General features: G+C 46.7%; 1 protein-coding gene across 3 annotated transcripts; it reads right to left on the bottom strand.

Moving 5' to 3' along the window:
- Positions 1-377,570: 377,570 nt before the first annotated feature.
- LOC144770734 (sialic acid-binding Ig-like lectin 13) lies at positions 377,571-1,145,287 on the bottom strand. Of its 3 annotated transcripts, XM_078655473.1 has the most exons (11): positions 1,145,156-1,145,221; positions 1,048,053-1,048,192; positions 988,855-989,041; positions 924,991-925,386; positions 854,171-854,467; positions 651,056-651,361; positions 552,919-552,966; positions 466,642-466,893; positions 451,048-451,162; positions 389,098-389,188; positions 377,571-382,428 (listed from the first exon to the last, which is right to left on the bottom strand). In XM_078655473.1, exons 3-11 carry the CDS (start codon positions 988,895-988,897, stop codon positions 382,243-382,245), a joined length of 1,734 nt encoding a protein of 577 aa, XP_078511599.1. In that variant the 5' UTR covers positions 988,898-989,041; positions 1,048,053-1,048,192; positions 1,145,156-1,145,221; the 3' UTR covers positions 377,571-382,242. The 3 variants fall into 3 exon arrangements, with proteins under 3 accessions (XP_078511599.1, XP_078511598.1, XP_078511600.1); XM_078655472.1 differs by lacking the exon at positions 1,048,053-1,048,192 and having other exon boundaries at positions 1,145,156-1,145,287; XM_078655474.1 differs by lacking the exons at positions 389,098-389,188; positions 1,048,053-1,048,192 and having other exon boundaries at positions 1,145,156-1,145,287.
- Between the last annotated feature and the right edge of the window lie 8,146 nt (positions 1,145,288-1,153,433).

Here is a 1,153,433-nt window from a genome sequence, read left to right as displayed (position 1 = left end):
ACCATTCTCCAATTTGAAGCAAGACCCGTCAACATACAACGTGCCATCTGGTTCTGACAACGGAGTGTCTTTTAGGTCGATTCGTCCTTTTGTTTCTTCCTCAGTTCTGAAACAACAGTCGTGTGGTTCGGAATCACTCGACTCTTCGCTAGTCGGCAACAATGTTGCTGGATTCAATACATTGCATCTTTTGATCTGAATATGACTAGCTAACAGTGTCAGTTCATAACCTGATAATCTAGCACTGGTAAGGTGTTGCGTCTTGGTTCGGTTCATGAGTGTATCCACAGCATGAGGAACCATGACTACTAACATGTTGTTCATTACTAAACCAGCAGATTGTCGAATGGAAACTGCAGCTGCGGCTGTAGCTCTCAAGCAACTAGGCAATGCTCTAGCTACTGGATCTAATGTTGATGAAAAATACGCACAAGGGCGTTGTTTATCACCAAATTTCTGCGTCAAAACACTCAATGCACAACCTTCTCTCTCGTGGACATAGAGCGTGAATGGCTTACTGTAGTCGGGTGTACCCAATACAGGTGCTGAACACAGTGCATTCCGTAACTCAGAAAAACTCTGTTGACATTCAGCAGACCATGGTACCGGACTCGGGACACCTTTCCCAGTCAAGGCTACCAATGGTTTTGCTAGAAGAGAAAAATTTGGGATCCATTGCCTACAATATGAGGTAATACCCAAAAAGGCACGTACTTCTCTCTGCGTGCTAGGAACGTTCATCTGTGTAATTGCTTTTATTCTCTCTGGGGTCAACTTCCTTCCCTCCTTTGACAAGAGATGACCTAGGTAGATCACTTCTTGGCAGCAGTATTGCATTTTTGAAGGTGACACCTTGTGATTCAAATCTGACAAGTGATGCAATAAAGAGATCGTAGCTGTTTTGCAAGTTTCCTTGTCATCGGCAGCCACTAGAAGATCATCGACATACTGTACTAAAGCAGAACCACGAGGAAGTACGAAGGAATCTAACTGGCTTTTTAATGCTTGACTGTAAATGGATGGGCTTTCACAATAACCTTGTGGAGCGCGTTTAAATCTAAAACTTCGTCCTCCTAGAGAGAAACCGAAGATATCTCTGCTTTCCTCGGCTATCGGAATGCTGAAAAAGGCATTTTTCAAGTCGACAACCGAAAACCATGCTGCTGTAGCAGGAATCAACGTTAACAATGCAGTAATGTCTGGAACCACAGGAAACTGTGGGATCACAATTTTATTAACCTCTCTAAGATCAATTACGAACCTATATACTGGAGGCTTTGTAGGGTCAGTTCGTTTCAAAATAGGCAGTACAGGACTATTACAGACATTACCTCTAGTCTCTTCTACAACATCTTTCTTGATCAGGTCTTGTACTATCAGTAGGAGCGCACGCTCACCTTCACTAGAGATTCTGTATTGTGGAATTCGTGGAAGTTTGACATTTGCTTTCAAAGTTACTACATAGGGTGGAATTTCCAATAGGCCTACATCATTAGGACCAGTCGCCCAAAGAGTATCAGGGAGTGAACGCAGCTCTGGTGGGAGCGCATCCATCGACAAGTACATCGGGGAGATTATTCTTTTACCCAACGTAAGCTGTACACCTGCTGGAGAACAGTACAATGTCGCGTACAGGCGTTTTAACAAGTCTAAACCAAGCAGATTTTCGTTACAACCTGTCGTCAAAATCAGGGGTGCTTTCAATTGACGGGGTCCAACAGAAATAGACAAAGGACCCGAAACAGGGTTGTGAACAGGGGCGCCCGAAAAACCTACTGAAACGTTTGTTGAGCCAGACAAAGGTGCGCCAGGGAGTTTCGCATGTATGATAGAACTTTTTGCTGCACCAGTATCCAACAGAAACGGTTCGACTATACCTGATGTTGCTACCGCGACATAAGGCCCACTCTGATCTACTGGTACTGATACTACTCCCTCTCTTTGTCCATGGCTGTCCTAGTATTCACTTTGCTGACCTTCCTCACTAGCTTCATAATAGTCTTCAACATGATACTGTGGAGACCTATTCTGTTGGGCAGATTGTCCATTACGCTGGTCGAAATAATTAGAGGGGCGATCACTTGTCTGTGGAGGCATAGCACCTCGTCCTCGACCTCTAGAGTTTTGCATGGAACTACCACGACCTCTCTGAGCGGCCGCATCATTATTTTGCGCCCGAACTGGACAATCACTTTTGTAATGACCTTCCTTTTTGCAATAAGCACATTGATTCCATTGGTATTGTGGCCTTTGAAAATTATAATCCGTTCTTTGATATGACCCTTGCTGCATATTAGTTTGATTCATGCGAGGCGGATAAGCTTGCTGTAAAAGTACTTTAGTTTTTAAATCTTTCGTCTTTTTATCTGATTTTTCCTTCTCTTCTTTATCCCTATTTTCGTAGTACTGAGCAGTCGCAAGTATTTGCGCAGTCGTAGAGACAGCCCACGCACTTTCAGAATTCTTTAATTTACCACTAAGTTCTGGCAACAGATTGTGCACAAATTTATCAACAAATAATCTCTGGCCCCCTTCTGTGCTCATATCCTGACCACTATGATCTACGAAAGTCTCTTCGAATCTTGTGAAAAAGTCGGAGACGCTTTCGTCTTTCTTTTGTTTGCATGCGGACAATTTATCCCAGTTAACGCGTAATGCAGGCATTAAGGTTTTCATTAAATCGATTATTCTACCAGGCAAGTTAGCAATTAAAGGTTCAGGTTTGGAACCACCTATTTGTTGACCATCCGCTGCAGTTATAGCTGCCCAGTCACCACCTAGGGCAACTGGATGATTCTCTTTACGAATTTTAGCCCAAATTGGTTGCGGTACTACGTTACCAAATAGCAGATCTATGTCAGCAAGATTCAATACACAAGCGTCAACTGTTTGAGCCAACTCTTTGTAGTACCCTGCAGGATTTTTACGCGGATCTGGCAAGGCCTGTTTTACTGCTAATACTTCAGCTCGTTTCCATGGAATATGTATCCAGACTCTCTGGAATTGGGCCGGAGCGGCTGCAATACCAAGCGGTGCATTAGCTTGCACAGCTTCGCGCCAAATTGGTGGAACCTCTCTCATTGGATATTGACGATTTCGTTTCGTACTACGTTTCTCTAACTCTCTCGGTGAAAGAAGGGATGAGTCGGATCTATAACTTAAAATTAGTTCCATCGCTTCTTTTATATTTTGACCAACTATCATACCTGTAGCAAACTCTTTCTGAACATTAATTAATTCTCCTAAATTTGATTCAGGGTCATCCTCTTCCAATTCCTCACGTAGAAGGAAACACATTTCATCGAACACATATCGTTGTGTCGGTTCGTTCCATTGCATAAATGTATCTAATACATTTTGTACATTATATCTTCCAACTTTCGAAACCCATCTAAGGGCAGTGGAATCTAGTATTCCTCTTTCTTCAGTACTGGGAAGCTGACTACGTCTCTGCACAGAGTCAGAGGTAGGAGTCTTAATCAGAGTTTTATAGAAGGGAGATAGAATATTAGAGACAGAATCAGTGATTCTTCGTCGAACAGAAAGCGGAGTCATAATACTTGCAGAGGCAGTGAATAGAGTAGTAGTTGGAATAGATAGATCAGGAATAGTAGGAGTAGCAGGCAAAATAGCTTGTGAAGTGGCAGGTGTGAGTGACACAGGCATAGGAAAAGAAGCCGGCAACCCTAGAAGAGGGGTTGTCGAAGGAACATTAATTTTGACCACAGGAGGTACAGGAACTAGATTCAGGGGAACGGGAACAGGGACACCAGGTTGTCCAGCAACCGGTAATTGAACATTCGGTATAGGTGGAGCCGTAGCACCCTGTGCATACGGTGGGGGTGATCGTAACAAGTAAGACAATAGGGGATCCTTTTCAGGGTCCTCTACTGTCTTAGCCGTACTCGATGGCAAAGCAGGATAGCACTTGTCTATCGCTAAATTACGCTCTCTATCGGCCACCTCCATCGCTTTCTCAGACTCGTTGAGTTGCAGCTGCCTAGTAGACTGTTCTAAAGTCAACTCTTGCTCTTTCTGTTCTTTCTTCAACTTTTTAATTTCTCTCTGTTTAGATTCTTTTCGCCAATAACGGAAAGAATCAAACATTGCCGGCCGGGCTTTCTTCTTAAACAACCTTCTTTCTAAATTATCAAGAACTTCAGGTTCAAAACTACCATGTAGTGGCCAACTAAGGACACCGTCTTTCTCTGTGAAGCGGATCCATACCTCATTATAAGAGATAGGGCCCACACCAAATTTGCAATATAGATCATAAAGGGGAGTTCCAATCGGAGGAACCAAACACGAGTCCTCCAACCGGGAATCACTGTTGCAACTAAAACAAGACAACATACAATTTTTCCGACTTACCATTTTATAATCCGGAACACAAGACAAACAAGACACAAACAGAAAAGATGCGCACTCGAACCACGAACTTAGGCCTACCAGAACTGACAAATGTATCGATACCTGAACTGAACAGAATGATTATCGTAACCAGAATAACCAGTGATAATCTTACAGAACTGAACTGAACTGAGAACTAAAAGGATTATCCAAACAGGAGCAATCCTCACAAAATATTTAACTAGCAACCACTGAATACTTAACTGAGGCACTGAAGACGTCACCAAGGAGAAACCCGTCACGTTTCGCCGTACTGAGGACTGCACCTCGGGTCCAAGACAGGGCGACGGTCAAGGCAACGGAGCACTGCAGCCGTCTGAACGGGAACCCTCGTGGAAGAGGACGTCGGGGCCACTTTTGCGATATGCCGGGATCGATGAAGTGGGGCGCCTCCCTCTGAAATCTTCACACGAAGCTCCTCGAACTCTTCAGGCTTTTGGACCGGTACCGAATGACGTCGCCCCGAGTTGGGCGCCAAATGGAGTTCTGGACTTTTTAGTTCTGTCCAGAGGTGTCAGGGACAACACCCGAAGACCCCGGAGTTCAACCTGTCTTGGTACACAAACAAACAGAAACACGGGCTTCTCGATGGTGGCGTCAAAGACCAAAGGTTTATTACTGCAGGGACACAGAAGTCACAGAAACTACACATGGGCAGTATCTAGGAGCCTGTTCGATTTGTACAAAGAGGATTGCTCCTTATATACTAAATATTGGGCTTCAGGCAAATTCTTTACATGTTACCACAGTTCTAAACATTCGTGTCTTAAACAATAAATATTTGGCGTTGCACAGGAATCGTCAACAGTATCTGATGTCAAAACATTACGAATGAGGGGTTCCCACTAGTCCATCATAATCCCATGTCAATTCTTCATTCAAGACCCGGACCGCCTCATCGTAAATTTCGTTACCTCCCCCTAATAAAGGCCCAGAAGGAAAGGAGCAGAGCCAGGTGTAGAAGATAGAAAGACAGGATAAGAAATGTTTGTGGGTCGTAAATGGGCACGGTTACCAGCTTCGGCCGCCTAATCATGATCAGGCCAACGAACACAAGAACCAGTATAGCAGGACTGGCCTCAGGCTGGGGAGGCAGTTCTTGCCGAGTCATGCTGCTACAGCGTTGCTGGCCTAAGGTGCACGTGTCACTAGCAAGGTGAATTGCCGGTTAAAGCCTACGTGTCCTTTAATGAAAAAGAGATCATTGCGTGTCCATTGACTATGTGAGGGCAAGGAATACAAAATGGCTTCCGTGTTCTAAAATGGATGTCACGGGTAGAACAGAAATGTGTTTGTAACTGGAGTGCTCTTGCTCGTAGCATAGCGAAAACACCAGGATGTACTAAATGGATCATTTGCGGTTCACTGATACCAAAATTATGTATTTACGACAATGTTATAAACACGAGTAAAATCGTCACGGAACCTCAGCAGAGTGAACTAAAGAACGGTGATGGATCAAACCCAGATCTTTTGACTGGGTGTGAGTGCTTGATTGGTTCAGATGCTCCATCCATCACCACCCCCTTTTGTACCGCTTTTGGCCGCCATAAGTGTGGCAGGGTATGCACAGACGTCAGTCCGTTGCTTACTTTGACACTGAATTCAAGCAAGCCGGGCTGAAGACGGCTGTAATGCCAGAAACCGGTCCTCGGAAGCTTGTTTCCGGTCCAGGGAAGGCATGGCTTGGCAGTTCGGGCTGGACTGTTCCCATGAGGCACAGGGTCAGACTGATTTGCATATAGCCATGTCTGAACTGGGGTGGCAGAGTGGGCTAAAGAACGGTGATGGATCAAACCCAGATCTTTTGACTGGGTGTGAGTGTTTAATTGGTTCAGATGCTCCGTCCATCACCACCCCCTTTTGTACCGCTTTTGGCCGCCATAAGTGTGGCAGGGTATGCTCAGACGTGAGTCCCTTGCTTACTTTGCCACTGGATTCAAGCAAGCCGGGCTGAAGACGGCTGTAATGCCAGAAACCGGTCCTCGGAAGCTTGTTTCCCGTCCAGGGAAGGCATGGCTTGGCAGTTCGGGCTGGACTGTTCCCATGAGGCACAGGTTCAGACTGATTTGCATATAGCCATGTCTGAACTGGGGTGGCAGAGTGGGCTAAAGAACGGTGATGGATCAAACCCAGATCTTTTGACTGGGTGTGAGTGTTTAATTGGTTCAGATGCTCCGTCCATCACCACCCCCTTTTGTACCGCTTTTGGCCGCCATAAGTGTGGCAGGGTATGCTCAGACGTGAGTCCCTTGCTTACTTTGCCACTGGATTCAAGCGAGCCCGGCTGAAGACAGCTGTAATGCTAGAAACCGGTCCTCGGAAGCTTGTTTCCCGTCCAGGGAAGGCATGGCTTGGCAGTTCGGGCTGGACTGTTCCCATGAGGCACAGGTTCAGACTGATTTGCATATAGCCATGTCTGAACTGGGGTGGCGGAGTTAGGCTAAAGAGCGGTGATGGATCAAACCCAGATCTTTTGACTGGGTGTGAGTGTTTGATTGGTTCAGATGCTCCGTCCATCACCACCCCCTTTTGTACCGCTTTTGGCCACCATCAGTGTGGCAGGGTATGCTCAGATGTGAGTCCCTTGCTTACTTTGCCACTGGATTCAAGCAAGCCGGGCTGAAGACGGCTGTAATGCCAGAAACCGGTCCTCGAAAGCTTGTTTCCGGTCCAGGGAAGGCATGGCTTGGCAGTTCGGGCTGGACTGTTCCCATGAGGCACAGGGTCAGACTGATTTGCATATAGCCATGTCTGAACTGGTGTGGCAGAGTGGGCTAAAGAACGGTGATGAATCAAACCCAGATCTTTTGACTGGGTGTGAGTGTTTGATTGGTTCAGATGCTCCGTCCATCACCACACCACTTTTGGACACCATAAGTATGGCAGGGTATGCTCAGACGTGAGTCCCTTGCTTACTTTGCCACTGGATTCAAGCAAGCCGGGCTGAAGACGGCTGTAATGCCAGAAACCGGTCCTCGGAAGTTTGTTTCCGGTCAAGGGAAGGAATGGCTTGGCAGTTCGGGCTGGACTGTTCCCAAGAGGCACAGGGTCAGACTGATTTGCATATAGCCATGTCTGAACTGGTGTGGCAGAGTGGGCTAAAGAACGGTGATGGATCAAACCCAGATCTTTTGACTGGGTGTGAGTGTTTGATTGGTTCAGATGCTCTGTCCATCACCACCCCCTTTTGTACCGCTTTTGGCCACCATAAGTGTGGCAGGATATTCTCAGACGTGAGTCCCTTGCTTACTTTGCCACTGAATTCAAGCAAGCCGGGCTGAAGACGGCTGTAATGCCAGAAACCGGTCCTCGGAAGCTTGTTTCCCGTCCAGGGAAGGCATGGCTTGGCAGTTTGGGCTGGACTGTTCCCATGAGGCACAGGGTCAGACTGATTTGCATATAGCCATGTCTGAACTGGGGTGTCAGAGTGGGCTAAAGAACGGTGATGGATCAGCCCAGATCTTTTGACTGGGTGTGAGTGTCTGATTTGTTCGGATGCTCCGTCCATCACCACCCCCTTTTGTACCGCTTTTGGCCGCCATAAGTGTGGCAGGGTATGCTCAGACGTGAGTCCCTTGCTTACTTTGCCACTGGATTCAAGCAAGCCGGGCTGAAGACGGCTGTAATGGCAGAAACCGGTCCTCGGAAGCTTGTTTCCGGTCCAGGGAAGGCATGGCTTGGCAGTTCGGGCTGGACTGTTCCCATGAGCACAGGGTCAGACTGATTTGCATATAGCCATGTCTGAACTGGGGTGGCAGAGTGGGCTAAAGAACGGTGATGGATCAAACCCAGATCTTTTGACTGGGTGTGAGCGTTTGATTGGTTCAGATGCTCCGTCCATCACCACCCCCTTTTGTACCGCTTTTGGCCGCCATAAGTGTGGCAAGGTATGCTCAGACGTGAGTCCTTTGCCTACTTTCCCACTGGATTCAAGCAAGCCGGGCTGAAGATGGCTGTAATGCCAGAAACCGGTCCTCGGAAGCTTGTTTACGGTCCAGGGAAGGCATGGCTTGGCAGTTCGGGCTGGACTGTTCCCATGAGGCACAGGGTCAGACTGATTTGCATATAGCCATGTCTGAACTGGTGTGGCAGAGTGGGCTAAAGCACGGTGATGGATCAAACCCAGATCTTTTGACTGGGTGTGAGTGTTTGATTGGTTCAGATGCTCCGTCCATCACCACCCCCTTTTGTACCGCTTTTGGCCGCCATAAGTGTGGCAGGGTATGCTCAGACGTGAGTCCCTTGCTTACTTTGCCACTGGATTCAAGCAAGCCGGGCTGAAGACGGCTGTAATGCCAGAAACCGGTCCTCGGAAGCTTGTTTCCGGTCCAGGGAAGGCATGGCTTGGCAGTTCAGGCTGGACTGTTCCCATGAGGAACAGGGTCAGACTGATTTGCATATAGCCATGTCTGAACTGGGGTGGCAGAGTGGGCTAAAGAACGGTGATGGATCAAACCCAGATCTTTTGACTGGGTGTGAGTGTCTGATTCGTTCAGATGCTCTGTCCATCACCACCCCCTTTTGTACCGCTTTTGGCCGCCATAAGTGTGGCAGGGTATGCTCAGACGTGAGTCCCTTGCTTACTTTGCCACTGGATTCAAGCAAGCCGGGCTGAAGACGGCTGTAATGCCAGAAACCGGTCCTCGGAAGCTTGTTTCCGGTACAGGGAAGGCATGGCTTGGCAGTTCGGGCTGGACTGTTCCCATGAGGCACAGGGTCAGACTGATTTGCATATAGCCATGTCTGAACTGGGGTGTCAGAGTGGGCTAAAGAACGGTGATGGATTAAACCCAGATCTTTTGACTGGGTGTGAGCGTTTGATTGGTTCAGATGCTCCGTCCATCACCACCCCCTTTTGTACCGCTTTTGGCCGCCATAAGTGTGGCAAGGTATGCTCAGACGTGAGTCCTTTGCCTACTTTCCCACTGGATTCAAGCAAGCCGGGCTGAAGACGGCTGTAATGCCAGAAACCGGTCCTCGGAAGCTTGTTTCCGGTCCAGGGAAGGCATGGCTTGGCAGTTCGGGCTGGACTGTTCCCATGAGGCACAAGGGTCAGACTGATTTGCATATAGCCATGTCTGAACTGGTGTGGCAGAGTGGGCTAAAGAACGGTGATGGATCAAACCCAGATGTTTTGACTGGGTGTGAGTGTTTGATTGGTTCAGATGCTCCGTCCATCACCACCCCCTTTTGTACCGCTTTTGGCCGCCATAAGTGTGGCAGAGTATGCTCAGACGTGAGTCCCTTGCTTACTTTGCCACTGGATTCAAGCAAGCCGGGCTGAAGACGGCTGTAATGCCAGAAACCGGTCCTCAGAAGCTTGTTTCCAGTCCAGGGAAGGCATGGCTTGGCAGTTCGGGCTTGACTGTTCCCATGAGGCACAGGGTCAGCCTGATTTGCATATAGCCATGTCTGAACTGGGGTGGCAGAGTGGGCTAAAGAACGGTGATGGATCAAACCCAGATCTTTTGACTGGGTGTGAGTGTTTAGTTGGTTCAGATGCTCCGTCCATCACCACCCCCTTTTGTACCGCTTTTGGCCGCCATAAGTGTGGCAGGGTATGCTCAAACGTGAGTCCCTTGCTTACTTTGCCACTGGATTCAAGCAAGCCGGGCTGAAGACGACTGTAATGCCAGAAACCGGTCCTCGGAAGCTTGTTTCCGGTCCCGGGAAGGCATGGCTTGGCAGTTTGGGCTGGACTGTTCGCATGAGGCACAGTGTCAGACTGATTTGCATATAGCCATGTCTGAACTGGGGTGGCAGAGTGGGCAAAAGAACGGTGATGGATCAAACCCAGATCTTTTGACTTGGTGTGAGTGTTTGATTGGTTCAGATGCTCCGTCCATCACCACCCCCTTTTGTACCGCTTTTGGCCGCCATAAGTGTGGCAGGGTATGCTCAGACTTGAGTCCCTTGCTTACTTTGCCACTGGATTCAAGCAAGCCGGGCTGAAGACGGCTGTAATGCCAGAAACCGGTCCTCGGAAGCTTGTTTCCGGTCCAGGGAAGGCATGGCTTGGCAGTTCGGGCTGGACTGTTCGCATGAGGCACAGGGTCAGACTGATTTGCATATAGCCATGTCTGAACTGGGGTGACAGAGTGGGCCAAAGAGCGGTGATGGATCAAACCCAGATCTTTTGACTGTGTGTGAGTGTTTGATTGGTTCAGATGCTCCGTCCATCACCACCCCCTTTTGTACCGCTTTTGGCCGCCATAAGTGTGGCAGGGTATGCTCAGATGTGAGTCCCTTGCTTACTTTGCCACTGGATTCAAGTAAGCCGGGCTGAAGACGGCTGTAATGCCAGAAACCGGTCCTCGGAAGCTTGTTTCCGGTCCAGGGAAGGCATGGCTTGGCAGTTCGGGCTGGACTGTTCCCATGAGGCACAGGGTCAGACTGATTTGCATATAGCCATGTCTGAACTGGTGTGGCAGAGTGGGCTAATGAATGGTGATGGATCAAACCCAGATCTTTGACTGGGTGTGAGTGTTTGATTGGTTCATATGCTCCGTCCATCACCACCCCCTTTTGTACCGCTTTTGGCCGCCATAAGTGTGGCAGGGTATGCTCAGACGTGAGTCCCTTGCTTACTTTGCCACTGGATTCAAGCAAGCCGGGCTGAAGACTGAGGAAAATGATATTTTGCCTGACCAAAAAATGTCCACTACATACACCCTATGTTACATTCATGTGCATGTCACCCATGCTTATTTCTCGTAGTGGCCTGAATCACTAGGCCTCTGCAAACATGTCCTGCAAGTCAAGTCATCAAAGTCTCCCAAACGTTAAGCTAAAATGAAGGCCCATGTATTTTGCATTTTGCATTGTGCTTTTTTAAATAAATATCGTACTGAGCCTTTTTTTGTGGTTGAACCACTTTCTGAACTTCTGCCAAGACAGTGTTATGAATAACAGTTATCTGTTTTGCTGTACAGAGTGGCATCCCTGCCCGGTGAGGAAATGTAAACAGAACCCGTTCGCGACAGATAAGGCCTAACTCTCTGTCTCAGCCCCCATGCAATGAACGGAGAAATATATGCTTTTCTGATTCTTAGTGGTGAACAACCTTTTGCTTCAGACAATACATCCCCTATCATATCAGATTGTACAAGATGTGCTTTTCGCCCTGACACAAGAGATGTCTCTGCTAGGCCGAAAGTCAGCTCTCCTCCCAGTTACACGTCAATTGCACGCCATGCTCAAGTTGCACAATTAGGGCAGAGTTCCAGCTGGTCATGCAAACTCCTCCCCTAAGTACCCACCCACCTATGACATCTACCTATCATCTACTTATGACTCATCAAGTGTACGCCCACATGCTCTTATCTCTTTCTTTCTTGCTCTGCCTGGAGCGCTCCTCCCTATGTACAAGGAGTAAAATGTATATATTCTGTTCATTGTTATTAAATGTTAGATTACTCTTCCTGAACCTCAGTGGTGATGGAACATATTCTCCCTTTGACTCGAGTTATTGGAATAAAGCCCATTTTAACTTGGACACCACGGATCCTGTCTCTCATTTGATGCATGATACTTTGTTAATGCCTAGAAATTCTGCCAGGGTAATATTTTATTTACCACATTAATTGGCGCCCTTGAACAGGGACATGTCCCTTTCCCCACTCGCCGGAGTTTGTAGGTCTAGTCTTTGCCCCCTTCCATAGCCGTGACGGATTTTAAAGTGTACACGCCATTGGGATTACCCGCTACTCCCTCAGGCCCAGGAGGAGGACGGACTGCGACCAGGCATCCATGTGAGGCGGTGAGGAAAGCGGATCGTCTCAACCCAGAGCCCAGCCCGTGAGAGAGCAAGGTCCGAGGTCTCCAGAGGTCCACCTGTTCCAAGGCGCATGCGTAGAAGTCCGAGGCCTTCAAGTTTCAAGATTCTGCTTCCCGGTGAGTACCACTATGGGGAATGCATCAAGATTAAAGACGTGTCCATGGTAAACGTGGGTGCGGTAAAGACGTGTCTCATTCACGTGAGACCGGTAAAGTACGGGCCCACGGTTAAACGTGGGAACGGTCAAGACGTGTCTCATTTTTGAGACCGGTATGGTTGTACTGTATTTCAGTGCATAAAGTTTTTCAAGTACATGTTTAGCTCTCTGTATCAGTTTAGGTTGTAACTGTTTTAGTGTTTAATATTTGTTTGTGTGTGAATGATTGTTGATTGTTTCAGTCTATTTTTGTGAATATTGGTTTCAAACATGCCACTGTTTTCAAAGTTACGTCGGATAGGGACCAGAAAAGGTATACTAGAAGAACCAGTTAACATCCCGCCTAGAGACACACCTGGTCATTATATGTATAATAAGCATGGGCTAGACGCCATTTTTTTTTAGATTTATGGGTAGACTACACCAAGGACCTGGAGGAAAAGTATAGATGGCCAATCTCGGGAACATGGGATCCTGAATGTATTATGAGGGTGGAGGAAGCACTATGGAAAAGGAAGTCAAGACCCTCTCAGAAAGATGCCATCGAATTGTGGCGCAAAGAGTCACATAGGAGAACAGACAAAGAATTGAATAAAGCAGATAGAACTAGACAATCTGGGGAAAAAGCCAGAGAAAAGGAACTACGGGAGGAGGGGGAACGTGTCAAAACAGAACAGACTGATAGGGAAAGAAACGCCGTTGTTAATGGTATTTATCCCATTCTGTCAGAAGAACTAGCTAAAGTGACCACCTCAGAGAGACCCAGTAGGTCGCGAACGCCACCACCTGTACCATATAGAGTACATAGAATAAAGCCGACAGCATCTGAAGCATTCATTTCCTCGTATCTAGACGATTCCCTCCCGGACTACGTTAATGCAGGTTTTCCTCCACCCCCACAAGCAGATCAGCTCCAGCAACTCCAGCAGCAGCTAGCAAAAGATGACGTAGGTCCCGGGGCAGTGGGAGGGGTGCCTACTGTAGATGCAGCCATTTCACTTTGTGTATATGATCCAGAACCAGGAAAGGGTTCAATGGTCGTGATTTCACGTAGACTAAGACAAGCTGTTGCATATCTAGAGACATTACCAGACATGAAAGATCACCTAGATAGCATGTATCGTTTTATTAGAACGGGGGAGGGACCAGATAGTATAGCACAAGCCATGGCGCAGAGAAAAGTAGGGGTTAAGAACCATGTCTTGCGTTTTATTATTAACTGCCTGATCAGGGAACAAGACGAAGGAGACGGAGATGTAAAGCCAGGTTTGATAGAATGGAGTGATCACATAGATGCCGGTAGACATGAGAAACAGGGACAGATAGATGCCATGTACAAGAAAATACGAAAGGAAATAATAGAAAGGCACAGAAAAGAGTCTGAGGAGAATGGTGAGTTATCAACAGAAGAAGTAGATGAACCAAAAGACAAGATTAATTATGTAGGAAAAGCGCGACAGTTTGACAGACCCAAGTACCTTGATTACCGTAAACAGGGGCCAGCTATAAAAGAAAGGTATTCCCTTGAAGCATTATTCCAGGCTACTGAAAAAGCACTGAAACAATGGATAGGGAGTGAGAGACCTCCCACACAACACGAAATAGAGTTGGCCCGGTCAGCCACCCAGTGGGTGTCCAATGCCAATATATATAGCAGTGATATAGTGGCTCAGACTTTCTTAAGCCTTCCACCGAACGAACAGCGTTTGGCTGGTATTTACATGGTTCAACACTTGATAACGTTGTATAAAAGTCAGCATTCTGATCCTGGTCACTTGCATAAAATACTTGACGACATTTTACTAGATAGATGGACAGGTTTAGGTACTGAATTAATTAATGTAATCCTGGATCAACGACATAAGTACATAGATTCTCTGACTACATACATGCCTCCAGTCTTACACCATGACAGACATAACGTACACATAGACAGACTGAACCCCCTACGAGAGGTTCATCCCGTTAAGAATGCGGCCAATGAGTTACAACGAGTGTATGTTTACACCCCCTTAACGAAATTAGAGATTCTTGAAATGAAAAAGATGTTGCCTTGTCATGATAAAGACCCAGGGGGATTTCACCGTGAATTAAAAGACATCCTCCGCATAGGAGATTATACGTACGCTGACATTCTGAAGCTATTAAAAGTACTGTTACCTGCAGGGATTTATGAAAAGCTTAAGGAAAAAGACTGGGAAGTGGGTGAGAAAAAGTTAAGTTGGGATGCATTGGAAACAGAAGAGAAGGGCAGGCTCCCAGGAGCTGGTCTTGGAGATAGAGCTAGAGAACTACCTGAATTCCTGATACAGGTTTTGCCAAGATTATTGATTACTAAAAAGGAAGATTGGGATGCTATTTCAGCATGTAAACAAAAGCAAGACGAGGACACTAGTGATTTCTATTCTAGATTTGAGAAATGTTTTACTATTAATAGTGGCCTTAAGCCAGGTAGCGAGTCATTTCCACATCTTTTTGTGAGCAAATTGGTAGAGAATTCCTTACCCCAGATCAAGAATAGAGTACTGAAGGTTGAGAGTACTTGGCAAGCAAACAGCCCTTCACAAATGTTACAGATGCTACAGTATCATCAGAATAGGATTAGAGAAGAGCAGGATCATGAAAAGAGACGCATGAAAGAGACAAAAATGAAGGTGCTGGTTGCCCAGACGGTACCGGTGACTTCAAACAAACATAACACGACACCTGTCAAAGGGAACTGTAATTATTGCAAACAACCAGGTCACTTTGTAAAGGACTGCACTGTTCTGAAACACAACATTGCTACAGGCAAGACAAAAGAGCGACAGTACACTCCTAGACAGAATAACACGCAACAGACAGTAGCGAATTATCCGCCACCACCGCCTGTTAATGCCACACCACAAATGTATCAGCACACACAGTCTGACTATCCAGAATATCAACAGTTCTCCTGAAACAGCCTCGAGAGGGAAGTAGGCTTGCCCCTTATTGAGGTTCCTGTAGATCAAGAGGGTCCGTATGTACATAGTCGTGTTCTAGGTCAGGATCGAAAGTTTCTGATTGACACAGGGGCGAGCAGAACTACCATCAGTCATGACGAGGTTCCAGGGGCACCTCTCTCAGGCTCGCAGAATGTTTCCCTGGGATTTTCAGGAAAGCCTATTGTTAATGAAGTGTCAAAATCAGTCTCCCTAGGGGTTGGTCCACTGTCACGTACTACTGACTTGCTACTTACTAAGTCATGTCCAGAAAACGTACTTGGTATGAAGACATTAAAAGATCTAGGAGCAGTTATCTGCTGTTCTCCAGAAGGAGTACGCCTGTTCTTACGTGATTTTAAGGGACATTATGTACTGACTGATTTTGACCACAGACTCAAGAACGTGCCACAGATCCTGTGGGCACAAGGACCGACTGACGTGGGTTACATGGACATTACGCCTCACCATGTCACACTCAAAGCAGGAGTAGTACTTCCACGTATTAGACAATACAAGTTACCACCTGACGCCGAGACAGCATTACTGAAAATAGTTGACGAATTTATTGCACGGGGGTAGTGGTAGAGACAGTCTCAAATGTATGTAACTCGCCTGTCATTCCTATCCTTAAAAGATCTGATCCTAGTGTACTGCCAGTGTACCGATTGATTATTGACCTGCGAGAACTGAACAAATGTGTAGTACCGCAATATCCAGTGGTGCCAGACATTTCTTCATTGTTGACTGCTATTGATTCAGAGGCTACTTACTTTACTGTTATCGACTTGAAGAACGCTTTCTTTAGTGTTCCCATTCACCCAGACAGCCAGTACCTGTTTGGATTTTCATTAAAGGGTCGTAGCTTTGTCTTTACAAGAGCTCCTCAAGGTTTTACAGAAAGCCCTAGTATTTACAGTCAGGCTCTGAAGAGACAGCTAGACAGCATTCACATGCCTTCCAACACTGCGTTACTACAGTATGTGGACGATATCCTGATTACAGCACGTTCAGAAAAAGAATGTGAAAATGCATCACTGACAGTCTTACATTTTCTGGCTGACAAGGGGCACAAGGTGTCCCCTTCGAAGTTGCAATTCTGTGAAAAGCAAGTAGTGTACCTAGGACAGTTGCTTTCCAAAGAGGGGAGACAGCTAACACAAGCACGTATACAGCTCATTGCTAACCTTTCACAGCCCAAGACACAAAAGGAAGTACGTGCCTTTATTGGCCTCACTTCTTACTGTAGGCAATGGATTCCCCAGTATGCCTTTCTAGCCAAACCAATCATACAGTTAACTACACAGGAGGCAGGGGGGACTGTCCTCCCTTGGACACAAGAACACACCTTGGCATTCGAGGAATTAAAAAGAGCTTTATGTCAAGCGCCAGTGTTAGCGACTCCATGTTACAGCAAACCTTTTATGCTTTTTGTAACTGAAAGAGAAGGAACAGCGTTATCTGTCCTCACACAAGATCAAGCAGGAAAACACAAGCCTTGTGCTTATTTTTCTAGCACGCTAGACCCAGTGGCCCAGGCTCTGCCTGCATGCCTGAAATCAGTTGCAGCAACAGCCCTAGCCATAAGACAAAGTGATTCAATAGTATTGGGCCACCCTCTGACAGTACAGATTCCACATGCAGTGGAGGTTCTCTTAAACAGAACTCAGACACAACACTTGACTGTAGCAAGACTGACAGGATATGAACTGACATTATTTCAACCACACATAGAGATCAGACGTTGTAATATTCTGAATCCTGCAACACTTTTGCCCTCAAGTACAGTAAATGCACCATCACATGACTGTGTGGAACTAATGAATATAGTGACGAAACCAAGACAAGACCTGACAGATATTGCACTTTCAGACCCAGACTTAACGCTCTATGTAGATGGATCATGCATGAGAACGAGTGCAGGAGAGTTAGTAGCGGCCTATGCTGTGACCACTGATAAAGAAGTCATAGAGACACAGAAAATAGACACATTGTCAGCACAAGCAGCAGAGCTCATCGCTCTGACACAAGCCTGCATAAGAGCTAAGCACTTGAAAGTAAACATTTATACTGATTCGCAATATGCCTTTGGCGTTGTTCATGATTTCGGGGTACTATGGAGGGAGAGAGGTTTCCTGACCTCCCATGGGACCAAGATTCAGCATGGCCAGCTTATTCAAGCCCTGTTAGAAGCCATACATTTACCTACAGCCATTTCTGTCCTGAAGTGCAAAGCTCACACCAAAGTTACAGACACCATTTCCCAGGGTAATGACCTGGCAGATCGAACAGCTAGACTTACAGCTCAGACAGCCCAGACACCAACAGACACGACAAGGACAGAGGTACCATTACTGACAACATGTATGACAGTCAGGGATCCCACTCAAGACGTACTCGACATACAGACACATGCCACTGCAGATGAGATAAAGAAATGGACTGAACAAGGAGGGGTCCAGACTGACCAAGGTTGGATAACTAAGGGAAAAGGCACATGGTTTCTCCCAGATTCCATGGTACAAGTAATCATTAACACAGCCCATAGTCCAGCACACTTAGGAGAAAAAGCAATGTTAGACAGCTTACAGAATATCTGGTTTAACAAACACCTGCGTGCCGCAGCGAAGCAGGAAGTACGAACATGTATGATCTGTTGTCAGTTCAATCCAGGTAAAGGCATCCCGGTGGAACAAGGCGGATTTCATCCTCCTGACCACCCTTTTGAGGTTCTCCAGATGGATTATATCCAAATGGACAGATGTAGAGGTTACAAGTATGTCTTGGTGGTAGTGTGTGCACTATCTAGATGGACAGAAGCTTATCCAGTTCCAGATTATACTGCTGTAACAACAGCCAGACAGTTAGTGCGCGAGTACTTCCCCAGGTATGGATTACCTCGGGTGATCTATTCAGATAACGGCCAGCCATTCTCCTCTGAATTAATGAAACAAGTGTCCCTTCTGTTAGGTTATACATGGAAGTTCTATTGTGTCAGACACCCAGAAGCAGCAGGCCTTGTAGAAAGACATAACCAAACCCTCAAGACAAAATTAGCAACGGTCTGTGCAGAGAAAGGCGTGGATTGGATGGTAGCCCTGCCGGTTGCCCTCTTTTACATGCGTATGGTAGCACATTCCAGAACAGGCCTATCTCCGTATGAAGTGGTTTTCGGTAGACCGCCAAATATGTGGGGTACGCCTATGCCCAGAAAGATAACTGATGTTGACAGTAACATGCTGACAGATTACCTGGCTTCCTTGATGTCTGCACTACTCTCTTGTCGTTCACAGGTTGCTGCCGCCTTCCCTGACAACACCCAGGTCAAGGAACACGCCATAGTCCCAGGGGACTATGTGTGCATCCGGAATTTTGATCGTTCCAGCCCCCTCGAGCCGCGCTGGAAGACCCCGAAATTGGTGCTTCTTACCACGAGGACCGCACTGAAAGTGGAGGGACGCAAGGGCTGGATCCATGCCCATCACGTTAAGCGCTATTTTGGACAATGTGGAACATTCGAAAAGAACATTGACTTTAATGACACAACAGACTTTGTGCCGCCTTTGCTTGAAAAGACCCCTCAGCAAGAGTATAGGTCCAAACTAAGATCTAGTAAGTCAGACGTAGTTTAATTGTTTAAGCCCACCCGGTGGTGAATCGGTTAGACCAGTTTCTGACATGTATAAGATCACATATGAGAATAGCAAGATGAGAGGTAAAAAGGAAAAATACTGCAAGACATTACGCAGCAGATGGATTGTTACCTTGATCATTATTTTATTCTGTGCATTGTTATAATCGGTGTTAGTTTATTGCTACATGTTTTCTTTTTCATTTCCTCACATATACATTCATCCAGTATGCATACGTGACCAGCCAGACCAGCAATGCAACTGATTGCTGGGTATGTGGCAAACTACCCCCTTATCAGAAAACAAAGGGAGTTCTGCCGAAATAGATTCTAAAACAAAATTTTTAGGAAAAACGCCCATTGGATAACATGGCAAATCACACCTCCGCACAAGACATGCTTTTTCCTCCACTTCCACAGCTCAGATCCTTTTCAAATTTGGCATCACAGTAGTCCAAGCGATGCCCTACATCCTCACCAAAAAACAACCAAATCCCTCCACTGGAACGGGTACGAATTTCCGCTCAAAGACACGCCCCCCGCAAACAAATCTAGCTCTCTCCTGCCTACCGTAATGTCAACATACTCTGCACAAACCATGACCACATGGCGCTATTCACAAGCCATATTTACAAGAAACTCAGCAAGTTATAATAATGACATGCTCTTCATAAACCATATTTACAAGGAGCTATTTACAGGGAACTTCACTCTCAGAAGGACTTTCTTCTTTCAAAACGTTACGCCATACCTATTTCATTTGCGGTCAGACAGCTTATGTACATCTGCCCTCAGACTGGGGTGGAACTTGTTATATAGTAGACAGAAACAGCGTGGGAGCAATATACAGATTTCAACAAAGGTTTCTTTTTCTTTGTTGGCCCCGTCCAAAATAGTAAACTGATTCGCAAATAAACAAGAACCCTTGAAGCAGTAGTGAATGTGACTGCATCTGCCCTGGCGACTTGATCCAGGAGCAGTTTGCCATGATACTATCTCTGTCTGCAGTGTGGCCTGGCGATTTGCAGCCTTTGTGCCACTGCTTGCGTTCCCCATCCATATGTACAAAGGATAAAGATGAAGAAATGATTCTGTATGATCAGCTATACGGTCTCATGAATATAGATGTATCCTGAAGGGTTATGTAGGTGACAAGGAGGGAATGAGGAAAATGATATTTTGCCTGACCAAAAAATGTCCACTACATACACCCTATGTTACATTCATGTGCATGTCACCCATGCTTATTTCTCGTAGTGGCCTGAATCACTAGGCCTCTGCAAACATGTCCTGCAAGTCAAGTCATCAAAGTCTCCCAAACGTTAAGCTAAAATGAAGGCCCATGTATTTTGCATTTTGCATTGTGCACTTTTAAATAAATATCGTACTGAGCCTTTTTTTGTGGTTGAACCACTTTCTGAACTTCTGCCAAGACAGTGTTATGAATAACAGTTATCTGTTTTGCTGTACAGAGTGGCATCCCTGCCCGGTGAGGAAATGTAAACAGAACCCGTTTGCGACAGATAAGGCCTAACTCTCTGTCTCAGCCCCCATGCAATGAACTGAGAAATATATGCTTTTCTGATTCTTAGTGGTGAACAACCTTTTGCTTCAGACAATACATCCCCTATCATATCAGATTGTACAAGATGTGCTTTTCGCCCTGACACAAGAGATGTCTCTGCTAGGCCGAAAGTCAGCTCTCCTCCCAGTTACACGTCAATTGCACGCCATGCTCAAGTTGCACAATTAGGGCAGAGTTCCAGCTGGTCATGCAAACTCCTCCCCTAAGTACCCACCCACCTATGACATCTACCTATCATCTACTTATGACTCATCAAGTGTACGCCCACATGCTCTTATCTCTTTCTTTCTTGCTCTGCCTGGAGCGCTCCTCCCTATGTACAAGGAGTAAAATGTATATATTCTGTTCATTGTTATTAAATGTTAGATTACTCTTCCTGAACCTCAGTGGTGATGGAACATATTCTCCCTTTGACTCGAGTTATTGGAATAAAGCCCATTTTAACTTGGACACCACGGATCCTGTCTCTCATTTGATGCATGATACTTTGTTAATGCCTAGAAATTCTGCCAGGGTAATATTTTATTTACCACAAGACGGCTGTAATGCCAGAAACCGGTCCTCGGAAGCTTGTTTCCGGTCCAGGGAAGGCATGGCTTGGCAGTTCGGGCTGGACTGTTCCCATGAGGCACAGGGTCAGACTGATTTGCATATAGCCATGTCTGAACTGGTGTGGCAGAGTGGGCTAAAGAACGGTGATGGATCAAACCCAGATCTTTTGACTGGGTGTGAGTGTTTGATTGGTTCAGATGCTCCGTCCATCACCACCCCCTTTTGTACCGCTTTTGGCCGCCATAAGTGTGGCAGGGTATGCTCAGACGTGAGTCCCTTGCTTACTTTGCCACTGGATTCAAGCAAGCCGGGCTGAAGACGGCTGTAATGCAAGAAACCGGTCCTCGGAAGCTTGTTTCCGGTCCAGGGAAGGCATGGCTTGGCAGTTCGGGCTGGACTGTTCCCATGAGGCACAGGGTCAGACTGATTTGCATATAGCCATGTCTGAACTGGTGTGGCAGAGTGGGCGAAAGAACGGTGATGGATCAAACCCAGATCTTTTGACTGGGTGTGAGTGTTTGATTGGTTCAGATGCTCCGTCCATCACCACCCCCTTTTGTACCGCTTTTGGCCGCCATAAGTGTGGCAGGGTATGCTCAGACGTGAGTCCCTTGCTTACTTTGCCACTGGATTCAAGCAAGCCGGGCTGAAGACGGCTGTAATGCCAGAAACCGGTCCTCGGAAGCTTGTTTCCGGTCCAGGGAAGGCATGGCTTGGCAGTTCGGGCTGGACTGTTCCCATGAGGCACAGGGTCAGACTGATTTGCATATAGCCATGTCTGAACTGGGGTGGCAGAGTGGGATAAAGAACGGTGATGGATCAAACCCAGATCATTTGACTGGGTGTGAGTGTCTGATTGGTTCAGATGCTCCGTCCATCACCACCGCCTTTTGTACCGCTTTTGGCTGCCATAAGTGTGGCAGGGTATGCTCAGACGTGAGTCTCTTGCTTACTTTGCCACTGGATTCAAGCAAGCCGGGCTGAAGACGGCTGTAATGCCAGAAACAGGTCCTCGGAAGCTTGTTTCCGGTCCAGGGAAGGCATGGCTTGGCAGTTCGGGCTGGACTGTTCCCATGAGGCACAGGGTCAGCCTGATTTTCATATAGCCATGTCTGAACTGGGGTGGCAGAGTGGGCTAAAGAGCGGTGATGGATCAAACCCAGATCTTTTGACTGGGTGTGAGTGTTTAGTTGGTTCAGATGCTCCGTCCATCACCACCCCCTTTTGTACCGCTTTTGGCCGCCATAAGTGTGGCAGGGTATGCTCAGACGTGAGTCCCTTGCTTACTTTGCCACTGGATTCAAGCAAGCCGGGCTGAAGACGGCTGTAATGCCAGAAACCTGTCCTCGGAAGCTTGTTTCCGGTCCCGGGAAGGCATGGCTTGGCAGTTTGGGCTGGACTGTTCGCATGAGGCACAGTGTCAGACTGATTTGCATATAGCCATGTCTGAACTGGGGTGGCAGAGTGGGCTAAAGAACGGTGATGGATCAAACCCAGATCTTTTGACTTGGTGTGAGTGTTTGATTGGTTCAGATGCTCCGTCCATCCCCACCCCCTTTTGTACCGCTTTTGGCCGCCATAAGTGTGGCAGGGTATGCTCAGACTTGAGTCCCTTGCTTACTTTGCCACTGGATTCAAGCAAGCCGGGCTGAAGACGGCTGTAATGCCAGAAACCGGTCCTCGGAAGCTTGTTTCCGGTCCAGGGAATGCATGGCTTGGCAGTTCGGGCTGGACTGTTCGCATGAGGTACAGGGTCAGACTGATTTGCATATAGCCATGTCTGAACTGGGGTGGCAGAGTGGGCTCAAGAGCGGTGATGGATCAAACCCAGATCTTTTGACTGGGTGTGAGTGTTTGATTGGTTCAGATGCTCCGTCCATCACCACCCCCTTTTGTACCGCTTTTGGCCGCCATACGTGTGGCAGGGTATGCTCAGATGTGAGTCCCTTGCTTACTTTGCACTGGATTCAAGCAAGCCGGGCTGAAGACGGCTGTAATGCTAGAAACCGGTCCTCAGAAGCTTGTTTCCGGTCCAGGGAAGGCATGGCTTGGCAGTTCGGGCTGGACTGTTCCCATGAGGCACAGGGTCAGACTGATTTGCATATAGCCATGTCTGAACTGGTGTGGCAGAGTGGGCTAATGAACGGTGATGGATCAAACCCAGATCTTTGACTGGGTGTGAGTGTTTGATTGGTTCATATGCTCCGTCCATCACCACCCCCTTTTGTACCGCTTTTGGCCGCCATAAGTGTGGCAGGGTATGCTCAGACGTGAGTCCCTTGCTTACTTTGCCACTGGATTCAAGCAAGCCGGGCTGAAGACGGCTGTAATGCCAGAAACCGGTCCTCGGAAGTTTGTTTCTGGTCCAGGGAAGGCATGGCTTGGCAGTTCGGGCTGGACTGTTCCCATGAGGCACAGGGTCAGACTGATTTGCATATAGCCGTGTCTGAACTGGTGTGGCAGAGTGGGTTAAAGAACGGTGATGGATCAAACCCAGATCTTTTGACTGGGTGTGAGTGTTTGATTGGTTCAGATGCTCTGTCCATCACCACCCCCTTTTGTACCGCTTTTGGCCACCATAAGTGTGGCAGGATATTCTCAGACGTGAGTCCCTTGCTTACTTTGCCACTGGATTCAAGCAAGCCGGGCTGAAGACGGCTGTAATGCCAGAAACCGGTCCTCGGAAGCTTGTTTCCCGTCCAGGGAAGGCATGGCTTGGCAGTTCGGGCTGGACTGTTCCCATGAGGCACAGTGTCAGACTGATTTGTATATAGCCATGTCTGAACTGGGGTGGCAGAGTGAGCTAAAGAACGGTGATGGATCAAACCCAGATCTTTTGACTGGGTGTGAGTGCTTGATTGGTTCAGATGCTCCGTCCATCACCACCCCCTTTTGTACCGCTTTTGGCCGCCATAAGTGTGGCAGGGTATGCTCAGACGTCAGTCCCTTGCTTACTTTGCGACTGAATTCAAGCAAGCCGGGCTGAAGACGGCTGTAATGCCAGAAACCGGTCCTCGGAAGCTTGTTTCCGTTCCAGGGAAGGCATGGCTTGGCAGTTCGGGCTGGACTGTTCCCATGAGGCACAGGGTCAGACTGATTTGCATATAGCCATGTCTGAACTGGGGTGGCAGAGTGGGCTAAAGAACGGTGATGGATCAAACCCAGATCTTTTGACTGGGTGTGAGTGTTTAATTGGTTCAGATGCTCCGTTCATCACCACCCCCTTTTGTACCGCTTTTGGCCGCCATAAGTGTGGCAGGGTATGCTCAGACGTGAGTCCCTTGCTTACTTTGCCACTGGATTCAAGCAAGCCGGGCTGAAGACGCCTGTAATGCCAGAAACCGGTCCTCGGAAGCTTGTTTCCGAGCCAGGGAAGGCATGGCTTGGCAGTTCGGGCTGGACTGTTCCCATGAGGCACAGGGTCAGCCTGATTTGCATATAGCCATGTCTGAACTGATGTGGCAGAGTGGGCTAAAGAACGGTGATGGATCAAACCCAGATCTTTTGACTGGGTGTGAGTGTTTGATTGGTTCAGATGCTCTGTCCATCACCACCCCCTTTTGTACCGCTTTTGGCCACCATAAGTGTGGCAGGATATTCTCAGACGTGAGTCCCTTGCTTACTTTGCCACTGGATTCAAGCAAGCCGGGCTGAAGACGGCTGTAATGCCAGAAACCGGTCCTCGGAAGCTTGTTTCCCGTCCAGGGAAGGCATGGCTTGGCAGTTCGGGCTGGACTGTTCCCATGAGGCACAGTGTCAGACTGATTTGTATATAACCATGTCTGAACTGGGGTGGCAGAGTGAGCTAAAGAACGGTGATGGATCAAACCCAGATCTTTTGACTGGGTGTGAGTGCTTGATTGGTTCAGATGCTCCGTCCATCACCACCCCCTTTTGTACCGCTTTTGGCCGCCATAAGTGTGGCAGGGTATGCTCAGACGTCAGTCCCTTGCTTACTTTGCGACTGAATTCAAGCAAGCCGGGCTGAAGACGGCTGTAATGCCAGAAACCGGTCCTCGGAAGCTTGTTTCCGTTCCAGGGAAGGCATGGCTTGGCAGTTCGGGCTGGACTGTTCCCATGAGGCACAGGGTCAGACTGATTTGCATATAGCCATGTCTGAACTGGGGTGGCAGAGTGGGCTAAAGAACGGTGATGGATCAAACCCAGATCTTTTGACTGGGTGTGAGTGTTTAATTGGTTCAGATGCTCCGTCCATCACCACCCCCTTTTGTACCGCTTTTGGCCGCCATAAGTGTGGCAGGGTATGCTCAGACGTGAGTCCCTTGCTTACTTTGCCACTGGATTCAAGCAAGCCGGGCTGAAGACGCCTGTAATGCCAGAAACCGGTCCTGGGAAGCTTGTTTCCGGTCCAGGGAAGGCATGGCTTGGCAGTTCGGGCTGGACTGTTCCCATGAGGCACAGGGTCAGCCTGATTTGCATATAGCCATGTCTGAACTGGTGTGGCAGAGTGGGCTAAAGAACGGTGATGGATCAAACCCAGATTTTTTGACTGGATGTGAGTGTTTGATTGGATCAGATGCTCTGTCCATCACCACCCCCTTTTGTACCACTTTTGGCCGCCATAAGTGTGGCAGGATATGCTCAGACGTGAGTCCCTTGCTTACTTTGCCACTGGATTCAAGCAAGCCGGGCTGAAGACGGCTGTATTGCCAGAAACCGGTCCTCGGAAGCTTGTTTCCGGTCCAGGGAAGGCATGGCTTGGCAGTTTGGGCTGGACTGTTCCCATGAGGCACAGGGTCAGACTGATTTGTATATAGCCATGTCTGAACTGGGGTGGCAGAGTGGGCTAAAGAACGGTGATGGATCAAACCCAGATCTTTTGACTGGGTGTGAGTGCTTGATTGGTTCAGATGCTCCGTCGATCACCACCCCCTTTTGTACCGCTTTTGGCTGCCATAAGTGTGGCAGGGTATGCTCAGATGTGAGTCCCTTGCTTACTTTGCCACTGGATTCAAGCAAGCCGGGCTGAAGACGGCTGTAATGCCAGAAACCGGTCCTCGGAAGCTTGTTTCCGGTCCAGGGAAGGCATGGCTTGGCAGTTCGGGCTGGACTGTTCCCATGAGGCACAGGGTCAGACTGATTTGCATATAGCCATGTCTGAACTGGAGTGGCAGAGTGGGCTAAAGAACGGTGATGGATCAAACCCAGATCTTTTGACTGGGTGTGAGCGTTTGATTGGTTCAGATGCTCCGTCCATCACCACCCCCTTTTGTACCGCTTTTGGCCGCCATAAGTGTGGCAAGGTATGCTCAGACGTGAGTCCTTTGCTAACTTTCCCACTGGATTCAAGCAAGCCGGGCTGAAGACGGCTATAATGCCAGAAACCGGTCCTCGGAAGCTTGTTTCCAGTCCAGGGAAGGCATGGCTTGGCAGTTCGGGCTGGACTGTTCCCATGAGGCACAGGGTCAGACTGATTTGAATATAGCCATGTCTGAACTGGGGTGGCAGAGTGGGCTAAAGAACGGTGATGGATCAAACCCAGATCTTTTGACTGGGTGTGAGTGTGTGATTGGTTCAGATGCTCCGTCCATCACCACCCCCTTTTGTACTTCTTTTGGCCGCCATAAGTGTGGCAGGGTATGCTCAGACATGAGTCCCTTGCTTACTTTGCCACTGGATTCAAGCAAGCCGGGCTGAAGACGGCTGTAATGCCAGAAACCGGTCCTCGGAAGCTTGTTTCCGGTCCAGGGAAGGCATGGCTTGGCAGTTCGGGCTGGACTGTTCCCATGAGGCACAGGGTCAGACTGATTTGCATATAGCTATGTCTGAACTGGGGTGGCAGAGTGGGCTAAAGAGCGGTGATAGATCAAACCCAGATCTTTTGACTGGGTGTGAGTGTTTGATTTGTTCAGATGCTCCGTCCATCACCACCCCCTTTTGTACCGCTTTTGGCCGCCATAAGTGTGGCTGGGTATGCTCATATGTGAGTCCCTTGCTTACTTTGCCACTGGATTCAAGCAAGCCAGGCTGAAGACGGCTGTAATGCCAGAAACCGGTCCTCGGAAGCTTGTTTCCGGTCCAGGGAAGGCATGGCTTGGCAGTTCGGGCTGGACTGTTCCCATGAGGCACAGGGTCAGCCTGATTTGCATATAGCCATGTCTGAACTGGGGTGGCAGAGTGGGCTAAAGAACGGTGATGGATCAAACCCAGATCTTTTGACTGGGTGTGAGTGTTTAATTGGTTCAGATGCTCCGTCCATCACCACCCCCTTTTGTAGCGCTTTTGGCCGCCATAAGTGTGGCAGAGTATGCTCAGACGTGAGTCCCTTGCTTACTTTGCAACTGGATTCAAGCAAGCAGGGCTGAAGACGGCTGTAATGCCAGAAACTGGTCCTCGGAAGCTTGTTTCCCGTCCAGGGAAGGCATCGCTTGGCAGTTCGGGCTGGACTGTTCTCATGAGGCACAGGGTCAGACTGATTTGTATATAGCCATGTCTGAACTGGGGTGGCAGAGTGGGCTAAAGAACGGTGAAGGATCAAACCCAGATCTTTTGACTGGGTGTGAGTGTTTGATTGGTTCAGATGCTCTGTCCATCACCACCCCCTTTTGTACCGCTTTTGGCCACCATAAGTGTGGCAGGATATTCTCAGACGTGAGTCCCTTGCTTACTTTGCCACTGGATTCAAGCAAGCCGGGCTGAAGACGGCTGTAATGCCAGAAACCGGTCCTCGGAAGCTTGTTTCCCGTCCAGGGAAGGCATGGCTTGGCAGTTCGGGCTGGACTGTTCCCATGAGGCACAGTGTCAGACTGATTTGTATATAACCATGTCTGAACTGGGGTGGCAGAGTGAGCTAAAGAACGGTGATGGATCAAACCCAGATCTTTTGACTGGGTGTGAGTGCTTGATTGGTTCAGATGCTCCGTCCATCACCACCCCCTTTTGTACCGCTTTTGGCCGCCATAAGTGTGGCAGGGTATGCTCAGACGTCAGTCCCTTGCTTACTTTGCGACTGAATTCAAGCAAGCCGGGCTGAAGACGGCTGTAATGCCAGAAACCGGTCCTCGGAAGCTTGTTTCCGTTCCAGGGAAGGCATGGCTTGGCAGTTCGGGCTGGACTGTTCCCATGAGGCACAGGGTCAGACTGATTTGCATATAGCCATGTCTGAACTGGGGTGGCAGAGTGGGCTAAAGAACGGTGATGGATCAAACCCAGATCTTTTGACTGGGTGTGAGTGTTTAATTGGTTCAGATGCTCCGTCCATCACCACCCCCTTTTGTACCGCTTTTGGCCGCCATAAGTGTGGCAGGGTATGCTCAGACGTGAGTCCCTTGCTTACTTTGCCACTGGATTCAAGCAAGCCGGGCTGAAGACGCCTGTAATGCCAGAAACCGGTCCTGGGAAGCTTGTTTCCGGTCCAGGGAAGGCATGGCTTGGCAGTTCGGGCTGGACTGTTCCCATGAGGCACAGGGTCAGCCTGATTTGCATATAGCCATGTCTGAACTGGTGTGGCAGAGTGGGCTAAAGAACGGTGATGGATCAAACCCAGATTTTTTGACTGGATGTGAGTGTTTGATTGGATCAGATGCTCTATCCATCACCACCCCCTTTTGTACCACTTTTGGCCGCCATAAGTGTGGCAGGATATGCTCAGACGTGAGTCCCTTGCTTACTTTGCCACTGGATTCAAGCAAGCCGGGCTGAAGACGGCTGTATTGCCAGAAACCGGTCCTCGGAAGCTTGTTTCCGGTCCAGGGAAGGCATGGCTTGGCAGTTTGGGCTGGACTGTTCCCATGAGGCACAGGGTCAGACTGATTTGTATATAGCCATGTCTGAACTGGGGTGGCAGAGTGGGCTAAAGAACGGTGATGGATCAAACCCAGATCTTTTGACTGGGTGTGAGTGCTTGATTGGTTCAGATGCTCCGTCGATCACCACCCCCTTTTGTACCGCTTTTGGCTGCCATAAGTGTGGCAGGGTATGCTCAGATGTGAGTCCCTTGCTTACTTTGCCACTGGATTCAAGCAAGCCGGGCTGAAGACGGCTGTAATGCCAGAAACCGGTCCTCGGAAGCTTGTTTCCGGTCCAGGGAAGGCATGGCTTGGCAGTTCGGGCTGGACTGTTCCCATGAGGCACAGGGTCAGACTGATTTGCATATAGCCATGTCTGAACTGGAGTGGCAGAGTGGGCTAAAGAACGGTGATGGATCAAACCCAGATCTTTTGACTGGGTGTGAGCGTTTGATTGGTTCAGATGCTCCGTCCATCACCACCCCCTTTTGTACCGCTTTTGGCCGCCATAAGTGTGGCAAGGTATGCTCAGACGTGAGTCCTTTGCTAACTTTCCCACTGGATTCAAGCAAGCCGGGCTGAAGACGGCTGTAATGCCAGAAACCGGTCCTCGGAAGCTTGTTTCCAGTCCAGGGAAGGCATGGCTTGGCAGTTCGGGCTGGACTGTTCCCATGAGGCACAGGGTCAGACTGATTTGAATATAGCCATGTCTGAACTGGGGTGGCAGAGTGGGCTAAAGAACGGTGATGGATCAAACCCAGATCTTTTGACTGGGTGTGAGTGTGTGATTGGTTCAGATGCTCCGTCCATCACCACCCCCTTTTGTACTTCTTTTGGCCGCCATAAGTGTGGCAGGGTATGCTCAGACATGAGTCCCTTGCTTACTTTGCCACTGGATTCAAGCAAGCCGGGCTGAAGACGGCTGTAATGCCAGAAACCGGTCCTCGGAAGCTTGTTTCCGGTCCAGGGAAGGCATGGCTTGGCAGTTCGGGCTGGACTGTTCCCATGAGGCACAGGGTCAGACTGATTTGCATATAGCTATGTCTGAACTGGGGTGGCAGAGTGGGCTAAAGAGCGGTGATAGATCAAACCCAGATCTTTTGACTGGGTGTGAGTGTTTGATTTGTTCAGATGCTCCGTCCATCACCACCCCCTTTTGTACCGCTTTTGGCCGCCATAAGTGTGGCTGGGTATGCTCATATGTGAGTCCCTTGCTTACTTTGCCACTGGATTCAAGCAAGCCAGGCTGAAGACGGCTGTAATGCCAGAAACCGGTCCTCGGAAGCTTGTTTCCGGTCCAGGGAAGGCATGGCTTGGCAGTTCGGGCTGGACTGTTCCCATGAGGCACAGGGTCAGCCTGATTTGCATATAGCCATGTCTGAACTGGGGTGGCAGAGTGGGCTAAAGAACGGTGATGGATCAAACCCAGATCTTTTGACTGGGTGTGAGTGTTTAATTGGTTCAGATGCTCCGTCCATCACCACCCCCTTTTGTAGCGCTTTTGGCCGCCATAAGTGTGGCAGAGTATGCTCAGACGTGAGTCCCTTGCTTACTTTGCAACTGGATTCAAGCAAGCAGGGCTGAAGACGGCTGTATTGCCAGAAACTGGTCCTCGGAAGCTTGTTTCCCGTCCAGGGAAGGCATCGCTTGGCAGTTCGGGCTGGACTGTTCCCATGAGGCACAGGGTCAGACTGATTTGTATATAGCCATGTCTGAACTGGGGTGGCAGAGTGGGCTAAAGAACGGTGAAGGATCAAACCCAGATCTTTTGACTGGGTGTGAGTGTTTGATTAGTTCAGATGCTCCGTCCATCACCACCCCCTTTCGTCCCGCTTTTGGCCGAAATAATTGTGGCAGGATATGCTCAGACGTGAGTCCCTTGCTTACTTTGCCACTGGATTCAAGCAAGCCGGGGTGAAGACGTCTGTAATGCCAGAAACCGGTCCTCGGAAGCTTGTTTCCCGTCCAGGGAAGGCATGCCTTGGCAGTTCGGGCTGGACTGTTCCCATGACGCACAGGGTCAGACTGATTTGTATATAGCCATGTCTGAACTGGGGTGGCAGAATGGGCTAAAGAACGGTGATGGATCAAACCCAGATCTTTTGACTGCGTGTGAGTGCTTGATTGGTTCAGATGCTCCGTCCATCACGACCCCCTTTTGTACCGCTTTTGGCCGCCATGAGTGTGGCAGGGTATGCTCAGACGTGAGTCCCTTGCTTACTTTGCGACTGGATTCAAGCAAGCCGGGCTGAAGACGGCTGTAATGCCAGATACCGGTCCTCGGAAGCTTGTTTCCGGTCCAGGGAAGGCATGGCTTGGCAGTTCGGGCTGGACTGTTCCCATGAGGCACAGGGTCAGACTGATTTGCATATAGCCATGTCTGAACTGGGGTGGCAGAGTGGGCTAAAGAACGGTGATGGATCAAACCCAGATCTTTTGACTTGGTGTGAGTGTTTGATTGGTTCAGATGCTCCGTCCATCACCACCCCCTTTTGTACTGCTTTTGGCCGCCATAAGTGTGGCAGGGTATGCTCAGACGTGAGTCCCTTGCTTACTTTGCCACTGGATTCAAGCAAGCCGGGCTGAAGACGGCTGTAATGCCAGAAACCGGTCCTCGGAAGCTTGTTTCCGGTCCAGGGAAGGCATGGCTTGGCAGTTCGGGCTGGACTGTTCCCATGAGGCACAGGGTCAGACTGATTTGCATATAGCCATGTCTGAACTGGGGTGGCAGAGTGGGCTAAAGAACGGTGATGGATCAAACCCAGATCTTTTGACTGGGTGTGAGTGTTTGATTGGTTCAGATGCTCCGCCCATCACCACCCCCTTTTGTACCGCTTTTGGCCGCCATAGGTGTGGCAGGGTATGCTCAGACGTGAGTCCCTTGCTTACTTTGCCACTGGATTCAAGCAAGCCGGGCTGAAGACGTCTGTAATGCCAGAAACCGGTCCTCGTAAGCTTGTTTCCGGTCCAGGGAAGGCATGGCTTGGCAGTTCGGGCTGGACTGTTCCCATGAGGCACAGGGTCAGACTGATTTGCATATAGCCATGTCTGAACTGGGGTGGCAGAGTGGGCTAAAGAGCGGCGATGGATCAAACCCAGATCTTTTGACTGAGTGTGAGTGTTTGATTGGTTCAGATGCTCCGTCCATCACCACCCCCTTTTGTACCGCTTTTGGCCGCCATAAGTGTGGCAGGGTATGCTCAGATGTGAGTCCTTGCTTACTTTGCCACTGGATTCAAGCAAGCCGGGCTGAAGACGGCTATAATGCCAGAAACCGGTCCTCGGAAGCTTGTTTCCGGTCCAGGGAAGGCATGGCTTGGCAGTTCGGGCTGGACTGTTCCCATGAGGCACAGGGTCAGACTGATTTGCATATAGCCATGTCTGAACTGGGGTGGCAGAGTGGGCTAAAGAACGGTGATGGATCAAACCCAGATCTTTTGACTGGGTGTGAGTGTTTGATTGTTTCAGATGCTCCGTCCATCACCATCCCCTTTTGTACCACTTTTGGACGCCATAAGTGTGGCAGGGTATGCTCAGACGTGAGTCCCTTGCTTACTTTGCCACTGGATTCAAGCAAGCCGGGCTGAAGACGGCTGTAATGCCAGAAACCGGTCCTCGGAAGCTTGTTTCCGGTCCAGGGAAGGCATGGCTTGGCAGTTCGGGCTGGACTGTTCCCATGAGGTACAGGGTCAGACTGATTTGCATATAGCCATGTCTGAACTGGGGTGGCAGAGTGGGCTAAAGAACGGTGATGGCTCAAACCCAGATCTTTTGACTGGGTGTGAGTGTCTGATTGGTTCAGATGCTCCGTCCATCACCACCCCCTTTTGTACCGCTTTTGGCCGCCATAAGTGTGGCAGGGTATGCTCAGACGTGAGTCCCTTGCTTACTTTGCCACTGGATTCAAGCAAGCCGGGCTGAAGACGGCTGTAATTCCAGAAACCGGTCCTCGGAAGCTTGTTTCCGGTCCAGGGAAGGCATGGCTTGGCATTTGAATTTGAATTTGAATTTGAAAAGGAACTTGATTAAGCGCACTGCGGCCAAGCGGCTTCCTGGCGCTGAGGGGTTAAGCCAGATTCATGAGGGGAGCACGGGAGGACTAGCAAGGAAATGCTTGGGAAAACAGGAAGGTTTTGAGAGCCTTGCGGAATTGGGTGTAGAAAGGAATAGAGCGAATGAACAGAGGGAGGTTATTCCAGATCTGGGGGGCCAGGACCGCAAATCAAGTGCCTCCCGTTTTGGATTTGCGGAAGCGTGGGACATGAAGAAGAGAGAGGGAGGAAGAGCGGAGGGTGCGGCTTGGGACGTGAGGAGTGATGTGGAGTTCTGGACTTTTTGGTTCCGTCCAGAGGTGTCAGGGACAACACCCGAAGACCCCGGAGTTCAACCTGTCTCGGTGCACAAACAAACAGAAACACGGGCTTCTCGATGGTGGCGTCAAAGACCAAAGGTTTATTACTGCAGGGACACAGAAGTCGCAGAAACTACACATGGGCAGTATCTAGGAGCCTGTTCAATTTGTACAAAGAGGGTTACTCCTTAAATACTAAATATTCTGCTCGGGGCAAATTCTTTACATGTTACCACAGTTCTAAACATTCGTGTCTTAAACAATAAATATTTGGCGTTGCACAGGAATCGTCAACAGTATCTGATGTCAAAACATTACGAATGAGGGGTTCCCACTTTTCCATCATAATCCCATGTCAATTTCTCATTCAAGACCCGGACCGCCTCATCGTAAATTTCGTTACCTCCCCCTAATAAAGGCCCAGAAGGAAAGGAGCAGAGCCAGGTGCAGAAGATAGGAAAGTAGGATAAGAGATGTTTGTGGGTCGTAAATGGGCACGGTTACCAGCTTCGGCCGCCTAATCATGATCAGGCCAACGAACACAAGAACCAGTATAGCAGGACTGGCCTCAGGCTGGGGAGGCAGTTCTTGCCGAGTCATGCTGCTACAGCGTTGCTGGCCTAAGGTGCACGTGTCACTAGCAAGGTGAATCGCCGGCTAAAGCCTACGTGTCCTTAAATGAAAAGAGGTCATTGCTTGTCCATTGACTATGTGAGGGCAAGGAATACAAAATGGCTTCCTTGTTCTAAGATGGATGCCATGGGTAGAACAGAAATGTGTTTGTAACTGGAGTGCTCTTGCTCGTAGCATAGCGAAAACACCAGGATATACTAAATGGATTATTTGCGGTTCACTGATACCAAAATTATGTATTTACGACAATGTTACAAACACGAGTAAAATCGTCACGGAACCTCAGACCCTCCTTTTGCCCTTACATAGGCAATTACTCAGTCCATATCAGAGTCAGAGTCTAATTCTATGCTCATTAGGTCAGTGACATGTTGTTGTATCATCATCCTGTCTCGTGCCTTTTCTCCTAATGCAGGTGGTTTTCTGAAACAGGTTGCAGCACAGAGACTACACAGAGCGGGACCACATTGGATAATAAGACAGCACGAGAACAGAAATACTAGGATGACACCAATGACCATCAGAACCTTCCATCCCCACGCTGATACCAGAGTCCAAAACCACTCCATGAAGGACCAGTTTCCCTTGTCTACGTGTATAGAGTCGGAAATCTTGTGTAGCTTAGAGATCGCTTCATAGACTGTTGGAGCATTATTTGGAATAAAGACACAGCAGCTCGATTGGATCATTCTGCATACCCCACCTCGATCTGCAAGTATTACGTCTAGAACCATACGGTTCTGCAACGTCATGAGACGATCCGCCTGGAGCTCAGCTGTTAAGTTACTAAGGGCACTAGCAGTTTCTGTAATAGTAGATTCAACTACCCGTGTTAGTTGACGTAGATTTCTACTATTGGCCATAGGCCCCCAAAACGGAAGGAAACCTTTGAAGAAGTCTCCAGCTTCCTGACCAGCGGTACCTTCCTTGCTGAAGACACCTCTTGCTACTCTGGTCTTGTGATAATCTGAAGAAGCAGTGTACGTCGGAGGTAACAATCGAGCAATATAACATGAACCTGAAAAGTCAGCAGGCAGCCATGTATATGCTCTGTCCTGACAGATGAAGTAGGTACCCCTAGCAGTCAGAAAGGCAGGGGAGGAATTAGACGGAAATACGTAAGTCTCAACGCACTCACTCCTCCCTAGCTGAGCTCTCAGATTTCTCCCATTTCCTTGCAAACAGACCTGACCTCGGTGAGGCACGACCCAAACTGAAGTGGAGCTTTTACGCTTGCTTTCTCCCAAACTAAGGCGATACTCGGTAGAGTTCCAACTCAAATACACCCGTAATTCATCTCTAGGGTAAGATGGAGTATTATTGACGTCTTTAATCATGTCAATAATTCCCTGGACTAAAGCTTTGTTGGCTGAGTTGTATTTAGTGGACCGTGGTGGACGCGGAGGATAGGTCTCAAGGGCATATGAAAAAATGGTCTGAAAGGCCTGAAATGATCCATTGTAGCTAAAAGGCAAGACTAGATAGGGAATGCCTTTATCCATAGTGTGAGGTATCAAGCCACACACCCAGCAGTCTGTAGTATTAACTACCAGTTGGTGTTGATGCAAGAGCTGTACAAATGTATTGTTAATAAATTCTGAGCGTCGAGCTTGTTCGTGTTCAGGAAATGAGTGAAAAGAATGCATAGAAGAAACCGTAGAAGTAGTAGGATCAAGGGGAGGTACTGTAGTTACTGGCATAAAAATCAAATGTACACCAAAGACGATTCCACCCACCAACGTTATCAAAACAATTAAAAATGTAACTGCACATTGCATTAGAAAGCATTTGCTGTGGAGTATTCTGTACAGTCTATTTCTGCAAACATAAATTACATTTTCTCGTTGCAGCTCAGGAAGCTCCATCTTCTACAATCCGCTCGTGACCACTGATGATGTGTACGTAGATGAAAATGCCTCTATCAGCCCTGGGAGTTCCCAGAACTAACAGAAAGATCGACCTTGTGTCAGACCCCCGCAGATTCAACTAGGCACACAGCCACGACCCTACGGCTACCCAGACGGCAAGGCAATTTTAAAATAAAAAGAAACAATACAAAGTATTAGCAAACTTCCTGGCTGGAGGCAATGTATAGAAAATTCAAATCTGAAAATAGGCAGTTTCCTGCTTTATTTGTCCATATTGCGAGGTCGCAAGTTGTATCTCAGTTTTGCAGGAGCTGTCTGATCTGGAAACAATGTATTTTCAGCTGACGTTACAATGTTCACGTTCGCAGATGACAAATGTTCTTTTGGTGCAGATGGCAAATGTTCGTTGGGTGTGGATGACAAATGTTCAGGGTTCAAAAGAGCAGTTTCAGGAGGAGAGTCAGAATTTGGTGAATCCGTGATCAGTTCTGCATCGCTGAAAGGTATGAACCTGGGGACTTGTTCCGTTTCAGAGGCACCGATTCCTTTCTTTACCCAGTTGTCGTAAGGAAGTGGCAGAGGCACACGTTTGACGTGTGTCGTATGGATCCAGTTCTTCCTTCCGGCCACACGAATAGCAGTTCTCGTTGCCAATAAGACTTGGAAAGGGCCGATGAATCTGGGCTGAAGATTTTTCGTTCTTGCAAAATTTCTAATGACCACCTGGTCACCCGGTTTCAGCTGATGGCCTGGACTCTCCGGTGGCTTTGGCAATGCATCGAAAACCTGTTGGTGAATAAGACTCAATTTAGCAGTCAAGTCGAAAAGGTAATCAATTAACATTGGGTATTCCAGCTGCTTGAATTCTTTTGGTCTAGGTACCCCCCAAACATTTGCAGGACGACCAAAAACTATTTCATATGGACTAAGCCCTACTCTAGAATGTACAGTTGCTCTTGTTGATAGCAAAGCCAAAGGCAATGCGTCTGGCCAGGACAAACCCGTGGATGCTTGTATCTTAGCAAGTTTCAGTTTAAGGGTGCCATTGTAACCCTCGACTAAACCCGCGGACTGGGGATGATTCGCACTGTGAAACTTCTGTCTAATCCCTAGGCCGGCACACACACTCTGCAGACCTTTCCCTACGAACTCACTTCCGTTATCTGACCATACAATCCGTGGCATTCCGTATCTGGGGAAGTACTCTTTAAGAAGAATTTTGGCAGTGGATAAGGCAGTATTGTCCTTTAGCGGGTATGCTTCGATCCATCTGGAGAAAGCACAAACTACCACTAGGACGTACTTTAGGTTATTACAACGATCCATGTGAATGAAGTCTAGCTGGATCACTTCAAAGGGGCAGGAAGGAGGAGCGAAGTGACCTGCAGGTGTGGGGATTCCCTTACCAGGATTATGCATCAAGCATACCATACAATTTCTCACCACTCTCTCTGCGCACTTACTAATCCCATCATTCTTCCAAACTGGAGCCAACATCTTACAAATCCCTTTTGAACTGATGTGCGCTGTTCCATGTGCCATCGTTACTACTGCAAGCACATACGCATCAGGCAACATCCAACGCTGTTGTTCCGACAAGTCAATCCAACACCCACTCGAGTCCAATTTACCCGTGCTCTCTCTCCATGCAAGTTTTTCCTCCTCAGTCGCCTCTTTCTGAATTTCCTTCACGCTTTCCACTGTGTCCTCACACATTCCAGACTCAGAAATCCATCTTGCAGACGTTGCAACATACATTCTACTCATCATATTTCTAGCTGTCTGTTTTGCAGTCTCATCGGCAAAAGCATTCCCACGACCAACATCATCTGTGATTGCTTTATGAGCACTGCATTTCACAATCGCAACTTCAGTCGGCAAGGTTAGAGATTCCAACAAGTCATTAACTAGCTGACCATGTTGAATCTTAGTCCCATGGGACGTAATGAAACCTCTCTCTTTCCACAAACGGCCAAAACTATGGGCCACGCCGAATGCGTACTGACTATCTGTGAACACATTCACTCTCTTTCCCTTAGCTAAAACGCACGCTCTTGTTAGCGCGATCAATTCTGCAGCCTGGGCAGAATTCTGACTCACTCTTGCAGTCTCCACAATCGTACTCAAGGTCGTTACTGCATAAGCAGCAGTCACATCACCATTCTCCAATTTGAAGCAAGACCCATCAACATACAACGTTCCATCTGGATCTGATAACGGAGTGTCTTTTAGATCAATTCGTCCTTTTGTTTCTTCCTCAGTTTTGAAACAACAGTCGTGTGGTTCGGAATCACTCGACTCTTGGCTAGTCGGCAACAATGTTGCTGGATTCAATACATTGCATCTCTTGATCTGAATATGACTAGCTAACAGTGTTAGTTCATAACCTGATAATCTAGCACTGGTAAGGTGCTGCGTCTTGGTTCGGTTCATGAGTGTATCCACAGCATGAGGAACCATGACCACTAGCATGTTGTTCATTACTAAACCAGCAGATTGTCGAATGGAAGCTGCAGCTGCGGCTGTAGCTCTCAAGCAACTAGGCAACGCTCTAGCTACCGGATCTAACGTTGATGAAAAATACGCACAAGGGCGTTGTTTATCACCAAATTTCTGCGTCAAAACACTCAATGCACAACCTTCTCTCTCGTGGACATAGAGCGTGAATGGCTTACTGTAGTCGGGTGTACCCAATACAGGTGCTGAACATAGTGCATTTCGTAATTCAGAAAAACTCTGCTGACATTCTGCAGACCATGGTACCGGACTCGGAACACCTTTCCCAGTCAAGGCTACCAATGGTTTTGCTAAAAGAGAAAAATTCGGGATCCATTGCCTACAATATGAGGTAATGCCTAAAAAGGCACGTACTTCTCTCTGCGTGCTAGGAACATTCATCTGTGTAATTGCCTTTATTCTCTCTGGGGTCAACTTCCTTCCCTCCTTTGACAAGAGATGACCTAGGTAGGTCACTTCTTGGCAGCAGTATTGCATTTTTGAAGGTGACACCTTGTGATTCAAATCTGACAAGTGATGCAATAAAGAAATCGTAGCTGTTTTGCAAGTTTCCTTGTCATCAGCAGCCACTAGAAGATCATCGACATATTGTACTAAAGCAGAACCAGGAGGAAGTACAAATGAGTCTAACTGGCTTTTCAATGCTTGACTGTAAATGGATGGGCTTTCACAATAACCTTGTGGAGCGCGTTTAAACCTGAAGCTTCGTCCTCCTAGAGAGAAACCGAAGATATCTCTGCTTTCCTCGGCTATCGGAATGCTGAAAAAGGCATTTTTCAAGTCGACAACCGAAAACCATGCTGCTGTAGCAGGAATCAACGTTAACAATGCAGTAATGTCTGGAACCACAGGAAACTGTGGAATCACAATTTTATTAACCTCTCTAAGATCAATTACAAACCTATATACTGGAGGTTTTGTTGGGTCAGTTCGTTTCAAAATAGGCAGTACAGGACTATTACAGACATTACCTCTAGTTTCTTCTATAACGTCTTTCTCAATCAGATCATGCACTATCAGTAGGAGCGCACGCTCACCTTCACTAGAGATTCTGTATTGTGGAATTCGTGGAAGTTTGACATTTGCTTTCAAAGTTACTACATAGGGTGGAATTTCCAATAGACCTACATCATTAGGACCAGTCGCCCAAAGAGTATCAGGGAGTGAACGCAGCTCTGGTGGGAGCGCATCCATCGACAAGTACATTGGAGAGATTATACTTTTACCCAACGTAAGCTGTACTCCTTCTGGAGAACAGTATAATGTCGCATAAAGGCGTTTTAACAAGTCTAAACCAAGCAGATTTTCGTTACAACCTGTCGTCAAAATCAGAGGAGCTTTCAAGTGGCAGGGTCCAACAGAAATAGACAAAGGACCAGAAACGGGGTTGTGAACAGGGGCGCCAGAAAAATCTACTGAAACGTTTGTTGAGCCAGACAAAGGTGCGCCAGGGAGTTTCGCATGTATGATAGAACTTTTTGCTGCACCAGTATCCAACAGAAACGGTTCGACTATACCTGATGTTGCTACTGCGACATAAGGCCCACTCTGATCTACTGGAACTGATACTACTCCCTCTCTTTGTCCATGGCTGTCCTAGTACTCACTTTGCTGACCTTCCTCACTAGCTTCATAATAGTCTTCAACATGATACTGTGGAGACCTATTCTGTTGGGCAGATTGTCCATTTCGCTGGTCGAAATAATTAGAAGGGCGATCACTCGTCTGCGGAGGCATAGCACCTCTTCCTCGACCTCTAGAGTTTTGCATAGAACTACCACGACCTCTCTGAGCAGCCGCAGCATTATTTTGCGTTCGAACTGGACACTCATTTTTGTAATGACCTTCCACTTTGCAATAAGCACATTGATTCCATTGGTATTGTGGCCTTTGAAAATTATAATCCGTTCTTTGATATGACCCTTGCTGCATACTAGTCTGATTCGTGCGAGGCGGATAAGCTTGCTGTAAAAGTACTTTAGTCTTTAAATCTTTCGTCTTTTTATCTGATTTTTCCTTCTCTTCTTTATCCCTATTTTCATAGTACTGGGCAGTCGCAAGTATTTGCGCAGTCGTAGAGACAGCCCACGCACTTTCAGAATTCTTTAATTTACCACTAAGTTCTGGCAACAGATTGTGCACAAATTTATCAACAAATAATCTCTGGCCTCCTTCTGTGCTCATATCCTGACCACTATGATCCACGAAAGTCTCTTCGAATCTTGTGAAAAAGTCGGAGACGCTTTCGTCTTTCTTTTGTTTGCACGCGGACAATTTGTCCCAGTTAACGCGTAATGCTGGCATTAGGGTTTTCATTAAATCGATTATCCTACCAGGCAAATTAGCGATTAAAGGTTCAGGTTTAGAACCACCTACTTGTTGACCATCCGCTGCAATTATAGCTGCCCAATCACCACCTAGGGCAACTGGATGATTCTCTTTACGAATTTTAGCCCAAATTGGTTGTGGTACTACATTACCAAATAGCAGATCTATGTCAGCAAGATTCAATACACAAGCGTCAACTGTTTGAGCCAACTCTTTGTAGTACCCTGCAGGATTTTTACGCGGATCTGGCAAGGCCTGTTTTACTGCTAATACTTCAGCTCGCTTCCATGGAATATGTATCCATACTCTCTGGAATTGGGCCGGAGCGGCTGCAATACCAAGGTTTGCATTAGCTTGCACAGCTTCACGCCAAATTGGTGGAACCTCTCTCATTGGATATTGACGATTTTGTTTCATACTACGTTTCTCTAACTCTCTCGGGGAACGAAGGGATGAGTCGGTCCTATAACTTAGAACCAGTTCCATCGCTTCTTTTATATTGTGTCCAACTATCATACCTGCAGCAAACTCTTTCTGAACATTAATTAATTCTCCTAGATTTGATTCAGGGTCATCCTCTTCCAATTCCCCACGTAGAAGGAAACACATTTCATCGAACACATATCGTTGTGTCGGTTCATCCCATTGCATAAATGTATCTAACACATCTTGTACATTATATCTTCCAACTTTTGAAACCCATCTAAGAGCAGTGGAATCTAGTATTCCTCTTTCTTCAGTACTGGGAAGCTGACTACGTCTCTGCACAGAGTCAGAGGTAGGAGTCTTAATCAGAGTTTTATAGAAGGGAGATAGAATATTAGAAACAGAATCAGTGATTCTCCGACGAACAGAAAGTGGAGTCATAATATTAGCAGAAGCAGTAAATAGAGTAGCAGTTGGAACAGATAGATCAGGAACAGTAGGAGTAGCAGGCAAAATAGCTTGTGAACTAGCAGGTGTGAGCGACACAGGCATAGGTAAAGAAGCCGGCAACCCTGGAAGAGGGGTTGTCGAAGGAACATTAATATTGACCACAGGAGGTACAGGAACTTGATTCAGGGGAGCGGGAACAGGGACACCAGGTTGTCCAGCAACCGGTAATTGAACATTCGGCATAGGTGGAGCCGTAGCACCCTGTGCATACGGTGGGGGTGATCGTAACAAGTAAGACAACAGGGGATCCTTTTCAGGGTCCTCTACTATCTTAGCCGTACTCGATGGCAAAGCAGGATAGCACTTGTCTATCGCTAAATTACGCTCTCTATTGGCCACCTCCATCGCTTTCTCAGACTCGTTGAGTTGCAGCTGTTTAGCAGACTGTTCTAAAGTCAACTCTTGCTCTTTTTGTTCTTTCTTCAACTTTTTAATTTCTCTCTGTTTAGATTCTTTTCGCCAATAACGGAAAGAATCAAACATTGCCGGCCGGGCTTTCTTCTTAAACAACCTTCTTTCTAGATTATCGAGAACTTCAGGTTCAAAACTACCATGCAGTGGCCAACTAAGGACACCATCTTTCTCTGTGAAGCGGATCCATACCTCGTTATAAGAGATAGGGCCCACACCAAATTTGCAATATAGATCATAAAGGGGAGTTCCAATCGGAGGAACCAAACACGAGTCCTCCAACTGGGAATCACTGTTGCAACTGAAACAAGACAACATACAATTTTTCCGACTTACCATTTTATAATCCGGAACACAAAACAAACGAGACACAAACAGAAAAAATGCGCACTCGAACCAAGAACTTAGGCCTACCAGAACTGATAAATGTATCGATACCTGAACTGAACAGAATGATTATCGTAACCAGAATAACCAGTGATAATCTTACAGAACTGAACTGAACTGAGAACTAAAAGGTTTATCCAAACAGGAGCAACCCTCACAAAATACTTAACTGAGGCACTGAAGACGTCACCAAGGAGAAACCCGTCACGTCTCGCCGTACTGAGGACTGCACCTCGGGTCCAAGACAGGGCGACGGTCAAGGCAACGGACCACTGCAGCCGTCTGAACGGGAACCCTCGCGGAAGAGAACGTCGGGGCCACTTTTGCGATATGCCGGGATCGATGAAGTGGGGCGCCTCCCTCTGAAATCTTCACACGAAGCTCCTCGAACTCTTCAGGCTTTTGGACCGGTACCGACTGACGTCGCCCCACGTTGGGCGCCAATTGGAGTTCTGGACTTTTTGGTTCCGTCCAGAGGTGTCAGGGACAACACCCGAAGACCCCGGAGTTCAACCTGTCTCGGTGCACAAACAAACAGAAACACGGGCTTCTCGATGGTGGCGTCAAAGACCAAAGGTTTATTACTGCAGGGACACAGAAGTCGCAGAAACTACACATGGGCAGTATCTAGGAGCCTGTTCAATTTGTACAAAGAGGGTTACTCCTTAAATACTAAATATTCTGCTCGGGCAAATTCTTTACATGTTACCACAGTTCTAAACATTCGTGTCTTAAACAATAAATATTTGGCGTTGCACAGGAATCGTCAACAGTATCTGATGTCAAAACATTACGAATGAGGGGTTCCCACTTTTCCATCATAATCCCATGTCAATTTCTCATTCAAGACCCGGACCGCCTCATCGTAAATTTCGTTACCTCCCCCTAATAAAGGCCCAGAAGGAAAGGAGCAGAGCCAGGTGCAGAAGATAGGAAAGTAGGATAAGAGATGTTTGTGGGTCGTAAATGGGCACGGTTACCAGCTTCGGCCGCCTAATCATGATCAGGCCAACGAACACAAGAACCAGTATAGCAGGACTGGCCTCAGGCTGGGGAGGCAGTTCTTGCCGAGTCATGCTGCTACAGCGTTGCTGGCCTAAGGTGCACGTGTCACTAGCAAGGTGAATCGCCGGCTAAAGCCTACGTGTCCTTAAATGAAAAGAGGTCATTGCTTGTCCATTGACTATGTGAGGGCAAGGAATACAAAATGGCTTCCTTGTTCTAAGATGGATGCCATGGGTAGAACAGAAATGTGTTTGTAACTGGAGTGCTCTTGCTCGTAGCATAGCGAAAACACCAGGATATACTAAATGGATTATTTGCGGTTCACTGATACCAAAATTATGTATTTACGACAATGTTACAAACACGAGTAAAATCGTCACGGAACCTCAGATGAGAGAGCCAATAAAAAGTGGAGCCGAGTGGGTGTGCGCGCGAAAGGCCAAGCAGGCCAATTTGAAAACAGATCTGGAATGCACAGGAAGCCAATGAAGAAATTCGAGAGCAGGGGTGATGTGGGAAGATTTAGGAAGGCGAAGGATGAGACGGGCGGCCTGATTTTGAATGGCCTGGAGACGGCGGGTTTCGTAGGCAGGTATGCCCACGTACAGGCCGTTCCCATAGTCGAGGCGGGAGGTGACAAGGGCCATGACTATGGTTTTAAGGGCATCCGCCGTGAAATACCGGGAGATCTTTCGGATGAGGCGAAGGGACAAGAACAAGAAACAAGAGGACACCACGGAGCTGATTTGGGCATGCATAGTCAGGTCGTGGCTGACCTTGATGCCCAATGTCCGGACAGAAGAGACCGGTGAGGGGGGGGGGACCAAAGGAAGGGGGCCAATGAACCGTGGACCAGGGATTAGAGGGGCCACCTGTGAGGACAAGCTCCGTCTTGTCCGGATTGAGCTTCAAATGATTGGAGCTCATCCATTCAGATATAAAAACTAAGGTGGAGTAGAACTTAGGAAGTGACACAGAGGGGGAAGAGAGATCGAAGACTAGCTGGAGGTCATCCGCATAGTTGTATACAGATACCCCCAGCTTGAGAAGTGAAGTAATAAGAGGGTAGATATACAGATTGAAAAGGAGGGGAGAAAGTGAAGAGCCTTGGGGGACCCCGCAGGTGATCAAGCGGGGGGGCCGAAAAGCCTGATAGGTGGACTGCTTGAGTCCTGCCCTGAAGAAAGGACGCAAGCCAGGAAAAGGCGGCGCCCCGGATGCCCGCTGCGCTGACACGGCCAAGAAGGATAGAGTGATTGACCGTGTCAAACGCAGCGGACAAATCGAGGAGGACCAAGGCCTGGGGATGGTTGATGTCTGCTTTCCCTTTAAGTTCGTCCAAGACCGCGATGATCACTGACTCCTTGGAGTGGCCTTGGCGATAGCCTGCCTGATGGGAGGCCAGAAGGAGGTTCTCCTCGATATAGTTGGACAGGCAAGATGTGATATGGCTCTCCAGGATTTTGCCCAAGTAAGGAAGGAGGGAAATAGGCCTGAAATTAGAAGGGGAAGTGGGATCCAAACCGTTTTTTTAAGGATAGGAAAAACAATGGCAGATTTAAAGGATGAAGGGACAGAGCCCAAAACCAAGGAAGCATTAAGAAGAGCAAGGGGGGGGAGCAGGACAGTTGGTGAAAAGGATTTCTAGAACCCGTGCAGGAGCACAGTCCGCCGGAGAGCCAGACTTAACTTTTGTATGTAATTTAAGAAAACAGTCCAAGGAGATGGGTGGGAAGTGATCCAAGAAGGAGGGGGGCAAAGGGAGGGAGCAGGAAGAGCCAGCTTGGGAAACTATAGGAATATTAGCCTTGATGTTAATAATCTCGTCAATGAAATAATCATTGAGTGACGAGCAGAGGGACTGAGATGAAGCAGGGCTGGCGTTAGTGCGGTCACAGGTAGCTAGGTTGTGGACCAGGGAGAAGATTTCTCGGGATTTGTTGGTGGAAAGAGCAACTTTTTCGGTGAAATATTTTGTTTTGGCCGCGAGAATTGCTCTTTTGTAGTTGTTCAGAAGAAGTTTGTATTTGGCACGAAGATTAGGGCAGTAGTTCCGTCTCCAATGGCGCTCTGACCGCCTGAGATAAGTTTGAGGGCCTTGAGCTCCTTGGTGAACCATTTGTGCGCATCGTGAGGGCGAGCGGATTTGATTTGTTTTAGCGGAGCAACCTGATCGCAAGAAGAGGAGAGCCAGGTGCTGATGGTGTCAGCCTACAAATCCAGAGGGAGGTCGGAGAGATCCGGAGCTGAAGAGGCCAGGGAGAGCGAGAGGGAGTTGAAGTCAGTGTCCTTCCAGCTGCGAGCCAGAATATTTTTGGGTCGGGGCAGCTTATCTACCGAGGCCATATGAATAGGAAAAGAAATGATGGAGTGGTCGGACCAGATGCAGGGGAGTATAGAAAGGGATGAGATGTCGCAACCAGACGACCAGATTTGATCCAAGGTATGACCCTGGATATGGGTAGGGACCGTGACGTGGGATGTGAAGTTTAAACTCTGTAGGGTAGCAGTGAAGTCTTTAGAGGACAGGTGTTCCCTAGGGTCGCCTGGCCAGAAGTTAAAATCACCAAGTAAAATAACCGTGGAGTTGTTGACCACAAGTGTGGCCAGAAGATCCTGTAAAGCTGCTACAAATAAAGGCATAGCTTGGGGGGGACGGTACATAAGGACAATAGTGAGAGGGATGGGAAGATTGAGAGAGCGGGCCACTAAGTAGTCCACATTAGGTATGGGGGGTGAGCAAGAAGTTGAAATTTCAAGGTGGAACGAAAAATCATTGCCACACCACCCCCAACCTTGCCAGCCGGGCGATCTGCCCGGATGGCGTAGTGGGTTTCAGGAAGGATAGCCAGGAGGTCCCGGAGGGAATCAGCGGAAAAACAAGTTTCGGTTAGGAAGAGATAGTCTGGAGAGTCGGTATTCAGTAAATTAAAAAGTTCCATCTGATGCTTAACAGCAGAGTGGGTGTTGAGCAGGTAAGCAGAGACTGCCTGAGGGGCAGGTGAAGGACAAATGGTGGCAGGGGGAGCTATGAAGGGAGGGATGGCGCTGCCGGTAGGAAAAGGTGGGCTAGGGGGGCGGGAGGCGAGGATGCCGGAAGAATCCAGACGGCGCAGTAGGGAAGGGGAAAGAGGAGAGGCAGCGGGGAGTGCGGAGAGTTGGGCTGAGGAGTACGCCAGCAAATGGGCAGGATCTATGGCCCCTGGTCCCGGCCCGTCGTGGACGGGCGCAGACGGGCTTGCCTTAGGCGCGCCTTCGGCGCGCAAACGGCGCGTCCGCTGCGCCCGTCCGCTGCGCGTACGGGGGATGCACAGGCTTTAGGGGGGAGACAGGGCGTGGCCTCGTTCTGGTGGGCGTGGCCAGGGGTGAGCCTTGCTGAATGGCGGCAGGCGGGGAAAAAGCCTGTTTCCACGGCAGCGCTTTGCTCGGCTGCACGGGAAGCAGTGAAGCCAGTGGGAGCCCCAGATTCAGGTAACAAGTGACAAAAGGCATTAAAAAAGCACACAGTTTTACAGTTTTAAAAACAATTTAGAAAGATCAGTGCTATGCTCCCGGCTGTGCCTCAGGAGTGATAGGTTTAACCACGAGCTCGTAGTCAGCTCGAGTTAAATAGAAAAGTGGGCGTGGCCTCGTTCTGGTGGGCGTGGCCAGGGGTGAGCCTTGCTGAATGGCGCCAGGCGGGAAAAAAGCCTGTTTGCACAGCAGCGCTTTGCTCGGCTGCACGGGAAGCAGTGAAGCCAGTGGGAGCCCCAGAATCAGGTAACAAGTGACAAAAGGCTTTAAAAAAGCACACAGTTTTACAAATTTAAAAACAATTTAGAAAGATCAGCGCTATGCTCCCGGCTGTGCCTCAGGAGTGATAGGTTTAACCACGAGCTCGTAGTCAGCTCGAGTTAAATAGAAAAGTGGGCGTGGCCTCGTTCTGGTAGGCGTGGCCAGGGGTGAGCCTTGCTGAATGGCGGCAGGCGGGGAAAAAGCCTGTTTCCACGGCAGCCCTTTGCTCGGCTGCACGGGAAGCAGTGAAGCCAGTGGGAGCCCCAGATTCAGGTAACAAGTGACAAAAGGCTTTAAAAAAGCACACAGTTTTACAGTTTTAAAAACAATTTAGAAAGATCAGCGCTATGCTCCCGGCTGTGCTTCAGGAGTGATAGGTTTAACCACGAGCTCGTAGTCAGCTCGAGTTAAATAGAAAAGTGGGCGTGGCCTCGTTCTGGTGGGCGTGGCCAGGGGTGAGCCTTGCTGAATGGCGGCAGGCGGGGAAAAAGCCTGTTTCCACGGCAGCGCTTTGCTCGGCTGCACGGGAAGCAGTGAAGCCAGTGGGAGCCCCAGAATCAGGTAACAAGTGACAAAAGGCTTTAAAAAAGCACACAGTTTTACAATTTTAAAAACAATGTAGAAAGATCAGCGCTATGCTCCCGGCTGTGCCTCAGGAGTGATAGGTTTAACCACGAGCTCGTAGTCAGCTCGAGTTAAATAGAAAAGTGGGCGTGGCCTCGTTCTGGTGGGCGTGGCCAGGGGTGAGCCTTGCTGAATGGCAGCAGGCGGGGAAAAAGCCTGTTTCCACGGCAGCGCTTTGCTCGGCTGCACGGGAAGCAGTGAAGCCAATGGGAGCCCCAGATTCAGGTAACAAGTGACAAAAGGCTTTAAAAAAGCACACAGTTTTACAGTTTTAAAAACAATTTAGAAAGATCAGCGCTATGCTCCCGGCTGTGCCTCAGGAGTGATAGGTTTTCGGGCTGGACTGTTCCCATGAGGCACAGGGTCAGACTGATTTGCATATAGCCATGTCTGAACTGGGGTGGCAGAGTGGGCTAAAGAGCGGTGATGGATCAAACCCAGATCTTTTGACTGGGTGTGAGTGTTTGATTGGTTCAGATGCTCCGTCCATCACGACCCTCTTTTGTACCGCTTTTGGCCGCCATAAGTGTGGCAGGGTATGCTCAGACGTGAGTCCCTTGCTTACTTTGCGACTGGATTCAAGCAAGCCGGGCTGAAGACGGCTGTAATGCCAGAAACCGGTCCTCGGAAGCTTGTTTCCGGTCCAGGGAAGGCATGGCTTGGCAGTTCGGGCTGGACTGTTCCCATGAGGAACAGGGTCAGACTGATTTGCATATAGCCATGTCTGAACTGGGGTGCCAGAGTGGGCTAAAGAACAGTGATGGATCAAACCCAGATCTTTTGACTGGGTGTGAGTGTCTGATTGGTTCAGATGCTCCGTCCATCACCACCCCCTTTTGTACCGCTTTTGGCCGCCATAAGTGTGGCAGGGTATGCTCAGACGTGAGTCCCTTGCTTACTTTGCCACGGGATTCAAGCAAGCCGGCCTGAAGACGGCTGTAATGCCAGAAACCGGTCCTCGGAAGCTTGTTTCCGGTCCAGGGAAGGCATGGCTTGGCAGTTCGGGCTGGACTGTTCCCATGAGGCACAGGGTCAGACTGATTTGCATATAGCCATGTCTGAACTGGGGTGGCAGAGTGGGCTAAAGAACGGTTGTAGGAGAGTAGGGTCTGCAATCCTATGATCACCCAGATTTTTGCTTTTTGCTTCACTGGTTTACGACTTCCCTGGCTGGGGGTCTGCTAATCAGACCCACAGCCTAGCTGTTCTCTCTATTCCAAATTGTACCCAGGTACTGAATTGGCACTGGGCCCTCTCTTGTGCCCCTGTAACCAGGGCAGAGGTGTACCCAGAGGTCTCCCAGGGGCTGCAGCATGTGTTATGCCACCCCTGGGCTGACTAACTAAAACAGACACAACTGGCTGCTTGACAGCTGGGGCAAGGTGGTGTACACACCCTTTGCTTTAGATATAGTATTCCTATGTCTAACCCTAAGTTGGACACATATATTCCTATCAGTCACTCCTATGGCAGGCCTTATCAATCCTGAAGGCAGAGTGCTTGGAATAATGTGAAATGGGGCTCTGGCATGAGCTGAGCCCGTTTACAGCTTGAGGAACCAAGTCCTAATAGCTGTTCCATGATAACGCTATACCATATACTCTTAAGTGCATTATGTACCTCGCGGTCAAATGCTAACTTTGGTATAACATTATCAAAAATGTCGAGTAAGGTGTCATACGAATTGGAATACTAACCCCTCGCCAATTCTGGCGACGGGGTTAGCATTCCACCCTTCTAGAGGGACACGACATGTATGTAAGCATGAACCCCGGTTAAAGTTAACTCAGGCCTCAGCTCCACAAAATGGATGCTGCCACCGAGACACAAGTCTGCCCTCCTGCTGCTGGGAGTCCTTCCAGCAACGGAGGCCTGGACAAAGGGTTTCCTGTCGGGCGGTGCCAGCACCATCCCAGACAGGATTTTGTGTATCCCAGGTAGGCAGGGCTTTAGAGGAAGGTGACTGCAAGTGGCACCCCGGTGCTCACTATGCATAGGCCGGCTCAAACCAGTTCTGGGGGCACACCAGCCCCTGAGCTGGGGAGAGACCGGACAAAGAAGAGGGGTGTAACCACCCCCCTCCTAGTCCCACCCATAGGGCAGGACTTAGTCGCGTGCCAGCCCCCTTTCTCAGGATAAAGGTAGGAGCAGGCCCCCTTCCAAATTAGATCATCTTTGAATCCTGAAACTACTTTCCACGAAAGGAACTCAAGACTCTTCTCAAGATTTCTCCCTTTTGACTAAGGAGTAGTCACCCTGCAGCAGCAGGCACCATCCAAGCATCGCGGTTTGCTGTAAGTCTCTCCTCCGGATAAAGACTGCCCAGCTCGACGAAAACCGGCTTCCCTGGCACCTCTGACCTCTACCTGCATCATCAGCCCAGCTGAGATTCGTGGGTGTGACGAGACCTCGAGGGACCGGCCATCTTCAAGACTGCATGACGCTTGCCCAGCACGACCCCTGAGGGATCCTCACGTGAGTGCTTTGGGGTTTGAGAAGCCCCAACCCATTGTAGTGTAGTTCCTATCTTCCCAATAGGCTCTGCGCATTGGAATAATACCTACAGCAGTAAAGGCCTAGGCCAGACGTTAACTAGGTCTACTACTGTCGATACTAGACTTAAGTTTTGGGTTTGCCAGCGTAGCTCAGAGTTCGCTAGAAACTTTCTCGAATGTTCAGGAAAGAATTAACTCCCCTGATTAGACAAGAAGGGATTTAGTTTCTGACAACCATAGAACATGACAACTTTGCTCTCCCCTAATCAAGAGTCAATCTCGAGAGTCGTGTGAGCACAAGGCAATTATTTTACTCAGTCAGTACGTGCATTCTTAGTCTCATCAGATTGTAGAGAAAAGGAAGAGACGGGCGTGTTCAATAAAAAGGTGTTATTTATTGATCAGTCTCTTTTCTCGTACAAGAGAAATGGATCGATATTATTGCAATACTTATAGTTAAGTAAAGTGCATACATTAAAAGCAATAGTATAAAATAATACTGTAAAAACATTGATATGGTTTCTGAGCCATATGATGTTTAAAATGATTAAAATATATTTACATACACATATACATTTGACTAAACGTACTCAACTGGTGTTTCTAAATATGCCTACCCCGTGTACCTGACCTAAGTCTAATGCGTGGGCGGGAATAGAAAGTTACAGTTTAAGTTAAGTTTGTTTTTGCCAAGTGAATAACTAAAGAATTCTCTGTGAGGGGTTATTCAGTTCTGTACCTGGAAGTTAGGATGAATGAGGAATGGTATCTCTTTCTCTGCTCTCGATATTCCAGGCTGCCTGCGAGGGCTGCCCAGAAGCGCCGGTGCTGGGTCTCTCGGTTTGAGATAGCAGCGCGTCTCTCAGCGCGTCAGGAAGGCGGGGCTGCTGCCAGCGGGGTCTGCTTCTGCTCTCGGCTTCGGCAAGTATGGCTGCTCCGTCTCGTCACCACGCGTGTGTTTGCATAGGGCAAGATCGGCAATATTTATACCTTAAAGGTGCCGAGATTGACGTAAGGATGGACATAGATACGTCAATAAAGATGTCATACGACTTGCTCGTTAGCACATTCTTTACTAAAGTTCTCTGTGAAATCAAAACAATGGCCGCACGGATTTTCCAGGTTGTCATAGGTTTGATTTGTTATGAGAACGTCGTATGCCTTATCAGGGGCTGGAGGAATGTCGCTTGTCTAATTAGATCTCAAGCGTTATGACCTAATCAGATAACACGTTCCTGTGCCGTAGTGTGACTGCGTCAGATAACGGTATCTGCATCATGGGGGCTTTTCTTGCCTCATGGGCTGACTGTTAGTTAACTTGATAGTTAGTTTAACCAGAATAGGGTCAGGAATAGGGGGATCGATTCAGAACCTATAGGAATACATGACACCCACTCCACGCTAACTATGGTCATATTTACTAATCTATCCATAGTATAACATAGTACAACATACTATAGAGTATAGTGTATACCTTACCACCCCAAAATACATTAATGCATTTTGAAATTTTCAAATATACAAAAAAATTGCAGTCATATATATTGTATGCACTTAAGCTATGAATTAAACGCTAAAGTAAACACGCATTGGTATGCATTATTGCTTATTTGGTATATGAGAAATACACATGAAATGGCTCTTAACATAGCTATACAGAAAGGAAGTGCGAGACCATTTCATCACATAATAAAATATTCGTGAACATCCCAGCGGGCAACTAAAGTTTATAAAGTATCTAAAAATAGAAATCTTAGTTCTCTAGGAATAGTTTCTTACTTTAAGCAGAAGATAAGTGTCCCGAAAATTTTGTAAAAAATAATTTGGGCTGCTAAAAAATTGCTGTCCGTGAACTGGTGGGAAAAATTGTTCATGTGACTTTATTTTTAAAGTTGAAGGCCGAATTCAGGGAACGCCGTGTGCGAGCTTGCTCAAAAGTCTCTATTTCTGTTCTGGAGAGAACATCATATCATTAAGGCTTTCGAAAAAACTGTCAACAGCTTCATGGGAAAGTTCCACTAAGTCGGAAATAGGTGTAACCATGCATTCGTGCGCATGATTGTCTCCATTGACATTCTGATTCGCATTGCTGACAGAAGGTCGTACCTGTTCAATGCTGCTTTCATCTCGAACTTCACTACTCTTCAATCGTAGTGGTGAAGATTCCACGAATGCCGTCATCAGGATTGGCAGCCTTTGAGGGCAGCACAAAGCGTGAACCTTGGTAGGAACTAACAATGTATCTGCATCCACTGGCGCATCCGATTGTAGCGTCAGACAGGTGTCTAACACGCATTCTTCTCCGCATAGCAGACATCTCAATACAGGTAAAACACATCTTTGCCACATTGGTCGAAATGATAGAAACCAAGTCATGTTTAGGTCTCTAAGCCGGGAGAGTCCCAGGATTTTTGATATCCGGTCCCGGTATCCAATGGCTAGGACTGTATCTTCCATTGTCGCGAGAGTTTGATCTGTGACATGGGTTGCCATAACGAAAAATAAGGACTAAAAATAGGATTCCTGCAATTAGTCCCAGGATCAGGGGAAGTCCGCCAAAAATCGAATGGACGAAATCTGGAAAAATACCCAGTATGGCTTTGAATGGTGTTAATGCCATCGAAAATACTGTCTTAAATACCTTTGAGACCCCAGTGGTATCAGAAATATTTAAGATTTCGCTCAGGATTTCCGCGAAATGTACGGGGGAATTAGTCGATAATAATGTATGTATCTCTGCAGTCGTCCTTGCGACTTGTAGATCATACGTTTCTTTTGATGACGTGAGCCTTGTAGGCGTCTGAAGAAGCACTGTTTTCATTCTGCTTAAAGTATCTATTCGAATAGAAGTAATTTTCAAATTGGGCCATGCCCTTGCCTCCCTGTCTGGAAAGGAGCTGGGGAACAAAGAACGTCCACAGCACTTGACCTTCGCAGTCGTAGTGACTAGATAAGGAGTCCCGGGCATAAGACTACAACATTTGCGGTCTACAATAAGAATGTAACTCCCATTATAGAGTCTTTGAAAGAATGGTTCTATTTCAGTTGCAGGTGCGCCTTGCTGGTGACATGAAAGGTTGTATGAATTCCCTTCACAGGCTCCATGCAAACTAATTCCGTTACACAGAAGCGTGCCGCTTAGTGACATAGCACAATTGTTGCCACTAAGAAACACTTTCTGTCCTTTATTACTGACACATGCATGTGAATAGGGCAGGTTCCAAGTTGTTTTAAGGTACCCCTTTCCCAATTTCTCGTACATGCCAGCCTGTATATATTTTTGGCAGTATTGAAACCTGAAGGTTGAGATTGGAATATTTATGATTCCGTGGATTATCCATTCACTGACAGGTCGTTCTGACATTGTCATTGGTAATCTTTCTAGTTTTTCAATGCTCAAGATTGTATAATCAGCACCCTTTTGCGCCATACCGATTTGTCTATCAGTAAGGTTAAAGATTTGGAATAGTGACGTTGTGTTGATTAAACGCCAAGGCACATAGCCTGAACGCAGATTTTGTAACGTCCAGCCAAGCTGTACAATAGAACGCAATTGTGACTGACCATGTTGTAATAACAGTAAGGCTTGCGATAATATGTCGATTGCTGAAGACACAATGCTGTCCAAAGAAAAAATTCTGGAGGACAGAGTCATTAACCCATTGTCCACTACAGAAAGTGATTTTTCCAAATTAATACGGTCAATTTCCCGTATTCTCTCTGCTGTCTCAATTTGAGTAACCTTCCAGGCCTCATTGTATGCTGCATATACAGAGGCTGCTATGAAACGCTTTTGACGCTCTTTGCGTGGTCCCATTATGAAATCACGCAAGTCAGCACCATCAGTAAGTAAAATTAGGTGTTGCTTAATTTCAGGCAGTGTGGAAGTTTGTAGCCATTGAAGGCATAATTTGCCCACACTGTAGGTTGTTATTATCCCTGGGTGATGTCTTTGGGGATATCTAGGGTCTGGCCTGGTCATTTTGAAACCCTGTGTTTTGTTCAGGAATCTATCTTGACAGTTATTTGTATCTGTGGGCCAGATCAACCATTGTTTCCAATCAGGATGTGTTCTGTTTTGGTTTAATATATGGTTTACGTCTATCTCTTCATCTGTATCAGAGTTATTGCTAAACATTGTTGGCTTTGGAATAGACGGTTTATTTAAATCTTTGATTTTGGCTAAGCCAAGACAGGTGGTTTGTTGAACAGTGTCATTTAAAAATATCATTTGTTCTGGGATCATGCAAGCTCTAAACAAAGCTTCTAAACCCTGTACTTGCCAATCTTTTGTACCCCAAACACTTTTCAAATCAACATTTTTGTCCCAATAATCAAATCCAAAAGTATTCATTTTTTCGAAGAATGAATCTGAATATATCAATTTTGTGTTGGTTATCATGGTTTTCATCCCTGTCTTGTTTGACAATTTAAAATAAAATGTTTCAGCATTACTTGTGTTAAAACCTGAAAAATATGAATATTTGTCGTAAACGGTTCTTGAGCTCCCTTTTGGAGGTGTAGCACAATGTTCCCATTGATTATAATTAGGCTGTCCTGTTTTCAGTTTCTATTTTTGGTAAATTCTGGTGGGTTTTTTTCAGTGTTTTCAATATTTTAAAAAACAGTTGTTATCAGTGGTTACACATTTTCAAGCCACTAAAAACAACAGGAAAAGTGTTTTTCCGGTGTTTATGGAACGTTTTGCTTTTATCATTGCTTGCTTTCTGCACAGACAGTGTACGTATAGTGTATATGAGGTCCAAAGGGATTTTTGCAAATTAATCTTATTGTAGTACACCATACAATACTTCTTCAGTGAGTCTTTGGTCATGTGCGCTCGTGCTTTCCATCCCATGTAAACTTCTGTGAAAAGGCCCTCTCAGCATTCATAGCCCCTTGGGCTGAGAACCGTCAGCTAAGGGACACAGTTGGGATGACTCTTTCTTTGATGCCACATAAAGCACGAAATGATAAATATTTGCGTTTTAGTTCCTGGGCATAAGAAAACAGTGCACCAGAATGGACTAAAAAGTCAATAGCATCTCTCATTAACTCTGAAGATTGTAAAGATGCTTTCAGCATACCATCTAACAAGTGGCAAGGATCTCCTACAGGGAATCACTTCAGCTCGGGTATCAATTTTGACAGGTCATCACACAAATATATACGTAGCTGAATCACTACAAATACAAACAATACCACTGCAATCTTTGTTGAACTTGGAAAGAACCTTCTGTGCAGAGCAGAACAAGTGACACTGCGTTCCATGTTTTCCAAAAGTCTGGTGTCACGTTTTCACCACTATCCCAGATGCTTGGTGATATATATATACTTGTCACTATACCTTGCAATTAATGTTTAAGGCCTGAGGTGTTGGCAATTCGCCTACTATCAATACTGACCCTCTAGAAACTATGGTCTGATGTATTAAGGGTTTTTACCCATTCTCTGTGGGTAAATGTGATGACACATATTAGGAAAGATTTTTATGAAAATAGCCATTTTACCTATCAGTGAAAGAATCAAATGCAGCCAAAATATGAAATGTGAGTTTGATATGTCCTGATTCTCTACAGTTTATAAAATAATTAAACTAAACCCGAAACGTGAAACTAAACCCTGCATCTTTAGACCAAAGGCCATAAAACTGAAAAAAGTAAAAGGAAGAAGAAACAATATTTTAGTGGCATCCCTAAAGAACAAAACTCAAGCAGAATAATCTTAGCCAGTTTTTCTTACTGCTAGCTTGTATAACAAAGTTAAATTTTATTGACCCCTTCAGTAAGAACAAAATGACTCTTTTACTTTCTTTTTCCTTTCTTTGAATGGCATTTAGTTTGTGGTTGTGCAGGTGTTTTTTCAGTGTTTATATGTTTTCACCGGTGATGGCTATTTTTCTTTCAGTGGGGTTTTATCAGTTATTATAGGTTTAAACCTAAAACCCCACAGCCTAATTATAATTTAAAACATTTCTAGGTTGTGCAGATTTATGTAAAAAATGGTTACCATAGTGGTTATAGCAATACATACTGTCATAATTTGTAGAACCTTGCAAATAATCATGTTTTGTAAATTTAGCAGACATTACTAAGTCAGACATCATGTTAATAATGTTTTCGAAGTCCCAATCATCAGCAAATGAGTTTGGTTTTGCAAAGTCACTCAAGGAGATCTTGATTTGGTGTGGGTATTTCAGGATCTTGACCGGACCATAAATTTCATAGTCAGTGTTGTCCCAGGCTACCCCACCAGGTATCGGATTGGCTGTGAAGTTGGCTGAAGAAAGTTCTCTTTTCTCGACGTGTGAAGATGTGTGTGGTTTGAGGACCAAGTTGATGTTCTGACTTGCTGTGTCCATTTTAGCATATTTTCCCTCAATGAAGCGTCCCAAAGTAAATACCATGATGAGCCAAAGTATGAGGATAAATGCACCAAAACCCACCCAAAATTCAATCCATGGAGAAATCAGATATGTTTCTTTCAGTTGGTTCAAAAGTTCCTTAGCTTTGTCTTTAAAGGATTTTGATGATGGCTGTGTCTTTGATTCACTGAAGCCTTCAGAGGAATCATCGAAGTTGATGAAGTACCCGGATGCAGTTCTGTCAATTGTTCCAATTGCTTCAGGATTTTTGTTTCTTGCATTGTCACTTGGTACTTCATTGTAGATTGGTGTGTCTCTGCTAAATGTTTTTATTTGGGTTGTCAGAGGTCTGAGTTCTATTGCATTGTTGCATAGTCCTTGTTGTTCTTCTGTAGGCGTTTCGAATGTGATGAGCCTCTTTGTTAGGACCTCTGTACTGGTAGCAAACCTTGGTGTTCTGCTACTTATTGGGAGTCCACTTGGCCTACTGTTTGTTATCGGCCACATGTTGTGGTTTTACCAGGTCGATGGATACAACTCGGTTCTCCTTTTTACCAGCAAGTGGCGGTAGTACAACTGATCTTGTCCCGTTGACAGACAAGACAGGAACTGCTTTTCTGTAAGAAGGCCCAAATTCCTTCTTTACCGCGATCTTCTCCCTGACTAGATCCCCGACTTTTGGAATCCAGACAGGTCTTGCTGGGACAGGTGGTGATTCTTCAGTGGTTGTTGGCTGTTGTTTCAACTGTATGTTGCTCAGGTCTTTTCTTGTTTTGTTTAAGTCCTTCAAAATAGCCAAACGGTCTTTGACATCAAAGCTTTTTTCTTTAACCACTGAAGTCTGACTGTCGAGGTCAGAGATAATCATTCTAGTTCCAAATAATAATTCGTACGGACTGAATCCCTTCAGAGAATTTCTTGGCAAGTTATTTAGACTACGTTGGACACTTATTAGATGTTTGACCCACCCAGCTCCCGAACCTAATATCCTTTCCATTATAGATTGCTTTCTGCCTTGGTTTTTTCTTTACACCATCCCGTACCCTCAGGAAGGAAGTGAGAAGATTCCCGCTGGACTGTTCTCATTCGGCCATGTTTCCCCCCAGGCTGGTGGGCTTGAGTGAAAACAATGGTCGAACGTAGCATGCTCTTAGCGTATATGCCATTTAGACTCGCAAATCTTTGTATAACAGTCCGTACGTCAGCCGAGTGCTGGTGATCTACATTATAAGTGGAAACTAGCCTGTATATGTTAATCGCAAGCCCTGCTTTTTATTGGTCATATTATCTGCCTTGGTACGACGAGGTATTAAACTGTTTCTCTCCCCACTGCGATCTCTGTTGCAGTTTGGGCAGTTTTTTACAAACATGGTGTAATGCAGGCTCATGCCTGGCCACCAGTACCGTGATTGTAATTCTTCCAGAGAATCTTTCAGTTTGAGGTGTCTGAGACCCTCGCCCATGTGTGCGTCTGCGATTAACAAGTTTCTCCTGTCCATGTTTGGAATCACTCTATCCCCCACTCCAGGGATTCGAGCAAAAGGGACGGAGTTTGCATCGATTATGTATGTATAATTGAGTGGATAGTTGATCGGTAACGCTGAGCAGTCGCCTTTTGATGACGTTTTCACTGCCAGCACTGTTTCACGTCAATGTATTTTAATGTACGCTTTTTTCGATCTACGGGAGCCGGTTTAGTGGCTGCCGCTGCGGCTGTTTCAGCCAATGAATTCCCTACAACGTGAACGCCATCACGCTGATGACTCAGTGAGTGTGTCACGTGAGTCTTTGGTAGTTCTTTTTGTAAAAGAGCTATTTGTTCCCAGAGCAATTTCTGCTTTATTGGTGCATCTGTGTCATCTTTGTAACCGTTCTGAATCCATGTCTGCAAATCCTTGTTATATGCTTTGACGCAGTAATATGAATCTGACACTATAAGTGTCGGGAATTCGCGATCCGCATTATCCAGCGCCATTTTTAATGCTATTATTTCAGTTTGTAGTTCTGAATTAGTTTCTACTGAGTGTGATTTTGTGAATAGAGGTCTTAGTTTACCTCCGCGCCACACTTCTTTTGTAATCTCACATGTGGGGTTGTATGCATGTTCTCCCCAAACGGAGGGTTGAGCATGTCCGTCTGTATAGATTACACAGGCGTAATGTCGTAGAGGCAGAATGTCGATTGGCAGAGGATACGTCTTTTCATATTTTAGATTTTTTAATTCTTCTAGTTCTGGATCAAAGTAGTAGTATACTTTGTCCGTTGTGATTGAATTCACCCATTGTATCCATTCCGGATTCAATGTTGTTGTTGGTAAATTACACGGTGTTGTTAGTGCTTCAAAGGCTGATTTTGCTGTTCTGACTGTGATATGTCTACCGTCAGCTATGTCTTTTTCTCTAGCTATTGCGGTTTGAACTGCACGAATGATTTTTTCTGTATTACTGAATTTCTGTTCAGCTTCTGTGTACAAGTGTGATTTGAATGCAATTGGTACCTTTTCTCCCTCATTAGAGGTCAGGTATGTGAATCCGCATCTCCCTGGGATGACTCGAATCACAAGATTGCGTGTGTTATCACGTGTTTCTAATTTTGTTTTAATTAGCATGTCTGTTTGTAAGGATCTCAAAATTTCTGTGTGTGTTTGAGTCCAATTGGATCTTTTAAAGTCTGGTTTAATTAGATCATAAAGGGGTTTGACCCTTTCTGCGTAATTTGCAATGTATGTTCTTCCGAAATTTAGGAAGCCTAGAATTGACTGTAGGTTTTTTAGTGTTTTAGGAGCTTGGATTACGGCACATTTCTCTAGGAAATTGTCTGCCAGGCTTTTACCTTCACTTGATAACTCATATCCTAAGAACAGGACTGTCAGATGGGCAATTCTGGATTTTTTAAAGTTGAATTTGTAACCCTCTGCAGCGAACCCAAGTATTATGGTGTTCACTCTTTTCAAGTGAGTATCCAAGTCATCATCTGTTAAGTAAATGTCATCGACATAAGATAATGCTTCATCATCATATAGTTGTAGTAATTCTGTTACTCTCGCTGAGAATACCCCCGGGCTGTTCTTGTACCCCTGGGCTAACCGACAGAATTGCATTTGAGTGCCATTTACTGAGAATGCAGTTAAATATCTGCTCTCTGGTGCTATGTTTTGACAAAAGAATCCATTGGAGATGTCCAAGGTTGTTTTGTATTTTTTGCGCACTATGTTATTCATTAGTGCAGCACTGTGTGAGTTTTGCACTGCAAAGGTTTTGCAACATGTGTTAAGGTGTCGGTAATCCAAAACTAGACGATATGAGTTGTCTGGTTTGGAGACCGGAAACAAAGGATTGTTCATTTGTGAGGTGCAAGTTTCAATCACCCCCTGGTATTCTAGCTGATCTAGTATTTCATTTACCTGTTTTTTAGCTTCTTGATTAATTGGGTACTGCCTTTGTGCAGTAGGTTGTGATTTTAACTGGATTTTGTGAGGAGGAGAATCCTCATCCCATCCTACATGATTTTTATATAAAGCAGGTGCTAAGGCCACTGCCCACTTTCTAGCAAGTGTGTATTTTTTATGAATCGGGATTTGATTCGAGAAGGCAGGCATAATTACTTCTTCGCCATGAGGGCACTCCCTGACAAACTCTGGTGGCCAGTCTTTTTCAGCTAGAAGGATATCATAGCCCTTGGAGAGATTATCCCAAAATAGTCCCCTTATTTTCCTAGTCTTATCTCCCTCTATACGTAATGTTATCTCGTATATCTTGTGGGGTTTGCTAACTCTGGTGTCTGCAGTTTCCACTTGAAGATATTCATTCGTGTCCACTGTCTCCAGATGATTCATAAGGACTTTGCGAGCTATGCTCACCTCTGCTGCGCTGTCTAGCATTGTCTGAGCCCACTCTCCGTTTTTCAGTTGTGTCCTCAGTATTCTCGGCATTGTTAACTACCTTGATACTGGCTACCTTCTTTTTTGGAAATTGTAATTTCTTTTTTAGCTGAGCAGGTTCCTTGTCTTTGGACTTGGCGTGCTCTTCTCTTTGTTCTGATCGTCCTCTTCTTTCCGATTTCTGCGAGGAATTCTGAAAAGATTGAGAGGGACGTGTATCAATGTCTTGATATCTATCAGGTTTTTTAATATTATCCCTATTTCTAAGGTTATATCTTTTCCCAGAGGGGTCACTCTGGGGTGACCTGTGTCTCTGGTTCGGAGATTTCTCCCTTCGCCTAGGAGACCTTCCTCGGGACTGGGATTTTTTTTCTTTTGGATTGGATTGTTTGTTTCCATCCCAGTTCTTTTTTGGTGAATTATTATTAAAAAATATTTTTTCTGGACTTTCAGTCAGTTGCGGTTTTACTGGTATTCCACCTAAACTATCTCTACCTAGTTCTTCATAAGATTTTTCTATGATTCTGGCAATTTCAGCTGGTTGGTCTGCTATATCTGTCTCTTTTAACCTCTGACGGATCGCCACGTTTGCTGCTTCACCTTTTATATTGGCTAGTAATATAGCCGAGACCTGCTTGAAGTCTTTCAGTAATTTCATACCAAGAGTTAAAGCTGGTTCTGGACCGTATTCATCTTGAATTTGTTTTAGCACATCTGGTATTACCGAAATGGATGGAACACCGTGCGTTTTTGTGTAGATTGAAGCAAAGACTGTACCCCAAGTGTCACAGTCCTCTATGTGTGGTGCGATTCCCATTGGGAGACATATAGTCAGAATCCTGTGTTTTTCTAGCGGGGTGGTGTCATGAAACACCGCCTCTATTTGGGTGATTTTCTGTGCCAACCAGAATGGTATCTGTTCCCGTTTAGCCGGAACTTTACCTAGGCAGGATTGGATGTTCTGTGGTGTGATTTTATTTGTGTTCCCCTGGTGAGGGGTCAGCTGTGGTAGTTTAATCGCTGGCTGAATTGTTGAAGTCCGCATTACATACTGAACTAATTGTCTATGAATTTTTAGTAATTGTTTTAGCTGTATTAACAGCTCTCCTGTAGACATTCCTTCGATGTCTGGGTGTGGTGTGTATCCGGCTAAGACCGGCCACGTTGCTCCTGGTCTACCTAAAGGACCGAGTCTTGTAATGTGATTGTTATGTTTTAGGGCGCCATCAAATAAGAGCAAATGCTCTTGGAATTTGAGTGGTACTTCCACCTCCTCGAAAGGAGTGTAAATGTCGGGTGGAACCTCTATTTTGTAATAGTGGAAGTACTTTGTTACAGCATTTGCTGCTGGAAAATGTATCCATGAATAGTATACCTCTGTCTGCCGATATTCGTGTGCCTCAATTACGAATATGACTGTGCCACCTCTAGGTGTCAGTCCATTTTCTATAAGTTTTAAGGTTATAGATTTCCTTTTGGCGACCGGGATGAGTATTATATCCCCGTCCGCATCTAGTGCTGCAGTATCAGCTGCTAATATTTCAGCTGCTAATCTAACTGCCTCTCTTTCTTCATCACTTTCTGACATTTTACTGTTAGAAAGGTTATTCTTTTTGTTTGCAGATCAGGTTTCTTATGGAAACAGAGATTAGATGCACTATATTTTGGAACAGTGTATCCTTCAACGTTGACTATACCAAGAACCATACATAGGAGTTCCCTCCTGCGAGGTTTTGGAGTATATTGCCTTTCACCCACTCCAGACGTCTTTGGAGTATTTGGGAAAAGGGGTCTGAGTGAGAAAGCACGACTGAGTTACTCTAAATGTCTTACGTTAGTTTTATCGCCCTTTCCAAACGCGTTGGGCGCCATGTAGTGTAGTTCCTATCTTCCCAATAGGCTCTGCGCATTGGAATAATACCTACAGCAGTAAAGGCCTAGGCCAGACTTTAACTAGGTCTACTACTGTCGATACTAGACTTAAGTTTTGGGTTTGCCAGCGTAGCTCAGAGTTCGCTAGAAACTTTCTCGAATGTTCAGGAAAGAATTAACTCCCCTGATTAGACAAGAAGGGATTTAGTTTCTGACAACCATAGAACATGACAACTTTGCTCTCCCCTAATCAAGAGTCAATCTCGAGAGTCGTGTGAGCACAAGGCAATTATTTTACTCAGTCAGTACGTGCATTCTTAGTCTCATCAGATTGTAGAGAAAAGGAAGAGACGGGCGTGTTCAATAAAAAGGTGTTATTTATTGATCAGTCTCTTTTCTCGTACAAGAGAAATGGATCGATATTATTGCAATACTTATAGTTAAGTAAAGTGCATACATTAAAAGCAATAGTATAAAATAATACTGTAAAAACATTGATATGGTTTCTGAGCCATATGATGTTTAAAATGATTAAAATATATTTACATACACATATACATTTGACTAAACGTACTCAACTGGTGTTTCTAAATACGCCTACCCCGTGTACCTGACCTAAGTCTAATGCGTGGGCGGGAATAGAAAGTTACAGTTTAAGTTAAGTTTGTTTTTGCCAAGTGAATAACTAAAGAATTCTCTGTGAGGGGTTATTCAGTTCTGTACCTGGAAGTTAGGATGAATGAGGAATGGTATCTCTTTCTCTGCTCTCGATATTCCAGGCTGCCTGCGAGGGCTGCCCAGAAGCACCGGTGCTGGGTCTCTCGGCTTGAGATAGCAGCGCGTCTCTCAGCGCGTCAGGAAGGCGGGGCTGCTGCCAGCGGGGTCTGCTTCTGCTCTCGGCTTCGGCAAGTATGGCTGCTCCGTCTCGTCACCACGCGTGTGTTTGCATAGAGCAAGATCGGCAATATTTATACCTTAAAGGTGCCGAGATTGACGTAAGGATGGACATAGATACGTCAATAAAGATGTCATACGACTTGCTCGTTAGCACATTCTTTACTAAAGTTCTCTGTGAAATCAAAACAATGGCCGCACGGATTTTCCAGGTTGTCATAGGTTTGATTTGTTATGAGAACGTCGTATGCCTTATCAGGGGCTGGAGGAATGTCGCTTGTCTAATTAGATCTCAAGCGTTATGACCTAATCAGATAACACGTTCCTGTGCCGTAGTGTGACTGCGTCAGATAACGGTATCTGCATCATGGGGGCTTTTCTTGCCTCATGGGCTGACTGTTAGTTAACTTGATAGTTAGTTTAACCAGAATAGGGTCAGAAATAGGGGGATCGATTCAGAACCTATAGGAATACATGACACCATAGCAGCTCCAGCACCGAAGTCCAGTCCCCTTGCATCCACGAGATCTGCGTGGGGCCCTTCTGCTCTTTGCTGGTCACCTTGTTGTCCAGGTCACTTGCCCGTTGGCTAGTGGCCCTCCTGACGACGAACTACGACGACAACACTGCTGGTCTGGTTGCTCCAGACTGGCCCTTGCTCCCCTCCAACAGAGGAGCACCCCGGACCCTCCTGGTCCACTCCAGACGCCATTTTGAGTCCACCGCGTGGGCTTGCATTTGCCAAGAGTTGTTGCCCCAATCCTGGGTCCAGCGACGTCGACAGCAGATACCTCCGTGGGACAGCTCGCACCTCCATCCTGGTTCGCCGACAACGCCTCCTGGTCCGAGAGACTGCAGAGCCCAGCGTCGCCCACTCACCTGGTCGGGGTGACTTCGTCCGGTGCCACCCTGGTGCCCACCTAATCACTGGCTAGTGATTCAGAACTTGGTCCCCTCTGCTTACAGGTCTCCTTCTTCATCGATCCAGGCTTGGATCACCACGAACTTCTTCACTGGTCGCCTGCCAGCAACTTCTTCTTTCAGGCTCCATAGACTGCAACGAGGATCCCCGATGTCTTTTCAGACCTATGCATCCGCAGCCCCTGGGCTAGGTAACCTGAGCATTTTGGTGCTCCAGCATAGCTTAACTATCTAAGTGTCCAGATCCTTTGTCGTTTCAGCTCTACCTAGTCGGGTTCGCCCGAGAACACTAACTTTGCTTTTACTAGCCTCCATAGACTTTTTCCCGCCTTACGCGTGAGAGTTCCCACTCTGCACACGACGTCCCTAGGCCTCCTGCTTGTAATCTGAAGGTTCAGTAGAATAGTCCTAGCGATCCTAAAGCCTATGAGAATAGTTACTTACCTGCTAGTAATTCGCATTCCACTTTTGTAATATATGGTTCTTCGTGCCCCTCGGGCATTTGTGTAAATTGTGCGACTTTAAGTATTTCTTTAAGAGTTTTGTATTGTGCTTAGCTCCCTGACTCATAAAGAGTTCAGGGTAGTCTTGTTATAAATAAATATACTATATTTTCATAACAACTTGGATGGTGTCCTTTCACTTGGTGTTCAAGGGGTAAATGTGATGGTAAAACAGCTGGCTTAACACGCCCTCTAGAGTTTAGCCTAAAGACTGCACGTGTCCATGCTACTAGGATAGCTGGTCTATCAGGTTGACTTACAACCAATCATCAATAAGGGTTGTTTGGACTGATACATAGTGATCACTAGAATAGTGAGCACTGCATATCAGGCCAACTTCTCACAACGGTGATGGATCAAACCCAGATCTTTTGACTGGGTGTGAGTGTTTGATTGGTTCAGATGCACCGTCCATCACCACCCCCTTTTGTACCGCTTTTGGCCGCCATAAGTGTGGCAGGGTATGCTCAGACGTGAGTCCCTGGCTTACTTTGCCACTGGATTCAAGCAAGCCGGGCTGAGGACGGCTGTAATGCCAGAAACCGGTCCTCGGAAGCTTGTTTCCGGTCCAGGGAAGGCATGGCTTGGCAGTTCGGGCTGGACTGTTCTCATGAGGCACAGGGTCAGACTGATTTGCATATAGCCATGTCTGAACTGGGGTGGCAGAGTGGGCTAAAGAGCGGTGATGGATCAAACCCAGATCTTTTGACTGGGTGTGAGTGTCTGATTGGTTCAGATGCTCCGTCCATCACCACCCCCTTTTGTACCGCTTTTGGCCGCCATATTTGTGGCAGGGTATGCTCAGACGTGAGTCCCTTGCTTACTTTGCCACTGGATTCAAGCAAGCCGGGCTGAAGACGGCTGTAATGCCAGAAACCGGTCCTCGGAAGCTTGTTTCCGGTCCAAGGAAGGCATGGCTTGGCAGTTCGGGCTGGACTGTTCCCATGAGGCACAGGGTCAGACTGATTTGCATATAGCCATGTCTGAACTGGGGTGGCAGAGTGGGCTAAAGAGCCGTGATGGATCAAACCCAGATCTTTTGACTGGGTGTGGGTGTTTGATTGGTTCAGATGCTCCGTCCATCACCACCCCTTTTTGTACCGCTTTTGGCCGCCATAAGTGTGGCAGGGTATGCTCAGATGTGAGTCCCTTGCTTACTTTGCCACTGGATTCAAGCAAGCCGGGCTGAAGACGGCTGGAATGCCAGAAACCGGTCCTCGGAAGCTTGTTTCCGGTCCAGGGAAGGCATGGCTTGGCAGTTCGGGCTGGACTGTTCCCATGAGGCACAGGGTCAGCCTGATTTGCATATAGCCATGTCTGAACTGGGGTGGCAGAGTGGGCTAAAGAGCGGTGATGGATCAAACCCAGATCTTTTGACTGGGTGTGAGTGTTTGATTGGTTCAGATGCTCCGTCCATCACCACCCCCTTTTGTACCGCTTTTGGCCGCCATAAGTGTGGCAGGGTATGCTCAGACGTGAGTCCCTTGCTTACTTTGCCACTGGATTCAAGCAAGCCGGGCTGAAGACGGCTGTAATGCCAGAAACCGGTCCTCGGAAGCTTGTTTCCGGTCCAGGGAAGGCATGGCTTGGCAGTTCGGGCTGGACTGTTCCCATGAGGCACAGGGTCAGACTGATTTGCATATAGCCATGTCTGAACTGGGGTGGCAGAGTGGGCTAAAGAGCGGTGATGGATCAAACCCAGATCTTTTGACTGGGTGTGAGTGTTTGATTGGTTCAGATGCTCCGTCCATCACCAGCCCCCTTTTGTACCGCTTTTGGCCGCCATAAGTGTGGCAGGGTATGCTCAGATGTGAGTCCCTTGCTTACTTTGCCACTGGATTCAAGCAAGCCTGGCTGAAGACGGCTGTAATGCCAGAAACCGGTCCTCGGAAGCTTGTTTCCGGTCCAGGGAAGGCATGGCTTGGCAGTTCGGGCTGGACTGTTCCCATGAGGCACAGGGTCAGACTGATTTGCATATAGCCATGTCTGAACTGGTGTGGCAGAGTGGGCTAAAGAACGGTGATGGATCAAACCCAGATCTTTTGACTGGGTGTGAGTGTTTGATTGGTTCAGATGCTCCGTCCATCACCACCCCCTTTTGTACCGCTTTTGGCCGCCATAAGTGTGCCAGGGTATGCTCAGACATGAGTCCCTTGCTTACTTTGCCACTGGATTCAAGCAAGCCGGGCTGAAGACGGCTGTAATGCCAGAATCTGGTCCTCGGAAGCTTGTTTCCGGTCCAGGGAAGGCATGGCTTGGCAGTTCGGGCTGGACTGTTCCCATGAGGCACAGGGTCAGACTGATTTGCATATAGCCATGTCTGAACTGGTGTGGCAGGGTGGGCTAAAGAACGGTGATGGATCAAACCCAGATATTTTGACTGGGTGTGAGTGTTTGATTGGTTCAGATGCTCTGTCCATCACCACCCCCTTTTGTACCGCTTTTGGCCGCCATAAGTGTGGCAGGGTATTCTCAGACGTGAGTCCCTTGCTTACTTTGTCACTGGATTCAAGCAAGCCGGGCTGAAAACGGCTGTAATGCCAGAAACCGGTCCTCGGAAGCTTGTTTCCCGTCCAGGGAAGGCATGGATTGGCAGTTCGGGCTGGACTGTTCCCATGAGGCACAGGGTCAGACTGATTTGCATATAGCCATGTCTGAACTGGGGTGGCAGAGTGGGCTAAAGAACGGTGATGGATCAAATCCAGATCTTTAGACTGGGTGTGAGTGTTTGATTGGTTCAGATGCTCCGTCCATCACCACCCCCTTTTGTACCGCTTTTGGCCGCCATAAGTGTGGCAGGGTATGCTCAGACGTGAGTCCCTTGCTTACTTTGCCACTGGATTCAAGCAAGCCGGGCTGAAGACGGCTGTAATGCCAGAAACCGGTCCTCGGAAGCTTGTTTCCGGTCCAGTGAAGGCATGGCTTGGCAGTTCGGGCTGGACTGTTCCCATGAGGCACAGGGTCAGACTGATTTGCATATAGCCATGTCCGAACTGGGGTGGCAGAGTGGGCTAAAGAACGGTGATGGATCAAACCCAGATATTTTGACTGGGTGTGAGTGTTTGATTGGTTCAGATGCTCCGTCCATTACCACCCCCTTTTGTACCGCTTTTGGCCGCCATAAGTGTGGCAGGGTATGCTCAGACGTGTGTCCTTTGCTTACTTTCCCAATGGATTCAAGCAAGCCGGGCTGAAGACGGCTGTAATGCCAGAAACCGGTCCTCGGAAGCTTGTTTCCGGTCCAGGGAAGGCATGGCTTGGCAGTTCGGGCTGGACTGTACCCATGAGGAACAGGGTCAGACTGATTTGCATATAGCCATGTCTGAACTGGGGTGGCAGAGTGGGCTAAAGAACGGTGATGGATCAAACCCAGATCTTTTGACTGGGTGTGAGTGCTTGATTGGTTCAGATGCTCCATCCATCACCACCCCCTTTTGTACCGCTTTTGGCCGCCATAAGTGTGGCAGGGTATGCTCAGACGTGAGTCCCTCGCTTACTTTGCCACTGGATTCAAGCAAGCCGGGCTGAAGACGGCTGTAATGCCAGAAACCGGTCCTCGGAAGCTTGTTACCCGTCCAGGGAAGGCATGGTTTGGCAGTTCGGGCTGGACTGTTCCCATGAGGCACAGGGTCAGACTGATTTGCATATAGCCATGTCTGAACTGGGGTGGCAGAGTGGGCTAAAGAACGGTGATGGATCAAACCCAGATCTTTTGACTGGGTGTGAGTGTTTGATTGGTTCAGATGCTCCGTCCATCACCACCCCCTTTTGTACCGCTTTTGGCCGCCATAAGTGTGGCAAGGTATGCTCAGACTTGAGTCCTTTGCTTACTTTCCCACTGGATTCAAGCAAGCCGGGCTGAAGACGGCTGTAATGCCAGAAACCGGTCCTCGGAAGCTTGTTTCCGGTCCAGGGAAGGCATGGCTTGGCAGTTCGGGCTGGACTGTTCCCATGAGGCACAGGGTCAGACTGATTTGCATATAGCCATGTCTGAACTGGGGTGGCAGAGTGGGCTAAAGAACGGTGATGGATCAAACCCAGATCTTTTGACTGGGTGTGAGTGTGTGATTGGTTCAGATGCTCCGTCCATCACCACCCCCTTTTGTACCGCTTTTGGCCGGCGTATTTGTGGCAGGGTACGCTCAGACGTGAGTCCCTTGCTTACTTTGCCACTGGATTCAAGCAAGCCGGGCTGAAGACGGCTGTAATGCCAGAAACCGGTCCTCGGAAGCTTGTTTCCGGTCCAGGGAAGGCATGGCTTGGCAGTTCGGGCTGGACTGTTCCCATGAGGCACAGGGTCAGACTGATTTGCATATAGCCATGTCTGAACTGGGGTGGCAGAGTGGGCTAAAGAGCGGTGATGGATCAAACCCAGATCTTTTGACGGGGTGTGAGTGTTTGATTGGTTCAGATGCTCCGTCCATCACCACCCCCTTTTGTACCACTTTTGGCCGCCATAAGTGTGGCAGGGTATGCTCAGATGTGAGTCCCTTGCTTACTTTGCCACTGGATTCAAGCAAGCCGGGCTGAAGACGGCTGGAATGCCAGAAACCTGTGGAAAAGTAAATTTTGCCATGTTATATGTGCCTACGTGTTCCCCATCTTATGCTATATGTGCATGATCGATATGCATGTATTCCCCTCTGATCGATTAAAGACGCAATTACAGTTGTGTCCATCTCTAGTATGCCAGTTTCCAGTCATCATGAAAACAACGAATATCAGGCCTATGTAAACCTACGTTGCCATATTTCACAGTGTGCACGTTAATTCATTGAATTGTCCCGGTTTCTAGGCCTCAAAAGGGCCCGGATTCAGATTCAGCTCCAGTCTTCTGAACCCTCTCCGAGGAGCGATACAGCCCCCACCTGCATCCCTGACCCGTAGCTTACTTCATGCCTCGCAGTGCCCGGCCCGGCCTGGCTCTGCCTCCCAGTCTGCCAAGAGTATGTTATGCTTCTAGTTATCAGTCCAGCCCTCCTTCTCTGCATTCCTAAGCTACTGAATCGCATCAATAGTTTCCGTCATGGTCTAGCCTTTCTGTCTCCATGTAAGAGAAATACTGTATTAATATTCATAGAATATTCCTCGCACACACAATACATGTAGAATTATGCACGCATCAGTCCTAATGTCTAGTAGCCTTTGCCCTGATAACTTTTGGATTCTATCAATATGTACTCTAAACACCAGATACCAGATATGCCTTGGGTACATGTCGCTCTGACACTCCAGACTTTAGTCTCCTCTTCTAGCGCAGAAGTCATAGCCCCCAGTTCTCCCTGGTAACACGTCATTGCCTGTTTGCGCGCACCACTAGGTTAGAGGTCCCAGCTGCTCAGGTAGCCCCCTCCATGTTTCCGCCTCATTTATGACACTTCTGTTACGTTTACATCACATGTCTATGTCTATGCCCTGTACACGCCTTCTTGTTACATCATTTTGCCCTTATCTTTCGCGACTGCTACGAGTCACGCCTACTGCTACGCCTACTGTATTGAATGTAATGCAATTGTTTTGATATATATATATTGTGCACTGTTACAAAAAGTTACCCAGTTTCCCTTGTCCCTTCCCGTGCAGCTGCCGTCCCGTGCTTCCAGGCTGTTCTGTCCTTTTCTCTTATGCCTGATTAAAGCCTGAAGACTCAAGATACCTCGAATCCTGACTCTTATTTATTGAGCTACCTGTTTTATTGCTTATACTGAAAAATAGTACCGGTAATTAATTATTTATTTACCACATAATGGCGCCCGAATAGGGACTTGCCCTTTCCCCACGCGCCGGAGAAGCCACGCAGGCCCCCTGATCCTCTGCAGCCGTGACGGAACCATACCGTGCACGTGCAGATATTTCTGCTTCAAGTATCCCTCAGGCCCACAGAGGAGACGGAGGTTGCGGTCCAGCATCCAGACGAGGCGGTGAGGAACGCGGCGAGTCCCGACCAGAGCCCAAGCCGAAAGTCCAAGGTCCGAGGTATCCGGAGGCCCACCTGTAACTGAAGTCCGAAGTTCGTAGTCCGTCGTCGTAGCAGTCCAGTCCAGTCCGAGGCCTTCCGTTCTTGCTGCCCGGTGAGTACCGTTGCTGGGGTAGTATCTAGACAGGGTCAATTAATTTGTCTCTGGTCCGTGGGTTTGGGTACACAGATCCAACACGAAGTGTCCACCTAGGTGGATGCGGGTCCTGACGTGTCTCTTTATGGGACCGGTAAGTTCGTGCTGTTTTAGCAGTGCATCTAGTCATTCCAGTAAGTTCTGTTCTCAAGAAATTCAAGTGTTCTGTCCGAATCGTTATTTTAAATGTTATTTCATGTGTCTTCAATGTCGTGGTATGAGTGATTTGTTTTTCCAGTTATTATTGTGTTTACCGTGTATTGTATTGTGTCCAGACTTCAGCCTAAACTATGCCTCTATTCTCGAAGTTACGTCAGTTAAAAACCAGAAAGGGATTGTTAGAGGAAGCAGTTCCTGTCCCGCCGAGGGACAGTCCAGGTCATTTTATGTATCATAAGCATGGCTTAAGTGCCATATTATATCTAGACTTATGGGTGGAGTACACCAAGGAATTAGAAGAGAAATATAGATGGCCTGTATCAGGTATGTGGGATGCCGAGTGCATCATGCGAGTAGAAGAAGCATTATGGAAAAAGAAATCCAGACAGTCCCAGAAAGATGCCATCGAGTTATGGCGCAAAGAATCTCACAGAAGAACGGAAAAAGAAATCAGAAAGACAGAATTAAGTAGGGAATCCTCCGAAAGAGCCCAAGAAAGGGAATTAATCGAAGTAGGTGAACGAGTTAAAGCCGAACAGTCAGACAGACAGAGAAATGCCCTTATTAAGGGTATGTATCCTCTTCTTGCCGAGGGCTTGCCGAAAGCAACCCCGGAAGCACCATGTAATTTTCCGCCGCCATTAGTTCCGATTAAGTTACGTCACAAACCAACCGCAGCTGATATTTTTCTCTCGTCCTATTTGGACGACACAGTCCCAGAATATGCAAATCCTGTTCCGCCAGCTCCCGTAAATAATGTAATTCCTGTTCCTCCAGCCACCGGGGCACCGGTTACAGCACCTGTTACGGCACCCCCGGTCCAGCCTACAGTACATGTACCCGCTACATCAGTCACTCTCCCAGCACGTACAGTACCCGTTGACGATTCTAGTCTAGGGGCCACGGGGGGAAGTCCTCCTGGAACCCCGCCTCAACCCAGACGTATCACGCTACTCGAGCTACATGCACGAGCGTTACAGCATTCGCCCAAACTTCAGTCAGTCGCCGATATCAAGCGAGCCCTTACCGAATTCCGTTATGATCCAGTCCCAGGCGATGATGATATGGTCCTATATTCATTGCGTGTAAGACGGGTGACCGAATATTTGGACACCCTACCGAATATGAAAGGTTATCTAGACAGAATATATCGTTTCATCCGTACAGGAGCAGATCCAGGAAGTATTGGCGAGGCCATGGCTCAAAGAAAAGTCGAGATTCAGCTCATGCTTTTAAAATTTCTAATTAATTGTTTAATAAGAGAACAAGATTATCCGGATAAAGATCCGGAAGAAATGAAAGTCCTGACGAGGTGGAGTGACCATATAGCCGAGGGAAGACACAAGACACAGAACTGTATAGAGAGTATGTACAAGAAAATCCGTAGGGAAATAATAAAGATACACGAGAAACGAGAAGCAGCACGAGTAACCGAGAAAGAAGACAACTCTTCTACTGAAGAGGTAGACGACGAGAATCCCTCCAGGATAGCGTATGTAGGTAGTACTAGACTTCCCGACCGACGTTCACGCCTAGATCACAAGAAAGTTTTCCCTCCTCCAGCACCAGAACAAGGTTCTCTTGAGCAAGTATTTCAAGCTACCGATCACATTCTGAAATCACGAATCGGTTATAGTGAACTGAGTACAATGCATGAACAAGAACTAGCTCGATCAACAGTCCGATGGACTACTGATTCTACCACTTTTTCAGACGAAATAGTGGCACAAATGTTTCTGAAACTGCCCCCAGCCGAGCAGCGACTAGTGGGTATGTATATGATCCAGCACCTCATTACATTGTATGAGGGACAGCATTCTGATCCAGGTCCGTTACATGATGTTCTGAACGAGTTACTCCAGTATAGATGGAGAGGTCTAGGTACTGATTTAATTAGTATCATTCTAGAACAGCGCCACAAATATCGAACGTTTCTGAATCCGCATTTTGTTCATGTCTCACCTCCAGAAAGTAAATCATTTTACATAGATAGACAACATCCGTTACGAGAAGTACACCCAGTTAGGACAACGGGTGGTGATCTAGAACGAGTATTTGTTTACACCCCTATCACAAAGATGGAACTCTTAGAGATGAAAAAGTTAATTCCCTGTCACGACAAAGATCCAGCAGGGTTCCACCGAGAATTAAAAGACATGCTCCGTATGGGAGAATACACGTATCCTGATATTATTAAAATGTTAAAGGTCCTGTTGCCCGCAGGGGTATATGAAAAACTCAAGGAAAAAGAATGGGAGGTGGGAGAGAAAAAGATAGATTGGACAGCTCTAGAAGCTGAAGACAATTCACGAGTACCAGGTACCGGTCTTGGGGGTAAAGTTAAAGAATTGCCCGAGTTATTGATCCAGGTTTTGCCAAGATTACTAGCCACGAAAAAGGAAGATTGGGATGCAATCTCAGCTTGTAAACAGAAACAGGAGGAAGACACTAGTGATTTTTATTCTAGATTTGAAAAATGTTTTATTATTAATAGTGGTCTGAAAACGAGTAGTGAATCGTACCCTCATCTTTTTGTTACCAAACTAGTCGAGAATTCAAGTCCACAAGTTAAAAATCGAGTTTTGAAAGTCGAAAGTAGTTGGCAAGCTAATACTCCGTCACAAATGCTCCAGATGCTCCAGTATCACCAGAATAGAATCAGGGAAGAGCAAGAACACGAAAGGAGACGTATGAAAGACACGAAAATGAAAGTATTAGTTGCACAATCTGTTCCACAAGACAGTCAGAAGAGGGGTCCGAATCAAGCCAGTCATCCTGCAGCTCCCGTTAAAGGGACCTGCAATTACTGTAAACAGCCAGGTCATTTTATAAACGAGTGTGCAGTTCTGAAACACAACATAGCTACTGGTAAGACTAAAGAAAGACCACGTCCGCCTAGACAAGAACAAGTTTCACAGACTTCTCAGTCACCCCAGAATGCACAACAGACAGTTCCAGCATCGCAGCCTATCGCTGCAACACAGCATGTTACACAGCAGATGTACCAGTATGCACAGACAGAATATCCAGATTATCAGCCATATTCATGAAACAGCCTTGAGAGGGAGGTAGGCTTGCCTCTCATCGAGATACCTGTAGATCAAGAGGGTCCCTATGTACACAGTCAAGTATTAGGGAAAGACAGAAAGTTTTTGATTGATACAGGGGCAAGTAGGACTACTATCAGTCATGACGAGGTTCCAGGGGCTCCGCTCTCAGGCTCTAAAAATGTTTCCCTTGGATTTTCAGGAAAGCCGATTGTTAATGAAATTTCGAAACCAGTTTCTCTAGAAGTTGGTCCATTGTCCTGAACTACTGATTTGTTACTCACGAAATCATGTCCAGAAAATTTGTTAGGCATTAAGACATTAAAAGAATTAGGTGCAGTAATTTGTTGCTCCCCAGAAGGGGTCCGATTGTTCCTGAGAGACTTTAAAGGTCATTATGTATTACGTGATTTTGATCCAAGATTATTGAATGTACCACAGCATTTATGGGCGCAAGGTCCAACTGATGTAGGTTGTATGCATATCACACCCCATCGTGTGACTCTCAAGCAAGGTATAGTTTTGCCACGAATCAGACAGTACAGATTGCCACCTGAGGCTGTAGCAGCCTTATCCAAAATTATTGACGAGCTCATTGCTCAAGGAGTGGTTGTAGAAACTGACTCCAATGTATGTAATTCTCCTATCATTCCGGTCTTGAAACGTACTGATCCAAATGCACCTCCAGTATATCAATTAGTGATTGACCTTCGAGAGCTTAATAAATGTATCATACCTCAGTATCCAGTAGTCCCAGATATTTCTTCCCTATTGACAGCCATTGATTCTGAAGCTACATTTTTCACAGTTATCGATCTCAAGAACGCATTTTTCAGTGTCCCCATTCATCCAGACAGCCAGTACCTTTTCGGTTTTTGTTTAAATGGAAGGAGCTATAAATTCACACGAGCTCCTCAAGGTTTCACAGAAAGTCCCAGTATTTACAGTCAAGCACTTAAGAGACAACTAGACAATATTCACATGCCATCTGACACTGCCCTGCTCCAGTATGTCGATGATCTACTGATCACGGCCCGTTCTGAACGTGACTGCGAGCGAGCGTCACTTACAGTTCTGTATTTTCTGGCCGAGCAGGGGCACAAGGTGTCCCCTTCCAAATTACAATTCTGTGTCCAGCAAGTGGTATACTTAGGACACTTACTGTCCATGTGGGGTAGGCAGTTGACACCAGACCGTATCCAGTTAATAGCGAGTCTTCCACAGCCCAAGACACAGAAGGAGGTACGAGCTTTTATCGGCCTCACTTCTTACTGCAGACAATGGATTCCTCAGTATGCATTTCTAGCCAAGCCACTGATACAGTTAACGACACAGGAGGCAGCCGTATCGACTGTCCTCCCTTGGACCCAGGAACATACACTTGTATTCAATGAATTAAAGAAAGCCTTATGTCAAGCACCTGTTCTAGCGACACCCAACTACAGTAAGCCTTTTACACTTTTTGTTACAGAACGTGATGGTACTGCATTATCTGTTCTCACACAAGATCAAGCAGGACAGTACAAGCCCTGTGCTTATTTCTCGAGCACATTAGATCCAGTAGCCCAGGCTCTGCCTGCGTGCCTCAAGTCAGTTGCAGCCACAGCTCTAGCAATCAGACAAAGTGATTCCATAGTGTTAGGACATTCCCTGACAGTACAAGTTCCACACTCCGTGGAAGTTCTTTTAAACCGAACCCAGACTCAACACTTGACCATTGCACGTTTAACAGGTTATGAACTGACACTGTTCCAGCCACACATAGAAATCAGACGCTGCAACATTCTAAATCCAGCCACACTGTTACCGTCAGTTACTTCAAATCCGGCCACACATGACTGTGTGGAAGTTGTCAACACTATGACAAAGCCAAGACAAGACCTGACAGACATTGCATTACCTAACCCCGACCTGACACTTTATGTGGATGGTTCATGTATGAGAACAAGTACAGGAGAACTAGTAGCCGCGTATGCAGTGACTACTGAAACCGAAGTTATAGAAACACATCGTATTGACACCCTGTCTGCTCAAGCAGCAGAGCTAGTCGCTCTGACCCAAGCCTGCATACGTGCCAAGAACCTGAAAGTAAACATATATACAGATTCACGTTACGCATTCGGAGTCGTACACGACTTTGGAGTGCTCTGGCAGGAGAGAGGTTTCATGACTTCTCATGGAACCAAGATTCATCATGGTCTCCTCATTCAAGCTCTGTTAGATGCAATACATTTACCGACAGCTATCGCTATCATGAAGTGCAAGGCACACACGAAAGTTACTGACATCATTTCCCAAGGTAACGATCTAGCAGATCGAACAGCCAAGCTTACAGCTCAGGCTTCAGACATTCTAGTTAACACGACACAGACACTCACTCCAGATCCGACTACTTGTATGACAGTTAAGGACCCTACACAAGATGTCATAGACATACAGTTACATGCTACTCCCGAAGAAATCAAGAAATGGTCCGAACAAGGAGGGGTCCAGACAGATCAAGGGTGGTTGACGAAGGGAAAAGCCACATGGTTTCTCCCCGACTCTATGGTTCAAGTCATTAATAATACCGCACATAGTCCAGCACATCTAGGAGAGAAAGCTATGTTAGACAGTATTCAGAACCTTTGGTTCAACAAACACTTACGAGCTGCAGCCAAGCAGAAAGTCCGTACCTGTATGATATGTTGTCAGTTCAATCAAGGTAAAAGTGTCCCGGTGGAACAAGGTGGATTCCAACCCCCTGACCACCCTTTTGAAGTCCTCCAGATGGATTATATTCAGATGGAGCGATGTCGAGGTTTTAAGTATGTCCTCGTAGTTGTATGCGCTTTGTCCAGGTGGACAGAAGCATATCCAGTTCCAGATTACACAGCCGCGACCACTGCCAGGCAGTTGGTTCGTGAATTCTTTCCCCGCTATGGACTCCCTAGGGTCGTGTATTCAGATAACGGCCAGCCATTCTCATCTGAGCTCATGAAACATGTTTCCCTTCTGTTAGGGTACTAGTGGAAGTTCCATTGTGTGCGCCATCCTGAAGCAGCCGGTCTCGTAGAGAGACATAATCAGACTCTGAAAATCTGCATAGCTAAAATTTGTAGAGAAAAAGGTGTAGACTGGCTAGTTGCCCTGCCAGTTGCTTTATTTTTTATGAGGATGGTTGCACATTCCAGATCAGGTCTGTCCCCGTATGAGGTCGTATTCGGCCGCCCCCCAAACATGTGGGGTACACCTAGACCCCGCAGTATTACCGATGTTTCCAGTAATATGCTGACAGATTACCTAGCTTTCTTGATGTCTGCCCTACACTCTTGTCGTTCACAGGTTGCCGCCGCATTTCCAGACAACACCGAGGTGAAACCGCATGAAGTCATTCCAGGCGACCTGGTGTTGGTGCGGAATTTTGATCGTTCAAGTCCGCTGGAGCCCCGCTGGAAGGAGCCCCGCCTCGTTTTACTAACAACAAGGACCGCAGTAAAGCTCGAGGGGAGAAAAGGATGGGTCCACCTGACCCACATAAAGAAATTCCATGGACTACCAGAAAAGACTTTTGCTAAGGACTGCCTCATTCCAAAAGACTGCCTAAAAACAGACTCTGAACTTGACTCTGAACTCAAAATTCCCTTGTTAGAGAAAACTCCGCAACAGGAGTATAAACAGAAACTCAGGGCTAGTAAAATAAGTCAGCCAGTTTAATTGTCTAAGTCCCTCTCGGGTGAAACGGTTAGACAGGTCCCTGACATGTATGAGATAGACCCCCATAGTGAGAGAGTTAGTCAAAACTCTATAAGATGTATCATTGTTCTAAGTTTTTTATTATTTTTGAGTCTTATGGTTACCTGCACAAGTTATGCTTTACATTTATGTTTTCCAGTTTCACATGTACATATGTTTTCTAACACTACAGTAGAGCACACATTTAGTGATCTGCCTCCTCACGAGCTATCCTATCGTCTTGCTATGCGAAATAATACATTCATCCGGATGTTGCATTATTCACACCAGACCAGCAATGCCACTAATTGTTGGGTGTGTGGTCGACTCCCCCCTTTCCAGACTCCGAAGGGAGTTCTGCCACTCTTTCCTTATCCGTTTTCACATAATGGTTCGTGTGGAGCATGGTCCACGTTAACATCATCCTCAAATGATATGTCCCTTCTGAATAGAACATGTTTTCCAGACAAGCAAGGTCTCTCCCATAGAGCAGGGTTAGATCTAGAAAATGAAGTATATGATTTAGGTAATTATTCTTCGAATTTCATGGTCCTGAATGTTCAGTCTGATACTACTCCAGATTTACCTGCCATTTCAGTACTACCAGTCAAAGGCGAATTATGTGTCAGAAAGAATGGTTCCGCACATGTGGGACATAGTGATTGTACTACTACTATCGAGTATAGTGACAGTGGGAAATCTATTTTCAAAGCCTCACGTCATTCTTATTTTGTTTGTGGTCAGACCGCATATGTTCGTCTGCTCCTCGATTGGGATGGAACATGTTATATTGCCTTCCTACTGCCACCAGTTTTTCTAGCCCCATCTGATTATCACAGAAACACACATCTAGTACACGTCAGACATAGAAGGGAGATCGAGTCCCCAATTGTCGATCAAACTGAAACTACTCTAGAACAATATCAAGACTTCAATAAAGGTTTCTTCTTCTTTATAGGACCTATCCAGAATAGTAAGCTAATACGTAGGTTAACCAGAACCCTTGAAGCAGTAGTGAATGAGACTACTTCCGCTCTAGGTAACTTAACCGAAGAGCAATCTGCTATGAGATTTGTCGTGCTCCAAAAATCGTCTCGTTCTTGACGTCATACTGGCCGATAGAGGAGGAGCATGTAGAGTCATCGGATCTAGTTGCTGCATTTTCATTCCTAATAACGCGCCGTCTGTTTATTCAGCTATAACCAGACTTCATAAAATTGCCCATCAGTTACACCAGAATCCAGGCACCTGGACATGGTCCGGTTGGCTCTGGAGTATCATATCTGCTTGGGGATGGAAAGTATTGTCATTCCTAGGTGTAGCAGTAATGATCATATTCAGTTGCTGCCTCTGTATACAATGTGGCCCTGCGATTTGCGGCATGTGTGCTACCTCTTGTATCCCCAGTCCTAAGTCCCGTTCCAAGACAATTCCAGACGAACAAATGATGCTATATGAAATGATAGATGGTATCATGAATATTGATGTTTCCTGATGGAAACGTAGGGCACAAGGAGGGAATGTGGAAAAGTAAATTTTGCCATGTTATATGTGCCTACGTGTTCCCCATCTTATGCTATATGTGCATGATCGATATGCATGTATTCCCCTCTGATCGATTAAAGACGCAATTACAGTTGTGTCCATCTCTAGTATGCCAGTTTCCAGTCATCATGAAAACAACGAATATCAGGCCTATGTAAACCTACGTTGCCATATTTCACAGTGTGCACGTTAATTCATTGAATTGTCCCCGTTTCTAGGCCTCAAAAGGGCCCGGATTCAGATTCAGCTCCAGTCTTCTGAACCCTCTCCGAGGAGCGATACAGCCCCCACCTGCATCCCTGACCCTTAGCTTACTTCATGCCTCGCAGTGCCCGGCCCGGCCTGGCTCTGCCTCCCAGTCTGCCAAGAGTATGTTATGCTTCTAGTTATCAGTCCAGCCCTCCTTCTCTGCATTCCTAAGCTACTGAATCGCATCAATAGTTTCCGTCATGGTCTAGCCTTTCTGTCTCCATGTAAGAGAAATACTGTATTAATATTCATAGAATATTCCTCGCACACACAATACATGTAGAATTATGCACGCATCAGTCCTAATGTCTAGTAGCCTTTGCCCTGATAACTTTTGGATTCTATCAATATGTACTCTAAACACCAGATACCAGATATGCCTTGGGTACATGTCGCTCTGACACTCCAGACTTTAGTCTCCTCTTCTAGCGCAGAAGTCATAGCCCCCAGTTCTCCCTGGTAACACGTCATTGCCCGTTTGCGCGCACCACTAGGTTAGAGGTCCCAGCTGCTCAGGTAGCCCCCTCCATGTTTCCGCCTCATTTATGACACTTCTGTTACGTTTACATCACATGTCTATGTCTACGCCCTGTACACGCCTTCTTGTTACATCATTTTGCCCTTATCTTTCGCGACTGCTACGAGTCACGCCTACTGCTACGCCTACTGTATTGAATGTAATGCAATTGTTTTGATATATATATATTGTGCACTGTTACAAAAAGTTACCCAGTTTCCCTTGTCCCTTCCCGTGCAGCTGCCGTCCCGTGCTTCCAGGCTGTTCTGTCCTTTTCTCTTATGCCTGATTAAAGCCTGAAGACTCAAGATACCTCGAATCCTGACTCTTATTTATTGAGCTACCTGTTTTATTGCTTATACTGAAAAATAGTACCGGTAATTAATTATTTATTTACCACAAACCGGTCCTCGGAAGCTTGTTTCCGGTCCAGGGAAGGCATGGCTTGGCAGTTCGGGCTGGACTGTTCCCATGAGGCACAGGGTCAGACTGATTTGCATATAGCCATGTCTGAACTGGGGTGGCAGAGTGGGCTAAAGAGCGGTGATGGATCAAACCCAGATCTTTTGACTGGGTGTGAGTGTTTGATTGGTTCAGATGCTCCGTCCATCACCAGCCCCCTTTTGTACCGCTTTTGGCCGCCATAAGTGTTGCAGGGTATGCTCAGATGTGAGTCCCTTGCTTACTTTGCCACTGGATTCAAGCAAGCCGGGCTGAAGACGGCTGTAAACCCAGAAACCGGTCCTCGGAAGCTTGTTTCCGGTCCAGGGAAGGCATGGCTTGGCAGTTCGGGCTGGACTGTTCCCATGAGGCACAAGGTCAGCCTGATTTGCATATAGCCATGTCTGAACTGGTGTGGCAGAGTGGGCTAAAGAACGGTGATGGATCAAACCCAGATCTTTTGACTGGGTGTGAGTGTTTGATTGGTTCAGATGCTCTGTCCATCACCACCCCCTTTTGTACCGCTTTTGGCCGCCATAAGTGTGGCAGGATATGCTCAGACGTGAGTCCCTTGCTTACTTTGCCACTGGATTATAGCAAGCCGGGCTGAAGACGGCTGTAATGCCAGAAACCGGTCCTCGGAAGCTTGTTTCCGGTCCAGGGAAGGCATGGCTTGGCAGTTCGGGCTGGACTGTTCCCATGAGGCACAGGGTCAGACTGATTTGCATATAGCCATGTCTGAACTGGGGTGGCAGAGTGGGCTAAAGAGCGGTGATGGATCAAACCCAGATCTTTTGACTGGGTGTGAGTGTTTGATTGGTTCAGATGCTCTGTTCATCACCACCCCCTTTTGTACCTCTTTTGGCCGCCATAAGTGTGGCAGGATATGCTCAGACTTGAGTCCCTTGCTTACTTTGCCACTGGATTATAGCAAGCCGGGCTGAAGACGGCTGTAATGCCAGAAACCGGTCCTCGGAAGCTTGTTTCCGGTCCAGGGAAGGCATGGCTTGGCAGTTCGGGCTGGACTGTTCCCATGAGGCACAGGGTCAGACTGATTTGCATATAGCCATGTCTGAACTGGGGTGGCAGAGTGGGCTAAAGAACGGTGATGGATCAAACCCAGATCGTTTGACGGGGTGTGAGTGTTTGATTGTTTCAGATGCTCCGTCCATCACCTCCCCCTTTTGTACCGCTTTTGGCCGCCATAAGTGTGGCAGGGTATGCTCAGACGTGAGTCTTTTGCTTACTTTCCCACTGGATTTAAGCAAGCTGGGCTGAAGACGGCTGTAATGCCAGAAACCGGTCCTCGGAAGCTTGTTTCCGGTCCAGGGAAGGCATGGCTTGGCAGTTCGGGCTGGACTGTTCCCATGAGGCACAGGGTCAGACTGATTTGCATATAGCCATGTCTGAACTGGGGTGGAAGAGTGGGCTAAAGAACGGTGATGGATCAAACCCAGATCTTTTGACTGGGTGTGAGTGTCTGATTGGTTCAAATGCTCCGTCCATCACCACCGCCTTTTGTACCGCTTTTGGCCGCCATAAGTGTGGCAGGGTATGCTCAGACGTGAGTCCCTTGCTTACTTTGCCACTGGATTCAAGCAAGCCGGGCTGAAAACGGCTGTAATGCCAGAAACCGGTCCTCGGAAGCTTGTTTCCGGTCCAGGGAAGGCATGGCTTGGCAGTTCGGGCTGGACTGTTCCCATGAGGCACAGGGTCGGACTGATTTGCATATAGCCATGTCTGAACTGGGGTGGAAGAGTGGGCTAAAGAACGGTGATGGATCAAACCCAGATCTTTTTACTGGGTGTGAGTGTTTGATTGGTTCAGATGCTCCGTCCATCACCAGCCCCCTTTTGTACCGCTTTTGGCCGCCATAAGTGTTGCAGGGTATGCTCAGATGTGAGTCCCTTGCTTACTTTGCCACTGGATTCAAGCAAGCCGGGCTGAAGACGGCTGTAATGCCAGAAACCGGTCCTCGGAAGCTTGTTTCCGGTCCAGGGAAGGCATGGCTTGGCCGTTCGGGCTGGACTGTTCCCATGAGGCACAAGGTCAGCCTGATTTGCATATAGCCATGTCTGAACTGGTGTGGCAGAGTGGGCTATATAACGGTGATGGATCAAACCCAGATCTTTTGACTGGGTGTGAGTGTTTGATTGGTTCAGATGCTCTGTCCATCACCACCCCCTTTTGTACCGCTTTTGGCCGCCATAAGTGTGGCAGGATATGCTCAGACGTGAGTCCCTTGCTTACTTTCCCACTGGATTATAGCAAGCCGGGCTGAAGACGGCTGTAATGCCAGAAACCGGTCCTCGGAAGCTTGTTTCCGGTCAAGGGAAGGCATGGCTTGGCAGTTCGGGCTGGACTGTTCCCATGAGGCACAGGTCAGACTGATTTGCATATAGCCATGTCTGAACTGGGGTGGCAGAGTGGGCTAAAGAACGGTGATGGATCAAACCCAGATCTTTTGACTGGGTGTGAGTGTCTGATTGGTTCAGATGCTCCGTCCATCACCACCCCCTTTTGTACCGCTTTTGGCCGCCATAAGTGTGGCAGGGTATGCTCAGACGTGAGTCCCTTGCTTACTTTGCCACTGGATTCAAGCAAGCCGGGCTGAAGACGGCTGTAATGCCAGAAACCGGTCCTCGGAAGCTTGTTTCCGGTCCAGGGAAGGCATGGCTTGGCAGTTCGCGCTGGACTGTTCGCATGAGGCACAGGGTCAGACTGATTTGCATATAGCCATGTCTGAACTGGGGTGGCAGAGTGGACTAAAGAGCGGTGATGGATCAAACCCAGATCTTTTGACTGGGTGTGAGTGTTTGATTGGTTCAGATGCTCCGTCCATCACCACCCCCTTTTGTACCGCTTTTGGCCGCCATAAGTGTGGCAGGGTATGCTCAGATGTGAGTCCCTTGCTTACTTTGCAACAGGATTTAAGCAAGCAGGGCTGAAGACGGCTGTAATGCCAGAAACCGGTCCTCGGAAGCTTGTTTCCGGTCCAGGGAAGGCATGGCTTGGCAGTTCGGGCTGGACTGTTCCCATGAGGCACAGGGTCAGACTGATTTGCATATAGCCATGTCTGAACTGGTGTGGCAGAGTGGGCTAAAGAACGGTGATGGATCAAACCCAGATCTTTTGACTGGGTGTGAGAAGTTGGCCTGATGTGCAGTGTTCACTATTCTAGTGATCACTATATATCAGTCCAAACAACCCTTATTGATGATTGGTTGTAAGTCAACCTTATAGACCAGCTATCCTAGTAGCATGGATACGAGCAGTCTAAGGCTAAGACTCTAGAGGGCGTGTTAAGCCAGCTGTTTTACCATCACATTACCCCTTGAACACCCAGTGAAAGGACACCACACAAGTGTTATGAAAATAAACAATGTATTTATTAGAATCACAACAACCCTGTACTCTTTATGAGGACAGGGTGCTAGGCACACAACAAAACTCTTACGAAAATACTTAAGTTAGCACGTTATCCACAAATGCCCGAGGGGCACGAAAAACCATATACTTAAAAAGTGGAATGCGAAATTACTAGCAGGTAAGTACAGTACTAATAGGCTTTGGAATCGCTAGGACTTAACTAGGGAATCGTTAGATTACTTCTAGGAGACCTAGGGGACTCGGGTGCAGAGTGTGCACTCTCACGCGGGATGCGGGACAAAGTCTATGGAAGCTAGTAAAGGCAAAGTTAGTGTTCACGGGCGAACCCGACCTGGTAGGAAGAAAACGACAGTGGATCCTGACCCTAGAATAGTGAGGCTATGCTGGGACACCGAAGTGCCGAAGTTACCTAGCCCAGGGGCTGCAGCTGCATAGGTCTGAAAAGACGTCGGGGATCTCGTTGCCGGACCAGGAGCCTGGAAGAAGGAAGTTGCTGGCAGGCGACCAGTGAAGAAAAGTTCGATGGATCCAAGCCTGGGTCAAGGAAGAAGAAAACCTGAAAGCAGAGGGGACCACGTTCTTGAATCACTAGCCAGTGATTAAGGGGGCACCAGGATGGCACCGGGCGAAGTCACCTCGACTAGGTGAGTGGGCGACGCTGGCTCTGCAGATCTCACGGACCAGGAGGCGTTGTTGGCGACCAGGATGGAGAGGCGAGCTGTCCCACGATGGATGAAGCTGTCGGCGTCGAAGTTACCCAGGATTGGGCAACAAGCCTTGGCTAATTCAAGCCCACGCGGTGGACTCAAAATGGCGTCTTGAGTGGACCAGGAGGGTCCGGGGTGCTCCTCTTTTGGAAGGGAGCAAGGGCCAGCCTGGAGCAACCAGACCAGCAGCAGAAATGTCGTCGGGCGTCGTTCAGGAGGCCACAAGCCAGCGGGCTAGTAGCCAAACAACGCGGTGAGCAGCAAAAAGCAGAAGGGCCCCACGCAGATCGTGGAGATGCTGGGAGGCTGCACTTCGGTGCTGGAGCTGCTCAGGGTCGGGGCTTCTCGGACCCCAAAGCACTCACCAGGAAATTACTCGGCGGGCTTGCTGGAAAGAAGTCGTGCAGTCTTGAAGATGGCCGGTCCCTCGAGGTCTCGTCACACCCACGAATCTCAGCGTGACTGATGATGCAGGTAGAGGTCAGAGGTGCCAGGGAAGCCGGTTCTCGTCGAGCTGGGCAGTCTTGATCCGGAGGAGAGACTTGCAGCAGACCGCAGTGTTCTTAAGATGGTGCCTGCGGATGCAGGGTGACTACTCCTTAGTCACAAGGGAGAAATCTTAGGAAGAAGTCTTGAGTTCCTTTCGTGGAAAGTAGTTTCAGGATTCAAAGATGATCTGTTTTGGAAGGGGGCCAGTTCCTACCTTTATCCTGTAAAAAGGGGCTGGCACGCGACTAAGTCCTGCCCTAGGGGTGGGACTAGGAGGGGGGTGGTTACACCCACTTCCTTGGCGGGCTTTTCCCCAGCACAGGGTCTGGAGTGACCCTGGAACTGGTTCCAGCCAGCCTATGCACAGTGAGCACCGGGGTGCCACGTGCAGTCACCTTCCTCTAAAGCCCTGCCTACCTACAATACACAAAACCCTGTCCGGGACGGTGCTGGCACCGCCCCTGGCAGGAAACCCTTTGTCCTTATCTCCTGCTCTGGGAGGACTCCCAGCAGCAGGAGGGCAGACTTGTGTCTCGGTGGCAGCATCCATTTTGTGGAGCTGAGGCTCTGTTTGACTTTAACCGGGGTTAGGGGTTACATACATGTCGTGTCCCTCTAGAAGGGTGGAATGCTAACCCCGTCGCCAGAATTGGCGAGGGGTTAGTATTCCAAGTCGTATGACACCTTACTCGACATGTTTTGATAAAGCGATACCAGAGTTGGCATTTAACCGCGAGGATTATAATGCACTTAAGAGTATATGGTATGCGATATCATGGAAACGGCTAAGGGATAGATCCCGAAAGCCGCAGACAGGCTCAGCTCATGCCAGAGCACCATCTCACACGATTCCAAGCACTCTGCCTTCAGGATTGTTAAGGCCTGCCATAGGAGTGACTGATAGGAGATCTGTGTGTCCATTTTAGGGTTAGATATAGGTATACTATATCTAAAGCAAGGGGTGATTACACCACCTTGCCCCAGCTGTCAAGCAGCCAGTTGTGTCAGATTTGGATGGCCAGCCAGGGGTGGCATAATACATGCTGCAGCCCCTGGTAGGCCCTGGGTACACCTATGCCCTGGGTACCTAAGGTACACTGTACAGGGACTGATAAGGTGACTCAGTATCCAATTTAGATATGTACCTAAGGTACATGGAATCCATTTTACAGAGAGAGCAGTAGGCCTGGGGCCCTGAATAGCAGGGTCCCAGGTCAACTAAGTCAGAAAACCAGCAAAACACCAGGCAAAAAGTTGGGGGCAACCATAGTCAGGGATCTACCTTCCTACATAACCCCCCCCGAACGAAAGGAGATAAGGCTAGCCTTGCCAGGTAAGCCTATATTGCCTGAGTGGCCATATAAGGAAGTACCAGCACTGGCATGGTTACCCCCTATCTCATGGTCCACTAAGCAATCCCTCACCCTAAGGGTGTCTGAGGGTCTCCACCATAGGGAATCTCTACCTGTGGTGTGTTTTGGCAAAGTAAAAGGCTGGTGCTGAAATGGAGTACTGAAGTGAGGCTCCACTAATTTTGGGCTCAGCTTCCTCCAATCATTTTCCACCATAGAGGCCTTTCTTTCCAAGACTGAGTTGTTTTGGGCTCTCAGGGTCAACCTCTGGCTACCTACAGCTGGAGGTTGGGTCCCTCTGTTCGGCTTACTGGAGGGACAGGTCAGGTCTGGGGCCCTCAGGTCCCAAGTTTGGCTGTGCCCAACAGTGTCCATCTGTGGGAGGTCCCTAACTAATTTTAAGGGGGATCCCTCAGGAGTATGTTTTATTTTCACTGGGCTAGGACTACTAGCTTCAGTGCCCTTAATCTGCTGATTGGGAAATTCTTTTGGACAGGGGGCCCCTTGGGGTCCAACACTGGCCTCCCTGACCTCTACAGCCCTGGGCTGACTGAGGCAGGGTAGAGAGGGGCAGGTTACCTGCTCCAGACTGGGTCCCACCTTGGAAGGGTCCACTGACATCAGGGGTTCTGCCAGGCTTGGCCTGACTACCTCTGTGGCAGTTTCTTCACAAGGGGTCAGATCATTTCCCTGAGGAGGCTGATCTTTTCCTAAAGTCTGGTGGGAGGGAGATTTCTCTTCCTCCTCAATGCTCTCTGTCTGAGTGGAGTGATCCATAGTTTCAGGCTTAACAACACTATCATCTGTCTGAGTTTGAGCTGTGGCCATCACAACTCCCCCAACCTTTTCAGGAGGGGGCTCAGTTTGGGTGTGGGCTGTTACCATGACAGCCTTGACAACCTGTCCTGGGAAGGAAGTGGTCTGAGATTGGGTTGTGACTGGCACAACCCTCCTGACCTGTTCAGGGAGGACATCTTGGACTGGGGCTGTGGCTATCACTGCCCCACTAACCTTACCATGGGTGTTTACCAGTTTAGAATGGGTTTCTTGCTCAACTTCAGCCCAGGCTGAGAGCTCCAAATCATTCCCCAGTAGGCAATCTACAGGCAAGTTTGGTGACACTGCCACTCTCTTGTGGCCAGTGACACCTCCCCAGCTGAGATTGACCACTGCCATGGGATGATCTCTCTGCACTCCATCAATATTGGTCACCTGGTATGTGGCACCAGGTAAAAGTTGCCTTGAGGGGACTAGACTCTCAGTCACCATAGTGATGCTAGCCCCTGTGTCTCTATAGGCCTCAACTTTTATACCATTGATGAGGGGCTCCTGTCTGTACTTGCCCAAAGCGTTGGGACAAGTTGTGAAGTTGGCAAACCCCATGCCAGTCTCACAGACAAGAGTATCTAAGTCAGGGGACCTGGTTAGGCCAGAGTTCCCAGGAACTCCCAAAGTAAATGCACCCAAATTCTTGGGGGCACTCCCACCACCTGGGGGATTACTACTAGTAGTAACAGGAGGTTTGGGAATGTTACTTGGGGGTATGTTTTCCTTATTGTTATTCTTTGGGCAACTGCTGTCAGTTTTTAAATGACCCACCTGTTTACAGGGATAACAATAAGGTTTCTTCTGGTTATTGGAAGGATTCTGGGACCCACCCCCCTCAGAGGATTTTTGGGGCCCTGATGTGGTTTGATCTGTAGATTTATTCCCACCCTTCTCTTGAGGCTTGGTTGATTCCTTTTTCTGGTCACCACCTTGGTTCTTGGGCCTAATCCTGGTTCTGACCCATTTGTCTGCCCTCTTACCCAATTCTTGTGGAGAGGTCAGATCAGAGTCTACCAGGTGCTGGTGTAATAACTGGTTCTGACAATTATTTAAGACTTGCTCTCTCATAATAAGATTATACAATCCTGTGAAGTCAGTAACCTTGCTACCCAGTAGCCAGCCTTCCAAAGCCTTAGTGGCACAATCAACAAAGTCAGACCAGTCCTGAGACTGAGTTTTCTGGGTGTCTCTGAACAGCAACCTGTACTGCTCAGTGGTTAAGCCAAACCCATCAACCAGTGCATTTTTCAGGACCTGGTAATCATTAGCATCCTCCACTCTTGTAGTGAGGAGCTTATCTCTACCTTTACCATCAAAGGAGAGCCACAGTATAGCTGCCCACTGACTCTGGGGAATGCACTGCACAGTGCAGGCCCTCTCCAAAGCAGCCATCCATTTCTGGATGTCATCCCCTTGTTTAAAGGGGGGCACTATCTTAGTCAGGTGTTTAGTATCTAAACCCTTCTCTCTATCTCTTGGGAGATTGCTGCCACCAGTGGGTGCTAACCCACTCATCTGCTGCTCTCTAGCAAAGGCAAGCTTCTCTTTGGCCAGGGCAAGTTCTTCCCTTTCAATCCTCAGTTCAGCTTGTCTCATCCTAGCTTCATGCTCCCTTCTCTGAGGGGAAGTAAATCTCCTCTGTGGAGGATTCCTTCTCCCCTGAGAAGAGGCATTAGAGTGCAGAGATCTATTGGAGTCCCTAGAAAGAGATCTATCTCTCCTAACTCCAAGGTTAGGCCCACTTCGGGTTAGTACTGGGGGTCCCCCAGATCCTAGCCCAAGTAAGTCTAAGTTGGCCCTGGTTAGCCTTCTGACTACCTCAAGACCTTTGTCTACCTCATCCCCAGAGAGTTCCTCCTGACCCTCCTCCTCCTCAACTGCAGTATCAGTGTTGGGGAGGTCTGGATCCCCAGAGGTTCCCTCTAAGGCTGGCATATTCTCATGTAACTGAGAAATCTTTCTGGCATCATATGTCTCTAAGAGACCTATCAGAAAGGGAATTGTGGGGTTAGACCCCTGCTTCAGTTTCCTGGAGACACAGATCTGTCTCATCTCCTGGAAGATGAGAGCTGCATATCTTGAAGTGACCTGTGGAGGGTCATCACTGACCAGGGGAGTCTCAGTAGAGTCTCCCTGAGTCTACATGCTTTTCTAGTGAGGTGTAAGTGGTGCACTTACCTACACTATATGTTTGCCTACTGATCCCTTGCTAGAGTTGTAGTTTAGGGTGTGCTAGGCCCTAGGAGCTACAACAGCTGGTTCAGTAGAACTCAGAGTATTCTAAGCTAAGTTATATGTACCTTTAGTACTTATGTGATCTTTCACAAGATATTCTTAGGGCATGTGTGGTAAAACAACAGCAAGCTCAAATCCCAACCGCTGCTCACCAATGTGAGAAGTTGGCCTGATGTGCAGTGTTCACTATTCTAGTGATCACTATATATCAGTCCAAACAACCCTTATTGATGATTGGTTGTAAGTCAACCTTATAGACCAGCTATCCTAGTAGCATGGATACGAGCAGTCTAAGGCTAAGACTCTAGAGGGCGTGTTAAGCCAGCTGTTTTACCATCACATTACCCCTTGAACACCCAGTGAAAGGACACCACACAAGTGTTATGAAAATAAACAATGTATTTATTAGAATCACAACAACCCTGTACTCTTTATGAGGACAGGGTGCTAGGCACACAACAAAACTCTTACGAAAATACTTAAGTTAGCACGTTATCCACAAATGCCCGAGGGGCACGAAAAACCATATACTTAAAAAGTGGAATGCGAAATTACTAGCAGGTAAGTACAGTACTAATAGGCTTTGGAATTGCTAGGACTTAACTAGGGAATCATTAGATTACTTCTAGGAGACCTAGGGGACTCGGGTGCAGAGTGTGCACTCTCACGCGGGATGCGGGACAAAGTCTATGGAAGCTAGTAAAGGCAAAGTTAGTGTTCACGGGCGAACCCGACCTGGTAGGAAGAAAACAACAGTGGATCCTGACCCTAGGATAGTGAGGCTATGCTGGGACACCGAAGTGCCGAAGTTACCTAGCCCAGGGGCTGCAGCTGCATAGGTCTGAAAAGACGTCGGGGATCTCGTTGCTGGACCAGGAGCCTGGAAGAAGGAAGTTGCTGGCAGGCGAACAGTGAAGAAAAGTTCGATGGATCCAAGCCTGGGTCAAGGAAGAAGAAAACCTGAAAGCAGAGGGGACCAAGTTCTTGAATCACTAGCCAGTGATTAAGGGGGCACCAGGATGGCACCGGGCGAAGTCACCTCGACTAGGTGAGTGGGCGACGCTGGCTCTGCAGATCTCACGGACCAGGAGGCGTTGTTGGCGACCAGGATGGAGAGGCGAGCTGTCCCACGATGGATGAAGCTGTCGGCGTCGAAGTTACCCAGGATTGGGCAACAAGCCTTGGCTAATTCAAGCCCACGCGGTGGACTCAAAATGGCGTCTTGAGTGGACCAGGAGGGTCCGGGGTGCTCCTCTTTTGGAAGGGAGCAAGGGCCAGCCTGGAGCAACCAGACCAGCAGCAGAAATGTCGTCGGGCGTCGTTCAGGAGGCCAGAAGCCAGCGGGCTAGTAGCCAAACAACGCGGTGAGCAGCAAAAAGCAGAAGGGCCCCACGCAGATCGTGGAGATGCATTGAGGCTGCACTTCGGTGCTGGAGCTGCTCAGGGTCGGGGCTTCTCGGACCCCAAAGCACTCACCAGGAAATTACTCGGCGGGCTTGCTGGAAAGAAGTCGTGCAGTCTTGAAGATGGCCGGTCCCTCGAGGTCTCGTCACACCCACGAATCTCAGCGTGACTGATGATGCAGGTAGAGGTCAGAGGTGCCAGGGAAGCCGGTTCTCGTCGAGCTGGGCAGTCTTGATCCGGAGGAGAGACTTGCAGCAGACCGCAGTGTTCTTAAGATGGTGCCTGCGGATGCAGGGTGACTACTCCTTAGTCACAAGGGAGAAATCTTAGGAAGAAGTCTTGAGTTCCTTTCGTGGAAAGTAGTTTCAGGATTCAAAGATGATCTGTTTTGGAAGGGGGCCAGTTCCTACCTTTATCCTGTAAAAAGGGGCTGGCACGCGACTAAGTCCTGCCCTAGGGGTGGGACTAGGAGGGGGGTGGTTACACCCACTTCCTTGGCGGGCTTTTCCCCAGCACAGGGTCTGGAGTGACCCTGGAACTGGTTCCAGCCAGCCTATGCACAGTGAGCACCGGGGTGCCACGTGCAGTCACCTTCCTCTAAAGCCCTGCCTACCTACAATACACAAAACCCTGTCCGGGACGGTGCTGGCACCGCCCCTGGCAGGAAACCCTTTGTCCTTATCTCCTGCTCTGGGAGGACTCCCAGCAGCAGGAGGGCAGACTTGTGTCTCGGTGGCAGCATCCATTTTGTGGAGCTGAGGCTCTGTTTGACTTTAACCGGGGTTAGGGGTTACATACATGTCGTGTCCCTCTAGAAGGGTGGAATGCTAACCCCGTCGCCAGAATTGGCGAGGGGTTAGTATTCCAAGTCGTATGACACCTTACTCGACATGTTTTGATAAAGCGATACCAGAGTTGGCATTTAACCGCGAGGATTATAATGCACTTAAGAGTATATGGTATGCGATATCATGGAAACGGCTAAGGGATAGATCCCGAAAGCCGCAGACAGGCTCAGCTCATGCCAGAGCACCATCTCACACGATTCCAAGCACTCTGCCTTCAGGATTGTTAAGGCCTGCCATAGGAGTGACTGATAGGAGATCTGTGTGTCCATTTTAGGGTTAGATATAGGTATACTATATCTAAAGCAAGGGGTGATTACACCACCTTGCCCCAGCTGTCAAGCAGCCAGTTGTGTCAGATTTGGATGGCCAGCCAGGGGTGGCATAATACATGCTGCAGCCCCTGGTAGGCCCTGGGTACACCTATGCCCTGGGTACCTAAGGTACACTGTACAGGGACTGATAAGGTGACTCAGTATCCAATTTAGATATGTACCTAAGGTACATGGAATCCATTTTACAGAGAGAGCAGTAGGCCTGGGGCCCTGAATAGCAGGGTCCCAGGTCAACTAAGTCAGAAAACCAGCAAAACACCAGGCAAAAAGTTGGGGGCAACCATAGTCAGGGATCTACCTTCCTACACTGGGTGTGAGTGTTTGATTGGTTCACATGCTCCGTCCATCACCACCCCCTTTTGTACCGCTTTTGGCCGCCATAAGTGTGGCAGGGTATGCTCAGACGTGAGTCCCTTGCTTACTTTGCGACTGAATTCAAGTAACCGGGCTGAAGACGGCTGTAATGCCAGAAACCGGTCCTCGGAAGCTTGTTTCCGGTCCAGGGAAGGCATGGCTTGGCAGTTCGGGCTGGACTGTTCCCATGAAGCACAGGGTCAGACTGATTTGCATATAGCCATGTCTGAACTGGGGTGGCAGAGTGGGCTAAAGAACGGTGATGGATCAAACCCAGATATTTTGACTGGGTGTGAGTGTTTAATTGGTTCAGATGCTCCGTCCATCACCACCCCCTTTTGTACCGCTTTTGGCCACCATAAGTGTGGCAGGGTATGCTCAGACGTGAGACCCTTGCTTACTTTGCCACTGGATTCAAGCAAGCCGGGCTGAAGACGGCTGTAATGCCAGAAACCGGTCCTCGGAAGCTTGTTTCCCGTCCAGGGAAGGCATGGCTTGGAAGTTCGGGCTGGACTGTTCCCATGAGGCACAGGGTCAGACTGATTTGCATATAGCCATGTCTGAACTGGGGTGGCAGAGTGGGCTAAAGAACGGTGATGGATCAAACCCAGATCTTTTGACTGGGTGTGAGTGTTTGATTGGTTCAGATGCTCCGTCCATCACCACCCCCTTTTGTACCGCTTTTGGCTGCCATAAGTGTGGCAGGGTATGCTCAGACGTGAGTCCCTTGCTTACTTTGCCACTGGATTCAAGCAAGCCGGGCTGAAGACAGCTGTAATGCCAGAAACCGGTCCTCGGAAGCTTGTTTCTGGTCCAGGGAAGGCATGGCTTGGCAGTTCGGGCTGGACTGTTCCCATGAGGCACAGGGTCAGACTGATTTGCATATAGCCATGTCTGAACTGGGGTGGCAGAGTGGGCTAAAGAACGGTGATGGATCAAACCCAGATCTTTTGACTGGGTGTGAGTGTTTGATTGGTTCAGATGCTCCGTCCATCACCACCCCCTTTTGTACCGCTTTTGGCCGCCATAAGTGTGGCAGGGTATGCTCAGACGTGAGTCCCTTGCTTACTTTGCGGCTGAATTCAAGCAAGCCGGGCTGAAGACGGCTGTAATGCCAGAAACCGGTCCTCGGAAGCTTGTTTCCGGTCCAGGGAAGGCATGGCTTGGCAGTTCGGGCTGGACTGTTCCCATGAGGCACAGGGTCAGACTGATTTGCATATAGCCATGTCTGAACTGGGGTGGCAGAGTGGGCTAAAGAACGGTGATGGATCAAACCCAGATCTTTTGACTGGGTGTGAGTGTTTAATTGGTTCAGATGCTCCGTCCATCACCACCCCCTTTTGTACCGCTTTTGGCCGCCATAAGTGTGGCAGGGTATGCTCAGACGTGAGTCCCTTGCTTACTTTGCCACTGGATTCAAGCAAGCCGGGCTGAAGACGGCTGTAATGCCAGAAACCGGTCCTCGGAAGCTTGTTTCCGGTCCAGGGAAGGCATGGCTTGGCAGTTCGGGCTGGACTGTTCCCATGAGGCACAGGGTCAGACTGATTTGCATATAGCCATGTCTGAACTGGGGTGGCAGAGTGGGCTAAAGAACGGTGATGGATCAAACCCAGATCTTTTGACTGGGTGTGAGTGTTTGATTGGTTCAGATGCTCCGTCCATCACCACCCCCTTTTGTACCGCTTTTGGCTGCCATAAGTGTGGCAGGGTATGCTCAGACGTGAGTCCCTTGCTTACTTTGCCACTGGATTCAAGCAAGCCGGGCTGAAGACAGCTGTAATGCCAGAAACCGGTCCTCGGAAGCTTGTTTCTGGTCCAGGGAAGGCATGGCTTGGCAGTTCGGGCTGGACTGTTCCCATGAGGCACAGGGTCAGACTGATTTGCATATAGCCATGTCTGAACTGGGTTGGCAGAGTGGGCTAAAGAACGGTGATGGATCAAACCCAGATCTTTTGACTGGGTGTGAGTGTTTGATTGGTTCAGATGCTCCGTCCATCACCACCCCTTTTGTACCGCTTTTGGCCGCCATAAGTGTGGCAGGGTATGCTCAGACGTGAGTCCCTTGCTTACTCTGCGACTGAATTCAAGCAAGCCGGGCTGAAGACGGCTGTAATGCCAGAAACCGGTCCTCGGAAGCTTGTTTCCAGTCCAGGGAAGGCATGGCTTGGCAGTTCGGGCTGGACTGTTCCCATGAGGCACAGGGTCAGACTGATTTGCATATAGCCATGTCTGAACTGGGGTGGCAGAGTGGGCTAAAGAACGGTGATGGATGAAACCCAGATCTTTTGACTGGGTGTGAGTGTTTGATTGGTTCAGATGCTCCGTCCATCACCACCCCCTTTTGTACCGCTTTTGGCCGCCATAAGTGTGGCAGGGTATGCTCAGACGTGAGTCCCTTGCTTACTTTGCCACTGGATTCAAGCAAGCCGGGCTGAAGACGGCTGTAATGCCAGAAACTGGTCCTCGGAAGCTTGTTTCTGGTCCAGGGAAGGCATGGCTTGGCAGTTCGGGCTGGACTGTTCCCATGAGGCACAGGGTCAGACTGATTTGCATATAGCCATGTCTGAACTGGGGTGGCAGAGTGGGCTAAAGAACGGTGATGGATCAAACCCAGATCTTTTGACTGGGTGTGAGTGTTTGATTGGTTCAGATGCTCCGTCCATCACCACCCCCTTTTGTACCGCTTTTGGCTGCCATAAGTGTGGCAGGGTATGCTCAGACGTGAGTCCCTTGCTTACTTTGCCACTGGATTCAAGCAAGCCGGGCTGAAGACAGCTGTAATGCCAGAAACCGGTCCTCGGAAGCTTGTTTCTGGTCCAGGGAAGGCATGGCTTGGCAGTTCGGGCTGGACTGTTCCCATGAGGCACAGGGTCAGACTGATTTGCATATAGCCATGTCTGAACTGGGGTGGCAGAGTGGGCTAAAGAACGGTGATGGATCAAACCCAGATCTTTTGACTGGGTGTGAGTGTTTGATTGGTTCAGATGCTCCGTCCATCACCACCCCCTTTTGTACCGCTTTTGGCCGCCATAAGTGTGGCAGGGTATGCTCAGACGTGAGTCCCTTGCTTACTTTGCGACTGAATTCAAGCAAGCCGGGCTGAAGACGGCTGTAATGCCAGAAACCGGTCCTCGGAAGCTTGTTTCCGGTCCAGGGAAGGCATGGCTTGGCAGTTCGGGCTGGACTGTTCCAATGAGGCACAGGGTCAGACTGATTTGCATATAGCCATGTCTGAACTGGGGTGGCAGAGTGGGCTAAAGAACGGTGATGGATGAAACCCAGATCTTTTGACTGGGTGTGAGTGTTTGATTGGTTCAGATGCTCCGTCCATCACCACCCCCTTTTGTACCGCTTTTGGCCGCCATAAGTGTGGCAGGGTATGCTCAGACGTGAGTCCCTTGCTTACTTTGCCACTGGATTCAAGCAAGCCGGGCTGAAGACGGCTGTAATGCCAGAAACTGGTCCTCGGAAGCTTGTTTCTGGTCCAGGGAAGGCATGGCTTGGCAGTTCGGGTTGGACTGTTCCCATGAGGCACAGGGTCAGACTGATTTGCATATAGCCATGTCTGAACTGGGGTGGCAGAGTGGGCTAAAGAACGGTGATGGATCAAACCCAGATCTTTTGACTGGGTGTGAGTGTCTGATTGGTTCAGATGCTCCGTCCATCACCACCCCCTTTTGTACCGCTTTTGGCCGCCATAAGTGTGGCAGGATATGCTCAGACGTGAGTCCCTTGCTTACTTTGCCACTGGATTCAAGCAAGCCGGGCTGAAGACGGCTGTAATGCCAGAAACAGGTCCTCTGAAGCTTGTTTCCGGTCCAGGGAAGGCATGGCTTGGCAGTTCGGCTGGACTGTTCCCATGAGGCACAGGGTCAGCCTGATTTGCATATAGCCATGTCTGAACTGGTGTGGCAGAGTGGGCTACAGAACGGTGATGGATCAAACCCAGATCTTTTGACTGGGTGTGAGTGTTTGATTGGTTTAGATGCTCTGTCCATCACCACCCCCTTTTGTACCGCTTTTGGCCGCCATAAGTGTGGCAGGATATGCTCAGACGTGAGTCCCTTGCTTACTTTGCCACTGGATTCAAGCAAGCCGGGCTGAAGACGGCTGTAATGCCAGAAACCGGTCCTCGGAAGCTTGTTTCCTGTCCAGGGAAGGCATGGCTTGGCAGTTCGGGCTGGACTGTTCCCATGAGGCACAGGGTCAGACTGATTTGCATATAGCCATGTCTGAACTGGGGTGGCAGAGTGGGCTAAAGAACGGTGATGGATCAAACCCAGATCTTTTGACTGGGTGTGAGTGTTTGATTGGTTCAGATGCTCCGTCCATCACCACCCCCTTTTGTACCGCTTTTGGCCGCCATAAGTGTGGCAAGGTATGCTGAGACGTGAGTCCCTTGCTTACTTTCACACTGGATTCAAGCAAGCCGGGCTGAAGACGGCTGTAATGCCAGAAACCGGTCCTCGGAAGCTTGTTTCCGGTCCAGGGAAGGCATCGCTTGGCAGTTCGGGCTAGACTGTTCCCATGAGGCACAGGGTCAGACTGATTTGCATATAGCCATGTCTGAACTGGGGTGGCAGAGTGGGCTAAAGAACGGTGATGGATCAAACCCAGATCTTTGACTGGGTGTGAGCGTTTGATTGGTTCAGATTCTCCGTCCATCACCACCCCCTTTTGTACCGCTTTTGGCCGCCATAAGTGTGGCAGGGTATGCTCAGACGTGAGTCCTTTGCTTACTTTCCCACTGGATTCAAGCAAGCCGGGGTGAAGACGGCTGCAATGCCAGAAACCGGTCCTCGGAAGCTTGTTTCCGGTCCAGGGAAGGCATGGCTTGGCAGTTCGGGCTGGACTGTTCCCATGAGGCACAGGGTCAGACTGATTTGCATATAGCCATGTCTGAACTGGGGTGGCAGAGTGGGCTAAAGAACGGTGATGGATCAAACCCAGATCTTTTGACTGGGTGTGAGCGTTTGATTGGTTCAGATTCTCCGTCCATCACCACCCCTTTTTGTACCGCTTTTGGCCGCCATAAGTGTGGCAGGGTATGCTCAGACGTGAGTCCTTTGCTTACTTTCCCACTGGATTCAAGCAAGCCGGGCTGAAGACGGCTGCAATGCCAGAAACCGGTCCTCGGAAGCTTGTTTCCGGTCCAGGGAAGGCATGGCTTGGCAGTTCGGGTTGGACTGTTCCCATGAGGCACAGGGTCAGACTGATTTGAATATAGCCATGTCTGAACTGGGGTGGCAGAGTGGGCTAAAGAACGGTGATGGATCAAACCCAAATCTTTTGACTGGGTGTGAGTGTCTGATTGGTTCAGATGCTCCGTCCATCACCACCCCCTTTTGTACCGCTTTTGGCCGCCATAAGTGTGGCAGGGTATGCTCAGACGTGAGTCCCTTGCTTACTTTGCCACTGGATTCAAGCAAGCCGGGCTGAAGACAGCTGTAATGCCAGAAACCGGTCCTCGGAAGCTTGTTTCCGGTCCAGGGAAGGCATGGCTTGGCAGTTCGGGCTGGACTGTTCCCATGAGGCACAGGGTCAGACTGATTTGCATATAGCCATGTCTGAACTGGGGTGGTAGAGTGGGCTAAAGAACGGTGATGGATCAAACCCAGATCTTTTGACTGGGTGTGAGTGTTTGATTGGTTCAGATGCTCTGTCCATCACCACCCCCTTTTGTACCGCTTTTGGCCGCCATAAGTGTGGCAGGGTATGCTCAGACGTGAGTCCTTTGCTTACTTTCCCACTGGATTCAAGCAAGCCGGGCTGAAGACGGCTGTAATGCCAGAAACCGGTCCTCGGAAGCTTGTTTCCGGTCCAGGGAAGGCATGGCTTGGCAGTTCGGGCTGGACTGTTCCCATGAGGCACAGGGTCAGACTGATTTGCATATAGCCATGTCTGAACTGGGGTGGCAGAGTGGGCTAAAGAACGGTGATGGATCAAACCCAGATCTTTTGACTGGGTGTGAGTGTCTGATTGGTTCAGATGCTCCGTCCATCACCACCCCCTTTTGTACCGCTTTTGGCCGCCATAAGTGTGGCAGGGTATGCTCAGACTTGAGTTCCTTGCTTACTTTGCCACTGGATTCAAGCAAGCCGGGCTGAAGACGGCTGTAATGCCAGAAACCGGTCCTCGGAAGTTTGTTTCCGGTCCAGGGAAGGCATGGCTTGGCAGTTCGGGCTGGAATGTTCCCATGAGGCACAAGGTCAGACTGATTTGCATATAGCCATGTCTGAACTGGGGTGGCAGAGTGGGCTAAAGAGCGGTGATGGATCAAACCCAGATCTTTTGACTGGGTGTGAGTGTTTGATTGGTTCAGATGCTCCGTCCATCACCACCCCCTTTTGTACCGCTTTTGGCCGCCATAAGTGTGGCAGGGTATGCTCAGATGTGAGTCCCTTGCTTACTTTGACACTGGATTCAAGCAAGCCGGGCTGAAGACGGCTGTAATGCCAGAAACCGGTCCTCGGTAGCTTGTTTCCGGTCCAGGGAAGGCATGGCTTGGCAGTTCGGGCTGGACTGTTCCCATGAGGCACAGGGTCAGCCTGATTTGCATATAGCCATGTCTGAACTGGTGTGGCAGAGTGGGCTAAAGAACGGTGATGGATCAAACCCAGATCTTTTGACTGGGTGTGAGTGTTTGATTGGTTCAGATGCTCTGTCCATCACCACCCCCTTTTGTACCGCTTTTGGCCGCCATAAGTGTGGCAGGATATGCTCAGACGTGAGTCCCTTGCTTACTTTGCCACTGGATTCAAGCAAGCCGGGCTGAAGACGGCTGTAATGCCAGAAACCGGTCCTCGGAAGCTTGTTTCCTGTCCAGGGAAGGCATGGCTTGGCAGTTCGGGCTGGACTGTTCCCATGAGGCACAGGGTCAGACTGATTTGCATATAGCCATGTCTGAACTGGGGTGGCAGAGTGGGCTAGAGAACGGTGATGGATCAAACCCAGATCTTTTGACTGGGTGTGAGTGTTTGATTGGTTCAGATGCTCCGTCCATCACCACCCCCTTTTGTACCGCTTTTGGCCGCCATAAGTGTGGCAAGGTATGCTGAGACGTGAGTCCCTTGCTTACTTTCACACTGGATTCAAGCAAGCCGGGCTGAAGACGGCTGTAATGCCAGAAACCGGTCCTCGGAAGCTTGTTTCCGGTCCAGGGAAGGCATGGCTTGGCAGTTCGGGCTAGACTGTTCCCATGAGGCACAGGGTCAGACTGATTTGCATATAGCCATGTCTGAACTGGGGTGGCAGAGTGGGCTAAAGAACGGTGATGGATCAAACCCAGATCTTTGACTGGGTGTGAGCGTTTGATTGGTTCAGATTCTCCGTCCATCACTGTGGTAAATAAATAATTAATTACCGGATCTATTTTTCGGGATACTCATATAAACAGATAGCTCAATAAATAAGAGTCAAGATTCGAGGTAGCTGGAGTGTACAGGCTTTAATCAGGCATAAAAGGACAGGAACAGGACAGCCTGCACGGGAATAGGATGGCAGCTGCCGGGGACAGGATCTGGGAGCATAAGGGGGAAGGCTAACTTTTAATAACAGTGCACAATATTTATAGTTAAACAAATACATTGCATTCAATACAGTAGGCGTAGCAGTAGGCGGAGTTTGTAGCAGTCGCGAAAGATAAGGCATAAAGTGGGTGTAACAAGAGGTGTGTACAGGGCGTATACATGGACATGTGATGCAAACGTAACAGAATATGTCATAAACGGGCCGGAAACATGGAGGGGGCTACCTGAGCAGCTGGGACCTCTAACCTAGTGGTGCGCGCAAACTGGCAATGACGTGTTACCAGGGAGAACTGGGGGCTATGACTTCTGCACTAGAAGAGGAGACGAAAGTCTGGAGGGTCAGAGCGACATGTACCCAGGCATATCTAGTATCTGTTGTTTAGAGTACATGTTGATAGAATCCAAAAGTTTATCAGGGTAAAGGCTAATAGACTTTAAGACTGGTGCATGCATAATTCTATATGTAGTGCGTGTGCGAGGAATATTTTATGAATATTAATACAGTATTTCTCTTACATGGAGACATAAAGGCTAGACCATGACGGAAACTATTGATGCGATTCAGTAGCTTAGGAATGCAGAGAAGGAGGGCTGGACTGATAACTAGAAACATAACATACTCTTGGCAGACTGGGAGGCAGAGCCAGGCCGGGCCGGGCACTGCATGGCAAGAAGTAAGCTAAGGGTCAGGGATATAGGTGGGGGCTGTATCGCTCCTCGGAGAGGGTTCAGGAGACAGGAGCTGAATCTGAGTCCGGGCCCTTTTGAGGCCTAGAAACGGGGATAATTCAATGAATTAACGTGCACACTATAAAATGTGGCAACGTAGGTTTACATAGGCCTAATATTCGTTGCTTTCACGAAGACTGGAAACTGACATACTAGAGATGGACACAACTGTAATTGCGTCTTTAATCGATCAGAGGGGATACATATGCATATCGATCATGCACATATGACATAAAATGGGGAACACGTAGGCACATACAACATGGCAAAATTTACTTTTCCACATTCCCTCCTTGTGCCCTACGTTTCCATCAGGAAACATCTATATTCATGATACCATCTATCATTTCATATAGCATCATTTGCTCGTCTCGAATTGTCTTGGAACGGGATTTAGGACTAGGAATACAAGAGGTAGCACAAATGCCGCAAATCGCAGGGCCACATTGTATACAGAGGCAGCAACTGAATATGATCATTACTGCAATACCTAGGAATGACAATACTTTCCATCCCCAAGCAGATATGATATCCCAGAGCCAACCGGACCATGTCCAGGTGCCTGGATTCTGGTGTAACTGATGGGCAATTTTATGAAGTCTGGTTATAGCTGAATAAACAGACGGCGCGTTATTAGGAATGAAAATGCAGCAACTAGATCCGATGACTTTACATGCTCCTCCTCTATCGGCCAGTATGACGTCAAGAACGAGACGATTTTGGAGCACGACAAATCTCATAGCAGATTGCTCTTCGGTTAAGTTACCTAGAGCAGAAGTAGTCTCATTCACTACTGCTTCGAGGGTTCTGGTTAACCTACGTATTAACTTACTATTCTGGACAGGGCCTATAAAGAAGAAGAAACCTTTATTGAAATCTTGATATTGTTCTAGAGTAGTTTCAGTTTGATTGACAATCGGGGACTCAATCTCCCGTCTATGTCTGACGTGAACTAGATGTGTGTTTCTGTGATAATCAGATGGGGCTAGAAAAACTGGTGGCAGTAGGAAGGCAATATAACATGTTCCATCCCAATCGAGGGGCAGACGAACATATGCGGTCTGACCACAAACAAAATAAGAATGACGTGAAGCTTTGAAAATAGATTTCCCACTGTCACTATACTCGATAGTAGTAGTACAATCACTATGTCCTACATGTGCGGAACCATTATTTCTGACACATAATTCGCCTTTGACTGGTAGTACTGAAATAGCAGGTAAGTCTGGAGTAGTATCGGACTGAACATTCAGGATCATAAAATTCGAAGAATAATTACCTAAATCATATACTTCATTTTCTAGATCTAACCCTGTTCTATGGGAAAGACCTTGCTTGTCTGGAAAACATGTTCTATTCAGAAGGGACATATCATTTGAAGATGACGTTAACGTGGACCATGCTCCACACGAACCATTATGTGAAAACGGATAAGGAAAGAGTGGCAGAACTCCCTTCGGTGTCTGGAAAGGGGGGAGTCGACCACACACCCAACAATTAGTAGCATTGCTGGTCTGGTGTGAATAGTGTAACATTCGGATGAATGTATTATTACGCATAGCAAGACGATAAGATAACTCGTGAGGAGGCAGATCACTAAATGTGTGCTCTACTGTAGCATTAGAAAACTTATTTACATGAGAAATTGGAAAACATAAATGCAATGCATAACTTGTGCAGGTAACCATCAAACTTAGAAACAATAAGAAACTTAGAAAAACGATACATCTTATAGAGTTTTGACTAACTCTCTCACTATGGGGGTCTATCTCATACATGTCAGATACCTGTCTAACCGTTTCACCCGAGAGGGACTTAGACAATTAAACTGGCTGACTTATTTTACTAGACCGGAGCTTTAATTTATACTCCTGTTGCGGAGTTTTCTCTAACAGGGAAGGCTTGAGTTCAGAGTCTGTTTTTAGGCAGTCCTTAGAAATGGAACAGTCCTCTGCAAAAGATTTTTCACGAAGTCCATGGAATTTCTTGATATGGGACAGATGGACCCAACCCTTGCGGCCTTCCAACTTCACGGCCGTACGGGTGGTCAGAAGGACAAGTCTCGGCTCCTTCCAACGAGGCTCCAGCGGACTTGAACGATCAAAATTTCGGACCAATACGAGGTTTCCTGGAACGATTTCATGCGGTTTCACCTCGGTGTTGTCTGGAAATGCGGCGGCAACCTGTGAACGACAAGAGTGTAGGGCAGACATCAAGGAAGCTAGGTAATCTGTCAGCATATTACTGGAAACATCTGTAATACTTCGGGGTCTAGGTGTACCCCACATATTTGGGGGGCGGCCAAATACGACTTCATAAGGGGACAGACCTGATCTGGAATGTGCGACCATTCGCATAAAGAATAAAGCGACTGGCAGAGCAACTAGCCAGTCTACACCTTTCTCTTTACATGTCTTGGCAATACGGATTTTCAGCGTTTGATTATGTCTCTCTACGAGACCGGCTGCTTCTGGATGGCGCACACAATGGAACTTCCACTGGTACCCTAACAGAAGGGAAACATGTTTCATTAACTCGGATGAGAATGGCTGGCCGTTATCAGAATACACGACCCTAGGGAGTCCATAACGGGGAAAAAATTCACGAACCAACTGCTTGGCAGTGGTCGCTGCTGTGTAATCTGGAACTGGATATGCTTCTGTCCACCTGGACAAAGCGCATACAACTACAAGGACATACTTGAAACCTCGACATCGCTCCATCTGAATATAATCCATCTGGAGGACTTCAAAAGGGTGGTCAGGAGGTTGGAATCCACCTTGTTCCACCGGGACACTTTTACCTGGATTGAATTGACAACATATCATACAGGTACGGACTTTCTGCTTGGCTGCAGCTCGTAAGTGCTTGTTGAACCAAAGGTTCTGTATACTGTCTAACATGGCTTTTTCTCCTAGATGTGCTGGACTATGTGCGGTATTGATAATGACTTGAACCATAGAGTCGGGGAGAAACCATGTGGCTTTTCCCTTCATCACCCATCCCTGATCTGTCTGGACCCCTCCTTGTTCGGACCATTTCTTGATTTCTTCGGGAGTAGCATGTAACTGTATGTCTATGACATCTTGTGTAGGGTCCTTAACTGTCATACATGTAGTCTGTTCTGGAGTGGATGTCTGTGTCTTGTTAACTGGAATGTCTGGTGTCTGAGCTGTAAGCTTGGCTGTTCGATCTGCTAGATCGTTACCTTGGGAAATAATGTCAGTAACTTTCGTATGTGCTTTGCACTTCATGATAGCGATAGCTGTCGGTAAATGTATTGCATCTAACAGAGCTTGAATGAGGAGACCATGCTGAATCTTGGTTCCATGAGAAGTCATGAAACCTCTCTCCTGCCAGAGCACTCCGAAGTCGTGTACAACTCCGAATGCGTAACGTGAATCTGTGTATATGTTTACTTTCAGGTTCTTGGCACGTATGCAGGCTTGGGTCAGAGCGACTAGCTCTGCTGCTTGAGCAGACAGGGTGTCAATACGGTGTGTTTCAATAACTTCAGTTTCAGTAGTCACTGCATACGCGGCTGCTAGTTCTCCTGTACTAGTTCTCATACATGAACCATCCACATAAAGTGTCAGGTCGGGATTAGGTAATGCAATGTCTGTCAGGTCTTGTCTTGGCTTAGTCATAGTGTTAATGACTTCCACACAGTCATGTGTGGCAGGACTTGAAGTAACTGACGGTAACAGTGTAGCAGGATTTAGAACGTTGCAGCGTCTTATTTCTATGTGTGGCTGGAACAGTGTCAGTTCATAACCTGTTAAACGTGCAATTGTCAAGTGCTGAGTCTGTGTTCGGTTTAAAAGAACTTCCACGGAATGTGGAACTTGTACTGTCAGGGAGTGTCCTAATACTATGGAATCACTTTGTCTGATAGCTAGAGCTGTAGCTGCAACTGACTTGAGGCACGCAGGCAGAGCCTGGGCTACTGGATCTAATGTGCTAGAAAAATAAGCACAAGGCTTGTACTGTCCTGCTTGATCTTGTGTGAGAACAGATAATGCAGTACCATCACGTTCTGTGACAAAAAGTGTAAAAGGCTTACTGTAGTTCGGTGTTGCTAGAACAGGTGCTTGGCATAAGGCTTTCTTTAATTCATTAAAACTAAGTGTATGTTCAGATGTCCAAGGGAGGACAGTCGATACAGCTGCCTCCTGTGTCGTTAACTGTATCAGCGGTTTTGCCAGAAATGCATACTGAGGAATCCATTGTCTGCAGTAAGAAGTGAGGCCAATAAAAGCACGTACCTCCTTCTGTGTCTTGGGCTGTGGAAGACTCGCTATTAACTGGATACGGTCTGGTGTCAACTGCCTACCCCACTTGGACAGTAAGTGGCCTAAGTAGATCACTTGCTGGACACAGAACTGAAGCTTCGAAGGGGACACCTTGTGCCCCATCTCGGCTAGGAAATACAGAACTGTAAGTGACGCACGCTCGCAGTCACGTTCAGAACGGGCTGTGATCAGTAGATCATCTACATACTGGAGCAGGGCAGTGTCAGTTGGCATGTGGATATTGTCTAGTTGTCTTTTAAGTGCTTGACTGTAAATACTAGGACTTTCTGTGAAACCTTGAGGAGCTCGTGTGAATTTATAGCTCCTTCCATTTAAACAAAAACCGAAAAGGTACTGGCTGTCTGGATGAATCGGGACACTGAAAAATGCATTCTTGAGGTCGATGACAGTGAAAAATGTAGCTTCAGAATCAATAGCTGTCAATAGAGATGAAATATCTGGGACTACTGGATACTGGGGTATGATACATTTATTAAGTTCTCGAAGGTCAATCACTAATCGATATACTGGAGGTGCATTTGGATCAGTACGTTTCATGACTGGAATGATAGGAGAATTACATACATTGGAGTCAGTTTCTACAACCACTCCTTGAGCAATGAGCTCATCAATAATTTTGGATAAGGCTGTTACAGCCTCAGGTGGCAATCTGTACTGTCTGATTCGTGGCAGGACTATACCTTGCTTGAGAGTCACACGATGGGGTGTGATGTGCATAAAACCTACATCAGTTGGACCTTGCACCCATAAATGCTGTGGAACATTCAGTAATCTGGGATCAAAATCACGTAATACATAGTGACCTTTGAAGTCACGCAAAAACAATCGTATTCCTTCTGGAGAGCAGCAAATTACTGCACCTAATTCTTTCAATGTTTTAATGCCTAAAAAATGTTCTGGACATGACTTCGTTAGTAACAAATCAGTAGTTCGGGACAATGGACCAACTTCTAGGGAAACTGGCTTTGAAATCTCGTTAACAATGGGCTTTCCTGAAAATCCAAGGGAAACATTTTTAGAGCCTGAGAGCGGAGCCCCTGGAACCTCGTCATGACTGATAGTAGTCCTACTTGCCCCTGTATCAATCAGAAACTTTCTGTCTTTCCCTAATACTTGACTGTGTACATAGGGACCCTCTTGATCTACAGGTATCTCGATGAGAGGCAAGCCTACCTCCCTCTCTAGGCTGTTTCATGAATACTGTTGATACTCTGGATACTCTGTCTGAGCATACTGGTACATTTGCTGTGTAACGTGCTGTGTTGCAGTGATAGGCTGCGGTGCTGGAACTGTCTGTTGTGCATTCTGTGGTGGCTGAGAAGTCTGTGAAACTTGTTCTTGTCTAGGCGGACGTGGTCTTTCTTTAGTTTTACCAGTGGCTATGTTGTGTTTCAGAACTGCACACTCGTTTATAAAATGATCTGGCTGTTTACAATAATTGCAAGTCCCTTTAACGGGAGCTGCAGGATGACTGGCTTGATTCGGACCCCTCTTCTGACTGTCTTGTGGAACAGATTGTGCAACTAATACTTTCATTTTCGTGTCTTTCATACGTCTCTTTTCGTGTTCTTGCTCTTCCCTGATTCTGTTCTGGTGATACTGGAGCATCTGGAGCATTTGTGACGGAGTATTAGCTTGCCAACTACTTTCGACTTTCAATACTCGATTTTTAACTTGTGGACTTGAATTCTCGACTAGTTTGGTAACAAAAAGATGAGGGTATGACTCACTACCTGTCTTCAGACCACTGTTAATTATAAAACATTTTTCAAATCTAGAATAGAAATCACTAGTGTCTTCATCCTGTTTCTGTTTACATGCTGAGATTGCATCCCAATCTTCCTTTTTCGTGGCTAGTAACCTTGGCAAAACTTGTATCAATTACTCGGGCAATTCTTTACATTTGTCCCCAAGACCAGTACCTGGTACTCGGGAATTATCTTCAGCTTCTAGAGCTGTCCAATCTATCTTTTTCTCTCCCACCTCCCATTCTTTTTCCTTGAGTTTTTCATATACCCCTGCGGGCAACAGGACCTTTAACATTTTAATGATATCTGGATACGTGTATTCTCCCATACGGAGCATGTCTTTTAATTCTCGATGGAACCCTGCTGGATCTTTGTCGTGACAGGGAATTAATTTCTTCATCTCTAAGAGTTCCATCTTGGTGATAGGGGTGTAAACAAATACTCGTTGCATTTCACCACCCGCTGTCCTAACTGGGTGTACTTCTCGTAACGGATGCTGTCTATCTATGTAAAATGGTTTACTTTCTGGAGGTGAGACATGAACAAAATGCGGATTCAGAAACGTTCTATATTTGTGGCGCTGCTCTAGAATGATACTAATTAAATCGGTACCTAAACCTTTCCATCTATACTGGAGTAATTCGTTCAGAACATCATGTAACGGACCTGGATCAGAATGTTGTCCCTCATACAGCGTAATGAGGTGCTGGATCATATACATACCCACCAGTCGCTGCTCGGCTGGGGGCAGTTTCAGAAACATTTGTGCCACTATTTCGTCTGGAAAAGTGGTAGAATCAGTAATCCATCGGACTGCTGATCGGGCTAGTTCTTGTTCATGCATGGTACTAAGTTCACTATAACCGATTCGTGATTTCAGAATGTGATCGGTAGCTTGAAATACTTGCTCGAGAGAACCTTGTTCTGGTGCTGGAGGAGGAAAAACTTTCTTGTGTTCTAGGCGTGAATGTCGGTCGGGAAGTCTAATTCTACCTACATACGCTATTCTGGTGGGATTCTCGTCGTCTACCTCTTCAGTAGAAGAGTTGTCTTCTTTCTCGCTTACTTGTGCTGCTTTTCGTTTCTCGTGTAACTTTATTATTTCCCTACGGATTTTCTTGTACATACTGTCTATACAGTTCTGTGTCTTGTGTCTTCCCTCGGCTATATGGTCACTCCACCTGGTCAGGACTTTCATTTCTTCCGGATCTTTATCCGGATAATCTTGTTCTCTTATCAAACAATTAATTAGAAACTTTAAAAGCATGAGCTGGATCTCGACTTTTCTTTGAGACATGGCCTCGCCAATACTTTCTGGATCTACTCCTGTACGGATGAAACGATATATTCTGTCTAGATATTCTTTCATATTCGGTAGGGTGTCCAAATATTCGGTCACCCGTCTTACACGCAATAAATACAGGACCATACCATCATCGCCTGGGACTGGATCATAACGGCATTCGGTGAGAGCTCGTCTGATATCTGCAATGGACTGATATTTGGGCGAACGCTGTAACGCTCGTGCATGTAACTCGATTAATGTCAGACGTCTGTGCTGAGGCGGGGTTCCAGGAGGACTTCCCCCCGAGGCCCCTTGACTAGAATCATCGACGGGTATTGTACGGGCTGGGAGAGTGACTGATGTAGCGGGTACATGTACTGTAGGCTGGACCGGGGGTACCGTAACAGGTGCTGCAACGGGTGCCCCGGTGGCTGGAGGAACAGGAATTATATTATTTACGGGAGCTGGCGGAACAGGATTTGCATATTCTGGAACTGTGTCGTCCAAATAGGACGAGAGAAAAATATCAGCTGTGGTCGGTTTGTGACGTAGCTTAATCGGAACTAATGGCGGCGGAAAATTACATGGTGCTTCCGGGGTTGCTTTCGGCAAGCCCTCGGCAAGAAGAGGATACATACCCTTAATAAGGGCATTTCTCTGTCTGTCTGACTGTTCGGCTTTAACTCGTTCACCTATTTCGATCAATTCCCTTTCTTGGGCTCTTTCTGAGGATTCTCTACTTAATTCTGACTTTCTGATTTCTTTTTCGGTTCTTTTATGAGATTCTTTGCGCCATAACTCGATGGCATCTTTCTGGGACTGTCTGGCTTTCTTTTTCCATAATGCTTCTTCTACTCGCATGATGCACTCGGCATCCCACGTACCTGATACGGGCCATCTATACTTTTCTTCTAATTCTTTGGTGTACTCCACCCATAAGTCTAGATATAATATGGCACTTATGCCATGCTTATGATACATAAAATGACCTGGACTGTCCCTAGGCGGGACAGGAACTGCTTCTTCGAGCAGACCTTTTCTAGTTCTTAACTGACGTAATTTCGTGAACAGAGGCATAACTAAGACTGGAATCTGGACACAATACAATACACGATAAACACAATAATAACTTTAAGAAAAACAAATCACTCATACCACGACATTGAAAACACATGAAATAACATTTAAAATAACAGTTTGGTCAGAATATTACCTGAAATACTGAAAACAGAACACATGAATTTCTCGAGAACAGAACAGAACTTACTGGAATGACTAGATGCACTGCTAAAACAGTACGAAACTTACCGGTCTCATAAAGAGACACGTCAGGACCCGCATCCACCTAGGTGAACACTTCGTGTTGGATCTGTGTACCCAAACCCACGGACCAGAGACAAATTAATTGACCCTGTCTAGATACTACCCCAGCAACGGTACTCACCAGGCAGCAAGAACGGAAGGCCTCGGACTGGACTGGACTGTTACGACGACGGACGGACGAACTTCGGACTTCAGTTACAGGTGGGCCTCCGGATACCTCGGACCTTGGACTCTCGGCTTGGGCTCTGGTCGGGACTCGCCGCGTTCCTCCACCGCCTCGTCTGGACGCTGGACCGCAACCTCCGTCTCCTCTGTGGGCCTGAGGGATACTTGAAGCAGAAATATCTGCACGTGCACGGTATGGTTCCGTCACGGCTGCAGAGGATCAGGGGGCCTGCGTGGCTTCTCCGGCGCGTGGGGAAAGGGCAAGTCCCTATTCGGGCGCCATTATGTGGTAAATAAATAATTAATTACCGGATCTATTTTTCGGGATACTCATATAAACAGATAGCTCAATAAATAAGAGTCAAGATTCGAGGTAGCTGGAGTGTACAGGCTTTAATCAGGCATAAAAGGACAGGAACAGGACAGCCTGCACGGGAATAGGATGGCAGCTGCCGGGGACAGGATCTGGGAGCATAAGGGGGAAGGCTAACTTTTAATAACAGTGCACAATATTTATAGTTAAACAAATACATTGCATTCAATACAGTAGGCGTAGCAGTAGGCGGAGTTTGTAGCAGTCGCGAAAGATAAGGCATAAAGTGGGTGTAACAAGAGGTGTGTACAGGGCGTATACATGGACATGTGATGCAAACGTAACAGAATATGTCATAAACGGGGCGGAAACATGGAGGGGGCTAACTGAGCAGCTGGGACCTCTAACCTAGTGGTGCGCGCAAACTGGCAATGACGTGTTATCAGGGAGAACTGGGGGCTATGACTTCTGCACTAGAAGAGGAGACGAAAGTCTGGAGGGTCAGAGCGACATGTACCCAGGCATATCTAGTATCTGTTGTTTAGAGTACATGTTGATAGAATCCAAAAGTTTATCAGGGTAAAGGCTAATAGACTTTAAGACTGGTGCATGCATAATTCTATATGTAGTGCGTGTGCGAGGAATATTTTATGAATATTAATACAGTATTTCTCTTACATGGAGACATAAAGGCTAGACCATGACGGAAACTATTGATGCGATTCAGTAGCTTAGGAATGCAGAGAAGGAGGGCTGGACTGATAACTAGAAACATAACATACTCTTGGCAGACTGGGAGGCAGAGCCAGGCCGGGCCGGGCACTGCATGGCAAGAAGTAAGCTAAGGGTCAGGGATATAGGTGGGGGCTGTATCGCTCCTCGGAGAGGGTTCAGGAGACAGGAGCTGAATCTGAGTCCGGGCCCTTTTGAGGCCTAGAAACGGGGATAATTCAATGAATTAACGTGCACACTATAAAATGTGGCAACGTAGGTTTACATAGGCCTAATATTCGTTGCTTTCACGAAGACTGGAAACTGACATACTAGAGATGGACACAACTGTAATTGCGTCTTTAATCGATCAGAGGGGATACATATGCATATCGATCATGCACATATGACATAAAATGGGGAACACGTAGGCACATACAACATGGCAAAATTTACTTTTCCACATCACCACCCCCTTTTGTACCGCTTTTGGCCGCCATAAGTGTGGCAGGGTATGCTCAGACGTAAGTCCTTTGCTTACTTTCCCACTGGATTCAAGCAAGCCGGGCTGAAGACGGCTGCAATGCCAGAAACCGGTCCTCGGAAGCTTGTTTCCGGTCCAGGGAAGGCATGGCTTGGCAGTTCGGGCTGGACTGTTCCCATGAGGCACAGGGTCAGACTGATTTGCATATAGCCATGTCTGAACTGGGGTGGCAGAGTGGGCTAAAGAACGGTGATGGATCAAACCCAGATCTTTTGACTGGGTGTGAGCGTTTGATTGGTTCAGATTCTCCGTCCATCACCACCCCTTTTTGTACCGCTTTTGGCCGCCATAAGTGTGGCAGGGTATGCTCAGACGTGAGTCCTTTGCTTACTTTCCCACTGGATTCAAGCAAGCCGGGCTGAAGACGGCTGCAATGCCAGAAACCGGTCCTCGGAAGCTTGTTTCCGGTCCAGGGAAGGCATGGCTTGGCAGTTCGGGTTGGACTGTTCCCATGAGGCACAGGGTCAGACTGATTTGAATATAGCCATGTCTGAACTGGGGTGGCAGAGTGGGCTAAAGAACGGTGATGGATCAAACCCAAATCTTTTGACTGGGTGTGAGTGTCTGATTGGTTCAGATGCTCCGTCCATCACCACCCCCTTTTGTACCGCTTTTGGCCGCCATAAGTGTGGCAGGGTATGCTCAGACGTGAGTCCCTTGCTTACTTTGCCACTGGATTCAAGCAAGCCGGGCTGAAGACAGCTGTAATGCCAGAAACCGGTCCTCGGAAGCTTGTTTCCGGTCCAGGGAAGGCATGGCTTGGCAGTTCAGGCTGGGCTGTTCCCATGAGGCACAGGGTCAGACTGATTTGCATATAGCCATGTCTGAACTGGGGTGGCAGAGTGGGCTAAAGAACGGTGATGGATCAAACCCAGATCTTTTGACTGGGTGTGAGTGTTTGTTTGGTTCAGATGCTCCGTCCATCACCACCCCCTTTTGTACCGCTTTTGGCCGCCATAAGTGTGGCAGGGTATGCTCAGACGTGAGTCCTTTGCTTACTTTCCCACTGGATTCAAGCAAGCCGGGCTGAAGACGGCTGTAATGCCAGAAACTTGTCCTCGGAAGCTTGTTTCCGGTCCAGGGAAGGCATGGCTTGGCAGTTCGGGCTGGACTGTTCCCATGAGGCACAGGGTCAGACTGATTTGCATATAGCCATGTCTGAACTGGGGTGGCAGAGTGGGCTAAAGAACGGTGATGGATCAAACCCAGATCTTTTGACTGGGTGTGAGTGTCTGATTGGTTCAGATACTCCGTCCATCACCACCCCCTTTTGTACCGCTTTTGGCCGCCATAAGTGTGGCAGGGTATGCTCAGACTTGAGTTCCTTGCTTACTTTGCCACTGGATTCAAGCAAGCCGGGCTGAAGACGGCTGTAATGCCAGAAACCGGTCCTCGGAAGCTTGTTTCCGGTCCAGGGAAGGCATGGCTTGGCAGTTCGGGCTGGAATGTTCCCATGAGGCACAAGGTCAGACTGATTTGCATATAGCCATGTCTGAACTGGGGTGGCAGAGTGGGCTAAAGAGCGGTGATGGATCAAACCCAGATCTTTTGACTGGGTGTGAGTGTTTGATTGGTTCAGATGCTCCGTCCATCACCACCCCCTTTTGTACCGCTTTTGGCCGCCATAAGTGTGGCAGGGTATGCTCAGATGTGAGTCCCTTGCTTACTTTGACACTGGATTCAAGCAAGCCGGGCTGAAGACGGCTGTAATGCCAGAAACCGGTCCTCGGTAGCTTGTTTCCGGTCCAGGGAAGGCATGGCTTGGCAGTTCGGGCTGGACTGTTCCCATGAGGCACAGGGTCAGCCAGATTTGCATATAGCCATGTCTGAACTGGTGTGGCAGAGTGGGCTAAAGAACGGTGATGGATCAAACCCAGATCTTTTGACTGGGTGTGAGTGTTTCATTGGTTCAGATGCTCTGTCCATCACCACCCCCTTTTGTACCGCTTTTGGCCGCCATAAGTGTGGCAGGATATGCTCAGACGTGAGTCCCTTGCTTACTTTGCCACTGGATTCAAGCAAGCCGGGCTGAAGACGGCTGTAATGCCAGAAACCGGTCCTCGGAAGCTTGTTTCCTGTCCAGGGAAGGCATGGCTTGGCAGTTCGGGCTGGACTGTTCCCATGAGGCACAGGGTCAGACTGATTAGCATATAGCCATGTCTGAACTGGGGTGGCAGAGTGGGCTAAAGAACGGTGATGGATCAAACCCAGATCTTTTGACTGGGTGTGAGTGTTTGATTGGTTCAGATGCTCCGTCCATCACCACCCCCTTTTGTACCGCTTTTGGCCGCCATAAGTGTGGCAGGGTATGCTCAGACGTGAGTCCATTGCTTACTTTCCCACTGGATTCAAGCAAGCTGGGCTGAAGACGGCTGTAATGCCAGAAACCGGTCCTCGGAAGCTTGTTTCCGGTCCAGGGAAGGCATGGCTTGGCAGTTCGGGCTAGACTGTTCCCATGAGGCACAGGGTCAGACTGATTTGCATATAGCCATGTCTGAACTGGGGTGGCAGAGTGGGCTAAAGAACGGTGATGGATCAAACCCAGATCTTTGACTGGGTGTGAGCGTTTGATTGGTTCAGATTCTCCGTCCATCACCACCCCCTTTTGTACCGCTTTTGGCCGCCATAAGTGTGGCAGGGTATGCTCAGACGTGAGTCCTTTGCTTACTTTTCCACTGGATTCAAGCAAGCCGGGCTGAAGACGGCTGCAATGCCAGAAACCGGTCCTCGGAAGCTTGTTTCCGGTCCAGGGAAGGCATGGCTTGGCAGTTCGGGCTGGACTGTTCCCATGAGGCACAGGGTCAGACTGATTTGCATATAGCCATGTCTGAACTGGGGTGGCAGAGTGGGCTAAAGAACGGTGATGGATCAAACCCAGATCTTTTGACTGGGTGTGAGCGTTTGATTGGTTCAGATTCTCCGTCCATCACCACCCCTTTTTGTACCGCTTTTGGCCGCCATAAGTGTGGCAGGGTATGCTCAGACGTGAGTCCTTTGCTTACTTTCCCACTGGATTCAAGCAAGCCGGGCTGAAGATGGCTGCAATGCCAGAAACCGGTCCTCGGAAGCTTGTTTCCAGTCCAGGGAAGGCATGGCTTGGCAGTTCGGGTTGGACTGTTCCCATGAGGCACAGGGTCAGACTGATTTGAATATAGCCATGTCTGAACTGGGGTGGCAGAGTGGGCTAAAGAACAGTGATGGATCAAACCCAAATCTTTTGACTGGGTGTGAATGTCTGATTGGTTCAGATGCTCCGTCCATCACCACCCCCTTTTGTACCACTTTTGGCCGCCATAAGTGTGGCAGGGTATGCTCAGACGTGAGTCCCTTGCTTACTTTGCCACTGGATTCAAGCAAGCCGGGCTGAATACAGCTGTAATGCCAGAAACCGGTCCTCGGAAGCTTGTTTCCGGTCCAGAGAAGGCATGGCTTGGCAGTTCGGGCTGGACTGTTCCCATGAGGCACAGGGTCAGACTGATTTGCATATAGCCATGTCTGAACTGGGGTGGTAGAGTGGGCTAAAGAACGGTGATGGATCAAACCCAGATCTTTTGACTGGGTGTGAGTGTTTGATTGGTTCAGATGCTCCGTCCATCACCACCCCCTTTTGTACCGCTTTTGGCCGCCATAAGTGTGGCAGGGTATGCTCAGACGTGAGCCCTTTGCTTACTTTCCCACTGGATTCAAGCAAGCCGGGCTGAAGACGGCTGTAATGCCAGAAACCGGTCCTCGGAAGCTTGTTTCCGGTCCAGGGAAGGCATGGCTTGGCAGTTCGGGCTGGACTGTTCCCATGAGGCACAGGGTCAGACTGATTTGCATATAGCCATGTCTGAACTGGGGTGGCAGAGTGGGCTAAAGAACGGTGATGGATCAAACCCAGATCTTTTGGCTGGGTGTGAGTGTCTGATTGGTTCAGATGCTCCGTCCATCACCACCCCCTTTTGTACCGCTTTTGGCCGCCATAAGTGTGGCAGGGTATGCTCAGACTTGAGTTCCTTGCTTACTTTGCCACTGGATTCAAGCAAGCCGGGCTGAAGACAGCTGTAATGCCAGAAACCGGTCCTCGGAAGCTTGTTTCCGGTCCAGGGAAGGCATGGCTTGACAGTTCGGGCTGGAATGTTCCCATGAGGCACAAGGTCAGACTGATTTGCATATAGCCATGTCTGAACTGGGGTGGCAGAGTGGGCTAAAGAGCGGTGATGGATCAAACCCAGATCTTTTGACTGGGTGTGAGTGTTTGATTGGTTCAGATGCTCCGTCCATCACCACCCCCTTTTGTACCGCTTTTGGCCGCCATAAGTGTGGCAGGGTATGCTCAGATGTGAGTCCCTTGCTTACTTTGACACTGGATTCAACCAAGCCGGGCTGAAGACGGCTGTAATGCCAGAAACCGGTCCTCGGTAGCTTGTTACCGGTCCAGGGAAGGCATGGCTTGGCAGTTCGGGCTGGACTGTTCCCATGAGGCACAGGGTCAGCCTGATTTGCATATAGCCATGTCTGAACTGGTGTGGCAGAGTGGGCTAAAGAACGGTGATGGATCAAACCCAGATCTTTTGACTGGGTGTGAGTGTTTGATTGGTTCAGATGCTCTGTCCATCACCACCCCCTTTCGTACCGCTTTTGGCCGCCATAAGTGTGGCAGGATATGCTCAGACGTGAGTCCCTTGCTTACTTTCCCACTGGATTATAGCAAGCCGGGCTGAAGACGGCTGTAATGCCAGAAACCGGTCCTCGGAAGCTTGTTTCCGGTCAAGGGAAGGCATGGCTTGGCAGTTCGGGCTGGACTGTTCCCATGAGGCACAGGGTCAGACTGATTTGCATATAGCCATGTCTGAACTGGGGTGGCAGAGTGGGCTAAAGAACGGTGATGGATCAAACCCAGATCTTTTGACGGGGTGTGAGTGTTTGATTGGTTCAGATGCTCCGTCCATCACCTCCCCCTTTTGTACCGCTTTTGGCCGCCATAAGTGTGGCAGGGTATGCTCAGACGTGAGTCCTTTGCTTACTTTCCCACTGGATTCAAGGAAGCTGGGCTGAAGACGGCTGTAATGCCAGAAACCGGTCCTCGGAAGCTTGTTTCCGGTCCAGGGAAGGCATGGCTTGGCAGTTCGGGCTGGACTGTTCCCATGAGGCAGAGGTCAGACTGATTTGCATATAGCCATGTCTGAACTGGGGTGGCAGAGTGGGCTAAAGAACGGTGATGGATCAAACCCAGATCTTTTGACTGGGTGTGAGTGTCTGATTGGTTCAGATGCTCCGTCCATCACCACCCCCTTTTGTACCGCTTTTAGCCGCCATAAGTGTGGCAGGGTATGCTCAGACGTGAGTCCCTTGCTTACTTTGCCACTGGATTCAAGCAAGCCGGGCTGAAGACGGCTGTAATGCCAGAAACCGGTCCTCGGAAGCTTGTTTCCGGTCCAGGGAAGGCATGGCTTGGCAGTTCGCGCTGGACTGTTCGCATGAGGCACAGGGTCAGACTGATTTGCATATAGCCATGTCTGAACTGGGGTGGCAGAGTGGACTAAAGAGCGGTGATGGATCAAACCCAGATCTTTTGACTGGGTGTGAGTGTTTGATTGGTTCAGATGCTCCGTCCATCACCACCCCCTTTTGTACCGCTTTTGGCCGCCATAAGTGTGGCAGGGTATGCTCAGATGTGAGTCCCTTGCTTACTTTGCAACTGGATTTAAGCAAGCAGGGCTGAAGACGGCTGTAATGCCAGAAACCGGTCCTCGGAAGCTTGTTTCCGGTCCAGGGAAGGCATGGCTTGGCAGTTCGGGCTGGACTGTTCCCATGAGGCACAGGGTCAGACTGATTTGCATATAGCCATGTCTGAACTGGTGTGGCAGAGTGGGCTAAAGAACGGTGATGGATCAAACCCAGATCTTTTGACTGGGTGTGAGTGTTTGATTGGTTCAGATGCTCCGTCCATCACCACCCCCTTTTGTACCGCTTTTGGCCGCCATAAGTGTGGCAGGGTATGCTCAGACGTGAGTCCCTTGCTTACTTTGCGACTGAATTCAAGTAACCGGGCTGAAGACGGCTGTAATGCCAGAAACCGGTCCTCGGAAGCTTGTTTCCGGTCTAGGGAAGGCATGGCTTGGCAGTTCGGGCTGGACTGTTCCCATGAGGCACAGGGTCAGACTGATTTGCATATAGCCATGTCTGAACTGGGGTGGCAGAGTGGGCTAAAGAACGGTGATGGATCAAACCCAGATATTTTGACTGGGTGTGAGTGTTTAATTGGTTCAGATTCTCCGTCCATCACCACCCCCTTTTGTACCGCTTTTGGCCGCCATAAGTGTGGCAGGGTATGCTCAGACGTGAGTCCCTTGCTTACTTTGCCACTGGATTCAAGCAAGCCGGGCTGAAGACGGCTGTAATGCCAGAAACTGGTCCTCGGAAGCTTGTTTCCCGTCCAAGGAAGGCATGGCTTGGCAGTTCGGGCTGGACTGTTCCCATGAGGCACAGGGTCAGACTGATTTGCATATAGCCATGTCTCAACTGGGGTGGCAGAGTGGGCTAAAGAACGGTGATGGATCAAACCCAGATCTTTTGACTGGGTGTGAGTGTTTGATTGGTTCAGATGCTCCGTCCATCACCACCCCCTTTTGTACCGCTTTTGGCTGCCATAAGTGTGGCAGGGTATGCTCAGACGTGAGTCCCATGCTTACTTTGCCACTGGATTCAAGCAAGCCGGGCTGAAGACAGCTGTAATGCCAGAAACCGGTCCTCGGAAGCTTGTTTCTGGTCCAGGGAAGGCATGGCTTGGCAGTTCGGGCTGGACTGTTCCCATGAGGCACAGGGTCAGACTGATTTGCATATAGCCATGTCTGAACTGGGGTGGCAGAGTGGGCTAAAGAACGGTGATGGATCAAACCCAGATCTTTTGACTGGGTGTGAGTGTTTGATTGGTTCAGATGCTCCGTCCATCACCACCCCCTTTTGTACCGCTTTTGGCCGCCATAAGTGTGGCAGGGTATGCTCAGACGTGAGTCCCTTGCTTACTTTGCGACTGAATTCAAGCAAGCCGGGCTGAAGACGGCTGTAATGCCAGAAACCGGTCCTCGGAAGCTTGTTTCCGGTCCAGGGAAGGCATGGCTTGGCAGTTCGGGCTGGACTGTTCCCATGAGGCACAGGGTCAGACTGATTTGCATATAGCCATGTCTGAACTGGGGTGGCAGAGTGGGCTAAAGAACGGTGATGGATCAAACCCAGATCTTTTGACTGGGTGTGAGTGTTTAATTGGTTAAGATGCTCCGTCCATCACCACCCCCTTTTGTACCGCTTTTGGCCGCCATAAGTGTGGCAGGGTATGCTCAGACGTGAGTCCCTTGCTTACTTTGCCACTGGATTCAAGCAAGCCGGGCTGAAGACGGCTGTAATGCCAGAAACCGGTCCTCGGAAGCTTGTTTCCGGTCCAGGGAAGGCATGGCTTGGCAGTTCGGGCTGGACTGTTCCCATGAGGCACAGGGTCAGACTGATTTGCATATAGCCATGTCTGAACTGGGGTGGCAGAGTGGGCTAAAGAACGGTGATGGATCAAACCCAGATCTTTTGACTGGGTGTGAGTGTTTGATTGGTTCAGATGCTCCGTCCATCACCACCCCCTTTTGTACCGCTTTTGGCTGCCATAAGTGTGGCAGGGTATGCTCAGACGTGAGTCCCTTGCTTACTTTGCCACTGGATTCAAGCAAGCCGGGCTGAAGACAGCTGTAATGCCAGAAACCGGTCCTCGGAAGCTTGTTTCTGGTCCAGGGAAGGCATGGCTTGGCAGTTCGGGCTGGACTGTTCCCATGAGGCACAGGGTCAGACTGATTTGCATATAGCCATGTCTGAACTGGGGTGGCAGAGTGGGCTAAAGAACGGTGATGGATCAAACCCAGATCTTTTGACTGGGTGTGAGTGTTTGATTGGTTCAGATGCTCCGTCCATCACCACCCCCTTTTGTACTGCTTTTGGCCGCCATAAGTGTGGCAGGGTATGCTCAGACGTGAGTCCCTTGCTTACTCTGCGACTGAATTCAAGCAAGCCGGGCTGAAGACGGCTGTAATGCCAGAAACCGGTCCTCGGAAGCTTGTTTCCGGTCCAGGGAAGGCATGGCTTGGCAGTTCGGGCTGGACTGTTCCCATGAGGCACAGGGTCAGACTGATTTGCATATAGCCATGTCTGAACTGGGGTGGCAGAGTGGGCTAAAGAACGGTGATGGATGAAACCCAGATCTTTTGACTGGGTGTGAGTGTTTGATTGGTTCAGATGCTCCGTCCATCACCACCCCCTTTTGTACCGCTTTTGGCCGCCATAAGTGTGGCAGGGTATGCTCAGACGTGAGTCCCTTGCTTACTTTGCCACTGGATTCAAGCAAGCCGGGCTGAAGACGGCTGTAATGCCAGAAACTGGTCCTCGGAAGCTTGTTTCTGGTCCAGGGAAGGCATGGCTTGGCAGTTCGGGCTCGACTGTTCCCATGAGGCACAGGGTCAGACTGATTTGCATATAGCCATGTCTGAACTGGGGTGGCAGAGTGGGCTAAAGAACGGTGATGGATCAAACCCAGATCTTTTGACTGGGTGTGAGTGTTTGATTGGTTCAGATGCTCCGTCCATCACCACCCCCTTTTGTACCGCTTTTGGCTGCCATAAGTGTGGCAGGGTATGCTCAGACGTGAGTCCCTTGCTTACTTTGCCACTGGATTCAAGCAAGCCGGGCTGAAGACAGCTGTAATGCCAGAAACCAGTCCTCGGAAGCTTGTTTCTGGTCCAGGGAAGGCATGGCTTGGCAGTTCGGGCTGGACTGTTCCCATGAGGCACAGGGTCAGACTGATTTGCATATAGCCATGTCTGAACTGGGGTGGCAGAGTGGGCTAAAGAACGGTGATGGATCAAACCCAGATCTTTTGACTGGGTGTGAGTGTTTGATTGGTTCAGATGCTCTGTCCATCACCACCCCCTTTTGTACCGCTTATGGCCGCCATAAGTGTGGCAGGGTATGCTCAGACGTGAGTCCCTTGCTTACTTTGCGACTGAATTCAAGCAAGCCGGGCTGAAGACTGCTGTAATGCCAGAAACCGGTCCTCGGAAGCTTGTTTCCGGTCCAGGGAAGGCATGGCTTGGCAGTTCGGGCTGGACTGTTCCCATGAGGCACAGGGTCAGACTGATTTGCATATAGCCATGTCTGAACTGGGGTGGCAGAGTGGGCTAAAGAACGGTGATGGATGAAACCCAGATCTTTTGACTGGGTGTGAGTGTTTGATTGGTTCAGATGCTCCGTCCATCACCACCCCCTTTTGTACCGCTTTTGGCCGCCATAAGTGTGGCAGGGTATGCTCAGACGTGAGTCCCTTGCTTACTTTGCCACTGGATTCAAGCAAGCCAGGCTGAAGACGGCTGTAATGCCAGAAACTGGTCCTCGGAAGCTTGTTTCTGGTCCAGGGAAGGCATGGCTTGGCAGTTCGGGCTGGACTGTTCCCATGAGGCACAGGGTCAGACTGATTTGCATATAGCCATGTCTGAACTGGGGTGGCAGAGTGGGCTAAAGAACAGTGATGGATCAAACCCAGATCTTTTGACTGGGTGTGAGTGTTTGATTGGTTCAGATGCTCTGTCCATCACCACCCCCTTTTGTACCGCTTTTGGCCGCCATAAGTGTGGCAGGATATGCTCAGACGTGAGTCCCTTGCTTACTTTGCCACTGGATTCAAGCAAGCCGGGCTGAAGACGGCTGTAATGCCAGAAACTGGTCCTCGGAAGCTTGTTTCTGGTCCAGGGAAGGCATGGCTTGGCAGTTCGGGCTGGACTGTTCCCATGAGGCACAGAGTCAGACTGATTTGCATATAGCCATGTCTGAACTGGGGTGGCAGAGTGGGCTAAAGAACAGTGATGGATCAAACCCAGATCTTTTGACTGGGTGTGAGTGTTTGATTGGTTCAGATGCTCCGTCCATCACCACCCCCTTTTGTACCGCTTTTGGCCGCCATAAGTGTGGCAGGATATGCTCAGACGTGAGTCCCTTGCTTACTTTGCCACTGGATTCAAGCAAGCCGGGCTGAAGACGGCTGTAATGCCAGAAACCGGTCCTCGGAAGCTTGTTTCCTGTCCAGGGAAGGCATGGCTTGGCAGTTCGGGCTGGACTGTTCCCATGAGGCACAGGGTCAGACTGATTTGCATATAGCCATGTCTGAACTGGGTTGGCAGAGTGGGCTAAAGAACGGTGATGGATCAAACCCAGATCTTTTGACTGGGTGTGAGTGTTTGATTGGTTCAGATGCTCCGTCCATCACCCCCCCCTTTTGTACCGCTTTTGGCCGCCATAAGTGTGGCAACGTATGCTCAGACGTGAGTCCCTTGCTTACTTTCACACTGGATTCAAGCAAGCCGGGCTGAAGACGGCTGTAATGCCAGAAACCGGTCCTCGGAAGCTTGTTTCCGGTCCAGGGAAGGCATGGCTTGGCAGTTCGGGCTAGACTGTTCCAATGAGGCACAGGGTCAGACTGATTTGCATATAGCCATGTCTGAACTGGGGTGGCAGAGTGGGCTAAAGAACGGTGATGGATCAAACCCAGATCTTTGACTGGGTGTGAGCGTTTGATTGGTTCAGATTCTCCGTCCATCAACACCCCCTTTTGTACCGCTTTTGGCCACCATAAGTGTGGCAGGGTATGCTCAGACGTGAGTTCTTTGCCTACTTTCCCACTGGATTCAAGCAAGCCGGGCTGAAGACGGCTGCAATGCCAGAAACCGGTCCTCGGAAGCTTGTTTCCGGTCCAGGGAAGGCATGGCTTGGCAGTTCGGGCTGGACTGTTCCCATGAGGCACAGGGTCAGACTGATTTGCATATAGCCATGTCTGAACTGGGGTGGCAGAGTGGGCTAAAGAACGGTGATGGATCAAACCCAGATCTTTTGACTGGGTGTGAGCGTTTGATTGGTTCAGATTCTCCGTCCATCACCACCCCCTTTTGTACCGCTTTTGGCCGCCATAAGTGTGGCAGGGTATGCTCAGACGTGAGTCCTTTGCTTACTTTCCCACTGGATTCAAGCAAGCCGGGCTGAAGACGGCTGCAATGCCAGAAACCGGTCCTCGGAAGCTTGTTTCCGGTCCAGGGAAGGCATGGCTTGGCAGTTCGGGCTGGACTGTTCCCATGAGGCACAGGGTCAGACTGATTTGAATATAGCCATGTCTGAACTGGGGTGGCAGAGTGGGCTAAAGAACGGTGATGGATCAAACCCAAATCTTTTGACTGGGTGTGAGTGTCTGATTGGTTCAGATGCTCCGTCCATCACCACCCCCTTTTGTACCGCTTTTGGCCCCCATAAGTGTGGCAGGGTATGCTCAGACGTGAGTCCCTTGCTTACTTTGCCACTGGATTCAAGCAAGCCGGGCTGAAGACGGCTGTAATGCCAGAAACCGGTCCTCGGAAGCTTGTTTCCGGTCCAGGGAAGGCATGGCTTGGCAGTTCGGGCTGGACTGTTCCCATGAGGCACAGGGTCAGACTGATTTGCATATAGCCATGTCTGAACTGGGGTGGCAGAGTGGGCTAAAGAACGGTGATGGATCAAACCCAGATCTTTTGACTGGGTGTGAGTGTTTGATTGGTTCAGATGCTCCGTCCATCACCACCCCCTTTTGTACCGCTTTTGGCCGCCATAAGTGTGGCAGGGTATGCTCAGACGTGAGTCCATTGCTTACTTTCCCACTGGATTCAAGCAAGCCGGGCTGAAGACGGCTGTAATGCCAGAAACCGGTCCTCGGAAGCTTGTTTCCGGTCCAGGGAAGGCATGGCTTGGCAGTTCGGGCTGGACTGTTCCCATGAGGCACAGGGTCAGACTGATTTGCATATAGCCATGTCTGAACTGGGGTGGCAGAGTGGGCTAAAGAACGGTGATGGATCAAACCCAGATCTTTTGACTGGGTGTGAGTGTCTGATTGGTTCAGATGCTCCGTCCATCACCACCCCCTTTTGTACCGCTTTTGGCCGCCATAAGTGTGGCAGGATATGCTCAGACGTGAGTCCCTTGCTTACTTTGCCACTGGATTCAAGCAAGCCGGGCTGAAGACGGCTGTAATGCCAGAAACAGGTCCTCGGAAGCTTGTTTCCGGTCCAGGGAAGGCATGGCTTGGCAGTTCGGCTGGACTGTTCCCATGAGGCACAGGGTCAGCCTGATTTGCATATAGCCATGTCTGAACTGGTGTGGCAGAGTGGGCTACAGAACGGTGATGGATCAAACCCAGATCTTTTGACTGGGTGTGAGTGTTTGATTGGTTCAGATGCTCTGTCCATCACCACCCCCTTTTGTACCGCTTTTGGCCGCCATAAGTGTGGCAGGATATGCTCAGACGTGAGTCCCTTGCTTACTTTGCCACTGGATTCAAGCAAGCCGGGCTGAAGACGGCTGTAATGCCAGAAACCGGTCCTCGGAAGCTTGTTTCCTGTCCAGGGAAGGCATGGCTTGGCAGTTCGGGCTGGACTGTTCCCATGAGGCACAGGGTCAGACTGATTTGCATATAGCCATGTCTGAACTGGGGTGGCAGAGTGGGCTAAAGAACGGTGATGGATCAAACCCAGATCTTTTGACTGGGTGTGAGTGTTTGATTGGTTCAGATGCTCCGTCCATCACCACCCCCTTTTGTACCGCTTTTGGCCGCCATAAGTGTGGCAAGGTATGCTGAGACGTGAGTCCCTTGCTTACTTTCACACTGGATTCAAGCAAGCCGGGCTGAAGACGGCTGTAATGCCAGAAACCGGTCCTCGGAAGCTTGTTTCCGGTCCAGGGAAGGCATGGCTTGGCAGTTCGGGCTATACTGTTCCCATGAGGCACAGGGTCAGACTGATTTGCATATAGCCATGTCTGAACTGGGGTGGCAGAGTGGGCTAAAGAACGGTGATGGATCAAACCCAGATCTTTGACTGGGTGTGAGTGTTTGATTGGTTCAGATTCTCCGTCCATCACCACCCCCTTTTGTACCGCTTTTGGCCGCCATAAGTGTGGCAGGGTATGCTCAGACGTGAGTCCTTTGCTTACTTTCCCACTGGATTCAAGCAAGCCGGGCTGAAGATGGCTGTAATGCCAGAAACCGGTCCTCGGAAGCTTGTTTCCGGTCCAGGGAAGGCATGGCTTGGCAGTTCGGGCTAGACTGTTCCCATGAGGCACAGGGTCAGACTGATTTGCATATAGCCATGTCTGAACTGGGGTGGCAGAGTGGGCTAAAGAACGGTGATGGATCAAACCCAGATCTTTGACTGGGTGTGAGCGTTTGATTGGTTCAGATTCTCCGTCCATCAACACCCCCTTTTGTACCGCTTTTGGCCGCCATAAGTGTGGCAGAGTATGCTCAGACGTGAGTTCTTTGCTTACTTTCCCACTGGATTCAAGCAAGCCGGGCTGAAGACGGCTGCAATGCCAGAAACCGGTCCTCGGAAGCTTGTTTCCGGTCCAGGGAAGGCATGGCTTGGCAGTTCGGGCTGGACTGTTCCCATGAGGCACAGGGTCAGACTGATTTGCATATAGCCATGTCTGAACTGGGGTGGCAGAGTGGGCTAAAGAACGGTGATGGATCAAACCCAGATCTTTTGACTGGGTGTGAGCGTTTGATTGGTTCAGATTCTCCGTCCATCACCACCCCCTTTTGTACCGCTTTTGGCCGCCATAAGTGTGGCAGGGTATGCTCAGACGTGAGTCCTTTGCTTACTTTCCCACTGGATTCAAGCAAGCCGGGCTGAAGACGGCTGCAATGCCAGAAACCGGTCCTCGGAAGCTTGTTTCCGGTCCAGGGAAGGCATGGCTTGGCAGTTCGGGCTGGACTGTTCCCATGAGGCACAGGGTCAGACTGATTTGAATATAGCCATGTCTGAACTGGGGTGGCAGAGTGGGCTAAAGAACGGTGATGGATCAAACCCAAATCTTTTGACTGGGTGTGAGTGTCTGATTGGTTCAGATGCTCCGTCCATCACCACCCCCTTTTGTACCGCTTTTGGCCCCCATAAGTGTGGCAGGGTATGCTCAGACGTGAGTCCCTTGCTTACTTTGCCACTGGATTCAAGCAAGCCGGGCTGAAGACGGCTGTAATGCCAGAAACCGGTCCTCGGAAGCTTGTTTCCGGTCCAGGGAAGGCATGGCTTGGCAGTTCGAGCTGGACTGTTCCCATGAGGCACAGGGTCAGACTGATTTGCATATAGCCATGTCTGAACTGGGGTGGCAGAGTGGGCTAAAGAACGGTGATGGATCAAACCCAGATCTTTTGACTGGGTGTGAGCGTTTGATTGGTTCAGATTCTCCGTCCATCACCACCCCCTTTTGTACCGCTTTTGGCCGCCATAAGTGTGGCAGGGTATGCTCAGACGTGAGTCCTTTGCTTACTTTCCCACTGGATTCAAGCAAGCCGGGCTGAAGACGGCTGCAATGCCAGAAACCGGTCCTCGGAAGCTTGTTTCCGGTCCAGGGAAGGCATGGCTTGGCAGTTCGGGCTGGACTGTTCCCATGAGGCACAGGGTCAGACTGATTTGAATATAGCCATGTCTGAACTGGGGTGGCAGAGTGGGCTAAAGAACGGTGATGGATCAAACCCAAATCTTTTGACTGGGTGTGAGTGTCTGATTGGTTCAGATGCTCCGTCCATCACCACCCCCTTTTGTACCGCTTTTGGCCCCCATAAGTGTGGCAGGGTATGCTCAGACGTGAGTCCCTTGCTTACTTTGCCACTGGATTCAAGCAAGCCGGGCTGAAGACGGCTGTAATGCCAGAAACCGGTCCTCGGAAGCTTGTTTCCGGTCCAGGGAAGGCATGGCTTGGCAGTTCGGGCTGGACTGTTCCCATGAGGCACAGGGTCAGACTGATTTGCATATAGCCATGTCTGAACTGGGGTGGCAGAGTGGGCTAAAGAACGGTGATGGATCAAACCCAGATCTTTTGACTGGGTGTGAGTGTTTGATTGGTTCAGATGCTCCGTCCATCACCACCCCCTTTTGTACCGCTTTTGGCCGCCATAAGTGTGGCAGGGTATGCTCAGACGTGAGTCCATTGCTTACTTTCCCACTGGATTCAAGCAAGCCGGGCTGAAGACGGCTGTAATGCCAGAAACCGGTCCTCGGAAGCTTGTTTCGGGTCCAGGGAAGGCATGGCTTGGCAGTTCGGGCTGGACTGTTCCCATGAGGCACAGGGTCAGACTGATTTGCATATAGCCATGTCTGAACTGGGGTGGCAGAGTGGGCTAAAGAACGGTGATGGATCAAACCCAGATCTTTTGACTGGGTGTGAGTGTCTGATTGGTTCAGATGCTCCGTCCATCACCACCCCCTTTTGTACCGCTTTTGGCCGCCATAAGTGTGGCAGGATATGCTCAGACGTGAGTCCCTTGCTTACTTTGCCACTGGATTCAAGCAAGCCGGGCTGAAGACGGCTGTGATGCCAGAAACAGGTCCTCGGAAGCTTGTTTCCGGTCCAGGGAAGGCATGGCTTGGCAGTTCGGCTGGACTGTTCCCATGAGGCACAGGGTCAGCCTGATTTGCATATAGCCATGTCTGAACTGGTGTGGCAGAGTGGGCTACAGAACGGTGATGGATCAAACCCAGATCTTTTGACTGGGTGTGAGTGTTTGATTGGTTCAGATGCTCTGTCCATCACCACCCCCTTTTGTACCGCTTTTGGCCGCCATAAGTGTGGCAGGATATGCTCAGACGTGAGTCCCTTGCTTACTTTGCCACTGGATTCAAGCAAGCCGGGCTGAAGACGGCTGTAATGCCAGAAACCGGTCCTCGGAAGCTTGTTTCCTGTCCATCGAAGGCATGGCTTGGCAGTTCGGGCTGGACTGTTCCCATGAGGCACAGGGTCAGACTGATTTGCATATAGCCATGTCTGAACTGGGGTGGCAGAGTGGGCTAAAGAACGGTGATGGATCAAACCCAGATCTTTTGACTGGGTGTGAGTGTTTGATTGGTTCAGATGCTCCGTCCATCACCACCCCCTTTTGTACCGCTTTTGGCCGCCATAAGTGTGGCAAGGTATCCTGAGACGTGAGTCCCTTGCTTACTTTCACACTGGATTCAAGCAAGCCGGGCTGAAGACGGCTGTAATGCCAGAAACCGGTCCTCGGAAGCTTGTTTCCGGTCCAGGGAAGGCATGGCTTGGCAGTTCGGGCTAGACTGTTCCCATGAGGCACAGGGTCAGACTGATTTGCATATAGCCATGTCTGAACTGGGGTGGCAGAGTGGGCTAAAGAACGGTGATGGATCAAACCCAGATCTTTGACTGGGTGTGAGCGTTTGATTGGTTCAGATTCTCCGTCCATCACCACCCCCTTTTGTACCGCTTTTGGCCGCCATAAGTGTGGCAGGGTATGCTCAGACGTGAGTCCTTTGCTTACTTTCCCACTGGATTCAAGCAAGCCGGGCTGAAGACGGCTGCAATGCCAGAAACCGGTCCTCGGAAGCTTGTTTCCGGTCCAGGGAAGGCATGGCTTGGCAGTTCGGGCTGGACTGTTCCCATGAGGCACAGGGTCAGTCTGATTTGCATATAGCCATGTCTGAACTGGGGTGGCAGAGTGGGCTAAAGAACGGTGATGGATCAAACCCAGATCTTTTGACTGGGTGTGAGCGTTTGATTGGTTCAGATTCTCCGTCCATCACCACCCCTTTTTGTACCGCTTTTGGCCGCCATAAGTGTGGCAGGGTATGCTCAGACGTGAGTCCTTTGCTTACTTTCCCACTGGATTCAAGCAAGCCGGGCTGAAGATGGCTGCAATGCCAGAAACCGGTCCTCGGAAGCTTGTTTCCGGTCCAGGGAAGGCATGGCTTGGCAGTTCGGGTTGGACTGTTCCCATGAGGCACAGGGTCAGACTGATTTGAATATAGCCATGTCTGAACTGGGGTGGCAGAGTGGGCTAAAGAACGGTGATGGATCAAACCCAAATCTTTTGACTGGGTGTGAGTGTCTGATTGGTTCAGATGCTCCGTCCATCACCACCCCCTTTTGTACCGCTTTTGGCCACCATAAGTGTGGCAGGGTATGCTCAGACGTGAGTCCCTTGCTTACTTTGCCACTGGATTCAAGCAAGCCGGGCTGAAGACAGCTGTAATGCCAGAAACCGGTCCTCGGAAGCTTGTTTCCGGTCCAGGGAAGGCATGGCTTGGCAGTTCGGGCTGGACTGTTCCCATGAGGCACAGGGTCAGACTGATTTGCATATAGCCATGTCTGAACTGGGGTGGTAGAGTGGGCTAAAGAACGGTGATGGATCAAACCCAGATCTTTTGACTGGTTGTGAGTGTTTGATTGGTTCAGATGCTCCGTCCATCACCACCCCCTTTTGTACCGCTTTTGGCCGCCATAAGTGTGGCAGGGTATGCTCAGACGTGAGTCCTTTGCTTACTTTCCCACTGGATTCAAGCAAGCCGGGCTGAAGACGGCTGTAATGCCAGAAACCGGTCCTCGGAAGCTTGTTTCCGGTCCAGGGAAGGCATGGCTTGGCAGTTCGGGCTGGACTGTTCCCATGAGGCACAGGGTCAGACTGATTTGCATATAGCCATGTCTGAACTGGGGTGGCAGAGTGGGCTAAAGAACGGTGATGGATCAAACCCAGATCTTTTGACTGGGTGTGAGTGTCTGATTGGTTCAGATGCTCCGTCCATCACCACCCCTTTTGTACCGCTTTTGGCCGCCATAAGTGTGGCAGGGTATGCTCAGACTTGAGTTCCTTGCTTACTTTGCCACTGGATTCAAGCAAGCCGGGCTGAAGACGGCTGTAATGCCAGAAATCGGTCCTCGGAAGCTTGTTTCCGGTCCAGGGAAGGCATGGCTTGGCAGTTCGGCTGGACTGTTCCCATGAGGCACAGGGTCAGCCTGATTTGCATATAGCCATGTCTGAACTGGTGTGGCAGAGTGGGCTACAGAACGGTGATGGATCAAACCCAGATCTTTTGACTGGGTGTGAGTGTTTGATTGGTTCAGATGCTCTGTCCATCACCACCCCCTTTTGTACCGCTTTTGGCCGCCATAAGTGTGGCAGGATATGCTCAGACGTGAGTCCCTTGCTTACTTTGCCACTGGATTCAAGCAAGCCGGGCTGAAGACGGCTGTAATGCCAGAAACCGGTCCTCGGAAGCTTGTTTCCTGTCCAGGGAAGGCATGGCTTGGCAGTTTGGGCTGGACTGTTCCCATGAGGCACAGGGTCAGACTGATTTGCATATAGCCATGTCTGAACTGGGGTGGCAGAGTGGGCTAAAGAACGGTGATGGATCAAACCCAGATCTTTTGACTGGGTGTGAGTGTTTGATTGGTTCAGATGCTCCGTCCATCACCACCCCCTTTTGTACCGCTTTTGGCCGCCATAAGTGTGGCAAGGTATGCTGAGACGTGAGTCCCTTGCTTACTTTCACACTGGATTCAAGCAAGCCGGGCTGAAGACGGCTGTAATGCCAGAAACCGGTCCTCGGAAGCTTGTTTCCGGTCCAGGGAAGGCATGGCTTGGCAGTTCGGGCTATACTGTTCCCATGAGGCACAGGGTCAGACTGATTTGCATATAGCCATGTCTGAACTGGGGTGGCAGAGTGGGCTAAAGAACGGTGATGGATCAAACCCAGATCTTTGACTGGGTGTGAGTGTTTGATTGGTTCAGATTCTCCGTCCATCACCACCCCCTTTTGTACCGCTTTTGGCCGCCATAAGTGTGGCAGGGTATGCTCAGACGTGAGTCCTTTGCTTACTTTCCCACTGGATTCAAGCAAGCCAGGCTGAAGACGGCTGTAATGCCAGAAACCGGTCCTCGGAAGCTTGTTTCCGGTCCAGGGAAGGCATGGCTTGGCAGTTCGGGCTAGACTGTTCCCATGAGGCACAGGGTCAGACTGATTTGCATATAGCCATGTCTGAACTGGGGTGGCAGAGTGGGCTAAAGAACGGTGATGGATCAAACCCAGATCTTTTGACTGGGTGTGAGCGTTTGATTGGTTCAGATTCTCCGTCCATCACCACCCCCTTTTGTACCGCTTTTGGCCGCCATAAGTGTGGCAGGGTATGCTCAGACGTGAGTCCCTTGCTTACTTTGCCACTGGATTCAAGCAAGCCGGGCTGAAGACGGCTGTAATGCCAGAAACCGGTCCTCGGAAGCTTGTTTCCGGTCCAGGGAAGGCATGGCTTGGCAGTTCGGGCTGGACTGTTCCCATGAGGCACAGGGTCAGACTGATTTGCATATAGCCATGTCTGAACTGGGGTGGCAGAGTGGGCTAAAGAACGGTGATGGATCAAACCCAGATCTTTTGACTGGGTGTGAGTGTTTGATTGGTTCAGATGCTCTGTCCATCACCACCCCCTTTTGTACCGCTTTTGGCCGCCATAAGTGTGGCAGGATATGCTCAGACGTGAGTCCCTTGCTTACTTTGCCACTGGATTCAAGCAAGCCGGGCTGAAGACGGCTGTAATGCCAGAAACCGGTCCTCGGAAGCTTGTTTCCTGTCCATCGAAGGCATGGCTTGGCAGTTCGGGCTGGACTGTTCCCATGAGGCACAGGGTCAGACTGATTTGCATATAGCCATGTCTGAACTGGGGTGGCAGAGTGGGCTAAAGAACGGTGATGGATCAAACCCAGATCTTTTGACTGGGTGTGAGTGTTTGATTGGTTCAGATGCTCCGTCCATCACCACCCCCTTTTGTACCGCTTTTGGCCGCCATAAGTGTGGCAAGGTATCCTGAGACGTGAGTCCCTTGCTTACTTTCACACTGGATTCAAGCAAGCCGGGCTGAAGACGGCTGTAATGCCAGAAACCGGTCCTCGGAAGCTTGTTTCCGGTCCAGGGAAGGCATGGCTTGGCAGTTCGGGCTAGACTGTTCCCATGAGGCACAGGGTCAGACTGATTTGCATATAGCCATGTCTGAACTGGGGTGGCAGAGTGGGCTAAAGAACGGTGATGGATCAAACCCAGATCTTTGACTGGGTGTGAGCGTTTGATTGGTTCAGATTCTCCGTCCATCACCACCCCCTTTTGTACCGCTTTTGGCCGCCATAAGTGTGGCAGGGTATGCTCAGACGTGAGTCCTTTGCTTACTTTCCCACTGGATTCAAGCAAGCCGGGCTGAAGACGGCTGCAATGCCAGAAACCGGTCCTCGGAAGCTTGTTTCCGGTCCAGGGAAGGCATGGCTTGGCAGTTCGGGCTGGACTGTTCCCATGAGGCACAGGGTCAGACTGATTTGCATATAGCCATGTCTGAACTGGGGTGGCAGAGTGGGCTAAAGAACGGTGATGGATCAAACCCAGATCTTTTGACTGGGTGTGAGCGTTTGATTGGTTCAGATTCTCCGTCCATCACCACCCCTTTTTGTACCGCTTTTGGCCGCCATAAGTGTGGCAGGGTATGCTCAGACGTGAGTCCTTTGCTTACTTTCCCACTGGATTCAAGCAAGCCGGGCTGAAGATGGCTGCAATGCCAGAAACCGGTCCTCGGAAGCTTGTTTCCGGTCCAGGGAAGGCATGGCTTGGCAGTTCGGGTTGGACTGTTCCCATGAGGCACAGGGTCAGACTGATTTGAATATAGCCATGTCTGAACTGGGGTGGCAGAGTGGGCTAAAGAACGGTGATGGATCAAACCCAAATCTTTTGACTGGGTGTGAGTGTCTGATTGGTTCAGATGCTCCGTCCATCACCACCCCCTTTTGTACCGCTTTTGGCCACCATAAGTGTGGCAGGGTATGCTCAGACGTGAGTCCCTTGCTTACTTTGCCACTGGATTCAAGCAAGCCGGGCTGAAGACAGCTGTAATGCCAGAAACCGGTCCTCGGAAGCTTGTTTCCGGTCCAGGGAAGGCATGGCTTGGCAGTTCGGGCTGGACTGTTCCCATGAGGCACAGGGTCAGACTGATTTGCATATAGCCATGTCTGAACTGGGGTGGTAGAGTGGGCTAAAGAACGGTGATGGATCAAACCCAGATCTTTTGACTGGTTGTGAGTGTTTGATTGGTTCAGATGCTCCGTCCATCACCACCCCCTTTTGTACCGCTTTTGGCCGCCATAAGTGTGGCAGGGTATGCTCAGACGTGAGTCCTTTGCTTACTTTCCCACTGGATTCAAGCAAGCCGGGCTGAAGACGGCTGTAATGCCAGAAACCGGTCCTCGGAAGCTTGTTTCCGGTCCAGGGAAGGCATGGCTTGGCAGTTCGGGCTGGACTGTTCCCATGAGGCACAGGGTCAGACTGATTTGCATATAGCCATGTCTGAACTGGGGTGGCAGAGTGGGCTAAAGAACGGTGATGGATCAAACCCAGATCTTTTGACTGGGTGTGAGTGTCTGATTGGTTCAGATGCTCCGTCCATCACCACCCCTTTTGTACCGCTTTTGGCCGCCATAAGTGTGGCAGGGTATGCTCAGACTTGAGTTCCTTGCTTACTTTGCCACTGGATTCAAGCAAGCCGGGCTGAAGACGGCTGTAATGCCAGAAATCGGTCCTCGGAAGCTTGTTTCCGGTCCAGGGAAGGCATGGCTTGGCAGTTCGGCTGGACTGTTCCCATGAGGCACAGGGTCAGCCTGATTTGCATATAGCCATGTCTGAACTGGTGTGGCAGAGTGGGCTACAGAACGGTGATGGATCAAACCCAGATCTTTTGACTGGGTGTGAGTGTTTGATTGGTTCAGATGCTCTGTCCATCACCACCCCCTTTTGTACCGCTTTTGGCCGCCATAAGTGTGGCAGGATATGCTCAGACGTGAGTCCCTTGCTTACTTTGCCACTGGATTCAAGCAAGCCGGGCTGAAGACGGCTGTAATGCCAGAAACCGGTCCTCGGAAGCTTGTTTCCTGTCCAGGGAAGGCATGGCTTGGCAGTTTGGGCTGGACTGTTCCCATGAGGCACAGGGTCAGACTGATTTGCATATAGCCATGTCTGAACTGGGGTGGCAGAGTGGGCTAAAGAACGGTGATGGATCAAACCCAGATCTTTTGACTGGGTGTGAGTGTTTGATTGGTTCAGATGCTCCGTCCATCACCACCCCCTTTTGTACCGCTTTTGGCCGCCATAAGTGTGGCAAGGTATGCTGAGACGTGAGTCCCTTGCTTACTTTCACACTGGATTCAAGCAAGCCGGGCTGAAGACGGCTGTAATGCCAGAAACCGGTCCTCGGAAGCTTGTTTCCGGTCCAGGGAAGGCATGGCTTGGCAGTTCGGGCTATACTGTTCCCATGAGGCACAGGGTCAGACTGATTTGCATATAGCCATGTCTGAACTGGGGTGGCAGAGTGGGCTAAAGAACGGTGATGGATCAAACCCAGATCTTTGACTGGGTGTGAGTGTTTGATTGGTTCAGATTCTCCGTCCATCACCACCCCCTTTTGTACCGCTTTTGGCCGCCATAAGTGTGGCAGGGTATGCTCAGACGTGAGTCCTTTGCTTACTTTCCCACTGGATTCAAGCAAGCCGGGCTGAAGACGGCTGTAATGCCAGAAACCGGTCCTCGGAAGCTTGTTTCCGGTCCAGGGAAGGCATGGCTTGGCAGTTCGGGCTAGACTGTTCCCATGAGGCACAGGGTCAGACTGATTTGCATATAGCCATGTCTGAACTGGGGTGGCAGAGTGGGCTAAAGAACGGTGATGGATCAAACCCAGATCTTTGACTGGGTGTGAGCGTTTGATTGGTTCAGATTCTCCGTCCATCAACACCCCCTTTTTCTACCGCTTTTGGCCGCCATAAGTGTGGCAGAGTATGCTCAGACGTGAGTTCTTTGCTTACTTTCCCACTGGATTCAAGCAAGCCGGGCTGAAGACGGCTGCAATGCCAGAAACCGGTCCTCGGAAGCTTGTTTCCGGTCCAGGGAAGGCATGGCTTGGCAGTTCGGGCTGGACTGTTCCCATGAGGCACAGGGTCAGACTGATTTGCATATAGCCATGTCTGAACTGGGGTGGCAGAGTGGGCTAAAGAACGGTGATGGATCAAACCCAGATCTTTTGACTGGGTGTGAGCGTTTGATTGGTTCAGATTCTCCGTCCATCACCACCCCCTTTTGTACCGCTTTTGGCCGCCATAAGTGTGGCAGGGTATGCTCAGACGTGAGTCCTTTGCTTACTTTCCCACTGGATTCAAGCAAGCCGGGCTGAAGACGGCTGCAATGCCAGAAACCGGTCCTCGGAAGCTTGTTTCCGGTCCAGGGAAGGCATGGCTTGGCAGTTCGGGCTGGACTGTTCCCATGAGGCACAGGGTCAGACTGATTTGAATATAGCCATGTCTGAACTGGGGTGGCAGAGTGGGCTAAAGAACGGTGATGGATCAAACCCAAATCTTTTGACTGGGTGTGAGTGTCTGATTGGTTCAGATGCTCCGTCCATCACCACCCCCTTTTGTACCGCTTTTGGCCCCCATAAGTGTGGCAGGGTATGCTCAGACGTGAGTCCCTTGCTTACTTTGCCACTGGATTCAAGCAAGCCGGGCTGAAGACGGCTGTAATGCCAGAAACCGGTCCTCAGAAGCTTGTTTCCGGTCCAGGGAAGGCATGGCTTGGCAGTTCGGGCTGGACTGTTCCCATGAGGCACAGGGTCAGACTGATTTGCATATAGCCATGTCTGAACTGGGATGGCAGAGTGGGCTAAAGAACGGTGATGGATCAAACCCAGATCTTTTGACTGGGTGTGAGCGTTTGATTGGTTCAGATTCTCCGTCCATCACCACCCCCTTTTGTACCGCTTTTGGCCGCCATAAGTGTGGCAGGGTATGCTCAGACGTGAGTCCTTTGCTTACTTTCCCACTGGATTCAAGCAAGCCGGGCTGAAGACGGCTGCAATGCCAGAAACCGGTCCTCGGAAGCTTGTTTCCGGTCCAGGGAAGGCATGGCTTGGCAGTTCGGGCTGGACTGTTCCCATGAGGCACAGGGTCAGACTGATTTGAATATAGCCATGTCTGAACTGGGGTGGCAGAGTGGGCTAAAGAACGGTGATGGATCAAACCCAAATCTTTTGACTGGGTGTGAGTGTCTGATTGGTTCAGGTGCTCCGTCCATCACCACCCCCTTTTGTACCGCTTTTGGCCCCCATAAGTGTGGCAGGGTATGCTCAGACGTGAGTCCCTTGCTTACTTTGCCACTGGATTCAAGCAAGCCGGGCTGAAGACGGCTGTAATGCCAGAAACCGGTCCTCGGAAGCTTGTTTCCGGTCCAGGGAAGGCATGGCTTGGCAGTTCGGGCTGGACTGTTCCCATGAGGCACAGGGTCAGACTGATTTGCATATAGCCATGTCTGAACTGGGGTGGCAGAGTGGGCTAAAGAACGGTGATGGATCAAACCCAGATCTTTTGACTGGGTGTGAGTGTTTGATTGGTTCAGATGCTCCGTCCATCACCACCCCCTTTTGTACCGCTTTTGGCCGCCATAAGTGTGGCAGGGTATGCTCAGACGTGAGTCCATTGCTTACTTTCCCACTGGATTCAAGCAAGCCGGGCTGAAGACGGCTGTAATGCCAGAAACCGGTCCTCGGAAGCTTGTTTCGGGTCCAGGGAAGGCATGGCTTGGCAGTTCGGGCTGGACTGTTCCCATGAGGCACAGGGTCAGACTGATTTGCATATAGCCATGTCTGAACTGGGGTGGCAGAGTGGGCTAAAGAACGGTGATGGATCAAACCCAGATCTTTTGACTGGGTGTGAGTGTCTGATTGGTTCAGATGCTCCGTCCATCACCACCCCCTTTTGTACCGCTTTTGGCCGCCATAAGTGTGGCAGGATATGCTCAGACGTGAGTCCCTTGCTTACTTTGCCACTGGATTCAAGCAAGCCGGGCTGAAGACGGCTGTGATGCCAGAAACAGGTCCTCGGAAGCTTGTTTCCGGTCCAGGGAAGGCATGGCTTGGCAGTTCGGCTGGACTGTTCCCATGAGGCACAGGGTCAGCCTGATTTGCATATAGCCATGTCTGAACTGGTGTGGCAGAGTGGGCTACAGAACGGTGATGGATCAAACCCAGATCTTTTGACTGGGTGTGAGTGTTTGATTGGTTCAGATGCTCTGTCCATCACCACCCCCTTTTGTACCGCTTTTGGCCGCCATAAGTGTGGCAGGATATGCTCAGACGTGAGTCCCTTGCTTACTTTGCCACTGGATTCAAGCAAGCCGGGCTGAAGACGGCTGTAATGCCAGAAACCGGTCCTCGGAAGCTTGTTTCCTGTCCATCGAAGGCATGGCTTGGCAGTTCGGGCTGGACTGTTCCCATGAGGCACAGGGTCAGACTGATTTGCATATAGCCATGTCTGAACTGGGGTGGCAGAGTGGGCTAAAGAACGGTGATGGATCAAACCCAGATCTTTTGACTGGGTGTGAGTGTTTGATTGGTTCAGATGCTCCGTCCATCACCACCCCCTTTTGTACCGCTTTTGGCCGCCATAAGTGTGGCAAGGTATCCTGAGACGTGAGTCCCTTGCTTACTTTCACACTGGATTCAAGCAAGCCGGGCTGAAGACGGCTGTAATGCCAGAAACCGGTCCTCGGAAGCTTGTTTCCGGTCCAGGGAAGGCATGGCTTGGCAGTTCGGGCTAGACTGTTCCCATGAGGCACAGGGTCAGACTGATTTGCATATAGCCATGTCTGAACTGGGGTGGCAGAGTGGGCTAAAGAACGGTGATGGATCAAACCCAGATCTTTGCATGGTGTGAGCGTTTGATTGGTTCAGATTCTCCGTCCATCACCACCCCCTTTTGTACCGCTTTTGGCCGCCATAAGTGTGGCAGGGTATGCTCAGACGTGAGTCCTTTGCTTACTTTCCCACTGGATTCAAGAAAGCCGGGCTGAAGACGGCTGCAATGCCAGAAACCGGTCCTCGGAAGCTTGTTTCCGGTCCAGGGAAGGCATGGCTTGGCAGTTCGGGCTGGACTGTTCCCATGAGGCACAGGGTCAGACTGATTTGCATATAGCCATGTCTGAACTGGGGTGGCAGAGTGGGCTAAAGAACGGTGATGGATCAAACCCAGATCTTTTGACTGGGTGTGAGCGTTTGATTGGTTCAGATTCTCCGTCCATCACCACCCCTTTTTGTACCGCTTTTGGCCGCCATAAGTGTGGCAGGGTATGCTCAGACGTGAGTCCTTTGCTTACTTTCCCACTGGATTCAAGCAAGCCGGGCTGAAGATGGCTGCAATGCCAGAAACCGGTCCTCGGAAGCTTGTTTCCGGTCCAGGGAAGGCATGGCTTGGCAGTTCGGGTTGGACTGTTCCCATGAGGCACAGGGTCAGACTGATTTGAATATAGCCATGTCTGAACTGGGGTGGCAGAGTGGGCTAAAGAACGGTGATGGATCAAACCCAAATCTTTTGACTGGGTGTGAGTGTCTGATTGGTTCAGATGCTCCGTCCATCACCACCCCCTTTTGTACCGCTTTTGGCCACCATAAGTGTGGCAGGGTATGCTCAGACGTGAGTCCCTTGCTTACTTTGCCACTGGATTCAAGCAAGCCGGGCTGAAGACAGCTGTAATGCCAGAAACCGGTCCTCGGAAGCTTGTTTCCGGTCCAGGGAAGGCATGGCTTGGCAGTTCGGGCTGGAATGTTCCCATGAGGCACAAGGTCAGACTGATTTGCATATAGCCATGTCTGAACTGGGGTGGCAGAGTGGGCTAAAGAGCGGTGATGGATCAAACCCAGAACTTTTGACTGGGTGTGAGTGTTTGATTGGTTCAGATGCTCCGTCCATCACCACCCCCTTTTGTACCGCTTTCGGCCGCCATAAGTGTGGCAGGGTATGCTCAGATGTGAGTCCCTTGCTTACTTTGACACTGGATTCAAGCAAGCCGGGCTGAAGACGGCTGTAATGCCAGAAACCGGTCCTCGGTAGCTTGTTTCCGGTCCAGGGAAGGCATGGCTTGGCAGTTCGGGCTGGACTGTTCCCATGAGGCACAGGGTCAGCCTGATTTGCATATAGCCATGTCTGAACTGGTGTGGCAGAGTGGGCTAAAGAACGGTGATGGATCAAACCCAGATCTTTTGACTGGGTGTGAGTGTTTGATTGGTTCAGATGCTCTGTCCATCACCACCCCCTTTTGTACCGCTTTTGGCCGCCATAAGTGTGGCAGGATATGCTCAGACGTGAGTCCCTTGCTTACTTTGCCACTGGATTCAAGCAAGCCGGGCTGAAGACGGCTGTAATGCCAGAAACCGGTCCTCGGAAGCTTGTTTCCTGTCCAGGGAAGGCATGGCTTGGCAGTTCGGGCTGGACTGTTCCCATGAGGCACAGGGTCAGACTGATTTGCATATAGCCATGTCTGAACTGGGGTGGCAGAGTGGGCTAAAGAACGGTGATGGATCAAACCCAGATCTTTTGACTGGGTGTGAGTGTTTGATTGGTTCAGATGCTCCGTCCATCACCACCCCCTTTTGTACCGCTTTTGGCCGCCATAAGTGTGGCAAGGTATGCTGAGACGTGAGTCCCTTGCTTACTTTCACACTGGATTCAAGCAAGCCGGGCTGAAGACGGCTGTAATGCCAGAAACCGGTCCTCGGAAGCTTGTTTCCGGTCCAGGGAAGGCATGGCTTGGCAGTTCGGGCTAGACTGTTCCCATGAGGCACAGGGTCAGACTGATTTGCATATCGCCATGTCTGAACTGGGGTGGCAGAGTGGGCTAAAGAACGGTGATGGATCAAACCCAGTTCTTTGACTGGGTGTGAGCGTTTGATTGGTTCAGATTCTCCGTCCATCACCACCCCCTTTTGTACCGCTTTTGGCCGCCATAAGTGTGGCAGGGTATGCTCAGACGTGAGTCCTTTGCTTACTTTCCCACTGGATTCAAGCAAGCCGGGCTGAAGACGGCTGCAATGCCAGAAACCGGTCCTCGGAAGCTTGTTTCCGGTCCAGGGAAGGCATGGCTTGGCAGTTCGGGCTGGACTGTTCCCATGAGGCACAGGGTCAGACTGATTTGCATATAGCCATGTCTGAACTGGGGTGGCAGAGTGGGCTAAAGAACGGTGATGGATCAAACCCAGATCTTTTGACTGGGTGTGAGCGTTTGATTGGTTTAGATTCTCCGTCCATCACCACCCCTTTTTGTACCGCTTTTGGCCGCCATAAGTGTGGCAGGGTATGCTCAGACGTGAATCCTTTGCTTACTTTCCCACTGGATTCAAGCAAGCCGGGCTGAAGACGGCTGCAATGCCAGAAACCGGTCCTCGGAAGCTTGTTTCCGGTCCAGGGAAGGCATGGCTTGGCAGTTCGGGTTGGACTGTTCCCATGAGGCACAGGGTCAGACTGATTTGAATATAGCCATGTCTGAACTGGGGTGGCAGAGTGGGCTAAAGAACGGTGATGGATCAAACCCAAATCTTTTGACTGGGTGTGAGTGTCTGATTGGTTCAGATGCTCCGTCCATCACCACCCCCTTTTGTACCGCTTTTGGCCGCCATAAGTGTGGCAGGGTATGCTCAGACGTGAGTCCCTTGCTTACTTTGCCACTGGATTCAAGCAAGCCGGGCTGAAGACAGCTGTAATGCCAGAAACCGGTCCTCGGAAGCTTGTTTCCGGTCCAGGGAAGGCATGGCTTGGCAGTTCGGGCTGGACTGTTCCCATGAGGCACAGGGTCAGACTGATTTGCATATAGCCATGTCTGAACTGGGGTGGCAGAGTGGGCTAAAGAACGGTGATGGATCAAACCCAGATCTTTTGACTGGGTGTGAGTGTTTGATTGGTTCAGATGCTCTGTCCATCACCACCCCCTTTTGTACCGCTTTTGGCCGCCATAAGTGTGGCAGGGTATGCTCAGACGTGAGTCCTTTGCTTACTTTCCCACTGGATTCAAGCAAGCCGGGCTGAAGACGGCTGTAATGCCAGAAACCGGTCCTCGGAAGCTTGTTTCCGGTCCAGGGAAGGCATGGCTTGGCAGTTCGGGCTGGACTGTTCCCATGAGGCACAGGGTCAGACTGATTTGCATATAGCCATGTCTGAACTGGGGTGGCAGAGTGGGCTAAAGAACGGTGATGGATCAAACCCAGATCTTTTGACTGGGTGTGAGTGTCTGATTGGTTCAGATACTCCGTCCATCACCACCCCCTTTTGTACCGCTTTTGGCCGCCATAAGTGTGGCAGGGTATGCTCAGACTTGAGTTCCTTGCTTACTTTGCCACTGGATTCAAGCAAGCCGGGCTGAAGACGGCTGTAATGCCAGAAACCGGTCCTCGGAAGCTTGTTTCCGGTCCAGGGAAGGCATGGCTTGGCAGTTCGGGCTGGAATGTTCCCATGAGGCACAGGGTCAGACTGATTTGCATATAGCCATGTCTGAACTGGTGTGGCAGAGTGGGCTAAGGAACGGTGATGGATCAAACCCAGATCTTTTGACTGGGTGTGAGTGTTTGATTGGTTCAGATGCTCCGTCCATCACCACCCCCTTTTGTACCGCTTTTGGCCGCCATAAGTGTGGCAGGGTATGCTCAGACGTGAGTCCTTTGCTTACTTTCCCACTGGATTCAAGCAAGCCGGGCTGAAGACGGCTGTAATGCCAGAAACCGGTCCTCGGAAGCTTGTTTCCGGTCCAGGGAAGGCATGGCTTGGCAGTTCGGGCTGGACTGTTCCCATGAGGCACAGGGTCAGACTGATTTGCATATAGCCATGTCTGAACTGGGGTGGCAGAGTGGGCTAAAGAACGGTGATGGATCAAACCCAGATCTTTTGACTGGGTGTGAGTGTCTGATTGGTTCAGATACTCCGTCCATCACCACCCCCTTTTGTACCGCTTTTGGCCGCCATAAGTGTGGCAGGGTATGCTCAGACTTGAGTTCCTTGCTTACTTTGCCACTGGATTCAAGCAAGCCGGGCTGAAGACGGCTGTAATGCCAGAAACCGGTCCTCGGAAGCTTGTTTCCGGTCCAGGGAAGGCATGGCTTGGCAGTTCGGGCTGGAATGTTCCCATGAGGCACAAGGTCAGACTGATTTGCATATAGCCATGTCTGAACTGGGGTGGCAGAGTGGGCTAAAGAGCGGTGATGGATCAAACCCAGATCTTTTGACTGGGTGTGAGTGTTTGATTGGTTCAGATGCTCCGTCCATCACCACCCCCTTTTGTACCGCTTTTGGCCGCCATAAGTGTGGCAGGGTATGCTCAGATGTGAGTCCCTTGCTTACTTTGACACTGGATTCAAGCAAGCCGGGCTGAAGACGGCTGTAATGCCAGAAACCGGTCCTCGGTAGCTTGTTTCCGGTCCAGGGAAGGCATGGCTTGGCAGTTCGGGCTGGACTGTTCCCATGAGGCACAGGGTCAGCCTGATTTGCATATAGCCATGTCTGAACTGGTGTGGCAGAGTGGGCTAAAGAACGGTGATGGATCAAACCCAGATCTTTTGACTGGGTGTGAGTGTTTCATTGGTTCAGATGCTCTGTCCATCACCACCCCCTTTTGTACCGCTTTTGGCCGCCATAAGTGTGGCAGGATATGCTCAGACGTGAGTCCCTTGCTTACTTTGCCACTGGATTCAAGCAAGCCGGGCTGAAGACGGCTGTAATGCCAGAAACCGGTCCTCGGAAGCTTGTTTCCTGTCCAGGGAAGGCATGGCTTGGCAGTTCGGGCTGGACTGTTCCCATGAGGCACAGGGTCAGACTGATTAGCATATAGCCATGTCTGAACTGGGGTGGCAGAGTGGGCTAAAGAACGGTGATGGATCAAACCCAGATCTTTTGACTGGGTGTGAGTGTTTGATTGGTTCAGATGCTCCGTCCATCACCACCCCCTTTTGTACCGCTTTTGGCCGCCATAAGTGTGGCAGGGTATGCTCAGACGTGAGTCCATTGCTTACTTTCCCACTGGATTCAAGCAAGCTGGGCTGAAGACGGCTGTAATGCCAGAAACCGGTCCTCGGAAGCTTGTTTCCGGTCCAGGGAAGGCATGTCTTGGCAGTTCGGGCTAGACTGTTCCCATGAGGCACAGGGTCAGACTGATTTGCATATAGCCATGTCTGAACTGGGGTGGCAGAGTGGGCTAAAGAACGGTGATGGATCAAACCCAGATCTTTGACTGGGTGTGAGCGTTTGATTGGTTCAGATTCTCCGTCCATCACCACCCCCTTTTGTACCGCTTTTGGCCGCCATAAGTGTGGCAGGGTATGCTCAGACGTGAGTCCTTTGCTTACTTTCCCACTGGATTCAAGCAAGCCGGGCTGAAGACGGCTGCAATGCCAGAAACCGGTCCTCGGAAGCTTGTTTCCGGTCCAGGGAAGGCATGGCTTGGCAGTTCGGGCTGGACTGTTCCCATGAGGCACAGGGTCAGACTGATTTGCATATAGCCATGTCTGAACTGGGGTGGCAGAGTGGGCTAAAGAACGGTGATGGATCAAACCCAGATCTTTTGACTGGGTGTGAGCGTTTGATTGGTTCACATTCTCCGTCCATCAGCACCCCTTTTTGTACCGCTTTTGGCCGCCATAAGTGTGGCAGGGTATGCTCAGACGTGAGTCCTTTGCTTACTTTCCCACTGGATTCAAGCAAGCCGGGCTGAAGATGGCTGCAATGCCAGAAACCGGTCCTCGGAAGCTTGTTTCCGGTCCAGGGAAGGCATGGCTTGGCAGTTCGGGTTGGACTGTTCCCATGAGGCACAGGGTCAGACTGATTTGAATATAGCCATGTCTGAACTGGGGTGGCAGAGTGGGCTAAAGAACAGTGATGGATCAAACCCAAATCTTTTGACTGGGTGTGAGTGTCTGATTGGTTCAGATGCTCCGTCCATCACCACCCCCTTTTGTACCGCTTTTGGCCGCCATAAGTGTGGCAGGGTATGCTCAGACGTGAGTCCCTTGCTTACTTTGCCACTGGATTCAAGCAAGCCGGGCTGAAGACAGCTGTAATGCCAGAAACCGGTCCTCGGAAGCTTGTTTCCGGTCCAGGGAAGGCATGGCTTGGCAGTTCGGGCTGGACTGTTCCCATGAGGCACAGGGTCAGACTGATTTGCATATAGCCATGTCTGAACTGGGGTGGTAGAGTGGGCTAAAGAACGGTGATGGATCAAACCCAGATCTTTTGACTGGGTGTGAGTGTTTGATTGGTTCAGATGCTCCGTCCATCACCACCCCCTTTTGTACCGCTTTTGGCCGCCATAAGTGTGGCAGGGTATGCTCAGACGTGAGCCCTTTGCTTACTTTCCCACTGGATTCAAGCAAGCCGGGCTGAAGACGGCTGTAATGCCAGAAACCGGTCCTCGGAAGCTTGTTTCCGGTCCAGGGAAGGCATGGCTTGGCAGTTCGGGCTGGACTGTTCCCATGAGGCACAGGGTCAGACTGATTTGCATATAGCCATGTCTGAACTGGGGTGGCAGAGTGGGCTAAAGAACGGTGATGGATCAAACCCAGATCTTTTGGCTGGGTGTGAGTGTCTGATTGGTTCAGATGCTCCGTCCATCACCACCCCCTTTTGTACCGCTTTTGGCCGCCATAAGTGTGGCAGGGTATGCTCAGATGTGAGTCCCTTGCTTACTTTGACACTGGATTCAAGCAAGCCGGGCTGAAGACGGCTGTAATGCCAGAAACCGGTCCTCGGTAGCTTGTTTCCGGTCCAGGGAAGGCATGGCTTGGCAGTTCGGGCTGGACTGTTCCCATGAGGCACAGGGTCAGCCTGATTTGCATATAGCCATGTCTGAACTGGTGTGGCAGAGTGGGCTAAAGAACGGTGATGGATCAAACCCAGATCTTTTGACTGGGTGTGAGTGTTTGATTGGTTCAGATGCTCTGTCCATCACCACCCCCTTTTGTACCGCTTTTGGCCGCCATAAGTGTGGTAGGATATGCTCAGACGTGAGTCCCTTGCTTACTTTCCCACTGGATTATAGCAAGCCGGGCTGAAGACGGCTGTAATGCCAGAAACCGGTCCTCGGAAGCTTGTTTCCGGTCAAGGGAAGGCATGGCTTGGCAGTTCGGGCTGGACTGTTCCCATGAGGCACAGGGTCAGACTGATTTGCATATAGCCATGTCTGAACTGGGGTGGCAGAGTGGGCTAAAGAACGGTGATGGATCAAACCCAGATCTTTTGACGGGGTGTGAGTGTTTGATTGGTTCAGATGCTCCGTCCATCACCTCCCCCTTTTGTACCGCTTTTGGCCGCCATAAGTGTGGCAGGGTATGCTCAGACGTGAGTCCTTTGCTTACTTTCCCACTGGATTCAAGCAAGCTGGGCTGAAGACGGCTGTAATGCCAGAAACCGGTCCTCGGAAGCTTGTCTCCGGTACCAGGGAAGGCATGGCTTGGCAGTTCGGGCTGGACTGTTCCCATGAGGCACAGGTCAGACTGATTTGCATATAGCCATGTCTGAACTGGGGTGGCAGAGTGGGCTAAAGAACGGTGATGGATCAAACCCAGATCTTTTGACTGGGTGTGAGTGTCTGATTGGTTCAGATGCTCCGTCCATCACCACCCCCTTTTGTACCGCTTTTGGCCGCCATAAGTGTGGCAGGGTATGCTCAGACGTGAGTCCCTTGCTTACTTTGCCACTGGATTCAAGCAAGCTGGGCTGAAGACGGCTGTAATGCCAGAAACCGGTCCTCGGAAGCTTGTTTCCGGTCCAGGGAAGGCATGGCTTGGCAGTTCGCGCTGGACTGTTCGCATGAGGCACAGGGTCAGACTGATTTGCATATAGCCATGTCTGAACTGGGGTGGCAGAGTGGACTAAAGAGCGGTGATGGATCAAACCCAGATCTTTTGACTGGGTGTGAGTGTTTGATTGGTTCAGATGCTTCGTCCATCACCACCCCCTTTTGTACCGCTTTTGGCCGCCATAAGTGTGGCAGGGTATGCTCAGATGTGAGTCCCTTGCTTACTTTGCAACTGGATTTAAGCAAGCAGGGCTGAAGACGGCTGTAATGCCAGAAACCGGTCCTCGGAAGCTTGTTTCCGGTCCAGGGAAGGCATGGCTTGGCAGTTCGGGCTGGACTGTTCCCATGAGGCACAGGGTCAGACTGATTTGCATATAGCCATGTCTGAACTGGTGTGGCAGAGTGGGCTAAGGAACGGTGATGGATCAAACCCAGATCTTTTGACTGGGTGTGAGTGTTTGATTGGTTCAGATGCTCCGTCCATCACCACCCCCTTTTGTACCGCTTTTGGCCGCCATAAGTGTGGCAGGGTATGCTCAGACGTGAGTCCCTTGCTTACTTTGCGACTGAATTCAAGTAACCGGGCTGAAGACGGCTGTAATGCCAGAAACCGGCATTCGGAAGCTTGTTTCCGGTCCAGGGAAGGCATGGCTTGGCAGTTCGGGCTGGACTGTTCCCATGAGGCACAGGGTCAGACTGATTTGCATATAGCCATGTCTGAACTGGGGTGGCAGAGTGGGCTAAAGAACGGTGATGGATCAAACCCAGATATTTTGACTGGGTGTGAGTGTTTAATTGGTTCAGATTCTCCGTCCATCACCACCCCCTTTTGTACCGCTTTTGGCCGCCATAAGTGTGGCAGGGTATGCTCAGACGTGAGTCCCTTGCTTACGTTGCCACTGGATTCAAGCAAGCCGGGCTGAAGACGGCTGTAATGCCAGAAAACGGTCCTCGGAAGCTTGTTTCCCGTCCAGGGAAGGCATGGCTTGGCAGTTCAGGCTGGACTGTTCCCATGAGGCACAGGGTCAGACTGATTTGCATATAGCCATGTCTGAACTGGGGTGGCAGAGTGGGCTAAAGAACGGTGATGGATCAAACCCAGATCTTTTGACTGGGTGTGAGCGTTTGATTGGTTCAGATGCTCCGTCCATCACCACCCCCTTTTGTACCGCTTTTGGCCGCCATAAGTGTGGCAGGGTATGCTCAGACGTGAGTCCCTTGCTTACTTTGCGACTGAATTCAAGCAAGCCGGGCTGAAGACGGCTGTAATGCCAGAAACCGGTCCTCGGAAGCTTGTTTCCGGTCCAGGGAAGGCATGGCTTGGCAGTTCGGGCTGGACTGTTCCCATGAGGCACAGGGTCAGACTGATTTGCATATAGCCATGTCTGAACTGGGGTGGCAGAGTGGGCTAAAGAACGGTGATGGATCAAACCCAGATCTTTTGACTGGGTGTGAGTGTTTAATTGGTTCAGATGCTCCGTCCATCACCACCCCCTTTTGTACCGCTTTTGGCCGCCATAAGTGTGGCAGGGTATGCTCAGACGTGAGTCCCTTGCTTACTTTGCCACTGGATTCAAGCAAGCCGGGCTGAAGACGGCTGTAATGCCAGAAACCGGTCCTCGGAAGCTTGTTTCCGGTCCAGGGAAGGCATGGCTTGGCAGTTCGGGCTGGACTGTTCCCATGAGGCACAGGGTCAGATTGATTTGCATATAGCCATGTCTGAACTGGGGTGGCAGAGTGGGCTAAAGAACGGTGATGGATCAAACCCAGATCTTTTGACTGGGTGTGAGTGTTTGATTGGTTCAGATGCTCCGTCCATCACCACCCCCTTTTGTACCGCTTTTGGCTGCCATAAGTGTGGCAGGGTATGCTCAGACGTGAGTCCCTTGCTTACTTTGCCACTGGATTCAAGCAAGCCGGGCTGAAGACAGCTGTAATGCCAGAAACCGGTCCTCGGAAGCTTGTTTCTGGTCCAGGGAAGGCATGGCTTGGCAGTTCGGGCTGGACTGTTCCCATGAGGCACAGGGTCAGACTGATTTCCATATAGCCATGTCTGAACTGGGGTGGCAGAGTGGGCTAAAGAACGGTGATGGATCAAACCCAGATCTTTTGACTGGGTGTGAGTGTTTGATTGGTTCAGATGCTCCGTCCATCACCACCCCCTTTTGTACCGCTTTTGGCCGCCATAAGTGTGGCAGGGTATGCTCAGACGTGAGTCCCTTGCTTACTCTGCGACTGAATTCAAGCAAGCCGGGCTGAAGACGGCTGTAATGCCAGAAACCGGTCCTCAGAAGCTTGTTTCCGGTCCAGGGAAGGCATGGTTTGGCAGTTCGGGCTGGACTGTTCCCATGAGGCACAGGGTCAGACTGATTTGCATATAGCCATGTCTGAACTGGGGTGGCAGAGTGGGCTAAAGAACGGTGATGGATGAAACCCAGATCTTTTGACTGGGTGTGAGTGTTTGATTGGTTCAGATGCTCCGTCGATCACCACCCCCTTTTGTACCGCTTTTGGCCGCCATAAGTGTGGCAGGGTATGCTCAGACGTGAGTCCCTTGCTTACTTTGCCACTGGATTCAAGCAAGCCGGGCTGAAGACAGCTGTAATGACAGAAACCGGTCCTCGGAAGCTTGTTTCTGGTCCAGGGAAGGCATGGCTTGGCAGTTCGGGCTGGACTGTTCCCATGAGGCACAGGGTCAGACTGATTTGCATATAGCCATGTCTGAACTGGGGTGGCAGAGTGGGCTAAAGAACGGTGATGGATCAAACCCAGATCTTTTGACTGGGTGTGAGTGTTTGATTGGTTAGGATGCTCTGTCCATCACCACCCCCTTTTGTACCGCTTTTGGCCGCCATAAGTGTGGCAGGGTATGCTCAGACGTGAGTCCCTTGCTTACTTTGCGACTGAATTCAAGCAAGCCGGGCTGAAGACGGCTGTAATGCCAGAAACCGGTCCTCGGAAGCTTGTTTCCGGTCCAGGGAAGGCATGGCTTGGCAGTTCGGGCTGGACTGTTCCCATGAGGCACAGGGTCAGACTGATTTGCATATAGCCATGTCTGAACTGGGGTGGCAGAGTGGGCTAAAGAACGGTAATGGATGAAACCCAGATCTTTTGACTGGGTGTGAGTGTTTGATTGGTTCAGATGCTCCGTCCATCACCACCCCCTTTTGTACCGCTTTTGGCCGCCATAAGTGTGGCAGGGTATGCTCAGACGTGAGTCCCTTGCTTACTTTGCCACTGGATTCAAGCAAGCCGGGCTGAAGACGGCTGTAATGCCAGAAACTGGTCCTCGGAAGCTTGTTTCTGGTCCAGGGAAGGCATGGCTTGGCAGTTCGGGCTGGACTGTTCCCATGAGGCACAGGGTCAGACTGATTTGCATATAGCCATGTCTGAACTGGGGTGGCAGAGTGGGCTAAAGAACGGTGATGGATCAAACCCAGATCTTTTGACTGGGTGTGAGTGTTTGATTGGTTCAGATGCTCCGTCCATCACCACCCCCTTTTGTACCGCTTTTGGCCGCCATAAGTGTGGCAGGATATGCTCAGACGTGAGTCCCTTGCTTACTTTGCCACTGGATTCAAGCAAGCCGGGCTGAAGACGGCTGTAATGCCAGAAACCGGTCCTCGGAAGCTTGTTTCCTGTCCAGGGAAGGCATGGCTTGGCAGTTCGGGCTGGACTGTTCCCATGAGGCACAGGGTCAGACTGATTTGCATATAGCCATGTCTGAACTGGGTTGGCAGAGTGGGCTAAAGAACGGTGATGGATCAAACCCAGATCTTTTGACTGGGTGTGAGTGTTTGATTGGTTCAGATGCTCCGTCCATCACCACCCCCTTTTGTACCGCTTTTGGCCGCCATAAGTGTGGCAGGGTATGCTCAGATGTGAGTCCCTTGCTTACTTTGCAACTGGATTTAAGCAAGCAGGGCTGAAGACGGCTGTAATGCCAGAAACCGGTCCTCGGAAGCTTGTTTCCGGTCCAGGGAAGGCATGGCTTGGCAGTTCGGGCTGGACTGTTCCCATGAGGCACAGGGTCAGACTGATTTGCATATAGCCATGTCTGAACTGGTGTGGCAGAGTGGGCTAAAGAACGGTGATGGATCAAACCCAGATCTTTTGACTGGGTGTGAGTGTTTGATTGGTTCAGATGCTCCGTCCATCACCACCCCCTTTTGTACCGCTTTTGGCCGCCATAAGTGTGGCAGGGTATGCTCAGACGTGAGTCCCTTGCTTACTTTGCGACTGAATTCAAGTAACCGGGCTGAAGACGGCTGTAATGCCAGAAACCGGTCCTCGGAAGCTTGTTTCCGGTCCAGGGAAGGCATGGCTTGGCAGTTCGGGCTGGACTGTTCCCATGAGGCACAGGGTCAGACTGATTTGCATATAGCCATGTCTGAACTGGGGTGGCAGAGTGGGCTAAAGAACGGTGATGGATCAAACCCAGATCTTTTGACTGGGTGTGAGTGTTTAATTGGTTCAGATGCTCCGTCCATCACCACCCCCTTTTGTACCGCTTTTGGCCGCCATAAGTGTGGCAGGGTATGCTCAGACGTGAGTCCCTTGCTTACTTTGCCACTGGATTCAAGCAAGCCGGGCTGAAGACGGCTGTAATGCCAGAAACCGGTCCTCGGAAGCTTGTTTCCGGTCCAGGGAAGGCATGGCTTGGCAGTTCGGGCTGGACTGTTTCCATGAGGCACAGGGTCAGACTGATTTGCATATAGCCATGTCTGAACTGGGGTGGCAGAGTGGGCTAAAGAACGGTGATGATCAAACCCAGATCTTTTGACTGGGTGTGAGTGTTTGATTGGTTCAGATGCTCCGTCCATCACCACCCCCTTTTGTACCGCTTTTGGCTGCCATAAGTGTGGCAGGGTATGCTCAGACGTGAGTCCCTTGCTTACTTTGCCACTGGATTCAAGCAAGCCGGGCTGAAGACAGCTGTAATGCCAGAAACCGGTCCTCGGAAGCTTGTTTCTGGTCCAGGGAAGGCATGGCTTGGCAGTTCGGGCTGGACTGTTCCCATGAGGCACAGGGTCAGACTGATTTGCATATAGCCATGTCTGAACTGGGGTGGCTGAGTGGGCTAAAGAACGGTGATGGATCAAACCCAGATCTTTTGACTGGGTGTGAGTGTCTGATTGGTTCAGATGCTCCGTCCATCACCACCCCCTTTTGTACCGCTTTTGGCCGCCATAAGTGTGGCAGGGTATGCTCAGACGTGAGTCCCTTGCTTACTTTGCCACTGGATTCAAGCAAGCTGGGCTGAAGACGGCTGTAATGCCAGAAACCGGTCCTCGGAAGCTTGTTTCCGGTCCAGGGAAGGCATGGCTTGGCAGTTCGCGCTGGACTGTTCGCATGAGGCACAGGGTCAGACTGATTTGCATATAGCCATGTCTGAACTGGGGTGGCAGAGTGGACTAAAGAGCGGTGATGGATCAAACCCAGAACTTTTGACTGGGTGTGAGTGTTTGATTGGTTCAGATGCTTCGTCCATCACCACCCCCTTTTGTACCGCTTTTGGCCGCCATAAGTGTGGCAGGGTATGCTCAGATGTGAGTCCCTTGCTTACTTTGCAACTGGATTTAAGCAAGCAGGGCTGAAGACGGCTGTAATGCCAGAAACCGGTCCTCGGAAGCTTGTTTCCGGTCCAGGGAAGGCATGGCTTGGCAGTTCGGGCTGGACTGTTCCCATGAGGCACAGGGTCAGACTGATTTGCATATAGCCATGTCTGAACTGGTGTGGCAGAGTGGGCTAAAGAACGGTGATGGATCAAACCCAGATCTTTTGACTGGGTGTGAGTGTTTGATTGGTTCAGATGCTCCGTCCATCACCACCCCCTTTTGTACCGCTTTTGGCCGCCATAAGTGTGGCAGGGTATGCTCAGACGTGAGTCCCTTGCTTACTTTGCGACTGAATTCAAGTAACCGGGCTGAAGACGGCTGTAATGCCAGAAACCGGTCCTCGGAAGCTTGTTTCCGGTCCAGGGAAGGCATGGCTTGGCAGTTCGGGCTGGACTGTTCCCATGAGGCACAGGGTCAGACTGATTTGCATATAGCCATGTCTGAACTGGGGTGGCAGAGTGGGCTAAAGAACGGTGATGGATCAAACCCAGATATTTTGACTGGGTGTGAGTGTTTAATTGGTTCAGATTCTCCGTCCATCACCACCCCCTTTTGTACCGCTTTTGGCCGCCATAAGTGTGGCAGGGTATGCTCAGACGTGAGTCCCTTGCTTACTTTGCCACTGGATTCAAGCAAGCCGGGCTGAAGACGGCTGTAATGCCAGAAAACGGTCCTCGGAAGCTTGTTTCCCGTCCAGGGAAGGCATGGCTTGGCAGTTCGGGCTGGACTGTTCCCATGAGGCACAGGGTCAGACTGATTTGCATATAGCCATGTCTGAACTGGGGTGGCAGAGTGGGCTAAAGAACGGTGATGGATCAAACCCAGATCTTTTGACTGGGTGTGAGTGTTTGATTGGTTCAGATGCTCCGTCCATCACCACCCCCTTCTGTACCGCTTTTGGCCGCCATAAGTGTGGCAGGGTATGCTCAGACGTGAGTCCCTTGCTTACTTTGCGACTGAATTCAAGCAAGCCGGGCTGAAGACGGCTGTAATGCCAGGTACCGGTCCTCGGAAGCTTGTTTCCGGTCCAGGGAAGGCATGGCTTGGCAGTTCGGGCTGGACTGTTCCCATGAGGCACAGGGTCAGACTGATTTGCATATAGCCATGTCTGAACTGGGGTGGCAGAGTGGGCTAAAGAACGGTGATGGATCAAACCCAGATCTTTTGACTGGGTGTGAGTGTTTAATTGGTTCAGATGCTCCGTCCATCACCACCCCCTTTTGTACCGCTTTTGGCCGCCATAAGTGTGGCAGGGTATGCTCAGACGTGAGTCCCTTGCTTACTTTGCCACTGGATTCAAGCAAGCCGGGCTGAAGACGGCTGTAATGCCAGAAACCGGTCCTCGGAAGCTTGTTTCCGGTCCAGGGAAGGCATGGCTTGGCAGTTCGGGCTGGACTGTTCCCATGAGGCACAGGGTCAGACTGATTTGCATATAGCCATGTCTGAACTGGGGTGGCAGAGTGGGCTAAAGAACGGTGATGGATCAAACCCAGATCTTTTGACTGGGTGTGAGTGTTTGATTGGTTCAGATGCTCCGTCCATCACCACCCCCTTTTGTACCGCTTTTGGCTGCCATAAGTGTGGCAGGGTATGCTCAGACGTGAGTCCCTTGCTTACTTTGCCACTGGATTCAAGCAAGCCGGGCTGAAGACAGCTGTAATGCCAGAAACCGGTCCTCGGAAGCTTGTTTCTGGTCCAGGGAAGGCATGGCTTGGCAGTTCGGGCTGGACTGTTCCCATGAGGCACAGGGTCAGACTGATTTGCATATAGCCATGTCTGAACTGGGGTGGCAGAGTGGGCTAAAGAACGGTGATGGATCAAACCCAGATCTTTTGACTGGGTGTGAGTGTTTGATTGGTTCAGATGCTCCGTCCATCACCACCCCCTTTTGTACCGCTTTTGGCCGCCATAAGTGTGGCAGGGTATGCTCAGACGTGAGTCCCTTGCTTACTCTGCGACTGAATTCAAGCAAGCCGGGCTGAAGACGGCTGTAATGCCAGAAACCGGTCCTCAGAAGCTTGTTTCCGGTCCAGGGAAGGCATGGCTTGGCAGTTCGGGCTGGACTGTTCCCATGAGGCACAGGGTCAGACTGATTTGCATATAGCCATGTCTGAACTGGGGTGGCAGAGTGGGCTAAAGAACGGTGATGGATGAAACCCAGATCTTTTGACTGGGTGTGAGTGTTTGATTGGTTCAGATGCTCCGTCGATCACCACCCCCTTTTGTACCGCTTTTGGCCGCCATAAGTGTGGCAGGGTATGCTCAGACGTGAGTCCCTTGCTTACTTTGCCACTGGATTCAAGCAAGCCGGGCTGAAGACGGCTGTAATGCCAGAAACTGGTCCTCGGAAGCTTGTTTCTGGTCCAGGGAAGGCATGGCTTGGCAGTTCGGGCTGGACTGTTCCCATGAGGCACAGGGTCAGACTGATTTGCATATAGCCATGTCTGAACTGGGGTGGCGGAGTGGGCTAAAGAACGGTGATGGATCAAACCCAGATCTTTTGACTGGGTGTGAGTGTTTGATTGGTTCAGATGCTCCGTCCATCACCACCCCCTTTTGTACCGCTTTTGGCTGCCATAAGTGTGGCAGGGTATGCTCAGACGTGAGTCCCTTGCTTACTTTGCCACTGGATTCAAGCAAGCCGGGCTGAAGACAGCTGTAATGCCAGAAACCGGTCCTAGGAAGCTTGTTTCTGGTCCAGGGAAGGCATGGTTTGGCAGTTCGGGCTGGACTGTTCCCATGAGGCACAGGGTCAGACTGATTTGCATATAGCCATGTCTGAACTGGGGTGGCAGAGTGGGCTAAAGAACGGTGATGGATCAAACCCAGATCTTTTGACTGGGTGTGAGTGTTTGATTGGTTCGGATGCTCTGTCCATCACCACCCCCTTTTGTACCTCTTTTGGCCGCCATAAGTGTGGCAGGGTATGCTCAGACGTGAGTCCCTTGCTTACTTTGCGACTGAATTCAAGCAAGCCGGGCTGAAGACGGCTGTAATGCCAGAAACCGGTCCTCGGAAGCTTGTTTCCGGTCCAGGGAAGGCATGGCTTGGCAGTTCGGGCTGGACTGTTCCCATGAGGCACAGGGTCAGACTGATTTGCATATAGCCATGTCTGAACTGGGGTGGCAGAGTGGGCTAAAGAACGGTAATGGATGAAACCCAGATCTTTTGACTGGGTGTGAGTGTTTGATTGGTTCAGATGCTCCGTCCATCACCACCCCCTTTTGTACCGCTTTTGGCCGCCATAAGTGTGGCAGGGTATGCTCAGACGTGAGTCCCTTGCTTACTTTGCCACTGGATTCAAGCAAGCCGGGCTGAAGACGGCTGTAATGCCAGAAACTGGTCCTCGGAAGCTTGTTTCTGGTCCAGGGAAGGCATGGCTTGGCAGTTCGGGCTGGACTGTTCCCATGAGGCACAGGGTCAGACTGATTTGCATATAGCCATGTCTGAACTGGGGTGGCAGAGTGGGCTAAAGAACGGTGATGGATCAAACCCAGATCTTTTGACTGGGTGTGAGTGTTTGATTGGTTCAGATGCTCCGTCCATCACCACCCCCTTTTGTACCGCTTTTGGCCGCCATAAGTGTGGCAGGATATGCTCAGACGTGAGTCCCTTGCTTACTTTGCCACTGGATTCAAGCAAGCCGGGCTGAAGACGGCTGTAATGCCAGAAACCGGTCCTCGGAAGCTTGTTTCCTGTCCAGGGAAGGCATGGCTTGGCAGTTCGGGCTGGACTGTTCCCATGAGGCACAGGGTCAGACTGATTTGCATATAGCCATGTCTGAACTGGGTTGGCAGAGTGGGCTAAAGAACGGTGATGGATCAAACCCAGATCTTTTGACTGGGTGTGAGTGTTTGATTGGTTCAGATGCTCCGTCCATCACCACCCCCTTTTGTACCGCTTTTGGCCGCCATAAGTGTGGCAGGGTATGCTCAGATGTGAGTCCCTTGCTTACTTTGCAACTGGATTTAAGCAAGCAGGGCTGAAGACGGCTGTAATGCCAGAAACCGGTCCTCGGAAGCTTGTTTCCGGTCCAGGGAAGGCATGGCTTGGCAGTTCGGGCTGGACTGTTCCCATGAGGCACAGGGTCAGACTGATTTGCATATAGCCATGTCTGAACTGGTGTGGCAGAGTGGGCTAAAGAACGGTGATGGATCAAACCCAGATCTTTTGACTGGGTGTGAGTGTTTGATTGGTTCAGATGCTCCGTCCATCACCACCCCCTTTTGTACCGCTTTTGGCCGCCATAAGTGTGGCAGGGTATGCTCAGACGTGAGTCCCTTGCTTACTTTGCGACTGAATTCAAGTAACCGGGCTGAAGACGGCTGTAATGCCAGAAACCGGTCCTCGGAAGCTTGTTTCCGGTCCAGGGAAGGCATGGCTTGGCAGTTCGGGCTGGACTGTTCCCATGAGGCACAGGGTCAGACTGATTTGCATATAGCCATGTCTGAACTGGGGTGGCAGAGTGGGCTAAAGAACGGTGATGGATCAAACCCAGATATTTTGACTGGGTGTGAGTGTTTAATTGGTTCAGATTCTCCGTCCATCACCACCCCCTTTTGTACCGCTTTTGGCCGCCATAAGTGTGGCAGGGTATGCTCAGACGTGAGTCCCTTGCTTACTTTGCCACTGGATTCAAGCAAGCCGGGCTGAAGACGGCTGTAATGCCAGAAAACGGTCCTCGGAAGCTTGTTTCCCGTCCAGGGAAGGCATGGCTTGGCAGTTCGGGCTGGACTGTTCCCATGAGGCACAGGGTCAGACTGATTTGCATATAGCCATGTCTGAACTGGGGTGGCAGAGTGGGCTAAAGAACGGTGATGGATCAAACCCAGATCTTTTGACTGGGTGTGAGTGTTTGATTGGTTCAGATGCTCCGTCCATCACCACCCCCTTTTGTACCGCTTTTGGCCGCCATAAGTGTGGCAGGGTATGCTCAGACGTGAGTCCCTTGCTTACTTTGCGACTGAATTCAAGCAAGCCGGGCTGAAGACGGCTGTAATGCCAGAAACCGGTCCTCGGAAGCTTGTTTCCGGTCCAGGGAAGGCATGGCTTGGCAGTTCGGGCTGGACTGTTCCCATGAGGCACAGGGTCAGACTGATTTGCATATAGCCATGTCTGAACTGGAATGGCAGAGTGGGCTAAAGAACGGTGATGGATCAAACCCAGATCTTTTGACTGGGTGTGAGTGTTTAATTGGTTCAGATGCTCCGTCCATCACCACCCCCTTTTGTACCGCTTTTGGCCGCCATAAGTGTGGCAGGGTATGCTCAGACGTGAGTCCCTTGCTTACTTTGCCACTGGATTCAAGCAAGCCGGGCTGAAGACGGCTGTAATGCCAGAAACCGGTCCTCGGAAGCTTGTTTCCGATCCAGGGAAGGCATGGCTTGGCAGTTCGGGCTGGACTGTTCCCATGAGGCACAGGGTCAGACTGATTTGCATATAGCCATGTCTGAACTGGGGTGGCAGAGTGGGCTAAAGAACGGTGATGGATCAAACCCAGATCTTTTGACTGGGTGTGAGTGTTTGATTGGTTCAGATGCTCCGTCCATCACCACCCCCTTTTGTACCGCTTTTGGCTGCCATAAGTGTGGCAGGGTATGCTCAGACGTGAGTCCCTTGCTTACTTTGCCACTGGATTCAAGCAAGCCGGGCTGAAGACAGCTGTAATGCCAGAAACCGGTCCTCGGAAGCTTGTTTCTGGTCCAGGGAAGGCATGGCTTGGCAGTTCGGGCTGGACTGTTCCCATGAGGCACAGGGTCAGACTGATTTGCATATAGCCATGTCTGAACTGGGGTGGCAGAGTGGGCTAAAGAACGGTGATGGATCAAACCCAGATCTTTTGACTGGGTGTGAGTGTTTGATTGGTTCAGATGCTCCGTCCATCACCACCCCCTTTTGTACCGCTTTTGGCCGCCATAAGTGTGGCAGGGTATGCTCAGACGTGAGTCCCTTGCTTACTCTGCGACTGAATTCAAGCAAGCCGGGCTGAAGACGGCTGTAATGCCAGAAACCGGTCCTCGGAAGCTTGTTTCCGGTCCAGGGAAGGCATGGCTTGGCAGTTCGGGCTGGACTGTTCCCATGAGGCACAGGGTCAGACTGATTTGCATATAGCCATGTCTGAACTGGGGTGGCAGAGTGGGCTAAAGAACGGTGATGGATGAAACCCAGATCTTTTGACTGGGTGTGAGTGTTTGATTGGTTCAGATGCTCCGTCGATCACCACCCCCTTTTGTACCGCTTTTGGCCGCCATAAGTGTGGCAGGGTATGCTCAGACGTGAGTCCCTTGCTTACTTTGCCACTGGATTCAAGCAAGCCGGGCTGAAGACGGCTGTAATGCCAGAAACTGGTCCTCGGAAGCTTGTTTCTGGTCCAGGGAAGGCATGGCTTGGCAGTTCGGGCTGGACTGTTCCCATGAGGCACAGGGTCAGACTGATTTGCATATAGCCATGTCTGAACTGGGGTGGCAGAGTGGGCTAAAGAACGGTGATGGATCAAACCCAGATCTTTTGACTGGGTGTGAGTGTTTGATTGGTTCAGATGCTCCGTCCATCACCACCCCCTTTTGTACCGCTTTTGGCTGCCATAAGTGTGGCAGGGTATGCTCAGACGTGAGTCCCTTGCTTACTTTGCCACTGGATTCAAGCAAGCCGGGCTGAAGACAGCTGTAATGCCAGAAACCGGTCCTCGGAAGCTTGTTTCTGGTCCAGGGAAGGCATGGCTTGGCAGTTCGGGCTGGACTGTTCCCATGAGGCACAGGGTCAGACTGATTTGCATATAGCCATGTCTGAACTGGGGTGGCAGAGTGGGCTAAAGAACGGTGATGGATCAAACCCAGATCTTTTGACTGGGTGTGAGTGTTTGATTGGTTCAGATGCTCTGTCCATCACCACCCCCTTTTGTACCGCTTTTGGCCGCCATAAGTGTGGCAGGGTATGCTCAGACGTGAGTCCCTTGCTTACTTTGCGACTGAATTCAAGCAAGCCGGGCTGAAGACGGCTGTAATGCCAGAAACCGGTCCTCGGAAGCTTGTTTCCGGTCCAGGGAAGGCATGGCTTGGCAGTTCGGGCTGGACTGTTCCCATGAGGCACAGGGTCAGACTGATTTGCATATAGCCATGTCTGAACTGGGGTGGCAGAGTGGGCTAAAGAACGGTGATGGATGAAACCCAGATCTTTTGACTGGGTGTGAGTGTTTGATTGGTTCAGATGCTCCGTCCATCACCACCCCCTTTTGTACCGCTTTTGGCCGCCATAAGTGTGGCAGGGTATGCTCAGACGTGAGTCCCTTGCTTACTTTGCCACTGGATTCAAGCAAGCCGGGCTGAAGACGGCTGTAATGCCAGAAACTGGTCCTCGGAAGCTTGTTTCTGGTCCAGGGAAGGCATGGCTTGGCAGTTCGGGCTGGACTGTTCCCATGAGGCACAGGGTCAGACTGATTTGCATATAGCCATGTCTGAACTGGGGTGGCAGAGTGGGCTAAAGAACGGTGATGGATCAAACCCAGATCTTTTGACTGGGTGTGAGTGTTTGATTGGTTCAGATGCTCCGTCCATCACCACCCCCTTTTGTACCGCTTTTGGCCGCCATAAGTGTGGCAGGATATGCTCAGACGTGAGTCCCTTGCTTACTTTGCCACTGGATTCAAGCAAGCCGGGCTGAAGACGGCTGTAATGCCAGAAACCGGTCCTCGGAAGCTTGTTTCCTGTCCAGGGAAGGCATGGTTTGGCAGTTCGGGCTGGACTGTTCCCATGAGGCACAGGGTCAGACTGATTTGCATATAGCCATGTCTGAACTGGGTTGGCAGAGTGGGCTAAAGAACGGTGATGGATCAAACCCAGATCTTTTGACTGGGTGTGAGTGTTTGATTGGTTCAGATGCTCCGTCCATCACCCCCCCTTTTGTACCGCTTTTGGCCGCCATAAGTGTGGCAACGTATGCTCAGACGTGAGTCCCTTGCTTACTTTCACACTGGATTCAAGCAAGCCGGGCTGAAGACGGCTGTAATGCCAGAAACCGGTCCTCGGAAGCTTGTTTCCGGTCCAGGGAAGGCATGGCTTGGCAGTTCGGGCTAGACTGTTCCCATGAGGCACAGGGTCAGACTGATTTGCATATAGCCATGTCTGAACTGGGGTGGCAGAGTGGGCTAAAGAACGGTGATGGATCAAACCCAGATCTTTGACTGGGTGTGAGCGTTTGATTGGTTCAGATTCTCCGTCCATCAACACCCCCTTTTGTACCGCTTTTGGCCGCCATAAGTGTGGCAGGGTATGCTCAGACGTGAGTTCTTTGCTTACTTTCCCACTGGATTCAAGCAAGCCGGGCTGAAGACGGCTGCAATGCCAGAAACCGGTCCTCGGAAGCTTGTTTCCGGTCCAGGGAAGGCATGGCTTGGCAGTTCGGGCTGGCCTGTTCCCATGAGGCACAGGGTCAGACTGATTTGAATATAGCCATGTCTGAACTGGGGTGGCAGAGTGGGCTAAAGAACGGTGATGGATCAAACCCAAATCTTTTGACTGGGCGTGAGTGTCTGATTGGTTCAGATGCTCCGTCCATCACCACCCCCTTTTGTACCGCTTTTGGCCCCCATAAGTGTGGCAGGGTATGCTCAGACGTGAGTCCCTTGCTTACTTTGCCACTGGATTCAAGCAAGCCGGGCTGAAGACGGCTGTAATGCCAGAAACCGGTCCTCGGAAGCTTGTTTCTGGTCCAGGGAAGGCATGGCTTGGCAGTTCGGGCTGGACTGTTCCCATGAGGCACAGGGTCAGACTGATTTGCATATAGCCATGTCTGAACTGGGGTGGCAGAGTGGGCTAAAGAACGGTGATGGATCAAACCCAGATCTTTTGACTGGGTGTGAGTGTTTGATTGGTTCAGATGCTCCGTCCATCACCACCCCCTTTTGTACCGCTTTTGGCCGCCATAAGTGTGGCAGGGTATGCTCAGACGTGAGTCCATTGCTTACTTTCCCACTGGATTCAAGCAAGCCGGGCTGAAGATGGCTGTAATGCCAGAAACCGGTCCTCAGAAGCTTGTTTCCGGTCCAGGGAAGGCATGGCTTGGCAGTTCGGGCTGGACTGTTCCCATGAGGCACAGGGTCAGACTGATTTGCATATAGCCATGTCTGAACTGCGGTGGCAGAGTGGGCTAAAGAACGGTGATGGATCAAACCCAGATCTTTTGACTGGGTGTGAGTGTCTGATTGGTTCAGATGCTCCGTCCATCACCACCCCCTTTTGTACCGCTTTTGGCCGCCATAAGTGTGGCAGGATATGCTCAGACGTGAGTCCCTTGCTTACTTTGCCACTGGATTCAAGCAAGCCGGGCTGAAGACGGCTGTAATGCCAGAAACAGGTCCTCGGAAGCTTGTTTCCGGTCCAGGGAAGGCATGGCTTGGCAGTTCGGCTGGACTGTTCCCATGAGGCACAGGGTCAGCCTGATTTGCATATAGCCATGTCTGAACTGGTGTGGCAGAGTGGGCTACAGAACGGTGATGGATCAAACCCAGATCTTTTGACTGGGTGTGAGTGTTTGATTGGTTCAGATGCTCCGTCCATCACCACCCCCTTTTGTACCGCTTTTGGCCGCCATAAGTGTGGCAAGGTATGCTGAGACGTGAGTCCCTTGCTTACTTTCACACTGGATTCAAGCAAGCCGGGCTGAAGACGGCTGTAATGCCAGAAACCGGTCCTCGGAAGCTTGTTTCCGGTCCAGGGAAGGCATGGCTTGGCAGTTCGGGCTAGACTGTTCCCATGAGGCACAGGGTCAGACTGATTTGCATATAGCCATGTCTGAACTGGGGTGGCAGAGTGGGCTAAAGAACGGTGATGGATCAAACCCAGATCTTTGACTGGGTGTGAGCGTTTGATTGGTTCAGATTCTCCGTCCATCACCACCCCCTTTTGTACCGCTTTTGGACGCCATAAGTGTGGCAGGGTATGCTCAGACGTGAGTCCTTTGCTTACTTTCCCACTGGATTCAAGCAAGCCGGGCTGAAGACGGCTGTAATGCCAGAAACCGGTCTTCGGAAGCTTGTTTCCGGTCCAGGGAAGGCATGGCTTGGCAGTTCGGGCTAGACTGTTCCCATGAGGCACAGGGTCAGACTGATTTGCATATAGCCATGTCTGAACTGGGGTGGCAGAGTGGGCTAAAGAACGGTGATGGATCAAACCCAGATCTTTGACTGGGTGTGAGCGTTTGATTGGTTCAGATTCTCCGTCCATCAACACCCCCTTTTGTACCGCTTTTGGCCGCCATAAGTGTGGCAGGGTATGCTCAGACGTGAGTTCTTTGCTTGCTTTCCCACTGGATTCAAGCAAGCCGGGCTGAAGACGGCTGCAATGCCAGAAACCGGTCCTCGGAAGCTTGTTTCCGGTCCAGGGAAGGCATGGCTTGGCAGTTCGGGCTGGACTGTTCCCATGAGGCACAGGGTAAGACTGATTTGCATATAGCCATGTCTGAACTGGGGTGGCAGAGTGGGCTAAAGAACGGTGATGGATCAAACCCAGATCTTTTGACTGGGTGTGAGCGTTTGATTGGTTCAGATTCTCCGTCCATCACCACCCCCTTTTGTACCGCTTTTGGCCGCCATAAGTGTGGCAGGGTATGCTCAGACGTGAGTCCTTTGCTTACTTTCCCACTGGATTCAAGCAAGCCGGGCTGAAGACGGCTGCAATGCCAGAAACCGGTCCTCGGAAGCTTGTTTCCGGTCCAGGGAAGGCATGGCTTGGCAGTTCGGGCTGGACTGTTCCCATGAGGCACAGGGTCAGACTGATTTGAATATAGCCATGTCTGAACTGGGGTGGCAGAGTGGGCTAAAGAACGGTGATGGATCAAACCCAAATCTTTTGACTGGGTGTGAGTGTCTGATTGGTTCAGATGCTCCGTCCATCACCACCCCCTTTTGTACCGCTTTTGGCCCCCATAAGTGTGGCAGGGTATGCTCAGACGTGAGTCCCTTGCTTACTTTGCCACTGGATTCAAGCAAGCCGGGCTGAAGACGGCTGTAATGCCAGAAACCGGTCCTCGGAAGCTTGTTTCCGGTCCAGGGAAGGCATGGCTTGGCAGTTCGGGCTGGACTGTTCCCATGAGGCACAGGGTCAGACTGATTTGCATATAGCCATGTCTGAACTGGGGTGGCAGAGTGGGCTAAAGAACGGTGATGGATCAAACCCAGATCTTTTGACTGGGTGTGAGTGTTTGATTGGTTCAGATGCTCCGTCCATCACCACCCCCTTTTGTACCGCTTTTGGCCGCCATAAGTGTGGCAGGGTATGCTCAGACGTGAGTCCATTGCTTACTTTCCCACTGGATTCAAGCAAGCCGGGCTGAAGACGGCTGTAATGCCAGAAACCGGTCCTCGGAAGCTTGTTTCCGGTCCAGGGAAGGCATGGCTTGGCAGTTCGGGCTGGACTGTTCCCATGAGGCACAGGGTCAGACTGATTTGCATATAGCCATGTCTGAACTGGGGTGGCAGAGTGGGCTAAAGAACGGTGATGGATCAAACCCAGATCTTTTGACTGGGTGTGAGTGTCTGATTGGTTCAGATGCTCCGTCCATCACCACCCCCTTTTGTACCGCTTTTGGCCGCCATAAGTGTGGCAGGATATGCTCAGACGTGAGTCCCTTGCTTACTTTGCCACTGGATTCAAGCAAGCCGGGCTGAAGACGGCTGTAATGCCAGAAACAGGTCCTCGGAAGCTTGTTTCCAGTCCAGGGAAGGCATGGCTTGGCAGTTCGGCTGGACTGTTCCCATGAGGCACAGGGTCAGCCTGATTTGCATATAGCCATGTCTGAACTGGTGTGGCAGAGTGGGCTACAGAACGGTGATGGATCAAACCCAGATCTTTTGACTGGGTGTGAGTGTTTGATTGGTTCAGATGCTCTGTCCATCACCACCCCCTTTTGTACCGCTTTTGGCCGCCATAAGTGTGGCAGGATATGCTCAGACGTGAGTCCCTTGCTTACTTTGCCTCTGGATTCAAGCAAGCCGGGCTGAAGACGGCTGTAATGCCAGAAACCGGTCCTCGGAAGCTTGTTTCCTGTCCAGGGAAGGCATGGCTTGGCAGTTCGGGCTGGACTGTTCCCATGAGGCACAGGGTCAGACTGATTTGCATATAGCCATGTCTGAACTGGGGTGGCAGAGTGGGCTAAAGAACGGTGATGGATCAAACCCAGATCTTTTGACTGGGTGTGAGTGTTTGATTGGTTCAGATGCTCCGTCCATCACCACCCCCTTTTGTACCGCTTTTGGCCGCCATAAGTGTGGCAAGGTATGCTGAGACGTGAGTCCCTTGCTTACTTTCACACTGGATTCAAGCAAGCCGGGCTGAAGACGGCTGTAATGCCAGAAACCGGTCCTCGGAAGCTTGTTTCCGGTCCAGGGAAGGCATGGCTTGGCAGTTCGGGCTAGACTGTTCCCATGAGGCACAGGGTCAGACTGATTTGCATATAGCCATGTCTGAACTGGGGTGGCAGAGTGGGCTAAAGAACGGTGATGGATCAAACCCAGATCTTTGACTGGGTGTGAGCGTTTGATTGGTTCAGATTCTCCGTCCATCACCACCCCCTTTTGTACCGCTTTTGGCCGCCATAAGTGTGGCAGGGTATGCTCAGACGTGAGTCCTTTGCTTACTTTCCCACTGGATTCAAGCAAGCCGGGCTGAAGACGGCTGCAATGCCAGAAACCGGTCCTCGGAAGCTTGTTTCCGGTCCAGGGAAGGCATGGCTTGGCAGTTCGGGCTGGACTGTTCCCATGAGGCACAGGTTAGACTGATTTGCATATAGCCATGTCTGAACTGGGGTGGCAGAGTGGGCTAAAGAACGGTGATGGATCAAACCCAGATCTTTTGACTGGGTGTGAGCGTTTGATTGGTTCAGATTCTCCGTCCATCACCACCCCTTTTTGTACCGCTTTTGGCCGCCATAAGTGTGGCAGGGTATGCTCAGACGTGAGTCCTTTGCTTACTTTCCCACTGGATTCAAGCAAGCCGGGCTGAAGATGGCTGCAATGCCAGAAACCGGTCCTCGGAAGCTTGTTTCCGGTCCAGGGAAGGCATGGCTTGGCAGTTCGGGCTGGACTGTTCCCATGAGGCACAGGGTCAGACTGATTTGCATATAGCCATGTCTGAACTGGGGTGGCAGAGTGGGCTAAAGAACGGTGATGGATCAAACCCAGATCTTTTGACTGGGTGTGAGTGTTTGATTGGTTCAGATGCTCCGTCCATCACCACCCCCTTTTGTACCGCTTTTGGCCGCCATAAGTGTGGCAAGGTATGCTGAGACGTAAGTCCCTTGCTTACTTTCACACTGGATTCAAGCAAGCCGGGCTGAAGACGGCTGTAATGCCAGAAACCGGTCCTCGGAAGCTTGTTTCCGGTCCAGGGAAGGCATGGCTTGGCAGTTCGGGCTAGACTGTTCCCATGAGGCACAGGGTCAGACTGATTTGCATATAGCCATGTCTGAACTGGGGTGGCAGAGTGGGCTAAAGAACGGTGATGGATCAAACCCAGATCTTTGACTGGGTGTGAGCGTTTGATTGGTTCAGATTCTCCGTCCATCACCACCCCCTTTTGTACCGCTTTTGGCCGCCATAAGTGTGGCAGGGTATGCTCAGACGTGAGTCCTTTGCTTACTTTCCCACTGGATTCAAGCAAGCCGGGCTGAAGACGGCTGTAATGCCAGAAACCGGTCCTCGGAAGCTTGTTTCCGGTCCAGGGAAGGCATGGCTTGGCAGTTCGGGCTAGACTGTTCCCATGAGGCACAGGGTCAGACTGATTTGCATATAGCCATGTCTGAACTGGGGTGGCAGAGTGGGCTAAAGAACGGTGATGGATCAAACCCAGATCTTTGACTGGGTGTGAGCGTTTGATTGGTTCAGATTCTCCGTCCATCAACACCCCCTTTTGTACCGCTTTTGGCCGCCATAAGTGTGGCAGGGTATGCTCAGACGTGAGTTCTTTGCTTGCTTTCCCACTGGATTCAAGCAAGCCGGGCTGAAGACGGCTGCAATGCCAGAAACCGGTCCTCGGAAGCTTGTTTCCGGTCCAGGGAAGGCATGGCTTGGCAGTTCGGGCTGGACTGTTCCCATGAGGCACAGGGTAAGACTGATTTGCATATAGCCATGTCTGAACTGGGGTGGCAGAGTGGGCTAAAGAACGGTGATGGATCAATCCCAGATCTTTTGACTGGGTGTGAGCGTTTGATTGGTTCAGATTCTCCGTCCATCACCACCCCCTTTTGTACCGCTTTTGGCCGCCATAAGTGTGGCAGGGTATGCTCAGACGTGAGTCCTTTGCTTACTTTCCCACTGGATTCAAGCAAGCCGGGCTGAAGATGGCTGCAATGCCAGAAACCGGTCCTCGGAAGCTTGTTTCCGGTCCAGGGAAGGCATGGCTTGGCAGTTCGGGCTGGACTGTTCCCATGAGGCACAGGGTCAGACTGATTTGAATATAGCCATGTCTGAACTGGGGTGGCAGAGTGGGCTAAAGAACGGTGATGGATCAAACCCAAATCTTTTGACTGGGTGTGAGTGTCTGATTGGTTCAGATGCTCCGTCCATCACCACCCCCTTTTGTACCGCTTTTGGCCCCCATAAGTGTGGCAGGGTATGCTCAGACATGAGTCCCTTGCTTACTTTGCCACTGGATTCAAGCAAGCCGGGCTGAAGACGGCTGTAATGCCAGAAACCGGTCCTCGGAAGCTTGTTTCCGGTCCAGGGAAGGCATGGCTTGGCAGTTCGGGCTGGACTGTTCCCATGAGGCACAGGGTCAGACTGATTTGCATATAGCCATGTCTGAACTGGGGTGGCAGAGTGGGCTAAAGAACGGTGATGGATCAAACCCAGATCTTTTGACTGGGTGTGAGTGTTTGATTGGTTCAGATGCTCCGTCCATCACCACCCCCTTTTGTACCGCTTTTGGCCGCCATAAGTGTGGCAGGGTATGCTCAGACGTGAGTCCATTGCTTACTTTCCCACTGGATTCAAGCAAGCCGGGCTGAAGACGGCTGTAATGCCAGAAACCGGTCCTCGGAAGCTTGTTTCCGGTCCAGGGAAGGCATGGCTTGGCAGTTCGGGCTGGACTGTTCCCATGAGGCACAGGGTCAGACTGATTTGCATATAGCCATGTCTGAACTGGGGTGGCAGAGTGGGCTAAAGAACGGTGATGGATCAAACCCAGATCTTTTGACTGGGTGTGAGTGTCTGATTGGTTCAGATGCTCCGTCCATCACCACCCCCTTTTGTACCGCTTTTGGCCGCCATAAGTGTGGCAGGATATGCTCAGACGTGAGTCCCTTGCTTACTTTGCCACTGGATTCAAGCAAGCCGGGCTGAAGACGGCTGTAATGCCAGAAACAGGTCCTCGGAAGCTTGTTTCCGGTCCAGGGAAGGCATGGCTTGGCAGTTCGGCTGGACTGTTCCCATGAGGCACAGGGTCAGCCTGATTTGCATATAGCCATGTCTGAACTGGTGTGGCAGAGTGGGCTACAGAACGGTGATGGATCAAACCCAGATCTTTTGACTGGGTGTGAGTGTTTGATTGGTTCAGATGCTCTGTCCATCACCACCCCCTTTTGTACCGCTTTTGGCCGCCATAAGTGTGGCAGGATATGCTCAGACGTGAGTCCCTTGCTTACTTTGCCTCTGGATTCAAGCAAGCCGGGCTGAAGACGGCTGTAATGCCAGAAACCGGTCCTCGGAAGCTTGTTTCCTGTCCAGGGAAGGCATGGCTTGGCAGTTCGGGCTGGACTGTTCCCATGAGGCACAGGGTCAGACTGATTTGCATATAGCCATGTCTGAACTGGGGTGGCAGAGTGGGCTAAAGAACGGTGATGGATCAAACCCAGATCTTTTGACTGGGTGTGAGTGTTTGATTGGTTCAGATGCCTCGTCCATCACCACCCCCTTTTGTACCGCTTTTGGCCGCCATAAGTGTGGCAAGGTATGCTGAGACGTGAGTCCCTTGCTTACTTTCACACTGGATTCAAGCAAGCCGGGCTGAAGACGGCTGTAATGCCAGAAACCGGTCCTCGGAAGCTTGTTTCCGGTCCAGGGAAGGCATGGCTTGGCAGTTCGGGCTAGACTGTTCCCATGAGGCACAGGGTCAGACTGATTTGCATATAGCCATGTCTGAACTGGGGTGGCAGAGTGGGCTAAAGAACGGTGATGGATCAAACCCAGATCTTTGACTGGGTGTGAGCGTTTGATTGGTTCAGATTCTCCGTCCATCACCACCCCCTTTTGTACCGCTTTTGGCCGCCATAAGTGTGGCAGGGTATGCTCAGACGTGAGTCCTTTGCTTACTTTCCCACTGGATTCAAGCAAGCCGGGCTGAAGACGGCTGCAATGCCAGAAACCGGTCCTCAGAAGCTTGTTTCCGGTCCAGGGAAGGCATGGCTTGGCAGTTCGGGCTGGACTGTTCCTATGAGGCACAGGGTCAGACTGATTTGCATATAGCCATGTCTGAACTGGGGTGGCAGAGTGGGCTAAAGAACGGTGATGGATCAAACCCAGATCTTTTGACTGGGTGTGAGCGTTTGATTGGTTCAGATTCTCCGTCCATCACCACCCCTTTTTGTACCGCTTTTGGCCGCCATAAGTGTGGCAGGGTATGCTCAGACGTGAGTCCTTTGCTTACTTTCCCACTGGATTCAAGCAAGCCGGGCTGAAGATGGCTGCAATGCCAGAAACCGGTCCTCGGAAGCTTGTTTCCGGTCCAGGGAAGGCATGGCTTGGCAGTTCGGGTTGGACTGTTCCCATGAGGCACAGGGTCAGACTGATTTGAATATAGCGCTGTCTGAACTGGGGTGGCAGAGTGGGCTAAAGAACGGTGATGGATCAAACCCAAATCTTTTGACTGGGTGTGAGTGTCTGATTGGTTCAGATGCTCTGTCCATCACCACCCCCTTTTGTACCGCTTTTGGCCACCATAAGTGTGGCAGGGTATGCTCAGACGTGAGTCCCTTGCTTACTTTGCCACTGGATTCAAGCAAGCCGGGCTGAAGACAGCTGTAATGCCAGAAACCGGTCCTCGGAAGCTTGTTTCCGGTCCAGGGAAGGCATGGCTTGGCAGTTCGGGCTGGACTGTTCCCATGAGGCACAGGGTCAGACTGATTTGCATATAGCCATGTCTGAACTGGGGTGGTAGAGTGGGCTAAAGAACGGTGATGGATCAAACCCAGATCTTTTGACTGGTTGTGAGTGTTTGATTGGTTCAGATGCTCCGTCCATCACCACCCCCTTTTGTACCGCTTTTGGCCGCCATAAGTGTGGCAGGGTATGCTCAGACGTGAGTCCTTTGCTTACTTTCCCACTGGATTCAAGCAAGCCGGGCTGAAGACGGCTGTAATGCCAGAAACCGGTCCTCGGAAGCTTGTTTCCGGTCCAGGGAAGGCATGGCTTGGCAGTTCGGGCTGGACTGTTCCCATGAGGCACAGGGTCAGACTGATTTGCATATAGCCATGTCTGAACTGGGGTGGCAGAGTGGGCTAAAGAACGGTGATGGATCAAACCCAGATCTTTTGACTGGGTGTGAGTGTCTGATTGGTTCAGATGCTCCGTCCATCACCACCCCCTTTTGTACCGCTTTTGGCCGCCATAAGTGTGGCAGGGTATGCTCAGACTTGAGTTCCTTGCTTACTTTGCCACTGGATTCAAGCAAGCCGGGCTGAAGACGGCTGTAATGCCAGAAACCGGTCCTCGGAAGCTTGTTTCCGGTCCAGGGAAGGCATGGCTTGGCAGTTCGGGCTGGAATGTTCCCATGAGGCACAAGGTCAGACTGATTTGCATATAGCCATGTCTGAACTGGGGTGGCAGAGTGGGCTAAAGAGCGGTGATGGATCAAACCCAGATCTTTTGACTGGGTGTGAGTGTTTGATTGGTTCAGATGCTCCGTCCATCACCACCCCCTTTTGTACCGCTTTTGGCCGCCATAAGTGTGGCAGGGTATGCTCAGATGTGAGTCCCTTGCTTACTTTGACACTGGATTCAAGCAAGCCGGGCTGAAGACGGCTGTAATGCCAGAAACCGGTCCTCGGTAGCTTGTTTCCGGTCCAGGGAAGGCATAGCTTGGCAGTTCGGGCTGGACTGTTCCCATGAGGCACAGGGTCAGCCTGATTTGCATATAGCCATGTCTGAACTGGTGTGGCAGAGTGGGCTAAAGAACGGTGATGGATCAAACCCAGATCTTTTGACTGGGTGTGAGTGTTTGATTGGTTCAGATGCTCTGTCCATCACCACCCCCTTTTGTACCGCTTTTGGCCGCCATAAGTGTGGCAGGATATGCTCAGACGTGAGTCCCTTGCTTACTTTGCCACTGGATTCAAGCAAGCCGGGCGGAAACGGCTGTAATGCCAGAAACCGGTCCTCGGAAGCTTGTTTCCTGTCCAGGGAAGGCATGGCTTGGCAGTTCGGGCTGGACTGTTCCCATGAGGCACAGGGTCAGACTGATTTGCATATAGCCATGTCTGAACTGGGGTGGCAGAGTGGGCTAAAGAACGGTGATGGATCAAACCCAGATCTTTTGACTGGGTGTGAGTGTTTGATTGGTTCAGATGCTCCGTCCATCACCACCCCCTTTTGTACCGCTTTTGGCCGCCATAAGTGTGGCAAGGTATGCTGAGACGTGAGTCCCTTGCTTACTTTCACACTGGATTCAAGCAAGCCGGGCTGAAGACGGCTGTAATGCCAGAAACCGGTCCTCGGAAGCTTGTTTCCGGTCCAGGGAAGGCATGGCTTGGCAGTTCGGGCTAGACTGTTCCCATGAGGCACAGGGTCAGACTGATTTGCATATAGCCATGTCTGAACTGGGGTGGCAGAGTGGGCTAAAGAACGGTGATGGATCAAACCCAGATCTTTGACTGGGTGTGAGCGTTTGATTGGTTCAGATTCTCCGTCCATCACCACCCCCTTTTGTACTGCTTTTGGCCGTCATAAGTGTGGCAGGGTATGCTCAGACGTGAGTCCTTTGCTTACTTTCCCACTGGATTCAAGCAAGCCGGGCTGAAGACGGCTGCAATGCCAGAAACCGGTCCTCGGAAGCTTGTTTCCGGTCCAGGGAAGGCATGGCTTGGCAGTTCGGGCTGGACTGTTCCCATGAGGCACAGGGTCAGACTGATTTGCATATAGCCATGTCTGAACTGGGGTGGCAGAGTGGGCTAAAGAACGGTGATGGATCAAACCCAGATATTTTGACTCGGTGTGAGCGTTTGATTGGTTCAGATTCTCCGTCCATCACCACCCCTTTTTGTACCGCTTTTGGCCGCCATAAGTTTGGCAGGGTATGCTCAGACGTGAGTCCTTTGCTTACTTTCCCACTGGATTCAAGCAAGCCGGGCTGAAGACGGCTGCAATGCCAGAAACCGGTCCTCGGAAGCTTGTTTCCGGTCCAGGGAAGGCATGGCTTGGCAGTTCGGGTTGGACTGTTCCCATGAGGCACAGGGTCAGACTGATTTGAATATAGCCATGTCTGAACTGGGGTGGCAGAGTGGGCTAAAGAACGGTGATGGATCAAACCCAAATCTTTTGACTGGGTGTGAGTGTCTGATTGGTTCAGATGCTCCGTCCATCACCACCCCCTTTTGTACCGCTTTTGGTCGCCATAAGTGTGGCAGGGTATGCTCAGACGTGAGTCCCTTGCTTACTTTGCCACTGGATTCAAGCAAGCCGGGCTGAAGACAGCTGTAATGCCAGAAACCGGTCCTCGGAAGCTTGTTTCCGGTCCAGGGAAGGCATGGCTTGGCAGTTCGGGCTGGACTGTTCCCATGAGGCACAGGGTCAGACTGATTTGCATATAGCCATGTCTGAACTGGGGTGGTAGAGTGGGCTAAAGAACGGTGATGGATCAAACCCAGATCTTTTGACTGGGTGTGAGTGTTTGATTGGTTCAGATGCTCCGTCCATCACCACCCCCTTTTGTACCGCTTTTGGCCGCCATAAGTGTGGCAGGGTATGCTCAGACGTGAGTCCTTTGCTTACTTTCCCACTGGATTCAAGCAAGCCGGGCTGAAGACGGCTGTAATGCCAGAAACCGGTCCTCGGAAGCTTGTTTCCGGTCCAGGGAAGGCATGGCTTGGCAGTTCGGGCTGGACTGTTCCCATGAGGCACAGGGTCAGACTGATTTGCATATAGCCATGTCTGAACTGGGGTGGCAGAGTGGGCTAAAGAACGGTGATGGATCAAACCCAGATCTTTTGACTGGGTGTGAGTGTCTGATTGGTTCAGATGCTCCGTCCATCACCACCCCCTTTTGTACCGCTTTTGGCCGCCATAAGTGTGGCAGGGTATGCTCAGACTTGAGTTCCTTGCTTACTTTGCCACTGGATTCAAGCAAGCCGGGCTGAAGACGGCTGTAATGCCAGAAACCGGTCCTCGGAAGCTTGTTTCCGGTCCAGGGAAGGCATGGCTTGGCAGTTCGGGCTGGAATGTTCCCATGAGGCACAAGGTCAGACTGATTTGCATATAGCCATGTCTGAACTGGGGTGGCAGAGTGGGCTAAAGAGCGGTGATGGATCAAACCCAGATCTTTTGACTGGGTGTGAGTGTTTGATTGGTTCAGATGCTCCGTCCATCACCACCCCCTTTTGTACCGCTTTTGGCCGCCATAAGTGTGGCAGGGTATGCTCAGATGTGAGTCCCCTGCTTACTTTGACACTGGATTCAAGCAAGCCGGGCTGAAGACGGCTGTAATGCCAGAAACCGGTCCTCGGTAGCTTGTTTCCGGTCCAGGGAAGGCATGGCTTGGCAGTTCGGGCTGGACTGTTCCCATGAGGCACAGGGTCAGACTGATTAGCATATAGCCATGTCTGAACTGGTGTGGCAGAGTGGCTAAAGAACGGTGATGGATCAAACCCAGATCTTTTGACTGGGTGTGAGTGTTTGATTGGTTCAGATGCTCCGTCCATCACCACCCCCTTTTGTACCGCTTTTGGCCGCCATAAGTGTGGCAGGGTATGCTCAGACATGAGTCCATTGCTTACTTTCCCACTGGATTCAAGCAAGCTGGGCTGAAGACGGCTGTAATGCCAGAAACCGGTCCTCGGAAGCTTGTTTCCGGTCCAGGGAAGGCATGGCTTGGCAGTTCGGGCTAGACTGTTCCCATGAGGCACAGGGTCAGACTGATTTGCATATAGCCATGTCTGAACTGGGGTGGCAGAGTGGGCTAAAGAACGGTGATGGATCAAACCCAAATCTTTTGACTGGGTGTGAGTGTCTGATTGGTTCAGATGCTCCGTCCATCACCACCCCCTTTTGTACCGCTTTTGGCCGCCATAAGTGTGGCAGGGTATGCTCAGACGTGAGTCCCTTGCTTACTTTGCCACTGGATTCAAGCAATCCGGGCTGAAGACAGCTGTAATGCCAGAAACCGGTCCTCGGAAGCTTGTTTCCGGTCCAGGGAAGGCATGGCTTGGCAGTTCGGGCTGGACTGTTCCCATGAGGCACAGGGTCAGACTGATTTGCATATAGCCATGTCTGAACTGGGGTGGTAGAGTGGGCTAAAGAACGGTGATGGATCAAACCCAGATCTTTTGACTGGGTGTGAGTGTTTGATTGGTTCAGATGCTCCGTCCATCACCACCCCCTTTTGTACCGCTTTTGGCCGCCATAAGTGTGGCAGGGTATGCTCAGACGTGAGTCCTTTGCTTACTTTCCCACTGGATTCAAGCAAGCCGGGCTGAAGACGGCTGTAATGCCAGAAACCGGTCCTCAGAAGCTTGTTTCCGGTCCAGGGAAGGCATGGCTTGGCAGTTCGGGCTGGACTGTTCCCATGAGGCACAGGGTCAGACTGATTTGCATATAGCCATGTCTGAACTGGGGTGGCAGAGTGGGCTAAAGAACGGTGATGGATCAAACCCAGATCTTTTGACTGGGTGTGAGTGTCTGATTGGTTCAGATGCTCCGTCCATCACCACCCCCTTTTGTACCGCTTTTGGCCGCCATAAGTGTGGCAGGGTATGCTCAGACTTGAGTTCCTTGCTTACTTTGCCACTGGATTCAAGCAAGCCGGGCTGAAGACGGCTGTAATGCCAGAAACCGGTCCTCGGAAGCTTGTTTCCGGTCCAGGGAAGGCATGGCTTGGCAGTTCGGGCTGGAATGTTCCCATGAGGCACAAGGTCAGACTGATTTGCATATAGCCATGTCTGAACTGGGGTGGCAGAGTAGGCTAAAGAGCGGTGATGGATCAAACCCAGATCTTTTGACTGGGTGTGAGTGTTTGATTGGTTCAGATGCTCCATCCATCACCACCCCCTTTTGTACCGCTTTTGGCCGCCATAAGTGTGGCAGGGTATGCTCAGATGTGAGTCCCTTGCTTACTTTGACACTGGATTCAAGCAAGCCGGGCTGAAGACGGCTGTAATGCCAGAAACCGGTCCTCGGTAGCTTGTTTCCGGTCCAGGGAAGGCATGGCTTGGCAGTTCGGGCTGGACTGTTCCCATGAGGCACAGGGTCAGCCTGATTTGCATATAGCCATGTCTGAACTGGTGTGGCAGAGTGGGCTAAAGAACGGTGATGGATCAAACCCAGATCTTTTGACTGGGTGTGAGTGTTTGATTGGTTCAGATGCTCTGTCCATCACCACCCCCTTTTGTACCGCTTTTGGCCGCCATAAGTGTGGCAGGATATGCTCAGACGTGAGTCCCTTGCTTACTTTGCCACTGGATTCAAGCAAGCCGGGCTGAAGACGGCTGTAATGCCAGAAACCGGTCCTCGGAAGCTTGTTTCCTGTCCAGGGAAGGCATGGCTTGGCAGTTCGGGCTGGACTGTTCCCATGAGGCACAGGGTCAGACTGATTTGCATATAGCCATGTCTGAACTGGGGTGGCAGAGTGGGCTAAAGAACGGTGATGGATGAAACCCAGATCTTTTGACTGGGTGTGAGTGTTTGATTGGTTCAGATGCTCCGTCGATCACCACCCCCTTTTGTACCGCTTTTGGCCGCCATAAGTGTGGCAGGGTATGCTCAGACGTGAGTCCCTTGCTTACTTTGCCACTGGATTCAAGCAAGCCGGGCTGAAGACGGCTGTAATGCCAGAAACTGGTCCTCGGAAGCTTGTTTCTGGTCCAGGGAAGGCATGGCTTGGCAGTTCGGGCTGGACTGTTCCCATGAGGCACAGGGTCAGACTGATTTGCATATAGCCATGTCTGAACTGGGGTGGCAGAGTGGGCTAAAGAACGGTGATGGATCAAACCCAGATCTTTTGACTGGGTGTGAGTGTTTGATTGGTTCAGATGCTCCGTCCATCACCACCCCCTTTTGTACCGCTTTTGGCTGCCATAAGTGTGGCAGGGTATGCTCAGACGTGAGTCCCTTGCTTACTTTGCCACTGGATTCAAGCAAGCCGGGCTGAAGACAGCTGTAATGCCAGAAACCGGTCCTCGGAAGCTTGTTTCTGGTCCAGGGAAGGCATGGCTTGGCAGTTCGGGCTGGACTGTTCCCATGAGGCACAGGGTCAGACTGATTTGCATATAGCCATGTCTGAACTGGGGTGGCAGAGTGGGCTAAAGAACGGTGATGGATCAAACCCAGATCTTTTGACTGGGTGTGAGTGTTTGATTGGTTCAGATGCTCTGTCCATCACCACCCCCTTTTGTACCGCTTTTGGCCGCCATAAGTGTGGCAGGGTATGCTCAGACGTGAGTCCCTTGCTTACTTTGCGACTGAATTCAAGCAAGCCGGGCTGAAGACGGCTGTAATGCCAGAAACCGGTCCTCGGAAGCTTGTTTCCGGTCCAGGGAAGGCATGGCTTGGCAGTTCGGGCTGGACTGTTCCCATGAGGCACAGGGTCAGACTGATTTGCATATAGCCATGTCTGAACTGGGGTGGCAGAGTGGGCTAAAGAACGGTGATGGATGAAACCCAGATCTTTTGACTGGGTGTGAGTGTTTGATTGGTTCAGATGCTCCGTCCATCACCACCCCCTTTTGTACCGCTTTTGGCCGCCATAAGTGTGGCAGGGTATGCTCAGACGTGAGTCCCTTGCTTACTTTGCCACTGGATTCAAGCAAGCCGGGCTGAAGACGGCTGTAATGCCAGAAACTGGTCCTCGGAAGCTTGTTTCTGGTCCAGGGAAGGCATGGCTTGGCAGTTCGGGCTGGACTGTTCCCATGAGGCACAGGGTCAGACTGATTTGCATATAGCCATGTCTGAACTGGGGTGGCAGAGTGGGCTAAAGAACGGTGATGGATCAAACCCAGATCTTTTGACTGGGTGTGAGTGTTTGATTGGTTCAGATGCTCCGTCCATCACCACCCCCTTTTGTACCGCTTTTGGCCGCCATAAGTGTGGCAGGATATGCTCAGACGTGAGTCCCTTGCTTACTTTGCCACTGGATTCAAGCAAGCCGGGCTGAAGACGGCTGTAATGCCAGAAACCGGTCCTCGGAAGCTTGTTTCCTGTCCAGGGAAGGCATGGTTTGGCAGTTCGGGCTGGACTGTTCCCATGAGGCACAGGGTCAGACTGATTTGCATATAACCATGTCTGAACTGGGTTGGCAGAGTGGGCTAAAGAACGGTGATGGATCAAACCCAGATCTTTTGACTGGGTGTGAGTGTTTGATTGGTTCAGATGCTCCGTCCATCACCCCCCCTTTTGTACCGCTTTTGGCCGCCATAAGTGTGGCAACGTATGCTCAGACGTGAGTCCCTTGCTTACTTTCACACTGGATTCAAGCAAGCCGGGCTGAAGACGGCTGTAATGCCAGAAACCGGTCCTCGGAAGCTTGTTTCCGGTCCAGGGAAGGCATGGCTTGGCAGTTCGGGCTAGACTGTTCCCATGAGGCACAGGGTCAGACTGATTTGCATATAGCCATGTCTGAACTGGGGTGGCAGAGTGGGCTAAAGAACGGTGATGGATCAAACCCAGATCTTTGACTGGGTGTGAGCGTTTGATTGGTTCAGATTCTCCGTCCATCAACACCCCCTTTTGTACCGCTTTTGGCCGCCATAAGTGTGGCAGGGTATGCTCAGACGTGAGTTCTTTGCTTACTTTCCCACTGGATTCAAGCAAGCCGGGCTGAAGACGGCTGCAATGCCAGAAACCGGTCCTCGGAAGCTTGTTTCCGGTCCAGGGAAGGCATGGCTTGGCAGTTCGGGCTGGACTGTTCCCATGAGGCACAGGGTCAGACTGATTTGCATATAGCCATGTCTGAACTGGTGTGGCAGAGTGGGCTACAGAACGGTGATGGATCAAACCCAGATCTTTTGACTGGGTGTGAGTGTTTGATTGGTTCAGATGCTCTGTCCATCACCACCCCCTTTTGTACCGCTTTTGGCCGCCATAAGTGTGGCAGGATATGCTCAGACGTGAGTCCCTTGCTTACTTTGCCACTGGATTCAAGCAAGCCGGGCTGAAGACGGCTGTAATGCCAGAAACCGGTCCTCGGAAGCTTGTTTCCTGTCCAGGGAAGGCATGGCTTGGCAGTTCGGGCTGGACTGTTCCCATGAGGCACAGGGTCAGACTGATTTGCATATAGCCATGTCTGAACTGGGGTGGCAGAGTGGGCTAAAGAACGGTGATGGATCAAACCCAGATCTTTTGACTGGGTGTGAGTGTTTGATTGGTTCAGATGCTCCGTCCATCACCACCCCCTTTTGTACCGCTTTTGGCCGCCATAAGTGTGGCAAGGTATGCTGAGACGTGAGTCCCTTGCTTACTTTCACACTGGATTCAAGCAAGCCGGGCTGAAGACGGCTGTAATGCCAGAAACCGGTCCTCGGAAGCTTGTTTCCGGTCCAGGGAAGGCATGGCTTGGCAGTTCGGGCTAGACTGTTCCCATGAGGCACAGGGTCAGACTGATTTGCATATAGCCATGTCTGAACTGGGGTGGCAGAGTGGGCTAAAGAACGGTGATGGATCAAACCCAGATCTTTGATTGGGTGTGAGCGTTTGATTGGTTCAGATTCTCCGTCCATCACCACCCCCTTTTGTACCGCTTTTGGCCGCCATAAGTGTGGCAGGGTATGCTCAGACGTGAGTCCTTTGCTTACTTTCCCACTGGATTCAAGCAAGCCGGGCTGAAGACGGCTGTAATGCCAGAAACCGGTCTTCGGAAGCTTGTTTCCGGTCCAGGGAAGGCATGGCTTGGCAGTTCGGGCTAGACTGTTCCCATGAGGCACAGGGTCAGACTGATTTGCATATAGCCATGTCTGAACTGGGGTGGCAGAGTGGGCTAAAGAACGGTGATGGATCAAACCCAGATCTTTGACTTGGTGTGAGCGTTTGATTGGTTCAGATTCTCCGTCCATCAACACCCCCTTTTGTACCGCTTTTGGCCGCCATAAGTGTGGCAGGGTATGCTCAGACGTGAGTTCTTTGCTTGCTTTCCCACTGGATTCAAGCAAGCCGGGCTGAAGACGGCTGCAATGCCAGAAACCGGTTCTCGGAAGCTTGTTTCCGGTCCAGGGAAGGCATGGCTTGGCAGTTCGGGCTGGACTGTTCCCATGAGGCACAGGGTAAGACTGATTTGCATATAGCCATGTCTGAACTGGGGTGGCAGAGTGGGCTAAAGAACGGTGATGGATCAAACCCAGATCTTTTGACTGGGTGTGAGCGTTTGATTGGTTCAGATTCTCCGTCCATCACCACCCCCTTTTGTACCGCTTTTGGCCGCCATAAGTGTGGCAGGGTATGCTCAGACGTGAGTCCTTTGCTTACTTTCCCACTGGATTCAAGCAAGCCGGGCTGAAGACGGCTGCAATGCCAGAAACCGGTCCTCGGAAGCTTGTTTCCGGTCCAGGGAAGGCATGGCTTGGCAGTTCGGGCTGGACTGTTCCCATGAGGCACAGGGTCAGACTGATTTGAATATAGCCATGTCTGAACTGGGGTGGCAGAGTGGGCTAAAGAACGGTGATGGATCAAACCCAAATCTTTTGACTGGGTGTGAGTGTCTGATTGGTTCAGATGCTCCGTCCATCACCACCCCCTTTTGTACCGCTTTTGGCCCCCATAAGTGTGGCAGGGTATGCTCAGACGTGAGTCCCTTGCTTACTTTGCCACTGGATTCAAGCAAGCCGGGCTGAAGACGGCTGTAATGCCAGAAACCGGTCCTCGGAAGCTTGTTTCCGGTCCAGGGAAGGCATGGCTTGGCAGTTCGGGCTGGACTGTTCCCATGAGGCACAGGGTCAGACTGATTTGCATATAGCCATGTCTGAACTGGGGTGGCAGAGTGGGCTAAAGAACGGTGATGGATCAAACCCAGATCTTTTGACTGGGTGTGAGTGTTTGATTGGTTCAGATGCTCCGTCCATCACCACCCCCTTTTGTACCGCTTTTGGCCGCCATAAGTGTGGCAGGGTATGCTCAGACGTGAGTCCATTGCTTACTTTCCCACTGGATTCAAGCAAGCCGGGCTGAAGACGGCTGTAATGCCAGAAACCGGTCCTCGGAAGCTTGTTTCCGGTCCAGGGAAGGCATGGCTTGGCAGTTCGGGCTGGACTGTTCCCATGAGGCACAGGGTCAGACTGATTTGCATATAGCCATGTCTGAACTGGGGTGGCAGAGTGGGCTAAAGAACGGTGATGGATCAAACCCAGATCTTTTGACTGGGTGTGAGTGTCTGATTGGTTCAGATGCTCCGTCCATCACCACCCCCTTTTGTACCGCTTTTGGCCGCCATAAGTGTGGCAGGATATGCTCAGACGTGAGTCCCTTGCTTACTTTGCCACTGGATTCAAGCAAGCCGGGCTGAAGACGGCTGTAATGCCAGAAACAGGTCCTCGGAAGCTTGTTTCCAGTCCAGGGAAGGCATGGCTTGGCAGTTCGGCTGGACTGTTCCCATGAGGCACAGGGTCAGCCTGATTTGCATATAGCCATGTCTGAACTGGTGTGGCAGAGTGGGCTACAGAACGGTGATGGATCAAACCCAGATCTTTTGACTGGGTGTGAGTGTTTGATTGGTTCAGATGCTCTGTCCATCACCACCCCCTTTTGTACCGCTTTTGGCCGCCATAAGTGTGGCAGGATATGCTCAGACGTGAGTCCCTTGCTTACTTTGCCTCTGGATTCAAGCAAGCCGGGCTGAAGACGGCTGTAATGCCAGAAACCGGTCCTCGGAAGCTTGTTTCCTGTCCAGGGAAGGCATGGCTTGGCAGTTCGGGCTGGACTGTTCCCATGAGGCACAGGGTCAGACTGATTTGCATATAGCCATGTCTGAACTGGGGTGGCAGAGTGGGCTAAAGAACGGTGATGGATCAAACCCAGATCTTTTGACTGGGTGTGAGTGTTTGATTGGTTCAGATGCTCCGTCCATCACCACCCCCTTTTGTACCGCTTTTGGCCGCCATAAGTGTGGCAAGGTATGCTGAGACGTGAGTCCCTTGCTTACTTTCACACTGGATTCAAGCAAGCCGGGCTGAAGACGGCTGTAATGCCAGAAACCGGTCCTCGGAAGCTTGTTTCCGGTCCAGGGAAGGCATGGCTTGGCAGTTCGGGCTAGACTGTTCCCATGAGGCACAGGGTCAGACTGATTTGCATATAGCCATGTCTGAACTGGGGTGGCAGAGTGGGCTAAAGAACGGTGATGGTTCAAACCCAGATCTTTGACTGGGTGTGAGCGTTTGATTGGTTCAGATTCTCCGTCCATCACCATCCCCTTTTGTACCGCTTTTGGCCGCCATAAGTGTGGCAGGGTATGCTCAGACGTGAGTCCTTTGCTTACTTTCCCACTGGATTCAAGCAAGCCGGGCTGAAGACGGCTGCAATGCCAGAAACCGGTCCTCGGAAGCTTGTTTCCGGTCCAGGGAAGGCATGGCTTGGCAGTTCGGGCTGGACTGTTCCCATGAGGCACAGGGTCAGACTGATTTGCATATAGCCATGTCTGAACTGGGGTGGCAGAGTGGGCTAAAGAACGGTGATGGATCAAACCCAGATCTTTTGACTGGGTGTGAGCGTTTGATTGGTTCAGATTCTCCGTCCATCACCACCCCTTTTTGTACCGCTTTTGGCCGCCATAAGTGTGGCAGGGTATGCTCAGACGTGAGTCCTTTGCTTACTTTCCCACTGGATTCAAGCAAGCCGGGCTGAAGATGGCTGCAATGCCAGAAACCGGTCCTCGGAAGCTTGTTTCCGGTCCAGGGAAGGCATGGCTTGGCAGTTCGGGCTGGACTGTTCCCATGAGGCACAGGGTCAGACTGATTTGCATATAGCCATGTCTGAACTGGGGTGGCAGAGTGGGCTAAAGAACGGTGATGGATCAAACCCAGATCTTTTGACTGGGTGTGAGTGTTTGATTGGTTCAGATGCTCCGTCCATCACCACCCCCTTTTGTACCGCTTTTGGCCGCCATAAGTGTGGCAAGGTATGCTGAGACGTAAGTCCCTTGCTTACTTTCACACTGGATTCAAGCAAGCCGGGCTGAAGACGGCTGTAATGCCAGAAACCGGTCCTCGGAAGCTTGTTTCCGGTCCAGGGAAGGCATGGCTTGGCAGTTCGGGCTAGACTGTTCCCATGAGGCACAGGGTCAGACTGATTTGCATATAGCCATGTCTGAACTGGGGTGGCAGAGTGGGCTAAAGAACGGTGATGGATCAAACCCAGATCTTTGACTGGGTGTGAGCGTTTGATTGGTTCAGATTCTCCGTCCATCACCACCCCCTTTTGTACCGCTTTTGGCCGCCATAAGTGTGGCAGGGTATGCTCAGACGTGAGTCCTTTGCTTACTTTCCCACTGGATTCAAGCAAGCCGGGCTGAAGACGGCTGTAATGCCAGAAACCGGTCCTCGGAAGCTTGTTTCCGGTCCAGGGAAGGCATGGCTTGGCAGTTCGGGCTAGACTGTTCCCATGAGGCACAGGGTCAGACTGATTTGCATATAGCCATGTCTGAACTGGGGTGGCAGAGTGGGCTAAAGAACGGTGATGGATCAAACCCAGATCTTTGACTGGGTGTGAGCGTTTGATTGGTTCAGATTCTCCGTCCATCAACACCCCCTTTTGTACCGCTTTTGGCCGCCATAAGTGTGGCAGGGTATGCTCAGACGTGAGTTCTTTGCTTGCTTTCCCACTGGATTCAAGCAAGCCGGGCTGAAGACGGCTGCAATGCCAGAAACCGGTCCTCGGAAGCTTGTTTCCGGTCCAGGGAAGGCATGGCTTGGCAGTTCGGGCTGGACTGTTCCCATGAGGCACAGGGTAAGACTGATTTGCATATAGCCATGTCTGAACTGGGGTGGCAGAGTGGGCTAAAGAACGGTGATGGATCAAACCCAGATCTTTTGACTGGGTGTGAGCGTTTGATTGGTTCAGATTCTCCGTCCATCACCACCCCCTTTTGTACCGCTTTTGGCCGCCATAAGTGTGGCAGGGTATGCTCAGACGTGAGTCCTTTGCTTACTTTCCCACTGGATTCAAGCAAGCCGGGCTGAAGATGGCTGCAATGCCAGAAACCGGTCCTCGGAAGCTTGTTTCCGGTCCAGGGAAGGCATGGCTTGGCAGTTCGGGCTGGACTGTTCCCATGAGGCACAGGGTCAGACTGATTTGAATATAGCCATGTCTGAACTGGGGTGGCAGAGTGGGCTAAAGAACGGTGATGGATCAAACCCAAATCTTTTGACTGGGTGTGAGTGTCTGATTGGTTCAGATGCTCCGTCCATCACCACCCCCTTTTGTACCGCTTTTGGCCCCCATAAGTGTGGCAGGGTATGCTCAGACATGAGTCCCTTGCTTACTTTGCCACTGGATTCAAGCAAGCCGGGCTGAAGACGGCTGTAATGCCAGAAACCGGTCCTCGGAAGCTTGTTTCCGGTCCAGGGAAGGCATGGCTTGGCAGTTCGGGCTGGACTGTTCCCATGAGGCACAGGGTCAGACTGATTTGCATATAGCCATGTCTGAACTGGGGTGGCAGAGTGGGCTAAAGAACGGTGATGGATCAAACCCAGATCTTTTGACTGGGTGTGAGTGTTTGATTGGTTCAGATGCTCCGTCCATCACCACCCCCTTTTGTACCGCTTTTGGCCGCCATAAGTGTGGCAGGGTATGCTCAGACGTGAGTCCATTGCTTACTTTCCCACTGGATTCAAGCAAGCCGGGCTGAAGACGGCTGTAATGCCAGAAACCGGTCCTCGGAAGCTTGTTTCCGGTCCAGGGAAGGCATGGCTTGGCAGTTCGGGCTGGACTGTTCCCATGAGGCACAGGGTCAGACTGATTTGCATATAGCCATGTCTGAACTGGGGTGGCAGAGTGGGCTAAAGAACGGTGATGGATCAAACCCAGATCTTTTGACTGGGTGTGAGTGTCTGATTGGTTCAGATGCTCCGTCCATCACCACCCCCTTTTGTACCGCTTTTGGCCGCCATAAGTGTGGCAGGATATGCTCAGACGTGAGTCCCTTGCTTACTTTGCCACTGGATTCAAGCAAGCCGGGCTGAAGACGGCTGTAATGCCAGAAACAGGTCCTCGGAAGCTTGTTTCCGGTCCAGGGAAGGCATGGCTTGGCAGTTCGGCTGGACTGTTCCCATGAGGCACAGGGTCAGCCTGATTTGCATATAGCCATGTCTGAACTGGTGTGGCAGAGTGGGCTACAGAACGGTGATGGATCAAACCCAGATCTTTTGACTGGGTGTGAGTGTTTGATTGGTTCAGATGCTCTGTCCATCACCACCCCCTTTTGTACCGCTTTTGGCCGCCATAAGTGTGGCAGGATATGCTCAGACGTGAGTCCCTTGCTTACTTTGCCTCTGGATTCAAGCAAGCCGGGCTGAAGACGGCTGTAATGCCAGAAACCGGTCCTCGGAAGCTTGTTTCCTGTCCAGGGAAGGCATGGCTTGGCAGTTCGGGCTGGACTGTTCCCATGAGGCACAGGGTCAGACTGATTTGCATATAGCCATGTCTGAACTGGGGTGGCAGAGTGGGCTAAAGAACGGTGATGGATCAAACCCAGATCTTTTGACTGGGTGTGAGTGTTTGATTGGTTCAGATGCCTCGTCCATCACCACCCCCTTTTGTACCGCTTTTGGCCGCCATAAGTGTGGCAAGGTATGCTGAGACGTGAGTCCCTTGCTTACTTTCACACTGGATTCAAGCAAGCCGGGCTGAAGACGGCTGTAATGCCAGAAACCGGTCCTCGGAAGCTTGTTTCCGGTCCAGGGAAGGCATGGCTTGGCAGTTCGGGCTAGACTGTTCCCATGAGGCACAGGGTCAGACTGATTTGCATATAGCCATGTCTGAACTGGGGTGGCAGAGTGGGCTAAAGAACGGTGATGGATCAAACCCAGATCTTTGACTGGGTGTGAGCGTTTGATTGGTTCAGATTCTCCGTCCATCACCACCCCCTTTTGTACCGCTTTTGGCCGCCATAAGTGTGGCAGGGTATGCTCAGACGTGAGTCCTTTGCTTACTTTCCCACTGGATTCAAGCAAGCCGGGCTGAAGACGGCTGCAATGCCAGAAACCGGTCCTCGGAAGCTTGTTTCCGGTCCAGGGAAGGCATGGCTTGGCAGTTCGGGCTGGACTGTTCCTATGAGGCACAGGGTCAGACTGATTTGCATATAGCCATGTCTGAACTGGGGTGGCAGAGTGGGCTAAAGAACGGTGATGGATCAAACCCAGATCTTTTGACTGGGTGTGAGCGTTTGATTGGTTCAGATTCTCCGTCCATCACCACCCCTTTTTGTACTGCTTTTGGCCGCCATAAGTGTGGCAGGGTATGCTCAGACGTGAGTCCTTTGCTTACTTTCCCACTGGATTCAAGCAAGCCGGGCTGAAGATGGCTGCAATGCCAGAAACCAGTCCTCGGAAGCTTGTTTCCGGTCCAGGGAAGGCATGGCTTGGCAGTTCGGGTTGGACTGTTCCCATGAGGCACAGGGTCAGACTGATTTGAATATAGCGCTGTCTGAACTGGGGTGGCAGAGTGGGCTAAAGAACGGTGATGGATCAAACCCAAATCTTTTGACTGGGTGTGAGTGTCTGATTGGTTCAGATGCTCTGTCCATCACCACCCCCTTTTGTACCGCTTTTGGCCACCATAAGTGTGGCAGGGTATGCTCAGACGTGAGTCCCTTGCTTACTTTGCCACTGGATTCAAGCAAGCCGGGCTGAAGACAGCTGTAATGCCAGAAACCGGTCCTCGGAAGCTTGTTTCCGGTCCAGGGAAGGCATGGCTTGGCAGTTCGGGCTGGACTGTTCCCATGTGGCACAGGGTCAGACTGATTTGCATATAGCCATGTCTGAACTGGGGTGGTAGAGTGGGCTAAAGAACGGTGATGGATCAAACCCAGATCTTTTGACTGGTTGTGAGTGTTTGATTGGTTCAGATGCTCCGTCCATCACCACCCCCTTTTGTACCGCTTTTGGCCGCCATAAGTGTGGCAGGGTATGCTCAGACGTGAGTCCTTTGCTTACTTTCCCACTGGATTCAAGCAAGCCGGGCTGAAGACGGCTGTAATGCCAGAAACCGGTCCTCGGAAGCTTGTTTCCGGTCCAGGGAAGGCATGGCTTGGCAGTTCGGGCTGGACTGTTCCCATGAGGCACAGGGTCAGACTGATTTGCATATAGCCATGTCTGAACTGGGGTGGCAGAGTGGGCTAAAGAACGGTGATGGATCAAACCCAGATCTTTTGACTGGGTGTGAGTGTCTGATTGGTTCAGATGCTCCGTCCATCACCACCCCCTTTTGTACCGCTTTTGGCCGCCATAAGTGTGGCAGGGTATGCTCAGACTTGAGTTCCTTGCTTACTTTGCCACTGGATTCAAGCAAGCCGGGCTGAAGACGGCTGTAATGCCAGAAACCGGTCCTCGGAAGCTTGTTTCCGGTCCAGGGAAGGCATGGCTTGGCAGTTCGGGCTGGAATGTTCCCATGAGGCACAAGGTCAGACTGATTTGCATATAGCCATGTCTGAACTGGGGTGGCAGAGTGGGCTAAAGAGCGGTGATGGATCAAACCCAGATCTTTTGACTGGGTGTGAGTGTTTGATTGGTTCAGATGCTCCGTCCATCACCACCCCCTTTTGTACCGCTTTTGGCCGCCATAAGTGTGGCAGGGTATGCTCAGATGTGAGTCCCTTGCTTACTTTGACACTGGATTCAAGCAAGCCGGGCTGAAGACGGCTGTAATGCCAGAAACCGGTCCTCGGTAGCTTGTTTCCGGTCCAGGGAAGGCATGGCTTGGCAGTTCGGGCTGGACTGTTCCCATGAGGCACAGGGTCAGCCTGATTTGCATATAGCCATGTCTGAACTGGTGTGGCAGAGTGGGCTAAAGAACGGTGATGGATCAAACCCAGATCTTTTGACTGGGTGTGAGTGTTTGATTGGTTCAGATGCTCTGTCCATCACCACCCCCTTTTGTACCGCTTTTGGCCGCCATAAGTGTGGCAGGATATGCTCAGACGTGAGTCCCTTGCTTACTTTGCCACTGGATTCAAGCAAGCCGGGCGGAAACGGCTGTAATGCCAGAAACCGGTCCTCGGAAGCTTGTTTCCTGTCCAGGGAAGGCATGGCTTGGCAGTTCGGGCTGGACTGTTCCCATGAGGCACAGGGTCAGACTGATTTGCATATAGCCATGTCTGAACTGGGGTGGCAGAGTGGGCTAAAGAACGGTGATGGATCAAACCCAGATCTTTTGACTGGGTGTGAGTGTTTGATTGGTTCAGATGCTCCGTCCATCACCACCCCCTTTTGTACCGCTTTTGGCCGCCATAAGTGTGGCAAGGTATGCTGAGACGTGAGTCCCTTGCTTACTTTCACACTGGATTCAAGCAAGCCGGGCTGAAGACGGCTGTAATGCCAGAAACCGGTCCTCGGAAGCTTGTTTCCGGTCCAGGGAAGGCATGGCTTGGCAGTTCGGGCTAGACTGTTCCCATGAGGCACAGGGTCAGACTGATTTGCATATAGCCATGTCTGAACTGGGGTGGCAGAGTGGGCTAAAGAACGGTGATGGATCAAACCCAGATCTTTGACTGGGTGTGAGCGTTTGATTGGTTCAGATTCTCCGTCCATCACCACCCCCTTTTGTACTGCTTTTGGCCGTCATAAGTGTGGCAGGGTATGCTCAGACGTGAGTCCTTTGCTTACTTTCCCACTGGATTCAAGCAAGCCGGGCTGAAGACGGCTGCAATGCCAGAAACCGGTCCTCGGAAGCTTGTTTCCGGTCCAGGGAAGGCATGGCTTGGCAGTTCGGGCTGGACTGTTCCCATGAGGCACAGGGTCAGACTGATTTGCATATAGCCATGTCTGAACTGGGGTGGCAGAGTGGGCTAAAGAACGGTGATGGATCAAACCCAGATATTTTGACTCGGTGTGAGCGTTTGATTGGTTCAGATTCTCCGTCCATCACCACCCCTTTTTGTACCGCTTTTGGCCGCCATAAGTGTGGCAGGGTATGCTCAGACGTGAGTCCTTTGCTTACTTTCCCACTGGATTCAAGCAAGCCGGGCTGAAGACGGCTGCAATGCCAGAAACCGGTCCTCGGAAGCTTGTTTCCGGTCCAGGGAAGGCATGGCTTGGCAGTTCGGGTTGGACTGTTCCCATGAGGCACAGGGTCAGACTGATTTGAATATAGCCATGTCTGAACTGGGGTGGCAGAGTGGGCTAAAGAACGGTGATGGATCAAACCCAAATCTTTTGACTGGGTGTGAGTGTCTGATTGGTTCAGATGCTCCGTCCATCACCACCCCCTTTTGTACCGCTTTTGGTCGCCATAAGTGTGGCAGGGTATGCTCAGACGTGAGTCCCTTGCTTACTTTGCCACTGGATTCAAGCAAGCCGGGCTGAAGATAGCTGTAATGCCTGAAACCGGTCCTCGGAAGCTTGTTTCCGGTCCAGGGAAGGCATGGCTTGGCAGTTCGGGCTGGACTGTTCCCATGAGGCACAGGGTCAGACTGATTTGCATATAGCCATGTCTGAACTGGGGTGGTAGAGTGGGCTAAAGAACGGTGATGGATCAAACCCAGATCTTTTGACTGGGTGTGAGTGTTTGATTGGTTCAGATGCTCCGTCCATCACCACCCCCTTTTGTACCGCTTTTGGCCGCCATAAGTGTGGCAGGGTATGCTCAGACGTGAGTCCTTTGCTTACTTTCCCACTGGATTCAAGCAAGCCGGGCTGAAGACGGCTGTAATGCCAGAAACCGGTCCTCGGAAGCTTGTTTCCGGTCCAGGGAAGGCATGGCTTGGCAGTTCGGGCTGGACTGTTCCCATGAGGCACAGGGTCAGACTGATTTGCATATAGCCATGTCTGAACTGGGGTGGCAGAGTGGGCTAAAGAACGGTGATGGATCAAACCCAGATCTTTTGACTGGGTGTGAGTGTCTGATTGGTTCAGATGCTCCGTCCATCACCACCCCCTTTTGTACCGCTTTTGGCCGCCATAAGTGTGGCAGGGTATGCTCAGACTTGAGTTCCTTGCTTACTTTGCCACTGGATTCAAGCAAGCCGGGCTGAAGACGGCTGTAATGCCAGAAACCGGTCCTCGGAAGCTTGTTTCCGGTCCAGGGAAGGCATGGCTTGGCAGTTCGGGCTGGAATGTTCCCATGAGGCACAAGGTCAGACTGATTTGCATATAGCCATGTCTGAACTGGGGTGGCAGAGTGGGCTAAAGAGCGGTGATGGATGAAACCCAGATCTTTTGACTGGGTGTGAGTGTTTGATTGGTTCAGATGCTCCGTCCATCACCACCCCCTTTTGTACCGCTTTTGGCCGCCATAAGTGTGGCAGGGTATGCTCAGATGTGAGTCCCCTGCTTACTTTGACACTGGATTCAAGCAAGCCGGGCTGAAGACGGCTGTAATGCCAGAAACCGGTCCTCGGTAGCTTGTTTCCGGTCCAGGGAAGGCATGGCTTGGCAGTTCGGGCTGGACTGTTCCCATGAGGCACAGGGTCAGACTGATTAGCATATAGCCATGTCTGAACTGGTGTGGCAGAGTGGCTAAAGAACGGTGATGGATCAAACCCAGATCTTTTGACTGGGTGTGAGTGTTTGATTGGTTCAGATGCTCCGTCCATCACCACCCCCTTTTGTACCGCTTTTGGCCGCCATAAGTGTGGCAGGGTATGCTCAGACGTGAGTCCATTGCTTACTTTCCCACTGGATTCAAGCAAGCTGGGCTGAAGACGGCTGTAATGCCAGAAACCGGTCCTCGGAAGCTTGTTTCCGGTCCAGGGAAGGCATGGCTTGGCAGTTCGGGCTAGACTGTTCCCATGAGGCACAGGGTCAGACTGATTTGCATATAGCCATGTCTGAACTGGGGTGGCAGAGTGGGCTAAAGAACGGTGATGGATCAAACCCAGATATTTGACTGGGTGTGAGCGTTTGATTGGTTCAGATTCTCCGTCCATCACCACCCCCTTTTGTACCGCTTTTGGCCGCCATAAGTGTGGCAGGGTATGCTCAGACGTGAGTCCTTTGCTTACTTTCCCACTGGATTCAAGCAAGCCGGGCTGAAGATGGCTGCAATGCCAGAAACCGGTCCTCGGAAGCTTGTTTCCGGTCCAGGGAAGGCATGGCTTGGCAGTTCGGGTTGGACTGTTCCCCTGAGGCACAGGGTCAGACTGATTTGAATATAGCCATGTCTGAACTGGGGTGGCAGAGTGGGCTAAAGAACGGTGATGGATCAAACCCAAATCTTTTGACTGGGTGTGAGTGTCTGATTGGTTCAGATGCTCCGTCCATCACCACCCCCTTTTGTACCGCTTTTGGCCGCCATAAGTGTGGCAGGGTATGCTCAGACGTGAGTCCCTTGCTTACTTTGCCACTGGATTCAAGCAATCCGGGCTGAAGACAGCTGTAATGCCAGAAACCGGTCCTCGGAAGCTTGTTTCCGGTCCAGGGAAGGCATGGCTTGGCAGTTCGGGCTGGACTGTTCCCATGAGGCACAGGGTCAGACTGATTTGCATATAGCCATGTCTGAACTGGGGTGGTAGAGTGGGCTAAAGAACGGTGATGGATCAAACCCAGATCTTTTGACTGGGTGTGAGTGTTTGATTGGTTCAGATGCTCCGTCCATCACCACCCCCTTTTGTACCGCTTTTGGCCGCCATAAGTGTGGCAGGGTATGCTCAGACGTGAGTCCTTTGCTTACTTTCCCACTGGATTCAAGCAAGCCGGGCTGAAGACGGCTGTAATGCCAGAAACCGGTCCTCAGAAGCTTGTTTCCGGTCCAGGGAAGGCATGGCTTGGCAGTTCGGGCTGGACTGTTCCCATGAGGCACAGGGTCAGACTGATTTGCATATAGCCATGTCTGAACTGGGGTGGCAGAGTGGGCTAAAGAACGGTGATGGATCAAACCCAGATCTTTTGACTGGGTGTGAGTGTCTGATTGGTTCAGATGCTCCGTCCATCACCACCCCCTTTTGTACCGCTTTTGGCCGCCATAAGTGTGGCAGGGTATGCTCAGACTTGAGTTCCTTGCTTACTTTGCCACTGGATTCAAGCAAGCCGGGCTGAAGACGGCTGTAATGCCAGAAACCGGTCCTCGGAAGCTTGTTTCCGGTCCAGGGAAGGCATGGCTTGGCAGTTCGGGCTGGAATGTTCCCATGAGGCACAAGGTCAGACTGATTTGCATATAGCCATGTCTGAACTGGGGTGGCAGAGTAGGCTAAAGAGCGGTGATGGATCAAACCCAGATCTTTTGACTGGGTGTGAGTGTTTGATTGGTTCAGATGCTCCATCCATCACCACCCCCTTTTGTACCGCTTTTGGCCGCCATAAGTGTGGCAGGGTATGCTCAGATGTGAGTCCCTTGCTTACTTTGACACTGGATTCAAGCAAGCCGGGCTGAAGACGGCTGTAATGCCAGAAACCGGTCCTCGGTAGCTTGTTTCCGGTCCAGGGAAGGCATGGCTTGGCAGTTCGGGCTGGACTGTTCCCATGAGGCACAGGGTCAGCCTGATTTGCATATAGCCATGTCTGAACTGGTGTGGCAGAGTGGGCTAAAGAACGGTGATGGATCAAACCCAGATCTTTTGACTGGGTGTGAGTGTTTGATTGGTTCAGATGCTCTGTCCATCACCACCCCCTTTTGTACCGCTTTTGGCCGCCATAAGTGTGGCAGGATATGCTCAGACGTGAGTCCCTTGCTTACTTTGCCACTGGATTCAAGCAAGCCGGGCTGAAGACGGCTGTAATGCCAGAAACCGGTCCTCGGAAGCTTGTTTCCTGTCCAGGGAAGGCATGGCTTGGCAGTTCGGGCTGGACTGTTCCCATGAGGCACAGGGTCAGACTGATTTGCATATAGCCATGTCTGAACTGGGGTGGCAGAGTGGGCTAAAGAACGGTGATGGATCAAACCCAGATCTTTGACTGGGTGTGAGCGTTTGATTGGTTCAGATTCTCCGTCCATCACCACCCCCTTTTGTACCGCTTTTGGCCGCCATAAGTGTGGCAGGGTATGCTCAGACGTGAGTCCTTTGCTTACTTTCCCACTGGATTCAAGCAAGCCGGGCTGAAGATGGCTGCAATGCCAGAAACCGGTCCTCGGAAGCTTGTTTCCGGTCCAGGGAAGGCATGGCTTGGCAGTTCGGGTTGGACTGTTCCCATGAGGCACAGGGTCAGACTGATTTGAATATAGCCATGTCTGAACTGGGGTGGCAGAGTGGGCTAAAGAACGGTGATGGATCAAACCCAAATCTTTTGACTGGGTGTGAGTGTCTGATTGGTTCAGATGCTCCGTCCATCACCACCCCCTTTTGTACCGCTTTTGGCCGCCATAAGTGTGGCAGGGTATGCTCAGACGTGAGTCCCTTGCTTACTTTGCCACTGGATTCAAGCAAGCCGGGCTGAAGACAGCTGTAATGCCAGAAACCGGTCCTCGGAAGCTTGTTTCCGGTCCAGGGAAGGCATGGCTTGGCAGTTCGGGCTGGGCTGTTCCCATGAGGCACAGGGTCAGACTGATTTGCATATAGCCATGTCTGAACTGGGGTGGTAGAGTGGGCTAAAGAACGGTGATGGATCAAACCCAGATCTTTTGACTGGGTGTGAGTGTTTGATTGGTTCAGATGCTCCGTCCATCACCACCCCCTTTTGTACCGCTTTTGGCCGCCATAAGTGTGGCAGGGTATGCTCAGACGTGAGTCCTTTGCTTACTTTCCAACTGGATTCAAGCAAGCCGGGCTGAAGACGGCTGTAATGCCAGAAACCGGTCCTCGGAAGCTTGTTTCCGGTCCAGGGAAGGCATGGCTTGGCAGTTCGGGCTGGACTGTTCCCATGAGGCACAGGGTCAGACTGATTTGCATATAGGCATGTCTGAACTGGGGTGGCAGAGTGGGCTAAAGAACGGTGATGGATCAAACCCAGATCTTTTGACTGGGTGTGAGTGTCTGATTGGTTCAGATGCTCCGTCCATCACCACCCCCTTTTGTACCGCTTTTGGCCGCCATAAGTGTGGCAGGGTATGCTCAGACTTGAGTTCCTTGCTTACTTTGCCACTGGATTCAAGCAAGCCGGGCTGAAGACGGCTGTAATGCCAGAAACCGGTCCTCGGAAGCTTGTTTCCGGTCCAGGGAAGGCATGGCTTGGCAGTTCGGGCTGGAATGTTCCCATGAGGCACAAGGTCAGACTGATTTGCATATAGCCATGTCTGAACTGGGGTGGCAGAGTGGGCTAAAGAGCGGTGATGGATCAAACCCAGATCTTTTGACTGGGTGTGAGTGTTTGATTGGTTCAGATGCTCCGTCCATCACCACCCCCTTTTGTACCGCTTTTGGCCGCCATAAGTGTGGCAGGGTATGCTCAGATGTGAGTCCCCTGCTTACTTTGTCACTGGATTCAAGCAAGCCGGGCTGAAGGCGGCTGTAATGCCAGAAACCGGTCCTCGGTAGCTTGTTTCCGGTCCAGGGAAGGCATGGCTTGGCAGTTCGGGCTGGACTGTTCCCATGAGGCACAGGGTCAGACTGATTAGCATATAGCCATGTCTGAACTGGTGTGGCAGAGTGGCTAAAGAACGGTGATGGATCAAACCCAGATCTTTTGACTGGGTGTGAGTGTTTGATTGGTTCAGATGCTCCGTCCATCACCACCCCCTTTTGTACCGCTTTTCGCCGCCATAAGTGTGGCAGGGTATGCTCAGACGTGAGTCCATTGCTTACTTTCCCACTGGATTCAAGCAAGCTGGGCTGAAGACGGCTGTAATGCCAGAAACCGGTCCTCGGAAGCTTGTTTCCGGTCCAGGGAAGGCATGGCTTGGCAGTTCGGGTTGGACTGTTCCCATGAGGCACAGGGTCAGACTGATTTGAATATAGCCATGTCTGAACTGGGGTGGCAGAGTGGGCTAAAGAACGGTGATGGATCAAACCCAAATCTTTTGACTGGGTGTGAGTGTCTGATTGGTTCAGATGCTCCGTCCATCACCACCCCCTTTTGTACCGCTTTTGGCCGCCATAAGTGTGGCAGGGTATGCTCAGACGTGAGTCCCTTGCTTACTTTGCCACTGGATTCAAGCAAGCCGGGCTGAAGACAGCTGTAATGCCAGAAACCGGTCCTCGGAAGCTTGTTTCCGGTCCAGGGAAGGCATGGCTTGGCAGTTCGGGCTGGACTGTTCCCATGAGGCACAGGGTCAGACTGATTTGCATATAGCCATGTCTGAAATGGGGTGGTAGAGTGGGCTAAAGAACGGTGATGGATCAAACCCAGATCTTTTGACTGGGTGTGAGTGTTTGATTGGTTCAGATGCTCCGTCCATCACCACCCCCTTTTGTACCGCTTTTGGCCGCCATAAGTGTGGCAGGGTATGCTCAGACGTGAGTCCTTTGCTTACTTTCCCACTGGATTCAAGCAAGCCGGGCTGAAGACGGCTGTAATGCCAGAAACCGGTCCTCGGAAGCTTGTTTCCGGTCCAGGGAAGGCATGGCTTGGCAGTTCGGGCTGGACTGTTCCCATTAAGCACAGGGTCAGACTGATTTGCATATAGCCATGTCTGAACTGGGGTGGCAGAGTGGGCTAAAGAACGGTGATGGATCAAACCCAGATCTTTTGACTGGGTGTGAGTGTCTGATTGGTTCAGATGCTCCGTCCATCACCACCCCCTTTTGTACCGCTTTTGGCCGCCATAAGTGTGGCAGGGTATGCTCAGACTTGAGTTCCTTGCTTACTTTGCCACTGGATTCAAGCAAGCCGGGCTGAAGACGGCTGTAATGCCAGAAACCGGTCCTCGGAAGCTTGTTTCCGGTCCAGGGAAGGCATGGCTTGGCAGTTCGGGCTGGAATGTTCCCATGAGGCACAAGGTCAGACTGATTTGCATATAGCCATGTCTGAACTGGGGTGGCAGAGTAGGCTAAAGAGCGGTGATGGATCAAACCCAGATCTTTTGACTGGGTGTGAGTGTTTGATTGGTTCAGATGCTCCATCCATCACCACCCCCTTTTGTACCGCTTTTGGCCGCCATAAGTGTGGCAGGGTATGCTCAGATGTGAGTCCCTTGCTTACTTTGACACTGGATTCAAGCAAGCCGGGCTGAAGACGGCTGTAATGCCAGAAACCGGTCCTCGGTAGCTTGTTTCCGGTCCAGGGAAGGCATGGCTTGGCAGTTCGGGCTGGACTGTTCCCATGAGGCACAGGGTCAGCCTGATTTGCATATAGCCATGTCTGAACTGGTGTGGCAGAGTGGGCTAAAGAACGGTGATGGATCAAACCCAGATCTTTTGACTGGGTGTGAGTGTTTGATTGGTTCAGATGCTCTGTCCATCACCACCTCCTTTTGTACCGCTTTTGGCCGCCATAAGTGTGGCAGGATATGCTCAGACGTGAGTCCCTTGCTTACTTTGCCACTGGATTCAAGCAAGCCGGGCTGAAGACGGCTGTAATGCCAGAAACCGGTCCTCGGAAGCTTGTTTCCGGTCCAGGGAAGGCATGGCTTGGCAGTTCGGGCTAGACTGTTCCCATGAGGCACAGGGTCAGACTGATTTGCATATCGCCATGTCTGAACTGGGGTGGCAGAGTGGGCTAAAGAACGGTGATGGATCAAACCCAGTTCTTTGACTGGGTGTGAGTGTCTGATTGGTTCAGATGCTCCGTCCATCACCACCCCCTTTTGTACCGCTTTTGGCCGCCATAAGTGTGGCAGGGTATGCTCAGACGTGAGTCCCTTGCTTACTTTGCCACTGGATTCAAGCAAGCCGGGCTGAAGACAGCTGTAATGCCAGAAACCGGTCCTCGGAAGCTTGTTTCCGGTCCAGGGAAGGCATGGCTTGGCAGTTCGGGCTGGACTGTTCCCATGAGGCACAGGGTCAGACTGATTTGCATATAGCCATGTCTGAACTGGGGTGGTAGAGTGGGCTAAAGAACGGTGATGGATCAAACCCAGATCTTTTGACTGGGTGTGAGTGTTTGATTGGTTCAGATGCTCCGTCCATCACCACCCCCTTTTGTACCGCTTTTGGCCGCCATAAGTGTGGCAGGGTATGCTCAGACTTGAGTCCTTTGCTTACTTTCCCACTGGATTCAAGCAAGCCGGGCTGAAGACGGCTGTAATGCCAGAAACCGGTCCTCGGAAGCTTGTTTCCGGTCCAGGGAAGGCATGGCTTGGCAGTTCGGGCTGGACTGTTCCCATGAGGCACAGGGTCGGGCTGATTTGCATATAGCCATGTCTGAACTGGGGTGGCAGAGTGGGCTAAAGAACGGTGATGGATCAAACCCAGATCTTTTGACTGGGTGTGAGTGTCTGATTGGTTCAGATGCTCCGTCCATCACCACCCCCTTTTGTACCGCTTTTGGCCGCCATAAGTGTGGCAGGGTATGCTCAGACTTGAGTTCCTTGCTTACTTTGCCACTGGATTCAAGCAAGCCGGGCTGAAGACGGCTGTAATGCCAGAAACCGGTCCTCGGAAGCTTGTTTCCGGTCCAGGGAAGGCATGGCTTGGCAGTTCGGGCTGGAATGTTCCCATGAGGCACAAGGTCAGACTGATTTGCATATAGCCATGTCTGAACTGGGGTGGCAGAGTAGGCTAAAGAGCGGTGATGGATCAAACCCAGATCTTTTGACTGGGTGTGAGTGTTTGATTGGTTCAGATGCTCCATCCATCACCACCCCCTTTTGTACCGCTTTTGGCCGCCATAAGTGTGGCAGGGTATGCTCAGATGTGAGTCCCTTGCTTACTTTGACACTGGATTAAAGCAAGCCGGGCTGAAGACGGCTGTAATGCCAGAAACCGGTCCTCGGTAGCTTGTTTCCGGTCCAGGGAAGGCATGGCTTGGCAGTTCGGGCTGGACTGTTCCCATGAGGCACAGGGTCAGCCTGATTTGCATATAGCCATGTCTGAACTGGTGTGGCAGAGTGGGCTAAAGAACGGTGATGGATCAAACCCAGATCTTTTGACTGGGTGTGAGTGTTTGATTGGTTCAGATGCTCTGTCCATCACCACCCCCTTTTGTACCGCTTTTGGCCGCCATAAGTGTGGCAGGATATGCTCAGACGTGAGTCCCTTGCTTACTTTGCCACTGGATTCAAGCAAGCCGGGCAGAAGACGGCTGTAATGCCAGAAACCGGTCCTCGGAAGCTTGTTTCCTGTCCAGGGAAGGCATGGCTTGGCAGTTCGGGCTGGACTGTTCCCATGAGGCACAGGGTCAGACTGATTTGCATATAGCCATGTCTGAACTGGGGTGGCAGAGTGGGCTAAAGAACGGTGATGGATCAAACCCAGATCTTTTGACTGGGTGTGAGTGTTTGATTGGTTCAGATGCTCCGTCCATCACCACCCCCTTTTGTACCGCTTTTGGCCGCCATAAGTGTGGCAAGGTATGCTGAGACGTGAGTCCCTTGCTTACTTTCACACTGGATTCAAGCAAGCCGGGCTGAAGACGGCTGTAATGCCAGAAACCGGTCCTCGGAAGCTTGTTTCCGGTCCAGGGAAGGCATGGCTTGGCAGTTCGGCCTAGACTGTTCCCATGAGGCACAGGGTCAGACTGATTTGCATATAGCCATGTCTGAACTGGGGTGGCAGAGTGGGCTAAAGAACAGGTGATGGATCAAACCCAGATCTTTGACTGGGTGTGAGCGTTTGATTGGTTCAGATTCTCCGTCCATCACCACCCCCTTTTGTACCGCTTTTGGCCGCCATAAGTGTGGCAGGGTATGCTCAGACGTGAGTCCTTTGCTTACTTTCCCACTGGATTCAAGCAAGCCGGGCTGAAGACGGCTGCAATGCCAGAAACCGGTCCTCGGAAGCTTGTTTCCGGTCCAGGGAAGGCATGGCTTGGCAGTTCGGGCTGGACTGTTCCCATGAGGCACAGGGTCAGACTGATTTGCATATAGCCATGTCTGAACTGGGGTGGCAGAGTGGGCTAAAGAACGGTGATGGATCAAACCCAGATCTTTTGACTGGGTGTGAGCGTTTGATTGGTTCAGATTCTCCGTCCATCACCACCCCTTTTTGTACCGCTTTTGGCCGCCATAAGTGTGGCAGGGTATGCTCAGACGTGAGTCCTTTGCTTACTTTCCCACTGGATTCAAGCAAGCCGGGCTGAAGACGGCTGCAATGCCAGAAACCGGTCCTCGGAAGCTTGTTTCCGGTCCAGGGAAGGCATGGCTTGGCAGTTCGGGTTGGACTGTTCCCATGAGGCACAGGGTCAGACTGATTTGAATATAGCCATGTCTGAACTGGGGTGGCAGAGTGGGCTAAAGAACAGTGATGGATCAAACCCAAATCTTTTGACTGGGTGTGAGTGTCTGATTGGTTCAGATGCTCCGTCCATCACCACCCCCTTTTGTACCGCTTTTGGCCGCCATAAGTGTGGCAGGGTATGCTCAGACGTGAGTCCCTTGCTTACTTTGCCACTGGATTCAAGCAAGCCGGGCTGAAGACAGCTGTAATGCCAGAAACCGGTCCTCGGAAGCTTGTTTCCGGTCCAGGGAAGGCATGGCTTGGCAGTTCGGGCTGGACTGTTCCCATGAGGCACAGGGTCAGACTGATTTGCATATAGCCATGTCTGAACTGGGGTGGCAGAGTGGGCTAAAGAACGGTGATGGATCAAACCCAGATCTTTTGGCTGGGTGTGAGTGTCTGATTGGTTCAGATGCTCCGTCCATCACCACCCCCTTTTGTACCGCTTTTGGCCGCCATAAGTGTGGCAGGGTATGCTCAGACTTGAGTTCCTTGCTTACTTTGCCACTGGATTCAAGCAAGCCGGGCTGAAGACGGCTGTAATGCCAGAAACCGGTCCTCGGAAGCTTGTTTCCGGTCCAGGGAAGGCATGGCTTGGCAGTTCGGGCTGGAATGTTCCCATGAGGCACAAGGTCAGACTGATTTGCATATAGCCATGTCTGAACTGGGGTGGCAGAGTGGGCTAAAGAGCGGTGATGGATCAAACCCAGATCTTTTGACTGGGTGTGAGTGTTTGATTGGTTCAGATGCTCCGTCCATCACCACCCCCTTTTGTACCGCTTTTGGCCGCCATAAGTGTGGCAGGGTATGCTCAGATTTGAGTCCCTTGCTTACTTTGACACTGGATTCAAGCAAGCCGGGCTGAAGACGGCTGTAATGCCAGAAACCGGTCCTCGGTAGCTTGTTTCCGGTCCAGGGAAGGTATGGCTTGGCAGTTCGGGCTGGACTGTTCCCATGAGGCACAGGGTCAGCCTGATTTGCATATAGCCATGTCTGAACTGGTGTGGCAGAGTGGGCTAAAGAACGGTGATGGATCAAACCCAGATCTTTTGACTGGGTGTGAGTGTTTCATTGGTTCAGATGCTCTGTCCATCACCACCCCCTTTTGTACCGCTTTTGGCCGCCATAAGTGTGGCAGGATATGCTCAGACGTGAGTCCCTTGCTTACTTTGCCACTGGATTCAAGCAAGCCGGGCTGAAGACGGCTGTAATGCCAGAAACCGGTCCTCGGAAGCTTGTTTCCGGTCCAGGGAAGGCATGGCTTGGCAGTTCGGGCTGGACTGTTCCCATGAGGCACAGGGTCAGACTGATTTGCATATAGCCATGTCTGAACTGGGGTGGCAGAGTGGGCTAAAGAACGGTGATGGATCAAACCCAGATCTTTTGACTGGGTGTGAGTGTCTGATTGGTTCAGATGCTCCGTCCATCACCACCCCCTTTTGTACCGCTTTTGGCCGCCATAAGTGTGGCAGGATATGCTCAGACGTGAGTCCCTTGCTTACTTTGCCACTGGATTCAAGCAAGCCGGGCTGAAGACGGCTGTAATGCCAGAAACCGGTCCTCGGAAGCTTGTTTCCTGTCCAGGGAAGGCATGGCTTGGCAGTTCGGGCTGGACTGTTCCCATGAGGCACAGGGTCAGACTGATTTGCATATAGCCATGTCTGAACTGGGGTGGCAGAGTGGGCTAAAGAACGGGTGATGGATCAAACCCAGATCTTTGACTGGGTGTGAGCGTTTGATTGGTTCAGATTCTCCGTCCATCACCACCCCCTTTTGTACCGCTTTTGGCCGCCATAAGTGTGGCAGGGTATGCTCAGACGTGAGTCCTTTGCTTACTTTCCCACTGGATTCAAGCAAGCCGGGCTGAAGACGGCTGCAATGCCAGAAACCGGTCCTCGGAAGCTTGTTTCCGGTCCAGGGAAGGCATGGCTTGGCAGTTCGGGCTGGACTGTTCCCATGAGGCACAGGGTCAGACTGATTTGCATATAGCCATGTCTGAACTGGGGTGGCAGAGTGGGCTAAAGAACGGTGATGGATCAAACCCAGATCTTTTGACTGGGTGTGAGCGTTTGATTGGTTCAGATTCTCCGTCCATCACCACCCCTTTTTGTACCGCTTTTGGCCGCCATAAGTGTGGCAGGGTATGCTCAGACGTGAGTCCTTTGCTTACTTTCCCACTGGATTCAAGCAAGCCGGGCTGAAGACGGCTGCAATGCCAGAAACCGGTCCTCGGAAGCTTGTTTCCGGTCCAGGGAAGGCATGGCTTGGCAGTTCGGGTTGGACTGTTCCCATGAGGCACAGGGTCAGACTGATTTGAATATAGCCATGTCTGAACTGGGGTGGCAGAGTGGGCTAAAGAACAGTGATGGATCAAACCCAAATCTTTTGACTGGGTGTGAGTGTCTGATTGGTTCAGATGCTCCGTCCATCACCACCCCCTTTTGTACCGCTTTTGGCCGCCATAAGTGTGGCAGGGTATGCTCAGACGTGAGTCCCTTGCTTACTTTGCCACTGGATTCAAGCAAGCTTGGCTGAAGACAGCTGTAATGCCAGAAACCGGTCCTCGGAAGCTTGTTTCCGGTCCAGGGAAGGCATGGCTTGGCAGTTCGGGCTGGACTGTTCCCATGAGGCACAGGGTCAGACTGATTTGCATATAGCCATGTCTGAACTGGGGTGGTAGAGTGGGCTAAAGAACGGTGATGGATCAAACCCAGATCTTTTGACTGGGTTTGAGTGTTTGATTGGTTCAGATGCTCCGTCCATCACCACCCCCTTTTGTACCGCTTTTGGCCGCCATAAGTGTGGCAGGGTATGCTCAGACGTGAGTCCTTTGCTTACTTTCCCACTAGATTCAAGCAAGCCGGGCTGAAGACGGCTGTAATGCCAGAAACCGGTCCTCGGAAGCTTGTTTCCGGTCCAGGGAAGGCATGGCTTGGCAGTTCGGGCTGGACTGTTCCCATGAGGCACAGGGTCAGACTGATTTGCATATAGCCATGTCTGAACTGGGGTGGCAGAGTGGGCTAAAGAACGGTGATGGATCAAACCCAGATCTTTTGGCTGGGTGTGAGTGTCTGATTGGTTCAGATGCTCCGTCCATCACCACCCCCTTTTGTACCGCTTTTGGCCGCCATAAGTGTGGCAGGGTATGCTCAGACTTGAGTATCTTGCTTACTTTGCCACTGGATTCAAGCAAGCCGGGCTGAAGACGGCTGTAATGCCAGAAACCGGTCCTCGGAAGCTTGTTTCCGGTCCAGGGAAGGCATGGCTTGGCAGTTCGGGCTGGAATGTTCCCATGAGGCACAAGGTCAGACTGATTTGCATATAGCCATGTCTGAACTGGGGTGGCAGAGTGGGCTAAAGAGCGGTGATGGATCAAACCCAGATCTTTTGACTGGGTGTGAGTGTTTGATTGGTTCAGATGCTCCGTCCATCACCACCCCCTTTTGTACCGCTTTTGGCCGCCATAAGTGTGGCAGGGTATGCTCAGATGTGAGTCCCTTGCTTACTTTGACACTGGATTCAAGCAAGCCGGGCTGAAGACGGCTGTAATGCCAGAAACCGGTCCTCGGTAGCTTGTTTCCGGTCCAGGGAAGGTATGGCTTGGCAGTTCGGGCTGGACTGTTCCCATGAGGCACAGGGTCAGCCTGATTTGCATATAGCCATGTCTGAACTGGTGTGGCAGAGTGGGCTAAAGAACGGTGATGGATCAAACCCAGATCTTTTGACTGGGTGTGAGTGTTTCATTGGTTCAGATGCTCTGTCCATCACCACCCCCTTTTGTACCGCTTTTGGCCGCCATAAGTGTGGCAGGATATGCTCAGACGTGAGTCCCTTGCTTACTTTGCCCCTGGATTCAAGCAAGCCGGGCTGAAGACGGCTGTAATGCCAGAAACCGGTCCTCGGAAGCTTGTTTCCTGTCCAGGGAAGGCATGGCTTGGCAGTTCGGGCTGGACTGTTCCCATGAGGCACAGGGTCAGACTGATTTGCATATAGCCATGTCTGAACTGGGGTGGCAGAGTGGGCTAAAGAACGGTGATGGATCAAACCCAGATCTTTTGACTGGGTGTGAGTGTTTGATTGGTTCAGATGCTCCGTCCATCACCACCCCCTTTTGTACCGCTTTTGGCCGCCATAAGTGTGGCAGGGTATGCTCAGACGTGAGTCCATTGCTTACTTTCCCACTGGATTCAAGCAAGCCGGGCTGAAGACGGCTGTAATGCCAGAAACCGGTCCTCGGAAGCTTGTTTCCGGTCCAGGGAAGGCATGGCTTGGCAGTTCGGGCTGGACTGTTCCCATGAGGCACAGGGTCAGACTGATTTGCATATAGCCATGTCTGAACTGGGGTGGCAGAGTGGGCTAAAGAACGGTGATGGATCAAACCCAGATCTTTTGACTGGGTGTGAGTGTCTGATTGGTTCAGATGCTCCGTCCATCACCACCCCCTTTTGTACCGCTTTTGGCTGCCATAAGTGTGGCAGGATATGCTCAGACGTGAGTCCCTTGCTTACTTTGCCACTGGATTCAAGCAAGCCGGGCTGAAGACGGCTGTAATGCCAGAAACAGGTCCTCGGAAGCTTGTTTCCTGTCCAGGGAAGGCATGGCTTGGCAGTTCGGCTGGACTGTTCCCATGAGGCACAGGGTCAGCCTGATTTGCATATAGCCATGTCTGAACTGGTGTGGCAGAGTGGGCTACAGAACGGTGATGGATCAAACCCAGATCTTTTGACTGGGTGTGAGTGTTTGATTGGTTCAGATGCTCTGTCCATCACCACCCCCTTTTGTACCGCTTTTGGCCGCCATAAGTGTGGCAGGATATGCTCAGACGTGAGTCCCTTGCTTACTTTGCCACTGGATTCAAGCAAGCCGGGCTGAATACGGCTGTAATGCCAGAAACCGGTCCTCGGAAGCTTGTTTCCTGTCCAGGGAAGGCATGGCTTGGCAGTTCGGGCTGGACTGTTCCCATGAGGCACAGGGTCAGACTGATTTGCATATAGCCATGTCTGAACTGGGGTGGCAGAGTGGGCTAAAGAACGTTGATGGATCAAACCCAGATCTTTTGACTGGGTGTGAGTGTTTGATTGGTTCAGATGCTCCGTCCATCACCACCCCCTTTTGTACCGCTTTTGGCCGCCATAAGTGTGGCAAGGTATGCTGAGACGTGAGTCCCTTGCTTACTTTCACACTGGATTCAAGCAAGCCGGGCTGAAGACGGCTGTAATGCCAGAAAACGGTCCTCGGAAGCTTGTTTCCGGTCCAGGGAAGGCATGGCTTGGCAGTTCGGGCTAGACTGTTCCCATGAGGCACAGGGTCAGACTGATTTGCATATAGCCATGTCTGAACTGGGGTGGCAGAGTGGGCTAAAGAACGGTGATGGATCAAACCCAGATCTTTGACTGGGTGTGAGCGTTTGATTGGTTCAGATTCTCCGTCCATCACCACCCCTTTTTGTACCGCTTTTGGCCGCCATAAGTGTGGCAGGGTATGCTCAGACGTGAGTCCTTTGCTTACTTTCCCACTGGATTCAAGCAAGCCGGGCTGAAGACGGCTGCAATGCCAGAAACCGGTCCTCGGAAGCTTGTTTCCGGTCCAGGGAAGGCATGGCTTGGCAGTTCGGGTTGGACTGTTCCCATGAGGCACAGGGTCAGACTGATTTGAATATAGCCATGTCTGAACTGGGGTGGCAGAGTGGGCTAAAGAACGGTGATGGATCAAACCCAAATCTTTTGACTGGGTGTGAGTGTCTGATTGGTTCAGATGCTCCGTCCATCACCACCCCCTTTTGTACCGCTTTTGGCCGCCATAAGTGTGGCAGGGTATGCTCAGACGTGAGTCCCTTGCTTACTTTGCCACTGGATTCAAGCAAGCCGGGCTGAAGACAGCTGTAATGCCAGAAACCGGTCCTCGGAAGCTTGTTTCCGGTCCAGGGAAGGCATGGCTTGGCAGTTCGGGCTGGACTGTTCCCATGAGGCACAGGGTCAGACTGATTTGAATATAGCCATGTCTGAACTGGGGTGGCAGAGTGGGCTAAAGAACAGTGATGGATCAAACCCAAATCTTTTGACTGGGTGTGAGTGTCTGATTGGTTCAGATGCTCCGTCCATCACCACCCCCTTTTGTACCGCTTTTGGCCGCCATAAGTGTGGCAGGGTATGCTCAGACGTGAGTCCCTTGCTTACTTTGCCACTGGATTCAAGCAAGCTTGGCTGAAGACAGCTGTAATGCCAGAAACCGGTCCTCGGAAGCTTGTTTCCGGTCCAGGGAAGGCATGGCTTGGCAGTTCGGGCTGGACTGTTCCCATGAGGCACAGGGTCAGACTGATTTGCATATAGCCATGTCTGAACTGGGGTGGTAGAGTGGGCTAAAGAACGGTGATGGATCAAACCCAGATCTTTTGACTGGGTTTGAGTGTTTGATTGGTTCAGATGCTCCGTCCATCACCACCCCCTTTTGTACCGCTTTTGGCCGCCATAAGTGTGGCAGGGTATGCTCAGACGTGAGTCCTTTGCTTACTTTCCCACTGGATTCAAGCAAGCCGGGCTGAAGACGGCTGTAATGCCAGAAACCGGTCCTCGGAAGCTTGTTTCCGGTCCAGGGAAGGCATGGCTTGGCAGTTCGGGCTGGACTGTTCCCATGAGGCACAGGGTCAGACTGATTTGCATATAGCCATGTCTGAACTGGGGTGGCAGAGTGGGCTAAAGAACGGTGATGGATCAAACCCAGATCTTTTGGCTGGGTGTGAGTGTCTGATTGGTTCAGATGCTCCGTCCATCACCACCCCCTTTTGTACCGCTTTTGGCCGCCATAAGTGTGGCAGGGTATGCTCAGACTTGAGTATCTTGCTTACTTTGCCACTGGATTCAAGCAAGCCGGGCTGAAGACGGCTGTAATGCCAGAAACCGGTCCTCGGAAGCTTGTTTCCGGTCCAGGGAAGGCATGGCTTGGCAGTTCCGGCTGGAATAATCCCATGAGGCACAAGGTCAGACTGATTTGCATATAGCCATGTCTGAACTGGGGTGGCAGAGTGGGCTAAAGAGCGGTGATGGATCAAACCCAGATCTTTTGACTGGGTGTGAGTGTTTGATTGGTTCAGATGCTCCGTCCATCACCACCCCCTTTTGTACCGCTTTTGGCCGCCATAAGTGTGGCAGGGTATGCTCAGATGTGAGTCCCTTGCTTACTTTGACACTGGATTCAAGCAAGCCGGGCTGAAGACGGCTGTAATGCCAGAAACCGGTCCTCGGTAGCTTGTTTCCGGTCCAGGGAAGGTATGGCTTGGCAGTTCGGGCTGGACTGTTCCCATGAGGCACAGGGTCAGCCTGATTTGCATATAGCCATGTCTGAACTGGTGTGGCAGAGTGGGCTAAAGAACGGTGATGGATCAAACCCAGATCTTTTGACTGGGTGTGAGTGTTTCATTGGTTCAGATGCTCTGTCCATCACCACCCCCTTTTGTACCGCTTTTGGCCGCCATAAGTGTGGCAGGATATGCTCAGACGTGAGTCCCTTGCTTACTTTGCCCCTGGATTCAAGCAAGCCGGGCTGAAGACGGCTGTAATGCCAGAAACCGGTCCTCGGAAGCTTGTTTCCTGTCCAGGGAAGGCATGGCTTGGCAGTTCGGGCTGGACTGTTCCCATGAGGCACAGGGTCAGACTGATTTGCATATAGCCATGTCTGAACTGGGGTGGCAGAGTGGGCTAAAGAACGGTGATGGATCAAACCCAGATCTTTTGACTGGGTGTGAGTGTTTGATTGGTTCAGATGCTCCGTCCATCACCACCCCCTTTTGTACCGCTTTTGGCCGCCATAAGTGTGGCAGGGTATGCTCAGACGTGAGTCCATTGCTTACTTTCCCACTGGATTCAAGCAAGCCGGGCTGAAGACGGCTGTAATGCCAGAAACCGGTCCTCGGAAGCTTGTTTCCGGTCCAGGGAAGGCATGGCTTGGCAGTTCGGGCTGGACTGTTCCCATGAGGCACAGGGTCAGACTGATTTGCATATAGCCATGTCTGAACTGGGGTGGCAGAGTGGGCTAAAGAACGGTGATGGATCAAACCCAGATCTTTTGACTGGGTGTGAGTGTCTGATTGGTTCAGATGCTCCGTCCATCACCACCCCCTTTTGTACCGCTTTTGGCCGCCATAAGTGTGGCAGGATATGCTCAGACGTGAGTCCCTTGCTTACTTTGCCACTGGATTCAAGCAAGCCGGGCTGAAGACGGCTGTAATGCCAGAAACAGGTCCTCGGAAGCTTGTTTCCTGTCCAGGGAAGGCATGGCTTGGCAGTTCGGCTGGACTGTTCCCATGAGGCACAGGGTCAGCCTGATTTGCATATAGCCATGTCTGAACTGGTGTGGCAGAGTGGGCTACAGAACGGTGATGGATCAAACCCAGATCTTTTGACTGGGTGTGAGTGTTTGATTGGTTCAGATGCTCTGTCCATCACCACCCCCTTTTGTACCGCTTTTGGCCGCCATAAGTGTGGCAGGATATGCTCAGACGTGAGTCCCTTGCTTACTTTGCCACTGGATTCAAGCAAGCCGGGCTGAATACGGCTGTAATGCCAGAAACCGGTCCTCGGAAGCTTGTTTCCTGTCCAGGGAAGGCATGGCTTGGCAGTTCGGGCTGGACTGTTCCCATGAGGCACAGGGTCAGACTGATTTGCATATAGCCATGTCTGAACTGGGGTGGCAGAGTGGGCTAAAGAACGTTGATGGATCAAACCCAGATCTTTTGACTGGGTGTGAGTGTTTGATTGGTTCAGATGCTCCGTCCATCACCACCCCCTTTTGTACCGCTTTTGGCCGCCATAAGTGTGGCAAGGTATGCTGAGACGTGAGTCCCTTGCTTACTTTCACACTGGATTCAAGCAAGCCGGGCTGAAGACGGCTGTAATGCCAGAAAACGGTCCTCGGAAGCTTGTTTCCGGTCCAGGGAAGGCATGGCTTGGCAGTTCGGGCTAGACTGTTCCCATGAGGCACAGGGTCAGACTGATTTGCATATAGCCATGTCTGAACTGGGGTGGCAGAGTGGGCTAAAGAACGGTGATGGATCAAACCCAGATCTTTGACTGGGTGTGAGCGTTTGATTGGTTCAGATTCTCCGTCCATCACCACCCCCTTTTGTACCGCTTTTGGCCGCCATAAGTGTGGCAGGGTATGCTCAGACGTGAGTCCTTTGCTTACTTTCCCACTGGATTCAAGCAAGCCGGGCTGAAGACGGCTGCAATGCCAGAAACCGGTCCTCGGAAGCTTGTTTCCGGTCCAGGGAAGGCATGGCTTGGCAGTTCGGGCTGGACTATTCCCATGAGGCACAGGGTCAGACTGATTTGCATATAGCCATGTCTGAACTGGGGTGGCAGAGTGGGCTAAAGAACGGTGATGGATCAAACCCAGATCTTTTGACTGGATGTGAGCGTTTGATTGGTTCAGATTCTCCGTCCATCACCACCCCTTTTTGTACCGCTTTTGGCCGCCATAAGTGTGGCAGGGTATGCTCAGACGTGAGTCCTTTGCTTACTTTCCCACTGGATTCAAGCAAGCCGGGCTGAAGACGGCTGCAATGCCAGAAACCGGTCCTCGGAAGCTTGTTTCCGGTCCAGGGAAGGCATGGCTTGGCAGTTCGGGTTGGACTGTTCCCATGAGGCACAGGGTCAGACTGATTTGAATATAGCCATGTCTGAACTGGGGTGGCAGAGTGGGCTAAAGAACGGTGATGGATCAAACCCAAATCTTTTGACTGGGTGTGAGTGTCTGATTGGTTCAGATGCTCCGTCCATCACCACCCCCTTTTGTACCGCTTTTGGCCGCCATAAGTGTGGCAGGGTATGCTCAGACGTGAGTCCCTTGCTTACTTTGCCACTGGATTCAAGCAAGCCGGGCTGAAGACAGCTGTAATGCCAGAAACCGGTCCTCGGAAGCTTGTTTCCGGTCCAGGGAAGGCATGGCTTGGCAGTTCGGGCTGGACTGTTCCCATGAGGCACAGGGTCAGACTGATTTGCATATAGCCATGTCTGAACTGGGGTGGTAGAGTGGGCTAAAGAACGGTGATGGATCAAACCCAGATCTTTTGACTGGGTGTGAGTGTTTGATTGGTTCAGATGCTCCGTCCATCACCACCCCCTTTTGTACCGCTTTTGGCCTCCATAAGTGTGGCAGGGTATGCTCAGACGTGAGTCCTTTGCTTACTTTCCCACTGGATTCAAGCAAGCCGGGCTGAAGACGGCTGTAATGCCAGAAAACGGTCCTCGGAAGCTTGTTTCCGGTCCAGGGAAGGCATGGCTTGGCAGTTCGGGCTAGACTGTTCCCATGAGGCACAGGGTCAGACTGATTTGCATATAGCCATGTCTGAACTGGGGTGGCAGAGTGGGCTAAAGAACGGTGATGGATCAAACCCAGATCTTTGACTGGGTGTGAGCGTTTGATTGGTTCAGATTCTCCGTCCATCACCACCCCCTTTTGTACCGCTTTTGGCCGCCATAAGTGTGGCAGGGTATGCTCAGACGTGAGTCCTTTGCTTACTTTCCCACTGGATTCAAGCAAGCCGGGCTGAAGACGGCTGCAATGCCAGAAACCGGTCCTCGGAAGCTTGTTTCCGGTCCAGGGAAGGCATGGCTTGGCAGTTCGGGCTGGACTATTCCCATGAGGCACAGGGTCAGACTGATTTGCATATAGCCATGTCTGAACTGGGGTGGCAGAGTGGGCTAAAGAACGGTGATGGATCAAACCCAGATCTTTTGACTGGATGTGAGCGTTTGATTGGTTCAGATTCTCCGTCCATCACCACCCCTTTTTGTACCGCTTTTGGCCGCCATAAGTGTGGCAGGGTATGCTCAGACGTGAGTCCTTTGCTTACTTTCCCACTGGATTCAAGCAAGCCGGGCTGAAGACGGCTGCAATTCCAGAAACCGGTCCTCGGAAGCTTGTTTCCGGTCCAGGGAAGGCATGGCTTGGCAGTTCGGGTTGGACTGTTCCCATGAGGCACAGGGTCAGACTGATTTGAATATAGCCATGTCTGAACTGGGGTGGCAGAGTGGGCTAAAGAACGGTGATGGATCAAACCCAAATCTTTTGACTGGGTGTGAGTGTCTGATTGGTTCAGATGCTCCGTCCATCACCACCCCCTTTTGTACCGCTTTTGGCCGCCATAAGTGTGGCAGGGTATGCCCAGACGTGAGTCCCTTGCTTACTTTGCCACTGGATTCAAGCAAGCCGGGCTGAAGACAGCTGTAATGCCAGAAACCGGTCCTCGGAAGCTTGTTTCCGGTCCAGGGAAGGCATGGCTTGGCAGTTCGGGCTGGACTGTTCCCATGAGGCACAGGGTCAGACTGATTTGCATATAGCCATGTCTGAACTGGGGTGGTAGAGTGGGCTAAAGAACGGTGATGGATCAAACCCAGATCTTTTGACTGGGTGTGAGTGTTTGATTGGTTCAGATGCTCCGTCCATCACCACCCCCTTTTGTACCGCTTTTGGCCTCCATAAGTGTGGCAGGGTATGCTCAGACGTGAGTCCTTTGCTTACTTTCCCACTGGATTCAAGCAAGCCGGGCTGAAGACGGCTGTAATGCCAGAAACCGGTCCTCGGAAGCTTGTTTCCGGTCCAGGGAAGGCATGGCTTGGCAGTTCGGGCTGGACTGTTGTGGTAAATAAATAATTAATTACCGGTTCTATTTTTGACTATAATTAATAAACGGTTAGCTCAATAAATAAGAGTCAAGATACGAGGTAGCTGAAGTTTGACAGGCTTTAATTAATCATAAAAGGACAGGAACAGGACAGCCTGCATGGGAATAGGATGGCAGCTGCCGGGGGCAGGATCTGGGAGCATAAGGGGTAACTTTTAATAACAGTGCACAATATTTATAGTTAAACAAAATACATTGCGTTCAATACAGTAGGCGTAGCAGTAGGCGGAGTTTGTAACAGTCGCGAAAGATAAGGCAGAAAGTAGGTGTAACAAGAGGCGTGTACAGGGCGTATACATAGACATGTGATGTAAACGTAACAGAATATGTCATAAATGAGGCGGAAACATGGAGGGGGCTACCTAAGGAGCCGGGACCTCTAACCTAGTGGTGCGCGCAAGCTGGCAATGATGTGTTACTAGGGAGAAGCTGGGGGCTATGACTTCTGCGCTAGAAGGAGAGACTAAAGTCTGGAGAGTCAAAGCGACATGTACCTAAACACTATCTAGTATCTGATGTTTAGAGAACATGTTGATAGAATCCAAAAGTTATCAGGGTAAAGGCTAACAGACTCTAAGACTGGTGCATGCATAATTCTACATGTAGTGCGTGCTGAGGAATATTAAATGACCATTAATACAGTATTTCTCTTACATGGAGACGTAAAGGCTAGACCATGACGGAAACTATTGATGCGATTCAGTAGCTTAGGAATGCAGAGAAGGAGAGCTGGACAGATAACTGGAATCATAACATACACTTGGCAGACTGGCAGGCAGAGCCAGGCCGGGCCGGGCACTGCGAGGCATGAAGTAAGTGAAGGGTCAGGGATACAGGTGGGGGCTGTATCGCTCCTTGGCGAGGGTTCAGGAGACAGGAGCTGAATCTGGTGTCCGGGCCCTTTTGAGGCCTAGAAACGGGGATTTTACAATGAAATAACGTGCACACTGTGAAACGTGGCAACATAACTTTACATAGGCCTAATACTCGTAGCTTTCACGAGAACTAGAAACTGGCATACTAGAGTTGGACACAACTGTAATTGCGTCTTTAATCGATCATGGGGAATACATATGCATATTAATCATGCACATACAACATAACATGGGGAACACGTAGGGACACAGAACATGGCAAAATTTACTTTTCCACATTCCCTCCTTGTCACTACGTTTCCATCAGGAAACATCAATATTCATGATACCATCTATCATTTCATACAGTATCATTTGCTCGTCTCGAATTGTCTTGGAACGGGATTTAGGACGGAACTTGGGACTAGGAATACAAGAGGTAGCACAAATGCCGCAAATCGCAGGGCCACATTGTATACAGAGGCAGCAACTGAATATGATCGCTACTGCAATACCTAGAAAGGACAATACTTTCCATCCCCAGGCAGAAATTATACTCCAGAACCAACCGGACCATGTCCAGGTGCCTGGATTCTGGTGTAACTGATGGGCAATTTTATGAAGTCTGGTTATAGCTGAATAAACAGACGGCGCGTTATTAGGAATGAAAATGCAGCAACTAGATCCGATGACTCTACATGCTCCTCCTCTATCGGCCAGTATGACGTCAAGAACGAGACGATTTTGGAGCACGACAAATCTCATAGCAGATTGCTCTTCGGTTAAATTACCTAGAGCAGAAGTAGTCTCATTCACTACTGCTTCGAGGGTTCTGGTTAACCTACGTATTAACTTACTATTCTGGACAGGGCCTATAAAGAAGAAGAAACCTTTATTGAAGTCTTGATACTGTTCCAGAGTAGTTTCAGTTTGATCGACAATTGGGGACTCGATCTCCCTTCTATGTCTGACGTGTACTAGATGTGTGTTTCTATGATAATCAGATGGGGCTAGAAAAACTGGTGGCAGTAGGAAGGCAATGTAACATGTTCCATCCCAATCGAGGGGCAGACGTACATATGCGGTCTGACCACAAACAAAATAAGAATGACGTGAAGCTTTAAAAATAGATTTCCCACTGTCACTATACTTGACAATAGTAGTACAATCACTATGTCCTACATGTGCGGAACCATTCTTTCTGACACATAATTCGCCTTTGACTGGTAGTACTGAAATAGCAGGTAAGTCTGGAGTAGGATCAGACTGATCATTCAGGACCATAAAATTCGAAGAATAATTACCCAAATTATAAACTTCATTTTCTAGAACTAACCCTGTTCTATGGGTGAGACCTTGTTTGTCTGGAAAACATGTACTGTTCAGAAGGGACATATCATTTGAAGATGACGTTAACATGGACCATGCTCCACATGAACCATTATGTGAAAACGGATAAGGAAACAGTGGCAGAACTCCCTTCGGTGTCTGGAAAGGGGGGAGTCGACCACACACCCAACAATTAGTGGCATTGCTGGTCTGGTGTGAATAATGCAACATACGGATAAATGTATTGTTGCGCATAGCAAGACGATAGGATAGTTCGTGAGGAGGCAGATCACTAAATGTGTGCTCTACTGTAGCATTAGAAAACATATGTACATGAGAAATTGGGAAACATAAATGAAATGCATAACTTGTGCAGGTAACCATCACACTCAAAAACAAAATAAAACTTAGAAAAATGATACATCGGATTGAGTTTTGACTAACTCTCTCACTATGGGGGTCTATCTCATACATGTCAGATACCTGTCTAACCGTTTCACCCGAGGGGGACTTAGACAATTAAACTGGCTGACTTATTTTACTAGACCGAAGCTTCTGTTTATACTCCTGCTGCGGAGTTTTCTCTAACAGGGGAGGCTTTGAGTCAAAGTCAATAGCGGGACAGTCCTTGAGAATAGGGCAATTTTTAGACTCGGAAGTGTCTGTAGAAGTGTCAATAAACGTTTTAGTTCTTAGTCCGTGAAATTTCTTGACATGAGACAGATGCACCCAGCCTTTTCTGCCTTCCAACTTCACGGCCGTGCGGGTGGTCATAAGGACTAACTTCGGCTCCTTCCAGCGAGGCTCCAGCGGACTTGAACGATCGAAATTCCGGATTAAAACCAGGGTGCCGGGAAGGACCTCGTGTGGCTTGACTTCAGTATTGTCGGGAAATGCAGCGGCAACCTGTGAACGACAAGAGTGTAGGGCAGACATCAAGGAAGCTAGGTAATCTGTCAGCATATTACTGGAAACATCTGTAATACTTCGGGGTCTGGGTGTACCCCACATGTTCGGGGGCGGCCGAATACGACCTCATAAGGGGACAGACCTGATCTGGAATTTGCGACCATGCGCATATAAAATAGGGCGACTGGCAGAGCTACTAGCCAGTCTACACCTTTCTCTTTACAAACTTTGGCGATGCGGATTTTTAGGGTATAATTATGTCTCTCTACGAGACCGGCTGCTTCTGGATGGCGTACACAATGGAACTTCCACTGGTACCCTAACAAAAGGGAAACATGTTTCATTAGCTCAGATGAGAATGGCTGGCCGTTATCAGAATACACGACCCTTGGGAGTCCATAGCGGGGGAAAAATTCACGAACCAACTGCTTGGCAGTGGTCGCGGCTGTGTAATCTGGAACTGGATATGCCTCTGTCCACCTGGACAAAGCGCATACAACTACAAGGACATACTTGAAACCTCGACATCGCTCCATCTGAATATAATCCATCTGGAGGACTTCAAAAGGGTGGTCAGGGGGCTGGAACCCACCTTGTTCCATCGGGACACTTTTACCTGGGTTGAACTGGCAACATATCATACAAGTACGGACTTTCTGCTTGGCTGCAGCTCGTAAGTGCTTGTTGAACCAAAGGTTCTGTATACTGTCTATCATGGCTTTTTCTCCTAGATGTGCTGGACTATGTGCGGTATTGATAATGACTTGAACCATAGAGTCGGGGAGAAACCATGTGGCTTTTCCCTTTGTCAGCCATCCCTGATCTGTCTGGACCCCTCCTTGTTCGGACCATTTCTTGATTTCTTCAGGAGTAGCATGTAACTGGATATCTATGACATCTTGAGTGGGGTCCTTAACTGTCATACATGTAATCGGATCTGGAGTGTGTGTCTGTGTCTTGTTAACTGGAGTGTCTGGTGTCTGAGCTGTAAGCTTGGCTGTTCGATCTGCTAGATCATTACCTTGGGAAATGATATCAGTAACTTTCGTATGTGCCTTGCACTTCATGATAGCGATAGCTGTCGGTAAATGTATTGCATCTAACAGAGCTTGAATGAGGAGACCATGCTGAATCTTGGTTCCATGAGAAGTCATGAAACCTCTCTCCTGCCAGAGTACTCCGAAGTCGTGTACAACTCCGAATGCGTAACGTGAATCTGTATATATGTTTACTTTCAGGTTCTTGGCACGTATGCAGGCTTGGGTCAGAGCAACCAGCTCTGCTGCTTGAGCAGACAGGGTGTCAATACGGTGTGTTTCAATAACGTCGGTGTCAGTAGTCACTGCATACGCGGCTACTAGTTCTCCTGTACTAGTTCTCATACATGAACCATCCACATAAAGTGTCAGGTCGGGATTAGGTAGTGCAATGTCTGTCAGGTCTTGTCTTGGCTTAGTCATAATGTTAACAACTTCCACACAGTCATGTGTGGCAGGATTTGAAGTAACTGACGGTAAAAGTGTAGCAGGATTTAGAACGTTGCAGCGTCTGATTTCTATGTGTGGCTGGAACAGTGTCAGTTCATAACCTGTTAAACGTGCAATTGTCAAGTGCTGAGTCTGTGTTCGGTTTAAAAGAACTTCCACGGAGTGTGGAACTTGTACTGTCAGGGAGTGTCCTAATACTATGGAATCACTTTGTCTGATAGCTAGAGCTGTGGCTGCAACTGACTTGAGGCACGCAGGCAGAGCCTGGGCTACTGGATCTAGTGTGCTCGAAAAATAAGCACAGGGCTTGTATTGTCCTGCTTGATCTTGTGTGAGAACAGATAATGCAGTACCATCACGTTCTGTGACAAAAAGTGTAAAAGGCTTACTGTAGTTCGGTGTAGCTAGAACAGGTGCTTGGCATAAAGCTTTCTTTAATTCATTAAAAACAAGTGTATGTTCAGATGTCCAAGGGAGGACAGTCGATACGGCTGCCTCCTGTGTCGTTAACTGTATCAGTGGCTTAGCTAGAAATGCATACTGAGGAATCCATTGTCTGCAGTAAGAAGTGAGGCCAATAAAAGCTCGTACCTCCTTCTGTGTCTTGGGCTGTGGAAGACTCGCTATTAACTGGATACGGTCTGGTGTCAACTGCCTACCCCACTTGGACAGTAAGTGGCCTAAGTAGATCACTTGCTGGACACAGAATTGAAGCTTCGAAGGGGACACCTTGTGCCCCATCTCGGCTAGGAAATACAGGACTGTAAGTGACGCATGCTCGCAGTCACGTTCAGAACGGGCTGTGATCAATAGATCATCGACATACTGGAGCAGGGCAGTGTCAGTTGGCATGTGAATATTGTCTAGTTGTCTTTTAAGTGCTTGACTATAAATACTAGGACTTTCTGTGAAACCTTGAGGAGCTCGTGTGAATTTATAGCTCCTTCCATTTAAACAAAAACCAAAAAGGTACTGGCTGTCTGGATGAATGGGGACACTGAAAAATGCGTTCTTGAGATCAATTACAGTAAAGAACGTGGCTTCAGAATCAATGGCTGTCAATAGGGAAGAAATATCTGGGACTACTGGATACTGGGGTATGATACATTTATTAAGTTCTCGAAGGTCAATCACTAATCGATATACTGGAAGTGCATTTGGATCAGTACGTTTCATGACTGGAATGATAGGAGAATTACATACATTGGAGTCAGTTTCTACAACCACTCCTTGAGAAATGAGCTCGTCAATAATTTTGGATAAGGCTGCTACAGCCTCAGGTGGCAATCTGTACTGTCTGATGCGTGGCAAGACTATACCTTGCTTGAGAGTCACACGATGGGGTGTGATTTGCATAAAACCTACATCAGTTGGACCTTGCGCCCATAAATGCTGTGGAACATTTGATAGTCTTGGATCAAAATCTCGTAATACATAGTGACCTTTGAAATCACGCAAAAACAAACGTATTCCTTCTGGAGAACAGCAAATTACTGCACCTAATTCTTTCAATGTTTTAATGCCTAACAAATTTTCTGGACATGACTTCGTAAGCAACAAATCAGTAGTTCGGGACAATGGACCAACTTCTAGAGTAACTGGCTTTGATATCTCGTTTACAATAGGCTTTCCTGAAAATCCAAGGGAAACATTTCTAGAGCCTGAGAGCGGAGCCCCTGGAACCTCGTCATGACTGATAGTAGTCCTACTTGCCCCTGTATCAATCAGAAACTTTCTGTCTTTCCCTAATACTTGACTGTGTACATAGGGACCCTCTTGATCTACAGGTATCTCGATGAGAGGCAAGCCTACCTCCCTCTCTAGGCTGTTTCATGAATACTGTTGATACTCTGGATACTCGGTCTGGGCATATTGGTACATCTGCTGTGTAACATGCTGTGTTGCAGCTATAGGCTGCGGTGCTGGAACTGTCTGTTGTGCATTCTGGGGTGACTGAGAAGTCTGTGAAACTTGTTCTTGCCTAGGCGGACGTGGTCTTTCTTTAGTCTTACCAGTAGCTATGTTGTGTTTCAGAACTGCACACTCGTTTATAAAATGACCTGGCTGTTTACAGTAATTGCAGGTCCCTTTAATGGGAGCTGCAGGATGACTGGCTTGACTCGGACCCCTCTTCTGACTGTCTTGTGGAACAGATTGTGCAACTAATACTTTCATTTTCGTGTCTTTCATACGTCTCCTTTCGTGTTCTTGCTCTTCCCTGATTCTATTCTGGTGATACTGGAGCATTTGAAGCATTTGTGACGGGGTATTAGCTTGCCAGGTACTTTCGACTTTCAAAACTCAATTTTTAACTTGTGGACTTGAATTCTCGACTAGTTTAGTAACAAAAAGATGAGGGTATGACTCGCTACCTGTCTTCAAACCACTGTTAATTATAAAGCATTTCTCAAATCTGGAATAAAAATCACTAGTGTCTTCATCCTGTTTCTGTTTGCATGCTGAGATTGCATCCCAATCTTCCTTTTTCGTGGCTAGTAACCTTGGCAAGACTTGTATTAACAGTTCGGGCAAAGCTTTAGCTTTATCCCCAAGACCGGTACCTGGTACTCGTATATTATCTTCAGCTTCTAGAGCTGTCCAATCTATCTTTTTCTCTCCCACCTCCCATTCTTTTTCCTTGAGTTTTTCATATACCCCTGCGGGCAACAGGACTTTTAGCATTTTAATGATATCTGGATACGTGTATTCTCCCATACGGAGCATGTCTTTTAATTCTCGATGGAACCCTGCTGGATCTTTGTCGTGACAGGGAATTAATTTCTTCATCTCCAAGAGTTCCATCTTTGTGATAGGGGTGTAAACAAATACTCGTTGCATTTCACCACCCTCTGTCCTAACTGGGTGTACTTCTCGTAACGGATGCTGTCTATCTATGTAAAATGGTTTACTTTCTGGAGGTGAGACGTGAACAAAATGCGGATTCAGGAACGTTCTATATTTGTGGCGCTGTTCTAGAATAACACAAATTAAATCGGTACCTAAACCTCTCCATCTATATTGGAGTAACTCGTTCAGAACATCATGTAACGGACCTGGATCAGAATGTTGTCCCTCATACAGTGTAATGAGGTGCTGGATCATATACATACCCACCAGTCGCTGCTCGGCTGGGGGCAGTTTCAGAAACATTTGTGCCACTATTTCGTCTGGAAAAGTGGTAGAATCAGTAGTCCATCGGACTGCTGATCGGGCTAGTTCTTGTTCATGCATGGTACTAAGTTCGCTATAACCGATTCGTGATTTCAGAATGTGCTCGGTAACTTGAAATACTTGTTCAAGAGAACCTTGTTCTGGTGCTGGAGGAGGAAAGACTTTCTTGTGTTCTAGGCGTGAATGTCGGTCTGGAAATCTAGATTTACCTACATACGCTATTCTGGCGGGATTCTCGTCGTTTACCTCTTCAGTAGAAGAGTTGTCTTCTTTCTCACTTACTTGTGCTGCTTTACGATTGTCGTGTAACCTTATTATTTCCTTACGAATTTTCTTGTACATACTCTCTATACTACTGAGTGTCTTGTGTCTACCCTCGGCTATATTATCACTCCACCTTGTCAGGACTTTCATTTCGGTTGGATCTTTAGTCGGACAATCTTGTTCCCTTATTAAACAATTGATTAAAAACTTTAATAGCATGAGCTGAGTCTCAGATTTCCTTAGAGACATGATTTCGCCAATACTTTCTGGATCGTCTCCTGTACGGATGAAACGATATATTCTGTCTAGATCTTCTTTCATATTCGGTAGGGTGTCCAAATACTCGGTCACCCGCCTTACACGCAATGAATATATAACCATATTATCATCGCCTGGGACTGGATCATAACGGCATTCGGTAAGAGCTCGCTTGATATCTGCAACGGACTGCTGTTTGGGCGTACGCTGTAACGCACGTTCATGTAACTCGACTAACGTTACACGTTTGTGTGGCGGCGGGGTACCAGGAGGACCTCCCCCCGCAGCTCCTAAACTAGAATCGTCGACTGGTACTATTCGTGCTGGGAGAGTGACTGATGTAGCGGGTACTTGTACTGTAGGCTGGACCGGGGGTACCGTAACAGGTGCTGTAACAGGTGCCCCGGTGGCTGGAGAAACAGGAATTACATTATTTACAGGAGCTGGCGGAGCAGGATTTGCATATTCTGGGACTGTGTCGTCCAAATAGGACGAGAGAAAAATATCAGCTGCGGTCTGTTTGTGACGTAGCTTAATCGGAACTAATGGCGGCGGAAAATTACATGGTGCTTCCGGGGTTGCTTTTGGCAAGCCCTCGGCAAGAAGAAGATACATACCCTTAATAAGGGCATTTCTCTGTCTGTCTGACTGTTCGGCTTTAACTCGTTCACCTATTTCGATTAATTCTCTTTCTTGGGCTCTTTCTGAGGATTCCCTACTTAATTCTGACTTTCTGATTTCTTTTTCGGTTCTTTTATGAGATTCTTTGCGCCATAACTCGATGGCATCTTTCTGGGATTGTCTGGCTTTCTTTTTCCATAATACTTCTTCTACTCGCATGATGCACTCGGCATCCCATGTACCTGATACAGGCCATCTATATTTCTCTTCTAGATCTTTAGTATACTCGACCCATAAGTCTAGATATAATATGGCACTTATGCCATGCTTATGATACATAAAATGACCTGGACTGTCCCTAGGCGGGACAGGAACTGCTTCTTCGAGCAGACCTTTTCTAGTTCTTAACTGACGTAATTTCGAGAACAGAGGCATAACTAGGCTGGAGTCTGAACACAATACAATACACGATAAACACAATAATAACTTTAAGGAAACAAATCACTCATACCACAACACTGAAAACACATGAACTAACATTTAAAATACCAGTTCGGACAGAATGTTACCTGAAATACTGAAAACAGAACACAAGAATTTCTCGAGAACAGAACAGACTGGACTGACTAGATGTACTGCTAAAACAGTACGAAAACTTACCGGTCTCATAAAGAGACACGTCAGGACCCGCATCCACCTAAGTGGACACTTCGTGTTGGATCTGTGTACCCAAACCCACGGACCAGAGACAAATTAATTGACCCTGTCTAGATACTACCCCAGCAACGGTACTCACCGGGCAGCAAGAACGGAAGGCCTCGGACTGGACTGGACTGCTACGACGACGGACGGACGAACTTCGGACTTCAGTTACAGGTGGGCCTCCGGATACCTCGGACCTTGGACTCTCGGCTTGGGCTCTGGTCGGGACTCGCCGCGTTCCTCCACCGCCTCGTCTGGACGCTGGACCGCAACCTCCGTCTCCTCCGTGGGCCTGAGGGATACTTGAAGCAGAAATATCTGCACGTGCACGGTATGGTTCCGTCACGGCTGCAGAGGATCAGGGGGCCTGCGTGGCTTCTCCGGCGCGTGGGGAAAGGGCAAGTCCCTATTCGGGCGCCATTATGTGGTAAATAATTAATTAATTACCGGTTCTATTTTTGACTATAATTAATAAACGGTTAGCTCAATAAATAAGAGTCAAGATACGAGGTAGCTGAAGTTTGACAGGCTTTAATTAATCATAAAAGGACAGGAACAGGACAGCCTGCATGGGAATAGGATGGCAGCTGCCGGGGGCAGGATCTGGGAGCATAAGGGGTAACTTTTAATAACAGTGCACAATATTTATAGTTAAACAAAATACATTGCGTTCAATACAGTAGGCGTAGCAGTAGGCGGAGTTTGTAACAGTCGCGAAAGATAAGGCAGAAAGTAGGTGTAACAAGAGGCGTGTACAGGGCGTATACATAGACATGTGATGTAAACGTAACAGAATATGTCATAAATGAGGCGGAAACATGGAGGGGGCTACCTAAGGAGCCGGGACCTCTAACCTAGTGGTGCGCGCAAGCTGGCAATGACGTGTTACTAGGGAGAAGCTGGGGGCTATGACTTCTGCGCTAGAAGGAGAGACTAAAGTCTGGAGAGTCAAAGCGACATGTACCTAAACACTATCTAGTATCTGATGTTTAGAGAACATGTTGATAGAATCCAAAAGTTATCAGGGTAAAGGCTAACAGACTCTAAGACTGGTGCAAGCATAATTCTACATGTAGTGCGTGCTGAGGAATATTAAATGACCATTAATACAGTATTTCTCTTACATGGAGACGTAAAGGCTAGACCATGACGGAAACTATTGATGCGATTCAGTAGCTTAGGAATGCAGAGAAGGAGAGCTGGACAGATAACTGGAATCATAACATACTCTTGGCAGACTGGCAGGCAGAGCCAGGACGGGCTGGGCACTGCGAGGCATGAAGTAAGTGAAGGGTCAGGGATACAGGTGGGGGCTGTATCGCTCCTTGGCGAGGGTTCAGGAGACAGGAGCTGAATCTGGTGTCCGGGCCCTTTTGAGGCCTAGAAACGGGGATTTTACAATGAAATAACGTGCACACTGTGAAACGTGGCAACATAACTTTACATAGGCCTAATACTCGTAGCTTTCACGAGAACGAGAAACTGGCATACTAGAGTTGGACACAACTGTAATTGCGTCTTTAATCGATCATGGGGAATACATATGCATATTAATCATGCACATACAACATAACATGGGGAACACGTAGGGACACAGAACATGGCAAAATTTACTTTTCCACACTGTTCCCATGAGGCGCAGGGTCAGACTGATTTGCATATAGCCATGTCTGAACTGGGGTGGCAGAGTGGGCTAAAGAACGGTGATGGATCAAACCCAGATCTTTTGACTGGGTGTGAGTGTCTGATTGGTTCAGATGCTCCGTCCATCACCACCCCCTTTTGTACCGCTTTTGGCCGCCATAAGTGTGGCAGGGTATGCTCAGACTTGAGTTCCTTGCTTACTTTGCCACTGGATTCAAGCAAGCCGGGCTGAAGACGGCTGTAATGCCAGAAACCGGTCCTCGGAAGCTTGTTTCCGGTCCAGGGAAGGCATGGCTTGGCAGTTCGGGCTGGAATGTTCCCATGAGGCACAAGGTCAGACTGATTTGCATATAGCCATGTCTGAACTGGGGTGGCAGAGTGGGCTAAAGTGCGGTGATGGATCAAACCCAGATCTTTTGACTGGGTGTGAGTGTTCGATTGGTTCAGATGCTCCGTCCATCACCACCCCCTTTTGTACCGCTTTTGGCCGCCATAAGTGTGGCAGGGTATGCTCAGATGTGAGTCCCTTGCTTACTTTGACACTGGATTCAAGCAAGCCGGGCTGAAGACGGCTGTAATGCCAGAAACCGGTCCTCGGTAGCTTGTTTCCGGTCCAGGGAAGGCATGGCTTGGCAGTTCGGGCTGGACTGTTCCCATGAGGCACAGGGTCAGCCTGATTTGCATATAGCCATGTCTGAACTGGTGTGGCAGAGTGGGCTAAAGAACGGTGATGGATCAAACCCAGATCTTTTGACTGGGTGTGAGTGTTTCATTGGTTCAGATGCTCTGTCCATCACCACCCCCTTTTGTACCGCTTTTGGCCGCCATAAGTGTGGCAGGATATGCTCAGACGTGAGTCCCTTGCTTACTTTGCCACTGGATTCAAGCAAGCCGGGCTGAAGACGGCTGTAATGCCAGAAACCGGTCCTCGGAAGCTTGTTTCCTGTCCAGGGAAGGCATGGCTTGGCAGTTCGGGCTGGACTGTTCCCATGAGGCACAGGGTCAGACTGATTTGCATATAGCCATGTCTGAACTGGGGTGGCAGAGTGGGCTAAAGAACGGTGATGGATCAAACCCAGATCTTTTGACTGGGTGTGAGTGTTTGATTGGTTCAGATGCTCCGTCCATCACCACCCCCTTTTGTACCGCTTTTGGCCGCCATAAGTGTGGCAAGGTATGCTCAGACGTGAGTCCCTTGCTTACTTTCACACTGGATTCAAGCAAGCCGGGCTGAAGACGGCTGTAATGCCAGAAACCGGTCCTCGGAAGCTTGTTTCCGGTCCAGGGAAGGCATGGCTTGGCAGTTCGGGCTAGACTGTTCCCATGAGGCACAGGGTCAGACTGATTTGCATATAGCCATGTCTGAACTGGGGTGGCAGAGTGGGCTAAAGAACGGTGATGGATCAAACCCAGATCTTTTGACTGGGTGTGAGCGTTTGATTGGTTCAGATTCTCCGTCCATCACCACCCCCTTTTGTACCGCCTTTGGCCGCCATAAGTGTGGCACGGTATGCTCAGACGTGAGTCCTTTGCTTACTTTCCCACTGGATTCAAGCAAGCCGGGCTGAAGACGGCTGCAATGCCAGAAACCGGTCCTCGGAAGCTTGTTTCTGGTCCAGGGAAGGCATGGCTTGGCAGTTCAGGCTGGACTGTTCCCATGAGGCACAGGGTCAGACTGATTTGCATATAGCCATGTCTGAACTGGGGTGGCAGAGTGGGCTAAAGAACGGTGATGGATCAAACCCAGATCTTTTGACTGGGTTTGAGCGTTTGATTGGTTCAGATTCTCCGTCCATCACCACCCCCTTTTGTACCGCTTTTGGCCGCCATAAGTGTGGCAGGGTATGCTCAGACGTGAGTCCTTTGCTTACTTTCCCACTGAATTCAAGCATACCGGGCTGAAGACGGCTGCAATGCCAGAAACCGGTCCTCGGAAGCTTGTTTCCGGTCCAGGGAAGGCATGGCTTGGCAGTTCGGGCTGGACTGTTCCCATGAGGCACAGGGTCAGACTGATTTGAATATAGCCATGTCTGAACTGGGGTGGCAGAGTGGGCTAAAGAACGGTGATGGATCAAACCCAGATCTTTTGACTGGGTGTGAGTGTCTGATTGGTTCAGATGCTCCGTCCATCACCACCCCCTTTTGTACCGCTTTTGGCCGCCATAAGTGTGGCAGGGTATGCTCAGACGTGAGTCCCTTGCTTACTTTGCCACTGGATTCAAGCAAGCCGGGCTGAAGACGGCTGTAATGCCAGAAACCGGTCCTCGGAAGCTTGTTTCCGGTCCAGGGAAGGCATGGCTTAGCAGTTCGGGCTGGACTGTTCCCATGAGGCACAGGGTCAGACTGATTTGCATATAGCCATGTCTGAACTGGGGTGGCAGAGTGGGCTAAAGTACGGTGATGGATCAAACCCAGATCTTTTGACTGGGTTTGAGCGTTTGATTGGTTCAGATTCTCCGTCCATCACCACCCCCTTTTGTACCGCTTTTGGCCGCCATAAGTGTGGCAGGGTATGCTCAGACGTGAGTCCTTTGCTTACTTTCCCACTGGAATCAAGCAAACCGGGCTGAAGACGGCTGTAATGCCAGAAACCGGTCCTCTGAAGCTTGTTTCCGGTCCAGGGAAGGCATGGCTTGGCAGTTCGGGCTGGACTGTTCCCATGAGGCACAGGGTCAGACTGATTTGCATATAGCCATGTCTGAACTGGGGTGGCAGAGTGGTCTAAAGAGCGGTGATGGATCAAACCCAGATCTTTTGACTGGGTGTGAGTGTTTGATTGGTTCAGATGCTCCGTCCATCACCACCCCCTTTTGTACCGCTTTTGGCCACCATAAGTGTGGCAAGGTATGCTCAGACGTGAGTCCCTTGCTTACTTTCACACTGGATTCAAGCAAGCCGGGCTGAAGACGGCTGTAATGCCAGAAACCGGTCCTCGGAAGCTTGTTTCCGGTCCAGGGAAGGCATGGCTTGGCAGTTCGGGCTGGACTGTTCCCATGAGGCACGGGGTCAGACTGATTTGCATATAGCCATGTCTGAACTGGGGTGGCAGAGTGGGCTAAAGAACGGTGATGGATCAAACACAGATCTTTTGACTGGGTGTGAGCGTTTGATTGGTTCAGATTCTCCGTCCATCACCACCCCCTTTTGTACCGCTTTTGGCCGCCATAAGTGTGGCAGGGTATGCTCAGACGTGAGTCCTTTGCTTACTTTCCCACTGGATTCAAGCAAGCCGGGCTGAAGACGGCTGCAATGCCAGAAACCGGTCCTCGGAAGCTTGTTTCCGGTCCAGGGAAGGCATGGCTTGGCAGTTCTGGCTGGACTGTTCCCATGAGGCACAGGGTCAGACTGATTTGCATATAGCCATGTCTGAACTGGGGTGGCAGAGTGGGCTAAAGAACGGTGATGGATCAAACCCAGATCTTTTGAGTGGGTTTGAGCGTTTGATTGGTTCAGATGCTCCGTCCATCACCACCCCCTTTTGTACCGCTTTTGGCCGCCATAAGTGTGGCAGGGTATGCTCAGACTTGAGTTCCTTGCTTACTTTGCCACTGGATTCAAGCAAGCCGGGCTGAAGACGGCTGTAATGCCAGAAACCGGTCCTCGGAAGCTTGTTTCCGGTCCAGGGAAGGCATGGCTTGGCAGTTCGGGCTGGAATGTTCCCATGAGGCACAAGGTCAGACTGATTTGCATATAGCCATGTCTGAACTGGGGTGGCAGAGTGGGCTAAAGAGCGGTGATGGATCAAACCCAGATCTTTTGACTGGGTGTGAGTGTTTGATTGGTTCAGATGCTCCGTCCATCACCACCCCCTTTTGTACCGCTTTTGGCCGCCATAAGTGTGGCAGGGTATGCTCAGATGTGAGTCCCTTGCTTACTTTGACACTGGATTCAAGCAAGCCGGGCTGAAGACGGCTGTAATGCCAGAAACCGGTCCTCGGTAGCTTGTTTCCGGTCCAGGGAAGGCATGGCTTGGCAGTTCGGGCTGGACTGTTCCCATGAGGCACAGGGTCAGCCTGATTTGCATATAGCCATGTCTGAACTGGTGTGGCAGAGTGGGCTAAAGAACGGTGATGGATCAAACCCAGATCTTTTGACTGGGTGTGAGTGTTTCATTGGTTCAGATGCTCTGTCCATCACCACCCCCTTTTGTACCGCTTTTGGCCGCCATAAGTGTGGCAGGATATGCTCAGACGTGAGTCCCTTGCTTACTTTGCCACTGGATTCAAGCAAGCCGGGCTGAAGACGGCTGTAATGCCAGAAACCGGTCCTCGGAAGCTTGTTTCCTGTCCAGGGAAGGCATGGCTTGGCAGTTCGGGCTGGACTGTTCCCATGAGGCACAGGGTCAGACTGATTTGCATATAGCCATGTCTGAACTGGGGTGGCAGAGTGGGCTAAAGAACGGTGATGGATCAAACCCAGATCTTTTGACTGGGTGTGAGTGTTTGATTGGTTCAGATGCTCCGTCCATCACCACCCCCTTTTGTACCGCTTTTGGCCGCCATAAGTGTGGCAAGGTATGCTCAGACGTGAGTCCCTTGCTTACTTTCACACTGGATTCAAGCAAGCCGGGCTGAAGACGGCTGTAATGCCAGAAACCGGTCCTCGGAAGCTTGTTTCCGGTCCAGGGAAGGCATGGCTTGGCAGTTCGGGCTAGACTGTTCCCATGAGGCACAGGGTCAGACTGATTTGCATATAGCCATGTCTGAACTGGGGTGGCAGAGTGGGCTAAAGAACGGTGATGGATCAAACCCAGATCTTTTGACTGGGTGTGAGCGTTTGATTGGTTCAGATTCTCCGTCCATCACCACCCCCTTTTGTACCGCCTTTGGCCGCCATAAGTGTGGCACGGTATGCTCAGACGTGAGTCCTTTGCTTACTTTCCCACTGGATTCAAGCAAGCCGGGCTGAAGACGGCTGCAATGCCAGAAACCGGTCCTCGGAAGCTTGTTTCTGGTCCAGGGAAGGCATGGCTTGGCAGTTCAGGCTGGACTGTTCCCATGAGGCACAGGGTCAGACTGATTTGCATATAGCCATGTCTGAACTGGGGTGGCAGAGTGGGCTAAAGAACGGTGATGGATCAAACCCAGATCTTTTGACTGGGTTTGAGCGTTTGATTGGTTCAGATTCTCCGTCCATCACCACCCCCTTTTGTACCGCTTTTGGCCGCCATAAGTGTGGCAGGGTATGCTCAGACGTGAGTCCTTTGCTTACTTTCCCACTGAATTCAAGCATACCGGGCTGAAGACGGCTGCAATGCCAGAAACCGGTCCTCGGAAGCTTGTTTCCGGTCCAGGGAAGGCATGGCTTGGCAGTTCGGGCTGGACTGTTCCCATGAGGCACAGGGTCAGACTGATTTGAATATAGCCATGTCTGAACTGGGGTGGCAGAGTGGGCTAAAGAACGGTGATGGATCAAACCCAGATCTTTTGACTGGGTGTGAGTGTCTGATTGGTTCAGATGCTCCGTCCATCACCACCCCCTTTTGTACCGCTTTTGGCCGCCATAAGTGTGGCAGGGTATGCTCAGACGTGAGTCCCTTGCTTACTTTGCCACTGGATTCAAGCAAGCCGGGCTGAAGACGGCTGTAATGCCAGAAACCGGTCCTCGGAAGCTTGTTTCCGGTCCAGGGAAGGCATGGCTTAGCAGTTCGGGCTGGACTGTTCCCATGAGGCACAGGGTCAGACTGATTTGCATATAGCCATGTCTGAACTGGGGTGGCAGAGTGGGCTAAAGTACGGTGATGGATCAAACCCAGATCTTTTGACTGGGTTTGAGCGTTTGATTGGTTCAGATTCTCCGTCCATCACCACCCCCTTTTGTACCGCTTTTGGCCGCCATAAGTGTGGCAGGGTATGCTCAGACGTGAGTCCTTTGCTTACTTTCCCACTGGAATCAAGCAAACCGGGCTGAAGACGGCTGTAATGCCAGAAACCGGTCCTCGGAAGCTTGTTTCCGGTCCAGGGAAGGCATGGCTTGGCAGTTCGGGCTGGACTGTTCCCATGAGGCACAGGGTCAGACTGATTTGCATATAGCCATGTCTGAACTGGGGTGGCAGAGTGGTCTAAAGAGCGGTGATGGATCAAACCCAGATCTTTTGACTGGGTGTGAGTGTTTGATTGGTTCAGATGCTCCGTCCATCACCACCCCCTTTTGTACCGCTTTTGGCCACCATAAGTGTGGCAAGGTATGCTCAGACGTGAGTCCCTTGCTTACTTTCACACTGGATTCAAGCAAGCCGGGCTGAAGACGGCTGTAATGCCAGAAACCGGTCCTCGGAAGCTTGTTTCCGGTCCAGGGAAGGCATGGCTTGGCAGTTCGGGCTGGACTGTTCCCATGAGGCACGGGGTCAGACTGATTTGCATATAGCCATGTCTGAACTGGGGTGGCAGAGTGGGCTAAAGAACGGTGATGGATCAAACACAGATCTTTTGACTGGGTGTGAGCGTTTGATTGGTTCAGATTCTCCGTCCATCACCACCCCCTTTTGTACCGCTTTTGGCCGCCATAAGTGTGGCAGGGTATGCTCAGACGTGAGTCCTTTGCTTACTTTCCCACTGGATTCAAGCAAGCCGGGCTGAAGACGGCTGCAATGCCAGAAACCGGTCCTCGGAAGCTTGTTTCCGGTCCAGGGAAGGCATGGCTTGGCAGTTCTGGCTGGACTGTTCCCATGAGGCACAGGGTCAGACTGATTTGCATATAGCCATGTCTGAACTGGTGTGGCAGAGTGGGCTAAAGAACGGTGATGGATCAAACCCAGATCTTTTGAGTGGGTTTGAGCGTTTGATTGGTTCAGATTCTCCGTCCATCACCATCCCATTTTGTACCGCTTTTGGCCGCCATAAGTGTGGCAGGGTATGCTCAGACGTGAGTCCTTTGCTTACTTTCCCACTGGATTCAAGCAAGCCGGGCCGAAGACGGCTGCAATGCCAGAAACCGGTCCTCGGAAGCTTGTTTCCGGTCCAGGGAAGGCATGGCTTGGCAGTTCGGGCTGGACTGTTCCCATGAGGCACAGGGTCAGACTGATTTGCATATAGCCATGTCTGAACTGGGGTGGCAGAGTGGGCTAAAGAACGATGATGGATCAAACCCAGATCTTTTGACTGGGTGTGAGTGTCTGATTGGTTCAGATGCTCCGTCCATCACCACCCCCTTTTGTACCGCTTTTGGCCGCCATAAGTGTGGCAAGGTATGCTCAGACGTGAGTCCCTTGCTTACTTTCACACTGGATTCAAGCAAGCCGGGCTGAAGACGGCTGTAATGCCAGAAACCGGTCCTCGGAAGCTTGTTTCCAGTCCAGGGAAGGCATGGCTTGGCAGTTCGGGCTAGACTGTTCCCATGAGGCACAGGGTCAGACTGATTTGCATATAGCCATGTCTGAACTGGGGTGGCAGAGTGGGCTAAAGAACGGTGATGGATCAAACCCAGATCTTTTGACTGGGTGTGAGCGTTTGATTGGTTCAGATTCTCCGTCCATCACCACCCCCTTTTGTACCGCTTTTGGCCGCCATAAGTGTGGAAGGGGATGCTCAGATGTGAGTCCTTTGCTTACTTTCCCACTGGATTCAAGCAAGCCGATCTGAAGACGGCTGCAATGCCAGAAACCGGTTCTCGGAAGCTTGTTTCCGGTCCAGGGAAGGCATGGCTTGGCAGTTCGGGCTGGACTGTTCCCATGAGGCACAGGGTCAGACTGATTTGCATATAGCCATGTCTGAACTGGGGTGGCAGAGTGGGCTAAAGAACGGTGATGGATCAAACCCAGATCTTTTGACTGGGTTTGAGCGTTTGATTGGTTCAGATTCTCCGTCCATCACCACCCCCTTTTGTACCGCTTTTGGCTGCCATAAGTGTGGCAGGGTATGCTCAGACGTGAGTCCTTTGCTTACTTTCCCACTGGATTCAAGCAAGCCGGGCTGAAGACGGCTGCAATGCCAGAAACCGGTCCTCGGAAGCTTGTTTCCGGTCCAGGGAAGGCATGGCTTGGCAGTTCAGGCTGGACTGTTCCCATGAGGCACAGGGTCAGACTGATTTGAATATAGCCATGTCTGAACTGGGGTGGCAGAGTGGGCTAAAGAACGGTGATGGATCAAACCCAGATCTTTTGACTGGGTGTGAGTGTCTGATTGGTTCAGATGCTCCGTCCATCACCACCCCCTTTTGTACCGCTTTTGGCCGCCATAAGTGTGGCAGGGTATGCTCAGACGTGAGTCCCTTGCTTACTTTGCCACTGGATTCAAGCAAGCCGGGCTGAAGACGGCTGTAATGCCAGAAACCGGTCCTCGGAAGCTTGTTTCCGGTCCAGGGAAGGCATGGCTTAGCAGTTCGGGCTGAACTGTTCCCATGAGGCACAGGGTCAGACTGATTTGCATATAGCCATGTCTGAACTGGGGTGGCAGAGTGGGCTAAAGAACGGTGATGGATCAAACCCAGATCTTTTGACTGGGTGTGAGTGTTTGATTGGTTCAGATGCTCCGTCCATCACCACCCCCTTTTGTACCGCTTTTGGCCACCATAAGTGTGGCAGGGTATGCTCAGACGTGAGTCCTTTGCTTACTTTCCCACTGGATTCAAGCAAGCCGGGCTGAAGACGGCTGTAATGCCAGAAACCGGTCCTCGGAAGCTTGTTTCCGGTCCAGGGAAGGCATGGCTAGGCAGTTCGGGCTGGACTGTTCCCATGAGGCACAGGGTCAGACTGATTTGCATATAGCCATGTCTGAACTGGGGTGGCAGAGTGGGCTAAAGAACGATGATGGATCAAACCCAGATCTTTTGAGTGGGTGTGAGTGTCTGATTGGTTCAGATGCTCCGTCCATCACCACCCCCTTTTGTACCTCTTTTGGCCGCCATAAGTGTGGCAGGGTATGCTCAGACGTGAGTCCTTTGCTTACTTTCCCACTGGATTCAAGCAAGCCGGGCTGAAGACGGCTGCAATGCCAGAAACCGGTCCTCGGAAGCTTGTTTCCGGTCCAGGGAAGGCATGGCTTGGCAGTTCGGGCTGGACTGTTCCCATGAGGCACAGGGTCAGACTGATTTGCATATAGCCATGTCTGAACTGGGGTGGCAGAGTGGGCTAAAGAACGGTGATGGATCAAACCCAGATCTTTTGACTGGGTTTGAGCGTTTGATTGGTTCAGATTCTCCGTCCATCACCACCCCCTTTTGTACCGCTTTTGGCCGCCATAAGTGTGGCAGGGTATGCTCAGACGTGAGTCCCTTGCTTACTTTGCCACTGACTTCAAGCAAGCCGGGCTGAAGACGGCTGTAATGCCAGAAACCGGTCCTCGGAAGCTTGTTTCCGGTCCAGGGAAGGCATGGCTTAGCAGTTCCGGCTGAACTGTTCCCATGAGGCACAGGGTCAGACTGATTTGCATATAGCCATGTCTGAACTGGGGTGGCAGAGTGGGCTAAAGAACGGTGATGGATCAAACCCAGATCTTTTGACTGGGTGTGAGTGTTTGATTGGTTCAGATGCTCCGTCCATCACCACCCCCTTTTGTACCACTTTTGGCCGCCATAAGTGTGGCAGGGTATGCTCAGACGTGAGTCCTTTGCTTACTTTCCCACTGGATTCAAGCAAGCTGGGCTGAAGACGGCTGTAATGCCAGAAACCGGTCCTCGGAAGCTTGTTTCCGGTCCAGGGAAGGCATGGCTTGGCAGTTCAGGCTGGACTGTTCCCATGAGGCACAGGGTCAGACTGATTTGCATATAGCCATGTCTGAACTGGGGTGGCAGAGTGGTCTAAAGAACGATGATGGATCAAACCCAGATCTTTTGAGTGGGTGTGAGTGTCTGATTGGTTCAGATGCTCCGTCCATCACCACCCCCTTTTGTACCGCTTTTGGCCACCATAAGTGTGGCAGGGTATGCTCAGACGTGAGTCCTTTGCTTACTTTCCCACTGGATTCAAGCAAGCCGGGCTGAAGACGGCTGCAATGCCAGAAACCGGTCCTCGGAAGCTTGTTTCTGGTCCAGGGAAGGCATGGCTTGGCAGTTCGGGCTGGACTGTTCCCATGAGGCACAGGGTCAGACTGATTTGCATATAGCCATGTCTGAACTGGGGTGGCAGAGTGGGCTAAAGAACGGTGATGGATCAAACCCAGATCTTTTGACTGGGTGTGAGTGTTTGATTGGTTCAGATGCTCCGTCCATCACCACCCCCTTTTGTACCGCTTTTGGCCGCCATAAGTGTGGCAGGGTATGCTCAGACGTGAGTCCTTTGCTTACTTTCCCACTGGATTCAAGCAAGCCGGGCTGAAGACGGCTGTAATGCCAGAAACCGGTCCTCGGAAGCTTGTTTCTGGTCCAGGGAAGGCATGGCTTGGCAGTTCGGGCTGGACTGTTCCCATGAGGCACAGGGTCAGACTGATTTGCATATAGCCATGTCTGAACTTGGGTGGCAGAGTGGGCTAAAGAACGATGATGGATCAAACCCAGATCTTTTGACTGGGTGTGAGTGTCTGATTGGTTCAGATGCTCCGTCCATCACCACCCCCTTTTGTACCGCTTTTGGCCGCCATAAGTGTGGCAGGGTATGCTCAGACTTGAGTTCCTTGCTTACTTTGCCACTGGATTCAAGCAAGCCGGGCTGAAGACGGCTGTAATGCCAGAAACCGGTCCTCGGAAGCTTGTTTCCGGTCCAGGGAAGACATGGCTTGGCAGTTCGGGCTGGACTGTTCCCATGAGGCACAGGGTCAGACTGATTTGCATATAGCCATGTCTGAACTGGGGTGGCAGAGTGGGCTAAAGAGCGGTGATGGATCAAACCCAGATCTTTTGACTGGGTGTGAGTGTTTGATTGGTTCAGATGCTCCGTCCATCACCACCCCCTTTTGTACCACTTTTGGCCGCCATAAGTGTGGCAAGGTATGCTCAGACGTGAGTCCCTTGCTTACTTTCACACTGGATTCAAGCAAGCCGGGCTGAAGACGGCTGTAATGCCAGAAACCGGTCCTCGGAAGCTTGTTTCCGGTCCAGGGAAGGCATGGCTTGGCAGTTCGGGCTAGACTGTTCCCATGAGGTACAGGGTCAGACTGATTTGCATATAGCCATGTCTGAACTGGGGTGGCAGAGTGGGCTAAAGAACGGTGATGGATCAAACCCAGATCTTTTGACTGGGTGTGAGCGTTTGATTGGTTCAGATTCTCCGTCCATCACCACCCCCTTTTGTACCGCTTTTGGCCGCCATAAGTGTGGCAGGGTATGCTCAGACGTGAGTCCTTTGCTTACTTTCCTATTGGATTCAAGCAAGCCGGGCTGAAGACGGCTGCAATGCCAGAAACCGGTCTTTGGAAGCTTGTTTCCGGTCCAGGGAAGGCATGGCTTGGCAGTTCGGGCTGGACTGTTCCCATGAGGCACAGGGTCAGACTGATTTGCATATAGCCATGTCTGAACTGGGGTGGCAGAGTGGGCTAAAGAACGGTGATGGATCAAACCCAGATCTTTTGACTGGGTTTGAGCGTTTGATTGGTTCAGATTCTCCGTCCATCACCACCCCCTTTTGTACCGCTTTTGGCCGTCACAAGTGTGGCAGGGTATGCTCAGACGTGAGTCCTTTGCTTACTTTCCCACTGGATTCAAGCAAGCCGGGCTGAGGACGGCTGCAATGCCAGAAACCGGTCCTCGGAAGCTTGTTTCCGGTCCAGGGAAGGCATGGCTTGGCAGTTCGGGCTGGACTGTTCCCATGAGGCACAGGGTCAGACTGATTTGAATATAGCCATGTCTGAACTGGGGTGGCAGAGTGGGCTAAAGAACGGTGATGGATCAAACCCAGATCTTTTGACTGGGTGTGAGTGTCTGATTGGTTCAGATGCTCCGTCCATCACCACCCCCTTTTGTACCGCTTTTGGCCGCCATAAGTGTGGCAGGGTATGCTCTGACGTGAGTCCCTTGCTTACTTTGCCACTGGATTCAAGCAAGCCGGGCTGAAGACGGCTGTAATGCCAGAAACCGGTCCTCGGAAGCTTGTTTCCGGTCCAGGGAAGGCATGGCTTAGCAGTTCGGGCTGAACTGTTCCCATGAGGCACAGGGTCAGACTGATTTGCATATAGCCATGTCTGAACTGGGGTGGCAGAGTGGGCTAAAGAACGGTGATGGATCAAACCCAGATCTATTGACTGGGTGTGAGTGTTTGATTGGTTCAGATGCTCCGTCCATCACCACCCCCTTTTGTACCGCTTTTGGTCGCCATAAGTGTGGCAGGGTATGCTCAGACGCGAGTCCTTTGCTTACTTTCCCACTGGATTCAAGCAAGCCGGGCTGAAGACGGCTGTAATGCCAGAAACCGGTCCTCGGAAGCTTGTTTCCGGTCCAGGGAAGGCATGGCGTGGCAGTTCGGGCTGGACTGTTCCCATGAGGCACAGGGTCAGCCTGATTTGCATATAGCCATGTCTGAACTGGGGTGGCAGAGTGGGCTAAAGAACGGTGATGGATCAAACCCAGATCTTTTGACTGGGTGTGAGTGTTTGATTGGTTCAGATGCTCCGTCCATCACCACCCCCTTTTGTACCACTTTTGGCCGCCATAAGTGTGACAAGGTATGCTCAGACGTGAGTCCTTTGCTTACTTTACCACTGGATTCAAGCAAGCCGGGCTGAAGCCGGCTGTAATGCCAGAAACCGGTCCTCGGAATCTTGTTTCCGGTCCATGGAAGGCATGGCTTGGCAGTTCGGGCTGGACTATTCCCATGAGGCACAGGGTCAGCCTGATTTGCATATAGCCATGTCTGAACTGGGGTGGCAGAGTGGGCTAAAGAACGGTGATGGATCAAACCCAGATCTTTTGACTGGGTGTGAGTGTTTAATTGGTTCAGATGCTCCGTCCATCACCACCCCCTTTTGTACCGCTTTTGGCCGCCATAAGTGTGGCAGGGTATGCTCAGACGTGAGTCCCTTGCTTACTTTGCCACTGGATTCAAGCAAGCCGGGCTGAAGACGGCTGTAATGCCAGAAACCGGTCCTCGGAAGCTTGTTTCCGGTCCAGGGAAGGCATGGCTTGGCAGTTCGGGCTGGACTGTTCCCATAAGGCACAGGGTCAGACTGATTTGCATATAGCCATGTCTGAACTGGGGTGGCAGAGTGGGCTAAAGAACGGTGATGGATCAAACCCAGATCTTTTGACTGGGTGTGAGTGTCTGATTGGTTCAGATGCTCCGTCCATCACCACCCCCTTTTGTACCGCTTTTGGCCGCCATAAGTGTGGCAGGGTATGCTCAGACGTGAGTCCCTTGCTTACTTTACCACTGGATTCAAGCAAGCCGGGCTGAAGACGGCTGTAATGCCAGAAAACGGTCCTCGGAAGCTTGTTTCCGGTCCAGGGAAGGCATGGCTTGGCAGTTCGGGCTGGACTGTTCCCATGAGGCACAGGGTCAGACTGATTTGCATATAGCCATGTCTGAACTGGGATGGCAGAGTGGGCTAAAGAACGGTGATGGATCAAACCCAGATCTTTTGACTGGGTGTGAGTGTTTGATTGGTTCAGATGCTCCGTCCATCACCACCCCCTTTTGTACCGCTTTTGGCCGCCATAAGTGTGGCAGGGTATGCTCAGACGTGAGTCCTTTGCTTACTTTCCCACTGGATTCAAGCAAGCCGGGCTGAAGACGGCTGCAATGCCAGAAACCGGTCCTCGGAAGCTTGTTTCTGGTCCAGGGAAGGCATGGCTTGGCAGTTCGGGCTGGACTGTTCCCATGAGGCACAGGGTCAGACTGATTTGAATATAGCCATGTCTGAACTGGGGTGGCAGAGTGGGCTAAAGAACGGTGATGGATCTTTTGACTGGGTGTGAGTGTCTGATTTGTTCAGATGCTCTGTCCATCACCACCCCCTTTTGTACCGCTTTTGGCCGCCATAAGTGTGGCAGGGTATGCTCAGACATGAGTCCCTTGCATACTTTGCCACTGGATTCAAGCAAGCCGGGCTGAAGACGGCTGTAATGCCAGAAACCGGTCCTCGGAAGCTTGTTTCCGGTCCATTGAAGGCATGGCTTGGCAGTTCGGGCTGGACTGTTCCCATGAGGCACAGGGTCAGACTGATTTGCATATAGCCATGTCTGAACTGGGGTGGCAGAGTGGGCTAAAGAACGGTGATGGATCAAACCCAGATCTTTTGACTGGGTGTGAGTGTTTGATTGGTTCAGATGCTCCGTCCATCACCACCCCCTTTTGTACCGCTTTTGGTCGCCATAAGTGTGGCAGGGTATGCTCAGACGTGAGTCCTTTGCTTACTTTCCCACTGGATTCAAGCAAGCCGGGCTGAAGACGGCTGTAATGCCAGAACCCGGTCCTAGGAAGCTTGTTTCCGGTCCAGGGAAGGCATGGCTTGGCAGTTCTGCCTGGACTGTTCCCATGAGGCACAGGGTCAGACTGATTTGCATATAGCCATGTCTGAACTGGGGTGGCAGAGCGGGCTAAAGAACGGTGATGGATCAAACCCAGATCTTTTGACTGGGTGTGAGTGTCTGATTGGTTCAGATGCTCCGTCCATCACCACCCCCTTTTGTACCGCTTTTGGCCGCCATAATTGTGGCAGGGTATGCTCAGACGTGAGTCCCTTGCTTACTTTGCCACTGGATTCAAGCAAGCCAGGCTGAAGACAGCTGTAATGCCAGAAACCGGTCCTCGGAAGCTTGTTTCCGGTCCAGGGAAGGCATGGCATGGCAGTTCGGGCTGGACTGTTCCCATGAGGCACAGGGTCAGCCTGATTTGCATATAGCCATGTCTGAACTGGGGTGGCAGAGTGGGCTAAAGAACGGTGATGGATCAAACCCAGATCTTTTGACTGGGTGTGAGTGTTTGATTGGTTCAGATGCTCCGTCCATCACCACCCCCTTTTGTACCGCTTTTGGCCGCCATAAGTGTGGCAGGGAATGCTCAGACGTGAGTCCCTTGCTTACTTTGCCACTGGATTCAAGCAAGCCGGGCTGAAGACGGCTGTAATGCCAGAAACCGGTCCTCGGAAGCTTGTTTCCGGTCCAGGGAAGGCATGGCTTGGCAGTTCGGGCTGGACTGTTCCCATGAGGCACAGGTTCAGACTGATTTGCATATAGCCATGTCTGAACTGGTGTGGCAGAGTGGGCTAAAGAACGGTGATGGATCAAACCCAGATCTTTTGACTGGGTGTGAGTGTTTGATTGGTTCAGATGCTCCGTCCATCACCACCCCCTTTCGTACTGCTTTTGGCCGCATAAGTGTGGCAGGATATGCTCAGACGTGAGTCCCTTGCTTACTTTGCCACTGGATTCAAGCAAGCCGGGGTGAAGACGGCTGTAATGCCAGAAACCGGTCCTCGGAAGCTTGTTTCCCGTCCAGGGAAGGCATGGCTTGGCAGTTCGGGCTGGACTGTTCCCATGAGGCACAGGTTCAGACTGATTTGCATATAGCCATGTCTGAACTGGGGTGGCAGAGTGGGCTAAAGAACCGTGATGGATCAAACCCAGATATTTTGACTGCGTGTGAGTGCTTGATTGGTTCAGATGCTCCGTCCATCACCACCCCCTTTTGTACCGCTTTTGGCCGCCATAAGTGTGGCAGGGTATGCTCAGACGTGAGTCCCTTGCTTACTTTGCGACTGGATTCAAGCAAGCCGGGCTGAAGACGGCTGTAATGCCAGAAACCGGTCCTCGGAAGCTTGTTTCCGATCCAGGGAAGGCATGGCTTGGCAGTTGGTCTGGACTGTTCCCATGAGGCACAGGGTCAGACTGATTTGCATATAGCCATGTCTGAACTGGGGTGGCAGAGTGGGCTAAAGAATGGTGATGGATCAAACCCAGATCTTTTGACTGGGTGTGAGTGTCTGATTGGTTCAGATGCTCCGTCCATCACCACCCCCTTTTGTACTGCTTTTGGCCGCCATAAGTGTGGCAGGGTATGCTCAGACGTGAGTCCCTTGCTTACTTTGCCACTGGATTCAAGCAAGCCGGGCTGAAGACGGCTGTATTGCCAGAAACCGGTCCTCGGAAGTTTGTTTCCGGTCCAGGGAAGGCATGGCTTGGCAGTTCGGGCTGGACTGTTCCCATGAGGCACAGGGTCAGACTGATTTGCATAAAGCCATGTCTGAACTGGGGTGGCAGAGTGGGCTAAAGAACGGTGATGGAGCAAACCCAGATCTTTTGACTGGGTGTGAGTGTTTGATTGGTTCAGATGCTCCGTCCATCACCACCCTCTTTTGTACCGCTTTTGGCCGCCATAAGTGTGGCAGGGTATGCTCAGATGTGAGTCCCTTGCTTACTTTGCCACTGGATTCAAGCAAGCCGGGCTGAAGACGGCTGTAATGCCAGAAACCGGTCCTCGAAAGCTTGTTTCCGGTCCAGGGAAGGCATGGCTTGGCAGTTCGGGCTGGACTGTTCCCATGAGGCACAGGGTCAGACTGATTTGCATATAGCCATGTCTGAACTGGTGTGGCAGAGTGGGCTAAAGAACGGTGATGAATCAAACCCAGATCTTTTGACTGGGTGTGAGTGTTTGATTGGTTCAGATGCTCCGTCCATCACCACCCCCTTTTGTACCACTTTTGGACGCCATAAGTATGGCAGGGTATGCTCAGACGTGAGTCCCTTGCTTACTTTGCCACTGGATTCAAGCAAGCCGGGCTGAAGACGGCTGTAATGCCAGAAACCGGTCCTCGGAAGTTTGTTTCCGGTCAAGGGAAGGCATGGCTTGGCAGTTCGGGCTGGACTGTTCCCATGAGGCACAGGGTCAGACTGATTTCCATATAGCCATGTCTGAACTGGTGTGGCAGAGTGGGCTAAAGAACGGTGATGGATCAAACCCAGATCTTTTGACTGGGTGTGAGTGTTTGATTGGTTCAGATGCTCTGTCCATCACCACCCCCTTTTGTACCGCTTTTGGCCACCATAAGTGTGGCAGGATATTCTCAGACGTGAGTCCCTTGCTTACATAGCCACTGAATACAAGCAAGCCGGGCTGAAGACGGCTGTAATGCCAGAAACCGGTCCTCGGAAGCTTGTTTCCCGTCCAGGGAAGGCATGGCTTGGCAGTTTGGGCTGGACTGTTCCCATGAGGCACAGGGTCAGACTGATTTGCATATAGCCATGTCTGAACTGGGGTGTCAGAGTGGGCTAAAGAACGGTGATGGATCAGCCCAGATCTTTTGACTGGGTGTGAGTGTCTGATTGGTTCAGATGCTCCGTCCATCACCACCCCCTTTTGTACTGCTTTTGGCCACCATAAGTGTGGCAGGGTATGCTCAGACGTGAGTCCCTTGCTTACTTTGCCACTGGATTCAAGCAAGCCGGGCAGAAGACGGCTGTAATGCCAGAAACCGGTCCTCGGAAGCTTGTTTCCCGTCCAGGGAAGGCATGGCTTGGCAGTTCGGGCTGGACTGTTCCCATGAGGCACAGGGTCAGACTGATTTGCATATAGCCATGTCTGAACTGGGGTGGCAGAGTGGGCTAAAGAACGGTGATGGATCAAACCCAGATCTTTTGACTGGGTGTGAGTGTTTGATTGGTTCAGATGCTCCGTCCATCACCACCCCCTTTTGTACCGCTTTTGTCCGCCATAAGTGTGGCAAGGTATGCTCAGACGTGAGTCCCTTGCTTACTTTGCCACTGGATTCAAGCAATCCGGGCTGAAGATGGCTGTAATGCCAGAAACCGGTCCTCGGAAGCTTGTTTCCGGTAGAGGGAAGGCATGGCTTGGCAGTTCGGGCTGGACTGTTCCCATGAGGCACAGGGTCAGACTGATTTGCATATAGCCATGTCTGAACTGGGGTGGCAGAGTGGGCTAAAGAGCGGTGATGGATCAAACCCAGATCTTTTGACTGGGTGTGAGTGTTTGATTGGTTCAGATGCTCCGTCCATCACCACCCCCTTTTGTACCGATTTTGGCCGCCATAAGTGTGGCAGGGTATGCTCAGATGTGAGTCCCTTGCTTGCTTTGCCACTGGATTCAAGCAAGCCAGGCTGAAGATGGCTGTAATGCCAGAAACCGGTCCTCGGAAGCTTGTTTCCCGTCCAGGGAAGGCATGGCTTGGCAGTTCGGGCTGGACTGTTCCCATGAGGCACAGGTTCAGACTGATTTGTATATAGCCATGTCTGAACTGGGGTGGCAGAGTGGGCTAAAGAACGGTGATGGATCAAACCCAGATATTTTGACTGCGTGTGAGTGCTTGATTGGTTCAGATGCTCCGTCCATCACCACCCCCTTTTGTACCGCTTTTGGCCGCCATAAGTGTGGCAGGGTATGCTCAGACGTGAGTCCCTTGCTTACTTTGCGACTGGATTCAAGCAAGCCGGGCTGAAGACGGCTGTAATGCCAGAAACCGGTCCTCGGAAGCTTGTTTCCGATCCAGGGAAGGCATGGCTTGGCAGTTGGTCTGGACTGTTCCCATGAGGCACAGGGTCAGACTGATTTGCATATAGCCATGTCTGAACTGGGGTGGCAGAGTGGGCTAAAGAATGGTGATGGATCAAACCCAGATCTTTTGACTGGGTGTGAGTGTCTGATTGGTTCAGATGCTCCGTCCATCACCACCCCCTTTTGTACTGCTTTTGGCCGCCATAAGTGTGGCAGGGTATGCTCAGACGTGAGTCCCTTGCTTACTTTGCCACTGGATTCAAGCAAGCCGGGCTGAAGACGGCTGTATTGCCAGAAACCGGTCCTCGGAAGTTTGTTTCCGGTCCAGGGAAGGCATGGCTTGGCAGTTCGGGCTGGACTGTTCCCATGAGGCACAGGGTCAGACTGATTTGCATAAAGCCATGTCTGAACTGGGGTGGCAGAGTGGGCTAAAGAACGGTGATGGAGCAAACCCAGATCTTTTGACTGGGTGTGAGTGTTTGATTGGTTCAGATGCTCCGTCCATCACCACCCTCTTTTGTACCGCTTTTGGCCGCCATAAGTGTGGCAGGGTATGCTCAGATGTGAGTCCCTTGCTTACTTTGCCACTGGATTCAAGCAAGCCGGGCTGAAGACGGCTGTAATGCCAGAAACCGGTCCTCGAAAGCTTGTTTCCGGTCCAGGGAAGGCATGGCTTGGCAGTTCGGGCTGGACTGTTCCCATGAGGCACAGGGTCAGACTGATTTGCATATAGCCATGTCTGAACTGGTGTGGCAGAGTGGGCTAAAGAACGGTGATGAATCAAACCCAGATCTTTTGACTGGGTGTGAGTGTTTGATTGGTTCAGATGCTCCGTCCATCACCACCCCCTTTTGTACCACTTTTGGACGCCATAAGTATGGCAGGGTATGCTCAGACGTGAGTCCCTTGCTTACTTTGCCACTGGATTCAAGCAAGCCGGGCTGAAGACGGCTGTAATGCCAGAAACCAGTCCTCGGAAGCTTGTTTCCGGTCCAGGGAAGGCATGGCTTGGCAGTTCGGGCTGGACTGTTCCCATGAGGCACAGGGTCAGACTGATTTCCATATAGCCATGTCTGAACTGGTGTGGCAGAGTGGGCTAAAGAACGGTGATGGATCAAACCCAGATCTTTTGACTGGGTGTGAGTGTTTGATTGGTTCAGATGCTCTGTCCATCACCACCCCCTTTTGTACCGCTTTTGGCCACCATAAGTGTGGCAGGATATTCTCAGACGTGAGTCCCTTGCTTACATTGCCACTGAATTCAAGCAAGCCGGGCTGAAGACGGCTGTAATGCCAGAAACCGGTCCTCGGAAGCTTGTTTCCCGTCCAGGGAAGGCATGGCTTGGCAGTTTGGGCTGGACTGTTCCCATGAGGCACAGGGTCAGACTGATTTGCATATAGCCATGTCTGAACTGGGGTGTCAGAGTGGGCTAAAGAACGGTGATGGATCAGCCCAGATCTTTTGACTGGGTGTGAGTGTCTGATTGGTTCAGATGCTCCGTCCATCACCACCCCCTTTTGTACTGCTTTTGGCCGCCATAAGTGTGGCAGGGTATGCTCAGACGTGAGTCCATTGCTTACTTTGCCACTGGATTCAAGCAAGCCGGGCTGAAGACGGCTGTAATGCCAGAAACCGGTCCTTGGAAGCTTGTTTCCGGTCCAGGGAAGGCATGGCTTGGCAGTTCGGGCTGGACTGTTCCCATGAGGCACAGGGTCAGACTGATTTGCATATAGCCATGTCTGAACTGGGGTGGCAGAGTGGGCTAAAGAACGGTGATGGATCAAACCCAGATCTTTTGACTGGGTGTGAGTGTTTGATTGGTTCAGATGCTCCGTCCATCACCACCCCCTTTTGTACCGCTTTTGTCCGCCATAAGTGTGGCAAGGTATGCTCAGACGTGAGTCATTTGCTTACTTTCCCACTGGATTCAAGCAAGCCGGGCTGAAGACGGCTGTAATGCCAGAAACCGGTCCTCGGAAGCTTGTTTCCGGTCCAGGGAAGGCATGGCTTGGTAGTTCGGGCTGGACTGTTCCCATGAGGCACAGGGTCAGACTGATTTGCATATAGCCATGTCTGAACTGGGGTGGCAGAGTGGGCTAAAGAACCGTGATGGATCAAACCCAGATCTTTTGACTGGGTGTGAGTGTCTGATTGGTTCAGATGCTCCGTCCATCACCACCCCCTTTTGTACCGCTTTTGGCCGCCATAAGTGTGGCAGGGTATGCTCAGACGTGAGTCCCTTGCTTACTTTGCTACTGGATTCAAGCAATCCGGGCTGAAGATGGCTGTAATGCCAGAAACCGGTCCTCGGAAGCTTGTTTCCGGTACAGGGAAGGCATGGCTTGGCAGTTCGGGCTGGACTGTTCCCATGAGGCACAGGGTCAGACTGATTTGCATATAGCCATGTCTGAACTGGGGTGGCAGAGTGGGCTAAAGAGCGGTGATGGATCAAACCCACATCTTTTGACTGGGTGTGAGTGTTTGATTGGTTCAGATGCTCCGTCCATCACCACCCCCTTTTGTACCGATTTTGGCCGCCATAAGTGTGGCAGGGTATGCTCAGATGTGAGTCCCTTGCTTACTTTGCCACTGGATTCAAGCAAGCCGGGCTGAAGACGGCTGTAATGCCAGAAACCGGTCCTCGGAAGCTTGTTTCCGGTCCAGGGAAGGCATGGCTTGGCAGTTTGGGCTGGACTGTTCCCATGAGGCACAGGGTCAGACTGATTTGCATATAGCCATGTCTGAACTGGTGTGGCAGAGTGGGCTAAAGAACGGTGATGGATCAAACCCAGATCTTTTGACTGGGTGTGAGTGTTTGATTGGTTCAGATGCTCTGTCCATCACCACCCCCTTTTGTACCGCTTTTGGCCGCCATAAGTGTGGCAGGGTATGCTCAGACGTGAGTCCCTTGCTTACTTTGCGACTGAATTCAAGCAAGCCGGGCTGAAGACGGCTGTAATGCCAGAAACCAGTCCTCGGAAGCTTGTTTCCGGTCCAGGGAAGGCATGGCTTGGCAGTTCGGGCTGGACTGTTCCCATGAGGCACAGGTTCAGACTGATTTGCATATAGCCATGTCTGAACTGGTGTGGCAGAGTGGGCTAAAGAACGGTGATGGATCAAACCCAGATCTTTTGACTGGGTGTGAGTGTTTGATTGGTTCAGATGCTCCGTCCATCACCACCCCCTTTCGTACTGCTTTTGGCCGCATAAGTGTGGCAGGATATGCTCAGACGTGAGTCCCTTGCTTACTTTGCCACTGGATTCAAGCAAGCCGGGGTGAAGACGGCTGTAATGCCAGAAACCGGTTCTCGGAAGCTTGTTTCCCGTCCAGGGAAGGCATGGCTTGGCAGTTCGGGCTGGACTGTTCCCATGAGGCACAGGTTCAGACTGATTTGTATAAAGCCATGTCTGAACTGGGGTGGCAGAGTGGGCTAAAGAACGGTGATGGATCAAACCCAGATATTTTGACTGCGTGTGAGTGCTTGATTGGTTCAGATGCTCCGTCCATCACCACCCCCTTTTGTACCGCTTTTGGCCGCCATAAGTGTGGCAGGGTATGCTCAGACGTGAGTCCCTTGCTTACTTTGCGACTGGATTCAAGCAAGCCGGGCTGAAGACGGCTGTAATGCCAGAAACCGGTCCTCGGAAGCTTGTTTCCGATCCAGGGAAGGCATGGCTTGGCAGTTGGTCTGGAGTGTTCCCATGAGGCACAGGGTCAGACTGATTTGCATATAGCCATGTCTGAACTGGGGTGGCAGAGTGGGCTAAAGAATGGTGATGGATCAAACCCAGATCTTTTGACTGGGTGTGAGTGTCTGATTGGTTCAGATGCTCTGTCCATCACCACCCCCTTTTGTACTGCTTTTGGCCGCCATAAGTGTGGCAGGGTATGCTCAGACGTGAGTCCCTTGCTTACTTTGCCACTGGATTCAAGCAAGCCGGGCTGAAGACGGCTGTATTGCCAGAAACCGGTCCTCGGAAGTTTGTTTCCGGTCCAGGGAAGGCATGGCTTGGCCGTTCGGGCTGGACTGTTCCCATGAGGCACAGGGTCAGACTGATTTGCATAAAGCCATGTCTGAACTGGGGTGGCAGAGTGGGCTAAAGAACGGTGATGGATCAGCCCAGATCTTTTGACTGGGTGTGAGTGTCTGATTGGTTCAGATGCTCCGTCCATCACCACCCCCTTTTGTACTGCTTTTGGCCGCCATAAGTGTGGCAGGGTATGCTCAGACGTGAGTCCCTTGCTTACTTTGCCACTGGATTCAAGCAAGCCGGGCTGAAGACGGCTGTATTGCCAGAAACCGGTCCTCGGAAGTTTGTTTCCGGTCCAGGGAAGGCATGGCTTGGCAGTTCGGGCTGGACTGTTCCCATGAGGCACAGGGTCAGACTGATTTGCATAAAGCCATGTCTGAACTGGGGTGGCAGAGTGGGCTAAAGAACGGTGATGGAGCAAACCCAGATCTTTTGACTGGGTGTGAGTGTTTGATTGGTTCAGATGCTCCGTCCATCACCACCCTCTTTTGTACCGCTTTTGGCCGCCATAAGTGTGGCAGGGTATGCTCAGACATGAGTCCCTTGCATACTTTGCCACTGGATTCAAGCAAGCCGGGCTGAAGACGGCTGTAATGCCAGAAACCGGTCCTCGGAAGCTTGTTTCCGGTGCATTGAAGGCATGGCTTGGCAGTTCGGGCTGGACTGTTCCCATGAGACACAGGGTCAGACTGATTTGCATATAGCCATGTCTGAACTGGGGTGGCAGAGTGGGCTAAAGAACGGTGATGGATCAAACCCAGATCTTTTGACTGGGTGTGAGTGTTTGATTGGTTCAGATGCTCCGTCCATCACCACCCCCTTTTGTACCGCTTTTGGTCGCCATAAGTGTGGCAGGGTATGCTCAGACGTGAGTCCTTTGCTTACTTTCCCACTGGATTCAAGCAAGCCGGGCTGAAGACGGCTGTAATGCCAGAACCCGGTCCTCGGAAGCTTGTTTCCGGTCCAGGGAAGGCATGGCTTGGCAGTTCTGGCTGGACTGTTCCCATGAGGCACAGGGTCAGACTGATTTGCATATAGCCATGTCTGAACTGGGGTGGCAGAGCGGGCTAAAGAACGGTGATGGATCAAACCCAGATCTTTTGACTGGGTGTGAGTGTCTGATTGGTTCAGATGCTCCGTCCATCACCACCCCCTTTTGTACCGCTTTTGGCCGCCATAAGTGTGGCAGGGTATGCTCAGACGTGAGTCCCTTGCTCACTTTGCCACTGGATTCAAGCAAGCCAGGCTGAAGACAGCTGTAATGCCAGAAACCGGTCCTCGGAAGCTTGTTTCCGGTCCAGGGAAGGCATGGCTTGGCAGTTCGGGCTGGACTGTTCCCATGAGGCACAGGGTCAGCCTGATTTGCATATAGCCATGTCTGAACTGGGGTGGCAGAGTGCGCTAAAGAACGGTGATGGATCAAACCCAGATCTTTTGACTGGGTGTGAGTGTTTGATTGGTTCAGATGCTCCGTCCATCACCACCCCCTTTTGTACCGCTTTTGGCCGCCATAAGTGTGGCAGGGTATGCTCAGACGTGAGTCCCTTGCTTACTTTGCCACTGGATTCAAGCAAGCCGGGCTGAAGACGGCTGTAATGCCAGAAACCGGTCCTCGGAAGCTTGTTTCCGGTCCAGGGAAGGCATGGCTTGGCAGTTCGGGCTGGACTGTTCCCATGAGGCACAGGTTCAGACTGATTTGCATATAGCCATGTCTGAACTGGTGTGGCAGAGTGGGCTAAAGAACGGTGATGGATCAAACCCAGATCTTTTGACTGGGTGTGAGTGTTTGATTGGTTCAGATGCTCCGTCCATCACCACCCCCTTTCGTACTGCTTTTGGCCGCATAAGTGTGGCAGGATATGCTCAGACGTGAGTCCCTTGCTTACTTTGCCACTGGATTCAAGCAAGCCGGGGTGAAGACGGCTGTAATGCCAGAAACCGGTCCTCGGAAGCTTGTTTCCCGTCCAGGGAAGGCATGGCTTGGCAGTTCAGGCTGGACTGTTCCCATGAGGCACAAGTTCAGACTGATTTGTATATAGCCATGTCTGAACTGGGGTGGCAGAGTGGGCTAAAGAACGGTGATGGATCAAACCCAGATATTTTGACTGCGTGTGAGTGCTTGATTGGTTCAGATGCTCCATCCATCACCACCCCCTTTTGTACCGCTTTTGGCCGCCATAAGTGTGGCAGGGTATGCTCAGACGTGAGTCCCTTGCTTACTTTGCGACTGGATTCAAGCAAGCCGGGCTGAAGACGGCTGTAATGCCAGAAACCGGTCCTCGGAAGCTTGTTTCCGATCCAGGGAAGGCATGGCTTGGCAGTTGGTCTGGACTGTTCCCATGAGGCACAGGGTCAGACTGATTTGCATATAGCCATGTCTGAACTGGGGTGGCAGAGTGGGCTAAAGAATGGTGATGGATCAAACCCAGATCTTTTGACTGGGTGTGAGAGTCTGATTGGTTCAGATGCTCCGTCCATCACCACCCCCTTTTGTACTGCTTTTGGCCGCCATAAGTGTGGCAGGGTATGCTCAGACGTGAGTCCCTTGCTTACTTTGCCACTGGATTCAAGCAAGCCGGGCTGAAGACGGCTGTATTGCCAGAAACCGGTCCTCGGAAGTTTGTTTCCGGTCCAGGGAAGGCATGGCTTGGCAGTTCGGGCTGGACTGTTCCCATGAGGCACAGGGTCAAACTGATTTGCATAAAGCCATGTCTGAACTGGGGTGGCAGAGTGGGCTAAAGAACGGTGATGGAGCAAACCCAGATCTTTTGACTGGGTGTGAGTGTTTGATTGGTTCAGATGCTCCGTCCATCACCACCCTCTTTTGTACCGCTTTTGGCCGCCATAAGTGTGGCAGGGTATGCTCAGATGTGAGTCCCTTGCTTACTTTGCCACTGGATTCAAGCAAGCCGGGCTGAAGACGGCTGTAATGCCAGAAACCGGTCCTCGAAAGCTTGTTTCCGGTCCAGGGAAGGCATGGCTTGGCAGTTCGGGCTGGACTGTTCCCATGAGGCACAGGTTCAGACTGATTTGCATATAGCCATGTCTGAACTGGTGTGGCAGAGTGGGCTAAAGAACGGTGATGAATCAAACCCAGATCTTTTGACTGGGTGTGAGTGTTTGATTGGTTCAGATGCTCCGTCCATCACCACCCCCTTTTGTACCACTTTTGGACGCCATAAGTATGGCAGGGTATGCTCAGACGTGAGTCCCTTGCTTACTTTGCCACTGGATTCAAGCAAGCCGGGCTGAAGACGGCTGTAATGCCAGAAACCGGTCCTCGGAAGTTTGTTTCCGGTCAAGGGAAGGCATGGCTTGGCAGTTCGGGCTGGACTGTTCCCATGAGGCACAGGGTCAGACTGATTTCCATATAGCCATGTCTGAACTGGTGTGGCAGAGTGGGCTAAAGAACGGTGATGGATCAAACCCAGATCTTTTGACTGGGTGTGAGTGTTTGATTGGTTCAGATGCTCTGTCCATCACCACCCCCTTTTGTACCGCTTTTGGCCACCATAAGTGTGGCAGGATATTCTCAGACGTGAGTCCCTTGCTTACAATGCCACTGAATTCAAGCAAGCCGGGCTGAAGACGGCTGTAATGCCAGAAACCGGTCCTCGGAAGCTTGTTTCCCGTCCAGGGAAGGCATGGCTTGGCAGTTTGGGCTGGACTGTTCCCATGAGGCACAGGGTCAGACTGATTTGCATATAGCCATGTCTGAACTGGGGTGTCAGAGTGGGCTAAAGAACGGTGATGGATCAGCCCAGATCTTTTGACTGGGTGTGAGTGTCTGATTGGTTCAGATGCTCCGTCCATCACCACCCCCTTTTGTACTGCTTTTGGCCGCCATAAGTGTGGCAGGGTATGCTCAGACGTGAGTCCCTTGCTTACTTTGCCACTGGATTCAAGCAAGCCGGGCTGAAGACGGCTGTAATGCCAGAAACCGGTCCTCGGAAGCTTGTTTCCGGTCCAGGGAAGGCATGGCTTGGCAGTTCGGGCTGGACTGTTCCCATGAGGCACAGGGTCAGACTGATTTGCATATAGCCATGTCTGAACTGGGGTGGCAGAGTGGGCTAAAGAACGGTGATGGATCAAACCCAGATCTTTTGACTGGGTGTGAGTGTTTGATTGGTTCAGATGCTCCGTCCATCACCACCCCCTTTTGTACCGCTTTTGTCCGCCATAAGTGTGGCAAGGTATGCTCAGATGTGAGTCCCTTGCTTACTTTGCCACTGGATTCAAGCAATCCGGGCTGAAGATGGCTGTAATGCCAGAAACCGGTCCTCGGAAGCTTGTTTCCGGTACAGGGAAGGCATGGATTGGCAGTTCGGGCTGGACTGTTCCCATGAGGCACAGGGTCAGACTGATTTGCATATAGCCATGTCTGAACTGGGGTGGCAGAGTGGGCTAAAGAGCGGTGATGGATCAAACCCAGATCTTTTGACTGGGTGTGAGTGTTTGATTGGTTCAGATGCTCCGTCCATCACCACCCCCTTTTGTACCGATTTTGGCCGCCATAAGTGTGGCAGGGTATGCTCAGATGTGAGTCCCTTGCTTACTTTGCCACTGGATTCAAGCAAGCCGGGCTGAAGACGGCTGTAATGCCAGAAACCGGTCCTCGGAAGCTTGTTTCCCGTCCAGGGAAGGCATGGCTTGGCAGTTCGGGCTGGACTGTTCCCATGAGGCACAGGTTCAGACTGATTTGTATATAGCCATGTCTGAACTGGGGTGGCAGAGTGCGCTAAAGAACGGTGATGGATCAAACCCAGATATTTTGACTGCGTGTGAGTGCTTGATTGGTTCAGATGCTCCGTCCATCACCACCCCCTTTTGTACCGCTTTTGGCCGCCATAAGTGTGGCAGGGTATGCTCAGACGTGAGTCCCTTGCTTACTTTGCGACTGGATTCAAGCAAGCCGGGCTGAAGACGGCTGTAATGCCAGAAACCGGTCCTCGGAAGCTTGTTTCCGATCCAGGGAAGGCATGGCTTGGCAGTTGGTCTGGACTGTTCCCATGAGGCACAGGGTCAGACTGATTTGCATATAGCCATGTCTGAACTGGGGTGGCAGAGTGGGCTAAAGAATGGTGATGGATCAAACCCAGATCTTTTGACTGGGTGTGAGTGTCTGATTGGTTCAGATGCTCCGTCCATCACCACCCCCTTTTGTACTGCTTTTGGCCACCATAAGTGTGGCAGGGTATGCTCAGACGTGAGTCCCTTGCTTACTTTGCCACTGGATTCAAGCAAGCCGGGCTGAAGACGGCTGTATTGCCAGAAACCGGTCCTCGGAAGTTTGTTTCCGGTCCAGGGAAGGCATGGCTTGGCAGTTCGGGCTGGACTGTTCCCATGAGGCACAGGGTCAGACTGATTTGCATAAAGCCATGTCTGAACTGGGGTGGCAGAGTGGGCTAAAGAACGGTGATGGAGCAAACCCAGATCTTTTGACTGGGTGTGAGTGTTTGATTGGTTCAGATGCTCCGTCCATCACCACCCTCTTTTGTACTGCTTTTGGCCGCCATAAGTGTGGCAGGGTATGCTCAGACGTGAGTCCCTTGCTTACTTTGCCACTGGATTCAAGCAAGCCGGGCTGAAGACGGCTGTAATGCCAGAAACCGGTCCTCGGAAGCTTGTTTCCGGTCCAGGGAAGGCATGGCTTGGCAGTTCGGGCTGGACTGTTCCCATGAGGCACAGGGTCAGACTGATTTGCATATAGCCATGTCTGAACTGGGGTGGCAGAGTGGGCTAAAGAACGGTGATGGATCAAACCCAGATCTTTTGACTGGGTGTGAGTGTTTGATTGGTTCAGATGCTCCGTCCATCACCACCCCCTTTTGTACCGCTTTTGTCCGCCATAAGTGTGGCAAGGTATGCTCAGACGTGAGTCCCTTGCTTACTTTGCCACTGGATTCAAGCAATCCGGGCTGAAGATGGCTGTAATGCCAGAAACCGGTCCTCGGAAGCTTGTTTCCGGTACAGGGAAGGCATGGCTTGGCAGTTCGGGCTGGACTGTTCCCATGAGGCACAGGGTCAGACTGATTTGCATACAGCCATGTCTGAACTGGGGTGGCAGAGTGGGCTAAAGAGCGGTGATGGATCAAACCCAGATCTTTTGACTGGGTGTGAGTGTTTGATTGGTTCAGATGCTCCGTCCATCACCACCCCCTTTTGTACCGATTTTGGCCGCCATAAGTGTGGCAGGGTATGCTCAGATGTGAGTCCCTTGCTTACTTTGCCACTGGATTCAAGCAAGCCGGGCTGAAGACGGCTGTAATGCCAGAAACCGGTCCTCGGAAGCTTGTTTCCCGTCCAGGGAAGGCATGGCTTTGCAGTTCGGGCTGGACTGTTCCCATGAGGCACAGGTTCAGACTGATTTGTATATAGCCATGTCTGAACTGGGGTGGCAGAGTGCGCTAAAGAACGGTGATGGATCAAACCCAGATATTTTGACTGCGTGTGAGTGCTTGATTGGTTCAGATGCTCCGTCCATCACCACCCCCTTTTGTACCGCTTTTGGCCGCCATAAGTGTGGCAGGGTATGCTCAGACGTGAGTCCCTTGCTTACTTTGCGACTGGATTCAAGCAAGCCGGGCTGAAGACGGCTGTAATGCCAGAAACCGGTCCTCGGAAGCTTGTTTCCGATCCAGGGAAGGCATGGCTTGGCAGTTGGTCTGGACTGTTCCCATGAGGCACAGGGTCAGACTGATTTGCATATAGCCATGTCTGAACTGGGGTGGCAGAGTGGGCTAAAGAATGGTGATGGATCAAACCCAGATCTTTTGACTGGGTGTGAGTGTCTGATTGGTTCAGATGCTCCGTCCATCACCACCCCCTTTTGTACTGCTTTTGGCCACCATAAGTGTGGCTGGGTATGCTCAGACGTGAGTCCCTTGCTTACTTTGCCACTGGATTCAAGCAAGCCGGGCTGAAGACGGCTGTATTGCCAGAAACAGGTCCTCGGAAGTTTGTTTCCGGTCCAGGGAAGGCATGGCTTGGCAGTTCGGGCTGGACTGTTCCCATGAGGCACAGGGTCAGACTGATTTGCATAAAGCCATGTCTGAACTGGGGTGGCAGAGTGGGCTAAAGAACGGTGATGGAGCAAACCCAGATCTTTTGACTGGGTGTGAGTGTTTGATTGGTTCAGATGCTCCGTCCATCACCACCCTCTTTTGTACCGCTTTTGGCCGCCATAAGTGTGGCAGGGTATGCTCAGATGTGAGTCCCTTGCTTACTTTGCCACTGGATTCAAGCAAGCCGGGCTGAAGACGGCTGTAATGCCAGAAACCGGTCCTCGAAAGCTTGTTTCCGGTCCAGGTAAGGCATGGCTTGGCAGTTCGGGCTGGACTGTTCCCATGAGGCACAGGGTCAGACTGATTTGCATATAGCCATGTCTGAACTGGTGTGGCAGAGTGGGCTAAAGAACGGTGATGAATCAAACCCAGATCTTTTGACTGGGTGTGAGTGTTTGATTGGTTCAGATGCTCCGTCCATCACCACCCCCTTTTGTACCACTTTTGGACGCCATAAGTATGGCAGGGTATGCTCAGACGTGAGTCCCTTGCTTACTTTGCCACTGGATTCAAGCAAGCCGTGCTGAAGACGGCTGTAATGCCAGAAACCGGTCCTCGGAAGTTTGTTTCCGGTCAAGGGAAGGCATGGCTTGGCTTTTCGGGCTGGACTGTTCCCATGAGGCACAGGGTCAGACTGATTTCCATATAGCCATGTCTGAACTGGTGTGGCAGAGTGGGCTAAAGAACGGTGATGGATCAAATCCAGATCTTTTGACTGGGTGTGAGTGTTTGATTGGTTCAGATGCTCTGTCCATCACCACCCCCTTTTGTACCGCTTTTGGCCACCATAAGTGTGGCAGGATATTCTCAGACGTGAGTCCCTTGCTTACATTGCCACTGAATTCAAGCAAGCCGGGCTGAAGACGGCTGTAATGCCAGAAACCGGTCCTCGGAAGCTTGTTTCCCGTCCAGGGAAGGCATGGCTTGGCAGTTTGGGCTAGACTGTTCCCATGAGGCACAGGGTCAGACTGATTTGCATATAGCCATGTCTGAACTGGGGTGGCAGAGTGGGCTAAAGAACGGTGATGGATCAGCCCAGATCTTTTGACTGGGTGTGAGTGTCTGATTGGTTCAGATGCTCCGTCCATCACCACCCCCTTTTGTACTGCTTTTGGCCGCCATAAGTGTGGCAGGGTATGCTCAGACGTGAGTCCCTTGCTTACTTTGCCACTGGATTCAAGCAAGCCGGGCTGAAGACGGCTGTAATGCCAGAAACCGGTCCTCGGAAGCTTGTTTCCGGTCCAGGGAAGGCATGGCTTGGCAGTTCGGGCTGGACTGTTCCCATGAGGCACAGGGTCAGACTGATTTGCATATAGCCATGTCTGAACTGGGGTGGCAGAGTGGGCTAAAGAACGGTGATGGATCAAACCCAGATCTTTTGACTGGGTGTGAGTGTTTGATTGGTTCAGATGCTCCGTCCATCACCACCCCCTTTTGTACCGCTTTTGTCCGCCATAAGTGTGGCAAGGTATGCTCAGACGTGAGTCATTTGCTTACTTTCCCACTGGATTCAAGCAAGCCGGGCTGAAGACGGCTGTAATGCCAGAAACCGGTCCTCGGAAGCTTGTTTCCGGTCCAGGGAAGGCATGGCTTGGTAGTTCGGGCTGGACTGTTCCCATGAGGCACAGGGTCAGACTGATTTGCATATAGCCATGTCTGAACTGGGGTGGCAGAGTGGGCTAAAGAACCGTGATGGATCAAACCCAGATCTTTTGACTGGGTGTGAGCGTCTGATTGGTTCAGATGCTCCGTCCATCACCACCCCCTTTTGTACCGCTTTTGGCCGCCATAAGTGTGGCAGGGTATGCTCAGACGTGAGTCCCTTGCTTACTTTGCCACTGGATTCAAGCAATCCGGGCTGAAGATGGCTGTAATGCCAGAAACCGGTCCTCGGAAGCTTGTTTCCGGTACAGGGAAGGCATGGCTTGGCAGTTCGGGCTGGACTGTTCCCATGAGGCACAGGGTCAGACTGATTTGCATATAGCCATGTCTGAACTGGTGTGGCAGAGTGGGCTAAAGAACGGTGATGGATCAAACCCAGATCTTTTGACTGGGTGTGAGTGTTTGATTGGTTCAGATGCTCTGTCCATCACCACCCCCTTTTGTACCGCTTTTGGCCGCCATAAGTGTGGCAGGGTATGCTCAGACGTGAGTCCCTTGCTTACTTTGCGACTGAATTCAAGCAAGCCGGGCTGAAGACGGCTGTAATGCCAGAAACCAGTCCTCGGAAGCTTGTTTCCGGTCCAGGGAAGGCATGGCTTGGCAGTTCGGGCTGGACTGTTCCCATGAGGCACAGGTTCAGACTGATTTGCATATAGCCATGTCTGAACTGGTGTGGCAGAGTGGGCTAAAGAACGGTGATGGATCAAACCCAGATCTTTTGACTGGGTGTGAGTGTTTTGTGGTATATAAATAAATAATACCGGATCTAGGTTTTACTGGACATAGCAATAACAGATAGCTCAATAAATAAGAGTCAAGATTCGAGGTAGTAGGAGTTTGCAGGTTTAATACAGCATAAAGGACGGGAACAGGTCAACCTGCACGGGAACAGGATGGCAGCGCTGCCGGGGGCAAGATCAGGATCGGCGTAAGGGAATGGGTAACATTTAATAGCAGTGCACAAATATATATACTAAAACAGTTACATTACAATGAATTACAGTAGGCGGAGCAGTGGGTGTGGTCAATAGCAGTCGCGAAAGATAAGGGTGAAAATGGGTGTAACAGGGGCGTATACATAGACATGTGATGCAAACGTAACAGAATATGTCATAAATGGGGCGCAAACATGGAGGGGGCTACCTAAGGAGCCGGGACCTCTAACCTAATGGTGCGCGCAAACTGACAATGACGTGTTACTAGGAGAAGCTGGGGGCTATGAACTCTGTGCTAGGAGCAGAGACTGAAGTCTGGAGAGTCAGGGCGACATGTACCTAACCCTATCTAGTATCTGATGTTTAGAGGACATGTTGATATAAACTAAGAGTCAGGAGGGGAGAGGCTAACAGACTCTAAGACTGGAGCATGCATTATTCTACATGTAGTGCGTGATGAAGAATATGAAATGACCATTAAATGCAGTATTTCTCTTACATGGAGACGTAAAGGCTAGACAATGACGGAAACTATTGATGCGATTCAGTAGCTTAGGAATGCAGAGAAGGAGGGCTGGACTGATAACTAGAATCATAACATACTCTTGGCAGACTAACAGGCAGAGCCAGGCTGAGCCGGGCACTGTGAGGCAGGAAGTAAGTGAAGGGTCGAGGATACAGGTGGGGGCTGTATCGCTCCTCAGCGAGGACTCAGAAGACAGGAGCTGAATCTGGTGTCCGGGCCCTTTTGAGGCCTAGAAACGGGGACTTTTCAATGAAATAACGTGCACACTGAGAAACGTGGCAACGTAACTTTACATAGGCCTAATACTCGTAGCTTTCACGAGAACTGGAAACTGGCATACTAGAGATGGACGCAACTGTAATTGCATCTTTAATCGAACATGGGGAATACATATGCATATTAATCATGCACACATAACATAAGATGGAGGACACGTAGAGACACAGAACATGGCAAAATTTACTTTTCCACATTCCCTCCTTGTCACTACGTTTCCATCAGGAAACATCAATATTCATGATACCATCTATCATTTCATACAGTATCATTTGCTCGTCTCGAATTTTCTCGGAACGGGATTTAGAACGGGACTTAGGACTAGGAATACAAGAGGTAGCACAAATGCCGCAAATCGCAGGGCCACATTGTAAACAGAGGCAGCAACTGAATATGATCGCTACTGCAATACCCAGGAATGACAATACTTTCCATCCCCAGGCGGAAATTATATTCCAGAACCAACCGGACCATGTCCAGGTGCCTGGATCTTGGTGTAACATATGGGCAATTTTATGGAGTCTGGTAATAGCTGAATAAACAGACGGTGCGTTATTAGGAATGAAAATGCAGCAACTAGATCCGATGACTCTACATGCCCCGCCCCTATCGGCCAGTATGACGTCAAGGACGAGACGATTCTGGAGCACGACAATTCTCATAAAGGATTGCTCTTCGGTTAAGTTACTTAGAGCAGAAGTAGTCTCAATCACTACTGCTTCAAGTGTTCGGGTTAATCTACGTATCAGTTTACTATTCACGACAGTACCTAAATAAGGGAAGACACCCTTATTGATATCTATGTATTGTTCTAGAGCAGTTTCAGTATAATCGACAATCGGGAGGTCTCTCTTGTGTCTAGTATGTACTAGGTGGGAATTCCTATGGTAATCAGGTGGGGCTAGAAAAACTGGTGGCAGTAGGAAGGCAATGTAACATGTACCATCCCAATCAAGGGGCAGACGAACATATGCGGTCTGACCACAAACAAAATAAGAATGACGTGAAGCTTTGAAAATAGATTTCCTACTGTCACTATACTTGACAATAGTAGTACAATCACTATGGCCTACATGTACGGAACCATTCTTTCGGACACATAATTCACCTTTAACTGGTAGTACTGACATAGCAGGTAAGTCTGGAGTAGTATCAGACTGAACATTCAGGACCATAAAATTCGAAGAATAATTACCCAAATTATAAACTTCATTTTCTAGATCTAACCCTGTTCTGTGGGGAAGACCTTGCTTGTCTGGAAAACATGTACTGTTAAGAAAAGACATATCTGTTGAGGATGACGTTAACGTGGACCATGCTCCACACGAACCATTATGTGAAAATGGATAAGGAAAGAGTGGCAGAACTCCCTTCGGTGTCTGGAAAGGGGGGAGTCGACCACACACCCAACAATTTGTGGCATTGCTGGTCTGGTGTGAATAATGTAACATGCGGATAAAAGAATTATTTCGCATAGCGAGACGATAAGAGAGTTCATGAGGAGGCAGATCACTAAACGTGTGCTCTACTGTAGCATTAGCAGACTTATTTACATGAGAAACTGGAAAATACAAATAAAAAGCATAACCTGTGCAGGTAATCATAAGGCTGAAAAACAATATGAAACTTAGAAAAACGATACATCGGATTGAGTTTTGACTAACTCTCTCACTATGGGGGTCTATTATATACATGTCAGAAACCGGTCTAACCGTTTCACCTAGGGGAGGACTTAGACAATCAAACTGGCTGACTTATTTTACTAGACCTTAATTTGAGCTTATACTCCTGTTGCGGAGTTTTCTCTAACAGGGAAGGGTTCGTAGCAATGTCTTTTGCGGGACAGTCCTTAAGAATAGTACTTTGGCAGTCCTTAAGATCCTCGGAAATGTTCTTTGAAACAGGCTTCAATCCAAAAAATCTTTTTACATGTGACAGGTGGACCCAGCCCTTCCTGCCTTCCAGCTTGACGGCAGTACGGGTGGCCAGGAGGACCTGTCGGGCTCCTTCCAGCGGGGCTCCAGCGGACTTGAACGATCAAAATTCCGGACAAGAACCATGCATCCGGGAACGATGTCATGCGGTGCCACCTCGGTATTGTCTGGAAATGCGGCAGCAACCTGTGAACGACAAGAGTTGAGGGCAGACATCAAGGAAGCTAGGTAATCTGTCAGCATATTACTTGAAACATCGGTAATACTTCGAGGTCTAGGTGTACCCCACATGTTAGGGGGGCGGCCGAATACGACTTCATACGGGGACAGACCTGATCTGGAGTGTGCGACCATGCGCATATAAAACAAAGCGACTGGCAGAGCTACTAGCCAGTCCACACCTTTCTCTTTACATACTTTTGCAATTCGGATTTTCAGGGTCTGATTATGTCTCTCTACGAGACCGGCTGCTTCTGGATGGCGTACACAATGGAACTTCCACTGGTACCCTAACAAAAGGGAAACATGTTTCATCAACTCGGATGAGAATGGCTGGCCGTTGTCAGAATATACGACTCTAGGGAGTCCATAACGGGGGAAGAACTCACGAACCAACTGCTTGGCAGTGGTCGCGGCTGTGTAATCTGGGACTGGATATGCCTCTGTCCACCTGGACAAAGCGCATACAACTACAAGGACATACTTGAAACCTCGACATCGCTCCATCTGAATATAATCCATCTGGAGGACTTCAAAAGGGTGGTCAGGGGGCTGGAATCCACCTTGTTCCACCGGGACACTTTTACCTGGATTAAACTGGCAACATATCATACAGGTACGGACTTTCTGCTTGGCTGCAGCTCGTAAATGCTTGTTGAACCAAATGTTCTGGATACTGTCTAACATAGCTTTTTCTCCTAAATGTGCTGGACTATGTGCGGTATTGATAATGACTTGAACCATAGAGTCGGGGAGAAACCATGTGGCTCTACCCTTCGTTACCCATCCCTGATCTGTCTGGACCCCTCCTTGTTCGGACCATTTCTTAATTTCATCGGGAGTAGCATGTAACTGGATATCTATGACATCTTGAGTAGGGTCCTTAACTGTCATACAGGTAGTCGGATCTGGAGTATGTGTCTGTGTTGGATTAACTGGAATGTCTGGAGTCTGTGCTGTAAGCTTGGCTGTGCGATCTGCTAGATCATTACCTTGGGAAATAATGTCAGTAACTTTCGTATGTGCTTTGCATTTCATGATAGCAATAGATGTCGGTAAATGTATGGCATCTAACAGAGCTTGAATAAGGAGACCATGCTGAATCTTGGTTCCATGAGAAGTCATGAAACCTCTCTCCTGCCAGAGCACTCCAAAGTCGTGTACGACTCCGAATGCATAACGTGAATCTGTGTAAACATTAACTTTCAGGTTTTTAGCGTGTATGCAGGCTTGAGTCAGAGCAACTAGCTCTGCTGCTTGAGCAGACAAGGTGTCAATACGGTGTGTTTCAATAACTTCAGTGTCAGTAGTCACTGCATACTACTAGTTCTCCTGTACTTGTTCTCATACATGAACCATCCACATTAAGTGTCAGGTCTGGATCTGGTAATGGAATATCTGTCAGATCTTGTCTTGGCTTAGTCATAATGTTAACTACTTCCACACAGTCGTGTGTGGCAGGATTTGAATTAACTGACGGTAACAGTGTAGCAGGATTTAGAACGTTGCAGCGTCTGATTTCTATGTGTGGCTGGAACAGTGTCAGTTCATAACCTGTTAAACGTGCAATTGTCAAGTGCTGAGTCTGTGTTCGGTTTAAAAGAACTTCCACGGAGTGTGGAACTTGTACTGTCAAGGAATGTCCAAATACTATGGAATCACTTTGTCTGATAGCTAGAGCTGTGGCTGCAACTGACTTGAGGCACGCAGGCAGAGCCTGGGCTACAGGATCTAATGTGCTCGAAAAATAAGCACAGGGCTTGTATTGTCCTGCTTGATCTTGTGTGAGAACAGATAATGCTGTACCTTCCCGTTCTGTGACGAAAAGTGTAAAAGGCTTACTGTAGTTCGGTGTAGCTAGAACTGGAGCTTGGCATAGAGCTTTCTTTAATTCATTAAAACTAAGTGTATGTTCAGATGTCCAAGGGAGGACAGTCAATACGGCTGCCTCCTGTGTCGTTAACTGTATCAGTGGTTTAGCTAGAAATGCATACTGAGGAATCCATTGTCTGCAGTAAGAAGTAAGGCCGATAAAAGCACGTACCTCCTTCTGGGTCTTGGGCTGCGGAAGACTCGCTATTAGCTGGATACGGTCAGGTGTCAACTGCCTACCCCTCTTGGACAGCAAGTGGCCTAAGTAGATCACTTGCTGGACACAGAATTGAAGCTTAGAAGGGGACACCTTGTGCCCCATCTCGGCAAGGAAATACAAGACTGTAAGGGATGCTCGCTCGCAAGCACGTTCAGAACGGGCTGTGATCAGTAGATCATCGACATACTGGAGCAGGGCAGTGTCAGTTGGCATGTGAATATTGTCTAGTTGTCTTTTAAGTGCTTGACTGTAAATACTAGGACTTTCTGTGAAACCTTGAGGAGCTCGTGTGAACATATAGCTCCTTCCATTTAAACAAAATCCGAAAAGAAACTGGCTGTCTGGATGAATGGGGACACTAAAAAATGCGTTCTTGAGGTCTATGACTGAAAAAAATGAGGCTTCAGAATCAATGGCTGTCAATAGGGAAGAGATATCTGGGACAACTGGGTACTGGGGAATGATACATTTATTAAGTTCTCGTAGGTCAATCACTAATCGATATACTGGGGGTGCATTTGGATCAGTACGTTTCATGACTGGAATGATCGGAGAATTACATACATTGGAGTCAGTTTCTACAACTACTCCTTGAGCCATGAGCTCGTCAATAATTTTGGATAAGGCTGCTACAGCCTCAGGTGGCAATCTGTACTGTCTGATTCGTGGCAACACTACACCTGGCTTGAGAGTCACACGATGGGGTGTGATTTGCATATAACCAACATCAGTTGGACCTTGCGCCCATAGATGCTGCGGAACATTGGACAATCTCGGATCAAAATCTCGTAATACATAGTGACCCTTGAAGTCACGTAGGAACAGTCGTATTCCCTCTGGGGAACAGCAAATAACTGCACCTAATTCTTTCAGTGTTTTAATGCCTAACAGATTTTCTGGACACGACTTTGTAAGTAACAGATCAGTAGTGCGGGACAATGGACCTACTTCTAGAGTAACTGGCTTAGATATCTCGTTTACAATAGGCTTTCCTGAAAATCCAAGGGAAACATTTCTTGAGTCTGAGAGCGGAGCCCCTGGAACTTCGGCGTGGCTGATGGTGGTCCTACTTGCCCCTGTATCAATCAAAAACTTTCTGTCTTTCCCTAATACTTGACTATGAACATAGGGACCCTCTTGATCTACAGGTATCTCGATGAGAGGCAAGCCTACCTCCCTCTCTAGGCTGTTTCATGAGTACGGCTGATACTCTGGATACTCGGACTGCGCATACTGGTACATCTGCTGTGTAACATGCTGTGTTGCAGCAATAGGCTGCGGTGCTGGAACTGTCTGTTGTGCATTCTGTGACTGAGAAGTCTGTGAAACTTGTTCTTGTCTAGGCGGACGTGGTCTTTCTTTAGTCTTACCGGTAGCTATATTGTGTTTCAGAACTGCACACTCGTTTATAAAATGACCTGGCTGTTTACAATAATTGCATGTCCCTTTAACGGGAACTGCAGGATGACTGGCTTGATTCGTACCCCTCTTCTGACTGTCTTGTGGAATAGATTGTGCAACTAGTACTTTCATTTTCGTGTCTTTCATACGTTTTCTTTCATGATCTTGCTCTTCTCTGATTCTATTCTGGTGATACTGGAGCATCTGTAACATCTGGGACGGGGTATTAGCTTGCCAGGTACTTTCGACTTTCAAAACTCGATTCTTCACTTGTGGACTTGAATTCTCGACTAATTTAGTAACAAAAAGATGAGGGTATGACTCGCTACTCGTCTTGAGGCCACTGTTTATAATAAAACATTTTTCAAATCTAGAATAAAAATCACTAGTGTCTTCATCTTGTTTCTGTTTACAGGCTGAGATTGCATCCCAGTCTTCCTTTTTAGTGGCTAATAATCTTGGCAAAACTTGTATTAATAGTTCTGGTAATTCTTTACATTTTTCTCCTAGACCGGTACCTGGTACTCGTATCTTATCTTCAGCTTCTAGAACTGCCCAATCGATCTTTTTCTCTCCCACCTCCCATTCTTTTTCCTTGAGTTTTTCATATACCCCTGCGGGCAACAGGACTTTTAGCATTTTAATTATATCTGGATACGTGTATTCTCCCATACGGAGCATGTCCTTTAATTCTCGGTGGAACCCTGCTGGATCTTTGTCATGGCAGGGAATTAATTTCTTCATCTCTAAGAGTTCCATCTTGGTAATCGGAGTGTAAACAAACACTCGTTGCATTTCACCATCTGTTGTCCTGACTGGGTGTACTTCTCGTAACGGATTCTGTCTGTCTATGTAAAAGGGTTTACTTTCTGGGGGTGAGACATGAACAAAATGCGGGTTCAAAAACGTTCTATATTTGTGACGCTGTTCTAGAATGACACTAATTAAATCGGTACCTAAACCTTTCCATCTATACTGGAGTAACTCGTTCAGGACATCGTGTAACGGACCTGGATCAGAATGTTGACCCTCATACAGAGTAATGAGGTGTTGGATCATATACATACCCACCAGTCGTTGCTCGGCTGGGGGCAGTTTCAGAAACATTTGTGCCACTATTTCGTCTGGAAAAGTGGTAGAATCAGTAATCCATCGGACTGCTGATCGGACTAGTTCTTGTTCATGCATAGTACTTAACTCACTGTAACCGATTCGTGATTTCAGAATGTGATCGGTAGCTTGAAATACTTGTTCTAGAGAACCTTGTTCTGGTGCTGGATGAGGAACAGTTTTCTTGTAGTCTAGACGTGACTGTCGGTCTGGAAATCTAGATTTTCCTACATACGCTTTTCTAGTGGGATTCTCGTCCTCTACCTCTTCAGTAGAAGAGTCATTCTCTTTCTCGCTTACTTGTGCTGCTTTACGTTGTTCATGTAACTTTATTATTTCTTTACGAATTCTCTTGTACATACTCTCTATACTACTGATAGTCTTGTGCTTACCCTCGGCTATATTATCACTCCACCTTGTCAGGATTTTCATTTCGGCCGGATCTTTGGTCGGGTAGTCTTGTTCTCTTATTAGACAATTAATCAGAAACTTTAATATCATGAGCTGGATCTCAGCTTTCCTTTGGGACATGGCTTCACCAATACTTTCTGGATCATCCCCTGTACGGATGAAACGATATATTCTGTCTAGATCTCCTTTCATATCTGGTAGGGTGTCCAAATACCCGGTCACCCGTCTTACACGGATGGAATATATTACTGTACTATCATCACCTGCAACTGGATCATAGCGGCATTCAGTGAGAGCTCGTCGGATGTCTGCAACGGACTTATATTTGGGCGTACGCTGTAACGCACATTCATGTAACTCGGCCAACGTTCTACGTTGGTGTGGTGGCGGGGTACCAGGAGGACCTCCTCCTGCGGCCCCTATGCTGGAATCGTCGACTGATACTCTTCGTGCTGGCAGAGTGGGAAATTGTAATGTGGGCTGAACCGGGGGTACCGTGGCAGGTACTCCGGTGTCTGGAGGAGCAGGATTTACATTATTTACAGGGACTGGCGGAACAGGATTTGCATATTCTGGAACCGTGTCGTCCAAGTAGGACGAGATGAAAATATCAGCTGCGGTCGGTTTGTGACGTAGCTTGGTCGGAACTAATGGTGGCGGAAAATTACTGGATGCCTCCGGGGTCGCTTTTGGCAAGCCCTCGGCAAGAAGAGGATACATACCCTTAATGAGGGCATGCCTCTGTCTATCTGACTGTTCAGTTTTGACTCGTTCACCTATCTCGATTAGTTCCCTTTCTTGGGCTCGTTCTAAGGATTCTCTACTTAATTCTGACCTTCTGATTTCTTTTTCGGTTCTTTTATGAGATTCTTTGCGCCATAACTCGATGGCATCTTTCTGTGACTGTCTGGCTTTCTTTTTCCATAATGCTTCTTCTACTCGCATGATGCACTCGGCATCCCATGTACCCGATACGGGCCATCTATACTTTTCTTCTAACTGTTTGGTATACTCTACCCATAAATCTAGATATAATATGGCACTTATGCCATGCTTCTGATACATAAAATGACCTGGACTGTCCCTAGGCGGGACAGGAACTGCTTCTTCTAACAGACCTTTTCTAGTTCTTAACTGACGTAGTCTGGAAAATAACGGCATGACTGAACTGTTGATCTAGACACAATACAATACACAATGAACACGATAATTACTCCACATTCATACCACGACATTAAAGTACATGAAGAACATTTAAAATAACAGTTCGAACAGAATACTACCTGGAATACTGAAAACAGAATACATGAATTTCTCGAGAACAGAACTGACTAGAACAGAAACTAGATGCACTGCTGAAACAGTACGAAACTTACCGGTCTCATAAAGAGACACGTCAGGACCCGCATCCACCGAAGTGGACACTTCGTTTTGGGTCTGTGTACCACCAACCCACGGACCAGAGTCAATTAAATTGACCCTGTCTAGATACTACCCCAGCAATGGTACTCACCGGGCAGCAAGAACGGAAGGCCTCGGACTAGACGGGACTGCTTCGACGCCGGACGGACGAACTTCGGACTTCAGTTACGGGTGGACCTCCGGATACCTCGGATCTTGGACTCTCGGCTTGGGCTCTGGTCGGGACTCGCCGCGTTCCTCCACCGCCTCGTCTGGATGCTGGACCGCCACCTCCGTCTCCTCCGTGGGCCTGAGGGATACTTGAAGCAGAAATATCTGCACGTGCACGGTATGGTTCCGTCACGGCTGCAGAGGGTCAGGGGGCCGGCGTGGCTTCACCGGCGCGTGGGGAAAGGGCAAGTCCCTATTCGGGCGCCATTATGTGGTATATAAATAAATAATACCGGATCTAGGTTTTACTGGACATAGCAATAACAGATAGCTCAATAAATAAGAGTCAAGATTCGAGGTAGTAGGAGTTTGCAGGTTTAATACAGCATAAAGGACGGGAACAGGTCAACCTGCACGGGAACAGGATGGCAGCGCTGCCGGGGGCAAGATCAGGATCGGCGTAAGGGAATGGGTAACATTTAATAGCAGTGCACAAATATATATACTAAAACAGTTACATTACAATGAATTACAGTAGGCGGAGCAGTGGGTGTGGTCAATAGCAGTCGCGAAAGATAAGGGTGAAAATGGGTGTAACAGGGGCGTATACATAGACATGTGATGCAAACGTAACAGAATATGTCATAAATGGGGCGGAAACATGGAGGGGGCTACCTAAGGAGCCGGGACCTCTAACCTAATGGTGCGCGCAAACTGACAATGACGTGTTACTAGGAGAAGCTGGGGGCTATGAACTCTGTGCTAGGAGCAGAGACTGAAGTCTGGAGAGTCAGGGCGACATGTACCTAACCCTATCTAGTATCTGATGTTTAGAGGACATGTTGATATAAACTAAGAGTCAGGAGGGGAGAGGCTAACAGACTCTAAGACTGGAGCATGCATTATTCTACATGTAGTGCGTGATGAAGAATATGAAATGACCATTAAATGCAGTATTTCTCTTACATGGAGACGTAAAGGCTAGACAATGACGGAAACTATTGATGCGATTCAGTAGCTTAGGAATGCAGAGAAGGAGGGCTGGACTGATAACTAGAATCATAACATACTCTTGGCAGACTAACAGGCAGAGCCAGGCTGAGCCGGGCACTGTGAGGCAGGAAGTAAGTGAAGGGTTGAGGATACAGGTGGGGGCTGTATCGCTCCTCAGCGAGGACTCAGAAGACAGGATCTGAATCTGGTGTCCGGGCCCTTTTGAGGCCTAGAAACGGGGACTTTTCAATGAAATAACGTGCACACTGAGAAACGTGGCAACGTAACTTTACATAGGCCTAATACTCGTAGCTTTCACGAGAACTGGAAACTGGCATACTAGAGATGGACGCAACTGTAATTGCATCTTTAATCGAACATGGGGAATACATATGCATATTAATCATGCACACATAACATAAGATGGAGGACACGTAGGGACACAGAACATGGCAAAATTTACTTTTCCACAGTTTGATTGGTTCAGATGCTCCGTCCATCACCACCCCCTTTCGTACTGCTTTTGGCCGCATAAGTGTGGCAGGATATGCTCAGACGTGAGTCCCTTGCTTACTTTGCCACTGGATTCAAGCAAGCCGGGGTGAAGACGGCTGTAATGCCAGAAACCGGTCCTCGGAAGCTTGTTTCCCGTCCAGGGAAGGCATGGCTTGGCAGTTCGGGCTGGACTGTTCCCATGAGGCACAGGTTCAGACTGATTTGTATATAGCCATGTCTGAACTGGGGTGGCAGAGTGGGCTAAAGAACGGTGATGGATCAAACCCAGATATTTTGACTGCGTGTGAGTGCTTGATTGGTTCAGATGCTCCGTCCATCACCACCCCCTTTTGTACCGCTTTTGGCCGCCATAAGTGTGGCAGGGTATGCTCAGACGTGAGTCCCTTGCTTACTTTGCCACTGGATTCAAGCAAACCGGGCTGAAGACGGCTGTATTGCCAGAAACCGGTCCTCGGAAGTTTGTTTCCGGTCCAGGGAAGGCATGGCTTGGCAGTTCGGGCTGGACTGTTCCCATGAGGCACAGGGTCAGACTGATTTGCATAAAGCCATGTCTGAACTGGGGTGGCAGAGTGGGCTAAAGAACGGTGATGGATCAGCCCAGATCTTTTGACTGGGTGTGAGTGTCTGATTGGTTCAGATGCTCCGTCCATCACCACCCCCTTTTGTACTGCTTTTGGCCGCCATAAGTGTGGCAGGGTATGCTCAGACGTGAGTCCCTTGCTTACTTTGCCACTGGATTCAAGCAAGCCGGGCTGAAGACGGCTGTATTGCCAGAAACCGGTCCTCGGAAGTTTGTTTCCGGTCCAGGGAAGGCATGGCTTGGCAGTTCGGGCTGGACTGTTCCCATGAGGCACAGGGTCAGACTGATTTGCATAAAGCCATGTCTGAACTGGGGTGGCAGAGTGGGCTAAAGAACGGTGATGGAGCAAACCCAGATCTTTTGACTGGGTGTGAGTGTTTGATTGGTTCAGATGCTCCGTCCATCACCACCCTCTTTTGTACCGCTTTAGGCCGCCATAAGTGTGGCAGGGTATGCTCAGATGTGAGTCCCTTGCTTACTTTGCCACTGGATTCAAGCAAGCCGGGCTGAAGACGGCTGTAATGCCAGAAACCGGTCCTCGAAAGCTTGTTTCCGGTCCAGGGAAGGCATGGCTTGGCAGTTCGGGCTGGACTGTTCCCATGAGGCACAGGGTCAGACTGATTTGCATATAGCCATGTCTGAACTGGTGTGGCAGAGTGGGCTAAAGAACGGTGATGAATCAAACCCAGATCTTTTGACTGGGTGTGAGTGTTTGATTGGTTCAGATGCTCCGTCCATCACCACCCCCTTTTGTACCACTTTTGGATGCCATAATTATGGCAGGGTATGCTCAGACGTGAGTCCCTTGCTTACTTTGCCACTGGATTCAAGCAAGCCAGGCTGAAGACGGCTGTAATGCCAGAAACCGGTCCTCGGAAGTTTGTTTCCGGTCAAGGGAAGGCATGGCTTGGCAGTTCGGGCTGGACTGTTCCCATGAGGCACAGGGTCAGACTGATTTCCATATAGCCATGTCTGAACTGGTGTGGCAGAGTGGGTAAAGAACGGTGATGGATCAAACCCAGATCTTTTGACTGGGTGTGAGTGTTTGATTGGTTCAGATGCTCTGTCCATCACCACCCCCTTTTGTACCGCTTTTGGCCACCATAAGTGTGGCAGGATATTCTCAGACGTGAGTCCCTTGCTTACATTGCCACTGAATTCAAGCAAGCCGGGCTGAAGACGGCTGTAATGCCAGAAACCGGTCCTCGGAAGCTTGTTTCCCGTCCAGGGAAGGCATGGCTTGGCAGTTTGGGCTGGACTGTTCCCATGAGGCACAGGGTCAGACTGATTTGCATATAGCCATGTCTGAACTGGGGTGTCAGAGTGGGCTAAAGAACGGTGATGGATCAGCCCAGATCTTTTGACTGGGTGTGAGTGTCTGATTGGTTCAGATGCTCCGTCCATCACCACCCCCTTTTGTACTGCTTTTGGCCGCCATAAGTGTGGCAGGGTATGCTCAGACGTGAGTCCCTTGCTTACTTTGCCACTGGATTCAAGCAAGCCGGGCTGAAGACGGCTGTAATGCCAGAAACCGGTCCTCGGAAGCTTGTTTCCGGTCCAGGGAAGGCATGGCTTGGCAGTTCGGGCTGGACTGTTCCCATGAGGCACAGGGTCAGACTGATTTGCATATAGCCATGTCTGAACTGGGGTGGCAGAGTGGGCTAAAGAACGGTGATGGATCAAACCCAGATCTTTTGACTGGGTGTGAGTGTTTGATTGGTTCAGATGCTCCGTCCATCACCACCCCCTTTTGTACCGCTTTTGTCCGCCATAAGTGTGGCAAGGTATGCTCAGACGTGAGTCATTTGCTTACTTTCCCACTGGATTCAAGCAAGCCGGGCTGAAGACGGCTGTAATGCCAGAAACCGGTCCTCAGAAGCTTGTTTCCGGTCCAGGGAAGGCATGGCTTGGTAGTTCGGGCTGGACTGTTCCCATGAGGCACAGGGTCAGACTGATTTGCATATAGCCATGTCTGAACTGGGGTGGCAGAGTGGGCTAAAGAACCGTGATGGATCAAACCCAGATCTTTTGACTGGGTGTGAGTGTCTGATTGGTTCAGATGCTCCGTCCATCACCACCCCCTTTTGTACCGCTTTTGGCCGCCATAAGTGTGGCAGGGTATGCTCAGACGTGAGTCCCTTGCTTACTTTGCCACTGGATTCAAGCAATCCGGGCTGAAGATGGCTGTAATGCCAGAAACCGGTCCTCGGAAGCTTGTTTCCGGTACAGGGAAGGCATGGCTTGGCAGTTCGGGCTGGACTGTTCCCATGAGGCACAGGGTCAGACTGATTTGCATATAGCCATGTCTGAACTGGGGTGGCAGAGTGGGCTAAAGAGCGGTGATGGATCAAACCCAGATCTTTTGACTGGGTGTGAGTGTTTGATTGGTTCAGATGCTCCGTCCATCACCACCCCCTTTTGTACCGATTTTGGCCGCCATAAGTGTGGCAGGGTATGCTCAGATGTGAGTCCCTTGCTTACTTTGCCACTGGATTCAAGCAAGCCGGGCTGAAGACGGCTGTAATGCCAGAAACCGGTCCTCGGAAGCTTGTTTCCGGTCCAGGGAAGGCATGGCTTGGCAGTTTGGGCTGGACTGTTCCCATGAGGCACAGGGTCAGACTGATTTGCATATAGCCATGTCTGAACTGGTCTGGCAGAGTGGGCTAAAGAACGGTGATGGATCAAACCCAGATCTTTTGACTGGGTGTGAGTGTTTGATTGGTTCAGATGCTCTGTCCATCACCACCCCCTTTTGTACCGCTTTTGGCCGCCATAAGTGTGGCAGGGTATGCTCAGACGTGAGTCCCTTGCTTACTTTGCCACTGGATTCAAGCAAGCCGGGCTGAATACGGCTGTAATGCCAGAAACCGGTCCTCGGAAGTTTGTTTCCGGTCAAGGGAAGGCATGGCTTGGCAGTTCGGGCTGGACTGTTCCCATGAGGCACAGGGTCAGACTGATTTCCATATAGCCATGTCTGGACTGGTGTGGCAGAGTGGGTAAAGAACGGTGATGGATCAAACCCAGATCTTTTGACTGAGTGTGAGTGTTTGATTGGTTCAGATGCTCTGTCCATCACCACCCCCTTTTGTACCGCTTTTGGCCACCATAAGTGTGGCAGGATATTCTCAGACGTGAGTCCCTTGCTTACATTGCCACTGAATTCAAGCAAGCCGGGCTGAAGACGGCTGTAATGCCAGAAACCGGTCCTCGGAAGCTTGTTTCCCGTCCAGTGAAGGCATGGCTTGGCAGTTTGGGCTGGACTGTTCCCATGAGGCACAGGGTCAGACTGATTTGCATATAGCCATGTCTGAACTGGGGTGTCAGAGTGGGCTAAAGAACGGTGATGGATCAGCCCAGATCTTTTGACTGGGTGTGAGTGTCTGATTGGTTCAGATGCTCCGTCCATCACCACCCCCTTTTGTACTGCTTTTGGCCGCCATAAGTGTGGCAGGGTATGCTCAGACGTGAGTCCCTTGCTTACTTTGCCACTGGATTCAAGCAAGCCGGGCTGAAGACGGCTGTAATGCCAGAAACCGGTCCTCGGAAGCTTGTTTCCGGTCCAGGGAAGGCATGGCTTGGCAGTTCGGGCTGGACTGTTCCCATGAGGCACAGGGTCAGACTGATTTGCATATAGCCATGTCTGAACTGGGGTGGCAGAGTGGGCTAAAGAACGGTGATGGATCAAACCCAGATCTTTTGACTGGGTGTGAGTGTTTGATTGGTTCAGATGCTCCGTCCATCACCACCCCCTTTTGTACCGCTTTTGTCCGCCATAAGTGTGGCAAGGTATGCTCAGACGTGAGTCATTTGCTTACTTTCCCACTGGATTCAAGCAAGCCGGGTTGAAGACGGCTGTAATGCCAGAAACCGGTCCTCGGAAGCTTGTTTCCGGTCCAGGGAAGGCATGGATTGGTAGTTCGGGCTGGACTGTTCCCATGAGGCACAGGGTCAGACTGATTTGCATATAGCCATGTCTGAACTGGGGTGGCAGAGTGGGCTAAAGAACCGTGATGGATCAAACCCAGATCTTTTGACTGGGTGTGAGTGTCTGATTGGTTCAGATGCTCCGTCCATCACCACCCCCTTTTGTACCGCTTTTGGCCGCCATAAGTGTGGCAGGGTATGCTCAGACGTGAGTCCCTTGCTTACTTTGCCACTGGATTCAAGCAATCCGGGCTGAAGAGGGCTGTAATGCCAGAAACCGGTCCTCGGAAGCTTGTTTCCGGTACAGGGAAGGCATGGCTTGGCAGTTCGGGCTGGACTGTTCCCATGAGGCACAGGGTCAGACTGATTTGCATATAGCCATGTCTGAACTGGGGTGGCAGAGTGGGCTAAAGAGCGGTGATGGATCAAACCCAGATCTTTTGACTGGGTGTGAGTGTTTGATTGGTTCAGATGCTCCGTCCATCACCACCCCCTTTTGTACCAATTTTGGCCGCCATAAGTGTGGCAGGGTATGCTCAGATGTGAGTCCCTTGCTTACTTTGCCACTGGATTCAAGCAAGCCGGGCTGAAGACGGCTGTAATGCCAGAAACCGGTCCTCGGAAGCTTGTTTCCGGTCCAGGGAAGGCATGGCTTGGCAGTTTGGGCTGGACTGTTCCCATGAGGCACAGGGTCAGACTGATTTGCATATAGCCATGTCTGAACTGGTCTGGCAGAGTGGGCTAAAGAACGGTGATGGATCAAACCCAGATCTTTTGACTGGGTGTGAGTGTTTGATTGGTTCAGATGCTCCGTCCATCACCACCCCCTTTCGTACTGCTTTTGGCCGCATAAGTGTGGCAGGATATGCTCAGACGTGAGTCCCTTGCTTACTTTGCCACTGGATTCAAGCAAGCCGGGGTGAAGACGGCTGTAATGCCAGAAACCGGTCCTCGGAAGCTTGTTTCCCGTCCAGGGAAGGCATGGCTTGGCAGTTCGGGCTGGACTGTTCCCATGAGGCACAGGTTCAGACTGATTTGTATATAGCCATGTCTGAACTGGGGTGGCAGAGTGGGCTAAAGAACGGTGATGGATCAAACCAAAATATTTTGACTGCGTGTGAGTGCTTGATTGGTTCAGATGCTCCGTCCATCACCACCCCCTTTTGTACCGCTTTTGGCCGCCATAAATGTGGCAGGGTATGCTCAGACGTGAGTCCCTTGCTTACTTTGCGACTGGATTCAAGCAAGCCGGGCTGAAGACGGCTGTAATGCCAGAAACCGGTCCTCGGAAGCTTGTTTCCGATCCAGGGAAGGCATGGCTTGGCAGTTGGTCTGGACTGTTCCCATGAGGCACAGGGTCAGACTGATTTGCATATAGCCATGTCTGAACTGGGGTGGCAGAGTGGGCTAAAGAATGGTGATGGATCAAACCCAGATCTTTTGACTGGGTGTGAGTGTCTGATTGGTTCAGATGCTCCGTCCATCACCACCCCCTTTTGTACTGCTTTTGGCCGCCATAAGTGTGGCAGGGTATGCTCAGACGTGAGTCCCTTGCTTACTTTGCCACTGGATTCAAGCAAGCCGGGCTGAAGACGGCTGTATTGCCAGAAACCGGTCCTCGGAAGTTTGTTTCCCGTCCAGGGAAGGCATGGCTTGGCAGTTTGGGCTGGACTGTTCCCATGAGGCACAGGGTCAGACTGATTTGCATAAAGCCATGTCTGAACTGGGGTGGCAGAGTGGGCTAAAGAACGGTGATGGATCAGCCCAGATCTTTTGACTGGGTGTGAGTGTCTGATTGGTTCAGATGCTCCGTCCATCACCACCCCCTTTTGTACCGATTTTGGCCGCCATAAGTGTGGCAGGGTATGCTCAGATGTGAGTCCCTTGCTTACTTTGCCACTGGATTCAAGCAAGCCGGGCTGAAGACGGCTGTAATGCCAGAAACCGGTCCTCGGAAGCTTGTTTCCGGTCCAGGGAAGGCATGGCTTGGCAGTTCGGGCTGGACTGTTCCCATGAGGCACAGGGTCAGACTGATTTGCATATAGCCATGTCTGAACTGGGGTGGCAGAGTGGGCTAAAGAACGGTGATGGATCAAACCCAGATCTTTTGACTGGGTGTGAGTGTCTGATTGGTTCAGATGCTCCGTCCATCACCACCCCCTTTTGTACCGCTTTTGGCCGCCATAAGTGTGGCAGGGTATGCTCAGACGTGAGTCCCTTGCTTACTTTGCCACTGGATTCAAGCAATCCGGGCTGAAGAGGGCTGTAATGCCAGAAACCGGTCCTCGGAAGCTTGTTTCCGGTACAGGGAAGGCATGGCTTGGCAGTTCGGGCTGGACTGTTCCCATGAGGCACAGGGTCAGACTGATTTGCATATAGCCATGTCTGAACTGGGGTGGCAGAGTGGGCTAAAGAGCGGTGATGGATCAAACCCAGATCTTTTGACTGGGTGTGAGTGTTTGATTGGTTCAGATGCTCCGTCCATCACCACCCCCTTTTGTACCAATTTTGGCCGCCATAAGTGTGGCAGGGTATGCTCAGATGTGAGTCCCTTGCTTACTTTGCCACTGGATTCAAGCAAGCCGGGCTGAAGACGGCTGTAATGCCAGAAACCGGTCCTCGGAAGCTTGTTTCCGGTCCAGGGAAGGCATGGCTTGGCAGTTTGGGCTGGACTGTTCCCATGAGGCACAGGGTCAGACTGATTTGCATATAGCCATGTCTGAACTGGTCTGGCAGAGTGGGCTAAAGAACGGTGATGGATCAAACCCAGATCTTTTGACTGGGTGTGAGTGTTTGATTGGTTCAGATGCTCCGTCCATCACCACCCCCTTTCGTACTGCTTTTGGCCGCATAAGTGTGGCAGGATATGCTCAGACGTGAGTCCCTTGCTTACTTTGCCACTGGATTCAAGCAAGCCGGGGTGAAGACGGCTGTAATGCCAGAAACCGGTCCTCGGAAGCTTGTTTCCCGTCCAGGGAAGGCATGGCTTGGCAGTTCGGGCTGGACTGTTCCCATGAGGCACAGGTTCAGACTGATTTGTATATAGCCATGTCTGAACTGGGGTGGCAGAGTGGGCTAAAGAACGGTGATGGATCAAACCAAAATATTTTGACTGCGTGTGAGTGCTTGATTGGTTCAGATGCTCCGTCCATCACCACCCCCTTTTGTACCGCTTTTGGCCGCCATAAATGTGGCAGGGTATGCTCAGACGTGAGTCCCTTGCTTACTTTGCGACTGGATTCAAGCAAGCCGGGCTGAAGACGGCTGTAATGCCAGAAACCGGTCCTCGGAAGCTTGTTTCCGATCCAGGGAAGGCATGGCTTGGCAGTTGGTCTGGACTGTTCCCATGAGGCACAGGGTCAGACTGATTTGCATATAGCCATGTCTGAACTGGGGTGGCAGAGTGGGCTAAAGAATGGTGATGGATCAAACCCAGATCTTTTGACTGGGTGTGAGTGTCTGATTGGTTCAGATGCTCCGTCCATCACCACCCCCTTTTGTACTGCTTTTGGCCGCCATAAGTGTGGCAGGGTATGCTCAGACGTGAGTCCCTTGCTTACTTTGCCACTGGATTCAAGCAAGCCGGGCTGAAGACGGCTGTATTGCCAGAAACCGGTCCTCGGAAGTTTGTTTCCCGTCCAGGGAAGGCATGGCTTGGCAGTTTGGGCTGGACTGTTCCCATGAGGCACAGGGTCAGACTGATTTGCATAAAGCCATGTCTGAACTGGGGTGGCAGAGTGGGCTAAAGAACGGTGATGGATCAGCCCAGATCTTTTGACTGGGTGTGAGTGTCTGATTGGTTCAGATGCTCCGTCCATCACCACCCCCTTTTGTACCGATTTTGGCCGCCATAAGTGTGGCAGGGTATGCTCAGATGTGAGTCCCTTGCTTACTTTGCCACTGGATTCAAGCAAGCCGGGCTGAAGACGGCTGTAATGCCAGAAACCGGTCCTCGGAAGCTTGTTTCCGGTCCAGGGAAGGCATGGCTTGGCAGTTTGGGCTGGACTGTTCCCATGAGGCACAGGGTCAGACTGATTTGCATATAGCCATGTCTGAACTGGTGTGGCAGAGTGGGCTAAAGAACGGTGATGGATCAAACCCAGATCTTTTGACTGGGTGTGAGTGTTTGATTGGTTCAGATGCTCTGTCCATCACCACCCCCTTTTGTAACGCTTTTGGCCGCCATAAGTGTGGCAGGGTATGCTCAGACGTGAGTCCCTTGCTTACTTTGCGACTGAATTCAAGCAAGCCGGGCTGAAGACGGCTGTAATGCCAGAAACCAGTCCTCGGAAGCTTGTTTCCGGTCCAGGGAAGGCATGGCTTGGCAGTTCGGGCTGGACTGTTCCCATGAGGCACAGGGTCAGACTGATTTGCATATAGCCATGTCTGAACTGGGGTGGCAGAGTGGGCTAAAGAACGGTGATGGATCAAACCCAGATCTTTTAACTGGGTGTGAGTGTTTAATTGGTTCAGATGCTCCATCCATCACCACCCCCTGTTGTACCGCTTTTGGCCGCCATAAGTGTGGCAGGGTATGCTCAGACATGAGTCCCTTGCTTACTTTGCCACTGGATTCAAGCAAGCCGGGCTGAAGACGGCTGTAATGCCAGAAACCGGTCCTCGGAAGCTTGTTTCCGGTCCAGGGAAGGCATGGCTTGGCAGTTCGGGCTGGACTGTTCCCATGAGGCACAGGGTCAGACTGATTTGCATATAGCCATGTCTGAACTGGTGTGGCAGAGTGGGCTAAAGAACGGTGATGGATCAAACCCAGATCTTTTGACTGGGTGTGAGTGTCTGATTGGTTCAGATGCTCCGTCCATCACCACCCCCTTTTGTACCGCTTTTGGCCGCCATAAGTGTGGCAGGGTATGCTCAGAAGTGAGTCCCTTGCTTACTTTGCCACTGGATTCAAGCAAGCCGGGCTGAAGACGGCTATAATGCCAGAAACCGGTCCTCGGAAGCTTGTTTCCGGTCCAGGGAATGCATGGCTTGGCAGTTCGGGCTGGACTGTTCCCATGAGGCACAGGGTCAGACTGATTTGCATATAGACATGTCTGAACTGGGGTGGCAGAGTGGGCTAAAGAACGGTGATGGATCAAACCCAGATCTATTGACTGGGTGTGAGTGTTTGATTGGTTCAGATGCTCCGTCCATCACCACCCCCTTTTGTACCGCTTTTGGCTGCCATAAGTGTGGCAGGGTATGCTCAGATGTGAGTCCCTTGCTTACTTTGCCACTGGATTCAAGCAAGCCGGGCTGAAGACGGCTGTAATGCCAGAAACCGGTCCTCGGAAGCTTGTTTCCGGTCCAGGGAAGGCATGGCTTGGCAGTTTGGGCTGGACTGTTCCCATGAGGCACAGGGTCAGACTGATTTGCATATAGCCATGTCTGAACTGGTGTGGCACAGTGGGCTAAAGAACGGTGATGGATCAAACCCAGATCTTTTAACTGGGTGTGAGTATTTAATTGGTTCAGATGCTCCGTCCATCACCACCCCCTGTTGTACCGCTTTTGGCCGCCATAAGTGTGGCAGGGTATGCTCAGACATGAGTCCCTTGCTTACTTTGCCACTGGATTCAAGCAAGCCGGGCTGAAGACGGCTGTAATGCCAGAAACCGGTCCTCGGAAGCTTGTTTCCGGTCCAGGGAAGGCATGGCTTGGCAGTTCGGGCTGGACTGTTCCCATGAGGCACAGGGTCAGACTGATTTGCATATAGCCATGTCTGAACTGGTGTGGCAGAGTGGGCTAAAGAACGGTGATGGATCAAACCCAGATCTTTTGACTGGGTGTGAGTGTTTGATTGGTTCAGATGCTCCGTCCATCACCACCCCCTTTTGTACCGCTTTTGGCCGCCATAAGTGTGGCAGGGTATGCTCAGACGTGAGTCCCTTGCTTACTTTGCCACTGGATTCAAGCAAGCCGGGCTGAAGACGGCTGTAATGCCAGAAACCGGTCCTCGGAAGCTTGTTTCCGGTCCAGGGAAGGCATGGCTTGGCAGTTCGGGCTGGACTGTTCCCATGAGGCACAGGGTCAGACTGATTTGCATATAGCCATGTCTGAACTGGTGTGGCAGAGTGGGCTAAAGAACGGTGATGGATCAAACCCAGATCTTTTGACTGGGTGTGAGTGTTTGATTGGTTCAGATGCTCCGTCCATCACCACCCCCTTTCGTACCGCTTTTGGCCGCATAAGTGTGGCAGGATATGCTCAGACGTGAGTCCCTTGCTTATTTTGCCACTGGATTCAAGCAAGCCGGGGTGAAGACGGCTGTAATGCCAGAAACCGGTCCTCGGAAGCTTGTTTCCCGTCCAGGGAAGGCATGGCTTGGCAGTTCGGGCTGGACTGTTCCCATGAGGCACAGGGTCAGACTGATTTGTATATAGCCATGTCTGAACTGGGGTGGCAGAGTGGGCTAAAGAACGGTGATGGATCAAACCCAGATATTTTGATTGCGTGTGAGTGCTTGATTGGTTCAGATGCTCCGTCCATCACCACCCCCTTTTGTACCACTTTTGGCCACCATAAGTGTGGCAGGGTATGCTCAGACGTGAGTCCCTTGCTTACTTTGCGACTGGATTCAAGCAAGCCGGGCTGAAGACGGCTGTAATGCCAAAAACCGGTCCTCGGAAGCTTGTTTCCGGTCCAGGGAAGGCATGGCTTGGCAGTTTGGTCTGGACTGTTCCCATGAGGCACAGGGTCAGACTGATTTGCATATAGCCATGTCTGAACTGGGGTGGCAGAGTGGGCTAAAGAATGGTGATGGATCAAACCCAGATCTTTTGACTGGGTGTGAGTGTCTGATTGGTTCAGATGCTCCGTCCATCACCACCCCCTTTTGTACTGCTTTTGGCTGCCATAAGTGTGGCAGGGTATGCTCAGACGTGAGTCCCTTGCTTACTTTGCCACTGGATTCAAGCAAGCCGGGCTGAAGACGGCTGTATTGCCAGAAACCGGTCCTCGGAAGTTTGTTTCCGGTCCAGGGAAGGCATGGCTTGGCAGTTCGGGCTGGACTGTTCCCATGAGGCACAGGGTCAGACTGATTTGCATAAAGCCATGTCTGAACTGGGGTGGCAGAGTGGGCTAAAGAACGGTGATGGATCAAACCCAGATCTTTTGACTGGGTGTGAGTGTTTGATTGGTTCAGATGCTCCGTCCATCACCACCCTCTTTTGTACCGCTTTTGGCCGCCATAAGTGTGGCAGGGTATGCTCAGACATGAGTCCCTTGCTTACTTTGCCACTGGATTCAAGCAAGCCGGTCTGAAGACGGCTGTAATGCCAGAAACAATTCCTCGAAAGCTTGTTTCCGGTCCAGGGAAGGCATGGCTTGGCAGTTCGGGCTGGAGTGTTCCCATGAGGCACAGGGTCAGACTGATTTGCATATAGCCATGTCTGAACTGGTGTGGCAGAGTGGGCTAAAGAACGGTGATGAATCAAACCCAGATCTTTTGACTGGGTGTGAGTGTTTGATTGGTTCAGATGCTCCGTTCCTCACCACCCCCTTTTGTACCACTTTTGGACGCCATAAGTATGGCAGGGTATGCTCAGACGTGAGTCCCTTGCTTACTTTTCCACTGGATTCAAGCAAGCCGGGCTGAAGACGGCTGTAATGCCAGAAACCGGTCCTCGGAAGTTTGTTTCCGGTCAAGGGAAGGCATGGCTTGGCAGTTCGGGCTGGACTGTTCCCATGAGGCACAGGGTCAGACTGATTTGCATATAGCCATGTCTGAACTGGTGTGGCAGAGTGGGCTAAAGAACGGTGATGGATCAAACTTTTGACTGGGTATGAGTGTTTGATTGGTTCAGATGCTCTGTCCATCACCACCCCCTTTTGTACCGCTTTTGGCCACCATAAGTGTGGCAGGATATTCTCAGACGTGAGTCCCTGGCTTACTTTGCCACTGGATTCAAGCAAGCCGGGCTGAAGACGGCTGTAATGCCAGAAACCGGTCCTCGGAAGCTTGTTTCCGGTCCAGGGAAGGCATGGCTTGGCAGTTCGGGCTGGACTGTTCCCATGAGGCACAGGGTCAGACTGATTTGCATATAGCCATGTCTGAACTGGGGTGGCAGAGTGGGCTAAAGAACGGTGATGGATCAAACCCAGATCTTTTGACTGGGTGTGAGTGTTTGATTGGTTCAGATGCTCCGTCCATCACCACCCCCTTTTGTACCGCTTTTGGCCGAAATAAGTGTGGCAAGGTATGCTCAGACGTGAGTCCTTTGCTTACTTTCCCACTGGATTCAAGCAAGCCGGGCTGAAGACGGCTGTAATGCCAGAAACCGGTCCTCGGAAGCTTGTTTCCGGTCCAGGGAAGGCATGGCTTGGTAGTTCGGGCTGGACTGTTCCCATGAGGCACAGGGTCAGACTGATTTGCATATAGCCATGTCTGAACTGGGGTGGCAGAGTGGGCTAAAGAACCGTGATGGATCAAACCCAGATCTTTTGACTGGGTGTGAGTGTCTGATTGGTTCAGATGCTCCGTCCATCACCACCCCCTTTTGTACCGCTTTTGGCCGCCATAAGTGTGGCAGGGTATGCTCAGACGTGAGTCCCTTGCTTACTTTGCCACTGAATTCAAGCAAGCCGGGCTGAAGACGGCTGTAATGCCAGAAACCGGTCCTCGGAAGCTTGTTTCCCGTCCAGGGAAGGCATGGCTTGGCAGTTTGGGCTGGACTGTTCCCATGAGGCACAGGGTCAGACTGATTTGCATATAGCCATGTCTGAACTGGGGTGTCAGAGTGGGCTAAAGAACGGTGATGGATCAGCCCAGATCTTTTGACTGGGTGTGAGTGTCTGATTGGTTCAGATGCTCCGTCCATCACCACCCCCTTTTGTACTGCTTTTGGCCGCCATAAGTGTGGCAGGGTATGCTCAGACGTGAGTCCCTTGCTTACTTTGCCACTGGATTCAAGCAAGCCGGGCTGAAGACGGCTGTAATGCCAGAAACCGGTCCTCGGAAGCTTGTTTCCGGTCCAGGGAAGGCATGGCTTGGCAGTTCGGGCTGGACTGTTCCCATGAGGCACAGGGTCAGACTGATTTGCATATAGCCATGTCTGAACTGGGGTGGCAGAGTGGGCTAAAGAATGGTGATGGATCAAACCCAGATCTTTTGACTGGGTGTGAGTGTCTGATTGGTTCAGATGCTCCGTCCATCACCACCCCCATTTGTACTGCTTTTAGCTGCCATAAGTGTGGCAGGGTATGCTCAGACGTGAGTCCCTTGCTTACTTTGCCACTGGATTCAAGCAAGCCGGGCTGAAGACGGCTGTATTGCCAGAAACGGGTCCTCGGAAGTTTGTTTCCGGTCCAGGGAAGGCATGGCTTGGCAGTTCGGGCTGGACTGTTCCCATGAGGCACAGGGTCAGACTGATTTGCATAAAGCCATGTCTGAACTGGGGTGGCAGAGTGGGCTAAAGAACGGTGATGGATCAAACCCAGATCTTTTGACTGGGTGTGAGTGTTTGATTGGTTCAGATGCTCCGTCCATCACCACCCTCTTTTGTACCACTTTTGGACGCCATAAGTATGGCAGGGTATGCTCAGACGTGAGTCCCTTGCTTACTTTGCCACTGGATTCAAGCAAGCCTGTATGAAGACGGCTGTAATGCCAGAAACCGTTCCTCAGAAGCTTGTTTCCGGTCCAGGGAAGGCATGGCTTGGCTGTTCGGGCTGGACTGTTCCCATGAGGCACAGGGTCAGACTGATTTGCATATAGCCATGTCTGAACTGGGGTGGCGGAGTGGGCTAAAGAGCGGTGATGGATCAAACCCAGATCTTTTGACTGGGTGTGAGTGTTTGATTGGTTCAGATGCTCCGTCCATCACCACCCCCTTTTGTACCGCTTTTGGCCGCCATAAGTGTGGCAGGGTATGCTCAGACATGAGTCCCTTGCTTACTTTGCCACTGGATTCAAGCAAGCCGGTCTGAAGACGGCTGTAATGCCAGAAACCGTTCCTCGAAAGCTTGTTTCCGGTCCAGGGAAGGCATGGCTTGGCAGTACGGGCTGGAGTGTTCCCATGAGGCACAGGGTCAGACTGATTTGCATATAGCCATGTCTGAACTGGTGTGGCAGAGTGGGCTAAAGAACGGTGATGAATCAAACCCAGATCTTTTGACTGGGTGTGAGTGTTTGATTGGTTCAGATGCTCCGTCCATCACCACCCCCTTTTGTACCACTTTTGGACGCCATAAGTATGGCAGGGTATGCTCAGACGTGAGTCCCTTGCTTACTTTTCCACTGGATTCAAGCAAACCGGGCTGAAGACGGCTGTAATGCCAGAAACCGGTCCTCGGAAGTTTGTTTCCGGTCAAGGGAAGGCATGGCTTGGCAGTTCGGGCTGGACTGTTCCCATGAGGCACAGGGTCAGACTGATTTGCATATAGCCATGTCTGAACTGGTGTGGCAGAGTGGGCTAAAGAACGGTGATGGATCAAACCCAGACCTTTTGACTGGGTATGAGTGTTTGATTGGTTCAGATGCTCTGTCCATCACCACCCCCTTTTGTACCGCTTTTGGCCACCATAAGTGTGGCAGGATATTCTCAGACGTGAGTCCCTGGCTTACTTTGCCACTGGATTCAAGCATGCCGGGCTGAAGACGGCTGTAATGCCAGAAACCGGTCCTCAGAAGCTTGTTTCCGGTCCAGGGAAGGCATGGCTTGGCAGTTCGGGCTGGACTGTTCCCATGAGGCACGGGGTCAGACTGATTTGCATATAGCCATGTCTGAACTGGGGTGGCAGAGTGGGCTAAAGAACGGTGATGGATCAAACCCAGATCTTTTGACTGGGTGTGAGTGTTTGATTGGTTCAGATGCTCCGTCCATCACCACCCCCTTTTGTACCGCTTTTGGCCGAAATAAGTGTGGCAAGGTATGCTCAGACGTGAGTCCTTTGCTTACTTTCCCACTGGATTCAAGCAAGCCGGGCTGAAGACGGCTGTAATGCCAGAAACCGGTCCTCGGAAGCTTGTTTCCGGTCCAGGGAAGGCATGGCTTGGTAGTTCGGGCTGGACTGTTCCCATGAGGCACAGGGTCAGACTGATTTGCATATAGCCATGTCTGAACTGGGGTGGCAGAGTGGGCTAAAGAACCGTGATGGATCAAACCCAGATCTTTTGACTGGGTGTGAGTGTCTGATTGGTTCAGATGCTCCGTCCATCACCACCCCCTTTTGTACCGCTTTTGGCCGCCATAAGTGTGGCAGGGTATGCTCAGACGTGAGTCCCTTGCTTACTTTGCCACTGAATTCAAGCAAGCCGGGCTGAAGACGGCTGTAATGCCAGAAACCGGTCCTCGGAAGCTTGTTTCCCGTCCAGGGAAGGCATGGCTTGGCAGTTTGGGCTGGACTGTTCCCATGAGGCACAGGGTCAGACTGATTTGCATATAGCCATGTCTGAACTGGGGTGTCAGAGTGGGCTAAAGAACGGTGATGGATCAGCCCAGATCTTTTGACTGGGTGTGAGTGTCTGATTGGTTCAGATGCTCCGTCCATCACCACCCCCTTTTGTACTGCTTTTGGCCGCCATAAGTGTGGCAGGGTATGCTCAGACATGAGTCCCTTGCTTACTTTGCCACTGGATTCAAGCAAGCCGGGCTGAAGACGGCTGTAATGCCAGAAACCGGTCCTCGGAAGCTTGTTTCCGGTCCAGGGAAGGCATGGCTTGGCAGTTCGGGCTGGACTGTTCCCATGAGGCACAGGGTCAGACTGATTTGCATATAGCCATGTCTGAACTGGGGTGGCAGAGTGGGCTAAAGAATGGTGATGGATCAAACCCAGATCTTTTGACTGGGTGTGAGTGTCTGATTGGTTCAGATGCTCCGTCCATCACCACCCCCATTTGTACTGCTTTTAGCTGCCATAAGTGTGGCAGGGTATGCTCAGACGTGAGTCCCTTGCTTACTTTGCCACTGGATTCAAGCAAGCCGGGCTGAAGACGGCTGTATTGCCAGAAACCGGTCCTCGGAAGTTTGTTTCCGGTCCAGGGAAGGCATGGCTTGGCAGTTCGGGCTGGACTGTTCCCATGAGGCACAGGGTCAGACTGATTTGCATAAAGCCATGTCTGAACTGGGGTGGCAGAGTGGGCTAAAGAACGGTGATGGATCAAACCCAGATCTTTTGACTGGGTGTGAGTGTTTGATTGGTTCAGATGCTCCGTCCATCACCACCCTCTTTTGTACCACTTTTGGACACCATAAGTATGGCAGGGTATGCTCAGACGTGAGTCCCTTGCTTACTTTGCCACTGGATTCAAGCAAGCCGGTCTGAAGACGGCTGTAATGCCAGAAACCGTTCCTCAGAAGCTTGTTTCCGGTCCAGGGAAGGCATGGCTTGGCAGTTCGGGCTGGACTGTTCCCATGAGGCACAGGGTCAGACTGATTTGCATATAGCCATGTCTGAACTGGGGTGGCGGAGTGGGCTAAAGAGCGGTGATGGATCAAACCCAGATCTTTTGACTGGGTGTGAGTGTTTGATTGGTTCAGATGCTCCGTCCATCACCACCCCCTTTTGTACCGCTTTTGGCCGCCATAAGTGTGGCAGGGTATGCTCAGACATGAGTCCCTTGCTTACTTTGCCACTGGATTCAAGCAAGCCGGTCTGAAGACGGCTGTAATGCCAGAAACCGTTCCTCGAAAGCTTGTTTCCGGTCCAGGGAAGGCATGGCTTGGCAGTACGGGCTGGAGTGTTCCCATGAGGCACAGGGTCAGACTGATTTGCATATAGCCATGTCTGAACTGGTGTGGCAGAGTGGGCTAAAGAACGGTGATGAATCAAACCCAGATCTTTTGACTGGGTGTGAGTGTTTGATTGGTTCAGATGCTCCGTCCATCACCACCCCCTTTTGTACCACTTTTGGACACCATAAGTATGGCAGGGTATGCTCAGACGTGAGTCCCTTGCTTACTTTTCCACTGGATTCAAGCAAGCCGGGCTGAAGACGGCTGTAATGCCAGAAACCGGTCCTCGGAAGTTTGTTTCCGGTCAAGGGAAGGCATGGCTTGGCAGTTCGGGCTGGACTGTTCCCATGAGGCACAGGGTCAGACTGATTTGCATATAGCCATGTCTGAACTGGGGTGTCAGAGTGGGCTAAAGAACGGTGATGGATCAGCCCAGATCTTTTGACTGGGTGTGAGTGTCTGATTGGTTCAGAAGCTCCGTCCATCACCACCCCCTTTTGTACTGCTTTTGGCCGCCATAAGTGTGGCAGGGTATGCTCAGACGTGAGTCCCTTGCTTACTTTGCCACTGGATTCAAGCAAGCCGGGCTGAAGACGGCTGTAATGCCAGAAACCGGTCCTCGGAAGATTGTTTCCGGTCCAGGGAAGGCATGGCTTGGCAGTTCGGGCTGGACTGTTCCCATGAGGCACAGGGTCAGACTGATTTGCATATAGCCATGTCTGAACTGGGGTGGCAGAGTGGGCTAAAGAACGGTAATGGATCAAACCCAGATCTTTTGACTGGGTGTGAGTGTTTGATTGGTTCAGATGCTCCGTCCATCACCACCCCCTTTTGTACCGCTTTTGGCCGCAATAAGTGTGGCAAGGTATGCTCAGACGTGAGTCCTTTGCTTACTTTCCCACTGGATTCAAGCAAGCCGGGCTGAAGACGGCTGTAATGCCAGAAACCGGTCCTCGGAAGCTTGTTTCCGGTCCAGGGAAGGCATGGCTTGGTAGTTCGGGCTGGACTGTTCCCATGAGGCACAGGGTCAGACTGATTTGCATATAGCCATGTCTGAACTGGTGTGGCAGAGTGGGCTAAAGAACGGTGATGGATCAAACCCAGACCTTTTGACTGGGTATGAGTGTTTGATTGGTTCAGATGCTCTGTCCATCACCACCCCCTTTTGTACCGCTTTTGGCCACCATAAGTGTGGCAGGATATTCTCAGACGTGAGTCCCTGGCTTACTTTGCCACTGAATTCAAGCAAGCCGGTCTGAAGACGGCTGTAATGCCAGAAACCGGTCCTCGGAAGCTTGTTTCCCGTCCAGGGAAGGCATGGCTTGGCAGTTTGGGCTGGACCGTTCCCATGAGGCACAGGGTCAGACTGATTTGCATATAGCCATGTCTGAACTGGGGTGTCAGAGTGGGCTAAAGAACGGTGATGGATCAGCCCAGATCTTTTGACTGGGTGTGAGTGTCTGATTGGTTCAGATGCTCCGTCCATCACCACCCCCTTTTGTACTGCTTTTGGCCGCCATAAGTGTGGCAGGGTATGCTCAGACGTGAGTCCCTTGCTTACTTTGCCACTGGATTCAAGCAAGCCGGGCTGAAGACGGCTGTAATGCCAGAAACCGGTCCTCGGAAGCTTGTTTCCGGTCCAGGGAAGGCATGGCTTGGCAGTTCGGGCTGGACTGTTCCCATGAGGCACAGGGTCAGACTGATTTGCATATAGCCATGTCTGAACTGGGATGGCAGAGTGGGCTAAAGAACGGTGATGGATCAAACCCAGATCTTTTGACTGGGTGTGAGTGTTTGATTGGTTCAGATGCTCCGTCCATCACCACCCCCTTTTGTACCGCTTTTGGCCGCCATAAGTGTGGCAAGGTATGCTCAGACGTGAGTCCTTTGCTTACTTTCCCACTGGATTCAAGCAAGCCGGGCTGAAGACGGCTGTAATGCCAGAAACCGGTCCTCGGAAGCTTGTTTCCGGTCCAGGGAAGGCATGGCTTGGTAGTTCGGGCTGGACTGTTCCCATGAGGCACAGGGTCAGACTGATTTGCATATAGCCATGTCTGAACTGGGGTGGCAGAGTGGGCTAAAGAACCGTGATGGATCAAACCCATATCTTTTGACTGGGTGTGAGTGTCTGATTGGTTCAGATGCTCCGTCCATCACCACCCCCTTTTGTACCGCTTTTGGCCACCATAAGTGTGGCAGGGTATGCTCAGACGTGAGTCCCTTGCTTACTTTGCCACTGAATTCAAGCAAGCCGGGCTGAAGACGGCTGTAATGCCAGAAACCGTTCCTCGGAAGCTTGTTTCCGGTCCAGGGAAGGCATGGCTTGGTAGTTCGGGCTGGACTGTTCCCATGAGGCACAGGGTCAGACTGATTTGCATATAGCCATGTCTGAACTGGGGTGGCAGAGTGGGCTAAAGAACCGTGATGGATCAAACCCAGATCTTTTGACTGGGTGTGAGTGTCTGATTGGTTCAGATGCTCCGTCCATCACCACCCCCTTTTGTACCGCTTTTGGCCGCCATAAGTGTGGCAGGGTATGCTCAGACGTGAGTCCCTTGCTTACTTTGCCACTGGATTCAAGCAATCCGGGCTGAAGATGGCTGTAATGCCAGAAACCGGTCCTCGGAAGCTTGTTTCCGGTACAGGGAAGGCGTGGCTTGGCAGTTCGGGCTGGACTGTTCCCATGAGGCACAGGGTCAGACTGATTTGCATATAGCCATGTCTGAACTGGGGTGGCAGAGTGGGCTAAAGAGCGGTGATGGATCAAACCCAGATGTTTTGACTGGGTGTGAGTGTTTGATTGGTTCAGATGCTCCGTCCATCACCACCCCCTTTTGTACCGATTTTGGCCGCCATAAGTGTGGCAGGGTATGCTCAGATGTGAGTCCCTTGCTTACTTTGCCACTGGATTCAAGCAAGCCGGGCTGAAGACGGCTGTAATGCCAGAAACCGGTCCTCGGAAGCTTGTTTCCGGTCCAGGGAAGGCATGGCTTGGCAGTTCGGGCTGGACTGTTCCCATGAGGCACAGGGTCAGACTGATTTGCATATAGCCATGTCTGAACTGGGGTGGCAGAGTGGGCTAAAGAACGGTGATGGATCAAACCCAGATCTTTTGACTGGGTGTGAGTGTTTGATTGGTTCAGATGCTCCGTCCATCACCACCCCCTTTTGTACCGCTTTTGGCCGCCATAAGTGTGGCAAGGTATGCTCAGACGTGAGTCCTTTGCTTCTTTCCCACTGGATTCAAGCAAGCCGGGCTGAAGACGGCTGTAATGCCAGAAACCGGTCCTCGGAAGCTTGTTTCCGGTCCAGGGAAGGCATGGCTTGGTAGTTCGGGCTGGACTGTTCCCATGAGGCACAGGGTCAGACTGATTTGCATATAGCCATGTCTGAACTGGGGTGGCAGAATGGGCTAAAGAACCGTGATGGATCAAACCCAGATCTTTTGACTGGGTGTGAGTGTCTGATTGGTTCAGATGCTCCGTCCATCACCACCCCCTTTTGTACCGCTTTTGGCCGCCATAAGTGTGGCAGGGTATGCTCAGACGTGAGTCCCTTGCTTACTTTGCCACTGGATTCAAGCAATCCGGGCTGAAGATGGCTGTAATGCCAGAAACCGGTCCTCGGAAGCTTGTTTCCGGTACAGGGAAGGCGTGGCTTGGCAGTTCGGGCTGGACTGTTCCCATGAGGCACAGGGTCAGACTGATTTGCATATAGCCATGTCTGAACTGGGGTGGCAGAGTGGGCTAAAGAGCGGTGATGGATCAAACCCAGATGTTTTGACTGGGTGTGAGTGTTTGATTGGTTCAGATGCTCCGTCCATCACCACCCCCTTTTGTACCGATTTTGGCCGCCATAAGTGTGGCAGGGTATGCTCAGATGTGAGTCCCTTGCTTACTTTGCCACTGGATTCAAGCAAGCCGGGCTGAAGACGGCTGTAATGCCAGAAACCGGTCCTCGGAAGCTTGTTTCCGGTCCAGGGAAGGCATGGCTTGGCAGTTCAGGCTGGACTGTTCCCATGAGGCACAGGGTCAGACTGATTTGCATATAGCCATGTCTGAACTGGTGTGGCAGAGTGGGCTAAAGAACGGTGATGGATAAAACCCAGATCTTTTGACTGGGTGTGAGTGTTTGATTGGTTCAGATGCTCCGTCCATCACCACCCCCTTTTGTACCGCTTTTGGCTGCCATAAGTGTGGCAGGGTATGCTCAGACGTGAGTCCCTTGCTTTCTTTGCCGCTGGATTCAAGCAAGCCGGGCTGAAGACGGCTGTAATGCCAGAAACCGGTCCTCGGAAGCTTGTTTCCGGTCAAGGGAAGGCATGGCTTTGTGGTAAATAAATAATTAATTACCGGTACTATTTTTCATATAATCAATAAAACAGGTAGCTCAATAAATAAGAGTCAGGATTCGAGGTATCTTGAGTCGACAGGCTTTAATCAGGCATAAAGGACAGGAACAGGACAGGCTGTACGGGAAGGGAATGAAGGCAGCTGCCGGGGGCAGGATCTGGGAATAATGGGAATTGGGAATAATGGGTAACTTTTAATATGGGTGCACAGTATATATATCAAAACAATTGCATTACATTCAATACAGTAGGCGTAGCAGTAGGCGTGACTCGTAGCAGTCGCGAAAGATAAGGGCAAAATGATGTAACAAGAAGGCGTGTACAGGGCGTATACATAGACATGTGATGTAAACGTAACAGAAGTGTCATAAATGAGGCGGAAACATGGAGGGGGCTACCTGAGCAGCTGGGACCTCTAACCTAGTGGTGCGCGCAAACGGGCAATGACGTGTTACCAGGGAGAACTGGGGGCTATGACTTCTGCGCTAGAAGAGGAGACTAAAGTCTGGCGTGTCAGAGCGACATGTACCCAAGGCATATCTGGTATCTGGTGTTTAGAGTACATATTGATAGAATCCAAAAGTTATCAGGGCAAAGGCTACTAGACATTAGGACTGATGCGTGCATAATTCTACATGTATTGTGTGTGCGAGGAATATTCTATGAATATTAATACAGTATTTCTCTTACATGGAGACAGAAAGGCTAGACCATGACGGAAACTATTGATGCGATTCAGTAGCTTAGGAATGCAGAGAAGGAGGGCTGGACTGATAACTGGTAGCATAACATACTCTTGGCAGACTGGGAGGCAGAGCCAGGCCGGGCCGGGCACTGCGAGGCATGAAGTAAGCTAAGGGTCAGGGATGCAGGTGGGGGCTGTATCGCTCCTCGGAGAGGGTTCAGAAGACTGGAGCTGAATCTGAGTCCGGGCCCTTTTGAGGCCTAGAAACGGGGACAATTCAATGAATTAACGTGCACACTGTGAAATATGGCAACGTAGGTTTACATAGGCCTGATATTCGTTGTTTTCATGATGATTGGAAACTGGCATACTAGAGATGGACACAACTGTAATTGCGTCTTTAATCGATCAGAGGGGAATACATGCATATCGATCATGCACATATAGCATAAGATGGGGAACACGTAGGCACATATAACATGGCAAAATTTACTTTTCCACATTCCCTCCTTGTGTCCTACGTTTCCATCAGGAAACATCAATATTCATGATACCATCTATCATTTCATATAGCATCATTTGTTCGTCTCGAATTGTCTTGGAACGGGACTTAGAACTGGGGATACAAGAGGTAGCACACATGCCGCAAATCGCAGGGCCACATTGTATACAGAGGCAGCAACTGAATATGATCATTACTGCTACACCTAGGAATGACAATACTTTCCATCCCCAAGCAGATATGATACTCCAGAGCCAACCGGACCATGTCCAGGTGCCTGGATTCTGGTGTAACTGATGGGCAATTTTATGAAGTCTGGTTATAGCTGAATAAACAGACGGCGCGTTATTAGGAATGAAAATGCAGCAACTAGATCCGATGACTCTACATGCCCCTCCTCTATCGGCCAGTATGACGTCAAGAACGAGACGATTTTGGAGCACGACAAATCTCATAGCAGATTGCTCTTCGGTTAAGTTACCTAGAGCGGAAGTAGTCTCATTCACTACTGCTTCAAGGGTTCTGGTTAACCTACGTATTAGCTTACTATTCTGGATAGGTCCTATAAAGAAGAAGAAACCTTTATTGAAGTCTTGATATTGTTCTAGAGTAGTTTCAGTTTGATCGACAATTGGGGACTCGATCTCCCTTCTATGTCTGACGTGTACTAGATGTGTGTTTCTGTGATAATCAGATGGGGCTAGAAAAACTGGTGGCAGTAGGAAGGCAATATAACATGTTCCATCCCAATTGAGGGGCAGACGAACATATGCGGTCTGACCACAAACAAAATAAGAATGACGTGAGGCTTTGAAAATAGATTTCCCACTGTCACTATACTCGATAGTAGTAGTACAATCACTATGTCCCACATGTGCGGAACCATTCTTTCTGACACATAATTCGCCTTTGACTGGTAGTACTGAAATGGCAGGTAAATCTGGAGTAGTATCAGACTGAACATTCAGGACCATGAAATTCGAAGAATAATTACCTAAATCATATACTTCATTTTCTAGATCTAACCCTGTTCTATGGGAGAGACCTTGCTTGTCTGGAAAACATGTTCTATTCAGAAGGGACATATCATTTGAGGATGATGTTAACGTGGACCATGCTCCACACGAACCATTATGTGAAAACGGATAAGGAAAGAGTGGCAGAACTCCCTTCGGAGTCTGGAAAGGGGGGAGTCGACCACACACCCAACAATTAGTGGCATTGCTGGTCTGGTGTGAATAATGCAACATCCGGATGAATGTATTATTTCTCATAGCAAGACGATAGGATAGCTCGTGAGGAGGCAGATCACTAAATGTGTGCTCTACTGTAGTGTTAGAAAACATATGTACATGTGAAACTGGAAAACATAAATGTAAAGCATAACTTGTGCAGGTAACCATAAGACTCAAAAATAGCAAGAAACTTAGAACAACGATACATCGTTTAGAGTTTTGACTAACTCTCTCACTACGGGGGTCTATCTCATACATGTCAGGAACCTGTCTAACCGTTTCACCCGAGAGGGACTTAGACAATTAAACTGGCTGACTTATTTTACTAGACCGGAGTTTCTGTTTATACTCCTGTTGCGGAGTTTTCTCTAACAAGGGAACTTTGAGTTCAGAGTCAAGTTCAGAGTCTGTTTTTAGGCAGTCCTTAGCAAAAGTCTTTTCTGGTAGTCCATGGAATTTCTTTATGTGGGTCAGGTGGACCCATCCTTTTCTCCCCTCGAGCTTTACTGCGGTCCTTGTTGTTAGTAAAACGAGGCGGGGCTCCTTCCAGCGGGGCTCCAGCGGACTTGAACGATCAAAATTCCGCACCAACACCAGGTCGCCTGGAATGACTTCATGCGGTTTCACCTCGGTGTTGTCTGGAAATGCGGCGGCAACCTGTGAACGACAAGAGTGTAGGGCAGACATCAAGGAAGCTAGGTAATCTGTCAGCATATTACTGGAAACATCGGTAATACTGCGGGGTCTAGGTGTACCCCACATGTTTGGGGGGCGGCCGAATACGACCTCATACGGGGACAGACCTGATCTGGAATGTGCAACCATCCTCATAAAAAATAAAGCAACTGGCAGGGCAACTAGCCAGTCTACACCTTTTTCTCTACAAATTTTAGCAATGCGGATTTTCAGAGTCTGATTATGTCTCTCTACGAGACCGGCTGCTTCAAGATGGCGCACACAATGGAACTTCCACTGGTACCCCAACAGAAGGGAAACATGTTTCATGAGCTCAGATGAGAATGGCTGGCCGTTATCTGAATACACGACCCTAGGGAGTCTATAGCGGGGAAAGAATTCACGAACCAACTGCCTGGCAGTGGTCGCGGCTGTGTAATCTGGAACTGGATATGCTTCTGTCCACCTGGACAAAGCGCATACAACTACGAGGACATACTTAAAACCTCGACATCGCTCCATCTGAATATAATCCATCTGGAGGACTACAAAAGGGTGGTCAGGGGGTTGGAATCCACCTTGTTCCACCGGGACACTTTTACCTGGATTGAACTGACAACATATCATACAGGTACGGACTTTCTGCTTGGCTGCAGCTCGTAAGTGTTTGTTGAACCAAAGGTTCTGAATACTGTCTAACATAGCTTTCTCTCCTAGATGTGCTGGACTATGTGCGGTATTAATAATGACTTGAACCATAGAGTCGGGGAGAAACCATGTGGCTTTTCCCTTCGTCAACCACCCTTGATCTATCTGGACCCCTCCTTGTTCGGACCATTTCTTGATTTCTTCGGGAGTAGCATGTAACTGTATGTCTATGACATCTTGTGTAGGGTCCTTAACTGTCATACAAGTAGTCGGATCTGGAGTGAGTGTCTGTGTCGTGTTAACTAGAATGTCTGAAGCCTGAGCTGTAAGCTTGGCTGTTCGATCTGCTAGATCGTTACCTTGGGAAATGATGTCAGTAACTTTCGTATGTGCCTTGCACTTCATGATAGCGATAGCTGTCGGTAAATGTATTGCATCTAACAGAGCTTGAATGAGGAGACCATGCTGAATCTTGGTTCCATGAGAAGTCATGAAACCTCTCTCCTGCCAGAGCACTCCAAAGTCGTGTACGACTCCGAATGCGTAACGTGAATCTGTATATATGTTTACTTTCAGGTTCTTGGCACGTATGCAGGCTTGGGTCAGAGCGACTAGCTCTGCTGCTTGAGCAGACAGGGTGTCAATACGATGTGTTTCTATAACTTCGGTTTCAGTAGTCACTGCATACGCGGCTACTAGTTCTCCTGTACTTGTTCTCATACATGAACCATCCACATAAAGTGTCAGGTCGGGGTTAGGTAATGCAATGTCTGTCAGGTCTTGTCTTGGCTTTGTCATAGTGTTGACAACTTCCACACAGTCATGTGTGGCCGGATTTGAAGTAACTGACGGTAACAGTGTGGCTGGATTTAGAATGTTGCAGCGTCTGATTTCTATGTGTGGCTGGAACAGTGTCAGTTCATAACCTGTTAAACGTGCATTGGTCAAGTGTTGAGTCTGGGTTCGGTTTAAAAAAACTTCCACGGAGTGTGGAACTTGTACTGTCAGGGAATGTCCTAACACTATGGAATCACTTTGTCTGATTGCTAGAGCTGTGGCTGCAACTGACTTGAGGCACGCAGGCAGAGCCTGGACTACTGGATCTAATGTGCTCGAAAAATAAGCACAGGGCTTGTACTGTCCTGCTTGATCTTGTGTGAGAACAGATAATGCAGTATCATCACGTTCTGTAACAAAAAGTGTAAAAGGCTTACTGTAGTTGGGTGTCGCTAGAACAGGTGCTTGACATAAGGCTTTCTTTAATTCATTGAATACAAGTGTATGTTCCTGGGTCCAAGGGAGGACAGTCGATACGGCTGCCTCCTGTGTCGTTAACTGTATCAGTGGCTTGGCTAGAAATGCATACTGAGGAATCCATTGTCTGCAGTAAGAAGTGAGGCCGATAAAAGCTCGTACCTCCTTCTGTGTCTTGGGCTGTGGAAGACTCGCTATTAACTGGATACGGTCTGGTGTCAACTGCCTACCCCACTTGGACAGTAAGTGTCCTAAGTATACCACTTGCTGGACACAGAATTGTAATTTGGAAGGGGACACCTTGTGCCCCTGCTCGGCCAGAAAATACAGAACTGTAAGTGACGCTCGCTCGCAGTCACGTTCAGAACGGGCCGTGATCAGTAGATCATCGACATACTGGAGCAGGGCAGTGTCAGATGGCATGTGAATATTGTCTAGTTGTCTCTTAAGTGCTTGACTGTAAATACTGGGACTTTCTGTGAAACCTTGAGGAGCTCGTGTGAATTTATAGCTCCTTCCATTTAAACAAAAACCGAAAAGGTACTGGCTGTCTGGATGAATGGGGACACTGAAAAATGCGTTCTTGAGATCGATAACTGTGAAAAATGTAGCTTCAGAATCAATGGCTGTCAATAGGGAAGAAATATCTGGGACTACTGGATACTGAGGTATGATACATTTATTAAGCTCTCGAAGGTCAATCACTAATCGATATACTGGAGGTGCATTTGGATCAGTACGTTTCAAGACCGGAATGATAGGAGAATTACATACATTGGAGTCAGTTTCTACAACCACTCCTTGAGCAATGAGCTCGTCAATAATTTTGGATAAGGCTACTACAGCCTCAGGTGGCAATCTGTACTGTCTGATTCGTGGCAAAACTATACCTTGCTTGAGAGTCACACGATGGGGTGTGATATTCATACAACCTACATCAGTTGGACCTTGCGCCCATAAATGCTGTGGTACATTCAGTAATCTTGGATCAAAATCACGTAATACATAATGACCTTTAAAGTCTCTCAGGAACAATCGGACCCCTTCTGGGGAGCAACAAATTACTGCACCTAATTCTTTTAACGTTTTAATGCCTAACAAGTTTTCTGGACATGATTTCGTGAGTAACAAATCAGTAGTTCGGGACAATGGACCAACTTCTAGAATAACTGGTTTCGAAATTTCGTTAACAATCGGCTTTCCTGAAAATCCAAGGGAAACATTTTTAGAGCCTGAGAGCGGAGCCCCTGGAACCTCGTCATGACTGATAGTAGTCCTACTTGCCCCTGTATCAATCAAAAACTTTCTGTCTTTCCCTAATACTTGACTGTGTACATAGGGACCCTCTTGATCTACAGGTATCTCGATGAGAGGCAAGCCTACCTCCCTCTCTAGGCTGTTTCATGAATATGGCTGATAATCTGGATATTCTGTCTGTGCATACTGGTACATCTGCTGTGTAACATGCTGTGTTGCAGCGATAGGCTGCGATGCTGGAACTGTCTGTTGTGCATTCTGGGGTGACTGAGAAGTCTGTGAAACTTGTTCTTGTCTAGGCGGACGTGGTCTTTCTTTAGTCTTACCAGTAGCTATGTTGTGTTTCAGAACTGCACACTCGTTTATAAAATGACCTGGCTGTTTACAGTAATTGCAGGTCCCTTTAACGGGAGCTGCAGGATGACTGGCTTGATTCGGACCCCTCTTCTGACTGTCTTGTGGAACAGATTGTGCAACTAATACTTTCATTTTCGTGTCTTTCATATGTCTCCTTTCGTGTTCTTGCTCTTCCCTGATTCTGTTCTGGTGATACTGGAGCATCTGTAGCATTTGTGACGGAGTATTAGCTTGCCAACTACTTTCGACTTTCAGTACTCGATTTTTAACTTGTGGACTTGAATTCTCGACTAGTTTAGTAACAAAAAGATGAGGGTACGATTCACTACTCGTTTTCAGACCACTATTAATAATAAAACATTTTTCAAATCTAGAATAAAAATCACTAGTGTCTTCCTCCTGTTTCTGTTTACAAGCTGAGATTGCATCCCAATCTTCCTTTTTCGTGGCTAGTAATCTTGGCAAAACCTGGATCAATAACTCGGGCAATTCTTTAACTTTACCCCCACGACCGGTACCTGGTACTCGTGAATTGTCTTCAGCTTCTAGAGCTGTCCAATCTATCTTTTTCTCTCCCACCTCCCATTCTTTTTCCTTGAGTTTTTCATATACCCCTGCGGGCAACAGGACCTTTAACATTTTAATAATATCAGGATACGTGTATTCTCCCATACGGAGCATGTCTTTTAATTCTCGGTGGAACCCTGCTGGATCTTTGTCGTGACAGGGAATTAACTTTTTCATCTCTAAGAGTTCCATCTTTGTGATAGGGGTGTAAACAAATACTCGTTCTAGATCACCACCCGTTGTCCTAACTGGGTGTACTTCTCGTAACGGATGCTGTCTATCTATGTAAAATGATTTACTTTCTAGAGGTGAGACATGAACAAAATGCGGATTCAGAAACGTTCGATATTTGTGGCGCTGTTCTAGAATGATACTAATTAAATCAGTACTTAGACCTCTCCATCTATACTGGAGTAACTCGTTCAGAACATCATGTAACGGACCTGGATCAGAATGCTGTCCCTCATACAGTGTAATGAGGTGCTGGATCATATACATACCCACCAGTCGCTGCTCGGCTGGGGGCAGTTTCAGAAACATTTGTGCCACTATTTCGTCTGGAAAAGTGGTAGAATCAGTAGTCCATCGGACCGTGATGGATCAAACCCAGATCTTTTGACTGGGTGTGAGTGTCTGATTGGTTCAGATGCTCCGTCCATCACCACCCCCTTTTGTACTGCTTTTGGCTGCCATAAGTGTGGCAGGGTATGCTCAGACGTGAGTCCCTTGCTTACTTTGCCACTGGATTCAAGCAAGCCGGTCTGAAGACGGCTGTAATGCCAGAAACCGTTCCTCGGAAGCTTGTTTCCGGTCCAGGGAAGGCATGGCTTGGCAGTTCGGGCTGGACTGTTCCCATGAGGCACAGGGTCAGACTGATTTGCATATAGCCATGTCTGAACTGGGGTGGCGGAGTGGGCTAAAGAGCGGTGATGGATCAAACCCAGATCTTTTGACTGGGTGTGAGTGTTTGATTGGTTCAGATGCTCCGTCCATCACCACCCCCTTTTGAACCGCTTTTGGCCGCCATAAGTGTGGCAGGGTATGCTCAGATGTGAGTCCCTTGCTTACTTTGCCACTGGATTCAAGCAAGCCGGGCTGAAGACGGCTGTAATGCCAGAAACCAGTCCTCGAAAGCTTGTTTCCGGTCCAGGGAAGGCATGGCTTGGCAGTTCGGGCTGGACTGTTCCCATGAGGCACAGGGTCAGACTGATTTGCATATAGCCATGTCTGAACTGGTGTGGCAGAGTGGGCTAAAGAATGGTGATGAATCAAACCCAGATCTTTTGACTGGGTGTGAGTGTTTGATTGGTTCAGATGCTCCGTCCATCACCACCCCCTTTTGTACCACTTTTGGACGCCATAAGTATGGCAGGGTATGCTCAGACGTGAGTCCCTTGCTTACTTTTCCACTGGATTCAAGCAAGCCGGGCTGAAGACGGCTGTAATGCCAGAAACCGGTCCTCGGAAGTTTGTTTCCGGTCAAGGGAAGGCATGGCTTGGCAGTTCGGGCTGGACTGTTCCCATGAGGCACAGGGTCAGACTGATTTGCATATAGCCATGTCTGAACTGGTGTGGCAGAGTGGGCTAAAGAACGGTGATGGATCAAACCCAGACCTTTTGACTAGGTGTGAGTGTTTGATTGGTTCAGATGCTCTGTCCATCACCACCCCCTTTTGTACCGCTTTTGGCCACCATAAGTGTGGCAGGATATTCTCAGACGTGAGTCCCTGGCTTACTTTGCCACTGAATTCAAGCAAGCCGGGCTGAAGACGGCTGTAATGCCAGAAACCGGTCCTCGGAAGCTTGTTTCCCGTCCAGGGAAGGCATGGCTTGGCAGTTTGGGCTGGACTGTTCCCATGAGGCACAGGGTCAGACTGATTTGCATATAGCCATGTCTGAACTGGGGTGTCAGAGTGGGCTAAAGAACGGTGATGGATCAGCCCAGATCTTTTGACTGGGTGTGAGTGTCTGATTGGTTCAGATGCTCCGTCCATCACCACCCCCTTTTGTACTGCTTTTGGCCGCCATAAGTGTGGCAGGGTATGCTCAGACGTGAGTCCCTTGCTTACTTTGCCACTGAATTCAAGCAAGCCGGGCTGAAGACGGCTGTAATGCCAGAAACCGGTCCTCGGAAGCTTGTTTCCGGTCCAGGGAAGGCATGGCTTGGCAGTTCGGGCTGGACTGTTCCCATGAGGCACAGGGTCAGACTTATTTGCATATAGCCATGTCTGAACTGGGGTGGCAGAGTGGGCTAAAGAACGGTGATGGATCAAACCCAGATCTTTCGACTTGGTGTGAGTGTTTGATTGGTTCAGATGCTCCGTCCATCACCACCCCCTTTTGTACCGCTTTTGGCCGCCATAAGTGTGGCAAGGTATGCTCAGACGTGAGTCCTTTGCTTCCTTTCCCACTGGATTCAAGCAAGCCGGGCTGAAGACGGCTGTAATGCCAGAAACCGGTCCTCGGAAGCTTGTTTCCGGTCCAGGGAAGGCATGGCTTGGTAGTTCGGGCTGGACTGTTCCCATGAGGCACAGGGTCAGACTGATTTGCATATAGCCATGTCTGAACTGGGGTGGCAGAGTGGGCTAAAGAACCGTGATGGATCAAACCCAGATCTTTTGACTGGGTGTGAGTGTCTGATTGGTTCAGATGCTCCGTCCATCACCACGCCCTTTTGTACCGCTTTTGGCCGCCATAAGTGTGGCAGGGTATGCTCAGACTTGAGTCCCTTGCTTACTTTGCCACTGGATTCAAGCAATCCGGGCTGAAGATGGCTGTAATGCCAGAAACCGGTCCTCGGAAGCTTGTTTCCGGTACAGGGAAGGCGTGGCTTGGCAGTTCGGGCTGGACTGTTCCCATGAGGCACAGGGTCAGACTGATTTGCATATAGCCATGTCTGAACTGGGGTGGCAGAGTGGGCTAAAGAGCGGTGATGGATCAAACCCAGATCTTTTGACTGGGTGTGAGTGTTTGATTGGTTCAGAAGCTCCGTCCATCACCACCCCCTTTTGTACCGTTTTTGGCCGCCATAAGTGTGGCAGGGTATGCTCAGATGTGAGTCCCTTGCTTACTTTGCCACTGGATTCAAGCAAGCCGGGCTGAAGACGGCTGTAATGCCAGAAAGCGGTCCTCGGAAGCTTGTTTCCGGTCCAGGGAAGGCATGGCTTGGCAGTTCGGGCTGGACTGTTCCCATGAGGCACAGGGTCAGACTGATTTGCATATAGACATGTCTGAACTGGTGTGGCAGAGTGGGCTAAAGAACGGTGATGGATCAAACCCAGATCTTTTGACTGGGTGTGAATGTTTGATTGGTTCAGATGCTCTGTCCATCACCACCCCCTTTTGTACCGCTTTTGGCCGCCATAAGTGTGGCAGGGTATGCTCAGACGTGAGTCCCTTGCTTACTTTGCGACTGAATTCAAGCAAGCCGGGCTGAAGACGGCTGTAATGCCAGAAACCGGTCCTCGGAAGCTTGTTTCCGATCCAGGGAAGGCATGGCTTGGCAGTTCGGGCTGGACTGTTCCCATGAGGCACAGGGTCAGACTGATTTGCATATAGCCATGTCTGAACTGGGGTGGCAGAGTGGGCTAAAGAACGGTGATGGATCAAACCCAGATCTTTTGAGTGGGTGTGAGTGTTTAATTGGTTCAGATGCTCCGTCCATCACCACCCCCTGTTGTACCGCTTTTGGCCGCCATAAGTGTGGCAGGGTATGCTCAGACGTGAGTCCCTTGCTTACTTTGCCACTGGATTCAAGCAAGCCGGGCTGCAGACGGCTGTAATGCCAGAAACCGGTCCTCGGAAGCTTGTTTCCGGTCCAGGGAAGGCATGGCTTGGCAGTTCGGGCTGGACTGTTCCCATGAGGCACAGGGTCAGACTGATTTGCATATAGCCATGTCTGAACTGGTGTGGCAGAGTGGGCTAAAGAACGGTGATGGATCAAACCCAGATCTTTTGACCGGGTGTGAGTGTTTGATTGGTTCAGATGCTCCGTCCATCACCACCCCCTTTTGTACCGCTTTTGGCCGCCATAAGTGTGGCAGGGTATGCTCAGATGTGAGTCCCTTGCTTACTTTGCCACTGGATTCAAGCAAGCTGGGCTGAAGACGGCTGTAATGCCAGGATCCGGTCCTCGGAAGCTTGTTTCCGGTCCAGGGAAGGCATGGCTTGGCAGTTCGGGCTGGACTGTTCCCATGAGGAACAGGGTCAGACTGATTTGCATATAGCCATGTCTGAACTGGGGTGGTAGAGTGGGCTAAAGAACGGTGATGGATCAAACCCAGATCTTTTGACTGGGTGTGAGTGCCTGATTGGTTCAGATGCTCCGACCATCACCACCCCCTTTTGTACCGCTTTTGGCCACCATAAGTGTGGCAGGGTATGCTCAGACGTGAGTCCCTTGCTTACTTTGCCACTGGATTCAAGCAAGCCGGGCTGAAGACGGCTGTAATGCCAGAAATCGGTCCTCGGAAGCTTGTTTCCGGTCCAGGAAATGCATGGCTTGGCAGTTCGGGCTGGACTGTTCCCATGAGGCACAGGGTCAGACTGATTTGCATATAGCCATGTCTGAACTGGGGTGGCAGAGTGGGCTAAAGAACCGTGATGGATCAAACCCAGATCTTTTGACTGGGTGTGAGTGTTTGATTGGTTCAGATGCTCCGTCCATCACCACCCCCTTTTGTACCGCTTTTGGCCGCCATAAGTGTGGCAAGGTATGCTCAGACGTGAGTCCTTTGCTTACTTTCCCACTGGATTCAAGCAAGCCGGGCTGAAGACGGCTGTAATGCCAGAAACCGGTCCTCGGAAGCTTGTTTCCGGTCCAGGGAAGGCATGGCTTGGCAGTTCGGGCTGGACTGTTCCCATGAGGCACAGGGTCAGACTGATTTGCATATAGCCATGTCTGAACTAGGGTGGCAGAGTGGGCTAAAGAACGGTGATGGATCAAACCCAGATCTTTTGACTGGGTGTGAGTGTCTGATTGGTTCAGATGCTCCGTCCATCACCACCCCCTTTTGTACCGCTTTTGGCCGCCATAAGTGTGGCAGGGTATGCTCAGAAGTGAGTCCCTTGCTTACTTTGCCACTGGATTCAAGCAAGCCGGGCTGAAGACGGCTATAATGCCAGAAACCGGTCCTCGGAAGCTTGTTTCCGGTCCAGGGAATGCATGGCTTGGCAGTTCGGGCTGGACTGTTCCCATGAGGCACAGGGTCAGACTGATTTGCATATAGACATGTCTGAACTGGGGTGGCAGAGTGGGCTAAAGAACGGTGATGGATCAAACCCAGATCTATTGACTGGGTGTGAGTGTTTGATTGGTTCAGATGCTCCGTCCATCACCACCCCCTTTTGTACCGCTTTTGGCTGCCATAAGTGTGGCAGGGTATGCTCAGATGTGAGTCCCTTGCTTACTTTGCCACTGGATTCAAGGAAGCCGGGCTGAAGACGGCTGTAATGCCAGAAACCGGTCCTCGGAAGCTTGTTTCCGGCTCAGGGAAGGCATTGATTGGCAATTCGGGCTGGACTGTTCCCATGAGGCACAGGGTCAGACTGATTTGCATATAGCCATGTCTGAACTGGGGTGGCAGAGTGGGCTAAAGAACGGTGATGGATCAAACCCAGATCTTTTGACTGGGTGTGAGTGTTTGATTGGTTCAGATGCTCCGTCCATCACCACCCCCTTTTGTACCACTTTTGGCCGCCATAAGTGTGGCAAGGTATGCTCAGACGTGAGTCCTTTGCTTACTTTCCCACTGGATTCAAGCAAGCCGGGCTGAAGACGGCTGTAATGCCAGAAACCGGTCCTCGGAAGCTTGTTTCCGGTCCAGGGAAGGCATGGCTTGGCAGTTCGGGCTGGACTGTTCCCATGAGGAACAGGGTCAGACTGATTTGCATATAGCCATATCTGAACTGGGGTGGCAGAGTGGGCTAAAGAACGGTGATGGATCAAACCCAGATCTTTTGACTGGGTGTGAGTGTCTGATTGGTTCAGATGCTCCGTCCATCACCACCCCCTTCTGTACCGCTTTTGGCCGCCATAAGTGTGGCAGGGTATGCTCAGACGTGAGTCCCTTGCTTACTTTGCCACTGGATTCAAGCAAGCCGGGCTGAAGACGGCTGTAATGCCAGAAACCGGTCCTCGGAAACGTGTTTCCGGTCCAGGGAAGGCATGGCTTGGCAGTTCGGGCTGGACTGATCCCATGAGGCACAGGGTCAGACTGATTTGCATATAGCCATGTCTGAACTGGGGTGGCAGAGTGGGCTAAAGAACGGTGATGGATCAAACCCAGATCTTTTGACTGGGTGTGAGTGTCTGATTGGTTCAGATGCTCCGTCCATCACCACCCCCTTTTGTACCGCTTTTGGCCGCCATAAGTGTGGCAGGGTATGCTCAGAAGTGAGTCCCTTGCTTACTTTGCCACTGGATTCAAGCAAGCCGGGCTGAAGACGGCTATAATGCCAGAAACCGGTCCTCGGAAGCTTGTTTCCGGTCCAGGGAATGCATGGCTTGGCAGTTCGGGCTGGACTGTTCCCATGAGGCACAGGGTCAGACTGATTTGCATATAGACATGTCTGAACTGGGGTGGCAGAGTGGGCTAAAGAACGGTGATGGATCAAACCCAGATCTATTGACTGGGTGTGAGTGTTTGATTGGTTCAGATGCTCCGTCCATCACCACCCCCTTTTGTACCGCTTTTGGCTGCCATAAGTGTGGCAGGGTATGCTCAGATGTGAGTCCCTTGCTTACTTTGCCACTGGATTCAAGGAAGCCGGGCTGAAGACGGCTGTAATGCCAGAAACCGGTCCTCGGAAGCTTGTTTCCGGCTCAGGGAAGGCATTGATTGGCAGTTCGGGCTGGACTGTTTCCATGAGGCACAGGGTCAGCCTGATTTGCATATAGCCATGTCTGAACTGGGGTGGCAGAGTGGGCTAAAGAACGGTGATGGATCAAACCCAGATCTTTTGACTGGGTGTGAGTGTTTAATTGGTTCAGATGCTCCGTCCATCACCACCCCCTTTTGTACCGCTTTTGGCCGCCATAAGTGTGGCAGGGTATGCTCAGACTTGAGTCCCTTGCTTACTTTGCCACTGGATTCAAGCAAGCCGGGGTGAAGACGGCTGTAATGCCAGAAACCGGTCCTCGGAAGCTTGTTTCCCATCCAGGGAAGGCATGGCTTGGCAGTTCGGGCTGGACTGTTCCCATGAGGCACAGGGTCAGACTGATTTGTATATAGCCATGTCTGAACTGGTGTGGCAGAGTGGGCTAAAGAACGGTGATGGATCAAACCCAGATCTTTTGACTGCGTGTGAGTGCTTGATTGGTTCAGATGCTCCGTCCATCACGACCCCCTTTTGTACCGCTTTTGGCCGCCATAAGTGTGGCAGGGTATGATCAGACGTGAGTCCCTTGCTTACTTTACGACTGGATTCAAGCAAGCCAGGCTGAAGACGGCTGTAATGCCAGAAACCGGTCCTCGGAAGCTGGTTTCCGGTCCAGGGAAGGCATGGCTTGGCAGTTCGGGCTGGACTGTTCCCATGAGGCACAGGGTCAGACTGATTTGCATATAGCCATGTCTGAACTGGGGTGGCAGAGTGGGCTAAAGAACGGTGATGGATCAAACCCAGATCTTTTGACTGGGTGTGAGTGTTTGATTGGTTCAGATGCTCCGTCCATCACCACCCCCTTCTGTACCGCTTTTGGCCGCCATAAGTGTGGCAGGGTATGCTCAGACGTGAGTCCCTTGCTTACTTTGCCACTGGATTCAAGCAAGCCGGGCTGAAGACGGCTGTAATGCCAGAAACCGGTCCTCGGAAGCTTGTTTCCGGTCCAGGGAAGGCATGGCTTGGCAGTTCGGGCTGGACTGTTCTCATGAGGCACAGGGTCAGACTGATTTGCATATAGCCATGTCTGAACTGGTGTGGCAGAGTGGGCTAAAGAACGGTGATGGATCAAACCCAGATCTTTTGACTGGGTGTGAGTGTTTGATTGGTTCAGATGCTCCGTCCATCACCACCCCCTTTTGTACCGCTTTTGGCTGCCATAAGTGTGGCAGGGTATGCTCAGATGTGAGTCCCTTGCTTACTTTGCCACTGGATTCAAGGAAGCCGGGCTGAAGACGGCTGTAATGCCAGAAACCGGTCCTCGGAAGCTTGTTTCCGGCTCAGGGAAAGCATTGATTGGCAGTTCGGGCTGGACTGTTTCCATGAGGCACAGGGTCAGCCTGATTTGCATATAGCCATGTCTGAACTGGGGTGGCAGAGTGGGCTAAAGAACGGTGATGGATCAAACCCAGATCTTTTGACTGGGTGTGAGTGTTTAATTGGTTCAGATGCTCCGTCCATCACCACCCCCTTTTGTACCGCTTTTGGCCGCCATAAGTGTGGCAGGGTATGCTCAGACGTGAGTCCCTTGCTTACTTTGCCACTGGATTCAAGCAAGCCGGGCTGAAGACGGCTGTAATGCCAGAAACCGGTCCTCGGAAGCTTGTTTCCGGTCCAGGGAAGGCATGGCTTGGCAGTTCGGGCTGGACTGTTCCCATGAGGCACAGGGTCAGACTGATTTGCATATAGCCATGTCTGAACTGGTGTGGCAGAGTGGGCTAAAGAACGGTGATGGATCAAACCCAGATCTTTTGACTGGGTGTGAGTGTTTGATTGGTTCAGATGCTCCGTCCATCACCACCCCCTTTCGTACCGCTTTTGGCCGCCATAAGTGTGGCAGGATATGCTCAGACTTGAGTCCCTTGCTTACTTTGCCACTGGATTCAAGCAAGCCGGGGAGAAGACGGCTGTAATGCCAGAAACCGGTCCTCGGAAGCTTGTTTCCCGTCCAGGGAAGGCATGGCTTGGCAGTTCGGGCTGGACTGTTCCCATGAGGCACAGGGTCAGACTGATTTGTATATAGCCATGTCTGAACTGGTGTGGCAGAGTGGGCTAAAGAACGGTGATGGATCAAACCCAGATCTTTTGACTGCGTGTGAGTGCTTGATTGGTTCAGATGCTCCGTCCATCACGACCCCCTTTTGTACCGCTTTTGGCCGCCATAAGTGTGGCAGGGTATGATCAGACGTGAGTCCCTTGCTTACTTTACGACTGGATTCAAGCAAGCCAGGCTGAAGACGGCTGTAATGCCAGAAACCGGTCCTCGGAAGCTGGTTTCCGGTCCAGGGAAGGCATGGCTTGGCAGTTCGGGCTGGACTGTTCCCATGAGGAACAGGGTCAGACTGATTTGCATATAGCCATGTCTGAACTGGGGTGGCAGAGTGGGCTAAAGAACGGTGATGGATCAAACCCAGATCTTCTGACTGGGTGTGAGTGTCTGATTGGTTCAGATGCTCCGTCCATCACCACCCCCTTCTGTACCGCTTTTGGCCGCCATAAGTGTGGCAGGGTATGCTCAGACGTGAGTCCCTTGCTTACTTTGCCACTGGATTCAAGCAAGCCGGGCTGAAGACGGCTGTAATGCCAGAAACCGGTCCTCGGAAGCATGTTTCCGGTCCAGGGAAGGCATGGCTTGGCAGTTCGGGCTGGACTGTTCCCATGAGGCACAGGGTCAGACTGATTTGCATATAGCCATGTCTGAACTGGGTTGACAGAGTGGGCTAAAGAACGGTGATGGATCAAACCCAGATCTTTTGACTGGGTGTGAGTGTTTAATTGGTTCAGATGCTCCGTCCATCACCACCCCCTGTTGTACCGCTTTTGGCCGCCATAAGTGTGGCAGGGTATGCTCAGACGTGAGTCCCTTGCTTACTTTGCCACTGGATTCAAGCAAGCCGGGCTGAAGACGGCTGTAATGCCAGAAACCGGTCCTCGGAAGCTTGTTTCCGGTCCAGGGAAGGCATGGCTTGGCAGTTCGGGCTGGACTGTTCTCATGAGGCACAGGGTCAGACTGATTTGCATATAGCCATGTCTGAACTGGTGTGGCAGAGTGGGCTAAAGAACGGTGATGGATCAAACCCAGATCTTTTGACTTGGTGTGAGTGTTTGATTGGTTCAGATGCTCCGTCCATCACCACCCCCTTTTGTACCGCTTTTGGCCGCCATAAGTGTGGCAGGATATGCTCAGACGTGAGTCCCTTGCTTAATTTGCCACTGGATTCAAGCAAGCCGGGTTGAAGATGGCTGTAATGCCAGAAACCGGTCCTCGGACGCTTGTTTCCCGTCCAGGGAAGGCATGGCTTGGCAGTTCAGGCTGGACTGTTCCCATGAGGCACAGGGTCAGACTGATTTGTATATAGCCATGTCTGAACTGGGGTGGCAGAGTGGGCTAAAGAACGGTGATGGATCAAACCCAGGTCTTTTGACTGCGTGTGAGTGCTTGATTGGTTCAGATGCTCCGTCCATCACGACCCCCTTTTGTACCGCTTTTGGCCGCCATAAGTGTGGCAGGGTATGATCAGACGTGAGTCCCTTGCTTACTTTGCGACTGGATTCAATCAAGCCGGGCTGAAGACGGCTGTAATGCCAGAAACCGGTCCTCGGAAGCTTGTTTCCCGTCCAGGGAAGGCATGGCTTGGCAGTTCGGGCTGGACTGTTCCCATGAGGCACAGGGTCAGACTGATTTGCATATAGCCATGTCTGAACTGGGGTGTCAGAGTGGGCTAAAGAACGGTGATGGATCAAACCCAGATCTTATAACTGGGTGTGAGTGTCTGATTGGTTCAGATGCTCCGTCCATCACCACCCCTTTTGTACCGCTTTTGGCCGCCATAAGTGTGGCAGGGTATGCTCAGACGTGAGTCCCTTGCTTACTTTGCCACTGGATTCAAGCAAGCCGGGCTGAAGACGGCTGTAATGCCAGAAACCGGTCCTTGGAAGCTTGTTTCCGGTCCAGGGAAGGCATGGCTTGGCAGTTCGGGCTGGACTGTTCCCATGAGGCACAGGGTCAGACTGATTTGCATATAGCCATGTCTGAACTGGGGTGGCAGAGTGGGCTAAAGAGCGGTGATGGATCAAACCCAGATCTTTTGACTGGGTGTGAGTGTTTGATTGGTTCAGATGCTCCGTCCATCACCACCCCCTTTTGTACCACTTTTGGCCGCCATAAGTGTGGCAAGGTATGCTCAGACGTGAGTCCTTTGCTTACTTTCCCACTGGATTCAAGCAAGCCGGGCTGAAAACGGCTGTAATGCCAGAAACCGGTCCTCGGAAGCTTGTTTCCGGTCCAGGGAAGGCATGGCTTGGCAGTTCGGGCTGGACTGTTCCCATGAGGAACAGGGTCAGACTGATTTGAATATAGCCATGTCTGAACTGGGGTGGCAGAGTGGGCTAAAGAACGGTGATGGATCAAACCCAGATCTTTTGACTGGGTGTGAGTGTTTGATTGGTTCAGATGCTCCGTCCATCACCACCCCCTTTTGTACCGCTTTTGGCTGCCATAAGTGTGGCAGGGTATGCTCAGATGTGAGTCCCTTGCTTACTTTGCCACTGGATTCAAGGAAGCCGGGCTGAAGACGGCTGTAATGCCAGAAACCGGTCCTCGGAAGCTTGTTTCCGGCTCAGGGAAGGCATTGATTGGCAGTTCGGGCTGGACTGTTTCCATGAGGCACAGGGTCAGCCTGATTTGCATATAGCCATGTCTGAACTGGGGTGGCAGAGTGGGCTAAAGAACGGTGATGGATCAAACCCAGATCTTTTGACTGGGTGTGAGTGTTTAATTGGTTCAGATGCTCCGTCCATCACCACCCCCTTTTGTACCGCTTTTGGCCGCCATAAGTGTGGCAGGGTATGCTCAGACGTGAGTCCCTTGCTTACTTTGCCACTGGATTCAAGCAAGCCGGGCTGAAGACGGCTGTAATGCCAGAAACCGGTCCTCGGAAGCTTGTTTCCGGTCCAGGGAAGGCATGGCTTGGCAGTTCGGGCTGGACTGTTCCCATGAGGCACAGGGTCAGACTGATTTGCATATAGCCATGTCTGAACTGGTGTGGCAGAGTGGGCTAAAGAACGGTGATGGATCAAACCCAGATCTTTTGACTGGGTGTGAGTGTTTGATTGGTTCAGATGCTCCGTCCATCACCACCCCCTTTCGTACCGCTTTTGGCCGCCATAAGTGTGGCAGGATATTCTCAGACTTGAGTCCCTTGCTTACTTTGCCACTGGATTCAAGCAAGCCGGGCTGAAGACGGCTGTAATGCCAGAAACCGGTCCTCGGAATCATGTTTCCGGTCCAGGGAAGGCATGGCTTGGCAGTTCGGGCTGGACTGTTCCCATGAGGCACAGGGTCAGACTGATTTGCATATAGCCATGTCTGAACTGGGGTGACAGAGTGGGCTAAAGAACGGTGATGGATCAAACCCAGATCTTTTGACTGGGTGTGAGTGTTTAATTGGTTCAGATGCTCCGTCCATCACCACCCCCTGTTGTACCGCTTTTGGCCGCCATAAGTGTGGCAGGGTATGCTCAGACGTGAGTCCCTTGCTTACTTTGCCACTGGATTCAAGCAAGCCGGGCTGAAGACGGCTGTAATGCCAGAAACCGGTCCTCGGAAGCTTGTTTCCGGTCCAGGGAAGGCATGGCTTGGCAGTTCGGGCTGGACTGTTCTCATGAGGCACAGGGTCAGACTGATTTGCATATAGCCATGTCTGAACTGGTGTGGCAGAGTGGGCTAAAGAACGGTGATGGATCAAACCCAGATCTTTTGACTTGGTGTGAGTGTTTGATTGGTTCAGATGCTCCGTCCATCACCACCCCCTTTTGTACCGCTTTTGGCCGCCATAAGTGTGGCAGGATATGCTCAGACGTGAGTCCCTTGCTTAATTTGCCACTGGATTCAAGCAAGCCGGGGTGAAGATGGCTGTAATGCCAGAAACCGGTCCTCGGACGCTTGTTTCCCGTCCAGGGAAGGCATGGCTTGGCAGTTCAGGCTGGACTGTTCCCATGAGGCACAGGGTCAGACTGATTTGTATATAGCCATGTCTGAACTGGGGTGGCAGAGTGGGCTAAAGAACGGTGATGGATCAAACCCAGGTCTTTTGACTGCGTGTGAGTGCTTGATTGGTTCAGATGCTCCGTCCATCACGACCCCCTTTTGTACCGCTTTTGGCCGCCATAAGTGTGGCAGGGTATGATCAGACGTGAGTCCCTTGCTTACTTTGCGACTGGATTCAAGCAAGCCGGGCTGAAGACGGCTGTAATGCCAGAAACCGGTCCTCGGAAGCTTGTTTCCCGTCCAGGGAAGGCATGGCTTGGCAGTTCGGGCTGGACTGTTCCCATGAGGCACAGGGTCAGACTTATTTGCATATAGCCATGTCTGAACTGGGGTGTCAGAGTGGGCTAAAGAACGGTGATGGATCAAACCCAGATCTTATAACTGGGTGTGAGTGTCTGATTGGTTCAGATGCTCCGTCCATCACCACCCCCTTTTGTACCGCTTTTGGCCGCCATAAGTGTGGCAGGGTATGCTCAGACGTGAGTCCCTTGCTTACTTTGCCACTGGATTCAAGCAAGCCGGGCTGAAGACGGCTGTAATGCCAGAAACCGGTCATTGGAAGCTTGTTTCCGGTCCAGGGAAGGCATGGCTTGGCAGTTCGGGCTGGACTGTTCCCATGAGGCACAGGGTCAGACTGATTTGCATATAGCCATGTCTGAACTGGGGTAGCAGAGTGGGCTAAAGAACGGTGATGGATCAAACCCAGATCTTTTGACTGGGTGTGAGTGTTTGATTGGTTCAGATGCTCCGTCCATCACCACCCCCTTTTGTACCGCTTTTGGCCGCCATAAGTGTGGCAAGGTATGCTCAGACGTGAGTCCTTTGCTTACTTTCCCACTGGATTCAAGGAAGCCGGGCTGAAGACGGCTTTAATGCCAGAAACCGGTCCTCGGAAGCTTGTTTCCGGTCCAGGGAAGGCATGGCTTGGCAGTTCGGGCTGGACTGTTCCCATGAGGCACAGGGTCAGACTGATTTGCATATAGCCATGTCTGAACTGGGGTGGCAGAGTGGGCTAAAGAACGGTGATGGATCAAACCCAGATCTTTTGACTGGGTATGAGTGTCTGATTGGTTCAGATGCTCCGTCCATCACCACCCCCTTTTGTACCGCTTTTGGCCGCCATAAGTGTGGCAGGGTATGCTCAGACGTGAGTCCCTTGCTTACTTTGCCACTGGATTCAAGCAAGCCGGGCTGAAGACGGCTGTAATGCCAGAAACCTGTCCTCGGAAGCTTGTTTGCGATCCAGGAAAGGCATGGCTTGGCAGTTCGGGCTGGACTGTTCCCATGAGGCACAGGGTAAGACTTTTTTGCATATAGCCATGTCTGAACTGGTGTGGCAGAGTGGGCTAAAGAACGGTGATGGATCAAACCCAGATCTTTTGACTGGGTGTGAGTGTTTGATTGGTTCAGATGCTCCGTCCATCACCACCCCCTTTTGTACCGCTTTTGGCCGCCATAAGTGTGGCAGGGTATGCTCAGACGTGAGTCCCTTGCTTTCTTTGCCACTGGATTCAAGCAAGCCGGGCTGAAGACGGCTGTAATGCCAGAAACCGGTCCTCGGAAGCTTGTTTCCGGTCAAGGGAAGGCATGGCTTGGCAGTTCGGGCTGGACTGTTCCCATGAGGCACAGGGTCAGACTGATTTGCATATAGCCATGTCTGAACTGGTGTGGCAGAGTGGGCTAAAGAACGGTGATGGATCAAACCCAGATCTTTTGACTGGGTGTGAGTGTTTGATTGGTTCAGATGCTCTGTCCATCACCACCCCCTTTTGTACCGCTTTTGGCCGCCATAAGTGTGGCAGGGTATGCTCAGACGTGAGTCCCTTGCTTACTTTGCGACTGAATTCAAGCAAGCCGGGCTGAAGACGGCTGTAATGCCAGAAACCGGTCCTCGGAAGCTTGTTTCCGGTCCAGGGAAGGCATGGCTTGGCAGTTCGGGCTGGACTGTTCCCATGAGGGACAGGGTCAGACTGATTTGCATATAGCCATGTCTGAACTGGGGTGGCAGAGTGGGCTAAAGAACGGTGATGGATCAAACCCAGATCTTTTGACTGGGTGTGAGTGTTTAATTGGTTCAGATGCTCCGTCCATCACCACCCCCTTTTGTACCGCTTTTGGCCTCCATAAGTGTGGCAGGGTATGCTCAGACGTGAGTCCCTTGCTTACTTTGCCACTGGATTCAAGCAAGCCGGGCTGAAGACGGCTGTAATGCCAGAAACCGGTCCTCGGAAGCTTGTTTCCGGTCCAGGGAAGGCATGGCTTGGCAGTTCGGGCTGGACTGTTCCCATGAGGCACAGGGTCAGACTGATTTGCATATAGCCATGTCTGAACTGGTGTGGCAGAGTGGGCTAAAGAACGGTGATGGATCAAACCCAGATCTTTTGACTGGGTGTGAGTGTTTAATTGGTTCAGATGCTCCGTCCATCACCACCCCCTTTTGTACCGCTTTTGGCCGCCATAAGTGTGGCAGGGTATGCTCAGACGTGAGTCCCTTGCTTACTTTGCCACTGGATTCAAGCAAGCCGGGCTGAAGACGGCTGTAATGCCATAAACCTGTCCTCGGAAGCTTGTTTGCGGTCCAGGGAAGGCGTGGCTTGGCAGTTCGGGCTGGACTGTTCCCATGAGGCACAGGGTCAGACTGATTTGCATATAGCTATGTCTGAACTGGGGTGGCAGAGTGGGCTAAAGAGCGGTGATGGATCAAACCCAGATCTTTTGACTGGTGTGAGTGTTTGATTGGTTCAGATGCTCCATCCATCACCACCCCCATTTGTACCGACTTTTGCCGCCATAAGTGTGGCAGGGTATGCTCAGATGTGAGTCCCTTGCTTACTTTGCCACTGGATTCAAGCAAGCCGGGCTGAAGACGGCTGTAATGCCAGAAACCGGTCCTCGGAAGCTTGTTTCCGATCCAGGAAAGGCATGGCTTGGCAGTTCGGGCTGGACTGTTCCCATGAGGCACAGGGTAAGACTTTTTTGCATATAGCCATGTCTGAACTGGTGTGGCAGAGTGGGCTAAAGAACGGTGATGGATCAAACCCAGATCTTTTGACTGGGTGTGAGTGTTTGATTGGTTCAGATGCTCCGTCCATCACCACCCCCTTTTGTACCGCTTTTGGCCGCCATAAGTGTGGCAGGGTATGCTCAGACGTGAGTCCCTTGCTTACTTTGCGACTGAATTCAAGACGGCTGTAATGCCAGAAACCGGTCCTCGGAAGCTTGTTTCCGGTCCAGGGAAGGCATGGCTTAGCAGTTCGGGCTGGACTGTTCCCATGAGGGACAGGGTCAGACTGATTTGCATATAGCCATGTCTGAACTGGGGTGGCAGAGTGGGCTAAAGAACGGTGATGGATCAAACCCAGATCTTTTGACTGGGTGTGAGTGTTTAATTGGTTCAGATGCTCCGTCCATCACCACCCCCTTTTGTACCGCTTTTGGCCTCCATAAGTGTGGCAGGGTATGCTCAGACGTGAGTCCCTTGCTTACTTTGCCACTGGATTCAAGCAAGCCGGGCTGAAGACGGCTGTAATGCCAGAAACCGGTCCTCGGAAGCTTGTTTCCGGTCCAGGGAAGGCATGGCTTGGCAGTTCGGGCTGGACTGTTCCCATGAGGCACAGGGTCAGACTGATTTGCATATAGCCATGTCTGAACTGGTGTGGCAGAGTGGGCTAAAGAACGGTGATGGATCAAACCCAGATCTTTTGACTGGGTGTGAGTGTTTAATTGGTTCAGATGCTCCGTCCATCACCACCCCCTTTTGTACCGCTTTTGGGCACCATAAGTGTGGCAGGGTATGCTCAGACGTGAGTCCCTTGCTTACTTTGCCACTGGATTCAAGCAAGCCGGGCTGAAGACGGCTGTAATGCCAGAAACTAGTCCTCGGAAGCTTGTTTTTGGTCCAGGGAAGGCATGGCTTGGCAGTTCGGGCTGGACTGTTCCCATGAGGCACAGGGTCAGACTGATTTGCATATAGCCATGTCTGAACTGGTGTGGCAGAGTGGGCTAAAGAACGGTGATGGATCAAACCCAGATCTTTTGACTGGATGTGAGTGTTCGATTGGTTCAGATGCTCCGTCCATCACCACCCCCTTTTGTACCGCTTTTGGCCGCCATAAGTGTGGCAGGATATGCTCAGACGTGAGTCCCTCGCTTACTTTGCCACTGGATTCAAGAGAGCCGGGGTGAAGACGGCTGTAATGCCAGAAACTGGTCCTCGGAAGCTTGTTTCCCGTCCAGGGAAGGCATGGCTTGGCAGTTCGGGCTGGACTGTTCCCATGAGGCACAGGGTCAGACTGATTTGTATATAGCCATGTCTGAACTGGGGTGGCAGAGTGGGCTAAAGAACGGTGATGGATCAAACCCAGATCTTTTGACTGCGTGTGAGTGCTTGATTGGTTCAGATGCTCCGTCCATCACAACCCCCTTTTGTACCGCTTTTGGCCGCCATAAGTGTGGCAGGGTATGATCAGACGTGAGTCCCTTGCTTACTTTGCGACTGGATTCAAGCAAGCCGGGCTGAAGACGGCTGTAATGCCAGAAACCGGTCTTTGGAAGCTTGTTTCCGGTCCAGGGAAGGCATGGCTTGGCAGTTCGGGCTGGACTGTTCCCATGAGGCACAGGGTCAGACTGATTTGCATATAGCCATGTCTGAACTGGGGTGGCAGAGTGGGCTAAAGAACGGTGATGGATCAAACCCAGATCTTTTGACTGGGTGTGAGTGTTTGATTGGTTCAGATGCTCCGTCCATCACCACCCCCTTTTGTACCGCTTTTGGCCGCCATAAGTGTGGCAAGGTATGCTCAGACGTGAGTCCTTTGCTTACTTTCCCACTGGATTCAAGCAAGCCGGGCTGAAGACGGCTGTAATGCCAGAAACCGGTCCTCGGAAGCTTGTTTCCGGTCCAGGGAAGGCATGGCTTGGCAGTTCGGGCTGAACTGTTCCCATGAGGAACAGGGTCAGACTGATTTGCATATAGCCATGTCTGAACTGGTGTGGCAGAGTGGGCTAAAGAACGGTAATGGATCAAACCCAGATCTTTTGACTGGGTGTGAGTGTTTGATTGGTTCAGATACTCCGTCCATCACCACCCCCTTTCGTACCGCTTTTGGCCGCCATAAGTGTGGCAGGATATGCTCAGACGTGAGTCCCTTGCTTACTTTGCCACTGGATTCAAGCAAGCCGGGGTGAAGACGGCTGTAATGCCAGAAACCGGTCCTCGGAAGCTTGTTTCCCGTCCAGGGAAGGCATGGCTTGGCAGTTCGGGCTGGACTGTTCCCATGAGGCACAGGGTCAGTGTAGGAGAGTAGGGTCTGCAATCCTATGATCACCCAGATTTTTGCTTTTTGCTGCACTGGTTTACGACTTTCCCTGGCTGTGGGCCTGCTAATCAGACCCACAGCCTAGCTGTTCTCTCTATCCAAATTGTACTCAGGTACTGAATTGGCACTGGGCCCTCTCCAAGTCCCTGTACCCAGGGCTGAGGTGTACCCAGAAGTCTCCCAGGGGCTGAAGCATGTATTATGCCACCCCTGGGCTGACTAACTAAACTGACACAACTGGCTGCACGACAGCTGGGGCAAGGTGGTGTACTCACCCTTTGCTTTAGATATAGTATACCTATATCTAACCCTAAAATGGACACACAGATCTCCTATCAGTCACTCCTATGGCAGGCCTTAACAATCCTGAAGGCAGAGTGCTTGGAATCGTGTGAGATGGTGCTCTGGCATGAGCTGAGCCTGTCTGCGGCTTTCGGGATCCATCCCTTAGCCGTTTCCATGATATCGCATACCATATACTCTTAAGTGCATTATAACCCTCGCGGTTATATGCCAACTCTGGTATCGCTTTATCAAAACATGTCGAGTAAGGTGTCATACGAATTGGAATACTAACCCCTCGCCAATTCTGGCGACGGGGTTAGCATTCCACCCTTCTAGAGGGACACGACATGTATGTAACCCCTAACCCCGGTTAAAGTCAGACATAACCTCAGCTCCACAAAATGGATGCTGCCACCGAGACACAAGTCTGCCCTCCTGCTGCTGGGAGTCCTCCCAGAGCAGGAGGCAAGGACAAAGGGTTTCCTGCCAGGGGCGGTGCCAGCACCGTCCCAGACAGGGTTTTGTGTATTCCAGGTAGGCAGGGCTACAGAGGAAGGTGACTGCAAGTGGCACCCCGGTGCTCACTGTGCATAGGCCGGCTGAAACCAGTTCCAGGGACACTCCAGCCCCTGGCCTGGGGAAAGCCCGCCAAGGAAGTGGGTGTAACCACCCCCCTCCTGGTCCCACCCCTAGGGCAGGACTTAGTCACGTGCCAGCCCCCTTTTCCCAGATAAAGGTAGGGACTGGCCCCCTTCCAAATCAGATCATCTTTGGAATCAAGATACCACTTTCCACGAAAGGACTTCACGATTTCTTCCTCAAGATTCTCCCTTGTGGCTAAGGAGTAGTCACCCTGCATCCGCAGGCACCATCCAAGAACACTGCGGTCTGCTGCACGTCCTTCCTCCGGAATCCGATTTCCCAGCTCGACGAGACCTGGCTTCCCTGGCACCTCTGACCTCTACCCACCTCTACAGCTCAGCTGAGAACCGTGGGTGCGACGAGACCTCGAGGGACCGGCCATCGCCAAGACTGCACGACTTCTGCACAGCAAGCCCACCGAGTAATTTCCTGGTGAGTGCTTTGGGGTCCGAGAAGCCCCCACCCTGAGCAGCTCCAGCACCGAAGAGCAGCCCCCCAGCGTCTCCACGATCGGCGTGGGGCCCTTCTGCTTTTTGCTGCTCACCGCGTTGTTTGGCTACTAGCCCGCTGGCTTGTGGCCTTCCGAACGACGCCCGACGACAACACTGCTGCTAGTCTGGTTGCTCCAGACTGGCCCTTGCTTCCCTCCATCGGAGAAGTACCCTGGACCCTCCTGGTCCGGCTAAGACGCCATTTTAGGTCCACCGCGTGGGCCTTGCATTTGCCAAGACTGGTTGCCCAATCTTGGGTCCAGCGACGTCGACAGCAAGAACCTTCGTGGGACAGCTCGCACCTCCATCCTGGTCGCCGACAACGCCTCCTGGTCCGAGAGACTGCAGAGCCCAGCAGCGCCCACTCACCTGACTGCGGTGATTTCGCCCGGTGCCATCCTGGTGCCCACTGAATCACTGGCTAGTGATTCAAGAACTTGGTCCCCTCTGCTTTCAGGTTTTCTTCTTCCTTGATCCAGGCTTGGATCCATCAAACTTTTCTTCACTGGTCGCCTGCCAGCAACTTCCTTCTTCCAGGCTCCTGGTCCGGCACGAGGATTCCCGACGTCTTTTCAGACCTATGCAGCTGCAGCCCCTGGGCTAGGTAACTTCGGCATTTCGGTGCCCCAGCATAGCCTCACTATCTAAGGGTCAGGATCCACTGTCGTTTTCTCCATACCAGGTCGGGTTCGCCCGTGAACACTAACTTTGTGAATTCTAGCTTCCATAGACTTTTTCCCGCATCCCGCGTGAGAGTGCACACTCTGCACCCGAGTTCCCTAGGCCTCCTGCTAGTAATCTAAAGGTTCAGTAGTCCAGTCCTAGCGATCCCAAAGCCTCTGAGAATCGTTACTTACCTGCTAGTAATTCGCATTCCACTTTTAGAGTATATGGTTTTTCGTGCCCCTCGGGCATTTGTGTATAACGTGCTAACTTAAGTATTTTCATAAGAGTTTTGTTGTGTGCTTAGCACCCTGTCCTCATAAAGAGTACAGGGTTGTTGTGATTCTAATAAATACATTGTTTATTTTCATAACACTTGTGTGGTGTCCTTTCACTGGGTGTTCAAGGGGTAATGTGATGGTAAAACAGCTGGCTTAACACGCCCTCTAGAGTCTTAGCCTTAGACTGCTCGTATCCATGCTACTAGGATAGCTGGTCTATAAGGTTGACTTACAACCAATCAGCAATAAGGGTTGTTTGGACTGATATATAGTGATCACTAGAATAGTGAGCACTGCACATCAGGCCAACTTCTCACATTGGTGAGCAGCGGTTGGGATTTGAGCTTGCTGTTGTTTTACCACACATGCCCTAAGAATATCTTGTGAAAGATCACATAAGTACTAAAGGTACATATAACTTAGCTTAGAATACTCTGAGTTCTACTGAACCAGCTGTTGTAGCTCCTAGGGCCTAGCACACCCTAAACTACAACTCTAGCAAGGGATCAGTAGGCAAACATATAGTGTAGGTAAGTGCACCACTTACACCTCACTAGAAAAGCATGTCTACCCAGGGAGAATCTACTGAGACTCCCCTGGTCAGTGTTGACCCTCCACAGGTCACTTCAAGATATGCAGCTCTCAGTTTTCAGGAGATGAGACAAATCTGTGTCTCCAGGAAACTGAAGCAGGGGTCTAACCCCACCACTCCCTTTCTGATAGGTCTCTTAGAGACATATGATGCCAGAAAGCTTTCTCAGTTACATGAGAACATGCCAGCCTTAGAGGGAACCTCTGAGGATCCAGATCTCCCCAACATTGCTACTGCAGTTGAGGAGGAGGATCAGGGGGAACTCTCTGGGGATGAGGTAGACAAAGGTCTTGAGGTAGTCAGAAGGCTAACTAGGGCCAACTTAGACTTGCTTGGGCTAGGATCTGGGGGACCCCCAGTACTGACCCTAAGTAGGCCTAACCTTGGAGTTAGGAGAGATAGATCTCTTTCTAGGGACTCCAATAGATCTCTGCACTCTAATGCCTCTTCTCAGAGGAGAAGGAACTCTCCCCAGAGGAGATTGACTTCCCCTCAGAGGATGGAGCATGAGGCTAGGATGAGACAGGCTACTCTGAGGATTGAAAGGGAAGAAATTGCCCTGGCCAAAGAGAAGCTTGCCCTGGCAAGAGAGCAGCAGATGAGTGGGTTAGCTCCCACTGGTGGCAGCAATCTCCCAAGAGATAGAGAGAAGGGTTTAGATACTAAACACCTGACTAAGATAGTGCCCCCCTTTAAGCAAGGGGATGATATCCAGAAATGGATGGCTGCTCTGGAGAGGGCCTGCACTGTGCAGTGCATTCCCCAGAGTCAGTGGGCAGCTATACTGTGGCTCTCCTTTGATGGTAAAGGTAGAGATAAGCTCCTCACTACAAGAGTGGAGGATGCTAACAATTACCAGGTCCTGAAGAATACACTGGTTGATGGGTTTGGTTTAACCACTGAACAGTACAGGTTGCTGTTCAGAGACACCCAGAAAACTCAGTCTCAGGACTGGTCTGACTTTGTGGATAGTGCCACTAAGGCTTTGGAGGGCTGGTTGCTGGGTAGCAAGGTTACAGATTACACAGGATTGTATAATCTTATAAAGAGAGAACAAATTTTAAACAATTGTCAGAACCAGTTGTTGCACCAGCACCTTGTTGATTCAGATCTGACCTCTCCCCAAGAATTGGGAAAGAAGGCAGACAAATGGGTCAGGACAAGGATCAAGCAGAACCAGAACCAGAACCAGGGTGGTCAGAAGAAAGCAGACCAGAAGGGTAATGCAAAGAGTGAACAAAATGACCAGAAGTCTTCACCAGGTCCCCAACAAACCAAAGAGGGTGGGGGTCAGGCTTCCCAGAAGAAGAAGACTCAAGAAGGCCAGTCAAAAAGGTGGTGCCAGTACTGCAAAAGTAAATCTCACTGGTTTAGTGAGTGCACCAAAAGAGGAGGACAAACTCCTGCCACTACAGCCCCTAAGGCAACTGCACCCCCTAGTACAGTCAGTAGTGGTAGTGTACCTCCCAAGGCATTAGTTGGGTTAACCTTGGGAACTGAGGGGTCTGACAACTTAGTTGGCACACTCACTCAGGCTGTCCTTGTCTGTACAGGGGATATGGATATAACCCCTGAGATAAGTCCCAATACTTTGGGCAAATACAGGCAGACGCCTTTGATTAATGGCAAAATGGCTCAGGCCTATAGGGACACTTGTGCCAGTGTCACCATGGTGACACCTAACTTTGTGGACCCTGGACAGATCATGCCAGGTACTGATTTCCTGGTGACCAATGCCAGCAATGTCACTACTAGTCATAGTGTGGCAATTGTGGCTTTCTCCTGGAGTGGAGTGAAGGGACAAAAGAAAGTTGTAGTCAGTTCAGACCTCCCAGTTGATTGTTTGTTGGGCAATGATTTGGAGTCATCACAATGGTCAGAAGTGGAGCAGAGGACTCACATGGAAATGTTAGGCTTGCCAGCACATGTGCTTGCTGTGACTAGGTCACAGGCCAGAAAATGCCCCACTGAACAGGTGCTGGATCCTGAAATGATGGACCAGACACCTTCCAAGAAGAAGAGCAGTAAGGGTAAGGCTTTGCCTTCCCCCTTGCCCCAGGTTGAGGATCAAGTCTCTGAGGAGGCTGATCTGGAGGAGCTGAGGGAAACTGAGCCTAAAGAGCTTGAACTTGATCAAGTTGAGTTTCTGGGCTCAGGGGGACCCTCCAGAGCAGACCTGGGGAAGGAACAGTTGAGCTGTCCTTCCCTTGAACCCCTCAGACAGCAGGCTGCTGCTGAGGCTGCAGGGAATGCCACAGGTGCCCACAGGGTATACTGGGAAGATGGACTCCTGTACTCTGAGTCAAGAGACCCCAAGCCTGGTGCAACCAGGAGGCTGGTCATCCCCTTGTCTCTGAGAGGTTTCCTTCTCACCTTGGCCCATGAGATTCCCCTTGCAGGTCATTTAGGTCAGACAAAGACTTGGGACAGGCTTGTCTCACACTTTCACTGGCCCCATATGAATGAGAATACCAAGGAGTTTTGTCGCTCCTGTGTCACTTGCCAAGCCAGTGGTAAGTCAGGTGGCACAACAAAGGCCCCCCTCATACCACTACCTGTGGTGGGGGTTCCCTTTGAAAGAGTGGGGATTGACATTGTTGGTCCAATGGAACCCCAGACAGCATCAGGGCACAAGTTTATACTGGTGGTAGTGGATCATGCCACCAGGTATTCTGAAGCTATTCCACTTAGGACCACTACAGCACCTGTAGTGGCAAGGGCCCTAGTTGGAGTGTTCTCCAGAGTGGGCTTCCCTAAGGAGGTTGTTTCTGACAGAGGTACAAACTTCATGTCAGGATATCTGACTGCAATGTGGAAGGAGTGTGGTGTGAACTACAAGTTCACCACACCCTACCACCCACAATGCAATGGGCTTGTTGAGAGATTCAACAGGACCCTCAAAGGGATGATTCATGGGCTACCTGAAACTCTTAGGAGAAGATGGGATGTCCTGATCCCCTGCCTCTTGTTTGCTTACAGAGAGGTCCCACAGAAGGGGGTTGGCTACAGCCCTTTTGAGCTTCTGTATGGGCATCCTGTAAGAGGACCCCTGTGTTTGGTGAAGGAAGGATGGGAGAGACCTCTCAAAAAGCCTGCAACCAACATAGTGGACTATGTACTTGGTCTCCGCTCCAGGATGGCTGAGTATATGGAAAAGGCATCTAAAAACCTTGAGGCCAGCCAAGAACTTCAAAAAGCTTGGCATGACCAAAAGGCTGTTCTGACTGTGTACCAGCCAGGACAGAAGGTGTGGGTGCTGGAGCCAGTGGCCCCAGCAGCTCTGAAAGACAAATGGTCTGGGCCCCACACCATCATTGAGCAAAAGGGAGAGGTTACCTACTTGGTGGACCTTGGAACTCCCAGGAGCCCTCTCAGAGTGCTCCATGTTAACAGGCTCAAAGCATATGTTGACAGGAAGGACATGAGCTTGCTCATGGCCACAGATGAGGGACAGGAGGAAGAGAGTGACCCTCTCCCAGACCTGCTCACTCAGAATCCTGATGATGGGTCAGTTGATGGTGTTGTCTTTTGTGGCAGCCTCACTGAACATCAGCAACAGGATTGCAGGCAAGTCCTGCAATCCTTCAGACATATGTTCTCTCTAACACCCAGCCAAACTGATTGGTGTACCCATGATGTTGACACTGGGGACAGTCTGCCTGTCAAGAGTAAAATCTACAGACAGCCTGATCATGTTAGAGACTGCATCAAAACTGAAGTGCAGAAAATGTTGGAGCTGGGAGTCATTGAGCCCTCAGATAGCCCTTGGGCTAGCCCAGTAGTTCTAGTGCCAAAGCCTCACACCCAGGGTGGTAAGAAAGAGATGAGGTTTTGCGTAGACTACAGAGGCCTCAATGCAGTCACTAAGACTGATGCCCACCCAATACCAAGAGCAGATGAACTTATAGATAAATTGGCTTCTGCCAACTTCTTAAGTACATTTGATTTGACAGCTGGGTATTGGCAAATCAGGTTAGCTGAGGAGGCCAAACCCAAGACAGCATTTTCTACCCCTGGAGGGCATTATCAATTTGTGGTAATGCCCTTTGGACAGAAAAATGCACCTGCCACCTTCCAAAGGTTGGTGAATCAAGTCCTCACTGGGCTGGATGACTTCTGTGCAGCATATCTAGACGATATTGCTGTCTTTAGCTCCACCTGGGAGGATCACCTGGTCCACCTGAGGAAAGTGTTAGAGGCCCTGAAAAAGGCAGGCCTCACTATCAAGGCCACAAAGTGCCAGATAGGGCAGACACAGGTTGTATACCTGGGCCACCTTGTAGGTGGAGGCCAGGTTCAGCCACTGGAGAGTAAGATACAGGCCATCAAGGACTGGACTCCTCCAATCACCCAGACTCAGGTTCGAGCTTTCTTGGGCCTGACTGGGTACTATAGGAAGTTTGTCAGAAATTATGGGTCCATAGTGACCCCTCTTAATGACCTGACAAGCAAAAAGATGCCAAAGAAAGTTCAGTGGACAGCAAGCTGTCAGAAAGCATTCAATGACCTAAAGCAGGCCATGTGCACAGCACCTATCCTAAAGAGTCCAGATTACTCCAAGCCATTCATTGTCCAAACAGATGCTTCTGAGTTGGGTGTGGGGGCTGTTCTGTCTCAACTGAATTTTGATGGTAATGATCAGCCTATTGCTTTCATTAGTAGGAGGTTGACACCCAGAGAGAAAAATTGGTCAGCTATTGAGAGGGAGGCCTTTGCTGTGGTCTGGGCCCTGAAGAAGCTGAGGGCCTACTTGTTTGGCACTCACTTCACCATTCAGACAGACCATAAGCCCCTCTTGTGGCTAAATCAGATGAAGGGTGAAAACCCCAAACTGCTTAGGTGGTCCATTTCCCTACAGGGGATGGATTTTACAGTGGAGCATAGACCTGGTACTGATCACAGCAATGCTGATGGGCTCTCCAGGTATTTCCACTTAGAGCAAGAAGACTCACCTGGTCAAGGTTAGTTTATTGTCCCAAAGTTTGGGGGGGGGGGTCATGTAGGAGAGTAGGGTCTGCAATCCTATGATCACCCAGATTTTTGCTTTTTGCTGCACTGGTTTACGACTTTCCCTGGCTGTGGGCCTGCTAATCAGACCCACAGCCTAGCTGTTCTCTCTATCCAAATTGTACTCAGGTACTGAATTGGCACTGGGCCCTCTCCAAGTCCCTGTACCCAGGGCTGAGGTGTACCCAGAAGTCTCCCAGGGGCTGAAGCATGTATTATGCCACCCCTGGGCTGACTAACTAAACTGACACAACTGGCTGCACGACAGCTGGGGCAAGGTGGTGTACTCACCCTTTGCTTTAGATATAGTATACCTATATCTAACCCTAAAATGAACACACAGATCTCCTATCAGTCACTCCTATGGCAGGCCTTAACAATCCTGAAGGCAGAGTGCTTGGAATCGTGTGAGATGGTGCTCTGGCATGAGCTGAGCCTGTCTGCGGCTTTCGGGATCCATCCCTTAGCCGTTTCCATGATATCGCATACCATATACTCTTAAGTGCATTATAACCCTCGCGGTTATATGCCAACTCTGGTATCGCTTTATCAAAACATGTCGAGTAAGGTGTCATACGAATTGGAATACTAACCCCTCGCCAATTCTGGCGACGGGGTTAGCATTCCACCCTTCTAGAGGGACACGACATGTATGTAACCCCTAACCCCGGTTAAAGTCAGAAATAGCCTCAGCTCCACAAAATGGATGCTGCCACCGAGACACAAGTCTGCCCTCCTGCTGCTGGGAGTCCTCCCAGAGCAGGAGGCAAGGACAAAGGGTTTCCTGCCAGGGGCGGTGCCAGCACCGTCCCAGACAGGGTTTTGTGTATTCCAGGTAGGCAGGGCTACAGAGGAAGGTGACTGCAAGTGGCACCCCGGTGCTCACTGTGCATAGGCCGGCTGAAACCAGTTCCAGGGACACTCCAGCCCCTGGCCTGGGGAAAGCCCGCCAAGGAAGTGGGTGTAACCACCCCCCTCCTGGTCCCACCCCTAGGGCAGGACTTAGTCGCGTGCCAGCCCCCTTTTCCCAGATAAAGGTAGGGACTGGCCCCCTTCCAAATCAGATCATCTTTGGAATCAAGATACCACTTTCCACGAAAGGACTTCACGATTTCTTCCTCAAGATTCTCCCTTGTGGCTAAGGAGTAGTCACCCTGCATCCGCAGGCACCATCCAAGAACACTGCGGTCTGCTGCACGTCCTTCCTCCGGAATCCGACTGCCCAGCTCGACGAGACCCGGCTTCCCTGGCACCTCTGACCTCTACCCACCTCTACAGCACAGCTGAGAACCGTGGGTGCGACGAGACCTCGAGGGACCGGCCATCGCCAAGACTGCACGACTTCTGCACAGCAAGCCCACCGAGTAATTTCCTGGTGAGTGCTTTGGGGTCTGAGAAGCCCCCACCCTGAGCAGCTCCAGCACCGAAGAGCAGCCCCCCAGCGTCTCCACGATCGGCGTGGGGCCCTTCTGCTTTTTGCTGCTCACCGCGTTGTTTGGCTACTAGCCCGCTGGCTTGTGGCCTTCCGAACGACGCCCGACGACAACACTGCTGCTAGTCTGGTTGCTCCAGACTGGCCCTTGCTTCCCTCCATCGGAGAAGTACCCTGGACACTCCTGGTCCGGCTAAGACGCCATTTTAGGTCCACCGCGTGGGCCTTGCATTTGCCAAGACTGGTTGCCCAATCTTGGGTCCAGCGACGTCGACAGCAAGAACCTTCGTGGGACAGCTCGCACCTCCATCCTGGTCGCCGACAACGCCTCCTGGTCCGAGAGACTGCAGAGCCCAGCAGCGCCCACTCACCTGACTGCGGTGATTTCGCCCGGTGCCATCCTGGTGCCCACTGAATCACTGGCTAGTGATTCAAGAACTTGGTCCCCTCTGCTTTCAGGTTTTCTTCTTCCTTGATCCAGGCTTGGATCCATCGAACTTTTCTTCACTGGTCGCCTGCCAGCAACTTCCTTCTTCCAGGCTCCTGGTCCGGCACGAGGATTCCCGACGTCTTTTCAGACCTATGCAGCTGCAGCCCCTGGGCTAGGTAACTTCGGCATTTCGGTGCCCCAGCATAGCCTCACTATCTAAGGGTCAGGATCCACTGTCGTTTTCTCCCTACCAGGTCGGGTTCGCCCGTGAACACTAACTTTGTGAATTCTAGCTTCCATAGACTTTGTCCCGCATCCCGCGTGAGAGTGCACACTCTGCACCCGAGTTCCCTAGGCCTCCTGCTAGTAATCTAAAGGTTCAGTAGTCCAGTCCTAGCGATCCCAAAGCCTCTGAGAATCGTTACTTACCTGCTAGTAATTCGCATTCCACTTTTAGAGTATATGGTTTTTCGTGCCCCTCGGGCATTTGTGTATAACGTGCTAACTTAAGTATTTTCATAAGAGTTTTGTTGTGTGCTTAGCACCCTGTCCTCATAAAGAGTACAGGGTTGTTGTGATTCTAATAAATACATTGTTTATTTTCATAACACTTGTGTGGTGTCCTTTCACTGGGTGTTCAAGGGGTAATGTGATGGTAAAACAGCTGGCTTAACACGCCCTCTAGAGTCTTAGCCTTAGACTGCTCGTATCCATGCTACTAGGATAGCTGGTCTATAAGGTTGACTTACAACCAATCATCAATAAGGGTTGTTTGGACTGATATATAGTGATCACTAGAATAGTGAGCACTGCACATCAGGCCAACTTCTCACAGTCAGACTGATTTGTATATAGCCATGTCTGAACTGGTGTGGCAGAGTGGGCTAAAGAACGGTGATGGATCAAACCCAGATCTTTTGACTGCATGTGAGTGCTTGATTGGTTCAGATGCTCCGTCCATCACGACCCCCTTTTGTACCGCTTTTGGCCGCCATAAGTGTGGCAGGGTATGATCAGACGTGAGTCCCTTGCTTACTTTACGACTGGATTCAAGCAAGCCAGGCTGAAGACGGCTGTAATGCCAGAAACCGGTCCTCGGAAGCTGGTTTCCGGTCCAGGGAAGGCATGGCTTGGCAGTTCGGGCTGGACTGTTCCCATGAGGCACAGGGTCAGACTGATTTGCATATAGCCATGTCTGAACTGGGGTGGCAGAGTGGGCCAAAGAACGGTGATGGATCAAACCCAGATCTTTTGACTGGGTGTGAGTGTTTGATTGGTTCAGATGCTCCGTCCATCACCACCCCCTTTTGTACCACTTTTGGCCGCCATAAGTGTGGCAAGGTATGCTCAGACGTGAGTCCTTTGCTTACTTTCCCACTGGATTCAAGCAAGCCGGGCTGAAGACGGCTGTAATGCCAGAAACCGGTCCTCGGAAGCTTGTTTCCGGTGCAGGGAAGGCATGGCTTGGCAGTTCGGGCTGGACTGTTCCCATGAGGAACAGGGTCAGACTGATTTGCATATAGCCATTTCTGAACTGGGGTGGCAGAGTGGGCTAAAGAACGGTGATGGATCAAACCCAGATCTTTTGACTGGGTGTGAGTGTCTGATTGGTTCAGATGCTCCGTCCATCACCACCCCCTTCTGTACCGCTTTTGGCTGCCATAAGTGTGGCAGGGTATGCTCAGACGTGAGTCCCTTGCTTACTTTGCCACTGGATTCAAGCAAGTCGGGCTGAAGACGGCTGTAATGCCAGAAACCGGTCCTCGGAAGACTGTTTCCGGTCCAGGGAAGGCATGGCTTGGCAGTTCGGGCTGGACTGTTCCTATGAGGCACAGGGTCAGACTGATTTGCATATAGCCATGTCTGAACTGGGGTGGCAGAGTGGGCTAAAGAACGGTGATGGATCAAACCCAGATCTTTTGACTGGGTGTGAGTGTTTAATTGGTTCAGATGCTCCGTCCATCACCACCCCCTGTTGTACCGCTTTTGGCCGCCATAAGTGTGGCAGGGTATGCTCATAAGTGAGTCCCTTGCTTACTTTGCCACTGGATTCAAGCAAGCCGGGCTGAAGACGGCTGTAATGCCAGAAACCGGTCCTCGGAAGCTTGTTTCCCGTCCAGGGAAGGCATGGCTTGGCAGTTCGGGCTGGACTGTTCCCATGAGGCACAGGGTCAGACTGATTTGTATATAGCCATGTCTGAACTGGGGTGGCAGAGTGGGCTAAAGAACGGTGATGGATCAAACCCAGATCTTTTGACTGCGTGTGAGTGCTTGATTGGTTCAGATGCTCCGTCCATCATGACCCCCTTTTGTACCGCTTTTGGCCGCCATAAGTGTGGCAGGGTATGATCAGACGTGAGTCCCTTGCTTACTTTGCGACTGGATTCAAGCAAGCCGGGCTGAAGACGGCTGTAATGCCAGAAACCGGTCCTCGGAAGCTTGTTTCCCATCCAGGGAAGGCATGGCTTGGCAGTTTGGGCTGGACTGTTCCCATGAGGCACAGGGTCAGACTGATTTGCATATAGCCATGTCTGAACTGGGGTGTCAGAGTGGGCTAAAGAACGGTGATGGATCAAACCCAGATCTTATGACTGGGTGTGAGTGTCTGATTGGTTCAGATGCTCCGTCCATCACCACCCCCTTTTGTACCGCTTTTGGCCGCCATAAGTGTGGCAGGGTATGCTCAGACGTGAGTCCCTTGCTTACTTTGCCACTGGATTCAAGCAAGCCCGGCTGAAGACGGCTGTAATGCCAGAAACCTGTCCTCGGAAGCTTGTTTCCCGTCCAGGGAAGGCATGGCTTGGCAGTTCGGGCTGGACTGTTCCCATGAGGCACAGGGTCAGACTGATTTGTATATAGCCATGTCTGAACTGGGGTGGCAGAGTGGGCTAAAGAACGGTGATGGATCAAACCCAGATCTTTTGACTGCGTGTGAGTGCTTGATTGGTTCAGATGCTACGTCCATCACCACCCCCATTTGTACCGATTTTGGCCGCCATAAGTGTGGCAGGGTATGCTCAGATGTGAGTCCCTTGCTTACTTTGCCACTGGATTCAAGCAAGCCGGGCTGAAGACGGCTGTAATGCCAGAAACCGGTCCTCGGAAGCTTGTTTCCGGTCCAGGGAAGGCATGGCTTGGCAGTTCGGGCTGGACTGTTCCCATGAGGCACAGGGTCAGACTGTTTTGCATATAGCCATGTCTGAACTGGTGTGGCAGAGTGGGCTAAAGAACGGTGATGGATCAAACCCAGATCTTTTGACTGGGTGTGAGTGTTTGATTGGTTCAGATGCTCCGTCCATCACCACCCCCTTTTGTACCGCTTGTGGCCGCCATAAGTGTGGCAGGGTATGCTCAGATGTGAGTCCCTTGCTTTCTTTGCCACTGGATTCAAGCAAGCCGGGCTGAAGACGGCTGTAATGCCAGAAACCGGTCCTCGGAAGCTTGTTTCCGGTCAAGGGAAGGCATGGCTTGGCAGTTCGGGCTGGACTGTTCCCATGAGGCACAGGGTCAGACTGATTTGCATATAGCCATGTCTGAACTGGTGTGGCAGAGTGGGCTAAAGAACGGTGATGGATCAAACCCAGATCTTTTGACTGGGTGTGAGTGTTTGATTGGTTCAGATGCTCTGTCCATCACCACCCCCTTTTGTACCGCTTTTGGCCACCATAAGTGTGGTAGGGTATGCTCAGACGTGAGTCCCTTGCTTACTTTGCGACTGAATTCAAGAAAGCCGGGCTGAAGACGGCTGTAATGCCAGAAACCGGTCCTCGGAAGCTTGTTTTCGGTCCAGGGAAGGCATGGCTTGGCAGTTCGGGCTGGACTGTTCCCATGAGGGACAGGGTCAGACTGATTTGCATATAGCCATGTCTGAACTGGGGTGGCAGAGTGGGCTAAAGAACGGTGATGGATCAAACCCAGATCTTTTGACTGGGTGTGAGTGTTTAATTGGTTCAGATGCTCCGTCCATCACCACCCCCTTTTGTACCGCTTTTGGCCTCCATAAGTGTGGCAGGGTATGCTCAGACGTGAGTCCCTTGCTTACTTTGCCACTGGATTCGAGCAAGCCGGGCTGAAGACGGCTGTAATGCTAGAAACCGGTCCTCGGAAGCTTGTTTCCGGTCCAGGGAAGGCATGGCTTGGCAGTGCGGGCTGGACTGTTCCCATGAGGCACAGGGTCAGACTGATTTGCATATAGCCATGTCTGAACTGGTGTGGCAGAGTGGGCTAAAGAACGGTGATGGATCAAACCCAGATCTTTTGACTGGGTTTGAGTGTTTAATTGGTTCAGATGCTCCGTCCATCACCACCCCCTTTTGTACCGCTTTTGGCCTCCATAAGTGTGGCAGGGTATGCTCAGACGTGAGTCCCTTGCTTACTTTGCCACTGGATTCAAGCAAGCCGGGCTGAAGACGGCTGTAATGCCAGAAACCGGTCCTCGGAAGCTTGTTTCCGGTCCAGGGAAGGTATGGCTTGGCAGTTCGGGCTGGACTGTTCCCATGAGGCACAGGGTCAGACTGATTTGCATATAGCCATGTCTGAACTGGGGTGGCAGAGTGGGATAAAGAACTGTGATGGATCAAACCGAGATCTTTTGACTGGGTGTGAGTGTTTGATTGGTTCAGATGCTCCGTCCATCACCACCCCCTTTTGTACCGCTTTTGGCTGCCATAAGTGTGGCAAGGTATGCTCAGACGTGAGTCCTTTGCTTACTTTCCCACTGGATTCAAGCAAGCCGGGCTGAAGACGGCTGTAATGCCAGAAACCGGTCCTCGGAAGCTTGTTTCCGGTCCAGGGAAGGCATGGCTTGGCAGTTCGGGCTGGACTGTTCCCATGAGGCACAGGGTCAGACTGATTTGCATATAGCCATGTCTGAACTGGGGTGGCAGAGTGGGCTAAAGAACGGTGATGGATCAAACCCAGATCTTTTGACTGGGTGTGAGTGTCTGATTGGTTCAGATGCTCCGTCCATCACCACCCCCTTTTGTACCGCTTTTGGCCACCATAAGTGTGGCAGGGTATGCTCAGACGTGAGTCCCTTGCTTACTTTGCCACTGGATTCAAGCAAGCCGGGCTGAAGACGGCTATAATGCCAGAAACCAGTCCTCGGAAGCTTGTTTCCGGTCCAGGGAAGGCATGGCTTGGCAGTTCGGGCTGGACTGTTCCCATGAGGCACAGGGTCAGACTGATTTGCAAATAGCCATGTCTGAACTGGGGTGGCAGAGTGGGCTAAAGAACGGTGATGGATCAAACCCAGATCTTTTGACTGGGTGTGAGTGTCTGATTGGTTCAGATGCTCCGTCCATCACCACCCCCTTTTGTACCGCTTTTGGCCGCCATAAGTGTGGCAGGGTATGCTCAGACGTGAGTCCCTTGCTTACTTTGCCACTGGATTCAAGCAAGCCGGGCTGAAGACGGCTATAATGCCAGAAACCGGTCCTGGGAAGCTTGTTTCCGGTCCAGGGAATGCATGGCTTGGCAGTTCGGGCTGGACTGTTCCCATGAGGCACAGGGTCAGACTGATTTGCATATAGCCATGTCTGAACTGGGGTGGCAGAGTGGGCTAAAGAACGGTGATGGATCAAACCCAGATCTTTTGACTGGGTTTGAGTGCTTAATTGGTTCAGATGCTCTGTCCATCACCACCCCCTTTTGTACCGCTTTTGGCCTCCATAAGTGTGGCAGGGTATGCTCAGACGTGAGTCCCTTGCTTACTTTGCCACTGGATTCATGCAAGCCGGGCTGAAGACGGCTGTATTGCCAGAAACCGGTCCTCGGAAGCTTGTTTCCGGTCCATGGAAGGCATGGCTTGGCAGTTCGGGCTGGACTGTTCCCATGAGGCACAGGGTCAGACTGATTTGCATATAGCCATGTCTGAACTGGTGTGGCAGAGTGGGCTAAAGAACGGTGATGGATCAAACCCAGATCTTTTGACTGGGTGTTAGTGTTTAATTGGTTCAGATGTTCCGTCCATCACCACCCCCTTTTGTACCGCTTTTGGGCGCCATAAGTGTGGCAGGGTATGCTCAGACGTGAGTCCCTTGCTTACTTTGCCACTGGATTCAAGCAAGCCGGGCTGAAGACGGCTGTAATGCCAGAAACCGGTCCTCGGAAGCTTGTTTTCGCCCAGGGAAGGCATGGCTTGGCAGTTCGGGCTGGACTGTTCCCATGAGGCACAGGGTCAGACTGATTTGCATATAGCCATGTCTGAACTGGTGTGGCAGAGTGGGCTAAAGAACGGTGATGGATCAAACCCAGATGTTTTGACTGGGTGTGAGTGTTTGATTGGTTCAGATGCTCCGTCCATCACCACCCCCTTTTGTACCGCTTTTGGCCGCCATAAGTGTGGCAGGATATGCTCAGACGTGAGTCCCTTGCTTACTTTGCCACTGGATTCAAGCAAGCCGGGGTGAAGACGGCTGTAATGCCAGAAACTGGTCCTCGGAAGCTTGTTTCCCGTCCAGGGAAGGCATGGCTTGGCAGTTCGGGCTGGACTGTTCCCATGAGGCACAGGGTCAGACTGATTTGTATATAGCCATGTCTGAACTGGGGTGGCAGAGTGGGCTAAAGAACGGTGATGGATCAAACCCAGATCTTTTGACTGCGTGTGAGTGCTTGATTGGTTCAGATGCTCCGTCCATCACGACCCCCTTTTGTACCGCTTTTGGCCGCCATAAGTGTGGCAGGGTATGATCAGACGTGAGTCCCTTGCTTACTTTGCGACTGGATTCAAGCAAGCCGGGCTGAAGACGGCTGTAATGCCAGAAACCGGTCTTCGGAAGCTTGTTTCCGGTCCTGGGAAGGCATGGCTTGGCAGTTCGGGCTGGACTGTTCCCATGAGGCACAGGGTCAGACTGATTTGCATATCACCATGTCTGAACTGGGTTGGCAGAGTGGGCTAAAGAACGGTGATGGATCAAACCCAGATCTTTTGACTGGGTGTGAGTGTTTGATTGGTTCAGATGCTCCGTCCATCACCACCCCCTTTTGTACCGCTTTTAGCCGCCATAAGTGTGGCAAGGTATGCTCAGACGTGAGTCCTTTGCTTACTTTCCCACTGGATTCAAGCAAGCAGGGCTGAAGACGGCTGTAATGCCAGAAACCGGTCCTCGGAAGCTTGTTTCCGGTCCAGGGAAGGCATGGCTTGGTAGTTCGGGCTGGACTGTTCCCATGAGGCACAGGGTCAGACTGATTTGCATATAGCCATGTCTGAACTGGGGTGGCAGAGTGGGCTAAAGAGTGGTGATGGATCAAACCCAGATGTTTTGACTGGGTGTGAGTGTTTGATTGGTTCAGATGCTCCGTCCATCACCACCCCCTTTTGTACCGATTTTGGCCGCCATAAGTGTGGCAGGGTATGCTCAGATGTGAGTCCCTTGCTTACTTTGCCACTGGATTCAAGCAAGCCGGGCTGAAGACGGCTGTAATGCCAGAAACCGGTCCTCGGAAGCTTGTTTCCGGTCCAGGGAAGGCATGGCTTGGCAGTTCGGGCTGGACTGTTCCCATGAGGCACAGGGTCAGACTGATTTGCATATAGCCATGTCTGAACTGGTGTGGCAGAGTGGGCTAAAGAACGGTGATGGATAAAACCCAGATCTTTTGACTGGGTGTGAGTGTTTGATTGGTTAAGATGCTCCGTCCATCACCACCCCCTTTTGTACCGCTTTTGGCTGCCATAAGTGTGGCAGGGTATGCTCAGACGTGAGTCCCTTGCTTTCTTTGCCGCTGGATTCAAGCAAGCCGGGCTGAAGACGGCTGTAATGCCAGAAACCGGTCTTCGGAAGCTTGTTTCGGGTCCAGGGAAGGCATGGCTTGGCAGTTCGGGCTGGACTGTTCCCATGAGGCACAGGGTCAGACTGATTTGCATATCGCCATGTCTGAACTGGGTTGGCAGAGTGGGCTAAAGAACGGTGATGGATCAAACCCAGATCTTTTGACTGGGTGTGAGTGTTTGATTGGTTCAGATGCTCCGTCCATCACCACCCCCTTTTGTACCGCTTTTGGCCGCCATAAGTGAGGCAAGGTATGCTCAGACGTGAGTCCTTTGCTTACTTTCCCACTGGATTCAAGCAAGCCGGGCTAAAGACGGCTGTAATGCCAGAAACAGGTCCTCGGAAGCTTGTTTCCGGTCCAGGGAAGGCATGGCTTGGCAGTTCGGGCTGGACTGTTCCCATGAGGAACAGGGTCAGACTGATTTGCATATAGCCATGTCTGAACTGGGGTGGTAGAGTGGGCTAAAGAACGGTGATGGATCAAACCCAGATCTTTTGACTGGGTGTGAGTGCCTGATTGGTTCAGATGCTCCGACCATCACCACCCCCTTTTGTACCGCTTTTGGCCACCATAAGTGTGGCAGGGTATGCTCAGACGTGAGTCCCTTGCTTACTTTGCCACTGGATTCAAGCAAGCCGGGCTGAAGACGGCTGTAATGCCAGAATCCGGTCCTCGGAAGCTTGTTTCCGGTCCAGGGAATGCATGGCTTGGCAGTTCGGGCTGGACTGTTCCCATGAGGCACAGGGTCAGACTGATTTGCATATAGCCATGTCTGAACTGGGGTGGCAGAGTGGGCTAAAGAACCGTGATGGATCAAACCCAGATCTTTTGACTGGGTGTGAGTGTTTGATTGGTTCAGATGCTCCGTCCATCACCACCCCCTTTTGTACCGCTTTTGGCCGCCATAAGTGTGGCAAGGTATGCTCAGACGTGAGTCCTTTGCTTACTTTCCCACTGGATTCAAGCAAGCCGGGCTGAATACGGCTGTAATACCAGAAACCGGTCCTCGGAAGCTTGTTTCCGGTCCAGGGAAGGCATGGCTTGGCAGTTCGGGCTGGACTGTTCCCATGAGGCACAGGGTCAGACTGATTTGCATATAGCCATGTCTGAACTGGGGTGGCAGAGTGGGCTAAAGAACGGTGATGGATCAAACCCAGATCTTTTGACTGGGTGTGAGTGTCTGATTGGTTCAGATGCTCCGTCCATCACCACCCCCTTTTGTACCGCTTTTGGCCGCCATAAGTGTGGCAGGGTATGCTCAGAAGTGAGTCCCTTGCTTACTTTGCCACTGGATTCAAGCAAGCCGGGCTGAAGACGGCTATAATGCCAGAAACCGGTCCTCGGAAGCTTGTTTCCGGTCCAGGGAATGCATGGCTTGGCAGTTCGGGCTGGACTGTTCCCATGAGGCACAGGGTCAGACTGATTTGCATATAGACATGTCTGAACTGGGGTGGCAGAGTGGGCTAAAGAACGGTGATGGATCAAACCCAGATCTATTGACTGGGTGTGAGTGTTTGATTGGTTCAGATGCTCCGTCCATCACCACCCCCTTTTGTACCGCTTTTGGCTGCCATAAGTGTGGCAGGGTATGCTCAGATGTGAGTCCCTTGCTTACTTTGCCACTGGATTCAAGGAAGCCGGGCTGAAGACGGCTGTAATGCTAGAAACCGGTCCTCGGAAGCTTGTTTCCGGCTCAGGGAAGGCATTGATTGGCAATTCGGGCTGGACTGTTCCCATGAGGCACAGGGTCAGACTGATTTGCATATAGCCATGTCTGAACTGGGGTGGCAGAGTGGGCTAAAGAACGGTGATGGATCAAACCCAGATCTTTTGACTGGGTGTGAGTGTTTGATTGGTTCAGATGCTCCGTCCATCACCACCCCCTTTTGTACCACTTTTGGCCGCCATAAGTGTGGCAAGGTATGCTCAGACGTGAGTCCTTTGCTTACTTTCCCACTGGATTCAAGCAAGCCGGCTGAAGACGGCTGTAATGCCAGAAACCGGTCCTCGGAAGCTTGTTTCCGGTCCAGGGAAGGCATGGCTTGGCAGTTCGGGCTGGACTGTTCCCATGAGGAACAGGGTCAGACTGATTTGCATATAGCCTTGTCTGAACTGGGGTGGCAGAGTGGGCTAAAGAACGGTGATGGATCAAACCCAGATCTTTTGACTGGGTGTGAGTGTCTGATTGGTTCAGATGCTCCGTCCATCACCACCCCCTTTTGTACCGCTTTTGGCCGCCATAAGTGTGGCAGGGTATGCTCAGACGTGAGTCCCTTGCTTACTTTGCCACTGGATTCAAGCAAGCCGGGCTGAAGACGGCTGTAATGCCAGAAACCGGTCCTCGGAAGCGTGTTTCCGGTCCAGGGAAGGCATGGCTTGGCAGTTCGGGCTGGACTGTTCCCATGAGGCACAGGGTCAGACTGATTTGCATATAGCCATGTCTGAACTGGGGTGGCAGTGTGGGCTAAAGAACGGTGATGGATCAAACCCAGATCTTTTGACTGGGTGTGAGTGTTTGATTGGTTCAGATGCTCCGTCCATCACCACCCCCTTTTGTACCGCTTGTGGCCGCCATAAGTGTGGCAGGGTATGCTGAGATGTGAGTCCCTTGCTTTCTTTGCCACTGGATTCAAGCAAGCCGGGCTGAAGACGGCTGTAATGCCAGAAACCGGTCCTCGGAAGCTTGTTTCCGGTCAAGGGAAGGCATGGCTTGGCAGTTCGGGCTGGACTGTTCCCATGAGGCACAGGGTCAGACTGATTTGCATATAGCCATGTCTGAACTGGTGTGGCAGAGTGGGCTAAAGAACGGTGATGGATCAAACCCAGATCTTTTGACTGGGTGTGAGTGTTTGATTGGTTCAGATGCTCTGTCCATCACCACCCCCTTTTGTACCGCTTTTGGCCACCATAAGTGTGGTAGGGTATGCTCAGACGTGAGTACCTTGCTTACTTTGCGACTGAATTCAAGCAAGCCGGGCTGAAGACGGCTGTAATGCCAGAAACCGGTCCTCGGAAGCTTGTTTCCGGTCCAGGGAAGGCATGGCTTGGCAGTTCGGGCTGGACTGTTCCCATGAGGGACAGGGTCAGACTGATTTGCATATAGCCATGTCTGAACTGGGGTGGCAGAGTGGGCTAAAGAACGGTGATGGATCAAACCCAGATCTTTTGACTGGGTGTGAGTGTTTAATTGGTTCAGATGCTCCGTCCATCACCACCCCCTTTTGTACCGCTTTTGGCCGCCATAAGTGTGGCAGGGTATGCTCAGACGTGAGTCCCTTGCTTACTTTGCCACTGGATTCAAGCAAGCCGGGCTGAAGACGGCTGTAATGCCAGAAACCGGTCCTCGGAAGCTTGTTTCCGGTCCAGGGAAGGCATGGCTTGGCAGTTCGGGCTGGACTGTTCCCATGAGGCACAGGGTCAGACTGATTTGCATATAGCCATGTCTGAACTGGTGTGGCAGAGTGGGCTAAAGAACGGTGATGGATCAAACCCAGATCTTTTGACTGGGTGTGAGTGTTTGATTGGTTCAGATGCTCCGTCCATCACCACCCCCTTTCGTACCGCTTTTGGCCGCCATAAGTGTGGCAGGATATGCTCAGACTTGAGTCCCTTGCTTACTTTGCCACTGGATTCAAGCAAGCCGGGGTGAAGACGGCTGTAATGCCAGAAACCGGTCTTCGGAAGCTTGTTTCCCGTCCAGGGAAGGCATGGCTTGGCAGTTCGGGCTGGACTGTTCCCATGAGGCACAGGGTCAGACTGATTTGCATATAGCCATGTCTGAACTGGGGTGTCAGAGTGGGCTAAAGAACGGTGATGGATCAAACCCAGATCTTATGACTGGGTGTGAGTGTCTGATTGGTTCAGATGCTCCGTCCATCACCACCCCCTTTTGTACCGCTTTTGGCCGCCATAAGTGTGGCAGGGTATGCTCAGACGTGAGTCCCTTGCTTACTTTGCCACTGGATTCAAGCAAGCCCGGCTGAAGACGGCTGTAATGCCAGAAACCTGTCCTCGGAAGCTTGTTTCCCGTCCAGGGAAGGCATGGCTTGGCAGTTCGGGCTGGACTGTTCCCATGAGGCACAGGGTCAGACTGATTTGCATATAGCCATGTCTGAACTGGTGTGGCAGAGTGGGCTAAAGAACGGTGATGGATCAAACCCAGATCTTTTGACTGGGTGTTAGTGTTTAATTGGTTCAGATGTTCCGTCCATCACCACCCCCTTTTGTACCGCTTTTGGGTGCCATAAGTGTGGCAGGGTATGCTCAGACGTGAGTCCCTTGCTTACTTTGCCACTGGATTCAAGCAAGCCGGGCTGAAGACGGCTGTAATGCCAGAAACCGGTCCTCGGAAGCTTGTTTTCGCCCAGGGAAGGCATGGCTTGGCAGTTCGGGCTGGACTGTTCCCATGAGGCACAGGGTCAGACTGATTTGCATATAGCCATGTCTGAACTGGTGTGGCAGAGTGGGCTAAAGAACTGTGATGGATCAAACCCAGATGTTTTGACTGGGTGTGAGTGTTTGATTGGTTCAGATGCTCCGTCCATCACCACCCCCTTTTGTACCGCTTTTGGCCGCCATAAGTGTGGCAGGATATGCTCAGACGTGAGTCCCTTGCTTACTTTGCCACTGGATTCAAGCAAGCCGGGGTGAAGACGGCTGTAATGCCAGAAACTGGTCCTCGGAAGCTTGTTTCCCGTCCAGGGAAGGCATGGCTTGGCAGTTCGGGCTGGACTGTTCCCATGAGGCACAGGGTCAGACTGATTTGTATATAGCCATGTCTGAACTGGGGTGGCAGAGTGGGCTAAAGAACGGTGATGGATCAAACCCAGATCTTTTGACTGCGTGTGAGTGCTTGATTGGTTCAGATGCTCCGTCCATCACGACCCCCTTTTGTACCGCTTTTGGCCGCCATAAGTGTGGCAGGGTATGATCAGACGTGAGTCCCTTGCTTACTTTGCGACTGGATTCAAGCAAGCCGGGCTGAAGACGGCTGTAATGCCAGAAACCGGTCTTCGGAAGCTTGTTTCCGGTCCTGGGAAGGCATGGCTTGGCAGTTCGGGCTGGACTGTTCCCATGAGGCACAGGGTCAGACTGATTTGCATATCACCATGTCTGAACTGGGTTGGCAGGGTGGGCTAAAGAACGGTGATGGATCAAACCCAGATCTTTTGACTGGGTGTGAGTGTTTGATTGGTTCAGATGCTCCGTCCATCACCACCCCCTTTTGTACCGCTTTTAGCCGCCATAAGTGTGGCAAGGTATGCTCAGACGTGAGTCCTTTGCTTACTTTCCCACTGGATTCAAGCAAGCAGGGCTGAAGACGGCTGTAATGCCAGAAACCGGTCCTCGGAAGCTTGTTTCCGGTCCAGGGAAGGCATGGCTTGGTAGTTCGGGCTGGACTGTTCCCATGAGGCACAGGGTCAGACTGATTTGCATATAGCCATGTCTGAACTGGGGTGGCAGAGTGGGCTAAAGAGTGGTGATGGATCAAACCCAGATGTTTTGACTGGGTGTGAGTGTTTGATTGGTTCAGATGCTCCGTCCATCACCACCCCCTTTTGTACCGATTTTGGCCGCCATAAGTGTGGCAGGGTATGCTCAGATGTGAGTCCCTTGCTTACTTTGCCACTGGATTCAAGCAAGCCGGGCTGAAGACGGCTGTAATGCCAGAAACCGGTCCTCGGAAGCTTGTTTCCGGTCCAGGGAAGGCATGGCTTGGCAGTTCGGGCTGGACTGTTCCCATGAGGCACAGGGTCAGACTGATTTGCATATAGCCATGTCTGAACTGGTGTGGCAGAGTGGGCTAAAGAACGGTGATGGATAAAACCCAGATCTTTTGACTGGGTGTGAGTGTTTGATTGGTTAAGATGCTCCGTCCATCACCACCCCCTTTTGTACCGCTTTTGGCTGCCATAAGTGTGGCAGGGTATGCTCAGACGTGAGTCCCTTGCTTTCTTTGCCGCTGGATTCAAGCAAGCCGGGCTGAAGACGGCTGTAATGCCAGAAACCGGTCTTCGGAAGCTTGTTTCGGGTCCAGGGAAGGCATGGCTTGGCAGTTCGGGCTGGACTGTTCCCATGAGGCACAGGGTCAGACTGATTTGCATATCGCCATGTCTGAACTGGGTTGGCAGAGTGGGCTAAAGAACGGTGATGGATCAAACCCAGATCTTTTGACTGGGTGTGAGTGTTTGATTGGTTCAGATGCTCCGTCCATCACCACCCCCTTTTGTACCGCTTTTGGCCGCCATAAGTGAGGCAAGGTATGCTCAGACGTGAGTCCTTTGCTTACTTTCCCACTGGATTCAAGCAAGCCGGGCTAAAGACGGCTGTAATGCCAGAAACAGGTCCTCGGAAGCTTGTTTCCGGTCCAGGGAAGGCATGGCTTGGCAGTTCGGGCTGGACTGTTCCCATGAGGAACAGGGTCAGACTGATTTGCATATAGCCATGTCTGAACTGGGGTGGTAGAGTGGGCTAAAGAACGGTGATGGATCAAACCCAGATCTTTTGACTGGGTGTGAGTGCCTGATTGGTTCAGATGCTCCGACCATCACCACCCCCTTTTGTACCGCTTTTGGCCACCATAAGTGTGGCAGGGTATGCTCAGACGTGAGTCCCTTGCTTACTTTGCCACTGGATTCAAGCAAGCCGGGCTGAAGACGGCTGTAATGCCAGAATCCGGTCCTCGGAAGCTTGTTTCCGGTCCAGGGAATGCATGGCTTGGCAGTTCGGGCTGGACTGTTCCCATGAGGCACAGGGTCAGACTGATTTGCATATAGCCATGTCTGAACTGGGGTGGCAGAGTGGGCTAAAGAACCGTGATGGATCAAACCCAGATCTTTTGACTGGGTGTGAGTGTTTGATTGGTTCAGATGCTCCGTCCATCACCACCCCCTTTTGTACCGCTTTTGGCCGCCATAAGTGTGGCAAGGTATGCTCAGACGTGAGTCCTTTGCTTACTTTCCCACTGGATTCAAGCAAGCCGGGCTGAATACGGCTGTAATACCAGAAACCGGTCCTCGGAAGCTTGTTTCCGGTCCAGGGAAGGCATGGCTTGGCAGTTCGGGCTGGACTGTTCCCATGAGGCACAGGGTCAGACTGATTTGCATATAGCCATGTCTGAACTGGGGTGGCAGAGTGGGCTAAAGAACGGTGATGGATCAAACCCAGATCTTTTGACTGGGTGTGAGTGTCTGATTGGTTCAGATGCTCCGTCCATCACCACCCCCTTTTGTACCGCTTTTGGCCGCCATAAGTGTGGCAGGGTATGCTCAGAAGTGAGTCCCTTGCTTACTTTGCCACTGGATTCAAGCAAGCCGGGCTGAAGACGGCTATAATGCCAGAAACCGGTCCTCGGAAGCTTGTTTCCGGTCCAGGGAATGCATGGCTTGGCAGTTCGGGCTGGACTGTTCCCATGAGGCACAGGGTCAGACTGATTTGCATATAGACATGTCTGAACTGGGGTGGCAGAGTGGGCTAAAGAACGGTGATGGATCAAACCCAGATCTATTGACTGGGTGTGAGTGTTTGATTGGTTCAGATGCTCCGTCCATCACCACCCCCTTTTGTACCGCTTTTGGCTGCCATAAGTGTGGCAGGGTATGCTCAGATGTGAGTCCCTTGCTTACTTTGCCACTGGATTCAAGGAAGCCGGGCTGAAGACGGCTGTAATGCCAGAAACCGGTCCTCGGAAGCTTGTTTCCGGCTCAGGGAAGGCATTGATTGGCAATTCGGGCTGGACTGTTCCCATGAGGCACAGGGTCAGACTGATTTGCATATAGCCATGTCTGAACTGGGGTGGCAGAGTGGGCTAAAGAACGGTGATGGATCAAACCCAGATCTTTTGACTGGGTGTGAGTGTTTGATTGGTTCAGATGCTCCGTCCATCACCACCCCCTTTTGTACCACTTTTGGCCGCCATAAGTGTGGCAAGGTATGCTCAGACGTGAGTCCTTTGCTTACTTTCCCACTGGATTCAAGCAAGCCGGCTGAAGACGGCTGTAATGCCAGAAACCGGTCCTCGGAAGCTTGTTTCCGGTCCAGGGAAGGCATGGCTTGGCAGTTCGGGCTGGACTGTTCCCATGAGGAACAGGGTCAGACTGATTTGCATATAGCCTTGTCTGAACTGGGGTGGCAGAGTGGGCTAAAGAACGGTGATGGATCAAACCCAGATCTTTTGACTGGGTGTGAGTGTCTGATTGGTTCAGATGCTCCGTCCATCACCACCCCCTTTTGTACCGCTTTTGGCCGCCATAAGTGTGGCAGGGTATGCTCAGACGTGAGTCCCTTGCTTACTTTGCCACTGGATTCAAGCAAGCCGGGCTGAAGACGGCTGTAATGCCAGAAACCGGTCCTCGGAAGCGTGTTTCCGGTCCAGGGAAGGCATGGCTTGGCAGTTCGGGCTGGACTGTTCCCATGAGGCACAGGGTCAGACTGATTTGCATATAGCCATGTCTGAACTGGGGTGGCAGTGTGGGCTAAAGAACGGTGATGGATCAAACCCAGATCTTTTGACTGGGTGTGAGTGTTTGATTGGTTCAGATGCTCCGTCCATCACCACCCCCTTTTGTACCGCTTGTGGCCGCCATAAGTGTGGCAGGGTATGCTGAGATGTGAGTCCCTTGCTTTCTTTGCCACTGGATTCAAGCAAGCCGGGCTGAAGACGGCTGTAATGCCAGAAACCGGTCCTCGGAAGCTTGTTTCCGGTCAAGGGAAGGCATGGCTTGGCAGTTCGGGCTGGACTGTTCCCATGAGGCACAGGGTCAGACTGATTTGCATATAGCCATGTCTGAACTGGTGTGGCAGAGTGGGCTAAAGAACGGTGATGGATCAAACCCAGATCTTTTGACTGGGTGTGAGTGTTTGATTGGTTCAGATGCTCTGTCCATCACCACCCCCTTTTGTACCGCTTTTGGCCACCATAAGTGTGGTAGGGTATGCTCAGACGTGAGTACCTTGCTTACTTTGCGACTGAATTCAAGCAAGCCGGGCTGAAGACGGCTGTAATGCCAGAAACCGGTCCTCGGAAGCTTGTTTCCGGTCCAGGGAAGGCATGGCTTGGCAGTTCGGGCTGGACTGTTCCCATGAGGGACAGGGTCAGACTGATTTGCATATAGCCATGTCTGAACTGGGGTGGCAGAGTGGGCTAAAGAACGGTGATGGATCAAACCCAGATCTTTTGACTGGGTGTGAGTGTTTAATTGGTTCAGATGCTCCGTCCATCACCACCCCCTTTTGTACCGCTTTTGGCCGCCATAAGTGTGGCAGGGTATGCTCAGACGTGAGTCCCTTGCTTACTTTGCCACTGGATTCAAGCAAGCCGGGCTGAAGACGGCTGTAATGCCAGAAACCGGTCCTCGGAAGCTTGTTTCCGGTCCAGGGAAGGCATGGCTTGGCAGTTCGGGCTGGACTGTTCCCATGAGGCACAGGGTCAGACTGATTTGCATATAGCCATGTCTGAACTGGTGTGGCAGAGTGGGCTAAAGAACGGTGATGGATCAAACCCAGATCTTTTGACTGGGTGTGAGTGTTTGATTGGTTCAGATGCTCCGTCCATCACCACCCCCTTTCGTACCGCTTTTGGCCGCCATAAGTGTGGCAGGATATGCTCAGACTTGAGTCCCTTGCTTACTTTGCCACTGGATTCAAGCAAGCCGGGGTGAAGACGGCTGTAATGCCAGAAACCGGTCTTCGGAAGCTTGTTTCCCGTCCAGGGAAGGCATGGCTTGGCAGTTCGGGCTGGACTGTTCCCATGAGGCACAGGGTCAGACTGATTTGTATATAGCCATGTCTGAACTGGTGTGGCAGAGTGGGCTAAAGAACGGTGATGGATCAAACCCAGATCTTTTGACTGCGTGTGAGTGCTTGATTGGTTCAGATGCTCCGTCCATCACGACCCCCTTTTGTACCGCTTTTGGCCGCCATAAGTGTGGCAGGGTATGATCAGACGTGAGTCCCTTGCTTACTTTACGACTGGATTCAAGCAAGCCAGGCTGAAGACGGCTGTAATGCCAGAAACCGGTCCTCGGAAGCTGGTTTCCGGTCCAGGGAAGGCATGGCTTGGCAGTTCGGGCTGGACTGTTCCCATGAGGCACAGGGTCAGACTGATTTGCATATAGCCATGTCTGAACTGGGGTGGCAGAGTGGGCTAAAGAACAGTGATGGATCAAACCCAGATCTTTTGACTGGGTGTGAGTGTTTGATTGGTTCAGATGCTCCGTCCATCACCACCCCCTTTTGTACCACTTTTGGCCGCCATAAGTGTGGCAAGGTATGCACAGACGTGAGTCCTTTGCTTACTTTCCCACTGGATTCAAGCAAGCCGGGCTGAAGACGGCTGTAATGCCAGAAACCGGTCCTCGGAAGATTGTTTCCGGTCCAGGGAAGGCATGGCTTGGCAGTTCGGGCTGGACTGTTCCCATGAGGAACAGGGTCAGAGTGATTTGCATATAGCCATGTCTGAACTGGGGTGGCAGAGTGGGCTAAAGAACGGTGATGGATCAAACCCAGATCTTTTGACTGGGTGTGAGTGTCTGATTGGTTCAGATGCTCCGTCCATCACCACCCCCTTCTGTACCGCTTTTGGCCGCCATAAGTGTGGCAGGGTATGCTCAGACGTGAGTCCCTTGCTTACTTTGCCACTGGATTCAAGCAAGCCGGGCTGAAGATGGCTGTAATGCCAGAAACCGGTCCTCAGAAGCGTGTTTCCGGTCCAGGGAAGGCACGGCTTGGCAGTTCGGGCTGGACTGTTCCCATGAGGCACAGGGTCAGACTGATTTGCATATAGCCATGTCTGAACTGGGGTGGCAGAGTGGGCTAAAGAACGGTGATGGATCAAACCCAGATCTTTTGACTGGATGTGAGTGTTTAATTGGTTCAGATGCTCCGTCCATCACCCCCCCCTGTTGTACCGCTTTTGGCAGCCATAAGTGTGGCAGGGTATGCTCAGACGTGAGTCCCTTGCTTACTTTGCCACTGGATTCAAGCAAGCCGGGCTGAAGACGGCTGTAATGCCAGAAACCGGTCCTCGGAAGCTTGTTTCCGGTCAAGGGAAGGCATGGCTTGGCAGTTCGGGCTGGACTGTTCCCATGAGGCACAGGGTCAGACTGATTTGCATATAGCCATGTCTGAACTGGTGTGGCAGAGTGGGCTAAAGAACGGTGATGGATCAAACCCAGATCTATTGACTGGGTGTGAGTGTTTGATTGGTTCAGATGCTCCGTCCATCACCACCCCCTTTTGTACCGCTTTTGGCTGCCATAAGTGTGGCAGGGTATGCTCAGATGTGAGTCCCTTGCTTACTTTGCCACTGGATTCAAGGAAGCCGGGCTGAAGACGGCTGTAATGCCAGAAACCGGTCCTCAGAAGCGTGTTTCCGGTCCAGGGAAGGCACGGCTTGGCAGTTCGGGCTGGACTGTTCCCATGAGGCACAGGGTCAGACTGATTTGCATATAGCCATGTCTGAACTGGGGTGGCAGTGTGGGCTAAAGAACGGTGATGGATCAAACCCAGATCTTTTGACTGGGTGTGAGTGTTTGATTGGTTCAGATGCTCCGTCCATCACCACCCCCTTTTGTACCGCTTGTGGCCGCCATAAGTGTGGCAGGGTATGCTGAGATGTGAGTCCCTTGCTTTCTTTGCCACTGGATTCAAGCAAGCCGGGCTGAAGACGGCTGTAATGCCAGAAACCGGTCCTCGGAAGCTTGTTTCCGGTCAAGGGAAGGCATGGCTTGGCAGTTCGGGCTGGACTGTTCCCATGAGGCACAGGGTCAGACTGATTTGCATATAGCCATGTCTGAACTGGTGTGGCAGAGTGGGCTAAAGAACGGTGATGGATCAAACCCAGATCTTTTGACTGGGTGTGAGTGTTTGATTGGTTCAGATGCTCTGTCCATCACCACCCCCTTTTGTACCGCTTTTGGCCACCATAAGTGTGGTAGGGTATGCTCAGACGTGAGTACCTTGCTTACTTTGCGACTGAATTCAAGCAAGCTGGGCTGAAGACGGCTGTAATGCCAGAAACCGGTCCTCGGAAGCTTGTTTCCGGTCCAGGGAAGGCATGGCTTGGCAGTTCGGGCTGGACTGTTCCCATGAGGGACAGGGTCAGACTGATTTGCATATAGCCATGTCTGAACTGGGGTGGCAGAGTGGGCTAAAGAACGGTGATGGATCAAACCCAGATCTTTTGACTGGGTGTGAGTGTTTAATTGGTTCAGATGCTCCGTCCATCACCACCCCCTTTTGTACCGCTTTTGGCCGCCATAAGTGTGGCAGGGTATGCTCAGACGTGAGTCCCTTGCTTACTTTGCCACTGGATTCAAGCAAGCCGGGCTGAAGACGGCTGTAATGCCAGAAACCGGTCCTCGGAAGCTTGTTTCCGGTCCAGGGAAGGCATGGCTTGGCAGTTCGGGCTGGACTGTTCCCATGAGGCACAGGGTCAGACTGATTTGCATATAGCCATGTCTGAACTGGTGTGGCAGAGTGGGCTAAAGAACGGTGATGGATCAAACCCAGATCTTTTGACTGGGTGTGAGTGTTTGATTGGTTCAGATGCTCCGTCCATCACCACCCCCTTTCGTACCGCTTTTGGCCGCCATAAGTGTGGCAGGATATGCTCAGACTTGAGTCCCTTGCTTACTTTGCCACTGGATTCAAGCAAGCCGGGGTGAAGACGGCTGTAATGCCAGAAACCGGTCTTCGGAAGCTTGTTTCCCGTCCAGGGAAGGCATGGCTTGGCAGTTCGGGCTGGACTGTTCCCATGAGGCACAGGGTCAGACTGATTTGCATATAGCCATGTCTGAACTGGGGTGTCAGAGTGGGCTAAAGAACGGTGATGGATCAAACCCAGATCTTATGACTGGGTGTGAGTGTCTGATTGGTTCAGATGCTCCGTCCATCACCACCCCCTTTTGTACCGCTTTTGGCCGCCATAAGTGTGGCAGGGTATGCTCAGACGTGAGTCCCTTGCTTACTTTGCCACTGGATTCAAGCAAGCCCGGCTGAAGACGGCTGTAATGCCAGAAACCTGTCCTCGGAAGCTTGTTTCCCGTCCAGGGAAGGCATGGCTTGGCAGTTCGGGCTGGACTGTTCCCATGAGGCACAGGGTCAGACTGATTTGCATATAGCCATGTCTGAACTGGTGTGGCAGAGTGGGCTAAAGAACGGTGATGGATCAAACCCAGATCTTTTGACTGGGTGTTAGTGTTTAATTGGTTCAGATGTTCCGTCCATCACCACCCCCTTTTGTACCGCTTTTGGGTGCCATAAGTGTGGCAGGGTATGCTCAGACGTGAGTCCCTTGCTTACTTTGCCACTGGATTCAAGCAAGCCGGGCTGAAGACGGCTGTAATGCCAGAAACCGGTCCTCGGAAGCTTGTTTTCGCCCAGGGAAGGCATGGCTTGGCAGTTCGGGCTGGACTGTTCCCATGAGGCACAGGGTCAGACTGATTTGCATATAGCCATGTCTGAACTGGTGTGGCAGAGTGGGCTAAAGAACTGTGATGGATCAAACCCAGATGTTTTGACTGGGTGTGAGTGTTTGATTGGTTCAGATGCTCCGTCCATCACCACCCCCTTTTGTACCGCTTTTGGCCGCCATAAGTGTGGCAGGATATGCTCAGACGTGAGTCCCTTGCTTACTTTGCCACTGGATTCAAGCAAGCCGGGGTGAAGACGGCTGTAATGCCAGAAACTGGTCCTCGGAAGCTTGTTTCCCGTCCAGGGAAGGCATGGCTTGGCAGTTCGGGCTGGACTGTTCCCATGAGGCACAGGGTCAGACTGATTTGTATATAGCCATGTCTGAACTGGGGTGGCAGAGTGGGCTAAAGAACGGTGATGGATCAAACCCAGATCTTTTGACTGCGTGTGAGTGCTTGATTGGTTCAGATGCTCCGTCCATCACGACCCCCTTTTGTACCGCTTTTGGCCGCCATAAGTGTGGCAGGGTATGATCAGACGTGAGTCCCTTGCTTACTTTGCGACTGGATTCAAGCAAGCCGGGCTGAAGACGGCTGTAATGCCAGAAACCGGTCTTCGGAAGCTTGTTTCCGGTCCTGGGAAGGCATGGCTTGGCAGTTCGGGCTGGACTGTTCCCATGAGGCACAGGGTCAGACTGATTTGCATATCACCATGTCTGAACTGGGTTGGCAGGGTGGGCTAAAGAACGGTGATGGATCAAACCCAGATCTTTTGACTGGGTGTGAGTGTTTGATTGGTTCAGATGCTCCGTCCATCACCACCCCCTTTTGTACCGCTTTTAGCCGCCATAAGTGTGGCAAGGTATGCTCAGACGTGAGTCCTTTGCTTACTTTCCCACTGGATTCAAGCAAGCAGGGCTGAAGACGGCTGTAATGCCAGAAACCGGTCCTCGGAAGCTTGTTTCCGGTCCAGGGAAGGCATGGCTTGGTAGTTCGGGCTGGACTGTTCCCATGAGGCACAGGGTCAGACTGATTTGCATATAGCCATGTCTGAACTGGGGTGGCAGAGTGGGCTAAAGAGTGGTGATGGATCAAACCCAGATGTTTTGACTGGGTGTGAGTGTTTGATTGGTTCAGATGCTCCGTCCATCACCACCCCCTTTTGTACCGATTTTGGCCGCCATAAGTGTGGCAGGGTATGCTCAGATGTGAGTCCCTTGCTTACTTTGCCACTGGATTCAAGCAAGCCGGGCTGAAGACGGCTGTAATGCCAGAAACCGGTCCTCGGAAGCTTGTTTCCGGTCCAGGGAAGGCATGGCTTGGCAGTTCGGGCTGGACTGTTCCCATGAGGCACAGGGTCAGACTGATTTGCATATAGCCATGTCTGAACTGGTGTGGCAGAGTGGGCTAAAGAACGGTGATGGATAAAACCCAGATCTTTTGACTGGGTGTGAGTGTTTGATTGGTTAAGATGCTCCGTCCATCACCACCCCCTTTTGTACCGCTTTTGGCTGCCATAAGTGTGGCAGGGTATGCTCAGACGTGAGTCCCTTGCTTTCTTTGCCGCTGGATTCAAGCAAGCCGGGCTGAAGACGGCTGTAATGCCAGAAACCGGTCTTCGGAAGCTTGTTTCGGGTCCAGGGAAGGCATGGCTTGGCAGTTCGGGCTGGACTGTTCCCATGAGGCACAGGGTCAGACTGATTTGCATATCGCCATGTCTGAACTGGGTTGGCAGAGTGGGCTAAAGAACGGTGATGGATCAAACCCAGATCTTTTGACTGGGTGTGAGTGTTTGATTGGTTCAGATGCTCCGTCCATCACCACCCCCTTTTGTACCGCTTTTGGCCGCCATAAGTGAGGCAAGGTATGCTCAGACGTGAGTCCTTTGCTTACTTTCCCACTGGATTCAAGCAAGCCGGGCTAAAGACGGCTGTAATGCCAGAAACAGGTCCTCGGAAGCTTGTTTCCGGTCCAGGGAAGGCATGGCTTGGCAGTTCGGGCTGGACTGTTCCCATGAGGAACAGGGTCAGACTGATTTGCATATAGCCATGTCTGAACTGGGGTGGTAGAGTGGGCTAAAGAACGGTGATGGATCAAACCCAGATCTTTTGACTGGGTGTGAGTGCCTGATTGGTTCAGATGCTCCGACCATCACCACCCCCTTTTGTACCGCTTTTGGCCACCATAAGTGTGGCAGGGTATGCTCAGACGTGAGTCCCTTGCTTACTTTGCCACTGGATTCAAGCAAGCCGGGCTGAAGACGGCTGTAATGCCAGAATCCGGTCCTCGGAAGCTTGTTTCCGGTCCAGGGAATGCATGGCTTGGCAGTTCGGGCTGGACTGTTCCCATGAGGCACAGGGTCAGACTGATTTGCATATAGCCATGTCTGAACTGGGGTGGCAGAGTGGGCTAAAGAACCGTGATGGATCAAACCCAGATCTTTTGACTGGGTGTGAGTGTTTGATTGGTTCAGATGCTCCGTCCATCACCACCCCCTTTTGTACCGCTTTTGGCCGCCATAAGTGTGGCAAGGTATGCTCAGACGTGAGTCCTTTGCTTACTTTCCCACTGGATTCAAGCAAGCCGGGCTGAATACGGCTGTAATACCAGAAACCGGTCCTCGGAAGCTTGTTTCCGGTCCAGGGAAGGCATGGCTTGGCAGTTCGGGCTGGACTGTTCCCATGAGGCACAGGGTCAGACTGATTTGCATATAGCCATGTCTGAACTGGGGTGGCAGAGTGGGCTAAAGAACGGTGATGGATCAAACCCAGATCTTTTGACTGGGTGTGAGTGTCTGATTGGTTCAGATGCTCCGTCCATCACCACCCCCTTTTGTACCGCTTTTGGCCGCCATAAGTGTGGCAGGGTATGCTCAGAAGTGAGTCCCTTGCTTACTTTGCCACTGGATTCAAGCAAGCCGGGCTGAAGACGGCTATAATGCCAGAAACCGGTCCTCGGAAGCTTGTTTCCGGTCCAGGGAATGCATGGCTTGGCAGTTCGGGCTGGACTGTTCCCATGAGGCACAGGGTCAGACTGATTTGCATATAGACATGTCTGAACTGGGGTGGCAGAGTGGGCTAAAGAACGGTGATGGATCAAACCCAGATCTATTGACTGGGTGTGAGTGTTTGATTGGTTCAGATGCTCCGTCCATCACCACCCCCTTTTGTACCGCTTTTGGCTGCCATAAGTGTGGCAGGGTATGCTCAGATGTGAGTCCCTTGCTTACTTTGCCACTGGATTCAAGGAAGCCGGGCTGAAGACGGCTGTAATGCCAGAAACCGGTCCTCGGAAGCTTGTTTCCGGCTCAGGGAAGGCATTGATTGGCAATTCGGGCTGGACTGTTCCCATGAGGCACAGGGTCAGACTGATTTGCATATAGCCATGTCTGAACTGGGGTGGCAGAGTGGGCTAAAGAACGGTGATGGATCAAACCCAGATCTTTTGACTGGGTGTGAGTGTTTGATTGGTTCAGATGCTCCGTCCATCACCACCCCCTTTTGTACCACTTTTGGCCGCCATAAGTGTGGCAAGGTATGCTCAGACGTGAGTCCTTTGCTTACTTTCCCACTGGATTCAAGCAAGCCGGCTGAAGACGGCTGTAATGCCAGAAACCGGTCCTCGGAAGCTTGTTTCCGGTCCAGGGAAGGCATGGCTTGGCAGTTCGGGCTGGACTGTTCCCATGAGGAACAGGGTCAGACTGATTTGCATATAGCCTTGTCTGAACTGGGGTGGCAGAGTGGGCTAAAGAACGGTGATGGATCAAACCCAGATCTTTTGACTGGGTGTGAGTGTCTGATTGGTTCAGATGCTCCGTCCATCACCACCCCCTTTTGTACCGCTTTTGGCCGCCATAAGTGTGGCAGGGTATGCTCAGACGTGAGTCCCTTGCTTACTTTGCCACTGGATTCAAGCAAGCCGGGCTGAAGACGGCTGTAATGCCAGAAACCGGTCCTCGGAAGCGTGTTTCCGGTCCAGGGAAGGCATGGCTTGGCAGTTCGGGCTGGACTGTTCCCATGAGGCACAGGGTCAGACTGATTTGCATATAGCCATGTCTGAACTGGGGTGGCAGTGTGGGCTAAAGAACGGTGATGGATCAAACCCAGATCTTTTGACTGGGTGTGAGTGTTTGATTGGTTCAGATGCTCCGTCCATCACCACCCCCTTTTGTACCGCTTGTGGCCGCCATAAGTGTGGCAGGGTATGCTGAGATGTGAGTCCCTTGCTTTCTTTGCCACTGGATTCAAGCAAGCCGGGCTGAAGACGGCTGTAATGCCAGAAACCGGTCCTCGGAAGCTTGTTTCCGGTCAAGGGAAGGCATGGCTTGGCAGTTCGGGCTGGACTGTTCCCATGAGGCACAGGGTCAGACTGATTTGCATATAGCCATGTCTGAACTGGTGTGGCAGAGTGGGCTAAAGAACGGTGATGGATCAAACCCAGATCTTTTGACTGGGTGTGAGTGTTTGATTGGTTCAGATGCTCTGTCCATCACCACCCCCTTTTGTACCGCTTTTGGCCACCATAAGTGTGGTAGGGTATGCTCAGACGTGAGTACCTTGCTTACTTTGCGACTGAATTCAAGCAAGCCGGGCTGAAGACGGCTGTAATGCCAGAAACCGGTCCTCGGAAGCTTGTTTCCGGTCCAGGGAAGGCATGGCTTGGCAGTTCGGGCTGGACTGTTCCCATGAGGGACAGGGTCAGACTGATTTGCATATAGCCATGTCTGAACTGGGGTGGCAGAGTGGGCTAAAGAACGGTGATGGATCAAACCCAGATCTTTTGACTGGGTGTGAGTGTTTAATTGGTTCAGATGCTCCGTCCATCACCACCCCCTTTTGTACCGCTTTTGGCCGCCATAAGTGTGGCAGGGTATGCTCAGACGTGAGTCCCTTGCTTACTTTGCCACTGGATTCAAGCAAGCCGGGCTGAAGACGGCTGTAATGCCAGAAACCGGTCCTCGGAAGCTTGTTTCCGGTCCAGGGAAGGCATGGCTTGGCAGTTCGGGCTGGACTGTTCCCATGAGGCACAGGGTCAGACTGATTTGCATATAGCCATGTCTGAACTGGTGTGGCAGAGTGGGCTAAAGAACGGTGATGGATCAAACCCAGATCTTTTGACTGGGTGTGAGTGTTTGATTGGTTCAGATGCTCCGTCCATCACCACCCCCTTTCGTACCGCTTTTGGCCGCCATAAGTGTGGCAGGATATGCTCAGACTTGAGTCCCTTGCTTACTTTGCCACTGGATTCAAGCAAGCCGGGGTGAAGACGGCTGTAATGCCAGAAACCGGTCTTCGGAAGCTTGTTTCCCGTCCAGGGAAGGCATGGCTTGGCAGTTCGGGCTGGACTGTTCCCATGAGGCACAGGGTCAGACTGATTTGTATATAGCCATGTCTGAACTGGTGTGGCAGAGTGGGCTAAAGAACGGTGATGGATCAAACCCAGATCTTTTGACTGCGTGTGAGTGCTTGATTGGTTCAGATGCTCCGTCCATCACGACCCCCTTTTGTACCGCTTTTGGCCGCCATAAGTGTGGCAGGGTATGATCAGACGTGAGTCCCTTGCTTACTTTACGACTGGATTCAAGCAAGCCAGGCTGAAGACGGCTGTAATGCCAGAAACCGGTCCTCGGAAGCTGGTTTCCGGTCCAGGGAAGGCATGGCTTGGCAGTTCGGGCTGGACTGTTCCCATGAGGCACAGGGTCAGACTGATTTGCATATAGCCATGTCTGAACTGGGGTGGCAGAGTGGGCTAAAGAACAGTGATGGATCAAACCCAGATCTTTTGACTGGGTGTGAGTGTTTGATTGGTTCAGATGCTCCGTCCATCACCACCCCCTTTTGTACCACTTTTGGCCGCCATAAGTGTGGCAAGGTATGCACAGACGTGAGTCCTTTGCTTACTTTCCCACTGGATTCAAGCAAGCCGGGCTGAAGACGGCTGTAATGCCAGAAACCGGTCCTCGGAAGATTGTTTCCGGTCCAGGGAAGGCATGGCTTGGCAGTTCGGGCTGGACTGTTCCCATGAGGAACAGGGTCAGAGTGATTTGCATATAGCCATGTCTGAACTGGGGTGGCAGAGTGGGCTAAAGAACGGTGATGGATCAAACCCAGATCTTTTGACTGGGTGTGAGTGTCTGATTGGTTCAGATGCTCCGTCCATCACCACCCCCTTCTGTACCGCTTTTGGCCGCCATAAGTGTGGCAGGGTATGCTCAGACGTGAGTCCCTTGCTTACTTTGCCACTGGATTCAAGCAAGCCGGGCTGAAGATGGCTGTAATGCCAGAAACCGGTCCTCAGAAGCGTGTTTCCGGTCCAGGGAAGGCACGGCTTGGCAGTTCGGGCTGGACTGTTCCCATGAGGCACAGGGTCAGACTGATTTGCATATAGCCATGTCTGAACTGGGGTGGCAGAGTGGGCTAAAGAACGGTGATGGATCAAACCCAGATCTTTTGACTGGATGTGAGTGTTTAATTGGTTCAGATGCTCCGTCCATCACCCCCCCCTGTTGTACCGCTTTTGGCAGCCATAAGTGTGGCAGGGTATGCTCAGACGTGAGTCCCTTGCTTACTTTGCCACTGGATTCAAGCAAGCCGGGCTGAAGACGGCTGTAATGCCAGAAACCGGTCCTCGGAAGCTTGTTTCCGGTCCAGGGAAGGCATGGCTTGGCAGTTCGGGCTGGACTGTTCTCATGAGGCACAGGGTCAGACTGATTTGCATATAGCCATGTCTGAACTGGTGTGGCAGAGTGGGCTAAAGAACGGTGATGGATCAAACCCAGATCTTTTGACTGGGTGTAAGTGTTTGATTGGTTCAGATGCTCCGTCCATCACCACCCCCTTTTGTACCGCTTTTGGCTGCCATAAGTGTGGCAGGGTATGCTCAGATGTGAGTCCCTTGCTTACTTTGCCACTGGATTCAAGGAAGCCGGGCTGAAGACGGCTGTAATGCCAGAAACCAGTCCTCGGAAGCTTGTTTCCGGTCCAGGGAAGGCGTGGCTTGGCAGTTCGGGCTGGACTGTTCCCATGAGGCACAGGGTCAGACTGATTTGCATATAGCCATGTCTGAACTGGTGTGGCAGAGTGGGCTAAAGAACGGTGATGGATCAAACCCAGATCTTTTGACTGGGTGTGAGTGTTTGATTGGTTCAGATGCTCCGTCCATCACCACCCCCTTTCGTACCGCTTTTGGCCGCCATAAGTGTGGCAGGATATGCTCAGACTTGAGTCCCTTGCTTACTTTGCCACTGGATTCAAGCAAGCCGGGGTGAAGACGGCTGTAATGCCAGAAACCGGTCCTCGGAAGCTTGATTCCCGTCCAGGGAAGGCATGGCTTGGCAGTTTGGGCTGGACTGTTCCCATGAGGCACAGGGTCAGACTGATTTGTATATAGCCATGTCTGAACTGGTGTGGCAGAGTGGGCTAAAGAACGGTGATGGATCAAACCCAGATCTTTTGACTGCGTGTGAGTGCTTGATTGGTTCAGATGCTCCGTCCATCACGACCCCCTTTTGTACCGCTTTTGGCCGCCATAAGTGTGGCAGGGTATGATCAGACGTGAGTCCCTTGCTTACTTTACGACTGGATTCAAGCAAGCCAGGCTGAAGACGGCTGTAATGCCAGAAACTGGTCCTCGGAAGCTGGGTTCCGGTCCAGGGAAGGCATGGCTTGGCAGTTCGGGCTGGACTGTTCCCATGAGGCACAGGGTCAGACTGATTTGCATATAGCCATGTCTGAACTGGGGTGGCAGAGTGGGCTAAAGAACGGTGATGGATCAAAGCCAGATCTTTTGACTGGGTGTGAGTATTTGATTGGTTCAGATGCTCCGTCCATCACCACCCCCTTTTGTAAAGCTTTTGGCCGCCATAAGTGTGGCAGGATATGCTCAGACGTGAGTCCCTTGCTTACTTTGCCACTGGATTCAAGCAAGCCGGGCTGAAGACGGCTGTAATGCCATAAACCGGTCCTTGGAAGCTTGTTTCCGGTCCAGGGAAGGCATGGCTTGGCAGTTCGGGCTGGACTGTTCCCATGAGGCACAGGGTCAGACTGATTTGCATATAGCCATGTCTGAACTGGGGTGGCAGAGTGGGCTAAAGAACGGTGATGGATCAAACCCAGATCTTTTGACTGGGTTTGAGTGTTTGATTGGTTCAGATGCTCCGTCCATCACCACCGCCTTTTGTACCGCTTTTGGCCGCCATAAGTGTGGCAAGGTATGCTCAGACGTGAGTCCTTTGCTTACTTTCCCACTGGATTCAAGGAAGCCGGGCTGAAGACGGCTTTAATGCCAGAAACCGGTCCTCGGAAGCTTGTTTCCGGTCCAGGGAAGGCATGGCTTGGCAGTTCGGGCTGGACTGTTCCCATGAGGCACAGGGTCAGACTGATTTGCATAGAGCCATGTCTGAACTGGGGTGGCAGAGTGGGCTAAAGAACGGTGATGGATCAAACCCAGATCTTTTGACTGGGTATGAGTGTCTGATTGGTTCAGATGCTCCGTCCATCACCACCCCCTTTTGTACCGCTTTTGGCCGCCATAAGTGTGGCAGGGTATGCTCAGACGTGAGTCCCTTGCTTACTTTGCCACTGGATTCAAGCAAGCCGGGCTGAAGACGGCTGTAATGCCAGAAACCTGTCCTCGGAAGCTTGTTTGCGGTCCAGGGAAGGCGTGGCTTGGCAGTTCGGGCTGGACTGTTCCCATGAGGCACAGGGTCAGACTGATTTGTATATATCCATGTCTGAACTGGGGTGGCAGAGTGGGCTAAAGAACGGTGATGGATCAAACCCAGATCTTTTGACTGGGTGTGAGTGTTTGATTGGTTCAGATGCTCCGTCCATCACCACCCCCTTTTGTACCGCTTTTGGCCGCCATAAGTTTGGCAGGGTATGCTCAGACGTGAGTCCCTTGCTTTCTTTGCCACTGGATTCAAGCAAGCCGGGCTGAAGACGGCTGTAATGCCAGAAACCGGTCCTCGGAAGCTTGTTTCCGGTCAAGGGAAGGCATGGCTTGGTAGTTCGGGCTGGACTGTTCCCATGAGGCACAGGGTCAGACTGATTTGCATATAGCCATGTCTGAACTGGTGTGGCAGAGTGGGCTAAAGAACGGTGATGGATCAAACCCAGATCTTTTGACTGGGTGTGAGTGTTTGATTGGTTCAGATGCTCTGTCCATCACCACCCCCTTTTGTACCGCTTTTGGCCGCCATAAGTGTGGCAGGGTATGCTCAGACGTGAGTCCCTTGCTTACTTTGCGACTGAATTCAAGCAAGCCGGGCTGAAGACGGCTGTAATGCCAGAAACCGGTCCTCGGAAGCTTGTTTCCGGTCCAGGGAAGGCATGGCTTGGCAGTTCGGGCTGGACTGTTCCCATGAGGGACAGGGTCAGACTGATTTGCATATAGCCATGTCTGAACTGGGGTGGCAGAGTGGGCTAAAGAACGGTGATGGATCAAACCCAGATCTTTTGACTGGGTGTGAGTGATTAATTGGTTCAGATGCTCCGTCCATCACCACCCCCTTTTGTACCGCTTTTGGCCTCCATAAGTGTGGCAGGGTATGCTCCGACGTGAGTCCCTTGCTTACTTTGCCACTGGATTCAAGCAAGCCGGGCTGAAGACGGCTGTAATGCCAGAAACCAATCCTCGGAAGCTTGTTTCCGGTCCAGGGAAGGCATGGCTTGGCAGTTCGGGCTGGACTGTTCCCATGAGGCACAGGGTCAGACTGATTTGCATATAGCCATGTCTGAACTGGTGTGGCAGAGTGGGCTAAAGAACGGTGATGGATCAAACCCAGATCTTTTGACTGGGTGTGAGTGTTTAATTGGTTCAGATGCTCCGTCCATCACCACCCCCTTTTGTACCGCTTTTGGGCACCATAAGTGTGGCAGGGTATGCTCAGACGTGAGTCCCTTGCTTACTTTGCCACTGGATTCAAGCAAGCCGGGCTGAAGACGGCTGTAATGCCAGAAACCGGTCCTCGGAAGCTTGTTTTCGGTCCAGGGAAGGCATGGCTTGGCAGTTCGGGCTGGACTGTTCCCATGAGGCACAGGGTCAGACTGATTTGCATATAGCCATGTCTGAACTGGTGTGGCAGAGTGGGCTAAAGAACGGTGATGGATCAAACCCAGATCTTTTGACTGGATGTGAGTGTTTGATTGGTTCAGATGCTCCGTCCATCACCACCCCCTTTTGTACCGCTTTTGGCCGCCATAAGTGTGGCAGGATATGCTCAGACGTGAGTCCCTCGCTTACTTTGCCACTGGATTCAAGAGAGCCGGGGTGAAGACGGCTGTAATGCCAGAAACTGGTCCTCGGAAGCTTGTTTCCCGTCCAGGGAAGGCATGGCTTGGCAGTTCGGGCTGGACTGTTCCAATGAGGCACAGGGTCAGACTGATTTGTATATAGCCATGTCTGAACTGGGGTGGCAGAGTGGGCTAAAGAACGGTGATGGATCAAACCCAGATTTTTTGACTGCGTGTGAGTGCTTGATTGGTTCAGATGCTCCGTCCATCACAACCCCCTTTTGTACCGCTTTTGGCCGCCATAAGTTTGGCAGGGTATGATCAGACGTGAGTCCCTTGCTTACTTTGCGACTGGATTCAAGCAAGCCGGGCTGAAGACGGCTGTAATGCCAGAAACCGGTCTTCGGAAGCTTGTTTCCGGTCCAGGGAAGGCATGGCTTGGCAGTTCGGGCTGGACTGTTCCCATGAGGCACAGGGTCAGACTGATTTGCATATAGCCATGTCTGAACTGGGGTGGCAGAGTAAGCTAAAGAACGGTGATGGATCAAACCCAGATCTTTTGACTGGGTGTGAGTGTTTGATTGGTTCAGATGCTCCGTCCATCACCACCCCCTTTTGTACCGCTTTTGGCCCCCATAAGTGTGGCAAGGTATGCTCAGATGTGAGTCCTTTGCTTACTTTCCCACTGGATTCAAGCAAGCCGGGCTGAAGACGGCTGTAATGCCAGAAACCGGTCCTCGGAAGCTTGTTTCCGGTCCAGGGAAGGCATGGCTTGGCAGTTCGGGCTGGACTGTTCCCATGAGGAACAGGGTCAGACTGATTTGCATATAGCCATGTCTGAACTGGGGTGGCAGAGTGGGCTAAAGAACGGTGATGGATCAAACCCAGATCTATTGACTGGGTGTGAGTGTTTGATTGGTTCAGATGCTCCGTCCATCACCACCCCCTTTTGTACCGCTTTTGGCTGCCATAAGTGTGGCAGGGTATGCTCAGACGAGAGTCCCTTGCTTACTTTGCCACTGGATTCAAGGAAGCCGGGCTGAAGACGGCTGTAATGCCAGAAACCGGTCCTCTGAAGCTTGTTTCCGGCTCAGGGAAGGCATTGATTGGCAGTTCGGGCTGGACTGTTTCCATGAGGCACAGGGTCAGCCTGATTTGCATATAGCCATGTCTGAACTGGGGTGGCAGAGTGGGCTAAAGAACGGTGATGGATCAAACCCAGATCTTTTGACTGGGTGTGAGTGTTTAATTGGTTCAGATGCTCCGTCCATCACCACCCCCTTTTGTACCGCTTTTGGCCGCCATAAGTGTGGCAGGGTATGCTCAGACGTGAGTCCCTTGCTTACTTTGCCACTGGATTCAAGCAAGCCGGGCTGAAGACGGCTGTAATGCCAGAAACCGGTCCTCGGAAGCTTGTTTCCGGTCCAGGGAAGGCATGGCTTGGCAGTTCGGGCTGGACTGTTCCCATGAGGGACAGGGTCAGACTGATTTGCATATAGCCATGTCTGAACTGGTGTGGCAGAGTGGGCTAAAGAACGGTAATGGATCAAACCCAGATCTTTTGACTGGGTGTGAGTGTTTGATTGGTTCAGATGCTCCGTCCATCACCACCCCCTTTCATACCGCTTTTGGCCGCCATAAGTTTGGCAGGGTATGCTCAGACGTGAGTCCCTTGCTTTCTTTGCCACTGGATTCAAGCAAGCCGGGCTGAAGACGGCTGTAATGCCAGAAACCGGTCCTCGGAAGCTTGTTTCCGGTCAAGGGAAGGCATGGCTTGGCAGTTCGGGCTGGACTGTTCCCATGAGGCACAGGGTCAGACTGATTTGCATATAGCCATGTCTGAACTGGTGTGGCAGAGTGGGCTAAAGAACGGTGATGGATCAAACCCAGATCTTTTGACTGGGTGTGAGTGTTTGATTGGTTCAGATGCTCTGTCCATCACCACCCCCTTTTGTACCGCTTTTGGCCGCCATAAGTGTGGCAGGGTATGCTCAGACGTGAGTCCCTTGCTTACTTTGCGACTGAATTCAAGCAAGCCGGGCTGAAGACGGCTGTAATGCCAGAAACCGGTCCTCGGAAGCTTGTTTCCGGTCCAGGGAAGGCATGGCTTGGCAGTTCGGGCTGGACTGTTCCCATGAGGGACAGGGTCAGACTGATTTGCATATAGCCATGTCTGAACTGGGGTGGCAGAGTGGGCTAAAGAACGGTGATGGATCAAACCCAGATCTTTTGACTGGGTGTGAGCGTTTGATTGGTTCAGATGCTCCGTCCATCACCACCCCCTTTTGTACCGCTTTTGGCCTCCATAAGTGTGGCAGGGTATGCTCAGACGTGAGTCCCTTGCTTACTTTGCCACTGGATTCAAGCAAGCCGGGCTGAAGACGGCTGTAATGCCAGAAACCGGTCCTCGGAAGCTTGTTTCCGGTCCAGGGAAGGCATGGCTTGGCAGTTCGGGCTGGACTGTTCCCATGAGGCACAGGGTCAGACTGATTTGCATATAGCCATGTCTGAACTGGTGTGGCAGAGTGGGCTAAAGAACGGTGATGGATCAAACCCAGATCTTTTGACTGGGTGTGAGTGTTTAATTGGTTCAGATGCTCCGTCCATCACCACCCCCTTTTGTACCGCTTTTGGGCACCATAAGTGTGGCAGGGTATGCTCAGACGTGAGTCCCTTGCTTACTTTGCCACTGGATTCAAGCAAGCCGGGCTGAAGACGGCTGTAATGCCAGAAACCGGTCCTCGGAAGCTTGTTTTCGGTCCAGGGAAGGCATGGCTTGGCAGTTCGGGCTGGACTGTTCCCATGAGGCACAGGGTCAGACTGATTTGCATATAGCCATGTCTGAACTGGTGTGGCAGAGTGGGCTAAAGAACGGTGATGGATCAAACCCAGATCTTTTGACTGGATGTGAGTGTTTGATTGGTTCAGATGCTCCGTCCATCACCACCCCCTTTTGTACCGCTTTTGGCCGCCATAAGTGTGGCAGGATATGCTCAGACGTGAGTCCCTCGCTTACTTTGCCACTGGATTCAAGAGAGCCGGGGTGAAGACGGCTGTAATGCCAGAAACTGGTCCTCGGAAGCTTGTTTCCCGTCCAGGGAAGGCATGGCTTGGCAGTTCGGGCTGGACTGTTCCCATGAGGCACAGGGTCAGACTGATTTGTATATAGCCATGTCTGAACTGGGGTGGCAGAGTGGGCTAAAGAACGGTGATGGATCAAACCCAGATCTTTTGACTGCGTGTGAGTGCTTGATTGGTTCAGATGCTCCGTCCATCACAACACCCTTTTGTACCGCTTTTGGCCGCCATAAGTGTGGCAGGGTATGATCAGACGTGAGTCCCTTGCTTACTTTGCGACTGGATTCAAGCAAGCCGGGCTGAAGACGGCTGTAATGCCAGAAACCGGTCTTCGGAAGCTTGTTTCCGGTCCAGGGAAGGCATGGCTTGGCAGTTCGGGCTGGACTGTTCCCATGAGGCACAGGGTCAGACTGATTTGCATATAGCCATGTCTGAACTGGGGTGGCAGAGTGGGCTAAAGAACGGTGATGGATCAAACCCAGATCTTTTGACTGGGTGTGAGTGTTTGATTGGTTCAGATGCTCCGTCCATCGCCACCCCCTTTTGTACCGCTTTTGGCCGCCATAAGTGTGGCAAGGTATGCTCAGACGTGAGTCCTTTGCTTACTTTCCCACTGGATTCAAGCAAGCCGGGCTGAAGACGGCTGTAATGCCAGAAACCGGTCCTCGGAAGCTTGTTTCCCGTCCAGGGAAGGCATGGCTTGGCAGTTCGGGCTGGACTGTTCCCATGAGGCACAGGGTCAGACTGATTTGCATATAGCCATGTCTGAACTGGGGTGTCAGAGTGGGCTAAAGAACGGTGATGGATCAAACCCAGATCTTATGACTGGGTGTGAGTGTCTGATTGGTTCAGATGCTCCGTCCATCACCACCCCCTTTTGTACCGCTTTTGGCCGCCATAAGTGTGGCAGGGTATGCTCAGACGTGAGTCCCTTGCTTACTTTGCCACTGGATTCAAGCAAGCCCGGCTGAAGACGGCTGTAATGCCAGAAACCTGTCCTCGGAAGCTTGTTTCCCGTCCAGGGAAGGCATGGCTTGGCAGTTCGGGCTGGACTGTTCCCATGAGGCACAGGGTCAGACTGATTTGTATATAGCCATGTCTGAACTGGGGTGGCAGAGTGGGCTAAAGAATGGTGATGGATCAAACCCAGATCTTTTGACTGCGTGTGAGTGCTTGATTGGTTCAGATGCTACGTCCATCACTACCCCCATTTGTACCGATTTTGGCCGCCATAAGTGTGGCAGGGTATGCTCAGATGTGAGTCCCTTGCTTACTTTGCCACTGGATTCAAGCAAGCCGGGCTGAAGACGGCTGTAATGCCAGAAACCGGTCCTCGGAAGCTTGTTTCCGGTCCAGGGAAGGCATGGCTTGGCAGTTCGGGCTGGACTGTTCCCATGAGGCACAGGGTCAGACTGTTTTGCATATAGCCATGTCTGAACTGGTGTGGCAGAGTGGGCTAAAGAACGGTGATGGATCAAACCCAGATCTTTTGACTGGGTGTGAGTGTTTGATTGGTTCAGATGCTCCGTCCATCACCACCCCCTTTTGTACCGCTTTTGGCCGCCATAAGTTTGGCAGGGTATGATCAGACGTGAGTCCCTTGCTTACTTTGCGACTGGATTCAAGCAAGCCGGGCTGAAGACGGCTGTAATGCCAGAAACCGGTCTTCGGAAGCTTGTTTCCGGTCCAGGGAAGGCATGGCTTGGCAGTTCGGGCTGGACTGTTCCCATGAGGCACAGGGTCAGACTGATTTGCATATAGCCATGTCTGAACTGGGGTGGCAGAGTAAGCTAAAGAACGGTGATGGATCAAACCCAGATCTTTTGACTGGGTGTGAGTGTTTGATTGGTTCAGATGCTCCGTCCATCACCACCCCCTTTTGTACCGCTTTTGGCCCCCATAAGTGTGGCAAGGTATGCTCAGATGTGAGTCCTTTGCTTACTTTCCCACTGGATTCAAGCAAGCCGGGCTGAAGACGGCTGTAATGCCAGAAACCGGTCCTCGGAAGCTTGTTTCCGGTCCAGGGAAGGCATGGCTTGGCAGTTCGGGCTGGACTGTTCCCATGAGGAACAGGGTCAGACTGATTTGCATATAGCCATGTCTGAACTGGGGTGGCAGAGTGGGCTAAAGAACGGTGATGGATCAAACCCAGATCTATTGACTGGGTGTGAGTGTTTGATTGGTTCAGATGCTCCGTCCATCACCACCCCCTTTTGTACCGCTTTTGGCTGCCATAAGTGTGGCAGGGTATGCTCAGACGAGAGTCCCTTGCTTACTTTGCCACTGGATTCAAGGAAGCCGGGCTGAAGACGGCTGTAATGCCAGAAACCGGTCCTCTGAAGCTTGTTTCCGGCTCAGGGAAGGCATTGATTGGCAGTTCGGGCTGGACTGTTTCCATGAGGCACAGGGTCAGCCTGATTTGCATATAGCCATGTCTGAACTGGGGTGGCAGAGTGGGCTAAAGAACGGTGATGGATCAAACCCAGATCTTTTGACTGGGTGTGAGTGTTTAATTGGTTCAGATGCTCCGTCCATCACCACCCCCTTTTGTACCGCTTTTGGCCGCCATAAGTGTGGCAGGGTATGCTCAGACGTGAGTCCCTTGCTTACTTTGCCACTGGATTCAAGCAAGCCGGGCTGAAGACGGCTGTAATGCCAGAAACCGGTCCTCGGAAGCTTGTTTCCGGTCCAGGGAAGGCATGGCTTGGCAGTTCGGGCTGGACTGTTCCCATGAGGGACAGGGTCAGACTGATTTGCATATAGCCATGTCTGAACTGGTGTGGCAGAGTGGGCTAAAGAACGGTAATGGATCAAACCCAGATCTTTTGACTGGGTGTGAGTGTTTGATTGGTTCAGATGCTCCGTCCATCACCACCCCCTTTCATACCGCTTTTGGCCGCCATAAGTTTGGCAGGGTATGCTCAGACGTGAGTCCCTTGCTTTCTTTGCCACTGGATTCAAGCAAGCCGGGCTGAAGACGGCTGTAATGCCAGAAACCGGTCCTCGGAAGCTTGTTTCCGGTCAAGGGAAGGCATGGCTTGGCAGTTCGGGCTGGACTGTTCCCATGAGGCACAGGGTCAGACTGATTTGCATATAGCCATGTCTGAACTGGTGTGGCAGAGTGGGCTAAAGAACGGTAATGGATCAAACCCAGATCTTTTGACTGGGTGTGAGTGTTTGATTGGTTCAGATGCTCCGTCCATCACCACCCCCTTTCATACCGCTTTTGGCCGCCATAAGTTTGGCAGGGTATGCTCAGACGTGAGTCCCTTGCTTTCTTTGCCACTGGATTCAAGCAAGCCGGGCTGAAGACGGCTGTAATGCCAGAAACCGGTCCTCGGAAGCTTGTTTCCGGTCAAGGGAAGGCATGGCTTGGCAGTTCGGGCTGGACTGTTCCCATGAGGCACAGGGTCAGACTGATTTGCATATAGCCATGTCTGAACTGGGGTGGCAGAGTGGGCTAAAGAACGGTGATGGATCAAACCCAGATCTTTTGACTGGGTGTGAGCGTTTGATTGGTTCAGATGCTCCGTCCATCACCACCCCCTTTTGTACCGCTTTTGGCCTCCATAAGTGTGGCAGGGTATGCTCAGACGTGAGTCCCTTGCTTACTTTGCCACAGGATTCAAGCAAGCCGGGCTGAAGACGGCTGTAATGCCAGAAACCGGTCCTCGGAAGCTTGTTTCCGGTCCAGGGAAGGCATGGCTTGGCAGTTCGGGCTGGACTGTTCCCATGAGGCACAGGGTCAGACTGATTTGCATATAGCCATGTCTGAACTGGTGTGGCAGAGTGGGCTAAAGAACGGTGATGGATCAAACCCAGATCTTTTGACTGGGTGTGAGTGTTTAATTGGTTCAGTTGCTCCGTCCATCACCACCCCCTTTTGTACCGCTTTTGGGCACCATAAGTGTGGCAGGGTATGCTCAGACGTGAGTCCCTTGCTTACTTTGCCACTGGATTCAAGCAAGCCGGGCTGAAGACGGCTGTAATGCCAGAAACCGGTCCTCGGAAGCTTGTTTTCGGTCCAGGGAAGGCATGGCTTGGCAGTTCGGGCTGGACTGTTCCCATGAGGCACAGGGTCAGACTGATTTGTATATAGCCATGTCTGAACTGGGGTGGCAGAGTGGGCTAAAGAATGGTGATGGATCAAACCCAGATCTTTTGACTGCGTGTGAGTGCTTGATTGGTTCAGATGCTACGTCCATCACTACCCCCATTTGTACCGATTTTGGCCGCCATAAGTGTGGCAGGGTATGCTCAGATGTGAGTCCCTTGCTTACTTTGCCACTGGATTCAAGCAAGCCGGGCTGAAGACGGCTGTAATGCCAGAAACCGGTCCTCGGAAGCTTGTTTCCGGTCCAGGGAAGGCATGGCTTGGCAGTTCGGGCTGGACTGTTCCCATGAGGCACAGGGTCAGACTGTTTTGCATATAGCCATGTCTGAACTGGTGTGGCAGAGTGGGCTAAAGAACGGTGATGGATCAAACCCAGATCTTTTGACTGGGTGTGAGTGTTTGATTGGTTCAGATGCTCCGTCCATCACCACCCCCTTTTGTACCGCTTTTGGCCGCCATAAGTTTGGCAGGGTATGATCAGACGTGAGTCCCTTGCTTACTTTGCGACTGGATTCAAGCAAGCCGGGCTGAAGACGGCTGTAATGCCAGAAACCGGTCTTCGGAAGCTTGTTTCCGGTCCAGGGAAGGCATGGCTTGGCAGTTCGGGCTGGACTGTTCCCATGAGGCACAGGGTCAGACTGATTTGCATATAGCCATGTCTGAACTGGGGTGGCAGAGTAAGCTAAAGAACGGTGATGGATCAAACCCAGATCTTTTGACTGGGTGTGAGTGTTTGATTGGTTCAGATGCTCCGTCCATCACCACCCCCTTTTGTACCGCTTTTGGCCCCCATAAGTGTGGCAAGGTATGCTCAGATGTGAGTCCTTTGCTTACTTTCCCACTGGATTCAAGCAAGCCGGGCTGAAGACGGCTGTAATGCCAGAAACCGGTCCTCGGAAGCTTGTTTCCGGTCCAGGGAAGGCATGGCTTGGCAGTTCGGGCTGGACTGTTCCCATGAGGAACAGGGTCAGACTGATTTGCATATAGCCATGTCTGAACTGGGGTGGCAGAGTGGGCTAAAGAACGGTGATGGATCAAACCCAGATCTATTGACTGGGTGTGAGTGTTTGATTGGTTCAGATGCTCCGTCCATCACCACCCCCTTTTGTACCGCTTTTGGCTGCCATAAGTGTGGCAGGGTATGCTCAGACGAGAGTCCCTTGCTTACTTTGCCACTGGATTCAAGGAAGCCGGGCTGAAGACGGCTGTAATGCCAGAAACCGGTCCTCTGAAGCTTGTTTCCGGCTCAGGGAAGGCATTGATTGGCAGTTCGGGCTGGACTGTTTCCATGAGGCACAGGGTCAGCCTGATTTGCATATAGCCATGTCTGAACTGGGGTGGCAGAGTGGGCTAAAGAACGGTGATGGATCAAACCCAGATCTTTTGACTGGGTGTGAGTGTTTAATTGGTTCAGATGCTCCGTCCATCACCACCCCCTTTTGTACCGCTTTTGGCCGCCATAAGTGTGGCAGGGTATGCTCAGACGTGAGTCCCTTGCTTACTTTGCCACTGGATTCAAGCAAGCCGGGCTGAAGACGGCTGTAATGCCAGAAACCGGTCCTCGGAAGCTTGTTTCCGGTCCAGGGAAGGCATGGCTTGGCAGTTCGGGCTGGACTGTTCCCATGAGGGACAGGGTCAGACTGATTTGCATATAGCCATGTCTGAACTGGTGTGGCAGAGTGGGCTAAAGAACGGTAATGGATCAAACCCAGATCTTTTGACTGGGTGTGAGTGTTTGATTGGTTCAGATGCTCCGTCCATCACCACCCCCTTTCATACCGCTTTTGGCCGCCATAAGTTTGGCAGGGTATGCTCAGACGTGAGTCCCTTGCTTTCTTTGCCACTGGATTCAAGCAAGCCGGGCTGAAGACGGCTGTAATGCCAGAAACCGGTCCTCGGAAGCTTGTTTCCGGTCAAGGGAAGGCATGGCTTGGCAGTTCGGGCTGGACTGTTCCCATGAGGCACAGGGTCAGACTGATTTGCATATAGCCATGTCTGAACTGGTGTGGCAGAGTGGGCTAAAGAACGGTGATGGATCAAACCCAGATCTTTTGACTGGGTGTGAGTGTTTGATTGGTTCAGATGCTCTGTCCATCACCACCCCCTTTTGTACCGCTTTTGGCCGCCATAAGTGTGGCAGGGTATGCTCAGACGTGAGTCCCTTGCTTACTTTGCGACTGAATTCAAGCAAGCCGGGCTGAAGACGGCTGTAATGCCAGAAACCGGTCCTCGGAAGCTTGTTTCCGGTCCAGGGAAGGCATGGCTTGGCAGTTCGGGCTGGACTGTTCCCATGAGGGACAGGGTCAGACTGATTTGCATATAGCCATGTCTGAACTGGGGTGGCAGAGTGGGCTAAAGAACGGTGATGGATCAAACCCAGATCTTTTGACTGGGTGTGAGCGTTTGATTGGTTCAGATGCTCCGTCCATCACCACCCCCTTTTGTACCGCTTTTGGCCTCCATAAGTGTGGCAGGGTATGCTCAGACGTGAGTCCCTTGCTTACTTTGCCACAGGATTCAAGCAAGCCGGGCTGAAGACGGCTGTAATGCCAGAAACCGGTCCTCGGAAGCTTGTTTCCGGTCCAGGGAAGGCATGGCTTGGCAGTTCGGGCTGGACTGTTCCCATGAGGCACAGGGTCAGACTGATTTGCATATAGCCATGTCTGAACTGGTGTGGCAGAGTGGGCTAAAGAACGGTGATGGATCAAACCCAGATCTTTTGACTGGGTGTGAGTGTTTAATTGGTTCAGATGCTCCGTCCATCACCACCCCCTTTTGTACCGCTTTTGGGCACCATAAGTGTGGCAGGGTATGCTCAGACGTGAGTCCCTTGCTTACTTTGCCACTGGATTCAAGCAAGCCGGGCTGAAGACGGCTGTAATGCCAGAAACCGGTCCTCGGAAGCTTGTTTTCGGTCCAGGGAAGGCATGGCTTGGCAGTTCGGGCTGGACTGTTCCCATGAGGCACAGGGTCAGACTGATTTGCATATAGCCATGTCTGAACTGGTGTGGCAGAGTGGGCTAAAGAACGGTGATGGATCAAACCCAGATCTTTTGACTGGATGTGAGTGTTTGATTGGTTCAGATGCTCCGTCCATCACCACCCCCTTTTGTACCGCTTTTGGCCGCCATAAGTGTGGCAGGATATGCTCAGACGTGAGTCCCTCGCTTACTTTGCCACTGGATTCAAGAGAGCCGGGGTGAAGACGGCTGTAATGCCAGAAACTGGTCCTCGGAAGCTTGTTTCCCGTCCAGGGAAGGCATGGCTTGGCAGTTCGGGCTGGACTGTTCCCATGAGGCACAGGGTCAGACTGATTTGTATATAGCCATGTCTGAACTGGGGTGGCAGAGTGGGCTAAAGAACGGTGATGGATCAAACCCAGATCTTTTGACTGCGTGTGAGTGCTTGATTGGTTCAGATGCTCCGTCCATCACAACACCCTTTTGTACCGCTTTTGGCCGCCATAAGTGTGGCAGGGTATGATCAGACGTGAGTCCCTTGCTTACTTTGCGACTGGATTCAAGCAAGCCGGGCTGAAGACGGCTGTAATGCCAGAAACCGGTCTTCGGAAGCTTGTTTCCGGTCCAGGGAAGGCATGGCTTGGCAGTTCGGGCTGGACTGTTCCCATGAGGCACAGGGTCAGACTGATTTGCATATAGCCATGTCTGAACTGGGGTGGCAGAGTGGGCTAAAGAACGGTGATGGATCAAACCCAGATCTTTTGACTGGGTGTGAGTGTTTGATTGGTTCAGATGCTCCGTCCATCGCCACCCCCTTTTGTACCGCTTTTGGCCGCCATAAGTGTGGCAAGGTATGCTCAGACGTGAGTCCTTTGCTTACTTTCCCACTGGATTCAAGCAAGCCGGGCTGAAGACGGCTGTAATGCCAGAAACCGGTCCTCGGAAGCTTGTTTCCCGTCCAGGGAAGGCATGGCTTGGCAGTTCGGGCTGGACTGTTCCCATGAGGCACAGGGTCAGACTGATTTGCATATAGCCATGTCTGAACTGGGGTGTCAGAGTGGGCTAAAGAACGGTGATGGATCAAACCCAGATCTTATGACTGGGTGTGAGTGTCTGATTGGTTCAGATGCTCCGTCCATCACCACCCCCTTTTGTACCGCTTTTGGCCGCCATAAGTGTGGCAGGGTATGCTCAGACGTGAGTCCCTTGCTTACTTTGCCACTGGATTCAAGCAAGCCCGGCTGAAGACGGCTGTAATGCCAGAAACCTGTCCTCGGAAGCTTGTTTCCCGTCCAGGGAAGGCATGGCTTGGCAGTTCGGGCTGGACTGTTCCCATGAGGCACAGGGTCAGACTGATTTGTATATAGCCATGTCTGAACTGGGGTGGCAGAGTGGGCTAAAGAACGGTGATGGATCAAACCCAGATCTTTTGACTGCGTGTGAGTGCTTGATTGGTTCAGATGCTACGTCCATCACTACCCCCATTTGTACCGATTTTGGCCGCCATAAGTGTGGCAGGGTATGCTCAGATGTGAGTCCCTTGCTTACTTTGCCACTGGATTCAAGCAAGCCGGGCTGAAGACGGCTGTAATGCCAGAAACCGGTCCTCGGAAGCTTGTTTCCGGTCCAGGGAAGGCATGGCTTGGCAGTTCGGGCTGGACTGTTCCCATGAGGCACAGGGTCAGACTGTTTTGCATATAGCCATGTCTGAACTGGTGTGGCAGAGTGGGCTAAAGAACGGTGATGGATCAAACCCAGATCTTTTGACTGGGTGTGAGTGTTTGATTGGTTCAGATGCTCCGTCCATCACCACCCCCTTTTGTACCGCTTGTGGCCGCCATAAGTGTGGCAGGGTATGCTGAGATGTGAGTCCCTTGCTTTCTTTGCCACTGGATTCAAGCAAGCCGGGCTGAAGACGGCTGTAATGCCAGAAACCGGTCCTCGGAAGCTTGTTTCCGGTCAAGGGAAGGCATGGCTTGGCAGTTCGGGCTGGACTGTTCCCATGAGGCACAGGGTCAGACTGATTTGCATATAGCCATGTCTGAACTGGTGTGGCAGAGTGGGCTAAAGAACGGTGATGGATCAAACCCAGATCTTTTGACTGGGTGTGAGTGTTTGATTGGTTCAGATGCTCTGTCCATCACCACCCCCTTTTGTACCGCTTTTGGCCACCATAAGTGTGGTAGGGTATGCTCAGACGTGAGTACCTTGCTTACTTTGCGACTGAATTCAAGCAAGCCGGGCTGAAGACGGCTGTAATGCCAGAAACCGGTCCTCGGAAGCTTGTTTCCCGTCCAGGGAAGGCATGGCTTGGCAGTTCGGGCTGGACTGTTCCCATGAGGCACAGGGTCAGACTGATTTGTATATAGCCATGTCTGAACTGGGGTGGCAGAGTGGGCTAAAGAACGGTGATGGATCAAACCCAGATCTTTTGACTGCGTGTGAGTGCTTGATTGGTTCAGATGCTCCGTCCATCACAACACCCTTTTGTACCGCTTTTGGCCGCCATAAGTGTGGCAGGGCATGATCAGACGTGAGTCCCTTGCTTACTTTGCGACTGGATTCAAGCAAGCCGGGCTGAAGACGGCTGTAATGCCAGAAACCGGTCTTCGGAAGCTTGTTTCCGGTCCAGGGAAGGCATGGCTTGGCAGTTCGGGCTGGACTGTTCCCATGAGGCACAGGGTCAGACTGATTTGCATATAGCCATGTCTGAACTGGGGTGGCAGAGTGGGCTAAAGAACGGTGATGGATCAAACCCAGATCTTTTGACTGGGTGTGAGTGTTTGATTGGTTCAGATGCTCCGTCCATCGCCACCCCCTTTTGTACCGCTTTTGGCCGCCATAAGTGTGGCAAGGTATGCTCAGACGTGAGTCCTTTGCTTACTTTCCCACTGGATTCAAGCAAGCCGGGCTGAAGACGGCTGTAATGCCAGAAACCGGTCCTCGGAAGCTTGTTTCCGGTCCAGGGAAGGCATGGCTTGGCAGTTCGGGCTGGACTGTTCCCATGAGGAACAGGGTCAGACTGATTTGCATATAGCCATGTCTGAACTGGGGTGGCAGAGTGGGCTAAAGAATGGTGATGGATCAAACCCAGATCTATTGACTGGGTGTGAGTGTTTGATTGGTTCAGATGCTCCGTCCATTACCACCCCCTTTTGTACCGCTTTTGGCTGCCATAAGTGTGGCAGGGTATGCTCAGATGAGAGTCCCTTGCTTACTTTGCCACTGGATTCAAGGAAGCCGGGCTGAAGACGGCTGTAATGCCAGAAACCGGTCCTCTGAAGCTTGTTTCCGGCTCAGGGAAGGCATTGATTGGCAGTTCGGGCTGGACTGTTTCCATGAGGCACAGGGTCAGCCTGATTTGCATATAGCCATGTCTGAACTGGGGTGGCAGAGTGGGCTAAAGAACGGTGATGGATCAAACCCAGATCTTTTGACTGGGTGTGAGTGTTTAATTGGTTCAGATGCTCCGTCCATCACCACCCCCTTTTGTACCGCTTTTGGCCGCCATAAGTGTGGCAGGGTATGCTCAGACGTGAGTCCCTTGCTTACTTTGCCACTGGATTCAAGCAAGCCGGGCTGAAGACGGCTGTAATGCCAGAAACCGGTCCTCGGAAGCTTGTTTCCGGTCCAGGGAAGGCATGGCTTGGCAGTTCGGGCTGGACTGTTCCCATGAGGGACAGTGTCAGACTGATTTGCATATAGCCATGTCTGAACTGGTGTGGCAGAGTGGGCTAAAGAACGGTAATGGATCAAACCCAGATCTTTTGACTGGGTGTGAGTGTTTGATTGGTTCAGATGCTCCGTCCATCACCACCCCCTTTCGTACCGCTTTTGGCCGCCATAAGTGTGGCAGGATATGCTCAGACGTGAGTCCCTTGCTTACTTTGCCACTGGATTCAAGCAAGCCGGGGTGAAGACGGCTGTAATGCCGGAAACCGGTCCTCGGAAGCTTGTTTCCCGTCCAGGGAAGGCATGGCTTGGCAGTTCGGGCTGGACTGTTCCCATGAGGCACAGGGTCAGACTGATTTGTATATAGCCATGTCTGAACTGGTGTGGCAGAGTGGGCTAAAGAACGGTGATGGATCAAACCCAGATCTTTTGACTGCATGTGAGTGCTTGATTGGTTCAGATGCTCCGTCCATCACGACCCCCTTTTGTACCGCTTTTGGCTGCCATAAGTGTGGCAGGGTATGATCAGACGTGAGTCCTTTGCTTACTTTCCCACTGGATTCAAGCAAGCCGGGCTGAAGACGGCTGTAATGCCAGAAACCGGTCCTCGGAAGCTTGTTTCCGGTGCAGGGAAGGCATGGCTTGGCAGTTCGGGCTGGACTGTTCCCATGAGGAACAGGGTCAGACTGATTTGCATATAGCCATGTCTGAACTGGGGTGGCAGAGTGGGCTAAAGAACGGTGATGGATCAAACCCAGATCTTTTGACTGGGTGTGAGTGTCTGATTGGTTCAGATGCTCCGTCCATCACCACCCCCTTCTGTACCGCTTTTGGCCGCCATAAGTGTGGCAGGGTATGCTCAGACGTGAGTCCCTTGCTTACTTTGCCACTGGATTCAAGCAAGTCGGGCTGAAGACGGCTGTAATGCCAGAAACCGGTCCTCGGAAGAGTGTTTCCGGTCCAGGGAAGGCATGGCTTGGCAGTTCGGGCTGGACTGTTCCTATGAGGCACAGGGTCAGACTGATTTGCATATAGCCATGTCTGAACTGGGGTGGCAGAGTGGGCTAAAGAATGGTGATGGATCAAACCCAGATCTTTTGACTGGGTGTGAGTGTTTAATTGGTTCAGATGCTCCGTCCATCACCACCCCCTGTTGTACCGCTTTTGGCCGCTTAAGTGTGGCAGGGTATGCTCAGAAGTGAGTCTCTTGCTTACTTTGCCACTGGATTCAAGCAAGCCGGGCTGAAGACGGCTGTAATGCCAGAAACCGGTCCTCGGAAGCTTGTTTCCGGTCCAGGGAAGGCATGGCTTGGCAGTTCGGGCTGGACTGTTCCCATGAGGCACAGGGTCAGACTGATTTGCATATAGCCATGTCTGAACTGGTGTGGCAGAGTGGGCTAAAGAACGGTGATGGATAAAACCCAGATCTTTTGACTTGGTGTGAGTGTTTGATTGGTTTAGATGCTCCGTCCATCACCACCCCCTTTTGTACCGCTTTTGGCCGCCATAAGTGTGGCAGGATATGCTCAGACGTGAGTCCCTTGCTTACTTTGCCACTGGATTCAAGCAAGCCGGGGTGAAGATGGCTGTAATGCCAGAAACCGGTCCTCGGAAGCTTGTTTCCCGTCCAGGGAAGGCATGGCTTGGCAGTTCGGGCTGGACTGTTCCCATGAGGCACAGGGTCAGACTGATTTGTATATAGCCATGTCTGAACTGGGGTGGCAGAGTGGGCTAAAGAACGGTGATGGATCAAACCCAGATCTTTTGACTGCGTGTGAGTGCTTGATTGGTTCAGATGCTCCGTCCATCATGACCCCCTTTTGTACCGCTTTTGGCCGCCATAAGTGTGGCAGGGTATGATCAGACGTGAGTCCCTTGCTTACTTTGCGACTGGATTCAAGCAAGCCGGGCTGAAGACGGCTGTAATGCCAGAAACCGGTCCTCGGAAGCTTGTTTCCCGTCCAGGGAAGGCATGGCTTGGCAGTTCGGGCTGGACTGTTCCCATGAGGCACAGGGTCAGACTGATTTGCATATAGCCATGTCTGAACTGGGGTGTCAGAGTGGGCTAAAGAACGGTGATGGATCAAACCCAGATCTTATGACTGGGTGTGAGTGTCTGATTGGTTCAGATGCTCCGTCCATCACCACCCCCTTTTGTACCGCTTTTGGCCGCCATAAGTGTGGCAGGGTATGCTCAGACGTGAGTCCCTTGCTTACTTTGCCACTGGATTCAAGCAAGCCCGGCTGAAGACGGCTGTAATGCCAGAAACCTGTCCTCGGAAGCTTGTTTCCCGTCCAGGGAAGGCATGGCTTGGCAGTTCGGGCTGGACTGTTCCCATGAGGCACAGGGTCAGACTGATTTGTATATAGCCATGTCTGAACTGGGGTGGCAGAGTGGGCTAAAGAACGGTGATGGATCAAACCCAGATCTTTTGACTGCGTGTGAGTGCTTGATTGGTTCAGATGCTACGTCCATCACCACCCCCATTTGTACCGATTTTGGCCGCCATAAGTGTGGCAGGGTATGCTCAGATGTGAGTCCCTTGCTTACTTTGCCACTGGATTCAAGCAAGCCGGGCTGAAGACGGCTGTAATGCCAGAAACCGGTCCTCGGAAGCTTGTTTCCGGTCCAGGGAAGGCATGGCTTGGCAGTTCGGGCTGGACTGTTCCCATGAGGCACAGGGTCAGACTGTTTTGCATATAGCCATGTCTGAACTGGTGTGGCAGAGTGGGCTAAAGAACGGTGATGGATCAAACCCAGATCTTTTGACTGGGTGTGAGTGTTTGATTGGTTCAGATGCTCCGTCCATCACCACCCCCTTTTGTACCGCTTGTGGCCGCCATAAGTGTGGCAGGGTATGCTGAGATGTGAGTCCCTTGCTTTCTTTGCCACTGGATTCAAGCAAGCCGGGCTGAAGACGGCTGTAATGCCAGAAACCGGTCCTCGGAAGCTTGTTTCCGGTCAAGGGAAGGCATGGCTTGGCAGTTCGGGCTGGACTGTTCCCATGAGGCACAGGGTCAGACTGATTTGCATATAGCCATGTCTGAACTGGTGTGGCAGAGTGGGCTAAAGAACGGTGATGGATCAAACCCAGATCTTTTGACTGGGTGTGAGTGTTTGATTGGTTCAGATGCTCTGTCCATCACCACCCCCTTTTGTACCGCTTTTGGCCACCATAAGTGTGGTAGGGTATGCTCAGACGTGAGTACCTTGCTTACTTTGCGACTGAATTCAAGCAAGCCGGGCTGAAGACGGCTGTAATGCCAGAAACCGGTCCTCGGAAGCTTGTTTCCGGTCCAGGGAAGGCATGGCTTGGCAGTTCGGGCTGGACTGTTCCCATGAGGGACAGGGTCAGACTGATTTGCATATAGCCATGTCTGAACTGGGGTGGCAGAGTGGGCTAAAGAACGGTGATGGATCAAACCCAGATCTTTTGACTGGGTGTGAGTGTTTAATTGGTTCAGATGCTCCGTCCATCACCACCCCCTTTTGTACCGCTTTTGGCCTCCATAAGTGTGGCAGGGTATGCTCAGACGTGAGTCCCTTGCTTACTTTGCCACTGGATTCGAGCAAGCCGGGCTGAAGACGGCTGTAATGCCAGAAACCGGTCCTCGGAAGCTTGTTTCCGGTCCTGGGAAGGCATGGCTTGGCAGTGCGGGCTGGACTGTTCCCATGAGGCACAGGGTCAGACTGATTTGCATATAGCCATGTCTGAACTGGTGTGGCAGAGTGGGCTAAAGAACGGTGATGGATCAAACCCAGATCTTTTGACTGGGTGTGAGTGTTTAATTGGTTCAGATGCTCCGTCCATCACCACCCCCTTTTGTACCGCTTTTGGCCTCCATAAGTGTGGCAGGGTATGCTCAGACGTGAGTCCCTTGCTTACTTTGCCACTGGATTCAAGCAAGCCGGGCTGAAGACGGCTGTAATGCCAGAAACCGGTCCTCGGAAGCTTGTTTCCGGTCCAGGGAAGGTATGGCTTGGCAGTTCGGGCTGGACTGTTCCCATGAGGCACAGGGTCAGACTGATTTGCATATAGCCATGTCTGAACTGGGGTGGCAGAGTGGGCTAAAGAACTGTGATGGATCAAACCGAGATCTTTTGACTGGGTGTGAGTGTTTGATTGGTTCAGATGCTCCGTCCATCACCACCCCCTTTTGTACCGCTTTTGGCTGCCATAAGTGTGGCAAGGTATGCTCAGACGTGAGTCCTTTGCTTACTTTCCCACTGGATTCAAGCAAGCCGGGGTGAAGATGGCTGTAATGCCAGAAACCGGTCCTCGGAAGCTTGTTTTCCGTCCAGGGAAGGCATGGCTTGGCAGTTCGGGCTGGACTGTTCCCATGAGGCACAGGGTCAGACTGATTTGCATATAGCCATGTCTGAACTGGTGTGGCAGAGTGGGCTAAAGAACGGTGATGGATCAAACCCAGATCTTTTGACTTGGTGTGAGTGTTTGATTGGTTTAGATGCTCCGTCCATCACCACCCCCTTTTGTACCACTTTTGGCCGCCATAAGTGTGGCAGGATATGCTCAGACGTGAGTCCCTTGCTTACTTTGCCACTGGATTCAAGCAAGCCGGGGTGAAGATGGCTGTAATGCCAGAAACCGGTCCTCGGAAGCTTGTTTCCCGTCCAGGGAAGGCATGGCTTGGCAGTTCGGGCTGGACTGTTCCCATGAGGCACAGGGTCAGACTGATTTGTATATAGCCATGTCTGAACTGGGGTGGCAGAGTGGGCTAAAGAACGGTGATGGATCAAACCCAGATCTTTTAACTGGGTGTGAGTGTTTGATTGGTTCAGGTGCTCTGTCCATCACCACCCCCTTTTGTACCGCTTTTGGCCGCCATAAGTGTGGCAGGATATGCTCAGACGTGAGTCCCTTGCTTACTTTGCGACTGGATTCAAGCAAGCCGGGCTGAAGACGGCTGTAATGCCAGAAACCGGTCCTCGGAAGCTTGTTTCCGGTCCAGGGAAGGCATGGCTTGGCAGTTCGGGCTGGACTGTTCCCATGAGGCACAGGGTCAGCCTGATTTGCATATAGCCATGTCTGAACTGGGGTGGCAGAGTGGGCTAAAGAACGGTGATGGATCAAACCCAGATCTTTTGACTGGGTGTGAGTGTTTAATTGGTTCAGATGCTCCGTCCATCACCACCCCCTTTTGTACCGCTTTTGGCCGCCATAAGTGTGGCAGGGTATGCTCAGACGTGAGTCCCTTGCTTACTTTGCCACTGGATTCAAGCAAGCCGGGCTGAAGACGTCTGTAATGCCAGAAACCGGTCTTCGGAAGCTTATTTCCAGTCCAGGGAAGGCATGGCTTGGCAGTTCGGGCTGGACTGTTCCCATGAGGCACAGGGTCAGACTGATTTGCATATAGCCATGTCTGAACTGGTGTGGCAGAGTGGGCTAAAGAACGGTGATGGATCAAACCCAGATCTTTTAACTGGGTGTGAGTGTTTGATTGGTTCAGATGCTCTGTCCATCACCACCCCCTTTTGTACCGCTTTTGGCCGCCATAAGTGTGGCAGGATATGCTCAGACGTGAGTCCCTTGCTTACTTTGCGACTGGATTCAAGCAAGCCGGGCTGAAGACGGCTGTAATGCCAGAAACCGGTCCTCGGAAGCTTGTTTCCGGTCCAGGGAAGGCATGGCTTGGCAGTTCGGGCTGGACTGTTCCCATGACGCACAGGGTCAGACTGATTTGTATATAGCCATGTCTGAACTGGGGTGGCAGAGTGGGCTAAAGAACGGTGATGGATCAAACCCAGATCTTTTGACTGGGTGTGAGTGCTTGATTGGTTCAGATGCTCCGTCCATCACCACCCCCTTTTGTACCGCTTTTGGCCACCATAAGTGTGGCAGGGTATGCTCAGACTTGAGTCCTTTGCTTACTTTGCGACTGGATTCAAGCAAGCCGGGCTGAAGACGGCTGTAATGCCAGAAACCGGTCCTCGGAAGCTTGTTTCCGGTCCAGGGAAGGCATGGCTTGGCGCTTCGGGCTGGACTGTTCCCATGAGGCACAGGGTCAGACTGATTTGCATATAGCCATGTCTGAACTGGGGTGGCAGAGTGGGCTAAAGAACAGTGATGGATCAAACCCAGATCTTTTCACTGGGTGTGAGTGTTTGATTGGTTCAGATGCTCCGTCCATCACCACCCCATTTTGTACCGCTTTTGGCCGCCATAAGTGTGGCAGGGTATGCTCAGACGTGAGTCCTTTGCTTACATTCCCACTGGATTTAAGCAAGCCGGGCTGAAGACGGCTGTAATGCCAGAAACCGGTCCTCGGAAGCTTGTTTCCGGTCCAGGGAAGGCATGGCTTGGCAGTTCAGGCTGGACTGTTCCCATGAGGCACAGGGTCAGACTAATTTGCATATGGCCATGTCTGAACTGGGGTGGCAGAGTGGGCTAAAGAACGGTGATGGATCAAACCCAGATCTTTTGACTGGGTGTGAGTGTCTGTTTGGTTCAGATGCTCCGTCCATCACCACACCCTTTTGTACTGCTTTTGGCCACCATAAGTGTGACAGGGTATGCTCAGACGTGAGTCCCTTGCTTACTTTGCCACTGGATTCAAGCAAGCCGGGCAGAAGACGGCTGTAATGCCAGAAACCGGTCCTTGGAAGCTTGTTTCCGGTCCAGGAAAGGCATGGCTTGGCAGTTCGGGCTGGACTGTTCCCATGAGGCACAGGGTCAGACTAATTTGCATATAGCCATGTCTGAACTGGGGTGGCAGAGTGGGCTAAAGAACGGTGATGGATCAAACCCAGATCTTTTGACTGGGTGTGAGTGTTTGATTGGTTCAGATGCTCCGTCCATCACCACCCCCTTTTGTACCACAAAATGGGCAAGCACACGGCAAGAAAACTACGAATGCAGTGACCGTATAGGGCATTACTTGGCAGTTAGGTTCCGACAGCAGGTATCGAACAATGAAATACACACAATTAAACTCCAATCAGGAGAAGAAGCCAAAGATTTTGATCTTATACGAAAGGGCTTCCAGGATTATTACGCTAAATTATATACCGAGGAGAATAAAGATCCGGCTGAAGTATTTGAAATTGATTTCACTAGATACCTTAGTGGGATCAATCTACAAACAATCTCCACTGATTCCAGAGAGGTTTTAGACCTGACCCCTTCCTGGGAAGAAATACAGGAATCTCTTAACTCCCTATGCTCTCAATAAAAACAAGACTCAAATAATCACAAATAGCCGAATCTCTTGGGTTGATCACAGAGTAGTTCCTAAAGCCAAATACTTAGGAGTCTATATTTCTTCGAAATTGGACGAAGTTGTTCCCAATAACCTGCTGCCACTCGCCACACAAACCAGAAAAGCGTTGAAAAATTTAAATAACCTGCACCTCACGTTAGCTGGTAGGTGTAATGTCATAAAAATGACGTATTTCCCTAAACTTTTATATCTTTTTCGCACAATCCCTCTAGAATTTAACAAAGCCAGCCTCATGAAAATTCAGCAAATATATACACAATTTATTTGGGCATATTCACAACCCAGAAGGGCGCTCAGACAACTATGTCTTCCAAAAGAACGAGGAGGTTGGGCTTTCCCTAATATCACTCTGTATTACTGGGCTGCTGTCATGCAATACAGCTCTGAGCTAATCAAGGAACAACCCGATAGCCATTCCACGGTACTGCCCTCTCCCTTTCAACTATTGGTTGGGGAAAGTGCCTGGAGATGTCTGTTGCGAGAAACAACCTTTGGATATTTCAAACGGGCTAGGTTCAAGACTTTGGTTAGCTCATTTAAGGTTTTTCGGGGCATCCCTAGATGTTTTGGTCTAGGTAGGTATAATTATTATTCACCCACTCTTAACCCCTTCCATGCTCATGACGAGCTCAGCTCGTCATGCAGTACACTGCTCGTGTGCTCATGACGAGCTGAGCTCGTCATGAACAATGGGATTTAAGGGAGTTCAGCACCATGGATGAATTGCTGTAGCATTCAAGTTGTTAATAATACCAACCTCCCCGAAATCTTTGGAAAGGCCTACTTGTCTGACTGGTATAGGGCAGGCATTAGAAAGTTAGGTGACCTAATCACTAGTGAGGGAGTTATTCCCTTTCCTGACCTTCTGGCCAAATTCAGCCTCAGGAGAGAATATGCTTTTGAATATCTGTCCATCTACAATTTTCTCTCTAGAAAAGTCGGGGTGCCTCAGGATTCATGGAGGTGGAATTTCTTAATATCTTGCGAAAACCACTGACCCCTCGAATTGGTCTCCTATATACCATTATAAATAGACAGACGCCGGATGATCTACAAGCCATCGTAGACAAATGGCATGGCAAACTTCATATACTCGGAAATGTGTTTTTCAATTCACTCACGCTCTCACAAAACATTTTACTTTCTTCAAAACTTCAAGCTCAGCACTTTAAAACTATTTTCTTCTTGTATATCACTCCCAATAAAATTACAAAGTGGGGGACCGGACCAGGTACTCTCTGTCCCAGATGCGCCCAATTCGGTGCTGATTCTGTGAATATTTTCGCTTCTTGTTTAAAGCTTTTACCCACTCTGAACCGAGTACAAGGGTTTCTAAGAGAAGTTGCCTCTCAGCCGATAACCTTGAATCCCACCATTATCATGCTTGGAACACAAGCAGAAACTCCACATTTGGAAAGAGAGGGCTTAACCTTCATAGCAATGGCGGTTTGGAGAATCTGTGTTGCTACAGCTTGGCTAGACCCAGAGCCTCCCTCTGGGTCTAGCCAAGCTTGCTAGATATTTAGCAACATACCATCTCGAAAAAACAGCCTATTCTAAGAAGGGGCACAGGGCTCGGAAGAAGGGCCTGGAGGTTTGGGACAAACTGACCGACTGGCTTACTCCACCTGAGTAGATTGTATACGATCGCATCTGGTCACTCAATGCCTGTCCAAACAGTTGGGGTTTATTTCCCGGCAAATGTTATATACAGGAATGTGCATTCATTCTCTGTTATCCTATGTATTTCTTTTTGTCATCTTCTTGGTTTTTTCGCTTTACTCCTCATTTGTGTCCTTTTTTTCCCCCCAATTTCACACTTTATTTGTTTTCTGATGTGGGAGGGGGGATGGGGAGTGGAGGGTCCATCGTCGGATTTTTTATATGAATTTTCACATGTACGTATTTTGCAATTTGAAAATAAAAAAAACTAATAACAAAATTTTAAAAAAGACACCCTGAGGGCTCTCTGCACTGCACTATGTCTTGAAAGAGCTGCCACGTCCTTTCCTGTTTGGGCACATTCAAGGTGTTAATGACCAGCATCTCCATGTCTTCCCTGGGTCCACTAAATGGTATCTGCACATCGTCACTTGGTTAAAAGGACTCCCTACTCCCTTATAACTCTGCTTCATCTTCAAGCACAACTTAAATACCTACGAGGCAATGGAGATCAGCACCCCAACCTTCCCTGGTAGAAAAACTCACCATCATAAGGGGACAATTTGACACTGGAGGTGCAAAGGTCAAAAGGCCAGATCACAGTCATTCTCAAGCAACCTGTTTTGTACTCTCTGATGGTGTTTACATTTTGTTGAGGAAGAGTCGGTTAGCCTGTACGGCTCAAATTTTTATTTCCCAGTGACTTTTTTTGTCTTGTGTATTTGGTCTCTCTCTTTTTCGTGCCTTCATTCAAATGCATACTTCAATAATCTTTTGACATTTGGGAACCTAAGAATGGTGTTTTTTTCCTTTACCAGAAAAAACAAATTTGCTAGGGCTGATCCATACCCTACCACTGCCTTTTCTTTTCTAATTACAGCAATAGCCACACATTAACTATAAATGCAAGTCATTTAATACCCCTGTCAGTGGTTAACATGAAATTATGGAGTGGATGCTCTTCTGCCTGCACCTTAGTTGGACCCCATGTGCTGGAAATGTTGAGTGCATCCATCTGCACTAACATCTGGGCATTTCAACCTCTGCCTTGCATGTTGCCATGTTTTATGTGTACGTGTCTGAGGCTCAGTGGGGCAACAGAGTGCGCTGTAAGGAAGCACACCACTAAGTGTATCATCTCCCAGCGTTATCTCACAAGTCAAATGGGACTTCTTTTAGCAATACATAAGGATATGCTCTCCTTGACTTCGAATCTCTTATCTGAAGAATGCCCATGACTCTGCTATAGGTGCTTTACATATTTCAATATTACATATTTCAGTGCGACTATTAATTCTGCTCACTGCCACATTGGGTTTTGTCAGCATCTTTATTTTACACATTTGTATGTTTATTGGGGACACACTAAGGACCTTATCAGTGATGTACTGATTTAATTATGCCAACTGATGCAGGCCCTAGTAAAACCAATTGATGGGTTGATTGCATCCTTCTGCTCTTTTGAAGTGAACCAGCTTCAGCCAAGCCTGGTATCCCATGTCCAGATGTTTGTAAAGAAGAGAGGTACCCCTAAATAATGTTCCTAAACCGGGGCACGTAAATCAAGTGTGAAATAAATATATTTAGGAAGGTGAAGATAACACTTCTGGATCTAAACAATCAGCACAATACAGCCAAATCAGTTACAATGTGTATTTATTTTACACTTGATCCCATGTCTAGATTCCAATCTCCATGTGATTGTCTAATCTTATTGTTTACATCAGACAAAGGGCCTTTTGCATTTTACATGCTGTCTTTAGGGTTTCGGGAGTCAATAAAACCTATTGATTCATTGTATCCTTCCGTGCCACTGAAGTGAGCCATCTTCAGCCAAGCGTGTGATCCCATGCCCAGATTCTCATCTCATCGATGTCTAATCTCCAACAGTCTTGCTCTGTTTCACCTGGTGTCATTAGAGGTCATCAGCTAATAAAACCTTTGATGTTTTCCTTGTATTTGTTCTGCTCCTCATGGTACTAAACCAAGGTACTAAACCTGATGGGTTGATGGTCTACTTATCACCTTGTGGCTTTAATGCAGCTACTGTACAGATCTGTCTTCCATCCATGAACACAGGCTCTAATCCCTGAGATTCATAAAATGAGTACTCCTGAAACTTGAGACAGCAAACATTCATTTTCTGTCAACAGCACCAAGAGTCTCTCTTGGGTCTTAAATTCGAGCTCAGAAATGTGACTTGTACGGGGCTCAGCAGTGGCAGTCACTACCGGGCCACTGGAAGAGCTGTCCAGAACTCTGTCTTCATGTATCAGATATACTCCAGTCCCCTTAAATCTGGCACAGGAAACTGGCATGCACTTACTTGCTGTAATGGCTTTAGTAGTTGAGTAGACTGCAACACCCCCTGGAAGCTGGTGCTGCGATCCAGTATTGGGCGATCCAGTATTGGGCTACCTGCTTGGGGGATCATGAGAGAAAACTGGATAAAACCAGCAGCAAGAATTTTCATTCGATTACTTACCCCGTTTTTATTGTCCAGTTGTGCAAGCTGTCAGACCTTAAATGTGGATTTGCCAAACACCCAGTTCTATTCAGCGTGTGTACTGTTTGCACCTGTTAACTCTCAGCATCCAGTCTTGAGCTGCCTGTCAAGCTCTTAACTCTGTTCTCTTGTACGCCACTGTCTTCTGTTAGTCTGGTCTTTGGCAGTATGATTGTTTTCTGGGTATTTCTTTAATTTTTTTTCTGGACTGGAGGACTTGTTTAATTATAATCAAATACTAAAAAAGTGGGTGCTTACTGTACTTGATTTTGTTGTTGGGGGCTGGAAAGCTGCATAAAAGGAAGTCTTAACACTCTCTGAATGGGGAGGGCATTAATAGCAGCCCAGAACGTAGTTAAAAAGCTCGAAATGCAAGAAATATCCAGATTCAGGCCATCCTGTCTTTATCCATTTTTATGGCATTCATGATCAGTTTATAAGAGGAATCCTATTCCTCCAGGGCTGTCTATGGTACCACTGTTTGAATACATGTTTTAAGCTAAATTCCTCCCTAATTTTTTTTAACTCCTTGCTGGCTATTGTTTTCAAAACAAAGCTCTTTTGATTTGCACAGGAAGCAGGGAGGAAGAGCAAACACAAGGAGAAGATGGACGGAGCGCTGAAACTTTTCAGACACTCACCCACAGTCACATATCTGGGTTTAATCCATCATCGTTATTTAGCTCACTTCGCCACCCCAGGGTCGCATTCTAAATCAACAGCGAAATGTAAACAGAGATCATTGTTCCGGTTTACAATGTCACCATTACATCTGGGGGGAGTCAGATGTTGCCAGCATTCTATTCTGTGAATGCTTCTAAGTCAAGCCATCATCTTAAGCAGGTCATTTTTTAAATAAATACCTCGTATTTCATTAACATAGCATCCATCTGATATAAGAATGGGGTAACTTTATTCTTTAGTATTAAATAACATGTCTGAAAAGGCTGCCTGGCATTTATCTGATGCTTTGGAAATAAGCTATTGGCATTCAGCACATTCTATCACTCTGTGCTGCCTGGTTCAAAGAATTTTCATTTTACACTAATTGGTATCCAAAGACAACATGACTTTCTGCTGGCACTGCTAAAATAACACGGTTACACTGTTGGTGAAGCATGATGGACAAAATCAGGACTTATGGATTTAAAACGAATATGTGATGTTACAACGCGCGGTGTTACCACGCAGTAGGTAACAATGATGTTGTTACATCATCCGCATTGTTACCACGCATGGCATTACATTGCAATTCATTTCAACGACTTGTGCTAGATGGTGCACTGGACTTAGGAATAGTATAAATTACGATTCCTACTCTAGTTAGCGCAACATCAGGGAAGGTGTTGAATTTAAAATCCAACACATTCCCTGGTGTTGCATGCCACCTAGCACAAGTCGTCGAAACAACTTGCGATGTAATGCCATGCGTGGTAACAACGCAGACGATGTGATGTCCGCGTTGTTATCAACCCGCATTGTATTACCAGCGTTGTAAACGCTATCTCCCATTTAAAACACCTCTCTGAAAACATGAATAAGCATGAGGCAAATAAATAACACCTGGATAGCTCAATAAAGCTTGCCATGTTCAGAAGACTGAATATTGCTTAATAACTGAATGAGAGCTATCCCATTAGAGTAAGAAGTAATAACTTAGTCGTTTGTGGAAATTGGTACATTTTATATAAGGCGATTGATGGAGTGCATTTTAGTGGTGCTTTTGAATTGGCATTACATTGTCACCATAAGAAAAAGAGATTATTCAATTAAAGGAATCTATAGCGTTCTAGTGCATTTTGTTGCCAGCTTAGAAAATGCAATAGATACTCGCTTAAAATGAACAACAATTTTTAAAGGCACTTCCAAAACCAACCAAAATGAGCTCCTGGACTGTATGCTGGAAGTAACAAGATACATCATATTACTGCAGCTACAAAGCACTGAATGTGTATCCATTGAAGCTAATGACACAACTCATGTACCCAGAAAGACCTAGTCCGTACTTGTTTTCTGCTTCATTGATGTCAACAATAACGTTGTTAAGAGATTGTATTGTTTAAATCATCTTAAAGATTCATCTGCCCAATTGCTACAGCTTTACTGAAGGAAATTACCAATGTTTTCCCAGAGACCAGTGACAAAAAGAAACTATTCACTCAAAGCTATGATGGTGCTAGTGTGAATAGTGGAGCCTCTGGTGAGTCCAGAAAAAGTTAAAGATGTTTACCCCGATACACATTATATGCATTGCTACGCCCGTCGACTACATTTGATTATGGAGCAACCAGTAACAAGGATCTCAAAGTAAAAAAAAAATGCTATTTGGGGTGGATTTCCAGCATTTTTTCTCAAGATCTCCAAACAATAACTGAAATTCTCCATGACATAGTTGGCAGAATACTCCAGAAAGGTCCCAGCTCACTGGAATGTCTGAAATGTCCATATAAGCACTGTCAGTATGATCTATGACTATAGAGAAGATTTGATCAAATGCTTTTAGACCATTGAAAGTAGCTGTCATTTTGAATCTGTTTCTGTAGATGAGGCCCATGGATTCATCAGTACATTGGAAGACAAGCGGTTCCTTTTCATACTTTTTTATTTCATAACATAATGCCCCATGTAGCCATATTAAACAACCAATTTCAAAAGCAGGACAAATAAGCTTTATATGTCCAAAGAGCAACAGCAGATTTTGGCAGCAGCATCACCCTTGTCAAGGCATCCATTGACAATCTACGTACAAGGCTGCCAGTGGAATCTAATGGGCATATTTATGGCTTTTGTGGTGCAGTGCAGGGCAGAACAGCAAGTCATCTTGCTTCGCTGCCCTGAGTCACAGGGAAGGAACATGAATGAGCTATATTTATCCAATAAGGTGCATTCCTGTCCTTTTCCCTTGTGCTGGCACTGTTTGGACTGCCTAGTACCAACACAGGCACCATTGCAACATGGTGCAAGGGTGCCTATGTTGCAGGCAGGATTGCTTTTGTGCCTGAAGTGGCACCTCCCTTCACAAAAACAATCCCGAGAGGCTTTTTCCTCTTACTATGTGTTCTACAGAGTGCAAAATGCATCACACAAAAAAAGTGGAAAAAACAAGGCAAAATAAATGCACTGCATTACATTATTCAAGATTAATGAAGCTAAGTGAGGTCATGCAAGGTGGCCTTGTGTGGATTCATACATCTGATTTTACATTTGCCTCACTCTTTCAGTATGTTATGTGGTGCAAGAGTGATGAAAAGGGGTTCAATATTATACCATGCCTCAGAACTGAAATAAATGTCTTTGTACTAGTCACTGAACACGTTTATGATACTATCATTGTTCATGCCAAAGTACGCTTTGAATTTACCAAACATCTTCAAGTGCTACTTTACTCCAAAATGACCACTTTGAGAGACATGACAGTTTGTTACCAAATTCAATTCTCACGAAAACTATAAAGTCATATACCATACGGGACAAAGAAAAACTGAGCACTGTACTATCAACCATATATGAGCGGCCTGAATTTCAAAGAGCTAGTGGTGCCATTCCTTTATTTAGTGTTTTTGTTGAAAACAATCTACAAGAACCATTTTCAGAGACAATACTGCTTTTCAGCTCTGAAGAGAATAAAATCATTCTCAAGGAAAACTATGATAGAGACTAGTCTGAATGCATTGGCTTTGGTGTCTGTAGAAAAAAGAACTCATCAGAGACATTCCAGACTTAAATAAGTGTAATTTAGAGAAGTTAGTCACTCAGAAAAAAACACACAATGTGCGTTTTTGACTTATATAGCTATATTAGAATGACAGATTTTTCAGTTTTCTTGATCTAGTGCTTTACAAACCACAATCAGTTGCTGTTAAATGCTTTTTTATTCATCAAACAGATATATACACTTTTCATTTTTGCTTCTTTTGGGTTTGTGTAATTATTTAGTGTGTGCTTTTTTATTTCTTGATGCTGCTTAAAAGTTTAACATTTTGAATGGCTGTTACTTGTTTAATGATCTTGTTTAAATAAAAAGATTGGAAACTAAGCTCTGTCACTTTAACAGTTTGTGTTCATTTAATAATGTTTCTTAACATGTTATCCATTGGGTGTGTTTTTAACTATTTGTTAATGCTGCAGTAAAGTTTACATGTTTATAACAAAAAATATTTGGTACATTAAATGTGTACAACATTTTTTCCCCAATTTTTCCTGTACTACTATGTGTGTTCTTATGTTTATATTTATGCTAACGTTTTTTATCTTACTATTTAAAAATGAAATCTATTTTTAAAAATGTTTTATTTTCTTATCATAACTTTTGAAACACTTCATAAACCATATCAGTCACTTTTTTATATCTCTGCTTTCCCTCCCATAAGCCGGTCAGGTTTACACATATTTTGCACCATAAGCCGTGCTGGTATATAGTTCTTCTGTGCATGTTCATTTATACTCCACAAATGCTATATTTTGCAATACAAAAAGTTCAAGCATGAAATGCTATGGATTTGATCTGTCTTTGTCAGTATTTGCCATGTACCTTGTTGCCACCTGGCTGGGACGTGATGGCTTGATCAACCAATACAGTATAGAACTAGAGATGTGTTACTGGTAGGAAAAACTTGGAGCGCGGAATCTCACTTGTTTGCTGTGCCTGGCTTCCGGGTCATAGGGCATTTTGCATGCAGACCAGTTTTAGGCTTGGGAAAATGTTTGACTTGTTTCTAATGTTTTCTTCACACTAGTGCTTTAAGATGCCATATTTAGAGACCCCCTTTGAACACTTTTATCTACCATTAAGTCAATGTTTTTCCAAATTTTTGCTGCCTTCGGGCTTGTTCACTTGCTCATATACTTGGGTATAAAGTTTACACTCCTGCACTTTTGAAATTCACCAGCTACCACTAGTACGTGGTCCGTTTACCATAGATTCTGTGCTTATTGCCCCCGATGTGGCAGCTCATGGCTTGATCTGAACCTTGGCCTTCAGACCATTGCATCGAGATTTATGGGCTCATTATGATACTGATTATGATCACACAGGATATTTTCACTGCCAAATTGACAGACCCCCTTCTTGATGGATTGGAACCTGCGAAACCACCCCTCCACACCCCCAGTACCTTGAGACCTTACGGGTGAGTAGCCGCTCTTAACAAGCACCTGATTTGATTTGATGGCGTTGGGACTCCAAATGTGTATGCGGTGGACGGCAAGTCCGTCTGCCACAGTTCCGCAATGCCTTCCTTTTTTACCTGCCTTGCGGAACCCAGAACCAGGACAGCCTTGCGGCGGTGCCTTGCAGGCACCACTGTAGGGATTACGGTATCCCTTTCGCCTGTCTTTTTGCTGCAGTTATCCTGCCGCAAAAAGACAGGCAGACTCTGGATTCGGGGCCCCGTTGCGGGCCCCATCTGTGGGGGCTAGGGGTGCACCAGGGGGTACTCATTGTACCCCCCCTTTATTTCCATGCACCAAGTGCCAGGCACCACGTAGTGCAGAGAAATGCGGTGCATGCACTTTTGACATTGTGCACAGTGCTGCAGCCAGCAGCACCGTCTGCAATGTTAAAAGCCCAGGATGCACCTGCCAGTGTGGCAGGCACATCCTAACATGTGTGACGGGACCAACTCACGTCTGGCGGGCGGTCCCAGCACTGCTACCATGGCGGGCGGACTGCTGTCTGCTAGCCATCGTAATGTCTCCAATCAAACACCTATCTCTGAATTGAAAAGCCAGACTGATTTTGATGTGGAGGTTCTTCCTTTATTGTTCAGACAGCTAAACTAAGAACCCAAAGTACTGAGGACATGGCTATTTGCCAACAAGGAGAATACTTTTAGCATGTTGTTAATTATTCATAATTGTTCCCCCATTCTAACTGCACTTGCTTCATTTTGTAACATGTCAAAAGCATATCCCTAGCCATTGTGGACTGCGCATACTCATAGCCCTTCTACAACAATGCTGCACAGTTGCACTGCTAGCTTCCGTACAGCTTCTTAATCTCTAACCAGCACAACATCAACATAGCTGCACATAATATTTGCTGAATCACAATTGGAGCCTGCCATCTACATATACACTTAGGCATCTTGTACAGTCCTGCAATTTGCACTTTCCCACATTAAGTCACCAATGCTTGACCACCACAATTCTAAGGCTTCCTGTCTTATACTCCTAATAACAATTTCTGTCAAATGCATCTTCCATGTTATGCTGCTGTAGACTGCAATACATGCAGTACAAATGGAGAACCTATACTGCAATCACCCAAACAACGCGCTCCAAACTACAACTAGATCACATTAACCAACACCTTATCATACATATACATACATCAATCTGTACACCTCGATGAAGGTGATAAATGTTTTCATAATCCCACTGCTATAAGCAAAAGGTAGGCAATCAAGTATTTTATGTTGACACACGTGAACCTCAAAAGGTTCTACTGTAACCATCAGTAAAAATACAATCCTGCACCAGACGTTTTTAGAGTTGTAACGACCCCTATATGCCTAATTTCTGTCTCGGTGTTTCCTTTCACTGATTAACACTCTCAATAGTGATCTGAGTAATCTATACACATACAATTACAAAACTACTCATCTCTGCACAGGGTTTTATGACAAAGTGTTTTAGAATATGCAAGGACAGTAAAACCTTATTGTTCAATTGCAAGAAATAACCATGTTGTAGTCACAACTAAACAAAGAAAAAAGGTCTAAAAAGACAGTTCACCCCTTGCAAAATGGACCATGGCTGTTATTTCTCTTTGGGTTGCAATCCTTCTATGAAGTACATTTCCTAAAGAAGCTTACTCCCAGGTTGAATTTTCAGTAATTCAGTATCCTCTTGATAACTGTGGTAATGTTGATTTAAAAGATGGATTTTATTTTGTTAGACACTTAACGACTCCCATCTTCATCTAGGTCGCTGTTATTTATTGGATACATGATTGAGAAGCTCCAAACCCAAATGCCAGCACAGATAGTTATCAACAAGAAAGGTTAACTACAATCCAAGCAATGGAGTCTATCATTGTTAACGCATATGAGATTCAATGGATCATAATGTACGTTATCCAACAAATTATCGCTATCATCAGCAGTCCAGAATGAATGTTCACTGGAGTAACAGATGCTTGCTAGAAGTACTCAAGAAGCATAGGCATATAATAACATGCACATGCATATGTGGGATGTAATTTTTAGCTTACAGGAAACATAAGGAGCCCACAGTTTCTTGGGCAATTACGAAAGCCCATCATTTAGTGCACTTTGACCTCTGAATACAAGGCGTCTTCTGGAAGCGGGCTGGGTTTACTTCCAGGCTTGGCTCTGGAAAAGTGTATTGTTGCATACTGAAGGTTGTCCTTGCTGAAGTTCTCAAACATATCTTCTTTGGAGTCCATTGTGCTGGCACCAGAACATGGATTATTTTCAGCTCTAGGAATCTACAGAAAATGCAGGTAAAGGGAAGAAGAATTAGGTAACATAGATGTACACCTGGCAGGAAAAGTAAAGCTCCAGAACCAGGAGGTTCTCCCAAGTTTTGTATCACACCTTTTAAAGGATTTAATTTGCATCGAATTTGACTGAATCGATGAACACGTGTTCATTAGACTGCTGTTATGACCATAACTTCATTTATTTCTTCTAATGAAGTCTACCTGAGATTGCTTTTAAGTGAATCCATAAAAGGTATGTAATCTCACTTGTTATATGTTTCTAAAGTGCATGGAGTTGGTCTGCACAATATGCTTTTGAAAATGTGTTATTATTTGCCCTCCTCCTTCAGTTGCTTTCTTCGTGTGATTAAAGAGATCAAACTTATCTTGCAAAAACGTTCTAGTAAATATGATCAATGAAAGCAAGTATAAAAATCGTACACAAATGACACAATATGAATCTTACAGCTTAGTAAAGATGTGGCCTTTGTGCCCTGAAAATACACCCCTTAATTTTCCGAGCTAATCCCGGGCACATGCAGAACAGTTTTTAATGGCTGAGTATAAAGAACAGTAAGACTCTACTCACTCGAGTGTTAACAGGCATTCATGTTCCCACACCTGGTAAAGGACAAGTTCCATTAAACACAAGTCCTGAGTCATAGAAAGGGATCTGTTTTTGTCGCCTTACTTCTGTCACAGACACCAGTGCCACAATGAACTTCCAAATACAGATCCCTCAAAAACACTCTTGCTCCTCACTCCTGACCAGAAACCAACACTCAATCAACCAATCACGTGTTTATTAAGCATGACTACTCACCAGTAACGGTCTCAGGGCGCTGGGGGAGTAGGGTGCAGGATACAGACCATCAAGGAGGGGGTCTGTCGAAGAGCCAAGTTTTGAGGTTTCTTGTGAAGATGGGGAGTGATGTTGTGTGTCTGAGGTGGAGCGGTAGGGCGTGCCAGGCTCCGGCCAAGAGGCAGAAGAAGGAGCAGCACCAGATCTGTTCTTTCTGGTGTGGGGGACCACGGCGTAGGAGAGCTGGGCTGATCGCAGGGTTCTTTGGGGGTGCGTGGAATTTGAGTTGGCTGTTCAGGTATGCTGGTTCAGTGTTGTGGAGGGCTTTGTGTGCGCGTGTGAGAATCTTGAAGGTGATTCTAGCCTCAATGGGGAGCCAGTGGAGTGTGGGTAGATGCTGGGAGATATGGCAGTGTCTTGTCAAGTTGAGGACCAGTCTTTCAGCGGTGTTCTGGATTCTTTGTATCTTGTGGTTGAGGTTTTTGTTTATTCCAGCATAGAGTATGTTGCCGTAGTTGAGTCTGCTGTTGACAAGGGCATGAGTGACAGTCTTTCTGTGCTCAAGGGGGATCCATTTAAAGGTCTTACATAGGACGCGGAGGGTGTAGAAGCAGGAAGATGAGCCAGAGTTGATCTAGTGGTCCATTTTTAGCTCAGAGTCCAGGATGATTCAAATGGTTGAGTGCGTGGTATGTGGGGGTGGCTGGGCTTCCGAGGGCGGGGGGCCACCAGGTGTCATTCCAAGCATCGGGGTTTGGGCCCATGATGAGTACTTCTGTTTTGTTGGTGTTGAATTATAGGCAGCTGCCTTTCATCCATTTGCCAACAGCTTCCATGCCATCTTAAAAGTTGTGTTTGGCTGTGTTGGGTTCGTTGGATAGGGAGAGGATAAGTTGGGTGTCATCTGTGTATGACACAATGTTGAGTCTGTGGCTTTTGATGATGGGGTGAGCGGAGCCATGTAGACATTGAAGAGCATGGGGCTGAGGGAGGACCCCTAGGGGACTCCGCAGTGGTTAGTATAGAGTCCGAGAGGAGAGGAGGGAGTCAGACCCACTGCGTTCTGCCGGAGAAGAAGGAGTGGATCCAGTCGAGGGCCTTGTCCCAGATCCCTGCGTCGTATACTCTGCATGTTAGGGTGAAGAGGGAGACTGTGTCAAAGGCTGCGGGATGGTCGAGGAGGATGAGGGCTAATGTTTCTCCTCTGTCCAGTAGGGAGTGGATGCCGTCAGTTGCGGCAAGGAGGGTGGGTTCTGTGTTGTGTTTTTTTCTGAAGCTGGATTGGGAGGAGTTGAGGATGTTGTGCTCTTCGATGCAGGTAGCGAGTTGGCTGTTGATGGCTTTCTTTATGACTTTCCCTGGAAACGGGAGCAGGGAGATGGGTCTGTAGTTTTTGAGGTTGGTGGGGTCTCGAGGACTTCTCCAGGATTGATCTTGGCGTGTTTCCAGTTGTCGGGGAAGGAGGCGTTCGCCAGGTTGATGGTGTGACGGGGTATGGGTACAATGATGTTGGCGGCTCTGTTGAAGATGTGGTAGGGCACGGGTTCGTGGGGGCCTGGAGTGGATTGATTTCATTGTCTTCAGTGTTTCTTCGGTGGTGAGGGCTGTCCAGTTGTCAATCATTGGCTTCAGGGTGTTGTGGGTGGCTCGTGAGAGTTCAGAGTGTTGGTTGTCTTCATCTAAGTTTTCGTAAATGTTCTTGATTTTGTGGTGTAAGAAGGTGCTGACCTTGTTGTAGAGGTCTTGTGAGGGGGGAATGTCAGTAGACTCTCTGGTCAGTTGGGCAAACTCCTCGATGATGCTGAAGAGGTCTTTGCTGTTGTGCGTTGTGTGTGGAGATTCTGTCTTCAATTGCTTTTTTAGGGGTGGGCGTTGGTTGCAGCTCTGAAGATTTTGTTGGCTTCTGTGGATTTGGAGTTCCTCCAGGCCTTTTCGAGGTGGCGGCATGTGCTTCTGGACTCCTGAAGTTGGATGGTAAACCATTTGGCTTTTTTGGTGTGTGTGTTGTTGTTCTTCTTGAGGGGGCTATGGTGTTGGCGATGTCGGAGATCCATCTGTGCAGAGTTCAGGCTGCGGTTTTGGGGTCGTCGTCTTCCGTGGTGGTTGGGTTGGAGTTGCTGATTGAGGAGGTGAGCTGGTCATTGGTGATTCTGGACCAGTTTCTTCATGGTAGCAGGTGCTGGTGTCTGTGGATGGTGGGTGTTCTGAAGGTGAAGTGGACGCATCTGTGGTCTGTCCACGGCAGATCGGTGGTGTGGCTGAAAGTGATGGAGTTTCCTGTTATGAAAAAGGGGTCAAGGATGTGTCCTGCTAAGTGTGTGGGTTCGATCATGATCTGGCAGAGTCCAATGTTGTGGATGTTATCCAGGAGGTATGTGGTGTTGGGGTCTAGTTGGTTGTTTAGGTGGAAGTTGAGGTCTTCCAACAAGGGGTAGTTGGTGGGTGTGATGGCTTGCTAGGAGATGATATCCGTGATGGAGATGATGAAAGGTCCACAGGGTCCGGGGGGTCGGCAGATGAGAGTTCCTCGGAGGGTGGTGGTAGGGCTGGCCTGTATCTTGAAGTGTAGGTGGCCCATCAGGTCTGTGGGCTCACCGGAGATAGTGCTCAGCCGGGGGTCGATTTGTGGATGATGCCGATTCCTCCTCCCGGGCGGGTGGGGCGGTCCTTCCACGAGATCTTGTATTCTTGGGGAATGGCGATGGCGATGTCCGGTCCTGAGGTGGTGTTGGTCTAGGTTTCGGTAAAGAATGCTACATCTGGGGTGGTGCTGTCGATGAGTTCCCAGATTTTTGTGGTGTGTTTGTGGAGTGATCGGAAGTTGAAGAGGATGCATTGCAGGGTCTTCGGTTTGGTTGTGTTCTTGCGGGCGGGTAGTGCTGTGTCCGTGTTGCAGCGGTGACAGTTGAAGAGTCCGTGGGTGTCGGCTGGTGATGCTAGCTTGCAGTTGTTTTGTGGACTGAGTTGAGTGCGTGGAGTGCCGCTGGGTTGTAGCGTTGGCGGTGCGGAAGTCCGTGTTTTCTGATGCTGTTTACGGTAGGGCGCAGACGGGCTTGCCATTAGCGCACCAGCAGCCGCCATTAAGTAATGGTTGGGGAGGGCTGGTGAGCTGGGAAGCAGGAGCGGTGAGGGGACCTGGCCTGTGCTGGTTGCACTGGGGGGGAGGGGCCACGAGGGTAGCAGTGGCAGAAAAAACGGGGGGAAAGCAAGCAATAGAAGAAGAGGAGAAAAAGAGTAAAAGGGTGAAAAGGGAAAAAAGATATATAGAGTACAAGGATGAGAAGAATAAAGGGTGATATGGAGCAGAAAGGAGGAGGAAAGTGCTATAGAGAGTGAAAAGGTGAAAAAGCTGAAGAGTTGAAAAACCGAGCAGAAAGGGGCAGAAAGCGTAGCGAGAGAAAAGAGTCAGAGGTCCACTGGACCACCAGGGATGAGGCGCAGGTATAACCTGCGGGTGGAGGAGGGCCTCGAACACCAACACTACGGGAGTGCAGGGCTCAGAGAGGCCTCACCTAATGGTGGAGCTTCGAGGGTGGGAGAGGAGTTTTGGGGGCAGATATAGGAGCCCTAATACCAGTCGGAAACGGCCGATTTCGGCCGTTTCCGACCGGTATTGCGGTTTTCAGATGTAGGGGGCTGAAAATTACAGAATCGGTATACTTACCGATTCGGTAAAATTACCGATTCGGTAAATTACCGAATCGGTAAATATACCGATTCTGTAACTCCAAATGTAGGTGGCACAGTTTACAGTGCCACAGGCCCTTAAGAATCGGTATTTTACCACACAATCCTATTGCGACCCCTGATGAAGGGTTTATTTAAAACCCGAAATGCATTGGTCTTTTTATTATTTTTAAAGAATTGTTCAAATACAATGCAACTTTGCATAGAATGTGATGATAACAGTAACTAGAGTGCATCAAAAGTTGTTAGTTATTGACTGTTGATGTTAAACAAACTTGATGTATAAAAGGGTTTTGAATATATGTGTTTACTTTTTTGAGTATAAGTTTGAGTAATGTTGACATTAAACAATTGAGAAAAGATTTATTTGAGAAATGAAACCTTAGGGACATAGGCAGAGCGTTTTGCGGACCTCGGTGTTCCAAGGCCTCGACAGTGCGATATTCAAGTTTTTGGGGGGTTCGGGCCGAACCCCCAGCAGGGCAGCTGTCCAAGTTTAGATTTACAACTTTGAACTAGAAAAACTTGGCGATAATTTAGGTGTGCATGTCTACAGATTTACATAGCAAATTCAATTGGAAATACCTCCTATTACGAGTTTTCAACAGAGAAATAAGGCGCACATGCAGAACTGGATTTTATCACACTGAATTTCGCATGGTACGACTTTTCTGAGGGCTGTGTCTACCAGTTGACTGCTCTAACGGGAGATGTACTTTTACTAAGTGCAGATATTGTCTGTTCCAAAACAGTGGATAGACAACTGTTAAATGATAATAAAAGCTGCACTGGGTGTGTAGGTGGCAGAACAGAGGACATTAGATTTTTAAATTTCTAGACTGTGTCATTAATCTCAATTTTAGGTCAGACGGCAGATTGAGTAAGATTAGTTTGGGAAGCTGAAATAGAGAGTTTATTAGCAATTGTAATATTAATTTGAGTCAAGACATGGTCAGGAAATGAATCTGCCATGTTAACTAATTTAATTTTCTTCCATAGAACACTTCCATGATTGAGCTGGATGCTTCTCCACGCAGTAAACAATATAAGATAATCTGATTCCACACAGAGTTCACCAGTTTCAGTAAAACTGCTCTCCTACCCTCGAAGCTCCACCATTAAGTGAGGCCTCTCTGAGCCCTGCACTCCCGTAGTGTTGGTGTTTGAGGCCCTCCTCCACCCTAGGTTATACCTGAGCCTCATCCCTTGTGGTCCAGTGCACCTCTGACTCCTTTCTCTCGCTCTGCTCTCTGCCCCTTTCTGCTCTGTTTTTCAACCCTTCAGCTTTTTCACCTTTTCACTCTCTGCAGCACTTTCCTCCTTCTTTCTGCTCCATATCACCCTTTATTCTTCTCATTCTTGTACTCTTGATATCTTTTTTCCTTTTTCACCCTTTTGCTCCTTTACTCTTTTTCTCCTCTTGTTTTATTGCTTGCTTTCCCCCGTTTTTTCTGCCACTGCTGCCCTCGTGGCCCCTCCCCCCAGCGCAACCAGCCCAGGCCAGGTCCCCTCAACGGTCCTGCCTCAAAGCTGACCGGTTCTCCCCAACTCCTACTTAATGGCGGCAGCTGGTGCACCGAAGGCAAGCCCGTCTGCGCCCTACCACGAACACCACCAGAAACAGTGGACTTCCGCACCTCCAATGCTACAACCCAGCGGCACGTCACGCACTCAACCCAGGCCACAAAAACAACTGCAAGCTAGAATCGCCAGCAGACACCCACGGACTCTTCATCTGTCACCGCTGCCGGCACACCTGCAGCACCGCCAGCAACACGTACCCAGCACTACCCGCCCGCAAGAACACAACCAAACCAAAGACCCTGCAATGCGTCCTCTTCAACTTCTGATTACTCCACAAACACACCACCGAAATCTGGGATCTCCTCGACAGCACCACCCCGGATGTAGCATTCTTTACCGAAACCTGGACCAACACCCCCTCAGGACTGGACATCGCCATTGGCATTCCCCAAGAATACAAGATCTCGCGGAAGGACCGCCCCACCCGCCCGGGAAGAGGAATCGCGACTGCTTGCTAATAGGGAGATGAAATTATCGCTGCTTCAGTGGGAAACAGTCCCGCTAAAGTGGCAATAAGGCCCTTGATAATATGCCCCAAAGTGTTTTGTCTGTCAATTATCTCCAAGTTGACTTTCTGACGGTACCTTAAAAACAATACATACCTTGGGGGTCTTCTTAACTACACTGTAGATTGGGATACTGTCAGCCACTGTTTCTTTTACATTGCTGGCTCCTTCTTTGTTATCCCTTTTCCTGCATTTAAAAAAATCCTCATATGTAATGTCCAAAACAATTTGATTATTCTGTTAATGTTAGCATAAGACTTCCAAAAAGTATCTGCATCAAACATGAAAGTATGACTTCATCTAAATGAATGTGAATGTGAGCATAAACCAAGATCTAGGTGTGCATGCATGAGTGTTTGCATCAATATATGGAGCATCTGTATGCATTGTATGCTTCTTTCACCAAAGATCGATGATGATTGAAATGAACATACAACAGGGTGTTATACACTGGCATGATGGTTTGTATGTGCACACATGAACATTTGCAAAATCAAGATGGTTTGCATATTGAATCATACAGGTTTAACATCACATACACTTGTGTTATCTACACATGTGCATCATAGTTAGTAATCAAATCCATAAATGTTTCAATTCAGATGCATAATAGTTTCAAGATCCATGGCAGCTGCCATGGGGGCCAGAGCTATCATCACCCACTCCCTAAAGTGAGGTTTAATCCCAAAAGATCTCTAAACTGTCTACATCAAAACTACTATCAGGCACCAACCCAGTGCTCTCTTGTAACAAGTGCCAAACCTACAAACTGCCTACACATAAATATCATTTAAAGTAGTGGAGAATGATCTTTCTCGATTACCCTCTCAAGATTCCTCACTGTCAGGAGAACATAATCGGCAAAATGGGACTATTTCAAGCTTCTAGTGGGCTCCAGTGCAGTAGCACACTTTGCTGTTAGACCTCTCAGTCATCTTTGAAATGGTTCATCATTACACTCTGCTATGGAAACTTAAATCTATAGTGAAGAAAGGAACTGCCCTTCCCCAGATTCAGCTATTCTTGGCTAACATATATCCCTCATTCTATCATCGTCTCCATTCTGCTCTCACCCTCTTATCTCAACACTCTGGGGGTACCTCAAACATCTACCTTCACCCACGTTCCATTAACATATACCTTAGACCAAAATAGCTGATATCCTCCTTCAACCTCAACTGCTACAATCATGTTGTTGACACACAGATTATGACAAAACATTAAAGCCCCTCTGTGTTAGATTTCTGTGAGATGGGTCAATGATTCCTCCTGGTGGATCACTGGATGTGAATAAATTACCTAAAACTCAATATACCAGACATTGAAACAAGACGTTTGTGGTAAATGGAAACATTATCAACTGTCGTCCATCTGTTTGGCCGACATTCTAATCCACTGATTTCAAGTAAAAGATCCTTGATTATTTAAGTGCATCAAGTTACAAAGGGATTCTTTGAAATGAGAAGATGCCCAGATCAAATCTTCCCTTATTTAGGATTCCACCAAAAGGCGCACACCACCATCAGCATAGTGCTTTGCTTACTAGCAGGCACCAAATGTATATACCTTGGGGCATGAATCTAAGTGATTCAGAAGCTACAGAGAATCCAGAGAGCTGCTGTCAGCTGATATCAAGCCATACATTTGATCTAAATTTCAGTTTCTACACTGACTGCTGACGGCTAGATGTAGAAGATTATAATAAATGTGCACCCTTCTTCCTGCCATTCAAAGCTTACGTCTCGGCTTACTTTGGAAAAACTAAGGCCCATATTTGTCATTGTTGGACTTGGCCCTTTTTGCAGGGTCATCCCTGAACTTTTTGCCTTCTTTCTGGTATTTTATCTGACCAGGTATTGGTAATTTTAGCACTCTGGGCACTTTATCACTTCTTTACTGTGTAAAGTTCATGTGCTCTCTATGGTAAAGATGGTAAGATTGGTCTACACCCGTTTGGCGTATTTAATTTACCTATTAGTCCCCAGTAAAGTGGTTTCTCATACACTCCGGGCCAGTAAATTAAATGCTACTGGTGAGCTTGACGCGCTGCTTGCACCACCCACCAAAGTAGCCTTTCAAACCGGTCTCAGGCCTCTGCCATTGCAGGGCCTGCGCACAAGGTTTCTGCCGCTGGGACATGGCACATAAAGTGGGTGCCATGTTTGTGCCTCCCCTTTTACTACATATCTGTCACCCCTAAGGTAAGCATTAGCAAGCCCTATGAGCAGGGTGCAATGTAGGTAAAAGGTAGGACATGTGCCTCAACTGTGTGGCATGTCCTGGAAGTGACAAACAACCATTTTGGTTTCTCACAACTGTGAGGCTGCCCTCACATAGGAATGCATTGGGGATTCCATGGCAAATGTTTCAGTGGTAATTCCTGATCTGAGAGGAGCAGCGGGATCAAGTTTGGTATGTTTGGAATAGTGGTAAAAAATACTGCATAATGCTGTGCGCAGATTTATTGTCACTATTTTAGAAATGCCATGTTTAGATGTGAGCATTTCTGTGTGCTATGTGTCTTTGTGCCTGCCTAATGTGTATTGCATGTCTGGCTCTGGAGTGACAGGGGCTGTGGAGGTGCAGTGGCTCCAGGGGGGCTGGGTTAGTCAGCGCTAGGCTGACTAGGCTGATCTGAATTTGGAGTATGGAAGGAGTAGCCACTGAGCCTTAATAGGTCTGTGCCTGTCTTGTACAATGCTAGCTCTGCCCCCCTGTGGTGTGTCCGGGGCCAGGACCTACACTGTCAATTGTAACTGTTGGGCACTTGTGAAGTGACCCCCAGAACTGGTTTGAACTTCCCTGTGCCAGGGAAGAACAAAGACAGTTGTGGTGTAAATATTGTGGCTGTGACCCCATTTTCTGTGTGCATACTTGGTTGCAGAAGGACTGCTGGCCGCCAGGAGGAACAACCACAAAGGACGGCTCCTCTGCTGGAGGGCCCTGTGAGCTGCCCAGCCTGGGCCCAGCTCTACCCGTTGTGCTGCTCCTGCCTGGAGCATAGGAGGGACTGGACTGTCATCCTTTCTGCTACTCTAGAGGAAAAGTGTGTGTAGCATTCAAATGTGCTCCCTCACTGGTTCTGCTGCCTACGGGTGAATCGCTTTCCTTTTCATTGCCCTTCCGCCCTTGCCGGTGGCTGTCGAGGGACTAGAGAGGGGAGCTGAGCCGGGAAACCTGTCCTCCTGCGGGGCGCAGCAGGGGCTCTGCTGAGTGGCCCCAGGCTGCAGAGGATCAAAACGCATATTATTTTCCCTGGGTTGGAGCTCCTTGGCGTTGCAGGGCAATGTCGAGACTGGAGGAAGCGGGCGGTAGTCAAACAGAGCCTGACTGTGAGCAGTGCTCCCGTGAGGAAAGGAGGAGCCCCTGGGTCATCTAAAGCCCATTGGGAGTGTGGCCGGTGGAGAAATTGAGCCAGCTGCCTCGCGTGCATCCAGGGCAGCAAAAATAAAGTCCAAGGAGAGCTGTGGGATGGAAGCACTCTCACTCTCTTTTCTGTAGATTGCTGTGGCAGCGAAGCCGCTGGAGACTCCGCTCCATCGTCAGGGGAAGGAGACAGAAAGTCAGGCAACGGACGCCTGGTTGTGGCAGTGCCGACGGGGGCTTCGCTCTGTGCCTGACTGCCCGAGTTTTCCATTTGGTTACTGGGCGACTGCACTGCATGGTTGTGGGAGACCCCAGAGGGAGGAACCAGTGTGAAACCTCAACGGAGGCCCCTGGGGGAAGTTCCTCCACATTCCTCCACAACTTTATCTCAAACTACAATCACCCAAAGGCATCACGCTCTTGAATTCAACGATCAGAAGCACCCAATCCTGGCTGGCTGCTAATCATCTCAAACTCAATGCCTTTAAAACAGAGTTCCTGCTGATCTCACCTCCCGCGAAGATCACTACCGCACAAATGTGGCTTAAACACCTAACGGCACTCAATGTTCAGCCCACCATCGTGGACTCAGCAAAATCTTTGGGCATAACACTTGACACCAATCTCAGCATGCTGGAACACATCAACAAAGCAACTAAGGGAGCGAACTACCAAATCAACACCCTTAGGAAACTTAAACCCTTCCTTCCAGCCAAAGACTTCCAAACTGCGGTACAATCACTAGTCATACCTCGAATAGAATACGGCAGCATCGCCCTCTGCGGTCTCCCCCTAGCTACTACGGCACCCACAAGAGCCTCTTTAAACGCCGCAGCGAGACTCATCACTGGATCAAAAAAACACTCACACATTTCCCCTGACTTCAAATCCCTGAACTGGCTGCCTTTTGAAGCCAGAATACATCTGAAAATCGCTTGCTTGACGCACAAGGCTGTCCACCTGAGCTCACCTAGATACCTCGCTCAGAAGCTGACGATTTCTGGAGGCTCCAGAAACACTAGAGGCACAAACAATCTTTTACTAAAGCCTAAAAGATTCCGCAAGCAAAAAACCTATAAACGCTCCTTCTCAGGAATGGCACCCAGGATTTGGAACTCACTCCCCCCTGAAACCAGGCTCATCCCCTCTACCATACTTTTTAAGAAAGAAGTAAAAGCTATCCTCATGGCTAAATGCACTTGAACTACTACTGGGGGTTAACTTCAAAGGCTCGATACTGATCTGTACTACTTGTTCGAACCCTTTGCATTTTTGTTTGACTTTGAAATTGACTTACTTGATTGTTTATGATATCACTTAACTGTACGTTTAACACTATTGATGTATCTGTTTATATATGCTCCCCTCCTCTGTAAAGCGCTCTGATATCTGCGAAGATCTTGTTTGCGCTATATAAAACTTTCAAAATAAAATACATAAATAAATAAATTTCTTTCCTGCTCGCCATGGCACCATATGATAACGGGCAGCTGCAGTCTCCTCTGGTGAGTAGAGCTGGGAGGGTACACTATTGGTGCAGATATTGCTATACAGCTGCACCGCCAGACGCGGGCAGCTGCAACGTGGGGCCCACATAGTTAGTGAGGACAAGGGTGAGTTGCACCCCCTCCCCAGGAGAGGTTTGTGTCCCGAATTGAGGGGTGCATTGGCAGCCACGAAGGCCATGACTTTTGGATACGGGCATTACGGGACAACCCAATATGGGCCCCCGAGGATAAGGCCAGTTGGCCTGGGGGATCACCTGGTGTCCGGTGGGGAGCAAGGACCTAAACAGATGTGTGCACCTTGCTAGTGTTACTGTGGTGCACTGCTAAATTTAGGATGTGTGCTTAATGTGACTTATGCATATTGCGTTTATGCTACCTGTGATGTTACCAGAAGTTACTGGTTGTGTTTTACTACTTATGTGCTAATGGTGATGACAGTTGCCTGATTGGCCCTGCAATGTATACATAATCCCCGGTAAAGTAATACCGAGTGCCAGGTAGCACAGTGTATATATGTGATTATGCTCTGATGTGTTTTATGGATAACACAAATACTATTTTTACATAATCTTATGTGGAGTTTCTTTTGTGGTATGCCTAGTGTGTCGCTGTTATGTGAGTGTGTTACGAAAACACCTTACACACTGACTCTGGGATAAGCCTGACTGCTCATGCCAGGCTACCAAGGGGGTAAGTAGGGTTATCTTTGGTGTGTAACTCCCTTACCCTGACTAGAGTGGTGGTTTCTGCCTGGCTTAGGTGCTTGCCCTAGCCAACCTGAAATCCCATTTCTAACATTGGTTGTCAGCGGTGAGGATAGGCCTTGTGTTTGCGCAGTACCTTAGTGATACCTGGTTGCAATACAAACTCTACAGTTTAGACTAATCACATGTTTGGGGATTTCTCATGATTATTCTTTCTCCTGAAAGTGTAATTTCTATATCGCGTTTTGTCATTCATGTCTCACCTCAGTGTTCCAGCAGTTATTGTGACAGAAACTGCATTTAATGTAAGGATTTTGCGTAGGTATACTGTGAAGGATCTAAAGAGGTTCTGTCAGGATCTTGGGTGCCAAGTGAGTAGGTTTGCAAGGAAGGTGAAACTGCAGGAGGCCGTGTTGGCCTGTTGGACATCCAGAAACCGGGTGAGCTACGAGTCTAGGAAGGAGGACCTCAAGATCAGTGAGGACTCTGGGAGAGAGGGTGCCCGACCAGCAGCCCTAGAGGGCACTGGCCCTGGAAAGATTGAGCAGGACGGAGAAAATTATAGGGCAGGGATGCCCGTTGAAAGTGAGGACCCCAGAGAGAGGGAGTCCCTTGCTGGGTCCAGTGCCGGAGGCACTGCCCCATCCCTTTCCCTGTCCCAGGAGGAGTGGGTGGATAGGAGAGAAGAAAGAGAGCATCAGCTGGAGGTGGATAGGCTCAGGTTGGAGCTAGTACAAAAGGGGGTGGTGATGGACCAATCAAACACTCACACCCAGTCAACAGATCTGGGTTTAATCCATCACCGTTCTTTAGCCCACTCTGCCACCCCAGTTCCGACATGTCCATATGAAAATCAGTCTGATCCTGTGCCTCATGGGAACAGTCCAGCCTGAACTGCCAAGCCATGCCTTCCTTGGACCGGAAACAAGCTTCCTAGGACCGGTTTCTGGCATTCTAGCCGTCTTCAGCCAGGCTTGCTTGAATCCAGTGGCGAAGTGAGCAAGGGACTCACGTCTGAGCATACCCTGCCAACTTATGGCGAACAAAGCGGTACAAAAGGGGGTGGTGATGGACAGAGCATCTGAACCAATCAAACACTCACACTCAGTCAATAGATCTGGGTTTAATCCATCACCGTTCTTTAGCCCACTCTGCCACCCCAGTTCAGACATGGCCATATGCAAATCAGTCTGACCCTGTGCCTCATGGGAACAGTCAAGCCCGAACTGCCTAGCCATGCCTTCTCCGGACCGGAAACAAGCTTCTTAGGACCAGTTTCTGGCATTCCAGCCGTCTTCAGCCAGGCTTGTTTGAATCCAGTGGCAAAGTGAGCAAGGGACTCATGTCTGAGCATACCCTGCCAACTTATGGCGAACAAAGCGGTACAAAAGGGGGTGGTGATGGACGGAGCATCTGAACCAATCAAACCCTCACACCCAGTCAAGAGATCTGGTTTTAATCCATCACTGTTCTTTAGCCCACTCTGCCACCCCAGTTAAGACATAGCCATATGCAAATCAGTCTGACCCTGTGCCCCAGGTTGGAACTAGCCCAGCTGGGTGTGGAGGAGAAAATGCTGGAGAGTAAGAAGGTCTAAGCTCAAGAGAGGATTGTGGAAAAGTGAATTTTGCCCTGTCATGTGTCCCTACGTGTTCCCCATTATATGTTATATGTGCATGATCGATATGCATATTTTCCCCCTTGCCCGAATAAAGACGCACTTATAGTTGTGTCCAACGTTAGTATGCCAGTTATCCAGTCCCCCTAAAAGCAACAAGTATTAGGCCTATGTTGCCAACGTTTTACATTGTGCACGTTAATTCATCGAGTTGCACCCGTTTCTAGGCCTCAAAGAGCCCGGATGCCAGATTCAGCCTCAAGTCTCCTGAAGCACTGCTCCGAGAGAAGCAGCCCCCACCTGCATCCCTGACCCTTCGCTCACTCTCTGCCAAGCAGCGCGGTGCCCGGCCTGGCCTGGACTGCCTGCCTGTCTGCCAAGAATATGTTATGCCTCTAGTTATCAGTTCAGCTCCTCGTCTTCACATTCCTAAGCTAACGAACCGCTTAAACATCTTCAGCTATAGTCTAGTCTTCCTGTCTCCATGCAAGTGAATTACTGCATTAATATCCATAGAAGATTCATAGCACACGCAATACATGAAGAATATATGCATGCACCAGCCTTAGTGTCAAGTAGCCTTTGTCCTGATAACTTTTAGAATCTATCAACATGTTCTCCAAACACAAGATATCAGATATGCTATAGGTACATGTCGTCCTGACATCCCAGACTTTAGTCCCCTCTTCTAGTGCAAGAGTCAAGCCCCCAGCTCTCCCCGGTTACACGTCATGGCCCGTTTGCGCGCACCACTAGGTTAAAGGTTCCAGCTGCCCAGGTAGCCCCCTCCATGTATCCACCCACTTCATGACACTTCTGTGACGTCTACATCACATGTCTTCGTGCACGCCCTGTGCACGCCTTCTTTTCACGCCCATGTGTTCTTATCTTCCGTTTGTCACTTGTTCCGCCTACTGTATGCAATGCAATTGTAATGTATTACTATATATACTATGTACTGTTAATGAGACGTTGCAGCTGCCATTCTATTCCTTTCCGTTACAGGCTATTCTGATCCTGTCCCTTCCCTTGTGTCTGATTAAAGCCTGTTCGACTCAGATACCTCGGATCCTGCCTCTTATTTATTGAGCTATCTGTTTTAGTTAATGTATAGAAAAATAGTACCGGTAATTAATTATTTATTTACCACATAATGGTGCCCGAACAGGTACGAGCCCTTTCCCCACGCGCCGGCGATGTAACGCAGGCCCCCTGACCCTTCTACAGCCGTGACGGAACCCTACCTTGCACGTGCAGATATTTCTGCTTCATCAAGTCTCCCTCAGGCCCACGGAGGAGACGGAGACTGCGGTCCAGCATCCAGACGAGGCGGTGAGGAATGCGGTTCGTCCCGACCAGAGCCCAAGCCGAGAGAGCAAGGTCCGAGGTATCCGGAGGCCCACCTGTTTCCGAAGCCCGAAGTCCGAAGCACATGCGTGGTCCGTAATGCGTAATGCGTAGCAGTAACCAGACGTCGTAGCAGTCCAGTCCAGTCCGAGGCCTTCAGTTTCTGCTTCCCGGTGAGTACCGTTGCGGGGGAAGTATCTAGACAGGTTCATTAGTTTGTCCCTGGTCCGATGGGTTTGGGTACACAGATCCAGTCCGAAGTATTCACCTAGGTGAATACGGTATGACGTGTCTCTTTATGAGACCGGTATTTTCTGTACTGTTTTAGCAGTGCATCCAGTAATTCTAGTAAGTGTGTTCTCGAGAAATTCAAGTGTTATGTTTTCAATGTACCAGGTAGTATTCTGTTCGAACTGTCATTAATGTATTTTTATGTCGTGGTATGAATGATTGTTTTGCCATTTCATTACTGTGATTATTGTGTATTATGTTCTAGTTCAAGTACGGTCCAACTATGCCTCTGTTTTCGAAATTGCGTCAGATAAAGACTAGAAAAGGGTTACTCGAAGAAGCAGTTCCTGTCCCTCCTAGGGACAGTCCAGGACATTTCATGTATCACAAGCATGGCTTAGATGCCATATTATATCTAGATTTATGGGTGGATTATACAAAGAATCTTGAAGAGAAATATAGATGGCCTGTATCAGGTACATGGGATGCAGAGTGCATCATGCGAGTAGAAGAAGCATTATGGAAAAAGAAAGCCAGACGGTCCCAGAAAGATGCCATAGAGTTATGGCGTAAAGAATCTCATAAAAGATCCGAAAAAGAATTCAGAAAAGCAGAATTAAGTAGGGAATCCTCAGAAAAAGCCCAAGAAAGGGAACTTCTAGAAGAAGGTGAACGAGTTAGAGTAGAACAGTCAGACAGACAGAGAAATGCCCTTATTAAAGGTATGTATCCTCTTCTTGCCGAGGGCTTGCCGAAGGCAACCCCGGAAGTACCCTGTAATTTACCGCCACCATTGGTCCCGACTAAGCTACGTCACAAACCGACTGCAGCTGAAATTTTTCTTTCGTCCTATTTGGACGATACTGTCCCAGAATATGCAAATCCTATTCTGCCTGCTCACCCTCAGCACCCTGTAAATAATGTAATTCCTGTTCCTCCAGCCACTGGTCCCGGAAATCCTGTCCATGTGCCAGCACCCCCGGACCAGCCCACAGTACGTGTGCCTGTTTTGCCAGTCACTTTACCAGTACATTCAGTATTAATTGACGATTCTAGTTCAGGAGGAGCGGGGGGAGGTGCTCCTACCACCCCGCCTCAAGTAAAATGACTGACGCTGAGAGACGCAGCGTTACAGCGCACGCCAAAACTGACTACATACGCAGACCTCAAGCGACACCTTACTGACTGCATATATGATTCAGTACCAGGTGAAGATTACATGATATTATATTCAGTACGTTTAAGACGAGTTGCCAACTTTTTGACCACCCTGCCTGACATGAAAGAACATCTAGACAGAATATATCATTTTATCCGTACAGGGGAGAATTCAGAAAGTATTCACGAAGCTATGGCACACAGAAAGGTCGAGATTCAAAGTATGATTTTACAGTTTTTGATTAACTGTTTAATAAGAGAACAAGATCAACCTGATAAAGACAAAGACGAGATGAAAGTCTTGACAAGATGGAGTGACAATATAGCCGAGGGAAAACACAAGTCACAGAATAGTATAGAAAGCATGTACAGAAAAATCCGTAAAGAAATTCTAAGTATACACGAGAAGGAGAAAGCAATAAGAGGAGCCGAGAAAGAGAATGACTCTTCAAGTGAAGAGGTAGACAGCGAGAATCCCGACAGAATAGCGTATGTAGGTAGAACTAGACTTTCCGATAGACATTCACGTCTAGATTACAAGAAAGTTTTTCCTCCTCCTATACCAGAACAGTGTTCTTTGGAACAAGTATTCCAGGCTACAGATAAAATTCTGAAACTACGAATAGGTTATAGTGAGCTTAGTACCATGCATGAACAAGAACTAGCCCGATCAGCCGTTCGATGGACTAGTGATTCTACCACGTTTTCGGATGAAATAGTGGCACAAATGTTTCTGAAGCTGCCCCCAGCCGAGCAGCGTCTGGTGGGTATGTATATGATCCAGCACCTCATCACACTGTATGAGGATCAGCATTCTGATCCAGGTCCCTTGTATGATGTACTGAACGAGTTACTCCTAAACAGATGGAAAGGTCTAGGTACCGATTTAATTAATGTCATTTTAGAACAACGCCATAAATACAGAACGTTCCTGAATCCCCATTTTGTTCCTGTTCCACCCCCAGTAAGAAAATCATTCTACATAGACAGACAGAATCCGTTGCGAGAAGTACATCCAGTTAAGGGAGAGGGGGGTGATCTAGAACGAGTATTTGTTTACACCCCTATCACGAAAATAGAACTCTTAGAAATGAAAAAGTTGATACCCTGTCACGATAAAGACCCAGCAGGGTTCCACCGTGAATTAAAGGACATGCTCCGTATGGGAGAATACACGTATCCAGATATTATTAAAATGTTAAAGGTCCTGTTGCCTGCAGGCATATATGAAAAACTTAAAGAAAAAGAATGGGAGGTAGGAGAGAAAAAGATAGATTGGACCGCATTAGAGACTGAAGATAACACACGAGTTCCAGGTACCGGTCTTGGGGAAAAAGCTAAAGCATTGCCCGAATTGTTAATACAAGTCTTGCCAAGATTACTAGCCACGAAAAAGGAAGACTGGGATGCCATCTCAGCCTGTAAACAGAAACAAGACGAAGACACTAGTGATTTTTATTCTAGATTTGAGAAATGTTTCATTATTAATAGCGGTCTGAAAACAAGTAGTGAATCGTATCCACATCTTTTTGTTACCAAGTTAGTTGAGAATTCCTTACCACAAGTCAAAAATCGAGTACTGAAAGTCGAGAGTACTTGGCAAGCAAATACTCCGTCACAAATGCTCCAGATGCTACAGTATCACCAGAACAGAATCAGGGAAGAGCAAGAACACGAAAGAAGACGTATGAAAGACACGAAAATGAAAGTACTAGTTGCACAGTCTGTTCCACAAGACAGTCAGAAGAGGGGTACGAATCAAACTAGTCATTCTGCAGCTCCCGTTAAAGGGACATGCAATTACTGTAAACAGCCAGGTCATTATATAAACGAATGTGCAGTTCTGAAACACAACATAGCTACAGGTAAGACGAAAGAGAGACCACGTCCGCCTAGACCAGAACATGTTCCGCAGAACACGCAAGCACCGCAGAATGCACAACAGACAGTAACAGTACCGCAGCCTATAGCTGCCACACAGCACGTTACACAGCAGATGTACCAGTATGCACAGTCAGAGTATCCAGATTATCAGCAGTATTCATGAAACAGCCTAGAGAGGGAGGTTGGCTTGCCTCTCATCGAGATTCCTGTAGATCAAGAGGGTCCCTACGTATACAGTCAAGTATTAGGGAAAGACAGAAAGTTTCTGATTGATACAGGGGCAAGTAGGACTACCATCAGTCATGACGAGGTTCCAGGGGCTCCGCTCTCAGGCTCTAGAAATGTTTCCCTTGGATTTTCAGGAAAGCCTATTGTTAATGAAATATCGAAACCAGTTTCTCTAGAAGTTGGTCCATTGTCCCGAACTACAGACTTGTTACTCACGAAATCATTGTCCAGAACATTTATTAGGTATTAAGACCCTGAAAGAATTAGGAGCAGTAATATGTTGCTCCCCAGAAGGAGTAAGACTGTTTTTACGAGATTTTAAAGGTCATTATGTGTTGCGAGATTTTGATCCAAGATTATTGAATGTACCACAGCATTTATGGGCGCAAGGTCCAACTGATGTAGGTTGTATGCACATTACACCCTATCGTGTCACTCTGAAGAAAGGTGTAGTATTACCACGAATCCGACAGTACAAATTGCCACCTGAGGCTGTAGCAGCCTTATCCAAAATCCTTGACGAGCTCATTGCTCAGGGAGTAGTTGTAGAAACTGACTCCAATGTATGTAATTCTCCTATCATTCCAATTCTTAAACGTACTGATCCAAATGCACCTCCAGTTTATCGATTAGTGATTGATCTCCGAGAACTTAATAAATGTATCATACCCCAGTACCCAGTGGTTCCAGATATCTCTTCCCTATTGACTGCCATTGATCTAGAAGCTACGTTCTTTACTGTTATTGATCTCAAGAACGCATTCTTTAGTGTTCCCATTCATCCAGACAGCCAGTTCCTTTTCGGTTTCTGTTTAAATGGAAGAAGCTATAAATTCACACGAGCTCCTCAAGGTTTCACAGAAAGTCCTAGCATTTACAGTCAAGCACTTAAAAGACAACTAGACAGTATTCACATGCCAACTGACACTGCCCTACTTCAGTATGTCGATGATCTATTGATCACAGCTCGTACAGAACGTGATTGCGAACGTGCGTCACTTACAGTCTTGTATTTTCTGGCCGAGATGGGGCACAAGGTGTCCCCTTCAAAACTGCAATTTTGTGTCCAGCAAGTGGTGTACCTTGGACACTTACTGTCCAAGAGGGGTAGGCAGTTGACACCTGACCGTATCCAGTTAATAGCACATCTTCCACAGCCCAAGACTCAGAAGGAGGTACGAGCTTTTATCGGCCTCACTTCTTACTGCAGACAATGGATTCCTCAGTATGCATATCTAGCCAAGCCACTGATACAGTTAACGACACAGGAGGCAGCCACATCGACTGTCCTCCCTTGGACCCAGGAACATACATTTGTTTTTAATGAGTTAAAGAAAGTTTTATGTAATGCACCTGTTCTAGCAACACCAAACTACAGTAAGCCTTTTACACTTTTTGTTACTGAACGTGATGGTACTGCATTATCTGTTCTCACACAAGATCAAGCAGGACAATACAAGCCCTGTGCTTATTTCTCTAGCACATTAGATCCAGTAGCCCAGGCTTTGCCTGCGTGCCTCAAGTCAGTTGCAGCCACAGCTCTAGCTATCAGACAAAGTGATTCCATAGTGTTAGGACATTCTCTGACAGTACAAGTTCCACACTCCGTGGAAGTTCTTTTAAATCGAACACAGACTCAACACTTGACAATTGCACGTTTAACTGGATATGAACTGACACTGTTTCAGCCACACATAGAAATCAGACGCTGCAACGTTTTAAATCCTGCTACACTGTTACCCTCAGTTACTTCAAGCCCTGCCACACATGACTGTGTGGAAGTCGTTAACACCATGACGAAGCCAAGACAAGACTTGACAGACATTGCATTACCTGATCCCGACCTGACGCTTTATGTGGATGGTTCATGTATGAGAACAAGTACAGGAGAACTAGTAGCCGCGTATGCAGTGACTACTGAAACCAAAGTTATAGAAACACATCGTATTGACACCCTGTCTGCTCAAGCAGCAGAGCTCGTCGCTCTGACCCAAGCCTGCATACGAGCCAAGAACCTGAAAGTAAACATATACACAGATTCACGTTATGCATTCGGAGTCGTACACGACTTTGGAGTACTCTGGCAAGAAAGAGGTTTCATGACTTCTCATGGAACCAAGATTCAACATGGCCCCCTCATTCAAGCTCTGTTAGATGCAATACATTTACCGGCAGCTATCGCTATCATGAAGTGCAAGGCACATACGAAAGTCACTGACATAATTTCCCAGGGTAACGACCTGGCGGATCGAACAGCCAAGCTTACAGCTCAGACTCCAGACATTCCAATTAACAGGACACAGACAGAAGTTCCAGATCAGTCTACTTGTATGACAGTTAAGGATCCTACACAAGACGTACTAGATATACAGTCACATGCTACCCCCGACGAAATCAAGAAATGGTCTGAACAAGGAGGGGTCCAAACAGATCAAGGATGGTTGACGAAGGCAAAAGCCACATGGTTTCTCCCCGACTCTATGGTTCAAGTCATTATTAATACAGCACACAGTCCCGCACACTTAGGAGAAAAAGCCATGTTAGACAGCATCCAGAACCTTTGGTTTAACAAGCATTTACGAGCAGCAGCCAAGCAGAAAGTACGTACCTGCATGATATGTTGTCAGTTCAATCCAGGTAAAGGTGTCCCGGTGGAACAAGGTGGATTCCATCCTCCTGACCACCCTTTTGAAGTCCTCCAGATGGATTATATCCAGATGGATCGATGTCGAGGTTTCAAGTATGTCCTCGTAGTTGTATGTGCTTTGTCCAGATGGACAGAAGCATATCCAGTTCCAGATTACACTGCCGCGACCACTGCCAGGCAGTTGGTTCGTGAGTATTTTCCCCGCTATGGTTTGCCGAGGGTCGTGTATTCAGACAACGGCCAGCCATTCTCATCCGAACTCATGAAACAAGTATCCCTTCTGTTAGGGTACCAGTGGAAGTTCCACTGTGTACGACACCCCGAGGCAGCTGGCCTCGTTGAGAGACATAATCAGACCCTGAAAATCCGCATTGCCAATGTTTGCGCAGAAAAAGGCGTAGATTGGATGGTAGCACTGCCAGTCGCCCTTTTTTACATGAGAATGGTCGCTCACTCCCGTTCAGGTCTGTCCCCTTTTGAGGTAGTTTTCGGTCGTCCCCAAAACATGTGGGGTACACCTCGGCCCCGTAAAATAACTGATGTTGACAGTAATATGCTGACAGATTACCTGGCTTCCTTGATGTCTGCACTACTCTCTTGTCGTTCACAGGTCGCTGCTGCCTTTCCCGACAACACTCAAGTGAAACCGCACGAGGTCATACCAGGCGACCTCGTTTTGATCCGAAATTTTGATCGTTCAAGTCCGCTGGAGCCCCGCTGGCGAGAACCAAAACTCGTTCTGATGACAACAAGGACTGCGGTCAAGGTGGAGGGCCGCAAAGGCTGGTTGCATTCCAGTCACGTGAAACGATTCCATGGACTCCGTCCAAAGACTTTTTTCAAAGACTGCCCCGTTCTCAAGGACTGCCCAGATACTGACTCTAAACTTCCCCTGTTAGAGAAAACTCCGCAGCAGGAGTATAAAGAAAAGTTAAGGTCTAGTAAGTCAGCCAGTTTAATTGTCTAAGTCCCTCTCAGGTGAAACGGTTAGACAGGTTTCTGATATGTATGAGATAGACCCACATAGTGAGAGAGTTAGTCGAAATTCTAAGAAAACACGTTATCACAAAGCTCTCCGAAGTCGATGTATTGTTACTCTTTTAATTTTATTATTTCTGAGTTTTACGATTACAGGCATAAGTTATGTTTTACACATGTATTTTCCTCCTACTGTTTCACATGTACATTTTTCCTCTAATGTTACAGTAGAGCACACATTTAGTGAACTTCCTCCTCACGAGCTATCCTACAGACTTGCCATGCGCAATAATACATTTATCCGAATGTTACACCAGACCAGCAATGCCACTAATTGTTGGGTGTGTGGTCGACTCCCCCCTTACCAGACACCGAAGGGAGTTCTGCCACTCTTTCCCTATCCATTTTCGCACAATGGTCCGTGTGGAGCATGGTCCACGTTAACGTCATCTTCAAACGAGATGTCTCTTCTGAATAGAACATGTTTCCCAGACAAGGAAGGACTTTCCCACAGAACAGGGTTAGATCTAGAAAATGAAGTATATGATCTAGGTAATTATTCCTCCAATTTCATGGTTTTGAATGTTCAGTCCGAGACTACTCCAGATTTGCCTGCTATTACAGTCTTACCAGTAAAAGGCGAATTATGTGTCAGAAAAATGGTTCAGTACATCTAGGACACAGTGATTGTACTACTGTGGTCGAGTATAGTGACAGTGGGAAATATATTTTCAAAGCCTCACGTCATTCTTATTTTGTATGTGGTCAGACCGCATATGTACACCTGCCCCTAGATTGGGATGGAACATGTTACATTGCCTTCCTACTGCCACCAGTTTTTCTAGCCCCATCCGATTATCACAGAAATTCACATCTAGTACACGTCAGACATAGAAGGGAGATCGAGTCCCCAATTGTCGATCAAACTGAAACTGCCTTAGAACAGTATACAGATTTCAATAAAGGTTTCTTTTTCTTCATAGGGCCTGTTCAGAATAGTAAGTTAATACGTAGGTTAACCAGAACCCTTGAAGCAGTAGTGAATGAGACTACTTCCGTTCTAGGTAACTTAACAGAAGAGCAATCTGCTATTAGATTTGTTGTCCTTCAGAACCGCCTTGTCCTTGACGTCATACTGGCCGATAGGGGCGGAGCTTGTAGGGTCATCGGATCTAGTTGTTGCATTTTCATTCCTAATAACGCACCGTCTGTATATTCAGCTATTACCAGACTTCATAAAATAGCCCATTAGTTACACCAGAATCCAGGCACCTGGACTTGGTCTGGTTGGTTCTGGAGTATAATATCCGCCTGGGGATGGAAGGTACTGTCATTTTTAGGAGTAATAGTAATGATCATATTCAGTTGCTGTCTCTGTTTACAATGTGGCCCTGCGATTTGCGGCTTGTGCGCTACCTCTTGTATTCCAAGTCCTAAGTCCCGTTCCAAGAAGATTCGAGACGAGCAAATGATGCTGTATGAACAGATAGATGGTATCATGAATATTGATGTCTCCTGAAGGAAACGTAGGGGACAAGGAGGGAATGTGGAAAAGTGAATTTTGCCCTGTCATGTGTCCCTACGTGTTCCCCATTATATGTTATATGTGCATGATCGATATGCATATTTTCCCCCTTGCCCGAATAAAGACGCACTTATAGTTGTGTCCAACGTTAGTATGCCAGTTATCCAGTCCCCCTGAAAGCAACAAGTATTAGGCCTATGTTGCCAACGTTTTACATTGTGCACGTTAATTCATCGAGTTGCACCCGTTTCTAGGCCTCAAAGAGCCCGGATGCCAGATTCAGCCTCAAGTCTCCTGAAGCACTGCTCCGAGAGAAGCAGCCCCCACCTGCATCCCTGACCCTTCGCTCACTCTCTGCCAAGCAGCGCGGTGCCCGGCCTGGCCTGGACTGCCTGCCTGTCTGCCAAGAATATGGTATGCCTCTAGTTTTCAGTTCAGCTCCTCGTCTTCACATTCCCAAGCTAACGAACCGCTTAAAGATCTTCAGCTATAGTCTAGTCTTCCTGTCTCCATGCAAGTGAATTACTGCATTAATATCCATAGAAGATTCATAGCACACGCAATACATGAAGAATATATGCATGCACCAGCCTTAGTGTCAAGTAGCCTTTGTCCTGATAACTTTTAGAATCTATCAACATGTTCTCCAAACACGAGATATCAGATATGCTATAGGTACATGTCGTCCTTACATCCCAGACTTTAGTCCCCTCTTCTAGTGCAAGAGTCAAGCCCCCAGCTCTCCCCGGTTACACGTCATGGCCCGTTTGCGCGCACCACTAGGTTAAAGGTTCCAGCTGCCCAGGTAGCCCCCTCCATGTATCCACCCATTTCATGACACTTCTGTGACGTCTACATCACATGTCTTCGTGCATGCCCTGTGCACGCCTTCTTTTCACGCCCATGTGTTCTTATGTTCCGTTTGTCACTTGTTCCGCCTACTGTATGCAATGCAATTGTAATGTATTACTATATATACTATGTACTGTTAATGAGACGTTGCAGCTGCCATTCTATTCCTTTCCGTTACAGGCTATTCTGATCCTGTCCCTTCCCTTGTGTCTGATTAAAGCCTGTTCGACTCAGATACCTCGGATCCTGCCTCTTATTTATTGAGCTATCTGTTTTAGTTAATGTATAGAAAAATAGTACCGGTAATTAATTATTTATTTACCACAGGATGGCGGAGGTAGAGAGGACCTTCACCAGGGAAAAGATAGATCTTGAGAATGTGTCCCCTGAGTGTAGTTTTATTGGTTTGGATTCACCAGTCGGGGTGGGGTCCAGTGGTGGCAGCAATATGATGTCCAGTGCAGGAAGTCCGAGAGTAGGGTACCTAGTTCCCAGGAAGAGTGTGTCACACCTTAAGGGTATAGGTTGAGGTTCAGAGAGAGCAGGAACCTGTCTCACCAGTCTTGGGGGGAGTTTGTGGATGAATGTTGTGATGCACTGGAAGTTTGGGTGATGGATAGCGTGACAAACAATTTTGAAGGGCCGTTCAATCTGATTGTCAGAGAGCACATCTTCCGTTGTTGTTTTCCAGGGTTACTTCAACACCTGTTGTAGTGTCAGTTCTCTGAAACCTTGACCTGTTTCAAGGCCAGCACTCCCCCCTGCAGCCTCGCCGTACAGCTGGACCTCCAGCCTCCAGCTCCGTACCAGGGTTCCAGCCAGCAGCCCGTCCCGGCGCCGCTGCTCAAACTCCTACAGTTCGTCCATTGTAGGTACTCCCCCTATCCCCCTGTTGCCTCGTGTGCCCTGATTGTGCTTCTGTTGTTTTCTTTCCTCATTCCTTATTAATTTTCACTGTTTGCATCCTACTGTGCATTTCACAAAGCCAGACTCCCTGGCCCCCGCAATGACCACAAGACCCGACGCCGCTATGATGCTAACACCCTCCACGCACTCAAGGCCGGACGAAATTCCACCTGCTTCCAGGCCACCCCGAAGCTCACCCTTGGGCCCTACACCTGCCGAAACTGCAGCTACACCAGCCAGCACATACCTGCACGTCCTGCCCATCCCAACACTGCAGGCCATAACTATCTCTGTTGCAAACTACTCAACATTTGCTCAATCCACAAGCACGCCGTCGAATTCTGGGATCTGCTCGACTCCTTCGCCCCGGATGTCACCTTCCTGACGGAGACCTGGATGAACACCTCCTCTGTGCCTGAGATTGCCAGAGCCATCCTGGATGGCTACAAGATCACCCTCAGTGACCGAAACAACAAACCAGGAGGAGGAATCGCCATCGTCCACAGCAACACCATTAGAATCTCAACCAACACCGAAGACTCCCTCAGCATGGCCGAACACCTAAACTTCCAGATCCACGTTGATCACAACAACACCCTCGGAGGAACCCTTGTCTTCAGACCCCCGGAACCCCGAACACAGTTCAGCGAATCCATTGCCAACCTCATCAGCACGCACGGCCTCGCCTCCACAGACTACATGCTTCTCAGAGACCTGAACTTCCACCTCGAGAACGCCAAAGACAGCAACTCCACAAAGCTGATTGACAACCTCGCCTACCTCAGTCTCAAACAGCTCGTCAACACACCCACCCACTCCGCTGGACACACGCCCAACCCCTTCTTCTCTGCCAGCGACCAAGTCACCTTTAGCCACACCACCGAACTCCAATGGACTGACCATCACTACATCCAATTCTCCTTCGAGAAACACACCGCACACAACCAACCACAATGTATCCGACACCGCAGCTGGAAAAAGTCACTGAAGACCAGCTCATCACCACACTTGCCCAAAAACCTCCACCCGAGTCCTCTGAGACCGACGCAGCAGCCCACAACTTCAGACAATGGATGGACGACTGCACCAACACCCTCGCTCGATAAGGAAACCCTCCAACAGGTTCACCAACACGAGAGCCATCTGGTTCAACCCCGACCTCCAGAACTTCAAAGCACACCTTCCGAAGACTCGAGAAGCAGTGGCGCAATGACCAGACACCAGACAACCATGCAGCCCTCATGAATGCCAGATGCAAACACCACCAACTCATCCGATCCACCAAAGAACCTCCCCCATTCAAGGAACGCATCAACAGCAACGCACACAAAGGCAAAGAGCTCTGCGACATTGTGAAAGAATTTGCCATCCCCAGCTCCAATGACGTACCGCCGTCAAAAGATGTCTGCGACTCCCTGGCTACCTTCTTCCACCGCAAGATCGCAGACATCCACAACTGCTTCGACACCAAAATACCGATGACAGATGCCAACACCCCGACTCAACACCCACCAAACACACCTACCTTCTGCTCTCCTGGCACAATGTCAACGACAAAGACACCATCAAAATCATGAACACCATCCACTCCGGCTCACCTTCCGACCCCTGCCCCCAACACATCAGCAACAAGGCAAGCTCCATCATCACACCCCAACTCCAAAAGGTCATCAACAGCTCCTTCAAGACCGCCACCTTCCCATAGAGCAGGAAAGACGCCAAGATCAACGCCCTACTCAAAAAACCCAAGGCGGACCCAAAGGACCTCAAGAACTTTTGACCCATCTCCCTGCTTCTGTTCCCTGCGAAAGTCATTGAAAAGACCACCAACAGACAACTGACCCACTTCCTGGAGGAGAAAAATGTGCTGGACTCCTCCCAATCCGGCTTCCACAGCAATCACAGCACCAAAACCGCCCTTATCGCTGCCACTGACGACATGAGGGCCCTACTGGACAACAGCAAAACCTCTGCCCTCCTCCTCCTGGACCTCTCGTCCGCCTTTCAACACCGTCTGTCACCATGCCCTGTGCACACGCCTCCATGACACAGGGATCCGAGACAAAACCCTCGACTGGATCACCTCCTTCCTCACCGGCAGATACCAGAGAGTCCCCCTCCCCCCTTTCCGAAAAAAGGAATTTTGCCATGTCATGTGTGCCTACGTGTTCCCCATCCTATGTTATATGTGCATGATCGATATGCATGTATCTCCCTATGATCGATTAAAGACGCAATTACAGTTGTGTCCAACTCTAGTATGCCAGTTATCCAGTCCTCGTGAAAGCAACGTGAATTAGGCTTCCAGGCCTATGTTGCCAACGTTTTACATTGTGCGCGTTAATTCAGTGAATTGTCCCCGTTTCTAGGCCTCATGAGGGCCCGGACACCAGATTCGAGCTCCAGTCTCCTGAACCTGCTCCGAGGAGCGATGCAGCCCCGCCTGCATCCCTGATCCTTCACTTACTTCCTGCCGCGCAGCGCGGTGCCCGGCCTGGCTCTGCCTGCCTGTCTGCCAAGAATATGTTATGCCTCTAGTTATCAGTTCAGCTCCTCGTCTTCGCATTCCTAAGCTAACGAACCGCATAAACAGCTTCAGCTATAGTCTAGTCTTCCTGTCTCCATGCAAGAGAATTACTGTATTAATATCCATAGAAGATTCATAGCACACCCAATACATGAAGAATATATGCATGCACCAGCCTTAGTGTCAAGTAGCCTTTCCCCTGATGACTTTTAGATCCTATCAACATGTACTCCAAACACGAGATACCAGATATGCTATAGGTACATGTCGTCCTGACACCGCAGACTTTAGTCTCCTCTTCTAGTGTAGAAGTCAGAGCCCTCAGTTCTCCCCAGACACACGTCATAGTCAGTTTGCGCGTACCACTAGGTTAAAGGTCCCAGCTGCTCGAGTAGCCCCCTCCATGTTTCCACCCATTTCATGACACTTCTGTGACGTTCTCATCACATGTCTTCGTGCACGCCCTGTGCACGCCTACTTTTCACGCCCAGTTGTTCTTATCTTACGCTTGTCACTTGTTACGCCTACTGTATGTAATGTAATTATGATGTTATAGTATATATAGCTTGTACTGTTGATGAAGCGTTGCAGCTGCCATCCCATCCCTTTGATGTCACTTTATTTCAGGCTGTCCCGATCCTGTCCCTTCCCTTATGCCTGATTAAAGCCTGATAACCTCAGATTCCTCGGATCCTGCCTCTTATTTATTGAGCTATCTGTTTTCTTTAATGTATTCAAAAATAGTACCGGTAATTAATTATTTATTTACCACATAAATGGCGCCCGAACAGGTACCTGCCCTTTCCCCACGCGCCGGCGATCCAACGCAGGCCCCCTGACCCTTCGACAGCCGTGACGGAACTCTACCGTGCACGTGCAGATATTTCTGCTTCAAGTCTCCCTCAGGCCCACGGAGGAGACGGAAACTGCGGTCCGGTATCCAGACGAGGCGGTGTGGAATGCGGTTCGTCCCGACCAGAGCCCAAGCCGAGAGAACAAGGTCCGAGGTATCCGGAGGCCCACCTGTAACCGAAGCCCGAAGTTCGAAGCGCGTAGTAGTAACCAGACGTCGTAGCAGTCCAGTCCAGTCCGAGGCCTTCAGTTTCTGCTTCCCGGTGAGTACCGTTGCGGGGGAAGTATCTAGACAGGAGCATTAGTTTGTTCCTGGTCCGATGGGTTTGGGTACACAGATCCAGTCTGTACTGTTTTAGCAGTGCATCCAGTATTTCTGTTAAGTCTGTTCTCGAGAAATTTCAAGTATTCTGTTTTCAGTGTATCAGGTAGTCTTTCTGTCCGAACTGTTATTCATGTATTTTTCGTGGTATGAGTGATTTGTTTGCCGTTTCATTATTGTGTTTATTGTATATTGTGTTAAAGTCGAGGTATAAGTTTAAGATGCCTCTATTCTCGAAGTTACGTCAGATCAAAACTAGGAAAGGTCTACTCGAAGAAGCAGTTCCTGTCCCTCCTCGGGACAGTCCTGGTCATTTTATGTATCACAAGCATGGCTTAGATGCCATATTATATCTAGACTTGTGGTCAGATTACACGAAAAATCTTGAAGAGAAATATAGATGGCCTGTATCAGGTACATGGGATGCCGAGTGCATCATGCGAGTAGAAGAAGCATTATGGAAAAAGAAAGCCAGACAGTCCCAGAAAGATGCCATCGAGTTATGGCGCAAAGAATCTCACAGGAGATCCGAGAAAGAATTCAGAAAAGCAGAATTAAGTAGGGAATCCTCAGAAAAAGCCCAGGAAAGGGAACTTCTAGAAGAAGGTGAACGAGTTAGAGCAGAACAGTCCGACAGACAGAGAAATGCCCTTATTAATGGTATGTATCCTCTTCTTGCCGAGGGCTTGCCGAAGGCAACCCCGGAAGCATCCTGTAATTTACCGCCACCCTTGGTCCCGATTAAGCTACGTCATAAACCGACTGCAGCTGAAATTTTCCTTTCGTCCTATTTGGACGATACTGTCCCAGAATATGCAAATCCTATTCCGCCTGCTCAACCACAGCCTCCTGTTAATAATGTAATTCCTGTTCCTCCAGCCACTGGTCCCGGGGGCCGAGTTAATGTGCCAGTACCCCCGGACCAGCCCACAGTAAATGTACCCGCCTTGACAGCTACTTTACCAGCACGTACAGTATTTCCCGACGATTCTAGTTCAGGAGCAGTAGGGGGAAGTGCTCCTAACACCCCGCCTCAAGCAAGACGACTGACGCTGCATGACGTAGCGTTACAGCGTACGCCAAAAGTGGCTACATACACAGATCTCAAGCGACTTCTTACTGACTGTATATATGATCCAGTCCCAGGCGAAGATCACATGATCTTATATTCAGTACGTTTAAGACGGGTGGCCAGCTTCTTGATCACCCTGCCCGACATGAAGGAACATCTAAACAGAATATATCGTTTTATCCGTACAGGAGAGAATCCAGGAAGTATTCACGAAGCTATGTCGCAGAGGAAAGCCGAGGTTCAACTTATGATTTTAAAGTTCTTGATTAATTGTCTAATAAGAGAGCAAGATTATCCAGATAAAGATCAAGACGAGATGAAGGCTCTGACCAGGTGGAGTGACAATATAGCCGAGGGAAAACACAAGACACAAGGTAGTGTAGAGAGTATGTACAAGAAAATTCGTAAAAAAATAATACTTATACATCAGAAGGAGGAAGAAAAACGAGCAACCGAGAAAGAGAATGACTCTTCTAGTGAAGAGGTAGACAGCGAGAATCCCTCCAGAATAGCGTATGTAGGTAGAACTAGACTTTCCGACCGACATTCACGCCTAGATTACAAGAAAGTTTTTCCTCCTCCAGTACCAGAACAGTGTTCTCTGGAACAGGTATTCCAGACTACCGATAAAATTCTGAAATCACGAATAGGTTATAGCGAGCCTAGTACCATGCATGAACAAGAACTAGCCCGATCAGCAGTACGATGGACTATTGATTCTGCCACGTTTCCAGACGAAACCGTGGCCCAAACGTTTCTGAAGCTGCCCCCAGCCGAGCAGCGACTGGTGGGTATGTATATGATCCAGCACCTCATCACACTGTATGAGGATCGGCATTCCGATCCAAGTCCTTTGCATGATATCCTGAACAAGTTACTCCTAAACAGATGGAAAGGTCTAGGTACCGATTTAATTAGCGTTATTCTAGAACAGCGCCACAAGTACAGAACGTTCCTGAATCCGCATTTTGTGCCTGTTCCACCCCCAGTCAGAAAGTCATTCTACATAGACAGACAGAATCCGTTACGAGAAGTACATCCAGTCAAGGGAGTGGGGGGTGATCTAGAACGAGTATTTGTTTACACCCCTATCACGAAAATAGAACTCCTAGAAATGAAAAAGTTAATACCCTGTCACGATAAAGATCCAGCAGGGTTCCATCGTGAATTAAAGGACATGCTCCGTATGGGAGAATACACGTATCCTGATATCATTAAAATGTTAAAGGTTCTGTTGCCTTCGGGCATATATGAAAAACTCAAAGAAAAAGAATGGGAGGTGGGAGAGAAAAAGATCGATTGGACCGAATTAGAGACTGAAGATAACACACGAGTTCCAGGTACCGGTCTTGGGGAAAAAGCTAAAGCTTTGCCCGAATTGTTAATACAAGTCTTGCCAAGATTACTAGCCACGAAAAAGGAAGACTGGGATGCTATCTCAGGCTGTAAACAGAAACCAGATGAAGACACTAGTGATTTTTATTCTAGATTTGAGAAATGTTTCATTATTAATAGTGGTCTGAAAACAAGTAGTGAGTCATATCCACATCTTTTCGTTACCAAACTAGTCGAGAATTCAAGTCCACAAGTTAAAAATCGAGTATTGAAAGTCGAGAGTACTTGGCAAGCTAATACTCCGTCACAAATGCTCCAGATGCTCCAGTACCACCAGAACAGAATCAGGGAAGAGCAAGAACATGAAAGGAGACGTATGAAAGACACGAAAATGAAAGTATTAGTTGCACAGTCTGTTCCCCAAGACAGCCAGAAGAGGGGTATGAATCAAACGAGTCATCCTGCAGTTCCCGTTAAAGGGACCTGCAATTACTGTAAACAGCCAGGTCATTATATAAAGGAATGTGCAGTTCTGAAACATAACATAGCTACAGGTAAAACGAAAGAGAGACCACGTCCGCCTAGACAAGAACAAGTTCCGCAGAATACGCAAGCACCGCAGAATGCACAACAGACAGTTACAGTACCGCAGCCTATAGCTGCCACACAGCACGTTACACAGCAGATGTACCAGTATGCACAGTCAGAGTATCCAGAATATCAGCAGTACTCATGAAACAGCCTAGAGAGGGAGGTTGGCTTGCCTCTCATCGAGATTCCTGTAGATCAAGAGGGTCCCTATGTACACAGTCAAGTATTAGGGAAAGACAGAAAGTTTCTGATTGATACAGGGGCAAGTAGGACTACCATCAGTCATGGCGAGGTTCCAGGGGCTCCGCTCTCAGGCTCTAGAAATGTTTCCCTTGGATTTTCAGGAAAGCCTATTGTTAATGAAATATCAAAACCAGTTTCCCTAGAAGTTGGTCCATTGTCCCGAACTACAGATTTGTTACTTACGGAATCTTGTCCAGAAAATGTATTAGGTATTAAGACATTGAAAGAATTAGGAGCAGTTATATGCTGATCTCCAGAAGGAGTACGATTGTTCCTACGTGATTTTAAAGGTCATTATGTGTTACGTGATTTTGATCCAAGATTGTTGAATGTACCACAGCATTTATGGGCGCAAGGTCCAACTGATGTAGGTTGTATGCACATTACACCCCACCGTGTCACTCTGAAACAAGGTGTTGTGTTACCACGAATCCGACAGTACAAATTGCCACCTGAGGCTGTAGCAGCCTTATCCAAAATTATTGACGAGCTTATTGCTCAAGGAGTGGTTGCAGAAACTGACTCCAATGTATGTAATTCTCCTATCATTCCGATTCTGAAACGTACTGATCCAAATGCACCTCCAGTTTATCGATTAGTGATTGACCTTCGAGAACTTAATAAATGTATCATACCCCAGTACCCAGTGGTTCCAGATATTTCTTCCCTATTGACAGCCATTGATTCCGAAGCCACGTTCTTCACTGTTATTGATCTCAAGAACGCATTCTTTAGTGTCCCCATTCATTCAGACAGCCAGTTCCTTTTCGGATTCTGTTTAAATGGAAGGAGCTATAAATTTACACGAGCTCCTCAAGGTTTCACAGAAAGTCCTAGTATTTACAGTCAAGCACTTAAGAGACAACTAGACAATATTCACATGCCAACTGACACTGCCCTGATCCAGTATGTCGATGATCTATTGATCTATTGATCACAGCCCGTTCTGAACGAGACTGCGAACGTGCGTCACTTACAGTCCTGTATTTCCTGGCCGAGATGGGGCACAAGGTGTCCCCTTCTAAATTGCAATTCTGTGTCCAGCAAGTGGTCTACCTTGGACACTTACTGTCCAAGAGGGGTAGGCAGTTGACACCCGACCGAATCCAGTTAATAGCACATCTTCCACAGCCCAAGTCTCAGAAGGAGGTACGAGCTTTTATCGGCCTCACTTCTTACTGCAGACAATGGATTCCTCAGTACGCATATCTAGCTAAGCCACTGATACAGTTAACGACACAGGAGGCAGCCACATCGACTGTCCTCCCTTGGACCCAAGAACACACACTTGTCTTTAATGAGTTAAAGAAAGCCTTATGCCAAGCACCCGTTCTAGCAACACCGAACTACAGTAAGCCTTTTACACTTTTTGTTACTGAACGCGAAGGTACTGCACTATCTGTTCTCACACAAGATCAAGCAGGACAGTGCAAGCCCTGTGCTTATTTCTCTAGCACATTAGATCCAGTAGCCCAGGCTCTGCCTGCGTGCCTCAAGTCAGTTGCAGCCACAGCACTAGCTATCAGACAGAGTGATTCCATAGTGTTAGGACACTCCCTGACAGTACAAGTCCCACACTCCGTGGAAGTTCTTTTGAACCGAACACAGACACAGCACTTGACAATTGCTCGTTTAACAGGTTATGAATTGACACTGTTTCAGCCACACATAGAAATCAGACGCTGCAACGTTTTAAATCCTGCTACACTGTTACCTTCAGTTACTCCAGATCCTGCCACACATGACTGTGTGGAAGTTGTTAACACCATGACGAAGCCAAGACAAGACTTGACAGACATTGCATTACCTGATCCCGACCTGACACTTTATGTGGATGGTTCATGTATGAGAACAAGTACAGGAGAACTAGTAGCCGCGTATGCAGTGACTACTGAGACCGAAGTTATAGAAACATATCGTATTGACACCCTGTCTGCTCAAGCAGCAGAGCTCGTCGCTCTGACCCAAGCCTGCATATGAGCCAAGAACCTGAAAGTAAACATATACACAGATTCACGTTATGCATTCGGAGTCGTACACGACTTCGGAGTACTCTGGCAAGAGAGAGGTTTCATGACTTCTCATGGAACCAAGATTCAGCATGGCCCCCTCATTCAAGCTCTGTTAGATGCAATACAAGGCACATACGAAAGTTACTGACATCATTTCCCAGGGTAACGATCTAGCAGATCGAACAGCCAAGCTTACAGCTCAGACTCCAGACATTCCAGTTAACACAACACAGACAGACATTCCAGCCCAGACTACTTGTATGACAGTTAAGGACCCTACACAAGATGTACTAGATATCCAGTCACATGCTACTCCCGAAGAAATCAAGAAATGGTCTGAACAAGGAGGGGTCCAGACAGATCAAGGATGGTTGACGAAGGGAAAAGCCACATGGTTTCTCCCCGACTCTATGGTTCAAGTCATTATTAACACCGCACATAGTCCTGCACATTTAGGAGAAAAAGCCATGTTAGACAGTATTCAGAACCTCTGGTTTAACAAGCATTTACGAGCAGCAGCCAAGCAGAAAGTCCGTACCCGCATGATCTGTTGTCAGTTCAATCCAGGTAAAGGTGTCCCGGTGGAACAAAGGGGATTCCATCCTCCTGACCACCCTTTTGAAGTCCTCCAGATGGATTATATTCAGATGGAGCGATGTCGAGGTTTCAAGTATGTCCTCGTAGTTGTATGTGCTTTGTCCAGGTGGACAGAAGCAAATCCAGTCCCCGATTACACTGCCGCGACCACTGCCAGGCAGTTGGTTCGTGAGTATTTTCCCCGCTATGGATTGCCGAGGGTCGTGTATTCAGATAACGGCCAACCATTCTCATCCGAACTCATGAAACAAGTATCTCTTCTGTTAGGGTACCAGTGGAAGTTCCATTGCGTACGACATCCCGAAGCAGCAGGTCTCGTTGAGAGACATAATCAGACTTTAAAGATCCGCATTGCTAAAGTATGTGCCGAGAAAGGCGTAGATTGGATAGTAGCACTGCCAGTTGCCCTTTTTTATATGAGAATGGTTGCACACTCCCGTTCAGGTCTGTCACCTTTTGAGGTAGTTTTTGGTCGTCCCCCAAACATGTGGGGTACTCCTAGACCCCGTAAGATAACTGATGTCGACAGTAATATGCTGACAGATTACCTTTCCTCCTTGATGTCTGCACTACAATCTTGTCGTTCACAGGTTGCCGCTGCTTTTCCAGACAACACCGAAGTGAAACCGCATGAAGTCGTTCCAGGAGACTTCGTGTTGGTTCGCAATTTTGATCGTTCAAGTCCGCTGGAGCCCCGTTGGAAGGAGCCCCGTCTTGTCCTCCTCACCACCCGGACAGCAGTGAAAGTGGAAAACCGAAAAGGCTGGCTACACTCCAGCCATGTGAAGAAGTTTCATGGACTCAAATCAAAGACTTTTCTTAAAGACTGCCCCGTTTTCAAGGACTGCCCAGACACTGAATCTAAACTTCCCCTGTTAGAGAAAACTCCGCAGCAGGAGTATAAACAGAAATTAAGGTCTAGTAAGTCAGCCAGTTTAATTGTCTAAGTCCCTCTCGGGTGAAACGGTTAGACAGGTTCCTGACATGTATGAGATAGACCGACACAGTGAGAGAGTTAGTCAAAACTCTAAGAGATGTATCATCACTCTGTTCTTTCTATTATTTCTGAGTTTTATGGTTACCGGTATAAGTTATGCCTTACATTTATGTTTTCCTATTTCACATGTACATATGTTTTCTAATGTTACAGTAGAGCACACTTTTAGTGACCTGCCTCCTCACGAGTTATCCTATCGTCTTGCCATGCGTAACAATTCTTTTATCCGTATGTTACACTATTCACACCAGACTAGCAATGGCACTAATTGTTGGGTGTGTGGTCGACTACCCCCTTTCCAGACACCGAAGGGAGTTCTGCCACTCTTTCCCTATCCGTTTTCACACAATGGTTCGTGTGGAGCCTGGTCCACGTTAACGTCATCCTCAACTGATATGTCCCTTCTGAATAGAACATGTTTCCCAGACAAGGAGGGTCTTTCCCATAGAACAGGGTTAGATCTAGAAAATGAAGTATATGATCTAGGTAATTATTCCTCGAATTTCATGGTTTTGAATGTTCAATCCGAGACTACTCCAGATCTGCCTGCTATTTCAGTTTTACCAGTTAAAGGCGAATTATGTGTCAGAAAGAATGGTTCTATACATCTAGGACATAGTGATTGTACTACTATGGTCGAGTATAGTGACAGTGGGAAATCTATTTTCAAAGCCTCACGTCATTCGTATTTTGTGTGTGGTCAGACCGCATATGTACGTCTGCCCCTTGAATGGGATGGAACATGTTACATTGCCTTCCTACTGCCACCAGTTTTCCTAGCCCCATCCGATTATCACAGGAACACACATCTGGTACACACTAGACATAGAAGGGAGATCGAGTCCCCAATTGTAGATCAAACTGAGACTACCCTAGAACAATATCAAGATTTCAATAAAGGTTTCTTCTTCTTCATAGGTCCTGTCCAGAACAGTAAATTGATACGTAGGTTAACCAGAACCCTTGAAGCAGTAGTGAATGAGACTACTTCCGCCCTAGGTAACTTAACTGAGGAGCAATCTGCTATGAGATTTGTCGTGCTCCAAAATCGTCTCGTCCTTGACGTCATACTGGCTGATAGGGGAGGAGCTTGTAGAGTCATCGATCTAGTTGCTGCATTTTCATTCCTAATAACGCGCCGTCTGTTTATTCAGCTATAACCAGACTTCATAAAATTGCCCATCAGTTACACCAGAATGCAGGCACCTGGACATGGTCCGGTTGGCTCTGGAGTATAATATATGCCTGGGGATGGAAAGTATTGTCATTCCTAGGTATAGCAGTAATGATCATATTCAGTTGCTGCCTCTGTTTACAATGTGGCCCTGCGATTTGCGGCTTGTGTGCTACATCTTGTATTCCTAGTCCAAAGTCCCGTTCCAAGCAAATTCGAGACGAGCAAATGATGCTATATGAAATGATAGATGGTATCATGAATATTGATGTTTCCTGATGGAAACGTAGGGCACAAGGAGGGAATGTGGAAAATTGAATTTTGCCATGTCATGTGTGCCTACGTGTTCCCCATCCTATGTTATATGTGCATGATCGATATGCATGTATCTCCCTATGATCGATTAAAGACGCAATTACAGTTGTGTCCAACTCTAGTATGCCAGTTATCCAGTCCTCGTGAAAGCAACGTGAATTAGGCTTCCAGGCCTATGTTGCCAACGTTTTACATTGTGCGCGTTAATTCAGTGAATTGTCCCCGTTTCTAGGCCTCATGAGGGCCCGGACACCAGATTCGAGCTCCAGTCTCCTGAACCTGCTCCGAGGAGCGATGCAGCCCCGCCTGCATCCCTGATCCTTCACTTACTTCCTGCCGCGCAGCGCGGTGCCCGGCCTGGCTCTGCCTGCCTGTCTGCCAAGAATATGTTATGCCTCTAGTTATCAGTTCAGCTCCTCGTCTTCGCATTCCTAAGCTAACGAACCGCAGAAACAGCTTCAGCTATAGTCTAGTCTTCCTGTCTCCATGCAAGAGAATTACTGTATTAATATCCATAGAAGATTCATAGCACACCCAATACATGAAGAATATATGCATGCACCAGCCTTAGTGTCAAGTAGCCTTTCCCCTGATGACTTTTAGATCCTATCAACATGTACTCCAAACACGAGATACCAGATATGCTATAGGTACATGTCGTCCTGACACCGCAGACTTTAGTCTCCTCTTCTAGTGTAGAAGTCAGAGCCCTCAGTTCTCCCCAGACACACGTCATAGTCAGTTTGCGCGTACCACTAGGTTAAAGGTCCCAGCTGCTCGAGTAGCCCCCTCCATGTTTCCACCCATTTCATGACACTTCTGTGACGTTCTCATCACATGTCTTCGTGCACGCCCTGTGCACGCCTACTTTTCACGCCCAGTTGTTCTTATCTTACGCTTGTCACTTGTTACGCCTACTGTATGTAATGTAATTATGATGTTATAGTATATATAGCTTGTACTGTTGATGAAGCGTTGCAGCTGCCATCCCGTGCCTTTGATGTCACTTTATTTCAGGCTGTCCCGATCCTGTCCCTTCCCTTATGCCTGATTAAAGCCTGATAACCTCAGATTCCTCGGATCCTGCCTCTTATTTATTGAGCTATCTGTTTTCTTTAATGTATTCAAAAATAGTACCGGTAATTAATTATTTATTTACCACAGAAGCCACCACGATCACCTGTGGTGTACCCCAAGGATAATCCCTCAGCCGAACCCTTTTCAACATCTACATGGCACCGCTCATCAACATCGTCCGAGCACACCACCTTAACATCGTCTTGTACGCCGACGACACCCAGTTAATCCTCTCCCTCACCAAGGACCCGGACACCTCTAAATCCAACCTCCACGAGGGAATGAAAGCCGTTGCAGACTGGATGAAGACTAGACGGCTGAGGAGTTGGCCTAACGGCTAGGGCGGTTGACCTCAAATATGGGGAACCGCGTTCAAGTCTCGGCACTGACGCTGAACATCCTGTGATTCTGGGCAAATCACTTAATCTCCCTGTGCCTAACAAAATAAATGTGTGTCCTCATGTAACGCAACTGGTGCTATGTAAAGCGCTCTGATACCCGATACCAGGTCAAGTTTGCGCTATATAAAACTCCGTCAAAAAAAAAAAAATTCAACTCGGACAAGATGGAGGTCCTCGGCTCCACCACCTCCGCATGGGACGACTCCTGAAGGTCGGCCATGCTGGGAGCTGTCCCGACACCCACCAACCATGCACTCAACCTGGGGTCCATTCTGGATTCAACGCTCTCTATGACCCAGCAAGTCAACGCTGTTTCCTTCTCCTGCTTTAGCACCATCCACATGCTCTGCAAGATCTACAGATGGATCCCCACCAAAACCAGTAGAACGGTCACCCAAGCACTTGTCAGCAGCAGGCTGGACTACAGTAACGCCCTCTAACCAGGAACCATGGTTACACTCCAGAAGATACTCAAACGCATACAAAACGCCTCCACATGCCTCATCATCGGACTCCCTCACCAAGGCCACATCACCACCCACCTGAGAGATCTGCATTGGCTCCCGGTCAACAAGAGGATCACCTCCAAGCTCCTCACACACGCTCACAAAGCACTCCACAATGCCAGACCAGCATACCTCAACAAACAACTGTCCTTCTACACCCCGAACCGCCAGCTTCGCTTCTCCGACCTCGCCCTCGCCACCGTCCCATGCATCCGCCGAACGACCACTGGCTGTTATTCTCTCACCTCGCCACCAAGACATGGAACACCCAAACCGCCCACCTGCATCAGCCCCAGGACCTGCTGACCTTCAGGAGAGTTCTCAAGACCTGGCTGTATGATCAAAGTCAAAGTCAAAGTCAAAGTCAAAGATTTGTATAGCGCGCTACATACCCGGAGGGTCTCAAGGCGCTTGAAGAAGGGTGGGGAGTTACTTGTCGAATATCCATGTTTTGAGTTGCTTTCTGAATGTTGGGTGGTTCTGAGTAAGGCGAAGGTGAGTGGGAAGTGAGTTCCAAGTTTTAGCTGCTAGGTAGGAAAAGGATCTACCTCCCATGGTGGTTTTGTTGATGCGAGGTACAGTGGCAAGGGCTTGGTTGGAGGATCGTAGCTGGCGGGAGGGGGTGTAGAAGGATAGTCGTGTGTTGAGGCATTCGGGTCCGATTTTGTAGAGTGCTTTGTGTGCGTGGGTTAGGAGCCGGAAAGTGATTCTCTTATTGACGGGGAGCCAGTGGAGGTTTTTCAGGTGATCAGAGATGTGTTCATTACGCGGGATGTCTAATATGAGCCTGGCTGAGGCGTTCTGGATGCGTTGTAGTTTTTTCTGGAGTTTTACGGTGGTGCCGGCGTAGAGGGTGTTTCCGTAGTCCAGTCGGCTCGTGACCAGGGTGTGGTTGACTGTTTTTCTAGTTTCGGTAGGGATCCAGCGAAATGTTTTTTTGAGCATGCGAAGAATGTTGAAGCAAGATGAGGAGACGGCGTTGACTTGTCTGTTCATCGAGAGTGAGGAATCCAGGATGACGCCCAGGTTCCGTGCGTGGTCCGTCGGGATAGGTGCTTTTCCAAGGGCCTCTGGCCACCAGGAGTCGTCCCAGGCAGAGGGGGAGGTACCTAAGATGAGGACTTCTGTTTTGTCCGAGTTCAGTTTCAGACGGCTGTGCTTCATCCATTCGGCTACTTCTTTCATTCCTTCGTGTAGGTTGGTTTTGGCTGTGTTAAGGTCTCTGGTGAGTGATAGGATCAGTTGAGTGTCGTCGGCGTAGGAGATGATGTTGAGGTGATGTTGACGTGCGATGGTCGCGAGGGGGCTCATGTAAACGTTGAAGAGGGTGGGACTGAGAGAGGACCCTTGAGGTACGCCGCAGATTACTTCAGTAGCCTCTGACTTGAATGGTGGAAGGCGGACTCTCTGGGTTCTTCCGGTGAGGAACGAGGTGATCCATTCTTGTGCTTTTCCTTGGATTCCGACGTTTCGGAGGCGCTGTAAAAGGGTGCTATGACAGACTGTGTCGAAGGCTGCGGAGAGGTCGAGGAGGATGAGGGCGACTGTGTCTCCATTGTCCAGTAGAGTCCGAATGTCGTCTGTTGCAGCGATGAGGGCAGTTTCGGTGCTGTGCTTGGCTCGGAAGCCGGATTGTGAGGAGTCGAGGGATTTGTTGGTTTCGAGGAATGCGGCGAGTTGGTTGTTGACAGCTTTCTCGATGACTTTGGCCGGGAATGGAAGGAGTGAGATAGGGCGATAGTTTTTGAGTTTGGTGGGGTCAGCTGTGGGTTTCTTCAGGAGGGCGCTGAGTTCGGCATGTTTCCAACTTTCCGGGAAGGTTGCGGAGTTGAGGGAGCAGTTGATGACGTCTCGGAGGTGCGGTGCAATAATGGAGTCTGCTTTGTTAAAGATGTAATGAGGGCAAGGGTCTGTGGGGGATCCTGAGTGGATAGAGTTCATCAGACGGATGGTGTCCTCAGTAGAGATTGGCTTCCAGTCATTGAGGATGTTCAGGGGGGGAGGGGGTCCTGCAGGGGAATGGGTGTGTTGATCTCCGGGTTGGTTGTCGAAGCTGTTGTGGATGTCTGCAATTTTGTTGTAGAAGAATGAGGCTAGGGAGTCGCAGAGGGCTTGAGAGGGGGTGATGTCGTTGGAGTTGGCTGATGGGTTGGTAAATTCCTTGACGATGTTGAATAATTCCTTGCTGTTGTGGGTGTTGTTATCTAGACGGTCCTTGAAGGCTGCTTTCTTGGCATTTCGGATTAGTTGGTGGTGTATGCGGGTGGCGTTTTTGAAGGCGTCCTTGGTGCTGGTGGTTTGGTCTTTTTTCCAGGCCTTCTCGAGGGAGCGACAGAATTTCTTGGATTTCTTGAGGTCATCGTTGAACCAGGAGGCCTTCTTGCTGCCTAGTTTGATTTGTCGTTTTTTCAGTGGTGCTAGGGTGTCGGCGCTGTTGGATAGCCATTGGGTGAGGTTGGTGGCTGCTTGGTCGGAGTTGGAGGATTGGGCGGGGGGCTTTTGAAGAAGCGATGATGAGATCTGGTCGATGGTGATTTTGTTCCAGTTTCTTTGTAATGTGGGTCGGGGGTGGTTGTTGGATGTAGGCTTGTTGTAGGTGAAGTGAACGCAGCTGTGGTCAGTCCAAAGGAGAGCTGTGGTGTGGCTGAAGGAAACATGCTTGCTGGAGGTGAAGATGGGGTCGAGTGTGTGACCTGCGATGTGGGTGGGGGTAGTGACAAGTTGTTTAAGTCCGAGGTTTGCGAGGTTGTCCAAAAGGGTGGTGGTGTTGCGGTCGTTGTTCTTTTCAAGGTGAAAGTTGAGGTCTCCCAAAAGGATGTAGTCCTCGGAGGGGAGCGCGTGTGGAGTGATGAAGTCCGTGATGTCTTCACTAAATTGTGCGCGGGGTCCTGGTGGCCTGTAAAGGAGGGTGCCTCTGAGTGTGGTCTTGGGGTCGATGTGGATCTGAAAGTGAAGGTGTTCAGAGTTGGCGAGATTGACGTCTGAGCTGGTTGAGATGCGGATGGATTTCTTATGGACGATAGCGATGCCTCCTCCTGTGTGGCCGGTGCGGTCCTTGCGAGTGATCTTATAGCCTTCCGGGATGGCAATGGTGATGTCTGGGGCTGAAGAGGTATTCATCCATGTTTCTGTTAGGAAGGCGACGTCCGGAGAGATGGTGTCGAGTAGATTCCAGAGGTCAATGGCGTGTCTGTGGACCGAGCGGGTGTTGAGCAGGATGCATTGTAGGTGGTTGGGATCGGATATCTGTTGTGTGTTCGTGGATGAGGAGTTGTTCTTGGTGCCGTCGAACTTGCAGGAGTTACTACAGGGTCCTCTCAACCCGGAGAGGACAACTCCGAGCACAACTTCAGGAGACCAATAGGTCTTGTAGTTTAAATCCAAAAGTTCATCACAAAGTATAAAGAGGAACAGTATTCCAAATGTTCATATTTGAGTTTTTATTGCCACGTAGGTTTAATTCACCAATACGTTGATTAGAAATCATAGAATCAAATCCATATCATCTTGTTCTCATGATATTTACACATCCCATCCCGATGCATTTCGGGCGTAGCCCTTCCTCAGGGGAATACTCTACAAAAAAACAATCCAAATAAGCCATGTTTCAAATGCATTCAAAGTAACCAATCGTCTAATATCCAATCTGCATGCAAATATATCTATATCTATATATCATAGTGATAGTGGGTAAACAGCGGGAACCCAATGTCCCAAAATAAATATGTGAAAACGACAAACAATGTAATCATGAAATCAAGGACTTGAATAAACAAATGTACAAAACCACGTAGGGGTGTTCGTCATACTTTTCAAAAACGTGAACATGTAGTAAAGCCAGAACCGTGAACCTAATAGATAGCAAACCGAAGTGTACAGTAGACCAATGTACCAATGAAGTAATACACCCATCTTTAAAAGACCATATAACCCAAAGCGTGTTGATTTATCACCGTGACAAAAGTGAAGACAGTGTTCTCACGAAGCGGAATCACCGCGACGCGAGAGAGAGCGAGTGAAGTCTCTGAACGCGGAATAACCGCGGCATGGGTCCCAAGAAGGATAACTTACTTGGAAAAGTGTGAATTAGATTCCCATTTAAACGCGGGAGCCGAGAAGGACAGGTGTAGCGGACTGTTAATCCCAACCCTGCAAGCCGAGTGTGCATAGATATAAACAAAATACTAATGGTCATAAAAATAAAAAACGGACTCACCGTCCCAATGTGTAGAGAATTACCTATACCTAACATGGTGTAAGTACCACCGTATGACGACTACAATGACAGATTGCACAAAATACGTTCTCACAATTAATACATTGCGTGTATGAACATAAAATTCATAAATTATGCTGGAAAAAAATGTATAAAAAAGTGTGAGTGTGAACAGTGTGTCAAACATAGATTACAAATAGCATAAAAATTCCATCCGGTCATTCAAATCATCGGGCACCATCGTGGACATTAGACGGATCCAAAAGTTCTCTCGTTTCAGAAGAGTGTTCTTGTTATTGTGTGTCACTTTAACTTGTTCTAGAATGAGAAATTTCAGTTGTGCCACACTGTGTCTTTGTTCGTGAAAATGATTCGCCACACTGGATTTTTGGTTATGAGTGCGGATATTGCTTTTGTGTTCCAGAATGCGAACACGTATTTTACGTTCTGTGTGACCGATGTAACATTTGCCACACGGGCATTTCAACATGTAAATTACGTTTGCGCTGTTGCAGGTGGCATTAACACGTAATTTAATTGTGTGTCCTTTCATGGGGTGTCTTGTGGTATTCCCAGTTATGCAGTTATTACAATTACTGCAATTGTAGCAGGGTTTGAGCCCTGAGTCAGTTGTCATACTGCTGGTAGGCTGTGGTTGACTGAGGATCTCCTTAAGATTTCTGCCTCGGGTGAAAGCAAACATGGGTGGTTGATTGAACAGGCCATTGAAATCAGGTTCGATTGCCAAAATGGGCCAGTGTTTTCGAATGATGTGCTGAAACTTATTGGAAATTTTAGAAAACTTAGAAACTACGACCATCCGGTCGGACTGTTCTCTGGGTTTCACTTTTAGGAGTTCATTCCTGCTGATTCTGTTCGTTCTTTCCACAGCTAGATCCAAAATGGGGATGGGATATCCCCTAGCTTTTAGTCTCTCCAATGTGATTTTCATTTGTTTGATACTTTCATTTTCATTGGATACGATTCTTTTGATGCGTAGAAGTTGCGCATAGGGTAGATTGTTCTTTAAACCTAACCGGTGAAAGCTAGTGTAGTGTAGTGCAGGAGTAGCAGGAAAAGGGTCCGTGGGTGTGTCCAGGGGCGGCTTGGACGCAGTTGGGGGAGCGGCCGGGGTTAAGGGCTAGAAGGGTGGTGGCATCGTAAGTAATGCGGGAGGGGTGGGCATTACGAGGACCAGGGGCTCTGGCGCTAGGCGCGGTCCAGGCGCGGACGGGCGTAGACGGGCTTACCTTTGGCGCACCTTCGGCGCGGCCGTAGCGCGTGGACGCTGCGCGTGGGGGCATTGGCCATAAATGGATGGTGGAGGGGGCGGAGCGTGGGAGGGGCAGCAGCTGGGAGGCGGTAGCAGGGAGGAGGGGCGGGCCAGGGAGCGAGTAAACAAGATGGAGGGTCAAAGGGAGACTAAGGCAGGGGCAGCAGATGCACCACGGCACCGGGGGCACAAATCAGTTTCCAGCGTTAAGTAAAATTAATTAAATAAATCCCAGCGCAGCTGTAAATAAATAATTAAATCCCAGCGCGACTCGAAATAAATAATTAAATCTCAGCGCGAGTCGAAATAAATAATTAATGCACAGCGCGAGTCAAGTTAAATAGATATACAACAGCGCGAGGTGATTTAAATAAATTGAATCAGTTCCAAATCTGCAGTCTCGGTCTCACCAGCAAGCCAGAGCGTGAGCAGGAGCTGGGATCAGGGAGCGTGGGGGGAGCGACCGTGCTGGATCAGGTCCAGGTAGTCACAGCGCGTCAGAGGCGGTAGGGAGCCCTCTATTCGTGGGTGGGAGGGGCAGCAGCTGGGAGGCGGTAGCAGGGAGGAGGGGCGGGCCAGGGAGCGAGTAAACAAGATGGAGGGTCAAAGGGAGACTAAGGCAGGGGCAGCAGATGCACCACGGCACCGGGGGCACAAATCAGTTTCCAGCGTTAAGTAAAATTAATTAAATAAATCCCAGCGCAGCTGTAAATAAATAAATAATTAAATCCCAGCGCGACTCGAAATAAATAATTAAATCTCAGCGCGAGTCGAAATAAATAATTAATGCACAGCGCGAGTCAAGTTAAATAGATATACAACAGCGCGAGGTGATTTAAATAAATTGAATCAGTTCCAAATCTGCAGTCTCGGTCTCACCAGCAAGCCAGAGCGTGAGCAGGAGCTGGGATCAGGGAGCGTGGGGGGAGCGACCGTGCTGGATCAGGTCCAGGTAGTCACAGCGCGTCAGAGGAGGTAGGGAGCCCTCTATTCGTGGGTGGGAGGGGCAGCAGCTGGGAGGCGGTAGCAGGGAGGAGGGGCGGGCCAGGGAGCGAGTAAACAAGATGGAGGGTCAAAGGGAGACTAAGGCAGGGGCAGCAGATGCACCACGGCACCGGGGCACAAATCAGTTTCCAGCGTTAAGTAAAATTAATTAAATAAATCCCAGCGCAGCTGTAAATAAATAATTAAATCCCAGCGCGACTCGAAATAAATAATTAAATCTCAGCGCGAGTCGAAATAAATAATTAATGCACAGCGCGAGTCAAGTTAAATAGATATACAACAGCGCAAGGTGATTTAAATAAATTGAATCAGTTCCAAATCTGCAGTCTGGGTCTCACCAGCAAGCCAGAGCGTGAGCAGGAGCTGGGATCAGGGAGCGTGGGGGGAGCGACCGTGCTGGATCAGGTCCAGGTAGATCAGTAGCTGTTCCCCCACCCCCTTAGTGCCTTGAGACCCTCACGGGTGAGTAGCGCGCTCTACAAATTATTGATTGATTGATTGATTCTAGGAAGCATGCACGGGAGGCAGACCTCTGGGTGAGTGCCAGAGGGTCTGAGGAAGCTTTGGAGAGGGACCCTAAGAGGAGTGGCTCAGGTATTTCACAGCCCAGAGTGGTGAGAAACATTCTTAGTAGCCCAGATAGGTCCCGGTGTAGTGCAAGGGGTGTAGGGACTCTCGTCTTGTCTCCCCGGAGACGAAGTGAGAATGGGATGCATCCCAATATGCCCAAAACCCTGTCTCAGGGCCTGGAGGGTTCCTTCAGGGAACACCAGGCAGGGAGCCTAGGCTTTACTTGTAGGCCATCCAATGAGGGTGATCTCCTAGTGTCCTGAGAACTTGGAGCATCTGTAAGCAGTGCTACTCCCAAGTGGAGGGTGCAGAAGTCCAGATGGAAGGGTGGGAGGGGAATACAGCCCCCAGTGGGAGAGCCAGGCAGAATGTCACGCGAAACATGACAAGTGTTACCCTTGGGGGGGGGGGCATGCATGCTCCCTAGGAAGTCCTAGTGTACCAGGCCGGTGCTCAACTGCAGGGTGTAGTCACTGAGTTGGGAGGCCAGGGTCAGGTTATGCCTTACCTGGAGGGAAAGACATCTGTAAGCAGTGTCCCTACGGTTTTGTCTTCTGGGGGTACCACTACAGGTGGGAGGGTGTAGAACTCTGGAAGGGGGTGCAGAGGGAGTGAGTCCTCGCCTCTCAACCCGGTTCAACCTGAGGGTTTAGACCCTAGGTTGGGAGACCAGTTGCAGGGCAGGGCAGAAGCCCTGAACTGGTGGGAGAATTGACTTGGAGGGCTAATTCCAGTGTCATGACAGTTTTTGGTTTTGAGGGTGCTTCTACTGGGAGGAGAGTGTGGTGCAAGGAGAGGTAGGGGGAAGAGATCCTCAGCTGAGACATATGGTCAGTCAGAGGGTGCGGACACTAGGTTGGAGGATCAGTGGCAGTTTATAACTGCACTGATGAGAGGAAGAGTGGAGAATGGATTCTATGTACCAGGGGTTACTGCCTACCACTCTGCGAAATGGCAAGGACCAGAGACATCTGTTCTAAGTTCTGGTCCTGGCCGTGGACAGCTAGGTAGTCCCAGTGGGGTAGCTTAGTTGGTCCTGGGAGCATTGTCAGAGGGGACCACATGGGTTCAGATTGGTGTACAACAGGAGTGTGCCCCTGCAGTTGCAGGCCCGCGTACGTGTTCTACCGCCACAAGTAGGGAAGCCCATCAAGGTATTGATTGGTCTACCCTGGCTTTAGGCTGGAAGGGGTTGTGTTGGACTTGGCCCTTTGGAAGACCTCAGAGGGAGGAACCAGGGTGAAACCTCGATGGAGGCCCCTGGGGGAAGTCCCTCCACATTTCTTTCCTGCTCGCCATGGCGCCGTATGATCGCGGGCAGCTGCAGTCGCCTCGCCGTGCAACAAGAGAAGCCCTGGTGAGTAGGGCTGGGAGGGAACACTATTGGTGCAGATTTTTGCTATACAGCTGCACTGCCAGATGCGGGCAGCTGCAACGTGGGGCACACATGGTTAGTGAGGACAAGGGTGAGTTGCACCCCTCCCCAGGAGAGGATTGTGCCCAGAATTGAGGGCTGCATTGGCAGCCAGGAAAGCCATGACTTTTGAACAAGAGCATTGCAGGACAGCCCAAGATGGGCCCCTGAGGGCCAGCACAACGGACCCCAACGAAGCAGCCCGCAACTTCACGCAGTGGCTGACCGCCTGCGCCGACGACCTCGCACTACTGAAGAACCCTCCCAGCAGACCCAGAAGCAAGAAGGCATCCTGGTTCACCGACGAACTCAAGGACTCCAAAAAGACCTGCCGCACCCTCGAGAAAGTCTGGCTCCTCGACCAGACCACTGACAACATGACCGCCCTTAAACACGCCACCCGCAAGCACCACCAGCTTATCCGCACCACCAAGAAGAAATCTCTGAAGGAACGACTGGACAACAACGCCCACGACAGCAAGGAACTCTTCAGCATCGTCAAGGAGTTCTCCAACACCAGCACCGGCAACAACGACATCACTCCTTCACAAGATCTCTGCGACTCCCTCGCCTCGCTCTTCCACCGCTAGATTGCCGACATCCACAACAGCTTCAGCACACCATCCACGCACCCTACCGTCGAACCAACGCCCCCCACCACCACCCTCCGCACCTGGACCACGGTGACCACCGAGGACACAGCCCGCACGATGAACACCATCCACTCCGGATCACCGACCGACCCCTGCCCCACCACGTCTTCAACAAGGCCGACTCCACCATCGCACCCCAACTCTGAGACGTCATCAACACCTCCTTCGACACCGCCACCTTCCCGGAGAGCTGGAAGCACGCCGAGCTCAGCGCCCTACTGAAGAAACCCACAGCGGACCCCACCGACCTCAAAAACTTCCGCCCCATCTCGCTCCTTCCTTTTCCTGCTAAAGTCATCGAGAAGATCGTCAACAGACAGCTTGCCGCCTTCCTCGAGACGAACGGATCCCTCGACCCCTCGCAGTCCGGCTTCAGAGCCTACCACAGCACCGAGACCGCCCTCATCGCAGCCACCGACGACATCCGAGCCCTGCTCGACAACGGGGAAACAGCGGCACTCATCCTCCTGGACCTCTCTGCAGCATTCGACACTGTCTGCCACCGCACCCTAGTTCAACGCCTCAGCGACATCGGCATCCAAGAGGAGGCACTGGAGTGGATCATCTCGTTCCTCGCCGGAAGAACACAGAGAGTCCGCCTCCCCCCGTTTCGATCCGAGGCTACCGAAGTCATCTGCGGCGTACTGCAAGGATCTTCACTCAGCGCCACCCTCTTCAACGTCTACATGAGACCTTTTGCAGCCATCGCACGCCAACACAACCTCAACATCATCTCCAATGCTAACGACACCCAGCTGATCCTCTCCCTCACCAGAGACCCGACACCGCCAGAACCTGCCTACACGAAGGGATGAAAGACGTCGCCGAGTGGATGAAGAACAGCCGCCTGAAACTGAACACAGACAAGACGGAAGTCCTCATCCTGGGACCATCGCCCTCCGCCTGGGACAACTTCTGGTGGCCCCCCGCCCTGGGCACCGCACCCAAGCCAACAGACCACGCACACAACCTGGGCTTCATCCTGGACTCCTCACTCTCGATGACCAGACAAGTCAACGCTGTCTCCTCATCGTGCTTTCTCACCCTGCGCATGCTCCGCAAGATCTTCCGATGGATCCCGACCGAAACCAGGAAGACGGTCACCCAAGCACTCGTCACCAGCCGGCTAGACTACGGAAACACCCTCTACGCCGGAATCACAGCCAAGCTACGGAAAAAACTCCAACGCATCCAGAACGCCTCCGCCCGACTCATCCTGGACATCCCCCGACGCAGCCACATCTCCGGCCACCTGAGAGACCTGCACTGGCTCCCCGTCAACAAGAGGATCACGTTCCGGCTCCTCACCCACGCACACAAGTCTCTCCACGACCTGGGCCCCAAGTACCTCAACGACCGCCTGACCTTCTACACGCCCACCCGCCAGCTACGGTCCACCAGCCTCGCCCTCGCCGCCGTACCACGCATCCGAAGAGCCACCGCCGGAGGAAGATCCTTCTCCTACCTGGCGGCCAAGACATGGAACTCCCTCCCCATCCACCTTTGGCTGACCCAGGACCATCTCGCCTTCAGGAGACAACTCAAGACCTGGCTGTTCGAGCAGTAGCGGACCCCTTCCCCCAAGTGCCTTGAGACCCTTCCGGGTGAGTAGTGCGCTATACAAGTGTTATGATTTTAGGCTCGCACTGCTACATTGTATCGAATTGTTTAAAGCGGCGATTGTGCTACATAGTATCTATTTGTATTAAACGGCGATTGTGCTTGTCGGGGGAACGTCTCTTTAATTACTTACTTAGAAGAATCTCTGTTTGAAGCTCCGGCTGTGCCCCACTTTCGATTTCATTTTAGGCGGCCATTTCGACTTGTTTGGGGTTTCTCCCGTGTCTCCTCCCAGACCCCGCCTCCCAGCTGACCCTCCCACGCTCCGCCCCCTCCACACTTCATTTATGCCTGATGCTCCAACGCGCAGCGTCCACGCGCTACGTACACGCCGAAGGTGCGCCAAAGGTAAGCCCGTCTACGCCCGTCCGCGCCTGGACCGCGCCCCGCGCCATACCCCCTGGTCCTCGCTTTGCCCAGCCCTCCCGCATTACCTACGATGCCACCACCCTCCTAGCCCTTAACCCCGGCCGCTCCCCCAACTGCGTCCAAGCCGCTCCTGGACACACCCATGGACCTTTCTCATGCTACTCCTGCAAATTCATCGGTACCGTCACCAACTCCGCTACGATCACACCTCAGATTCTCGACACCAACCACCTACAATGCATCCTTCTCAACACCCGATCGGTCCACAGGCACGCCATTGACCTATGGAATCTACTAGACACCATCTCACCAGACGTCGCCTTCCTAACAGAAACATGGATGAACGCTTCCTCCGCCCCAGACATCACCATTGCCATCCCTGAAGAATATAAGATCACACGCAAGGACCGTACCGGCCACACAGGAGGAGGAATCGCTATCGTCCATAAAAAATCAATCCACATCTCAACCAGCTCTGACGTCAATCTCGCCAACTCTGAACACCTTCACTTCCAGATCCACATCGACCCCAAGACCACACTCAGAGGCACCCTCCTCTACAGACCACCAGGACCCCGCGCAAAATTCAGTGAAGACATCATGGACTTCATCACTCCACACGCGCTCCCCTCCAAAGATTACATCCTTCTGGGAGACCTCAACTTTCACCTTGAAAAGAACAACGACCGCAACACCACCACCCTCTTGGACAACCTCGCCAACCTCGGACTTAAACAACTGGTCACTTCCCCCACCCACATCGCAGGTCACACACTCGACCCTATCTTCACCTCCAGCAATCATATCACCTTCAGCCACACTACGGATCTCCTCTGGACTGACCACAGCTGCGTTCACTTCACCTACAACAAGCCGAAACCCATCAACCACCCCCAACCAACTCTGCAAAGAAACTGGAACAAAATCACCATCGACCAGATCTCCTCATCGCTCCTTCTAAACACCCCAGCCCACTCCTCTAACCCAGACCAAGCCGCCACAAACTTCACCCTATGGTTATCCAACACCGCCGACATCCTAGCACCACTGATAAAATGTCAACGCAAACCTGGCAGCAAGAAGGCCTCATGGTTCAATGATGATCTTAAGAAGTCCAAGAAACTCTGCCGCTCCCTTGAAAAGGCCTGGAAAAAAGACCCAACCACTAGCTCCAAGGACGCCTTCAAAATCGCCACCCGCACACACCACCAACTAATCCGAAAGGCCAAGAAAACAGCATTCAAGGATCGACTAGACAACAACGCCCACAACAGCAAGGAACTTTTCAACATCGTCAAGGAATTTACCAATCCCTCGGCCAACTCCAATGACATCACCCCCTCTCAAGCCCTCTGCGACTCCCTGGCTTTATTCTTCCACAACAAAATTGCAGACATCCACAACAGCTTCGACAACCAACCCGGAGACCAACCCACCCAACCATATGCTGAACATTCTCCCCCCTTGAACACCCTTAACGACTGGAACCCAATCTCCACTGAGGACACCATCCGCCTGATGAACTCCATCCACTCAGGATCCCCCACAGACCCATGTCCTCACCACATCTTCAACAAAGCAGACTCCGCCATAGCACCGCACCTCCGAGACGTCATCAACTGCTCCTTCAATTCCGCCACCTTCCCGGAAAGCTGGAAACACGCTGAACTCACCGCCCTTCTGAAAAAACCCACAGCGGACCCCACCGAACTCAAAAATTACCGCCCCATCTCGCTCCTTCCTTTCCCGGCCAAAGTCATCGAGAAAGCTGTCAACAACCAGCTCGCCGCCTTCCTCGAAGCCAACAAATCCCTCGACTCCTCACAGTCCGGCTTCCGAGCAAAACACAGCACTGAGACCGCCCTCATCGCAGCAACAGACGACATTCGAACTCTACTGGACAATGGAGACACAGTCGCCCTCATCCTCCTCGACCTCTCTGCAGCCTTCGACACAGTCTGCCACAGCACCCTTTTACAACGCCTCAGAAACATCGGAATACAAGGAAAAGCACTTGAATGGATCACCTCGTTCCTCACCGGAAGAACCCAGAGAGTCCGCCTTCCACCATTCAAGTCCGAGGCCACTGAAGTCATCTGTGGCGTTCCACAAGGATCCTCACTCAGTCCCACCCTCTTCAACGTATACATGAGCCCCCTCGCGGCCATCGCCCGCCAACACAACCTCAACATCATCTCTTACGCGGATGACACGCAACTGATCCTTTCTCTCACCAATGACCCCAGCACAGCCAAAACTAACCTACACGAAGGAATGAAAGAAGTTGCCGAATGGATGAAACACAGCCGTCTGAAACTGAACTCAGATAAAACAGAAGTCCTCATCTTAGGTACATCCCCCTCTGCATGGGACGACTCTTGGTGGCCGGAAGCCCTTGGCAAAGCACCCATCCCGACAGACAACGCACGGAACCTAGGCGTTATCCTGGATTCTTCACTTTCAATGAACAGACAAGTCAGCGCCGTCTCCTCATCCTGCTTCAACATTCTTCGCATGCTCAAAAAAACATTTCGCTGGATCCCCACCGAAACCAGAAAAACAGTCACCCATGCTCTGGTCACGAGCCGACTGGACTATGGAAACACCCTCTACGCAGGTATTACCGCTAAACTCCAGAAGAAACTCCAACGAATCCAAAACGCCTCAGCCAGGATCATATTAGACATCCCGCGTAACGAACACATCTCTGGTCACCTGAAAGACCTCCACTGGCTACCCGTCAATAAGAGGATTACTTTCCGACTGCTAACCCACGCACACAAATCACTCTACGACATCGGACCAGAATGCCTCAACTCACGACTGTCCTTCTACACCCCCTCCCGCCAACTACGTTCTTCCAGCCAAGCCGTCGCCACTGTACCTCGCATCAACAAGACCACCATGGGAGGCAGATCCTTCTCATACCTGGCAGCTAAAACATGGAACTCACTCCCCACTTACCTTCGCCTTACCCAGAACCACCTAGCATTCAGAAAGCAACTTAAAACGTGGATATTTGACAAATAATCCTCCTGCCCTCCCTAAGCGCCTTGAGACCCTCTGGGTATGTAGTGCGCTATATAAATTCTTTGACTTGACTTGACATTGATTGATTGATTGAGGATAAGGCCAGTTGGCCTGGGGGATCATCTGGTGTTCCAGTGAGGTGCAAGGCCCTAAATAAACAAACTTACCTGCCCATCACCTGCAGCAGCATGCCTCTCCTTCGTCCTCTTATCTGCACTGGCAGCACCAGAAGCAGACTCTCCCAGCCAATCACATGGCTGCATGAGCGGCATCGTAATTGGCCTGAGCAGCCAGTTTGGTCACTGAGGCAGTGCCTGGGAGCCCAGGCATGTTCTCCATTGGGTTGTGCAACACATCCAAATAGAGAACATTCATGCACACTCAGGGAGTGAAAACCACTCCTCACTTTGTTCAGCCCCACACTGCCCTAAACTGGCTGGCTCCATTCCTGCATAGAAAAATAAAATGATAATACTGTTGTGTTATTATGCTTTTCTTTTTCAATGTTTAAATAGATGTGGGGCGACTCTACTCTGCCTTAGCGGAGGAGCCACCACTGGTTATGCCTCACCTGGGCGGGTGTATAATTTTGACTCATTCCCAGGTGTACTATTAATGTTAAATATGAGAAGGTGCGAAAATCCATGGGTGGATACATGGGAACACTCACACCCCACCCATGAAACACACCCCATCTGCAGATTAACGCAAGGCAGCAATTTGTGCATTACTTTAGATTTATCAAGCCATGCAGGCTCATGCAAGGTGGCATTGCGTGGCTTTATAAATATCTTTTAGGTTTTTGCATTGCCTTTGCGTGGTGCAAGGGCAACGCAAAACTTTGTTAAATCTGGCCCAAGGGACTAATAGCTATCCAGCACTCTTCGCTTACTTTTCCTCAACTTGTGTATATCCTTTCCTTTTAATAAATCTTGCAGTGTAGAGGGTTCCTTATCAGTCCACATAGATAAAATATGGAACCTCCACTTACATCTACTATGTCAAAATAAAACCCTAAAAAGGGTAGATATCTGCAAGGAAAATGTGACTATGTTCACCCTATTCTGCATGATTGAATGCATATGAACACAGAGTTATATATACTTGCCTAGTGGATTGCATAATACATTTTGAACTCTTTTAAATGTGTTTGAAAGGAGATTTATTATTTTATTTTCATATGTATGTAAACTCATGCCTTACAGTGGAATCAGAATTGTCTTAATTCACATGTGTTAATAGAGCATATATGGGAAGGAACATGACGGCAGCAGGCTAGCTGCCGCGGTACTCCGCTCCGAGCCCTGGCAGAGTGTGAGATCCACCGGTTACGGGACAAGATGGACATCGGAAAATGATGCGAATTTACCTGATACACTTGGTCAAGTACAAGCATTTTACTTGTGGAGTTTCTTGATGCGTGAGCGTTTTGAGTGACTTTTTCCTTTGTGCCGTTACTCTCATTTCCTTCGTGTGTCGTGCAGTACTTGGGCGGAGGCACTCCAGTGTCAATGTGTTTCGCCTCAGGGGGCGTGGTGCAAGCTGACCCGGCGGTTCTTCGAGTCGGCGCCGCGGCGGTCTCACAGAGCGAGACGCCAACAGGCTTGTGGCCGTGGAATCAGCCCGCCCTGGAGCTCCGCCGAGGTAGGCGGCTGCGGAGTCTCTGGAGAGACTCTCGTGTCAGCGCTGTTAGCTCTGTTACCTCCAACAACACCATACCATCGACGGTGGCGGTGGAATCAGCAGAATCAGAAGAAGTAGCAGAAGCAGCGACAGGCACTGCAGCGCCAGGGGGGTATCTGGAGGTGCAGTTTTTGCGCTGGAAGAGGAGGTGAAGGGGAAAGAGGAAGGGGGCAGGGGTTCAAGCTACAGCAGTAGCTCCTTTGATCCCCTTTACTGCGGTACTATCTACATGTAAAGGAGCACAGAGTAAAGGTACCAACAAAGCAAAATACATCCGTAAGAAGAAGGGGAGGGGAAGGGGGCTATCAGCGGTCCAGATCTCTCAAACACTTTCTGAGCAGGAGCAAGGGGTCCCCTCCCAAGACACCTCAAAAATATCAGGGGGTCACACATCGAGTAAGACTTCCTCATATCTTTCAACTGAGGTTAAGCCCAAGCGTTCACATAGGGGAATTATGGGAATTAAGGCTATCAAACCCGTGCCCACTTCTAGTTCTAGGATCACGCCTTCACTACGCTCATTTTTCAAAGTTGTCCCGCAGGTACTGGATCTGGGTCAAGATCATCCCCCCTGCGTTTGCGACTTCTCCGCCATCTCGGTCACCCCCGGTCCACTTAGTACCCCTACACAGTTAACTCTCCCAGAAGTTTTCAGTGCCTCACCCCCACCAGGTTTTATGTCAATTCCTGAATCATATCCACCACCAGCAGCGGCCGTCTAAGACATTATACCAGTTTCTGTACCGGCTATCTTTTCAACTTCAAACATGGAGGAGGCGCTGTTGATCCCCCCGGCCGAGGTGGTGAGTGTAACATCTTGCCGTAATGAACAAGATAACCATGTTATGTTACCATCATCTTTGACTGGGCAAAGTGTCTCCAAGGAAGAGGCTACATTGGTCTCTCCACTAAATGAGGTTGAAGAGGGTGGTTGCGCACCCTCCGGTAGTAGACAGGGTCCTTTCAACTTATCTGTTGTTGATCTCATTACCGGCTCTTGCTTGAGGAGTGGAATAGAACAAGACCAAGTAGGTCATGGGGGGTAAACTCTTGAGATGCAGTTAAATCTTGATAGCTCTCTATAAACAATCTCCGATACCCCGCCCACTGTAGAAGATACATCAGTAGCTAGTGGTCATATTCTCCCTATCTCTGATCCCTCTTCTAGTATCTCAATGGCTTCACTGCAGTTTATGTTTTCCACCTTGTCTGCTGACATTAAAAGAGGGTTTGAAGAGTCCGCATTAAATCAGAGAGAGATTAGAAGTTACTGTGAGTCGCTTGACAGTAAAATGGTCTCACTGCGAGAACGGAGGCTCTGGAAGAGACTGTTGGTGGGCTATCCCTGCATCTAGACAATGCTAAAGAGGATATATCGAAACTTAAGAAGGAGGACTTGGCAATAGCAGAAAGAATGGAAACACTGGAAAACAATGCAAGGCGCTGTAACATTAGAATCCTGAACGTACCAGAGGGCAGCGAGGGCTCGGATGTTAAAGACTTTATCATTCCGCTTTTAAAGCAGTCCCTCAACCTTGATTTGGCTGAAGAGGAGCTAGCTAAAGATATCCAAAGGATACATAGAGACCCCTTTAGGCGTAACCCCCAAAGGACTAAGCCAAGGAAGATTCTGGTGAACTTCCATACTTACGCTCTAAAAGAGCAGATCCTTAACCTATCTTTAAGGCAAAAATCTTTAACAGGCAAAGGGTTCACTTTCCAGATAAGATCTGACCAATGTAGGACCACCTTGAAAAAGCAGTGGGAATTGGGGAGGAGTATGGAAGCATTTCGGGGCCTGGGCGCAACAGTTCAAATGGGCTTTCCCGCTGCTCTGAAGATCATGTTTAACAACAAGATGTGTAAGGTTCGCTCAGTTCAGGCGGCTGATGAGCTGTTGTTGTCTTTAGGGGGGAAAAAGGGGGCCTCTGGTTAGAAAAGAGAAGGAACTATTTGAATTTAACAACATAAGGTCCCGTATCACTGGTTAGTTATCTGTTCTGTTTCTCCCTCCCCCTCCTTAGCCTTTTGGCTTTAGTCCTAGGTCTCTGAGGGGCATATTACCAAGCAATAGCGATAATTATCGCTATTGCTTGGTTAGAGACAAAATTTTACCGCTGCGCTGCGGCGATTTTTATCGCAGATAAACCTTGGTATTACCAAGGTTTATCGCAAATGCGATAAAAAACGGCCGCAATGCATGAGTATCGCTGAAAAGTCAGCAATATTCATGCATTACCGAGCTAATGCTCTTTGCCATGTTATTCACCCCCCATTGGATAACATGGCTAAGAACTGCTCAGGGCAGGTGTTAGCTTTTGGAGATATTCGCGCTTAGCGCGAATATCTCCAAAAGTTGGTAATAGGAGATAGCGATGTTAGCAACTGTTTCCAGTCGCTAACATCTTGGCACGCCCACTTTGCATGTCATTAGTGATAAATATCACTGACATGCAAAGAGGGGCACAAGATGGTCGCTATCTCCTACTAGCTGTCGCTAACTGGTGTTAGCGACAGCTAGGTAATAGGGAGATAATTTTATCTCCGCTTTCTTGGCTTCTAAAGCCAAAAAAGCGGAGATAAACCCCCTTGATAATATGCCCCATAGTTCTTGGGCACCTTTAGCCACCTAGGGCCAGATGTAGGTAGCCAAATACCGGTCGGTAACGGCCGAATTCGGCCGTTACCGAACGGTATTTGGCTTTTGAGATGTAGGGGGATTGCAACAGGCCATATCGGTAATTTTACCGATTCGGTAAATATACCGGTCGGTAAATTTACCGACCGGTATTTTTACAGAATCGGTAAAATTGAGATGTAGGTGGGACTCTTCTGAGTCCCACAAGCCCTACAAATTCGGTATTTTACCATCAAATTCAATTTGATGGTAAAATACCGATTCAGGTGTGCATGCACATGTGTGCATGCACACCTGTGCCATATGACAGGCACACCTGCCCTTAGGGCAGGTATGCCTGCCACATGGCCCCCGAACCTTTTTTGGGGGTGCTAGAGGGTGTCAAAGTGACACCCCCTGCACCCTTGTCAAAATCGGTATTTACCGAATCGGTAAATACCGACCGGTAATGCCCCATTCATTCCTATGGGCTTCAAAGCCCATAGGAATGAATGGAGCATTACCGGTCGGTATTTACCGAATCAGTAAATACAGATATTTACCGATTCGGTAAATGGAACATCTGGATGTTCCTACATACCCCCCCTTCTTATTTACCGATTCTTAATTACCGAATCGGTAAAATTCGGTAATTAAGAATCGGTAAATAAGTTCTACCTACATCTGGCCCCTAGTTCTCTAACTATCTGGTGAGAATGATTATGTCAGGTTGATATGAGGGTCTAAAGAAAAAGGGGCAATTGATATAATAAAAAACAATAAGGAACTTCACAGGTTAGGGCTATCTAACTAAATGTAAAATGTATAATGACTATTAAAAAAAAAAAAAAAGGATTATAAATAAAAAAAAAACACTTTTAGACCTCACTCTGCAGGGGATTGGGTAGGGGAAGGGGTACCATCAGCCGGACCTGATCCGGTCAAATAGTACAAGGGTTCCTCATGGGAGGGGGGGTAGGTTGGGGCACTGGGGTATAAGGGGTTGGGTAAATAAACACAACATTTCCTCATTTAGGGTTCGGTTTCTGGTCATTTTTTTTTTATAAAACATGGGTAGTTAACTTAAATATGGCAGGAGTTAGTGTTGATTCTCTTCTCTTACCTAGATTTAGCGGATCTACTGGTAAGGCAGGATTCTTGACTTATGAGTAATCTTAGGATCCTCTCCTGGAATGTTAATGGCCTGCGCACCAAGCCAAGAGCAAATAAGATCATACAATACTTGCGAGATTTGGATGCGCAGGTCATTATACTCCAGGAGACACATTTAATTGAGGCTGAGATGCTCGAATTGGTCAAGAAAAATAGGTGGATTGACGTTTCTGTATCTTCCTCCCAAACACTGAACATAAGGGGTGTGACTATTCTTTTAAAAAAAAACATAAATACAAGAGTTATTTCGCAGAAGGTGGACTCCGGAGGGAGATGGGTAATAACTACTGTAGACATAGGTGGAGCTCGTTTGACTTTAGTAGGTTACTATGGGCCCAATCGGGATGATCCATCAGTTTTTGAACTATTATTTTCTCACCTTTTGCACTTCCAAGAGCCCATCATTATAGCAGGGGATTTTAACATCGTGCTCGATTCCTTGCTTGATAAGTCGACAAGTAGTAGTCAGCAAGCATTGTAAAAATCTAGAGCTTTTCTTCTTAACTGGTTGAGTCAGTATGGACTTACAGATATATGGAGGGTAAGAGTAGGGCTGGAATCTGGATTTTCGTTCCAAAATTTTAAATACCCGCACCAATCCAGAATCGACTTCATCTTAATTAGTCGTAATTTGGTAGACTCGGTAAAGAAAGTCAGTTATTTGCCCACGCATCTGTCCGACCACTCTTCAGTATCTTTGAATCTCTATGGAGTAATTACATCTTCTTCTAGATCTTGGTCTTTCGACCGATCCCTTCTCTCGTCTCCAGATGATGTTTCACCTATCAAATCTGAAACCCGCGAGTTTATGCAAGTAAATATCGGCTCTGCGGAACCTTGCATAGTATGAGATGCTTACAAGAGCTTTCTTCGAGGTGTAATTAAAAACAAGGTTGTGTTCCGAAGGAGGCAATACACTCAAGAAATAGTATCCATTGAAATTGACCAACTTGCAGCACAAGCTGAATTAGATACCAGCTATAATGCTCCTAATCACGATCTTTCATTGCTACACAAAAACTTGCTTGCCCTAAAAGAGAAACTGGCTTCCGTCCTGAATCAACGTATCCGCCAGAAATGGGAGGCAAGCAAGTTATGCCATTTCGAATATGGGGAGGGGGCTGGCAAATTACTGTCCTGGAAGTCCAAAATTGACCAGACACGCAACATCATAGACTCTGTAATAAAGAGAAAAGGCACCCTCTCTTCAGACTCAGAAATTAGAACAGCTTTTAAGGATTTTTTTAAAAACATATATCAGGAGGATAGGAACATCACTACTGACAGTGTAGATAGATGGTTAGAAGGTTCTCCTTACCATCATTATCTTCTGAACAAAGTGCCTTCTTGGATAGAGAGATTACTAAGCATGAGGTGGCGTTGGCTATTCAGGGCAGCAAGGGAGGTAAGGCTGCAGGCCCAGATGTCTTGCCAGCTGAGATCTATAAAAATCTGCTGGTAGAAATATCTCCCTTCCTTGCTGTCCTGTTTAATCAAATACTGCAGAAGGGGGCCCTTCCACCAACATATTGGAATTGGGCATCAATCACGCTTATTCTGAAACCTGGTAAACCTGCTACTAACTGTGGTTCATACCGTCCCATATCAATCTTAAATGCAGATTTTAAAATCTTTGTATCCCTTTTAGCAAGCAGGCTGGCCCAGGATGCCCCTGATATTTTACATCCCAACCAGAAGGGCTTTGTTAGGGGTCGCCAACTTTACGAACTTACTTAAGATCTTATAGGCGCCATAGATATAGCGATTAAGGACTCCATTCCATTGGCTATCCTCACGTTGGACGCCACCAAGGCCTTCGACAGGGTCAATTGGACATTCCTGTCGGGGGCCTTGACCAAATTCAGCGTGGGTGAGGGCTTCCGTAGAGCGGTGGAGTTGTTGTACCATAGTCCAATTGCCTCTGTACTGGTAAATGGGGCCTGTCTGAACCCTTTGCAGTTACAAGAGGAACACGACAGGGCTGCCCTCTATCCACTCTGCTGTTTGACCTCTATATCGAGCCCTTTGCGCAGAAATTAAGAGAGGATGATACCATCAAGCCCTTTATCTATGGAGAGTGGGAAAAGAGGGTGGCCCTCTACGCGGGCGATGTCATGATAATGACATCAGAAATCAGCACAGCGTTCCCTGCAGCCATTAAGTTAGCCTTGGAATTCGGGGAAGTGTCAGGATATGAGGTAAATGCCTCAAAGACTGAGATTATGGTTTGGAACGACGATTCGAGCGGTCTCAATGAACAATTAAGTGCAAGTTTGCGCTATCTAGGGCTAAACATCGTTAAAGATATCACTCAGATCGCACCCTTGAATTTTGCAGTAATCGCAAAAGAATTTCGAAAGCTAATGAGATCTTGGCAACACCTCCCCCTGTCTTTGTTGGGTAGAGTGAATCTGGTAAAAATGTCTATTCTACCGAAGGTTTCTTTTTTATCCAATACAATTCCACTTTTTTTTTTACCCTTCCTTGTTGGCTAAGTTACAGGGCGAAATTTCTTCATTTCTTTGGAAAAATAAAAGTCCAAGGATAGCCTGGAAAAAAATCAGGCGCCGCAGGGAGAAGAGGGGGCTGGCGGGCCCAGATTTACAGATCTATGCGTGGGCGTTTCAACTATCGCACTCATGTATGCTTCTTAAAATGCCAACAGATGAGGGTATTGGCAGTATGTTTTTGGCCCTATTGAGTTGTGAAGGTGTCGGTCAATCTGGTTACCTGTTCAAGTTTGGTGATCCCAAATTTTTTAAAAAGGTAAAATTGAAGGTGCTGCATGGCCTGGCAAGAACCTGGGCAAAGATGAGATCTAACTTGGGGTATTATTCTAGCAGATCTCCAATTTGGGAGTTACCCTTGGCTCCAGGCTGGGCGTGTGACACACTAGTACTCCTGTTAAGAGAGGCTGGAATATCAGTCTGGGGAGACTTGTTCCTTGAAGGGAGCTTGGTTCCTTGGGAATATCTATTAAACAAGGTGGGGCCCAACTTGTCTAGATTTAAATACTTGCAAATATCGAGTTGGGCACAAGCTGTTACCACCCAAACTACACGCCGAATTAACTTGCGATTAGGGGGAGGTTGTGAACTCGAATCTCTTCTGTTAGATAAACTGCAAGCAAAAAAAGAGATCTCGTTGTGGTACAATTCAATATTGGAGGAGATCGACGGCAACTTCCACCTTCCACAGCTATTGTGGGGAGAATCGATGCCTGGCTTGAATGTGAAAGATCTGTGGTTAAAGTCCTGCAAAGTACTTTGGGACTTAGTCAAACCAGCCTGGCTTCATAGAAACCATCTTTTCGCCCTACATAGGGCATACTATTCCCCACAGAGGTTGTCCAAGTTTTCTCTGGGGGGTCCTGTGGTTAGTGCAAGGTGTGGTTTAAAAGAGGCCCCGGATACGCACATGTTCTTTTATTGCCCTCACCTGGCACCTTTTTGGGACTCAATCAGCAGCAAACTTTCATCTTCTCTGGGCTTTAAAGTAGTGATCGACCTTCGCATTGTCATCTTTGGAGTCGGGGACCAGACTCGTAGTCCAGCCAAAAACCTACTGTTCTATTCTATTCTGGCAGCCCTCAGAGAAATCTGTAAGCATTGGAAGAATGCATCCACCCCTACATTTCATGACTGGTGCAATTCAATCCTTCAAATCTCGAAACTAGACCTCGCCAGGGCTGGGAAACAAGACAAAAGAGCTTTTTGGCATTTGTCGGATTGGTTACATTGAATCTGGGAAGGGAGAGGGTTTCTTTTTTTTTCCCCCCAGGTCCGATGATTACGTAGCCATGGTTTATTCTCTTTGCAATGCCCGATTCTCTGTTGGCATTAGCTATGATAGTAACTGTCTCATGGGTGTCATCTGCCATTTGGGTAACAAGGTGTTTTGATTGGTGTGAGCCAGTCGCTGCTGTTGGGAACTTGTTACCATCTCCCGCTCGCCTTCCCTGCCAGTTTTGACTGAGGCAGCACGACGGTTCTCTCTATACCTCACTACCTACTTTGGTTGCCTGGCAGCTAGAAACCATGAACGTGAATGAGGACAAAAAAAAAAGAAAATAGGAAGGAAACGCTTGACCGTCTACACAAAACCCTTAAAGACTTTGATGTAGAATCACAGAACAAAAAACTTGAAAAATTGGCCAAAGACATCCAATACTATAATAAAAAGAAGACATACCCATACCTGGCGGAGGACTATTTCAAACAAGACAACCAGGGCCGATTCTTCTACAGAGGGAGAGGAGGCTACAGGGGCGGTCCACGAGGAGGCAGAAGATACACGAATTTCTCCGACTCTTCATACAGTGGGAGCAGTGACAACGAAGGAGCTGGAACCAGCAGCAACTACCAGAACCAAGAACAATGGTATCAACCCCCACAAGATCCCCAGAACAGGCAACAGCAGCCTTTTTTAGAGGACAGCACTTGGAGACCCCCCCGCGGCAGGGGTGGTGGCTGGAACAGACGCCCTACCAGGGGTCGCAATCCACAGAATTGGGACGACTCGAGGCAAGAAGAGTACAGCAACAAACAAGTACGTTTTCAACAGGACAACCACGGAGAGATCAACACCAGGAGAAAAACGTACCGTTGGTAAGCAGAGAAAGCCCAATTATGAACCTTTCTAATCAAACATTGACACATGATGAAACTCGGGTCTTAAGTAAGGGCCTTTCATTCGTACCTACATCTCATGTGAATATATTCAATATCAAGACGGAGTTGACTACCTTTTTTCGTAAGATTCGCCTAAGGAATTTTTTCTTACACAAGACTCCGAGTTCAACCAGAGCGTTCACGGACTTACGACCACCCTCCACCTTCACTCCCCAGACTACCATGATTAACCATCGGATCTTAACCTATGAAAGCTTGGTTTTAAAGGATGTACTCAAGACATGTGGGACGAAACGTTATGTGAAACATAACATTACCAAGAATGAACGGGCCGCCTTGGATGGTCTTAAGAAGAACAAGACGCTGGTCATCAAACCAGTGGACAAGGGAGGAGCAATAGTCATTATGGATGTAAATGACTACAAACAAGAGATCTACTCCCAGTTGAATGATGGAGTTAGCTATCGGCCGATAGCAACAAACCCAACTTCAGAAATTAGAAAGTTAATAGTCTCAATAACACAAAAAGGAAAAGAAGAAGGCTTCCTTACAGATAAAGAATACACATATCTAAATGTGAATCAACCACGCATTCCCACGATCTATGTTCTACCCAAGGTCCACAAGAACCCCACCAAACCACCTGGGAGACCAATCATATCTGGGTGTGGCTCCCTTTTGGAGCCACTCTGTAAATATGTGGACATTTTTTTTAAACTTCTGGCAGAAGCAACACCTACCTACCTGAGGGATACCATGCAGGTCATCAACTTAGTGGATCAAAAACCCTTTAACAGAAACAACCGGTTACTTGTAACCATGGACATCGTGTCACTTTACACGAGTATCCCGCAGGGACCGGCATTAACAACAATACGAAGAGCTCTGGCAACAAGACCACAACCAGCGGGGGTACCTACCGAATTTCTAATCAATTTACTGGAGATCGCCATGACAAATAACTTTTTCATATTCCAGAATAAATTCTTTATGCAAAGCAAGGGAGTGGCGATGGGGGCAGCCTTTGCCCCAGACCTGGCGATCCTCTACATGAGTGATTATGAACAGCACCATATCCTTTCCCCAAACAACCCGTTTGTCACCAGTATATCTGAATACCACAGATATATCGATGACATCCTCATGATTTGGACTGGACAGAAACAAGATCTTGAGGCATTCACTCAATGGCTAAACACCCAATCAGGACATTAAATTCACAACCCATTGCAGTAATGAGTCCATTGACTTTCTGGACATTAGCATCAAAGAACGAGAGGAACTGCTATACACCACCCTGTATAGAAAACCGACCGAGAGGAACACTCTACTGAGATACACAAGCCATCACACTCGGGCCCTACGGGACAATCTACCCTTCGGGCAGTTCCTCCGGATCCGGAGGAATTGTACCATGAAAGATGATTACTTTGCTGAATCGGATGAGCTCATCTCCCGGTTAACAGAGAGAGGATACCCCAAGAGACTGGTAAAAAGAGCACGCAAAAGGGCATGGTTTAGTGACAGAGAAACCCTACTTGTACCAAGGAATCGAAAACTCCCAGAAGATAGGATGATTTGTGTTACCACGTTTTGCAGCAAGAGCAATGAGATACGTAAAATAGTTAACAACTATTGGAGCATCATATCAGATGTAATTGAAGCACCAGACCCCCCTATGCATGCGTTTAAAAAAGCTAAAAGCATCAGAGACCTTGTGGTACGCTCTACGCTGGACACCCCACCAGCTCCAACTATACACACAATGTGGAACCTACCTATCATTATCGGAAAATACAAATGCAACAGTTGTAAGGCCTGTATACTGTGCATAGAAACAAAGACTGTCACGCATAATAATGTGACCATTGACTTGAAAGCGTTTACAAAACTGCAACAGCCTTGGAGTGATCTACGCCATTTTCTGCCCATGCGGCTTGATCTACATAAGCCAAACCAAGCAGAAAATCAAAAATAGGATACTGCAACATTGCAGTAGAATAAGTTGTCAAACGATGGGGGCGCCCCTAGTAGACCACTTTCTGGCAAAGACCCACACACCGGAATCTCTGAAATGGGTGGTCATTGAAAAAATCACATTGGGACCCAGGGGCGGGGATCTTAACTCCATCATGAACATAAGAGAATGTAAATGGATGCAGTTGTTTGCTTCTGTACAAAACGGTTTGAATGAGATTGATGCCACCTTTTCTCAAATGGCTTTGATAAACTGTGAATAACCCCTTAGCCAGAATATACAATGATACATGCTATGTAGATCTCCTTTACAAATGTACAGTAATGATTACAACACATCTAAACATGTGACAAACATTTAGTGTGTCGATATGTAAAGGCTGCTTGTAATTCGACCATAACAATTTCATGCACAAGGCCAAAAGCTATATGCGGGTTAAGCAATCGGATGCTAAGCAGTGTAATGTGGGTTTTCGGTCCTCACCGGTATTATAAGTCAACACACAGTAAATATATTTCTATGCACTACACAATGCTATATGTGTTTAAGAATTCACATGACACCCGAATGTCGACAGTTACATGAGGCAGTAGAAACACCTACTAACTACTTGGTGAATGTTCTCTCTATTTCTAACATGCTCTAATGTTGCATGCCAATTCAGTAACCAAATGTCATGTACTGTAATAAGGGCTTTATAGCACAGATACTTAGTGAATGTTCCGTTTACTGCATATCAAATGTCATGTATTGTAACAAGGATCTTAACCTTTTTATAAGCCAACACTCAGTAAATGTATTTGTATGCTCAAACCTGTATAAAATTCTCTTAGAGGCAGCACCACGCTCAATGTGGGAATGAACTTATAAGGTCGATAACTATATGAGGCATCATAGACACTCTCCCGTTACGCAGTGGATGTTCTTTCTGTTTCACCTGTGTCCCCTGAAAATCAAAACGATTTTTCAATTTCGGCGGTACTTTGCACACATTCCCTAAACGGGATGCAGTTGCCCGCGCCTGATCGGTCGAATGAAGCCGAGCCCTCGGGAAGTATTCAGCGGCTGCACCTCGCGGCTTGCTCACTTGCGGCTCGGCAGCGCTGATGGATACACGCGCTCCGGAGGGGTCCTGATGGTAAGCGGCAACTACACCCCTAATCTTCATAGATACCACCACCCATGTTAGAGTGGCTCGTTCTTGTAGTGAGGCGCTGCCATCCACCCGGATAGTTATCAATCACGGTGCATATGGGTTCCATTAAGAGTGCCTCCAACCCCCAAGATACGTGATGTTAAATTTTGCTGGGGCTCCCTTACTGTAATAAGAGGTTCACATACCCTTATGTTACGAGACCTCAAAGCCTTTTTAATCCGGTCGTATTTTAACTCCCATAGATTTAACTAGTTCAGTATTGAGTCCTTCAATCACACCAGGACTCGGATTGACCAAACGGACCTTGTTTCTCCTTTTTTCTTAGAAAACACATGGGCCACACAAAGAGTTTTCGCATCCGGAGAAGCTTCCAAACGGACATGAAAATAATACAACGATTAATTGAAAAGCCCAGGATTTCCCAGTAAGTGCCCCTAATGTTATTCCCCCGACTATATCATAGATAGGGTTACACAACTAACCCATTACCACAACTGAAACTTCTAATTTTCAAACACCTTTAGGTCTTCTACAGTCACAATGGAACCAATGATGGTCCAACCTTAAAGGCCACTGGACGGCCCGTTAATAAGTAAGAAGCTCTTTTTAAGTAACTCAGTTGCAGTACAACTGTGCTCCACACTTATGTTTTGATACATTCCAATCTTTACAATTGTACCATTTATAGGCGCTCCTGTACCTTTAAGTCCTGAAGAAGACCCCAGCATGAGGCTTCAATCAACCCTTAATCCAGGGGTCGAAACGTAGACCGGATTGTACCTACCTTCTTAACATAGGAAGCAACCTATGGATTAATATGGACCCTATGTTAAAGAACCGATTGGAACTAATGAACGAAATTAGTCTGTAAAGGCTGTACTGAATACCAGTGAGATTGTAGTATGGTCACAACACCCTTTACCCAGTCCTCACCTTTACCCAATCACACCTATCCCACTTAACTGTCTCTTTTTCCTTGTCACTTTGAGCGCGTCGAAATGTCATTTTGTAGACAATACATGTGAATCCATTAGAAAGTTTATACATTGATTTGACTGAGACTCGTGTCCCTCAGTATGTGTATGACCCAATGAAGTAATTGGTCTTCGCAAACTTTTCATTGTACTACTTTTGACACTTTTTATGATAACAAATATACTGAATACCAAAATGTGTGAATAAATACTTTTGTACTGCACAGAAGAAATTCGAAATAATTCATTAGTGTAAAGATTCTTATGATATAATCTGTGTTCTAATCAATAGACCCTGACCAATATTTTTGTATCTATATAACTGACCCAGGTCAGAGAGTTTTTTAGGGTATACCCCGTTATAAACTCACTGTGTAAAATGATGTGGCTGAGAGCTTAGGGACTCGAGTGCACATGTATCGGAGTTTAGGGTTTCCATTTGTATGAGGGCTTGAATACAATTAGATGATTTTTGTGTGACCTTGCAGCAGCATCTAAGTGCACAGGACTGGAAAGCATGAGGGCACATGTGTGAATGCAAGAGAGATTGGATGCACATGCATGAGAGTGTGTCTCATATATCACAGAAGAGTGCTAGATAATTGTCCCAGACATACTGGAAACTGCCTACTAGTAAAGGATGTATTACAGTTTCACTGATTTACTGACAGGCTAAGAGAATGTGGCATAAATTGAAAAAGGGTAACTTACCTTCTGACCTTGCGACTTATCAGCCAGGCCAACAAGCACACCCCAGCTAGGACAACAGCACCGGTGACTGTTCCCCCTATCAGGAGCAAAGGTGGCAACTTTTGAGATTCAATATCTGAAAAGAGAAGGAAAAATAATTGTATACTGTATATTTTTAATTACATGCCACTTCTCGGACCTTGGGTTCTAGCCACATGCTCAGCATCCATATGATGTATTAAGCACAGCACACACAAAGACGCCTCTTCGCAAAACAGAAATATGGTCAATGAGGAAAGCACATACAAAGAGAATCAGAACTAGCAGGAGAAACAAAGAAGGCAAAAGAGACAGTCTAACACGGAAAACGAGCATTATGGATAAAGAGAATTATGGATAAAGAAAATTGAGAGTTATTGCTTTTCTTTCCTTCTTTCTACAGACCCTACAGCAAGTCGATCTAACGATCTAATGACTTGCGTTGTAAAGGATTCGCAGTCTAACAACACAGTCATTGTAAAGGAACGCTATGTAATAGCATGTGATGTAACATTCTATATTCCCCGTTTGGGACTGTTTTGTGCTGCTTCACCTGTAACACCACTTAGGTAGAACAGTAATTGGAAGGATTCAGAGTCAGAAATAGGGAGCTTACCCTTAGTTTTTCAAGACCAACAGCCAGTGAAAATCAGAGAGTTATCATCAGTGCTTAGTTTGTATAAGAAAGAGCCCTGGTGTCAGTGCTCTACAGGGAAGCCAGTGGCCAGTACAGAGGGGTCTTAAATCCACCTCATGCCTCCTCAATCCACTACCAGACAGGTTCCTGCGTTCTGCCTTTGTGATGGTTTTCTGTATTTTTCTTCCTTCTTCTTTCTGATGTGTGTGTTTCCCTCTTCTGCTCTTTCCAAATACCAGGGCCAGATGAATCAATATTTGACACAGCACAACACAGCAAGACAACTTGCTGTACTTCATCAAATGGATAGGGCACCATATATACTAGGTTATGGTGCCTTACTGATCTCCCTCTGCTTTGGTGCATTAGTTGAGGCCAGGAAACAACACAGACACCCTTATCCCATGTTGCCTGTGTTGCAGGCAGGATTGGTTTTATGCAGGAAAGCTCACTTTCCTGCATAAAAACAATCCGCTGAGTCACTTTCTTCTTTCTACATGTGCTGCAGAACGCAGCACACATAGAAAGAAGCATAAAAAAGAGAAGAAATAAACATATTTCTCCTCATTATGCCCCTGGAAAGGCATTGCATTTTGATGCATTCCCAGGTTTACAAGTGTTAGTAAATCTGGGAATACACCTAAAACCATTAATGGATGCGTAGGAACACACGTGCTCCAGGCAAAACTCCTTCCCAGGGCAAAGTAAAGCAAGGCAGCAACTTTCGCTGCCTTGCCTTACTCCAGTTGTACTATGGGATGACTATGCATGGCATGTTAAATCTCTTAAAAGGCAACGCAAAGCAATAATACATATGGCCCCTGAGGTGGAAAAATAAGTGCCAGTTTTAAAAAATAAGTGCTGCTGATCCACAGCTGCAAAAACTTGCTCAAATTAAGCACTGGCATCATCTACGTAAATACAAACGATGATAAACGAAAGCAGGTATGGATGGCCAGCAGTGTCATTGTGAACCCCCTGCTTTAGTAGATGCAGTGAGATGGGGTTCTTTATGGCCTCTTAGCTCATAATTAATGATATTAGGAAGAAAGAAGTATGAAGTGATAAAAAAGAGAAAGAAGGATGGACAAGTGTGGACAAGATGAACTTGAGTGGGTGATAGGATGGACAGATGAGTGTGTGAAATGATAGCTAGATGAGTGGGTGAAAGGACGGATAGATAAGTGGCTAATGGGATGGATTGATGAGTGGGTAAAAGGATGGAGGGATGGGTGGGTGAAAGAATTGGTTGCTGAAAGGATGGGCAGGTGAGTAAAAGAGGGGTGGATGGTGAGTCAGAGGATAGGTAGGTGTGTGGGTCCGAGGATGGGTGAGTCAGAGGATGGCAGATTAACTGGGAATCTGAGAGGGTGAATGGATGGGTGAGTAAGAGAATGGCAGAGTAAACAGAAATCTGACAAGATGTATAGATAGGTGAACAACATGGTGAAGAGATAGCAGAGTAAATGAAAGCAGAGAGGATGAATGGATGAGTGTGTAAAAGGCATAATACATGAAAATCTGAGAGGATGGATAGATGGGTGGGTAAAAGGATGGTGATGTAACTGGAAACCTGAGAGGATGCATGGATAGCATACTAAATGGAAATCTGGGAGGATGGATGAATGACAAAATAAATAGAATTCTGAGAGGATGTATGGATAATGGATGAATGGATGGATAAAAGTATCAATTTATGTATGAAAGACATTATTGAAGAAATGACATAATGTAAAGGTGAAATGGTGGATATCAGCGTTGGATGGAAAGGTGAAAGGGATGCATTGATTTAGGGGGTTCAAACTCGCTTGGTACCATCAGGTCTTCGGTACAAAGTGTGATGTATTTCAATTTTCTGGCTACTGCCTTGAATGAAAATACCTTACGAAAGGAGTAACATTTTGTACAGTCCTCATAGACATTGTTTCGATAGCGAGACCAATTTCCACACTGCTGAACTGAAGTGCCTGACCATACAAAGCTAATCCTCCTCTTAATACTCCTAACATCTTGTAAATATCTTGTTACTTTCAGGATGACATAGTATAAAACAGATAAAGAGCCGAAAAAACACACATAGAGGTCGTTCCTCATCAACAATAATTTAACCGTTTTGATCACAACAGTTTCAAGACTAGCAGAATTCCCATTGGGCACATCTTAGACTAATTAATTGAGAATACGCAGTTAAAACCACTGTTGGTAATGATTAATGAGTAGAAGCTTTAATCCAATATGGATATTGAAAATTGGGTTAATTATAATGTTAAGATGGTGGCCATGTAGCAACCTTTTCCTCCCATTCGAGATAAATACCAGACTAAACCAGCCTAGTCAATTCCAGCTCTAGCGTTTGCGTGCAGGGTGGGTTCAATATCGGCAACACCTAATCCTTGTTAATACGTCAGGAACAGGTTAAATACTCCCAATATACCGGGTCAACATACGAGGTTAGGTCGTCCAGATAGACGGTCCTGACCAACTGTAAGTACGGCATAGCGACCAACGCTACGCAGAATTGAACTCTTTCTAGATGCTGAATTAACCCCTTCGCTGCGGGGGTAATTCCCCCGCTGTGCTGAGGGGAGGGGGGCACTCACAGTGCCCGCATGCTCATGACGAGCTCAGCTGGTCATGAGGCACGGCGCTCCTGTGCTCATGACGAGCTCAGCTCGTCACAGGTGCACCGGCTCCCATGGAACGCTGAGCACAGCAGGGGAATTCTCCCCGCACCTGAGCGTTCCACGGGCCATGACGAGCTGAGCTCGTCATGAGCACCGGAGCGCCGTGGCTCATGACGAGCTCAGCTCCTTATGAGCATGGGAGGGGTTAAACAGGGCCAAATTGACCCAAACATTTATGACCTTTTTCAGCATTCAAACAGCTTGCTATTGTACACAACTCAAGAAGGCACACAGTTTTACCCAGTTTGGGTAAGTTATCAACTGTGATGGACTTTTAATGTATGTTGTGTATGTCATGTGGAGTTTTTATATGTACAGGTGACATACAACAATTAAAAACATTGTTCTTCAATTAATAGGTTTTTTCATCTAGGCCATGCCTTCTGTAGCACTTAATGCTGAGACACCTATGAGTATTTGCGCGCTTTATATATTGTTTCAACATAACATAGCATACTTTGGCGCAAAAAATGAGATTGATGCAAACAAATAAGCATGCATTTGGTTAACAAAAAAGGAACGTGTTTCACGATTTGTGAATCAGAATGACCATTGGAAATAATGATTTGAAAATATTAAATTGTAATTTTACTGTGTACTATGTGTCTTTGACCTACAGATCATTGCTAAATAAATCACAAATCAATAACGAAACCAAGGTATGTGTGATTGGGAACAAATCACTGAACCCATACATTAAAACTCCAATTATTAAGTAGATTAGGTTGATATTGGTCCTGATAAATAGCTACTAGATCATTGTTATGACTACAAGGAAGCTAGGAATATGTTGACCTATAGCTATCTAAGATAACTAAAGTCTAATAAATACAGCTAGAGCGGTTGACGTCGAAGCTGATGAGCCGGGTTCGAGTCTAGGCAACAACGCTCAACATCCTGTGATTTTAGCCAAATCACTTAATCTACCCATGCCTAACAAAAATGAATGTATCCATCTGTAATGAAACTGGTGCTCATGTAAAGCGCTCTGATACCGGATATCTTCGGGTCTGGTTCGAGCTACATAAAACCCCCCAAAAAATAAAAGAAGCACCTAAATATAGGTAAGAGAACTTGTTCATTAAAGTATTTCCTGAGAAGACCCTATTTTTATTCTCACACCTTAACACCTCAACACCAATTTACTCCTTAAGCCCCCACACCCGCACTTAACCAAACGGTGGACAAGAAGATCTCTGGCAAAGAGCCCCCATTTAGGGTGCCCGAGGGGCAATAAAGCATCGGCCCGATGAGGAGCAAATGCCCTATGACGAAGCATGACACCTATCCAGGTGTGTGAGGGCATATGAGTCTTGCAGTGTCACTCCCACTGCGTACCCGACAGAATAGTCATAGACCCACTTAGACGCTCATTCTTCTTTAGGAACTGCATACCCCAGATACATTTATTATTTTATTTGGAGCAGGTTTTCTGGATCTTGATGCGCTCTCAGGCCCTCCCTTTGTTAGACATGATTTGCACAGCTGCAGAGCCTTGGGACTAACTTTAAAAATAGGATGTAGCTTACAAGCACTCCATTTAGGGTGTGAGTTGATTACACACTCTACAGACACACACAACCTTCAAACTAGTCGAATAAATACCACCACTCTGTAACATCCCTTCCAATTTAGGGTTGTGCCCACTACGTATCCTTCACAATAGTTGTTGACCCATATAGACACTCATTCTTCTTTAGGAATTGCATACCCCACATACATTTATTACCCCCTTCGACTGCCAGGATCATGTAGTCTATTTTGTAGCTAACTCCTGAGCCCAAACCTCTCATCTACAACACTGCCATCACTACAATTGAAATGCAGTTTAAACAAGGAGCCTGGTTGCTATACTTGCACTGCATACTTCACAGAGTTTGCAGATCAAGATGAAGATGAATGGTTCACGGGTTCAAATTAAATAATGTCTTAATCTTGCACAAGCAAGCTTCATAACCAATGTTCCCTCTCCAGACACTTCAAAACATTGATCTTGACACTCTGTGTGATTCTGCTAGGTGTTCACTTCCTAGACTAGGCCCTAACGTGGATGTCAATGATCTCACCTCCCATTGCCTCTCAGTCCTAGCATTCGAAATCGATAATGTCACTCCACTCCAAAGCAAAATGAAAAGACCCACCCCCTCAGCACCTTGGTTCAATAAAGCTCTCTATGATGAAAGGAAGAACCCTAGAATCTTGGAGAAACATTGGAGACAACCTCCTCCACCTCCAATCTCTCTCATTTACGTTCAGCAAGATCCAAATACCACAAGCACATCTTCCATGAAAAAGCATCACAATTCAGATCCCTCCTCAACTCAGCCAAAAACAGACCCAAGAAACATTTTGACCTCAAACCTGAGGATTCTTCAAAAAAAGTAGCAGAAGTTGCTATATTCTTTGATGAAAAGGTCAAATCACTGGTGGATCAGGTCACCCACCCCACCCCCATTGAGGAGCGAAAATCCTTAGTCACTTGGCAGAACTTTGCTGCCATCTTGGAAGATGACCTCCTCAAATGCATCCTTGGAACCAAACCCTCCAACCATTCTTGTAACCCCATCCCTTGTGTCATTGCCATTGATTTTTACACCCATGCTCTCTCTTACTGGACCAGGCTAGTTAATCTCTTCCTCAGCCAATGATCCGTCTCTGCTGCCCTCAAAACAGGACAGTTTACCCTTTTTCTAAAAAAAATGAAGCAGATGCGAACGACCCCAACAACTTCTGCCCATCACCAACCTCCCTTTTCTTTCGAAAATCACAGAAAAATGTGTTGCAAAAAAACTTTCCCTACATATGATGGACAATAATCTCCTGGACGTGTTCCAGTCTGGCTTTATTCAAAATTGCAGCACTGAAACAGCCCCGCTGCAAGTGATTGATGATGCGCTGCATATACTCGATTCTGGGGAATCGTGCCTTCTGATTCTTCTTGACCTCTATGTAGCCTTTGACACTGTTAATCACAACACCCTACTTAACACTCTTCAACAGAGAATGGGCTTGGAAGTCACAGTGCTTAAATGGTTTGCCTCATTCCTCTCAGACAGATCCCAAATGATCAAGATAGTGAACAGTCTTTCGTCTCCATTGGCGGTAGGTCAAGGCATCCCTCAAGGTTCTATCCTTGCACCCACTTTGTTTAATCTCTATCTGGAACCATTAGGGAACCTCCTTAGTAAATCTGGGATCCACTACCATCTCTATGCGGATGACCCTAAAATCTACTTCAAGGTGTCTTCCGCACACAATCTCTCAATACTCAACTCTACTCTCAACTCTATTCACAACTGGATGTTAGTTCACCAACTCATTCTCAATCCCTCCAAAGCTGAATTCCTGCTCCCAACTACCTCTCTCTCCCTCCTCCTGGTCAATCCTGGATGGATCAGCTGAATTTACTCAACAATAAACCCATCACTATCGACAGTGCTAAATCCCTAGGTGTCATAGTTGACAAAAGACTCAACCTATTCTCCCACATCAACTCCATTGCTAAGAGCGCATGTTACCAGCTGCGCCTTCTGTGGGGATTCGTCGGTTCTTCCAGGAGAAAGACCTAAAAACCTTGGTCCAATAGCTGGTTCTCTCTAGACTGGATTATTGGAATACTCTTCTGACTGGCCTACCCAAATCCCACCTCTACCCTCTCAAATCCATCCTCCATTCGGCAGCTCACTTTATTTCAGGGTCAAAACGAAGAGACCACATCACTCCAATCCTGTCTTCTCTTCGATGGCTTCCCATCGAGGCACTTACTCCCCTTGCTACCTGGCGAATAAACTCAAAATGTCTAGAGGCTCAAGACCTTCTCGGAATGAGGAAAAGTTTCTGCTTGAGCCCCCCTCCTTCAAAAGGGAAAGATCGATGGCTCAATCGTTTTCAGGTAATGCGGTGAGAATCTGGAACTCGCTTCCCCCATTGCTCTGTTCCACCACCTTTACCCGGATCTTCAAAGCTGACCTCAGATCTCTTCTCTTCCAAAGACATTTTCAGAACTAATACCTTCATTCTCAGACCCCTCTAGGAAATTCGTTCATCATTGTAAATTTGTAATATTTTTTCTTGCACATTCCTCACCCTTGTTTGCTGTGTTTGATATTGTGCTCTTGCCTTCTTTGGTTTTACCCTACCTCTTCTAGTCTCCTGTTTATTTTTGTAATGTTCTATTTTGTAATATTTCTCTCATGTAACGTAACTGGTTCTATTGTACAGGGCTCTGACACCTTGGGGTAAAGTCTGCGCTATATAAAAATGCATTAAATAAATAAATAGAAGAATACAAAAATGGTGTTCGCAATCAGTCAAGATGGGCGAGAGACATGATACTTGGTGTTCTAGCCCATCATGTTATCATTGTAGAAGAACCACACCGACAATGATATCTGAAGGTGTTGGAGGTATGCAAAGCCGTTGATAGCTACTCTATGGTGGAGCTCTGCTCATTTGTGCTTCTTCCGACATAGGCTACATGGAACCCGATCCAGAGACTGAATTCAGAGAGATGTTTGGGGAGGTACATGCTCAGTCCTAGATCTTGGTAGCTGGTGATTGAGGATTGGGTGGGGGCATAATACTAGATCTATCAGCATGAGAGCAGGCCACAGAGCAGTCACTGCCGAAGGTGTTGTTAAGTGTCCTGAGGGCAAGAGGACATGTTGGTGGGGTGTTGAGGAGGACTTCATCTTTTGGGGTGCAGCAATGTTTTGGGCCCAAAGATGCGGTGCTGCCGGGGACCTCCCCGTAAGCTGCCTCCCTGAAGAGACTGTCTGTAGGGCTGAAGATTGGACAACCAGGTGAGTGTGCCAGCGGCAGAGAAGAGTAGTCCCTCGAAGAGCACTGGAGGGTGACTACCTAGGCCAGAAAAAACACAGAAATCCACCATATTAGGTTGAGGTGGTCGCACATTCATGATGTGACCCCTTTGACCAGGAACTGTTGAACGTTGGGAATGTTCCTGGGGCAATAATGCCACCCTTCTTTTGGCCAACCTTTGCAGAGTGGACCGATATATATTCCAGAGTATTCTGAGTGAAGTTCCTGAGTGTGCACTGCAAAAACCAAGAATTGCCCTTCATTTACAGAGTTCAGCCAAGGACTGCTTACTAAGAAGTGCAACATTTAGCACGAACCTTGATGTCTTGGAAAGAGGCTACCAGCCAACTGCTTTTTTTGGAAGCCATGGCTACCAAAAAACGAGGTCTAAGTCATGGAGTCTGCAGATCAGGAGCTGGGGGAAAACTGTCAGGCCCAGGAGGACGGCAGGACAGTATACGACTTTTTCTGACTATTGGAGTTAGAAGAGAGTCAAAACCTGATATAATTTCTATCAGTGATTCTACCTAATCTGCGATAACAAAATGCTGAACCACCTCTGGAATGTCAAAGCACTCATAGAATCTGGATAAGGAACCGAGCCCTGAAAGATGCTCCAGAACCTCTCAGAGCATGCCTACTGCAACACCAGCACTCATCCCAATGTCTGCAAACCTCCATGAACCGTGGACCATATCTCTACAATGGACGTACAATCTAGATTAAATGCCTGGAGATACAGAAACAACCTCACATACATCAGCACTGTCATCTCCTACCAGACAGGAGCAACTCCCTAAATGCAGAGATTACTATAGGAATCCAAATACAGATGGATAGAGAGAAATCGAGACCCTGCTGAAAGTATCATTTGTATAATCGTGTTGTGAGTCACACTACTTCTGGACTATGAAATGCTAATCGGCACATAACCTGCAGCCCCCTCCCCTGTCCACTCTGCTAACCCCTGCTCACGGTACACCCTGGAGAAAGAATTCCACTACTTCAAGACCCACAGAGATCACACAAGCAGGAGACTGATGTCCCTACTCAGCCTGCCAAATCTGTTGGTTCTCTTTCCTTAGACACCATACACACCTATCACAGACAGACATTTTAGGATCCCTTCCTATTTCTTTTCGCAGCACTGATCCTATCGAGACACTCCTGACCATCAAGTCACGTATTTACATGCTAAGACTCATTGCATTCAGAGGAAAGAAATCCTCGCCCAGTTAGCCTCAAGAAACCTGATGTTGCTCTACTAAAGAATTCTCATCTTTCCAAAGTGAAAGCTGCAACTTAAAAAGAGGCAGGAGGGTTAGAGCAATCTCCTCCACTGAATGAGACAATCCAAACCAAGACCTGCAGGGGTGACTGATACACTGCAGGAAGAACTGAGTCTTGTACTGAGAATTCAGCATACATAGACAGACCTGATGGGTCGATTTGTTTTTGTCAAACTGATGATCCAGGATGTCACCCTGGATGTCACCCTGGTTGAAGGGTCAGTCTATGCACCTACTGGCCATAAATGGAATGTATTCTTTTCAACTATGTACTGAGGGCCTTAGTTTGGAAAAGTGGAAAATTGCTGGTTGAAAACAGCAATGCAACATTTTTCATTGAGCCCTCCTTGCAACACAATATATGTACTGTATTTAAACTACGGTGCTCTATGTCGCAAAGATTGAACAGATATGTCAGGAATCCTGACGTATCTGTTGGCACAGTAATTATGCATTGCTGGAGTGTGTCGGAACATAGATGCAACTCCAGCAATGTGTCATTACACATAGTGCGAGTCCCATGTGAAATCAATCAATCAATCACAGCATTTATATAGCGCGCTACTCACCCGGAGGGTCTCAAGGCGCTTGGGGAGGGGGGTCCGCTACTGCTCGAACAGCCAGGTCTTGAGCTGCTTCCTGAAGGCGAGGTGGTCTTGGGTCAGGCGGAGGTGGGTCGGGAGGGAGTTCCACGTCTTGGCGGCCAGGTAGGAGAAGGACCTTCCTTCTGTGGTGGCTCTTCGGATGCGGGGGACGGCAGCGAGGGCGTGGTTGGTCAATCGAAGCTGGAGTGTGGGAGTGTAGAAGTTGAGGCGGTTGTTGAGGTATCTTGGGCCTTGGTTGTGTAGGGCTTTGTGTGCGTGGGTGAGGAGTCGGAACGTGATTCTCTTGTTTACCGGGAGCCAGTGCAGGTCTCTCAGGTGTCCGGAGATGTGGCTGTGTCGGGGGATGTCCAGGATGAGTCTTGCTGAGGCGTTCTGGATCCGCTGGAGTCTCTTCTGGAGTTTGACGGTGGTTCCGGCGTAGAGGGAGTTGCTGTAGTCCAATCGGCTGGTGACGAGGGCCTGGGTGACCATCTTCCTGGTCTCGGTGGGGATCCACCGGAAGATCTTACGTAGCATGCGCAGGATGTTGAAGCACGACGAGGAGACGGCGTTGACTTGTCTGGTCATGGAGAGGGAGGAGTCCAGGATGAAGCCCAGGTTGCGTGCGTGGTCTGTTGGTTTGGGTGTGCTGCCCAGGACAGGGGGCCACCAGGAGTCATCCCAGGCGGAGGGTGAAGATCCCAGGATGAGGACTTCCGTCTTGTCTGAGTTCAGTTTCAGGCGGCTGTTCATCATCCACTCGGCTACGTCTTTCATCCCTTTGTGTAGGTTGGCTCTGGCGGTGGCGGGGTCGTTGGTGAGGGTGAGGATCAGCTGGGTGTCGTCGGCGTAGGAGATGATGTTGAGGTTGTGTTGGCGTGCGATGGCCGCAAGGGGGCTCATGTAGACGTTGAAGAGGGTGGGGCTGAGCAAGGAGCCTTGAGGGACTCCGCAGATGACTTCGGTGGCTTCTGATCTGAACGGGGGGAGGCGGACTCTCTATGTCCTTCCGGCGAGGAAGGAGATGATCCATTCTAGTTCCTTCTCTTGGATTCCGACGTTGCTGAGTCGCTGCACTAGGGTGCGGTGGCAGACAGTGTCGAATGCCGCGGAGAGGTCCAGGAGGATGAGGGCCGCTGTTTCTCCGTTGTCGAGCAGGGCTCAGATGTCGTCGGTGGCTGCAATGAGGGCGGTCTCGGTGCTGTGGTTGGCCCGGAAGCCAGACTGCGAGAGGTCGAGGGATCCGTTCGTCTCGAGGAAGGCGGCCAGCTGCTTGTTGACGGTCTTCTCGATGACTTTGTCCAGAAACGGGAGGAGCGAGATGGGTCGGTAGTTTTTGAGTTCGGTGGGGTCCGCGGAGGGATTCTTCAGTAGAGCGCTGAGTTCGGCGTGCTTCCAACTCTCCGGGAAGGTGGCGGTGTCGAAGGAGGTGTTGATGATGTCCCGCAGGTGGGGCGCGATGACAGCGTCGGCCTTGTTGAAGACGTGGTGAGGGCAGGGGTCGGTTGGAGATCCGGAGTGGATGGAGTTCATCGTGCGCAGGGTTTCTTCGGTGGTGATCTGGGTCCAGGCTCGGAGGGTGGTTGTGGGCGGTGCAGGTGCGGTCGTGGGGTGCGTCGGCTGTGTGCTGAAGCTGTTGTGTATGTCTGCGATCTTGTTGTGGAAGTAGGAGGCGAGGGAGTTGCAGAGGTCTTGCGATGGGGTGATGTGGTTGTTTTTGGCGCTGGGGTTGGAGAGCTCCTTGACGATGTTGAAGAGTTCCTTGCTGTTGTGGGCGTTGTTGTCCAGTCGTTCCTTGAATGCGGTTTTCTTGGTGGCGTGGATCAGTTGGTGGTGTTTTCGAGTGGTGAGCTTGAGGGTGGTCATGTTGTCTGCTGTTGGGTCTCTGCGCCAGGCTCTCTTGAGGGGTCGGCAGTTCTTTTTGGAGCTCTTGAGTTCGTCGGTGAACCATGGTGCTTTCTTGGTGCCGGGTCTGCTGGGCGGGGTCCTCAGTGGGGCGAGGTCGTCTGCGCAGTTGCTGATCCACTTCGTGAGGTTGTTGGCGGCCTGGCTGGGGTTCGCTGAGCTGGCGGGGGGGTCCCGGCTCAGGGATGCGGCGATCTGATCGGCAGTAATCTTGTTCCAGCTTCTGCGTACGACCTGATGCTGGTGGTGGTGGATCGTGTTCTTTCTGAAAGGCCCTGTGTCACATCTTACACCTGCTTTAAGCAGGATTTGATGCAGTGAAGTGGTAGAAGTGGCTCACTGAAATCTTATATATTTCACTGCGCCATTTCTACAAGCCTTTTTGATGGGGAACGCCGACCCTGCATACTTTATACCTGATGCAGGTATGATGTAGCGCAGGGCTTTACAATTGGACGCTTCTCCCTAGAGGCATCACTTTGTAAATAGGGAGCAGAGTGGCGCATTGATTACGCCGCCGCAGCATCACAAAAAAGTGATGCTGCGACGTTGTAAGCCCTTCATAAATAAGGGCCTGTGTTTTATCGGACGAGGGAAGAGATTGGAATATTGTGATTGATTCTGTCCTGGATAAAATGACTGTCTTGATGTGTTCACATGACAACTAAAGGAATGTACTAGAAGATGTGATGTTTCTTAATTACCTGTCGGAACCTTGGCAGGCTTATCGTCCCACGACCATGGATTATACTTATTTTTCTACTGTGCATGATACAGAACTGAGAATATACTTTTTTCTTGCAAATTATACCCCACTACCCAGGGTCTGCAATTATAGTATAAATACCAGCAGCGTTTCTGATCATACACCAATATGTACAATATATGGGGCCATATTTATGAAAATGTAACGCAGCTAAGCAAGTCAATTTGCTGCGCTTTGTTGGGGTCACAGAGCAGGAAAGCGCCATGTTTATCACAATACTGCACAGGCCTGCATTTAGCACAGGCGCACAATGTGCTGCCTAGTGCAAATGTAAGCACTTTTGCACCATGGTGCAAGGGTACCTGTCTTTTGAGGAAGATTGTTTTTGTGCAGAAAGACTATATTTACAACCATTGCAGAGAATGCCCTGCTTTGTATTAAAGGGAAGACTTACAAACAGGGGGATAAGATGAAAGACTTCTGGCCTTGCAACTGAATCCTACATAATGTATGTCAGTCCACATCAGCTGCTATTTTAGAACAGGTTTTCCTTAATAGAAATAACAAGACAGGACACCCTGCAAATGCAAGTGTCTTCATGCATCCACACCTATGCAGCTGGCATAAAAGCATTGACAAAACCAGTAACCTGGCATTGAACAACTGACACATATTGAATTTGCCATTGTTTGTTACCAGAGTTGTGATGGTATGCCCACAAACATTATTTCTGCCTTTTGGATATTCCTGCGCTTAAGTGCCTGCCTGGATGCCCTGCCCAATAATTCCACAGCTGCTGCTTCTACACCTCAGCATCTATGCTGTGTATTATCTAAAAGGGTATACAAAATAGTGCATTCGTTTACATTTTCATCTCTAACCTTGACATTTAATATTTTGCTTCTGCAATTTACACTCATGTCTCCATCCTTCATACTAACACTAGAGCATTACCATCGTGTACTAGTTTTCACTGAATGAGATTGATATAATTTCTTCCTGGCTGGAAGAACTAGTTAATGATCAAAAATGCAATATCATGACTGGTCACTAGATGGCAAAGTAAGGCCAGTAAATATTTTTGAATATCAAGAATAATAAACTAACCCATTTTAGTTCACGATCACGTTCTCCAGTATTGAAGGTAAACCTTAACCTGCTAGAACCAAAAGAGTTACATTTCTATCTACATACACTGAGAAATTATACAAAACATACCCAAATCGTTTCCGCAGAGAAATAAGCAGCTTCAAGCCCCATGTGTGAGAGCTATACAAAATTGCATAACCTGCCTGCGAGTCAGCGAAGTGACAGCAAGGAGGGACACATTTATCATAAGGTTGCGTCACTTTTGAGCCAAGCAATGGGGTGCAAAAACGACGCAATCCTTAAGTGTGATTTATTAAGCCATGCAAGGCCACCTTACGTGGTTCTGAGTGGCTTGCTAAATGTGAAGGAACGCAACGCAGCGCAAATAGCTGCGTTGCGTTCATATGACCTCGGGAGGCATTCCATGGGTGGTGTATGGGTGTTACCATGCAGCATCCATGGATTTTGGCGCATTCCCAGATTTACCTTAACGGGTAAACCCTGGAATGCCTGTGGACGATTAACAAGAAGAAATATATTCATTTCTCCTCGTTTTTTCGTCAGAGGGAAATGCCTCAGGGGATTGTTTTGTTCAGGAAGATATCCCTTCATGCACAAAAATAAACCTGCTTACAAAGCAGGCACCCTTGCACCCTTGCACCACGGTGCAAGGGTATCTGCATAGGCTCTAGGCAGCACATTCTGTGCCAGCGCTTGCAAAAGATAGGAATGCCTACTATTATATTTAATATTCCTGACCTTTCCCTGTCACGCAGCGCAGGTCAGCACAGCAAGACTTGCGGCACTGTGTGACTTGTTGATAGATATGCCCCTTAATGAATATCAGTACAATTACCTCCTGCAGTTTGCCTTCTTGTTGCGTGTTTTGGGCAAATATGAATCCCACCAAAATAGTGGAGTGACACTGATTCGATTCCATGTACCACAGACGTAAACATGCCCAGCCCTCATTGCTGAATTTGGAAAGATACAGGACCGCAGGCCCTTGGTGGGTGGTGAAGGTGAGACAATTCAAGGGTTGGGGGAACTAGGCAAGTAACCAGGCCCCCCACCTTCCTCTGAAATTAACTTTTGCTCTATTTGAACCCTGTGTATTCTAATTCTAACTCCTTTAACCCATGCCCCCCGATTAAGTTTCTCTTTCCAGTGCCATTTTAAGGATTCTAGGGTCCTTGACAAGACATATTTCAACTGTTGTGTGACTCAGTTAAAGTTTAACATATAATTTAGTTGTGTTTGACATCACAAAGTTCATGCATTATCAGGAAATGGGCAATACAATTCAAATATTTCCATAATGGGGCCCCGAATATATGTCTTGCCTGGGGCCCCACATTGCCCTTAGGATATGATGGTTCTGACTGGTAACATCACTGCATTTCACCTGTGCTCTACTACACTCCATTACCTTGTGCCAGCTTGCAGCCTGCATTACAGGGTTGTATTACATTCCTGGTACCACTGGCTCGTTAGGTGCTGACTGGCATCCTCTCTCGGTCATAATAGAAAATAATGCTTACCTGCCAAGGCTAATGATGCAAATATTGCTGAAACTCCTGTACGAGGAAAAGGATGATATCAACATGTGACGTATTGTTAACACAACCAAACATCATTTGTGTCCATTCGCACGGCATGACACAGTGATGACACATCTTAGTGTATCTACCCTTGTATCTACAACAGTTCAGTGGTACATTAAATACAAATGAAGAAATAGTACTTATACTTTTCGCAGGCTGACATTATGTGTCAGATGGTGAGCAAATGTTAATGAGCTGCATATGCTTCCATTCCATTGTTTTGTTTGTTCATGTCCTCAAACAGATCACATACTCACTGATGACGAGTGAAGAGTTTGCCAGGCCATGTTTGTTCTTTGCAACGCACCAGTACTGTCCTTGGTTCTCGAATTCTACATTTGAGAGACTTAAAGTCAGGTTTTGAATGCTCTCTTTTTCTAAAATCGGTTTTTCTCCTTTTATCCAGGTCAGGTTTGAAAGGGGAGAGCTGTCCACTGAGCAGAGTATATTCACAGATCGTCCTTCCAGCACATTTTTAAAGGAGATGTTTTCCTGCTTTTCAGACCAATCTGCAAACATTAAGAAAACAATACATTTTAGCCAAATAACATTCACAGTTATATTTTCATAGGGTTTTGCCTTTTTTAGTAATGAAATTAGCGCAGATAATGTGGAGGGAATTTGGTCCTACTTTCTAGAATTGTAGGTCTCCAACTAAGATGTAAAGAATATGTGGGGCATCTATCGACATAGGCTTAAATAATGGATGCACTCTGTACCCTCCCATGCATTGTATTGCAATTGCGTTTCCATAACGCTTACTAAACCTGGTGAGGCGTTGAATCGCTTTTACGGTGAGTAGTACACTGGCGAATTAATATAGTGCACTATGAAAGTAATTTGAGTGGTTGATATGTTAGTCAATTATTTGAAATGAGAAGGATAACGGAGGAATAGAAGAGGGAAAAATATTTGCATTTACATAATGCTTGCTACCCCTTATGAGGTGTTAAAGCGCTTTTTGGGCAAGTAGCACGCTATTCTGGAACCCATAAAGGATTAGTGATGAATTAGTATAGTGAAATATGAAATCAATTTGAGAGGTGGACATGATAGTCTGTTACTTGGATTGAAAAGGATAGTGGGGGGATAGAAGATTGAAGGATTTGGACATTTTATTCTCTTTTTGAGGTGATAGCAGTAGTCGGAGGCTTGGGATGAGTAAAAGGTGTGTGGAGGGGAAAAGTCAAAGGGTAGAGTTTAGAAAGGATTTTTTCAGGGAATCGTAATAGTAAAAGAGGTATGGGATCATGCAAGGGGGGTAGAGTAGAGAAAGGTCTAGAACGGGTAATTTTGGGGATCATAGAAGTGGTATGAAGTTTGGGATGAATGAGAACGTGGAGGTAGAGGATATATTGATAGAGGTATAGGATGAGAATAGTGTAGTGCATTGGAAAGAGTAGTAAAAAGAGGTTTGGGATGAGTTAGAGAGTAGAGGTAGAGGAATTATTGAGAGAGGTATAGGGGGAGAAACAGGGTATGCGATGGATATGCTAAATTAGAAGAAAAGTAATTAATCTATAGATCGATAAGTACATGGAACATATATTGATGCATAAAGAAAGTAAGTATATATAGATTAAAGATGCGTTAAATAAACTCCAGCTTTCAAGTGTTGTTGTACTTAACAAGAATTGTATTTATATATTTATATATATATATATATATATAAATATATATATATATATATATACACATATAAAGAAAATTGTAATTCAGTAGTGAAGCAATTGTAGATAAATAGTTATGATAAAAGATTTACTTATTTATGCACTCACTAATATATATACATGTTAAAAACATAGAATAATGTAACTTTCAGTGATATGTACATTTGTTTTGCAGAACTAAATGAACATCTATATATATTGTTTTTAAACATAATTATTCTGCACGTTTATACAAAGCAAAACACATATAGTTATCGTCTTCTCTAAAGAGTGTCAAGACAATCTTTTGAAATTTGGAGAGGACCTTCTAGCTATTGCTCACTGGTTGACGGCAAACTGCTTACAGCTGAATGCCGCCAAGTCGGAAATTCTGTTGATGGGTAGAGACAGGGCCCTCTGGTCGGAAAAGTTAATAAGATAATAAAGATAATGTGGAGGGTATTTGGTCCTACTTTCTAGAATTGTAGGTCTACATCTAAGATGTAAAGAACATGTGGGGCATCTATCGACATAGGCTGAAATAATGGATGCACTCTGTACCCTCCCATGCATTGTATTGCAATTGCATTTCTATAACACTTACTAAACCTGATGAGGCGTTGAATCTCTTTTACGGTGAGTAGTACACTGGTGAATTAGTATATTGCAATATGAAAGTAATTTGAGTGGTTGATATGTTAGTCAATTATTTGGATTGAGAAGGATAATGGAGGAATAGAAGAGGGTAAAAAGATTTGCATTTACATAGTGCTTGCTACCCCATAAAGCATTAGTGATGAATTAGTATAGTGAAATATGAAATTAATTTGAGAGTTGGACATGTTAGTCTGTTACTTGGATTGAAAAGGATAGTGGAGGGATACAAGATTGAAGGATTTTTGGTGAGAGTCCTTTATTGCAGCAAGTCAGCATGTTACACAATCCATTAATGCCAGACGCGTTTCAAAGCTTACTTGCTTCTTGTTCACTGGCGTTGTGCAAATTCAGCAAGGATGACGTGCCGGAGCAATCAGTCCTTATTAGGTCTTTTCCTGCCACCTGGTGGGTGGGCTCTGGTGTCTTCAGGAAAAGCCTTCTGGGACTTAGAGTTCCTGTTCGTATTTGGCTCACTTTGGTGGGATATTTGGCTCTCTGTGATGAAGTCTGCTTTTTTGCATCCATTTCACTCCCTTCCCGTTTTTTATTTGAGTTGTTATTAATTTAATTCTCCCTTGTTTTTAACTGTGTGCACCATTTCCCCTTACCTGCATCTTAATGGTGGAATCACCGCTGCTTTAGCGGGTCCGGTCCTGGGGTTTCCGATGCCTGGGGGAATCGGCCGCCATCTTGGATGTGGCTGTGACGCTTCTGGGCGCCTTTGGGAGCGGTCTAGTGGCTTGTAGTCACGCGCTCTCCCCTTATAAACCAGTTCTCCGCGTGCAGCGGTAACGCACAGCGGGAGCGCCCTCACCGCGCCTGAGTCAAGCCAGAGTCCTGCCCGTCTGCGCCCGTCAGCGCTAAGGCGGCGTTAGGCGTGGCGGACCTCTGCTTGGTGAGATCTCTCCCAGGTAATGCCGCCGACACATGCATATACCCGGGATGAGTTGTTTGGGTTCAGACGTTTTGTTCCATGCTGTATGCACTGGTCTGTCAGTCCTTTGTGCGGCCCTTACACCTGTGCCTGTGGGGTCTGGTATCTTCCTATCCCCTCCCTGATTTCTTCATGTACGGAGACTTTCCCGACAAAGCCCTGTCGTAGTAGACCGTTGACCCCACGTGACCATAATTGTCTGGAACCTCAATATTATATCCCTCCCGAAGCATCATGCAGAAATGTATGACCTTATAAGTGATGAGCTTCCAGATGTTTTTTTCATGACGGAAACATGGCTTCAAGATGCCGATTCAGCAGTTGTGAATCTTGCACTCCCCCCTCAATACTCTATTTTTTCACATAATCAGGCATCAAGAGGTGGTGGCATTGCTGTTGCCGTTAAATCTTGCTACCCATGTGAATGGAGGGTGGTGGATCTTGCAGGGTGTGAAAGCGCTTTCTTTAGAATTTCCATCAGCCATCAGTTTACGCTGTCCGGTCTTTTAATCTATCCCCCACCTGGCTGCGACACAGCTTTTAGAAAGGCTCTTCTAGAGTGTATCAGCTCTTTGCCCTGGGCTGTGCTAATTTTTGTATCCTGCGTGATCTTAATTTGCACTTTGACTGTGGCCATTTGCCCGCTGTCAGCAGTACCTTGGCTGATTTGGAGGCTCTTCAGCTCAATCAATTGGTCACCTCTGACACTCACGTAGGTGGCCATATTCTTGATCCTTTTTTTACAAATTTAACTGGGGCCAAGGTGGACAGGCCCAGTCCAGTTGCTTGGACTGATTACTTCGTAGTGAAAATTTCTCTCGCGATTTAAGAGCATCCATTCAAGCCTGTGGATAGACTAGTGCTTAAGCGCCACTGGCAGAAACTCAATTTAGATCGTGATCTCCTGGAGGTCAACCCATTAGGCTCTCACCCTGATGTTGAATCTGGATATAATGCATTTTGTGAATGGATCTCTGGCGCCTTAGCTGCCTTGATTCCTGTGACCTTGACGAAATGCCGTTCTAGAGAACCTAGCCCTTGGTACGACAGCTCCCTGGTGCTGTTAAAAAATGCTTGTAAACAGGCTGAAAGGGACTGGCGGAAATCCTACGATGCTGGGAAAAAATCTGTTTATTTCTCTAAAATTAAACTTTATCACAGAGCGGTATGTAGAGCTCGGGTAGCCCACTACTCCCAGGAATTTCGAAACAGCTCTAATCCATCGAAGCTTATCTTTAAAGTCCTCAAGGACCTTACGGCGAAAAAAGCTACTGCGGCAGAAATCTGCTCTGCTGAGCACTGTGAAAAGCTGGCTGCTTTTTTCATTGAGAAAGTTTTAACGATTTATCGTGCTTTTCCCATCGTCGAGCAGGTAGTCGAGTTCTCCAGTGCTACCCTAGTCTCTGATGTAGTCTTAGACTCACTGCCTAGCTTGCAGATGGAGTCATTTTACAAGCTGGCTTCTAAAATTAAATCGGGCTCGCCGGATGATCCCTTAAGGCCTACTCAGTTTAGGGAATCTGCTGCTGTCTGCCTCTCCGCAGTGTGCCATCTTATCAATATTTCTCTCGCCTCGGGTGTTGTTCCTACTAAGTGGAAACAGGCGGTTGTGACACCTATTCTTAAGAAGGCGACTCTAGACCCCTCTAAACTTGAGAGCTATCGTCCGATTTCTCTCCTCCCTTGGTCCGCCAAAATTGTGGAGGCCCATGTGAATGGGGTGCTGTCTGATCATCTTGCGAGGGCCTGCATCCTGGACCCCTCTCAGAATGGTTTCCGTGCTGGTCACAGTACGTAAACTGCCCTGCTCGCGATGACGGAACATCTTCGTTCTGTGCTCGACTCTGGTCAAACTGCGGCACTAGTACTACTCGTCTTAGTGCCGTGTTTGACACGGTCTCGCACAGAGTTTTACTCCAACGTCTTCCTGAAGCAGGGGTTGAGGGCATAGCCCTTGACTGGTTCCGTTCCTTCCTTGCTGATAGGACCTTCAAGGTCGCCACTCCGCCGTTTGCGTCCAACCTTCATCCCCTGGAACTGGGGGTGCCCCAGGGTTCCTCTTTGAGCCCCACATTATTCAATCTATATGTGAGGCCGCTGGCTGCTGTCGTCAAGCAATGGGGTATGACTATGGTCTCCTATGCTGACGACACACAGCTGGCGGTCACCTTGAGTGGGGACCCTGACCTTGACGCCCCCAGATTTCGGGATGGACTTTTGGCAGTGGCTAGCGGGATGAATTCCAACTGTCTCCAGCTTAATGCCAAAAAAACGGAGGTCATGATAGTAGGCAAGCGAACGGATCTTTGGGGTGACATGTGGTGGCCCCCTGAGCTAGGTACAGCCCCTATTCCAGTCTCCGAGGTCAAAAACTTGGGGGGGTGGTTAGATCCTGCCCTCAGTTTTTGTGGCCAGACTAAGAAAGTAGCGGCCACTTGTTTTGGCATCCTGAGAGGGTTGAGACCTATTCTGGGGTTCTTTGATGCCTCGACCAGGCAGCTGGTTATACAAGCATCCATACTATCTCGGCTGGATTACGCCAGCTCACTACTATTGGGGGCTAACCAGGCGGAAATCGCCCGGATGCAACAAATTCAGAATGCTGCAGCCAGAGCCCTGATGGGACTACCTAGGTTCTGTTCTGCTGAGAGTATCATCCGCTCTCTACATTGGCTGCCTATGGCTCAGAGGGTTCACTTTAAGACCCTGTGCCTCTCTTTTAAGATCCTCAAGATGGCCTCCCCCCAGATTCTCGACAATCTTGTGAGGCCTTATGTGCCCTCGCGACCTCTGAGATCTCTGGGCCAAAACTTGGCTGAGGTCCCTCGATTCAGACTTTTTAGAGCGGGAGGGCATTCCTTCTGGGTCGTGGCGGCAAAGCTGTGGAACTCTCTTCCACCTCACATTCGCGCAATTGATGATCTGTTGAAATTTAGGAGGGCTATCAAAACGCATTTGTTCCCTCATAGCTGTTAGGTCCTTGCTTCTCTGCGCCTCCGCCTTGTACTATTTGTGTTGTGTTTGGGTACTCTTCCTGAAGCGTTGGGACGCCCCTTGGCTGGGGCAGCTGTGCGCTATAGAAGTGTTATTAACATAACATAACATAACATAACATTTCATTTGGGAGACAAGCGGACCTCGTTCTGCTTTCTCTGTTAATCCGCCATTGTCAGATTCCGGTATCTGCTAGGCAGTTCACTTGTTGTACACGGACGGGCGCAGGGGCCAGGACTCTTGGTCAAAACCACATCTATCATGCGGATCACTTACATTTGCTTAACGCTAATAAGGTGAGGCTAGAGACGAACGTTATTGGGAGGCTGAAAGAGCTGCATCTTTTAAGATCTCTTGATAATACGCCTTATCGCCGGAAACACCAACTGAAAGTGGTTAGCCTGAATCCGAGATCCCTTCATAAACACCATCTTGACATCGTCACCCTCCTCCAAGATGGTGATATTGATATTCTAACCTTAACTGAGACATGGCTAGATAATAACTCAGCCCCAGACTTCGTGGCCGCCTTGCCCAGCGAATATGATGTTGTCTGGCAAAACCGAGCTAACAACTTGCGAGGTGGAGGAGTTGCAATCTTTTTCGAAAGGCAGTTGACAATGGAAAACCTGATGGCAGACTCGATAGACCTGGCGGATATACTTGGTGTCAAGTTTACTTTTGAAAACTCTTGCTGGGTGATCCTTACCATCTATCGTCCCCCTAACTCCTCGCCTGCTTTTAATCATCTTTTTTGTCCCATCATATCTGATATCTGTTCAAGATACCAAAAAGTAGTGGTTACAGGTGATTTTAATCTTCATTGGGAAAAATCCCCTAAAGTATCAGTATCTCGACAATTGGAGGAAGTCATGTCCTCAATTGGCCTGACACAGTTGGTGGAATGCCCTACTCATATTAAAGGACATACGCTTGATCTGATCTGGACCTCAGACCCTGTGGTTACTATAGACAGCGTCCTACCTTGTCTTTGGTCAGATCACTTCTTTATTTACTGTACTATCCCCATCAGTGGGAAACCCCCTTGTCAAGTTGCAAGACTGAAGCGTGTACGCCAATGGAGGAAAGTTAACTCACAAGCACTGTCGGACATTCTTCCACAATACCTTGCTCCGCTCAGTGGAAATTTAGATGAGGATTACATGGGTTTAACTCAGACAATCTCCCAGGCAATTGATCAGATAGCCCCAGAGAAAGTACAACGAGCAAAGGGTCTGGGGAAGAGAGCACCTTGGTATACCCCCCCTCTGAGAGAACTTAAAAAAAAGCTCCGTAGCATGGAAAGGAGATGGAGGAAATCCAAGGAGGAAACTGACAGGGAACAATATAAAACCCTCTCAAAAGAATATAAGAAAAGTCTGTTAGGGGCTAAAGCTGAATACTTTGATATCCGCATTAAGCGGGCACATAATGTGCAGAAAGAAACCTTCAGTATTTTGTCAGAACTGACAAAGAAACCAACGAATGCGGTTACAAAGATTGAGTGTAATACGTTCCAACATTACTTTTTAGAAAAAGTTGAGACTATCCTCTCTGAGATCAAGAGCAATACGGTGAGTGGCCTTTATGCACCGCAGTTGATCGAAGTACCGCAGGATTGTACTATTTCAACTTTTCCAGAGCTGGACGTCACGAGGCTTGAACATCTTATGTCCTCTATAAAATCAGGTTCACCGGCAGATCCATGTCCTCCGACTATTTTCCGAGGAGCATTAGCCTTGATGTCAGACCACATTGTTTCCTTTTTAAACAGCTCATTACAAACGGGCTACCTCCCAATAAAGCTTAAAGAAGCCCGGGTACAACCCTTGCTGAAAAAACCTGGAGCTGAACAAACAAATTTGAAAAATTATCGACCAATCTCTCAGCTGCCGTTTATGTCCAAAATTCTTGAGCAGCATGTGTTACAATCGATGTCTGCATTCCTCGAATCACACAATCTTCTCCAGGGACGCCAAGCAGGTTTTCGGGCTCATCACAGCACCGAGTTGGTGATGCTCTCGTTGTTGGATGAGCTCAGGGACATGGCTGACAGTAGGAAACCGAGTGCCCTGATACTTTTAGATCTGTCATCGGTATTCGACACTGTCAACCATGATCTGCTCTTGGACAGACTGGCGAATTTTGGAATAAAGGACACAGCCTATAAATGGCTAGAGTCCTTTTTGACAGGGAGGCAGCAGAGGATTCAATTGGGAGAGGAGATTTCTGAGTTGGGCAGGATGAACTGTGGGGTTCCGCAGGGATCCGCATTATCACCGTTGCTTTTTAATCTCTACCTGCAACCCCTTATTGAGTCCTTGGTACAGATGGGTTGTCGGGTGTTTAACTACGCAGACGACACCCAACTGCTTTTTAGTATTGAGAACTCCAAAGTAGCACAGCTACATACACAGGAGGTTCTTAGGTATACAGTCAGCTGGATGAGTGACAATCTGCTGAAAATCAACCCCGAGAAGACGGAGGTTTTGGTGGTGTCAACCGGCATTTCACCTTGGGGAGATCTCTTTTGGCCAAAAGAACTTGGGCCTACCCCAACGCCAAAGCCCAATGTGAAAAGTCTGGGTATAAAGATTGACAAGGATTTGTCGATGGTTACCCAGATCTCTGCTGTTGTGGGTACCTGCACTGGCCTAATTAGGCAACTGCGTAGATTAGTCCCTCTTTTATCCGAATCTATGCTTCAGACAGTGGTTTCGGCCACCATATTATCAAGATTGGACTATGGCAATGTCCTGTATTTAGGTCTACCAAAGAACTTGATCAACAGACTGCAGGTTGTTTTGAACGACGCTGCACATCTAATCTTTAAACTTCCGAGAAGACCACATGCATCCCCCTTACTGTCTAAGCTTCATTGGCTTCCTATGAAGCAGAGGGTAGAATTCAAGAGCCTGTGTATCGCACACAAGGCAATTCATGGGCAAGCCCCTGTTTATATCAAGGATCGTCTAATGCCTTATAACCCGAAACGAACCTTAAGATCATCTGATGCCCTACTGATGACTTGCTCCCGCTTTAATTTAGCCACAAAAGGTGGAAGGTCCTTTTCCATACTTACCCCACTGTTATGGAACAAGCTACCAGTTTCATTACGCAAGGAGTCGAATCTTCTTTGCTTTAGAAAACAGTTGAAAACGATCCTGTTTAGGGAGGCTTTTGGACAAACAGGCTAACCTGTAATATGTTTTAAGTTTCTGTGAGTAAGAATAAAGTGTGTTTTTCTTTGGTCTGGAGCGCCTTGAGACCTGTTGGTGAGCTGGCGCTATATAAACCAAAGTAACATAACATAACATAACATTGTGTGATGGTGCATTCCACGGCCCTTGGCAGGCCGTCATATATCGAAAACCAGAGCCCACCTACCAGGGGGCGGGAAAAGCACTAATAAGGACTGATTTCTCCCGCACATCATCCTTGCTGAATTTGCACAACGCCAGTGAACAAGAAGCAAGTAAGCTTCGAAACGCGTCTGGCATTAATGTATTGTGTAACATGCTGACCTGCTGCAATAAAGGACTCTCACCAAAAAGAAAGGAGCCCGACCTGTTTCTGTGTGCATTCCAAGCAGCTGGCAACTTTTTTTCGATATATATATATATATACATATATATATATATTTGCTTCTGTTAAAGCCCCTGAAGAGAAGCATATGGAGCTTCGGAACGCGTCGGGCAGATCCCGTATGGAGCGGCGTCTACGAGTGGATCCCCATCCTCACCTATACATAAACCAAGCTGCTGTTCGCCTGCTACTCAAAGGTGGACACCTTCGAGCATTGATATGTATATATATATATTCACTGAAAAAACCATAGGTTATAGACCATATATAGTTAGGAATTAGCATTTAAAAAACCTTATTTTACTCACACAAAACCATTGAAATTCCATATATAGTTAGTTGCACTAACTATATATCGCGCACCCGCAATCCACTGCTGATCATGTCACATATTACATCATTCATGACATGGTCAGTGACATCACTGATGACATCACTGATGACATCTCAAATGACATCACTGATGAGATCACTGATGACATCATCCAGTGACTGTGTGTTTCTGTAAAGTTTAAATATGTTTTACATATTGAAGAATGAGTAGATGTATAAGTGTCTGGACGAAGGATTTAGTAGGTGCATGACTGAATGTATGAGTGAGTGATTAAATGTGTCTCACTGAGTGCATGGGTTAGTGACTAAACTGTCTTAATTTGTGCATCATTCTGTCTGTTGTTCTGTAAACTGCTGCATGTGTTGATCAGTAGCTATATGATTAACTATATGGGTTATTGATTGATTGTCCAAGTATTTGTTTGGGAGACTGAGTGTGTGTGTGGCTGGCTGGGAGGTGTGTGACTCTGTGCAGATCAATGTGTACTTGTATCAATGATTGTATAAGAAAGTAAGTATGTGTTAGTATATGTTTGAAAATGTAAGGTGCTCTATGTTTAACTGTATAGACAAGAAAATGGAAGTGTGATTGATTCTTTACAGGACTGACTAGGTGTGTGAGTAACTCCATTGATGAGTGGCAGAGTGTGAGTGTCTGTATAGGTGTATGAGTGCATATGATAGTGTTGTAAAGATGAGTGATTGTATGTATGAATGATTGTATGGGTGAATGAGTGAATGTGTGTGTAGACGTAGGAATCAGTGAGTACGTATGTAGTAACTAGTATTGGTGTGTCAATGGTTTCAAAAATTATACTCTGTATTAACACTGGGTGAAACAGAGGTTATATTAAAATGTGAGGAGATGCATTGTATTGTCACATGAATGATATCATCAGTGATGTGGTCATTGATGTCAAATGAGATGTCATCAGTGATCTCATCAGTGATGTCATTTGAGATGTCATCAGTGATGTCATCAGTGATGTCACTGACCATGTCATGAATGATGTAATATGTGACATGATCAGCAGTGGATTGCGGGTGCGCGATATATAGTTAGTGCAACTAACTATATATGGAATTTCAATGGTTTTGTGTGAGTAAAATAAGGTTTTTTAAATGCTAATTCCTAACTATATATGGTCTATAACCTATGGTTTTTTCAGTGAATTTTCAAGGTTTTGTAAATGCTAATTCCTAACTATATATGGTCTATAATCTATGGTTTTTTCAGTGAATTTCAATGGTTTTTTAATAGCAAATATCATAAGCTGTCGAATGTCAAGTACGTGGTAAGTGAAAACATTTTCGTGTTTATGCACACTGATCTGCTTTGAATGGTGCCCCCCCCTCATTTCTATTAGGAGTACTCTCTCTTTGCACATAGTGAAGGGTAGTTAACGCAGGCCTTTGCCCCCGTTGTAATACGTCGTGCCTGCTTCTCTCTCCATTTGATTGATTGTTATCCAAGTATTTACTGTTTTAGAATTGGTTCTCTTTGGTTCATTCTCTATTTACAAACAAACACAGAGTCGCAATACTCTGTTTAGTCTTTGCAGATAACGAAAAATCGTGTAAAAAAAAAAGAAAAGGAATCAAGCAAAATCAGTAGGCCACTAATGGGATCTCTTTTTGACCTCGCTAAAATAGAAACATTAGGAACTGTGGTAAATAAATAATTAATTACCGGTTCAATTTTTCAGGATACTCATATAAACAGATAGCTCAATAAATAAGAGTCAGGATTCGAGGTATCTTGAGTCCCAGGCTTTAATCAGACATAAAGGACAGGAACAGGACAGCCTGTACGGGAAGGGAATGAAGGCAGCTGCCGGGGGCAGGGAAAATGGCAGGCTAACATTTAACATGGGTGCACAATATATATATACTTTAACAAATACATTACATTCAATACAGTAGGCGTAGCAGTAGGCGGTTCTCGTAGCAGTCGCGAAAGATAAGGGCAAAATGATGTAACAAGAAGGCGTGTACAGGGCGTATACATAGAGATGTGATGTAAACGTAACAGAATATGTCATAAACGGGGCGGAAACATGGAGGGGGCTACCTGAGCAGCTGGGACCTCTAACCTAGTGGTGCGCGCAAACGGGCAATGACGTGTTAGCAGGAGGAACTGGGGGCTATGACTTCTGCGCTAGAAGAGGAGACTAAAGTCTGGAGGGTCAGAGCGACATGTACCTAGGGCATATCTAGTATCTGGTGTTTAGAGTACATATTGATAGAATCCAAAAGTTATCAGGGTAAAGGCTACTTGATACTAAGACTGGTGCATGCATAATTCTACAGATGTTGCGTGGCGAGGAATATTCTATGAATATAAAACAGTATTTCTCTTACATGGAGACATAAAGGCTAGACCACGACTGAAACTATTGATGCGATTCAGTAGCTTAGGAATGCAGAGAAGGAGGGCTGGACTGATAACTAGAAACATAACATACTCTTGGCAGACTGGGAGGCAGAGCCAGGCCGGGCCGGGCACTGCGAGGCATGAAGTAAGCGAAGGGTCAGGGATACAGGTGGCGGCTGTATCGCTCCTCGGAGAGGGTTCAGGAGACAGGAGCTGAATCTGAGTCCGGGCCCTTTTGAGGCCTAGAAACGGGGACAATTCAATGAATTAACGTGCACACTGTAAAATGTGGCAACGCAGGTTTACATAGGCCTAATATTCGTTGTTTTCACGAGGACTGGAAACTAGCATACTAGAGATGGACACAACTATAATTGCGTCTTTAATCGATCAGAGGGGAATACATGCATATCGATCATGCACATATAACTTAGGATGGGGAACACGTAGGCACATACAACATGGCAAAATTTACTTTTCCACATTCCCTCCTTGTGCCCTACGTTTCCATCAGGAAACATCTATATTCATGATACCATCTATCATTTCATATAGCATCATTTGCTCGTCTCGAATTGTCTTGGAACGGGATTTAGGACTAGGAATACAAGAGGTAGCACAAATGCCGCAAATCGCAGGGCCACATTGTATACAGAGGCAGCAACTGAATATGATCATTACTGCAATACCTAGAAATGACAATACTTTCCATCCCCAGGCAGATATAATACTCCAGAGCCAACCAGACCATGTCCAGGTGCCTGGATTCTGGTGTAACTGATGGGCAATTTTATGAAGTCTGGTTATAGCTGAATAAACAGACGGCGCGTTATTAGGAATGAAAATGCAGCAACTAGATCCGATGACTCTACATGCTCCTCCTCTATCGGCCAGTATGACGTCAAGAACGAGACGATTTTGGAGCACGACAAATCTCATAGCAGATTGCTCTTCAGTTAAGTTACCTAGAGCAGAAGTAGTCTCATTCACTACTGCTTCAAGGGTTCTGGTTAGTCTACGGATTAACTTACTATTCTGGATAGGTCCTATAAAGAAGAAGAAACCTTTATTGAAGTCTTGATACTGTTCTAGAGTAGTTTCAGTTTGATCGACAATTGGGGACTCAGTCTCCCTTCTATGTCTGACGTGTACTAGATGTGTGTTTCTGTGATAATCAGATGGGGCTAGAAAAACTGGTGGCAGTAGGAAGGCAATATAACATGTTCCATCCCAATCGAGGGGCAGATGAACATATGCGGTCTGACCACAAACAAAATAAGAATGACGTGAGGCTTTGAAAATAGATTTGCCACTGTCACTATACTCGACAATAGTAGTACAATCACTATGTCCTACATGTGCGGAACCATTCTTTCTGACACATAATTCGCCTTTGACTGGTAGTACTGAAATAGCAGGCAAATCTGGAGTAGTATCGGACTGAACATTCAGGACCATGAAATTCGAAGAATAATTACCTAAATCATATACTTCATTTTCTAGATCTAACCCTGTTCTATGGGAGAGACCTTGCTTGTCTGGAAAACATGTTCTATTCAGAAGGGACATATCTGTGGAGGATGACGTTAAAGTGGACCATGCTCCACACGAACCATTATGTGAAAATGGATAAGGAAAAAGTGGCAGAACTCCCTTCGGTGTCTGGAAAGGGGGGAGTCGACCACACACCCAACAATTTGTGGCATTGCTGGTCTGGTGTGAATAGTGTAACATTCTGATAAATGTGTTATTTCGTATAGCAAGACGATAGGATAGCTCGTGAGGAGGCAGATCACTGAATGTGTGCTCTACTGTAGCATTAGAAAACTTATGTACATGTGAAATTGGAAAACATAAATATAAAGCATAACTTGTGCAGGTAACCATTAGACTCAAGAGTAACAAAAAACTTAGAACAATAATACATTTGATAGAGTTTTGACTAACTCTCTCACTATGGGGGTCTATCTCATACATGTCAGGAACCTGTCTAACCGTTTCACCCGAGAGGGACTTAGACAATTAAACTGGCTGACTTATTTTACTAGACCTTAATTTCTTTTTATACTCCTGCTGCGGAGTTTCCTCTAACAGGGGAACTTTAAGTTCAGAGTCAAGTTCAGAGTCTGTTTTTAGGCAGTTTTTAGGAAAACTCTTTTCCTTAACAAATGTCTTTTCACGTAGTCCATGGAACTTCTTTATGTGGGACAGGTGGACCCATCCCTTTCTCCCCTCGAGCTTGGCCGCGGTCCTTGTAGTAAGTAAAACTAGGCGAGGCTCCTTCCAACGGGGCTCCAGTGGACTTGAACGATCAAAATTCCGCACAAATACGAGGTCGCCTGGAATGACCTCATGCGGTTTCACTTCAGTATTGTCTGGAAATGCGGCGGCAACCTGTGAACGACAAGAGTGTAGGGCAGACATCAAGGAAGCTAGGTAATCTGTCAGCATATTACTGGAAACATCTGTAATACTGCGGGGTCTAGGTGTACCCCACATGTTTGGGGGGCGGCCGAATACGACCTCATACGGGGACAGACCTGATCTGGAATGTGCAACCATCCTCATATAAAACAAAGCAACTGGCAGGGCTACTAGCCAGTCTACACCTTTCTCTTTACATATTTTTGCAATGCGTATTTTCAGAGTCTGATTATGTCTCTCTACGAGACCGGCTGCTTCAGGATGGCGTACACAATGGAACTTCCACTGGTACCCTAACAGAAGGGAAACATGTTTCATAAGCTCAGATGAGAATGGCTGGCCGTTATCAGAATATACGACCCTAGGGAGTCCATAGCGGGGAAAGAATTCACGAACCAACTGCCTGGCAGTGGTCGCGGCTGTGTAATCTGGGACTGGGTATGCTTCTGTCCACCTGGACAAAGCGCATACAACTACGAGGACATACTTGAAACCTCGACATCGCTCCATCTGAATATAATCCATCTGGAGGACTTCAAAAGGGTGGTCAGGAGGCTGGAATCCACCTTGTTCCACCGGGACACTTTTACCTGGATTGAACTGACAACATATCATACAGGTACGGACTTTCTGCTTGGCGGCTGCTCGTAAGTGCTTGTTGAACCATAGGTTCTGAATACTGTCTAACATAGCTTTTTCTCCTAGATGTGCTGGACTATGTGCGGTATTAATAATGACTTGAACCATAGAGTCGGGGAGAAACCATGTGGCTTTTCCCTTCGTCAACCATCCTTGATCTGTCTGGACCCCTCCTTGTTCGGACCATTTCTTAATTTCTTCGGGAGTAGCATGTAACTGTATGTCTATGACATCTTGTGTAGGGTCCTTAACTGTCATACAAGTAGTCTGATCTGGAGTGAGTGTCTGTATCATGTTAACTGGAATGTCTGGGGTCTGAGCTGTGAGCTTGGCTGTTCGATCTGCTAGATCGTTACCTTGGGAAATAATGTCAGTGACTTTCGTATGTGCCTTGCACTTCATGAAAGCAATAGCTGTCGGTAAATGTATTGCATCCAACAGAGCTTGAATGAGGAGACCATGCTGAATCTTGGTTCCATGAGAAGTCATGAAACCTCTCTCCTGCCAGAGCACTCCAAAGTCGTGTACGACTCCGAATGCATAACGTGAATCTGTGTATATGTTTACTTTCTGGTTCTTGGCACGTATGCAGGCTTGGGTCAGAGCGACTAGCTCTGCTGCTTGAGCAGACAGGGTGTCAATACGATGTGTTTCTATAACTTCAGTTTCAGGAGTCACTGCATACGCGGCTACTAGTTCTCCTGTACTTGTTCTCATACATGAACCATCCACATAAAGTGTCAGATCGGGATTAGGTAATGCAATGTCTGTCAGGTCTTGTCTTGGCTTGGTCATAGTGTTAACTACTTCCACACAGTCATGTGTGGCAGGATTTGAAGTAACTAACGGTAACAGTGTAGCAGGATTTAGAATGTTGCAGCGTCTGATTTCTATGTGTGGCTGGAACAGTGTCAGTTCATAACCTGTTAAACGTGCAATTGTCAAGTGCTGAGTCTGTGTTCGGTTTAAAAGAACTTCCACGGAGTGTGGCACTTGTACTGTCAGGGAGTGTCCTAACACTATGGAATCACTTTGTCTGATAGCTAGAGCTGTGGCTGCAACTGACTTGAGGCACGCAGGCAGAGCCTGGGCTACTGGATCTAATGTGCTCGAAAAATAAGCACAAGGCTTGTACTGTCCTGCTTGATCTTGTGTGAGAACAGATAATGCAGTACCATCACGTTCTGTGACAAAAAGTGTAAAAGGCTTACTGTAGTTCGGTGTTGCTAGAACAGGTGCTTGACATAAGGCTTTCTTTAATTCATTAAAAACAAGTGTATGTTCCTGGGTCCAAGGGAGGACAGTCGATACGGCTTCCTCCTGTGTCGTTAACTGTATCAGTGGCTTGGCTAGATATGCATACTGAGGAATCCATTGTCTGCAGTAAGAAGTGAGGCCGATAAAAGCTCGTACCTCCTTCTGGGTCTTGGGCTGTGGAAGACTCGCTATTAGCTGGATACGGTCTGGTGTCAACTGCCTACTCCACTTGGACAGTAAGTGTCCTAAGTATACCACTTGCTGGACACAGAATTGTAATTTGGAAGGAGACACCTTGTGCCCCTGCTCGGCCAGAAAATACAGAACTGTAAGTGACGCACACTCGCAGTCACGTTCAGAACGGGCTGTGATCAGTAGATCATCGACATACTGGAGCAGGGCAGTGTCAGTTGGCATGTGAATATTGTCTAGTTGTCTCTTAAGTGCTTGACTGTAAATGCTAGGACTTTCTGTGAAACTTTGAGGAGCTCGTGTGAATTTATAGCTCCTTCCATTTAAACAGAAACCGAAAAGGTACTGGCTGTCTGGATGAATGGGGACACTGAAAAATGCGTTCTTGAGATCAATAACAGTGAAAAATGTAGCTTCAGAATCAATGGCTGTCAATAGGGATGAAATATCTGGGACTACTGGGTACTGAGGTATAATACATTTATTAAGTTCTCGAAGGTCAATCACTAATCGATATACTGGAGGTGCCTTTGGATCAGTACGTTTCATGACTGGAATGATAGGAGAATTACATACATTGGAGTCAGTTTCTACAACCACCCCTTGAGCTATGAGTTCGTCAATAATTTTGGATAAGGCTGCTACAGCCTCAGGTGGCAATCTGTACTGTCGGATTCGTGGCAAAACTATACCTTGCTTGAGAGTCACACGATGGGGTGTGATGTGCATACATCCTACATCAGTTGGACCTTGCGCCCATAAATGCTGTGGTACATTCAATAATCTTGGATCAAAATCACGTAATACATAGTGACCCTTAAAGTCGCGTAAAAACAATCGGACTCCTTCTGGGGAACAGCAAATAACTGCTCCTAATTCTTTTAACGTCTTGATGCCTAACAAATTTTCGGGACATGATTTCGTGAGTAACAAATCAGTAGTTCGGGACAATGGACCAACTTCTAGAGTAACTGGTTTTGAAATTTCGTTAACAATTGGCTTTCCTGAAAATCCAAGGGAAACATTTTTAGAGCCTGAGAGCGGAGCCCCTGGAACTTCGTCATGACTGATAGTATTCCTACTTGCCCCTGTATCAATCAGAAACTTTCTGTCTCTCCCTAATACTTGACTGTGTACATAGGGACCCTCTTGATCTACAGGTATCTCGATGAGAGGCAAGCCTACCTCCCTCTTTAGGCTATTTCATGAATACGGCTGATAATCTGGATACTCTGCCTGAGCATACTGGTACATCTGTTGTGTAACGTGCTGTGTTGCAGCGATGGGCTGCGGTGCTGTAACTGTCTGTTGTGCATTCTGTGGTGACTGAGAAGTCTGTGAAACTTGTTCTTGTCTAGGCGGACGTGGTCTTTCTTTAGTTTTACCAGTAGCTATGTTGTGTTTCAGAACTGCACACTCGTTTATAAAATGACCTGGCTGTTAACAGTAATTGCAAGTCCCTTTAACGGGAGCTGCAGGATGACTGGCTTGATTCGGACCCCTCTTCTGACTGTCTTGTGGAACAGATTGTGCAACTAATACTTTCATTTTCGTGTCTTTCATACGTCTCCTTTCGTGTTCTTGCTCTTCCCTGATTCTGTTCTGGTGATACTGGAGCATCTGTAACATTTGGGACGGGGTATTAGCTTGCCAACTACTTTCGACTTTCAAAACTCGATTTTTAACTTGTGGACTTGAATTCTCGACTAATTTGGTAACAAAAAGATGAGGGTACGATTCACTACCTGTCTTCAGACCACTGTTAATAATAAAACATTTTTCAAATCTAGAATAAAAATCACTAGTGTCTTCATCCTGTTTCTGTTTACAAGCTGAGATTGCATCCCAATCTTCCTTTTTCGTGGTTAGTAACCTTGGCAAAACCTGAATCAATAACTCGGGCAATTCTTTAACTTTACCCCCTAGACCGGTACCTGGTACTCGTGAATTATCTTCAGCTTTTAGGGCTGTCCAATCTATCTTTTTCTCTCCCACCTCCCATTCTTTTTCCTTGAGTTTTTCATATACCCCTGCGGGCAACAGGACCTTTAACATTTTAATGATATCAGGATACGTGTATTCTCCCATACGGAGCATGTCTTTTAATTCTCGATGGAACCCTGCTGGATCTTTGTCGTGACAGGGAATTAACTTCTTCATCTCTAAGAGTTCCATCTTGGTGATAGGGGTGTAAACAAATACTCGTTCTAGATCACCCCCCGTTGTCCTAACTGGGTGTACTTCTCGTAACGGATGCTGTCTATCTATGTAAAAGGATTTACTTTCTGGAGGTGAGACATGAACAAAATGCGGATTCAGAAACGTTCTATATTTGTGGCGCTGTTCTAGAATGATACTAATTAGATCAGTACCAAGACCTCTCCATCTATACTGGAGTAACTCGTTCAGAACATCATGTAGCGGACCTGGATCAGAATGTTGTCCCTCATACAGTGTAATGAGGTGCTGGATCATATACATACCCACCAGTCGCTGCTCGGCTGGGGGCAGTTTCAGAAACATTTGTGCCACTATTTCGTCTGGAAAAGTGGTAGAATCAGTAGTCCACCGGACTGCTGATCGGGCTAGTTCTTGTTCATGCATGGTACTAAGTTCACTATAACCGATTCGTGATTTCAGAATGTGATCGGTAGCTTGAAACACTTGTTCGAGAGAGCCTTGTTCTGGTGCTGGAGGAGGGAAAACTTTCTTGTGTTCTGGGCGTGAATGTCGGTCGGGAAGTCTAGTTCTACCTACATACGCTATTCTGGAGGGATTCTCGCTGTCTACCTCTTCAGTATCAGAGGCGTCTTCTTTCTCGGTTGCTTGTAGTGCTTCTCGTTTCTCGTGTAACTTTATTATTTCTCTACGGATTTTCTTGTACATACTCTCTATACAATTCTGGGTCTTGTGTCTTCCCTCGGCTATATGGTCACTCCATTTGGTCAGGACTTTCATTTCTTCCGGATCTTTTTCCGGATAATCTTGTTCTCTTATTAAACAATTAATTAAAAACTTTAAAAGCATGAGCTGGGTCTCGACTTTTCGTTGAGCCATGGCGTCGCCAATACTTCCTGGGTCTGCTCCTGTACGGATGAAACGATATATTCTGTCTAGATAACCTTTCATATTGGGCAGGGTGTCCAAATATTCGGTCACCCGTCTTACACGAAGTGAATATATGACCATATTATCATCACCTGGGACTGGATCATAACGGCATTCGGTAAGAGCTCGCTTGATATCTGCAACGGACTGATGCTTGGGCGAACGCTGTAACGCTCGGGCATGTAGCTCGATTAATGTCACACGTCTGTGCTGAGGCGGGGTTCCAGGAGGACTTCCCCCCGAGGCCCCTTGACTAGAATCGTCGACGGGTATTGTACGGGCTGGGAGAGTGACTGATGTTGCGGGTACATGTACTGTAGGCTGGACCGGGGGTGCCGTAACAGGTGCTGCAACGGGTGCCCCGGTGGCTGGAGGAACAGGAATTACATTATTTACGGGAGCTGGCGGAACAGGATTGGCGTATTCTGGGACTGTGTCGTCCAAATAGGACGAGAGGAAAATATCAGCTGCAGTCTGTTTGTGACGTAACTTAATCGGAACTAATGATGGCGGAAAATTACTGGATGCTTCCGGGGTTGCTTTTGGCAAGCCCTCGGCAAGAAGAGGATACATACCCTTAATGAGGGCATTTCTCCGTCTGTCTGACTGTTCGGCTTTAACTCGTTCACCTATTTCGATTAATTCCCTTTCTTGGGCTCTTTCTGAGGATTCCCTACTTAATTCTGTTTTTCTGATTTCTTTTTCGGTTCTTTTATGAGATTCTTTGCGCCATAACTCGATGGCATCTTTCTGGGACTGTCTGGATTTCTTTTTCCATAATGCTTCTTCTACTCGCATGATGCACTCGGCATCCCATGTACCTGATACAGGCCATCTATATTTCTCTTCTAGATCTTTAGTATACTCGACCCATAAGTCTAAGTACAATATGGCACTTAAGCCATGCTTGTGATACATAAAATGTCCTGGACTGTCCCTAGGCGGGACAGGAACTGCTTCCTCTAGCAATCCTTTTCTGGTTTTTAACTGACGTAATTTCGAGAATAGAGGCATGACTTAGACTGGAATCTGGACACAATACAATACACAATAAACACAATAATAACTTGAAAAACAAATCACTCATACCACGACATTGAAAACACATGAAATAACATTTAAAATAACAGTTCGGACAGAATATTACCTGGAGTACTGAGAACAGAACACATGAATTTCTCGAGAACAGAACTTACTGGAATGACTAGATGCACTGCTAAAACAGTACGAAACTTACCGGTCCCATAAAGGGACACGTCAGGACCCGCATCCACCTAGGTGGACACTTCGTGTTGGATCTGTGTACCCAAACCCACGGACCAGAGACAAATTAATTGACCCTGTCTAGATACTACCCCAGCAACGGTACTCACCGGGCAGCAAGAACGGAAGGCCTCGGACTGGACTGGTCTGCTACGACGACGGACTACGAACTTCGGACTTCAGTTACAGGTGGGCCTCCGGATACCTCGGACCTTGGACTCTCGGCTTGGGCTCTGGTCGGGACTCGCCGCGTTCCTCCACCGCCTCGTCTGGACGCTGGACCACAACCTCCATCTCCTCCGTGGGCCTGAGGGATACTTGAAGCAGAAATATCTGCACGTGCACGGTATGGTTACGTCACGGCTGCAGAGGATCAGGGGGCCTGCGTGGCTTCTCCGGCGTGTGGGGAAAGGGCAAGTACCTATTCGGGCGCCATTATGTGGTAAATAAATAATTAATTACCGGTTCTATTTTTCAGGATACTCATATAAACAGATAGCTCAATAAATAAGAGTCAGGATTCGAGGTATCTTGAGTCACAGGCTTTAATCAGACATAAAGGACAGGAACAGGACAGCCTGTACGGGAAGGGAATGAAGGCAGCTGCCGGGGGCAGGGAAAATGGCAGGCTAACATTTAACATGGGTGCACAATATATATATACTTTAACAAATACATTACATTCAATACAGTAGGCGTAGCAGTAGGCGGTTCTCGTAGCAGTCGCGAAAGATAAGGGCAAAATGATGTAACAAGAAGGCGTGTACAGGGCGTATACATAGACATGTGATGTAAACGTAACAGAATATGTCATAAACGGGGCGGAAACATGGAGGGGGCTACCTGAGCAGCTGGGACCTCTAACCTAGTGGTGCGCGCAAACGGGCAATGACGTGTTAGCAGGAGGAACTGGGGGCTATGACTTCTGCGCTAGAAGAGGAGACTAAAGTCTGGAGGGTCAGAGCGACATGTACCTAGGGCATATCTAGTATCTGGTGTTTAGAGTACATATTGATAGAATCCAAAAGTTATCAGGGTAAAGGCTACTTGATACTAAGACTGGTGCATGCATAATTCTACAGATGTTGCGTGGCGAGGAATATTCTATGAATATAATACAGTATTTCTCTTACATGGAGACATAAAGGCTAGACCACGACTGAAACTATTGATGCGATTCAGTAGCTTAGGAATGCAGAGAAGGAGGGCTGGACTGATAACTAGAAACATAACATACTCTTGGCAGACTGGGAGGCAGAGCCAGGCCGGGCCGGGCACTGCGAGGCATGAAGTAAGCGAAGGGTCAGGGATACAGGTGGGGGCTGTATCGCTCCTCGGAGAGGGTTCAGGAGACAGGAGCTGAATCTGAGTCCGGGCCCTTTTGAGGCCTAGAAACGGGGACAATTCAATGAATTAACGTGCACACTGTAAAATGTGGCAACGCAGGTTTACATAGGCCTAATATTCGTTGTTTTCACGAGGACTGGAAACTAGCATACTAGAGATGGACACAACTATAATTGCGTCTTTAATCGATCAGAGGGGAATACATGCATATCGATCATGCACATATAACTTAGGATGGGGAACACGTAGGCACATACAACATGGCAAAATTTACTTTTCCACAGAACAACCCCTCATGACAAATACAAAACTAGTGAGATGAACTGAACTCCACACAATGATGGCTGCAAAACAGCTCGGCTCCGCCACCCACCCCGCCCAAAATAACGATAAAGAGCGGCTGCCATGATTGGTTGCGGAATGGCCACGACGGAGCTACGAAATGGTGCTGCTCTCATGCTAACCCCAGCTTCAGTCTGAAACATCCAGAAACACTGTAGACTACCAATTCGATCAGTTCCGGTAGCGCCCCAATGTAACCCGGTAGAGAAGAACTAGCCCTCCCCTCTTTGACTGATGGTTCTTGTTGCCTGTCCCTTCTTTTGTCATTTAACAGAACTATTTAGCCTGCTGAAAGGGGTTGTGTTCCGACCGCTGGTTGGTGGAGACATTTTGACTATATTCTGGACCTGCGTTGTCGCGTATTGCGTCATATGACGCGCCGCGTTAGCGCATCCGGAAGTCATCCGGGGCGCGCAGCGCGTAACGTAAGCATAACAAGTCATGTGACTTGTTAATAAAACTTTTCATTGGTTCATTTTACTTTTCTTATTCTAATGATGAAAGGCTTGGTCATATGACCTAAAAATTACGCTTTTTATTACTTCCGAACATTATTTTTTCTTAAATATATGTTATAATGTTCCAGGCTAATGTACTTTCCCGGAAAATTTACAACTGTCCTGCAAGTAAAATATATTCTTTTTTCGAGAAAAAGAGCGTTTCTTCGTCCCATGACGGAGCCGTTGAGCAAAAGAGGGTCGACCTGCTGTCTTAGTCGCCGATACGCCTGAATATGAGATTCTTATCGATCACTTTATGTTGCAGGAGTAGAAAACACAACAGCCCTTGACCATTTATCTTTACTGCGTTCCTTCGAATTATACCTTTTACCCTTCATGTAATTTGTCTGCTTTATTTCACTTGCCTTTTAATGATTCTAAAACAGTGACTATTATTAAAAACTTTACCAATGTATATACTACTACCATGTTTTCTTTTAAAAACCTTTATTGTGAAAATGTCATTATACAAATACGAGCCTATAACCACGTGGGCCGGCCACGGAGCAAACTGTAATCGTATATGATGAGTAGACATTTACACTGTAGAGGAACGTAACGGGCGGGCCATTAGGTTGCAAGAACTAAGGTGTCTAACAGTTACGGAATCGGTGGACGTACATTTTATAATTAAAATACGACAGGGCCAGTTACAATAAAATTATCTAGATATACATTTGCGGGCAAGTACCATGGGTGACGTTAATTCGAACTTTCAATAGTACAGTAATCAATAACACATCAGAACTTAATATCAATAGGGATGTCGAAATATTCAATCAATTCTCGTCTCCGCCCGCCATGTGCTTCAAAACTGCATACGTATCTCGTGATTTCAAGGTTCTGCAACCAGTACACAACAAGGAGTTACGGGTCCCATTTATTCCGGCGCCATTTTGGGCGAGGACGGGCAGGTCCAGGATATAGTCAAAATGTCTCTACCAACCATCGACTATGATGATGTTCATATGCTGTATTTATTAGAGTAACACTCATCTGTCCACATGAAATTAATTTGCCACAATCTAAACATGTCATTTTAATCTTTCCAAAGTTCTTCTAAATATTTGGGACCGTTTCCCTTGCCTCTGATGCTGTCAGTGCCACTTCTTTGATGAATGTACTAGCAGGTCAGGGGTTCTCCTCCAAATCTCTCTTTTATGCAGCACTATAATTAATTGGTGCCACCTCTCCATATGACGATGCATGGTATAGTTACCATAACTATATTTTTTTTCGGTTCCTCTGGAGAGTTCATCGTGGCAGAGGAAGCGTGTAACGTACCGGGCATTTACCTTTTTTTGCATGTACAGGAAAGGAAGAAAAAATCGAGCGTCCGAGTTCTAAGGTGTCCCAGGGCCATTTTAGTGGACCAGGCCCAAATCCAAAGAACAGGCCGCCATTTTGAGAGTCCTGTTGCAGCCGCCTGTCGCTGTAGCATCAAGAGCAGCCGAAACTCAGCTGAATGGCAACTGAAACGGTAAAGGGGCGCCCCACTACAGCAGACGAGCCTCCACCTAGGAAGGCCCGTTCACGCCGCCTCCCCCCCCCCCCCTTCGGGCACCCCACGCCGTTATTCGGAGCAGTATTGTAGGATGGCCACACCAGTGCGGCAACTTGCTAGACATCACCTCGGTGGTAACCGAATCTCAGCGCCTTGTGGTGTCTCCTCTTCAGAAAATATTCTTGCGCTACCTTTGCCCCATTCACACATCGGTCCGCTACTGACGCCATCTCACATGCTAATGGGGCGCCCCACGCCGAGTTTTAGCATTGTAGGATGACCACACCAGTACAGCAACTTGCTAGACATCACCTCGGTGCCATCCGGATCTCGGCGCCCCACTGCAGATGAAGTACCTCTCAACTATGAAACCACCACGGTGACATCCGGATCTTGGCGCCTTGTGCTGGTTCCGGCCTATTCACACATCGGTCCGCTACTGACGCCATCTCACAGGCTAATGGGGCGCCCCACGTCGAGTTTCAGCATTGTAGGATGACCACACCAGTACAGCAACTTGCTAGACATCACCTCGGTGCCATCCGGATCTTGGCATCTAAACGCCTAGTGGTATCTTCCATACAGAAAATATTGTTGCGCTGCCTTTGGCCCCATTCGCACATCGGTCCGCAACTGACACCATCTCACAGGCCAACAGGGCGCCCCACGCCGACTTTTACCATTGTAGGATGGCCACACCAGTACCACAACTTGCTAGACACCACCTCGGTGCCATCCGAATCTTGGCATCTCAGCGCCTTGTGGTGTCTTCCAGTCAGAAAATATTGTTGCGCTGCCTTTGGCCCCATTCGCACATCGGTCCGCTACTGACGCCATCTCACAGGCCAACGGGGCGCCCCACGCCGACTTTCAACATTGTAGGATGGCCACACCAGTGCGGCAACTTACTAGACACCACCTCGGTGCCATCCGGATCTTGGCGCGTTGTGCTGCCTTCGGCCTATTCGCACATCGGTCCGCTACTGACGCAAACTCAAAGGCCAACGGGGCACCCCACGCCGACTTTCAGCATTGTAGGATGGCCACACCAGTGCTGCAACTTGCTGGACACCACCTCGGTGCCATCCGGATCTTGGCGCGTTGTGTTGCCTTCGGCCTATTCGCACATCGGTCCGCTACTGACGCCGCCTCACGTGCCAACGTATTTTCTCCGCATTTTATACCCTATGCCGCATAACAGGTCATGTGACTTGTTTATAAAACTTTTCATTGGTTCATTTTACTTTTGGTTTCCTAATGATGGAAGGCTTGATCATATGACCTAAAAACAACACTTTTCATTGGATGAAAACTTTTTTTTTTCCCAAACGATGAAAGCCCCACCTTGTTTCTGGATGTTTCAGACTGAAGCTGGCGTCAGCATGAGAGCACCACCATCTCGTAGCTCCGTCGTGGTCATTCCGCGAGCAATCATGGCAGCCGCTCCCCACCAGAAGCCTACAGGAGTCGGGGGCCCCCAAAACTTTTGATGAATCCTCAAGGCGGAGGGGACGCTTTCGAGAATGGGGTCCAAGACCTAGCAGACAAGCGTCCGATTTCCAAGGTGTCCCAGGGCCATTTCAGTGGACCAGGCCCAAAAAGGAAACAGCCTGCCGCCATTTTGAGAGTCCTGTGACAGCCGCCTATCGCTGCACCGCAAGAGTGGGCGCAACTCAGCTGAATTGCGGCTTTTGACACAGTGGACCAAAATCGGAATGGCAACTGAAACGGTAAAGGGGCGCCCCACTAGAAACAGACGAGACTCCACCTGGAGAGGCCCGTTCACGCCGCCTCCCCCGGGGCGCCCCACGCCGTTATTCGGAGCAGCATTGTAGGATACCAAAACCAGTGCGGCAACTTACTGGACATCACCTTGGTGCCATCGTTCTGCTGCCTTGGAACTATTCGCACAACAGTTTGCTACTGATGACCCACCCCCCGCGACGCCCCACGCCAGAAATCTGGACGTTGTGCTGCGTTGGGACTATTCGCACAGCCGACCGCTACTTCGTTGTTTTTCTCTAAAAATGTTTATATGTTATTACTGTTTTTGTTTTCTTGTATATATTTATAAGTTATTAAAGTTTTATAATCTTACTACTTTGTTGGAGTGCTATATATTTTTAATGTGACACATAATTGTAAAAACTTTGATGTACAAAGAGTCATCCCTGGAATCTTCCGCTTCAGGCTCGGTCCCCTCCCCAATCACAATACAGGATGGTTTTCAGATAATAGGAACGCGTCTGCTGTGACGGATCTCATCGAGTGTGGGCCTTGATCTACTATAACTCCTTTGAAGAGGGGTGATTCTTTACAGCTGGGGCCATAAACTACATCTGCAGGGCTAGCTGATACCCTAGGACCGGCCTGGACAATCGGACACAGAGGAAAAGGAGTGTCAGAGGGTGCGGTAGTGAATAGGGCGAAAGGGAGGTGTCGGGCGGGCACAGGGTGTGATTCTCAGGGAAGAGCAGCGCAGATGGGGGGTGGTTTATTACCCATGCATAAGACAGAGAGCGGGGGTGACCACTGCCTGGGGGAGATGCTTGCGAGGGTGGGGAGCCATGCTAAGGATCGACAGCGTGCACAGAGTGTGTCTGGTCAAGGCATCTAAAATGACTGCCGTGCACGACAAGAGTGTGGCATTTGAAAAAAGGCAAGATGGCGCAGACAATGTTTTTCAACACTTCCTGATTTCCTTCGAATCGAACGTTAACAGACGTTGGGGCATATTACCAAAGTTAAGCGATATTTATCCCTAACGATGCTTAGCAACGATTTTTTACCGCTAAGCATCGTCAGAAATTATCGCAGATAAACCTTGCTATTATCAAGGTTTATCGCAAATACGATACAAAAAACGACCGCAATGCATTAATATCGCTGAAAACTCAGCGATATTCATGCATTACCGAGCTAATGCTCTTAGCCATGTTATCCACCTCCCATTGGATAACATGGCTAAGAACTGCTCAGGGCAGGTGATAGCTTTTGGAGATATTCGCGCTTTTCGCGAATATTTCTAAAAGTTGATAATAGGAGATAGCGATGTTAGCGACTGTTTCCAGTCGCTAACATCTTGGCATGCCCACTTTGCATGTCATTAGTGATAAATATCACTCACATGCAAAGTGGGGCCCAAGATGGTCGCTGTCTCCTACTAGCCGTCGCTAACTGGTGTTAGCAACAGCTAGGTAATACAGATATAATTTTATCTCCGCGAAGCGGAGCGCTGTTACAGATATATATCTTGTTTTTGAACGTTAATTTCTCAAAATCCACTGAAGCACATATATTGAGACCTAGCAAAGGCACATCGAGCTACCAGTCCCTAATATTTTACCAAGTTTCGTGCAAATCCATTCAGCCGTTCGATTATTATTATTATTTTTTTTTTTTGCCCCGCGGGGCCCTTTTAAAACCTCCACATCAAACCTAGGGGGTCAGCGAGGATCTACTATGCCCCCTTATGGTCATTTGCCCCTTCGCTTTGGCCTCCTCTTGTCTCTCGATCCTACCGAGAGACAAGATGGCGGCCGCTACGGACTGTTTGGAATGTTCACAGACGCCGGAGAACCAATCAGCTTCGCTTCACAAAGCTCCGTACCGCGAAAAGTCCGTGAACCGGAGCGCTGCCCGGTCCGCTGTTACAGATATATATCTTTTTTTGAACGTTAATTTCTCAAAATCCACTGGAGCACATATATTGAGACCTAGCAAAGGCACATCGGGCTACCAGTCCCTACAATTTTGCCAAGTTTCGTGCAAATCCATTCAGCCGTTCGGGCTAAAAGTGAGGCCAACCGCCCTATGGAAAACTCAATGTTAAAAACACGTTTTGGGACCCCCCTTTTTCTCGGACCCCCCTTGACAAACCCCCCCCCAAATTTTCAAGGGCTGCTCAGAAACAAAACGTGCCATTTTCCTGAAAATTTCAGCCAATTCCGTCCACAAACGCCAAAGTTATTAGACATAGAATTTTCAAAAATCCCATAGAGAAAAAATCCTAACTATATATACCTACTGGCGACCGCCAGTAGGTAATATATATATATATATATATATATATATATATATATATATATATATATATATATATATATATATATATATCACAAACGAACGGCTTACCTCCGAGCACTCAGTTAAAAAATATCACAGGGTCCAGGTTCTTATTCCAAAGCTGTGAGGTTTATTAAATTCATAAACCTAGACGTGAAGCGTTTCGTGCTCCAGAGAGCGCTTGTTCACACAACATGCTCACATAAAGTTTGTGTTTAAAAAGCATTTAACTTCAGTCATAATAATGGACATGGAAAGAAGACTGTGAATGCAGCCGCCATCTTACAGTGGTTCAACATAAAACACATCGTACGTTCATTAAACATCGTAAATTACATTAATTCTGTATATGTATATGCTGCCAAAACAACTAGGCTGCTCCAACTTTAGTTATATTATACAACGGGTAGTTTCCAATGAAATGCAGAAACATCCATATATTAAATGTTAAGATTTACAGAATTAATGTAATTTACGAGGTTTAATGAACGTACGATGTGTTTTATGTTGAACCACTGTAAGATGGCGGCTGCATTCACTGTCCTCTTTCCATGTCCATTATAATGACGGAAGTGAAATGCTTTTTAAACACGAACTTTATGTGAACATGTTGTGTGAACAAGCGCTCTGTGGAGCGCGAAACGCGTCATGACTAGGTTTATGAATTTAATGAACTTCACAGCTTTGGAATAAGAAGTTGGACCCTGTGCTATTTTTTAACTGAGTGCTCGGAGGTACGCCATTCGTTTGTGATATTGTTTGCCGGTTGCTCCGCCGGTAACGGCAAGGGATCTCCAGAAGGAGCATCGGGCTTTCTTTGGATATATATATATATATATATATATACATATATATATGTATATATATATATATATATATATATACACATATAAAGAAAATTGTAATTCAGTAGTGAAGCAATTGTAGATAAATAGATATGATAAAAGATTTACTTATTTATGCAGTCACTAATATACATGATAAAAACCTAGAATAATGTAACTTTCAGTGATAGGTACATTTGTTTCGCAGAACTAAATGAACAACTATATATATTGTTTTTAAACATAATTATTCTGCACGTTTATACAAAGCAATACACATATAGTTATCGTCTTCCCCAAAGAGTGTCAAGAAAATCTCTTGAAATTTGGAGAGGACCTTCTAGCTATTGCTGACCGGTTGACGGCAAACTGCTTACAGCTGAATGCCGCCAAGTCAGTTATTCTGGTGATGGGTAGAGACAGAAAAGTGGAAAAGTGGTGGCCTGATACATTAAAACCCGTACCCTTGTTAAAGAAGGCAGTAAAGAACTTGGGCTTCTGGATCGATAGCGAGCTCTCATTTGACGTACAATCAAAAGCCTTAGCGGGTTCATGTTTCGGTCTCCTGAGAGGGTTGAAACCGCTACTTGGTTATTTTTCCCCTAAGGTTCATCAAACTATTCTTCAAGCTACAATTCTATCGAGACTGGATTATATGAATTCACTTTATTTAGGTGCCAACAAATTCTGTATTTCTCATCTCCAAAGAATCCAGAATGCGGCAGCGCTTGCTCTGTTTGCATTGCCCAAATCATGTTCAGTTACGAACCTCCAGCCTAAACTCCACTGACTGCCGATAGCTAAAAGAATCCACTTTAAGACACTGTGCGTAGCCCATAAAATCTTGACACATAAAGGTCCACCGATCCTAGCAGATCTTCTGGTCCAATATTTGCCTATTTGCCCTCTGCGCTCGACCAACTCTGGCTCAGTTTGTACTCCTCGCTTCCAAAGAGCTTGAGCAGGTGGCCGCTCGTTTAAGGTCCAGGCGGCGTATCTGTGGAATTCTCTTTCGATGTCTATCAGAGGCCTTCAGAACCATCTAGCATAAGGCCATAAAGACCTGGCTTTTCCCTGCGTAGGCCACTCACTTGGGTTGGAGTGGTCCAGTGTCATTTGTTGGGGTAGCGCTGGGACGCCTCGTCACTGGGGCAGCTATGCGCTTTATACATTTTTTGAATAAATATATAGGTACATATCCATGGTACAAATAAATCCTTATCTACAGAGGTATATGCTGTATATTTCTTTTTATGTATGGTTCATATGCGGGAAAGAGGCAATGCTTGAATCGTTTTCTGAAGATAAGGTGGTTATCCATGGATCTTATGTTGGGGGATTAAAAAGTTCCATAGTTTTGCTGCTTGAACTGAGGAGAATGTGCCACCCATTTTTTATTTTTTGTACATTGGAATTTTTAGGTGAATCCCCACTCTAGAGCAGAGGTTCCTTTGTTGAATGTGTTTGGTGATTTTATTCCTGATGAAGAGCCACTCTGTTCCATGTACTGCTTTGTGTGTGATACAAAGCAGCTTGAAAGTAGATCTTCTGCAACCCATAACCAATGCAGTGCTTTCAAAGCAGGGGAGATGTGGATGTGGTCTTGTCGTTTTATATGTAAGAGTAGTCTGTCAGCTGAGTTCTGGATCCGTTGTAGTCTTTTCATGGTTGTTAAAGGTGATACATGCTAGAGGCTATTGGCGTAATCCAGTTTGGACAGAACAAGGGAGATGGTAGCTTGGACCTTGTGTGGAAATCCTAAAAGGGGGAACTCCTTCAGGTATCAATGGGAGCAGCAAAGTCAGTCGCTGGGGTCTGATAGTTCATGGGGACCATCTTAATCTATTTAGTGTGAGTGTTGAAACCAGTAAAGACAACAGACTGGCAGACTGTCCAGGAATCATAACTAAGGGAATAATTTACAAACTTTTGACGCATGGCAGCACAGCAGGTCTTCCAGCTACACTGCTGTGCATGAAAAGAAAAGGGCAGGATTGCACTGTATCTAAAAGGTATAGTGCATTGCTGTTCTTCTTCCCTGCACCTCGCACAAACAGCAGCCATGCGCCAACGCAGACACCCTTACGTCATGTTGCAAGGGTGTCTATATTGGGGGGATGATTATTTTTGTGCAGGAGGAGGCACCTTTCTGCACAAAAACAATCATTGATGCATTTTTTCTCTGCCTTGTGTGCTTCAGAATGCAGTATGCTTAGAGGAAAAAGAGAACTAAAAGTATATTCTCGTGTTGCTCCACTCCTAAACATTTCCTTGGAAGACATGGAATTCTTACATATTCCCAGGTTTATGATTCCTAGTAAATCTGAGAATTCTTCAGGATCCAGGGGTATAGTGTGGGAACACCCACAGCAACACCCATGTTTTGCCACCGGAGCATCAGAAAAGTGATGCTCCGGTCGTGTAAAAGTGCTTCTAAGGCCTCATAAATGATGCCCTAAGCAGTTTTTGGTTTACTTTTAATGATGCCAGGAGTCTATGACAGCTGTTAGTTGTCCATCCTTGCTCCACCTCTGCGCAGGTTGTTCCGGACACAGCAGCTGATTTCAGTCCAGTCTTTCTAATAAAGACTGGTAGGAGACAGATGCATGCGCAATAGACCACTGCATTTTCCATGAAATATTGGGGGTAATTATGGGAAATTGGGTTAGGCCGTGCCACATGTCTTTTTACTGTGCTGATTAGCTGTGAAAGGGCAGGAATGTACGTATTTATGCAATACGGTGCATTCCTGTCCTTTAACCGCATGCGTGCGGGCGGAATTCCGCTCGTACGCTGACTTTTTCAAAAGCGCACTTTACGTGACGAGCTGGGCTCGTCATGACCGTGCGAGGAGGCTACCTCATGACGAGCCCAGCTCGTCATCAGCGTCGAAGGGGTTAAGCATCTGCTGGCACACAATGTCCTTTCTAGCGCCAGGGCTGGCAACCTTCAGGTTTAAGGATGTCTTTATTGCATGCAGGATTGTTTTTGTGCAGAAAGTGGCACCTTTTTGCACAACAACAATCCTGAGAGACATTTTCCTCTTTCCATTTGTGCAGCATTCAGCACTTACGAAAAAAGGAAAAAACGAGAAGAAATGAAAATATTTCTCCTTGTTATGCCTGCTCTAGATAGGCATAGTTTTTGGCGCTTTCCCAGGTTTACATGATTGAGTAAATCTGGGGCAGCATCAAAATCAATGATTTTGCATGGGAAAACACACTGCAACGCCCATGGAACTCCTCCCTTATGCAGAGTAAGACAACACAGTGACTTGCCCTGCTTTTTCTTACTCCATATCTGTGAGTCCATTCAAAGCCATGCAACATGGCTTTGCTAAGCCTCATAAATATGATTGAGAGATTTTGCCACCGGAGTATTCGAAAAAGCAGCTCTCCAATGGCGTATTCCTCTCGTAAATAATCCCCTTAGTTCCCATGCGCGCCTTACCATGCTCAGATATCGATCACCCCAGCATAATGCTGGAACTAGGAGGCTCCCAAACTACCAATGTGAATGGGAGACAAGCAGTACCAGCAGCCTCCTGATAGCGTTAGGCATTCATGATTTCTTCATCTGCAAGCTGAGGAAGGGAACATGAGGATGAGCAGACAGTCGGAGGATGTACCCGCACTCCAGCATCAAAATGTAGTGAATCTCCTCTCATCCTATTGTAGTCTTAAAATGGCTGGTGGGATTTATTTTGAATTCGGCCCTTCACTGTTGGAAAGTAATCATTTTGCCCTGTTCACCCCCATTTTTTGCTGAATGATACTGATGGTAACTGACTCTGACAGTACCCTGGACTCTGCTGACCAGGCTGAGTGCTATGTTTAAAAAGGTACATGTAAATGGGTACACTTACAATTGGTAATGACAGATCCTATAAGTCCCTAGTAGACAGTAAGGCCAGTTGGTACAATCTACCTATAAATCCCAAGGGCCTCATTTATGAAAAGTGACACATTGCTGCGTGAAAACAGTGATGCGTCACTTTTCACTGCACCCTCCTTGAGACACTAAGGATGCGTCGCATTTACAGTATGACGCATCATGTCGCAAGGAGTTACAGATACCTGAGTATTTCTGACGTATCTGTAGGTGCAAAAATGATCAGCTGTGGGCGTAAAATCCGTTTCGTTCACGGAATTAGCGGATTTTTGGCAATTTTGCATTCCGCGAATCGCGTGAATTTGCCCCAAAATCCGCAAATTCGCAAACTGCGGATTTTTTTGCTTGGTCGCGCTCGAAAAATACAATATCGTGCGCACTGCGTTGACTTACTGTGATTCTGAGTCCGCCGAGTTGTTTTTCTCCCTGTTTGCGTGTGCTGCGCCATTTTGGATCTTACTGCATGATCGCGCGTGAGTTTTTCAACCGCAATTACGCCATCGCGGTCCGCCATCTTGCACAGCGTGAGTTTGACAACGCGAGTACGTCATAAGGGCCCGCGATCACGCATCGCGGGAGTAAATAATGCCGAACACATAGATGTGGTGCGCAGTTGACATCCGGCGGGAGATTTGAACAGCTCGCTTTCCCGAAATTGCAAAAATTGCAATTCTGCACAAGAAATCCACCGCAGGCAGCATAAACCTTCTGAAAATCATGATTTTGATCAGAACAACTCCTCAGTCTGAGATTTGGCTGCACTTTTTTGTGGAAGGAGTCCATTTTTGGGGGGGTGGGAGAAAGGAATGCCCCAGAGTCTCCAACTTCCTGTTCCTGTCCAGCAGGCTCCTCCCAGTGATTTGTCCATCACCTGTTCACTTTTCATGTGGATCTGGAGCTGGAAGGATTACTTTTTGTGGCTGCTGCTGGATATTTGTATTTGAGGATTTTTGGACTTTGGAGTTTTTGGATCACTTTTGGATTTGAGATTGTACAAGTAAGTTGGTGTTGTTTGTTTGGTGCATTGCAGTTGCTGCAACTACAATTTTAAAACTTTTTCACAACTTAAAACATATATATATTGTGGGTAGCCACAGTATCCAGTAGGCCCAGGGTTAGTCATGGGTGCATGATACAACTGTTTCTGTGAATTTGTTGCCTTAAATCTCATTTATGTCATGGAATTTTAGCTCACTGTTATATGTAGATTTTTTTACAATTATTTTGGGGTACCTGTAAAGCCTCACTAGCCAGTAGGCCCAGGGGTGGCATGGGGTAGTGAGTGGTGCATGGAGCAAGTCTTTCTGTGGGGTGTCTTGAATTTAAACATCATTGAGGGCATGGATGGCATTTGATTGTGGTGATTTTTGTGTGTTTTCGACTTTTTGGGGTGGTGTTGGGGCCTGGCCATGTGGGTGGAGGCCATTTTGAGGCCTGGTCCAGGCAGTGCCTGGCCATGTGGCTGGGGGTCAAGGGCCCATTTTGAAGCGAGGCAGTGTGCTCAGGCAAGACCCAGTTTGCCTTGCTTTCATCCATTAGGCCCAGGGGTACTCAGTGGTGCATGGACCAAGTCTTTCTGTGGGGTGTCTTGAATTTAAACATCATTGAGGGCATAGATGGCATTGGATTGTGGTGATTTTTGTGTGTTTTTAGACTTTTTGGGGTGGTGTTGGGGCCTGGCCATGTGGGTGGGGGCCATTTTGAGTCCTGGTCCAGGCAGGGCCTGGCCATGTAGTGGGGGTCAAGGCTCAAGGGGCCATTTTGAAGCCAGGCAGTGTGCTCAGGCCTGCACCCAGATTGCCTTGCTTCCTTCCATTAGGCCCAGGGGTAGTGAGTGGTGCATGGGCCAAGTTTTTCTGTCTGGTGTCTTGAATTTAAACATTATTGAGGGCATTGATGGCATTGGATTGTGGTGATTTGTGTGTGTTTTTTGACTTTTTGGGGTGGTGTTTGGGCCTGGCCATGTGGGTGGGGTCTATTTTGAGGCCTGGTCCAAGCAGGGTCTGGCCATGTGGTGGGGGTCAAGGCTCAAGGGGCCATTTTGAAGCCAGGCAGTGTGCTCAGGCCTGCACCCAGTTTGCCTTGCATTCTTCCATTAGGCCCAGGGATAGTGGACCAAGTCTTTCTGTGGGGTGTCTTGAATTTAAACATCATTGAGGGCATGGATAGCATTGGATTGTGGTGATTTGTGTGTGTTTTTTGACTTTTTGGGTTGGTGTTGGGGCCTGGCCATGTGGGTGGGGGCATTTTGAGGCCTGGTCCAGGCAGGGCCTGGCCATGTGGCTGGGGGACAAGGGGCCATTTTGAAGCCTGGCAGTGTGCTCTGAGACATAGTCCTGCACCCAGCCTAGCCTGCTTTCACCCATTAGGCCCAGGGGTAGTGAGTGGTACATGGACCAAGTCTTTCTGTGGGTGTCTTGAATTTAAACATCATTGAGGACATGGATGGCATTGGATTGTGGTGATTTTTGTGTGTTTTTCGAGTTTTTGGGGTGGTGTTGGGGCCTAGCCATGTCGGTGGGGGCCATTTTGAGGCCTGGTCCAGGCAGGGCCTGGCCATGTGGCTGGGGGTCAAGGGCCCATTTTGAAGCCAGGCAGTGTGCTCAGGCCTGCACCCAGTTTGCCTTGCTTTCATCCATTAGGCCCAAGGGTAGTGAGTGGTGCATGGACCAAGTCTTTCTGTGGGGTGTCTTGAATTTAAGCATTATTGAGGGCATGGATGGCATTGGATTGTGGTAATTTTTGTGTGTTTTTTGACTTTTTGGGGTGGTGTTGGGGCCTGGCCATGTGGGTGGGGGCCACTTTGAGGCCTGGTCCAGGCAGGGCCTGGCCATGTGGCTGGGGGACAAGGGGCCATTTTGAAGCCTGGCAGTGTGCTCTGAGCCATAGGCCTGCACCCAGCCTGCCCTGCTTTCACCCATTATGCCCAGGGGTAGTGAGTGGTGCATGGACCAAGGTTTTGTGTGGGGCCTCTTGAATTTAAACATCATCGAGGGCATGGATGGCATTGGATTGTGGTGATTTTTGTGTGTTTTTTTACTTTTTGGGGTGTTTATCTGATGTTCCTCTGGCTTCCATGGCTTTTAGGTGCACAAGAGAACCATCAGTGTCAGGAAGAAGTCCTGCAGTGGTGTGTGCAGCACAACGTCACGTGACATCACGTTTGGCCACAGACAAGACAACTCTGCAACTCGTGCAACTGCGGCCTGCTGTTCTGACATCTGAAGAAGATGGGTCCAAAGAAAGGTGGCCATAGTGCCTCAGCGAAAAAAGTTGCCAGTGCCACTGCCAGTAAGAAGGAGCAGAAGAGGCAAGTGGCACCACCTACCAAGGAGACTGGTGTGCCCACGACACCGTTTTTTGGGGAAAAAAACTACGCCCGCAGCAGCAGCGGTGTCCGCCGGGTACCAAGTTGGAAGCAGCACCTCCGCTTCATTGGGCTCAGTGCCACCACGCCAAGTTAGGTCCAAGACCATGAGTGCTGCTGAGGCAGCCACTTTACTTTCTCAATCACCATCGACCAGTGATGTTGGCTCATCCCAAGAAAGTACCATCCAATCAACGCCGGGTGTAACTCAGCTGACGAGTGTTCAACAACCACAGCCGCAGCGACAACCACAGGTGCAACTAGTACAAGCGCAAGTACATGGGCAAGGAGAGGCGCAAGTACATGCACAAGGAGAGGCACAAGTAGAGGGGCAAGTAGAGGCGCAAGGAGAGGCGCATGGAGAGGGGCAACTAGAGGTTCATGGAACGGCACAACTGCCGACACCGCTTGTTCCTCCAGAAGTAGGGGCACATCAGGAAATTGATATTCAAGTGGAGGTTTCATCCGAGGAAGCCACTCCTCCTGATGATGATCCATTGTCTTCCAGATCCCCAGCAAGAAAAATGTCTAGGAGGGCTGCTGCTACTACTACTACTAAAAGTTCTTCTTCAAGCCCCCTTCATTCTGATGACCTTGATCTTGATTGGAACCCAGCAATGCAGTCTGAGAGTGAGGCACACTATGAGTCGACAAAGGTAGCTAAGCCTAAAAGGAAGGTTCCCGCAAGGCTTCGACTTATGGGTGATGATGACGAACAAGAAGTGGTGTCTTCTGCTGCTGATGAACAGTCTGACGACGACCCAGTCATCACAGACGTCACTCCATCCCTAGCGGGCATGCAGCAGACAGACATTTTCACCCTATCCCTGAGCGGGATGTGGGAGGCGTGGCACTGGTACCACCACCAACGCAGTTAACTACAACACCAACATGACCTAGAGCTTCCATCTTTTTTAGTTAGAAGGGCCGGCAGTGACCTCCATCCAGCTCGACCTCCATTACCTCAAGTAGTGGTGCTGTAAGTGAACAACATAAACAAATTCAGCCACCCCCATCCTCCACTTCATCTGGCATTGAAAGTCAAAGTAGCACCTCCACCACCAGCAGACATCTCCAGTCCCCAGTTTGGGACTTCTTTACTGTTAGCCAAAAGGCGGAAAACATGGTCGTTTTTTCGATTTGCAAAGTATCAGTTAGTCGGTGTAAGCTTGGTACCAACTATGGTACTGGAGGCCAGAGAGGTCATCTCAAAAAACACCACCCTATCCAGTGGTTTGTGCACCTAAGTAAGATCCAGAAAGTCCAAAGTAGAACTGATCCAAATGTATCCATTCACATTGCATCTGATGCTGACGAGGGGCTGATTGTGCAGGGGGGAAGTCAAGAACCGACCGACATTTTATCTGGTATACTCAGTACCCCTGGCAGCAGCACGGCAGTGGTAGCGCCCACACCCTCTACCCCTGCAACATGTTTGAGGCACACTAATAGTGTGGGACAGACACCAATGCAAAAAACTACATAAATGAGCCATTTGAACGCAACCACCCAACGGTACGTCTGTATAACACAAAGCTGGCTAAAATGCTAGCGCTGGACCTTCTCCCTTTTTCTTTCGTGGAAGGGGTGGGTTTTCTAGAATTTGTGGCAACAGTCTGCCCTAAATGGAAGGTTCCTAGCCGGTCCTATTTTGCCAGAGTTGCGGTTCCAGCACTACATCAAGATGTGCTGGAGGTGATTGGGGCAGCTTTGCAGAAGAGTGCTGTTCACACTATCCACTTGACAACATACATGTGGACCAGTTGCCAAGCCCTTGATTACATGTGCATCACTGCACACTGGGTCTCTTTTGCAGGGGTTAGTTACAAGACAAGTGCAGGTGTTGATCCGGACACAGTTTTTCAAGCTACTCGGAAACATGCAACATTAGCCATGTTTGCCATGGAGACAACTCATACTGCACCTAACCTTTTGAAGGAGTTTAACAGGGAGGTCTCTGAATGGCTGCATCCAAGAAATCACACAGTTGGTTATGTTTCCACGGATCATGGCAGTAATATAGTTAGGGCCATGACTGAGGGTCAATATTTCAGAGTGCCGTGTTTGGCGCACAGTATTAACATTGTGGTGCAAGATTTCTTGAGAAATGAAAACATAGTCAGCAAGTTACGGACCACCTGCCGAAGAATCTGCACACATTTCAGCCATTCTTTTAAGGCCCGGAAGCAGCTGAGGACCATTCAATATGAACGTAAACTGCCAGTCATAGGACTAATCCAGGAGGTGGCAACACGTTGGAGCTCAACCTTTTACATGCTTCAGCGTCTGTCTGAGCAGTGGGGGGGAATAAATGAGTATGTCTATAAACTGGGTCCTACTCAGAAAGACATGAGGCTAGAGGTGGAGGAATGGAACCTAGTTGCAAGCCTGACAGACATGCTTCGTCCTTTTGAGGTCTTCACGCGTGAAGTCAGCAGGGAGGACTGTTCTTTGGGCAAAGCTATCCCATTGTTGCGCATGCTAGAGCACCAACTGAAGGCGGTGTCTTCAACGTTCCGAGATGATGCTGAAAAGCAAAAAGCATGTCGGTTGGCGGAGAACTTATTAAGCCACCTAGTTGACAATCAAAGGCTTAAAAACATACATACCGAACAACATTACATTTGTGCCACTATTCTGGATCCACGGTATTAAAAGGCAGTGGCCAGCAAAGCATTCATTCCTTTTGATGAAGCAGATGTTTCAAAGTACAAACAATGGCTAGCTGTGTCAGCCAGTTGGTTCGAAAAAGAGCGGCAGAAAATTCAAGGAGACAGCAGAAGTACAACTGAATCAGCAGGCCATCCGGCGCCAAGTTCAACTTCTGAATCTGTGGCCGAAGGGAGTCACTTTCCCTCACAGCCGTTAACGACATCAGCAGCAACCGTATCATCGCCCTCACATGCACCAGGCTGAGCCATAATATTGTCGGAAGAGGATTGGCTAACTCATCAAGGGTTTGCTCATTACAGTGCTGCAAAGGCCACAGATGGTACGCAAAGTGGAGCAACCATGGAGAACCTTGAGTCGATGGTGCAGGCCTATCTCGATGACCCAACAGAGGTCTTTGTTAATAGGAACCCATTGCTGTATTGGTACAGGAAAATGCCTCTATGGCCACTGATCACCAACCTGGCTATACATTATTTGTCTTGCCCACTCACAAGCGTGTCTTCTGAACATGTTTTCAGTGCTGCTGGTGCCATTGTAACTTCAAAAAGGACCCGCCTCTCGCCCAAAATTGTGGAGAGGTTAACACTGATCAAAATGAATCAGCACTTCATACCACCAGATTACAAAATACGTGAATGCACACAGGAAGAAGAGGACACCGACTTAGGTGACGGAAGTTCTTCTCTGTTAGCTGACCTACTCCCATCTCAATTCATAGAGTTTGAGGACGAGCTCTACTTCCCTGACACCGAGGCCTGAAAATGACTTCCTTTTTTCCGTCCTTATTCACTTTTATTCCCGTGTGTCTTTCTTTGTTTTGCAACTTTTACCACAACAAAACTCTAATCACCTAATCACAACAAGTCCATCAGCAGCACTGTCTTCATCTTATTTTCCTTATTGATTTGAAGGTGCCGCAGTCTGCATTCCTGAGGTTCACAAGTTCACAACTCATTCATGCTCCTCTATACTCCTCCTCCAGACACCCCCTATCCATTTCCCTCAAGGCAGATGGATGGATTATGACGAGTCCCCTCAAGTGGGATTGAATTACTGACTGACTACATGCTTGCTGATTGCTGACAGAGTTACTTCTGATATTGACAGGAGAGGCTGCCCTGTGGGCCCTCACTTTCCGAAGAAGATGCAGACAAAAAGTAGAACAGGTAATGAATAATTGAGAAGATGGCATGCAGTGGACTGGACAGCAATGGCTGTCTGGCTCTGATGAAACCAATTGCTGTTTGTTTTTTGTGCATGAAATGATGAATCATTGGGCAAGATGGCCGCCGAGACGCCGTAGAGGAGAGTCGCATCTGACCTCCCTCCTGTTGGGGTTGTATGTAGTGCATTTGGTGCTCCCCTTCTAGACGCCTACCCCACAGAACCGATGTTTTTTAGTGGGGTAATCAATCGCCGATAAACTGATTCCGGATTGATATGTGGTGAGGAGAAAAATAGGCGAAATTAAGGAGCACAGAGAGCATACGTGAGCAGCTGCTGGAGGCGATGATTGGAACTTTCTCTCTGTGGCCTTTACGATCAGACTTTGTTACCCAGCTTAAGGAAAAGACTTTTTTAAAAGTCAGCTCTTTCCTCACAGCAGCAGTGCAGCCAGGACGACTGGATTGGAAGGACCTGCTAAGATTAATGGCGCCTAAACTTTTGCGCTCACCTAAGAAAGCTCGTGATCCCCAAGATAGATGGGGGAACGAAGAAGATGAGGAAGCGCTCATAGATGGCCTCGGGGCTCCTGCCTCCAATTTGAGAGGAAAGGCGAGAACAAAAGCACAACAGAGGCGAGAGGCAGCTAAGGAAAACAAAATGCGCAAGCTTCGTGAAAAAGAAGCGGAGAAAAAAAAAATGACGACTGTCTCTAAAAAATGCAACGAGATGCAGCTTTCCGCTGGCGAGACAGCGGGGAGAGAGACTCTGCTTCGTCAAACCACCATAGTGGAAACATTCTCACCTTTACCCTTACCGAGTGTACAGCCGGTACTGTAGTCGGCTTTGCCTCGAGGATTTGTGGTCCCGTCACTGGTCTCCCTCTGCAGCGTGGCTGGGGAGAAACGGCTGGGTAGCCTGGCGAGTGCAGTTGGAGAGGTGCCTTGTTCGACTGAGCCCGTGAGCAGTGGGGAAGTTACAAAGCCCTTGAGATTGTCAGGCTCTTCTACGGGTCCGCCCGGGGCCGGGGGCGGGGCTGAGAGCTCAAAGGCGGGAGGCATGGAGAAGGAAGGCTCTTTTAAAGAGAAAGAGACAGAGCCAGGTATACCATTTGTTATCGAGCAAGTTGATGATGATGCTCGTGCTGATCTACAACGAGCAGACAAGTGTGGGCATATGGTTGTAAGTCCAGAGTTAATATTAGAGCTGACTCGGCAGGATGGAGCTAAAGATAAAAACTCTGATTTGGTGAATGCAGGGGGGAAGAAAACTGCAAATGAAATTTTAAATGCGAGTGTAGCTTATAAACCCAGCAAAAATATACCAGCTTTATTGGGATCAACTTTGGCTTCTCCTAGTGAGGATGTTTTCTATACAGGCAATGATGAGGCAGATGATGAGGATGAGAGCGTGAGCACCAACTCGGATATTATGTCAGCCTCAGACTTAGATTTGGAAACATCTGTGAGCTCTGAATCTGGTGATGACTCAGATACGGATAAAGAGACAGAAGGGGACAGTGCTCCATCCCCTATGGACAAGGATATGGACTCTATCGATCTGGAGTACGAGACAGCACAAAAGGGCCCTAAGGCGATTCAAAATTCCGCTTTCAGGGAGACGACCAAACCGGCACTTAAGAGCAAAACCAAGCGCAGGAGTAAGACTAAAAGAAATATTCATAAGCAAAAACACCCGGTTAGAGCAACTCACGGGGGGCTGGAGAAATCAGTTGCTAAAAAGCTCGAGTACAATACATTAGAATGCCGTACACCATCTACGGCGGAGACTGTTAATACAACTATGGACACGACAGAAGTTAACCCTCAGGGCCCTGAGGGAAATGCTTCTAACTTTGAAGTTCTATTATCTACCCTAAAACAAATTCAGGATGAGGCTCGAGCTGAGAGCCAAAGGGCAAGTAGAAGAGCCAGACATGCCAATAAAAAAATTCAATCCTCACTCCACAAGATAAATAAAATGTACGAGGAAGTGGTTGGGAGGGTATCTGAGGTGGAGGTTAGAACGGGTAAATTGGAGGACGACGTGGTGAGAGACCAGGACAAGACCACAACCGATATACTTTGGAAATTGGAGGAATCCGAAAATAGACAGAGACGTAATAATGTCAGGTTACTTGGTGTACAGGAAGGAAAGGAGGGGGGATGTACGAGGATTTGTGATTGAGTTACTAAAGGGCGCTTTCCCCGAGATGGTCTTATGGGACTGGGAACATGAGGTTCAGCGGGCACACCAGTTCCCGATGACACGGAAAGAGTCACAGGGCAAGCCGCTTGCAATACTGATCTATGTAGGGAATTTCTGACTCCGTGAAGAGATTATCTCCAAGGCAAAACCACAGGCTAGACGTACCTATAAGGATATTGTTTTTTTTGCCCGCCCTGAACTTTGTCATACCACGGTGGAAAGGCGATGGCGGATGAGGCAAATGATTACTCCCTTTCAGAACATTGGTTGCGAGGCCTACCTTCTATTCCCAGCACGACTGAAGGTTGGGATAAATGGAAATTTCAGGGTCTTCCACTCTGAAATTATGGCCCATGAGTACCTAAGCTTCCTGCGTGAGACCAGGAGCAAACATAAGGCACAAGACAAAGAGTTTGTAGAGCATGACCATCAAGCGGTGGCTATCCGAGACATTTCTCTGAAGAAATAGAAAGGGAAGAGACAATACTATACTAGGCAACAGTAGTGCTCACTGTTTCCCTACTTGTTTTCTGCTGTCCTTGAAACATTTACTTTCTTTTTTGTATATCCTGCAAGCAAAAATGTTGATGTATTTACCCTTTTCTTAACTGATGGACTAAGGATAGGGGTCGGTATATATCGGAGTCATGGTGTATATCGTAGCACATTGGTATTGGTAGTAAGGGGGGTGTATTGGGGTCCGCTGACTGGTTTAGGGGACATTGGGGGGAGACATGTTGAGGATCATTAGCAACACAGGGGAGCACCATGCGAGAAACTGATGGTATGTGATTATCAGAGGGAGGGAGGGAGGGTGGGACACCCTGTCGGCATCGTTGGTCAGACATAGGTCCTTTCGACCTAATTGCCCGTAGGGGGGGGGTGGGTGTCTGCGGGAGGGCAGTCAGGGGTGGGGGAGGGGGGGAAAAGGGGCAGGGCACATGAGTGTTGGAGAAGAAAAATTTGACATAGGCTGGAACTATGAGTATATGTTTTGGATTGAAAGGCAAAAGAGTGCCAAGATAGCACCTGAAAGTAAAGTAGGGATGAATACATTTGTTAAGTTAGTTATTAATAGTTGGCACCTGGTTGATAATTTCATTAAATTCAGCTATGACACTTATTTTTGTAACATGGAATGTTTGCGGGTTAAATGATGCCCAAAAAAGACAGAAGATAGCTATTCGATTGCGCCAGATGAATGTAGACTACATATTTTTACAAGAAACCCACGTAATGAGTACTCAGGAGTTCTGTCTCAATCAGCTAGGGTTCCATTTAATAGCAAGATCCAGGCTCGGGGCGAAAAATAGAGGGGTAGCTATTCTCTCAAGAAGTAAAAATGTGGTAGTTGGGAAAAAATTAGAAGATCAATGGGGCAGATGGGCAATAGTCGAGGTCTTAATAGATGGAGTATGGACAACCTTGGTGGCGGTATATGGCTCGACCCAGGATGACCCAGAGATTTTGCAGTTTCTAGATGCAGAATTAGCAGGATGGCCACCTCAGGTTGTTATAGGAGGCGACTTAAACATCAATGGGGCAGATGGGTTGGGGATAGGGTCCTATAAAGGTAGAAAGAAAAGAGTGCATAAGGCATTGATTAAACTTTTAGAGAACAATATTTTGCAAGACGTCTGGGGCAGTATTAGATTGGACCAAACAGGATTTACATATTACTCTGCACCGCATCGTATCTGTGTTCGATTAGATTATTTTTTAATATCTAATGATCTATTGACCAGGGTAGAAATTGAAAGGCTACCACGAATTTTTAGCGAACATAATCCTTTACTCTTAACGATGAAGGTAGAAGGGAGAACTAGATTAAGTAGGACCTGGACTTTCGAAAGAGCACTCCTTTTGGATGATAATTATGTACAACATATGTCCAAATGGATTAGCGAGTTCTTTGAGAATAATAGAGGGAGTGCCCCAGTGGAGTTGTATGGGACGCATTTAAGGCTGGTGCCCGTGGAGAGACATGTAGTTTTAGCGCATACAAACGGAAAGTAGCACGATTTAGAAACAGTAATCTAGAGAGGGCCGTATTTGAGGCGGAGGAACAGCTCCATAAATGTGTAATAAGGGGCAAATCTACTGAACAATCAATCTTAGAATTGATGAAGGTAAAAAGCGAAGCTGAGGAGGAATTGGCGAATAAGGCAGCACAGTATTACACTATAAAAAGGGAGAGATGCTACGAATATAGCGAAAAAGTTGGACATGTTTTAGCCATGCGGACTAGACAGATAGCAGCATCTGGTACCGTTAGGGAGATTCGGGATGAATATGGAAGTATACATTCAGATTCAGAGGAAATAAGGGAAGTCTTTAGGAAATTCTATCAGAAATTATATGATCAACAGTATTTCTGCAATGCGGAAGAGATAAGTGAATATCTTCAGAATATCCCGGTTGAAAGAGTTTCTATCGAAGACGCAGAAGGCTGGAGAAGCAGCTGGACCAAATTGAAGTTCGAGAAGCTATGGGCAATCTCCCCTCTGGAAAGGCTGCCGGCCCGGATCAACTCCCTCTAGAGTTTTATAAAACTTTCTGGGGGAGCTTAGGTCAGGACCTTATTAGAACGATCCAAACTGCCCAAACTGGGGAGTCTATCCCTAAATCTTGGGGCGCTACAGATATTGTTTTAATATTAAAAAAGGGGAAAATGGCGACTGAGCCAGGGTCTTATAGACCAATCACATTGATAAACAATGACACTAAAATATATTCGAAAGCTCTCGCAACAAGATTCGCAGGGGTAATCGGTGCCTTAGTTAGTGGTAATCAACATGGCTTTATTCCCGGTAGAGGGACGACACATCACACCCGGAAAGTTATAACCCTGTTTGATGCCGCTGAGATCACAGGAGACCCGATGGCTGTAATGCTGTTAGACGCAGAGAAGGCGTTCGATCGGGTCTCCTGGGACTATCTGTGGCACATCTTAATATGAGCTGGCATAAAGGAGGGTTTTGTGAAAGCCCTACAGACTTTGTATAGGGAACCGGTTGCAGCTTTAAGAGTCAACGGGGGGATTACGGGACAATTTCACATTAAGAGAGGCACACGGCAGGGGTGTCCTTGCTCGCCGCTCTTATTTGCCATGTATATGGACCCACTAATTCGCAGGATAGAGCTATGCCCAGATATCTCCCCACTAAATACACTACTGGGTCCCTGTAAGATACTCGCTTACGCTGATGACGTGGCGGTGATAACACCAAACCCCACGGAGGCCATAGGGCTGTTAGAGGCGGAGGCTCTTAAATTTGGGCATGTTTCGGGCTATGCCCTGAACACTACAAAGACGCAGATTATCAAAAACTCCATGACAATCCGTGGTGACAATCGAGTGGTCCAGGAAGGGCCTTATTTAGGTATTAATATTTCAGCTGACCTTGATAACTTGGTGGAAAAAAACATAGCCCCAATAATAGATAAAGTAAAGAAAGATCTTGATCGATATGAGAACCTCCATTTATCACTAGTAGGACGAGTCAATATCATTAAAATGCTGGTTTTGCCGACATTTTTGTACATCTTTAGAGCAATTCCATTATTAGTTGATAATAAGTGGTTTAAAATTTGTGAGCAAATGATCAATCGTTTTGTTTGGGCAAAAGGCAAGACGCGGAGGGCATTGAGATTTATGTCGCTCCCACGGGAGAGAGGAGGTTGGTCATTACCAGATTTAAAGCAATATTATTGGGCAGCAGCATTGCAATATATGGTAGGTTTGATTGGAGGGGCTGAAATGGAGGGTTGGGACAAGCTTGGGTCACTTGCAATCTATGGCTTGGTTCTTGGTATAAACGCTGAAAATGTATTTTTAAGATTTACGGAGGGTAGCTACTTTAAAAGAACACGTTTTAAGACAGTAATGGCTGCATATAATATATGGAAAGGGATTTCAAAGAAGGTGGGAATTGGGAAGTTTAATTTATACACCAGATTAAAGGATAACCCTTCCTTACCTAGTGAGGTTTTCTCGGGAGCTGTCTTTAAAGAGTGGGATAGTCGGGGATAAGAAAATTTGGTGATATGATGGGTTCTCAAGGCATGCTTCAATTTGTGGATTTGCAAAACAGCTTTACTCTGGACACAAAACACTTTTTAAAATATCTCCAAATAAGAAGTTGTCTCTTGAAAAAACAAGGGGGTGCATTGGGCTTTGAAAGAAGTATACTGTTGGACCTTATAGAAAGTGGTTTTGATTGCACTATTAAAAGGTTCTATTTAGAAATGACAATTCTAAAGAAAGATGATCTAGAGAAATGGGTAGACAGATGGTCCTCAGATTTGGAAACGGGTGGTGACATTTTCACTGAGTCATTGGAAATGGGGAGAAAAATGCTATGTTCGTCGTCCCTTCAGGCCCAGCACTATAAGATGTTATACCATCTATATTATACGCCTGCGAAGATTGCTCAGTGGGGCGGTATATCAGGTACTACATGTTTTAGATGCGGAAGTACAGACGCTGTTCTGATACATATCTTCACAATTTGTCCTCACCTAGATAAATTGAAACAGGATATTGTGAATTTCTTTCATGCGGCAATGTCAACAACAATAGAGTTAACACCAGCCACTATGTTATTGGGGATAAGTGTTGTCGAACAGCCGAATTGTAAAATTTTTATATTCGTGGCAATGGCGATTTTGAGACTGTTAGTGGCTTCTCTTTGGTTAGATCCTAACCCACCATCATATCACCAATGGTTAGGAAAAGTAATGTCAATACAAAAATTGGAAACAGCCATATACGCTAGAAAGGGAAAAAAGGGTAAGAAGTTGGGTATGCAAATCTGGGAACCCTTTATCCGATGGAAGTCTGGAGTAGATCCTTAAAAGATTAAGAAATTGTTTAGATTTTGTTTGATTGTTTGAATCTGTGTGTATAATCCTATGTTTCAATGTACTGTATCCAATGTGCCCTGCTCATGTCATAAAGAAAATGGGGGAAAAATTCTCAATAAAAAAAGCTCCTCTATGTAGGAAAAGAAAGAAAATTAAAAAAAATAAAAAATGAAATGATGAATCATATGTCTTGTCTTAGTTATTAATTAATCTTTTACACAATTGTAATTCATGTCAACTACTCTGTTTTTTTTTTTACCTTGTTTAATTCAAATTGTACTTCAAATTCAGGGGCCACTATGTTGCATTTGACAATATGCAAAATGTCCTTGGAGTGGACTCACTTGCCAATATACCATGATGATTGATTAAACAATATATCTTTTTTCTTTACGGTCACTCACTGGGATGGATGGATCATCAGCGCTGCTTTATGGAAGAACTATGGCCAATTCGTGAGTGGCAAACAGTTAACCAGTCTACAACAAGTACTACAGCAGAACTACATGTCTGTCTATTCGTGGTATGTAGTGGTCGAGGGCGAGGCAGTGTACTGTTGTTGTTATGCCAGGCAGAGTCCACTCCAGACAGCAGTTCATGTAAAATTGGGGCTATGTGGCCTGCTGCATACAATTAGATATGCTTTGTCTGTCTGAGAAAGAGTCTAGGTATGCTACATCAGGTCGCTTCACTCAGTGGTGCCTGCCTTGACCGTCTGCATGGCACTGCCTCAAGCTTGGGCCAAACATCCGTTATGTTTGCGAAATTTGCTGTTTTTCAGTTTTTCGCAAATCTCGCGAAATTACCGAAAAATCGCAAATTCTTGAGTGGAACGGATTTTTGGCCTATGCTTGCGGCAGGGCCATGCAGACGGTCAAGGCAGGCACCACTGAGTGAAGCATCCTCCTGATGTAGCATACCTAGGCTCTTTGACAAAGACAGACAAAGCATATCTAGGGTTTAGGGTTCAGTGCGATTTACTAGGGTTTTTGGATTTAAGTTGGTAGGGTTCCCGCTGAGTCTAGTGCTCAGGGCCCGACGCAGGCTCGTTCATAATGATGTTGGCAAGGTTTTAGGGAAGTTTGGTGTTCTTTGGTCCAGAATTGGCATCATTTTGGCCTTTTTGGGTGTTTTGCGGGCGCTTGTGTTTGGGTGAAAACTAAGTGAAAACTAGTCATAGACCTTCTTCTTCTTCTTCTTCTTCAAAGAGCGCAGTGGTTCAATTTTGTTCTGCCTTGCTGAGATTCTTGGGAATCGCTGGAACAAGTGCCCAGGTAAGTTTCAATAGGATTGAAGTAGTGGAAGTGCTGAAAACAGCAATTTTTTGGTGAACAGCACAATTTGCCATGTTTTGAATATACCAGTATTGCATGTTTTTGGGGGGCTGTTTGGGGGTGTTCTAGATTTGTGGGAGTGGATCGGGGGGTCTGGGAGCACTGCTGGGATAGTCTAATTTTGATTGCGAGTGGTTTGAAGAAAATCCATGGTGGAAAACGGAGGTTTGGGCCTAGTTGCAGACAGCGTTTTGGCACAATTTAAACTGAGGCCTAGCTGTATTGCGTGTTTTTGGGGGGCTGTTAGGGGGGGTTCTAGATTTGTGGGGGGGGTTTGGCGGTCTGGGAGCACTGCTGGGATAGTCTAATTTTGATTGCGAGTGGTTTGATGAAAATCTATGGTGGAAAAGGGGGGTTTGGGCCTAGTTGCAGACAGCTATTTAAAAACCATGAATCTTTGTCAACACATTCATACCCCTACCCATCAGAAGGGCCACATCCTCGACCAAGTGTGGACTTCAAATCTCGACATTTCCCCTCCCTCAGTTGTCCCTTGCTCTTGGTCGGACCACCATTTTATCTCTTTCTACTTACATCTGCATACTTTATGTCCTCCCCCCAGTACTAAGAATCTTATGGCCCGCAATTGGAAAAGGGCCAACTTGCCTGCTTTCCACGATTCCCTAGTGTCTACTGCACCCGTGTCGCAGTCCCCACTAGAGAACCAGGCTGACACACTCAACGATTGGCTACGTCAGGCCAGCGACAAAGTCGCCCCTCTCAAAAGAATAAAAACAAAGCGCCCCCATGATGCCCAATGCTGGTTTACTGACCAACTTAAAACAGACAAACTTGCCCTACGGCAAATGGAGCGCCGCTGGCGTCACCACTACGATCCTCAGCTCAAGCTTGCTTATACAGAGACCTTAAAAACCTATAAACAATCAATCCTGGCAGCCAAGACGGCATATTTCTCACAAAAAATCTTGAATTCTAACAACAAATCGAAAGAGATCTTCGCAAGCGTTAATGAGCTCTCCCGCCCAGACAGAGTCACCCCCCAACCTCCACCTACCCAAACCCTCTGTGATTCGCTCAATTCTTATTTCATAGAAAAAATAACTACAATAAAAAATAATATACCGTCCCCGACCTCCTCTACCCCTCCTCCTCTCCCCCCCACCAATACTAACATCTTGACTGAGTTTCCACCAATATCTCATCAAGAGTTCGTCTCCCTCCTTCACAAAGTTAGTTCAGGCTCTCCTAATGATTGCTGTCCCCCGCAGGTCCTAAAATAAGCCTTCCTTGCATGTCCAGGCCCCCCCCTAGCATTGCTCAACAACTCTCTTGCTAATGGGGAGGTCCCATCGTCCCTCAAGCGTGCTGCTGTCTTGCCTATCTTAAAGAAACTTAATGCAGATCCTACCACACTTAGTAACTACAGGCCCATCTCCCTCCTCCCATACCTTGGAAAGATCTTAGAGACCTACGTCACCCGCTGTTTGAGCTCTTTTATAGAAAAATCCTCCTTTCTAGATCCTCAACAAGCGGGTTTTAGACCCCTCCACTCCACCGAGGCGGTCATAGTAGCAGTCATGGACACCCTCAGGAAAGGTGCTGACAAAAACATCTCTCAAGCACTTGTCCTATTAGATCTCTCGGCGGCTTTCGACACGGTCGATCACACCATCTTGATCGACCGTGTCCACAACGCCGGCATTCAGGGATTGGCCCTTGACTGGCTCAGATCTTTCCTTCACCAGCGCTCACAATCTGTTCACCTCTCCCCCTTTTCTGCCTCTTACACTTTCCTTACCTGTGGTGTCCCTCAGGGTTCTGCACTATCCCCTCTACTTTTTAATTTGTACCTCCAACCACTTTTAGCTTCCCTCCGAAATTCCCCGGTCACAATTTATAATTACGCGGACGATCTTCAACTAATCTTCCCCATCGATTCACACCCTTCCTCCCGTATTGACTTTCAGTCCACCATGCTGACCATCGCTGAGTGGATGCATCACAGCCATTTAAAGATGAATCCTACCAAAACTGAGCTCGTCCTGGTAGGAGGTCCTAACCACCCATGGAATGCCACCTTCTGGCCTACATCATTGGGGACAGCACCCACTCCTGCGAGCACAGTCAAAAGTCTGGGAGTGACTATTTCCAAAGATCTCTCAATGAGACCGCACATCAACGCGGTCACCTCTGCCTGTTTTTTCCACCTGAGGCGGATCCGCAAGATCAGCAGGTTTCTTACCAAAGAGGCCCTAACCCAAGTGGTCATCGCGTTCATCACCTCCAGGCTCGACTATGCCAACATTCTCTATGCAGGCATTCCTGCATGTCACCTCCACCGACTCCAGCTGGTGCAAAATCAGGCTGCCCGCCTGATTTTCCGCCAGCCCAAACATCAACACGTTACCCCCCTCCTCCGCACTCTCCACTGGCTTCCAGTTTCTAAACGCTGCATTTTCAAACTTGCATGCACTACCTTCAAGGCACTCTTGGACTCAGCCCCCTTGTTTATCTCTTCAGCCTTGTCCCACCACATTCCCTCTAGAGTTCTTCGTTCAGCATCACTAAACCTGCTCGAAGTCCCCCGCTTCAAAAGGAAAAAACATGGAGGCTTGAGTTTTTCTGTTTTGGCCCTCTCCACCTGGAACTCCCTACCTCCTTCTCTACGGCTTTGCCCAAAGTACGACTGCTTTCGCAGATCTTTAAAAACCTTGCTCTTTCAAGCTGCCTATGACTAAACCCTGGATTACCGTTTCACGTCAATGAGCGCCAAGAAACCGATGGTGATAGTGCGCGTTATAAATAATTTTTAAAGTAAAGTAAAGTAAAGCGTTTTAGCACAATTTGAACTGAAGCCTAACAGTATTGCGTGTTTTTGGGGGGCTGTTTGGGGGTGTTCTAGATTTGTGGGGGGGGTCTGGGGGTCTGGGAGCACTGCTGGGATAGCATAATTTTGATTGCCAGGGATTTGAACAAAATCCATGGTGGGAAAGGTGAGTTAGGGCCTAGCTGCAGAGCGCGCATGGAGTGATCTGGGAACTAGGCCGAAAATATTCTTAGTGTCAGATTTTGTATTTTGACTTTTTGCCTGTTTGGGGGTGTTCTGCTTTTTTGCGGGTGGGTTCAGGGGTCTGGGGGCAATGCGGGGAAGGTCTAATATCCGAATCAAGTGGTTTGGACAAAATCCATGGTGAAAAAGTTTTGCCGTTTTTGCTCACTTTCGTGTTTTCGGGGGGCTGTTTTGGGGGATTCCTGGTGTTTGAGGGGGTTGAGGGGTCTTGGAGCAATGCTGGGCATGCCTAATTTTGGTTGCATGTGGGTTGAAGAAAATCCATGGTTGGAAAGGGGAGTTAGGGCCTAGCTGCAGAGCGCGCATGGAGTGATCTGGGAATTAGGCCGAAAACATTTTGTGTCAGGTTTTGTGTTTTTGCCTTTTGCCTGTTTGGAGGTGTTCTGCTTTTTTGCGGGTGGGTTCAGGGGTCTAGGGGCAATGCGGGGAAGGTCTAATATCTGAATCAAGTGGTTTGGACAAAATCCATGGTGACATTTGTTTTCCTTTTTTGCTCAATTTCGTGTTTACGGGGGGCTGTTTGGGGGGGTTCTAGCTTTTTGGGGTTGGGTTTTGGGGTTTGGGAGCACTGCTGGCACAGTCTAATTTTGATTGCATTTGTTTTTAAGGAAATCCATGGTGGAAAAGGGGAGTTATGGCCTAGTTGCAGAGCGCGTTTGGACAGAATTGAAGGAAGGCCGAAAAGTGTGAGATTATGCATTTTTGCTTTTTGCCTGTTTGGGGGTCTTCTACTTTTTTGCGGGTGGGTTGGTGGGTCTGGGGCCATTGCTGGGAAGGTCTAATATCGGAATCAATTGGTTTGGACAAAATCCATGGTGAAAAAGTTTTTCACTTTGCAGACATTTCGCTCACTTTCGTGTTTTCGGGGGGCTGTTTGGGGGTTCCTGGTGTTTGGGGGGAGTTGGGGGGTCTTGGAGCAATGCTGGGCATGCCTAATTTTGGTTGCATGTGGTTTGAAGAAAATTCATGGTTGGAAAAGGGAGTTAGGGCAGCGCGCATGGAGTGGTCTGGGAATTAGGCCGAAAATATTCTGTCAGATTTTGTCTTTTTGCTTTTTGCCTGTTTGGGGGTTTTCTGCTTTTTTGCGGGTGGGTTCAGGGGTCTGGGGGCAATGCGGGGAAGGTCTAATATCGGAATCAAGTGGTTTGGACAAAATTCATGGTGAAAAAGGTTTGCCATTTTTGCTCACTTTTGTGTTTTTGGGGGGCTGTTTGGGGGGTTCTAGGTTTTTGGGGGTGGGTTTTGGGGTCTGGGAACACTGCTGGCACAGTCTAATTTTGATTGCATTTGTTTCTAAGGCAATACATGGTGGAAAAGGGGAGTTATGGTCTAGCTGCAGAGCGCATTTGGACAGATTTGAAGGAAGGCCGACAATTTTTCTAAGTGTGAGATTATGCATTTTTGCTTTTTGCCTGTTTGGGGGTCTTCTACTTTTTTACAGGTTGGTTGACGGGTCTGGGGGAATTGCTGGGAAGGTCTAATCTCGGAATCAAGTGGTTTGGACAAAATCCATGGTGAATTTTTTTTTCAGTTTTTGCTCACTTTTGTGTTTTCGGGGGGCTGTTTGGGGGGGTTCCTGGTGTTTGGGGGGTGGGGGTGTCTTTGAGCAATGCTGGGCATGCCTAATTTTGGTTGCAAGTGGTTTGAAGAAAATTCATGGTTGGAAAGGGGAGTTAGGGCCTAGCTGCAGACCCCGCATGGAGTGATGTGGGAACTAGGCCTAAATTTTACTAAGTATGAGTTTTTGCATTTTTGATTTTTGCCTGTTTGGGAGTCTTCTACTTCTTTGCGGGTGGGTTGAAGGGTCTGGGGGCATTGCTGGGAAGGTCTAATATCGGAATCAAGTGGTTTGGACAAAATCCATGGTGAAAAAGGGGGGTTAGGGCCTAGGGTTAGGGTTAGGGTTAGGGTTCGAAAATCTCAGTTTACACTTTACACCTAGCTTGAGGGGAAAGATCCGCAAATTTCGCCCACACTTATTTATCCTTGAAAAGGAGACTCAGAGTACGCACTTTCGAAATGATGCTTGTATGTTTTGTAATACTGTCGAATGTGAAACTGAAAGTGTTATATTTGCACTACACAGCGTATCTTATATTTTTTTAACTGGTTCACTTACTGTTTTTTCCCATCAAAAATTACAGGGCTGCTTTTTCTATGTGCCATGGAACAAACGTTGAACTCAGACGCAATCCGCAATCACTTATCAGGCAGGCAGGGGACAGTGTGTCTGATCACCAATATTCATCGACTGAGCGTAAGATGGATTGGAGGAGTATATCGCGAATAAGAGGAATGGCAGGATGCATGCAACTTCACCAATTCAACAGGACGACTACAACATAAAGGTCCAGTATTCTCTCTTAAATTCTCCATATCTTTTAAATGTTATTGTTGTAAAAAACTTGAACTTCTACGAATGTGACTTGGTGCGTTTCTTTGTTCTCTGCTTCAAAGTCATCTCTCCAGCTATTTCATAAATTTCTTTGCTATTTTTATGCAGTAGTGCCCTACCTTTATGTCCCTTAAAAGGTTTATGGATCTCTTTGAATCCAAAAATTTGTTTCTCTTCATTTGTTGTTTGCCCATGCAGTGTTTTTTTTTCTTCTCTCCACAAAACTTTTCCCAAAAAACCCATTCCCATCCAATCTTCAAAAACCCTAACACTCTTCCCCCGGGCTGTGTGGTTTTTCATTGAGGTATGACTATGACAACAAGAAATTCCACACACTTGCAGGGGAGGATAAGGTCTAAACAGCACCAGAAAAATGTTGGACATCGGAATTTCATGTGCGATATCGTGAATTGAGCATCAACCATCATGCTCGTACACATAATGAATCAAATGGTTAATCCTTCTGTTTAAGTATCCTTTGCCTTCATAATATTTCTTATAGTAGCCATAGTCCACGAAGCTAGTAAAGTTATATTTAGAATACTTTAGCACTGCTTAGTCAACAATTTATGGCACTGTTCTGTAGCGTACTATCTATCGTACTGTTTCTAATGCTATGCTCAGGCCACTCAATGTTTCATTTCCTTTTTTTTCATATGCTGCTACTGCCAGTGTGTACCACTACTACTACCAGCACAACAATGATATTTCATCCGTCGAGGATACATGTCAACAACCAAGCTTAATCACCATTTGGCATTTGCCATGCAGGCAGCCCTGTGGCTACCCCTATTCTGAAACACAAATCACAGTTAAGATAAGCATTTTGGAGAGGTAGAATAATGGGCTAGGACTGGGAGGAGAGCAGAGACTGGCAGTACTACTAGTAAAGTACTAGTAGGGCTACTGAATTCACTAACTCGGTTACTTGCACTTTGGTACATTTCAGGACTAGATTTTTCATTCATGCTGATAAGTTGGAAGAAACCAAACGTCCAGTAACCACCGCCCACCCCCACACAAAATAATATGAACGCGTATACTATGTTTTGGTATGAAAAATAATTATTAAGAAATATATCTATGTAGTCAGTCATACAATAAAATAAATTAATCCAACTCACCACCCTCCCTAACACCAACCAATGTCCAAAAGTCCCCTTTCCCAAACACCCAATTCCCCCCCCCAACAGTCTTTAAAAAAAGGCAAGGGACAGTCACTTCCTCTGGTGGCGTAGTGTGGACAGCTGTTGCTGCACGTCCCGCAGCTCTTTGCGGAGGTCCTGGAGCTGGCGCTGATGTTTTTCGGCCATCCGCTCCAGGTACTCCACTCACTTATGGAGGCGGCGCTGACGTACCATCCAGGATCTGGGGGGGAGGGGGGGGGCAACTGATCGTGTTGCTGCTGTGCGGCAGCGGCGGGAGGCTGTTGGGCCACGGCTCCGTTTGGCTGGAGGCTTCTGGCTGGTGGACCCGGGGCACTGGAGGAGAATGCATTGGTTGCTGTCTCCTCCTCCTGCTCCCGAGCCCACAGCCGCGATACTTGGCACAAATAGCCTCCAGCTTATGGGCCCTGGTGAGCTTTGTTGGAGTAGCATCTATATGAAGAAAGAAAGAAAAATACTGTAGCTAATAGTTTTTAACATAACGTCAAAATAATTTTAATGAAAGTTGACTCTCAGTAACACCAGCAAGTAGCAAACACAGTATAACATTTTGCCTTGTATCTTTCTGCCGTCTTTGTAGGCCTGTGACATTACTGGGAGTTTCAGGGATTCCACTAGCAGGACTATGGATGGACTCACTAATACATACATAGTCAGAGAGTACTAAAAAAAGTCTTCTGTTTTTTCTCTTGTTTTGCTAAAGAAATGATTGGTACGTTAACTTGTGGTAGCCGACATGGCAGCTCACTCAGCTTGCACCCAAGAAAAAAAGACACAAGCCATGATGACGCAGACTCACAGTACTTTAAGCAGTACATGCAGGTGGGAATAGGAAGCTCTTACTTTTCTATAGGGGTGGCTCTGCCACTGGCCATACTCGGTTACATCAAGGGCTACTGCTCAATGTAATGATATCTTTCGCACTGCCCCCCCACCCGGGCCTTTACTACAACAAAAGAAGAATGAAGATTATTCAATTCTGATCATATATCATTATCCTGCCGATCACATGATCTTTGGTTATATGATGGATGCCTTTGGGTGCTTTGTTTTGATAGATTGAGTGAACTACAGCGATAGTCCACCCATGACACAGCTAAAATAAAATTATTACATAGGGAGTGAGTGTGGAACCCATAATTGGCGGAGGAAGGGACTTGACTTGATATAATGTTGTCAACTATACAATCCATACACAATAGATGCTGCGCTTGCAAAGTAAAGTATTGTACGGTTAGTCAAGGCAGGGAGTATTTGTGATCAATCACAAATTGTAGTATTTGGATTTCCTCAGCTTTGCTACTCTGGCACGGACATGCTGTTCAAAGTAACAATCTTTATCCACTCAGCGTCTGCTCTACTACATCATACACCTCTGCTATCGATGAGGAAAAAGAAGATAACATCCAGGCTTCCAAAGTACGTCTAGCATTCTTTTTAATGTCTAAAATGTACTGAGTTTTCTCTTTCTCAACAACCAACTAACACCCTTTTCATTATATTTTGGAAACCACCGTCTTCTTCTCTTGACTTGCTTTCAAAAACACCATTCTTTACAGTCATAAATGTTAAGACTCGCTCGTCCTTCGTTTCATCCTTCTTTCACTTTTCGTTCTTCACATCCCTAAAGTACATCTGATATGACTTGGCTTCACGATAAAAGTTTGCCAGCTGAGTTGAAGTCAAATGGAGGGGGCCATTGCTTACCTGAGAAGTACAGCCGCTAATGCTATTACAAGTCAAGGTTGACTGTCTTCTCCATGATAGCTGTGAGAAGTTGGCCTGATATATGATGTTTCCAATTCTGGAACCACCCTGTATCAGTCCAAACAACCCTTATGGTGTCTGGTTGTAAGTCAACCTTATTAGACAAGCTATCCTAGGGGTAGCATGGACTAAGCAGCCTAAAGGCTTAACTTAAGAGGTCGTGTTAAGCGAGCTGTTTTACCACATACAATCCTGTAATATCAAATGAAAGGACACCACACAAGTATATATTATAAAAATATATGTATTTATTACTAAAAACAATCCCCAGTATTCTTTATGAACAAAGGGGCACAAGCGTTAAATCAAAAGCACAGTATAACATACAAAGTTGCACAATTTTGGATGAGGCCTAGGGGCCACTCAAACCATATACTAAAAAAATGGTATAAGAGATACCAATCGATCAGTGGTTAGGCCTAGGGCCTAGGGAATCGCTGGGAGCAGTCAGGACTAGCAATGCTGAAGTCGGGAAAAGCCAGCGGGATTCGGGTGCAGCACGTAAAGTGCGGCTTGCATCAATGTAAAGTCAATGGTGCGTAAAAGTTACAAAGTTAGAGATTAAGGACACTTCCGCTGAACCTAGAGGAACAAAACTTAAGACACAGACCCTAGAGGTGTGTACCAGTGTGGGAACACCAGCGTTGCAATGTTACCTCACCCACAGGAAGTGGGTGCACAGGGTCGAAGTTGAGTCGGGTTTCGACAGGCAGGTTCTTGGTGTTTGGAGCTGAAAGGGCTGCAGGCGAGGTGAAAGAGAAGTGTCCGGTGGAGTCCAAGGGTGGACTCAAGTTGAAAAGCACCTGAAAGCAGAGGGGACAGAGTCTGGGTCACTCAGCAGTGACCAGGGTGGAACCAGGACGGAACCAGGCAATGTCGGGCGCAATTAGGTGGTTGTTGAGGAGCTTCTCTCCGCTGCCACGTGGGCTCTGGGGCATCTGCGACGTCCAGGAGCGGGTCACGATCTGTCCCACGTAGGCTCTCACCGTCGGCGCTGTTGGCTTCAAGATTGGAGCAAACAACACTTGGCAAGAGCAATCCACGCGACACCGGGAGATTGTTTCTCACTCGAACCAGGAGGGTCAGAGTGGGGGCTCCTTTTCAGGGGAGCTGGTGCAAATCTGGAGCAACCAGAATCGCAAGTCGAATTTCAAGTTTCGTCGGTACAGGGGCCACAAGCCGGCTGGCAAGTGACCGGACCAATGCGTTGAGCCAAATGGAGCAGAAGGGCCCCACGCAGCACTCGTCGAGTGTGGAGGGCTGAACTTCGGTGCAAGAGTGGCTCAGGATTGGGGCTTCTCAAACCCCGGTGTACAGCTTCGAGGGTCACTCCTGGGCTGCACGGTCAGCGTCTTGTGGTCAATACAAGATGGCGTGCCCCACGCTTCCGGTCGCCTCCACGGGTCTCAGCTCTGCAGGGACTGTGGATCTGGCTGTTGGAAGGCAGGCAAGCTTGATCTCGTCGATCTCTGTCGCTCGAGTTCCGGCGGGAACTGCAACAAAGCAGACGTCGAAGGCTGGATGGTGCCTGTTTGCACAGGGTGGTCACTCCTTGACCACAAGGGAGATTCTTCAGTCTTCTACATTGAGTAGGATGTCGAAGGGTCCAGAGTTTCATTTCTTATGTTTCATCAGGATAATCTGAAGTGCATTGGCACTGCTCCCACTCTTATTCGAGTCTAGGGGGCTGGATTACCTGCTAGGTCCCCTCCTATGGGTGGGACCCAGGAAGTGGGTGGATACACCCCCTTCCTTTGATCCTGGCCGCGCTGGGACGGGGGCTGGAGTGCCCCAGAACCGGTTTGGCCGGATTATGCAAGGGGCAGCCTTGTGCTCCCCATGCAGTGTCTGGTTTCTTTCAAACCTCCCTGCTACAATCCCCCTATCTCCTGTCTGAGGGGGTATAACACCACCCTGCGACAGGAAACCCTTTGTCCAGGCCCCCTTGGCTGAGTTTCGGTCAGCTGCAGGGGGTCAGACCTGTGTCTGTGGCAGAAGCATCCATTTTGTGGATGTGAGGCTCTTTTAAAATTAACCGCATTTCAGTAAAGTAACATGTCTTCTCCCTCTAGAGGGGTGGAATGCTATCCCTGTCGCCAGAACTGGCGAGGGGATAGTATTCCAAATCGTATGACACCTTACACGACATGTTTTGATAAAGCCAAACCAAAGTTGCTATATAACCGCGAGGATTATAATGCACTTAATAGTATATGGTATGGCATTATCCTGAAACAGCTTAGGGAGTTGTTCCCGACAGCTGCAGACAGGCTCAGCTCATGCTAGAGCTCCATCTCACATTAAACCACGCACTCTGCCTCGAGGATTGATGAGGCCTTCCATAGGAGTGGCTCACAGGTTTATATGTGTCAGATATAGGTTTAGATATAGGTATACTATACCTAAGCAAGGGGTGATTACACCACCTTGCCCCAGCTGAGTGACCAGCCAGTTGTGTCAATTTAACAACCAGTCAGGGGTGGCAAAAGATATGCTGCAGCCCCTCGTAGGCCTTGGTGGCACCTATGCTCTGAGCACCTATAGTGCATGGTACAGGGGCTGACAAGGGGTCCATTTCCAATTGTGGTATGTACCTAGGGTACATGGAATCCATTTTACAGAGAGAGCAGATGGCCTGGTGCCCTGATTGGCAGGGAACCAGGTCAACTAAGTCGAAAACCAGCTAAACACAAGGCAAAAAATCTGGGGTAACCATAGTCAGGTAGCCACCTTCCTACATAGCCCCCCCCCCCCCAACGAAAGGAGATAAGGCTATCCTTGGCCAGGTAAGCCTATATTGCCTGAGTGGCCATATAAGGAAGTACCTGCACTAGCATGGGTACCCCCTGTCTCATGGTCCACTAAGCAGTCCCTAACCCTTGGGGTATTAGAGGGTCTCCACCATAGGGAATCACTACCTTGGGTGTGTTTATGCAAAGTTAAAGGCTGGTTTGGATATGGAGTATTGAAGTGAGGCTCCACTAATTTAGGGCTCAGCTTCCTCCAATTATCTTCCACCATGTGTGCCTTTCTCTCTTCAACTGAGTTGCACTGTGCTCTCAGGGTCAACCTATGGCTACTTAAAGCTGGAGGCTGGGTCCCTCTGTTTGGCTTGCTGGAGGGAAAGTTCAGGTTTGGGCCCTCTGGGTCCCAGGTTTGGCTGTGCCCAACAGAATCCATCTGTGGGAGGTCCCTAACTGTTTTTAAGGGGGCTCCCTCAGGAGTTTTTAAAGTTTTCACCTCACTAGGGCTACTAGTTTTGGTGCCCCTAATCTGTTGATGGGGGTGCTTTATTTGACAGGGGGCCCTCTGGGTCTCACTGGCCTTCTTGTCCTCTGCAGCCCTGGGCTGACTAAGGCAAGGTAGAGAGGGGCAGGTTACCTGCTCCAGACTGGGTCCCACCTGAGAAGGGTCCACTGACATCAGAGGCTCTGTCAGGCTAGGCCCAACCACCTCTGGGGCAGTTCCTTCATCAGGGGTAAGATCAGTTCCCTGAGGAGGCTGATCCTTTCCTAAAGTCTGGTGAGGGGGAGATTTCTCGTCCTCCTCTGTGCTCTCAGTTTGTGTGGAGTTATCCATCATTTCAAGTTTCACAACACAAATATCAGTTTGAGTTTGGGCTGTGGCCATCACAGCCCTACCAACCTTTTCAGGAGGGGACTCAGTTTGGGTTTCTGCAGTTATCATAACAGCTTTGCTATTCTGTTCAGGAAGAGCTTCTGCTAAAGATGGGGCAGTGAGTTGCTCAGCCCTATCAACCTTTTCAGGAAGGACATCTTGAATTGGGGCTGTAGCCATTACAGCCCCACTAACCTTTCCATTGGAATTTACCATTCTAGAATGGGTTTCCTGTTCAACCTCAGCCCAGGCTGAGATTTCCAAATCATTACCAAGTAGGCAGTCTACAGGCAAGTTTGATGACACTGCCACTCTCTTTGGGCCAGTGACACCTCCCCAGCTGAGACTTACTACTGCCATGGGATGATTTGTTTGGAGTCCATAAATGTTTGTTACCTGGGATGTGGCACCTGGTAAAAGTTGCTTGGAGGGGACTATACAGTCAGCCACCATGGTGATGCTAGCCCCTGTGTCTCTAAAGGCTTCAACTTTCAAACCATTGATGATGGGTTCTTGTCTATATTTGCTCAAAGTATTTGGGCAATCAGAGAAGTTGGCAAACCCCATGCCAGTCTCATAAACAAGATTATTGGGTGATGGGGACCAGGGTCCACCTGTGCTCCAAAAGTAAACCCACCCAGATTCCTGGGTGTGCTCCCACTTCCTGGGGGATTACTGCTGACAGTAACAGGAGGTTTTGGAACTGGCTTTGGAGGTATATTTTCTTTATTGCCATTATTGGGGCAACAGTTGTCTGTTTTGTAATGCCCAACCTGTTTACAGACATGACAATAAGGCTTTCTCTGAGTTGAAGAAGTGTCTTGGGACCCACCCCCATTCTTGGAGTTTTGGGGCCCTGGGGAAGTCTTTTCCTTACTTTTATCCTCACCCTTTTCTTGAGGCTTGGTAGACTCCTTCTTCTGGTTACTGTCCTGATTCTTAGGCCTAATCCTGGTTCTGACCCATTTATCTGCCCTCTTTCCCAATTCTTGGGGAGAGGTCAAATCTGAGTCCACCAGGTGCTGGTGTAAGAGCTGGTTCTGACAATTACTTAGGATCTGCTCCCTCATAATCAAATTATACAATCCTGTGAAGTCATGTACCTTGCTGCCATGTAGCCAACCCTCCAGAGCCTTAGTAGCACAATCTACAAAATCAGTCCAATCCTGTGTCTGTGTCTTCTGGGTGTCTCTGAACTTCAACCTGCACTGTTCAGTGGTTAAGCCAAACCCATCTATTAGGACACTCCTCAGGACTTTGTAATTGTTTGCATCCTCATGTCTAACAGTGAGGAGCTTATCTCTCCCTTTCTCTGAAAAGGAGTACCATACGATTGCTGCCCACTGTTCCTCAGGAACCTGCTGTACCATGCAGGCTCTCTCAAGAGCAGTTATTCACTTGTGGATGTCATCCCCTTCCTTGTAGGGGGGCACAATCTTTGTCAGGTTTCTACTATCATAGGACCTGGGTTTCTCTATAGGAATTTTGCTGCCACCAGTGGCATCTAAGCCACACATTTTCTGTTCTCTTGCCAAGGCAAGTCTAGCTTGAGCCAGGGCTACCTCCTCCCTCTCTATTTGGAGTTTGACAGCCCTCATTCTTGCCTCATGCTCTTTTTTCTGAGAGGGAGTCATTCCTCTCTGAGATTCTCTTGAGGCACTAGAAATATGAGAGTCCCCTGCTGGAGATCTCATTCTTCTGTTGCCTGGGAGAATGCTCTGGTGGGACCTGGGGAGGTGCTGGCCCTCTCCATTCCCCAGTAGGTTTAAGTTGGCCTGGTTAAGCCTGGCAACTATAACCTGGTTAACCCCTTGATCCTGATCTTCAGGTTCATCTAAGTCTGAACCATCCTCCTCCTCTTCCTCCTCTTCTTCTTCCTCCTCTGGAGTGGTATCAGTTACAGGGGGGTTCACTCCATCTCCTGACTCTAAGGGAACTGCATTCGCCTTTTCTAAGTCATCCTGTTCTAGAATGGCTATCAGGGAAGGACTGGTGGGACTTCTGCCCCTTTTTAACCCTCTTGAGATGCACAAGGCAACCAAGTCTTTGTGGGTTAGCTTGTCATAGCTGGAAGTTGCCTTGGTAAGGTCAACTGTCACAGCACCAGACCCTGAGGCCTTTCCTGTGTCAGACATGACTCTAGTGTGGTGTAAGTGATGCACCTACCTACACTAAGTGTTTCCCTACTGTACCTTACTAGTGAGTTGTAATCAGGGTGTGCTAATCCCTTTAATCTACAACTACTAAGTTCAGTAGAACTTAAATATGCTAAGCTTTTGATTTATATGTACGTAGAGGTACTTGATGTGATCTTTCAATTTGATAAAAAGATTGCAATGGTAAAACAACAGCAAGCTCAAATCCGCACCCCTGCTCACCAATGTGAGAAGTTGGCCTGATATATGATGTTTCCAATTCTGGAACCACCCTGTATCAGTCCAAACAACCCTTATGGTGTCTGGTTGTAAGTCAACCTTATTAGACAAGCTATCCTAGGGGTAGCATGGACTAAGCAGCCTAAAGGCTTAACTTAAGAGGTCGTGTTAAGCGAGCTGTTTTACCACATACAATCCTGTAATATCAAATGAAAGGACACCACACAAGTATATATTATAAAAATATATGTATTTATTACTAAAAACAATCCCCAGTATTCTTTATGAACAAAGGGGCACAAGCGTTAAATCAAAAGCACAGTATAACATACAAAGTTGCACAATTTTGGATGAGGCCTAGGGGCCACTCAAACTATATACTAAAAAAATGGTATAAGAGATACCAATCGATCAGTGGTTAGGCCTAGGGCCTAGGGAATCGCTGGGAGCAGTCAGGACTAGCAATGCTGAAGTCGGGAAAAGCCCGCGGGATTCGGGTGCAGCACGTAAAGTGCGGCTTGCATCAATGTAAAGTCAATGGTGCGTAAAAGTTACAAAGTTAGAGATTAAGGACTCTTCCGCTGAACCTAGAGGAACAAAACTTAAGACACAGACCCTAGAGGTGTGTACCAGTGTGGGAAAACCGGCGTTGCAATGTTACCTCACCCACAGGAAGTGGGTGCACAGGGTCGAAGTTGAGTCGGGTTTCGTCAGGCAGGTTCTTGGTGCTTGGAGCTGAAAGGGCTGCAGGCGAGGTGAAAGAGAAGTGTCCGGTGGAGTCCAAGGGTGGACTCAAGTCGAAAAGTACCTGAAAGCAGAGGGGACAGAGTCTGGGTCACTCAGCAGTGACCAGGGTGGAACCAGGACGGAACCAGGCAATGTCGGGCGCAATCAGGTGGTTGTCGAGGAGCTTCTCTCTGCTGCCACGTGGGCTCTGGGGCATCTGCGATGTCCAGGAGCGGGTCACGATCTGTCCCACGTAGGCTCTCACCGTCGGCGCTGTCGGCTTCAAGATTGGAGCAAACAACACTTGGCAAGAGCAATCCACGCTAAACCGGGAGATTGCTTCTCACTCGAACCAGGAGGGTCAGAGTGGGGGCTCCTTTTCAGGGGAGCTGGTGCAAATCTGGAGCAACCAGAATCGCAAGTCGAATTTCAAGTTTCGTCGGTACAGGGGCCACAAGCCGGCTGGCAAGTGACCGGACCAACGCGTTGAGCCAAATGGAGCAGAAGGGCCCCACACAGCACTCGTCGAGTGTGGAGGGCTGAACTTCGGTGCAAGAGTGGCTCAGGGTTGGGGCTTCTCAAACTCCGGTGTACAGCTTCGAGGGTCACTCGTGGGCTGCACGGTCAGCGTCTCGTGGTCAATTCAAGATGGCGTGCCCCACACTTCCGATTGCCTCCACGGGTCTCAGCTCTGCGGGGACTGTGGATCGGGCTGTTGGAAGGCAGGCAAGTTTGATCTCGTTGATCTCTGTCGCTCGAGTTCCGGCGGGAACTGCAACAAAGCAGATGTCGAAGGCTGGATGGTGCCTGTTTGCACAGGGTGGTCACTCCTTGACCACAAGGGAGATTCTTCAGTCTTCTACTTTGAGTAGGATGTTGAAGGGTCCAGAGTTTCGTTTCTTATGTTTCATCAGGATAATCTGAAGTGCATTGGCACTGCTCCCACTCTTATTCGAATCTGGGGGGCTGGATTACCTGCTAGGTCCCCTCCTATGGGTGGGACCCAGGAAGTGGGTGGATACACCCCCTTCCTTTGATCCTGGCCGCGCTGGGACGGGGGCTGGAGTGCCCCAGAACCGGTTTGGCCGGATTATGCAAGGGGCAGCCTTGTGCTCCCCATGCAGTGTCTGGTTTCTTTCAAACCTCCCTGCTACAATCCACTATCTCCTGTCTGAGGGGGTGTAACACCACCCTGCGACAGGAAACCCTTTGTCCAGGCCCCCTTGGCTGAGTTTCGGTCAGCTGCAGGGGGTCAGACCTGTGTCTGTGGCAGAAGCATCCATTTTGTGGATGTGAGGCTCTTTTAAAATTAACCGCATTTCAGTAAAGTAACATGTCTTCTCCCTCTAGAGGGGTGGAATGCTATCCCCGTTGCCAGAACTGGCGAGGGGATAGTATTCCAAATCGTATGACACCTTACACGACATGTTTTGATAAAGCCAAACCAAAGTTGCTATATAACCGCGAGGATTATAATGCACTTAATAGTATATGGTATGGCATTATCCTGAAACAGCTTAGGGAGTTGTTCCCGACAGCTGCAGACAGGCTCAGCTCATGCTAGAGCTCCATCTCACATTAAACCACGCACTCTGCCTCCAGGATTGATGAGGCCTTCCATAGGAGTGGCTCACAGGTTTATATGTGTCCAGATATAGGTTTAGATATAGGTATACTATACCTAAGCAAGGGGTGATGACACCACCTTGCCCAAGCTGAGTGATCAGCCAGTTGTGTCAATTTAAGAACCAGCCAGGGGTGGCAAAAGATATGCTGCAGCCCCTGGTAGGCCTTGGTGGCACCTATGCCCTGAGCACCTATAGTGCATGGTACAGGGGCTGACAAGGGTCCATTTCCAATTGTGGTATGTACCTAGGGTACATGGAATCCATTTTACAGAGAGAGCAGATGGCCTGGGGCCCTGATTGGCAGGGAACCAGGTCAACTAAGTAAAAAACCAGCTATACACAAGGCAAACAATTTGGGGTAACCATAGTCAGGTAGCCACCTTCCTACAATAGCCAAAAAAATAGTTCTAAATTAGTAACTGTTCTTAACAGTACAGTGTACTTGTACTAGTGTACTGTACAGTAGTACATCATACACTCCTTTGCGAGCCTACCCCAAAAATGTCAATAAGTAAGGAGTATAATAACTTACCACCGTCCACCGCCGCTGAGCCTTGTCCCCCATCTCCTCCTGGTGGTGCCGCCGCATCTGCCCCTAGAGTGGAGCCCTCCGCAGTGCTGGCCCCGGCACTGGTGGTCATTTGTGCCGCATCAGATGTTGTGACGTCTAGAAAAAACATGTCATATTTTCAGATGCCATACACAACCCCCTATTTCGTCTTGTAATGGAAGGAAATGTTACATAACACATTTTTTATTACTGTGATTGAAAAATAGTAACGGTTTAGGGGAGGGTGTTAACTTTTTATATGCTTATTCCATTAAATGCTACACTTCTTAGGACAACTGATGAATGTTTGCTTAACGTGCACCATTTTTATAATTACAGAAAGAAGATTACATTGCCCTTCTGCCAACAGGACGATTCACCAACTACTAGTAAGTCATCATCAGGAGTACTTTAAGTACTTTAAAGAAGGTGGTGGCTCCTGCACAGTTTTTATAATAATTTCATGTGTCTGTTAACTATTGCGTAAAAGTAATTTGATTCATGGGAATGTTGTTTAAACTTTAACGTCATCTATCAGCAGTGCTCGCTCTGAATACTAAAATGTTTTTTCATTTCTTAATTGAAAATAAAACTTTATAACTAACAAACACTGTGTGGTTTTTATTCACGAGTGAGTGAGCGGAAGGGTTTGAAGTTGAACTACTGCACTTGGCAGTCATGTTTCTGTGACTCAGATATGCCGGGACTCGGCGGTAGTCTTCTTCTGTTCTTCTGGGTCGTAAAATCATTGGCCAGACACACTAGATAGTCGGTCAGGGGATTGGGGGTTCAACTTCTGTTCGGACTGCGGTATGTCGAAAGTCGAACTGCACCTATCATCAATAATGTCCTATTTCTCTTGTCCATACTTCTTTAGGTGCAGAATAGTCCCTGAAACACTAGCAGTATGGTATGTGCTCCTAGCAAATCAAAAAGGCAACTGCTACCTTTTACTTGGTCTAAACATTGACATTTTGTTGTTGGAAATTGTCAAAGCACTTACATTAAGAAGACTGGCATAGACTGCAAGGGCAACCCAGATGACTTCACTCAGTGTCTAGAGCTATTGCTGGATCAGAGTTTTGTTTAACACCGTTTGCCGACTGGGCAGGCTTAGCTACCTACACAGACCGACTCATAATCGTAAATAATATTATATTAGCACAGAGAGTGATGGTAGAGGCAGGATAAGAATGTAGAAAGTAGTCTAGATTAGAAGAAGATCAAATAATATTTTGTAAAAAATAGAATTAGGAAACAGTTTGTAATGAATAGGAGCTGTAAAAGGTAGGGAAGCATAAGTGTTAATATAACAATAGAACAACTTACTGAGGCCAGCAGAAGAGCCTGCAAGGGACTGCTGTGACTGTCCACCTTCTTCCACCGAAGCCTCAATGGTGCTGCTAGTCGCCTTGCCCCTGGGAGGTGCTGATGATCATGAAACAAAGAAACACAACATGGATGATTGTTTGTTTGAAATATTTGATTTCTTTGACCACAATCTAAAATTATCTCGGGGAAACAATTAGCAACAATTGCACTACATGTATTAACCTATCGGATCTGGTCAACTAGGAGGATACTACTAGTACAGTATTGCTGGATACGCAGACCGTTTACTTGGGAAGTTATGTAAATCAGCAAGTAAACCAACAACAAAAAGGTTCTACTATGACTGCCAGCACTCAGCAGCACGCGACGTGACAGACACAGTCAGTCATCATGATTGCAGAGCACTAAAAAATTTCCTACTACTACTAATAACAAGTCATAATATAGTGAACCTATCAATCTATCACTATCTCTTCTTCTTAGTTGCAGCAGGAGTACAAAGGAAGGACTAGACTTGAGTCTCTAGTCTCTCTAGCATTACGCAGTTCTGAAAAGTACTACACTCATACATATTCAGGCCAAATGAGCACAAAGTTGCAAACAAGTAAGCATAGTTGCAACGCCACTGAGGAGGCGAGCACCTGCAATCGCAGAAGCTATTTAAACATTATTTTATCTGCAATGTAATCGAATCTGCAGCATTCTTGCTCTTCGGGAAAAACATATATTAGCAATATAACACAGAGCAGAAGAAAACAAAGTAGTTATTAAATAGCTTCTCACCAAGGCCAGGGATCTTCACGCCTAGCAGGTCGAGCATTTCCTGCTTCCGGTCGAGGAGGTCAGCCCACCGGTGCTTTGCCTGGTGATAGGTGCGCCGGACCCCCGACTCCCTCCGCATGGCCCGGCACACCTTATCCCTCCGCTGCCGATGCTCCCGGAGGCCATACCCTTGACCGGGCCTGCCCCCTGCTGCCACGGTCGTAGGGAGGTGGCGCAGAACAAAACAAATCAGGGCGGCCACCTCCACCGCGGAAAAAACCTCCCTGGCCACTACATCAACTCCCCTCAATTGCCCACAAGGGAGCCGGCTACAGGGTGCGGGACCCTTCCCCTTTGATTTGTCGGCTCCCTTTGCCATGGTCCTGGCCGAAAGAAGAAAAGGAAAGGGGGAAGAAAGAAAAAAAAAATGAAAGAGAGAGCTAAACCAAAAAAGGAGTTATAAGTTCAAAAAAACACAAAATATAGATCTAGACAAATAGAGAGATAGATAATGAGCAAAAGAGAGCAAAAAAAAGTTCAAAGAAAGAAAGGATGTCAAAGATTAAAGCAGGATTCAAAAAGCATGCACAGGACCATAGCAATGAATGAAAAACAAGATGGCCGCGCCCATTGAGGACCGAGTGGGTACGTTTCCGCGATATTTCCCCCGCGAGCACGCAAAAACACGAGCAAACTCGTAATAGCGCGCTGCACACAACGCGACATTGCCAATAGCTCCTGGAAAGGTAAATACGCAATGGGCACAAGATGGCCGCACCCATGTATGACCGCATGGGCAACCTCACGGTCGGTGCGCTGCAAGCCGTCCGCGAATAAGCAAAAAACCCGCGAAAGCGCAAAAAATTTCCGCAAATTCGCACAAATTCGCAAATTGTGCGGATCGCGAATTTGCTTTTGCGTGATTTCGCGGACCACGAATTCGCAAATTTCGCCCATACTTAAAAATCATGCATTGCTGGAGTATGCCACAAAATTCACGCAACTCCAGCAATGGTTCATTACACATGGGCAATTCCCATGTGAAACGTGCCTGCGTCAGTCTTACGCCTGCCATGAGGCAGACGTAAGATATTGAAGCATTTGTGTCCTAGAAGTGGCGCAGTGAAATATTACAGATTTCACTGCGTCACTTCTACAAGCCTTTCTTGCATCAGAACGCCCCCCATGCATATATTATACCTGGCACAGGTATAATATTATATAATAGTATAGGTATATTATTATAAAGTGACGCATCTACCTAGATGCGTCACTTTGTAAATATGGTGCAACAAGGCTAATTTTTATGTTGCTGGTGCGTCACAAAAAGTGACGCACCGGAGGCGCAAAAGTGACGCAAGGGCTCATAAATAAGCTCCCTAGTACATGATTAAACAGGCAGGTTTAGAGGTCCATATTTCCTGCACTTGCATGTGTGCCTAGTTTCCCTTTAATATTTACAACAAGGGGTGGTGATGGACAGAGTCTCTGAATTAAGCAGAGTACTCTCACCCAGTCAAGAGATCAGGGCTAGATCCAACACCGTTTTTTAGCTCATTGCAACATCCAAGTTTAAGAACCTGGCTGTATGCAAATTAGTCTGTCCCTGGCCCAGTGCATCATGGGAACAGGGCAGACCAGACTACAAAAGCCAATTCTTACACTGGGAAGGAAACAAGCTTCCGGGGACCGGTTTCTGCCATTTCAGGCGTCTTCGGCCCGGCTTGCTTGAATCCTGATGGTGCAATGAGCAAGGGACTCACATCTGAGTATACCCTTCCACGCTTAGGGTGGACAAAATTATTTACAACAAGGGGTGGTGATGGACAGAGTCTCTGAATTAAGCAGAGTACTCTCACCCAGTCAAGAGATCAGGGCTAGATCCAACACCGTTTTTTAGCTCATTGCACCATCCCAGTTTCAGAACCTGGCTGTATGCAAATTAGTCTGTCCCTGGCCCAGTGCATCATGGGAACAGGGCAGACCAGACTACAAAAGCCAATTCTTACACTGGGAAGGAAACAAGCTTCCGGGGACCGGTTTCTGCCATTTCAGGCGTCTTCGGCCCGGCTTGCTTGAATCCTGATGGTGCAATGAGCAAGGGACTCACATCTGAGTATACCCTTCCACGCTTAGGGTGGACAAAATTATTTACAACAAGGGGTGGTGATGGACAGAGTCTCTGAATTAAGCAGAGTACTCTCACCCAGTCAAGAGATCAGGGCTAGATCCAACACCGTTTTTTAGCTCATTGCACCATCCCAGTTTCAGAACCTGGCTGTATGCAAATTAGTCTGTCCCTGGCCCAGTGCATCATGGGAACAGGGCAGACCAGACTACAAAAGCCAATTCTTACACTGGGAAGGAAACAAGCTTCCGGGGACCGGTTTCTGCCATTTCAGGCGTCTTCGGCCCGGCTTGCTTGAATCCTGATGGTGCAATGAGCAAGGGACAGACTAATTTGCATACAGCAAGAGTAAGAGTGGTCTGCTTAATTCAGACACTCTGTTCATCACCACCCCCATTTCTGTATCGTTTTTGGCCACTATAGGTGTGGCAGGGTATACTCAGACATGAGTCCCTTTCTCACTGCTCCATCAGGATTCAAGCAAGCCGGGCCGAAGAGGCTGAAATGCCAGAAACCGGTCCCCGGTAGCTTGTCTCCTTTCTGGTGAAGAATTGGCTTGGTAGTTTGGTCTGCCCTGTTCCCATGATGCACTGGGTCAGGGACAGACTAATTTGCATATAGCCAGGTTCTGAGCTGGGATGGGGCAGTGAGATAAATAACGGTGATGGATCAAGCCCTGATCTTTGGACTGGGTAAGAGTGGTCTGCTTAATTCAGACACTCTGTTCATCACCACCCCCATTTCTGTATCGTTTTTGGCCACTATAGGTGTGGCAGGGTATACTCAGACATGAGTCCCTTTCTCACTGCTCCATCAGGATTCAAGCAAGCCGGGCCGAAGAGGCTGAAATGCCAGAAACCGGTCCCCGGTAGCTTGTCTCCTTTCTGGTGAAGAATTGGCTTGGTAGTTTGGTCTGCCCTGTTCCCATGATGCACTGGGCCAGGGACAGACTAATTTGCATATAGCCAGGTTCTGAGCTGGGATGGGGCAGTGAGATAAATAACGGTGATGGATCAAGCCCTGATCTTTGGACTGGGTAAGAGTGGTCTGCTTAATTCAGACACTCTGTTCATCACCACCCCCATTTCTGTATCGTTTTTGGCCACTATAGGTGTGGCAGGGTATACTCAGACATGAGTCCCTTTCTCACTGCTCCATCAGGATTCAAGCAAGCCGGGCCGAAGAGGCTGAAATGCCAGAAACCGGTCCCCGGTAGCTTGTCTCCTTTCTGGTGAAGAATTGGCTTGGTAGTTTGGTCTGCCCTGTTCCCATGATGCACTGGGCCAGGGACAGACTAATTTGCATATAGCCAGGTTCTGAGCTGGGATGGGGCAGTGAGATAAATAACGGTGATGGATCAAGCCCTGATCTTTGGACTGGGTAAGAGTGGTCTGCTTAATTCAGACACTCTGTTCATCACCACCCCCATTTCTGTATCGTTTTTGGCCACTATAGGTGTGGCAGGGTATACTCAGACATGAGTCCCTTTCTCACTGCTCCATCAGGATTCAAGCAAGCCGGGCCGAAGAGGCTGAAATGCCAGAAACCGGTCCCCGGTAGCTTGTCTCCTTTCTGGTGAAGAATTGGCTTGGTAATTTGGTCTGCCCTGTTCCCATGATGCACTGGGCCAGGGACAGACTAATTTGCATATAGCCAGGTTCTGAGCTGGGATGAGGCAGTGAGATAAATAACGGTGATGGATCAAGCCCTGATCTTTGGACTGGGTAAGAGTGGTCTGCTTAATTCAGACACTCTGTTCATCACCACCCCCATTTCTGTATCGTTTTTGGCCACTATAGGTGTGGCAGGGTATACTCAGACATGAGTCCCTTTCTCACTGCTCCATCAGGATTCAAGCAAGCCGGGCCGAAGAGGCTGAAATGCCAGAAACCGGTCCCCGGTAGCTTGTCTCCTTTCTGGTGAAGAATTGGCTTGGTAGTTTGGTCTGCCCTGTTCCCATGATGCACTGGGCCAGGGACAGACTAATTTGCATATAGCCAGGTTCTGAGCTGGGATGGGGCAGTGAGATAAATAACGGTGATGGATCAAGCCCTGATCTTTGGACTGGGTAAGAGTGGTCTGCTTAATTCAGACACTCTGTTCATCACCACCCCCATTTCTGTATCGTTTTTGGCCACTATAGGTGTGGCAGGGTATACTCAGACATGAGTCCCTTTCTCACTGCTCCATCAGGATTCAAGCAAGCCGGGCCGAAGAGGCTGAAATGCCAGAAACCGGTCCCCGGTAGCTTGTCTCCTTTCTGGTGAAGAATTGGCTTGGTAGTTTGGTCTGCCCTGTTCCCATGATGCACTGGGCCAGGGACAGACTAATTTGCATATAGCCAGGTTCTGAGCTGGGATGGGGCAGTGAGATAAATAACGGTGATGGATCAAGCCCTGATCTTTGGACTGGGTAAGAGTGGTCTGCTTAATTCAGACACTCTGTTCATCACCACCCCCATTTCTGTATCGTTTTGGCCACTATAGGTGTGGCAGGGTATACTCAGACATGAGTCCCTTTCTCACTGCTCCATCAGGATTCAAGCAAGCCGGGCCGAAGAGGCTGAAATGCCAGAAACCGGTCCCCGGTAGCTTGTCTCCTTTCTGGTGAAGAATTGGCTTGGTAGTTTGGTCTGCCCTGTTCCCATGATGCACTGGGCCAGGGACAGACTAATTTGCATATAGCCAGGTTCTGAGCTGGGATGGGGCAGTGAGATAAATAACGGTGATGGATCAAGCCCTGATCTTTGGACTGGGTAAGAGTGGTCTGCTTAATTCAGACACTCTGTTCATCACCACCCCCATTTCTGTATCGTTTTTGGCCACTATAGGTGTGGCAGGGTATACTCAGACATGAGTCCCTTTCTCACTGCTCCATCAGGATTCAAGCAAGCCGGGCCGAAGAGGCTGAAATGCCAGAAACCGGTCCCCGGTAGCTTGTCTCCTTTCTGGTGAAGAATTGGCTTGGTAGTTTGGTCTGCCCTGTTCCCATGATGCACTGGGCCAGGGACAGACTAATTTGCATATAGCCAGGTTCTGAGCTGGGATGGGGCAGTGAGATAAATAACGGTGATGGATCAAGCCCTGATCTTTGGACTGGGTAAGAGTGGTCTGCTTAATTCAGACACTCTGTTCATCACCACCCCCATTTCTGTATCGTTTTTGGCCACTATAGGTGTGGCAGGGTATACTCAGACATGAGTCCCTTTCTCACTGCTCCATCAGGATTCAAGCAAGCCGGGCCGAAGAGGCTGAAATGCCAGAAACCGGTCCCCGGTAGCTTGTCTCCTTTCTGGTGAAGAATTGGCTTGGTAGTTTGGTCTGCCCTGTTCCCATGATGCACTGGGCCAGGGACAGACTAATTTGCATATAGCCAGGTTCTGAGCTGGGATGGGGCAGTGAGATAAATAACGGTCATGGATCAAGCCCTGATCTTTGGACTGGGTAAGAGTGGTCTGCTTAATTCAGACACTCTGTTCATCACCACCCCCATTTCTGTATCGTTTTTGGCCACTATAGGTGTGGCAGGGTATACTCAGACATGAGTCCCTTTCTCACTGCTCCATCAGGATTCAAGCAAGCCGGGCCGAAGAGGCTGAAATGCCAGAAACCGGTCCCCGGTAGCTTGTCTCCTTTCTGGTGAAGAATTGGCTTGGTAGTTTGGTCTGCCCTGTTCCCATGATGCACTGGGCCAGGGACAGACTAATTTGCATATAGCCAGGTTCTGAGCTGGGATGGGGCAGTGAGATAAATAACGGTGATGGATCAAGCCCTGATCTTTGGACTGGGTAAGAGTGGTCTGCTTAATTCAGACACTCTGTTCATCACCACCCCCATTTCTGTATCGTTTTTGGCCACTATAGGTGTGGCAGGGTATACTCAGACATGAGTCCCTTTCTCACTGCTCCATCAGGATTCAAGCAAGCCGGGCCGAAGAGGCTGAAATGCCAGAAACCGGTCCCCGGTAGCTTGTCTCCTTTCTGGTGAAGAATTGGCTTGGTAGTTTGGTCTGCCCTGTTCCCATGATGCACTGGGCCAGGGACAGACTAATTTGCATATAGCCAGGTTCTGAGCTGGGATGGGGCAGTGAGATAAATAACGGTGATGGATCAAGCCCTGATCTTTGGACTGGGTAAGAGTGGTCTGCTTAATTCAGACACTCTGTTCATCACCACCCCCATTTCTGTATCGTTTTTGGCCACTATAGGTGTGGCAGGGTATACTCAGACATGAGTCCCTTTCTCACTGCTCCATCAGGATTCAAGCAAGCCGGGCCGAAGAGGCTGAAATGCCAGAAACCGGTCCCCGGTAGCTTGTCTCCTTTCTGGTGAAGAATTGGCTTGGTAGTTTGGTCTGCCCTGTTCCCATGATGCACTGGGCCAGGGACAGACTAATTTGCATATAGCCAGGTTCTGAGCTGGGATGGGGCAGTGAGATAAATAACGGTGATGGATCAAGCCCTGATCTTTGGACTGGGTAAGAGTGGTCTGCTTAATTCAGACACTCTGTTCATCACCACCCCCATTTCTGTATCGTTTTTGGCCACTATAGGTGTGGCAGGGTATACTCAGACATGAGTCCCTTTCTCACTGCTCCATCAGGATTCAAGCAAGCCGGGCCGAAGAGGCTGAAATGCCAGAAACCGGTCCCCGGTAGCTTGTCTCCTTTCTGGTGAAGAATTGGCTTGGTAGTTTGGCTGCCCTGTTCCCATGATGCACTGGGCCAGGGACAGACTAATTTGCATATAGCCAGGTTCTGAGCTGGGATGGGGCAGTGAGATAAATAACGGTGATGGATCAAGCCCTGATCTTTGGACTGGGTAAGAGTGGTCTGCTTAATTCAGACACTCTGTTCATCACCACCCCCATTTCTGTATCGTTTTTGGCCACTATAGGTGTGGCAGGGTATACTCAGACATGAGTCCCTTTCTCACTGCTCCATCAGGATTCAAGCAAGCCGGGCCGAAGAGGCTGAAATGCCAGAAACCGGTCCCCGGTAGCTTGTCTCCTTTCTGGTGAAGAATTGGCTTGGTAGTTTGGTCTGCCCTGTTCCCATGATGCACTGGGCCAGGGACAGACTAATTTGCATATAGCCAGGTTCTGAGCTGGGATGGGGCAGTGAGATAAATAACGGTGATGGATCAAGCCCTGATCTTTGGACTGGGTAAGAGTGGTCTGCTTAATTCAGACACTCTGTTCATCACCACCCCCATTTCTGTATCGTTTTTGGCCACTATAGGTGTGGCAGGGTATACTCAGACATGAGTCCCTTTCTCACTGCTCCATCAGGATTCAAGCAAGCCGGGCCGAAGAGGCTGAAATGCCAGAAACCGGTCCCCGGTAGCTTGTCTCCTTTCTGGTGAAGAATTGGCTTGGTAGTTTGGTCTGCCCTGTTCCCATGATGCACTGGGCCAGGGACAGACTAATTTGCATATAGCCAGGTTCTGAGCTGGGATGGGGCAGTGAGATAAATAACGGTGATGGATCAAGCCCTGATCTTTGGACTGGGTAAGAGTGGTCTGCTTAATTCAGACACTCTGTTCATCACCACCCCCATTTCTGTATCGTTTTTGGCCACTATAGGTGTGGCAGGGTATACTCAGACATGAGTCCCTTTCTCACTGCTCCATCAGGATTCAAGCAAGCCGGGCCGAAGAGGCTGAAATGCCAGAAACCGGTCCCCGGTAGCTTGTCTCCTTTCTGGTGAAGAATTGGCTTGGTAGTTTGGTCTGCCCTGTTCCCATGATGCACTGGGCCAGGGACAGACTAATTTGCATATAGCCAGGTTCTGAGCTGGGATGGGGCAGTGAGATAAATAACGGTGATGGATCAAGCCCTGATCTTTGGACTGGGTAAGAGTGGTCTGCTTAATTCAGACACTCTGTTCATCACCACCCCCATTTCTGTATCATAGTTTCCCTTTAATGGCAGTCCTGCCATGCACCCTGACTTTAAAAGTAAATTCTTGCAATTGGTATTGACTGATTGTTAGAAATGGGGGTCAATAGTTGGCAAAGGTTTGGTCCTTTGTCCACGTAGGGACCCTTCCTTCTAGTCAGGTTTAGGGCAATACACTACTGAAATAACCCCGGCTCACCTCCTTGGTAGCTTGGCACGGGCAGCCAGTAATATCTCAAAGGCTGTGTGTAAAGCATTTGCGCAAAACCGACTGTAATACAGTGAGAACACAACAAAAGGACACCATACCAGTTTAGAAAACATACAATTGTTTATACAGTTAAAACAAGGTCAAAACAATAAGAATCCAATATATAGTACTTAGAAATATGCACTTTGCAAAAATAACCTTAAAAATGCAGTTCATTGATGTTGGTCGCTCCTTCGTTTGTCGAGGAGTCAGCAGACTTGTAAACAGTACCTTTTTGTGCGGCTGATCACATTGGTGAGAATCGGTTGGGGAACCATCACGTGGTGTGAAGCAGAGCAGTGTGGTGTGAAGTGCCCTCAATTTGCTGTGCAGGCAGCACCTCGGTGACGGGCATCCAGTGGCATCGGTTAGAACAGGGCTGCAGTACAGAGTGAGGCGGTGTGTGTTTCGATGCTGACAGATCACGGTGCAGGTGACAGTGTCGGTTGCGGAGAGCTGGCGTCGGTCGGGACTTGTGAGCGGTGCTCCCAAGCTGCAGTGCGTTCACAGGTGTTGAAGTCAGCATGCAGCAACGGTGTCAGTGAGATCAGGGAGGCGAAGTGAGCGAGGCAATACGGAGTGCCTAGTCCAAAGGTCACGGTGCAAGCAGCGGCTCAGTGGCGGCGGCTGTCGTCAGTGAGACTAGGGTTCTAGTGCTAGATGCAGCGGTGCCCTCTGCGGTGCATTCAGGACATGGAGGCAGCAACGGAGTTGGTGACGGAGTGGGTTGTTTTACCACCTCTGTGGCAACTAAAACCACGGTTCCAGAGGAGGCACCTACAGGTCAGTGAAGTCTTTGCTGTCCATGAGACTTCAGAGCAGGAGGCAATCTCTAATTCAAGCCATTCGAGATACTCAGCAACAAGGTGAGAGAATTCATTCCAGTCATTTCGCTGCCCAAGGTAGAAGCAGCAACTGCAGGCCAACCCAGCAAAGCAACAACACAGCAAAGGAGCAGTACTCCTCCTGGCAGTTCTTCCAGCTCCTCTTCTTGGCAGGTTCCTTGATTCCAGCGAGTTCTCTGAAGTCTTTTTTCTCCCTGAGACTTCCATAAGGCGACAAACTCTACTTCAAGCCCTTGGAGAAAACTTTGACAGCAGGGTGATGAACGTACAATCCAGTCCTTTACCTGCTCAAGACAGAAGCAGCAAGCCAACACAGCAGAGCAGGCCGCAAAGTGGCAGTTCCTCCTGACAGCTTTACCAGCCCTTCTTGGCCAATTCTTTAGTTCCGCAGTAATCTAAAGTTCTGGGGTCTGGGCCCTAATATTTATTTGTTTGTTCTTTTGGGCAGAGAGTGTCTGTGCTCAGTCTGAACCAGTTCTGTCTTCTCTGGTCCAGCTTCTCGGCAGGAGGGAGAGACAGCATTGTCCTAGGCAGACAGAGCCTATTTAGTTGCAAGGGAAATCTCATCCTACCACTCTAAATACATAACAGGCATATTCAGCTGTTAGTGCAAACTCCTCCCACTACTCTGAGTGCAACCCAGGTCTATTCAACCCAGTTGGACTCATTCAGGAAAGGCAGGACACACATCTATCCAGCCCCTCAAGTGGCTGTCTGAGAGAGTCACATCCCCAGCCCCTGTCACTCCAAAGCCAGACAGTGAATCCACAAACAAGTAGAGGCAAACAGGAGGGGTAAGCAAGAAAATATGCACATTTTAAAAGCGGAATTTCCAAACACACAATATAAAAATCATCTTTACTAAAAGATGCATTTTTATATTCTGAATTCATGCATACTAAACTACATCGTCTACCATGTCCCAATGGGAAGTTATATATAAGATATTATAAGAAAACTCCCATTCTATCCTACAGGGCAGATAGCCTTTCAATAGTGAAAAACATAATACACTGTATTTCACTATCAGGACATGTCACACACCTCACTACATGCCCTACTTTTCACATACACTGCACCCTGCCCATGGCGCGACCTTGGGCCTCCCTTGGGGGTGTCTTACATGTAAGAAAAGGGAAGGTTAGTTGATATTGCAGTACCAAACTGTGCACAGGCACTGCAGTGGAAGGTCTGAGTTACATGTGGGTGGCACAATCAATGCTGCAGGCCCACTAGCAGCATTTGATTTACAGACCCTGGGCATACCGTACAGTGCACTGTGCACAATACTGTGCAGAGTGCACTGTACTAAAGACTTACCAGTAAATAAAATATGCCAATCACGGAATCACCAATCCATAAACATAATTTACAGAGAAAGTATATGCACTTTAGCACTGAATAGCAGTGGTAAAGTGCCAAGAGTTCCTAAACCAACAAAAACAGTGTACAAAACAGGAGGCCAACATGTAAATGTATGGGGGTAAACCTGCTGAAAAAGCCACGCCTAACACATATCCTCTAAGTCCCTAGGATATAACAGAGTTGGAGGGTTAAAACTATCTATAAGTCCCTAGTATATAATAGGGCATGAGAATTTAGAGGCCAAGCAGATTTCCTGTACTTGTATGTGTGCACTGCTGAGTGCCTGCTTTCATTTTAAAGGCAAAAGCGACTTTGGTGGTATCGGCACTCTGAAAGTGATAATCTATCTTATTTGTATACCCCCAAGTCTCCCCTAGGTGTCCCAGGGTTTGGGAGGGCATGTAACTATGAGCAGGGGCCTTATATAAAATGTTTTATATGCCCTGGTGTGGGAAAAATTATTCATTTCATTTGCATTTATTTATTTATTTATTCAGTGTTTTATATGGCGTGAACTTGACCCCAAAGGGTATCAGAGTGCTTCACAGTTCAGAACATGGTAACTTTTCCGGTTCAGAGTCCTGTTTAGCATTTAATATATTCCAGTCCAGTTCAAAGTTGACACATCTATTTCTTTTGATAACTGCTTTAGTACGTACGTAGGCTATAAGATTAGAGGGACCATGGCCTCAAGGGAAGCAAGTCTTGTGTCCCTGAGCAAGAGTAATTGGGCGATCCATGTGCGGACGCTCTGTATTGCTTACGGTAGGAATTTACTCATTAAGAAGATCATGGTTTCTTTCTTGAAACTTGCTTGTTTGGTTAGCCATCTGATGTTTGGAGGTAGCGAGTTCCATATTCTCGGTGCGGCACCTGAGAACGCTCTGTTGTAAGGTTTTTTTTTTTCTGGAAAATCCGTGGTTTCAGCTCTAGGTCTCTGGCGCTCCTTGATTGTCTGTTTCCCCCAGAGATCCCCAGTTTCTGCACTAGGTATCTTGGTAACTTGAAGTGCAGAGTTTTGTGTGTTATGCACGCCAGTTTGAGCTGAATTCTGGCTTCGTGCTTTCAGGTGAGGAGAGATGTGGATGAATTTTTTTGACCCTGTTATGAGCCTTGTTGCTGCGTTGAGGCAGGCTTTTAGTGGTGCTGTTGCAATTTTGGGGAGCCCAGAAAATGTTGTGCATCCGTATTCAATCCTCAAATTTACTAATGCTTGGATTGCCATTTTGTGGTCCACAATTTCAATGAAAGGTTTCAATTTCTTAATGTAGCTCAGGTGACATCTTGCACTTTTAGCCAGCGTGTTCATGTGTGACTGCCTGTTTAGGCTTTGGTCTAGCGTTATTCCTAGAGATTTGGTTGAATCTACAATGATCAGGGTGCAATTGAGTGCTGATAGAGCGCCATGTTATTCTGAAATTTGTAGGGGTGCATCATAATCACTGTTAGTCTGCACCCATACATATCCTGGGTTGAATTAAGTATTAATCATTAGAAAATGTGGATGTAATAATGAACAATGTATGTGTAATGCTAGAAGATTAGCTCACTTTAGTTGAAGGAATGAAACGATATTTGAATGTAACTGCTTATTGCAAATGCTTCATGAATCATTTGTGTGAAATGTAATGCATTAGATTTAAACTTGCACTATAAAAGCCTGCACATGTCGAATTGACTAAATGTGCCTTAAAGTGTAGGAATGTAGTACTTACAATTGTAATGTTATTAATCTTCTAGGTTTGGATGTGTGAAAATTCACGTTTGTCATGGAGCGCCTGTTTGTGGTTTCTTATGTTAGCACAATCAAGTAGGCCTGAAATGTATTTTTCTTAGGAAGGCTCTCGGTTGGATGCAGTCAGCAGATTTGTACGTGCAAGGTTGATTTGTTCACATGCTTGCCATTGCAGGTGCAAGGACATTTTCCTCGTTAGTTAGACTGATGCTCTTTGTTTAAGGAGTTAGGTATGGAGGAGACCTGTTACAATGTTACAGTGGAATTTGATAATTGGAAGCTCGCTGGAGAAGCCTGGGACCCATGACAACTCAACCGTTCTTGGACTAAGCGCAAGTTGTGGAAAATCACCTGCCAAAGTTGTCAATCCAGAGGAGGTGTTTTCGGGCGTGTTCTTTGAGTTGATCATTTGTATTAGGGACAGTGCCCCAGGGGGAAGAGAGTCAGACGAGGCAGAGAGGGCTGATGATTGTAGAGAGATGTGAGGAAGATAAGAGAGGAGATCAATTTCTAGGGTGAAGACTTAGCTTCGGCTTCTGACCCTTTCCGACATGAGTGCACTTCTTAGGAAGTCTTTCCGAGATGACACCTTTTCTCGACTTTGCCTGAAGGATGCTATGTAGGGATGTCACCTTAGTGTTAGAGTAGGGACAGAATTAACCGATTAATTTTTCCTTTTTCCGTTAACTGATGAAGACTAACTTGGATATTGGAGCAGTTGTTGCTAATCCTTTTGGAGTTGATCATCCTTTTCATGTTGCACCGAATTAGGTTAGTCCATAGAATGAATTTGGTGTTAGTGCCCATATATTTTTTCAACCTCGTTATGAGGTGCTTGTATGTTCAACAATTTTTGGCTTTCTAATAAAAATCTTAACCCCTTGCATGCTCATGGCCCTCATGCATCACGGTGTGCGTGTGCTGATGGCGGTCGGAGGCCGTCCGAATCAAGCCCACTATGTAAATCGCCCGCACATCGCGAAAATTCGCTGTGTATGCAAGGGGTTGAAATTGTAAGACGTAGTCAAGTGTTCCTTCTCGAGTTCGAATTGATGAATACTATTGATGGGGTAATTGAATTGGTTTTCTCCCCTTTACACTTCTCAGCAGATAAAAGGGTCCAGTCGACTGAAGATCCTTATAAATGGTAAGATCTGATAAATTGAGATAAGGATCTGGCGTAATCAGTGCAGTGATCAAATTGGTCCATTCTTTTATAATGGGTGGGCTTTTGGTGGGGGAAATTAGGAGGAATTCAGTTTTTTTTGCATTTAGTTTAAGCTGATTCCTGGTTAGCCATTGCATTGTTGCCCATAGAGCTTTGTTCATTGTTCTGATCTCCTCTAAGGAGGAGATCTTAATGTAAATCTAAATTTAGATAAGTGCTGACCTAGTTGTTGCTGAACACATTTTTCAATCACTTAAGCTAATAGGGGTATGTTGGATACTGGCCAAAAGTTGCTTGTTTCAGCAGGATTCCGTGTCTTTTTTTATGATAGGAATGACTTGTCTGAATTTTAGACAGTATGGGAAGGATCCTTGAGACAGGGAAGCATTGCCTATCGATGTCCAGCTGGGGAAGATCTCCTCGTCTATGTACGGCATATATTTAGCAGGGAGCGGGTCATTAAAGTGATTGCTAGGTTAATGGCCGATAAGGTTTTCAGGATGTCGTTTTGGTCTTATATCTCAAAAGTGGACCAATGAGCTTCGTTTTTGGGTAAAGAATTGTTGGGCATTGGTGGACTATTTGGTTGAGAGGCCTTCCATGTAGAAGCTGATGACTTAAGCTCGCATTCCCTGGGAAATTTGTGAATTCCTCACAACTAATTTGAAATGTTGTTGCTTCTAGTGCCGATTAGTATGTTTTGTTTGCTTGGTGTTTGACCAATTCAAATAGTTTTCAAGGTCTGTTTTTTGCATTATCCAATTCTGTTCTGAAGAATTCTTTTTTTTACTTCAGAATATTTTTATTGTAGGCGCTTCTGGTTTTTACAAGCTGGTTTAGCTGTGGGTATGATTTTTCCCTATTGTAGATACTTAGCTATACAGGATAACATTGCAATATTTTATTTAGGTATAATTATTGCTAGGAAGGAAGTACATTTCATTCAGAGACTTAAAAGATTGGTGTTGGTAAATTCAACGGCTTACCACTGTTGAATTTGTGGTAACTAGTACAGAAGAGAAATTATCAAATGTTCTCCCCAGTAAGCCAACATTCGTTCTTCTGTCGGGGGGGGGGGGTCTCTGCTGATTGACCAGCCTTAACAGGCTTAGCCAGGCTGCTTTGTTTAGGTGGTAAGTGGCCAGGCTGGAGCAGAGGTTGGGGCATATCAACAAGGGCCTTGTCTCCGCTTTTTTGGCTTTAAAAGCCAAAAAACCGGAGATAAAACTATTGCCCTATTTACAAGTGGATGCTAACATACATTAGTGCATGTTAGCACCCATTTTCCCAATTCCTCGCTTTGCATCTCTAATGAGATACAAAGTCGGCGTCACTGAGCAGTACTGCTTGTAAATTATCGCTGATGTGCACATTTCGATATTTACAAGGAGGCCCACGAATTTTAGCCGACGTTAGTTTTAGGCGAGAACCGCGGTTTTCGCCAAAAACTAATGTCTGCTAAAATGATGACTTAACTATACTTTGCATTGGGGGTGGATTATGCTAATACGACCACAGGGTTGTATCAATAAGGTTGTCGCCGTTTTCCATTGAACATCGCTGGAAAACCAGCGATGTTCCATGGAAAACACCACTATTGCTGAAATAATTAATGCCATTGCGCTATGCGTTGTTGACACAGCGCTAGCATGGTGATAATTTCCAGCGATAGCAGGCGATACAAATTCTCACGCTAAGCGCAGCCAGCGATAATTATCACTGTCGCTTGATAGAATGCTCCGTTATCTGTTGGAGCAAGCTCTGAAGCTGAGGACAATGGGTCCTGCAGAGGAGGTGGAGTAAATCAAACTGAGCTCAAAGAGAGAGCAGATGAATAAGGAATTTCAGGCATACTTACGCCCACATTCTGTGCCCCAGCCAGATGGCACGCTTAGGACAGACATTTGCAGAGGTCAGGAAAACCGGCGATGTTCCATGGAAACACCGCTATTGCTGAAATAATTATCGCCATTGGGCTATGCTTTGTTAACACAGCGCTAGCATGGTGATAATTTCCAGTGATAGCAGGCGAGAAAAATTGACTTGCTAAGCGCAGCCAGCTATAATTATCGCTGCCGCTTGATAATATGCCCCGTTATCTGATAGAGAGAGGTCTGAAGCTGACGACGATTGGTCCTGCAGAGGAGTTGAGGTAAATCAAACTGAACCCAAAGAGAGAGCAGATGAATAAGGAAAGTCAGGCATACTTACCCCCACATCCTGTGCCCCAGCCAGATGCAGGCTTAGGACAGACAATTACAGAGGTCATGGGAAGGAGAGCTAAATGAAACACGCCACACTGTGAGTTGGTTTAGCCAGCTCATACTCCTCTGAAGAGAAGCCATCTGTGTTGAGTTTTAGAATTGCAGGGGTTCGTGGTACAAGAAGATGCCACACTTTGGAGGAAGTTGTCATGCTTTTGGGTGGCACCCAGCATCTCATTGGACAGAGGTGCCCCCCTGCTTGTCACCCCCAGAACACTGAATACATATGTGAGAGCGGCATAGTCTCTCAGATCTGCTGCCTGAAACTACAAGGAAAAGAAGGACTGCCCTGCTGGAATTTGGATCTGCACTCTGAATGGCTATGCCTGCTGTACAATCAGGTAATACAGCCCTGGGGACTGTGCTTTACTTCAAGAAGGATTAAGGAGTGGACTCCCTGCAAGCTACAAGTTAACAGAGTCCACCTGCATCTTCTCCATCAAGAGTCCCCATCAGGGTGTGTGTCCTGTGGACTTTTAAGGATTTGACCAGGTACATTGTGGGGATTGTAGACCAGACATACCAGGGACCATTTAGGAGATTCCAGACCTTTGAATTGGAGATTTGGACAGTTCGAACCTACAAGGAGGCCTTCAGGATTCACCTCCTGAAGTCTGGAGTGCTTTAGAGTTTTGTGAAAAGGCTCCATGACCGACCAAACGGCGAGAGTCAAGCTGACTATATTCAACCACGACCAGACCTGGATGTCAAGTTCCTCCCACTGAAAGCTCCGTAGCTCTAGACTTCCAGGATTTGACTGGGGCCTGGCAGAAAGTAAAGCTGGTGAACCCTCACTGAATCCAGCGTACTGTGGAGGGTTAAGCAATGTCAGAAGAAAAAGCCCCAGAAAAGTTTTTAAGTTTGAAGGTGAAACTTTGATCTAGGCCTCCTGCTTAGTGTTTACAGCAGGACTCCAAGGTTCAATGTTGACTTTGGCCTGGTCAAGCACAACCAGATGTCCCAGAGTGACCCTACATGTTTTTAAGCAGTAAAAAGTGGGTAATCTTTCAAAATTCATATCTTCCATTCCCTACATTGGATCGTTGTAATTTTAGTGACTATTGTTTATCAAAATATTTACTATTTTTTATAATTTGGTGTGGAATTTTTAATTGTGTATTTTGTCTTACTTATTTGACGTATTGGTGTTATTGAATGCTTGACACTCTTTTCTCCTAAGTTAGGTCTGACAGCCTGTTGTCAGCTACCAAGGGGTGAGGAAGGGGCTTATTTACTGAGACTTTTACTGTAGCCTATATCATGTTGGTGCACACCTACCAATAACACACTTTTCAACACATACAACTTTCAACATAAACAAACTCTGGACTTTAGTCTGCTCCTTGTAGGACCTATATATGGAACACAGATATATATTAATCAGACATGTGCTGCTTGCCATGTGTGACAGTAAAACAATGTTTCACTGAGTCTGGCTGTAGATTCCTTGGAGTGGTCCTTGAGGTTCATTGTCAATGTCACAAAAGGTGGAAAATATTTCCAAGAGCAGGTGTAACATGTACCATAGGACATTTTTTAATTCTCCACCTACAGAAGAAGGACAAAGCAAAATGATTTATGTCAAAATGGGCTATGCTTACTTCAGCATGTGACACAGGGGTTGATGGTAATCTTGTCAATGTTTTTTTATTGGATATTACCAATGTTTAAGTCAACTGCCCAGTATCAACCAGTCTAATTATCAGTAGAAGCCTCAATACAATATGTTTGTGGATTAGCTCAAGTGTTTATGGTGCACATTCTTACAAACAAGTCTAATCGGATCCTACTAATTGTTTTAGACACGTTGTAGGCATTTAAGGTTAATCTGACCCAATATTTTCACAATCAGTGGAATCTATGTCACAGGGGTAGATACTTGAGGATTTCTTGCATCCTAAATTAAAAAAATAGATGTTGAGATGTTGATGTAGCACCTCACAGATGGAGACAGTGAAGATTGCGTGTTCCAAAGCTAAATTATAGGCTGGTGATTAATACTTAGTACATTGATCAAAACACAACAATGTCAATAATACCTTGAGTCGTGACATCTTCATAATTTATTTTTGGGGTCCTGGGAGGATCTGTAAAACAAAAGGAAGACAATGTTTGCAATTTCATTGTGCAGAAGTACTTTATAATATTTCCTATTTCATTTGCTAAACACTCAAAACTTAATGTAAAGGTATCATAACCCCACTACAGAATAAAGTAGCAGATTCAATTAATATACTGAATCTTTACGTCAAGAATTGGAGAGGACATTGAGGGGATCACCCTGACTACCACGGAGTGCATGGTGCACTGTGGAGGAGCAGCAGGAGGGAGGGCAAAAGGTGGGAATTTGTGAAGTCAGTAGGATAAACGTTAAGAGCACGAGCCAAGACATGTGCTCTTATGGTGTTTTAAACATGCTGTGCCAATAGAAATTAAAAAAAACAGTTCCATGATGTTGGAAAGTGGATTATTAGTAGTTATAAGTACCTATTTAACACTAGTAATAAGGCCACAAGCACAATAAAAGGTTCAGTTAGGGTCCCATTAAATTAATCCCTTGCTGAACCAATTTGTAGCTAGCAACCTAGTCAGTGAACTGCTTCCCTTCCCATACAGCTCTGCCTAGGTAGCTGCTGGTTCTGAACCTGGCTGGTCTGAGTTCGAGGCCCTCCTCCAACCACAGGCACCTGCCAGCGCCTCATCCCTGGTGGTCCAGTGGGGAGATTCTCTGTTCTGCCACTGCTCTGACCTCTGCGTCTCTGCCTTCTTTTTGTTTCCTTTCATTTCTTTCTTTGCTTTTAAAATGTTTTACTTTTCTTCTCTATTGCTTTTTTGTGTGCCTTTTTCCCTCTGTGTCCATGCCGCTGGTTGTCGCCCGGGGCACCACCCCAAAAACGCTGCTCCCCACTTTCCTGTCTCCCAGCTATCCAGCCCTCCCCCTCACACTACTTATGGCAGCCGCTGCATGGTGGAAAGAGCATTGCCACTGACCTTGTCAGTGAACTGCTTCCATTCCCTCTCTGCTCTGCCGAAGTAGCTGCTGCCCCTGACCCTTTCTAGTCTGAGTTTAAGGACCTCCTCAACCCACAGGCACCCAACGGGACGGGGCCTCACCCCTTGGGGTCAAGTGGGGAGCTTCTCTGCTCCTCCCTCTGTATCTCTGCCTTCTGCCTTCTTTTCATTTCCTTCCTTCTTTTGCTATTTCACTTTTCTTCTCTCTTGCCTCTTTTTGCACCTTTTTCCCTCCGTGTCCCTGGTACTGTTCGTGGCCTGCACCCCGCCTTCCCTCCATCACTGCTTCCCATTTTCCCGACTCCCAGCTGTCAAGCCGTCCCCTCACCCATCTGATGGCGGCCGCAGCACTGCACCACAGCAGCCATGCCAAATGGGTGCCAAAAACAAGCCCATCTACGCCCATCCACACCTGGACTGCATCCAGTGCCACAGACAATGGATCCAAGACCATCCACCGCTATGACGACAGCACCCACTATGCCCTCAACACCAGACACCATACCACCTGCCACCGGGCACTGCCAAATTACACCCAGGACCCTTTTTCTTTCCAGAACTGCAGCTGCACCTTTGCTTGCCACCACACACCAGCCCCACCCACTGCTCGACTGATGAATATCAGACTCGACCACCTAAACTGCATCCTGCTCAACACATGTTCCCTCCACAAACACGCGCTGGAGATCTGGGACCTGCTTGCCTTAATCAACCCCGATATTGCCTTCCTAATGGAAACTTGGATGAACTCTACCTCTGCCCTGGACATTCCCACAACCATCCCGGATGGCTACAAGTTCATTCATTAGGTTTGCATAAAAAACCTAGGCAAGGCATCTCCATTGTACACAAAAGGTCGCTCCACCCGCCGCGTGGCCCATCCTGCGTATGCCCCCGTTTCCTTCAGCCTCACCGCATCGCATCGCTCCCCTCCCCACTCGCCACCCCGCTCCCAGCTGCTCCTCCCTCCCACTGAATACTTAAGGTGGTGTCCGCGAGGTGGGGAGCTGTGACCTGACATGACCTGGTCAGTGCTGGTCGCTCCACCCGCCGCGTGGCCCATCCTGCGTGTGCCCAGTCCCCGTTTGCCGCCGCCACTGCCGCCACTGCCAGTAATTGTTTCTGCCTGTATTTGTATTGTGCGTTGTGCCAGTAATCTGTATTTTCTCCCGCTGTTGTGCCCCTGATTGTTTTGCCTGCTCTATCGCCGTTTTTTGCACGCTGTTGTGCTCCTGATTGTCACTGTTGTGCCCCTGATTGTATTTTCTGCTCTATCGCCGTTTTTCTCCCGCTTTGTGCCCCTGATTGTATTTTCTGCTCTATCGCCGTTCTCCCGCTGCTCGATCCCGCTCCCTGCTCCCTGCCACTGCTCCCCCGGGGCCCCACCCCCGTTTCCTTCAGCCTCACCGCATCGCATCGCTCCCCTCCCCCTCGCCACCCTGCTCCCGCCTCCCAGCTGCTCCTCCCTCCCACTGGATACTTAAGGTGGTGTCCACGAGGCGGGGAACTGTGACCTGACTTGACCTGGTCAGTGCCGGTCGCTCCACCTGCCGCGTGGCCCATCCTGCGTGTGCCCAGTCCCCGTTTGCCGCCACCACTGCCGCCACTGCCAGTAATTGTTTCTGCCTGTATTTGTATTGTGCGTTGTGTCAGTAATCTGTATTTTCTCCCGCTGTTGTGCCCCTGATTGTCACTGTTGTGCCCCTGATTGTTTTGCCTGCTCTATCGCCGTTTTTCTCCCGCTGTTGTGCCCCTGATTGTCACTGTTGTGCCCCTGATTGTATTTTCTGCTCTATCACCGTTTTTCTCCCGCTTTGTGCCCCTGATTGATTTTTCTGCTCTATCGCCGTTCTCCCGCTGCTCCACCCCGCCTCCCGCTCCCAGCTGTTCCCCCACGGCCCCACCCCCGTTTCCTTCAGACTCACAGCATCGCATTGCTCCCCTCCCCACTCGCCAACCCGCTCCCGCCTCCCAGCTGCTCCTCCCTCGCTCCGCCCCCCCACTCTCCATTTATGGCAGAGTCCGCACGTACGCGCAGCGGGTGCGCCAATGGTGCGCCGAAGGCGCGCCATAGGCAAGCCTGTCTATGCCCGTCCGCACCTGGACCGCGCCCGGACCGCGCCCAGCGCCAGACCCCCTGGTCCCCGCAGAGTCCATCCCACCCGCCGGATGTACGACTCTGCCACCCTCAAGGCACTCAACACCGGCCGGATCCCTGGCTGCCACCGAGCCACACCAGGACGCACCCACGGACCCTTCACCTGCCAATCCTGCAAGTTCTCCTGCATCTGGACCTGCACCGCACCCGCGAAGCCGAGCACCAGCAACAACCACCTGAAGTGCATCCTGCTCAACACCCGCTCCGTCCACAGACACGCCGTGGAACTATGGAACCTGCTCGACACCACATCTCCAGACGTCGCCTTCCTCACGGAAACTTGGATGAACGCCTCCTCAGCGCCCAACATCGCCATCGCCATCCCAGACGGATACAAGATCACCCGGAGGGACCGCATCAACCAGACAGGAGGAGGCATCGCCATCGTCCACAAGAACACCCTCAGCATCACGACCAACTCCGACGACACCCTCACAACCGCCGAACATCTTCACTTCCAGATACACACCGACCCCAAGACCATACTTAGAGGCACCCTCATCTACAGACCCCTATGACCTCGCACACAATTCAGCGAAGACATCGCAGACTTCATCAGCCCACACGCCCTCCCCTCCGCTGACTACATCCTCCTAGGGGACCTCAACTTCCACCTATAGAACAACAAGAACACCACCACCCTGCTGGACAACCTCGCCAACCTCGGACTCAAGCAACTGGTGAACACCCCCACCCACTACGCCAGACACACGCTTGACCCAGTCTTCTCCTCCAGCAAGCACATCTCCTTCAGCCACTCCATTGGACTCCACTGGACAGACCACAGCTGCATCCACTTCAGCTTCAGAAGGACCACGACTCACCACCACCCGCAACAGGCTCCCCACAGGAGCTGGAACAAGATTGCCACCGACTAGCTCACCACATCACTGAACCAGAACCCCCCTGCCAGATCAACGGACCCCAACAAAGCAGCCAGCAACCTCACACAGTGGATCACCAACTGCGCTGACGACCTCGCACCCCTGAAAAACCATCCCAGCAGGCCCGGAAGCAAGAAAGCCTCAAGAACTCCAAGAAGAACTGCCGTACCCTCGAGAAAGTCTGGAGAAAAAACCCGACTACAGACAACATGACCACCCTCAAGCACCCCACCCACAAACACCACCAGCTGATCCACACCACCAAGAAGACAGCATTCAAGGAACGACTAGACAACAACGCACACAACAGCAAGGAACTCTTCAGCATCGTCAAAGAGCTCTCCAACCCCAGCGCCGGAAACAACAACATCACTCCCTCACAAGACCTCTGCGACTCACTCGCCTCGTTTTTCCACAGCAAGATCGCAGACATACACAACAGCTTTGGCGCACAGACCACGCACCCAACCACAGAACCAATGCCCCCCACCACCACCCTCTGTGCCTGGACCCCGGTCAGCACCGAAGACACCATCCAAATGATGAACACCATCCACTCCGGATCTCCATCCGACCCATGCCCCCACCACGTCTTCAACAAGGCTGACTCCGTCATCGCACCCCAACTCCGAGACATCATCAACTGCTCCTTCAACACCGCCACCTTCCCGGAGAGCTGGAAGCATGCCAAACTCAGTGCCCTCTTGAAGAAACCATCAGCAGACCCCACCGACCTCAAGAACTACCGCCCCATCTCGCTCCTCCCGTTTCCTGCCAAAGTCATCGAGAAGACCGCCAACAGACAGCTTTCCGCCTTCCTCGAGACGAACGGATCCCTCGACCACTCGCAGTCCAGGTTCCGAGCCAACCACAGCACCGAGACCGCCCTCATCGCAGCCACTGACGACATCCGAGCCCTGCTCGATAACGGGGAAACAGCGGCCCTCATCCTCCTGGATCTCTCCGCAGCGCTCGACACTGTCTGTCACCGCAGCCTAATACAACGCCTCAGCAACATCGGAATCCAAGAGAAGGCACTGGAGTGGATCATCTCGTTCCTCGCCGGAAGAACCCAGAGAGTCCGCCTCCCCCGTTCAGATCCGAGGCCACCGAAGTAATCTGTGGCGTTCCACAAGGATCATCACTCAGCCCCACCCTCTTCAACGTCTACATGAGCCCCCTCGCAGCCATCGCACGCCAACCCAACCTCAACATCATCTCCTACGCAGACAACACCCAGCTGATCCTCTCCCTCACCAACGACCCAGCCACCGCCAGAACCAACCTACACGAAGGGATGAAAGACGTAGTCGAGTGGATGATGAACAGCCGCCTGAAACTGAACTCAGACAAGAAGGAAGTCCTCATCCTTGGATCATCACCCTCTGCCTGGGACGACTCCTGGTGGCCCCCTGCCCTGGGCAGCGCACCCAAACCAACAGACCACGCACGCAACCTGGGCTTCATCCTGGACTCCTCCCTCCCGATGACCAGACAAGTCAACGCCGTCTCATCATCATGTTTCAACATCCTACGCATGCTCCGAAAGATCTTCCGTTGGATCCCCACCAAAACCAGGAAGACGGTCACCCAGGCACTCGTCACCAGCCGACTGGACTACGGGAACACCCTCTACACCGGAACCACAGCCAAACTACAGAAAAGACTCCAACGCATCCAGAACGCCTCAGCACGACTCATCCTGGACATCCCCCGACACAGCCACATCACCGCACACCTGAGAGACGTGCACTGGCTCCCCATCAGCAAGAGAATCACGTTCCGACTCCTCACCCACGCACACAAGGCCCTCCACGACCTGGGCCTCAGGTATCTCAACAACCACCTGACCTTCTACACTCCCACCCGCCAGCTACGATCAACCAGCCACGCCCTCGCCACCGTCCCACGCATTCGAACAGCCGCCATGGGAGGAAGATCCTTCTCCTACCTGGCAACCAAGACTTGGAACTCCCTCCCCATCCACCTCCGTATTACCCAAGACCACCTCTCCTTCAGGAAGCAACTCAAGACCTGGCTGTTCGAGTAGTAGCGGACCCCTCTCCCCCAAGCGCCTTGAGACCCTCCGGGTGAGTAGCGCGCTATACAAATTCTTGATTGATTGATTGATTGAAAAGCACCCTTGGCCCTACCACTCACACAGATGACCTCTCGACCACCATGCATCCCCTCCACTTCGAAGTGCTGACCAAGACCAGGCACCCTCATCTACAGCTCCCCTAGACTCTACCCACCGGATGTATGACGTTACAACGCATACTTTTACTCCGCATACCATTACAACGCGGTATTTACAACGAATACCGTTACAACGCATAGCGCTTAGAGGTGCTGGATAGTGGTAAGTATAATTTTCTATTCCAACTCCAGTCCCCGTGGACACTAGGGAAGGTGTTGGATAGAAAATTAAACTTATTCCCTATCCTAGAGCGCCCCCCAGCGCAATGCGTTGTAATAGTATGCGGAGTAATGGTCGCGTTGTAGTGGTAGTGCGGAGTAAAAAATGCGTTGTAACAGGTGTATACCCTACCCACCCTTCAATGATTCCATCATTGACTTCATTGCACATCATGCTCTCGCCTCGACAGACTACATCCTCCTCAATGATCTCAACTTTCATCTGGACAACTCCGACAAAAACACCTCGTCCCTTCTGGAAAACCTCACTACCGTTGGACCTACACAACTGGTCACCTCTCCAACCCAATCAGCGGGACACACGCTTGACCCCATCTTCTCCGCCAGCGACAAGGTCACCTTCAGGAACACCCCTGAGCTCCTGTGGACTGACTACCCCTGTGTCCACTTCTCCATCTCCAAACTCATCCTACACCAACAGGCCCGGCGATACACTCGCATAAGTTGGAACAAGGTCACCGTAGAATGGCCCACCACCTCCCTCATCAAAACCCTTCCACTGACATCCACGTACGCAAATACATCAGCATGCAACTTACACCAATGGATTTCCAACTGTGCTGACACTCTGGCTCTCCTGAAGAAAGACCCCAAGAAAGCCTGCTGAGCCTCTCCTGCCTTTCATGAGTCCAGACACACCTGTAGACGGCTTGAGAAGAGATGGAAAAGCAGCAAGACCCAGAAGACTAGTTAGTCTTCAAAACTGCTGTCACCGCACACCACCAGCTGATTAGGACAACGAAGAAAGAATCCCCACAAGAAAGAATCAAGCCAACGCATTCAATAGTAAAGACATTTTTGCCATGGTCAAAGAATTCACCAGACCCAGCCCAGACAGAGCAGATATCCCACCCTCACAAGACCTCTGCAACAACCTTTGCACCTACTTCAATTGCAAGATTTAGGAAATACACAACAGATTCAGCAGCCCCAATACCTAAGACCCTCCTGCCCCAGCCGCAACTATCGCACCCAATAACTCTGAACCCAAACAGACCCTACTCAACTGGACTCCCTTCACTGCTAATGAAACCATCAAGGGGCCATATGTAGGTAAATCATGAATACCGAATCCTTAATACCGAATTTTACCGATTCGGTATTAAGAATTCGGTATATGCGATGTAGATAAAAATTCGGTAAACATTACCGATTACTTAAAAATCAATAACAAATATTGAATTGGAACGAATCGGTAAAAAAAAATACCAAAAATCCAATACCGAATCGGAATTACCGAATTCATTACCGAATTGGTAAATACCGATTTGGTAATTCAAAAAAACGTAATTCGATGAATCAGCCAATCCTGTGTCACCCAATCACCTCCCAAACAGGAAGTGGCCACACCCAGACAGCTGCACAAGACCTGGAGCTCACTGTGAGGCAGGCAGGCAGGTGGGCTGAGGAGCCAGCAGCAACAGAGCCTCACAGCTACAAACAAGAAAACAAAAAAGGAAACAAGCATTGAAATGGCAAGCCAGGACAGGGAGAAGGAGGGAAGTGAGAGGAAAAGAAAGCTGAAGTTCAATGTCAAGGAGCTGGAGGTACTGATCCAGGATGTCAGCCAGGACCATCACACGCTTTTTGATCAGCAATCCCACCATGGACAGGACAAAATAAATGCCATAGGTGTGACCCAGCGTACCATTGAGGACATCAGGAAGAGGTGGTACGATCTCAGGAAGACAGCAAAAGCAAGGATGGCAGAGAGGCAGAGGCAGGCTGCCAAAACAGATGGAGGAAAGAACAGAGCACCAGCACCAACACCACTGGAACTGATGGTGGAGTCCACCATCCAGCTGGAGAGTGTGAGTGGCGTCGGAGACGCAGACAGCTCTGCCAGAGCAGCAAGGAAACAAGGTAAGAAGCATGCCCAGCATGCTGTGCTACCCCCTCCCCAACCCCAATCCCCATAGTGGCATAGGGGCTCCCACTCCACTCCATGTCTTACTCATTACCTGCTATGCATTTTGGGAGATGTAGTTAGAGGGAACTGATGTATAGGACAGTCAGGCTAGCAAACACAATAGCATGTTAAAGTAATTGGCAATGTCAGGACAATCACTGTGATCTGTAGGTATGATGTTTAATGTAGTTCAAATGCAGACTGAGCAGTGAGTATATCTACATTTGTGTCATTACAGGCGAGACATCTTGCAGTGCTGCAGAGGGGAGCAGAGCAAAGTCAGCCAGGCCAGAGGGGAGGCAACATGAGGAAGAAAGCATACCTGCAGGGACCACAAGCTCCGCACAACCACCACCACCAAATCCCCCACCACAGGCATCACCACAATGCCAGGGAACACCGCCATCCACTCATACCCAGTCCCCACTGCGACGATCACCAACACCACCACCACCACCACCACCACCACAGTCAGGTGGCCACGATCCAGCAGATGGACGAGTAGTCAGAGGAGGGCACAGGGGACCAACAGACTCCAATCCATGAGGGAGGCAACAGGGAGAGGTCTGTTACTCCGTCTAAGGGCACCCACAGTTCATCCAGACGCCGCAGGGCAAGGCCGGACAGTCCAGAAACATCCAAACAGGGTGAAAGTGTGTTCGCTGGTCTGGAAGGCAACATGCTGAAGGTCCAGCGCCTGCAATGGAGGTAGATGAGATCACTGCACAGGGAGGTGGCACACATTAACAAGCACATGCACAGGATGGAAAAGGGCATCAGTGCAATGGGAGACAACTTGTGTGAGGAAATGGAGAGAGTAGCAACCTCTGTGGACAACCTCTGCAGCCAGCTGGAGCAGGACCGTCTTGAGGCAGAGGCTCCAGGCCTATACCAAGTCTGTGAACCGGCTGGCCACTGCAACCTCACTGATGTGTCGCAGGTCCATCGCCATGCAGGAGGGGATGTATGACGTTACATCGCGAACTTTTACAACGCACACCGTTACAACGCAATTTTTACAACGCAGATACATTTACAACGAATACTTTTACAACGCATGCCATTACATAGCAGATGCTATTACAACGCATGCCATTACAACGTAAGTATATGTAAGTATATTATATTTTTTTTAAATGTAATTTATTAACATTTATTTAATTTAATAAATTAAATTATTTTTTAATAATTAATTTGTAAATATATATACTTTAAAAAATTGTTTATTTAAAAAAAACAATTATTATTAAAGAACTAATATTAAAAAATAATAAAAATATTAAAATTAATTATTTAAAGTATTTAAAATTATTTATTTAAAAAATGAACCCTAAAAATACCCGTTACCCTGAACCCTTAAAATACCCATGTACCCCATAACCCATACCTATCCTTGAAACCTAAAAATACCCCTGTACCCCAAAACCCATACTTAGCCCTGAAACCTAAAAATACCCCTGTACCCCAAAACCCAAACCTAACCCTGAAACCTAAAAATACCCCTGTACCCCAAAACCCAAACCTAACCCTGAAACCTAAAAATACCCCTATACCCCAAAACCCAAACCTAGCCCTGAAACCTAAAAATACCCTTGCATCCCAAAACCCAAACCCAGCCCTGAAACCTAAAAATACCCCTGTACCGCAAAACCCAAACCTAACCCTGAAACCTAAAAATACCCCTGTACCCAAAACCCAAACCTAGCCCTGAAACCTAAAAATACCCCTGTACCCCAAAATCCAAACCTAACCCTGAAACCTAAAAATACCCCTGTACCCCAAAACCCAAACCTAGCCCTGAAACCTAAAAATACCCCTGTACCCCAAAATCCAAACCTAACCCTGAAACCTAAAAATACCCCTGTACCCCAAAACCCAAACCTAGCCCTGAAACCTAAAAATACCCCTGTACCCCAAAACCCAAACCTAGCCCTGAAACCTAAAAATACCCCTGTACCCCAAAACCCAAACCTAACCCTGAAACCTAAAAATACCGCTGTACCCCAAAACCCAAACCTATCCCTGAAACCTAAAAATACCCCTGTACCCCAAAACCCAAACCTAGCCCTGAAACCTAAAAATACCCCTGTACCCCAAAACCCAAACCTAACCCTGAAACCTAAAAATACCCCTGTACCCCAAAACCCAAACCTAGCCCTGAAACCTAAAAATACCCCTGTACCCCAAAACCCAAACCTAACCCTGAAACCTAAAAATACCCCTGTACCCCAAAACCCAAACCTAGCCCTGAAACCTAAAAATACCCCTGTACCCCAAAACCCAAACCTAGCCCTGAAACCTAAAAATACCCCTGTACCCCATAACCCAAAAACTAAATATATACTATTAATTAAATTAATTAATTTAATTTACATTTAAAAAAAATGATTTTAAAAAATAACATACTTACCAATACTTACGTTGTAATGGCATGCGTTGTAATAGCATCTGCTATGTAATGTCATGCGTTGTAAAGGCATGCGTTGTAACGGATCCTGCGTTGTAATGGTGTGCGTTGTAACGGTGTGCGTTGTAATAGTTGCGTTGTAAGTGTTGTTTCCCTGCAGGAGGAGATGGCGCATTGCAGCAGGGATGTGGCCAGGGGCATGGTTTCTATGACCTCTGCATTAGAGCTCCTGCAGAATGCAAAGGTGGCCACAATGGAAGGGGGGGGACAGTGAGGAGGCTACCAGCCGTGGTAGCATTATGCCCTCTCCCACCGAGGGCAGGAGGCGCAGCGAACGCCACGGTACTGCGCAGGAACAGTCTGATACTCCAGACAGTGTTGCCAGGGAACGTGCACACGCAGCACGTGGACGCAGGAATTAGTGACCACTGCCTATTGCCAAACATTAGATGGGTGATGTAACCCATGTCCGAATGGACACTGCTTGCAATACTGGTGGTGTGCTTATTAAACACCATAACATAAAACTGTTACTGGCTCTGTCTCGTTACTCACTCAGAAATAGTTTGACGTTATCTCTGCTCGTCTCTGTCTCCCATCAAGTTCAACTGCAACACCAGCTGCGCAGGGCTCTGGCTGAGGGTTGTCCTCGTCCTCGTCCTCAGAGTCAGTTAGTTCCACTGCTGTTCCTTTTTTTGTGGCCAGATTGTGTAGCATTGCACATGTAGCAATAATCTTGCAACATTTGATGGGGCTGTACAGACGTGCACCTCCACTTTTGTGGAGACAACGGAATCTGCTTTTAAGCAATCCAAATGTGCGCTCCACCACATTGCGTGTGCTCCTATGTGCCACATTGTATCTCCTCTCACTTGGGGTGGTTGGGTTGAGATATGGTGTGAGTAGATAAGGCCGGAGGGCATATGCGCTGTCACCTATGTACAGAAGAAAGTGCCATTAATTTGTGTGACCAATAGCTTGAGCCAGGGTGTACATCAGGGTGTGTCACATTGACTTACCTAGTAGGTATCCTTCTCCAAATTCACCTGCAAGCAGACATGTATGGATACCACTGTTCCGGAAGATGTACGAGTCGTGGGTACTCCCGGGTAATTTGGCCACGATGTCAGTTATGATGTACTTGGCATCACATATCACCTGCACATTGATGGAGTGGGTGGATTTGCGGTTTCTGTAGATGTATTCAGTTGCTGCAGGTGGGCAGATAGGTATATGGGTCCCATTGACGCAGCCAATGACGTGTGGGAACTGCGCAAGTTGGTAGTACTCCAGCTTTGTCCTCTGCAGCTCTGCCTGTGGACTGGGGAAGGTAATGTAATGTTCCATTCTGTCCATCATGGCATCCAGGAAGGTGTTGAAGAAACGGGATAGACAGCTCTGTGACACACCACCCACTGCAGCTATCACACCCTGGAAACTTCCTGCTGCTAGGAGGTGCAGGCAACAGAGTACCTGGACATGGGTGGGGATTGCGTGCGCCCTTGGTGCCTGATGCTCCAGTTAGGGTTTTATGTCTCGTATTAGGTCAAGGATGGTGTGTGGGTGCAGTCTGCACCTTTCATGGATCTCAGGTTCAGTCAATTGAAACTATGTGATGCGCAGTCTGTACAACCCGCTCTTCCCGTCTCCAGATCCTCACTCCAGCTGCTCTCAAGCGTAGCCACCTTGCTATGAGGTAGAGGCCAGCCATTGTGTTCAGACAGTTGCATTTTGGGGCTGTTTTTATGCACTGCACCTGATTACCACCTGCTCAGGATAAGTGGTAAATACCGAATCGTTATTACCAAATTTGGTCAAATTAGGTAATACCGATGTTTGCTACATCGCATTTTGGGGTTTTTACCGATTCGTTATTACCGATGCCATTCGGTATTACGTACATCTCCCATGGCTAAATACCAGTCGGTAAAGCCGAAATCAACCGATTTTCGGCTTTACCGACCGGTATTTGGCCACCTACATATGGCCCAAGATCATTAAGAGCATCCATTCCGGAGTGCCCTCGGTTCCCTGCCAGCAACACATCTTCAACAGAGCCAGAACCACCATCACCCCCAACTCTGCCTCACCATCAACTGCTCATCAACTCCACTACTTCCTGGAGGACTGAAAATATGCAGAGAAAACCCCCTTGCTGAAGAAACCCTCTGCCAGCCTGCCAGACCTCAAGAACCTCTGACCCATATCTCTTCTCCCCTTCTCAGCCAAGGTCATCAAGAAGGCCATCTATGCCCAACTCTCTGACTTCATTGAAGTGAACCACATCCTGGACCTCTCCCAATCTGGCTTCGGATGCAACCACAGCACCGAGACCGCCTACGTCACCGCCACAGACGACGTCACCGCCATCTTCAACCAAGGTGAAACTGGAGCCCTCATCCTCTTTTACGGCTCAGCTTCCTTTGACACTGTTTCCTACACCACCCTATGCACAAGATTCCTTTACGCCAGCATTCATGACAAAACCCTGGAATATATCTTCTCCTTTTTCACAAGCTGAAAACAGAGAGTCAGACTACCACTGTTCAACTCTGAACCCATAGAGATCAGCTGCGGGGTTCCTCAAGGATCCTCCATGAGCCTGACTCTCTTCAACATCTACATGGCCCGCTCAAAGCCATCATGAGGCACCACAGACTCAACATAATTTTCTGCACTGACAAAATCAAACTGATTATTTCCCTCACCAACGAACCTACAGTAACCAAGAACAACTTCCAATATGGGATGAAGGCTGTCTCCACCTAGATGAAGAATAGCTGCCTCAAACTCAACTCAAAGAAGACCGAAGCCCTCATCATTTGCTCCGACCCCTCTGCCCATGGTGACTCCTGGTGGCCTGCAGGACTTGAACCCCCCTCAGAGGCCACACAGAAAACCTCATCATCATCTTGAACTCCTTTCTCATGATGAGCCACCTGATCAATGCCGTCTCATCATCCTGTTTCCCCACGCTACACCTGCTCCGAAAGATCTTCAAGAGGATTCCAAACGAGTCCAGAAAGATGGTCACCCATGCACTCATCAGCAGCAAAATCGCCGTTGGCAACGCACTCCATGCCGGCATCACCTAGAAACTCCTCAAGAAAATACAGAACATTCAAAACACCTCTGTCACACTTATCCTCAACATCCACAGCTGCAGCCACCTCACTGGCCACCTGAGGGACCTCCACTGGCTCCCAGTCAACAAAAGAATCACCTTCAAATTCCTCACACATACCTACAAAGCCCTACAGGACGTGGAAACTGCGTACCTCAACCACTGCCTTTTATTCCATGCTCCCACCAGAGAGCTCCTCTCCAACCACCCGGCCCTGGCTACCGTCCCATGTACCTGCAAGACCACCGCTGGAGGAAGATCCTTGTCCTACCTCACAGCAAAGACCTTGAACACCCTCCATCTCCACCTCAGGCAATCACTGTCACTGCCTCAATTCATGAAGGACCTGAAGACCTAGCTCTTTAAAGGAACCACAGTGCCTCCGATGGACCAGCAGTTCCCTCCCTCCCAGAGTGCTTTGAGACCCTTACACGTGAGTAGTCACTCTTCACAAGCCACCTGATTGAGTGATTGAACAAGCAGGCAGGCTTAGCTTAGGTAGGTAAAGCACTTAAAAAACACCAATAAATTAAAGATACACAATACACAATGAAAATCCAAATCCATCATACAAACAGATTATATTTTTATGAACAAAAAGACACTAAAATGAAAAAAACAAAGTAGGAAAACAGAGATATGAATTTTTGAAGAATAAACACCTTTGAGTGCTTAAAAACATATATCCGCTATGTGCCTTTTGGTCATGCTTGACCGGAACAAAAAAAAAGTTTAAGGTCGACCTCGATGGAGCCCTGGTTGTATACACTAAGCAGGAGGCATCAGTAAAAATGTTACTTTCCCAATTAGGATATTATTTACAAGCTCCAAGGGCCACTGGTGTGGCACTTTTTATATAAGAAAAAGTGACACACTAGTGGAGCAAAATGCTTGTAAATAAGACTGTTATTTATTTATTTACCATATTTGTATAGCGCACAGTTACTCGGAAGAGTGTCCCGGCGCTAGCAGAAAACAAAGCGATAAAAGGGAGGTGCGTGTGCGGAGCGGGGCCAGAATTACTGCTGAAACAGCCATGTCTTCAGTAGTTTCCTAAAGTGCAGAATGTCAGGCGCTTGTCTCATTGCTATCGGGAGTTCATTCCAAAGGTGAGCAACCCAAACTTGAAAGGAGCGCCCTCCTAAGCGGGCGCGATCGAATTTAGGCACACTCATCCGATGTTGGTGAGATGATCTGAGGGCTCTCCCAGGTGTGTAGTAGCTCACTCTTCTCCTAATATAGGTGGCCCCAATACCATGTAAGGCCTTAAAGGTGATGGACAGGGCTTTAAACTGGATTCTGCTGTGAATGGGGAGCCAGTGTAGCTTCTTGAGGTGGGGCGAGATGTGGACTCTAGGCCCCAACATAAGGATGGCTCTGGCGGCCGTATTCTGCACGACCTGGAGTTTACTGAGGAGGCATTCTGGGAGACCTAGATAGAGGATATTAGCGTAGTCCAGCCTGGAGGTGATAAGGGCCTGGACCACAGTCCTTCTGTGGGAGAGGGGTAGAAGGGGAAGAAATTTCCAGAGCCTTTTCAGGGTTCCGTAACAAGTACCGACTACTGATCGAACTTGGGTCTTCATGTTCAGTGAGTTGTCCAATTTAACCCCTAGGTTTTTGGCTACTCCCACAGAGGTCTGCGGGGGGAACATATCAGGCGGCCACCACTGTCTCCAGACTTCCCGGTCCTAAGCTCTGAAAAGAATTACTTCTGTTTTAGCCGAGTTATACTGAAGCTGATTGTGACTAAACCAGGAAAAGACCTGTCTTAAACAGTTCCTGATTTTGTCACCATCCGGGGCCTATCCCTTTTTACAGGTGAACAGTTGCTGGGTGTCGTCCGCGTAAGATATAATCATGGCTCCAGCAGCTTCAGCCAAAAGGGCGAGGGGAGACATGTAAAGACTAAACAATAATGGGCTCAAAGTAGAACCCTGAGGAACACCCACCTCCGTAGGAGGCATGAGGGAGGAGAAAGGTGGGTTCCAGACTTCTTGCCTTCGGTCTTCTTAAAACAAAGAGAACACCGTGACCCCTACCCCACAGTCTCTCAGTCTCTGAAGGAGTCTCTCATGGGGCACGGTGTCGAACGCTGCAGATAGATCTAGCAATATTAGAGCCGCTCTCCCGCCTGAGTCAAGGGTCATTTTGATAGATTCCGATATTTCAAGGAGAACTGATTCGTGCCAAAATTAGCACGGAATCCTGATTGACTCGAGTGGAGACTCCATAAATTCAGTAGTGACAGAGTTCACGTAATTTTCAATGACCTTAGCTATGGAAGGCAGGAGCGAAATGGGTCTATAATTAGACACTATTAAAGGATCTGCTGTAGGCTTCTTTAACAGTGGCAGGATTTTGGCTTGTTTCCAAATGGCTGTAACCTGGCCACTGCTCAGAGATAAATTCAGCACCGTATTGACCTCGGCATTAATCACCTCAGCCACCGATGCCAATATTTTAGCAGGGCAAGAATCTGATGGTGAGCCAGATTTTAAATTCTTCATGATTTTAAGAGATTGTACTAGCATAATCGAGGGGAATTAGAGGAAGGTGGCATTAGATAGTGGATTGGCTTGTGCAGGTTGTATGTTGATCAGGGTAGTGAATGAAGGGTTGAGGGATGTCTGTATATTGACTATTTTCCTGTGGAAGAAGTCTGCTATTTTGTGTGTCCAGGCTTCAGAGGCTTCGCATTTGGAGGCTACTGCTGGAGGTGAAGTAAAGTGTTTTACAATGTTAAATATTTCCTTACTTTTATTGGCTGATATCTCAATCTTTGCTTCAAAGAACCGTTTCTTTTCCTCCAGAATTTTCTGATGGTAAAATTTTAGTTCTTTTTTGTAAAGAGATTTACTATCATTATTAAAGTTTTTCCTCCACACCCTTTCCAACTGTTTACAGACACTTTTGTACTTGCGCAGGGTTTCATTAAACCATGGTGCAGACCGATGTATAGTCCGTTGGGACCGTAGGGTCTCAGGTGTTACGGTCTCCACACCCTGTTTTATCCAATTTTCCAAGTTGGGGGCATCCAGCTCTAATTTATTACTGCTAACGAGGGGATATGCCTGCAGTGCAGAGCTGAGGGCCTCCGGGGTTAGCTTGTGGAGAGCTCTAAATTTGAGAAGGGGTGGTTTTGAGATGGTGTGAGCTGGTTTCCTGATTTTAGCCATCGTGATTTTTAGCAGGAAATGGTCAGTCCAAGCAAGAGGGGTGGCTCCTCAGCTTGACACGGGGTGTTTGAGAAGATTTGGTCTAATGTGTGTCCCTTCTCATGGGTAGGTCTATTTATGAGGGGTAGCAAGTTCAGAGTGTTAAGGGTCTCACCTAGTGTAATACTCTCCACACACTCTAGCTTGTTCATATGGACGTTAAAGTCTCCTAGGACAAAAAATTGGTTATATCTTAGGGCAAGTGGTGCTATAGTATTAGTAATTAATTTTAAGAAAGGTCCTGAGTGGCCTGGTGGTCTGTATAAGAGAACACCTGCCAGAGATTGGTGGGCGGATAATGTGCAGTAAAAGCAAAGGCTCTGTGCACCCTCGATTTCATCCATGGGGATAATTTTGGCTGAGATGTCATTTTGAAAGATCATGGCAATGCCCCGCCCTTCCCAATGGTGCGGTCCTTCCTAAGTATGGAATAACCCATGGGTACTGCTATTGCCAAGGTGGGATTGGAGGTGTCTGAGAGCCAGGTTTCCGTTAAAAATAGTATATCTGGCCTTGACTCTAAAATCAAGTCGGAGATATGCTGGGCATTTTTGTTTAAAGATCTCACATTGAGCAGGCAGATATTGAGGTTCCCCTGGCTCCTCCTATCACTTTCCAATGCGTTAAGCGAGGGCCCGGGTGCATTTGCTGGGTATCGAGAGCTGGTCCAATTACACATGTTGCAGTTCATGGTTCTGTTATCCCTACCTAGCTCAACATGCATATGGCATTTATGAGGGGGGATATACTTTTTAAGTGCAGCGCTATCATACCTTATCGGATTGTCATGGCATGGAGTGAGACCGGCAGCGTTTCATGTCCTGTCCGCCTCCGGGTTGCTGACGGGCGCAGACGGGCTTGCCTTTGGTGCGCCTTCGGCGCGCCGCCGGCGCGCGTGCTGCACGCGTCCGCTGCGCGGTCTAGTACACATCCGGTTTTATGGGGGTCAGGTCGCTCAAACGCTAACCTCCGTAAACCGGATGTGGGCGTATTCTCCCTCCACGCAAACAACGCTGTCGCGGTGGACCGGGGAGAATAGGCAACAGGTAAGTTAAAGAATCATGTGCAAAGTACAATTGGGCTAAAAAGGTCTCCTTATTAAAAGATATCAGTGCAGCATAATCACAATATAACAAAGTGACAGGGTGGCAAAGTAATTTAAAAATACACTTTCAGTTAACAACAGAATGCACTCTCTCCCCGTGTGTCCAGATGTAATCTCCCCCCAATCGCGCATCCGCTGAGCGGTCCGGTACACATCCGGTTTTATGGGGGTCAGGCCGCTCAAACGCTAACCTCCGTAAACCGGATGTGGGCGTATTCTCCCTCCACGCAAACGACGCTGTCGCAGTGGACTGGGGAAAATAGGCAACAGGTAAGTTAAAGAATCATGTGCAGAGTACAATTGGGCTATAAAGGTCTCCTTATTAAAAGATACCAGTGCAGCATAAAAACAATATAGCAAAGTGACAGGGTGGCAAAGTAATTTAAAAATACGCCTTCAGTTAACAACAGAATGCACTCTCTCCCCGTGTGTCCGGATGCAATCTCGCCCCAATCGCGCGCCCGATTCTTTTGTCTGGAGCTTTTTCCCTCTACGTCAATCAGAACACTTTGTCAAGGCTTGATTGGGTGCGGGTTCGAGGGCTTGACTTTCTGCAAGGCCCCGATCAAATCCTGGAAGTCTGGAGCTTCTGAGTTTTCAGCTGGACAAACCTGAAAAATGCAGGTTCTTCCAAAAGTTGCTCCAAACGTCTGGAGCTACATACTTAAGTTCCTCATGAGGGTTCAACATGTGCAAAACACAAATCCAATGGTCTGGAATTTCCAGGATGGTCCTTGGGATGTCAGGATTACAATTTCCTCAATGCATCAGGCAAAATCCTTAAAAGTCCACTGGACACACTCCAGGATGTGGACCGTTGGTGGAGATGATGCAGGTGGTCTCTGTTAACCTGTTGCTTGTAGGGAGTCTACTCCTTAGACTTTTCAGAGTCAGGCAAAGTATTTCTGGTGCTGAGTCCTACAGTGTACAGCAGGAGCAATCCTGGTGAGTGCAGTCGTCTTGGCACAGGCCTAGGAGTCAGCAGGGCAGTCCTTCTTCTTCTTGTCTTTTTAGGGAGCAGATCTGAGGGGCTGTACAGCTCTTCCATATTTATTCAGTGTTCCCAGGCATCAAACAGAGGTGCACCCTTGACCAATGGAATGTAGGTTGCCACCCAGGTGAATGACCACTTCCTTCAACGTGGGGCATATTCTTGTCCCAGAAAGCACCATTCTCTAAAAATACAACGTGGAGAGAGTCTCTCAAGAGGAGCTGGATCAGGCTAACCCAACCTAATGGTGTGGCTAGTTTTCCTAAACACTCCCCTTCCAACCCTCTCCCTAATCTAATTACAGGGGCTACTATGTCACTGGGGGTGGTAGGATATGGGGGTCAACCTGTGCTGTTCTAAAGTGTCATTCACCCTTAGAAGACTAGTTTGGCTACCCCTCACCCCCTTCATGCCATCAGCCCGGAAGGTTGTACTTCTCAACCCAAAGGAAAACCATTGTCTCTCTACCAGGGCTTTTCACACCTCATTAGAGCAGCTCTGGCTCAGCCTGACAAAGGCTTGCCAATCAGGAGACAGCAACTGAAAGGAGGGATTGTGGCCCATAGAAAATATAGTTTATTAAGTTATTTTCTGTCATAGTAGTTATAAATCTAACAGTGGCAAGTTTGGGGATTTATCTGAAATATTAATTTGAGACCTTGAAGTCTATTTTTTAAGTGGCTCCTACCAACATTTATTTTGAAATAAAATATTACCATGTTAGCCTATGGAGACAGATGAAAAGAAAAGCAAGGAAGATAAAGGAAAAAAGTGGCGGAAGTTAAACTTAACAAAAGAGTGAATCGGGGGAAAGCAAGCATGAAAAAGAACCTTTAATAGTGAGATAAAGAGCCAGGAAGTGTATGTAGTATGGCAGAAGAAATAGGCAAGGGATAGAATAAAAATGAGGCGGACTTGGCATGCAGTAGCCCAGGCATTCATGTGGTGCCAAAGTCAGGCTCCTAAGAAATATTTTGGGCCCTTGCACCGATTTGTTATTTTTTTGTAGAAATTAGGCAGCTATTAGACTCCTAGTCACAGACCTTTCTCTCTTGCTGCCTGCACAGTGCTTGGAGATTGACTGTGCATGTGTCAGTCAGTCTATTGTAAATTATAATGTAATAAAGAAGATCCACTGTTCAACTGGTCTAGCTCTGGCCCAGCAGAAAGCAATTGGCCTTCTGCCAGTGCTGGCCATAATAAAGGTGTATAAGGGAAACATAGACTGGTTAGGCAGAGTTTGTGGTGATTTGGGCAGCTTGCAACTTCCTGATATGGTCTTGGTTTTTCTCTCGTAAACTGCGTAAAGTAACTCAGATTTATAGTGTGTTCACTTTGCCCCTTATCTTAGTTTTCCTCTCACTTAGCGGGTTCCCTGTCGCACTAGCATTCTTTTGATAAAACTGTATGACTGCCCTTTATTTGAATTTAAGATAAACTTTCAAAACTTCCAGTTGTCCGTGGTCATTTTATGAAAAGTAAAGTTATATGATATTTGCTGCCTTTCCTTTTACAGCTAGCTCCCTGACCCATCGTGGTCATAGGTACCCATAACGGTGGATGGTAAGTTGGGTACACTAGAAATAAATCGAAAGGGAACTCACAATTATTGGTAGTAGATTGTGTGGGCACCTGATCAATGTATATGATAAAGTAAAGTATATGGGCCCGAAGCCAGAAGTGGCGTAATTATTGGTCGGGTGACCCGCGATCTCTAGCAATATTACCCACAAGTAGCGATATTTATCGCTAAATAGGCTTAGCGACGATTTGTTTATCGCTGCCTATCGCTGGATATGTTAGCGGAGAAAACATGCTATTAGCAACTTTTTTCTCCATTGTGCTAAAATATCCAGCGATAGCGGCGAAATGCGTGAATATTGCGAGAATGCAGCGATATTCACGCATTAGCGACGAAATGCTCTTAGCCATGTTACCTACCTCCCATTGGATAACATGGCTAAGAACTGGTCTGGGCAGGTGTTAGTATTTGGAGATATTCGCGCTTAGCGCGAATATTTCCAACGCTATGCCTGCCTTGCTAATAGGCGATAGCGACGTTAGCGACTGCTTTCAGTCGCTAACTGGTTGGGTACGCCCACTTTGCATGTCATTAGCGAAACTTCCAGTTGTCCGTGGTCATTTTATGAAAAGTAAAGTTATATGATATTTGCTGCCTTTCCTTTTACAGCTAGCTCCCTGACCCATCGTGGTCATAGGTACCCATAACGGTGGATGGTAAGTTGGGTACACTAGAAATAAATCGAAAGGGAACTCACAATTATTGGTAGTAGATTGTGTGGGCACCTGATCAATGTATATGATAAAGTAAAGTATATGGGCCCGAAGCCAGAAGTGGCGTAATTATTGGTCGGGTGACCCGCGATCTCTAGCAGTAATTTTCTGGTAGCAGAGTTATGGTTAGGGACTAGTTAAAGGATAGGTAGGACTAGTTAGTCTAGCTAAGTCGGATGCTGCTATAAGAGTAGGCGCTTCAAGGGAAATTGATCACTCACTTGAAAATCGTTTACTTTGAAAAATTATGAAATGTTTTAAAATTGTTATTCTTCTTATCATACTGTTATATGTATTAATCCATTCGTACGTAAAACGTCTTTTATGTTGTTAGGAATCCCCGGGGAATTGAATAGCGAGTGGTGAATAGAATCCATTCGCGTTGAGGTCACCTGCTCTAAGGAAGGTTGGTGCAGGTTAGGCAGAACTGGAAGCACTAACTAGGGTTTTTCTGAATATATGATTGAATAAATGTTAGTGACGAGGTTCATTGGCAAAATTCCCATTGTGGCGTAACCTAGTTAGGGTCACATCGGAAGAGTAGCGGGTTCATCGGAGCTTGCGTGAAAGCAAAAAGGCTCGCTGGTGAAACTCTAGACTTGGATATATCCCGAGAAAAAGTGGATGAGTCTAGGGAAGTAGCAGGTGCCCCAATGCTAGTGTGAAGGGTAGGCAGAAGAGATCTACTCGTAGTAAATGAAAAGTAAATGGAAGTAGTTTACTTGCAGCAAAACAAATTCTTTCCTGTCTAGACACTTGAGCACGGTGGCGAATGTGTATTCGTTGTAAAATAACCAAGCACTAAGCACTTTAGAAAGAAAGAAAGTTTCCGTTACCTTGTGAAGGATGGAGTCAGTCGCGAAGCTGCTCTGACGTCGCTCCGGGCCGCGCTGAGATTGGTAGACGCAGCGGGCTGGTAGCGGAGCTGGTATTGTAAAGGAGGGGCGAGCGCCGGAGCGTGGGAATTGTCTCACGAAAGGGCTGCGTACCCATTGGTCGAGATTATTTGAACTCGTGCATTTCATTGGTCGCACGAAAATAATAGACGCACTTGGATTGGAAGTGGTTTTGTAAACAAAATCACTCGTAAAAATCGTATGTGGCATTCGTATAGACCGCATACCAGACCTGATCCACGACATATGGGATTTGAGAACGATCAGTGGAAAGGAGTTAAAAACGACATTATGTACGGAACTAAGAGAAAAGTGTCTCTTGTAAATAAGGTGAAGAATTATTTCAAAAAGGACAAGCCGATTAAAACTAGAGAAGGTGTTGTCATACCGCAACCTAACACTCCCGCATCGTTCATGATGTTCGATAAAGGGTACAACACATGTGTATGGTTGGAGAATTGGGTGGAATACACGAAAGATGACGGAGTGTTGGCTTTTCCGTTAGATGGAACATTTAACAGTAGAATTCTATTCAATTTGAGAACCCGAATGAATGATTTACATCCCAGACCTAGATTAACGCAGTATGAAGCGCTAGAGGAATGGGAAATCGAGGCTTTCGAAAGGGATAAGCCACGGATGGATAAAGGGTTAACAAAATTTTATCCAAAATTGAAACAGGAAGCACGAGCTAAAAAGATGAAACAGTGGAGGCAGAATATGATAGTGGAGGGATTGTTCCCCATGATGCCAGCAGATGATCCTTCTGGGGGACAGAAACGGCTGGAAAAATCTAAACATTGGGTACCCATTGGAGAGTCGGATGATGAATTATTAGATGACCTATGTACGAGAAGTCCGCCTCCTTATAATGAAGGACACCGACCTTTAAGTGCGGGAGATATTTCCCGAAGACCTCCACCACCAAAAGAGATCAGGTCCGCAAGTGTAGGAGGGGGTTACCACATTCCTCCCTATACCGAGAGTCTAGGACCAGTGGATACAAGAAACATTTATCCCAGAATGTCAGCTAGTGGGGAGACAGGATATTCCCGGGAAGGAGATTTTTGTTCTCGACCACCCTACGGAGGCGAGGTGAGACCGTCAAGTTCAGGAATGCCGTTATTACAGTCACAGTATGAGGAAGAACGAAGATCCCTAGGTACAGGAAGTTTATTCCCAAGACCAAATTATGGTGAAGGACCTAGTGAGACTCATCCCACTGCCCCAAGTTATGCTCCCACACTAACCCCGCAGGTGTTACATGACCAATCCATAGAGAGATTACCGGAAGAAAAGGAGCTGGAGGTTCTAGCAAAACAGAGAGCTGAGATCGTTCAGAAAATGACCCAGTTAAATACCAGTCCTGAAGCATTGACAATCCCAGTAACAATCGGACCCATAGTTTCATTGTACGGGGATCGGCATGAAAGTCCAAAACCTCCAGTCATTACTCCCGTAATAGCACAGTCCAGACCAGAACCCTTAATTGTAGATGAACAGACGAGCGAATGTGAATCTGAAGTCTCACTGATGGATCTGCCCATTAGAAATACAGGGAAAAGAATGCAGAAAAGACATAATCCTTTCAATGCAAGGGAGATTCAAATGGAATCGACTTCAGGTACTAGAAGTGTCACTTTAGTCACACCTGAGGAAATCGAAAGATGGAGTCAAGAATTAGGGAAACTAACTTCGCAAACGAAACCTTTAGACCTCTACAAACTGAGAGTAGAAATAGAAGAATTAATGGCAGGAAACGTAGGATTAGACAGATTAAATACCTACTCTGAAGAAGAGCTGTTGTTTATGTGCAAAAGTCTTACCCGCAATGTTCGAGTACTTCATGAAAAATTGACCGATACTGCTGCTAGTATGGGAATAGACATTTCAAAATCGAAACCCTTGCAGAAACCATACCGAGCAGAATTTTCAGCCAGAGATTTGGAAAACCTGAATGTGTCACGAAAAAAGGCGCAGGTCAAGGAACTACTGACAGTGTTGCAGAAATGGGGAGATGTGGAAAAGTGGAAAGCTAGGTGGGCTCGAAAGAAAGATGAGGCCAGGTCTAGGCAGGTAACTCCTGAATTTGTCCTAAAAGAAGCAGACAAACCAGAACAGTTATGCCCTATGCGTGAAGTGCCAGGGGGAAAATATGTACACGTCCCATGGTCCCGTCAGGATATTGTGTCCTTCACCAATGACTTCCCAAAATTACGAGAAAAGCCAGTCGACTGGTACCGGCAGGTAGAGAGATTCGTAAAAGTGCAGAAATGCCTATGGAAAGACCTGGATGGGTTCTTCGACATAGTGGTCCCTGTAGATCTGTGGACTGAGTGTAAAATAGCCATCGCCTGGCCTAGTGAGGAATACCCGAGAGATGACAAAACAGGGGAACCATCGAAGGAAGTGATGAGGAAGTATGAACAAGTAATTCAACATTTGAAAATAAAAGTACCTGCAAAAGAAACTGATTGGACCAAGATAGATAGATAGAACCACGCAGGAAAGGGACGAGACAGTGCACTCTTTTTATGAAAGGCTGTTGCAGGTGTTCAAAACATACAGTGGTATAGATAACATCGAGATGAAGGACATGACCCACTTCATTTACAGGTTTGTAAACGGTTTAAGACCCGAAATTTGTCAGTGGATAAAGGATAATAAAATCTGTTGGCATACTAAAAAGATAGATGAGGTCCTACGGTACGCAAAGTACTGTGAGGACGAAATGGCAGAAAAGAAAAAGGCCCTTAAGGAGAAGGTGATGTGGGCTCAAGTAAAGCTCGCAGAACAGCAGGAAAAGCAACTGAATAAATTAAATAAAGTTACTCAGAACCAAGGTCCTGGGGGAGGGAATGGAGGAAAGCCCCGACCTAAAATGAGTAGAGAGGAAGCCAAAAAGAAATTTCCCTGCCATCAGTGCGGAGAAATTGGACATTGGCGAGACGAGTGTCCGTATTTACAAATTGATAATGCCCAAACACCTGATTTAATTCCACAGACGCAGAATGAAAAGCAAAGAAAGACCCAGCAGCAGGTAAAAACGATTCAAGTACCTCGAGCGCCAAAGCCTATATTTAAAGGGAAGTCACCACAGGGTGATGATGTAGAAGTCTGGGGAGGCAATGAGGATAGAAATACAGCAACTTCGCAGTATTTGTTGAGCAACACCTTTTTCTGTGATGACCAATACTGACGGGGCCTGAGAGGGGAGGACGAGGAGTGCGTACTTGGCGCCTCTTTGCCGGTAGACCAGTCAGGGCCATATATTGAAGGAAAGGTTGATGGAAATGATGTCACCTTTCTATTGGACACTGGTGCCACCCGTTCTACTGTGAGAACAGTGGACGTTCCAAACCTACCCCTCTCGGGAGAAGCAATCCAAGTAGTAGGAGTATCTAATCAATTGATTAGTACACCTGTTACCGAACCCATGGAGATCTCAATTGGAAACTTTAAACAATTGCACAGATTTGTTGTCTGTGATACCAGTCCGGTAAATTTGCTGGGACGTGATTTGCTGCGCAAAATGAATTGTACCATCTTTTGCACACCAAAGGGCGTCGAAATTCAAACACCAGATGAAGACGGTATCTACAAGCTAATGTTAATTAGACCTGACTCAGAAATAAAACAAATGACTATACAGGACTAACCTGAAGAACTCCAGCAGACAGTGAAGTCAGAAGTGTGGGACTTTACTGGAAAGGATGTAGGGTTGATGAAAAACGTAGATCCCATACAGATAACAATGAAAGAAAATGCAGTTTACCCTAACACTAAGCCTTACAAAATGAGTGCCGAAGTGAGAGCAGGTGTTGCCATTGAAGTACAGAAATTGCTAGAAGCAAACATCATACAGGAAGTAATGAGTAGCCCGTGTAATTCACCCATTATGGGCATTAAAAAGCCTAGTGGCAAGTACCGAGTAGTGCAGGACCTGAGAAAGGTAAACAAAATTGTGGTTCCTTGCTGTCCCATTGTCCCAAACCCAGCAGTCATCCTGTATCAGATTCCCTGGGATGCTGAATGGTTCACTGTGATAGACCTATGTCATGCTTTCTTTTCGATCCCATTGCATCCAGATAGCAAATTTCTTTTCTCATTTGCTTTCAACAGTAACGTGTATGTCTGGAACAGGGTCCCCCAGGGGTACACAGAAAGCCCCTCTATCTTTAATCAGATCTTGAAAAAATGCCTTGAAACTTTAGTCTTACCTGGAAAATCTGTTTTGGTACAGTACATTGACGATCTATTGGTGGCGTCTAAAAGCCATAGGGATTGCGTGGTTGACACCATTGCCCTACTGAATCACCTGAGTGAAAAGGGACATAAAGTGGCCCCTGATAAATTACAGTTCTGTTCGAAATCAGAGAAATATCTGGGACACCAGATAGAAAAAGGTATCAGAAAAGTCACCTCAGAGAGAGTCAGAATAATTCAAAATATGCAGTTACCCCGTACTCAGAAAGAAATCAGAATGTTCCTTGGAGTTGTAGGTTATTGCAGGCAATGGATTGTGGGATTTGCAGTTCTTGCAAAGCCTTTGATACAAATGACAAAGAAAGGAGCAAAGGACCCAGTTGAATGGAATGACGAGAGCCTAACAGCTTTCACACAGTTGCGAAATTGCCTGTGTACAGCCCCTGCTCTGGGAATGCCTGACTACTCCAAGGAGTTTGGCTTATTCTGTGACACTCGTGACAATTGTGCATTGTCAGTCCTGACTCAGGAGCATGGGTTGACCAGAAGACCTGTGGCATATTTTTCTGCCACTTTGGATCCAGTGGCTGCTGGACTACCTGCATGTCTAAAAGCTGTAGCTGCAACTTGCACCAGTTTAGAACAAAGTGAGTCTATCATTATGGGACATCCTGTAACTGTATATGTTCCACATGCAGTTGTGATCCTATTGACTCGTACAAAAACTCAGTATCTCACCCCTAGTCGGCTGACTAAATATGAGAGGATTCTCATGGGTGCTGCAAATATCGTTATTACCCGATGTAACATTTTAAACCCTGCCACTCTACTCCCTGACTCAATGGTAATGGAAGATAAGGGAGATAATGAGCATGACTGCATTAACGTGACAGAGTTCAGTACCAAACCTCGCCCAGACATTAAAGAAACTCCTTTGCCTGTGCATGATGTGGAATGGTTCGTGGATGGTTCCTGCTTAAGACATGAACTAGGAGGCCTAAGTGCTGCCTATGCTGTGGTCACGTTAGGAAAAATTGAAGAAGCATCTTATCTATTTGGAGTAAAGTCTGCACAAATAGCTGAATTGATCGCCCTGATAAGAGCTTGCAAATTGGGAAAAGACAAAAAAGTAAGGGTGTATACTGATAGTCAGTACTGTTACGGGGTTGTGCATGACTTTGGCCAATTATGGCTACAAAGAGAATTCCTGACTTCTTCAGGTACCCCCATTCGGAATGGAAAAGTGGTCCAAGACCTTTTAGAGGCAATCCAATTACCAAAAGAATTGGCAGTGGTCAAATGTGTTGCTCATAAGAAGGGCCTTGACCCTGTATCTCTGGGAAATGATTTTGCAGATCGGGTGGCAAAACAATGTGCTATGGATCGACTGAGAATAAATCCCAATCGGGGTGGGGTTGGAAACAGCTGCCAACTTAGAATGTTTGAAGAAGTGCCTACTTGGGATGAAGTGAGAGAATGGCAGCATGTGACGCCCTGGGAAGAGAAAGAGAAATGGAAAGAACAAGGTTGTAAACCGAGACGTGAGGATGGTGTCATGATGGGCCCAAATGGTATGCCTGTGTTACCAAGACACCTGCTTGCCCCAATGGCTCGATTGATACATGCGGGATCACACATTGGGAGGGACGCCATGGTTCTGGTATTCCAACAGACTTGGTACAACAAGAAGTTCAGGAAGGTAGCAGAATCTCTCTGCCAGAGGTGCTTGTCCTGTCAACAGTTCAACGCTGGCAAGAAAACAGAAGTTGAACTGATGAAAATTGGGAGATCAGGGGGTCCCTTTGTGAGAATACAAATTGATTTCATTACCATGCCTCGTTGTGAGGGAAAAAGGTATGTCCTTGTCATTGTCTGCCTATTTACAAAGTGGGTGGAAGCTTACCCTGCCACACAGAATGATGCCATAACAGTAGCCAAATTGTTACTAAAAGAGTTGATACCTAGATTCGGGGTTCCATTCTTTATTGACTCAGATAGAGGCGGACATTTTCAGAATGAAATTTTGGCCCAGCTTTGTAAAGCATTTGGGATCACACAAAAGCTGCACTGTGCATATCATCCAGAGGCTTCTGGAGTGGTAGAACAGATAAACGGTACTATAAAAAATAGATTGGCAAAAATATGTGATTCTACTGGCTTGAACTGGATAAATGCCCTGCCTCTTGTTCAGATGGGACTCAGAAGCATTCCAGATTGAAGAACAGGCCTGAGCCCCCATGAGATATTGATGGGAAGAGTGATGAGACAAGCATGGGTACCAGGATACAAACTGTTAAGCATTTCTGATGATTTGGTACTTGAATACTGCAAGCAACTGGGTGACCAAGTGCGTTCTATCTCTCGCCAGATTGGGGCAGACGCCGTCGCCAACCCGACAACTCCAGTTCACAAATTGGTTCCTGGTGACTGGGTTAAGATAAAGAAGCATACTCGTTCAAGTTGCCTTGCGCCAAGGTGGGGGAAAAAGCGCCAAGTAATCCTGGTAACGACGACAGCAGTGAAGTGTGCAGGCGTTCCCAAGTGGATCCATGCCAGCCATACCAAGAAGGTGATACCAGACGAGGAGCCTGGAGCTGAAGGTTGTCCAGCTGAGGGGTCTACAGACGTTGGTCCTGAAGTAGCGGATATCAGACGGCTGAACACCAATCCCGTTGAGGGTCCTTTAGGCGTTGGTCCAGAAGTAGCCGATGACGTATGGCCAAGCACCAGTACTGCCGAGGATCCCACAGACGTTGGTCCGAAAGTAGCTGATGACGAGCTGCAGAGGATTTGGCCAGAGGTTTGGATACCCATAATCGATCTTACTGGAGATCCACTGAGAACAAGAGAGCGAATAAGAGAAGACAGAGAGTGGAATAGAGAGGTCGAGCAAGGCACAGTCGAAGACCCTCAGATCATTGAGATTCACATAAAATCTGAGGACGAAGGAGAAGGTCAGACAGGGACAGAACAAGTGATCGATACTCCTCCACAGACTCCTGATATCGAAAAGGGACAGACTAGACATAGTGTAATAGTTCGAGCAGAAGAAAATCAAGGGATCGAAGTGCTCGAGCAGGATCAGACAGAACTAGGAGAACATGTTCAGGACATAGAAACAGAGACAGTTGAAAGCGAAACACAAAAAATACCTGAACCAGGCCAGCTTAGCAACCAGGCAGAAGAAATAGATACAAGACCTGGGACTAGCCAGACAGAAAGGGAGAAGGCAGAAATTGAAGTGCCACAAACAAGTGAAAATAAAAGGACATTAGAAGAAAGCCAAATAACAGTGCCAGCTAAAAGACTCAAGAAAAAGAAGCACATTGAGCCAAGGTATATTAAAAGACTAAGATTAAGAATAAAAACAGTCCAAGAGAAACTTGCAGACATAAGAAGAAGTCCCCGAATTGCGGAAATACCTGAGGATAGCACCAAGAGAAGGAGTGAAAGAATAAAAAGACAAAACGAAAAATACAAGGATCCGGAGTGGACCTACTTAATTTTGGAAAACTTTGAGGATCTTGATATTACTGACGAAAGCGACGGAGAACCGATTCCTGATTACTCTGCAGAGGAAGAAGAAGAACCTCCGTGAAATTGATTAGCAATAAGAATATCTGGGAAAAGCTGCAAAGAGGGGTTAAAATTTCCTTCTGAGCCAAAATGTCTGATACAAACGTGAGTGGTAGACCTAGCAGCAGTTGTTGCAAAACATGCTGCAAGGTGTGTATATGTAGTATAGTTATAGTAATATTAATTTGGATAGGATTAACAGTTTTCATTCCCTTTATGGTTAGCAAAAATACTAATATTGACCCTACTCAGATTACCGACACTGAAGAACTGACAACACGAAGTGTAGAAAGACGTGAGAAAGCACTCAGACGAACAAAACGAGACTTAGAAGCATCAGATGAGGAAGGACTACATTACCTCGGAGTTAGAAACAAGACACACTTAAATGTTTTCGCAAATTTGTTAGTGCATTACGTAGAAACTATGGAAATAGAAGATTGCTATGTCTGCATGAAGCTACCTACTTCTGTGGCTGAAGGCGTGACATATCATCACCTACCTCTGACCTATGGAATTTCCTGTAGTATTTTAGCAAGCTTATTTTACAAAAGAGGACCGTTACAGTACTATTACTCTAACAATGACGTGATCTTTTCTGAACTTCCCATTCGTGGAAATCTGAATCCTGTACATACCAAAAGTGACGTAATACGATATATGGGAGACTATTTTCTGACTATAGGCAATATAGACATGGCTGAAGCACACAGAGATAACTTGACCTGTACATTACATGAACAAGAAAAGATATTTTTAAACATGGCAGAGAAAAGAAGGGAGAGTTTCCAAAGAAAGGCTAATGACAAGAAACAGAAAACACCTAAATGGGCTGAAAACATGGAAAGCACCTCAAATGGCGGGGCAGGGCCTGCTTTGTTGCTGGATTTCGAAAAGAAAGGGAAACTCTGTCTTCATCGCGAGAAGACTAGTTATTATAATAACATTTTCATTGGTTCCAGTCAATGTGAACACAATTACAAAGTAATTGGAGGTTGGGGATTTAAAAATGGGTCAGAGCCTGTGTTTCCTGGAATTTATTATATATGTGGAGACAAGGCTTATTTCAAATTGCCGGATCACTGGTATGGAAGCTGCTACTTTGGCATTGTCTTCCCGAAAATATACAATGTGAATGAAATTGCTGGAAGCAATGAAAATACTAATGGCTTAGTGCGTAGTAAAAGAGAAAGCGTAGGTGAAATAATGGGTAGTATTTTTAGTGCACTGATACCTGGAGTGGGAGTGGTTCTGAACACTCACAGAATTTGCAAATTGTCCACTATAGTGGATGTGCTGTCTACTGACACAGCTCATGGATTTCTGTTGGTCAATACCGAAATGGTTGCGATCAGATCAATGGTTTTGCAGAACAGACTTGCTCTTGACACCTTATTAGCAAAAGAGGGCGGAGTCTGCCGGATGTTGAAAGCGCAACATTGTTGCACTTACATTCCGGACAAAAGTGTACAGCTCAAAAGATATGTGAAAAACATTACTAATTTTGAAAAGGAACTCAAACCACTCGAGGTTGACAGTGCCTGGAAGAGACTGGTTGATGGTCTCTCCAATGTAGGTCATTGGTTTGCTAGATTAGGTAAAAGCTTATTGTTTAAGGTACTGATGCCAATTGGAGTGATAGGTCTTATCCTATTTCTCATATTCGTCTGTTGCAAATGTCGCAAACACACAAAGAAATACCAAGTGAATGCGAGAGGAGTGAAACGGAGTGCGGATGAGCTTGAATTGGAAGAAATGAATAATAAAATTTATAAAAAGGTGAAAAATTCTCACCCTACTTTAAATGAGAAAGAAAAATTGAATCGCCTGTTGGAAGAGATAGAGATGTACAAGGTGTGAAAGAAAGTTGGCATCTGGTTCCATTTTTTGTGATGATAGTAAATATCATCAAAGAGGGGATTGATAGAGCAAGATTTCGCATCGCGACTTGCTCAATTCAAGAACCTCGAAAATCTACACTTGCTGTTTGCTGGCCGGAGGTGGGAGAGCCCTCTGCCTGCTGTTTTAGCCTTTGAAGACTGCTTTCTCTCTCTTGGAGACCTCGCGGTACCCGCTGCGCGGGTCCCGCTTCGCCCGTGTGCTTGGGCGGCTGCTTTGCTTTCCGGTTAATCACTCTCTGGAACTGGAGGCGGACAACAGGGCTGCGAGCGCCAGGTGAGGTACAGGGACTCCATTGCCCAGGAGTCCCTGCGCTGTCATCACCTGCACCTGGTCGCTCTCCCTGTTTGTCCCGCCCCTGAGCGCCGAGTCAAAGGTGCCTGCGGATCCTTGCTCTGTGGGAGACACTTGCTGTTTGCTGGCCGGAGGTGGGAGAGCCCTCTGCGTGCTGTTTTAGCCTTTGAAGACTGCTTTCTCTCTCTTGGAGACCTCGCGGTACCCGCTGCGCGGGTCCCGCTTCGCCCGTGTGCTTGGGCGGCTGCTTTGCTTTCCGGTTAATCACTCTCTGGAACTGGAGGCGGAAAACAGGGCTGCGAGCGCCAGGTGAGGTACAGGGACTCCATTGCCCAGGAGTCCCTGCGCTGTCATCACCTGCACCTGGTCGCTCTCCCTGTTTGTCCCGCCCCTGAGCGCCGAGTCAAAGGTGCCTGCGGATCCTTGCTCTGTGGGAGACACTTGCTGTTTGCTGGCCGGAGGTGGGAGAGCCCTCTGCGTGCTGTTTTAGCCTTTGAAGACTGCTTTCTCTCTCTTGGAGACCTCGCGGTACCCGCTGCGCGGGTCCCGCTTCGCCCGTGTGCTTGGGCGGCTGCTTTGCTTTCCGGTTAATCACTCTTTGGAACTGGAGGCGGAAAACAGGGCTGCGAGCGCCAGGTGAGGTACAGGGACTCCATTGCCCAGGAGTCCCTGCGCTGTCATCACCTGCACCTGGTCGCTCTCCCTGTTTGTCCCGCCCCTGAGCGCCGAGTCAAAGGTGCCTGCGGATCCTTGCTCTGTGGGAGACACTTGCTGTTTGCTGGCCGGAGGTGGGAGAGCCCTCTGCGTGCTGTTTTAGCCTTTGAAGACTGCTTTCTCTCTCTTGGAGACCTCGCGGTACCCGCTGCGCGGGTCCCGCTTCGCCCGTGTGCTTGGGCGGCTGCTTTGCTTTCCGGTTAATCACTCTCTGGAACTGGAGGCGGACAACAGGGCTGCGAGCGCCAGGTGAGGTACAGGGACTCCATTGCCCAGGAGTCCCTGCGCTGTCATCACCTGCACCTGGTCGCTCTCCCTGTTTGTCCCGCCCCTGAGCACCTCCTCTCTATAATAGGAGTGGGAAGAGCCGCTGCGCGGGAGCGCGCGGGAGCACGCCCGGGAGAAGCCCGGGACAAGGGCGGGACCGTCTGTGGCCGTCCGGGGCCGAAGGAGGCCGGGCTGGGCCCACTCTCTTGGATTTCTTGGTTCGGGACTATTACCTTTTAGTTTATTTATTGACTCAGATCCCCCGGCAGAGTGGAACTCACTACGAACATCATGCCGTCCCCGGTAAGAGAGAGTACCCCATCGAAACCAGTTGTAGCCAAAAACCGGACTCTCGAAAAATACTTTACCCGGCAAGCAGGGGAGGGGGATAAAGAGTGTAACCTGTCCAGGTTAAGGGCCGAACGGAGACGCTCAATTGATAATATGAAAAACACCCTCCTGGGAGATCAAGTCCTTACACCCAGGGAAGAGCTGTCTAGAATTGATGATGTCCCATTATTATTGAGGGATTGTACTAATATCTCACCAGGGGCAGTTATAAGTTCAGCGCCAGGCAATAGCCCGAGTCCAATTAGGTCGAGAATTGATTTAGTGTCCCAACTTCCCCCGGCCCCTAAACCGAGGAAAGCTACATCTAAACCGTCTAACATTCAAGTAGTTTTTGGACCCCCCCCCAATAAGCGCAGGAGGAAATCTAAGGGTAACCAAGGAAAGAGTCAACCCAAGGTTTTACACTCAGACTTTGGCAAGTCCCTAAAAACCCCAATGCCGGTAGGAAAACCACCGGTGGTCTTAGACCCAAAACTCACTGTTAAGGATTCAGCTCCTGGTACGATAAAGGATACAGGAGCGGTTATTGCTAATATTCCCTTGTCTGTTGTCCCGCTTGGAAATGTAGAATTCCTGCTAAGGTCCCTGCTATTGCCGATCAGCGAGAGTATTAAAAAGATAGAGATCAGACTAACCATTCTGGAGGCGACATTAGGTAGTCTGAAAACTCAAGCTGGCCGACAGGGAGTGCGATCTGATCCCATTCTCCCTACCGTAGTGCCCCAATTGACGGCAAATAGTGTTGTCACTCCAGTCCCTTCACAAGCCGTGAATGTGGCTCCCTCACAACAACAACTCCAAAGACTAAAGCCTGTCACATTCAAACCTCCCCCTGCCAATATGCCCACCCAATCGCCAGGACCTGTACCCCCGGCACAGCCGGTAGGTAATACTATCCCAACCCCTTTAATGAAGCTCACCCTGAGACCACGCAGACCTAACTTACCCCCAGAGACTAACGCTTTTACGGTAGTCATGGCGGGTGTCCCCCCACTTGAGGAAGGGGAAAGGGAGGACTTTTGTGCCCTGAAAAGTAGGGTAATCAAGTGGTTAAATATAAACAGACCCCTTCCGACACATTTCAATAGTGAAATAATAATGGTAAGAAGGGTACCATGGGTGGGGAGAACACAAAAATCCATAAAAGGGGATTGTATACTAGTGAGTTTTAGGGATACAGGCACGGTGGAGTTTATATGTCAGGGTAAAAATAGCTCGAGGGAATCTACCATCCAGACCCTCCATGTGTCGTTCTTCTTCCCAATTAACCCGGGCCCATTTCAGCAACCCCAAACCCATGATACTTGGGAGAGGGTTGGGAGGAGGGGGAGACATCAGGCCTTACACCCCAGACCGATAGTTGGCCGACCGGAACAACCCTTTTATACTCATAACCAGTTCAACTGTTTGTATGGACTAGAGGGGGTCGACTGACATAAAGATAATACCTCCCATGGCTGTATTAAAAAGGGCGACCCGGTAGAAACATGGGAGGAGCTAAGTTTAAAGGTTGTACAAACTTCGGCGATTGGCATGGGGGATTTAATGTGTGTTGAACCTGAGGCAACAGTTAAAAACAACATAGGAGGGGTACCTGAACAGGAAATTCAAGGGCCATTGTTGGAATTAAGATCAAGGGATCAGGAGGGAGTGGAACGGAGGGGAGCGGAGGTGAGACTTATCTCATGGAACATAGCCGGTATAGCGGGTAAATTTTACAACAAGGAATGGGCTGAGTACATTAGGAAATTTAATATCATATGTGTACAGGAGACATGGGCGGTGGAGAATAACTATCACTTGCAGGGTTACAAGTGTTTTTTTGTTCCCGCGAGAAAGTCTAGTTTTGGGAGAGCTATGGGTGGCCTGTCTCTCTATGTAGATCTAGATCTTCCAGGCACTTGGTCCTTTCCAGATTGGTCCTCACACGGGATCCAGGCAGTTCGGTTTCATGGAAAGGGGCTACGGTTTTCTGTTTTTAATCTGTATAATACCGAGTCAGCAAATAACCTCACCCCGGTATTGACTGAACTCGAACAAAGGCTGGGACAAGAAATCGCATTTCAGAACAAGGGCCCATCCTATGGGTTGGTGGTGGCGGGGGATTTTAATTGTCATCTCTGTCCTGCATTAGTTAAAGTAAATACAGATTGGGAGCAATGCCCAATCCAGAAGGGGCCTCATTTTTCTCACTCACCTACCGGAGACGCTTTTAGGTCGCTCCGGCTGAAGTACGACCTAGAGCATACCATCAATATGATAGGCCCACAGCCGGACGGCACACTCCCACCAACCTTTAAAGGCAGGGGCTGTTCATCTATTATAGATTATATTTTGGTCTCGAGATCCCTGGTCAACAAAGTAATTAGTGCAGGGATAGATTGGAACAGCTTCAGTGATCATAACCCGCTTGTTTTAACGCTCACATATAGGGCGGGCCGAGGACCTAATGTCCATCACTTAATAGGGGAGAGGGTCACTGACCAAGGCAGGAGACTGAAGTGGTCTAGAATAGATGGGGCAAAATTTTATAAAAACTTGAGCAATATGGGTCTGCGGGTCATAAATGACTGCTTGGATCTGGAAGTACAGGGCGCAAGATTATTAGAAAAGTTTGAGCACATTGCAAATCTGATAGATGGGCTACTGAGGACCAATGTGCCCATACGTAACCTGGTTAATCCCCGGTGGTTTGACCAGAATTGCTCTAAAGCACTGAGGGAACTGAAATGCTCTCTCAAGTTAAAACCACGGGACCCACAAAAAATCAGGGCAAGCAGAGATAAATACAGAAAAGAGACCAAAAGGAGGAAACTCGCATTGCAGGCAGATGCCTGGGCAGATCTGAGAGAGGCTGGGGAAAGAAGGGACCTAGCGGGGTTCTGGAGAATCATCAACAATCCGACCTTTTTAGAAAATGATTCTCCAGAAATAGGGACCAATATCCTACCGGAGCAGTGGGTTACCCACTTTAGGAGTCTGTACAACCATGATTCAGGTAACTTTGTAGAATTACCAGCAACTCAAAGCCATGCTCTACCGGCAGTGTTTACTCTTAAAGAGATCACTGTAGGGATGGAAAGCCTAACCAAGAATAAAGCCCCGGGTCCGGATGGAATCCCCCCTGACCTCTTTCTTAGTAATATAGACCTATGGGCCCCCTTGATGACTAGGGTCTTAAATGCCGCTATCTCCTGTGGTCTCCCCCCATCATGGTCCAAAGCGATTATTGTGCCAATTTTTAAAAAGGGCAATAAGGACGATCCTAGATGTTATCGGCCTATCTCCCTGATCGACGTCTCAGCCAAACTTTTGGGAAGGGCAATTTTGAACAGATTGTCAGAGTGGACCGAAGAGAATAACATCTTTTCGGATACCCAATACGGGTTCAGGGCAGGGAGGTCCACCAGCGATCAATGCCTGAACCTATATATGCTGACTGCCAAATACACTCTGGCCAGTGATGAGCCCATTTATATGGGATTCATGGACCTGGCAGCAGCATTCGATCACGTCAATAGAGGGAAGTTGTGGGACATGATGGCAGGTCTGGGGATCGAGAGCGGTCTAATTACTATTTTAAGAGAGCTACACACTGATACCACGGCTACAGTAAGATTTAACAGGGAGGGGGGATTGTCTGAGTCCTTTCCATGCAAAAGTGGAGTCAGACAGGGTTGTATCCTCGCCCCTTTTTTGTTCTCCCTTTATATTAATAATTTAGAACAATCTCTCTTGGGTCTAAAAGCAGATTCTCCAAGGGTTGGGTCGCGGCATATCCCTGTCCTGCTTTATGCAGATGACGCGGTCTTGCTCGCGCGCACACCCCGAAGTTTGCAAATTTTGATAGATGGGTTCGTCAACTTTATGAGTGACTTGGACCTATCTGTCAACTTAAGCAAGTCTTATGTGCTCCTGGCAGGCAAAAAACCCTCCTCTAAATCAGTTTATACAATAGGTACCCACCGCTTAGAGGAGGTTAAAACGTTCTCCTATCTTGGAGTAACCTTTGATGGTCTTCTCCAATTTAAGTCCCTGGTGGAAGAACGCTGCAATAAAATGATTGCCTCCAATGGGGCTATAGCTGGTTATGGCAGGAGGCTGGGCAGGTGGAGCCCGGAACAGATGATGATCCTGTACGACTCTGTAACATGTTCCAAAGTAAGCTACGGGGCAGAAGTCTGGGGCTTTGTGAATACGGCTAGAATTGAACAGGAAGAGAATAGACACATGAAATCCATCCTGAGGGTACCACCCAGTACTGTTGGATATATTGCTCATAGGGAGCTAGGGAGGCCACACCTGGTGGACTCATTAAAATTGAGGCCAATTGTGGCATGGCTAAAAATTTGGGCAAATCCAGACGCATATTTAACCAGAGAAATTCTACTGGACTGCTTGAGTAGGACTCATTGTATGCGTATCCCCTGGCTCAAATATGTGAGAAACACTCTTGAAGAGTTAGGGTTCGGAAATTTTTTCAGGAACCCTACAACCATCTTAGCACAGCACAAGAAACAAGTAGGGGAAATTTTCCTAGAGCGGAAAACCCAATGTCGTGCGGAGGTTGAAGGAGAGAAAAAGTCCGTGAGGGCTTACAACTTGATCAAGAGCGTGGAGGGTATGGAGCCCTATCTGTATCTTGTACATAATGCACAGGACAGATTCCTTATGTGTCGTTTTAGATTGAACTTACTTCCTTTTATGTTGGCCTTTCCACCAGGTTTTACTATGTCAATTGAGCAGAAGGGACCCTGCGGCTGCGACAATCGGTCTCCGCAGGACTCCCTTCATTTTACTTTGCTTTGCCCCTATTTTTCTATGCCCAGGCGTAGATTTTTAGTAGACATACTAAAAAAAGCCAAACTGGAACATGCCACGGATGCTTTAGTTTATTTGCAACAAGCTTCTGATCCGCTAACCTTATGTTGTATTATGAATTTTATTAAGGTGGCGGTTCGTTTAAGGATGACGAAGGGAGAGGAATGAACGACCTGGGATTTTATATCTTAAATTTATGGCCCTGTATGTTGGGATTTTTATTGTATTCATGTACAAGGATCTTGACAAAGATTTAATGCTTCTTTTAGCTGTGTATATATTTGTGTGTTTTTATGGTGTCATGATCTTGATTAAGATTTAATGTTTTTCTCATTTATGTATATATATGTGTGCTTTTATGGTGTTTTCTAAACACCGAATAAAGATTCTTGAAATGAAATATTATAATCTCGTAACTTAATTGTTCGTTTTACTAATTTTATGTATTTTGGATGTGCGTGGGTATCATAGAGATGCTTGCCTATGTGTTTTACTAATACGATTAATCCGTGTTTCTAAAATGGCCGCTGCTTGACTTTCCTCTTCTGCGCATGCGTCAGTCACACTCACGTGACTTCGTGTAGAGATAGTTTTGGAGGGAAAGGGTGCGCATGCGTAATAAGCAATAAGATGGCTGTGCTTTGATAACGTGGTGAAGCTTTGTGCTGCTGCTCTTGTGAAATTGTTCGTTGCACTTACCATTAATGCATAGTATATCTTTATAATGATGAACCTAAAATGTGAAATCATGACATGTAATACATTCATTTATTTTTATGTACTAATTTGTTTTCGCTTACTTTTCATGTATCACGGGAAATGGGGGTCCGAATGGGTCGTGAGCCATTTTGAAGGTCCTTTCTGCGCATGCTCAAAATGCGAGGCCAAAGACAACCTTGGACCGTGGAACTCAGCCAGCTGGCAGCCACAGTCAAGATGCTCCTGGGAGAATTACCTCTGACCCAGGAGGATGGAGCAAATGTCCCTATATTGTAACAAATGTATAAGTTTTCATTGTATTCCGTGCGACTTCTCGTGGGAACCCAAATCTTCCTAGGCGGCACCTTAGGATGCAAATTAGGCCTTAGAATAGTCTGTTCTGATTGGTGTGTTAACCAAATCCTACCTTAGGACCAATCCAAATTGGGGATTCTGACACTTTGCAACATTTGGGGGGTGGTACCCTGTCCCAAAACAGTATAACTAGCCTAGGTTTAGCTAGAGAATTTGTCCGACTTGTCTGAATAGCTGACCTGTCACTGACCCAACGCACTCAATAGGTGACTTGATACAGAGGTGCTACGGAGCTCTCTGTCCGAAATTTGACCATAGACTCTGAAGGTTTTACTGAACCTTAAGTGCTGGCGGAGCACTTTTTCTGGGAATTCGCTGACCCAATCGGGGTCCTGATCGATAGCTGCAGAGAGGGTGTAGCGCAGGCGTTGCTTCCGAACTGCGGGTGCTGGTCGTATCCTGGTGGTCCTGTCCTGATCCGAATCTGGGTTTCCTGTCCTGTCCTGGGGTGTCCATTCTGCACCTTCTGTCCTACTGAGGGTTATCCTTCCTTGAGGGTTTTCCTGTCCTTAACTGACCCGTGGCCAGGGTTGGTTTTTCACACCAGTCTAGGTAAATATTGCTCTGAAACTCTTAAACTGCACCTTTCTATTTTTCTGTCTTTGCTTCAATAAAGACATACCTTTGCACGTGATAATTTTCCATGCTTTCTCCTGCAACCATTGCATTTCATAAAGTCATTTGCATTTGATTTCATAGCGTGTTCCTATGTTACCCTACCTTTTAGAAATCATTTTCTGTATTGCAGTTTGCAACTTCCTGATAGGGTCTTGGTTTTTCTCTCGTAAACTGACTAAAGTAACTCAGATTTATAGCGTGTTCACTTTGCCCCTTATCTTAGTTTTCCTCTCACTTAGCGGGTTCCCTGTCGCACTAGCATTCTTTTGATAAAACTGTATGACTGCCCTTTATTTGAATTTAAGATAAACTTTCAAAACTTCCAGTTGTCCGTGGTCATTTTATGAAAAGTAAAGTTATATGATATTTGCTGCCTTTCCTTTTACAGCTAGCTCCCTGACCCATCGTGGTCATAGGTACCCATAACGGTGGATGGTAAGTTGGGTACACTAGAAATAAATCGAAAGGGAACTCACAATTATTGGTAGTAGATTGTGTGGGCACCTGATCAATGTATATGATAAAGTAAAGTATATGGGCCCGAAGCCAGAAGTGGCGTAATTATTGGTCGGGTGACCCGCGATCTCTAGCAATATTACCCACAAGTAGCGATATTTATCGCTAAATAGGCTTAGCGACAATTTGTTTATCGCTGCCTATCGCTGGATATGTTAGCGGAGAAAACATGCTATTAGCAACTTTTTTCTCCATTGTGCTAAAATATCCAGCGATAGCGGCGAAATGCGTGAATATTGCGAGAATGCAGAGATATTCACGCATTAGCGACGAAATGCTCTTAGCCATGTTATCTACCTCCCATTGGATAACATGGCTAAGAACTGGTCTGGGCAGGTGTTAGTATTTGGAGATATTCGCGCTTAGCGCGAATATTTCCAACGCTATGCCTGCCTTGCTAATAGGCGATAGCGACGTTAGCGACTGCTTTCAGTCGCTAACTGGTTGGGTACGCCCACTTTGCATGTCATTAGCGATAAACATCGCTGACATGCAAAGCGGGCCCCAAACTGCTCGCTATCGCCTAAAAGCTGTCGCTAACATCAGTTAGCGACAGCTTGCTAATAGGGTGATAGAATTATCGCCGCTTAGCGGCCGAAAACGGCCGCTAAATCGGCTATAATTGCCTATCGCCCCCCCTGGTAATATGCCCCTCCATTTTATTTTTTTTATTTTTAATCTAGTGTACCTTAATGGTGCCGTAGCGCTGGGAGTGAAAATGGTAGTTCTGATGTTAAAACAAGCAGTGATGTGAGGGTGCAGTACCACAGGCCATCACTAGGAGTCCCTTGTTTTTTTTTTGCCCACATATGGTACTGCACTGTGCAAGTGCAACATGGCTAGGCAAAGGATATGGCGCAGCGATGAGATCCTTGTTGGAGTCTGCTGTCATCCAGTGGTTATCTCTATTTTTTAATTTACCTCACAAAGCAGAAGATGAAAATGCAAACACTTTAAAAAACAAATTGTTCCTTCAGGGTGAAGAAACACCCTCAAGCACATTTGGAATGCATGGAAACTGATGCATCTATGCAAGTGCATCAGTTCCTTGTAAGTGAGCCCCCAAGAAAGTGCCTTCTGCACATTGCATTTAATTTTCAAAGTTGCCACTATTGTTTAAAGCTCGCAACAAATAATTACTTTTTGTGCTTTCGTCCTTCCTACTGGAGCACAACCTTTTCTTTAAAGAGCTCAAACGGACAGAGACTAATTTCAAGTAGTGAAATAACTTAATTACAACTTATTTTATTGAGAAAGTGCCACCAAATCACCCTAAATAACAAGCACTGCTTAGGAATGTGGATGATTATTTTGTGACCCACATACTTCAGTATAGTCCTGTATGTATACAGAAGTTTCTAGTTTTTTTAATGGAATAGACTATGTCCCAGTGACAGCATCTTTCAAGGCCCACTTGCAGCAGCTTCAGGGAGCTTGTTGAAATCTTGAGAAGGTGTGATGGCCCAAAGCTCCCATTTGCTGAAAACCTCCATTGTGTGTGAATCTGACCAATTTGATAAAAAAGGCATGCCTTTCTCAATTAATGTAGGAGATACGAGACGTCTTTTGGTCTATGAAAAAAACTACCATTCTCTGAAGTGTTAACGAGAAATAGGAGTCTGAGATGCTGGGGTGTTCATGCGGTGATCAGAGCTGATCCAGGAAGCATCAATTGGGAGTGCAACAAAGGATATTGCCAGTTAAAAAGTTCCTCAGCCAGCTGTGGGAACAGAGAAGAAAAGCACCCGAGGAGTCACACAGAGTGAAATAGGAAGAGAAAATACTGTTATGCAAATCCAAAGGACCAGTAAAGAGAGCGCTGAGAAATACACAAGGTGGAAGGAGCGTCACCATGGGGGCTGAATAAAACAAATGGGACCCCCTATGGGCCCTCAAGAAACCTATGGCTATGCTCCATCAGTGAGTCACATAGTTGAGGCTTGGTAGCATGGCCAGTACAGCAGTCAGACAACCCGTAATTTGGCAGGTGGTCACAATTGTCCAATATGGCAGTGAGCGGATAATCTCACCAGCTGTGTTAAAAGAATCTCATGATAAGAACAGCCTGCGATTAGTGCTGTGGCTGGCAAAGTTTAGAGCCTATCCATAGAATCCTCACACACCAGCCACATCCAGTGTTGCCATATTTTTAGACCCGTCCCAAGCCCAAAGACATTCAAGGATAAGCCCAAATTCAGGCCAATGCAGCCCAGTGTCAGCCCAAAAATCAGCCCAACGTCGAAACTCAAATTTTGCAAAGTAGTCTTCAGGAAACATATTAAGGATGAATCTAAATTCTATTCATTCTACAGATAGTGGGAGGAAGTTAACTGGGCATCTGTGTTAATATCTACTCATTTTCAAGACAAGTCACCACTTTGACTTTTCATCTTGTAGTTCTGTCACTAAAGAACCAAACCTGAACCTTGCATTCAGGAATGACCTCTACAAAAGCAGATTATAAACCACTTTATGTCTATGAATAGGAATTTCAATGCTAGTTCAACAATGTGGCTCCAAAAAAGAATACTGGAAAGGTTATGCAGAATTAACACTACACAATGATCTACATATTAAGAAACATCACCTTCTATAAAGTAATTGCAACACAGCTTGTTTGGCATGGCCCAACATTCTATGTACCTGTCTGAAAATATTCAACAACAAAAAACTCTGTCACAATGACCGTTTGGGACATCAGCAAAAATAAACTACAGCAGACAAATCTGAAACTGGTTTCATGCAAATGAAGTGTACGTAAATGTGAAGCAATAGTGTGAAAACTGAGGGTTGCTACAGTAAGACGAGAGTGCCAAATTTTTTCCAGTTAAAATGTAAGGAGAGGCCAGAAAAGAGACACATGTTCCCATGAGGCACAGGGTCAAGGCTGATTTGCATATGGCCATGTCTGACCTGGGGTGGTGTGGAGTGCAAAAAAACTATGGATTTAGGCCCAGATCTCTGTACTGGGGTGAATGTATGACATTGTTCTGCATTCTGTCCATCAATTGTTGTTTTTGCATTTGTCACCCCGAGTGGGATGGGTATGCTCAGACGTGAGTCCCATGTTCTCCACACCACTAGAGTCAAGCTATCCAGGCTGATGAAGGCTGATAGCCAGAAACCGGTCCTTGCATGCTTGATTCCGGTCCAGGAAAGACATGACTTGGCAGTTCGGGCTGGACTGTTCCCATGAGGCACAGGGTCAAGGCTGATTTGCATATGGCCATGTCTGACCTGTGGTGGTGTGGAGTGCAAACCGATGATGGATTTAGGCCTAGATCTCTGTACTGAGGTGAATGTATGACATTGTTCTGCATTCTGTCCATCAATTGTAGTTTTTGCATTTGTCACCCCGAGTGGGATGGGTATGCTCAGACGTGAGTCCCATGCTCTCCACACCACTGCAGTCAAGCTATCCATGCTGATGAAGGCTGATAGCCAGAAACCGGTCCTTGGATGCTTGATTCCGGTCCAGGAAAGACATGGCCTGGCAGTTCGGGATGGACTGTTCCCATGAGGCACAGGGTCAAGGCTGATTTGCGTATGGCCATGTCTGACCTAGGGTGGTGTGGAGTGCAAAAAAAGATGGATTTAGGCCCAGATCTCTGTACTGGGGTGAATGTATGACATTGTTCTGCATTCTGTCCATCAATTGTTGTTTTTGCATTTGTCACCCCGAGTGGGATGGGTATGCTCAGACGTGAGTCCCATGCTCTCCACACCACTGGAGTTAAGCTATCTAGGCTGATTGCCAGAAACCGGTCCTTGGATGCTTGATTCCGGTCCAAGAAAGACATGGCTTGGCAGTTCGGGCTGGACTGTTCCCATGAGGCACAGGGTCAAGGCTGATTTGCATATGGCCATGTCTGACCTGGGGTGGTGTGGAGTGCAAAAAAAAGGATGGATTTAGGCCCATATCTCTGTACTGGGGTGAATGTATGACATTGTTCTGCATTCTGTCCATCAATTGTTGTTTTTGCATTTGTCACCCCGAGTGGGATGGGTATGCTCAGACGTGAGTCCCATGCTCTCCACACCACTGGAGTCAAGCTATCCAGGCTGATGAAGGCTGATAGCCAGAAACCGGTCCTTGGATGCTTGATTCCAGTCCAGGAAAGACATGGCTTGGCAGTTCGGGCTAGACTGGCCATATGGCCCCATGTCTGACCTGGGGTGGTGTGGAGTGCAAAAAAACGATGGATTTAGGCCCAAATCTCTGTACTGGGGTGAATGTATGACATTGTTCTGCATTCTGTCCATCAATTGTTGTTTTTGCAGAAAAGAGACAGTCACATACTCTGACTTGATAGCTTCTGCTTTCAGAAAACAGGGGATGACGTCTCTGCCGACCCCTTGGGGGTGTCTAATCATCTGAATAGATCCCCCCCCTCCACTTGCACAAAAGCCTTCTTGACATCTAGAGAGACCAACATGTTATGTTACGTTAAATTATTTATAAAGCGCAGCGATTACCCGAGGGTGTCTTGTGGCAAAATCGGTAAGCAGAGAGAGGGGTTTTGATATGATTATTGATTGAAAAGCTACTTTTTCAGCAGCTTCCTGAATTGAGATAGGGAGGGAGCTGATCTGAGATTGAGTGGAAGGAGATTCCAGGCTGTTGCAGCTCTAACCACGAAGCTGTTGCCACCCCATTTAGATTTTATTAATCTGATGGTATTTACTCTGAAGGAGCCTGCTGATCTTAATTTTCTGGAGGGAGTATACCATGATAGGGTTTTCTTTAGAAACCAGATTCCTGAATCATAGAGAGCCTTATAGATCAGGCAAAGGGCTTTAAACTTGATCCTGCTTTTGACTCTCAACCAGTGGAGATAATTGAGAGCTGCATCAACTGAATGGTGCCTAGGTAAGTCTAGAAGGAGTCTGGCCACCGAATTCTGAAGAGTCTGCAACTTATTCAAATATTTAGCCTGTAAGCTAATGTTTAGCCATTACAATAATCAATCTTTGACAATACAAGTGTGGAGATAGCTGACTTCCTGAATGAAAAGAGTAAATGGTCATCAATCATGATGCCCGGACTTTTGGCTTTCTTGGTGGGTACAGAAGGAGGGCCCATCTCCCTACGCCAACACAAGCAGACCAAAGGTTAGGGTTATTGCCAAGTAAAATCACTTCAGTCTTTCCGGCATAAGCTTAAGATGATGTCTATTTGTCCAATCATAGATGCCTTTCATGCAGTCATGTATGCCAACAACGGTATCGTTGGCATCATGAGAGGCTGACAGCACAATTTGCATGTCATCTGCATAATAGGCGCGGGAGCACCCGAAGGATTTGACCAGGGGGGCAAGGTCTGTAACGTACAAATTAAAAAGAGTCTGGCTGAGAGAGAATCCCTGTGGAACCCCGCAGGGCAGCCGAAATGAGATTGATGAAAAGGCATCAAAATTAATTGTGTTTTCTCTGTTTGACAGGAAGGATGAAAGTAATTTAAAGGCAAGGTTTTTTACGCCCTTTGCTTCCAGACGGTGTAACAGAGTGGAATGATACACCGCGTCAAACACCGCGGATAAGTCCAGCAGGGCAAGGGCTGTTGATCCCCCATTGTCTAAGACAAATTTGAGTTTATTGGTGGCCTTAATCAGAGCAGTCTCAGTGCTATGTTCGGAAATGAATCCCAATTGAGTGGGGTCCAAACAGTTAAAATCCTTAATGAACTGATTTAGTTGCATGTTCATTACCTTCTCTACAATCTTCAATGGTAAAGGGAGAAATAGATTGGTAATTGGCCGGGTCTTCGGGATCCAAAATGGCTTTTTCCAGAAGAAGCAGGATGGAGGCTTGCTTCGATTGAGAAGGAATCATACCAGTTCTAAACATATTATTAAATATGTCTGTGAGATGGGTAGCAATGATGTCAGGGACACGTTTTATAATTGAGAGTGGACATGGGTCGTCTGGAGAGCCTGACTTGGTTGTTAAAATTAGGTCTTTTATTGATGCAGAGGGAGCAGATGAAAAAGAACCGAAGCTTTTGATAGAGAAATCAATGTCAGAAGCTGAGTTCCCATTGTCTTCATCGGTGACTGGCAAATAATTTTCATGGGTACCAAAAAAGTAAAAAATAGAGTTGATTTCACCCCTGAGGTGTGAACCAATATCATCGCAGAAGGACTGATTAACCAAGTCTCTTAATTTTTTAATAACTGGATAGAGTTCTCTGGCTGAGTTTATGGAGGATTCAATTTGCAAGGAGAAAGCAATATCATCGCAGAAGAACTGATTAACCCAGTCTATTTTTTGTTCAGGTTGTTTGGTTAATTTATTAATAACTTGATAGAGTTTTCTGGCTGAGTATATGAAGGATTCAATTTGCGCAGAGAAATAGGCAGTTTTTTCTGACTAATAGAGCTTTGTATTTAGTTAAGGAGTATTTGTTAAGTTCTCTCTCGTATATATCATATTGGGGTCTCCATTTCCTCTCTTGACGTATGCAACCTTGTTTTTCTATTCTAAGAGCCTCTGAGAACCAAGGGGCGGATGGACGAGTTCTGCTAGGGCAACCTCTATTTAGTGGAGCGATTTGAGAGAAGGCAGAATTAAGCCAGGTGGAGTAAGTCTCAGTTGCAAGTTCGGGATTTGAACTGACAAGAAGTTGCTCAAGTTGAGCTTGGTCAACTTTGGCCCAAGAGCTGTGCTGGGAAGATTTAAGCTTCTTGTTTGGGGCTACAGGAGCAGCGGGACAGTTGATCTTAAAAAGGAAGGCTGAGTGATCAGACCAAGGCAGAGGGAGTACTTCTAAACTAGAAATATATTTGTTGTTTGAAATCAGGCATCCAGTATATGACCCCCCACAATGAGTAGGATCAGAACACAAGAAGTTTAGGATCACAAGCTTCCATAACTTCAATTAATGACTCAAGTGTCCTTATCTCCTATAATCTCTAAATGAAAGTTAAGATCACTGAGGACTGTAAGGTTAGAATTACAAATGTTTGCCTCGAGTAGACAGCTAATGGAGTCTATTAAACTGGCTTTAGAGTCAGGGGGACAATAAATTAAAAAGCTACGAAAAGTGTATTTATTTGTGAGCCCAAGTTTTAAGGACAGAGCTTCACAGTCGTTTGACTGTATTGTGATAAAATGTGCTCTAAAATTATCACGATAGAATACCGCCATACCTCCTTCTCTTTCCAAAGGGCGGTCCTGCCTATGTAGCAAATAACCAGGGGGTGTGGCTCAATAAGGTCAGGTGAAGAGGTATTGGTGGCCCATGTTTCCATTATAAATAAAATGTCAGGATTGTAAGAGTCAATCAAATCTGCCACTTCATAAGCATGCTTGATTAGATAGGGAGCATTTTTTAAAATGCAGAGTATTCCCCAACTGTCCTAACATCCTCCTCATTATCCTCCCGAACTAGTTATAGAACTTGTGCAAAAATTCTCAAGTGCAAAAAGAACAATTGCTGGATAGACTGCTAATCAATGTAAAACATTCACCCCAGTATAGAAATCTGGGCTTCATGCCATCATTTTTTGGGTCCCCGTGACATTCCAGTTTAAACACAGCCACATGCAAATTAGTCTTCATTCTGTTCCCCATGGGAACAGTCCAGCCCGAACTGCCAGGCCAGGTCCCACCTGGACGGGAAACAAGCATCCTGGGTCAGGTTTCAGGGCATCCTTCCTCATCAGCCAAGCTAGCTTGGCTGCAGTGGCATAGAGAGCATGGAACCGACATCTGGATATACCCGTCCCACTCGGGGTGGCAAATGCAAAAAGAACAATTGATGTACAGAATGCTGATCAATGTCAAACATTCACCCCAGTACAGAGATCAGGGCCTAAATGCTTATTTTTGTTGCTTCCCATACCTTTCCAGTTTAAACTCAGCCATATGCAAATCAATCTTGACGTTGTTCCCCATGGGAACAGTCCAGCCCGAACTGCCAGGCCAGGTCCTACCTGGGCCTGATACAAGCATCCCGGGATCGGTTCCGAGACATCATACCTCATCAGCCAGGCTAGCTTTTCTCCAGTGGCATGGAGAGCATGGGACACACTTCTGGGCATACACGTCCCACTCAGGGTGACAAATGCAAAAAAAACAATTGTTGGACCGAATGCTAATCAATTTCTAACATTTGCCCCTGTTCTGGGATTTGGGCCTAAATCTATTTATTTGTTTTGCTTAGCACTTTTGCTCTACGTGGGGTGGGACTGCCTAGATGTGGGTCCCTTGCTCACTATGCTACTGGATTCAAGCTAGCCTGGATAATAAGGGATAATACCCCAAAACCTGTTCCAGGATGCTTGTTTCTGGCCCAGTGAATACTTGACTTAGGAGTTTGGGTTGGACTGTTCCCATGAAGATCAGGGCCAAGACTGATTTATGTATGGCTGGGTCTAAACTGGGGTGGCATGCTGAGCAAAAGTACAACGGATTTAACCCAGATCTCTTGACTATGGTGAATGTATGATTAATTCAGCATTCTGTCCATCATTTGTTTCCATAGCACTTTTTGCCCTAACTGGGATGGGTATGCCCAGACGCGGCTTCCTTGCTCACTGTGCCATTGGATTCAAGCTAGCCTGGTAAATGAGCTGTAGTACCTTGAAACCAGCCACAGGATGCTTGTTTCTGGTCCAGGGAAGACTAGGCTTGGCAGTTAAGGCTGGACTGTTCCTATGAGGACCAGTGCTAAGAAATGAAATGAAATGAAATGAAAAACATATTTATAAAGCGCTAGCAGTTGCCCTGAGGCGTCCAGGCGCTAAGAATTACCATCAGTGCTCAACAAAAAAGGAAATGAATCAACTACTTAATTAAACAGAAAAGTTTTAAGTTTCTTACGAAAACTCAGGAGATTAGATTCTGATCTAAGATAAAGTGGCAGAGTATTCCAAATCTTCGGGGCATTATATGCAAAGGAACGGCCTCCGGCCCTCGCTCTATAGATTCTTGAATTTGAGCTAAAAAGGCGTGTGAGGATCGAAGAGCTTTGGACGGTTCATATGGCGATACCAGCGAGTGATTGATCTCTGGGCCTAATTTCCAGTACGCCTGATGTGCAATGCACAAGGATTTAAACTTGACTCTCTCCCTGATGGGGAGCCAATGTAGTGTTCTTAAGCCAGGTTTTATTGAAGTTCTCCTAGGGATGCCAAGTAGGGTACGGGCCGCACAGTTCTGGGTACGTTGTAATTTATTTAAGGTGTATTCCGGCGCCCCGAGGTACAGAGCATTGCTAAAATGTAGGCGAGATTGAATTAAGCCCTGAACAACTATCTGCTTTGCCTCGAAGGGAAGGAGGGGCAATATTTTTTTTGCCATCCTTAGGAGGCCAAAACAGGTCGCAGAGACTTTTGTTGCTTGCCTGTCGAAGGTCAGCGATTTATCTAACCACACCCCCAGGCTTTTGATGTGATCTCTGGGGGTGGGAGCTGTGCCCATGCTCAGAGGCCATGACACCTCCAAAGTGGAGAGAGTTGGAGGGCCTAAGAGCATCAGCTCAGTTTTATCATCGTTGAGCTTCAGGCATGATTTAGTCATCCAACTCTTAACATGCTCAAGACTGTTAGATTGGACTGCGATAGTGGGGTACTCTTTTGTGCAAGAGAGACCACTAGCTGGGTATCATCCGCATAGGTGATGATGTCGATACCATGCGGACGTACTATTCCAGCTAGCGGTCTCATATAGGCATTAAAGAGCGTAGGGCTCAAAGAGGAGCCCTGCGGAACCCCACATCCCAACGGCTTCTTCGAGGAGACCGATGTGCCTTCAAAGACCTGGAAGGTTTGGTCTGATAGAAAAGACCTGAACCACTCCAGGGCTTCTCCCGAGATTCCCATGTCGAGGAGGCGGTCCAGAAGTATTTTGTGGTCAACAGTATCGAAGGCGGCGCTCAGATCAAGGAGGATCACTGCCACTGACCCTCCCTGATCGAGTATCCGCCTAGTCACTTCTGTCATTGCCAATAGGGCTGTCTCCGAGCCGTGTTTTGGGCGAAAGCCAGTCTGGGAGATATCGAGCAGATGGTTATGCTCTAAGAACTGAGTTACACTGATGTTAATGTGTTTCTCTAAGATCTTAGTAGCCCAAGGCAGTAGTGAGATCGGGCGATAGTTGTTCAAATTAGTTAGATCAAGGTTAGTTTTTTTTAGCAATGCTCGGACCATGGCGTGTTTCCAGGGAAGTGGGACTATCCTACTTGTAATAGAAGAACTCAGCAGCTTCATTAAATTGGGAAGAATGGCTTTATTGGCTAAGGCCAGCATCTCCGGAGGAGCAGGATCACAGGGTGAGCCTGATTTAATTTGGTTTGTTAAGGCCTCAAGAGTGTCAAGGTGCAGCATTGGGAAGCAATCCAGAGAGTTATTATGAGGGGCGCCCACTGATGTGGTCAGCGGATTAGATTTTTGAGGAGACCGATCAGTTTCTGGGTCAGAGAAGGAAAAATAGATTGTGTTTACTTTTAAGAAAAAAGCATTGGCCAGTTCCTCACATCGAGAGGATGAATTATCATCAGTAGATGACGGTGATGGCAACCTGGTCAATGTTTTCACAATCTGATAAATTTCCTTAGGTTTAGATTTTGCCAGTTTAATCTTTTCTGCAAAGTATGTGGCTTGTTTATCTCTAATTTCGTTTTTATAATTCCTGATAGCCTCTCTATAGGACGCTTTATCCGCAGACTCGTAAGATAAGCGCCACTTCCTCTCTAGTCTTCTACAGAGGCGTTTTTTTCCCTTAAGATCTTCTGAGTACCAGGGAGCGGTTTTTTGTTTCCTTCTAGTACCGGAAGTTCGATGGGGAAGTATAGAGTCCAGGGAATTTGTTATCCAGTCATTGAACAACTCATTGTTGGCGCAGGGATCAAGGGAGAGTGATGGATTAGTGGTGGCAAAATTGCTCATCCATTCGTCTGTTTTAAGCTTTGACCAATTTCGAGTAGCACGAGGAGTGGGAGTCGGAAGTGAAATTTTAGGAGTGGACCAAATTAAAGAAATTAAAAAATGATCAGACCAGGGAAGGTGGCTGATGCTGTCGGCCTTTAAGGTTCCGCTGTTGCTAAATACTGGGTCTAAAAGATGGCCCATATTGTGTGTAGGTCCATACACCAGTTGATCTAGTTGTAAGGCAGCTAGACTGGTTGTGATACCCTTAGCAGTGGAGTCTAGCACATTATCAAAATGAATGTTAAAGTCTCCCAATAAGGTGAAATTAGAGGGGGAGATAATTAATTCTGATACAACAGTTGGTAGATCATCCAAAAAATTCTTAACAGGGCCTGGGGACGGTAAATGAGGAAACCGGAAAAGGTATCATTAGGTGTAAATTCGATGACAAAAGGAAGGCTTTCGCAGTCTGCAATGGACTCCATTAGGCAGCGACATGTATACATGTCTTTATAAATGATAGCCAACCCTCCACCCTTGCCCTGTGGTCGATCTAACCTGGCCATCTGATAGCCGGATAAGGGCTTGCACTATATCAGAAGAGGAATCCTGGGTAAGCCACGTTTCGGTTAAACATACCACGTCTGGCATATGTTCCTCTAGCAACAGCGACATCTCCAGACTATGCTTGACGAGAGATCGACAGTTAAGAAGAAGCATTCAATAGTCCCTAGAGTCCGATTGGGTGAAGTGATCCATTAGCTCAAGTTTACAATGGGGGCATGTATGAGGGGTTTCTAAAGGAGGGAACTGGTGAAAGCAGCTAGCGGGGGTAGAGAGACAAAATTGAAGAAGGGAGTCCCTGTTATAAACTAGCCTTTTTGGTTGGGAACAACCAGGGGGAGTGGCCCCTGGTCCCGGTTAGGCGCGGACGGGTGCAGACGGGCTTGCCTTCGGCGCGCCCGCTGCTCCCGCCCGCTGCGCGGACGAGATGACATCATGAATTTATAGGACGTTTAGGAGGGTGGGAGGCGTCCTGCAGCTAGAGTGTAAGTCCCATACCCCACTCAATATGGCGGCTGTCAGTGTTGGTAAGCCCTATTTTTATCTCACTGCGCCAGCTCCTACTCGGCTGCGCAGGAATCGGCGAGGCAGTTTCCAGACTAGTAAATGCTAGTAAATACTCTAAAAGTCCTGACAAGTAAGTCTTCTACTAAGAATGATTTGCATATGGCTGGATCTAAACTAGCGTGGCATGGTGAGCAAAATACCAATGGATTTAACCCAGATCTCATGACTGGGGGTGAATGTATGATTAATTCATCATTCTTGCCATTATTTGTTTGCGAAGTTCTTGACTGAGCTGCTGACAATATGTGTGGGATGAGTTCTACTTGGTCGCTGTGCATTAATGAAGGCACTCATTCCTTTAGTCCAATGTTCTTCAATCTGTGGGGTGCGCCCCCCAGGGGGGCGCGACACCTTCCCAAGGGGGGCGCCACTCCACGCTGACCTTTGTTCCCTGCTTTCCCTGTCTTCTTGGAGGACTCCGGTATTTGAAAGGGGGAGGGAGGGGCGATCGATGGCATCTTTTGTGTTGCTAAGTCTCCCAGGAGGGGGTTAATTTGTAGGTGACATGCTCGAGCTGCAGTGGGAGGCAAGCGTATCTAGGGGGGTGCGGGCGGGGGGGGGGCGGTCCGCCCCGGGCGGCACAATTTTAGAGGCAGCTGCGCCGGATGCAGAAGACTTTCACTTTATAAGCAGCAGAAACCAAACAAGTCTGTTTCCTGCATCATGGCGCTGTGTGACCGGTCCAGGGACCACCGGGCCCACACCATCGTTCCTGTAGAGGAGGCTGCCCAAGAGTACAAGGTATGTGTGAGGCACTGCTGGGATCGCAGCTTTCACTACAAACTGTACTGCTTGACTGACTGTGCCCAGGAGAACAGTGAGGTGCTTCTGGGAACACAGGCCCAGATGTAGGTAAAATAGATTTACCGATTTTTAATTACCGAATCCTACCGATTCGGTAATTAAAAATCGGTAAATCTAAGGGGTGGATATGTAGGAACATCCAGATGTTCCTTTTACCGAATCGGTAAATATCTGTATTTACCGATTCGGTAAATACCGACCGGTAATGCCCCATTCATTCCTATGCGCTTTGAAGCCCATAGGAATGAATGGGGCATTACCGGTCGGTATTTACCGAATCGGTAAATACCGATTGTGACAAGGGTGCAGGGGGTGTCACTTTGACACCCTCTAGCACCCCCAAAAAAGATTCGGGGGCCATGTGGCAGGCATACCTGCCCTAAGGGCAGGTCTGCCTGTCATATGGCACAGGTGTGCATGCACACATGTGCATGCACACCGGAATCGGTTTTTTACCATGAAGTTGGATTTCATGGTAAAATACCGATTCTGTAAGGCTTGTGGGACTCAGAAGAGTCCCACCTACATCTCATTGTTACCGAATCGGTAAAAATACCGAATCGGTATTTTACAGATTCGGTAAATTTACCGATCGGTAAATTTACCGAATCTGTAAAATATGTGGCCCTACATACCATTTTGTGAATCTCGGTCGGTAACGGACGAAAATACCGATTTTCGGCCTTTACCGACCGACCTACATCCGGCAGGGGCGTAACACAAGCCCCCGCAGGCCCCGCATTGCGGGGGGGCCTCGCGCTCCTGGGGGCCCCGGCCGGGCCCCTCCTCACGTCATACAATTATTACAATACATCTATAATTGTGGCTCTAAAATGTTGCGCAGTGCGGACTTTTGAAATGGTGCGTGCCGCGGGGGCCCCGGCCGGGGCCCCTGCGAGTGTTTGAAAATGGTGCGGGCCCCGGCCGGGGCCCCTGTGGGACTGGGAGAGAGGAGTCTACAAAATGGTGCAGGCAGGCCAGGCCCGGGCGGGGCCCCGGCCGGGGCCCGCCACCCGAGTCTTCGAAATGGTGAGGGCCCCGTAGAGAGCAAGTCCGAAATGGTGGGGGGCCCCAGCCGGGGTGTGATGTGACTACTGTGAGCATTTATAACACTGAGCCGCCACTGCCACTCACTCGAATCTATGAAATGGCGGACAGGGAGGACTGTGGACAGAGTAGACTTTCTTTCACTTTCCATTCCATTCCATTCCGTTCCGCGCCGCGTATGCGCGTGCCGTGTGGGGGGCGGGCTGCTGGTGAGTGGTGACAAATGCCAAGCAGCCGGGCCCAGGGGTACAACACTGTCGGCGGCCCAATAAGCAGTAAAACACTGGGTCAGGTGTGAGGTGTGGCGTCACGTGTGGCCAGGGCAGGGGGCGCGCTCGCATAGCCATAGTGAAGAAGAAGTCAGAAGACAAAGAACTGATTCGAACACATCTCGAAGTCGAAGACAAAAAGCCAGGCCCGCCCACGCTCAGGACTCGAGTGTGACTGTCCGAACCAAACTCCGAAGCAAAGTAAGTCCGTCAAGGTCACCGACGGGGCCTGCAGGGTCCAGCACGAGGCGGCCCTTTACCAAATTGCTGCAGTGAGCCTCGCAAAGTAAGTGTGTGTCCCGGTGCCCCCTGAAGTCTGTATAATCTCCCTGCTATTTGTTTTGCAATAGTATGGTTTTAAATTCGCAGTTGCAGCGCGATCATGATCACCTGCCTGCCAGGGCCCTCTAGCAGAAGTTCACACACAGTACGTGGCAGGTGCCTGCCAACGGCGTCTTGCAGCAGAGCAGCATTGGATAGCTCTCTGTGTCAGCCCTGCTGTGGTGTGTTCTGTGCGTCCGAGGTAAGGGGGAGGCGGCGGGCCAGGGTTTGATTATTTTTTGGTGTCTGTGAGTCGAGGAGTAATGTTAAATAATGGTGCTTGCTGTGAGTGGCCTATGTGCCTCAGCTGTCTAGTGTTCAGCTACTTGTCCACGAGTCAGCTGTATTGGCTCTCTTACTTTTAAATGTAGGCAACATATCCGTGCTGCTGTTTGCAGGGCTGGGCAAGTAGCGCAAAACGCTTTTGGGATAATCATAATTTTTATTAGGGTTGAAGAGACTCGTTTTAATATACTACAGTGCCATGGCTGCCAGCTCACATTGACTGCCGTGAGCCTTGTTAAGTGCCTGTCGGCGGCTGTGTCCATGAGTCAGCTGACTGTGTCACTTCATTTTTGGGGCAGTTGACAAGGTGTGTTGTTGAGGTGCATCAGCTATAGCTACAACCGAAGGAAGTAGGGAGATGTGAACATATGACTGTGCCTATTACAGATTTAAAACTAGAGTTAACTGCCATGTTTTAGTTTGCTTATGTGAGATACTCCTTGTGTGCTGTTTTCCTATGTGAAACATTTAAATTCTTGAGTTATGGCACGCTCACAGTTAATAGAATAAAACAGTTATGTACATGCAACATAGTTTATTCAAGTAATGACTCGCTATATGCAATGTGATGCTCTAGAGTGGATGTTGAAACACGTGATGTTTATGCAGCATTTACAATGAACAATGCATACAACAGTGTAATGCCATCCTCACAATCACTCCGTAAAGCCTGTGTCCACCGTTTTAACCTTTTACCTGCTTAATACATACACAAGCGTGTTTAGATTTAAAAGTTTTGGTGATCTAACATTGCATGGCCAGAGACCAGGAAAGCTTGCTTTGAGGTGGTATACGCTGCCTATAATCAGGCATGTGCGTTCCCCTGTGCTCATATCTGCTACCTCTGACTGGCTGTGAGAGAAAGAGAACAATTTGAGCACAGGGAGCTAGGGATTGACAGTCTGACTTCTGGTACCATGGTCAAACAAAGCATAACCTGATGCTTAAAGCCTGTCATCATGTTTAATTTTGCTCGCAAGAAAGTGTCACTTAAAGTCGTTGAATGTCACTCATAATTACTCTGAAATTATGAAAATGTCACTCATAAGCAATCTGAAACCTTGGCAGCTATGTTGAGGAGAGCTGCCAGTGGCTCACCGTGTGCTCTGAGACAGTTTTAAACTGCAGTTCTGGAATGGCAGCACTCGAGTGACACATGCATTCAGAGTTCATACCTTTCCAAGAGAAAATTCCCGGCCATTTATTGTTATTTTAAGAGTCTGCAAAGGCCTGGATCCTGGACATGCCTTATTCGAACAGGAAACAAAATCGTATTTACTAATTTGTAATGTGCAATTTCTGTGTTTATTTACTTTAAGTATGATTTGGTCAGAACACATTTAAGCGTGCTTTCTATTTATATGTGTGAAGTATAAGGATAAATGGTAAAAATATGTACCAGCTGTGATTTTGCCTTTTCTTTTACTGTCTGGAACATCAACATATCAACCCTGTGTTTTTTCGATCTCAGCAGCACGTACGTCACTGTGCTAATAGGATGCAATACAATTCAATAGCATCTGGGTGTAAGACATTTTATGGTGATGATTGCTTTACTTTTCTGTGTTCTTGGTAGACAAATAGTTTTGTATCAGTATTTTACCCTTCCATTACATGTTTTAAAGCAGTTGAAAGATGTTATAGGGCTTTTCATTGATTAAAGGGGTATAATTTCTAATATTTATGTATTTCCTAGCACTTTATTGCTTTGTTTTGCTCGCAGGAAAATGTCACACTAAGTGTCACACATTTGGCAGTTGAGGGTCATTCATAAGTGCACTGAATCCATGGTAATGTCACTCAATCTGAACTCTTGGCAGCTATGTGTTTGTAGCCTTCTCACACGCCTCTGCTTCCCTCAAAACCCCAGAATCTGGGCCTAGCTGCAGTGACACACAGTCTCCAGGTAGCAACCCAATGCATGGAGACTTCCCACACCTCCCGCTTTCCTCAAACCCCTGACTCTGGGGCCTGCTGCAGCAAAGCACAGTCTCCATGTAGCACTCCTATGTAAGGGAACGTTAGTGCCATTACATTTCTGGTGCTTTGTTGCAGTTTTAAGATCTTCTTAGAGTTTCTTGTTGCTTCAATGGGGGTCATTTCTGATATTTATATGTTTCCCTCGTCTTCATTGCTTGATTTGGCACACTAGAAAGTGTCACTCCTAGTCGTTGAAATGTCACTCATAATTACACTGAATTATGAAAATGTCACACATAAGCAATCGGAAACCTTGGCAGTTATGCCTCCAGCAGCCCCGTTTTCCAGCCTCCAGGGGCCCCATCAGCCCTGTAGCACACACAGGCAGCACTACACTCTCTCACCGGTGTTGGTAACAGTCCTACCTCATTAATTAAATGGTGCGTGCCGTGTGCGGTGGGTGCAGGTGACCTGAGCTTCCAGGTCCAGAAGCAAGGGGGTTGAAGGGAACTGCCTCGAGGGCAGAGATCATTTGCAAATGTACATACCTTTGTAGGCAATTATCCACCAAGCACTCGTCTTCAAATATAGTCTGTAAGATCCCAATGTTCAAAATTCGTTTATTCCATCAATTCTTCATCAGATTTCTTCATCCAATTTATGACAAAATACCAGCCAACACGTGTTTCGTCTGATCAGTATATGATATACAGACTTCTTCAGGGCTTAATGTATAAGTAGAATCGCCGGACGCGACCGTCTATGGAAGAGTGAGGAGCAGATATGCGCCCACTGTTATGAGGATAGCGAGATACTTTGGAATACTTTGAAAGTCACTTGACTTCTGACTAGAAACGAAGCAAACCGGGAAGCTCTCAATTGGATTGAGAATCTTCTTAGAGACTAAGATACGAGGATAGCGAGATACTGTGGAATATTTACGAGGGTCTGATTAGGACTATGCCGGTTTTGCAACTTTGAGACGAAGCTAACTATTGGAAGGCGATTCTACTTATACATTAAGCCCTGAAGAAGTCTGTATATCATATACTGATCAGACGAAACACGTGTTGGCTGGTATTTTGTCATAAATTGGATGAAGAAATCTGATGAAGAATTGATGGAATAAACGAATTTTGAACATTGGGATTTTACAGACTATATTTGAAGACGAGTGCTTGGTGGATAATTGCCTACGTTCAGTCATTCATGACATTTATTGAGTAGTGGTAACCTACTCTCTCCACTTAGAGCACCAATTGGACTTGAAACTGTGTTTACTTGCTTACACACGCTGTGCGCTTCATATTAACTGTTACCATCATAGTTTAAGTACATACCTTTGTAAACTGGTTTACCAGGCTTAGTTTTTTTCTGGTTCCAGTACCCCCTGGGCCCGCACTCTGCCTATTCCTTACATTTGTATTTTACGTTTACTGCCGTAGTGTGAGAATGCATTTCATGAAAAGGAATATAAAGTAAGGTTGCCAAAAGAAAAATCCCAGCAGTGTGTTGTTTAAAGAGCTTGTAAAGACCTCGTCTTGACAGTAAATAGGATTATGAATAAAGTATGTATTGATTTGTAATGTGACTTTCCTGTCTTTGTTCACTTTAATTATCAGTCATGGATCATTCAGGCAGCCCTAGAACACAATTAAAAGTGCTTTCTATTTATATTTGTTGTTCTAAGTATAGAGATATGTGCTGAAAATATGGCTTTAGGTGACTGCTTATTTTTGTCCCATCTGGGACATCAAAATAATGATCTGGCAACCCTAATCATAAGACAGGAAGTTTGTTGCAGGATCAGCACATGATTTATTTCCTCAACCCTCGATCCCTGATTAACGCCATAATAGCAATAGCTTAACTTGTATCTGAAAACTCTAGGGTGCCAGCAATAACATGCTGAGTTACTTCAAGTGTCTGGGAATGCACCCAGCATTCAGACAACTCACTGCTCATTCACGCCCTTCACTTTCACGCTCACCCTGCACTCAGAGCAATCACAATGCACTCACTGATCACCATGTACTCCCATCATTCACCCGCTCATCCTGCACTCACAGTCATCACTCAGCACTCACAATGCACTTGCGCTGTTCACCCAGTACCTCACCCTGCCGTCACACAAGCACACTACTCGCCATGCACTAATGTCACACTTCACTCAGCTGTCCCACTCACTGCTGAATCTGCAAACTCACTTAAACAAGCCCATCACTAACCATACATTCTTTCATCCCACTCTGCACTTATATCCGCCCCCAAATTTATATGGTCACCTCACTCACCCTGCAGTCACTCCTCTTACCCTACTCTCACACTGTCGCATCACTCACCGTGCACTCAATTGGGCACTCCATCCACCCACAAAGTGCATAGGGTTAATATGCCTGCTACAAAGAACGTGTAGCATGCAGATCATAGAACTAAGTGTAAGTAAACTATGAGTAGCGCTATAAAAAAATGAAATGTTTGTCAGAAAGGCGCCATAGAGAGATGAGGTGCATTGTTGGTGAGTGTAGTGAGGGAATTCATGGAAAAGGCGGAGGGAAGGTGCTCCAAAAAAGACTGTCAGATGCCATCCAGAGACTTTTTGAAGCATGGGCAAAGTGGGCTCCGGCCCAGGGCCCCAGACTTTCAGGGGGCCCCCTGATAAAACCAGCTCTGTTCTGTAGAATCTTGCCCTGATAGCATTAAATGATTCTTGAACAGATTGTTTTAAATACAACTTTCCTTTGCTTTTTTCAATATTGGGTTTGTGTGGTTCGAGATGGTCAGCGTGGCGTTGTTGGCTCAACATCCTGTGATACTGGGGATTGGGGAAAAATCATGAATCTCCCTGTGCCTAATAAAAACATATGTAGTTCTTTCCAGTGAGTCCCTGTGTATTTCGTTCCATCGTGGACTTTGCAAACTCACTATTAACACTGTTACTGAGTTCGCAAAGTCCATGATGAAATGAACTAAATACTTTTTTGTTAACACACTCTTTGAAGTGCTTCAAAAGTGTAAATGTTTATATAGCGGGAACGCAACCTGAAAGTATTAGCGCAGCTGGCTTTAAACGAGCGCGCCAGTCAGTTCTTGACTTTGTGTGTATGAGGACTGGAGGGAGGACACTGACTGATACTGATTGTGTCCTCCGTGTGTACTGACTGGCGCGCTCATGTAAAGCCAGCCGCGCTAATACTTTTGGGTCGTGGTCACGCTATATAACTTTTTGAAATGCAGAGTGACTACTTCTCTAGATTTTGTCTACAGAAAGTGAACAATACGTTAATCATAATATTTCTTCTTGAATGTTTCTGTTTAGTTGTTTGTTTAGTTGTTTGCAGTTTAAATTTAAAAAATCTGTGAGGTTCTCTGCATTGTATCTTGAAGTCTCTTATGAAGCTCTCTGCGTGATACTGAATAAGCAGCCACCATGTTGTTGTTATATGACATCCCTTTATTAATGTAATAAACTGCACTTTCACAATTGCTCTATTAACCTTCTTGCTTCTCACATTTGCTTAAAAATGCACCATTTACCCACTCTTTTTCAAAATGTTCTCAGGGGGAGCACCCCCGAGGCCCCTTTTAATGATTTCAGACTCGCTTGCTGCGCTCACTCGCCATGGTGCTCTCCTACCCAACGTTTACGCCCCAACACTTTCAAATGACACCAGCCACCACTGGTTGTCACTCGAGTTTTTATGGAATTCCAGGTTTGGGTTTGTCTTTCAAAGTTTCATGTTATTGTCCTTTAATATCAATTCTAATTCAGACCCTTCATAGTTATTCTTCAGCCATAGGCAGTTCCTGAGACAATAGGATCGCTCTTCGGCATTGTTCTGATTGCTGCCGTTCCTGAGACAATGGGATCGCTCCTTGGCATGGTTCTTATTGCTGCAGTTCCTGAAACAATAGGATCGCTCCTTGGCATTGTTCTGAATGCTGCCTCAGTTAAATAATCTGCTTTTGACATTATTGTTACAAATGGTGTACCTTATATGGTAAGAGGGTTTCCCACTTTCTCATTGGAACTTTGAGAAAGACAATATAGAGGTATTTCATTTAAATGTTGGAGGTTTCAAATCGAAATATGCCAGATTTTTGGGCGGTGGGGCAAAGTGGTAGGTGGTGGGCCGGGCCACCGGGGGGGGCCCCCTCCATGTGTTTTGCAGGGGGGCCCCCTCAAGTTTCGTTACGCCACTGCCCCCACAGTTCTTTTACTGGGAATAATTACAACCTGGGGTACAGGAAATGTGCGAGATAATGCTGTGTAAGTAATTGTTATACTGTAGCTCCTTATCTATCCATAGCTGCCAAGGCGTCAGAATGCTATGTGTGACATTTTCATAATTTCAGTGTTATTTCGAGTGACATATCAATAAATACGAGTGACACTTTCTCAAAGACCCCACCTCACCCTGTGACGATCTGTGAAAGGGTGGGTTTAGGAAGCATGCGAAAGGCGCCACAGACCAAGCTATTACCTCAGTCTGTGGCGTCAATTTAGGCTTGAGTTATTGTGTTTACGGCCATCCCAGGACGGGCTCTTTCATACTTAGTGGCAGCTTGCATATTTGAGAATTCATCCGATACTGCAGTGCGAGCTGCCTGAACACCATAAATAACGGAGGCAAATAAATGTGAGAGCTGCGTCACATAAAGAAATCGAATATACAGCGGGACAGACAGTGCAAGAATCACAGCACATTAAGGGGAGTTCAGTTTCACTTATGAAGCAGGAAAGGCACTGGAAACATTATCATACAGGTAGGAATGCGCCTCACTAAGTAGGTTTGTCTGAGGTGAGAAATGTCCAAACCTGCATTCTGGACGTCTTGGTTTAGTGAAGTTTATCAGGCTTGAAACCGTTTTTCATCTTTATATCGCGCCACACAAAAAGCTGTAAATTTTGGAAATATTAATAAAGGTGTGATGAAAAGACGGTGGAACTGGAGAGCCTAGTTAGGGTCATGGGGTCAGCTTAATTAACATTCTGTGATTCTGGGCTAATCACTTAGTCAACCCTGCCTTAAAAAACAACACAAATGTGCTTGTGTAACATAACTGGCGCTCATGTAAAAAGCCATAAAACCCCTTTGGGTCAAGCTCCTACTAAATAAAAGTTAAAAACTGTAAAAAAAGAAATCCTGATGAGTGTGAGGTAACGTTAAGTTTTCAGGTAAAATGACAGAATAAGCAGCTCCTTCAAAAAAACTCCACAAATAAGCTGGAGAAAAAAGTCAAAATCTATTCCTTTCTAACTGCTGTGCTGTCTTCTATGCAGCACAAATGGGGTCAGTACAAAGCAGCCTACTGTTACAACTACAGATGGTTCTTTTATCTCATTTGCAGATCAAATGTGCTTAATGTTGTGGCAGTAGACATTGCTAGATGTAATCTGCAGGGAGAATAAAACAGGCACTAACAACGCCACTTAGTGTAGCTTTTTATTAATGAAATTGTTGGTTACTCAATGGGTGATGTTTGGTGTTTGAGAGTGTGAATGGGTGAGTAACTGAATGTGGGGGTTGACTGTGTGGGTAGGTAAATGGGACGACTGGTTGTATGAATTGGTTGGATAACTATAGGAAGCTTGATACGGATGGGTGAATATGAGTGAGTAAGTGAATGATGTAAGGTGGGAGAAAGTGAAATAATTGTTGGATGTGGGTAGGTAGGTAGGGGAATGATCTTAAGTGAATAGTTGAGTGAGTAACCGGGTGGATGACTGTGAGAATTATAAGGTGGATAGACAAAAGCTTGTTAAAACACCATGAGTTGACTGAAATTCAACCTGCTGTCTTCAATAACCTATTTTAATGACTGAAAATATAACAGTGAGTGGGAATGGCAATGTGAATTAGCTGAATGAGTGGAAGGGTAGTTAGATGAGAATGTATGATTGAGTGAGTGAACAAGTGTGAGTGGGTGAACAGTAGAATGGGTGTGTGTAGCCTTTGACCGTGTCATGTATGTGCATGTAACTTGCATGATCGAGGTAACTATTAGCGGCAATACTACGTGTCTCTCGGACATCTTTCCAGTGCTTGTCGTACTTCCCCCCCCCACCCCCCCAAGGGGCGGCAATCTGAGGGATAGCCCCGGGCGCCACAAGCTCTAGCTATGAAAACCTAAAAAAAAAACAGACACGCTTTTAGTTTTAGCAGAGGAGACCCCTTGCCTCCCACTGCAGCTGAAGCATTTCAGCTCTTATGAATTAACCCCCTTCTGGGAGAGTTAGCTCTTCGCAGAATGGAGAAGACAATGTTTCCAGAGAAGTTTACGGCATGGGCTCCAGCCTTTCAAAGGGGGTGTGAGGGGGGGTGAAAGAGCCAGCTCTATTCTACAGTCTTGCCCTCATGACCTTGAATCCTTTTTAAACACAATGTTGTAAATAGTGTGTTTCAACCATTCATTTTTTATGTGTAAAAGTCTATTACAGACATTTAGCAGACAAAAAGTGTTTATGCGTCATGCGACATCCATATAAAAAGTTCATTTTTGATCAATACATTACCTCACATATGAGAAATAGAAGGGTGTGACAGAATATTTGCAGTAATATTAGTGAACTGCTGTTGTGTTACATAGTGAAAACACACATCACTATCCCTGAATATCCAATGTACACACATTTGAATTTGACCAAAGAAGGCATGAAGAGCTGAGACTGGATCATAAAATCAAAGCTGGTCCGAACAGGGGCCCCAAAAATACATTTGGCCCACAGGCCCAAAAATCCTTAAAACATCCCTGAAAGTTTTTTTTTTAATTACACAGACAGGCACACAAAATACCAGTCAGTCATGTGTTGTTTAAACAGCTTGCAAGTTGCTAAATATGGTTATAAATAAGAAGTATGTATTCATTTGTAATGTTAAGGAGCTCCCGGTCCCCCTTCTTTTTGTTGATTCATTTGTAATGTGACTTTTCTATATTTGTTCCCTTTTATTATCAGTCATGGATCATACATGCAGCTCTAGAAAACAAAAGTTCTTTCTATTTATGTTTGCTGTTCAAAGTATGCACAGACAAGTGCTGAAAATACATCTTTAGGTGACTGATTATTTTTATACCATCTGTAACATCAAAATAATGAGCTGGCAACCCTAATCATAAGACTGGAAGTTTGTTGAGGGATCAGCACATTATTTATTTGCTCCACCCTGATCCCTGGTTACTGCCATAATAGCAATAGTTTAACACATTTGAAACCCTACGCTGCTGTCAATAACATGCTGAGTTACTTTAAGTGTCTAGGAATGCACCCCGTATTCAGACCACTCACTCCTCATTCTCGCCCTTCACTTTCACTCTCACTCAGCACTCACACTGACCCCGATGCACTCACACCATTCACCCACTTACCCTCCACTCACAGTGATCACTCTGCGCTCACAGTGATCACAATGCGCTCCCACTGATCACCATGCACTCACATTATTCACCCACTCACCTTCTCACCTTGCACTCACACTGATCACCATGTTTTCACACCGTTCACCCCCTTACCCTCCACTCACAGTGATCACTCTGCACTCACAATGAACTTGCCCTGTTCACCCTGTACCTCACCCTGCAGTCACACGAGCACACTACTCAACCCGCACTCGTGACACTTCACTCACCTGTCCCCCTCTCTGTTCAATTTGCAATCTCACTCGAATAAGCCCACCACTAACCATACATTCATTCGTCCCACTCTGCACTAAGATGTGCACCCAAATTCATATGGTCACCTCGCTCACCCCTGTACACAAGTATGGGCATGTCATGCCCCATTAAGGTTTTCGTCCTAAATTACAAAAGGAGACATCTAAATGCACTACAATCCAGCCTTCCAGGGTCCCCTTGATAGAGACAGTTCTGTTTTTTCCCTGATGGACTGGAATAATTCCTAAACAAATTCTTGTAAATACCGTTTTGTTTAATTTCTTTTTAATGTAATTGATGTGAGGGAGTCTATTACTATTTGTAGAGAAATGTTTGCTTCATGCAACAACCATAAAAAACGTATTGTATTGAATGTTATTCGCTGAATATGCCCGGAACGTGCGCCTGGCGGTCGAGTCCAGAAATTTCTGTCAGGTGGTGGGGGGGCCCAACATCTAAAAAAACTCAGCTGGGGGGGCTCAACCTACAAAAGTTTGAAGACCTCTGCTTTAGTCTGTTGGCCAATCCCTTCACAAATATCTCTAGGTCTGTATTAATTAAAGAAATTGAGCAATATCTTACACAGTCATTGCGGTCTTTTCCGGGCTTGAGTAGGACTGCTATTCTTACTTCATTAATTTCAAAAAGTTGGGTGAGGGTGTCTTCTACCTCGCAGGAACATCGCAGGAAGTGAAAAGGCTATCTATAGCCTTAATTATTTCCTCGTTTGTGATATTGCATGCTAGCCGCATTGCTATTTTAGAGGAAAGTTTCTGCATGGATGTGTCTCAAAGGAATTATTTCTCTGCCTGCTGTGTATTAGAGCATTCAGCAGTTTATAATTTGCATTAAAAGGCACAGAAGGAATGTAATATATCGGTAGGGTGCATTAGCATCTCACCGCAGCTCTAATGGCTGTAATCGTCCTGGAGGCTTCCTGCTATCTCAATTAATTTGTTAGCAAGCAGGTGCCCTTCTTTGCCCCCACCCCCTTATAATGCCTCTCTTTAAGACTAAGAGAGATGTATCTGCTTGGGAGGTACATATCCCTTTGAGCCTGGATTTCTTCCATGGATGATCTTGAATTACATTCCGCGAGATCCTAAAGTCTGGTGTGCTGTATGCATTTGTTATTTCAGGAGGGCTCCATCATGCATTAAGTTCACTTTTAAGGTTGCTTTCCCAGCTTACCAAAGAAGATGTGTGGAGGACACTAAATACCTGTCCTTTTCCAAGAAAGTAGTACTTACGTTTTGCACTTTACATTTAGCATCTGGTGTAATGTACCTGGAGGTATTCAAACACAATTGAAACATGGAGGGCATCAGTATATCCTTCTTCAGCTGAAGCCTTACAACATCATGGTCAGAGATTCAATTCAGTACTTGATCAATATAAGGCTTGAGAGTATGAGTTGATATTTACTAATCTATCCAGGTGTGAGTGCTGTGTGTCCAAGAAGTGAATGTGTAATCGTCGGTGACAGGATACGTTAAACGCCATGGGTATGTCAATACATGATCATATAGTATATCGGCAAGGATAAGCCAGTCTCCAAACAATCAATCAATCATGGAATTGTGAAGCCTGCTACTCACCTGTAAGGGTCTCAAGGTATGGGGAAGCAGCTCCGGTCAGTTGAAGAGCTGGGTCTTGAGGGTCTTTGTGAAGGTGCACAGAGTGGGGGAGCGTCTTATGTTGATAGGCAGCTCATTCCACCAAATTTTGGCTCTGCAAATGTGCGGGTTTTTGGCGAGGGCGAGGTTGTCAGATCATTGAGATATTGATGTCTGGTGTTGTGGAGGCATTTGTATGTGTGGGTGAGTATCTAGAAGGATACTCTCTTCTCGACAGTGAACCAGTGGAGGTCTCGCAGGTGTGGGGTGATGTGTTTGTGTCAAGAGATACTGTGGATGAGGCTAGCTGCTTTGTTCTGTATTGTCTGGAGTTTGCAGAGCAGAGAACTGTTTATCCCAGTGTAGAGGGCATTGCCATAGTCCAATCTGCTGGTTATGAGTGAGTGGGTGATGGTTTTTCATGATTTGAGGGGATTAATTTGAAGGTCTTGCTAAGGATGAGGAGGGTGTTGAATCAAGTGGAGGCAACAGCGTTGATCTGTTGGGTCATGGGGAGGGAGGAGTCAAGTATGATGCCGAGGCTCCTAGCGTGTCCCGTGGGGTTGAGGGGTCTGCTGAGGGCAGTGGGCCACCAGGTCTTACCCCATGCAGAGGGGGAGTATCCGAGGATGAGGACTTCTGTCTTCTCCAAGTTGAGCTTTAAGCAGCTGCTGCTCATTCAGGATGCGATGTCCTTCATTCCTTCCTGGAAGTTGAGTCTGGTGGTGAGGTTGTCCTTAGTGAGGGACAGAATGAGCTGGGTGTCATTGGAATAGGATGCCATGCTGAGTCCATGCTGTCTGACGATGGTGGTAAGGGAGGCCATGTAGATGTTGAAGAGCGTGGCGCTGAGTGATGTGCCTCCGCAGCTGATCTCTGTGGGTTCCCCATTTGGAAATAAAATAGTGATCAGATTTGTCTAATACTGGCTCCAGGATAAGCTCCCGGTCACCACCTGTAGTGACCGATATTTTTGTAGATGGTGCTTGGATCCGCCTATGACCATTGCCCATCACCATCTCAGCACATTGTAGCTCAGAATAGTGACCTCTAGATAGCACTGACTATTGCCCTTGACATGCTTTGCTGTTCACATCATCACACAACATAGGGATGTGTAGGCCTGAAGTTCTTGTTATGTTTCTTACTTTATCTTGCTTAGTGCCTATTGGCTTTGGCATGATTGTTAGAAAGGCGGTCCCAGGGGGGGGGACAGAAGATGTCTGGCTGTCCGCCCCGAGACCCACCCCTCTATGGAATAGGCCGAGCGCCGTAGGGAGGCCTCCTTGGCGAGGCTCCTCTCCTACAATCGTAACAGCTGAGCAATCACACTACTACAGATGGACACCACACGAAAGGATATTCACAAGTAGCTTTATATAATAAAAAGGAAGGCATGTTCTTGGCCGGTTAGCAGGCAGGGATCGAGGGATCCGTAAAGTCTCGGTTTCGGGAGTAAGGGGGTAGCGGGACAGTCTTGGCACCAACGGGTGCGTGGATAGTTCACGGGGTCAGGCCGCGACAGCGTCAGCAGGGCCTTGGAGGTGGTTCAGTTCGGTCAGGCCGCGACAGCGTCAGCAGGGCCTCGAAGATGGTTCAGCTCGGTCAGGCCGCGACAGCGTCAGCAGGGCATCGAAGGTGGTTCAGGGTGGTCAGGCCGCGACAGCGTCAGCAGGGCCTCGAAGGTGGTTCAGCTTGGTCAGGCCGCGACAGCGTCAGCAGGGCCTCGAAGGTGGTTCAGCTTGGTCAGGCCGTGACAGCGTCAGCAGGGCCTCGAAGGTGGTTCAGCTTGGTCAGGCCGCGACAGTGTCAGCAGGGCCTCGAAGGTGGTTCAGCTTGGTCAGGCTGCGACAGCGTCAGCAGGGCCTCGAAGGTGGTTCAGCTTGGTCAGACCGCGTCAGCGTCAGCAGGGCCTCGAAGGTGGTTCAGCTTGGTCAGGCCGCGACAGCGTCAGCAGGGCCTCGAAGGTTCCAGGGCATGAGTTCGGATCAGGATCAGCCGCGACAAGGTCAGCAGGGCTTCGACTCCAAGATACAACTGGAGTCCTACTCCAGGGCTGGCCCAGATATAGGACTGGAGTCCTTTGATGTCCGGACCCTCGGGCCTGGGGGTCAGAGGGGCCGGGATGAAGGTGTCCAGACACCCAGCAGGGGGGTGGAGCCAGCGCCCAGGGAGGCTGGAGGGTGATCGATACCAGGCGTCCTGGGACGGCTGGAGGTCCATCGAAACTCCCCTCCTCCGGGATCCGTCAAGTGGCCACTCTACCACCTGGGAGGATCTTGGTGCCTCGATGTCGGGGCTTTGCTGGGGCCGGGGCCAGGGATGGCTGCGGCCACGTGCTCGGGACGTGATGGGCCCAAGATGGAGTCGGCCCGGAAAGGGTGGCCTGGCATGGTCGCCAGACCGGCAGTGTTGGCGAGCAGGGTCTGCCGGGGTCCCAGAGGGGAGAGCCGGGGGTTGCCAGGGGGGCTTCTCTCGTCGAGGGTTCGTGTTCAGGGGGGTTGACGGCGGGTCGACGGAGGCCAATGCTGTCCTGGGCCCGCCATGCGGGAGGGGTAGGACCACGCCCCGAGGCCGGGTCCAACACACGTCCCCTCCAGCTGAAGGCGGGGAGAGTCACCCATCTTCCTGGGTATTCTCCTCGTCGAGGCGGAAGAAGCGGGACAGGCCGTCAGCGTTGGCGTGGTCGTTGCCAGGGCGATGCTCCACAGTGAAGTCCATCCCTTGGAGGGAGATGGACCATCGCAGCAGCTTTGGGTTTTCGCCACGCATCTGCATCAGCCACCGCAGGGGCCGGTGGTCAGTCTGGACCCAGAAGTGGGTGCCAAAGAGGTAGGGCCTGAGTTTCTTGAGGGCCCACACAACGGCGAAGGCCTCTCTCTCAATGGTGCTCCATCGCTGCTCTCTGGCCAGCAGCTGTCGGCTGATGAAGGCCACAGGATGGTCAATCCCCTCGGGGTCAATCTGAGATAGGACCGCCCCAATGCCGTGCTCCGAGGCGTCGGTCTGGACTACCAACTTCCGGCTGTAGTCAGGGGCTTGGAGCACAGGGGCGGTGCACATGGCTGTTTTCAGAGTCTCGAAGGCCACCTGGCACGCGGGTGTCCATTGTACTTTCTGGGGCCGGTTTTTCGAGGTCAGTTCAGTGAGGGGACCCACAATGCTCCCATAGTTCTTTATGAAGCGCCGATAATATTCAGTGAGCCCCAGGAAGGCTCGGACGGCTGTTTGGCTGACCGGGGGCTCCCAGGCCACGATGGTGTCAATCTTGGGTTGGAGGGGAGCCACGTGGCCGCTCCCCACTTGGTGTCCCAGGTAGGTCACGGACCCTTGACCTATTTGGCACTTGCTGGCTTTCACAGTTAGTCCGGCCCGCCGGAGGGCCGTCAGGACCTCCCAGAGGTGCTTCAGGTGCTCGGCCCAGTGGAGGCTGTACACTGCAATGTCATCTAGATAGGCGGCGCTGAATTCTTCTAGCCCCGCCAGCACTTTGTTCACCAGTCTCTGGAAGGTGGCGGGGGCGTTTTTCATGCCGAAGGGCATCACCTTGAATTGGAATTGGCCATCGGGCGTGGAGAAGGCCGATCGCTCCTGGGCGCCAGGGGTGAGGCCGATCTGCCAGTACCCGGCTGTGAGGTCGAAGGTACTGAGGTACTTGGCGGCTCCCAGGCGGTCGATTAGTTCATCGGCCCGGGGGATGGGATGTGCGTCGGTTCTGGTAACAGTATTTAGTCCCCTGTAGTCGACACAAAACCTGAGTTCTGGAGGGGTGCCAGGTGTGGCTGCTTTGGGGACCAGGACAACTGGGCTGGCCCAGGGACTGTCGGAGGGTTCGACCACCCCCAGAGCCAGCATTTTGGCAACTTCTGTCTGGATGCAGGCCCGAACTTGGTCGGGGACTCGGTAGGCCCGGTGTCGCACTGGCTGGCTGTCCCCGGTGTCGACATCGTGGACACACCACTGGGTAACCCCGGGGGTGAGGGAGAACAGGTCCGTAAATTGCCCCAACAGCTCTTGGCAGTCTCGGCGCTGTGCGGGGGTCAGGTCGGAGGAGAGAGAAATTCCCTCGACGGAGCCGTCTTTCTCCGCACACCTTAGGAGGTCAGGCAGGGGCTCGGAGTCGTCTTCGGCCCCATCATTGGTAGCTAGCAGCAGGCTCAGTTCTGTGCGGGCGAAATGAGGCTTGAGCCGGTTGGCGTGCAGAACCCGGAGGGGGTTTCGGGGTGACTCCATGTCTACGAGATAGGTGACGGGGCTCTTGCGCTCGATCACTTTGAAGGGGCCCGACCATTTGTCCTGGAGGGCACAAGGTTCGACCGGGGACATGACCCAGACCTGCTGGCCCGGCTCGAACTCGATGGATGAAGAGTTCTGGTCATACCAGCGTTTCATATCCTCCTGACTGGCCTCAAGGTTGGCCTCGGCCCGGAACTTCCGAGTCTGGCTTCGGAGGGTCAGGAGGTACCGGTAGACATCCGGCGGTGTGTCTTGGACTGTAGTTTCCCAGCCTTCCTTGACCAGGCTGAGGGGACCTCGGACAGGGTGCCCGTACAAGAGTTCGAAGGGGCTGAACCCAAGGGATTTCTGTGGTACCTCCCGATAGGCGAACAAGAGGCAGGGCAACAGGACGTCCCATTTGCGGCGGAGGGGTTCTTCTAGGCCCTGGATCATCCCCTTGAGTGTTCGGTTAAACCGCTCCACAAGTCCAGTCCCTTGGGGGTGATACGGGGTGGTGAACTTGTATGTGACCCCGCACTGTTGCCATAGGGACCGCATATACTTCGATATAAAGTTCGTGCCCCGATCGCTCACGACTTCTCGGGGAAACCCCACTCTGGAGAAGATCCCCATCAGTGCTCGGCCCACCATGGGAGCCGTTATGGTTCGTAGGGGGATGGCTTCGGGGTAGCGGGTGGCATGATCCACCAGGACGAGGATGAAGCGATGCCCTTGCGAGGTTCGGGGGTCCAGGGGCCCCACGATGTCAATCCCCACTCGCTCGAAGGGAGTGGTCACTACTGGAAAGGGTTGGAGAGGGGCCTTCATCTTCCCCCCGTTCTTTCCGCTGGCTTGGCATGTCGGGCAGGTGCGGCAGTGGTTATGCACATCGTTGCGCATTTTCAGCCAGTCGAAATGGGTCACCAGGCGGCTGTAAGTTTTGTCCTGTCCCAGGTGCCCGGCGAGGGGCACATCGTGCGCCAGGTACAAGAGGAAGTCTCTGAATCATAGGGGGACCACCAACACTCGGCTGGCCCCCAGCTCGGCAATTTTCTGTTCACTGTATAGGAGGCCGTGGTCCCAGTATACCCAGTGGGACCCCGAGGTGTCCCCGGTGGCTTGGGCTGTGGCTTGCTGCCGGGTCCCCTCGAGGGAGGGGCAGGCCTTCTGTTCCTGCCGGAATTGTTCTCGGGTGGGACCACCCTCCTGGCGCCATTGGGCTAGTTCGGGTATGTCGCTGAGTTCGGCGCTGCCTTCTCGGTCGTGCTCCGATGGCTCGGGCTCGGGGTCAGAGTCTTCAGTGACTGCGGGCAGTGGTGGCGCGGGCCACTCTGGTTCTTCAGTCGGGGTGGCCTCGGTTGCCGCCGGCCCCCGGTCAGTCATAGATCGGGTCGTAGCGCAGACCCATTCTGGTAGTCCCATCATTCCTAGATGTTCTCGCCGCTCGACTTGGGCCCAGGGAGAGCTCTCGAGGTTGTTTCCGAGGAGGCAGTCCACAGGGGCGTCGTCCCGGACAGTCACCTTGAGGGTGCCCGACACCCCCCCCCCCCACTCGAAGGGGATTCGGGCCATCTGACACAGAGTCTCGGAGTTGTCGGCGGTCCTTACGGGGCATCGCACATTTGGTATGATCTGTTCGGGGGTCACCAAGTGGCAGCGGACGGCCGTCACACTGGCTCCCGTGTCTCGGAGGGCTTCGGTCTGATGTCCATTGATGTGGACCCACTGACGGTATTTTTGAGTGTTGCTCGGTAGCGGGGCCTGGGGGACCATGCCTCTTTCGCCCAGGCAGGCTAGGGCCATGGCGGCCGGTTCATACTCGGTCTGATCTTCATTGTAGACCTCTTCGTCTTCTTCTCCCCCCTCCCCAGGGGCTGCAGCAGTGAACTGGCGGGTCGGAGGCCCGGTGGTGCCGGGGCGCTGGTTCATGGGGCAGAGGGGATCACTGGCATAGTGACCGGGCCGCTGGCATCTGTGGCAAGTAATGTTCGGGCGGGGCCCCGGCCGTGCTGGAGGGGGCCCTCTTCTGGCCAGGGTTGGCGAAGGTTTATTCGGGGGGGACCCCCGAGGCGGACTCCGGCCCGGGGCCAGCGGAAAGTCTCGGCTCCTGTTCTGGCCTCCTCCGCCGCCACGCTGGCGGGGGTGCCCCTGGCCGTTCCGTCCCGTTTCTCCTATTGGGGTCCGGGGGACCCGGGTGCTTACCCATCGATCGGCCTCGACGGCGAGTTTCCGGGGCTCGGTCAGCTTGCTGTCGAGGAGATGCTGTCTGAGCTCGACAAAACAGTTGTTGGAGAGGTGTTACCAAACGATGAGGTCGAACAGCTGTTCGTAGGTGGACACCTTGCTGCCCTTGATCCATCCTTCTAGGGCCCGGCTATAAAAGTTCACGTACTCCACCCACGTGGTACCGGGGATCTTTTTGCAGTCTCTGAACCTCTGTCGGTACATCTCGGGGGTGAGGCCATACCGGGTGAGCAGGGCGTCCTTCATGTGGTCATAGGAGGACATCACGTCCTCGGCCAGTTCGAGCAGGGTGTCTCTTCCTTCGCTGACAAATCTCCCCCAAAAGCCGGCACCCCAATCTTTTCGCGGGATGCGGTGCGCGGTCATGGCCACTTCATACGCCTTGAACCATTGCTGGATATCGTCATTCTTGTAGTATTCCTTGACGATATCCTTGGGAATGTGGACCTTCGGGTCGGCAGGAGGTGGAGGGTCCCGGGTTATCGCGGCGCCAGCCTCTTCGATCTTGGCCTTGATTTCTAGTTCTTTGAGGCCACGCTCGTGTTCGTCCGTGAGCTTTTTTTCTTCAAATTCCCTTTGCCTCCGCCTCTCGTCCAGATCTCCTTCTAATCGTAGTTGCTCAATGGCCATTTTCTTTTCTGCTAATTGAAGTTCTCCATCCAGCCGGAGTCGGGCGAGCTCGAGTTCATGGAGCCGACTCCTCTCTCGCTCCCGGGCGTCTTCAGGGGAGAGGCCCGGTTCTCTGTTGGCGGTTCTTTCTTCCACTGGGGCTATGACCGTACTCAGGGGTACTTCTAGGATAATGTCATCGTTAGTCTGGGGTGGAGTCGCTCCGGTCTCCACCCATGTTTGCAGCGCGTCTTTGAAATCGTCTTTTGTGCTTAGTCCGGTGGTAGCGATACCCAGGGCTTTGCAGAATTGCTTGAGTTCTTTATGGGTGTACTCCTCTAATCGTTCCTTCTGGAATTCTGTGGTTGTTCCGGTTTCCTTAGTAGTCATCGTGGTTGTGGGTCTCTGTTAGTAGTGGCGAGTTACTCGCTGTACGATTTGCGCGTGCTCGGATCCCGTCGCTTGCCACCAATGTTAGAAAGGCGGTCCCAGGGGGGGGGACAGAAGATGTCTGACTGTCCGCCCCGAGACCCACCCCTCTATGGAATAGGCCGAGCGCCGTAGGGAGGCCTCCTTGGCGAGGCTCCTCTCCTACAATCGTAACAGCTGAGCAATCACACTACTACAGATGGACACCACACGAAAGGATATTCACAAGTAGCTTTATATAATAAAAAGGAAGGCACGTTCTTGGCCGGTTAGCAGGGAGGGATCGAGGGATCCGTAAAGTCTCGGTTTCGGGAGTAAGGGGGTAGCGGGACAGTCTTGGCACCAACGGGTGCGTGGATAGTTCACGGGGTCAGGCCGCGACAGCGTCAGCAGGGCCTTGGAGGTGGTTCAGTTCGGTCAGGCCGCGACAGCATCAGCAGGGCCTCGAAGATGGTTCAGCTCGGTCAGGCCGCGACAGCGTCAGCAGGGCCTCGATGGTGGTTCAGCGTGGTCAGGCCGCGACAGCGTCAGCAGGGCCCCGAAGGTGGTTCAGCTTGGTCAGGCCGCGACAGTGTCAGCAGGGCCTCGAAGGTGGTTCAGCTTGGTCAGGCCGCGAAAGCGTCAGCAGGGCCTCGAAGGTGGTTCAGCTTGGTCAGGCCGCGACAGCGTCAGCAGGGCCTCGAAGGTGGTTCAGCTTGGTCAGGCCGCGACAGCGTCAGCAGGGCCTCAAAGGTTCCAGGGCATGAGTTCGGATCAGGATCAGCCGCGACAAGGTCAGCAGGGCTTCGACTCCAAGATACAACTGGAGTCCTACTCCAGGGCTGGCCCAGATATAGGACTGAAGTCCTTTGATGTCCGGACCCTCGGGCCTGGGGGTCAGAGGGGCCGGGATGAAGGTGTCCAGACACCCAGCAGGGGGGTGGAGCCAGCGCCCAGGGAGGCTGGAGGGCGATCGATACCAGGCGTCCGGGGACAGCTGGAGGTCCATCGAAACTCCCCTCCTCCGGGATCCGTCATGTGGCCACTCTACCACCTGGGAGGATCTTGGTGCCTCGATGTCGGGGCTTTGCTGGGGCCGGGGCCAGGGATGGCTGCGGCCACGTGCTCGGGACGTGATGGGCCCAAGATGGAGTCTGCCCGGAAAGGGTGGCCTGGCATGGTCTCCAGACCAGCAGTGTTGGCGAGCAGGGTCTGCCGGGGTCCCAGAGGGGAGAGCCGGGGGTTGCCAGGGGGGCTGCTCTCATCGAGGGTTCGTGTTCAGGGGGGTTGACGGCGGGTCGACGGAGGCCGATGCTGTCCTGGGCCAGCCATGCGGGAGGGGTAGGACCACGCCCTGAGGCAGGGTCCAACAATGATTTTATGCCTTCTTTCTATGGTCTTTGCTCTTTTTCAGGCCTAAAGGCCTATGCTTGAGAGATGCCATGTTCTTTTCTGACACCATTTTGTGGGGCCTCTGCAGGTGAAAGGCAATGTTTTAGTTTCATGTGTTGTTCGCTAGCAGTGAACCAGACTGGGCCGGTTCTTATCAGAGGAATGTCCTTGCTCTGTGGTGTAGACGCAGCAACAGACCGGCCGGCTGGGAGTGCGTCTTTGGCACAGGGAGTGGTGCAGGAATCTGATGGAGGGCTGGGCGCTTGCTGGAAGCTTCTCTGGTAAACCTGCATTCTATATTAGCAAGAGAGTTAAAGGGCAGGGAGTCATTTTCTTGTTGGTCATTTTGCTGTTAGTCATTTTTTGCCTTTGTCATTCTTGCCGTTGTTCATTTAGCCATCAGTCCTTTGCCACTAGTCATTTTGCCACTAGTCATTTTGCCACTAGTCATTTTTCTGTTGGTCATTTTGCTGTTAGTCATTTTGCTGCTAGTCATTTTTGCCTTGGTCATTCTTGCCGTTGTTCATTTAGCCATCAGTCCTTTGCCACTAGTCATTTTGCCACTAGTCATTTTTCTGTTGGTCATTTTGCTGTTAGTCATTTTGCCATTAGTCATTTTGCCTTGGTCATTTTGCAGTCCTTTGCCATTAGTTCTTTGCCAGGTGCTGGTTACAAGTTGGAGAGGCCAGTTGTTGGAGGAGTGTCATGGAGCGAGTTCATTAAGATGGAAGGGCAAGTTGCAGATGGGAGTTGCCAGTGGGAGCCAGTTTGTTCAGATGGAGAGGCCATAGGTAACATCATATGCTGGTGATAACAGAGAATCCTGATCGAACCAGAGAGATGGGCCCCTTGATATATATGGTGAGGTGTTCTAAGAATGTTTTTATTATCTCTTTATGTCTAACCATCTTTACTTTTCAGCTCCTATATATATGTATGTGTTGGTGATTGCTCACTGTGATGTTTAGTTATTTCTTTCCTTGTCATTCTATCATTGTGTAATAAAGAGACCCCAATGTGCATTAGTTTCATTTGTCTGTTGTCTCTGAGTGGGAGTTTGGGTTCTTCTTAGCCAGGTGCTGTTGTATAGAAGGATGGTGAAATTCCCTTCTTACAGGTAACTGATGACAGGAAGGTGCGCTGCTTCTAATTAGGGATAACTACAAGTGTAATTGGGATTATGTTCCTTGTGGAGGAAGGCCGGGACACTTTTTTACCAAGTGCTTATGGAGGGATGGACTATTTGCCCTCTAATGGGTAATTGTTGATACGAGAGGGAAATCAGCTCTTAAACAGGAATGTCCAAATTGTAAGTAGACCAGCCCAACAGCGTAAGAGGTATGTACTGATTTTCACCGGAAGGCGTTGCTGATTCTTGCCGTGCAGTGGCAAGTTGCTGTCTGTTTCTTACCCGTGGTGAGTTGTCCTATCACCAGAAGGTGTTGCTATTTCTTGCCGTGCAGTGGTGAGTTGCTGTCTGTTTCTTACCTGTGGTAAGTTGTCCTGTCACTGGAAGGTGTTGCTGATCTGATTCACAAGAAGGTGTTGCTGCTTCTGATTTTGCTGATCCATCGGGAGACGTTGCTATACATACCCTCTGAGCTAACGATTTATAGTATCTTTAGCTGTTAGTATTATTCCTTTCTCAGGTTGGTATTTTATATGTTTATGTGTGGTGTTTTTATGAGTCCTGGGAAGGGCTGTGGTAAGTAATGGCTGTGTGTTTGGCAGAAGCTCCAAATTGTGCCAAACCCACATCAGTCACATCTTGGCGTCATGACTCACAGGATTCGACGGGTGGAATTGTTCAAGGGAAACCAATTATATTTTGGTGTCTGTACCTACAGGATTGAAGGGTGGAATTGTGTTAGGGAAATGGTTTACATCTTGCTTTTGTGACTTTAATGGTTTGAAGAGGTGGACTGTATTCTATAGGAAAACAAACAGTTGGCTCCTGGTTGTTAGTGAAGGTCCTGGATAGGAATTGACTCCTTCTGGAGTACTGGTCCAGGAATGAATTACTTGTGCTTTGCTGGATGAAAAGTGTTTTGTATAAAAAATATGTACATTGCTTTGCTGAGTTGCTTATGCTCTATTGAGTGTGAAGTGTATTCTGTATAAAGAGGCCTGTAAATAGCGGTTTATATTAGGCAGAAAAGAGCTGGATCCCTTTCAAGTGTTCAGGGAAAATGCATTTAAAATGTGCAAAATCGTTATTACAGATGGATAACATCTTGGACAGAAATAGCAGTGTTCATTTAAATATGCTGCTTAATATGCATCCACAATTGTGTGAGGATATACCTTTGAAAACAGGATTAAATGTGTATGATTCAGAGGTCAGAAATGTTACAAATAATCCAGTCAGACTGCAAGGTACATGGGTGGTTTTAGAAAGGAATGTGCAGAGAAATAAATCAGACCCAACAGTGCGTGATACATTTTGTTTTAAAAAACAAGTGCAAGCTTATGACTCTGAAAGTGTAGAGCAGTGGATTGTGTATGACTGGTTCCAAGATTTAAAACTATTTTGTGATTTTTACCCAAGAGCAAGTTGCTCCTTTTTGCTTGAATTAGAATGCTAGAGAAACGACATGACTCTGTGTTTTTGCGCACTAGAAGATACCAGACAGAACTGGGTGAGAGAGAATGTGGTCTGATTATGGGAGATTGCATTGGTTATAAAGTGGCCCATATAAACAGGAACAGATTTGGTAAATTCAATCACAAGAATAAAATGTTTTTGTAAATGTGAGAATTCCTAGATTATGACAATAAACAAATGCTGCCCCAAATGTTGTTACAGAAGTACTATGTAATGTTGTTATATGACTTTTTAATGTTGCTAAATGTTTTGCGTTTTAGTTATCAATAATCCTAGAGTGTTTAGCTTGCTTTAAGTTCATTTTTCATAAGGCTGTAGACAAATGATAGTTTAAAATTTGCTTAAATTAGTTAGAATAGAAGTTTAAAGCATTTAGACATGGAGCACAGGGTTTGGCTGGAGGTCAGAAGAGGTTAAATCTGTTATTCGTCTAAGACAGAAAGGGTTTTTAGAATATGAAGCTGCATGCTGTTCCACTTAAGAATGGAAACTTTCACACTTTCACAGCTCTGGGCTGTGAACGGTTGGGAACTGACATGCTCTGACCTTGACGAGATAGCCTGCGGCATTCCACAAGCCTGGCTCTTTCTCGGAGCTCTTTGTAAGGGAGGGGTCATTTTACTCCTCACCACGGAAGGCCTAGCCAGCTTCCTTTAATTGGATGTATGGGAGGCTTGCAAATGTGCGGGCTTCCTCTTCACCCCCCTCCCCTATGAGGAGGCAGTGAGCAGACGAAAAATTGGCAGGCGCTTCACCCTTGACTGAACTAAACAGCTCTTTTTAAGGGAGGGGTTGGAGAGGCAGAGAGCAGCCTGTCTCTGTTTGTTATGACTGACAGTTTGCCAGCATCATTCGTGAAAACTGCATTAGGGGAGGGGTCCGCTGGCTAGGAGCGAGTGCAGAGTGAAGCCAGCTGCCCCAACCCTTCTGACTGTGTAAGAAAAAGTTAGATTTTGCCCAAATAAACTTAGAGAATATAATGCAGGTAGTATTTTTAGACAATTCCCCAGATTTTGAGGAGAGTTTTGCAAACAAAAAGGCTTTTTAGAGATGTAATTAAAAAAACTTGCTTTTTTCAATTGGAGTTTTTTGCAAGACAAGTGATACTTGTTTATCGTTTCAGATTGCGGCACCGGGGTGTGAGTGACTCCTCCACCCCCCCACCTTTTTTTTATTTTATTTTTTATTTTAGCTTGTTTTGTTTGTTGTTTTTTTCCGCATGAGTGTGAAGCCCCACCTTCCAAGCCTGGAGCCAGACCAGACCAGACGTGGCTGACGGCGGACGGGAGCTGATGATCTACCAGATCGGATGGGGCTTTCCTTGTCGAGGGGATACAGATGTAATGGATGTCGGAGGGCTGTCACCTACACAGATGGACTGCTTCTTTCCAAGCGAAGAAGGAATCAACAGAGTGAAGCTGACTTTGATAAGATACAGAGAACTGTGAACTGTTTTTTCGACCTGGACTTTCACCTTGACAAGAGACAGTGGTGTTTTTTGTTTTCCTTTTTTCACAGAAAAGAAGACTTTTTTTCCTTCTCCCTCAATAGAGACAGACGCTCTGCTGAAGTTAGAGTAAATACTTTCTAAGTTACAGTTGGCTGCCTTGACAGTCGACTTTGCAATTTAATCACCAGAGGTTCAGTGCTTTGAGTTTAACAAGGCTCTTACTGTGGAAGGACCCCCAAGAGACAATGATGTGGCGACGGCAAATAAACTGCTCAATGACCGCATCACGACTGCCCTCGATTGCACAGCCCCTTTGGGTCGGCCAACAAAAGGTGTCCACAGACAAAGAACAGCCCCCTGGTTTAGTGAGGCGCTGCGTTGCGCCAAAAGAGACTGCAAACGTGCAGAAAGACAGTGGAGAGTGGCGTATGATGTCCGGATGAAAGAGGCCTACCTCGTAAAGAGACGTACCTACCACAATAAGATCCGGACAGAGAAGGCCACTTACTATGCCGACAGAATCCAAGAGGCAGAGAACTCCGCCAGGGAACTGTTCAGCATATACAAATCTCTGGCCACCCATAAAACCTCCACTCAAGGCGAAGATCACTCAGTAGCAGCATGCAATCGAATTGCCAACTACTTTGGGGACAAAGTGTCAAAGATTTACTCTGCTTTTCCCAATATACCACCTGTAGCGGTAGCGCCAGCAGAGTCTTCAAAAGATGAAGCTGATCAAAATCTGTTACTTAATTTCACCACCCCCTCATCGGTGGACTTAGTTAAAATATGCAGATCCGTCAAATCTGGCTCTCCGCGAGATCCCGCCTCCCCAAAAAGGTTGGGAGACAGTCTGGAAGCACTCGAACCCTACATCAGACACCTGATGGATATCTCCTTCCGCTCCAGCTCCATACCTGAGGACTGGAAACAGGCTGTGGTGCTTCCCCTCTGTAAGAAGCCCAACATTAGTTGTGAGAAGCTAGACAACCTCCGCCCCATCTCCTTGCTGCCTTATTTCTCTAAGGTAGCGGAGAAGGTGGTAAATAAACAACTAATGAAATTTGTGGAAGAAAGCAACCTTCTTCATCCTACCCAATTCGGGTTCCGGCCTCGTCACTCTACGGAGTCTGCCCTTCTTAGGGCTACCGAAACCCTTAGGCAAGGGGCGGATGAGGGACAAACAATGGCCTTAATCCTCTTAGACCTCAGCGCGGCGTTCGACACTGTAGCACACTCCATCTTGCTACAGTGTCTGAACAAAGGCGGGGTGAGAGGGGCAGCGCTGAAATGGATACATTTCTTACAGGCCGAAGTTTCCAAGTGAGGCAGGGTGATCATTATTCGGAGCGAATCTCTCTGGATCAGAGGGTGCCGCAGGGCTCGTCCCTGAGTCCGACACTTTTTAATCTTTATGTTGCCCCGATCGCCACCTTAGTAGAGAGTCATGGCCTCCGAATGGTGTCTTATGCCGACGACACGCAGTTGGTCATCTCCCTGTCGCGAGCGCCCGGTCCCTCGGCGGACATCTTCAGAGCTTGCATGCAAGACCTTGCTGCCTGGATGTCCGCCAATTGCCTCAAGCTCAACGGAGGCAAGACCGAAGTGCTGGTAGTGGGGGGAGGCCAATCGGAGTGGACGTCGGCATGGTGGCCGCCTTGCTTAGGTCCAACACCCATCCCTTGCCAGAAAGCAAAGAACCTGGGCATTTGGTTTGATTCCGACCTCACCTTTGGCCCCCAGATTAATCAGGTGGTTGGATCATGCTCTCAAAAGTCTCAGGAAGGTATTGAAGTTCCTACCCATCAGAGCCCGTCAAACCCTGGTACATGCACTAGTCACGTCAAAAATGGACTACGGCAATCTTCTCTACTTAGGGACTCTGGAGAAGAATCTGAGTCGTCTACAGGTTCTACAGAATGCCGCGGCCCGACTAGTGCTCAGACTTCCCAGAAGAGCTGCGTCCATAGCGGCCCCCCGGTCTTTGCACTGGCTCCCGATCAGAAGCAGGGTAGAATTCAAAGCATTATGTACGTGTCACCAGATTATCCATGGGAGGTCTCCTCTCCCGCTAAAAGGGCTGCTGACATCCTACGAGCCGTCTCGCTCCCTGAGATCTTCCGGCTCAGGACTCCTAGTCGTTCCCAAGGTATCCAGAGCTCGGATGGGCGGAAGATCTTTCAGGCACCTTGCAGCTGTTAGATGGAATAAGCTGCCCACGGCGCTGCGATTGGAATAATCAGAACCACTCTTTAGAGCCAAGCTCAAAACTACATTATTCGCACAGTAAGGTGCCCCGCTTGTGTAAGTTTCGGTAAATTCTGCTCCTCAGCGCGGGGACACGCCGTTGTGCGTCACCAAGCGCTTTATAAAACCCCCTAAATAGAAATAGAAATAGAGTAATACAGTCTTGACTTGCTTTATAGTGTTAAGTTCCTCAATCATGTAGTGAAGCTCTGAAAGGAAACATCAATCAGTTATGATAATGTTTGCTATGTAGCCATTTCATCACACAGGGAGTCTGCAATGTAATTTTCTCCTATTGATATGTTTTTCATTATGGCCTGCAATCTTGTGTCCTTCACTTTCCCATGATTTTGCCTTGAAATTGATGCTTACATTTTTGATGGGGTTATACTGATTACTCTGTCTTGATACCAGTCTCGCAGTTACCAGATACAGGGCCTCAGTGATGATTTCTTTTCCTGTGCTGTTGGTTGGTTAATGAATCATTTACTATAATCCCAACTTTGCAGATAAAAGATGTAGTGCCTCAGTGATTTTCTTTTTGATATCTGTGAAATGATAATGTTTGAGGGTCATGGGGTGCAATGTAGTTAGTAATCAGCTTTTGTGATTTGATGCTCTATGATAACCCTCAATCACCAACTGATTTTAATGTGCTATGTTATCCTAGCATTAATGTAGATTGGCCTTGCATATATTTAATTCTTTTCTATCCTATATTCTTGCTGTTTTTTTAATAGAACAGTCTTGCCAAAGGATAGAATGTATGGATGTCATAGTGCAGTGTTGTGAGTGATGGTGCACACATGTGCTCCATAGTGGATACTGAGGGATTAGGTGCATACTGTCATTTAGGTTAGGTGAATTATGACTTCTGCCTATTGCCTTTGGCGTGGTCTAATATCATTCTGTTTTCCAAGTCTGAATCTATTAGTTTAGCTGCTTCAGTTGTAGGGATTCCTGAGTTGACAATTTATAATGTTAGGGCTATTAATAGACTAGCTTGTTTAGTGGATAAATATGTTAACCACACCTTGATAGCTTTCTCTGATTTCCTGCTTGATATGCGTAGTACTAGTCAAGGTATTTTGCAGCATGGGGATGTTCTTGTTTTCCGCTATTAGACTGTTGCTTTGGTCAATGGACCCTTGATAAAGGACTGTGGGATTAGCTCCTTGGGTGATTACCTGATGCTTTGATTTATCTTGGGTGGTTTATCTCTTAGTTCTCTATTTCTAGTGCGTTATGCTGTTGTGTTTCTTGTTCTTTCAGTTATAGTTTGCATATTGTTTGAAGCTTCGATGATGTTGGACAATGGTCATGGGTGGAATGTAGTGACCGATATTTTGGTAGATGGTGCTTGGATCCGCTTATGACCATTGCCCACTCCATCTCAGCACATTGTAGCTCAGTATAGTGACCTCTAGATAGCACTGACTATTGCCTTTGACATGCTTTGCAGTTCACATCATCACACAACATAGGGATGTGTAGGCCTCTTTATGTTTCTGACTTTATCTTGCTTAGTGCCTATTGGGGGAAACATCCTTTACAACGCAACTTTTACCATGCAGTGCCTTTACGATGCAACTTTTACAACGCAAACCATTACAACGCATTGTGCTGGGGGGCGCTCTAGGATAGGGAATAGATTTAATTTACTATATAACACCTTCCCTAGTGTCCACGGGGACTGGAGTTGGAATAGTAAATTAAACTATTCACTATCCAGCACCCCTAAGCGCTATGCGTTGTAAAGGCATGCGTTGTAAAAACCGCGTTGTAAAGGCATGCGTGGTAAAAGCATGCGTTGTAATGTCATACATCCGCCTATTGGCTTTGGCATGATTTTATACCTTCTTTCTATGGTCTTTGCTCTTTTTCGGGACTAGAGGCGGATGCTTGAGAGATGCCATGTTCTTTTCGGACACCATTTTGTTGGGCCTCTGCAGGTGAAAGGCAATGTTTTAGTTTCATGTGTTGTTCGCTAGCAGTGAACCAGACAGGGCCGGTTCTTATCGGAGGAATGTCCTTGCTCTGTGGTGTAGACGCAACAACAGACCGGCCGGCTGGGGGTGCGTCTTTGGCACAGGGAGTGGTGCAGGAATCTGATGGAGGGCTGGGCGCTTGCTGGAAGCTTCTCTGGAAAACCTGCATTCTATATTAGTAAGAGAGTTAGAGGGCAGGGAGTCATTATTCTGTTGGTCATTTTGCTGTTAATCATTTTTTACCTTGGTCATTCTTGCCGTTGTTCATTTAGCCATCAGTCCTTTGCCACTAGTCATTTTGCCACTAGTAATTTTGCCACAAGTTATTTTTCTGTTGGTCATTTTGCTGTTAGTCATTTTGCTGCTAGTCATTTTCACCTTGGTCATTCTTGCCGTTGTTCATTTAGCCATCATACCTTTGCCACTAATCATTTTGCCACTAGTCATTTTTCTGTTGGTCATTTTGCTGTTAGTCATTTTACTATTAGTCATTTTGCCTTGGTCATTTTTGCAGTCCTTTGCCATTAGTTCTTTGCCAGTTGCTGGTTACAAGTTGGAGAGGCCAGTTGTTGGAGGAGTGTCATGGAGCGTGTTCATTAAGATCAGACACTATTTTTTATTTACAATCGCCTATTACTATCACCACTCTCTCTCAGCAAACAGTTTCCTGGTTCCACAGATTCCTGTTGGTCTTGCTCAGCGCCACATGCAGATCTTTTCCACATGATTTTTGATTGCCCCCTGGTCCGAACTTTTTGGGTGCGGGTATGGTCCCAATTAAATCGAATATTTTCCTCCACACATCCTTTCTCTGTTTCACACATTTTCTTGTGGAGCGTTTCTCCTATCTGGAGTCACTGCACAATACGTACAAAGATAATTGATTTATTGTTAGCTGTAGCTTTTCAACAAATCACCAAAAACTGGAAAGATTTTACGAAAATTTCGTATCAGGCTTGGTGGTATGCTGTCTGCTACAATCATAGATTGGACACGACCTTTGTCTATCCACTGACTCTGGCTACAAAACGAAAGGAATTGTGGTATCCTGTTACTTCCCTGTTTAATGATAGTGCCAGTCGCTCTTTGCCCCTATCTCCCCGACAGCAAGAAGTCCCTAAACCTCCATAAATGCCTCTTCATTATTCCACATTGCTTCATATGTTTCATATTTCATATTCTACTTGTGTATTTTACAAATTGTATATTTCATATTACAGTTTTCAACTTCCTAAATGGTTCATGGGTATACATTTTCAGATGTTTCAGTCATGCTCACAGTCTACTGCCTAAAGTCAGCTGTTTGTTTGTTTTTTAATTTATTTTCCCCTTTTCTTTTTCTTTCTAACTCCTACTTTTACCCATTCTTATGATTTTTGCTATTGTATTATTGCTTGATCTTATGTAACATCTTTATTGATTTATTGTGCTTATTTTGTTTGAACCTACTTTAATAACATTTCTGAACTCAAAAAAAGATGGAAGGGCAAGTTGCAGATGGGATTTGCCAGTGGGAGCCAGTTTGTTCAGATGGAGAGGCCATGGGTAACATCAGATGCTGGTGATAACAGAGAATCCTGATGGAACCAGAGAGATGGGCCTCTTGATAAATATGGTGAGGTGTTCTAAGAATGTTTTTAATATCTCTTTATCTCTAACCATCTTTACTTTTCAGCTCCTATATGTATGTATTGGTGATTGCTCACTGTGATGTTTAGTTATTTATTTCCTTGTCATTCTATCATTGAGTAATAAAGAGACCCCAATGTGCATTAGTTTCATTTGTCTGTTGTCTCTGAGAGGGAGTGTGGGTTCTTCTTAGCCAGGTGCTGTTGTACATAAGGATGGTGAAATTCCCTTGTTACAGGTAACTGATGACAGGAAGGTGCGCTGCTTCTAATTAGGGATTACTACAAGTGTAATTGGTATTATATTCCTTGTGGAGGAAGGCCGTGACCCTTTTTTACCAAGTGCTTATGGAGGGATGGGCTATTTCCCCTCTCATGGGTAATTGTTGATACGGGAGGGAAATTGGCTCTGAAACAGGAATATCCAAATTGTAAGTGGACCAGCCCAACATAGCATAAGAGGTATGTACTGATTGTCACCGGAAGGTGTTGTGATTCTTCCCGTGCAGTGGCGAGTTGCTGTCTGTTTCTTACCCATGGTAAGTTGTCCTGTCACCAGAAGGTGTTGCTGATCTGATTCACCAGAAGGTGTTGCTGATTCTGATTTTGCTGATCCGTCGGGAGATGTTGCTATATATACCCTCTGAGCTATAATTTATAGTATCTTTAGCTGTTAGTATTATTCCTTTCTCAGGTTGGTATTTTATATGTTTATGTGTGGTGTTTTAATGAGTCCTGGGAAGGGCTGTGGTAAGTAATGGCTGTGTGTTTGGCAGAAGCTCCAAATTGCGCCAGACCCACATCCATTACACCACCTAAGAGCAATTTAGTCCTAGGCGCAATAGGAAGAATTCAGTCTATATGTCTGAGGAAACCAGCTTTATGACCTATCAGAGCGTAGATGAAAACAAGTATTATAATTTCGACTTGAATGCTGGCCTTGAGGAGTATTTATTGGTCATCTGGGTTAATTTGTATAGCCTCAGCAGGAACCCCTTCCTGACAAGTACGGCTAAACCCCACCTGTGCTAGGCTTTGTCTGATGAGGTGTTATCTGACAACTTTTGGACCCGGTACTATTGCACCTACTGTACCATTTAAATCATGACCCTGTTGACTGCAAAGTAACTAAACTTATGGCTGCCTGTGAAGTATTAAAATGTAGCATAGCTCTTGCATATTCATTTATTTTTAAAATGGAATGTTTATTACAGCGTTTAGTATTTGATCATAATGACCAAATAGATTAAGTTGAAAAAATCCATCCGATGATCCCTACAAAGTGCCAAAAATGGTACTGAGGCATGAATAGGAAAGGCCACAAACATTCTAAGGCTAAAGGATCTGGTTTATACAACTAAGAAGTAAACATCAAGCATTCCAGCATACTGTTAGAAGTGTCTGTCTTTTCCATGGGAAGATATCTTATGTTCACAGAGAATGGGACAGTGTGAACAGATTTAGTAGAAGTATTGTAAATGCTTGCAGCCAGAGAAAGTTAACAAAAAAAAAATTGTTCCGCACAAAAGCAAATGAACAAAGTTATTTGGCCTTGGGAACTGATAAGAGCCCCCTTTAATATATATTAAATACAAGAGATTTCACTGTGCAGGCTAAACATAAAAAAAGAATCCACAGAACCACTCTTCATTTAACTTTCTGGTCCAGTGAAAGGACTTTCAGAGGAATTCCTGCTGCTGTGACCTGCTGAGTAATTCGCAAGACTGCTTCGCTGCACTAAAAAGGCTGCTTTGCTGTCTGGAGACTGCTTTGAATCCTCAGATGCCTGCCTTCTGTTTGATCCATGTTTCATCACTCAGGACCACCAGTGTGACTCCAAGGGCTAGTTGGCTTGCCTTCTCAACAGAGCCTCAGAGACAGAAAAGGCTCCAACCTTCTGGAACCCGCATTTGGATCCAACCTGAGTGAATCCTAAGCCCCTAAGTGGTACCCCTCTAGTTCTGGACTCTTGGTGGTTTGGCTAAAGGTACACAGATAGTCAAAAGTCAAATCTTGGGACTAAGCGTTTTTGGCTAAACACTGCTTGAGAACCAACAGAAAAAAAGGACCAACCTGCTCATCTATCCACCCAAGGTACTTCGACGGTCGACCTGACTTTACAGCCATCCTCCGGTAAAGGGTATCCCACCTCCTAGAATGCTCATTGGCTACAGCCCTCAGCTTCATCTCACTTTCGACTTCCAAAAGAAGAGACTAAGAGCCAGATGTATTCACATTGTATTTTGCAAGTCCCTAATAGCAAATTTTACCGTTTCACTATTATGGCCTCGCAAAATGCAATGCAATTAGGATTCGCAAATAAAATTGTGAATTCTATGCATTCCTTATTTGTGACTCACAAATTGCGAGTCGCAAAAAAGGAATGTCTTCCCATTCATTCCTATGGACCTAGAGGCCCATAGGAATGAATTGGAATTGCATGCGCAATTTGCGAGTGCCAATAGCGCATGCAATTTCAAGGGTGCAGGAAGGCTAAAAGGACACTCTGTTGCATCCCTGAAATATGCACATGTGGCGCACATACGTATGTGCGCCACATGGCACCTAGCAAAACTGCACTTTTATAAGGATTTGCAATTTGCCACCAAGTTGAAGTTGGTGGTAAATTGCGATACCTTAAAGCAGGGTGCAATTTGAAAAGCGCTTCCTGCTTTCAATTTAGAGAATCGTAAATTGCGATTCTCTAAATGCATTTGCCAAATAGGTAATTGCAAAAATTGTGATTCCCTATTTTACGTATGCCTTTTGGGATGATACATCCCAAAAGGCTTTTTCCCGTTTCCAAACAGGCCGATTCTGCGAATTGGCCCGTTTGCGAGCGAGAAATCGATTGATGCATCTGACCCTAAGTCTGAAAGTAGAAATCTTTATCGCAACTTCATCTAGCACCATGAATCCTTATGATTGCACGCTAATATCAATGCCAAGGAAGAAAGTATTGGCAAAGCCAACAGCTCATACTTATATAGGTGAGTCCTAATAACTTTGTTCCTGCTTGTTATTTTAATGGGGTCAGGGTCTAATGCGTCATCTTTCTCAGCTGTAAGTAAAGAGTACATCAAGAGTTTCCATGGCCTTAGGCTTCCATTGACCCCTTTGTCCTTTTTAAATTAAAACAGATAGATTGATTTTAATGCTCCATACCCATTGATTAGTTTGTGCTCTTAGACCTAGATTTATTATGCCTCTGTGTCGCCCTTGCGTCGAGCATGGCAACACAGGGCAGCACACAGACTTATTTGGAACTTACAACGCCACATAAGGCCTGTTTTGTATGGGTTTGTGTGGGTTGAATGAAAGTAAGGCAACGCAGCTGCTGGAGCTCAATACGTTACATTTCAGGCTAGGAGGTATTCCATGGGAGGACCAGGAGTGTTCTCACGCATCCACCCATGGATTTTGGTGCTTTCCTGGATTTGAATAAATCTAGAAAACCTGGGAATGCGTCAAGATGCTTTGCCTTCCCAAGTGAGGCGTTACGAGGAAAAAATATCTGTATTTCTCAGAGTTGTTTCCTCTTTTCTCTTGTGTAGCAGAAAGAGAATAATGCCTCCATTAATTGTTTTGTGCAGAAGGCGATCCTTTCATGCACGAAAACAATCCTCTGTGCAATTCAGACACCCTTGCAGCTCCGCGCTACCTGACTGATTAGTAAATATTCCCCCATACATACCCGCACTTTGAGCTGAAAAGGTTTTATGTTCTATCTTTTTTTGTGTAATTCTTCTGTTTTCGTCTCCTTTTACCTTGTCACTTGTTCCCAGGGTCCTTTCAGATGCAGCACAACAAAAAGCGCAGTGAAATAGAAGTTTTCATAAAAAAGATGCTCTTGTCGGTGATTGCACACACTTTCTCTTATCCGTCTTTGCTGGCTGGTGTTGGTGCACGCTTACCTTTCACTCCTAAAATATGTTCTTTCATGTTTCAAGTGAGTTGTTGAAAATTCAAATTCCTCCATTAAAGCTTTGAAAAGCCTTTTATCTTCCCAACTTACTATATAAAACTTCATTTGCAGGTACTATGGGTGAATTTACTCATAAAAGTAGGTTTTAATTTGTTCTACTTTTTCTTAAAACTATAGTTTTTAGGGCGAGCCTAGAGTCAGCGCACATGTGCTACTCTGGGAGACTTGTTGTAGTGGAGTATGGAATAGAAGTCCCACACAATCTCCTCCCATATTTGTCATTGGCTTGTGTCATTGTTCTTCGTAAATGATGACTTCTGATTTGTCAATAGGCTTGTTAGTCCCTCCTTAGGACGGGAGACATCCTTTACAACGCATGCAATACACTGCATGCCATTACAATGCGGTCGTAACAACGACCGCATTGTTCCATCGCAAATCGTTTCAATGCAAGTTGTTACAACGACTTGCTGAATGGGACAGAAGGTGTTGGATTTTAAATCCAACACCTTCCCTACTGTTGCACAGACTGGAGTTGGAATAGTCAATTAAACTATTCCAACATCCAGTGCCCCCTACAGCAAGTAGTTGTAACCACTTACGTTATAATGGTATGCAATGTAACAACGCAGTTGTTGTAAGGACCGCGTTGTAATGACATGGGATGTAACCTCGCATATTCCCTTGTTACCGCCTTGTCTTCATTTGTAACCTCCCATGGCGACTGGCCCCTTTACTTCGGCTGTTACACAGTACGTGCTATTTAGTTTTGTAGGCACTGTTTTCTTTATTGAATTTCTCCTACTGCAGGCACGACGTGCTTTGCTTATTTCTTCTGAAGTGGATCTGCAGATAATGTGACAGGCTGGCTGATGTGAAAGCCGTATTTATTTGAAGAGCTCGCAGAGATGGGTGGGAACACGCGAGGGGGCGGGAGACAACAGAGAGGCTTGCCTCGCCTGTCCTTGGCTCCCGAGTGTGAATAGCCACATTGACTGAACTGCCTAACTTGGCAGCAGCGAGTACTTGTTTGCTTTGCGTGTGAGCTTTATAAAGGTACCAGCTGCTGGTAAGTGTTTGCTGAGACAAACGGAGATGGGACCACGGCTGAGCTGCATGGGGGAGTGGAGACAGATTTTCTGATGGATTTAGTGAGGAATTGTGTTTGCACACAAGAATGTTGCAAATGAGGGTAAACAGCAACAGCCCAGACGGCCTGGCTGCTGCACCCATCCCCACACAGCACTCGCAGGATGCCGGCCTCGTGGCTGAGGCTTGTTTCAATTTCTGCTGAGTGCATTCTAAATCTCCATTCCTCATGTTGTTCCCCACCACTTTTGCCCCCTCCCAAGTTAAGTTGGTGAAGTTATTTACAGCCTCTTCATACTTGCTGACATGCGAATGGGAGCAGAGAAATACAGGTTTCCTGACACATTTTTCAGTGCATTTCGATGCATGCACAGTTATTCAATACAAGGCCTACTTTCCACTTGTCGTTCTGCTTTCACAAACTCATGTAGGTACAAAGAAAGCAGAGACCAGACCCTCACAGTCTCTCACCTCTTCTCACTGCTGCCTCAGGTCAGGCTACTTTCCGCTGCTCGAGGCTGCCGTTCCAGTAAGGTTGTTTACTTACAGTTTTTTTGCATTCAGTTCAGTGTGTTGTCCTACCGTTGACTCACATTTCTGTTTGTCTATGGCATTGCACCATGAGCATTAGCTATCCCAATATTGATCACGTAAATACGGCGGTATATACTTTATTACTTCAGGTGAGTCGTATCAGGTGTCACCTCTATATAAACCTTTTAAGCATGATGTTCCTTTGTTTGTCCTGCTTTCGGATCTAGACGCCTCGCTTGACTCCATCAGACTTCCCTGCAACTTTCAAAGTAAGCACCCCACTTGATTCGTGCTCTAGGTACTTCCATTTCTATGTTCATATCCCACTGTTGTTTTTTTTCTAAATCATTTTTCATAGTTCCTCTTTGCGTGGAAGGACTATTTTCCAGACTGTAAAAGTCTGTGCTATTTGGTCTCGAGACTGGCTCTTAAATGAAGGTGTTTGCCTTTCTAATGTTGTACAGCTGGCCGGTTTCATGCAGGGATTGACCCTTAGTAATTGCTGCTGTGAAAGGTTTTCTAGGAGTAGTATTCTCCTTTTTGAAAACAGTAGCATGCAATTTATTTTATTTATTGAACGCTGTGCATTAATTGGCTCTCATTTCAATATTCAGCACAGTTGCCAGCAGGCCAGTTAGTCCTTCTCTACAGGAGTCCTTTTAGTGCTTTTCATCAGTGGTCATTGTTTGCTCTCCTCCATTCTGACGGAATGTGGTTCACAGATGACTCCATAAACTGTGCTGGTTTATGTGTAGTGTTTGGTGCACTTTTAAAAAAAATATTGCAATATTGATATGCTGTGGTATTGCTCAGTGTACCATGAAGTATTAAATGGAGAGCGTTTTGAATATTCTTCCTTGTGTGGGAAATGTAGCACTTGGTACACACAATGTGTTAAACAGACAGTGCCCAGGAAACTATTTTTGTGTCAGTTCGTGCAGCGCTTGGTTCATACTGTATGTTAAACGCGCCTCGCTTACTGCATAAGTGTGTGTTTATAATGATTTGATTTAAAAAAACGTGCACTATTTATATGGTTTGGTACTGCTCATCGTACCACATAGTATTAAGGGGCAGATTTACAAGCCCCTTGTGCCACTTTTGCGTCACTTTAAACATGGGAAAAGTGACGCAAAAGTGGCACAAGTGGATTGTAAATCTGTCCCACAGTGCTTAGAGCATTGTCCTTGTCAGTTATGCTACTGGTGAGGGGCAGTACCGTTCCAACCCCCTCCGACCCCACCACCCCCCCACCCCATCCACCCCACCACCCCCTTGGATGCGTGTTGCTGTTGGGAACCTCTACCGACAAATGTGACAATACAAAACATATTCTGGTTAGAAGGATGATAATAATCTTTACAGCTACAAAGGATTCTTCCGTCTGCCACCTCTATAGTCTTCTTCCTTTGCTAATTTACGGTTGTTCAGAATTTATATTGTTTCTAAATTTGCTTACAGGGTTTATTCTGCATTTTAAAGCCTTTTGGCAATTTGTAGCACACAATCACTTTGTAAAGTGGGGAAACATCCTTTACGACGCAACTTTTACCACGCAGTGCCTTTACAATGCAGGTTTTTCAATGCAAGTCATTACAACGAATTGCGCTGGGGGGCGCTCTAGGATAGGTAATAGTTTAATTTACTATCCAACACCTTCCCTACTATCCACGGGGACTGGAGTTGGAATAGTAAATTAAACTATTCACTATCCAGCACCTCCCAACGCAAGTCGTTGTAACGACTTGCGTTGAAAAACCTGCATTGTAAAAGCATGCGTGGTAAAAGCATGCGTTGTAACAACGTACATCCGTAATGTGCTTACACTTTAAATGTATTCAAAGTGAGAAGGATGCAACAAGGAGTCTGCAGTTCCCAGAAGAGCTAAAAACTTTGCAGTTTTAGTAAACAAGCATTTGCAATGCCATAGGTCTTGCATTTACGCAACTTTAACACCTTGCGCGCTAGCGGTTTTCCCGCTGTGCGCTGACTTTTGCGGAAGTCCGCGTTGCATGACGAGCTCACCTCGTCATGAGCGTACGAGAGGCGTAACTCATGACGAGCTGAGCTCGTCATGAGCGTAGAAGGGGTTAAGCTATTGGCACTGTAAATGAAAATGCCTTTTATTTCTTTTTTAAAAACCAAAACATAAATTAAAGGCATTGTCATTCACCATGGCAATAGCTCACGCTTGAGTAAATGTGAGACCTATTGCATTGCAAATGCTCATTAAGATATTGCTCTTCTGCTATTTATTCTTTAAAGGATTTGTAAACTTTAGGATTGTGGATACATTTTTTTAAAAGTCTCTCTGACACTGAATAAAGCCTTTATCAAAAATGTAACCCACCTCTTGCTTCAATACTGTTGGTTTTGCACCTACTATAACAAACAGTAAGGGGTTGGGACCCTAGTCGTATCTGAATCATGAGATTGTTATTCAGTACAATGGTTAAAGGTGGTACTTATCCGCCCCCCCCCTGACAATGAGGACGTGCAATTAGAGGACTTCTTAAAAGACCTGCCATTTCCAAACATCACAGATGACGCCTCTATGGCCCCATTACACAAATGGAAATAAGAGTGGCAATTAAAGGCCTCAATCGGAATAAATCCCCCGGGCTTGATGGCTTGCCCATAGAATTTTATGTAGCCTATTCTGACATTCTAGTTCCAAAAACTGGAAGAATTATAAAGGACGGCCCTAGAAATTGGGCATTGACAGCACTCTACCATGCAAGCTCTGGTCGATTCCCTCCTCAAACCAGGGCGAGATGGCACTGATTTATCCAGTTACAGGCCTTTATCGCTCTTAGCGACCGAATAAAAGATTCTTAGTAAGGCCTTGGCCAACCGCATTATACTTGCTCTAAATGCCCTCATACACAGGGATCATTGCAGATTCCTCCCGGCACGTAGTACTTCCCTGAACACCAGACGACTACATTATGTCCTGGCGGCCACACCGCCAGATTACGTTAATTCAGGCTGCATAGCGTTAGATCTTCAGCAGGCCTTTATAGCCTTGAGTCATTTCGGACTTCCTCCAGGGTACCTCCGCTGGATACGCCTACTCTATACTAACCCCACCGCCAGAACATGTACTGGGAAGCATATCTCTCGTGAATATAGCATATATGGGGGCACAAATTAAGGATGCCCTCTTCCCCCATTCTGTTCGTCTTGGCGCTTGAACCCTTAGCAATAGCCCCGTGGTAATCGGCCAACAGACTGGGGATCCCACTTAATTTCGATTTATGCGAATTACATCCTTATTTTCTTACGCAATCTATCAGCCAGCGCGGACCCCTCCCCAGTATATTCTCTGCCTTCGAGTGGTTCTCGGGGCTCGCCATTAATGAAGGTAAGTCAAATGCTTTTTACTCCAAAGAGGGACCGCGTCCGGAAGCATTCTCCTTTGGCACTTAGGTTTGCCGATTGTGCACAACACTTTTAAATACCTAGGGATCCGAGTATATAGGACCCATTCTGATTTACTCAATGGCAACTTAACGGGAGCAATCACTGACATACGTTCATGTATATCTTTTTGGACCTCCCTCCCATTATCGGCGATGGGTCGGATTGCCATTTCCAAAATGATGATGCTTTCCCGTCTACTGTACTTTTTTGTAAATCTACCCCTAATCGTCCCGCAGGCGGTATTCCAAACACTGGATGTGCTCCTCTTAGAGCTAATATGGGGGAAGGGTAGGCATAGGATTAGCCTCAAGAAACTATAGTTAGAACCCCGTAAAGGAGGATTGGGGGTCCCAGACTTCAGGGCTTACTGTTACGCTTGCCAACTGCAATGGTTATCCTTTTGGAAGGCAGGTCGGAACCTACTGGAAATTTTATATGGCCACAGGGACTTAGAAAGCAGGACACTCCACAGATTAATACTCCCTAAAATCAAAGTTCCGCCTCGGGTTCCCCCTTTCCTAATAACCGCCCTTCAATGCTGGAATAAGGCTATCAACTATACATCAGGGGCAGTCCCATATTCGAGAAATATCCCATTTGAGGCATGCCGCTACCAGGTGGAAGATTGTCACAGGTGAAACTACACGACTGGAAGGAGTTGGGGTTGGAAGAGGTGGGATTGCTCTTTGAGGATGGTACCCTTATGAACCATGATATGTTTGTGCAGGCCACCGGCGCAACAGACCACCACTATTTATGGTATGCTGCTGTAGCACATTACACTAAAGAGACATGGGCACCTCTGCGCACTGAACCACCTCAACACAAACTAGTTCACCTGCTTTATTACATGGGAAGGGGAGGACACCTAGTGAAGTCGTTGTATACTGGCATTAGGGCGCAGGTCTCTATAACACTTACTGCTCTCTGGACCAAATGGACGGATGACAAAGGCATTGCCATAACTGATAAGGCATGGACGAGTATTTTTGATCATCCCAAAAGGTTGTCCCAGAATGCCCGCCTTAAATTCATACAAATTATGGTGTTTCATAGATCATATTTAACCCAGAGGAGAGTCCAAAGTATGTTCCCGAGGCCCAGAATAGTTGCCCTCGATGTGGGGCTGAGGAGGCGAGATTCCTTCATATGTTGTGGCTTTGCCCCTCTGTATCAGCGCTTATTGCGACAGAATCGGGAGGGAACTTGAGGAGATCACACAGTTGACGATTCACAACAATGCTGCAGAATGTTTACTGGGGCTGCGCAAATGTACTGGAGCGCTTAAAGTCCAATTGTGCTTTCTTGATTTAGCTCTCATCTTAGCTGTAAGAGGGACCACCATGAGATGGAAATCTCCCCGCTGCCCTCCATTAACATTATGGCAGGATGATGTGGTACGATGGTGTGGGACTGAGAGTGCCGATATTGGACGTGAGGAGGCGAGAGGGCTCAGGAAACACCTAATCTCACTAGACTGGGACCGTATGCTAGAGGAGTTTTGACATCTAGGGCCCCAGGCATCAAACCAAATACCGGTCGCAAACGAGCAGATTCTCAGAATCCACCCCTTTGCCACCAGTATTTTTGCATTTGGGATGCATCATCCCAAATGCAAAAATCGTTAAGTACTCTCTAAACTGTGATTCCTTAAATTGCAATTAGTTTTAAGGAATCCCAAATTGAGAGTCCTTAAATGCAATGCATGAAAGTTAAAAAATGAACGATTTCGCTAATAGGAGTAGCAAATTACCATGAAGTTGAACTTTATGGTAATTTGCAAAAACTTTGAAAAATGCACTTTTGTGCATTTTTCAAAGTTTCATGTTTGGCACACACATGCTCTTAGGGCATGTGTGTGTGTGCAACATATGTGCAGAGATCAATTTCAGAGGTGCAACAGGGTGTCATTGTGACACTCTTGCACCCTTGAAATTGCAGCTACTGGTACACGCAAATTGCTCATGCACTCTCCAATTCATTCCTTTGGGCCTGTAGGCCCATAGGAATGAATGGGACAGCATTCCTTAATTGCGACTAGCAATTTGTGAGTAGCAATTGAGGAATGTTTAGGAATCGCTATTTTTATAGCGATTCCTACATGCATAGGCTTTTGCGATTCCTAAATAGCGATTCCTTAAAAATCGCTATTTAGGAATCGCTAAAGCCTACGTTGATGCACGTGCCAGTTAGATCTTACACCGGGGCCCGTCACACCTGCACCATAACATACCCATATACCCATACCATAAGCTTGAGGTTATCTTGCCGCCCAGACACTGCGGCACAAACAACAGGAACCTAGTGATCCTAGGTAATACCTACGCATTATTCATGCAAATGATACAGGCCGGACATATGACCAACCTATATCCTGTTGACTTATGAATCGCACTCCATTGTATAACCATTTATGATAGAATATGTGTAATGGAGATGTTTCAAGAAAAAACAAAATGAACATGCCAAGATATATTTCATATTGCCAGTGTACCGTTCAATGGTGTGTAATTCCACTTTTTCTTGGCTCCGGGTAGCCATGTAAGCTGACGAGCTTGTTGGAGATGCACCTGCGCGCCAGAGGGGCAACGAGGCCCGTGACGGATGTTTGGCGACCTGTTCTGCAACCCCGAATCTATCTCTACTGATGAGGGAATCAATCCCGAAACACGAGCTAGGCTCGTGTCTAGAGATGACCACAATACAAGTACTTACTTGCACCGATTGAGGTGAAATACTTTGAAATTTGAACTTTGAATTGTTCTGGAAATCACTTGAACTGCACAGACCACGATGCAGTGGGGCGATATGGCGGAAGAGGTCAGCGGTGTGCTCCCAACTCCGGTATCCACTTTTTCTTGGCTCCCGGTAGCCATGTAAGCTGACGAGCTTGTTGGAGATGCACCTGCGCGCCAGAGGGGCAACGAGGCCCGTGACGGATGTTTGGCGACCTGTTCTGCAACCCCGAATCTATCTCTACTGATGAGGGAATCAATCCCGAAACACGAGCTAGGCTCCTGTCTAGAGATGACCACAATACAAGTACTTACTTGCACCGATTGAGGTGAAATACTTTGAAATTTGAACTTTGAATTGTTCTGGAAATCCTTGAACTGCACAGACCACGATGCAGTGGGGCGATATGGCGGAAGAGGTCAGCGGTGTGCTCCCAACTCCGGTATCCACTATTCCTTAATTGCGACTAGCAATTTGCGAGTAGCAATTGAGGAATGTTTAGGAATTGCTATTTTTATAGCGATTCCTACATGCATAGGCTTTTGCGATTCCTAAATAGCGATTCCTTAAAAATCGCTATTTAGGAATCGCTAAAGCCTACGTTGATGCATGTGCCAGTTAGATCTTACACCGGGGCCCGTCACACCTGCACCATAGCATACCCATAAGGACCCAACATACGCAACGCCAATTAATTAATTACTTGAGGTTATCTTGCCGCCCAGACACTGCGGCACAAACAACAGGAACCTAGAGATCCTAGGTAATACCTACGCATTATTCATGCAAATGATACAGGCCAGACATATGACCAACCTATATCCTGTTGACTTATGAATCGCACTCCATTGTATAACCATTTATGATAGAATATGTGTAATGGAGATGTTTCAAGAAAAAACAAAATGAACATGCCAAGATATATTTCATATTGCCAGTGTACCGTTCAATGGTGTGCAATAAAGTTTGTTAAAAAAAAAGGTACTTACAGTCAACAGTCAGAGAGCCACTGCTTGTGATGTATTTGTTCACAGCTGGAAAGTATGCGGTGCAGGACAGGCGTTTGTTGTTATGCTCCATCGCAGCTGTGAATGTGATAGCCGATGTATAGGTTACGGTGCCGTCGGGATTATAAGCACCATAAACTTGTTCGAGATATTTAACCTTTGACTCAGAGGTCCAGTTTATCTTCTTAACTGTGCCTGAGCATCTCCCGCGCACCATGCACCGCACATTCACCGTTTCACCCTCGATCACTCGACCAGGGAGAGAGATTTCTGGCGTGTCTTGACGACCTAGGAGACAGAAATCAAAATGCACATCACTTTAAAAAAAAAAAAAACTCTATAGATAACAAAATCATACATGCCAACATTTTGGAATAGGGAAGTGGGAGATTCTGAAAATCCAATCGGTAATTTATTTCGCCCATTCACTTCAATTGATGCTGAGGTAACTTTAGGCAGGGGGTGGTACAGGGTGGGGGGGTGGGGAGTGAAAATAAAGATAGGAGTCTTCTGCCTGAAAGGGGTCTATTGCATGAATGGGGAGAGGAGTTGGCCTAACGGCTAGGGCGCTCGACCTCGGACATGGGGATCTGGGTTCGAGTCTTGGTAACGACGCCAAAACTTCCTGTGATTCATTCTGGGCAAATCACTTAATCTCCCCGTGCCTAAAATGAATGTGTGTCTGTCCCGTAACTGGTGCTATGTAAAGCGCTCTGATTTCGGTTCGGGTCTAGCAGCGCTATATAAAACTCTGCAAAAAAAAAAATGCAAAATGACTCATTTATTTTATAAGGCACAATTATGTCATCATGGTTGCATTGTAGATTCGTGTGCTGCGAAAACAGACAACACACAACCGAAAGCCTTGCCTCAGCCTCAGATGCCACATACACCTAATAGAGCTCACATACTCACCTGGGTGGATGATTGAATGAATAAGTAAGGCAGATTGGAGGGTGGCTGTGTGTGTGCAGCAATGGGTGGCTATTGCGGTTCGCAAAATGGATGGACGAACCCTGGTGCACGTCATGGGTAGGGCATGTATGAATATGTATTTGTGGGTCAAAGCAAAAGAGTACTAGAGGAGAGAGAGAGTTAACCCCTTCGATGCTGATGACGGAGCGGTTCCGTCATCAGCATCGGTTGGGCTGTGCTGATGACGGAACTGCTCCGTCATCAGTACAGCCCTGGGGGAGAGCGCTGGCGCTCCCCCCCTGGGGCATCGATCTTGGCGCTTTTACCTGGGGTGGCAGCGGAAGACTTTCCGCTGCCACCCCCTGGCCCCCCCACGCTTCCTGGTGACGTCAGCGCGCACAGCGCGCGCCGACGTCATCAGGAAGCGCTGGACGCGCTGGAAGCCATTTGTTTCCAGCGCGTCCAGGATACAGGTTAGTGTTTGCTGCTCCGGTGGGGCGGGGGGGCCGTTTTTCGGTGCCATGAGGCATCGGGGGGGAGGAAACTGTGTTTCCTCTCCCCTGATGTCCCAATGCACGGCATTCCTGGTGCACGGTCGCGCACAGCGTCGCGATCGTGCACCAGGAATGCCCCACTAGACACCAGGGATTGTTTGTTTTGGGCAAATTGTGTGTAGGAAGCGACCCCTTGGGCAAGGGTCGCTTCCTTTGGCTGGCATTTATATTTTCAGTCTTTTCTGCCCCCCCTGGGGCAGATAGGCCATTTGTTTTGGGCCGATCTGCACCCAGGGGGGGCAGAAAAGCCCACTAGACACCAGGGATTGTTTTTGGGCATATTTATTTGTTGAGGAAGCGACCCCTTGGGCAAGGGTCGCTTCCTCTTGGGGCCAAATAATGTTTTAGACTTTTCTACCCCCCCTGGGGCAGATCGGCCGTTTTGTTTGGCCGATCTGCACCCAGGGGGGGCAGAAAAGCCCACTAGACACCAGGGATTGCTTGTGTTTGTTTTTTTGTGTGCAGGAAGCGACCCCTTGGGCAAGGGTCGCTTCCTTAGGGGGCCAAATAATATTTTAGACTTTTCTGCCCCCCCTGGGGCAGATCGGCCGTTTTGTTTGGCCGATCTGCACCCAGGGGGGGCAGAAAAGCCCACTAGACACCAGGGATTGTTTTTTTATTTATAAAGGAAGCAACCCCTTGGGCAAGGGTCGGTTCCTTAGGGGGATAAAATATTTTTCATACTTTTCTGCCCCCCCCCCCCGGGGGCAGATCGGCCGTTTTTTCGGCCGATCTGCACCCAGGGGGAGCAGAAAAGCCCACTAGACACCAGGGATTGTTTTTTATTTGAAAAGGAAGCGACCCCTTGGGGAAGGGTCGCTTCCTAGTGGCCCTAATATTTTTTTAGACTTTTCTGCCCCGGGGGGGGGGGGGGGAATACAAAAGCCCACTAGACTCCAGGGCCAAGGGTTGCTTCCTTGGGCCCATTTGTTTTCAGTATGTTCTGCCGTGTCTTTATTTGGCCTCTCTGCCCTCCGTAGGGTTGCTTCCAGGGGGCCCACGTTTATAATGATTTATAATCTTCCCCCCTTGGGGACAGACACCCCATTTGTGACATACCCTGTGACATAGCCTGTTGTAATGTGTGTTGTTTTTGTTTCTTCTAATGTGTATTGTTTTTTTTTCTCTTTAGATTGTTGCAGTGTGCGGTTCCGTTACTGGTGGTTCTGTTGTTCTGCTGTTTCTGTAGTTGCATGTGTTTGGTAAGAGACCTTTTTTTTGTTCAATTGTAATGTAATTGTTTATTTTGCAAAGTGTGTAGTAATACGAGTATGTGTTGTTGCTGTTTGTTGTGATTGTAAAACATGTTTGCATTTGTTTTTGATGTGTCCTTCTGTAGATGTAAGTTTTTTTTTTCTTCTTTCTAGTGGGATATCGTTGCCTATTTGCTGTGTCTTTGCAGAGTAGGTGCTGGTGAGTGTAGTTGTGTCTTGTAAGTGAATTGTATATTTTTTCTAAATATATTTTTTGGTGAAAAAGTGTTACATTTTTATCTTACTTTGCGCAGTGTTGGGGTTGTTGAGTTGTTTGTGCAGACTCCTTTATTTGTAAGGATAATGGCTAGCCGCCGGATTACTGCTCAGCAAGTTGTTGGAATGCTTTTTGATTCTTCCTCTGACCATGGTCCAGAGTCTGACTCTGATTCTGAGCCAGAGGTGGGAGGTGAAGTTTCAGGTAGTGAGTTTTCTCTACACATGGCTTCATCTGGTGAAGACACTTTGAGTGCTGATGAAGCTACTTTTGGTGTGGATGATGTGCCTGTGGTTGGGGAGGACATTGCTGTGTTTACGGTTTTGGAGGACATGGTTGTGCCTGTGGTTGCGGAGGACAGTGATGTGCCAATTGTGCGGCAAGAGACATCTGGGCTGCAGCCTGGGGCTGCTAGACTTCCAGTTGGTGTTGTGAGACAAGAGTTAGCTGGGCTGCGGCCTGCGGCTGCAAGACTTGACGATGAAAGTTCTGACCTCTGGGTTGCACCAGGCATGGTGCAGCCGGCATTGCCTGAATTTACTGGTGTTCCAGGGTGTAGGGTGAACACTGAAAACTTTTTGCCTATTGATTTTTTCAAGTTGTTTATGGATGATGTGTTTTTGGCAGAGATTGTAGAGCAGACTAATTTGTATGCTGAAAATTTTTTGAGGGTGAACAGTGCCAGCCTTAAGCCCCACGCTAGAGCTACCCGGTGGACTCCCACCAATTTGGAGGAGATGAAAAAGTTTTTGGGGTTTAACTCTTTTGTTGGGCTTGCTTAGGAAACCATCAATGGCTTCATATTGGTCTACTAGTCCCTTGATGGCAACAGCTATATTTCCGGCAGTCATGACTCGTGATAGGTATTTGCTTCTGCTGCGGATGATGCATTTTGTTGACAATAGTCTTGCTTTGCCACAAGATCACCCTGATTGTGACCGTCTTTTCAAGATTCGGCCTGTCATTGATCATTTGGTTGATCGATTTTCTGAGATCTTTTATCCTGGGAAAGAAATTGCAGTGGATGAGTCTTTGCTGTTGTTCAAGGGCCGCTTGGTATTTCGGCAATACATTCCTAGTAAGAGGGCACGCTATGGAATCAAACTGTATATGCTGTGTGACAGTGAGACTGGATATGTCTCTAATTTCAGGGTGTACACTGGTAAGGAATCCAGGATTAACCCCCCTGGTTGTCCGTCGACTTTTGGAGTGACTGAGAAAATTGTGTGGGAACTTGGTCGTGGATTTTTTTACAAAGGCCATCATTTGTATGTCGATAACTTCTACACTGGTGTGCGGTTGTTCAGGGAATTGGCCAAAGTGGACACTGTTGCTTGTGGCACAATCCGCTCAAACCGTAAAGGTTTCCCAAAAGAACTTGTTTGTCAAAAGCTTGCTTGGGGACAGTGCAGTGCTTTGCGTTGTGAGGAGCTTCTAGCTGTGAAGTTTACAGACAGGAGAGATGTCTACATGTTGACTACAATACATGATGAAAGCACTGAACCGCGGAATGTTTGGGGTCAGGTTGCAGAAGTGCGCAAACCTGTGTGCATACTGGACTACAATAAGTACATGGGTGGTGTTGACAGAGTTGATCAGAGGTTGGAACCGTATGCTGCTCTTCGTAAGGCTTACATTTGGTACAAGAAGTTGGCTATCCATCTTTTCCACTCTGAGGTTCCGTGACAATTTTAAGTGATGTTTTCGACTCGCACGAATATGGTCGAGTCTGGTATCTAAGAACCGCAAATGACGAGTTTAGTAAGTGTGCGCAGTTTCGCTGTGCTAACTTAAACCGTTCGTTTGTTATGTGGGTTTTTCATCTGTACCCACGGGTTCCATCTTAGATACGGCATCCATTTTGTCTCTTGCCCTCAAGTAGCCAGCGAACGGACACTGTCCGCTTCGCGACCCTGGGACTCTCAGGAGATTTGTGGAAGACACATGTACTTTGTAAATATCTTTTACGATGAGGGGGATGATACTGTAAGGCAGATGGCCCCGCTCGAGGCTCATCTTGCCGTCCGGTTTATTGTCTCAGCCGTGCATCTCATTAGGCACGTCCCTTTGATGCCTGTATCTCGTGTTTCCCGATACCTCCCTTTTACACCCTTTTCGATTTCCCCACTGTCTCCATCTCCCTCTGCACCTGTCTTTGTCCCTATTTCGATCTGTTTTTACTGCCGATTGGAATTCACTAATGTTGGGAAGATGGGTTTTTACAGTTGGGAACCGCCAAATGTTTCCGCACTTATGTTCCGGACCTTATGTGTACCAAAGTGACCAAAGCGACCCCTCTGGGGGATAATTATGGGAACCAGGTTGTAAACTTTTGTGTACCATGTTGTCCTATGAGTTAATTTTGTATAAAAGGAGCGATCCACAGAACCAATTTGAAGCAGTCTCCCCAAGTTGCACGTGTTGTACTTGTCGTGACTTCTGTGTTCCCTGCAGTAATAAACCTTGAATCTCTGACGCCGAAGGAAGTGTCCCGTGTCTCTGTAGTTTGTGCGCCGAAACAGGTATCCCATGAAGGTTATAGGTGTTGTTCCCTGGCACCGCTGGTACTGTTAAAAAGTCCAGTCCTTCAGTTGGCGCCCAACGTGGGGCGACTTCAGCGGTACCGGTCCGGTCCAAAGCCTGATGATCGTGAGGAACTTCGTGTGAAATCTCCGAGGGAAGGTGCACCCCGCTTCATCGATCCTGTTGTCGAAATAAGTGGCCCGAAGTTTTTCCCTGCGAAGATTCCCGCCTCCTGACGGCTGCGACGGACCGATGCCCTGACTGTCGACCTGTCTTCGACGCCCGGCGTAGACCTTATGTACAAGCGAGACGATAGACGGGCCTTCCTGGTGACGCCATTGAAGTCCTGAGTTAAGTATTTGTGGGTCGCTCCCAGTCCTTAGTGATCGTTCTAGCTTTTTGAAAGCTTTGTTGTTAGCCTTTAAGGCTTTGTTGTAATAGCTCATTGAGCTTTGTAATAGCCTCCTCAGGCTTTGTGGTTAGCTCTCCGAGCTTTGTAATAGCCTTACGGCTTTGTTGTATTGCATGGTTCCATTGCATTTGTGGTTCTTAGTATTGGTTCTTAGTATTATTTGACAGTTGCAATTGCCAAAAACCGAGGGTTTTGACTTACACGAGGTTTTATTGCTTCGGTAATCCTTGAAGTTTGATACTAGGTTAGTGTGCACGATGCCTAGCCATAGTGGTTTGTTTCGTATTTTCAAATGTTGCGCAATGGATTCCCGGTTGGAGGACTCATGTCCGATACCTCCAGTTGGAACTCCTATTCATGATCTTTATAGTCGACACGGTGTGGGTCCCATAATCTATAATGATTACTGGATCCGCTATACAAGGAAAGACGGTGACCTTAGATGGCCACCACACGGAACTTTTGAACTTTCGATTTTAGATAATCTTGAGGCTAAATTATTTTTAAAGAAAGCTAGGCCAGCTATGTTTGATTCCTTTCGGATATGGCGTAAAGAGGCCAAACAGAAAGAAATCAAACAACTTAAAAAGGATAAAAAGCAAGAGTTTGTTCCGATAATGCAAGCTATAAAAGAATGTAGACAAGACAAAGAAGAAAAAGATATGGAAATCGCTACTAGATTGCATCACATGAAAATAGATAAATGTTACCCAGTCTTACCGAATAATCTAGAAAAGAAAGAAGAAGATTTAAAGGAGGATTCCTTGCTATTATACTTGATGAAATCACCACCTCCTTATGTACAGGGTGCTACTGCTCCTGTAGCTCCTCCTATAGCTCCTCCTGTTGTTCCTCTTGTTGCTCCAGTGGCTGCGGGCCAGCCCGCTGTTAACCCTACGTTTGTTCCACCACCTGTCCTCGTTCCTACTGCTCCTGTACCTGTACCTTTGCAGACTGTTGTTTCTGCTACTCCGACTATCTTGTCCGTTCCTACTATGCCTTCCTTCACCTCTAGTGTTGTTGCTCCTGTTTTTCTTTCCCCATCTGTTCGTAAGCGTGTACCTAACTCTGTTGCTACCCTTTATTCACCTCTTCCTGGTCCGTTATTTTCGTCGGATTCATCTGATACTCCTCAGAGACGGAGTCAGATCCCTAGTGGTAGGGAGAAAGAGACGTTAGTAACAATGGCACATAGGTGGATAAGACATCCTGCTAATTACACTCCGCGTGTAGTATTTGATACGTTTTCTCAGTTTAATGAGCCAACGCAGAGATTCGTATTTGAGGAGATGTGTAACTTTTTGAGAGAAGAATGGTACAATAATGATGTAGATGATGTACCGTCCGACATAATTGAACTCCAGAGTCACTTTTCGAACGGTATGATTATAGCAGACGATGTACGACGTGCTGTGGAACGCTTATTAGCATTCAGACCCACAGCACATTCTCGGGTGTCATCAGATGATACCACTGAGAATTGGAAAGCGGTTCCTGGTCAGTATCCTATGAGAGAGGTTCCGCCGCTATGGGTACCTGGTGACCCCGGTGCAAACCCTCCGGTTTTACCACATTTTCGAAGGGTGTGGATACATCTTCCATGGAAACGATCGGAAGTTTTACAAGTAAAGCAATCCTTGCCCGATCCGCGTAAAAATCTGGCTGGTTATTATAAGGAGTTATCACAACTGATAGAAGCTTCTATTATGAATATTGCCGACATCGACATGTTGTTTGGCAATGTTGTACCGCAACAGTTTGGGCTAAAATTCGTCAAGCCAATCACGCAGCTGAATTAGGGGGTGATTGGGCTGCACTGCTAGCAGCTGATGCATTACAAGTTGGTGGGGCTAAACCTGAACAGTTGATCTTGGATTTGCCTCAGAAAATCATTACGCTCATGAAAACTCTCATGCCAGCGATGAAGGTGAACTGGGATAAGTTATCAGCTTGTAAACAAAAGAAAGACGAGAGTGTCTCGGATTTCTTTACAAGGTTTGAGGAAGCGTTTGTCGATCACAGCGGCCAGGACATGGGCGCTGAGGGAGGTCAGCGGTTATTCGTTGACAAATTTGTGTCAAATTTGCTGCCTGAGCTATGCAACAAATTAAAGAATTCAGAAAGTGCGTGGGCAGTTTCAACCCCTGCGCAAATATTAGCAACGGCTCAGTATTATGAGAATAGGGAAAAGGAAGAAAGTGATCGTGTAGAAAAGAAAACTAAGGAGCTCAAAACTAAGGTTTTGTTGCAGCAAGCATATCCTCCACGATCAAACCAAAATGATGCACAACAGCAGTATCGACCACGAGCACAGCTCGATAGAACACAGCCGCGCTCTGACAACTTTGATCCCAGATCTTCACTTGGGTATAATCAATGCGCATATTGTAGGAAAGAGGGACACCTAAAATATGATTGTCTTGCTTTACGGGACCGTCTGAATGGTGTGTCGACACGAGGAAATCGTGGCGGTGGTCCTCAGCAGGCACCACGTGGTAGAGGTCGTGGTTCATCCCACAATCAGATTGATCGTCATCAAAATCAATCGGATGCAAATAATTATTTCGACCAGCGAAATGCGGGGTCAGTTCGATCTGCACAGTATAATGTTGATGACTATTATATAGACCACGAGACTGTTGTAAATGACCACTACTAGGACAGCCAACGACAAAGAGAGGGAGTAGTGTCAGTTCCGGTCGATCAGAGTGGGCCTTACGTTGCAGTGACTACATCGGGTGTAGTTGAGCCTTTTCTGTTAGACACTGGTGCGACGAAAAGTTCCATCATGCATTCAAAACTCCCTGGCGCACCTTTGTCTGGCTTAACGAATGTTTCCGTTGGATTCTCTGGCGCCCCTGTTAGTAACCCAGTCTCTAACCCTTTGCCTCTTATGATTGGACCACGTGAGCTAACGGCTCCACTGATTCTATCTACAGGTTGTGGTGAAAATCTTTTGGGCCTGGATTTGTTGAAACGATTATATGCAACATTGTATTGTTCCCCCGAAGGAGTGGAGCTTACATTGGGAAGGAGAGTGATCTCTCCCATGTATTTATCGGTTGATAAATTCCCACCGGAATTGAATTCCCTCCCTGCGTCCTTATGGGCCACAGGTCCCAATGACGTGGGCCTGTTAGACATTCCACCCTATGTGATTCAATTGAAACCAAATGCGCGATTACCGCGTTTACCTCAATATCGTATTTCTCTTGAGGGCGAACGAGCGCTGTTAGAAATCGTTCATGATCTCATTGGAAAAGGTGTTGTTGAAGAAACTCGTGGAAACGTGTGCAATAGCCCTGTATTGCCAATTCTGAAACGAACTGACCCAACTAAATCTCCTGTGTATCGTTTTGTTATAGATTTGAGAGAGGTAAACAAAATAGTGGTTCCGCAATTTCCTGTGGTCCCTGACATTACGGCTTTGTTAACAATGATTCCGGCATCTGCCTCCTGGTTCACAGTGATCGATCTAAAGAATGCTTTCTTTAGCATTCCGATTGCAGAGGAAAGCAGAGACCTGTTCGGATTCTCATTAGGAGGTCGCAGTTTTAGGCTAAAACGCGCTCCACAGGGTTACTGTGAGAGTCCATCAATCTACAGCCAAGCACTTAAAGGTCAGCTTGATGCCTTTGTATTGCCTAAAGGTGCAGCTTTGATTCAATACGTTGACGATCTTTTAGTGGCAGCTGATACAGAAGCTATTTGCAAAACGGCTACAGTATCATTATTGCACTATCTACATGACTTGCACCACAAGGTATCACCTTCAAAGCTACAGTATTGTTGCCAAGAAGTTACCTATTTAGGTCACTTATTGTCAAGAGAAGGTTGACCCCAGAGAGAATTGCAGCGATTTCCCGAATGACTGTGCCAAAAACCCAGAGAGATGTTCGTGCCTTTTTAGGTATTACGTCCTACTGCAGACAATGGATTCCAAATTTTTCATTGTTGGCGAAACCATTAATAGCCCTTACGTGCAAGGATGTTTCATCCCCAGTACCTTGGTCTGAAGAATGTCAGAAAAGTTTTTCTGAATTGCGTGATGCGCTGTGTTCGGCTCCTGTGTTGGGTACCCCTGACTACAGTAAGCCGTTTACACTATACGTTCACGAGAGGGATGGTTGCGCGTTGAGTGTTTTGACACAATCTTTTGGTGGTAAGCAACGCCCATGTGCCTACTTTTCTTCGACTTTAGACCCAGTAGCAAGAGCCTTGCCAAGTTGCTTAAGGGCAACAGCGGCAGCTGCGGCGTCCATTCGACAGTCTGCAGGTCTAGTCATGGATAATATACTCACGGTAATGGTTCCGCATGCAGTCGACACTCTATTGAACCGAACGAAAACTCAACATCTGACAAGTGCAAGATTGTCCGGATATGAGTTGACGTTGCTGGCCAGTCATATACGGATAAAACGATGTAATGTGTTGAATCCAGCAACATTGCTGCCGATCGACGCAGAATCAAGTGGTGAAGCAGTACATGACTGCTATCTCAAAACTGAAGAGGAAACCAAGGGTCGCATTGACCTAAAAGATACTCCATTGACAAATCCCGATGGTACTTTGTATGTGGATGGTTCTTGTTTCAAGTTGCCGAACGGTGATGTGACGACTGCGTATGCTGTAGTTACATTGAGAACGATTGTGGAAAGTGCAAGATTAAATCAAAATTCGGCTCAGGCTGCTGAGCTAATTGCTTTGACGAGAGCGTGTGTATTGTCTTAAGATAAACGGGTGAATGTGTTTACAGATAGCCAGTATGCATTTGGTGTGGCACATAGTTTTGGACGACTGTGGAGAGAGAGAGGATTCCTTACGTCACATGGTACGAAGATTCAGCATGGCCAGCTTGTAAATGATCTTTTGGATGCACTTACGTTGCCTAAGCAAGTGGCGATTGTTAAATGTAGTGCGCATCGTAAAGTGATGGATGATGTTGGTCGTGGTAATGCGTTTGCGGATGAGACTGCTAAAGAGACTGCCCGGAACATTAGCACTCGAATGTATGTGACGAGTTCGGTTAGGTGGCCTGCAGAATCAAGTATGTGTGAAAACACTATCGAGAGTGTGAAAGCAATTCAGAATGAGGCCACCGAAACTGAAAAGACGAAGTGGAAAGAAAGTACGGGAAAGTTGGATGCGAATGGTTGTTGGACTGACTTATCGGAACAGAAAAGATGGATGTTGCCTGATGCGTATGTGCTGGCTATTGTGACTATGGCACACGGGTTAGCACATATTAGCGCGAAAGGTATCTGTAAATTGCTGTTTCCTGTGTGGAAGAATGATGGTATTACGAAATGTGCTGAACGCTTGGTTAAGAATTGTATGGTGTGTTTGATGCACAATCCTGGTAAGGGCACTCCCACTCCACCTGGTCATTTTGCCCCTCCTGCGTACCCTTTCGAAGTTATCCAGTTGGACTTTATCCACATGGAGAGATGTAATAATTTGAAGTATGTGCTGGTTGTGGTGTGTGCATTTTCTAGGTGGATTGAGGCCTACCCCCTTAAGGATAATACGGCTTTATCCACGGCAAAAATTTTACTCAAAGAGTATTTTTCCCGCTACGGAATGCCTCGGGTTGTGTGGTCAGACAACGGAAGTGAGTTTGTTGGGAGCGTGATGAAGAGTGTGTGTCGCGGATTAGGGATTGTACAGAAATTCCATAGTGCCAATCATCCTCAGTCAGCTGGTTTGGTTGAAGGGTACAATGGCACCCTTAAACTTAAGCTAGCAAAGATTCAGGCTACGACAGGTCTTTCGTGGCCTGACGCTTTACCCTTAGCATTACTGTCAACAAGGGCAACTGTACACTCCCGAGTAGGGCTCAGTCCCTATGAAATAGTGTTCGGTCGTCCTGCCAATGTTTGGGGGGTCCCTAGACCAGGTGTTTTTTGTGATCTTGAGTATCCAATGTTGATTGATTATCTTCATGACTTGACTGCTAAACTGAGGTTAATTCACCAACAGGTTCACGAAGCATTGCCAACACAGACGGAGGGTCCAGGCCACCAACTCCAGCCCGGAGATTGGGTGGTGACGCGCAACTTCTCGCGCAAGAACAATTTGGATCCCAGGTTCACTGGACCCTATCAAGTCCTCCTTGCCACGAGAACTGCAGTTCGTCTTGAGGGGCGGAAAAATTGGGTGCATGCCACCCATACCAAGAAAGTCCCCATTCCGTTGCCAGCAGACTCGTGGGTAAGGAAAGGCATTGCATCAACTGAAACCGAAGGATTGCCGGCGTTGGTACCTTTCAGCGACGCACAACCTGTCGGAGAATCCTCAGTGCAGCAAAAAGGCATTATTGAACACTTGTCATCAGAAGACTCAAGACCAGAACATTCAGGTGATCAACAGGGTGTTGTCCCTTCAACAGATCTTTTGTTTAACGAACAGACACGTCCTGGGAAAACCCGATATTTTTTAAGATCCAGCACTAAAGACTAATAAAAAACCCCGTTCTGTCCCTTGACAAGTGCATTATCCCGTTTTCCATGATCAGTTTGAACACTCATACCATTGTAATTATTTTGTATATATTCATTGAGCTTCGTTCCTTACACTTTTTGTTTCCACAGCTGAGAGACATTTGTTTTTATACATATATATATATATATATATTTGTGAAATAAAGGCCGTAGGGCCGCGCGTGTACTTCCTCCTGGTTAGTAGGTCTTGACGCTAGGTTAAAGACCGTCGATTCCTGGGAACTCCTAGGAATTGACTATTGCTACACAGAACGAAGTGCGTCAAGAAACGTTGCGGACGGTCATAGGGAATGGCATTTTTGAAGCTGATGGACTTGGAAAAAGCTCAAGCACAAAGATTCAAGCTGCAGCAACTCAGTCGTACTAAATGTTTTGTGTTCCAAATATTTGTACTGTTTGTGACTGTTTCTGCGTTATTTGCGGGTGGGGTGTATTACACAATGACTTACTTCTTGCCTTCCACTATACCTACTCCTACCCCTGACCTTAAAATCATCTCCACTGACTCTCCTCATTCTTTTCACATCTTACCTGAACACGAGCAGGCTAGACGTGCAGAATTCCGCAACAATTCCTTTATTCAACTCCTTCATCAGCATCAGTTAGTGGTTAACACTACTAATTGTTGGGTGTGTGGGTTGATGCCACATACTACGGATAAGGGAATTCCATATCTGGTGTTACCGTATAGCTCCCAAGGGTCTGCTCGAGCATTTCAAACAATGTTTCGAAGCGCACTGGGTTTCCACCCCATTCGAGAACCACGTTCCCCTTACTCTGGTCCTACCTCGTACCAAAAATCTTTGTCTATAGCAATAGAGGATTTAGATAGCGATATCTATGATCCCTCGCTTATCCCTGAAGAAGAGGTACAAGCCTATAGGGTCCTAAGTAGAGGCGAATATAGTGTGTTCACTGGTGAAAAACAGCTTAAAAGCTCGCCTCCGATATGGGTCGTACCCCACATTGGTAATTTTTGTTTAATAGGTCGCGGCCGTAGATCGAAAGCCCGACTTGGAGAGAGTGCTTGCACTGAAAATTATATATTGCCAATGGTCTCGTCCCCTGTGTTTTTGGCTGCCAAGGGTACATACTTTATTTGTCATGATCGTGCATATGCATGGTTGCCCTCTGACTTCATGGGCTCATGTTTTATCGCAAACTTGTTGCCTCCGACGTTTACTGTAGATGCAGATTATCACAAAACTAGAGTTGTGAGGGGCGTAATTAGCGAAGAGGATACTGCCGGTCAAGAGGCAGGAGACTTTTTCAAGGGTTTCCTCCCATTCTGGGGACCTATGGTTAATAGTAGGAACCTAAGACAGTTGACTCGAGTGGTAGAATCGACAGCTAATATTACTGCCAGTGCCCTTGGTAATATCACCACAGAACTTCAGGCGGATAGACTTATGACGTTACAAAACCGTATGGTGTTAGATGTGATCTTAGCAGATCGAGGTGGGGTATGTAAGGTGATCCATTCGAGCTGCTGTATTTTCATTCCTGATAACGCCCCGACTGTCTATCAAGCCATCTCGAAGTTGCATAAGATTTCCGAATCCATACACGTGGATGTAGGGGATTGGACGCTACTTGGATGGTTTTGGGGCCTGATGTCGACTTGGGGTTGGAAAATTCTGACGATCATTGGAGTCGTTGTAGTGTTCCTGTTCACGTGTTGCCTTTGCGTGCAGTGCGGTCCTGCCTTATGTGGCCTCTGTGCTACAACGTGTATGAGACAGCCACCTGTTACCAAAGGGTCTCGATTGGACAGAGCTATGCTACAACAACATCTCGAGGGTCTGATGAATATCGAATATGATTCCGACTAGTGCTTGCCTACATGAGGGCAAAAGGAGCGTCTGAGGTTCCGTGACAATTTTAAGTGATGTTTTCGACTCGCACGAATATGGTCGAGTCTGGTATCTAAGAACCGCAAATGACGAGTTTAGTAAGTGTGCGCAGTTTCGCTGTGCTAACTTAAACCGTTCGTTTGTTATGTGGGTTTTTCATCTGTACCCACGGGTTCCATCTTAGATACGGCATCCATTTTGTCTCTTGCCCTCAAGTAGCCAGCGAACGGACACTGTCCGCTTCGCGACCCTGGGACTCTCAGGAGATTTGTGGAAGACACATGTACTTTGTAAATATCTTTTACGATGAGGGGGATGATACTGTAAGGCAGATGGCCCCGCTCGAGGCTCATCTTGCCGTCCGGTTTATTGTCTCAGCCGTGCATCTCATTAGGCACGTCCCTTTGATGCCTGTATCTCGTGTTTCCCGATACCTCCCTTTTACACCCTTTTCGATTTCCCCACTGTCTCCATCTCCCTCTGCACCTGTCTTTGTCCCTATTTCGATCTGTTTTTACTGCCGATTGGAATTCACTAATGTTGGGAAGATGGGTTTTTACAGTTGGGAACCGCCAAATGTTTCCGCACTTATGTTCCGGACCTTATGTGTACCAAAGTGACCAAAGCGACCCCTCTGGGGGATAATTATGGGAACCAGGTTGTAAACTTTTGTGTACCATGTTGTCCTATGAGTTAATTTTGTATAAAAGGAGCGATCCACAGAACCAATTTGAAGCAGTCTCCCCAAGTTGCACGTGTTGTACTTGTCGTGACTTCTGTGTTCCCTGCAGTAATAAACCTTGAATCTCTGACGCCGAAGGAAGTGTCCCGTGTCTCTGTAGTTTGTGCGCCGAAACAGGTATCCCATGAAGGTTATAGGTGTTGTTCCCTGGCACCGCTGGTACTGTTAAAAAGTCCAGTCCTTCAACTTGGCAATCTTTAATGCTTTTATTGTGTTCCAGAAATCTTGTAACCAGTCAAAGTTGACTTTTGTAAAGTTTCAGGAGTCTGTAATAGGCAGCCTTGTTTTAGTGGAACAGGCAAGTGTTCCTAGAGTTGGAGTGGTGGAGGATGTTGCCAGATTGAAAGATCGCCACTTTCCTGATACAATTCCTCCTACAACCTCAAAAGACTTTACCAGTTGGAGATGTAGAGTCTGTTGGCGAAGAGGTTTGCAGAAGGAGGTTCGCATGTACTGCCCCGACTGCCCTTCAAACCCCGGGCTGTGTGTACCTGCTTGTTTTAGATTGTACCACACGCAAAAGAATTTTTGGGAGTATCAATGAGTGGTAAAGTGAACTGGTTGGTCTTTATTCTGTAATAGTTATTGTTCAGTTTCAAAGTTTGTATTTGTGTAGTCTTTTTAGATTTAGTTGTCGAGTTAGTAGATTTGTATCAATTTGCAATTTGTTGTTGTTTCTCTTTTGTTTTAAAAAAAAACTAAAGTATGATGTTGGTTTGCGTGTAGTGTCCATTGTCTGACTGGTTTGGTGCTTGACTGCCGGTGTCTGTGGACTGGTGCTTGTCTGGCGGTGTCTGCGGACTGGTGCTTGACTGGCGGTGTGCGTGGTCTGGTGTTTGGTTGGCGGTGTGCGTGCTCTTGCGCTTGCCTGGTGTTGTGTTTGGATTTGTCTTTGGCTGGTGGTGTTCGTGGAGTGGTGCTTGACTGGTGGTGTGTGTGGAGGGGCGCTTGGCTGGTGGTGTGCATGGAGTGGTACTTGGCTGTCTGTGCATGGAGTGGTGCTTGGCTGGCGGTGTGTGTGGAGTGGTGCTTGGCTGGCGGTGTGTGTGGAGTGGCGCTTGGCTGGACGGTGTGCATGGAGTGGTACTTGGCTGTCTGTGCACGGAGTGGTGCTTGGCTGGTGTTGTGTTTGTGGAGTGGCGCTTGGCTGGTGGTGTGTGTGGAGGGGCGCTTGGCTGGTGGTGTGCATGGAGTGGTACTTGGCTGTCTGTGCACGGAGTGGTGCTTGGCTGGCGGTGTGCGTGGAGTGGCGCTTGGCTGGTGGTGTGCGTGGAGTGATGCTTGGCTGGTGGTGTGTGTGGAGTGGTACTTGGCTGTCGGTGTGCGCTGAGTGGTGTTTGGCTGGCGGTGTGCATGGTCTGGTGCTTGGATGGTGGTGTGGGTGGACTGGCGCTCGGCAGGCGGTGTGTGAGTAGTTACTTTCTGTTGGTCACTACACACACTGCTAGTTGAGTGACACTCCACACAGTCCATCATTTTGCGTAGTTGCAGTGTCTGAAATGTGGGCGTGTGAAAGTGATGGGCCCTTGAATGGCGCTGTTTGCTGGTGTGAGTGTTGGAATGTGATGGGTCCGCGGCTGGCGGTGTGAATGTTTTGTATGTGTCACGCGTACGAAAGGTGTCTTTACGCTAATTGCCAACTGGGGTGTCAAGGCAATTTCGTATGCCGACGACACCCAGTTGGTATTTCCGTATTCCGAGATCACGCAAGAGTCCTTTTCAAACTTCAAAGGCTGTCTCCAAGATGTAGCACATTGGATGAATGCAAATAAATTAAGACTCAATGCCAATAAGACCGAAGTTATCTTTTTTGGCAAGGGCCCCCTTCCTGCGTCAGAACTTTGGGGGCCGATGGAGATGGGCCCTGCCCCCTCACCTAGTCACACGGCAAAAAATCTTGGAGTGAGATGGGATGATAGCATGTCCTTTACCTCCCATATCCAACAAGTTGCCGGCTGTTGCATGAGTAAACTGAGAAATCTCCGAAAAATCCTCAGACTCCTTCCAGAAAGCTGCCGAAAAACGGTTATCCATGCTACTGTTACCTCAAGGCTGGATTATGCCAACGGACTCTACCTAGGCCTACCAAAATACCTGACACAAAAGCTTCAGGTAGTTCAAAATGCGGCTGCGAGACTGTTACTGCGAATTCCACTCAAGCAGTCAATCTCTCCGCATCTTCGATCCCTGCACTGGCTGCCAGTTGCCAGCAGAATAAAGTATAAAGCACTGACGTTGGCGTTTAGATCTCTGCATGGCTCCTGTCCAGAATACTTGAAAAACCGCCTCCCCAGGTATTCCCAAACCCGTGCATTGCGGTCCAATTGCCGTGTTCAATTGGCAGTCCCACGCACGAAAAAGGCCCGACTAGGCGGTCGGACCTTCTCGGCTAACGTCTCCGCTCTGTGGAATACTCTGCCACAAGAAATTCAACAGGCTCCTTCTGAACCCTGTTTTAAGACACTGCTGAAAACTTGGCTCTTTATCCAACCCCGTTAGCTTTTCCGTCATTAGCACCGGGTCATCTGTGTTCTACTAGCGCCGGGACACCTCCTCGCGAGGTAGCTGTTGCGCTTTACAAAATCCAGTATTATTATTATTATTAATGGCCTGTAAAGAGGTTGGTGCCTTGACGTGGCTTTACAGCTCACAAGCTGTGAGTCAGTGGTTCAGTTTATCATACTTTCAATTATACACAGTGTATTTCATTTTTGTGAAATTACTTGCGTATACAATTGTATGTACTGAATCATCACTCACCCTCGTGCCAAATCCAACCAGTATGTGTGTGTGCTTGCGGATTAGATGGGTGTGCAGTAATAATTGTTTTTTTTTCTCTTTCTGCAGTAGGGTGTACCTTGCCCCTTATTGTGATTGTTGTTATGTGTTACTTTTCCATTCGGATGGTGTCAATGGTCTGGTTTGTATCAGGTATGAAAGGTGCGTGAATGGCCTGTAAAACGGTTGGTGCCTTGTCGTGGCTTTACAGCTCACAAGTTGCGAGTCACTGGTTCAGTTTTTATGCATTTCTTTATTGACAGAGCATTTCATTTTTTTGAAATATCTTGTTAATAAAATTTTATGTACTGAACCATCACTCGCCCTCGTGCCAAATCCAACCTGTATGTGTGTGTCTTTGAGGAATAGATAGCCGTGCTTGAATGTTTGATTTTTGAGTAACTCTGTTAAGGTATGGTATCCTTTTACTCGGGAGAACAAGGGGAACGCAGGGTGGTAGGACTTTTTTGCCGGCACAGCGATCCCACGCCAAAAAGTTTGGAAAAGTGCTATTTTTACCTAATTTTAAGGTTTGCAAGGAGTTCTGGGTAGGAAAACATTGGGGGACCCACACATGCCATACCTCCCTGGACTCTCCCGGGTGTCTAGTTTTTAGAACTGTTTGGGTTTGCTACTTTCCAAAGAATACCACCCAGCCCCGGGCCAAAAACTCAGGTGCCCCCCCCCCAAATCAAAGTTATATTGCTTCAGGGTATTTTATATTCATCACTGTGCGATTTGGACCTTTTCCTGTTTTAGTCACTATGGCTACCCACGCAAGTGTGGTACGGTTTTTATCGGGAGACCTGGGGGAACGCTGGGTGGGAGGTAATTTGTGTGAGACCAGTGACGCCACGCTTTCCCAGACTACAACGTGTGAAAAAATTGATTTTTTTTCTGCTAAAATTGAGGTTTGCAAGGGATTCTGGGTAAAGGAACGTTGGAGGATCCACGCAAGCCATACCTCCTTGGAAGCCCCCGGGTGTATACTTTTCAGAAATGTGTGGTTTTGGTAGGTTTCCATAGATGGCTGTCTCGCACGGGGCCAGAAACCCAGGTTACCCCTCTTGCAAAAGCTGGTGAATTTAACAATGGTGAAAATGTTAAGTCCACCAGCTTTTGCAAGAGGGGTTACCTGGGTTTTTGGCCCCGTGCGAAACAGCCATCTAGGGAAACCTACCAATCCTACACATTTCTGAAAAGTAGGCACCCGGGGGCTTCCAAGGAGGTATGGCTTGCATGGATCCTCCAACGTTCCTTTACCCAGAATCCCTTGCAAACCTCATTTGTTGCTTGGAAAAAATCAGTTTTTTCACACGTTTTAGTGTGGGAAAGCGTGGCATCACTGGGCTCACACAAATTACCTCCCACCCAGCGTTCCCCAAGGTCTCCCGATAAAAATGGTACCTCACTTGCGTGGGTAGGCATAGCGGCTGCTTTAGGAAAAGGCCCAATTCATACTGTGGAGATCAAAACATTACCTTTAGCCAAATAATCTTATTTTTTGAGGGGGTCACCTGAGCTTTTGGCCCGGGGCTTGGCAGGCGTCTTTTGAAACTACCAAACCCAAACAGTTCTGAGAACTAGACACCCGGGGGAGTCCAGGGAGGTATGGCATGCGTGGGTCCCCCAATGTTTTCCTACCCAGAAACCCCTGCAAACCTGAAATTGTGGTACAAAAAACCACTTTTCCATACTTTTTTGGGTGGGATCTCGCTGCCGGAACAAATGTCCTACCACCCAGCGTTTCCCTTGTTCTCCCGAGTAAAATGATACCTCACTTGTGTGGGTGGGCCAAAGGCATGTGACTCAGGCTGGGGTGCTTAATTTGTAAAACTTAAATATGACTAAAAACTACTTTTTTCAAAATTCGTTTTTGGCGTGTTCTGCTTTGGGGCACCCACACAAGTGAGGTATCCTTTTACTCGGGAGAACAAGGGGAACGCAGGGTGGTAGGACATTTTTGCCGGCACGGCGATCCCACGCCAAAAAGTTTGGAAAAGTGCTATTTTACCTAATTTTAAGGTTTGCAAGGAGTTCTGGGTAGGAAAACATTGGGGGACCCATGCATGCCATACGTCCCTGGACTCCCCCGGGTGTCTAGTTTTCAGAACTGTTTGGGTTTGCTACTTTGCAAAGAATACCACCGAGCCCCGGGCTACAAACTCAGATGCCCTCCCCCCAAAATCAAGGTAGTTTTGCAATAAGGTAATGTAAATTCACCACCGTACGATTTGAACCGTTTCCTGTCGCAGCCACTATGCCTACCCACGCAAGTGAGGTACAGTTTTTTTCAGGGGACCTGGGGGCATGCTGGGTGGGTGGAAATTTGTTGATCCACGCAGATTCCAGAACTTTCCACCACAGAAATGTGAGGAAAATGTGTTTTTTTGGTCAAATTTTTATGTTTGCAAGGGATTCTGGGTAACAAAACCTGGGGGTAGGCAGACGAGTCACCCCATCCTGAATTGCCCTGGGTGTCTAGTTTTCAAAAATGTATAGGGTTGCTAGATTTCCCTAGGTGCTGGCAGAGCTACGGCGCAAAAACAAAAGGTAGTCTTTTTGTCCGAAACGTGCTAAATTTCACTGGGAAATTGAGGTGCGACCATGCTGCGTTTTGCGCTGTTTCATGTCGCAGCCACTATGCCTACCCACGCAAGTGAGGTACCATTTTTTTCGGGAGACCTGTGAGCACGCTGGGTGGGTGGAAATTTGTTGATCCACGCAGATTCCAGAACTTTCCACCACAGAAATGTGAGGAAAATGTGTTTTTTTGGTCAAATTTTTATGTTTGCAAGGGATTCTGGGTAACAAAACCTGGGGGTAGGCAAACGAGTCACCCCATCCTGAATTGCCCTGGGTGTCTAGTTTTCGAAAATGTATAGGGTTGCTAGATTTCCCTAGGTGCTGGCAGAGCTACGGCGCAAAAACAAAAGGTAGTCTTTTTGTCCAAAACGTGCTAAATTTCACTGGGAAATTGAGGTGCGACCATGCTGCGTTTTGCGCTGTTTCATGTCGCAGCCACTTTGCCTACCCACGCAAGTGAGGTACCATTTTTTTCGGGAGACCTGGGGGCACGCTGGGTGGGTGGAAATGTGTTGATCCACGCAGATTCCAGAACTTTCCACCACAGAAATGTGAGGAAAATGTGTTTTTTTGGTCAACTTTTTATGTTTGCTAGGGATTCTGGGTAACAAAACCTGGGGATAGGCAGACGAGTCACCCCATCCTGAATTGCCCTGGGTGTCTAGTTTTCAAAAATGTATAGGGTTGCTAGATTTCCCTAGGTGCTGGCAGAGCTACGGCGCAAAAACAAAAGGTAGTCTTTTTGTCCGAAACGTGCTAAATTTCACTGGGAAATTGAGGTGCGACCATGCTGCGTTTTGCGCTGTTTCATGTCGCAGCCACTATGCCTACCCATGCAAGTGAGGTACCATTTTTTTCGGGAGACCTGGGGGCACGCTGGGTGGGTGGAAATTTGTTGAACCACGCAGATTCCAGAACTTTCCACCACAGAAATGTGAGGAAAATGTGTTTTTTTGGTCAAATTTTTATGTTTGCAAGGGATTCTGGGTAACAAAACCTGGGGGTAGGCAGACGAGTCACCCCATCCTGAATTGCCCTGGGTGTCTAGTTTTAAAAAATGTATAGGTTTGCTAGGTTTCCCTAGGTGCTGGCAGAGCTACGGCGCAAAAACAAAAGGTAGTCTTTTTGTCCGAAACGTGCAAAATTTCACTGGGAAATTGATGTGCGACCATGCTGCGTTTTGCGCTGTTTCATGTCGCAGCCACTATGCCTACCCACGCAAGTGAGGTACCATTTTTTTCGGGAGACCTGGGGGCACGCTGGGTGGGTGGAAATTTGTTGATCCACGCAGATTCCAGAACTTTCCACCACAGAAATGTGAGGAAAATGTGTTTTTTGGTCAAATCTTTATGTTTGCAAGGGATTCTGGGTAACAAAACCTGGGGGTAGGCAGACGAGTCACCCCATCCTAGATTGCCCTGGGTGTCTAGTTTTCAAAACTGTATAGGTTTGCTAGGTTTCCCTAGGTGCTGGCAGAGCTACGGCGCAGAAACAAAAGGTAGTCTTTTTGTCCGAAACGTGCTAAATTTCACTGGGAAATTGAGGTGCGACCATGCTGCGTTTTGCGCTGTTTCATGTCGCAGCCACTATGCCTACCCACGCAAGTGAGGTACCATTTTTTTCGGGAGACCTGGGGGCACGCTAGGTGGGTGGAAATTTGTTGATCCACACAGATTCCAGAACTTTCCACCACAGAAATGTGAGGAAAATGTGTTTTTTTGGTCAAATGTTTATGTTTGCAAGGGATTCTGGGTAACAAAACCTGGGGGTAGGCAGACGAGTCACCCCATCCTGAATTGCCCTGGGTGTCTAGTTTTCAAAAATGTATAGGGTTGCTAGATTTCCCTAGGTGCTGGCAGAGCTATGGTGCAAAAACAAAAGGTAGTCTTTTTGTCCGAAACGTGCTAAATTTCACTGGGAAATTGAGGTGCGACCATGCTGCGTTTTACGCTGTTTCATGTCGGAGCCACTATGCCTACCCACGCAAGTAAGGTACCATTTTTTTTGGGAGACCTGGGGGCACGCTGGGTGGGTGGAAATTTGTTGATCCACGCAGATTCCAGAACTTTCCACCACAGAAATGTGAGGAAAATGTGATTTTTTGGTCAAATTTTTATGTTTGCAAGGGATTCTGGGTAACAAAACCTGGGGGTAGGCAGACGAGTCACCCCATCCTGAATTGCCCTGGGTGTCTAGTTTTAAAAAATGTATAGGTTTGCTAGGTTTCCCTAGGTGCTGGCAGAGCTACGGCGCAAAAACAAAAGGTAGTCTTTTTGTCCGAAACGTGCAAAATTTCACTGGGAAATTGAGGTGCGACCATGCTGCGTTTTGCACTGTTTCATGTCGCAGCCACTATGCCTACCCACGCAAGTGAGGTACCATTTTTTTCGGGAGACCTGGGGGCACGCTGGGTGGGTGGAAATTTGTTGATCCACGCAGATTCCAGAACTTTCCACCACAGAAATGTGAGGAAAATGTGTTTTTTGGTCAAATCTTTATGTTTGCAAGGGATTCTGGGTAACAAAACCTGGGGGTAGGCAGACGAGTCACCCCATCCTAGATTGCCCTGGGTGTCTAGTTTTCAAAACTGTATAGGTTTGCTAGGTTTCCCTAGGTGCTGGCAGAGCTACGGCGCAGAAACAAAAGGTAGTCTTTTTGTCCGAAACGTGCTAAATTTCACTGGGAAATTGAGGTGCGACCATGCTGCGTTTTGCGCTGTTTCATGTCGCAGCCACTATGCCTACCCACGCAAGTGAGGTACCATTTTTTTTGGGAGACCTGGGGGCACGCTAGGTGGGTGGAAATTTGTTGATCCACACAGATTCCAGAACTTTCCACCACAGAAATGTGAGGAAAATGTGTTTTTTTGGTCAAATGTTTATGTTTGCAAGGGATTCTGGGTAACAAAACCTGGGGGTAGGCAGACGAGTCACCCCATCCTGAATTGCCCTGGGTGTCTAGTTTTCAAAAATGTATAGGGTTGCTAGATTTCCCTAGGTGCTGGCAGAGCTATGGTGCAAAAACAAAAGGTAGTCTTTTTGTCCGAAACGTGCTAAATTTCACTGGGAAATTGAGGTGCGACCATGCTGCGTTTTACGCTGTTTCATGTCGGAGCCACTATGCCTACCCACGCAAGTAAGGTACCATTTTTTTTGGGAGACCTGGGGGCACGCTGGGTGGGTGGAAATTTGTTGATCCACGCAGATTCCAGAACTTTCCACCACAGAAATGTGAGGAAAATGTGATTTTTTGGTCAAATTTTTATGTTTGCAAGGGATTCTGGGTAACAAAACCTGGGGGTAGGCAGACGAGTCACCCCATCCTGAATTGCCCTGGGTGTCTAGTTTTAAAAAATGTATAGGTTTGCTAGGTTTCCCTAGGTGCTGGCAGAGCTACGGCGCAAAAACAAAAGGTAGTCTTTTTGTCCGAAACGTGCAAAATTTCACTGGGAAATTGAGGTGCGACCATGCTGCGTTTTGCACTGTTTCATGTCGCAGCCACTATGCCTACCCACGCAAGTGAGGTACCATTTTTTTCGGGAGACCTGGGGGCACGCTGGGTGGGTGGAAATTTGTTGATCCACGCAGATTCCAGAACTTTCCACCACAGAAATGTGAGGAAAATGTGTTTTTTGGTCAAATCTTTATGTTTGCAAGGGATTCTGGGTAACAAAACCTGGGGTAGGCAGACGAGTCACCCCATCCTAGATTGCCCTGGGTGTCTAGTTTTCAAAACTGTATAGGTTTGCTAGGTTTCCCTAGGTGCTGGCAGAGCTACGGCGCAGAAACAAAAGGTAGTCTTTTTGTCCGAAACGTGCTAAATTTCACTGGGAAATTGAGGTGCGACCATGCTGCGTTTTGCGCTGTTTCATGTCGCAGCCACTATGCCTACCCACGCAAGTGAGGTACCATTTTTTTCGGGAGACCTGGGGGCACGCTAGGTGGGTGGAAATTTGTTGATCCACACAGATTCCAGAACTTTCCACCACAGAAATGTGAGGAAAATGTGTTTTTTTGGTCAAATGTTTATGTTTGCAAGGGATTCTGGGTAACAAAACCTGGGGGTAGGCAGACGAGTCACCCCATCCTGAATTGCCCTGGGTGTCTAGTTTTCAAAAATGTATAGGGTTGCTAGATTTCCCTAGGTGCTGGCAGAGCTATGGTGCAAAAACAAAAGGTAGTCTTTTTGTCCGAAACGTGCTAAATTTCACTGGGAAATTGAGGTGCGACCATGCTGCGTTTTACGCTGTTTCATGTCGGAGCCACTATGCCTACCCACGCAAGTAAGGTACCATTTTTTTTGGGAGACCTGGGGGCACGCTGGGTGGGTGGAAATTTGTTGATCCACGCAGATTCCAGAACTTTCCACCACAGAAATGTGAGGAAAATGTGATTTTTTGGTCAAATTTTTATGTTTGCAAGGGATTCTGGGTAACAAAACCTGGGGGTAGGCAGACGAGTCACCCCATCCTGAATTGCCCTGGGTGTCTAGTTTTAAAAAATGTATAGGTTTGCTAGGTTTCCCTAGGTGCTGGCAGAGCTACGGCGCAAAAACAAAAGGTAGTCTTTTTGTCCGAAACGTGCAAAATTTCACTGGGAAATTGAGGTGCGACCATGCTGCGTTTTGCACTGTTTCATGTCGCAGCCACTATGCCTACCCACGCAAGTGAGGTACCATTTTTTCGGGAGACCTGGGGGCACGCTGGGTGGGTGGAAATTTGTTGATCCACGCAGATTCCAGAACTTTCCACCACAGAAATGTGAGGAAAATGTGTTTTTTGGTCAAATCTTTATGTTTGCAAGGGATTCTGGGTAACAAAACCTGGGGGTAGGCAGACGAGTCACCCCATCCTAGATTGCCCTGGGTGTCTAGTTTTCAAAACTGTATAGGTTTGCTAGGTTTCCCTAGGTGCTGGCAGAGCTACGGCGCAGAAACAAAAGGTAGTCTTTTTGTCCGAAACGTGCTAAATTTCACTGGGAAATTGAGGTGCGACCATGCTGCGTTTTGCGCTGTTTCATGTCGCAGCCACTATGCCTACCCACGCAAGTGAGGTACCATTTTTTTCGAGAGACCTGGGGGCACGCTAGGTGGGTGGAAATTTGTTGATCCACACAGATTCCAGAACTTTCCACCACAGAAATGTGAGGAAAATGTGTTTTTTTGGTCAAATGTTTATGTTTGCAAGGGATTCTGGGTAACAAAACCTGAGGGTAGGCAGACGAGTCACCCCATCCTGAATTGCCCTGGGTGTCTAGTTTTCAAAAATGTATAGGGTTGCTAGATTTCCCTAGGTGCTGGCAGAGCTATGGTGCAAAAACAAAAGGTAGTCTTTTTGTCCGAAACGTGCTAAATTTCACTGGGAAATTGAGGTGCGACCATGCTGCGTTTTACGCTGTTTCATGTCGGAGCCACTATGCCTACCCACGCAAGTAAGGTACCATTTTTTTGGGGAGACCTGGGGGCAGGCTGGGTGGGTGGAAATTTGTTGATCCACGCAGATTCCAGAACTTTCCACCACAGAAATGTGAGGAAAATGTGATTTTTTGGTCAAATTTTTATGTTTGCAAGGGATTCTGGGTAACAAAACCTGGGGGTAGGCAGACGAGTCACCCCATCCTGAATTGCCCTGGGTGTCTAGTTTTAAAAAATGTATAGGTTTGCTAGATTTCCTTAGGTGCTGGCAGAGCTATGGCGCAAAAACAAAAGGTAGTCTTTTTGTCCGAAACGTGCTAAATTTCACTGGGAAATTGAGGTGCGACCATGCTGCGTTTTGCGCTGTTTCATGTCGCAGCCACTATGCCTACCCACGCAAGTAAGGTACCATTTTTTTTGGGAGACCTGGGGGCACGCTGGGTGGGTGGAAATTTGTTGATCCACGCAGATTCCAGAACTTTCCACCACAGAAATGTGAGGAAAATGTGTTTTTTGGTCAAATCTTTATGTTTGCAAGGGATTCTGGGTAACAAAACCTGGGGGTAGGCAGACGAGTCACCCCATCCTAGATTGCCCTGGGTGTCTAGTTTTCAAAACTGTATAGGTTTGCTAGGTTTCCCTAGGTGCTGGCAGAGCTACGGCGCAGAAACAAAAGGTAGTCTTTTTGTCCGAAACGTGCTAAATTTCACTGGGAAATTGAGGTGCGACCATGCTGCGTTTTGCGCTGTTTCATGTCGCAGCCACTATGCCTACCCACGCAAGTGAGGTACCATTTTTTTCGGGAGACCTGGGGGCACGCTAGGTGGGTGGAAATTTGTTGATCCACACAGATTCCAGAACTTTCCACCACAGAAATGTGAGGAAAATGTGTTTTTTTGGTCAAATGTTTATGTTTGCAAGGGATTCTGGGTAACAAAACCTGGGGGTAGGCAGACGAGTCACCCCATCCTGAATTGCCCTGGGTGTCTAGTTTTCAAAAATGTATAGGGTTGCTAGATTTCCCTAGGTGCTGGCAGAGCTATGGTGCAAAAACAAAAGGTAGTCTTTTTGTCCGAAACGTGCTAAATTTCACTGGGAAATTGAGGTGCGACCATGCTGCGTTTTACGCTGTTTCATGTCGGAGCCACTATGCCTACCCACGCAAGTAAGGTACCATTTTTTTTGGGAGACCTGGGGGCAGGCTGGGTGGGTGGAAATTTGTTGATCCACGCAGATTCCAGAACTTTCCACCACAGAAATGTGAGGAAAATGTGATTTTTTGGTCAAATTTTTATGTTTGCAAGGGATTCTGGGTAACAAAACCTGGGGGTAGGCAGACGAGTCACCCCATCCTGAATTGCCCTGGGTGTCTAGTTTTAAAAAATGTATAGGTTTGCTAGATTTCCTTAGGTGCTGGCAGAGCTATGGCGCAAAAACAAAAGGTAGTCTTTTTGTCCGAAACGTGCTAAATTTCACTGGGAAATTGAGGTGCGACCATGCTGCGTTTTGCGCTGTTTCATGTCGCAGCCACTATGCCTACCCACGCAAGTGAGGTACCATTTTTTTCGGGAGACCTAGGGGCATGCTGGGTGGGTGGAAATTTGTTGATCCACGCAGATTCCAGAACTTTCCACCACAGAAATGTGAGGAAAATGAGTTTATTTGGTCAAATGTTTATGTTTACAAGGGATTCTGGGTAACAAAACCTGGGGGTAGGCAGACGAGTCACCCCATTCTGAATTGCCCTGGGTGTCTAGTTTTCAAAAATGTATAGGTTTGCTAGGTTTCCCTATGTGCTGGCAGAGCTACGGCGCAAAAACAAAAGGTAGACTTTTTGTCCAAAACGTGCAAAATTTCACTGGGAAATTGAGGTGCAACCATGCTGCGTTTTGCGCTGTTTCATGTCGCGGCCACTATGCCTACCCACGCAAGTGAGGTACCATTTCGGGACACCTGGGGGCACGCTGGGTGGGTGGAGATTTGTTGATCCACGCAGATTCCAGAACTTTCCACCACAGAAATGTGAGGAAAATGTGTTTTTTTTGGTCCAATTTTTAGGTTTGCAAGGGATTCTGGGTAACAAAACCTGGGGGTAGGCAGACGAGTCACCCCATCATGAATTGCCCTGGGTGTCTAGTTTTTAAAAATTTATAGGTTTGCTAGGTTTCCCTAGGTGCTGGCAGAGCTACGGCGCAAAAACAAAAGGTAGTCTTTTTGTCCGAAACGTGCTAAATTTCACTGGGAAATTGAGGTGCGACCATGCTGCGTTTTGCGCTGTTTCATGTCGCGGCCACTATGCCTACCCACGCAAGTGAGGTACCATTTTTTTTGGGAGACCTGGGGGCACGCTGGGTGGGTGGAAATGTGTTGATCCACGCAGATTCCAGAACTTTCCACCACAGAAATGTGAGGAAAATGTGTTTTTTTGGTCAAATTTTTAGATTTGCAAGGGATTCTGGGTAACAAAACCTGAGGGTAAGCAGACGAGTCACCCCATCCTGAATTCCCCTAGGTGTCTAGTTTTCAAAAATGTATAGGTTTGCTAGGTTTCCCTAGGTGCTGGCTGAGCTACGGCTCAAAAACAAAAGGTAGTCTCTTTGTCCAAAGAACGTAAAATTTCACTGAGAAATTGAGGTGCGACCACGTTGCATTTTGTGCCGTTTCCTGTCGTAGGCACAAGGCCGACCCACACAAGTGAGGTACCGTTTTTATCGGGAGACCTCGGGGAACGCTGGGTGGGTAGAAATTTGTTGATCCACGCAGATTCCAGAACTTTCCACCACAGAAATGTGAGGAAAATGTGTTTATTTTGTCAAAATCTTAGCTTTGCAAGGGATTCTGGGTAGCAAAACCTGGTGGTAGGCAGTCGAGTCACCCCATCCTGAATTCCTCTGGGTGTCTACTTTCTAAACATGTATAGGTTTGATAGGTTTCCCTAGGTGCCGGCAGAGCTAGGGTGCAAAAACTACAGGTAGGCACTTTGCCAAAAAAGGGTCAATTTGTAACTGCAAAATTTAGGTGTGACCACGTTGCATTTTGCGCCGTTTCCTGTCGCAGGCACAAGGCCGACCCACACAAGTGAGGTACCGTTTTTATCGGGACACTTGGGGTAATTCAGATTTGTAAATCAACTGTTATTACCAATTGAGCTTTCATGCATATCTCCCTTTCAATGAAAGACATTGTGTAAAAAAAAAATCTTTATGAAAAATGACCAATAATTCTCATGCTAGTATGAGTATTCCCAACTTTGAAAATGTGCAATTATATACTGTTTCTGAACTCTATAATTTGTACCCAATTCAGAAATACATAGGTGTCTTTCATACAGATTAGTCCATGTATACATTTTCCAAGACAAAGTGCACTATACCCAGTAAATGAAAAAATACCATTGCAAGTTGCTGCTCAGTTTTTGGATCTGGGTTCGTCGGGTTCTTGGTGAAACTACAAGTCCTATATATCCCCACAACCGGGAAGGTATATCGGATGTAACGGTATATTGCTTTCCAAGAGCTGTCAAAATTAGAAAAAGTTATAGGTGAAAATGTTGAGACAAAAGGCTGTTTTTTTCAACAAAATTTCAAATATTCCAATATCTAACTGTTAGTTTCTATAACGAGACCTTCATGGATTTAGACAAATGACCCCTTTCTGAATTCAGAATTGTGTCTACTTTTCGAAAATGTAAAGCTTTCCAGGATCCATTATTGTTTTCAAACTCATTTCTACCATTAACTGGAAGGAGGTGGAAAGCTCTAAAAAGAGCAAAAATAGGCTATGTCCCAGAAAAATCCCAAAACTGAGTAAAAAATGTTGGTTCTCTGACAAAAGACTGTCATTCCCTGAAATCTGAGAAAATGGAGATTTCAGCCCCATAAACCCTTTTGTGATACCATTTTCAGGGAAAAACCCAGAGGCTTTCATTTGCAGCCCGTTTTTCCCATTTTTCTGAAAAAAACAAAAAAATCACTATATTTTGGTTAATTTCTGGGACCCCTCCAAGGGAATCCACAAACCCTGGGCGCCTTTAGAATTCACATGATGTTGGAAGAAAAGGACGCATATTTGGCGCGGATACCTTATGTAGTCAAAAAGTTACAAGGGCCTAAGCGCGCACTACTCCAAAACGCCAAAAAAAGGCTTAGCACAGGAGGGGAAAAGGCCTAGCAGCGAAGGGGTTAAAGTGCTTTCTGATTACGTCTAAAATTGCATATGTGTGAAGAACAATGCAGACTTATCCACAAAAAACATGCCTTAAACAGAAAACTTCCAAGTGCACAAACAGTGATTTGAAATACGAAAAAACGGTGTGAATCTGCATTGTACTATTAGGGGAAGTGTTTTGATAATATACAATATCAATCAAAATCTTCAAGTTACCCACATGATCATTTTATGGATTGTGTCATTTGAATGCAAACGTCTGATATTGTTCATTTTGCTTTTGTCCTATCTCTGTTTTTAATAGGTTTCACATACTTTTGCAATCTGGGGATCATATTAACCCCTTCCATGCTGTTGACGGCCCCCAGCCATCATGCATCATGGTGGGCGTGTGCTGATCGTCATATTTATTTTTTATTTTTATTTATTTATGCATTTTTATATAGCGCGGACTTTACCCAAAGGCGTCAGAGCGCTTCACATTAGGAACAGAAATGAAACATAATGAGAAACATTACAAAAGAACAGATTACAAAAACATACGTTACTTACATAAGGTAATAGTGACAATTGTGAGCAAACAAAATACATGAGGTAGTAAAAATTGTGAGCAATCAAAAATACATGAGGTAGTAAAGTTAATAGTGACAATTGTGCGCAAACAAAATACTTGAGGTAGTAAAAATTGTGAGCAACCAAAAATACATGAGGTAGTAAAGGTAATAGTGACAATTGTGAGCAACCAAAAATACATGAGGTAGTCAAAAGTGCACAAGAGGAAAAAGTGACAAGTGTGCAGTTATAAGAGAAAACAGAGTATAATTTGAGGTATAGTACTGCAATAAGTGCTAGACACTCAGGCACAAGAACAAGCGTTACGTAGGCAAGGTGGCACTTGTGCAAGTATCAAAGGTAAAAACATGTGAGAGGTAGCAACCGTGTGTTAAAATGGCAGAGTGGTGTGTGCATGTTGCAAAAGGGCACCGAACACAAGTACATGGAAAGTACTGCAAAAGGCAGACACTCCAACCACAGGAATACACTGGGAAGGCACTTCCATGGTCATGGAAAGTAGAAATTATCAGTAGTGGGAAGATTTCCTGACAAATAGCAAGAGGACGTGAATTACTTTTGGAGGTGTCTCTGGAGGAGGAGAACTTTGAGGTCCCTTTTGAAGGCCTGGGAGGAGGTGGTGGCCCGGAGCTGAGGCGGAAAGGAGTTCCAGATTCTCACTGCGTTGCCTGAAAAGGATTGGGCCGTTGTTCTTTCCTTCTTGAAAGTGGGAGGTTCAAGCAGTAGATTCTCCGCATTGCGTGAAGGTCTGGAGCCTCCAGAGAGTTTCAGTTTATTCGCCAGGTAGCGGGGAGAGGAGGAGTGCAAGGCTTTGTGGGTGATACAAGCGGTCTTGTAGATAGCTCTAGCCTTGAAGGGAAGCCAGCGGAGGGTGGATAACATCGGTGTGATGTGATCGCTTCTTTTGGCCCCATAAATGAAACGAGCTGCTGAATGGAAGACAGACTTAAGTGGGGACAGGTAATATTTGGGGAGGCCAGTAAGAAGAGAATTGCAGTAGTCTAGTCTGGAGAGGACCAGCGATTGCACCAGGGTTATAAGGTCCTGCTCCGGGAAAAAGCGACGGATTCCCCAAAGAAGGCGCAGTTGGTAGCGAGCAGATTTCGCAATAGAATTGATGTGGGGAGTTAGATTGAGTTTTTTGTCTAGAATGACACCAAGGGATTTTGCGCTGTCAACAATGATGGGTTTATTGTTTAGTAGATTCATCTGATCCATCCATGATTGAACCGGGGGAGGAGAGAGTGAGGAGGAGAAGAGGAGGAATTCAGTTTTGGAGGGATTCAGAATCAATTGATGAGTTGACATCCAGTTTTGAATGGAGTCAAGAGTAGATCTTAGGATGGAGAGATCATGAGTGGAGGCAACCTTGAGGTAGAGTTGAGTGTCGTCTGCATGAAGATGATAGTGAATCCCGGATTTGCTTAGGAGGTTTCCCAGTGGTTCTGAATAGAGATTGAACAATTTGGGTGCAAGTATAGAGCCTTGGGGAACACCTTGACCCACCGCCACAGGAGAAGAAAGACTGTTCGCTATTTTGATCATTTGAGATCTGTCAGAGAGGAAGGATGCAAACCATTTAAGCACAGTGCCCTCCATGCCCATTCTCTGTTGAAGAATATTGAGGAGGGTGTTGTGATTATCAGTGTCGAAGGCTGCGGAAAGGTCAAGGAGAATTAGCAGACAGGACCCCCCAGAGTCGAGTATCCTCAGCGCATCATCAACCACTTGCAGTAGGGCTGTTTCAGTGCTGCAGTTTTGGATGAAGCCGGACTGACAATTGTCAAGAAGATCATTGTCCTTGATATGACGAGAGAGTTGTTTTGCTACACATCTTTCTGTGATCTTCGCAAGAAAGGGAAGGTTAGTGATGGGGCGGAAGTTGTTGAGGTCATTCGCATCAGCAGTGGGCTTTTTAAGCAGAGGGGTGACCTGCCCAGTTTTGAAGGAGACAGGAAGGGAGCCTTGCCAGAGGGAGAGGTTGATCAGAGTGGTTCAATAGGAAAGGGAATGGGTATAGAAGTCAAAGGCAATGGCACTGGGGATAGGGTCAAGAGAATGGTTGGAGGGCTTTGTTTCGCGTATGCACTTGAGAAGGGCATCTTCAGATATGGGGTCAAAGCTCTGCCAAATGGCTAAGGATTTGCGCTCCTCTGGAGGTGTAGGATGAGCAACCTGATCCACAAGTGATTTCACTTTTCCATCGAAGAAAATAGCGAAATCCGCTGCTCTCTTTGTAGAATCCTCCACCTTGGAGGTTGGGGGAGAGCAGCTCGGAGTCTTGATGAGATCGAATAGTTTTTTGGGTCTATTTTTGGTGGAATCAAGGAGGGTTTTGAAGTGCGTCGCTTTCTCAAGAAAGATGTGCTTGTGGTACTTGGATCTTGCTGTGCGAAGCATGGCTAAATTGTCAGTGGAGGGCAATTGCCTCCAATGCTTCTCCAGGAATCTTAGCTGCTTCCTTTCCTCATAAAGGGATTTGTTGAACCACGGTGCTGAGGGGGTGGGCCTGATCCTTTTGCTTTTGAGTGGAGCGACGTTATTAATTTCAGCTGCAAGAACTGTGAGGCATTGGGAGGTGAGATCGTCAACAGCTATGTTCGGGTCTAGCCTTGGAAGTGATAGCAAAGCTGATTCACAGAGGGGACCGACATCAATGTTTTTGGCATCACGGAACCAGGAGATGGCCCTCTTGGGTTGGCCAAGAGTCATAGAGTGTGAAAGTTGAATAGAGAATGGGATGAGGTGGTGGTCAGACCAATCTACATGAATTGGGGTAGTAGTAGAAAGCATGCCTGCTTTAGAAATGACAAGGTCCAGGATTGCGCCTTTGGAGTGGGTTGATTCAGTGCAGTGTTGGATAAGATCATTTGCAGAGAGGAAGGTGGCCAGTGAGTTCGCAGAGGAGTCTTGCGGTGCGCCCCAGTGGAGATTGAAGTCACCCACGATGGTCTGATTGTCACTTTGAGAGTATTGGTCGCTGATGAAGTCTTTGAGATCTTCTATAAACGAAGAGCCACTACGAGGCGGGCGGTAAATGATATGGAATCTGAGCGGTGAACGGTGTTGCAATTGAAGCTCAAGAGAAAGGCATTCAAAGGTGTGGGGGGAGCTGATAGGAGACGCCTTAAGTTGGAGGGCGTTTCTGAAGATGACTGCAACACCTCCCCCCGTGTTTTCAGTTCTGTCATTCCTAAATATGGAATAACCTGTGGGTAATAGGAGATCAAAAATAGAGTGAGAGGTATCTTTGAACCAGGTCTCTGTGAGGAAGAGCATGTCAAGTTTGTGAAGGGTGATGGTGTCGGAGATTTCAAGTTTGTGTTTTACTGCAGATCTGCAGTTGTGAAGCATACAGCGCAGCTCTGTCAAGACTGTTTTGGTGACGGGGGCACTTGGGCTCTGAAGGGTGATCAGGATATTGTACATATGCGGGGGTGCTCGGGAGGGTTTAGGTGGACGCTTTGTTCTGACAGAGGTGATGGTCGGAATAGTGTAGACAGTGGGGTTGCCAGGGTATGCCTGTTGAAGAAGGGTGGCGTTCACGGGCTTGTGTGAGTTACCGACGTTTGCAGACGAAAGGTTGAGCTTGGCTGTGTTGGGGTGAGGGGGCGAGGTGCATCTCCGGGGAAGTTGGGAGGGAGTAGCGGTGCATGGAGGGGTGGAGATCTTAGAGCATAAGAGTGAAATGGCAGCTGTAAGCTGGGAGATGGAGGTGATCAGAGAGCCTAGCGTATTTTCCAGTGAGAAAGAGGCAGAGCACGGAAGGTTCGGTGGCTCGATTGAAATAAGGGGGGGTGGAATTGGTGGTGGAAGGCAGGGAGAGGTGGGGGACAGGAGGTGAGTCGGAGGGCGGGGTTCACAGGTGGGGAAAGGTGGAGGTTGGGAGTGGAAGTAAGTGAATTGGGGGTTAAGGGAGAGTTGTCATTGTTGGTGTTGCACGAGTGGGAGGAATTAAGGACAAATTTAGAGGGAGAAAGGTGCGGAACACGTCGGTAGGGAAGTAGGAGGGGGGATGCCTGTGTGGCGTCATGGGAATGTAGGAGGTTTGGGAGGAAAAGAGGTGCAGTGGTTGCGGAGGTCCTGTCAGTTAGGAGAGGTAGCAGTGAGGGAACGGTCATCTGGCAGAGTGAGGGAGGTTGAGAGAGAGGGAAGTTGAGGAGGGGAAGTGTTTCTGCTGGGCCCGAGGGAGGGAGATAGAAGGGGTTACTAGGAGGGGAAAGGGGGTAGTGCGGCAGTACTGGAGGAGTAGGAGGGAGGAGAGAGATGCAGTGGGAATGTGGCAAAAACGGGGTGTATGACGAGGGGATGAAGGGTTGGAGAGGAGGGATGGAAGGAGGGCTAAGGGGAGAATAGGGAAAGTTAATTGGGGGAGAGTGTTGGAGGAGAGGTGTACTAAAGAGGGAGGTGATGGGAAGAAGTATGGGGGAGGAGAAGAAGGGGGTGATGGGAAGAAGTATGGGGGAGGAGAAGAGATTGGAGTATCGTGATAGTGCAGATGGGACGAGGAGCGTGTTAGCTAGTGGTAAGGCTGAAGTAATGTGGGAGGGGACATACTGTGGGGGGGGAGGAATAGGAGATGAGGTGAGTTGGGGGGGAGGGAAGAGGGCCGACCTGCGCTTCTCGAGAGTGCAGCCAATTGGAGTGAGGTGGGGTCGGCAGAGGAGAAAGGGAGTAATGGGTGGAGCTGGAAGGAGAGTCAAGGGGAAACCCGGTTGCAGAGAAGGGGAGTAAGGAGGGGAAGAGGTGGTCAAAGAGCGAGAGGCAGGAGTCTTTGCCTTGGATCATGACAGTACCGTTGTTATAGAGTGAGATAGTGAGGTAGCCATTGAAGCACCCAGAGGGGGAAATTTTTAGTTGTTTCCCATAAGGGATAGAGGAGGAGGAGGTGACGTTAAGGGAATTGTAAAAACTATTGGACCAAGAGGGGGTGTCGCGAGTGAAGAAGATGAAATCGTTTTTGAGCCTCCCAAGACGACCATTGTAAAATTGATCCACAAAAAGGGAGTCCGGGAAACGTTCAATAGTGTTATGCTTCAGTCGTTTTATTGTAGCTTTAGACTGGTCGGGAGGATAAATGATTGTGTAGCAATTGGCTCCAGACTTAACTCGAGAGGTGGCCATGTTGGGAAGATGAGGCAAAGGAGGGTGGGGGAGAGATGAGAGGGGTGTTACTGGGAGAGCGGTAGTGAGGAGAAATAAGAGGGCAAAAAGGGGGCGCATAATCCGGGTTAATGTGCCGTCAGGCTGTAAAAGGCCTAAACGATGCAGCTGGCACTACTTGCTGCGCAGCTGTAAAAGGCCTAAACGGTGCAGCTGGCACTACTTGCTGCGCAGCTGTAAAAGGCCTAAACGGTGCAGCTGGCACTATTTGCTGCGCAGCTGTAAAAGTGTTTAAAATAAATACCACACAATTAAAGAGTTAAGCGGATGGCGATTTTGACGGAGGAATGCATTACTCGCAGACGCCCACAGGACTGTCCGATTGCTGCAGGAAGCACTGGCCGTGAAGATGAAACATCTGGAAGACAGGCTGTGGACTCACTTAATACAACTCGGTAAATAGGCGTGCAGGTGCGGGCTGCGCGCGGCGTCGAGGTCTCCAATGCCGCCATTTTCAGGTCAGGCGGCATGAGCTGGTCGTGAAACAGCCGTACTGAGCCAATATGGGGACCGTTTGAGGCTGGGTCAGTAAGATTGAGCTAAAGCAGGCAGTTTCAGGCCGTTACAGCAGTGCAGTGCTCAGAATCGGGCGGCGCCATTTTGGAGCACATGTGCAAGTGCTGCCAAACTAAAGGGCTTATCCGGGAGTCAACAGGGGCTCTCCGCTCACACTTCCGCAATTTAAGGTGCCAATAGGCGGGCCTGCAGGTATGCCGGTGTAACATTAGGGCAAGAGGCACCAGACGCGCATTGAAATCGCGCAGAGTAAAAGTTTCACGGGCTCACCGCCGTGCGCGGCGTCGAGGTCTCAAATTCCGCCAATTTCAGGTCAGGTGTCATGGGCTGGTCGTGAAACAGCAGTACTGAGCCAAAATGGTGACCGTTTGAGGCTGTGTCAGTAAGATTGAGCTAAAACAGGCAGTTTCAGGCAGTTTCAGCAGTGCTGTGCTCGGAGTCGGGTGGCGCCATTTTGGAGCACCTTTCTCATAAATGACTGTAGGTGGCGCTATTTTATGATCCACATTGAGTAATGGCTCTTTAATTTCGAAAGATCGTTTTCCTATATCTTTGCAGTTTTATATAGCGCAACTCTGGCTCGAGAGCACTACAGTGCTTTGCAAGAGAAACCAGACACCTTCCAGGCACGGGGAAGAGTGGTTTTCTCAGGTGCTGCCTTGGATGCTCTTCATATCTCCTCAAGGCGCCCTGGGCCTGAGTCAATGTAAGGCCCCCTACTGCCTGCAGTGGAGAACTTGTAGGGCCCTCAATAGACGAATTCGTGCCAATTTTCAAAAGGCGCCTGCCCTGTCCCGGGCGCCGCCATCTTAAGGACAGGCAGCCATGGCAAGGGTAGTCTGTGATCTGGCCCCCAAGCGTCCCAGCCAGACAGGGGGGGGCTTTTCCAGGAGCAGTGGGGGGCAATGTCACGCGCTGCTCACCTTTTGAAGCACCGTGCTCTAAGCCTCCGGGGCGAGTCGGCCGATGAGTACGAGCGCCGTCACCACGTGGACGCCATTTTGAGGTCAGGCACCTCGGGCTCGAAAAAACTGTGCCGGTCGGGAGGAGAGGGGGGGGGGCCGTGCCAACGGCCCCGGATACTGCGCCCGTGGAGTGCTGGAGAAGGTCACCGGCGCCGTCGAAGGTGTACAGCCCCTCGGTGACACTGCCGCTGCAGTGGCACTGATGACAGGGTCCTGCTGCTCTCGGACCTCCGCCAGCGCAGGACGGGTCCTCCGTTGTTGGCAGTCAGGGATGTAAGGTCGGCGCCTTGCTCTGCTCGGGCACGGAGCACTCGCCAGGCTCCCTCGCAGCCGGAGATCGCTTGACCCGGCGCGTCACTGCTGGATGGTCCGGACTAGTACCAGTGGCTGGTAGCCACCATGTTGTGTCCGGGCCCGGGAGCGGACATGCTAGACACATTTCCGGGGAAGCATTTATAATATCCCCAAGATATCTTTGCAAATGAGGCTGATCTGCTATCTGTAGGCTTCGACTCAGTGGGGGGGGGGCTGGTACCATATGTGAAGCTCACTCAACTGATTCCACAGGGTCATAGACCCGCCCACTCTTCAAAACGGCCGCACAGGCGCAGAATCGCGGCCGCACCCAAGGGATTAATGTTCTGACTCTAACAGGCATGTTAACCTATCAGAAAGGCAACATGCACTGTAAACAGCAGATATTATATAGTGGTGATCCTGTGGTGATCATGTAAGGTACATGTGAGGAGAATGATTCTGTTACTTACCAATCTTGTTCTGAGCTCCCTTTTTCTCGTACTAATCCTTACTATAGGAGGTGTCTAACCTCTACTCAGGCACTATAAGATCTTGCTGGAGCAATTCAAAATATGACACTACACGGGGGACGCGTTAACGGATGCGTTGTTGTTGCGGATATCTTGTGTAATTAAGAAAATTAGTTTTGGACACAACTTGTGCCACCAACATCCCCAGTTCTCAAACATGTGGTCAGAGTACCTCCAACCTGACCCCTTATGTTAACTTTCACAGAAATTTTCAGCCTCTGTAACAGTTCCCGATCTATAAAACAGGGGCTGCAACTTCCTGCTCAGGTTGCGTCCTGCCAATCACAGCATTCCCGTTGGTGTACGCATTCATGGTTAATCCCGGAAGCATCGTAAAATATCCGCGGCTACAGATATCTCCAACCTTTTCTTTCTTAATTTCTCAACAACTACTGAACAGGTTGCACCAAATAACAAAAAGAACAATCTGCATAACAACACCAACCTTTCTGCCAAATTTGGTGTGATTCCATTCATTGGTTCTTGCTGTTTCTTTTATTTTTGGAGTTTTATATAGGGCAAACTAGACCCTGAGATATCAGAGCACTTTACATGAGCAACAGTTACATTCCAGACAGACACATTAATTTTTATTAGGCACGGGGAGATTAAGTGGTGTGCCCAGAATCACAGAATGTTGAGCATCCCTGCTGAGACTAAAACCCAGTTCCCTGGCTGCAAGGTCGACTGCCCTAGCCATTAGGCCACATTCTCTCCCTGTATTCATGTGGACAGGTAGCAATGGGAATTTACATTGCAAACCCACCCTTTTCTCAGCCCCTTGCTTTAAGAATCCTCCAGAAACTTTCCGTGTGCAGTAAGAATCATCAGAGTACTCCTTTTGGAAAATTTTGTGAAGACGACACCAAACTTATTGGCAAGTCAAAAACTATTTTCCTATGTAATCATGGTCCTAACTATAACTACTTACTTGTGATTGGCAGTAGGTAATATATACATACACATATATATTACCTACTGGCAGTTGCCAGTAGGCAGTTATAATTAGGAGCTAATTTCCATAGGAAAGGCATTTTTTGAGTTGGCTATAACTTTGGCGCAAAGTCTTGAATAACCGCGAAAACGGAAAGTAGGTCGTAAGATGGTTTTTAAAGGAATTTGGCACAAGAATATCGGTTTAAACATGCTTTGAATAAAGTATTTATGTAGTAATGTATGTAGGCCAATGTTCACAATGGATTTTTTTTACACATTCTTTTTGGGTGTGTTGGTGGTCATGGAATGTTTCCTTTTGTTTTCCAATTTTGCTATTTTCTGTAGGGATCTCAACATCGTCACGAAGATCCCCAGAAACAAAAGAAAAAAACTTTTAGAAAAGAACTTCACAGTATTCTGAGTACTAGGGTGGCTCCAACAAGAGCTGTTGTGTTGGCTGTGTGTATATGGCTGCTACACATAAGACTTGATGCAGAGTTTCAGGTTACTTAGAAACACCCTGTTGCCTTTATCTGTAAAGTGCACTCCATCATTTGTATAAATTCCATGCATTACAAATTCGCAGATTATCATTATTGATACAGCCCGTAAGATGGACCCTGAGGAACGCAGAAACAGTTTTATTTACATTTTTTGGCTTTGTCAATCCGTGGACAGAATTGATTTGAAAACATCCCTTTCGGTCTTTGGCACCAAGACAGTGTGAGGGAAAAGCGACATCAGTTCTGCAAAGGTATCTTTGATTAGGATTTCCAGGACTACCCCAGTCAATGTGCCTAGGTCGTTGCCACACAGTGCGCAATCATGAGGTAAGGAGTTTGGGGAACTAAAATGGATTCAACCAAAGCCAGCAACTGATGAAACTTTAACCCTCTGTGGCCAAACAAGTAATCTGCACATTTGGCAAACCCAAGTCCCTGCCAATCCCTCTCTTTTTAGCAGCCTATTTTGCCCAATATATATAGTTGTGGCCCACAATCCTTACTCTAAGAATTTTGACATGAAAGAGCAATAGTAGCCAAGAGAAGGCTGGAGCTGAATGATGTTGTTGTCCAAAAGAAATATAGTTAAAATGGAGGTGTTTCCCCACCCAAAAAAATATATTCATATATATATATATTACCTACTGATGGTCGCCAGTAGATAGTTATAGTTAGAACCTAGTTTCCATAGGTAAAGCATTTTTTGATTTGCTAATAACTTTGGTGTCATTTCACGAATCTTCACAATATTCTCTCAAAAAAAATGTATTGCCAGGTCAGCTCCTATCCAGAAAGTTTGGGGGTGATTCGTCAAGCGGGGGCTGAGAAAAAATGGGGGTCCCAAAACACGTTTTCCCCCTGGTAATTTTACCCGGACGTTTTGAGACAGGCTACAGCCTGAACTGCGGAACGGAATCACCCCAAATTTAGAGAAAAGGTACTGCTTGGTTCAGAAAGCAACCTTTATTTTAAATCGTGTGCATCCGTTCAGTAGTTGCTGAAAACATTCAAATAATAAGAGTCAAAAAATCAATTTCCCATAGGAAACTTTAGGCAAGGCTACAGCCGAAACTGCTGAATGGACTTACATCAAATTTGTCAAAAAGGTAGTGCTTGGTTCAGAAAGCAATTTTTTTTTAAAATGGTCTAAATCCGTTCAGTATTTGCTGAGAACATGAATGTTTCAGTATCTATGGACGCGGTGGATTTGCGACCCCTCCCGACCACTGACTTTATTCTAATTGGCTGTCAACACTCCAACCCAGGAAGTGTTGGCAGCCATATTGTGACCACCCAAAGAACAATTATCACTACTAACCACCAAAAAATTCCTGGTGAAGGTATCAGCAGAATGCTAGGAAAACGTTTATCAATATTAAATGCTTCTAAATAAGTAAATTTCAAATCATTACATGCAGTGTCCCACAAATAATATTACCACAACAGTAAGTCTCCTCAACTTACATTTAAAGTGGATAAACATGTTTCATCTGACAGACCCATAGGCCAACGCTGCAGCTTCCACATGCTTCAACACCTTCCACATACTCAGCGAGATTTTCAAAAAGACCCACCCCCCGAATCAAGGAAGACCATCACCCAAGCACTCATCACTAGCAGGCTGGACTACAGGAACACCCTCTATAACGGAATCAAAAAATTTCTACTCCATAAACTTCAGACTGTCCAGAACACCGCAGCCAGACTCATCCTCAGCATCCCACAACAAGACCACATTACCCAGCATAACCGAGCACTCTACTTGCTCCCGTTGAAAAATGAGTGACCTTCAAGCTGCTCATACACACCTATAAAGCCCTCCAGAACACCAGACTCCAATACCTCAATCTCCTTCTACACTCCCAAAAGAAACCTCCACTTGGCTGACCAGGCCTTGTCCGAAATTCTCTGTATCCACAGAGAGGAGGCACACCCTTCTCCTACATCATGGCCAAGACCTGAAATGAACTCCCCCTCAGCATCAGATGAACCCCCACACTGAAAGCTTTCAGGAAGACCCATAAGACCTGCCTTTTCTAATCACCAAAGCTGCACAAATCCCCCTCACATACTCCCTGAGGCCTGTAAACCCTCACAGGTGAGTACTGCACTCTATACATCCCTCATTGATTAATTGATACGCCACCACAGTGTGTGTTTGAGTGTTATCAACAGGCCCTGCCATTCGTTTGCCTGTCTGTAACTCTTAAGGGTAGTGAAATGAGCAGTACTACCTTCTTTAATATACACAGAATCATCTCTGAGATTGGCTTGGTTTGGCTTCACCTCTGAGAGCTACTTTCAGAGTACTGGTGAGCTACCAGTAGCTCCTGAGCTACTGGTTGGAGACCCCTGGTATGGATAGTGAGTGGGGAATTGTAGGCCTGAAGCACAAGTGGGAAGGTGGTTAGATCACTACATTCATAGTGCATAGCAGTTTGAAGCACCCCATACCCTAAAGCCTGGCTCACTGCATGAGTACATGCTTACTGACTGAATGATTACATTAATATAAGTAAAGACACCGAGTGAATTCTTAATTGGTTGATTTTTACTTTAGTGAATGAATTACTACATGGTACTGAAAAATTCATTTTAAAATTGCAACAGCAGTCACACTGTGTTTGCTGGAGCATATAGATAGTGACTAGGTAATTGTAGGCCTAAAGCACACATGTGAAGCTGGTTACACCACTACATGCATAATGCATAGTAGTTTGAAGCAGTGCATACCCTAAAGCCTGGCTTTCTGCAAGAGTGTACGTACTTATGTAACTGCAAATACATCAACAAACCAAATCATTCTCTCTCAATTTTGACAAATGGACACTGATTTATAGTGTGATTCTAGACAAATACCAGTAACTCTTGCAGTGTATAAAACAAGATTAAAAATATAAGATAAACAAATGTATTAAAACTCGCAGTAATGGAATTAAATAAATTAATAATCGGATATAGAATTCTCAAAGTCTTAAAGAAAGTATCTCTGCCACAGGATACAAGGAAAATAAGGGTTTAGGGTAATGAAGAATAATAAAAGAAGTTTTACAAAAAAGGGAAGTTACTACAATGATAATTCAAAGAAAAAAAAGGGGCATGAATGTTAATACTCGTATTAAAAAAAGTAACCAATAGAAATGCTTTAATAAGAAAAACAAATTTAAATAAAGCATTTTAGAAATTATGCGAAAGTTAAAAAGTATTGAAAGAGGCACGTTTACATAAACATATGATGCAGTTAAACAGAGGAAATGAGAGCACCTGTCAACTGAAAAATGTGACTTAAAAGTGGGAGGAGCAATAAATTGATCCCATAGAGTGTTAAGTAACACAAAAGTATATAAACCACACCTATGGAAAAGTTAGTTTTGTTTTAGAGAATTAATACAGGTGAAGAAACTACGAGCAAGGTAATGATTCAGGGCTGTGAAAGCATCTTGAGAATATCTTTCATTTCCTCAGAGGGAACATATTGTTAATGCATATTTAAAAATACATAAAATTTATTAGGTTTGCCCCCGGTATTTAACCCCCAGAGACGAATTATTAAAAAAAACTATGTTTTATTTTATTTATTTTACGGCACAGTCCAAGCACCCTACACGCACCTGCCGTGTTTAAAAAAAATAAAAAATTGTGGGCTCTGGGGGTCCTTCTGGGACCCCCTAAGCAGGTCTAGAGGGTAAAATGATATCTACCCTGCCCCCTTTCTCCATTTCACACACATATTCCACTGACTTCCTCAGCCTCGCTTCTACCTACGCACAAAATGGCTGCCAACAGTGCCTGGTTTCGAATGTTTACAACCACTTGACAGCCAATAAGCATTCATCGCATGATCGGGGCGGTGCTCTTATGGTACGATGACATTCCTCGCATCCTCCGCGGATCCTCTGCGACCATAGATATATAAATGACTTTAACTGTAATTTTCTCAGGAACTACTGAACAGATTGACACCATATAAGCGAAAGGCGCAAGTCAGAACTGAGGACTACCTCTTTGCCAAATTTGGTGTAATTCCGTTCAGCCGTTCGGGCTGTAGCCATGGCTAAAGGCCCTATGGGAAATTGGATGGGGAAAAAACGTTTTGGGACTCCCCTTTTTTCTCGGCCCCCACTTGACCAATCACCCCGAAACTTTCAGGATAGGAGCGGACTAGAGCTAGCCAAAAGCTTAGAGTATTTCGCAAACATTCATCAATCGGCGCCAAAGGTATTGGGAATAGAATGTAATTTATAATGTCTCACTAAATATAGTGGATAGCGACTAAACTGGGTGAATATCTGTATCACTTTGTCAATTGTTGTGCAAACTGATTCTACAGTTGGTTACTAGCTATGTGAAAGTCTATATTAGTTATTGATTAGTTACCTGAGTATTTGTATGGGAGTGTGAAAGTGTGTGTGGTTCGGTGGGGGGTGTGTGACTGTCCAAAGATGTGTGAATAGTTTATTCAGTAGATATATGGAGTTAAAACTACATGTTCTAACAGTTTGGGTGAGGGAATCTCTTTATGGGCGTGGTGATGAGCAAATATATTTCTCAAAGGTACAGGTCCAACAAACTAGAAAAATAAAAGGCAGTGTATGTGTCAGTTGTTGTATATAAATAAGTATACATAAGACACAATGATTGTGTGAGTGACTGTATGGATAACTGTATACTTGTAATAATGATTTTATAATTCACTAAGTATGACTTACTATCTAAATGAATAGAAGAAGTGGTGTTTGTATAAGTGTTTTGCTAAGTAAATATGTAAGTATGATCCATTGTTTGCATAAGTGAGTAGGATGACTTCATATGTGAATAGGATGCGTGCTGTTGTTTAATGTCGATATAGATGTATAAGTATTTTTGATAGTGTTCTATTGTTCATTGACAGCATGTATGAGTGAATCCATAGGTAAGTGATTAGATGTGTGTATACATCTATGAATCACTGAGTGGATTTTTAGATACTTGTATTGCTGTGACAATGGATTTAAATATGATACTCTGTATTTTACAGAGTGATGAAAAATTGTAATAGTGTATGAAAAGGTGTATGTGATTGTCACGTGGATGATGTCATCAGTGATGTTATCAGTGATGTCATTTGAGATGTCATCAGTGATGTCACTGACCATGTCATGAATGATCTAATATGTGACATCATCAGCAGTGGATTGCGGGTGCGCGAAATATAGTTAGTACAACTAACTATATAGTAGCAATTTCATTGGTTTTGTATGAGTAAAATGTCCAGCTAACTATAACACCACTGACACTTATAGTTTTTTGAGTGAATTTCAAAGGTTTTTTAAAAACTAATTCCTAACTATATAACTCCTGAAACCTATGGCTTTTTCAGTGAATTTCAAAGGTTTTTTTAAATGCTAATTCCTAACTATATAAGGCCTGAAACCTATGGTTTTTTCAGTGAATGTCAAAGGTTTTTTAAATGCTGATTCCTAACTATATAAGGCCTGAAACCTGTGGTTTTTTCAGTGAATTTCAAAGGTTTTTTAAATGCTAATTCCTAACTATAACTGGTGTGTAACCTATGGTTTTTTCAGTGAATATATATATATATATATAAAATTTCTATGGCAAAATGAAACCCCTCATTTTGTTCCTTTTCAAATTAAATGTATTAAGTGTTACCACTTTATTCCAATCAAGATGACTTCAGGTGTGCCATACTTTTGTCATAAGTATGACTGTTAGCGTTCTAGTTGTTCTTTAGAACACTCTGGGACATTCTGTCATTGGGCTATAGTTGGGCTACATCTGGCTGATATTTGGGCTACATTTGGGCTATTTTGTCTCTGGTGGCCATCTTGGGAGACTGCATATCAGAATTTTTTTAATGAAATATAAGAGGATTTGAGTAGTCACTCAAAATGTGCCCTAATTTTTCTTTCTTCAGCACTAATCATAATTTCTATGGCAAAATGAACCCCCTCATTTTGTTCCTTTGCAAATTAAATGTTTTAAGTGTTAACACTTTATTCCAATCAAGATGACTTCAGGTGTGCCATACTTTTGTCATAAGTAAGACTGTTAGCGCTCTAGTTGTTCTTTAGAACACTCTGGGACATTCTGTCATTGGGCTATAGTTGGGCTACATCTGGCTGATATTTGGGCTACATTTGTTTTTTTTGTCTCTGGTGGCCATCTTTGGGCTACATTGGGCTACATTGGGCTACATTTGGGCTCTAACATATATATATAGCCCAATGTAGCCCAATATATATTTTTTCAAAGTTAATTTTCATAAAAACCACTGGAGCACATATCTTGAGACATAGCAAAGGCACATCGGGCTACCATTCCCTACAATTTTGCAAGTTTGGTGGAAAACCATTCAGCCGTTCGGGCTAAAAGTGAGTCCAACCGCCCTATGGAAATTAACATGGGGAAAACACGTTTTGGGACCACCCTTTTTTACCGGCCCCCGCTTGACGAATCCCCCCCAAACTTTCAGGGAAGGAGCGGAGCGCCGCGAGGCAAAGTTTGTGGATTTCAGGTCCTAACTATAACTGCCTACTGGCGACCGCCAGTAGTTAACATATTATATATATATATATATATATATATATATTCACTGAAAAAACCATAGGTTTCAGGAGTTATATAGTTAGGAATTCGTTTTTAAAAACCTTTGAAATTCACTCAAAAAACTATAGGTTTTAGTGGTGTTATAGTTAGCTGGACATTTTACTCATACAAAACCAATGAAATTGCTCCTATATAGTTAGTTGTACTAACTATATTTCGCGCACCCGCAATCCACTGCTGATGATGTCACATATTAGATCATTCATGACATGGTCAGTGACATCACTGATGAAATCTCAAATGACATCACTGATGACATCACTGATGACATCATCCAGTGAATGTGGTTTGCTTCGTTATTTAAATATGCATTATATATATAGCAATTTACATTGAAGAATGAGTGGATATATATAAATAAATATTTGGATGGAGGATTTAGTAGCAGTGTAATTGACTGTTTACTTGACCAATTTATAATGTCTCACTAAATATAGTGGATAGCGACTAAACTGTGTGAATATCTGTATCACTTTGTCAGTTGTTGTGCAAACTGATTCTACAGTTGGTTACTAGCTATGTGAAAGTCTATATTAGTTATTGATTAGTTACCTGAGTATTTGTATGGGAGTGTGAAAGTGTGTGTGGTTCGGTGGGGGGTGTGTGACTGTCCAAAGATGTGTGAATAGTTGATTCAGTAGATATATGGAGTTAAAACTACATGTTCTAACAGTTTGGGTGAGAGAATCTCTTTATGGGCGTGGTGATGAGCAAATATATTTCTCAAAGGTACAGGTCCAACAAACTAGAAAAATAAAAGGCAGTGTATGTGTCAGTTGTTGTATATAAATAAGTATACATAAGACACAATGATTGTGTGAGTGACTGTATGGATAGCTGTATACTTGTAATAATGATTTTATAATTCACTAAGTATGACTTACTATCTAAATGAATAGAAGAAGTGGTGTTTGTATAAGTGTTTTGCTAAGTAAATATGTAAGTATGATCCATTGTTTGCATAAGTGAGTAGGATGACTTCATATGTGAATAGGATGCGTGCTGTTGTTTAATGTCGATATAGATGTATAAGTATTTTTGATAGTGTTCTATTGTTCATTGACAGCATGTATGAGTGAATCCATAGGTAAGTGATTAGATGTGTGTATACATCTATGAATCACTGAGTGGATTTTTAGATACTTGTATTGCTGTGACAATGGATTTAAATATGATACTCTGTATTTTACAAAGAGTGATGAAAAATTGTAATAGTGTATGAAAAGGTGTATGTGATTGTCACGTGGATGATGTCATCAGTGATGTCATCAGTGATGTCATTTGAGATGTCATCAGTGATGTCACTGACCATGTCATGAATGATCTAATATGTGACATCATCAGCAGTGGATTGCGGGTGCGCGAAATATAGTTAGTACAACTAACTATATAGGAGCAATTTCATTGGTTTTGTATGAGTAAAATGTCCAGCTAACTATAACACCACTGAAACTTATAGTTTTTTGAGTGAATTTCAAAGGTTTTTTAAAAACTAATTCCTAACTATATAACTCCTGAAACCTATGGTTTTTTCAGTGAATTTCAAAGGTTTTTTTAAATGCTAATTCCTAACTATATAAGGCCTGAAACCTATGGTTTTTTCAGTGAATTTCAAAGGTTTTTTAAATGCTGATTCCTAACTATATAAGGCCTGAAACCTATGGTTTTTTCAGTGAATTTCAAAGGTTTTTTAAATGCTAATTCCTAACTATAACTGGTGTGTAACCTATGGTTTTTTCAGTGAATATATATATATATATATATATATAAAATTTCTATGGCAAAATGAAACCCCTCATTTTGTTCCTTTTCAAATTAAATGTATTAAGTGTTACCACTTTATTCCAATCAAGATGACTTCAGGTGTGCCATACTTTTGTCATAAGTATGACTGTTAGCGTTCTAGTTGTTCTTTAGAACACTCTGGGACATTCTGTCATTGGGCTATAGTTGGGCTACATCTGGCTGATATTTGGGCTACATTTGGGCTATTTTGTCTCTGGTGGCCATCTTGGGAGACTGCATATCAGAATTTTTTTAATGAAATATAAGAGGATTTGAGTAGTCACTCAAAATGTGCCCTAATTTTTCTTTCTTCAGCACTAATCATAATTTCTATGGCAAAATGAACCCCCTCATTTTGTTCCTTTGCAAATTAAATGTTTTAAGTGTTAACACTTTATTCCAATCAAGATGACTTCAGGTGTGCCATACTTTTGTCATAAGTAAGACTGTTAGCGCTCTAGTTGTTCTTTAGAACACTCTGGGACATTCTGTCATTGGGCTATAGTTGGGCTACATCTGGCTGATATTTGGGCTACATTTGTTTTTTTTGTCTCTGGTGGCCATCTTTGGGCTACATTGGGCTACATTGGGCTACATTTGGGCTCTAACATATATATAGCCCAATGTAGCCCAATATATATTTTTTCAAAGTTAATTTTCATAAAAACCACTGGAGCACATATCTTGAGACATAGCAAAGGCACATCGGGCTACCATTCCCTACAATTTTGCAAGTTTGGTGGAAAACCATTCAGCCGTTCGGGCTAAAAGTGAGTCCAACCGCCCTATGGAAATTAACATGGGGAAAACACGTTTTGGGACCACCCTTTTTTACCGGCCCCCGCTTGACGAATCCCCCCCAAACTTTCAGGGAAGGAGCGGAGCGCCGCGAGGCAAAGTTTGTGGATTTCAGGTCCTAACTATAACTGCCTACTGGCGACCGCCAGTAGTTAACATATTATATATATATATTACCTACTGGCGGTCGCCAGTAGGTATATATAGTTAGGATTTTTTCCCTATGGGATTTTTGAAAATTCTATGTCTAATAACTTTGGCGTTTGTGGACGGAATTGGCTGAAATTTTCTGGAAAATGGAACATTTTGTTTCTGAGCAGCCACTGGAAATTTGGGGGGAGTTGGTCCAGGGGGGGCCGAGAAAAAAGGGGGGTCCCAAAACGTGTTTTTAACATTGAGTTTTCCATAGGGCGGTTAGCCTCACTTTTAGCCCGAACGGCTGAATGGATTTGCACGAAACTTGGCAAAATTGTAGGGACTGGTAGCCCGATGTGCCTTTTGTAGGTCTCAATATATGTGCTGCAGTGGATTTTGAGAAAATAACGTTCAAAAAAAGATATATATCTGTAAGCGCGGACCAGGCAGCGCCCCGGTACGCGTACTTGACGCGTAACGGAACTTCGCGTAGCGAAGTTGATTGGCTCTCCGGTGTCTGTCAACATTCTAAACAGTCCGGAGCGGCCGCCATCTTGTCTCTCGGTAGGATCGAGAGACAAGAGGAGGTCAAAAGCGAAGGGGCAAATGACCTTAAGGGGGCATAGTAGATACTCCCTGACCCCCTAGGTTTGATGTGGAGGCTTTAAAGGGGCCCCGCTAAGCAAAAAAAAAAAAAATTTTTTTTTGTTTTTTTTCGTGGTTAGCGCCCGGTACGCGAACCGGGAAGCGTACTGGGGAGCGTATCACAATAAAAAATGAATGATAGACTTTTCAAATGCTGTATGTTAATTGATGGTTGGTTTTGTTGATTATTTTTTTTTTTTTAAACTTTTTTTATTGTGTTTCATAATTTATTAAACTTTCTAACATTTCATTGTCAGAAATTTCATAATCATGGAATATAGATTGTAGTCTCTGAGGTTGTAAAATGTCCTCATTTGCAAGGAGGTTATCTACTGCTTGCACACATTGCAGTAGTTCTTGGTCCCATGTTTCATCCATAAATTCAATCTCATTTGGATCAATGATTTCTGTGTTGGACTCTGGAAGGACAATTTCAAATGAAATGTTTTGTTCACTTTCCATTTTTCCTGAAATTTGCATAAAAAAAATATATATTAGTAGAGGTAGGGCACTGTTGGGATTAATTTTAGATAGGCAGTTTTTATCAGAGAATTTATCTTTGGGCAGTGTATAGTATCAGAGTGGAAGTAGGAATATAAAAAAGTGTATCTAAATTTATAAGTACTACAGAGGGATAGTATATAACTAACAGAAAAAGTTTGCCATATTAACTTAAAGTGCACAATATACTTCAGTTTTAAAAATAACAACTTACCTTTAAAAAGAAGTTGAAGTTATTAATGAAAATCCAAATGAAATGTACACCAGGAAGTAGTAGTCAAAATGGCTGTGTTTCCTTCTCTTCCTTTATATATATTCGGGTACATAACCAATCAAATGTCAGGTAAAAAAAGTAGAAAATGAAAGTAACATTTTAATTGGTTGTCAATTCCAACACTTCAGATGTGTTTTGTGAAGTAATTTACCTCACGGTATTTAGAGAGGACTACAGGCTAAATGGCTAAATGGAATTCCAATCAAATTTGTGAAAATGGTAGGGATTGGTATGTAGTATGAGCTATTCTATATTTGGTGAAATTGTCTCCAGTGGCTTTTCTGTGAACTACTTTCCCACCTTTTTTGATGGTGCGCTTCCCAGGAAGCGACCCGGTACGCGAACCGGTGAGCGCCCTGGTACGCGAACCTTAAGCGTAACGGGAGTCCACCATTTTGTGTTTCGGTCGAATTATGATACAAGATGGAGGGCAAATAATGTTCAGAATGGGTAGAAGGGGGCACGGTAGACTTATCTTGACCCCCTAGGTTTTGTGAGGGTGGCTGAGGAGGCCCATATGTGCGGAAAAAAAAACATTTTTTTTAAAAATTTCGCGAGGTTAGCTCCCGGTACGCGTACCGGGTAGCGCACCAGGGAGCGTATTTTGTTGAAAATTAGTGAAAATAGTTAGAGTAAAAAAATAATTGTGAGTGATTAGATGTAGGGTAGCTCTGAGAAGAGCTTTTGGGTTTATGGTACATTTAGGTACTTATAAGTAGGTACCAATGCACATTTTTAAATTCAGAGTGAAAACTCTGTTGCCCTCATCTGAGAAGTGAACTCCATCTCCTCTGTAGATATCTTGCATGTAGTAACGCAAGTTATTGTTGTACAGGGAGCCCATTCCATGGTCTCTCATGTAAGCTGAAACAGATTTGTTTACATGCTTCCTCGACTTCTCAATTTGTGGACAAAATTGGTTTGACCACCTCCATTTCTGTCTTTGGCATATATTTGAATATACCAAGGCAGTCTGAGGAAAAAGTGCCATTAATTGCTCAAAGGTGTCCTTTAAAAGCATTTCCAGACCTACACCAGTCAAAGTGCCCAAGTCATTACCTCCACAGTGCACAATTAACAGGTCAGGTTTTGGCAAATGCATAAAGGTTTTCACCAATGGTATCAATTGGTGACATTTTAATCCTCTCTGGCCAAACCACTTAATTTCCACATCTTGTAAATTGAGGTTAGGTAAATTCCTGCTTTCAACGTACCTTTGAGCCCAGTGAATATAACTATGACCAACAATCCAGACAGAAAACATGGTGAGAGAAGGTTCTCCTGCAGTCAGATGAAGTGTGGCAATGAAATGGCAGTTGAAAAAATGTGAGTTTGAAATGAAAAAAACTGTGGAGTTTCTGTGTTCATGAAGTAGTAACAGTGATTGGTGGATTTTGATTGATGAAAACAGAAAGTTAGGGTGTAGAGATGTGTTCTTTGAAAGATGTATTTTGAGTGGTCAATAAAAAATCATTAAATGAAAGAAAGCACTGGATATGCAGGTGCACTGAGAGTTCAGAGTTCAATTGCAACATTGTTGTGTGAATTTGCAAACACCAGAGTTTCTCCAAGAGGTGGTTGCTATGGAAAATAGGCAGAAAGGGCAGAGGGGGAAGGGTTTTCATTTGAAAAAAAGTGAGGGAAGAGTTTTGATTGGGTGACATGAGAAATATGTGTGAAGAATTACACCATTTCTGTGCTTTTGATAGCTGCAGACTCTGGAGTGCATACCTTTTGCTCTGCTGAAGACAAATTGGTGTGTTTCTTAGACTGTTTTCAAACTCAAAGTATTTGCTAAGGTGAGAAAATATTTCTTTACTTTAGATAGAGAATAGTGTGCTTTAAGGAGAAAATTATGATTTATGTGGCGCAATTTGCTAGTAAATATGCTCTCACATGTGCATGGAAATTTTTGATTTTGAATGTTTTTGTTATATAGCCATGTTAAAAGTGACGCAACCATGCTGGAAAGCCAATCAAAAAATGCTTTCATGTGTTTTAATGACATTTTAAGTCATTTTCTGATGTGCAGTGTTTAGAAATTATGATTTGAAAATCGTTTTTGTGGAAAAGGAATTGTTTTTAAATTCATGACAAGGATATAATGGTGTATGGTTATTTATAAGGCAATTGACTGTCCTTGATGTTATTTTTCTCATTTTAGTGTAAGACCTTTCTCTGTGGCGCAAATTGCTTGTAAATATGCTCTTACATGTGCATGAAAATTTTAATTATCAATGTTTGTGTTACATAGCCATGATAAAAGTGAACCAACCATGCAGGAAAGCCAATAAAAAAACGCTTTCATGTGTTTCAATGACATTTTAAGTCATTTTCTCATGTGCAGTTTTTTGAAATTATGATCTGAAAATCGTTTTTGGGAAAAAGGAATTGTTTTTAAATTCATGAGAAGGACATAATGGTGTATGGTTCTTTATAAGGCAATTGACTGTCCCTGATGTTATTTTTCCCATTTTAATGTCAGACCTTTCTTTGTGGCGCAAATTGCTTGTAAATATGCTCCCACCTGTACATTGAAAATTTTGATTTTGAATGTTTATGTTACATAGCCATGTTAAAAGTGACCCTACCATGCAGGAAAGCCAATCAAAATACGCTTTTATGTGTCTTAAGGACAATTTAAGTAATTTTCCCATGTGTAGTGTTTTGAAGTTATGATTTGAAAATCGTTTTTGAGGTAAAGGAATGTTGTTAAAATTTATGTTCGCCATATGCCCCCAAATTTCTTTCTCAGGGTTGCAGCAGGGTGTTCTTGAGACACCCCTGCACTTTTGGAATAAATTCCTAATTTGTGATGAGCAAATTGTTAATCGCAAATTGCACCTTCATTTATATGAGCCTCCTAGCCCATGGAAATGAATGGGTAATTTGCAATTAGCAATTTTCTCATCGCAAATTTGGAATGGTAAAGAATCGCTATTTATTCCTTAAAATTCGCTTTTTTGGAAATGCAAAATAGTTATATGATACATATGGCGGTTGATGTCTAACAAGATAAGAAGCTTATGGATACATTTATGATGACTGGTGCAATGAAGTAGAAATCACTTACTTCATTGGTAGGCCTTTACAATAAATTATCTCCTCTGTATTCTTCATCAAGCATAACTTTAATCTGCAATCCTGAGTAGGCCTCACCTTAAACAAACCTCTGGATAGGCCACATCTTATTGTCATCCTGATTTAATCATTTATAATTCTAGGGACAGATTTATGATAGGTGTATACCTCTTTTGTGCCACTTAGAAAACATTGTCCATGGGGAAATGACTTAAAATGTCATTAAGACACATGAATGTTTTTTTTTAAAACGTTTGCAATTTTTTTGGGTCACTTTCAACATGGCTATGTGTCTGAAACAGTCAAAATCTAAATTTGCAATGCACTGGTGGGAGCATATTTACAAGGAATGTGCTTCATGGGGAAAGGTCTTATAATGTAATATGGGAAAAATGACATTAGAGATACTGAAATGCCTTATAGAGAAGCATACACCATTATGTCCTTGTCATAAATTTGCAAACCATTACTTTTCCCCAAAAACGATTTTCAAATTATATTTAGAAAACAGTGCACATGTGGAAATTACTTAAAATGTCAATAATTCAAAATTTGTGATTCCTTAAATGCAATGTATAAAAAAAAAATATGTAAAAAATGATATTAAGGATTTGGAAACTACCACCAACTTGTAGTTTGTGGTAATTTGCGAATTCTTTTCAAAAAGCATTTTAAAAAAAAAAAAAAAAAGGTCCCATATGACGCCCATACATGCCATTAGGGCATGTAGGTGTGCCATGTGCTCCCAAATTTCTTTTTCAGGGGTGCAGCAGGGTGTTCTTGAGATACCCCTGCACGCTTGAAAAAAATCCTATTTTGTGATGAGCTAATTGCTAATCACAACTTGCAACATTAATTCCTATGAGCCTCCTAGCCTATGGAAATGAATGGGTAATTTGCAATTAGCAATTTGCTCATTGCAAATTAGGAATAGTAAAGAATCGCTATTTATTCCTTAAAATTTGCTATTTATAATATGTAAAATATTTTGATGATACATATGGCAGTTCATCTGTAACAAGATAAGAAGCTTAGGGATAGATTTATGATGAGTGGCGCATCCCCAGGGATGTGACAGTCATCCTGCGCCACTGTTCCGCCACCCATGGTGTGCTGCATTTACAATGCGGCGCAGCATGGGGCAAAAAAGGCACAGATGCGTGACGCATCTGTGCTGTAAAGGTGGCGCATTGCTGGAGTTGTATCGTAAGTGCGATGCAGCTCCAGCAAGGATCAGGGGTGCCCCATCTATACAATGCTGCGTCAAGACCTATGCCAGCTTCAAGCAGGCGCAGGGTTTTGAAGCAGCTTTCTCCTATCTGATTGTAAATGCGGCACACCATGGGTGGTAAAGCAGTGGTGCACATTAACTGGTGCATGCCTGGGGATGTGCCATTTAATATAAATCTGCACTTTAACATTTGAGTATGTGCAGGGGACACAGAGTCGTTGAGGCTTATCCAAGGTTAAGAACAGATGAGTCCTGTTCAGTGAAAAATTAGACATAGGCTTCACCTGCTCAGCATCGCTGGACATGGCTAAATAATAGCTGCAAAATGTTACTCTTGTTAAATAATTTTACTATTATAATCTGTGAGATTTGTCTCTTACTCTGCAACATCTCATTGTTGTTGTCTTTCTTTAAAGATAAAGACAACCTCAACATGAGCGACAATCTGCAATCAGTTGATTTTGACTTCATCATTGAACTTGTAATTGAAACATCAGTGGATGTTGATCCATTGGATGATTTAAATCCTGAGGATGAAGAAGAGCGTGATGAGGATGCAGATTTGTCCGAATTATATGATATAGGATGGGAAGCTGACCTGCTTGAGCCTTTGGAATTATAAACATTTATTTTTAAAATTTATAATCAATAAAAAGTAAAAAGGTAAACCGTTTAATTTAAAAATAAAGACACCTTCAAAAACAGGTTATGTGTAGTGTCTTCAATAAAATATTAAAATATGCTCATAAAATTAGATCAGATTCACATATAAAATAGCATAGGTAACATAAATATAAATCTCATTTCTTTTCTGCTATTTCTGTATTGTAAATTTGCAAGGACTAAAAAATCTTCTATTTAAAATGTCAAGTAGTGTGTTATGTTTTTGATCACTATTACTGATTTACTGTTTGATAATAATGTTTAATAACATTTTTATTATATTTTTCCTCAGATTCAACTATGCCTACAAAAATAAGAGAGATGAAGGCTGCAAAACGTCAAAGACAGCAGGAGAAAAAAAAAATGCAGCAGTCCTCTAACAAAAAGATTTCTCAAGCGATGAAGAAAGCACCGGGTAAGAGCTCTAAATATTTCATAAAAAATATTTCTAATAAAAAAAATATTAGTACAGAAAATGTTTCAATCCATAACAACACAAGTAAATCAAATGGAAAGAAAAGGACAAATGAAAATGTTACTGCTAGAGCAAGAGATAAATCTGTGCATGATAGTAGAAGGAAACAACAGTTTACGGAGATTCGTAAACGAATGTTCCGTAACAGGATAATTGGCAATTTGTTAAAAAATATTAAGAAAGGTCAACAGAAATTAGTTTTTTATAGGAGAAAAAAAAAAGTTGAGAAAGTTATTGATCAGGCTTTTGAAATTAAACGTAAGTTATTTATTTTGATAATCAATAGAATTAGGAAGCTAAACAAGGCAATTTTTGATTTCAAAAGAAATAGTAGATGGAAGAGAATAGTTAATCGTAGTAATTTTTGTGAAGTTTTTTCTGGAGAATGGATACATAGTTCAAGCTGTGAGGCATTTTTTAATGAAGAGAGTTATTTCCAGGATAATGATTTGGTGCATGCAGTTGACATCAGTGGTCGTGCTTATGAAGTGAAAGATGGTTGTCCAGTTGAAAAAGAAAAACTTGTGACAACAGAGGCAGAAGAGTTGTTAGGTAATGAGGTTTTAGGAAGACGTGCTAAGGGTCCTGTGTACACCTGGAAGTGTAGTAGTATTTGCAGTGTGCGACAGGATTCCATCAATTTGCTTTGTGATTTTGTACGGTCATTTAACAAGAAAAGTTTGAAGCAGAAAATGAGGTTGTTGCAAGAATTAGATCCTTGCAGAGTGAGAGAAGTGACAGGTTTGCATGGTCATTCACTGGCTTGTCTTTCCAGGAGAGTATGCCAGAGTGTTTTTCATCATTTCAGGATGCTAGCAGTGCATCATAACAAAGTGAGGAAGTTAGTTAGACTGTTGTATTATGCTAAGAGTCCAGCAATTATGCTGAAACAATTATGCGCTGCTCTTTTGCATGGTTCTGAAATAGATGTGAGGAATATATGTGAAGAAATTGAGTTTTGTTACTTTGGAAGTAAAGAGGAGAATGTTGAAATTGAGCAAGAAATAGAGGGTCATTTGGAAGATACTGTACATGTTTCCAGTACAGATAATTTCCAGAGGGAAATTGCGACGTTTGACATGAAATCAAGTGAGAGGCCTAATTTCACTTGTGTGTGTTGTCGACGCACTTATTATAAGAATCAGACTAAGTTAGTGGATTTATATGCAAAAAGTGAAAGGGAAAATAATAGTGAATGGAAGGATTTTGCAACATACTTGATGGTAGAAAATTGTTTTGATTTGGGATTGGATCAACGTGTGTGTACTTATTGTTGTAACAAATTAAAACAAAACCAGATGCCTGCTAGAGCAGTTCATAATAATCTGGAATTGGTTGAGATTCCTTCTGAATTGAAGGATTTAAATACTTATGAATCTATTTTGATTCAAAGTATCCATCCCTTTCAGGCTATTGTAAGAATGGAGCCAAAGACAGGGAAATTGCCTCCATCAGATTTACAGAGAGGATTAAAGGGAAGAGTTGTTTATTTGCCTCTAGATTTGAAGAAAAACATTAACACAATTGGAGTAGAAAAAGTGGAAGAGGAACCTCTGGTTATCTTAGTTAATGGGGTTCCGACAAAGAATAAGAAAATATGGCAAGATTTAGTAGATGTTAGGAAAGTTAAAAAGGCAACATTGTATTTGAAAAAAAATAATAAATACTATAAGAATGTATATGTTGCAGAAGAGGAAGTAAGTGAGGAAGAGGATAGCGATTTGTGTGCTGGTCAAATTGAGAAAGTAGAACCCTCTACTAGTGAGGAAATATATGAACATTATAGTGTTCATCCTTTGCATTCAAAGGAAGTCATGGGGAATGCTATTGAGTTGTTTCAAATGAAACAAGCCAAAGGGAGTCCCATTAGTGTTTGGGAGGAAAGTTTGGAAGCTCGGTGTTTCCCACAGCTTTTTCCAACAGGTCAGGGAGGAAGATATGATGAGCGACCTCATCAAATTCCTGCTTCTGAATACCGGACTTTGCGATTGTATGCAGGAGATGCTAGGTTTCGACAATGCATTCCTTATTTGTTTCATCTCCTGTTTGAAAGCGATCTGTCTGGACTGTCATATGCAGTGAACCACATCTTGAAAAGTGGTATACACATGCAAAACATCTCGGCAAGTGATTTTATGGATAAAGTGAATGTCCAAGATAGTATTTTGGATTCTCACCTGATTAATCTCATGGCGTGTCAGCGTGGTACTAATGAGTACTGGTACCGTCGTCATGGTGATTTAAAATGTATGCTGAGGAACTTAGGTACTCCCACATGGTTCCTCACTCTGAGCTGTGCCGAGTATGGCTGGGAAGACTTACTTGAATTTCTACGAGAGGCAAATGCTAACGTAGAAAACATCGAATTCAAGACACCCGGAGAACTGTGCTCTTTGGATCCAGTCAATGTATGTAGGTACTTCAATCATAGATTTGAAGCTATGATGTCTTTCATCATGAATAAGAAGAATCCACCTCTTGGAGAGGTGTTGGATTTCTTCTGGAGAAAGGAGTACCAAGCAAGAGGTGCTCCTCATATACATATGTTGCTGTGGATCAAGGATGCACCTAAATTTGGAACGGATCCAGATGACTCAGTGATGAGTTTCATCCAACAGTATTCTACGTGTGCTGTTCCAAACGCAAAGGAGAAGAAAAGCATAAGAGAAAAAGTTCTGCGTTTCCAAAGCCATCGATGTGGAAAGTACTGCCGTCGTAAATTCCGAAACAAGGACAAGTTCTACACTAAATGTCGTTTCGGCTTTCCACGACCGGTGATTTCTAAAGGAAGAGTAAACAGTTTGATGTCTTCGCTGCGACACAATGTCATGAAGAAATCACCTAAAAACACTTACAATTTGAAGAGGAACGAAGAGTCCAAGTACATCAACGACTACAACCCGGTGATTTTGTCCATGTGGAATGCTAACATGGATATACAGTTTGTGGCTGATAACTGTATGGCTGTGGCTCGGTATGTGACGTCTTACATCACCAAAAAAGAGAAGACAGAATTGAAGGATATGTGGGAGGACATTTCCCATGAAAAGAGCCTCAGCAAGAAGTTGTACAGTTTCAGTCTGAAGATGTTGTCGCATCGAGAAATCGGAGCGTACGAATGTTCTGACCGGTTGTCTTCAGCAAGTCTCTATGCCAAGTCCAGGAGTATCGTTTGGGCGAGTCTTGGTCTTGCTGCAACGCGTAATCGAGTTCTCAAACCTGTGCGGGAAATTGAGTATTTGGCGGAAAAGGAGCCAAACAGTACCGACATTTTGAAGACAAACATGTTGGATACATATTATCCAAATCGAAGCAGTCACCTAGAGAATGTTTGTCTGTATGAGGTTCTGCAAAATTACATGTTCAAGAGGAACATCAAAGAAGATACTGAGAAAGGAGTGTATGCTGTAATAGGAAGTGAGGGATGTCTGGTGAAGCAAAGAAAATGCCACTTGATAAACCATCGAAAATTGAGTGGCGAATCTCCTGAAAAAAAGGAGTTTTTCTATTTAGCACTTTTGCAACTTTTCAAGCCTTGGCGTGCAGAAGAGGAACTGCTTGGAGATTTCCTCTGTTATGAAGACTCTTTCAATGCCGCCAAGGAGACCATAGAATGTCCTGCTTTTCCCAAATATGTAGAAATGTTGAATGCGGAAATTGAGCAGGAAGCAACGATTGCAGCCGAGATTGCCAGAGACAGTTCTCAGGACAGTCAGAGTTCTGCTTCATTGAGTCAGGATCCACTAGGAGGACCTCTTATTGAAAATGAAGCTGCCACTGCTATGAATGAGGTGGAAAGAGCCATGGCACATGCTCAAGAGGATGCGGTTAACTTAGAAGAGTTGGAAAGGCAACTCAACGTTGAGCAGAGGAAAATATATGACGAAGTTACCATGCAAATTGATCATGGATTAAGTCATGATAAGAAAGAGTGCTCATGTACGTCGTTGAAGCCTGTCCGACTGTACGTGAGTGGAGAAGCGGGAACTGGAAAAAGTTTCCTCATTAAAGCAATTTCATGCTATTTGCAGGAAAGGACAGAGTCATCGCTGTCTTGTGTTGTCACTGCTCCAACTGGACTGGCAGCACATAATATTAAAGGGATTACTTTACATCGTTTACTGATGCTGCCAGTGGAGCATGACAACAAATTAGAATATCACAAGCTATCTGGAGATGCTTGTTTTGAAGTTTCAAGAATCTTGAGGAAAATGAAACTTCTTATCATTGACGAAGTAAGCATGGTTTCCAATGTCATGCTTGCCTTTGTGCATTTGAGGATGCAAGAAGTTCTCAAAACAGAGTATGATGTGTTATTTGGTGGCAAACACATCATTGTTTTCGGAGATCTTCTGCAGCTGACACCAGTGAAAGGGCAACCTGTGTTCAAAATGCTCACGCATGAAGATACCAGGAAGTGCCTAGGCAGCATTGGCAACGTCAATATATGGTTAAACTTCAATTATGCTGAACTGCATGAAAATATGCGGCAGGCAAAGGATGAAGTTTACAAGACTATTCTACAAGATGTTAGAATTGGAAAAGTGACCGAGCATGGGAAAGAAGCTTTACATGCACGATTACTGTCAAATTTATATCCAGAACAAGATGTTGTGCCTGAGAATATTTTTCAGAAAATTACTGATAAGAAATCTGGAATATGTTTGATGCCAACTCTTGCAGAATGTGCCAAATTTAACAACAAAATGTTGCATTTAGAAAAGCAAGAGATTGTGAAAGTGGAAGCTATTGATAGAGTAGAGCATATGGGATCAACAATTATTTTGTCTGAGAATCTGAAATCAAAATTGGATTCATTAGAGAAGACTATATCTAAAACTGCAGGTTTTGAAAAGACTCTGAATGTGTGCTTGAACTGCCGTATAATTTTAAGAAGGAATTTACATGTTGAAAGAGGTCTGGTAAATGGATCAATGGGTAATGTTGTTGATTTTGTGAAATACAGAAATAGAGATGGAATTGAATTTTTAAAAATTAAATTTGATGGCATTGAGGAAGTACAGCTAATTGCTCGTTGTTCTGCTAGATTTTTGCTTGTAAAAGACTTATATGTTCGCCGTAAGCAGTTCCCTGTTTGCTTGGCATATGCGGTGACAATTCATAAATCGCAAGGTTTAAGTGTAGACACTGCATTGGTGAATATTGGCAGTTCTGTGTTCAAGGAGGGTATGGCATATGTGGCATTGTCACGAGTTAGAACTTTATCGGGATTGTACTTGATTGAGTGTGATGTCAGAAACATTTGTGCAGATCTAGATTGTGTTAAGGAATACAATAGGTTAAGAAGAGAGTATGCGCCACATTTGCCTCAGTTTCCTTTGTTTGAGAAACGTCTGGTAGGCCGGAAACGAAGAAATGAGAACAATACTGGGGAGGTTGTAGCAAAAAGACAAAAAGTGAATGAACCTAAAATTACAAGCAGAAACAAAGAGGATTCTGTTGAAGATGTTGTTGGTTTTCAGTTTGAAAACAGTTCTGGTGTCAACTGCTATGCTAATGTAGTAATTAATGTTTTGTTTTCTCTAAAAAATGTAAAAGAAGAGATTGTGGTCAATTCTGATCAAAGATTTTGCAGTTTGTTGAATTCTGTGTTAGAGAAATGTAGCACAGATAGAACAAAAATAGAAAGTGTGTCTGAAATTCGAAACCTGTTAGACAGATGTTCAGGGCAAACACAATTCTCTCAAAATATTCAGCAAGATTGTCAGGAGTTTTTAATGTATATGCTTGATGTATTACATGCTGAAGGTGTAGATGTAGATCAGCTGTTTGGGCTTTCTTATCAATGGCAGCATGACTGCGAGAACTGTATGGTATCAAGTACTACTAGTGTAGACTCAGAAAGATTTATATATTTAACTTTGCCAGACAGTAAATCAGTCTCCTTTAATAAGCTAGTAAAAGCTGCTAATCACAGCATGGAGTGTAGCCAATGTAAATCTGAAATGATGTCCACATTATTTATACGAACATATGGCCAGTACGTCATTTTAATGTTCCAACGATGTAGGCCTGATGGAACAAAATTGACAACTTTAATAAAAAAATTTGTAGCTTCGCAGTTGTCAATATCAGGAAGGACTTTTGTAACTACAGCAATTATATATCATGACGGCCCTTCAATATCATCAGGACATTACACAGCTTATTTAAAGTCTAGAAATGGCTGGTCATTCTGCAATGATTCTGTTTTAATTTTCAAAAAAAAATTGCCGTATGACCTTAAAAACTCTTACCTGGTGTTTTTAAAACCAAAATTTTAGGAAAATAATCTCGGGATATGATCTGTGGAATTTCAAGAAGTTCTAATGGCTCCTACACAATTTGGCCTTGAGGATAAGTGTAGTTCAGAGACATAACTTCTAATCAAAGGATTGGACATCATGGAGATGTATGTGCACTTTAAATGAGTTCAGAAAAACTGTTTCTTTTCATAAGCTAATTGAAGCAGCCAATCAAAACATGGAGTAGAGGGAATGTAAGTCTGCAATGCTGTCTACTGTTTTACATTGCTTTGTGATTAAAAGTGATGTAGAGAATTAAATAATTGTAGTACTCATAGAGGTAGTGTAAGTCTGCTTCATATTAAGCAGTATCAGTGTCATAGGAAATGTAGAACATGACTGACCAAGAAGGGGAAGATATTACTATTCCAGGATTGTGAAAATGATCTTCAACATTTTAATTCTGAAAGTTGCGGAAATGCCAAATGATGGGATTGGCTTACAAGAAATCCAAGAGTTATAAATATCTCTGACTAGATTTGGCCTTGTGGAAAATAGTGGTAGAGAGCAAGAAGTCATTTATTGCATGTAACGTGTTTTTAAAAACGATGGAGGTTTTCTTTCAGAAAGTGGCGGGCTGAAAGTAATAACAGCACAAAAGAGTGTAAGCTGTTCATAGGACATCCTTGGACGTCATGGAAAGTAAGTTAACTTTAAGGAGTTCTGAATTTTATTTTCTGATGTTGTATGGGTTTTTTAAACACAATCATTTTGATTGTGTTTTTTTTTCCCCGCTGTTACATGATGAATACCTTCAAGTCACTGTTTTTAGTGAATTTTGATACATTCTGAGAACAGCAAAAATAAACCATTTAACATGTATAATTAATTCTGTACTGTTTGCATTTATGATGTATATGTAGAACTGTGTAGGAGGCATGGAGAAGGTGAGTTTTCTGTAAGTGTTAAATTTATTGTATGCAGTGCTGCACTTCTACGTATTCTTTCATATGCTGGACTACATCTGCACAATGAGATACCTAAGCAAAGGAAACACAAGTGATGTGATTGTGAAATGAGCAAAATAAATTGCACATATTTCAATTACATCACCTGAGTTTCCTATCATTACGAATCACATTGTGCAGATCAAGTTTAGGTCTGTCCAGGGAAACATAGGAGGTTTCTACTTTGTTGAAGAGTGCAGTGGACATGACTCACTTCATTAGTAGACTTTCACAGATATTATCTCCTCTGTACACTTCAACAAGTGTAAATCTCATCTTGAACTCTGAGTAGGCCTCACCTCAAACAAATCTCTGGATAGGAGACATGTTATTGGCATACTGAAGCGACACTTTTCTGAAACAAGAGCAATGCAAAAGATGCACCATGTTTTAAGATAGGCCTCACTTCATCTGCATCAAGATACTGTTAGTTTAAAATGTATATCTTTAGCATTGTGTAGAGGACCTGGAGAAGCAGAAGCTTCTGTCAGTGTCAAAGTTGTTGAAAAACTATTTGTCCTTCAATATTTTCCCTTGTCGTTTGTAATTTTTAAATACATATTTTAATTTTTTTCAAATGTTGGTTCTCTCTTTCACAGATTGAAAGTATAGAAATAAAATGTGATTAATTTAACGGCAATTACAAGGTAAATAGTTGTACTCTTTTCGTTACATTTCTATCACATTCACCTACTATTAGATCCACTGCTTCACTTCTTTAATCCTCAGTTTCCTGCCTTTGCTACTTTCCTCATTCCTTTCTCTATTACCTATTTACTCAACTCCTTCCACTCTTTTTCTCAGTCCCTCTGTTCTCATAGTTCCTCAGTCTTGTTCACTCACTCCATCTCTATTACTCTTAGTGTCTGTGAATTACTTTCCCAACTTTTTTTTTTTGGGGACCGCTTCCTGGGAAGTTGCCCGGTTCGCAAACCAGCAGCGTTATGGCAGTCCACCATTTTGTGTTTCGTTCGAATCAAGATACAAGATGGAGGGCAAATAATGTTCAGAATAGGTAGAAGGGGGCACGGTAGATGTATCTTGACCCCCTTGGTTTTCTGAGGGTGGCTGAGGAGGACCATAGTTCTTCACTCTTGTTCACTCTCTCTGTTTCTATTAATGTCACTGTTTATGACTGATCAAAAAAATGTTTTTTAAAAAAGAACAGTAACTATAAGGGAAGGAAATAGACAGTTATGTTAAAAGAAAGACAGCTATAGGGAGTAAACTAACGATACTGTTACCTACAATCCACTGCTGTTGATGTTACTGACCATGTCATGAATGATGTAATATGTGACATCATCAACAGTGGATTGTAGGTAACAGTATCCTTAGTTTACTCCCTAGAGCTGTCTTTCTTTTAACATAACTGTGTATTTCCTTCCCTTATAGTTACTGTTCTTTTTTAAAAAATATTTTTTTGGTTAGCTTCCGGTACGCGTACCGGGTAGCGCTCCGGGAGCGAACTAAGAGAAATACAGGTTGGCAGAGTTCCAAATATTCTACCAATTTTTTTATAATGGGGAGTTAGTTCTGAAAAGAACTTTTTTTTTAATGTTTTTGTTGTTTTATATTTTTTTTAGTATTTTTTGAACATTTTTTTACTTTTTTTGTATTTTCTGAACGTTTTTAAAATTGTTTTGGTTTTTTTGGGGGGGGGGGAAACAAAAACGATCCATTATAAAGGGCTCAACAGGAGCAAAAAAAAAAAAGAATTTATTTTTTGGTGCGTCTTGTGCAAACATTAATATGATTTTGAATTGCTCGCAAAATCAAAGTGATGCTACTTTCTCTGTAGCAGATGAAAGCGCCACATTCCACGCACACTTGTTTTACGTGCCCAAACAACATTTGGATGTTTGCAATCACCTCCCTCGCCTCTGGTCCCGACACCTCTGGAACCACCGATCTTCTTGCCATTTGGAGGGGATTTTGTTGTTGGTCACGTAGCTGGGCAGCACTATAATTATTTGGGTGCCACCTACTCATATGCCGATGCATAGTATGATTGCCATAACTATATTTTTTATCAGTGCCCCTTGACAATCTGTCACCGCATATGCGGCAAAACACGTAACGAGCATTCACTTTCTTTTGCCCCTCAGGAATTCTGTAGAATTGCCAGATATAATTCTCCTGTCGATTGTACCTCCTGGGCTCCTCTGGCAAAAACTCATGCTCTTCCTCCTCTTCCTCCTCTTCCTGTTCTTCCTCTTCTTGCAGAATTACTTCTGCAGGTGGTCCTCTCTTTCTTGGATTTGGTGGAGGTGGTGGGCTAGCACCAGCTGAAGCTACTAATGAAGCCATCACAAAGTCTCAATAAAGGGTCTTTCTCTCACCAAGATGAAAGTCAGAGTGATGAAAGAAGGAGGGGTTTTCATCATTTGGGAAAAACAAAAGTTCTAAACCAATGAAAAGTGTCCATTTTAGATCACATGACCTTGTATTACATCATTAGGAAACCAAAAGTGAAATGAACCAATGAAAAGTGTTATTATCGAGTCACATGACCTGCTATGTTTACATTACGCGGTCGGCGCCGCGCCGCGGATCGCTTCCGGTTCGCGTACCGCTGCGCTTCCGGGTACGCGAACGTAGCACGTAATATGACGTATTACGCGAGAACGCGAAACGTCATGCTGACGCGAAGCGTCGCGATGTTGTTTTGTAACGCGAGAGGTGCGCTAAAGGAACGTTTACCAGTTCGCGTACCGGGTCGCGCCTCCGGATTGAGCTAACGGGAAGCTAACCGGTACGCGTACTGGGAGCGAAACAAAAAAAATACAAAAAAAATTGTATAAAAAACATGTAAAAAATATTTTTCTTTTTAAAGAATAATACATTGTAAAGGTTTTGATATTAGCTATTAAAAAACCAATGAAATTCACTGAAAAAACCATAGGTTATAGACCATATATAGTTAGGAATTAGCATTTACAAAACCTTAAAAATTCACTGAAAAAACCATAGGTTATAGACCATATATAGTTAGGGATTAGCATTTAAAAAACCTTATTTTACTCACACAAAACCATTGAAATTCCATATATAGTTAGTTGTACTAACTATATATCACGCACCCGCAATCCACTGCTGATGATGTCACATATTACATCATTCATGACATGGTCAGTGACATCACTGATGACATCACTGATGACATCTCAAATGACATCACTGATGACATCACTGATGACATCTCAAATGACATCACTGATGACATCACTGATGACATCTCAAATGACATTACTGATGACATCACTGTTGTGATAATACGATGAACCTCTTCAGACTCTAATATAACCTTAGATACACTCAGTGTAAACACAGACTCACAGATTGTCACTCATCCATGAAGTTACACACACACCTAGACAGTCATGCAAACAATCAATCACACCTCCATTTCCTTAACTATACAGTTAAACACACCTTACTTACTTATTCAAACAAATACTAAAACATATTTACTCACTTATACAATCCTGGATACAAGTTCACAATGATCCATACAGCCACTCACACATTCACTGGCTCTTATGCACAGTTATTTATATATGTCAACTCTCACATGTACTGTATTTTACATATGTACTTAATTTGACATGTAGCACTGAGATATCTATTCACTCACCAATACAGTCATGCACACAGTCAACCGCCCATACAGCTGTTTCCAACATGCACTTTTGAACCCATACATCTATGCACAGAGTCATACACTTCCCAGCCACTCACACACACACTCAGTCTCCCATACAAATGCTTGGGCAACCAATCAATAACCTATATAGTTACTCATATAGCTACTGATCAACACATGCAGCAGTTTACAGAACAACAGACATAATGATGCACAAATTAAGACAGTTTAGTCACTAACCCATGCACTCAGTGAGACACATTTAATCACTCACTCATACAGTCAGTCACGCACCTACTAAATCCTTCATCCAGACACTTCTACATCTACTCATTCTTCAATATGTAAAACATATTTAAACTTTACAGAAACACACAGTCACTGGATGATGTCATCAGTGATGTCATCAGTGATGTCATTTGAGATGTCATCAGTGATGTCATCAGTGATGTCACTGACCATGTCATGAATGATGTAATATGTGACATCATCAGCAGTGGATTGCGGGTGCGTGATATATAGTTAGTACAACTAACTATATATGGAATTTCAATGGTTTTGTGTGAGTAAAATAAGGTTTTTTAAATGCTAATCCCTAACTATATATGGTGTATAACCTATGGTTTTTTCAGTGAATATATATATATATTCACTGAAAAAACCATAGGTTTCAGGAGTTATATAGTTAGGAATTCGTTTTTAAAAACCTTTGAAATTCACTCAAAAAACTATAGGTTTTAGTGGTGTTATAGTTAGCTGGACATTTTACTCATACAAAACCAATGAAATTGCTCCTATATAGTTAGTTGTACTAACTATATTTCGCGCACCCGCAATCCACTGCTGATGATGTCACATATTAGATCATTCTTGACATGGTCAGTGACATCACTGATGAAATCTCAAATGACATCACTGATGACATCACTGATGACATCATCCAGTGAATGTGGTTTGCTTCGTTATTTAAATATGCATTATATATATAGCAATTTACATTGAAGAATGAGTGGATATATATAAATAAATATTTGGATGGAGGATTTAGTAGCAGTGTAATTGACTGTTTACTTGACCAATTCATAATGTCTCACTAAATATAGTGGATAGCGACTAAACTGTGTGAATATCTGTATCACTTTGTCAGTTGTTGTGCAAACTGATTCTACAGTTGGTTACTAGCTATGTGAAAGTCTATATTAGTTATTGATTAGTTACCTGAGTATTTGTATGGGAGTGTGAAAGTGTGTGTGGTTCGGTGGGGGGTGTGTGACTGTCCAAAGATGTGTGAATAGTTGATTCAGTAGATATATGGAGTTAAAACTACATGTTCTAACAGTTTGGGTGAGAGAATCTCTTTATGGGCGTGGTGATGAGCAAATATATTTCTCAAAGGTACAGGTCCAACAAACTAGAAAAATAAAAGGCAGTGTATGTGTCAGTTGTTGTATATAAATAAGTATACATAAGACACAATGATTGTGTGAGTGACTGTATGGATAGCTGTATACTTGTAATAATGATTTTATAATTCACTAAGTATGACTTACTATCTAAATGAATAGAAGAAGTGGTGTTTGTATAAGTGTTTTGCTAAGTAAATATGTAAGTATGATCCATTGTTTGCATAAGTGAGTAGGATGACTTCATATGTGAATAGGATGCGTGCTGTTGTTTAATGTCGATATAGATGTATAAGTATTTTTGATAGTGTTCTATTGTTCATTGACAGCATGTATGAGTGAATCCATAGGTAAGTGATTAGATGTGTGTATACATCTATGAATCACTGAGTGGATTTTTAGATACTTGTATTGCTGTGACAATGGATTTAAATATGATACTCTGTATTTTACAAAGAGTGGTGAAAAATTGTAATAGTGTATGAAAAGGTGTATGTGATTGTCACGTGGATGATGTCATCAGTGATGTCATCAGTGATGTCATTTGAGATGTCATCAGTGATGTCACTGACCATGTCATGAATGATCTAATATGTGACATCATCAGCAGTGGATTGCGGGTGCGCGAAATATAGTTAGTACAACTAACTATATAGGAGCAATTTCATTGGTTTTGTATGAGTAAAATGTCCAGCTAACTATAACACCACTGAAACTTATAGTTTTTTGAGTGAATTTCAAAGGTTTTTTAAAAACTAATTCCTAACTATATAACTCCTGAAACCTATGGTTTTTTCAGTGAATTTCAAAGGTTTTTTTAAATGCTAATTCCTAACTATATAAGGCCTGAAACCTATGGTTTTTTCAGTGAATTTCAAAGGTTTTTTAAATGCTGATTCCTAACTATATAAGGCCTGAAACCTATGGTTTTTTCAGTGAATTTCAAAGGTTTTTTAAATGCTAATTCCTAACTATAACTGGTGTGTAACCTATGGTTTTTTCAGTGAATATATATATATATATATATATATAAAATTTCTATGGCAAAATGAAACCCCTCATTTTGTTCCTTTTCAAATTAAATGTATTAAGTGTTACCACTTTATTCCAATCAAGATGACTTCAGGTGTGCCATACTTTTGTCATAAGTATGACTGTTAGCGTTCTAGTTGTTCTTTAGAACACTCTGGGACATTCTGTCATTGGGCTATAGTTGGGCTACATCTGGCTGATATTTGGGCTACATTTGGGCTATTTTGTCTCTGGTGGACATCTTGGGAGACTGCATATTAGAATTTTTTTAATGAAATATAAGAGGATTTGAGTAGTCACTCAAAATGTGCCCTAATTTTTCTTTCTTCAGCACTAATCATAATTTCTATGGCAAAATGAACCCCCTCATTGTGTTCCTTTGCAAATTAAATGTTTTAAGTGTTAACACTTTATTCCAATCAAGATGACTTCAGGTGTGCCATACTTTTGTCATAAGTAAGACTGTTAGCGCTCTAGTTGTTCTTTAGAACACTCTGGGACATTCTGTCATTGGGCTATAGTTGGGCTACATCTGGCTGATATTTGGGCTACATTTGTTTTTTTTGTCTCTGGTGGCCATCTTTGGGCTACATTGGGCTACATTGGGCTACATTTGGGCTCTAACATATATATAGCCCAATGTAGCCCAATATATATGTTTCAAAGTTAATTTTCGTAAAAACCACAGGAGCACATATCTTGAGACATAGCAAAGGCACATCGGGCTACCAGTCCCTACAATTTTGCAAGTTTGGTGGAAAACCATTCAGCCGTTCGGGCTAAAAGTGAGTCCAACCGCCCTATGGAAATTAACATGGGGAAAACACGTTTTGGGACCCCCCTTTTTTACCGGTCCCAGCTTGACGAATCCCCCCGAAACTTTCAGGGAAGGAGCGGAGTGCCGCGAGGCAAAGTTAAAGAAAATTTCAGGAAGATTCCTCAACCGGCGCCAAAGTTATTCCCAATAGAATGTTGCGATTTCCCTATGGAAAACAATCCTAACTATATATACCTACTGGCTACCGGGGAGCGTACCGGGGAGTGTACTTTGGTGAAAAATAGTGAAAAAAGTTAATGTAAAATAATTATTTTGAGTGTTCAGAGGTAGGGTAGCTGAGAAAAGAGCTTTTGGGTTCTGTGGCTGATTTAGGTACCTATAAGTACATCCCACACACATCCACATGCACACACTCCACACACACACCTACACACACCTCACACACCCACACCTCCACCCACACCCAAACACCCCACACACCCACACCCACACACACACCTTACACACCCACACCCCCACCCACACTCACACACCCCACACACTCACACCCCCCCACACACACACACCTCACACACACACGCCACATATCCCCCACGCACACATCCTCCCCCCCTCACACATGGGGAAAACCCAGTGAAACAGTAAAATAATAATTTAAAGTGCTTAGAGGTAGGGTAGCTCTGAATACACACACCTTACACACCCACACCCCCACCCACACTCACACACCCCACACACCTACACCCACACACACACCTCCCCCCATACACACACACCTCACAGACACACCCCACACATTCCCCACACACACCTCCCCCCCCTCACACATGGGGAAAACCCAGTGAAACAGTAAAATAATAATTTAAAGTGCTTAGAGGTAGGGTAGCTCTGAATAGAGTTGTTGTGTTGTGTGCGTGATTTAAGTACCAGCATGTAGGTACCAATACAGAGTCTTAAATTCAATGTACACCATCTCCTCTGTGGATATCTTGCATGTTGTTACAGAAGTTATTGTGGTATATGGAATCTATACCATAGTCTCTCAGGAAAGCAGAAACAACATGGAGGCAGGAGATGAAAAAGAAGTGTCAAATACACATTGGAGATAATATAGTGGGAGAAAGGAAGTAACTATGAGTAAAATTACTATGTAGGACAAAAAAGTTGCACAGTATACTATAAGTCTCACTTTATGTTATATTCATTTTGGTACTATTTCTTGAATTACATATAAAAAAGAATAATGTCTAGAGCAATTTTTAATTAATAAATAAAAATGTAATGCTATGATTTTTCAAAATTTAATAACACTTCCAACATTATATCGTCAGGAATGTCCTCATTTTCAGTCCTCGATTTGATTTCTTCCACACAATTAACTAATTTTTCGTCTAGAGACTGATCCATAAAGTCCAAGTCTTCCTCAGGATTGTTTTGAAGAACTATTTCGAAAGAAATATTTGCTTCTCCTTCCATTTTCTTGCTGTAAATTGCATTAAAAATAAATATATCAGTAGAGTTAGGGCAGTGTTGGGTTTAAGTTGAGACAGGTACTTCTGAGTTTTTAACAGTGAAGTTATCTTTGGGCAGTGTATGGTATCAGGCAGGAAGTAGAAATATAAAAAAGTGTATGTGAAGAAGCCTAAGTAATTTCATAATTATACCAGAGTAGCCTAACTCAATCTATAACTATAACAGAGAAGCCTATCTCAATCTACAACTATAACAGAGGGACAGTAAATAACTATCAGAAAACGTTTTTACAAATTACCTTAAAGTGCCCCTTACAAATTAACAACTTACCTTACTGAAAGGTGATGAAGATAAATGGAGAAAATTGTTTCACGATGTACCTCAGGTAGGTGTAGTCAAAATGGCCGTGTTTCCCTCTCATTTTACATTTATATTCATGTACATAACCAATCAAATGTCAGGAAAAAATAGTAGAAAATGAAAGTAACATTTTAATTGGTTGTAAATCCTAACTGTTCATATGTGTTTTTGTCATGTAATTTACCTCAGGATATTTAGACAGGGCTACACGGGCAAATGGCTCAATGGAAATCCACCAAATTTGGGAAAATGGTAGGGACTGGTATGTAGTATGGCCTATTCTATATTTGGTGAACATCTCTACAGAGGTTTTTATGTAAATTAACTTTTAAAAAATTTGGGAGCGCTCACCGGTGCGCGCCCCGGTACGCGTACCGGCAGCGCAACGGGAGTCCTCCATCTTGTGTTTCGGTAGATTTGAGACACAAGATGGAGGACAAACAATGTTGGGAATGGGTAAAAGGGGGCACGGTAGACACTTCCTGACCCCCTAGGTTTTCTGAGGGGGGCTTAGGAGGCCCATATAGGCCCCCCCAATTTTTTTTTTTTTAAATTTTCGCGGGGTGACCGCCCGGTAAGCGCACCGGGGAGCATACCGGGGAGCGAACTTTGGTGAAAAATAGTGAAAAAAGTTAGAGTAAAATAATCATTTTGAGTGATCAGATGTAGGGTAGCCCTGAAAAGAACTTTTGGGTTCTGGGGCTGATTTAGGTACCTACAAGTAGGTTCCAATGCACAATCTTAAATTCAGGAGGAATATTCTATTCCCCTCATCTGAGAAGTGCACACCATCTCCTCTGTAGATATCTTGCATGTTGTAACGCAAGTTGTTGTTGTATATTGAACCCATTCCATAGTCTCTCATGTAAGCAGAAACAGATTTATTCACATGTTTCCGTGCTTTCTCAAATTGTGGACAAAATTGGTTGGACCACTTCCATTTCTGTCTTTGGCATATATTGGAAAATACCAAGGCAGTTTGAGGAAAAAGTGCCATCAATTGTTCAAAGGTGTCCTTTAAAAGCATTTCCAGACCTACCCCAGTCAAAGTGCCTAAGTCATTTCCACCACAGTGCAGAATTATGAGGTGAGGGTGTGGCAAATGCAAAAAGGTTTTCACCAATGGTATCAATTGATGACATCTCAATCCTCTCTGGCCAATCCATTTAATGTTCACATTTGGTAAATCAAGGTTGTGAAAATTTCTGGTAGCTGCATACCTTTGAGCCCAGTGGATGTAGCTATGTCCAATAATCCAGACGGAATACATGGTAAGAGGAGGTTCTGGTGCAGTCAGATGAAGTGTGGGAATGAAATGGCAGTTTGAACAGTAGGAGTTAGCAAAAAAAAAACTGTGGAGTTTCAGTGCTCTTGAATCACAAGCAATGATTGGTGGATTCAGATAGTGGAAAAATGAAAGTTAGGGTGCATGGTTCTGTTTTGTGAAAGAAGCAATTTGAATGGTTAAGAAAAAGTCATTTAAAGAAACATTGCACTCGATAAGCTGGGGTATTAAGATGTCAAACATCCTTGCTAAGTTGAATTGCAACATTGTAGAATAAACTTTTAAACCTGAGAGCTCTGTGAGGAGGGAGTTGCTATGGTAACAGGTAGAAAGGGCTGAGGGGGGGAAGGGTGTTGATTTGAGAATAGTGAGGGAAGAGTTTTGATTGGTTACCATGAGGAATATGTGTGTAGAATTAGAGGTTCTCTGTGCCATTCATGGTTGCAGTGGCTGGAGTACATACCTCTTGCTCTGCTAAAGAAATATTGGTGTGTGTGTCTGACACTGTTCTCAATCTCCCAAAGCATTTGTAAAGGTGAGTAATGATTCATTTAATATAGATAGAGAGTTGTATACTCTATGGAGAATATTTGGAAGCAAAATGTGGTTTTTTAATGTTGCTTTGTGTCATGTTTTTGATAATGCTTGGTAAAAAGTTTTTGCTGCATAGAGGAATTGTATTTTGTAAAATTGTGAAGTTTCAGTAGTGACGTGGAATGCTTGTACATAGGACCTGTGCTGTGTTTGTTAAATGTTATTTAAAATACGATTTTGAGGCAAATGAATGGCTTTTAAATTTTTGAGAAGGAATAAATAGTGTCTGCATGATTAAATAAATATATTTGAACCTTTCACAATCATGTCACCTGTGTTACCTCAGATTAGGAAGCACATTGAGTTTCTTTGCATAGAGGAATTGTATTTTGTAAAATTGTGAAGTTTCAGTAGTGACATGGAATGCTTGTACATAGGACCTGTGCTGTGTTTCTTAAATGTGATGTCAAAAACGATTTTGGGGAAAATGAATGGCTTTTACATTTTTGAGAAGGAATAACTAGTGTCTGCATGCTGAAAGAAATACATTTGACCCTTTCACAATGATGTTACCTGTGTTAACTCAGTGTAGGAGGCACATTGAGTTTCTTTGCATAGAGGAATTGTATTTTGTAAAACTGTGAAGTTTTAGTAGTGACATGGAATGCTTGTACATAGGACCTGTGCTGTGTTTCTTACATGTGATGTCAAAAACGATTTAGGGGAAAATGAATGGCTTTTACATTCTTGAGAAGGAATAAATAGTGTCTGCATGCTTAAAGAAATAAATGTGACCCTTTCACAATGATGTTACTTGTGTTAACTCAGAGTAGGAAGCACATTGAGTTTCTTTGCTGTTGGTTTGTGTCATGTTTTTTGAGAATGGTTGAATTTCAGTAGTGAAATTGAATGCTTGTACATAGGACCTGTGCTGTGTTACCTCATACTAGGAAGCACATTGAGCTTCTTTGCAATTAGTTCGTGGGATGTTTTTTGATAATGCTTGGTATCAACATTTGCAAGAAAGAGGATTTGTATTTTGTGAAATAGTGAGGTTTCAGTAGTTGAATTGAATGCTTGTACATAGGACCTGTGCTGTGTTTCTTAAATGTAATGTGAAAAACGATTTTGGGGAAAATGAATGGGTTTTACATTTTTGAGAAGGAATAAATAGTGTCTGCATGATTAAAGAAATACATTTGAACCTTTTACAATGATGTCACCTGTGTTACCTCATACTAGGAAGCACATTGAGCTTCTTTGCTGTTGGTTTGTGTCATGTTTTTTATAATTCTTGGTATGAATATTTGCAAGATAGGGGATTTGTATTTTGTTAAATTGTGAAGTTTCAGTAGTGACATGGAATGCTTGTACATAGGACCTGTGCTGTGTTTCTTAAATGTGATGTGAAAAACGATTTTGGGGAAAATTAATGGCTTTTACATTTTTGAGAAGGAATAAATAGTGTCTGCATGATTACATAAATATATTTGAACCTTTCACAATAATGTCACCTGTGTTACCTCAGATTAGGAAGTAGATTGTGCAGAAGGGGTGAGGCATGTCCAGAGGGACAGAGGAGGTGAGGTCTGTGTTCAAGACAGTAGTGGGAGAGAGACCTTTCCTGGGGAGCAAAGGTGGTGAGGCCTATGTCTAAGAGTGCAGTGGACTAGACTTCATGAAGCCTATCCCCCACTGCAGTCTTAGACACAGGCCTCACCTTCTTTGTACCCCTGGACAGACCTCTCTTCCACTACACTCTTCAATACAGGCCTCACCTCCTCTGCACCCCTGGACAATCCTCACCTCATCTGCAACCCTGAATAGACTTCAACTAATCTGCTTCCTTAGACAGGCCTCAGCTTATTTACACCCTTGGACATGCGTCACCTCATCTGCACCCAGTTACCATCAATTATACTCAATACATTGAGGCCTGTCCAGAGGACACAGATGAGGTAAGGCTTGTCCAAGGGTCAGAGGAGGTCAGTCCTCTCCACTGTACTCATGGACACTGAATGCTTGTACATAGGACCTGCACTGTGTGTCTAAAATGTTATTTAAAAAACGATTTTGGGGCAAATCAATGACTTTTAGATTTTTGAGAAGGAATAAATAGTGTCTGCATGATTAAATAAATATATTTCAACTTTTCACAATGATGTCACCTGTGTTACCTCATATTAGGAAGTAGATTGTGCAGAAGGGGTGAGGCATGTCCAGAGGGACAGAGGAGGTGAGGTCTGTGTTCAAGACGGTAGTGGGAGAGAGGCCTTTCCTGGGGAGCATAGGTGGTGAGACCTGTGTCTAAGAGTGGAGTGGACTAGACTTCATGAAGCCTATCCCCCACTGCAGTCTTAGACACAGGCCTCACCTTCTTTGTACCCCTGGACAGACCTCTCTTCCACTACACACTTCAATACAGGCCTCACCTCCTCTGCACCCCTGGACAATCCTCACATCATCTGCAACCCTGAATAGACTTCAACTAATCTGCATCCTTAGACAGGCCTCAGCCTATTTACACCCTTGGACATGCGTCACCTCATCTGCACCCAGTTACCATCAATTATACTCAATACATTGAGGCCTGTCCAGAGGACACAGATGAGGTAAGGCTTGTCCAAGGGTCAGAGGAGGTCAGTCCTCTCCACTGTACTCATGGACACTGAATGCTTGTACATAGGACCTGCACTGTGTGTCTAAAATGTTATTTAAAAAACGATTTTGGGGCAAATCAATGACTTTTAGATTTTTGAGAAGGAATAAATAGTGTCTGCATGATTAAATAAATATATTTCAACTTTTCACAATAATGTCACCTGTGTTATGTCAGATTAGGAAGTAGATTGTGCAGATGAGGTGAAGCATGTCCAGAGGTACAGAGGAGGTGAGGCCTGTGTTCAAGACTGTAGTGGGAGAGAGGCCTTTCCTGGGAAGCATAGGTTTTGAAGTTAGTGTGTAAGAGTGCAGTGGACTAGACTTCATGAAGGCTATCCCCCACTGCACTCTTAGACACAGGTCTCACCTTCTTTGTACTTGTGGACAGACCTCTATTCCACTACACCCTTCAATACAGGCTTCACCCCCTCTGCACCCCTGGACAATCGTCACCTCATCTGCAACCCTGAATAGACCGTTTGCTTTTTGTCATTGCTTTGTTGTTTGGTAATAGTGGTCTATAATGTGCTATTTTTTTCTTTACCACAGATTGAAATCAAGATTTTAAGAGTAAGGAAATATGTCCTCAAGGCAGAGGAGAAGGAAAGATGATAAGCGGAAAAAATCAAAAACAGCAACGGAATTACAGCACTCCTCTACAACAAATACTTCAAAAAACAGGAAAAAAGCTCCTGGTAAGACAACTAAATCTTTCTTACGGAACATATGTAGATAAAAAAAAAATGTTGGTCAGAATGTAGAAAAAGAGAAGGAGAGAGCAAATTTGAAAAGGAAGGAGAGGCCCTCAAAAAATTTTATTACTGGAGCAGGAGAGAATAATATGTATAGGAATAGAAGGCAGAATCAGTTTAGAGACATTCGTAAATGAATGTTTCGCAATAGGGTGGTTTTAAATTTGTTAAAAAACATTAGGAAAGGTAAACAGAGAGCTGCTTTTTATAAGAAAAAGAAAAATGTAGAGAAGATTGTTGATCAGGCTTTTGAAGTTAAGAAAAAATTATTTATTTTAATAATCAATAGAATTAGGACACTTAACAAGACAATTAATGTTTTCAAATCAAACAGTAGATGGAAAAGAGTAATTAATCGGACACATTTTTGTAAAGTTTTTTCAGGAGAATGGATGCACAGTTCAAGTTGTGAGCCATTTTTTAATGAGGAGAGTTACTTTCAGGAGAATTATTTAGTGGATGCAGTTGACACCAGTGGTCGAGCATATGAGGTGAAAGACGGTTGTCCGATTGAAAAAGAGAAACTTGTGCCTAGAGAACCAGAAGAGGTGTTAACTGATGAAGTTTTGGGGAGACGTACTAAGGGTCCAGTGTACACTTGGAAGTGTAGTAGTATTTTGTAGTGTGCGACAGGAATCAATTGATTTGTTTTGTAATTTCTTACGTACATATAGTAAGAAAAGTCTAAAACAGAAAATGAATATGTTGCAAGACTTAGATCCTTGCAGAGTGAGAGAAAACACAGGTTTGCAAGGGCATTCACTGGCTTGTCTTTCTAGAAAAGTCTGTCAGAGTGTTTTTCATCATTTTAGGATGTTAGCAGTGCATCATAACAAAATGAGGAAATTAGTGAGAAGGTTGTATTATGCAAAAAGTCTAGCACTTAAGCTTAAACAATTAAACAGTGCTCTTTTACATGGAACTGATTTAGATGTGAAGAAGATTTGTGAAGAAATTGAGATTTGTTATTTTGGTGAAAAAGAGGACAGTGTAGAAATTGACACAGAAATTCAAGGTAATGTGGAAGACAATGTACAGATTTTAAGTACAGAAAAGTTTGACCAGGAAATTACCAGATTTAAGGTGAAATCAAGTGAAAGGCCGAATTTTATTTGTGTGTGTTGTCGACGAACTCATTATAAGCATCAAACTAGATTAGTTGATTTATACGTAAAAAGTGAAAAGATAAATAATTATGAGTGGAAGGATTTTGCAACTTATTTGTGGGTGGAGAATTGTTTTGATTTGAGTTCTGATCAGCGTAAATATTGTTATGATACATTAAATCAAAACAGAATGCCTGCTAGAGCTGTTCATAATAATCTGGAGTTGGTAGACATTCCTCCTGAATTGATGGATTTAAATACATATGAGTCTATTTTGATTCAATGTGTCCATCCTTTTCAGGCTATTGTTCGCATGGAGCCTAAGATAGGGAAATTGCCTCCTTCAGATTTACAGAGAGGATTAAAGGGAAGAGTTGTTTATTTGCCTCTAGATTTCAAGAAAAATATTGATACCATTGGTGTAGAGAAAGTAGAAGAGGAACCTCTGGTTATTCTAGTTAATGGGGTTCCGACAAAGAGTAAGAAAATCTGGCAAGATTTAGTGGATGTTAGGAAAGTCAAAAAGGCAACGTTGTATTTGGTCAAAAACAATGAATACTACAAACATGTATGTGTTGAAGCAGAGGAAACAGCTGCAGATGAAGACAGTGATTGTTCAGCTGGCCAAATCGAAAAAGTTGATGTGTCTAGTAGTGAAGAAATATATGAACATTATACTGTTCATCCTTTGCATTCCAAAGAAGTGATGGGGAATGCAATTGACTTGTTTCAAATGAAAGCAGCAAAAGGAAGTCCCATTAGTGTTTGAGAAGAAAGTTTGGAAGCTTGTTGTTTTCCACATTTATTTCCAACAGGTCGAGGTGGACGATATGACGATCGACCACTTCAAATTCCTGCATCTGAATATCGAACTGTAAGATTATATGCTGAAGATCCAAGGTTTCGTCAATGCATTCCTTATTTGTTTCATCTACTGTATGAAAGTGACTTGTCTGGGCTTTCTTATGCAGTGAACCATATACTGAAAAGTGGAGCACATCTGCAAAATGTTTCGGCGAGGGACTTTATGGAGAAAGTCAATCTGCAAGACAATATTTTGGAATCTCATCTAATCAATCTCATGGCATGTCCGCGTGGTACAAATTAGTATTGGTACCGTCGTCATGGGGAATTGAAATGTATGCTAAGAAACTTAGGAACTCCTACATGGTTCCTCACTCTTAGCTGTGCCGAGTTTGCATGGGACGACTTATTTCAATTTCTACGAGAGGCAAATGCAAATATACAAAATATAGAATTCAAAACTGCTTGAGAACTGTGATCTTTGGATCCAGTGAATGTATGCCGATATTTCAATCATAGATTTGAAGCTATGATGTCTTTTATTACCAACAAAAAAAATCCTCCCCTTGGAGAGGTTTTGGATTTCTTTTGGAGAAAGGAGTATCAAGCGAGAGGTGCTCCTCACATACATATGTTGTTGTGGATTAAAGATGCACCCAAATTTGGAACAGATTCGGATGAGACAGTGATGAGGTTCATTGAAGAGTATTCAACATGTGCTGTTCCGAAAAGTACCGAAGAAAACAGTTTAAGGCAACAAGTTTTACGCTTTCAATCCCATCGTTGTGGAAAGTACTGTAGTCGAAAATTCAGAAACAAAGACAAGTTCTATACAAAATATTGTTTCGCGTTTCCACGACCAGTGATTTCTAAAGGAAGAGTAAATAATTTGATGTCTTCTCTGCCACATACTGTGACGAGGAAATCACCAAAAAATACATACAATTTAAAAAGAAACGAAGAGTCCAAGTACATCAACGACTACAACCCAGTGATTTTGTCCATGTGGAATGCTAACATGGATATTCAGTTCGTTGCTGACAACTCTATTGCTGTGGCTCGATATGTGACGTCTTATATCACAAAAAAAGAAAAGACAGAACTGAAGGAAATGTGGGAGGACATTTCACATGAAAAGAGTCTAAGCAAGAAATTATACAGTTACAGTCTGAAGATGTTGTCACATCGAGAAATTGGAGCATATGAATGTTCTGATCGATTGTCATCAGCAAGTCTATATGCCAAATCTAGAACCATCATTTGGGTGAGTCTAGGTCTTGCTGCAACACGAAACCGAGTTTTGAAATCTGTACAAGAAATTGAGTATTTGGCGGAGAAAGAACCAGAAAGTACAGATATTTTGAAGACAAACATATTGGATACATACTATCCAAATAGAAGTCCTTACCTTGAGAATGCTTGTCTCTATAGTTCTGCAAAGATATATTTATAAGAGGATCATCAGAGAAGATATCAATAATGGATTATATGCTGTCATTGGGTGTGAAGGATGTCTAGTGAAGCAGAGAAAAGGCCATTTGATTAATCATCGAAAATTGAGTTGCGAAAATCCAGAGAAAAGGGAATTTTACTATTTAGCTCTTTTGCAACTCTTTAAGCCATGGCGTACAGAAGAGGAACTACTTGGAGATTTTCTCTGTTACGAAGATTCTTTTAATGCAACCAAGGATACCATAGAATGTCCTGTTTTTCCAAATTATCTGCAAATGTTGAACGAAGAAATAGAGCAAGAAGCCGCAATTGCTGTAGAGATTGCTAGAGACAGTTCTCAAGACAGTCGGAGTTCTGCTTCATTGAGTCAGGATCCACTAGGAGGACCAAATATCCAAAATGAAGCTGCCACTGCCATGGATGAGGTGGAAAGAGCTATGGAACAAGCTCAAGATGATGTAGTTAACTTAGAAGATTTGGTGAAACAACTAAACCTTGAGCAGAAACAGATATATGACAAAGTCACAGAACAGGTTGAACATGGATTCAGTCATGAGAAAAAAGAGTGCTCATGTACATCATTTAAGCCTGTCCAACTGTACGTGAGTGGAGAAGCGGGAACTGGAAAAAGTTTTCTAATTAAAGCAATTGCAACTTATCTGCAGAAAAGGACTGAATCACCGCTGTCTTGTGTTGTTACTGCTCCAACTGGGCTGGCAGCACATAATATTAAAGGGATTACTTTACATCGTTTACTGATGCTGCCAGTGGAGCATGATAACAAATTGCAATACCACAAGCTATCTGGAGATGCGTGTTCCGAAGTTTCCAGAGTCCTGAAGAAAATGAAACTTCTTATCATTGATGAAGTAAGCATGGTCTCAAATCTAATACTTGCTTTTGTGCATTTGAGAATGCAAGAAATTCTTAGAACAGAGTATGATGTGTTATTCGGAGGAAAACACATTATTGTTTTTGGAGATCTACTGCAGTTGACTCCAGTGAAAGGACAACCAGTGTTTAAAATGGTCACGCATGACAATACCAGGAAGTGCCTAGGAAGCATTGGAAACGTTAATATATGGTTAAATTTCAAATATGCAGAACTACTCCAAAATATGCGGCAGGCAAAGGATGAAGATTATAAAAATATTGTACAAGATGTAAGAATCGGAAAGGTTAGTCAGCATGGGAAAGAAGCTTTACATGGACGATTAATTTCAAATTTGTACCCAAATGAAAACATTCTTCCAGAGAATATTTTTAAGAAAATTAACGAGAAGAAATCTGGCATATGTTTGATGCCAACTCTGAAAGAATGTTCCATGTTCAACAACAAAATGTTAAAGTTAGAAAATGAAGAGATAGTGAAACTGGAAGCTATAGATTAAATAGAGCATATGGGAGCAACAATTATTTTGTCAGAAAATTTGAAATCAAAATTGGATTCATTAGAGAAGACTATATCTAAAACTGCTGGTTTTGAAAAGACTCTGAATGTGTGTTTAAATTGTCATATCATTTTGAGAAGGAATTTAAATGTTGAAAGAGGTCTGGTAAATGGAGCAATGGATCATGTTGTTAGTTTTGTGAATTACAAATATAGAGATGGAATTGAAATTTTAAAAATTAAATTTGATGGCATTGACGAAATAGAACAAATTTGTCGTTGTTCAGCTCGATTTTTGCTTGTGAAAGACTTATATGTTCGCCGAAAACAGTTTCCTGTTTGTTTAGCATATGCGGTGACAATTCATAAATCTCAAGGTTTAAGTGTAGATAGTGCTTTGGTAAACATTGGAAGTTCTGTGTTTAAAGAGGGTATGGCATATGTGGCATTATCACGGATTGTACTTGATTGAGTGTGATGAAACAAAGATTTGTGCTGATCTAGATTGTGTTAAAGAATACAATAGGTTAAGAAGAGAGTATGCTCCACATTTGCCTCAATATCCTCTGTTTGAAAAACGTATGGTAGGCCGAAAAAGAAGAAATGAGAATAATTGCAGTGACGTAGTAGCAAAAAGACAAAAAGTAGATGAAACTGTAATTGTAAGTAGAAAGAAAAAGGATTCTGTTGAAGATGTTGTTGGATTTGAGTTTGAAAACAGTTCTGGTGTCAACTGCTATGCTAATGTAGTGGTTAATGTTGTTTTTTTCTTCAAAATTTACAAGAACAGATTGTTGAAAATCGGGATCAAACATTCTGCTGTTTATTGAATTCTGTGTTTGAGAAATGTAGCAGTGATAGAGCAAAAATAGAAAGTGTTTCAGAAATTCGAAATCTTCTAGACATATGTTCTGGTCAAAATCAATTTTCACAGAATATTCAGCAGGATTGTCAGGAATTTTTAATGTATATGTTTGATGTTTTGGAAGATGAAGGTGTAGATATAAAAAATCTTTTTAGCCTTTCCTATCAATGGCAGCATGACTGCGACAACTGTAGTTTATCAAGTAGTACTACCATAGACACTGAAAGATTTATATATTTGACTTTACCAGACTGCAAATCAGTGTCTTTTAATAATCTAGTTAAAGCAGCTGATCACAATATGGTGTGTACCCAATGTAAGTCTGCAATGCTGTCTACATTATTTTTACAAACTTATGGTAAATATGTGATTTTAATGTTCCAACGATGTAGACCTGATGGAAGTAAATTGTCAACTTCTATTAAAAATGTTGTGGCTTCTCAGTTATCAATTTCAGGAAGAACCTTTGCAACTGTAGCTATTATTTATCATGACGGTCCTTCAACATCATCAGGGCATTACACATGCTATTTAAAAAGTCGTAAAGGTTGGACCACTGTAATGACACTCATTTGACTTTCAAACAACGTTTGCCTTTTGACTTAAAAAATTCATACCTAGTGTTTTTAGAACCAAAATGTAAGTAAAGGTAATTGGCTTATGAAGACGGGAGCAGTTAATAAAGGTTAGTTTGCTGTTTAAAATTATATTCTGAGTAAAAGTGATCAAGATAATATAAAAAATTGAGTTGTCATATAGGTACTGTAAGTGGATCTCATAGTAAGTGATATCAGTATTATAGGAAATGATGAACATGAGTGAGTCAGAGATGGAATTACGAAAATTTAAATATTGTGAAAATATTGTTTGAGCCTTTCTTTCAGAACGTCGGAAAAACGGTAATTTTAGAGTTTGTTTTAATTAATTTGAAAATATACTGATACATCTGACACTATTTGGCCTTAAGGAATGGTGAAGGAATGAGCAAAGAGTTATGACTGAACAGAAGGAGTATATGAAAATAATGAAAATATTTCAGATGTTCTTCGAGGTTTTCTTCTAGAAAGTCGATGAAATGGAATTTTTAGAGAACATCAGAGTACTTTCCAACGAAAAGGACCTTCATGATATACTATTTGGCCTAAAGGAAAAGTAAGTGAATCAAAGATTAGTGTACATTTGTTATTTTTAAGTTTAGATGTTTTGTTTTAAAACACAATCTTTTTGATTGTGTTTTTTTTCCCCGCTGTCATATGATGAGTAGTTTGAACTCACTTTTTTAAGTGAAATTCAATATATTCTGAGAACAGCAAAAATAAACTATGTAACACGTTGTACAAGTTAATCTATAGTTTGTTTTCTGTAATTTAAATTGTCCACCCTCTTTCAGCTCTTTTTACTAACTTATAATGTCTTTCTTTCACTCTCTTTCAACCCCGTTCTTTTACTCCACTTCTTTCACAACCCCTCATTCTCATTTCAACTGTCTGCATCCCCTCTCTCCCTTGCATAACTATTCAGCTTTCAGTCTGTCTGCTTTACTTTCATTTTCAGTGTTTTCCTCCTTTGCTCTTTTAGTAATTCCTCTTAACTCACTCACCAGTATTGTCGCACTCTATCACTATAAATCACCCACTCTCCCTCGCTTATCTTTGTTTCCTCCTTTCTTTTGACCTCTTCTCTCTATTTTCCGTTCACTACCTCTATGTCCTCAGTCCCTCACTCTCCTTGTGTTATGTTCACTTGTGTTTATCTACCTTCTATCATTTCTCTTACAACAACTTCACTGCTCCTCTCTCATTGTTCTTCAACCTATTTCTTTTAGTCCGGTTCCATTACTACCCCTCATTTCCTAACTTTCAGTGTCCTTCTCTTTACTTTTATCACCGAATCACTTTCTCTCAGTACCACTGCTTTAGTCCTCTTCTCCTCTCTTTCCTTCTTTTGCTCCCTTACTCATTTTTCTTTCCTCACTCATTGTACTCCACTTCACTCAGTCCTTCCCTTAGTCTCTCTGTCTACTAACTTCCTCACTCCTTTTCCCTCAATCCTTCTATATTATCCTCTCTCCCTTCATCCCTTCACTCTATGACCCTCCTTCACTTACTCTCAGTTATCTTCCATTCCTCATTCTTCTAAATGCATCCTTTATTAGACTCCTTTCCCTCTCAGTCATTATCTTTTTACTTACTCCTGTTTCCTGATTTAGTTTTGCTAACTCATATTCTTTTAGTATCTTTCTTACCTTCAGTTCATTTTTCTCTTCTTCTCTTCCTTTCTGTCAGTGAATCTATATGCCTTACTCTTAGTAATTTGCTCTCCTTCTATTTCTTTTTCCCTCTTTTTGTCCTTCTACCTTACTTTATTTCTAAATACACTGTTATGATTTTTAACCTCTTCATTTGTATATTTAATTATAACTTATTTTTTCTTCTCTCTTTACAGATACAAAATGTAGTAAAAAAATGTAATTAAAGTTACATTTATTATATGGTAAGTGTGACAAAAAAAATTTAGTTTGTCATGACCCTTTGCTTTAACCTCACTACTATTTTCTCAACCTACCTCACTCCTGTTTCTTTACTCTGCTTCTCTCACTTATTCATATTCTCCATGTTTAATACCCTTTCCCTATTTCCCCTCCCACATTCAACTTCTTTCAGTCCCCATTCTTTACTTCCCTTACCCCCTGTTCCCTTCCTTTGCTCCCTCACTCATTCTCTTTACCGTAATCATTTACTTCACTCCTACACACACACCTCCCCCCAACACACACACACATACCTCTGACATACACCCCACACACACACCACACACACACCTCACACACACACACAGAGCCACACACACACTCTTCACACACACACAACCACACATCCCACACACACACCCACACTCCACACACATACCCCCCACACTCACACACCCCCCACACATATCTTACACACCCACACCTCCACCCATACCCAAACAACCCACATACTCACACCCAGACACACACATGTCACACACCCACACCCCCACCTACACCCACTGGCTCCCTATAAGTCACCCACACTGCCTTACTTACCTTTCTTTCCTGTTTCACTCAGACCCTTTCAGTCACTGTTTCCTTTACTCTCTCTCTCTTTTCTGTCTGTCACTCCCCATGTCTTACCCTAATTCAGTTTTTTCACCCTCTTTCACCCCTCTTTACTTACACTCACTGCTCTTTTCTCACCCTCCCTCACCGTTGTTCATTTATCCCGGTTCCGTCACTTCCCTTCTTTCCCCATTCTTTACTGTCCTTACTTTTTCTTTCAACACCCACTCACATTCTCCCAGTACCTCTACTTTACTCTTCTTCGTCTCTCTTCCCTAATTTCGCTCCCTTATTCATTTTCCTTTTCTCAATAACATCCTATTATACCTTCTCTGTTTTTTACTATGTAATAAACAATCCCTCTGTGTTGCTCTCACTAGCTCTCTTCCTCTTAACATTACTCTCTCTGTGTTCTTCCCTCATGCTCACTCCTTCATTATTTTTTTTTTCTTTTGTTTTGGTGCGCGCCCCGGTGCGCGTACCCCAAGGAAAAAAGAATGACAGAGATTCTTTAAAAATATAGGTTTATTTTTATTTTTATAAATTAAAGGTAGTTCTAAAAAGAACTGTTTTTTTAATTCTTTTTGTTGTTTTATATTTTTTTTTTTTTTTATGTTTTTTTGATTTTTTTTACTTTTTTGGGCTTTTCTGAACACTTTTATATTTTTTTTATATTGTTTATGGGGAGAAACAAAAAACAGGGAATTGTAAACGGCTCAACTGGAGCAAAAAAAAAATTCAGGAAAATATTAGGGTTTTTTGGGGCAATTGTGGTTGTCACCACCAAGAACGATGAGCTTTACGCTCTGCTCACCATAGCTGATGGTCTTACCACAAAAAATACAAGTGACCCTGAATTCACCAAACCGTGGTTGTATGATTGGCATCGTCTCCCTTGTGTCTGGTCCCGATGGAGTGGGTTGCTTTCTTTTGGAGGTGCTGGGTTTAGATTGGGGAAGGTTACTGGCCATTTCTCTCATCTCTGCAGCAGCATAGTTGTAGGGATGCTTGCGCTGCATATGCCTAATCAAGGTGTAATTACCAAATGAATATTTCCTATTAGGGTTCCCCCTTGAAAGTTCCATGCCACAGATTCGGCAAGTCACCTTTGGCGTATTCACTTTTTTCTTGCCCTCTGGGATGGAAAAAAACTCCCATACAATATGTTCCTTTGGCCTATATGGGGTATTGTCTTCTGGGAGGAATGTCCTTCTCCCCTCCTCGTCCTCCTCCTCCTCTTTTCCTTCTTGACCACCAATGTGATGTTGTGGCGTCCTCTTGGTGGTGTTGGTGGTAGAAAAGATTAGAGACAGGTCTTCCTCAGTCAAAGGACAAAGTCAGAATAAGGAAAAAAGGTGGGGGCTTTCATCATTTGGAAAACAAAACTGTTCTGGACCAATGAAAAGTGTTATTTTCAGATCACATGACCCGACGCGCTTACGCTACGCGCCCCGGGAGCGTAAGCGCGTCAGGACGTTGCGCGATCGTATGCGCTCGCGTATTTCTAGGTGCGCTTACGCAGTGCGTCATATGACGCATCACGCGGCTACGCGATACGTCACGATGTTGTTTTCGTTCGCGGGAATAGCGCTAACGGGACGCTCACCGGTACGCGCCCCAGGGCGCGCCGTAGCACTGCGCTTACCCGTGAGCGCATCAGTACGCGCCCCGGAAGTGCTCCGGGGCAAAAAAAACCAAAAAAAACTATTACATAATTATACAATATAAAATTCGTTATAAATTTTTTTACTTTTTATACTTATAGAGATTTGCTATTAAAAAAACATTGAAATTCACTGAAAAAAACCATAGGTTTCACACCAGTTATAGTTAGGAATTAGCATTTTACAAGAACAGATTGTTGAAAATCGGGATCAAACATTCTGCTGTTTATTGAATTCTGTGTTTGAGAAATGTAGCAGTGATAGAGCAAAAATAGAAAGTGTTTCAGAAATTCGAAATCTTCTAGACATATGTTCTGGTCAAAATCAATTTACACAGAATATTCAGCAGGATTGTCAGGAATTTTTAATGTATATGTTTTGGAAGATGAAGGTGTAGATATAAAAAATCTTTTTAGCCTTTCTTATCAATGGCAGCATGACTGCGACAACTGTAGTTTATCAAGTAGTACTACCATAGACACTGAAAGATTTATATATTTGACTTTACCAGACTGCAAATCAGTGTCTTTTAATAATCTAGTTAAAGCAGCTGATCACAATATGGTGTGTACCCAATGTAAGTCTGCAATGCTGTCTACATTATTTTTACAAACTTATGGTAAATATGTGATTTTAATGTTCCAACGATGTAGAACTGATGGAAGTAAATTGTCAACTTCTATTAAAAATGTTGTGGCTTCTCAGTTATCAATTTCAGGAAGAACCTTTGCAACTGTAGCTATTATTTATCATGACGGTCCTTCAACAACATCAGCGCATTACACATGCTATTTAAAAAGTCGTAAAGGTTGGACCACTGTAATGACACTCATTTGACTTTCAAACAACGTTTGCCTTTTGACTTAAAAAATTCATAACTAGTGTTTTTAGAACCAAAATTTAAGTAAAGGTAATTGGCCTATGAAGACGGGAGCAGTTAATAAAGGTTAGTTTGCTGTTTAAAATTATATTCTTAGTAAAAGTGATCAAGATAATATAAAAAATTGAGTTGTCATATAGGTACTGTAAGTGGATCTCATAGTAAGTGATATCAGTATTATAGGAAATGATGAACATGAGTGAGTCAGAGATGGAATTACGAAAATTTAAATATTGTGAAAATATTGTTTGAGCCTTTCTTTCAGAACGTCGGAAAAACGGTAATTTTAGAGTTTGTTTTAATTAATTTGAAAATATACTGATACATCTGACACTATTTGGCCTTAAGGAATGGTGAAGGAATGAGCAAAGAGTTATGACTGAACAGAAGGAGTATATGAAAATAATGAAAATATTTCAGATGTTCTTCGAGGTTTTCTTCTAGAAAGTCGATGAAATGGAATTTTTAGAGAACATCAGAGTACTTTCCAACGAAAAGGACCTTCATGATATACTATTTGGCCTAAAGGAAAAGTAAGTGAATCAAAGATTAGTGTACATTTGTTATTTTTAAGTTTAGATGGTTTTTTTTAAAACACAATCTTTTTGATTGTGTTTTTTTCCCCGCTGTCATATGATGAGTAGTTTGAACTCACTTTTTTAAGTGAAATTCAATATATTCTGAGAACAGCAAAAAAAAACTATGTAACACGTTGTACAAGTTAATCTATAGTTTGTTTTCTGTAATTTAAATTATATTCCCATTGTCCCACACTCACTTTCCTTTGTCCACCCTCTTTCAGCTCTTTTTACTAACTTATAATGTCTTTCTTTCACTCTCTTTCAACCCCGTTCTTTTACTCCACTTCTTTCACAACCCCTCATTCTCATTTCAACTGTCTGCATCCCCTCTCTCCCTTGCATAACTATTCAGCTTTCAGTCTGTCTGCTTTACTTTCCTTTTCAGTGTTTTCCTCCTTTGCTCTTTTAGTAATTCCTCTTAACTCACTCACCAGTATTGTCGCACTCTATCACTATAAATCACCCACTCTCCCTCGCTTATCTTTGTTTCCTCCTTTCTTTTGACCTCTTCTCTCTATTTTCCGTTCACTACCTCTATGTCCTCAGTCCCTCACTCTCCTTGTGTTATGTTCACTTGTGTTTATCTACCTTCTATCATTTCTCTTACAACAACTTCACTGCTCCTCTCTCATTGTTCTTCAACCTATTTCTTTTAGTCCGGTTCCATTACTACCCCTCATTTCCTAACTTTCAGTGTCCTTCTCTTTACTTTTATCACCGAATCACTTTCTCTCAGTACCACTGCTTTAGTCCTCTTCTCCTCTCTTTCCTTCTTTTGCTCCCTTACTCATTTTTCTTTCCTCACTCATTGTACTCCACTTCACTCAGTCCTTCCCTTAGTCTCTCTGTCTACTAACTTCCTCACTCCTTTTCCCTCAATCCTTCTATATTATCCTCTCTCCCTTCATCCCTTCACTCTATGACCCTCCTTCACTTACTCTCAGTTATCTTCCATTCCTCATTCTTCTAAATGCATCCTTTATTAGACTCCTTTCCCTCTCAGTCATTATCTTTTTACTTACTCCTGTTTCCTGATTTAGTTTTGCTAACTCATATTCTTTTAGTATCTTTCTTACCTTCAGTTCATTTTTCTCTTCTTCTCTTCCTTTCTGTCAGTGAATCTATATGCCTTACTCTTAGTAATTTGCTCTCCTTCTATTTCTTTTTCCCTCTTTTTGTCCTTCTACCTTACTTTATTTCTAAATACACTGTTATGATTTTTAATCTCTTCATTTGTATATTTAATTATAACTTATTTTTTCTTCTCTCTTTACAGATACAATATGTAGTAAAAAAATTTAATTAAAGTTACATTTATTATATGGTAAGTGTGACAAAAAAAATTTAGTTTGTCATGACCCTTTGCTTTAACCTCACTACTATTTTCTCAACCTACCTCACTCCTGTTTCTTTACTCTGCTTCTCTCACTTATTCATATTCTCCATGTTTAATACCCTTTCCCTATTTCCCCTCCCACATTCAACTTCTTTCAGTCCCCATTCTTTACTTCCCTTACCCCCTGTTCCCTTCCTTTGCTCCCTCACTCATTCTCTTTACCGTAATCATTTACTTCACTCCTACACACACACCTCCCCCCAACACACACACACATACCTCTGACATACACCCCACACACACCACACACACACCTCACACACACACACACAGAGCCACACACACACTCTTCACACAACCACACATCCCACACACACACCCACACTCCACACACATACCCCCACACTCACACACCCCCCACACATATCTTACACACCCACACCTCCACCCATACCCAAACAACCCACATACTCACACCCAGACACACACATGTCACACACCCACACCCCCACCTACACCCACTGGCTCCCTATAAGTCACCCACACTGCCTTACTTACCTTTCTTTCCTGTTTCACTCAGACCCTTTCAGTCACTGTTTCCTTTACTCTCTCTCTCTTTTCTGTCTGTCACTCCCCATGTCTTACCCTAATTCAGTTTTTTCACCCTCTTTCACCCCTCTTTACTTACACTCACTGCTCTTTTCTCACCCTCCCTCACCGTTGTTCATTTATCCCGGTTCCGTCACTACCCTTCTTTCCCCATTCTTTACTGTCCTTACTTTTTCTTTCAACACCCACTCACATTCTCCCAGTACCTCTACTTTACTCTTCTTCGTCTCTCTTCCCTAATTTCGCTCCATTATTCATTTTCCTTTTCTCAATAACATCCTATTATACCTTCTCTGTTTTTTACTATGTAATAAACAATCCCTCTGTGTTGCTCTCACTAGCTCTCTTCCTCTTAACATTACTCTCTCTGTGTTCTTCCCTCATGCTCACTCCTTCATTATTTTTTTTTTCTTTTGTTTTGGTGCGCGCCCCGGTGCGCGTACCCCAAGGAAAAAAGAATGACAGAGATTCTTTAAAAATATAGGTTTATTTTTATTTTTATAAATTAAAGGTAGTTCTAAAAAGAACTGTTTTTTTAATTCTTTTTGTTGTTTTATATTTTTTTATTTTTTTAATGTTTTTTTGATTTTTTTTTTCTTTTTTGGGCTTTTCTGAACACTTTTATATATTTTTTATATTGTTTATGGGGAGAAACAAAAAACAGGGAATTGTAAACGGCTCAACTGGAGCAAAAAAAAAAATCAGGAAAATATTAGGGTTTTTTGGGGCAATTGTGGTTGTCACCAGCAAGAACGATGAGCTTTACGCTCTGCTCACCATAGCTGATGGTCTTACCACAAAAAATACAAGTGACCCTGAATTCACCAAACCGTGGTTGTATGATTGGCATCGTCTCCCTTGTGTCTGGTCCCGATGGAGTGGGTTGCTTTCTTTTGGAGGTGCTGGGTTTAGATTGGGGAAGGTTACTGGCCATGTCTCTCATCTCTGCAGCAGCATAGTTGTAGGGATGCTTGCGCTGCATATGCCTAATCAAGGTGTAATTACCAAATGAATATTTCCTATTAGGGTTCCCCCTTGAAAGTTCCATGCCACAGATTCGGCAAGTCACCTTTGGCGTATTCACTTTTTTCTTGCCCTCTGGGATGGAAAAAAACTCCCATACAATATGTTCCTTTGGCCTATATGGGGTATTGTCTTCTGGGAGGAATGTCCTTCTCCCCTCCTCGTCCTCCTCCTCCTCTTTTTCTTCTTGACCACCAATGTGATGTTGTGGCGTCCTCTTGGTGGTGTTGGTGGTAGAAAAGATTAGAGACAGATCTCCAAACAGGTCTTCCTCAGTCAAAGGACAAAGTCAGAATAAGGAAAAAAGGTGGGGGCTTTCATCATTTGGAAAACAAAACTGTTCTGGACCAATGAAAAGTGTTATTTTCAGATCACATGACCCGACGCGCTTACGCTACGCGCCCCGGGAGCGTAAGCGCGTCAGGACGTTGCGCGATCGTATGCGCTTGCGTATTTCTAGGTGCGCTTACGCAGTGCGTCATATGACGCATCACGCGGCTACGCGATACGTCACGATGTTGTTTTCGTTCGCGATAATAGCGCTAACGAGACGCTCACCGGTACGCGCCCCAGGGCGTGCCGTAGCACTGCGCTTACCCGTGAGCGCATCAGTACGCGCCCCGGAAGCGCTCCGGGGCAAAAAAAAACAAAAAAAACTATTACATAATTATACAATATAAAATTCGTTATAAATTTTTTTACTTTTTATACTTATAGAGATTTGCTATTAAAAAAACATTGAAATTCACTGAAAAAACCATAGGTTTCACACCAGTTATAGTTAGGAATTAGCATTTTACAAGAACAGATTGTTGAAAATCGGGATCAAACATTCTGCTGTTTATTGAATTCTGTGTTTGAGAAATGTAGCAGTGATAGAGCAAAAATAGAAAGTGTTTCAGAAATTCGAAATCTTCTAGACATATGTTCTGGTCAAAATCAATTTTCACAGAATATTCAGCAGGATTGTCAGGAATTTTTAATGTATATGTTTGATGTTTTGGAAGATGAAGGTGTAGATATAAAAAATCTTTTTAGCCTTTCTTATCAATGGCAGCATGACTGCGACAACTGTAGTTTATCAAGTAGTACTACCATAGACACTGAAAGATTTATATATTTGACTTTACCAGACTGCAAATCAGTGTCTTTTAATAATCTAGTTAAAGCAGCTGATCACAATATGGTGTGTACCCAATGTAAGTCTGCAATGCTGTCTACATTATTTTTACAAACTTATGGTAAATATGTGATTTTAATGTTCCAACGATGTAGACCTGATGGAAGTAAATTGTCAACTTCTATTAAAAATGTTGTGGCTTCTCAGTTATCAATTTCAGGAAGAACCTTTGCAACTGTAGCTATTATTTATCATGACGGTCCTTCAACAACATCAGGGCATTACACATGCTATTTAAAAAGTCGTAAAGATTGGACCACTGTAATGACACTCATTTGACTTTCAAACAACGTTTGCCTTTTGACTTAAAAAATTCATACCTAGTGTTTTTAGAACCAAAATTTAAGTAAAGGTAATTGGCCTATGAAGACGGGAGCAGTTAATAAAGGTTAGTTTGCTGTTTAAAATTATATTCTGAGTAAAAGTGATCAAGATAATATAAAAAATTGAGTTGTCATACAGGTACTGTAAGTGGATCTCATAGTAAGTGATATCAGTATTATAGGAAATGATGAACATGAGTGAGTCAGAGATGGAATTACGAAAATTTAAATATTGTGAAAATATTGTTTGAGCCTTTCTTTCAGAACGTCGGAAAAATGGTAATTTTAGAGTTTGTTTTAATTAATTTGAAAATATACTGATACATCTGACACTATTTGGCCTTAAGGAATGGTGAAGGAATGAGCAAAGAGTTATGACTGAACAGAAGGAGTATATGAAAATAATGAAAATATTTCAGATGTTCTTCGAGGTTTTCTTCTAGAAAGTCGATGAAATGGAATTTTTAGAGAACATCAGAGTACTTTCCAACGAAAAGGACCTTCATGATATACTATTTGGCCTAAAGGAAAAGTAAGTGAATCAAAGATTAGTGTACATTTGTTATTTTTAAGTTTAGATGTTTTTTTTTAAAACACAATCTTTTTGATTGTGTTTTTTTCCCCGCTGTCATATGATGAGTAGTTTGAACTCACTTTTTTAAGTGAAATTCAATATATTCTGAGAACAGCAAAAATAAACTATGTAACACGTTGTACAAGTTAATCTATAGTTTGTTTTCTGTAATTTAAATTATATTCCCATTGTCCCACACTCACTTTCCTTTGTCCACCCTCTTTCAGCTCTTTTTACTAACTTATAATGTCTTTCTTTCACTCTCTTTCAACCCCGTTCTTTTACTCCACTTCTTTCACAACCCCTCATTCTCATTTCAACTGTCTGCATCCCTTCTCTCCCTTGCATAACTATTCAGCTTTCAGTCTGTCTGCTTTACTTTCCTTTTCAGTGTTTTCCTCCTTTGCTCTTTTAGTAATTCCTCTTAACTCACTCACCAGTATTGTCGCACTCTATCACTATAAATCACCCACTCTCCCTCGCTTATCTTTGTTTCCTCCTTTCTTTTGACCTCTTCTCTCTATTTTCCGTTCACTACCTCTATGTCCTCAGTCCCTCACTCTCCTTGTGTTATGTTCACTTGTGTTTATCTACCTTCTATCATTTCTCTTACAACAACTTCACTGCTCCTCTCTCATTGTTCTTCAACCTATTTCTTTTAGTCCGGTTCCATTACTACCCCTCATTTCCTAACTTTCAGTGTCCTTCTCTTTACTTTTATCACCGAATCACTTTCTCTCAGTACCACTGCTTTAGTCCTCTTCTCCTCTCTTTCCTTCTTTTGCTCCCTTACTCATTTTTCTTTCCTCACTCATTGTACTCCACTTCACTCAGTCCTTCCCTTAGTCTCTCTGTCTACTAACTTCCTCACTCCTTTTCCCTCAATCCTTCTATATTATCCTCTCTCCCTTCATCCCTTCACTCTATGACCCTCCTTCACTTACTCTCAGTTATCTTCCATTCCTCATTCTTCTAAATGCATCCTTTATTAGACTCCTTTCCCTCTCAGTCATTATCTTTTTACTTACTCCTGTTTCCTGATTTAGTTTTGCTACTCATATTCTTTTAGTATCTTTCTTACCTTCAGTTCATTTTTCTCTTCTTCTCTTCCTTTCTGTCAGTGAATCTATATGCCTTACTCTTAGTAATTTGCTCTCCTTCTATTTCTTTTTCCCTCTTTTTGTCCTTCTACCTTACTTTATTTCTAAATACACTGTTATGATTTTTAACCTCTTCATTTGTATATTTAATTATAACTTATTTTTTCTTCTCTCTTTACAGATACAAAATGTAGTAAAAAAATGTAATTAAAGTTACATTTATTATATGGTAAGTGTGACAAAAAAAATTTAGTTTGTCATGACCCTTTGCTTTAACCTCACTACTATTTTCTCAACCTACCTCACTCCTGTTTCTTTACTCTGCTTCTCTCACGTATTCATATTCTCCATGTTTAATACCCTTTCCCTATTTCCCCTCCCACATTCAACTTCTTTCAGTCCCCATTCTTTACTTCCCTTACCCCCTGTTCCCTTCCTTTGCTCCCTCACTCATTCTCTTTACCGTAATCATTTACTTCACTCCTACACACACACCTCCCCCCAACACACACACACATACCTCTGACATACACCCCACACACACACCACACACACACCTCACACACACACACAGAGCCACACACACACTCTTCACACACACACAACCACACATCCCACACACACACCCACACTCCACACACATACCCCCCACACTCACACACCCCCCACACATATCTTACACACCCACACCTCCACCCATACCCAAACAACCCACATACTCACACCCAGACACACACATGTCACACACCCACACCCCCACCTACACCCACTGGCTCCCTATAAGTCACCCACACTGCCTTACTTACCTTTCTTTCCTGTTTCACTCAGACCCTTTCAGTCACTGTTTCCTTTACTCTCACTCTCTTTTCTGTCTGTCACTCCCCATGTCTTACCCTAATTCAGTTTTTTCACCCTCTTTCACCCCTCTTTACTTACACTCACTGCTCTTTTCTCACCCTCCCTCACCGTTGTTCATTTATCCCGGTTCCGTCACTACCCTTCTTTCCCCATTCTTTACTGTCCTTACTTTTTCTTTCAACACCCACTCACATTCTCCCAGTACCTCTACTTTACTCTTCTTCGTCTCTCTTCCCTAATTTCGCTCCCTTATTCATTTTCCTTTTCTCAATAACATCCTATTATACCTTCTCTGTTTTTTACTATGTAATAAACAATCCCTCTGTGTTGCTCTCACTAGCTCTCTTCCTCTTAACATTACTCTCTCTGTGTTCTTCCCTCATGCTCACTCCTTCATTATTTTTTTTTTCTTTTGTTTTGGTGCGCGCCCCGGTGCGCGTACCCCAAGGAAAAAAGAATGACAGAGATTCTTTAAAAATATAGGTTTATTTTTATTTTTATAAATTAAAGGTAGTTCTAAAAAGAACTGTTTTTTTAATTCTTTTTGTTGTTTTATATTTTTTTATTTTTTTAATGTTTTTTTGATTTTTTTTACTTTTTGGGGCTTTTCTGAACACTTTTATATTTTTTTTATATTGTTTATGGGGAGAAACAAAAAACAGGGAATTGTAAACGGCTCAACTGGAGCAAAAAAAAAATCAGGAAAATATTAGGGTTTTTTGGGGCAATTGTGGTTGTCACCAGCAAGAACGATGAGCTTTACGCTCTGCTCACCATAGCTGATGGTCTTACCACAAAAAATACAAGTGACCCTGAATTCACCAAACCGTGGTTGTATGATTGGCATCGTCTCCCTTGTGTCTGGTCCCGATGGAGTGGGTTGCTTTCTTTTGGAGGTGCTGGGTTTAGATTGGGGAAGGTTACTGGCCATTTCTCTCATCTCTGCAGCAGCATAGTTGTAGGGATGCTTGCGCTGCATATGCCTAATCAAGGTGTAATTACCAAATGAATATTTCCTATTAGGGTTCCCCCTTGAAAGTTCCATGCCACAGATTCGGCAAGTCACCTTTGGCGTATTCACTTTTTTCTTGCCCTCTGGGATGGAAAAAAACTCCCATACAATATGTTCCTTTGGCCTATATGGGGTATTGTCTTCTGGGAGGAATGTCCTTCTCCCCTCCTCGTCCTCCTCCTCCTCTTTTCCTTCTTGACCACCAATGTGATGTTGTGGCGTCCTCTTGGTGGTGTTGGTGGTAGAAAAGATTAGAGACAGATCTCCAAACAGGTCTTCCTCAGTCAAAGGACAAAGTCAGAATAAGGAAAAAAGGTGGGGGCTTTCATCATTTGGAAAACAAAACTGTTCTGGACCAATGAAAAGTGTTATTTTCCGATCACATGACCCGACGCGCTTACGCTACGTGCCCCGGGAGCGTAAGCGCGTCAGGACGTTGCGCGATCGTATGCGCTCGCGTATTTCTAGGTGCGCTTACGCAGTGCGTCATATGACGCATCACGCGGCTACGCGATACGTCACGATGTTGTTTTCGTTCGCGGGAATAGCGCTAACGGGACGCTCACCGGTACGCGCCCCAGGGCGCGCCGTAGCACTGCGCTTACCCGTGAGCGCATCAGTACGCGCCCCGGAAGCGCTCCGGGGCAAAAAAAAACAAAAAAAACTATTACATAATTATACAATATAAAATTCGTTATAAATTTTTTTACTTTTTATACTTATAGAGATTTGCTATTAAAAAAACATTGAAATTCACTGAAAAAAACCATAGGTTTCACACCAGTTATAGTTAGGAATTAGCATTTTACAAGAACAGATTGTTGAAAATCGGGATCAAACATTCTGCTGTTTATTGAATTCTGTGTTTGAGAAATGTAGCAGTGATAGAGCAAAAATAGAAAGTGTTTTAGAAATTCGAAATCTTCTAGACATATGTTCTGGTCAAAATCAATTTACACAGAATATTCAGCAGGATTGTCAGGAATTTTTAATGTATATGTTTTGGAAGATGAAGGTGTAGATATAAAAAATCTTTTTAGCCTTTCTTATCAATGGCAGCATGACTGCGACAACTGTAGTTTATCAAGTAGTACTACCATAGACACTGAAAGATTTATATATTTGACTTTACCAGACTGCAAATCAGTGTCTTTTAATAATCTAGTTAAAGCAGCTGATCACAATATGGTGTGTACCCAATGTAAGTCTGCAATGCTGTCTACATTATTTTTACAAACTTATGGTAAATATGTGATTTTAATGTTCCAACGATGTAGAACTGATGGAAGTAAATTGTCAACTTCTATTAAAAATGTTGTGGCTTCTCAGTTATCAATTTCAGGAAGAACCTTTGCAACTGTAGCTATTATTTATCATGACGGTCCTTCAACAACATCAGCGCATTACACATGCTATTTAAAAAGTCGTAAAGGTTGGACCACTGTAATGACACTCATTTGACTTTCAAACAACGTTTGCCTTTTGACTTAAAAAATTCATAACTAGTGTTTTTAGAACCAAAATTTAAGTAAAGGTAATTGGCCTATGAAGACGGGAGCAGTTAATAAAGGTTAGTTTGCTGTTTAAAATTATATTCTTAGTAAAAGTGATCAAGATAATATAAAAAATTGAGTTGTCATATAGGTACTGTAAGTGGATCTCATAGTAAGTGATATCAGTATTATAGGAAATGATGAACATGAGTGAGTCAGAGATGGAATTACGAAAATTTAAATATTGTGAAAATATTGTTTGAGCCTTTCTTTCAGAACGTCGGAAAAACGGTAATTTTAGAGTTTGTTTTAATTAATTTGAAAATATACTGATACATCTGACACTATTTGGCCTTAAGGAATGGTGAAGGAATGAGCAAAGAGTTATGACTGAACAGAAGGAGTATATGAAAATAATGAAAATATTTCAGATGTTCTTCGAGATTTTCTTCTAGAAAGTCGATGAAATGGAATTTTTAGAGAACATCAGAGTACTTTCCAACGAAAAGGACCTTCATGATATACTATTTGGCCTAAAGGAAAAGTAAGTGAATCAAAGATTAGTGTACATTTGTTATTTTTAAGTTTAGATGGTTTTTTTTAAAACACAATCTTTTTGATTGTGTTTTTTTTCCCCGCTGTCATATGATGAGTAGTTTGAACTCACTTTTTTAAGTGAAATTCAATATATTCTGAGAACAGCAAAAATAAACTATGTAACACGTTGTACAAGTTAATCTATAGTTTGTTTTCTGTAATTTAAATTATATTCCCATTGTCCCACACTCACTTTCCTTTGTCCACCCTCTTTCAGCTCTTTTTACTAACTTATAATGTCTTTCTTTCACTCTCTTTCAACCCCGTTCTTTTACTCCACTTCTTTCACAACCCCTCATTCTCATTTCAACTGTCTGCATCCCCTCTCTCCCTTGCATAACTATTCAGCTTTCAGTCTGTCTGCTTTACTTTCCTTTTCAGTGTTTTCCTCCTTTGCTCTTTTAGTAATTCCTCTTAACTCACTCACCAGTATTGTCGCACTCTATCACTATAAATCACCCACTCTCCCTCGCTTATCTTTGTTTCCTCCTTTCTTTTGACCTCTTCTCTCTATTTTCCGTTCACTACCTCTATGTCCTCAGTCCCTCACTCTCCTTGTGTTATGTTCACTTGTGTTTATCTACCTTCTATCATTTCTCTTACAACAACTTCACTGCTCCTCTCTCATTGTTCTTCAACCTATTTCTTTTAGTCCGGTTCCATTACTACCCCTCATTTCCTAACTTTCAGTGTCCTTCTCTTTACTTTTATCACCGAATCACTTTCTCTCAGTACCACTGCTTTAGTCCTCTTCTCCTCTCTTTCCTTCTTTTGCTCCCTTACTCATTTTTCTTTCCTCACTCATTGTACTCCACTTCACTCAGTCCTTCCCTTAGTCTCTCTGTCTACTAACTTCCTCACTCCTTTTCCCTCAATCCTTCTATATTATCCTCTCTCCCTTCATCCCTTCACTCTATGACCCTCCTTCACTTACTCTCAGTTATCTTCCATTCCTCATTCTTCTAAATGCATCCTTTATTAGACTCCTTTCCCTCTCAGTCATTATCTTTTTACTTACTCCTGTTTCCTGATTTAGTTTTGCTAACTCATATTCTTTTAGTATCTTTCTTACCTTCAGTTCATTTTTCTCTTCTTCTCTTCCTTTCTGTCAGTGAATCTATATGCCTTACTCTTAGTAATTTGCTCTCCTTCTATTTCTTTTTCCCTCTTTTTGTCCTTCTACCTTACTTTATTTCTAAATACACTGTTATGATTTTTAACCTCTTCATTTGTATATTTAATTATAACTTATTTTTTCTTCTCTCTTTACAGATACAATATGTAGTAAAAAAATGTAATTAAAGTTACATTTATTATATGGTAAGTGTGACAAAAAAAATTTAGTTTGTCATGACCCTTTGCTTTAACCTCACTACTATTTTCTCAACCTACCTCACTCCTGTTTCTTTACTCTGCTTCTCTCACTTATTCATATTCTCCATGTTTAATACCCTTTCCCTATTTCCCCTCCCACATTCAACTTCTTTCAGTCCCCATTCTTTACTTCCCTTACCCCCTGTTCCCTTCCTTTGCTCCCTCACTCATTCTCTTTACCGTAATCATTTACTTCACTCCTACACACACACCTCCCCCCAACACACACACACATACCTCTGACATACACCCCACACACACACCACACACACACCTCACACACACACACACAGAGCCACACACACTCTTCACACAACCACACATCCCACACACACACCCACACTCCACACACATACCCCCCACACTCACACACCCCCCACACATATCTTACACACCCACACCTCCACCCATACCCAAACAACCCACATACTCACACCCAGACACACACATGTCACACACCCACACCCCCACCAACACCCACTGGCTCCCTATAAGTCACCCACACTGCCTTACTTACCTTTCTTTCCTGTTTCACTCAGACCCTTTCAGTCACTGTTTCCTTTACTCTCTCTCTCTTTTCTGTCTGTCACTCCCCATGTCTTACCCTAATTCAGTTTTTTCACCCTCTTTCACCCCTCTTTACTTACACTCACTGCTCTTTTCTCACCCTCCCTCACCGTTGTTCATTTATCCCGGTTCCGTCACTACCCTTCTTTCCCCATTCTTTACTGTCCTTACTTTTTCTTTCAACACCCACTCACATTCTCCCAGTACCTCTACTTTACTCTTCTTCGTCTCTCTTCCCTAATTTCGCTCCCTTATTCATTTTCCTTTTCTCAATAACATCCTATTATACCTTCTCTGTTTTTTACTATGTAATAAACAATCCCTCTGTGTTGCTCTCACTAGCTCTCTTCCTCTTAACATTACTCTCTCTGTGTTCTTCCCTCATGCTCACTCCTTCATTATTTTTTTTTTCTTTTGTTTTGGTGCGCGCCCCGGTGCGCGTACCCCAAGGAAAAAAGAATGACAGAGATTCTTTAAAAATATAGGTTTATTTTTATTTTTATAAATTAAAGGTAGTTCTAAAAAGAACTGTTTTTTAAATTCTTTTTGTTGTTTTATATATTTTTATTTTTTTAATGTTTTTTTGATTTTTTTTTACTTTTTTGGGCTTTTCTGAACACTTTTATATATTTTTTATATTGTTTATGGGGAGAAACAAAAAACAGGGAATTGTAAACGGCTCAACTGGAGCAAAAAAAAAAATCAGGAAAATATTAGGGTTTTTTGGGGCAATTGTGGTTGTCACCAGCAAGAACGATGAGCTTTACGCTCTGCTCACCATAGCTGATGGTCTTACCACAAAAAATACAAGTGACCCTGAATTCACCAAACCGTGGTTGTATGATTGGCATCGTCTCCCTTGTGTCTGGTCCCGATGGAGTGGGTTGCTTTCTTTTGGAGGTGCTGGGTTTAGATTGGGGAAGGTTACTGGCCATGTCTCTCATCTCTGCAGCAGCATAGTTGTAGGGATGCTTGCGCTGCATATGCCTAATCAAGGTGTAATTACCAAATGAATATTTCCTATTAGGGTTCCCCCTTGAAAGTTCCATGCCACAGATTCGGCAAGTCACCTTTGGCGTATTCACTTTTTTCTTGCCCTCTGGGATGGAAAAAAACTCCCATACAATATGTTCCTTTGGCCTATATGGGGTATTGTCTTCTGGGAGGAATGTCCTTCTCCCCTCCTCGTCCTCCTCCTCCTCTTTTTCTTCTTGACCACCAATGTGATGTTGTGGCGTCCTCTTGGTGGTGTTGGTGGTAGAAAAGATTAGAGACAGATCTCCAAACAGGTCTTCCTCAGTCAAAGGACAAAGTCAGAATAAGGAAAAAAGGTGGGGGCTTTCATCATTTGGAAAACAAAACTGTTCTGGACCAATGAAAAGTGTTATTTTCAGATCACATGACCCGACGCGCTTACGCTACGCGCCCCGGGAGCGTAAGCGCGTCAGGACGTTGCGCGATCGTATGCGCTTGCGTATTTCTAGGTGCGCTTACGCAGTGCGTCATATGACGCATCACGCGGCTACGCGATACGTCACGATGTTTTTTCGTTCGCGGGAATAGCGCTAACGAGACGCTCACCGGTACGCGCCCCAGGGCGCGCCGTAGCACTGCGCTTACCCGTGAGCGCATCAGTACGCGCCCCGGAAGCGCTCCGGGGCAAAAAAAACCAAAAAAAACTATTACATAATTATACAATATAAAATTCGTTATAATTTTTTTTACTTTTTATACTTATAGAGATTTGCTATTAAAAAAACATTGAAATTCACTGAAAAAACCATAGGTTTCACACCAGTTATAGTTAGGAATTAGCATTTTACAAGAACAGATTGTTGAAAATCGGGATCAAACATTCTGCTGTTTATTGAATTCTGTGTTTGAGAAATGTAGCAGTGATAGAGCAAAAATAGAAAGTGTTTCAGAAATTCGAAATCTTCTAGACATATGTTCTGGTCAAAATCAATTTTCACAGAATATTCAGCAGGATTGTCAGGAATTTTTAATGTATATGTTTGATGTTTTGGAAGATGAAGGTGTAGATATAAAAAATCTTTTTAGCCTTTCTTATCAATGGCAGCATGACTGCGACAACTGTAGTTTATCAAGTAGTACTACCATAGACACTGAAAGATTTATATATTTGACTTTACCAGACTGCAAATCAGTGTCTTTTAATAATCTAGTTAAAGCAGCTGATCACAATATGGTGTGTACCCAATGTAAGTCTGCAATGCTGTCTACATTATTTTTACAAACTTATGGTAAATATGTGATTTTAATGTTCCAACGATGTAGACCTGATGGAAGTAAATTGTCAACTTCTATTAAAAATGTTGTGGCTTCTCAGTTATCAATTTCAGGAAGAACCTTTGCAACTGTAGCTATTATTTATCATGACGGTCCTTCAACAACATCAGGGCATTACACATGCTATTTAAAAAGTCGTAAAGGTTGGACCACTGTAATGACACTCATTTGACTTTCAAACAACGTTTGCCTTTTGACTTAAAAAATTCATACCTAGTGTTTTTAGAACCAAAATTTAAGTAAAGGTAATTGGCCTATGAAGACGGGAGCAGTTAATAAAGGTTAGTTTGCTGTTTAAAATTATATTCTGAGTAAAAGTGATCAAGATAATATAAAAAATTGAGTTGTCATACAGGTACTGTAAGTGGATCTCATAGTAAGTGATATCAGTATTATAGGAAATGATGAACATGAGTGAGTCAGAGATGGAATTACGAAAATTTAAATATTGTGAAAATATTGTTTGAGCCTTTCTTTCAGAACGCCAGAAAAACGGTAATTTTAGAGTTTGTTTTAATTAATTTGAAAATATACTGATACATCTGACACTATTTGGCCTTAAGGAATGGTGAAGGAATGAGCAAAGAGTTATGACTGAACAGAAGGAGTATATGAAAATAATGAAAATATTTCAGATGTTCTTCGAGGTTTTCTTCTAGAAAGTCGATGAAATGGAATTTTTAGAGAACATCAGAGTACTTTCCAACGAAAAGGACCTTCATGATATACTATTTGGCCTAAAGGAAAAGTAAGTGAATCAAAGATTAGTGTACATTTGTTATTTTTAAGTTTAGATGTTTTTTTTTAAAACACAATCTTTTTGATTGTGTTTTTTTCCCCGCTGTCATATGATGAGTAGTTTGAACTCACTTTTTTAAGTGAAATTCAATATATTCTGAGAACAGCAAAAATAAACTATGTAACACGTTGTACAAGTTAATCTATAGTTTGTTTTCTGTAATTTAAATTATATTCCCATTGTCCCACACTCACTTTCCTTTGTCCACCCTCTTTCAGCTCTTTTTACTAACTTATAATGTCTTTCTTTCACTCTCTTTCAACCCCGTTCTTTTACTCCACTTCTTTCACAACCCCTCATTCTCATTTCAACTGTCTGCATCCCTTCTCTCCCTTGCATAACTATTCAGCTTTCAGTCTGTCTGCTTTACTTTCCTTTTCAGTGTTTTCCTCCTTTGCTCTTTTAGTAATTCCTCTTAACTCACTCACCAGTATTGTCGCACTCTATCACTATAAATCACCCACTCTCCCTCGCTTATCTTTGTTTCCTCCTTTCTTTTGACCTCTTCTCTCTATTTTCCGTTCACTACCTCTATGTCCTCAGTCCCTCACTCTCCTTGTGTTATGTTCACTTGTGTTTATCTACCTTCTATCATTTCTCTTACAACAACTTCACTGCTCCTCTCTCATTGTTCTTCAACCTATTTCTTTTAGTCCGGTTCCATTACTACCCCTCATTTCCTAACTTTCAGTGTCCTTCTCTTTACTTTTATCACCGAATCACTTTCTCTCAGTACCACTGCTTTAGTCCTCTTCTCCTCTCTTTCCTTCTTTTGCTCCCTTACTCATTTTTCTTTCCTCACTCATTGTACTCCACTTCACTCAGTCCTTCCCTTAGTCTCTCTGTCTACTAACTTCCTCACTCCTTTTCCCTCAATCCTTCTATATTATCCTCTCTCCCTTCATCCCTTCACTCTATGACCCTCCTTCACTTACTCTCAGTTATCTTCCATTCCTCATTCTTCTAAATGCATCCTTTATTAGACTCCTTTCCCTCTCAGTCATTATCTTTTTACTTACTCCTGTTTCCTGATTTAGTTTTGCTAACTCATATTCTTTTAGTATCTTTCTTACCTTCAGTTCATTTTTCTCTTCTTCTCTTCCTTTCTGTCAGTGAATCTATATGCCTTACTCTTAGTAATTTGCTCTCCTTCTATTTCTTTTTCCCTCTTTTTGTCCTTCTACCTTACTTTATTTCTAAATACACTGTTATGATTTTTAACCTCTTCATTTGTATATTTAATTATAACTTATTTTTTCTTCACTCTTTACAGATACAAAATGTAGTAAAAAAATGTAATTAAAGTTACATTTATTATATGGTAAGTGTGACAAAAAAAATGTAGTTTGTCATGACCCTTTGCTTTAACCTCACTACTATTTTCTCAACCTACCTCACTCCTGTTTCTTTACTCTGCTTCTCTCACTTATTCATATTCTCCATGTTTAATACCCTTTCCCTATTTCCCCTCCCACATTCAACTTCTTTCAGTCCCCATTCTTTACTTCCCTCACCCCCTGTTCCCTTCCTTTGCTCCCTCACTCATTCTCTTTACCGTAATCATTTACTTCACTTCTACACACACACCTCCCCCCAACACACACACACATACCTCTGACATACACCCCACACACACACCACACACACACCTCACACACACACACACAGAGCCACACACACACTCTTCACACACACACAACCACACATCCCACACACACACCCACACTCCACACACATACCCCCCACACTCACACACCCCCCACACATATCTTACACACCCACACCTCCACCCATACCCAAACAACCCACATACTCACACCCAGACACACACATGTCACACACCCACACCCCCACCTACACCCACTGGCTCCCTATAAGTCACCCACACTGCCTTACTTACCTTTCTTTCCTGTTTCACTCAGACCCTTTCAGTCACTGTTTCCTTTACTCTCTCTCTCTTTTCTGTCTGTCACTCCCCATGTCTTACCCTAATTCAGTTTTTTCACCCTCTTTCACCCCTCTTTACTTACACTCACTGCTCTTTTCTCACCCTCCCTCACCGTTGTTCATTTATCCCGGTTCCGTCACTACCCTTCTTTCCCCATTCTTTACTGTCCTTACTTTTTCTTTCAACACCCACTCACATTCTCCCAGTACCTCTACTTTACTCTTCTTCGTCTCTCTTCCCTAATTTCGCTCCCTTATTCATTTTCCTTTTCTCAATAACATCCTATTATACCTTCTCTGTTTTTTACTATGTAATAAACAATCCCTCTGTGTTGCTCTCACTAGCTCTCTTCCTCTTAACATTACTCTCTCTGTGTTCTTCCCTCATGCTCACTCCTTCATTATTATTTTTTTCTTTTGTTTTGGTGCGCGCCCCGGTGCGCGTACCCCAAGGAAAAAAGAATGACAGAGATTCTTTAAAAATATAGGTTTCTTTTTATTTTTATAAATTAAAGGTAGTTCTAAAAAGAACTGTTTTTTTAATTCTTTTTGTTGTTTTATATTTTTTAATTTTTTTAATGTTTTTTTGATTTTTTTTTACTTTTTTGGGCTTTTCTGAACACTTTTATATTTTTTTTATATTGTTTATGGGGAGAAACAAAAAACAGGGAATTGTAAACGGCTCAACTGGAGCAAAAAAAAAAATCAGGAAAATATTAGGGTTTTTTGGGGCAATTGTGGTTGTCACCAGCAAGAACGATGAGCTTTACGCTCTGCTCACCATAGCTGATGGTCTTACCACAAAAAATACAAGTGACCCTGAATTCACCAAACCGTGGTTGTATGATTGGCATCGTCTCCCTTGTGTCTGGTCCCGATGGAGTGGGTTGCTTTCTTTTGGAGGTGCTGGGTTTAGATTGGGGAAGGTTACTGGCCATTTCTCTCATCTCTGCAGCAGCATAGTTGTAGGGATGCTTGCGCTGCATATGCCTAATCAAGGTGTAATTACCAAATGAATATTTCCTATTAGGGTTCCCCCTTGAAAGTTCCATGCCACAGATTCGGCAAGTCACCTTTGGCGTATTCACTTTTTTCTTGCCCTCTGGGATGGAAAAAAACTCCCATACAATATGTTCCTTTGGCCTATATGGGGTATTGTCTTCTGGGAGGAATGTCCTTCTCCCCTCCTCGTCCTCCTCCTCCTCTTTTTCTTCTTGACCACCAATGTGATGTTGTGGCGTCCTCTTGGTGGTGTTGGTGGTAGAAAAGATTAGAGACAGATCTCCAAACAGGTCTTCCTCAGTCAAAGGACAAAGTCAGAATAAGGAAAAAAGGTGGGGGCTTTCATCATTTGGAAAACAAAACTGTTCTGGACCAATGAAAAGTGTTATTTTCAGATCACATGACCCGACGCGCTTACGCTACGCGCCCCGGGAGCGTAAGCGCGTCAGGACGTTGCGCGATCGTATGCGCTCGCGTATTTCTAGGTGCGCTTACGCAGTGCGTCATATGACGCATCACGCGGCTACGCGATACGTCACGATGTTGTTTTCGTTCGCGGGAATAGCGCTAACGGGACGCTCACCGGTACGCGCCCCAGGGCGCGCCGTAGCACTGCGCTTACCCGTGAGCGCATCAGTACGCGCCCCGGAAGCGCTCCGGGGCAAAAAAAACCAAAAAAAACTATTACATAATTATACAATATAAAATTCGTTATAAATTTTTTTACTTTTTATACTTATAGAGATTTGCTATTAAAAAAACATTGAAATTCACTGAAAAAACCATAGGTTTCACACCAGTTATAGTTAGGAATTAGCATTTAAAAAACCTATTAAATTCACTGAAAAAACCATAGGTTTCACACCTGTTATAGTTAGCTGGAAGTTTTACTCGCATAAAACCATTGAAATTCCCACGTTATAGTAAGTTGGACTCACTATAACTTGCGCGTGCAAAGCACTGCTGATGACATCACATATTACATCACTCATGACATGGTCAGTGACATCACTCATGACATCACTGATGACACCATCCTTGTGACAGAGTGACAGACCTCCTTTCACTGTAATGTAACCCTTGAAACACATATTCAAAAATAGAAACTAAAATTTTCAAAAAAATGGAGATACCCATACCAGTTACAACAACCAATTCAATAATTCCACCATCTATATACACATCCACTCATTCACCAAGAGTTCTATATAATCACTCATACGTATACTCACTCATCATATGTAGTGATACACCTATACATCCTGTTACACACCGACAGTCATCTAAAAGATACTCTCACACATACTCACACATGCAAATAAACTATTGAACATCCATTTATTTGCATATACAGCTATACAGACACTACCACCTTACTTCTAATGAACCTTACACATACTTACTCTCTTAAACAATCAATTATAGAAACACATACTTATTTAAACAGGAACTCTTACAATCTCTTACTCTCACATATACTCACTTATATACATCAATATTCACATATATTAGATTAAAACATATGTAGTTACTGATAAAGATACTATTGAGACAGTCATTCAGTCACTAACACACACATATATACACTCATCCACCCATGCACATATGCTGTCTTCAAAACACATACAAAGAGAGAGTCAGTCATTCATGCATCTATGTGCTAAGTAATAACCCCACCAAACCATACAAACACTCATACTGATACTAAGAAAAACATCTAATAACCCATATACATACACATGTAGCTACTCATCAACCCATGCAGCCACTTATACACAAAGTGAAACACTAATACATATATTTAAATATTTAAACATTACTCTCTAATATATGTATTCACTAAGATACACTTAATAAACCAGTTAACCAATCAATTTTTTTTTTAAAACATCCATGTAAACACTTATTTAAAATGTATTCTTCCATCAACTTTTACATATACATATATAACACATATTTATTTTTTAAAAAGACACACATTCACTGGATGGTGTCATCAGTGATGTCATGAGTGATGTCACTGACCATGTCATGAGTGATGTAATATGTGATTTCATCAGCATTGCATTACACGCGCAAGTTATAGTGAGTCCAACTAACTATAACGTGGGAATTTCAATGGTTTTATGCGAGTAAAACTTCCAGCTAACTATAACAGGTGTCAAACCTATGGCTTTTTCAGTGAATATATATATATATATTCACTGAAAAACCATAGGTTTGACACCAGTTATAGTTAGCAGGAAATTTTACTGACATAAAACCATTGAAATTCCCACGTTATAGTTAGTTGGACTCACTATAACTTGCGCGCCCGCAATGTACTGATGATGATGTCACATATTACATCATTCATGACATTGTTAGTGACATCACTGATGACATCACTGATGACATCTCAAATGACATCACTGATGACATCTCAAATGACATCACTGATGACATCACTGATGACATCATCCAGTGTCTGTGTGTTTCTGTAAAGTTAAAATATGTTTTACATATTGAAGAATGAGTGTATGTATGAGTGTCTGGATGAAGGATTTAGTAGGTGCGTGACTGACTGTATGAGTGAGTGATTAAATGTGTCTTAGTGAATGCATGGGTTAGTGACAAACTGTCTGAATGTGTACATCATTATGTTTGTTGTTGTGTAAGCTACTGCATGTGTGAGTTGTCATATATAAATGACTATATATAACAGCCTGTGATTGCATAAGTGACTGTATCTATCAACATGTACTTGTATCAGTGATTGTAAAAGACAGTAAGTACGTGTTAGTCCATGTTTAAATAAGCAAGGTTTTGTGTGTTTAACTGTATAGTTGTGGAAATGGGAGTGTGATTGATTCTTGAAATGACTGACTAGGTGTATGAGTAACTCCATGGATGAGTGGCAGTGTGTGAGTCTCTGTATAGGTGTATGAGTGCATATGTTGGTCTTGTATTGATGAGTGACTGTATGTATGAAAGATTGTATGGGTGAATGAGTGGATGTGTGTGTAGACCTAGAAATCAGTGAGTGCGTATGTGGTAAGTGGTTTTACTGTGTCAATGGTTTCAGGAATGGTAGTTTGTATTTAACATTAGGTGTATCATGGGTTAGATTAGAGTGTGAGGAGGTGCATTGTATTATCACATGGATGATGTCATCAGTGATGTCATCAGTGATGTCTTTTGAGATGTCATCAGTGATGTCATTTGAGATGTCATCAGTGATGTCATCAGTGATGTCACTAACCATGTCATGAATGATGTAATATGTGACATCATCAGCAGTGCATTGCGGGCGCACGAGTTATAGTGAGTCCAACTAACTATAACGTGGGAGTTTCAATGGTTTTATGTCAGTAAAATTTCCAGCTAACTATAACTGGTGTCAAACCTATGTTTTTTTCAGTGAATTTATTAGGTTTTTTAAATGCTAATTCCTAACTATAACTGGTGTGAAACCTATGGTTTTTTCAGTGAATTACATAGGTTTTTAATAGCAAATTTCTATAGCTATGAAATATAATATTTTTTATAATGAATCCTATATTGTATATTTATGTAATACTATTTTTTTATGTATATTGTTCGTGTTTATTTATTTTTATTTTTTGCCCGGGAGCGCTCCCGGTGCGCGTACCGGTGAGCGCACCGGTAAGCGCAGTCTTACGGCGCACCCGGACGCGCAACCGGGCACGCCCCTGGGCGCATAGCGTAAGCGCGTCGGGTCTTGTGACCTGAAAATAACACTTTTCATTGGTTCAGAGCAGTTTGTTTTTCCAAATGATGAAAGCCCCCACTTTTTTTCCTCATTCTCACTTTGTACTTTGACTGAGGAAAACCTGTTAGCAGACCTGAGAAATGGCTACAGTAGCAGCAGCAGCCGGAGCACCTCCACTACCACCACCACCACCACCACAAGGACCACCACAACACCACAGTGGTGGTGAATAAGAAGAAGAGGAGGAGGAGGAGGAGGAGGAGGAGAGGCGGTTCCTGCCTGAAGATAATACCCCCTATAAACCTAAGGAGCACTTTGTGTGGGAGTTTTTTAAAATCCCAACGGGACTAAAGAAAGTCAATGCGACAAAAGTGACATGTCTGATCTGTGGCACTGTACTTTCCAGGGGGAACCCTGCAAAAAAATATTCATTTGGGAACCATACAATGCTTCGCCATATGCAACGCAGGCACCCAAACAACTATGCTGCGGCAGAGGTCAGAGAACTGACCAGAAACCCTCCCCAATCTTGTGGAAATAAAATTGACAATTGTGCCCCATCATTTCCCTGTTTCTGCCTGACAGCCATTTTTCTCATTCAGACAAGCACCCATTTTGTGTGTGACATCTATTTTGTCTTCAGACCCACAAGCAAGACACCCTGCCTCTGGCACCCCCGTTCATTGACCACACATTTCTGTGGTTCTGCCAATTCTGGGAACCAGCAGCAGATAGTTCCTATTTTAAGAAATAGTTCCTGTTCTTGACTGCAAGCCAGAGAGCAGATGGTCTCTGTTTTACACAAGATAGTTCCTCTTTTTGACTCTTGTGGTTCAGCCAATTCCCAGAACTAACAAGATAGTTCCTGTTTTACACAAGATGGTTCCTGTTCTTGACTCTAAGCCAGAGATAAACCCCCGAATAAAGGAAGGGCCTTCAACTGAAAGAGAACACATTTCCACACATCGCATGCCCTCTCACGAGATACAAGACACGCCCCTACCTTGACACATCTGTTGGAAATTACTACTTGTCACTTCCCTCTTTCTTGTCACTTCTCTTTTCTTCTTTTGCCTATTGACTGAAAACGGTATAAATATTCTGATGTGTGAATAAAGCTGCAAACCACTCCTGTACCTGCTTGGTGCTGGAGCTCTCCCCTTAACTCGAGTTACTGGACCTTTTTTTTGTACTCAAGCACCATGGACTCCTCTCTTTGCTTTGACTGAAATTATGATTATTAAGTATAGAAATTCTGAGATGAGGTAATATTGAATTAATTTACCACATTAATTGGCGCCCGAACAGGCACGTTCCCTTTTGCCCACGCGCCGGCGATATTGGACCCAGTACTGTCCCCTCCTGACCTTTGATCGACTTCAAAGTGCACAACGCAGGGAATTCCCGCTAACTCCCTCAAGGCGAAGAGGGGGCCGACTGCGGCCCGGCATCCAGACGAGGCGGTGAGGAAAATTGCGGAACGTCCTGAACCAGAGCCCAACCTGTGAAGAGACGAGTCCGAGGTTCTGCGAGCCCCACCTTAGAAGCTGCGCGCATTTCAAGATCTTCAAGAGGCCTTCCAGTTATTTTTTTGGTGAGTATTGCTGAAAAGTATAAAGACGAACCCACAGCTTTTGTGGGTGCGGTAAAGATACATGTTTTTGTTGATTTCTCACCTATCTTTGGTGAGGACTGCTAAACTAGTATAAAAGACGGACTCACCACTTTTGTGGGTGCGGTAAAGATACATGTTTTTGTTGGTTTCTCACTTATTTTGTGAGGACTGCTAAACTAGTATAAAAGACGGACTCACCACTTTCGTGGGTACGGTAAAGATACATGTTCTGTTTGTTAAATCTTTGAAAACTCTTGCCATCATGGCTATTTTCTCGAAAATACGTAAGATAGCAACCAAAAGGCGTATTCTTGAGAAGGAAATTCCCCTTCCTCCTCGGGATACTCCAGGACACTTCATGTATGCAAAACATGGTGTCGGTGCAATTACTTATTGTGATTTATGGGTGGATTATACTAAAGACCTAGAACCAGGGCCGGACTGGGAACGGAAAGCAGCGCGGCAAATTTAGGCAGACCAGCCCCCATCCGGTGCGTAGCGAGCGAGCGCAGCGAGCGAGCCCGACCGCCACTCGGGGGGTTTGGGGGGATTCTCCCCCCAAGAAAATTTTGGAAAACGACAGACCAAAATGGTGCATTTTACAGCACATTTTTCATTACATTTTCAAATCACAGTAAATAGTAGATGATGACCTTAAAGAACATCAGGTTACCCACCCAGTCATATGTACCCATAGACATTCTTCAGAGAGCACCAAAAATAGACACAAGTAGTGGATCAGAGAGAACAAAGTAAAAGTGAGAGTAACATTTTGTGGTTTCTCTCATAGAAATTGGTCCCCCACCCCCGGCAAACAAGACATGTCACAAAGACTATATACATGGGCAATCACATGCATGGCCACTCTGTTATGGCATAGTTGTTCTAGAAGCAAGGATAAGTACATATGTTCAGCTGCTTTGAAGTGACAGGTCATGACTACATGTTTGGGGCATGTCTGGCTGCTAAACGTTTTTATATCAAAATGGTAAACACTGCATGCAGTCTCATGGAGTGCACCATGTTAGTAAACATTCTCTGTTCGCTTTCACTCCTGCTGTGTGTGCATTGTCTAGTGGCACGACCCCCAAGGAAGACCCACACGCATACACTTCACATTTGGGGACAGTGGCTGTCGAAGCGTTTCATGTATCCGTGTGTAACAATAAAAAATCACTGCTTGTAGGTTCATGTGCTATACTATTTTAACTGTAATGGAGGGAAATAATATAGGTGAAGGGTAACAAGTTTACCTAGGCCTATATTATAGTACCTATATGGACTATAACACTCCATAATTTCAGACTCTGGTCTGCAAGGTTGGCTGCACTGTACCAAAGACACGATTCAAACCTGGAACACCAGGTTCTAAAGTCAGCAGCTCTAGGCACTCAGTCACATTTCTTACACAGTAGGAAAATGGAGTTTATTACAGTGGTACTTGTTTAATTGACTCATGAAGACTAAATGGCTGGAGTGGAACAATGCTGATTAGATCCTGGTCACAAAACTAGCATCAAAGGCAAGGCGGGAGCCTTGTGGGATTTTCCTTTCTGAAAGTTTACACTACAGCTAGAGGCCATACATGCTTCTTTGAATTGCCAATCTGCTGTGCTTGATTCCAGGCCCTGCGTTCATGCCCTCAGAAGTTACTTCAATGTATTGCTTGCATTGGGAGGAGCTGAAAAGGCTGCTTTCCTTAAAGCCATTTGTCAGGCCATAAACTCTAGGCTCTGGATGGACATGGGCTGTAAACTACTTTTTACATTTGCGGGATGCATAGAGGTAGATGTCTATGTCGAAAACGTTTCTTGTGAACAATTCCATCTTCTATGAACATATTGCTCTTCCATCATGTTGCATATTAAAAAGCCATGAAAACACCCCTTCATGATGCTCCTGCATCATGCTTCCATCGTAAGAAACCAACACATTGGCGCTGTATTCTGTTCAGTACTGAGTGCCCTTTCACTATGACCAATGCAAAAAACTCCTGGATGATGCTGCTGCTGACCATTGCTCTTACAAAAAGTTGTATGTACATTACTCCTTCATTATACCAATGCATAAAAAGCCTGTACACAATAACCCTGTAAATGACCTTTAGAAGTTGGACTCGTACATTGTTACTCTACATAACAGAGCCCGGCATTGTGCCCTGTGCATTAATCCTCAGCAAAATGGTTTTACACAGATCGGCATGAACACAAAGCATGTTACAATGCCTCAGCAACATGCCTCGGTCCACAGCCAGTGCAACATGCCCTCTCACAAAGTGCTTTCACACAACCCCCTGCAGGGTATCCCTTCCCACTGCCCCTGCATGGATCACCATTTCAGAAATACTACTTAGGGTGTCTGCATACAGCCCCCGCTTGAAGCTGGACAGATGGAAGCTGGCAGAGATGGAGGATGGTGGGGTGCACGCAGTTACACTATGTTGTTACCTAAAGTGCCAGACCTGTCTGAGGTGTCCCGGGCCCATGGGCAGCTGTGTGTAAAGCCCTCTTTTTCTTTGAGCAGTACCCTGGCTGCACACCCTCCTGCCTGTGAACGGTGTGCAATGCACATGACAATAATTACCAGGTACCAGGACTGCCATTGGTTGAGAAAAGAGTGGACAAAGTGCATTTTCAAGCAAATTTGAGAAAGAAGGAAGGTTCCTGTGGATATCCTAATTCTATCAGCAGCTAGGTCACGAAGCAGTAGTAAGTGGCTTTTAACAACTTAAGCATTTTTCATGCTTTTTTTTAATTCAAATTAGGGAGTTTCAATATGATTTAACAAGAAGACTCCTAAAAAAGACTGTTGTTGCACCCTGTAAGAGACAAGTTAGTATAGAAGCTTACACTACTTGCTATAAGTAGTACCTGAGAGGACGTGAAGAAAGAGATATGACATGAAAAAGGCAAATATGTTTTAGTGATTGATTGTCACTAGAACAAAGGTCATTAAATGCGCTTAAAAGGGGTGGTGTAGGCTCAGGAGTACCATTAAGAAATATTTCTCTGGCTGACGTTTCAAGGGTCCCCGAACTTGCAGTCTTTCTATAATATGCCAACAACCAACATCCCTAGTGATGCTTTTACACCTTAGTTTCACAAAATGGCAAACAAACTTTAGAATGAGAAACACGCTGTGCGACGATACAAACTGTGATTGAATTATAGACAATACTGCACTATCCCCTGGACGAACTCAGGATGAAAATGGTACGAAGAGATGACAAACTATCGGATGACTTGGAAACCCCTGGTCTGCGATGCTTTACGTGTTCACAAGGGGCACGGGACCCAAGAGGGGTGTCTGGGTTGGGGTGATTTGCATGTGATATTGAATAGATGCTTATGTTTTGTTCCTAAACCTACATTTGCATATTTTTTCACCTTGCCGTCGCCGAACAAACAATGGTACTGCCGCGCCACACAGACGTTTGGAAACTGAGGGTAAGAAATGTGCCGGATACATCGACATCAAACTACGCACTTTCCCTGCTAACCGGAATGGTACAAGGAATGAAAAAGATGCAGCGACACCCAACTCTGACATATATTATCACTTTATTAACAATTACTTCTACTGCCAAGACCTAGTGCTGGAAAAATACACCCAGAAAAGTGCCTTTTAAATTTGTTGCTGCGTTTGAAGGAATCTTGCCCATAGCTATGATGGCAGTACGGAAAGGTAACACATTCTATACATTTCCTGCCTGCTGTTTACACATAAATCCATCATGTTCTTCATCTTTACCCTTATAATTTGATACCGCTGTTTCCTTTATCCTGTGACACCGAAAAAATGTTGGTGACTTATTAATCATGCCCATTTGACAATCATGACTTACAAAATCAAAGACACATATTTAAACCAACAATTGGTTACAATAAAGATTGAATACCAAGAGTGTTACCTAGTTCACATGACCTAGAATGTCTATAAAGCAATGTATACGGCAAACCCCATGGTCCTCCTGCAGCTGTGGTGCAGCAGGTAAAGTGACGTTGCAGCTAGATTATCTCGTCCTTTACAACCAATTTCACATACTGATGGCACAAAGCAACCTTATTTTGCCTCTGCTAGCTACAGTAAAAGCTCTCAATAAATAACGTAGAAACTTAAAAAAAAAAAATTCGGCCACAAAGACACTGTAGACCAGATTGCTTTGCATGTTTTCTCTCATGAAGAGAAACTATAAAATGTGCTCACTCCTTTGAAGCAATCCTGCATATTTTTGAAGACAACTCCCCATCCCGCCACCCCCATCACTAACATGTTTGCATTGATTTGTTCCAGTCTTGAAGATACATGCAATTTATCTATGCGCTCTCATTAGAATACAAGCGGTAGCGTACAATAAGTCAATGACGTTTTGTCTTGATTGAATTTTTCAAGAGAACACAAAATAACCTCGCTATTAAAATAGTCCTTTCTTCTCCAGCATGAAGGTGAAAGTTTTTTAAAGTGGTGTGATGTTCACTAATGAGCCTCTATCTAAATTATCATTGGTGACAAACTCACCAAGCACTTTTTTTTCGAGGACACATAGTTGTGAAATGCCAGAGCTGCCACTTTCTCTCCTGTAATTATAGGCTGGCTTGCATCCCTTCAACGATCATTTATAGAACAGCCTCCAGTGGATTATCGAGAACTTGAAAAACACATACATACCAGTCCGCAACAACCCCCTTCTCCTTCCCTCGCCATTGTTTACCGGTGATATGTAAAATAATGGCCCCCTTTCATTCCCTCGCTTAATTATGCCAATCACGGTACAGGAATTGTGCAAGAAATAAATGCATGCCATGCGACTAAATAAATAGGGTGAACATGAACATTAAATTATGAATGCGCGCATTTAAAATGGATTACCCTTTCGGGAATGATTCTGTTGCATGTTTTTGCAGCATCTCATCGTGCTCACCAGTGTCAGTTTTGTGACCTGCTTGCTGGCACCAGCATTTCTTACGGCCCACTTGCTTCAAATACTGTCTGCCGTGGTCTTGCAATGTTCACAGTGCTAGCTCTTTGCACTGCCCAAAAGTGTGATCGACGTGCATGAGCGCTCACCAGTGTTTCCTCTGCTGCTGCCCCATTCCAGTTTATCATGCTGTGCACCAGTGCAAGCATATTGTGCAGCTCAAATTTCCACGCTTGAGTGTGATACTGCATCTGACGCAAACACATTAGATCGCCCAACAGTAACAGCTTCACGAGTCACCTGATCGCCCAACAGTAACAGCTTCACGAGTCACCTGCTTCTCACGTGGCCCATAGGTTGCCCCTCTGTGCCACTGCCTTGCTGTGGATGTTCCTGACGTTTTTCACCAGTGTCCTCATCCTGCCCATGAAGCGCTAACGTTGTACTATGCTCACATCATTTAGCATCACACGTTCTCACAGACCCCGTGCCCAGTCAATGCATGACCTCTTCGCTGAGACTGCAACATCACTGGCTGGTAGCACATTGTGACAATAGTGGCCATAGTGAAATAATAGTGTGCAAGATTACCACATATCAATATATTTAGCAAAAAATGTGGTGGGGCCACTGGTGAGATAGCTGGGGGCAGAGGCGGCACTGATGTAGTTGGGTGGAATTAACAAGGGCGGGAGGGGAGGGGAGCTGCGGGCCTGCTTTTTAAACCCAGTCTGTGTTCCCCTTTGTGTGTGTGACTATGGGCCTCCATACGCGCTAACGTTCATAGTCGTAGAGGCCTAGGGGGTAGGAAGACCCCCGGTTGCAGGGCTGAGGCCCCTTTCGGCAGATTTGAATGAGTGTTGCAGTTGGACCAGGGCACCTTCACTACGCCCAACTATGCTCTGCTATGGAAGGCCAGGCAGTGTCCAGTCAGGGTTCAGAGTGGGGTGGAAGAGCTAAGTCAGTTGTTATATTTACCATCTGAATGGCCTGGGTTGCCATTACACACAGACAGCATTATAGATTATGAAATAAAACACAAGAGGTTTTGTACCACACGCATCTTGAAGTAATGTATTTCGAGGTGCTCTTATATGTGATAATGAAGACAAAAAGAGGCAAAGTGAAATTTAAAAATAAGTGCCTATGATTACACAATTTGATCAAGTGGAGAACTCGGGATTAATCTGAGGTTTTCTGGCTTTATCATGTGCAAATCAGCCTTTATATGCACACAATTCTCCTACCCTATGCTCACCTTATATTGCCCCACAAACCTGCCACCCTGCGATAATCAATGCGGCCCTCGGTCACATGACAGTCAAAACTTGTTGGACCCCCTGGAAAATGATTGCGAGTACCCATGTTCTAGGTCCCTGTCAGTTTACTAAAACGTCAGGTCGCCTCGAGGTATTCTAACCATGTGCACGCAGGGTTCACTTCCAACCTGCTTTGGCTCTGCTTTTCGACAGTCAGAAGGGCTGGTACAAGCGCCTTCCCTGCACCCACAGTGCATGATTCTACGTATTTGGACTTTGAAACTCTCATTCTCATAGCTTGTGCTTGCTTTATAAAAATATCACTTGCTATTTCAACATCGTGCTGTCACCACGGAGTGGCATTGGTTCAACTAAGTTTAGAGCATCGCCACAGGACGCTCGCGGCACAGATACAGATAATGGGCCTCTCTGGTCCCGCTTGTGGCATTGAGAAAGAACAGTGTAGAGGGGCCTGGTTGTTCCACTTGGGGTGCGCTGGCGTGCGGGAGTAGCATCTGGGCCCTTAGGTTCCCTAAAAAGGATCTTTTAAACCCCACCACCCCGTACCTCCCGTAATAGGATTAATTAATTGGATTTCATTTGTTTAGTTCTCCCATCGCAGGCCCGCCCGCTTCACCCCTCCCTTTATTTTGGAAAGGTGGAAACTGAAAGCGAAGTGCTTTTATTAAAAAGGGATAACCAGTTCTACAATTTAGCATGACTACACTCACCTGCAGACAGGGGGCCGGGGGGGGGGGGGCTAGTTAGAAACAATTAAATGTCGTGCCCAGCCTCGCTCTTTTTCGGTCCTTGACTCGTGACTCGTGTCTTCCTCATTGACCTCTTGCACGCGCATTTAGCGCGAGTCAGCCAGCCCCAATGCGCATGATCTTCACATCCAGACCCCACCCCAGTAAGGGGTGTACTATCCGCGCGCAGACGCGGGGGCCAGGCAAAGGAGGAGACATCTGCGAGCTGCCTGCACCATGGATCTGCGTGAACAGCAGCAGGTGGCGCATTTATTTAATTAATTTTACATGGAATACTGCCAGCGTTATGCACAGACAGGCACAGCAGCACGTTTAGCATTAATTATGCAGCAAATAGAATTAGCTGCTACTCTCGGACTGTCACGGGCGTCACCAGGGACAGGTTCAAATTAATTCCAAACCGTCCCGGCGGCCCCCTGGCACAAAACCGGCCCCCCTGACAGAAAACCGGCCCCCGCCCCATCCAGCCGACCGGGGGATTGCCCGGTGCCCGGACTTGTCAGTCCGGCCCTGCCTAGAACACAGATATAGATGGCCTGAAAGTTGTACTTTTGACATGGAATGTATTATAAAATTAGAGGAACAGTTGTGGAAGAAAAAGGGAGTCCGCCAGTCACAAAGTGACTCGGTGGAATTATGGAGAAAAGAAGCCCATAGGAGGCAACAGAAGGAATTGCATAAAGTTGAAAAGGGTAAGAGAATGTCAGAGCAGGCCAAGAAAGAACAGTTACAAGAAATACGAAAAGAAGTAGTTAGTGAAAGGAATAAAAGGGAACAAATAGCCATTTCTACTGGTTTTTATCCTGTATTGCCATCTGCACCTGAAAACCTTAACATTGCACCACCTAAGACACAACCTACCGCCCCATCACCAGAGGATACTTTCACCAATTTCCTCTTAGATACTCCACCTCCATATGAGGTTCCAGTAATTCAGCACCCTCTGCCTCCGCCACCCCTTTTACAACATAACACACCACCTCTCACTTCAGAAGGGGGTGCCGTAGGTCCAGACCCAGGTAAAACAATTCCCAACTGCCCCTATGACCCGACTCCGAGCAACACAGGGGAGGCGGGCCGAATAAGTAAAATACTTCATGACACCTGGGAAGAAATAAGACATCTACCAGCAATTGACACGTTTCTCCAAGCGGCCTCTGAGTTTCTTCGTACTGGAGAGAACTCACAAGCCATTAACGCTATGACTACAAGAAGATCACACCCTGTAAAAATGCCCATGTATAGGTTCCTCCTTTGCTGTTTCATAAAACACATACAAGCAGAGGAAAGAAATGAACCAGCTTCACTTTTTGACTTATTAGATTCCGCATCCGACCACACTAGTCTAGAACTTATAAATGATGCACTAGACAGGTTCACCCGTAAGGTGACCCGTATTCTGCAAAACTTGCAAACAAATGAGGAGAATAAGAAACTTGAGGAGGAAAGTACTGAACCTACTGAAAAAGTCCTACCCGTTCGTTCTTCCGCCCCTAATTCACGAACACTCCAATGCATTAAACTACTGGTTAGACCAGGAACCTCCGCTTACACCGGAGGAGGAGGAAATAGCCAGAACTGCGACCCTATGGGTCTCTCAATATAAGATATATGACAATGATCTCATAGCCCAACTTTTTCTAGCATTATCACGCTCATATAAAAGATTAGCAAGTCTCTACATGGTACAACATCTCATCACACTCAATAACACTCATTTTAAACACGATCCAAGACTCGAAGATTTTCTGTCTGACTGCGCTGATAACATGTTCCTCCACAATAGTTCAGTTTTGCTCAACACATTTATAGATTTTAGACAGAAATACCAGAAAACAACGGAATATAAATCTTTCAATAATACTTGTGGACCAATTAATAGACTTCCTCAAACACGCCAGTTCCCCATGAGAGAGGTCCACCCCAGAGCTGACACGAATGGCGCGCTACAACGCGTTATTATTTATGCACCCTTGACAAAACTTGAGTTACTAAGGATAAAAGAGATGGTTCCCTCCCACTCAAAGGATCCTGCTGGATTCTTTAAAGAATTAGAAGATGTATTAATGATGGGAACATATACGCTTTCTGATATCACAGCAATTCTGAAATTATTATTGCCATCGGGTATATATGACAAACTAAGAGAAAAAGATTGGGAAGTAGCAGGTGAACACATTAGATGGACCGAACTTCAGAATGACGAAAATACTAGAGTAGCAGGTCATGGTATAGGAGACAGACTAAAAGCACTTCCTGGCACTATTTTAAAGGTGCTACCACAGTTACTGACAGTGAAAAAGGAGGACTGGGATACCGTTTTCTCCTGCAAACAGAAACATGGTGAAGACATAGGAGATTATTACACCAGACTTGAAAAATGTTTTGCGGTAAATAGCGGCCTTACGCCGACAAGCGAAGCTTACCCGCATCTGTTTGTTTCCAAATTAGTAGACAACGCCTTGCCAGCTATTAAGGAAAGAGTACTAAAAGTAGAAAGTACCTGGCAAGCACATACACCACCACAGGTGTTACAAATGCTACAATATCACCAAAATCGCATTAGGGATGAAGAAGAAAATGATAAGAAACGCATGAAAGACACCAAGATGAAAGCATTAGTAAGCATTAGTAGCCCAAACTGCACCCCAGCACCAACAGACACCAGACACCAGGTAGCCAGACAAACGTGAAGAGCACTTGTAATTATTGTAAAAAGACGGGACACTTCGTTAAAGACTGCCCTGTCTTAAAGCACAATTTGGCTACTGGTACGACACAGCCTCGTCCATATCAGCCAAAACAGAATGTTTCCCAAGGCAGTTCAACACCTTCAGTTCCACCGACAACACAAATGGCCCAAATGAACATTATAGACAGTGACTACACTGAATACTACCCAGATTTTTCATGATGTTGCCCAGGGAGAGAAGATGACAAACTGCCCCTAATCCCCATCCCAGTAGATCAGAAAGGCCCATTTATAGAGGTCCGACTTCTTGGGGAGGATAGGAAGTTTCTAATAGACACTGGGGCCAGTAAAACAACAATAAGCCATCAAGAGGTCCCAGAGGCTCCTCTCTCGGGTTCAAAAAGTATTTCTCTGGGTTTCTCAGGACAACCTGTGACAAACGCCACGTCAAAACCACTGCCCTTGCAGGTTGGTCCCCTCACGACAAGTACAGATCTTATATTGACAAAATCATGTCCAGAAAATTTGCTTGGTATAAAAACATTGAAAGAATTAGGAGCTGTTATTGTTTGCTCACCTAAAGATGTCAGATTATTTCTATGAGATTTTAAGGGCCACTACACAAGTAGAGAATTAGACGAGCGTTTGAAAGATTTGCCACACACCCTTTGGGCCACTGATTCCACCACAGTAGGATGTATGGAAATAACACCTCACAAGGTTACACTGAAAGAGGGAGCCCAACTACCACGTATAAGACAATACAAAATTCCACCTCAAGCTGAACAAGCATTAATGTTAATTATTCAGGACCTAATACAGTCAGGTGTGATTAAAGAAACAACTTCGAACATTTGCAATGCCCCTGTTTTACCAGTTCATAAAAAAGTGGAACCAGGAACACCACCTGTCTACAGACTAGTGGTGGATTTGAGAGAGCTCAATAAATGTGTCATTCCACAACACCCTGTGGTCCCAGACATCACCACTTTACTCACAGCCATAGATGCAGAAGCAACGCATTTTTCTGTCATTGACTTAAAAAACGCATTCTTCGGTATACCCATTCACCCAGACAGTCACTACCTTTTCGGCTTCTCCTTACAAGGACGAAGTTTCCAATTCGCAAGAGCTCCTCAAGGTTTCACCAAAAGTCCAAGTGTATATAGCCAAGCGCTGAAAAGACAATTGGATACTATTCAAATGCCCACGGATACAGCCATACTATAATATGTTGATGATATCCTCATTGCGGCTAGATCTGACGCAGAATGTGCTGAAGCATCACTACTAGTACTAGAATTCCTATCCTAGCTGCAAATGGCCATAAAGTTTCCCCTGGTAAGCTCCAATTTTGTTTACAGCAAGTGGCATACTTAGGGCACTTGCAGTCAAAGGAGGGAAGGCAGCTTACACAGGAACGCATCCAACTCATACAACAAATACCACAACCAACAACACAGAAACGAGTTCGAGCTTTTGTTGGTCTCACCTCATATTGTAGACAGTGGATCCCGCAATTTGCACTCATTTCTAAACCATTAGTGCAGCTGACAACACTCGAAGCTGGCGCTACTCCACAATTACCCTGGACAGATGAACACACGCAAGCTTTTCAGTCTCTTAAAAAGGCTATGTGTCAAGCCCCAGTGTTAGCAACACCTGATTACACCAAAGATTTTACCTTGTTTGTAACAGAAAATACAGGTACAGCACTATCAGTCCTGACCCAACTTCAAGCAGACAGACATAGACCATGTGGTTATTTTTCAAGTACATTAGATCCAGTAGCACAAGAATTACCTGCATGTCTAAAATCAGTAGCAGCTACTGCACAAGCTCTTAGACAAAGCGATGCTATTGTATTGGGACATCATCTGATAAACAGAACGCAAACACAGCATCTGACAATAGCCAGACTCACCGGATATGAGATGACGCTTTTTCAGCCACATATTGAGATTAGACGATGCAACATTTTAAACCCAGCAACACTGTTGCCACTGACCTCTCCTACTGAACAACTTCACGATTGTATTGACATAATTGATTTAGTGACCAAACCCAGACCAGATTTACAAGATACTCCCCTTTCTAAGGCAGAAATGACACTTTTTGTTGATGGTTCTTGCATGAGACTCCCCACTGGAGAACTAGCAGCAGCCTATGCCGTCACAAATGGTACAAACACTCTGGAAGCACAGAAGATAGAGATACTGTCGGCACAAGCAGCCAAACTCATAGCACTAACACGAGCATGTCACTTAGCAAAAGGAAAATCAGTTAATATTTACACTGATTCACAGTACGCTTTCGGGGTTGTACACAACTTCGGCACATTATGGAAAGAGAGAGGATTCCTCACCTCACACGGGTCTGCCCGAGGCAAGTCAGTTACTAGCGAAAGTTGCAGTATTAAAGTGTAAAGCGCACACAAAAGGAACCGATGAAATATCAAAAGAAAATGATTCCGCAGACAGTGCAGCCAAATTAGCAGCAAGCACAGAATTGAATATACTACACCGCCAATACCCCTTTTCTGACATCCAGAATGTCCAAAGTCACACCACACCACAGGAACTGCTGGAATAGAAGGAAAAAGGAGGGGTCCTTGCAGATCAGGGTTGGATGACACATGAAAGAGAGTATGGTTTCTACCAGATGCTATGGTACTGGTTATAATAAACACCATACATGGACCAGCGCATCTGGGAGAAAAAGCAATGTTAGACAGCATACAGAACATATGGCACAACAAACATTTGAGAGCTGCAGCCAAACAAAAAGTTATAACGTGCATAATTTGTAATCAGTTCAACCCAGGTAAAGGTACAAAGGTGGAGCAGGGTGGATTCCAACCCCCTGACCATCCATTTGAAGTTCTCCAAATGGACTATATCCAGATGTAGAGATGTAGAGGTCACAAGTATGTACTAGTTGTAGTGTGTGCTCTGACCAGATGGACAGAAGCCTATCCCGTCCCAGATAACACTGCAACGACAACTGCTAAGCAACTAGTGAGAGAATATTTCCCGAGATATGGGTTGGCCAGCTTCATCTACTCAGACAACGGCCAGCCCTTCTCCTCTGAACTCATGAAGCAAGTGTCTCTTCTGTTAGAGTACACTTGGAAATTTCACTGTGTAAGACATCCTCAAGCAGCAAGTCTAGTAGAGAGACACAACCAGACTTTGAAGACAAAATTGGCCAAGATATGTACAGACAAGGTGTGGACAGGATGGTAGCCTTACCGGTTGCCCTCTTCTACATGCGTATGGTAGCACATTCCAGAACTGGTCTATCTCCGTATGAGGTGGTCTTTGGCAGACCACCAAATATGTGGGGTACGCCAATGCCTAAAAGAATTACTGATGTAGACAGCAGAATATTGACTGATTACCTGGCTTCCTTGATGTCTGCACTCCAATCTTGTCGTTCACAGGTCGCTGCAGCCTTCCCTGACAAAACCTCCCCTGGAGAACACACCATCCGACCCGGCGACTGGGTGATGATAAGAAACTTCGACTGGACCAGTCCTCTTCAGCCCAGGTGGGAGACTCCGAAGCTCGCGCTCCTAATCACGCGGACGGCGGTGAAGGTCGAAGGCAGGAAGGGCTGGCTGCACGCGAGCCACTGCCGGAAATATTTTGGACAAAGAGACACTGTTGCCGGCGACACTGCCAACCCTAGTGACATTGTAACAGAACAATCTTTTGTGCCCTTGGAACTGACCCCACAACAAGAATATAAATCAAAGTTGAGGTCTGCCATCCGGACTCTGGCTAATTAAGTCCACTGGGCGCAGGTCCAGTGGTGAAGTGGTTGGAGCATGGGGATGGATTTAAACACCTTGACTATGTGGGAAAAAGATAGAATGAAACGCAGAAACAAGAACTTTAAGAAATTGCGTAGTGGTTCTATCATATGTTTAATGATATTGTTTTTCTTCATAACCATTATGACGTGTCTTGGTTGGATCCTCCACACTGTTTTTCCTCCAACACCACACACCTCTCATGCACCCAACAGCACTCAGGAACACACATATCATGACCTACCCCCTCATGAACAAGCCCATAGACTAGCCTTGCAAAACAATACCTTTATACAGATGTTACACTACACTTATCAGGCCAGCCATAGCACAAATTGCTGGATATTCGGCCGCCTCCCACCTCATCAGAAAAAGGGAGGGATGCCTCTTTTCCCCTTTCAATTTTCCTATAATGGGACTTGTGAAGCCTGGTTCGCCCTAATAACAACTGACGATACTACCCCCACCTCCTGCCCTGACGGAAATAATTCATGCAAGAATGGGTGACCTTGGGGGGACTTAAACAGGGTACTTAATGCTGCCTGTAACCCAAATGAGGATGGAAATCCTCAGGCGACAGGTAAAGTTCTAGAAAGTGAAGAATACAAGCAAGGGAACATGACCATGTCCTAAAAGATGTTAAATACCAAACCTAAAAAGAATGCTGGTCCCCCTTCCATCTCGGTCTCAAGGGTAAAAGGACACCTTTTACCCGCAAAGATGCTGGAAATACATCTGAACCAGCATCTCTCAGATCTTTTTGATCATTCGCAGCATGGTTTCAGGAGGGGGCACAGTACGGAGTCTGCCCTCACCATTGTGCTCGATAACATCCGCACTAGAGTGGATAAGGGCCAGACTACCCTGCTCATCCTCCTGGATCTCACAGCTGCGTTTGACACCCTCTCTCCCTCGGTATTAACATCTCGACTGAGGGAGATAGGGGTGGAGGGGTCTGCACTCAGCCTACTGACCTCCTTTCTTGATCAGAGAGAACAGAGAGTCAAGCTGGGAGAGTTTCTATATCCATCCCTTCCTGTGCACTGTGGGGTTCCCCAGGGGTCGACATTAAGTCCGACCCTCTTCAACATCTATGTAACCCCACTGGCCAGGCTTATTAGATCTTTTGGGATGGAGGTAGCCTCCTATGCCGACGACACGCAGATTCTGGTGTCTCTCGCCCAGTCTGTCACTCTGACTGCCTCCAATTTTAGACTATGCATGGAGGCAGTCGCCCAATGGATGATCAGCAATTCATTGAGGCTTAACGGCGAGAAGACGAAGATTCTGGTGTTCGGCAGAAAGGAGGCGATATGGTCGGCGGAATGGTGGCCCACTTCGTTGGGAGCCTGTCCAGCACCTACGGGCCTGGCTAAGAATCTGGGAGTCCTGATCGACCCCTCGCTTAGCATGAAGCAGCAGGTGAACAGAACAATTGCCACCTGCTGGGGTGTTATTCACATCCTAAGGAAGATCAAACACTACTTGTCCCCGCAAGCGAGAAAGCAAGTTGTGGTAGCCCTCATAGGGTCGAGATTGGACTACTGTAACACGCTGTATGCAGGGATCAACAAGGGCCTGCTGCAGCGATTACAAATGGTTCAGAACGCCGCAGCGAGGTTTGTTTTAGATCTGCCCAGACGTTCATCAGCCACCGCTGCTAGGAAACTCCTTCATTGGCTCCCGATGGGGGACAGGATTCTTTTCAAAATTCTCTGCCTGACATATGGAGCCTTGGCGAGAAATAGGCCGGGCGGAATAGGAGACCTTTTGGTCCCTTATAGCCCTTCCAGAAATGTACGCTCTGCCAAGAAGTCTCTGCTACGAGCGCCCCGCATTCGTAGAGCTAAGTGGGGGGACAGAGCCTTCTCGAGTCTTGCGCTTAAATGGTGGAACACCCTACCGGATGAAATTAAGTCTCTGCCTACTATGCAAGCCTTCAGAAAGGCTTTGAAGACTCGTCTTTTTTCCAAAGCCTACCTGTAGTTTTTGTCTCTGCCTTTTTTTGAGGACTTTTGTCTGTTAGGCGCCTTGATGACTTCGGGTTTTAGTTGCGCATTATAAGCTGTCTTTCATTCATTCATTCATTTACCTGTGCATCCAGAAAAATGGCTCTGTTCCATTAGGACACAGTGACTGTCATACCACTATAAGTTTTGAAGACAGAGGAAAGTCCTCATTTCTAGCATCTCGCCATACCTATTTCGTCTGTGGCCAAACTGCCTATGTGCAGCTGCCCTTGAACTGGGGGGGAACTTGATATTTGATATTTGATATTTATGGGATTTGTAAAGCGCGACTATCGCTCCGGGAGGAGCATCTTGGCGTGAGCGTGCAGGAAAGGAGACGTGGTGATAAACAGATCAAATGGCAGCGAAGACTGAGAAGTCGGATTGCTGGAATACCCAGGTTTTCAAGAGTTTCCTGAAGTGGCTCTCAGTGGCAGCTAGTCTGAGATTGACGGGGAGGTTGTTCCAGGCTCTAGATGCCAGGAAAGAAAAAGTCTTCCCTCCGCGCGTTTTTAACCTGAATCTAGGGATAACGACAAGGTGGGTTCCCGAAGATCTCAGGCAGCGCGTGGGAGTGTAGTACGTAAAGCGCTTGGTAAAGTACAGGGGACCAGTTTTCCTGGTGGCTTTAAATACAGTGAATAAGAGTTTAAACAGGATTCTCTTGTGAAGAGGTAACCAGTGAAGGGTGTTGAGGGCAGCTGAGGCTGAGGACCTTCTGGGGAGTTTGAGAACGAGTCTAGTAGCCGCATGCTGAACACTTTGCAATTTCTTCAAGGTGGACTTCTTCACTCCTGCCATTAATCCGTTGCAATAATCGAGTCGGGAGAGGACTAAGGCAACCACGACTGACTTTCTGGCGGAGATGGGGAGGAAGTCGAAGAATTTCTTCAGAGTTCTAATAAGGCTAAAGCAGCACCCTGCGGTGATGCGAACATGGTCATCAAAGCTGAGGGATGCGTCAAATTGGATGCCGAGATTGCGTGCCGAGGAGACAGCGCTAGGGGGGGCATCTGAGTTTTCTGGCCACCAGTCTTTTGGGGAGAAGGACAAGTCTTTCCCTAGGGGTATAATCTCAGTCTTGGCACTATTGCATCTGAGGTGGTTGCTATTTAGCCATAGAAAGACCTCGGAGAGACAGTTCTTAAATCTAAAGACTGCGTCCGTACATTTTTTATCGATGGAAACGACAAGCTGGGTGTCGTCCGCATACGATGTAACGAGGATTCCGTGGGATTCTATCAGTACGAGGAGGGGGGTCATATAAATATTTTTTCAAAAAAGAGGGCTGAGTATGGACCCCTGGGGGACTCCTGATGTGATTGGTCTTTCTGTGGAGGAGTAGGGGCCTAGTGAAACTGTTTGGGATCTATTGGAAAGGAACGATATGATCCATGTCAGTACAGTATCTGTCACACCAATCTCGCGCATTCTGTTAATAAGAATGACGTGCGAGATGGTGTCAAATGCTGCAGTTAGGTCAAGCAGAATGAGTACAGCCTGTCTCCCCTCATCCTGCAAGAACTTGATAGAGTCGGATAGTTCAATCAAGGCGGTTTCAGTGGAGTGGCCCGGAAGGAATCCTGATTGTTGGGGATGCAGAAGGTGGTTGTTCTCTACGAAGGTTTTTAACTCGCCATATACTAGCAGCTCCGTGATTTTGCCGAGCGCAGGTAGTAGCGAAATTGGACGCATGTTAGTGAGGTCAGTAGGGGATTTGTTTTGTTTCTTCATTAGGGGCTTAACTATGGCCTTTTTCCAGTCATCGGGACGATGCCTGATTCAAGGGATTCATTAATGACGGCATTAATCGTGGGATTTACAACTTGCTATATAGCATTCCTGTTACCCCCTGTCTTTGTGGCCCCATCCACTTACCACCGAGACCTCCTAGTGCCCCATGTCAGACATAAAAGAACAATCAATACCTCCTTGGTTGACCAAACAGAAACCTCATGGGAACAGTATACAGATTTTAACAAAGGGTTATTCTTCTTTGTTGGCCCTGTACAGAACAGCAAGCTTATACGCAGGTTGACAAGGAGCTTAGAGGCTGTTGTTAACCAGACGGCGTCTGCCCTGGGGAGCTTAACCCAGGAGCAGTCCACCATACGATTGGTTACTCTCCAAAATCGCCTTGTCCTTGACATCATCCTGGCTGACAGAGGCAGAGCCTGTAAAATTATAGGCTCTAGCTGCTGTATATTTATTCCTGATAATTCCCCATCTGTATACACGGTCATAACAAAATTACACAAGATAGCCGTAAGTTTACATCAAGAACCTGGCACTTGGACGTGGTCTGATTGGTTCTGGAAGATAATATCGTCCAGGGGATGGCAACTGCTGTCAGCAGCAGGTATAATATTCCTGATAATAACTGTATGCTGCCTTTGCATCCTATGTGGTCCTGCCCTAAGCGGTCTATGCGCTGCAAACTGCATTCCTAAACCACTTGTCCAGCAGAGAGAAAGGGAAAGAATTATGCTACAAGAATGTATGGATGATCTCATGCAAATTGAGATATAATGTAGGTACACTCTGGGGCAATGAGGGAATGTGGAAATAAAATTGACAATTGTGCCCCATCATTTCCCTGTTTCTGCCTGACAGCCATTTTTCTCATTCAGACAAGCACCCATTTTGTGTGTGACATCCATTTTGTCTTCAGACCCACAAGCAAGACACCCTGTCCCTGGCACCCCCGTTCATTGACCACACATTTCTGTGGTTCTGCCAATTCTGGGAACCAGCAGCAGATAGTTCCTGTTTTAAGAAATAGTTCCTTTTCTTGACTGCGAGCCAGAGAGCAGATAGTCTCTGTTTTATACAAGATAGTTCCTCTTTTTGACTCTTGTGGTTCAGCCAATTCCCAGAACTAGCAAGATAGTTCCTGTTTTACACAAGATGGTTCCTGTTCTTGACTCTAAGCCAGAGATAAACCCCTGAATGAGGAAGGGCCTTCAACTGAAAGAGAACACATTTCCACACATCGCATGCCCTCTCACAAGACACAAGACACGCCCCTACCTTGACACATCTGTTGGAAATTACTACTTGTCACTTCCCTTTTTCTTGTCACTTCTCTTTTCTTCTTTTGCCTATTGACTGAAAACTGTATAAATATTCTGATGTGTGAATAAAGCTGCAGACCACTCCTGTACCCGCTTGGTGCTGGAGCTCTCCCCTTAACTCGCGTTACTGGACCTTTATTTGTACTCAAGCACCACGGACTCCTCTCTTTGCTTTGACTGAAATTATGATTATTAAGTATAGAAATTCTGAGATGAGGTAATATTGAATTAATTTACCACAATCTTCTCCCAGCACCTCCAAAAGAAATCAACACACTCTATCGGGTCCAGAGACAAGGGAGATGGTCCCAAATATCCAACGCCAGTTTGGAGATTACAAAATAGTTTGTATATTTTGCGGGACTACAATTTCCTATGGAGAGCAAAGCATCAAACTCATCAACTGTGCTGGAGACAACCACAACTGCAGAAAGAAACCTTAATTTTTTCCTGATTTTTTTTGCTCCAGTTGAGCCGTTTACAATTCCCTGTTTTTTGTTTGTCCCCATAAAAATTACAAAAAAATATAAAATTGTTCATAAAAGCCAAAAAAAGTAAAAAATGTTCAAAAAACAATAAAAAATAAAAAACATTTTTTTAAAACTCTGTCATTCTTTTTTCTCCATGGTACGCTCCCCGGTGCGCGTACCGGGCGCTCCCCCCGCGTAAATCGAAGAAAATTATTTTATTTTTTTTGCCCGCGGGGCCCTTTTATGGCCTCCACATCAAACCAAAAGGGGTCAGGGGAGGTCTAAGCTGCCCCCTTTTGGTCATTTCCCCCTTTGTTTTTGCCACCTCTTGCGCCTCGATCCTACTGAGACACAAGATGGCGGCCGCTCCGGACTGTTTGGAATGTTGACAGACACCCGAGAGCCAATCAGCTATCCACTCGCGAACTCACATAGTGCGTAGGAGCGCGCCCCGGTGCGAGTACCGGGGCACGCATATAGATATATATATTTTTTTGAACCTAAATTACTCAAAATCCACTGGAGAACATATCTTGAGACATAGCAAAGGCACATTGGGCTACGAGTCCCTACAATTTTGCCAAGTTTGGAGGAAATCTATTCTGCCGTTCGGGCTAAAAGTGAGTCCAACCGCCCTATGGAAATTAACATGGGGAAAACACGTTTTGGGATGCCCCTTTTATATCAGCCCCCGCTTCACGAATCCCCCCCAAACTCTCAGGGAAGGAGCGGAGCGGAGCTGGCCATTTTCCTGGAGAAATTCAGCCAATTCCGTCAATCGACGCCAAAGTTATTCCAAATAGAATGTTGTGGATTTCCTATGGAAACTAGGTCCTAACTATAACTACCTACTGGCATACACATATATATATATATATATATATATATATATATATATATATATATATATATATATATATATATATATATCCAACACTCCGTCCCTTGTCTCACGCTCTGGAGTCACACAAGCCAGGATACAAAGTACACGGACCAATGAAGTGAGTTTGTTATTTATTTTCTAGTGCAGGGTAGTCTCATGACGTTTCGGCTTCAAGAGCCTTGTTCACATGACAATGTTCTAGTGCATGGTTTGCCCTTATAAAGTGCCAGTGATAGGTCAATTAACATCACATGTGAGGGCTGTGTATGGACATAAACAACATACTAGGCTTGTATAGCAGTTATGTATCTTAAAACAAATCAATGTAAAATACCTGATTTAGCAACAACTAACCGTCTAGAAATTAATTAGAGTGTTGACATTTATAACATTGTGGGTAAAACGAGATATCACAGTTGAATACTTTGTATCTGTAGACTGTATAAACCCAAACTTTCCTCAACTCTGGATACAATGATATCTAAATTAGTCCCAAACAGAATTTTTTGTATACATGTATGTATGTACTAGATTATCGATATCATTTGTATTTCGCATTCTGCTAGACCAATAGATGTATAAAGTGCAAAGGCAAGATTCCTGATGTGCAAATATCGCTTTCAGTGCAGTTATTTGTGCAAAACATCGCATTAGTGCAAAATATATACGATTAGGAATATTGTTCCCCTTCTATTTGTACAAAATTGCTACAGTGCAAAACTAATATGCTCAAAATTCATAGCAGCTGATTATACAGATATCTTCCGTCTGTGCAAAAAATCGCATGGCTTCACATAACAAGTAACTAAGGACACTGTAAAATATCAAAGCAAGATTTTACAATACTAGATAAAACGATCTCAGTCAAATACTTGCTTACTATTTGTATCCGATGTTGTATTAAAAGATGTTAAAAACAGTCTAAAACTCGTTCAACCTCCATGTTGTCAACCACCCTTTAAAAGCCTAGGGAGAAAATATATTCTGTACATACACTATGATAAAAGTGAATTAAGTGTCTACTAAATGGTCAACTAAAAGGACTGACCGGGAATAAGGACCCGCACACTCCATCTAGTTATCAAAGTGCCCATCAATGGTGGTAATTCATAATTCTAATAAAAGTAGCAGCACAGTCAGTAATTTACTTATGGGTTCCAATAATGTCTCTAACTTCCTCGTCCTCATGTGGCCCCTCCCAGCCGGGTGGTTCCTACTCATGGGGCTTACAGAAGGGAGACATCATGGGGCAGATTTATGAAGGCCTTGCGCCTCTTTGCGCCGCCATTGCGTCACTTAATGTGACACAACGGCGGCGCAAACAATGCGCCCTATTTACAACGTGACGCATCTAGGAGATGCGTCACGTTGGAAAGCCCTGCGCCATAAGGAGGCATTCCTGCGCAGGTGGGGGGCGTTCCTGTGCAGGAACGCCTCCTAAAAGTGGCTGAGTGAAATCTATGATATTTCACTCAGTCACTTTCTACGTCAATTCCTTACGCAGGCGTAAGGGTGACGCACAATGCATTGAAAAGGTGGGCCCTGTGCATTGCAGGAGTCATGTCGCACTTGCGACATGACTCTTGCAATGCGCCGCCCGTACTCCGAGAGATGGGTTACGCATCTTCACTGCCTTGCACCATGGTGCACCGCATTGTAAATGCGGCGCACCATGGGTGGCGGAGCAGTGGCGCACTGTGGCGCACATTAACTGGCGCATCCCTGGGGATGCGCCAGTTAACATAAATCTGCCCCCATATATTCTGTAATGGTTAAGAGACTCTTATGGTAAACATGTATAAAGATCCTCGGTCACATTGAGGCCCCCAGGAGTCTTAGTATTAAGCAACAAGATGTATTTTGTTTCCAGCTTCCTTAATTTGGCCTCTCTGTCACCTCCTCTTCTGCTGGCATTAACTGAGTCAATCACCCAATATTTCAGGGTAGCGTTGTTGCTTTGGTGGAATTCCCTGAAATGACGAGCCACCGGATAAGTGTTATCGCCATTGGTGATTGCACGTAAATGCTGGAGGATACGTTTGTGAAAAGCATGTTTGGTGCTGCCCACGTATCTTAATAGACAGGGGCATTGCAGAATATACACCGCAAATTCAGTCTTGCTGGTTAATACCTGCGTGATGGGATGTTGCAAGTCAGTGAACCCATCCCTGTAGGTTTTAGTGTTTTCTCCGTGGAGGCAGGCCTTACAGGTTTTACACCAATAAAAGCCCTTATGTTCTTGCCACCAAACGGATTTGACATAGGGTTCTGGATTGGTTTCCACCAAATGATCTCGTAAGGAGGGTGCCCTACTATAAGTTAAATACACTCTTTTGGGAAGGGTAGTACCTATAGTGGCGTCATTGGTTACCAAAGACCAATGCTTGTTCATGATTCTATAGATTTGCTGATGTTGTCTGCTATATCCAGTAATTATCCGGAAATTAGTACTTTCCTCTTTTTTCCTACCTCCCGTCTCCATTCTAGCCATTGCCTGTTAATCAGTTTTCTTAATCATAAGGTCCTCCCTAGGTAGTAACATAGATTTCTCTTTGGCTTTATGTATCAACTGGCTTGAATATCCTCTTTCCAGGAAACGTATTATGCTTTCCTCCTGTGCCCTCTCTAGGTCAGTTGGGTTGCTGCACACTCACTGTAGTCGTAGCATCTCCCCATAGGGGATGCTAGATACCAAGTGTGCAGGGTGTGCACTCGCAGCATGCAGTATGCTGTTTCCAGCAGTGGATTTTCTGAAAGTTCTAGATTCTAAATGCACATCACTTATATACAGTTCAGTATCCAAAAACGTTATGGTGTCCTGACTAAGGGTAGCAGTAAATCTCAAGTTCAATTCATTGTCATTAATGTCATTAATGAATTTTAATGCTTCTTCTTCGCTTCCCCTCCAAATAACCATCAAATCGTCAATTAAACGATACCAAGCAACTAAATTATTGCGAATATTGTGTTGGTATTCCTGGCCCAGGACCAGCTCCTCCCAAGCCCCCATGTGCAGACATGCGAAGCTGGGGGAGAAGCTGGCCCCCATTGCCACTCCCTATAATTGGCGATAAAGTTGTTGGTTAAATAAAAACACATTGTTGTCAAGACAAAATTGCAACATATTCAGAAGCATTACATTATGATCTTTGAATTCTAGATCCCTTTTTGATAAGTAATGTTCGACTGCTCTGATGCCGTCACTATGTGTACAGGGATGATACATCAAATGCTATAAGCCAATCACCTTTGACCCATTCCACGTCTCTTGTTTTTGTTAGAAAATCCCCAGTGTCTCGTATGTATGATCCTAATTTGTGCACAAACCCTGTAAAAAATAGTCAATATAAACAGAAGTGTGTTCAAGAAGACTGCCTCTGGCAGAAATGATGGGCCTGCCCGGTGGATGTAGGGGATCTTTGGGGATAAAATACAATATGGGCGTGATGGGATTGTCTGTTTTCAAATAATTGAATTCAGCTTCGCTGATCAGCTTTGATGCTTTCCACTTGGATAGTTTCCGATGGTATTCAATTTTAATTGATGTCAATACATTGGCCTGTATACTTTCATAGCAAGATCGATCGTTAAGCTGAATGTATGCTTCTTTGTCATATTCTGCCTTAGTCATCAGGACTACATTTCCGCCCTTGTCACTGCTCCTCACTATAATATTCTTATCCTTGGATAGTCTGGTAGTAAGGGCTGTGTATTGTTGTGATCGTCCATCATATTTTCTTTTTGTTTTCCCAGTATTTTTTAGAAGTTCTTTCAAATCCCCAACCACATTTTCATGAAATATATCAATGTTGTCTCGTGGTAAAATAGGGTAAAAGGTTGAGGGTGGCCTGAATATATATATATGCAATTATTGTGAGCAAGTTGACACATCCTATATGTGCACAGGATGTATCAACTTGCTCACAGTTAATAATACTCTTCATTTGAATATTATCAATAACACATCTACTGGTAATACATTATTTCATAACTTGAGGCCACAGGTTCAAAGTGCCATGAGGGTGCTTTGATGCAATCTGAGCAGCACAAGTGCTCTGTAAGCCAAATAAATAATATATATACATATATTTCCTATAAAAAGGACCCCACAAAGTGGCGTAATTAGGCCATGCACTAATAGGACAATTGTCTACATCCTTTAAGTTTTGTATATTTTAGATTACCTATTCAAAGAAACCCTTGCAGGCACTCACACACATCTGCAACCTCCTTGATGCCTTATGATGCACACTAATTTAATGCCAATGAAGAAAGTATTGACAGAACTAACAGCTCATACAGGTGAGTCCTAACAGCTTTTGTCTTATTTTAATGGTGTCACGGTCTAATGCATCATTTTACCCAGCTGCAAATAAAGGGAACATCCAAAGTTTATGTTGCCTTAGGCCTCCATTGAGCCCATTTTTGATCTCCTTAAATTAAACAGATGGCATGACTTTAATACTCCATGTACCCAGCTTCTGTATCAGTATGCGATTTTCTCTTTCTTGCTACTATGATTCCTATTTCTATGAAGTCTCTGAACATATATTAAGCATATCAGTTTGGCAAGTTTGTATATGTTGGACATTGACAATATGCACAATGTACCTATATACAAAAAATATTTGTGTGCACTTAAAGAACAGTCCTCCAGAAGACTTCTCTTGCACACTCTTGCTTTGAATTAATGCAGAGAATTTTATATAGCGCAACGTCTGCTGCATAAGAATCATCCTGGCTCTTAAACAGTAAAGGAAGTAGGAACAGATTTGCACTTCACAATCCATGAAGGTATTCAGCTTGGCATTAGGCTATCGTTAGCAAAGTCAAAGTGGTAGAGCATTCCAAAGAGTGGGAGCTAAAAGGAAAATGATCTGCCACCAGATCAGGCTTTCCTCACTTTTGGGTTGCACAGCAGATTATGATTGCCCGAGCACAGTGCCCTGGGAGGAAACTATTTTGTTGAGCTTCTAATGTAGGTACCTAGTGCCTTTCTCATAGAAAGCTATGTGTGTACCATACATGTTTTAAATTTGATTCTTGATTTAACCACCAGCCAATGAATTTGCTTCAAGCCTTGCCTAAAAGAGTGTCTTTTTGGACTGTTCAGTAACAGCCGAGTTGCAGCATTCTGGACACGTAAAAGCTGGGTGAGCAGGCCCTGAGAAGCTCCCAGACAGAGTACATTAGCATAATCTAATCTGGAAGCGATGATTGCATGTTCAATACCCTTTTATGCAGATTGGGAGAGGTATTTTAAAAACTTTCGTAAAGATTTTAAAATCCCCAAACCAATCAATCAGGGTTGGTAAAGCACAATTACTCACCTATGATGGTCTCAAAGTGCTGGGTGAAGGGGCCGGCTCCATTGAGTGCTGGGGTCATCCGAGTGTGCCAGGTCTTGAGGTCCTTCCTGAACTGGGGCAGAATGAGAGCTTGCCAAAAGTGGAGGGGGAGGTCATTCCAGGCCTAGGCTGTGAGGTAGAAGAAAAGGATTTTCCTCTAGCTCCGGTTTTGCAGATGCTTGGGCGGTGGCCAGAGCGAGGTAGGCTGATCAGAGGGGTCTTTTGGTTGTGTTGAAAGAGAGGTGGTTGTTTGGGTCTATTGCTTTGGTGTTGTGAAGGTGGGGGTATTTTCGAGGACGGGGACCACCAGGAGTTGTCCCATGCAGAGTCGGAGGAGCCAAAGATGAGGACTTCTGCTTTCTCAGAGTTGAGTTTCAGGCAGCTGCTCTTCATCCAGGTGGCGATGACTTTTCTTTCCTTCTTGGAAGTTGTGTTTGGTGATGTTTGGTTCGTTGGTGAGGGAGAGGATAAGCTGAGTGTCATCGGTGTAGGAAACAATGTTGAGTCTGTGGTTCCTGATGATGGTAGTAAGGGGGGCAATGTTGAAGAGTGTAAGGCTGAGGGAGGATCCCTGGGGCACTCCACTGTTGGCCTTTGTCAGCTCCCAGAGGTAGGGAGGGAGTATAACCCACTGAGTTCTGCTGTGAGGGAGGAGCATATCCAGTCGAGGGCCTTACTGAGGATGCAGGCGTCGTGGAGTCTGGTGGTACATGTACAGTGGGAGACAGTGTCAAAGGCAACCAAGAGGTCCAGGATATTGACGGCTGCCATTTCTTCCTGATCGAGGGGGGAGCAGATGTCATCGGTGGTGGCAATTAGGGCGACCTCAATCCAGATTGGCAGATCTCCAGGATGTTGTTAGCTTCTATGAAGTTTGCTAGCTGGGTGTTGACAACCTTTTCAAATAACTTGGCTGCAAATGGAAGCGTGTAGATGGGCCAACATGAATTTGGGGTCCGTCGGGCCTGTAGAGGGTTTTTGCAGTAGGAGGTTAATTTAGGCATGTTTCCATTCATCGGGGAAGGTGGCGGTCTCGAAGGAGAAGTCGATCATTTAACATACTTAGGGTGAGATGGCCGAGGCGGCTCTGTGGAAGATGTAATGTGGGCAGAGGTTTGAGGAAACTCTGGAGTGGATGCTTTTCATGGTCTTCAAGGTGTCTTCTGTCGTGAGTCGAGTCCATTTGAGCAGGGTCTGTTGGGTGGCGTCGCATTAATGGGGAGCTGGAGCAGTGCAGAGTTCTTGGTTGTCAAAGTTGTCATAGACCATCTTAAACTTGAGGGGGAAGATAGTTTTGAGTCTGTTATTTAGGTTTTGGGAGGGTGGAACGGCTATAGTTGGCTAGAGGGTGCGTCAAATTCCTTGGTGATGGAGAAGATTTCTTTGGTGTTTGAGCATTGGTGAAGATTCTGTCTTGGTGGGATTTCTTCCTTGTGGATTTGATGAGATTGTGATGTGCATTAGTGGCGGTTTTGTAGATGGCGTGTGTTTCTGAGGCTTTGTTGTTCCTCCATGTCTTTTCGAGTCATCTGCAGGAGTGTCTGAATTCTTGGAGTGCAGGGGTGAACCAGCTTCCTTTCTTGATGTGTCATCCTGTGTTTTTCTTGAGGGGGTGAATGTGTCAGTGCAGTTCATGATCCAGCGGTGCAGGAAGCGTGCTGCAGTATTTGCATCTGGCATAGTCAGTGGTGGGGTGCTGATGAGGAGGGAGGTGAGCTGGTCTTCGGTGTCTTTCTTCCAGCTTCTGCGAGGGGAGCTATGGGTGTGCTTGTGTACAGTGGGTTATTTGAAGAAGTGGATGATGAGTTGATCCGTCCAGAGTAGTTCTGTGGTGTAACTGTAGGAGATGCTGTTTCTTTTGGCAAAGACAGGGTCGAGTGTGTGTCCCGCTGTATGCGTTGGAGCGGTTACAAGGTGTTTCAGTCCTCAGTGTTGGTGAGGTTCTCTAGGAGGGAGGTGGTGTTTGAGTGATCATGGTTGTCCAGGTAGAAGTTTAGGTTTCCGAGTAGGATGTGGTCTATAGAGGCGCAGGCATGGGGTGCGATGAGGTTGAGGATGGTGTCATTAACCGCATGCGTGCGGCCGCTATTTTCACGCTGTGCGGCTTTTTTTCAAAAGCCGCGTTACATGCTCAGCTCGTCATGAGCATGCGAGCGGCGCAACTCATGAAGATCTCAGCTCGTCATGAGCACGGAAGGGGTTAAAGGGCGCCCAGGGAGAGGGCAGCCTGTAGATGAGGGTTCTGAGGAGAGTCGTTTTAGGGTTGGTCTGGATCTGGATGTGGAGGTGCTCCATGAAGGTCATCCGCGACGGTAGTTGTCATGCGGAGGGTGCTTTTGTGGACCATGGTGATGCCTCCTTCTTCACAGATGGGGCAGCCCCTGCACAGCATCTTATTTCCATCGGGAATGGCGGTAGAGATGTTGGGTGCAGAGTTGGGGGTGGTCCAGGTTTCTGTGAGGAAGGCAACATCGGGCAAGTAGGTGTTGCCCAGGTCCCAGATTTTTATGTTGTGCCTGTGTAGGGAATATGCGTTGAGGAGGATGCAGTTGAGTGGTTTGTGAGCAGTGAAGTCCGGTAGGCTGGGGGTTACTGCTGGGGTACAGAGGTGGGTGAAGGTACTGCAGCAGTGTAGACAGTCAAAAGGTCCTTGTGTGATGGTCAGTGTCAAGAGCTGGCAGTTGTTGTAGTGTCTGGTGTTGGGTGCATGGAGGGTGCTGGAGTCATAGCAGAGGCGAGTCAGAGGACCTGGGTCCCTGGGGATGATCACGGTTGAGTCATGGAGAGCGCAGAGAGCCTTGCCTTTGGCGTGTCAGTGGCGCTGTGGCATAGTGTCCTCCATTAAGTAGGGTCGGGGGAGGGCGGAACAGGTGGAAGGCAGGAAGGGTACACTGGAGGGGAGGGCCCGCAGAGGCAGCAACAGAAGGGGAAAAATGGTGGAAAAATTCATTAGAAACGCAAAAAAAAAGAAAGAGACAGAAGAGAAAAAAGAGGGCACACAGGCATGAGGTATGTAAACAAGAAGTAAGAGAGGAAGAGGCAGAAAAGCAAAACAACAGAGTGCTCTTCCACTGGACCACCAGGGATGAGGTGCAGGCAGGAGCCTGCAGGTGGAGGAGGGTCTCAAACAAATTGCAAGAGTGAGCTCAGGGATCAGGGGGAAACCCTCAGTAGTGGAGCTGTGCAGAGGAAGAGCAGTCACAATGACCAGTTCACTGGTTTTGCTCTTTTGGCCATGCAGAAGCCCCCATTAAGTAGGAATCGGGGGAGGGCGAGTCAGCTGGGAGCCTCAAAAGACACATTGGAGGGAGGGAGGAACCATGGTGGCAGCAGTGGAAAAAACACAGGAACACTATATGAGAAATGCGAAAAAACCAAAAACAGAGACAAAAGAGAAAAAAAAGGGCAAAGAGGAAAAGAGGCAAGAGGGCACAGTAAAAAGAAGCAAGAGAGGTAGAGGCAGAACAGTAGAAGAGCAGAGTGCTCTTCAACTGGACCACCAGGGATGAGGCACAGGCAGGAGCCTGCAGGTGAAGGAGGATCTCGAACACCCTGCAAGAGTGAGCTCTGGGCTCAGCGGGCAACCCTCAGTTGTGGAGCTGCGCAGTGGGGAGAGAAGTCACACTGACCAAGTCAGTGGTCTTGCTCTACTTGCAGCGCAGCAACTGCCATTAAGTAGGGAATGGGGAGGGCAGGACAGCTAGGAGCCAGGAAAGACACACTGGAGGGGACAGAGGCCACAGGCTCGAATGACTGGATCACTTAGGCTGGCAAAAAGCTAAATTGTAAACTGTAGGAACGAAATTTGCACTTCTAGAATTGTGTTTTCTGTGTTTTTAAAACAAATACAAGTCACTGTCCTTGTGCGTAAGTCGGCTGTTCCGGCTTCTCTGCTGCCCTGAGTGAATCCCCCTGCAACAGCCAATTAGGTGGCAAGATCGCGGAGCTGTGGGTGGAGACTGGAGTGAAATACAGCCAGCAGCGCGGGAGATCGCCCTTAGGCTCGAATGACTGGATCGCTTAGGCTGGCAAAAAGCAAAATTTTAAACTGTAGGAAAGAAATTTGCACTGCTAGAACTTTACTGTGTTTTCTGGGTTTTTAGAACAAATACAAGTTACTGTCCTTGCACGTAAGTCGGCTGTTCCGGCTTCCCTGCTGCCCCGAGTGACTTCCCCTGCAACAGCCAAAGAGGTGGCAAGAGGGAGGAGCTGTGGGCGGGGGCCAGGGTGAAATACAGCCAGCAGCTCGGGAGATCGCCATTAGGCTTGAATGATTGGATCGCTTAGGCTGGCAAAAAGTTACATTTTAAACTGTAGGAAAGGAATTTGCACTGCTAGAATTTTACTGTGTTTTCTGTGTTTTTAAAACAAATACAAGTTACTGTACTTGTGTGTAAGTCGGCTGTTCCGGCTTCCCTGCTGCCCCGAGTGACTCCCCTGCAACTGCCAATCAGGTGGCGAGAGGGCGGAGCTGTGGGCAGGGACCGGAGTCAAATGCAGCCAGCAGCGCGGAAGGGCAGCGGCGGCGCGCAGCGGGCGCGCCAAAGACAAGCCCGTCTTCGCCCGTACGCGACCATCCGGACTCAGGGCCCAGGCAGTATGCCCGAGCCATTACCTACTACTCGGACACCCTAAAACAGATGCGCTCCCCCTCCTATTTTTGGGAGCTGAAAAACAGGTCTTACTCGCGGAGCAAGGAATCCTATTCGAAATGCGCGATTTCCCAGAAATACAGATTCCTACCGCCTTTGTACAGGGCTCTCCTCACCTGGTTAAACCTCAGCCCAGGCCTTTATCAATTTACTACCTCAACACACGCTCCCTTGTCAAACACCAGCTGGAAATACTTCTTCTCCTGCTCAATGACACACCTCATTTGTTGCTGTTGACAGAAACTTGGCTTACTGAAGACTCCGCCCCAGATTTGCCTGCAGCCATTCCCTCTAACTATTATGTTATATATGCCAACCGCTCTTCAGGTAAAATGGGAGGGGGAGTCGCAGCCATTATCAACACCAACTTCAGGTTCAGTACCCTGCCCTCTCTGCCTCTCAATGGGGCGAATAACATAGTAATCCAACTAGATTCCACCGTGAGGGGAAAAAATAGTATTCTTTTAATTTTAATCAACTTTTATTACTTTTAAATGCAATTGCTAGATGCAAAATGCTAGATGCGTGCTGCGTGTATGCACCCAACGCTGATCCCATGTGTCCAAAAAAAGAGGTTTCATTGGTTTATAACACTTAGGGGTCGATTCCGATTCGGGAAAAACCGCTCCAAATAGCCGTTTGGAGCGTTTTTCCCGTACGAATCGTACCCTGCAACGTCCCCCGTACGTACGATGAAGTACGATTCGTACCAGGAGCCGTACTCCGTACGAGTCGTACAAGACACCGTACGACTCTAATCTCCATACGATTCTCCCTCGGAACCCGCTGTTCGCGACATCTGTACGGTTCGCGGCTGGTTTTTACGACCCAGCAAGTACGATACGTGTCGATACGCACCGTATGACCCTTTTTCTACGGGAGCTGAAAACAGCCGTAAAAGCAGAGTTCGTGCCGAAACAGGTACGGAACGCCCCCCCCGGCTACGGTGCGTATCCCCCATGATCGCAGGGGATACACCGTACCCCTGCGATCATGGGGTGTACGAGCCGTACCCCATTTGTACGATAGGTGTACGAGCCGTACCCCCATTGTACGATCGGTGTATGAGCCGTACCCCATGTACGATCAGTGTATGAGCCGTACCCCATGTACGATCGGTGTACGAGCCGTACCCCATGTACGATGGGGGTATGGCTCATACACCGATCGTACAATGGGGGTACGGCTCGTACATCCCATGATCGCAGGGGTACGGTGCGTACCCCTGCGATCATGGAGTGTACGGACCGTACGGTGTGTATGTGTGCTTTTCCGTATGACTCGCCCTTACCTGACGTGAACCGTACAAATCGCGTCCTCATACCCCGGTCCGGATCGTACTCGTCGGGTCGTATGGCATGTGTACGAGTCGTACGGTATGTGTACGAGTCATACGGTTCACAGTTTCAGCCTTGCAATACGTACGGATCGCGACGATTCGGATGGATTCACCGAATACGGATCGTACTTCGCGACTCGGACGGACGGGTACGATTCGTACGGAGAGGGCTCCAGATACAAATCGCACGGACGTTTTTTCCCGAATCGGAATCGACCCCTTACTGTTCTAACTATTCAAGAACCCCACCCATTTCAATTACTCTTCTTAGACCTTCCTTACAGGAAGACCTATCCTGAAAAGAACCTCACTTTTTGTTCATTGGAAACCTGAACTTATTTTTTGGATTCAAAAATGGCTACACCACTGCAAGAATCATTTGATTCTGATGATTTTGTTACTGGAAAATTTGTACCAGAACCTCACCCTCCCAAAAGATACACATACATTTCATGGAATTTTTTTACTTTTCCAGAGGGGCAAAAGAAATGTAATGCCTCCAAAGTAACATGCAAGATTTGCCAGGCAGTACTGTGCAGAGGAGATCCAAACAAGAAATACTCCTGTTCCACTGCTAGTATGCGCAAGGACCTCCAATCCATGCATCCTGTGAACTATGCTAACGAAGAATGTAGAAGACTGCGCCAAAATATACCTCCACCACCGGCAATACCAAGTACCTCTGCAGCATTACCTACAGCATCACGACCAGACATACGTCCCCAATTAACGAAAGTTAGAATGAACTGCGTGAGCTGCAATCATTTAATTTGTTATGGGCGGCAATCAGTAGACCTAGTTTGCAGAGCAATTGATAACCATCAATGCTAGTTTTTTTTATTCCCTCAAAGTTCATGCTTTTGTTCGTCCAGTTACCTTTCTCTTTCTTTCTATAAAAACCCCCAAAAACAAAAAATCGTTCTAAAAATGAAAAAAATATATAAAAGTACAAAAAACTAAAAAAAAGTTATTTTCAGAACTAATTACTTTGGCTAAAGAAAGAGCTAAATGTATATGCTAGTGTGTGAAAGTTTACATAAATGTATGTATACTGCATAATTCATTAAAGAATAAATTTGTCATATGGTGAATGTATAACTGCAGAACTATAAGGAAATGCTGTAGCATGACACTGTAAGCTCTTTAGCTACAGCGTGCTGAGCTACTTCTGAAGGACAGAAATGCTACATATGTACATAAATATGTTGGAAGTCTGTCCTTCCCTCTGCACTTCTGTTTAAACTGCCGGCATGTGTTGATACATGCATCCTTGCACCATAGTGCAACAATATCTGTGTCATGTGGAGTTTGCTATTGTGCACCTTCCTGCACAAAAACAATCATTGTAGTCATTTTTCTCCTACAATGTATGCTGTGCATTGTAGCGTATATTGTAAGAAAAAAATTAGGAGAAATTAAAAAACAATTACGCCACATTTACAATCTCTGTGCACCACAGCCACTTTTTGTGACATACTGGTTGCACAGGTGGCTCCTCCATATTTACAAGGAGACAAAAAGTTACCCTGCATACCTTTTCCTTTCCGTCTAAAACAGCCACTTCATACGCAACTCTTTATGTATATATATTACATCATTCATGACATGGTTAGTGACATCACAGATACCATCACTGATGACATGTCATATGACATCTCTTATGACATCACTGATGACAGCATTCAGTGAATGTGGTTTGGTTTGTTATTTAAATATTTATTATATATATAGCAATCTGCATTGAAGAATGACTGGATATAAAACAATCTGGATAAAGGATTTAGTAGCAGTGTGATTGATTGTTTACTTAAATAATTTATAGTGTCTCATTAAATATATTGGATAGTGACTAAATTGTGTGAATATCTGTATTACTTTGTCAATTGTTCTGTAAACTGCTGCACTAGTTGGTTACTACCTACATGAAAATATATATTACTTACTGATTAGTTAACTGAGTATTTGTATGGGAGAGTGAATGTGTGTGTGGGTCACTGGGGGGTGTCAGACTGCCCAAAGATGTGTGAATAGTTGATTCAGTAGGTTTATGACGTAAGACTACATGTTATAACAATTGTTTGGGTGAGTTAATATCTTTATCTGTGTGGTAAAGAGCAAATATATCTCTCAATGCTACATGTACAATAAAGTACAAAAATAAAAGCCACTGTGTGTGACATTTGTTGTATATAAAGAAGTATACATATAACTAAGTGATTGCATCAGTAACTGTATGGATAGCTGTATACTTGTAATAGTACTTTTATAGCACTAACTATGAGTTACTGTCTAAGTGCTGTTTGTATAAGTGTTAGGGGTAGTGTTTTAGGGTTTAGGGTAGTGTAGTGGTGTTTGTGTACTGAACGGGTTGTGATAGGGATACATTTAGTGTTTAAGTTAGTTCATTGGTCTTTGTGTAGAGTAGGGGGTCGTGTTGGTGGTAGATTTAGCGTTTAGGGTAGTACACTGGTGTTTGTGTAGTGGGCCGTGCTGAGGGTAGTGTTTTAAGGTTTAGAATAGTGCAGTGGTGTTCGTCTACTGTAGTGGATCGTGTTTTAGGGTTTAAAGAAGGGCAGTGGTGTTTATGTACTATAGAAGTTCATGCTGGGAGTAGTGTTTTAACCCCTTGAGTGCTGCCCACGTTCAACAACGTCGCGTGCACTACCTCGGTAGTGCTGCGCACGTCCTTGAACGTCGCGGCCCCGCCCGTGCAATAGAACGTTCAGCATCACCGCGGAACGTTCAGCGCAGTGGAGGCGTTAAGGTTTAGGGTAGTGTAGTAGTGTTTGTGAAGTGTAGGGTTTGTGATGGGAGTATGTATTAACATTGCACTATGACCACCCAAAGAACAATTATCACTACTAACCACCAAAAAATTCCAGGTGAAGGTATCAGCAGAATGCTTGGAGAACGTTTATCAATATTAGATGCTTCTAAATAAGTAAATTTCAAATCATTACATGCAGTGTCCCACAAATGATATTACCACAACAGTAAGTCTCCTCAACTTACATTTAAAGTGGATAAACATGTTTCATGTGACAGACCCATAGGCCAACGCTGCAGCTTCCACATGCTTCAACACCTTCCTCATACTCAGCGAGAGCTTCAAAAAGACCCACCCCCGAATCAAGGAAGACCATCACCCAAGCACTCATCACTAGCAGGCTGGACTACAGGAACACCCTCTATAACGGAATCAACAAATTTCTACTCCATAAACTTCAGACTGTCCAGAACACCGCAGCCAGACTCATCCTCAGCATCCCACAACAAGACCACATTACCCAGCATTACCGAGCACTCTACTTGCTCCCGTCGAAAAATGAGTGACCTTCAAGCTGCTCACACACACCTATAAAGCCCTCCAGAAAACCAGACTCCAATTTCTCAATCTCCTTCTACACTCCCAAAAGAAACCTCCACTTGGCTGACCAGGCCTTGTCCGAAATTCTCTGTATCCACAGGCAGGAGGCACACCCTTCTCCTACATTATGGCCAAGACCTGAAATGAACTCCCCCTCAGCATCAGATGAACCCCCACACTGAAATCATTCAGGAAGACCCATAAGACCTGCCTTTTCTAATCACCAAAGCTGCACAAATCCCCCTCACATACTCCCCCAGGCGTGTAAACCCTCACAGGTGAGTACTGCACTCTATACATCCCTAATTGATTAATTGATACGCCACCACAGTATGTGTTTGAGTGTTATCAACAGGCCCTGCCATTCATTTGCCTGTCTGTAACTCTTAAGGGTAGTGAAATGAGCAGTACTACCTTCTTTAATATACACAGAATCATCTCTGAGATTGGTTTGGTTTGGCGTCACCTCTGAGAGCTACTTTCAGAGTGCTGGTGAGCTGCCAGTAGCTCCTGATCTACTGGTTGGAGACCCCTGGTATGGATAGTGAGTGGGGAATTGTAGGCCTGAAGCACAAGTGTGAAGGTGGTTAGGCCTCTAAATTCATAGTGCATAGCAGTTTGAAGCACTCCATGCCCTAAAGCCTGGCTCACTGCATGAGTACATGCTTCCTGACTGAATGATTACATTAATATAAGTTAAGACACCGAGTGAATTCTTAATTGGTTGATTTTTACTTTAGTGAATGAATTACTACATGGTACTGAAAAACTCATTTTAAAATTGCAACAGCAGTCACACTGTGTTTGCTGGAGTATATAGATAGTGACTGGGTAATTGTAGGCATCAAGCACACGTGTGCAGCTGGTTACACCACTACATGCATAATGCATAGTAGTTTGAAGCAGTGCATACCCTAAAGCCTGGCTTACTTCAAGAGTGTACGTACTTATGTAACTGCAAACACATCAACAAACCAAATCATTCTCTCTCAATTTTGCCAAATGGACACTGATTAATAGTGTGATTCTAGACAAATATCAGTAACTCTTGCAGTGTATAAAACAAGATTAAAAATATCAGATAAACAAATGTATTAAAACTCACAGTAATGGAATTAAATAAATTAATAATCGTATATAGAATACTCAAAGTTTTAAAGAAAGTATCTCTGGCACAGGATACAAGAAAAACAAGGGTTTAGGGTAATGAAAAATAATAAAAAAGTTTTACAAAAAAGGGAAGTTATTACAATGATAATTCAAAGAAAAAAAGGGGGAATGAATGTTAATACTCATATTAAAAAAAAGTAGCCAATAGAAATGCTTTAATAAGAAAAACACATTTAAATAAAGCATTTTAGAAATTATACGAAAGTTAAAAAGTATGGAAAGAGGCACGTTTACATAAACATGTGACGCACTTAAACAGAGGAAATGAGAGTACCTGTCAACTGAAAAATGTGACTTAAAAGTGGGAGGAGCAATAAATTGATCCCATAGAGTGTTAAGTAACACAAAGTATATAAACTACACCTGTGGAAAAGTTAGTTTTGTTTTAGAGAATTAATACGGGTGAAGAAACTACGAGCAAGTTAATGATTCAGGGCTGCGAAAGCATCTTGAGAATATCTTTCATTTCCTCAGAGGAAACATATTGTTAATGCATATTTAAAAATACATAAAATGTAATAGGTTTGCACCCGGTATTTAACTCCCAGAGACGAATTATTTAAAAAAACTATGTTTTCTTTTATTTATTTTACGGCACAGTCCAAGCACACTACACGCACCTGCTGTGTTTTAAAAAAAAAGGAAAAGAAATGTGGGCACTGGGGGTCCTTCTGGGACCCCCTAAGCAGGTCTAGAGGGTAAAATGATATCTACCCTGCCCCCTTTCTCCAGTTCGCACATATATTCCACTGACTTCCTCAGCCTCGCTTCTACCGACGCACAAAATGGCTGCCAACAGTTCCTGGTTTCGAATGTTTACAACCACTTGACAGCCAATTAGCATTCAGCGCATGATCGGGGCGGTGCTCTTATGGTACGATGAAATTCTTCGCATCCTCCGCGGATCCACCGCGCCCATAGATATATAAATGACTTTAAGTGTAATTTTCTCAGGAACTACTGAACAGATTGACAACACATAAGCGAAAGGCGCAAGTCAGAACTGAGGACTACCTCTTTGCCAAATTTGGTGTAATTCTGTTCAGCCGTTCGGGCTGTTGCCATGGCTAAAGGCCCTATGGGAAATTGGATGGGGAAAAGACGTTTTGGGACTCCCCTTTTTTGTCAGCCCCCACTTGACCAATCACCCTGATCTTTCAGGATAGGAGCGGACTAGAGCTGACCGAAAGCTTAGAAAATTTCACAAAGATTCATCGGCGCCAAAGTTATTGGGAATAGAATGTTGTTGGTTTCAGGTCCTAACTTTAACTGCCTACTGGCCACCGCCAGTAGTTAACAAATTATATATATATAGATATATATATATATATATCTATATATATATATATATATATATATCTATATATTACCTACTGGCGGTCGCCAGTAGGTATATATAGTTAGGATTTTTTCTCTATGGGTTTTTTGAAAATTCTATGTCTAATAACTTTGGCGTTTGTGGACGGAATTGGCTGAAATTTTCAGGAAAATGGCACATTTTGTTTCTGAGCAGCCCTTGAAAATTTGGGGGGGGTTCGTCCAGTGGGGGCCGAGAAAAAAGGGGGGTCCCAAAATGTGTTTTTAACATTGAGTTTTCCATAGGGCGGTTGGCCTCACTTTTAGCCCGAACGGCTGAATGGATTTGCACGAAACTTGGCAAAATTGTAGGGACTGGTAGCCCGATGTGCCTTTTGTAGGTCTCAATATATGTGCTCCAGTGGATTTTGAGAAATTAACGTTTAAAAAAAGATATATATCTGTAACAGCGGACCGGTTAGCGCTCTGGTTCGCGGACTTTTCGCGCAACGGAGCTTTGTGAAGCGAAGCTGATTGGTTCTCCGGCGTCTGTCAACATTCCAAACAGTCCGTAGCGGCCGCCATCTTGTCTCTCGGTAGGATCGAAAGACAAGAGGAGGTCAAAACAAAGGGGGAAATAACTATAAGGGGGCATAGTAGATCCTCGCTGACCCCCTAGGTTTGATGTGGAGGTTTTAAAAGGGCCCCGCGGGGCAAAAAAAAATAATAAAAATAATAATTGAACGGCTGAATGGATTTGCACGAAACTTGGCAAAATATTAGGGACTGGTAGCCCGATGTGCCTTTGCTAGGTCTCAATATATGTGCTCCAGTGGATTTTGAGAAATTAACGTTCAAAAAAAGATATATATCTGTAACAGCGCTCCGCTTCGCGTAACAGAGGTTTGCGAAGCTGATTGGTCATTCTGTCACTGGGCTATAGTTGGGCTACATCTGGCTGATATTTGGGCTACATTTGTTTTTTTGTGTGTCTGGCGGCCATCTTTGGGCTACATTGGGCTACATTGGGCTTCATTGGGCTACATTCGGCTAATTAGCAAATAGCTCATCGCAAACTAGGAATGGTAAAGAATCGCTATTTATTCCTTAAAGTTCGCTATTTAGGAAATGCAAATAACTTTGATGATACATATGGCGGTTCATCTCTAACAAGATAAGAAGCATAGGGATAGATTTATGATGACTGGCGCATCACCAGGGATGTGTTAGTCATTCTGTGCCGCTGTTCCGTCACCTATGGTGTGCTGCTTTTACAATGCGGCGCATCATGGGGCAAAAACAGCACAGATGCGTGATGTATCTGTGCCGTAAAGGTGGCGCATTGCTGGAGTTGTATCGCAAGTGTGATGAAGCTCCAGCAAGGGTCGGGGGTGCCCCTGTCGCAGGGTTTCTGTTCTCACACAGAACTGTGGACAGAGGATTGGAACCTCGGCGAATTAGGGTGTCCCAAAACTCACGTTAGTAATCAAAAACTATTTAGCAAGCTAGGTACAGTGTCACATTGGATATAACAAACTCTCAATGTTTAGACAATCCAGAATATGAACTTATAGTACCTCAGGATACGTGGAACTCATGAACAGTCGGTCGTTATATATTTCTTAGAAACCAGAACATGGAGTTAAGAAGAACACATGTGTATTTGAAATGTTTATTTACTAATGCCGTCTTCTCAGGCGTAGTACCTTAGATAATAAAAGTACACATATTATCAGTAGCAAAATTACCAGCATAGTTACTAGTACATAAAAAGTGAATGGTGATAGTATGTTAACATGCTGTAAATGAATAAGAGTTAGCAACACTTATAAGCAGCCGCGGGCCGTGGAGGGAGTTACGGTGAGGCAGGGAGGCGGGGAGGGGGAGAAGCAGGGTGGAGAATACAAGTACACATATTATCAGTAGCAAAATTACCAGCATAGTTACTAGTACATAAAAAGCGAATGGTGACAGTATGTTAACATGCTGTAAATGAATAAGAGTTAGCAACACTTATAAGCAGCCGCGGGCCGTGGAGGGAGTTACGGTGGGGCAGGGAGGCGGGGAGGGGGAGGGGCAAGGTAGAGAGGGCTCCACCCTGCTTCTCCCCCTCCCCGCCTCCCTGCCCCATCGTAACTCCCTCCACGGCCCGCGGCTGCTTATATCTCACCCTCCCTAATACACATATTATATTATTTGCTAAGAAGGTCTCTTTGTGTTGGTTTAGGGCGTGTCCATACTTTAGTGTCTTAGATTTGAAGGAATCACATCAGCATACACCAGCTCTCTCTTCATGTGAACCGCATCAACTGTTGTGTATGTGTGTTCGGCAAAGCAATATAAAACCCGCCTCATGCCCAGAATTGGCAGAAGTTGCACTTATGTTATGAGTATGAAGTCGTGGAGATCAGACCTCATAACAATTCTGTATCGTGTTGTTCTTGAAACTTTAGCACTCGCTGTACAGATATAGTTTAACAAGTAAAGCAGATAGTAGACCAATAACATATTATTCTCATGTAAACCACGATGAACTACTAGGTGGAAAGCTAAAGCAACAACTAAGTGTCGTGTGCAGAAGTTGCAAAAAAGGAAAAATGGCGTTTAAACCGGTAATGAGCCCATGCTAACTTAACACGGTGTAAAGATATCCAGGACCTAGATGACACCTCCTCATGATCCGGAAACGAACTGAATAAGATAATAGAAGTGCCATCTCATGAGAGCAGATTGCAAGTTTATATGTGGACGGTCCGCAAGGTAAAGCATTAAAAACTAGGAAAATTCAATGCTAAAGAAAAATAAAACAGCCAAGTACTTTATCGAGTCTTAAGCCAATAGGCAAGGTAAATAATAAAAACTTGACAAATAAGTCAATGAATTGTCAATGAAATGCTAGTACTCAGCATATCAAACATGAAAAAGGTCTATGACATAACTGTGTATGCAAAATAAGCTGCAACAGCCTCCAATAGGAAGTCACCGTCTTCATCCGAAAACAGTTCAGCCATCCAATTTAAAAGCGGAAAAGAACATACGTGCTCTCCCAGCACCGGATCCTCTATCACCATCAGAGGACAGCTCGGTGGGTTTTCAAGAAAGCTGTGTTCCAAGAAAGACTGTGCTGCCGCCAGTAAATTCCAGGGACCAAGTAGTCCATGCATCAATGCCACAGCCATAATCCTTTCGCCAGGACAAATCAACTCGTGAGTAATGATAGGAGTCATCAGCTGATTAAAGTCGACGTCAGGAGAAACCGGTCCGCAGAGACACAAATCAATGGCCCAATCGAAATCACAGGTCAGGCAGTGAAATACAGGCTGGACACAGGTGAAGTAGGAGAACCGAAAAGATAATCCATATGCCGTGCTTAATATCGCCAACGGCATTGTGCCATAATATTCTAGCATGCGATTGCGGAACAGTGTCAGCAGCTGCAGGGTCGGAGGTTGCATAGGAGGGACATCCATATTTAAAAATGTAAAAAAGCACAAGAGCGTCCGCTGGTAATGCAAGTAAAAATGCAATCCACGAACCAGAGTGGAGAAAATGGAATGAAAGGGAGCAGGGATGACTCCAAAGATTTTCTCAAATGAAGTCACGAGACCACTGGTAACAACTTTAAAAAAGTGTGCCAGGGATTTTGTGGAGGATGCGTTAAAGATAGTCGGAAACATGTTGCTGAAATTGAAAGGCAAACCTGTGTACGGGTGTTCGCTATGTGAAGTACGAAAGTTTCACGGGCCGAACTCAAGGCCACCTCTCTCTGAGACAAAAGAGCTCTTATTCTTGTCATGCCGTTGAAACGTGTCCCAAGGTTGGTATTTGTGGCCAGATTGAAAACTCCCTATGTTCATGTGTGGGAGGAAATAGAACATTTCTGCAGCAAATAACCCGTTCACTTACTGTTACGATAAAAGGAATACTTTTAATTAACTCAGAACAATCTTCATTATTGAGCATCAAATAACTACCATTTTCCAACAACTTGAACGTGGGGATGATACCAGGAACTGGCGTGCCTTGCAACACGCAAGCCATATTTGGTCGGTGTTTGTTGCATGAATCGTGTAACTGTATGTGCCTACACATTAGTGAATGATCTGGCGTCTCAGTGCATTCCTCTCCATTCAGATAAACTTCTTGATCATCTTTGAAACATCTGTATGTGTATGGAAGCGACCAGACCTCATGAACAAAAGCACTACCTAAAGGTTCATAAAGACCTATTGGTATATATTTCATACAATTTGAAAACTTATATAAAGCAAAAGGCAGCGTTATTAAACCGTGGATAAGGCATGTTGCCAAAAAACCCGCAATCCTCTGCTGATGATGTCACTGAGCATGTCATGAATGATGTAATATGTGACATCATCAGTAGTGGATTATGGGTAATAGTATCTCTAGTTTACTCCCCTATAGCTGTCTTTCTTTTAACATAAGTGTGTGTTTCCTTCCCTTATACTTACTGTTTTTGGTTCGCTTCCAGTTCGCGTACCAGCGAGCGAACTAGGAAGCGAACTAAGAGAAATAGAGGTTGGCACAGTTCCAAATATTGTACCAATTTTTTAATAACGGGGAGGTAGTTCTGAAAAGAACTTTTTTTTTTATTTTTCTGAACATTTTTTTACTGTTTTTGAATTTTTCGGAACAGTTTTATATTTTTTTGGGTTTTTCTTGGAGGGGGCAATGAAAACGATTCATTGTAAAGGGCTCAACAGGAGCAACAAAACAAAAAAAAGAAGTATTTATTATTTTGGGCGTTTCGGACAAACTTGCATATGATAGTCAATAGCTCTGTTGATCAGAGTGATGCTTCTTTCTCCGTAGGAAATGAATCCATCGCAAAATACGCAGGTGTGTTTTACTTCACCAAATCTCATTTGTATATTTGGCACCATCTCCCTGCCCTCTGGTCCCGTTACTTCCGGTACAACAGATCTTCTGGCCATAATAGGGAGATTATCTAGGTCGTTCCGAAACTGTGCAGCACTGTAGTTGTTAGGATGCCACCTAGTCATATGGCGATGCATTGTGTAGTTTCCGAAACTGTATTTTTTGTCGGTCCCTCTGGACAGTCTATCTTGACATATAAGGCAAGTTACGTATCTTGCATTTACTTTTTTCTGACCTTTGGGAATTTAAAAAAATTGCCAAATTAAGTTTTCTTTCCGGTGAGACGTCTTGGGCTGCTCAGGCAAAAACTGCCTCTCTTCGTGCTCGTCCTCCTGTTCCTCTTCTTCTTCTTCTTGTTGAATTACAACTTGAGCAGGTGGTCCACTCTTCCTTGGATGTGGTGGAGGTGGTGGGGAAGCACCAGCTGAAGCTACTAAAGAAGCCATTGCTCAGTGATCACAAAGGGTCTTTCTCTCACAATGATGAAAGTCAGAGTGAGGAAAGAAGGAGGGATTTTCATCATTTGGGAAAAACAAGAGTTCTCAACCAATCAAAAGTGTTCATTTTAGATTATATGACCTAGTCTTACATCATTAGGAAACCAAAAGTGAAATGAACCAATGAAAAGTGTTATTACCAAGTCACATGACTTGCTGTGTTTACGTTAAGCGCTTTGCAGGGCCTCCCGGTTTGCTTCCAGAAACCTGCGCTTTGGCACTCGCTTCGCGTACCAGTTCGCTAACGTAGCACGTCATATGACGTATCACGCGACAACGTGGAACGTCATGCGGACGGGAGGCGTCACGATGTTGTTTTCTAACGCGGCACTTGCGGTAAAGAAACGTTTACCGGCTCGCGGTCTATTTCGCGGCATCAAGGTCAGCTAACGGGAAGCTTCCCGATTCGCGAAGCGGGAACGAAGAAAAAAAAATATTTTAAAAAAAAATTATTCATAAACATATAAAATATATTTTTGGATTTAAAGAAGAATACATTTTACAGCTACAGATATTAGCTGTTAAAAAACCAATGAAATTCACAGAAAAAACCATAGGTTATAGACCATATATAGTTAGGAATTAGCATTTACAAAACCTTGAAAATTCACTGAAAAAACCATAGGTTATAGACCATATATAGTTAGGAATTAGCATTTAGAAAACCTTATTTTACTCACACAAAACCATTGAAATTCCATATATAGTTAGTTGCACTAACTATATATCGCGCACCTGCAATCCACTGCTGATGATGTCACATATTACATCATTCATGACATGGTCAGTGACATCACTGATGACATCACTGATGACATCTCAAATGACATCACTGATGACATCACTGATGACAACATCCAGTGACTGTATGCTTCTGTAAAGTTAAAATATGTCTTACATATTGAAGAATGAGTGGATGTATAAGTGTCTGGATGAAGGATTTAGTAGGTGCATGACTGACTGTATAAGTGAGTGATTAAATGTGTCTCACTGGGTGCATGGGTTAGTGACTAAACTGTTTTAAATTGTGCATCATTGTGTCTGTTGTTTTGTAATCTGATGCATGTGTTGATCATTAGCTATATGACTAACTATATGGGTTATTGATTAGTTGCCCAAGTATTTGTATGGGAGACTGAGTGTGTGTGTGGGTGTCTGGGAGGTGTATGACTCTGTGCATAGATGTGTGAGCAGTTGATTCACTAGATGTATGGGTTCAAAAGTGCATGTGGAAACATCTGTATGGGCGGTTGACTGTGTGCATGAGTGTATTGGTGAGTGAATGGATATCTCAGTGCTACATGTCAAAGTAAGTACATATGTAAAACACAGTACATGTGATAGTTGACATATATAAATAACTGTGCATAAGAGCCAGTGAATGTGTGAGTGGCTGTATGGATTATTGTGAACTTCAGGGATTGTATAACAGAGTAAATATGTGTTATTATATGTTCCAATAAGTAAGGTGTGTATAACTATATAGTTGAGGAAATCGAGGTGTGATTGATTCTTTGCAAGACTGGCTAGGTGTGTGAGTAACTCCATGGATGAGTGACAGTCTGTGAGTGTCTGTTTACACTGAGTGTATCTAAGGTTATATTAGAGTCTGAAGAGGTTCATTGTATCATCACATGAATGATGTCATCAGTGATGTGATCAGTAATGTCAAATGAGATGTCATCAGTGATGTCATCAGTGATGTCATTTGAGATGTCATCAGTGATGTCATCAGTGATGTCACTGACCATGTCATGAATGATGTAATATGTGACATCATCAGCAGTGGATTGCAGGTGCGCGATATATAGTTAGTGCAACTAACTATATATGGAATTTCAATGGTTTTGTGTGAGTAAAATAAGGTTTTCTAAATGCTAATTCCTAACTATATATGGTCTATAACCTATGTTTTTTTCAGTGAATATATAGATATATATATATATATATGAGATCACGTCAATGAACGCAGGAAAGTGGCTGTTCCTTTTCACACCGAGTTCCAATTGATACAACAGAACTGGCTGAGGGGGGGGGGGAGAACAAGCCCCCAGAACAACAAGAAGAAGGAAAACTCGGAGATCAGGGGGCGGCGCCAAAGGAAGAGGAAGGGGCAGAGCAAAACCCCAGAATCAAACCTACCGCAACAAAAAGAAGTAAGGGGTAATATACAGACCGGGGTGACCAATTTGACTGTGGTCAACCTTACGAATCAAACCCTCATGAACGAACAACATGAACTCTTGACCCTGGGGCTCACCTTCTGTCCAAACACCAATCTGGAATACACGCAAACTAAAATCGACCTTTTCCGGTTTACCAGGAAATTGAAATTACATAAACATTTCAAGCTAAGACCACACATTAAGGGACCACCAAAACATGGGACGAGACTGACAGCCACTGATGCCTTGATAGGCAATGATATGCCCTGTATCGAAGCTATGGAAGCTTTAAGAACTGAGACAGAACATACAGATGTCATAGGAATTGACATGGTGCAGAGGGCAGCAATAAAGGGAATCGAACAAGAGAGGGATGAAAGTCATTTTAAACCCCTTTCCACATTTATTCCCCAGTCACCATGGGATGCCATTGATGCTTTTTCGGAGGCCATAACGATGGAACTGGTTAAACAAAGGAAGGGCACCAACATGAACTCATGTAATATCACAGAACCTCAGAAAAAAGCCTTACAAGAGCTAATGAACAACAAGAAAATCATCATAAAACCCTCGGATAAGGGGGGGAATGTCGTTTTGATGACAAGAGACTACTATCAAGAAGAAGCGATGAGACAACTCTCTGATGCAAAGTATTATGCTATCACCACCAGGAATGTTTACGAATCTAGCATCAGGGAGTATGATGATTTGGTTCTTAAATGGTACAACCTTTCCATGTTAGGGAAGGATGAATATATCTTCCTGCGCAGTAACAACCCAATGATACCGACTTTTTATCATCTGCCCAAGCTGCATAAAAACAATGTCTCCCCACCGGGCCGTCCCATTGTGGCTTCCATAGATGGGCTGACAGAAAATATGTCTAAATTTGTGGACAATTACATGTTCCCCCTCGTCTTAGACTTGAAATCTTACATTCAAGATACCAAAGACTTTTTGAGTAAAGTGGCTACGATGGAATGGAAATCAGACTATCTATTCCTGGTGATGCACATCACCAGCCTCTATACCATCATTAATCATACCCATGGACTGGCTGCTATTGAACACTATCAAACGGCAAATCCGTTTTGCACAACATAACATCATGCTGATTGAATTTGTGCAGTTTTGCTTAAGTCATAACATTTTCTTGTTTGAGGATAGATTCTATAGGCAAATCTCTGGTACGGCGATGGGCACCTGCTTCGCCCATAGCTATGTGAACTTGTTCGTTGGCTGGTGCGAGGAGCGGGTGCCCAGAAGCTGGAATGAAGGCCAGGAAAGCGGTAGGATGATACACTGGTACCGCTACATTGATGACTTGTTCATCGTGTGGCAGGGGACCAGGGACATGGCAGAGAAATACATCGAATCTCTTAACGACAACATCTACAATGTGCACCTATCTGGGACAATTAGTGGGGTGGCAGCCAACTATTTGGACCTTCGGGTATACGTTGAAAATGGCAATGTCCACACCTCGCTGTACCGCAAGGAGACAGCGGGGAATTCTATCCTCTTTGCTAAAAGTAGACATCCACCCAAACTTATCAAGAGTATCCCCTATGGGGAACTCTTGAGAATCAAGAGGAAAAGTACCCAACACCGGGAATTTGAGGCGGCTGCCTCGGACTGCCTGGACCGCTTCCGTTTAAGAGGGTATGACGAACCACTTTTGCAAAGCACACTGAAAAAAGTCAAGAAGATCCCCAGGGAGGACCTGCTCAAAAAGAAACAGAAAGGGCCGAATATCACTAAGAAGGATACATTTAGGATGATAACACCATACTCCACAGGTGCCGATAAACTTAAATCAATGATGCGCAAGAACTGGCTCTTCTTGCTCACTGATGAGGTGCTAAAAGAAGATCTGCCACCATACCCGATAGTGTCCTTTAGCAAGGCTAGGTCCCTGGGGGCTATGCTGGTACATAGCCATTTGGAAGCTCCTATTATCCAACCCAACACTCTTAGAGAAATGAGTGGGTTATTTCCCTGTGGAAAGTGCAAAGCATGAGCTAACAGCCGGAGGGTGTTCCATTATGATATCCCGGATGCTGGCAGAACGAATAAGATCCATAAATTCATCACATGTAGTACTGTCTATGCCGTGTACTGTCTAATATGCCCATGCGGCTTACGTTACATCGGCAGCACTTTCAACCAACTTAAGTTGAGAGTGCTGGAGAACCTTAGGGCAATTGATAGAGTAGACCCCTCGTACCCAGTAGCCCGGCACTTTGCGGAACACCATAACAAAGATAGAAACAAATTGCGATTCTTTGGGTTAGATCATGTTCCGTGTAGCCCATGGGGAGGAGACAGACTTAGGAGGCTACGATGCCTTGAATCAAGATATATCATCGATCTGTCCACTAAGTACCCGAAAGGCATGAACAGCGGGGAGGAAATGGCAGTACACCTTGGCAAATAATGAATAACATCTATAATTTTCATGTACTGAATTGGGCGAGCCGTTTTTATCATTTTGTCTGGCTCTGCCTCCATTACCATTGACACCTGCAATGAATTTAACTATATGCTCTTGCTCCTGACTATGATGTGAAGTTGTGTTTTGCAGAAACTATTGGCATTATCTTAAAGTCTTATATAAGTATCATTTCGATCTATCTGGTGCACCGATATATCATTTATTGATAAAGAATTATTGCTTTTCAGGATCTATCTATGAAATTTAGAAAATTTGAATATTTGATTATGAAATGTATTTATTCATTAATTGCCCTTCAGATTAAGTGTTTCTCTTCTCCTAGTGGCAGAGACTTGGTAGTTTTCGCTCTATGATGGTCATTTCATTATCCGCAACTATTTGTATAATATGAAATGTGCTGAACATTCTTTTGCAGTTCCGAGTATTATATTGTTTGCATATATTTGTTACACGGTACGCATCTGTATAGGGACACATGCCGATTTACGGCTTTATTGTGTTTATGCCCTTCTTTCTTGCGAATATTCCGATTTTCGGTGATATTTTGCATGAGTTTCCATCACAGGAACATGTTCCAAGATGGCGCCTGTTTTGGTGTCTGTAGGGCTGGTCCCTTGTTGATGTCTACCCCTGTTAACAAATCTTTATTTAACCGGAACTGTTTGGTATTGGTGAGAAACACTGACGAAGGCTAACGCCGAAACGTTTGTTTTGCTGCTGAAATAAATCGCTGTCATCTGCAGCTGCCGGAGTGCTGTTTCCCTTCTTTATGGGAGAGGATTTTTGAGCGTGTTATATATATATATATATATATATAAAAAAAAAAGAAAAAAAAAATATATATATATATATATATGCAATAATTGTGAGCAAGTTGACACATCCTATATCTGCACAGTATGTGTCAACTTGCTCACAGTTAATAATACTCTTCATTTGATTACTGGTAATAAATTATTTCATAACTTGAGGCCACAGGTTTAAAGTGCCATGAGGGTGCTTTGGTGCAATCTGTAGCAGCACAAGTGCTCTGTAAGCCAAATAAATAAAATATATACATATATTTCCTATATAAAGGACCCCACAAAGTGGCTTAATTAGGCCATGCACTAATAGGACAATTGTCTACATCCGTTAAGTTTTGTATATTTTAGATTAACCATTCAAAGAAACCCTTGCAGGCACTCACACACCTATGCAACCTCCTTGATGCCTTATGATGCACACTAATTTTAATGCCAATGAAGAAAGTATTGACAAAACTAACAGCTCATACAGGTGAGTTCTAACAGCTTTTGTCTTATTTTAATGGTGTCACGGTCTAATGCATCATCTTACTCAGCTGCAAATAAAGGGAACATCCAAAGTTTATGTTCCCTTAGGCTTCCATTGAGCCCATTTTTGATCTCCTTAAATTAAACAGATGGCATGACTTTAATACTCCATGTACCAATCTTCTGTATCAGTATGCGATTTTCTCTTTCTTTGCTACTATGATTCCTATTTCTATGAAGTCTCTGAACATATAGTAAGCATATCAGTTTGGCAAGTTTGTATATGTTGGACATTGACAATATGCACAATGTGCCTATTTACAAAAAATATTTTTGTGCACTTAAAGAATAGTCCTCCAAAAGAATTGTCTTTCACACTCTTGCTTTGAATGAATGCAGCTAATTTTATATAGCGCAACGTCTGCTGCATAAGAATCATCCTGGCTCTTAAACAGTAAAGGAAGTAAGAACATATTTACACTTCACAATCCATGAAGGTATTCAGCTTGGCATTAGGCTATCGTTAGCAAAGTCAAAGTGGTAGAGCATTCCAAAGAGTGGGAGCTAAAAGGAAAATGATCTGCCACCAGATCTAGCTTTCCTCACTTTTGGGTTGCACAGCAGATTATGATTGCCCGAGCACAGTGCCCTGGGAGAAAAATATTTTTTGAGCTTCTCATGTAGGTACCTAGTGCCTTTCTCATAGACAGCTCTGTGTGTACCATAAGTGTTTTAAATTTGATTCTTAATTTAACCACCAGCCAATGAATTTGCTTCAAGCCTTGTGCTTAAAGATGTGTCTTTTTGGAATGTTCAGTAACAGCCAAGTCGCAGCATTCTGGACACGTAAAAGCTGGGTGAGCAAGCCCTGAGAAGCTCCCAGACAGAGTACATAGCATAATCTAATCTGGAAGCAATGATTGCATGTTCAATACCCTTCTATGCAGATTTGTAGAGGTATTTAAAAAAACTTTCGTAAAGATTTTAAAATCCCCAAACCAATCAATCAGGGTTGGTAAAGCACAATTACTCACCTGTGATGGTCTCAAAGTGCTGGGTGAAGGGGCCGGCTCCATTGAGTGCTGGGGTCATCCGAGTGTGCCAGGTCTTGAGGTCCTTCCTGAACTGGGGCAGAGTGAGAGCTTGCCAAAAGTGGAGGGGGAGGTTGTTCCAGGCCTTGGCTGCGAGGTAGAAGAAAAGGATTTTCCTCTAGCTCTGGTTTTGCAGATGCTTGGGACGGTGGCCAGAGCAAGATAGGCTGATCAGAGGGGTTTTTTGGGTGCGTGGAAAGAGAGGTGGTTGTTTGGGTCTATTGGTTCGGTGTTGTGAAGGACCTTGTATGCGTGGGTGATGAGTTTGGAGGTTCTTCTTCTTTTGATTGGAAGCCAGTGCAGATCACAGAGGTGTTGGGTAATGTGAATACAATTGGGGATATTGAGGTTCAGTCTGGCTGTGGCATTCTGGACGGTTTGGAGTTTGCAAAGGAGTTTCTTGTTGAGTCTAGCATGGAGGGCTTTGCCGTAGTCCAGTCTGCTGCTGATTAGAACCTGCATGACCATTTTTCAGAATTCGGATGGGATCCACCGGAACGTCTTTCAAAACATACAGAGGGTGTTGAAGCAGGTTGAGGATACATCATTGATATGGCGGTTTATTGCGAGTCTAGTATAATACTGAGGTTTCGTGCATGGTCCTTCGAGGTGGGGGTATTTTCGAGGGCGGGGACCACCAGGAGTTGTCCCATGCAGAGTCGGAGTAGCCAAAGATGAGGACTTCTGCTTTCTCAGAGTTGAGTTTCAGGCAGCTGCTCTTCATCCAGGTGGCAACGACTTTCCTCCCTTCTTGGAAGTTGTGTTTGGTGATGTTTGGTTCGTTGGTGAGGGAGAGGATAAGCTGGGTGTCATCGGTGCAGGAAACAATGTTGAGTCTGTGGTTCCTGATGATGGTAGTGAGGGGGGCCATGTTAAAGAGTGTGAGGCTGAGGGAGGATCGCTGGGGCAATCCACTGTTGATCTTTCTCAGCTCCCAGAGGTAGGTAAGGAGTATAACCCACTGAGTTCTGCTGTGAGGAAGGAGCATATCCAGTCGAGGCCCTTACTGAGGATGCAGGCATCGTGGATTCTGGTGGTACATGTACATTGGGAGACAGTGTCAAAGGCAACCAAGAGGTCCAGGAGGATGACGGCTACCATTTCTTCCTGATCGAGGGGTGAGCAGATGTCATCAGTGCTGGCAAGTAGGGCGACCTCATTCCAGATTGGCAGATCTCCAGGATGTTGTTAGCTTCTATGAAGTTTGCTAGCTGAGTGTTGACAACCTTTTCAAATAACTTGACTACAAATGGAAGCATGTAGATGGGCCAACATGAATTTGGGGTCCGTCGGGCCTGTGGAGGGTTTTTGCAGGAGGAGGTTAATTTAGGCATGTTTCCATTCATCGGGGAAGTTGTCGGTCTCGAAGGAGAAGTTGATCATTTAACATACTTCAGGTGAGATGGCCGAGGCGGCTCTGTGGAAGATGTAATGTGGGCAGAGGTTTGAGGAAACTCTGGAGTGGATGCTTTTCATGGCTTCAAGGTGTCTTCTGTCGTGAGTCAAGTCCATTTGAGCAGGGTCTGTTGGGTGGCATTGCATGAATGGGAAGCTGGAGCTGTGCAGAGTTCTTTGTTGTCAAAGTTGTCATAGACCATCTTAAACTTGAGAGGGAAGATAGTTTTGAGTCTGTTATAAAGGTTTTGGGAGGGTGGGACGGCTGTAGTTTGGCTAGAGGGTGTGTCGAATTCCTTGGTGAAGGAGAAGATTTCTTTGGTGTTTGAGCGTTGGTGAGGATTCTGTCTTGGTGGGATTTCTTCCTTGTGGATTTTGTGGTAAATAAATAATTAATTACCGGTACTATTTTTCTATACATTAACCAAAACAGATAGCTCAATAAATAAGAGGCAGGATCCGTGATATCTGAGTCAGAATGGCTTTAATCGGATGGCTCGAGCCTAAAGACCATGGAGTGGCATGCAATGTCTGGAATGGCAGCTGCAACGTCTCATTAACATTACACAGTATATATAGTAAAACAATATAATAGCATTGCATACAGTAGGCGTAACAAGTGACAAACGTAAGATAAGAACATATGGGCGTGAAAAGAAGGCGTGCATAGGGCGTGCACGTAGACATGTGATGAGAACGTCACAGAAGTGTCATAAATGGGTGGATACATGGAGGGGGCTACCTGGGCAGCTGGAACCTTTAACCTACTGGTGCGCGCAAACGGGCCATGACGTGTAACTAGGGAGAGCTGGGGGCTCTGACTTCTGCACTGGAAGAGGAGACTAAAGTCTGGGATGTCAGGACGACATGTACCTATAGCATATCTGGTATCTCGTGTTTGGAGAACATGTTGCTTGAATCTAAAAGTCATCAGGGCAAAGGCTACTTGACACTAAGGCTGGTGCATGCATATATTCGACATGTATTGCGTGTGCTATGAATCTTCTATGGATATTAATTCAGTAATTCTCTTGCATGGAGACAGGAAGACTAGACTATAGCTGAAGATGTTTATGCGGATCGTTAGCTTAGGAATGTGAAGCCGGGGAGCTGAACTGATAACTAGAGGCATAACATATTCTTGGCAGACAGGCAGGCAGGCCAGGCCGGGCACCGCGCTGCTTGGCAGAAAGTAAGTGAAGGGTCAGGGATGCGGGAGGGGCTGCATCGCTCCTCGGAGTGGTTTCAGGAGACTGGAGCTTGAATCTGGTGTTCGGGCCCTTATGAGGCCTAGAAACGGGGACAATTCGATGAATTAACGTGCGCAATGTAAAACATTGGCAACATAGGCCTAATACTCGTTGCTTTCACGAGGACTGGAAACTGGCATACTAACGTTGGACACAACTATAATTGCGTCTTTATTCGGTCAAGGGGAACATATGCATATCGATCATGCACATATAACATATAATGGGGAACACGTAGGGACACATGACAAGGCAAAATTCAATTTTCCTCATTCCCTCCTTGTGCCCTACGTTTCCTTCAGGAAACATCAATATTCATGATACCATCTATCTGTTCATATAGCATCATTTGCTCGTCTCGAATCTTCTTGGAACGGGACTTAGGACTTGGAATACAAGAGGTAGCGCACAAGCCGCAAATCGCAGGGCCACATTGTAAACATAGACAACAACTGAATATGATCATTATCCCTAGGAATGACAATACTTTCCATCCCTAGGCAGATATTATACTCCAGAGCCAACCGGACCATGTCCAGGTGCCTGGATTCTGGTGTAACTGATGGGCTATTTTATGAAGTCTGGTTATAGCTGAATAAACAGACGGTGCGTTATTAGGAATGAAAATGCAGCAACTAGATCCGATGACTCTACAAGCTCCGCCCCTATCGGCCAGTATGACGTCAAGGACAAGGCGATTTTGAAGGACAACAAATCTCATAGCAGATTGTTCTTCAGTTAAGTTACCTAGAGCGGAAGTAGTCTCATTCACTACTGCTTCAAGGGTTCTGGTTAGCCTACGTATTAGCTTACTATTCTGGAAAGGACCTATGAAGAAAAAGAAACCTTTATTGAAATCTTGATACTGTTCTAATGCAGTTTCAGTTTGATCGACAATTGGGGACTCAGTCTCCCTTCTATGCCTGAAGTGTACTAGATGTGTATTTCTGTGATAATCGGATGGGGCTAGGAAAACTGGTGGCAGTAGGAAGGCAATGTAACATGTTCCATCCCAATCTAGGGGCAGACGTACATATGCGGTCTGACCACATACAAAATACGAATGACGTGAGGCTTTGAAATTAGATTTCCCACTGTCACTATACTTGACCACAGTAGTACAATCACTATGTCCTAGATGTACTGAACCATTCTTTCTGACACATAATTCGCCTTTCACTGGTAGGACTGTAATAGCAGGCAAATCTGGAGTAGTTTCGGACTGAACATTCAAAACCATGAAATTCGAGGAATAATTACCTAGATCATATACTTCATTCTCTAGATCTAACCCTGTTCTATGGGAAAGACCTTCCTTGTCTGGGAAACATGTTCTATTCAAAAGGGACTTATCGTCTGTGGATGACGTTATCGTAAACCATGCTCCACACAAACCATTGTGTGAAAATGGATAGGGAAAAAGTGGCAGAACTCCCTTCGGTGTCTGGAAAGGGGGGAGTCGACCACACACCCAACAATTAGTGGCATTGCTAGTCTGGTGTGAATAGTGTAACATTCGGATAAAAGTATTGTTGCGCATGGCAAGTCTGTAGGATAACTCGTGAGGAGGTAGTTCACTAAAAGTGTGCTCTACTGTATCATTAGAAGAAAGATGTACATGTGAATCAATAGGAGGAAAATATACATGTAAAACATAACTTATGCATGTAATCATGAGACTCGGAAATAACATAAACAGTAACGTGATCACGCATCGGCTGCGCAAATTTTTACAGTAACGAATTCTCTTAGAGTTTCGACTAACTCTCTCACTATGGGGGTCTATCTCATACATGTCAGGAACCTGTCTAACCGCTTCACCCGAGAGGGACTTAAACAATTAAACTGTCTGACTTGCTAGACCTCAGTTTTAGTTTATACTCCTGCTGCGGAGTTTTCTCTAACAGGGGGAGTTTAGAGTCAGTATCTGGGCAGTCCTTGAGAACGGGGCAGTCTTTGAAAAAAGTCTTGGGACGGAGTCCATGAAAACGTTTAACGTGACTGGAATGAATCCAGCCCTTGCGGCCCTCCACTTTGATCGCTGTCCTTGTGGTCATCAAAACGAGCTTCGGTTCTTTCCAGCGGGGCTCCAGCGGACATGAACGATCAAAATTCCGGATCAACACTAAATCACCTGGAACGACCTCGTGCGGTTTCACTTGAGTGTTGTCTGGAAAGGCAGCAGCAACCTGTGAACGACAAGAGAGTAGTGCAGACATCAAGGAAGCCAGGTAATCTGTCAGCATATTACTGTCAACATCAGTTATTTTACGTGGCATTGGTGTACCCCACATATTCGGGGGACGACCGAAAACAACCTCGAAAGGTGAGAGACCTGAACGGGAGTGAGCGACCATTCTCATGTAAAAAAGGGCGACTGGCAGAGCTACCATCCAATCTACGCCTTTTTCTGCGCAAACCTTTGCAATGCGGATTTTCAGAGTCTGATTGTGTCTCTCGACGAGGCCAGCTGCCTCGGGGTGTCGTACACAGTGGAACTTCCACTGGTACCCTAACAGAAGAGATACTTGTTTCATGAGTTCGGATGAGAATGGCTGGCCGTTATCTGAATACACGACCCTAGGTAAACCATAGCGAGGGAAATACTCACGAACCAACTGCCTGGCAGTGGTCGCGGCAGTGTAATCTGGGACTGGATATGCTTCCGTCCATCTGGACAAAGCGCATACTACTACGAGGACATATTTGAAACCTCGGCATCGATCCATCTGAATATAATCCATCTGGAGGACTTCAAAAGGGTGGTCAGGAGGATGGAATCCACCTTGTTCCACCGGAACACCTTTACCTGGATTGAATTGACAACATATCATGCAGGTACGTACTTTCTGTTTGGCTGCTGCTCGTAAATGCTTGTTAAACCAAATATTCTGGATACTATCAAACATGGCTTTCTCTCCCAAATGTGCTGGACTATGTGCGGTGTTAATAATGACTTGAACCATAGAGTCGGGGAGAAACCATGTGGCTTTTCCCTTCGTCAACCATCCTTGATCTGTCTGGACCCCTCCTTGTTCAGACCATTTCTTGATTTCATCGGGAGTTGCATGTGACTGTATGTCTAGTACCTCTCGTGTAGGGTCCTTAACTGTCATACAAGTAGTCTGATCTGGAATATCTGTCTTTGTCGTGTTAACTGGAATGTCTGGAGTCTGGGCTGTAAGCTTGGCTGTTCGATCTGCTAGATCGTTACCTTGGGAAATAGTGTCAGTAGCTTTCGTATGTGCTTTGCACTTCATAATGGCAATGGCTTTCGGTAAATGTATTGCCTCTAACAGAGCTTGAATGAGGGGGCCATGCTGAATCTTGGCTCCATGAGAGGTCATGAAACCTCTTTCTTGCCAGAGTACTCCAAAGTCGTGTACGACTCCGAATGCATAACGTGAATCTGTATATATGTTTACTTTCAGGTTCTTCGCTCGTATGCAGGCTTGGGTCAGAGCGATGAGCTCTGCTGCTTGAGCAGACAGGGTGTCAATACGATGTGTTTCTATAACTTCAGTTTCAGTAGTCACTGCATACGCAGCTACTAGTTCTCCTATACTTGTTCTCATACATGAACCATCCACATAAAGTGTCAGGTCAGGATCAGGTAATGCAATGTCAGTCAAGTCTTGTCTTGGCTTTGTCATGATATTAATAACTTCCACACAGTCATGTGTGGCAGGATTCGATGTAATCGAGGGTAACAGTGTAGCAGGATTTAAAACGTTGCAGCGTCTGATTTCTATGTGTGGCTGAAACAGTGTCAGTTCATAACCTGTTAAACGAGCAATTGTCAAGTGCTGAGTCTGTGTTCGGTTTAAAAGAACTTCCACGGAGTGTGGAACTTGTACTGTTAGGGAATGTCCTAACACTATGGAATCACTTTGTCTGATAGCTAGAGCTGTGGCTGCAACTGACTTGAGGCACGCAGGCAGAGCCTGGGCTACTGGATCTAATGTGCTAGAAAAATAAGCACAAGGCTTGTGTTGTCCTGCTTGATCTTGCGTGAGAACAGATAATGCTGTACCATCACATTCAGTAACAAAAAGTGTAAAAGGCTTACTGTAGTTGGGTGTCGCTAATACAGGTGCATTACATAAAGCTTTCTTTATTTCATTAAAAACAAGTGTATGTTCCTGGGTCCAAGGGAGGACAGTCGATATGGCTGCCTCCTGTGTCGTTAACTGTATCAGTGGCTTGGCTAGATATGCGTACTGAGGAATCCATTGTCTGCAGTAAGAAGTGAGGCCGATAAAAGCTCGTACCTCCTTCTGGGTCTTGGGCTGTGGAAGATGTGCTATTAACTGAATACGGTCAGGTGTCAACTGTCTACCCCTCTTGGACAGTAAGTGTCCTAGGTATACCACTTGCTGGACACAGAATTGCAGTTTCGAAGGGGACACCTTGTGCCCCATCTCGGCCAGAAAATACAATATTGTCAGTGACGCACGTTCGCAGTCACGTTCTGTACGGGCTGTGATTAATAGATCATCGACATACTGGAGCAGGGCAGTGTCAGTTGGCATGTGAATACTATCTAATTGTCTCTTGAGTGCTTGACTGTAAATACTAGGACTTTCTGTGAAACCTTGAGGAGCTCGTGTGAATTTATAGCTTCTTCCATTTAAACAGAATCCGAAAAGAAACTGGCTGTCTGGATGGATGGGGACACTAAAGAATGCGTTCTTGAGATCAATAACAGTAAAGAACGTAGCTTCAGAATCAATGGCAGTCAATAGGGAAGAGATATCTGGAACCACAGGGTACTGGGGTATGATACATTTATTAAGTTCTCGAAGGTCAATTACTAATCGATAAACTGGAGGTGCATTTGGGTCAGTACGTTTAAGAATCGGAATGATAGGAGAATTACATACATTGGAGTCAGTTTCTACAACCACTCCTTGAGCAATGAGCTCGTCAATAATTTTCGATAAGGCTGTTACAGCCTCAGGGGGTAATTTGTACTGTCGGATTCGTGGTAATACAACACCTTGTTTCAGAGTGACACGATATGGTGTAATGTGCATACAACCTACATCAGTTGGACCTTGCGCCCATAAATGCTGTGGTACATTCAGTAATCTCGGATCAAAATCTCATAACACATAATGACCTTTAAAATCACATAAAAACAATCTCACTCCTTCTGGGGAGCAGCATATTACCGCTCCTAATTCTTTCAATGTTTTAATACCTAGTAAATTTTCAGGACAGGATTTTGTGAGTAACAAGTCTGTAGTTCGGGACAATGGACCAACTTCTAGGGAAACTGGTTTCGATATTTCATTAACAATAGGCTTTCCTGAAAATCCCAGGGAAACGTTTCTTGAGCCTGAGAGTGGAGCCCCTGGAACCTCGTCATGACTGATGGTAGTCCTACTTGCCCCTGTATCAATCAGAAACTTTCTGTCTTTCCCTAATACTTGACTATGTACATAGGGACCTTCTTGATCTACAGGAATCTCGATGAGAGGCAAGCCAACCTCCCTCTCTAGGCTGTTTCATGAATACTGCTGATATTCTGGATAATCTGACTGTGCATACTGGTACATCTGTTGTGTAACGTGTTGTGTGGCAGCTATAGGCTGCGGTACTGTAACTGTCTGTTGTGCGTTCTGCGGTGCCTGAGAATTCTGCGGAACATGTTCTTGTCTAGGCGGACGTGGTCTCTCTTTCGTCTTACCTGTAGCTATGTTGTGTTTCAGGACTGCACATTCGTTTATATAATGACCTGGCTGTTTACAGTAATTGCAGGTCCCTTTAACAGGAGTTGCAGGATGACTAGTCTGATTCGGACCCCTCTTCTGACTATCTGGTTGAACAGACTGTGCAACTAGTACTTTCATTTTCGTGTCTTTCATACGTCTCCTTTCGTGTTCTTGCTCTTCCCTGATTCTGGTCTGGTGATACTGTAGCATCTGGAGCATTTGAGATGGGGTATTAGCTTGCCAAGTACTCTCGACTTTCAATACTCTATTTTTAACTTGCGGTAAAGAATTCTCAACTAGTTTGGTAACAAAAAGATGTGGATACGACTCACTACTTGTTTTCAGACCGCTATTAATAATGAAACATTTCTCAAATCTGGAGTAAAAATCACTAGTGTCTTCGTCTTGTTTCTGTTTACAGGCTGAGATGGCATCCCAATCTTCCTTTTTCGTGGCTAGTAATCTTGGCAAGACCTGTATTAACAGTTCGGGCAACTCTTTGGCTTTATCCCCAAGACCAGTACCTGGGACTCGTGTATTATCTTCGTTTTCTAATGCGGTCCAATCAATCTTTTTCTCTCCCACCTCCCATTCTTTTTCTTTAAGTTTTTCATATATGCCCGCAGGCAACAGGACCTTTAACATTTTAATGATATCAGGATACGTGTATTCTCCCATACGGAGCATGTCTTTTAATTCGCGATGGAACCCTGCTGGATCTTTATCGTGACAGGGTATTAACTTTTTCATTTCTAGTAGTTCTATTTTCGTGATAGGGGTGTAAACAAATACTCGTTCGAGATTACCCCCCGCTCCCTTAACTGGATGCACTTCTCGTAACGGATTCTGTTTATCTATGTAGAACGGAGGTGAAACAGGCACAAAATGCGGAGTCAGGAACGTTCTGTATTTGTGGCGCTGTTTTAGAATGACACTAATTAGATCGGTACCTAGACCTTTCCATCTGTTTAGGAGTAACTCGTTCAATACATTATATAAGGGACCTGGATCAGAATGCTGACTCTCGTACAGGGTAATAAGGTGCTGGACCATATACATACCCACCAGTCGCTGCTCGGCTGGGGGCAGTTTCAGAAACATTTGAGCCACTACTTCGTCTGGAAACGTGGCAGAATCACTAACCCATCGGACTGCTGATCGGGCTAGTTCTTGTTCATGCATGGTACTAGGTTCACTGTAACCTATTCGTAATTTCAGAACTTTATCTGTAGCCTGGAATATTTGTTCAAGAGAACACTGTTCTGGTACGGGAGGAGGAAAAACTTTCTTGTAATCTAGGCGTGAATGTCTATCTGACGGTCTCGTTCTACCTACATACGCTATTCTGGTGGGATTCTCGGTGTCTACATTTTCGTCTGAAGAATAATTTTCTTTGTCTGCTACTATTCTTGCTTTCTCTCTCTCGTGTATACCTATAATTTCTTTCCGGATCTTTCTGTACATGGTCTCTATACTATTTTGTGTCTTGTGTTTTCCGTCTGCTATATTGTCACTCCATTTTGTCAGGACTTTCATCTCTTCTGGACTTTTATCAGGACGATCCTGTTCTCTTATTAAACAATTTATTAGAAATTGCAAAATCATGCCTTGAATCTCGACTTTCCTGTGTGCCATAGCTTCGTGAATACTTCCTGGGTTCTCCCCAGTTCGGACAAAATGATATATTCTGTCTAAATGTTCTTTCATATCTGATATGGTGATCAAGAAGTTTGCAACTCGTCGTAAACGTACGGAGTATAATATCATGTGATCTTCGCCTGGCACTGGATCATATCTACAATCAGTGAGGAACTTCCTGAGGGCTTCATACGTAGCCACTTTTGGCGTACGCTGTAATGCTGCATCTCTCAGCGTCAGGCGCTTTGTTTGAGGCGGGGTGGTAGGAGCACCTCCCCCTGCCCCTCCTGAACTGGAATCGTCCATTAATACTGAATGTGCTGCTGCTGGTAACGTGACTGGTACAGTAGGGATATGTAATGTGGGTTGATCCTGGGGGACTGGCGCATGGACAGGACCAACGACTGGAGACACAGGAATTACATTATTAACAGGATGCTGGACTTGAACTTGGACTGGCGGAGTAGGATCTGTATTAGCATATTCTGGGACAGTGTCGTCTAAATAGGAAGAAAGAAAAATTTCAGCTGCAGTCGGTTTATGACGCAGCTTAGTCGGAACCAAGGGTGGCGGTAAATTATGGAGTGCTTCCGGGGTCGCCTTCGGCAAACCCTCGGCGAGAAGAGGATACATACCTTTAATTAGGGCATTTCTCTGTCTGTCTGACTGTTCTGCTCTAACTCGTTCACCTTCTTCTATTAATTCCCTTTCTTGGGCTTTTTCTGAGGATTCTCTACTTAATTCTGCTTTTCTGAATTCTTTCTCGGTTCTTTTATGGGATTCTTTACGCCATAATTCTATGGCATCTTTCTGGGACTGTCTGGCTTTCTTTTTCCATAATGGTTCTTCTACTCTCATGATGCACTCGGCATCCCATGTTCCTGAAACAGGCCATCTATATTTCTCTTCAAGATGTTTGGTGTAATCCACCCATAAATCTAGATACAGTATGGCGTCTAAGCCATGCTTATGATACATGAAATGTCCAGGACTGTCCCTAGGAGGGACAGGAACTGATTCTTCGGGTAACCCTTTTCTTGTTTTTATCTGACGTAACTTAGAAAACAGCGGCATATCTGAACCGTACTTGAACTTGAACACAATACACAATGAACACAGTAATGACTAAAAAAACAATCATTCATACCACGACATTTAAGAACACATTAATAACAGTTCGAACAGAATACTACCTGATACATTGAAAACACAATACTTGAATTTCTCGAGCACGGACTTACTAGAATTACTGGATGCACTGCTAAAACAGTACAGAACATACCGGTCTCCTAAAGAGACACGTTATACCGTATCCACCTGGTGAACACGTCGGACCGGATCTGTGTACCCAAACCCGTCGGACCGGGCACAAATTAATGAACACCCGTCTAGATACCCCCAGCAACGGTACTCACCGGGAAGCAAAACTTGAAGGCCTCGGACTGGACTGGACTGCTACGACGTCTGATTACGGCTACGCACTACGCATGCGCTTCGGGCTTCGGGCTTCGGTTACAGGTGGGCCTCCGGATACCTCGGACCTTGCTCTCTCGGCTTGGGCTCTGGTCGGAACGACCCGCCTTCCTCACCGCCTCGTCTGGATGCCGGACCGCAGTCTCCGTCTCCTCCGTGGGCCTGAGGGAGACTTGAAGCAGAAATATCTGCACGTGCACGGTAGAGGTTCCGTCACGGCTGTAGAAGGGTCAGGGGGCCTGCGTTACATCGCCGGCGCGTGGGGAAGGGGCTCGTCCCTGTTCGGGCGCCATTTTATGTGGTAAATAAATAATTAATTACCGGTACTATTTTTCTATACATTAACCAAAACAGATAGCTCAATAAATAAGAGGCAGGATCCGTGATATCTGAGTCAGAATGGCTTTAATCGGATGGCTCGAGCCTAAAGACCATGGAGTGGCATGCAATGTCTGGAATGGCAGCTGCAACGTCTCATTAACATTACACAGTATATATAGTAAAACAATATAATAGCATTGCATACAGTAGGCGTAACAAGTGACAAACGTAAGATAAGAACATATGGGCGTGAAAAGAAGGCGTGCATAGGGCGTGCACGTAGACATGTGATGAGAACGTCACAGAAGTGTCATAAATGGGTGGATACATGGAGGGGGCTACCTGGGCAGCTGGAACCTTTAACCTACTGGTGCGCGCAAACGGGCCATGACGTGTAACTAGGGAGAGCTGGGGGCTCTGACTTCTGCACTGGAAGAGGAGACTAAAGTCTGGGATGTCAGGACGACATGTACCTATAGCATATCTGGTATCTCGTGTTTGGAGAACATGTTGCTTGAATCTAAAAGTCATCAGGGCAAAGGCTACTTGACACTAAGGCTGGTGCATGCATATATTCGACATGTATTGCGTGTGCTATGAATCTTCTATGGATATTAATTCAGTAATTCTCTTGCATGGAGACAGGAAGACTAGACTATAGCTGAAGATGTTTATGCGGATCGTTAGCTTAGGAATGTGAAGCCGGGGAGCTGAACTGATAACTAGAGGCATAACATATTCTTGGCAGACAGGCAGGCAGGCCAGGCCGGGCACCGCGCTGCTTGGCAGAAAGTAAGTGAAGGGTCAGGGATGCGGGAGGGGCTGCATCGCTCCTCGGAGTGGTTTCAGGAGACTGGAGCTTGAATCTGGTGTTCGGGCCCTTATGAGGCCTAGAAACGGGGACAATTCGATGAATTAACGTGCGCAATGTAAAACATTGGCAACATAGGCCTAATACTCGTTGCTTTCACGAGGACTGGAAACTGGCATACTAACGTTGGACACAACTATAATTGCGTCTTTATTCGGTCAAGGGGAACATATGCATATCGATCATGCACATATAACATATAATGGGGAACACGTAGGGACACATGACAAGGCAAAATTCAATTTTCCTCATTCCCTCCTTGTGCCCTACGTTTCCTTCAGGAAACATCAATATTCATGATACCATCTATCTGTTCATATAGCATCATTTGCTCGTCTCGAATCTTCTTGGAACGGGACTTAGGACTTGGAATACAAGAGGTAGCGCACAAGCCGCAAATCGCAGGGCCACATTGTAAACATAGACAACAACTGAATATGATCATTACTACTATCCCTAGGAATGACAATACTTTCCATCCCTAGGCAGATATTATACTCCAGAGCCAACCGGACCATGTCCAGGTGCCTGGATTCTGGTGTAACTGATGGGCTATTTTATGAAGTCTGGTTATAGCTGAATAAACAGACGGTGCGTTATTAGGAATGAAAATGCAGCAACTAGATCCGATGACTCTACAAGCTCCGCCCCTATCGGCCAGTATGACGTCAAGGACAAGGCGATTTTGAAGGACAACAAATCTCATAGCAGATTGTTCTTCAGTTAAGTTACCTAGAGCGGAAGTAGTCTCATTCACTACTGCTTCAAGGGTTCTGGTTAGCCTACGTATTAGCTTACTATTCTGGACAGGACCTATGAAGAAAAAGAAACCTTTATTGAAGTCTTGATACTGTTCTAATGCAGTTTCAGTTTGATCGACAATTGGGGACTCAGTCTCCCTTCTATGCCTGAAGTGTACTAGATGTGTATTTCTGTGATAATCGGATGGGGCTAGGAAAACTGGTGGCAGTAGGAAGGCAATGTAACATGTTCCATCCCAATCTAGGGGCAGACGTACATATGCGGTCTGACCACATACAAAATACGAATGACGTGAGGCTTTGAAATTAGATTTCCCACTGTCACTATACTTGACCACAGTAGTACAATCACTATGTCCTAGATGTACTGAACCATTCTTTCTGACACATAATTCGCCTTTCACTGGTAGGACTGTAATAGCAGGCAAATCTGGAGTAGTTTCGGACTGAACATTCAAAACCATGAAATTCGAGGAATAATTACCTAGATCATATACTTCATTCTCTAGATCTAACCCTGTTCTATGGGAAAGACCTTCCTTGTCTGGGAAACATGTTCTATTCAAAAGGGACTTATCGTCTGTGGATGACGTTATCGTAAACCATGCTCCACACGAACCATTGTGTGAAAATGGATAGGGAAAAAGTGGCAGAACTCCCTTCGGTGTCTGGAAAGGGGGGAGTCGACCACACACCCAACAATTAGTGGCATTGCTAGTCTGGTGTGAATAGTGTAACATTCGGATAAAAGTATTGTTGCGCATGGCAAGTCTGTAGGATAACTCGTGAGGAGGTAGTTCACTAAAAGTGTGCTCTACTGTATCATTAGAAGAAAGATGTACATGTGAATCAATAGGAGGAAAATATACATGTAAAACATAACTTATGCATGTAATCATGAGACTCGGAAATAACATAAACAGTAACGTGATCACGCATCGGCTGCGCAAATTTTTACAGTAACGAATTCTCTTAGAGTTTCGACTAACTCTCTCACTATGGGGGTCTATCTCATACATGTCAGGAACCTGTCTAACCGCTTCACCCGAGAGGGACTTAAACAATTAAACTGTCTGACTTGCTAGACCTCAGTTTTAGTTTATACTCCTGCTGCGGAGTTTTCTCTAACAGGGGGAGTTTAGAGTCAGTATCTGGGCAGTCCTTGAGAACGGGGCAGTCTTTGAAAAAAGTCTTGGGACGGAGTCCATGAAAACGTTTAACGTGACTGGAATGAATCCAGCCCTTGCGGCCCTCCACTTTGATCGCTGTCCTTGTGGTCATCAAAACGAGCTTCGGTTCTTTCCAGCGGGGCTCCAGCGGACATGAACGATCAAAATTCCGGATCAACACTAAATCACCTGGAACGACCTCGTGCGGTTTCACTTGAGTGTTGTCTGGAAAGGCAGCAGCAACCTGTGAACGACAAGAGAGTAGTGCAGACATCAAGGAAGCCAGGTAATCTGTCAGCATATTACTGTCAACATCAGTTATTTTACGTGGCATTGGTGTACCCCACATATTCGGGGGACGACCGAAAACAACCTCGAAAGGTGAGAGACCTGAACGGGAGTGAGCGACCATTCTCATGTAAAAAAGGGCGACTGGCAGAGCTACCATCCAATCTACGCCTTTTTCTGCGCAAACCTTTGCAATGTGGATTTTCAGAGTCTGATTGTGTCTCTCGACGAGGCCAGCTGCCTCGGGGTGTCGTACACAGTGGAACTTCCACTGGTACCCTAACAGAAGAGATACTTGTTTCATGAGTTCGGATGAGAATGGCTGGCCGTTATCTGAATACACGACCCTAGGTAAACCATAGCGAGGGAAATACTCACGAACCAACTGCCTGGCAGTGGTCGCGGCAGTGTAATCTGGGACTGGATATGCTTCCGTCCATCTGGACAAAGCGCATACTACTACGAGGACATATTTGAAACCTCGGCATCGATCCATCTGAATATAATCCATCTGGAGGACTTCAAAAGGGTGGTCAGGAGGATGGAATCCACCTTGTTCCACCGGAACACCTTTACCTGGATTGAATTGACAACATATCATGCAGGTACGTACTTTCTGTTTGGCTGCTGCTCGTAAATGCTTGTTAAACCAAATATTCTGGATACTATCAAACATGGCTTTCTCTCCCAAATGTGCTGGACTATGTGCGGTGTTAATAATGACTTGAACCATAGAGTCGGGGAGAAACCATGTGGCTTTTCCCTTCGTCAACCATCCTTGATCTGTCTGGACCCCTCCTTGTTCAGACCATTTCTTGATTTCATCGGGAGTTGCATGTGACTGTATGTCTAGTACCTCTCGTGTAGGGTCCTTAACTGTCATACAAGTAGTCTGATCTGGAATATCTGTCTTTGTCGTGTTAACTGGAATGTCTGGAGTCTGGGCTGTAAGCTTGGCTGTTCGATCTGCTAGATCGTTACCTTGGGAAATAGTGTCAGTAGCTTTCGTATGTGCTTTGCACTTCATAATGGCAATGGCTTTCGGTAAATGTATTGCCTCTAACAGAGCTTGAATGAGGGGGCCATGCTGAATCTTGGCTCCATGAGAGGTCATGAAACCTCTTTCTTGCCAGAGTACTCCAAAGTCGTGTACGACTCCGAAAGCATAACGTGAATCTGTATATATGTTTACTTTCAGGTTCTTCGCTCGTATGCAGGCTTGGGTCAGAGCGATGAGCTCTGCTGCTTGAGCAGACAGGGTGTCAATACGATGTGTTTCTATAACTTCAGTTTCAGTAGTCACTGCATACGCAGCTACTAGTTCTCCTATACTTGTTCTCATACATGAACCATCCACATAAAGTGTCAGGTCAGGATCAGGTAATGCAATGTCAGTCAAGTCTTGTCTTGGCTTTGTCATGATATTAATAACTTCCACACAGTCATGTGTGGCAGGATTCGATGTAATCGAGGGTAACAGTGTAGCAGGATTTAAAACGTTGCAGCGTCTGATTTCTATGTGTGGCTGAAACAGTGTCAGTTCATAACCTGTTAAACGAGCAATTGTCAAGTGCTGAGTCTGTGTTCGGTTTAAAAGAACTTCCACGGAGTGTGGAACTTGTACTGTTAGGGAATGTCCTAACACTATGGAATCACTTTGTCTGATAGCTAGAGCTGTGGCTGCAACTGACTTGAGGCACGCAGGCAGAGCCTGGGCTACTGGATCTAATGTGCTAGAAAAATAAGCACAAGGCTTGTGTTGTCCTGCTTGATCTTGCGTGAGAACAGATAATGCTGTACCATCACATTCAGTAACAAAAAGTGTAAAAGGCTTACTGTAGTTGGGTGTCGCTAATACAGGTGCATTACATAAAGCTTTCTTTATTTCATTAAAAACAAGTGTATAATCCTGGGTCCAAGGGAGGACAGTCGATATGGCTGCCTCCTGTGTCGTTAACTGTATCAGTGGCTTGGCTAGATATGCGTACTGAGGAATCCATTGTCTGCAGTAAGAAGTGAGGCCGATAAAAGCTCGTACCTCCTTCTGGGTCTTGGGCTGTGGAAGATGTGCTATTAACTGAATACGGTCAGGTGTCAACTGTCTACCCCTCTTGGACAGTAAGTGTCCTAGGTATACCACTTGCTGGACACAGAATTGCAGTTTCGAAGGGGACACCTTGTGCCCCATCTCGGCCAGAAAATACAATATTGTCAGTGACGCACGTTCGCAGTCACGTTCTGTACGGGCTGTGATTAATAGATCATCGACATACTGGAGCAGGGCAGTGTCAGTTGGCATGTGAATACTATCTAATTGTCTCTTGAGTGCTTGACTGTAAATACTAGGACTTTCTGTGAAACCTTGAGGAGCTCGTGTGAATTTATAGCTTCTTCCATTTAAACAGAATCCGAAAAGAAACTGGCTGTCTGGATGGATGGGGACACTAAAGAATGCGTTCTTGAGATCAATAACAGTAAAGAACGTAGCTTCAGAATCAATGGCAGTCAATAGGGAAGAGATATCTGGAACCACAGGGTACTGGGGTATGATACATTTATTAAGTTCTCGAAGGTCAATTACTAATCGATAAACTGGAGGTGCATTTGGGTCAGTACGTTTAAGAATCGGAATGATAGGAGAATTACATACATTGGAGTCAGTTTCTACAACCACTCCTTGAGCAATGAGCTCGTCAATAATTTTCGATAAGGCTGTTACAGCCTCAGGGGGTAATTTGTACTGTCGGATTCGTGGTAATACAACACCTTGTTTCAGAGTGACACGATATGGTGTAATGTGCATACAACCTACATCAGTTGGACCTTGCGCCCATAAATGCTGTGGTACATTCAGTAATCTCGGATCAAAATCTCATAACACATAATGACCTTTAAAATCACATAAAAACAATCTCACTCCTTCTGGGGAGCAGCATATTACCGCTCCTAATTCTTTCAATGTTTTAATACCTAGTAAATTTTCAGGACAGGATTTTGTGAGTAACAAGTCTGTAGTTCGGGACAATGGACCAACTTCTAGGGAAACTGGTTTCGATATTTCATTAACAATAGGCTTTCCTGAAAATCCCAGGGAAACGTTTCTTGAGCCTGAGAGTGGAGCCCCTGGAACCTCGTCATGACTGATGGTAGTCCTACTTGCCCCTGTATCAATCAGAAACTTTCTGTCTTTCCCTAATACTTGACTATGTACATAGGGACCTTCTTGATCTACAGGAATCTCGATGAGAGGCAAGCCAACCTCCCTCTCTAGGCTGTTTCATGAATACTGCTGATATTCTGGATAATCTGACTGTGCATACTGGTACATCTGTTGTGTAACGTGTTGTGTGGCAGCTATAGGCTGCGGTACTGTAACTGTCTGTTGTGCGTTCTGCGGTGCCTGAGAATTCTGCGGAACATGTTCTTGTCTAGGCGGACGTGGTCTCTCTTTCGTCTTACCTGTAGCTATGTTGTGTTTCAGGACTGCACATTCGTTTATATAATGACCTGGCTGTTTACAGTAATTGCAGGTCCCTTTAACAGGAGTTGCAGGATGACTAGTCTGATTCGGACCCCTCTTCTGACTATCTGGTTGAACAGACTGTGCAACTAGTACTTTCATTTTCGTGTCTTTCATACGTCTCCTTTCGTGTTCTTGCTCTTCCCTGATTCTGGTCTGGTGATACTGTAGCATCTGGAGCATTTGAGATGGGGTATTAGCTTGCCAAGTACTCTCGACTTTCAATACTCTATTTTTAACTTGCGGTAAAGAATTCTCAACTAGTTTGGTAACAAAAAGATGTGGATACGACTCACTACTTGTTTTCAGACCGCTATTAATAATGAAACATTTCTCAAATCTGGAGTAAAAATCACTAGTGTCTTCGTCTTGTTTCTGTTTACAGGCTGAGATGGCATCCCAATCTTCCTTTTTCGTGGCTAGTAATCTTGGCAAGACCTGTATTAACAGTTCGGGCAACTCTTTGGCTTTATCCCCAAGACCAGTACCTGGGACTCGTGTATTATCTTCGTTTTCTAATGCGGTCCAATCAATCTTTTTCTCTCCCACCTCCCATTCTTTTTCTTTAAGTTTTTCATATATGCCCGCAGGCAACAGGACCTTTAACATTTTAATGATATCAGGATACGTGTATTCTCCCATACGGAGCATGTCTTTTAATTCGCGATGGAACCCTGCTGGATCTTTATCGTGACAGGGTATTAACTTTTTCATTTCTAGTAGTTCTATTTTCGTGATAGGGGTGTAAACAAATACTCGTTCGAGATTACCCCCCGCTCCCTTAACTGGATGCACTTCTCGTAACGGATTCTGTTTATCTATGTAGAACGGAGGTGAAACAGGCACAAAATGCGGAGTCAGGAACGTTCTGTATTTGTGGCGCTGTTTTAGAATGACACTAATTAGATCGGTACCTAGACCTTTCCATCTGTTTAGGAGTAACTCGTTCAATACATTATATAAGGGACCTGGATCAGAATGCTGACTCTCGTACAGGGTAATAAGGTGCTGGACCATATACATACCCACCAGTCGCTGCTCGGCTGGGGGCAGTTTCAGAAACATTTGAGCCACTACTTCGTCTGGAAACGTGGCAGAATCACTAACCCATCGGACTGCTGATCGGGCTAGTTCTTGTTCATGCATGGTACTAGGTTCACTGTAACCTATTCGTAATTTCAGAACTTTATCTGTAGCCTGGAATATTTGTTCAAGAGAACACTGTTCTGGTACGGGAGGAGGAAAAACTTTCTTGTAATCTAGGCGTGAATGTCTATCTGACGGTCTCGTTCTACCTACATACGCTATTCTGGTGGGATTCTCGGTGTCTACATTTTCGTCTGAAGAATAATTTTCTTTGTCTGCTACTATTCTTGCTTTCTCTCTCTCGTGTATACCTATAATTTCTTTCCGGATCTTTCTGTACATGGTCTCTATACTATTTTGTGTCTTGTGTTTTCCGTCTGCTATATTGTCACTCCATTTTGTCAGGACTTTCATCTCTTCTGGACTTTTATCAGGACGATCCTGTTCTCTTATTAAACAATTTATTAGAAATTGCAAAATCATGCCTTGAATCTCGACTTTCCTGTGTGCCATAGCTTCGTGAATACTTCCTGGGTTCTCCCCAGTTCGGACAAAATGATATATTCTGTCTAAATGTTCTTTCATATCTGATATGGTGATCAAGAAGTTTGCAACTCGTCGTAAACGTACGGAGTATAATATCATGTGATCTTCGCCTGGCACTGGATCATATCTACAATCAGTGAGGAACTTCCTGAGGGCTTCATACGTAGCCACTTTTGGCGTACGCTGTAATGCTGCATCTCTCAGCGTCAGGCGCTTTGTTTGAGGCGGGGTGGTAGGAGCACCTCCCCCTGCCCCTCCTGAACTGGAATCGTCCATTAATACTGAATGTGCTGCTGCTGGTAACGTGACTGGTACAGTAGGGATATGTAATGTGGGTTGATCCTGGGGGACTGGCGCATGGACAGGACCAACGACTGGAGACACAGGAATTACATTATTAACAGGATGCTGGACTTGAACTTGGACTGGCGGAGTAGGATCTGTATTAGCATATTCTGGGACAGTGTCGTCTAAATAGGAAGAAAGAAAAATTTCAGCTGCAGTCGGTTTATGACGCAGCTTAGTCGGAACCAAGGGTGGCGGTAAATTATGGAGTGCTTCCGGGGTCGCCTTCGGCAAACCCTCGGCGAGAAGAGGATACATACCTTTAATTAGGGCATTTCTCTGTCTGTCTGACTGTTCTGCTCTAACTCGTTCACCTTCTTCTATTAATTCCCTTTCTTGGGCTTTTTCTGAGGATTCTCTACTTAATTCTGCTTTTCTGAATTCTTTCTCGGTTCTTTTATGGGATTCTTTACGCCATAATTCTATGGCATCTTTCTGGGACTGTCTGGCTTTCTTTTTCCATAATGGTTCTTCTACTCTCATGATGCACTCGGCATCCCATGTTCCTGAAACAGGCCATCTATATTTCTCTTCAAGATGTTTGGTGTAATCCACCCATAAATCTAGATACAGTATGGCGTCTAAGCCATGCTTATGATACATGAAATGTCCAGGACTGTCCCTAGGAGGGACAGGAACTGATTCTTCGGGTAACCCTTTTCTTGTTTTTATCTGACGTAACTTAGAAAACAGCGGCATATCTGAACCGTACTTGAACTTGAACACAATACACAATGAACACAGTAATGACTAAAAAAACAATCATTCATACCACGACATTTAAGAACACATTAATAACAGTTCGAACAGAATACTACCTGATACATTGAAAACACAATACTTGAATTTCTCGAGCACGGACTTACTAGAATTACTGGATGCACTGCTAAAACAGTACAGAACATACCGGTCTCCTAAAGAGACACGTTATACCGTATCCACCTGGTGAACACGTCGGACCGGATCTGTGTACCCAAACCCGTCGGACCGGGCACAAATTAATGAACACCCGTCTAGATACCCCCAGCAACGGTACTCACCGGGAAGCAAAACTTGAAGGCCTCGGACTGGACTGGACTGCTACGACGTCTGATTACGGCTACGCACTACGCATGCGCTTCGGGCTTCGGGCTTCGGTTACAGGTGGGCCTCCGGATACCTCGGACCTTGCTCTCTCGGCTTGGGCTCTGGTCGGAACGACCCGCCTTCCTCACCGCCTCGTCTGGATGCCGGACCGCAGTCTCCGTCTCCTCCGTGGGCCTGAGGGAGACTTGAAGCAGAAATATCTGCACGTGCACGGTAGAGGTTCCGTCACGGCTGTAGAAGGGTCAGGGGGCCTGCGTTACATCGCCGGCGCGTGGGGAAGGGGCTCGTCCCTGTTCGGGCGCCATTTTATGTGGTAAATAAATAATTAATTACCGGTACTATTTTTCTATACATTAACCAAAACAGATAGCTCAATAAATAAGAGGCAGGATCCGTGATATCTGAGTCAGAATGGCTTTAATCGGATGGCTCGAGCCTAAAGACCATGGAGTGGCATGCAATGTCTGGAATGGCAGCTGCAACGTCTCATTAACATTACACAGTATATATAGTAAAACAATATAATAGCATTGCATACAGTAGGCGTAACAAGTGACAAACGTAAGATAAGAACATATGGGCGTGAAAAGAAGGCGTGCATAGGGCGTGCACGTAGACATGTGATGAGAACGTCACAGAAGTGTCATAAATGGGTGGATACATGGAGGGGGCTACCTGGGCAGCTGGAACCTTTAACCTACTGGTGCGCGCAAACGGGCCATGACGTGTAACTAGGGAGAGCTGGGGGCTCTGACTTCTGCACTGGAAGAGGAGACTAAAGTCTGGGATGTCAGGACGACATGTACCTATAGCATATCTGGTATCTCGTGTTTGGAGAACATGTTGCTTGAATCTAAAAGTCATCAGGGCAAAGGCTACTTGACACTAAGGCTGGTGCATGCATATATTCGACATGTATTGCGTGTGCTATGAATCTTCTATGGATATTAATTCAGTAATTCTCTTGCATGGAGACAGGAAGACTAGACTATAGCTGAAGATGTTTATGCGGATCGTTAGCTTAGGAATGTGAAGCCGGGGAGCTGAACTGATAACTAGAGGCATAACATATTCTTGGCAGACAGGCAGGCAGGCCAGGCCGGGCACCGCGCTGCTTGGCAGAAAGTAAGTGAAGGGTCAGGGATGCGGGAGGGGCTGCATCGCTCCTCGGAGTGGTTTCAGGAGACTGGAGCTTGAATCTGGTGTTCGGGCCCTTATGAGGCCTAGAAACGGGGACAATTCGATGAATTAACGTGCGCAATGTAAAACGTTGGCAACATAGGCCTAATACTCGTTGCTTTCACGAGGACTGGAAACTGGCATACTAACGTTGGACACAACTATAATTGCGTCTTTATTCGGTCAAGGGGAACATATGCATATCGATCATGCACATATAACATATAATGGGGAACACGTAGGGACACATGACAAGGCAAAATTCAATTTTCCTCATTCCCTCCTTGTGCCCTACGTTTCCTTCAGGAAACATCAATATTCATGATACCATCTATCTGTTCATATAGCATCATTTGCTCGTCTCGAATCTTCTTGGAACGGGACTTAGGACTTGGAATACAAGAGGTAGCGCACAAGCCGCAAATCGCAGGGCCACATTGTAAACATAGACAACAACTGAATATGATCATTACTACTATCCCTAGGAATGACAATACTTTCCATCCCTAGGCAGATATTATACTCCAGAGCCAACCGGACCATGTCCAGGTGCCTGGATTCTGGTGTAACTGATGGGCTATTTTATGAAGTCTGGTTATAGCTGAATAAACAGACGGTGCGTTATTAGGAATGAAAATGCAGCAACTAGATCCGATGACTCTACAAGCTCCGCCCCTATCGGCCAGTATGACGTCAAGGACAAGGCGATTTTGAAGGACAACAAATCTCATAGCAGATTGTTCTTCAGTTAAGTTACCTAGAGCGGAAGTAGTCTCATTCACTACTGCTTCAAGGGTTCTGGTTAGCCTACGTATTAGCTTACTATTCTGGACAGGACCTATGAAGAAAAAGAAACCTTTATTGAAGTCTTGATACTGTTCTAATGCAGTTTCAGTTTGATCGACAATTGGGGACTCAGTCTCCCTTCTATGCCTGAAGTGTACTAGATGTGTATTTCTGTGATAATCGGATGGGGCTAGGAAAACTGGTGGCAGTAGGAAGGCAATGTAACATGTTCCATCCCAATCTAGGGGCAGACGTACATATGCGGTCTGACCACATACAAAATACGAATGACGTGAGGCTTTGAAATTAGATTTCCCACTGTCACTATACTTGACCACAGTAGTACAATCACTATGTCCTAGATGTACTGAACCATTCTTTCTGACACATAATTCGCCTTTCACTGGTAGGACTGTAATAGCAGGCAAATCTGGAGTAGTTTCGGACTGAACATTCAAAACCATGAAATTCGAGGAATAATTACCTAGATCATATACTTCATTCTCTAGATCTAACCCTGTTCTATGGGAAAGACCTTCCTTGTCTGGGAAACATGTTCTATTCAAAAGGGACTTATCGTCTGTGGATGACGTTATCGTAAACCATGCTCCACACGAACCATTGTGTGAAAATGGATAGGGAAAAAGTGGCAGAACTCCCTTCGGTGTCTGGAAAGGGGGGAGTCGACCACACACCCAACAATTAGTGGCATTGCTAGTCTGGTGTGAATAGTGTAACATTCGGATAAAAGTATTGTTGCGCATGGCAAGTCTGTAGGATAACTCGTGAGGAGGTAGTTCACTTAAAGTGTGCTCTACTGTATCATTAGAAGAAAGATGTACATGTGAATCAATAGGAGGAAAATATACATGTAAAACATAACTTATGCATGTAATCATGAGACTCAGAAATAACATAAACAGTAACGTGATCACGCATCGGCTGCGCAAATTTTTACAGTAACGAATTCTCTTAGAGTTTCGACTAACTCTCTCACTATGGGGGTCTATCTCATACATGTCAGGAACCTGTCTAACCGCTTCACCCGAGAGGGACTTAAACAATTAAACTGTCTGACTTGCTAGACCTCAGTTTTAGTTTATACTCCTGCTGCGGAGTTTTCTCTAACAGGGGGAGTTTAGAGTCAGTATCTGGGCAGTCCTTGAGAACGGGGCAGTCTTTGAAAAAAGTCTTGGGACGGAGTCCATGAAAACGTTTAACGTGACTGGAATGAATCCAGCCCTTGCGGCCCTCCACTTTGATCGCTGTCCTTGTGGTCATCAAAACGAGCTTCGGTTCTTTCCAGCGGGGCTCCAGCGGACATGAACGATCAAAATTCCGGATCAACACTAAATCACCTGGAACGACCTCGTGCGGTTTCACTTGAGTGTTGTCTGGAAAGGCAGCAGCAACCTGTGAACGACAAGAGAGTAGTGCAGACATCAAGGAAGCCAGGTAATCTGTCAGCATATTACTGTCAACATCAGTTATTTTACGTGGCATTGGTGTACCCCACATATTCGGGGGACGACCGAAAACAACCTCGAAAGGTGAGAGACCTGAACGGGAGTGAGCGACCATTCTCATGTAAAAAAGGGCGACTGGCAGAGCTACCATCCAATCTACGCCTTTTTCTGCGCAAACCTTTGCAATGCGGATTTTCAGAGTCTGATTGTGTCTCTCGACGAGGCCAGCTGCCTCGGGGTGTCGTACACAGTGGAACTTCCACTGGTACCCTAACAGAAGAGATACTTGTTTCATGAGTTCGGATGAGAATGGCTGGCCGTTATCTGAATACACGACCCTAGGTAAACCATAGCGAGGGAAATACTCACGAACCAACTGCCTGGCAGTGGTCGCGGCAGTGTAATCTGGGACTGGATATGCTTCCGTCCATCTGGACAAAGCGCATACTACTACGAGGACATACTTGAAACCTCGGCATCGATCCATCTGAATATAATCCATCTGGAGGACTTCAAAAGGGTAGTCAGGAGGATGGAATCCACCTTGTTCCACCGGAACACCTTTACCTGGATTGAATTGACAACATATCATGCAGGTACGTACTTTCTGTTTGGCTGCTGCTCGTAAATGCTTGTTAAACCAAATATTCTGGATACTATCTAACATGGCTTTCTCTCCCAAATGTGCTGGACTATGTGCGGTGTTAATAATGACTTGAACCATAGAGTCGGGGAGAAACCATGTGGCTTTTCCCTTCGTCAACCATCCTTGATCTGTCTGGACCCCTCCTTGTTCAGACCATTTCTTGATTTCATCGGGAGTTGCATGTGACTGTATGTCTAGTACCTCTCGTGTAGGGTCCTTAACTGTCATACAAGTAGTCTGATCTGGAATATCTGTCTTTGTCGTGTTAACTGGAATGTCTGGAGTCTGGGCTGTAAGCTTGGCTGTTCGATCTGCTAGATCGTTACCTTGGGAAATAGTGTCAGTAGCTTTCGTATGTGCTTTGCACTTCATAATGGCAATGGCTTTCGGTAAATGTATTGCCTCTAACAGAGCTTGAATGAGGGGGCCGTGCTGAATCTTGGCTCCATGAGAGGTCATGAAACCTCTTTCTTGCCAGAGTACTCCAAAGTCGTGTACGACTCCGAATGCATAACGTGAATCTGTATATATGTTTACTTTCAGGTTCTTCGCTCGTATGCAGGCTTGGGTCAGAGCGATGAGCTCTGCTGCTTGAGCAGACAGGGTGTCAATACGATGTGTTTCTATAACTTCAGTTTCAGTAGTCACTGCATACGCAGCTACTAGTTCTCCTATACTTGTTCTCATACATGAACCATCCACATAAAGTGTCAGGTCAGGATCAGGTAATGCAATGTCAGTCAAGTCTTGTCTTGGCTTTGTCATGATATTAATAACTTCCACACAGTCATGTGTGGCAGGATTCGATGTAATCGAGGGTAACAGTGTAGCAGGATTTAAAACGTTGCAGCGTCTGATTTCTATGTGTGGCTGAAACAGTGTCAGTTCATAACCTGTTAAACGAGCAATTGTCAAGTGCTGAGTCTGTGTTCGGTTTAAAAGAACTTCCACGGAGTGTGGAACTTGTACTGTCAGGGAATGTCCTAACACTATGGAATCACTTTGTCTGATAGCTAGAGCTGTGGCTGCAACTGACTTGAGGCACGCAGGCAGAGCCTGGGCTACTGGATCTAATGTGCTAGAAAAATAAGCACAAGGCTTGTGTTGTCCTGCTTGATCTTGCGTGAGAACAGATAATGCTGTACCATCACATTCAGTAACAAAAAGTGTAAAAGGCTTACTGTAGTTGGGTGTCGCTAATACAGGTGCATTACATAAAGCTTTCTTTATTTCATTAAAAACAAGTGTATGTTCCTGGGTCCAAGGGAGGACAGTCGATATGGCTGCCTCCTGTGTCGTTAACTGTATCAGTGGCTTGGCTAGATATGCGTACTGAGGAATCCATTGTCTGCAGTAAGAAGTGAGGCCGATAAAAGCTCGTACCTCCTTCTGGGTCTTGGGCTGTGGAAGATGTGCTATTAACTGAATACGGTCAGGTGTCAACTGTCTACCCCTCTTGGACAGTAAGTGTCCTAGGTATACCACTTGCTGGACACAGAATTGCAGTTTCGAAGGGGACACCTTGTGCCCCATCTCGGCCAGAAAATACAATATTGTCAGTGACGCACGTTCGCAGTCACGTTCTGTACGGGCTGTGATTAATAGATCATCGACATACTGGAGCAGGGCAGTGTCAGTTGGCATGTGAATACTGTCTAATTGTCTCTTGAGTGCTTGACTGTAAATACTAGGACTTTCTGTGAAACCTTGAGGAGCTCGTGTGAATTTATAGCTTCTTCCATTTAAACAGAATCCGAAAAGAAACTGGCTGTCTGGATGGATGGGGACACTAAAGAATGCGTTCTTGAGATCAATAACAGTAAAGAACGTAGCTTCAGAATCAATGGCAGTCAATAGGGAAGAGATATCTGGAACCACAGGGTACTGGGGTATGATACATTTATTAAGTTCTCGAAGGTCAATTACTAATCGATAAACTGGAGGTGCATTTGGGTCAGTACGTTTAAGAATCGGAATGATAGGAGAATTACATACATTGGAGTCAGTTTCTACAACCACTCCTTGAGCAATGAGCTCGTCAATAATTTTCGATAAGGCTGTTACAGCCTCAGGGGGTAATTTGTACTGTCGGATTCGTGGTAATACAACACCTTGTTTCAGAGTGACACGATATGGTGTAATGTGCATACAACCTACATCAGTTGGACCTTGCGCCCATAAATGCTGTGGTACATTCAGTAATCTCGGATCAAAATCTCATAACACATAATGACCTTTAAAATCACATAAAAACAATCTCACTCCTTCTGGGGAGCAGCATATTACCGCTCCTAATTCTTTCAATGTTTTAATACCTAGTAAATTTTCAGGACAGGATTTTGTGAGTAACAAGTCTGTAGTTCGGGACAATGGACCAACTTCTAGGGAAACTGGTTTCGATATTTCATTAACAATAGGCTTTCCTGAAAATCCCAGGGAAACGTTTCTTGAGCCTGAGAGTGGAGCCCCTGGAACCTTGTCATGACTGATGGTAGTCCTACTTGCCCCTGTATCAATCAGAAACTTTCTGTCTTTCCCTAATACTTGACTATGTACATAGGGACCTTCTTGATCTACAGGAATCTCGATGAGAGGCAAGCCAACCTCCCTCTCTAGGCTGTTTCATGAATACTGCTGATATTCTGGATAATCTGACTGTGCATACTGGTACATCTGTTGTGTAACGTGTTGTGTGGCAGCTATAGGCTGCGGTACTGTAACTGTCTGTTGTGCGTTCTGCGGTGCCTGAGAATTCTGCGGAACATGTTCTTGTCTAGGCGGACGTGGTCTCTCTTTCGTCTTACCTGTAGCTATGTTGTGTTTCAGGACTGCACATTCGTTTATATAATGACCTGGCTGTTTACAGTAATTGCAGGTCCCTTTAACAGGAGTTGCAGGATGACTAGTCTGATTCGGACCCCTCTTCTGACTATCTGGTTGAACAGACTGTGCAACTAGTACTTTCATTTTCGTGTCTTTCATACGTCTCCTTTCGTGTTCTTGCTCTTCCCTGATTCTGGTCTGGTGATACTGTAGCATCTGGAGCATTTGAGATGGGGTATTAGCTTGCCAAGTACTCTCGACTTTCAATACTCTATTTTTAACTTGCGGTAAAGAATTCTCAACTAGTTTGGTAACAAAAAGATGTGGATACGACTCACTACTTGTTTTCAGACCGCTATTAATAATGAAACATTTCTCAAATCTGGAGTAAAAATCACTAGTGTCTTCGTCTTGTTTCTGTTTACAGGCTGAGATGGCATCCCAATCTTCCTTTTTCGTGGCTAGTAATCTTGGCAAGACCTGTATTAACAGTTCGGGCAACTCTTTGGCTTTATCCCCAAGACCAGTACCTGGGACTCGTGTATTATCTTCGTTTTCTAATGCGGTCCAATCAATCTTTTTCTCTCCCACCTCCCATTCTTTTTCTTTAAGTTTTTCATATATGCCCGCAGGCAACAGGACCTTTAACATTTTAATGATATCAGGATACGTGTATTCTCCCATACGGAGCATGTCTTTTAATTCGCGATGGAACCCTGCTGGATCTTTATCGTGACAGGGTATTAACTTTTTCATTTCTAGTAGTTCTATTTTCGTGATAGGGGTGTAAACAAATACTCGTTCGAGATTACCCCCCGCTCCCTTAACTGGATGCACTTCTCGTAACGGATTCTGTTTATCTATGTAGAACGGAGGTGAAACAGGCACAAAATGCGGAGTCAGGAACGTTCTGTATTTGTGGCGCTGTTTTAGAATGACACTAATTAGATCGGTACCTAGACCTTTCCATCTGTTTAGGAGTAACTCGTTCAATACATTATATAAGGGACCTGGATCAGAATGCTGACTCTCGTACAGGGTAATAAGGTGCTGGACCATATACATACCCACCAGTCGCTGCTCGGCTGGGGGCAGTTTCAGAAACATTTGAGCCACTACTTCGTCTGGAAACGTGGCAGAATCACTAACCCATCGGACTGCTGATCGGGCTAGTTCTTGTTCATGCATGGTACTAGGTTCACTGTAACCTATTCGTAATTTCAGAACTTTATCTGTAGCCTGGAATATTTGTTCAAGAGAACACTGTTCTGGTACGGGAGGAGGAAAAACTTTCTTGTAATCTAGGCGTGAATGTCTATCTGACGGTCTCGTTCTACCTACATACGCTATTCTGGTGGGATTCTCGGTGTCTACATTTTCGTCTGAAGAATAATTTTCTTTGTCTGCTACTATTCTTGCTTTCTCTCTCTCGTGTATACCTATAATTTCTTTCCGGATCTTTCTGTACATGGTCTCTATACTATTTTGTGTCTTGTGTTTTCCGTCTGCTATATTGTCACTCCATTTTGTCAGGACTTTCATCTCTTCTGGACTTTTATCAGGACGATCCTGTTCTCTTATTAAACAATTTATTAGAAATTGCAAAATCATGCCTTGAATCTCGACTTTCCTGTGTGCCATAGCTTCGTGAATACTTCCTGGGTTCTCCCCAGTTCGGACAAAATGATATATTCTGTCTAAATGTTCTTTCATATCTGATATGGTGATCAAGAAGTTTGCAACTCGTCGTAAACGTACGGAGTATAATATCATGTGATCTTCGCCTGGCACTGGATCATATCTACAATCAGTGAGGAACTTCCTGAGGGCTTCATACGTAGCCACTTTTGGCGTACGCTGTAATGCTGCATCTCTCAGCGTCAGGCGCTTTGTTTGAGGCGGGGTGGTAGGAGCACCTCCCCCTGCCCCTCCTGAACTGGAATCGTCCATTAATACTGAATGTGCGGCTGCTGGTAACGTGACTGGTACAGTAGGGATATGTAATGTGGGTTGATCCTGGGGGACTGGCGCATGGACAGGACCAACGACTGGAGACACAGGAATTACATTATTAACAGGATGCTGGACTTGAACTTGGACTGGCGGAGTAGGATCTGTATTAGCATATTCTGGGACAGTGTCGTCTAAATAGGAAGAAAGAAAAATTTCAGCTGCAGTCGGTTTATGACGCAGCTTAGTCGGAACCAAGGGTGGCGGTAAATTATGGAGTGCTTCCGGGGTCGCCTTCGGCAAACCCTCGGCGAGAAGAGGATACATACCTTTAATTAGGGCATTTCTCTGTCTGTCTGACTGTTCTGCTCTAACTCGTTCACCTTCTTCTATTAATTCCCTTTCTTGGGCTTTTTCTGAGGATTCTCTACTTAATTCTGCTTTTCTGAATTCTTTCTCGGTTCTTTTATGGGATTCTTTACGCCATAATTCTATGGCATCTTTCTGGGACTGTCTGGCTTTCTTTTTCCATAATGCTTCTTCTACTCTCATGATGCACTCGGCATCCCATGTTCCTGAAACAGGCCATCTATATTTCTCTTCAAGATGTTTGGTGTAATCCACCCATAAATCTAGATACAGTATGGCGTCTAAGCCATGCTTATGATACATGAAATGTCCAGGACTGTCCCTAGGAGGGACAGGAACTGATTCTTCGGGTAACCCTTTTCTTGTTTTTATCTGACGTAACTTAGAAAACAGCGGCATATCTGAACCGTACTTGAACTTGAACACAATACACAATGAACACAGTAATGACTAAAAAAACAATCATTCATACCACGACATTTAAGAACACATTAATAACAGTTCGAACAGAATACTACCTGATACATTGAAAACACAATACTTGAATTTCTCGAGCACGGACTTACTAGAATTACTGGATGCACTGCTAAAACAGTACAGAACATACCGGTCTCCTAAAGAGACACGTCATACCGTATCCACCTGGTGAACACGTCGGACCGGATCTGTGTACCCAAACCCGTCGGACCGGGCACCAATTAATGAACACCCGTCTAGATACCCCCAGCAACGGTACTCACCGGGAAGCAAAACTTGAAGGCCTCGGACTGGACTGGACTGCTACGACGTCTGATTACGGCTACGCACTACGCATGCGCTTCGGGCTTCGGGCTTCGGTTACAGGTGGGCCTCCGGATACCTCGGACCTTGCTCTCTCGGCTTGGGCTCTGGTCGGAACGACCCGCCTTCCTCACCGCCTCGTCTGGATGCCGGACCGCAGTCTCCGTCTCCTCCGTGGGCCTGAGGGAGTCTTGAAGCAGAAATATCTGCACGTGCACGGTAGAGGTTCCGTCACGGCTGTAGAAGGGTCAGGGGGCCATAAGAGGCAGGATCCGTGATATCTGAGTCAGAATGGCTTTAATCGGATGGCTCGAGCCTAAAGACCATGGAGTGGCATGCAATGTCTGGAATGGCAGCTGCAACGTCTCATTAACATTACACAGTATATATAGTAAAACAATATAATAGCATTGCATACAGTAGGCGTAACAAGTGACAAACGTAAGATAAGAACATATGGGCGTGAAAAGAAGGCGTGCATAGGGCGTGCACGTAGACATGTGATGAGAACGTCACAGAAGTGTCATAAATGGGTGGATACATGGAGGGGGCTACCTGGGCAGCTGGAACCTTTAACCTACTGGTGCGCGCAAACGGGCCATGACGTGTAACTAGGGAGAGCTGGGGGCTCTGACTTCTGCACTGGAAGAGGAGACTAAAGTCTGGGATGTCAGGACGACATGTACCTATAGCATATCTGGTATCTCGTGTTTGGAGAACATGTTGCTTGAATCTAAAAGTCATCAGTGCAAAGGCTACTTGACACTAAGGCTGGTGCATGCATATATTCGACATGTATTGCGTGTGCTATGAATCTTCTATGGATATTAATTCAGTAATTCTCTTGCATGGAGACAGGAAGACTAGACTATAGCTGAAGATGTTTATGCGGATCGTTAGCTTAGGAATGTGAAGCCGGGGAGCTGAACTGATAACTAGAGGCATAACATATTCTTGGCAGACAGGCAGGCAGGCCAGGCCGGGCACCGCGCTGCTTGGCAGAAAGTAAGTGAAGGGTCAGGGATGCGGGAGGGGCTGCATCGCTCCTCGGAGTGGTTTCAGGAGACTGGAGCTTGAATCTGGTGTTCGGGCCCTTATGAGGCCTAGAAACGGGGACAATTAGATGAATTAACGTGCGCAATGTAAAACGTTGGCAACATAGGCCTAATACTCGTTGCTTTCACGAGGACTGGAAACTGGCATACTAACGTTGGACACAACTATAATTGCGTCTTTATTCGGTCAAGGGGAACATATGCATATCGATCATGCACATATAACATATAATGGGGAACACGTAGGGACACATGACAAGGCAAAATTCAATTTTCCTCATTTTGATGAGATTGTGGTGTGCATTTGTGGTGGTTTTGTAGACGGCGTGTGTTTCTGAAGCTTTGTTGTTCCTCCGTGTCTTTTCGAGTCATCTGCAGGAGTGTCTGAATTCTTAGAGTGCAGGGGTAAACCAGCTTCCTTTCTTGATGTGTCATCCTTTGTTTTTCTTCAGGGGGTGAATGTGTCAGTGTAGTTCATGATCCAGCGGTGCAGGAAGCGTGCTGAAGTATTTGCATGTGACATAGTCAGTGGTGTGGTTCTGATAAGGAGGGAGGTGAGCTGGTCTTCGGTGTCTTTCTTCCAGCTTCTGCGAGGGGAGCTATGGGCGTGATTGTGTACAGTGGGTTCTTTGAAGGAGAAGTGGATGCAGAGTTGATCTGCTGTCTAGAGTAGTTCTGTGGTGTAGCTGTAGGAGATGCTGTTTCTTTTGGCAAAGACAAGGTCGAGCGTGTGTCCCGCTGAATGCGTTGGAGCGGTTACAAGGTGTTTCAGTCCTCAGTGTTGGTGAGGTTCTCTAGGAGGGAGGTGGTGTTTGAGTCATCATGGTTGTCCAGGTAGAAGTTTAGGTCTCCGAGTAGGATGTAGTCTATAGAGGCGCAGGCATGGGGTGCGATGAGTTGAGGATGGTGTCATTAAAGGGCGCCCAGGGAGAGGGCAGCCTGTAGATGAGGGTTCTGATGAGAGTCGATTTAGGGTTAGTCTGGATCTGGATGTGGAGGTGCTCCATGAAGGTCATCCGCGACGGTGGTTGTCATGCGGAGGGTGCTTTTGTGGACCATGGTGATGCCTCCTTCTTCGCAGATGGGGCAGTCCTTGCACAGGATCTTGTTTCCATCGGGAATGGCGGTAGAGATGTTGGGTGCAGAGTTGGGGGTGGTCCAGGTTTCTGTGAGGAAGGCAACGTCGGGCGAATAGTTGTTGCTGAGGTCCCAGATTTGTATGTTGTGCCTGTGTAGGGAATGTACGTTGAGGGGGATGCAGTTGAGTGGTTTGTGAGCAGTGAAGTCCGGTAGGTTGGGGGTTACTGCTGGGGTACAGAGATGGGTGAAGGTACTGCGGCAGTGTAGACAATCAAAAGGTCCTAATGTGATGTTCAGTGTCAAAAGCTGGCAGTTGTTGTAGCATCTGGTGTTGAGTGTATGGAGGGTGCTGGAGATGTAGCAGAGGAGAGTCAGAGGGCCTGGGTCCCTGGGGATGGTCATGGTTGAGTCATGGAGAGTGCAGCGACCCTTGCCTTTGGCTTGTCAGTGGGGCTGTGGCATAGTGTCCTCCATTAAGTAGGGTCAGGGGAGGGCGGATCAGGTGGAAGGCAGGAAGGTCACACTAGGGGGGAGGGCCCGCAGATGCAGCAGCAGAAGGGGAAAAATGCTGAAAAAATTAATGAGAAACGCAAAAAAAAAGAAAGAGACAAAAGAGAAAAAAGAGGGCACAGAGGAAAACAGGCATGAGGCATGTAAACAAGAAGCAAGAGAGGAAGAGGCAGAACAGCAAAACAGCAGAGTGCTCTTCCACTGGACCACCAGGGATGAGGTGCAGGCAGGAGCCTGTAGGTGATAAACGATAATTACGCACTTATATAGCGCATGACTACCCGGAGGCATCTCAGCGCTTGTACCAATACCGCCGAGGAACCCTTCCTGGCCTTTCCCTGTGAGGAGGCCACTCCTGGGCACCCTCAAGGTGAAGTCAGGCATCCTCAGCGTTGTTTGGGCCGTTGTAGAAATTAAGCAAGCTATTGCCCAGAGGTGCAGAGTGGGGCTCATAATCAGAATAGACACCGAGGCGAGAATTATCAGGTCCGATGAAATTGAGTCCGAGACCCGCTGAGGCGGGAATTTAACCCTGGTCCCGGCCAGACTACTGCATCAGGGTCTGCAACTCTTAACCATTGAGCCACACTTCTCTACAGTGGGTCTCAAACAAACTGCAAGAGTGAGCTCAGGGGGAAACCCTCGGTGGTGGAGCTGTGCAGAGGAAGAGCAGTCACACTGACCAGTTCTCTGGTTTTGCTCTTTTGACCATGCAGAAGCCCCCATTAAGTAGGAATCGGGGGAGGGCGAGTCAGCTGGGAGCCTGAAAAGACACACTGGAGGGAGGGAGGAACCATGGTGGCAGCAGGGGAAAAAACACAGGAAAACTATATGAGAAATGCGAAAAAACCAAAAACAGGGACAAAAGAGAAAAAAAGGGCAAAGAGGAAAAGAGGCAAGAGGGCACAGAAAAAAAAGCAAGAGAGGTAGAGGCAGAACAATCGAAGAGCAGAGTGCTCTTCAACTGGACCACCAGGGATGAGTCACAGGCAGGAGCCTGCAGGTAAAGGAGGATCTCGAACACCCTGCAAGAGTGAGCTCAGGGCTCAGTGGGCAACCCTCAGTGGTGGAGCTGCGCAGTGGAGAGAGCAGTGACACTGACCAAGTCAGTGGTCTTGCTTTTCTTGCAGCGCAGCAGCTGCCATTAAGTAGGGAATGGGGGAGGGCGGGACAGCTAGAAAGACACACTGGAGGGGACAGAGGCCACAGGCTCGAATGACTGGATCGCTAAGGCTGGCAAAAAGCTACATTTTAAACTGTAGGAAAAAATTTGCACTGCTAGAATTGTGTTTTCTGTGTTTTTAAAACAAATACAAGTTACTGTCCTTGTGCGTAAGTCGGCTGTTCCGGCTTCCCTGCTGCCCCGAGTGACTCCCCCTGCAACAGCCAATCAGGTGGCGATAGGGCAGAGCTGTGGGCGGGGACCAGAGTGAAATACAGCCAGCAGCGCGGGAGATCGCCATTAGGCTCAAATGACTGGATCGCTTAGGCTGGCAAAAAGCTCAATTTTAAACTTTAGGAAAGAAATTTGCACTGCTAGAATTTTACTGTGTTTTCTGGGTTTTTAAAACAAATACAAGTTACTGTCCTTGCGCGTAAGTCGGCTGTTCCGGTTTCCCTGCTGCCCCGAGTGACTCCCCCTGCAACAGCCAATCAAGTGGCGAGAGGGCGGAGCTGTGGGCAGGGACTGGAGTGAAATACAGCCAGCAGCGCGGGAGATCGCCATTAGGCTCAAATGACTGGATCGCTTAGGCTGGCAAAAAGCTAAATTTTAATCTGTAGGAAAGAAATTTGCACTGCTAGAATTTTACTGTGTTTTCTCTGTTTTTAAAACAAATACAAGTTACTGTCCTTGCGCGTAAGTCAGCTGTTATGGCTTCCCTGTTGCCCCGAGTGACTCCCCCTGCAACAGCCAATCAGGAGGCGAGAGGGCGGAGCTGTGGGCGGGGACCAGAGTGAAATACAGCTAGCAGCGTGGGAGATCCCCATTAGGCTCGAATGACTGGATCGCTTAGGCTGGCAAAAAGCTAAATTTTAATCTGTAGGAAAGAAATTTGCACTGCTAGAATTTTACTGTGTTTTCTCTGTTTTTAAAACAAATACAAGTTACTGTACTTGTGTGTAAGTCGGCTGTTCCGGCTTCCCTGCTGCCCCGAGTGACTCCCCTGCAACAGCCAATCAGGTGGCGAGAGGGCGGAGCTGTGGGCAGGGACCGGAGTCAAATGCAGCCAGCAGCGCGGAAGGGCAGCGGCGGCGCGCAGCGGGCGCGCCAAAGACAAGCCCGTCTTTGCCCGTCCACGCCCATCCAGACCCAGGGCCCAGGCAGTATGCCCGAGCCATTACCTACTACTCGGAAAACACTAAAACTGATGCGCTCCCCCCTCCTATTTTTGGGAGCTGAAAAACAGGTCTTACTAGCGGAGCAGGGAATCCTATTCGAAAGGCGCGATTTCCCAGAAATACAGATTCCTACCACCTTTGTTACAGGACTCGCCTCACCTGGTTAAACCCCAGTCTAGGCCTTTGTCAATTTACTACCTCAACACAAGCTCCCTTGTCAAACACCAGCTGGAAATCCTTCTTCTCCTGCTCACTGACACACCTGATTTGTTGCTGTTGACAGAACCTTGGCTTACTGAAGACTCCGCTCCAGATTTGCTGGCAGCTATTCCCTCTAACTATTATGTTATATATGCCAACAGCTCTTCAGGTAAAATGGGAGGGGGAGTCGCAGCCATTATCAACACCAACTTCAGGTTCAGTACCCTGCCCTCCCTCCCTCTCAATGAGGCGAATAACATAGTAATCCAACTAGATTCCACCATGGACACCTTTGTCTCTGTATTAGTCTATAGGCCCCCACATCAGATGGCTCACATTCCCCACTTACTTAGCGAGCAGATGGTGAAACTCGATACAGACCACGCTAAGGTCCACCTTATAGGTGATCTTAACTACTGGTACAAAGACCCCCTTGAAGGACCTCAATCTGCTGAGCTAACTGGCCTCCTCACTAACTTAAAGTTTACACAACAAGTCTCCTCCCCCACCCATGTGAAGGGGCACATCCTAGATTAAATGTGGACTAATGGTTTATAGAAATGTATGGAAAAACAAGAAAAGGAAAAGACTGTCTCTGATGTATTGTATGTATGTTATATAATGTGCCATGGTCACCAATAAAGTGTGATAAAAAAAGTGTAGACTAATGGCATGACCACTTCAAACCCTACAAATGACCCTTGCGTTTGGAGTGATCATCACACCCCGTGCCGGAACCTCCGCTCTGCTCATCTCTCACTGCTCACCATCCCCGTATTCAAACGAGTCTGTCAGGGCGGCTGGAGATTTGACACTCTTGCTCCTAGATTGTGGAACACTCTCCTGTTGGAGATCCGTTCCTGTACTGAGCTAATGCAATTTAGGAAATCCCTCAAAACGTGGCTATTTGCACAAGCCTATAACTAAAGCTGTCCGTTAACATTCTCTGAGCCTTATGGCGCCATGAAACCATCCGGTGTACGTGCACTTTATAAATCATTTTTAACATTAACAGAGGCAGCAGCAGGAGGGGAAAATGCAGGCAAAAGAAAGGAGAAACCTGACAAAAGAAAAAGACAGAAAGAGAAGAGAAAAAAGAGGGCACAGAGGAAAAGAGTCAACAGGGCATGAAAAAAATAAGCAAGAGAGGTAGAAGCAGAACAGCAGGGTGCTCTTCCACTGGACCACAAGGGATGAAGCACAGGCAGGAACCTGCGTGTGGAGAAGGGCCTCAAACACCATGCAAGAGTGAGATCAGGAGGCAACCCTCAATGGTGGAGCTGCACGGAAGGAGAGCAGTCACACTGACCAGGTCCATAGTGGCCTGCGCCTGGGGTTTGAATGATAAAGCTGTATCCATAAACACCCCCAGATTCTTGTCAACAGTTGGGTGGGTTTTATCCCCAGCTCAGGAGGCCAGAGTCTCAAGGCATCGACTGGGAAAGGAGTACCAAACACTAACATTTCTCCTTTATTAGAATGAAGTTGTAAATAACTGTTGTACACCTGGTCCGCAACAGCAGTGAGGCAGCCCTGAAAATTGTCAACCATTGTGTCACTGAGCTGTTGAAAAGCCAACATAGTACATATGATACTATTATCAGACATCACCTTTGTTATATCAGGTCTAGTGGGGCCATGAAGATGTTAAAGATAGTAGGGTTTGATGCTGAGCCCTGCGGGTCACTACAACTTAAGTCTCCGAACTGGAAGATGAAAGGAAATAGAAAAACTGCTTGTTGCTTGTTGGGTAAATAGGAGCAAAGCCTATCTAAGGCTCTGCTCACTATTCCTGACTTCTCCAGTCTCTGTAAATGATCCTTTATTGGACACAGTGTTGAATGCGGCAGATAGATGTAATAAAAAAAACTGCTTTTCGTCCCAAGTCAAGATGCCTTCTAATATATTCAGTGACCTCAAGAGGGCCAAATCAGTCCTGAAACCTGCGCGGAAACCTGACTGAGCGGAATGAACGATATTTTTTTGCTGAACATGCTTGGTGATTTAACAATTCACCAGAGGTGCCAACATCTTCCCATGGACAGGGAGAAGGGGGATAGGTCTATAGTTCCTCAAAGTGAGCGGGTTGGCATTGAGTTTTTAAAAAGATACCACAAGTGGATTTTTCCAAATGAAAGGCACCTCACCCTGGGGCATATTATCAAGACAGGCGATACAATTATCGCTGTTTTAGCGGCAGAAAACTGCCGCTAAAATGGAGATAATGGGCTTGATAATATGCTCTATGGAATTCCAATTGAATCCCATGTTAAATGTGAAGAAGATTTAACATGGGCTTCAATTCGAATTCCATAGAGCATATTATCAAACCCATTATCGCCGTTTTAGCGACAGTTTTCTGCCGCTAAAACAGCGATAATTTTATCGCCTGTCTTGATAATATGCACCCTTGTTCTAGAGATAAATTAAGAATAGCATTCATCTGCAGGTTGATTGCAGTAAGTGCTTTTGATAGCAGAAAGGGGGGTAGGGTTCAAGAGGAGATCCAGGTTTGACTTTTAGAATTATATGTTCAGAATCTGCTAGCAGGATCTCTTCGAATGGCTCAAGCAGCAACCAATCTCTATTCTGAGAAGGGTTAGAATTCGGCCTCAGAGGTAGGTGTTCCACAGACCAATTCAAATTCGAGCACATTTTTTATACTTTAGTGTGAAAAAATAGGGATAGGTTTCCTTCAGCAACAGCGAGGTTAGAATGACTTGTTTGTGAGCCTCTGGCTGCAAGAATGCTTTAAAGATTTTTACAAAACTTTCTTGGGGTATTTTTGGAGGCAGCTATTTGTGAAGCAAAAAAGTAAATCTTGTCTTTTTTTGTTTGTTTGAAACCGCTTGTGAGTAATGCTATGTGCCTGCTGGCGGAACAGCCAGCGCTACGGAATTTGTGACTGTGGGACCAGGTCCGAGTCTAGGCATCAGCTCAACATCCGGTCATTCTGTGCAAATCACTTAATCTCCCCGTGCGCCTAGCAGAAAATGAATGGGTTGCGCTTATGAAAAGCGCACCAATACCTTCAGGTCGAGTTTGTGTTATATAAAACAGCAAAAAATACATTTGACCTCCATTCCTTTCAAGAACTATTTGTGAATTGGCCTCTAAAATAGGATTATTAAATGAATATACATAAACATTTTATACAAATTGAGAGGACTCTGCTCTCTTTGCACTTTTAGTAATGAGTTGTTGAATGTTTAGGGGCGATTCACAAAGTCATAGAAGTGTATCTAAAAAAGTACTCATGTAGCACTGCGTCCTGTACTCATAAATGCTTTTGGCAATCAACCCCTATATACACTACGTACATCTTCATGCCATATGCGAACATGTTAGATTACAAATGTATTGGAAAATAATGTTCTACTTTCTCCAGAATGTGTGTTTCGAAATTCCTCATCGTAGCATTAACAGTAAGTTGGAGAGGAGTTTGAGGGTGAGAGGACTCTTGACAAACAGATCTTTTTGAATCTAGAACTGACTTTCCTGCTTCTTTGCTTAGCCAGGGCGATATTGGCCAGATGCTGAGTTCAACTCCTCAGTGAAAATGAATTATACTGAAAGTCTGGCATTGAGCCTGCACTCCTGGAGCTATTGTGAACACTCATGATTGTTAGTGACAAGAAGGTAAGTAATTGGAGTTTGGTGTAGTGCTACAATAGAGCACAATGAGGGCCCTGAAACCCTTGATTAGTTTGTGCTCTTAGGCCTAGATTTATTATGCCGCTGTGTCACATTTGCATGGCAACACAGGGCAAAACAAAGGCTTATTTGAAACTTACAACTCCACACAAGGCCTGTTTTGTGTGGCTTTGCGTGGGTTGAAAGAAAGTAAGACACTGCAGCTATTTGAGCTGCAATACTTTAAATTTCGCGCTTGGAGGTGTTCCATGGGAGGGCCATGGGTGTTCCCACACATCCCCCATGGATTTTGGCACAAGTCCAGATTTTGATAAATCTAGAAAACCTGGGATTGAATCACAATCCGTTGCCTTAGCAAGTGAGGCCTAACGAGAAAACATATCTTTTTTTCTCCTAGTTGTTTCCTCTTTCCTAGTGTGCTGCAGAAAGAGAATGATGCCTCCATTGATTGTTTTGTGCAGGAAGGAGTCCCTTGTTGCACAATAACAATGCTCCCTGTAATGCAGGCACGCCTGTACTTTGGTGCAATGGTGCTCGCCCTGGCAGTAGCTGCACAAAGTGCGCCTGCACAATGAGAGCGGAAATGCATCATATTATTGTAAATATGGAGCATTTCTGCTCTCTCTTTAACACAACGCAGTGCTTGCTGCTCGGCGCTGCCTGACCGATTAGTAAATATTCCCCCATACATACCCGCACTTTGGGCTGACAAGGTTTAATGTTCTCTCTTTTTTCATGTAATTCTTCTGTTTTCTTCTCCTTTTATCATGTCCTTGTTCCCAGGGTCCTTTCAGATGCAGCACAACAAAAAGTGCAGTGAAATAGAAGTGTTCATAAAAAAAGATGCTCTTGTCGGTGATTGCAGACACTTTCTCTTATCCGTCTTTGCTGGCTGGTGTTGGTGCACGCTTACCTTTTACTCCTAAAACATGTTCTTTCATGTTTGAAATGTGTTGTTGAAAATTCAAATTCCTCCGCTAAAGTTTTGAAAAGCTTATTATCTTCACAACTTGCTATAGCTTCATTTGCAGGTACAATGGGCGAATTTGCTTGTAAAAGTTGGTTTCAATTTGTTCTATTTTTCCTCAAAACTCAACTTTTTAAGATATTGCTCATCTGCTATTTATTCTTTAAAAGGTTTCTCAACTTTAGGATTGTGGATACATATTTTTTTTTAAAAAGTGTCTCTGACACTGATAAAAGCCTGCATCACGGCTTTTGCCACTTCTGTAACAAACAGGAAGAGGTCGTGACCCTAGTCGTATCTGAATCAAACTAACATCCCATGAGATTGTTTTTCTGTGCAATGGTTAAAGGTGGTACTTACAGCCAACAGTCAGAGAGACGCTGCTTTTGGTGTATTTCCTCACAGCTGGAAAGTATGTGGTGCATGACAGGCGTTTGTTGTTATGCTCCATCGCGGCTATGAATGTGATAGTAGATGTATAGGTTCTGGTGCCGTCCGTATTATAAACGTCTTCGCGATATTTCACCTCTGACTCTGGGCTCCAGGTTATCTCCGGGGCTGTGCCGGAGCACCTCCCGGGCGCCGTGCAACGCACAGTCACCCTTTCACCCTCCATCACCGGATCACGGAGAGAGATTTCCGGCGTGTCCTGAAGAGCTAGGAGACAGAAATCAAAATGCAAATTTTATTTTTACATAAAAAACTCCGTCCAGATAACAAAATCATACATCCCAACATTTTAGAATAAGAAATTGGGAGATTATGAAAATCAAATCAGGTAGGTTTAGCCACCAAACACAACTGAGGAAGAAAAAATGGTAACTGTCAGGAAGAATGTGCTATAAAAGTTGGCCACTTGGTTATCATATCATGATGTATCAACTCGAGTGGGTTTTAAATGTTTGTTCTGATTAGGATACTTGGATTTTATAGTTGATTGTTTATTTACAGCTGTTTTTCATGTCTACAAATTGGTCATCTTTATTTTATTTTGATAATAATTCTGTTATGGATTAATTATATAAACTAGGACTAATTAGTCAGATCGTTTTTTTTTTTATGCACCCCAATGTTTTCTGTGAAATTTTATGGCAGTATCTTCTTCATGTATTTCACTTGTATGCTATTTCTATGGTGGATATGGCACAATATGTAAATGAGACCGTGACGAAGACCTTTTGAGGTTGAAACTCATTGCCGAAAATAAATTAATCTAAGCAGTATGCTGAGTTCAATCTTCTTTGTGCCTCACCAACTTGTGAGGTGCCGCTTTTACATGTTACATTATTTACCGGACACGTGCCCGCTGCATTGCACCAGTCCCATCAGGTGGACGTGGCCGGGCTTCTATGGGACGCATGCTATGGATATATATATATATATGTATATATATATATATATACATATCGGATTATCCAGAGCCCACCTTCACATTCCGGGGAGAAGAGAAGTGATGCTGAGGCCATTCTGCCTCACACTGGGCCTGATGCACCGACATTGGGGCCCTCGCCTAATTGACTATCGGACCGAAGGTTGGTGCGGTGAGGGGAATCGAGGGGGTACTTTTGCTCAGTTGGACAAATCAGGATAGTGGCCGTGTCCATCCTGCTATACTTACTGGGCACTGAAGAAGGCTCAATAGCCAAAATGCATTTGCCTGGGATGTATGACGTTATAACGCAGGCTATTACAACGCCTGCCTTTACAACGCGGTTTTTACATCGCATACCATTACAACGCATAGTGCTTTTAGGTGCTGGATAGTGAGTAGTTTAATTTACTATTCCAACTCCAGTCCCCGTGGACACTAGGGAAGGTTATTGGATAGTAAATTAACCTATTCCCTATCCTATAGCGCCCCCCAGAGCAATGCGTTGTAATAGTTTGCGTTGTAATGGTTGCGTTGTAATGGTAGTGCGTTGTAAAAGTTTTGTTGTAAGTGATGTTTACCATTTGCCTGCCATGTGTATTTTATTGAAATAAAGTGTCTTCCTTGATGTTCCCCCGCTGTGGCTTCCACTCTTTTCTCGTAAAGTAGGTACTCGTGGATATTTTCAGCGTGTTGGCCAGTGACAAGCTTTTGGAAGCCCCCGCATCGCAAGTTGGCTCTGGTGTTCATTGGTGTGGGTGGCTGCGGCTGCTCCTGTGGTGTTCTCCGAGGTATCGGCAGTGCTTAATTTGTAAAATATGAAGTGCAGGTGCTCAAATGTTTGTCGGAGGCCACACCTATTTTTCTCTGGGTCCACCCACTTCCTCCACTGGCTCCACCTACTTACATTAGCTCCACCCACATTTTGAACTGCCACTGCTAAAAGTCAGAGATAATATATACTTGGCTGATCCGAATTCCAGCAAGTGAGCCTTCCTCGTCTGGCTAATTCTACCTCACACTTCTGCCCCATCACTGCTCAGCTGTCCACCTCCCTCAGGAAGAATCGCAGCAACGTTATTTCCCCCTTACCTCTCTTCCTCATAAAGCACCCACCCTGTCCCCTGCAAACCCACCCCCTGCTTCATGTGTTCCCGACTGCCTCTTACCTCATCGATTCCCTCCCATTGCAGTCTGCTCTGGCTCATCCCTGCATTTCTCTCACCTCTAATTGCATTTCCCTCCCTTTCCAAAATCGCTCTGCATCGTTTTCATTGCCCTGACGTCCCTTCAGGTTTCCATTTCCACATAACTGCGCATCCCTTAACTCTCCCCTCCATCTAGTGTGTCGATATATCCCCCCTCTCCACGGCTCTCACAGTCACCTCTGTGGTCTCCTTCCTTGTTACTCTAAGTAGTCAGTCTCTTTTTTGTGTGATTTTAAAATAGGTGTGTTTGTGTTTTCTGAAAGATGGATAACGTTATGGTGTGGCAATGTGTGCATTGGATACCATATCCGCTGAATTTCTGTGATTTAGCATGTTTGAACCATAATTATTACTCAGTTTTTAAAAGAGTTTATTTGGTTAGTTACTATAATACACTTTTCCCACCGCTCAGCACTTAGATATCTGCGGCTAGGAGGGATTGGCCATAGTACCGCCTGGCCTGCCCTGGGCCCTGTACCTGACTCACTACCAGGGGTCAACATTTATTTCAACAGCAGAAAGGTCAGATGCAAGTTTATAAGCAGTCTAGAACAAACATAGAAAAAACACTTCCTCATGTATTGCATTATTACCAATCACTTTATTTGAGGGTGCAAGTGCAACACTTCTTATAGAAAGGAAGGAAGCCTTTTCATTGTGGTTTTACCGTACTAGCACTGCAACTTTTAACCTCTTGTTTAATATGTGACAGACAGTGGCTTTGGAGTTATGCAGTATAACTTGGACTGCACTTTCAAATTTACATCACACCGCATTGATCTTGTGCACTAGCCTGACCCTGACCATGTGAACATACTGTGTGCACAAGTGCCAAAATCATCCATCATCGCCCGACGGGGTGGGGCCACGATGACTCGGACGGTGGTGAGAGCGGGCCTGAGAGGCTGAGCAGAGCCAGTGTGGGTATGCGGGGTGTGGTGGCAAAGCAGTGAATGCCAGGCTATAAGACAGCGCAAGGGTAAGTGAGAGAGGCTGGGGTAAAGCATTCACCCTTACACCCTCAGTCACACAGGATTACACAGGAGCTCTGGCTGAAAGGCCATTTTAGCAAAGAGCCTTGGCCGTCTTTGGTTGAGCCCTGCTGCTGAGTGCAGAGTGCAGACCAGGAGACCACTCATGCTCCCCAGCACCAGCGCAGCCCAAACAAAGAAGGAAGTGGAGTGATAACCTGTCGGGCTGGGTGGAGGCATCAGTCTTGCAGGGTCTGGAACTCCGATAATAAATCTTACGCTTCCCCCAAATTGGGGCAGGACTCGCAGGTGAAGAAATGGTTTTAAAAACAAGCGCCTAACTCACAATAGCGCCTCTTTCACCTCTGAGCACACCCAGCATTCAGTCTAAAATGAAAGACCGACACTGCATGTGAAGCAAACTATAAACCACCTGTCATTCCCAGAGGCTCAAGCAGCTGCCCTTGCACAATTATCCTCCAAATGTAGCTGGATGCGGGGGATAATGGTGATGTGAGTGAGTCACTGCAGAGACTGGGTGCCCGTAAGAGACACGAGTGACTGCTTGGGAGGGGGTCCGCCCTCGGAAAACCACTGTGTGATGCTTCAGCGCTGCGAGCTGCCCCTATGTCCCACAGGCGACTCCTGTAACAACAGGTGCTGCTGGGGTCCACGTGTATCCTAAGGACACTGTCTTATAAACTGATGCCATCGGGGAATTTCTTTTTGTTTCTTAAAACTATTTTTTTTTAAATATATGAAATGTAGATAAAAAGGCCGGAGACGTAGCTCCTTCTATCTTGGCGCGCATTACAATTAGAAAAAATCTGCGCAAGCTGTTTGCCGCGCACAGAGCCGGGCCCAACCCCCACAGATTTGATGACCGTGCCCTGCCCTGAAACGAAACTGAATCCCGTACTGATCATCATCTATTCAGGCAGCCCGGGCCGGCCCGCAACTGCTCAACAAAAGCCACTGCAGTGCCTTACTATTGGCAACAAAACATGATCGTGATGATCATCAAACCAGGCCCGCAAATATTTGAATTCTTCTTTCTCATAACACTCACCACAGAAGACCTTTTGTTTCAGAGCAAGGCGGCTCTAGCCAATTGAAAGGTGGCATTTATTTTCTATTTGGGATCACCAGTGAGGCTGACGTTTTTCCAGGCCAACTGGAATTAAAATGTAATTTGAATTAAAATTAAATGTAAACCCATCTGATGATCAGAAATTATTGCAAAGCACTTGTCAGCAGAATACTCTTACCAACGGTGACTGTGACCAATATACATCTAAATAAAAGTTGAAAGGCTAATTGCATGAGAGCGAATACAGGGGCATATTACCAACGTTAAGCGATATTTATCGCTAACGATGCTTAGCAACAAATTCTTTAACACTAAGCATCGTCAGAAATTATCGCAGATAAACCTTGCTATTATCAAGGTTTATCGCAAATGCGATAAAAAACGGCCGCAATGCATGAATATCGCTGAAAAGTCAGCGATATTCATGCATTACCGAGCTAATGCTCTTAGCCATGTTATCCGTCTCCCATAGAATAACATGGCTAAGAACTGCTCAGGGCAGGTGTTAGTTTTTGGAGATATTCGCGCTTAGCGCGAATATCTCCAAAAGTTGGTAATAGGAGATAGCGATGTTAGCGACTGTTTCCAGTCGCTAACATCTTGGCACGCCCACTTTGCATGTCATTAGTGATAAATATCACTGACATGCAAAGTGGGGCCCAAGATGGTCGCTATCTCCTACTAGCTGTCGCTAACTGGTGTTAGCGACAGCTAGGTAATAGGGAGATAATTTTATCTCCGCTTTCTTGGCTTTTAAAGCCAAAAAAGCGGAGATAAAACCCCTTGATATTATGCCCCACAGTGTGGAGTCATTTAGTGGCAAGTCCGATCAAACTTCAAAATGTTTTCGAATAAAAATGAAACCAATCACTTTAGAAGCGTTTGTTTTTCCCCTCTTCCCTGTCGTTTCACAAAAGTTCAAAGTGACTATTTTCAGGTTGCATAAGTGCGATTACCAACTTCACAGGAAGCGTGCAGCTAGAAACGTGCAGCAAGTGCTTCTGTGCATAAGTACAGCGAGTAGCAGTAATAAGTGGTGTACATTGGCGAAAGTGTTTCAGAAACAGTGCACTTAAAAGCAGCTCAAGAAAAAACATCTACCCGACAAGTGAGCGGGTAGTTTTTTAGGGCGCTTAAAAAGAATACATGTTGGTGTTCAAGAATCAATTTGGCAGGAGAGGGGGGTTGACCCTGGATGCACCCCACGACTCCAATGAACAAGCCCAGAGAGCTCTTGAAGTACACACCACGCGAAAGATGTGCGGGAATGTGTAAGGGGCGTGAAGTGTTTTTAAAATGTCTGCTAATACAAAGTGAGTGAATGATGAGGCCAGGGTGACAATACTGCCCACCAAAGAAATACACAGCAGAGCTATATCTCTAAAACATGTCTGTATGAAGGCCGAACACATTAGCACAGTTACCGCATGTGGGTGAATTGTGTTACAGTGAAAACAGCACTGGAACAGCGATTATAGGATTGAGATAGTTCAGTGGGTTAATGTAGCTTCTGCAGAGAATTGTGCATAATGTGCACATAACAGACTCCAGTACTAGGAACAGTGAGACATCCTATGGGGGTGTGGAGGGGGAGGCAGGGAAACGCAGGGGTGAGTAGGGAACCAAAGGGGTGCACACCTGAGTTAGAGAACATTAGCAGGAGGGGCAGTCTTACAGTAAATGTGAAGAGAAGGAGACCCTTGTTCAGTGACAAAGAGGCTAAGATAGATCCGCAGGTTTACAAAGCTACTGCGAAGTCAACTTCAAGGCATATATCGAATCCCTAGAAATTGCCATGCACTGGAGGAAAATCGTGAAATAATTATGCAGTTGTTAGGGGAGGCAGCGGTTGATAAGCAGAAGAGGCTTTGCTACTCCGAAGAATAAACGATAAACCATGTCTCTGGGCCTATGGCAGGTCACAAAACATTTTAACACTAACCATTCTAACTTTTATACACCCTTACTCCACTTTACCACCATTACAGACCTGGACTGACCTGCCTCACCTAGGCTGCGCAGCTTAATTTTTTTTAAATCATGATTCGATTTGGCCGCCGGCGCGGCGCCAGCCTACCCAGCCCAGGCCATCATGACCAGACTCCCGGGTAGACCATTCAAGTGCTTCAACATAATGATTAAAACACCTACCTGACCACTGGACTGTGACCAGTAATCACCGTCACGGCGCCTGCGGCATGCCAGGCCCTGCCCTGCTGTTTCATCACCTGCGGCAGATTTAAATCATTTATTTTATAGCCCGCCGGCCTACGCCATGCCTTGCTCGCCTGGCCCCTCACATGGTGAGCAGAGCTATATACTGCAGCATCGTGACGTCATCCAAGCAGCTCCCGACACTTTGAAAGGTGGATACTCGGTGGCGAGGAGAGGTGCGGGTATGCTGGGGCGGGCGTGCCGAAGCAAAATTAAAGTCAATGCGCGCGCATTCAAAATCTGCGCATGCGTCGCTGCCTCTGCCGTGCACAGCCCCAACCCCCGCAGAAGACGACCAGCCCAGGGCAGCAAAGCCCTGCCCAACCCAACACAACAACTACTACAGTGTCCCGCCCACTGGGCCTGATCCGCATTAGGAATTCTTGAGACAGAGAGGAGGAAATTGAGAATCATCGTCAGTCACGTCACTGACAGTAAGTGTTTACAATTTACTGTCTGCATCACAGTCAACAACCAGTATGACGCGTCGGTATGGTAAAACTTAAACTAAGTGACACAGCAGCTCAGCACATGCTCTCTGTGTGTGCCAGCCCAGTGCCAGTGCCACGCACGCGGCACAACTCATAAATCAATTACTGACGGCAGGACAGGTGCACTTAATACAGCGTAATAGACCCGGCCCTGATAATTAGGTGCCGGTGCTAAGCACCGGCAAGCTCCGGCTCAAATTAAGCCCTGTGTATCGGATTGTCCAGAGCCCACCATCACATTCCGGGGAGAAGAGAAGCGATGCTGAGGCCATTCTGCCTGACACTGGGCCTGATGCACTGACATTGGGGCCCTCGCCTAATTGACTCTCGGACCGAAGGTTGGTGCGGTGAGGGGACTCGAGGGGGTACTTTTGCTCTGTTGGACACATCAGGATAGTGGCCGTGTCCATCTCCTTGACTCGCCGGCCCCAGCATCGCCCAGCACCGGAATAGTGCATTCTGGGACTTGCAGTCCGTTACTCCACAATGGTCAGGAGTAAGGGCGGTGTTTCCACTTGGAGGGGGTGTGATATGGTTCCAGACAATCAGCAAAGAGCAGGACATATTTCCTTGGGGATTGGGCACGCCTCCTGCTATACTTACAGGGCACTGAAGAAGGCTCAATAGCCGAAATGCATTTGCCTGCCATGTGTATTTTATTGAAATAAAGTGTCCTCCTTGATGTTCCCCCGCTGTGGCTTCCACTCTTTTCTCGTAAAGGAGGTACTCGTGGATATTTTCAGCGTGTTGGCCAGTGACACGCTTTTCGAAGCCCCCGCATCGCAAGTTGGCTCTGGTGTTCATTGGTGTGGGCGGATGCGGCTGCTCCTGTGGTGTTCTCCGAGGTATCGGATTGTCCAGAGCCCACCTTCACATTCCGGGGAGAAGAGAAGCGATGCTGAGGCCATTCTGCCTCACACTGGGCCTGATGCACTGACATTGGGCCCTCGCCTAATTGACTCTCGGACCGAAGGTTGGTGCGGTGAGGGGACTCGAGGGGGTACTTTTGCTCAGTTGGACACATCAGGATAGTGGCCATGTCCATCTCCTTGACTCACCGGCCCCAGCATCGCCCAGCACCGGAATAGTGCATTCTGGGACTTGCAGTTCGTTACTACACAATGGTCAGCAGTAGGGGCGGTGTTTCCACTTGGAGGGGGTGTGATATGGTTCCAGCCAATTAGCAGAGAGTGGGACATACTTCCTTGGGGATTCGGCACGCCTCCTGCTATACTTACCGGGCACTGAAGAAGGCTCAATAGCTGAAATGCATTTGCCTGCCATGTGTATTTTATTGAAATAAAGTAGCCTCTTTGATGTTCCCCCGCTGGTGCTTCCACTCTTTTCTCATAAAGGAGGTACTCGTGGATATTTTCAGTGTGTTGGCCAGTGACAAGCTTTTGGAAGCCCCCCGCATCGCAAGTTGGCTCTGGTGTTCATTGGTGTGGGCGGCTGCGGCTGCTCCTGTGGTGTTCTCCGAGGTATCAGATTGTCCAGAGCCCACCTTCACATTTCGGGGAGAAGAGAAGCGATGCTGAGGCCATTCTGCCTCACATTGGGCCTGATGCACTGACATTGGGGCCCTCGCCTAATTGACTCTCGGACCGAAGGTTGGTGCGGTGAGGGGACTCGAGGGGGTACTTTTGCTCAGTTGGACACATCAGGATAGTGGCCATGTCCATCTCCTTGACTCACCGGCCCCAGCATCGCCCAGCACCGGAATAGTGCATTCTGGGACTTGCAGTCCGTTACTACACAATGGTCAGCAGTAGGGGCGGTGTTTCCACTTGGAGGGGGTGTGATATGGTTCCAGCCAATTAGCAGAGAGTGGGACATACTTCCTTGGGGATTTGGCACGCCTCCTATTATACTTACCGGGACCTGAAGAAGGCTCAATAGCTGAAATGCATTTGCCTGCCATGTGTATTTTATTGAAATAAAGTAGCCTCTTTGATGTTCCCCCGCTGGTGCTTCCACTCTTTTCTCATAAAGGAGGTACTCGTGGATATTTTCAGCGTGTTGTCCAGTAACAAGCTTTTGGAAGCCCCCGCATCGCAAGTTGGCTCTGGTGTTCATTGGTGTGGGCGGCTGCGGCTGCTCCTGTGGTGTTCTCCGAGGTATCGGATTGTCCAGAGCCCACCTTCACATTCCGGGGAGAAGAGAAGCGATGCCTCACACTGGGCCTGATGCGCTGACATTGGGGCCCTCGCCTAATTGACTCTCGGACCGAAGGTTGGTGCGGTGAGGGGACTCGAAGGGGTACTTTTGCTCAGTTGGACACATCAGGATAATGGCCGTGTCCATCTCCTTGACTTGCCGGCCCCAGCATCGCCCAGCACCGGAATAGTGCATTCTGGGACTTGCAGTCCGTTACTCCACAATGGTCAGGAGTAAGGGCGGTGTTTCCACTTGGAGGGGGTGTGATATGGTTCCAGACAATCAGCAAAGAGAGGGAAATACTTCCTTGGGGATTGGGCACGCCTCCTGCTATACTTACCGGGCACTGAAGAAGGCTCAATAGCCGAAATGCATTTGCCTGCCATGTGTATTTTATTGAAATAAAGTGTCCTCCTTGATGTTCCCCCACTGTGGCTTCCACTTTTTTCTTGTAAAGGAGGTACTCGTGGATATTTTCAGCGTGTTGGCCAGTGACACGCTTTTGGAAGCCCCAGCATCGCAAGTTGGCTCTGGTGTTCATTGGTGTGGGCGGCTGCGGCTGCTCATGTGGTGTTCTCCGAGGTATCGGATTGTCCAGAGCCCACCTTCACATTCCGGGGAGAAGAGAAGCGATGCTGAGGCAATTCTGCCTCACACTGGGCCTGATGCACTGACATTGGGGCCCTCGCCTAATTGACTCTCGGACCGAAGGTTGGTGCAGTGAGGGGAATCGAGGGGGTACTTTTGCTCAGATGGACACATCAGGATAGTGGCCGTGTCCATCTCCTTGACTCGCCGGCCCCAGCATCGGAATAGTGCATTCTGGGACTTGCAGTCCGTTACTACACAATAGTCAGCAGTAAGGGCGGTGTTTCCACTTGGAGGGGGTGTGATATGGTGCTAGCCAATTAGCAAAGAGCGGGACATACTTCCTTGGAGATTGGGCACGCCTCCTGATATACTTACCGGGCACTGAAGAAGGCTCAATAGCCGAAATGCATTTGCCTGCCATGTGTATTTTATTGAAATAAAGTGGCCTCTTTGATGTTCCCCCGCTGTGGCTTCCACTCTTTTCTCGTAAAGGAGGTACTTGTGTATATATATATATATATGAAGAAAACAGCCCCTGCTCCGTCAATGGTCGGCGGAGTACACAAGTTTCAGACCTCAAATAGCCCCACTAAGTGCAGCGACAATCCGGCCCAGGAATCAATCAATCCTCAAGTGAGTTGCAGAATGGCGATTTAATAAATGAAAAGATGACGCGTTTCACTCCACTATATATATATTACCTACTGGCGGTCGCCAGTAGGTAGTTATAGTTAGGATTGATTTCCATAGGGAAATCGTAACATTCTATTTGGAAAACCTTTGTCGTCGGTGGAGGAATCTGCCTGAAATTTTCAGCAACTTTGCTTCGCGGCGCTCCGGTCATTCCCTGAAAATTTGGGGGGGATTCGTCAAGCGGGGGCCGAGATAAAAGGGGGTCCCAAAACGTGTTTTCCCCATGTTAATTTCCATAGGGCGGTCGGTCGCACTTTTAGCTCGAACGGCTGAATGGATTTTCACCAAACTTGGCAAAATTGTAGGGACTGGTAGCCCGATGTGCCTTTGCTATGTCTCAAGATATGTGCTCCAGAGGATTTTGAGTAATTTAGGTTAAAAAAAATTATATATCTCTAGCCGCGCCCCGGTACGCGCACCGGAGAGTGCTCCGGGCGCGCCACGCGACTTGCGCACGGAAAGCTGATTGGCTCTCGGGTGTCTGTAAACATTCGAAACAGTCCGGAGCGGCCGCCATCTTGTGTCTCGGTAGGATCGAGACACAATAGGTGGTAAAAACAAAGGGGGAAATAACCAAAAGGGGGCAGGGTAGACCCCCCCTGACCCCCTAGGTTTGATGTGGGGGCCATAAAAGGGTCCCTCGGGTAAAAAAAATAAAATAATTTTTTTTCGGTTTTCGCGGGGGGAGCGCCCGGTACGCGCACCGGGGAGCGTACCGGGGAGCGTAGCATGGGGAAAACCCCGTTCATTCACTGCATCACCTCTACGACCCTTTCTTGCGTCAATATACCCATTTTGCATACATTACACCTAACGTAGGTATAATGTGGCGCAGGGGTTTACAAAGTGACGCATCTACCTAGATGCGTCACTTTGTAAATATGACTCAATAAGGTGCATTTTTAACAGCACTGGTGCGTCACAAAAAGTGACGCACCGGTGGCGTAAAAGTGACGCATGGCCTCATAAATGAGGACTTCAGTCTTCTACTCATGCGTCATATTAAATATATGACGTATTATGTCGCAAGTACTTTTAGATACGTCAGTATTTCAGACGTATCTGTAAGCGCAAAAGTGATGCATTGCTGGAGTGTGTCACAAAAATGATGCAACTCCAGAAATGCATCCTTTCACATGGGGCCAGGCCCCATGTGAAAGGGCCTGCATCAGTCTTACGCCTGCTGTGAAACAGGCGCAAGATTTGGACACAACAGCGTCATAAAAGTGACGTAGTGATATCTCATAGATTTTACTGAGTCACCTCTACGACCCTTTCTTGCGTCAATACGTCCCTTTTGCATACATTACACCTGACGTAGGTATAATGTGGCGCAGGGGTTTACAAAGTGATGCATCTACCTAGATGCGTCGCTTTGTAAATATGACTCAATAAGGTGCATTTTTAACAGCACTGGTGCGTCACAAAAAGTGACGCACCGGTGGCGTACAAGTGACGCATGGCCTCATAAATGAGGCCTTCAGTCTTCTACTCATGCGTCATATTAAATATGTGACGTATTATGTCGCAAGTACTTTTCAGACGTACCTGTAAGCGCAAAAGTGATGCATTGCTGGAGTGTGTCACAAAAATGATGCAACTCCAGCAACGCATCCTTTCACATGGGGCCAGGCCCCATGTGAAAGGGCCTGCACCAGTCTTACGGCTGCTGCGAAACAGGCGCAAGATTTGGACGCAACATCGTCATAAAAGTGACGTAGTGATATCTCATAGATTTTACTGCGTCACCTCAACAGCCGCCTCAACTTCTACGCCCCCACACGCCAGCTTCGATCGACCGGCCACGCCCTCGCCTCCGTCCCCCGCATCCGAAGAGCCACCACAGGAGGAAGGTCCTTCTCCTACCTGGCCGCCAAGACTTGGAACTCCCTCCCGACCCACCTCCGCCTGACCCAGGACCACCTTGCCTTCAGGAAGCAGCTCAAGACCTGGCTGTTCGAGCAGTAGCGGACCCCCCCTCCCCTAGCGCCTTGAGACCCTCCGGGTGAGTAGTGCGCTATATAAATGCTTTGATTGATTGATTGATTGATACGACCCTTTCTTGCGTCAATACGTCCCTTTTGCATACATTACACCTGACATAGGTATAATGTGGCGCAGGGGTTTACAAAGTGATGCATCTACATAGATGCGTCACTTTGTAAATATGACTGAATAAGGTGCATTTTTAACAGCAATGGTGCGTCACAAAAAGTGACGCACCGGTGGCGTAAAAGTGACGCATGGCCTCATAAATGAGGCCTTCAGTCTTCTACTCATGCGTCATATTAAATATATAACGTATTATGTCGCAAGTACTTTTAGATACGTCAATATTTCAGACGTATCTGTAAGCGCAAAAGTGATGCATTGCTGGAGAGTGTCACAAAAATGATGCAACTCCAGCAATGCATCTTTTCTTACCCTTCCACACCCCCGTTCCTTTTCTACATTTTGTTTGAATAACCACATTCCCCATGTTCACTCTCCTTCTCCTTACTTTCGTTCCCAACACTCACCTTCTTTCAGTCCCCCTACTTCACTTCCTTTCTCCTCTCATACTTTTCTGTTCTTTCTTATTCATTTTCCTTTCATTTATCAATGCACTCCACTTCACTTGCTCTTTTTCATTTTTTTAAGAATATAGCTCTTTGATGAGAATTGGAGGTAGTTCTGAAAATAACTTTTTTTTTCTTCTTTTTTCTTTTTTTAGAACTACAACAAAAACAGGGAATGGAAACTGCTCAACAGGAGCAAAAAAATAAATAAAAATTAGGGCTGGTAACGGCAGTGATGGTTCTCCAATGCTCGAACCATGAGCAGAACACTTTGCTCCCGACAGGAAAGTAGCTGCTCACAGTATCTGCATTTAAGGGCGCCTTTGTTAAATGCAGGCTGAATGTTCGGAACCTGCTCTTGTGATCTCCCCCTCACCGATGGTGTTCGTCCTCCGGTTGATGTAGAGGCCCCATCACTGGGAACCTTTTGTGCCAGAGCCCTGACACTTTCCCGGGCAAAATTCTGGGGGTGCCTTCTCTCCACATGGCAAATCATTGTGGAGTTCCCAAAAGAATATTTTTTATTGGGGTTACCCCGTGACAGGACTGTGTGACAGATCCTGCACTCCACTTTTGGAGCATTTACCTTCTTCTGGTGAGCAGGTATGGAAAAAAAATTCCAGATGAAATGTTCTTTGTATTTTGGCTGAGGAGGCTCTTCAGCGATGAATTCATTGGAGTCATCTTCACTGCTGGATGGTCTGGCAGCCCTGATAATCCAAGATATCCAACAAAGAACCGACAGCAAAACAGGCAGGTCTTTCAGTCACAAAAGTGAAAGAAGAAGTGAAGGAAATGGGTGGGGATTTCATTCTTTATAAAAAAAATGTTAGCAACCAATGAAAAGTGTTATTTTCAGGTCACATGACCCGACGCGCTTACGGTACGCGCCCCGGGGTGCGCCCGTGGTCGCGCTCCAGGGCGCGCCCCGGGGCACGTGGCGTAAGCGCGTCAGGACGTTGCACGATCGTATCCGCTCGCGTGCTTCCGGGTGCGCTTACGCAGTGCGTCATATGACGCATTTCGCGGTTACGCGAAACGTCACGATGTTGTTTTCGTTCGCGAGAATAGCGCTAACGGGACGTTCACCGGTACGTGCCCCGGGGCACGCCAAAGCACTGCGCTTACCCGTGTGTTCACCGGTACGCGCCCCAGGAGCGCTCCGGGGCAAAAAAAAAAAAACTATTACATAATTATACAATATAAAATTTGTTATAACATTTTTTACTTTTTATACCTATAGAGATTTGCTATTAAAAAAACATTAAAATTCACTGAAAAAACCATAGGTTTCACACCAGTTATAGTTAGGAATTAGCATTTAAAAAACCTAATAAATTCACTGAAAAAACCATAGGTTTCACACCAGTTATAGTTAGGAATTAGCATTTAAAAAACCTATTAAATTCACTGAAAAAACCATAGGTTTCACACCTGTTATATTTAGCTGGAAGTTTTACTCACATAAAACCATTGAAATTCCCACGTTATAGTTAGTTGGACTCACTATAACTTGCGCGTGCAATGCACTGCTGATGACGTCACATATTACATCACTCATGACATGGTCAGTGACATCACTCATGACATCACTGATGACACCATCCTTGTGACACAGTGACAGACCTCCTTTCAGTGTAATGTAACCCTTGAAACACATATTCAAACTAAAATTTTCAAAAAAACGGAGAGACCCATACCAGTTACAAAACCAATTCAGTAATTCCACCATCTATATACACATCCACTCATTCACCAACAGTTCTATGTAGTCACTCATACATATACACACTCATCATATGTAGTGATACACCTATACATCCTGTTACGCACCAACAGTCATCCAAAAGATACTCTCACACATACTCACACATGCAAAAAAACTATTGAACATCCATTTGTTTGCATATACAGCTATACACACACTAGCACCTTACGAATAAGGAACCTTACACATACTTACTCTCTTAAACAATCACTTATAGAAACACATACTTATTTAAACAGGAACTCTTACAATCCCTTACTATCACATATAGTCACTTATATACATGAAAATTCACATATACTACATTAAAACATATGTAGTTACTGGTAAAGACACTAGTGAGACAGTCATTCACTCACTAACATACACATATACACACTCATCCACCCATACAGTCCAGCACATGTGCTGTATTCAAAACACATACAAACAGAGAGTCAGTTATTTATGCATCTATGTGCTAAGTAATACCCCCACCAAACCATACAAACACTTATACTGATACTAAGAAAAACATCTAATAACCCATATACCTACACATGTAGCTACTCACCAACCCATGCAGCCACTTATACACAAAGTGAAACATTAATACATATATTTAATTATTTAAACATTACTCACTAATATTTATTTATCAGAAAGACACACATTCACTGGATGGTGTCATCAGTGATGTCATGAGTGATGTCACTGACCATGTCATGAGTGATGTAATATGTGATATCATCAGCAGTGCATTGCACGCGCAAGTTATAGTGAGTCCAACTAACTATAACGTGGGAATTTCAATGGTTTTATGCGAGTAAAAGTTCCAGCTAAATATAACAGGTGTGAAACCTATGGTTTTTTCAGTGAATTTAATAGGTTTTTTAAATGCTAATTCCTAACTATAACTGGTGTGAAACCTATGGTTTTTTCAGTGAATTTATTAGGTTTTTTAAATGCTAATTCCTAACTATAACTGGTGTGAAACCTATGGTTTTTTCAGTGAATTTTAATGTTTTTTTAATAGCAAATCTCTATAGGTATAAAAAGTAAAAAATTTTATAACAAATTTTATATTGTATAATTATGTAATAGTTTTTTTTTTTTTGCCCCGGAGCGCTCCTGGGGCGCGTACCGGTGAACGCACGGGTAAGCGCAGTGCTTTCGCGCGCCCCGGGGCACGTACCAGTGAACGTCCCGTTAGCGCTATTCTCGCGAATGAAAACAACATCGTGACGTGTCGCGTAACCGCGTGATACGTCATATGACGCCCTGCGTAAGCGCACCCGGAAGCACGCAAGCGCATACGATCGCGCAACATCTTGACGCGCTTACGCTACGTGCCCCCCGGGCGCGCCCCGGGGCGCGCTCCGGGGCACGTAGCGTAAGCGCGTCGGGTCATGTGACCTGAAAATAAAACTTTTTATTGGTTCATTTCACTTTTGGTTTCCTAATGATGTAAGGCCAGGTCATGTGACCTAAAAATAACACTTTTCATTGGTTCAGAACAGTTTTCTTTTCCAAATGATGAAAGACCCCACCTTTTTTCCTCATTTTACCTTTGTGCTTTGAGAGAGGAAGACCTGCAGTTATTTCAGTAGAAAATGGCTACATTAGCTGCAGCTGCTGGAGCTTCTGGACCACCACCACCACCACCACCACCACAAGGACCACCACAACTTCACAGTGGTGGAGATCAAGAAGAGGAGGAGGATGAGGAGGAGGAGGAGAGGAGATTCATCCGAGAGGACAATATTACCTACAAACCTAAAGAGCAGATCATCTGGCAGTTTTTTTCAATCCCCAAGGACAAGAAAAAAGTAAATGCGCCTAAGGCAACCTGCTTAATATGTCATCAGGAGCTGTCAAGGGGGAATCCCAACAAAAATACTCCTTTGGCAACCACACCATGATCAGGCATATGCTACGCAAGCATTCAAATAACTATGCTAGGGCAGAGGTCAGGGAACTGGCCAGAAACCCTGTCCAATCTTCTGCCAGCACCTCCCAAACTAATGTTCCCACCCCATCGGGACCGGAAGTTAGGGAGATGTGCTCCACCATACAAACAAAGTTTTCCAATTTTAAAATGGTTTGTATTTTTTGTGGACAAACAATATGCTATGGAAAGCAAAGCATCACACTTATTAACCGTGCTTGGGATAACCACAAGTGCCCAATGAAACATTAATTTTTTCCGCCTTTTTTTTTGCTCCTGTTGAGCCCCTTAGAATTCCCTGTTTTTTGTTTCTCCCCTTAAAAAATACAAAAAAATATAAAACTGTTCAGAAAACCCCAAAAAAGTAAAAAATGTTCAAAAAAACAATAAACAAAATATAAAACAACAAAAAGAATAAAAAAACAGTTCTTTTTAGAACTACCTTTAATTTATAAAAATAAACCTATATTTTTAAAGAATCTCTGTTAATCTTTTTTCTGCAGGGTACGCGTACCGGTACGTGCACCGGGGCTCGCACCGGGGCGCGCAACCAAAAAAAAATAAAAAAAGAGTGAGCATGAGGGAATAACACAGAGAGAGTAATGTTAATAGAAAAAGGGCTAGAGGGAGCAACACAGAGGGATTGTTTCTTACATAGTAAAAAACAGCGAAGGTGTAATAGGGTGTAAATGAGAAAAGGAAAATGAATAAGGGAGCGAAAGAAGGGAAGAGAAAAAAAGAAGACTAAAGTAGAGGTACTGGTAGAATGAGAGTGGGTGTTGAAAGTAAAAGGAAGGACAGTAAAGAATGGGGAATGAGGGGTAGTGACGGAACCGGAATAAATGAACAATGGTGAGGGAGGGTGAGAAAAGAGCAGTGAGTGTAAGTAAAGAGGGGTGAAAGAAGGTGGATAAAAGTGAATAAGGTTAAGACATGGGGAGTGACAGAGAGAAAAGAGAGAGAGAGTAAAGGAAGGAGTGACTGAAAGAGTCTGAGTGAAACAGGAAGAAAGGTAAGTAAGGCAGTGTGTGTGACTTATAGGGAGTCAGTGGGTGTAGGTGGGGGTGTGGGTGTGTAAGGTGTGTGTGTGGGTGTGGGTGTGTGGGGTGTTTGGGTGTGGGTGGAGGTGTGGGTGTGTGAGATATGTGTGGGGGGTGTGTGGGTGTGGGGGGTATGTGTGTGGAGTGTGTGTGTGTGTGTGTGTGTGGGATGTGTGTGTGTGTGTGTGTGTGTGTGTGTGAGGAGTGTGTCTGTGGCTGTGTGTGTGTGAGGTGTGTGTGTGGTGTGTGTCTGGGGTGTATGTCAGAGGTGTGTGTGTGTGTTGGGGGGAGGTGTGTGTGTAGGAGTGAAGTAAATGATTAAGGGAAAGAGAATGAGTGAGTGAGCAAAGGAAGGGAACAGAGGGTAAGGGAAGTAAAGAATGGGGACAGAAAAATTGAATGTAGGAGGGGGAATAGGGAAAGGGGAGTAAACATGGAGAATATGAATAAGTGAGGGAAGCAGAGTAAAGAAACAGGACTGAGGTAGGTTGAGAAAATAGTAGTGAGGTTAAAGCAATGGGTGATGACAAACTACATTTTTTTAGTCACACTTACCATATAATAAATGTAACTTTAATTACATTATTTTACTACATTTTGTATCTGTAAAGAGAGAAGAAAAAATAAGTTATAATTAGTAAAATATGTATTTAAAATTAAAGATACAAATGAAGAAGTTAAAAATCATAACAGTGTATTTAGAAATAAAGTAAGGTAGAAGGACAAAAAGAGGGAAAAAGAAATAGAAGGAGAGCAAATTACTAAGAGTAAGGCATATAGATTCACTGACAGAAAGGAAGAGAAGAAGAGGAAAAATGAACTGAAGGTAAGAAAGATACTAAAAGAATATGAGTTAGCAAAGCTAAATCAGGAAACAGGAGTAAGTAAAAAGATAATGACTGAGAGGGAAAGGAGTCTAATAAAGGACGCATTTAGAAGAATGAGGAATGGAAGATAACTGAGAGTAAGTGAAGGAGAGTCATAGAGTGAAGGGATGAAGGGAGAGAGGATAATATAGAAGGATTGAGGGAAAATGAGTGAGGAAGTTAGTAGACAGAGAGACTAAGGGAAGGACTGAGTGAAGTGGAGTACAATGAGTGAGAAAAGAAAAATGAGTAAGGGAGCAAAAGAAGGAAAGAGAGGAGAAGAGGACTAAAGCAGTGGTACTGAGAGAAAGTGATTCAGTGATGAAAGTAAAGAGAAGGACACTGAAACATAGAAAATGAGGGGTAGTAATGAAACCGGACTAAAAGAAATAGGTTGATGAACGATGAGAGAAGAGCAGTGAAGTTGTTGTAAGAGAAATGATAGAAGGTAGATAAACACAAGTGAACATAACACAAGGAGAGTGAGGGACTGAGGACATAGAGGTTGTGAACGGAAAATAGAGAGAAGAGGTCAAAAGAAAGGAGGAAACAAAGATAAGCAATGGAGAGTGGATGATTTATAGTGATAGAGTGCGACAATACTGGTGAGTGGGTAAATAGGAATTACTAAAAGAGCAAAGGAGGAAAACACGGAAAAGGAAAGTAAAGCAGACAGACTGAAAGCTGAATAGTTCTGCAAGGGAGAGAGGGGATGCAGACAGTTGAAATCAGAATGAGGGGTTGTGAAAGAAGTGGACTAAAAGGACGGGGTTGAAAGAGAGTGAAAGAAAGACATTATGAGTAAAAAGAGCTGAAAGAGGGTGGAAAAAGGAAAGTGAGTGTGAGACAATGGGAATATATTTTAAATTACAGAATACAAACTATAGATTAACTTGTACGACATGTTACATAGTTTATTTTTGCTGTTCTCAGAATATATTGAATTTCACTTAAAAAAGTGAGTTCAAACTACTTATCATATGACAGCGGGGGAAAAAAACACAATCAAAAAGATTGCGTTTTAAAAAAAACCATCTAAACTTCAAAATAACAAATGTACACTAATCTTTGATTCACTTACTTTTCCTTTAGGCCAAATAGTATATCATGAAGGTCCTTTTCGTTGGAAAGTACTCTGCTGTTCTCTAAAAATTCCATTTCATCGACTTTCTAGAAGGAAACCTCGAAGAACATCTGAAATATTTTCATTATTTTCATATACTCCTTCTGTTCAGTCATAACTCTTTGCTCATTCCTTCACCATTCCTTAAGGCCAAATAGTGTCAGATGTATCAGTATATTTTCAAATTAATTAAAACAAACTCTAAAATTACCGTTTTTCCGACGTTCTGAAAGAAAGGCTCAAACAAAATTTTTACAATATTTCAATTTTCGTAATTCCATCTCTGACTCACTCATGTTCATCATTTCCTATAATACTGATATCACTTACTATGAGATCCACTTACAGTACCTATATGACAACTCCATTTTTTATATTATCTTGATCACTTTTACTCAGAATATAATTTTAAACAGCAAACTAACCTTTATTAACTGCTCCCGTCTTCATAGGCCAATTATCTTTACTTAAATTTTGGTTCTAAAAACACTAGATATGAATTTTTTAAGTCAAAAGGCAAACGTTGTTCGAAAGTCAAATGAGTGTCATTACAAAGGGTCCAACCTTTACAAGTTTTTAAATAGCATGTGTAATGCCCTGATGTTGTTGAAGGACCGTCATCATAAATAATAGCTACAGTTGCAAAGGTTCTTCCTGAAATTGATAACTGAGAAGCCACAAAATTTTTAATAGAAGTTGACAATTTACTTCCATCAGGTCTACATCGTTGGAACATTAAAATCACATATTTACCATAAGTTTGTAAAAATAATGTGGACAGCATTGCAGACTTACATTGGGTACACACCATATTGTGATCAGCTGCTTTAACTAGATTATTAAAAGGCACTGATTTGCAGTGTGGTAAACTCAAATATATAAATCTTTCAGTGTCTATTCTAGTACTACTTGATAAAGTACAGTTGTCACAGTCATGCTGCCATAGATAAGTAAGGCTAAAAAGATTTTTTATATCTACTCCTTCATCTTCCAATACATCAAACATATACATTAAAAATTCCTGACAATCCTGCTGAATAATCTGTGAAAATTGATTTTGACCAGAACATATGTCTAGAAGATTTCTAATTTCTGAAACACTTTCTATTTTTGCTCTATCACTGCTACATTTCTCAAACACAGAATTCAATAAACAGCAGAATGTTTGATCCCGATTTTCAACAATCCGTTCTTGTAAATTTTGAAGAAAAAAAACAACATTAACCACTACATTAGCATAGCAGTTGACACCAGAACTGTTTTCAAACTGAAATCCAACAACATCTTCAACAGAATCCTTTTTCTTTCTGCTTACAATTACAGTTTCATCTACTTTTTGTCTTTTTGCTACTACCTCACTGCAATTATTCTCATTTCTTCTTTTTCGGCCTACCACACGTTTTTCAAACAGAGGATATTGAGGCAAATGTGGAGCATACTCTCTTCTTAACCTATTGTATTCTTTAACACAATCTAGATCAGCACAAATCTTTGTTTCATCACACTCAATCAAGTACAATCCTGATAAAGTTCTGACTCGTGATAATGCCACATATGCCATACCCTCTTTAAAAACAGAACTTCCAATGTTCACCAAAGCACTATCTACACTTAAACCTTGAGATTTATGAATTGTCACTGCATATGCCAAACAAACAGGAAACTGTTTTCGGCAAACATATAAGTCTTTCACAAGCAAAAATCGAGCTGAACAACGACATATTTGTTCTATTTCGTCAATGCCATCAAATTTAATTTTTTAAATTTCAATTCCATCTCTATTTTTGTAATTCACAAAACCAACAACATGACCCATTGCTCCATTTACCAGACCTCTTTCAACATTTAAATTCCTTCTCAAAATGATACGACAATTTAAACACACATTCAGATTCTTTTCAAAACCAGCAGTTTTAGATATAGTCTTCTCTAATGAATCCAATTTTGATTTCAAATTTTCTGACAAAATAATTGTTGCTCCCATATGCTTTATTTTATCTATAGCTTCCAGTTTCACATTCTCTTCATTTTCTAACTTTAACATTTTGTTGTTGAACATGGAACATTCTTTCAGAGTAGGCATCAAACATATGCCAGATTTGTTCTCAGTAATTTTCTTAAAAATATTCTCTGGAAGAATGTTTCCATTTGGGTACAAATTTGAAATTAATTGTCCATGTAAAGCTTCTTTCCCATGCTGACTTATTTTTCCGATTCTTACATCTTGTAGAATATTTTTATAATCTTCATCCTTTGCCTGCCGCATATTTTGGAGTAGTTCTGCATATTTGAAATGTAACCATATATTAAAGTTTCCAATGCTTCCTAGGCACTTCCTGGTATCTTTATGCGTGACCATTTTAAACACTGGTTGTCCTTTCACTGGAGTCAACTGCAGTAGATCTCCAAAAACAATAATGTGTTTTCCTCCGAATAACACATCATACTCTGTTCTAAGAATTTCTTGCATTCTCAAATGCACAAAAGCAAGCATTAGATTTGAGACCATGCTTACCTCATCAATGATAAGAAGTTTCATTTTCTTCAGGACTCTGGAAACTTCAGAACACGCATCTCCAGATAGCTTGTGGTATTGCAATTTGTTATCATGCTCCACTGGCAGCATCAGTAAACGATGTAAAGTAATCCCTTTAATATTATGTGCTGCCAGCCCAGTTGGAGCGGTAACAACACAAGACAGCGGTGATTGAGTCCTTTTCTGCAGATAAGTTGCAATTGCTTTAATCAGAAAACTTTTTCCAGTTCCCGCTTCTCCACTCAAGTACAGTTGGACAGGCTTAAATGATGTACATGAGCACTCTTTCTTCTCATGACTGAATCCATGTTCAACCTGTTCTGTTACTTCGTCATATATCTGTTTCTGCTCAAGGTTTAATTGTTTCACCAAATCTTCTAAATTAATTACATCCTCTTGAGCTTGCTCCATAGCTCTTTCCACCTCATCCATGGCAGTGGCAGCTTCATTTTGGATAATTGGTCCTCCTAGTGGATCCTGACTCAATGAAGCAGAACTCTGACTGTCTTGAGAACTGTCTCTCGCAATCTCTGCAGCAATTGTTGCTTCTTGCTCTATTTCTTCATTCAACATTTGCAGATAATTTGGAAAAACAGGACATTCTATGGTATCCTTCGTTGCATTAAAAGAGTCTTTGTAACAGAGAAAATCTCCAAGTAGTTCCTCTTCTGTACGCCATGGTTTAAAGAGTTGCAAAAGAGCCAAATAGTAAAATTCTCTTTTGTCTGGATTTTCACAACTCAATTTTTGATGATTATTCAAATGACCTTTTCTCTGTTTCACTAGACATCCTTCACATCCAATTATAGCATATATTCCATTATTGATATCTTCTCTGATGTTCCTCTTATAAATATATCTTTGCAGAACTTCATAGAGACAAGCGTTCTCAAGATAAGGACTTCTATTTGGATAGTATGTATCCAACATGTTTGTCTTCAAAATATCTGTACTTTCTGGTTCTTTCTCCGCCAAATACTCTATTTCCTGTACAGATTTCAAAACTCCGTTTCGTATTGCAGCAAGACCTAGACTCACCCAAATGATGGTTCTAGATTTGGCATATAGACTTGAGGATGACAATCGATCGGAACATTCATATGCTCCAATTTCTCGATGTGACAACATCTTTAGACTGTTACTGTATAATTTCTTGCTTATACTCTTTTCATGTGAAATGCCCTCCCACATTTCCTTCAGTTCTGTCTTTTCTTTTTTTGTGATGTAAGACGTCACATATCGAGCCACAGCAATAGAGTTGTCAGCAAAGAACTGAATATCCATGTTAGCATTCCACATGGACAAAATCACTGGGTTGTAGTCGTTGTTGTACTTGGAATCTTCGTTTCTTTTTAAATTGTTTGTATTTTTGGGTGATTTCTTCGTCACAGTATGTCGCAGAGAAGACATCAAATTATTTACTCTTCCTTTAGAAATCACTGCTCGTGGAAAACTAAAACGACATTTTGTGTAGAACTTGTCCTTGTTTCTGAATTTTCGACGACAGTACTTTCCACAACGATGGGATTGAAAGCGTAAAACTTGTTGCCTTAAACTGTTTTCTTCAGTAGTTTTCGGAACAGCACATGTTGAATACTCTTCAATGAAGCTCATCACTGTCTCATCCGAATCTGTTCCAAATGTGGGTGCATCTTTAATCCACAACAACATATGTATGTGAGGAGCACCTCTCGCTTGGTACTCCTTTCTCCAAAAGAAATCCAAAACCTCTCCAAGGAGAGCATTTTTTTTGTTGGTAATGAAAGACATCATAGCTTCCAATCTATGATTAAAATATCTGCATACATTCACTGGATCCAAAGAACACAGTTCTCCAGGTGTTTTGAATTCTATATTTTGTATATTTGCATTTGCCTCGCGTATAAATTGAAGTAAGTCGTCCCATGCATACTCGGCACAGCTAAGAGTGAGGAACCATGTAGGAGTTCCTAAGTTTCTTAGCATACATTTCAATTCCCCATGACGACGGTACCAATACTCGTTTGTACCACGCTGACATGCTATGAGATTGATTAGATGAGATTCCAAAATATTATCTTGCAGATTAACTTTCTCCATAAAGTCCCTCGCCGAAACATTTTGGAGATGTGCTCCACTTTTCAGTATATGGTTTACTTTATAAGAAAGCCCAGACAAGTCACTTTTATACAGTAGATGAAACAAATATGGGATGCATTGACGAAACCTTGGATCTTCAGCATATAATCTTAAAGTCCGGTATTCAGATGCTGGAATTTGAAGTGGTCGATCGTCATATTGTCCACCTCGACCTGTTGGAAATAGCTGTGGAAAACAACGAGCTTCCAAACTTTCTTCCCATACACTAATGGGACTTCCTTTTGCTGATTTCATTTGAAACAAGGCAATTGCATTACCCATTACTTCTTTGAAATGCAAAGGATGAACAGTATAATGTTCGTTTATTTCTTCACTTCTAGACACATCAACTTTTTCAATTTGGCCAGCTGAACAATCCCTGTCTTCATCTGCAGCTGTTTCCTCTGCTCCAACACATACATGTTTGTAGTACTCATTGTTTTTGACCAAATACAACGTTGCCTTTTTGACTTTCCTAACATCCACTAAATCTTGCCAGATTTTCTTACTCTTTGTCGGAACCCCATTAACTAGAATAACCAGAGGTATCTCTTCCACTTTCTCTACACCAATTGTATCAATATTTTTCTTGAAATCTAGAGGCAAATAAACAACTCTTCCCTTTAATCCTCTCTGTAAATCTGAAGGAGGCAATTTCCCTATCTTAGGCTCCATGCGAACAATTGCCTGAAAAGGATGGACACATTGAATCAAAATACACTCATATGTATTTAAATCCATCAATTCAGGAGGAATGTCTACCAACTCAAGATTATTATGAACAGCTCTAGCAGGCATTCTGTTTTGATTTAATTTATCATAACAATATTTACAAATACGCTGATCAGTACTCAAATCAAAAGAATTCTCCACCCACAAATAAGTTGCAAAATCCTTCCACTTATAATTATTTATCTTTTCACTTTTTACGTATAAATCAACTAATTTAGTTTGATGCTTATAATGAGTTCATCGACAACACACACAAGTAAAATTCGGCCTTTCACTTGATTTCACCTTAAACCTGATAATTTCCTGGTCAAACTTTTCTGTAGTTGAAATCTGTACATTGTCTTCCACATTACCTTGAATTTCTGTGTCAATTTCTACACTGTCCTCTTTTTCACTAAAATAACAAATCTCAATTTCTTCACAAATCTTCACATCTAATTCAGTTCCATGCAAAAGAGCACTGTTTAATTGTTTAAGCTTAAGTGCAGGACTTTTTGCATAATACAACCTTCTCACTAATTTGCTCATTTTGTTATGATGCACTGCTAACATCCTAAAATGATGAAAAACACTCTGACATACTTTTCTAGAAAGACAAGCCAGTGAATGCCCTTGCAAATCTGTGATTTCTCTCACTCTGCAAGGATCTAAGTCTTGCAACATCTTCATTTTCTGTTTTAGAGTTTTCTTACTATATGTACGTAAGAAATTACAAAACAAATCGATTGATTCCTGTCGCACACTACAAATACTACTACACTTCCAAGTGTACACTGGACCCTTAGTACGTCTCCCTAAAACTTCATCAGTTAACACCTCTTCTGGTTCTCTAGGCACAAGTTTCTCTTTTTCAATCGGAAAACCGTCTTTCACCTCATATGCTTGACCACTGGTGTCAACTGCATGCACTAAATCATTCTCCTGAAAGTGACTATCCTCATTAAAAAATGGCTCACAACTTGAACTGTGCATCCATTCTCCAGAAAAAACTTTACAAAAATTAGTCCGATTAATTACTCTTTTCCATTTACTGTTTGATTTGAAAACATCAATTGTCTTGTTAAGTGTCCTAATTCTATTGATTATTAAAATAAATAATTTTTTCTTAACTTCAAAAGCATGATCAACAATCTTCTCTACCCTTTTCTTTTTCTTATAAAAAGCAGCTCTCTGTTTACCTTTTTTAATATTTTTTAACAAATTTAAAACCACCCTATTGCGAAACATTAGTTTACGAATGTCCCTAAATTGATTTTGCCTTCTATTCCTATACATATTATTGTCTCCTGCTGCAGTAGTAAAATTTTTTGGGAATCTCTCCTTCCTCTTCAAAATTGGTCTCTTCTTCTCTTTTTCTACATACTGTCCAACATTTTTTTGGGATCTACATATGTTCCGTAAGAAAGACTTAGTTGTCTTACCAGGAGCTTTTTTCCTGTTTTTTTAAATATTTGTTGTAGGAGACTGCTTTAATTCCGTTGCTGTTTTTGATTTTTTCCGCTTACAATCTTTTCGTCTCCTTTCCCTTGAGGGCATATTTCCTTACTATTGAAATCTTGATTTAAATCTGTGGAAAACAAAAATAAAAATTAAAAAATCATTATGGACCAGTATTACCAAACAACAAAACAATGACAATAAGCAAACAATATAAACACTATAATACTTCTACATATGACCTTATCTCTGTTTTTTAAATATAATTCTAAAAAAATATTTCGGGCACATGAATTACTTTTACATTATTAACAAGGATTAGATAGTATCTGCATGTTTAAAAAAATATATTTGCACATTTCACAATCATATCACCTGTGTTTCCTCAGATTAGTAAACAGATTGTACACATGAAGTAAGGACTGTCCTGGGGAACATAGGTGGTGAGGCCGGTGTCTAAGAGTCCACTGGACTGCACTTCATGAAGCCTATCCCCCACTGCACTCTTAGACACAGCCCTCACCTCCTTTCCACCCCTGGACAGACCTCTCTTCCACTACACTCCTCAACACAGGCATCACCTCCTATGCACCCATGGACAATCCTCACCTTATCTGCAACCCAGAATAGACCTCAACTCATCTGCACCATTAGACAGGCCTCAGTTTATTTACACCCCTGAACACGCCTCATCTCATCTGCACCCTGTTACTAGCAATTATACTCAATGTATTGAGGCCTGTCGAAGGGCCACAGATTACATAATGTTTGTCTAAGGGTCAGAGGAGGTAAGTCCTCTCAATTGCACTCATGGACACAGGCCTCAACTCCTTTGCGCCCCTGGACATGCCTCACCTCATCTGTACAATCCACTTCCTAATTGGAGGAAACACAGGTAACATACATTTCCTCTCTCTTGCAAACATTCCTACCAAGCATTACCATAAAAATGACACGAACCAACAGTAAACAAGCTCAGTCTGCTTCCTAGGACATGAGGTGACATGATTGTAAAAGGTTCAAATATTTTTATGTAATCATGCACACACTATTTATTCCTTCTCAAAAATGTAAAAGCCATTCATTTGCCCCAAAATCGTTTTTTGAATAACATTTTAGAAACAGAGCACAGGTCCTACATACAAGCATTCAACTTCACTACTGAAACCTCACTATTTCACAAAATAAAAATCCTCTATCTTGCAAATGTAGATACCAAGCATTATCAAAAAGCATGACACAAACCAACAGCAAAGAAGCTCAGAGCCTAATTTATGAGGCCCTGCGTTAGTTTTCCGCTGGTGATGCGTCACTTTTTGTGAAGCATCGGCAGCATAAAACATGTGCCTTGTTGCGCCATATTTAAAAAATGACACATCTAGGTAGATGCGTCACTTTTTAAACCCCTGCGCCACATTATACCTGCATCAGGTATAATGTATGCAGAGGGGGCGTTCCCCAGTAAAAAACCTTGTAATAGTGACGCAGTGAAATCTATGAGATTTCACTGCGTCACTTTTAGGACACTGTTATGTCAAAATCTTGTACCTGCCTCACAGCAGGCGTAAGACTGACGCAAACCCTTTCACATGGGGCTTTCCCCATTTGAAAACACGCATTGCTGGAGTTGTGTCACTTTTGTGACACACTCCAGCAATGCGTCACTTTTGCGCTTACAGATACGTCAGAAATACTGACTTATCTGTAACTCCTTGCAACATGATGCGTCATACATTAAATATGACGCATCATTGGTGTCGCAAGGAGTGCGCAGTGAAAACTGACGCATCGCTGTTTTCATAAATAAGGCCCTCAGTGTCCTTCCTAATCCGAGGTAACACAAGTGACATGATTGTGAAAGATTCAAATATTTTCATGTAATCATGCACACACTATTTATTCCTTCACAAAAATGTAAAACCATTGATTTATCCCAAAATCGTTTTTTGAATAACATTTTAGAAACACAGCGCAGGTCCTATGTACAAGCATTCCATTTCAGTTCTGAAAACTCACTATTTTACAAAATACATTTCCTCTCTATTGCAAACATTCCTACCAAGCATTACCCAAAAAATGACACAACCCAACAGCAAAGAAGCTGAGTCTACTTCCTAATCGGAGGTAACATAGGTGACATGATTGTGAAAGGTTCAAATATTTTTATGTAATCATGCACACACTATTTATTCCTTCTCAAAAATGTAAAAGCCATTGATTTGCCCCAAAATCATATTTTGAATAACATTTTAGAAACACAGCGCAGGTCCTATGTACAAGAATTCCATTTCAGTTCTGAAAACTCACTATTTTACAAAATACATTTTCTCTCTATTGCAAACATTCCTACCAGGCATTACCCAAAAAATGACACAAACCAACAGCAAAGAAGCTCATTCTGCTTCCTAATCTGAGGTAACACATGTGATATGATTGTGAAAGGTTCAAATATTTTTATGTAATCATGCACACACTATTTATTCCTTCTCAAAAATGTAAAACCATTGATTTGCCCCAAAATCGTTTTTTGAATAACATTTTAGAAACACTGCGCAGGTCCTATGTACAAGAATTCCATTTCAGTTCTGAAAACTCACTATTTTACAAAATACATTTCCTCTCTATTGCAAATATTGATACCATGCATTTTCAAAAAGCATCACACAAACCAACAGCAAAGAAGCTCAATGTGCTTCTTAATCTGAACTCTCTATCTATATTGAATGAATCATAATTCACCTTTACAAATGCTTTGGGAGATTGAGAACAGTGTCAGATACACACACCAATATTTCTTTAGCAGAGCAAAATGTATGTACTCCAGACACTGCAACCATGAATGGCAAAGAAAACCTCTAATTCTACACACATATTCCTCATGGTAACCAATCAAAACTCTTCCCTCTCTATTTTCAAATCAACACCCTTCCCCCCCCTCAGCCCTTTCTACCTGTTACCATAGCAACTCCCTCCTCACTGAGCTCTCAGGGTTAAAAGTTTATTCTACAATGTTGCAAATGAACTCAGCAAGGATGTTTGACCTATCAATAAACCAGCTTATCAGGTGCAATCTTTCTTTTAATTACTTTTTTTGACCATTCAAATGACTTCTTTCACAGAACACAACCATGCACCCTAACTTTCACTTTTCAGCTATCTGAATCCACCAATCATTGCTTGTGATTCAAGAGCACTGAAACTCCACAGTTTTTTTTGCAAACTCCTACTGTTCCAACTGCCATTTCATTCCTACACTTCATCTGACTGCACCAGAACCTCCTCTCACCATGTACTCTGTCTGGATTATTGGACATAGCTACATTCACTGGGCTCAAAGGTATGCAGCTATCAGAAATTTTCACAACCTTGATTTACCAAATGTGCACATAAAATGGATTGGGCAAAGAGGATTGAGATGTCATCAATTGATACCATTGGTGAAAACCTTTCACCATCTGCCACACCCTGACCGTATAATTTTGCACTGTGGTGGAAATGACCTAGGCACTTTGACTGGGGTAGGTCTGGAAATGGTTTTAAAGGACACCTTTGGGCAATTGATGACACTTTTTCCACAAACTGCCTTGGTATATTCCAATATATGCCAAAGACAGAAATGGAAGTGGTCCAACCAATTTTGTCCACAGATTGAGAAAGCAAGGAAAAATGTGAATAAATCTGTTTCTGCTTACATGAGAGACTATGGAATGGGTTCAATATACGACAGCAACTTGCGTTACAACATGCAAGATATCTACAGAGGAGATGGTGTGCACTTCTCAGATGAGGGGAATAGAATATTCCTCCTGAATTTAAGATTGTGCATTGGAACCTACTTGTAGGTACCTAAATCAGCCCAAGAACCCAAAAGCTCTTTTCAGGGCTACCCTACATCTGATCACTCACAATGATTATTTTACTCTAACTTTTTTCACTAATTTTCACCAAAGTACGCTCCCCGGTACGCTTCCCGGTGCGCGTACCGGGCACTCACCCCACGAAAATGTAAAAAAAAAATGTTTTTTTTGGCCTATATGGGCCTCCTAAGCCCCCCTCAGAAAACCTAGGGGGTCAGGGGGTGTCTACCGTGTCCCCTTTTACCCATTCCCAACGTTGTTTGTCCTCCATCTTGTGTCTCAAATCTACCGAAACACAAGATGGAGGACTCCCGTTGCGCTTACCGGTGCGCGTACCGGGGCGCGCACCGGTGAGCGCTCCCCAAATTTTTTAAAAGTTAATTTACATAAAAACCTCTGTAGAGAAGTTCACCAAATATAGAATAGGTAATACTACATACCAGTCCCTACCATTTTCCCAAATTTGGTGGAATTCCATTGAGCCATTTGGCCTGTAGCCCTGTCTAAATATCCTGAGGTAAATTACATGACAAAAACACATCTGAAGTGTTAGAATTTACACCCAATTAAAATGTTACTTTCATTTTCCACTATTATTTCCTGACATTTGATTAGTTATGTACATGAATATATATAAAAAAAAGAGAGGGAAACACAGCCATTTTGACTACTACTTCCTGAAGTACATTTGAAAAGGATTTTCACTGAGAACTTCAACTGCTTTCACAAAGGTAAGTTGTTATTTTGGAAAGTGAAGTATGTTGTGCACTTTAAGTTAATTTGGGAAAACATTTTCTGATAGTTATATACTATCCCTCTGTAATAGTTATAGATTGAGATAGGCTTCTCTGTTATACTTATGGATTGACTTAGACTTCTCTTGTATAATTATGAATTTACTTAGGCTTTATCACATACACTTTTTTATATTTCTACTTCCAGCCTGATACCATACACTGCCCAAAGATAACTTCACTGTTAAAAAATCAAAACTAACTGTCTGAACTTAAACCCAACAGTGCCCTATCTCTACTGATATATTTATTTTTTATGCAATTTACAGCAAGAAAATGGAAGGAGAACAGAATAAAATGAATATTTCTTTCGAAATTGGTATTGAAAACAACCCTGAAGAAAATATTGCTGAGAATGATGACTTTGACTTTATGGATGAGTCTCTGGACCATGAATTACTTGAGTGTGTGGAAGCAATAGAATCACAGAATGAAAATGAGGACATTCCAGACAATATATTGTTAGAAGTTTTATTAAATTTTGAAAAAGAATCAGAAAAATAAATGTATATTTAATAATCAAAAATTGTTCGAGACATTATTCATTTTTATATGTAATTCATGAAGTCGTACCAAAATGATTATAATATAAAGTGAGACTTATAGTATACTGTGCAACTTTTTTGTGTTACATAGTAATTTTGCTCATAGTTACTTCCTTTCTCCCACTTTATTATCTCCAATGTGTATTTGACATCTCTTTTTCATCTCCTGCCTCCATGTTGTTTCTGCTTTCCTGACAGACTATAGTATAGATTCCATATACCACAATAACTTCTGTAACAACATGCAAATTATCTACAGAGGACACAGTCTACATTGAATTTAAAACTCTGCATTGGTACCTACATGCTGGTACTCATATCACCCACACAACACAACAACTCTATGCAGAGCTACCCTACCTCTAAGCACTTTAAATTACTATTTTACTGTTTCACTGGGTTTTCCTCATGTGTGAGGGGGGGTGAGGTGTGTGTGGGGGATGTGTGGGGGGTGTCTGTGAGGTGTGTGTGTGGGGGGGTGAGGTGTGTGTGTGGGTGTAGGTGTGTGGGGTGTGTGGGTGTGGGTGTGGGTGTGTAAGGTGTGTGTGTGGGTGTGTGGGGTGTTTGGGTGTAGGTGGAGGTGTGGGTGTGTGAGGTGTGTGTGGGGGGTGTGTGGGTGTGGGGGGTATGTGTGTGGGATGTGTGTGTGTGTGTGGGATGTGTGGATGTGTCTGTGAAGTGTGCATGTGTGGGGGGGAGGTGTGTGTGTGGGATGTGTGGGGTGTGTCTGTGAGGTGTGTGTGTGTGGAGGGGGGGTTAGGTGTGTGTGTGAGTGTGTGTGTGTGGGGTGTGTGGGTGTGGGTGTGGGTGTGGATATGTAAGGTGTTGGTGTGGGTGTGTGGGGTGTTTGGGTGTGGGTGGAGGTGTGGGTGTGTGTGGGGAGTGTGTGGGTGTGGGGGTGTAGGGTTATGTTTGTGGTGTGTGTGTGTGTGTGTGTGAGATGTGTGGGTGTGTGTGTGTGAGTAGTGTGTGTGTGGGTGTGTGTGTGGTGTGTGTGTGGGGTGTGTGCGTGTGGGTGTGTGTGAGATGTACTTGTAGGTACCTAAATCAGCCACATAACCCAAAAGCTCTTTTCAGAGCTACCCTACCTCTGATCACTCAAAATGATTATTTTACACTCATTTTTTTCACTATTTTTCCCCATGGTACGCTCCCCGGTGCGCGTACCGGGCGCTCCCCCCGCGAAAATTGAAAAAAAAACAACAAAAAAAAATGTTGTCCCGCGGGACCCTTTTATGGCCCCCACATCAAACCTAGGGGGTCAGGGGGGGTCTACCCTGCCCCCTTATGGTCATTTCCCCCTTTGTTTTTGCCACCTCTTGTGTCTCGATCCTACCGAGACACAAGATGGTGGCCGCTCCGGACTGTTTCGAATGTTTACAGACACCCAAAAGCCAAGCAGCTTTCCGCGCGCGAACTCGCGGTGCGCGCCGGGAGCACTCCCCGGTGCGCGTACCGGTGCGCGCTTATTGATATATATATTTTTTGGAACCTAAATTACTCAAAATCCACTGGATCACATATCTTGAGACATAGCAAAGGCACATCGGGCTACCAGTCCGTACAATTTTGCCAAGTTTTGTGGGAATCCATTCAGCCGTTCGGGCTAAAAGTGAGTCCAACCGCCCTATGGAAATGAACATGGGGAAAACACGTTTTGGGACCCCCCTTTTATCTCGGCCCCCACTTGGCGAATCCCCCCCAAACTTTCAGGAAAGGAGCGGACCACCGCGAGGCAAATTTGAGGAAAATTACAGGCAGATCCCTCAATCTGCGCCAAAGTTATTCCCAATATAATCTTGCGGATTCCCTATGGAAAACAATCCTAACTATAACTACCTACTGGCGACCGCCAGTAGGTAATATATATATATATATATATATATATATATATATATATATATATATATATATATATATATATATATATATATATATATATATATATATATATATATATATATATTCCCAAAAACTATGCAGCACGACGCCGCACTCCGCTTGGACCCTTCCACAGCAACAGTGGTTCGTGCCGGGCAGCGAGCCCCTCAATTCATTCAAACATACTGGTGTCCACACAATCCTGGGACAGTATGAGGCACGAACTCCAATAGCGTGTTAAAGATATTTAATCAGCCAAGATAGCAGAAAAACATAAACACACTCGACGCGTTATTTTTTGACTTGCTTATATCTTTGGCGCCGTTTAACGAATCTTCCCGAGATTTTCCAGCAAAAGTGCCGCAGTGATTCTTGCTGTGCATGAAATGTTTCTGGGTGATCTGTCAAGCGGCGGCTGAGAAAAAGGGAGGGCATTACAAGTGTTTTTTTAACATTTATTTCCATAGAGATTTTAGCCACAACTACAGCTCGAACCACTGGACCGAATTACAGAAAATTAGGCACAAAGGTAGCCTTTGGTCCAGTCAGAACTCATTTTGGTGTTTGGTGTAAATACATTCAGTAGATTTGGGGATATTAAATTAAATCCAAATTTGTTCATCTTGTGGCGCGAAGGCCCCGCTGACCCTCCAGATCTCGTGCTGAGATGTGATTGGCTCCCAGCACTTCAACAAGGATGTGTTGGCAGCCATCTTGGGACTCAGCTTCATCGGAGTACCTGAAAAAAGGTTAACAAATAGAAAAGGGGCAGGGCAAGAATACCCTGACTCTTAAGCCTTGGTCTTGGGGTCCCAAAGAGGCCTCAGAACGTCTAAGAAGCATTTGTTTTTTAAATGTGTGCCGCAATATCGCGACAAAGTAGGGAATCTACTGCAAAAATTGAAAAAAAAAAACAAGCGTCATGTACTGCACTTTTCAGCCCCTGGACAGGCCAGGTCCTGGGGGTATGGTTTACTTAACCAAAAGAGGAGGAGGCCCATGCAGCCCCTGTCCCCATGGGCAGATTTACCTCGGGAACCACCACCTCTTGGGGGATTATTTACATGATAGGTGGGGGGCGGTGCGGTTCCGCCGAGTTCCGAATCCTCAAAGATAAGTGGACAGCCGTGTCCGTGGACAATAGAAGGTGTGGCCTGAGTCGTGTGTGTGAAGTGGCAGCAGATTACTCAGTTCCACAAGGGGTGGCCATTACCTGCTCCTAAATCTTGATATTTCTGGCAGATTAGCACAGTTCGAGCACACTGTTGTCATCACAAGGGATGGGGCTGAGATCCTGAAGGCACTGCCAGGGGGTGCACTAAAGTGCCAGAGGCGCCGTTGTAAACCGCAGACTAGCAGGGACCTGAGACCCTTGTGGAGAGGGTATTTATGTGCTGGGACCGGGATACAAATATTGAATGTAAAGTACACACTGTCACATGTCTATAGCGTGCATGTGCACGTATATAGCGTGCATGTTTCTAGATATCAACAAACATGATCACAATGACTCACTGAATTACATGTTTATGCCTGAGTGACTATGAGGATTACAGTCATCTCCCTAGGAACGACCAGTAGGGAGGCCGTCAAAGACCTGAAATTGCGTTATGGGATGTGCCATCTGATATGCTTGCTAAGATAGGCCGGCACAGCCCCGTAAAGTGTCTTGTGCACAATGCACCATGACTTAAATTGTATCCTTGCCTGGACCGGAAGCCAGTGCAGGTCTTGAATACTTTGCGTTCAGGACTGAATTTGGGAATCTTGAGCAGTAATCCTGATGCCGCATTTTGTAGTAATTGCAGCTGGTGTAACGTCCTCTTGTTTGCCCCTAAGTAGAGTGCACTGCAGTAATCGATTTTGTTAGGTCCATAGGAATTAAAGCTATCATTTTTTGTAGGATCTTCAGCGTAAAGAAGCATGACAAAGCAATGCAATTGACCTGATCCAATAATTACAACTGGTCAGCTTGCGTAACACCTAGATTTTTTACCATTTCTGCTAGTGATGGGCAAGGCCCGGCTGCTTTTTGCCACCAAGATGAGTTCTAGGATTATGTATCCTTGCCAAACAGTACCACTTCGGTTTTGTCAGTATTCAACTTTAAACAATTGTCGCGCATCCATCTATTGATGTGTACCATACAAACATTTAGTTGCCACGTCCTCCAGTTTTGAGGATAGAGACACCACTATTTGAGTGTCGTCTGCATAGCAAATGGCAGTAAAGCCATGAGAGCGAGTACGTTTGGCCAACGAGCTAACGTAGACATTGAACAAGGTTGGGGATAGTAAAGATCCCTGAAGCACCCCACACAGCAGGCGTAGGGATGAGATTTATGTTCTCCCATCACTATTAGTACTATCGTAGGTATAATGCTCACTGGGCTGTGTGAAGTGCGCAGTGACACCACAGCTAGGCTTTAAGTAAAAGTCACTGAGTGTTTGACCTTGTCCTTTTTGCAGGTTTCTCCCGAAACTTTTTGACATTTGCTTCTAGTTTTTCTGACCCTGTTTTTGTTGGCGTTAGGACTCTGGGCCCTTTACCACTGCTGATCAGTGCTTATGATTGCTTATTTATTTATTTATAAAGTTTTATATAGCGCAAACTTGACCATAAATGGTACATTTGATTTACCAGTGAGGTCCTAATAAAATGCATTCTATGTGCTCAGGCCCTGTAAATCAAATGCTACACGTGGGCCTGCAGCATTGGTTGTGCCATCCACAAAAGTAACCTTTCAAATGTGTCTCAGACCTGCCACTGCAGTGTCTGTGCGTGCAGTTTTAAAACTGCCATGTGACCTGACAAGTGCACCCACTTGCTGGGCCCTAATTATTCATTTTATTACATATAAGGCACCCCTTAGGTAGGCCCAAGGTACCCCCATGGGCAGGGTGCAGTGTATTTGAAGGGTAGGACAAGTGCTCGTGTGTTTCGCATGTCCTAATAGTAAAATACTTTGCATTTTGTTTTTCACTTTTGAAAGGCTGTCGGTCCCATAGGTTAAAATGGGAGCTGCCTCGTAACGTTCCATTGGGACAAGAAAGAGAAATGGAGTTTAGGCTCTCTGAACTCAGAATTTAAAAACACACGTTAGTGAAGCTGGTTTTAAACTTGAGCATTGGAGGTCTGTTGTAAATTCTCTTCTGTGCGTAAAGCCACCCCCCTGCCTCTGATTTGTTTGTTTCAGTGTCCTTTCAAAATCTTTGCTTGCTCAAGGGCAGTCCTGTCTCTTTGTCCCTCCTTTTTCTCTTCAGTTCCTCCGAGGCAGCAGGGACTAACTAGTGTCTCATTCCGCTATGGGTCTTTATGTGTTCATGGTCTGTTACTATCTGCCTGTGTTCAGCTTTGGCGCCATAGCTGCTTACATGTAAATATTGCATTTCTCCCTCCCATCTCCTTTTCCTGCCCCAGTTGTGTTGGTGCTGCCTCACGCACTGTGCCTCACGCTCTGTTTATTGTATTTATTTAGTTTTTCTTTTTACATTTCTATGTCCACAGCAGTTGGCTTCTTTTGGTAGGATTTGTTTTATTTTGGGCTTTCTTTTAAAGGTGATTGGGCTTGTTTACAAATACTCTGATCTGCAATCATGGTTGCAGCCCAATCAGTCTATGAGCATCGCTGAATTGGAGCAGCCAGGTGTCTGGTGTCTTCTACTGTAAGGGCCCATGTTGGCAGCGCTTTCCCAACACTGCTTTTTTGTGTTCAAATTTTATATAGTGCAAACTTGACACACCAGTATAATACTTTTTTTAGGGCACTTGTATATAGTGCAAACTTGATTGATCCTCCTGCCGCTACGCTTCAAAGAATATTGGGCCAAGTGGGAGGAAATAATTGCTATTATCCTGTAAGGGCACTAACTGAAAGTTGTGCCCTTCAAACATGGTGCTGACTGCAGCTACAGTGTCTCGCCCCTTTTCTATGACAGGCGAGAGGAGGTGGCTGTTAATTTGCGTATTTTAAACATTTGTCCCTGCTCTAGGCTGCCTGTGTTATTGAGAGCGTGTGCGTGCGGAGCCCCTTTTCTGTGCCATTCTTTGAATCTCATGTCAGGAGCAGGGAGTCAGCGGCGTGCGCTGCAGGTGGTGCACTGCACACCCACAGTTCTCTCCGTCTGCAGCATGGCTGTGCTTAGCTCCCTGCCACTGCCGGCAGCGCTGGTGCTGGGAGCCCTGACAGTGGTACAAAAGGGGGTGGTGATGGATGGAGCATCTGAACCAATCAACCACTCACACCCAGTCAAAAGATCTGGGTTTGACCCATCACCGTTCTTTAGCCCACTCTGCCACCCCAGTTCAGACATGGCTATATGCAAATCAGTCCGACCCTGGGCCTCATGGGAACAGTCTAGCCCGAACTGCCAAGCCATGCCTTCCCTGGACCGGAAACAAGCCTCCGAGGACCGGTTTCTGGCATTACAGCCGTCTTCAGCCCGGCTTGCTTGAATCCAGTGGCAAAGTGAGCAAGGGACTCACGTCTGAGCATAGCCTGCCACACTTATGGCGGCCAAAAGCGGTACAAAAGGGGGTGGTGATGGACGGAGCATCTGAACCAATCAAACACTCACACCCAGTCAAAAGATCTGGGTTTGACCCATCACCGTTCTTTAGACCACTCTGCCACCCCAGTTCAGACATGGCTATATGCAAATCAGTCCGACCCTGTGCCTCATGGGAACAGTCCAGCCCGAACTGCCAAGCCATGCCTTCCCTGGACTGGAAACAAGCCTCCGAGGACCGGTTTCTGGCATTACAGCCATCTCCAGCCCGGCTTGCTTGAATCCAGTGGCAAAGTGAGCAAGGGACTCACGTCTGAGCATACCCTGCCACACTTATGGCGGCCAAAAGCGGTACAAAAGGGGGTGGTGATGGACGGAGCATCTGAACCAATCAAACACTCACACCCAGTCAAAAGATCTGGGTTTGACCCATCATCGTTCTTTAGCCCACTCTGCCACCCCAGTTCAGACATGGCTATATGCAAATCAGTCCGACCCTGTGTCTCATGGGAACAGTCTAGCCCGAAATGCCAAGCCATGCATTCCCTGGACCGGAAACAAGCCTCCGAGGACCGGTTTCTGGCATTACAGCCGTCTTCAGCCCGGCTTGCTTGAATCCAGTGGCAAAGTGAGCAAGGGACTCACGTCTGAGCATACCCTGCCACACTTATGGCGGCCAAAAGCGGTACAAAAGGGGGTGGTGATGGACAGAGCATCTGAACCAATCAAACACTCACACCCAGTCAAATGATCTGGGTTTGACCCATCACCGTTCTTTAGCCCACTCTGCCACCCCAGTTCAGACATGGCTATATGCAAATCAGTCCACCCTGTGCCTCATGGGAACAGTCCAGCCCGAACTGCCAAGCCATGCCTTCCCTGGACCGGAAACAAGCCTCCGAGCCTTGAGAGTGGTCATTCAGCCGCTACAAACACAGCTCTGCTCAAAGACCAGAAGGATATTGCAAAGCTGGCCAAGCAGCATGCAGGTGAGACCCCGTTGCAGCCTGTCGTAGGGAGACTGCATAGATGGGAGACCCTAGATAGGTCACAGAGCAGAATGAAAGTAAACCAAATTGAAATAAATAAAATTAGCCAGAAAAAAGAAATGCTATTCATTTGCTCTCTGTTCATTCACTTTTCAGGTACGGGAGATTAAGGAATTTGCCCAGAATCACAGGATGCTTGAGCCTTTTGCCAGTAGGCTAATTCGGAATGCTTAGCTCTCATTCATATTCCTCCCTCTTTCTCCTAAACACGCCTCTCTCAGTATTTCTTCCTTCCCAGGTCCCGCCCACCTCTCTGGTTTCTCCGTCTTTGCTCCTCCGGTCCACAGCAACTTTGGGGAGCTTTAACCCTTTCCATCATAGTGTTGTGCTTGAATCCCCTTCCTCCCTTCGCTGCTCCTGGTTTTGGTCTTGGTTTATTTTAACATTCGTGGGGCCACCCCTCTCCAAACACTGCTCGATTGTATTCCGAGCAAGAAATCTTGGTTTTTTAATGTATATTTATTATCAATTTGAAACTTTATTTATCATTTTTGCATATAACAAAATAAACCACAGTGGCATCTTGATTCAGACTTGTACACTACCACATTATATCATAAAGCAGCTTCACATCGGATATGAGAAAAGGAAAGAATAAAATAAACCACCTAATTTACAGGCTCTTATAGTACAATCACAGCTATTTAAATCATTGAGTTGACTTGCTTATACCCCACAGTACATAGTCCATCAGGGGAATATGGGGAACTTTAGCAAAAAGAGAGTACGGAGTCCGGACCAGTATCCCACACATGTTACACGTTTCAGCTAGACATACTGTGTACTTAGTATGGTTCTGTGTGGCATATTGCTGTATCACCCTTTAGGTGGTACCCTCCCTGTCCACCATTGAAGGGGATCCCTCAGTACCCTCACTGTGTGCTTGTAGGTATGCAACCAGTGGTTCCCAAATGTCCCTGGGGTGGCAAGTAGTCAGTAACAATTCTGCATAAGTTATTAGTTGGACTTTGCATATATGAAATCATGCAGCCAGTCTTTGAATTTAGGAGCTTGCCCCCTGCCCCATCTATAGGCCACCCACCGTTTGGCCCTGAGTCGCCCCATGGCAGTGAATTTTCTAAACGTCTTGGGGACGTCTGTTGTGTTGTCTAGCAGTGTAAGCAGGGGAGAGATTGGAAGTGGGGTCGCAATCATCTCAGACAGTGCTTCAAGTATTTTCCGCCAATACCCTAGGACCTGAGAGCATGCCCATGCTGACTTCTTACACCTGGTAAGAAGTCAGCCGCTTTTTGGTGACATCGATACAATGATCTTCCTCTTGCTGCTTGTAATTGCGGAGCACTGTAGGTGTATAGTAGAGTCGATATAGAAACTTGAAATGTGTAATACACAATCTACTACTGGCTGTGATTTCCGCGGTCTGCTCACAGCAGAATTTCCAATGCTTATCTGTTGTAAGGGATTCCAAGTCCCGATCCCAAGCAACCCTGGCGTCCGGTAGAGCATGCAGTCTTTCCAGCAGTGCTGCACTGTAAATGCGAGATACAGCATGTGGGGGCCTTGGACATTTTGAGTGTAATATGCAAAACCTCCAGGGTGTCAGGTTCCTGTGGGAAGCGAGGTATGAGGGCACACATTTCATGTTTCAATCTTATGTGTAGGAACATCCCCAGGGGGGTGACGCCCTCTCCAGTCAGTATTTCCTCTTGGCCTTTAAATTGACCCTTGTGGTATAGGTCGCCCCATGTATGTAGACCCGTTTTATGCATCATATCCAGGCATACTGCTTCTTGGGTAATGGGGGGCATATGAAAGGTGTGGTAATGGCATGAGGGAGCAGTAGAGTAAAGTCATACCAAGATCCTGGTTAAGCGCTTCCAGGCAGTATTGGTACAGGAGACTGTGTAGAGTGTTAGCTTTTCACCTGGGACTTGCTCCCCTAGCTGAGACGTTAGAGGTGTACGTGACATATAGCCTTGTTCAATGGCTAAGTGTGGCATGAAAGGTGGTGGCCGAAGGCAATATGTTGCATAGTGGGCCTGAGCACTAAGATAGTAGAGTTCCATGTCTGGAGCTTCGATTCCCCCTCCTAGAGAGTGGCAGTCATGAGTGTTTAGCTTAGTCAGGGTTGCCTCCCGCCCCCAGGCTAGTTTGTTGAGCAAGGAGCAAAGAGTGTTAAAGAAATGGCGCCCTGGGTAGTAAGGTATATTGATAAAGAGGCAGAGGAGCTTAGGGAGGATGTTCATTTACATCAGGACCACCCTACTAGCTGGGAGAGCGGAAGGGCGATTGAGCGGTCTATCCATATGCCAATTTGTTCAATCGCAGCACCAACAGTTTTCTCTAATGGTCTCCTCAGGAGTCCAGGTGATGTTGACACTGAAATATTTGATTTCATCACTACAGTTTAATTGTATCCCTGATATATGGCCAAACCTGATAAATTCCCTCGGGATGGGATTAAGACTAATATTCGGCTCGCGGAGGTAGAGGGTGATGTGATCTGCATATAAGGATATTAGGATTTGGCGAGATGGGTAGATTATAGCATGCTCTCTATGATGTTGACTAATCTTGGCAGCCAAGGGCTCAATAGCTAAGGCAAATAGTAATGGCGAATGTGGGCAGCCCTGACGGGTGCCAGGTCTGATGGGGTCTGAGTATAGTTCATTTATCTGGACCACCGCCTCTGGTTTTATCAGCTGCCTTTCCCAGTTTGAGTAAGGAAATGATCCGAGCCTGCCGCATACATAGAGAAAGATGCCCAGAGTCACGCGCCTCTTCAAAGACTTGTTTGAGGACAGGCACCAATTGTTCACTGTAGCATTTATAGAACTCGGCGGGTAGGCCGTCTGGACCTGGGGCCTTACTGGAGTCCAACCCCATTATGGCAGCCCTAATCTCATCTTCCTCGATGTCTGCGGATAAGAACTCCCTACGGGAATCGCTGATCCAACCGGGGCCGTATCCTCAAAATATGTGGCTATGTCTGGTGTGGTATGTTGGTTAGCAAATCTAGGAACTCTGCTGGCTTCGGCCTGTGGCCTACCAGGGGGCTCTTCCTCATCGTAAGATCTGGCAGTATAGTATTTCGGAATTTGGCCTCGCGTTCAGCTTTCTGTGCATATACTATCAGGAGCTCTTTAAACCAGGCTTGTGGCAGTGTGTCGAGTGAGGATGCAATCTGCGTCTCTGTTTGTTTGATGTCAAATTCTGGCTTATGAAACTTGCCCCTAAGGGACCTCAAAACTTTGCCACTCTTTACACAGGTCCCTAACTGTGACTTTAAAGCTCTCCCAAACACAGCCAAGGGTGGGGTCGCTATTGATATTACGGGGGAATAAGTCTACTATCTATTGGCGTATTTCCTCCCGGAAAGCACTATCTAATAGGACTGTAGGTAAAAGGCACCAGGAGGGGTATGGGACTCCCTTCCTGGTGGCTCTAGCTTCATTAGGACCGGAGAGTGACCTGAGAGGGTGCAGGGTAATTGCGTCATCTCTTTAAGCCATGTGTTTAGCCCAGCCGACAATATTCTTTAATCTAGGCAGGACCAACTATTGTGTACAGTCAAAAAAGGTGCCCTCCTTTTGTGTTGGGTGCAGAGAGCGCCAAGCATGAAAGAGTCGATAATCAGCCATCAAGGCTGAGAGGTGTTTGGTGGCCTGTGGGTAAGAGGACAAATGAGGGAGCAGTCCATTTCCTGCTCTATTGCCAAATTAAAAATGTGAAACCGGCCTCCAGGGTGTGTCCCCACAGCTGGGTGAAGTAGTGTGCATCATCAATGATGGGTGCGTAGCAGTTTACCAGGGTGACCGAATGGGCCGCCAATCTACCCCACATTATAGTGAATCTCCCCTGAGGGTCCTGTATGGAACCCAGTGGAAAGTACCCCAGGCCTTTCTTAATCAGGATAGCAGTGCCTCTGGCATATGTGGAGTATGCGGAGAAACATCGGCAACACACCAGGGGCCAGGTGCTTCTCTTGGAGCATAGCCACCTGAACGTGGTACCTATCAAGATAGTGTATGACCTGCGGGTGCTTACGAGGATCTCGGAGGCCCCACACATTCAACATTATGCAATTAACGGTGGGCTTGCGAGTCTGCAGTTGGCTAGATATCCAGTGTCTTGTGAGCATGGGAGTGACCGTTAACAGGCAATTTGTTTAGGAGGTGTATGTGCCAAGCACTATATGTGCCTCTAGAGCGTGAACAGAATGAAGTGGTACCATGCAAGTCCAAATGATATAACATTCTAATTGAGCAACCCCCCTCACCCACACCTGTGGCCCAATCCCGCAGGGAATAAAGCATCTCCCAAATCCCAAAAACAACAGCACAGGCATTGTAAATAGCATACAGTAGTGATTGCACCCCATAGTCCAAATCTGTTTTGCAATAGAAAATAGGATGAGAGGGGGGGGTCCAGGCTGCTAAGTGCCTTACTGACCATAACAAAATAACAAATATTAACAACCCCTACGTCCCGTACATCATGTATAGCATTCATATGTGGAATTCCCACTGAGGGTGCATGCCAGAGAGGCCGTCAGTGCACCTTGCATGTGGGAGGGAGCCCAGCAGGAAAAGTCTCAGAAAGTGTCACAGGGCCGAGTCATTTGGGCGAGGGTCTTATCAGATTCACAGCGGCGTCATCTTTTTTCAGGGGTGCAGTACTACAGTTCCTCATGCTCGGGTGTAGAGTGGCCAGATTCAGGATCCTCAGCTAGTGGATTGAGCGAGCATCTCGTACAGGTCTTTAGGAAGTCTGGGACATGTTGAGGGTTGTTGAAAATGTGTGTCTTCTCACGATGTGTATACAGGAGCGCAGCGGACGAGTGCAGCGGGCACGCCGACTTCGCGCCGAAGTCGCGCACAAGTCAAGCCCGTCTGCGCCCGTCCGCGGCAGACCGGGGCCAGGGGCCATAATCCCTGGTCCAAATTATAAATACTCCTCCGCTTCGTTGCTGTCACTTAGACCCCCTGACAGCACTGGACTCGCCCCACCCGCTTACATTTTAAAGCGAGCCGCCAGTTATGGTATCTTGAAGCCTGAATTCTATCTTGAAAAAGCTTCTAAGCCAAAATCCGCGTGCCCTTCTTCAACCCCCCATGACTCTGAAACCACTCTCAAGTGTCTATACATAAATACCAGGTCTATGGTCAAGCACTACTTGGATATTTTCCTTTTGCTCCAAGCTGAACAACCAGACTTTTTATTTATCTCAGAGACTTGGCTTAATGAGGGATCCCTGCCTGACATTTTAGCTGCAGTTCCTTCGAACTACTATATACTGCATGTCGACAGGCCAGCTGGTAAAAGGGGCGGAGGGGTTGCTGCGATTATTCGCAGCACCCACAAAGTCTCCACTTTACCATCTCTTTGTTTAACAGGATCAGACAACCTGATTTTTAAAATGGATATGAACACTGGATCACTACTCTTGATCCTCATATACCGCCCCCCTCAAAATATGCCCACGTTTACTGCATCTCTAGCAGAACAACTTGCCCCTTTGATAATTTCCCACAATAAAATTGTGCTGCTGGGAGATTTCAACCTCTGGCTAGACTCGGTTGAGTCTGACTCCCAGGCAGCCATGTTGAAAGAGACCCTCCTAGATATGAACCTCCTCCAACACATTCACCTTTCAACTCATGAGAAAGGGCATAGCCTAGACCAAATTTGGTCTCAAAACATCTCTTTGGCTATTAAGTCCATCACGCCCTGTATTTGGTCAGATCATTTTCTGATCAACTTCACCATGACCACTGAAAGAAGTAGAAAGCCCTTGCCCCAGCTAGGAGGTAAGACTAGAATGTGGAAGAATGTTGACATTCCCGCTTTTATAGGATCCTTAACATCCCTCGCTCCCTCACTTGATCAGGACATTGAAGGAATGGAAGAAGCCTTCTCTGAGTGGCTACTTCAGGCGGCTGATGTTCATGCTCCTCGCACCAACTTTCCCCGCTCTCGCCCCAACGACGCTCACAGGTGGTTTACACCTCACTTGAAAACCGTTAAACTTAAAGTTCGTCAAATGGAGCGAAAGTGGCGGACAGCCTACTCAGGTCAGGACAGGGCTAACTACTGTAAGGCCCGTAAGGATTACCAAAAGCTCATTCTGAGACACAAAACTAATTACTTTACGGAAAAAATTCTCAAGGCTCAAAATAAATCAAGAGAATTATTTAATATTGTGGAGAACCTTAGCACCAGTGACAGAACTTCTCTCCCGATGGTCCCCACACAGGAGCTCTGCAACTCACTAAATTCCTTCTTTTTCGATAAAATCTGCACCATTAAACAAAGTATCCTTACTACTCAGCCTTCTTTTTTCGTTGCAGACACTTGTCACAATGTTGTTACCCCGGATTCTTATCCCCCTATTGAAAACGCCAATCTATTCAAACTCCTTACTAAGGTTAAATCCGGTTCCCCTGATGACATTTGCCCCCCTCACATTCTGAAAGAAGTGGGCACCAGCCTCCCTGGGTGCTTACTCTCCATGTTGAATGGATCACTTATACAGGGTAAAGTCCCAAACAACTTCAAAAAAGCCCTTTTCATTCCCCTTATAAAAAAGGCAGGAGCCAACCCGCTTGATCCGCTCAATTACAGACCGATATCGTTGCTGCCATACTGCGCCAAGCTTCTGGAGTCTCACGTCTGTGACAGCATTTCCGCATTCCTGGAGAAATCAGAGTATCTTGCACCTAATCAGGCTGGCTTTCGTCCTTGCCACTCTACCGAAGCGGTCATTCTTTCGGTGCAGAATACTCTGAGGCGGAACGCGGATGTGGGGATCCATCAGGCTCTGGTGCTATTGGACCTCTCTGCTGCGTTCGACACGGTCGACCACACCATCTTGGTCGACCGTGTCGAGCAGGCAGGTCTCAGGGGCCCTGCGTTGAGCTGGATCCGCTCATTCATCACTGGCCGAACACAATCGGTCAGACTGGGCTCCTTTACGGCTCCTGCTATACCCACCACCTGCGGAGTACCTCAAGGCTCCTCGTTATCTCCCCTGCTTTTTAATTTGTACCTCCGCCCCCTTCTGTTCTCCCTCAGGAATGCAAAGGCAACCATCTTTAACTACGCTGATGATTTGCAGCTCATCTTTCCTTTAAACACCAAGGACTCTGTGGTTGAATTTCAAAACACCATGTCCCACATTTTGAGTTGGATGAGCTGCAATCATCTGAAACTCAACCCAGGCAAGACCGAACTGGTCTTGCCTGGACAGAGTACACTCAGTTGGAACCCCAGCTTCTGGCCCTCCAGCATGGGCGCTCCCCCATCCAAATCATCTTCGGTTAAGAGCTTAGGTATCTTCATCAGCGAGGACCTCTCTTTAAAAAAACAGGTTGGAGCAGTTGTGTCTTCCAGTTTTTTTCAGTTGAAGAAAATAAAAAAAATAGCTCGTTTCTTCTCCATAGCGGCCCTCACACAGATCGTCTTCTCCTTGGTTTTGTCCAGGCTGGACTTTTCCAACAGTCTTTACCTTGGGCTCCAAATGGGAGAGCTTAAACGCCTCCAGCTGGTTCAGAACCAGGCGGCCAGACTCCTTTTGAACATTCCTAGGAGGCAGTCAGTCAGGCTTGGCCTCAAACAGCTACACTGGCTGCCGGTTGAGCAACGTGTGGCCTTCAAAGCTGGGTGCATTATATTTAAGTATCTGCATGACACTGGCCCCCTGTTTATTAGAGACTTATTTAAAAGATATAGTCCTTCCCGCAATCTCCGGTCCATCCACAAATCTCTCCTGACTGTGCCTCCGTTCAAGAGGAAGCGTCTCGGAGGCAGCTGCTTCGACCACCTCGCAGCGGCCTACTGGAATTCTCTTCCCCTCCCTCTAAAACTGAGTGACAACATCCTCAGCTTATTATTATTATTATTCTGAGTTTTGTATAGCGCCTGGTTACCAATAGGCATCCCAGCGCTTACCAGAACATAACACTACTAAAAAGATGCAAGGATTAAACGGAAAACAAAAAAGTTTTTAAAAGCTTACGGAAGCGAAGAAGACTAGCCTCCGAGCGCAGATGTAAGGGCAATAAGTTCCACAAGGAAGCCACATTTATTGAGAACCTTCTGCCACCAGCTTCAGACACTCCTTGAAGACCTGGCTCTTTTCTCAGGCACATTACTGAGCTGCTTCATCTCCACTAATTGACTGTCGCGCATTGCTCCTTTCTATAGCGCCATGAAGCCTCCGGGCGTACGAGCGCTCAACAAATACTGATTAACATTAACATTAACATTAACGATGTTGAACTCGCAGCCTCACTGGATATAGCGTGGCGTAGGGGAGGCCAGCCTGTTGAAGCTTTTTCTTTGCTGGGAGGAACTTCTTCTGCGCCTCCTGCACTGCCATGGTGAAATCCGGAGAGTGCATGATTTTCACTTCGTCGTAGATCTGTTCTTGCTTCTCGCACGCAAGCCTCAGTGCAGTGTCCCAGTCCTTGTAATTTAGGATGCGCGCAAGGATAGGGCATGGTGGCACACCTGGCGGTGCCCTCGTCATGAGTGATCTATGAGCTTGTTCTATCATCAGCACTTTAGAGAAGGCGTCAGTTCCGAAGAGACCCAAGAGCATGCGTTCCACAAAGTCTTCCATGCTGCCCGTGGCAGAGACTCCGCAACCCCCACGATGCGCAAGTTGTTTCTGCGCGAGCGCACCTCCAAGTGTTTGGTTTTTGCCACTATGACCTGGAGCAACTTCTCCATACTATGCAGTTTGACGCTGCTAGCACCTATGGTGTCTTCAAGGGTGGATACACGGTGTTAGGTCTCAGAGATTCGGCCATCATGTATTTCTAGCTTTTGGGCCAGGAAGTCCATGCGCAGGTTCATAGAGTCCATCTTGGAGTCGATGGAGGTTAGACTGTGGCTTATGGTGAGGAAGATGGCTTTGAAATTCTCATCCTGTGCTGGAGCAGGTGGAGGCTGATCGTGTGACTCTGCGTCTTCACCGGCTGCTTGCTTGGCCGCTGTCAATTGTAGTTTCACTTGCTTGCCTTCAGTGCAACCCATTCCTCTACAGTGGGGCCCCCCAGTATCATGTACAGCTCTCAGGCACAGGTCCCAGTGGTGGCAGGCAGTGGTAAGTTCAGGGCTCGAGGCGCTAGGGAGTCCCGGGGACCACTCCGGGGCCGTTCCTAGGTCTGTCACCAGTGCTGCTGCAGTTCCGCACAGCACCCCCAGCCTTGCCAAGCCGAGCGTCTTCTCAGATCTGGGGGTCTGCCTCAAGCATCACAGGATACAGTAAAGCGTCGCAGTTAAATTGTGTTAAAGCTGAGTTCAGGCTGACAGCATTGTGGGCCATTGGCATTCAATCATACCAGCAGCAATGCTACATGTGGGTTTTCCTTACCAGCCAAAAACAAACAGCTGGTGTTCTCTCAGCAGCATATCACAGGGCCTCCCAGTATACGCCAGCCAGTGCAGCCCACAATCCACCCTTCTGCAGGATTTGCAGAGGCCGCCCCCGCAGGGGGCTTAAAGGGCCGGTGCATTGACCCGCGCCAAGCCCACAAGAAAACTGGTTCTGGGTGCCCGGGCACGCCCCAGAGACGAGAATGCCGAGCCCCCCCGCCCGCTGGTAGCGCCAAGTGGGTGCCTCCCCCCATCCAATGGGGACCGTCGCAGGGTACAAATCCCCCAAAAGGGTGCGCGGCCAGATAAGTCAGGTATGCAAAGGGGGGGCATATAAACACCCCTCCCGGGACCATCCGGCATCATCGTGGACCAGGGGGCTGCGGCAGGGCACGCCTCGAAGGAATCTTGACGGAAGAACCGGCCGGCGGTGGAAGAACTCGGCGAGGCGAAACTCTGCCCAAACAGCAGCAACCAACAAGCGCCCTACCTGGTGCACAAGAAGCCCGGTCGACGAAGATAGCAAAGGAGCCAGACCATCCGCCACCGGGGTGGGAGCAGCGCCGCGCCTTGGCGGGAGCAGGAGGTTACCCCCGCGCAAAGTAAGCGCAAAGAAAACCGACCAAGGAAATGGCCCAGATGGGGCAAAAACAAGAGAAGCCTACAGAAAGAACTAACGAACGAACTGTCAGTCCAATTGCGAATGGACAATGGAAGTTGATCAGCAAACACAGACTGATGATTTATGACCCATGCATGACAGTTCACCAATAATATTGTATGGCAAATTGCATATGAGTTATGATAAAAAGTATATGCATGTATTAACAATAAAAACTACGGCCAACACTGACCACTAAGAGACTAAACGGTTGTTGGCTTGTTCATTCTGAGTATCACCATAGGTTGGATACACATGTACATATGCTCTGGAGTAGGGCACAGTGCAGGGGTTAAGTATTAATGTAGTTACGTGTCAGGCATAGCTCATGGGTTTAAGCCGGTCTTGCGTGCAGGCTCTTGATTTGGGGCTAAATAGTGGCGTGCCTCCCTTGTTGCGGTGGAGAGCCCTGCCAAGTCCAGAGCTCACCCCCTTGGGCTGGGGATCTCACTCTGTGTGCGTGTCCTAACGCTAGACGCCCATGTTGGGGGCCACAGCACCATCACACGTGCACCAGGCATCCAGGCAGTTCAGGTCAGCTCAGTCTGCATGCCGAGGAACGGCAAGGTGCCCGCGGCCCTCTCACAGCGCTGTGGGCAGCCCGGCCGCACATACTCTATTACGGGGCGAGACTCCGGCACCTCCATGTGGCTTCTTCCAGCCATGTGGGCCGCAGCTTCACAAGGTTGTTCATAATGGCTCTCTAGCGCTCTCCAGTAAGAAATCTTTAACATTGAGCAAACCTGCAGTGGTGTTTTGTGCATCAGGATGTTATGCTTCAGTTAAAAATAATTAGATTTAGAATATATTAATATATATAATTAATATATTGGGGAGAGGAGTTAGCCTAACAGCTAGGGTGGTCGGCCTCGAATCTGGGGAATGGAGTTCGAGCCTTGTCCATGACGCTGAGCATCCTGTGATTCTGGGCAAATCACTTAATCTCCCCATGCCTAACAAAAATGAATGTGTCCTGGTGTATTGCAACTGGTGCTTTGTAAAGTGCTCTGATACCCGATTCGGGTCAAGTTTGCGCTATATAAAAGTCTGTAAAATGAAAAATACAGGTTAGAAAGAGTGTTTTTTAAATGATTTGCTTTTCAATTGTATGTTCAACATGGCCGTCGCATATTGCCATTAAAAGAGCGTTATAATACAAGACTTATTTTGGTTCTATTGTTCTTTCAGGCCATTCCCTTTTCTTGGTATTTCAGCTGAAGTCCCTTGGTGATAATATCTGGGTTGCTCAAAATGTCTTCTTAGAAGCGAAAATGTGGCTCCTTCATAGAAGCTAAAAAAGCACAAAATAAACTTGGGTCAACAATGAGCAGCAGACATCGGCTGTTCCCAAATAGGGTGAAGAGCATTGTGGCCTTTCACCGATTTCCTTTGTACGAGATTTTTTTTAGCTAATAGCCTTGTTCTGCTAGACGCTGCTCTTGTTACCTAATATTATCCCAACTGTACTCGTATGTATGCATCTATGCCATGCACATATGTCAGTACCAATGGCAGCAGTGTTTAAGGAGGTCCCTATCGGCAACCTGGGTACTTGGGAGGACTATGGACACCCTTCTTGGTAATGTAGGGACAGCATTGCAGGACTTGAGGCTGTTCTTAAAGTTTCATTATTTATTCCCCCCTAGTTGCCCTTGTAGGCTGCTTTGTTTTTTATTCCATGGGATTGGTCCTGCAGATTGTTATTGTGATTAGTGAAAGTTGTATTTATGAAGGCCACATTTCTTAAAGTGGTGGTAAGTTTCCTTGGGCAGCTGTTCCAGAGTTTTATGGCTTGTAATGAGAATATTAGATATCCAGATAGAATACAGAAACTGTCCTATTCCCACATCTCATGCCCTTTATGATTCAAGAGCACTATGGCTGACTTGCGCGGCCCATGCAGCCCTTCAGAGGTGAGTCTGTAAAATTAATTCAAGTTTCACACCACAGTTTTTACACTGATGTTACCAATCACTTGGAATGATACTAATCCTATTTTTGGCCCCGTGTGGACCCACACACTGTTCATTAGCTTAAACCAGTGCACAAACTATGTGACAGCTCTTACTAATGAGCCACTGTAGACTACAATTTAGTCAAAAAATAGGATCTTTCTTTTCACTTTTAGAATTAAATCATAAGGGCTGCAAGGACAACAACCAACCTATTTGGTGTCCCATCTGAGGCAGGCCACCTGTATGCAGATACTAACCAACAACAGTTCTCCTCGCTTAAACTGCACAAGCGTGCGCATACGTGCACATGTCCAGGCGACTTGCAGCAGAGCCTCCAGAAGCACAGAAGTGATCCATACTTTAAAAGGTGGGGACCTGCAGTTCCCACTCAAACCCATTTTAACAGAAGATTTACCATGAGTCAGACTCCATCAGGGAACCTCAGCACTAACAGAGATCAAAAAAGCAAGCCATCCAAAATAAAAACAAATAAAAACTAAGGGAGGGAACCAAGCATAATAGAACCCACTACTTCACAAAGGAGCTTTTTTGAGTGATATCCATTGAGGGACTTGATGATGACAATGAAATGGTCTTGAATTATGCTGACTTGTTGATTAGATATCAATAATGTTTAAACTTCCGCTACTCAAGATTGCATTCTAGGTGTCTCTAATCCAATGTTTAATGGTATTGATTGTCACAACTGGAGAATCTGTGTATCTATGTGTTCAACCCCCTCGTTTGTGTCCTAATATTATGCCTTTCATAAAATTTCACATAATTTACCTGTCCATGAATTATCGTACAGCCTCTGAAAGTGCCTAGGATGTGGTCTACAGCACTCCTTAGAGATGCCTTGACTTTTGACTTCCCATTGTTTACTATGGCACATATTTTGCAGCAACTTGCGATCTATACAAAAAGTGTTTGAGGTGTTAAATGTATCATTTTTACTGATTTTATTGAGAAGCGTATATTAATTATCTATTGACTATATGGTTATTTTTGCGTTGTTCAACATACAACACATACATTTTGTCAGGATTCTCCATCCGATTCCTCTGGGTCATGCTGATGCTCAAAGGGGGGCCACCTCTGAACCACCCCAAGTCTGGAATAGAGCTATGCACACAGACTGTTTGGGTAATTGAGTGGGGGAAGGAAAGGGTAGGCCTTCCTCCCGCCTCTCCTGCTCCCGCAGGTGGGGGAACGTTTTGGAAAAGTTGCCCGAGTCACTTCTTGCCGTCGCCATCTTGGGTGAGGCAGAGGGCGAGCAGATTACTTGCTCAGCCCTCCCACCCTGCATAGTATAAAGTTCTTCCATTTCTAGGCGCAGCAGCCTAAGGGAGAGTGTGTGTCAGGTTCCTGAGGCGGAAGCCGGGAACAGTGCGTGTAATTACGTTTTTTAAACAATTGTTTTTTGCACTTTGTAATATTCATTTTCGGACTCTGTTTTTAAACTGTATATTCTGTGCACTCACCCATTTATTTCTTGAACCCCTGCAAACGCCTATACGGCAAACCGGAGCCAACAGCAGCCGATTAGGCGCTGCATCGGCCCGAGTCACTTCTTGCCGTCGCCATCTTGGGTGAGCTAGAGGGCGAGCAGATTACTTGCTCGGCCCTCCCACCCTGCATAGTATAAAATGGAACCCCCTTCCCGGAGGCGCAGCGGACGAGCGCAGCGGGCGTGCCGGCGGCGCGCCAAAGGCGAGCCCGTCTGCGCCCGTCTGCGCCCCGGAACGCCCAGCGGCCACAAACCCTGTCCAATTTGCGCCAGACTCCTGTAACCCAGTTATCTACTCATCCGAGGAGTTACATCGGCTTAGAGCTAATTCTCCTACTTGTCCGCCCATCGATCTATTAGTAAGCGACCTGGCTAAATGCCCTCACTGTAACTTCCCCCTCAGTCAGGAAATGATGTCCCCAGTGCCTTCGACCTTACCCTACAAGTTCTGGAGCATTAACTGCCGATCCCTGCCAAGAAACAAAGATCATATTTTTGATCTCCTGTCCTCTGCCCAGCCAGATGCACTGTTCTTGACCGAAACTTGGCTTCATGCCAGTTCCGGCCCAGATGTGGCTAGTGCTCTACCTACCGGCTATGTTATTGTCCGACAAGACAGGGACACTCGGGAAAGGTGGCGGGATAGCGATTATTTTCAAGGCTACTCACTATTGTCAATTGGAAGCTCTTCCATACCCCGACTGCGAAGCCGCTCTATTTAAACTCGCAGTCTCCTCCCAATTGACACTTTCGGGAATACTTATTCATCGTCCCCCCGACAAATCCACCCGATGGCTATCATCATTTGCTGAACGAGTAGCCCCGCTTGCACTGAAGTCAGCCAATTTCACGATCTTGGGGGACCTAAACCTCCACTTGGATGATACTCAAAATAGCTTAAGTAGTACGTTCTTATCTGATTGTGAGGCTATTAATTTAATACTTCGCAATCAGGGCCCGACTCATCAGGCTGGCCATCTACTTGACCCAGTGATCTAAAACATCTCACTTGACTGCAGCACCCCTGCTCTTCCCCTCGATTGGTCAGACCACTTTGCTATCTTTTTTAGCCTGATTGTAGAGAGTACCAGGAAAGAGTCCCTTCCTGTCACTATGAGCAGTTACAGAGTCTGGTCCAAACTAAATATTCCTGCGTTCAATGCTACAATACTTGCCAGCCGCCATAAGTCTAACTTAATGTGTACTTCGCTGAACCAGGAAGTCTCTATTTGGCTGTCCTCCAACATTAACCGTCACCTGCCATTAAGCTCCAGACGTCCCATTACCCACCTCCCTCCAGCTCCATGGTTCACGGATGATTTGAAAATTTTGAAGTCCAAATGCAAACAGCAGGAAAGATCCTGGAGAAAGACATATACCTAAATGATAAATTAATTTATTGTTCTGTACTTAGGCAGTACCATCGAGCCTGCAGAAAGGCGAAAGCCACTTATGTCTCGGAGTCCATCAATAGCGCCACTAGCCGGCCGAAAGCTTTATTCTCAATGGTGAAAAAGCTAGCAGGTTCAAATTCCTCTCTCACTCCACCGGCTTTGGGGGGAACCCAATGAAATGAAATCGCCGATTTCTTCATTTCTAAAGTTGACACAATCTATAAATCGCTTTCTTCGACTTCCCCCGGGACATCGCATGATCTTCCCACCCCGGATATACCTGGACCTTTACCCTCGGTGGCACAGATCTCAGAATGGCCCCAGTTCCATCAGACCTCGCTTTGCGATTGTATGGCCAAGGTAAATTCAGGCTCTCCCCTTGACCCAAATCCCATTGATATTCTCCGACAGCTCTCTCCAGACCTGCTCCTTATCATTCAAGAGCTCCTGAATTCCTCATTACGAGAAGCTATTTTCCCAGACGAATGGAAAAGAGCCATGGTGATTCCACTCTTAATAAAAACTGGCGCTGATCCCAAGACATATTCCAACTACCGCCCCATTTCCCTGCTGCCAATGTTTTCAAAGATTCTGGAGAGGCATATTAATACTCACCTTACCTCCCACATCGAGGCTACAGGCTTCTTACACCCATCTCAATCTGGGTTTCGTACCCATTTTTCCACAGAAACCGCCCTTTTGGGGGTTACTGAGAACTTGCGTTCCCGCCTCGACCAGGGTGAAACCTCGGGGCTTATTCTTTTAGATTTAAGCGCCGCATTTGACACGGTTTCACACCATGTTCTTTTGAAAACATTGAAGACGGCCGGGGTGACTGGCCCTGCATTGGCCTGGCTTTCCTCCTTTCTGAGCGGTCACTCATTCCAGGTCTTCTCTTCCAACTCCGTCTCCTCTGTTCGTTCGTCTGCGCATGGGGTGCCCCAGGGGTCCTCACTGAGCCCTATGCTCTTTAACATCTATGTGAGGCCCCTGGCAAGCATTGTGGAAGACTCTGGTCTTTCCCTTTACTCATACGCAGACGACACTCAAATCATCTTTTCTCTCTCCCCGGCTAAGGCGTGTGCCCCGTCTGCTCTCAAACTAGGGCTTAGCTGAGTGGCGGAGTGGATGCAGATTAATCTCCTGAAATTGAATGGAGATAAGACGGAGGTGGTCATCCTAGGCAAACATAAACATCTCTGGGGCCCTCAACATTGGCCACCAGAAATGGGCCCACTACTCCTACCTGTTACGCAGGTACGTAACCTGGCTTTGTTCTGGATGAGTCACTATCTATGCGGCACCAAGTAGTCAGAGTGGCAGCCACCTGTTTTTCCATCTTAGGGTGGTTTTGCAAAATCCTCTGGATGCTCCCGGACTCGACAAGGCGTACTGTAGTCCAGGCTTTAGTCATCTCGCGCCTGGACTACGGTAATGTACTTTATCTCGGAGCCACGGCGGAGTCTCAAAGGAAACTCCAGCTTGTTCAGAACTCGGCCGCTTGTCTACTTTGCAAAGTTCCCTGGAGATCCCGCATCTGCCCTTATCCTAAAGATCTACATTGGCTCAGCATCGAAAGTAGAATCAAATTTAAGGCCCTCTGCTTCATGCACAAGATCAAGCAGGGGCTTGCCCCAGCCTACCTCCAGTCTCTCGTCCAACCTTACTCTCCCTCTTGCCTCCTCAGATCCTCGTCCCTAGGGAACTTTTTGATTCCACGTTTCAAACTGGCAAGAATGGGCGGTCGTTCTTTTTCCTGTCTTGCCCCTAAACTGTGGAATTCTCTTCCAGCTCCATTAAAACTTGAGCCTTCCCTAACGAAATTTCGTAAAAAGCTTAAAACTTTGCTTTTCCCCTGGTAATGACTGCCTGACCCTACCACTACTACCTCTTGCTTGCGCCGGGAGACCCCATGCGGGTAGCTGCGCGCATTATAAGTTTAGTTACAATACAATACAATACAATACTGTGGGGAGGGAGATCTATGAAGGAGACAAGAAAACAACGTGAGTCCTCTTCGGACTACTTTCCTTCACCTCTGTCAATTATCACTTTACCACCTATTCCTTTACACTACAACCCCTACTTGCAACAATGAAAAGTGAAACAATGACATCAGAAGAGAGCAGAGGGTGATAACATATTTCAGAACACCTTTCAATATGAAATATAAAAAGGAAGAGAGCACGTTAAAAAGAAATGCTTCTTATTCTCCTCTAAGCCCCCACTGCACTTTTCTTCGTAAGGAGTGAAAAAACACCTACCAAGGTCATGTGTCTCATACACTGTGATGCCAGGATGTGCCCCCTCTAGGCGATCTCTCTTCTGAAGGGACTACATTTAAAGAAAGAACAACCAAATAACACAAATCATAGGGTTTTCTCCGGATCCTGGACCAACGAAGCTTGACTTCTTAAGTATGAGTGTGAAGTGCCCAGGAATGTTAGCAGTCACATGATCCTAGCATCTCACCAGCAAGTACAGGTTTCAAAGAAGGAATTTCGAACAATAATAACAAGTATTTGCAATGCAATAGGTCTCGCATTAGGAAAGTTTGAGCTATTGATATTGTAAATGACACATTTTTTATTTATGTTTTGTTTTTGAAAATAGCGAAATTAATAGCTTTGTCATTTACAATGCCAATAGTTCTAACTTTCGCAAATGTGACATCTATAGCATTTGTAATGCAATATGTGTTGCATTTACCTGACTTACATGTATTGATATTACAAATAACAATGGCTTTTAATTGTTTTTTAACCCTTTCGCTGCGGCGGCAATTCCGCGGCAGCGCTAAGGGGTTGGGGCGGCCACGCGGCTATCCGACGCTTATGACGGAACTGCTCCATCATGGCCCTCGGGTGGGCTGTGCTTGTGATGGAGCAGTTCCGTCATGGCCCTGCCCGTTCTTTAGAACATCAACGCAGGCGCGAAATCAGCACCGCGCAGGCGCGGCGAGCGGGCCATGACGGAACCGCTCCGTCACCAGCACAGCCCACCCGTGGGCCATGACGGAGCGGTTCCGTCATAAGCGTTAATAATGAATACTTAAATAAAAGTTATTGTAATTTATAATGGCAATAACTTAAACTTTTGTAAATAACTTTTTGGAAGATTATGTTCATTGTATTTTATTGCGACGAAAATCCAAGAACAGAAGTGAAATATTAACATCTTTTTGTTACATTTGTAATAAAGCTTGAAACATTGAGAGAACATATTTGAACCAGTTGTTGTTGAATGGTTGCACAGATTGATGCTGTGGTGGCACTGAGTGATGATGTGATGGCGAACGAGTGATGCTGTGGCGTTCAGTGATGCTGTGGTAGCGCATAGAGATGTGGTGCCCCTGAGTGATGCTGTGGTGGTCCTGAGTGATGCGGTATGCTATGCTATGTTTTGCTATCCATGGGGAAGTGCCATTTGATTTTAGGAAACCATACGGCAAGGTCACAAAGTGCAGAACTGAGAACTGTGATCTTGTTTTAGAGACTTTGAAGCTTCTGTTTTGAGGTTCACAAATTACTTTGGTTTTCATGACCTCAGATGTACAGTTGTTTGATACAGCCATTTTTAGTCATATGGTATTTTTGTCAGTAAACGCTTTCTGAAACTGATATTATATATTGTAAAATTGGGCAGTGTGAGGTTTCTGCATGCATATTGGTATATGTATGTATTGAACTGCAAATGTAATTAACATTTCAGCGCATTGACGCCTCATCTGGGGTAGTAAGAGCTATATAAATACAATTACAATTTTGTAAGAATCTATCTCAAATCAGAAAAGCAGACATAATTAAAAACACCACAATAATTTAGGTGCATGTCTTATGGCTCCATTATTAAACGTAATAAACAGTTGTTCATTTAATGTCCACATAAAGTAGAGCTCCACAGGGTGTGAAATCTCTACCTGCTGGTTCCATAGTGGGATTGTTGTACTATTTGGTAAATACTAGTTGTCTTACCTTTTGTGGGTTCTGCCTTTAATCGTGGGGTTCTCTTAGCGCACATTCTGTTAAGGTGGGAAGGAAGCGACAATACAACTTAGGGGGTTGTGTGCCTGCTGCTGAGATCAATGGGTAACATACAAGTTACTGGTTCAGACCAATGAAAAGACAACATAGCCTTTCATCCTACTGTTGTCCCTAGAATGAGTAGCATTGAGATGGGTAATGTTTGCGCTTGGTATTAAGAGGCAAGAACAGTTTCACATCAGTATCTATATGTGCACGGTGGCAAGGCAAGTGATTTATAAAGCACAAGGAACGAACATGTGCCAACTGTGCACAAAGCTATTAGTAGTGGTGGTGGCAAGTGGGCCTATGCACAAAGTGGCAAGGTGTTTAGATGACGATTCCATTTCCTTGGTGACAGAACACTACCGTACTGCCCTTTCTTTTCACAGCGCTTTTTTCAGGGGCACGGAATTATAGGGCATCTTTTAAGAAACTCTTTTGCTAAGGGCAAAGTAATTAAGCGGCAGGGGAGGTGTATGCGGCAGGATTATTCGTTTAACATCTAGATTCAGCAATTTGTACCTGAAAGATGGCCTGCCTCTGTGCAACAACGGGCTAGCCAATTCGCGGCAACATGCATGGTAGCGGTTTTAGTAACTTTGGATCCTTTTGAGGTAGAAACGATTTTTTGTGCTCTCAAGTGAAAAATATACAGAGATGCATTATGTGGCAAGAGCAACAAATCCATACTCAAAAGGAAACCACTGTGGCCACAGAATTGTATCTTTCCAGTGGCCCTGCCCGGAGCATACCTATCACAGGCACTCCTGCTCGGCCATCCCCGCGACTAGGCCCAGTATTTGCTGACTAATGATTAAAAACCTAAGAGAGCCGAGGACGCCATGGGTGCAGAGGTGAGGGCGGCGTCAGTTTGAGCCTGTGGAGCCGGTCGCGGAAGGAGCCTTGCAGAAGCAGTAGTGAGCCGGGAACTGTGTGTAACCATAGGGCGAGTCACCGTGGGCGCTGTCTCCGTGTACCTATGCCCACGTTTCTGTTTCCTAACTGATAGGGACCGCTGAAGGGGCTGGTAGCACTGGACAGAGTCAGTCACATACAGGCAGACCAGCTGCTGCGCACACCCATAACGGGATGTTGCCGCTGCTACAACATATTATTCACACCAGACATAAAGCTTAGCTCATAGGGCAGAGAAACTACACAGGGCTGGGATACGCTTTGGACTTACCAGCAAAACAATGGAGGTGGTCAGCTAGATGCAGAGCGGAGTGAAGAGCAATGTGCCCTGGTACACACTGCCCCGGGTGCCGTAGGTGCTGCTGTGGAAGTTTCCAGCTGCTGGCACCGGTATAGGTTGTCACTGTGGTCAGTTCTGCGGAGCCGACTGCAACGGAGGAGTGGTACGCAACCTCTGCGTGCACTACGGGGGGTGGGCGGGGGACAGGGCCGTGGCCGTGTGTGTCCGCCTGCACTCATGGCGGGCTGCGCTGGTAGTGAGGCAAGGACGCTAGGGGTTTCTGCTGACAATCGGCTGTGGATCGGCTGTGAAATGCTGGCAGCCCTGCCCCTTGCAGCACTGAATGGGTGAGCTGCAGTGGTTGGATCAGAGAAGGGCCCCTGGTGCCATAGGCCAAACAACTTTAGAAGCACGGTGCCTGGCCACAACTGCCCTTGTCACTTGCTGATAGAGAGGCGGCCAGGAAAATGATAGTAATGCCCAAGTTTTTATACATGTTTAATAATATTCCCCTCGCACTAACGCATGCCTTCTTTAAAACCATCAGATCCTATATGATCACCTGATCAAGCAAGCTGCCTAGAATTAGCTGGAGCGCACTCACCCGTCCATATGAGCAGGGTGGGTTTGGTGCCCAAGACCTGCACCTCTATTACATATGCGCGAAGGCACAGTTTGTCCACTACTGATATTACAGCCCCAAAATACACACTGTATCTGGCTATAGAAAGAGATGATCCCCCAACCCTTTCCTCACAGGGCCATTCTTCCACATGCACGCATAGATGTCACACAGGCAGAAATCAAATATTCTATACATAAATATCTCACCACAGCGGCCTGGCGTGCACTTAGTTTTCGGGCAAACAGCATTGCATTGCTTCACTGCCCGGCCATCTTAGTTACACAGGATCGGTGACATCATCAACACCGGAGCAGCGGCCAATGGCGCGCTAGCAGGGCGGAGTCCCGGAGGCGGCCGAAGGGCAGGGGCTACAAATCCTGCGCAGCCGCCCTCCTGCCCCGCCCGTGCACCGCAGCTGCCGTTCCCGCAGCACACCGCAGGTCCCGCCGGAGCAGCATAAAGTTAGCAGGCTGGAAGTTGGCAGGTTGTCCCTGCTCGGGAGCCCCTGGCCGTGGCGCCTTCGCCCGCCCACCCATCGGGAGCCGAGGACCCGGCGCTCCATGAAGGATTGTCCCCAACAGCAGCGGTGAGGGGCGTGTGTGTGTGCCTGCGCGTGTGTGTGTGTGTGTGTGCCTGCGCGAGTGTGTGTGTGTGTGTGCATGCATGCGTGAGTGTGGCTGTTGCGTGCGTGTGTGTGCATGCGTGAGTGTGGCTGTGTGTATGTGTTAGTCACTTGCTGAGAATGTGGAACAGGAGATGTGCACGGCGCCGGGCTGGGCGTGCGCGCCCATGAGGTGAAATCGCCGAGGGCTTGCGCGTGCACATCCCCTGTCCCACATTCCCGGCAAGCCGACAACAATGGGTCTTTCGCTGGATAGCGAGAACTAAAAAAGGGTTTGATTTTGGTACCTGCAATGTCTCAGAGCATCGTACTAAACAATGTCATAAATCAGGGCTTCCCATGAGTCAGTAGCATTATTCATTAGTCAATGCTTGGATTATCGTGGGTGCTTACTTTCCCTGCATGATACCGGAATGTAGTTCTCGGTTTCGCCAACAAAGAGCGAGCCATCCCAAGCACCTCATCAGGCACCTAAACTCCCCTGCAAGAGACCGCGATGTAACAGCGTGTCTCGTCCAACAGGGAAGTCCCTGGAGTGAACGGAGAACTAACCACTGTTCGGTTGCTACAATGGAGGCTCAGAGATTTGCGCACTAGCACTGCTACTGCCTGTCTTGGCCTGCAGGTTCATAGGAGGAATCCAAATCTGAATCCCTGTTAGAATAATAGGCGGCGCTTTCAGGCTTCCACCGTCTTTATTTTTTTTCCGGCGGAGCGTCTGAGTCGCGTAATGCATGCCAGTAGGTGTAGTTTTGACGCAGGTGTAACTACACGGTCCGTGCAAGAAGGGCAGGCAGTGTACCAGCATTCATGATCCTGACATATTTTTCTTGGAGGAAGGCCCAGCTGCATACACCAAGATGCTAAGGATGTGCAAGGAATTTCTCACAGATACTAGTTTAACTAATAATTTTTGGTCTGTAAATAAAAGGAATCATGTCACTCTAAATTGGAAACTGGGAAGTTTGTTCTTCTCAAGTGGTCTAGTGAACCAAAATAGGTAATGGTGATTGTATTTCAGAGTATACTTACTCAATTAAAAAAAATATTAGGAGGGAAAGTTTGGAGCAAACAACTTTTTAATATTTTTTTATATATACTCCAAATTTAATATAGATATGGAATTAATAGATAAGACAGCTATTGAGCCCCTCTTGCTTTTTGATCGGTTATAAACAGGCAGAAATGTTTTGGAGCAGAAAAGAACATCCCAATGTGGGCACATGCCTACTCTGTTTGTACATAATGTAGAAACTTAGCAAGAATAGATTAAGAAGATTACAAGACAATAGAGATATAATAGAATAACATGAGACCTGGTTGCCTCCTTCTATCCCTAATTTCTCAAATCTTTTCCGCAGAATTGTGAAAATGTCAAGATGGTAGTGTGTCTACGCGTAACCAGTCACCGTAATGTGTAGCATGCAATTATCATCTTGGCATGACAATTAGATATCAGCTCCCTTGTAGTGTAGATTTATTAAGATACCCTTTCCGGGAAACTATATCCCAAATATATAAAAACATGTTTATTCTTGATATTACAGCCTTCCAGCAGTTGGCTCCCCTCCTTAATCTGCCACCCATACATGAGGAAGATATTTCTGGTCACAAATTAGGGTGAATCCCTATACAGGTACAATGGGGCAGATTTATGAAGGCCTTGCGCCGCCGGTGCGTCACTTTTTCCCATGTTAAAAATGACGCACCGGCGGAGCAAGGCCTTCATAAATCTGCCCCAATTAGTTTAAGTCATGTTAGAAATAGAAAACCGGTATGGATAACCAGGGTCAGTTGCAGAGATAAGAAGATTAACTATGAGTCTATGTATATACTTTTGTGTTTTTCTAAACACAGTCAAGGTTTTAGGAAATCCACTGTAATATAATATATAGCACTTTGCACTAGTGGAGAATGAGTGTTAGGTATGTGTGATTAATTTATTAGTAAATACAGGTTGGTGTTCGGGCCTTTTCTAGCCAGACTATTATTCCAGAAGTAATTAAATTTGATCTATACAGTGACTTATTCATATTGTGATGTATCCAGTGCGTTTGTACCATAGAATATTTATACTTTCTGTTTACTTCTTAGCTTTCACTGGTATAAAGAACAATCCTGAAGAAGGCATTTGCCGACACACGTTGGTGGTATTCTGCAAATCATTACCAGTGGCCTTTTGCTCTTTTTTCTGTGTTTTTCTTTCTGTTGTCCATGCCTAGTATAATTTATAATACTTGTTTGTTTGCATAATTTGTGGTTGATTCCTTGCTCAAATTGCACGAAAATGTATGAAGACTAATATTCTGTGAAAGAGTTGCATCAAATTGGCCATATATTAGTGCACATCAGCAAGATGAACAAAAACATGTTGTACATTGTGTATATTCTTTTTACTGGACAAAAATAATCAGATAAAAATGAAAATTGTATTTTCTTAATTTCTTGTTTATAATGTTCATTTAGCTAAGAATTATCTTTGGGCAACGCACATACTACATACATCATTAGCACAGAGCCCGGTGCTTATTTCTCTTTCTAAAATAGTTCTATTTCCCTGAGAGGGTTTATCCTTTTTTTGTCAGGGGCCCGTTACTTTTGTCATTTATATTATATAACAGATCTGGCCAGAATTGAACCGATTTTACTGTGGCACAAGGTTTGGGCTACCGAGTAGACAAATTTGAACTCTGTGAGGTGATTAGGGATTGCTTGAGTATGGAGGTGGGGTCATCTATCCAGTGGCTAAATTACATCAAAAAGTTCACGTGTGATATTGCCACCCAGAATATTTTGAAGATCCAGATAGTATCATCAAATTGACGAGAAAGTCTTTAAAAACACTTTGCCTACCACATTTACAAATGAATAGACTCAGCATGGAGATTGTTAAACAATCCGTCATAGAGAACCAATTAATGCTATCATGTTATGCTATCCAGCCATACCCAGTTTGTGTCCCTGGGCCCTATGAGAGGATGCTTTTAAAATGATTTTGCTCGGGATCATACATAGATTGGTGAGTTTCCCCATTACTAATGATTGATCAAAAACATTAGGTGCCTGCCCATGTGATGCTATATCACAACAATCTACATTACACGTCACCCTATTCTGTCATTTTCATTTGCACCCAAGAAAAAGATTATTAAAACCAGTTTTATAAAAGATGGGGCTGAGACAATGTCGTATAGCTTTTTTAGTGATCCAAAGTTTAGATGATGAACTGGCAATTTTAGCTGTTGTCTCTTTTCTGAAAAATGTTATGAACTATAGAAAGGTTTTATGAAAATAGCCGAGGTATGACTATTTTTAATTATCATGAAATCACTTCCTTTTAAAATGTGTTTTTAGAATGAATGTCTAGTACAGTGCTTTTATGATTTTAAAACTAAATTGAATAAAGTTATCTTTGATTTGATTTGATTTGATTTACTATCCTGTATCCGATTCAGATTTTTATTCAATATTAAGGGAAAGTAACTTTTAGCTAGTTACCCTTTACCTGCCTTCACTTCCAGGAGGCTATTCAGCTTCTGCCTATTTCTAGCCTCTCCTCAACCCTGAAGGAGAAATTAATGAGGTGTGAAATTCGTCCCAGGAGTTACATAATAGATTCACCTGAATGGGCAGGATTGCCTCTTCTAAGCTCAACAGTTTATGTATTAGGGTACTGTGGACATCCTGTTGAGACCACATTGTAAAATAACATTTGACAGGTTTGTTCAAGCCACATGTAACACCTTGCCACACTTGAAACAGGGACAAATGTATGCCAGGACAATTTTTATGTATCCCCTGTCGGGGTGCTACAGCACTACCTTTGTCCTACCAGAATTTTGTCACCTAGTTTGTTCTGTGTACAAGGCCTGCAAACTGGATTTCAGGGATAGATATGGGAGGACACTAGTCCACTCCCCTACACATCCATAACCTTTCTCATGGCATTTTAGGCCTCTTTGTAGTAAGACAAACAGGAATTCATGAAAAAGTGGGAATGGTTTCCATGGGACAATTTATTCCATTTGTTAGAGAGTGCCCAGTAGTCATCCCCACCCACTAGCTACTGTGAGGTATTAATGTGAAACCTAAGGTCCCTTATAAAAACACTTTCCGGCCCTGTGGAAGAACAGAAAAGGAAACCTGAAGGCCTGTACCTGCTCCCACTTGAACCATGATAAAGAAGTGGACTCTAGGGGCCAGTTCGCTGAACTCCTGTGTGTCTACAGGCACATAATAAACCAAGATGCCTTTTCTTTCTAAAATGGAAATAGACCAGTAGCAACTTGACCTGGGCTGGAGCTTGCTGTTAGCCTCTAATTGACCCCAAGTGAGTCCTTAAGTACTTTCACTGCTAGCTAGCTGTTACTCCACTACCCCCACTGCTCACATCACTGCCCCGATTCTCCCCAGATACCCTTCCCCCAGACCATCCTGTAATACTGACATGCCCAGAAAAGGCCTACATAGGTCTCTATTCCTCCATCCTCTCCCCCTATCCTACTCATCCCTATGAGCATGCAGCCACAGTTCCCAGAATTCCTTCCCTCAGGGCTCATCCTTTCATTACCTGCCCTACTTTCCCCCGCCTCCACTAGCTCTCTAATGTTACAACGTCCCATGGACCTAGCATCCTAATCCCATTCAAACATCTCAGTTGATGGCCAACATAACAAGATAGTACTCTGCCTACAACAACTTAAGGCAGAGGTAAATAGACTTTTACTTATCACTGAGGATCTGTCAGCTAACTCCAGACTAAGCTGTGCCACTTGGAACAATCACTATCCCGGATCACTGCCAAATAGCAGGTGTACCTGACTCCCTGCCCCCTCTTTACCTGGCAGACACCAGCCCACATCACCCACACACCCCATAGGTGGGCCTCTACTCTGCAACCTAACAACCCCTCTCGCCCCTTCAGATGTAGAGACTCCCTGTCAGATAGGGATATTCATCCCCTCCTACTGTCATATGATCCGGCACACCCCTCCAGCGTATCAAACTTGCAACAAATTGAATCTATCCCCACTGATCCCTTCAGGGAACCTAGGCAGAACACCAGAACATTAAATGTGAACAACGTCATGAGAGTCACCTCCACTCTACCTGCACCAACGGACACCAACATAAGTCTCATATGCATGCTCTTAACTGTAGATCGGCTGTTAAACACACTGCTGACATTGCTGACCTACGTCATCCTTGCCCAGGATCTCGATCTTGTAATGTTGACAGAAACCTGGCTAAATTACTCAGCTGCTCCCATCCTGGACTTCTTAATGCCTCCCAACTATAATATCATTAGGTTGGACAGAACTAGAGGTCAAGGTCGAGGCATCGCATGTTTACACCATAGCAATCTAGCAGTGAAAGTATTACATGCCGACCTCCTGCCGTCCTGTGAATACCTCTGCATTGAAGTGACTGGTTGCAACAATCACTCATGCAAACTGCACACGTTTTACCACCCCCCTCACAACAACCTTCCCTTTACAGAAAAGATCATGGACATTAGCTCAGTCAATGCTGATTTCCATGGCACTCAGATCTTCCTGGAAGATTTCAACCGGCACTGGAACGATGTAAATGATGGGGTGGTCAATAGCCTTAAATCCTTCCAACTTGACCTCAATCTAATTCAAATATGTGACAGCCCTACTCAGATCAAAGGAGCTACCTTAGATCTTGTCATTGGTAAGCCCAACTCCATCTTCCTTGATTTGATCCTCCCATGTGATTGGACAGACCACTATTGCATCACCTTCCTTATCTTGGAAGCAGTAAGAACAAGTGGAGCCCAGCCTTAGAATCCAAAAGGCTGTGGCGGTCCAATCCCTCCCATGAACATCTATATCACTTAAGATCCTTGAGAAGCATATACAATAAACACATCAGAGGCTCAAAGGTCAACTTCTTCAGAACACAACTGGACTAAGCAAAAAATTGTCTGTAAAATCTGTTCGAACTCATCAAGTCCCAAACTAATAGTCATCCTAACCCTTTGTCACTGGGTCAAGGGACACTGCCGAATTATGAAGAATTTGCCCATTTTTATAGAGATAAAACTATTAAGATTAAAACTGATTTACCCTCTGCCCGTGACCTCCTGTCGTTCAGTCCACTGTTCACCCTCCCTCCCCCAGGCTTGGCTATTACCGACTCTGTGCAGCCCTACTTCCTCAAAAACTATGCATCCTGGAGTCTGTTCCAAACCTTGGATGAATGCACTATACGGAAAATGTTGTTGACTTTGAAACCTTCCAATCACTACAATGATCCTCTGCCTGCGAACCTTTTCCCTGAAGCCTGGTCCTCCTTACTAACATTGTAGACTATGATCATCAATGCTTCACTTCGGCAAGGTGCTATTCTGGAGTGCCTGAAATTGGGTCAAGTTGCTTAGATTCTAAAGAAACCAACTGCGGATCCCACGTACCTGCATAACTTTCGCCCAGTCTCTAATATCTCTACCTTCGCAAAGCTCCTGGAGAAATGTGTGTTGGCCCAACTCTAACCACATCGACCATTTCCAACTCCTGGACCAATGCCAATCTGGTTTCCTCCCAGGCTATAGTACAGAGTTTGCACTGAGGCACATTGTTTACAATGCGCTAAGAACGTTGGACCATAATGAGTGGTGCCTATTGATCCTTCTTGACCTTTCATCAGCTTTTGATACTGTCAAACACGATCACCTAATTGACCTCCTGGAACACAGGATGGTGCTGTCTGGGCATGTACTAAACTGGCTCTCTTCATTCCTACAGAACAGATCGCAAAGCTTCAAGGTGAACCAATCTCTGTCCCATCGCGCTCCTGTCACTCCGGGCATTCCCCAAGGCTCAGCACTCTCTCCCAAGCTCTTTAACTTGTTCATGGAGCCTCTGACAGAAATTCTGAAAGCATCCAGCATTAACTATCATTTGTATGCAGACGATACCCAACTACACTTGAAGATTGTCTCCTACAAGGACATTAAGTCCCTCAACTCAGTCCTGCTGGATACACAAAGTTGGCTGATACGTAACCACCTGATGGTAAATGCTCTAAAAACAGAATTCCTCCCAATCTCACCCCACAAACAATCTCCGGTCTTGGAGCAATGGCTGACTCAGCTTACGGCTCTTAACTGTAGACCTCACCGCCTTGATTCGACATCCGCCCTGGGTAGTGTATTAGACAAAAGTCTGAACATGCAGAAGCACATCAGTTTCCTCACCAAAGGAGCGAACTTCCAACTCAGCATTCTTAGGAAGCTCAAACCCTTTCTCCCTGCTAATGACCTAAATGTAGCAGTGCAAGGATTAGTGATCCCAAAGTTGGACTATGGTAGCGCAAAGCTTTGCTGCTTGCCCAGAGTGAAGATGGCTCGTCTCAGGGTGGCCCTCAATTTCCCCTGACTTGCTGGCCCTGAATTGGCTTTCATATGAAGCTTGGATACAGTTAAAACTTGCATGCATGGCACACAAAGCCATCCACTTCAAGACCCCACCATACCTTGCTCAGAAACTGGAACTCTCATGTGGTTCGAGAGCTTCAAGAAGCTCCAGCACCCTTTTGCTCAAACCACAAAAATTCAAGAAAAAAGGACCTATAATCGAGCCTTCTCAGGTATGGCTCAGATGATTTGGAACTCCCTTCCCCCCGAAGTCAGGGTGAACCATTTGATTGTCCTTTTCAAAAAAGAAGTCAAAAGGCTCCTGATGACGACATTTCTGCCTCTATCAGGCTTCCCCATCTGAGTCTGGGACATAAATGTGGATTTGTGGCCCAGCTGCCTGGCTCACGAGAATGCAAAAAGAACAATCAGCCAGGATAGCTTGACTCCAGTGGCATGGAGAGCACGGGACCCACGTCTGAGCATACCCGTCCCACTCTGGGTGGTAAATGCAAAAAGAACAATTGATGGACAGAATACAGAACAATGTCATACATTCACCCCAGTGCAGAGATCTGGCCCTAAAACCATCCTTTTTTTTAGCTCACCATGCCATTCCAGTTTGGACCCAGCCATATGCAAATCAGTTTTGACCCTGCGCCCAATGGGTACAGTCCAGCCCAAACTGCCAGGCTTGGTCCTCCCTGGACTGGAAACAAGCATCTTAGGACCTGTTTCGGGCTTTCAGCCCTCATCAGCCAGGATAGCTTGATTACAGTGGCATGGAAAGCACAGGACCAACGTCTGAGCATACCAGTCTCACTCGGGGTGACAAATTCAAAAACAATTATTGATGGACAGAATGCAGAACAATGTCATACATTCACCAAGTACAGAGATCTGAGCCTAAATCCATAGTTTTTTTGCTCACCGTGCCATGTCAGACAATATAAGACTGTGCATTATTCGCTTTATTGATTCCGTGGTGTTTGATTGTATCCCTCTCGTTGCATGAACTGTAAAGCACTCTGATAGCCTCGATGGTCATATGCGCGCTATATAAAATGTTATAAATAAATTCAAATTAAATAGATTAGTGCCCTGCATTTCAAGCCAAGAGACCCTGCATGAGGAAGACCAAGAAGTAAATAGTATAAGTTCCTCCATGACCTAATTCAGATTTGCCTAAGTTAGCAGGACTAGGCCGCAGCCAAATTGAATTGACAGTTATTCCTACATGACACGGTACATTTCTGGTAATCTACATCGCTGACAGTAATTCCTCTTTTGGGTACTTAAGTATTTTCTCCAAACTAGAGGCAATTTGTCTCCCATCCCTCAAATCTTAGTAGCATATTCATGAAACGTAGGGAATGATCAGCCTTGATCGTTCCACCCAAGAAGGTGGAGGACTACAGAAAAGTAAAGTGCTTCGTGGCCAAGTGTTAAGGCACTATGGAATCTGAAACATGATGGAGCACCGCCCCTAATGTACCATGTAACTGTTCCCTTAAGCACCTGTGCTCAGAAATCAATTAATAGAACAAAATGTATGGATTCATGAAAGTTCTTTGAAAGTTTTTTCACTTTAACAAACAAGATCTTCTTACACAAACTGTGTACGGTGTGAGCCCTGCACCCATTGTCCACAGTTTTTGTCAGAAACATGTAATGATTGTGAAGAAAAAAAAACACTCCAAGTAGTAATGCTCAAAATCATTTTTCGCATTTGCTTTGTACATGTAAGAACCTCTTCTTTGTCATGTAGCATACACACAAAGCATTAGCTGTAACCATGGTAACTGTAACTAGTTTAAAACTAAGCTTGTGCAAATTCTGCCCTCCTCCTGGTAGGAGTTATCGGCGAATAAAGGTCCAAATGGAATTTTCTGCAATTTTAAAACTGCGGCACGTGTCTAAATGAACTCGGTAAACAGTGGCTTCTGCAGGCTATAAACGTGTTTTTTGTGCTTTTGTGTGATAAATGCCTGACTGTAATACATTCCATGGTGATAGCGCCATCTGTAACCTCCATACCAATCCCAGGGCCTCATTTATGAGGCTGAGCGTCACTTTTACGCCGCCGGTGCGTCACTTTTTGGGACGCACCAGTGGTGTCAAAAATACGCCTTGTTGCGCCATATTTACAAAGTGACACATTTAGGTAGATGCGTCACTTTGTAAACCCCTGTGCCACATTATACCGGCGCCAGGTATAATGTATGCAAGGGGGCCGTATTGACGCAAGAAAGGGTCGTAGAAGTGACGCAGTCAAATCTATGAGATTTCACTGCGTCACTTCTAGGACTCCATTGCGTCAAAATCTTGTGCCTGCCTCACGCAGGCGTAAGACTGACGCAGGCCCTTTCACATGGGGCTTGCCCCATGTGAAAGGATACATTGCTGGAGTTGTGTCACTTTTGTAACACACTCCAGCAATGCATCACTTTTGCGCTTACAGATACGTCAGAAATACTGAGGTATCTGTAACTCCTTGCGCAATGATGCGTCATATTGTAAATATGACGCATCATTGGGGTCGCAAGGAGGGCGCAATTGAAAAGTGACGCATCGCTGCTTTTTCGCAGCGATGCGTCACTTTTCATAAATGAGGCCCCCAGTATCCTGTGCACTTTCGTCAATTAGACTCTTTGGTGAGTAATAACATGTGTCAGAAGTGCTTTGCCTGTCTTTCCGCATTTAAATGACAAGATCTAGCATCACCAGCCATGTGCTTTCATCTTTCCATCTTCACCTAGAAACAATAGCACATTATGTAGCATCAGCATCTCTCTCTGTGGCTTACATTAGCCACAAAACATTCAGTTAACATTTTCGACTTTTTATATGTCTGAATTCCGTCTTCTATAGGTGACATACATCTCAGTATGCGACGCGGGACTATGAAATCAATTTACAACCAGAGAGAAGTTCAGACGTGACTCACCTACAACCGTAACGATCAGCGGATAAAAATTATAATTATATTTAATACTCGAGCGTCTACTGTGCTCATATCGGAAGTAGTATGTGCGAGTATCCCCTGTGCTGACGTCATCGATCCTGAGCGAACAGTCCCTCCTCGTCACATCTCCCACCAGCTTGAAGCGGCCTCTGGTGTCCGCGCGGATCTCTCTGGTTCCATCGTTTGAAGCCACAGCCGGGCCGTCCCAGGCCTCACCTTTAATGATCCAGTATCCGTGGGGTCTCTCTGCTGCCTCCCCCGTCTCCTGGATGGTGAACTGGCAGGGAATGAGGACGCACAGGCCTTCCTGAGCTGTGACGGTCTGGGGCACGGTCAATCGATAGTATTTATGTATAGCTTCATCGTCACAGAGGACACCTGCGGAGACACGAGGAAAGAGAATTTCAGCAAAGATGAATAAGGGTTTTAAGTAAAAGTTACAAAACATAAAGCCATATGGACATTCATGTATTTTTCAGCTGTCTTGACACAGTGAACATTGATAAGAGATGTTAAAAAAAAATCAGGGAAACCATTCTCAACATTTTTGTTTTCTGTGTGACAAAATGCAGCTCAAGCTACGGCCCTCATTAATGGGATTTTGGCGTAGGGGAGTGCAGCGAGTCTCCTTGCTGCACTGCCATACGCCAAAGTGAAAGGGCAGAAATGCACCATATTTAGGCAATATGGTACATTCCTGTCCTTTCTCCCTGTGTTGGTGCCATTTCGGCAGCCTAGCTCCAACTCAGGCACCCCTGTACCATGGTGGAATGCACAGTTGCATCTGATAATGTCCACAAGTGGTGGGGCCTGGTACCCAATTCAAACACAGATAGTGAACAAGTGAGCTGTAATTGCTTTATGCTATTTTTGGGTCCTCCCACAAGAACATTTTTGCAAAATTCGGCCACATTATCTTTACCTAAAGGACGAATTTTCCTTTGGAGGCACCATGGTCTTTCAAGATAGGTGGGGTGCACATACCAGGCACCAATTTATCAAGGAGTAATGTAACACAGGGCAGAAAATGAAGTTACTTCGCTGTGTTGCGTGATGACTTTGAAAGAGAAGGTGTGTAAGGCCCTTGAGGTTCTGTGGAATGCAGGCAGGTAGGATTTGCTGGCCACCGAGACTGAGCTCCTAGGAGAGGCTCCTGGACTTGGGATAGATTATTCGTAAAATATCCCTGTTTTTGTCCTGCCATACAACCAGCACTACTCGGGGAAACTATTGTAAAGAGGATCAGAATATTTCTGAGGAGATTTTTTAGACCGTGCTCATTTCCAGCAAGGAAAATCTCCACTGACTGAGAGTTGGGATCACTCCGGAAGAATGAACAAACCCACTCAGGGAGTGTCCACCGTGTTTGGGGAAACCGAGAGCGTCTGCTGGCCAGCCCACTATCCCCGCATGCCTGCAGGGCCCATGTGAGTAGATGAAAGTAGTGGGGCCGAATTGCTTTGACCTGTTCTTCTTACCTGGCGATCAGCCATATCTCCCGGACCTACAAGGGTGGTTGTTCGCGCGTTGATGCTCCTCTGCCTCGCTGGCTGTCTGCCTCACAGCTGAGGCTTCCTGTTGGCATTGCTGGATCCGGGGCTGAGGCCAAGCCCCTCGGTCTTTGCCAGAGCAACTGTCCAGCGCCGGACGCTCTTCCGCCATACGGGCCGTCAGACGCATATCTAAAGTTTTTGCGCTCCTTTGGGGATGCGCCCTGGAGATGAGCTGCGCTTGGGACTAATTGTGTCCCGATATCGTGGATTGGCTGTAGCTTAGCTGGCACTAGTTGTGCCCTGTAATTCCTGGAGGACGGGTTGTAACAGCAGTGGCACAGTTCGGGGAATGGCGTGTGCCGCTCACTCAGCTCCCAAATAGGGAGCTTGCAAGACTGTGCAAGTCTGTCCCTGGTGGAATCATTCAAAGGGGATGATTTGTTACTGGGACGCTCGGTGCCTGCCGTACTCGTCACTGGACTATATGTGTTTGGTTGCATCTGTGGTGGGCCAGGACTAGACCGACTGGAGCGAGCTCGCCCCGAGGGGTGTAAGGATGCATGGATGCGATACATTGTATAGGAGAGCCCGAGTGGCTCTCTACATCCCTCCTTTGTTTTAGTCCGATATCAAACACCTTCACCAACCTCACGGGGATGCACAAGCAAAGTCTCGGAGCCGTTGGCTTGGACCAGGGTTGGGCCGGAGGCTGTAGCGTTGGCTTTGGCCACAGGGAGGAGACATAACCCCCGCAGGGGTTCCTTGGCCCCTTCACTGTCCTGGGTCTGCCTGGTCAATCGGGGACTGGCCCCTGCCACTTGATCCAGTGGTCTGGGCACCTCAATGGCCGGACTCCACCCCGGTGATGTCCCTGAGAGGGGTGTCCTTGATGTCGTGTCCTGTGATATGTCAGTTTCAGGGTCAGCTTCCGTTTCCGTGGCCTTTTTGAAGCTGGAGACGTTGCGGGTGACTAGTTGGTGTCCTTTCCGGGGCGTCACCATCGCCCCGTGGACCCTTTCCACGACCCAGACCTCAGGTTCATACGGTGTTCGAAACTTCCACCCGTGGTGTCAGTCCTTGATCACCACCGAGTCTCCTAATTTGATCGTCGGCTCCTGCGCACGACGAGCCTCACTTGCCTTCCGTTTCATGGTCTCTCTCCTTGCCTGGACAGCCTCGTCATCCCTCGTCCCAGGAACCCAGGTTGGATCCGACGGTATGCTGTCTCTGGAGGCTCTCTTGAACAGCAGGTGAGCGGGGGCACATTTCGTGATGCTGTGAGGAGTTTGACGATATGCTCATAGAAATTGGTCAAGGGCTGTTTCCGGATCTTCCCCGCTGTCTACTGCGATGCGCAGCGCCTGGTTAAGGGCTTTCATCAGCCTATCTACCTCCCCGTTCGCTTGGGGCCACAATGGGGTGATCTTCCGATGTCGTATAGCGAGATTCCTCAGGTAGTCCTGGAATTCCCGCCCTTGGAAGGGGGGTTTATTGTCAGATTTGATCTCCTCAGGCAACCCCATTATGGCAAAGACATGGTCCATGACTTTCTTTACCTGAGGGAACGCTGTCGATATGATGACCTCAACAACCAGAAACTTTGAGAACGAATCGACGATGACCATCATGTGACGGCCGTCGGGAAAACTGCCAAAATCCACACTCAGGTGTGTCCACGGGGTGCTGCAGGGTTCCTCGGTGATCACTGGTGCTGGTGCAGGGTCTCCTCCAGTGATCGTGCAGGCATGGCATGACCTCACCATCTCATCCACCATAGTGTCCATGGCCGGGAACCAGACTTTGTTCCTCAATCTGGCCTTGGTCTTGGCCATTCCCTGGTGTCCGACACGGGCTAAGGCAAGGATTCTCTTCTGCATGCTCTCAGGTACCACAATCAGGTGTCCTCTCAGGACGACTCCTTCCTCCCTCACACTCAACTCATTCCGCACTTGCCATATCTGTTGGCGCGCATGACCAACCTCCAGCCGGAGGGTCCGGGCTCCATCCATAAAACGAGCCCAGCTGTTTCCTTCCAACGCTTCCTGGACCCGAGACAGGGTGGCGTCTTCCTGGGTGGCTTGTCCTATTTCCTACAGCGTCATTGCTTTGGGGCAAGCCGCCTGCGAAACCATATGGACGAAGGCCTCCACGCCATAGCCGTCGGTCGGAGGGTGGGCGGATACAGTCACCTCCGGGTGTCGGGACAGATAATCTGCAGGATTGTGCGCCCCATGGCGGAGGATGACCTTGAAATTGTACCCTTGTAGCTGTACGGCCAATCGTTCAATCCGTGGGGGAGCCAGACGCGACGATCCTGCAAATAGAGGCAACAGTGGCTTGTGGTCGGTCACCACATTGAATTCCTGGCCGCACAGGTATAGATGAAAATGTTGGCACACCCACTTGATTGCCAGCACTTCACGTTCAATCTGTGCGTAGCACGTCTCGGTGTCGGTGGCGTACGCAACCGGCTTCCATACTTCAGAGCCATGGTCTTGCACGAGCACTGCCCCTAGTCCCACGGGACTTGCATCCCCGTCAAGCTCCGTCTTGCTCTGTGGCTGGAAGTACGCCATCAAGGTTTTGTCGAGCAGGCTCGCCTTGATGTCCAGGAAGGCTTTGTTAGCTGCCACAGACCATTCCCACTTGTGGTCCTGGAGCGTGAGTGCCCGCAGAGGCTCCGACAATGCCGCCAAGTTGGGGATGAATCGGCCACAGTATGTGGCCATGCCCAGGAAGCTCCTCAACTCCATGGGGTTCCGTGAAGTGCTTGCCGCCCGGATGGCCTCTGCCATCTTTGGATCCACTTTGAGTCCTTCTCGCGTGAAGGTGTACCCCAAAAAATCAATGCTTTCTTGGTAGAATGAACATTTCGACTTATGCAGGGTCAAACCGCAGTCCACCAGCCGTTGCAGCGTCGCTCTCAGGTGTGAGTGATGTTCCTTGAGTGTATTCGAATACACTAGTATGTCATCGCTGAGGTTGATCACTCCTCGCAGCCCCGACTGCACCTCCCGAATGGCGTTTTGGAACACCTCGGCCGCTGATGATACCGGCGCAGCCCCACATGTGTTGAAAAAGTGGTGATGTACCGACTATCCGGTTCCAATTCTAGCTGATGGTACCCCGCATTAATATCTAGCTTGGAGAACCAATTTGCACCGTTCAGGTCGGCCACGATGTCGTCCATAGTAGGGGTGATATGCCGCTCCCGCTTCACGCCATGTTGGGTAACCTCATGTCGGGGCAAAGTCGAATCGCTCCAGGTTGCTTTGGCTTGGGGGCTACGACCAGCGGAGACACCCAAGGTGTTGGCCAGGACACCTTTTCTATTACTCCAAGTTCCTCCAACTTCCGGAGCTCTTCCTCCACCTGTGGGCGTAGGTTGAAGGGCACGCGCCGGTGCCGGAGAGCCATGGGTCGCACAGAGGTGTCGATGTGAAGTCGGAATTTCTTCCCTGTTAGTTTTCCCAATCCTTAGAAGAGCGCTGGGAACTCTCCTAGCGCGGCTTCTGCATGTGACTCGTGCACCTGGTTTGGGAAGAAAACGAGTTTGAGGTCCTCCGCTGTGTGGCAGCTGAGCAGGGTCCCCTTCTTTCCTTCAGTCACGTGGAACTTGGCCTCCGTGGAGTGGTTCCCACAATGGTGGTTTGATTTAAGCCCCGTAGCGGTAGGGGGTCTGTTCCTCCATATGTGTAGATTCTTGCACTCTCTCATACTGATAAGAGTCCATTACATTCACTGAAGCTCCAGTGTCAATGAGGGCCTGTATATCGGTGCCCTCAATGGTTACCGAGAACATGGGGGGTGGTCGTCTTTTGGTTCCTGATCGACTGACATACGAGATGACGAACACTTCATCGTCATCGTCGTCTTCGTACATTGGATGCCTCTCCTGAGCCTGATCATCAGACGGTGGTGACTTGTCCTCCAGTGAGATCTGCCAGATGCGTTGTGGTAGGCCTCTAGATCTGGGCGTCGTAGTTTGAAGCCTTCCTCCACGGCACACCTTCGCGTAATGGTTTAACCTTCCGCAGCGGGAACATGTCTTCCCCTTTGGCCCGCACGTGGCCGCCACAGGGTGATCCTCCCCGCAGTACCCACACTGGTTCCTCGGTGTGGACTTGGATGCTTGGCGTGTCGGTGGAGGTCTTCTCTGGATGGCATCCACCTTTTCTCCTTAATCGGTAGGGGCCTTGCTGACGACGGAGCGGCCACTGGGGTGTGTAGGGCCGCCCCCATCTCCTCCGCTCTGGCGTCTGATAGTTCATGGGACCGGGCCAGGACCAGGATCTCGTCTAAAGAGATCCCCGGTTGCCAGAGGATGAGTTTCCTTAACAGCTTCGAGTGACATCCGAGGATGATCTGGTCTCTTATTTCGTCCCTTGGCTCGGTGAAGGGGCACGTGCTGGCCAGCCGGCGCAGCCGCGCGTTTAACATGTCGACAGACTCTGACTCAGTTTGCCATGCTCTCTTGAATTTTAACTTTTCAAAATCATTATTGAGCTGTGGGTCAAAATGTGCATTGAGCGCGGCGACCGCCGCGTCGTAATCATCGCCCCCCCAGTATTGGGGAGCGTCTCAAACAGGTCGTAGATTTCAGCTCCGCCGTAGTAGATGAGGAGTGACCTCTTGACCGTTCTGTCAGTTTCTCTGGTTCCTTTAAAGTAGTGGTTGAGTCTCCTGACCCAGGCTTTCCATCTGGGCGCTGCCGTCGCCCTCACTGAACGGGGGTAGTGGCGCCACCGCCGTGTGCGTGTGTACAGGAGGTTGAGGGATCGGTGCGATGCCTTGAATTTGTCCTGCTCCTTGCTGAGCAGCCGCCGCTGCTCCTGGTGCGTTGTTGCTCATAGTGCCAGAGCGCGGCAGCTGGATAACACTCGGGCCTTGCTGACGTAGAGGCCCACAGCTCACCAACAGATTTCCTGCACGTGAATCTACTGTTTCCGCTTCGCGACGGCGTCGCTAGCCCCTCCCTCAGGTGGTGCGAAGATGGTGGAATGGGGTGCGCGAGGTTCTTATTTCCTCCAAACTTTCCCTGCCTAGCTACTCTTCCAGATGCAGCACAGCCCAGTTTGCAGGCCCAAGGAGGAATGTCCAAGAAACACTTTACTGGTGCAGGGGCAATTGGTTTTGCCAATGCTTGCTGGCTGGCGTTTGGTTCTGCCAATGCTTGATGACTTGCGATTGGTTGGGTCTGTCAGTGCTTGATGACTGGCGATTGGTTCTGCTAATGCTTGATGACTGGTGATTGGTTGGTCCTGCCAATGATTGATGACTTGCGATTGGTTTTGTCAATGCTTGCTGGTCGCCGTCTTTGGTGAATCCTCGTTTCCCCCAGCGCGTTCCTATTCAAGGCCTCTCAGCACGTGGAGAACTCCTCATGGACCTTCTTTCGTCAGCGCCTGGGAGGGGAGCAGGCGTGGAGGAAGCTGACTCCGTCCCCGGGCCAAGCAGCGGTTTCAAGGCCCCCCTACCTCTCGGCCTCACACGGAGCTGCCTCGGGGGAGAAACCAGACGTCTGGGGCCGGGCCACGCGTCGGGAGCCACCGAGCGCTGAGGTAGGCCCCGGATGATGCGGCACAGGCCGGGCAGTACACAGGTGGGATGGGTAACACTCACCCAGGCACCAGCACGCTGACGGCTAGTCCCGCCAGCTGAAGGCGCTCCCGTGATGGAGACGCGTGGGCGGGCTCGAGCCGGCAGCGTCGGTCTTCGCACAGCAGGCAGCACACGGAGCAATGCGGGTGGGCACCGCAGCTCCTCTTCTCGGCGCAGGCAGTCTCACGGGAGTATGGCAGCCGCGGGTGGGCACCACGCACTCCACGGTCAAGAAGCCGCAGGTTGGCAGGCACGCATTAGTATCGACTGGCCCCATCGCCAATGTGGTGGGCCAGGACTAGGCCCGACTAGGCCCTGGTGTGGCAGTCAAATAACGCACACAGGACACAGGAATTACTCCGTAGGGAGTATGGCAGCCGCGGGTGGGCACCGCGCACTCCACGGTCAAGTAGCCGCAGGTTGGCAGGCACGCATTAGTATCGACTGGCCCCATCGCCAATGTGGTGGGCCAGGACTAGGCCCGACTAGGCCCTGGTGTGGCAGTCAAATAACGCACACAGGACACAGGAATTACTCCGTAGGCGGGAAGACCCCGAGCAATCTCCCGCTGGTTTATTTATACCCTCGCAGCGAGCCCACCCCGAGGGGTGTAGGGATGCATGGGTGCGATACATTGTATAGGAGAGCCCGAGTGGCTCTCTACAGCATCCAGCCCTCCATTTTGGGAATCACTCTTCCACCAAGCCCACACGCTTAATTATTCCCTAGATGGCGATCCACTGCCTGAGTGAAAGGGACAGAGGACTTTCAATGCACAGGTTTTAGAAAGTGGAGTAGGACTATGTTTCACGGCAGACACTCCCACTGAAATTAAAGAAGGACTCTGAACTCAATAACAAGGAGAATCTACCAAATCTAAAAAGTCGGCCATATTTGAACAGTATTTTAGGTGTTCCACAACCCAACACATTTAAATCCTGGTTACTCCATGTCCCCACCACTAATCTTCTGCATTCATCACCTTCAGTACACTTTTCCTTATCTGCATTGCTGCCTGACCTTAGTTGCGGACCTGCAACTGAGTTATGGTAACCTAACCAGATCTCCAGTTCAGACATTTAACCCCACCCAACACCTTAACCGATACTCTTGATGGAACTTTTGACGATGCCTCCTGGGCAGAAACCAGAACTTGTCTTTATTTTTCTGCGGTGCCTGAGCAACCTTGGCTGATGCCTGGTGGAGCTGTCTCTTGCAACTAAAGTGGAGTTTGCTTCTGTTTCACCCCTTGTCCGACACCTACCTAACTGGATATCGGACATTGTTCTCCTCGCCTACCCGTTGTGTTTACTATTTGCATTCCTTACCCCTGTTCGCCTTCCCCCCTTTACCTTTCCACCCCCCATAAGACGGGTGTACATGTTAATAAGTAACTGATGTAACCATGTAAAAATGTTTCTGATGCAATGTTTTATCTCATGTAAAGCGCTCTGATACCTTCGGGTCTAGCCAGCACTCTATAAAACTTTTCAAACTTTCCCTCTTTCATTCTTTGTCTTGCTCCTCAGCTCCTATCCTCCCTCATCTGAATCTCTCCCCTTGCCTCATTTTTATTAACGCATGCAACTGCGCCCCAGCATCTGGTTACTATGCACTGAAACTGAGTATCTTGTAACTATTGTTAGCCATGTGCCCTTTACCAAAGCGCTCCCTCTCCCCTTGTTTGGGAGGGATCCAACATTTATTCCCTGGAGTCTCAGAGTCCCCTCTGAGAGAGTCCATCGTGTCACATTTTTTGCCTGACACATGATGCACATTTGACTTGGTGTTCTCTCGGTCCCTGCCAATCAGGTTCCAACGGCCTGTGTTGTTTACCAAAGCTGTACCTTTTTACCCACAATTGGCACATCTCTGGCCACAGGTAAGTCCCTTGAAAAATATACCAAGGATCCTTGTGACCATGGAAGGCCGCTAAGGGCTGCAACACCTATTCGGCCACCCTCTAAGACCAAAGAGCTCTGCTGACCCAGGAAGAAGAGGACACCTACCGACTTTTCCAAGAGCTCCCCAGAGACCGGAGGACCCTCTCTGCTCTCATCTTACAGACTCTGTCTCACTTGATCACTGGATTTGCTCAAGTAAAGACTCATCCACAGAATGTGGATGCAGGCGGCTCTGCGATTCTGGAACCAATCTGTACCCGATGCCCACTTCCCGAGGTCGAGTGGCCCAACAACACATGTAGACTCCACTGTGATCCTGACCTGGGATCTGGTGATCATTAACCTTCCTCAAGCTTCATGCTGATGCCTGCAGCCTCAACCAGAAGTGTCCCCCATCTGCCACTGGACAAGTAAAAAGAACCCGATGTCAAAGGACACCCCTGCACCTGATACCCCACGACTTTGGGTGGCCCTGCTGACGGTGTTCCGGCATCTACCAAGAACCCAACTTACCTCTGAAATTAGTGGTTACCTCCAAGAGGCCTCCCTAGATGAGCCTAAAGCATCTGGACCGAACCAGAGATCCTCAATGAAAACCACAGGGTCCCCAATGTTGCCTTGGCACACGGCACTGTAGTGCCCGGATAATTTGTCCTATTTGGACTGATGGTGACTGTTGTCCACCGCCATCTCAGTATATACTATGAATCCTTTATTTCAGCCTTATTTGTGCCTATTTGTAGAGTTTGCCTATTGACTTTGACATAATTCTGTGCCCTTTTCATCATTTTCGGGCCTGAAGGCTTATATTAGGAGGTAGATTCTTTCTTTCTGACCTTATGTTACATATTGGTAGGGCTTGTCTATGTACTTTGACAGAGCTGTGCGTCTCTTTCATCATTTTCGGGCCTACAAGGCCCAAACGAGAGAGACTCCATTTTCCTTTCTGCCTCGGCTGCCAGAGGCGCTTGTAGGTCAAGGGTAATATTTTAGTTATGAGCTGTTTTTCGCTGGAGAGGAACTGGTCAGAGCCGGCCCTTATTGGAGGAATGTAAACGGAGCTCGGGCTTTTAGACGAAACAACAGGTGGCCACTGTGGGAGCGTCGAGAACCCGGGGCCTGGTGCAGGAATCTGGTGGGCGGCAGGTTACTGTCTGGAAATTTCCACGAACAAAGAGCTCTCTATATTATCAGAATGCAGAAAGATAGAGGAGGCGGACGATCCTTTGGAGAGACCAAAGCTACATCATGAATTGGTCTGTTAGAGCAGTTGGAGTTAGTTTGTGACCAGAATTGGAATAATCAGAGTGAAGAAGTTAGTTGAGCGGATGGTTCTCCGAATAGTGGAAACTATATTATTAGATTGAAGCTTGGAAGTGAAGACAGTTCGTGGGAGAGGAGAAGTCAGTGCAGATTGACCGGTGCAGAGCTGAGAGACAGAGACGAAGACCAGAGAAGGGTTCCAGTGCTTTGGAGGGGTGACGGAGGTGAAGGAGCATAGCGGTGCAGACGTGTATCCGTGGGTGCAGAGCAGAGTCTGAAATGAGCCGAGGCACAGATGAGAGAGGGACCCAGATGACAGCCAGAACTGGACTACGTAATTATAAGGTGAAGTCTGTCCTGCTACTATAGTGCGCAAATGTATTAACTCTTTCCTTTACTTTTCAGGCTATGCTTAGGTTGCTATGTGTTAGTATGACTTTATAATGCAATGTTTATTTTTATTGTTTAATAAAGGGACCCCAGTTCTTAACGAATATATTTGAGTATTGTTTCCATGATGGAGCTAACCTTTCTTTTTAGCCAGGTACTGTCATATGGAAGGATGGGCTATTCCCTTCCTACAGGTAACTGATGACCGAGAGTAATGTGAGTTTCATATCGGGGAATAATTCTTGAATGTAATAATTTGGCAGTTCTTGTGTGAGAGGATCAGGTCTCCTATCCATTACATGAGGGATAATAATAATTCATATGAGATAGAAGATATTTCCAGTAGATATTAGGTACTTAGGAAATTCCCAATAGAGAGCAGGAGGTACTAATAGGACAGTGGAGCTGCTCCCCAAGAAGCGAGGGGGTAGAGTAGTCCGGGCCGGATTGTCGTGGGACTACAAGTGGGAACACTATAAATAGCTGCTCTCTGACATGAGAGAGAGTAGAGTAGTCCGGGTCAGATTGCCGTGGGGCTAAAAGTGGGAACACTATAAATAGCTGCTCTCCGACATGAGAGAGGGTAGAGTAGTCCGGGTCGGATTGCCGTGGGGCTACAAGTGGGAACACTATAAATAGCTGCTCTCCGACACGAGAGAGGGTAGAGTAGTCCGGGTCGGATTGCCGTGGGACTACAAGTTGGAACACTATAAATCACTGCTCTCCAACACGAGAGAGAGTAGGTTAGCCCGGGCCAGATTGTTGTGGGGCTATAAGGTGAGATCATAGGATATACCATGGAATTCCGTAGTTATTACTGATTTCTATAGTTAGTTCTTAGCAATCCTCTAGGTTTTAGTGGTATTTTGGCTGTGTAAGCTTGTATATTGCGAGTTCCCCATTCCCAGGTAAGTACCCAGGTACTGTTGTAAATAGGGTCTGGGAAGGGATGAAGTTACGTGATGACTGGGTTTGTGGTGTTTGGGTAAGCTGATAACTTGGTCAGGAAATCCGGTCATTACAGGCACCCAACCGCTCCTGTGCCTCTGGTGGTGTAACTCCACTGCTGATTGTTGTCCCCTGCAGTGCTGATCTCTACCCAGGAGTTTTGCTCCCACAGCCGAGTGGCCTGCTCATAAGCAGTGCCTGACCAAAGGCCCCTATAGCCCCATTGTCTAACATTGGGCTGCTGCATTCTGCAACCGGCTGCTCTAGTACCGCTGCTGGGCAAATTTGATTGCCTACCTAGACCTTGGGGAACCTTGGTCCTAACCCCTACAACTCCCACTCATAAGTCTTTTAGTTAACTGTGAAACTGATAACCATTTTTCTCCCATAGGACCCAATTATGTTCCATATCGGTACCCCAACATATTACCGGGTAACATCATACCCCTTCACCTACATTACCTCCCCTACACTACACGGTAACAAGCCTCTTAGGATTGAACCTTTACCTAGTTCTAGTGCTGGGCGCAGAAGGAGGGTTTCCCTGAACCATAGCACTCTATGACTTCATCTTTAGACTGACACAGTATGAATGAATATTCATAAGGGTACTTGGAAACCAGGCAGGGGCTAAATCCACCTGCATAATATATACATACAAGGTTCATCCTCAAATCTAAAATGGCTAATATAAAAAAGAAGGGATAAAGGAACCCTAGATACTTTCTGTATAAATACAGCACCTCTGGCTAGTTTTAGCTAGAGGGAACCAAGCCTTCCAGGCCGACACACTCACCAGACACACAGAGGCTCCTGCTTGCAGACAGTCCAGCTAACAGTGGTCTGACATATCCCTTGTGGGGTGTCCAACTCGAGACCATGACGGGGTCCCACACTCTCTCACTTCAGGTAACTGGGTTAGTCTAAACCTAGAGGGAATCTTGGCTTCACACCTACTCACATGCTAGGTACATCTAGATAGGCATCCTAGGAGTATGCACTTTTTTATCAAGCATTTTATGTTCATGTATGTGTTCATGATCATTACAAAATGGTATAACTGTACTATCCTTTTATATTTAGAGTACTGCTGATGATATATATCTGCTACTGTCGAACGGTTGTCGCAGCACATCTATTTTATACTAGAAGAACAACCGTGCAATAAATTCTTATAGTAACATGCCCAACTGTTTCTTCTGTGTAACTTTCTCAGACTGAATAAGTGAGCACAATTGACTGAGCGAAAATTAGTACATTGTTTCCACGATCCTGGGGGATCAGATTAGTCATGTTCTAAGGTTGCTAGAAACGATTCTCTCCCTGATAGGAGGAGATTCTAGTGGCACTGTGAGCTAGCTATTGCAAACAGGCTAACATTCTTTGTGGGGGTGCTCCGAACCAGTCTGCCATCAAACCCACAGTTAATGCTATCCGAATGCGCAGATGCTGTATAGAAATATAGGAACTATACGACATGGCACCATCAATGTTGGTTGGGTAATATTTTAACAGTAGAAACTGAGTAGCTCAGTAATGCTAATTCTCAGAGACCCCTACTCACAAAACTCCAGAGACGTCTGGAGTGGGTGAGCACAATCTCCGCCACAGCTGAGTAGGAGAAATATCCTATTTATTGGCTGCTGGTTGAACAAGCTTGAAAGACATAGTGTGTGGCTCAATGGTTAGAGCTTTATGCAAAAAGAGGGGTATGGCCCTGTGGACAGAAGTGGGGAAGGGCCCAAATATACTTTATAAAAAGAGAAACCCACACTTCACAATATTTCAAAAAGTATTATTCTAATTGAAATGATAAACAACACCTAATATGTTTATCCTGGCAATCAATTGCGCCTTTTAATCATGTTTTTTAGAAAAAAGAAGAATTACTGTTTTTCAGCAAGAAAGAACAATACCCTTCACATACATAGCCAAGCAATCTTGCTGTATTTATGTACAAAAATTTAAATGAAAACATATAATTATTACAAATCATTACATTCCACAAGACATAACATTAAAAAATGAAAAAAACAGGTAAGGGATGTCAAATTAATTCAAATAACATCAATAGAATATTGGAAATTAAGTGCATTTCATTCCTAGATACTAAATCATAGGTACTTTCTGAGAATACAGTTTAGTCCTTTAGTATCAAAAAAATGGTATTTTCAAAAGGCCTTAATCCCATTTGCCTATTTTCAAAAGGCCTTAATCCCATTTGCCGACGCGTTTCGAGTATGGGTCTCTTGTACCACAACTCTCATCAGGGCCGACTTAATCCTTTTCCCAACCTTTAACCTATTAGAGAAGACAAAAATAATTTGTACATACTTATTAAAATAGCACCCATCAAACGACCCAGGCTCTGCATTGTGTACCAATTTAGCAAGTGAATGTCATACCTCGAAGCTGTAGAGGTAGAGGATACATTTTAGGTTCGTGAACGAAGCTTTATGCACGGTTCTGAAACAAGAATCGTCATGTATTTAGAAACTATGCTAAGTTTATTTCTCTTCAGTTTGAAAAGATAAGGAGCAGGGAGTTCGTACCTTTTATTCTTCCAATTTCACAAAAAAACGGATGTGTGTGCTGTTTGCCAAATTGAATTGCGTGGCACCACTCGTGTTCTCACGTTGTTTTCCTTTTTCTGTTGAAAAGAGTAACCAGATTGCCCTGATGTGGTTATCTTTGCCCGAATTAATTTAAAACTCATTATTTACAAAAATGTGGCGCCGCTTTACTCACTGTGAGCTTCCTCGCGTTGAACGCGGTGTCTCACATAAATCAAGGTTGTCACTCCCCGATCCCAACTTGCTGTGGATCTGCAGTGTTAAAAAAACAATTAGGACTGTACCGCCGGTAGCACAGAAAGCGGGCGTTAAGGTTGTAGACTAAAGTACACGCTTACCGCTATCTTTAGCTCGCGTTCTTTACAGCACACTCTTCGTTTGTGGTTCACCATTCACGGTCAGTCGGGCTACCGTCTGTCAGATAATTCAAACTTCCTAGACCAATCAAACTTGGTAGAACCACAGAGGTGCATTCTGGTCCATGTAGTGGCGTGAACAGTTCATATCAGTTTCTCATTAGAGTCTATTCAGCTCACTCATGGAATTGAGTCCATTGCTAATACTGTCGAATCGCATTATAAGGTAAGACGGACAGTGGCAGTGTCTGTTGACCCCGCTCTTGCCAGTTAAAACGGTAACAGACCGCACTCCCACTCTGTTGGGGTTGGAAGAGAAAACGCTAAAGCTAAGCAGCAACTGATCATTTTAAAATTGTATTTTAATGATTTGATTCGCAAAATCAACTTTTATAATTGTATTGTAATTGTATTATAATTGACTGATAATTGTAGTGCATTACTATTTGAGATCAAACGCTGTTAAACGCTGTCCCTTAGCGCTAACAGGGCTCCAGAATATTGAACACTCAGTTTGCTCTGTGTTACAGCCTGCCCGCCCCGTTCCGACTCGGTATCCAATACCGTTGAGCGGAGGGCGGGGCAGGTACGAGCCTGAGTCACACACTTCCCGGTTCCCGCCCTAGATTCGAGCGGTTAGCGCTCTAGCCTTGCTGCACCAGGGGCTACTTAGGCGGCGAGGAGGCGAGGCTCCCTGCCGTAAGACGGACAGTGGCAGTGTCTGTCGACCCCGCCCTTGCCAGGTAAAACGGTAACAGACCGCACTCCCACTCTGTTGGGGTTGGAAGAGAAAACGCTAAAGCTAAGCAGCAACTGATCATTTTAAAATTGTATTTTAATGATTTGATTCGCAAAATCAACTTTTATAATTGTATTGTAATTGTATTATAATTGACTGATAATTGTAGTGCATTACTATTTGAGATCAAACGCTGTTAAACGCTGTCCCTTAGCGCTAACAGGGCTCCAGAATATTGAACACTCAGTTTGCTCTGTGTTACAGCCTGCCCGCCCCGTTCCGACTCGGTATCCAATACCGTTGAGCGGAGGGCGGGGCAGGTACGAGCCTGAGTCACACACTTCCTGGTTCCCGCCCTAGATTTGAGCGGTTAGCGCTCTAGCCTTGCTGCACCAGGGGCTACTTAGCCACTCGTCGGTACTGGCGCGCAGCGGTTGCGCGCAGGGGGGCGCCTTCTGACACGCCGAAGACAAGCCAAAGACCTGCCCGTCTGCGCTCGTCCGCGCTAGAACGGGCTAGGGGCGATGGCAAGCCCTGCTGCTTCTCTTCATCTCCCTGCTGCAACGATAGTTACATATACTTCTAAGGTACTGCGCTGCTTAAATGCTCCCTACTCTCCTGATGTTAGCTGTATGGCCCAGCTTGAGGTTGAAGGCCCCTTTTCATGTCGTCACTGCCATACTCAATTCTCTTGTGATCAGGCAACGACCCGCTGCACTCTGAGTCACAACACGATGATATCTCCACCACCTCTAATTATAGATACCACCTTGCCAGGAAGAAAACATCTGTTGTGTAACATCAGGTCCCTCTCCAAACATACCGCGGAGGTTTGGGACATGATTGTTTCCAATCAACCTGAGCTGTGTTTTCTCACAGAAACATGGCTCAAGCCACACTGCACGCCTGCTATCACTCTTGCTATACCAGACAATTATAAAATCTTGAGACTGGACCGCCCTTTGAAAACTGGCGGTGGCATTGCTGTGGTGTATAAGGAGGAATTAAGAGCCACGATTTTAGAGGAACTTAGTTCCCCTGACATGGAAATTTTGATTTTTAAAATACAATCAACTTCTAAAGAGAACTACAAAGGCGCCTTAGTTTATAGACCACCGGGCCCATATAAACAATTTACTAATAATCTAGTTGAACTAATTGCCCCATATATTGTTGAAAACGATGAGTTCACGTTAGTTGGAGACTTTAATGTCCATTGTGAGAAAATGGACTGTTGTGACGCCCAATCACTAATAACCGACTTATCTACTTTAGGCTTATTGCTGAAAAACAGTGGCCCTACTCACCAGGCTGGCCACACTTTAGATTTAGTTTTCTCCAATGTTCAGGCGATATTATGCCCTCCCGCTACCCAGGTGAGCTGGACTGATCATTTTATCGTGGAGTTTACCACACCCCGTCGAGAACCTAGTCTAACACACCCCAACATCTTGCCTTGCACTCGTAGACAGTGGCATAAAGTCACTAAGTCTACTTTTATAGAAAATTTTAATCCTCCTGTCTTTCAGCCTTCGGACGATATTGAAGTAGCTCTCACGAAATTCGGAGGCGAAATAAAGACAACTATTGACACAATTGCCCCACTAAAGTTTTTTAAACCTAGGCCAGCAAAAAAGCAATTTACGTACTCTTAAACAAGGAGCCAGGAAACTGGAGAAAAAATGGAGAACTTCCCATCTCCTTGAGGATAAAGAAAGATACTGGGCTGCCCTATCTTCTTATCACAAAGCAATACGGGGTGCACGGAAAGCACACATTGCTACCCAAATACAGGAGGCTGGGAACTCGCCTAGAGTTCTTTTTCAGATAGTGCAGACACTGGCTAAACCGTCAGCATGTGAAGCCCCTGACATTTCATCGCAAAAATTGTGTGACGAAGTTTCCTGTTATTTTACTAGCAAAATTGACAGAATTTATGATAAGATTTTATGTACAAATCAGTCCATATCCACCAAGGAGACATTTCCCTCTGATCCCATGAATCCCATTGTGGACACACAATCCCTGGACAGTTTTCCCCTTATCTCATGTTTAGAAACCTCTACCCTTTTAAAACGGATTAATTCTGGAAGAACATCTAAGCCCACTGGTTACAGAATTAGTAAACCTATCACTCATCTCGGGTTCGGTCCCCAAGGATTGGAAGCGAGCACTCGTCAGACCTACTAGGAAAAATAACACCATACCTTGGTCTGACTTGAGTAATTTAAGACCTATTTCTCTGCTACCCTTCTTGGGGAAAGTTATAGAAAAACATGTTAACAAGCACCTGTCCGTTTACATCGAAAAAGTGCAAGCCCTTGATGAATCCCAATCAGGATTTCGCCCCAGATATAGTATTGAATCCACCTTGCTGTATGTTACCGATGACCTCCACACCTACCAGGACAAGGGTTTCTCTGTCATTCTTGTTCTATTAGATCTTTCGGCAGCGTTCGACACCGTGTCACATTCCATCTTGACTCAACGGTTGTCGAACGCTGGCCTGAAGAACAAAGCCCTTGACTGGATAAGGAGTTTCCTAACAGATCGCACCCAGACAGTCACCATGGGTGCATTTCGCTCGGCGGAAACAGAGATTTCTAAAGGGGTGCCACAGGGCTCATGCTTGAGCCCGACGCTCTTTAATATCTATGTGGCACCCCTGGCAGGAGTGCTGCGTAGATACGGGTTTGTTCCCGTATCTTACGCTGATGACACACAGCTCCTGTTTCCTTTTAAAACTCTTTCCGCTGAGGTTAGGAACTCTTTTTCATCTGGTATGGAGGAAGTGGCTAATTGGATGTCCAGTAACTATCTCCAATGTAACGTCAGCAAGACGGAGATCATGCTATTTGGGGAAGCTAAGATACTTTGGACTCCTGATTGGTGGCCACCTGAGTTGGGAGCAGTCCCTGAACCTAAGCAGGTCGTGAAGAATCTTGGAATTCGACTTGATCACGACCTGTCCTTAAAACAACATGTCAGCTACATTTCAGGGATATGCTTCCATACTATTGGTTTACTGCGAAAAATCTGCCCACTCTTGCCCAACTCAGCAAGAAAGACTCTGGTTCAGGCACTTATCCTGAGCCGGATTGATTATTGTAATGGGTTGTTATTTTCTGTTAACGAAGGGCTACTAGATAAATTGCAAGTTGTTCAGAACACGGCGGCTCGCCTTGTTCTGAATGCCCCCCCAAGAACGGCATCCAAACCCCTCTTTGAACAACTACACTGGCTTACTGTCAGACAAAGGGCAAAATTTAAGATATGCTGCTTAATCCACAAATGCTTGAATGGACTAGGACCCACCTACCTGGAAAGGAAATTTAGACCATATGTTCCCTCACGATCTCTTAGATCTAGCAATAATTTTCTCCTTGTGGTTCCACATATCAAAAAAGTTAGACACGGAGGCAGAGCCCTGTCAACTATGGGCCCCAAGTTGTGGAATAAGCTCCCGTTGGCCCTAAGGTTATGTAAAGATCACCTAACCTTTCGGAAACAGTTAAAAACTATTCTGTTTAAAAATGAAATCTAATCATCTTCCATTGTGTAGTTGCTAATTTACTGGGCAGAAAGCGCAGAGATACTCCTGGCGGAGTGATTCTAGCGCTATACAAACTCATAAATAAATAAATAAATAAGGTATGCTTCCTTGCGGAGCAGGGCTTGTTCTACATTAGGTGATCTATGTTTTGGATCTATACTTGCTAGAACAGTCCATGTAAAATTGGTTTCTTTGTGATTCATAGCCACAAAGTGATCAACCATTGGTGCATTCGGTACTCTTTTCTTCAGTATAGACCGATGCTGTGAAATTCGAATATTCACCTGCTGGCATGTTTTGCCAATGTATATTTTATTACAAATACACATGACTGCATAAATGACGTTCTTGCTTTTACAATTTGTATGCATATCATGCCTCCATTTGATACCATTATGAATCAATTCATTTCCTTCTACAGCACTGCTGCAGGCTACACACGTACCGCATTTGTGGTGTCCGTGATGGGTTTAAGGTTCCAATGTGATATAAGATCACTTTTAGTTTTCGGAATGTAACTGTCCGCCCGAATAATTTGCTGACCAATACTGGGGTTTTTTTTCATAGCAAAAATTGGTCTTTCCAAGGGGTGTTCAAGTCCCTCTAACAAATGCCAATTTCGTAAAACAATCTGCCTAAACTTATTGGTGTGTGCCCCATAAGTAGTTACACAGACCAGTTTGTTTAATTGCCTTTTTGGTTTGGTTATTAGGAGCTCCTCTCTAGGAGTGTATCTAGCTCTTTTCTTTGCATGTTTCAAGAGTTTCCTTGGGTAACCCCTCATATCCATTTCCTCACAAAATGAGGTTGCATGTACATCAAAATCTGTTATTTCTGAGCAGTTTCTTCTTATTCTCAACAACTGCCCATAAGGGAGATTTTGTTTCAAACACTGGGGATGCGCACTCTTGTAATGTAATATGGTGTTTTTGTCCGTCTCTTTTTTAAATAAAGAAGTTGTGAACTTGTCTCCTTCGATGCCAACTGCCACATCCAAGAAAGTCATTCTTGTCACGCTTGAATCAATTGAAAACTTGATGTCTGGGTGTCTTGCTTTCAACCAGTCAAAAATTTTTTTGAGGTCCACCTGGCTCCCCTGCCACAGGAGCCAGATGTCATCAATGTATCGTATCCACTGTTTTATGTTGTCACTATAGGGATTATGCCTATAAACAAATCTTTCCTCATACTGGGCCATGTACAGTACCGCCATTTCCGGCGCATAAGGACAACCCATGGCCGTACCTTTGACTTGGATAAAAAATTCATTTTCGAATTTGAAATAGTTGTTCCTCAGGGAGATTTCAGCCAGTGATATAATGAAAGCAGTGGGGACCCTATGGGGTCGCTCCCGTTGCTCCAAATATAATTCCATCACTTGTAGGGCTTCATCCTGCGGGATCTGGGTATATAATGAATTGACGTCCATTGTGACCATCAATTGAGTTTCAACATCAACTGTCATCTCCTGTATCTTATTGATAAAATCAATCGTATCCCTCAAATAGGATTTTACTTGGGGTAAAAAAGGTTTCAGAAAGAAATCGATGTACTTGGAAACTGGTTCCAATACTGAATCGCACCCCGAAACAATTGGTCTTCCAGGGGGGGTCTGGTGGTTTTTATGAATTTTTGGTAAAAAATATAGAACTGGCGTTCTCGGTGATTTTTTATTTAAAAACTCAAATTCTTTAGGACCCAAGAACCCTTCATCCAATCCTTCTTTAGTAATTTTGGCGATCTTACTCTGAATTTCAAAAACAGGGTCTTCCTTAACCGGCCTATACCATTCTCGGTTGTCAACATGTGACCTTCCTTCTGATAGATACATAGGTCGTGGCCCTACAACCACTGCACCCCCCTTGTCAGCCTGCTTTATTACGATTGAAGTGTCTGTTTTGAGGTCCTGAATGGCGGTCAATTGACTCTTGGTAATGTTATGGTGAATAAAGCTTTTGCCTTTCTCCAATTTTGTCAATGCTGACAGTACTGCCTGTTCGAAGGCATAGATCTGTTTCGGTATGTTTGTAGTTGGCAAGAATTTAGATTTAGCCCTAAGTCCAGTGGTTTCACTACTTGAAGTGGGTTCGGCATCGACGAAGAAGGTTTTCAACCGAATTTTCCGAAAAAAATCAAGTGCCTCCATCTTAAGTTTGGTAAAGTCAGTTCTTTTACTCGGGACAAATTTTAAACCCAAGCCCAAAATGATTTTTTCATCCGAAGTTAATATTTTGTCTGAAAGATTTACAATTGTGGAGGTGTCTAGTTTTTGTAGTACCTGTTTCTCGTGCGCATTTCCCATGGCTGTTTGAAACGGACTGTTTGCTGACCGCCCTTTTCTAAAAAAGACTGGTTGGAGCCCTTTTTGTTCTGCCCTCCTTGTCTTGACTCAGGTGAGGACCCCGATGACGAGGTAGATGAAAAGGTAGTAAACCTCGTTCATGATCTCCCCTGGTAAGAGTTTAAGGCCCTTCTTGACTCGACTGTTGTGTAATAGTCCTCTTTTAGGAACGGGTACACTTGGTCTAGTTTGAAAGACTTCGAATCCCTCTCAAACTGGGAGGTTTTGGAGTTAATAGTAATATCTTTAAAGGTTTGTATTTCTTTCTCAATCTTTTCTAATAGGGCTTTAGCTTCTGTTTCTGTCTTATTGTCAGCTATAGCTTTCATTAAATCCGCAATCTCTTGTTCTTCCTGGCTACATAGACGTTGGGCTGTCTCTATGGTATGTACCATAAGATCTCTACTACACTTTGTATTAATATAACTGAAGCCTTTTTTATATTCAGTATCTTCGACAAAAATGACGGGGATATTCTTGACTTGTAGACCCCACGGTATAGTGCCTGCCTGAAGGTGCTGCAGAAGGAAATATCCGTGTAACTCCGTTCTTATATGTTTCTTTTGGAGGCGAGTCATTTTTGTCGAAGATACTGAATATAAAAAAGGCTTCAGTTATATTAATACAAAGTGTAGTAGAGATCTTATGGTACATACCATAGAGACAGCCCAACGTCTATGTAGCCAGGAAGAACAAGAGATTGCGGATTTAATGAAAGCTATAGCTGACAATAAGACAGAAACAGAAGCTAACGCCCTATTAGAAAAGATTGAGAAAGAAATTCAAACATTTAAAGATATTACTATTAACTCCAAAACCTCCCAGTTTGAGAGGGATTCGAAGTCTTTCAAACTAGACCAAGTGTACCCGTTCCTAGAAGAGGACTATTACACAACAGTCGAGTCAAGAAGGGCCTTAAACTCTTACCAGGGGAGATCAAGAACGAGGTTTACTACCTTTTCATCTACCTCGTCATCGGGGTCCTCACCTGAGTCAAGACAAGGAGGGCAGAACAAAAAGGGCTCCAACCAGTCTTTTTTAGAAAAGGGCGGTCAGCAAACAGTCCGTTTCAAACAGCCATGGGAAATGCGCACGAGAAACAGGTACTACAAAAACTAGACACCTCCACAATTGTAAATCTTTCAGACAAAATATTAACTTCGGATGAAAAAATCATTTTGGGCTTGGGTTTAAAATTTGTCCCGAGTAAAAGAACTGACTTTACCAAACTTAAGATGGAGGCACTTGATTTTTTTCGGAAAATTCGGTTGAAAACCTTCTTTGTTGATGCCGAACCCACTTCAAGTAGTGAAACCACTGGACTTAGGGTTAAATCTAAATTCTTGCCAACTACAAACATACCGAAACAGATCTATGCCTTCGAACAGGCAGTACTGTCAGCATTGACAAAATTGGAGAAAGGCAAAAGCTTTATTCACCATAACATTACCAAGAGTCAATTGACCGCCATTCAGGACCTCAAAACAGACACTTCAATCGTAATAAAGCAGGCTGACAAGGGGGGTGCAGTGGTTGTAGGGCCACGACCTATGTATCTATCAGAAGGAAGGTCACATGTTGACAACCGAGAATGGTATAGGCCGGTTAAGGAAGACCCTGTTTTTGAAATTCAGAGTAAGATCGCCAAAATTACTAAAGAAGGATTGGATGAAGGGTTCTTGGGTCCTAAAGAATTTGAGTTTTTAAATAAAAAATCACCGAGAACGCCAGTTCTATATTTTTTACCAAAAATTCATAAAAACCACCAGACCCCCCCTGGAAGACCAATTGTTTCGGGGTGCGATTCAGTATTGGAACCAGTTTCCAAGTACATCGATTTCTTTCTGAAACCTTTTTTACCCCAAGTAAAATCCTATTTGAGGGATACGATTGATTTTATCAATAAGATACAGGAGATGACAGTTGATGTTGAAACTCAATTGATGGTCACAATGGACGTCAATTCATTATATACCCAGATCCCGCAGGATGAAGCCCTACAAGTGATGGAATTATATTTGGAGCAACGGTAGCGACCCCATAGGGTCCCCACTGCTTTCATTATATCACTGGCCGAAATCTCCCTGAGGAACAACTATTTCAAATTCGAAAATGAATTTTTTATCCAAGTCAAAGGTACGGCCATGGGTTGTCCTTATGCGCCGGAAATGGCGGTACTGTACATGGCCCAGTATGAGGAAAGATTTGTTTATAGGCATAATCCCTATAGTGACAACATAAAACAGTGGATACGATACATTGATGACATCTGGCTCCTGTGGCAGGGGAGCCAGGTGGACCTCAAACATTTTTTTGACTGGTTGAATGCAAGACACCCAGACATCAAGTTTTCAATTGATTCAAGCGTGACAAGAATGACTTTCTTGGATGTGGCAGTTGGCATCGAAGGAGACAGGTTCACACCTTCTTTATTTAAAAAAGAGACGGACAAAAACACCATATTACATTACAAGAGTGCGCATCCCCAGTGTTTGAAACAAAATCTCCCTTATGGGCAGTTGTTGAGAATAAGAAGAAACTGCTCAGAAATAACAGATTTTGATGTACATGCAACCTCATTTTGTGAGGAAATGGATATGAGGGGTTACCCAAGGAAACTCTTGAAACATGCAAAGAAAAGAGCTAGATACACTCCTAGAGAGGAGCTCCTAATAACCAAACCAAAAAGGCAATTAAAGAAACTGGTCTGTGTAACTACTTATGGGGCACACACCAATAAGTTTAGGCAGATTGTTTTACGAAATTGGCATTTGTTAGAGGGACTTGAACACCCCTTGGAAAGACCAATTTTTGCTATGAAAAAAACCCCCAGTATTGGTCAGCAAATTATTCGGGCGGACAGTTACATTCCGAAAACTAAAAGTGATATTATATCACATTGGAACCTTAAACCCATCACCGGACACCACAAATGCGGTACGTGTGTAGCCTGCAGCAGTGCTGTAGAAGGAAATGAATTGATTCATAATGGTATCAAATGGAGGCATGATATGCATACAAATTGTAAAAGCAAGAACATCATTTATGCAGTCATGTGTATTTGTAATAAAATATACATTGGCAAAACATGCCAGCAGGTGAATATTCGTATTTCACAGCATCGGTCTAGACTGAAGAAAAGAGTACCGAATGCACCAATGGTTGATCACTTTGTGGCTATGAATCACAAAGAAACCGATTTTACATGGACTGTTCTAGCAAGTATAGATCCAAAACATAGATCACCTAATGTAGAACAAGCCCTGCTCCGCAAGGAAGCATACCTTATAATGCGATTCGACAGTATTAGCAATGGACTCAATTCCATGAGTGAGCTGAATAGACTCTAATGAGAAACTGATATGAACTGTTCACGCCACTACATGGACCAGAATGCACCTCTGTGGTTCTACCAAGTTTGATTGGTCTAGGAAGTTTGAATTATCTGACAGACGGTAGCCCGACTGACCGTGAATGGTGAACCACAAACGAAGAGTGTGCTGTAAAGAACGCGAGCTAAAGATAGCGGTAAGCGTGTACTTTAGTCTACAACCTTAACGCCCGCTTTCTGTGCTACCGGCGGTACAGTCCTAATTGTTTTTTTAACACTGCAGATCCACAGCAAGTTGGGATCGGGGAGTGACAACCTTGATTTATGTGAGACACCGCGTTCAACGCGAGGAAGCTCACAGTGAGTAAAGCGGCGGCACATTTTTGTAAATAATGAGTTTTAAATTAATTCGGGCAAAGATAACCACATCAGGGCAATCTGGTTACTCTTTTCAACAGAAAAAGGAAAATAACGTGAGAACACGAGTGGTGCCACGCAATTCAATTTGGCAAACAGCACACACATCCGTTTTTTTGTGAAATGGAAGAATAAAAGGTACGAACTCCCTGCTCCTTATCTTTTCAAACTGAAGAGAAATAAACTTAGCATAGTTTTAAATACATGACGATTCTTGTTTCAGAACCGTGCATAAAGCTTTGTTCACGAACCTAAAATGTATCCTCTACCTCTACAGCTTCGAGGTATGACATTCACTTGCTAAATTGGTACACAATGCAGAGCCTGGGTCGTTTGATGGGAGCTATTTTAATAAGTATGTACAAATTATTTTTGTCTTCTCTAATAGGTTAAAGGTTGGGAAAAGGATTAAGTCGGCCCTGATGAGAGTTGTGGTACAAGAGACCCATACTCGAAACGCGTCGGCAAATGGGATTAAGGCCTTTTGAAAATAGGCAAATGGGATTAAGGCCTTTTGAAAATACAATTTTTTTGATACTAAAGGACTAAACTGTATTCTCAGAAAGTACCTATGATTTAGTATCTAGGAATGAAATGCACTTAATTTCCAATATTCTATTGATGTTATTTGAATTAATTTGACATCCCTTACCTGTTTTTTTCATTTTTGAATGTTATGTCTTGTGGAATGTAATGATTTGTAATAATTATATGTTTTCATTTACATTTTTGTACATAAATACAGCAAGATTGCTTGGCTATGTATGTGAAGGGTATTGTTCTTTCTTGCTGAAAAACAGTAATTCTTCTTTTTTCTAAAAAACATGATTAAAAGGCGCAATTGATTGCCAGGATAAACATATTAGGTGTTGTTTATCATTTCAATTAGAATAATACTTTTTGAAATATTGTGAAGTGTGGGTTTCTCTTTTTATAAAGTCAATGGTTAGAGCGGCAGACCCTGATGCAGAGGTCTAGCCCGGGACCAGGGTTCAATTCCCCGCCTCGGAGGGTCTTGGGCTCAAAAATTCCACGGACCTGATAGTTCTCGCCTCAGTGCCTATTCTAATCATGTAGTCCCACTCTGCAACTCTGGGCAATAGCTTGCTTAATCTCCACAACGGCCCCCACAACGCTAAGGATGCCTGGCCTCCAACTTGGGGGTGCCCAGGAGTGGAGACCTCACAGGGAAAGCCTGGATGGGTTCCATAGCGGTATTCTTACAAGCGCCTTGAGACCCTTGCGGGTGAGTAGTGAGCTATACACGTATCAATTTACATTTACATTCCTAAAATTGTGCAATAAAACCTTATCCTTGTTCCCTGGAACGAACTTCTGTGTTACAAAATGACTGAGGGTGAAAATAACGCAGTAGAGTATCGACGCCTCTCAAGAGGAGAAGAAGCTTTAGGCACACAATCACCCTGAAACTATTAGAAAATGGTTTATCAGCTAGAGGTAGGTTAGTATCTTTCGTGATTGAGGTACACACATGAAACAAAACAGAGGTATTTTATATGTGGGTTACATTCCCAGCAGCAGATGCAGAAACACAGACATTTCACTATTATACAGATGGAGATGCACCAGTGGAATATGGTCCGTTTGAGGACATAGAAAATAATTCCACTCACATACCAGAACCACCAATACTGGTTTGAAGGCGCCCTGTCTCACATAAGAGGAGGAGTAAGACTCAGTCCGTTAGGAAGGCCAGGAGCAACGTGTCCAATATTAGCAGCTTACATACCTCATTCTGACATTGAAACAATGCCAAAAGGAGACTTACTCACTCAACATAAAGAATTAATTAACATTTACAGAAACGTGATGCAATTTGTCATGAGGAATTTCACAGTTCAACCAGCAGCAGTTGCAAATGGAATTCAATCTCATCGTACAGCAACTAAAATTACGCCGCAAACATTACACGCAGTAATGGGCAAAATGCCCACAAAATGTAAACAAATGCCATTCTGAGTAGCTCAGAAAATAACTCAGCTTGAGGCATTATTCCCGAATACCATCCCATTTGAAAAACACAGAATATTAATAACTAGCAGCCCGTCGCGACGCTGTCCGGGGGGGTCCCCGTTTGCGCACCCGCCACCTTCAGGGCCCCTAATTAGCTGCACAAAGTTCACCGCTCCTCCCGCGCTAACGGGCCACTCCTCCCCTTGCTTCACCCACCTCTTAGCAATAAACCTCATCTCCGGCTGACCAATGCCCTGTGCAAACACGCACACATGTCTCTCTTTATTATTATTTTATTTTGTGTTCCACCTCTTAGCAATAAACCTTATCTCCGGCTGACCAATGCCCTGTGCAAACACGCACACATGTCTCTTTTTATTATTATTTTATTTTGCGTTCTGTCTTTTCTTTCCGTTGTGAATGTGGTACCACTTTGGAGACTTCCCGCAGGCATGTGTGAGCGATAACGGGCCGCTTCTCCCCTTGTTTCACCCACCTCAGCCCGAGTCCTTTCCTCCGCTCCTCCCCGCGTTCCTGTCAGCCGCACATTGGAGACTTCCCGCAGGCATGTGTGAGCGCTAACGGGCTGCTCCTCCCCTTGCTTCACCCACCTCAGCCCGAGTCCTTTCCTCCTCTCCTCCCCGCGTTTCACTCAGCCACACACGTTCCGATTCTCCCCGCGCTTCACCTAACTCAGCCTGAGTTCCTCGCTCCTGTCCGCCGCTCTTCGACCTCCTTGCGCTCCTGTCCGCCGCAACCCCCCTGCGCTAGATGATGTCAGCACGCACGTTCACGTCGTTAGCGCACACTGTTACTGTTAAACTGTTACTGGTAAAATGTTTTATACCGCGCACGTTCACTGGAACGGTTTCATGGCGCTCATGACGCCCGGCGCTACTTCCAAGGGACTACTTTTTTATGAATGTATATTTTTTATAGAACGTATATTTTATGGGAATATATAGCCTATGTCACTCTGCAGACCCTGACAATTTTAATGATGTATCATGTGTTTGGAATCGCGCTGTGGTTCCCGAGTTTACCCACCTCAAAGTTCTTACTTTATAATAGTAGTATAGATGTCAATGAGGCTTATTGAATTTCTCCTGTTTTTGTTTTCCTGTCCTGCCCCTGTTTTAATGTGTAATGTAGCGGGCCTGTAATTTGAAGTTAAGTGAGTGTTATTTAAATGTTCATGTTTTTGGTTGAGTGCCTTCCCCCTTGTTGAACCTGTGATGTGTTTGACATAGTTTAAATGTGTTGTTGTTTTTCCGAAATTTACAGCGAGGGGTGAGAGCAGGGCTATTTGTTTCTCTCTGCCAGCATGTCCGACGTGTGGAGATAGGTATTTTGCAGTTTCTTTTACAATTAGTGTGAGTGCTGCGAGCATATGTTTTTCCTGCCCCCTGCAATCACATTAGATGTGTGTAAAGCGTCGTCAATTCATGCCTCCTTCTGTAATTTAAATGAGGCTTTTTGAATTAGCCTTTATTTTTTCCCTGGCTGCCCCCTGTGCTGGGCCTTGCAACAGAGTTCTACGGCCTCGTTGTGGAATGTAAAAGACACTTGTGGAATTCGTTGTTTTAATATTTCCCTGGCCTATGACAATGTTAGTGAAAGTAGTGCTCAGTTGTTTGTCCGCCTTCGTGGCCCATACAGCAATAATGCTCAGACTGCGTATTGTAAGCGCTATGTGTCTGAATTAGAGGGAGTGCTCTGAGCACGCTTTTTTGCTTCCCCCTGCAAGAAGGTTAGACGGCTGTAAAGCGCCGCAAATTAACGCCCATCATGCCTCCTTTGTAATGTAAATGAGGGTTGTTCAATTGTCCTTGATTATTTCCCTGGACGCCCCCTGTGCAGACCCTTGCAACAACAGTGCGTGAGTACAGAATTGTTGTTTGAAGAGCGTACCTGATGGCTGAATGGCTTTTGGAAATCTCCGTGCAAATGTTTCCGTGGCCTGTGACAATGTGTGTTGCTCAGTTGTTTCCCCGCGTTAGTGGCCCCGACAGCAATAATGCTCCTAGGAATCACGTGGGTGTTTGACCAATGCCTGAAGGTTTTTCCCAATTTTCTTTTCAATGAATGTGTTACTTTCATGTAATGTTGCGTGATTGGTTATTTCAGTAATGCGTGTGGCGCCATTGTTTGTTTGCTGGAAGGCGCGCCCCTTTGTTTATGTTGGCTCGGAACCCTGGGGAGTCAGTGAGTACTAAGCACATTGCACATTCCGAATTTGCCGACCTTTTGTTTTTCCACATATTTGAAAAACGATGTTTATGTCACCACTATGATCCATAATGCTGGTCAAGTCGACGTGCATAAAACGGTGTTTATTGTGTGTGGTTGCAGAATCTGTTGTTGTGTGTGTGCTTGAGTGCTTGAAACCGAGTGAATGGGACATGCCCCTCTGCCAATGTTACCGCCCACATTGAGAACAACGCCCACAAGGAACTACTTTCTCCGGAATGTTGTTTGCCCTTTGTAATGTATATGTCGTAGAAATGTATAGCCTATGTCCATCTCCTGGACCTCCCCTTTCCAACGCTGTATTGGGTGTCGTGATTGGTGGTGTAATTCTGGAGTTTACCCGCCTCAAAGGTTCCCAGTTCTCGCTTTATAATAGTAGTATAGATTTGCTTGCCCATTGGGATTACACCACAATTAAAGGATTGTACCACTTAGGGTACAGTCTTCGCTGCCATTTACACCAGGATTCATAGTATTCCTTGTTTAGCAGTGATACCAGATGTATTAAGACAAATACAGAAAGAGTACGGAGCAAAGCCTGCTCTGAACTTAGGGATGAAGTTATTAAATAACTATGACCCGGTATCAGGCATATTACTATCCACCAACACCTAAGGCAGTTAAGTCTGTTAGATCAAACACACAAACTGGCCAAAATAATTGAAACTGCTTTTGCAGAATTAGCAGAGACAGTTTGTGTGGGAAAGCTTCAAAACCACAACTGATGGACAGTCCTGAAAAGGACACTTCTAAGCAGACACCTACTTCTTCTAAAAAGTAGTGGGATAATAAAAAACAACAAAACTTCACAGAAAACAGATCTCAATCCTGAGGTAGATCTCCTCCACAGGAACACTCTGAAAAGAGGTACAACCTTAGCAATCGGGGTAATATTAGGAAACCTAACAGGTATCAGGATACTGATACACATTCCTCTCATTCCTTTCAGGGTTTGATGAAAACCTGAGCGGGAAAAGGACGGACAGAACACCAAGAAGACAAGCAGCACGCTCAAGACTCTACTTTCAAAAAAGAAGATAAGCCAAAATCAAAACCTAAGTTCAAAAAGAAGAAAGTTGAAGGCCTGAAGATCAGACATGCCCAGAATTCTGATGACACAACTTCTGAACAGGGAATGGGCTCAGACGATGCTGGACAGTGCAGCAGAAGTTGCCAGAACCTGATTGAATTTCTGGTGACAACGGACTTGAATGATTACATCATGGTGGAAACACCAGATACGAGGGTGAGCGTCCCAAATGTTTTACATTAAATAACATTCTAAATGGAGGGGGACAAGCCCAGGAAAGTTAAAGGTCTCTCTTTTGGGAGAACTTGTCATCTGGATATGGCATCCTATTAGCAGAGCAAGTTTGGCTGCCAGCATTCGTTATGAAGGGCCCTAGGAGAGAAGATATAATTTTTCCATCCCTCTCCAACCTCGTTCCCATACATATTAAATACACATAGGTACAGGAGTGGGCAGTTGCCCTGGCTCCAGCATTATATAAAAATCATGCCAGAAGGAATGAAAATTCAACCCACCACATTATCTCATTAATAGTTTCATCAAATGCACAAAAGCAATATCCAAGATAGCGAGAAGCTAAAAAACAGATCAGGGAGATCTCAGATCAACTTGAATATCAAGGGGTCATTGAAACATGCTCCTCACTAATGAACAATCCTTTGTTTTCTGTATCAAAACCGACAACTCATGTTGTCTAGTTTTAGATTACAGACATTTAAATACATGCACAAAGAGATTCACTGTCCAAAATGTACAAAGTGCCGCATTGATGATTAAGATTGTGTGGAAAAAAGACAAAAGAACACTTGATATCTCAAACGGATTTTTCGGTCAAAATATAGTGCCTGAAAGATGGTATCTGACTGCATTCTCAGCATTAGGGTCCCAGCGACAAATTTGTCATCTCCCCAGGGGTATAGGAACAGCCGCGGGGAATTTTCAGCAAGGGTACTGAGTTACTCCAAAAATTTGATAAAGAAGCATTGTCCTATGTTGATGCTATTTAAATGAGGACGATGACTTAGAGAGGCACTTGACCAAACACCATAATTATGCGATTTGCATCTGAGGGCAACAAATCTAACTTAAAAAAATCAATAAATTGCCCACCTCAATGTTCTATTTTTGGATAGGAGCTGTCAAGTGAAGGCTAAAGTCTGGCAGCTATCTTTTTAGAAAAGAGTGCTCTACTCTTACATCCGATATCATTAAATAATTTACAATCAATAATGAGATTCCTAAGTTTTGGCAGAACATACATTTTGTGTTACGCAAAAGAGTAAAATCTTTCCACGCCTTATTAAGACCTGACTTTTCAGTTAGACAATGAACAGAGGAACACACAAACATCCTACATTCACTACAAGAAGACATGATAGCTTCAAAAGTCTTACAGACGTGATTAAACGTACGCAACTTAGCGATCCATGTAGAAGCAGGGTCAATGTGGGTACACTTACTTAATCTTCAATTAAGGGGAAACAGTACCAATCGCGTACAAATCAGAGCTGTACACAAACGCCGAAATGCGTTTCACTACAACAGAGAAAACACTGACAGCATTTCAGCCCGCTGAAACAAGAGAAAGATCAGGCTCAGGGAAAACGCATAATTGTCGTAACCCAGTACGAGCTTTAGAAGCTGTTACAAAGGCTAGAATTCCAAATGCAAAAGACTTATATCTGAGATGGATACAATGGGCTAATTCTCTTACTGCAACGGATGTTGAATACAGATTTGATCCAAGTCTAAAAACACAAGCATTTCTGCAATACAAACAAGAATGTCCTCTACCGAATGAAATCTTGCCTCTAGATCAGTATGAATATATAATTTACACTGACGGATCTGCTCAACTGGCCAAGGGAGTAAGCAACAATACAGCGAATCATGTGCTATCGTTAAAGGTCGCATGTGGTATGGGAAGTTCCATCCAAGTTGCACCAAAATGCAATCTCTAGGAGACTCCACGGCACAGTTGGCAGAGTTAAAAGCATTAATACTGGCACTGGTGAATACGGATCACGGATTCCCCACACTAATTGTGTGTGATTCCTTTTACTGCATACAGTCATGCAATGAATATTTACATCATTTCGAAAAAAAACAGGTTCAAAGACGCAAAAGGTAGCACCATTAAGAATAAAATGCTATGGGAACAGGTGGTTGAGTTGAAAAATGATCATTCAAAGGAGTCATGTGATTCTTATACTGAGTCAACAACTTGATGGCATTCACATTGAATGGAATTCATTGGCTGATGAAGCCGCGAAGGGGGCTGTATGCACAGCTTCCGTAGCTACAATCACTCAGTCAAAAACGAGGATAGAGGGTGAGATTATGAGGTTATGGTTGCTGTCATTGCTTCATGCAGAGGCTGCTCAGCAGTACCTTAGAAGTTTCCACTTAAGTACTCCTACAAGTTAGATGCAAACAACATTCCATATGCTCAGTTTCCTGGGGTGGGGGATAGAGTATTACTAAACATGGATCGTAGACAAGGTTTGATGTTTGCAGCACACGAGGATTGGGCTCTGCGTATACAGGTGTTATTGAAATAGCGCTATTGGTGGCCAGAACTAACAAAACAAACTAAGGACTAGTTCTTGAAATGTGACATCTGCCAACAGATGAAAGGCTCCACCAAAAAATACCCAGCATAGACACCAATATTAAAATCAGACAAACCTCTTGCTTGTTTGTATCTGGACCACAGCGGCCCCTTACACTGTAGGGGCGGACAAGTATATCTTGGTGGAGGGAATTCATGCTCAGGATTTCTATGGGTTTGGCCTCAGCGCTTGGTTGACGCTCAAACTGTTATCAAAGATTTGCGAGTCTTTATAGGCACACACACAGTTGGCATGTTACATTCTGACCGTGGCCCTGCGTTTAGATCTCAGGCTTACAAAGAGGCCATGGAAAGTATGGCCGTAGCATTGCAGTACTCTTCTCTGTACCATCCTGACGGAATTTCGGTTGTGGAGAAGAAAAAACTGAACTTAAAGCAATCTTTAACAGCTAGGGTATTAGACGAGGGTGGTAGTTGGGTCAATCACCTATATGGGATACAGAGAACCCTAAATAACCAGCCAAGAAGTTTTCTAGGGGGTGTCACTCCTTACGAGGACCTGTTTGGGAAAAGAAAATGGGTACCTGATTTCGATTGTGAAGGAGCGGATGAGAAACCATTTGATATCCATGATCGTTTGGCTGTTTTATAGGATCTAAATGAACAAGACACAACTAAGAACATTCACATAAAACTGACCACCACTGGGGAAGTCAAGGCCGTCATGGCAGGACCTGTGTGGATCCCAAAAGTCAGGGATCTGGTCAGAGTGAAAATAGCAGTTAAAAAATAATTTGGACCATCCTACAGAAAGCCTGTAACAGTCCTAGCAATTCAAGTAACAAGAACTGTACTTTTGCCACCTCTTGCCGGAAAAAAGGTCAAAAGATTTGTCTCAATCGATTTATTCAAACCACACTAAGCAGTAGGCCTCATGGACTCCCCAGTAGCAGGCACCCTCCTCTCGCTACAATACAAGAAGTTCAAACAGAAAGACTCATCATGTTCGAAGAGCCTCCGGTACGGAATGAAGGACTATGCAACATTGCTATGCAACTCTTTCCTCTTGAACCCAAAGTTCAACTTCAAAATCAAATTCATAATAACAACAAGGTTGCAATTAGACCTAATACAGACGTCTCCGTCAACATCCCTCGATGAGATCAAAATACGATTTCAACAAATCACAGCGCAATTTCTACAATGTATAGAACTGCTTCTGGCTACTACACGAACTTTGATATATTTTCCTTGGATCTAAATGAACCAGAAACGACGCCAACCCAACAAACGCGCAAGCAACAAGTCAAGAACACTTCACTTTCTCAAAAAGTCTTACCTGGTATCACCACGGGTTGAACTCTGGGTAATTACTGGGATACTGATGTTTTCTGGCTAGGCTTAGTTATAACTTTTAGCATGCTTATTAAAGGACGATACATTCAACAAAGCTTTACAGCCCAAAAAGTTAATTAGATTCTGAAGCCTCATCAGTCCTCATACTGTGAACAAAGAGACTTGTCATCAGTGAACATTACGGCAGTTCCAATACCGGACTGTATAGTGAGGGACAAGGTTGATTTCTATATATTCTGTCCAACTGAACTTTAACAAAAATTTCAGGTATTTAAAATTACATTAAGTGATATCATTACCTCTAGTACATTTTCTGGTGATTAGGACACTGAAACTATTAATAACATGTTGTCTGACTTAGAGAAAACTGCTGCATTTCCGAACACTGAAATGTTAGAAGGTACTTCAGACTATGACACTTTGTACTGTTACCAATATTATGGTCATCATTTCCTGCACAGATCTATTTCACCTAAAAATGTTTTTGAACACCACCAATGTGAACATTGCCTATCATCACCAAAAAGTAGTCTGCAAACACTTGCACAGAAATCTTCTTATTTTTCAGAGTTTAATACCACTAAACCGACCTCAATTTATTATAAGGTTACAACGACAACTGCACAGAAAATTATGTTGACAAACACCAAACAGATTTACTCTACTTCCTATATTGCCCAATTGTCTGAACAGGGTTTTGACCTATGGAAGGACACAATAGACTTAAATTCAGTCTGGGGTTCTAGGGACTGGCAAGTCCAGGGAACAGAAGCGCTATTTAGAGCATGCCTAATTCCACAGCAGATTAAATTTCTAAATGACACCGTGCAACAGACATCTTGTCTTGGACTAGCCAAGAACAAGGGCCTTAACCTACCTCGGTTTCCAACACCATCACGGATGAAGGGATGGCAAAATTCAACTTCACAGGAAGGAGCTCCAGTGGATAACATTTTACAGTACAATAGATCAGACCCTGATTGGAAAGAACGGCTGGTTCGGCCCTTAGACACTAACAGATGTCAGAAAGACTCTTGGGTATCACCGAAGGGTTCAGTATCCATAGGCCAGACCCACGTTATGTACAAAGAGAACACCCAGTGGTAGTGACATCCTACAGTGTTGGGAAGTTGTGCCTTGATTGGCTAGATACCCCAACACTCACAGAAGTGAAACAGCACTTATTCTTATTCACACAAGATATGGATCTTAGGGATTTTTTACAAGGTCCCAGGAAACCCCATCAGAAGTGGTTCATATATAAGCTGGCATTTATGCTGCCTATAATGAAATCTGGAAAATATCCCAACAAGAGGCCGCAGAGAAAATTCAGGAAATAGACCATGTTAACCTAGAAAAAGCGTTAGCTGTGATAGACAATCGGTTAACAACTTTGACCTCCAGGATATATTCTCTAGGAAACATTGAGTTTTCTGCGATTGACACACTAGAATAAGATTTAGCCATATTACAAGACGGGCAATCAAAGTTACATTCTATTATGTTATTAAGCTGGACTCTGTAATCTTTGCCGGCAGGCTACGTGCCTTGGCGTTTTATCAATAGTATGTCTATGTTTTCTGAATACAATCTAACAGATAAACAGGTACAAATGGCACAAAGCGGAGCTAAGGATACAATGCTGCGTATTGAAAAACTGGATACATTTCCATTTAAGGTAGCGGAATCACCGTCAACCCAATGGCTAATCCATGGCCACATAACTCAACCGTTCACTACTTTCCAGATGCAATATTGCCTTGAGCAGAGGCAGGCAGGCAAATATGAAAAAATAGGTAAGAGATACATTAAGGAATCCTGGGAATTACCATATAGATTTCGATGCCGGAGTGGGGATCGAGAAGTGTTTCTGAGTTCAAAATATTTTATTGAATTTTTGTTTATGAACAACTGATAAAGACAATACAGAAAACATTATTAATTAGCAAAAAATACCTAAAGAACAAATTATAAATCATCCATCAACAGTAAAAAGTACAATAGGTAGTTAGATGATACACGTACATGTGATACAAAAAGGGGAAATGGAAGGAGAGGGAGGCAGGGAGGGGACAATTATAACTACTAATAAGACATATCCTAAGCTACTATACTATATAATAATAATAAACTATTGGAATTAGAATCAGAATTACAGTTATAAATACAACATTAAGAGGATAAATGTATATCAACAGGCATCCAAAAAGACTGATAAGCAATTGAATTATGAGTAATCCCATTCATGGATAATTGAGCACCTCTTCCAGTAAAAATAACCCATGACCATCAAGCATTAACAGATAACATAGAAACATCTTTCCAACAAAAAGTGATGGATTTTAACGCTGCTGAGATTAGGAAATTGAAAAGTTTGCTTTCTAAATCATGTAAATTTGGTGATTATAATTTGGATTTACATATTACTAATTGATAGGAAATATCTATAAGGAGTTTTAAAATATTTTTTTAAGATGTCCCAAACTCAGACCAAAATGTTAAAACTAAAGGACAATCAAAAAGCATATGTTGTAATGTACCTGGATGTAATTTACAATGCCAACAATTAGCAGAGGGAAGAAGCTTAGCCTTAAATAAACGTGAAGGAGTCCATAAACAATTGAATGGGATATCGGAATTAGTTTGGCAGATTGAAACAGGCAACCAACCAGATATACTACTAAGCCAAATATCCTTCCACGTGCCAATAGACAAAGAAAGTAAAAGCTCATTGTTAAAAAAAATTTAAATAATTTCTAATTTGCTATCTAGAGTATCTGATAATTTTTTATATAGAACTAGCAGCCCGTCTCGACGTTGTCCGGGTATGGATTGCTGCCGGACAGTAGTATATTGTTTTGTAGGATTTCGTTTTGATAGCATTTCTTATCTGTGACAGGCCTGTGAAACGCTCCTATTCACAGTGCACTGCTGATGCACTTAAGAGTGCGCGTTCAGTAGTGTGTGAACTCGAGTTTCCCTACTTTATTTTTCCTTGCAATATTATATAGCGCGAACTCGACAACATGGCATGAGCACAATTTACATTACAGAAGAACACATTCATTTGTGGTAGGCACGGGGAGACAAAGCGATCTGCCTGGAATCACAGGATGTTGAGCTGATGCCGAGATTCCAACGTAGCTCCCCAGCTCTAAAGTTCGCAATTCTAGAACTTGTGGCGGGAGGTGTGTCTAAAAGTGTATGTCAGTGCTGGCCATCAATGAGAGAGACCTGTGCATTTTTCAGATGGGTGGTGAAAAAATATGAGTATGTTGCTGGCCGCCGTGCCACCAATGTACTTACCGGGGGAGGGTAAACACCCATTATTCCGCAACTTTCTTTCCGCATATCATCACTCCGCATACTTTCATTACGAAAGTACCATGACTCCGCAATGCCATTATAACGCATGGCATTACATTTTATATGCTTTTACCATGCATACATTTACAACAAAATTCGTTGTAAATGCATGAATGGTAAAAGCATGTTTTTTTATGTTTGGATAAGGTAAGTATGGGTATAGGTGTATATGTTTCGGGGTACTGAGGTATATGTGTTGGGGTGTTTGGGTATTTTAAGGGTTCAGATATAGTTTTGGGTTATGGGGTACAGGGGTAGTTTTAGGGTTTAGGGATAGGTATGGGTTTTGGGGTACAGGGGTATTTTTAGGGTTCAGTGCTAGGTTTGGGTTTTGGGGTATAGGGGTATTTTTAGGGTTCAGGGGTAGGTTTGGGTTTTGGGGTACAGGGGTATTTTAAGCGTTCAGGGCTAGGTTTGGGTTTTGGGATACAGGGATATTTTTAGGGTTCAGGGCTAGGTTTGGGTTTTGGGGTACAGGGGTATTTTAGGGTTCAGGGGTAGGTTTGGGTTTTGGGGTACAGGGTTGTTTTTAGGGTTCAGGGCTAGGTTTGGGTTTTGGGGTACAGGGGTATTTTAAGGGTTCAGGGGTAGGTTTGGGTTTTGGGGTACATGGGTATTTTAAGGGTTCAGGGCTAGGTTTGGGTTTTGGGGTACAGGGGTATTTTAGGGTTCAGGGGTAGGTTTGGGTTTTGGGGTACAGGGGTATTAGCGTTCAGGGGTAGGTTTGGGTTTTGAGGTACAGGGGTATTTATAGGGTTCAGGGCTATGTTTGGGTTTTGGGGTACAGGGGTATTTTTAGGGTTTAGGGATAGGTTTGGGTTTTGGGATACGGGGTATATTTCTAGGGTTAAGATGGGTTAGTGTTTAAGGGTGTTGGGGTATTTTAAGGAGTAAGGGTGGTTATGATTATGGGGTGCAGGGGTATTTAAAGGGAGCAGGGTGGGATTAGCACACGATATGAGACATGGCATGAAGGGCGGAACGTACCACACGCCCCCAGAGTTTGTCACACCCCCAGCACACGCCCACAGCACAACGCAGACACAACCACAAGGGACTACTTTGCTGGCATGGTTCTTTTACCTTTTAAATGTATATGGTGGGCGTCTGCATAGCCTATGTCCTTCTGCTGCAACTGCCCTTTCCATCGCTGTATTGGGTGTTGTGATTGGTGCTGTGGTTCCTGAGATTACCCGCCTCAAAGGTTTGGGCTCTCTCTTTATTATATTAGTATAGATATAGATAGAAACCCCGAGATGAAATAGAGACTGTTTGAATGTAAATTGGTAAATCAGCTTTAACATTAGAAGGCATAACATTGGGAAAGGAATCTAAGATAGAATTGCACAAATGTTGATACTTAATAAGGTAAGATTTACGTAAACCAAATTTCGCCTTTAACTTTTCAAAAGAAATAAAAGTATTCTTGTAATAAACATCTTTAAGATAGAAAATACCAGCTTTGTTGTTCCATGAAAACCAGAAACTAATATTTCTATTCAATTTAATACCACTACTATACCATAGAGATAATTCATCAGTATTATTCATGGGAACGAGAACAATTAAGTCAAGATCATTAAATAACATTTTATTAGATTTATTAATAACTGATTTTTGAAAAAATGTAGCATTATTATACATAGACACCAAAGTAGGTAATGGAAATGGATATACTAGTGACTTCTCAATACATAGCTATGCAGGAGGATTATTTAAAAAGGAGTGACTAAACCATAATGAACTTTGTTTTAAAATAAAAGCTTTATGGTAAAGAAAAAAGTCTGGGATACCAAAACCAGCATTACGTTTAGGTACTTTTAATTTTTTATAACTAATACGAGGAGATTTAATGATGCCCATTTAGACGTTTTGTTTTTCATATAATTTAGGATGAAATCACAATTTAAATTTATTGTTGATTTTATAGATAAGGAAAATAAAATTCCAAGATATTTTAACTTATTCTTTTGCCAAATATTTTCACACATGGGAAGCATATAAGGAGTGCAATAAAAATGTAAGGGAACCAATTCTGTTTTGTTGGTACTTGAAGTGTATCTGGAAACTTTAGAATAAGTTGTTATAATATCCATTCATGATTGGAACGAAGATATAGGGTCACTAACAAATAAAAGCACATCATCCACATAAGCAAGGGTTTTAACTATAACATCCTTAATATTGATCCCTTTAGTATGTTCACATTTTCTTATAGAGGTAAGAAAAGGTTCAACGCCAATTAAAAACAAGAGAGGAGAAAGAGGAAACCCTTGTCTTGTACCTCTAAAAAGCGAAAAATGTAATTGAGACTTGCCCATTAATAAACAAAAACAAGCAGTAGGGACAAAATATAGAGCTGAAGTCATGCGTATAAAAGTATATCCAAAAACTAAAGAGGGACCCTGAATCTCATTCTCAATAGGGAGGAAGAGAGCAGGGAAAAACAGGTTAAAGAACAAAATCTTCCTCCAATGAATAAATTATAATGGGTAACTACTCCACGCAATAATCAGTTGTCCCGCAGATTATAAAACATTACAACATGGTGTCATTTCACATTTTATTGGTATCAAAAGGCTAAATAAAGATAAACACTTAAAAACATGTTAAAAATCGCATGACTTATACAGAAACAGCGGCCCATGAAAAAAACACACAATAACATACACAGCATGACTTCTCTGACATGAGCATAACTGAAATGAGGACAATAATAATCACCTAACACAAAAACACCATATATGAAAATATGATGTGCAAGAATGAAAAAAACAAAAACTAGACAATAATCAAACGTCTACCCGCGTTTCGGAACACAAAAACAGACATATAAGCAGTTCCTTCTTCAGGGCGACAACCTAGAAGTTGAGTATTCATGAGCCATCTGTACAACTGGAGCAACCACTGGATATGTGGTATTGAAAGCTCGCAAGTCGTTGATCTGCAGGGTCAACAAATCAAATGGGAAACCTACATACACCAGTGATATGTTAAAAAATACTAGTTACCCATTTTGAGCTTGAAAAAAACCATAATCTGGGTATGTAAACCCATATGCAAACAAAGACCAAGAAAAGCATTTTTTTCCAGCGGTACCCAAATCCTGCATTAAGTGAGCCCGACTATCTGCAGTTAGCTGTTTAGGAATTAGCCTTGATTCCCGACTTAGGGGCCCATTATGATCGCGGACGGACTTGAGTCCATCCGCAATCACCGAGGAGGAGGGAACCTCTGCATGGGCATGCGGAGTTCCCTCCTGTCCAATTAGGATGTGACCACCACCCTGGCGGTCACATCCTCTATTTGTAACATTGCGGCGGGTGCGGCTTCCAGCTGTACCGGCCGCAATGTTACAAATGCATACATTGCATTTGTATGCAGAAAGCGGCAGGCACCGCGCGGTGCCTGCCGATTTCTGCATACAAATGCAGGGGGGTACCATAGGTACCCCCCATGTACACCCCCCACCCCCTCTTCACCCGCTACGGGCCCCCGAGGTGAAGATCTACATGCGGAGAAGCCACCGCGGAAAAGCATGTTTTCTCAGCCATCCTAATATGTCTGGCGGTGTCTGAGAGACACCGCAACCATATTAGGCCTTTTCTGCCGCGGTTGTAAGCGGCGGACTGAAACCAGAACCCACCAGCCATCCTAATATGGCGGTGGGTCTTTGGTGGGTCCGCAGAGGATTTTCCGCATCCTCCGGGCCGGCTGTGGCTTCCGCCGGCCCGGAGGATGCGGAAAATCCTCTATCATAACCAGCCCCTTACTTTGTGGTAATATTTGTTTTTCATCATTTCTTGCTTTGTTTCAACTTGGGCTTCTTTATCAGACGCCTTTAGTTATGTTGTTGTTATTATTTTTACCATTAGACTCCTTTGTAGATGCCTTTTGGACTTTTTTGATTCTTCCCTGACTTTGGATAGAAGGCATCCTGCTTTTTTCAAGTATGTGCAACATGATTTCATTCTTTAAATGGGTTTTCACTGCAGGAGGTGCATGATTGACCATATGCTGAATCTATTCACTTCTTTGGTGTCTTTATCCTTTAAATAAGTGTTCACTGTAAGCTGCTTTACACTGACCTTATGCTGAATCTATTTTCTTCTTGGTGATGGTGTTTTTCTTGTCATTTGTTTGCATATGGGTTTACCCATTATAATTTATTCATTGGAGGAAGATTTTGTTCTTTAACCCACAAAAGTATCTCCAAAATTAAATGATGATAATGTAGAAAATAAAAATTGCCAATGGATTTTATCAAAAGCCTTCTCAGCATCTAAAGCTAACATTCCAGATGGCAATGTAAGAGTATGGCTTTCTTCATAATATGTAGCAAAGTTCTTGTATTATTAACAGAATATTTATTCTTCATAAACCCAGATTGATCAGGATGTATAATACAATCTAATATGGGGGCCAATCTAGTAGGAAGTTTTGTAGCATATCATTTACAATCTTGATTAATTAAGGATATAGGACGATAATAAGACACAAGAGTGGGATCTTTATCTGGTTTCGGAAGTATATAATTAGAGCTTCTGTGAGCAATCCAGAGGTAGTTCCTGAGGAGCCAAAAAACGTAAACAGTTGATGTAAAAATTAAGGTAATAGGTGTGACTGAAATTCTTTGTAAAATTCCGCTGGAATCCCATCTGGACCAGGAGATTTGTTCTTTTTAAGGGATTTTATAGCTGATAAGATTTCATCTTCTGTAATAGGTGCATCCAGTCCAATTTAATATGTTTGTGAAATCTTGGGCAACTAACAGGAATTTAAGAAGGAATCGATTAAGGAAACATCCTAAAAAACGGGTTTATTATATAATGCAGAATAGAAACTCAAAAATTCATTAACAATTTCATTGTGAGAAAGAGCATTGTTACCATGGGGACTATGAATTGAATTGATTTGAGTTTTCAAATAATTAGCTAATTGTCTTCCGGATCTATTGGCATTAAAGCTAAATTTGGCCTTAGCATTCCGTATTTGGACACTCGCTTTTTACTAAGAATTGAATTAAATACATAATGTAATTTTTGTAACTTAAATTTATATTGAGGATTGTTGGATGTAATAAAAAGTCCCTCAAATTTCACAATCTGTGTTTAAACAATTTATCCTTTGTGTGAAAGGTTTTATTTTCATGGGCCATAATAGACATAGTTAAACCCCTAATATAAGCTTTGAAAGCATCCCATCTATTAATCATAGGTAGGCTGTGGGGTTTTAGGTTTAAACCTATAATAACTGATAAAACCCCACTGAAAGAAAAATAGCTCTCACCGGTGAAAACATATAAACACTGAAAAAACACCTGCACAACCACAAACTAAATGCCATTCAAAGAAAGTAAAAAGAAAGTGAAAGAGTCATTTTGTTCTTACTGAAGGGCTCAATAAAATGTAACTTTGTTATACAAGCTAGTAGTAAGAAAGACTGGCTAACATTATTCTGCTTGAGTTTTGTTCTTTAGGGATGCCACTAAAATATTTTCTTCTTCCTTTTACTTTTTTCAGTTTTATGGCCTTTGGTCTAAGGATGCAGGGTTTAGTTTCACGTTTTAGGTTTAGTTTAATTATTTTATAAACTGTAGAGAATCAGGACATATCAAACTCACATTTTATATTTTGGCTGCATTTGATTATTTCACTGATAGGTAAAATGGCTAGTTTCATAAAAATCTTTCCTAATATGTGCCATCACATTTACCCACAGAGAATGGGTAAAAACCCTTAATACAGACCATAGTTTCTAGTGGGTCAGTATTGATAGTAGGTGAATTGCCAACACCTCAGGCTTTAAACAGTAAATGCAAGGTATAGTGACAAGTATATATATCACCAAGCATCTGGGATAGTTGTGAAAACATGACACCAGACTTTTGGAAAACATGGAACGCAGTGTCACTTGTTATGCTCTGCAAAAAAGGTTCTTTCCAAGTTCAACAAAGATTGGAGTGATATTGTTTGTATTTGTAGTGTTTCAGCTACGTATATAAAACATGTGTGATGACCTGTCAAAATTGATACCAGAGCTGAAGTGATTCCCTGTAGGAGATCCTTGCCACTTGTTAGATGGTATGCTGAAAGCATCTTTACAATCTTCAGAGTTAATGAGGGATGCTATTGACTTTTTAGTCCATTCTGGTGCACTGTTTTCTTATGCACAGGAACTAAAACGCAAATATTTATCATTTTGTGCTTTATGTGGCATCAAAGAAAGCATCATCCCAAATATTTATCATTTCGTGCTTTATGTGGCATCAAAGAAAGCATCATCCCAACTATGTCCCTTAGCTGACGGTTCTCAGTCCAAGCGGCATAAATGCTGAGAGGGCCTGTTCACAGAAGTTTACATGTGAAGGAAAGCGCGAGCGCACATGACCAAAGACTCACTGAAGAAGCATTGTATGGTGTACTACAATAAGATTAATTTGCAAAAATCTCTTTGGACCTCATATACACTATACGTACACTGTCTATATACCATGTTTTTTCAGTGCAGAAAGCAAGCAATGATAAAAGCAAAACGTTCCATAAACACCGGAAAAACACCTTTTCTGTTGTTTTTAGTGGCGTGAAAATGTGTAACCACTGATAACAACTCTTTTTTAAGATATTGAAAACACTGAAAAAACCCCACCAAAATTTACCAAAAATAGAAACTTGGATGGCGGATAAAAGTTTAGGTTTGTTATATTCATTTAAAATTATACCAGTGTTCATTCTCCATCTAGATTGTCTAATAAAATTTGATTACAAATTTAAAACCAAAGAAATCATAGCATGATCTGAGATATCAATGTTACCAATAGTAGGAGTAGTTATTGAACTAATTAGTTGCCTGGAGACCAAGAAACAATCAATTCTAGAATGGGAAATGTGAGGATTTGAAAAATACGTAAAACTGTTTCTGTAGGAAAATGTAACCTCCAAATGTCAGCTAACTTAGTGGCCTGAAAAAATTATTTGAAAGCAAAATAAACTTTAGACGTGTGAAACTTAGTAAGAGATAATCTATCCAATAAAGGGTCAGAGATAACATTAAAATCTCCTCCAACAATCAAAGGGGAAATACTGACATTTTTCTGTAGTAAGATTAGTAAAAAAAACTGGGTCATCTGCTGTAGGACCATAAACATTTCATAAAAATAGAAATGTGTCATGAACTTTAATTTTAACGAGAATATATCTACCATCCTTGTCAGAAGTTTTATTGAAAATTTGACAGTGCAATTTTTTTGCAACTAGCAGGAGAAGAGACAATAGCATTACCCATTTTTTCTTCATATAATCTAAAATGTTATCATCTATATGAACCTCTTAAATAAAACAAACATCCACTTTGCAACTATTGAGATAATCGAGAATTTTTGTACGTTTAACTGAATGGCGCAAACCTTTAACATTTAATGACACTACATTAATATTGTCCATAATAGAAGAAAAAAGAAAAGAATTCAAGAAGAGAAACATAAAGGACGATCAAGAGAATGAGAAAAAGGTAGCTCCAAATAAGGTAAGAAAAAATGAAAAAACATAGAAAAAACGACAAACAGAAGACATATATGTGAAATGTGAAAGGCGCACACGCTTTACAAGCATGACCAGACCCGCTGGAGCCCTTTATAAAGAAATGTCAGTACTGTGTCAGAAAATACATAATTGGTAAAAATCACGTAGCAGAGTCATTGGTATCCATTGAGTGTTGTGACTGCTATTCCAAAAACTGTCTTAAATCTTCTGGATGTTGAAAAGATTTTGAGAAGTTATCCTTCCAAATGTGCATCGTCGATGGATCAAAAAGACCATATTTGTAGCCTAGACTCCGTTGTTGAGGACAAAGAGCAGTGAATTCTTTGCGAATTGAGGCAGTTTCCTTGATGAAGTCTTGAATGAAAATTTTGTTTCCATTTACCATCAATGAGGGTATTTCTCTAGCTGCTTTTCTGATTAAAACCAAGTGGTGGTGTAGAAGAACTTTAAAAATCATTTGGCGCGGTTTTGTATGTAGAGGGTTCCTGTGTGAGGGAATCCTATGAGCCTTATCAATTTCACATTTTTCTGAGAATTTAATTTGTAAAAGACCAGGCAATAAATTCTCCAAATATAATATGCAGTTATTTCCCTCAACATCTTCAGGTAAATTAAATATGTGTCTGTTATGATTTTCCAAGCCCAATAATGTTGAACACATAGGAGAAATCTTTGCCACAAGTGGAGAAAAAGTGTCAAGTTTGACCTTATTATCATGTATTTTAATAGAATTATCCGATATTTTCATTGACAGGCTGGCCATTTCTCTGCGTACATTTTTAAATTCAGAAGCAGTAGTATCTGTATTGACTCAGAGAGCCTGAATTTCTTCCAATATTAAAGATAATGAGGGTTCAGAAGACTCCCCTACTTTAGATTTAGCAGGAGGAGGAGAGACGTGCTGCCTCATTTTATTATTAATGGAACTTTTATTTTCCATTTTGAAGTAAAAAGAGACAAAATTATAATTGCAGCAGCAAAATATTGTATTAGAAAGCAAAAACTGTGAAAATGACCAAAAAATTACTGGTGCAGCAGCTAAAATGGGCTGGGGGAGTGGCTAGGCCCAAGCCAGGCCCTTTCCTGACACTTCACCACGCCCCTTGACTGAAAACCTGGCTGTACCTGAGTGCTGTGTAGGGAGCAGGAACTAAGTGGTGAAAAAATACACTTCCACCTTTGAAAACGCTCCACAGGAAAGGTTAGTACTGTAGAAATGCAGCAACCTCCTTTAGGATGAGTTTCTGACAGAAATTCGTCGATTTGGAATTAAAAACAGGCCGTAAATGTAAGGAGACTCTCACGCAGCAGTCATCTTAGAATCGCATGCTTGTGCGTCTCCAAGAAGTGTTTGTAAGTGGTACAAACTGCAAGAACGCTTTGAGCGGTTCTCTGATGTCACAGGACATTTCACTGCAGGGAGCATGTAATGGTTTGGTAGCGAATTTGTCTTGCCAAATGAAAGGGACTCCAGCAGCCGTAATTACTCAGGTATTCAAGCTGCTGTCGAATGGGAGTTACTTGATGCTGAACAGTCAAGGTTGCTGTGGGATGCTTCTGGGCATTGCCTATATGGTGACTGTGAACTCCAGGGTTACTTGCTGTATGTAAGTATTGTTTCCCCCAATGAATATAATCAGGGAGGCGCCATTATGGCCTTCGTTGAATGTTTACTTTATATAGTTTGCTACTTTGAGCAGACTGAAAGCCATGCTTTTACAGCATACCGCACCCTTAACCTTCGCTCTAGAGACCTTTGATCTTAAAATCTCAAGAACCTCGACTGGAATACAAGCACTTATACATACAAACTGCCCCTTTCATTTCCCTAAAATGGTGGCTAAGTCAAGTTTTACCCCTTGCCTGCGGGGCTGATTCCCCCCCTGTGCTAGGGGGAGGGTGGACGTCATGAGCACGGTGGTCGTGTGCTCATGACGAGCTGAGCTCGTCACGGCCACACCCGTTTCTGTAGAACGCTCGCACAGCAGGGGAATTATACCTGTGTGTGAGCATTCTAATGTCATGACGAGCTCAGCTCGTCATGAGCACACGGGAACCGTGGCTCATGACGAGCTAAGCTCGTCATGAGCATGGAAGGGGTTAAAGTAAACAAGTAAGAGAAGATGGACCTGGAATGAGAATGGTTAATGCACAGTGTTGTAGTGTTTTTTAAAGAAGTGAGGGTCTTTATGTTTTTTTGCCATAGGGCTACACAGCAGGCCTTGTATGTTTTAGATACGGCACATTCCTGCCCTTTTACCATGCACTGGTGCACAATGGGTTGCCATATGCCAATGCAGGCCCCTTTGCACCATCAATCAATCAATCACGGCATTTATAAAGCACGCTACTCACCCGGGAGGGTCTCAAGGCGCTGGGGGAGGGGGACCGCTACTGCTCGAACAGCCAGGTCTTGAGCTGCCTTCTGAAGGAGAGATGGTCCTGGGTTCGCCGAAGGTGGGTGGGGAGGGTGTTCCAGGTCTTGGCTGCCAGGTAGGAGAAGGATCTTCCTCCGGCTGTGGCTTTGCGGATGCGTGGTATGGTGGCGAGGGCGTGGCTGGTCGATCGTAGCTGGTGGGTGGGCGTGTAGAAGGTCATGCGGTCGTTGAGGTACTTGGGGCCCAGGTCGTGGAGAGCCTTGTGTGCGTGGGTGAGGAGTCTGAACGTGATCCTCTTGCTGACGGGGAGCCAGTGCAGGTCTCTCAGGTGTCCGGTGATGTGGCTGTGTCGTGGGATGTCCAGGATGAGTCGTGCGGAGGCGTTCTGGATGCGCTGGAGTCTTTTTTTAAGTTTGGCTGTGGTTCCGGCGTAGAGGGTGTTCCTGTAGTCCAGGTGGCTGGTGACAAGTGCCTGGGTGACGGTCTTCCTGGTTTCAGTGGGGATCCATCTGAAGATCTTGCGGAGCATGCGCAGGGTGTTGAAGCATGAAGATGAGACGGCGTCGACTTGTCTGGTCATCGACAGGGAGGAGTCCAGGATGAAGCCCAGGTTGCGTGCGTGGTCTGTTGGCTTGGGAGCGGTGCCCAGGGCCGGGGGCCACCAGGAGTCGTCCCAGGCGGAGGGTGATGATCCCAGGATGAGGACTTCCGTTTTGTCTGAGTTCAGTTTGAGGCGGCTGTTCCTCATCCAGTCGGCGACGTCTTTCATCCCTTCATGTAGGTTGGCTCTGGCGGTGGTGGGGTCGTTGGTGAGGGAGAGGATCAGCTGGGTGTCATCGGCGTAGAAGATGATGTTGAGGTTGTGTTGGCGTGCGATGGCTGCGAGGGGGCTCATGTAGACGTTGAAGAGGGTTGGGCTGAGGGAAGATCCTTGTGGTACGCCGCAGATGACTTCGGTGGCCTCGGATCTGAACGGGGGGAGGCGGACTCTCTGGGTTCTTCCGGCGAGGAACGAGATGATCCACTCCAGTGCTTTCTCTCTGATCCCGATGTTGCAAGAGGGCCTGCATTGAGGGGATGATTATTTTTGTGCAGGAAGGGAGTCCTTCCTGCACAAAAACAATCACAAGAGGTGTTTACCTCTTTCTTAAAAAGAGGAGAAATGAGGAGAAAGAAAGATATTTCTCCTTAATGTTCCTCCCTTACGCCTCCCCCTGGGGATTTTTAAAAAATGTGGGACAGTGTCAAAAAGTCATGGATGTTTCTGGGAACGCCAGCAGAAAGACCATGTGGCACATTACTCCACCGGAACATCAAAAACATCCAAAAAGTGACATTCTGTCGGTGTAATAGAGCCGGTAGGGCCTCATTAATGAAGCCCTGAGTTCTCAACTCTTTCCTAAATTGTAACAATGTTGGGGACTGGATGACTATAGGGATGATATTCTATAGCTTGGGCGTATGGGTGGAAAATATGTGTTGACTTGTTTTTTCTTTTTTACACTGCTTAGTCTACAGTTGGATGCTGTTCTTCTCCTGGCTGAAAGTGTGTGGCGATCCATCCTTGATGGATAAGGGGCTGGTCATGATAGCTTTGTAAATGAGGCAGCTGGTTTTGAAGATGGTACAGGCCCTTAATAGCAGCTAATGAAAATCCATCCAGTAGTTTGTGATGGCATCATATTTCTTCAGACCCTGGATGAGACATGCTGCTGCATTTAGGATGCATCTAGGGACGGCAGTTCATGTTAGGACATAATCACCATCCAGATATGAGAGTACAAGTGCTTGAACAGCAGTTCTGAATTATTTTTCTGGAGGAAACAGTTTGGGATTCTTTAGAAGAAAAAGCTGGTACCAGGCCTGTGAGAAGTTGACCTGGCATATGCTGTCCATTATTCTAGAGGGTGCCTTGCACCAGTCCAAATGACTCCTTATTGATGGTAGGTTAAAGACAACCTTATAGAAAGCTATCCTAGTGGAAGCTGTGGAGAGCAGCCTTCAGGTTAAGTCTTGAAGGAATGTAAAGCAGCTTGTTATACCAGTCTATAATCTCGAGAATGACCAAATGAAAGGAGAACCACACCAGGTATATATATATATATATATATATATATAAAATATATGTATTTATTCTAAACACTCTCCTCTAGTCTCTTTTTGAGGCTAGAGGCAAAAGTACATCAGTTAAACTTATTCAGCTAACAGTAAATTAGCACAGTATACGTTTAGCCCTAGGGGCCTCACAAACCATATCCTAAGAAAGTGATATAAGAACCATTATTGACATAGATACCAGGCCTAGAGCCTGTAGAACCGCTAGGGTCACCTAGAACCACCCAAGGTAGTGAACACCGGGGACCCACGGAGGACGTGTGCAGTGTCTAAACACAGACACGAATCACCATTTACTTCTATAGGGAAAGTCGCGGTTGGAAAACTACAAAGGAAGGACACTTAGAAGAGGACTTGGAGCAAACCCCTTTAGAACTAGGCAGTTCTAGAGTCAAGGCCCACGGGAGCACCGGAGTACTCAGGTTACCTCACCCAGGGAAGCCGTGTGCATAGGTGTCTTTTCGTGTCGGGTTTCATCATCGTTTTCTATGGCGAGCTGCTGAAAAGTGCTACAGGCGACCAAGTGGAAAGTGTCCGGATAGATCCAAGCCTGGATCGGAGTCGAGAAGAACCTGAAAGCAGAGGGGACATAGTCTGGGACACTAGCCAGTGACCAGGAAGGCGAAGAGAAGATGGCAACCGATGTCGGGTGCTTGCATGTAAAGAAGGTGAAGCTTGACTCTTCAGCCACGAGGACGAGGTGGCATAAATGACAACCAGGAGCTGGATTTGAGCTGTCCCAGGAAGGATGTCGGGGCTGACCAGCAAGGTCTGAGGGACTCACCCTTTGAAGGGGAGTCAGGGCATGTCTGGAGCAACCAGGAAAGCCCAAGGAACAGAAGAGTTACCTTTGTGGGGACCCACCAGTAGACGGACCAGGGATCGCAAAGGAGCCTCGAGCGGGAATGCTAGGAGTGGGCCCCCGGAACACTCTTGGAGTGTAGGCTCACAATCTTTGGTGCAAATGGTGCTCAGGACTTGGACTACACAGTAGCCCAATGCACAACTTCAGGAAAGCTCGGGAAGTAGATGCACTTGCAAATGTATCAGGTGTCCAGGAGTTCCGATCTCATGTCTCTCGTGATGGCTGCAGGTCTCAGCTTTGCTGGGATCTCGTATCGACCTCGGAGATGTCTGGAAGTCTGAGTCCTGTGTCGTAAATCCATCGGGATCCGGCGGGAGCCTTGGAAATGCAGACTGGCAAGATGCTTCTTTGGTGCCTGTTTGAACAGGGGATTCACTCCTTGACCCCAAGGGAGATTCTTCCATCTTCTAGTCGAAATAGAATGTCAAAGTTCCAGGATATATGTTGCAGAGTTTCATCCAGGGTAATCTAAAGTCCTAAGGAGTGGGTTCCCATACTTATACTAAGTTTAGGGGTTGGACGTGCTCTAAAGACCCACCTGTGGGTGGATCCAGGGACGGGGTGGTTACACCCCTTTCCCTTTGTCCAGTTTCATGCCAGAGCATGGGCTGAACGCCCCTGCAACCGGCTTGAACTGGGATATGCACCACGACACCAAGTGTGCCCCCAGCAATGTCTGAAAAGCATTCATTGAATGCACCCACCCAGCCCCAATACACTAAAGCCTGTCTGGGGGGATGATGACACCTCCCTGTGACAGGAAACCTATTGTCTAGGCCTCCCCGGCCGGAGTTTCCTTCAGCAGTAGGAGGTCAGATTCGTGTCTGTGGCTGCAGCATCAATTTTGTGATGCTGAGGCTCTTTTAAACTATTACCGGTCAGGTAAGTGTGTACATGTCTTCTCCCTCTAGAAGGGAGGAGTTCTACCCCCGCCACCAGAACTGGCAGGGGGTAGGATTCCAAAGTGTTTGAAACCAAATACGACATGTTTCCATGCAGACATTCCAAAGTTAGCATTTACTGCGAGGTTATAATGCACTTAAGAGTAAATGGTCTGGCTGCATCACAGAATAGCTACAGAGAATAGAATCCGAAAGCTGAAGAGGGGTCCTGCTCATGCATGGGCATCCTCTCACACAAAACCAAGCACTCTGCCTTCAGGATTGATAAGGCCTGCCATAGGAGTGACATGGGTTTATATGTGTGAGTGATTACGTGTAGCTATGGGTAGCCTATATCTTAGTAAGGGGTGCATGCACCACCTCACCCAGGCTACAGTAGCACACCTGTATTGCCATTTTGGAAGGCTTCCCAGGGGTGGCATAATACATGCTTCAGCCCCTGGTAGGCCTCTAGGGTACCTATGCCCTTAGTACCTAAGGTACCATATGCTACGGACTCACAAGGGTAACCCAGTAACCAATCTGGATTGTACCTAATGCACATGCAATCAATTTAGAGAGGAAGCAGCTAGGCTGGGGTCCTGGTTAGGAGGTCCCCAGCCAGACTAAAGTCGAGAAACAGTGAAACACAAGCAAAAAGTTGGGGTAACCATAGTATGCAGATCCTACTCTCCTACACCCCCCTTCCCCAACGCAGAGTCATTAAAGTAACCTTGACCAGTTGAGTCTTCATGTATGTTCTAAGTGGAAATATCTGGAGAGTCCATCTGCATTGGCATGGCTACTCCCAGGTCTATGTTCCACTGTATAGTCTATCCCCTGTAAGGAATTGGACCACCTTAAAAGTTGTGTGTTTTCACCCTTCATCTGTTTTAGCCATAAGAGTGGCTGATGGTCAGTCTGAACAGTGAAGTCAGTGCCAAACAAGTATGGCCTCAGCTTCTTCAGAGTCCAAACCACAGCAAAGGCCTCCCTCTCCATAGCTGACCAACTTTTCTCTCTAGGGGTCAGCCTTCTGCTTATAAAAGCTACTGGCTGGTCCTGACCTTCATCATTCAATTGTAATAGTACGGCCCTTACCCCCAAATCAGATGCATCTGTTTGGAAATGAATTCTATGGAGTAGTTAGGACTTTGCAGAACTGGTGCAGTGCACCTGGTCTGCTTCAGGTCATCAAATGCCTTTTGACAGCTTACTCTTCACTGAACTTTCTTAGGCATTCTTTTAGAAGTTAAGTCCTTCAGGGGTGTCATAATGGATCCATACCCCTTGACAAGCCTTCTGTAGTACCCAGTCAGGCCCAAGAAAGTTCAGATCTGATTCTGGGTAGTGGGTCCAACCCAGTCCATGATGGTCCGGATTTTGCTCTGAAATGGTTGAACCTGGCTTCACCTACAAGGTGGCCCAAGTACACAACCTGACTCCGCCCTATCTGGCACTTAGTAGCCTTCCTAGTTAGGCCTGCCTTTTGCAGGGCCTTCAAAACATTTCTCAGGTGGACCAGGTGACCCTTCCAGGTGGAGCTAAAGACAGCAATATCATCAAGATAGGCTCCACAGTAGTCTTCCAGGCCTTTAAGGACTGTATTAATCAACCTTTGAAAAGAGGCAGGTGCATTCCTCAGACCAAAGGTCATTACCACAAATTTATAGTGCCCACTAGGGGTTGAAAATGCTGTTTTTGGCTTTGCATCATCAGCCAATCTGATCTGCTAGTAGCCAGCTGTAAGATCAAATGTGCTAAGAAGCTTGGCTGAGGCCAAAATATCTATGAGCTCATCTGCTCTTGGAATTGGATGGGCATCAGTCCTAGTGACTGCATTGAGACCTCTGTAGTTAACACAAAACTTTATCTCTCTCTTACCACCCTGGGTGTGAGGTTTTGGTACCAAGACCACTGGACTAGCCCAAGGGCTATCTGAGGGTTCAATAACTCCCAATTCCAACATTTTCTGGACTTCTGTCCTGATGCAGTCTCTGACATGATCAGGCTGCCTGTAAATCTTACCTTTAACAGGCAGACTGTCCCCAGTGTCCACTTCATGAGTGCACCAGGTGGTCTGACTTGGAGTCAGAGAAAACATATGTCTAAACTGACTGAGCACTAGTCTGCAATCAGTTTGCTGCGGAGCAGTGAGGCTGCCTGCCAAGGCTACACCCTCCACTGACCCATCATCAGGGTTCTGTGAGAGGAGGTCAGGGTGAGGGTCACTCTCCTCCTCCTGTCCCTCATCATTAACAATGAGCAAGCCCATCTCTGCCTGTAAACATATGGTTTTAGTCTGTTGACATGAAGCACCCTATGGGGGCTCCTGGGAGTTCCTAGGTCCGCTAAATAGGTCACCTCTACGTTCTTTTCAACAATAGTGTGGGGTCCACTCCACTTGTCTTGGAGAGCTGCTGGGGCCACAAGCTCCAACACCCACACTTTCTGTCCTGGCTGGTAAATAGTCAGTACAGCCTTTTGGTCATGCCAGGCTTTCTGTAATTCCTGGCTAGCCTCAAGGTTTTTAGTTGCCTTTTTCATTTACTCAGCCATCCGGGAGCGGAGACCAAGTACATAGTCCACTATGTCCTGGTAAGGGGGTTTGAGAGGTAACTCCCATCCCTCCTTCACCAGTCACAATGGGCCTCTTACAGGGTGACCAAACAGAAGTTCTGTAGCCAAACTCCTTCTGAGGAACCTCCCTGTATGCAAATAAAAGGCAGGGTAGAATGATGTCCCATCTTCGACTGAGCTTTTCCGGAAAACCCTTGATCATATCCTTTAAGGATTTGTTGAATCTTTCAACAAAATCATTGCATTGTGGGTGATAGGGCGTAGTGAATTTGTAATTCACTCCACACTCCTTCCACAATGCAGTCAAGTAGCTGGACATAACGTTTGCATCTCTGTCAGATACTAAGTCCTTAGGGAAACCCACTCTTAAGGAAACTCCCAAGAGGGCTCTTGCCACAACAGGTGTTGTAGTGGTCCTAAGGGGGATTGCCTCTGGGTACCTAGTGGTATGGCCCACCACTACTAGGATAAACCTGTGCCCAGATGCAGTCTGGGGATCCATTGGTCCAACAATGTCAATACCCACTCTCTCAAAGGGAACTCCCACCACAGGTAGTGGTATCAGGGGGGCCTTTGTGGTGCCACCTGCCTTACCACTGGCTTGACGGGTTACACAGGAGCAACAAAACTCCTTTCTGTCTTTAGAAATGTGGGGCCAGTGAAAGTGTGGGACAATACTGTCCCAGGTGTAGTTCTGGCCCAGGTGTCCTGCTAAATGAATATCATAGGTTAGTGTCAATAGGAAGCCCCTGAACTTCAGAGGTATACTGAATACAGTAGTCCATCATCCCAATAGATTTTATGGGTGCCACTAGCATTCCCAGCAAATTCAGCAGCAGCTTGCTATCCGAAGGGTTCAAGAGAAGGGCAGCTCAGCTGCTCCTGACTCAGATCTGCCCTGGAAGGGCCGCTTGTCCCCAAGAACTCAACCTGATCAGGCTCAAGCACCTCTGAGACAGTTCCTTCTTCTGGAACACAATCATCTCCCTCAAGAGACTGATCATCACTCTGAGTCAGGGGGAAGGCACTGCCTTAATCTTACTGTCCTTTTCCTGGAAGGCACCTGGTCCATTATACCAGAATCCAGGGCCTGTTCAGTGTCAGGCTTTTTGACCTGTGACCTAGTCACAGCTAACACATGTATCCCTAACATTTCTGCATGGGTCCAGAACTCCACTTCAGACCATGCTGAAGTCTCTAAATCATTTCCAAGCAGGCATTCAATAGGGAGGTCTGCACTCACCACAACTTTCTTAAGGCCAGTTACCCCTCCCCAGGAGAACTTAACAACTGCCAAGGCATTATTGGTCCTGACATTGCTAGCATTGGTCACTTGGTAAAGTTCACCAAGTATGATCTGTCCAGGGTCCACAAGGTCTTGTGGGACCATCGTGACACTTGCCTCTGTGCCCCTGTAGGCCAAAGCCTCTTTTCCATGTATTATAGACTGTTGTCTGTACTTGCCCAAATTACTGGGACACACAGAGGAGGTCATGTCCATGCCTCCATCATAGACTAACACAGCCTGGGTTGGAACTCTGACTAGGCCAGAGCCCATCTCAGTACCCAGGGTTAACCCTACTACACCCTTCTGCTGAGTACCACCACTTGGAGTTGAACTAGGGGGAACAGTTGCCTTAGGGGCAATGGTGGCTAGAGTTGCATCCTTCTTGGTGCAATCACTTGTCCAATGGCCATTCAATTTACATATTTTACACAATGGTTTCTTTTGGCCTTTTCCTTTCTTGGAAGATTTGGAATCCCCACCATTAGAAGCTTTTTGGGGGCCTTATGAAGACTTCTGGTCTTTACCCTTTTCCCCACCCTTATTAGGATCTTGCTTCTTTTGGTCACCACCTTGGTTCTGTACCTTCTGCTTCAGCCTGGTTCCGACCCATTTGTCTGCCTTCTTTCCCAATTCATGGGGAGAGGTCAGATCAGATTCTATCAGGTGCTGATGCAACAGCTGATTCTGACAGGTATTAAGGATCTGCTCCCTCATGATCAAGTTATACAATCCTGTATAATCACACACTTTACTGCCCAGTAACCAGCCTTCCAGAGCCTTAGTAGCACATTCAACAAAGTCGTCCCAGTTCTGTGTCTGTGCTTTTTGGGTATCTCTGAACAGTATTCTATACTGCTCAGTGGTTAGGCCAAACCCATCTATGAGAGCACTCTTCAGGACTTTGTAATCATCAGCATCCTCTTCTCTGACAGTGAGGAGCTTGTCTCTACCTTTGTCTGCAAAGGAGAGCCACAAGATTGCTGTCCACTGCTCCTGGGGTACCTTCTGTACTTTGCAGGACCTTTCAGTGCGGTCATCCATTTGTGGATGTTATCCCCATTCTGATAGGGTAGGACAATCTTGTTTAAGTTTCTATGGTCATAAGACCTTCCCCTAACACTAGGGAAGTTGCTGCCACCATGGGCCACTAGTCCCATCTTTTTTCTTGCTTTTTCAAGCGCCAGGGACTCCCTTTCTAAGACTACTTTCTGTCTCCTTATCCTCAGTTGAGCTTCTTCCATTCTCACCTGATGCTCTCTCTACTCCTGGGAGGTGTCCCTCCTGGGAGGTGTCCCTCCTACTAATGTGTCAGAATGATCAGATTCCACTGAAGGTGATCTGGGTCTTCGAGGCACACCACCAACTCTTCCTGGGGGAACAAAGAAGTGACCCACTGGGCCTCCCTCTCCATCTACAGTAGGAGCTGGATTGTCCAGGTCTAGTTTATTGTCAACATCCTGGTCAACATCAAAGTCTGAATCCTGTGGGATTGGACCGCTGGGATTTTCCTCATCTGCTGCTCCCAACCCACCTCCTACCCTTTCAGGATCTGAAGCCTTCTTCAGGTCATCTAACAGCAATATCTCTCTGAGGCGTTGGGTGTTGGCACCTTTGCCAGACTTCAGTTGTCTGAGTGTCCACAGAGCCCTTATCAGAGAAAGGGAATGTCTCATACTTAGATTTCAGTAACATCTGGCAGAGACACATTAGGTCCTGCTCCTGAAGTCATAAATACTGAGGTGTGGTGTATCCACTGCCTACTCTAGTTGAGTACCTGCTGGACTCTCTTGAGTTGTAGAAAGGGTGTGCTTAAGCCCTTGACACACAACTCTAAGTTCAGTCGAACTTACTGTATTTAATCTTGTATTATATGAACCTCTGGTACCTTTAGTGGTTTTCAAATGATCAAACACTTGAGATTATCTGTTAAAACAATGGTAAGCTAGAATCCCACACGCTGCACACCAATGTGAGAAGTTGGCCTGGCATATGCTGTCCACTTTTCTAGTGACTCCCTATCGATGGTAGGTTAAAGACAACTTTATAGAAAGCTATCCTAGTGGTAGCTGTGGAGAGCAGCCTTCAGGCTAAGTCTTGAAGGAATGTAAAGCAGCTTGTTTTACCAGTCTATAATCTCGTGAATGACCAAATGAAAGGAGAACCACACCAGGCATATATATAAAATATATGTATTTATTCTAAAGACACTCTTCTAGTTTCTTTGTGAGGCTAGAGGCAAAAGTACATCAGTTAAACTTATTTACCACACAGTAAATTAGCACAGTATGTTTAGCCCTTGGGGCCTCACAAACCATGTACTAAGAAAGTGGTATAAGAACCAAAACAGACATAGATACCAGGCCTAGAGCCTGTAGAACCACTGGAGCCACCAGGAACCACCCAAGGTAGTGACACAGGGGACCCACGGTAGACGCGTGCAGTGTCTAAACACAGACGCGAATCACCATTTACTTCTATGGGGAAAGTCGCGGTTGGAAAATTACAAAGGAAGGATACTTAGAAGAGGACTTGGAGGAAATCCCTTTAGAAATAGGCAGTTCTAGAGTCAATACCCACAGGAGCACCGGAGTACTTGGGTACCCTCTCCCAGGGAAGCCGGGTGCATAGGTTTATTTCCGTATCGGGTTTCAGCGTTGTTTTCTACGGCGAGCTGGTGAAAAGTGCTGCAAGCGACCAAGTGGAAAGTGTCCGGTTGGATTCAAGCCTGGATCGGAGTCGTGAAGAACCTGAAAGCAGAGGGGACAGAGTCTGTGTCACTAGCCAGTGACCAGGAAGGCAAAGAGAAGATGCCAACCGATGTCGGGTGCATGCAGGTGAAGAAGGTGAAGCTTGACTCTTCAGCCACGAGGACCAGGAGGCGTCAACGACAACAAGGAGCTGGATTCACATGGTTCCATGAAGGATGTCGAATGCTGCAGTGTCGTATTCCGGATGGGACCAAACAAGCCTTGGCAACAGCAACCCAGGCAGAAAGCAGAGATTGGCTGTGGGACAGGCCAGCAAGGTCTGAGGGACTCACCCTTTGGGTATATCTGGAGAAACCAGGAAAGCCCAAGAAACAGAAGAGTTACCTTCGTGGGGGACCCAACATTCGATGGAACAGGGATTGCAAAGGATCCTCAAGCGGGAATGCTAGAAGTGAGCCCACGGAACACTCGTGGAGTGTAGGCCCACAATCTTCAATGCAAATGGTGCTCCGGGCTTGATCTACAAGTAGTCCAATGCACAACTTCGGGAAAGCTTGGGAAGTTGATGCACTTGCAAATGTGCCCTCTGTCCAGGAGTTCTGGTCCCATATCTCTCGTGATGGCTGCGGGTTTCAGCTTTGCTGGGATCTTGTGTTGGCCTTGGAGATGTCTGGAAGTCCATCTCCGGTGTTGCAGATCCACGGAGATCCGGTGGGAGCCTTGGAAATGCAGCCCAGCAAGATGCTTCTTTGGTGCCTGTTTGAACACTGGAGTCACTCCTTGACCCCAAGGGAGATTCTTCTGTCTACTAGTGGAAATAGAATGTCCAAGTTCCAGGATATATATTGCGGAGTTTCTTCCAGGGTTATCTAAAGTCCTAAGGACTGGGTTCCCATACTTATACTACGTTTAGGGGTTGGACTTACTCTAGGGACCCATCTGTTTGTGGATCCAGGGAGGGGGTGGTTACACTCCTTTCTCTTTGTCCAGTTTCGCACCAGAGCAGGGGCTGAGTGCCTCTGCAACTGGTCTGAACAGGGATATGCACAGGGACACCAAGTGTGCCCCCAGCACTGTCTGAAAAGCATTCACTGAATGCACCCACCCAGCCCCAATACACTAAAGCCTGTCTGGGCAGTGGTTACCCCTCCCTGTGACAGGAAACCTATTGTCCAGGCCTCCCCTGCCGGAGTTTCATCCGGCAGCAGGAGGTCAGACTCATGTTTGTGGCTGCAGCATCCATTTTCTGATGCTGGGGTTCTTTTAAACAATTATCGGTCATGTTTATATGTGTCAGTGATTAGGGGTAGATATAGGCAGCATATCTCTTAGTAGGTGGTGCCTGCACCACCTTACCCAGGCTGCAGTAGCAGACTTGTGGTGCCATTTTGGAAGGCTTCCCAGGGGTGACATAATACATGCTTCAGCCCAGGCCTCTGCCTCTGCCCTTAGTACCTAAGGTACCATATACTAGGGACTCACAATAGTAACCCTGTAACCAATCTGGAGTGTGCCTAATATACATGCAATCAATTTAGAGAGGAAGCAGCTAAGCTGGGGTCCTGGTTAGCAGGGCCCCAGCCAGAATAAAGTCAAGAAACAGTGAAACACCAGCAAAAAGTGGATCCTACTCTCCTACAAGGCCTTTTTTGTTTCTTTTTTCGGGAATGTGTTCCTTAAATATGAGGTTAATGTCTGGGGTGAGTCCATATGACTTGGCAATTGGTGAAAGTTGAGGTTTAAACCTGTCAAGGGTAATGGTATTGAGCTAGGTTTGTGCTGTATCTTGCATATTGACATGTAATAGGAATGCTGTCTTAGTTGGGTTGTGTGAGCTTCAGATAAGCACTAGACATCCTGGTCTGAATAATTTGCGAACAGTGTTTGAGCCATTCCGAAACAGAGGAGACTTTTAAGTAGAGTTGTGCATCATTGGTATCAAATAGATGTTATTATCTGTGAGTGCAGCACCCAACCATCCATGCGTAGGATGAAGATGATAGGAGGCAGTCATGTGACCCAGGGGAGGCTGCAGGCACCAAATGACTAAAGGCAGGGAAGTGCCAACTTACTAAAAGTGGCATTTTGAAAATTGTAATTTAAAGTGTGGCTTTACCACTAAAGATGATTTCTCATTACAATTTCATAGATACCAAACATGAAATGCTCATCTGTCCTCAATCAAAAGTTTGCATATTTCAAATGTAATAAGGCAGCCCATATCCTGTGGGAAAGATAAGCCTCACAGTAGAGACATGTAAATATAGGAAATTTTAACTATCAGGATACGGAAAACCTAAAAGTACATGTCCAACCTTTTAATACAATGCACCCTGCCCAATGGGCTATCTAAGACCTACCTTAGAGGTGACCTATATTCAGAAAAATGGAAGCTTAAGGCTTGGCAAGTAGGATATATTGTGAAGTCAAATTTGCAGTTTAAAAACTGCTGTTAGGCTACAGTGGCAGACCTGGGGCACGTTTCAAGTGGCTACTTAAGTAGGTGTCACAATATGTGCTGCCACAAGTAACATTTGATTTACATGCCCTAGGCATACAACTCTACAAGGGACTTATAGGAAAATTCAATATGCAAATAAGGTATAAACCAGTTTAACCATGTTTAGGGAAGTGAGCACAAGCACGTTTGCACTGGCTAAAAGTGGTAAAGTAAATGCACAGAGCCCTAAGGGCAACAACAACTAATTTCAGCTGATAAATGGAGGTAAGTAGGCAAAACGTTTGGGAGAATATCACCATAAGGTTGACAGGTCTAACAATCATGATTGCCTCCTATGTCTGAAGTAATGTACACACGTCAAAATGTCCTGCACTTTGTCTTGAGGTTTAATCTGCCTGCTTGTTCGATGTGCTCTGTCATAAAGGATGTCTGCTTATCATAGATGTTCCCTTTCTCTGCATTGTGTGAGGTGCCTCGTTTTCTGATATAAGACCGCTCTATTTCCTATGGTTTCAAGAAGCCTCTGTAGATTGATGCTTTGCTCCTGTTCCTCGTTCTTTCCGGAAAAACTAAGCTGCCCTTACCTGGCATCCCCCAAATCCTCCAGTGTAGGAACTCTTTGTTCTAGATCCCCAAACTCAAGATTTGCTGCTTTAATTCTTTAGGGACCTCCTGTCTCAATGTTGTGAAGTCATCTCCTCAGTCTGCTGAAAATCTCTTCCATTAAGGATTCTTGCAATGGTCCATAGGGTGATGTGACAGGACTAACCACAGACCTTTTTTAGTATCTTTACTTGAGTCATGTATCATGTCTGTGGTCTTGGTCAGCATGTGTTTCAGAATTTTGAGCTTTCAAGTTTAATGTGGCATCATATTGGGACTTGAATGGAGGAGAAGACTGTGCTCAATTCCCCTGGGGCAAAATCATCTACTTCAGATCTCCATTTGTTGAACACATGGTTTTTGGAGGTCAGTGAATTGCATCAGAGTTGAGAGGGGCTTGGCAGCCATTGACCTGGGACAATTAGAATGGTACCATGTGCAGTCGGAGGCATTAGGCTAACGTGCAGGGATGCCGGCTCCCTGTTATGGGGAATGCCAGCTGCTTTCTTCGACTCTGTCACCCAAAGCTCATAGGAGTTGATGTGCTGCACTGTGTGCTGAATCAGCACTCAGCATTTCAGCAATCGTGAAATGGGGAAAAGAGTTGTCCCTGGTCAACCACCCCTCTCCCGAGTCCCTGGCTGAGGATTAACTGAATCCCAGAAGCAGCCCCCCTGTTTGTTTATCCCCGACTCAAAAGGGGGTTAAGCTATGAAAGTGATTTTTTTATTGCTGGGCTTCAGTCCTGATGTCACCCTTTCAAATAGGCTCATAATGCTTGTCTTGTGTGCAGTATAAGGGGGCTCTCTGGACTCACTTCCAGAATCCTTTCTTTATTGTTGTTGGCTTGCTCATCAATGTGGAGGGGATGATTTCACTTTGAATGGACATCTGCATGTTAATCTCCAGGGGACTATCTTAGCTTGTCCTAACTGTGCTTGCACTTTGTAAGGGGAGATCCTTGCTTCTATATTCTGGAATATCAGGAAGGTCGCTTGCACCTGTAGTCAGTAACGAGCACCCACAGGGGTCATTTCTGACATGGACATGTATGGCACTGGGAATTGCAGAGTTAATTACCTGCCTGTCAGGGGAGATCCTTCCTTGGTGTAATCGGATGCTCATTTCCCTCTGGGGAAAGATCTTGCAGATATGGCCTATGAAGACCACGTGTGTCCTCCGTCACAGCCACCAAACTAAGAACATGGCAGCTGCCAGACCTACTCAGCATGTCAGGCACCGGTGATCCAGAAAGACCATTGTCAACTTCGGAGGACACCCCAGATGCCACCGGGAGCCCCCAGTGCAGTGAATCATCTCTGTGTGCTTCAGGAGAAGATGAAGGACCGGACAGTGGTTGGGCCAGGGATGCAGCTTCAGACCAGTTCTTTCACTCGGTCCCCATCTTACCTATGCCCTCTTATATTTATCCTGTTCATAGTATCCACCACAGAAGATGGGGGAGTTCTCCAAAGCATGATAATAAGCATGGAGCTAAGGGTGAGTTTTACTTTAGTGCTGAGACTTAGGGCCATATGTATCAACAAACCATTTTGCATTTCCTAAATAGCGAATTTTAAGGAATCACTATTTAGGAATTGCAAAATGGTATGTATGAAAAAAATCGCTATTTTTTAGCGATTCCTTAATATTGCTTATTTGTGAATTCGCATTTTGCAAATTCGCAATTAAGGAATAATTTCCAATGCATTCCTATGGGCCAAGAGGCCCTTAGGAATGATTGCGAAATAATTCGCAATTTGCTAATCGCTATTTGAGAATTATTTCAAGGGTGCAGGGGTGTCTCAAAGATACCCTGCTGCACCCCTGAAATATACAAGTGTGTGCATATGGCACACATACATGCCCTATGGGCATGTGTGTGCATCACATGCCACCTTAAAAAATGCCAAAATATGCATTTTTTTAAGAATTCGCAAGTTACCATCAACTAAAAGTTGGTGGTAATTTGCGAATTCTTAACCATATTTCGCTAGCCAAAAATGCTACATACATAGCATTTAAGGAATCGCAAAATTGCGATTCCCTAAATGCTATAGCAAAATAAGGAATCGCACAACTTTGCAATTCCTTATTTTGGGAATGTTTCATACATCCCAAAACATGCAAAACGGCCGTTTGCGAGTCGCAAAGGCCGAAATTCTGCGAATTTCAGCCTTTGCGATTCAAAAACGGCTTGATACATGTGGCCCTTAGCTTCTTACCTGTCTCCAGAGGTTGCATGCAAATTTGAATGCATACTGTGACAGAACTGCCAAGAAAGATTGATTAAGTAGTTGAGAGCTAGGAGTTTAAGCCAGAGATTTTGGCAATGCTGGATTCAATGAACTGAAGTAGGTCTTTGCAGTGTAATTTAGGTGTCAGTTGTTTACTTTTCAAAACATTATGATTTATCAATTGTTCAAGATTTCCTTTGTGCAACTCGATTCCTCACTGAGTTTTAAGCATGGCAGCCTCTCTGGTATTTTGTAGAGGGGTTTGTCGTGTTCAGTTTTTGACCAGCTCACTCCATTTCAGCAAGTACTCTGCTGAACCACTTATTGGTTGCTGTGATAACGTTGCTTTGATGGGCTTATTTTTTTAAAGGAGTTAGGATGTCTAGGGCAGATGATAAATTGTTGCAAAAGTTGTCCACTAAGAACGCAATACCTGTATCTTGAATCAGGTTCCTCTGTGTTAAAAGTTTTAAGCCAGCAAGGGATTTAGATAGTTTTTTTATTACAACATAAAGGAACATGCAGCCCTAGATAAATGCATTCAAGTGAGTAAAAGGAGACTTATTGACTAGTCACCTGCACTGATCCAGTGTTTCGCGAAGTATCAACCAATGGTATTCCTTCCCGAGGACGTCAATAAAAAGACATTGCCTAGGAAGTCAGATGACATGCTAGATATGTTATTTCATACATTACATATAGGCGTATTCAAGATTGGTATGCAACACTTACCTTTCCAAAGAAACAACATCAGAAGCAGCCTAACCAATCCCATTTTTGGACGATCATAGATAATTGAGGTATGGACAGATTTGTTATTTCACTAGGGAACTTGTACTCCAACAGGGAACTGTATTTCCTGGAAAGGTGTAAATTCATCACATTTTCCTGATACACCAAATAATTCCAGTGGGTTGATCTAAGGAGGTAAATAAAATAAAAGTGTTCTTTATTAGTGTAATAATTTGACACACAAGAATATATATAGCAATACAGCAACCACATAATAACAATGCATTTGATCAGCTCATTCACACATGGATCATAAAATGTGATGTCCATTGGAAGTGCAGCTGCTTTGTGAACTGCATGTATCACGAGAGCAAGGGACTGATTATGGTTGCTATGGATTACTATAGGAGCTCTTTTGGAAAAGTGCAATGTTGGGCAACATACTTTTTGTTTTGCAATAACAATTCTAAAAGTGGTGCAATTCTTCCCTACACCTGGGAGCCATTGGTGACTTTCCCTTCACAAGCCTTCCAAGCCCCACAGTGCTGACAATAGCATGGAAATATTGCGTCATCCCAAATAAAATAGTGGTAATTTTATTTGAAATGAAAGTGTATGCCCATTTAGGTGTTATGAATAACCTCTATAGAGTGAATTGTTTTCCGTGGATGTAGGGAGTGTTTGTTATTTTAATTAACCCTGGGCAAAGCACTACGCTACCCTCGCGTAGTTTCCGAAGTTTCAGCTACTTCGCACTACGCAAATTGCACGTAGCACAGTGAAAACACGCGTAGCGTACCATAGTGCAGCGTCATTTTTTGCTTGCTCGCGGTCCTCAACGTCAAGTTGGTGACCGAGAGCAAGCAAAATGACATCCCGGTGAGACTTTTTCCTCGTTCGTGATCAGCAACATCAAATTGGCAATCGCGAGCGTGGAAAATAAACCACCCAGCGAGATTCTCAATGGGGGGGGGGAGTCAGGTTTCTCATTACGAGTGGTCGCATATGCTCGCGATGAGAAACTACCAGTCCACGTTGAGAAAGCTGCCGCTCGATTAAAACATCTACTCGAGCGTCAAAAAACTACAGCTCACACTGTGCAAGATGCCGTTTTCAATGATTGAACAGTGGCAGATGCTTGTCCACACTGTGCAATCATTGAAAACAGCATCTTGCACAGTGCAAACAGGGTACTACGCAGTCTGTGCAGTGCTATGTGTAGCTCGCGTAGTGCGAAGTGCACTTCGCGTAGCTACACGTAGTGCTACTTCGCGAACTACGCCCAGGGTTAATTGTAATGTGAATTTAGATTGAAAAGTCCTAAAGAACCAAGGACAAGTAAGGCACGCTCAGTGATAATGGGCTTATATTACAACCAAATTGCATTTGGTCCTGATGCCCAGGCAATCTGAAGTCCAGTGAGACCAGCCAGTCATCATGCACAACCGCTGTCAGCATCTGTGCCAAAGTAAACAGATACCATTTCTGGAGTGAGTGTCCATGTCGAAGTTTCAGGTTGGAGTCAAATCCATCTCCTTTTTAGATCCCAAGCAAGGAGCAGAAGTTCTTCTCTGCTTGAGGGATGGGGCCTTTTTATTCCATAGCTTAATGAGCGTTTGCCTCAGGCTTGTAACTGCATAAGAATTTTCTCATGAAAAAAACCTTCAATCGTAACCAAACACTTTTTAAAGTCTATCGTCCAACTTTTCCTTCAGTTTTGAATAAGTGAAGGGACATTTCAAAAATACATGGCGGCCGAAACCATGTTCTTTAATATGAATCTTTAAACATGTGACTTGTATATCACTCTCTGTATGTACTGTAAAACCTAACAAAATATAATAATTTAGTTGTTTACAAGTTAGATTTGATTACAGTTGGTGGAGCCTCAAAAAACAATTTTTTGTGTATACACATAGGGGAATAATTATGAGAGGGTTGCGAACATGTTTGCACCATGCACAGTAGTATCTGGGTGACGCTAGTCTCTAAATCAGATTTTTGAAGCAACGCAAAGCCACTATGCGTGGCTTTGACAGGATCCGAAAATCTGGAGTAAAGCAGAGCAAATTGCTGCATTGCATTGCTCTTCCCTAGGAAGGCATTCCATAGGTGTCGCGTGGGTGTTCCAATGCAACTCCCAGCGTTTTTGACGCATTAACAGATTTATAAGACCTTGCAAACCTGGGAATGTGCCAAAAAGACACACCACCCTGGAGAGGTGTAACAAGGAGAAATATCTTTATTTTTTGTTTTGTATTATATTTTGTAGCATATATAGAAAGAGGAATATGCCCCTCTGCATTGGTTATGTGGAGGAAGGTGTACCTTCCCGTACAAAAACAATCATGCATATAACGCAAGCACCCTTGCACCACGGTGCAGGGTTGCCTGCATTGGTGCTAGGCAGCACATATTACGCCAGCTCAGTATGAAAAGTCAGGAATGCTCCATATGCCCTAAATACTGTGCGTTCCTGCCCTTTCCCAATGACGCAGTGCAATGAAGCGAGGTGACTAACTGCACTGCACTGTGCCACTTGAGCCTCATTGATGCTAAAAGCCAACAGTGTGTTTTGTTGAAAGGTATACCCTTCAGTTCAAGCTACCACGTGAGGGCAATCATCAATGAGAAACTTACAAAGGTAGTCATTTTGAAGAAATTCCAAATCTTACACGAATATTATGATATATGCATGCTGCTTGCTTGTACCTGGTTGTATTTGAAGTTAGGCTGTCAAATAAGACCAAGGATTGTTATTTTAGTAGATTTTCTTTTACATGAAAACCATGGAAGTTTGTGTCCAGTTACATTTCTCACTGTTCTCTTTCATCAGTAGTGGTATCTTCCACATAGGCCAGTAGCAAGAAAGAAATAAAACCTGATATATTCAAGAATCTACTTTTATAAGGATTGACCAATTCTTTGGTGCAGTCATGTCTCTGAGATTTCTGAAGATTAGTTAAAAATCCATTTTACTATTAGAGTTGCCATTGGGGTCATCAGATAAAGTAGTGTATAACTTGGAATGTAATAGGATACTGATCACAAAAGTGCTTGCAAATGAAGCACCATTTCTTTGTAGCAGTATCTGACTTTGCTAACTGACATGCGCTATTAGGTCAATTCACATACGGTCTGATTGAGAGTTAAGTGGTGCAACTACAGGTCCACCCTGCAGCTGACCACCAAACCCATGGTCTGGCACCCTGCTAGATCACAGGTATTTGCCATGTCTGGTGGGATTTTTTTTTATGTTCCCACAGCGATGCCCTGAAAATGGGCCCCACAATGGGAACACCAGAAACAGTTCTTGCATGGCATGGACTATAATGTCCATTCAATGCAGGAACTGGGGTGCATGCGCACAGGGGCACATGTTGTTCCTCCCTATATGCACCCTGTTGTGCAGTGGCACAAGGGGGCCCTGTTTCGTCTCTGTTTTCATGGAGGTTGAACTAACATGAAAACCGTGGCAGAGAAGAGACTCATGATATGCTTGGCTGGACCACAGCAGACCTGTCAAGCATATTGCGACCTTCTGACTGCCGCAACACAGCCAGGGAACTGGGGTTCTATGGCAGCTGCAGCGCAGCAATGGTGGTCCAATTATCCTAATTGTAATAGGGCATTTGGAAGACTGCCACAGCTGTGCCCCCATGAGTCTGGTGGTCTGTGCACCAGTAAAGATGTTAGTAATTTAGACCCAAGCTAATCTCCTGGTAGCTATGCCACAGAGCACACAGGCTTACTTTAAAAAAAATGTGCAAAGTATTTAGAAGCACCCTAACAGTTAAAACGCAAAACACATCACAATAAACAACTCATTCCAACTTATAAAAATTGAGAATATTTAAATACCACAATTTTATGAAAATGACAAATAAACCAATAAGAGAAACCTGAGATATGAATTCTTAATTATTTAATTGAATTACATTTTGGCACCCAAAAACACAAAGCACCAATGGTGGGGCAACTGGTCATGCTAGATCTTTTCAAAGGCAAATTTTAAGGCCAGCCAAGATGGAGCCTGGGTGGGATACATGGCCCAGGCAGAACTCAGTCAAAAACATATATTTGGACTTTGACATTTTCTGAGAATGTAGAGTTCTTAGCTGGGCTAGGTTTAAGGCTGGATCCGAAGACGAGGTCATTGGTGACAGGTTGGCAAAGGATGAGGTCTTGGTGAGGCCATCAATGAAGGTGGGAAAAGCTGCAAATGAGAAATGTCTAGTGTTCCATCCTAGGAACACCATAGATGTCCATCGGATGATACTCAGCTCCGGATCCAGTGAATAATTTTACCTTACGACTTTGAGCCTGATTTAGTGTATGGCAGATGGGATTGACTCTAACAGGGCGATATGAGGGAGCTACCACCTGCAAAATTACAGATGCCCGCCATCCCAGTAGACGTTTTGTGCATTGACAGGAACATCCATCACTGCTGTTCCAGTCAATGCATTGAAAGCTTGCTGGATGGCACTGTCAACATGGTGGAACTGTGCAGAAAACTTCTTATGTTTTTTTTTCAAAAACTAAACACTGGATTTTGTTTCTGAAAATAAAAAAAGTAATGACCTGCCTATTCATGGGAGTTTTCTGCAACAACATGGGGGTCATTTTGAAGTGTGCCCTCTTACCACCAGGTTTTACCTGGCAGTGATGGACAGCAAAAACGTGCCAATTGCTTCCCCATTTTAAAAAGGCAGGTGGACAAATAGCAATAGCGGTTGGCTCTTAATCTTTCGGTTCATTGGAGGTGTATGTGGGCGAGGTAGACAGAGTAGTTGCCTGTTGAATCGTTGCTTGAAAACAGTGATTCAACAGTTTTCAATGCGCCCTCCTTGCGACATGATGGATACATCATATTTAATGAATGACGCAACATGTTGCAAGGAGTTACAGATAAAACAGTATTTATGATGTATCTGTAGGCGCAAAAGTAATGCATTAATGAATGGTGTCAAAAAACAAAAACACTCCTGCAATGTGTCCTTTCACATAAGGCTTGCATCATGTGAAAGGGCCTGCATCAGTCTTACGGCTGCCATGAGGCAGGCGTAAGATACTGACGCAATGGCGTCCTAGAAGTGGCGCATTGGAATCTCATAGATTTCAAAGCGCCACTTCTACAGGGCATTTTGCAGGGGATCGCTCACCCTGCATACATTATACCTGGTGCAAGTATAATGTGGCGCAGGTGTTTACAAAGTGACACATCTGCCTAGATGTGCCGCTTTGTAAATAGTTAAACAACAAGAAGGAATGCCAATACTGATACCTTCCTTTGAACCAAAATCTATCAAAAATACATAGATCACTGTTCAATGCATCCGGGTGCTATTCAATAGCTGTTTATTTAGAAAATACTTATTTAGTAAATCATTTACAATTCAAACACAATTACAACAAAATTATATATCAACAATGGAGATGGACACAAAAAGTGAACAGAAATCACACATCCCTTCATTCATCACAATTCAACCATTTCACAAACATACCTCACACATTCATTCTACAATATACTCAATCAAAAGGGGAATAAATGCACCAATTGAGGAGTACTAAGTCTGCCCAAAAATATTTACATCATTAATTGTTCAAAATACACCGAATCGAATTCCATTAAACAGTTGAATTAATTCAAAAATAACAAGTTTAGGTATTATTGCCACAAAAAAATGGCAAAGAACTTAAATAGCAAAAGAGCATCTTGGCAGACCTGATGGTCTACGCGTTTCGAATCCCCTTTACTCTTGGGATTCTCCTCAGGACCAACCAAAATCTGTGAAAAAAAATAAAAATAAACTATGTCTCTGACCAATCTTAAATCAATAGACTGGGAGCACTATTACACCAAGAGATCACTCCAGCTTACCTGTGTATAATGATTGAATCTTATCAGCCTTTTACAAGAATGTCTGATCCTCCTTTAAAAAACTTAGCGAGAAGAAGAAAAGGAGAAAACAGATAGAAAAACCATGAGTGTACCCACTTCAATACAATCTACTGTCTGGTTTGCCTATAGGCCAAAGAGGGCTTACCTAATTAAAGTCCAAAAAATGTGTCTAACACGACCCCCTCGCCCCACAAGGGGGTGGTAGTAGCCTGTCAACGAATACAACGGAGGGAAATTGTTTAAAAACAGCGTATCCTAAGGGCAGGGAACAAAACCATACAGGCGACTGCCAGTACCAAAATAGTCCGGAATCAAAATCGGGACTGATGGCCTCTTACCTAAAGACACCGAATGGCCCTTGGGAGCCTTAGTCCTCTTCCTAGCCGTGTAATTGGGGCTGAAGTCACCGGGCGGGGGAACTGGATATTCCTCCTAACTGTGTGGTCGCGGATTTAGTGGCCGAGCTAGACAAAAACGATATAAAAGTAAGATCCGGGCTGTGCTCCTAGATACTGTGCGTTAAGAAATATCTGGGGGACAGATTTGCCTTACCGGTTTAAAGTGGATTACGTCAAGAAAACAGGGTCGCGGTATGAGTCAGAAACGCGAGCAGCACACGCCAAGAACAGTCGCATACCGGTGTCCCGGGTTTGCTGGGTAATGTAGTTGAAAAGTAGCGCATGCGCAAGGGCCCCTTGGTGCTCCGGATACAGTAAGAGTTAAAAAATAATTAAAACTGGATGCTGAAACAGCCAGATACCACTAAATGTAAACAAGGGATATCGTTGAGTAAAGGGGAACTTATTATTAAATTTCCGCTTGCGAGTGAAACTAACCATGGGAGAACCTTTGCTCACTGGGAGTTGTAGTTTCTGGCTGTGTTGGATTCAATAATGCAGCATAGGCCTAGCCACAGCTTACTAGGAAATTTAGTGAGAAGCGCCTAAAAGCTGCAGATCAAGTGACAGACCTCTAAAACTTGGTCATGGTGTAGCGGGCCGGTAGTTCGAAAAGAAAATAAGCATTGGAAATAATGCCGAAATATTTTCATAACAATGAAATATTGATTTGTGGGTCCAGTCGTGATGGACCTATGCTCCTTGGTGGCAAGCGCCAATAAGGGGTCACGGTGCTACAATTAAAAGTTGGGAAGTACTATGTGGAAAAAGGGTGGTCATTGGCATTTCATACAGCTCAATAAGGCCTTTTATAAGGAAACATGGGGCATATCCTGAAGTAAAGGGGTGCATCCCTTGTGAGAAGGACCATGGGTAGAAGGATGGAAGGGCATCTCAATGGTGGTAAAAGTCCACATTTGGTAAAACTTAAGCCAGGGCTAAATCTAAATTAAAATCAGGGTAGTCATGCATGAAAAGAGATTCAGAAGAAGAGGCTGAATGGCGTGGCTGGTCGATATTTATAATTTGTAAATTTCTGACATCTCATTAAGACCTGACACAGCTGTGTCAAATTTAACAATCAAAAATTCCTCTCATTGGGATAATTTCAGCTCTAAGTCACCTACCCGGGGGTCTCGATCGACCTTTGATATAACTGTCCATTTGAGGTCGCTTATCATATGATTATTTCTCATCCAGTGGTTTACTAGTGGAGCTGTTTCCACCCTGTTTTTAATTCGCGATTTATGTTGGGAAATTCTTTGGCGTACTTCCTGATTGGTTTTGCCAATGTAAAGTTGTCCGCACGGGCATGGTATTCCATAGATTACATATTTATTTTTACAGTTGCTAAAGGCATCGTGTTTCCAAAAAATTCCTCGATGTTTGAACACTGAGCCTTCCATTGTGAGGTTGCAACAAACACATGTACCACATTTGTGATGGCCGACAATGGGAGCAAGACCCATTAGTTGTCTTAATGAAGGTTCCAGGTCTTTTGAAACAGCTGCTCTTACAATGTGGTTGGAAATACTGCTTTCCTTTTTCAATGCAAACAACGGTGGTGAGTTCAAGATGGCTTCCAGATTCTTAACTAGATGCCAGTTTTGTGTGATAACTTTTTTAAATTTGTTTGAATTAGGACAAAATGTAGTTGCCCAGACTTGCCTTTGGATCTGTGTTTTGATCTTATGTTCCAGTAGACATTCCCTTGGTGTCCATCTGGCGTGTTTAATAGCATTTTTGACCAATTGTTTAGGGTAACCACCCTCACGTAATTTGGTTACTAGATTGCCTGCATGTAGGTTATAGTCATCATTATAAAAACAATTCCTACGAATTCGTAAAAATTGGCCGTAAGGCAAGTTTTCACGCAAGCTTCTTGGGTGGTTGCTAGAGAATAACAGAGCCATTTTTCTGTCTGTTGGTTTAGTGTATAATGTTGTAAACAACCTTCCTTCCGCAGGGTATACCTCAACGTCCAAGAAAGAAATTTTGTTTGCCGATTGTGAAATACTAAACTTAATGTCTACTGTTCTGGCATTTAACCAATTGTAAAATAGTATTAGTTGTTCCTCTCCGCCTGTCCATACCATAAAAAAATCATCTATAAAACGTAGCCACGTTCTGATGTACTTGGAGAATGGATTATTATTGTGGGCAAAAGTGTCTTCGTACAATGACATAAACAGTACTGCCAGCTCCGGGGCAAATGGACACCCCATCGCTACTCCCTTAATTTGGAAGAAAAATTATTTGCCAAATGTAAAGTAGTTTTTCTTAAGGGTAAAGGACGCTAGAATTTGAATTGAATTTAAAAAGCTTGTATAGCGCATCATACACCATGACGGTTTCTTGGCGCTTTTAGCGGCATGCAGAACAGAAAATGGAGGGAATCATTAGTTTGGGAAGGCCTGAACAAACAAGAAGGTTTTCAGGCCCTTGCGAAAAAGAGAATATTGTTTTGTCGCTCGTAGATGGTCAGGAAGGGAGTTCCAAAATATGGGGGCCAAGACTGAGAAATTGGAACCTCCCCATTTTTTCCTGGTATAGCGAGGAACCTGCAAGAGGGACTGAGAAGAAGATCGAAGGTGTCTAACGGGGACATAATCTATTAAGAGGGAAGAGATAAAGGCAGGGGCAGATCCCTGTCGTGCCTGAAAAACCATGCACCCAATCTTGAAGAGAGATCGTTGCAGAACAGGCAACCAGTGCAGCTCCTTCAACAGTGGTGTAGAGTGGTGGAAACGGGGAAGGCCATACACTAGCCAGGCTGCTTGGTTCTGCACAAGCTGGAGTTTGCGTAGACTATATGCCGGAATGCCGTTGTAGAGGGCATTGGCATAGTCTAGCCGGGAGATCACCAAGGCAGACATGATAAGTTTAAGTGCCAGAGGGGAAAAAAACCGGGAAACAGTGCGGATAGTACGGAGCATCAGAAAACAAGAAGAGACAACAAAACTGATTTGTGAGTGGAGGGTGAGCTGATTGTTAATTTTTATGCCAAGGGTCTTGACCGTAGAAGAGGGAACAGGAGAAGAACCAAGGGTGGAGGGCCAAAAGGAAGAGTTCCAGGGACTGGAGGAGCCACCAGTGAGCACCAATTCGGTTTTATCTGGGTTCAGCTTCAGATGGTTGTGGCTCATCCAATCCCTGATAAAAATCATAATAGATTGAAAATTAGAAATGGCGTGAGGGGAGGAAGAAAGATTGAAAATCAGCTGGAGGTCATCCGCGTAGTTATAAACAGTGACCTCCAGCTGCTGAAGTGCAAAGATAAGAGGATAGATATAGAGATTAAATAATAAGGGAGACAGAGAGGAATCTTGGGGAACACCACAAGTGATCTTCCGAGGGACTGCCATAAACTCTCCCAGCCGGACCGCCTGTGTGCGATCCCGCAGGAAGGACGAGAGCCAGACTAGTGCTGATCCCCCGATTCCCGCCGCTCTGATATGTGAAAGTAAGATGGAGTGATCCACCGTATCAAAAGCGGCGGAAAGATCGAGGAGCACCAGGGCTTGATGTTTATTTTGGTCCAGGCCCTCCCTGAGGGTGTTCAGGACCGACACCACAACGGACTCTGTGGAGTGCTTGGGGCGGAAACCAGCTTGGCAGGACGCCAAGGCTCCTGTAGCCTCTACATGGGCACTGAGCACCGCGGCGACATGGCGCTCGAGCACCTTGCCCAGGTATGGCAGCAGAGAAATAGGCCGATAGTTGGTCAAGATAACTGGATCGGCACCTGGTTTCTTCAGGATGGGCACAATGGTGGCCACTTTAAGGGCCGGGGTCACAATCCCTTGTGAGAGGGAACTGTTAAGAAAAGTAATCGGGGGCTGTGTACAGACTGAGTAAATTTGTTGTAGGATGCGTGCTGGACAAATGTCAGCAGGGGACCCTGACTTGACTTTAAGTAGTATTTCCCGGAAACCTGCTTCCGTAATGAGGGGAATTGAGGTCAAACTACACGGCAGGGTTGGCGGGCAGGGGTCAACATATAAGGCAGAAGGAGGGGGAATGTTGTTTTTGATATTAATGATTTTGTCAGGAAAGTAAGAATTCAAAGAATCACAGAAGGTTTGAGTGGGAAGGGGTTTGGATGTGCTTCTTTCTGAAAAGGCTAGCTCGTGAACGATAGAAAAAATTTCTCGCAGTTGATTTTCCGCTGTTAAGATTTTGGCTGAGAAATAGATGGTTTTGGTTTCTACGATAGCTTTTTTGTATTCCTGCCGTAATGTTAAATAACAGGTTTTCAGAAGGGGGCAATATTCCCTTCTCCATAGTCTTTCAGCGCGCCGAAGAGACAATTTCTTTTCCTTTAGGTTTGAATCAAACCATCGATTTGCCTCCTTGGCTCTTTTGATTGAGATCCGGCGTGGGGGGGCCGCTGACTCGCAGCCTTCCGTAAGCCAGGTGTCAATCCCAGTTGCTTGTGCTGACGATGGTAAGCCAGCTAAGTCAGGTGTAGAGACTAGGAGGGAAGATGACAATGAGGTCAGATCGACACGGTTCCAGTTCCGGGCCCAGATGTTTTTTCCCGCGAGGTCTTAACTGGTAGACTAGGGTGAAGAGTAAAGAAAATAAAAGCATGGTCTGACCATGAACAAGGGGACACTGACACGGAGGAGATAGAGTAATTAAGCGACCAAACTTTGTCCAGCGCGTGTCCACCTGTGTGTGTGGGGACATGGACGCGTGAGATAAAATTCAACGAATGGAGCGAATCAGTAAATTGTTTCGAGGCCTGGCATTCTAACGGATCGTTGGGCCAATAGTTAAAGTCCCCTAGTATAAGGATAGAGGCATAATTAACCGCCAGTGTGGCCACTAGGTCCTGAAATGCTGATGTGAAATGCGGAATATTCTGGGGTGGTCGATAAGTATGTAAACAAATAAGTGGAGGGGAAAAAGTGTCAGAGCGAGCCACAAGGTACTCGACCGAGTCAATAGAGGCGGAAGGAAGAAGCTGAAAGTTGTATTCTGCTCTGGCGATAAGTGCCACGCCGCCTCCTTTTTTTCCTGCCGGGCGATCAACCCGAAGGGCTGCGTAGGCAGGAGGGAGAGCCGCCAAGAGAGAGGGCAAGGACGAGTCGCCAAACCACGTCTCCGTTAAGCACAATATATCTGGCTTCTGGGACTCAAGCAAGATGAATAGGTCCTGGTGGTGTTTCATCGCTGATCTTGTGTTCAATAAAATGAAGGACAGGGAAAAAGGGGGAGAAGGAAGGGGAGGGCAAGACACCAAAATAGGAGGGCTGAGGCCAAGGGCGGAGATGTTACTGCTAGTGGCAGGCGGAAGAGGCCAATTGCCTTGTAGATGTTTCAAACTTTCCGAGGAATAGACGATAAGAGGGGCAGAGTGACGTGCCCCTAGCCCCGGCCAGCCGCGGACGGGCGCAGACGGGCTTAACTCAGGCGCAACTCCGGTGCGCCTCCGTCGCACCCGCTGCGCTTGTCCGTTGCGCTGACACATGGGGGACGTCTAAGTAGGTTGGTGACCAGGGTGGGCGGGGTGAGCAGGGCGGGTTGGGCGGGGTTGTTAAAAAATAATGTGGCGTTCGCCGCTAGTAGTCAGCGCAAACAGGAAGCTGGACGGCTTGTGATCAGCCAAGAAGCAAAAGTAAGTGAATTTAAAAGCTAGTGCCGCCCGCGAGCACGTCCTCTGCCACAGGACTGCTCGAGTTTAGCGAGGCAAAGAAGGTGGAGCCTAAGTAGGCTGGTGACCAGGGTGGGCGGGGTGAGCAGGGCGGGTTGGGCGGGGTTGTTAAAAAATAATGTGGCGTTCGCCGCTAGTAGTCAGTGCAAACAGGAAGCTGGACGGCTTGTGATCAGACAAGAAGCAAAAGTAAGTGAATTTAAAAGCTAGTGCCGCCCGCGAGCACGTCCTCTGCCACAGGACTGCTCGAGTTTAGCGAGGCAAAGAAGGTGGAGCCTAAGTAGGCTGGTGACCAGGGTGGGCGGGGTGAGCAGGGCGGGTTGGGCGGGGTTGTTAAAAAATAATGTGGCGTTCGCCGCTAGTAGTCAGCGCAAACAGGAAGCTGGACGGCTTGTGATCAGCCAAGAAGCAAAAGTAAGTGAATTTAAAAGCTAGTGCCGCCCGCGAGCACGTCCTCTGCCACAGGACTGCTCGAGTTTAGCGAGGCAAAGAAGGTGGAGCCTAAGTAGGCTGGTGACCAGGGTGGGCAGGGTGAGCAGGGCGGGTTGGGCGGGGTTGTTAAAAATAATGTGGCGTTCGCCGCTAGTAGTCAGCGCAAACAGGAAGCTGGACGGCTTGTGATCAGCCAAGAAGCAAAAGTAAGTGTATTTAAAAGCTAGTGCCGCCCGCGAGCATGTCCTCTGCCACAGGACTGCTCGAGTTTAGCGAGGCAAAGAAGGTGGAGCCTAAGTAGGCTGGTGACCAGGGTGGGCGGGGTGAGCAGGGCGGGTTGGGCGGGGTTGTTAAAAAATATTGTGGCGTTCGCCGCTAGTAGTCAGCGCAAACAGGAAGCTGGACGGCTTGTGATCAGCCAAGAAGCAAAAGTAAGTGAATTTAAAAGCTAGTGCCGCCCGCGAGCACGTCCTCTGCCACAGGACTGCTCGAGTTTAGCGAGGCAAAGAAGGTGGAGCCTAAGTAGGCTGGTGACCAGGGTGGGCGGGGTGAGCAGGGCGGGTTGGGCGGGGTTGTTAAAAAATAATGTGGCGTTCGCCGCTAGTAGTCAGCGCAAACAGGAAGCTGGACGGCTTGTGATCAGCCAAGAAGCAAAAGTAAGTGAATTTAAAAGCTAGTGGCGTCCGCGAGCACGTCCTCTGCCACAGGACTGCTTGAGTTTAGCGAGGCAAAGAAGGTGGAGCCTAAGTAGGCTGGTGACCAGGGTGGGCGGGGTGAGCAGGGCGGGTTGGGCGGGGTTGTTAAAAAATAATGTGGCGTTCGCCGCTAGTAGTCAGCGCAAACAGGAAGCTGGATGGCTTGTGATCAGCCAAGAAGCAAAAGTAAGTGAATTTAAAAGCTAGTGTCGCCCGTGAGCACGTCCTCTGCCACAGGACTGCTCGAGTTTAGCGAGGCAAAGAAGGTGGAGCCTAAGTAGGCTGGTGACCAGGGTGGGCGTGGTGAGCAGGGCGGGTTGGGCGGGGTTGTTAAAAAATAATGTGGCGTTTGCCGCTAGTAGTCAGCGCAAACAGGAAGCTGGACGGCTTGTGATCATCCAAGAAGCAAAAGTAAGTGAATTTAAAAGCTAGTGCCGCCCGCGAGCACGTCCTCTGGCACAGGACTGCTCGAGTTTAGCGAGGCAAAGAAGGTGGAGCCTAAGTAGGCTGGTGACCAGGGTGGGCGGGGTGAGCAGGGCGGGTTGGGCGGGGTTGTTAAAAAATAATGTAGCGTTCGCCGCTAGTAGTCAGCGCAAACAGGAAGCTGGACGGCTTGTGATCAGCCAAGAAGCAAAAGTAAGTGAATTTAAAAGCTAGTGCCGCCCGCGAGCACGTCCTCTGCCACAGGACTGCTCGAGTTTAGCGAGGCAAAGAAGGTGGAGCCTAAGTAGGCTGGTGACCAGGGTGGGCGGGGTGAGCAGGGCGGGTTGGGCGGGGTTGTTAAAAAATAATGTGGCGTTCGCCGCTAGTAGTCAGCGCAAACAGGAAGCTGGACGGCTTGTGATCAGCCAAGAAGCAAAAGTAAGTGAATTTAAAAGCTAGTGCCGCCCGCGAGCACGTCCTCTGCCACAGGACTGCTCGAGCTAGATCCAATATAAATTGGGTTGGCACTCGTACTGGTCTTGTTCTTTTCTCTAGATAGTAGGAAAGCACTGCCACTGCTTCATCCTGAGGGATTTGAGTGTAAAGAGAAGTGACGTCCAATGTCACCATTAGATCCTCCTCTTTATTAAACCTGACGTCATCCAACTTATTTATGAAATCCGTCGTGTCCTGGAGATAAGACACCACGTAACTCATAAATTCCATTAGGAAGCAATCCACATATTACGCGATTGGTTCTAGCAAAGATTCATAACCGGCAACAATAGGTCTTCTGGGCGGATTAGTTTCATTTTTGTGAATCTTTGGGAGGATACAAAACACCGGAGTCCTCTGGTGTTTATTTTGTAAAAAATCATATTCCTTGGGGGCCAAGAAGCCTTGGTTCAACCCATCCTTCAAGATGGTGAATAGTTGATTCTGAAGGTCAACTGTGGGATCTTCAGGGATTTTTCTAGAACAGGCGCAATCATTTAGTTGTTTCATGATCTCGCTGGTGTAATCAATAGTATCCCATACTACTATTGATGGGGATCAATAGTAGTATTGGATACTATTGATTACACCAGCGTGCCTGCTTAATTGTCACTGATGGGTCGTTCCTTAATACAACCAATGCATCTTTTTGTTCTTAATAGTGTTATATTTGACAAAACTTGTATTTTTCTCCATATCTGAGATGCGGATAGAACCGTTCTTTCAAATAAAATGATCTCTTTTGGTACTTTATTTCCTGAGGGACAGAAATGTTTATTTTTTCCGTCACCCTGTTACTTACAGGGTAATTTTTGATTGATTATCTGCAAAAAACATAGTCAATTTTAATTTCCGGCACAATTCGATGAACTCAGTTTTCATTTTCACAAAATCTGTTCTTTTGGATGGAACAAAACAGAGTCCTTTTGCAAGAATACTTTCCTCAGCTCCAGTTAGTGGTCTATTGGATAATTTGAAGGTAGGAGAAACCACTAATTTTTGGTGTGTTGTCTGCGAGTGGTCATCTCCCATGGCTGATTGTTATATCTCACCCTTGTCCTTGGTCTGGCCCGGCCTCTCCCTAAAAACGAATTTGGTGTAGAACCCTGTTGTTGTGGTTGATTCCATTTATGGTTTTGGTTGAGCCTACTGTCACTGTTATCAGTTTCCCCTCCGGAAGACGATGACGTGTCAGAAAAAGTAATGAATTGATTACGCGATCTGCCACGATTATCTGATAAATATATTCTTGAGTCTGTTTTTGTGTAGAAATCCGCCTGTAGAAATGGATAAACGTTCTCTAAAGAGAATTTTTTTTTGTCCTTCTCAAATTGATTAGTTTTTTGCATAATAGTGTAATCCTTAAATTCCTGGATTTCCTTGTCCACCTTGTCCAATAAAGTCTTAGAGTCTGTTATGGTTTGATTACTTTTTATCTCTGATTCCAAAAGCGCAATCTCTTCTAGTTCTTTTTGCGAAATTCTTAGTGCTGTATCCACAGTAAGGACCATCAGGGCCCTACTGCATTTTGTTTCAATGAAACTGAATCCTTTCTTGAAGATGGGATCCTCTGTGAAAATTACAGGGATGTTTCGAATTTGAAGACCGCCTGGGATGGTCCCTTCTCTTAAGTGTTGTAATAAAAAGTGACCATGCATGTCTGTTCTAATCTGTTTTTTCTTTAGACGCAATAACTTCTCTGATTCGTTCTGAGTAGTCGCTGAAACACTAAGTGCAACTGAAGTAAATACTGGTGGAGCGGTCAAAAGTTTCTTAATGTGTTCTTCACTATAGGCAAAGGTGTCCTTCTCTGCCATAATATAAATCCTATTGTCAAAGACCATCAATGTTGTCGATAATAAGGTGATAAAGAAAGAAACACCCAACACCCAAGAAAGAAAAGAAAAAACTGAAATAGTAAATAGGGCTCAACATTGCAAATTGTTTTCACCGCCGACGTGTCACAAAAAGTTACACATCTGCAGCGTAAATAAGACGCAAGGCCTCATAAATAAGGTTCTGAAGGTTTGCCTGATTCCAAATGAGCCGGGTGGACCTTCAGTTTGGCGGGGATGGTACTCTGTTGCCTTTGCAATGGACTACTTTCTCTAAATCAGGTCCTTAGTCTTTTTTCTGGAAGTTGGATTCCTTCAACAGGGCAAGGCTGAAGGTTTTAGTCAGAGAGGGTTCAATGTTGTTGGATGTCGCTCAGAATCAGGCCTGCTGAATTTGCTGCTGTGGGGAAGGGCATAGTGGGAGCTCACTTTGTGGATCCTTTTTTTTTTTGATTTTCAAATCCTTTATTGACAAATTTAAAACAGACAGATTACAGTTTGCATCAGATCAGATCGACATACACAGTAGATTCCAAGTCAAATATTGTAAATCTAAAGACATTCTTAACCTGCAAAAGGCAAATTCTGTGTGAAACTGTTGTGACAGCAAAATTACCATGTTTGTCCCTTCCCAAAGAGGAGGCGTGGGCGCACCTACAGCAATGGTGGCGAGTGCAGCAGACAAGGGAGGCAGAGGGATAGAGGGAGGCAGTTACCGACCAGCACAGTCGGCCGCCGCGGGCAGGGTGCCGGCAGGGAGCGCAGGAGAGGCAGCACAGCTCGAAGGAATTTGGGAATGGAGATATGTCACTAAGGGTACCCATATGTCAATAGGATGAGACCTCGCGGGTAGCAAGTCCCAATATTCCTATAGCAAAGTCTGACATCTTGAGGAGTCTTCAAGCCAGTGATCCAATTTAGATGCTGGTCTGCGACCCCAGCACATGGCCACACTACGCCTAGCCAGAACAAGCAGCATTGCGATCAAGCGGCGAAAAGCATCCGGGCAGAATTTTACAAAGCCTAGCAGACACAGCGGAGGATCAGGCTGCACCATCGCGGAGGTAATCTTGGAGATAGCGATGCATACTGCCTGCCAAAATTCTGACACCTTGGGGCATAGCCATGCTAGATGAGCAAAGTCCGCGGCAGGAGCAGCGCAGCGCATGCAACTATCGCTGGGTGTGAGTCCTAATTTGTGAAGCTGGGCAGGAGTGCGGTACAGCCTATGTAGATACTTGAAGTGAATAAGACGTAGCTGGTAATTGGGTGACAGCTTCTTCATCTGATTGCAACAATAGATCCAGTTGGCCTCTGCGATGTCCATGCCCCGGTCCACGCCCCACCCCACGTGTACCCAATCTGTGGAGATGGAAGTGGACGACAACGTAATGGCGTATAATTTAGTGACTATTTTGTGTGGAGTCGGGGTATGAAATCGAGGGCAGGCATTGTAGGCGGAGGCTGGGGGAACGTAGGATGTAACTCCCGGCAAATAGCGTGCAACTGATAAAACAAGAGTCAGGCGGGCCAGAAGAGGCGGGAAGAGAATAGAATGTGTCCTCTGGATATAAATCTGCCAATATCGACAGGTCCAGGCGTGATGCATGTTTAGACATGCCAGATGGCTTGCGAGGGGGAAAAGCATGATGACTCACAATCGGCATGGCATTAGACGATAGCATCGGGAGATTGGAGACTCGGCACAGACCAGACCAGGCCCAACGCAATGTCTCAACCGTGTCTACCTCTGCATGCGGGTGACCCACCGGAGCGAATAGGGCCGTGGCCAGCTGCCAGGGGGATGCAAAATCAGCCACGTGTGGTTGATAAGGAGAGGGATACATCCAAAAATCCTGAAAGCTGGCCTGAACGCATAAGGCGTAAAGCTTAAAGTTAGGAGCACCCATACCCCATAACGACATAGGGAGAGTGAGGATATCATACGCGACTCTTGGTTGTTTACCGGCCCAAACGAGTGAGATGATCAAGGAACATAGATTGCACAAGAAACGAGCAGTGAGGAGGATAGGGATGTTCAAAAAAAGGTAAATGAATTTTGGCAAAACCACCATCTTTACAGTGGCTATCCGGCCAGCAAGAGACAATGGAAGCCGACTCCAATTCGGAACCTTGGATTCCAACCAATCCCCCACACGCCAGAAGTTAGATCTCCATACAAAGGGAAAGTTCGGCATGAATGGTCTGGTGGCATCCGTAAGAGGAAACAACACAGACTTGCTCCAATTCACCTGTATGCCAGACAATCCGCCAAAGCATGTCATTTCACATACAAGGGGGCTAAGATTGTCTTGGGGGTGGCAAAAATACAAAGTGATGTCGTCCGCATACATAGAGGCCAGGAGGGCTGAGAAACCTATACCCCTGTGAGTATGATGCTGCTGTCGTCTGGCCTCAAGAGACTCCATGGTGATGGCGAAGAGCATATGTGGTAGATGGCACCCCTGCCGAGTGCCACATTCAATACAGATGGGATCAGAAATCTGGCCATTAATTCGGAGATGAGCCAAGCGGCGAGTGTAGAGAAGAGATATCTTTCATATAAACATATTGCTAAAACCTATGCGCGGTAGGAGAAAAAGAGCGGCTACTGCGGGGAGACTGGGGTTGATCTAGTGAAGAAAGGAGAATATGGTCCAAAGGTTGTGCGAGGTGGCCCGGTCAGGAATGCAACCAAATTGGTCCGGTAGGGCAATAAGTGGCATGAGTAGTAGAAGGCGAGAGGAAATTAATTGAGGGACATTTTTTTTGTCAGTATTAATAAGAGAGAGGGAGCGATAGGAATCGCAACAGTCGGACGGCTTTTCAGGCTGAGTAACAGTGTTATCATTGCCTCACAGAGGGACTGAGGAAAGAGGCCATTATCAAAAGAGTCGCTATACATAGCAGCCAGATGTGGTTCTTAAAACGTAGCATAGGTTTTGTAGACCATCCAAACCGGGAGCCTTGTCACCAGGCTTGCAGCAGTGCTGCCATGTTCGCCCCCTGCAACAAAAGCACCCCCACCTCCACAGGGCTGGTCGAATATTAAGCAATCTGCCAGGGCTGGTTGCTGTTCCTAATCCGGCCCTGAGGGGCTGGGCAAGGTATGAGCTACATCTGCCTGTGACCAGGTAGGCATTCTTTGTAGTTAATTAACTTCCTGTCAGAAAAAGGTCAGCCCTCTTCCTTTGTTTCAGCTCTGGGAGCCACTTCAAACCTTATGAAGGAGCCTTTCTGAATGACAGCGAACCCTGGGAAAAAGGCAGATTTGTCTCAGACAGAAATATGATAACTTTCTAAAAGGGTCATTTTCAAAATAGTGCTGTAAAATCTGACTTGACCACTACATTGGATATTGAGGGGAGACATGCTTTAAATTGTTACTTTGGTGGTGTCATATTATATACTGCCCTGGGTACACATTTGTACCATATACTAGGGACTCTAAGAAAGTTAAATATGCGAATAGTGATTGTAGCCAATTTTGCCATTTTCTAAGGGTCAGAGAACATGCACTGGAGGCTGGTTGGCAGTGTCCCAGTGTGCGGAGTCAAAAAATCTGCAGCATCAGTCCAGAACCAAGCATACAATAATAAGGCATTTTTCTACACAAACGGAAGACTTTTTTTTTTTTTTTAAACAGTCCTTGTTCCTTCTTTACCCCATTAATTTATTCAGATTTGTGACATTATAGTGCACAATCCAAGGATTATCAATGGCAGTATACATAATGTCAGGGATTTTGATACAACAAGCATCCAGCGTGTATATTAAACTTAATTAATACAATTAGGTAAACATTCAAAATCACACTGAATGAAACAGGTGCTGGTGTGTCAATAACTGAGCCCTACACAGGTACATGAATTGTCGTAAAATATGATGCAAGCCCTCCTAATTAACTAAATTCCACCCACCACTCCCTTTGATGAACCAAAATGTGCCCAATTGTAGAGGAGCTTCCCAATCACAACATAATACCTCCATTGGAATTGAACCTACTGCACCTCTCCTTAAAGAAACGTTCTCCACACTCATTCAGACTGTGTCAGTCTGTCATTAAACTTATATAAAAAAAATTCAAAAGATAAACCTTGTGCAGGTCCTTTAGCCATGCCTGTAAACTGGGCATCTTATCAGTCTTAGGCTGGTTACACCGATTACTGTTGAGAACCATCTCTTCTCCAGCTGTGAAAGTCCAGATATAAGAAGGGCAGAAGCTGAACCTAGCAATTGTATTTGTATTGGAAGATTTGCCTTCAGATAATCCCATAAGTGTCACCAGTAGATGCGCATGAGTGAACATTCCCACTCGATATTGACGATGTCAAGACCAATGTCACTACATTCATAATTATTTATAAGCTTTGCATTCAGCAACTTAGTTGGCAACCAATTCCATCTGCAAATTATCTTGAAGTAGCTGTATTTCATTTGGAATTCGATAATTCCTTTGTTGTAGGTATCCATTATATTGTCCCTTTCCCCCTCTTGAAAATAAACGTGCAAGGTACTTTTCCACCACTGACGTTGGGCAGCAGAGGTCTTCAGTGATAAATGAGCATCAATCAGGTTAACATGGAGGTCTCTGTAGTTATTTCATATATGCAAATAGTGTGTTAGTGAGGATTCTGCCAGGGGGGCTGGAGAGGGGCCCAGGGTGTCATTCACTACATGTGATAATTGTAGGTACTGCCAGTGTTGAGTGAGGAGAGCCTTTACTCTTAGCATAACACTTCAAAAGATTCCAATGACTCATGTATAATAAGGTCATTTTATAATTACAAACCTTTCAAAGGGATCAATTGAGTTCACAAATGGCAGCATTGTGTCATATATGTGCTTTTCAGTGTATGTGTATGTTGGGTATTCAGACCAAATATTGAGTTAAAAATGTCCAGTTGCAAAAATATTGAGTTTTCGACACTGTGACACAACTATCGTGTGCAAAAATATCGTTTACAAAAATATCAATTTGTTACGACAATTTTTATATTGTTTGTGTAATTGTTGTTAATGTTTATATAGTTTGTAGTTTTAAGTTATTTATATGTTCAATTTAATTGTAAAATAGTAATTTATGGTGTTATGGGATGTGAGGTTTTCAGGGGTACAGAGTGGGAAGTTAATTAAATATAATTCATTTAAATATATTTTTAATTAATATGTTATTTATTTGATTATTACGTGTGTAAATTGTGTAAATAATATTTAAGTCACATTCTAGGTGAGTGTTATTGGGTTTGTAGGAGTATAGGGTGGGACGTTAATTAAATAATTATTGATACATTATTGATAGATTATCAATTAATTAATTGCTGATTAATTATGTGAATTATGTAATTTTTATAATTTTTTTAATTCAGCTATATGTAAAGAAAGGTCGTTGTTGATAGCGCTTTAGAAATTTCCACACTTCCGTTCTTCTCATAGCATATCAGACCACCGTTCTAGTCTATTGACTCTATGAGCAGGGACCCTATAAGCAACTTCCGGTTTTGAAGATCACGTGTCCGTACGCGGAACAGGTTGATCATCCATGAGGTAGTCAGTAGCATACTCGCTACAGTTGTTTGCCTAGCGCAGCCATTGTCTGACACTCGACCCTCTCGTGCACCCGCTCCATGATAATAACCCCAACAGATTACAATGACCTAATCGATTCCATTCAGCCCTGAGGAAGTCGCAGAACTATTTCTACATGCGACGAAACACGTATCGGCGGGTTTTGTTTTGGTCGGATTGAATACGGAATTAAATACAAAGCAACATTATCTTCATTATTCATTGATCATTAATTTGATTGTTTACAAATTGTGTAGAGCCTTTACATACTGTTCATTTACTCTGATGTTGCCTGGACTTGGATGTACATTGTGTGGGAACCCCTTCCCACACATTTTTGAGGGGTTATAGGGCTTATCCCTTCCCCCAGTTGCACCATCCTAATAGATTTTCCAAGCAAAGAGTTACGTTACATAGCTGAGCGCCCACATTCCCTGGCCTTCAAAAACCCTTCTTTATAGGTATATGGTAACAAAGGTGATATATTAATTATTTAAAAAGTATGTGAATTGAATGTACCTGGGGAGGGAACCCCCATAGCAGAACAAAGAGAGAATATTTTACAAAACACTTGTTGGACAACGTGCAACTACACAGAAGTAAAACAATATAGTACCTACATCAGCAGAAGACGAAACGTGTCAAGAGTTTCAGTGGGCAAGCCCAACATGTGTCTCTCTTAGTCAAACTTTAAGGGGAAATCTTGATGTGTACCCTGGTAGAACACTTTTCTAACCAACTTGTCTGCTGTTATTTGAACAATTCACCTTTCCCATAACAGTCTCTCTGCATTTTCCGTATCTTGTCTGTGGTCCAGACCCTCCTTAGCTGAGTGTGTCGCAGGTGCTTTGGCGAGAAAGCTTCTACACGTGTGCTGTCCAGGTCATCCAGTAAGGCTTCTAGGTCTGCTGGTCCCTCATATTCGCTTGCATATTTCTCAATTGTGTTGTGCTTCCAGGAGGCCAATATTAATGTCTTCTTTTTTGCTAGACACTGTAAGAAAACACACGCTGTGGATTTATACCGTGACTCTGCTCGCTGGTTCGAGCTCATGTGATTTATCGGGCTACGGGACCCATTTAACTGCTCATTTTGACGACATTCGACACTCTCCTTTACTGAGGTTCTAGCTCATGATATTTATCGAGCGCTGGGACCTTTTTACTTGCTCGTTGCTGACGATAAACAACATTCATCACTATTGAGGTTTTTGAACTTACTAGGTCGTTTTGCCTTTGGACCTTTCATTTCATTTCATTTGCGTTGCCATCTTTGTAATATAACTCATTGCCCTGACGAAGTCGTTGGCATATGTGCCAGACGAAACACGTGTTGGCAAGATCTGTTGGCTTTTTCTATTGCTGAAGAGCTCCTTATGATTTGTACCCTGTGGTTGGACTGAACTGTGAAATGATACATTATGGAGAAAACATGAACTTGGAATAATAAAGAAGAAACGAAAAACTTTACAATTTGGAAAAGGGTGTTATTGATATGGACATTTACATATGCTAGCGTTGCTCAGGTTGGAAATTGTGTTTGTGCTTTAGGGTAGACTTATGTCTATCTGTTGTTACAACTCTTGGTAGTGGTTGTATTCTTACCTTAGAGCATATGCTAGCTTGAAATATTGAAAAAAATGTATATACTATTGTGCGCATCTTCTCCCTACTGCCAATCTGTTGTGAAGTCTTCTTTTTGGCAATTAGGGATGAAATTCAAAGAATCTTTTACTTTTAGCATTGATGTCAGCTGAGAAGTCCACTGATAAGGATAACAATTCTTTGCAACCATTATTATCTGCAGGGCCTGTTGGTGACGGACCCAGCAATTTAAAACATGTCTGGGAAGAGTAGAAGACACGCTGAGGCAAGATTGCACACAGTGTGTGTTGCAGGGCTGAAAATGCCCAGGAAGTCCATCTTGTCCTCCCCCTAAACTAGTTCCGGAACACCAGCTACATGGACATTGCTCGTGCAACACTGGTCTCACTATCAATTGTTTTCGTGTGAGGATTCCATATTTCATACTCCAGTCTGGTTGTTTGTTCAAGCTCATCTCAATGTCCTTGATCTGGTTATTCATTGAAGTTAGTTGCAATTTGAAGGTCGTGACTTCTCCTCTAAGTGACTGTATTTCAGCCATTGCAGCCACTACTGCTATGTTTACTGAAAGCTTGATGTCTGCTATCTCCTTTAGATGGTTGGCGAGGGCCAATCCATGACTGCAGGGGCTGCTGATATGCCTAAAGGTAGGGAGGGATTTAGTGGTCGTTTGGCAATTACTACTCAGAAGAGTATTAGTTATTTTTCAGATTTCGCTTTGAACATGTATTTCCACGGGGGATGGAGCCGTGTTCCTGAGTCAAAACACAGAGAAGAAGCATCTTATATGTAGTGAGAAGAAGGCATATAATGTTCAGTAATTTCCAACTGGGGGGAGAAGTCTGTGGTGGCTAACCACAGCATTGGATGGGGCAAATCCTTTATTTCCAAGGAAGGGTAGCTTACTGAGCATCCATTCCACCTTCCATCTGTATATGTACATTTTCAATATGAGGAGCATCCCCTCTCATGTGTAACTAATAGTCTGATGTATTAATCTTTGACTGTGCACATCCCATCACTTCCTCTGACAATAGATTTATCCATAGAGGTTAGTCTAAAGCAATAAACAATGGTTTGAGTGGAATAAACTTCTTCTGTTTACTTCATATTTTTATTGTTATTAAATTCTAAGTCATTTACTTTGCGTTGATTCAATCTATCCCTCCATCTATCTATTTAATTTTGTTCTTCCTTCAGAAATGTTGTGCTGTCTCACAAAATATTTATGACTTAGGTGGGGGTAATTTTAGGCAGATCTTGTTCCAAAAACCTTTCACCCCTTTGTTACAAAAAACAGGGTTCTGGAGGTGGTTATGTGTGGCAAAAAGGTTTGTTCATATTTATTGTGTTTCATTTTGTTGAACTGAGAATGTGTAATGTTGTTTTTTGTGATTCTGTCCATTTGTGTTGCGTTAATCAAATGTGATTTTGTAATTTTATGATTGTTGTGTTGCATTTATTTTTGTTGTGTGGTGCCCTGTTGCGTTTAAATTGTGTTGTGTTGATTTGAGTATTCTGTTGTGTTTTGTTCTATTACTTTTAGAAACATTGCCAAATGCTGCTACAGTTCATGTCAAAAAGAGCAAATATCATCAATGACGAACAATGATTTACCATTGTCTACGATGGTTAAAAAGCATTGACCCAGCTCTTCAGCTACACCTGCTGCAGAGACAGTGTCAAAACCTAAGCACTCACAGTGCTCTTTTTGTGTTATACGTAGTTTTCAGTTCTTGTCTTAGTTATGGAATCTTCAGGGACAAACATCGGAGGTTTGCTGCTTTTTCTTAGTTATGGAAGCTTCAGGGACAAACATGGGAGGTTTGCTGCTTTTTCTGATTAGCGTGGCCAGAACAAAATCAGGGGGATATGTACAATGAAGTGGTGGAGCGTGTTGTTGGCCTCCTGGGCTTAACGAGATGCTCCGCCACTTTCAAAACGCAAGGCTGCACCATATTTACAAGAATGTGGTGCAGCCTTGCATTTCCCCCTGTGATGGCGCTAAGTTTAACAACTTAGCTACTGTTTCAGTAGCTTAGTGCCAGACAAACTTGCATCATGGTGCAAGGGTGTCTGTGTTGTAGGCAGGATTGTTTTTGTCCAAAAAGGAAACAACCTAGAAGAAATTACGATATTTGTCCTTGTTACGCATCACCTGGGGAGGCGTATCTTTTTGTTGCATACCCAGAATTGGTAAATCTGGGAATGCATCAAAAACTATGAAATTTGCATGGGAACACCCACCCCAACATCCATGAAATGCCTCCATTGCACAGAGTAATGCAACACACCAATTTGCGCTTTGTTACATTACTCCATATGTTTGAAAGCCATTAAAAGCCACGCAAAACCATGAGAGTAGTGCCGTTTAGGTGGATGACATTGAAATTACTTTCTCAAAATTTTAAAACTCCTGAGACGGGTCAAAGCCCAATGAAAAATATTGCTCAAAAGGGTGCAAGATGTCTCCTTTTTTATGCTTTCATTTGTCTCAATTCTGCCCCCAACTTCCCGGGGGGCAAAGGAAAGAACACAGAAATACAAAATGAGAGCCTTCACATTCCAAATGTAAAATGTACCTTGGTAGTCTGCAGTACGCCATAGAATGGCACCGAAGACAATAGAGGAAGTGAGTGCTGGTGCAACACTCCCAGGGAGGACAAGTGCCCCAGGACTTTAGTGTTGTGCTGCCTTCACTTGCAATACCTGTGTCTGGGGAACCAGTGCAGGTATTTTGAAGGAATGGCCATTCATAGTCAGCACAGGCAGGGAGAACCTAAACTGTCTTTTGAAGCTCAAAGTAATGTAATGACCTCAGTTTGTTTTTTTTTATTTTGAAAATACTTAGGAAAATACTGCCTGCTCTACCACCAGACCTGAGAAAGACTGTGGTAACTGTGCTTATTGCTTAAAGGATGAACTATTGAAATGCCCTTTTTTTCCAGCGCCTCGAAATGCAGCATTAATAAATTACAGACAGTACAAAATGCGGCGGACAGAATATTGCTGGACCTCACTAAATATAACTCATTGTCTTTGGCCCAACTCCATTGGTTACCAGTGGCCAAAGGGATTCAATTTAAATCTCTGTGCATGGCATTTAATAACCAAGGGCCAACCTACCTTGCAACATTTTTAACATTCTTATACACCACCCAGATTTCTCGGATCTACCAATCAGAGAAATCTAGTCGGACCCAGAATCAGCAGAGTCAGGTGGGGAGGTAAGAGTTTCACAGCCACCGCGGCAGGCCTCTGGAATGCTTTATCCATCTCTTTGAAAACAGAGAACAATTTACTCAAATTTAGGAAGGGCCTGAAAACATGGTTGTTTTCAGCTTAACTGATTGTTTAGTATTTCACCTGAATTTAACTATAAAAGGCAGCGCCTAGACACTGCAGGGTATTAGTTGCGCTTTAGAAATTTATCCCCATCATCATCAGAGAAGGAGGAGGAGGAGTGAAAAGCCAGCTCCTGCGCTGTTTTTGAAGAGTTTCTCTCATGCAGGGATCTGGCAGGAAGCACAGGTGTAGGGCTCCTTAACAGTCTCCATTGTGGCCACAAACAGAGGCCCAATTGGAGCCAGACACTCAGAATGGATCCATGTTTAAATATCGAAAACAAAAATATAGTCAACAAAAATATCGTCTCCCTATACTTAAACAGGTAAGTACAATAATATCGACTCAAAAACATTGATGTAAAAAATATAGATGTAAAAAATATCGACTTTATAAAAGAACTTAAATTAAATTAATTAAATAATATTGTTTTTATTAACAAATGAAATTACATTTAATATATATTTTAACTAATTATAACAAATAAACTTAATTTAATAAATATAAACACAAAAAAGTGTACATATACATATATTTACTTAAATACATTTTATTAACTATTATCTTTAATTTATAAACTTTATTAATTATATAAAAATAAAATTGAAAATATATAAATAATTTAAAATAAAATAATATATTCTATATTTAATTAACACAATTAACTATTTAAAAAAATAATACAGGCATTTAATTACAAAATAAAAACATTAGTAGTTAAAACATTGGATAGCGGGAAGGTAAAAATTACTATTCCCACCATAGTGAGTGCAACAGTAGAGAAAGCGCTGGATAGCGTAGGGGTAAAAATTACTATTCCCACTCCAGTGAGTGCAACAGTAGGAAAAGCGCTGGATAGCATAGGGGTAAAAATTACTATTACCTCCTCGTCCTGTCTCCCCGTCCCATTCCTTATACGTGAGCAGCTAGTCTGCTCCCCAGAAACCTAAAACCTAGCAGAGCTTTTCAGCACTTCCCCCAATATGGCGCCACCAATCCGGTGAGGATAAAGGGGGAAGTGCGTCATAGAACATCCTGTTCTTTTTTTTCTGACTTCGTCAGTTGCCTTCATGCCTAGCGGAGCTTCGGTTCGGGTAAGTGTCCCTTCTGATTTTTAGTTTGTTTATTTTGGCAGCCTGCTGTAGCGGCCGCTTTTTTCCTTGTGTTTGGGGTTGGTGCTGGGAAATGTGCGTTTTTCTTTTGTGCCTTCTCACGGCCTGCTTTAGCGGCCGTTTGTGCCTATTTCTTTTCCCTGCCCCTTGCCCTCTGGTACTCGGCCTGCTTTTGCGGCCGCTCCTCTCACGGGGGTCCCGTCTCGCCCTGCTTTAGCGGGCGGGGGCCTTCTGTTCTTTCCCTGCGGCGCGGAGCGTCCTTGGTTTTACTGCCTCCCCTTGAACTTGGGGTTGGTGCTGGGAATTGTGCGTTTGTATTTTGTGCCTTCTCTCGGCCTGCTTTAGCGGCCGTTTGTGCCTGTTTCTTTTCCCTCGCCCTCTGGTCCTCAGCCTGCTTTGGCGGCCGCTTCTCTCACAGGGGTCCCTTCTCGCCCTGCTTTAGCGGGCGGGGGACATCTGTTCTTTCCCTGCGGCGCGGAGCGTCCTTGGGTTTACTGCCTCCCCTTGGTGTTTGTTGGGAGGCCGGTCGCTTTTTTTGTGCGTCCGCCCCTTACCACCTGGCTTGCGTGGTCGGGTGCCTCGATGGCTCCTTCTTTGGCTGCCTTGCTCCTCCTCATTGGTGGGGCGTGTGCTCTCCGGCCATGTTGCCTGGTGGCCCTCTGGTTTGGCCTGCCCCTTCTGCTGCTGTGGTGGGGCCCGTAAGGGGTGTTTGTGGGGCACTTGCGGTGCGCTGTGCGCTTGGTGCTTCATCCACTGCTACGACCTGAGTTCGTCATGGTCGCTGGACTGCGGCCGTGCCTCCCTGATGTGGCCTGTTTTCGTTTGGTTTCATTGCGGTGGCCTAGTGGTTCAGGCCTCTTGCTTTGTGGATGCTGGGTCTGGTGGCTCGGTGGCCTGTTGCATCCGCTGCTGCGGCCTGTGTTCTCGGCCTCATGGTCTTGGGTTCAGGTCCCGGCGGGTCCGCTCAGCCTTTCATCCCTCTGAGGTCGATGTGGTGCTGCCTTTGTGTTTGGTGGCGATGCTACATCTGTCTTCTGTGCTCCACGTGTCTTTCTTGCGACGCATGTTGTCAGGTGTTTTCACTCCTGATGCTTCTGTGGTTGTGTTTTGCCTGGTTGGTCCCTGGTTGGGGGTCTGCCTGGGTGTGCCGGTTGCTGTGGGTTTTATTCCCCTCCTGGTCCGAGGAGCTGTTGCTCTGGGGTAGGTCTTGTGCCTTTGGTGGTGTCCTCCCTCGCGGGCCTGGTTCACTGCCTGCCCATGCTGTAGCTGTTTTCTCCAGTTTGCCCTCCCTCTGCCGCTGTCAGCGAGTGGAGGGGGTGGTTGGACATTCCTACACTGCCTCTTTGAGGTCGGGCTGTGTCCTTTTCCATCTACATGGTCCGGTCCCTGGTGCAGGTTCCGGGTCCTGGCTCTTTTTTTGCTGGTGTGATGTTTGGATGGTCGGACCCCGGCTGCGCCTTTGTTTTTTGCATGCCCCGGTGGTTGCCGGTTCCGGTTGCCTGGTCCTTGCGGCCTGTGTCCATGGGTTTTCGGTTCAGGGTCCCCCCCCGATCTTCTTTGTGGACCCCCCTCGCCCCGTCATCCTCTACGGGGGTGGCCTTGCTTGGGGGTGTGTGCCTTCTGTTGTTATAGTTGGCTGTCGTGGTGGTTCATTTCTGGTGTGGGGGCGAGGGTTGTTGTTTGTTCCTCTTCCTGGCCTCAGTGATGGGTACTTCCTATTCTGTGCCCTGTTTGTGTCTCGAGGGGTTCGTTCTTTCTTTCCCGGACTTGCGTTCATGTTGGTGGCTTTGCTGTCCATCCTGCCTCTGGTGCTTCTGTGTGGCTGCCTGGCGTCCCTGGTTCTGCTGGATGCGTGTCTGCTCGTTCCTGACCGTCCAGCGGTTTTCTCCGTTTGCTGTGGGGGTCCTTCGCTTCCTTTCCGGGTGCTCCTGTTCGGCCTTTCCTCAGCACTCAGGGTTTTCGCCGGGCTCTAGGCCCCTCTGGTGGATGTTCTTCATTCCTGAGGGCTGCAGGTGTTTCCCTGTCTGGTTGACTGGTTGTTTTTGTCTCCTTTTTTTTCTCCGGCTCTGTCGGAAGTGGAGCGGGTGTGTCTTCTGATGGGTTCCTTTGGGTTCCTTCTCGACCCCCAAGTGTCCTCCCTGGTGCCCTCCCAGTCCCTGTATTTCCTGGGGGCTCTCTTCCGCATGGACCTGGGCTTGGTGTTCTTCTCCCAGGTGCGCCGGTTGGCTTTGTGTCGTCGCCTTTTCTGGCTTCTGTCCCTGTCCCGGGTGTCTGCCTGCCTCTGGTTGCGGAGTCAGGGGGAGATGGCGTCCGCTTTGCGTCTCCTTTCTAGGGCCGGGCTGCGTCTGTACCCCCTGTTACTTCGTGTCCTGTCACACTGGGATCCTGCCTCCTTGATCTGCGAGTCTCTCGTCCTTGTCACTCCGGGGATTCGGGCGGATCTCAGGTGGTGGTTGTCCCCTCTGTCTCTGTCCCTGGGGTTTGGTCTCCTTCCTCCTCGGTCTGTGGTTGTGTTGTCCACGGATGCCATTGCTTTGGGGTGGGGTGCCGTTCCGGGTGCCTCCAAGGCTCAGGGTCGGTGGTCCGGTTTCGAGTCCCTCCGGTTGTCGAACTGGAAGGTGTTGGGGGCGGTTTGGTTGGCTCTTCTTTGGTTGGCTCCTCTCCTTCGGGGTCGGGCGGTCTCTGTGCAGACCGACAATCAGGTGGTTCGTGCTTATGTGAATCACCAGGGGGGCATGTGTCGTGCCCTGTTTCTCCTTTCCCGGAAGATCGGCCTGTGGGCCGAGTCGAATCTCTTGTCTTTGACCGCGGTCAATCTTCCGGGGACGGAGAATGGGCCTGCGGACTCTTTGAGCCGGGTGTTCCCATCCTCGGTGTCCCTCTGTCTGTCCCCGGATCTGTTCGATCTGATTGTCCTCCGGTTCGGCCTTCCTTGGCTGGATCTTTTTGCCTCAGTGGAGTCCGCCCTTCTTCCTCGGTTTTGCAGCATCGTTCCCTCTCCAATGGCGTGGGCCACCGATGCTTTCTCGATTCCTTGGTCGAGGGGTCTGCTGTTTGCCTTCCCTCCGTCTGCCTTATTTCCGAGGGTGCTCCGGAAGATTCGTTGGGATCGGGCGGAGGTTCTCCTGGTTGTTCCGGAATGGTCTCGGGGGTCTTGGTACCACCTTCTGCTGGCCTTTTCTGTTCGCCCTCATTGGAGGTTTCCCCTGTGTCCCTCCCCTCTGAGGGTTCCTCTTCTCGGCCTTGCCTCCCTGCGTCGCCTCCGGCTGGGGGTTTGGCACTTGAGAGGTTGAGTTTGCTGGATCTGGGTTGCTCGGTGGAGGTTGCCCATTGTCTTCAGTTTTCTCTGCGTCCTTCCACTTTGCAATCGTATGCCCGTCACTGGAAGAATTTTTCTTCTTGGTGCCTTGGGAAGGGTCTCTCTTCTGCCTCCTGTGAGGCTGTGCGGGTGTTGGATTTCCTCCGGGATGGTTTCCTCCTGGGTCTTGCTGTTTCTTCCCTGAGGGCTCAGTGGGCTGCCATTCTTGCTTTTCGGGGTTCCTCCGTTGCCTCTGTCTCCCCGTTGGTGGCTCGCCTTCTGCGGAGTTTCTTGCTTCAGCGTCCTGTCTCCCGATCTCCTGTGCCTCCTTGGGATCTTCCCCTGGTTCTGCGGGCTTTGACGGGTCCTCCTTTCGAGCCTTTGGACTCTGTGGCCCTGAAGTTCCTTTCTGCGAAGGTTATTTATTTCCTGGTGGCCATTACTTCTGGCTGGCGCGTTGGTGAGATTGGGGTACTGATGGCTTCCCCGCCCTTCTTGCGCTTTTGCGAGGGTAAGGTGATTCTCCGCCCGAGTCAGTTCTTTCTCCCTAAGGTGGTGTCTTCCTTTCGCTGTCAGGAGGATATTGTTCTCCCTGTGTTTTTTCCGGCTCCTGCCTCTCCTGAGGAGGTGCTCCTCCATTCTTTGGATGTGCTGAGGGCTCTCCGCATCTACTTGGTTCGTACGGCTGCATTCCGGAAGGTTGGTTCCCTCTTTGTCACCTATGGCCTCTCGGGGATGGGGCTTCGTCCTTCCTTGTCCACCTTGTCTCGGTGGGTACGGGGTGCTGTGGTTACCTCTTACGACTCTGCCCGCTGTCCTCTGCCTTCCTCTGTTCAGGGTCGGTCGACTCGGGGCGTGTCGTCCTCCTGGGCCATGTTTAAAGGGGCATCCTTGCGGGACATTTGCAATGCTGCCACTTGGGCTTCTCCCCATACTTTTGTTTCCCATTACCGGCTTCAGTTGGGGATGGCGGCCTCTGCTGCCTTTGGGGCTCTTGTCCTTTCTGCGGTGCATGATGTCCGAAATTTACTGTTTTCTGTGACTTGAATGGACCTGTTTACTTTCTCGTAACCTGTTTGGTCTGTATTTTTCTGTCAATCACCGTGTGCTTGGGTATGGGCTCACGTATAAGGAATGGGACGGGGAGACAGGACGAGGAGGTAATGCCCGGTTACTCACCGGTAATATCCATTACTCCGAGTCCTGGTCTCCCCGTCCCATTCCTGAGCCCTTCCCTCCCTCCCTGGTTTGGGTTTTCTTCGGGTGATTGTCTGTTTTTCGTTCTGGGTTTCTTTGGTATTCTCAGGATGTTCTATGACGCACTTCCCCCTTTATCCTCACCGGATTGGTGGCGCCATATTGGGGGAAGTACTGAAAAGCTCTGCTAGGTTTTAGGTTTCTGGGGAGCAGACTAGCTGCTCACGTATAAGGAATGGGACGGGGAGACCAGGACTCGGAGTAATGGATATTACCGGTGAGTAACCGGGCATTCCCACTCCAGTGAGTGCAACAGTAGGCAAGACAATAAAAAACAAAACTATCAACATTTGTATTAAATTTAATTTCCAATTTTAACATAATTAATATATAAATGTAAATACATTATTATTAACAAAGATAATAACAAATAATTCATTACACATTAGTTAGCACTATAATATCCACAACTCACACTTAAAATTATTTATACAATTACATTCATTATTTACCAATTAGTGAAAATTAATGTATTATCATTTATTAATTAATCAATGCAAAATTAATTACTTACCAGATTTCACACCATGTACATATATAAACACCACAACACACACCTAAAATTAATTATACAATTACAATTAATAATCACTAAAAAAATGGTAATTAATTTAAAAATATTTAATAATTAATCAATAACAAATTAATTACTTACCACCCTTCACACCATTTACACATATAAACACCACAACACACACCTAAAATGAATTAAACAATCAACATAAGTAATTATTAATTGACTAATTGAAATTAATTAACAATGAATTATTAAACTATTATTAATTAATAAATTAACACATCATGTAATCAATTAATTTTATATAATTAAATTACTTCCCAGCCTTTTCCCCTATAAACCCACAACCCGCTATGGAACTAATAACGCAAAATGAAACGTAAAATAAATTACTGACTAGAAAAACTATAAAACATATAATAAAAATGACAAGAAATTGTTATTAAAACCACTAAAACACATAACATTATTAATAAATCAATATGTTTGTCAACTATATTTTTGTAAATGATATTTATTACAACTATATTTTGTAATCGATATTTATTACAACTATATTTTTGTAATCAATATTACTTACCTGTCAGTCGATATTCTTGTCATCTATATTTTTGTTGTCGATATTTCTTCCAAACCATATTTCTGCGGCGATATTAATGTCCCACAATATTTCTCCCTCGATATTTCTGCTCTGCACGACCCAGAATAAAAAGGAAAATTGTAGGGGCCGTGGTTTACGCGCCAATCAAGATGGCCACATTTTATTTTCCATTTCCCTTCCGTCCACCGTGTGTCCAGATGAAGAGAAACACTTTCTATTTTTGATACTACATATTGGATATCCTTCCTACATATAGCTGTGAGCTTCTTGGCACCCTTAAATGCAGCTTTACTGATATTTGGCAACTTATGACGGCGTATGACTTACGACATCCATTTTGTGTTTTTGTTTTTCTCCTCACTGCGCCCATTGTACTTCAAGATGAATCTTCCTGAATCAATTCTCTTTTCCTAGGACTCTATTGTCTTTTATTTTGTACACAAATGCTGAGATTCCTTCTCTACTGAAGCAATGCTGCTTTCATGTTCCTCATGGTATGAGTGAATTACAGTTGGTCTTCTCTGTGCACGACCACCATTTTGTGCTTCCATTGATTTCTTCTTTTTTATGAGCTGAATATCTATTTCTAAATACCATCACCTCCTTTGAACTTGCTGTTTCCTGACTTCTGTAAACTAGATTATTTTCCCTTGAAGGAGGCTTTTTCAATTTACCAGCCTTTGGATCTAGTCCTTCAAGAGTTTAGTTTTGTTTTTCACTAGACTCCAACATACTTTTTATGGGGAGACTGTGGAACATTAAGCTCTCTGCTTCCATTAAAGCTACTACATGTTCAGACTCAGACTCTAATTCTAATTTTAACAAAATGGATGATCCTTCGCTTCATAAGCCTGATCAGTCTTTCGGCACCATTCCAATGCAACCTGTAAGCAAATTAACAGCAATATCTACTAACCTTCCTTCTCCAGTGAACTCTTCCTCTGCCTTCAAGGATTTAATCCATTCAGAAGTTCGGGCACTGAAACCTTTCATAGAGGACACTAATACAACCCTACAGTTTATTCATTACAAATGGTATTCACTGGACTCACGAGTGCTCATTGTGAAACAAACTACAGAATCCCTCCAAGCTTCATGCTCCAGCATTTCTTCTTTCGAGTCTGAAGTATCCCACTCAAAAAACAAATGGAGATTTTTAAAATCCGAAATTGGAGGAATATTCGCAGGCTTTATGGTCTCCCTGAAAATGTTGAAGGTTCCAACCCAACTGTCTTTTTTCAGTCACTTTTACCTAAGCCCTTGGACTTACCTGCTACTACTTCTCTTGATATTTATAGGACCCATAGACTCAGTCCAAAAACCTCTGTGAAAGAGTGTGGTGTCATCATGCTTTTTTGCAATACACAGATCTCCTTCAAGTCCTATCAGCTGTCAAATCTAAAAAACATTTTTTTTGGAAAGGTCCTCCTCTATTTCTTTCCCAAGATGTTGCTTAAGTCACAGCAGATCATCGGAAGAAGTTTCTTGATCTTCCCCCTCAACTGTGTGCTATTAACTCCAGATTTGATCTTCTACATACCTGCCTCTTCAAGGTTACTTGTAAGGAGAAGACTGTAACATTTGAAGATCCCGCGGCGCTACAAGAATTTCTTTGTCTTCATGGAACTGATATTATGGACACTTCAAAACCTACATGATTATTATATGTGCCCCATGTTGTGTACTTGTTTCCTTGTCTTGGTTACACATTGAATGTTGTTTCATTTATATTTTTGTAATACTGTAATATATTGTGTTGTGCTTTATATATTCCTCTCGCTTTCTACTTCCCAATGTTATTGTTTCTTCCTTTATTGACTTTTCTTTCTTTCATATAAAGGTGTATTATTCCGTCAATCGCGTTCCTTATTTGCTCTTCCTGTTTACGTTTAAGTCTTTGATGTAGTCCGTCGGGACTGTCAGTGGAGTTTCGCTGCTGCCATTGTCATCTTTGGTGTAGTCATTCCCTATTTTGTTTGCATCTGTAGGTATGTTCTTCAGTCGTCTCATGTATGACTTGTACTGTCTCTTTGTTCTCTATCTTCTTCTTTTCCCTTTTGCTTTTTCCATGGACTCTCTGTCACTTTCCCTTTTGCTCTTTTATCCTCTTTATTTATCCCTTTCATTTCCTCTGTTTCCTTTTTTACAACTGCTCTTTTTCTCATTCTCTTTCTCTATATCTCTCTCAATCATTTTCATTTATTTTCTTGTAAGCTTGAAATGTATTCACACCTTGCTCACTGAGTTACCATTTGGGTTACAACTTGGAAAATTAAAGGACTAAGTAACCCTATCAGAAGGCAACAGGTATTATCTCACCTTGCTAAGTTAAAAACTGATATTGCTTTACTCCGAGTCCCATATTTATGAAGATGAAGCTTCAAAATTGAAAAGATGCTGGGTGGGACACGTGTTTAACTCTCCGGCCTTGGGTAAAAAAAAAATGGAGTTTTGTTTTTATGTCATAAAAAACTGCACGTTTCAATTGTTCATCAAGAAAATTATGCTGAAGGTCGTTGGGTTATTGTTAAACTTCATATAGATAAGATTCCTCTAACTATTTTTAATGTATATGCCCCTACTATGGTTGATAAGGTTTTTTGGACTAATGTACCTGACAAATGACTTGCTTATAATGATGATTACATTATATTTGGTAGTGATTGTAACCAAATCTTCGACCCCATACTAGATAGACTTTCTAGAATTACGTTTTGTCCATCTAAAATGCATTCCCCGCTCACTTCAACTATTCGTCGAAAAGCTTTGGTGGACATTTGTAGACTTTGCCATCCTGACCTTAGAGAGTATAGCTTTTATTCAGCCCCAATCCCGTATAGATTGGCTTTTCCCGTGTAAGTCCTTAGCCCAACATGCCATTCAATCTGGAATTTTGGTTCTATTTTAATCTCAGACCACGCCCCTGTCCTTGTAGACATTAACTTTATCCCTTTTCCCCTCATCCAGGCCGTTGGCGTTTTAATAATTCCCTTCTCCTTGATCCAATTTTTTGTCAAGGGTTTAACTCCTTTGCCACTGAGTTCTTTGCTATCAACAATACCCCTGACTCCCTCTTTGGTATGGTTTGGGACTATTTTAGGGCTGCTGCCAGCGGTCTTATAATTAATTTTGTTTCACAAAAGAAGAAGTCCATAGAAGCCCAATCCTCTCAATTACTCAATAAAATTAAAAAAATAAGAATATACATACTATCACTCAAATGATGAATCCTTCCTGACAAATCCTATTGACGCTAAACTTACCTTTAACAGTCTTTTTACTGATACTGCCTCTAATTTTCTATTGAAAAGCAGTGCCCATTATTATGGGGGTCTAAATAAAATGGGAAATTATTAGCTAACTATTTAAAAGTCAGAAAAGAAAGAACAAAAATAGAAACTTTGCAACGTCTTGCTGGCACCCCTATCTTCAAGGATAGGGATATTTTGAACGGCTTTGTCTCCTTTTTATAAGAATTTGTACTCTCCTGAAAACCCGCCAGATCAGCCCAAACCATTCCTTACCCTCCATCCTGTCACATTGATTTTGAAACCTTGGAAGCTGATTTCTTTAGTGGATATTTCCCACGCTGTATCGGTTCTGCATCGAGGGAAAGCTCCTGGCCCACATGATTTTACCTTAATTGTATAATTCTTTTGCGAGCATACTTTTGCCAAATCGTTTATTTTTATTTCCATCTTTCTTTGACAGTGGTTCTTCTCGAGGCACTTTTCAAGAAACACTGATTTTCTTGATTCCTAAAGAGGATAAAGATCTTACACTTTGCAAGAACTATCGACCTGTTTCATTGATCAATTCAGATTATAAAATCTTTGCAAAGATTCTGGCTCTCCATATGGATCCTATTCTTTGGCCCGGGAGAATTAAGTTTCGTGAAGGGGTGACTTACTCACAAGTTCTCTTCAATGTTTTAAGTAAACCCTCTTCTTTGGATCACCCTCTTGCCACGATTTCCTTAGACGCTGAGAATGCATTGGACAGAATGGGTTGGGATTTGATGTTTTATGCCTTAAAATGGGCCAGTTTTTTTTGTAAATTAATTGCTTTGATTTCTTTATTGTACTCTGGTCCCCAAGCCTCAGGTTTTGTCAACAGTAGGACTTCTGATTATTTTTCATTGCATAGAGGAGTACGCCAAGGTTGCCCCCTATCTTCTTTATTATTTGTTATTGCTTTGCAACCCTTTTTAGCTAAAATTAGTCAGGATGACCATATTACTGGATTTTAGTTTGGTCCCCATCAAGTTAAAATGTTAGTTTATGCAGATGACATTCTTTTATATTTTTCTAATCCTGAATTTTCCCTTCCTCCTTTTCTTCAACAGGTGTCCTTGTTCTCTAGCGTTTCGGGTTATCGCCTTAATGTAGACAAATGTGAAGTTTTACCGTTAAATGTTCTTTGCCAAAAACATCTTTTTGAATAATTTCGGGTTCTCTCGGAAACCTTTAAAAATCAAATATCATGATGTTCCTAGTTTGTATAAAAACGTATTCCAAATCTCAGACAATTCTCCTGCAGCATCCAGTATATACAAATCATTGCATGCTCCTCAGGACAGATACAAAACAAAAGTTGAATTAGCTTGGGAAAAAGATTTTTCAAGAGAATGGCCAACTCTTACATGGGACAAAATATGGTCTAAAATCCATAAAAACTCCAGAGCTGCAAACACCACACAAACCCTTTTTTCATTAATCATCGATTATTATTTTCCCCACTGCTTTTGGCCTCTTTTTCACCAAATACACCCTCTACTTGTTGGTCCTGCCCTTGTCCTACTGCTGATTTAAAACACATGTTGTTTGAGTGTCCCCTAATTCATCAATTTTGGGAACTTGTTTGGTCCCAAATGACATTTCTTTTTAGCGTGCCACTCCCTTTTTCTTATACACACATCTTTTTAGGTTCTCTATTCCCCCAATGGCCTTAGTCTCCACTGAGATTTAAGCTTTTAGATTTATTGTTAGCTATTGCTTTTCATTTTTCATTGTTACTCTTTAATAAACTCAAACTTACAAAAAAACGGAAAATTGTAGCACTTGAGAGCACACTGGAATAATACAAAAAGACCTTTTGGGTTGCAGCACATGGCTGCTTACAGAATAACATGTCTCAGGCAAAAACACATTGCATAGTACCTAGGGACACTCATTTACATATTTGACCTGGCATTGTACAAGGAACAGCAGAGGCACCAGAGTGTCAAGTGGACAATGGTGGGGGCTGTGCAAGAGCAGGTGTGAGTTCACCTTCCAAGACTCTCAGAGCTTTATTTGAGATTTGAGGCTTTGCCATAAGCCCCACATGTTTGTATACGTGAATAGTGGGAAGGTGTTTGTTTATTTTGAAGCTTTTAGCAGTTGGGATTCTTAACCTTATGCCTATAGGAACGAGAGAGCTTTGCTGTTAAGGCCTGACGTGCTCTGAGGTATGTAAGCATGCAAACCAAAGGACTTGTGCCTTCAGAATATTGAATATTCTAATACTGTATTGACAGTGACAATGTGAACTATAAGTCTTTACATGCATTTTCCTATATGGCGATGCCATACTCATATGTTTTAATATTGCTGTTGTTTTGTATTGTCATGATGTATTTCTATTTTTAATAATTTTGGTTACACCCTGAGAAAGGAAGTGGTGCTAAATGTAGACAGGCCTTTATACACCATCTAAATGGTATTTAGTTTAAGGTGGGGGCATATAGCGGTTATAGGCTTTAATCTATATATATACTACTATTATAAAGCGAGAACTGGGAACCTTTGAGGCGGGTAAACTCCAGAATTACACCACCAATCACGACACCCAATACAGCGTTGGAAAGGGGAGGTCCAGGAGATGGACATAGGCTATACATTTCTACGACATATACATTACGAAGGGCAAACAACATTCCGGAGAAAGTAGTTCCTTGTGGGCGTTGTTCTCAATGTGGGCGGTAACATTGGCAGAGGGGCATGTCCCATTCACTCGGTTTCAAGCACTCAAGCACACACACAACAACAGATTCTGCAACCACACACAATAAACACCGTTTTATGCACGTCGACTTGACCAGCATTATGGATCATAGTGGTGACATAAACATCGTTTTTCAAATATGTGGAAAAACAAAAGGTCGGCTAATTCGGAATGTGCAATGTGCTTAGTACTCACTGACTCCCCAGGGTTCCGAGCCAACATAAACAAAGGGGCGCGCCTTCCAGCAAACAACCAATGGCGCCACACGCATTACTGAAATAAACAATCACGCAACATTACATGAAAGTAACACATTCATTGAAAAGAAAATTGGGAAAAACCTTCAGGCATTGGTCAAACACCCACGTGATTCCTAGGAGCATTATTGCTGTCGGGGCCACTAACGCGGGGAAACAACTGAGCAACACACATTGTCACAGGCCACGGAAACATTTGCACGGAGATTTCCAAAAGCCATTCAGCCATCAGGTACGCTCTTCAAACAACAATTCTGTACTCGCGCACTGTTGTTGCAAGGGTCTGCACAGGGGGCGGCCAGGGAAATAATCATGGACAATTGAACAACCCTCATTTAGCCATGCTTCGCACAGCAAGATGCAAGTACCACAAACACATCTTCCTTGAGAAAGCGACGCACTTCAAAACCCTCCTTGACTACGCCAAAAATAGACCCAAAAAACTTTTCGATCTCATCAAGACTCCGAGCTGCTCTCCCCCAACATCCAAGGTGGAGGAATCTTCAAAGAGAGCAGCGGATTTCCCTGTTTTCTTCGATGGAAAAGTGAAAGCACTTGTGGATCAGGTTGCTCATCCTACACCTCCAGAGGAGCGCAAATCCTTAGCCATCTGGCAGAGCTTTGACCCCATATCTGAAGATGCCCTTCTCAAGTGCATACGGGAAACAAAGCCCTCCAACCATTCTCTTGACCCTATCCCCATTGCCATTGCCTTCGACTTCTATACCCATTCCCTTTCATATTGGACTACCCTGATCAACCTCTCCCTCTGGCAAGGCTCCCTTCCTGTCTCCTTCAAAACTGGGCAGGTCACCCCTCTGCTTAAAAAGCCCACTGCTGATGCGAATGACCTCAACAACTTCCGCCCCATCACTAACCTTCCCTTTCCCAGATCACAGAAAGATGTGTAGCAAAACAACTCTCTCGTCATATCAAGGACAATGATCTTCTTGACAATTGTCAGTCTGGCTTCATCCAAAACTGCAGCACTGAAACAGCCCTTCTGCAAGTGGTTGATGATGCGCTGAGGATACTCGACTCAGGGGGGTCCTGTCTGCTAATTCTCCTTGACCTTTCCGCAGCCTTCGACACTGTTAATCGCAACACCCTCCTCAATATTCTTCAACAGAGAATGGGCGTGGAGGGCACTGTGCTTAAGTGGTTTGCATCCTTCCTCTCTGACAGATCTCAAATGATCAAAATAGCGAACAGTCTCTCTTCTCCTGTGGCGGTGGGTCAAGGTGTTCCCCAAGGCTCGATACTAGCACCAACATTGTTCAATCTCTACTTAGAACCACTGGGAAACCTCCTAAGCAAATCTGGGATCCACTATCATCTCTATGCAGACGACACTCAACTCTACCTCAAGGTTGCCTCCACTCATGATCTCTCCATCCTAAGATCTACTCTTGACTCCATTCAAAACTGGATGTCAACTCATCAATTGATTCTGAATCCCTCCAAAACTGAATTCCTCCTCTTCTCCTCCTCACTCCCTCCTCCCCCGGTTCAATCATGGATGGATCAGATGAATCTACTAAACAATAAACCCATCATTGTCGACAGTGCAAAATCCCTTGGTGTCATTCTGGACAAAAAACTCAATCTAACTCCCCACATCAATTCTATTGCAAAATCTGCTCGCTACCAACTGCGCCTTGTTTGGGGAATCCGTCGCTTCTTCCCGGAGCAGGACCTTATAACCCTGGTGCAATCGCTGGTCGTCTCTAGACTAGACTACTGCAATTCTCTACTTACTGGCCTCCCCAAATCTCACCTGTCCCCACTTAAGTCTGTCTTCCATTCAGCAGCTCGTTTCATTTATGGGGCCAAAAGAAGCGATCACATCACGCCGATGTTATCCACCCTCCGCTGGCTTCCCTTCGAGGCTAGAGCTATCTACAAGACTGCCTGCATTACCCACAAAGCCTTGCACTCCTCATCTCCCAGCTACCTAGCGAATAAACTGAAACTCTCTGGTGGCTCTAGACGTTCACGCAATGCGGAAAATCTACTGCTTGAACCTCCCACTTTCAAGAAGGAAAGAACAATGGCCCAATCCTTTTCAGGCAACGCAGTGAGAATCTGGAACTCCTTTCCACCTCAGCTCCGGACCACCGCCTCCTCCCAGGCCTTCAAAAGGGACCTCAAAGTTCTCCTCCTCCAGAGACACCTCCAAAAGTAGCTCACGTCCTCTTGCTATTTGTGAGGAAGACTTCCCACTACTGATAATTTCTACTTTCCATGACCATGGAAGTGCCTTCCCAGTGTATGCCTGTGATTGGAGGGTCTGCCTTTTTGCAGTATTTTACATGTACTGGTGTTCGGTGCCCTTTTGTAACATGCACACACCACTCTGCCCTTGCAACACACGGCTGCTACCTCTCACATGTCTTTACCTTTGATACTTGCAAGTGCCACCTTGCTCACGTAACGCTTGTTCCTGAGCCTGAGTGTCTAGCACTTATTGCAGGACTATACCTCTAATTATACTCTTTCTTCTCTTATAACTGCACACTTGTCACTTTCATTTCCTCTTGTGCACTTTTGACTACCTCATGTATTTTGGTTGCTCAAAATTTTTACTCAAGTAATTTGTTTGCTCACGATTGTCACTATTACCTTTACTACCTCATGTATTTTGGTTGCTCACAATTTTTACTCAAGTATTTTGTTTGCTCACGATTGTCACTATTACCTTTACTACCTCATGTATTTTGGTTGCTCACAGTTTTTACTACCTCATGTATTTTGTTTGCTCACAATTGTCACTTTTACCTTATGTAAGTAACGTATGTTTTTGCAATCTGTTCTTTTGTAATGTTTCTCATTATGTTTCATTTCTGTTCCTAATGTGAAGCGCTCTGACGCCTTCGGGTAAAGTCCGCGCTATATAAAAATGCATAAATAAATAAATAAATAAATTTACATTACAAAGGAGGCATGATGGGCAGTAATTCACGGCGCTTTACAGCCGTCTAACCTTCTTGCAGGGGGAAGCAAAAAAGCGTGCTCAGAGCACTCCCTCTAATTCAGACACATAGCGCTTACAATACGCAGTCCGAGCATTATTGCTGTATGGGCCACGAAGGCGGACAAACAACTGAGGTCGTCGAACTCTGTTGCAAGGCCCAGCACAGGAAGCAGGAAGCAGCCAGGGAAAAAATAAAGGCTAATTCAAAAAGCCTCATTTAAATTACAGAAGGAGGCATGAATTGACGACGCTTTACACACATCTAATGTGATTGCAGGGGGCAGGAAAAACATATGCTCGCAGCACTCACACCAATTGTAAAAGAAACTGCAAAATACCGATTTCCACACGTCGGACATGCTGGCAGAGGGAAACAAATAGCCCTGCTTTTTCGGAAAAACAACAACACATTTAAACTATGTCAAACACATCACAGGTTCAACAAGGGGGAAGGCACTCAACCAAAAACATGAACATTTAAATAACACTCACTAAACTTCAAATTACAGGCCCGCTACATTACACATTAAAACAGGGGCAGGACAGGAAAACAAAAACAGGAGAAATTCAATAAGCCTCATTGACATCTATACTACTATTATAAAGTAAGAACTTTGAGGTGGGTAAACTCGGGAACCACAGCGCGATTCCAAACACATGATACATCATTAAAATTGTCAGGGTCTGCAGAGTGACATAGGCTATATATTCCCAAAAAATATACGTTCTATAAAAAATATACATTCATAAAAAAGTAGTCCCTTGGAAGTAGCGCCGGGCGTGTGCGCTAACGACGTGAACGTGCGTGCTGACATCATCTAGCGCAGGGGGGTTGCGGCGGACGGACAGGAGCGCAAGGAGGTCGAAGAGCGGCGGACAGGAGCGAGGAACTCAGGCTGAGGTAGGTGAAGCGCGGGGAGGATCGGAACGTGTGTGGCTGAGTGAAGCGCGGGGAGGAGAGGAGGAAAGGACTCGGGCTGAGGTGGGTGAAGCAAGGGGAGGAGCAGCCCGTTAGCGCTCACACACGCCTGCGGGAAGTCTCCAATGTGCGGCTGACAGGAACGCGGGGAGGAGCGGAGGAAAGGACTCGGGCTGAGGTGGGTGAAACAAGGGGAGAAGCGGCCCGTTATCGCTCACACACGCCTGCGGGAAGTCTTCAATGTGGTACCACATTCACAACGGAAATAAAAGACAGAACGCAAAATAAAATAATAATAAAGAGAGACATGTGTGCGTGTTTGCACAGGGCATTGGTCAGCTGGAGATGAGGTTTATTGCTAAGAGGTGGGTGAAGCAAAGGGAGGAGCGGCCCGTTAGCACGGGGAGGAGCGGTGAACTGTGTGCAGCTAATTAGGGGCCCTGAAGGTGGCGGGTGCGCAAACGGGGACCCCCCCGGACTGCGTCGGGACGGGCTGCTAGTGCTTGATAAAGGAGTATATTTTGCCAGCTAGCTCAAATGTTTAAATTATTAGACATGTTAGGGTCATCTGTGCATAATAAAGCACTCGACAATGTTGTATTGAAGTATGCTGAGGTACTGGAGAGCTAGCCCAGAACACCCTGCCTGAGTAGGCTTGGAAATTTACCCAGTAAAGGGAAGATACAGTCATATTGCTTGTGAAGGACTCACATTATTTGCAACTAATAGCCCATTTTGTTCCACTTATACTCAGATGCCATACATCTACAGGTAAAACAAAATACAATTGAAATGGGGAAGGCCAACTTCCCAGGAAAACAGGGTGAGTTTCAGGTGATTATGTTGAAAGTGGAGCAGATGCGAAAAAGAAAAGAATGGAACCACACTCAGGATTTAAAAAAGATAAAGATTGAGTACCTCCGGCTCCAGTTGTTCTTATAGGCATACCCATTGTTGGTCCCCCCTCCCTTCTCTCACATTTGTAACAATATTGTAGGAAGGCACCCTGTAACAAGGTTGTGTTGGCAGTCTTGCTGTTTATACATAACAGTTTATATAGTTAATAGATTTCCTCTTCGTTACCTTATAACTGCTGCACTACCTGGGTTTCTGCATACTTCTATTCCAAAAAAACACGTGAAAGCTTTTCATTATTATTGTGAGATCATCACAGGACCTTTGCCTTGACATATGTTAATTGTGTCCCTCAATATGGCTTTGAAGTGATTAAATTACACATTAATCTGGCACTACTCAATATATTTTTTTAATCTGGTAGGCCCAAACCTATACAATGAAACCAGAGCTTAAACTTCAGTGATGATTCGTTGTAGAAGAGAAAGGAAGGCTGTGTGGATATGCCATTCATATAAATTCATCTTTGCAACCCTTGTTTTGTTCTGTATATTGTAAGAAATTGGTTTATTGGCCGAGAGAGGTCGAAGTACCACTTAGGCAATTACCACAATCTTTGTCAGGGTGAACCACAAAAGTCCCTAAATTAACTTGTGCTTAACCCTATGGTAACTTGGCACAAAGCAGTCAAACGTAACCTAGAAGCAATGCATAAATTATTTACGCAGTGCACAAACAATATTGGAGTATAAACACAGCAAAGATCCCAAACTAATTTAGAAAAACTTTTCAATAAATTAGGTTATACTAGATCTACAAATATCGAATTAGGAGAACCTGAGATATTCAATTTTAAAGGCCTACTTGAAAATAGAACCTAAATGCACAAAGTGCCATCCCAGTCATATGGTCACAACAGACCAAGGGAAAGTCAAAAGTTCAGGCTGACCAAGTTTGATACAGGGACCAGTTGGTCCCACTGAAAACGTACCTTCTCAAATCTGGCACATAGAGTTCTGTTCACATTGGAGGAGGCTGCGCAGAGCAGCTGAGGTTCTTGGACAGTGATCACTGTAGCGCAAAGAGACAGTTGGGCGTCACAGACATTATTTTGTATAGCATTTCATCGGCAGTATAGAGCTATATTTGCTCTAGTATGATGTACAGGTGTTGTGTTGCTGATCATCGATGGCAGTCACGGTTGATGCGATGGACAGGTCTTACCGAAGTTTGGCGGTGTCAATAATTGCAGAGGGCAAAAATCTTGGCAGAAATGGGCCCAATGGTGGTTGCAAAGGGACTCAAACTTCAGGATTGTCACATTTTCATTAGGAGGAGTACCCTCTGATTCCAGCCAAGGGTCCATTTCCTGGGAAGGCACCTCTTGGGGATGTGGGACTCACCCCAGCTGAGGCCAGCAATGTTCAGGAAGGTCCAGTGGCAATTCCAGTTGCATCAACTCAGCTGGGCAGTTGCAGGGAAGCTTGGTTTCTCCCTTAAGCTCACACAGGAGGTCATCCAACCGACCATTGAAGTGGCTCTGGTTAGCTTGGTGTGAAGGCAAACAGGATCAGTCTTTCTTCTCAGACAGCAAGCTGGTCCTTCAAACAGCAGGGCAGTCCTCGGGCAGCAGGAAAGTCCTTCTTATGTAACATCCACAGGCCGAGGACTGTTCTGAAAAGTGGCTCTAGAGGTCCAGTATGTATACTTTATGCCAGCCTTTTGTATTTCGGGCACTCCCTGTCCTACCCCCACATTTGGCTCTAGAAAGTTTTTTCTTTTTCCCTGTCAAGGATCCAGACTGTATGGTGGGGAATGATGAAAGGCAGAGCAGGGATGGTGTCAGATTATTTTGTGTGTGCCGGTTACAAACCCCATTGAAGTTTAAGTGGAGCTGGGTATTGCCCCACTCCGGTCATCCTATTAGAATGGCTGATTCCAGACACACCTAGGCACCATTTGTGTTTCTGTCTCCAAGCAATGCATAAATCCCAAAAGTAGAGCCATTCGCAATCATGTGGCCCAGCACACTGTCAGAAAGCACAGTTGGTTAGGACCAGACACTTTCTAAAAGTGGCATTTTCAGACTTGTATCTTAAAAATAAATTTCAGCATTTTAAATGTCAATTGTTTGAGTGTAAACAACATATATTTATCTGCTCGCAATCCAAATGTAGCACTTATGAATTTTAATAAAGTATTCTACTGTTAGGCAATAGGGGAGATTTGTCTTTCAAAAGTGAAACATGACTTTAGAAGTTTTACAAATGTCCTACAGTTTAAATGCAATGCACCATTCACTACGAGCCTTAAGGACCTACCTTAGTGGTGACTTAAAAGTATCAAAAAGGAAGGCACAGGTCTGGCAAAAGGTTTCATTTTTAAGGTCAAAATGGCAGTTTAAAAGTGCACTACAGGCTGCACTTGGCAGACCTAAATTATGTTTAAAAGGTTACTTTAGCTGGTGGCTATAAGCCAGGCCCACACGTAGTATTTAATTTACAGGCCATAGATTAATGTAGTACCATTTACTAGTAATGTCAAGTAAGTGTAGGGCAATGTTGCAATGTTTTAGGGAGAGAGCACACACTGCTTAGCAACAGTAACATGCACGAAATCCTAAAATCAACAAAAATGGGTTCACCAAAACAGGAGTTGTCAAGGTGAAACATTTGGGGGAATACCACACCAAGGATTCCAAGTCGAACAGCTATCTACTAAATTTTCCAATGAAACAGAAAGGAAAACTGCCAGGATACACTCACCTAAGTCCTAGACCAACCCTAGAAAGACTGGATAGGTTTATCTATGCTCCTACAAGTCTACTTGCATGCTCTCATCTACCTTTTCTGATAAGATACACAATCTATTCAATGTACATGTTTTTAATTTTCATTATTGTATGACCTCTGATGCACTGTTCAGGGTCATATCCCTTAAACAAAAAACATTGGATGAATCCCACCTTCTTCCTTTTCATCGCTATTCTTTCCCTTGGCTTCCTCTTCTGACACTTTGCCCCAGGGTAAATGTAATGATTTATTAAGGGTGTGGCTGTTTTAACTGTTTAGTGAAATTACGTTTTAACAGTTTAGCCCAGATTGCTGCATGATCCCACGTGCTATCTCATGGACCATGTGCTTTCCTCTGTGTGATCCAGTCTGTGGGTTTTTGTGAGATTGACTAAGGAACTACTAGATCTTGTAATACCTAATGGAGTCCCTATATATAAATCTTAATGAGTATCTGAGGGGGTAAGGAACCCGGGGGGAACCTGTTGTTTAACCAGCAGATTCACAACTATATAGTGCACTTGTTGCAGAAGAAGGATTTAAGGCAGCTCCAGGTTGATATTACATCTCCATCACATTCCACCCCATTTCAGGAGCATAGTTGTCAAGGGTGTCAAACTAAGTGAACAGACCGCATACATCAACAGTGATGAATACTCTATAGCAATTAACCTAAAGCTTGTACTTAGAATATAAACAAGAGTTGTTCGTTTCGTTCTCCAGAATCTCATTCTGTAAGCATGTATGGTTGGTAAGGAGTTCTGGACATACCACTTCTCCAAACTGTTTGAATGTTAAGTAGTCTATGAACAAGTCACATAAAACATAGGAATCTTAAATGTATGGTGTTAGAAAGAATTTGAACCAGTGGGTGAAATAAAAAATGGGGGTGATATTAGAGAGCTTGTTAATACTACTTTTGGATGTCCTCGCTGGTAATTTGTTCAGTGGATTTGCATCAGCCTCTTGCTCGCAAACATGCTGTAGAATCCAAGCATCATTGTGGGTAGTCAAAATTGTGACTCTAATAAGACAAAGGGGCATATTATCAAGGGGTTTATCTCCGCTTTTTTGGCTTTAAAAGCCAAGAAAGCGGAGATAAAATTATCTCCCTATTACCTAGCTGTCGCTAACACCAGTTAGCAACAGGTAGTAGGAGATAGCGACCATCTTGGGCCCCACTTTGCATGTCAGTGATATTTATCACTAATGATATGCAAAGTGGGCGTGCCAAGATGTTAGCGACTGGAAACAGTCGCTAACATTGCTATCTCCTATTACCAACTTTTGGAGATATTCGCGCTAAGCGCGAATATCTCCAAAAGCTAACACCTGCCCTGAGCAGTTCTTAGCCATGTTATCCAATGGGAGGTGGATAACATGGCTAAGAGCATTAGCTCGATAATGCATGAATATCGCTGACTTTTCAGCGATATTCATGCATTGCGGCCGTTTTTTATCGCATTTGCGATAAACCTTCCAAGGTTTATCTGCGATAAAAATCGCCGCTGCTTAGCGGTAAAATTTTATCTCTAACCAAGCAATAGCGATAATTATCGCTATTGCTTGGTAATATGCCCAAAAGGCCTGATTTTGAGTTGTAGGATAGGTTTTTTTCTCTGCAAACGTGACTCATATCCTGTCTGCCTTATTAAAAGTGCCCTATAAGCTATGTTATTTCCAATAATGCAGAGATACAATTGGCCATGTTTGTGATGGAGTAACCATCTGCCAAGCTTTAAAGCAGGTCCAAAGTCTTGGAAAGACTGAGAAACCTAACAATCATCATGTACAGCATACTAAGAAATTCTCTCATACCTCCCAAAATAGATCCTTTTTACAGGACCAGGAACTTAAACAGTGAAGGAGAAATTAGGAGAATGCTTTGGATAAGTGGTTGGTCACGCCATGAAAATTAGGACTGTACACTATTTAATCCAAACTAGAACTCAATAGCTGCCCAGATAGCTAGTTGTATATTGCCTTATAGGTAAGCAGAAGCTGACATTGCCTCCCAGGTACTATTGTAAAAAAAGCCCTTGCTGCCGGATGTATTTCTGGATGAAAAAAGTTCAAGTGGGCCTTGAAACAGCAGGGCCATTCATCTGAGAGATAGCTTTACCAAGTTCAGTTTCAGCTTGTCTCCTGAATTTCTCTGTGGCGGCAACAGCTTTCTACTTGCATACAACGATCTGCATGTTCCAGCCACAGCAGATAATTTTCACAGAGGCAAGTAAGATACAGTTCAAGTTCAAGTTCAAGTTCGAGCATTTGTATAGCGCACTACTCACCCAGAGGGTCTCAAGGCGCTTGGGGAGGGGATCATTATTTGTCGAATAGCCATGTTTTAAGTTCTTTTCTGAAGGAGATGTGGTTTTGAGTAAGGCGGAGGTGAGTGGGGAGTGAGTTCCAGGTCTTGGCAGCAAGGAATGAGAATGATCTGCCACCCATGGTGGATCTTCGGATGCGCGGGACTGCGGCGAGGGCTTGATTGGACGATCTTAGTTGGCGGGTGGGTTTGTAGAATGACAGCCGAGTGTTGAGGCATTCGGGTCCTAGATTGTAGAGGGCTTTGTGTGCGTGGGTGAGAAGGCGGAAAGTAATTCTTTTGTTGACGGGAAGCCAGTGGAGGTCTTTTAAGTGTCCAGAGATGTGATCTTGGCGAGGGACGTCTAATATGAGTCTCACTGATGCGTTTTGGATGCGTTGGAGTTTTTTCTGTAATTTTGCTGTGATTCCGGCGTAGAGGGTGTTTCCATAATCCAGTCGACTCGTGACCAGTGCGTGGGTGACAGTCTTTCTTGTCTCGAGGGGGATCCAACGGAAGATCTTTTTGAGAATGCGAAGTACGTTGAAGCAGGAGGATGAGACTGCGTTGACTTGTCTGGACATCGAGAGAGAGGAGTCTAGGATGAAGCCAAGGTTACGTGCATGGTCGGTGGGAGTGGGTGCTGGGCCCAGTGCGGAGGGCCACCAAGAGTCGTCCCAGGCAGAGGGGGAAGATCTTAGGATGAGCACCTCGGTTTTGTCTGAGTTGAGTTTTAGGCGGCTATGTTTCATCCATTCGGCTACTTCTTTCATGCCTTCGTGAAGATTGGTTTTGGCTCTTTTGGGGTCTTTGGTGAGGGACAGGATTAACTGGGTGTCGTCGGCGTAAGAGATGATGTTGAGGTTGTGTTGACGCGCGATGGAGGCGAGAGGACTCATGTAAACGTTGAAGAGGGTGGGACTGAGTGAAGATCCTTGTGGTACGCCACAGATGACTTCAGTGGCCTCTGAGTTGAATGGGGGAGGTCGAACTTTTTGAGTTCTCCCAGCGAGGAATGAGATGATCCAGTCCAGAGCTTTTCCTTGTATGCCGATGTTGCTGAGGCGTTGTATAAGGGTGCTGTGGCAGACTGTGTCGAAAGCGGTGGAGAGGTCGAGTAGAATGAGGGCCACAGTTTCTCCGTTGTCAAGTAGTGTTCGGATGTCGTCAGTCGCTGCGATGAGGGCGGTTTCGGTGCTGTGTTTGGCTCGAAACCCAGATTGAGATGGATCGAGGGAGTTGTTGGATTCAAGGAATGCGGCGAGTTGGCTATTGACGGCTTTCTCAATGACTTTGGCCGGGAATGGGAGGAGGGATATGGGTCGGTAGTTTTTGAGTTCCGAGGGGTCTGCTGTGGGTTTCTTCAGGAGGGCGCTGAGTTCGGCGTGTTTCCAGCTATCTGGAAAGGTGGCAGAGTTGAACGAGCAGTTGATGACGTCACGGAGATGGGGTGCGATGATGGAGTCAGCTTTGTTGAAGATGTAGTGGGGGCAGGGGTCGGTTGGCGAGCCAGAATGTATTGAGTTCATTAGGCGGGTGGTATCTTCAGTGGTGATTGGGTTCCAATTGCTAAGGATGCTAGTTGGCGGAGTAGGATCTGAGGGGGGTGGGGAGGGCTGATCGCTGGGGGTATTCTCGAAGCTGTTGTGGATGTCGGCTATTTTGTTGTGGAAGAAGGAGGATAGCGCATCGCAAAGGTCTTGGGAGGGAGTGATGTCGTTAGATGCTGCGGTGGGGTTGGTGAATTCTTTGACGATGTGGAAGAGTTCCTTGCTGTTGTGGGAGTTGTTGTCGAGACAATCCTTGAATGCTGATTTTTTGGCGGATCGAATCAGTTGGTGGTGTTTGCAGGTGGCTGCCTTGAGGGTGGCCATGTTGCCGGTGGTTGGGTTTTTTCTCCATGTTTTCTCCAGGGTGCGGCATAGCTTCTTGGATTTTTTAAGGTCATCGTTGAACCAGGGAGCCTTTTTGTTGGCTGATTTGATCTGGTGCTTTTTCAGGGGTGCTAATTCGTCCGCACTGAGGGTGATCCATTGCTTGAGATTGGTGGCCGCTTGGTTTGGGTCCAGTGAGAGGGTGGGAGGGTTTTGGTTGAGTGATGTGAGGAGTTGGTCGGAGGTGATTTTGTTCCAGTTTCTTCGAGGGATAGGTTGTGGGCGGTTGTGGTTCAGGGTGGTTTTGTAGCTGAAGTGAACACAGCTGTGGTCCGTCCAATGGAGAGCTGTGGTGCGATCGAAGGTGATATGCTTGTTGGAAGTGAAGATAGGGTCGAGTGTGTGTCCGGCAGCATGGGTGGGGGTGTCAACAAGTTGTTTGAGTCCGAGGTTGGTCAGGTTGTCTAGAAGGGTGGTGGTGTTGCTGTTGTGTTTGTTTTCAAGGTGGTAGTTGAGGTCTCCTAAAAGAATGTAGTTCTCGGAGGCGAGGGCATGTGGGCTGACGAAGTCCGTGATGTCATCGCAGAATTGAGTGCGGGTGCCTGGAGGCCTGTAGATGAGGGTGCCTCTAAGTGTGGTCCTGGGGTCGGTGTGGATCCGGAAGTGGAGATGTTCGGCGGTTGCAAGATTATCGTCGGAGCTGGTGGTGATTTTGATGGTGTTCCTGTGGATGATGGTGATGCCTCCTCCTGTTTGATTGATGCGGTCTTTTCGGATAATCTTGTAAGCGTCCGGTATGGCTATGGCGATGTCGGGTGCTGATGATGTGTTCATCCATGTTTCTGTGAGGAAGGCGATGTCCGGTGATGCAGTGTCGAGTAGGTCCCAGAGTTCAGTGGCGTGTTTGTGGACCGAGCGGGTGTTAAGCAGGATGCACTTCAGGCGGTTGGAGTCGGAGTTGTGTGTGGAGGGAGTGGGTTTGGTGAGGGTCCTGAAGCAGTTGAACTTGCAGGGGAGGCAGGCGAATGGGCCGTGGGTACGTCCTGGGGTGGCTTGGCAGCATTGTGGTGTGCGTCCAGGGTTGAGGGCGTGGAGTTCCACTGTTTATTTCCAAGATGAAAATAGTTTACACATATACAAGAGACATTCTACACCCCGTCACAGGAAGTAGTCACACCTATATTTATTAGGTCGGATTCAAACAATCATGAACTTTAGACTAAAACATATGTGTCCTTCGAAAAACCAATAGTGCAACTAGCAGTGTGAAATGGAGATTTTAGCAACATTGAGGATGTAGGACTGCCTACATTTGCCCTGTGGCTTGTCCACTGCACAACATTACTTTTGGAAAATGGTTATTAGTATTGGCCAATATGCAACTACCACTGGCAATAAGGCTACTAACAGGCTAGAGCTCAGTACATGTTTCAATACATTATTCCCATGCTCAACCCTGGGTAGCTTGGTTGCAAGCAGGCAGGTGTAACTTAGGAGAAGGTATGTAAAGAATTTAAAAACACCAACTCAGTAAAAAATTAAGACAAACAATCAATACAACTTCCACACAATTTATATACATAGGACATATTATTCAAACTACAAAGAAGGGAATTGAGGCTACTATGCCCGCACTGTTAAGAACGTCCATATAAGTTGATAAAGGTACAGGTGCTGGTGATCTGGGATACAATCCCCTGAATCCCAATATAGGAGAGCCAAACAGCTTGGCCTACCAAACAAATTTGTACAAAATTGATCCCGCACTCTTCAAATGTAAATACAAAATCAATGCAATTTCAGCAGTGTATGATAATCGAATTCAATTCTTCTTATCGGTGTTCTCTTAAGAATTCATGAGTCAATTTTTCTTCGTCAAAAAATAATCTTTTATTCACAGATGAAGACCAGACGTTTCTTTCACATGCCGACACTTTCTGAGGCCCTTACTCCTTATCAATTACTAAAGTCTGCACTCTTTGCATTATGAACCATAACGTTCTCTTCGTTCCAAAAAATTACCTGAATTCCTTGTGTTAAAGACTGACAGGACGTTTTATAAAGAACTTTGCCTAAGCCCTGAAGAAGTCCGGTTACGGACGAAACGCGTTGGCTATTGTTTTTTAAATCATCATCTGTGAATAAAAGATTCTTTTTTGACGAAGAAAAATTGACTCATGAATTCTTGGGAGAACACCGATAAGAAGAATTGAATTCGATTACCATACACTGCTGAAATTGCATTGATTTTGTATTTACATTTGAAGAGTGCGGGATCAATTTTGTACAAATACATAGGACATATGTTTGTCTTTAAAATGACACCAAAACAACATAAATCCAATGTAGGGAACCAGAGATATCATTTTTAAAGGTCTAGCACTATTTAGCACTTAGATACCCATAGTACAACTCTGTGACATCTGGTCGGGCAAAGTTTGAGGCCAACCGCTGTGGAGCCCTACTCGAATACCCCACGCGGTAGGCCTCTGTCAGAATTTTACGCTCAGGCTTAGAAACCTTTCTGGAGCTTTTTCTGCCACGGTCCCTCAATGCTCTTCACCAGCCCAAATTCACTGAGCGTTTGCCAGCTTGCTTTCTAGGGAGCTCCCAGGCAAACTCGCAGTTAAAGGTGGCCAGTTTGGCTCTTAGGGTTGAGGAGCATTTTCCAAAGTTGCACCAACCTTCTTCAAACTTCTACCTGAAGTTCTTCTTGAGGGTCCAAAACACAATTCAAGGGCCTGGAAGCTCTGAGATGGTCATTGAAAGGTTAGGGTCACAATTCCCACAATGCACCTGGACCCTTACAAATCCATTGGATGCACTCCAGGAAGGGTATTCTTGGTGGTGATCATCTAGGTGAGCTCTGTTAACCTGTAGCTTGTAGGGAGTACACTCTTTATGCCTCTAGAATCAAGGTACATCAAAAGGGCTATAGTTCTAGATATTGCAGCAGGTGCAGTCAATCAGAATACAGGGTCTGATAGTTCAAATGAAGTTTCCAGCTTGGCAAGCCTTCTTCTCTTAATTTCAAGCAGCAGATGTGAGAGGCTCTGTACCTCCCACATATTTATTCAGTGTTCTCTGGGATAAAGCACTCCTGTCCAATGAGGTGCAGGGAAACACCCCAGGGCATGACCACTTTCTCCAAAGTGTGGCTTCATCCTCTCCCAGAAAGCACTATTCCTCAAACATTCAGTATGGCTGAAGCCTCAGCAGAGGAGCAAGAACTAGTTTAACCAACCTCCAGTATGGCTCATTCACATAGCTCTCCTCCCCCTACCATCTGCAAATTCCTGCCTTAAGCCTGTCATCTGGCTGGGTCAGAGAAGCTGGGGGATAGATGGACCTGTCCTATCCCGCTTTGAAGCTTCATGGTTTACGACCACTCTCTCCTGCTCTGGCATTCCTGTGTAGCAGAACTCTCTCTACCAGATAGCTTCTCTCTGGGTGAGCTACTTATCACTTTATCAAAGCAACCTGGCTAATCCTGTTGCCGGGCCTGTGACAGAATGTGGTCCTGATCTCTATAATAGAGTAGCATAGCCACAACAGGGCTGGGGGGGCCTGTTTTGGGGGGTCACACCAGGCCCCCGATGAGCTCTTTCCAGTGCCCTTCCGGGTCCACCTCTGACCACAGCCAGTTCTCTAAATACTGCACTATATCGCTGCCCTCTGCATGTTTTGGAAACCCATTAATGCATAAATTGTTCCTTCGGGCTCTCCCTTCGCTGTCTTCTGCTCTCATTTTGAGTGTTCTCACTCTGTTCATCATTTCCGATAAGGCCTTGCTCATCTCAGCTACCTCAGCTGGAATGTCTGCCATTGTTTGCTCAGTTACGATGCATTTAAACAACCTACAGGCACTTATAATATTAATAATGATAAAAATGTATAAAGCGCCTGGCTACACTAAAAACAGTGTGTCCCCGCGCTGTGGAAACAGAAAGCCGAAGGCAATAATATCTATCCAGTCAGAGCTAGGGGGGGTTCAGGAGTGGAAAAAAAAGGTCCTCAGTTTTTTGGAAAAAGGTAGGTTTTCAATTTCTGACGGAACCTCCTCTCAGATGGTTCCATACGCAGCTCAATCAGGAGCGCGTTACACTGTTTACTGGCCAGGTATCTGAAAGAGCGGACGCCCATCCGCACTCTATAGATACGTGGCACCTGGAACAGCATACTCCCTAACGATCTCAAAAGCCGCTTGACGGTCAGTAACTTTTGCAGATAAATAGGCCCCTTTCCCTGAGCAATACACTGAGCCATGCACATTGTTTTAAACGGAATTCGTTCCTGAACAGGCAGCCAGTGTAAAGAGGCTAAAGCACGCTTCCCAGAAGATTTACGGGAAAGATTCAGTGCCAGCCTGGCGGCCGTATTCTGCACACATTGAAGTCGCTGCAATCCTTTTTTGCTCAAACCAATGTATAGTGAGTTCCCATAGTCTACATGGGGGGTGACAAGTGCATGAATGAGCGTTTTCCTTCTAGCGGGAAGCGGGAAGTCCAAAGTTTTCCGCAGGCTTTTGAAAATGCCATAGCATTTGCTGGCTACCCATTTGGTGTGGTCTTCAAAGGATAGATTGCTATCCAGTAGAACCCCCAGGTTTTTCACCTGCTTCGAGGGGGTAGGGGTGGACCCCAATTCGGGAGGCCACCATGCAGATGACCAGATGGATGGTGCTTTCCCGACCCCCAGAAGCTCAGTTTTACTTGCGTTGAGAAGCAGGTAGTTGTTACTCATCCAACCTGCTAGTTCCACTAGACAGGCAGAGAAATTGGCTGCAGTCTCATTCGGGGGCTGGGATAGTGTCACCACCAATTGCGTATCATCCGCATAGGACACAATATCCACCCCGTAGGCTTCTCCTACCTTCGCCAGGGGTTCCATATATAGATTAAATAGGGTAGGGCTCAAAATAGAGCCCTGCAGAACCCCTTGCTTTAGTGAGCGTACCTCTGATTTAACCCCTTCACTGCGGCGGCTATTCCGCCGCAGTGCTAAGGGGGCGGGGCGGCAGCGCGGCGGCCGCATGCTGGTGACGGAACCGCTCCATCACCAGCGTCGGTTGAGCTGTGCTCGTGACGGAGCGGTTCCGTCACGGCCCGCCCCGCTCAATAGAACACTCAGCGCAGGCGCGGAATTCGCGCCGCGCATGAGCGTTCTATCGAGCTGGGCGGGCCATGACGGAACTGCTCCGTCATCAACACAGCTCAACCGCGGCTGATGACGGAGCGGTTCCGTCATCAGCATGGGAGGGGTTAAAGGGAGGGCAGTGGACTTGAAACCTTCTGTCCGCAAGAAATGAGCGCAGCCACTCGTGTGCTGGCCCTACCACCCCTGCCTCCCTTAGGCAGGCCAAGAGAACCGAGTGTGAAACGGTATCAAATGCCGCACTTAAATCAAGTAGCAGCAAAGCAGCCGTCCGTCCTTCATCTGCTCTCACACGCATCAGCTCCGTGGAGAGAAGCAGAGCCAATTTCGTGGAGTGTTTGGCTCTGAAGCCAGACTGGGAGGGATGGAGCAACTGACCTTCCTCCATATGTCTGATCATCTGAGCATTCACAATTTTCTCCGCCACTTTAGCACAATATGGCAGGAGTGAAATGGGGCGGAGGTTGTCCAGATGGGAGAGATCAAGATTAGCTTTCTTCTTGATCGGAATGACTTGGGCTATTTTCCAGTTCAGTGGCAAATATCTCGCTTGGAAAGATAGTTCTGCCAATCGACCAATATGACCTATCAGAAGTTCAAGCGAACTTCTAAAGACCTTAGGTCGGGCTGGATCCTTTGGAGATCCTGACTGGATGCTATAAGCTATTTTCATCAGTTCCTGTAGGTCCGGGACTATGAACTTATTGGGGCAGCTATCAGTCCTTGGCTTCGCTTCTCCAGCCTGTCCTGAAGATAGCTCCTCCACTCCCCTTGGAAAGGACCTATATATGGTTTCAACCTTTGTACAAAGTGGTCCGCGATCGCCTCACAAATCTCTTTAGAATAGGTATCTGGGGCCACAGTCCTGTTCAAAGATGTGAGCTCTTTATATAGGGAGAAGATCTCCTTAGTTGAATTCTCTGCTCGCTCAATCTTTCTTTAGGAATTCTCTCTTGGTTCTCCTTATCACGCGATGATACCCCTTTATACTGTCCTTATATTCCTGCTTAGCCAGTTCACCATAGTTTTTACGCCATACACGCTCTAAGCCTTTACATGCGGACTTCGCTGCTTATAAGTCTGCATTAAACAAGCGCGCTATCTTGGTACACCTTGCCGGGGCGTTGTTTGTCCACGGTGCGACTCCATCTAGGGCGCCAGTCAGCCAGTCTTTGTAATCCTTCCATACCATATCCAGGTTATCTCTCATCAGGGGGCATCCCTCCTTCAAGGCAAGCTCTAAATCAGCCTGCTTGAGTTTCCCCCATTGCCTCCGTTTATGCGCCATTGGTCTACATTGCGTAGGGCTTTTTGGCATGCCGGGTGTCGAGAACTGAAGTAGATAGTCATCAGACCATGGAACCCTAATAGGCGGCTGAACCACAACTTCATCCCAATTGGCAAAGATTGGATCCAAAAGATGACCCGCTTGGTGAGTAGGGACCCCAGATTGGAGCTTAAGCTTAAGTAATTCCAGCAAAGTAATCACTCTTTGAGCTTCCTTATTCTCCACCTTCTCAAAGTGCAGATTGAGGTCCCCTAAAATTAGTAGCCTATTATAACGGAGGGCAGGTTGCACGACCACTTCCGTCAGGCTCTCTATAAATTGTAGTGATCCTCCTGGTGGGCGGTAAATCAGAAAGCCGTTTATGGTCAGCCTGGGGGCAGGTTTGATTGAGAAAAAACCTGCTTCACTATTGCTAATGCTCACTGACTCTAAGGTGCACATCACCTCAAGTTTATGCACCATAGCAATGCCCGCTCCCCGTTGTGTGCCTCGGTCGACTCTTAACATCCCATAGTTCTGGGGGAGTGCTTCTAGGATCTCTGTGGCTGACTCCTCATCCAGCCAGGTTTCCGTTAAGAACAGTACATCTGGCTGTTGATCAATCAGGAGATCACAGATTTCCATTTTATGTTTCTTGAGGGAGCGGCAGTTTATCTGTACCATAGACAGTGTCACCTCCTTATTTTCCTGCCTCAGCATTTCCCTCGGATTATATAGGCAGACCTTGCATTTTAAAGGCAACTGTTCCACCCACATGTTATGCTTACAGGCCTCTACCACCGGTGGGGTCAACCGCTCCATCTGTTCTTTAGAATATAATATTCTTAGGGGAGACCTGAGGGGAATATGGGCATGGGTTTTGGCCCCTAGCCCCGTCTGGCCGCGGACGGGCGCAGATGGGCTTGCCTTTGGCGTGCCTTTGGTGCGCCCGCTGCGCGCGTCCACTGCGCGGCCGTTGTTCTCTCTGCATTAAGTAGAGGCAGGACGGCGCAACTAGACCGCTACCCTCCTTCCTCTGGACCTGGAAGTGATAGTCTCCTCAGCCTCACCCTTCGCAACAAACGCCCACAATGGACGCGGCGGAACGGGGCGGGCAACAAAGGTAAAACACACAGTATACTATCTTAAGCACCCTTGCATTTCTGGTATATTTTTTACAGCAAATAATTGTGTATTGCACTATTCGCAGGTAACTTTTACTGAAAATAGTTTATGCAAAGTAACATAATTGCGTACACTCAGGAATTTACAAGTATAACTAGATATTCCCAAAATTACATGAATTATGTTGGTGTAATTGTAATTTTGCTTAGGCCTAAGAAAAACTGAAGATTACAACCATATAGTATTGTGCCTGTGACAAGGATAGAAATGTATCTAAGGAGCCTGAAGAATGACATCATTCTAATCTACTTCAAAAAGCTAAAGAGACTTTGGTGTGTGTTATGACCAAGGGCCTGATTACGAGTTTGGCGGAAAGGGTCCTGCTGTCAAAACGGCATTGGATTCCCTGACCACCTAGGTATCTGTCTGCTATATTACAATATTGGTGATTTGCTGAAGGAAAGACCGCCGGAGTCCTGCCAGGCCATTTTTAACATGTATATGTGTAAATATTACACTTTTTTTGTCAAAATGTACATACCTGCATCAACACATATGAAAAATTATTTCCAGCTGTCTGCAACACCGCAGCTGGGCAAGCAGTGACATCAAAATATGGCAGGCGAGAGGCGGCGACTCAATGGTGTACTTTTTTTCATTTATTTATTGAACTTTTCATCACTAGTGGAAAAAAACAATTTCAGCATATGCAGTGGACATACAGCAATAACATAAGCAGTTATGGATTATCATAAATCCGATTACATACGTATCAGTATATTTAAATATAATCAGGCAGTGAGTACAATTATACATTACCAAAGAAGAAAAAAAAAAGAAAATTCACATAGTCGCCATTGTAAACTGTGGCATATTTGGAACTTCGGGGGTACAGCGTATATGAATAAAAGGTGAGTATGACTCTTCAGGGTTACTGTAAGGGGGGACCATATAGTGCACTGGCTGGAGCAGACGTAGCAAAGTGAGACCTGGCTTTAAGACATGTCTGCAGTGTTACCAGGGTGCTCCAGCAAATAAGTCTGTAGTGGGACCCAAATGTCTCGAGGACGTGATGAGCGGGGGAGTAATTCAACATAAGTGCAGAGTTGGTCCCACATAGAATCATGTCTCCTAGCCAATCTTTAAATTTGTGCGCCCGTCCCTGCCCCTATCTACAGGCCACTTGCGGCTTAGCCAGTACAAGGCAAAAGGACACAAATGTTCGATGCTGGGAAGGGATTTGTTCAGTGTTTCCTAGAAGGGCCACAAGTGGGTATCTCGAAATAGGCATGGAAATCAAACAGTCCAGCGCCGTGAGGATCTGACGCCAATAGGTATGTAACTCTGGACATTCCCAGACAAGGTGCAGGAAATCAGCGTATTCTGCTTTACACCTGTCATATCTGTTTGTGTCGCGTAAGCCAAAGTTGTGGAGTTTAACCTGAGTGTAGTAGCTACGGTGGAGGAATCTATAGTGAATGATTTGGAGTTTACTATAGGAGGAGACCTGCTCCGTGTGCTTGCAACAGAAAAACCATTGTGTGTCAGTGATGTCTTGTCCCAATTCCGTCACCAATATATCATGGGCTGCGCATGGAGGGTATTCAGTATCAACATCTAGAGTGTGGTAGAGCGTGGACACTAAGGGGGTCATTAGGATGACGGGCGGACTTGGTCCGTTCCCCAACCCTTTTGGATTTTGGGACCGCCCGCCATGATGGCGGGGGTCCCGTGAACCGTATTAGGATGCGCCCGCCACAGTGGCGGGCGCATCCTGCATTTTTAACATTGTGGTGGGCGGTGCTCTCAGCACCGCCCGCCACAATGCTAAAAATGCATGTAATGCATTTGCATACACAAAACGGCAGGCAACGCGCGGTGCCTGCCGCATTGTGTATGCAAATGCAGGGGGGTATCACAGGTACCCCCATGTGCACCCCCACCTCGCCTTCACCATGGGAGCCCGCAGGGGGCCCCCAAAGTGAAGACCGCGTGCCTTTCCGAAAGGCATCTCACGAAGCCCATACTAATATGGATGGCGGTGTCTGATAGACACCACCACCATATTAAACTTTTTCCAACCCGGTCACCAGGCGACTGGGGCGGAAAAGCGTCGGACGGTCTTTCCGTCCGCCGCGGGCCTCCCGCCATAGTAATATGGTGGGGAGGAAATGGGTGGCGGGCGGGCAAGAATGTCGGGCACATCGCCACCGCCCGCATGGCGGTGGCAATCCGCCCGACATCCTAATGGGCCCCTAAGTGTGAGGCAGTGGATGCGTGCAGGACATGATGCAGAGGGGCCACTGTTGCAGGCGCGGAGGAGTATGCAGGGTTACAGGCTTAAACTCTGTGTCACAGGCGAGCAAATAGAAATGTCTCCAGAGTGGAGGGTGGGGGATTAGGGCATAGTTGTTGAAGAGAGTGGAATTTGCCTTTAATATACAAGTCTCCCCACTATTGTATGTTTCATGTACGCGCAACTTTCTTTAATAGACCTTCTTGTATTACTTACATCCCTGGGTGATAGGTAAGCGGAAGGAGAGGGGAGTATAGACAGGGCGCGTTTGTGCGCTCAAGAATGCGGGACCAGGCTTTGATCGTACAGACTACGGAAGATGGACAACGCCCACGGGGCTCAACTTTAGAAAGAAGGACGCCCTCAAGTGGGATAGTATCAGCAAGCCAATGTTCAGTGGTGACATGGGGAGTATAGCGAGGTGGATGAAACCAAAATTGTGCATAATGTGCCTGGGCACATATATAGTGTAATTCAAAGTTAGGAATGTCAAAGCCACTGTGTGAGTAAGGCCGCATGAGTGTGTCCCACTGTGTGCGTGGTTATTTACCACCCCACACCAATAGAATCAGCTCCGAACGAAGGGAGGCAAAAAAATGTCATCCAGGGTAGTAGGGTATATTAAGGAATAAATACAAAAATTTGGATTATCATTTGGATAAGAGATATACGTCCAGCCATGGTTAAAGGAAGGTCACTGCATCGATTGATATAGCCTATGATGTGCTCCATTGCCCACCCATAATTGAATCCCATTAGCTCATCACGGTCTGCCGTAACACGGATCCCCAAATATTTTGCATCATCATCACACCACACAATGGAAAAATCTGTTTGAAAGTGGTGGAGCTGTTCAATGGGAAGATCTGGGATTTGGACCAATTAATATGCATACCTGATTGGCCTCCGAATTTAAAGAATTTGCACAATAATGGGTTGAGATTTTGGTGTGGTTCCTTGATGAATAGGGTAACATCGTTGGCATAAAGAGAAATGAGTGTTGGGCCGAGGAAGCAACGAAGACCCACAGTATTGTCTGATCCTAGCTGCCAAGGGCTCCATAACTTTGGCAAAAAGAAAGGGTAGATAGTGGACACCCCTGGCGTGTGCCCCAAGAGAGAAATCAAGGGTGAAGTGTGTCCATTGATCAAAGCGTTCGCTGTTGGTAAGGTATATAAAAGCTAGACCCATGATATGAAGCCTATGGGAAGTCCCATACACTGAAAGATGCTGAAAAGATAATCCCATTCCACTGAATCAAAGGCTTTAGAGGTGTCTAGGAACACCGCCACCAGCGCTAGCTGTGGGTTTACAGTCTGCAGGATGGAGAAGAGTGTCCTAAAATTGTGGGAGGTAGCTCTTCCGGGGATAAACCCAGCCAGGTCTGGGAGTACCAATTTTTCCATCAATAGACTGAGACGGTTCGCCAGTAATTTAGCAAGGATTTTTGCATCTGTGTTTATGAGAGAAATTGGTCTATAAGATTCGGTCTTGCAGAGAAATGAGTTCACTATGTGCATGAAAAGTTAGCATTTGTTTATCTTGGGAGTTCATTGTGGTGAATAACGTCAGGTTTAATACACAATCGGCTAAATTTATAATCTATAAATTGCAAAATGACTTAATGTTGAAGAGTTGCTAAATGATTAACGTTGATGCTAACGCGGGATTACTGGTTACTAATTATCTTACCAAATCCCAAACTATGTCGACTGAATCGTTGGTACCTGTCTTGGAGTAAAAGGTAATCTCGCAATAAGTCAATCAATTTAAGAACTTACACCACTCTAAATGACCACTGACCAAAATTAAGTTTTAAAGATTTAATATAAAGTCAAAGATAACTGAAGATACAAACTTCTCAAAATGAGATTAAGAAGATAAATCGGTATCACTATAAACATGAACTTTTTGAATAGTCTGAGTCTGAAAAACAGAATAATAAGTACAAGCTCGAAAACCATCAGGGTTGCCAAAATGGATACAAGTTGCAACCTCAAGTCATTACAGAAAAGAAAATTAAGGTTAGTCTGTCCCTACACTACACTAAATGACATCCCTACTTAGCAAGATCTTAACCCTCTAGGTGTCAGCCGTGGTGACTTCCTAAGAAGATCACGCACTTCTCTTTGTCTCTTCTCTGATAATGGGTCTCTTCTGATCAGCCTATCTGCCTACCCATCCGCTTCCTTAGGCTCCCAAAATCATCTGCTCTGCTCTCCTCCCGGGTCTCTTTCCCTAATACCAAATCACATTTCTGATAGGAACGCCCCTTGGGACGCCCCTCACGTGGTACATCTTTGCGCGGTAAACTCCATGATGGTACTCTTGAAGACCCTCGTTATAGTTGACCTTGGTTCCCAGGCTTCTTCTTCAGTGCGCTGATACCCCCTGAAATTCCTGGAAACTCCTACAGGCCTGCGCAAGGCGCCACTGAACAAAGTCCCTTTCATTCGAGCTGATTAGGACCCTCGCACCTGCATACAGCTCGTCCTGCAGTGGGCCTCAAATTCCAGACTCCACCATATCTTTAGTCATAAAACACTCTCAAAGCTCGGTGCTGGACACCTCGCGACCTCTTCTCTAACGAGCACATGACGATTTACACGACATGACATTATCTCCTCTGGCCTACTTGATTTACATGCAGCAGGTCCCTGCACTCTTAAAACGTTAACTTGATTTAAACAGCAAACATTCTTAACTAGCATACGTTTCTAAAATAACACATCTATAAAGCATATACTTTTAACCCTAAGTTCAATAGTACATTTTGGAAGAACCATGTCAACCTTATCTCACATTAATTTAGCAGCACGTTCAGGTTTGCTGTGAATTGCCCTAAGGCCTACACATAATACTGGATTTTCAAAGTTACATTTAATTCGGACATGATTCTTTTAACATGAGAACATGAGGTTTTCACATATATTCCAACATTTCTACATTAATCTCACACCGTTATAATTATAGTTACTCTACTTAACATTCTATACGTTTCACTACTGAATATAAACCACTCGTGTGCAAAACATGTTTAAACTAACTACGTGCTTGTAAATATGGCGTACTTATACATTTTTTCTCAAACTTGTGCTCTCTCAGTCCCCCCTTTGATGACCTTCAGGGGTCATCATCACCAAGACATTAAAAATGTAGAACCTTTTAAAGTGAAGACAGGGCAGTTCCACCTCTTTTCATACTCTCTAATGCTTTCAGACTCTTATATTGAGTGTCCTGCATCGCTGTCAACTCTTCTTCCTGTTTCTTCATAGCTCTCTGTAACCTATTTGCTCTATAACATTGATACAAACGCACCAATCCCCACAAGGTGATTACACAAATCACTATTATGATGATGGGTTTCAATATGTACCAAACGATACCCTTTCCTAAGTTGGCAAACCAACTTCCAACTTTACCCATTCCATGACCTACTTTTTCCCACACATTTACCTTTGCTAGGTCCTCATTTTCATAGTGTATGGCAGTGATGTTTTGTATATACTTCTCTAGAGGCTTTGAATTGTCTGGAATGTAAGTACAGCATTCCTGGACCTTCAAGGCCCTACAGACTCCTCCCTCTTTTGCTAACAGAACATCTAAAGCAAGTCGGTTCTGAAGAACCATCGCCCTAATCGATTGCATCTCCCCTTCTATCAGCATCAAGGATCTTGCAGTACTGGCAGATAGCCTATCTACGACTGTAGCTAACCTCCTGATCTTAATGTCATTCATTATCAATCCTAAGAAAGGGAATGCAGCACCTAGTACATCTCCAACTACCTCGGCTGCACCCAGCCCTCGCTTCCATCTAGTTGATATTTCTTTCTTAGGCGTGTCTAAATTCTCAACATGATATATTTTAGGGAAGACAACAGCCAGATAGCATGATCCGTACCAATTATCTGGTAACTTCACATAGGCATATCTTCCACATACAAAATATACATTTGGTATTGCTTGCATCCCTTTCATAAAGTTCTTAGAGTAATACTCCAATTGAAAGGCATGTTCACAATGGACTTGACCTACATAAAAGTTTTCATAATATGAGTAACTCCTGTGTATGCACAGTTTTCCCCGTTTATCCTTATCCAAAGCAATTGGACCAATACTACCTTTTCTTTGATGTGCCCTTTCCTCCTTGGTCCAATCTGTTTCCCATTGTCCTGATGCTTTCAAAATCTTCTGCCTCCTGTATCTAGTATCTACCTGTGCTATAAACTTTTTCTCAACTTCTGATATTTGACAAGTCAGATTGTTCCTTCGAGCATGTGAAGTATCTAACGTTTTCCATGGAATAAACCATTTGTGTAATCTGTCTTCGCTTTTGTAGTAGTCCCATTTGTTCAAATGCTTGAAATTCGGAACCTCTGGCAATGTCGAGTCGAAATTCGAGAAATAATACTCGAATCCTTCTCGTCCATAAAACATGCTCAACAATAAACTGCACGTTATTCCATATGTCAACGGAAGATGATGGTATCTGATACCCTCCTCCACTGAAGCTGGTAATTGCATACAAACATAACAATCCTTTACTTCCATGGCATCAACATATTCATAAAGCAATTTAGCATAAGCATTTGACTTGTAATTTCCCTGTGACTCGTCGGTGTGAAGCCTTTTTATTTCTGCATCTAACAATGCTTTGTCTTTCTCATTGATGTTTCCCTTCTCTTTAATAATGGTAGTTTTCGGTGTTGACACTCCCTTATCCTCCTTAACTATGGTTTCATCCCCTTCGTGTCCCGCTAGGAATGAAACAGTTACCACTAAAATTATAAGAGAAACCACTACTCCTAAAAGTATAACAGCTATACATTTTGCCCTGCGGTTCGGGTTGCCAGCCTCCATGTTCTCAAACAGTGTAGTTTTGACTTTCTTCCAGCATTCACTTCCTCTTCTTTTCAAACAAAGTCTTTCTCTCTTGCAATGTCTTTCTTTGAACACTTGGAAGCTTGACAATTTGTTTCCGCAAAACAGTTCAAAGTCCAGTAGAAAATAGACAACCCTAGCCCTTCTCCATCCACTAAAATGAAACCCCTATCACTTTTCTTCTTCCACTCGGCGCTAGGTTATCTTGCAACAAGTTTACAATTTCTTTTCAAAAGTCTTATTTTCGTCTGAAGTTATGTATGACTCAAGGAGTGACACTACTTCTTCATAAATGTCCATCCGAAGTATCATTCCCTCAGGTTCTGGGCAGTTCGTACCACAACATGGAAAGTCAACTTTTTCTAGGATTATTCTCCTTATTTCGCTCAAGACAAGTGGACGGACAAAATTGAGAGTTAGCGTTTTTTCAATTTCCACTCCTGGTACTATCAGTTCTACATCCACAATTACAAAGGGGTCCGTTCTAATCAAGATCACTTTCTTCACCTTTCCAGTTCTGCGCCCCTTTGAAGACATTCACAATATGGTATTAATCCACAACAATAGGCGCTCCTAGCATTTCTACTATTCGCTCAAGCATTTCCAAACGAAGAAGAGTTCCCTCCAATATTGGATATCGTGAACAGCAAACTGGAAACTCAACTGTCTCTAAAATCAATTTCCTTATTCCACTCAGGAGAGCAGGATGAACGATGTTGAGTGTCAGCAACCTTTCGGTCTCCGCTCCTGGTAGTAGAAACCTTATTTGCACTGTGATGATCGGGTCAGTTCTGATCAGTTCCACTTCCCTGATCCTCCCTGTTCTGTGTCTCCCAGACATCTGCAACGAGGTAGGTCCAGTCGGGAGTAGAGTATCTTCTACTAGGCACTCGCACCCTCCTTGATCTTCTAAGACCCTCCTCGGCTTGATCCTGGATATCTTCTTCTGGATCTGAGTCTTCGGATATAGGAGTAAGCGTTTCTTCCTGGGCCGACCTCAAACTTAGCCTTCTTCTCCTTGTTGGCCAAGTGGCAGCTCCAAGCCTTATTCTCCTATTTCTTGTCCTCCCACTTGGTTCTTGGTCGCTCCGATACGGATCTGAGTCTGAGTCGTATTCACTTCTGCTCTCTCCTTCAGTTGCGTCTTCTGTCTCACTGCCGTCCTGCCTTCGCTCTTCTTCTGAATCCGATGCGTTCCCAACTTCTTCCGACACCCCCTCAGCTGCCTCAATCCCTTCTTGCGACTCTTCTTCCACTTCCGGGCTTTCGTCTGGGATGGGAGCTGTTCCTTCTAGAGGTGCTGGAACTCTTCTAGTATGGGATGCATGGATCCAATTTGGCAGCCCCCCGCACTTCACCGCGGTGTTCGTGATCAGGATTACATGAAAGGGCCCACGCCAGCGAACATCTAGGCAGTTCTTCCGGACGTGTTTTTTAACTAAGACCCAGTCCCCTGGGTTCAGGTCATGACACAGGTTCCTCGCTGCTGGAACTTCAGCCGCATGCACCTGAAGGGACACAGAATGGATGGCGTCAGACAGTCCTTTACAATAATCCAAGATCAGATCATCTGTAATATTCAATAGAGCAGTAGTTGGAACTGTAGGAAGTCTCATGGCCCTCCCCATCAGGATCTCGTGGGGAGAAAGACCTGTCCTCCTATCAGGTGTGCTGCGCATGCTCATGAGCACTAAAGGAAGAGCATCTGGCCAACTCAAGGATGTGGATGCCACTACTTTAGCCAATCTATTCTTCAAAGTGCCATTCACTTGTTCCACAATTCCTGAAGCTTCTGGTCGATAACTACAATGCAGCTTTTGATCGATATTCAGTGTGGAGCACAACATCTTCACTATTTCGCTGTTAAAATGTTTTCCTCTGTCAGATTCCAAAGAGGCAGGCACCCCGAAGCGCGGTATCAACTCCCTGAGCAACAATTTAGCCACTGTTAGTGTATCGCACCTACGTGTAGGGTACGCTTCAACCCATCTGGAAAATACGCATACAATCACCAACACATACCGAAGGCGATTGACTCTTGGCATTTCGATGAAATCTAGTTGCATTCTATTGAAAGGCCCCCCCGACCTCCCAATGTGACTCAGTGTGACTGGTGTTCGTTTGCCTACGTTCAGCTGTTGGCAAGTAACACATCGTTTACATACTGATTCTGCTGCTATTCTAAATTTAGGGCAATACCAAGTTTGCCTAAACACTCTCATCATAGCATCCCTTCCTAGATGTACTGGACCATGTATTTCTCTCGCCATGGGATTAGCTAATTCTTCAGGTAACACAGCTCTCCCATCTGCTGAAACCCAAAAATCCATTTCACTTCGCACACAACCTGCTATTTCCCATGCCTTTTTCTCTGTTTCAGGTGCGTTCTCCTGCATTATTCTTAAATCCTCCCAAGTGTCTACAGTTTCTAACATCCTACTTAATTCAGTCTTTTCTTCTGCACCTTCTATTTCCACCTTTGAGAAAGAATAACTTTGTTCCGCACAATAGCGTGCGACTTCATCAGCATATCTATTACCTTGTGACACAAAATCTGTATTATTAGTATGAGCTACACACTTCACTACTGCGATGTCAACAGGACCTTGTAACGCTTCTATCAGCAATCGCACAAATTCTCCATTTCGAATGGGCGAACCAGAGGAGGTCATGTAACCCCTCTGAGACCACAACTGCCCGAAATCATGAACCACACCGAAACCATATTGGCTGTCCGTGTAGATGGTGACTCTCTTTCCATTTCCTGCTATGCAGGCACGAGTTAGGGCAATAATCTCTGCTACCTGTGCGGAATGTACTCCTTCCAGGCAAGCGGCTTCCACAACTCCAGTTATAGTACAAACAGCATAAGCTGCTCTCAACCGACCAGTATCGTCTCTTAAACATGAGCCATCAACAAAGTAAATTTCATCGGGGTCTGACAATGGCTCATCCACAATATCTGGTCTGGGTTTCGTGCATAGTTCAGTCACATCAAGGCAATCGTGGTCTTCACATCCTTCGCCTTCTATTACCGTAGGTAATGGCATCAAAGTAGCAGGATTCAAGACAGAGCATCTCCTGAGAGTCACGTTTTCTGCGGCAAGTATAACTTGCTCGTAACGCGTGAGCCTGCTATTGGTCAGATGCTGCGTCTTCGTCCTGGTCATTAACAATTCAACTGAATGTGGTACATACACCACTACTGGATGTCCCATCACAATACTCTCGCTCCTTTCAATGCTGACACCCGTTGCAGCAACGGATTTGAGACATCCGGGCAACGCTGCGGCTACTGGATCTAATGTAGCCGAAAAATATGCAACTGGTCTACGGACATTACCGTGGGTCTGTGCCAAGACTGACAAAGCACATCCCTCTCTCTCACAGCAATAGAGTGAAAATGACTTTTCGTAATCTGGCATTCCCAGAGCCGGAGCACGACATAAATCGTCTCTCAGCTGTAAAAACGCCACCAAACATTCTTCATCCCATGGTACCGGATCACTCACCTCCTTGTGCGTCAGTTTCTGTAAGGGCTTTGCTTTCAGTGAAAAGTTAACTATCCACTGTCGGCAGTAACCCACCATTCCTAGGAACATTCTAACTTCTCTCTGTGTTGTAGGCGCATTCATTTTCATTATCGCCTCAATCCTCTCCGGGGACACCTTACGTTTCCCTTTTTCTAACCTGTGCCCTAGATACTGTACTTCTGTCAAACAATACTGCAACTTGCTCGGAGATACCTTATGTCCATTTTCAGCTAAATGATTCAGTAAGGCAATTGAATCTACTTTACAGGCTTCCTCTGTTTCTGACGCAACAAGTAGGTCATCTATGTACTGTACCAGAACCGAGTTCTGTGGCAGTACTAGATTCTCAAGATTCTTTTTCAACAACTGATTAAAGATGGATGGGCTGTCGGTGAATCCTTGTGGGATTCGACACCATGTTAAAACGCGATCTTCCATTTTAAAAGCGAAAAGGTACCTGCTCTCTTCATCCAATGGGATTGAAAAGAAAGCCTGACAAAGATCTATCACTGTGAACCATTCTGCTTGACATGGTATTTGAAACAATATCACTGATGGATTCGGTACCACGGGACAACATGAAACGACTATGTTGTTAATTTTTCGTAAATCCTGAACTATCCTAAACTTCCCGCTAGGTTTCTGCAAACCCATAATCGGGGAGTTACAAGGACTACCCACGATTTCTTTCAGTATTCCCTGCTGTATCATTGACTCGATCACAGGTTTTATTCCCGCAATCGTTTCCTGGGACAATTTGTATTGAGGCGTTCTTGGAAACTCAACATTTGGTTTTACCAGAATTTTTACCGGTTCTACCCCTTTAATCAATCCTATATCTTCTCCTGTGAAATCCCACACCTCTGACGCCACTGCATCTCTTAAATCTTGTGGAAGATCTTCTACAGTCAGAGTAGGATATAGTTCTACACAGAATTTTGAATTGGCCACCTTAAAGGTAGCATCATCGTCGGTAGTCTGTACCTCCACTCCTTGTGGGGTGCAGTATATGGTGCAATTCAATTTGCATAACAAATCCCTTCCTAACAGACATACCGGACTTGAGTCACAAACCACAAACTGATGTTCGTTCATATGATTGCCTATTTTTACAGATACTGGTTCTGTCAACGGACTAGTCATTCTTTTATTTGCGACTCCTACCACCTAAATTGTTTCCCCTGACATCGGCAAGTCTGGAACCACCGCTGATCTCAGAGTCGAACGAGTAGCCCCAGTGTCCACTAAGAACGTAGTGGGACACCCTGCCACTTCTGCCTCAACAAATGGCCCTCTTTGATCCACTTCTAGGACTGCCCCGAGGGTACAATCCTCTTCACTGCTCACCCGTTGTCCTGTCAATGGGTCAATGTAATAACATTTTTCTTCCTCGATAAACAGCGGCATTTGTTTAAAGACCTTTCCTCCAGCTGCTATCTTCGGTGGCTGTGGGAATTGGGCCCGTGGAGCCGAAGTCCCCCCTTTGGCCACCTTACTGCTTGGAACTGTCACCTTTTGCACTGGGTCTTCTTGGACCTGTTCTTCTACTTCTAGCTCTCCATTTTCAGGGTTAAAGGGACACTCGCGTCGCCAATGCCCCACCTGGTGACACTGATGACACTTTGTCGTTTTCTTTAAAGTGGCAAAGTCTATCCTAGGTCTCTGCCCTTCTTCATTATCTTTGCTCTGACCATTTGGTTTTCGTCCCATCCCCTGCTTCTGCTGGCCACCCTTCCCAGCGGACTGCATTTGCACCACCATCAATTTCTCCTTTAGATTCTTGGCTTTAGAATCTATCTCGTCACTGCAGTACCTCGCATATCGTAAAATCTCATCTAGTGGTTTGTTCTGCCAACAGATTAAATGTTGCTGTATCATCAAACAAATATCAGGTCTCAACCCCAAGACAAACTTTGACACAAACTGCCCTATATCTTTGGGATCCATTACATCTAGTCCACTGTATTGGTTGAATGTTTTCAATAATCTTTCATAAAACTCGTGAACTGTCTCCTTCGGTTCTTGCCTTGTTCGATCTATCTTTACCCAATCTATATCCTGTGGTGGTACCTTATCTTTCAGCCATGCTATTACCCTTTCATACTTTCGCATGACAATCTCAGACGGTCCATTAGTCCGAGCATCCCTCAATGGTTCAGCATTTGGCCATTCGACACTAGTCTTACAAGGGGTCCACAGATCAGATGGGACCACGATGTCAAACAACGTGTTCAAATCAATCCACAATACTTTCGAGATTTTGACAAACCTCTCTACCTGTTTATACCATTCGACTGGATTGTCCCGCAACTTCGGAAATGAGTTGGTAAATGCAGCTAAATCTCCTCTACTCCAGGGCACATGTACATAATTTCCGTTTGATATTTCTCGCAAAGGGAATGCCTCCATCTGCATTACCCTTCCCTCAGGGGTCATCACATTTGTACTTCGCCTAACTGTGCCCTTTTTCGACCACCTTTCTTCCCATTTATCCAGTTCTCTCCACACTCTTATCCCTGTTACCAGCTCTCTTATGTGTGTTTTTAATCCAGTAGTTCTCTTCTCATCTAGATCCTGGTCTGCGTACTGTAATCTGTGGTTACTCTGCAATGCCCTTGTCCTAGACAAATCCACGGCATATCTATCTGCCAAATCAGTCAGTTTCTCATGAAACGCTCTAGCTTTCCTAGTAATATCCTTTGCCATGAACAATAACTCATCCTGTTCATACAATTCTATCCTTTCCAAAGGCAATGTTCCATCTATTATCTCATCAACATCTGATTTTAAACTGGTAACATCAAGCCTTTTTGCCTTAATTTCAGCTTTCAAGACACTCAATTTAGCTCCTCCATCCGCATCTCTCCCATCCCAGCTCCGAGATCTACGTTTAGGTATTGGTGAATTATAGGGAGTCCTCCCCTGTTCCCATCTCTCTAGATCCCATGCCTTTCCATCTTCTCGGGGTGGGTGGTGAAACACTCCTTCATGCCTCATAGCCCCTCTCTCCCCATCCGGGCTAGTTTCACGGGATGCAGGGTAAGATGTTCCATTATTCCCTCTTTCTTCCCTACTTCCCTGTGATTCCTGATTATTCGAGGCGTGGCGGGACCTATCGCTGTTCTCCTTTCTCCAATGTTGAACGTCTTCCCCAAGTGTATGATGAAGGCACCTAAACCTATTCTGAAAAGCCCGTACCGCCTCATCTCCTCCTTTCCCCCAGAGACGGGACATTTCCTCACATTCTACAATCCTAGTATTTTGTTCCGGCTGTTCTCTCTGATTTGTAGGACATGCATCCCCTCTATTCTCTTGACTTTGGCCTTCCCGGCCCTGACTGCTTTCGCTGGCCCCACAATGAGATACAGTCCCGTTACCCCTGCTTTCCCACTCTGGTTCCGTTCTTGTCCTGTTACTCGGAGATACTATGGACCCGTCCCATTCCCTCAAATCAGCTCTTAACTCTGAAAAAGATCTTGGCCGCGGTCCCCTTAGATCCATTGGTCCTCTTGGACCTCCCTGTTCTGAATTGGGACCAACAGTTGTGTCTAATGGGGTGTTCCATGTTACCGAACCTGGCAAATGTTTCCATGCATTTGTCACATTATTCCTCCTTTCCATCTCAATCCTTTCCCTATCCAATTGCCTTTGTTGTTCCCCTCTATCTCTCTCAGAATTATAGATCGAAACTATGGGTCCTATGGTAACAGGCACTTGAAGAGCGTCTGGCAATCCCACAGACTCAACCCTTTCGGTGTTTGGCGTTTTCTGCACCACAAACCTTCCCACTACACTCTGTACAGTGTTGTTTGGAGGTGTTTCTCCACTTTTGATAGGTGTCCATTCCGATATAGGGAGTGGTGTATATCCCTCTATGTCATTCCCATCTTCCCTTGCGAGCCCTCTATCTTCTATTAACTCCACTCTCGGAGGTGGTCTATCCATTAACAATCTGTTTATCAGATTGTCCTCCGACTCGCTTTCCTCGTCTTCTTCCATGAGGTTTCCTCCTCCTGACACCTCCCTCATCGGATACATTTTCTCCACCTCGATAGTCTGTACTCTCCAACGCTTTTCCTCCTCATCCCATTTGGAATCTCGCACTGCCCTTACCGATCGCGTCAGTCTTTGTTGACGCCTGTTCAAATTTCGGTCGTGTGCAGCCTTAATCCATGCATTAAGAGCCTCAAACTGTGTTGGTCTGGGCGAGGGTTTCAATGAGGACATGGTTGCTTTCAGCCGATGTAACACCTCTAATTTAAACGTCCCGTACCTCGGGAACTGCATTTCCTCATTCCCTTCCGTAAGCTTATTCCAAGCCCCAATCCACAATATCGTATGCAGCCCCACATTCGTTGCCATATAATGAGCTGGCGTACCCTCCGGCGGAGCCTCCTCCCCGTAATAATGTTCACTTCGTTTACGTTTAAAAATCCCTTTCAAACACTTAAAACACTCCGCGTTCGTTTACTTCCTGATGATATTCCACCAATCTCAGCCCCGTTCTCACTAACTGGCCTATCCGTACGCGACTTTCCTCCGACGTCACGCTAGCCGCCCAACCAGAGCGCGGCTCTAGCTAACGTCACACCAACCGCTCAATCAGAGCGCGGCTCTAGCCGACGTCACCCGTCCCCCTTCGCAGCAGTTCCCCTCCTTTCTCAGCTCGTCTCCTCGGTCATGCACGCATCCCATTCATACTCTGAAAAATGATTACTTCCGTCCAAGCGATCACCTTTCTTGACTGTACGCCCACAGTCTTTCTGTAGTTGTCACCTTAACTTGGCAAAATGTCTTTCCGTTTACTTCCAGACAATCGCCTTCTCCGATAGGTTACTCACACGCAGTAACTTTCGACCAGCGTCCGTTACTCATACATTCACTCTTACACTCCCCCTATCTTGGATCCACGGCGGTCAATGGTACCTCGTGACCTCCGTACTATGGTCGACAACTACCCTGGATGTTCGATACACCCAAAACCACTTAAGCTCTGGCCTGAACTTAAGATTTCACCAGTTCACCCGTTTACCAGGTTACCAGCTTACCAGGTTGCGCGCGCTCACAACCTTCTCTCATTCACACTACAGGCATTCAACTCCGCAAGACATTACAATACAAATACAACACAAAACACCGCAATCTGTTCACGCATGACCCTTTTTATACTCACTCTCCGATACTGCTGCTTTTCTCGCACCGTCTGCACCTTTCGGCACACGATTCTTCCGCTGCTCGTCTCTCGGCGTCTCGGGCCTTGGGGTAAACTAACCTCTCTAGATTACCTTCCTCAAGAAGATAACCATCCTCACTCTGCTACCAACTGCTAACGCGGGATTACTGGTTACTAATTATCTTACCAAATCCCAAACTATGTCGACTGAATCGTTGGTACCTGTCTTGGAGTAAAAGGTAATCTCGCAATAAGTCAATCAATTTAAGAACTTACACCACTCTAAATGACCACTGACCAAAATTAAGTTTTAAAGATTTAATATAAAGTCAAAGATAACTGAAGATACAAACTTCTCAAAATGAGATTAAGAAGATAAATCGGTATCACTATAAACATGAACTTTTTGAATAGTCTGAGTCTGAAAAACAGAATAATAAGTACAAGCTCGAAAACCATCAGGGTTGCCAAAATGGATACAAGTTGCAACCTCAAAGTCATTACAGAAAAGAAAATTAAGGTTAGTCTGTCCCTACACTACACTAAATGACATCCCTACTTAGCAAGATCTTAACCCTCTAGGTGTCAGCCGTGGTGACTTCCTAAGAAGATCACGCACTTCTCTTTGTCTCTTCTCTGATAATGGGTCTCTTCTGATCAGCCTATCTGCCTACCCATCCGCTTCCTTAGGCTCCCAAAATCATCTGCTCTGCTCTCCTCCCGGGTCTCTTTCCCTAATACCAAATCACATTTCTGATAGGAACGCCCCTTGGGACGCCCCTCACGTGGTACATCTTTGCGCGGTAAACTCCATGATGGTACTCTTGAAGACCCTCGTTATAGTTGACCTTGGTTCCCAGGCTTCTTCTTCAGTGCGCTGATACCCCCTGAAATTCCTGGAAACTCCTACAGGCCTGCGCAAGGCGCCACTGAACAAAGTCCCTTTCATTCGAGCTGATTAGGACCCTCGCACCTGCATACAGCTCGTCCTGCAGTGGGCCTCAAATTCCAGACTCCACCATATCTTTAGTCATAAAACACTCTCAAAGCTCGGTGCTGGACACCTCGCGACCTCTTCTCTAACGAGCACATGACGATTTACACGACATGACATTATCTCCTCTGGCCTACTTGATTTACATGCAGCAGGTCCCTGCACTCTTAAAACGTTAACTTGATTTAAACAGCAAACATTCTTAACTAGCATACGTTTCTAAAATAACACATCTATAAAGCATATACTTTTAACCCTAAGTTCAATAGTACATTTTGGAAGAACCATGTCAACCTTATCTCACATTAATTTAGCAGCACGTTCAGGTTTGCTGTGAATTGCCCTAAGGCCTACACATAATACTGGATTTTCAAAGTTACATTTAATTCGGACATGATTCTTTTAACATGAGAACATGAGGTTTTCACATATATTCCAACATTTCTACATTAATCTCACACTGTTATAATTATAGTTACTCTACTTAACATTCTATACGTTTCACTACTGAATATAAACCACTCGTGTGCAAAACATGTTTAAACTAACTACGTGCTTGTAAATATGGCGTACTTATACATTTTTTCTCAAACTTGTGCTCTCTCATTGATGAAATAAGATGCATAACAGCAGTCAATATGGTAACAGACATTTGTTTAATTGTTATTTCATAGTGTCCCCTGACGCTGACGAAGGGCGCTTGTAGCCCGAAATGCATTGGGTTTTTGATAAACACTACGTTGGACGAACATGTGGGTTTGTCATGTTTAACCAAGACGTCCAGATGGGCACAGTTTGAACATTAGAAGTTTGGTAAATTGGCACAACATCCCGCATGTGGAGGTGAACATAAGTGGAATGAAAACAGAGGACGAACTACGTGACTAACATGGTTTAAAATGGAGTAAAAACTGGAATACATGCTACAGAGGTGCATTACACGCTGTGCTATTGACTTGGGGGTGAGAACATGCCTGGCCCACTATGTTGTTATCAATTATAGGTGCCATTTGGGCAATGCATCTAACCAATGTGCACGCATTCAAGGAAGAAGTTGACAAATTGCTATATGATATAAGATGTGCATCCCACCTCTACAGTTGTTTTCTTACTGAAGATTGCCATACGTTGGGATAGCACCCGAGGATAAAAAGGATTAGACACAGAACTTGATTATGTCGCATAATTCCACACCGACGAAGTAAATATCATGGTTCGCGAAATAGCAGTGTTTACAAGAAAATGGAATGGACTTTAAAACAGTTTGCTTGATAAATGTATCCATAACTAATAATTTTTGGGATATAAAAGTAATTGCTTTTAAAGAGTTTTAAAAAAAAAACTGATAACTAGTATTCGGATTTGAAACCCGACAATGTGTATTTAGTTTGAATCTCTACAAGTGAATTGCATTATGGGGAATGTAGTTTGTTGACCCAGTAAATAATTTAGCAAGAGGTCACTATGGTGGGAAAATGTTAATTAGCGAACCAATTAGGAGATAGCATCTAGTGAGCAGGGGGTAAATATAGGACACCAAACGGGGCGAATTAACATCATTCAGCATGGAGAGGATGACGGATTAGTTTGAATGTTTTTGGCACGTATGTAAAACGGAAGTTTGATAAATCATGGCTAAGGGATAGAGCGGCGCGTGAGTTTGGGGGTAAAGGGATGGTGGACGTAAGTTACAACTAGAAGTGAGGGAGTATAAGATCTTGCCAAAAATAGCGGGCAAGGGAAATGTAGAACACAATTTTGAAAGTAAGGTCTAGAAATGCATGGCCTATGGGACCGTTAAGGGAAGGTACTTAGGATCGTGGAGAGAGGGGTACATAAGTGCTTACAAATAAGTTGTTTACAAGCGGGGAGGGAGAAATGATGTGAATGTATCGAGAGATGAAGGGGATTAATGAGAAAGCAGGTTTTACAAATGGGGCGAGATGAGTGGTATTACGCAAAAAAGAAAAGCAATGAACTGATAAAGATGGGTCCTAAATTAATTCTGAGAGAAGGAAGGGGATAGGAGCCTCGTTGTGTAGAATAGAGGGAATAAGGGTCTTGCAGAGAAATGAGTTCACTATGTGCATGAAAAGTTAGCATTTGTTTACCTTGGGAGTTCATTGTGGTGAATAACGTCAGATTTTATACACAATCGGGTAAATTTATAATCTATAAATTGCAAAATGGCTTAATGTTGAAGATTTGCTAACTGATTAATGTTGATGTAATAAGATGCATAACAACAGTCAATATGGTAGCAGACATTTGTTTTATTGCCATTTCATAGTGTCCCCTGAAGAAGGGCGCTTGTAGCCCAAAATGCATTGGGTTCTTAATAAACACTGCAGTGGATGAACACGTGCGTTTGTCATGTTTAACCAAGAGGTCCGGATGGGCACAGTTTGAACATTAGAAGTATGGTAAAATGGCACAACATCCCGCATGTGGAGGTGAACATAAGTGAAATGAAAAGAGAGGATGAACTACGTGACTAAAATGGTTTATAATTGAGTCAAAACTGGAATAAATGCTATAAAGGTGCATTACATGCTGTGCTATTGGCTTTGTCATGAGAGCACGCCCGACCCACTATGTTATTTGTATTTGATGCCTATCCCAATACACCAGTATTTGTCTCCGTTTACGAGGGTCACGAAGACCCCTAACATACCATGTGATTAATTTGATGCAAGGTTGGTCAGTTTGTATTGCCATTACAGGTATGATGAGGCATTATGGTGAATATGTTGTTGCCGAAATGCACCGTGTTCACTCACATAATGATTGTCATGTCTTACCGCAGTTGTCCAATATGTAACAGAGCAATAAAAAACATTCCCATCCCATTCCCTCCCCAAAAAAAACCTCAATGAACTAACATCAGAACAAACCACTAACAGCAATGCCACCCCCACCCACAACGGCACATCAATTGTGCCGGCATGTTGTTGCCCACCTAATACCTCCCAGCATCAGGGCCAGTTTATTCTAACTAGATTAGGGCAGCTGAGCGAGGGATAAACACAACAGTAAAAAATAGAAAGGTAAAGATAGCATGGGGGATCTCCCATAGAGGGGGCGCCAGTGGGCAGTAATCCCTTCCTGTGTCACAACTCTAACTGCATTGCAGTCCCCGGGTGTCCGACCATTTCGGGGGGAAGGGTGCTTGACAATGTGTCAGTTAGATCTACCAACAATAGAACAAAGCAATTTAATTATTTAGTTATAGTCACAGTCAATGGTCAAAGCCCCCAGGGCACTTATCTGTCCGTGACCAGCCTGAAGAAGAGCAGTTCCATCTGGAGGGGTTGACAGAGTTCCCATCAGTACGATCAGTTCAATCTTTGTCTTGAGAACACTAGACCTTCCAGGGAAGATAATTGTACTGAAGCTGCTGAGGCTGTTGACGCCTGGCTAGCTAAGGCTGCAGATGCTTGCCTACCCCAACGTATGCAAAAATTCAATCTTCACCATCCACCCGCACCCGGGTTTACAGCTGCCTTAAAAGCAGAAAAATCCATCTGCAAAAAATCTTGAACGTAAATGGCGCTTAAAATACGATCCTTGTTCTAAACAAATTTACAAAGCCGCTTTATGCAAATACCACTCTTTATGTAAAATTGCTAAAGTTGAGCACGTTAATATTACCATTCTTGAAGCAAAAAATTGCCCTAAAGCTCTCTTTAAGGTAGTTCAGAGTTTGTCGGGCGCTCTGTGTCAACCCAAACAACCTAGCCTAGATGTTGCGCAGTGTAATTCATTGGCCGAATTCTTTGTAGCTAAAATAGATACCATCTATTCCAATTTTGAGAAATCTGCCCCTTCCGCTTCGCTGCCTTACCCACCCACCCCTATCCTACCCACTGAACAGCTGACACTAGAGGACCCGTCTCCTATTTCAGGTCAATTTACTCCCTCCACCCCCCCAGCACCCACGAGCTCCTGTGACTCCAGGACTCACCGTGATACCAGTTCTCCTTCTTTTCCTTTGATCGACACTTGGGAGCCATTTAACACCACGACTCTTTCTGATATTATTCGCAAAATTAAATCTGGCTCTCCTCTGGACCCTCTCCCTCCCCATATACTAAACAAACTTGATCATTCTTCCCTTGCACTGATTGTGAATCTTCTCAACACCTCCCTCAACACAGCTTCAGTACCCGCTGCATGGAAACATGCAATGATAGTACCCCTGCTAAAAAAGCCTAATGCAGACCCTAGTATCTCATCTAATTTTCACCCAATTTCACTCCTTTCAGTCTTTTCCAAAATTATGGAAAACACATCAACTCCCAATTGTCAACCCATGTTGAGGCTAGTGGACTACTACATCCATCTCAATCTGGGTTCAGACGTGGCTTCTCGACTGAATCCACTCTGTTAGGGGTTTCGGAAAACATCAGGTGCCGAGTTGATAAGGGTGAAACCGTGGCACTAATTTTACTTGATCTGAGTGCCGCATTTGATACGGTTTCCCATGCCATCCTTATCAATGCCCTCAGATCATCTGGCATTATCGGCACTGCTCTCAACTGGTTTGTTAGCTTTCTTTCAGATCGCACCTTTCAAGTCTTCTCCTCGTCCTCTGCCTCTCAAACCTTTCCATCGGCGTACCGTGTACCGCAGGGTTCCATCTTGAGCCCCCTGCTATTCAATTTGTATGTCAGACCTTTGGCTGCTATTGCAGAGCAAGCTGGGCTCACTATGTACTCGTACGCCGATGATACCCAGCTCATCTACTCCCTTTCCTCTGACTCTCACTCCTCCTCCTCTTCCCTCCGTACAGGTCTGAGTAACATCGCAGCCTGGATGTTGGACAATAAACTACAACTAAATGGGGATAAAACTGAGGTTCTTCTGTTTGGTCCCAACACCACCTTATGGGGACCCCAGCAATGGCCTTCACAAATGGGCCCCTTACCCCCTCCATCCATAACAGCTCGCAACCTTGGCGTCACCTTCGATAACCAACTATCTATGAAGAACCATGTGGTTAAAACATCATCCACTTGCATCACTATCATTAAGTGGTTGCGAAAAATCATTTGGATGCTTCCCTTGGACACTCAGAAGACAGTGGTCCAGGCTCTTATTACTTCAAGACTGGACTACGGGAACATCCTTCTTCTGGGAGCCTGTAAAGAGGTGACGCGTAAGTTGCAGACAGTTCAAAACATGGCTGCACGACTTCTTTGCAAATTACCTAACACTTCTCCTACTTCCAATGCCATACGTTCCCTGCACTGGCTCCGAATTGAAAATCGGACAAAATTCAAGGCCCTCTGCATCATCCACAGAATAAACTCTGGTTTAGCCCCCTCTTATCTCAACCCCTTGGCACAATTATACCATCCCTCTCGTAATCTACGATCTTCCAATCAAAACTTATTGTCAGTTCCAAGAATCAAGAAAGCCAGAGTGGGTGGCCGCTCATTTGCTGGCTGGCCCCCTCACTCTGGAATTCTCTCCCCCTTCAGATACGAACTGAACCTAACTATCTCAGGTTCCGTAGACAGATTAAAACCTGGCTATTCGACATCTAACAGCTCTCCTCTGATTTTCCCCTCTCACCTTTGGTTTTAGCGCCGGGAAACCTACGGGTAGCTGAGCGCTTTAGAAATTTAATTATAATAATAATAATATAATAATAATAATAATAATAATAATAATACGAGGTAAGTCATGCGCATGGTAACATCATCGGGTTAGAGCATTGTGAAATCCATAAAAGGCAAATGTTCTTGCGACGGGTGATCACAGCATGTGACCCACTGCTCCCGTTCAGCCAATGAATGATGAAGGAGATCTGGAGGTGCAATCTCGATGCAGCGAGCATTTCGCAGCAGTTCTTAGAAAATCTTCCACTTGTTGCGGATTTGTGCAGAAGCTATGTTTGCCTTGGTGTGTAATTCGAAGTCTTTCAGGATACAGGAGGGCATATTCTATTTTAGCCTTGCGAAGTTTATGCTTAACAGTAAGTACTTTTCAGCGTGCCTCCAGTACCTCCAGAGTGAAATCTGGGTAAATGGTAAATGTATTCCCTTCAAATTGCAGTGGTTTCAGTTTGCCGGCCTTCTGCAGTGCAACATTGCGGTCTCGATAATTAAGAAGTCTGGCAATGCTGGGTCTCGGGGTTTTGCCTGGTGGAGGCCGCGGGCCCAAGGAGCGATGTGCGCGCTCAACTACCAGATGTGGCAAAAACAAATCCGCACTGAAGGAGACCTTTAGAAGACGCTTAATATAGTGTTCCATGTGTGCCATATTCGTACTCTTTGTGCACCAGAAAGTCCAGATGATTATTCATTGTATCCACCTTCTGGACAGGTTGGAGAGACTATGCTGGACAGCCAGGAGCAGTGTCTTAACGTCATCTTCAGAAGATTGTGAGGATGATTGTGCTTGGTCTATTTTTGTGGGTTCAGGATCCATTGTGGCCTTTTAGGTGCCAAAGGTTAATCTAGGCTGATGGCCATCAGGCCTTCCCATTTCACCCCTCCACGCATCCAGGCGGCACCACAGTATATCAGGCAGCAATATTCTGGGGCAGGGAGTATCTTGTGCACCACCATTCAAGCACCTGTTGCAGTTGTGTCGGGTGAGAGAATGACACTACGTGCGACGAGGATTAACACCCCATAGCTGTCATGTGCCCTACCATCTCTCCACCGGTTGAAGTCACAGGTGTCTTAAGAGGAAATGCCAGCAGATTGACATGGAGCTCTCCAGCATGAAGGAGGCTGGCGTGCCGAAGGGAAGCTCCGGCGACGACCTGCCTCGGGCAAGGCCAGGCACCACATGGGATTCCTGGAGCTCGAGTGGAGGCGATAGCTGGCCCGGCCTCCAGCTATTGTGCCATCAAGTTCACCCGCAGCAGGTAGTGTCATGTAGGTGGCTTCCTGTTATAGCAAAAGCCGCAATTTTTTTCCCCAGCATGATGGGATGGTCTAATGAGTATCCGCAGAACCAGACCGGGTGGAAGAGCCGTCTCCTACATCAAGGCCAAAGCCTGGAACAAGCTCCCAGTCAACATCAGACGCTCCCCTACTTTGCACAACTTCAGGAAGGACCTCAAGACCTGGATGTTCGGCTGACTGGAGCTGCACCCCTCCCCCAGTGCCTTGAGACCCTCACTAGTGTGTAGCGTGCTTTAAACCCCCTGATGATTGAAGATCCTAAGTCAAACAACTGGATCGATATGTACAATAAATTTAGAGTCCAGTGTGTAAAAAATTACTCATCACCCTTTCAAATGTGACCTATAAAATACTGCTGAATGTGTAGAACAATTAATTGACTTCAGTTATCAATCAATCATACCATACTTATATAGCGCTCCTTATCGCCCATGAGGGTATCCAGGTGCTGGGCTGTGGGTTGCAGTCGAAGAGCCAGGTCTTGCGCTTCTTCCTGAAGTCTGTCAGCGAGGGTGAGGTTCAGACATTCCAGGACTTGGCAGCGATGTGGGAGAAGGAATGTTGTCTAGTGCGGTAGCGGCAGGTACCCTGTGTCTGTGCGAGGGCAAGGTGGGCAGAGCAGAGGTTTCTGGAAGGTTGCTGGAATTTCAAGTGATGATTCATGTTTGCTGGTCGTTGGTCATGAGGTGCTTTGTCAGCGTGGGTCAGCATTTTGAAGAGGCATCCTTCCTGGAGGAGAAGCCAGTGGACATCGCTCTGGTGCTGGGTGATGTAGGTCATTTTGGGAAGGTTGAGGATCAGTCTGTCTGCTATGTTCTATATCGTCTTAAGTCTTCTCATGAGTTCGCTTGTGGTGCCTAAATCAAGTGCTCTGCCCATGTCCAGATGACTGTTGATGAAGGCCTGCATCACTGTTTCGCTTGTGCTGAATGGGGTGCCATTTGAAGATTCTGCAGAGCATGCAGAGAGTGTGGTAGCAGACTGAGGAGACTGCATTGACCAGTCGTTTCATGGAGAGTTTGCTGTCTAGAATGATGCAGAGGTTGAGGACATTGATCTTTCGGTGTGGTGGTGGGTCTGAGTTCCACTGGCCACCAGGAGTCATTCCAGACCGACTTGTGGCTGATGAAGATCAACACTTTGGTTTTGTCTGTGTGGAGCTTCAGTCAATTGTCCTTCATCGTAGCTGAGACATTCTTCATGTAGTTGTTCTGAAAGTTGGACTTAATGGGGGTGGAGTCAGCTGCGAGCTAGATGACAAGATGATGTTGATGTTGTGAGTTCTGATGATGTCCGAGGGTGGCGTCATGTAGATATTGAAGAGGGCTGGACTAAGAAATTAACCTTGAGGGACACCCAGATGGTGCACTTGGGTTGCTAGGTGAAGGGAGGGAGGCGGATTCTCTGGGTGGGCCCTGTGAAATGATGCCATAAATTTCAGAGCATCCTCTTTGACTCTGATCTAGTGTAGACGTTTGATGCATGTGTTGTGGGAGATGGTGTCGAAGGCTGCAGAGAGGTCGAGAAGGATCAGGGCGGCCAATTCTCTGCTGTCTAGTAGGATGCAGATGCCATCTGCTGCTGTGATGAGGACTATCTATGTGCTGTGTTTGGCTCTGAATCCTGATTGAGTAGGGGCCAGCAGGTTGTTTACCTCCAGGTGTTTGATGAGTTGGAGGTTGATTGCCTTCTCCTGGACTTTGGCGGGAAACAGCTGTAGTGAGATTGGGGGGTAATTCTGAGATCACTGCAGAGTGTTTCTTGAGGAGGGGTCTGACCTCTGAGTGCTTACAGGCATTGGGAAAGGTGGCTGTGGTGATGGAGGTGTTGAGGATGGTGGTGAGCCGGTGGCTGATCTCGTCGCTTTGGAGGTTGAAGAGTCATTTTGGGAATGGGTCAGACCTGGTCAGACCTGGTCGCTCCTCCCGCCTCGAGTGTGCCCGGGTCCGCTTGCCACCACCGCTGCCGCTGCCGAGTGGGTATCTGCCCCCAGAATTGTGCCAGTAATTTATTGTGCTGTTTTATCCTCTGTTGTGCCCCTGCCCCTGCTGTAGCTTGCTTTTCCCCCTGCATTGTGCCCGTTATCGTCTCTTGGACCCTGTTTGTTTCTGCCCCCTGCATTGTGTCTGTGCTCTGTTTATTTATTTTTTCATCGTTGTGCCCCTGCTCGCCCTGCGCCCCCACCGCCGTCTCTATTGCTGACCCACGCCGCTCCCCGCTCCCCTGCGGCCCCACCCCGTTCCCTCCAGCATCTACGTTCCCCTCCCCACTCCGCTCCCGCCACCCAGCTGCTCCTCCCTCGCTCCGCCCGCCTCCACTCTCCACTTATGGCAGAGTGGCAAATGCGCAGCGTTCACGCGCAGCGGGTGCGCCCTAAGCGCGGCGAAGGCGCGCTAAAGGCAAGCCCGTCTACGCCCGTCCGCGCCTGGACCGCGCCCAGTGCCAGACCCCCTGGCCCCCGCCGAGGCCATCCCACCCGCCGGACGTACGACGCTGCCACCCTCACCGCACTCAATACCGGCCGACTCCCCGACTGCCACCGAGCCGCCCCAGGACACACCCAGTGACCCTTCACCTGCCAATCCTGCAAGTTCTGCTGCATCAGGACCTACACTGCACCCGCAGAAGCCAAGCAGAGCACCAACTTCAACCACCTGAAGTGCATCCTGCTCAACACCCGCTCCGTCCACAGACACGCCGTGGAACTATGGAACACACTCGACACCACAACTCCAGACGTTGCCTTCCTCACGGAAACCTGGTTGAACCCCTCATCAGCGCCCGACATCGCCATAGCCATCCCGGACGGATACAAGATCATTCGAAGGGACCGCATCAACCAAATAGGAGGAGGCATCGCCATCGTCCACAAGAACACCATCCGCATCCCGACCAGCTCCGACGACACCCTCACAGCCGCCGAACATCTTCACTTCCAGATACACACCGACCCCAAGACCACACTCAGAGGCACACTCATTTACAGACCCCCAAGACCCCGCACACAATTCAGCGAAGACATCGCTGACTTTGTCAGCCCACACGCCCTCCCCTCCGATGACTATATCCTCCTTGGGGACCTCAACTTCCACCTGGAGAACAACAATGACAACAACACCACCACCCTGCTGGACAACCTCTCCAATCTCGGACTCAAACAACTGGTAAACACCCCCACCCACTATTTTTATACACACTGAGCACAGGGGTTTGGGGCTATAGACAATTGCACTTATCCACTAGTGTCAAGTTTATATCTGAGAAATTTAGGTGCTAGGGACTGGAGATCCAAAACCCCTCGATCTCCCTAAGACTAACAAGTCTCAAACAATCATAATTCAAAAAATGTCCAGCACTCTTTAACAAAGTGAAAGTGATCTATTACTATACAACACAATCATAACAGTTTATAATAAACAATGTTGTATCACTCTTGGTTCAACGACGACCTCAAGATCTCCAAGAAGAACTGCCGCACCCTCGAGAAAGCCTGGCGAAAAAACCCGACCACAGACAACATGACCGCCCTCAAGCACGCCTCCTGCAAACACCACCAGCTGATTCGCACCACCAAGAAATCTGCATTCAAGGATCGACTAGACAACAATACCCACAACAGCAAGGAACTCTTCAGCATCATGAAAGAGCTCACCAACCCCAGCGCCGGCTACAACGACATCACTCCCTCACAAGAACTCTGCGACTCTCTCGCCTCGTTCTTCCACAGCAAGATCGCAGACATACACAACAGCTTCGGCGACCCGACCACACCCCCAACCACAGATCCGAAGCCCCCCACCACCACCCTCCGCGCCTCGACCCCGGTCAGCACCGAAGACACCATACGCTCGATGAACACCATCCACTCCGGATCGCCAACCGACCCATGCCCCCACCACATCTTCAACATGGCCGACTCCGTCATCGCACCCCAACTCCGGGACATCATCAACTGCTCCTTCAACACCGCTACCTTCTCAGAAAGCTGGAAGCATGCAGATCTCAGCGCCCCTTCTGAAGAAACTGTCAGCAGACCCCACCGAACTCAAGAACTACCGCCCCATCTCGCTCCTCCCATTCCCCGCCAAAATCATTGAAAAGACAGTCAGCTTGCCACCTTCCTTGAATCCAACGGTTCCCTCGACCCCTTACAGTCCGGCTTCCGAGCCAACCACAGCACCGAGACCGCCCTCATCGCAGCCACAGACGACATCCGGACCCTGCTCGACAACAGGGAAACAACAGCCCTCATCCTCCTGGACCTCTCCGCAGCGTTCGACACTGTCTGCCACCGCACCCTAGTACAACGCCTTCGCAACATCGGAATACAAGATAAGGCATTGGAGTGGATCACCTCGTTCCTCGCCGGAAGAACCCAGAGAGTCCGCCTCCCCCCGTTCAGATCAGAGGCCACCGAAGTCATCTGCGGCGTACCACAAGGTTCATCACTCAGCCCCACCCTCTTCAACGTCTACATGAGCCCCCTCGCAGCCATCGCGCGCCAACACAACCTCAACATCATCTCCTACGCCGACGACACCCAGTTGATCCTCTCCCTCACCAAAGACCCAACCACCACCAGAAACAACCTACACGAAGGGGATGAAAGAAGTAGCAGAGTGGATGAAGAACAGCCGCCTAAAACTTAACTCAGACAAGAGAGAAGTCCTCATCCTGGGATCATCCCCCTCTGCCTGGGACGACTCCTGGTGGCCTCCGGCCCTAGGCAGCGCACCCAAACCAACGGATCATGCACGCAACCTGGGCTTCATCCTTGACTCCTCCCTCTCGATGACCAGACAGGTCAACGCCGTCTCATCATCATGTTTTAACATCCTACGCATGCTCCGAAAGATTTTCCGATGGATCCCCACCGAAACCAGGAAAAAGGTCACCCAGGCACTCGTCACCAGCCGGCTAGACTACGGAAACACCCTCTACACCGGAACCACAGCCAAACTGCAAAAAAGACTCCAACGCATTCAGAACGCCTCCGCACGACTCATCCTGGACATACCTCGACACAACCACATTTCCGGACACCTGAGAGACCTGCACTGGCTCCCCATCAGCAAGAGAATCACGTTCCGTCTCCTCACCCATGCACACAAGGCCCTCCAAGACCAAGGACCCAGCTACCTTAACAACCGCCTGACCTTCTACACCCCCACCCGCCAACTGCGATCATCCAACCAAGCCCTCGCCGTGATTCCCCGCATCCGAAAAGCCACCATGGCAGGAAGATCCTTCTCCTACCTGGCGGCCAAAACCTGGAATTCCCTCCCCACCCACCTCCGTCGTACCCAGGACCACCTCTCCTTCAGGAAGAAACTCAAGACCTGGTTGATCGATCAATGGCGGATCCCCCCTCCCCTAAGCGCCTTGAGACCCTCTGGGTGAGTAGCGCGCTATACACATTTCTGATTGGATTGGATTGGATTGGATTGGGTCAGAGAGTGCCCCTTCTTGGATGGAGTTTATTAAGGAAGTAGTGTTTAGTGTGCTGAGCTGTTCCCATGTGGTGTGGTGAGCAGGTGGTCAGTGGTGGTTTGTGGGAATGGGGAGGCTGCAGAGTTCGTGTGAGGAGGGGATTAAGTTTTCGGTGGTTGAAGGGCAGGTGAACTCTCTGACGATGGCGAAAAGTTCATTGGTCTGATTGGTGCAGGCCTCTATGTGGTTTGCCAGAGCCATCTTTATGGCGACTTTCAGTTGTTGGTGGTAGTTGATTAGTTTGTTTTCTTTCTAGTTGTTTGCATCTGTGTTTCACTACACTGAGTTCAGGGGTTTACCAACTGGCATGTTTAGAGGATCTGTGTATTTTTGCTGGTTTTGTGGGGGCGACCCGGACTGCGGCCCTGGTGATCCAAGTGTTGAAGTTCTCTACTGTCTGATCCAGGTTGGTGGAGGTGTCTGGCTGGGTGATGCTGAAGGCATCTGTCCATTGGTGCTGTATGACTTTGATCCAGCTTCGAAGGGGCGCTTTAGTAGTTTGGGGAATGAGGTGGACCAGCGATAATGGAGTATACAACAAAAAAGGTAAACTAGGTGATTTCCGTGGTGTGGCTATGTCTGACTCTGTTACTGGACATGAAGATAGGGTCCAGCCTGTGTCCTACTCTGTGTGTGAGATCTGAGACCAGCTGTGAGAGGCCGATGTTGTCCACTTATTCCAGGAGATCAGTGGAGTTTGTGTCTGGGGTCATCAAGGTGGAAGTTGATATTTTCCAAGAAGTAGTAGTGTTCTAATTTAATGGTGGGTGGGGTGATGAGTTCTGTGATGGCAAATCTAAGTTCTGTTTGAAAAACTCTAGGTCTCTATGCAAGGGTACCTTTGATGGTGGATTTGTTGGAAATGTAGGTGTTCCATGATTGGTGGGGTGCAGTCTTCGGTGGGGGTGCAAGTGATTTCTTGTATATGATGGGATGCCACCTCCGTGTCAATTGGAGCCGTCTCGGTTTTTTATCATGTAGTTATAGTATGTTGTGGTGGTGATATCAAGGGTCACACCCAGGGCAACCAGATCTCTGTGATGAAAATCATGTCTGGGGCAATGGTGGAGATAGTGTCCCAGATTTCGATGGCATGTTTGTAGAGTGGTCGGGGATATTGAAGTGGTTCCAGGGGGGTACTGGCCAGCGGTGGGGGCATGGCACGTGGTTTCTACGAGGGCGGTTGGTCCTGAGATGGAGGTGAACCTGCAGCGGAGGCAGGTGAACATTTCAGGTGTGGAGCAAAGCGATGTGAGGCAGCTGTTGCGTCCAGGGTACCGATGTCTGCTGTGAAGTAACTGTAGGAGTCTAGAGGGCCAGGTTCCTGGTGCTGGGTGTAGCCCAGGCGCAGACTGGCAGGTAATATCCCATCTGAGCTTGAAAAATTAAAAATCATTTGAGATAATCAATCAATCAATCAATCAATCATGGTAATTTGTATAGCGCGCTACTCACCCGGTAGGGTCTCATGGCACTGGGGGGGAGGGGTCCGCTACTGCTCGAAGAGCCAGGTCTTGAGGAGCTTCCTGAAGGGAAGGTGATCCTGGGTCAGTCGAAGGTGGATGGGGAGGGAGTTCCATGTCTTGGCTGCCAGGTAGGAGAAGGATCTTCCCCCGGCGGTGGCCTTGCGGATGCGTGGTACGGCGGCGAGGGCATGGCTGGTCGATCGTAGCTGGCGGGTGGGCGCGTAGAAGGTCAGGCGGTTGTTGAGGTACATGGGGCCCAGGTGGTGGAGGGCCTTGTGTGTGTGGGTGAGGAGCCTGAGATGTGGCTGTGTCGGGGGATGTCGAGGACGAGTCGTGCGGAGGTATTCTGGATGCGCTGGAGTCTTTTCTGAAGTTTGGCTGTGGTTCCCGCGTAGAGGGTGTTTCCGTAGTCCAGCCGGCTGGTGATGAGTGCCTGTGTGACCGTCTTCCTGGTTTCAGTGGGGATCCATTGGAAGATCTTGCGGAGCATGCACAGGGTGTTGAAGCATGATGATGAGACGGCGTTGACTTGTCTGGTCATCGAGAGGTAGAAGTCCAGGATGAAGCCCAGGTTGCGTGCGTGGTCCGTTGGTTTGGGAGTGGTGCCCAGGGCAGAGGGCCACCAGGAGTTGTCCCAGGCAGAGGGCGATGATCCCAGGATGATGACTTCTGTCTTGTCTGAGTTCATTTTCAGGCGGCTGTTCTTCATCCACTCTGCGACGTCTTTCATCCCTTCGTGCAGGCTGGTTCTGGCGGTGGCGGGGTCGTTGGTGAGGGAGAAGATCAGCTGGGTGTCGTCGGCGTAGGAGATGATGTTGAGGTTGTGTTTGCGTGCAATGGCTGTGAGAGGGCTCATGTAGACGTTGAAGAGGGTTGGGCTGAGCGATGATCCTTGTGGTACGCCGCAGATGACTTCGATGGCCTCGGATCTGAACGAGGGGGAGGCGGACTCTCTGGATTCTACCGGCGAGGAACGAGATGATTCACTCCAGTGCCTTCTCTTGGACTCCGATGTTGTTGAGGCGCTGCACTAGGGTGCGGTGGCAGACGGTGTCGAACCCTGCAGAGAGATCCTGGAGGATGAGGGCCGCTGTTTCCCCGTTGTCGAGCAGGGATCTGATGTCGTCAGTGGCTTTGATAAGGGCGGTCTCGGTGCTGTGGTTGGCTCGGAAACCGGACTGCGAGGGGTCGAGGGCTCCATTCGTCTCGAGGAAGGAGGCGAGCTGTCTGTTGACGGTCTTCACAATGACTTTGGCAGGAAAAGGGAGGAGCGAGATGGGGCGGTAGTTCTTGAGGTCGGTGGGGTCTGCAGTTGGTTTCTTCAGGAGGGCGCTGAGCTCGGCGTGCTACCAGGTCTCCGGGAAGGTGGCGGTGTAGAAGGACGTGTTGATGACGTCCCGGAGTTGGGGTGCGATGATGGAGTCGGCCTTGTTGAAGACGTGGTGGGGGCAGGGGTCGGTTGGTGATCCGGAGTGGATGGTGTTCACCATGCGGGTGATGTCTTCGGTGCTGACCGTGGTCCAGGCGCAGAGGGTGGTGGTGGGGGGCGTTCGTTCAGTGGTTGGGTGCGTGGTAGGTGCACCGAAGCTGTTGTGTATATCGGCGATCTTGCGGTGAAAGAACGAGGCGAGTGAGTCGCAGAGGTCTTGCGAGGGGATGTTGTCGTTGTTTCCGGCGCTGGGGTTGGAGAACTCTTTGACGAAGCTGAAGAGTTCCTTGCTGTTGTGGGCGTTGTTGTCCAGTCGTTCTGTGAATGCTGTCTTCTTGGTGGTGCGGATCAGCTGGTGGTGTTTGCGGGTGGCGTGCTTGAGGGCAGTCATGTTGTCTGTGGTCTGGTCGTGGCGCCAGGCTTTCTCGAGGGTGCGGCAGTTCTTCTTGGAGTTCTTGAGTTCGTTGGTGAACCAGGAGGCTTTCCTGCTGCCGGGTCTGCTGGGAGGGTTCTTCAGTGGTGCGAGGTCATTTGCACAGTTGGTGAGTGTTGGACTTGGCCCTTAGGGCAGGTTCACCCCTAATCTTTTTGCTTTTATTTGTGACCCAGTGTTAGTGATTTTTGGGTCTCTGCGCACTTTTTCCCTGTGTCCCAGGGTAAAGTGCGTGCGTGCGTGTAGTATGAGCTTCAAACAGAAAAAGGGTTGAGGCAAAAGACCTGCACCTGTTCTGAGTTGTGACTTGTCAATATTTTGATGGTGCTAACGAAACCAAGGAACACAACCCTATCTGTTCCTTCAAGGACAAAGTCCTAATACAAAGCAGAAACTATGGAATCGGCACTCATCAGGAAGTATCATTCATAATGATAAATGTCCTTCAATCAAAAGTTAATCCACTTCAAATGAACAGGTCCGAACTTGATCACGGTAATTTTTCAATTCTTTAATGTAGTTTTCACACAATAGAAAAATGTTCCAAATCACAGCAGGTTTATTCCTTTTTCTTTTTTTAGCCTTTAGCCAACGCGTTTCGTCTAAAAAATGAGACTTCTTCAGGGCTCAAGAACCTGTTTTTATGGAGTATGACGTGAGTCGCACAATTTTTCTTAGAGCATGTATCAATTAGCAAAAACCAGTGGAGATTCTGTGTCGCCACACAGAATCTCCACTGGTCGCTGTTTTTGCTGGCCACCATGCCGATGCTTTAGTTCTTTTTGGATATTCATCGAACACAACAGACCTCTCTAATTGATACATGCTCTAAGAAAAATTGTGCGACTCACGTCATACTCCATAAAAACAGGTTCTTGAGCCCTGAAGAAGTCTCATTTTTGAGACGAAACGCGTTGGCTAAAGGCTAAAAAAAGAAAAAGGAATAAACCTGCTGTGATTTGGAACATTTTTCTATTGTGTGAAAACTACATTAAAGAATTGAAAAATTACCGTGATCAAGTTCGGACCTGTTCATTTGAAGTGGATTAACTTTTGATTGAAGGACATTTATCATTATGAATGATACTTCCTGATGAGTGCCGATTCCATAGCGTGCGTGTAGTATGGCTGGCCTGCCCTCCCATAGGAATGCATGGGGAATGTGTGTGTCCATGTTAGTTCCTGAAGCGTGGGGAGTGCAGGCTCGAGTTTGGTATGTGTGAACTAGTGAGAGTGAGTGCTGCGCAATGGTATGTGCGGCTTGTATGTGTCTAGAAGGGAAGTGCTACTTCTGGACATTGATGTATGTGTGCAGTAAGGGTGCTGGAGCATGATTGGCTGGAGCTGGCTGGCATGCAAGGCTCCAGGAAGTCTGGATGGGTCTGCCCGGTGGTGAGTGTGAGATTAGCATGAGTGATGTGTGGGAGGAGTGCACCTGGTTCCTTGATGGGCTGGGTTTTTCCCCACACAATGCTGGCTCCGCCCCCTGTGGTGTGTCTAACGACCCTAGCCTCCCCAGTGAATGAAAGGGGTGGTTGGGCCATCAAGGGTACTCCCAAGCCAGCTGCAACTGGTTTTCCCCCACCCTGCACCCTGAAACAAAGGATTTCACAGTATAAGAAGGGGCTGCGTCCCCATGAATGTGGTTCTCTGTTCTACTTTTGGATCCTGCCAGAGGGGGCTGCTGCTGCTGCTGGGCCAGAGGACCGCCACTTGGACTGTCTCCCTGCCTGGAGACCCAGTGTGCTGGCTCTGGGCCCAGCCTTGCCCCCCTACCTGCCTCCAGCACTTGCTGGAGCCTTGTCCTGTCCTCCAGTGCTGGGGAGCACTGAGGATTCCTTGCCTAGCGCTTGAGAGCGTTTCATTTGGCTTCTAGCGCTGTGAGCGCTTTATCATGTCCCCTTGCGCTTGGGAGCGCCCTTCCTTCGTGGCTAGCGCTGCTAGCGCTTTGAGTACCTTCGCCGGTGCCCACCCGGCATCCTTTCACCCCGTGAGGTGACCCAGCGGCGTGGGTGCCACCCCGCTCATCTGCCGCCTTCGTTTGCCCGTTTTTATGATTTAATTAGAAGCCGGAGCCCACCCGGCATTGCCCCGTGTATCACCGCCGCAGCACCGGGCCGAGAGGAAGCAGCCGCCGACGTCACGAGAGGGCCGCGCTGGGATTGGCCCAGCCGGCGGAGATTCCCTCGCGTCATCGGGCAGGAGCTCTGTGATTGGCTCCCCCCGTAGGTCTTCCCAGGCAATCCCCCGGAAGCCCCGGCCGAGGAGAAGCTGCCCGGAGCCCCAGGAAAGGAGGAGAAGCCCAGCCAAGAAGAGCCGACGCCGCGAGGAAACGCCGCCTCCCGAGGTATCTGGTGAGTGCGGGCGTGCCCCGGGTCGCGTCTCTGTCAGGGGCATTTCTTTTTGATTTAGAGCCACGAGGCTCGGGGCATTCATTTGTTCTGAGTCCCCCGCGAGGGACTCCAACGACCGGCCCCATTGGGAGAGAGCCAGAGAGGCTCGAGGGCCAGTGCCTTGTGTGTAGAGCCACGAGGCTCCCGCCCATAACTATCCACGAGTCCCGCATCTTGGTGCCAGGGCCCCAAGGTCACAACGACGGCCGCATTTCTGTGTAGAGCCCCGAGAGGCTTGTAGGGGCAGTTCTTTGTTCAGAGCCCAGAGAAGGCTCACAGCGCCCACATTGGTTTTAGAGCCCCAGAGAAGGCTCTTGGGCGCCATTCCTGTGTTCTTGAGCCCACGAGGCTCCAACGTTGCCCAGCATTATTTACAACTGTCCAGCACTTAGTGGACAGTTGCTACGTTTAGGCTTTGTGTTCTGGCTGCCTGCGCAGCCTTCCCTGACATTGAGACTCAGGGCATTTCAGCCCTTGCGAGGCCAGTTGGCCTGAGGGACAGTTCTAGTCTTGTGCTACATGCACCCTGCGCAATTTATGATTTACTGCTTATGTGATTCCTGCACAAATGTTCTACCTGCACCTCTGAATGTGTTTTAATACCTCATGTGCCATGTTCTTTATGTTTTCTCCCCTTTGCTAAAAGTGACCTGCTTAGAGGATTGTTTGATATTACCTTTGCTAAAAGTGACCTGCTTAGGTAATTGTTTATGGTTTATTCCCCTTTGCTAAAAGTGACCTGCTTAGAGGATTGTTTGATATTACCTTTGCTAAAAGTGACCTGCTTAGGTAATTGTTTATGGTTTATTCCCCTTTGCTAAAAGTGACCTGCTTAGAGGATGATTGCTGTTTTATTGCCTTTGCCAAATGTGACTTGCTTAGGTGATTATTTTAGGTTTCCTTCCCTTTGCTAAATGTGACTTGCTTAGGTGATGGTTTTCCTTCCATAGGTCCTGATGATAAGGTCCTAGTTCCCTGCGTGATTTTCCTACAGTGTTTAGGGTTTCGTAGGAGGTATTTACCCTTTACCAGGAAGTCCTGGTTGTGTGCTACATGTAACTATTGTGTGTGCTACATTCATTATATGTTTATGTGCTAAGTGTTATACCTACAAGTATTATTTCTAAAAAGTGTATACCCCTGACAGTGGTCCAGGTGGCCCTGTCCTGTACATAATCCCTTGTAAATCTTGCCCGTGCCTGTTGGCACATTGTAAAGTGTGTGTCTTATCTAATGTGTTTTTATTATAATACAAAGGCTATTTTTATATAACCTTGTGTGGAGTTTCCTTTGTGGTGGGCCTAGGGTGATGTCGCTGGGGTGCGCGCGCAAACGCTTTACACATCGCCTCCGAGATTAGCCTTGCTGCTCGCGTCACGTTACCTAGAGGGTGAGCAGGGGTTATCTTGGTGTGTAACTCCCTTGCCCTGACCTTAGAAATGGCCGGCCGGGGGTCCCGTTTCTAACATTGGTGGCAAGCGGTGTGGATTGGACTTGCGTTTGCGCTGTACCACAGTGGCGACACGCCACACTACAAAACTCTGCAATTTTAGATAACCACATTTTGGGGATTATTGTTTTTTAGGTGAAGTTTAAGTATTGCTTCTCCTGAAAGGTGTCATTTTGTGATTTGTGTCCAGTACCTTGTTCCCCGCCCTACTCCCACATTGGTACCTGTGTCGCTTTATGGTCAGGTTGAGAAATCAGGGGTGGTAGAAACTGCCTTACCAGGGGGGGGGTGTGAATGAGGGTGTGTTACACTGGACAGTGGAGTGCAAGTTCTCTGAGATAGGAATCTTCCTGAATTTTTGTAATTGTGTAATCCTGTGTAAGCTCAGACCCCCAGGTTCCCTGTGTCAAACTCTTCTTGAGAACGTCCGCCAAAATGGAGCCTGTTTTTGATCTCTGTGGTCTTTTTAGGTACAGTAGGTCAGAGTTGGTCAGATTCTGTGAAGAGGGAGGCATGGAGGTGAGTGAGTCGGATACTCAGTCCCAGCTTAGGGACAGCCTGATCCAATGGCAAAAGGGTCAGTGGGATCTTGAGCACAGTGAGAGAGATAGGGCCCGGGCCGCACGCCATGAGGGTGGAGAGTCTGTGGGCAGCCCTGAAGCATGTGAAGCGGATGAGAGTGACAGTGATTGGACGCCAGCAGATGGTGAGGACCCCATAGATAGGGAGTCCCTTACTGGGTCCAGTGTCAGTACCAGCGCCCCATCCCTTGTCCTGTCCCCAGAGGAGTGGTTGGATAGGAGGGAAGAGCGGGAGCATCAGCTAGCGATGGAACAGCTCAGGTTGGAGCACGCCAAGCTAGAGGCTGAAAGGGCCTTGTTCAGGGAGAAGGTAACCCTAGGTTATCCCCTGAGTGCAATTTTGATTTTCTGGATTCCCCAGGGAGGGTTGAGTCCAGTGGTGGCAGCTATTTAAATGTTAGTGTAGACAGTCCCACTCCCAGTTCCCCGAGTATGGTACCTGTTTCCCGAGAAGAGGAGTGTCGGTTGCAATTCAGGAACCTGAGGAAACTGCCTCACCAGGATTGGGAGGAGTTTGTTGATGACTATTCAGATGCGCAGTGTGATTGGCTGGCGTCTAGACCAGACCAGAAGTATGGGAAAGCAATGGATATGTTTCTCCAAGAGCAGTTGCCCAGTGTTGTGTGTCCAGAGTTGCGCCAGCACCTGTTGAGGTTGGAATGTTTTTGTCCTTGGGACCTTGCAAAGGAAGCAGATCGCTGGGACAGTGCGAGAGGTTCTTTAGAGTCACTAGTGAGTGATTCCAACAATAGTGGGTCAGGTGTCCTCCAGCCCAGCGTGGTGGAGGAGGGTGAGAGTAGCCCAGCTAGGTCCCAGTATAGTGAGGAGGGTGTAGGGGCTGACTGCCTGTCTCAGTGGAGCGGGAGTGAGTGTGTGACCGAGAGTCCCCGGACGCCCGAAGCCCTGCCTCAGAGCCTGGATGGTTTCTTTAGGGAACACCAGGATGGGAACCTAAGCTTACTTGTTAGTTCACTTGAGGGAGATCTCCTAGTGTGTAGAGGACCTGGAGCATCTGTAAGCGGAGCTTCTATGGTTCTAGAGTCTGGCAGTACCGTTCCGGTAGGGAGGGTACAGGAGTCCAGCGAAAGGAGGGATTGGGGGATAGTATGTGAGTCCCCAGAAGTCCTGGAGTGCCAGGCATTGGTTCCACCAAAGGTTCTAGACCGAAGGTTGGAAGGCCAGGTTCAGGATCCGCCTGACCTGAAGGGTGGGACTACTGTAATCAGTGTCCTGACCAGTTCTTTTTCCAGAGGTACCGCCCCAGTTGGGAGGGAGCAGGACTCTGGAAGGGGGGGCAGAGGGTGGGAGAGCCCACCTCTGACCCCGGTGCATCCTGAGGGGTTAAACCCCAGGTTGGGAGAATGGTGTTTGGAGGGGACCCTTCGCAGGAGGAGGAGGAACCCTAGAAGAAGAGGTAAGGGGAGGAGAGCCTTCCCTGAGACTCCTGGTCCGTCTGAGGTTGTAGACCCTAGGCAGGAGAACCAGTGGCAGTCTAGCCCTGTCTTGCAGACAGGAAGGGTGGAGAATGGCTATTATGTGCCAGGGGTTACTACCCCCCACTTTGTGAGTAGGCAGGATCCAGTGGCACCTGGGTGGCCTAGGGCCTGGTCCTGGCCGAGGGCAGCTGGAGAGTACCAGTGGGGTACCCCAGTTAGTACCTACAGTAGTTTTAGTAGGAACCCCATTGGTTCACCGTGGCGTAAAACAGGAGGGTGTCCCTGCAGTTGCGGGCCCGCGTCTGTGTTTTATCGCCCCAAGCAGGGAAGCCCATCACGGTGGTGATTGGTCTGCCCTGTGTTTTGGCTGGAAGGGGGTTGTGTTGGACTTGGCCCTTAGGGCAGGTTCACCCCTAATCTTTTTGCTTTTATTTGTGACCCAGTGTTAGTGATTTTTGGGTCTCTGCGCACTTTTTCCCTGTGTCCCAGGGTAAAGTGCGTGTGTGTAGTATGGCTGGCCGGCCCTCCCATAGGAATGCATGGGGAATGTGTGTGTCCATGTTAGTTCCTGATGCGTGGGGAGTGCAGGCTCGAGTTTGGTATGTGTGAACTCGTGAGAGTGAGTGCTGCGCAATGGTATGTGTGGCTTGTATGTGTCTAGAAGGGAAGTGCTACTTCTGGACATTGATGTATGTGTGCAGTAAGGGTGCTGGAGCGTGATTGGCTGGAGCTGGCTGGCATGCCAGGCTCCAGGAAGTCTGGATGGGTCTGCCCGGTGGTGAGTGTGAGATTAGCATGAGTGATGTGTGGGAGGAGTGCACCTGGTTCCTTGATGGGCTGGGTTTTTCCCCACACAATGCTGGCTCCGCCCCCCTGTGGTGTGTCTAACGACCCTAGCCTCCCCAGTGAATGAAAGGGGTGGTTGGGCCATCGAGGGTACTCCCAAGCCAGCTGCAACTGGTTTTCCCCCCACCCTGCACCCTGAAACAAAGGATTTCACAGTATAAGAAGGGGCTGTGTCCCCATGAATGTGGTTCTCTGTTCTACTTTTGGATCCTGCCAGAGGGGGCTGCTGCTGCTGCTAGGCCAGAGGACTGCCACTTGGACTGTCTCCCTGCCTGGAGACCCAGTGTGCTGGCTCTGGGCCCAGCCTTGCCCCCCTGCCTGCCTCCAGCCCTTGCTGGAGCCTTGTCCTGTCCTCCAGTGCTGGGGAGCACTGAGGATTCCTTGCCTAGCCCTTGAGAGCGTTTCATTTGGCTTCTAGCGCTGTGAGCGCTTTATCATGTCCCCTTGCGCTTGGGAGCGCCCTTCCTTCGTGGCTAGCACTGCTAGCGCTTTGAGTACCTTTGCCGGTGCCCACCCGGCATCCTTTCACCCCGTGAGGTTACCCAGCGGCGCGGGTGCCACCCCGCTCATCTGCTGCCTTCGTTTGCCCGTTTTTATGATTTAATTAGAAGCCGGGACCCACCCGGCATTGCCCTGTGTATCACCGCCGCAGCACCGGGCCGAGAGGAAGCAGCCGCCGACGTCACAAGAAGGCTGCGCTGGGATTGGCCCAGCCGGCGGAGATTCCCTCGCGTCATCAGGCAGGAGCTCTGTGATTGGCTCCCCCCGTAGGTCTTCCCAGGCAATCCCCCGGAAGCCCCGGCCGAGGAGAAGCTGCCCAGAGCCCCGGGAAAGGAGGAGAAGCTCAGCCAAGAAGAGCCGATGCCGCGAGGAGACGCCGCCTCCCGAGGTATCTGGTGAGTGCGGGCGTGCCCCGGGTCGCGTCTCTGTCAGGGGCATTTCTTTTTGATTTAGAGCCACGAGGCTCTGGGGGCATTCATTTGTTCTGAGTCCCCCGTGAGGGACTCCAACGACCGGCCCCATTGGGAGAGAGCCAGAGAGGCTCGAGGGCCAGTGCCTTGTGTGTAGAGCCCCGAGGCTCCTGCCCATAACTATCCACAAGTCCCGCATCTTGGTGCCAGGGCCCCGAGGTCCCAACGACGGCCGCATTTCTGTGTAGAGCCCCGAGAGGCTCGTAGGGGCAGTTCTTTGTTCAGAGCCCAGAGAAGGCTCACAGCGCCCACATTGGTTTTAGAGCCCCAGAGAAGGCTCTTGGGCGCCATTCCTGTGTTCTTGAGCCCACGAGGCTCCAACGTTGCCCAGCATTATTTACAACTGTCCAGCACTTAGTGGACAGTTGCTACGTTTAGGCTTTGTGTTCTGGCTGCCTGCGCAGCCTTCCCTGACATTGAGACTCATGGCATTTCTGCCCTTGCGAGGCCAGTTGGCCTGAGGGACAGTTCTAGTCTTGTGCTACATGCACCCTGCACAATTTATGATTTACTGCTTATGTGATTCCTGCGCAAATGTTCTACCTGCACCTCTGAATGTGTTTTAATACCTCATGTGCCATGTTCTTTATGTTTTATCCCCTTTGCTAAAAGTGACCTGCTTAGAGGATTGTTTGATATTACCTTTGCTAAAAGTGACCTGCTTAGGTAATTATTTATGGTTTATTCCCCTTTGCTAAAAGTGACCTGCTTAGAGGATTGTTTGATATTACCTTTGCTAAAAGTGACCTGCTTAGGTAATTGTTTATTGTTTATTCCCCTTTGCTAAAAGTGACCTGCTTAGAGGATGATTGATGTTTTATTGCCTTTGCTAAATGTGACTTGCTTAGGTGATTATTTTAGGTTTCCTTCCCTTTGCTAAATGTGACTTGCTTAGGTTATGGTTTTCCTTCCATAGGTCCTGATGATAAGGTCCTAGTTCCCTGTGTAATTTTCCTACAGTGTTTAGGGTTGCGTAGGAAGTATTTACCCTTTACCAGGAAGTCCTGGTTGTGTGCTACATGTAACTATTTTGTGTGCTACATTCATTATATGTTTATGTGCTAAGTGTTATACCTACAAGTATTATTTCTAAAAAGTGCATACCCCTGACAGTGGTCAAGGTGGCCCTGTCCTGTACATAATCCCTTGTAAATCTTGCCCGTGCCTGTTGGCACATTGTAAAGTGTGTGTCTTATCTAATGTGTTCTTATTATAATACAAAGGCTATTTTTATATAACCTTGTGTGGAGTTTCCTTTGTGGTGGGCCTAGGGTGTTGTCGCTGGGGTGCGCGCGCAAACGCTTTACACATCGCCTCCGAGATTAGCCTTGCTGCTCGCGTCACATTACCTAGAGGGTGAGAAGGGGTTATCTTGGTGTGTAACTCCCTTGCCCTGACCTTAGAAATGGCGATCCCTGACTGACTTTGGCGTGAGCCTTGGCCGGCCGGGGGTCCCGTTTCTAACAGTGAGCTACTGTGTGAGGTTGCTGGCTGCTTCGTTGGGGTCCGTTGTGCTGGCGAGAGGGTTCTGGCGGAGGGAGGTGGTGAGCTTCTCGTGGTGATCTTACTACAGCTTCTGCAAGGAATCTGTTGCGGGTGGTGGTGGGTCGTTGTTCTTCTGAAGCTGAAGTGGATGCAGCTGTGGTAAGTCCAGTGGAGTCCGGTGGAGTGGCTGAAGGAGATGTGCACGCTGGAGGAGAAGATGGGGTCAAGCGTGTGGCCGGCGTAGTGGGTCGGGGTGTTCACCAGTTGCTTGAGTCCGAGGTTGGCAAGGTTGTCCAGTAGGGTGGTGGTGTTGCTGTCCTTGTTGTTCTCCAGGTGGAAGTTGAGGTCCCCTAGGAGCATGTAGTCAGAGAAGGGGAGTGCGTACGGGCTGATGAAATCTGCGATGTCTTTGTTGAATTGTGTGCGTGGTCCCGGGGGTCTGCAGATGAGCGTTCCTCTAAGGGTGGTCTTGGGATCGGTGTGTATCTGGAAGTGGAGCTGTTCGGTGGCGGTGAAGGTGTCGTTGGGGTTGGTCGTGATGTGGATGGTGTTCTCGTGTACGATGGCGATGCCTCCTCCAATCTGGTTGACGCGGTCCTTCCGGGTGATCTTGTATCCGTCCGGGATGGCTATGGCGATGTCAGGTGCTGAGGAGGCGTTCATCCAGGTTTCTGTATGGAAGGCGACGTCTGGTAATGTTGTGCCGAGCAGGTTCCAGAGTTCGATGGCGTGTCTGTGGATGGAGCGGGCGTTGAGCAGGATGCACTTGAGGTGGTTGCTGCTGGTGTTTGGCTTGTCAGTGTCGGTCCGGATGCAGGTGAACTTGCAGGTCTGGCAGGTGAAAATACCTTTCTAAATGCATATAAGGTATCAGAGCTGGTGAACCGGGACTATTTGTGAACTGTTTTCAGGAAGATCAATACAGTAGCCTTGTTTATCAGGGCAATGTTGCAGGCCTGAATAGGCTCTACGACTGAAAATGAACATGATAATATGGTATTAATAGAGGTAAGTAAAGGAATCACTTCATTCATTGAGTCAGTTGCAACAACAATCTGTGGCAATAAGTCTATCCTGAGCTGGTTTCGTGGCTAGTGCAAAATTTAAGTTTTACCCTGATGATGTAGTTTTATTCCTCAATCCCAAGAATGTAAAATAGAGACTATTAGATTAGATGCCTAAGTATTTGAAGTACTAATGATATCACAAAACTGCATGAGCTAAACTTTGTTTCTTCACTAAGGAAGATTGCTTATTAATTGCAAAGGGAGAACTGCAAGGAGTTTTTCTTTATCAGATTCATTAAGTTGTTTGGAATTACTATTTTGCACCACTGCTTTTTTAAATTTTAAGGAATTCCCTTTTGTTTAACTACTACTTTTAGTACTACTACTTTATTTAATTAAGTAAATTGATTTCATTGTAATCTGGTCCCAGAATAGGGTCAGCCATTATATTTTAGCCTCAATATCAAACAGTGTGATTGGGAGAAAAACAGCTTGATTGATGCAGTTGTTGCAGAGAAAGTTAGAAAATATTTTTTTTCTTATAATTATGATCTTCTAAAATATTTATATTTTTCAAAATTAGAATACAATCCAACTTCTCCTGGATCAGATTCAGATTTTTCGCAAAATAAGGAAAGAGTTAAGAAAGCGGTTAGAGCCAACAATTAAGTAACCTACTGGGCATGCTTATGCTGCTTTTTTAGCTTGGCTATTGTTTTTAATTGTGTTGTTACTGCAGTTTTTTAGTTGTGCCACTCTACCTTCTCTGTTAATCGGGTCACCTACCTCTGTTTGTACTAGCGGTGTAAAGTTGACAGTTTTTTCTTTTTAATTCTAACCACCCTGAACTCTCGTGTTCAATAGCATTGGTTGTTTTTTCTTCTTTTGCCTGCTTGTGATTGTATCTATGGGGTGGGCTGATCTGAGATAATCGGGCGGCCATACTGGGGTATCTTCTACTGGGGAGTAAGGCACAGTGGAATAGGCACTTCCGCCCTGTTCCGCTAGAGCCACCAGGGGCTATATTATCGGCCAATGCACTGAACGTGCAGTTGAAACACGCCACTGGCATGCCAAAGGCAAGCTAATCTGTTCCCATCCTTGCCCCCGGCATGGACCAGGGGCCTGGACCCCTGCCCCTTTGGTGTCAACTCCATCTCCTATTAGCTACCCCAGAAAAGAACTATACCAGCTTTCACCCACTTTAATAGAGGGATGCAATCATACGCTTGATGTCTCCCAGGGTGTGCTGGAGTGTAATAACAGGACCTTTGACCTAAGAAGTGAGCCTGCACTGAAGGCGAGCGTAGGCGGAAAAGGTCAGACATCCCATGCGGTGCAATGGTAACTGCTGCTCGCTACCTAGGAATAGGATAGAGAATTTATTCAACATTCTTTATACACAATCCCTTGATATTTTATATTGAATAGAAATGTGGTTATCCGACTCTTTGGCTCCAGATATTTTGAATGCCATTCCAAATATTTATGGTATAGTGAGACATGATTGCATCTTGCAGAGAGAAGGAAGAATTCATTTTTAAACAGACTCGACAATGTTCTCTCACAATCTTGGATCTAGCTGATAGCCAAACGACTTTTTTCACCATTACTCTATCTGGTAAGCCCACCATTGCTGTTTTTTTAATTTATTGTCCATCTGAAGTTAGTTTTTATCTCAGTATTTTTAGGCTTGTTACCATTTAATGCACATCTCTATAAGCACATGATACTGTTAGGGGATTTGAACGTACACCTTGATGATAAAAATTGCTCTCTACCTAATGCACTGGTTAAGGATTAAGAATTCTGCAATTAACACTGTTAATTCAAGGCCCCACGCACCAGCTAAGGCATACTCTAGATCCCATGTTTGTGAATAGTGCCAATATTTCGGTGCAACCTCCTGTGTAGGGAATATGGTCAGATCATAGAATGATTCCCTTCCAGATACAGCTCGCTAAACCAATTATGGGGCCTGCCAAATTCCTATTGCTCGAATCCGGTAAATGGACAAAAATGCCGAAGGAGGACTTGTTGAAGGCACTGATAATCAATCGTCCCCAATGGCAGGTGAAGATGTGGATGTAGCCTTTACTGGCTTTCAGAAGTGCATTACAGATGCCTTGGATAAGGTGGTACCCTTAACTCAGATTAAGGTGACATGTACCAGACCCACTGCGGAGTGGTTCACTAAAGACTTAGCACTCTCCTGGAAAGTCTGTAAATGCCTGGAGCTGGTATGGCAGAGAGACTATAAAATAGAAAGCAAGATCCAATAAAAATAATCACTATAAAAATATCATCAGTTCATTTGTTGCTCAAGTAGGGCTTTCTATATCCAGAAAAATGAGACCTCAGCCAATTCTAAAAAAGATATTTTTTCTACAGTTAAATCCCTACCCTCCCTAGAATGCGGGGCACCTTGTAACTCGCTGGCTATGAAAAGTTGCAGCAAAATCACGTTTCTTTACCAATTAGATCTCAAAAATCTATGAGGCTTTCCCACAGGGGGCTAGAGATATCTGTGGTTTGGATTATCACTTTGATGATTTCCAGTCAGGGGCTTTTCTCCTCAGTTTGGAGCTCCCCCCCGACGGTGAGCTTGGCGGGCTATGGGGTAATATTAAATCCAGGTCACCATTGGACCCTGCCCCTGTAAAAATCATGGCTCAAGCTCAAGAATTCCTACTGCCTCATCTAAACAACCTATACGTAACGTCCTTCTCATCAGCCCTTAAAATGGAAACAGGCGATGGTTGTCGCCCTACTAAAAAAAATCCCTCCCTAAACCCCTCACAATTGTAAAATGTAAGACCTTGCTCCCTACTTCCCTTCTTTGAAAAAGTTGTAGAAAAACTGGTCAATAGTCAATTGACCAAGTTTATAGAGGCCAATAATTTACTGCATCCTGCTCAATCTGGCTTCTGTGTGTACCATTCCACGGAATCAACCTTACTGATGGTCACTGAATCACTGTGGCGCTATGCCGATGGCAGCCAGATGGCAGTGCTGATTATGCTGGATATTAGCAACACCTTCAGCAATATGTCACATGGCCTGTGTTTACATTGGATAGGTGTCTGTGGTGTGAGGGGCTATGCCTGGTGATGGTTGGCATCTTTTCTACACGATCGCCTATTTCAAGTGGTTAAAAACCTTACTCCTCCTCAGGACTCCCTGTCCCAGGGGGTGCTGCAAGGCTCTATTTTGAGCTGTACGTTATTTAACATCTATATGGAGAAGCGTGGCTCAATGGTAGTGGAGAAGCGTGGCTCAATGGTTAGAGCGGCAGACCCTGATGCAGAGGTCTGGCCCGGGACCAGGGTTCAATTCCCGCCTCGGCGGCTCTTGGACACAATTTCCCCAGACCTGATAATTCTCGCTGCGATGCCTAGTCTAATCATGGGTCCCACTCTGGGCAATAGCTTGCTTAATCTCCACAACGGCCCCAGCAGCGCTTGGATGCCTGGCTTCACCTTGGGGGTGCCCAGGAGTGGACATTTCACAGGAAAGCCAGGAAGGGTTCCACAGCGGTATGAATACAGCGCTACGAGACCTCAGGGTAGAAGGTGCTATATAAATACAAACACACACATATGCACCCCCAAGCTGTGATTTTGAGTGTCACAATGTAACTATTGTGTCCTTTGCGGATGACACTCAATAATCGCTTTACCTCAGGAGACAGATGGGGAGTCTGTACTGTTTGAAAGGTATTTGATAGAGGTGGCTAACTTGATGCCCAACAGTTGCCTCAAATTAAATGCCAACAAAAATGAGGTTCTTACTATGGAAAAGCCCTTCCATCTGGACATTGGCCTGGTAGCCTAACGTAAGGGCCTCTACCCCAGTTCCAAAGGAAAAAATAAAGAGCCTGGGAGTCTTGCTTGACCCAGCATTATCTCTAGAACATTAGATAGCCACCATGGTGGGAAAGTGTTTTAAAACCCAAAAAATGCACAAAAAAAAGTTATTTGATGTCCTTCCACTCTTGGCCAGAAAATCTTCATACACGCCTCATTTAGCTCTCAGTAGGACTACTCTAATGCATTATATCTAGGAGTTACATAAGTGATACTGTAGAAATTACCTAGAGTACAAAATGCTGCAGCCTGTTTAGTTCTGAATCTCCTGAGGCAGGCTTCCCCCAGGCTTGCCTTAACTAGTTTGCACTGGTTGCCACTCAAAGAGAGAAATCTATTTAAAGCCATGGGCTTTTGCCACAGAATCTTTATTCTCTGAGGACGACAATGCCTCACCTCTTTGGTGACTCGCCACAAACCTAGCCGAATCTCAGATCCTCAGGAACCAACCAAGCCGTCATCCCACGGGTAAGGAAAGATAAATAGGGTGGCAGTGATTTCGCCTTCCTAGCTGCTAAGGACTGGAATTCTCTGCTTCTCCATCTCAGGATGGAAACATTGGATCTGTTGTCCTGAAGGAGGCTAAAAACATGGCTATTCCAACATTTTTTAGCATATACTTTAAATTAGCTTTCTATAATTAGGTGGAAGTATTAGCTGAATTTCTTCCTTCAGATCCCTCTCTTGTAACACTGGGATGTGCCGTTAAGGACTGCCATGCGCTTTATAAATATCCTTATTATTATTATTATTATTAACTGTTCCACAAAACAACTGCTATCTGGGATGACCCTGTGAGAATAAAAGTGGGAGGCCAGATATGGTCTAGGAAGGAGATAAGAAGATTGGGGATCTAATAGATGAGTCAGAGGTTTGATCGACAGGCAAAAGGTGCTCTTTTTAAAAACTTTCAAATTAGGCAGTTTATTTTTATAATTTAAAAACACATATCAAAATATAAATGATATTGGTAGAGTGTTGGAACAATGCAGGATATTGAATTCTGATGGAATGGAAGATAAACTAGTTAGGGTCTATTGCTCTTTACTTTATCAAAGAACAAGATCTAAAGCGCAGCTGTACAGAAATTGACAGATTAATCCAAGGGGCAAATTATAAAGGTATTGCTTATCATGTTTGTTCAATTATAATACATATCTGTTAAAATAGAGCTATAGTTTCCCAGTGACAATGTGATGTGCCCTAAGAGCATATGTTTGTGGAATATTTGACTTTAAAGACTTATTTATGTTCAACTGCAGCAGAACTATCTAGCTTGATAAAGAATTTGCTTGAACTTACCTAGAAAACAGAATTATCTGGCCCCCTCACAGAGTGCAAGCCTAAATGAACCCAACCAAAAAGTTATTTATTTTGGGCCATCGGTTGCTAGGATGTTTATCCCAAAAATAAGGTGCTGATTATGAGTTTGGCACTGCGGCGCCAGGTCTGGGGCGCCGCCACACTGCTAAACCCATGTTTCGGCCGCCCGCCAGATTGCGAGTGTTCTCGTGTTTGGTGGGCTTTTTTTTACATTCTCACAGCAGTTCCCTGAAAATGGGCAACACAATGGGAATGCTAACAACAGTTCCTACACAGCATGGGCTGTAAAGTTCATGCAGTGCAGGAACAGGGTTATATACTCACAGGGGGGGGCACATGGTGTGCCCCCATGTATGCTGATGGAGCAGGGGAGAGACAACAATTTTTGTGTACCCTTTGTAAAGTAATTCTCTCATAACTGTAATCATATTAATTTTGTGAAGCATGGAGACTAATCACATTGAATCGACACATGGATTTGACACAACACGCGGGAAAACTAATTGCTTTTTTGCTAAAAATTTATTATCTAATAAAACAAGGAGTCATACTAATATAGAGCTGTGGTTTTGTAGATATAATTAAATAATTGTGTATGTGTGCTTATGTTAGAAGTTTGTGTGGCAAAAAGAATGCAGATGGTAAGTAAATGACACATATTTGTGTGCTTTTGCTAGGTAACTATCCCCTGTTCTGGCAGTGCTGGGGTATGTGGAGTAGCCCTCTTAGTAGCTAAAAGAACAGTTGCATGTAGATGGGGTAGTGGCAGGGCCCCTAAATTTAAGGACTGGCTGCGGGACCTTCTTATTGTCAAGAGCAGTTCCATACGTATTCTGAATTATTACCTATCGCTTCCAGACCCACGGATATATGGTCCCCATTACAATGTTATTTATTAGAGGGGAATAACGACAGTGAGAAGGAGTGACCTCCTAGAGTGCCCGTGGGGGTTGTTTTCTGTTATATGCAATATGGTAGCTGCCAACTGACTGGCGCATAGACTGTAAACATTATTATTATTATTATTAAATTGTATAAAGCGCGTAGTCACCCGTGAGTATCCCAGCGCTAAGATCCATACATCTGAGGGGCAGTGGGGCAAAGGGGGGGGGTCAAATTAGGGAAAGAGGTGAGTTTTCAGGCGCTTCCTGAATCAGAGATAATCTGGTTCTGTTCTGAGGTCACGGGTTAACGAGTTCCAAAGGCGGGCAGTATGAACAGAGAAGCGCCTTCCTCCCGTGCGCGCCTTCTTGACTCTAGGAATGGTGATAAGATATTCCTGATCGGATCGTAAGGGTCTTGGGGCTTTGTAGGGTCTAATACATTTTCTTAAAATAGGGGGGCCTTTGTCTTGTAGAAGTCTGTGAGCTAGACATAAGGCTTTGAACTACACTTGCTCTCTCACTGGGAGCCAGTGGAGGAGCTTCAGGGCTGGTTTGGCCGAAGCTCTAGCCGGGGTATTGGTGAGGATCCGGGCGGCGGAATTCTGGATCCTTTGTAATTTGTTCAGGGTTGCCTCAGTGGCGCCTAGGTAGACGATGTTACTGTAAACATGAACTACTGAATGCATACTGTGTCCCTTATTGTTTCAGGATCTGTTACCGATTTATACCATGTACATGCATTGGATATTTACTTTAAGGATATCATTATATCTGGCATTGTGGGGCGGGAATGACACCTTTTGGGTATTGTTTTGAGGAGATAGTTTTTATGTAGGGATGTGTTGGTATTGTGTCGGCCTTGCAAGAAAATGTGAACCCTTCTACCAACTGGGTGAGACTACCTACGATGATACAGTCACACTATATGGAGAACTGTTGCACGGGGGACTGGGTGGTATACATGCTAGAAGACGAATCGATTGTATGTGTACCTAACATGCACTAATTCATGATGTAAGAACGCAAGAAAATGTCAAAAATAAAGTTTAAAAAAAAACTATTAGTTAAAATTAGAATGGTGGGAGGTAAACCGAAGGGCTAAAATTCTATATCTAACATCTGACCATCACCACCCCTCTAATGGACCAATGAGAAATGAGTACGGACCCTAATAGTTTCAATTTTGAGTTAGTTAGTTAGTGAAAAGGATATAAAAGAGCTTGTGCGAATGAGGGAAATAAGATTGGTTCCTTGGATTTTTTGCACCACAACATGCTGTCAATTTGAACAATTTTATGTTGCAAAAGACATTGAATTATTTTTGGACTTTAAATTTTGATGGGGCAAAGATATCGATCACGGAGATCTATGTCGGGAGGGAGACATCGAGGAGGTTAAAAAGACTATCAGCTTGGGAACCTGTTCAATGCAGTTCTGTCATCTTCCTTTGGCAGATTGGTAATGTCCTTTCTAATGTTTCATTCCTTGAATGTATTTAATAAAATGCTTTAATTGTACTGGTCTAAAGAAAATTGTTATTTTACTTTTCCTAATGAATTTAGATAAACTTCTGTTAATATAAACTCGAGTCTGTTTTTATTTAGAGTAAAAGTCATGACAAAGTTAAATGCTTAAAGTTATGGGAATATATTGTGATTGAGCTGGACTTAATCGCCATCAACTGATTTCTACTAGTTAGTTATCTTGATGTTTTATTCCTTATGGCTGGTGAATAATTTTGAAGTATATATAATGTATAAAATATAGAATTTAGGTTAATAAGGTACGCCGCTTATCCAGCAGCTTGGCTTCTTTTGTCATTGATTCAGGGGCAGTGAAAGGCTGATGTGTGCATGTATGGCTTGCGGTGTTATGGGCCCCACCGATGAGTAAATAAGTTGCTCCTGGGTTAATGAGATGAGTTTTGAGGGTTGTTTGGGAGCCGCACTGCGTCCATGCACCCCATGGCGCAGAGGCAAAAGGGGCCCCTTTGTTTGTTGTCCGCAATGGTTTTCATGGTGGAGGAACTGCTATAGAAACTGTGGTGAAGAGGAAACCCGTAATATACTTGGAGGGATTGTGTCAGTCACCACCAGGAAATCGGTGGTTCCTTGGCGGCTGTGGTGGGGTAATGGCGTTCCAACCACCCTAATTGTAATAGGGCAGTAGGAAGACCGCCATCGCTGCATCCCCACAAAACTGGCGGTCCATGGACTTTTAGACTCGTAATTAGACCCTAAGTTTCCCTAGATCGAGGGAATGAATAAAGGCAACATATAAGGGAGTTCAGTATGTGGCGATATATCTTTAGCCACCCAAATGATTTTAGGGAGAAAACCAGAAACTGTCAAATCGCTACTTAACTGATGTGAATACCTGGTAATAGCATTGATGATTTACTAGCCTGTTGAGTTGAAACAGATGCTGTATTTAATGGTGCAATTCAAGTTTATTCTTAATAAGTTTTTTCTCTTTCTTTTATTCATTATTTTTAATCAATGAGTCTATATATTAGTATTCTATTATTCTTCTGACCTATTAAACAGAATAAGATTTGGGAAATGCATAGCCGTGGGTGTTCAGATTTACATCCATCACAGAAAACAAGTTATAGTACTTGTTTTTCTGATGAACTGAAATCCAGATTTCCGGCAGCCCATGATGGGCCAGCCTTTGCCAGGCTAAGCCAAGCTTTCTTCATGAGGTGTGAAGTGTTTGAAGCTGGGACAAAGGAAGCCTCTGGTGAAAGGTGATCTGCAAAGTAAAAGGCAGGAAGGGGGCTGGTCTTCAATGAGAGAATTACAGTTGGGACAGGACACACAATCACACCCATATCCTGACAGTACAGCCAGCCAGGAGCCCCAGTAGTTAGATTAGCAGGGGGGCTGGAAGGGGAGTGTAAGGGAATGTTAGCCACACCATTTGGATGACTTGGCCAGATTTTAACTTCCAGGAGAGAGTATTTCCATTTTGGATTTTGCCAGAATATTGCTTTGCGCCGGAAGTGGTCATACCTGATGGTGGCACCCTGCACCTCTTTGGTCAGGCATGCTCCCCTACTTGCCACCCAGGAACACTGAATAAAAATGGGAGAGGCGCCTAGCCACTGAGATCCCTGTCTGAAACTAAAAGGAAAAGAAGGAATGACCTGCTTGAACCCTGACCTGCACCCCCAAAGAATGGCATTCTGAATGACTGCATCTGCTGCACACTTGGAACTGCAGTCATAAGAATGTTGCCATGCTTCAAGAAGTGAAGGAGTAAACTTCCTGAAAGCAACAGGTTAAAAGAGCTCCACCTGCATCAGCTCCACCAAGAAGAACCCACCTGAAAGGTTTTAATGATTTGCCAGGCCCATTCTGGGAAACATAATCCCAACATCCCCAGGACTATCTCACAAGTTGGAGACCCTTGGGTTGTGTTATTGACATGTTGAAATCTCAAAAGAACCTTCTGGCAGGAGATCCAGAAGTTTGGAGAATATTGGAGAAATTTTGCTAAAAGGCGACTCCATAAGGTGACCGGCCCATCGACGAGAGTCTTCTTGGAGAAAATGGCCTCCCCGAAAGACCCTGGCTGGACGGCATCCCCACAAATCACAACGCTGCCATTGCAGCATTGTGATTGGCTTAGGGGAGGGAGGCTGCTTGCTTCCTGTTCATGCCAGAGGCAGGAGAGCTGAAGCAGGCGCTGAGAAAATACGGCTTTGCCAAGTTTCAATGTTATTGCGGGGCACGCACAGGGCCCATCTTAGCAGCCTTAGAACAAATCCTGCTAAAGCATAAACGGATAGAAAGGCCTGGAGACCACAAGTCATTGATCCGTAGGTCTAGGAGCTGGAAGGGTTGGCTGAAGTAGTAATGTGTAGGATTCAAATGCGCTGCTGCACTATGGGTTATCGGGGGTACAAAACGCTCCAAATGAAGGTGCGCTGTTATTATGTGTCAACCAGCATGACTACACTATTCATGACAGAATACATGCCTTACTATTGCTCTACTAAATATACATAAACACACATTTATCCAATTAAAAACCGTTACAATTATCTATTTAATGTTTACTAAAGATAGCCTATTGTGCTCATTTTAAAATAACACTTATGCTGAGGATACAAATCCCACCGTCAGCCCTGCTGGCAATTCATTTCACTCTGGAAAAAGGGAAATTCAGGGGTCTCAATTCTTCTACTGCTTTCAAAAACCGGCCAAACACTATGGGGCATTTTATGAACACCCTGCGCCACCATAGCAGCACTTTGTGTGACGTTCCTGCGGCACAAATGACTAAATCATATTTATGAGATCATCCAAAGGCAATTTGATATGGGGTACGGCAATGCAGTGCTTTTCGCTGCATTGCCTTAGTCTGCGCTAAGGAGGCATTCCTTGGGTGTTCCCACACAACACCCATGGATTTTGAAGCTTCCCCAGATTTACAAGACCTTGTGAAGCTGGGGTTGCACCAAAACCTTACGCCTCCTTAGATGAAGTGTAAAAAGGAGAAATAGCTTTATTTCTCCTTGTTTTTGATTCTTAATATGTGTGTTGCATTCTGCAGCACACTTGGACAGAGGAAAACGTCTCTTAGAGTTGTTTTTGTGCAGAAAGGTGCCCCTTTCTGCACTATAATAATCCTGCTGATGACACAGACTCCCTTCACCATGGTGCAAGGTTGCCTGCTTTGGCACTAGATTGCCAAACTGGAACCAGCACTAGGGGAAAAGGCAGGAATACACTTAGATAAAGACGCTGCATTCTTCCCTTTCACTTTGGCATAGTGCAGCACAGCAAGGTGTCTTGCTGCGCTGCCCCATTCCAAATCCCCATAAATGAGGCCCAATATGCACAGCCTCAGAAAGCAAACCATTGCATTTTCACTTATACATTTGTGCTTTAAATAGCATAGGGTTACCATGAGCTGAATTTCACAAGTGTGACCAGAATAATTACATTTCACTGCAGCGGTTGTAGAAGTCAGTGGGTTAGGCAACTGAGAAAGCTCTGTCACAAAATACAAAGCCCTCTTTACTTATTTGCACTTTTCTCTGGTTTGCGGTGAGAGCGGCTTGCAGTCCGAGAGGCTAACGGCTCACTTCTCCACTGCTTATAGCAGAGCTGTGGCCATCCCTCTATGCAGCCTCCAATGCCCATCTTGCCTCCTGCAGCTTTCCTTTAACCCCATCCTTCCCAACTTGTAACTGGTGGAGCTAGTGAGACTTGCTAACCCCATCCTGTAATAAGCTGAGAGAGGCTGGGGTGCGAATGAAGTGTAGACTTGGTCCTGAAGCTCCTAGAGCAAACTTTTCAACAACATTATCAAGGAGTGGCCCTTCGAGCAAGGTGGCTACAGCTTTGCAAGGAGGACGATTGCGCAGACCTCAGGAGTGTTAAATTGTCAGCCAGAAAATGCGCAGTGTGACTGGATTGACAGCGCATCTCAGTTATCAACATGTGTTTTAGAAAGTGGGCTATTCATGAGGTAAACAGGCATTGGCAACCAGGCGCATACCTTTGCTATTGCTTTTTTAGTAATGATTTCATAAATCTTTATTATAAATAAATAGATAGAGTTTCAAAGAAAATTGGATCCGTAGCATGATTCGAAAAGTTTGAAATGCAGAGAGGGTTGCAGATAGTTGGATAGGGTTGCCAAGGTAAAGAGCATTACAAAGATAGATAGATAGATAGATAGATAGATAGATAGATTTTCAAATATAAATAGAGTTGCACTTCAGTGTGTGCATAATTAAAAGATGACAACTTGATACAGAACGGTTTCAAATGGACATGATCCCCCGCAGTGAAATAGCTGCAGTCAAATACACAAAGGCCTCTGCAAAAAGAAATTCCAATAGCATTAGCAGCAGAAAGTGACTGATAAACGTTAGGGCGGCCTACCCTACTCCCCCAAAAAATGAAGAGCTTGGTAGAATGCTCCCTGCTACCACATCAGGATCTAAACACAAAACAAAAAGACAATAAAACAATACATAACAATGGCACTGCGCATAAAAAAATGCAATTATACAACAACAAAACTAATGGAAAAAGGGAGGTGGCTGAAAGCTCTTTAAGAACATATATTATATATATAATTTTCATAAGATGAAAAGTCTTGGATAATGCCAGACCTAAAAAGCAAATTTTAAAGCAGAAACATGTCTAACTCCAGTCTCACAACACCTGGAAAAGTGCATATATTTGGATGTGGGGCATATTTTCTATTTTGAATGGCGTCCTACAAACAAAGGGGAAGTTTATCTGAAAACGGGTGTCAGAATTACTACCCTAACTCTAATCTCAAGAACATTGTTGAATGTGCAAAGATTTTTTAGTCTAATTACAGTCCTACTAACTTTAAGGAAAGTGTGTAGATTTTCGGGTGGGAGTGTCAAAATTCTTCTACAACTCCAGTAAAACTAACATTGGAGGAGAACAAAGTAATGGAGGCTCAGCTTAAATAATCTAACTCCAGACACAATTACATTGGTAGGAGTTTACATATATTGGTAGACTTAGATTCAATTTACCATTTCAGAAAGAAGAGGAAGGGCAAATGACTGTTCTAAATGATGTCCTAGACACTTCAGGGAAAGTGCATATGTTTGAGGGGTGGCAGATTACAATTCTAACTCCATTTCTACTATAATTTAGGAAATACACTGGAAAATGTTGGGGTGCCTGTTTTGTCAATATTAAGATGGAGAGAGAATTACAATATATTTTACGAATTGAAATTGTCTTACTCATATGCAAGCATACTTTCGATCACATGTACATCCCAACTTTATCAGCCCCAAAAATTTTGTAGTATTTATTCTCCATTCCTTCTCAGTCTTCCTAGTCCCTCCCACATTTACAACTAAAATGCATATGCTTGTGTGCAGATATCTCCAGTACCAGGGTGGAGCACTGCATATAGAAAAGATAAGATAGGCAGAGGTAGAGATCCATGGCAGGGAGTTTGTCACTTCCAGGTTTCTTAATGAGATCTGCTGTTTTGTGGCTCAAACCCAGCACTCTCACAGAGCCATTCATACTTGAGGTCGATAACATGAATACTAGTGACATCGTAATAGTAGTATCTGTCAGTTAAAACACTAAATAATTGAATGTTGTAAAAGACCACAAGTTAGAGAGTTATCATTTAAAAAATTGTCGTTCATGCTTATGCTTATGCTGTACACAGAAATTCACATCACACTGAGCTTTAAAAGTGGGTGAATCATGAGAGTTAGTTCTGTGGTGTCCTTGATATTGTGTGCAATATGGCCCACGTGGTTCTGAGAGGACTCTAAATAGAATCTAATTATTCTTCTGGGAGGTGTTAAGATGTGGTTATGAAGGTAGAATGCAAACCATACAGCAAGTGATCGTATTTTGCAGAATAAAGGCATGTTACTCAGCTCATTGTGGGGTGTTCAATTGCATGCTCCTGGGCTTGGGAGGACTCTACATTTTCTATGGTAGTAGCTTCTGTGCCATTATTAGATAAGCTCTGACTGAGTGCCAATGTTACTAACTAAATGTGTACCATGAATTCCCCAACTGCTGCAGGGCTTGCTGTCACAGACACTTGTGGATAGCTCAGTACCACAGAAGCATTCAACCCCGGACTAGGGATGCACTGGCGGATGTTGCAGGAAGCCAGCATGAGGTCTGCATCTGTTTCATTCTCTATGTATCTTAATATAGAATTCTGTGAAACTTGAACTTCCCTTTTGGACTTTTCTTTCACCACACTCCATGGCAGATTACATCTACAGCCGGAAGATTTATTTTTATGCACAATTTCCACCCTTGTGCTTCTCATCAGATTGGTGATTTCAACATGTTTGCTGATGATCACACAGTTTGGAACTTCCTCTTGTCTTACTTGGTATTCTCTACCCACAAGTGCCAAGTGACAATAACTTTTTTCATGACGTGGGAACAGTCCGACATTCCTATTATTTTCTACGAATTCCCCTACAGCAGTGGTTCTTAACTGGTGTGCACCAACCACTGTGGGTCCACAACACCTACTAAGGGGACCTCAATTGTTGAGAAAACTCAATAATATTAGCAGATTACTATGGCCTATATATGCAAAAAAACGAAATTGAAAATGGTACAGACGACAATATAGACTTTTTCTTTGCAATCTTTTTCATTTACCTTACAATGTGTAAGTAACTTACATCCTATTCTGTATCTCTTTTATGTATGCCTTGACCGCAAAACAATAAAAAAGCTTGAATTAAAAAAAGTAAATGTAATAATATTAGCAGATTACTATGGCATATATGCGTAAAAAATCTAAATTGAAAATGTAAGAATTTGAAATACTCTGTAATTTTGAAGGAATTTGAACACAATGGCTAACAATTAAGGCCCTTATTACGATGTCGGGCAGACTTTTGTCCGTCCGGCACTGTTTCGGTGTGGGAAACGACCGCCCGAAGGATGGCGGTTCAGCTCACTGCATTACAGTGCGACCGCTCATGATGCAGTCGCAAACTCAGACAAACCGCCCGCAGCACAAGCTCCCATACAGAAATGGGAGTTTGTGTAAATCCCGGAGGTGTGTGACAGGCACCGCATGATGCCTGCCACACAGTGCAGGGATTTTAAGGGGGGCAGGTTAGGTGCACCCTAGGCCCCCAACCGGAGGCCGCAGGGAGAAGCGGGCCCTACTAGGGACCCCCAAAGTCGCTTTCCGACAGGCTTTTCATGTCAGAAAGCCCAACATCGAAACCCTGTCTGAAACTGACATCATAATCCCATTGGCAGAAACACCATCCATAGGGATTATGCTGTGGTTTCTGCTTGGTCAACTGGCTCCTTGAGCCCGTTGGAAGGCAACTGGAATGACCAGCTGGTTTGACTTTCAATCTCCTACATTGTAATTTGGCTGTCGGAAGTCAAACCAGGAATGCCGGTCGGAAAGCCTCCAACCTGTGGTCGGAGGCTTTCTGACCGACATCCTAGTGAGGCCCAATTCCTGGGACTAGCGGAAGTACTCTACCGAATGGTAGGCTCAATTGAAGCACTAGTATTAATATGCATTGGGAACAAAAAGTGGAAAGTAATATGCTATTCGTTTGGGCCCCCTACCTTGCTGCTGTGTTCAATGGAGTTCTGCAAGGCATGGAAATCCCGAGTACTTGGTTGGGGGCAGAGGTGGTTCCTATATTTAAGAAGGGCTCGCCCCTGCTCCCAGCCAATTACAGACCCATTAGCTTAATTGACGTGCCACAGAAGTTGTTTGGCAGGATACTGTTGAACCGGCTCCAGGACTGGGTGGAAGAGACGGGTGTCCTCAGCCCGTACCAGGCGGGCTTTAGGAAGGGAGTCTCCACAGTGGACCAGGTCTTTCGCCTGAACATCATCTACTGGAGGGTAGTGACATTCGAGGGTGGCAGCTTATACACAATATTTGTGGATCTGAGGGCCGCCTTCGACCTAGTCCCGAGAGGAAAACTCTGGAGTGTTTTGGCCGAGATGGGGGTCCCCCCGGATATTCTGATAATTTTACAGAGACTGCACCACAATAACTATGCCCGGGTGAGGTGCGGGAAACTTGGGGAACTGACGGACAGATTCCCCGTTGACAGGGGGGTTAGGCAGGGTTGTGTATTGGCACCGACCCTGTTCTGCCTCTTTGTCAACGGGGTAATAGCCCATCTCAACGGCACTGAAAACACTGATGCCCCGAGGTTGGGCGGCAGCAGGGTGCCTGCAATCATGTTTGCTGACGACACCCTGCTGCTGTCCAAAACCCCCATGGGGATACAGAGGATCCTTGACTCTTTTGTGGCCTTCTGTACTGATAGGGGGTTGGAAATTAATGCTGCAAAAACTAAGTTCATGGTTCTGAACCCAACCCCAAGATTACGCCCGAATCCCCTACTGGGATCATCACGTTTAGAGAGAGTCTCCACCTTTGAATATCTTGGTGTAACGTTGAATGAAACCATGTCCTGGGGAACACACCAGACCAGGGCTAATCTTAAATTAGTGCAGACCACAGGGGGCATTGCGCGGATGTTGAAAAGCTCCACATATCGTCCGTTGGGGCCACTTATTCAGATCTACAAGGCACAGGCCAGGGGGGCCGTTATGTATGGGGCGGAACTGTGGGGTCACATATCCTGCCGCAGTTTGTCTGTCACTGAGAATAACTTCATTAGACAGATAGTTGCACTCCCCTCTAGTACTCCGCTCCTCCCCTTGAGGATGGATCTGGGACTGAGACCAATAGCAGATGAGTTAGGTCTCAGACCCATAGCCTTCTGGCGGAGGCTATGGAGTAGCGAAGAACTTTCCACTTACAGGGGGGAGCTGAGGGAGCTTTTAACACACCCCAAAGCTTTGCAGATCCCGTGGATAAAATACATTCAAAAGTCTTGTATGAGACTGGGGCTCCCAGATTTGTGGCTTGATCCAGCGAATGCTTCACCAAAGATCCCACGAAAAGCTCTGGCAACTGCTTATCATGAGCAGAAATTAGCTATGGCCTTAGACTCTCAGGGTGAGGGGTCACTAACATCTGCATTCACGCAATGAAAGGATTCATATAGGCTGGAGAGGGTATTGGATGCTATGTCCCCCGCGCAGGCCAGGAAGCTATTTCTCCAATGGAGATATGGCACACTACCCTTGCGATCCTACACTAGCTCCTGGTCAACACCGCCCTCTACCAAGCTATGCCCGGCATGTGATTGTGAGGAGGAAAATGATATACATGTGGTCTTGTTTTGTCCAACTTACAAGGCCGCGAGGAAATATTGGCTCCTACCACTCATTAGAAACCTTGGTTGTCGGGACTACCTCGCCATGTATAGAATTTTAAAAACTGATCTTTTGGGTCCAATTGTGTTTGCATTGGCTAAATTCCTTGTAAATGTTTGGCATACCCGCACCCGCATCTTAAAGTCACAGGTTCCCACATAATTTTTAGCTTACACAATTTTAAACGTATGGTTTTTTTATCTGCTCTCACTCTAGTTGCTGTTAATTTGTAGGGTGGAACAATTTTACTCTGTACATATGCATTGTTGTTGATTTCTGATGATTTTATAATGCTTCAAATGTGTTCTTATTGTATATCTTTGATGGTCAAACCGGCCGAAATAAAGATTGAGAATGAAAAAAATATATGCTAGAGTCTAGAATGTCAACTCTTCTTTTAGAAATAAAACTACATTTTGAAAAGTTCTGACCTTCCCATTAAACCTCAAATTTCGATTTCGATGGAGTTCCCAGTAGCCACAAGTTTAAACATTGCTGCTTTACAGCTTAATCTACCTCACTTTCAAGAGTGTTAATGTGCTAAGTATTTTACATTTGCTCTAATGTTAAATATCAAAGTAATATTAATACATACTAAGCACATACAAGACCACAATGGGCTGTGCACAGTCCTTGTCACCTGCACTAAAGTCATTGATCAGTAACTGTTCCAAAATACATTGAAAACATTAAAAGAGTAGAGGCAGCAGCTGATTTTTATACTACAAATAAATGAATCACCATAATCATAACTCAGTTATTCCAAAGCTGAAAGATCTATTTGTAAGTGGTGCTGAAAGCATGAGGATGAAAATTCCTGATGTTCAAATAGCATTAATTGAAGGAAGAGCATTGACAGGAAAATGCTTTCAAAGAAGAGGAAAAGAGAATTAAAAGATAAGTATTTTTACTCTGAACATAAAAGGTAAGGGAAACAGATGTACATCAAGAATGCACATGGATACCATCTCATAAATGCAGCCCATTCAGAGGCCACTCTGTTATTTGGGAATCGGGCCTTAAAACTCCAGACTTTGCGGACTACTCAGGATAACTAGAGTGCAGAGCTTTATCTCTCAAAGTAGCAGAGGGATACTATGGTAGGAGTATAGAAGAGCCATCTTCACCTGGACTAAGCAGAAGAAAACCATGTAGGGTTCCAGTTTCAGTTTAGTTTATTTGTTTGATATTGTGCTGATAAATACACATTATCACATCACTCAACATTGCATAAAACCAAAACTCAGTTTATCATCATTGTTCATGAACATTGATTAAACCCCGATGTCATTCTCTTCATATAAAATCTAAACGTAATGAAATATCAAGTAAAACTCCTCTTCTCAATATTCTAAAATAATAATCTATAAAGCAAGAATTGAAGAGGAATTCCACCTCGAATCTTCTGGGTATATCTTTTAAGATCTCTTGTTCTTTTTGCCACCAATTGATATGACCCAAAGGATTCTTTAAGGTAAGACAGTTTTGATGCAAGAAATGCATCACAAAGGGCAGATATTATTAACTTCCTCTTGTTAAAATTCCTGTTTGTCATTCAATTATTCAAAAACTACAAAATATCTAAGGGCCTCATTACGAGTCACCGCCAGACTCAGGAGGGTGCGGTCGTGAAGGTCTTCTGACTCTCCCTTTACGATCAGGGCGGTCAGCCGCCCTGGGACGTTCACAACCGCCAGGGATCAGAGATCTCTCGTGTTGTTTTTTTAAATCTTTTTTTATTGTTTATTTTCGTCAGCTGACAGCCATATCTCTTCATTTACATAATGCAATTCAACATAACTCAAAATTAAACAATAATTCAGTGATACATGGGGAAGTGTGGCTCACTGGTTAGAAGCGGCAGACCCTGAAGCAGAGATCGGCCCGGGACCAGGGTTCAATTACCGACTCGGCAGGGTCTTGGGTCAATGTCCGCGGACTCGATAATTCTTGCCGAGGTGCCTACGCTAACCATGGGTCCCACTCTGCAACTCTGGGCAATAGCTTGCTTAATCTCCACAACGGCCCCATCAGCGCCGGGGATGCCTGGCTTCACCTTGGGGGTGCCCAGGAGGGACCATCTCACAGGGAAAGCCAGGACGGGTTCCCCAGCGGTATACAGCCCCAGGACACTCCGAGATGGAATAACAGTGCGCTTTACAAGTATACTTACTACTACTACTACTACATAACCAATTAGCCAGAGGAAGCCAGAGTTTCTGACCAAATAGCTTTTTCCTAGTTCCCTTTGTTTTATATGCAGCAGTCTCTAAATAAAATATGGAAAGTAGTCTTGATTGCCAATTACTGAAAACTGGTGACTCTGCATCTAACCATTGGGTTGTTACACACAAACAGAAAATTGACATACAAATAAATAAAAATCCCTCCTCTGCTGCCGTTCTTGTTCTAATTGGTTTTGTCTGGAGGCCCATAATTATCATTTCAGCCAATAATTGAATCTGTATCCCCAGACTAACATTCCAAAGAATTTCCACGTCACTAATACATTGATTCAGTTTAGGACACCGAAAAAACATTTGAGCAGCGTCTGCAGCAATTCTATTCTATTCTATTCTTTATTTGGTAAAGCGCAAAACAGCTGCCCCAGCAATGAGGCGTCCCGGCGCTAATGAAGTCACAGACCTGACCAGAGGCGTAGAGGAGAGGGAAGTTACGGGGCAGGGAATAGGTGAGTTTTAGTAGCTTTCCGGAAGGCAGACAAGCTCTCTAAAGAGCGAATGTTAAGGGGTAATTCGTTCCATAACTTGGCTCCCAAAACCCTAAAGGAGCGGCCGCCCATGCGGCAGAGTTTAGTGTGAGGAACACATAAAAGATGTTGATTAGATGATCGCAGAATGCGCGATGGGACATAAGGGGTGAGGAGGGGTCGGAGCAGTGTGGGACTGTCCAATTTAAGGATTTTAAAAGTCATGATTAGGGTTTTGAATTTAATTCTAGCGTCAACAGGTAGCCAATGTAGTTTGCGAATGGTAGCTCTGGCTGAACATCTATGTGGAAGGCCGACCAGGGCTCTCGCCGCGGAGTTTTGTACACGTTGCAGCCGTGCTATCTCTCCTTTGTTAGCACCTAAAAGGAGAACATTGGCGTAGTCAAGACGCGAGAGGATGGTTGCTTGTATAATAAGCTGGCGGATTTTAGCATCAAAAAAGCCCAGTATATGGCTGAGATTTCTCAGCAAGCCGATGCACGTGCCGGCGACTTTTTTGGTGTGGGTCTGATAGTTAAGTGAGGCATCCATCCACACTCCTAGATTTTTAACTAGGGATTTGGGAGGTGGTATGGTGCCCAAGGAAGACGGCCACCAGTGCTCATTCCAATGGCTGGTGTTCTTACCAAGGAGTAGCACTTCTGTTTTTCCAGCATTAAGCTGTAAACAGTTGTCCGTCAACCATTGGGCAACTGCCGAGAGACCATTTTTTGAATCTAGCAGCCGAGATGGACGGGCCTTCCGTAAGTGTAATGGCCAACTGTGTGTCGTCGGCGTACGACACCAGTGTCAGACCCCACTCTTTAGCCACTGTTGCAAGAGATTGCACATAAAGATTAAAAAGAGATGGGCTCAACGCAGAGCCCTGCGGAACTCCCTGTGCAATTGGATGAGATTTCGATAGAAAAGGGGGTGCTGAGACCCGGAAGGATCTGTCTTTAAGGAAAGAATGGAACCACCTTAGAGCCAGGCCAGATACTCCGAATGTCTCCAGATGATCAAGAAGGATGTCATGAGACACCGTGTCAAAGGCCGCGCTGAGATCAAGAAGAATCAGCGCAGCGCTTTGACCGGCATCTAGGACCGTCCGGAGATACTCGGTAGTGGCCAAAAGAGCAGACTCCGTACTATGGCCCGGTCTGAACCCATTTTGGGATGGGTCCAGGATGTTATTCTGGACCATATGTTGGGACAGTACACTATTAACATGGGCTTCAGCAAGTTTAGCCAGCCATGGAAGCAGCGAGATCGGTCGGAAGTTTTCCGGTTTGGTAGGATCTAGGGAGGGTTTCTTGATGAAAGGTGAAACCCAAGCTTGCTTCCAAGCAGATGGTACTGTGGCTGAAGAGAAGGAGAGATTGAGAACAGAGGCCAGGGAAGGTAGGAAGAAGCCAAGAGACTCCAGAAATTGTGCCGGACGCATGGGGTCTGAAGGGGAACCAGTTTTAATTTTACGACACATTTTGATGAGGTTGTCAACGGATATTGCTGGAATGTTGGTCATAATTGTGCTGTAAGGGTGGAGGTTAGTGCAATTGACACGATTAGGGGAGTGTTGTGGGAAGGAGCTTTAGATCTTTTGTACTTTAGCGACGAAAAACGTGGCAAGCTCCTCACATTGTTGGGCAGTGGAGATATTGGGGGAGGGGGATATACAGCTCTGGAGTTCTTTGACAAGCTTAAACATTTCTTTGGCGGGAGTGGCACTCGAGTTGATTTTTTCAGCATAGAAGGCGGTTCGTGCTCCACGGATGGCTTTGTGGTACAATTTTTGTTTAGCTAGATAATTACTTTTGTCTTCGTTGTTGTATTCTTTTCTCCATAAACGCTCAGCTCTTTTACAGTCTTTGCGCATGGCTTTAAGGATGTCAGTATACCAAGGGTTAGTCGGTGTACTACGTCCTATCGTCCACTTCGCTGGAATGAGAGTATCAAGTCCTCCCGTGATCCAGCTATGGAATCTACTGTAGACTGAGTCAATGTCTGAGTTATTCTCAAGATGGATTTCCCCAAGAGTGGCCTGAAGATCACTAGTGGAAAGTTTGTGCCATGGTCTTTTTAGCCGTTGGACTGGTGCGTTTTTGTACGTAATTTTATTGATTAGAATAGTCAATTTAATGAGGTGATGATCAGTCCATCCCATTGGAAGGGGCACCTCAGTTTTAGCCTCTTCGATGTTAGTGAATACTGGGTCTAAGGTGTGACCAGCTAAATGCGTAGAAGTGTGGATCAGGGGGTTGAGTTGCAAGGCGGAGAGGTCAGCAAGAAGACTTTTGATCGTAGGGTCATTAGGTAGATCAAAATGAAGATTGAGGTCACCTAATATGGTAAAGTTCGCTGTTTTAGTCACTAACGAGTTAGCTGTCTCAAGAAGAGCTTCAATGAATTTTGAGGCAGGTCCTGGAGAACGATAAATATAGAGACCTGACATAGTGAAGTTAGGGTTAATATTGATTTTGAAGTAAGCACATTCACAGTTAGTAAGTTCTTCTTTGGTGAATGTGCAAGTATACATTTTCTTGTAGATGACAGCAATGCCTCCACCTCTCCCATCTCTATTCAGATTAAGCATATGGTATTCATCTGGAAGCGTAAGATTAGGTATGACAGAGATGTCATCACGTAACCAGGTTTCACAGAGGAACAGAATATCCGGGTTTTCATCCAGTAAGAGGGTGTTAACTTCGGAATAGTGTTTGGAGAGTGACCTAACATTGAGATGCAGGACCGTAATAGGAATAATTATAGGCGAGTTCTGGAGTTGTCGGATGCGGTGGGGGGTAGCAGTAGTAAAGTTACAGCTATTACATTTGAGGCATGTTTGACCAAGCGTACCTGTTAGGTGGACACAGGGACTTACCAGGTTATAAGCAAGTAGTTGTTCCCTGTCATAGTGACGGGGTACTGATGATGTCCGGCCAGGGGGACTGGCGAGAGGCGATGACTTGGCGAGGACGGGCGAAGACGGGCTTGCCTTAGGCGCGCCTTCAGCGCGCAAACGGCGCGCCCGCTGCGCCCGTCCGCTGCGCGTCCGGTGAAAGCACATGTTATATGGGGGCTAAGAGAGGCAGGGGGCGTGGCCTCGAAGTGGGCGTGGCCTCGCTGCACGCCGTCAATGCCGGCAGAGATTGAGTAAATACAGCCTCTGTGACAGCGCTAGCTCCGCTGCACAGAACGCTCGAGCTGAAGTGCCAGCAAACAAAGTAGGTGCGCTATAGTTTTAAAAGCAGCAAGTTATCAGTGACACAAAGGTTAAAAAATAGTAAATCTGTCTCCCGGCTTCTTTGCCTCAGGAGGGAAAGTGACTCATGCACACAGCGCTCGCATTCAGCGCTTATATACACAGGGCGGGGGGCGTGGCCTCAAAGTGGGCGTGGCCTCGCTGCACGCCATCAATGGCGGCAGAGATTGAGTAAATACAGCCTCTGTGACAGCGCTAGCTCCGCTGCACAGAACGCTCGAGCTGAAGGTGCCAGCAAACAAAGTAGGTGCGCTATAATAAAACCACATCGATTACATGTATCCCCTTTTACAGATTTCCATTTGGCCAATTTCGGAGTATAGTATAAATCGAATAATGACATAAAATGTTGACTTTTTAAAGGACCGTTAAATAAAACTTTTCTCGATAATTCAATTACTCTAACCAGATCTATTCCATCAATTCCAAATTTTCTTTGCCATTTATCCTCCCAAACTTCAAAATCATCAACTAGCTTGTTAATCAAAAATTGGTAGATTGGACCAATGTTGACTCTTATTCTAATTGCATCTATGATACTAACTTTATCGGTCGTGATTTGGTTTTGTGTTTTTCTTTGAACCGGAAAACTACGTAATTGGAGATATTTGAAGAAATCTGTCCTGGGTAAATTATATTTCCGCTGTAGAGAAAGAAAAGAAGCTAACTGATTTCCCTGAAATAGGTCTCCTATTATACATATCCCTACCGAGTGCCACCTAATCATCACCTGATCCCTAAATATACCTGGTAGTAGAGACCAGCTATCAAGATGAGTATAATAACTCAAATTTGCATTCAAGCCTAGTCTTACTTTAACCTCCCTCCAAATTTCAAAGGCAGCCCAATTTTTTTTACATTTTGTCTATTTATTGTAGCTGGGCTCAATTTCTCGCACTAAGCATTGCTTAGCCTCTTTACCTAATACCATCTCGTAGATTGATGGACTGGCTGCTTCTTCTATTATAGCATCATGAGAAATCAAAACACCCTTATGCTTTAATAGTGCAGCCAATAATACAGATGAAAACTAGAAATCCCCCAACCTCCTCTCTCTCTAGGTAGTATACACCGTTTCAACGCCCTCCTAGATCTATGATAGCTCCAGAGAAACCTGGAGCACATTCTATCGGCCTTAACAAAAAAAGATGTGGGGAAGAGGAGAGGGATTGTGCGAAATAAATACAGAAATTCCGTGGAAATTGACATTTTTAAAACATTACTCCGCCCATACAACGATAAATGGAGATTATTCAGTCTTTCCAGAGTTTTATTTGCCGAACCTAGTATAGGGTCTGTATTTAGCCGCACTATTTCATCTACTTTTGCAGAAATGTTAATGCCTAAATATAGGGCTTCGGACGCGAAGCTCATATCCTTTGGACAACCAGCATCTGCATGAATTAACTGGGTTTTCGAAATGTTTAATTTATAACCCGAGTACCCCCCAAATTTTTCGGCAGCTTCCACTATATTTGGCAAAGAGGCTTTAATATCCGATGTTACAATGGCAATATCATAAGCATATGCGAATACTTTGTATTCTGCCAGATATAATGGGACTGGGATGATTCCTGCATCTCCTTCTAATTTATTTAAAATAGGTTCGATATATAAAGCAAATAGCAAGGGGGAGCAGGGGCACCCTTGCCTCGTGCCCCGTGTTATTGTGACATTTTTCGAGAGATTCCCAGAAATACTTATTGAGGCCTTCGGATTGACATATAATGCCTGAGTTGCTTTAACAAATTCACTCGGAAATCCCTTCCAAACTAAAGTAGACCATAAGAAGTTCCAGGAAACCCTGTCAAATGCTTTTTCAGCATCTAACAGGGCTACCGCGACAGGAGAATTCGTAGCTTGAGACCAATCAAGAAGAGAAACTATTATTTTAACATGATCTGTAGTATTGTGTTTTGAAATAAAACCGTGTTGTCTTTTTGAGACTAAGTTGGACATAATACTATTCAATCTGTTGGCCAATACTTTTGAATAAATCTTACTATCCACATTCAGAAGTGAGATTGGTCTATAAGACCCCTTCTCTGTTTCCTTCTTCCCTTTTTTCTTAAAAATAACAATAGTAGCTTCAGACATGAAGCTGGGGGATTACTACAAAACGCTTGTTGACACACTTCGACTAGCTCTTTCTTGAGTGTCTTTCTAAAAATGCGATAAAATTCTAGTGGAATGTTATCCGGTCCCAAAGCTTTCCCCGGAGACATACCTAATAAAGCTTTTTCGATTTCATCCCAAGTTATGGGCGTGGATAGCTGTTCTTTTTCAATTTCCATAAGTCTAGTGATTTCCAGGTTGGTCAAATCTTCCGCGGCCCTAATCCTCCCTGCCATCGCTTCTATTGGAGCCGTGTATAGATCTAGATAAAAAATTTGAAACGCTTCCAGAACCCCATCTTTAGTTTCTTGTAGAATCCCGTTTGAATCAACGATTTTTTCAATATCATTAAGGACGTAGTCTTTTTGCTAGGGTTCTCCCCGTATTTTCTCTAAATTCATAAACTTGCTCCTTGTATTGATTATATTTAAGCGCAATTTGAAATGCAATATTGGAGTATATTAAGGCTCTTTTAATAGTTAGGTCTCTCTGTGCTATATCCATATCCTGGCCCAATCTGATTGCATTGGATAAGTTATGTTCTGCCACCAAAACCATATCACAATCATCCTTGTGTTTAGCCCACCCTCTCTTCCAGTGCACACGGGAATAACTAATGGTCTCCCCTCTAGCTATCGCCTTAAAGGCATTCCAAACTATCTCATTCGGTGCGGTGATTTTATTGAATTTGAAAAATTCCTGTATGGATTTGACCATGTGTTGGCTATAGTCTTCATCCAATAGTAAGTTCCTTTCAAAAGACCATGGCCGATTAGTCTCAATTGTGTGTGGGCCAAGAGTTAATTGTAGTATTAGGGGATTATGATCGGATAGAATCTTAGGGAGAATTTCTAGATTAAGTTTGTCTACCATTTGCTGTGAAACAAAAAAGTAATCTAAACGCACACATTTTTTTGGGGTGCTGAAAAAAAAGTGTAGCCAGGATCTCCTGCATGAAGCAGATTCCAAACATCCTTAAGCCCATGTTCTACAATTAAATCCCGCAATGCCCTAAATGGCTGATATTTCCTTCCTGAATACCCCCTATTCCCCCTGATATCTAAATTCACCTCCAAATGTATGTTAAAATCCCCACACATAATCACTGGTTGGGGCCATAGAGCTAATTCAGAATTTAATAAATTCATGAGCTCGGCATCATCCAAGTGCGGCCCATATAATGTGCACAGCGTAAATTTATTCTGATTAATCTTACATTCCACAATGGCCCACCGCCCCCATTTATCTGCCAAGCTCTTTATGCGTATCCTTGATTAGAATAGCCCCTCTCTTAATCCCCATTTGTTTTGAGCATACCACTAGGTCTAATTCTAAATTTTGCAGCAGTCCTTGTTTTGCCCAAGCGATATGAGTTTCTTGCAAACATAATATATCAATTTGAGATAATAAAATAATCTTAGCCAATACATCTCTCTTCTTCCTGTCATTGAGCCCACAAATATTGAGTGTGCAGACCCCTAATTTCCTATCCATATTCCCAAGAAGAAACAAAACAGAAACACCAAAATGTTACATTCTGAGTATGGACATAACTCTTTTCCTCTTTTATATAGCAGTTCTTGCTACAATGATTCAGAAAAGACCAAAACAATTGTCTCAAGAAACATGGATGCTGCTGACTTTTCACCCCCCCTCCACCATCCACCATCCACCATCCACCCTTCACCTTCACCCCCCCTCCCAACTCACCCCCTCCCCAACATTCCCACCCCCGCCTGCTTTTCCCAACCCACCATATGAGGCACAGAGACAATCAGTCCCTTAAAAATATGGAGTGCCGCCCCCTACCCCTTTTTCTAGGTCTGGAAAGAGAACAACATTATTATTTAAGCCAAAATGGATCATTTCCTTAAAGCATAATACTCACACAGACAAGAAAAGGCCAGCAAAACCTTTATATCCATTACCGGCTATGTCAACCCAGCCAAGATTATGAGGACTATAAGGACAACAAGTATTCTTTTGCTTGGATTTCTGAAAAGAAAAACCTTGTTTGGCCATTTGCAACAATTTTAAGCTTAGCCGGATTTTGAAGATAGATCATGGCCCCCTTTTCTTGAAACCCTGGAATAAGCTGACAGAGATGCCATCGTTTCGAAACTGTAGCCTGACAAAAATCAGGACGAACAAAAAAATTACAACCTTTTGCCTGTCTTTTTTAATCTGGTCTAGCGAGCCCGTAAACTGATTCCCATGCCCAAAAATTACTAAATCGAACCGGAATGGTTCTAGGGCGATCTTCCTCCCCTTGCCTCCACTTTTTAGGTTTAAAGTATTTTATTACTTCTTTGCAAAAACAATACAAACGAATGAAAACAATCATCATAACGGGGCGATTCAAAGCTTCCGCCCCCCGGGCGCCTTCAACATGTATGATGCTACAAGGAGGACATCCTCCGTTCCACAGGTCCAGGCGGATATGCGGTGGCAACAAGTTCAGTAGCTATGATCCCTTTCCCCAACTCCCCCCCTCCCCTCCCATCCCCCAACTCCCTTCCCCCCTACCCCCCGCGCTGTGCGAATGCCCACACCCCACACCTCTCTGCAGAGTATTCGTATCCTTTGTTAGGCCACCCTACTGTACCAGCTAGATGGGTGGGTTATCCAGGGATGTTAGTCGTAGTAGGCGGAGATATCGGGGACAGGTGATTTCCTTGAATTCTGCCTGTAGTAAGGTATGGAAAGGCAGCCACAGCTCTTCAAACTTATCCACTTCTCCCGCCACCGTGAGTGATAACTTCTCCATCCCCAGAACGTGCCACAGCCTATGTAACCAGCCAACAATGGAGGGGAGTGTGGTGGAACACCAATAGATGAGTATGTTCTGTATCGCTGAGCCCAGGGCGATCGCTATCTGTCTACCCCTTCTGGACCTCAGCGGGTACATCAGGCCATTGGGCAGCCCCAACAGGACATAAGCTGGGAAGCGGGGGAGTTCTATGTCAAAGCACTGGTCTATTTCATCTAGGACCTCCTTCCAATAGGGGCTCAATAGAGGGCAATCCCATAAAATGTGTGCGAGTGTTCCAATCTGCCCGCACTCTCGCCAACAGGTGTTCACTATGTTTCGATTCATTTCGTGTAATCTCTCAGGGGTGTAGTACCAATAGGTGGAGATCTTGGTGTATGTCTCGGTGAGCCCTGTGTGGTACGCTGAGTGGCGTGTGCGGTAAGAAATGTGTTCCCAGTCCTTGTGACTCAACTCTCTGCCCAGCTCCCGTTCCCAGCGTTCCCGCCCCGGGTTGTGAATGTGGAAAGGAGGTGGTTGCAAGAGTCTGTACAAGTCAGAAATGAGTTTGGAGTCCAAGGAGCGTGTCGCCAGCCACATCTCATAGGGAGTAAGTTTCCTGTCAGCCAGGTCACGCACTTGCGGCTGAAGCGCCCAGTGTCGTACCTGTAGATACCTCATCCGTTCGGTCTCAGGCAGCCGATATTCCCTGCTGAGATCCTGAAACTAAACTGCGCCGTCTGGGCCATATATATGAAAAAGTGCACTGCACCTAGCCCTTCGCCAGTGCGCGAAGGCTCCAGGTTCCATCCCGGGCTGAAAGTCCGGGTTTTCGATAAGTGGCGTGAATTGAGACGGGAAGGTGGTGAGTTCGTGCCTAGCGTTCACAGCGTCCCAAACTCTCAGCGGGACTCGTGTGATAAAGGATGCGTAAAGATTGGGGGGTCGGTGAGCCCTGTGCAGAAAAGGTATCTCCTGCAGGGTTCTACCCGCCACTGCCTGGTCCTGGAACAACCAGTGCTTATCTGATTCCCACCTGCTCCATTCTACTATGTACCGCAGCTGCGCCGCCTGGAAGTATTTGTGTAAATCTGGTATGCTGAGTCCACCCGACTCCGGTGCTAGCGTGGATAAGGCTCTCTTGAGTCTGGGTTTGCGGCCCTGCCACACAAAACGTGCGATGTCTGCTTGGGCTTGTACGATCCATCCCTTCGGGGGCTGAAGAGGTAAGGCCCGAAAGAGATACAGCACCTGCGGTAAAAGCGTCATCTTCACCGCCGCTACTCTACCCAGCAACGATCACGTTCCTTTGCTCCAGCGGGTCAGCTCTTCCTTAATTTTTCTGCCTAGTGCTGCGTAGTTGGCCGTCACCATAGCAGGTAAAGAGTGCGCTAGCAGAATGCCCAAGTAAGGAACCAATTCCTTAGACCAGCGCATGGGGAAGAGGCCCTGTAGTTCGAGTCTCGTGGTGGTGGTAAGCGAGATATCTAGGGCCGCAGATTTCCCCATATTCATTTTAAAACCTGCCACCGCGGCAAAGGCCTCTAACTCAGCTATGCAAGCTGGCAGCGCCCTTCGCGGGTCGTCGAGTGTTAAGATCACATCATCCGCGTACAAGCTGACGGTGTGGATATGCCTCCCCATCCGGACCCCAGTCGCGTCCGGGTTCTGCCGAATTCTCTGTGCAAACGGTTCCATGTATAGAGCGAAGAGCGGCGGCGATAACAGGCACCCCTGTCTGGTGCCCCGTTCTATCGCAAATGGTCGAGAGCTGTAGCCATTCACGCGGACCACTGCAGATGGGAATCTGTAACAATTGAATATCAAGGTGCGAAATCTCTCACCTATACCCAATTTGCAGAGCACCTTCTCTAGGTATGGCCAATGTACTCGGTCGAACGCCTTCTCTGCGTCAACCGAGAGGAGCATTCGTTCCCCAGGAACACGGGAGGCCTTTTCCAGAATATGGACTACTTCTTGGTGTTGTCCACCATTTGTCTCCCAGGGATAAACCCCGCCTGGTCCGAGTCCACCAGGCCTGGCAGATGAAGTGCTAGACGCGCCGCCAGGATCCCGGTGTATAGCTTAAGGTCTACATTTAACAGCGAGATCGGCCGATAGGAGCCGCATTCCTTCCGGTCTTTCCCCGGTTTGGGGATAACTGACACTGTCGCTCGGAGCAAGTCAGGGGGGATAGCTCCCGGATCCGTAAAGGAGTTGAAGAGTCGTGTCAGCAGCGGCGCCAGTTCCTGGCAGAATGTTTTATAGAAAAGCGGAGTATACCCATCAGGTCCCGGGGCCTTCCCGTGTTTGAGGCGGGAAATCGCCGTAATCACCTCCTCGATCCGTATTTCCCGTTCCAGATGGTCTGCCTGTTCCTTGGCAAGGGTGGGGAGAGCGACCGAGGCCAGGTATTCAGTCTCGGCCTGCGGCGAGGAGGGCTCGCCTGCATATAAGGCTGCGTAGTACTGACAAAAGCCGTCCGCAATTGGACCGTCTTCCGTGGCTGTCGCACCGTTGGGTACCGACAACTCTTTCACCCTGTGGTTTTGGTGTGTGATACGAAGCTTGCTCGCCAGGAGCCGGCCGCATCTGTCCCCTCCGGTGTAGTACGCGTGCTTTAGGCGCAACGCTGCGTATTCCGCTCTGTCCATGTCCAGGGCGGTCAGCAATTTATGGGCTGCTTTAAGCTGCCTCCAGACTCTGGGGGCACCCGTCCTCTGATGCACATACTCCAGCTCCCTCACCTTCCTCGTAAGTTCATCCCGTTTTTGTTGCCGCTCCCTATTTTCCGCTGAGGAGATGGCGATGAACTCACCCCGAAGTACCGCCTTTAGAGCGGCCCATTGCGTCGCTCTAGTGGTATCGCCATTATCATTATGCCGTCGGTACTCGCCAATGGAGTCTCGAATTCGTTGTACAACAGCTTGCCTATGCAACAGAGTGTCCCGGAGATGCCATACCCCTCTTGGGGGAGACACCGGCAGTAGTTGAAAAGTACCCGTCACCGGGGCGTGATCCGACAAAGTAAGAACTCCTATGTCAGAGGCCGTCGCTAGTTCACAAAGCGGACCTGACACTAATAAATGGTCCAACCTCGCGTTTGTCTTGTGTGCGTGTGAATAGTAGGAGTAAGCCCGGGTAGTGGGGTGGAGGCGTCGCCGCAGGTCATGATCGCCTAAGCAGGATTTACTCGCTGCGAGACCTCTCCCGCCTGTGGGCATCGCTGTGTCGATCTATCCATGGATGAGTCAAAGACCATATTCAAATCACCACCAATAATTATGTGCCTATCTGGGGTAGTCGTGACTTCCTCTAGGGCAGATTGCAGAAACCCATCCTGGTGGTCATTGGGGCTGTATATCGAACCTATCGTGAACACCAGACCTCCCAACCTGACCCTATAAACCAAAAGCCTCCCTTTCTGTTCCGCCACTTTGTGCAGGACCTCCCCCTTAAATTTCCTGGCCACCAAGATTGCCACTCCTGCCATTTTGGTAGCCCCGGAGGAGAAGAGCTGTACTGGGAATTTCGAAGACCGCAGCCAGTGGCAGTCCCCGGCCAAAAGGTGTGTCTCCTGTAGGAGACAGATGTCTGCCTGAGTGCTTTCAAGGAGGGACAGCACCGCCTTCCTCTTGACCGGGTTGTTCAGCCCTTTCACATTGAGGGTAACCATCTCAAGGGCCATCGGTGATAATCGTAAGGGCAACGCTTAACAAGCCTATCGGGCCCCAGGGGCCATCACCATCGGGGATCGTGTGAAGTGCTGGTTTGGGGTGTGACAAGTGTAACAGCGGGACAGGGCGGTTCTCTAATCTGCTGCGGAAATGAAACAAAGTCAAACCAAAAGCAACCACAATACTCAACAAAGCAGAGCGCTCCCCCAATCCCCCCCTTCCCCCCCAGAACTTCCCTCCAACAACCCCAAGGATCACCCCCCCCACTCTCCTCCGCTCCCTCCCCCCACTCCCCCAACCCCTCAAGAAACATCATTGTCCCAGTCCGGTCCGTATCGGACAAGTCTGTGGAAAGTTACTGAAGTGGACGTCCAGCCACAACCCACTATCCCCCTTCCCCCCCGTCCCCGAAACCCCAGCACCTGCATTATGGAAAAGGCAAAAGTGATCTCCCCCCGGAGTCCGTTCAGGCCGTCAAGGCCATATCGCCAGACGAAGTGTCTCGGAGCACCTCCTGAACCGCACTGTCCATCTCCGCCCGTATCGTGGGTGAGTCAGGACGTAAAGATGGGGACGCGGATTGTCTCCTTCAGACCGACTGCCAGCCGTCTCTGGTGCTGCGCCGGCGGCGAGGCGTTGGGGCACCTTCCTCCATTGTCGTGAGGCCCAATACTCCGCAGGCGTCTTGTAAGGACCGCAGCTGGTGAAGAGTCCCGTTCCAGCGAAAGATAAGTCTAAAAGGGTGGCCCCAGGAGTACTGCGTGTCATGTTCTCGCAGAAAATCCGTGAGTATTTTAAATGACTTGCGCTTCTGCAGCGTAATCGTTGACAGGTCCTGAAAGAGGGCCACCTGCTGACCTCGGAAACTAAGGGGTTGTTGTCGCCGTGCCTCGCGGAGAATCCGCTCCTTCAAAGGGAAGTCCGGAAGGAAGGCCAAAATACCCGTTGTGGCGGGCCCACTCTGTGTGCTCTATCAATCCTCACAGGGAAGTCACTGGGCTCCCCCAGGATGTCCCGAAACAGGTCTCGCAGATAGGCGGTAATGTCCTCCCCTTCTTCTTTGGACGGAACGCCTCGTACCCGGATGTTATTGCGCCTGGACCTGTTCTCGAGGTCTTCATTGTGGGCCTGAAGATCGATTTGTTGGTCCCTAAGCCGTAAGACTTCTTGCTGCAGGTGTGTGATCTCATCATCCCTGGAGTGGTTAGCCTCCTCCATGGCGGACACTCTCTCTCCCAGGGAGTCGACCTCTCTTCTCACCTCGCGGACCTCCCCGGCCACCTCTTTCTTCAGCGTTTGGAAATCTTCCCTGAGAGTGCTGAACAACATCTCCAGAAAGGATCTGGTCACTGGGGGTTCTCCCCCCTCCGCACCGCGAGAGCTCGTCGGGGGGCGCGGGGCAGACTGACCTCTGTCATGTCGCGGGGCGCCACTGCCCAGCATCTCCGGCAAAGTGCGGTCCCCTTTCTTTCCCCCTCTGTTGCTGGACATCTCGGATGAGCGGGCTCGGCGAGTTTGGAACGGAACTCTCAAAGTTCTGGTGGGTATGACGATACCGAGGCCAATACATGCCTGAAGGACTGAGCCTGATGATTCCCCCACAAGAAACGCTTCTCTAACCAACACCAGGCAACGGGCTCTTGGGACAGTCAAGATGGCGGCGCAGGGGAAGTCGCCGTGGCTCATCCGTGTCCACCTCAGCTGCGTCCCGGATCAAAAGGAAAGCAGTGGCTCACCAAGCGTTCAGGGCACCGACCACCGGTCCAGGCCGTCGCCCAGGCCTCGCTGCTCGCTCTGAGAATCAGGCCGTGTCGCCCAGCCAAAGGCGGAGGGTCGTCACGTGCCGAATTCTCCTCCGGCCCTCATCGGCCACTGCGGTCCCTGCTCTCTTCCGGGCGGAGTTACGGGGTGTCCAATTCCCTCCAGGGGTTACTCAATCCATGCAGGAATGGGGCGCGGAGGCGAGGGCCCACTTCCGGGCTAGGCCTCGGGCTCGCGGATCAGCCTCGCGCCGCAGGCCCGGTGGAGAGGACTTGGCAGGCGTCGGAGCAGGGCGATGGTCACAACTCGTGTCTGTGGTTGCCGGGGTGCTGCTAGGCGTGTCCTGGGTCCCAATCTGCCTCACCCTCCCCTTCGGGCTCTGAAATGGAGGGTCGAGGGTCCGTGTGAAGACGCGGGCCTGCTAGGCCTCTCGATCCCCGGCATGGCGTAGCTGCTCTCTGCCGGCTCCCCTCTGCGTCACCATGGCCGGGGCGCTGATCACCTTAATCGAGGTCTCCGCCCTCCGGTACCACCGGCGGCTGTTGTTGGCAGTGTCTGTGAGCCGCCGGCTCCGCCGGACGCCGAAGCCGGTCCCGGATCCTCCGGTGGGCGGTGCTCGCTGGCTCCGCAGTCTCCGTCTGCTCTGCGGCCGGCTCCGCTCCACGGCCCTTATGATCTGCTCGTTCTCGGGCTATGGGGCCGCTGGAGGGTTCAGGTTGTTCCGCAGTGGTCTCGGAGGCGCCAGGTGTCGCTTCCGCTCGATCCGGGGGAGATCAGCGGCGCGAAACAGCGCTGGGGCCACGGGAACACGGGAGCTCACGGAGAGTGCGTCCTCCTAGCCCGCCATCTTGGCCACGCCCCTGCCTCCCCTTTTTAATAGTAAATGGAAACCTATGTGCCCTCTGGATCTCCATAGTCCAGTCCCACAAAGTCAGTTCAGGAAATGCCTCTGAAAAAAGTTCACAAGTAAATTTACGAACATCTGTTTCTTCTCTCTTTTCTGGGACACTTAAAATCCATAGATTGTTTCTGCGGGCCTGATTTTCCAACTCATAGAGCTAGAAGCTAATATCATCGCGTTGGGATCTAATAGTTTTAATCTCTGCTTTCTGTGCAACAAGTTCGTCCTCTATTGTTGAGATTCTTGTCTCTGCTTCAGTCATTCTGAGCGCTGTGTCGGAGCATATTTTAATCACTCGCCGCACCGCGTTCTGCACTTTTTGACATGTTGACTGCGTAGGGGTGTTTTCTGCCTTAATTTCCGATCTATGCTCCATCATGGTATGGTAAATCGTTGACAACGTGATTTCCTGATCAAAGCTCTGCTCCCCTGTTTTCAATAATGCATCGAGCTCAAGATTCTTGTCAAGAGGGGATCCCGATAAAGTGTTCTCAAAAGATGCCCCGCCCATTTCCAAGGATTTATTCTTAGAATTAGCATGCAGCGTTTGCCTAGATTTTAGCCTCTTAACTGTAGTTGTTACTGATCTAGGTGAGGCAGTATTTGATCTATCCTCCTCATCCTCCTCATCCATACTGCTGCCCTCTTCCTCATAGTCAGCCTAATCTTTACTTAGATTTCCCCTTTCATCTGAAGAGTGGTCAGACATTGAATAAAAATTATCAAGAACATCTTGAGACCCGGTTAAATCCTGTGCAGGAGCACCTTCCATTAGCGCCAAAGAATCTATCTCAGAAACAAGATTATCCACACTGCTGGTAATACCATCCGGAGGAGCGTTCTCAATAGTCATAGGGACTTCATCTCCCACAATACTCTTCACTGGAGATTTATCGCCAGAAATTCTTTTCTATTTCTCAAACTGAATACCATTCAGGGGTTTCCTAATTGCCTCGACTGCAGGGATCATTGATACAGTAGCACTAGAAGGAGAGACGGGGGAGCCAGTCTCTTTGTTTCCAGCCAATGTTACAATTTCATTACATAATGGCTGTGACTGTCATTGCACGTTCTTAGAGACTTGCTTTTCAAACAGTTCAGGGAGAGTTTGAATCCCCTGTTTAGTAGTTCATGCAGCCACAGACGCCTTCACTAAATGCTCACCCCCCTTCTTTCTGTTCGTACCTGCAGGAGACGATTCCGTTGCTTTCTTTCTCTGCTCTTCCCGTCTCTCCCGGCTCGTCGTCTACACCATTTTCGGCACTTTCACTTTGGCGGGATTCGCCTTGCCTCTCGCACCTCACGTGTTCAACTTCAGGGGCATGCTACTCCGAGTGCTTCCACGTCCCCGAGCCACTTGCCAGTAAACTTGTGCAAAAAAAGACGGGAGCCGCCACACCGGGGCTCCGAGCAATCGGAAGAGCACAAGCCGAGAAACCATCCGGCAGACCACGCCACGCGTATTCGTACACTACAGCCGAGCGCTGCTATTCATCAAAGAGAGAACACTCCCCCTCAGGATGCCGATATTAATGAAGATTTTTAGTCCTTTTGAAAATCCTTTTGAAAGTCCGAAAAGCACAGAAGACTCGGAGATTCGTGATTACGCGGATCCGTCTAACCGGGTGAGTAAATTGCTTCACATTCTTTCTCCTTCCAAACCTGGAGCGGGGACCAAGCTGCTCACACAACCTTCCCTGCGGCCGCCATCTTGCCTCTAATCTCTCATGTTGTGGCGGTCTTGAGGCCACAATATGCTTGGTGAGTCCGTTGAGGACCTGCCAAGCATATTACGAATTTCCTCCAGCCATACTTTTCATAGCTCTCACACAGGGGAGGAAACAGAGGGGGCCCTACAGGTCCCCCTTGTGCCTCTTGGCCATGGGGTGCATGCAGGAGGGCACATGCTGAGCCTTCCTGTGTGCACGCACCCCAGCAACAGCAGGTCATGGACGGAAGCAGTCCATGCCGTGCAGGTACTGATTTTGGCGTCCCCAAATAACCATGAGCCAGTTACGAGAAACTCCTAATCTGACTGGTGGTTCAACCACAGGTTTGGTGGTGAGGGGGCGGGAGCGGTTCAACTCCCACACCACCAAACTCATAATAAGGCCCTGAGACAAGAAAAACAGAGCAATGTTAATTACAATATTTTAGCTAGGCTTTCTAAAGTCACTTGTTCTTATTCCCACTAAAGTGCACATCTTCAGCTGGTAGTAATGGAGGAAGGCCATGGCAGAGTATAGAATATACATACATACCTGGAGATGCAGAGGGAAACCAAAGAAGGATGCGTAGAATAGATCTCTTTCAATCATGCTTTGTTCAAGACTGTATCACTCTAAATCTATGAATTTTGTTGTTGACACTGTATAATTCACTTCTTCATTTCAATACATGCATGTGTAATTCATTAGCTTTAGTTCAATTGCTTTTCTATGTGAACAAAAGTTTTAGATCAACTTTGTTAAATTTCAGACACAGCTAAAAGTCCTTTAAATATGTGCTTGTAACAAAAAGAAAAAAATAGCCAACTGACAGCCCTATCTTAACTAATACTCATGGACAGTCTGACACATTACTGGCCAATAAGTAACATCACACGTGTGCATTGGTAGAATACAGTGGCTTTTTGCACAAAGAAATTGATTTCCGTTTTACATCATGCGAATTATAGCCTGTAAATTGAGCGCCAGACCTTATAATTACTCTTTTCAGTCTAGTTCTTCAAATCGGAGGCAACCTATGTTTTACTATTGCTCACTACGTTCTGATAGCTGCTTTGTTTCAGAATTATCTCAATAAAGAAATGCTTGAATGAAACTTATTTGTCTTGGGCAGGAGGTTGAATTGGTCATGAATCAGAGCAAATTGTGGCCACAGAATGAGAGAGCACCATCTCCATTTTGAAGACAAGAGATTGCTATTCTGGAACATAGAAAAGTATCTTTAACAATTAATTTCTAAGTTGGGGAAATGCTTTGATATAATGGTGATGTCATATGAGACGTAATCAGTGTTCTCATTTGAGATTTTATGTCTGATGTTATTGAGTAAGCCATTTATAGGTTAATGAGCAGTTCATGGGAGAAGATTGCACTTGATGCTACCGGAACCTATGAACACTCAAAGAATGGCAGTGAAAGAGAAAGTAGGATCCAGTGAGAAAACATGAGGCCATTTTCTTCAGTTTTTTTTTCTGGGATCCATGGATTCAATCTTGTTTTGCATTGTTTAATGAAAAACACAAATACCATTACAAATCGACAGCATCTTTTATCACTATATTTTACAGGTAAAACTGCTGTTTCTAAGTGGTGGACTTCTACAGGTATCAAGACTTGGGGCCAGATGTAGGTAATTTCGATTTACCGACTCTTAAATACCGACTCATACCGAATCGGTATTTAAGAGTCGGTAAATTGGAAGGAGGCAGATGTAGGTAAAAAATTACCGATTCTGTAAGAGTCGGTATTACCGATTCTGTAAATACCGAATCTGTATTTCCTATTGATTCCTATGGGCTGTGAAGCCCATAGGAATCAATGGGATATACAGATTCAGTATTTACAGAATCGGTAAATACCGATTCCTGGCAGGGGGAACGGGGTGTCACTTTGACACCCTGTTGCACCCCTCAATTGTGCATGGGTGCACATGTTGCTGACATACATGCCCTTAGGGCATGTATGTCTGCAACATGGCACTGTTTAAAAAGCAAAAAAAATGCTTTTTAAATGGTTTTCTTATTTTACCACCAACTACTAGTTGGTGGTAAATTAAGAATTCTTAAACCCTCGTAGCACTGAAAACAGTGCTACCTACATCTGAAATTGCAGAATCGGTAATTTTACCAATTCGGTATGTTACCGAATCGGTAAAATTACAGAATCGGTAAAATTACCGATTCTGTAATTTTACATGCCCCTACATATCAATGTCCAAATACCGGTCGGAAACGGCCGAAAATCTGTATTTTCGGCCGTTTCCGACCGGTATTTGGACACCTACATCTGGCCCTAGGTCATTTGATCTTGTTCCACTGCTAAAACATGCAGTAATAACTAGACACATTTGCTATTATTTTTGTGTAACTACCATTTAGCTGCAGACTTGCTCTGTGTGCTACTTCTTCTCCTTCCTACTAAATGCATAGAATGTGGATTGTGGACCACAGCTATGTCTATTAGGCTAAAGAAGCTGCAAATATCAAAGGTATTGACAGGGACTTGGGTTTGCCTAATGTGGAGATCAGTTAGTTTGGCCAGAGAGGGTTAAAGCTTCATCAGCTACTGCCTTTGGTTAAAACCATTGTGAATGTCCAAGCTCCTCACCTCATGTTTGTGCAATGTGGTGGCAATGACTTAGACACATTGACTGGCGAAGGGCTGGAAATCCGAATGTAGAATACCTTTGCAGAACTGATATCTCTTTTCCCTCACATTGTCTTAGTGTACTCTAATACATGCCAAAGACAGAAATGGAAGTGGTCAAATCAAATGTGTCCAAATATTGACAAAGCCATGAAAGATTGTATTAAAACTGTTTCTGATTTCCTCAGAGACGATAATATGGGCTCTATTTATAACAACAATGTGTGTTTTCACATGCACTGAATATATAGAGATGATAGAGTTCACTTTACAGATGAAAGGAACAGAGTGTTTCTAGGCAACCTGAAACTATGCATACAGTCTTATATATTGCTATCTTATACACACTCTCAATACAAAGGCTCTTGTCAGAGCAACTCAAGCTGTTTGTTTTCTTGTGAAATGATTTTTGGGGGATTGTTTGGGAATTCGCTGCAACATTGCGATGATTGCAAGCATGTTTCAAAAACGCACAACAAAGCCAGACATTCAGCCACCACCACCTCAATAAATGATAACTTAAAAAAAAAAACGATTATAATACACACATTACACTGCTTTAAAAACATATTTTTTTAGGAATTTTTAAAGAAACTGTTTAAATCCTACATCCCGTTTTTGCGATTACACCGTGAATTGCAATGACTCTGGTAACTGCGACGAATGTGCCTTTTTAGGGGGTGTAAATGCACACATTTTACAGTATTTTAGACACTAGGGATGTATTACTGTACTATTTAAATTCCTATTTTTGCAGGGAGTTTGCATAAAAACAACCATTTAAACTGATTTTCTGTTTTCGTGGTGACGCTGGGCGTCGCAAAGGTATCGGTAGCTGCGATCGCCATGAATACTTTGCAAAATAACAAAACAAATACAGACATTCAGTGGCCACCACCACATTCAAAACTTACAACTGCAAAATGGAGTATAACCAACACCCTACACAAATAACTGTCTAATTGACTGTATAAAAGAGTTATAAAGATCACCAAGGGAGGTTCTTGGTGATTTCTCAAAGGCGGGAGGAGTTCCGTTGTTTGTGGATTCCTCACATGTTCAGGACAACACAGCACACTCCAATTGTCGAGTCCTAGAGGCATAATGGATGGTCTTCTGCAGTAGGGCTTTGGTTCACGTTCTTAAAATGCCACCTAAATACAAAATGTAGGGGTGTTACAGGAGGAGAAAGGTAGAAGCCAATCTGCTGCCTACCTTTAAGGTGTCTACACCCTCCAAGTGACCACTTCCTGTGGGATGAGGCACTACCCCAGCCCTGCTAGGGTATTTCTCCACCATCTCAAGAAGGTGGATTTCCAGAAGAGGGGTTCACATCGCCTACGACTCTTTAGTCAAGTCAAGTCAAGTCAATAAATTTATATAGCGCACTACATACCCAGAGGGTCTCAAGGCGCTTGAAGAGGGGTGGGGAATTACTTCTCGAATATCCAGGTTTTAAGTTGCTTTCTGAATGCTAGGTGGTTTTGAGTGAGACGAAGGTGCATGGGAAGTGAGTTCCAGGTTTTGGCCGCTAGGTAGGAGAATGATGTTCCTCCCATGGTGGTTTTGTTGACGCGGGGAACAGCAGCGAGGGCTTGGTTGGAAGAGCGCAGCTGGCGGGGGGGGGTGTAGAAAGACGTGTATTGAGGCATTCGGGTCCAAGTTCGTAAAGAGCTTTGTGTGCGTGGGTGAGGAGGCGGAAAGTTATCCTCTTATTGACGGGGAGCCAGTGGAGGTTTTTCAGGTGACCAGAAATGTGTTCTTTACGCGGGATGTCTAATATGAGTCTGGCTGATGCGTTCTGGATGCTTTGGAGTTTTTTCTGAAGTTTTGCGGTGGTACCGGCGTAAAGGGTGTTTCCGTAGTCCAGGCGGCTTGTAACTAGTGCGTGAGTGACTGTTTTTCTAGTTTCGGTGGGGATCCAGCGAAATGTTTTTTTGAGCATGCGAAGAATGTTGAAGCAAGATGAAGAGACGGCGTTGACTTGTCTGGTCATCGAGAGCGAGGAATCCAGGATGACGCCTAGGTTCCGTGCGTGATCCGTCAGGAAGGGTGCTTTTCCAAGGGCCTCTGGCCACCAAGAGTCGTCCCAGGCGAAGGGGGAGGTACCTAAGATAAGGACTTCTGTTTTGTCTGAATTCAGTTTCAGACGGCTATGCTTCATCCATTCGGCTAACTCTTTCATTCCTTCATGTAGGTTGGTTTTGGCGATGTTTGGGTCTTTGGTGAGTGAGAGGATCAGTTGAGTGTCATTAGCGTAGGAGAGGATGTTGAGGTTGTGTTGGCGTGCGATGGTCGCGAGGGGGCTCATGTATACGTTGAAGAGGGTGGGGCTGAGTGAAGATCCTTGTGGCACGCCGCAGATGACTTCAGTGGCCTCTGACTTGAATGGTGGGAGGCGTACTCTCTGAGTTCTTCCGGCAAGGAATGAGGTGATCCATTCCAGTGCTTTTCCTTGGATTCCGATGTTTTTGAGTCGTTGTAGCAGGGTGTTATGACAGACTATGTCGAAGGCTGTGGAGAGGTCGAGGAGGATGAGGGCGACTGTGTCTCCATTGTCCAGTAGAGTTCGGATGTCGTCTGTTGTTGCGATGAGTGCGGTCTGAGTACTGTGTTTGGCTCGGAAGCCGGACTGTGAGGAGTCGAGGGATTTGTTGGCTTCGAGGAAGGCGGCGAGCTGGTTGTTGACAGCTTTCTCGATGACTTTGGCCGGGAATGGAAGGAGCGAGATGGAGCGGTAGTTTTTGAGTTCGGTGGGGTCAGCTGTGGGTTTTTTCAGAAGGGCGCTGAGTTCGGCGTGTTTCCAGCTTTCTGGGAAGGTGCCGGAGTTGAGGGAGCAGTTGATGACGTCTTGGAGGTGTGGTGCTATGATGGAGTCTGCTTTGTTGAGGATGTGGTGAGGGCATGGGTCTGTGGGGGATCCAGAGTGGATGGAGTTCATCAGGCGGATGGTGTCCTCAGTGGAGATTGGGTTCCAGTCATTAAGGATGTTCAAGGGGGGTGAAGGTACGGCAGAGGGTTGGGTGGGTTGGTCTTCGGGTTGGTTGTCGAAGCTGTTGTGGATGTCTGCGATTTTGTCGTGGAAGAACGAAGCTAGGGAGTCGCAAAGGGTTTGCGAGGGGGTGATGTCGTTGGAGTTGGCAGTGGGGTTGGTAAACTCTTTGACGATGTTGAATAATTCCTTGCTGTTGTGGGCGTTTTTGTCTAGTCGGTCTTTGAATGCGGTTTTCTTGGCAGTCCGGATCAATTGGTGGTGTATGCGGGTGGCGTTTTTGAAGGCGTCCCTGGTGTTGGTGTTTGGGTCTTTTTTCCAGGCTTTCTCAAGGGAGCGACAGAGTTTCTTGGATTTCTTAAGATCCTCGTTGAACCAGGGGGCGTTTTTGCTGCCTAGTTTGATTTGACGTTTTTTCAAAGGTGCTAGGTTGTCGGCGGTGTTGCTTAGCCATTGAGTGAGGTTAATGGCTGCTTGGTTGGGGTTCGATGAGTGGGCAGGGGGGTTTTGAAGAAGCGATGTGGAGATCTGGTCGATGGTGATTTTGTTCCAGTTTCTTCACAGGGTAGGTTGAGGATGGTTGTGGGTTGTGGTCTTATTGTAAACAAAGTGAACACAGCTGTGGTCCGTCCATTGGAGAACTGTGGTGTGACTGAAGAAAATATGTTTGCTGGAGGTGAAGATAGGGTCGAGAGTGTGTCCTGCGTGGTGTGTGGGGGTATTAACAAGTTGTTTGAGTCCGAGGTTGGCGAGATTGTCCAGAAGGGTGGTGGTGTTATTGTCGTTGCTCTTTTCCAGGTGAAAATTGAGGTCTCCCAATAGAATGTAGTCCTCGGAGGAGAGGGCGTGTTGGGTGATAAAATCAGTGATGTCTTCAGTGAATTGTGCACGGGGTCCTGGTGGCCTGTAGAGGAGGGTACCTCTGAGTGTGGTCTTGGGGTCGGTGTGGATCTGGAAGTGAAGGTGTTCGGCGCTTGAGAGGTTGACGTCCGAGCTGGTTGAGATGCGGATGGAGTTCTTATGGACGATGGCGATGCCTCCTCCTGTTTGCTTGGCGCGGTCTTTCCGGATGATCTTGTAGCCTTCCGGAATGGCTATGGTGATGTCTGGGGCTGAAGAGGCGTTCATCCAAGTTTCTGTTAGGAAGGCGACGTCTGGAGAGATGGTGTCTAGTAGATTCCAAAGGTTGATGGCGTGGCTGTGGACCGATCGGGTGTTCAGTAGGATGCATTTTAGGTGGTTGGCGTCAGATCTATGTTTGGTGTTAGTGGATGAGGAATTGGTTTTTGTGCCGTCAAACTTGCAGGAGTTGCATGAGAAGGGTCCATGGGTGTGTCCAGGTGCGGCTTGGGCGCAGTTGGGGAGTCGGCCGGGGTTTAGTGCATGGAGGGAGGAGGAATCGTATGTAATGCGGGTGGGCTGGGACTAACGGGAACCAGGGGGTCTGGCGCTGGGCGTGGTCCAGGCGCGGACGGGCGTAGACGGGCTTACCTTTGGCGCTCCTTCGGCGCGGCCGCAGCGCGTGGACGCTGCCCGTTGGGGCATTCGACTTAAATGGATGGTGGAGGGGGCGGAGCGTGGGAGGGTCAGCTGGGAGGCGTCAGCGGGGAGGGTGGGCGGGCCAAGGGAACACACAACAAACCAGGATCCAAAATGGAGATGGAAAGTGAAACAGAGCTTGGCTACTACAAGTTTCTATTCCACTAAGTAATAAGGCAGAACAAAAAATGCACAATGCAGATGGCAGCAGCAGCCACAATCTAATGAAATAAAGCTGCGCACAACCGCAGGTGACAGCACGAGGTTCGGTGCTATGCCCCAGACAATGCGCCACGTCTCGAGGTTAATTGCAGTCAAGCGCGATGTCACCAAAAGATAAACAATCAAGCGTGAGGCACGGATGTTGCTTTTACAAACGCGTTAAACTTTTGAATGGAAAACAGTCTGGCGCGATGTTCTCAAAGCACAACCAATCAAGTGCGAGGTCCAGAAGCTGCTTTTAGGAGTTGTGCTGGCTCACTGTGGACACTCCTCCTCACCTAACTAATTTCCCCGCCTGTCCTAAAGCCAAATGTGGAGTAGGACAGGGGAGTTGGCATCCCCAACTATCTGGGGAAGCCTGGGCTGAACTTCAAAGGCTGCAACGCATTTGAAGCTTCCTGCTCTTGAAGGCCATTCTGGCCTGGAGGAGGTGTGAAGCACCTCTGCCTAGAGCAGGCTTTGTGTCTGGCTTCTGAGGGTGCAGGCTCCCAAACCACGATGTCAGAAACATGTCTGAAGGTGGCAGACTGGCTATGACAAGTCAGAGACCACACCAGTGCTTGTTAGAATGTCTGGGAACCATCTAAAGGGTTTGCTGTGTGTATTTATTAATAAATCCCTCAGTGGCATTGGCGAGGATTTATTAAGGCAAGGCGTTTGGTACCAAACTTCTTAGGGTACAGTGAAGCCACCATGCAGCTAGGAAACACGTGATTACAAGTATCCAGCCCATGTTCTCTTTATGGCTTTCTGGGCACTTACAATATCCAAGAAAGTCTCAGATAGTGCAGGGACATATCAGCTCATACAGATATGTCCACACATGCGATATAGTGCACCCTGGCTCATGCTGTACGGCCTGTAGTAGGGATGTCTATATCTCATGCATTGTGTGAGGGCATGGCAAACAGGGCTGGGTGCCATGTCTACTCTTCGGTTTTCTCTGCACCAAGACATGCAGCCTGCAATTGTAGTTTGCATGATTTTAGTGAGGGGTCCCTGGGGTGGCACACTTAGTGCTGCTGCCCCAGTGGACCATCTCAAGTCCCAATGCCTTAGACACCAGGGGTAACATTTATTAGGGGCTCAAAGGGGTAGCTGCCATTTGTGGTACATTTTTAGCAAAAGAATGTTGGTACTGAGAACCTTGATAACAAGGACCCAGTACACCTCAATCAAAGTTGCATCCAGGCAATACGTGTGGGGGGGAGATTACTGCATGAGACACCCAGTTGTTCACAATAAGGATATTTGAATGGAAGTAATGGGATACCTATGCCCCGCTCAAAAAATAATAATACTGAAACTGAAGAGGCGCAATAAGAAAAAGTAGTTGTTTGACATGTACCTCCTCCACATTGTGACAGCCCTAATGGATGTGAATGGAAGTATGTTGACAAAAGGCAAGGTGAATTTAGAGAAAAAAGGGAGTCTGTGTTAGCCACTAAATAAATATTTTCCATATATCATAAAGAAATAATTAAACATGTGTGATGATGGAGAAGTACTCCCAAAACGTATAAAGTTAATAAAACAACATAAATATTTACTATAATGACCTTGTGTCAGTATATCGCCAGATATGATGTCCGCAAAAAGGGTGTGGTAGGTGTCTCACCCACGTATCATAATCTGCTTCCACCTCTAAAATAGGTGCTTCAGTCTGCATGCATGGGATACAAAGAGGCCACTAGACACCAGCGGAAAGATATTCACAAAAATCAATGAAAGGGTCGCTGTGGTTCACTGAGGCATTGCGTCATGCTTCCACCCCAGAACAGGTGCCTCAGTCTTTCAGTCTCTCCCCAGGGGTAGTTTGAGGTTGTTACCCAAAATCTGCCCCTGGGGACAGAAAGGCTAATATAGACCAAGAGAAAATGAGGCCAAAAAATAAAAAGAAAGGGGGTAGGGTGGCTCACCATGGCATTCGTCCAGATCCACACTGCAAGCAGGCGAAACCACTCTTTTTGCTAAAGAAGGTGTTTGACCAGATTTTCCGCCAATCAGAAAGTCCACTGGAAGCTAGGAGTAGTTTTTATAAAAAATGGAGTAGGTTCTCACCTATCTTGACATTAGGCCCCTCCATTATCACTAACGCCCTAACAGTGTTTCTGCTCCTCTGGGGACTTAAGTAGCCCTTTCTATATGGGAAGAGGGGAGATGTTGATTCTTTTAAATGTTTTGTTTTTACATATGCATAGGAGAGTGGGGCTAAGGCTCAATATCATCCTATTTCAATGCTGAATGGCTGCCTATTTTGGGCTCGGGTCTGCTGCCAACTAATAAAAGCTACCACAACGAAACCCTTTTATAAAAACAAGACATCAGGGGCAGTCCTGGATGGTGTGCCTCTTGAGGCTCCTGCAACATTTTCTTACCTGCAAAGCCCTGCAAACCTCAAACAATGCCTAAATCATGCATTCCATCATGTTTCCTCACATGTCTGGAACAAAAGCTTCTGAAACCACGGGGATCCGCAAAATTACTTCCACAAAGCATTCTCCCACTTGTTCCAGTAAAAATGCAACCCCATTGTGCGGCTTGGCCTAGTGCCCCTTACAGGCACAAATCAAACCAGATTGAATAAGAGCCCCTCTATTTTTCCCTCTGACAACTGCGAAGAAATCGTACGACTCTATGCAAAGTTTGAGGTTTGCATGGCATTGCGGGTATATTGTGATATTCTATCTGTTATAGGTGGGAAGTTACTGTGATTTTGGGGATTGTCACTCATTAGAGGTCAAATGTGCATTCTGAATGTCACCAAAGTTATTTCTAACTGTCAGATGTATATATTTAACAATGCAGTAGTAGGGTGTGTGTAATAAATATACTTTTTCTTTTTCAAAGATAAAGCATTGACTGGGCAATCATTTACTGAGTGTTATTATTGCATTACTGCGAATGGAGATTATTAGCCCACACCACCTCACCTAAATATGTCTTGAACTACTCTGCTTCACTACCATAAGAGATTCAAGAGCTACAATAGGCTACTTGGTTCACGGAATGGAGGCAGTTGTGGACCTAATACTTGTGTAGGCCTCAAATCCTGCACAACTAATAACCCAATTTTTTTACAAGAAAGAAATGTGTCAAGAGGAAACCAGTGCCATTGCCTCAAGGGCTCTTGTGACTGCTGGTGGAAATTACTCAGTGATTATGCCATAATCACTAGCATTGGTATGGTCAATAAGCAAATTCAAAATAGTATATGGGGTACCAATTACACCATAAGGACAGGCCAGAAGCAGATGAGACATATTTTTACTTGCTAAGACAAAGATGTTGTTGCAGTACACATTGTAAATATGTCAGTAGCTTTCAAGAACATTCTTTCAACGTTTAGTATACTGTGTGTTTACGTTGTCTGAAGGACTAATGGCAAATAGAAGGATAATGAAGTAGCTAATGCAGATACTGAATAACTATAGACCTTTGAAAACGTATATTTGTTTGCAAAACATGTGCTTTCTGCTTTCGGAACAAAGACTTCGAAAGGGGTGTAGGTTCACACGAGATAAAGATGTATTTTGATGGGTATTGGAAGAAAGGATCTGAATATAATATAACAATGCTGGAGAATTAAAGAAGATTTAACAATTAATGATGATTCGATTTTACAGGGACAAATCTTGGACCACAGTGTACGGTGTATTAATACTGTTAATGTTACCTCAATTAATAAATGTAATATTAGTTAGTAATAAGCAAGGACTTAGCTGTGATTTCTCATTGCCAGTGAAACAATTTTGTAAAATGAGAACTTCATTTTATCTGACCTTTGGAAGTGGTAGCTTTATAAATAGCGAATATGGTGACCGCACTCCTTACATTTTGGTATTTGTTGATATGTATTGAAGATGTTCTGTAGTAGCATACCTTAATGAAACTATCTCTAGATGTGTAAATACATTTTTGGACTAACTTTTCATTTTTAAATGTGAGCTTGTCCACAACCATATACACCCGCAATGACTTCAATTGACCTCCTGGGAAATTAAATATACCTTTATAGACAGAGAGAAGAATTCCTCACAGGAAAAATGCTTTGTATCATCCTGAAACCAATGGAACAATGGAATGATTTATTGAGACTATTAAGGAATGCTTTGTGTTAGCAGAGAGTAACAAACTAAATTAAAGTGAGGGATTACAAAACAGGAATGTATCCTACTGAACGACTTCATATGCAAGACCAGAAAAAGCTCCATTTGAGGTATTAAAATGGAGAATGCCTTCACCCAGTGTTGGATGGTGTAACAGTCAAATGAACATGAGTATAGATTGAGAACAGAATTTGAAAAAGGTTGATAAGTAAATTACAGACAGAAGTAACAAAAACAGAAACTTGTAGGAGAAATTCCATAGCTTGTACAAATGTTAAATGGTATAACAGCAGCCAAGGTTTTTAGGAGAATCTCAGAAGGGGTAGGCGCGCTGCCTGGTGTAACCGTTTAAGGAGTTATAATTCAAAGATAGGGATGGTGCGTAAGAGTGGACGGAGAAACCCTTAACCATCCAAATGGAGAGTCAAAAAGGCTCTTACAGAATAGAAACAGCAATGCTCTCGCACCAAAACACAAGGTATAACATAGGTAACATAAATAGTAAGCAAAAACAGTTATAGCCAAAGAAAGCAGAAGCAGGTGTCCAAGTGTATCTAAAACGTGGGTAGTTTAATTGAGTCCACAATCAGCCGACACGTGTTTCGTCGTGTGGATATAGTCACACGACTCTTCAGGGCTGGAAACAAAAACACAATAGAATGGGTCTAGAATTGTTCACAGCGTACAGCACATCACAGTAGACAGCAATAGTGACTCAAGGTGACTAGCGTATCCACCTATAAAGTGCCGTTATCTCCCATTGAAATGGAAGGGATAGAAGTGACTCGTGTGACAAAGTGACTGTCATGAGCGAGAGGGGAACAATCCCATTTCACATGTAAATTCAAGAGAAAATCAAGAAAAACATTCCGGCAATATCCAGTGGATTGTAGATTTGTATGTTTCATAGGAGTCTGTGCCGTACACAAAAACACAAAACACAAGATCCAACATCTTGAAGGTCTCATTAAACTGTGACAAAAGTATGATCGTGAGGTGAAGTGATAAAAAAAGAGAAAAGTAACAGCATGCAAAATTACGGTGCACCTGATATAAACAAAGTAAAATTGGACTCGAGGGTAAAAAAGTGCCTACCTGTGGCACAATTTACGGGTTTATAGGTCCAAAAGTATAGAATCATAAGGCGTCTGAATTGAAGTTTTTTGTTTTTCTTTTACTTCAATTCAGACGCCTTATGATTCTATACTTTTGGACCTATAAACCCGTAAATTGTGCCACAGGTAGGCACTTTTTGACCCTCGAGTCCAATTTTACTTTGTTTATATCAGGTGCACCGTAATTTTGCATGCTGTTACTTTTCTCTTTTTTTTATCACTTCACCTCACGATCATACTTTTGTCACAGTTTAATGAGACCTTCAAGATGTTGGATCTTGTGTTTTGTGTTTTTGTGTACGGCACAGACTCCTATGAAACATACAAATCTACAATCCACTGGATATTGCCGGAATGTTTTTCTTGATTTTCTCTTGAATTTACATGTGAAATGGGATTGTTCCCCTCTCGCTCATGACAGTCACTTTGTCACACGAGTCACTTCTATCCCTTCCATTTCAATGGGAGATAACGGCACTTTATAGGTGGATACGCTAGTCACCTTGAGTCACTATTGCTGTCTACTGTGATGTGCTGTACGCTGTGAACAATTCTAGACCCATTCTATTGTGTTTTTGTTTCCAGCCCTGAAGAGTCGTGTGACTATATCCACACGACGAAACACGTGTCGGCTGATTGTGGACTCAATTAAACTACCCACGTTTTAGATACACTTGGACACCTGCTTCTGCTTTCTTTGGCTATAACTGTTTTTGCTTACAATTTATGTTACCTATGTTATACCTTGTGTTTTGGTGCGAGAGTATTGCTGTTTCAAATGTTAAATGGTACTGTATGATAATGGCGAAACATCCTATGGTGAATACGTGAGGAAGAAGTGTCCGAATACTTTAAGCCTATACACAAGTTTGTACATTAATCAACAGTGTGATTAAAGCCCATGACAGTTGAGTCTGAAATATGAGCTATATCAGTAAAAAAAAGAAAATGACAGAAGTTTGAAAAAAGTGAATAATCAGAACATATTTTTGAGTAAATATAGATAGATTTGAGGTAAATGTGGGAATGAAACGGAGTGCTAAAGAATTTGTATTGAAACTACAAAGTCTTCCAACTTCTTTAATCACTATTATAGTTTAGTTTTCTGTTTACCGATAAGTTCATGTAAGGCTGTCACGAAATTGTGCTGGAAATTCTGCTTTGTTCTGCTTTATATTTAGAAAGTGAGTTTTCGAAGACTTTCATGTGGAGAACTTTTCAGAGAAGAAAGGCTGGCAGTCATAACAGACAGCTGGAGCTGAGGGGATTCAGGTTGCGCATGAATGGAGGACATGCTTCATTTCAATGCACTGGCAATGAACGATGATGCCCAGAAAGCCATCAATGCTGGCAAATTGGTGGTCATCTCAGATTTCTCAGATTTTCTGGTATACCGTTCCTTCTGGTCAATGGTATCCTTTGCTCTGCAAGTATGATACAATGTTGATGCAACCAGAACCTTACTAAACGGTTATTTGGTTTTAAGGGCCAAATGATAGTTTTCTCAGCATTTTGGATTACCGGTAAGTATCCTAAATAAGGGTGTTATTGAAAAGAATGTTTAGACTATTTCTTTCACAAGCAAACTACTAAGACTTGTTTTGTGTCAGTCGGCATAATGCCCATTGTTTATATATTTTCATGACTGCTCCGTGCAGGATGTTGCATTTCCAGTCTGTGTATATGTTACTTAAAGTAGGAAACATCAAGTTGGTAATGATAGTTATTGAGTAGGAAACATCAAGGTGTTAATGGTATTTTTTTAATGTTTAAATTCTACATAAATCAAATAGAAACTATGCTAATCTTCTACAAGGTTGGGGTTGTGAGTGTGGCTCAAATTCCTATTGAAGGAACAGACCAAAATCGAAAAGGCAATTGCATATATTTATAAATTTTTCTGAACATGTGTACCAGGTATTAACAATCAGGAACATCAGAATGTTAATAGTGTTCCCTGTTTTCTAGTTCTGTGACAAGTTACTTTTTGATATCTCTCATTTTCTTGAGCTCTACTACACCCTGCAACCTTCCTTGAATCCAGTAAGGATGTGATGTGCGGAGTCCTGTATCTCTTTTATTTTTAGTGTGGTTGCTGCCTCTTTTTCCCCACTTCTACAATATAACTTCATATCTAGTGCATGTCATGATTGGTAGGGGCAGTAAGAAGGGGAAAAGAGCACTGGTTTCATTTGATCCAGAGGGCAAGTGTTAAAAATACTTTGGGTCATATGTACAATGAAGTGGTGGAGAGAGGTGTTAGCATTCCTGGCTTAACGCCTCTCTCCGTCACTTCTGAAATGCAAGGCTGCATCATATTAAAAGAATGCGGTGCAGCCATGCGTTTCCCCTGCGATGGCGCTAAGTTTAGCAACTTAGCGCGAACACAGGCACCCCTGTACCATAGTGCAAGGGTGTCTGCGTTCAGAGAAAGATTGTTTATGTGTAGGAAGGAGCCCCATCCTGCACATAAACAATCCTAAAATGCCATTATGTCACTTTCATGTGTGCTGCTTCATGCAGCACACATGAAAGTGAAAAAATAGCATTCTTTTTTGAAAATTGTGTATGTACAGGAAGGGATGCCATCCTGTACATAAACAATGCATGGCAATTTGCTTTTTCCATGTGCGCTGCACTTCTCTTAGTTTCGCCAACTTAAGACCAGGATTTACCTGGCCTTAATTTTGGCGCTGCCTCCTATGTACGCCACCCATTTACATAGGGGGAAGTGTCAAAATGAAAGGGTGTTGCGGTGGAAGGCCCAACTCAACACCTACTGCCCACCCCTTTCACGCTAACATAGCATGAAAGGGGGCCTTGTAAATAAGGTGCAGCCCCTATCGCCACCAAAGCATCGGTAATAGTGATGTTGTGGTGGCGATAGGAGCTTGTACCTTTGTTTTTAAGTTGAACTTTACTTTTCACACTCCATATCTATTATTTACTTATAGATACATTAAATTTCACACATGCTTTACATTCGTGGGAAAAGAGAAGTTTAACATCAGTGTCAAGGACACCTAGTATTTAATTGAAATACAACTAGATTTAGTGACTTTCAAGAAAATGAGGTAGAATCATGTTTAAAAACATAAACCCCACGCTGGAATCAACATACAATCAACAACTCATAATCCTCAGAGAATAGTACTCTAATGAAAACATTCAAACTAAAATTAGCACCAAATCAAAATTCAGGAGACATGTGGATCTATCTTACGTTGATTGATTTCCCTATTGCACAGAAATTCAAGAATGGGGATTTGCAGCTTAGGAGTTGATATTGTTAGGTCTCTACTGATCATCTTTTTCAACTATATTTCGACTGCTAAAACATTGCAGTGTTTTGAGAAACTTTGGGTAGTAAAAAAGTGAAAGTTTACAATGAAACGATTTATAGATAATTGGCAACTGCAAATTTCATCAGTGGCAAAACGTCAAAAAAATGTCTTTCCTTGAAGGCAAGCAGTATGTGTTCTTTAAAGTATGGCGTAAATTCGTGGTGATGTATGATATATTCTCTCATTATAAGTATTAATTAGATGTTAAATGTAATGCCCTACAGTATTCTGTTCTGCTTAAATTATATTTATATATGCTCGCACATTTTGTGTCGTGTTTTTATTTGAGTGCAACAGTCAAGAGAGAGAAACAGGGAACATAATGAAAGAGTGCATTTTGGATAGTGAGAAGGGAAAAGTCAGGAAAGAGGAATGGTGGCAAGGAGAAGCAAAGAGTGAACAGAGAACATAGGAGACAGAGAAAGGATAGAGAGCGACAGACAAGGACAGACAAGGAGAGAGAGGTAGAGAGAACCAGGTCAAGTGAGGTTAAGAGAGAAAACATTCAAAGGTGAAATAATAGAGAGATGCAACAGCAAATGGGCGGTTTAGAGGAGACAATGACAGACACAGTGAGAATGAGCAAGAAAGTGGGAAAGAGTGAGGCATAAATTGTGGTGATCCGCAAAGAATTAAGGTACATTTAAAAAGAGCAAATAGAACATTTCAATATGGGGAACAGTGTATATTCACAGAGATGACAAGGGGATAAGAGAAGAGCTTGCTAGGGAAAAAGATGAGAAGCATTAGGGGTTGTACTGGAAGATGTTAGAATGGTATGGGGATGACGGAAGTAATTGTAGGGGGAAAGCAGGACTGAAGATATGGCTCAAGGGAGCATCCATACTTCTCGCATTTTGTTTGGTGCAAGTGGAGTGAATAGCTGTATGTGGCAATAATGATTGCCCATGCGTGGGTAGGGACTGGGCCAGGGCTGAAAGAACGATGCTTGTGATATTGTCTTTTGCCTTAGGTAGTTTGGTGTGCAGAGGAAAAATGGTTTTATTCAGGTGATGATGAAAAAGAAAGATTTAGGGTTTCCAAGATGTCTAACCAGTCTAGAATTGCTGCTCAACCACCATACCTGGCTAAGTTATCTTTGTGAAAGATAGCCATTTAAATGGTGATGTGCTTTCAAGGAAAGGTAGGTGTAGTGCTACCAACATGTGGGAAAACACCCCCCATCATGTTAAAGGGACTATACAAGAAAACACTGTACATGCATCCCCGGTGAGGATGAACATTTCTAGTGCCTACATTTGGAAGCAAACAATTCACCTTTCCACCAGAGCAGCCTCTCAGTTATCTGCCTGAGGTTTCCACCTATGAAAAATACTGTGAAAATCCTGTCAGATCCCTTTATATTGATGATGATTACCATCTTGGGAGGGGAGGGAACTAACAACAGCCATCCAAATTTCAACTCAATCTCTAAGACTGAGCTTCGTTTGACTCCATTAGAAAATGTTTCTCGTTGCATAATAGCATTTTACTATGAAGTAATGTGCTTTACTAATTGGAGGACAGTTAATGTATTCAGCAGCTGTCAGGGAGGCAGAATAACTGGAGGCAGATCAAAACATTTAAGGCAAGCCCCTTCCGATGGAAGGAAATTAATAGACGACCACGTTGAGGTCAGGAGATGGGGAGTACAGAGCCTCATAGAAGTGAGCCTCATAGTTTAGTTTGCAGAGTGGAGTGTGTGGGACTAAGAAAGAAGTTTTGGCCAGAGGTAGGGGCTGGTAGGCCCAGTATAGGGTGCCCATTGGTTCAGGTTAGTGGGGGCCCTTAGGTCCAAAGGAGCAGGCTCTCCGGTCCAGAGGAAGGAGAGTAGTTAAGTGCTGTTACCTGAGTGGTAGGAACCTAATATCACTTGTGCTTGGAATTCAAGTGATTTACATTCATTTTCTGTTGTAAGGAGTCCATGGCGTAACAAGAGGGGGTGTGGGGTGGCCATCCGCACAGGGTCACACAAGTTTTTGGGTGGCCGCCTCCAGCCCCGATCTAACCTGCGGGCATGCGGGGTGGCAAAAGCAGGAATCAAATGCCCCAGCACCACCCTCCCCCCTCCACCCCACTTTTACAGCTGCCGTAAGAAGTCCTTTGTGGAGTAGCTGGGGGTGTTCGGATTCAGCCAGAGGAATGGGGGAGAACAATGTTACATATTGGGAGAAGTCCTATTTCAGACAAAGCATCTGTTTAAAATTTAAACCAGAAGTGTAATCAGCATGATACAGATAGAAAGATCTATACATTTTGATATTCAAAATATTCCACCGGGTTCCATAACAAGGTATTTGCAGAATTAATGACACAATCACAAATTGGTCCCACATAAAACTCTTTCTCATTTGCACATGGCTTATGTATTAGATATTCATACATTTTCAATGTTGGAAACATTCAGAATCATTTTGTGAACGTAAAACGTTTTGTACATCATGCAATAGATTTTTAAAATATTCCAGTCCCACATTATATCCTAGTCGTGACTCTTTAAATGAGAGTCACACGAATAACGTGTTTTAAACTCTGCGGCCCAGCCACACACAGTGGGAAATCCCTGCTATTTACATCGGAGCATCTATGAGACTATAGATCACATATGTCATTCCAGTTCATTAAAACTCTATGCACATTAGCATTCAGTACATTGCATAACTAGATGAACAGTACATACTGACAGCAATTCGAGTTCTTATTTTCTAGACAATAATGTTGGTCAAATTGAAAACTTGCCCATTTTACTCTCATTCATATTCAGTGATTACTTGATACATTTTAGCGTGTTGGTAAAAACAGTTCTGGTTTGCTATAGAAACATACCGATCTACTCCGCACATATATAATTGTGTCAACACCTTAAAAACAAACATTCCTTTGATATAAAATAGTCCTTTCTATTTACAGAGTAGGTGCAGGAGCGGAGCTCTTAACACGCCTCATTGGTGGGGTTCAGGTCGCGATCCTGAGTTCACCCTGCAGTAGAAACTTGACTGCTGATTTACTCCAAGACCGGTGCTTAATCACTAAAATAATAGTGAGTGACATAACCGTGGGCACTGGGCACTGAAAGTGTTGTAGCACCGCCAGCCCCTTTAAAGCACTGTAGTCACATGGTTTAAAGAGCGTGGTTTACTTACTGTGTGACAGGAGGCACTGGTACATCTACTCCCAGGCAGGCAATGCTGGTGCACAACACTCTGAATATCACACAGTGAGTGTGAAAGGCTAAAGAAAGCAGAACTGTGGTGAGCAACTTCCTCATCTCAAACACCAGGCATCCATCCTCCCCTCCACCCCCACCCCCAACCAATACTGACACCAGCAGAGTCCTGCGGGGATGGAAGCACACGAAAGATCACATGACAATGGTGGCAAGTTTTAGGTACAACACACTGCACGTAATTGTGAAAACATAAAGAAAAGTGATCTGGCCCAAGCAGTAGTTAACGGATTATATTAATGTTGCACAGCTGGAACACACCATTATCAGAAAAAACAAATAGCGCATGAGTTTTTAACAATAAAATGTACCCTCTTCCTCTTGCCAGGAGGACTTAAATATCTGACCTTTAACTCGTAAAACCTGTTTGTAACAAAAAGAGGCATCAAAGTGATCAAAGGAGAAGTGTCAGAAAGAGTGAAAGGACACCTGAACCCCGACGAGGGAAAGTAGAACTCGGTGTAGTGAGTGGTGAGTAATGGGAGCTTTACCACTTTGATGTATTTGATGAATCAAGCATTGGTAAATCATCAACCAACATCTCCTTGGCAGCGATCCATAGACAATGCACCTCCTCTGGGTGCACTGGTCTCAAAGCACTGTGAAAGGAGAGCTACTGTGCAGAGAAAAATCAGATCAGTCACCAAAGAGGACTGTCATGTCGTGGAGGAGGAGGGCATAAACAACATACTAAACAAGCACTGGCAAACTCAAGAGGTCTTGCTTCACTAACCGCTGGCAACGACCGTTAATTTCTTCCAGGGTCCTTGTTTTATCTTTGTTTTTTTTTTATATATTTTAATTTTTTCCCATTTCCAGTTAAACAAAACACATTTTTTTACATATAGCACAGTCAAATTATCATTTTTTCACTTTATCTGAGATGCATTGTCAACCAAAAAGAGAGAAGAAAAACAAGCTAAAAATAAAAAGACATATAAATAAACAATCTGTAGTTACGGCCAAACAAAAACTAGAGAAAGCAGAGAAGAGGATAAAACATCAACCATCCCGTATAGCTCTCCCCCCCTAGATATTCTCCTTCCCCCTCATAATAGGTTCCCATTTACATATTCCAATAATTTTGCCTTTTTTCCCTTTCCTGTCATATATCCCTTTTTCTAAATTATATACTGCCAGTAATTTAGCCAACCATAGATGAAATTGTGGGGGTTCTTTATCCAACCATGCAGATGCTACACAGAGTCTTAAAACTGCCATAGCCATGAACAAAAAGTATTGGCACTGCTGCTCGCCCTCACCTACCCTGAGCATAATCCATACTGGCGTAAGTGTAATTTTAATTCTTAAAGTTTGATCTGAAAAAGATTCAATTGATTAATGCAGCTGAGTGAGCTGAGGACGTGTTGCAAACAGATGTATAATATCAGCCGCTGCGGTGTCACACAGGGGACAGCAAATTTCTGTAGTCCCACCCCACTGCGCAATCTTAGCAGGTGTATGGTAAAGAAAATATATTGTTTTGTAATGTTGTGCCTGTAGAGATGCAGAACATAATAGAGTTTGCCCCCTCTAGAGAGAGCTCTGAAAACTTTCCTGGTCCACCTGTCACTTATCTACCCATTTCTTACCAAATTTTTCTAAATCTTCCGTCTTAAGCGCAGCCAACTCGGCATAAAATCTCCTAATTGAACAGTCTGTCCCCCCCGGAATTGCGTCTAGGATCCCGTCTTTACCAAATCCAACATCACCCCCCTGCTTGTTTGTAAGATAGCTCTGAACTTGCAGAAATGTAAAAAAACTATTACTAGAAATATCATACAACCGCTGTATATCAGAGAATTGCAAAACACCGTTGACCCCAATCAGATTGCCCAATTTCCTCTCCCCTCGCCGCCCCCAATCAGTCATAACCGAATATGCGAAAATCTCTCTAGGAAGAGACATTTCCGTTGATTCAAGTATAAGAACTAAACCTTCCAATCCCCACTTTTTTACAAAGTGATGCCCAGATTTTGTATGCTGCTTTGAGCGTCTTAAACCTAGTCCTTTTAATATAATTTGGGTCTGAAAACTTAAAAAAACAGTTCTCCGCACTCTCCCCCATAAGTATTACATATATGTCAGTTGATTCTGTCTTTGTCTGTGGGTCTGAAGGATCTCCCTTCAACAGACCACACATGTATTGGATGGCCGCGGCCCAATAATACAATTTAAAATCGGGAACTGCCCATCCTCCTCTATCTCTAGGGAGGGTCAAAAAACGGAGGGCCCTCCTGGTCTTTCTTTGTGCCCAGATAACTCTGTTTATGAGATGCTCAATCGCAGCAAACCATTTAGCTTCGGAAATCAATGGAATTGTCCTGAATAAATAAAGAAATTTGGGCAGAATAATCATCTTGACTACATTAGTGCATCCTACCAAAGTGAGGTGTAGATTATGATTTCGATCGAGATCAGTCTTGGTTTTTGTCATCATAAGTCCAATATTTTGTTCTACCAACTTGTCTAAATCTGCTGTGATGTTAATCCCTAAGTATACTGCAGATTGAACTACCCGCCCATCCTCACAGTCCACCTAGCTGTTCTTGATTATCTGTGTCTTGGGGCTGTTCAACGCATACCCCGAGATCCTGCCAAAAAGCGCCGCCTTCCTTTCTACTTCCTGGATGGCTTTAACTGGGGAGGGAGTCACAATTGCCACGTCATCCGCGTGCGCTAAAGTTTTAATCACTTGTCCCTGAATCCTAATCGGGGGGATCCTGTCATTTAATTCAAATTCACGAATTAGAGGGTCTATGTATACCGCAAATAAGAACGGGGAGCACGGACACCCTTGGCGAGTACCCCGACTAATAGACATACCGAGGAATAGCCTCCGTTAATTCTAAGCCGCGCCGTAGGGGCCTGGTCGAACGCCTGAATATCCTTAATAAGCCCTTCGCCAAAGCCATAATGGTATAAAACTGCCCACAAGAAGCCCCAGGAGAACAAGTCAAAAGATTTTTCTGCATCTAAAAACATAGCCACCAGAGGGTCCCCTGAGACTTCTGTGTCATCAAATAAAGTTATAACCTTGCAGATGTGTTGGGCAGTTCCCCTCCCAGGAATAAATCCATGTTAAGTAGGACTAACTAATTGGACTATTCATTACTTAACCTTGCAGCCAGAGCCTTTGAGTACATTTTAGCGTCTGCATTCATTAAGGTAATTGATCTGTATGACCCTGGGTCCAAGGGTGATTTTCCCTTTTTAGGGATTACAACAATATCTGTGCCTGCCCACGACCCTGGCACCGATTCTTCTACCTGGGCCTGTAAAATTGTATTAAACAAATCTAGCTGTATTGCAGTTTGAAAAGTCTTATACAATTCCAAAGGAATTTGATCTGGTCCTGCCGCTTTACCCGAAGGGAGGCTACTAAGAGCCATCAGGATCTCTTCAAGAGGTAATGGTGCGTCTAGAGCCTCTCTATCCTCCTCTACAAGTAGGGGCACAGTAATGTCCCCCAAGTACTGCTGAATCTCTACTGGATCTCCCGGTTGGTCCTCACTATACAGCTTGGTGTAAAACTGTTTAAATACTTCCCATACTTCGTCGACATCAGCAGTAAACCCCCGCTGACCATCTAAAATGTCCTTAATTTGCCCTAGAGCAGATTTCTGTCTTGTGTGGACTGCTAGAGTATGTCCTACCCGCTCACTCACTTTGTGACACTGTTCCTTATATGTCAGATACACTGCAGCCACCTTACTTGCAAAACCCTCAATTATCTCTGCTTTAATACTTGCTATTTTTAAAAGTACTGTATCCAAGGGGATGCCATTCCGGATTGTGAGATACAGTTCCCCCTCTGCCTCTGATGCTGCTTTAACCAGAGCGCTAACTCTATCTCTTTCTTGCCTTTGTTTATGCATACTGTAGCTTAACGTTTCACCTCGAATCCCAGCTTTAAAGGCATCCCAGGTAAAGCCTGTAGCCGTACTCCCCCGATTAATCTGCCAGAAAATACTTATCCAGTTATTCATATGTGTAACATAGCCCTAATCCAATAACAATTTTCTTTCGAACGTCCAAATGCATGTCCTGCTATTCCCTCCTGCCATTTCAAGTGTTAAGACGAGTGGGTTATGGTCAGAGGTCAAATGGGGAAACTTCTCTATCTTTCTTTTAGACAACAGAGAATTAGATATAAAAAAATAATCAAGTCTTACACAGACCTTAAGTGGGGCAGAATAAAAGGTAATACCATTATCTGTGGGGTTCAATCGTGTCCATACATCAGCAAGGGCATTATGCTGTACCAAATTACAAATTGCCCGGCATACTTTCTTCTTCTGTCCCCCATATACATGCCCATGCTCTGTTCCCAAGCCCCCCACGCCATTTATATTAAAATCCCCACAAAGAATAATTGGTTCAGGCCAAGAAGCCAACTCTGTGTCTAAAAAATCAAAAACGTCTGGATCATCTTCAGTAGATCCATATATTGAACCTACAGTGACTACCTGATTGTTTTTCTTTCACATTTCAGTAGTACGCATCTTCCCCATTGATCTACCTTTTTTTCAATGACCTTGACATCCCTTTTTTAGACAAAATGGCCACCCCTCTTGTCCTAGTCCCCTGCCTTGAGTATGCCAATAGAGTAAAACCTGGTATAAAAAACAGGGTTGAACCCATATAAGTCACTGGGACCTGGGTGAGTGAACGATATGGACAGGGTGGTCCCGGACAGGGAGAAGAAAAAATGTTTAGAAGGACTTAGTGACACATTTATACATACATATATAAAGCCAAGGGATGATGTACAGAGTTTTTATTCACAATGTACTGAGGGCCATAATCAATGGCTGTGCATTTGAATACATTTGATGAAAAATTATCAACAATTCATGCCCAAAAGAAAAGGGAGGGGGGGAAAGGGGAAGCAAGGAAAATGAGGTAAAAAAATATACAAACGGTCTTATAATCTTCAATTAGAAAAAAGGAAAAAGAAGGCAATTTTTACACTTTTTTTGCATAATTCCCAACAATGATAAAGTGATCTCCTGGTCCCAGGGTCACAAATGTGGTATGAATCAGTTAAGTAAACTTTAAAAACACCATGGTCCTAGAACAGCTGTGAACATCAAGTTAGAGGTGGAGACTGGAAGGGTGAAGAGGTAGTCTACGTTTCGACCCAAAAGTGCGGGGAAATTACACCTTGCTAGGGGGGTCTTCATCAGGACAAGAAGGGGATTGAAGGAAAGGGCAATCCTCCTAGGGGTGAGGAAAGAATTCTTGTTAGTCAAAAAACATGGAGGTCTCGTCAGAGAGCACTCGACGTCATGAATATATCTAAAATTGACTAACCTGATTGAAGGAGAAACTCACATCACAGAGCTGGGGGTAGTGACTAGAAAGGACAGAGGACCTCCATAGGGTAAGATTCAAATGGACCAAACAACCAAATGATAGCCTATGTCATTGCCATGCCGCGAGAGAACCAAAACACTCAGTCTTGTGGGGATAATTGTTGTAATCAAGGCAGCCCTATTGGTCAAAATACACTCATGACACATAAGAAATGTGCAAAAATGGCAGCTTACCTAACCGTCCGTGATTCCAAACATAGGGAGGGTTAGGTGGTAAGGCTAAAAACTGCAGCGCCTTAGGCCAGTGTTCCTAAAAGGATTATAATATACATGCTATCAGAGTGCGCAAAAAATCAAATTGTTGTGTAACATCATTGCACGTGGTAAAGCTCAGCCGTATCAGATGTGAGGTCCCGGGAGCACCTATGGTGGAACACTGTATAAAAGAAAAGCATCCTCCTGAGATTTTGAAATGGATTGTTTTAGAACATGTGAAACTTGGTCCCAGAGGAGGCAGTATAGCTCCAATTCTGAACATGAGAGAATTGAAATGGATACACTTTTTTGACTCCGTTTCTCAAGGTCTTAATGAGTCTGGGAGTAGCTTTGCACATTTGGCCAACCTTTAAAATATTCCTCTATCGTTTTCCTCCACACTAATGTATGAATGTGTCATCCACCCATCTAATTACCCACCTAATAATAACGTTTCTCTATCTTTGTCCTCCACACCTAACAACTCTTACCCGCACCATTATCCCAATGGTGATAGGCAGGTGTGTTTATACCCAATAACTTGAACTTGCACCTTTACCACCATGTCGGTAGGTACGTGCTATTATCTGTCTCCTATGTAATTGCACTGCGATACATGAATGTTCCATCCAGGAATTTTGTGTATTAACCTTCTGCAAGAATTGTCATCAACATGCATTGATATCTCCTTTATTGCGTTCCTCATCACATTGACCAGCACTTTTACCACCGTGTTGGTAGGTACGTGCACCATCAGTTCGCTCTTTTGTTCAATGTTACTTCAAGTCACCCATGCCTATGATGAATTGTATTTTGAATGTTTTCCATCATTGGACCTCTTTCCTGTAATGCCTCACATATGTCCTAGAACGATATTGTACGGCTCCGAAAAAAAAACCTTGAGTTCACTCATTTTCATTCCTGTAATCTTGATTAGAACATGGGCATATAAAATTTTTTGCATCGATCCAATTGAACGGAAGGGACCCCTTAGCCCCTGTTTCTAAGGCATTTGTTTTCCCGTCGAGAGTTTTTCCGGGTCTCGAGCATTTGCCCAGCAACCGTTTTTAGTCCCCTGTCTGTTTCTGCTAGACTCTGCTCCAGCTAGCCCCTCCGAGTAACCCGGGTAACTCGTAACTCTGCCCCCTGCTAGAACCTATAGCCTGCTGATTTATGAGGAAGTCGCTTTCGCTTCGATCGTTTTCGCGGACACCACTGTTGTTCTACGGAGACCGGCTATTAGGTAAGAGATCCGCCGTGGATGTATGGGACAAATATGAGGTGGCAGCACACCTATACATACTCAGTGTACCGTCTAATTAATGTCCCTTCGATTCTTGCCCTTTAGATACCGGAAAACAGTTAATGGTGATTCTTTCATATTCGTCTCTACTCTACGGAGGTGATTATATCACTATTTGTGTTCTGCCTTCACAGTGGTTTAACATCGATATCACCCCAGCATGATATGGCGATAGGTAAGACTGATGGTTATATTTTGACCTAGTGTTGATCCTGTTTACCCTATCTGCTCTCTATGTCAACGCACATTTTTCTTGTCCCTCAGAGACGTGAATTCACGGGTGATGAGTTATCCGTACTCCACTCATAACAGCCCTTGTAGCGATTCCGCACCAGTCAACCAGACACGGCGATAGGTGAGATAATTTCCTGTTTGTATGGACCTACTGCTGAAATCCAGCTTGATTTAGTACTAACTTCGGTCCTTTACCTCTATAGAACACATTCTATGACCGTGCTGCGTCCTTCTTCTTACCTCGAGAATGAAACTAGGTAAGATCAGAACTAAGCATATGTTAGATGATAGAAATTATATTTATGTTTCTTCATTTAGCGTCCAAGGCCGTTTTTTGTACTTTTACCCTTTTAGACTTGCTGGTCTGCTGAGGCACTTTTTACTATTGGTATCCCTAATGACTGTGAATGTGAACTACGTCTGCCGCCTAGGCAGGTGAGCTTGACCACGTGCAATGATGTTACACAACAATTTGTTTTTTTGCGCACTCTGATAGCATGTATATTATAATCCTTTTAGGAACACTGGCCTAAGGCGCTGCAGTTTTTAGCCTTACCACCTAACCCTCCCTATGTTTGGAATCACGGACGGTTAGGTAAGCTGCCATTTTTGCACATTTCATATGTGTCATGAGTGTATTTTGACCAATAGGGCTGCCTTGATTACAACAATTATCTCCACAAGACTGAGTGTTTTGGTTCTCTCGCGGCATGGCCATGACATAGGCTATCATTTGGTTGTTTGGTCCATTTGAATCTTACCCTATGGAGGTCCTCTGTCCTTTCTATTCACTACCCCCAGCTCTGTGATGTGAGTTTCTCCTTCAATTAGGTTAGTCAATTTTAGATATATTCATGACGTCGAGTGCTCTCTGACGAGACCTCCATGTTTTTTGACTAACAAGAATTCTTTCCTCATCCCTAGGAGGATTGCCCTTTCCTTCAACCACCTTCTTGTCCTGACGAAGACACTCCTAGCAAGGTGTAATTTCCCTGCACTTCACTTTTGGGTCGAAACGTAGACTACCTCTTCACCCTTCCAGTCTCCACCGCTAGCTTGATGTTTACAGCTGTTCTAGGAGCATG

This window comes from Lissotriton helveticus, chromosome 7 (genome assembly GCF_964261635.1).
Source record: "Lissotriton helveticus chromosome 7, aLisHel1.1, whole genome shotgun sequence".
NCBI lineage: Eukaryota > Metazoa > Chordata > Amphibia > Caudata > Salamandridae > Lissotriton > Lissotriton helveticus.
This window is presented reverse-complemented; position numbering and strand designations above follow the sequence as displayed.

Bases quoted from the DNA above. Each gene is read 5' to 3' on its own strand.
- LOC144770734 (XM_078655472.1), bottom strand. From the start codon at position 988,897: ATGGGATTGGTTAGGCTGCTTCTGATGTTGTTTCTTTGGAAAG. The intron at 466,894-552,918 runs GTATTATTGACA...TAATGTTTGCAG, and splicing joins TGAAGATGTCACGACTCAAG to ATTGGTCTGAAAAGCAGGAA. The intron at 451,163-466,641 runs GTGAGTATGTGA...TTCTCTTTTCAG, and splicing joins AAACTCTTCACTCGTCATCA to ATATTGAATCTCAAAAGTTG.